Raw genomic sequence first — 1,153,433 nt, forward strand, 5'->3', positions numbered from 1 at the left:
AAAGCATTTCCAGAGGCTGGGGGAGGCTACTCCTCCCCAGCCTGTAACACCTATTTCCAAAGGGAGAGGGTGTAACACCCTGCTCTCAGAGGAAATGCTTTGTTCTGCCTTCCTGAGACTGGCTGCCCAGACCCCAGGAGGGCAGGACCCTGCCTGTGAGGTGGCAGCAGCTGTAGCCGCAGTGCAAGCCTCAGAGAGCTGGTTTGGTAGTACTTCTGGGAGTCCATGGTGGAGCCCCCAGGATGCATGGAATTGGCTCCCCAATACCAGATTTGGAAAGGGGGACAATTCCAGGATCTTAGACATGTTACATGGCCATATTCTAAGTTACCATTGTGAAGCTACATATAGGTTATTGACCTATATGTAGTAAACCGTGTAATGGTGTCCCCGCACTCACAAAGTCCGGGGAAATGGCCCTGAACTATATGTGGGCACCTTTGCTAGTGCAAGGGTGCCCTCACACTTAGTAACTTTGCACCTCACCTTCAGCAAGTGAAGGTTAGACATATAGGTGACTTATAAGTTACTTAAGTGCAATGAAAATGGCTGTGAAGAACAAGTTACTTACCTTCGGCAACTAATTATCTGGTAGAGACTCTATCTAGAATTCCCTGGTGTCAGTTTCAAATCAGGAATTTTTCTACTGAGCAGTACCGTGCGAGCACCGTCGGATGGCGTTGTTCAGATCTGCATGCGTTGTCTGGCTCTGCGTGCGTCGCCAGCGTCATTGGAGCCGTCTATGACGTCACGGTTGTCTATATAGATGCTGCTCGGCGCGCTTACGTCAGTTCTTTTCCTTCCGCGCAGGTTAAGTGCAGATCCGGACTAGAGCTACCCTTTCTTTGACGTTCATCGAGGTCTTTTTGACTGTTTGAAGTCATGTCTTAGAGAGAGACTGGGTTCAAGCCGTGTGGTGCGTGTCATTGCACCATGTCGGTGATGGACCCGCATCGTGTTTGCCTTTGGTGCCTCGAGAAGGATCACGGTTCCACCTCGTGCTCCGACTGTGAAGAATGGGAGAGATGCAGCCAAGTTTATGATCAGGTGTGGATTGGACACGACCGACTCGCTGGGCAGAGCGATTTCATTGTCAGTGGCCCTACGTCGCCACACCTGGCTACGTTCAACTGGCTTTTTGGGGGGTGTCCAGTGAAGTTTGATGGACATGCCTTTTCATGGTTTTCGCCTTTTTGGTGAGAAGGCAGACTCTGTGCTTGAGAGGTTCAAGGATTCTCGAGCTACTGCCAGATCCTTGGGCCTTTCAGCACCGGTACGACAGCAGTCTGTCTTTCACCCCTCTCGAGGCTTCGGAAGGGGCGTGGTACCACGCCAGCCACAGTTTAGCCACCATCCTCCGGTTTCACAACATCCCGGAAGAGGACATGGTTGTGGTATCATAAGACCCAGAGGGTCTTGCCAGAGGTCAGGCACCACACAGCCCCCCTCCACTGCGCCCAAGCCCTCCTAGTATGGTTCTTCAGGACCACGTTTGTCCAGTTGGAGGGAAGATTCAATTTAATCTCCCTCACTGGCTTTCCATCACAACGGACTAATGGGTTCTGCGGATCATATGGAAGTGCTACACCCTCCCCTTCCAGTCTTTCCCTCCGACAAAGGAACGGGTGATGGAGGACCATCTGGTTTTGCTCCACAAGGAAGTTATGTCTCTCTTGGCCAAGGGAGCCATAGAAAGGGCAGTGGTTGTTATTCCCGATGCTTTCTGATTCCCAAAAAGGACAAGGGCCTTCACCCTATCCTGGATCGAATCCTGGATCCTGGTCAACCTCTTCCTCAAGAAGGAGAAATTCAAGATGCTCACTCTTGCTCAGGTCTTGTCTGCCCTAGATCATGGAGACTGGATGTTAGCGTTAGACTTGCAGGATGCATATTTTCATATCCCCATCCTGCCAACCCACAGGCGTTACCTGCGGTTCAAGGTGGGCCACAAGCACTTTCAGTTTACCGTGCTCCCCTTCGGTCTCACCAGTGTCCCTCGGGTGCTCACAAAGGTGTTGGCAGTGGTAGCAGCTCATCTGCGCAGGTCAGGGATTTCAGTCTTCCCCTACCTCGACAATTGGCTGTTGAAGACTCCCAAGGTTCTCGTCACCCATCTCCAGACAACGGCAGACCTCCTGCACTCGCTGGGGTTCACTATCAATGTGCCAAAGTCACACCTGACTCCCTCTCAGAAGCTCACTTTTATTGGAGCTGTTCTAGACACACTGCAGTATAGTGCTTATCCTCCCGAGCAGCGAGTTCAGGATATTCAGGTTATGATACTGATGTTTCGGCCTCTATCCTGGATTTCGGTGAGACAGACTCTGAGGCTGCTGGGACTCGTGGCTTCCTGCATCCTGTTGGTCAATCATGCCATTTGGCATATGAGGGCTCTGCAGTGGGACCTGAAGTTCCAATGGGCACAGCATCAGGGAAATCTTACCGACGTGGTTCAGATCTCGGAGGGGACTGCAAAGGATCTGCATTGGTGGTTAGTGAACTGCGATTGGGTCAAAGGTAGACTCCTCCCCCTTCCCCAACCAGATCCCACAGTAGTGACAGATGCGTCACTTCTGGGATGGGGCAGCCATCTGGGAGAGGTGGAGATTAGAGGTCACGGGTCTCCGGCAGAATCTGGGCTCCTTATCAACTTACTGGAGCTTCGGGCAATCCGACTAGCATTGAAAGCATTTCTTCCTATTGTGAAAGGGAAGGTAGTGCAGGTGTTCACGAACAACACAACCGCAATGTGGCACTGCAACAAGTAGGGCGGTGTGGGGCCGTGGACCCTTTGTCAAGAGGCTCTGCATCTCTGGACATGGCTGGAACACCAGTGCATAACCCTGGTGGTTCAACACCTGGCAGGTTCTCTGAACGCCAAGGCAGATGAGCTCAGCCAAAAATGCTTAGCGGATCACAAATGGTTTCTCCATTCGGAGGTGGGGCACGGATTCTTTCAGCAGTGGGGAGAGCCTTGGTTAGATCTGCTCGCCTCCATAGAGAACGTGCGATGTCAGCAGTTTTGCACGTTGGAGTTTCCAAAGGGGCTATCGCTAGTTGACGCTTTTCATCACGAGTGGAGTTCAGGCCTCCTGTACGCCTTTCCGCCCATACCACTTCTGCCCAGAGTTATCAAGAAAATCAAGAACGACCGGACCCAAGTAATCCTAGTGACTCCGGATTGGGCACGGAGAGTCTGGTTTCCAAAGCTTCTCAAAATGAGCATCAGTCCTCCAGTCAGGCTGGCTCTTCGGGAGGATCTTCTGTCGTAGCAGCAGGGAAAGGTTCTCCACCTGAACCTGTTAACTTTGCGGCTTCATGCGTGAAGGTTGAGCGGCGACAGTTGATGGTTTATGGCCTTCCTTCCAAAGTCTGTGATGTCATTCTTTCCCCCAGGCATGCCTCTACTAAGTCAATTTATGCCTACTGATGGAAACGTTTTCTTTCATATTGTACAGAGAGGTGTGTTGATCCTCTTTCTTCTTCTCTTTCTAATATCCTTTTGTTTATTCTATCTCTTGCCCAACTATGTTCCACCTTAGTGGCCCTTAAGGGCTATCTTTAGCTTACCAGATCAACCATCTTTGTTTAAGTCTCCTATAGTACAAAGATTTTTGAAAGGGCTTGTGCATTTGTTCCCACCCGTGCCTTTCGTCATGCCCCAGTGGGATCTTAATCTTGTTCTTACCTTCCTACTGTGTGCTCCTTTCGAGCCTTGCATAACTGTCCTCTCCGGCGGCTCACTATTAAAACAGCCTTTTTGGTGACAATTACATTTGCCAGGAGAGTGAGTGAGCTGCAGGTTTTATCTTCAAAACCGCTGTATCTCATGATGTATCCTGACAAAGTATTGTTAAGAACTCGTGCCTCTTTCCTCCACAAGGTGGTGACGCCTTTCCATCTGGGTCAAAATATCACCCTGCCCACCTTTTTTGCACCACCGCATCCCTCCAAGAAAGAGAAGCGTCTCCATCGGCTGGACCCAAAAAGAGCGTTATCGTTCTACCTTGACCGCACAAAAGAGTTCCAGGTGGACGACCAACTCTTGGTGTGCTACGTTGGTGCAAAGAAGAGTCGGGCAGTAAAGAAAGGTCCATTTCGCGCTGGGTCGTTGTCTGTATAAAGATCTGCCACGCTTTGGCCAAGAAGCAGTCTCCAGAGGACTTGAGAGCTCACTCTACCAGAGGGAAAGCTGCTACCACTGCGTTAGCTTGTGGTGTACCCGTGTTGGACATCTGTCAGGCAGCAACGTGGGCGTCCTGGCCCACATTTGCAAGACACTTCTGCCTGGTTAGCCAGGTGAGAAGAGAGGGGCATTTTGCCCGCTCAGTCCTGCAGGACTTTCTAGTATAAAAATATATCCTTCAGACCCACCAATATGGGTTATAGCTTGGGTATCTATTCTAAGGTAAGGAATCTGCAGCTAGAAGTCTCTATCAGATGAACAAGTTACTTGCCTTCGGTAAGAAATTATCTGGTAGAGACTGCAGATTTCTTACACCCATCCAAGCCTCCCCGCTCTGCGGATATTTTTAAACTTATATATAATTATGTATATGTTTTTTGACATTTTTGCCTTTCTTAAAGGCATGTAAGAATTTTTACTTCAAACAGCCAAGTGGAAAAGATAAAATCCATAACTGTTAGTTCTTGCATGATTCTGCGCTTCTGCCGTGGAAAGTTGTGGGAAAAGAACTGACATACGCGTGCCAAGGGGGTGTCTATATAGACAACCGTGACGTCATAGGCGGTTTCAACGACGCTGCCGATGCACACGGAGCCAGATGACGCACGCGGATCCGAACGACGATACTGGACGGTGCGTGTAGGGTACTGCTCAGTAGAAAAATTCCAGATTCGAAGGTGACACCAGGGAATTCTAAGGTAAGGAATATAACTAAGATATGGAATCTGTGTAGGAAAGTACCATCTTGCCTGGCATGTTTCCCCAATTTTTACTTGTGTGTATGTTTGTTTTTGCCTGTGTCTCTGGGATCCTGCTAGCCAGGACCTCAGTGCTCATAAAGTATGCCCTGTATCTGTTCCCTGTGTGGTGCCTAGCTGTATCACTGAGGCTCTGCTAACCAGAACCTCAGTGTTTATGCTCTCTCTGCTTTCAAAATTGTCACTACAGGCTAGTGACTAATTTTACCAATTCTCATTGGCACACTGGAACACCCTTATAATTCCCTAGTATATGATACCTAGGTACCCAGGGTATTGGGGTTCCAGGAGATCCCTATGGGCTGCAGCATTTCTTTTGCCACCTATAGGGAGCTCAGACAATTCCTACACAGGCCTGCCACTGCAGCCTGAGTGAAATAATGTCCACATTATTTCACAACCATTTTACACTGCTCTTAAGTAACTTATAAGTCACCTATATGTCTAACCCTCACTTGGTGAAGATTACTTAGTGTGTGGGCACCCTGGCACTAGCCAAGGTGCCCCCACATTGTTCAGGGCAAATTCACCGGACTTTGTGGGTGCGGGGACACCATTACACGTGAGCACTACATATAGGTCAAAAGTAGCCTCTCCTGGCCTCTGGAAATGCTTTGAAGGGCACAGATGGTGCCCTCCTTGCATAAGCCAGTCTACACCGGTTCAGGGATCCCCCCCAGCCCTGCTCTGGCGTGAAACTGGACAAAGGGAAGGGGAGTGACCAGCACCTACCAGGGGAGGTGCCCAGAGCTCCTCCAGTGTGTCCCAGACCTCTGCCATCTTGGATGCAGAGGTGTGAGGGCACAATGGACAGTTCTGAGTGGCCAGTGCCAGCAGGTGACGTCAGAGACCCCTCCTGATAGGTGCTTACCTTTGTCTGTAGCCAATCCTCCTCTGTGGGCTATTTAGGGTCTCTCCTGTGGGCATCTCACCAGATAACGAATGCAAGAGCTCGCCAGAGTTCCTCTGCACTTCCCTCTTTGACTTCTGCCAAGGATCGACCGCTGACTGCACAAGGACGCCTGCATAACCGGAACAAAGTAGCAAGAAGACTACCAGCAACATTGTGGCACCTCATCCTGCCGGCTTTCTCGACTGTTTCCTGGTGGTGCATGCTCTGAGGGATGTCTGCTTTCACCCTGCACTGGAAGCCAAGAAGAAATCACCCGTGGGTAGACAGAATCTTCCCCCTGCTAATGCGGGCACCAAACATCTGCATCACCGGTCCTCTGGGTCCCCTCTCATCCTGATGAGCGGGGTCCCTGGAACACAGGAGCTGGGTCCAAGTGTCTTCAACAGTCAAGTGGCCCTTCTGTCCAAATTTGGTGGAGGTAAGTCCTTGCCTCCCCACGTCAGACAATAATCCTGTGTACTCTGTGAACTGCAGCTGCTCGGGCTTCTGTGCACTTTTGCAAGACTTCCTTTGTGCACAGCCTAGCCCAGGTCCCAAGCACTCTGTCCTCCATTGCCCAACTCACCGAGTTGGACTCTGACGTCGTGGGACCCTCTTTTGTTGTTCTGGGTCGACCGTCGTCCTTATATCTTCTAAGTGCCTGTTCAGGTGCTTCTGCGGGTGCTGCCTGCTTCTGCGTGGGCTCTCTGTGTTGCTGAGCACCCCCTCTGTCTCCTCCTCCAAGGGTGACCTCCTGGTCCTTCCTGGGCCCTAGCAGCACCCAAAATCCTCTACCGCGACTCTTGCAGCTAGCAAGGCTTGTTTGTGGTCTTTCTGCGTGGAAACAACCCTGCATCCTCAGGCACGCCGTGGGACATCTTCTGACCAAAGGAGAAGTTCCTGGCACCTTCTGTTGTTGCAGAATCTTTGGCTTCTTCCACCCGGAGGCAGCCCTTTTGCACCTTCATCCAGGGTTTAGTAGGCCCTTGCCCCCCCCGGACACTTGTGCGACTCTTGGACTTCGTCCCCTTCCTTTACAGATCTTCAGGTCCAGGAATCCGTCTTCAGTGCTTTGCAGTCAGTTGTTGTCCTTGCAGAATCCCCTATCTCGACTTTACTGTCTTTCTGGGGTAGTAGGGTAACTTTAGTCCTACTTTTCAGGGTCTTGGGGTGGGGTATCTGGACAGCCTTAATGTTTTCTTACACTCCCAGCAACCCTCTACACACTACACTAGGCCTGGGGTCCATTCGTGGTTCGCATTCCACTTTTGGAGTATATGGTTTGAGTTGCCCCTAGGCCTATTTCTTCCTATTGCATTCGATTGTTCTACATTCTTTGCACTACTTTTCTAACTGTTACTTACCTGATTTTGGTTTGTTTGTATATAATTTGTGTATATTACTTACCTCCTAAGGGAGTATATCCTCTGAGATACTTTTGGCATATTGTCACTTAAATAAAGTACCTTTATTTTTAGTAACTCAGAGTATTGTGTTTTCTTATGATATAGTGCTAAGTGATATAAGTGGTATAGTAGGAGCTTTGCATGTCTCCTAGTTCAGCCTAAGCTGCTCTGCTATGGCTACCTCTATAAGCCTAAGCTGCTAGAACACCTCTAATCTACTAATAAGAGATATCTGGACCTGGCACAAGGTGTAAGTACCACAAGGTACCCACTATAAGCCAGGCCAGCCTCCTACAATCTGCAGCTAGATACAGTCTCTACCAGATAATTCGTTCCTGAAGGTAAGTAACTTGCTCTTCTCACCACAAGGCTGCGGGAGAGTGGGCCTGCGTGCAGAGGCTGCAGGTGTCTTGGGTGATTCCAAGATGGTTGAGACCACACTGGACTTGGTCTCTGGGCAGTAGGGGACCCACTTTGGCACCGTTGGTTGGCTTCATCTAGGATTATGGACCCAAATACTCAATTTAGGGGCGTTACAGGGAGTGCCAGGTGCTACCCAATTGGCTGGCCATGTTTGGGGTGACTACACCCTTCTTATGACCACTTACGTTGGGAAGCTGGTATAACCCCAACCCTAGTGGCCTAATTCCTATCAAGCAAGATGCAGGAATTTGAAAAGTGGTGTTCACTTCAACTCGTCCACCTTAGGGGTGGGACTGGCATGAAGTGGACACACCTCTTAGTGGGGTCAGGACAGGGGGGTTGGTCATCTCCGCCATTTGGAGAGACCTGGGTCACATTACAAAAGTGACAAGACCTTTGAAGTTTCCCACCCTGGAATGTCCATCCTGCCTTGGTGAGTTGGTAACACCTCTGTGTAGGAAGGTAGCCTCTTTCTAGCCTTGATACCCCCACTTTTGGCCTATTTGTGGTTATATGTCAGGGTGTTTTTACTGTCTGACTGGGATCCTGCTAGCCAGGGCCCCAGTGCTCATAAGTGTATGCCCTGTATGTGCTCCCTGTGTGGTGGCTAACTGTATCACTGAGGCTCTGATAACCAGAACCTCAGTGTTTTTCTCTCTCTGCTTTCTAAAATTGTCACTGCAGGCTAGTGACTAATTTTACCAATTCTCATTGGCACACTGGTACACCCATATAATTCCCTTGTAAATGGTACCTAGGTACCCAGGGTATTAGGGTTCCATGAGATCCCTATGGGCTGCAGCATTTCTTTTGCCACCCATAGGGAGCTCAGACAATTCTTACACAGGACTGCCACTGCAGCCTGAGTGAAATAACGTCCACAATATTTCACAGCCATTTTCACTGCACATAAGTAACTTATAAGTCACCTATATGTCTAACCCTCACTTGGTGAAGGTTAGGTGCCAAGTTAGTGTGTGGGCACCCTGGAACTAGCCAAGGTGCCCCCACATTGTTCAGGGCAAATTCCCCGACCTTTGTGAGTGCGGGGACACCATTGCATGCGTGCACTACACATAGGTCACTACCTATATGTAGCGTCACAATGGTAACTCCGAACATGGCCATGTAACATGTCTAAGATCATGGAATTGTCACCCCAATACCATTCTGGCAAACTGCTTTTCTGGGGTTTCCACTGTAGCTGCTGCTGCTGCCAACCCCTCAGACAGGTTTCTGCCCCCCTAGGGTCTGGGCAGCCCAGTCCCAGGAAGGCAGAACAAAGGATTTCCTCTGAGAGAGGGTGTTACACCCTCTCCCTTTGGAAATAGGTGTGAAGAGCTGGGGAGGAGTAGCCTCCCCAGCCTCTGGAAATGCTTTGATGGGCACAGATAGTGCCCATGTCTGCATAAGCAAGTCTACACCGGTTCAGGGATCCCCCATTGTGTCTTTCTGGGGTAGTAGGGTAACTTTACTCCTACTTTCTAGGGTCTTGGGGTGGGGGATTTTGGACACCCTTACTGTTTTCTTACAGTCCCAGCGACCCTCTACAACTTCCCATAGGTCTGGGGTCCATTTGTGATTCGCATTCCACTTTTGGAGTATATGGTTTGTGTTGCCCGTAGACCTATGTTCACCTATTACATCCTATTGTGATTCTACATTGTTTGCACTACTTTTCTTACTGTTACTTACCTGTTTTGGGTTTGTGTACCTATAACTTGTGTATATTACTTACCTCCTAAGTGAGGGTATTCTCTGAGATACGTTTGGCATATTGTCATAAAAATAAAGTACCTTTATTTTTAGTAACTCTGAGTATTGTGATTTCTTATGATATTGTGCTATATGATATAAGTGGTATGGTAGGAGCTTTGCATGTCTCCTAGTTCAGCCTAATCTGCTTTGCCATAGCTACCTTCTATCAGCCTAAGCTGCTAGAAACACCTCTATTCTACTAATAAGGGATAACTGGACCTGGCACAGGGAGTAAGTACCACAAGGTACCCACTATAAGCCAGGCCAGCCTCCTACACTCTGCCCAGTGCAGGCTTTTGTCTCAGTCCCTCGAGAGCACTGGCTCTCACCATGGGGGGACAGAAACGCGTCTGTGGTGGCTTAACTTGTTAGGACCAGTCAGTCAGCACACTAGTAGCTGGTAGGTTTTCAAGGGGACACCTCTAAGGTGCCCACTGTTTGCATTTACTGATAAATTCATCATGGTTTATCATTCTGAGATGTTTGATATCAAACATCCCAGGATTCAGAGAAGCCATCATGTAGCTGGGGAACTCGTAATGACCAGTGTCCAACACATGCATTTAAAATGGCTTCCCTGTTCATTTGCTATGTCTCTGAATTGACAGAGACAAAGCACGGGCATATCTGCTCATGCATTTATGTCCTCACATGTGCCTTGATGCACCCTGCCTTAGGTGTGACTTACACCTAGCACATTCAGTGATAGGGGGGTGGCACACAGGGTGTGTGACAGGTCATGTTTTAGATTAAACCTGCACCAACACATGCAATCTGCAATGTCAGCACTGTGTGGGTTTGGTGAGGGGTCTCTGGGAGTGGGGAGGGGGGCAGAACTGGTGCCGTAGCCCCCAGAGACCTTCCTTAGTACCCCAGGCCCTAGGTACCAGAGGTACCATTTACTAGGGACTTAAAGTGGTAGATAAGGAGTTTGCCAGTTCTGCATAATAACTTTGCAGTTTTGGGCAAAGAGATCTGGCAATGGGGACCTTGTTAGCATGGGCCAAGTGTACTAACAGTGGAAGCCACATCAGAAATCAGGCAAAAAGTGGGTTCTAACCATGTTAAAAAGGATGCTTTCCTAAAGTCTGGCAGAAATGTGGGCCTCACTGCACCTGTTTGCAACTAGTGTAGGAAAATTTGTCCGCAGCCCACCTTCAGTATGGTATGGCTTGGGTATCCATTCAGAGGTAAGGAATCAGCTGCTAGAAGTCTCTATCAAATGAACAAGTTACTTGCCTTCGATAACACATTATCTAGTAGAGACTATGGCCCTCATTACAACCCTGTCGGTCGGTGATAAAGCGGCAGCAATACCGCCAACAGGCCGGCGGTAAAAAAATGGGATCACGACCACGGCGGAAACCACCAACATAGACAGCCACTTTAACACACTGACCGCCACGGCGGTAGCAACAAACACCGCAGTGGTAACCACCAACAGACAGACAGAAGACAATGTACCGCTCACCCTATCACAACCCGCCAATCCGCCAGCTTTTCCGGCGCGGTACCAACACCACCAAAAGCACAGTGGAAACAGTGCTTAGAAGGGAAATGACTCACCTCTCGACACTCAACGAAGAACCAGGACGCCTTGGAGCCCGAGTTACAGGTCCTGCCCATGCTGGTGTACCTCTTCATACACGACGGATATCAAAGACGGCGACGACCACGGTGAGTACTGCACCTAGCACACAGGGGAGGAGGGGAGGAAAAAGAGAGTGACACACACATGCAACACGCAACAGCCCCACCCCCACCCTCACCCACAACACCATACACACAAACACATGCAGCAACAGTACATTTACACCCCGTTACCCCCTGGAAGAATGCAAGGATAAAAGGAATTGAGTTAAATCAGTGATATTTTGGAACATGCAGATATAGTTAACGAATATAAAAAAATAGTATATACAAATATTTACAATATGTACAGAAGGCCGTACACTGTCCTTTGTAAATGTCCATGGCCCACTGGGCCAGAAATCATGGGCGAAGCCCACACTTGACTCCTGCCTCAAAAACGGAGAGAACACTGCAGAGGCATCAGGTCGTAAAAACACACAGGCACCTCAGCGGGAAGGGGGGCACCTCAGCCGGAAGATGGCACTAAGCCACTGCTCCTGGAGGGGGCTACATGCCCACTGCTTGATCCTGCGGAGTGCAAAGCCACAGTCTCTCAAGTCTCTCAAGTGGGTGGTTTACCCACTGCTTGGTCCTGGGGAGTGAAAAAGCCACAGTCTCTCAAGTGGGTCTGTTGCCCACTGCTTGCTCCTGGGGAGTGCAAAGCCACAGTCTCTCAAGTGGGTGGTTTGCCCACTGCTTGCTCCTGGGGAGTGCAAAGCCACAGTCTCTCCAGTGGATGCCTTCTTCCACAGGTTCTGGAGGGGGCCTTGTGCCCAGAGTGCTTCATCCTGCCAAGGATAGGGTGAGTGGATGCAGTTCTCCACTGGGTCTGGAGGAGGCTTTTTGCCCAGTCTGCTTCATCCTGCCAAGGATTGGGTGAGTGGATGCAGTTCTCCACTGGTTCTAGAGGGGGCTTTGTGCCCAGTCTGCTTCATCCTACCAAGGATAGGGTGAGTGGATGCAGTTCTCAACTGGTTCTGGTGGGGGCTTTGTGCCCAGTGATGCAACTCTTGGGGTGTGGCAGTTCACAGTCCCTCACCTGTGTGTCTGAGGCACGAGATTTGAAGGGAACAGGTAGGATGATACTCCATGTAGGCAGGGCCAAATTTCATCCTGCGGCGACTAACACTGGAAACTGGTGGTAGTGCCGGTGCTGGTGAGGGTGCTTCAAGTGGTGGTGGGAGGCTCCTGGCCGTCTCCTGCAGCATCTGATGGCTGCTCACTGGGGATGCTTCTGCTGACAGTTGTTGTGGCAGCAGCTGGGCATGTAGCGGTACAGATGGCAGTGCAGGTGGTGGTGCTTGCGGCGGGGATGCTGCCGGTGCTGCCTGTGGTGCAGGTGCTGGTAGTGGTGGAGGGAGACACCAGGCTGTCTCCTACAGCCTCGGACGGCTGCCCACTGGGGATGCTGCTGCTGACAGTTGTTGTGGCAGCGGCGGTGCGGGAGGTGGTGGAGGTGGCGGTGCAGATGGCGGTGCCTGCGGCGGTGCTTTCTGCGATATAGGTTGCGGGGCTGTCGGTACTGATGGTGGGCACCAGTCCCTCACCTGGAGCTCCGAGGCCTGAAGTGCCTTACCTTGGGTTTTCCTCCCCTTCCCCACCTTGCCAGATGCTGCTTGGTCCTTGGCACTGTCCTCTTGAGTTTTGGATGAGACCTTGCTGAGTGGGTCGTGCTCCTTGGCCGTGCTGCATGCTGGCCCCTTCTTCACCTTGGCAGGTGTCAGAATTGGTAGGTTCTTTGCAGGTGTCGGTGGCACACTGGCTGCCCTGACGGGTGCCCCCTTTGATCCTCTGGGACTTGCAGGTACCACAGCGTCCGACGACTTGGTGGCTGAGGTGCTGGCGTGGGATCTGGACACCCTGGCCCGAGGGGAAGGACGGGGGGAGGTGTAGAGAAGAGGTCAATGTTTGCCAGGAAAAGCTTTTTAGACACACTGGAAGATGTGAGGGGTGTTGGGAGTGGAGGAAGAGGTAGTGGTTGTAGGAAGTGTACGTCTGCTAAGTTTGGGTGAAGAATCCAGCACCGAAACTCGCCTGCATCCAACATCTCCACGTGGGACATCCATTGCATCATACAGGAACCTGCAGCCATCTTCCCTTGGTGCATTTCTGCAGCCTTCTTACAACCGGAGATTCCTCTTTTTGCACACTCTTCTAGGTTGGCAGGTGCTCCTGTCCTTCCTGGAAGCTTCTGCGACTTCTGGACTTGGTCTCCTCTCTTTACAGGTCTTCAGGTCCAGGAATCCACCATTTGCTGTTTGCAGTCTTGCTTGGTTCTTGCAATAACTCTAATCACGACTTGTAGTTTGTCCTAAGGAAACTTGCAGTACTTTACTCCTACTTTCCTGGGCTCTGTGGTAGGGTATTTTACTCACTTTTGTGGTTTTCCTACTCTCACAGCGATTCTCTACACACTACACTTGTATAGGGGGGAATTCGTGATTCGCATTCCACTTTCTTAGTATATGGTTTGTGTGGCCCCTAGATCTATTTTCTCCTATTGACTTCTATACCATTTCCTATTGTTTGCACTATCCTATGACTATGTACTTACCTTGTTTTGGTGTCTGGTGTATATATTGTATATAATACTTACCTCCAGAAGGAGTATTGCCTCTAAGATATTTTTGGCCTTGTGTCACTAAAATAAACTACCTTTATTTTGGTAACACTGAGTATTGTCTTTACTTGTGTATAAGTACTATGTAACTATGGTGGTATTGCAGGAGCTTTATTTTGGTGACACAAATGCCAAAAATACCTTAGAGACTATACTCCCTTAGGAGGTAAGTAATATACACAGTATATACACTAGAATGCAGTAATAGCTGTAAAAACAATAAGAAAAAAGTGCAAATAGTGAAAATCACAATAGATAGTAATGGACCTGGGGGGCACACAAACTATATACTAAATGTGGAATGCGAAAGTTGGTTTCCCACCTAGGCAAGTGTAGTGTGTAGAGGGCCGCCAGGAGTGTAAAAACACCAAAGGTAAGTAATAGAACCCACCCCAGAGCCCAGGAAAGCAGGAGTAAATCATAGTAAGTTTCCTAGAACACACAAGAGCACGTGATGGAAGATTTAGCAAGAACCAGAAGAGACTGCAAGACACCAATGATGGATTCCTGTACCTGAAGACCTGTCGAAGAAGGGGACCAAGTTCAAGAAGCACTGAAGAGTCCAGGGAGAACAGGAGCCTCTGCTAACCCGGATGAAGGTGCAAAAGAAGAACCACTGTTGAAGAACGGTCAGTACTGCACCCAAGAAGATGGATGCGCGTTCCTGGTTGGTGCAGGTGATGTCCACGCGGGATGGATGATTGCAGTCTGGTTTGAGTCACTGGATTCCGCCAACAAGCCTTGGCACACTCAAAGCAAGACTTTTCTCACCTAAATAAACAAGGAAAAATAATGAGTCATTTGTTGGACATGTGGTAACAACATTTATGACACAAATTTAAAAGGATATCCTGCATGTGACAATGAGTGCATAGTTTGCAAATGAAAGGGACACTTTGCCAGAATGTGCTTCAAAAAGAATAAGAGCAGAAAGAACAAAATAGCACACATTACAGAAGATGAGTTTCCAGAAGCGGAAGTAGTAGTGGTGGGGCAGGAAATGCAAAAAGTATGGTGTGGATTGTGCAAGGGTCTCAGGATCCCGTTGATGAAATTCCTTCTTCTTCTATCTGCACGTTTTCTGTGGGGGATATAGAACTCAATATGATAGAGGGTTCAGGCTCACCTTTTTCAATCATTCCCCGTCAAACCTTTGCAATATTATTCTCTTCAAAGAATATTACACACCATGAGCCTGATGAGAGAGCACTGACTTATGATGGCGACAGAACTGCATTCCAATTATTCTTGGTATTAGAAGCTACAGTCAAAGAAAGGAAAGTTGAAGTAGAATTCTACATTGCAAAGAAAGGAGTTTGCATCTTGGGATCGAGAGATCAGAGGTTACTAAAAATGAAGCTTAATTCTTGGGCTAAAGAGGTAGTAATGATGACTAGTGAAGATGGATTTTGAGCAAATATTATCAGTTTCTTTCTGGAGGTCTAGAAGAGATCTGAAATAGGCAAATTGAAAGGTTTGCCTACCAAATCTGACTCAAAGAAAATGGTATTCTAGTTAAACAGAAACTCAGAAATGTTCTTTTTAGTGTGTACAATCCTTGGTGGAAGTTTTACAAAGGAATAACATAATGGAGGAAACAGTCTTCCAAATGGATATCTTTTGTTGTCCTAACCAAAGAAGAGTTGTGGAAATGTGAAGTTGTGTGTGGACCTTAGAGCCCTCACTGTCAGCATAATAACATAATAACAGATAATCATCCACTTCCAAAGACTAATGATTTGCTGTTGATGCTGGATGGTGCTGCAATATTTTCCACACTTGATTTACAGAACTCCTACCATTGGATGGAACTGGTGGACATATCTAGACCATTAGTAGCCTTTGTGACACCTTTCGGGGGTCTATGAATATATTTGTGTCTTTTGGTCGTGCCTCACTGGCATCAGTTTTTCAAAAAGTAATGTTCCATTTATTAAAGACATGGAAAGCAACATGAGAAGCTTTCAGGATGACAGAATTATGTCTTAGTGCTCTCCAAAGATACTAGACAACATGACCAGTTGTTTCGTGAAATATTCTCCTGATTGTCTAAAAATGGATTGGCCCTTAGTGCTGATTAGTGCAAACTTTTCCAGTCAGAGGGGGACTACCTTGGGCACACCAGGTCAGGTGAAGGTATCACTCCAAAGGAAATAGTGTAGAGGCTATAAGTATGGCTCATCCTCCGGACGACCGAGAAAAACTAAGGGCCAGATGTAGGAAAATCCAATTTTGCGAATTGCAAATTGCGAGTCTGACCGACTCGCAATTTGCAAGTCGCAAAATTGGATGCAGAATGGTGTCTCAGACACCTTCTGTGACTCGCTATGGGGTCGCAAAGACCCACCTCATCAATATTCATGAGGTGCGACCCCATAGCGAGTCCCTGCACTCACAGGGATGGTGGCCTGCTGTAGTCAGCAGACCTCCATGTCTGTGACTGCTTTATAAATAAAGCAGTTTTTTTTGTTCTTCATTTTGCAGCCCGTTTTCCTTAAAGGAAAACGAGTTGCAAAATGAAAAGTAAACCATTTGGTTTAGTTTTTTTCGACATTCACAAAGGGGAATGCAAATGAGTTAACTGCGAGTTGGTTCGCGGTCACAAAGCAACTCTGAATTGCGATGCGGTCGCAAATAGGAAGGGAACTCCCCTTCCTATTTGTGAGTCGCATTCCCAAATTGCGAGTTGGTACTGACTTGCAATTTGGGAATGAGCATCGCGTTCGGCCGTTTGCATGCCGCAAACTGCAATTTTTGCAGTTTGCGACATGCATACGGCTTACCACATCTGGTCCCTAAGATCCTTTTCTGGTCCTTGTAAATATTATTGTAAGTTTGTTAAAAACTTTCCCTCTCAAATGATGCATTTGTGTACATTGTTGAGAAAAGACACTACATTTGAATGGGGTAAAGAAAAACAGGGAGCATTTGAAGTAATATAACACTGGATAATCAATTACCCTGATATACACCCTTTTTCCAGTGGCAAACCTTGTAATATTACATTAACACCTCTGCATATAGACGTGGAGCTGTCCTATGTCAGGGTTCCAACAAAGAAAAGTGGACAGTTGCTTTTGTATCCAAAACCTAGAGTGATGTAGAAGACGTTATTCAGTCATTGAGAGGGAGCTGCTAGCCTGTGCGTGGGCTATAGAGGATTTTCATAATTTTATATGGGCACTAAACTTACCGTTCAAAGTGATCACAAACCATTGATTCCCATACTGTCACCAGCGAGGAGTTTGGCACTGCTTACAGAGCAAGAATATGTTTTGACTGCAGGACTGTACTGTCAACATTTATGGATATGGTGGGACATCATAATTAACCTGCTGACTGTCCAGATTACCTTATCAGTATGAATCGGATGCTAGTATGGAGAAAGCTGAAAAAGGAGTAGTTGCTTGTGTAAAACATGTCTATGCTTTGAAGGGGATTATATGAAAACCTGAACGATAATGAGCCTGAATTGATCAAATAAATGACATGTGGAATGGGTGGCCAGGGTCAAGGAGCTCAAATCCCTCTACCAAGTTTAATTGTATTTGCACACTGTAAATAATTTGTTTATTTGACAGATGTATTCCGCCTAAGGGCATGCAAGGGATTCTGATGGAGCAGGGACCCGTTGGTTACATGGGTATGTCTTCTGTAAAGAACTTGTTGAGGCAATACTTTTTGGTGGCCATCCATAGATTCTGAAATAGAGCAATGGATAAGAAATTGTACTGCCTGTAATGAGACTGACAAAATGTGCAGAACAATACACACTCCTATGCACAGTGTATCATGGCCATCCTTTGCATGGCAAACGGTTAGTCTTGACATTTACGGACCTTATAGAGGTCTCCATTTGAACATGAGGTATGCAATAGTATTTGCTGATTACCAGTCAGAATTTCCAGACGTGATGCTCACTGAAGGGATTACTACTCATGTAGTGTTGGAATTTCTCATGGAAGTGTTTACAGTGAAGGTTTCACAGGATATATTGTTACTGACATGGTGTGCAGTTACTTTCAGGAGAAATGTCAAATTTTCTCAAACCCGTAAAATAAAACACATAAGAACTGCACTATACGATCCCCAGTGTAATGGTCAAGTTGAAAGATGTTATAAGTACCTTAAATACATTGGATAAAGTGAGTGAGCTGTACTTATTATCAAGGGCCGTTTATTGTCCTACAAAATCACTCCCCATTCTGTGCCAGGTATGTCGCCATTTCTGGGACTGAGGGGAAGAGAGCCTACCTCTGCCGTCTGTCCGTGCTGATTCGAATCCCAATTACATTCTTCCCACACCAAAAATTGAACCTGTTTTGCAAACCAAGCACTAACAAAGTAAAGGAGCAGCAGGTTAAATCAAAGACTTGCTATGGTACTCTTCATAAAAAGTAGTAAAACCAGGTGTTCCATTTGGTGATGTGGTGAGGATTCGTATAGTTGAGGATTGAGATGGTAATTTTTCCAAGGCTCTAGAAGTAGTAAAAATCAATAGAGGTAGCGTACTTGGGATGGTAGATTTTGAAGTATTAAACGTGTATCCACATGTGAAATCATTCTGTACCTCATATATCCAGAACACACAATGAGAACAGTGATTCTGATTTTGACATTTTGTTTGATAAAGCTAAACGTACCAGTATACCAGCTCACCTTTCACAGACCACTCCAACAGATTCTCCTTTAATGATTAGCCACGGCTGAAGGAGTGAAATTCTGCTCCAAATCCTGTGTACCATCCTTCAAATGTATGTACAGTTATTTCAGTCGAAATTGCACCACTCAGTCCTCCTGTTTCTGATATTTCAAACTGCCATTTCAAGCCTGATATCTTGTTAAAATTAGAACCTCTCTCTTTATTAGTGCTTTAAACCCGCAAGCCCCGTCCTGCTCACTTTCCAATGAGTTAGACCCCCAAAAGCTAGCTTGCTCCGTCACCGACACTCATGCCGCTGTGCCTTTTGCTGTGCTGCGCCATTTGCTTTAACTGTGTCTAAAACGGCAGTTTGTTCTTGTGATACCCGCAGGAACAAATTGACGTCTGCTCTCCGGCTGGTATTGCCCCTAGCTCGTGCACAGCCAAAGCTAAACTCGTCACATTCCCTCACGAGCTTCTAAGCAATGGCAATTTATCTTTGCGTGCGAGCACTGATCACATTTCAAAACACATACATACTTGGTAAAACTTTGAATGTGCGTTTCCCTTACAGCGCGTGTCCATCAACTGTTACCAGGCCAAAACAAAACGTCATCCCTTTGTAAAATGTACTCTGTTTCCTACCACAGCCCAACATTTGTTCCATAACTTGGAAATATTTTTTCAACTAAATTCCACACCAAACCAACAGCATTATTCAGGTCCTACATGTATTCACATTTAACTCTTTTATACTAATCCTTTATCTCATTGAGTTAATATCATCTGCGAGAAATAAATAAGGTACTTTGAAGTCGGGGAGCAGGATTTAAAAGAGGGGGAATGTTGGTGGATAAGAATGTTAATGACAGTGGAGAATTCTGACTCTAGAAGTAAAGTTTATTTGCATGGTTAAGGTACTTTAAAGTTGATGTGAAGTGTGGAATTAAAATAATTAATGCCTTTTTAGGTTAAGCGTAAGCATACGACCTCTTGTATACTTTTAAGTATACATCTTCTGTGGGCTTAAAGCCATTTCATTTGTTCATTTCTATGGGCCTCATTACGACTCTGTCGGTCATGAGATCGCTAGGGCCGCAACGGATGTCGGACCGCCGCCAAAGCAGTGGTCTGGCCTCCACATTACAACCATGGCAGAGCTGCCACGGTCGGACTGCCGACACTGCCAGGTTGCCAACAGCCGGCAGCCAGGTGTTGCTGGCGGTCTCTGCGCCAGGGCAGCTCTGCTTGCATCGCTGCCTTGGGGGATTATGAGTCCCCTTTCAGCCAGCCTTTGCATGGTGGAAGGCCTGCTATGCAAAGGCTGGCAGAAAGGGGGTGCCTGGGCCCCTTGGGGGCTCCTGCACTGCCCATGTACTTGCCATTGGCAGTGCAGGGGCCCCCATGGACAGCCCCATCGCCCTTTTCACTGCTCAAATTATGGACAGTGAAAGCGTGACGGGTGCTGTTGCACTCGATGCACCGCCACATTGCCACCGGCTCAATTATGAGTCGGTGTCAATGTTAAGGCCCTGTTCCCCGCTAGGCCAGTTGGCGGAAACGCTGTTTCCACCCGACGGCCCAGCAGGCAACTCTTAATAGGCTGGTGGGCGGAAGACTGGTGTGGTGATCCTCCGTGTAAATGAGTTTGGCGGGTGGTTTGGGGGGCGGCGGAGCTCATAATGAGGGCCTGTGTCATTTAAAAGTCCTTGCTTGCTAGTGATCAGTCATGCCTACTTGTCCCTCCTTTTTCTCCTTGAAGGCAGGAACCAACTACTGTATAATGACGTTTTGTTGTGTTATCTGTTATTTGGGGGACTTTTTTTCTCTTTTTTTCCTATTCGTCTTTGGTGAAGCATCTCTTTTTAGTTGCAGAGCATTCTTGCCCTCAGCTTAGCTTCACGGTAAACAGGGCTGTAAATCAGCCTGCTATTTTGGTCACGTTTGCTCTTCATGGGCTCTCTGCGCCCTTTCTTGCTGCTCTCTCTTAGCTGCCTGGCTCCTGCTCTTCCTTGTTTTTTTTTTAATGAAAAAAAGCTGCATCCCAATACCTCGGGCTAACAGGACTGTTAATCTGAAAGCCCTGGTCATACAGCAAAAAAAGCTGTTCCTCCCAAGCTTCTTCCTTTCCATTCTTGACTGGGTCCGCTCGGTGTGGGCGAAGTCTTCTGGCCGGACACCGGTTTGCCACCATGGTTTCTGAATGGCTTAGCTTACAGCGCAGATCGGAGGCGAAATGCAAAAGCATGTCTCCTCCGATCACGTGGAGGGGGCGAGAGAGGCATGAAAGGAAAGGAAAGGCATTTCCTCTCCTTCCATGTCTCTCTCAGCATTTCTGCTGCCCGATCGCACAGACACTAGGGGATTTTTTTTTATATTTATACATATGGGGAGCGGCCCCTTGAGCAAGGGCAACTCCCTAGGGGACAAAATATTTTTAGGCCTTGTGTGCCCCCCCCCGGGGGCAGATCGGCCTATTATAATTAGGCCGATCTGCCCCCGGGGGGGCAGAAACCCCTAGACACCAGGGATCTTTTTTTGTTTGTGTTTTTAATTTTTATATGTGGGGAGCGACCCCTTAGGGAAGGGTCACTCCCTAGGGGGGTACATTTATTTTAGGCCATTTCTGCTTTGCTTTGGGGCAGATCAGCCTATTTCTATTAGGCCACTATGCACCTAGGGGGGCAGAAACCACTTAGGCACCAGGGGTTGGTGGGTGTATGTGTGTGTTTTGTTTGGGGGAGCAGCCCCTTGGACAAGGGTCGCTCCCCATGGGGGCACATTACTGTTGGCCATATCTGATCAGCCTGTTTTTGGAAGGCCTATCTGCCCCCAAGGGTGGCAGAAAGCCCACCAGAAACCAGGGAAGATTTTTTTTTTCAAAATAAGATGGTGGGGGGTATGGCCCACATAAATGGGACCAAAGTTGTTCTGCCCACCAGTGGGCAGAGGGGGCAGTTACCCCCGATCCAAACCCCGGGGTGGGGGCAGAATGTCTACTAGATACCAGGGAATGAAAAAAAGCAAACGTGTGGGTTGGTGGCTACCAACCAGTATAGGCCTGGTTATGCCCCTACCCCAACTGAAGCGGGTAAAAGTCTTTCAGCTCTCCCCCTGCACACTAAAACATCTTATCCCATGGCAAGCAAGCGGACATTTGATTATTTGGGGTTTTGGTTTTACATTTGTGCCATGAGAGCTTGGCTAACTCTCAAAATCGTCCCACTTGGAATGGTGAGGGCTGCACTTTTTGGACTTTGGGACTCTGCCATGTAGAAAAATCTACAAGACCTAAACACATCTGAAAACTAAACATCTGGGTGATTCCAGGTTGGTGTGCTTCACATGCACCCCACACCATTATCTTACTCACAATGTCCTGCAAACCTCCAACTTTGCTGGAAATCACACATTTTTCCCAAATTTTTGTGATGGAACCTTCCGGAATCTGCAGGAATCCACAAACTTCCTACCACCCAGCATTGTCTCATCTATACTGATAAAAATTCTGCTCCACTTGTCTAGCCTAATTTCTTTTTTTCAAACTGCCCTTTTGGTCCCGCTTTGGTTGCCCCTCAATTTTGACATGTTTTTGGCTCTTCTGTTTCACAGTCATTTGGCCCACCTACACAAGTGTGGTATCATTTTTACTGGGAGACTGACGGGAACGTTGGGTGGTAGGAAATTTGTCCCAGTGTGATGATCCCACACAGAAATGTGGGTAAAATGTAATTTTATTTAGCTATATTTGAGGTTTGCTGAGGGTGCTAGGTAAGAAAACACTGGGGGATCCACGCAAGTCACACCTCCCTGGACTCCTTCGGGTGTCTAGTTTTCATAAATGTCTGGGTTTGGTGGGTTTCCCTGTATGGATGCTGAGTCCAACCCAAAAATGCAGGTGCCCCTCCCGCCCCTGCAAAAACAAGTAGTTTTGAATTTGATAATTTTGATGTGTCCAGATAGTGTTTTGGGGCATTTCCTTTCACAGGCACTAAGCCACCCCATCCTGTATTCCCCTAGGTGTCTAGTTTAAAAAAATGCTCAGGTTTGGTAGATTTCCCTAGGTGCCGGCTGAGCTAAAAAGCAAAATCCACAGCTTGGCACTTTGCAAAAAATAGCTCTGTTTTCTTTGGGAAAATGTGATATGTCCATATTGTGTTTTGGTGCATTTACTGTCGCGAGCACTAGGCCTATCCACACAAGTGAGGTACCATTCTTATTGGGAGACTTGGGGGAACGCTGGGTAGAAGGAAATTTGTGGCTCCTCTCAGAATCACAAGTGAGGTACCATTTTTATCGGTAGACTTGGGGGAACGCGGGGTGGAAGGAAATGTGTGGCTCCTCTCAGATTCCAGAACTTTCTGTCACTGAAATGTGAGGAAAAAGTTTTTTGGGGCCAAATTCTGAGGTTTCCAAAGGATTCTGGGTAACAGAACCTGGTGAGAGCCTCACAAGTCACCCCATCTTGGATTCCCCTAGGTGTCTAGTTAAAAAAAATGCACAGGTTTGGTAGGTTTAACTAGGTGCAGGCTGAGCTAGAAATCAAAATCCACAGCTAGGTGCTTTCCAAAAAACACATCTGTTTTCAATGTAAAAATGTGATGTGTACATGTTGTGTTTCCTGTCGCAGGCGTTAGGCGTACCCACACAAGCCAAGTACCATTTTTATCGGGAGACTTGGAGGAACACAGAATAGCAGAACAGGTGTTATTGCCCTTTGTCTTTCTCTACATTTTCTCCTTCCAAATGTAAGACCGTGTGTAAAAAAGATGTCTATTTGAGAAATGCCCTGTAATTCACATGATAGTATGGGGACTCCAGAATTCAGAGATGTGTAAATAACCACTGCTTCTCAACACCTTATCTTGTGCCCATTTTGGAAATACAAAGGTTTTCTTGATACCTATTTTCCACTCTTTATATTTCACCAAATGAGTTGCTGTATACCCGGTATAGAATGAAAACCCATTGCAAGGAGCAGCTCATTTATTGGCTCTGGGTACCTAGGGTTCTTGATGAACCTACAAGCCCTATATATCCCCACAACCAGAAGAGTCCAGCAGACATAACAGTATATTGCTTTAAAAAAACCCGACATCGCAGGATAAAGTTACAGAGTAAAACGAGGAGAGAGAGTGCTGTTTTTGTCACTTCAATTTCAATAGTTTTTTTATCTGATAGCAACTTCTAGCTGCAGATTCCTTACCTTAGAATTTCCTGGCGTCAGCTTCGAATCCGGAATCTTTCTGCTGAGCAGTACCCTGCGCGTGCCGTCGTCATGTGGATCCGTGTGCGTCGTCCGGCTCCGCGTGGAATCATCAGCAACGTTGGAGTCGTCTGTGACGTCACTATATAGGCACCACCCTGTTGCGCGTATGTCAGTTCTTTTTCCTTTCGCGCCGGTTAAGCGCAGATCAGGAAAGAGCTACCCTTTTTTTTGACGGTTTTGTTGAAGCTTTTTGTCTGAACGATGTCTTCAAGGAAGACTGGATTCAAACCATGTGGTGCATGTCATCGCACCATGTCGGTTACAGATCCACACCAGTTGTGTCTTTAATGCCTGGAAAAGGAACACAATTTGAAGTTGTGTTCCGACTGTCAGGCCATGGCTCCGAAGGCCTTGAGTCAGAGATCTCTTGAGCTTCTAGCGGTCCGGCAGCCGTCTTCGGTTAGCACGTCTCCAAGGAGGTCACGGTCCCGCTCTAGGAGGAGGTCACGGCACTGCTCCAGGACCCTCAAGTCATCTTCCACGCATTCGAGGTCTTCGGGCGTTCAGGTGAGAGACACAAGAAGAAGAAGAAGTCCAAGGGGACTTTGACTTCGCCACGCCTGTTGGCCCGACAAGGCGTCCAGGGAACATCAACGTTCCGAGTGCGGTTCTGCTGAGCCAATGCCAGGGCCGATTCCAAGTCTTCCTTTTTTTCCGGGGACCGGAGTGACCCCTGCTCAAATTAAAGAATTTTATGAGGTGGTGGTAGCCCCATCCTCATTCAGGATGATCCGGAGCCGGAACAATGTCGTACGAAGCCGATTCTGACTTTGACAGCGCCAATTAGGCCCAGATCAGTGCCTGAGGCTTATTCAGAACAGCCAGGCACAGGAGAGGAGTGGGAGGGGTCTGAGGACCCTTTAGAGTAGGGATTGGAGCACGAACAGGACTGGTATGAGGAGCTAGGGGAAGTCAATGGACTGGATACTTATCCAGGTGCTGGCATGCTCTCTCCTCCCGCTGTGGCTACGGAGGAGGGTGCATCTTATGCCATGGTGGTGCGTAGGGCAGCTGAGGTCTTGGACCTAGATTTGCCTATGGTGCCAGTCAGGACTAATCTCCTGACGGAGGTGCTTCAGCCGGGGGTTTCTACATTGGAGCCGTTGTTACCCTTCAATGAGGCCCTCACAGATGTCCTTCTGGGTACATGGTCCAAACCCAGCATAGGGGCTCCTGTGAGTAGGACAATTGGCCGCCACCATAGACCTGCTCCAAATGACCCTTGTGTCCTCACCCAACACCCCATCTTGGAGAGCTTGGTGGCCCAAGCCTCCACTTCCCGTGGTGCCTTCCATTCCGCCCCTCCGGATAGGGATTCCAAAAAGCTGGACCAACTTGGAAAGAAGTTGTTTTCTTCCTCCAGCCTGGCTTTGAGGTCAGTACACACCTCTTGCCTATTGAGACGGTTTTCCCATACTTTATGGGATTTGGTGGCACAGGTGCTGCCCCAGGTCTCGGTGGGTGTACGGGACACTCTCACCCAGGTTGTCAAGAATGGGAGAGATGCAGCCAAGGTGTGGCTTGGACACGACTGACTTGCTGGGCAGGGCAATTTCTTCGACAGTGGCCCTCCATCACCACATCTGGCAGCATTCTACTGGCTTTTCAGGGGATGTCCAGTCGAGTTTGATGGATATGCTCTTTGATGGTTCTCACCTTTTTGGTGAGAAGGCAGACTCTGCGCTTGAGAGGTTCAAGGATTCTCGAGCTATGGCCAGATCCTTGGGCCTTTCAGCACTGGCTCATTAGCAGTCTGCCTTTCATCCCTTACGAGGCTTCGGAAGGGGCGCTGTACCACACCACCCACAAGTTGGCCACCGTCCTCTGGCTTCCCAGCATCCCGTGTGAGGATGAGGTCGTGGTACCGTCAGACCCAGAGGGTCTAGCCAGAGATCGCCCACCACATAACCCCCTCTTCTGCAGGCCCAAGCCCTCCTAGTATGGTTTTGCAAGGCCAGGTCTGTCCAGTTGGAGGGAGGATTCAGTTTCATCTCCCTCACTTGCAGTCCATCACATCGGACAAATGGGTCTTGCAGATCATATAGAAGGGCTATTCCCTTCCCTTCCAGTCTTTCCCTCCTTCTATCCCTCTAGTAAAAGAACGGCTGATGGGGGATCATTTGGTTTTGCTCTGCAAGGAAGTTCTGGCTCTCTTGGCCAAGGGAGCCATAGAAAGGGTCCTGATGTCAGAAGTAGGCAGTGGTTGTTATTCCCGCTACTTTCTCATTCCCAATTCCTTCGCACTATCCTGGATTTAAGGGACGTCAATCTCTTCCTCAAAAAGGAGAAATTCAAGATGCTCACTCTTGCTTAGGTCTTGTCTGTCCTAGACCAAGAAGACTGAATGGTAGCGTTGGACTTGCAGGATGCGTATTTTCACATCCCCATCCTGCCCACTCACAGGCGTTACTTACTGTTCAAGGTGGGCCACAAACACTTTCAGTTTACCGTGCCCCTCGGGTGTTCACGAACGTGATGGCGGTGGTGGCAGCTCGTCTGCGCAGGTTAGGGATTTCAGTCTTCCCCTACCTGGACAATTGGCTGTTGAAGACTCCGACTCCCCAGGCTCTTGTAACCCACCTCCAGACGACAGCGAACCTCTTACACTCGCTGAGGTTCACCATAAACATCATACCTGACTCCCTCTCAGAATCTCACTTTCATCAAAGCTGTTCTGGACACAGTGGAGTATGGGGCCTATCCTCCGGAGCAGCGAGTCCAGGATATTCAGGTTATGGTACCGATATTTCGGTGAGACAGACTCTGAGGCTATTGGGACTCATAGCTTCCTGCATCCTATTGGTCAAGCATGCCAGAAGGCATATGAGGATATGAAGGCTCTACAGTGGGACCTGAAGTTCCAATGGGCACAGCATCAGGGAAATCTTACTGACATGGTTCAGATCTCAGAAGGAACTGCAAAGGATCTGCAGTGGTGGTTAGTGAACTCCGATTGGGTCAAGATGCATTGCTTCTGGGATGGGCCAGCCATCTGGGAGAGGTGGAGATCACGGTCTTCTGGTCTCTGGCGGAATCCGGGATCCATATCAACTTGTTGGAGCTTCGGGTGATCCGGATAGCATTAAAGGCATTTCTTCCTGTTGTGAAAGGGAAGGTAGTGCAGGTGTTCATGGACAACACTACCGCTGTGTGGTGCTGCAACAAGCAGGGCGGTGTGGGCTCGTGGACTCTTTGTCAAGAGGCTCTACGTCTCTGGACATGGCTGGAACATCAGCACATAATCTTGGTGGTTCAACACCTGGCAGGTTCTCTGAATGCCAGAGCGGACAAACTCAGTCGGTGATGCTTAGCGGATCACGAATGGTGTCTCCATTCGGAGGTGGTGCAAGGACTCTTTCAGTAGTGGGGAGAGCCTTGGTTAGATTTGTTCACCTCCGAAGAGAACGTGCAATGTCATTAGTATTGTGTGTTGGAGTTTCCAAGGCGGCTATCACTCGGTGATGCTTTTCGTCGTGAGTGGAGTTCAGGCCTCCTGTACTCCTTTCTGCCCATACCACTTCTGCCCAGAGTTCTCAAGAGAATCAAGAACGACTGGGCCCAAGTAATCCTAGTGGCTCTGGATTGGGCATGAGGAGTCTGGGATCCAGAGCTTCTCAAATTGAGCATCTGTCCTCCAATCAGGTTGCCTCTTCGGGAGGATCTTCTGTCGCAGCAGAAGGGGAAGGTTCTCCACCCGAACCTGTCAACTCTGCGGCTTCATGCATGGAGACTGAGCAGCAACAGTTGATGTTTATGACCTCCCTCCCGAGGTCTGTGATGTCATCTGGCAGCCAGAAGTCCCTCTGCTAAGTCGATTTACGCCTGCCGTTGTAAACATTTTGTATTATATTGTGCAGAGAGGTCTATTGATACTCTTTCTTCTTCTCCTTTTTCTAATATCCTTCTGTTAATTCTGTCACTAGCCCAACAGAGATCCTCCTTAGGAACTCTTAAGGGCTATCTTTCTGCCTTATCGGCTTTCTTTCGCTTGCCTGATCAACAGTCTTTGTTTAAGTCTCCTATTGTACAGAGATTCTTAAAAGGCCCTGTACATATGTTTCCACCTAAGCCTTTTGTTATGCCCCAGAGGGACCTTAATCTAGTGCTTACTTTTCTAATGTGTGCTCCTTTTGAGCCCCTACATAATTGTCCTCTCCGGCTGCTCACTATCAAAACAGCCTTCTTAGTGGGGATCACATCTGCCAGAAGAGTGAGTGAGATGCAGGCTTTATCATCGAAACCGCTGTATCTCATGATATATCCCAATAAGGTAGTCCTCAGAACTCGTGCCTCTTTCCCACCCAAGGTGGTGACCCCGTTCCATCTGGGTCAAAATATCACCCTGCCCACTTTCTTTGCTCCACCGCATCCCTCTAAAGAAGAGAAGCGCCTCCATTGGCTGGACCTAAAAAGAGTGTTATCGTAGTGCCTTGACGGCACAAAAGAGTTCCGGGTGGAAGACCAACTCTTTGTGGGGTACGTTGGTGCAAAGAAGGGGCAGGCAGTCCAGAAACTAACCATTCCACGCTGGGTCGTTCTCTGCGTTAACATTTGCTACACTTCAGCTAAAAAGCAGCCTCCTGAGGGCTTGAGAGCTCACTCTACCAGAGGGAAAGCTGCTACCACGGCGTTAGCTCGAGGTGTGCTGGTACTGGACATCTGCCAGGCATCAACGTGGGCTTCCTTGCACACGTTTGCAAGACACTACTGCCTGGATAGCCAGGTTAGAAGAGAGGGGCATTTTGTCCGCTCAGTCCTGCAGGACTTCCTTGTGTGAAGTATATCTTCACAACCCACCACCAGGAGTTATAGCTTGGGTATCTATTCTAAGGTAAGGAATCTACAGCTAAAAGTCTCCATCAGTTGAAAAAGTTACTTACCTTTGGTAACAAATTATCTGGTAGTGACTCTATCTAGCTGCAGATTCCTTAAACCCACCCAAGCCTCCCCGCTTTACTGATATATATTACTCAGATTTTTAACCTTTCTCCAGGCCATGACTTTTTGTTCTGACAATCAGAAAGAAAAAAAAAAAAAAAAAGTTGGTTCTTCCATGACTGTGCTCCTGGCATGGAAAGTTGTGGAAAAGAACTGACGTATGCACGCCGGGGTGGTGCCTATATAGAAGACTGTGACGCCATAGATGGCTCCAACGATGCTGACGACGCCACGAGGAGCCGGACGACGCACGCAGATTCGAACGATGCCACCCGACACTGCACGCAGGGTACTGCTCAGCAGAAAAATTCCTGATTTGAAGCTGATGCTAGGGAATTCTAAGGTCAGGAATCTGCAGCTAGATAGAGTCTCTACCAGATAGTTCATTACCGGAGATAAGTAACTTGTTCTTTAGCTGTTATTTCCTGAAGGCAAACCTCGTAGGATCTACACAGATGACCCCTTACTGAATTCAGAAGTTTGTCTACTTTTCAGAAATATTTAGCTGTCCAGGATCCAGCAATGGTTTCACACCCATTTCTGTCACTAACTGGAAGGAGGCTAAAAGCACACAAAATAGTAAAAATGGGGTATGTCCCAGCAAAGTGCCTAAATTGTGTTGAGAAATGTGGTTTTCTGATTCAAGTCTGCCTGTTCATGAAAGCTGGTAAGCTGGTGATTTTAGCACTGCAAACCTTTTGTTAATGGAACTTAATAAACCCTTTCTGAGCCACTTATACTTTGTTTGGAACATTCTTCAGTGTTCCTGTACCCATTCATTTCCAAAGGACCCAGCGTCTCCTTTTATTTAAATGCTTTCTGGTTTGTTTTGACTATTTTACCTTCCATGTGCATTAATCGAAGCTATTTGATTCAGCCACTGTCACATTCATGTGTAGGTAAACCTACTGTTGAGCAACAGGCAGAGTAGTAAATGGTTCAACAAAATCAATGTCAATGTTTTGTCAGTGGCCACTTGTCCTATTGACTGAACATAGTGGAGTATGTTGAGTTGATATTATTTTATCAATAAACCAAACACAATACATGTTTTGACTTAGAGGCTGATAACGCGTCCAGCCCTTATAAATTACCTGTACCTGGACACGTTGGAGGTCGGTGAATCTTTTAACCGAGTCGGGCTCTCCTCATCCTCGATAGTCGAGTCACTCAGATCAATAATCAATAACTGTTGTAATCGGTAATCAGCACTCAATTAATAGATCAATATAACACATCAGAAATCAATAACAGTTGGTACTTCGGCGCACCATGACCTTTCAGTCATGAATAACCACACCAGTTTATTAAAAGTTAGTGAATTTATTTCCCTATATTAACAAAGCTAGCACGATATATATGTGTCTCAAAACCAATTGATATATGTATATGAACATTACTAGCTGTCCATAACGGCGGAAGAAACGCAATCTACGCAAAATCTGAATGATGATACACTCTGTTATAGCAATGCAAATTACCAATGTGACTAACTGTATTTGACTAATTGCATACATTCGGTCAGCATAACAAGATTTCAATTCTTCATGATACATTGAATGAATACCTCAACTAACCTCTAATTAGCATTGGCATGTGGGACTTCATGCAAAACGAATTTAGTCAACACAAATTTGGAAAAGTTCTAGCTAGGACCCTATCAAAATAGCAGTTGGTACCTAAAAGGAAAAAAAACACAATGCCTAATACATTTATCCTTTCATATTTACCAAATACAATCAGCATTCAAGAAAAGTCTTCGTCCTTCAGGTACCGGTTGATCAGCATGGGGCAAATTTCAAAGGGGCAAAGTTAAGGGCAAGCTTCCTTGCAACGGCAAGGAGAATAGGGCAAAGTTATTGCATGGGCAAGACGGGGGCAAATCAAAGTTAAAGTCTCTAGGGTGAGAATTGTCAAAGTCTCTTTCTCTCGGATAGAGAAAAGGGCATCAGGGTGTTGTCCCAAAATGGAGTCTGGCATCAGGCTTCAAACTGGTATCGAGGAAAAAAATGGCTGACTTCTCTTTGTCCGGTGGGTTTAAGTAAGAAACATTCCAAATTCTGTAGGGTCTTCCATTGGAGGGTTCATAGGTTGGCTTCAAATTGTCCAATCAAAATTGTCTTTTATTAGCGCCCATTTATGCATACACTGTCCTTGGCGCCTTGGAACACAAATTGTATCATGGTTTGCCAATTATTTTACTATCTGTACCTCCATTGTCCGCACCTGCAGAGGCTGACCTTGTATCAAAGGGGATGTAACCGGCCTAGCACGAAACCTTGGAGATAAGTGTACCAGACAGTTTCTACTGGAAAAATACAACTTCAAGCAAGAATATTTGTTTCATTAGTTCAAGGAAAAAAAAGAATCACGCAGTTAGAATTTGAAGCCAGGCAACTAGGCCAAAGCCTGTACTAAATTTAAGCTAAGCAAAACAGTTTTCAAACAAGAAATCATGGCATACATTTGCGATTATGACGGATTACTACAATTTTAATACTTCGTGATTAATAAAGCTCGTTTATAATGATGGCGAACTAACCTGAGGGCACAATTCCCCTCGTACATTATGTCTTTTACTAAAATCACACTACATTACACGTATTAATCACACGGTATACATGAATATATGTTGGACCTTCTTTTTCTGCGTCATGAATCCCTCCTCTGATGACTAATTATGTCATCACATCAAATCCACCCACAAATTTTATTCCATTAAAATTCTGTATAGTAGTTTGGCACTTCAGTCAATTCCCTTTTTCTTTTAGTCCCTTTTGATTTTTCTCTATATATTTCCACCATTTTGTTTTCTATTTTCTCCTCTCTCTTTCTTTTGTTCCTTGCTTTTATTATTTTAATAGTTTTCCATATTCCCCAAGGACCTAATAAACAAATTAACACTATTAATATTCCCTTTATTATCTTTAATAACAATCCGTTCCAAACGTTGCTGAGCCAATTTCCCACAGAAGCAAATCCCTTTCCAACTTTCTCCCAAACTCCGGGTTCTTTCAATTCCTTTAAATCTATACTTTCTCTAGTTAAATTTGTAAGCATCGTTCTAATTTTTCCACTGTTGTCGGGTATATATGTACAACAGTGACGCGTGCCAAGCATTTTGCAAACGCCGCCATCCTTTGCTAAAAGAATGTCTAAGGCAAGCCGATTTTGAAGAGTCATAGCTCTTTCTCCAGCGAGTTCAGCATCCATCAGGATTATAGCTCCCGAAAACTTTGTCAACATGTTATCCACAATAGTAGACAACTTTCGTATTTTGATTGAATTCAATATGACTCCTACTGAAGGAATCATAGCTCCAAATATATCTCCTACCACACCAGCAGCTGTCTCCCTTTTCTGAACACGATGTGATTCAGACAGCCTTGGAAATTTCTTTAAGTCATCTAGTTGGTAAACCTTTGGGAACAATATTCCCAAATAACACCTCCCATACCATCCTTTAGGAAGACGATAATAGGCGTTGAGTCCACAAATATAATATACTCCAGGAATAACTGGGTCTTGTCCATTCAGCATGAACGTCCACTTTTGTTGAAATGCGTATGTGTGTTTACATTCACTCGTTCCCACAAAAACTGTGTCATAATATGATGGAAATCTATGTATACAAAATCTTCCCACATGCAATGTATCTAAAGCTATTTTCCCTTGTGTCTTTATTGCAGCAAAAGCATATTTATCTACAGACGTCCTTTCGTGCAATTCCTTCTCTAATTTCTCCTTCATTTCGTTCTTTCTGTCGTCAGTGCGGTCTAAAAATTCTATTTCTACTGGTGAAAGCAAGCATGTAAGGTTCTCCCTATGTGCGTGAGCTGTGTGGAAAGGGGACATTGGTTCGAAAAATTCCCTCATTAATTTGGCAGACCAATCTCTAGCTATCTTACTTAGGTGCCCTATTATGGGGACATATGCAAAAGTAACATCGTAATTAGTATAGAAATAATGAATGTCTTTTTGAGCATAAAATCTGGAAGCTACTATACTACATGTAATTCCATACGTAAGAGGCATGCTGTGATACGTTACCCCCTCCACTACTGAGGTAGGTATTTGTGTACACACATAACAATCTTTCGCATCCATGGTCTCAACATACTCACTCAGTAAGCGATAGAAAACGTTAGATGAAAGTTCCTTCTTATCATGCAAGTGTCTCTCGTCTTGCTCGAGTCTCTTGAGAGCTGTTAGTTCAGTAACGATAATAGGTTTAGAAGTAGAAGCATCATTCGTCTCACTCTCACTTTTACCATGCATTCCAAGAACTATTGCTACAATTATTAGTACGCATGCGGTCAGTAAGCCTATACACATGTATTTACAATACTTCATTTTACGCCCCTGTGTAGTGAAGCTAGTCATGATCTGTATAGAATCAGAAAGCTGAAGACTCTTTATCAAAGCGTTTTTTTTTTTTTTTTCTTAGTTGCAGGTATTTACAAAGCTGAACGAGTTCAATGTTCACACAGTTTTCTTTAGCAGCTTAGTCTCTTATCTGTTAGCAGCGTTGTCTCAAAATCGGTTTCAAAGTCAATCAAGTTTGCAATGTCTTAGCCGGTTGAAAAGTCAATCAGGTTATCAATGTTTTCAATCAACAGAGTCCATAGAACTTTTATTTCCAAAGTGTAGCTCTGCTTCTTCGTTCTCGAGACTGAGGGATACAAATTCGTCTGACCAGTCGTTATTGACTATGTATGCCCACTCCGGACCGGAATACCTTCTGCTTGGTATCCTTTTTCTTTTCAATTTTGCATCTCTCTTTGATTCTTTCTCACTCGTACTTTCCTCTTTGGCCAAGTCTTTTTCTTCACTTGGTGTTGGTACTACGACAGACACTTCCTTTCTTTTCTCTTTCACTCTTGGCCCTTCACTGTCATTCAATGTTTCTCTAGTTCTCAGTTTTACTGGTGATATGCTTTGTCTATGTTTTGCACTGGGTCCACTTGACGGACCTGCAACCTCTTCCGAAGGAGTTTGAACAGTTTCACTCTGTCTGGTTTCGTCTTCTCCCTCTGGGAAATCAATCAGGTTCTCCTGTTCCCTTCCCGTATCGTCTGCTTCTGGGAAAGCCCTCCTCTGATCAGACTTTCCTGCTTCTTCACCTGTCTCGAGCCCTTTGTCACCGTTACTTTCTTCAGGCTCTTTGTCACTCTCAGCTGCTTCAGGCTCTTTGTTACCTTCAGCTGCTTCGTCGCTGTCTGAGGCTTCTCCTTGGTCTTCCCCAAGTGAATCAGTTGCTTCGCCCTCAGAGAATATTTCTCCCTCCTCTATTTCTGCCTGTTCGCTTCTAGTCCTTGTTCGCTCTGTCTCAGCGCTTGGCACTTTATCAGGTACTGGTAATTTCAGCGCTTCAACTTCCTCATCTGTGGGACACAACACCCTCTTTGTGTGACTGGCGTGAATCCAGTTGGGAACTCCCGTACACTTCACAGCGGTGGTAGTCGTCGGAATCACTTGGAAAGGTCCTTTCCAACGGGGTTCCAAACACGACTTCCTCACGTGCTTCTTTATCAGGACCCAGTCACCTGCTTTCAGGGTGTGTCCTGGACCTTGGATCGGTGGCAAGGTGGTTGCCTCCACCTGGTGAGAGAAAGAGCGAACCACATCAGCTAGACCTTTGCAGTAGTCTAACACCATATCATCTGTAATATTCAAAAGTGCATTTGCAGGAACTGCTGGAAGTCTCACAGCTCTGCCCATGAGAATCTCGTGTGGAGACAGTCCAGTTTTTCGGTCAGGGGTGTTTCTCATTGACATTAACACCAAAGGCAATGCGTCGGGCCATTTCAAGTTTGTTGATGCGCATATTTTCGCCATTCTTGATTTCAATGTGCCATTCATTTGTTCCACTAAACCTGATGCTTCAGGACGGTAGCTACAATGAAGCTTTTGCTCAATGTTCAGTGCTGCACAAAGCAATTTTATTACTTCATTATTGAAGTGACTTCCCCTATCTGATTCTAAAGAGATCGGGAATCCGAAACGTGGTATTAACTCTCTCAAGAGTAGTTTTGCAACTGTGAGACTGTCATTTCTGCGTGTAGGGTATGCTTCAATCCAGTGACTAAAAATGCACACAATCACCAACACATACTTCAAGCCTCCATGCACAGGCATCTCAATGAAGTCCATTTGCATCCTGCTGAATGGACCCCCTGCTCTTCCAATGTGGCTCAAATTTACTACTGTTCCCTTCCCTGCGTTCATCTGTTGGCAAATGACGCAACGGTGGCAAACTGCTTCAGCAACTTGACGGAATTTGGGGTTAAACCAATCAGTTTTAAATAACCTAATCATGGCATCCCTCCCAAGATGAGCTTGCCCATGGTAAAATCTGGCTATCTGTGTCAAAAGGCTATTTGGAAGAACGAATTTCCCTTCACTTGAAACCCATAATTCATCTAGTCTCTTTACACATTGCGATTTAGTCCACGAGAGTTTTTCATCCTCACTGACACCATTCTGTAGGGATTTCAATTCGTCCATTGTATCTATAACTTTTAGAGCAAATATTTCGCTTTGTTCAAGTTCTGGTTCACTTATCAAATTCCATTCATCCCTGAGCAATATACAGTTCAATGCGCAAAACCTTGCGACTTGATCCGCATATCCATTTCCTAGGGAAACATAGTCTTGTCCCTTCGAGTGTGCACTGCACTTCACCACTGCTACTTCCCCTGGTAACTGAATGGCATGTAACAATTCTCTTATTCTTTCACCATTTTTCACTGGTGATCCTGAAGAGGTCATGAAGCCTCTCTGTGACCACAATTGTCCAAAATCATGCACTATTCCAAACCCGTATTGGCTGTCAGTGTAAATGGTAACTTTCATTAGTGCAGAAAGTTGGCATGCTCTAGTAAGAGCTACCAATTCTGCTACTTGTGCAGAGTAAACCCCTTGAAGCCAAGAGGCTTCCAGAACACCTGTTACAGTACATACAGCATACCCTGCTTTCAATACACCCAGTGCATCTCTTAAACATGAACCATCAACAAAAATGATTTGATCATTTTCTTCTAATTTGGTATCTTTGATATCAGGCCTTGGTTTGGTGCAAAATTCAGTCACCTGAAGACAGTCGTGCTCGATGTCTTCAGCGTTCTCAATTTCAGCATTTTCACTGGGAAACAAGGTTGCTGGATTCAACGTAGTGCACCTTTTCAGCTGCACATTAGGTGATCCCAGAATTATTGTTTCGTACCTTGTGAGTCTAGCACCAGTCATGTGCTGTGTTCGGGAACGTGTCAAAAGTATCTCGACTGAGTGAGGGACCATGACTGTTAATGGGTGTCCCATCACTATTCCTTCACTCTGAGTGAGGCTGATACCAACTGCTGCTACGGCGCGCAAACACCCTGGCAGTGCTGCTGCGACCGGATCCAAAGTAGCTGAAAAATACGCTACTGGTCTGTTTATGCCACCATGGGCTTGGGTCAAGACAGACAAGGAACATGCATCACGTTCATGACAAAACAATGTGAAAGGCTTTGTGTAATCAGGCATACCTAAAGCTGGAGCCCTGCACATGCATTCTTTCAATTCAATAAAAGCATCCATCTCATCTCCTTTCAGCTCAATTTCATCCAATGCATCCTTCTGGGTCAGTTTCAGTAAAGGTTTTGCGAGGGTGGAGAAGTTGGGAATCCATTGGCGACAATAGCTCACCATTCCCAAAAACTTCCTCACCTCCCTCCTCGTCTTTGGGGGACTCATTTGAAGTACACTTGTTATTCTTTCCTTCATTATTCTCCGTGACCCTTTTTCTATTTGGTGACCCAAATATTTCACTTTCTTCTGACAGAACTGTAATTTTGAAGGAGACACCTTGTGTCCATTCCTTCCCAAATGGTTCAATAGAGCAATGGTGTCGGCTGTGCAGTCACTTTCTGTCTTGGATGCAATTAGTAAGTCATCAATGTACTGTACTAGGGTTGACTCGAATGGCAATTCTAACGCTTCCAAGTCTTTCTTTAGAATCTGATTGAAAATTGACGGTGACTCCGAAAACCCTTGAGGAATTCGACACCAACTGTAAACTCTGTCTAAGAATTTGAAACAAAAGAGAAATTGGCTGTCCTCATGGAGAGGCACCGAAAAGAATGCTTGGGACAAGTCGATGACTGAGAACCATTCGGCATCGCAAGGGACTTGAAACATTATCACAGCTGGATTTGGTACTACAGGGCAGCATTTAATTATTATGTCATTTATTTTCCTCAAGTCCTGCACAATTCGGACCTTTCCACTTGGCTTTATTAGTCCCATGATTGGTGAATTACATGGACTGCTTAACACTTCTTTCAGTACTCCCTGTTTTACAAACTCGTCAATGAGTTGGGCGACTTTCATGAGGGTGTCTTGTGCCATATGGTACTTTGAGGTCTGGGGAAAGGTTACATTGGGTTTTACGGTCACTTTCACTGGTTCCACTCCTTTCACCAATCCCACCTCTTTTCCTGTCATATCCCACACTTCTTTTCCGACTGTTTCCTGTAATTCAGCTGGAATGTCTGCTTCAGTGATCATCGGAAAAAGGGTAATCAGAGGATACTCTTCATCGACAGTTTCCATCTCATCCTCTTCTACACTGTCCTCTTCTTCCCCATCACTGCTCGTCTGAATTCTAATTCCATCGTTCGAACACATAATCGAACATCCCAATTTGCACAATAGGTCTCTCCCTAACAGTGATATCGGGCTTGAGTCACATACCACAAAATTATGTGACCCTTGATAATTACCAATTCTGACTTGTACTGGGTCTGTGATTGGGTTCGTCAGGTACCTGTTTGCTACTCCCACTACTTGAACTGTTCTCCCTGAGAGTGGCAAATTTGGTACTTCAATGCTCCTAACCGTTGAACGTGTGGCTCCTGTGTCAACCAAGAATGAAACACGATGACCCATAACTCTTCCCTCCACATACGGACCCTTTTGATCAACTTCCAAGGATGCTGCAAGCACACAATTTCCCTCCTCATCTGAACTTCCACTCTCCCATACATTGTTTATTCCAGTCTCGCTGTGTAGTGGGAATTGGTGTACTGTGTCATTTTGACCCATTCCCTGACCCGTGACCTGTTGAGGAAGCATTGCTTGCTGCTGATTCATTGGTGCTAAGGGTATTTGCATTTGCTGATTAGGTACCATGGGAAACTGCTGTTGCATTGGCTGCAATTGTGTCATTTGCACACGAGGCATTTGCACCTGTTGCGGTTGCATGGGTTGTAGACCCTGCATCTGATTCATATTGTTTTGAAAATTTGGGTTCGGACCTCTCAGTTTCGGTCCTCTCATAGTTTGAAATGCATTGACATCATTGTTTTGCTGACCTACACCTTCCTGCACCATCATTGGGCACTCCCGTTTCCAATGCCCGACAATTCCGCACGTGTGACATGGCATCACCTTCTTCATTGCCTGTATACCATTTGGAATCATAACGGTATTCAAATCAGGACCATTATTCACCAGACCTCCTCGGCCTCTGCCTCTCATCTGCGGCTGAAACATAGCATTTCCCTGTTGCTGCTGCTGCGGCATCTGTTGTTGAAACCCTTGCAAACCTTGTAAACCTGTCTGAGCTGCTCTGAGCTGCATCACCATCACCTTTTCCTTCAATCTTTTCTGCTTTGTCTCAATCTCATCACTGCAGTATTTTGCATAGTTCAACACTTCATCGATCGACTTTGACTGCCAACAAATCAAATGCGATTTAATCATCTGGCTAATTTCAGGTCTCAGCCCTTCCACAAACCTGAACACAAAATGAAGCATGTCCTTTGGCTCAATCGTTTCCGTGCCACTGTAATTTTTAAACTCCTTCAACAATCTCTCGTAGTACGCATGTATAGACTCTTTAACCTTTTGGGCTGTTCTGTCAATTCTCTGCCAATCCACATTTTTCGACGCAACCTTGGTTTTCAAGTGCTCGATCACCTTGTGGTACAAACTCATTACCGTAGGTGATGGCGCACCTGTGTCCCTATCTCTCTCTGGTTCACTCGTCGGCCAACCTACAGCCCTTTTACAATCTTCCCACAAATCAGCCGGAACCACAATCTCAAATAAGGTATTCAGGTCTTCCCAGAGACACTTCGCGAGTTTCACAAATCTATCTGTTTGTTGGTACCACTCGATCGGTTTTTCTCTCAAGTTGGGAAAGTCGTCCGTAAAGGATTGAATATCGCACCTGTGCCATGGTACATGCACACGTTTTCCCCCTGCTGTCTCTCTCATTGGTAACATGGTTATCAGATCGTCATTCTGTTGTTTTTTCTCACTTCGTTCTGAAGTATTTTCCTTCTTTTTATCCTTTTTCTTGACCCACCTGCTTTCCCACTTGTCTAAACATCTCCAGACCTGTGCACTCTGCAGTATCTCTTTAAGGTGTGTTTTCATCCCTGCGGATCTCATGTGTTCGAAGTCTTTCGTGTCGAAATCTAACCTGTAACTTCTACTTAGGTGTTTAGTCTTACCTATATCAATCTCGTGTCTGTCTGCGATTTCTTGTAATTTCTTATGTATGCTGCTCACTTCTCTTGTAATCCTAGGGCACATGTATTTTAGTTCTTCCTCCGTGTATGATTCTAATCTGTTCAAACCCATTGTTCCCTCAACCAGTTCATCTGCCTCCATACCCAACCTTATTTTATTCAGGTATTCTTCTCCCTTCCCGCTAGATACACTCTGTGGGGAGTTCAGGCTGTTAAACCATTGTGTTAGCTGCTGCGCGTTCAGTCCCATCAATGTAGCAGTTACGTCAACTGCCATTGACGGTTTCTGTAATGTTTCAGTCTGTGAGGTTAACGGTACTAATAGTGGTGGATGTGACCTTACCACGGTTGACAGAGCACAAATTGGAATTGGACTAAATCCCGACAAGGACCCAGATCCATTTGGCAGTGCCGCTATCGGAGTTGTCTCTGGAGTGGTTTCTATGCATCTTCTCCCTGTCCCATTCTGTATCATTAACCCTTGGTCGCTGGTGTTTGAATTTGCCTGTATGTACAGTGGTACTGGTGGACCTACAGTGATAGGTAGAGATATCGCATCTGGATTCTGTCTGTTCCCCGAATTCTGTGGCATATTAATCCCCACATTGTGGTTCATCATTGCTGGCATACCTAACTGGCTTTCTACTACTCGCACTTCTTGTGTCTGCTGTGGGGGCATCGAGAACTGTGTTGATTCAGCTTGAATCAATGTCGGTCTTTGATAGTTTTGTCCTCCCTGCGCCATTGAATCGGAAGTCATTCCCACATTATGCTCATCACAACAATGTCTTTGAACCTGTGGCTGATAGTTATCAGCAGGTTTCAATGTTGGCACGTCTGGGTACATCCTCTGAACCCGTGGTATTCGTGGTGAGAAAGGCATGTCAGAACTGCTCGGCCTCTGAGATCTTCTCAAATTTGGCGTCACATTACCCTGTATTGGTTCTGGAGGGGCAGTACTAATGCTTGAGCCTTTTTCGCTTTCCACATATGGTGGTGGGCGATCATTCAGTAATTGTATAATGAACTCCTCATCATCTGACTCGTCTCCCCTTTTCGAGTTTCTATTGCTCTCTCCCTCCCTGGACTGACTCCTGTTTGTCTTACAGGTGGCTTTCCTTCCTTCCGTCTCCTCTTCCTCGGCAATCGCTGGAAACAATTTAATTCCCTGCAATACGTCTGATCTCCAAACCTTTTGTGTGCTGTCCCATCTAGCATCCGCTAGGGTCTTTTCTACTTTCCTTATTCTTGTCTCAAATTTCTTTTGCTGTTGATTTCTAGCTATTAGCTCCCAAATTGCCAATGCCTCAAACTGTGCTGGCCTTGGGGGTACTTTCATGTCGTATAGCGCAAACCTCAGATTTTCTAAAACCCTTAGGTTAAACTACCCGTGGATAGGGAACGCTACACTTCCATGTTTTTCTGTTAATTTGCACCATTGCTTTAGCCAAAGACACGGCGCTACACCCTTTTCTTCAATGACGATGTAAGCTGGTGTACCCTCAGGCGGTGTTTCTTCTCCTACATTGGCTTTAATATAAACATCTCCCCTCATGGCACTCTTGAATGCTTTGAAAAATTTCATCTTTCCGTCTTTTGTTTTTCTAAAAATATGTAATCAATAAGTGACTTTAATTCCCGGAATACTCTTCGCTTGGCTTTCCCCTCCCAATTGCGCTTCACGGACTGCGTCCAATCCGTGTGCGACCCTTCTTACCAACCGACCTATCCCAGCGCGGCTCCTAGTGACGTCACACTCACACACTGCGGCTGACGAAGTCCTGCGGCTTGTCCTCTTTTCATTCGGCTTCACTCATAAACTAATTTCTGCAATATAACGCAAGCACTTAACCAAAAGAATAAAACAGATCTGTCGGTTTACTACAGGAAAGGTAATACAATCGCTTCAGAAACCTTAGGGATTTTTCACTAGCCTCGGCAGTTATTCCATCTTTCTCGGTTTCCCACTTTCGCAAGCAAAATTTGACCTGCAAACTTTACTCTCGACTGATCAATGAACTATTCTAGTGCACTTTAGAATTCGTCAAATCTCAAAGTCGAAATTTTCTTTCACTCTGCAACATTCGTACCGACTTGTTGACCACGCCCGATCAACCTATTAAACCGACCAGATCACAACATCAAATAAGTGTCACATACACTTTTCAACATACTCCGGAGTCTCTTGACCTCGCAGGGCCCGTCTCAACATCAACAACCACGTGGACAATTTTTCTGCTCAAAGCACTACACACACATGAAGTTCGACGACTTCCCTACTCTCACACCTTTGGAGGAACACTCCTCTAATATCTTTTAACTCCTTAAATCCTCACAGACTTCTCAATTAATCTGCAGCGATAAGCTGTGCAAGCGCGAAACCCTAACTTCACTCATACCGTCACTAGAAATGCTGAGACCATTCTCATACCTTCATGTTCCTCATTCGCAAGCTCCGAGATCCCAGGAAAGTCATTGGGGACTTAGGGCATCATCATCTCTCCGACTTGTTTTATCAAAGAAAATTCTAACCTGATTCTGTCTATTGTTCGGATGGGGTCCCAAAGGGCTAAACCATCAATCTCTGCTACCATCTACTGATAACGCGTCCAGCCCTTATAAATTACCTGTACCTGGACACGTTGGAGGTCGGTGAATCTTTTAACCGAGTCGGGCTCTCCTCATCCTCGATAGTCGAGTCACTCAGATCAATAATCAATAACTGTTGTAATCGGTAATCAGCACTCAATTAATAGATCAATATAACACATCAGAAATCAATAACAGTTGGTACTTCGGCGCACCATGACCTTTCAGTCATGAATAACCACACCAGTTTATTAAAAGTTAGTGAATTTATTTCCCTATATTAACAAAGCTAGCACGATATATATGTGTCTCAAAACCAATTGATATATGTATATGAACATTACTAGCTGTCCATAACGGCGGAAGAAACGCAATCTACGCAAAATCTGAATGATGATACACTCTGTTATAGCAATGCAAATTACCAATGTGACTAACTGTATTTGACTAATTGCATACATTCGGTCAGCATAACAAGATTTCAATTCTTCATGATACATTGAATGAATACCTCAACTAACCTCTAATTAGCATTGGCATGTGGGACTTCATGCAAAACGAATTTAGTCAACACAAATTTGGAAAAGTTCTAGCTAGGACCCTATCAAAATAGCAGTTGGTACCTAAAAGGAAAAAAACACAATGCATAATACATTTATCCTTTCATATTTACCAAATACAATCAGCATTCAAGAAAAGTCTTCGTCCTTCAGGTACCGGTTGATCAGCATGGGGCAAATTTCAAAGGGGCAAAGTTAAGGGCAAGCTTCCTTGCAACGGCAAGGAGAATAGGGCAAAGTTATTGCATGGGCAAGACGGGGGCAAATCAAAGTTAAAGTCTCTAGGGTGAGAATTGTCAAAGTCTCTTTCTCTCGGATAGAGAAAAGGGCATCAGGGTGTTGTCCCAAAATGGAGTCTGGCATCAGGCTTCAAACTGGCATCGAGGAAAAAAATGGCTGACTTCTCTTTGTCCGGTGGGTTTAAGTAAGAAACATTCCAAATTCTGTAGGGTCTTCCATTGGAGGGTTCATAGGTTGGCTTCAAATTGTCCAATCAAAATTGTCTTTTATTAGCGCCCATTTATGCATACACTGTCCTTGGCGCCTTGGAACATAAATTGTATCATGGTTTGCCAATTATTTTACTATCTGTACCTCCATTGTCCGCACCTGCAGAGGCTGACCTTGTATCAAAGGGGATGTAACCGGCCTAGCACGAAACCTTGGAGATAAGTGTACCAGACAGTTTCTACTGGAAAAATACAACTTCAAGCAAGAATATTTGTTTCATTAGTTCAAGGAAAAAAAAGAATCACGCAGTTAGAATTTGAAGCCAGGCAACTAGGCCAAAGCCTGTACTAAATTTAAGCTAAGCAAAACAGTTTTCAAACAAGAAATCATGGCATACATTTGCGATTATGACGGATTACTACAATTTTAATACTTCGTGATTAATAAAGCTCGTTTATAATGATGGCGAACTAACCTGAGGGCACAATTCCCCTCGTACATTATTTATTTTACTAAAATCACACTACATTACACGTATTAATCACACGGTATACATGAATATATGTCGGACCTTCTTTTTCTGCGTCATCAAGGCTCATCCTCTTTGTGTCTTGCTGCCAAACAGCAAGATCGTTTTATTCTTCTTTTAGTAATAGTTTGAAGTAAATGCTCTTGATGTGCCCCTAGTGTTAATTAGGCTGGAATCAATTTGCTGCCTTGAAACAATAGTCGATTTTTAAAGTAAATGTATTCATTAACTTTTCAAAGCCTGTGTATATCTTAAGTAGTGTATGCCTCTTAAAGCCAACCTTTGCCCCACTCTTTGTGACAACATTCAACTCCACACCCTGGTCAATAGCACTTTTACCAGGTTGCAGTAAAATGCAGTCAACTAACAGCATGGCCAAGATTTTCAGTCTAGAGTTGTTTAAATACAAATTTATGTTTTTGCGAAGCTATTCTTTCAGATTTTTAACACTCTTGTTAATAAGGTTTAGTCTCGGTACCATAAAGTTCAGCTGATTTTTCTCTTTCCACACACACATCAAATCAAACTTCATCCTCCTCCTCATGACTTAACTGTGAAAGAAAATGTAAATGAGACAAATAGGCCGCCTGTGGCCTCTAGTGATATAATGGAACTCAGTCTGATAATCGTAAATACAGTCTTTCAAATATATAAGTGTTTGATGGCGTGGCTGGCAGTTCAGGACAGATTGCCCTATTTGTGTGAGAGCAGGACACACCTGAATGGTATATGACTGTTTCTTGTCTGAAAACAAGCTAAAACAATGTCATAGAATTTTTCCATGACTGCTAGTAGTGGTTCCGATTAATTTAAAAACAGGTATGCCCGAGCAATTTGCTCTATTCTCAGCTTTTGATGGCACTGTAGTTTGGTGGTTTCGTATGGTGACGTGGATCCTTTCCGATGTGTTCCAGTCATACTTTCAAATTATGCTAATATTATATTGTACTATACATTTCATTGGTCAGGCCTGGGGATTCTAATTATGTTCAACATATCATTTTGTTCATCTTTCGTTTAACTGTACTTTTTATCCATCATGATCTTGTTTGAGTTCGCTGGAGTCACATTTGTATTTAGAACAAGGTTAAGAAGACTAGCTTTGTGTGGTTTATTCATTCGTTTAGGCTTTTGCAAGATTCTCTTTTTATTTAAATACTTGTACAGTTAAAAACCAATGTTTTCTCCTAATGCCAGGTGTAAGCTGAGGGTCAACATTTCTTAGCTCCGACATTGGGACAGGTTATATCTGGCGGGGCAACAGCGGATTTATTATTTTCTGGGCTGCTTGGTGTGCCACTATTGTTTTTCGTGTGTGACTTGTTAGCATTTTTCCAGGTAAAGATCAACTTGCCTATGCACTTCTCACACTATATACACTTCAACGCTCACTTTTTGAACAAGTGATCTCCTTCTGCTGCCCTTCTAGAAGGGCCATCAGTTCCACATAAATAATGTCCTTTCGTTGCACTGTCATATCTCATCAGTGACCACTCCCTTCAACTTCCACATCTTTTAGATCCTCATTCATTCATGTAACCCTTCTTTTTACAGCCAAATAATTGTCAGCCACGTTTTACACAATACCCTGTTGCTGTGTAGCTAGATTTTCACTCCCTACGTCTTACACATCCATATAAACAAGTCATGTTTTTTTTTTTTTTTTTCAGAGTTGAACCTTCAAATTTCCTCCTGGGCCTTCTGGCTTTTAGGTCAACTAGTTGTAGGTGCCACAGGACATATGAATGGGCCGGAGACAACCGTTTCTCTTTCTCATCGGCTGACACAACCTAACTTGAGATAGCGGAGGTAGCTAAGCCATATTTCTCATGATTGATGGTTGATCTGGTGCCAGTCATAGAGAATCTTGAGGGGAGCGCATTGCCCCTTAGCTCAGTTTCATGGGAGTTGCATTTGTAGCTGAAAAGGGTTAGTGATTGGCTGGTTGCCACCAGGAAGGACCCCCTGGCTTTAGTTGTTATTTATATTTTGTTGAACAGCGACTGAACGTTCTGTATGTTTTTACAAAGATATGTGTGAAAATATTTAGGTTCCTAAGACGTATATTTTCCTTCCCTCGTTACTTACTTTTTTCTTGTCTCCTGACTCCTTTTTGATCAATATCTTTTATACTACCGGATTCCTTCATCAGAGTTATTATTGGTGTCTTCATCAGTGTTCTCTGGATGTTGCAGTAGTTTGTCTCAAGGCCCCCAATGAATGCTTCTGACCAAATGTGTCTGTTGGAGTTAACAGATCTGAATGCCATGTCGATGGCTATGTCTTCCTAGGCTTAGCCAGCCTTTCTGGTGAGCATTTTAATTATACTTGTCTTATCCTGGAGATTGGGGTCAGATGCTGCAATTTTAGATTTGACATGATATGTTTTCTACACATAGGCAGTTATCTCCCTAGTAGTACCTCGGGGGCATGTAATGGAACGAGGGGAAAAGCATTGGAGCAAGGTATTCAGGAGTCATGTGCTTATTGGTGGGGAATTATTCTTGTGGCCTTAAAAATCATTGCTGGAATTAGGGCTATCTGCACTGTTTAAAACACCAGTAGTGTCTAACCCCGTGCAGTAAAACGAAGGCAAGCATAAAGTATCTCGGAATAACATTGGTCACATCTGAGTCTAACATCACTGTCAGAAATTGGGTTATTCATATGATAGGGGATGAGCCCTATCAACTTAATGAACACAATCTGGTTAGGTAAATACAAATTTCTAACAGTGTTTCTGATCATCCTCACGTGCCTAGCGCAAAAGCAGTCTTCAGAGAAGTAATTATGTTCAAGTGTATTAACAATTTTAAAGGAAAGAATGCAATGCAACAAAATTCCCAAGGTCAAATGCAGTGACCAGCAAGAGTTCCTTAAAGTCAGATATATCACATTCCTTCTGCCATTATAGCTATTGTTTTTCATGTAATAAACTCCTAAAGGAACAAAGCTGGATTTTGTGGCTTTCTTGGTGGGATAGATATGCAACCTTGACCTAGTCTATTGTTTTACCATGTTTTTTGAAAGTCAACAAGTTCTAGTGGGGCAAAGCTGGATCCTGCAGCTGGGCAGGCCTCCGTGAGGCCAGGTACCTTTACTGTGAGGTCAGGTTGAGCCCATTTTCATTGCGTCAGAAAGCTCTGAGCTGGACATCCCTGGTTTTTGTGCCTACGTAGGGTACAGCCATTCGGGAAAAGTGTTAACACCTTGTTCTGGTTTCCCAAAGGCGAAAATCGTATTTACTTGCAGTCTCCCAACCTCCTTTTGCAGCACTTCCTTTTTGGCTCACAGTATAAGTACTCAGGAGTTCCTTCTGCCACCAGGAAAGCCTACCTTCAGTTGCTTGGCCGCTCCCCAGTTTGGATGAGCTCTCCTTGCACCTGTGTGTCTCCAAACTGGTTCTCCCCTCTGTGACTGAAGCGTAGCTGTCTAGAAGGGTCCTTTGAATTAATAGGTAAAACTCTCCCTGGCATTTCCAATTCACAAGATTTAGGGCCTCATTACGACCCTGGCGGGCGGCGGAGTCCGCCCGCCTGGATGCCGCCCTCCATAATACCACTCCGCGGTCAGAAGACCGCGGAGGGTATTATGAGTTTTTCCCTGGGCTGGCGGGCGGTCTCCAAAAGACCGCCCGCCAGCCCAGGGAAAAACTCCATTCCCACGAGGATGCCGGCTCGTAATCGAGCCGGCGGAGTGGGAATGTGCGACGGGTGCTACTGCACCCGTCGCGTATTTCACTGTCTGCTATGCAGACAGTGAAATACTAGCGGGCCCTCTTACGGGGGCCCCTGCAGTGCCCATGCCATAGGCATGGGCACTGCAGGGGCCCCCAGGGGCCCCACGACAATCCTTACCGCCATCCTGTTCCTGGCGGGCGAGCCGCCAGGAACAGGATGGTGGTAAGGGTTGTCAGAATCCCCTCGGCGGCGCAGCGAGCTGCGCCGCCTTGGAGGATTCTTAGGGGCAGTGGAAAACCGGCGGGAGACCGCCGGTTTTCCCTTTCTGACCGCGGCCAAAGCGCCGCGGTCAGAATGCCCAAGGGAGCACCGCCGGCCTGTCGGCGGTGCTCCCGCCCCCGTTGGCCCTGGCGGTGCTCCCGCCCCCGTTGGCCCTGGCGGTTCTCTACCGCCAGGGTCATAATGAGGCCCTTAGTGCTTAAACCTTCCATTGTTCAGCCAACTGTTCTTGTGCACCCCCGGACAGCTAATCCCCACTAAGTGGTCAGCAGTTGTTAGTCTCTTTGAACGGTTTCCCCTGTCGTTTTGCCTCTGCCTCCTGTTTTTTGACTGTGTGCTGGATTTCGTTTTTGCTGGTTTTGGTACTCTGGGCACTTTACTACTGCTGATCAGTGCTAAAGTGCAGGTGCTCTCTGTCTAAATTGTGATTATGATTGGTTATCCATGATTGCCATATTTGATTTACTAGTAAGTCCTCAGTATAGTGCACCATGTGTGTCCAGGGCCTGTAAACCAAATGCCACTAATGGGCTTGCAGCACTGATTGTGCCACACACATGAGTAGTCCTGTAAACATTTCTCAGACTTGCCATTGCAATGTCTGTGTGTGCTGTTTTAAACTTACCAGTCGCCCTGGCAAGTGCACCCACTTGCCAGGCCCAAATCTTCCCTTCTAGTTCATGCAAGGCACCCCTAAGTTAGGCCCAAGGTAGCCCCATGGGCAGGGTGCAGTGTATTTAGAAGGGAGGATCTGTACTATTATGTTTTACATGTCCTGATAGTGAAATACTGCCAAATTCAGTTTTCACTATTGCAAGGTGTCCTATGTCTCCCATAGGTTAACATGGGAATTGCCTTGAAATATCTTTTAAGTGTAATTTCCCATTGGGAGCAGAAAGAGACATGGAGTTTGGGGTCTGTGAACCCACTATTTAAAAATACATCTTTTAGTGAAGGTGTTTTTTAAATAGCTTATTTGAAAATGCCACTTTTAGAAGTGGACGTTTTCATGCTTAATCATTCTGTGCCTCTGCCTAGCTGTCGAACACAGGGACTGGGTGACAGGGTGGAACTGACACTTGAACCTAGATAGGGCTGTGCCTGTCCTTACACAATGCACTCTCCAATCCCCCCTAGAGTGTGTCTGGGACCAGGGCAGGACAGGCAGGGCCATGTGCACTATGAAGACTTTCTTTTGATGTTTGCCTACTTCAAAATCAGAAATGAGTATAATGTATTGGAGCCCAAACCCCAGACTTTTAGAACACTTCTGGATAAAGAGGAGACTTTGCCAAGGAGAAGACCTTGTAGTGAATCCTAGTTTGTTTTAATGGGATAACAGGAGTTAGCTTAGCCGTAGGCTTGTAAACTCGTGCCCCCGTCACCTAGTGACTTTTAACCTACTTAGCTTGCTCTGTCTTAGTCCATTTAATTATTTATTTCCTTTAAAATGGCGGTCTTGTTTATAGTTAGGCCACTTGTTATGAGTTTTATTATCAGTGTCACTGCGCCAAGGCGTCAAGATCAAGCACGAAAGACAAACAAACAGTATGTGTTCACACTTAGGGATTTTTCCTCTTTATGCTTTCGAGGGATTGTTGATATTAATTGCCGTCCCAAGCATGCCTGCTATCTATTGTTTTGGAATACACCTACGTCAGGGGACCTTGTAGATCTGTATAAATACATCACACTTCAGATAGATAATCAGAGGGATTCCGACCAGAGGGCATCGCCACCATCGCTGATACCGATGCTGCAGTCGTCTTGACGCTGACCCAGTCTTCCTGTCCCTACGGAGTCTGAGATAGAGACCTCATTCCAAGGTAACAAGGGTTGGGGGCTCCTCTCATGGACATGGCTTTGGCAGATTAGGTTTAGCAAACCCAGCTTTCCTTTAGGTAGGAGGTTAGGCCTATTCTCATTAGGGTATTAGAGCATATTCCATCTCGTACATATATATATATATTTCTTTCATATATTGCAAAAATGGTGGGGGTCTTTATAACCATGACTCTCTTCATCACAATACTGTTGTTTGGTATATTCATTATCCTAATCATTGCAGTTCATGCAACTTATCGCAAATGGCAGTTATGTTAAATAAAAACTATTATAACTTCACTGCATCTGTGTTATTGCCTTTGTTTGTATGAGACATAATACATCTGTGAGAAAAGGGTAATTTCCGTTTAACCACGACAACCCTGAGATATCTTACTTTGAGTCCATGCGTAAGCGACTGCTACAAATCACCTTTTACTATTGTGTTTCTGGTGAGGTACTGCTAGTGAGCCAGTAAGGTTTGGACAACAGTTACAACTAGTTGTAGGAAGAGACTTAGGGGGTCATTCCAACCCTGGCCGCCAACAGAGACCGCCACTTTAACACACCGCCTGCCACGGCGGGACAAACAAACAGTGCGGCGGTCACCGCCAACAGACAGGCGGGAGACAATGTACCGCCCACCCTATCACAACCCACCAATCCGCCACCTTTTCCGGGGCGGTAGCCCCGCCGATAAAAACACGGCGGAAACAGACATTTCAAACGGAAAACGCTCACCTCCATACACCCCACGAGGAATCTGGACAGCATGGAACCCGAACTCCACATCCTACCAGCCATTGTCTTCCTGCTCCTCTACCAGGAGCACGAATGCCGGCGCAGAAAATATTACATACGCGACACACCCACCCCCACCCTCACCCGCTACAACACACACATCAATGCATAGCAACACATCACAGTTACCCCCCAAACCCCCCGGAAGAATGCAAAGGCAAAAGGAAATGATTATAAATTTAGAATTATATTGTAAGACTGAGTATAAAATATATCACACATCAATAATTTTATATACATACATTGTCCAGTCCGATATGTCTATCAGCCATTGTTCGTGGGCCACTGGGCCAAAACACATGGGCAAAGCCCACACAGGATACCTGCCTCCAACGGAGAGAACACTGCAGGGGCATCAGATAGGAAAACTACAGGCACCTCAGGGGGAAGGGAAGGGGGGGGCACCTCAGCCAGATGAGTCCACGACGCCAGATCCACGAGGGGCCTCCATGGCCACTGTGCTATCCTGGGGAGTGCAAAGCCACAGTCTCTCAAGTCTCTACAGTAGGTGGGTTGCCCACTGTGCCATCCTGGGGAGTGCAAAGCCACAGTCTCTCAATGGATAACAGTCTCCACTGGTGCTGGAGGGGGACTAGTGCCCAGAGTGCTTCGTGCAGCCCTGCCCGACACAGATGCGGGCCTGCCCCTTCCGCCAATGGGCCAGCGGTGCTTGAGATGAAGGGCCCAGTTCAGCGGTTCTTGAGACAGCGGTGCCCAGCGGAGCGGTGCTTGAGATGAAGGGCCCAGCGGAGCAGTGCTTGAGATGAAGGGCCCAGTTCAGCGGTTCTTGAGACGGCGGTGCCCAGCGGAGAGCAGTGCTTGAGATGAAGGGCCCAGCGGAGCAGTGCTTGAGATGAAGGGCCCAGTTCAGCGGTTCTTGAGACGGCGGTGCCCAACAGAGCGGTGCTTGAGATGAAGGGCCCAGCGGAGCAGTGCTTGAGATGAAGAGCCCAGTTCAGCGGTTCTTGAGACGGCGGTGCCCAGCGGAACGGTGCTTGAGATGAAGGGCCCAGCGGAGCAGTGCTTGAGATGAAGGGCCCAGTTCAGCGGTTCTTGAGACGGCGGTGCCCAGCGGAGCAGTGCTTAAGATGAAGGGCCCAGTTCAGCGGTTCTTGAGACGGCGGTGCCCAGCGGAGCAGTGCTTGAGATGAAGGGCCCAGCGGAGCAGTGCTTGAGATGAGGGGCCCAGTTCAGCGGTTCTTGAGATGGCGGTGCCCAGCGGAGCGGTGCTTGAGATGGCGGTGCCCAGCGGAGCGGTGCTTGAGATGAAGGGCCCAGCGGAGCAGTGCTTGAGATGAAGGGCCCAGTTCAGCGGTTCTTGAGACGGCGGTGCCCAGCGGAGCGGTGCTTGAGATGAAGGGCCCAGCGGAGCAGTGCTTGAGATGAAGGGCCCAGTTCAGCGGTTCTTGAGACGGCGGTGCCCTGTTCAGCGGTGCTTGAGACGGCGGTGCCCTGTTCAGCGGTGCTTGAGACGGCGGTGCCCTGTTCAGCGGTGCTTGAGACGGCGGTGCCCTGTTCAGCGGTGCTTGAGACGGCGGTGCCCTGTTCAGCGGTGCTTGAGACGGCAGTGCCCTGTTCAGCGGTGCTTGAGATGAAGGGCCCAGTTCAGCGGTTCTTGAGAAGGCGGTGCCCAGTTCAGCGGTGCTTGAGACGGCGGTGCCCTGTTCAGCGGTGCTTGAGACGGCGGTGCCCTGTTCAGCGGTGCTTGAGACGGCGGTGCCCTGTTCAGCGGTGCTTGAGACGGCGGTGCCCTGTTCAGCGGTTCTTGAGACGGCGGTGCCCTGTTCAGCGGTGCTTGAGATGAAGGGCCCAGCGGAGCAGTGCTTGAGATGAAGGGCCCAGTTCAGCGGTGCTTGAGATGAAGGGCCCAGCGGAGCGGTGCTTGAGATGAAGGGCCCAGCGGAGCAGTGCTTGAGATGAAGGGCCCTGTTCAGCGGTTCTTGAGATGGCGGTGACCAGCGGAGCGGTGCTTGAGATGAAGGGCCCAGTTCAGCGGTGCTTGAGATGAAGGGCCCAGTTCAGCGGTGCTTGAGATGAAGGGCCCAGTTCAGCGGTGCTTGAGATGAAGGGCCCAGTTCAGCGGTGCTTGAGATGAAGGGCCCAGTTCAGCGGTGCTTGAGATGAAGGGCCCAGTTCAGCGGTGCTTGAGATGAAGGGCCCAGTTCAGCGGTGCTTGAGATGAAGGGCCCTGTTCAGCGGTGCTTGAGATGAAGGGCCCTGTTCAGCGGTGCTTCAGATGAAGGGCCCTGTTCAGCGGTTCTTGAGACGGCGGTGCCCAGCGGAGCGGTGCTTGAGATGAGTGTCCTGGTCAGCGGATCCGGCCCAGGCATGGATGTCACTCGCCACCTGACATGTGGCTGGCGGGGCCTTCCTGCCCATCTGTCTGGTGGCTTGCGGGGCCCTCCTGGGCTGTAGTACCCGGCCTGTGGGTGTCCTCTGCCCACATGGGACATGGCTTGCGGGGCCCTCCTGGGCTGCAGTACCGGGCCTGTGGGTGTCCTCCTGCACACCTGGGATGGGGCTGGTGGGGCCCTCCTGGCCTGCTGCCGGACTTGTCGGGCGTGCTGCCCTTCCCACCCTTCCCTGTACGCCTGTGGCCCTTTCCCACCTTTGGCGGTGTGCCAGGTGGCACCCGACTTCCTGCCGGAGCCAATGTAGGGATTTTGGTCCCTGGTGTCTTTGGTCTCTTGCGCCGGGCACTGGCAATCTTCGGATGCTTTTCCGGGGGTGGGCTGGCCGTGCCTTGGCTCCTAGCTGAACTGGATGCCCTTGAGGGTGGGGGACTCCACAGTCCATGGCAAACAGTCTTTACAGGTCCCGGTTTTGTGGCGGCTGAGGTGCTGATTGGAGTCTTATGAGATGGACGGGGTGGGGGAGTTGTTGGAAAGAGGTCAAGTTTGGAAAAGAAAAGCAATTTGGAAAGAGAGGGACGGGTAGGTGTAGTGGGTATGGGAGTGGAGGAAGAGGATGTGGTTGTAGGAGTGTGAAGTCTGGTGTCTTTGGGTGCAGGTGCTTGGGCTGGAGGCTGTCGTGAGGTGGATGGCTGTTGGGTGGGTGGCTGCCTGCGTTTGTGTAGTTTGGAAGAGGGGGTGACAGACACACTGGGAGAGGACACAGGGGACGTGTAAATGGTAGTGGGGGTGGTGACTGCACGTGTGCGGAGTGTTCTGGTGGGTGTGCTGGTGATGGACGTAGTGGCTGAAGATGTTGTGCATGCAAGTGTGAATGGAGACGTCACAGGGAGGGAGGAGGGAGGAGGGAGACGAGGAGGAGGGGGACACAGTGGAGGCAGTGGCTGTTGGTATGTCTGCATGTGGATGTTGTTTGTGTGAATGCTTGTGTGATGTGTGGTGCTTATGTCTGGATGAGCTTCCCTTGGGTGTTGAGGTGTGTGCAGGCTGGTCTGATGGTGTGTCTGGGATAGGCAGAGGTACAGGGGATTGGGTCTGGGTGGAGGAAGTTGGAGGGGGGAGGCTAGAGACAGGGACAATTGCTGCCGTCAGTGCTGAGGCCAGAGCGTTGAACGATCGCTGATGGGCAGCCTGACCCAAATGAATGCCCTCCAGGTATGCATTACTCTGGTGCACCTCCCTTTGTACACCCGGGATGGCATTCAAAAGGGTAGACTGCCCAACAATGATGGTCCTCAGGAGGTCAATGACCTCCTCACTGAGGGCAGCAGGGGCGACAGGGGCAGGGCCTGAGGTGCCTGGGGCGAAGGAGATGCCCACCTTCCTGGGTGAGCGGGCACGGGGCAAACGCTGAGGGGCTGCTGGGAGGACAGTGCTGGTGCGCTGGGTGGCGGCTGTACCTGTTGTTGCGGGGGGCACGGATGTTGCCGCCACCACAAGGGAGCTCCCTTCAGAGGACGAGTCACTGTCACTGACATCAGCACGAGTCCCCACTGTGGAGCTCCCCTCGCCCTCCGTCCCACTGGTGTATTCGGACTCCGTTGCATGGCCCTCCAGGGCCATGTGGGATGCAGCTCCCTCGTGCTCCGATGCCACTTCTCCTCCGCCTGATGATGTTAATGCACACATGAACAGGAAGACCACAAAAAAGGGTGGGGGTGGAGAAATAAAGACATGTTGAGTGCATGCATTGGCGACACCGTTGGCGGAGAGGACATACACAGAAGCCCCCTGCACTACGCTGCGCACTTGGGGTCCACTACGCAATCCGTGGGACATGGCCTACAAGCCTATGGACGACAACTGCACACATAGATGACACAGGGCCATGGATACCTGTACTTGGCACCGTACAGAGGTGGGGTGGCGGGGGCACAGGGCCATGCCTTACGGAGGGGCCTAGCCTACAGAAATCGCCCTGGCCTAGGGATACCCACAGCCCTCCTCCCCCACCCAGACACCTCCACTGAGCGCAATGTCAGCAGAATGTATTTGTACTCACCCCCTTGTGTCTGCTGTGATGTCCTCACGCGCCCATCCAAATCGGGGTAGGCCACTGCCAGGATCCGGGACATCAGGGGGGTCAAATGACGACTGGCACCCCTCCTACGTTGGGAGGCCATCCCCAGCTGAGCCTCCGCCGTCTTCCTGCTCCAGCGTCGGATGTCCTCCCACCTCTTCCGGCAGTGGGTGCCCTGTCTGTTGTGGACCCCCAGGGTCCGGACGTCCTTGGCGTTGGCACGCCAAATCGCGACTTTCTGGTGGGCGCTGACCTATGTGACATGTACAGGGAGAGAATAATTGTCATCACCTTCTGCATGCTCGATGTGAGTGGCCCCCCATCCCCACCCTTGCCATGTGGCACATGCTCTCATCTGTCGTTTGATGCATGCCTCAATCGCTACCCTCCCCACCATCTTTCATCCACCCCACTCAACCCAGGCATTGCCCACTAAGCATGGTCCCTGTGTACTTACCTGTTGGTCTGGAGGACCGTAGAGTAGTGCATACTGGGGGAGGACCCCATCCACAAGTTTCTCCAACTCCTCTGCAGTGAAGGCAGGGGCCCTTTCCCCAGTCGCACGAGCCATTGTCTCTTCCAGACCGAGGTCACAGCAGCACTTGCAGTGTAGGTCCTCTCCTGTGGAAGATCAGGTATCGAGTGATTAAACAGATAGAAAATGGCGGTCACGCCCGCAGCGGTGCGTACCGCGGCGGTGCGTACCGCAACCGCCGGCGCAGATCGTTATTGGCTCCTGAAACCCATAGGGTTCAATGTTAACCAATGCGGCTTTGCGCCGCGGTCTTCGACTGCCTACCGCCGCGGTGTGCCACGCCAGTGCATTGACCTCACATCCCACTGTCGCACTTCACAGGTCAGGCAGCCGCCATTTCAAGGGCCCACATGGCTTAATTTCTACTGCGTCACACATACCTAGGCCTTGCACCAACACTCATACAAACCTTTCAATGCATTGGGAATCGTGTTATGTGCAAGCTGTGGTTACGTACCTGTGGGTTGATTGACTCTGTGCTCGCTGTTGTCCTTCATAGGCACCGTCCGCTGGGACATGCAAGGAATCTTCCCGTGTACAGACCGCTGGTGGACCTGTCGACAATGGAGGAACGACATGTCATACTGACATACAGGCTTGACTGAGCCACTATACAGGAACTGTGTGCCCAGCTGGAGCCAGACCTGATGTCACCCATCCGCCAACCCACAGGGATCCCCCCTCTAGTGCAGGTGCTGTCAGTACTCCATTTCTTAGCAAGTGGGTCATTTCAAACAACAGTGGCCACATCATCAGGGATGTCCCAGCCCATGTTTTCCAAGGTGTTGTCCATAGTGTTGTCTGCCCTGCTCAAACACATGCGGAGCTACATCATTTTCCCTGAGGTGGGGGATTTGGTTACAGTGAAAGGAGACTTCTATGCCCTTGGACATATTCCCAACATCATTGGTGCCATTGATGGGACACATGTTGCTTTGGTCCCCCCCAGCAGGAGTGAACAGGTGTACAGGAACCGGAAGAGTTATCATTCCATGAATGTACAGATGGTGTGTTTGGCTGACCAGTACATCTCCCATGTTAATGCCAAGTTCCCTGGCTCAGTGCATGACGCGTACATCCTGCGGAATAGCAGCATCCCGTATGTGATGGGGCAACTCCAGAGGCACCGGGTGTGGCTATTAGGGGACTCTGGTTACCCCAACCTGTCATGGCTACTGACCCCAGTGAGGAATTTCAGGACAAGGGCAGAGGAACGGTACAATGAGGCCCATGGGCGGACTAGTAGGGTGATCGAGCGAACCTTTGGCCTCCTGAAGGCCAGGTTCCGGTGCCTCCATATGACAGGTGGATCCCTAATGTACTCACCAAAGAAGGTGTGCCAGATCATCGTGGCCTGCTGTATGCTTCACAACCTGGCTTTGCGCCGCCAGGTGCCTTTTCTGCAGGAGGATGGTCCAGATGGTGGTGTTGTAGCAGCTGTGGAGAGTGAAGAGGAGGAAGCAGAAGAGGACGACATAGAGAACAGGAACTCAGTAATACAGCAGTATTTTCAATGACACACAGGTAAGAGTACACACCGGCATATTACATTTACTTAAACACTACTACCTCTCTACTGTCTGTCCTTTTCACCCAGTGTATGGTAACTGAGTTGTGACTTTCCCTTCCGTTTTCAGAGATGTGGGCCCCACTGCGTGACATCTGCTTTGTTTCCCCATGGACTACAGGTGTGTGACAGCGGTTTGTTGGCATCACAATGTGAATGAACATTTTGGCACGGTCATGTCTAATACATTTGTTCTAAATCACAGCCAGACTCCAGATTGTTTTGTGCAATAAGTGTTTTTATTCAAGTGCTCAAAATTGGATGGGTGGTTGCAAATCGGTGAAGGGTGATGGTGGAGGATTGTCCATGGCAGAGTCCAGACTATCAGTATCACAGGTGCATTGTCCAAATGCCTGTGGGAAGTGGAGCAGGGGCAGTTTAAGGTTGGACAGGGTGACAATGTGGGACAGTGGGATGACAATCAGGGTGGTATCCTTTGCTGGCGGGGGTCTTGACATCTTACTCTGTCTTCTTCCTGGATCTCAGGGCCCGCTTGCGGGGTGGTTCTTCTGCAGGGGGTGGGGTTCTGGTGGCCTGTTGGTCTTGTGTCGGGGCCTCCTGTCCACTAGCGCCGGTGGAGGTGGTAGGCAGTTCTTGGTGCATGCTAGTGTCAGGGGCCCTTTGAGGTGCCACAGTGTCCCGCAATGTGGTGACTACCTCATTCAGGGCCACTACGATGGTACCCATGGCGGAACTTATGTTTCTTAGTTCCTCCCTGAACCCCATATACTGTTGCTGGATCTCCTGAAACCTGGCCAGGACCGTCGCAATCGTCTCCTGGGAGTGGTGGTATGCTCCCATGATGGAGGAGAGGGCCTCGTGGAGAGTGCGTTCCCTGGGCCTGCCCCCCCCCCTGTCGCACAGCAGCCCTCCCAGTTCCCCTATTTCCATGGGCCTCTGTTCCCTGGACCGTGTTCCCACTACCACTGCCCCCAGGTCCCTGTTGTTGGGGTGTTGGGTTAGCCTGGGTTCCCTGTAGTGGTGGACACACCGCTGATTGACGTGTCCTGGGGACAGAGGTATGGGCCCGCTGGGTGGGTGCTGTGCTGGTGTTTCCAGAGTGGGGAAGGTCTCCTGTGGCCTGTGGCTGTGTGAGGGGAACCGACTGTCCCGAGGTCCTCGATGGACCGCGCTGGTCATCTAGATCCAGGGAGACAGAGCTGCTGTCCTCACTGTGGGCCTCTTCTGGGGGTGGAGTGGACATTTGTGGACCCTCCTGCGTGGTGACCTGGCGTTCGGGTCCTGCAGGGGTATAAAAGTATGGTTATTGCTTCTGTGTGTGCCATAGCGTGCAATGGGTGGGTGCCCGTGTACCCCAGTGCTGGCATTCCTTTGTGGGGGCTGTTGTGACGGTGGTTGGGGGGGTGGTTGTATGTGTATGTGCAGTAGGCATGCTTAGGTGATGGGTGTCCATGCTTTGTGGACGCATGCAGGGCTAGGTGTTGGGATGGGTGGGTTGTGATGGTGAGACATTTGCAAGGAGTAGGTGTGATGGGGGTGGGGGTGAGGGTGGGGGTATGAGTTGGCATGCAGGTGGGGTGAGGGGGAAGAAGTAGTGAAGATGAGACTTACCAGAGTCCATACCTCCAGCTACTCCTGTGAGGCCCTCAGTATGCAGGATGTTCAAGACCTGCTCCTCCCATGTTGTAAATTCTGGGGGAGGAGGTGGGGGTCCGCCGCCAGTCCGCTGCACCGCGATGTTGTGCCTGGATACCATGGAACGCACCTTCCCCCGTAGGTCGTTCCACCTCTTCCTGATGTCGTCCCGATTTCTTGGGTGCTGTCCCACAGCGTTGACCCTGTCCACTATTCTGCTCCGTAGCTCCATCTTCCTGGCAATGGTGGTGTGCTGCACCTGTGCCATGAACAGCTGTGGCTCTACTCGTACAATTTCCTCCACCATGACCCTGAGTTCATCATCAGAGAACCTGGGGTGTCTTTGCGGTGCTATGGGGTGGTGTGGTTGATGTGTAGGGTGGATTGTGTGCTGCTAAGTGTGGTGATGTGTACTGTTGTGTTGTGTGAAGTGCGTGCAAATATTGCTGGGTGACAGTGAATTGGGCGTCTGGGTGCTCGGATGTCTTTTCTCGGTGCGTGTTCACGAATCTCTAGGAGTGGAGGTTTGTGGGTGATGTGGGTGTGTATTTTATATTGTAATGGGTGTGTGGGAGTGGTGTGTGTATGTGTATCAGGTGTGTGTATTTTGAATTGTCCAATGTGGTTGTATTTTGTAAGTGTGTGTGTATTTTGAGCACGGCGGTGTGTACCGCCAATGGAATACCGCGGTTGAAAGACCGCCGCGTGGATTCGTGTGTCGTGATAGTGTGGGCGTATTTCTGTTGGCGTGACGGTGGAGGTTTGGTCATCGCCAGTTTCTTGCTGCCCTTTGGTGTGGCGGACTTTTGTGGATGTCTGTATTTTGGCGGTTTGACTGTTGTGGGTCAGAATGACCGTGGCGGTTTACCGCGGCCGCGGCGATGTTATGGCGGTCTTCTGAACGGCGGTAAGCGCCTTTTACCGCCGAGGTTGGAATGACCACCTTAGTCACCTACAAACGAAAATACTGTCATCCTGAGACCAGCAGTCTTGCTCAGAGCAAGAGTCCAAACTACGACGTGGCGCCACCAACGATGGTGTTTAGGCACTAATTTACAGATACCCTGACTATCACTGTCTCACAGACAACAGGTACCCTAAGTACCATTATACGGAGACGTCCGTGGTCTTTGGGAGAATCCTCCTCAGCTGAACAGGTAACACCTAATTAAGCTGTAGGTTGTTCGAACTCGAACTCATTAAAAGGAAAAATTCCCCTATTTTTTTTTGGGTGTTCCGTTTCTCTAAAACAACTATGGCTGATACCATAGACATTCCTGCGAATGCTAGACATGCACTTTACACAACATTTATTAGCGCATGGCCATTAGCGCATGGCCTTACAGAAGAGGGCGGGGATGTTACTATGATTAGAGAAGCAACTGAAGCATACCAAACAGAGACTTTTTACAGTTGGGTCACCTTTCCTGAGGCTGACCAAAGAACACACACATTTCACACATATGACATTGCAAACGTACCTGTACGGTACGAAGCATACCAGTATCATGAAATATCGCTCACATATCAAGAGCATCAGAAGTGGTTTGAAGGCGCCCTACCACATGTACTCTGAAGAGGGAGGCTTGGTCCTTTAAGTAATGAGGGACCTACATGGCCTATGTTTGCCACATATACACCTCACCCAGGCATACAAAATATGCCGATCGCAGACTTACGAGTACTATATAATGAATTACTGGCACTATATAGACGATTGGTTCAGTTCGTAATGCGAACATTGAACACAACACCAGCGCGTCCAGCACCGCCAGTAGCTGGTGGTTATCAATTGGCTACTGGGATTAATCCACAAACAGTGCATACTATTATGGGTAAAGTACCCACGGAATGGGAAAAAATACCGTTCTGGATTGCCCAGAAAACAAATCAGCTGGAAGCTGTGTTCCCCCATACGGGGCCACAGGAAAAACATAGACTGCTCACTATGTGCTTGCCGTTTGGGATGGTTCCCTCAGTGGATGAATGTGCCACATGGGGTACAGTCTTCGCTGCCGTTTATACTACCACACATGGTACCCCTACGCTTGCCAATTTACCCGAGGTGCTAAAATAAATACAAAATGAGCATGGGGCTGCACCGGCCCTGGATCTAGGGATGAAATTGATGCGTAACTTTGACGCCGTCTCCTCGATAATACTAAGTAATATTAAAGGGGAAGCGGTGGCACTGGCAATACGCCAGCGTCTCCGGGAAACTCCAAATATGGAACAAGAGAGACAGCTGCCGAAAATAATTTCCGATACCTATACTAGTATAGGACGGGATAGTTTGGGAGCCAAACCTTAAAAAATGGAATTACCAAGTACCACCCATAAGGAAGGTACAAAGCAGGCACAAGAGGGCTCTAAAAAGCGCTGGGACAAACAAAAAGATTTCAAAGACAGGAGAAATAAGAGAGCTGATTCTCCACATCCGGAGTACTCCGAAAGGAGGTATAATCTCAGAAATAGGGATAACATTAGAACTCCAGACAGATATACTGATTCATGTCCTTCTCGTTCCTTTCAGGACGCACCGGATAGACATAGCGAGAGAGGGGGCAGTCAAGATCGACGTCCGGAATACGTGAAAGAAAAAAAAGACTTGCCACAGTCTACCATTAAAAAAGAAGAAAAGACTCCACAGCAAAAGCCACAATTTAAAAAGAAGAAAGTGGCAGCACTGACAGTTAAAAATGCTAGTAGTATTGAGAACACTGTTGAGGAATAAGAGGTGGGCCGTGACTGTTGGACAGCGCGGCAGAGGTCACGATATGTCGCCAGAGTCTGAAAGATCATCTGGATGCGTCCGCAACTAGCGATTACATCGCGGTTGAGACAGCGGATGGCCGCGTTCTCCCACCCGATCGGGTGTATGATTTAACAATTCAGATAGAGGGAGACGTGGAACGCATTATTAGTGTGATATTTTGGGATGAACTTACTAGTGATATCCTGTTGGCCGAGAGAGACTGGCCACCTGAACATGTCCGCAGGCTCACACATGGGGAAGATGTCATTTAGCCTTCTTTTTCCGATCTTGTTCCAGAGGCAGACAAAAAAGCCTATGCTGTTGAATGGGCTCTAGCGAAGGCACCTGCATTATACCGTAATCATGTAGGTTGGGACAAGGACTCGCCTTGTCATGTTATTCCAGTTACGTCTACACCACACCCGCAACCACAATACCCTGTTAAACATGAAGCAAAAGCCCCTGTGACGGAGATACTGTCACAACTTGAGTACCAGGGAGTGATTGAGCCCTGTACATCAGCAATGAATAATTCATTATTTCCTGTTGCAAAACCAGATCATTCATATAGAATAGTGGTTGATTTTAGACACTTAAATAGTCATACACGCACATATGCTATACAAAATTCACACAGCACGGCACTGATAAACAATATAGTGCGTAAAAAATATAAAACTACATTGGATATATCTAATGGGTTTTTCTGCCAGAATTTGGCACATGAAAGTAGGGACCTAAGTGCTTTTTTATTTGGCTCTCAGAAACGCTTTTGTTGTTTGCCCCAAGGCTATAAAAATAGCCCAGGACTGTTTTCAGCCCGTGTGACATCAATTTTGCACGAGCTTGATTCCGATGCATTGTCCTATGTGGATGATATCTATCTCACTGACGACGCCCTCGACATTCATCTTGCGAGGGTCGATCGGATCATTTTGGGATTTGCAGACCTCGGTTATAAATTTAATTTTAAGAAAAGCAAGATAGCCTTTCTTAGTGTATTGTTCCTGGGATATGAGCTATCAAATGAGGGGAAGAGCCTGGCCCCGCACTTCCTAGAAAAGTGTGCTCAGCTACAGCCACCGAACACACTTAAGAAATTACAGTCATTACTGGGTTTCTTTAATTTTGGCAGGACATACATTCCAGATTATGCAGAACGCATCAAACCACTTTATGACTTAATTCAGCCCAACTTTTCTGTCAGACGATGGACAATTCAACACACACACATCCTTAGGGACATACAATGGGACATGCTAGAAGCTAGACACTTATACACACGTGACAATAAAACAAATTTGGTCATCAGAATAATTGCTGGTGCCCTTGGGTTTACCTATGTCACCTTTAATGAGGGTGACACAGTGCCGATAGCATACAAATCACACTTGTACGCCAATGCTGAGAAACGTTTTGCACCTACAGAAAAGATTCTGACAGCAGTTAAAATAGCCGTCATAAGAGAGGCCACTTGCCCAGGGGAAACGCATTATTGTTGTCTCCCCGGTGCCGGTCTTAGAGGCTGTCACTAAAGCGAGCGTTCCAAACACTAAGGCATTACATCCACGCTGGATTCAATGGGCAACGTCTCTGACCGCCACTGATGTTGATTATGTGTTTGACCCAAGACTTCAGACACAAGAGTTTCTCCAATATGAACAGGAGTACCCCGCTCCTCTACATATCTTGCCAATAGACAGTTATAATACCATCATTTATACTGATGGGTCGGCACAACCGGCTGTAGGTACTAAACATCAATACTCGGCGGCTTGCGCAGCCGTGTGCGGGATAATGGAAGACAGAGTTTTCCATCCTCATTATACCTACACGCAGACCTTAGGGGACTGCACAGCCCAGTTGGCCGAGCTTAAGGCTCTTCTTCTAGCGCTCGAACATACTGAGCCAGGAACCGGGACTTTGATTGTCTGTGATTCATATTACTGCGTCCAGTCATACAATGATTATCTCAATCATTGGAAACTGAACAGGTTTAGAGATTCTAAAGGGAACACCATTAAACACAAAGGAGGTCATTCAGACCCCGGCGGGCGGCGGGTGCCGCCCGCCTGGAGGGAACCGCCATATGGCCGCTCCGCGGTCGAAAGACCGCGGAGGCCATTCTGGCTTTCCCGCTGGGCTGGCGGGCGACCGCCAGCAGGCCGCCCGCCAGCCCAGCGGGAAACCCCTTCCCACGAGGAAGCCGGCTCCGAATGGAGCCGGCGGAGTTGGAAGGTGCGACGGGTGCAGTTGCACCCGTCGCGAATTCCAGTGTCTGCTGAGCAGACACTGAAATTCAAAGTGGGGCCCTCTTACGGGGGCCCCTGCAGTGCCCATGCCACTGGCATGGGCACTGCAGGGGCCCCCAGGGGCCCCACGACACCCCTCACCGCCATCCTGTTCCTGCCGGTCGGAACCGCCAGGAACAGGATGGCGGTGAGGGGGTCGGAATCCCCCACATGGGGGATTCCCAGGGCAGCGGAAAACCGGCGGGAGACCGCCGGTTTTCCTGGTCTGACCGCGGCCAAACCGCCGCGGTCAGAATGCCCTGCGGGGCACCGCCAGCCTGTTGGCGGTGCTCCTGAGCCCCAAAATGTTGTGGGGAAGGGTGGCTGATCTTAAGGATAAGCTACCATGTGTCCATGTTGTTCATACATTAGGACAGCAACGTGTGGGAATACATGTTGCCGGCAATACATTGGCTGATGAAGCAGCCAAAGCATCGGTAGCTACGGCTTCGGTGGCTGCAGTGACTCGTTCTCGGACGAGGTTGGATAATGAAATACTGATTGCCGTTAAAGCTTTGCCTGCAGGCAAGACCCTTCCGAAAGGATACCCTACGAACTATACTTACCATATCAGTGCACAGAATGTTGCTTATGCAACAATTCCTGGGGTAGGTGATCGAGTAATCCCCAATGAAGACCAGAGATTAGAGCTGATTACAGCCGCACACGAGGGTGTCGCTTCTGCACATGCTGGTATACAGGCCACTATAACGATTCTACAACAACGATACTGGTGGCCTGATCTATGCAGACGGACTAAACAGTATGTCCTTTGCTGTGACATTTGTCAGCAGATTAAGGGCTCGAATATCAAACGCCCTCCGCAGACATCCCTCTTAGTGTCAGACAAGCCACTCCAATGTGTGTACCTGGACCATTGTGGTCCCTTACAGCCTGATGGTGCATACAAATACATTTTAGTGGCTGTGGATTCCTGTTCTAGATTCCTGTGGGTATGGCCACAGCGGTCGGCTGACGCCCGGACTGTTATAAAAGATTTGCTGATCTTTATCGGTACATATGCGGTTGCAGCATTCCATTCGGACCAAGGCACTGCATTTGCCTCTAAAGCTTTCAGGGACACCATGAGAACGATGGGTGTTGAACTCCATTACTCCTCACCCTACCATCCCGAGGGAAATTCGGTAGTGGAGAGGCGGAATCGTGATCTAAAGCAGTCCTTAACAGCTCGAGTATTAGGTTCAGGCCGCAGTTGATTACATTATCTATATGGGGTCCAGAGAGCACTGAATAATCTTCCAAGACGGTCCTTGGGGGGAAAGTCTCCATATGAGGTTCTCTTTGGGATACCTATGTTTGTCCCTGATCTTGATGCCCCTGGTATGGTGGCAGCAGAAACACCATTTGACATAAAAGAACGTCTCACTGTTTTACAGGAGCTTCAACAATTTCGTGATGATAAATCATCTACAAGTGCTGCCACCTTAGGAATAAGGGAATTGGCAAAAACTTCGACTGGCTGGATTCCTAACGTTGGGGATCTGGTTCGTGAGAAGATCGCTGTGAAAAAAGAGTTCTGTCCATCATACAGAGCACCTGTACCGGTCTTGGGAATAAAAGGAACCAGGACTGTCATCCTTCCACCATTGTCAGGTTCTAAATCGAACAGATTCATCTCCATTGATGACATTAAATTACACCATGTGGCCGATTCTTCACAGTAGACCAGGAGGTCCCTTGGGTAGTTCCTGATCCCCTCTCACTACCCAACAGGACATCCATCTACATAGTAGGATGAACTTCACTACTACTGACTATGCATCTATGTCAACTGCTGTTCCAGACACTTCCTCGACCATGGAGAGGGCTGAAAATGAGCTTTTGTTGGTTCCAGTAACAACTTCGGGGACCACCCCGCTTCAGGATTTGGCTGTATTTTACACGAACACTTCTACGACTAATGATGTTGTCTATCAAGACCCTCCTCGAGCGGTGGATCAGAATGCAGCAGGTCCTGTGTTTGCGGAGACTTCCTCTGGCTATTTTGTAGACATTGATTATCTTTCTTCGGATTCATCCTCAACTGAGACTGAAATACTTTCGAGAAGTAGCAAACCTTATCGATGGCTTAAAAAGAACTATTTGATCTACCCATGGAACTATCTATGGTTCTGTTTGACATTTATTGCATTATTTTTGTGGATTGGTTTTGTGACTGATTTCTTTTTACTGATTAATGGTCACTATATTGCTGATCGCTCCTCTGTGGAGCCTGTTGATGGAATTTTAACACCACATCATTCTTCCCATAAGGTCCGACAAGACTTGTCCCCTGTAAATATCACAGCTATACCAATTACCGATGGGATTGTGTGGGACAAAGTTCCATTCGATATATATGGGCCTACAGAGATTATTCAAATACCGTATGTGTTCAAAATTTCAATGTCTGATGTTATTACACCTAATGTTGTCTCTGATGATTGGGATGTCCAAACAGTTGATTCAATGCTGACTGAAATGAAGGACTATTCCGCTTTTGGAAGTGATGATGTATATGATTATACAATGAATTATGGGGAAATTTTCTGCTATAACAATTGGGGACATCACTACCTACACCATGCAACTAGATATTGGCCTCTCTTGAACTACACACAATGGGAACACTGTTCAACACCACAGGTGGGGAGTCCAAAGTATTACAATGATAAATGTACATACTTCTCTGGGCATGATACAAAGAAAGCAGAGTCGTATTATTTTAAAATACCTCCGGCACACATTAGAAAACTTTTGCTAACAGATACAAAATTGATTTATTCAGATCGCTTTGTTTCCCGGCTCTCGCTTGAGGGTTACGAATATTGGAAAAACACTATTGATTTGAAAGTGTATGGGGGACACAAGATTGGCAGATACAGGGTAGGGAGGCTTTGTTTTGAGCGTGCCTGATTCCTGTGAAAATGATTTTCTTAAATGACACTATTGAGCAGACATCATGTCTGGTGTTAGCAAAAATTAAAGATCTAAACACACCTAGTATCCCTACTCTGACAAAATTTAGAGATTGGCAACACTTTCTTAATATCGCAGAAGACAGGCTAGATGCAATGGTTAAGGCTGGTGCTTATAATTCTTCACTTTCTCGTCACGGAAGATGGTTGGTATGGCCCACCGACACTGATGAGTGTCAACAGCGTTTCTTGAACTCCTCAGGGGTTTTTTCCATTCACAGGCCTGACCCTCGCTTATATCAGGTCAACATACAGGTGTAATTACGACATACAGTGTGGGTCAGCTGTGCCAGCAGTGGGTGCAGACAAATACGTTAACAGCAGTTAAGCAACACCTGAACACTCTTTATGATAGTATAGACTTACAGGATTTTCTGTTAGGTCCTAGGAAACAACACTCAAAACGGTTTTTATATGCTATGTAGAATGACATTTGGAAACTTTCCCAGATTGAGGCTGCTGCACGTTTACGGCAACTAGATAAGGAGAATTTGGAAAAAACATTGGCTGTTGTCGACAATGGCATGAATACGCTTTCCAACAGGATTTATTCTCTATCGAATATAGTGTCGTCTCCCATTGATATCACTCAGACTGACTTGTCCCGGTTATATCATGGGCAAACACAGCTACGTTCCATCGTGCAGCTGGGTTGGACATTGCAAACACTGAAAAGTGGCCACATTCCATGGAAGTACATTAATGGGAGTGAACTATTCACTGCTTTTAATTTTTCCAGGGAACAAGAGACAATGGCTAAAAGGGAGGCTCGTTTTACCCTGCTTCAAGTAGAAAAATTAGATAAGTTGCCCTTCACGGTAGCAGAGAGTCCTTCAACTATCTGGCTCTTGCACGGCATTATTAATTTACCGATTTCGACCTTTCGTTTCTCGAGCTGCCTGAAACATCTTGCAGTGGGACTATATGAGCAGCTAGGAGATAGCTTTATTAAGGAAGAGTGGGAGTTGCCCTTTGACTATAAATGTTTGAATGGTGAACAGGAGGTCTTTCTTAGCGGAAGTGAATGTGAGACAGCTGTTTGTCATTCTATGATATGCAAACAGGTGTCTCTTCATGGTCTTTGCAACGCAGGGGTCGCAAATTTGGCCTGTTTTCTGAAGGGTACTCCCGTTCCCTTGATTCGTCCAGTGTTTCATGTACTTTCCAATGGAAGTTATGTTCTACTGAATGATGAAAGCTGTTGCGGCTTGCGACCTGGAATTGCCTACGCAATCTCAGTCACGAAGGTCGTTACGTGTTGTGGACATGTTTTGTTTCCCCCCACACAAGAGATAAAAGTATCTGAAATGTGGCCCCACATTGATACTGTTAATGCGAACTATGACAAGTTGAGTAGACTAAAGGCGCTATTGTTTCAGAAACAGGTCGCCTTGACATCCGCAAAAGAGACGTATGCGCTCCAGAATGCGAGATCATCAGCTGAGATACAATCCCTTTTAAATACTGATTTCGCCAAACACTTTGGAGAACTGGTATCCAGAATATTCAATGCTTCAATCACAACTGGGATTGTTCATTTCTTTAAGGCTGTTGGGTCTGGTTTCGTATCCATCTTCCAGACTGTCTTCGGAGTCATCCCATCAGCCATCCATTCTCTCTTTTCCAGTGTGTTTGGTGGCTTTCCAAATTATTTTGGCTTTAATTGGCGGACTACTACTGCTATTTCTTCTGATTCGCGGTGGTTGTTTCTTTCCAGCGACACAGAGCAATGGAGCCACTCCCGCCAACCCCACTGTGCCGTGAACGCATGGTTCGGATCTTCGGTACACCTTTGCTGGTGGATCTAGAGTTTGACTGGTCGTTGTCATTCCGGCCTCTACTCTGGTGTGTACAACCGATCTTCCGCTGCATATGGTGTCTCTTTGAACATCTGCCTATGGTCTGTCTTGCTGTTGCACCGACATCTCCTGTGGACCGCGAACTGCTGATGTCCCCAATGAGGGTTCATTCACGGTCATGCCCCTTGAGACTGAGGTTGCTCCGCGAGGCCACCTATGAGCCTTCCGTTATACGATCTAACATGGATGAGGACACTGCAGCAAGTATCGATGCACCGGTAAATGTGGCTCACTTCTGCTCTGTGGATCCGTTTGTCCGTCCAACAATGGATTTCACTTCAGATGATGTTGACTCATTTCTGAGATCATTGACTGATGACTTCGATGACATTCTTCAGGATCCTGAGTATAACACATAATTTGACGAATTTGCCTACCATTTCCCGATTCCAAAATATGCAATTATACTAAAAGTTTGCTGTACTTGTCATGGTTGATATTAACGTCTCTGTATGTATATTTAGATTTTTAACACACAGCGGTTGTTTTTATTATCAGCATCATTTATTAGCTTGTTTTTGTTTTTTTTTTAGTTCAGAGGTAGCTTTTTTTAGCGTTTGGGTTCCTGTACCTTCATCATACCTGTTACGGCAATGGGGAGAGTGTAGTAAATCCTAGTTTGTTTTAACGGGATAACAGGAGTTAGCTTAGCCGTAGGCTTGTAAACTCGTGCCCCCGTCACCTAGTGACTTTTAACCTACTTAGCTTGCTCTGTCTTAGTCCATTTAATTATTTATTTCCTTTAAAATGGCGGCCTTGTTTATAGTTAGGCCACTTGTTATGAGTTTTATTATCAGTGTCACTGCGCCAAGGCGTCAAGATCAAGCACGAAAGACAAACAAACAGTATGTGTTCACACTTAGGGATTTTCCCTCTTTATGCTTTCGAGGGATTGTTGATATTAATTGCCGTCCCAAGCATGCCTGCTATCTATTGTTTTGGAATACACCTACGTCAGGGGACCTTGTAGATCTGTATAAATACATCACACTTCAGATAGATAATCAGAGGGATTCCGACCAGAGGGCATCGCCTCCATCGCTGATACCGATGCTGCAGTCGTCTTGACGCTGACCCAGTCTTCGTGTCCCTACGGAATCTGAGATAGAGACCTCATTCCAAGGTAACGAGGGTTGGGGGCTCCTCTCATGGACATGGCTTTGGCAGATTAGGTTTAGCAAACCCAGCTCTCCTTTAGGTAGGAGGTTAGGCCTATTCTCATTAGGGTATTAGACCATATTCCATCTCGTACATATATATATATATATTTCTTTCATATATTGCAAAAATGGTGGGGGTCTTTATAACCATGACTCTCTTCTTCACAATACTGTTGCTTGGTATATTCATTATCCTAATCATTGCAGTTCATGCAACTTATCGCAAATGGCAGTTATGTTAAATAAAAACTATTATAACTTCACTGCATCTGTGGTATTGCCTTTGTTTGTATGAGGCATAATACATCTGTGAGAAAAGGGTAATTTCCGTTTAACCACGACAACCCTGAGATATCTTACTTTGAGTCCATGCGTAAGCGACTGCTACAAATCACCTTTTACTATTGTGTTTCTGGTGAGGTACTGCTAGTGAGCCGGTAAGGTTTGGACAACAGTTACAACTAGTTGTAGGAAGAGACTTAGGGGCTCATTACAAGCTTGGCGGGCGGCGGTAACCGCCGTGCGGCCGCCAATGCGGCCGCACTCCCGCGGACCCAATTACGACATCCCCGCTGGGCCGGCGGGCACAAACCAAGTTTACGCCCGCCAGCTCAGCGGGGATGAGGCCGCAACATAGGAGCCGGCTCCTAATGGAGCCGGCGGTGTTGCGGCCATGCGACGGGTGCAGTAGCACCCGTCGCGCTTTTCACTGTCTGCTATGCAGACAGTGAAAAGATAGCCGGGGCCCTGTTAGGGGGCCCGGCACTGCCCATGCCAGTGGCATGGGCAGTGCAGGGGCCCCCAGGGGCCCCAGGACACCCCTTACCGCCAGTCTCTTCCTGGCGGTGCAAACCGCCAGAAACAGGCTGGCGGTAGGGGGGTCATAATTCCCAGGGCAGCGCTGCTTGCAGCGCTGCCCTGGCGGATTATCACCGCTGGGGCTAAAACGGCAGGAAACCACCGGCCCTGGCGGTGCGACCACAGTGCGACCGCGGCGCTACCGCCACGGTCGTAATACGGGTCTCCGTACCGCCAGCCTGTTGGCGGTACGGACGCCACATTACCCCTGGCGGTCTCTGACCGCCAGAGTCGTAATGACCCCCTTAGTCACCTACAAACGAAAGTACTGACATCCTGAGACCAGCAGTCTTGCTCAGAGCAAGAGTACAAACTACGACAACCTGAAGAGCTCTGAGGAGGTACTGCCCCTTTGCTGTGTGTGCTTTGTTGGGTTAGCCTGCAGTCCCTGCTTTGAAGAGGATAAAGACTGGACTTTGCTGTGTATCCTGTTTGTGAAGTTTCTCCAAGTGCTTGGACTGAGCTTGCCTCCTGTTGAGAAGTCTCAGGACATCAAAGACTTTACCTGCCAGCCCCTAGGTTCTCTTGCTGAGGACCTTGACTTGCCAAGAGGTGCCCACTTCAGTTCCTGGGCCCTTGGGAGTGAAATCTGGCATAAAACAAGAAACAGGCACATCAACTCCAGAACTGGTGCCGCTGCCCAAATCCGCTGTTCGGCCTGCACCCGAGGCCATGGTCCCTACTGAAGTGCAATGATCGTATCCGACACTGCAGGCCGATGCCACAGCAGCTCTTCTGAAGTCCTGCAACATTGTGAGTCCTCAGTGCCATGTCACCGACATCCATGATATCCGACTCCGCCGTGGTGTCTGTGGCCCCATGGTGTGAGTGGAAAAATGCAAAGTCACACATCGCGTTTTGACCTGCTGAACTCATCGACCCCGCCGGATTGTAAGGAACCATGCCTTGCTGTGGCCTTACCATCACTGCCTCCGTAAGAAACCAATGCCTCACCTCCACTGTGCAGCAGTAAAGAACTGACGCCTCACCTTCTGCGTAGCAGTACGGATCTGACACTGCACCAGCTCCAGCGATGCCTCACCTCCCCCACTCCGTGCACGTCTTCCACTCTGCCTCATTTCTGAGGTACTCTACCTGGGGTCTGTGTGACTCCGTGACCAACCCTGCACTCCCTCGCGAGTGGCATTGGACTGTTGGGAGCGACTCTGTCATGCCGCCATGATAACACCAGTTGGAACTATTGTGTTTCTAAGCGTTTTATTGGGATTTGTTGTTTAAAAATTCATATCTTTGCTTGTGTATATTGGATTTTTGTCTTTTTGGTCTTGTTTTACTTAGATAAATATTGGCTATTGTTCTAAACTGGCGTGGTGTCCATTTGTAGTGTTTTCATTGTATTACTGTGTGTAAGTACAAATACTTTGCCATTGAGATACGCCTGACTGCTCATGCCAAGCTACCAAGGGAGTGACCAGGGGTTTTCTTAGGAGTGTGACTCCCTTACTCTGACTAGAGTGAGGGTCTCTACTTGGACAGGGTGTAAACTGACTGCCAACTAGAGACCCCATTTTTAGCAGCAGTTAAAACCTTTCCCATCTTTACTGGACTCGGAGACAAGCAATTATTTTCTAAGCCAGGATTATTAACTCTTAGAGCCAAGGATGTCTACTGAAGCCCTAGCAGGGTGATGAGTCAGAGAACTGGTTTTAAACCAATTTTGGCTCAGGCAGCCTAAGGTAAATTTTTATAACGTTACTTTTGCACTTGAATTAGCAATACTCCCATTTCTCAATTAAACTCAATTTCGAAATTAAGTAAGAAATAACTCTTAAGTAATTTGCTAGCATTTTCCTAAGCAGAGATATGAAATTAAATAATGTATTCACACCTACACCTGTCCTATGGAAAATGTCGCTAGACCTACACAGTGATAGCATTTAGTAAATAGCATTAGCATTTAGGCCTAATCATTGTAAGTGAAAACATTTTAAATATACAGTGTGCCACTTTTTTCAAATGCTGGGCACCCTGCTTTGGGACTTGCAATGTACTTTAGAGATGACTTAGTAATGTATAAAAGTAGGTCTTTCTATGTGGCAAAGGCACGTTCCTTGCCATGTGTTACTGCACTACTGCTAAAATACAGCAGAGTGGTGCTCATAGCAACCATATGTTTTCATATATGTGAGTGGTGTAAATACACATTGCAGCCCACATGTGACGTTTCCCTTATATACCATTGGTGCATTTTCTATGCCATCTACTAAGGCATTACAACAATTTAAAAAAGAATGATGGGTGAAGCCAATGTTGCCAATACCAGTTTAGGGACAGAGAACACTCTGTGTGGCTCTGAATATCAGGGTCATGATACAGAGAATCTGAATAGCAGCAAAAAACAGTGTCCAGGAAAGCTGAAAAATCTGAGTGATGATTCAAAAAAGACTACAACTATAGGTGGGCAGAACTCACAGAATTTGACTCTGCGGAGTTCCGCAGAGTTACATAAAAACTTTGCAAGATTCCACGGACTTCCACGAATGGGTGAAAATAGGCATGTTGCGCTTCTCACACTGTGATTTGGCACCCGGAGCACATTCTGTGATGACTGCGAACTGCACCACATGGAGTGCCAGAAGACACAACAGAGTTGATATTGTTGTAGCTCAAGCAGATTTTCTTCTTAAATTGCATCCTCCTGACTGCTAACCGTTGTGACCACCCATGTTAAATAAATCTCACCAGATGTCTTTCTTGCGACTGGATACTGTTTGAGGGGGTGCCAAATCTCACTCGCAAACAGACTGTTCTGGAACTGTGTGTGATTAAAAATACTGCCATATGGCGATTGGTGAAATTTTCTCGCCACTCTGCATTACAAGAGTAACACAGAGTCACCTAAACTCGGTCAATTCTGCCAGTGAAAGGGAATTTTTCACTCAATCCTAGCTACAACCATCAAGGATAATTCCTTTTTTTTATCACCTAGAAGATTACACTGTATATAGCATGTTGCCTCATTTTGCCACATGTCTGAATCTGTTTGTTTTCTTCTACCAGTGCCACACATCTAGTTGTACATTTCTTTGAGCATCACATTGAACTTGTTATTTGCAGATTACCATTTGCCCCCTTCAGTGTATTTTCTTTCCTCAGGGGCTGATGGAACCATGATGTAATTTGTTTGGTAGTACTACTGTGATGCTGGAAGCAGTGTGATAGGTGAGTATATTTGGATATGCAGACACATGCTTCTTGACTCTCTCTAAAATGATATAACATTAGCAGCCTGTAGGAAATTGGGTTTTTGATTGAGAGGGGTGAAGACCCTTCTCAAGCAACACCCACATTGCCAGGCAGGGTGAACCACAGAAATCACTAAATTAACCTGTGCTTAACCCTCCCAGTAGTTTGGTACAAAAGCAGTCCAGCTTAACTTACAGGCACTGTGTTAAGTATTTACACAGCATACAAACATCACTAAAGTGAAAACACAACAAAAGAAAAATCTCACCCCAAATTAAAAAATAACGAAGCGTAATAAACAGAACACCAAAACGAAGTAATCCAATCTGTACAACCAGAGTTATGATTTTTTTTTTATAAGTTTGAAGTGAAAATGGTGCCTAAAAGATCAAAGAGCCAACTGCAGGAATATGATCGCGAGACAAGAAGGCAAATTCAAAAGTTAGGGCTGACCGCGATATATCATGGTTTGGCTACACAAGATGGATTGGGCCTAATCTTGTACTTAAAAAAAAAATTGTGCTGCTTTAGAGAAGAACTCAGGAAGACTTACCTCGGGTGGATTGGTTCCAGTTTTCTATTGGTCCTCAGGCCACTTTTTGGTGAAATGTTTTCCCAAGTTTCAGGTTTTGGCTGAAGAAGCATCTTTAGCACCACTTCCAAGGGTCCAGGGCTGGTTGCACACAAGTTAGGGGTTAGGACTCACCCCAGGCAGAGACCAGGCACGGACCCAAGGTCTCTAGAGCTTGTTATGTTCCTGTAGCTTACATAGGAGTTCAATCTACTAGCTCTTGGAGTCAGTCTGGTAGTCCCATGATCGAGCAGCTGGGCAGGACTCAAGCAGCCTGGCAGCCCTCTGAGGGTACAAGGCAGGCTTCAAGCAGAAGGGTGGTTCCCTGGTAGCAGCAGGGCAGTTCTCTGAGGAATAAAACAGGCATTAAGCAACAGGACATTCTTCTGAAGTACAAGGCAGTCCTCTACGTGGTTTTCCACAGGTGCAGTAGTGTACTGAGGAGTTGGTCCAAGGGTCCAATACTTAGTCCTGGTGCTATCCTTTGAAGTGGGAGAAATTTCCAGGCTACCTCAGTCATTTGGAAACGTCCTTCCTTCCCATACCCAGGCTTCAAGTGATCTTGGGTGACAAAAGGCTTGTGGCAAGTTCTTTTATCCCTCTTTGTCTGACTGTCTCAGAGGAATACACAAAGGACGACTGCCAACTATTCACATTCATGTGACCCAGGACACATGCTGCAGACTCCAAATGGTATAGTCAATAACATGTCAACTTTCTAAAAGTGTCATGATCAGAATTTTGACTTGAAATGTGACTTTACCATTAGACAGGATTTTACATGACAATTGGTTTTTATTTTACCAAACACAGCATTTCTGCCTTTTCCCAATCAAAAGTTAGCACTTATGAAACATAATACGCTAACCTATGAGTGAGGTATGCCTCACAATAGTGCAGACGAACTTGGGAGTTGTTAAACATGGAAACCCTAAAAATACATGTTCTATTTTCTAAGTAGAACGCACCCTGCCGTATGGGCTGTGTAGGTCTCTACCATAGGGATGGCTTATATTTATTAAAAAGGGAGGTTCAGGCCTGGCAAAAGGCTTATTTTGGCAGGTCGAATCAGCAGTTTAAAACTGAATACATCCGTAATGACAGACCTGAACCATGTTTTAATGGGCTACTTAAGTGGGTAGCACAATCAGTGCTGCAGGCCCATTACTAGCATTTAATTTACATCCCCTGGGTACCGATAGTACAACTTTACTCGAGATTTATAAGTAAATTAAATGTGCCAATTGGGTGCAAGCCGGTTTTACTATGTTTAGAGGTGAGAACACAATCACTTTACCATTGGCTTGCAGTTGTAAAATGCACAGAGTCCTAAAGCCAACAAAAATTAATTACAAAAAAAACAAAGATGGTTGAACGCAAAATGTTTGGGACAAGACCACACAAAAGGCTGTCAGATCTAACACAGCCTTTGTTTCTTACCACTACAAGAACCTAAGTGACACCTCTGTTGGTGTTACTATGGAAGTGCCATGTGGATGGCTTCTCAAATGGCAAAGATCTGCAGTTTGCTCCAGGGCTACTTGAAGAATACGAAGACAAATTGCTCCAGTCACATAAATACTTGCAGTGTGCCCAAACACCAACTACCCTCCCCTTCTCTTTCACCAGCTCCCTTTGTCAACAAAATATGAGAATCATGCTGCTAATGCAATTAGATACAAATATACCTGTCCACAGTGTATATACAATATAAGAATGGAAGTGTGCAATGTGGCAAGCTGCTTGTGACATTCAGCAATATCTGGATCAGAACCCATTTCTTGAGTTAGTGGGTGCCAGATATATTATAATGATAAATTTAGTGTGTACTGATTCATGTTAGTGTAAGTTGTTGTCAAGTGATTTCCTTTACTGAAGTTCCCAAAGCTTCCCATTTTTTTCATTTACAAAGAGGAAAATATATTTTCTGGACTCCATTTAATCAGATTAGAGTTTCCCCTATACCCAGTTGCAGACAGAGTGACATACACAGAACGTAGGTGCACTTTCAGTAACCATTTATTTGTAGAATATTATTTTATAGCGAATACATTTCGCAAGCACTCCATTATCAGAATTATTTTGTGCAAATGTGTGGCATGGGTGGATGTTAAGTATGCAACAGACAAACTAACATTAAGTGTATTTGTTGGACTTGGCCCTCTCTGGAGTGCCACCCCCAAACCTTTTGTTTTTTCCATTCCTGCATTTTGCTAAAGACATTTTCGTTGGCCTTAGGACTGTGCACATTTTACCACCGCTAACCAGTGTTGAAGTGCTTGTGCTCACTCTCTAAAAGATGGTAAAATTGCCTTACACTCAATTGACACATTTAATTGACCTGTAAGTCCCAAGTAAACTGGTACTGCATGTACCAAAGACCTGTAAATTAAATACTTCTAGTGGGCCTGCAGCACTTATTGTGCCACTCACATAAGTAGCTTTTAAACATGTTTCAGGTCTGCCATTGCAGACTGTGTGTGTAGTTTTAAACTGTCATTTGTACCTGGCAAATTGAAAGGCTTAAACCTTCCTTTTAGGTCCAGCATAGCAGCAGACAGGTGCTGCTTTTCCGACATTTTGGTATCTATATGGGCTTTCAACCACGCCCACCTCACGACTATCTCTTTCACTTGTTTGTGGGTTTGCCATTCAAAAACCCTTTGTTATCATTGATAAATGCTTTATGTTTGTTCATCCTTGGGGCGGTTTTTTTACCGCCTTGGGGACAAGCCCTCTTACATGGATAATTGCACATTTGCTGACATGTTTGACTGCAAACAAACGTCTTTTTTCTTTTGAGTGCCTCCTTCATGCGCATGGCAGCTGTGGTGCTTTGAATGGGCTCGCTTATGTAAACTGTTTTGCTTTTCATTTTTCGTTTTGTGTCTCCTTCACACTCATGCTCATGGTGGCTGTGGTACTTTGAATCGGCTCACTTATGTCAACTGTTTTACTTTGCATTTTTCTATATTTTACACGCATGCATTTTGTTGTGTGTGCCTATTCACTCTTTGTGCTTGCCCTTTTAACTTTTTCTAAACTCATCATATTTCAATATGTTAGAAATGGGGTCTTTGGTTGACAGTCAGGTTACCCCCTGTTCAAGCAAGGACCCTTACTCTAGTCAGGGTAAAAGAGAGTCACGTCAGCTAACCCCTGCTTACTCCCTTGGTAGCTTGGCAGAGCAGTAGGCTTAACCTCAGAGCGCTAGGTGTAAAGTATTTGTACCAACACACACAGTAACTTAATGAAAACACTACAAAATGACACAACACCGGTTTAGGAAAATAGGAAATATTTATCTAAACAAAACAAGACCAAAACGACAAAAATCCGACATACACAAGTCAAGTTATGAATTTTTAGAGATTAAACTAGCGCTTAGAAACAAAAATGCTTCGATGAGATGTTAACACGGTGTCGTGATGGAGTCGTTCCCAACAAGCCGACACCAGCGGCGCCGGACACAGAGTCGTGTAGACCCCCACGTACAGTACCTTTCGTGAAGAGTGAAAACAAGCCGTTGCGCAAAGTCGGGGATCGCGGCGTCTGTGCGAAACGTTGAATCCGTGCACTTCGAGCGGCGTCGGTCACGACGTGGTGCGGCGACTTCCACGGAGTCGCGGACTGCAGTGGGGCTGCTGCGGCGTCGGGCCTGCGAAGAGCGTCGCGTTCCAGCGAAGGTCACGCGTCGGGTGCAGGCGGCGTTACCGGATTCAGCAGCGGCATCGGTCCGGAGTCGTCCAAAGACGATTTCCACCAGCTTTCTTCTCAAGGGCCCAGGAACTGGATAGGGCAACACTTGTCAGAGCAGGAGTCTCTTCAGAGACTCCAGGTGCTGGCAGAGAGAAGTCTTTGCTGTCCCTGAGACTTCCAACAACAGGAGGCAAGCTCTAACTCAAGCCCTTGGAGATTTCTTCACAAGATGGAAGGCACGCAAAGTCCAGTCTTTGCCCTCTTACTCTGGCAGAAGCAGCACTGCTGGAAAGCTCCACAAAGCACAGTCACAGGCAGGGCAGCACTTCTTCCTCAGCTATCAGCTCTTCTCCAGGCAGAGGTTCCTCTTGTTTCCATAAGTGTTTCTAAAGTCTGTAGATTTGGGTGCCCTTCTTATACCCATTTTAGTCTTTGAAGTCACCTTTCTTCAAAGGGGACTCACACCTACTTGTGAAATCCTGCCTTGCCCAGGCAAGGCCTCAGACACACACCAGGGGGTTGGAGCCTGCATTGTCAGAGGCAGGCACAGTCCTTTCAGATGAGAGTGACCACTCCACCCCTCCCTCCTAGCAGAGATGGCTAATCAGGAAATGCAGGTTACACCCCAGCTCCCTTTGTGTCACTGTCTAGTGCGAGGTGAAAAACAACACAACTGTCAAACTGACCCAGACAGGGAATCCACAAACAAGGCAGAGTCACAGAATGGTTTAAGCAAGAAAATGCTCACTTTCTAAAAGTGGCATTTTCAAACGCACAATCTTAAAATCAACTTTACTAAAAGATGTATTTTTAAATTGTGAGTTCAGGGACCCCAAACTCCACATGTCCATCTACTCTCTAGGGGAATCTACACTTTAATCATATTTAAAGGTAGCCCCCATGTTATCCTATGAGAGAGACAGGCCTTGCAACAGTGAAAAACGAAGTTGGCAGTATTTCACTGTCAGGACATATAAACCACATTACTATATGTCCTGCCTTATCCATACACTGTACCCTGCCCTTGGGGCTACCTAGGGCCTACCTTAGGGGTGCCTTACATGTAAGAAAAGGGAAGGTTTAGGCCTGGCAAGTGGGTACACTTGTCAAGTCGAATTTACAGTGTAAAAATACACACACAGACACTGCAGTGGCAGGTCTGAGACATGATTACAGGGTTACTTGTGTGGGTGGCACAATCAGTGCTGCAGGCCCCCTAGTAACATTTGATTTACAGGCCCTGGGCACCTCTAGTGCACTTTACTAGGGACTTAACAGTAAAACAAATATGCCAATCATGGAGAACCAATTACGTACACATTTTAAACAGGAGCACTTGCACTTTAGCACTGGTTAGCAGTGGTAAAGTGCCCAGAGTAACAAAACAGTAAAATCAGAGTCCAGCACACATCAACAACCTGGGGAACAGAGGCAAAAAGTTAAGGGAGACCACGCCAAGGATGAAAAGTCTAACACAACATCTTTTTTTCAAAAGTATTTTTGGTCCGGATTTTGTGATATGGCTTCCTATTTATCTATAATTTATTCATGGGTTCGTGCTTTTTTTCTTTGTGGTTTGATCTTTGTAAGCTTTTGCTCAAGTGCTGCAATTCTTTGTAACATTTTATAATTTTCATGAACTTCAAGTGCATGCATTGACCTTGATAGTGTCCAATATTTTGTATATTCACTGACCACCTCTAAGACTTTAGTGTTTTTTCTGTGGTATCAGAGTGTGTATAATGTTTTGATACTTTACACATGTTTCTTTATTTGTTTTTTTTAATCTGTTTATTAAGTTGATCAAATTTCCATACTTCAATCCGGATAGGCGGCCAGTTACAATGCCAGCATCCATGTCAATACAACATCATGCCATAAACTACAGCACATAAACAGAGTATTTATTATCAAAGACTTGAAAGTAAAGGAAAGGAAAAAATGTAGGAGCAACCAATATGGAAAGAACAGAGTTGCTCTCTAAAGACCTAGAAACAGGCCAGGGGATCGAGGAAGAGATAAGGAGGCGGGAGGGGAGGGGGTGAGAGGGAAGGGCACACAGGGGGGGGCTGGGGAGGAGCGCCCGGTAAGCAACCCTGAAAAAACCCCAGCATAGCATCCAGTCTGGCGTGACCCCCGTGTCTGCATGGATTAGGTCCAATTTTGAAGGTGGGGGCACCGGGGGGTGCGCTCGCATCAATTATACTGTTTCCATTGTGCAGCATATAGGGGCAGACCTGCGCAACATCAAGACATCAATCTAGACATTCCAACCCGAGCTCCGCGATCCCATGTCCACCTCTGTATGTGTATTTGTGTTATATATGGATATAGAGGCTACCGTTCAGGGTGGGCGGGTATCGTCCTTGTTCTCCAGTTGATTAATAAAGGAATCCCATGTGTCCGCCCCCTTGACCATCACCCCCCTATCACGGAGTGAGCGCAGTACCTGTGCTTCTGCTCTGGCCCAGTCTAACAATTCATTATACCAGCGATGTGTGTCTGGTGTGCTCGGTTATTTCCACTGCGTCACTAAAAGACGTTAAAATAAAACGAACGCTAGGTCTACGCACCGGTGTGCCTGCTTCCTACCACTGCATCGCAGACGAATCCCCAATAAACAGGATTTGGGTGTAGGGAATAGAGAGAGTCCTGGCTAGTCAGCCGTCTGTGAAGTAACATCATGCCACGCGCGCAGCACCGGGGGGCAGTCCCATGTCATATGGAAGAAATTAGCATCTGGGTCCCCATATCTATGGCACTCCGGAGTAGATTGTGGGAACATATGCTTGAGCCAATTTGGGGATAAATAAGTCTGGTGTAGGTAGTTAAATTGTGTGTACCGAAAGCGAGAGTTACGCAATACCTCTCATGTTGAAGTAAATGCTGTAATCCATGCGCACTGGGTCAATGGCGTGGGAAAAACTGCATCCCATCTAGCCTTCGCCTGTATCTGTGCCTCCTCAGGGCAAGAAAGTAGTGTTTTATATATCCAAGATTTGTCAGGTTGCATGCCTGCTCCCGATAGCAATTCGTGTAATACAGGGGCCGTTTGTGGTTCGCTGTCACCGTTTCCCCATGTACCTCCCACCAGCCGATACAGCGCTCCACACGCAATGAACCAGCCCTGTCCCAGGTCGTGAGCGTTTGCCAGCGCTTCGTATGTCAGGAAGCGTTCCTCCTCAAAAATGTCTCCTACTGTCTGTATACCTTTCATGGGCCAGACAGCTAGTCTGTGTTGTCCAGCTATCCTCCCTATGTCCGGGATGGCAAGCAGGGGGATCTAGGGTGAATAGGGTGGGGGCCGTTCCCCCCATTACATACCGGCGCCAGACCCAACCAGCCACATTCATCAGGGTATTACACATGCGCGGTGGACCATCCGGATCGAGAAGCCATAGTAGCACATTTGAATGGCCTAGGAATGCACCCACCATCTAACTCTCCGAGCTGAGGGGATCCCGCAGCCAGCGCATGATCCAATGTTTTTGCGCCGCTGCATAATACAGTTCATACTGCGGGGCACCCAGTCCCCCCTGCTCCAATGGTAAATAAATCTTGGTCAGGGCCACTGTATGCTCCCACTGCCCAACACCAGGCCGGTCAGCAGGCTGATCAGAGTCCCACAGAAGGCCTGAGGGAGTGTCAGTGGCAGGGCGGAGAAATAGTATAGTAACTGTCAGCGAATAATCATTTTTGCAATCGCCACTCTCCCCAACGGGGACAGCAGAAGTGAACACCAGAAGGGTAGGGAGCCTCTGATTGACCTAATCGCTCAACCTAGGTTCCCCTCCTTGAGATCCATGACGTCATGATATATATGTATCCCTAGGTATTTGAAAGTGGTGTAGCACCACGGTAGGGTATAAGATGAGGCCGTGGCTTGCTGAGGTTCCGGTACTAGTCACATTGGAAACAGGCAGGAGTTTGACCAATTCACTCGCAGACCAGAAAGATCACCAAATGAGTCCAGCAGAATCAGTAGACCCGGGAGGGATTCGGAGTGATTGCGTAAATATATCAATGCATCATCTGCATATATGGAGACAACCAGATACTCGTCTCCGTCCAAAATGCCCCAATGTGGAGCCATGCTTTGTAGCTCACGTGGCTAATGGCTCAATTGCCAATTGTAAGGAAATGCCTCCTTGGCATGGTTACCCCCTGACTTTTTGCCTTTGCTGATGCCAAGTTGTGATTTGAAAGTGTGCTGAGGTCTGCTAACCAGGCCCCAGCACCAGTGTTCTTTCCCTAAACTGCACCTTTGTCTCCACAATTGGCACAAACCTGGCACCCAGGTAAGTCCCTGGTAACTGGTACCCCTGGTACCAAGGGCCCTGATACCAGGGAAGGTCTCTAAGGGCTGCAGCATGTCTTATGCCACCCTAGGGGCCCCTCACTCAGCACAGACACACTGCTTGCCAGCTTGTGTGTGCTGGTAGGGAGAAAATAACTAAGTCGACATGGCACTCCCCTCAGAGTGCCATGCCAACCTCACACTGCCTATGGCATAGATAAGTCACCCCTCTAGCATGCCTTACAGTCCTAAGGTAGGGTGCACTATACCACAGGTGAGGGCATAGGTGCATGAGCACTATGCCCCTACAGTGTCTAAGCAAAACCTTAGACATTGTAAGTGCAGGGTAGCCATAAGAGTATATGGTCTGGGAGTCTGTCAAACACGAACTCCACAGCACCATAATGGCTACACTGAAAACTGTGAAGTTTGGTATCAAACTTCTCAGCACAATAAATGCACACTGATGCCAGTGTGCACTTTATTGTAAAAATACACCCAGAGGGCATCTTAGAGATGCCCCCTGAAAACATTCCCGGCTTCCAGTGTGGGCTGACTAGTTTTGCCAGCCTGCCACACACCAGACATGCTGCTGGCCACATGGGCAGAGTGCCTTTGTTACTCTGTGGCCAGGAACAAAGCCTGTACTGGGTGGAGGTGCTTCTCACCTCCCCCTGAAGGAACTGTAACACCTGGCGGTGAGCCTCAAAGACTCACCCCCTTTGTTACAGCGCCATAGGGCATCCCAGCTAGTGGAGATGCCCGTCCCTCTGGCCGCTGCCCCCACTTATGGCGGTAAGGCCGGAGGAGATAATGAGAAAAACAAGGAGGAGTCACTCCCCAGTCAGGACAGCCCCTAAGGAGTCCTGAGCTGAGGTGACTCTGACTTTTAGAAATCCTCCATCTTGCAGATGGAGGATTCCCCCAATAGAATTAGGGATGTGCCCCCCTCCCCATAGGAGGAGGCACAAAGAGGGTGTAGCCACCCTCAGGGCTAGTAGCCATTGGCTACTAACCTCCCAGACCTAAACACACCCCTAAATTGAGTATTTAGGGGCTCCCAGAACTGAGGAAGATCGATTCCTGCAACCTGAAGACGAAGAAGGACTGCTGACCTGAAGCCCTGCAGAGAAGACGGAGACGACAACTGCTTTGGCCCCAGCCCTGACGGCCTGTCTCCCCACTTCAAGAAAAACTGCAACAGCGACGCATCCAACAGGGACCAGCGACCTCTGAAGCCTCAGAGGACTGCCCTGCATCTAAAAGGACCAAAAAGCTCCAGAGAACAGCGGCCCTGTTCAACAAACCTGTAACTTTGCAACGAAGAAGCAACTTTTAAAGACCACACGTTTCCCGCCGGAAGCGTGAGACTTTCCAATCTGCACCCGATGCCCCCGGCTCGACCTGCGGAAAACTAACTCTACAGGGAGGACTCCCCAGTGACTGCAAGCCCGTGAGTAGCCAGAGTTGACCCCCCTGAGCCCCCACAGCGATGCCTGCAGAGGAAATGCAGAGGCTCCCCCGGACCGCGACTGCCTGCTTCAAGGAACCCGACGCCTGGAAACCCCACTGCACCCGCAGTCCCCAGGACCTGAAGGAACCGAACTCCAGTGCAGGAGCGACCCCCACACGACCCTCTGCCTAGCCCAGGTGGTGGCTACCCAGAGGAGCCCCCCGTGCCTTCCTGCATCGTTGAAGAGACCCCTGGGTCTCCCCATTGAATCCTATTGGAAACCCGATGCCTGTTTGCACTCTGCACCCGGTCACCCCAGTGCCGCTGAGGGTGTACTTTCTGTGCCTGCTTGTGTCCCCCCCGGTGCCCTACAAAACCCCCCTGGTCTGCCCTCCGAAGTCGCGGGTACTTACCTGCTGGCAGACTGGAACCGGAGCACCCCTATTTTCATTGAAGCTTATGCGTTTTGGGCACTACTTTGACCTCTGCACCTGACCGGCCCTGAGCTGCTGGTGTGGTAACTTTGGGGTTGCCTTGAACCCCCAACAGTGGGCTACCTTGGACCCAACTTTGAACCCTGTAAGTGTTGTACTTACCTGTGAACTTAACATTTACTTACCTCCCCCAAGAACTGTTGATTTTTGCACTATGTCCACTTTTAAAATAGCTTATTGACATTTTTGCCAGAACTGTACATGCTATTGTGATAATTCAAAGTTCCTAAGATACCTGAGTGAAATACCTTTCATTTAACGTATTGTTTGTAAATCTTTAACCTGTGGTTCTTAAAATAAACTAAGAAAATATTTTTTTCTATAGAAAAACCTATTGGCCTGGAATTGTCTTTGAGTGTGTGTTCCCCATTTATTGCCTGTGTGTGTACAACAAATGCTTAACTCTACCCTCTGATAAGCCTACTGCTCGACCACACTACCACAAAATAGAGCATTAGAATTATTTCTTTTTGCCACTACTTACCTCTAAGGGGAACCCTTGGACTCTGTGCATACTATTCCTTACTTTGAAATAGTACATACAGAGCCAACTTCCTACATTGGTGGATCAGCGGTAGGGTACAAGACTTTGCATTTGCTGGACTACTCAGCCAATACCTGATCACACGACTAAATTCCCAAAATTGTCATTAGAAACTGATTTTTGAAATTTGAGCTATTTTTCTAACTTTTTAAAAGTCCTGCTAGGGCCTTGTGTTAGTCCCTGTTTGCATTTCTTTTAGAGTTTAAAAGTTTTGTAAAAGTTTGGATTAAGTTCTAGAGATAGTTTTAGATTTTTTTAAAGTATCCCAACTTTTAGAGAAATAATGTCTACTGCAGAAGAGATGGTGGTGGAGCTCAACTTCACCCCTTACTGCATCTTAGGATGTCAGAGTTAATGACTCTCTGTGAAATCAAAAAGATAAAAACTAGATCAAACCCTATTAAAGTACAGCTCCAGGAGCTCTTGGCAGAGTTTGCTAGAGACAACCCTTCTGAGGATACCCTTACAGAGGGGGAGACTAGTGATGTGGAGGAGAATTTCCCCCCTCCAGTCCTAGTTAGGGAGACCAGGGTTTCTCCAACCCTGACTCCCCAAATAATAGTCAGAGATGTTTCTTCTCTCACAGGAGAGTCCAACAACTCGGAAAGCATTGAGGGCAGCCTCAATGAAGTTGACCTCCTGTTAGCCAGGATGGCCAAAAGACTGGCTTTGGAGAGACAGCTCCTAGCCATAGAAAGGGAAAGACAAGAGATGGGCTTAGCTCCCATCAATGGTGGCAGCAATTTAAATAGGGTCAGAGATACACCTGACATGCTAAAAATCCCCAAAGGGATTGTAACTAAATATGAAGATGGTGATGACATCACCAAATGGTTCACAGCTTTTGAGAGGGCTTGTGCAACCAGAAAAGTAAACAAATCTCACTGGGGTGCTCTCCTTTGGGAAATGTTCACTGGAAAGTGTAGGGATAGACTCCTCACACTCTCTGGAAAAGATGCAGAACCCTATGACCTCATGAAGGCTACCCTGATTGAGGGCTTTGGATTCTCAACTGAGGAGTACAGGATTAGCTTCAGGGGGGCTCAAAAATCCTCGAGCCAGACCTGGGATGATTTTGTTGACTTCTCAGTCAAAACACTGGATGGTTGGATTAATGGCAGTGGTGTAAATGATTATGATGGGTTGTACAATCAGTTTATGAAACAATACCTTTTAAGTAATTGTTTCAATGATAAACTGCATCAGCATCTGGTGGACCTAGGTCCAATTTCTCCCCAAGAATTGGGAAAGAAGGCAGACCATTGGGTCAAGACTAGGGTGACCAAGACTTCCACAGGGGGTGACCAAAAGAAAGGGGTCACAAAGACTCCCCAGGGGAAGAGTGTTGAGACATCCAAGGGTAAAAGTAAAGAGTCTTCTACAGGGCCCCAAAACCTGCTCAGGAGGGAGGGTCCAAAGCCTCTTCACAATCCAATTTTGGGTACAAGGGTAAACATTTTGATCCCAAAAAGGCCTGGTGTCGTAGCTGTAATCAGCAGGGACACCAACCTGGAGACAAGGCATGTCCCAAGAAAGGTTCCACTTCAACTACTTCTCCAGTCAGCACTGGAATAGCCAGTCTCCAGGTGGGATCAACAGTGTGCCCAGAGCAAATCAGGGTTCACACTGAAGCTACATTAGTTTCCGAGGGTGGGGTGGACTTAGCCACACTTGCTGCCTGGCCCCCTAACATGCAAAAATACAGGCAGCAACTCTTGATTAATGGGGCTAGTGTAGAAGGCCTGAGGGATACAGGTGCCAGTGTCACAATGGTGACAGAGAAACTGGTTTCCCCAGGACAATACCTGACTGGATAAACGTATCCAGTCACCAACGCTGACAATCAGACTAAAGTACATCCCATGGCTATGGTAACTTTAGAATGGGGAGGGGTCACTGGCCTGAAACAGGTGGCAGTCTCCTCTAATATCCCAGTAGACTGTTTGCTTGGAAATGACCTGGAGTCCCCAGCATGGGCTAAGGTAGAACTCAAAAGCCATGCTGGGTATCCCTGAACTGGTGTGTGTCAAGACAAGGGCACAGTACAAGGCTCAGGGTGAAAAAGTGGTGTTGGAGCCTGGAATAATGGCCCAACCCTCCAAGAGGAAAGGAAAGAAGACTGGGGAACCAGCTTCAACACAGCAAAAGAAAAAGAACCTCTCTTCCCAGGAAGAAGTTCTTCCCTCTGAGGGAACTGAGCCCATGGAGTTGGAACCTTATCAGGTTGAACTCTTAGACCCAGGGGGACCCACAAGGGAACAGCTGTGTAAGGGGCAAAAAACGTGGCCCTCTCTTGAGGGCCTAAGACAGTAATAGCTGAGCACGAAAAAGGAAATGTCAGTGGAACACACTGGGTCTATTGGGAAGATGGACTCCTTTACACTGAGGCAAGAGATCCCAAAACTAGTGCCACTAGGAGAGTGGTAGTGCCTCAGGAGTTTAGGGAGTTCATTCTAACCTTAGCCCATGACATTCCCCTTCCTGGGCATTTGGGACAAACCAAGACATGGGAGAGATTAGTCAACCATTTCTATTTGCCCAATATGTCCGAGAAAGTTAAGGAGTTTTGCACCTCCTTTGTCACCTGTCAAGCCAGTGGTAAGACAGGTGGTCATCCAAAGGCCCCCCTCATTCCACTTCCAGTGGTGGGGGCCACCTTTGAGAGAGTGGGAGTGGGTATAGTGGGTCCACTTGAACCTCCGACAGCATCAGGGAACCAATACATCCTAGTAGTCCCTCTCTTGAAGGCCTTAGGCAGCAAGCTGCTGAAGAGACCAAAAGAAAAATCAGTGGAACACATAGGGTCTATTGGGAAGATGGACTCCTTTACACTGAGACAAGAGATCCCAAACCTGGTGCCACACGGAGAGTGGTAGTGCCTCAGGAGTTTAGAGAGTTCATCCTGACCTTAGCCCATGATATTCCACTTGCTGGGCATTTGGGACAATCCAAGACTTGGGAGAGGTTAGTCAACCATTTCTATTGGCCCAACATGTCCCAGAAAGTAAAGGAGTTTTGTGCCTCCTATGCCACCTGTCAAGCCAGTGGTAAGACAGGTGGCCATCCAAAGGCCCCCTCATTCCACTTCCAGTGGTGGGGGTCCCCTTTGAAAGAGTGGGAGTGGACATAGTGGGTCCACTTGAACCTCCCACAGCCTCAGGGAACCAGTATATCCTAGTAGTAGTGGATCATGCTACTAGGTACCCTGAAGCAATTCCCCTTAGGTCCACTACTGCCCCTGCAGTAGCTAAGGCACTCATTGGTATCTTTACCAGAGTGGGATTCCCTAAGGAGGTGGTGTCTGATAGGGGTACCAACTTCATGTCAGCATACCTGAAACACATGTGGAATGAGTGTGGGGTGACTTACAAATTCACCACACCATACCATCCAAAAACCAGTGGTCTTGTGGAAAGATTCAACAAGACATTGAAGGGCATGGGGCTCCCTGAAAAGCTCAAAAGGAGATGGGATGTCCTCTTGCCATGTCTGCTTTTCACCTACAGAGGGGTGCCTCAGAAGGGAGTAGGGTTTTCCCCCTTTGAACTTCTGTTTGGCCATCCTGTAAGGGGACCACTATCTCTTGTTAAAGAAGGCTGGGAGAGACCGCTCCATGAGCCTAAGCAAGATATAGTGGACTATGTAATAGGCCTACGTTCCAGGATGGCAGAGTACATGGAAAAGGCAAGTAAAAACCTTGAGGCCAGCCAACAACTCCAGAAGATGTGGTATGACCAAAAGGCTGCTATGTTTGAATTTCAGCCAGGGCAGAAAGTCTGGGTTCTGGAGCCTGTGGCTCCCAGGGCACTTCAGGACAGATGGAGTGGCCCTTACCCAGTGCTAGAGAGAAAGAGTCACGTCACCTACCTGGTAGACCTAGGCACTAGCAGGACCCCCAAAAGGGTGATCCATGTGAACCACCTCAAACTCTTTCATGACAGGGCAGATGTAAACATGTTAATGGTTACAGATGAGGACCAGGAAGCTGAGAGTGAACCTCTCCCTGATCTCCTCTCCACTGACCCTAAAGATGGCTCAGTAGATGGAGTGATCTATTCAGACACCCTCTCTGGCCAACAGCAAGCTGACTGCAGGAAGGTCCTGCAACAGTTTGCTGAGCTCTTTTCCCTAACCCCTGGTCAGACACACCTGTGTACCCATGATGTGGACACAAGAGACAGCAGCATGCCTGTCAAAAACAAATTTTTCAGACAGTCTGACCAAGTTAAGGAAAGCATCAAAGTGGAGGTCCACAAGATGCTGGAATTGGGAGTCATTGAGCACTCTGACAGCCCCTGGGCTAGCCCAGTGGTCTTAGTCCCCAAACCTCACACAAAAGATGGTAAGAGAGAGATGAGGTTTTGTGTGGACTACAGAAGACTTAATTCTGTCACCAAGAAAGATGCCCATCCCATTCCAAGGGCAGATGAGTTAATTATCAAACTAGGTGCTGCCAAATATTTGAGTACCTTTGACTTAACAGCAGGGTACTGGCAAATAAAAATGGCACCAGTAGCAAAAGAAAAGACAGCATTCTCCACACCTGATGGGCACTATCAGTTTACTGTGATGCCCTTTGGCTTAAAGAATGCCCCTGCCACCTTCCAAAGGTTGGTGAATCAAGTCCTTGCTGGCTTGGAGTCCTTTAGTGCAGCTTATCTTGATGATATTGCTGTCATTAGTTCCAGCTGGCACGATCACTTGGTCCACCTGAAGAAGGTTTTGCAGGCCCTGCAAGCAGCAGGCCTCTCTATCAAGGCATCCGAATGTCAGATAGGGCAGGAAACTGTGGTTTACTTGGGACACCTTGTAGGTGGGGGCCAAGTACAGCCACTCCAACCCAAGATCCAGACTATTCTGGACTGGGTAGCTCCAAAAACCCAGACTCAAGTCAGGGCATTCCTTGGCTTGACTGGTTACTATACCAATGCAAACAAGATCGGCGATAAAGGACAACTCTGTCTCGTGCCCCTGCCAATGTCTAACCCCTCTGAGATAACCCTGCCTGTCTTGACTCTTGCTTTCGGGTCAGAATATAATACAGATATACGCATAAATGTATTGCCGAAACCCATGTGCCTCAATGCTTCCATTAAAAAAGGCCAGCATAGAGTATCAAATGCCTTTTTTCTACATCCATGGAGACCTCAATTCGTATGCAGTCTGGGTCCGGAGTCTCCGCCATAAGCCTCAGCAGGCATCGGATGTTAATGAAGGTGTTGCGGCCGGGTATAAAGCCAGAATGATCCGAGTGGACCAGGGTTGGCATTAGCGGAAGAAGGCGGTTCACTAGCACCTTCCTCAGTAATTTACAATCTGAGTTCAGCAGTGATAAGGGGCGATATGACCGGACATCAAGGGGATTGCGGCCTCTCTTATGGAGGACCACTATCACCACCTCGCGTTGCGACTCTGGGAGCCGACCCATACTAAACGCTTCCGTCAACATTTCCGAATATGGTTTAAGCGTCTGTGCAGAAAAAGCCTGGTAGTACTCGGTTGGTAGGCCATTGCCTCCTGGAACTTTATTATGGGCTAGTTGCCGCAAAGCTTGTTGAATCTCTTCCATTTCTATAGGTTTCTCCAGTTCTAGCAACTGTGGGGTAGTCAGGCGGGTTAATTGAAGTGCCTGGAAATAATTCTCCAACCGCACTGGGGATGGAGGGGGACGTGCCATGTACAGAGTGCTATAATATTGTCTGAAAACCTCATTGATTTCTAATTGTGTGTTAACTATGGCTCAAGAGTCCATTCGGATGGCGCTTATGGGAATATGCTGTTGTTCGCCTTTCACTAGCCAGGCCAATAACCTGCTAGAGCGGTCCCCCTCAGAGTGCAACTGAGCTATATGATGTCGGTAATCAAACTGCCTCAGTCGCGAGTCAACCTCGGCCCAATTCCCCTTCAAGCCAACCAATCTACCTCGGTCCACTGCGCCCAATGCCACTCTGCGTTCCACCCCACGCAGTTCCGCCTCGATTTTTTTATAAAAGGTGTGTTAACATGTGACGCACCCCCCCTGCCGTTGATATACACATACCCCTTACCACCACCTTATGACCATCCCACTCAATTGCCCGTGAGGACACCGTTTGGGTATTCACACTAAAGTAGGAATCTATACGCTCCGTCAGCTCTGTAAGGAAAGGGGGGGTCATGTAACAGGGTCGGTTGCATACGCCAAGTGGGGATGCGCATGGGCGTTTTGCTACATTGAATAGAGGCAATCAGGGGGCAGTGGTCGGATAGAGTTTTGGCTAGATATGAAGCCCCATTGAAGTTGTGAGTCAGCTCGTGAGAGCTGAGCAGTAAATCTATGCAAGTATGGAGGCGGTGGACCGGAGAGAAGAAGGAGTATTCCCTGTCCAGGGGGTGTAAGCCCCTCCAAACAACATTGAGTCTCCTCTCCAGCATCCAAGATTCGAACACCTGAGAAAGTCTCCTATTGGGGGCACCCACGAGTGGCAGATGAGATCTGTCTATATCCACATCAGGGACACAGTTAAAGTCTCCTCCCCAGATGCTGGGTAGCGAGGGATCCCGTGCTAATTATGCAGAGGTGGATGACAAAAAGTCTCCCTGTTTGGTGCTAGGTGAGTAAAATCTTGTTATAACTAGTTGTTTCCCATTCAATGCTCCCTCTAAGTGAACATATCTACCTTCTTCATCTATTTGATTGTGTGTCACTGTATAAGGGACTCCGGGGGCAATCCATATCAGCACTCCTCTTGCGAATGCCGATGTCCTAGTGCCATATACTGATCCAGACCATTTCCTGCTAAGATTACCCAAGCCATGGGCTGTGAGATGTGTCTCCTGAAGTATAGCTATGTGTATCTTATGGAGTTTGAGGTAAGCGTATATTCGACAGCTTTTGGAGATGCTACCCATGCCCCGCATATTCCATGTTAAAATATTATATGTGACCATTACGGCATGAATGTGAAATACTGCAGCTCTCCCTGCACAGCCGTGAATCAGTCGCACAGCAGGGGCCACCCAGCCGCCCACCCCACAACCCCCAACCCCACAACCCCCAACCCCACCACCCTCAACCCCACCACCCTGCGAGCATGACAGAACTTGTGTGTAGAAAGGAAATAAGAAAAGGTAAAAAACGTACAGACCCAAAACAACAATTAACCTCTTAGCACAACCGGTGCGTACAGAGGCACTTGTCCGAACTAGTTCCTTTTGGAGACCCATACGGGTGCGGGGGCGCAACTGAAGAAAAGGTGCGAGTCAATCACCACTTGCAGCCCTGTGTGGATAATCTAGCTTCCTGCACTGTCCCGGGCGCTCCGCCACCAGCATGCATCCTCCCTGCCGGGTCGAGGTCAAATGCGGCAGCCGCTCAAGCCCGCATCAATGTTCCGGGAAACACTTGCTCCCCAGGGCCGTGATCTCCAATCAGCAATTTCGAAGGTAGGTCCGTGTCACTCTGCATACATACTATGGTGCCCCTCTCTGTTTTGCAGATCTCATTTGTTCCAACCCATGTACACTGTAGTACATTGTCTTAAATGTCATCAGCTGTGTGTGGAGTGAGATCAGGGCCGAATATTAACAGAGATGAGGGGGTGCTTGAATGACTCTGCGGCGAGCTTGAATCTGTGTTTCTAACCTCACTTTTGGCCGGTGCCTGCGCTGCCACAAACATATTGGCCTCTTCTAGGGCTTGCGCCTGGCCCACTACTGCTTGCGACCTGGACGGGCGTGTTTCGACCCCAGTTCCTGCCCTCTTTTTCCTCTGGGGCATGGGGAGAGCCAATCCCCCCATCCGATGTCTTCTTTGATTGGGTCCACCAGGCCTTTGGCATGCAGCCACGTCTAAGCGTCCTCTGGGGTTGGGAAGATGAGGGTCCTCTCCCGGTCCACCACTCTTAGTCGGGCCGGAAACATAAATGAATAAGTGATGTGTTTGTCACGTAACAGTTGCTTCACCTTCGTGAACGAGGCTCGTTTACGCTGTACCTCCCCGGTATAATCCGGATAAGCTGTGAAGACATTATTTTCCATTCAGATAGGGCTCAAAGTTCTGAAGCACTGGAGGACCTGATCTCTGTCGCGATAATTTAGAAACCATGCAATCAGCGGTCAGGGGGGAGACCCCGGACGCGGTGGCCCATCCGGGATCTGATGGGCCCGCTCCACCACCAACATAGGAGGCACATTCTGCAACAACACTGTGTCTTTCAGCCATCGTTCCAGGAACACTTCAGCGTTGGGTAACTCAGTTTTCTCAGGAATACCCTGGAATCTGACATTATTCCTATGTGAATGGCCTTCTGCGTCCTCAGCCCTGCAGCTGTGTTATCTCAGCCCCCATGCGTTGAATTTGAGCTTTCATGTTGCGATATCAGGTTGGGCTATATTAAGCACTGATTCAGTGAATGTGACTCTGTCAATTTACGATGATCCGTTCTGAGGAGGTTGACCTCCAACACCACGGAGTCAATTTTCCCTTCCAACGAGGTTTTAGTGTCCAACACCGCCTGCAACAACTTGTCCAACTGTGCCGAATGAGTGTGTAACGTTTCAGACATCCGGTGTAGGGTGACGGTTTGGTCGCCTGTGGCCCCCTCTAGAGATGAGGCATCAGCTTCAGCACTGAGCTGCGTCTTAGATGATTTTGGCTTGACCATGATGACATGCAGTGATTCTGATCCCCGATGCCACACTGGATATCAGTCCCTTTATTAGGCACCGCAGCACACTTTGTGCCTGTTGGAGATCACAGAGCCGGCCCGATCGACTCCCAACTGGTCGGGCTGTGGAGGACCCAAGACTCTCCATTACTGTGTCTGCGCGGATTTCCTCTGCGAGCAGTCCACTGTACGCAATAATGGCACTACAACAATTGTGCCCAAAAGTTATTGAGTATCTGAACGTGGATGAGCTGTGATGATATGCTCAGCCGGTCACTGCGCCGCACAGATGGGATCTCAATGGGTGTCTGTGCTCTTCTCCCATGTCATATTTTTTAATATGACCGTAGGCCCTTGTCCAGCGTTGTGGGCCCTGCATCCAGGCAGAGAGAAGAGGAAAAAGGCAGGGGGCTGGAGCCAGATCCCCTCGCTCAACGTAATATTGCTCTTGAATCTCTAGTTAGGAGGGAGGAGGCTGCACTGCCAGGTGCCTCCAGGGAAGGCCGCCCGATCACCAGTCACATTAGTGCTCCGGCCGTACATGGGAGGAACTGTCCTGCTCTGCCTTTTTTTTTTTTTTTACTCCAATCGGGCACCCACCTCAGCCCCAAGTCCGAGAGCACGGTATCTCGGTCCTCCTGCAGCCGCTCCCCAGAAGGCCGGTGCCCAGCGCACCCGCAGTGCGTCCCGCTGCCGAGGCGAGGCCGTCGCACGCTCTCCCGGGCTGGCCAGCCACAGCTCTAGGCCAACCAAGCCCGCACATGGGGGCCGCCTCCGTCTCTGCCAGACCCCTCCTGGTCTGAACGGGCTCCGTCGACCTGCTTATACCGCCAGCTCCAGTGGCCACCCTCCCCACCCGGCAGAGTCTTGCAGTTGTGTTGGGAGCGCGCCGATGCACAGCTCTGATCGAGGAGTCCGTCTCCCCACAGGGGCAATCCGCCTGATTCCGGGCGTTCCTGATCCCCGTCCGCCACAGGGCGGAAACCGTGTAACTGGACCGGCCACCAGGACCCGCATGATCGGATAAATTCCAAATATGTGGTGGGCCGCGAGCGGAGCTCTTTACGGAGCGTCCGCTCCGGCCAACATCTTGGCCACGCCCCCTACACATGTTTATTTAACGTGCACATTTGTTGGGACAAATCAAGCCATATGTATCACTTTGATGTACTGTATAACATCTCGAATAGATATCATAATTAAAAAAAAGTTCAGGTCCGCATTAAAAAAACTGGATGAGCAAATGCAAAGACAAACTTTTACCTGCTATACAAATGTTATTCATTACACTTCATCACAGGCTGTTTCAGGCATTCTGATACTGGGGTTAGTGCCACAGATCTGTGGAACCGTAGTGAACGTGTTCAAGAAAATCAGATTATTCACTGCTAGCTCCTGCTACTCTTCTGTGAAGCAACAGCTGATCTGTCAGAAGAGGCCTAGCTCAGGGGTCCTCCTGTTTGAGTGTGTCTCATCCTTTCTTTAAGCACTTGTCTTTCGAGGCACTGTTCACTGCTGCAATCATACATAATGTAACATATTAATAGCTTTACTCCAACCTTTGTTGGACATGGGTGGTGAGTGGGGATATAACAGACAATACTCAGACCACACTGAAATTTCTTTCTGTGCTACACTGAGCCTAGATCCTAAGATAGGCAGCTGCAGTCCAGACTTGTCAACTCCTTATTGTTTTCTTCTTAGGCGTATACATTCTTGAGGAATCTGGAACCAGGAACAGGGTAAAAAAATGTTAGGATTCCTTTTAGGAGAATGGGAGAGTCTGCTTTAACTGAGTGGGGGGGGGCAGTGGTTCCTGGCAGGGTTTGGATGCTGCTTTCAAGGTTAAATGTTTATTCACTTCTTGTTATTTTTGAAAGTGGGGTTTCTGTTTGATTCTCTAGATGCTAGATGCTCCACCTAGTCTTTCAGCTTTTAGAGACTAGATAGTCCCTTTGCTCTTTCTGCTTTTAATTGTTCAAGAACATACGTCCATCAGATTTTGGTGGATGTCCCATCTGCCTGACTCCTGGTTTGGTCAGCCTTATTTAGAGGTGAGGGACCGCTGTGTTTCCAGCTCTGCAATAAGAAATGTCCCCCTCCTTTGCATCCAGTGGCAAGACTAATGTCAGAGGGAGCAGTAGCCCCACCATCTTCACAGTGTTGCCTCTGCCCTTGTAGGCCACCATCCTCTGACTGGTCTGACCAAGGTTCTATCTTCAGTGATATTTTCCCCTTGTAAAAGTTTCTGATGAAATAACCAGACATGTGTTAACTGATTACTCTAGTTTTGTCTTGGCTTCTTATTCAACAGTTCTATCTGAATTACTAAGAGTTCTATAATCTCTTTTTCTAGCTCACCCATATGTTCATGAGTCGACTCTGCCAAACCCTCTTAAAATGTCTAACACGTCATGAGCCTTTTCTGGCAAGGTAAATGCAGTTGATCCAACGTTTGTTTCAAAGCAAAACCTTCTTTGTTGCTCTTCTATCCTCCTGGGAAGACCACATGGTTATGAAGAACCTTTTTCAGTTCTCACCTCTTAGACAATTTTTAGCTTTCTTTATCAGAAAGCCTCTTGTGGCCCATACCAAAACCTTACAGTGGGCTTAGCCCATTGTTTGGCTTTATTGTCACTCTTGTGTGCTTGCTTTTATTTAGTGACTTGCTTTCCTCTTCTTGTGATTGTCCCGTCTCAGGAACATAGCCTCTTTACCATCCTTTGTGGCTGATTTGGATTGTTCACTGCTCACGTTTAGGGAACTCTTTTTTGATTTTTTGTTAAGAACTCAGTGAAAATACATTTACTTACTATGTTTGTTTTTATATAGCTGAAGAAGGGCAGGCAGCATTGCTGCCAAGTTCTGTGAAGAAACCCTTGTCTATAAAAACATGGCAAGTGCACCAGACAGCTGCAGACAGTCTTGGCTATTTGTCCAGCAGCACTTTGCATGCAGCACTCCACTTTACACTACTCCACGCCACTGCATTCTGCACCACTCCACTCTAGGCCACTTCAGGCTATGCCTTTCTACTCTACCCTGTACTACTCTACTCTATGCCAATGCTCTCTTTGCCACTCTACTCTACACCACTGCACTCTTTGCCACTGCACTCTACACCACTCCAGCCTAGACCACACCAATCTACTCTGCACAACTCCACTCTACATCACTGCACTCTATGCCACTGCTCTTTATGCCAACACACTCTATGACAATGCACTGTAACACTCAAAGTACTGCTCCTGCACTCTATGCCAATCCACTGTACACCACTATATCTGCTCTGCACCACTGCACTCTACACCACTGCACTCCACACCATTACACTCTATACAACTCTACCCAACTGCACTCTACCCTGCACACTCCACTCTGTCACTTCACTCTACTCTGAAAAAATCTACTCTACGCCACTGCGCTCTACTCGACTCTGCACTTCTCCACTCCATGCCACTGCACTCTTTGCCACTCTACTCTTAAGCACTGCACTTCACACCAATGCACTCTACACCAATGTACTCTACACATCTGCACTCAGTCACTGCACTCTATGCCACTGCACTCTACTGTGCATCTCTGTACTCTACGCCACTGCTCTCTACACCACTCTACTCCACTGCACTCTGACACTCTACTCTGCAACACTGCACTCTCTGCCACCAAATTCTAATCCACTCTACTCTGCATTCCTCCACTCAATGCTACTCCACTTTATGCCACTGCACTCTATGCCACTATATTGTACTTTGCACCACTCTGCTACTCTACTCTGCGCCACTCTATGCCACTGAACTCTATGCCACTCTACTGTCCTTTGCGCCACTGCCCTCTGCATGACTCAACTCCATGCCACTTCACTCTGTACCACTCACAGCGTTCTACTCTACACCACCCTACTCTGCACCACTGCACTATCCACTCTAATCGATGCCACTGCTTTCTACAACTTCAATGACATTTGACTCAATGCCACTGTACTCTATGCCACCATACTCAGCAACACTGTAGGTCAGTGCACTCTACACCATTCCACCCAAATCTATGCCATTCCAGTGTATGCCACTCTACGCAACTCCACACTGTGCCACTCCAATACATGACACTCTGCTACTCGACTCTACAACACTGTATGTACTCCGTCTTTTCCATTCCACTCTACAACACTCAAAATTACTCTCCTCTACTTCAGTAACTTTTAGCCATGTTGAACAGAAGCCATGCTGGTGTACAACATGGCTAAAACACCTTGGCAAACCAATAGCTCTTTTATAGGAGAGACCAATTGGCTTTGCCAATGCTTGTTGTGTTTGGCTATACGGCAGTGTGTCTGTGAATGGCATTGTGTACATCCAGCTTTTCACTGTTAACAGAGGGAAGATCACTTTGCAATCCCCATGCATGCTGAATTAACGGAGGGCAAATCACTTTGCAATAACCATGCATGCTGAATTTAAGTTCCCAAATTCACACCCTCTTTTTCCCTGCCTCCATTTTTTAGGTCGAGAGCACAAGCGCTTTGACCTGTTGTAAGTCTTGTGGACTTTTAACCATCCCCACCTCACATCCATTACTTACACTCGTTTGTGTGCTTGCCTTTCAAAAATCCTTTGCTATCATTAGTAAATGCTTTACGTTTGTCCCTCCTTGGAGCGGTTTTGTTACCGCCTTCGACACCGACCCTGTTACAGGGATAATTTGCCAATACGTTTGACTTCGAGCAAACTTATTTTTCCTTTTGTGTCTCTCCTTTGCGCTCATGGTGGCCGTGGCACTTTGAATCAGCTCCCTTATGTCAACTGTCTTACTTTACATTTTCAGTTTATGTGGCAAGAAACGTCCAGTTAGGAATTTACAACTCCAATAGCTCTAACTCACGCAAACGTGAGATCCATTGCATTGGAAATGCTTAATACATCTAAGTCACCCCTAGTATAAGCCCTTCACAGCCCAGGGGGCAGAGTGCAATGTATTTAAAATGTAGGGCATGTAGCTTTAAGGCTTACATGGCCTGTGTCAACACCAGGGCAGTGCGCGCTCTATTGGTGACTAAAATGCAAAAACCCAGCACTCTCAAAACACCGTAATTTATGCAATGTGCCGATATGTTTTTGTTTAACCTTTTGCATTGCAGAGTTCAATCCTGCATAATTATTTTTACTGTGCTAACAAATACTGTTCATTTGCAAAGTATTGCTGCAGACTTTCAGAGTGTGTTAGGGTGTGGTCCCTTTCCAGGGCCTCCTAGAGACTTTCTCTGCAGCATGCTTGGGTGTGGTTGTGGGCTGGGCCAAGACTCTTTAAAAGGGAGCCAGCCCAGCTCCAAGTGCTCACTATTCAGAGGTCCCGGTGCAGAGCAGCAGCTACTTCCTGAGCTCCTTTCCCGGTGGCCTATTTGATCTTCCAGGCCTCTGCCCTTCATTCTTCATTGGTGATCCTTGTTCTGGGCGGTAAGACGGTGGTTGGGCTGACATCCCGACGCCGTTATCGAGAACTCCTATATTCTTGGACCTAATTCTTTTATGGTTAACAGGTTACTTTGCGCGTGCAAAATGTACGCTTGAGTGTTTGTGACATTTGCATGGTGGCTTACGAATTAGCAAGACGCGAGATTAGTTTCATGTTGATTTAACTTTGTTATTCATTGCGCGGTGCCATTTCTTGATATTTACATGGTGGCTTAAGAATCGGCAAGACGCGCGATTCGTTTTCATGGTGCTTTAAACTTATTATTCATTATGCGCTACCATTTCTTGACATTTACATGGTGACTTATGAATCGGCAAGACGTGCGATTCGTTTTATGATGATTTAACTTTGTTATTTATTGCGCGTTACCATTTCTTGACAATTACATGGTGGCTTAAGAATCGGTAAGACGCGCGATTCGTTTAATGGTGATTTAACCTTGATATTCATTGCGTGCTACCATTTCTTGACATTTTACATGTTGGCACTCGAATCGGCAAGATGCACGATTCTCTCCTCGAGCTTAATTCATGTTGCTCATTGTATGCCACTATTCTAAGACATTTATTTGGTAGTATTCGAGTTGACAAGTTCCGTGATTTGTTTCCAGAGTCTATATTGTGTTATTCATGGTGCACAATCCTTTCATGGTGTTTACTATATACATATATATATATATATCTGCAATGTTCGCAATTCGTGTTGAAACCTTTCAAGAGAACACAAAAGGCCAGAGTTTTTAGATGCAATATTGTATGGTCCTAATATGCATTCTCAAAAAAGGATTCATGTGACTGTTTTAGAAGTTATTTAGAATGTTTTCCTGATTCTCATGTAAAGGAAAATACTTGAAGTTGAAAGTTTCATTTAATCCATCTTGATTCCCTTACAGGTATCCGGTCATCTTGAAACGTAGTCATTTTATAACCTAATTCTTAGGGTTGTTCATGTTTTCAGAAATGACAAAGCTTAGAGTTGTAGCATGGTACTAATTTCATGAGATGTAATTTTGATGCTGTGTTTTAACCTCTTGCTTCCTACAAGTCTCCTTCCCAGCTGTTCCCTTCCTAATCCCCTTTTCCCCACTTGGACTCTCTTAGACTCTGTGATAAAACTAATCAGAGTATTGGAGCTGTATTGTGGTGGAAGTGTTGGGAACGTGCACAGACCCCGAGGATCTGGTGACTCTGACACCCTGGTATTGAAAAACTCATTAAAATGATTTTTCACTAATGCAAGGCATGCCTCTCCCACAGGATAACATTGGGTAACCTTATTACATTTAATAAGTGATAACTTTCAGTTGGAAGCGGGTAGGACTGTTGGTGCCCAATGAATTGTAATTTAAAACTCTCAATGGTAAAGTTAGAATTTAAGTCACAGTTCTGAAAATGCCCCTTTTAGAAAGTTTATGTATACTATTAATAGGGTAACTCTGTATTCCTCTGAGCCTGGGTACTGTAACTGTGACCCTCATTGCATTCTTTCCCCAACAGCAAACAAACAGGCATTACAAGCCCCTATATGGGAGATTGCACATCAGCATTTGTTAGGCAGACATATTCTTGAAAATTGTTTTTTTTATGTTTTGCCTTATGATTTTAACACATTTTGATGGTTGATTTATGTACTTTCACTGCATGAGCCCCTTTTGCACCCATCTCACCTGGAGCACCTTATGTACAAAAAGAATGACTGGTTAACTTGCTAAAAAAAACAGGTTTTTTAAAGAGTAAGCTGTGGTGAGGTCTGCATTATTTAATTAATCAATCGACTGAGCATTGATTGAAGCAATGCGTATGATTTGCTTTGAGATATTGTTTATCCAATAGAACCATTTTTTCCATATACTTTTACAAAGTACACATTTTCTGGTCCCAACCATTTTGTTCCTGCAGCCTGTATCCTGGCTCACACAACTAGTTGTAGCTGTCAGTTGGTCTTTGTATATTCCTCCCAGACAGTGAGACAAAGGGGGAATAGGTATTGGCAGGATAGGCTGTCTCTGACTTGATAGAGGGGAGGAACTGTAATCTATCACCCCTGCACATCACACAGACTCTGCCTCAGCACACTAGTCTTCTTTGTCTGGGTCCAGGGTGAGGAGGAAGGAAATTCCAGATACTGCTGTAGAGGGAGGACTCTAGAAGCTTCTTCTACTTCGAATTGGGCGCCACAATTACGTAGTGGACCATCAGACTCAACTCTTTAGTACTCCTCTGGACCTGTGGAAGACTCAAAAGGGGTGCTGTGCTGCTCTCCTGCAAGACGTACTGCTACTCGGCTGCCCTGCCTGACAGAAAAGGAATGGTCTGCAGTTTGCACCCAGGATCACCAGAGTGACTTTAAGGGCTAGTTGGCTACCCCCCTGATCAAAGCCTAAGGGACAGAAAAGGCTCAGCCACCATGTACCCAGCACTTGGACTATGGCTGCTCTGACTCTTGCCCACCAAGTGGTACCTTACCAGTCCTGGACACTTGGAAGTGCTCCTGAAGGTGCTCTGCCAGCTAAGCTGTGCTCCTGTGGATAGAACCGACACAGCGCAATGCATCTCTTCACAGCTCCGCATTGGAGCCGCCACTGCATGATGCATCCCCATTGTAAGCCTTCACAACTCCTTCACACAGCCTTGATGCAGGAGTTCGTATCACAGCCCGCAGCTCCTTGGATCCACCATGGTTACCTTAGGGGTCGAGTTATAGTTACTTGAAAGAACTCTGAATATAACTGCTGAATTTTTATGTTTTGTACAAGTAAATTCAGAACCTGACTAGAACGTCCCTGTAATCTATGTTTTTTTCAGTGAATTTCTATGTTTTTTTAAAGTAAAGTAATTTTATTCACTATACGTTATTGCAACCCCCGCCACACACAGTGGGGTTGGTCTCAAGGCATTGTCTTGCAGCCAGGCCTTGTGGCCAAGCCCTTATAACCACCCTACCTCGGACCACGCCTGGCCACGCACAGTGCAGGTTGGCCACAGGGCCTGTCTCTGTCAGTGGATGTGTGAGCGGGTGTATCAGTGGGAACCTGACCCTCTGAGTGCATGTATGAGTGAATGAATGAATTAATTAATAAGTCCGTGGCTTTTCTTTCAAAGTTTTCTGTAATTGCGAAACTTCATGAACTTTCACAAATATTGCACACCTTGATGTAAAATTATATGAAACCTATAATTTGCCCATAAAACACACCTATATAACACACCTGGGGTCAGGTTACCTTCACTCTGACCCCTTGTGCCACTTTCAATTTGAATTTTTACCCCCGGGGACCATGTACCGTGAAATAAAATGGCTGTTGCAACTTTCTAGTCAGGTTGCAGTCAGCCAATTGCAATGCTTCCTTTCGCACGCGTATTTGCGAAAAGTCAGGAAGTTCACTGAATATTCGCGGCAAGAGGTATACAAATGTATTTGTCCTTAAATATCTCCTAAATTACTGAACTGATTTACACCAGCACAGTCAGCGTACCGGCAGATGCCTTTCTGCCAAATTTGGTGTAATCTCATCCAGTGGTTTGGGCTGTAGACGTGTTGACAAGTCCTCAAGAAATTAACATGGGAAGCACAATGTTTTTTTAACCCCCGCTTGACGGATCACCCTGAAAGGTCCCGTGTGCTACAAGAAACACAGGGCCACTTTCTTTGGATTTTTTTTTTGAAGATTCGTCTAATGGTGTGTAGGAAAGTACCATCTTGCCTGGCATTTTACCCCCATTTTTTACTTGTATGTATGTTTATTTTTTCCTATGTCACTGGGATCCTGCTAGCCAGGACCCCAGTGCTCATAAAGTGTGCCCTGTATGTGTTCCCTGTGTGGTGCCTAACTGTATCACTGAGGCTCTGCTAACCAGAACCTCAGTGTTTATGCTCTCTATGCTTTTAAAATTGTCACTGCAGGCTAGTGACCATTTTCACCAATTCGGGTTGGTACACTGGAACACCTTTATAATTCCCTAGTATATGGTACCAAGGTACCGAGGGTATTGGGGTTCCAGGAGATCCCTATGGGCTGCAGCATTTCTTTTGCCACCCATAGGGAGCCCAGACAATTCTTACACAGGACTGCCACTGCATCCTGAGTGAAATAACATCCACGTCTTTTCTCAGCTATTTTACACTGCACTTAAGTAACTTATAAGTCACCTATATGTCTAACCCTCACTTAGTGAAGGTTAGGTGCAAAGTTACTAAGTGTGAGGGCACCCTGGCACTAGCCAAGGTGCCCTCACATTGTTCAGGGCAATTTCCCCAGACTTTGTGAGTGCGGAGACACCATTACACACGTGAAACACATATAGGTCAACACCTATGTGTAGCTTCACAATGGTAACTCCGAACATGGCCATGTAACATGTTTAGGATCATGGAATTGTCCCCCCAATACCATTCTGGTATTGGGGGGACAATTCCATGCATCCCCAGGTCTCCAGCATGGACCCCGGGTACTACTAAACTAGCTCTCTGGGGTTTTCTCTGCAGCTACCGCTGCTGCCAACCCTCAGACAGGTTTCTGCCCCGCTGGGGGCTGGGCAGCCCAGTCCCAGGAAGGCAGAACAAAGGATTTCCTCTGAGAGAGGGTGTTACACCCTCTCCCTTTGGAAATAGGTGTGAAGGGCTGGGGAGGAGTAGCCTCCCCAGCCTCTGGAAATGCTTTGAAGGGCACAGATGGTGTCCTCCTTGCATAAACCAGTCTACACCAGTTCAGGGAGGCCCTAGCCCCTGCTGTGGCGTGAAACTGGACAAAGGAAAGGGGAGTGACCACTCCCCTGTCCATCACCACCCCAGGGGTGGTGCCCAGAGCTCCTCCAGTGTGTCCCAGACCTCTGCTATCTTGAATGCAGAGATGTGGGGGCACAGTGGAGACCTCTGAGTGGCCTGTGCCAGCAGGTGATGTCAGAGACCCCTCCTGATAGACTCTTACCTGGTTAGGTAGCCAATCCTCCTCTGAGGGCTATTTAGTGTCTCTCCTGTGGGTTTCTCGTCAGATAACGAATGCAAGAGCTCACCAGAGTTCCTCTGCACTTCCCTCTTCGACTTCTGACAAGGATCGACCGCTGACTGCTCCAGGACGCCTGGAAAACTGCAACAAAGTAGTAAGACGACTACCAGCAACATTGTAGCGCCTAATCTTGTCGGCTTTCTCGACTGTTTCCTGATGGTGCATGCTCTGAGGGCTGTCTGCATTCACACTGCACTGGAAGCCAAGAAGAAATCTCCCGTGGGTCGACGGAATCTTCCCCCTGCTACCGCAGGCACCAAACTTCTGCATCACCGGTCCTCTGGGTCCCCTCTCACCTTGACGAGCGTGGTCCCTGGAACACAGGAGCTGGATCCAAGTGACCCCGACAGTCCAGTGGTCCTTCTGTCCACATTTGGTGGAGATAAGTCCTTCCCTCCCCACGCCAGACAGCAATCATGTGTACTGCGTGAACTGCAGCTGCTAGGGCTTCTGTGCAGTTTTGCAAGACTTCCTTCATGCACAGCACAGCCCAGGTCCCCAGCACTCCGTCCTGCATTGCTGAACTCACTGCGTTGGACTCCGACTTCATGGGACCCTCTTTTGTTGTGCTGAGATGTGCTCAGATCTTCTAAACAACTGTTCAGGTGCTTCTGCGGGTGCTGCCTGCTTCTGCGTGAGCTTGCTCTGTTGCTGAGCGCTCCCTCTGTCTCCTCCTCCAAGGGACGACCTCCTGGTCCCTCCTGGGCCCTGGCAGCACCCAAAATCTTCAACCGCGACTCTTGCAGCTAGCAAGGTTTGTTTTGCGGTCTTGCTGCGTGGAAACAACTCTGCATCCTCCAGCACACCGTGGGACATCTTTTGACCAAAGGAGAAGTTCCTGGCACCTTCCACTGTTGCAGAATCTTTGGCATCTTCCACCCAGAGGCAGCCCTTTTGCACCTTCATACAGGGTTTAGTGGGCTCCTGCTCCCGCAGACACTTGCATGACTCTTGGACTTGGTCCCCTTCCTTTGCAGGTCTTCAGGTCCAGGAATCCATCTTCAGTGATTTGCAGTCAGTTGTCGTCTTTGCAGAATCCCCTATCTCGACTTTACTGTCTTTCCTGGGTAGTAGAGTAACTTCACTCCTACTTTTCAGGGTCTTGGGGTGGGGTATCTTGGACACCCTTAGTGTCCATTCACAGCGACCCTCTACACACTACAATAGGCCTGGGGTCCATTTGTGGTTCGCATTCCACTTTTGGAGTATATAGTTTGTGTTGCCCCTACGCCTACTTTCTCCTATTGCATTCTATTGTGTTCTACAGTGTTTGCACTACTTTCTAAGTGTTTTACTTACTTGATTTTGGTTTGTGTGTATATTTTGTGTATATTACTTACCTCCCAAGGGAGTATATCCTCTGAGATACTTTTGGCATATTGTCACTAAACTAAAGTACCTTTATTTTTTGGTAACTCTGAGTATTGTGTTTTCTTATGATATAGTGCTATATGATATAAGTGGTATAGTAGGAGCTTTGCATGTCTCCTAGTTCAGCCTAAGCTGCTCTGCTATAGCTACCTCTATAGCTACCTCTAGCAGCCAAAGCTGCTAGAACATTGCTAAGCTACTAATAAGGGACAACTGGACCTGGCACAAGGTGTAAGCACCATCAGGTACCCACTATAAGCCAGGCCAGCCTCCTACATGGTGTCAAAGATATAGACAGGTCAAAAAACACCTTTTCTATGTAAACATGGTCCTAACTATAACTACCTACTGGTGACCGCCAGTAAGTTTTTTATATATATATATATTTATATATTGTTAGAAATGGGGTCTTTGGTTGACAGTCAGGTTACCCCCTTTTCAAGCAAGGACCCTCACTCTAGTCAGGGTAAAAGAGAGTCACCCTCAGCTAACCCCTGCTTACCCCCTTGGTAGCTTGGCAGAGCAGTAGGCTTAACTTCAGAGTGCTAGGTGTAAAGTATTTGTTCCTACACACACAGTAACTTAATGAAAACACTACAAAATGACACAACACAGGTTTAGAAAAATAGGAAATATTTATCTAAACAAAACAAGACCAAAACGACAAAATACACAAGTCTAGTTACCAATTAAAAAAGCAAAAAGAGTCGGTATGTAGTTTAAAACACACACTAACACTGTTAGAGTGAAAATGTACCTTGGATATGTCAAAAATAACACTGCACGGGCGAGTGTGCATCAAAAAGGGCTTGCGATGTGTCGATTTCACTCAGGAGCGAGACCTTGCTTCGTTTCTTCTTTCGTCAGGTCCGGGGACGTCGTTTCTTCTCTCCGCAGGAAAGCGATGCGTCGATCCAGTCAGCACTCTTGGGTCCGGGCAGGCCTTGCGTTGTTTTTACACGCCCAGCGGTGTATGCGTCCGAAATCCAGCCGCACAATGATCCGAAAAACACGCACCGCGGGTTGCGATCTCCCAGCCTCTGTCAGCGATGCTGCGTGTCATTTCTCCAGCTCTGTCCGATTTTTCGGTCGCGTTTGCAGGCGAGCGTCGATGTTCATCCACGAAGCCGGCGGCGCGTCGATTTTTCAGCCGCAGATCGGAGCTGTGTCGATTTTTTCCCGCATGGCGTTCTGCGCGTGGATTTCTTCCTCTTAGGCTGCCAGCTTCTCCTTTCAGGGTCCCAGGAACTGGATGGGCACAACAGGGCAAAGTAGGAGTCTCTCCAGAGACTCCAGGGGCTGGCAGAGAGAAGTCTCTGCTGTCCCTGAGACTTCAAACAACAGGAGGCAAGCTCTAAATCAAGCCCTTGTAGATCTTCACAAGATGGAAGGCACACAGAGTCCAGTCTTCGCCCTCTTACTCTGGCAGAAGCAGCAACTGCAGGATAGCTCCACAAACCACAGTCACAGGCAGGGCAGCTCTTCTTCCTCAGCTCTTCAGCTCTTCTCCAGGCAGAGGTTCCTCTTGGTTTCCAGACATGTTCCAAAGTCTGTGGTTTTGGGTGCCCTTCTTATAACCAATTTCTCCTTTGAAGTAGGCCTACTTCAAAGCAAAGTCTCTTTTGAATGTGAAATCCTGCCTTGCCCAGGCCAGGCCCCAGACACTGACCAGGGGGTTGGAGACTGCATTGTGTAATGGCAGGCACAGCCCTTTCAGGTGTGGGTGACAACTCCATCCCTCCCTCCTAGCACAGATGGCTCATCAGGATATGCAGGTTACACCCCAGCTCCCTCTGTGTCACTGTCTAGTGTGAGGTGCAACCAGCCCAACTGTTAAACTGACCCAGACAGGGAATCCACAAATAGGCAGAGTCACAGAAATGGTATAAGCAAGAAAATGCTCACTTTCTAAAAGTGGCATTTTCAAACACACAATCTTAAAATCAACTTTACAAAAATATGTATTTTTAAATTGTGAGCACAGATACCCCAAACTCCACATGTCCCTCTGCTCCCAAAGGGAATCTACAGGCCTTTCAACAGTGAAAAACAAATTTGACAGTATTTCACTGTCAGGACATACAAAACACCTTACTATATGTCCTACCTTAACCATACACTGCACCCTGCCCTTGGGGCTACCTAGGACCTACCTTAGGGGTGTCTGGCATGTAAGAAAACAGAAGGTTTAGGCCTGGCAAGTGGGTACACTTGCCAATTCAAATTTACAGTAAAAGCTGCACACACACACACACACACACACACACACACACACACACACACTGCTGTGGCAGGTCTGAGACATGATTACAGAGCTACTTATGTGGGTGGCACAACCAGTGCTGCAGGCCCACTAGTAGCATTTTATTTCCAGGCCCTGGGTACCTCTAGTGCACTGTACTAGGGACTTACTAATAAATCAAATATGCCAATCAAGGATAAGCCAATTACATACACATTTTGTAAAGGAGCACTTGCACTTTAGCACTGGTTAGCAGTGGTAAAGTGCTCAGAGTAACAAAAACAGCATAATCAGAGTCCAGCACACATCGACAACCTGGGAAAGAGAGGCAAAATGTTAAGGGAGACCACGCCAAGGATGACAAGTCTAACATATATTTTTTAATATATTTTCACTGAAAAAAACAAACGTTATAGGGACGTCATAGTTAGGCTCACATCGAAAGTTTGTCAGTTAGAGTTATCGCAACTATCTATAACTTGTGCCCTAAAGTAACTATAACTTGCGCCCCCGCCATTTACATTTTTTTTGTCAAATATTTTACTGCAAATTTTACATTGTTATTATAAATGATGTAATCAAAGATGTCATAGGTGCCATAATTTGTGGATAATTACCAGTGCATGGCAAGGATGCGAGTTATAGTTACCTTAGGGCACGAGTTATAGTTAGTTGCGATTACTATAACCAGCGAATTTCTAAGGTTTTGTACGTTTAAAATGTGAGCCTAAATATAACGCCCCTGTAACCTTTGTTTTCAGTGATTTTCTATGTTTTTTTTAGTTCCTGTAACCTTTGTTTTTTTTGCAGTGAATTTCTATGTTTTTTAATATATAGTAATTTTCATTACTATACGTTAATCCAACTACTGCCACGCACGTCCTTCGGCCATGGGTGCGGCGGCTGGCTATGGCCAGGCCCTGTGGCCAACCCATATAACACCTGACCTTACATCGTGCACTGTCTTCACCCATATGCTGCGGAGGTTGATCCCAATGTCGGGCCTGCAGCCAAATCCGGCAGCCAACCTCCCAAACTACCAAACCCCATGCTGCGCATTGTCATTTGGCCATGCATAGTGGGAGTTGTCTGAGGCCTCTCTGGGTGTAAGATAGGTGTGAGAGGGTGTATCTGGGCATGAGAGTGACTGTCAGATTTTCTCGGTGTGAGAGTGCGTACATCAGTGTTTTTTTTTGTTTTTTTTTAAATCTGTTTATTAGTTTAACAACATTTACATTTTGCAGGATATGTCTCCGCTTTTTTTTTTTTTCCCCGACCCTTTATCTTTACATTTAACATTTCGTTGCCATTTACATATTATATCGGTATAGCGTCCGATATATGATTTGCTGCCAGGTAATGCAACAAGGTTTAAAGGAAAGTAAAAACAAAGAAAAACAAAAAGACATCAATCCAGCCAGAAAAAACCCGCTTCAGTACTTAGTAACTGGTGTTGCCATATATTGATTGTTATGTTTGTGCATGTTGCCTGTTTGTTTTCGGTGTTATATGAGAGAATAATCCTTCAGGGAGGAGGAAGTAGGCGTGTTTTGTAATGGGAGGTTGAGGTGCATAATTCAAAATGGTTATGTTTTTGAAGGTATTATCTGTGTGTTGTCTAAGCTTCACTGGTTAATGGTGTACAGGTATGCTTGTTACTGGATTGGTTGTTTATCCAGTTCAGGGAGGTCGGTTGTCGTTTTTTTGCTCCAATTGTTCTATAATAGTGTCCCATATTTCTGTGCCTTTGATTTCCGTGCCGTTGTCGCCTAGTGTCTGTAACACTTGTGTCTCAGCTTTGGACCAGTGTAGCATCTCTTGTGTCCAACGATGTATACTAGGTGTGCTGGGTGATTTCCATTGTGTTGCAATTAGACGCTTGAACAGAATAAACGCAAGGTCTGCACTTCTGTGTTTTTGTTTATCTGCTCCTTTTTGTGTGCGTATTCCCAGTAGGCAGGACTCTGGAGTGGGGGTAAGGGGTAATCTTGACCATGTGGTTGTGTGCGTCGTTACTTCTTGCATATGCGATGTAATGGTGGGCAGCTCCACGTCATGTGTAAGAAATCTGCTTCTGGTGTCCTGCATCTTGGGCATTCCGGGTTGGATTGTAAATACATGGGTTTGATTCTTGCTGGGGTGAGGTAGGTCTGGTGCAGATAGTTGAGTTGTGTGTATCGGAAGCGGGCATTACGTGATATTTCTTTTGTGTTTAGTAGTGCCATGTTCCATTGTTTTGTGTGTATGGTTGTATTTAGCGCAGTCTCCCATCTATTTTTTGCTTGTATTTGGGGCTCTTCCGGATGACCCTGTAGGATACCGTATATCCAGGATATATCCGCTTGTGTGTCTGACCCTGTTAATAATTCGTGTAGTATTGGTGCTGTTGGTGGTTCATTGCTGCCATTTCCCCATGCACTTTGCACCACATTTTGCAGTGCCCTATATGTGAGAAACTCGCCTTTGCCCAGGTTGTGTCTATTCGTTAATTCTTCATATGTTAAGAAATGTCCTTCTTCAAATATGTTGCCAAGTGTGTTAATCCCTTTGTCTGCCCATTTGGTTAGTTTAGATCGTCTTATTGTATTATTTAGTCCCGGGATTGCTAGTAACGGGATTTTAGGTGAGTATGGCGGCTTACGTCCTGTTGTCACTACATATCGATGCCAAATCCAATCTGCAATCCCCAGTAGTAGATTATCAGTCTTCATTAATTTGTCATGGCTAATAAACCAATGCATTGTATCTGTATTTCCCGTTACTGTGTTTACCATTTGGTTTTCTGGGCCATGTGGGTTACACATCCAGTCCATGATCCAGTGTATTTGTGCTGCTGCATAGTATAGTTCTAGTTGAGGTACACCCATCCCTTCTTCCTCTAATGGTAAGTATGTCTTAGCTAGTGCTATTCGGCGGCGGCCTGTAGCGCATATCAAGTCTGTTAACAGACTGGTTAGAGGTGCGAAGTAGCTCTTAGGGAGCTTAAGTGGTAGTGCTGAGAAGTAATATAACATGGTCGTGGTAGTATGATCATTTTGGCTATGGCTACTCTTCCCATGGGTGGGAGTGGGAGCGAGCACCAAAAGGACATTGAGTTTCTTGTCACCCTGGTCAACCGATCTAGGTTACCTTCTCTAAGGTCTTGTTCGTTGTGGTAGATTTGTACCCCTAAGTATTTGAAAGTGGTGTGACACCATTGCAGTTTATGTGTGGGAATTATTTCCCTATGGAGGTCTGGTACTATGCGCATCGGGAACAGGCATGACTTTGCCCAGTTTACCCGCAGTCCCGACAGGTCCCTGAATGTGTTTAACAGGTGTAGAATATCTGTTAAGGATTCCGAGCTATTGCGCAGGTATATCAGTGCGTCATCTGCGTATAGCGAGATTACCTTGTAGGTCCCTCTGTCAGGGATGCCCCATTTTGGAGCCTCCAGTCGTAGGCGCGCTGCTAATGGTTCTATTGCTATTGCAAAAAGTAATGGTGACAGTGGGCATCCCTGTCTAGTGCCTCTGCCTATTTCGAATTTCTCCGATATAGTTTTACCTGTTTTAACTCTTGCTTTCGGGTCTGTGTACAGTATTGTTATCCATTTTATGAATGTGTTGCCGAAGCCCATATTTTTAAGGGAGCTCAGCAGGTGTGGCCAACTTAGTGTATCGAATGCTTTTTCTATATCTAGAGATACTGCCGTCCTTGTGTAATCTAGCTCTGGTGTTTCAGCTATGAGTCGCAGCAGGCATCTGATGTTTATATGTGTACTGCGTCCAGGTATGAACCCGGATTGGTCCGGGTGGATCAGTGTGGACATTTATGGGAGTAGTCTATTTGCTAGTACTTTCCCTAGTAATTTGCAATCGGAATTTAATAGTGACAATGGCCTATATGACCGGACATCTAGTGGATCACGGCCTTTCTTAAGGAGGATCACTATAGTTGCTTCGCGCTGTGATTCTGGGAGGTGTCCGATATCAAATGCTTCTTGCAACATTTCTAGATATGGTGCCATTGTTTGTTTTGCAAAGGTCTGATAATACTCCGCTGGGAGCCCATCTCCACCCGGCGTTTTATTATGTGCCATTTGCTTTAGCGCCTGTTGAATCTCATTTAATTCAATGGTTTTTTCCAGCTCTATCAGTTGTTCCACTGTCAATTTAGTTAGTTGAGACGTCCGGTAAAACTCGCACGTTTGATGTTCGATTGGGGGAGGGTTTGCTTTGTGTAGTGTTGCATAGTATTTTTTAAAGGTCTCGTTGATTTCTATCTGTGTGTTGACTATATTGCCTTCTTCTGTGCGGATTGCATTTATGGTAGAATGTTGTTGTTCGCCTTTTAATAACCAGGACAGCAGCCTGCTGGACCGGTCACCTTCGGCATGCATACATGCTGTATAGTGGCGATAATCGTATTTCCGTGGCTGCGCGTCAGTGTCGGCCCATTTTTTTTTTAGTTCAGTCATATTGTCTCTTTCCTCCCTATTTTGCTCCATTGTATTTTGTACCACGCTCATTTCCCTCTCTATCTCACATAGGTGGTCATTACAACATTGGCGGTAAAAGGTGCTTACCGCCGTGCAGAAGACCGCCAATACACCGCCGCGGCAGCGGTAGACCGCCACAGCTATTATGACACACATCTCGGAATCCGCCGAAATTCAGACACCCACACAACACCACCACACCAAAGGTCAATGATAAACTGGCGGAAACAAATCCTCCACCTCCACGCCAACAGAAACACGCCCATGCTATTATGACACACGAATCCACGCGGCGGTCTTTCAACCGCGGTATTCCATTGGCGGTACACACCGCCGCGCTCAAAATACACACACATCTACAAAACACTGCCACATTGGACAATTCCAAATACACACACCTGATACACATACAAACAACACTCCCACAAACCCAACACTATATAAAACACACACCCACATCACCCACAAACCCCTACGACCACAAATTCTGAAAGAAGGCCAGAGAGACAGCACAGCAATTGACAACCCCATCACACAGAGTCACACAACACCATCACCCACACAACTTCGACGCACAAAACATCACACACCACTACACTCACCACACTCATCAACACATACACCACCCCACACATCACACACACCACCCCATGGCACGCCAAAGACACCCCCGCTTCTCTGAGGAGGAGCTCAGGGTCATGGTGGAGGAAATCGTACGGGTAGAGCCACAGCTATTTGGCTCACAGGTACAGCACACATCAATAGCCAGGAAGATGGAGTTATGGCGCAGAATAGTTGACAGGGTCAACGCTGTGGGACAGCACCCAAGAAATCGGGCGGACATCAGGAAGAGGTGGAACGACCTACGGGGGAAGGTGTGTTCCACGGTCTCCAGGCACAACATTGCGGTACAGCGGACTGGCGGAAGACCCCCACCTCCTCCCCCACAACTAACAACATGGGAGGAGCAAGTCTTGACCATCCTGCATCCTGAGGGCCTCGTAGGAGTCGGTGGAGGATGGGACGCTGGTAAGTCAAATCTCAACTATCAGATCCCCCACCCTACCTGCATGCTATCACACACCCCCACCCTCACACCCTCCCCTATCACTACAACTCATCACTAATGTACCCATAACACAAACCACACATCCCAACACCAAGCCCTGCATGACACAACTAAGCATGGTCACCCCTCACCAAAGCATGCTCACTGCACATACCCAGAACACCCCCCCAACCATCATCACACAAGCCCCCACACAGGAATGCTTGCACTGGGGTTCATGCACAGCCACCCATTGCACACCATTACACACACACATGCAATAATCATGATCTTATGCCCCTGCAGGAACACGAAGGACCGTCACCACACCAGAGGGTCCAGACAACACCACTCCACCCCCAGAAGAGGCCCACAGTGACGAGAGCAGCTCTGCCCTACTGGATCTTGATGACCAGCCCGGACCATCGTGGGCCTCAGGACAGTCGGTTCCCCTTGCACAGGCACAGCCCAACACTGACCTTCCACCCTCTGGTAACACCAGCACAGCACCCACCCAGTGGGCCCAGACCTCCCTACCCAGGACAGGTCAATCAGCGGTGTGTCCACCACTACAGGGCACCCAGGGTAACCCACCCTCCCAACAACAACAGGGAACTGGGGGCAGTGGTAGTGGGCACACGGTCCAGGGGACGGAGGCACAGGAACACAGGGGAACTGGGAGGGCTGCTGTGCGACAGGGGGAGGACAGGCCAAGGGAACCAACTCTCCACGAGGCCCTCTCCTCCATCATGGGAGAGTACCACCACTCACAGGAGATGATGGCGACAGTCCTGGACAAGTTGCAGGAGACCCTGCGGCTGCAGGAGGAGCAGTATTTGGGGATCAGGGAGGAGCTCAGAACCATCAGCTCCGCCCTGGGCACCATCGTAGGGGTGCTGAAGGACATACAGCAGACTTTGAGGGACACCGTGGCACTCCAAGGGGCCCCTGACACTAGCCAGGAAAATGAACTGCCCACCACCTCCGCCGGCGCTAGTGGACAGGACGCCCCGCCACAGGACCAACACACCAGCACCCCACCCCCTGCAGACGGACAACCACCACGCAAGCGGTCCCTGAGATCCAGGAACAGGACAGAGCAAGATGGCAAGACCCCGCCAGGAAATGAGACCACCCTGATTGTCCTCCCACTGTCCCACTTTGTTACCCTGTCCATATTCGAACTGCCCCAGCTCCACTTCCTATGCCCAGATGGGCAGTGCACCTGTGAGACTAATAGACTGGACTCTGCTATGGACATTCCTCCACCATCCCCCCTCTCCATTTTACCACCCCCTCCAATAATTTGCACTTAAATAAACACCCTTGAAACACAAAACAATCTGGAGTCAGTCTATGATTTCGTACTTTGTATTATCAATGACAGTGTCATAATGGCTGTACCATTGTAAGGCTAACATACCTATGTCACAAATCACAAGCCCTTGAAGGATGCAAGCAGTTGACACGTAGGTTACCACACCTGTGAAACCGTAATGGAAGGGTACAACTCAGTTAACAAATTGTGATTGAAATAGACAAACAGGATAGAGGTAGACGTGTGACAGTGAATGTAATGTAAAATCTGAAAATGTTCTCACCTGTGTGTCACTGGGAATATTGCTGTATGACTGACTCCCTGTTGTCGTTTTCTTCTTCCTCAGCTTCATCCTCATCACTGTCCACAGGCTCCACAGACTCCACAGCTGCTACAACACCGTCCTCTGGACCATCATCCTGCAGAAAAGGCACCTGGCGTCGCAAAGCCAAATTATGGAGCATGGAGCAGGCGATGATGATGTCGCACACCTTCTTCGGTGAGTAGAATAGGGATCCACCTGTCTTATGGAGGCATCTGAACCTGGCCTTCAGGAGTCCGAAGGTGCGTTCGATCACCCTCCAAGTCCGCCCATGGGCATCATTGTACCGTTCCTCTGCCCTGGTCCTGGAATTCCTCACTGGGGTCAATAGCCAGGACAGGTTGGGGTAACCAGAGTCCCCCAATAGCCATACCCGGTGCCTCTGGAGTTGACCCATCATATCAGGGATGCTACTATTCCGCAGGATGTAGGCGTCATGCACTCGAGCCAGGGAACATAGCATTTACCTGCAAGATGTACTGGTCTGCCAAACAGACCATCTGGACATTCATGGAATGATAACTCTTCCTGTTCCTGTACACCTGTTCACTCCTGCGGGGGGGACCAGAGCTACATGGGTCCCATCAATGGCACCTATGACGTTGGGGATATGTCCAAGGGCATAGAAGTCACCCTTCACTGTAGGCAAATCCTCCCCCTGAGGGAAAATGATGTAGCTCCTTACGTGTTTCAGCACGGCAGACAACACTCTGGACAGCACGTTGGAAAACATAGGCTGGGACATCCCTGATGACATGGCCACTGTTGTCTGAAAAGACCCACTTGCAAGGAAATGGAGCACTGACAGCACCTGCACGTCAGCGGGGATTCCAGTCGGATGGCGGATCGGTGACATCAGGTCTGGCTCCAACTGGGTACATAGTTCCTGGATAGTGGCACGGTCAAACCGGTAGGTGATGATTAAATGTCTTTCTTCCATTGTCAACAGGTCCACCAGCGGTCGGTACACCGGAGGATTCCGCCATCTTCTCATATGTCCCAGCTGACAGTGCCTACGAAGGACAACAGCGAAGAACCAGTCACTATTCCGCCAGGTATGTACCCACAGTTACACACAAGACTACACCATTCACGAAACCCTTCCTGTATGTGTGTTGAGTGTAGGCCTAGCTATGTGTGACGCAGTAGTAAATGAAGCCATGTGGGCCCCAGAAATGGCGGTTGCCTGACCTCTAAACTGGGACAATGGGATTGTGGGGTAACTGTGCTGGCGTTGCACACCGTCGCGGTAGGTGGTCGTAGACAGCGGCGCAATGCTGTATTGGTTAACAGTGGACCCTATGGGTCCCAGGAGCCAATGAACAGGTGCGCCGGCGGTGATGATGCGCACCGCCGCGGACGTCACCGCCACGGACGTCACCGCCATTTTCTAAGTGTTCAATCACTAGATACCTGACCTTGGACAGGAGAGGACCTACACTGCTAGTGCTGCTGTGACCTCGGTCTGGAAGCGACGATGGCTGCTGCGTCTGGGGAAAGGGCCCCTGCCTTCACTGCACAGGAGTTGGAGAAACTTGTGGATGGGGTCCTCCCCCAGTACACGCTACTCTACGGTCCTCCAGACCAACAGGTTAGAACACAGGGAGCACGTTGTATGGGCTAGGCCTGGGTGGAGAGGACTGGGTGGAAGAGGGAAGTGGGCAGAGTTGATTGAACATTAATGCATGTGAATGAATGGGCCACATGGCCAGAGTAGGGAGGGGGCCACTCACAACGACGGTGCAGTTGGTAATGACTGTTCCTCTTCCCTTGTGCATGTCATGTAGGTCAGCGCCCACCAGAAGAGGGACATCTGGCGTGCCATCGCCAAGGAGGTCCGGACCCTGGGTGCCCACCACAGACGGGGCACCCATTGCCGGAAGAGATGGGAGGACATTCGCCGCTGCAGAAAGAAGACGGCGGAGGCTCAGCTGGGGATGGCCTCCCAACGTGGGAGGGGTGCCTGTCGCAACATGACCCCTCTGATGTTCCGGATCCTGGCGGTGGCCTACTCGGAGTTGGATGGGCACTTGAGGACATCACAGCAGACACAAGGGGGGTGAGTACAACCTCATTCTGTGGACTTTGCGTGCAGTGGAGGTGTCTGGGTGGGGGAGGTGGGCTGTGGGTGTCCCTAGGCCAGGGCGAGTTAGGTAGGCAAGGCCCCTCCGTTATGTAGGCCATGTGGCACTCAACCCTACCTCAGCAGAGTGCCAAGTCAAGGTATATTTGCCCCTGTGGCATCCATGTGCGCGATGTCCACCATTGCCATGTAGGCCATAACCCAAAAATTGCCTGTGCAGAGTGCAGGATCACGGCGTAATGCAGGGGGCTGCTGCGTCTGTCTTGTCCGCCAACGGTAGCGGAATACCATGCACTAAAACTCTCGTTCTTCTGTCTCCCCCCCCCCTTTCCTACTCTCCCTGTCCTTTTGTACATCAGCATCAACAGGCGGAGGTACAGTGGCACCGAAGCACGAGGGAGCTGCATCCCACATGGGCTTGGAGGGCCACACCACGGACTCTGAATGCAGCAGTGGGACGGAGGGCGAGGGGAGCTTCACGTCGGCCACCGGATCACCAACCAGCGACACGGACTCGTCCGCCGATGGGAGCTCCCCTGTGGTGGCGGCACCATCTGTGCGCACCACTTCTACAGGTACAGCCGCCACCTCCCCTACCAGCACTGCCCTCCCAGCAGCCCCTCAGCGTTCGCCCCGTGCCCGCTCACCCAGGAGGGTGGGCATCACCTTCGCCCCAGGCACCTCAGGCCCTGCCCCAGTCACCCCTGCTGCCCTCAGTGAGGAGGCCATTGACCTCCTCAGGTCACTCACTGTTGGGCAGTCTACCATTGTGAATGCCATCCAGGGTGTAGAACGAGAGTTACAACACGGTAATGCATTCCTGGAGGGCATTCATTCTGGTCAGGCTGTCCTTCAACGAATCCTGCAATCTCTGGCCTCAGCACTGATGGCAGCCATTGTCCCTGTGTCGAGCCTCCCCCCTCCAACTTCCTCCACCCAGACCCAATCCCCTGTACCCCAGCCCATCCCAAGCACACCTACAGACCAGCATGCACACAAGTCAACACCCAAAAGTAGCTCAAGGAAACATAGGCACCACACATACCACAGGCACTCACACAAGCATCACACCCATACAGACACAGCAACATCCACTGTCTCCACTGTGTCCCCCTCCTCGTTGTCTCCCTCCTCCCTCCCAGTCTCGTCTACACACACACCTGCATGCACCACATCTACAGGCACCAGGAATCGCACCAGGACACCCAGCACCACAAGCCACTCACCTGCACTCACCACCTCCACTGCCATTTACACGTCCCCTGTGTCCTCTCCCAGTGTGTCTGTGACGCCCCCTCCCAAAGTACCCAAACGCTGGCAATCACTCACCCAACATCCATCCACCTCACGACAGCCTCCTGTACCTGCACCTGCACCCAAAACAGCTAAAGTAACACCTCCTACAACCACCTCCTGTTCCTCGCTCCCAGACCCCCTCCAGCTACCCATCCGAGTGTTCGTCAGAAACTGTCCCTGTGTAAAATTGACCTTTTTGCCCCCCCCCCCTCCAATTCATCAGTCCCGTCGTAGCGCCTCAGCCAAAAAGCCTCCAATACCAGTGGTGCAAGTTCAGGGATTGTGGAGTGCACCGGCCACTAGGGCAGGCAGTAGGACCCGGAGGCAAAGCACTGGCAGCCTACCCCCTGTAAAGGCTCTAAAATTGGAGAGTGGACGACGGGACCGTGTTAAGACTCCTGGTGGGACAACAACTGACCTGGGTTCGGTGGGGATTGGAGAGTCAGCTGTGACTCCACCAAAGGTGGGGAAGGTCCAGAGGAAGTCTTGCCAGCCTGTTGTGAGTGTCACGGCGGAGAAGTGCGCCATTATTTCCAGTGGTCCAGACACAACCGCCAGCACCGTCGTCACTGGTCCAGAGACCACTGCCAGAGTCACAGCCCAGGAGGGCCCAAGTATCGTCACTGGTCCAGAGACCACCGCCAGAGTCACAGCCCAGGAGGGCCCAAGTATTGTCACTGGTCCAGAGACCACCGCCAGAGTCACAACCCAGGAGGGCCCAAGTATCGTCACTGGTCCAGAGACCACCGCCAGAGTCACAGCCCAGGAGGGCCCAAGTATCGTCACTGGTCTTGAGTCCACCGCCAGAGTCACAGCCCAGGAGGGCCCAAGTATCGTCACTGGTCCAGAGACCACCGCCAGAGTCACAGCCTAGGGGGGCCCAAGTATCGTCACTGGTCCAGAGACCACCGCCAGAGTCACAGCCCAGGAGGGCCCAAGTATCGTCACTGGTACAGAGACCACCGCCAGAGTCACAGCCCAGGAGGGCCCAAGTATCGTCTCTGGTCCTGAGTCCACCGCCAGAGTCACAGCCCAGGAGGGCCCAAGTATCGTCACTGGTCCAGAGACCACCACCAGAGTCACAGCCCAGGAGGGCCCAAGTATTGTCGCTGGTCCTGAGTCCACCGCCAGAGTCACAGCCCAGGAGGGCCCCAGCTGCCACATCCCCGCTGGGCAATGATGGAACGTCTTGCCACACACCAATGTCCATACCAGAACCGCCATGGCAAAGCACTGCTGAACCGGGCAAAGACCGCTATGGCAAAGCACCGCTGAACAGGGCAAAGACCGCCATGGTGAAGACCGCTGAACAGGGCAAAGACCGCTATGGCAAAGCACCGCTGAACAGGGCAAAGACCGCCATGGTGAAGACCGCTGAACAGGGCAAAGACCGCTATGGCAAGCACCGCTGAACAGGGCAAAGACCGCCATGGCGAAGACCGCTGAACAGGGCAAAGACCGCTATGGCAAAGCACCGCTGAACAGGGCAGGCACCATGTAGGAATGAATGGACCGCCACATCAGGCATCCTTATCCCATGTGCAGCTGGGACAGTGACAGGACAGGAACTTTCACATGGAGACTCATCCAGTATGGGCACCAGTCCACCCAGTACCAGTAGAGAACTGCATCTACTTGAGAGACTGTAGCTTTGCACTCCCCAGGATGGCACAGTGGGCAACCCACCCACTGTAGAGACTTGAGAGACTATGGCTTTGCACTCCCCAGGATGGCACAGTGGGCAACCCACCCACTGTAGAGACTTGAGAGACTGTGGCTTTGCACTCCCCAGGATGGCACAGTGGGCAACCCACCCACTGTAGAGACTTGAGAGACTGTGGCTTTGCACTCCCCAGGATGGCACAGTGGGCAACCCACCCACTTGTGAGACTTGAGAGACTGTGGCTTTGCACTCCCCAGGATGGCACAGTGGGCAACCCACCCACTGTAGAGACTTGAGAGACTGTGGCTTTGCACTCCCCAGGATACGTCAATGGGCATGGTGCCCTGTCGTGGACCTGGCTTCGCATCCATCTGGCTGAGGTGGCACCCCTTCCCTTCCCCCTGAGGTGCCTGTAGTATTTCTATCTGATGCCCCGGCAGTGTTCTCTCTGATTGTGGTCAGGTGTCGTTTGTGGACCTCGCCCATGCATTTTTGGACTGTTGGTGCACGGACATTGTTGTGTACATATCTGCACTACTTCTCGTATTGTATATAATTATGAGTGATTTTCTAATATATATCAGTATATTTTTGTATGACATGTATATTGGCACATTATAATGTTTGACCGAATTTCACATTGTGTTTTCATTCTTCCGGGGGGATTGTGGGTTGTTCTTGTGATTTTTGTGAATGCATTGGAGTGTATGTTGTGATATGCGAGGGTGGGGGTGAGGGTGGGGGTGTTTGGTGGGTGTCCCCCTAACTTTTGCCTCCCCCTCCCCCGTGTCGTAGGTGCAGTACTCACCGTTGTCTTCTGCGCCTACGTAGCTGTTATTCGTAGAGGAGCAGAAAAACAAGAGCAGGCTGTATTTGCAGCTCTGGTTCCATGGAGTCGTCGTTCCTCGTGGGATGTGTTCAGGTGAGCGTTTTCCCGTAGCAAAAGCTGTTTCCGCCGTGTTTTTATCCACGGTGAATCCGCCCCGGAAAAGGTGGCGGATTGGCGGGATGTAATAGTGTGGGCGGTACATTGTCTCCCGCATGTCTGTTGCCGGTAACCGCTGCGCTGTTTGTCTGTACCGCCGTGGCGGTCGGAGTGTTAAAGTGGCTGTCTTTGTTGGCGGTTTCCGCCAGGGTCATAATTCCCTTTTTTTGTCCGCCGGCCTGTTTGCGGTATCCCCGCAGCTTTAACACCGTCCGCCAGTGTTGTAATGACCACCATAGTTCTTTATGTAGCGTCTTACGTACTACACCTGAAGTGGACATGCATAGGCCTCTTATCACTACCTTGTGACTGTCCCATTCTATAGCTCGCGACGATGCCGTGTGTGTGTTCGTTTTAAAGTATGAGTCTATGCTCTCTGCTAATTCCTGTCGGAAGGGGGGATCACATAATAGAGGCAACTGTAGGTGCCAGGTAGGCACGTTTGTGCGTGTCCAGCCCCATTGTATCGTAGACACTAAGGGGCAGTGATCTGATACCGTTTTAGCCAGGTAGGCTGCCTTGATTAATAATGTTGTAAGCTCGTGTGTGTATAGTTGCAAGTCAATGCGAGTGTGTAGTTGATGTACCTGGGAGAAATATGAGTACTCTTTGTCCATGGGGTGTAGAATCTGCCACACGTCGTGTAATCTTCTATCTGACATCCAATTCTGCAGTACTTGTGAGAGCCTTCTGCTTGGGGCACCTACTAGTGGAGGGTGTGATCTATCCATGTTGGTGTCTGGTACACTGTTGAAATCTCCTCCCCATATATTAGGGGTCAATGGGTCCCATGTTAGTGCTGTGTAGGTGGACTGTAGGAAGTCTATCTGTTTAGTGTTGGGCGCGTATATACCTGTGAGGCTTAGAGGTTTGCCGTCCAGTCTCCCTCTTAAATGGACATATCTACCATCTGTGTCTATCTGTGTTTGTTCCACTGCATAAGGAACATCAGGGGCTATCCATATTAGTACGCCTTTTGTGTATGTCGACGTGCTGGTGCCGTATATTTTTCCTGACCATTTTCTGGCTAGCTTATTTAAATCTTCAGTTGCTAGGTGTGTCTCCTGTAATGTTGCTATGTGGATTTTATGGCGTTTGAGGTAGTTGTAGATTCTATTGCATTTATTTATATTAGCCATCCCTCTAACGTTCCAGGTTAATATATTGTATTTAGCCATGGTGTTAGTTTTATGTCGCTAGGTGTTTTCATCGCATTAATTGTGAACCTTTTAAAGTTTAAAGTCTCCCCACTGAATCCCCTCCCCCCTATGTCTGTCATCTGTGGCAACAATTGGGATATACATGCTGGCATATTATCGTAAACAAAAACTAAAACTTTAACCATACCAAACTGTGTGGCACAACCGGTGCCGTGTTCAACATTTCTAATTTTCAAGTCCATACGGAGACCCCGCTGGGTGTGGAGACGCAGTCAACAAGAGGGTTCCGGGTCTGCTGTCGACCGCAGCCCACTTGCCTGATTACACGACTCTGCTCATCACATTCATCCGGGTTTCTGTTTTTTCTCCTGCGCTTGGGGTTAGTTCATACGTATCAGCTTCTCACGGTATCCGGCTGCTGTACGCATGTTTGGTGAATGTGCTCTGTCCTGTGTGTGTTGGTTTATATATTATTTCTGATCCTCCTTGGAGCATTTATGCTTGCCTTTGTTTGGTATGTCGCTTGCACATTTAGTGCTCAGGTTTATCTTGTTTATTTTTTATTTGTGCGGTTTCATATGTCATCTGCTGTGCGTGGAGTCAGGGCAGGTCCAGGCATGAGTGGTGAAGGGGGGGGCTCGGATAGTCCTGTGATGAGTTTGAGTCCGAGTCTCTGTTTCCAGTTCTAGATGTTGGTTGTGTAGCTGTAAGTTTAGTTGCTATCTTAAGAGCCTGTCCCTGTGCGTCTGTTGCCTGCGATCTTGTTGGCCTGGCTTGCGTCCTGTTGGTGTTTTTCTTTCTCCTTCTGGGGCGCTGTACCAGCCACTCGTTACATCCGTCCGGCTCCGTTACTGGATCCACTAGACCCTTGGCGTGGAGCCATGTCCACACGTCTTCTGCTGATGGGAAGAAGAGAGTTCTGTTGCCGTCTATTACTCTCAGCCTGGCCGGAAAGAGGGAGGAGTAAGCAATATTTTTGTCGCGGAGGGTTTGCTTGACTCTGGTGAAGGTGGCACGTTTGCGTTGGACCTCCATTGTATAGTCAGGGTATGCTGTTATCTCGGCATTCTCCATTCGTATCGGATTTTTGCTACAAAACCTTTGCAGTACTTGATCACGGTCCCTAAAGTTTAAGAACCTTGCTATCAACGGGTGGGGCGGGGCGCCCGGCCATGGCGGTCAGCCTGGGACTCTGTGTGCTCGTTCTATCGTTAATTTTTGTGCAGTTGTTTGAGGTAGTACTGTGTCTTTGAGCCATTGCTCTAGATAGTGTTCAGCGTTCGGAAGCTCTAGTCGCTCCGGAACCCCCATAAACCTCACGTTGTTCCTTCTCGAACGGCTTTCAGCGTCCTCCGCTCTGCGTTGTAGTGATGTTATGTCATTTTCCATACATTGGATCTGTGCTTTCATCTCTGCTATTGCTGGTTGGACCGATTCTAATGCTGTCTCGTTAGTGGCGACTCTTTCCGCCAGTTTCCATTGATCGGTGCGAAGTAGGTTGACTTCCAATACCACTGAGTCTATTTTTCCCTCTAATGAGGTCTTCGTGTCTAATACCGCCTGTAGTACTTTGGTGAATTGTGCGGAGTGAGCAGCCAGAGTTTCAGTCATCCTTCGCAGAGCATCTGTTTGAGTGTCCATTTCTCCTTCAAGGGGTGTTGTCTCATTCTCTGCGTTGGGGTGTGTCTTAGGAAGTTTTGGTTTGCCCATGCTTGTACTTGTCGTGGTAACGTTTATTGTATGAGGTGGTATTTATCCTGGTGCCCTGTGTTGTTTTAATTTTGGCAGTTTGGTAATATAATTTGCCGTTTTTTTTTTAGTTTTTTTTTCCGCTGCCTAGTCGTTCAGATAGGGGCTGGGGCCTTATATAAACACAGCTCGCTGTTGGCTTCTATTTAGAGTTTATTTGTTAAGTTCTTTTACTATTATCAACCATTTTTCTTTTGTTCCACTGCCTTTTTCATCTTTCTTTTTTGTTGCTCTGTTTTTTGCACTTTTGTGTATCCTCCTTCCCACCCTGATTCACCTCGGGGGAAAAGATTGTGTTTTCTTCTGGAGGGGTGGGGGGGGCGTTGTCTCCCTTCTTCTCCCCTGAAGAGCAGCGTGGGCCCCCGGGGTGTCTGATTTTGCCCGCGTTGCCGAGCCAGACGGGCGAAGGCAAGGCTTCACCCCCTCCGTCTGGGCTCACTCGCGGGACCGTTTCGCGCCGTCAGGCGCTCTGGAGACGAGCCCGTCCTGCCTGCGTGGTCCTGGTCAGATCGGGGCCTGGTCCGCACTGCTGCGACGTCCCTCCTCCGCATAGGAGGGCCGCCACTGTTACCTTTTATCCCCTTCAGGGGAGAAACTGCTTCCGCTCCTGGACGGGGAGCGCTGGTCCTCCTCACCTCTTCTCCGGGCCGGCACAGCTTCTCCAGCGTTCGGCGCCGCTTCTGCAGTTAGGCCGGGTCGGGCGCCGGCAGGGCCCCTCCTCTCCGATGCTCCTCCAAAGCCGATCTCTCCGTTTTGCAGCGACAAACGCTGCTACAGGTTTGTTGCACCCCCGCGCATCCTTTTTAGGTTGTTGACGATTGCAGGGACATTTTATATTTGCCATTTATTGGTGGGCCGCGAGTGGAGCTCAAATCACACGTCCGCTCCGGCCGTCATGTTGACCACGCCCCCACGTACATCAGTGTTTTAGTGGGTGTGTCATTGTATACATGGGTCTGTGAGTGGGTGCATAAAGGTGTTAGTGGGTTTGTGAGTGGGAGTGTGACTGAGTGAGTGTGTGAGTGGGTGCATAACTGTCTGAGTGTGTCTGTAAGTGGGTGTGTGAGGGTCTGAATAGAGCTGGGAGTGCATGAGGGTCTGGCTGGGTCTGTGAGTGGGTGCATGAGTGAGTCTGTGAGTCGGTGTAAGAGCGTCTGAATTGGTGTGTGAGTAGGAGTAATTGACTGAAAGAGAAACAGAAAGAGGGAAAGAAAGTGAGGGAGGGATATAGTTTTGTTTAGGGTTTGATATCTGATATACTTCCAATGACATATTTGTGTACAATTTAATTTCAACAATATATTTTTTATTTAAAAAAAAAAAAAAAATGAGACGAGCTGGACTCGAACCCCCAATGCTCTGTGTGAAAGTCTGCGACCTTCACGCTGAGCTATGGCTTTCTTTTTTTGCCAGGCTATGTGGGACCCTAGGGGAGCCCTAAAGGGCTCCCCCGCGTTTCCTATATATTTATTTATTTCTAGTTTTAAAAGTAAAATGTCCTTTATGGGCTATCAGGGACTGGCTCCCTCGCAGTCCCTCCATATATATTTATATATATATATATATATATATATATATATGTGTGTGTGTATCAAAACAAATCCCTTTCAGGGTTAGAGTGACGCATAAATTATGCAAAAAAGAATAGAGAACTCTGGGTAGTTCCCAAGTTTAGGTGGAGAGCCGCTCTAGTAAGGAGCACCCTGCAACACCAGCGACACTCTAGATTTGCTCACCTCAAATGTCTGTTTATCTAGCAAAGTCTTTAAGCATAGGATCAGCACAGTGCTATCCATGCCGAGCTAGATAATGACAAAGTCTTTTGCCATTTGTGCAGCAAAGTCTTTAAGCATAGGTTTAACACAGTGTCATCCTTGCCGAGCTGTAAAATGACAAAAGCCATTTACCACTCCAGGCACAGTATTACAGCTTTGGACTGGTAAAATACAGTCCAAGCCAACCTGGAATGAGTAAAAACAACCCCTGACACGTGTTTCGCTCTCATTAGAGAGCATCAGAGAGGTTTTGCTTTGTCCAGACTCAAGGGAGCACCCAGTATAAGTCAAAACAAATCCCTTTCAGGGTTAGAGTGACGCATAAATTATGCAAAAAAGAATAGAGAACTCTGGGTAGTTCCCAAGTTTAGGTGGAGAGCAGCTCTAGTAAGGAGCACCCTGCAACACCAGCGACACTCTAGATTTGCTCACCTCAAATGTCTGTTTATCTAGCAAAGTCTTTAAGCATAGGATCAGCACAGTGCTATCCATGCAGAGCTAGATAGTGACAAAGTATTTTGCCATTTGTACAGCAAAGTCTTTAAGCATAGGTTTAACACAGTGTCAACCTTGCTGAGCTGTAAAATGACAAAAGCCATTTACCACTCCAGGCACAGTATTACAGCTTTTGACTGGTAAAATACCATCCAAGCCAACCTGGAATGAGTGAAAACAACCCCTGACACGTGTTTATATATATTTTAATGGTATTTAGCCCTGGTGAGGTCACTCAGGGACCCCAGCACCAGGGCTAAGGAGTCAGGGTGACTCTGCCCTGGTCCCTTTTCTTTTTTTTTTTTTTTGTCTTTTTTTCCAGGCCTCAGCTGAAGCTGAGTCCCAAGATGACTGCTAACAATTCCTTGCTGATGTGTTGTCAGTCAATCAGATATCAGCACGGGGACAGTTGGATCTGTCTAAAGTTCCTATGGAAAAATGAATGGGGAAAACACGTTTTGGGACCCCCCTTTTCTTGGATCCCGCTTGACAGATCACCCCGATACTTTCAAGGTAGAAGCTGAACGTAGCAAAGTATAACTTTTAAAAATGTTGTGAAGATTCGTCAAGTGGCACCAAAGTTATAGGCAATACAAAAAATGCTCTTTCTATAGACACTAAGGCCCTGATTCTTACCTTGGCGGGCGGCGGAGGCCGCCCGCCAAAGTACCCCCGCCAGAACACAGCACCGCGGTCGTCAGACCGCTGCGGTGATTCTGGGATTTCCACTGGGCTGGCGGGCGACCGCCAAAAGGCTGCCCGCCAGCCCAGTGGAAATCAACCTTCCCACGAGGACGCCGGCTCTGAATGGAGCCGGCGGAGTGGGAAGGTGCGACGGGTGCTGTTGCACCCGTCGCGTATTTCGCAGACACTGAAATACAAAGTGGGGCCCTCTTACGGGGGCCCCTGCAGTGCCCATGCCATTGGCATGGGCACTGCAGGGGCCCCACGACACCCCATACAGCCATCCTGTTCCTGGCGGCAGAGCCGCCAGGAACAGGATGGCGGTATGGGGTGTCAGAATCCCCATGGCGGCGCAGCGAGCTGCGCCGCCATCGAGGATTCTTATGGGCAGCGGAAAACCGGCGGGAGACCGCCGGTTTTCCTCTTCTGACCGCAGCCAAAGCGCCGCGGTCAGAATGCCCTGCGGGGCACCGCCAGCCTGTTGGCGGTGCTCCCGCCAACCCTGGCCCCGGCGGTCCATGACCGCCGGGGTCAGAATGACCCCCTAATTCCTGACTATAACTACCTATTGGTGACCGTTAGTAGGTAATATATATATAGTCATTATAGAGTTAGATGAAGACACCTCTAAGGTGGCATGCTTCATCATGTACCACAGGTGGAAGGACAGATACATTTTGGCTACATAAAAGGATGCTAGAGTGATAATACCACTAAGCATCCACATTTAATTCATTTTATTTTTTTAACCATACTTAAGGCACCGCCTAACAAAGCGCAGTCCTGTGTTATACTGTTAGACCTGCCAGCTCTTGGCATCGTTTCCACTGTACCTTTTGCTTCTGATTTTCTCTTTTAGATCCTGTGCTGAATTTTGTTCTTGCTAACTTTAGGACTCTGGGCACTTCACCTCTGCTGACCAGTGCTGAAATGCAAGTGCTCTCTGTCCAAATTATATTGGTGATTAGTTTGTCCATGATTGGCATATTTGATTTACTGGTAGGTCCCCAGTAAAGCGCACCAGAGGTGCCCAGGGCCAGTAAATCAAATGCTACTAGTGAGCCTGCAGGACTGATTGTGACACCAACATGAGTAGCCCTATAAACCTGTCTCAGATCTGCCACTGCAGTGTCTGTGTGGACAGTTTGGAACTGCCAGTTCAACCTGGCAAGTGCACCCACTTGCCAGGCCCAAACCTTCCCTTTTCCTACATGTAAGTCACCCCTACCGTAGGCCCCAGGAGCCCCATGGGCAGGGTACAGTGTGTTTAAAAGGTAGGACATGTACTACTTCAAAGGCAGAAATGAGTATAAGTATTGGACTGCTGGCCCCACAATTTTAGATTACTTCTGGATCAAGAGGAACCTCAGCCAAGGAGAAGATGCTTGAGGAGGACCTGCCACGCTGCCTGTTGCTTTTCTGTGCTGGCCTGTTGCTGCTGCTTCTGCCTTGGGAGTGAAAGGGTTGGATATCGCTTTCTGAATCCTGCTTGTGAAGCTATGTTTCTCCCAAGGCTTGGGCTGAGATTGTCCCCTGTTCTGAAGTCTAAGGGCCATCAAAGACTTTATCTGAAGCACCTGGGTTCTCTTGCTTAGACCCCTACCCTACCAAGTGGTGCCACATCCAGTCCCTGGGCCCTTGAAAGGAGAAGCTGGTGAACCCAAGGTGAAAATACACGCACCGGAGCTCAGCGTGGATTCCTCGCTGAAGTGTGTCAGGATTTTCCACGCGTAGTCCCTGGGCGACAAAATCTTCCGCATTACCACACGGACCCAAGGCTGCTTGTCCAGACATCGGCGCATCCCTTCCCTGTGGGAAAAGAATCAATGCAAGGATCAACTCTTTTTACTTTAAAATTTTATGTCTTTACTTGTGTATGTTGGATTTTTGTTTTGGTCTTGTTTGATTTAGATAACTATTGACTACTTTTCTAAACTGTTGTGGTGCCCTCTTGGGTTATTTTCATTGTGTTACTGTGTGTGTATGTACAAATACTTTACACATTGCCTCTGAGATAATCCTGACTGCTTGTGCCAAGCTACCAAGTGCGCGAGTAGGGGTTATCGTATGTGTGTCACTGACTTACTCTGACTAGAGTGAGGGTCCCTAATTGGACAGGGTATAAACTGAGTGCCAACTAGAAACCCCATTTCTAGCATATACCTTAAAGTATTTTTAACTCCAACTGAATCCCTGTCGGAACCAGACATTAACATATTTTACAACCTCCCTCAAAGCAGGGATTGAGTCTGTCCTGGTAGTACCATCTTACCAGGGTTGGATGAGGTGGGCAGTCATGATGCATACCACATAACATGGGTGAGGCCTTGTAGGAAAGTGCCACTGTTGGCAAGGCTACCCCCCACTTTTTGCCCAGTGTTGATGGCAACTTTGAAAGTGTGCTGTGACCCTGCTAACCAGGCCCCAGCACCAGTGTTCTTTCCCTAAAACTGTACCCTTGTTTCCGCAATTGACACAGCCCTGGCACAAAGTTAAGTCCCTTGTAAACGGTACCAAGGGCCCTTTGGCCAGAGAAGGTCTTTAAGGGCTGCAACATGTATTATGCCACCCTAGGGGACCCCTCACTCAGCAAATACACACTGCCTTGCAGCTTGTGAGTGCTGGTGGTTAGAAAAAGACAAAGTCGACATGGCACTCCTCCCAAGGGTGCCATGCCCACAAACCACTGCCTGTGGCATAGATACGTCACCCCCCTAGCACGCCTTACAGCCCTAAGGCAGGGTGCACTATACCACAGGTGAGGGCATAGCTGCCTGAGCAATATGCCCCTTCAGTGTCTAGGTCCATTCTTAGACATTGTAAGTGCAGTGTAGCCATATTGAGTATATGGTCTGGGAGTTTGTCATTATGAAATCCACAGCACCATAATGGCTTCACTGAATGCTTGGAAATTTGGTATCAAACTTCTCAGCACAATAAACCGACACTGATGCCAGTGTGAGATTTATTGAAAACACACACGGAGGGCATTTTAGAGATGCCCCCTGTATGTTAACCAAACTGCTAGTGTATGACTGACAGGTCTGTGCCAGCCTGCCACTTTCAGACAAGTTTCTGACCACATGGGGTGAGTGCCTTTGTGCACTTTGTGGTCAGAAACGAAGCCTGTCCTTGGTGGAGGTGCTTCACACCTCACCCTGCAGGAACTGTAACACCTGGCGGTGAGCGAAATTAGTAATATAAAATCCAACCTCACTAGTAAGCTGGATTTTCTATTACCATTCTGGCCATACTAAATATGACCTGGTTACCACTTTCAGACCACAATCTACCACTCAAAATGTATATATGGGCAGCCCTAACGTTAGTCTATGAAAAGAGCAGGGCTCACAGTAGTGGAAAACAAATGTAGGTCTTTTTCACTACCAGGACATATAAAACACATATGTATATGTCCTGTCTTTTACCTACATAGCACCCTGCCCTATGGGTTGCCTAGGGCCTACCTTAGGGGTGACTTATATGTAGAAAATGGGAGTTTAAGGCTTGGCAAGTACTTTTAAATGCCAATTCAAAGTGGCAGTGAAACTGCACATACAGGCCTTGCAATGGCAGGCCTGAGACATGGTTAAGGGGCTACTTATGTGAGTGGGCCAATCAGTGCCTCAGGCCCCCTAGTGGCATTTAATTTACAGGCCCTCAACACATGTAGTGTACTTTACTAGGGACTTATAAGTAAATCAAATATGCCCATTTTGGATGAACCAATGTTACGATGTTTAAGGGAGAGAGCATATGCACTTTAGCACTGGTTAGCAGTGGTAATGTGTGCAGAGTCCTAAAACCAGCAAAAACTGTGTCAGAAAAGTGGAGGGAGGCAGGCAAAAAGTTGGGGGATGACCACCCTAAGGCTGTCAGGTCTAACAGTTATTTTTTGAAGTCACTCTGATGGCAGTCACAATAACTTGCTTGCACTGGTCAAGTGATTGTGTTGACTTTCAGACAGTGGTGTAAGAAACTTGAAGTGGCCCCCTGCAAAGTACCTGAAGTGGGCCCCCTTCCCCCTGGATCCAGTCAGGGGCCTGCCACCCATGCACAGTGCTAAAGGGCCCCCTGGAGCGTGGGGGCTTTGGGGGCCTCTGTTACACCACTGCTTTCAGACCAGCATCAGCATGACTTCCAGTATGACTGCAAGAACATTCTCCCGCCCCTCCTCACCCCTCCCCTATATCGTCTGTCTTTAACAAAGTCTACCTTCTTGCTTAGTCTTCATTGCAAAGTCTGGGCATGAAGGTGAAAGCATCCTGCGCAGACGTTTCTATACGAGCCTCATTTGTGCTGAGTGAGTCATGTTGCAGCAATCTTTTCCAGATAGACTAAAAAGCTATAGCGTTTAAAGTCAGTTCTAAAGAGAAACTAATTAAATATTTCAGTGCTTCAGTGCTTCAGTACTTGACGCAGTATTCAAAAGCAAGCCCTCCACTACGGATCAGGAATACAGGGCTAATCTATCGAGGCTGCTATCTGGACCGAGATTCACTCAGACAATCAAATTCTGAAAGCAGTCACATATCCGCCAGCCTAGCATGCCAGTGTTTTTCCTGTATGCCCCTCAGCGGCCAGGTTAGACCTGCTCTTCGTTATGCATGTTAACAATAAGCAGTGGCTGCTTTGACCTTGACTTCCGGATGTGTTTTCTGAAAACCAAAAAAAGCGTTCACCTTTACTTTCGATTACGTGGTGTATACACCACACTCCCTGAAGCATATTTGGAACCCAAAGTAGCTCATGCAATTTGTTTACCTGGGTAGAAACAAATATCCCTAATGACAGCATATGCATCAGACGGCCCTCTACGGCTGCAGGGGGCTGTGTGATGCATGGAGTCTCGAGGGAAATGTGTCTTTTTCGCTGCACGAAAGGGTGATTTGTTCATTAACGTGTTTTAACTGCAACAGGGACAATGTGACTTGTAGGTTATCATTGAGAATGTGTTCTTTTGAAGTAGAGTAGGGCTTAGACCATTCGTGGGGTGCAAGTTTCTCACAATGTGGAATTACCTCTTTTAGTTCAAGCGATTGTATGTGTTAAGCATATTGCCATAGAAAATGTATATTGTCCCTCACAGAAGGGGTCTCTGTAGCTTGCATATGGCTACAGGAGGAGGAGGAGTTGGGAGGATGTGCATTTTTAATCCATATTGTTTTATCTGTTGTGTAAATGTTCTCCGCAATGCTGTCCTTGCGGTAGATAAGCCAAATCATAAACAAAGAGGCATTCGGTGCAGTTGGAGGGAAAATGAGCATCAGTAGCACCTGTAGCTCCTGTAGCTCCGGGCACCCCCGCTTCTTTGTATGAAGAGACTGTGGCGGGCTAATGGCGGAGGGTACCCATCACTCAGGAGCAGGACGTGAGCCGGAGTGCCCCTTTCCGTGAGAAGGAGGGCGCGAGTGTGGCATGCGAACCCTGGGTGGGAGCACCCGAGCAGACGTGCGCCGTGTGTGGTGCTGTAGAGACCGCTCCCCTGTCTGCTGCTCTGTGGTGCGTAAGGGCTGCTAGCACTGCTTGTGGTGCTGAAGGGACAGCTCCCCCTGTTGTGCCGTACTCAGAAGGGACGGGCGCTCGACGTGGGCAAAGCAGCATGTCAAAGAGTGCTGAAGGGACAGCTCTGCAGGGTCTCTGAAGGGGACAGGCGGTGATGCAGACGCAGTGCTGAAGGGACAGCTCGGAGGAGTTCCGCAAGGGAGAGGTGGCACTGAATGGGTTGTTCCCCGGCTAGTCCCGAGGGGACAGGCGTTCCGCGGGAAGCTGGCAGTGCCGAGGGCACGGTGCTGAAGGGACAGCTCCTCGGCTGGCGAGTGGCAGGGCTCAGGGCTGCAGAGGCTCCAGCCCTCCCTCGCCAGAGCAAACGAGCGTAACAGAGCCACAGAAGTGACAGCCCCTCCCGGCAGGGAAGTGTTAGCGAGGATGACCCACCAACGTGCGAGCTCCCCTCCCCTGGCGGGAAGCACCGCTTCTGAAGCAAGAAGCTCTCTGACAAACATTGCGGAATGAGCCTGAGGAGAGCTGCCGCCAGGAGCTCGGTCTGACCCTGAAGCCGGGCAGAGGGCCACTTGGATTCATCCAACAAGTAGCTCTGCCCTGAACACGCAACACAGAGCTGCGCCTATGCGAGCACCTGCATGGAAACCATCCTGCTGAGAGAAAGGGAACTTAATCTCTGCCTATTAAGGTATGGTGAGTACCCCCTTCCCTCAAGTCTTAACACGCACTGTTTGTTGATTAGTTTCTAACATACAATTTGTGATTTCTGAATTGTCGCCTCCATTCCGCCTGGTTGTGCCTGCAATTTTATTTCCTTTCCTGCCAAGAAAGCAACAGCTGTCAGTGCCATTAAAAGATTCCATGCAGGCGTCTGTAGCTGAAGCTGCCCGCTCTGAGTCAGACAGTCTGAGAGCATCCCAAGGAGACAGCGAGGGAAGGGGGCGATCACGGCAGGCAGGCAGGCAGGCTTGTCAATGCCTTTGATTTTAGCTATTTCATGTCTGCAGGGAGTGTGTGTGCGTGAGGGGCGGGGGGTGGCGGGAACGAAAGAATGAGAATAACACGGGAGGGAAAGAACAGTATGTGAAGGAGGGAACCAAAAGATTTAGCAGAGAGGGGTAAATAGAAATGACGTGCAAAAATGCAGGTATACCCGCGCAGAACAGGGCTTGTAGTGTGCCCTATTTTGATTGAAATTAAGAACATGAACTACATGCCTGTACCGTGGGAGTTTGCCGGTGTAGTTCACACCTGGAGATGACTAGTGTTGTAATGTATGCGCTATAAATTACACGTGCGCACTGTGAGTTAGGATGAGCCAACTCCCAGATAAATGAAAACGTTCTGAATATAAATCAAACTGGGTTGAGGGCCCTGCCTCAGCAAATAGAGCAGAATCACCAAGGTCAAGTGCGGTGCGCTCTAGAGGGCTCAACTCCCAGGTTAACACTGAGGTATTTCAATCGAAGTCATACACTAGAGTTTCCATTTCAATATTGGATGCTACCCCTAATATGTTCTTGTTTGCGTTTTTCAGGATCTGGGTTCCTATTATTCCATCCTTGGTTCCTTGATCTGTCGCCCGAGTCATGTCTGATCCAGAGAGATGGGCAAGATCGACGAGAACGAGAGGATAATCCTCAACGTTGGGGGCACTCGGCACGAGACCTACCGAAACACGCTGAAGACCCTCCCAGGGACTCGGCTAGCCCTGCTCGCTTCAGAGGCCCAGAGTGAGTCGGGGGATACCGAGCAACAGCTGGTCCCGGCCTGCTTTGACCCTCCGAGCCCCCCGTCGCCCAGATCCAATGAGTTCTTCTTTGATCGCCACCCGGGGGTCTTCGCCTATGTGCTTAACTACTACCGCACGGGCAAGCTGCACTGCCCCGCAGATGTTTGCGGGCCTCTTTTCGAGGAGGAGCTGGCCTTCTGGGGCATCGACGAGACGGACGTGGAGCCCTGCTGCTGGATGACCTACAGGCAGCACCGTGATGCCGAGGAGGCCCTTGACATCTTTGAGACCCCCGACCTGATTGGGGGAGATCCAGGAGGGCTAGGAGCCGACCCCGACGAAGAGGATCTGGACAAGAGGCTGGGGATTGAGGACGTACTTGGGGGCCCCGAGGGCAAGCCTGGACGCTGGCGGCGGTGGCGGCCCCGAATTTGGGCGCTCTTTGAGGATCCTTATTCTTCCAGAGCCGCCAGGGTAAGGCCAGTCACCTCTTGATATCTGTCCACTAGGGAATTCCTAGCTCATTCCCAGTCGTCTTCAGTGGCAAGAATTGGCTAGTACAGTCTAGTTTTGGGAACTAGAGGCTTGGCTTCTGGTTAGTACTCTAGGAAAGAGGACAAGAGCTGAATCCAATTATCTTTACTCCGGCCCTCAAACACCACCTGCATTTTGTTCCAAAGCCATAACGTATTTTACGACAAGGGGCATCCTTTTGAAAAAACTATTTAGCCATTCATGCAAAATTTGAGGCCTATGTACTATGTTTGTAAATGAATTACAAAACGGGAGATATGGCCAGCAAGAATTCAAAAGGCAATTATTTAATCTTCTTAGTTAAAAGCAAAATCACTTATAATTTGTAAAGAAGAAAGTGCTCAATGTGCAAAGTTAACACACATTCCTCCTGAAGTACATGTGAACCGTGCAAAGTGATACACATAAAGAAAAGCAAAGTAAGGTCGAAAAGTAATGATAGTCAAATATTGCGCATGCGTAAATGTAAAGGACTAAAGTTCATAAAAGCGTCATTGCACAATAAATATCCTTTTTCAGCCAGAAAACTGTTGGCAGCGTTTCGACCTTTCTTAGTTTATCAGGCCATCATCAGGACAACAAAGGAGAACATGTGGTTTGATTACCGCGTGTATGAGTTGCAAAGGATAGGATGAATTCAAGAGTGTCCGAACTGTATGAGTTCCAAAGGATAGGATGAATTCAAGAGTGTCCGAACTGTATGAGTTCCAAAGGATAGGATGAATTCAAGAGTGTCCGAACTGTATGAGTTCCAAAGGATTGGATGAATTCAAGAGTATCCGAACAATTTAATGAAGAAGTTAGGGCCATATGTACAAACACTTTTTCCCATAGACACAGAATGGGGAAAAACCTTTGCTACATCTGGCCCTTAGTGGAGTGTCAGTACTGATAAACTGAGGAAGGTCGACACGCTGTTAACAGTTTTACAGCTGAGAAAGGATATTTATTTTGTAATGACATTTATATTAACTTTTTATCTTTTCTTTTATTTATGCACAGTACTATATCAGCACTACTTTTCACTGTTCTTTTACTTTTCTTTTACTTTCTTTTACTTTTCTTTGAATGTATCCCTTTGCGCTGTTCTCATGAACTTCACAAGCACTGTGTGTTCACTTTCCATATTTAGGCACTTTCTCCTTTTACAATTATAATTGTTGTTGCTAATAATTAATTGGTTGAATAAGGAGAGTAAATAATTGTCTTTTGGGTTATTGCTGGCCATATCTCCTGTTCTGAAATTAATTTACAGACGCAATAGATTGATCTCAAGTACTGTAATAATGACAAAATATTTTTTTCAAAATGATGCCCCTGGACATTGATGTAAGATACGGATATTACCCAAGTACCTGCGGATTTATGGGTGGCTCCTGTTGCATAGACTACAAGCCATAGTGTGTGCATTGTGTAGGTAAACAGAGGTACGCAATAGTTAAGCCATTGGTTGTAGTAATTCTTGAAGGAGCAAAAGAAAGCCACAATATATATGTGGAAGCCTGTCATAACCGCACCCCAATCCACTGATTAGGGACGCCTCTGCATTTTCTCTGTGCCGAAGAATAAGTACTGGGTACACCAAGACAGCAAAGAGACACAGGATATGTCGAACATTAACTTTCGATTGGCAACAAATTGTCACGGGGTCCTGGTGAGTAATGTGCCTCAACTGGCAGCTCCCTACTACTGCCAACCCCACTGGGAGTGGAGTGTTGGGCAAGCAGGCAATAAGTATATCACTTAACATACATAAACCTATACCCCTAAAAAGGCATGTTTGGTTGTATTTCATGAGTTCATATAATTTAGGATTTAGTGCACATGTTCTGTACTTTGAGAATATCAATCTGTTTTTTTCTGGTGACTGATTAGTTGTGATAGCAGCTTTCACTTTCTTGGAGTTTGAGGGTGGAATTTCATTATGCGTGGTGAGCTAAACCTGGACATGCATGAGCTGGAACCTCGATGTATTTTCGTATCATGCCATCCTAGCAGTGGAAAGGTGAATTTCCGGATTGTGGTCTCATTTTGCTGTCTTTGTTTTTTTGTTTTTTTTGGCACACTAAACTATATCCTGGAGCTTACATCTATCCAAATGTAAATGATTGTGGCATGGCAACCAAACATTAAGTTTACGAATTCCACCGAACAGAAGGTCAGCGGGGGTCATTCGGGTCTGAATGGCTCTGGCTTGGAAGCAGAACTGGTGTGGTGTTCAGTTGGCATTCCATTGCTCACTGCTGGCAGACATGAGTAGTTGACCTGAATTTATATAATGATGTCTCTCGGTTCAAGTGCACATGAAGCATAAAGAGCAAATAAAAACAAGGCCAAACTCAGGTAGACTGCTAAAAGTAGGCCAGGGGAGTGGAGCGTGAAAGCAAATTGTTCAAACTGGAAATTATGCTTCTCTTTGCTTCTGTTTTTACCATGCATTATTTCCATAGTTTATTCTCATGCATGAGAAGACAAAGGTGACGTACTGAAGGCACTTTAGGTGTCCTTACTGGTACTTCCCTGAATGTTAGCATAAGTATGTATCTTTTTGTCAGTAGCGTGATAAAAATTCACCAGGTGATTGTGCTTTTAAATTGGAACATGATATGTTATGAGACATATGGGACATGCATGCATCTCTTTTTGACTGTCATATTTACTTTGCTGATGTAATCGCTGTGTTACGTATTTGTTATTTTGTCAAGTGCTGCTGGTATCTGGTGGTTGATGATGGCGTTTTTTGCATGTTTCAAATTAAGAGAGTTCGTATGCTGAATGTCTGTAGAGGCAAAAGATGAATGAACATGTGCATTTCATGACGCAAACCCACAGTTATTTTAATTGAAAATTGCTTCCCAAGAAAATTAAACTTTTTCTGTCCAATCCTAGTAAACATGGTGAAAACAAAACAATGGTTTATGTACTGTTTTAGCCTGGTGCTTCAACATGCGTTTAAGCAATACCAATTTTTTGTGAAGGGAAGTGACGTAGAAAAAGAATTTGGTTAGGATCACTCAACTTTCGTACGCACAAAAGTGGGGTTACAATTCATGTTTGTGGATTCCGGGATCAACAGCTAAGCAGTTAGACCACACTCCTCCCAGATGGTTATTGGCTTTACTTAACATTGTACTAGCTGTTGTAGGGGCATGTGATGTCTAATCTGTGTATTGGAAACATTGGCAAATGCATTATGTATGACTTTTTATTTTTGATAGTAGTTGGGCAACGTTTTGTGTGTTGCCCACAGCTATTCTAAAAAGAAAATCTGATGATGAAGCAACACATTGGCCTACAAAACTAAGATAATTGGAAGTGATGTTCCTTTCCTGAAGAGACTGAGCAGAGCTAAGCTGCATCCTTGAAGAGTTTTAAGAAAAGGAGTCAGAAGACGAAGTTGAACTTGCAAGTGGTGAACTTAAAATTAAAATGCACAACAAAAATACCGCAAAATAGATAATTTTACTAAAGGGCCATTATTTTCGTTGCATCCTTAAGAAAGGTTCTGTGCTTGCAAGTGTTTACTATGTGAAAAAAGCTATAAATCCGGGAGTCCATTATGACAGCAGAGTCAAATCAGTTAATGCAGAAAAGTGATCAGCACTGCGTCTATGTGAACAGGCTAAAACATTCGAACAGCAAGCACATACTAAATGCTAACAATCTAGCAACTAAAATGTCACCGTATAGGTAAAGTAAACGCATGAAAGAGCACACACTAGCTATAGACTAGCAAAAAAGACTCTTGAGCCATGTCATCAGCCGAAACACAATTAGAAGTATGCAGCCATGCATGGAATGTCATGGGTTTGTCTGGCAGCTCAACCAAGCAGTGGCAAACCATAAAAACCAATGCTAAAAGGCGCTGCCTCACAGCGCTCGCTCTCTCTTTCTCTCCCAGTCTAATTCTTATTGTACTTTTCTAGAGCATTTATGACATGCAGTCTTCAGGTAGCTAAAGCCGTCGTTAGCCACACCTAAAAATGCCTTCCAACCTAAAGTACACAGTTATCTTCATGGCTAGAAATGGGTAAATCATACTGGATTGTCGATCAAGGAGTAGCCATTGTGCACTAGCCCTCTCTACCTCAGTCTCATAAATTCAGAGGAGCTTCACTCAGTGTTGGCTACACTTAATAACACTAACGCTGAACCACTTACACTGCACCACAGAACACACATTCACTTTACAGCCAACCACACACAAAACTTCATCCAACAGCTGTAACTGGGCACCCAATGGCACACCGCTCCACTCACTGTACCCACACTAGGCTATTGTATTAAAACCACACTCCAGTTCAACTGTATCAAATAGCAAACACGCTATACTGTCGAAACTCATGCTGCACATGATAACACTTTTTCTGCAGCACAAGAGGCACTACAGTGATCTGCACTCACATTACATTCACCTGCACTTAGCCTGCATCTCACTGCACTAACTCTGCAGTCTAAAGCAAGCACTGAGATTCCAGCACTCATGCTGCCCCCTGAGCAACCACACCACACCAAGAGCGCTCAAGCACTCACTTTTCACCACTGTGCTAACACCTCATGCCACTGAACTCATTCTGGTTACCACCACACCCCCATGCCCCACTGTAGCAATTCTGGTTACCACCCCACCTCCCCCCACACACTTTCCACATGCAGACGGTCTCACTCACACTGCACACCACGTTACTGAGAGTGCACACCACAACACTCATGTTACCTCAGTGCTCTTGGACTACTTCTGAAAGTACTGTGACGGATACATTAAAAAAAGCTAAGAACCTTCCAGTTGCTTGTTACCACAACCCCCGCTGTCTCACCCCTCAAGCCTCTCAGCAAATGAGAGTATTTTACCATTTCCTGTATCTCAAGTGGTAAAATTAAAAGGACTCGCAGACTTAACATAGCTTTTGTTGAGTTCGACATTCCGCATCAACCTACCCATACAGTAGGCCCAACTGACTTCATGTCGGGGGCACCACCTTATTTGGGTAAGATGGCACGCCTGGCCCTTACGTCAGGCGTACAGGATTTATGTTTGCTAAGTGTTAACTAAATATACCTAAGGTTTGTAGCGGTGGATGTACAAGTTTGTCACTGATTGAGATGTCTTTTAATGGAATGCACCCATGAGCGTGTCGATTTAAAGGTTTTGCTTCCAAAACTATGTCAGAACTGAAAACGTATTGCTTAAAGAAAGCACCAGCGTTTCCCCCGAAACCTTTGCTTTTAAAATTCTATACTTTCGAAACACATTGATTGGTCAGATGTTTGTTAGGATCTGAACAGGTAATGCTAATTAATCCAGTTGCATCCCTATGTAAGGATGAACATGCTCACTTCTTGCAACATGGTGGCTTCTTTAAAATTTGGTTTAGGTTCAAGCAGGCCAGATCCAAGAAATATTGTCAGCGTAACAACGGTCTACGAAAATGATTTAATTAGATTCATTGTATTCAAATATATTTTTATGTGGCTAATCCGCCACCGATCCGGACCTGTTACCTTCAGAGTTCCCTGCGGCATCTGAAGTATCTCTTCTGTTTCTGCTAGTTAAAGTGTATACGTCATTTAAATATGCAGGCAGAACCACGTGCCTTGCTCGTTTGCCACAGTGTGCCCTGTAACCTTGACGGAAACGATCATTTACACGTTCTGCAGTGAAAGTGCACATGGAAGAGACGTACGTGGTTTGATTCCTGCTTTCCGATCATCAGGGAGGCATCTAGTATTTATGATTTGTGACTTTTCCTTCCCTAAACCGCGCCTCTAAAAATAGAAATGTACAGAAATTGAAATATAAGTTGTCATGGTAACCTGTTGTGGAAAGAGGAAGAGAGGAGGACAGGGAGGAAGATGAGGGAGGGAGGTGGTGAGACAGGGACTTGGAGGGAGAGAGCAGTGGGAAGGGGGCAGAGGAGGGCGTGAGAATGGTGTATAGAAAATGAAAGGGTATAGAGGGGGGACCTGGGATGTGGATTCATTCATGACTCGAAAGAGATTGGGCCAGAGCTCTTGGGGGAGACATACCATTGAAAAGACCTGGGTGAAAAGGGAAATAGCGCAGAGAACGAACGATAAAAGCACTGAAGGAGCGCTGGGAAGAGAGTAAGACGGGAGAAAAGAGTTAGAGAAGCGCTTAGAGAAACGAGGAGAGAACGTTAACAATACAGACAGTAGGAAGCCCCAAAATGAGAGAGACATGACGATTTTTTAACCTAGAGAACTCGGAAGGCAAGGAAGGGTGGTGCTGAGAAGGCTCTTGCCGTCTCCATCCCTGACACTGTTTATACTGCCGGTCACCTGCACCTTCATTCATACTCCGAAGATAGGCGCGTATTTTGTCTGTGCTCTGAATATACTCTTTGTGCATGTCTTCTGAACGGCGAGGGAGAGCTCCTTTGAAAGCTAACGAGCTGGCCTTGGTAATAAGCTGATCACCACGAAGAGCTCATCCAGCCATGGCAGCTTCACAGACTGCCCAGGGAGATGCTGTGTTTACTGCTCTGCACTAATGTGCAGCGAGATGATATTTGGCGCCATGTTACTTGTTTGGAAGTAGAGAGCTGCTATTCTCTGTCTCTTTTTAAAGTTAGCCCTGTTTGCCAGCAACTAAACAGAAGTGTGTAGCATCTTGAAGACAGCAGTGAGGGCCGCTGAAATAAATGCAGGAAATCAAAACACCATTTACATCTATCAAAAACAATGACACCGCTCTGGGCGTTTTATGTAATCTGGCCTCCAAAGAGGGCCTGGCAATATCTATCGTTAGTGCAGCAGGTGCAGTGGCACCAGAGCTTGGGCCAGGGAATATGAAGGCCCACCCTGCTCGTTATGGCTGCCTTTACTACCAAAACAGGAGTCAGGTGGTTATTTTCTTTGCTTGCATAAGTGCCCATGTCACCCTTGCTGTTACACAGGGCTTGTCTACAGATAACAATAAACGTGAAAGCCTGCTGGTGTTACTGTAAAGCATCTAGATGTGTAATATCAGCAGTTAGCGCCTGCTTGAGATGTGGTCTTCTAGATTTAGGAGCCATTGGTTCAAATATTCCCTGCATGTCCATGTGGCAAGCGCCCCTCGAGTAAAGGACTTAGGCCCATATTTATACTTTTTTAGCATCGCATTTGCGTCATTTTTTGACGCAAAAGTGGCGCAGACTTACAAAATACAATTAGGCCATATTTATACATTTTTAGCGTCGTATTTGCGTTATTTTGTGACGCAAAAGCGGCGCAAACTTGCAAAATACAATTGTATTTTGTAAGTTTCCGCCGTTTTTGTGTCAAAAAGCGGCGCAAATGCGGCACTAAAAAAGTATAAATATGAGCCAATTGTATTTTGTAAGTTTGTGCTGTTTTTGCGTAAAAAAGCAGCGCAAATGCGGCGCTAAAAAAGTATAAATACGGGCCTTAATCTTCCTTATTTCAATTTCACAATTGTAAATTGAGAGTACTGACCATCGTCTTTTTGAGGACGTCAGCTGCCACCTTTATATGATTTTTAGTAAACAGGTCCAACATTGTCTTTTTTTATTCACCAGCCCAGCTTAGTGCTCAGCCTTCATGTTGTTTTTTCTACTTGCAGTCGATTGTCTCTCCGGTGATGGGGATTTGTATTGACAGTGCTATTGCATTTATAGAATACAAAAGAAATGGAAACATTGTGATTCAAGGCCTGCACGCGGTTTTGCTGCATCGAAGAGAGATCTCACCGGAAATGACTCATTCTTATTGATTGGCGTCTTCAGAAATCACTCAGCGGCAGGGGATGGATCATATGATAAGTCATTCAGTGAATCTACCCGCCTCCATCATCTGAGTCATCGTTAGAGCAGATATATCTCTTTAATTCTGTTTGTACAAAGACAAGGCATCTGTTGCCATATCATGCACTGTTTGCACCTGGGCAAAACCATTAGACAGCCTTCTCATTCTGTTTTTGCTGCATGTGTCACAAGTAATAGAGTACATTGCTTTTTCACTGGATTTGTGAGAAAGGAGAGGTCGTTAAAACACTTACAAAACATATGCAGAGTACCGGCTGTTTTTAAATCATGTTGCCTGAGTACAGTTTGCTGAAAGATTTCTTGGTCAGTGCGTGAGGAGGAACTTTGATTGACATGCTGTGGCCGAGAGAGTCGGGAGTCTTGCAGTGAGGTTTGACTGATCGCAGAAAGACGCAGTCCAGGAAGTTGCATGAACAACCCTGAAGTCAGTCTTTGAAGCAGTGGTTCTTGCCGAGGCAGTGATGGCTATTCATGGAGTCCTCGCATGATTTATCGGACAACCAGAGGAAGTTCTTCTTTTCTTCTCCTTTAGCAGTCTTCTTCAGAAGCACCAGTAGGCGGAGCAGGGGAGTCTTTAAGGGTTAAACTTGCAGCCAGCTTGATTCCTAATTAACCCTCAACCCCCTTCTTCTACTCAACTTACCCATTGGTATGATGTGGTTCCTGCTTTGGGAAGTGCTTTAAGGTAAAGGAACATGCCCAGAGGTGGTTAGAAACCTACCACAAGAAGTTGTTTGTTTTAAGTATGTAGACATTTCTCATTCTTTCCAACTCCAAAACTTGGTGACTAGGTCATCTCTTTTTACTACAGAAACATTAATTTGAAACCACACAGAGAGAGGAGTCAGTGGGTGTGGTCGGAACCCATCAATTGAACAGACTGAGTGAGATTAGCCCATTCACACGGTCCTGAGAAGCTGGGCACAGCCCAGAAACTCCTTCCCATATTCCCTCTTCTGTGTGTAAAAGTCATTGGAACTATAGCAGCGGCAAATGGTAAGCCAATATTTACCACCAGCCCAAAATGTGGAATTACTGGAATCATTTATTTTGGATGTAAAAACTACAAAGTATACCATCTGCCATATAACAGTGAGATATCTTAATTCCGTTTTAAAATGTGATTCATAAGTGCATAATAATTATGAAATATTGGCTGCTGCATAGTTGTACTAACTCTTGTCAATAACGTTTAAATGGACTCGGGAGTCTAAATTTGTTGACATTTTAAAATAAAATACATAAGTACAGCGGATGTGAACTAAATAGGTGGCAGAAGACTAAAGATGACCATTTATGGCCAAATATACTTTGCTTTACTTGAAGTCATGCATTGGCAAAGCTGCCAACTTTCAGCGTGGAACACAATGCAGTATAAGACATGTACTTGGCTGTGATGATAAAACAGGCAGCTACGTAGTCCCATATCCCACCCGTAGGAAATCTGTATGTGAGAATTGAACTGCTACTTTTATACTCATACTTGTATTGTTAGTTAATAATATTTGATTGACATTTATGACTGCCAGCTAGCTGTAGAGGTTTTAGTAAAAGTTACACAATTTTCACAGAAAACATAGTGCAGGGACCTGCTCAGCAGGCCCGAAGTCACAGCAAAGGGCCAAAAAGCAAAAACTCTAAGGACACACCGTGGCTATGTGAAGTTACTTACATTAACCTTTGTTAACAACTGAATAATCCTATTTTTTCAAACTTTGTCCCAACTTTAGCATACCAAAAGTGAAGAAAAAAGAATGTGATCGGTTTTCTATTATATATATATATATATATATATACACACACACACACAACCAAAACAGTGTGAAATCAGATTCACATCTCATTTGCCATTATCCGCGTCCATTTGCTGCATGGGGCAGACTAAGGTAGCGCAAGCCCCATTTGCCCATCACTGTTATGCAGGCATAAAAGTGCACAAAATGGATTTGTTCCCAACTTTGCACCAGCACAAACCTTTAGAGTGTAAGGATGATAGCATTATTAAAACGGGCATCTACTTCAAAAATACGTTTTAATAGGTCACACTTTTTGATCCATAGAAAGCCATTAGCCAGTCATCCCCACATACCAACAATAACCCACGGGTAGAAAACACATTTGACTAAAGGCAACAGCACTTACAAGCCCACAGGATCCTACAATGTGGGCCTTTCACAAGGACTCTTCTCCATCCTTAGGTAATTTGTATTACCCTTTAGGTTTATGCAGGAGGGAAGCTCCCTTTACATGTTCATAGACCACACAATCCGTTTGAAGTTGCTAATCGATCAAAATCAATAAAAAAAATTCAGCAAAACCTAAGAGCATATCGAAAATTATTTTTAAAAATCTGTTTCAGCACACCAATAGTCTTTTTGAGGCCCTGCAAGACACTGAGGAAACAAATGATCATAGCTTCCCAAACTGGTAACTTTCTGAATTAACTTGAAATCTATATTTCACTAAATGTGATCTCCTTGTTTGTTCAGTGTGATTATGACCGACTTACGTAGTCAGGTCCCTGTAGTGCGGACCCTATTGTTTGTTGTATTATCAACACTGCCATTGTCAAACCTATGCACAATCAATGGATTATATGAATACACGGGTGACAGGAGCGACTGGAGGATAAAAAAAGGACTCCTGCTTATTATTTTATTTGTGCAGGGCCTCCCATGTGCTACTTTGCATTGAAGCAGTTTGCAAAACACCTTTTGTCTATTAAACATTTATACGTCGACCTACTGTGTTGCACTACCAACATTGTGCCAGTGCAAACATTGAAACTCAGGAAGAGTTTAAGACTGAGATGGCTGTAGTGCGGACATCCTGAGCCTCAAAGATCCAAAGGATGCTATCTGGTTCAACACAAACATCTCTTGTTGAAACGATGAAAATACACAAACCAGGCATCTGGTGGGGTCCCAAAAACTGCAAGAGGCTACTTCGATGGAGTACACAATATCCACTTTTGAAACTACTTAGTAATACGCAGATGAACCATTGTTATTGGAAGTACATATTATAACAAATCCGGGCCAGTGGAGAGATAAGAGAAGTCAGATCACTTTTTATTGCCAGGGAATTATATGTCCGCCCCAGTCTATTGCCTGTTATGCATAGGGATGGGCAGCCATTCTTATAGAGCCACTCCAGCTGCCACCTAGCCTGTATGAAAACACCTTCGTGTCCATTCATTACAATAGGATGACCTGGCACAGGGAAAAAACTCTAGGAAGGATATTCCTTTTCAGAGTGGGTATTATCCAAATCAGTGTATGTAGAGTGACTCTAGTAAATGCACATGTCCTAACAGAGTCTGCAGATTTCGTTAAGTTAATCAGCAGGGACCATCATGGAGTTTCTAGCCCAGTAAAAGGTGAGATAACATTCAATTTCCAGATTACAGTTGCCAATAGCAGTAGGATAACTCCAGAGGGTGAACTTACTAGGTGCCAAAGCTTACAGGCAACTTACTGGTTTCAGTACTAGTAACATAAACCAATACCATAAATCAGTGAGTTGACTCCAAATGGTCAGGGTGTGTGAGAGAGAGAGAGGAACAGAAAATCGAATTTTCTTTACAAAAACATGAATATTCAACCATGTAAAAGAGTGTCACTTGGAGTGGTGCAATGTAAAAATGTAGGCTGTCTCCAATGATTGTTTATTTTTGATGGGAAGAATAGTCTACCAATTGAACTAGACCCTTTCTGAAGGGTCATCCCCCACATTTTTTACTTTACTTCTCCTATTGAATTTGTTTCTGTTGGCCTTGGGATGCACCACTGGTAACCAGTACTAAAATGTGTGTGCTCTTTCCCTTAAACTTTGTTACATTGGCTTATATCCAATTGGCATATTTAATTTACTTATACGTCCCTAGTAAAGTGGCACTACATTTGCTCAGGGCATGTAAATTAAATGCTACTAGTGGGCCTGGAGGACTGGTTGTGCCACCCACTTAAATAGCACTTCAAACATATCTTAGGCCTGCCACTGCAGAGTCTGTGTGTGCAGTTTTAAACTGCCGTTCCCACCTGGGAAAATAAACCTTTTGCCAGGTCCAAACATTCATCTTTAATACATATAAGTCAGCCCTAGCATAGGCCCTGGACAGCCAAGAGTGCAGGGTGCAATGTATTTAAAAAGTAGGACATTTTTAAGTTTTACATGTCCTGATAGTGAGAAACTCTTACGTTCATTTTTCACTATTGCAAGGCCTAACTCTCCTTTAGGATAACACTGAAGTTGCTGTATAACATTTTATCTGTGCAATTTCCAAATGGGAAGAGATAACTAATTCATGTTTGATGTCTCTGGCATCCTAATGTAAAATCCTAATTTATGGTGAATTCAGATTGCAAATCACAATTATGAAAATGCTACTTTTAGAAAGTTGGAGTTTAATTGCATTAGCCATTTGGTGCCTGTGGTCTATCTCTGGGTCATACGACGGGCTGTTGTTGGCAGTTGCGCTTTGTGTATTCCTGCTAGACAGCCACACATTGTGGGGAGCTTAGTTATGACTGGATTGTCCATCACTGTCAGGATGGGCGAGGAGAGCTGGGCCGAGCCCCACTTACACTGAAGAAGCTGTCTCATGTCTACACACAAAGGGCTGCATACCCCCTGTAGTTAGTCTGGAGCCAAGACCAGGCAGGTAGGGCATCTGTGCACTTCAAAGGATTGCCTTTAGAAGCTTCTCCTCACTTCAAAGTCAAAACTGTGTATAAAAGCAGGACCCCAGACATCAGCTTGTCAGAACAATCCTGGACCTGTGGATGCTTTGCCAGGCAAAAAGGCTGCTGTACTGTTACACAGTCTGTCCCTCTGCTGGGCTGCTGCTCTAAAGGAACTGCTGTCCTGCTGTGTTGACCTGCTGTTTGCTGCCCTCTTGGCTGGGGAAGAAGAACTGTACTTGCAACTTCACCTTGAACCCAGGTCCTCAGAGTGACTCAAAGGGATAGCCTGCTGGCATCCTGATCTGAGCCTGAGGGATACAAGAGACTCCCAGACAGCTCTGTGACCAGTCTTCAGTGAGTTCCTGCCCGCCAAGTGTTGCCTTTAAGGTCCTGGGTGCTTTTTGTGGCTCATGAGCTCTTGAAATCAAGCTTTTGGGCTCTTCATGACCAGGCCAGTTTGAGCCAGAACTGTGCCACTTGCACTGAGATCCAGCATGAGGCGTCACCATCCCTTCGCACAGCAGGATCAACAACCCCCGGGGGACCATCAATGCAAAGCTCCACCCTGCTATTTTACAGTTTATTCTTTCAAAAATTATAACTCTCGTGTTACTGATGGGAATTGTGTTGTTTTGGTCTTGTTTTATTTATTGGATTCTGCTCTATTGTTTTCAACCTGGCATGGGATATTTTTGTGTGGTGTGTCCTTTGTTTTACTGTTTAAGGTGTTGCACAAATACATTACACATTGCCTCTATGTTAAGCCTGAATGCTCTGTTCAAAGCTAGCAGGGGGATGATCACAGGTTAATTTGGGGTTTGGTGTGCCCTACCCGGACTAGGATTGTCCAGGATTGGTTGACCAGGGCTCACACCTCAGTCAACCAGTAACCCAGTTTCTAACACTACCCTTGTCCCTTTGTAAAGTGGACTACAAATATGGCTTGCTTATTGTACTTAAAATATACATTTCACAAAATTCCTTTTGTGATATTCTCCCCTGTAAAGTAGGCTTTTGCTACTATAATTTTACTGAACTAATGAGCTACAAACATGCACCATTTCAACTACATTTCCACCAGTTTATTGTGGGAAGAACAAGTGGCCTTCGAAGGTTATCAAATTTGACCATGTTACTTCGCACCTGTGTTTACCAATGCACTGTTTGAAACTATATTTGCAAAATAAATAATTAGGAGACCACCTGTCAATGTTCTGCATGGATAATGGCAAGAGAGAAGATAATGTGTTCTTAGGTAGTGTTAGAAATGGGGTCTTTGGTTAGCAGTCAGGTTACCCTCTGTCCAAGCAAGGACCCTCACTCTAGTCAGGGCAAAGGAGAAACACACCTGATTAACCCCCACTCACACCCTCGGTAGCTTGGCACAAGCAGGCAGGCTTATCCCAGAAGCAATGTGTAAAGTATTTGTACCAATACACAGAGTAATACAGTTAAAACAGTACAAAATGGACACCGCACCAGTTTAGAAAAATAGGTAATATTTATCTAAATTAAACAAGAGCAAAACAACAAAAAATCCAACATACACAAGTTAAAATATGAATTTTCAAAATAATAAGAGTCTTACTCCATAGAAAACAATGGAAACGATTATTTTGCACAAAGTACTTGGTTAGCGTCAAAAATAAAGCTGCATGGGTGAGTGTGCATCAGAAAAGGCAGCAATGCGTTGATTCCTTTCTCGCAAGGGAGGCCGTGCATCGTTTCTTCTCCAGTCAGGTTGATGATGCGTCGTTTTTTTCCTTGCCAGAGAGCGATTTGTCGATTTCTGGACGGGGCATCTCGGATCTGCACAGAGACCGTTTGACTTTGACGCCCAGGTACGAAGCGTGGAAAATCCAGTCGCACGGTGTTAAAAAAAACCACACTGCATGGTGTTTGGTCCATTATCAGCAGCCTCAAGCAGGTGTTGCACGTAGTTTCTCCAGATGCGATGTGTCAATCTCCAAGCCGTGATGCAGGTGCAGCTTCGATTTTAGCCATGAAGCTGGCAGCGCGTCATTTATCAGTTATGTTGCAGATGGTGTGTCGAAAGTTTCCCAGCACTGCATTCTGTGTGTGGATTTTCAGCTCTTGTTCTGCCAAATTCACCTTTCAAGGGCTGAGGGACTGGATAGGGCACCGCTTGGCAGGGCAGGAGTCACAGCAGAGAGACCAGGTACTTGCAGAGGACGTCTTTGATGGCCATGAGACTTCAAAACAGGAGGCAAGCTCAATTCAAGCCTTTTGAGATTCTTCACAAGCAGGAATATACCACAAAGTCCAGTCTTTGTCCCCTTTCACAGGCAGAAGCAGCAACTGCAGGATAGCCCAACAAAGCACAGTCCCAGGCAAGGGCAGTACTCCTCCTCAGCTCTTCAGGTCTACTCCTTGGAAGAGGTTCCTCTTGGTTCCAGGAGTGATCTAATTTTCAGGGGCTTTGGGACCAATACTAATACCCCTTTCTGCCTTCGAAGTAGGAAAAACTCAAAGAAAAATCTCTGTTGTTCAAAAGATCCTGCCTTGCCCAGGCCAGGCACAAGACACACACCAGGGGGTTGGAGAGAGCAGTCACAGTCCATTCAGGTGTAAGTGACCTCTCCTACCTCCACTTCAGCACAGATGGCTAATCAGGATATGCAGGAGACACCCCAACTCCTTTTGTCTCACTGCCTAGAGGGAATTCACAAACAGCCCAACTGTCAAACTGACCCAAACAGGGAATCCACAAACAGGCCGAGTCACAGAATGGTTTAAGCAAGAAAATGCCTACTTTCTAAAAGTGGCATTTTCAAACTAACAATCTAAAAAGCAACTTCAGTAAAATATGTATTTTTAAATTGTGAGTTCAGAGACCCAAACTCCATATTTCTATTCTGCTCTCAAAGGGAATCTGCATTTTAATAATATTAAAGGTAGCCCCAATGTTAACCTATGAGAGAGAGAGGCCTTGCAACAGTGAAAACTGAATTTAGCAGTATTTCACCGTTAGGACATGTAAAAACACATTAGTACATGTCCCACCTTTAACATACACTGCACACTGCCCATGGGGCAACCTAGGGCCTAACTTAGGGGTGCCTTAAATGTATAAAAAGGGAAGGTTTGGGGCCTGGCAAGTGGGCACACTTGCCAGGTCGAATTGGCAGGTCAAGGCTGCACACACAGACACTGCAATGGCAGGTCTGAGACATGTTTACAGGGCTACTCATGTGGGTGGCACAACCAGTGCTGCAGGCCCACTTGTATTTGATTTACAGGCCCTAGGCACCTCTAGTGCACTTTACAAAGGACTTACTAGTAAATCACATATGCCAATCATGGAAAAAACAATCACCAATACAATTTACACAGAGAGCATAAGCACTTTAGCACTGGTTAGCAGTGGTAAAGTGCCCAGAGTCCTAAAGCCAACATAAACTGGTCTGAATAAATAGGAGGAAGGAGGCAAAAAGACTGTAGATGACCCTGCAAAAAGGGCCAGGTCCAACTGGTAGCCTTAATATCACAATTTCGTCATTTCCTATTCTGGTAAATATCAGTTGTTACCAGTGTGTAGTCAACTGGTAGTCTTGGCATTGACCTTGAAAAATAAATGGCTGTGTGTGTCCTATTACCAGAGAAGTCAGTAGTAATGATTTGTCCCAGCAAAATACCTTTATAAGTCAATGGAATATGAGTGAAAAAATGTGCCTAGGCACCCCTCAACTTAGCATCAACAAAAATTAGCCCTACACCCATCAACATTTTTCATCCCAATAGAACATAAATGATGAGTTATACAGATGGTAGTCAATGTTAATGACAGAGACTCCCTTTGTCTTGATATCGTGAGGTGCTCACTTATATTTATTTTTATATTTTTTATTTTTATCATTATTTTTCCATTGACTTCCCAGATAGATATTATTTTCAGCACAGCACCAGCTATGTGGAAAATAACCTGTTGTCCCTTTTGACTTAAGTTGTGATTTGGTGCCCTAGAGGCATGGTCTATTAAATCGGTGTTGTGGTAGAGCTATTTTGTTGCTTCAGCACCTTTCCCGCTTTAAGAGCCTTTGTTCATTCCGCTGTCTTCTGCATCTAGGCTGCTCCACCTGGAGGTTAACCATGCACTCTCTTCAAAATGTAAGAGATAAGCAACTTTTAACCTAATTTTCCTGCACATATATTCCCAATAAGCACGATTTGTGGTTTCATTGAGAAGCAGGTATTGGCTCACCACATACATCTGCCCGGGCGCCCCTAACATCTCAGCTGTTTCCTTCTTTGTCTGCGTGTGATTCGGTAGGAGGCACGTTTCAGACCTTTTAACCGAGAACAGAAATGCCGAGGAGATGCATCTTGGGACGCTGGATTGTCTGCTACGCACGGAATTCAATAATGCAAACGTTTAGTAATTCCTCGGCCGGGCTGCCAGTCTGGCGTGTTAGTCTCAAACCCCCGTTGCCTCCATTGTAGGCTTTTGCATTTTCACCGGTATGCATTTCTGCGTCCTAAAAGTTTCAGCGCGTCCCCAGTAACCATGGAAACACAGCGGTGGCGTAAATTGTGAAATTATATTGGTTTAGTTTCTACATAACTATAGTGGCAACTAGACTAACACACTGTGCCAGAGTGGTACCATGCCGCGTGTTACACACATTTAAGAATTCTTCACTCTCGTATGCGGTCTGATTCTTGCTAATTTGCAGCATCTGCCGCAAAATGAATGGTATTAATTCTTCAGTCATCGCATCAGCATGGCGTCCTGGCCTTTTAGCGCCGCTCGTTCACATAGTCAGCACTCTAATTCTTCATTATAAATCTGTGGACCGCGAGATCGGCAAGGGCCGTGTTATGGTCAGGCTATGAGCAAACCATCCTCTGCGCATGGATGTTTCAATGGCCTTTTTTCCAGGCCCTCCTGGGCCGGGTATTTAACATCACAAAGTGCATGCACAGGTCAAAATCGAACCATTCTACATCCCACGGTGGATGTAAGGGAAAAGTCTAAGAGCCGGCGCATAAATACTTTAATGAGCTTTATGGCAACACAAGGAAGGATCTGAAAGGTTTCCTGGAGCCCAGCTGGAATGTGAGGTCGCCTGTCAGTGTAGTAATACTAGGAACATTTAGAGGCAGTGTCATCAACTTTCATTAGCACAGAATACCATTATTCACTATTGGTATAATAAAAATGCCGACCTCCCTCCTTAGGGCCAGGCAACAGTCTATCCAGTGGTGTAACGAAACTGACCCAGTCAGGTGGCTACCGCCCATGCTCAGTGTAGTGTGCTGAGAGGGCCCTCTGGAGGCCGCCCCGCACCACGGGGGCCTTTGTTACGCCACTGTCTCTATCTGATGGCCAGCGTAGGTGCACCAGTGGCGTAACAATAGCCCCCCGCAGCCTCAGCGGTGCTGGGTGGACACGAGTACACTTTGCACGTACAGTGGCCCCTGGCCTGAGAGCCCCTGACTCGGTCTTAGGGGTGGAGGGCTCCACGTACTTTACAAGGGCTGGGGGGGGGCTCACTTTTCGTTATGCCACTGAGTCGCACAAGTATGCGTGCACCAGCATAGAGATTACCAGGACTGGCGAAATCTCATCCCTGGCCGTGGGGCCGTGGCACGCCCATGTTCCTCCCCCTTTTGTGATGTGCTAAATGTCGCAGTCAAAGATAGATATGGGCACTACATGCTTAAAACCTGCAGTGCTCGGGTTACTACACACCAATCAGCATGTCACCCCACTCATTGCCAACTCATCATAGACTTGGGAAAGAGCATAGCTACCAAGTTTCCCAGGTCCATGCATGATGTGCTGCTCCAGCCTTTGTTTTTCACCTTGAATTCTGGGACTTGTAGTCCTGTTTTATAATAAAATAAATACAAATACAAGTCTCAAAATTCAAAGGAAAAACCTGGACTAGAGCAGCATATCTTGCATGGACCTGGGAAACTTAGCAGGGCTGAACGGGTGAAGAGGAAAAGCGAGCACTGAAACCTACTCCCTGCAGCGGCGCAGGTTCAAGGTATCAGTTTCATGCAAGCAAGAGTCCAAATGGGACCTGCAGCTACATTAATATATAAAAAAAAGTTGTAAAGCTTTCAAATGTTGTGTGCTGTGCTTAGGGGTAAGAGTATGCATTTGCGAGTAAGAGTGTGTCTGTGAGAGAGAGCATGTGAAGTGTGTGTGTGAGTGAAAGTGAGAGAATCAGTGAAGGGAGTCAGTGAGTGATAATGAGTGATGGGAAGAGTGAGAATGAATGATACTGAATAAGGGAGAATTACACTGAGTGTTGCTGTAAGGGAGAAACATAGTGAGTGTTACTGTAAAGGGGAATGACAGTGAGGATTACTGTGAAGGAGAATGACAGTGAGTGCAACTGTGAGGGAGAATGACAATGAGTGTAACAGCGAGGGAGGATGACAGTGAGTGTAAATGTGAAGAAGAATGGCAGTGATTGTCCTTGTGAGGGAGAACGGCAGGGAGCATTAGTGTGAGGTAAAAGGACAGTGAGTTTAACTGTGTGGGAGAATGACAGTGAGTGTTACTGTGTATAAGACTGAGTGAGTCACAGTCTGAGTGAGAATGAGTAAGACAGAGTGGGAATTAGTGAGACTGATTTTGTCAGTGAATCTGAATGAGTGGGACTGAGTGAGAATGAGTGAGAATGATTTGGACTAGGTGAGTCAGTGGGATTGAATGAATCAAAGTAAGATTGATTGACTGAGCGCAAATGAGTGGGACTAAGTGAGACTGACTGAGAATGAGTGAGACTGAGTGAGTCGAGAATGAGTGAGACAGAGTGAGTTAGAGTGAGATTGAATGATAGATGAATAAGAGTGAGAATGAGCGATAACAAGTGGGGCTCAGTAAGAATGAATAAAATGAAGTTACACTGAGTTAGACTGAGTTAGACTGTCTGAGAATGAGTGAGATTACAGGTGTGAGAATGAGAGTGAGTGAGTCAGAAGGAGACTGACTGAGCCCCTGCCCTTTGCCAAACAAAGTCAGGCTCGATCACTGGAATTTGAGCCAAAGATTACGTCCCACCACATTTAAACCTCACCAGCCACCACTGGTGGTACGGGTGTTGAATACTGTTCAGCCCTATTCCTATACACTTAGCAGGTGCATGTTTAGAACACAAATCCTCCCGGTCAGTCTCAGGCTGTGTCAGGCTGAGGTGTGTATTTTGCAGAGCAGTTTTTAAAGGCATATTCTTGAGAAGAGCTGCAGTGTAGGCACTGTAAATAGAAACATTGCGCTAACAATTGCTAGTTTTAAACGGTAAAACCGTTTCCAAATTGGCTACCATGTTTTGCACTGGACCTGGATATGGTACTTACCTTGAAATTATATGGATGCTACATGTAACACCAGTGCCCATTTGAGAACAAAGCTACTGCAACTGAAAGGCTTGTCCTGTCAATGCACCTGAACAGCAGATGGTGCAAAGCATTCTGTGCCCTCTGGCATAATGGCACCACATTGTGTAGAGTAGGGCACTGGACACATATCGATTAACTGCCTACCCCTACTTCGGAGAGAAGAGGAGGGCCAGTTACAATGCTGCATATTAAATGAGTAGGGCAGAGGACTCTGTTCTACGCATTTAGTATGCAATATCCCAGGGCAGCATCTAATTCATCACTCTCAGCAGTATGCTGGAGACAGGGGCCTCCTGCGAGGACTGATGAAATTTGCCTCATCTGTGATGGGTGATACTATTGGAGGCAGGGTCAATGATGGGAAATCGATGGGCAGTGGGAAGGTGAGCGGATGCAATAATGAGAATGCACATGAAAACAAAAGGGCGAGTGGAGTGGCCGTAATGATGGGTAGTGTGTGTGGAGTGAAGGATGATGGGAGTGTGAGCCAGTGACATCAGAAAGCAGAAATTAAGTGGGGAAGTAAGGGAGTGGCATGGGAGATAGAGCACACGTATGAGGGGCCCTCACATTAAAGAATAAGTTACTTACCTTCGGTAACAATTCATCTGGTAGAGACATATTCTGGATTCAGAGGCCGCCATTGGCTTTAAGGACCGCTCCTGCAAAGCCTTCGGGTTCATGGCCCAGCACTCAGAACACGACTTCGGTTTGTGGTTGCGCTCCAGAAACCGCAAGCACACAAGGTGCGGATCTGTCACCAACATCATGCGGTGACAGGAGTCACACGGCTTGGATCCGATCTTCCAGGATGACATGTTAAACCACAGGTGGTCAAAAAAGCGCTACAAAACGCTGAAGTCAGTCAAAAAATGACTGAGGGTAGCTCATCTCCAGATCTGTGTGTAAGCTGGTGTGGAAAGAAAAGAACTAACATCAGTGCACTGGGGTGACGCCTATATACGAGTGCAAAGCCATTACAGCGACCACAATTCAAATGACAGATGCAGAGTCAACTGAGAAAAATCTCTGGATCCAGTCTGACGCCTGGGGGAAATGCTAAGGTAAGGAGTCTACAACTAGTCTTTATCAGATACTATAATTAAAAAAGAAGCTAATAGCAACATGTGTCTGAGCTACTTTTTTTAAAGTAACTCACATCCACTAAATGGAGTGGGCTGATGCCAGTGCTGATGAACAACCCCTGTAGCCAATGCCTAGAGCCAGCTGAACCACAGTAGCCAGTGACTGAAAAGGGCTGCCCAAAAGCTCCTATCTGCTATCTGTATGTTGACTGTGTGTGTGTGGGATAGAGCGTGACAACATGAACGCTTACAGACAGCTACACGTGAGACTTAGAAAGACAAGATAATTAAAATAAACAACAGATTGTCAGCATCAAAGGAATGGCGTGCACTGCCACAGCTTACCTGGTGCACTGAAGCTTTCAAACTGTGACTAATAAGTGGCAGTCTATCCTTCTGATGCAATTCAATAAATGTTTATTGATTTCTAGGTACAACCTGATGTAGAATTTGTGCAAATAACATACCTGCCTTTCTGGGCCCCTAGGTTGGGATTCAGACCTGTGAGTGGGCGCATGAATCACAGGATAGTAGATTGAAGAATACGAAAATGTTATTCATGGTCACCTAAAAGCCTGGTTCTAATCTATACGTATTTAAAAATGTTTGCACTCACTCAACATATTTCTGATATATCCAGAACATTAAATTGCCATTCGAATAAATAAATATAATTTGTACAAGAGCAAAGCTCAAGGCCACCTTTGCAATTTCTGAAAATGCATTTTGAGTGTGAAGAGATTTTAGTTTAGTCTTTGTTATGCATTCATCAGCAAGCTTTTGTGTATAAAGGTACAGCATAACAATACCCCAACACAAGATAGGAGTCTAAAGTCAACCGAAACGCTTGAGTTGGTAACACAGGCCCTTGGGAAGCAAGAAAGAGCACCGATCTTTACGAGAGGGGCCAGGTAAGGATCGCAGTTCGGCATTCCCCCCCAAGGAACCAGTCAACTCAAAGTCCTAAAAATCGAAGGGAAACTGTAAAAATGATAGCATATGAAATAAATAACAAATCCTAAGGAAAGCTACTGAAAGGTGGAAACCGCCAATCGCAGTGAGGAGGGCGTATCCCAACGCGCCTCATTATCAGGGATTGCACCAGAGCGGTGGGGATGGAGCCCTGTGGTGTTTCTGGACTGCTGCCCCTTGTCTCCATACTGACGAGAGAAGGTTCAAGGCCGACGTGAAAAATAGGAGTCTGTTGCTGCTTCCCAGAAAATCTAGCAGTTTTCTAATACCACGCCCTATCACAGTACCTTCCGAATGGGGTGGCAGTTGGCAGTTCTCCCAGTTACATATTTCAAGTCTTGGTCCCAAACTTATTTTTTTTGTCCAACATCATTTTAAGCTAGAACAGTATATTATTCCAAAATGAGGCTTTCCTTGGTCCTTAGGTAGAATGAAGGTAGAACTGGAGGTTGTATGTGGGAATCAATTATACTAACTCAAATAAGCCCTCTGCAATAGCTCCCTCTTGTTCTTTCGCTCAATGCCAACACGCTGAGACCGAGCATCGACAAAGGCAGTAGTAAAAGGCTAGCACAAAGGAAAGTATGAAGCGATAACAGCAGGTCATACTGGGTGTAATGGCAAAATAGTTACCATGTCTGTGCATCAGGATACGCAAGAAAGAAAGTTCTTTATTCATACAGCAAACCAAAATACTGCACACTACAGAGGTGGTTCAGGTACATGGTGGCAATCTCACTATGAGGTCTGGTGAAATGCTGGTACCCTCTATGGTGCCTACTTTAAGCCTCTCTCTGTCTCTGAGACGTTTCTCAGTAGTAGGTTAAATGGGGCAAATCACTATCAGTAATTACAAATGCTAGCTCGCACGCCAGTTCAATAGAATTGTAAATGTAAATTAGCACTTGTATAGCGCACTACTCACCCGTTAGGGTCTCAAGGCGCTGTACTCATACCGCTATGGAACCCCTCCTGGCTTTTCCCTGTGAGGCGCCCACTACTGAGCACCCCCAGGGTGAAGCCAGGCATCCAAGCGCTGTTGGGGACGTTGTGGAGATTAAGCAAGCTATTGCCCAGAGTTGCAGAGTGGGACCCATGAATTAGATTAGGCACCGAGGCGAGAATTATCTGGTCAAGGGGAATTGAGCCCAAGACCTGCCGAAGCGGCACTTGAACCCTGGTCTTGAGCCAGATCTCTGCTTCAGGGTCTGCCGCTCTAACCATTGAGCCACACTTCTCCTAGAATTTAGGTGCAACACGTTTGCATTTGGCAAAGATTAGGTTCTAGCTGCCAACTTCCACTTTGTATATTAGGCAGGTCTCTCAGTTCTTGCGGATGCAGCCCCCTGTTACCCGTTGTTCAAACGGGCTGGTGAATAAGCAGCACAGGCTGATAGCGTCAGTGACTTTATACCCCCCATGCTCCGGTGAGGGACTATGAATGATGGTCTCCGTCTCCCTGATCACAGGGCTCTACCATTGTGCTCGGCTTTCTTGTCAGAAGGCACAGCCAACCAGTGCTCAATTTGTAAATAAAGAGGTGCCGGGGCCCAAAGCCCTCCTCTTAAACACGCGGCTGCTGCAATTAACTGTGCTGCACGGAATACTGAGGCAGCGTAATCCTGAAGCCATCTCAGGACTCTTCAATCCATATAAAGCCACTCCCTGTCCCTTCAGCTCACTCCTGCAGCTTTCTGCTTTCTTCCTTTGTGTCGCTTTTTCGTTTTTCTCATCCTCTGCCTTTCCCATGTGTGTCTTTGGTTGCAGCAAATGCTTGAGGTAGAAGAATAAGCCCCCGCCCTCAAAGATAAGTGCCGGTGCTCAGCACCGGAAACAACAAGCACAAATTAAGCACTGCAGCCAACGGGCTGCTGAAGACAGGCGTTCATCTTCAGCAGGTGTGGCCTATAGAGTGCATGCACGCTGCTGCTCAAAGACCACAAAACGTCACCTTAAATATTACTGAGTCATCTTTATTTTTAAAATGCATTGCCCATTGGCTTTCTATTTTATTGGGTCTTGCTACAAAAAGCCTTAGCTGTGTACAAGACATTATGTCATCAATTCTCCAAAGAAGTACAATAAAAAATACGGAGACAGTGAGGTCACCCTCCTCCACCATTGGCTTTCATCTTTTTCCCCCTGGTTTGCCATTGCACTGATGGACGGTCTATAAAGGTAATGGCATTTTCTTAACAGTTGCTTTGCCTTTCTTTTGCCATTAGGTTTTAGTGAAGGACCATCAAATAGTCTTTTGTTAGACTAGAGATGTTACATGACGTGCATCTTGATTTGCGAGTGTGTTTGTTGTTTGATGCATTTATTTTGCTGACACAACTGCATTTAATTGCTGATTTACATTTTTTTTGTTTGTTTGGGAAGTGCTTGCTGTGTGGATGCCTTAGCAAACCATAAGGCATAAAGACTTTCATTAATTATCCTTGCACATTCACTTGGTTTACTTTACAGTCCTGATAACATATTGCTGGACTTGCTGCTTTTTTCACCAAGACAAAGTGTGTGTGCACACAGGGTTTTGTAAATATGCAGTGAAAATACTGGCCTGTTGTCAAAAATACCTACTATGCAATATTTTTCGGTATGCAAGGCACAGCTCAACTCTGGTAATGTAGTCTGTTCAGCAAAAGTGTCCTACTTCCAGCTTCAAAATTGTTGTAACCCCAAATTATGTGATTTTCCTTTTAACACAACTTGGGGCAACAAACACAAAATGGTCTAACTAATATCAAAAGCCTCTCTCAAAAAGCCAGACCTATCGACTTTGCCAATGATTGTTACTCTTTTTTCAGCTGCCTTCCTGTTTTTCCATAGCCGCATTTATCTCATTCCGTGATACAACTTACTGGCATCTAGCTGCCTTTTCTCCATGTCCATCTCCGTGCTCTAGTATGCTGGCCTTATTTGCTTGAGTAAGCATATTTTTGAGCATGGTTCCCATAATATATATCTATCCCTTCCTGTCATCAATGTTAAAAATTGAAAGCAGTATCTTCCATGATAGATGAACAAAATGGTCTTCAACAAATTCTCATGAGAGCCAATGCCTATATCACTGCTGACCACAAAGCCCTCTCCTCTGTCCATACCTCTCCCTTTTCAATAAAGATCTCTTTGATATCTTCTGAACCCAGCACAGATTTCTGCAGAGGAACCAAGGCTTTTCGTAATATTGGGCAGAAACCTCTGGAACTCTCTGTCCTGCTCATACCCATTGGCAGGAGGCCCTCCACCTGAAATTGGAGTTCTAACTTAATGTACCCCTGGTTATAACACATGCAGTACAGCGATCGAGTACCTGTTTTTGTTACAATAAGGGAAGCACCATTCACTTTGAAATGACGACACCCCTGTGGTTTGTCAAAAGAACATGCCACTTTAATGCCTTGTATACAGGCCTGGAGTGATGATTGTGCTCTGTGATAGCGCTTTATCTTTTATTAACAAAGCCATAATGTTGATTATATTGGCGTGCAAGTGGAGAACTGAATCTTGAGATGTACTTGATTGAAGATTTGGTCCCTATGTCTGGTGTCCGGAGGTCAGTCAGGTGTTAGATCAGTTAATGTTAGACACAGCTCGCCATTTTGGACGCTTCTGTAACGCATAGTAGGAGTACTTCAACAGTTGTGTGCTGGTGTTTGTTGTTCTTAGCGCTTCTTGGTACTACTGAAATCAACACTGCATCGACGTATGATCAAAATCCATGATCCCTCAACAGAGAGAGGCTTGGGCAATTGGAAAAGGTTGAAGAATTTTGATTTGATGTGCAGAAAGTCCAGAGGGTGTCATCGATTTATGTGGCCTTCACCTTGGGGAACTAGCATTGAATTCACTTTCTTGATGGTGCCACCCGGGTTTTTATATTTAGGGTAGCTTGCTGAACCGCAAAAGCACAGCTATGAGCCTTTTGAGGCCTGTTTCAATGAAAGGGAAGCTGTTTTTCTCTGCCTACCTTGCCACCATTTAAAAGCTCCCAAGCAGTCCCAAAAGGCTGTGCAGCTGCTTCAGTGTGCCCCATAAGGGTGTGACTGGTCTCAGTGTAGCGTGCCTGGAACATGAATGGTTCTGAAACAATTATAAAGTGTGCACACAGCACGGAATATAGTCCCACATGTGCACATCTAACACCAGTGCAAACATCGGAGACCAAGTATAAATTTCCCATCAGCTGGGAAAAGTTTGATAAGTACCTGCAAGCCATTCCTCTCAATCCTCTACTTGATGCATAAGATCAGTGCTTAATTTGTAAATAAAAACGTTCCGGTGCCCAAAGCTCACCGCTGAAACACGTGACTACTGCAGTTAAATGTGGGATCACAGAATACTGTGGCAGCGTAATCCTGAAGCCATCTCGGCCTCTTTAGTCCATTTACAGCCACTTCCTGTCCTTTCAGCTCACTCCTGCAGCTTTCTGCTCTCTCCCTTTGTGACGCTTTTTCGTTTCTCTCTTCCTCTGTCTTTCCCAAATGTGTCTTTTGCTCGCAATAAATCCTTGAGGCAGAAAATTAAGCCCCGGCCCTAAAAAATAAGTGTCGGTGCTCCGCACCGGAAACAACAAGCACAAATTAAGCACTGCATAATATATATGAATTCCAGAGATGAAGCCTCACCACTTTGATTGTCACTGCATCTGCATGTTAGCCACTACATCATCATCACCCTACCATCAATGTGGCAATTACTCCAACATTTCATAGTTAAATGACTCTAAAGCCGAAATAGCCAAGAATGGATAAATTTAGAATAGCAAATCTTCAATTTTTATCTAATAGCCATGATGAAGATGTAGTAGTGGCCGTGAAGTAGCAAAACGACCCATCCATTTGACGCATGATTTTGGGATGTATAGAATTGCAATGGATGTTATTGGTTTATATCTGATATCTATGTATAAGCTGTTTTCCATTGCTGAAGAACTTCCTATGCATGTATTATTTGATGTATTTATCTGGCAAAGACGCTCATATGTTAATTTTCTGTCACTTGACGCTGGCGTCATTTTATTACATTTTCTGATTAACACTAAAGTAGCTCTGTGGTAAACTGTGACACATGATCTAACTCTGCATTGGCCTGCAGATAGTACCTAGCGAGGAGACGTTTGGATACTTGCATTGAAAGTTCTGCTTTTAATGAGCTGTACAAAATTGGGGCCTTCAAGGTTGCATAGATCTTTTGGCCTCTCATGCAAGCAACCATCCGATTTGTAATATGTTTGCCAATCCATTCAGCTCTTTTTCCTCGTTGGCACTACTATTCAATCTCGCCAACGATTTTGCAGGTTGCTGACAATTTGTTTCACACAAGTTGTCCTTCACTGATTGAAATGCAGTGGGATCATAGTGAATGTTTGCCTTTTTACAAGATCATTTTTACCGCACAGCTTTACCCAACTGTCTAGAAAGTGAGATTTTGTGAAATGATCAACATAACTCTTTTAATTTGTGATCCACCTGGTACTGAGAATCAACGAATTTGACTTCTCCTATTACTAAAATTCTGCAAAAACACACAGAGCCTGATTACGAGTTTGGGGGTCTTACTGCCATTCCGCAGCGGTGGCAGCCCCAAGTACCCTGTGGAGTCAGTGGTCTTTCACCCACCCTATTGTGATGCATTCAGCCTGATCTGCCAACCACGTCGACGGAGTGTGTCCCGCCTGCAATGCAGTAGATTCAATGTTGTCAATTTGTACTCCGTCGCCATCAGGGCCACGGGTTACTGCTGAGCAGATTAAGAAAACACAGTTGCACTGGCGGTCCCCTTACAATGGTTCCCCGACAGTGGTAGGTCATCGCGTTACGCACTCAGAAAAGCACCATAACAGTGGCCAATGGATGGATACGTATGCAACACCCCTGATGTCCATTGACCAAGTGGATTCAGGAGGCCCCCAATTGAGCCAACCCTGTTCTACAATGAGTCTTTCCATGATAACCTTGAAATACTTCTTAAACCGATTGTTTTAAATACCATTTCCCAAAGTTGCTTTTTAATGTGCATGATGTGCAAGAGTTTATTACAGAAAGTTTGCAGAGAAGGTGTGTTTCTGTTTCCTGAAACATCCCTACTTAAGTTTATTTTCTATCAATCCAGAACCTAGCATGTGAGAAATTGGAAGGTGACACAGAGATTATTTGCTGTAATGTTAGTGAGGAGCTGCTGTTGTGTTACAATATTGTAAACACACATCACTATCCCTGAATATTAGTTGTGCACACATTTAGAATTTGAAAGAGTGTGCCAATGCAGTGTCAGGGACCTAGCCAAAGAGGGCATCAAAGAGCTGAATTTGGATCATACTTATAAAGCTGTTCTGAACAGGTACCCACAAAATAGGTTTGGCCCAGGGCACCCATACACCTTAAGATGTACCTGCCTGTGCATCTGTTAACTGAGAAATCAGTGGAAATGGGTAAGATTGTGCCTTACCGTTGGTTGCGTCCATGATGGTGTGGGTTTTGGACATCATCAAGCAGCAGCAGCAGTGGCAGGATGTGTACAATCAGCTCCATCGTGGCACAGGATGTGCACAGCTAAGCATATGTGCATTTCTGCCTTATATCCTTCCCTTTCCACCAACTCTGGTATGTAGGTTTTTCTGCCACAGTGACGGTGGCGGGAAGGGACATTGTGATTGGGCCGGTGGGGGTACTGGAGATCTGCCCTCCGACAGATGCATTGGCCTATCCAGCTGCTGTCGCGGTCGAGATTTCCTGGCGGTGACAGCGGTGTGCAGCAGTCTATGCACCCCCTTATTTTATAATTGGGTGGGCAGACCGCCAAGATGGCGGGTGGGGAATCTGACCCGGTTTTGACAGTGGGACCCTTTCCCCAAACTCATAATCAGGTCCATAATTCATTTTTAAAACTTTCATTTAACTCCAGATTTTTTCAAGGCATAGTTCGCAGAATACTAGAAAGGTCTGTAGGCCACCCAGAATGACGTTGTGTATGTCTGTGATCATCCATTGCTTCCCATGCTGTATATTAATACCGAATTGAATGGTCTATGGTGAAGTATATCCAGGGGCACTGGAATTATGCAATGCTGTGGTGTTTTCCACATAACTATGCATTTGCCTCATTTTTCATTTAATTCACCATCAGATGCATGATCTTCAGATTTGAGCAAAAAGTGTTTCTAGTTAAGTTGGCTCAAAAGTTATTACAAGCGCAGTGACGCATTCTACTGCGCAGAAGAAGGCCCTTCATAAAGGTTGACTGTTCACCTTTCAATTGTTTATTACTGTATTTGGTTGTTAAACTGGTACAAATGAAGTTAATCTTTGTTCAGACAGTGTTAGCATGTGCACAAAACACAAAATAATGAGGCAATTCTATCACAAAAAGTGCCACATTAAACCACATAATTTGCCTTTGTTGCCACATAATTTAGTCAACACTGCCCATAATTTGGTCCTCCTCTGCGGCATAATTTCAGTAGCCCTGGGTATATCAACAAGTGTGTTACCTGTCACAAACATCACATTAGATGCATCGTGCACGTGGAAAAATGAATTGTCTATTCTTTTTGAAATGTCTAAATTTGTCATTGCTATCTTGTCATGAGTCTTTTTTTTTCAACAGCCTTTACAATACCACTCCTTTCACTTAATAAACCTATATTGTGGTCCTTATCTGAATGTCCACTAATAGGTTCATTAAATCAAATGCTCCCAGTCTCCAGCGAGGAGCCTTGGAGCATCTAATTGTCATAGTTCACATGCAAAAACATAGGCGCGCTTTAATTGCACGATAAGAGGTTGTGGTTCAAGGGCTGAGATGGACTCTTTAGGGAACCACTCCTGCATGAGATGAGTGGAAGCAAGCGGGATGTATTCGGTGACTGATGGGTTATTCTGCTTTGCAGTTGACTGTCTCACTTAAGTTCTCATACGTAACATTTATGGGCCCATTGTAAGTGGCCCGTAATTTCCGATGGGTCTGATAAGGGAAGTAACTAGCCCCATCGGAAATCACAAGTTGTGCGGTAACACCGCTGGTCCAGACTTTTAGGGGCATTTTTATCCTCTGTTTGCGCCGAATGTGCGTCAAATATTTTGCCGCACATTCGGCGCAAACCATGCATTAGGACATTAAGGCCTGTGCACCTTATTTATACTCCAGCGTCATTTTGACGCACAGAAGGGGGTGGGCCTTGAAAAACGGTGCACAGCCTGATGTGCGCGGTTTTTTAACGCCTGGGTCAGGGCAGGCGTTAAGGGTCCTGTGGGCTCACTTCCATGGTCTCTGACCATGGAAGGAGTTCAGAGGTGCCCTTCCCTGTCCCCAGGGACACCCCCTGCCACCCTCGCCCACCCCTGGAGGACACCCATGGATGGGGGGGACCCATCCCAGGTAAGTACCAGTAAGTTGAGGTAAGTATTTTTTTTAAAAAAAATTAAGTGGCATAGGGGGGCCTAATTTGGGCCCCCCTACATGCCACTGTGCCCAATGACCATGCCCAGGGGACAGAAGTTCCCTCGGTATGGACATTGGGCAAGGGGGCATGACTCCTGTCTTTGCTAAGACAGGAGTCATTTCAATGGGGGTTATGCTTCAAAAAATGGCGCAAGTCCGGTTTGAGGCATGATTTTTGCCTCAAACCTGACTTGCACCATTTTTTGACGCACAACCCCCATTTTCCCCTACGCTGGCGCAGCCTGGTTTGAGTCATTTTTTTTTACTCCGACCAGTCCGTAGCGCTGGCTAACGTAATTCCTTAAATAAGGCGCCCGCATGGCGCGCAGGAATGGCGTTAGCCGGCGGTAAAACTTTTAACGCAAACCAGCGCCCGCGCTGGTTTGCGTCAAAAAGTATAAATATGGGTCTGAATGTCGGGTAAAAATACAGGCAAAAATGCCAAACAACATGCAGGAAACACCAGTACCCATATGTTATTTGCCATTATCTGGTGATCAGAGTTAATTTCCCCCTAGAATTACCGATGGCCATTGTATCGTTAATACTGGGGAGAGTAATATCAGTTTGACTACCAACCCATTTGTAATGAGCCCTGTGGACTGTTAAAATAATGAGGGTACATTTATAATGTGATTATATATATATATATATATTCATTTTCTGAATTGAACCAACAGATTGTGATTCATTTTTTGGTAAATTATATATAGAAAAATGTACCCAGAACTATAAAGTTCAGGAGTTTTCATTGGAATTACTGTCTCCTACTTATTCTACGTAGTATAATGTACCCCAATTGTAAATTTGAAGGACCCATAACAATTACAAGTGACTCAGAATTCCTGGCCCCAGATTTCCGTGTGCGTGAATCCAAGTCCCAATTTTTAACAGCTCGAAAATCCAGCTACTAAAATCACTTTAGACTTGAGCTGCTAGTGTTCTTAATATGTCAAAAATTACCTCCTGTGAGCCAGGAAATATTTATGCTATGGGTGCCTCTGTATCATGTGTCCCATATGTCAAGAACTTTGGGTGCCTTTCCACATGATAATCGTTATTTTCATTGTGCCAGGACGTGATTTTTGTCATGTGTGCCCTACCCACAATATGCCACAGGTGCCCTCCTTTACGCCAGGCCACACACACTCAAGTATATACACATACACACACTCACTGAATCACACATACACTCACGCTCATTCACTCTCACACACGTTCACACACCCTCACACATGGCAACATTGGAAGCATTTTTTACTTACATTGTTTCCTCTACTGGTAGCATCTTTTGAATGGGGACTGGGGGGTCTCCATCCCTTGATGACAGCAGCAGGGGAGGACTCCGATGCAGGAATCTGGGAAGGTGAGCCAGCAGGCTAGGAATTCACCACAATAGGGGCAGGGCAGCAGGTATAGATTTAATGTGAGGAAGTCCTACCTCTAGCTCTTTTCCAGCTTCTGCTAGGGAGGGAGGTCCTAGTTCCATCAAGAGCCAGGACGGGGATTCTGATACGATCCTGGCTACTTAGTGTGGATTCTAGTTGAACACAGAAATTAACTGTTCAGGGCCTTGACAGCCCAATTTCAGCAGATAGCCATACCTGCCATACCTGAGACATAAACAGTATGTCTTCTAAATAATGTGTATTATGCATGTTTGAGGGGCATAGCTGAAGTACACCCCTACAAGTGCACAGTTAAACAGCGCTCTGCGCATGGATTGTAGCACAGGTTCCTTCTTGCCCCCTTTCACTCCTGTCATTAGATGCAAACCTGAAGGGCAGAGAGGTCTAATAATTGCACTGCCATTGTTCAATCCAGTGCGTTGCATTTTCATAAGCACCTGCAAATGAAATGTATAGCTAATGTAGGCAGAGGCTAATGCAAATATATGGTGGCTCACAGGTGGCAGGGCACATGTCTAACACTCCCTGTTGACAAGCCACCACAATACTATTCTCGAGGGAAATAGTCATCCTGAGTGGCACTGGATTGCCCAGTGGCATGTCCAGAACCTGCCGTACCATATGTCTTTAAAGCACCTTAAACATCAGTCACTGTGCAATGCAATGCCATGGCAAGTGAAACAGAGTAGAAGTGTAATAGGTTTAATTGAAATACCAGTTTTTGTAGCTTAACATCCATTGGTCACAGGGAGTTATTTAATCAGGATACTTTGAGTTTCTTTAAGGTGAGTGAGTGGTGTCTTGCATGAGATTTGTATTCAAGGGACACCCATCAACAATTTCTACCTATAGACTACCACCCCTTGGTAAGCGTTTCACAGAAATAGCACATATTAAGCGTGAACATGTCACACATAATGATGCTTTCTTATTCTTTGTGCCAGGGGTCATTTGGTGGAAAAATTCCACGAAAGAAACCATTCTACTGTAGTTTATCTGGCTTTGTGTGGAAGCCTAGGGTGTTTACGTGTTACACTAACTTTACGTAGTTTTTTCGAGGTGTCACACTAACCATTTGTGTGTCAGGACAGCATTGCACTCGCGTCACGTTTTGGTGGAAAAAAATTATTGGCATGTGAAAGTTGATCTACACTGCCGTTTACGCGTCCACGCGTCGCACGAGCTCCAGTGCTTTACGTCGGTACATTTGGGCTTGACTAACTCAGGGCTTTGCTCTTAAGACCACTGTTAAACATGCGTACATTTTTGCATTTATTCACATTACGTTTGTTTACTGCATAATTAAGGGAATGTTTAAAAATGTCTACCTTAAGAAGTACCTTGCGTGTTGAGGGTTTGTGCTTAATTAATATCATCTGAGTCACACATCGAATAGATTGGCATTACATTTGGACAATGTACGTTAGATTGCTGTGCCTATAAATTCAAACAAGAAATTTCAGTCTGCTTAATTTGTGTCACTGTTCGTCAGCTGTTGTGGCTGCTGCATGTGTTACCATGGAAACAGAGAAGTTCCCGATTTCCTGCTTGCAGTTCAAAGAACCTTTTCCCAGTCGTTTATTTATCCGAAAAAATACTGTTGCCATGACCGTGACAAGAAACTAATACATCTTGATGCTTTTGCCCTATGAAAACTTTGGTAGTCTTTTAACAACACGAACAAATTCAATCAAACTTGCCATTTTCCTGATAATGCAAACTACATTTTATTTAGTATTTTGTTTAGCATGTCGCAGATAAAACAGCTTATATATTTTTGAATTTCGAATGCTTGGTAAAAGAACCATTAGGTACAAATTAAATCGCAAGGTAAGCGAACAGAACCTGTGTCGTCATAAATTCTGACACCATCATTCGTATACTGCATTTTAATATATGCCATCATATATTTTATTCTTATTTTTTAATTTACAATGGCTGAAAACTACCAAAATACCAGTTAGTTTATCTACATATTATTTCATTTCCCTAAAACGTCAGCCCACATTGATGGATGTCTACAGTGGTGAAGTGAATTTAATGGAGTATTTCAGTACTTTGGGGGTGATTCCAACCTTGGCGGGTGGCGGTAGCCGCCCGCCAGGCGGGAACCGGCAAGCGGCCACCATGCGGCCAAAATACCGCTGCCCCCATTCCAACATTCCTGTTGGGCCGGCGGGCGCTAACCATGTTAGCGCCCGCCGGCCCAGCGGGAATGAGGCCGCAACACAGGAGCCGGCTCCAAATGGAGTCGTCGGTGTTGCGGCCGTGCGACGGGTGCAGTTGCACCCGTCGCGCTTTTCACTGTCTGCTAGGCAGACAGTGAAAAGCTGGCCGGGGCTCTGTTAGGGGACCCCTGCACTGCCCATGTCAGTTGCATGGGCAGTGCAGGGGCCCCCAGGGGCCCCAGGACACCCCTTACCGCCAGCCTCTTCCTGGCGGTGACAACCGCCAGAAACAGGCTGGCGGTAAGGGGGTCATAATCCCCAGGGCAGCGCTGCTTGCAGCGCTGCCCTGGCGGATTATCCCTGCTGGGGCAAAAACAACGGAAAACCGCCGTCCCCGGCGTGGCGACCGCGGCTTTAACGCCGCTGTCAGAATGGGGATTGAAGCACCGCCAGCCTGTTGGCGGTGTTTCTGTCATTTTTGCCCTGGCGGTCCAAGACCACCAGGGTCAGAATGACCCCCTTTATCTTTTAACTGCTTAGCAACATTTAAGCCTTGTATAGTAAGGTTTGCCAGTGAATTTTAAGAGTTTGTCATTAATGACCTTTGGATTTCTATCACCATTTGTGCAAGAAATTCTTCTGATTAGCTGAGGTCGTGGAATGAATAGCCAAAAACTTTCATTAGTGCTATTGAACAACTCCCAGATCTCCCAATATCAGAAAGACAATAAAATATCCCTATCTTACTATTTATCTTTAGAGATGCCTGCAGCCTGAACCGCTGGACTGAATTACACCAAATTTGGCAGCAAGGTAGTTTTTGGTCCACAGTTGAGACTTTTTTCTTTTTTTTGTGTATATCCATTCAGTGCTTCAGGGGAAATTAAAGGAAATCCAAATTTGTATATAAATGTACACAACAAATTTGCAAATACTGCAGATTTTGTGCAGAAATCTGATTGACTTCCAACACTTCAACCAGGCAGTGTTGGCAGCCATTTTGAGACGGGGCTTCAGTCGAGTCTCAAAAATAAAAAAATAAAAGAAAAAGAAAAGTGGCAGGGTACTTTGCCATTAAACCTCTAGCCTTGGTTCGGGGGTCACCGAGGGACACCACCCCACCTCATTTAGGCCCCTGGTGGGCCAGGTCTCATAGGCATTCATAAAATATGGGTTGGGGTGCAGGGGTCCCCTTCCTAGCCCTGGGGACTACCAGGTCCCTTGGGAAAGGGTATTATAATATGCAGGGGGACTGCCACTTCCCTGGGGCAATCGGTAATCCTACTGCATGTTGGGGGGGGAGGGAGCTCCTGTGCCCCGGGGACCGCCACCTCCCTGGGGTCAATCACTTAAATCTAAGAGGGAGGCCTGCGTGGCCCCACCGGGCCCTGGGGACTGCCACCTTCATAGGGCAATGAACTATTATGCATGCAGGTGGGGCCCAAGTGCCCCCCCCCCCCGGAGCTTGGGTTCTGCCACTTCCACAGTGCAATGAACATAATGTATGGGGGGGTGCACACCCCACCACCATGGGTACCATCACCTCTCCAGGGGAGTCAGTATAATGTATGGGGTCCCAAAGCACCCTGCGCCCCGTGGACCACCAGCTCCCTGGGGCAAAATTGAATGACAAGGGGGTCACAAAGCCCCCTTCATGGCACCATACATGGCCCTGGGCACCGCCACCGCCCAGGGCCAGTTTGTTCTACCTCATAAGGTACCCAGGAGGTAGCTGTTTGCTTTTGCTTGGTGGGAGCTGACAGCTGAAAATTGGTATAACTGCCTATTGGCCACACTTAGGGCTTGGGAAGGGGATCTTGAAATTAACTCCTTGTGGCTCCCCAAAGACTCAATCACATCTTTTGCATAGTAGTACACAATGCAAATCTTTCTTCTGAATTCTGTACAAGGGAGATTGATGAATTAATTTAGTTTATGCTCTTGTTCAATCACCTAAGCACATAAAGAATTTAGAGCCTGATTTAGATATTGGCACATGGGATATCCCGTCTGCCAAAAACTAAATCCCATTGAATATAATATGATTTAGATTTCATCGGAAGGGATGTCTGTCACCATTGTGACGGAGTAACCCATCTGTCAATATCTAAATCGGCCCTTAGTAATGTTTTTAACATGTGGGAAGTCCATGCAATATTTTTCTTTTGGTCAGAATGTTTACAGTTTTACCGGGGCAGTTAATGATGTGGCGTTTGCAAATTCCCTTTGAAAATTTACAATCCGTTTACTCCTGGGGACGTAGTTGCAGTGAAGATCCAGAGTTCAGAGTTTACGGCCTTAGAAAAATCTGTTTCACCCACTAACGATAACTGACTTTCTGGTAGTCTCCTTTCATTATTTTCTAAAAACTCTGCAACATCGGTGATGGGTAAGAGGGTAAGAGCGAGAGGGCACCTATATTTTTAGTTGAAATGTATAGTTCAAATAATCACATTGAATTTTCCTTATTTAACAGTGTATATATGTAATCTGGGTCATAGTGGTATGAGGTGCAACACATGGAACACCTGGAATCGGATCTGCACTGTATATGTATTTGTTATCTGCAGGCCATAATGGTGAGGCCCGGAATTGTAATATGAAGATCTATTCCACTGAGGTAGATAGATGATTTTATAGATAATTTCTTACTCCTTTACCATATTTCAAATGGTCTGATCCCTCATATAGCAATGAAAATGAAGCTAAGTCAGTAGGAATAATGTTATCTCACTTAAATTTGGTATGCTTGAATAATCACTTTTCTTCTAATACCCTTGCCAGATGTACATTTTGTACTTGCTCTTGACCTTTTCCTATAAACAACATTTTTGTTTGTTTTTCTCTTTTGGCACTTTAAAAACTACAAAGTGGGTGACATGGAAGGTAGAGAGCATTTTGCGCTTCAGGTTGATTGTATTTCTTTGAATCCCTTCCACAGTCTAACATTCTGCTATCTATGACATTTCCACACACATAACCTGGATTGCATAGCACAATTTATTAAAGTCCAATGTATTTCCTCCCTCTTTTTAAATTTGACACATGTACAAGATGTTTTAGACTGGAATAACAATATTTTTTAAAAATATTATAGTCCGTCTCACTACCAAAAATACATTTGTAGAATGTTTTGCTACAAAAAAGGGTATGTTTGTTTCCAACATTTAATTTGACACAGAACAGAAAGAAAAAAGCGTTTGGCTGTTTACTGTAGAATTAGACAGTACTGGATACTAAGGATAAGTAATTGTCTCCAATGATTTTACAAAAACTTTGAAGATTGTTAACCATTCTGAATCCAATGAATGTGCTGTCCAAGAAACATCTTAGATGACATATTTTACTAATATTGGGTTGTTCGAGAAATAAAATGAAATCATGTTGTGCTGACGAGCATGCAGTAGACCCCTAGTGTTGAGCTTATTGAACTAATATCTATTTAGAGCAACTATTCCTCTACAATGTATAGTAGGTATGCCGGTCAAGGCAATCTTACAGCAGTCTAAGTCTGTCCCAATACTAACAGTTAATTCTTTGCTTGGTTACATCTATGGGTCTCTTTTCAAATACATTCAAAATGTACTCAAAGTTGGTATTGTTTGCCTGTCAACATGATCAACTGCAAGAAAGACAGTCCACTATGTGTAATAAAGAACACTCATCTGCTGACCACTTCTTTCCCTTTGGTAAATTGCCCAGAAATGGATGGAGCTTACATGACAGTTGTACAGTTGCTTTGTTGGCTTTCTGGCAGCTTTTCATCTGTTCAGGTGGTCAGTGCTGTGCAAAGGACCCTAACAATGGTTTATTCCTCTGGACCTCTTGTGAACATTTATGCTTTCCACTATTACAACTGGGCGAAGGCATACCTGGACCGTTGTGGATGACCATCTAAAGGGAACTTTGTTGATGATGGCCTAAAATGGGGATGTCAACCTGATCCCACTTTGTTCTATTTGTATCTGTCTGACGTGCATTAATGCTTTTCTGGGATTTCTGTTTGAAGGGCCTATCGCGTACAAGATTACAGTACAACGTCATTTCATTCAGGATATGGATCAGTCCAGGAAGGACAATTATAAGCTGCTGATCCATAAATGTGGGAATGATGCCAAATGTATTTTTCGGGGTAATTTACTAATTTTCCATTATTTGCATTAGCTCAGAGAGTAAAGGTCTCTGCCCTATTTTCAAAAATATCACAATGTTACTCGTGATATAGCTGTGAAGTTGATTAGGCAGATATGCTTTTTAAATGTTGCTATAAATCTTTGTTATTTTTTATATGCTTTTACGAAAATGAAATGGCAAAGTGTGTTAACAGATGTTGTATACATTTTTAGGAAAATTAAGATTAATGGATTGTGCAGTTCGTAGATAGCCCCCTGATTTTAATTTTAGAAAACCTATTTTTTTTGCATCGTTTAATTGCAATTTGTCTTAATAAGACTTGATTCGAAAGAGAAGTAATTTATCATTTGTTATCCAGATAATATTTATGTGATTGTCATGGCTACGAAGACTATTTTTGAAAACTGTGTATACCGTGGGCAGCGGATCAGCATTCTCAAATCAGAAATCAGATATTACTTACTTTCATAATTTTCCACTGTTACTCATTGAAGTATACTTTTGATCTTTTCTATCTTCTGAACCCTGTAATCAGTACTCCTCCTCTATGTGGGATCTTTATATTTTTGCTTTAGCCACAATTGCATCTTTAATATTTGCGCTTCTTTAACTTTATTATCATTTGTTTGACTATGTTACACAACATAACTCAATTGCATTTCTTTGGTGGTTTGTCTTGTTGCTTTGGCGAACCGATCAAAGGCGAGCCAAGGAGACTTTTAGTGAAAACTGATTTTACTCTTGTTGATGGGGAGTAGCTTTCATTGCTGGAGCAGGTTCATTAGAATTGTGATAAAAGAATCACAGAGGGGTGAGGAGCTCACTGCAACCCAATCCTAGCTATCTTTTATCACCAAAACAGGGGAAGGAAGCCTATTTTCCCTGCTTGCATTACAGCCCATTGAACCAAAAGAGCATCATTGTTGCTTGGGCAGTGAGGGAGCTAAGTCACACCTCTCATTAAGACTTCCCACTCTCTTCCCAAATTTCTGTATGTTTTGTATATTGACAAATCTCTTCTAAGTAGTGTGTGAACTGTAGGAAATCCAACAGTTTGTGAATCGCAAGGTACTTCTGAATATAGGAATATGGTGATGTTCAGTTAATTCTGAAACTGTGACTGTTTTATTAACGGGTAAACTGCTAGGTTTCATAATTTGAGACAATTATGTACTATTCTACACGCTGTTAACAAAATATCAGAAAACACAAAATACAACACTGGGGTGAAGTATCAAATAAAATAATTTATGAATTGTAACATGAAGTTTGGTACCTACATATTCAAGTGCCCGTGAAGAGAAAGAAAGTATATTAGAACATGCCTGAGCAATCAAAATAGAAGATTCATCATATGTAATGTCAGAACATTTAATGAAGGATCATAACAAAGGTGACAAACTATTAAAATGATTAGGAGTAGACATGCTGCACCTAACAAAATAAGACGCACCAGAAGTCAAATATTTGGCCAGCAGGAGACCCAGTGCATTCTCAAACTGGACTCCTTGTAGACCTGAGAACAAATTAAACTATCGGGATTACAAATGTTGCTGAGAGAGAATTAGGTATCACATCTATTGTTGACCAAATGCATTTAGTAGAAATCCCAATAATAGAGAAGAGTACTGGCCTGTTACACATTATAATGTGTTTTACAAGTCTAAAGATGAAAGCCCATAATAAGAAGACACGGAACAAACACACAAATTAAATTTCATAACTAGATTCACCTCTATTTCAACTTTGGAAATAACGGTGAAATCAAGCCAATAATATTGCTGTATATGCCATCTAGGCAACATATATGCACAAGTTGGGCAATTCTATAGAAAATAAAAGGTTTACATAACCATTTACTAAAGGAAATTGTAGGTAGAATATTGATGAATTAAGAAAGAGCTTTGGTGAAAATAATCATCAATGATCTTATTGGTGGGAAATGTGTAGATTTTGAAGCCGATTATGGGAAGAGACTAATTGTTGGCTTCATTGATTAGCCTAAAAATAAAGGAGGGTTTTCTATAACTTGATGTGGTTTGTTTGATGTATGTGATAACAATTCAAAGAAAAACATATATTGTTTTGGGGAGTCGTTTGGTGAACAAAGGTTTGGTGGGACAGTTTCAGGTGGAAATGACACAGGCTGCTTTATTTTGTCAACCCCTCCAGTGCCATTCTCGGAGTGCCTATGCTTGTCCAGTCCGCCTATGGCATACCCGAACAGAAGAAACAGACAAATGTCTTCCAGGCAAAGGGAGAGAAATTCCTATTGTATGAGGGACATTTATTGCTTTTTTCAAAAGAAAGACACCCACGTTAAAGGGTTGATAATGTGGAAAAAAGTGCCAACATTTACAAACGGTTTGCTTTATTACTATGGCCTGGTGGACTTCCTGTTTTTGCCCAGAAGTGGCTTCCACCTGGGAAGTGGAATGTGCTTTGAGTGAAAATACGCTGCACGAACTTTTATAGGGGGGTGCAGGTAAGTACCCTCTTTTTGCCTTGGTTACCCCCATTTTCTGCCTGATGTCAGTGTGCTTAACTGTGTTCACTGGGATCCTGCTAACCAGGACCCCAGTGATTATGCTCTCTCTCCTCTAAATTTGGTTGTTGCATACTGGTGCCCCCTTATATGTCCCTAGTATATGGTACCTAGGTACCCAGGGCAATGGGGTTCCAGGGGATCCCTATGGGCTGCAGCATATCTTTTGCCACCCATAGGGAGCCCATGTAAAGGTTTCTTCGGGACTGCAATTGCAGCCTGTGTGAAAAGGTGCCTGCACCCTTTCATTGCCATTTACACTGCACCCGGTCACTTATACGTCACCCCTAAAGCAGGCTCTCCAGTCCTGAGGGCAGGGTGCAGAGTACCTGTGTGTGAGGGCACTCCTGCACTAGCAGAGGTGCCTCCACGACCTCCATGACCATCTTCTTGGACTTCATGAATGCGTTGACGCCATTTTATGCGTGTACTGGACATAGGTCACTCACTACCTGTGTCCAGCTACATAATGGTAACTCCGAACATAGATATGTTTGGTATCAAAGATGTTGGAATCATACCCCAAGGCTTTTACAAGCATTGGTTGTATGATTCCATGCACCTGGGGGCTCCTTAGAGGACCCCCGGTATTGCTATTCCAGCCTTCTGAGGTTTTCCAGGCAGCCCCAGCTGCTGCCACCTCTAACAAGTTTCTGCCCTCCTGTTGCTTGAGCAGCTCAAGCCCAGGAAGGCAGAACAAAGGATTTCCATTGGGAGAGGGGTGCTACACCCTCTCACTTTGGAAATAGGTGTTACAGGCTTGCGAGGGGTAGCCTTCTCAAGCCACTGAAAATGTTTTGAAGGGCACCTCCGGTGCACTCCTTGCATAATCCAGTCTACAACGGTTCAGGGACACCCCAGTCCCAGATCTGGCTTGAAACTGGGCAAAGGAAAGGGGAGTGACCACTCTCCTATCCATCACCACCCTAGGGGTGGTGCTCAGAGCTCCTCCAGAGGGTCCCTGGGTTTTGCCATCTTAGATTACAATCACTGATAACTGCTTACCTGTGTAGCTGACCAATCCCCCTCTCAGGGCTATGTAGGCTCTCTCTTGGGTGGTTCTTCAGATTCAAATTGCAAGTCTTTGCTTCACCTTCTCACTGAAGGAACTGCATCTGGACCCTCCAGGAACTCTACAAACTGCAACTAAGAAGCAAAGACGACTTCTGCAACATTGTATCTTCACCTCCTGCCAGCAACTGCAACTGTTTCCTGGTTGTGCATCCTCAGAGGACAGCCTGTCTTCAGCCTGCATAGAAGAATGAAGGAATCTCCCTTGGAGTGAAGGAGTCACTCCCCTGCTTCAGCAGGCACCTCTCGGCAACGACGACCGGCTGCGTGGGTCCCCTCTCCTGATGAGTTGCATGGATCCTGCATCACGGGTGTTGGACTGAAGTGGTCCCGATGGTCCTGACGTCCTACTGTCCAACTTTGGTGGAGGTAAGAGCTTGCCTCCCCATGCAAGGCAGTACCCCCGTGCACTGTGTGTTTGTAGTTGCCAAGGCTTGTTGGCATCCTTCCATAAAGTTCTTCATGTACCTTGCAGCTCCGGCTCCCAGCACTCTATACTGTGACACACATCTTCTAGAGTGGTTCTCCGGCGGCGCAGGATCCTTTGTTGTATTGCTGCATGGGCCTCCTCTTGCTCCTCCTTTGTCCCCGTGCTGTTGGACCCCTGTGTGCACTGCCTGGTCTTTTGTGGGCTCTCTGAGTTGCTAGGAGCCCCATCTGACTCCGCCTCCTGGGTAGAGTCCACCAGGTCCCTCCTGATCCAGGGCAGCACCATTTTCCACTAACCACAAGCTTAGCATGTGCCAAGGCTTGTTGGTGGAATCCAGTGACGCAAACCAGACTGCAATCTTCCATCCGGCATGGGACATCATCTGCACCAACCAGGAACCTGCATCCGTCTTCTTGGGTGCAGTACTGACTGTTGTTCTTCACAGGCGGTTCTTCTTTTGCACCTTCATCCGGGTTAGCAGGGGCTCCTGTTCTTCCTGGACTCTTCTGTGCTTCTTGGACTTGGTCCCCTTCTTCCACAGGTCTTCAGGTCCAGGAGTCCATCATTGGTGTCTTAAAGTCTCTTCTGGTTCTTGCATAATCTTCTTTCTCATGTTCTTGTGTGTTCTAGGAAAGTTACTGTGATTTACCCCTGCTTTTCTGGGCTCTGGGGTGGGTTCTATTACTTACCTTAGGTGTTTTCTAATACTCACAGTGCCTCTCTACACACTACACTTGCCTAGGCGGGAAACCGACGTTTGCATTCCCCTTTCTTAGTATATGGTTTGTGTTCCTAGGCCCATTTCTAACTATTGTGATTTTTCACTATTTGCACTGTTTTCTAACTGTTTTTACACCTGCTTTTGCATACTAGTGTATATAATTTGTGTATTGCTTACCTCCTAAGGGAGTATAGTCTCTATGCTATTTTTGGCAGGTGTGTCAGCAAAATAAAGTACCTTTATTTGTGTAACACTGAGTATTTTCTTTCATGTGTGTGAGTACTGTGTGACTATAGTGGTATTGCATGGGCTTTGCATGTCTCCTAGATAAGCGTTGGCTGCTCAGCTACCTCTAGAGAGCCTGGCTTCTAGACAATGCCCACATTTCACTAATAAGGGATAACTGGACCTGGTATAAGGTGTAAGTACCATAGGTACCCACTACAAACCAGGCCCGCTTCCTACAGGGGGACGAAAGCTGTGGCTGAGCTGGTGAAGATAGAATCACTTATGTCCCTGCCTTATGGAAGCTGATTTTTTAAATCCTAAGTAACTCCCTAAATTGTACATCAACAGCTGAAATATGGCTATCTAGTCATGGGTCTGTTGGAAGGCCCAATTCATAAAAGGCATTTATGACAATGTGGAGTAGCACTCCTTGAGTTCATCTTCACATGGACTGAAATGACATCCACAGAGGTATGTGCATGAATCCAAGATTCACATGTGCCATTTCCTATGTGTGTATTTCTCCATCAAGACAGGTAGTCTTATGTTTTAAATGTAAATGTGGAAGTGGCAAGGTGGAGTACCTGGAAAATGGCGAATATCTGCTGGAAAGTGGGAGGATGAAAGGGGAAGTTAGGAAGGGACACAAAGAGGGACATGAGAAGACAAAAGGTGAGACAGTTGCCATTCCGTAAATTATGTCCACAGCTACTCCCATAGTACAGCAACCCAACAGGACCATATCTACTCCAGCTGAGTCCTGCAGTAAGGCACACACCACTCATGACCACTCCCAGGGATTGCAATGGAATCACATAGAAATCAATGGAGACAGAGAAGGCTACCAGCATAAAGCCAAAACCCTAAAAAAAAGGTCATATAATTTTAGGCATAGCAGTCACACATAACCATCACATTGTACAATGTATAAAAAAGACTAAAAAATAAGACTACTGTGAAAGAGTTGCCATAAATGTAGACATTATAGACATCTATAAAAAAACACATTAAAAAATACAATCCTAACATACATAGAGCATTGGAAACATGTAAATTGTAAATAAATTATAAATAAAATACACATTCAAAAACACATCAAAACACATTTCATGTCCTAAATGTACGGACACACACATACACCTGTAGCTATTATATGGCATGCACAATGCCAGGCAGCACAAGAGGGAGAGGACAAGCCCAGGGTGTGGGCTCAATTTATGCCCTACAAGCAGTAATGTTTGTCAGATGTTTCTTTTTTTCCTCCAGTGATTCATGTTTCCCTATTCCTTTCAATGAACAATTACACATAGCTTATGAGCTGATCTCTGCCTAATCTATGTAGAACTACATTTTTATGGATTATGCCTGAAGTAGATTTGCAAATTTGCAAAACACACCTCCACATCCATTTTGGATACTTTGACCATGTGCCCGTGTCCTTTGACATCAAGAAGGCATTTGACACCTTGAGTTGGGATTTTTGCCTTCTCTCCCTTGAATCCAGGGGGTTCGGTCCTGGCTTTTTGGGTTGGATTCAAGCCCTGTACAGTAACCTATCAGTGAAGGTTAAGACTGGCCAGTTGATATCCAACAGTGTTGACATACAAAGGGGCCCAAAACAGGGATGTATGCTCATCTTTGCTCTAGTCATGGAGCTGCTGACCCACAATCTCTGTCTGTGGGCATGCGACTGGATTATGCACCACGTCATCACACTTTATGCAGATTATGCTCTGGTGTACCTGCACATTGTAGATGCCGCCCTCCCAGGCCTCATGCGCTTGCTGGATGACTTCAGCAACATCGCAGGATTTCATGCGAATTGGCCTTATTCCTCTGGAGCTGTGCCTGGCTCTGCATAGGTCTGCTCCACCGGGAACTCATCTTCAGTGGTGCTATGACACCTTTAGGTATTTGGGAGTCCAAATTAATCACTCTGAGAAGGATACCAAAGAGGGTAAGCCGTGAATTCAATCCGTTCTAGCGCTCACTCCCTTTGTCACTGTTGGGCCTAGTGGCTATCTGGTGCTCCATCGAGTACTTTACTTTTTTGCTGCACTCTCCCTGCTGCTCCCCAGGAGCTTCTCCCACAAGCTGCACAGCTTACTGTTGGAACTGATTTGGAGCGAGGGGCAATGTTTGGTTGCGTTTGTCACCCTGCAGTGGGTCCACTCAAATTCAAGCTATATTATGCCGCTGCACAGCTGCAGTGGCTGATGGCCTGGCACCATATACCCACGAGCTCCAAAGTGGTTTTAGTTTGTGCAGCACTGGGCAACTTGCACATTTACACATGACTCTCTGACCCAAATATTCAACCTTGTTGTAAAACATGTCAGATGACTGGCACACACCTGTTGGCTCAGGTTTGTGCATGGCAAGCGACCTCAATATTCACCAGCAATAGCAACATGGGACCTGCCACGTCTTCGGACTGTGGCATACTGACTCGACAGGACCCCTTGGAGGGAAGCAGGATGGGACTAATTGAAGGACCTCTACTGCAAGGGCTCCCTCATGTCCTTTCAGGATGTCATGGATACATACGACATAAGTGCAGGACAGTTCTTGGCACACCACAACATACAACATGCATTGTGCCACATGGGATGCTGGCACTGGGGAGCCTTCCATTAATACTGCATTACACAAACTTCTGACTCACAAAGGCTTGCACCACGTGATCACCATTCTCTACATCTCCTTCAACTCGACACCACCAGACTATGGCCCTCATTCCGACATTGGCCGGCGGCGGTCGCCGCCGGCCTGTCGGGGGCCGCCAGAATACCGTTCCGCGGTCGAAAGACCGCGGCGGTGATTCTGACTTTCCCGCTGGGCTGGCGGGCGGCCGCCTTCAGGCCGCCCGCCAGCCCAGCGGGAAAGAGGCTTCCACGATGAAGCCGGCTCGGAATCGAGCCGGCGGAGTGGAAGCTGTGCGACGGGTGCAGTTGCACCCGTCGCGTATTTCACTGTCTGCGAAGCAGACAGTGAAATACATTTAGGGGCCCTCTTACGGGGGCCCCTGCAGTGCCCATGCCAGTGGCATGGGCACTGCAGGGGCCCCCAGGGGCCCCGCGACCCCCCCTACCGCCATCCGGTTCCCGGCGGGAGAACACCGGACATGGTTGGAGATCACTGAGATTTTGGCTGAAGTTGTGGAACACCTGCTTAAGCCCACGCCTGACTCCTACCTATTAGGATAACGCCCTTGGGTGAAAGGTGATAAAGACCTTCATAAGTTTATTAATCTTGCTTTTGTCCTATTTATATGATTGATTGTGATGGCATGGGAGGCCCCTGCACCCCTGACCTTCACAGATGGCTGTCCATACTGTTAACTTGAACGAGGGTGGGGGCTAACGCTCTCAGGGTACTCTGCAAGCAATGGGACTTCTGAAAGAGAGGGGAGTGCTGGGACCCTTACTTTATGTGGAAACAAAAACAATGCAGGTCTGCCCTGAGCTACGCCCCCATGGGTAATAGGCATGCCTATGTCCTCACCATTACTAGAAGCCCCTTTCCCCCGTGATGTGCTGACCTGTTACATAACTTGTATAGGATCCAAAGCCAACGGGACTCTACCTGTTAGGACCAACACTAATCCTGACCCAAGCTTCCTTCAGTCACCCTTCCCCACTGTCCATGAGGGGGCTTCACTGCCTGCATTCTGAGTTGCCCTGCAACTCACACTATCCCTATCACACTGCTAGTAGGCGTCCCCCAGTAGAGAGAGGTTTTCCCTACTTCACCAATGCTACACTTCGCACAAAAATAATTCCTCATGCAGACTTTATGGTTCCACCAGTTGTGGTTTCTAGTTTATGTGTTTGCCAACACTGAGACATGCCTTGTCAAGATGTTGATTGTTGTACTATTACATCCAGCTGGTCCTCTGTTTCTGTCCTGCTGAACCACATTGTCATGCTGTCGTGTACATTTGGCACTGTTATTGTACCATGCCTGAAAACTCAATAAAACACATAATTTGTTTTTTTTAAATGGCGCTAAACACAGATTTATTATTCTTGCATAATTCTGCTTTATCTTACAGAAATCCTGGGTAATTCTGTGTGATTACACTACGCGGAATTACATGAGTTAAGCCCACTCCTACTTTTCGCCCACAGAATTACCTTTGTGAGTAAACCCCATTTTGACAGAAAAATGGAGCTTGGGAAAGGGATGATGAATGTTATTGCAGCACTGCTAATGTAGCAGTATCTGCATTAAGGGAGTATGTAACATAATGGAAGGCAGAGACAATAAAAGAGTCTGCCATTTCTAGAATCACAAAGTGGATATAGTACTTAAGCTATTTTGTGGTTGTAAACCATGTGATATTTTCAATCGTGACCCACTTTTATTTTATGCAGTAGGTCTGTTGAATTCTTCTGTCCCTCAGACAAACGCATTGTTTGGGAAACATTTGTTGATGCTCTCCCTTGGGGATGAGTGCTGTCAATAGTATTTGTTTCATAAAGGGACAGACACCAGCAGCAGTGATCTTCCCCTTAATTGCCTGACCAATGCTCCCAGTTGTAGTGCCCTCTCCAGCCTGGGTACTCGTAACTGAATACGCCACACATGGAACTTGGTCTTACATGTCTTTATTCCTCTGCGTGTAACCGCATCTCCACATTCCAAACATGAAATCTGTTCACCACGCCCAAACACTTACGTGACAGTTCTACGGAGTGCATCAAGAACCAAAATGGTTCTGTCATCGCTAACTCATAAGACACTACATCAGGGAACTGAGGAACAGACAGTAGTGTTTCCATTAGTAGACACCATCCACTGTTGCATTCAGTTTTACAGACAGGACTGTGCAGGCCCTTCTGCAAGGGGCTCAAGGAAAACGCTCCAAAGGGTGATAACATCGCTTGGTGCACATAGGCAACACTATGTTCTGGACCCTCCAATACATATTTCGAAAGCAAACTGAAAATTGTATTGCACCAGGTGCAAATGTTTGTTTTCATTTTTTTTCCAAGTGTGACCTTGAAAGAACTCTTAAAGTATATTTACTTTTTTATTGAAAAACTGCTTATGGAGAAAAACCCTTAGCACACAACTATCTAGTCATAGTCATTCCATGATTTGTTACTGATGTTCTCTGGTAGCTGCTTGAGGTATTAGTGACTGCTCCAGTCGTGCGCTCCATAGCTGTCAGAGAAGTGTAAGATTAATTCAGAGAGCATAATGAGAAATAGTAAGTAACAATCACGCCTTTTCCTTGTTCATCCTTCATTGTTCAGTAATCAGGAGAACCAGGAATAGAACAATGGGAGTGGCCCCCTGAGAAGATAAACAGCATCTCCTGTCTGAAAAAACAGAGCTGTTGAAAAGAGTATCTGAGCCTATGAAACTTCGACAGTGCCCCATGTTAATTTTGTGGAAAAATACATTAAAACGGAGCTGTATTCAGTATTCGCCTGTATCTTGCAATAATGATACCAATTGATCACACTATTGATTTAACGTAAAATTTAAAAAAGTATCATTTTAGCTTACTGGCAGAAGAAAATAAATGTTATATCGTCATTCAGGGGCATTTTCTTGGCAGTATTCGAAGCCCTGCTCCACACAGTGTTACAGCACTGCCCATTAATTGACTGCAGGTTCACCGTGAGTCAGGCACTGTGCCCGGTTTCTGTGTCGTAAACATAACTTTTCTTCTTTCTTTGTTCTGCGCTCACCCTTACAAATTGTTCCCCATGTGACCATAGGGGCCCTCAAGCATCATACCTGAGATCATGCATTGTTCTGCATTCAGTTGAGGTTTGCAATAAGTAATCTAACTGCAAACATACCACACGTATCCTTTTTGGACGATATGATCCAGAGAGTTCTTCATGGCCTTTTTCCAAGGTATTCCAACCTCCACCACAGATGTTTTTTAGGTTTGGGTTGGCAGTGCCGCTGCTTAACAGGCACATTGCATATAATATACAGAGAGTGGACTTTAGACTCCTCCCCCCACGCACATCAAACCACAGTCTTTTTGTACTTGAGACTTTCTCCATCATGTCATAGCTCAGTCTAGAGGAGTATATCTGTTTCCTTTAAAGCTACTTGCTTTTTGGGTTTATCTTTCTGCCTCCAACTGTGCCCCTGCATTCAAAGCATGATATACTATTTTACATCTACCAACCTCTACCCCTTGTTACTTGCTGCTTCCCTTTACTCTTTCCCTTACTCTGGTCACTTCTAATTGTTCCCTCTCATTCGTCCCTCTGTCTTCTGTGGTTCAGCTCCTCAATGTCCCTCCCACCTCTATTTATTCCCTGTGTTTTGACTATTTGTTCCTCCCATCTGCACGTCCCTTCACTCCCTTTCCTGGTATTTTAATTGAAGCTCCCAATGGCACCTCAGTGTCTTCTCGTCAGCACCATCAAGAAATGTTTGCATTGTTTCTGGTCCATGACGTTATCCTTCCATCTGCCCCTCTCTCTCTGTTTGCTCCTTCCCACTCCTCACATGTCCACCTTTGTGTTGGCTCCTCGTGCCCCCCACCTGCCCTTCTCTGTCCTTGCTCCCTCCTGCCCTTCCTCTTCCCATTTGAAGCTCCCGGAAGGTTCACATAAGTAGTGCAAGGTGTATTGTTTTCAACTTTTTAATTACAAGGCAAGGTGACCTTTGGTACATTCCTGTGTCCCGTTCTTTGTCATAGAAAAAGGACAGGGCTGTAATGAAGGCTTCCTTGCCATCCAATCTTTGTTTCTCCTTACAACAAATATTAGGACAATATTAAATGTTCCTTTGCTCCATTACATCTGTGTTTTTTAAGTGAAATGAAAGTATCGTGGACATGGACCCTTCGATATAGTGCTGTATTTCTTTCTCTGTAATAGAAACAAAAGAAGGTCTATAATGAAGGCCTCCTTGGCGTCCGACTGTCATTTCACATAGAAACTCAAACAGTACTTAGCAAGAGAACTTTCAATAAAATCCTGTTTTTTGTTTCTTACATTACATCTTGTGTGGTTTTAATGTGGTAACATATGAATACACACACAGGCAGAAATACACACTTTGTCCCGCATGCCTTTATTTACATATGTTAGCCCAATAAACCCAGAACTTTTGTATTTGCAAATTAGTGTTAAATGTGATATTTGTGTTGATTTTGACTCGCAGAATCACAAACTGAGGTTGAAACTTTGACTCATTGTAAATTGCACAACGAGGGTAGATTACCTCCCCCCCTTCTTTCAAATGAGTAGAGGCGTGTTATTTAAAGGAGAATACTACTCTATTAAATCATGAGAAATGTGAAGTCTGTCAGCAAATATATGTTCAAGAAATGAGCATCCACTAAAGTCCAGCATATTTATTAGAGGTGGACAGCTGATAGGAGGTGTTGCACTCCTGGCCCTGTTGAAATAGAGAATTCACTTATTAGGACTAGTGAGATTAATATTTTGTGAACAACGATGACAAATTATCTTTTTAAGCATGTGTTTGCGAATCATTTTCCGAAAACTGCCAGAGCTATACATTCTTAAAGTGCCACTGGAAAGTGGTCTACAATACCAGCAACACATTCATAAACAGGAATGCATATGTACTATGGCAAGTCTACAAATGGTATATGTGTGGGTGTAAGTTATGTCCCATTCAGTCTTATCTTGCATGCACCTAAATATGGCTGCGATGCAGGAATGATTATTTTAGTTTCTGAGCGATCCATTCAATGCTTACTTTTGCTGCTGAAACACTCGAAGGGTTTTACATTCAATGTACAAAAAATACAAGCATCAATCACGAAATCTCTGGGTAACAACTATACATAAATGTGTGTTTAAACTTGAAAAGTACCTATATAATCATGAGCAGACCTCTTCTGATTATATTTACATGTCCATATTCTAGATTTTTCAGGCAATTAATTTCAGACTATGCAGATGTATAAGTGAGAAATATCCCTTAAGTGTAAATTGGATCCTGAGTGCTCAGAAGTTTTTGGTAGTGTTTCATTTACCAATGTAATCACTATTGCCACATTAACACACTGACATAAAATAAGACATTGAAATTAAAATATTGAATTTATGAATGGCACGTATTTTTATATTAGTGAAGCAATATAAAACTGCCAGCATTTAAAGTGAACACAATTCCAACCAATGTATTAACTGAAAGCTACTAAGATGTGAGAAGACAAACTGGTGACCAATAACCCATAAATTGTCATAGCAATTAAAAAAATGTAGAGCAAACACTGCAAGTAAATCAGGGTCACTTGTAACAGGGATGGAAACCTCCAACAGTTAGGGGATTCACAGGTAATTCTAAGATATGGATTTTAAAATTGCCAATACACTATAGAATCTTAGTGTAGTGATAAGAAACACATATACAGATGCTTCACATGATCAAAATTTAAAGTCTATCGCTAACACATACTTTAAAGATAACAAAAAACGACTTCCTTGAAATTAAAAACTTACATCCAATGGGTAAGGTAATTAATTTAGCCAAACAAGAAAAAGGTGTATTTTTGGCCCATGTCTGGTTCACAGCACGCTGAGTTTCATACCTATTTAAAAATGACCTTAACAAAAAGGAATTTGTTGTGAAAACAAAAAAGATCCCTCAGTGAAAAAAAAATCCTGGTCTTCAAAAAAAATAATTGGTTGCTATAAATTTTTTTTCTAATCACAAACCGATATTTGAAAAAAACTGAATGATACCGGTACATTTTTTTAAACTCTTTTTATTAGCATCAAGGTAAGTGTACACAGCATACATCAATGCATATCAAGTGGGGACGTTTGTATCAATACATAAGGCGTAGCAGGTATGACAACAAGTTACAGGTGGAAGACCATTTCTAATCTGTACCCCTGAGTGCCTCAGCAGGCTAACAAAGGGAGAGCATCTCAGTTTAGCCATCAAGTACAAAGGAGGGAGTGTGACATAGGTTTCCTCTGTAGTTTTTCCAAGCCCCCAAACTTTTGTCCATTTATATGGGCATTCCTGACTTGCGTACGTCATCTTCTCTGCCAGCATGCACCAATCCATGTCTTTTTCTCATTATTGCAACAAGGTGGTTGTTGGGCACCCCAGAGTCTTACAATGTTTTTTGGTGGCTAGATATCTGTACTTTTTCAACAAAACTAATCAATTCACAGAAATTAAGCCACTGAAAAATATGGAACTTGAAGAAATACTTCCATTCTTTGCAGTGTAACAAAAAGTGTTCAGAGATATATTCATTTTTAGAAAATTGCAAATATCGGTTGGATTCTGAAATGTCAGGACAGACTTTGACTTACCTAAGTTTGACTTGTCAGTATCATTCGGCATCAATAATGATTCTCTCTGTAGGACGCATCAGCACCAGTCAGATGCTTATAGTAATTTTACTCCTGTCATATATGGGGACATTCCTGTGCGCCTCAAAACTGCCTATCCTTACTCTTTAGTATATTTGAACATTATTTATGTGCACTTTTGAAAGTATTTTTGTATACATTTCAGGAAACAGCAGCAATTCTTACCTCTTTGGGGCTCTTCTGCACCTGCTATGTGGTTATATGAATGTGTTTACTAATGTTTGGTATGAGTGAATTACAAAATGCCTAAATAAAACGTCAGCTTCACTTTTTTGTGTATTTAAATATTTCACGGCCCGATTTAATAAGGCAATTTCTACTGTCAACACACGTTTTCAGCAGAAAAGACCCCCATGTATGTCTACCAGAAATATCTCTATATAAACCTGAAGAATTATATTAAAGGATTCCATGAGTGCAAAGAATCTGCAGTACTTATTCCCACTAAAGGAGTGGGAAGTGAGAGTTACAAAGCGTGGTTAGCAGTGTCAGTTTGTGAATGTCTACAAACATGTACATTTCGTGGGCATTCGCAAATTCCAAACAGAACACTCTATGCCAGGTACATGACCGGAAATGTACCTAAACTACGAGTTGGAGTGCCCTCCCCCTTCCAGGATGGGAACGGCCCATCGCTGCCCCTCAGATTGTGTGCAAGGGATGTTCTTTCTCTACTGGAAAAAAATGTTTTTCCCAAAGAAAACTCACCCCACTCAAAAACGTGCATTTGCGTGGAGGGCATTCCCCAGTTGTTGAAATCTATGCTATGTAGATTACATCTGGAGAAATAGGAGCTAAGAAATACGTTGCGTTATAGTTCTAGTAGTGTGTCTGGAATACTGCAGCTTTCCAGGGAAGCTACTGGGAATGTTGGTAAATTGAAATAAAAGCAAAAGTCTGTTGCAGCAAATCTACTTTATTAACATAAATTGCGTTCTTTATTGTGGTATATTTGAAGTAAAATCTTTTTTCATTTCATTTGGCTTTCTGGCACACGCAAACACTCATGTAGAACATTTAAATTTTTTAGAAAAGACTGGCCGAATACCTTTTAATAAATGAGATTATGATTTAAAAAAAAAAACAGAAAGCAGCTGCTTCTAATGACCAGACGTTTATCTGTTCTGGAGGCAGCAGCAATGGTGGAGTCCAAAAATGAAATTATCAGTGCTTGTACAGCCTTTTGCAATTTCACAGTCAATTCAAATGATCTAATGAAGCTGTGACAGCATATTTATCAGAATTAGCATGCCTTTCAGAAGGCTAGCCGCCTCGTAAATAAAACGGATTAAAAACAGGCTTGCGTGCGACATTCATGATGTCCATGTTTGTATGAGGTCGGTTACTGGATTTTAGGAGACTATTGAAGGAAAATCTCAATGAGGAGTCAAGCAGGGGTGAAAAAAACAATACGATCCCTCCATCTCTTCAAACAACAGAATGGACGTTGTTGCTAGAAACATTGATTTATTTGTTGCAAAAAATACGGATAGGCGTTATATGCTGTGAGTTATGACACCAGTATGTATTGCTGTTAGAATATCGTCTGACAAAAATATTTTGTCTTAAATATTGTTTACAAAATTATTGTCCGATTAAATCTAATATCAGAAAATATATATCCTTTATGGAAATGATATTATGACATACAGCTGCTGTGAAATGCATTTAAATTATAGGAAAACGGGGGGTGGGTGGGGAGTGACCATGGCGGTGACCATAATGGCCACCTTCTAGTGAAGCTCAAGCCTAATCCTTGCATGGGCCATGGGCACTGTGCTGCTACCGAGACTCCAACCAACCGGGATGGTCATCTGAGTATTGGAGTACCCTGGGGGCTGACCTCCGGGGCGTGGATGCTGCCCTTACTCTCTGCACTTGGCGGTTGGGCCCAGCGACCTGACACTGACTCGGAGGTCCCTCGGTGACAGGGGCTGCGGGTGAGCCTGAGGCAGAAACCACTCTATCTTGTCAGTGTCCCGGGCCTGCCTGCTGCATGCCATCCTGTGCCACTGCGATGCTCAAGTGGGTGGTGCCGTGTTCCTTAAGGGGGCGGCCGCCCAGCCTACATTACTACTCTGTCCTGGCTTTGACTATCAGTACTGGAGCGGTCAAGTCTGCGTGGAGGGCTGGTATTGTGCTCAAGGAGCCAGTGGGCTGTGTTCGAGTAGCCAGTGAGTGCTTCCTGATTTTCCAGCCCGGGTCCCGTGCCGCTCAGAGCTGCTGTCCCCCCTTCATCTGCATCCAAGCTACTGAATCTGACCTCCCCTGGGGGGGGGGTAGGGTCCATGCCCTCTGGACTGCTTTTTATAAGCTAACTAGGGCCTGCTGGGCAGCTTCTCCATGCATACGGGCACCTCTAGCCTCCTTCGATTCCTCTGCAATTGCAGCGTCTCTTTTTGCACTGTGGCTGGGGGAAGACGGGCGACTTGGCTACCCACAGAGCCATCACAATCATAATACTGCAACTCCTGGTGTCACTCCTAACTGGGTCCTCTGGCTGACTGTCGCTGCGTGAATTGCCCACCGGGCCAGCCTGTGTGCTTCTGCTCTGTCCTGCAAGGCCTTCCAGGTACTTGTGATGACACTTTTGGGAACCAGCACCCGGCACAACTAGCTTTCCTCTCCCCTGCCTTCCTCCACTGTTCGAATGAGTCGCGGACACCCTAAACAGCCCAAGCTCCTGTTTGGCCAAGCTAAACCACCGTGCCGCCCAGACACTCTTCCCGACATGGATGACCCCACTTGGGGGAGGGGATGACTCAGACACCCGTAGTAGCACAGAGGTGATATTGGCGGAGCTAAGAGCCAGTTTCTGCTCTATTGACACCAGATTCGATACCCTCACCGGCTGCATTGACCACATGGGAGTGCGTTTGGACCATCAGAAGACAAGAATCAATGAGGTTTGGATATCCGCCATTGAAGATGGGACTGTATCCATGGCGATGTGATTGGATAAGGTAGAGAGCATATTAAAAACTGTGGTGATTAAAAATGAAGATATAGAGGTGTGATAGCACAAAAATAACATTAGTATTGTGGGGATTGCCGAAACCACCAATATGGGCAGAGCAGACACATTTGTTGAAAACCTCCTGGTAGAGCTGTTTGGTTGCAGTAACTTCTCCCCCATGTTCACGATAGAGAGGGTCCACTGCTCCCTCAGTCCCGGACCACCAGTGGGGGCCCTGCCGTGACCACTCATAGCTCGCCTACTAAATTACAAAGATAGAGATGCAGAGCTCCATTTGGCCCATTAAAAAGGTCCGCTACAATATCAGGGATTCACTGTGTCTTACTATCCAGACTTCACCAGCACAGTCCGAGAAGCCCCCCGGAAGTACACTGATGTAAAAAAACTCTCTTCAGAAGGTTGGTGTCAAATATGCTATGCTAAACCCAGCTAGGTTATGAGTTGAGGCCAATGAGAAGTTTCAGGTGTTTGATAACCCGGCAGAGGCTCAGGAGATTTCTGCTCAACATATTCAGCTGATCGATCACCTAATGTGAGGGCACCGGATCGTGCTGCACCCCTGTCCCTTTCGGCGTTCTCCCACTCTGGATGAAGACCAATGTGCCTTTAGTTAACTGTTGACTCACCCTAATTACTCTTGCCCTGTTGCATTTTCCAAAATATACAGACCTCTATGATGATGTTGTCAGGATCGTTAGGTTAAATTTCGGGGCGGTGCACGTAATGCGCCTTCAGACTATTGCCCTTCAGTTCTCCAACGGTTGGGCTGCATCGTTCGTGGCATTATCTCCCCCATGGTGAGCACTGCTATGTTTTTGTTGAATGTTTATATCTCTGTTCATGTTCAAGGGATTTACTGGCTGACTTAATGTCCGATATTTGGGAGGGTGAAGGGATTTGTTGTCTTGTTGGTGGTATGTTCGGTTGCCATTGCTGTCACTTGTCTCCACATGCTAATCCAATACACTGCAGTGTGCATGCATGTGCTTAGCGCTTCAATGCCCTGTTATTTAACACGTCACCGGCGTGCTTTGAAACAGTAGAAATCCCCGGCTTCCCATGGAACATCCGAGAATTGAATAATCCCCGGAAAGGGAAATAGGTCATGGCATTACTTACCAGACATTGCATAACACTAGCTTTTCTTCAAGAAACTAATCTATCTCCTCATCATGACTGCAGGTTCGCCCCCTACCTGAGGACAACTCTGCTTTTTCCTCATACTATGGCTCCTATTCCTGTGAGGTGTGCATTCTACTACATAAGTACTGGCCCTTCACATACTCTTCACATGTATCAGACGCAGAGGGCCGCTACTTTCTTGTCCACAGCACGCTGACAGGCAGGTCAGTCCTGCTTGCGAATATATACCCGGGTCCGTAGCCAGCCTTAACCCCCGCTCACTCTGGGCTCTCCAGGAACTTTTAGATGAACATCACCTCTTTGACGCGTGGGGCACTCACTATCCCTCCACTAGAGGCTATACCTCTAGTCCCTCATGACTCCTGGTCTCACCTAGATTACAGATTCCTCATCCCAAACATTCTGCTTTGGCTGTGCGATGTAGAACACCTACCTCGTACATTGTCAGACCATTCCCCTGTCCATCTAGCACTTTCGATCCCACATTCACATACCAATACTAAACAGTGGCGCTTCCCAGAACTAGCACTCCAAGATGCCGCATTCAAATTGGATCTTCTAACAGCTGTCACAGAGTACTTTTTGTTGAACTTGGGCTCTGTCGCTAAACAGGCAGCGCTATGGGACACTTTTAAGGCCTATATTAGAGGCGGCAGTATTTCTAAGCATTCAAGGGTTTTGAAGTGTGTAAGGGGCGACCTAGCCCATGTGGAGAGAGACCTCCAGGCCTATCGACTCAGCCACCTCAGCGGAGGCCCAGGCACCCTTGATGCATAGGCACTCACTCCTTTTGCAAGAATTTCGTGAACTAGCGGACTGGGAGGTAAAATATCTATGTTCCCATGCCCAGCGATATGGCGAGGGCAATTGGCCTGTAACTAGCCATCGTAAGCTCCTCCATTATAAATTTCCACATCCTGCATACACAACTCCCCAGTCCTTGGGTAAGACTGACCCATCTTGCATGCACCAATGTCCTAAAAGCACGACTTATCATGCTGATTTCTCTCATCTTACATGGCATTGTATTATCATACAGGAATGTGGCGTGACATTTTCACACAGGTATCCACTATGCTAGACCATGTCATAGATCCTGATCCTGTCATAGCACTCCTGGGCTATGGGCAAACTCCTTGCTCCACAGCATAGATGATGTGTGGCTATGGCACCCCTAATTGCTAAATGGCATATTTCAATGTCATGGAGCATTGATCGACCACCTACCACGATGAATGGTTAAATGACCTAATCTACTATGATACAAAAAGCAAACTGTATGCTGCATTACTCACCCCTACATCATGGACAAATGATATTTGGGCTCCCCTTCATTCCTATTTAATGACATGTGCTGCCACCAGCTCCACTGATACTGAGTCTGAATCTTAAAGCCGGCCCCTCTCTTGGCAGTTGCGCAACACTTTGGACAATTATACACGATGCATGTATGTACTGTGCCTTTCTATATCAAAGATGTGTTGCATGCTGTGGATTCCAGCGATGGTTTGTTCTTTCTTTGAAGAAAATCCAATAAAAACATTAAAAAAAATATTATAGGGAAAACACACAACACGCAATAGAGTAATATGGACGGTGCTCTACCATCTTACTATGCTGAATGGGTGTTATATGTATGTAGACATTTGTTTGGAAATTTGAGAACTCCATGCTGAACGAGCCTGTTTCAGAACATTGTGCTATGGACTCTTTAATACATGTTCTGTGTTCTAGAACATGAGGTTTTATCTTTTTAATATATAGATTTGGCCTTTTCACCCATTACGTATCATAAAACCTTTTTATGAATTTGTGTACACCAGCTGCCAGATCCACACCGTTCCAGTTTTAGAATATGAAGGTCTGGTTCTCAAACGTATTATCTGTATTTGAGAAAGAATAAAAACATTGTTAATTTCTGTAAATCCAAGTCTTCTAAGTTTTATTTTCCAAGAAGCATACTAACCTTTGCTTCCCAAGAAGAAAGCCAGGTATAACATTACATTTTGGAAAAAAACACAACCCTTAAAGGGACTGCCGTATTATTAGGAATAATGATAAGCATTGGTGGGATCAACTGTACCTGTGATTACTTTGGAAATTTGCGATTAGGCTATACTCCTACCATTCAGGCTACAATTGTGTCATACTAAATTAAAGGTTGAGGAGGGCTCAGTCCAAAGGAAACAAAGAGGAAGGATACACTTTCAGAAATATAACATAAAGCAGCAAGCTTTTGGTTTAATTTACATAGTACAGTGTGTCATGAACGTATGTGCTTATTTTTTATTATGAAACGGACAATACACCTGATTCGGATTATAATTTAATCCGAAGTTATTTGTCTGATAGTGCAATCACTTGTTGTTCCTCAATGTAGGCTCTTCTTATACTCGGGTTGGAAAGGTCGGTGATTCCTAGATCACTCCTGAACTCAATTTCCATTTTATCCATCTGAAGTTCATAGGACATCTGTGTTTTTCTTTTTCTCTAGGTTAGGGGTATTTGTCAAAATTACATTTACTAGAGGTCTGAGCCTTTCAGTTTTACTCATGGTGAATCACTGCAAAGTTTGAAACTTTTTACACCACTTGCACTTTAGAAGGTGAAACTGAGAGGCCATTGTATGAAAATGCTTACTACTTGATATGATCTTTACTACCTTGAATGAACATAATAATTGTAGAGCTAAAAAGGTCAACCAAGGGCATCATGGTGCTTAAACTGAATATCAGAATACCAGCTTGAGATATGCAGTTACTGACAGTAGTAACACATAATGGGGCCCCTGCACCCTGTGACAAGGGGCCCTGCATCTCCCATACCCAACAGGCAGTCATTGATCTTGGGATGATTGAGACCTATTTTAAGTGTGGGGGTGGGGGTGGGGGAGCGACAGTTTGGACACCGCTGCACCGCAACAGCTGCAGGGCCTGCATTACACCACGGGTTGCGGATTGATATAGCTACATAACCGGAAATGCTCATTCTTTAAACTGGCTCCGCTAGGGAGGTGTAGTTGGATCAGTGGAGGGCATTTTCTTAAAGTGTGTTGGAGTTGTCTTTGTAGTATGACTGATGGGAGCCCTGTCCTATTTCTTTTGGTGATTGGGGTTGTCTTAAGACACATTTATTTTCATTATTTTGAGTATTTGCTTTGTGAAGTGCAAGAAAAGTGGACAATATGTCCAATTTAATCACGAGCTGGATTATTTTTGCAATTTGTAATCAAACCTTGAATTTCCAGTCATCGGAGAATAGGGAATTGCTGTGGCCCGCCATAATCACCCTTTAACATGTTTGGGAATCCACTTTTTGCTTGTGAGACACCGATTATCTGGCTCAATAACAAATCCCAGTTTGGTGACTGTAGCAGATATCTTTTGTAGTTTTCCTCCCACCCATTGGGAAGTCCCCCTCTCAGCCAATACACATTCCAGGCCTGACGATTTGGGGCCCCGTATTTAGGAGAATAGTCATCAGCAGAAGGGGCAGGCTACCTTTTAACCGCTTTCAAAAACCCTTTTTGTTTCATGGCATTTAGCCTCCTTCTCCTGACATCAAAAACCGTAAAAATAGCTTTATTTCGGACACCAGGGCGATAAAAGCACAAGTAGACACATATAAAAACATAATACATAATTCAAATTGTACATTTAGCATGAAAAAGCACATTATGAAAACCCAAGTTTAACAATATATGTAAAATAAAATAACCAATGTGACATTACATAAGATTAATAAATCATTCTCCGAAGTTTCCACATTGCTCCTAAAAATTTGGCCACTGGGACAACAAGTGTAGGGCTGGGATCAGACTGCAAAATATGTAAGGCCACACAATGCTTATGCATGCCCAAAAGTCTGCAGGTAGGGGCTAGCCATAAAATGAGCGGGAGGAGCATTACCTGGGCAAGCAAAAAAGACAGGAGTGACAAACATCCATGGACCCAGTAGACCACCTTGCAGTAAAAGATCTACACAGTATGGTGCCCACTCGAAACTGGAAGTATATCTTCCGGTCTAGAAGGACAGTATCCAGATCCCAGAATGGCTCATATAGGCTGACAGTCTTAAAGTCAAAGAAATCATAACTCAGCCTAGAGGAGACAGCCTTCCTGTAACCATTCACCACTACAGTTTCCCAATAGAGTGATTTCAAAGTGCTCTTGGACGGGAAAGAAGAATAAGCGGGGTGGTCCCAAAGTTATGTCAGGTCAAGCAAATTAAGTGATTTTTTGATGTTCGAGAATTATGATACTTTGTGGAATTGATGTTTCTACATAATGTCCTGTAGTGCTAGTGCATAATGGGATAGTTGTGGTGTGGTCTAAAACCACATCCAGAACAATAGAGGACGCAGCCTAGCTTTACTCACAAAGCTTTTCAAGCCCATGTCATAGGAAAGTGGGTGCAAAGTAGAACTAGCAGGAAGAGAAGCAAAGTTTTGGATACATTTGTTCTCCACTCTGATAAGGGGTCTAGGGTGGAAAAGGCCCACATTTCTGCCCCGTAGAGGGCAGAGGCCAGGGCTTTGGCCTCATAGATGTGAAGCACCTGGGAAATTTGATTAGTGTGAGAAGAACGATATTCTTTGTGAAGAGCACCTGTTATTTGTCTACGCTTCATAGCAGCTTTGTCGAGGTGGGGTTACCAAGACATGCTTTTAGAAAGCATAATAGGCCGATAGGTGAAGCAATCAACCATTTCAAGAGCGCCCGCCCCATAACAAGACTATTCTTAAGAGATCTTTATGGACTGAACAACATCAACTTGGTTTTGTTTTGTGTGTGGTGATCTTCAGAACCTGAGCAAGGCAGAACTCCTTAAAGCGACGGAGAAGCTTCTGTAGCCCATTCCGGGTCTTGGAGATCAACAAGGTGTCACCTGTAAATAGAAGAATGGGAATTTTGGATCTAGCCAATGAGGGGAACCCAGGTCCAATGGATGATAAGAAAGAAACAATGGCATTAATAAACAATGAGAAAAGTGTAGGGGCCAAAACACATCCCTTCGCACATTGTGTAGCACTGGGATTTTCTTAGTCAGTTTACCCTGGTTCCCCCACCTAATTTCTGCAAAGCTTTCCTCATGAAGATATCTGACCAAGGACAAGAAGTTGGTGTCACTTTCATGTGAGAGAGTAGAAGGTGGCACCAGATCAAAAGCAGATCTGAGCTCCACAAATGCAACATGCAAAGAGCTCTTGCCAATGGTAACAATACGCCAATATAACAGGAGGAAGCGGAACACCTGGTTGATGTGGAAACCTTTGTCCAAAACCCTACTTGGTAAGGGCTGAGGATATCCTCATCAGTCATCCAATCCTGTACTTTAGCCAGCAGACATTGGGAAAATACTTTTTGTATACAGTCGATTAGACCAATCAGTCTCTAATTGCTAGGAAGAGACCTATCACCTCTTTATGCATAGGGATGACAACTGCACTTTTTCATGGCTTAGGAATTGATGCCCCTGAAGCAATGGAGTTAGCAAGTATAAGAATGTATTGGGCCCACAGGTTTATATCGGATAAAAAACATCACTGCCCGGCCCTGCCGCCCTTCCACGTGCAACAGCTCAAAGAGATTCAGTCACATCCGAGTTGTCAAATGGCATTGAAGAGGCTGGGTAAGATTGCAGCAGAATAGGATTTTATTGTGATGTCTGAATAGAGGACAGAGAAATAGTCAACCCGGACTGAAGAAGCAACGTTATTTGCAGGTTCAGTTGGGACCATGACACCATTACGTGCTCAAAGTTGCCAAAACAAGACGAAATCTTCGTCCAAACAAGCTTCATGTAAAGCGTTTCACATCTGAGAGTCCCAGTCCCTCTTGGCTTGATTAATGGAGACTTTGTGGGCTTTACTAGCTAGAGAAACTTTAAGAGGATGTCTTGATCGAATTGCACTACTTAGGGAATACTGTGATTTCCTATACTCATTGTTGAGCCAGGGGTTGCTTTTATGAGCAGTGTGCACTTTAGATTTAGCTGGGATGACAAAGTACCCTGAAATGGGTTCAAAGAGAACCTCATGTGTGATAATCAATTTATCAAAATGAACAGTTCCTCCTTCACCGAATCCTGCCAAGACGACTGTGACATCAGCAGTAAGGGTGGATAGAAAATCCGGGCGATTGACCATCAGGCGTCAGTGTAACTTCCCTAGTTAAAAGCGATGGACCAGGAACTGGAGGAATAGTTATAAATAACGCAGTTAAACCTCAGTAGAGGGGATTATGAGCACTTTGTCTCTACTCGAGGACAGACATATCAATGATGGATGACCAAAGCCTAATATCAATAAGAATTTAATTGAGCCTGCTAGTGTGAAGTAGCTTAGTAAACGTATGAGCCCCTGTTCTGTCAGAGATTGTCCTGCCATTAGCAGCCCTGAGCTTGTACTCAGTTGTGAGGGCCTTAGCTGTAGGGCAACTTTTGTCCATCTACAAATCGAAGCAGTGCACAAAGGGATATTGGCTCATGCCAGATCATTGCTGTGAGTTAGGCTAACATCTCCATCAAGCGGTTCGAATGAATTATTAAAGTTGCCCTCCACTATTAGGTGTTGTATGGTGGAGTACTGATAAAAATGGTTTTCTAGTATTTGCAGGATGCGTAAAGTTGCCCCTTCCTTGGCCCTCCTCACATATATGTTATAAACAATTACACTTAGGCCAGATTTACTAGTTATTTCGATGACCATAATATTCAAAGAGGTAAGAGGTTGTTTGGTCAATTGGCAATTTAAGTAAGCTCTGACCCGCATAACTAAGCTCCCAGAAGCCCTACCTCTATGACTATGAATGCCTGGGATGAAAAAATTCAAGTAGCCAAATTGATGAATCGGTTCCAGAGCCCATGTTTCCTGGAAGAGACATATATCAAGTGGTCCAGTTGGGCAAAACTAGTTTTGAACTTAGGCCAGACAAATTCCATGAGACCACAAGCAACTTGCTAGAGTATGGTTTTAAAAGTGTTTCACTAGTGATTCCAGATGGCTCACTCCTGATTTTCAGTGGATGGGGAGAACTTTAAATAGGGTAGGGAACTCGAAGGACTGGGAGGATAGAAGAAGGTGTAGTAATACTCACACGGTGGTCACTATTCTTTGGAAAGATATTCTTATGGAAAGAACTAGATAAAATGGCAAGTGTAAAGAAATGGCTCCCTGTTGCAGTTACCCCCCCACTTTTTGCCTGATACTGATGCTGACTTGACTGAGAAGTGTGCTGGGACCCTGCTAACCAGGCCCCAGCACCAGTGTTCCTTCACCTAAAATGTACCATTGTATCCACAATTGGCACACCCTGGCATTCAGATAAGTCCCTTGTAACTGGTACTTCTAGTACCAAGGGCCCTGATGCCAAGGAAGGTCTCTAAGGGCTGCAGCATGTATTATGCCACCCTGGAGACCTCTCACTCAGCACAGACACACTGCTTGCCAGCTTGTGTGTGCTAGTGAGGACAAAACGAGTAAGTCGACATGGCACTCCCCTCAGGGTGCCATGCCAGCCTCTCACTGCCTATGCAGTATAGGTAAGACACCCCTCTAGCAGGCCTTACAGCCCTAAGGCAGGGTGCACTATACCATAGGTGAGGGTACCAGTGCATGAGCATGGTACCCCTACAGTGTCTAAACAAAACCTTAGACATTGTAAGTGCAGGGTAGCCATAAGAGTATATGGTCTGGGAGTCTGTCAAACACGAACTCCACAGCACCATAATGGCTACACTGAAAACTGGGAAGTTTGGTATCAAACTTCTCAGCACAATAAATGCACACTGATGCCAGTGTACATTTTATTGTAAAATACACCACAGAGGGCACCTTAGAGGTGCCCCCTGAAACTTAACCGACTATCTGTGTAGGCTGACTAGTTTTAGCAGCCTGCCACAAACCGAGACATGTTGCTGGCCCCATGGGGAGAGTGCCTTTGTCACTCTGAGGCCAGTAACAAAGCCTGCACTGGGTGGAGATGCTAACACCTCCCCCAGGCAGGAATTGTCACACCTGGCGGTGAGCCTCAAAGGCTCACCTCCTTTGTGCCAACCCAGCAGGACACTCCAGCTAGTGGAGTTGCCCGCCCCCTCCGGCCAGGCCCCACTTTTGGCGGCAAGGCCGGAGAAAATAATGAGAAAAACAAGGAGGAGTCACTGGCCAGTCAGGACAGCCCCTAAGGTGTCCTGAGCTGAAGTGACTCTAACTTTTAGAAATCCTCCATCTTGCAGATGGAGGATTCCCCCAATAGGGTTAGGATTGTGACCCCCTCCCCTTGGGAGGAGGCACAAAGAGGGTGTACCCACCCTCAGGGCTAGTAGCCATTGGCTACTAACCCCCCAGACCTAAACACGCCCTTAAATTTAGTATTTAAGGGCTACCCTGAACACCTAGAAAATTAGATTCCTGCAACTACAAGAAGAAGGACTGCCCAGCTGAAAACCCCTGCAGCGGAAGACCAGAAGACGACAACTGCCTTGGCTCCAGAAACTCACCGGCCTGTCTCCTGCCTTCCAAAGATCCTGCTCCAGCGACGCCTTCCAAAGGGACCAGCGACCTCGACATCCTCTGAGGACTGCCCCTGCTTCGAAAAGACAAGAAACTCCAGAGGACAGCGGACCTGCTCCAAGAAAAGCTGCAACTTTGTTTCCAGCAGCTTTAAAGAACCCTGCAAGCTCCCCGCAAGAAGCGTGAGACTTGCAACACTGCACCCGGCGACCCCGACTCGGCTGGTGGAGATCCGACACCTCAGGAGGGACCCCAGGACTACTCTGATACTGTGAGTACCAAAACCTGTCCCCCCTGAGCCCCCACAGCGCCGCCTGCAGAGGGAATCCCGAGGCTTCCCCTGACCGCGACTCTTTGAACCTAAAGTCCCGACGCCTGGGAGAGACCCTGCACCCGCAGCCCCCAGGACCTGAAGGACCGGACTCTCACTGGAGAAGTGACCCCCAGGAGTCCCTCTCCCTTGTCCAAGTGGAGGTTTCCCCGAGGAATCCCCCCCTTGCCTGCCTGCAGCGCTGAAGAGATCCCGAGATCTCTCATAGACTAACATTGCGAACCCGACGCTTGTTTCTACACTGCACCCGGCCGCCCCCGCGCCGCTGAGGGTGAAATTTCTGTGTGGGCTTGTGTCCCCCCCGGTGCCCTACAAAACCCCCCTGGTCTGCCCTCCGAAGACGCGGGTACTTACCTGCAAGCAGACCGGAACCGGGGCACCCCCTTCTCTCCATTCTAGCCTATGCGTTTTGGGCACCACTTTGAACTCTGCACCTGACCGGCCCTGAGCTGCTGGTGTGGTGACTTTGGGGTTGCTCTGAACCCCCAACGGTGGGCTACCTTGGACCAAGAACTAAGCCCTGTAAGTGTCTTACTTACCTGGTTAACCTAACAACTACTTACCTCCCCCAGGAACTGTGAAAATTGCACTGTGTCCACTTTTAAAGTAGCTATTTGTGAATAACTTGAAAAGTATACATGCAATTTTGATGATTTGAAGTTCCTAAAGTACTTACCTGCAATACCTTTCGAATGAGATATTACATGTAGAATTTGAACCTGTGGTTCTTAAAATAAACTAAGAAAATATATTTTTCTATACAAAAACCTATTGGCTGGATTTGTCTCTGAGTGTGTGTACCTCATTTATTGTCTATGTGTATGTACAACAAATGCTTAACACTACTCCTTGGATAAGCCTACTGCTCGACCACACTACCACAAAATAGAGCATTAGTATTATCTATTTTTACCACTATTTTACCTCTAAGGGGAACCCTTGGACTCTGTGCATGCTATTCCTTACTTTGAAATAGCACATACAGAGCCAACTTCCTACATTGGTGGATCAGCGGTGGGGTACAAGACTTTGCATTTGCTGGACTACTCAGCCAATACCTGATCACACGACAAATTCCAAAATTGTCATTAGAAATTCATTTTTGCAATTTGAAATTTTTCTAAATTCTTAAAAGTCCTGCTAGGGCCTTGTGTGTTAAGTCCCTGTTTAGCATTGTCTTTTAGAGTTTAAAAGTTTGTTAAAGGTTTGAAATTAGATTCTAGAAACAGTTTTAGATTCTTTAAAAAGTCTTCCAACTTTTAGCAAAATAATGTCTGATACAGAGATGCAGGTGGTGGAACTCGACACCACACCTTACCTCCATCTTAAGATGAGGGAGCTAAGGTCTCTCTGTAATATAAAGAAAATAACCATTGGCTCCAGACCTACCAAAATTCAGCTCCAGGAGCTGTTGGCAGAGTTTGAAAAAGCCAACCCCTCTGAGGATGACTTCACAGAGGAAGAAATTAGTGACTTGGAGGGCAATTCCCCCCTTCCAGTCCTAAATAGGGAGACCAGGGCCTCTCAAGCCCTGTCTCCAAAAATGATAGTCAGAAATGTTGCTTCCCTCACAGGAGGGTCCAGCATTTCTGAAATCACTGAGGATGCTCTCAGTGAAGATGACCCCCTGTTAGCCAGGATGGTCAAAAGATTGGCTTTGGAAAAGCAGCTCCTAGCCATAGAAAGGGAAAGAAAAGAGATGGGCCTAGGTCCCATCAATGGTGGCAGCAACTTAAATAGGGTCAGAGATTCTCCTGACATCCTAAAAATCCCCAAAGGGATTGTAACAAAATATGAAGATGGTGATGACATCACCAAATGGTTCACAGCTTTTGAGAGGGCTTGTGTAACCAGAAAAGTGAACAGATCTCACTGGGGTGCTCTCCTTTGGGAAATGTTCACTGGAAAGTGTAGGGATAGACTCCTCACACTCTCTGGAAAAGATGCAGAATCTTATGACCTCATGAAGGGTACCCTGATTGAGGGCTTTGGATTCTCCACTGAGGAGTATAGAATTAGATTCAGGGGGGCTCAAAAATCCTCGAGCCAGACCTGGGTTGATTTTGTAGACTACTCAGTAAAAACACTGGATGGTTGGTTAACTGGAAATGAAGTGTGTGACTATGTTGGGCTTTATAATTTGTTTATGAAAGAACACATTTTAAGTAACTGCTTCAATGAAAAGTTGCATCAGTATCTGGTAGACCTAGGTCCAATTTCTCCCCAAGAATTGGGAAAGAAGGCAGACCACTGGGTCAAGACTAGAGTAACCAAAACTTCCACTGGGGGTGACCAAAAGAAAGGGGTTACAAAAACTCCCCAGGAAAAAGTGGGTGACACTAGAAACAAAGAAAAAGAGTCCTCTGTAGGCCCCCAAAAACCAGAACAGGTGGGTGGGCCCCAAGACACAACCCAAAACAAAGGTGGGTACCAGGGTAAGAACTGGGATGCCACTAAGGCCTGGTGCCACAACTGTAAACAGTCTGGGCACCACACCAAGGACACTTCTTGTCCCAAAAACAAACCCCAGAACAAAATTCCTGGGGTAACCAGTGTAGCCATGGGAGATGACTCCTCAGATGAGGAGGTCTTCCTAGCCTTCAACTGGAAACAGGGCCCAACAGGTGAGTTGGAGATTCCAGAGGGAAGCAGACACTTCCACCACCTACTGGTGAATGGAATCCCAACCACTGCCCTGAGAGACACTTGTGCCAGTCACACTATTGTGCATGACAGGCTGGTGCTCTCAAACCAGTACATCCCAGGTGAGACTGCCAGGGTAAGAGTTAGCCTAGACAGGGTCACTAAGAGGCCTGTGGCTTTAGTACCCATAGAAGTGGGTGGCACTCTTAGCTGGAGAAGGGTAGTAGTCAGTACAGACCTCCCCCTTGATTGTCTCCTTGGAAATGACTACCCAGAGGTTAGTCAGAGCCCAAGAGAGGAACTGGTCCAGTGCCAGTCCTCTCCCAAGGATTCTGGAAGTCCTGCCTCTGCAGTAAATGCAAGCAGGCCCCAGAAGAAGAAGAAAAGAAAACAGAGTAGGAAGGGTGGACAACCTTTAGCCAAGGTTACAGCAAGCCAGGGAGATTCTGCTCCAGTAGGGGAGAACTCCAAAAATGGCCCTGATAAAATCCAACCTGACCCACAAGAAGTCCTGGCTAGTCAGGCAACTGTTAAACCTGAGTGGGTGGCTCCTCAGCTAACAGAAGAAAGAGTGGAAGAAGGGTGTTTACTACAAAATGTGGTAACCCCCCACTCTAATACAGCAGACAGGCACCCTGAACCCAAAGAAGCCTGTAACTTAGCCCCTTCCCTTGTAGGTGAAGAGCTAAAGGTGTGGTTCTGGGCACTGACAGCTGTCAGTGGCCTCTGCTGGGTGTTAGCCTTTATGGCTGCACTATCCTTGGCATGGTGGTCAGACCCCATGCCAAATAGCAAGTTAGGCCCCCTGACCCTGTTGGTCATGGTGGGGTTACTCCAGCTCTGGGTAACCTCTTTGGGTAAGCTAGGGATGACCCTGGCTAAGATAAGATTAGCAGAGGTGGATACCTCTAAACCCAAAATAAAAAGAATGGGTGGAGACATTGAAGAGGCAGACAAGAGGCAATTCAGACTAGGTCCTATCACTGTGGAAGTGGGTCAGTTCCCCAAAGGGAATGACCTGAACAGAAGGATGTAAGGCAGAGTAGGCCCTGCAACTAACCAGCCTATTTCTCCTACTCTTCCTCGCCTGACAGACTAGGAAGACTCTCCCAGCTTGGGCTGAGTCTCCTGGCCTGTGGGCTGGGGGGGGCTTGTGTAAAGAAATGGCTCCCTGTTGCAGTTACCCCCCCACTTTTTGCCTGATACTGATGCTGACTTGACTGAGAAGTGTGCTGGGACCCTGCTAACCAGGCCCCAGCACCAGTGTTCCTTCACCTAAAATGTACCATTGTATCCACAATTGGCACACCCTGGCATTCAGATAAGTCCCTTGTAACTGGTACTTCTAGTACCAAGGGCCCTGATGCCAAGGAAGGTCTCTAAGGGCTGCAGCATGTATTATGCCACCCTGGAGACCTCTCACTCAGCACAGACACACTGCTTGCCAGCTTGTGTGTGCTAGTGAGGACAAAACGAGTAAGTCGACATGGCACTCCCCTCAGGGTGCCATGCCAGCCTCTCACTGCCTATGCAGTATAGGTAAGACACCCCTCTAGCAGGCCTTACAGCCCTAAGGCAGGGTGCACTATACCATAGGTGAGGGTACCAGTGCATGAGCATGGTACCCCTACAGTGTCTAAACAAAACCTTAGACATTGTAAGTGCAGGGTAGCCATAAGAGTATATGGTCTGGGAGTCTGTCAAACACGAACTCCACAGCACCATAATGGCTACACTGAAAACTGGGAAGTTTGGTATCAAACTTCTCAGCACAATAAATGCACACTGATGCCAGTGTACATTTTATTGTAAAATACACCACAGAGGGCACCTTAGAGGTGCCCCCTGAAACTTAACCGACTATCTGTGTAGGCTGACTAGTTTTAGCAGCCTGCCACAAACCGAGACATGTTGCTGGCCCCATGGGGAGAGTGCCTTTGTCACTCTGAGGCCAGTAACAAAGCCTGCACTGGGTGGAGATGCTAACACCTCCCCCAGGCAGGAATTGTCACACCTGGCGGTGAGCCTCAAAGGCTCACCTCCTTTGTGCCAACCCAGCAGGACACTCCAGCTAGTGGAGTTGCCCGCCCCCTCCGGCCAGGCCCCACTTTTGGCGGCAAGGCCGGAGAAAATAATGAGAAAAACAAGGAGGAGTCACTGGCCAGTCAGGACAGCCCCTAAGGTGTCCTGAGCTGAAGTGACTCTAACTTTTAGAAATCCTCCATCTTGCAGATGGAGGATTCCCCCAATAGGGTTAGGATTGTGACCCCCTCCCCTTGGGAGGAGGCACAAAGAGGGTGTACCCACCCTCAGGGCTAGTAGCCATTGGCTACTAACCCCCCAGACCTAAACACGCCCTTAAATTTAGTATTTAAGGGCTACCCTGAACCCTAGAAAATTAGATTCCTGCAACTACAAGAAGAAGGACTGCCCAGCTGAAAACCCCTGCAGCGGAAGACCAGAAGACGACAACTGCCTTGGCTCCAGAAACTCACCGGCCTGTCTCCTGCCTTCCAAAGATCCTGCTCCAGCGACGCCTTCCAAAGGGACCAGCGACCTCGACATCCTCTGAGGACTGCCCCTGCTTCGAAAAGACAAGAAACTCCAGAGGACAGCGGACCTGCTCCAAGAAAAGCTGCAACTTTGTTTCCAGCAGCTTTAAAGAACCCTGCAAGCTCCCCGCAAGAAGCGTGAGACTTGCAACACTGCACCCGGCGACCCCGACTCGGCTGGTGGAGATCCGACACCTCAGGAGGGACCCCAGGACTACTCTGATACTGTGAGTACCAAAACCTGTCCCCCCTGAGCCCCCACAGCGCCGCCTGCAGAGGGAATCCCGAGGCTTCCCCTGACCGCGACTCTTTGAACCTAAAGTCCCGACGCCTGGGAGAGACCCTGCACCCGCAGCCCCCAGGACCTGAAGGACCGGACTCTCACTGGAGAAGTGACCCCCAGGAGTCCCTCTCCCTTGACCAAGTGGAGGTTTCCCCGAGGAATCCCCCCCTTGCCTGCCTGCAGCGCTGAAGAGATCCCGAGATCTCTCATAGACTAACATTGCGAACCCGACGCTTGTTTCTACACTGCACCCGGCCGCCCCCGCGCCGCTGAGGGTGAAATTTCTGTGTGGGCTTGTGTCCCCCCCGGTGCCCTACAAAACCCCCCTGGTCTGCCCTCCGAAGACACGGGTACTTACCTGCAAGCAGACCGGAACCGGGGCACCCCCTTCTCTCCATTCTAGCCTATGCGTTTTGGGCACCACTTTGAACTCTGCACCTGACCGGCCCTGAGCTGCTGGTGTGGTGACTTTGGGGTTGCTCTGAACCCCCAACGGTGGGCTACCTTGGACCAAGAACTAAGCCCTGTAAGTGTCTTACTTACCTGGTTAACCTAACAACTACTTACCTCCCCCAGGAACTGTGAAAATTGCACTGTGTCCACTTTTAAAGTAGCTATTTGTGAATAACTTGAAAAGTATACATGCAATTTTGATGATTTGAAGTTCCTAAAGTACTTACCTGCAATACCTTTCGAATGAGATATTACATGTAGAATTTGAACCTGTGGTTCTTAAAATAAACTAAGAAAAGATATTTTTCTATACAAAAACCTATTGGCTGGATTTGTCTCTGAGTGTGTGTACCTCATTTATTGTCTATGTGTATGTACAACAAATGCTTAACACTACTCCTTGGATAAGCCTACTGCTCGACCACACTACCACAAAATAGAGCATTAGTATTATCTATTTTTACCACTATTTTACCTCTAAGGGGAACCCTTGGACTCTGTGCATGCTATTCCTTACTTTGAAATAGCACATACAGAGCCAACTTCCTACATTGGTGGATCAGCGGTGGGGTACAAGACTTTGCATTTGCTGGACTACTCAGCCAATACCTGATCACACGACAAATTCCAAAATTGTCATTAGAAATTCATTTTTGCAATTTGAAATTTTTCTAAATTCTTAAAAGTCCTGCTAGGGCCTTGTGTGTTAAGTCCCTGTTTAGCATTGTCTTTTAGAGTTTAAAAGTTTGTTAAAGGTTTGAAATTAGATTCTAGAAACAGTTTTAGATTCTTTAAAAAGTCTTCCAACTTTTAGCAAAATAATGTCTGATACAGAGATGCAGGTGGTGGAACTCGACACCACACCTTACCTCCATCTTAAGATGAGGGAGCTAAGGTCTCTCTGTAATATAAAGAAAATAACCATTGGCTCCAGACCTACCAAAATTCAGCTCCAGGAGCTGTTGGCAGAGTTTGAAAAAGCCAACCCCTCTGAGGATGACTTCACAGAGGAAGAAATTAGTGACTTGGAGGGCAATTCCCCCCTTCCAGTCCTAAATAGGGAGACCAGGGCCTCTCAAGCCCTGTCTCCAAAAATGATAGTCAGAAATGTTGCTTCCCTCACAGGAGGGTCCAGCATTTCTGAAATCACTGAGGATGCTCTCAGTGAAGATGACCCCCTGTTAGCCAGGATGGTCAAAAGATTGGCTTTGGAAAAGCAGCTCCTAGCCATAGAAAGGGAAAGAAAAGAGATGGGCCTAGGTCCCATCAATGGTGGCAGCAACTTAAATAGGGTCAGAGATTCTCCTGACATCCTAAAAATCCCCAAAGGGATTGTAACAAAATATGAAGATGGTGATGACATCACCAAATGGTTCACAGCTTTTGAGAGGGCTTGTGTAACCAGAAAAGTGAACAGATCTCACTGGGGTGCTCTCCTTTGGGAAATGTTCACTGGAAAGTGTAGGGATAGACTCCTCACACTCTCTGGAAAAGATGCAGAATCTTATGACCTCATGAAGGGTACCCTGATTGAGGGCTTTGGATTCTCCACTGAGGAGTATAGAATTAGATTCAGGGGGGCTCAAAAATCCTCGAGCCAGACCTGGGTTGATTTTGTAGACTACTCAGTAAAAACACTGGATGGTTGGTTAACTGGAAATGAAGTGTGTGACTATGTTGGGCTTTATAATTTGTTTATGAAAGAACACATTTTAAGTAACTGCTTCAATGAAAAGTTGCATCAGTATCTGGTAGACCTAGGTCCAATTTCTCCCCAAGAATTGGGAAAGAAGGCAGACCACTGGGTCAAGACTAGAGTAACCAAAACTTCCACTGGGGGTGACCAAAAGAAAGGGGTTACAAAAACTCCCCAGGAAAAAGTGGGTGACACTAGAAACAAAGAAAAAGAGTCCTCTGTAGGCCCCCAAAAACCAGAACAGGTGGGTGGGCCCCAAGACACAACCCAAAACAAAGGTGGGTACCAGGGTAAGAACTGGGATGCCACTAAGGCCTGGTGCCACAACTGTAAACAGTCTGGGCACCACACCAAGGACACTTCTTGTCCCAAAAACAAACCCCAGAACAAAATTCCTGGGGTAACCAGTGTAGCCATGGGAGATGACTCCTCAGATGAGGAGGTCTTCCTAGCCTTCAACTGGAAACAGGGCCCAACAGGTGAGTTGGAGATTCCAGAGGGAAGCAGACACTTCCACCACCTACTGGTGAATGGAATCCCAACCACTGCCCTGAGAGACACTTGTGCCAGTCACACTATTGTGCATGACAGGCTGGTGCTCTCAAACCAGTACATCCCAGGTGAGACTGCCAGGGTAAGAGTTAGCCTAGACAGGGTCACTAAGAGGCCTGTGGCTTTAGTACCCATAGAAGTGGGTGGCACTCTTAGCTGGAGAAGGGTAGTAGTCAGTACAGACCTCCCCCTTGATTGTCTCCTTGGAAATGACTACCCAGAGGTTAGTCAGAGCCCAAGAGAGGAACTGGTCCAGTGCCAGTCCTCTCCCAAGGATTCTGGAAGTCCTGCCTCTGCAGTAAATGCAAGCAGGCCCCAGAAGAAGAAGAAAAGAAAACAGAGTAGGAAGGGTGGACAACCTTTAGCCAAGGTTACAGCAAGCCAGGGAGATTCTGCTCCAGTAGGGGAGAACTCCAAAAATGGCCCTGATAAAATCCAACCTGACCCACAAGAAGTCCTGGCTAGTCAGGCAACTGTTAAACCTGAGTGGGTGGCTCCTCAGCTAACAGAAGAAAGAGTGGAAGAAGGGTGTTTACTACAAAATGTGGTAACCCCCCACTCTAATACAGCAGACAGGCACCCTGAACCCAAAGAAGCCTGTAACTTAGCCCCTTCCCTTGTAGGTGAAGAGCTAAAGGTGTGGTTCTGGGCACTGACAGCTGTCAGTGGCCTCTGCTGGGTGTTAGCCTTTATGGCTGCACTATCCTTGGCATGGTGGTCAGACCCCATGCCAAATAGCAAGTTAGGCCCCCTGACCCTGTTGGTCATGGTGGGGTTACTCCAGCTCTGGGTAACCTCTTTGGGTAAGCTAGGGATGACCCTGGCTAAGATAAGATTAGCAGAGGTGGATACCTCTAAACCCAAAATAAAAAGAATGGGTGGAGACATTGAAGAGGCAGACAAGAGGCAATTCAGACTAGGTCCTATCACTGTGGAAGTGGGTCAGTTCCCCAAAGGGAATGACCTGAACAGAAGGATGTAAGGCAGAGTAGGCCCTGCAACTAACCAGCCTATTTCTCCTACTCTTCCTCGCCTGACAGACTAGGAAGACTCTCCCAGCTTGGGCTGAGTCTCCTGGCCTGTGGGCTGGGGGGGGCTTGTGTAAAGAAATGGCTCCCTGTTGCAGTTACCCCCCCACTTTTTGCCTGATACTGATGCTGACTTGACTGAGAAGTGTGCTGGGACCCTGCTAACCAGGCCCCAGCACCAGTGTTCCTTCACCTAAAATGTACCATTGTATCCACAATTGGCACACCCTGGCATTCAGATAAGTCCCTTGTAACTGGTACTTCTAGTACCAAGGGCCCTGATGCCAAGGAAGGTCTCTAAGGGCTGCAGCATGTATTATGCCACCCTGGAGACCTCTCACTCAGCACAGACACACTGCTTGCCAGCTTGTGTGTGCTAGTGAGGACAAAACGAGTAAGTCGACATGGCACTCCCCTCAGGGTGCCATGCCAGCCTCTCACTGCCTATGCAGTATAGGTAAGACACCCCTCTAGCAGGCCTTACAGCCCTAAGGCAGGGTGCACTATACCATAGGTGAGGGTACCAGTGCATGAGCATGGTACCCCTACAGTGTCTAAACAAAACCTTAGACATTGTAAGTGCAGGGTAGCCATAAGAGTATATGGTCTGGGAGTCTGTCAAACACGAACTCCACAGCACCATAATGGCTACACTGAAAACTGGGAAGTTTGGTATCAAACTTCTCAGCACAATAAATGCACACTGATGCCAGTGTACATTTTATTGTAAAATACACCACAGAGGGCACCTTAGAGGTGCCCCCTGAAACTTAACCGACTATCTGTGTAGGCTGACTAGTTTTAGCAGCCTGCCACAAACCGAGACATGTTGCTGGCCCCATGGGGAGAGTGCCTTTGTCACTCTGAGGCCAGTAACAAAGCCTGCACTGGGTGGAGATGCTAACACCTCCCCCAGGCAGGAATTGTCACACCTGGCGGTGAGCCTCAAAGGCTCACCTCCTTTGTGCCAACCCAGCAGGACACTCCAGCTAGTGGAGTTGCCCGCCCCCTCCGACCAGGCCCCACTTTTGGCGGCAAGGCCGGAGAAAATAATGAGAAAAACAAGGAGGAGTCACTGGCCAGTCAGGACAGCCCCTAAGGTGTCCTGAGCTGAAGTGACTCTAACTTTTAGAAATCCTCCATCTTGCAGATGGAGGATTCCCCCAATAGGGTTAGGATTGTGACCCCCTCCCCTTGGGAGGAGGCACAAAGAGGGTGTACCCACCCTCAGGGCTAGTAGCCATTGGCTACTAACCCCCCAGACCTAAACACGCCCTTAAATTTAGTATTTAAGGGCTACCCTGAACCCTAGAAAATTAGATTCCTGCAACTACAAGAAGAAGGACTGCCCAGCTGAAAACCCCTGCAGCGGAAGACCAGAAGACGACAACTGCCTTGGCTCCAGAAACTCACCGGCCTGTCTCCTGCCTTCCAAAGATCCTGCTCCAGCGACGCCTTCCAAAGGGACCAGCGACCTCGACATCCTCTGAGGACTGCCCCTGCTTCGAAAAGACAAGAAACTCCAGAGGACAGCGGACCTGCTCCAAGAAAAGCTGCAACTTTGTTTCCAGCAGCTTTAAAGAACCCTGCAAGCTCCCCGCAAGAAGCGTGAGACTTGCAACACTGCACCCGGCGACCCCGACTCGGCTGGTGGAGATCCGACACCTCAGGAGGGACCCCAGGACTACTCTGATACTGTGAGTACCAAAACCTGTCCCCCCTGAGCCCCCACAGCGCCGCCTGCAGAGGGAATCCCGAGGCTTCCCCTGACCGCGACTCTTTGAACCTAAAGTCCCGACGCCTGGGAGAGACCCTGCACCCGCAGCCCCCAGGACCTGAAGGACCGGACTCTCACTGGAGAAGTGACCCCCAGGAGTCCCTCTCCCTTGACCAAGTGGAGGTTTCCCCGAGGAATCCCCCCCTTGCCTGCCTGCAGCGCTGAAGAGATCCCGAGATCTCTCATAGACTAACATTGCGAACCCGACGCTTGTTTCTACACTGCACCCGGCCGCCCCCGCGCCGCTGAGGGTGAAATTTCTGTGTGGGTTTGTGTCCCCCCCGGTGCCCTACAAAACCCCCCTGGTCTGCCCTCCGAAGACGCGGATACTTACCTGCAAGCAGACCGGAACCGGGGCACCCCCTTCTCTCCATTCTAGCCTATGCGTTTTGGGCACCACTTTGAACTCTGCACCTGACCGGCCCTGAGCTGCTGGTGTGGTGACTTTGGGGTTGCTCTGAACCCCCAACGGTGGGCTACCTTGGACCAAGAACTAAGCCCTGTAAGTGTCTTACTTACCTGGTTAACCTAACAACTACTTACCTCCCCCAGGAACTGTGAAAATTGCACTGTGTCCACTTTTAAAGTAGCTATTTGTGAATAACTTGAAAAGTATACATGCAATTTTGATGATTTGAAGTTCCTAAAGTACTTACCTGCAATACCTTTCGAATGAGATATTACATGTAGAATTTGAACCTGTGGTTCTTAAAATAAACTAAGAAAAGATATTTTTCTATACAAAAACCTATTGGCTGGATTTGTCTCTGAGTGTGTGTACCTCATTTATTGTCTATGTGTATGTACAACAAATGCTTAACACTACTCCTTGGATAAGCCTACTGCTCGACCACACTACCACAAAATAGAGCATTAGTATTATCTATTTTTACCACTATTTTACCTCTAAGGGGAACCCTTGGACTCTGTGCATGCTATTCCTTACTTTGAAATAGCACATACAGAGCCAACTTCCTACATTGGTGGATCAGCGGTGGGGTACAAGACTTTGCATTTGCTGGACTACTCAGCCAATACCTGATCACACGACAAATTCCAAAATTGTCATTAGAAATTCATTTTTGCAATTTGAAATTTTTCTAAATTCTTAAAAGTCCTGCTAGGGCCTTGTGTGTTAAGTCCCTGTTTAGCATTGTCTTTTAGAGTTTAAAAGTTTGTTAAAGGTTTGAAATTAGATTCTAGAAACAGTTTTAGATTCTTTAAAAAGTCTTCCAACTTTTAGCAAAATAATGTCTGATACAGAGATGCAGGTGGTGGAACTCGACACCACACCTTACCTCCATCTTAAGATGAGGGAGCTAAGGTCTCTCTGTAATATAAAGAAAATAACCATTGGCTCCAGACCTACCAAAATTCAGCTCCAGGAGCTGTTGGCAGAGTTTGAAAAAGCCAACCCCTCTGAGGATGACTTCACAGAGGAAGAAATTAGTGACTTGGAGGGCAATTCCCCCCTTCCAGTCCTAAATAGGGAGACCAGGGCCTCTCAAGCCCTGTCTCCAAAAATGATAGTCAGAAATGTTGCTTCCCTCACAGGAGGGTCCAGCATTTCTGAAATCACTGAGGATGCTCTCAGTGAAGATGACCCCCTGTTAGCCAGGATGGTCAAAAGATTGGCTTTGGAAAAGCAGCTCCTAGCCATAGAAAGGGAAAGAAAAGAGATGGGCCTAGGTCCCATCAATGGTGGCAGCAACTTAAATAGGGTCAGAGATTCTCCTGACATCCTAAAAATCCCCAAAGGGATTGTAACAAAATATGAAGATGGTGATGACATCACCAAATGGTTCACAGCTTTTGAGAGGGCTTGTGTAACCAGAAAAGTGAACAGATCTCACTGGGGTGCTCTCCTTTGGGAAATGTTCACTGGAAAGTGTAGGGATAGACTCCTCACACTCTCTGGAAAAGATGCAGAATCTTATGACCTCATGAAGGGTACCCTGATTGAGGGCTTTGGATTCTCCACTGAGGAGTATAGAATTAGATTCAGGGGGGCTCAAAAATCCTCGAGCCAGACCTGGGTTGATTTTGTAGACTACTCAGTAAAAACACTGGATGGTTGGTTAACTGGAAATGAAGTGTGTGACTATGTTGGGCTTTATAATTTGTTTATGAAAGAACACATTTTAAGTAACTGCTTCAATGAAAAGTTGCATCAGTATCTGGTAGACCTAGGTCCAATTTCTCCCCAAGAATTGGGAAAGAAGGCAGACCACTGGGTCAAGACTAGAGTAACCAAAACTTCCACTGGGGGTGACCAAAAGAAAGGGGTTACAAAAACTCCCCAGGAAAAAGTGGGTGACACTAGAAACAAAGAAAAAGAGTCCTCTGTAGGCCCCCAAAAACCAGAAAAGGTGGGTGGGCCCCAAGACACAACCCAAAACAAAGGTGGGTACCAGGGTAAGAACTGGGATGCCACTAAGGCCTGGTGCCACAACTGTAAACAGTCTGGGCACCACACCAAGGACACTTCTTGTCCCAAAAACAAACCCCAGAACAAAATTCCTGGGGTAACCAGTGTAGCCATGGGAGATGACTCCTCAGATGAGGAGGTCTTCCTAGCCTTCAACTGGAAACAGGGCCCAACAGGTGAGTTGGAGATTCCAGAGGGAAGCAGACACTTCCACCACCTACTGGTGAATGGAATCCCAACCACTGCCCTGAGAGACACTTGTGCCAGTCACACTATTGTGCATGACAGGCTGGTGCTCTCAAACCAGTACATCCCAGGTGAGACTGCCAGGGTAAGAGTTAGCCTAGACAGGGTCACTAAGAGGCCTGTGGCTTTAGTACCCATAGAAGTGGGTGGCACTCTTAGCTGGAGAAGGGTAGTAGTCAGTACAGACCTCCCCCTTGATTGTCTCCTTGGAAATGACTACCCAGAGGTTAGTCAGAGCCCAAGAGAGGAACTGGTCCAGTGCCAGTCCTCTCCCAAGGATTCTGGAAGTCCTGCCTCTGCAGTAAATGCAAGCAGGCCCCAGAAGAAGAAGAAAAGAAAACAGAGTAGGAAGGGTGGACAACCTTTAGCCAAGGTTACAGCAAGCCAGGGAGATTCTGCTCCAGTAGGGGAGAACTCCAAAAATGGCCCTGATAAAATCCAACCTGACCCACAAGAAGTCCTGGCTAGTCAGGCAACTGTTAAACCTGAGTGGGTGGCTCCTCAGCTAACAGAAGAAAGAGTGGAAGAAGGGTGTTTACTACAAAATGTGGTAACCCCCCACTCTAATACAGCAGACAGGCACCCTGAACCCAAAGAAGCCTGTAACTTAGCCCCTTCCCTTGTAGGTGAAGAGCTAAAGGTGTGGTTCTGGGCACTGACAGCTGTCAGTGGCCTCTGCTGGGTGTTAGCCTTTATGGCTGCACTATCCTTGGCATGGTGGTCAGACCCCATGCCAAATAGCAAGTTAGGCCCCCTGACCCTGTTGGTCATGGTGGGGTTACTCCAGCTCTGGGTAACCTCTTTGGGTAAGCTAGGGATGACCCTGGCTAAGATAAGATTAGCAGAGGTGGATACCTCTAAACCCAAAATAAAAAGAATGGGTGGAGACATTGAAGAGGCAGACAAGAGGCAATTCAGACTAGGTCCTATCACTGTGGAAGTGGGTCAGTTCCCCAAAGGGAATGACCTGAACAGAAGGATGTAAGGCAGAGTAGGCCCTGCAACTAACCAGCCTATTTCTCCTACTCTTCCTCGCCTGACAGATTAGGAAGACTCTCCCAGCTTGGGCTGAGTCTCCTGGCCTGTGGGCTGGGGGGGGCTTGTGTAAAGAAATGGCTCCCTGTTGCAGTTACCCCCCCACTTTTTGCCTGATACTGATGCTGACTTGACTGAGAAGTGTGCTGGGACCCTGCTAACCAGGCCCCAGCACCAGTGTTCCTTCACCTAAAATGTACCATTGTATCCACAATTGGCACACCCTGGCATTCAGATAAGTCCCTTGTAACTGGTACTTCTAGTACCAAGGGCCCTGATGCCAAGGAAGGTCTCTAAGGGCTGCAGCATGTATTATGCCACCCTGGAGACCTCTCACTCAGCACAGACACACTGCTTGCCAGCTTGTGTGTGCTAGTGAGGACAAAACGAGTAAGTCGACATGGCACTCCCCTCAGGGTGCCATGCCAGCCTCTCACTGCCTATGCAGTATAGGTAAGACACCCCTCTAGCAGGCCTTACAGCCCTAAGGCAGGGTGCACTATACCATAGGTGAGGGTACCAGTGCATGAGCATGGTACCCCTACAGTGTCTAAACAAAACCTTAGACATTGTAAGTGCAGGGTAGCCATAAGAGTATATGGTCTGGGAGTCTGTCAAACACGAACTCCACAGCACCATAATGGCTACACTGAAAACTGGGAAGTTTGGTATCAAACTTCTCAGCACAATAAATGCACACTGATGCCAGTGTACATTTTATTGTAAAATACACCACAGAGGGCACCTTAGAGGTGCCCCCTGAAACTTAACCGACTATCTGTGTAGGCTGACTAGTTTTAGCAGCCTGCCACAAACCGAGACATGTTGCTGGCCCCATGGGGAGAGTGCCTTTGTCACTCTGAGGCCAGTAACAAAGCCTGCACTGGGTGGAGATGCTAACACCTCCCCCAGGCAGGAATTGTCACACCTGGCGGTGAGCCTCAAAGGCTCACCTCCTTTGTGCCAACCCAGCAGGACACTCCAGCTAGTGGAGTTGCCCGCCCCCTCCGGCCAGGCCCCACTTTTGGCGGCAAGGCCGGAGAAAATAATGAGAAAAACAAGGAGGAGTCACTGGCCAGTCAGGACAGCCCCTAAGGTGTCCTGAGCTGAAGTGACTCTAACTTTTAGAAATCCTCCATCTTGCAGATGGAGGATTCCCCCAATAGGGTTAGGATTGTGACCCCCTCCCCTTGGGAGGAGGCACAAAGAGGGTGTACCCACCCTCAGGGCTAGTAGCCATTGGCTACTAACCCCCCAGACCTAAACACGCCCTTAAATTTAGTATTTAAGGGCTACCCTGAACCCTAGAAAATTAGATTCCTGCAACTACAAGAAGAAGGACTGCCCAGCTGAAAACCCCTGCAGCGGAAGACCAGAAGACGACAACTGCCTTGGCTCCAGAAACTCACCGGCCTGTCTCCTGCCTTCCAAAGATCCTGCTCCAGCGACGCCTTCCAAAGGGACCAGCGACCTCGACATCCTCTGAGGACTGCCCCTGCTTCGAAAAGACAAGAAACTCCCGAGGACAGCGGACCTGCTCCAAGAAAAGCTGCAACTTTGTTTCCAGCAGCTTTAAAGAACCCTGCAAGCTCCCCGCAAGAAGCGTGAGACTTGCAACACTGCACCCGGCGACCCCGACTCGGCTGGTGGAGATCCGACACCTCAGGAGGGACCCCAGGACTACTCTGATACTGTGAGTACCAAAACCTGTCCCCCCTGAGCCCCCACAGCGCCGCCTGCAGAGGGAATCCCGAGGCTTCCCCTGACCGCGACTCTTTGAACCTAAAGTCCCGACGCCTGGGAGAGACCCTGCACCCGCAGCCCCCAGGACCTGAAGGACCGGACTCTCACTGGAGAAGTGACCCCCAGGAGTCCCTCTCCCTTGTCCAAGTGGAGGTTTCCCCGAGGAATCCCCCCCTTGCCTGCCTGCAGCGCTGAAGAGATCCCGAGATCTCTCATAGACTAACATTGCGAACCCGACGCTTGTTTCTACACTGCACCCGGCCGCCCCCGCGCCGCTGAGGGTGAAATTTCTGTGTGGGCTTGTGTCCCCCCCGGTGCCCTACAAAACCCCCCTGGTCTGCCCTCCGAAGACGCGGGTACTTACCTGCAAGCAGACCGGAACCGGGGCACCCCCTTCTCTCCATTCTAGCCTATGCGTTTTGGGCACCACTTTGAACTCTGCACCTGACCGGCCCTGAGCTGCTGGTGTGGTGACTTTGGGGTTGCTCTGAACCCCCAACGGTGGGCTACCTTGGACCAAGAACTAAGCCCTGTAAGTGTCTTACTTACCTGGTTAACCTAACAACTACTTACCTCCCCCAGGAACTGTGAAAATTGCACTGTGTCCACTTTTAAAGTAGCTATTTGTGAATAACTTGAAAAGTATACATGCAATTTTGATGATTTGAAGTTCCTAAAGTACTTACCTGCAATACCTTTCGAATGAGATATTACATGTAGAATTTGAACCTGTGGTTCTTAAAATAAACTAAGAAAATATATTTTTCTATACAAAAACCTATTGGCTGGATTTGTCTCTGAGTGTGTGTACCTCATTTATTGTCTATGTGTATGTACAACAAATGCTTAACACTACTCCTTGGATAAGCCTACTGCTCGACCACACTACCACAAAATAGAGCATTAGTATTATCTATTTTTACCACTATTTTACCTCTAAGGGGAACCCTTGGACTCTGTGCATGCTATTCCTTACTTTGAAATAGCACATACAGAGCCAACTTCCTACATTGGTGGATCAGCGGTGGGGTACAAGACTTTGCATTTGCTGGACTACTCAGCCAATACCTGATCACACAACAAATTCCAAAATTGTCATTAGAAATTCATTTTTGCAATTTGAAATTTTTCTAAATTCTTAAAAGTCCTGCTAGGGCCTTGTGTGTTAAGTCCCTGTTTAGCATTGTCTTTTAGAGTTTAAAAGTTTGTTAAAGGTTTGAAATTAGATTCTAGAAACAGTTTTAGATTCTTTAAAAAGTCTTCCAACTTTTAGCAAAATAATGTCTGATACAGAGATGCAGGTGGTGGAACTCGACACCACACCTTACCTCCATCTTAAGATGAGGGAGCTAAGGTCTCTCTGTAATATAAAGAAAATAACCATTGGCTCCAGACCTACCAAAATTCAGCTCCAGGAGCTGTTGGCAGAGTTTGAAAAAGCCAACCCCTCTGAGGATGACTTCACAGAGGAAGAAATTAGTGACTTGGAGGGCAATTCCCCCCTTCCAGTCCTAAATAGGGAGACCAGGGCCTCTCAAGCCCTGTCTCCAAAAATGATAGTCAGAAATGTTGCTTCCCTCACAGGAGGGTCCAGCATTTCTGAAATCACTGAGGATGCTCTCAGTGAAGATGACCCCCTGTTAGCCAGGATGGTCAAAAGATTGGCTTTGGAAAAGCAGCTCCTAGCCATAGAAAGGGAAAGAAAAGAGATGGGCCTAGGTCCCATCAATGGTGGCAGCAACTTAAATAGGGTCAGAGATTCTCCTGACATCCTAAAAATCCCCAAAGGGATTGTAACAAAATATGAAGATGGTGATGACATCACCAAATGGTTCACAGCTTTTGAGAGGGCTTGTGTAACCAGAAAAGTGAACAGATCTCACTGGGGTGCTCTCCTTTGGGAAATGTTCACTGGAAAGTGTAGGGATAGACTCCTCACACTCTCTGGAAAAGATGCAGAATCTTATGACCTCATGAAGGGTACCCTGATTGAGGGCTTTGGATTCTCCACTGAGGAGTATAGAATTAGATTCAGGGGGGCTCAAAAATCCTCGAGCCAGACCTGGGTTGATTTTGTAGACTACTCAGTAAAAACACTGGATGGTTGGTTAACTGGAAATGAAGTGTGTGACTATGTTGGGCTTTATAATTTGTTTATGAAAGAACACATTTTAAGTAACTGCTTCAATGAAAAGTTGCATCAGTATCTGGTAGACCTAGGTCCAATTTCTCCCCAAGAATTGGGAAAGAAGGCAGACCACTGGGTCAAGACTAGAGTAACCAAAACTTCCACTGGGGGTGACCAAAAGAAAGGGGTTACAAAAACTCCCCAGGAAAAAGTGGGTGACACTAGAAACAAAGAAAAAGAGTCCTCTGTAGACCCCCAAAAACCAGAACAGGTGGGTGGGCCCCAAGACACAACCCAAAACAAAGGTGGGTACCAGGGTAAGAACTGGGATGCCACTAAGGCCTGGTGCCACAACTGTAAACAGTCTGGGCACCACACCAAGGACACTTCTTGTCCCAAAAACAAACCCCAGAACAAAATTCCTGGGGTAACCAGTGTAGCCATGGGAGATGACTCCTCAGATGAGGAGGACTTCCTAGCCTTCAACTGGAAACAGGGCCCAACAGGTGAGTTGGAGATTCCAGAGGGAAGCAGACACTTCCACCACCTACTGGTGAATGGAATCCCAACCACTGCCCTGAGAGACACTTGTGCCAGTCACACTATTGTGCATGACAGGCTGGTGCTCTCAAACCAGTACATCCCAGGTGAGACTGCCAGGGTAAGAGTTAGCCTAGACAGGGTCACTAAGAGGCCTGTGGCTTTAGTACCCATAGAAGTGGGTGGCACTCTTAGCTGGAGAAGGGTAGTAGTCAGTACAGACCTCCCCCTTGATTGTCTCCTTGGAAATGACTACCCAGAGGTTAGTCAGAGCCCAAGAGAGGAACTGGTCCAGTGCCAGTCCTCTCCCAAGGATTCTGGAAGTCCTGCCTCTGCAGTAAATGCAAGCAGGCCCCAGAAGAAGAAGAAAAGAAAACAGAGTAGGAAGGGTGGACAACCTTTAGCCAAGGTTACAGCAAGCCAGGGAGATTCTGCTCCAGTAGGGGAGAACTCCAAAAATGGCCCTGATAAAATCCAACCTGACCCACAAGAAGTCCTGGCTAGTCAGGCAACTGTTAAACCTGAGTGGGTGGCTCCTCAGCTAACAGAAGAAAGAGTGGAAGAAGGGTGTTTACTACAAAATGTGGTAACCCCCCACTCTAATACAGCAGACAGGCACCCTGAACCCAAAGAAGCCTGTAACTTAGCCCCTTCCCTTGTAGGTGAAGAGCTAAAGGTGTGGTTCTGGGCACTGACAGCTGTCAGTGGCCTCTGCTGGGTGTTAGCCTTTATGGCTGCACTATCCTTGGCATGGTGGTCAGACCCCATGCCAAATAGCAAGTTAGGCCCCCTGACCCTGTTGGTCATGGTGGGGTTACTCCAGCTCTGGGTAACCTCTTTGGGTAAGCTAGGGATGACCCTGGCTAAGATAAGATTAGCAGAGGTGGATACCTCTAAACCCAAAATAAAAAGAATGGGTGGAGACATTGAAGAGGCAGACAAGAGGCAATTCAGACTAGGTCCTATCACTGTGGAAGTGGGTCAGTTCCCCAAAGGGAATGACCTGAACAGAAGGATGTAAGGCAGAGTAGGCCCTGCAACTAACCAGCCTATTTCTCCTACTCTTCCTCGCCTGACAGACTAGGAAGACTCTCCCAGCTTGGGCTGAGTCTCCTGGCCTGTGGGCTGGGGGGGGCTTGTGTAAAGAAATGGCTCCCTGTTGCAGTTACCCCCCCACTTTTTGCCTGATACTGATGCTGACTTGACTGAGAAGTGTGCTGGGACCCTGCTAACCAGGCCCCAGCACCAGTGTTCCTTCACCTAAAATGTACCATTGTATCCACAATTGGCACACCCTGGCATTCAGATAAGTCCCTTGTAACTGGTACTTCTAGTACCAAGGGCCCTGATGCCAAGGAAGGTCTCTAAGGGCTGCAGCATGTATTATGCCACCCTGGAGACCTCTCACTCAGCACAGACACACTGCTTGCCAGCTTGTGTGTGCTAGTGAGGACAAAACGAGTAAGTCGACATGGCACTCCCCTCAGGGTGCCATGCCAGCCTCTCACTGCCTATGCAGTATAGGTAAGACACCCCTCTAGCAGGCCTTACAGCCCTAAGGCAGGGTGCACTATACCATAGGTGAGGGTACCAGTGCATGAGCATGGTACCCCTACAGTGTCTAAACAAAACCTTAGACATTGTAAGTGCAGGGTAGCCATAAGAGTATATGGTCTGGGAGTCTGTCAAACACGAACTCCACAGCACCATAATGGCTACACTGAAAACTGGGAAGTTTGGTATCAAACTTCTCAGCACAATAAATGCACACTGATGCCAGTGTACATTTTATTGTAAAATACACCACAGAGGGCACCTTAGAGGTGCCCCCTGAAACTTAACCGACTATCTGTGTAGGCTGACTAGTTTTAGCAGCCTGCCACAAACCGAGACATGTTGCTGGCCCCATGGGGAGAGTGCCTTTGTCACTCTGAGGCCAGTAACAAAGCCTGCACTGGGTGGAGATGCTAACACCTCCCCCAGGCAGGAATTGTCACACCTGGCGGTGAGCCTCAATGGCTCACCTCCTTTGTGCCAACCCAGCAGGACACTCCAGCTAGTGGAGTTGCCCGCCCCCTCCGGCCAGGCCCCACTTTTGGCGGCAAGGCCGGAGAAAATAATGAGAAAAACAAGGAGGAGTCACTGGCCAGTCAGGACAGCCCCTAAGGTGTCCTGAGCTGAAGTGACTCTAACTTTTAGAAATCCTCCATCTTGCAGATGGAGGATTCCCCCAATAGGGTTAGGATTGTGACCCCCTCCCCTTGGGAGGAGGCACAAAGAGGGTGTACCCACCCTCAGGGCTAGTAGCCATTGGCTACTAACCCCCCAGACCTAAACACGCCCTTAAATTTAGTATTTAAGGGCTACCCTGAACCCTAGAAAATTAGATTCCTGCAACTACAAGAAGAAGGACTGCCCAGCTGAAAACCCCTGCAGCGGAAGACCAGAAGACGACAACTGCCTTGGCTCCAGAAACTCACCGGCCTGTCTCCTGCCTTCCAAAGATCCTGCTCCAGCGACGCCTTCCAAAGGGACCAGCGACCTCGACATCCTCTGAGGACTGCCCCTGCTTCGAAAAGACAAGAAACTCCCGAGGACAGCGGACCTGCTCCAAGAAAAGCTGCAACTTTGTTTCCAGCAGCTTTAAAGAACCCTGCAAGCTCCCCGCAAGAAGCGTGAGACTTGCAACACTGCACCCGGCGACCCCGACTCGGCTGGTGGAGATCCGACACCTCAGGAGGGACCCCAGGACTACTCTGATACTGTGAGTACCAAAACCTGTCCCCCCTGAGCCCCCACAGCGCCGCCTGCAGAGGGAATCCCGAGGCTTCCCCTGACCGCGACTCTTTGAACCTAAAGTCCCGACGCCTGGGAGAGACCCTGCACCCGCAGCCCCCAGGACCTGAAGGACCGGACTCTCACTGGAGAAGTGACCCCCAGGAGTCCCTCTCCCTTGTCCAAGTGGAGGTTTCCCCGAGGAATCCCCCCCTTGCCTGCCTGCAGCGCTGAAGAGATCCCGAGATCTCTCATAGACTAACATTGCGAACCCGACGCTTGTTTCTACACTGCACCCGGCCGCCCCCGCGCCGCTGAGGGTGAAATTTCTGTGTGGGCTTGTGTCCCCCCCCGGTGCCCTACAAAACCCCCCTGGTCTGCCCTCCGAAGACGCGGGTACTTACCTGCAAGCAGACCGGAACCGGGGCACCCCCTTCTCTCCATTCTAGCCTATGCGTTTTGGGCACCACTTTGAACTCTGCACCTGACCGGCCCTGAGCTGCTGGTGTGGTGACTTTGGGGTTGCTCTGAACCCCCAACGGTGGGCTACCTTGGACCAAGAACTAAGCCCTGTAAGTGTCTTACTTACCTGGTTAACCTAACAACTACTTACCTCCCCCAGGAACTGTGAAAATTGCACTGTGTCCACTTTTAAAGTAGCTATTTGTGAATAACTTGAAAAGTATACATGCAATTTTGATGATTTGAAGTTCCTAAAGTACTTACCTGCAATACCTTTCGAATGAGATATTACATGTAGAATTTGAACCTGTGGTTCTTAAAATAAACTAAGAAAAGATATTTTTCTATACAAAAACCTATTGGCTGGATTTGTCTCTGAGTGTGTGTACCTCATTTATTGTCTATGTGTATGTACAACAAATGCTTAACACTACTCCTTGGATAAGCCTACTGCTCGACCACACTACCACAAAATAGAGCATTAGTATTATCTATTTTTACCACTATTTTACCTCTAAGGGGAACCCTTGGACTCTGTGCATGCTATTCCTTACTTTGAAATAGCACATACAGAGCCAACTTCCTACAGCAAGGTTGCAACTAGACGCTAATATGCTGTGCTGACTGCAAGAAGCAGGAAATTACTTAGGCCAATGCTGACTTGGGCTAGGTGACTTTGTCAGTCAATCAATTTCGCTAAGCGATGGAGGCCTAGTGTCTACCGCTGGGTGATAAGTACCAGGAGAGTGACTTGTCCTTGTATAGTTGATTTGAAAGTGAGACTGGCGCGGAGCACAGGCCCTAGTGTCAAGTGCTACCAGGTTATGTGGCAAATCAGTGTCCCTAAGAATCAATTCTATCTTATCAAACTTAGTATTAAGGCTTGCTGATATTTTGGCACTTATGCTGTCATTGTGTATTACAGAGCGGCAGCCCCTAAAATGTCAGATCCAGTGGATCACTTTGTTTTTAAGAGAATCTTCCCCTTCATCAAAGACGTGTGATCTAATCTTCGGGATGTTCACCATCATAACAAAACCAAATGGAGCATGCCTGCTGGTATTTGTAAGTTCAGAATGGTTAAAATTGCTGCTACGTATACCCCTGAGGCCCTGGGATCTATCAAAATTAAAAAAATTGTAAGGTTTACAGTCTACGAGTGAAAGAACTTTTAATGTCTGGATTGGCGACCCTATGAGCCCCTGACCTGTGCGTGTGAGGAGAGGGGCCTCCTATGGGCAGTGGAAACGGGATAATTTTAGGAGGACCATCCTGCTTGTTGGGTGCAGCAATAGAAAGCTTGAAAGAAGAGGACGGGACCTGCAAAGGTTGACATGATCCCACTTTGGAAGGGGCAACTTGCAAAGGGAGGATAGTAGGTGTAGAGAGAGGAGGCCTAGAAGGAATGAGGAGAGAGTCTTGAGGGGAATTTGAGGGAGGAGCCCTACTACATGCAAGACACTGGTTCACAGTAGTGGCAAGGGAAGAAATAAGAGACTTTAAGGCAGTCACTGCATCCTTCAGTTCTAGGACAAGGGAAGTAAGGGTTAGCTCACACAGAGTTACGGGGCCTGCTGTGATATGCCTGGAGGCACAGCTCTGAGCACTATCAACATCAGGAGGTGTAAATATTGCCTGCTCAGATTGAGGCTCTGACAGAGGGGAATAGCAATTACTACAAGGGAAACTGTCATGAAGGGAGCCCTGGGTTACAATTGCATGAGAAACTAAGGTTGGCGGAGAACATGGGGCAGTTTGTGCAATAGTGTGAGATTCACACCCCTGCTGCCTGAGCTGAGTCAACATCCTAGAAATTCTCTTCTGGCTTGTGACAAGAAGCTCAATAGAGGGACTTGGGGGAGACGGAGGTTCTAAAATTTGCTCACACTCCGTCCATAAATTGTCAATCCTATTCAGGACGCAATTGCCCTCAGCAGATTTAAGAGACTTTTGGGATTTCCTTGTTGCAGCCACTTCCAACCCCCGTAGCCTTCCTTTTCCCAATGAAAGCATAAGGAGAAACCAGTGGATGGAAAATAAACAAGTAAAGCAACTTCATATAAGAAGTCTCATTAAAAGCAGGTTGTAGTTTGCACAGGGTCTGAGTGGCTTGCACAGTACCTTTAGAAAGAGGGGTGGCACAGCCCAGCCTCGTCCAGGCTCCTCCTGGCTCCTTAGGGCATGGACGGAAGTGCTCCTTCATGGTAATAGTAGCAGGATACAGGAAGTGGCATTGCTGGGAGGGTTGGTGGGAGTTGTAGTCCCTAGCAACCCATGTGGTTGCGGCTTAACCCCCAGAAGTCTAGAACCAGAAGGCTTGCAGCGTGCTCCTGCAGCGCTTGGCAGTCAATGTAGAGTGCTGGCAGACATGATCTCCCCTTCTCCTGTCTAAAATCCCTTGAAGTTGTCTATTATTTCCAGAGTCACAATAGAAATTTACTCTCCAATATCCCCTCCCAGAAATAGGGCTCTTTTTGAGCCTCTGCTGCATTTTTTTTTGGTTCTGGGGACAGGCCCAATTGAAAGTGGGAGAGGAGTCACTTTAGCTGGCAGTAGTGATGGCTTTGAGGTCAGTCCCACTATGCATGATCGGATGTCACTGTGCTGTACACCTATCTCAACTTTCCCCATCCTTTATCAATAATTTGTTCTGTGACTAGTTACTAAGGGGGTGCAAAAGGGGGGACTAATATTCTTGAAGTGTTGAGGAGTAGGGCTGGATAATTGCCCCATAAATACTAGAAATACTACTGAAATGGTACATGTGATAAATCATCACCATTACATTACTTGAGTGAATTATGACTAGGGCTCTCGGTTTGAGGGTATTTGTTAGAAATGGGGTCTTTGGGTGGCAGTCAGGTTACCCCCTGTCCAAGCAAGGACCCTCACTCTAGTCAGGGTAAAGGAGAATCACCCTCAGTTAACCCCCGCTCACCGCCTTGGTAACTTGGCACGAGCAGGCAGGCTAAACTTCAGAAGCAATGTGTAAAGTATTTGTACCAGCACACAGAGTAACTCAGTGAAAACATTATAAAATAACACAACACAGGTTTAGAAAAATAGGTAATATTTATCTAAACAAAACAAGACCAAACCAACAAAAATCCAACATACACAAGTCAGGTTATAAATTTTCAAAGAATGAGAGTATTAAATCCTTTAGAAAACAGTGAGAATGTTGTTAGCGTACAAAAATACCTGTGTAGCGTCAAAATAACACCGCACGGGAGGGTGCATCGGAAAAGGCCAGCGATGCGTCGATTTCTCACTTGCAAGCGAGACCATGCATCGTTCCTCCTCCGGTTGGGTCGGCGTGCATAATTTCTTCTCTCCCGCAAGAGAGCGATGCATCGATCCGGATGGGCACCTTGGGTCCGGGCAGGCTTTGCGTTGCTTTTCCGCACCCAGTGATGTTGTGTTGAAAATCCGGTCACACGGTATTACGAAACCATGCTGCATGAGGTTTGCATCATTTTAAGTCTCAGTTAGCGGGTGTTGCGTGTTGTTTCTCCAGCCACGTTGCATTGATCTTCCAGCCGCGATGAAGGAGGAGCATTGATTTCACCAGCGAAACTGGAGGTGCGTCGCTTATCCACCGTGTCATGGAAGGTGCATCGGAAATTTCCTTGCACGGCGGTCTGTGAATGGATTTTCAGTCTTTATCTACTAGCTTCACCTTTCAGGGGCCCAGGAACTGGATAGGGCACCACTTGGCAGAGCAGGAGTCTCAGCAGAGAGTCCAGGTTCTGGTCGGGGAAGTCTTTGATGGCCCTGAGACTTCAACAACAGGAGGCGAGCTCAGTTCAAGCCCTTGGAGATTCTTCTCAAGCAGGAATGCACCACAAAGTCCAGTCTTTCTCCCCTTTCACAGGCAGAAGCAGCAACTTCAGGATAGCCCAACAAAGCACAGTCACAGGCAGGGGCAGCAATTCTCCTAAGCTTTTCAGTTCTTCTCCTTGGCAGAAGTTCCTCTTGATTCCAAAAGTGATCTAATGTTCAGGGGTTTTAGGGGGCTCTTCTTATACCCCTTTCTGCCTTTGAAGTAGGCGTATTTCAAAGTAAAGTCTCTCTGGTTTGTAAGATCCTGTCTTGCACAGGACATGCCTCAGACACACACCGGGGGGTTCGAGACTGCGTTGTGTGAGGGCAGGCACAGCCCTTTCAGGTGTAAGTGACCACTCCTCCCCTCAGCCCAGATAGCTCATCAGGGTATGCAGGTCACACCCCAGCTCCCTTTGTGTCACTGTCTAGAGGAGAGGTGCAAACAGCCCAACTGTCAAACTGACCCAGACAGGGAATCCACAAACAAGCAGAGTCACTAAATGGTGTAAGCAAGATAATGCATACTTTCTAAAAGTGGCATTTTCAAACACACAATCTAAAAACCAACTTCACTAAAAGATGTATTTTTTAATTATGAGTTCAGAGACCCCAAACTCCACATGTATATCTGCTCCCAAAGGGAATCTACACTTTAACCATGTTTAAAGGCAGCCCCAATTTTAACTTATGAGAGAGATAGGCTTTGCAACAGTGAAAAACGAATTTGGCAGTATTTCACTGTCAGCACATGTAAAACACATAAGTACATATCCCACCTTTAACATACACTGCACCCTGCCCATGGGGCTACCTAGGGCCTATCTTAGGGGTGCTTTACATGTATAAAAAGGGAAGGGTTTAGCATGGCAAGTGGGTACACTTGCCAAGTTGAATTGGCAGTTTAAAACTGCACACACAAACACTACAGTGGCAGGTCTGAGCCATGTTTAGAGGGCTAATGTGGGTGGGACAACCAGTGCTGCAGGCCCACAAGTAGCATTTGATTTACAGGCCCTTGGCACCTCTAGTGCACTGTACTAGGAACTTACTAGTAAATCAAATATGCCAATCATGGATATTCCAATTACATATACATTTTACTTTGGAGCACTTGTACATTAGCACTGGATAGCAGTGGTAAAGAGCCCAGATTAACAAAAACAGCAAAAACAGAGTCCAGCCTACATCAACAACCTGGGAAACAGAGGCAAAAAGCTAGGGAAGACTAAGCCAAGGATGCCAAGTCTAACAGTATTCATGTTTTTAACACTTCCATTTGTATTTGTACGTATTTATTTTTGCCCATCTTATTGGTATTTATCCATACTAATTTTGTGTTTTGAGAATAAACGGAGTGGTAGAATGGTCCACATTTATGTAACTGATCAACATGCACTCATACTTTGATGTCTCTTGCATTTCAGCAAATTAAGCAGCCAAATATAACAAAACGTTGCACCCTCTGGTGAATATTACCATTATACTTAATATATTTGTGAACATATGCTTATATTTAAGGAAATCTCATCCTGTTTTTAACTTCCCATGCTGTCTATCTGCTCATCTGTTGGCCTGTAGCTCACAAAAGACTGCATGGCAAATCACTCTTAAGAAGCACAATCTTCTGTATTTTTCCAATTTTAAAAATAATCACAGACAGGAAATGTTGTTTCTGTCTGTATTTATCTGTAAAAATAAGTAAACAAGGAAAACCTTAATTATCCCTATAATCAATGATATTTGCTTAAATGGAGTCAATGGTCGATTTTTACGCAGAGGACATGTGTGGCGAAACCTGCAACTATGTGTGTTTTTTTAATTTAGAGTTTCTGCTGTTGCAGAACAGCAGGCTAGAGGGGGTGTTCATTATTTCCAAAAGTGGCAACATATTACTGGTGGATATATATTTCACCATACTTTATGCTATTGAATGGTTTTGACATGCTTTTATGATTCACTGAAAAAAGAATGTTCCATTTTAAATAGGAAAATGACATACACATGGGCTGCCATGCACATAGCATTGCAGTAATCTACTGAGTTTTCTTTTAACGATAGTGCTAGTGAAACATCTCGAGATGCATTCACTTAAACTTTGACACGATGAGTGCCACTGAAATGAGTAATGGTCATACGTGTAATTTACATTTAAACGAGTCATTATGCATAAGTAAGATTTAATATATACCCCTTGTCTATGTAGCTTGGATGTTTGTAGTTTAATAGCCCAGGCTCTGGAGGTTATATGGGCGTTACCTTCTATATTGTTACTATAGATTGTTAACACCTTGTTAGTGGGTTAGGTTGTTTGACTATTTAACAAGAATAAATAATAATCTGCCAGGATAAGCTGCAACACCATAACACTAGTAGGTTTTTAAGTATGTCTGAGCCACACATGGTCAGTTATACCCAATAGCAAATAAATAGATTATTTGAGAATCCATCCTTTTTAAGTGGAGGCACAATACGACCTGTAGACACAAATCTGGACAAAGTTGAAAAAGTAAAACAAATTAAAAAGAAACATATTAGAAGAAAACTCCATGCTCAAGTACTGCTGTAACATTTTTAAAAAGTACTATTGCAACGGGATTACAAGTTTAAAACATTCCTATAATATATATCAACGATAAAAATTACCTACCCGAATGTAGTGGAGTGGGAACGAAATGTTCAAGGGTTTGGTAAGAACTTTCAATTGAAACAGCACTGAGGACTAGTGAGCAGGAACTATGAGAGATAGATACATTAGTAAAGGAAATTGCAAAGGATGCCACAATACAAAATGCAACAAAAACTGCTTGGAGAGGGAGAGAAACAACTGAAGAATTCAGAAACATTACAGTTAATAAACAATCTACCCAAGTGGCTAGGTACATAAACAATTATCACATCGAAAGATACATATCCATACCTCAAAGCAGATATCTACCAACATATCATACCAAATCAATTTTATCCACGAAAGTTATGTAGGCGATACCTAACATTTTCTGAAATATCATCTGAATCGAGTCAAGAAGCCCCTGAGACACCGGTCCAGTCTTCTCCCACCCAGGAAACCAACCTTTTTTAACAGAGGCGGAAGATGGGGCAGAGGTGATCGAAGAAAGAGCTCAGGACAGGAATGGTGGAGAATTTTGTACAAGGAGAAGTGTGTACTATCGGTAACAATAGCTAACTCAGATATGATACCCATGTATAATTTGTGAAACACCCCCTGTCTGTTACTGAAATGTCTATTTTGAATAAGGGCTTATCCTTCATTCCAAAAAAATGCTTTGACCTCATTTCAACTAAAATAGAAGTACTTCAGTTCATTAGGAAGCTTAGGCTGAAAACATTATTTGCTAATAAGAAAACAGCACAAGAAGTTAACGTAAGTGGGCTGAAATCTAAAGCTTCTTTCTGTCCACCTACCTCAATGATGCCAGCACAATTAGAGGTCTTTGAAAATACAGTCCTTAGAGAAATAGACAATTTGAACTCCAAGAAATTATTTGTCAGGCAGAATTGCTCCAAACAGGAGCTAGAAGCTCTACAGAACTTGGCAAGCAACTATTCTTTGACAATAAAACCTGCAGACAAAGGTGGTGGCACTGTCGTACTGGATACTATGAACAGGAAATTATGAGTCAGTTGAGCAATTTTACACATTATCGCCTTATCTTGGAAGATCCTTAAAAGTCAGAACACACCAAATCAAACATTTGCCACAGCAGGCACTAGAAGAAGGATGGACATGTAATAAAGAGTTTGAATTCCTGAACAAGAATGAAAGCAGAATACTGGTAATTTATACACTGCCAAAAATGCATACAAAATATAAATTCACCCCCCTTCCCCTGGGAAAAGCTATTATATCAGCGTGTGGTTCCATCTTAGAACCACTAGCAAAGTACATTGCCGTCTTTCTGAAACCATTGTACATGAAACAAAGGCATATGTGAGGGACTCAATGGACTTCATCAATAAAGAAAAGGACTACTGTTTAATAACTTGACTGAATTATATGGTTACACTTCACATAGAGACAATATAAACCAATATTCCTCAGGATGAAGCCATTGTATTCCTTGGAGAGGTCCTGAATAACAGACCCAGACCACACAAGGTACCAACTAAATTCCTGATAGATTTAGCCACCTTCTGACTTTAAAAAACTATTTTGTTTTCAAATATGATCTATTTCTACAAATTAAGTGCGTAGCAATGGGCTGTTGCTTCACCCTAGAGCTAGCAAATTTGTTTATGTCTTTCCTTGAGGACAAATGGATATACAGCACAGATAACATATACCAAAAGCATATTAAAGAGTGGTATAGATACTTAGATGACATCTTCTTGGTTTGAACAGGATCGGAGGTAGCTTTAAAGAGCTTCCATGATTGGTTAAATCACTATTCTTTTGATCTTAAAATCATGCTATCTTTCAGTGCTGAAAAAATTAGTTTCTTAAATTTATATGTGAAAATGATGGTTTGTCAGCCAATATGCAAAACCAACGGTTTGTAACACATTGTTACATCTTACTAGTGGGCACACCATGCCCCTCAAAGAAAATCCCGCCTTTGGACAGTTTCTTCAGATCAGAAGAAACTGTGCAAATAAGGAGGATTACTTTGACAATGCGAAAAAACTAATGAATAAACTCATATCGAGAGGATACCCCCCAAAACTGATTAAATCATCACTCAAAAAGACATGGTTTACACCAAGAGAAACAATTCTAACATCTAAGAATAAAACAGAAGAAACACTGTTAACTTGTGTCCTCACATGCAATCCTAAGGCCAATAAAATAAAGAGGAAGATACATTGGACAATTATTTGTTACAGATAGGTATCAGAAGAATCCGATATCCATTCGTGGCGGAATGGAGGCCAAATTAATACAGAAATTTCACACTGCACGATATGAACTTAATGGAATGGATGACATTTGAAATTTGGTCATTAATTTTAAGTATGTTTGAATGATACTTCCAAATATGAAAATAGGTTTCAACATATAATTTGGAAGAGTATAAGAAAGCAACTGAGTTTGTGATGACTTGCTCTGGGGGCTCTTAGAAGTATGAGTAATTTTAATCTGCAATTTTAGAGTCACCTATGGTATAATATATTGTTTTGCAAAATGCTTAATTTTAACATGTATATCCCATACTGCTGTACTGTTGTGTAAGCATGTTTGATAAATTTGCTACATGATAAACACATTTGTGTACAAATGTGTTGTATGTTAACATGCCTCTTTAAAATTCCAATAAGTGCAGAGGGCATGCATTCTTGTGGATCGATCCTAATTGGTCACAGGTCTTGATTTCAGAACATAGATCTTTCATCCTGGTTGGAGCACACCTTTCTTAGTGATACAACTAGTGGAAGGTGTACCAGTTCGAACATACCCCGCCTCGACATGGCTCCCACAGTTTTCATACACGTCGGTTAGTCACCTTTTTCACCCTCTTTATCGTTGTGTGACGTTGAGCGCTCAGGTTTATATCAGAAACATGTTCAGAGGAAGTTATAGTGAGTGCGAGTCAGACAGGGTGGTGGACCTTTAATAATGCTAAAGATGTCCTGTCAGGAGCATAATAAATAGCCGAAGGAATTTAGTGAGGTGAAGCTCTCCTTCTCTTGTCAATAATAGATGGCGTCAACGAGAGAGTTACAAATATTTTCTCTTGTGTGTTTCACAGTATTGGGAAATGATTTGATAATTCAAGCTTTCCCCCTGAAAAGACTGAATAGTAAGCTCATGGCTTTATATATCTCTATTGCAATAGGTTGATACTCATGATCTAGCGCACTACGATTTCTGATATTTGCGGACTTTTCTATATGTAGGTGCCAGATTGATTGAACAATGTGTGAAAATAATTTTGAGACAATAATTTATGTCCTTGGGACACCATTGAGATAACTTTTTGACCCACCCAGGTCTCCAGTGAGTTGGTTTATTGATTATCATTCCATCCAACAAGCATACGGACAGCCTTAAATAATAGTAGTGGGGCACAAATTGTTTGTTAGTATGAACCATCGTCCACTATTAATGGGATATACATACTGATGTCAGTTCACACGCATTTGAGATTCCGGTTCGAAACAACGGGTGGGTCCTTCCTAATACCTAGGTCCAAAAAGGACACACCTGGAAGCCATTTAGGAGATATATACCTGCTATACCGGCAGTAAGCACCTGATGATGTGTTGGAATAAAACAACATGAGGGACAGAAGCACAAACATCATGGTTCTCATTTTAGGGATCACTAAAAAGTTGCACCTGGCATGTGCATGCATGTAATGAACTGGGCACAACCATGGATGGTTCTGTTCACAAGACACACTATAAATGGCTTATTTATCAAGAATGGTGTTCTCCAGCATCATTTGGTTGTTCTTCCTATTTTTTTCTGACATCATTGAAATGTTATTAGTGTAGTTTTAGTTAGGTGAAAAGTAGGTTATTCAGGCTCAGAAACCTTGGCATACAATCGACTACCTTGGGTGGATTGGAGGTGCAGAGGATTGGTCATAACCACCTGATGTTTAACCTTGGAATCTACAAGGAATCCCAGAAAGAACTTTTGTGATATGTTTTGTTATTCACTTGCTTTGTATTTGGAAGATTGTATGCTATAACCTCAAGTGAGGGTGTTGCAGCACAATATTTTGGACTTTTTGAGTTGATGAAAAGATGTATTCAATGATTTTAAAGAAATAAATGTGTTTCCAGTGACAATTAGGCGTGTCATTGTGCATAAGTAAGAACTAATTTAATTTATTTTATAGGAGTCAGTAGTGGATCTGTACACAGACAGTATATGAATGTTCCATTTTAAATAAGAAAATGACATATAAATGGGCTGCCATGCAAACAGCAGTGCAGTAATCAACTGAGTTTTCTTTTACACGGTATTGCCAGTGAAACATCTTGTGGTGCACTCACTTAAACTTTTACATAATGAGTGCCACTGAAATGAGCAATGGTTACATGTGTAATTCACATGTCTTTGACAGTACATGAGCGTGGTAAGAAAAGCAATTTACAAATGGGTTACTACTCTATGTAAGAAGCAGTCGCGGCTCAGCCTTTTAAGGGAGGGGCGGGTGCGGCACGCAAGGGGGGGCAGCGTATGGGAGCGGGTTAAAAAAAATAATGACAGGAACCCCAAAATAAAATAAAAACTTACCTCTCCTCTGTCTCGCTGGCACTGCAGGCACAGGCTCCCAGGGCGCTCTCAGGCAGACTGGGAGCCTGTGCAGGCTCTCTCCGGCCCAGCAACCGTGCTGCTGGGTTGGAGAGAGCCTACAGCGCATGTGTGTTTGGCCGGCCCGTGGCGTGCTCTGTGCACCCCCATCCAAGGCTGTCATCCCCTGTGCCCTCCCCTTTCACCACAAAGGAATAACATACCTAGTTTATTATTCCTTTGTGGTGAAAGCGTTGCAGCTTCTGCTGCTGGTGGGGATGGGGGGGGGGGGGTTGGGGGTGACGCTCTGCTGCCCGAATGGAGGAGCCACCCAAGGTAAGAAGCAGATGCATCATTGCGCTTCGTGAGTAAACTGACTTCCGACTTCCGTGCTGCAGAGACGCTTCGTGCAGAGTCCTGAAAGTGAATTAGCCTATCAGTATTTCTCATTTTCTTGGCCTCTTCAGTATAAATCATAATAAGTCTTATCCAGATGCTTCCCTTGTGATGGAGGTTTATAGGCAGCCCTACACTGTTGCCAAATTAGATTTCCCTTCCTTTTGTCTCTCCTGCAAGCCATCTCTATTCATTCCTTCGAGGCCTCCCTTCATCAGGGAAGCCCCTCTGCCTCGCTCATTCGCTGAAACATTTTGAAATGAAGCATGCCTAACAAAATTCATGGAGTCCAAAAGGCTGCACTATTTACTGCTTAGCTAATTATTTTAGCGGGGATCCATTGCCAGATTCAATAAATTGCTTGACTGGGTTCTTCCTTAAATCTAAATTTTCATGTAGCCTGGGATCAAAGTATTTTCCTCTATTGATTTAATATACTCTACAAGTAGCCAGGCCACAGTGCGCGTTGCACGCTACGTGCACGGTCAGAGGGCTCAGCAGCAGTGTAGCACTGCAATATGTATTGCTGATCTGCTTGGTAGGGTGGAGTGCTGCCGGTCTGCCTGCTAGCTTTCCTTTTAAACTAGGTCACTGACGTAGTTAATGTGTGTTAAACCCTGGGGTGAGTTTGCAACAGTCAAACCTGCCTCTTATTGTCCCAGAGGCCTCGGGGGTTTAGTTTCATGGTGCCGCAGGTGCTGGGTTTCTTTGCCATCTGTTCACAAACCTTTCTGGTACGTGGCCGCTCTTGAATCTGACCGGTCAAATTCCCAAATTACTTAATGGTAAACCTTCTTTAATCAAGAGTTCTGATCGTCTTTCTCATTTTCTTTAATAAACAGCCAGGGTTGGCCTATCTTAGCCTTAACTAAACTTCAAATCCAATGCTTATACCCAGTCCCTAACCCAGGCACCACTCTCTCCCTGGAAGCCATAAAGAGGGACGCCCCATCATACATACTAAACAAAGAAATTTACCCAGGATTGTGACTTGAAAGATGAGGACTCAGAGTAGTCGAAAAATTACCAGTAAGGAATTGCGTTGTTACCTCCTTGCCCATCTTCTTTGTCCCAGACCTTCCTTTGTGAGGCTATACCTAAGCAGAGAAACTTGACCACAGGGATGCAAGGTAAAACAGAAAATCACAGTTGCAAAACATTGAAAGTGACACTCCACCCAAGGCAAGAAGACAACAACCCTTAGGGGCTCGGATAGGAGGACTCCAAATAGAGAAAAGGCCCTGTCCTCACCGTACCCAAAATGGCAATGACTAAATCCGCAATAAAAGCCAACAAAAAGCCGTCCCTGAAAAAGAAGCTGCCACTTACACCACTTGTTTCAAGGAATCCCACAAGCCACAAGACCAGTGGGCAATTTGGAAAAGAAACAACTGAACCCAGAAAAGAATATCCTGTGACAGACAAGAAGCACCAGAACCTTTGCCCTGCAGAAAGGGCAGACTACAACTGGGTTGCATGAGGTCCTTGAGGATTGATAAGAAGCAAGGCACCAGCAACAGAAGGCAAACATAAAAAGAAAATCACTTAGCAGTGATGAAAGAGCACCTTTGCCAGAATTACTCTGACAGGCGGTGAATGGAACAAAGAACATTGGGCGACAAGGGACCTACATGGCACTGGCTGTAGAAACCAAAAAGGGAAATGAAACTGAGCAAACAGAACTAGGCACTTACCTCCTATGAAAGAAAATCGCCGCACAAGAAGTGATAGAAAACTGCATACATCCCAAAGAGCCAAGGCCCAGGAACCGTAGGTAGGGATGGAATACATCTGCAATTACGCAGTTGGTCCGTATAATAATGGCTGACCCCAGAGGAGAGGCTACAAGCAAAAGCAGGAGAAATGTCAGCGAAACGTGATGCACAATGGGTGACAAGCTTTAGACTCAGCTACCCTTAGGACAATTGGTTGATCTGAGTAGTGAGAGAAAAGACGGAAGTTGATCAGCCATGTGGAGGATGCAAAGAAAAACATAGGTACCTCTTGCAACTAGAGCAGTGCTGCAAACTCAGCCCCCAGTAACAAAAGCTGCAGTGCTTCACACTTGCACCCTTCCCCCAACCTGGGGGCTGGTCTGACAAATTTGACAGGTCTGCTTTGTTGTTCTCAGTTTGGACCTGTCTGCAAAAGCACTGAATGTGATGTTAATGATTGCAGAGAGAGAGAGAGAGAATATTTGCACTTCAAATCTCTGCATTGTATCTAATTTTCCGATACATTTACCAAATTGTGATGATTCCATATATTAGAAATACAGTAAAACCAAACAAATTCATACACAGGTAATATTAAACTAGCCTAGATGTCGCCTATGGCGGCATCCATTAAATGGTTTGAATGTTAATATGTCATATGTTATAACCCCTATAAATGGCAAGCAAACTTTCTCTGCCTTTGTACTTTTGTGTTTTTATTGTGATAACTATAAAGCATAAAAAGACAAAACAGATTCAGTAATTGACTCAATTAACTACAGCAGTGGTTCCCAAACTTTTGATTTCTGTGGACCCCCACTTTATCATTAATGGAACCTGGGGACCACCACTGAATCATTATTGGAATCGGGGACCCCCACTGAGTCATTACTGGAAGCTGGGGACCTAATCTGTTAATATTATTTAATTTTCTAAGATAAGCAGTCGCGGACTCCCTAAGGAGGTTCTGTGGACCCCCAGGGGTCCCCGGACCACAGGTTGGGAACCACAAGTCTAGAGTAAAGTGGAGATAGACTTTTGAAGCCATAAAACGTAAATGAACTCTGCATAATAAAAGAAAGCAAAACAGAAAAGGAAACCAGTTGTTTGGGATGCTAAATACCATATGAGTGCATTTTAGTATAGCGCACTAACTAACAAGACTCTAGGCAGGTTTTAGGTATAGATAGCTTTAGCTGGAGCTTTTGTTGTCAATTCTTTAAAGTATACTTAGTATGTGCTTTGGCCCCACTCCAGAAGTATTTCCCTCTCAGCTTTTGCTATTGCCTGTTTGGTGTATCATTCTGCCTCCTAGGGAATACTTTCACTTTGCAATGCATGAAAGACTATTTTACATCTAAAAAGCTCACTGGGTCATCTTATATTCAATTATGTGTGTCATACATGCATTATATTAATAAAGCAATACATTTTGATACAATATTTTACTGCAGTAAGCATTTTTTTTATTACCTACGCATGTTCATGATCTCATGTCCTAATGTATCCTTTGAGTTTGCACTAGTGTTTTTCCTCCAAGCATGTGTTTCCTCTCCAGGCATTTAATTAATAGATAGGTTGCCTTTGTCTGCCTGTGGACTGTTGTCATTGTCACTGATTCATTCCAGGAATGAATGAGCATGAATGAGAGATGGACACTGTTCACAAAAAAGATAATTGCAAAAGGAGTACATCCACAAGATAGTCTAAATTGATCTAATAATGCTAACAGGTTAATGATGTGCTAAGGTCTTCTCTGTGCATCCACTGGTGATTAGGGTTTCTCCTTTGAGGACGAGGTAACAGATTCCTTCTGCTACTAATGCACTGAACTTGTGATCTGCTGCTATTTTGACCTGGTCAGAGCTGCCAAGAACGCATAATTTGAGCTTAGACTGCTGATTAGCATCTATCCACTGAGCATGTAGTAATGAGGTGTTTTTCTTACAGCTGTTCAACTGCGTATGCTCTCCTATGTTGGTATGTTTACGTCTGTCATTATAAAAAGCAGAGTAAGGGGAAATAGTGATAGCATGTTAGCATCAGTGAACATGCAGTGATTAGTGTTTCAAGTTGTATTTGTCAGAGTGAGAAATCTGGCTGTTGGTTGAAGGGGGTGTGAACCCTTCTCAAGCAACAGTCACAAACCTTGTCAGGGTGACCCACAAAATGTCACTAAATTAAGCTGTGCTTAAACCTCTGGTAGCTTAGCACAAAAAACAGTCTGGCTTAACTTAAAGGCAATGTGTAAGGTATTTATGCAGCACTTACAAAATAATAAAGTGAAACCACAACACCAGAAAAACTCCCACGTCAATTTAAAAAATAGAGTAAAATCTAATAATTTAGGTAACACCAAAATGACACAAATCCATTCTGAAGAACCAGAATATACGGTTTCAAAGATTTAAGGTAACTATAGCACCTGGAAGCACAAGGTATCACTTGTGGTTATCTAGTTGTGCAAGAATGGATGAATAACACAAGTTCAGACTGACTGTGGTGGGGTGTGGGCCCGATAAAGGGACTGGGTCAGTCCTGCTGAAAAGTTATCTTTTAAAGTCTAGCACAAAGAGTTCAGTTTGCAGTGGAGAAGGCCCGAGGAGCAGACAGAGCATCACCAGAGGTCATCACTGGAGCGTGAACAGCACACCAGGTGTTGTGGACGGTCGTCTCTAAAGCTCAAAGCTCCTGTCAGGCGTTGTGGACAGTTGCTGCTGGAACTTCACGTAGGCGTCCAACATGGGCTATCGGTGCAGTGGTGTAAAGTTTAGATCTTGCATTGCTGATTGTCGCTGGTGGTTGCTGTAGCCTGAAGAGACAGGTTTACTGGAGTTTCACATTGGCAGTCATCGTGGGCAGTAAGATCTTGGGCAAAGAGGTCCATTTGCAGTTACAAAAAGCTCACAACTTCAGGATTTCTCTTTTTCTTCAAGGAGATGCTCAACTGAAGCCACACCAGTTCCAGGAGGTTGTAGGCAACTCTTGGGAATCAGGATCTCACTCCAGCAGAGGTCAGAAGTTAATGATCATGAACAAGGGGCAAACAAATCATAGTAAACATGTAATCATTAGCTGTATGACTCTGCTTCCATTGTGAAAGATTCATGGCTGGAGTAAATGGTCATGAACACAAGGCAGACTTAGATCACAAAAAGATGATTCAAGAAAGAGCATGTCCACATGACAAAATGAAATTATCAGGAAATGCTCATGGATGGCTCTTCATTGCCTAGCTTGTTCTTTGTGTATGCACTGCTGATTAGAATTTCTCCTCTGAGCATGTTGGCTTATTGCTGTTTTGGCTTGGTCAGAGTTGCTTGTATTGCATATTTCGAACATAGGGTAGCGATTAATATCTGTCCAATTAGAATGTGTTGTTTTTTTGTCTAGCTGCCCTTTTGTCAATGCCTTAATGATGGACTTTCTTCTGTCTTAGCACAGTGATTGGGAGTAATGATAATCATATTTGCAGTGGTCAGTGTCTCAAGTTTTACGAGTGACTTACCTAGAGTGTGCATTTTTTGCCACTGATTCATGTCAGGAGTAAATGTGCATTAACATGTGAGCAGTGTTCACAAAAGGATGCCTAAAGTAAGAACATGGCCATGAGGCCTAGTACCATTTTCAGAGTTGCCTGGTTGTGTATTTGCTATGAGTGCTCTAACTTTCGTCTGCTGCTACATCGGACTGATCTGAGTTGCTTTAGCTACATACATTTAAGCATAAGGTGATGCTGAAGTTTCTCTCAACTGAGCATGTGGTATTCATTTGTTCTTTTTGATTGCAGTTGTTAGTTGGCGAATTTGCTTCTGTCTAAATCTCCAACAGAAACTCAGCATCAGCAAACATAGTGATTAGTGGTACGTGTGCGGAGTGGACATACAAAGTGCTTCTATCGGTGATTGATGCCACGAGTAAGTTGTCTGTAAACAAAACACAGACACCGAGCGGAAAGGATTGCTCATGAAACTACGCCCTCGAAAAGGTTGAAATTATCTGCAAATGCTCAAAGGCTGCTTAAGCTCACTGCTTGATGTACTCGCTGAGCATGCACTGTTGATTAAAGTTTCTACCATAAGCAGGTAGTAATATGGTTCTTCTACTATATATCCTCTAAGTCTTTGCTTCAGCTGCTATTTTGGCTGGGGAGAAGTATTTTGTTCGCATATTTTGAGCGTCAGCACTTATCACAAAATGTTGGCTCTTGAAATGGATGAAATATGAGGTGAGGGCATTCGTGAGTGAGCAGCAGTGACAGGAGTGAGTGCAGAATATTCACCTCCCACCAATATGATTTTAGGTATGGGTGCACATTCTTACCCATTCATCCATCCATACAGTCATCTATTCATTCAAATCAGCCCATGTATCGAGACATCCATTCATTCATCTATACACATATATATATGCAGTCAATCATGCTTTTATTCGTACATCCATCACTCATTCATCCATTCATCTGCCCTTTGATACATTTTCGCATTCAGCCACCCAACAAACCGCAGAATCACAAACAAAATTGGCAGTCAATGAAGAAACACAACCATGAAAATAAAAGCCAGGCCTACTGGCTTTGCCAATTTGTAATGTAATTTTCATGCTGGAAAAACATCTGCTCACAAAAGAAGTGGGTCAGTGGGTTACAGATATGCCCAATGCCACAGGAGCTATATAATGCAGCAGGATTCCTAATAGGCCCTTTAAGTGAACAGTCACATAGATGGGAGCAGCAACATGAAAGAAGCCTTGTGTCTGTAATCTCCCATCTGCCTCCATTGTGTAATTAGGAGCACATACCACCATATTCTTCAGAACGTTAATACTTATTAGGCAGTAAGGAGTGCCTGTTGTCCTTCATTGGTGCTTGGCCTTTAACTTGAGTTCAGTCATGTAGCATTTTTACTAGATTTGTTCCATCAGTATTATTGATTCTCAGTCAGATTATCCTCAGACTCTTTATTTCTTCTCTTGTAGATTGGCATTTATTCACCTGCCACATAGGTGCTTGTGTTTGTCGTACTAGTCATAAAACTACAAATATCACACCCAAAGTATGTGGAGCAGTCGGTTTGTGACTGCTGGCAGGAAGGGATCGGAGAGGGTATTGGGGAACGTTGCTGCAGGAGGGACCAGGAAAGGGAAGGAAGTAGAAATATGAGGAGGAAGTGATTGTCAAGCATTTTATCCCACTATAGCTCTGGTGACTTACGTAGCTTAGCATTTATCAGCTCAGCTTACACATCCCTCAAGCACCATAAACAATCCTGGCTTCACATAGTTAGCTAAGAAGTGAAGCCGCAAACCATTCTCCGGCAACGAACAGATTTTTATGCAAATGCCTCCCGTTCATAGTGGGTTAAAAAGCAATTATTCATTTAAAAAATAAGTTTTACTGAAGTATTTCCGATCACTGATATTTATTTTTATTTTTTTAAGAGCATATGCCCTTTTAGTTCTGAAAGAAGCAGAACTACAAGGCCTTCTAACTTGTTGTTAAGTTAAGCTTCCAATAACTGTCAGTGCGGTTCTTCAAATTTCAAAACAGAAAACTACTGTGAAAACTATATTTTTCTGCCACCTAATATTCATCCTCTCGCTACTTCCCTCTTGGCATTAGTTCATTTTACCCGGTGTCTCGCCCCTCCGTCCTTATCTTAATGCTGTGATGCTTCGTTAAATGCCCAGTGCCAGATGGGACGCTTACTCAGAAGGGATTAAGGACAAATTGCCCATGTCAGATAGATGGAGTGATAGGATTGTTAGCTTTGCCTAACATCTTCAGTGTACATTTATGGTATTGCTGCTATCACTTCCAGCCTAGGATGCTGGAGTGGAAGAAATAAAAGGTTAAGTTAAAAGACCAATGTCCTTCACTGCTTTGATTCAAAACTCACTTTGCAATTGCCTAATGCAACATCACAGAAAATGGAGTCAGTTAATCGAACAAACCACTTTCTCAGACCTGATAAGGACATGAGCCAAAGATGAAGACCTTTGAGTACTGCAAAATAAATACAGATAACTAGCATTTTTTCAGTCACAAATGTATGAATGTATTGAACGTTTCAACCCTCCTCCTTCTTCCAGCTCCCCTTCTAATCATGTCCCTCTTCCATCTCTCAGCCAATTCACTCGTTCTGTCTTTCTTACTTTCCTCTCTCTTCCTCTCTGCATGTCGATTTCTCTTTCTCTCACCATTTCTACCTTTCGCTTTGCCTCTCGCTGGATTTGCTTCTCAAGACGATGAAGCATGTGAGTCACATACGGATTCATATCTAGTATGGGGGAGGAAGTAGGAGAGGGTGGTTGAGCATAGAGGGAGGGAAGGGGTAGAATTAGGGAAGGATTTTCAGATGGAGGCAGTGTGAGGGTGTCCTGAAGGGAAAAAACCAGGGAAGCGGAGAGGAGCTGGTAGGAGGAAGTGGTGAGCACACAAGTTAATTGGTAACTACAGACAGATATAAACAATGTTCTGAGTAACCTCATCGGTTGCTTGGAAACGAGAATTTTGATACAAGTTCTAGTTAGCTTCTGCCCTCAGTTCACATTAAATGAATTCCTTAACCACTCACAACCACACAACAGCATCATTGTTGACAAACATAGAAACAGTTTGCTTGCCGAATGATCAACTTAAGCCCCCTCTTTTCTGTCTGTTTGGCCCAATCTCTCTGATCAGTCTGATCCCATCAGTGAGTCTAGAATGCAGTATCTCATGAAACGGTTTGAAGGGCTTATGCTATGTACAGTGTGGCCAGAAGAACACAGCATCTTTCTCTAAAGGAGCGGCTTCTATGTGATTAGTCCAAGTCCAGAGAGGGTGAATGAACTAAGATGTGTACCTGCAGCGTCCATTCTCTTTGCTAGCCATTTCCTTTTGCAATTGGAATTCACATCAAGTCTTCTTTCAGTCAAGGTGTACCATTTTACTAGAAGGCCACTACAGTTTCTTCCTTCTTGTGGGATGATTGTTTGTGAAATGCAACCTTTTTCTTCAGCTGAGCACTTAGTAAAATTGCGTGCCCTGATACAATTCAGGATCATTTACATTGAAGCAGGATATTCGGGCTAAGATTTCCATCATCTGGGGATGCAGTGTTTTCTGGTGGGGTATGCCTTTACATAATTTCTGAATTGCAGGAAAAATGATATTGATGGGGGATTCCTGTGCCAATTCCTTGGAGAGAAAACGGAGAAGGCCTCTATTCTGATTTTGACTTTATTTTTAGTCGTTTTTTATTTCCATTCTGGCAGTGTTCCAGCTTCCGGTGTTGGATGGTTAGCTTCTTGGTCAGATAAGCAGGGGATCCGGATGTGGTGGCCTTGTAGGTGTTGCTGCTGGTCTTCAAGGTTATGCAGGATTCGAGATGGAAGCCAGTGTCCTTACCTTCAGAGTTGGGGTGATGAAGTCGAACTTGATTAGGCCTTTGAGGTTCACTGCAGGATTTAGGATGCCTTTCAAGGGGTCTGTGTACAATCAGGGATGTCCTGTGTACCCTCCTCTTGCTCCATTTCCTGGTACTCACTGTTTCTTCCTTGCTTACTCGTCCAGCATCTCAATCCCTCTAACCATCAGTGTGCCCTTTAACCCTGCCACCTAATGAATTGTACCAGTTGACATGCCTTGATGCTCCCTCATGTCTTCTCCCTTTCTTTCTTTCTTGTTCTTGCTCTGCTGTCCTTTGCTTGACATAGAGAAGCGCCTTCTGACCAAGAATAAGGGGTGGAAGGTGCACTGTAGAGCTGCGCTGTTCTTCGGGTCGATCCATTCATAATTCATATTTAATTTGAAAGCCACAGGCAGACATTAACACCTACCCTCGCCTATTGTATTGTGTTGGTGCCGATTGCTTCTACCAGAGTGCTCTTCTCTGGATGCTTTCCTTCCTACCTGCCTTTCCTGCGCCCACCAAAAAGACTTAGAAATGGTATTGGCTGCAGATATGAAACTGAAGGGTAAAACAACACCTCAAGGTGACATGAGTTAAAATAAAAAAGCACTGAAAGGAAAATGCCGGAAGGATTCAACTCCACAGACCATAAAGAGATTGCCTAAATCAATGGTGCTACAAAACAAGAAAACAGAAAAAATATACAATACTCGATTGTTGTGCGTTTAAATCCGTTTTTCGAGATTTATATTTCGCATTTTGGAATTATTTGATGCCATTATCATGTTCTACAATAGCAGTCTAGTTTAAACGTCTCTCCCACGTCTGCTAAGCGTTGCCTGCTCGCTTTTCCACTGTCTTAATGCTTTGCGGTGTCTGTGCATACGGGCTTGTTTTGGCAGGCTTACACAGTGTCTATTCTTATCACAGACTCAGGCCTCCTCAGTCAGCAGGGAAGATGGCTCTGCAGCACAATAAACACACACAGACCTGCTTCCAATTAATAACATTTGTTGGGCTCTTTCATTCGTAATATTTTTTCCTGAGCGGATTTTTTTTCTCACTTTGTTGTCTTGGCACAGTAATTTTCGTTTCCCCACCACAGTAGGCATTGCCTGAACGCTTTAGTGATTTGCGCAATGTAATGTTTAGTAGAATATAGTGTGCATTGTGGCGCGGTATTTTTACAGGCCTTAATATTGACATACTTTCACGTGGAAGTTTGAGTCCCATCTAGGATAAAGGTTTGGCAAAATAACAGTTGCTTACGAAGCATGATTTGGCAAAGCTTTTAACTGGCCACATGTCAACACCGTCGGTCCTGGTGTTTCAGCCAACAGCAACAAACATGCCATCACTTGTAGTTTCACTTTTCTTCTAAGTAGGGGCCTAGAAGTGGCAGTTTTGGCCACAGTAATAGGACAGGCTAAAAATCAACTTTGTGATATTGGATTAGGCGACTTCTTTGTCACGGCTGTGTGAAGAATACTTTGTCAGTGCCACTCGAACAGGGAATTTTTCAAGACAACATTCAAATTAGTCTCGTACCCATGATATCATGCACAAGGACTAGTGATAAAAATGGAGAAAAAAAAATCAAGGCTGGACTGAGAACCCAAAGCAGCCCTGACAAATTTTTGTCAGACCATCCCTCAATGGGTGCATAGTGTGCCTAACCACTACAAGAGGGTTTTGAAGGGTTCTCACCCCCAAGAACATTTTGAAAAAAATTGCAAGTATGGAGCGTTTCATAACACATTTTTCATGTTCAAGCCTTCTCCAATTATAAAATGGGTGCAAGAAAATTGGAGACAGGGCTGCATGGCTCAATGAATGAATAGTTGGATGGTGGGGGATGGATGAATTAATTCAAGAATGGATGACAGTGAATAAAGACGTTTAACTACGTGGAGCAAGGGGTAGCAATGCACCGACCAAAGATGGGTGCTCAGGTTTGCATTTTAGCTTCCCGATTGAAATATTACCCACCCCAAACACTGCCACCACCAATCCTTATGGAACATTTATAGTCTTTAATTATTTAACACAGTGCACTGACTTAGTGCCTGAAATACTAAGCACAAAGCTGTAAGCTTTGATCTAAAACAGGAGGGAGCATGTGATAACGATGTAGTGGCTGAGCTGCAAAAAAACATTGCATCAATCGCGGCCTCCACTTGATCACATTGTGTCATCCTAGGTAATTACTTTTTTCACAATGCCCTCTTTTCCTTCATCATTGCATCAAAGCATCATAAAAATACATCCGTTTGAGGTTTGTGCTGCACAAAAGAAAAATTCTTTAATGTTAATTCATGTACTGTAAAACCACAGGAAATACACAGGGGACAAAAGACAGCTTTCCTTTTGGTTCACCAATAGCATCGTCGTTAGGATGATGGTGGGGGCATGAATGATTCTAATTTCATGATTAGAATCTTTCACTTCTATCAATTGCAATAACAGTTGCAACTCAATGCAATGGTGAATTGCAAAGATCACATAAAGACATACAGGTTTATTATTGTGAACGATCTTTATCATGTAGGTAGTAGACTATTGAGCCAAGCAACAGCAGACCAGTTACCCGTATGCCCACTTCAAATGCCTAATGTCAGCGAAGCTTGTGGTGACCCTACAAGAGACAAAAAAACACCCAAATGCAAAACCAAATGGATTTGAAGCACCTTAAAAACATTAGTTTTGCGTTGTTTAGAAGCACTGCAAGCAGGAAACACCACTAGGCGTCCCCCAGCAAAAAAGTACCAGTAGTGGAATCATCTCACACTCTGCAGCCCACCAGGAAAATGCCCAATGCCCAATGCCCAGTAGTGCCAGTCTGGGTCTGAAAAAAAATCAATTGGTTGCATCAGGGCATGTGTTTTGAGGCATGTCTACTCAGATGCAATGACAGCAGCTCTTTAACCTCATCTGCTGAACACTGCACGAGTGTGTCTATCACAGACACTACTACTGACACAGATCCTAAGGCCCCTTAGTGAAGCAGGCTGTAAGGTCTGATATGGGAGGTGCAAGTCACTCACTGAGAGTGATTACCTGATTAGGGTTCCAGCAGTGCGACACAGACAACCTTGGGTCCCCTTCAGTGTGGGGCTCTTGCCCTCCCCCAGTTGTAGACACATGTCTTTGGCCTTCTTGAAGACAGGGGAGGATCTGATACCGGTTGCAACTTGGTCAGAGAAAAACCAAGCATAGCAGACAGTCCACACCCTGAGATTGGGCACAGGTCAGGCAAGAAACCAAACAGCTTGTTATGATTGTGGTGGAGATGAGGTCTTGGGGTAATCTGTGGTAGAAGTTGTCATTGAATGTCAGATGCTGGAAGGATCGTAGTGTGGACGATCCGTGGCTATCTCTTAGATTCATGTAAATCATTGTAGGAAGTTGGCTCTGTATGTGCTATTTCAAAGTAAGGAATAGCATGCACAGAGTCCAAGGGTTCCCCTTAGAGGTAAAATAGTGGTAAAAATAGATAATACTAATGCTCTATTTTGTGGTAGTGTGGTCGAGCAGTAGGCTTATCCAAGGAGTAGTGTTAAGCATTTGTTGTACATACACATAGACAATAAATGAGGTACACACACTCAGAGACAAATCCAGCCAATAGGTTTTGTTATAGAAAAATATCTTTTCTTAGTTTATTTTAAGAACCACAGGTTCAAATTTAACATGTAATATCTTGTTTGAAAGGTATTGCAGGTAAGTACATTAGGAACTTTGAATCATTTCAATTGCATGTATACTTTTCAAGTTATTCACAAATAGCTGTTTTAAAAGTGGACACAGTGCAATTTTCACAGTTCCTAGGGGAGGTAAGTTTTTGTTAGTTTTACCAGGTAAGTAAGACACTTACAGGGTTCAGTTCTTGGTCCAAGGTAGCCCACCGTTGGGGGTTCAGAGCAACCCCAAAGTTACCACACCAGCAGCTCAGGGCCGGTCAGGTGCAGAGTTCAAAGTGGTGCCCAAAACGCATAGGCTAGAATGGAGAGAAGGGGGTGCCCCGGTTCCGGTCTGCTTGCAGGTAAGTACCCGCGTCTTCGGAGGGCAGACCAGGGGGGTTTTGTAGGGCACCGGGGGGGACACAAGCCCACACAGAAATTTCACCCTCAGCGGCGCGGGGGCGGCCGGGTGCAGTGTTAGAACAAGCGTCGGGTTCACAATGTTAGTCTATGAGAGATCAAGGGATCTCTTCAGCGCTGCAGGCAGGCAAGGGGGGGCTTCCTGGGGGAAACCTCCACTTGGGCAAGGAAGAGGGACTCCTGGTGGTCACTTCTGCAGTGAAAGTCCGGTCCTTCAGGTCCTGGGGGCTGCGGGTGCAGGGTCTTTTCCAGGCGTCGGGACTTAGGTTTCAGAGAGTCGCGGTCAGGGGAAGCCTCGGGATTCCCTCTGCAGGCGGCGCTGTGGGGGCTCAGGGGGGACAGGTTTTGGTACTCACAGTCGTAGAGTAGTCCGGGGGTCCTCCCTGAGGTGTTGGTTCTCCACCAGCCGAGTCGGGGTCGCCGGGTGCAGTGTTGCAAGTCTCACGCTTCTTGCGGGGAGTTGCAGGGTTCTTTAAAGCTGCTTCTTGAAACAAAGTTGCAGTCTTTTTGGAGCAGGTCCGCTGTCCTCGGGAGTTTCTTGTCGTCGTCGAAGCAGGGCAGTCCTCAGAGGATTCAGAGGTCGCTGGTCCCTTTGGAAAGCGTCGCTGGAGCAGAGTTCTTTGGAAGGCAGGAGACAGGCCGGTGAGTTTCTGGAGCCAAGGCAGTTGTCGTCTTCTGGTCTTCCTCTGCAGGGGTTTTCAGCTGGGCAGTCCTTCTTCTTGTTGTTGCAGGAATCTAATTTTCTAGGGTTCAGGGTAGCCCTTAAATACTAAATTTAAGGGCGTGTTTAGGTCTGGGGGGTTAGTAGCCAATGGCTACTAGCCCTGAGGGTGGGTACACCCTCTTTGTGCCTCCTCCCAAGGGGAGGGGGTCACAATCCTAACCCTATTGGGGGAATCCTCCATCTGCAAGATGGAGGATTTCTAAAAGTTAGAGTCACCTCAGCTCAGGACACCTTAGGGGCTGTCCTGACTGGCCAGTGACTCCTCCTTGTTGCTTTCTTTGTTCCCTCCAGCCTTGCCGCCAAAAGTGGGGGCCGTGGCCGGAGGGGGCGGGCAACTCCACTAAGCTGGAGTGCCCTGCTGGGCTGTGACAAAGGGGTGAGCCTTTGAGGCTCACCGCCAGGTATTACAGCTCCTGCCTGGGGGAGGTGTTAGCATCTCCACCCAGTGCAGGCTTTGTTACTGGCCTCAGAGTGACAAAGGCACTCTCCCCATGGGGCCAGCAACATGTCTCTAGTGTGGCAGGCTGCTGGAACTAGTCAGCCTACACAGACAGTCGGTTAAGTTTCAGGGGGGCACCTCTAAGGTGCCCTCTGGGGTGTATTTTGCAATAAAATGTACACTGGCATCAGTGTGCATTTATTGTGCTGAGAAGTTTGATACCAAACTTCCCAGTTTTCAGTGTAGCCATTATGGTGCTGTGGAGTTCGTGTTTGACAAACTCCCAGACCATATACTCTTATGGCTACCCTGCACTTACAATGTCTAAGGTTTTGTTTAGACACTGTAGGGGTACCATGCTCATGCACTGGTACCCTCACCTATGGTATAGTGCACCCTGCCTTAGGGCTGTAAGGCCTGCTAGAGGGGTGTCTTACCTATACTGCATAGGCAGTGAGAGGCTGGCATGGCACCCTGAGGGGAGTGCCATGTCGACTTACTCGTTTTGTCCTCACTAGCACACACAAGCTGGCAAGCAGTGTGTCTGTGCTGAGTGAGAGGTCTCCAGGGTGGCATAAGACATGCTGCAGCCCTTAGAGACCTTCCTTGGCATCAGGGCCCTTGGTACTAGAAGTACCAGTTACAAGGGACTTATCTGGATGCCAGGGTCTGCCAATTGTGGATACAAAAGTACAGGTTAGGGAAAGAACACTGGTGCTGGGGCCTGGTTAGCAGGCCTCAGCACACTTTCAATTGTAAACATAGCATCAGCAAAGGCAAAAAGTCAGGGGGCAACCATGCCAAGGAGGCATTTCCTTACAATCATGTAAAAAACTTCCACTGAGGCCCGAATTTTTAACCCAAAACACTTTGGGCCTCATTTACAAGAAACTGATTCATCGGAATCGATGCACCAGTTTTCATATGCCAGCCATTGACCCCCTAACGATGTCGTGGTAGCACTGTATTTATGATACAGCGCTCCACGATGCATGTTTTCACAGCTGCGTCAGAAATTATGATGCATCTGTGGCTCTAAACCGATGCATTGCTGGACTAGTGTCAGAAAAATGACACTACTCCAGTATTGCGAGGGAGGGATCCAATGTGAAAAAGCCCAGTGTCACTTTAACGTCTGCTCTGAGCAGGCATTAAAAAAATTGACGCTGTGAAGGTGGAGAATGGCTCCATGAACTTTTGTAGATTTCGCAGGCCAGTTTTGCATGGGATTTCATGGGGAATGCCTACCTTGCATACATTATACCTGGCACAGGTATAATGTGGCTCAAGGCTTTACAAACTGGTGCATTGGTCCCATTTTGCCAGTTTGTAAATGTGGCGCAGTGTAGGGGATTGCTTGCACTGCCGTAGTGTAAAAAAAAAACAGACACTGCTGCAGCACAAGGGGCTTGTAAATAAGCTCCTTTGCATGTTGGGACTTGTAGTTTTATTTTTCCTACCTAGGTATTGGAATACAAATGCCAGCATGCCAACTACTCCTGGGTCTGATAAACAGCGAAGACTTCTGGTCATGCACAGACATATGGTCTGGTGAACGAGCCAATAAGCTGCTTTTCTTACTATGCTACTGGGGTTTCTGGACCTGCATGTCATGCTGTGCCTGGCATTGGTGATGCGTGGGATGGATTGTGAAGAAGGAGCAATGCAGGAGATATAAGCAATAACTATAGCTGCCACCTTTCCTTTTTCCGCCACTGGGTCCAGCAATCCATGTTTTTTTATGTGCTTTATAGGACTTGTGTTCTTGGTTTTATTATGTGGTAGGTATGCCTACAAGTGCACGAAGGCAAAGGAAAAACGTGGAATGGACCCGTAGAGTTGAGAAACGTAACAGGCTGAAAGGAGAGCTATATAGGAATGGAGGGAGGGTTTACTGCAGCAGCACAAATGGATGCTGCTCTGTCTTCCAAGAGGAAGATAGCGCAGTAGGACCCTGACCTTGGTGGGAAGCTGCAAAGGATGGACAGGCAGTTAGAAGTGCCGGACACACAGCAAGGATAAGAGGAAAAGTGTACACAAGACGCAATACATTAAAAGGTAATTGAGCCAATCAATTGCTTTTCTGAATTTATGGCCTTTATTTCACTGCATTCGTATTCTTCTCTTCTTCTTGCAAGCCTTTAAAATGTGGCCACTGCATCGCCTCAAAGGTCAAACTGCAGCCTTGTTGCTGCACACCACGAAATGAATCCGCAGCTTTCACCAAGGCGACCCCCTGTTCCCTCCAACAGTCTGATGACAAGAAATGCCTGAGTGAGTTGATTTCACGCTTGTGGGCTTACTTTATGGCTGCTTCTTCCCTTCAAGAACTCTCCTTCAAAACAGGACCCCTCTTTTGTCAGTATATCTACTTTTGGTTCAGCATCCCCCCACCTCCCAGGAGAATAAATATCCGGAACGCAATGGGGACCCAGCAGGGTCTTGGGACCCGACAAGGATTGTTTTGATAATATTTCACATTTCCTTAAACTATCCCGTAAGCTGATGAAATGGTCCTTCCATGTGGTGGGTAAACTGCTGTGAGCTGGAAAGGGAACTCTTTCTACAGGAGTGCGTCTTCCTTTAATATTTGAATAAGAAAATATTATATTAGGATAGTGAATTGCCACCTAACAATATAAAACACGTGCATAGAGGCTAAACAGTATATTTCAGTTATTTATTTAGAGTTTATAAAATCAGACTGCTAGGCTTGTGGCATCCCCTCAAAAGTGATGTATTGGTTCCAGCCATAACAAATATCCACAAAATGCGGTAATTAAGGCCTAAGTCATACACTAGTGGCACAGCGCAATTAGCTACAAAACTAATGGGTCGTTAATAGTTTCCTAAACGTCAAATGGTCAGAAATCAGGGGTACAGAAGGAGAGAGAGAGAGTCCTATTCTTTGATACCTGAATAGGAAACATGTTTGTCCACTAGCTTGGACACTACAGTCTGCCTGTGGAAGCTTAGAGAAGAGCCCTTGTACGACTAGAGGGGGTCAGATGTCTGCAGATAGATACAGGGCACGTGCCATAATAAACAACCTTAAAGCTTATGCAAGGACTTTTAAATGATCAGTGAAATTGTTTGAGATGTTGGGAAATGGGTTTCCAATGGGGAAGTGGGGGTCTCAATAACAGTCTTGAAATAGTTTAAGCTTTTATAGCTGGTATCTAGGGAGGGCAAAACACATCGCATTAAATATTTTTCAATTAGGGTTCCACATTTGGATATTTTAGTCCCAGGTCCACAGTGCTTACGTCTTTAAATGAAATCCTTCAAAAGTTCTAATTTAGTAAAATTTTTGTTTTAGGAGCCGATCACTTGTGTTTAGCAAGACCCGCAAAAGTAACAGATACAATCACAAATCCTAACACAAGTTCTTGCATGACCAGACAATCGTGACTTGATACATAGATGGCCATTTTACAGTGCATTAGTTATTAACAATTCATGTCTTCCAGGGACAGCAAGTCAGCCTTAAAGTGTTAGGATGGCCCTGTAGGAGCTGCATTGGTAAGGATGGGTAAGACCTTTCAAAACAAGGGTAGAGTATTTGAGGCAGGTTCAGCATGCTTCAGGCATAAAGAGCAACAAATCTGAAATGACGCTCTGAGCAGACAGAAACAATTAAAATAACACAATGCCACTGTAGCTGCACTTTGAGAGAGAGTGATTCAGTAGTGCAGACGAAGTACACTTGTGTGTTAGAGTGTGAGGCAGAGGGATTCTGGATGAGGAATCTATGACTTACAGAAAGTTGTGGGTGATTGCAAATTGAATAATTGGGAGAGGAAGGCTTAGAGGCGTGGCGCCTGGAAATGGAGCAGGATGACTGTCACAGTCAGTCAGAAAAAGTGCAGTAGGCATACATACAGTAAAATGGGGGAAAGCGTGGCGAAGGGACGTGTACAACATTTGGTTCACAAATAGAAATATGATCCTATTTGTCCTGGAAAGGCCAGCCTTATTTTCACCTTTTTGTCCTTGATAAAGTTATTCAGGCATGTGGAAATGGCAGGAAGAACGTGGTTAACGCTTGTAAGGCATCCTTGCTATTGTAGTGCCGAGCAGGCATCACGCTTGCATAGTGGCAGCCAGTCGACTGTGGAGTGAGTGTTGCATTTCCTATTCACACACAAAGTATGCAAGCAATGCAGACTGGCTGTCCCTGGCTTTGGAAATGTCTCCTGAGCACATAACTAAACAGACGTTTATAAGAATCTGTGTAGATCTAGCCCTCATAATATATGTGTGATTATCCCTGAATATTTGGCTGGGGGTGGCACACAGAGACACATCCATATTGTGGGATGACAGGACTGACCTGAATATTGAACCCTACTGCTTGAACATGGACTGGTGTACTTCAGAAAACAAGTTGAGGTCTCAAAAGAAAGTTTTACTCAGTAGTTCAAAGATTTGATGGTTAATTCCTTATATACAATGCATTAAAATAGTCCAGTTGTTGATAATAGCAGTTAATTCTTTGACAAGAGACAATGCCAAAGCATTGAAAAACAAAAAAGTCAGGCAAAAGAGCTAATAGCATTAAGGAATTGCTTCTTCAGGACATGTACAATCGCTAAATACTTTCTTAAGATGGAAAAACATTGCTTGAGACATTTTGTTTCAGGCATGATAATGGATACTGCTAACAGCAGATTCCTGACCTTGTGAATACCTCAGGCGACAGACTGTATCTGGAGATTTTTCTTAGCATTGCTCTTGCAATTGGGGCAGACTCCTGCAGTGGTGGATCCTCCGTTGACATGGCATGAACCTGCGTGGATCATGGTGTCCAGTTTAAAGCCAGTATGGGCATTGGTCCAAGAGCTGAGATGGACCCGGCTGTGGGATCAGGCATTGCAGACAACGTTGAAGATGGATCCGACAACTGTAGTCCAACTGGAGGCCTCCTTTGATTCATGTGGTTCAAAGGTGTACCAGCGGGAGCCAAAAGTGTGCTGAAAATCCCCTACAGGGCCTCTTTGAAGGCCTCTGCATGTTGCAGTGGTGCAAAAATCTTGAATTAAATTATTTAATAGTAGGAGCAAGAGCTGTGAAGAACATGACTCTCCAAGCTCCACTCTGATAGTCAGCTGTATCTTTAGAATCTCCAACTGTGTGGGTAAAAGGAAGTGGAAATCAGGAGGAGGGGGATAAAAGGGTTTGAAATACGAAATTAAATACACTACAATTGTTAAAGTATAACACATTGGGACAAGTTGGGAAACGGTTCCTCAGTAGGAGATCGGGACCGAGACCAAGAGGCATCTCGACCTCCCTGTGACTTCTCTTCTCAAGAGTGTTGAGGGGGAGACATATTTCACACAAATGGCCTTAAGAGTGGGAATGGGTCCATGCCCTCAACTACGACCAGGAGCAGGTTTTATGCACCGTTTGTCGGTTTTCAGCTATGTAAATTAAAGTATGACATTTTGCTCCCGGCTCACCTTATGATTCATTTTCGTGCATTTATCACAGGACTTGGAGTTGTGCAATGACCCCTATTTGTGGAAGTCCCTAGAAAACTTTAACACTGTAGTTTTCCATGGGGTATTTCCCTTGCATTCTGGAAAAAGATTTTGATTGGAAAAAGTTAGTCAGAGACAAAGTAAATTCTTAGGAACAAGCTCTGGATCCACATCCAAAGGAGGAAAAATAAAGAAATTGATGTCAGGAGGCAGGATGGTGCATACATAGGGCTCTGATGTCACTTCTGGGGTAGGATAGAACTGATGAGGAGCCACACAAGGCCACCTGCTGGCCCCTGGGAGCAATGCAGAGAAAATTATTCTCATCCAGTTTAGCACCTGTGGCTATTCACAAAGGTGAGCAATCTGCTGTCAGATGGAGTGTCCACAAGAAAGAGCATTACTGAAGGTAAGTAACTTATTGTTTGGACAATAGGTTTATTGTTAAGTACTGTTAGCACAATCAAATGAGAAATTGGCCAATTGTGAAGTGTATAATTATGTCCTGGGCATGAAAACATCAAAGTCCAGACAGTATTGCATGCAGGGCATTATGGACTTGTATATGGCAACTGAGAGGTTCATGTACAAGTGACGGGCTGTCCTTGGAAATATGATAAGATTTGGGCCCAAATAAACACTTTAGACTTGTCCAGTGTTTATATCTTTATTGATGAATGTGGTATGCCCAACCCTCAACTTAATGTGGCAAATTCGAATTGTTTGGTGATTACCCATGTTGAGAATTGTCTATTGTTATGCCCAAAGCTGAGATCTCCCTGCCTTAGTGATTACAGCTTTCCCATCACACTTTACACTCACAAACGATCTGTACATGTAAAATTACATGAATAATTTGCAGTGTCAGAAAACCTACTCATCGGGGCATGTTGTCAGTGTTCCAGGGTGGGGCTACCACCAGGTAAGCACTCACAAACGTCCAAGTTTTGGGGTATACTATACATTTTGCAAGGCATATTACCATCCAGCATATTGTCAGAGATTTAAGTCTGTCAAAAACAGGAGTAAATATTGTTAGACCTGACAGCCTTAGGGCAGTCACCCCTAACTTTTTGCCTGCCTCCCTCCACTTTTTGGACACTGTTTTTGCTGGCTTTTAGACTCTGCACACTTTACCACTGCTAACCAGTGCTAAAGTGCATATGCTCTCTCCACTAAAACATGGTAACCTTGAATCATACCTGATTGGACTATTAATTTACTTATAAGTCCCTAGTAATGTGCACTTTATGTGCATAGGGCCGGTAGATTAAATGCTACTAGTGGGCCTGCAGCACTGGTTGTGCCACCCACTTAAGTAGCCCCTTTTCCTTGTCTCAGGCCTGCCATTGCAGGGCCTGTGTGTGCAGTTTCACTGCCACCTCGCCTTGGCATTTAAAAGTATTTGCCAAGCCTAAACCTCCCCTTTCTCCACATATAAGTCACCTCTGTGTGTGGGTGAAAGGCAGGACATGTACCTGTGTAGTTTACATGTCCTGGTAGTGTAGAACTCCTAAATTCGTTTTGCACTACTGTAAGACCTGCTCCCTTCATAGGCTAACATTGGGGCTGCCCTCCTACAGTATTGAAGTGGTAGCGGCTGATCTGAAAGGAGTAGGAAGGTCATATTTAGTATGGCCAGAATGGTAATATAAAATCCTGCTGACTGGTGAAGTTGGATTTGATATTACTATTCTAGAAATGCCACTTTTAGAAAGTGAGCATTTCTTTGCACTTAAATCTTTCTGTGCCTTACAATCCACGTCTGGCTGGGCTTAGTTGACAGCTCCTTTTGCATTCACTCAGACACACCCCAAACCCAGGGTACTCAGCCTCACTTGCATACATCTGCATTTTGAATGGGTCTTCCTGGGCTGGGAGGGTGGAGGGCCTGCTCTCACACAAAGGACTGCCACACCCCCTACTGGGACCCTGGCAGACAGGATTGAACTGAAAGGGGACCTGGTGCACTTCTTAGCCACTCTTTGAAGTCTCCCCCACTTCAAAGGCACATTTGGGTATAAAACAGGGCCTCTGCCCTACCTCATCAGACACTTGCTGGAGAAGAAACCTGAACCAGAAACTACATCCTGCCAAGAAGAACTGCCTGGCTGCTCAAAGGACTCACCTGTCTGCTTTTCTACAAAGGACTGCTGCCTTGCTGTTAGCCTGCTGCCTTGCTGAACTCTTGTCTGGCTGTGAAAGTGCTCTCCAAGGGCTTGGATAGAGCTTGCCTCCTGTTCCCTGAAGTCTCAGGACCAAAAAGACTTCTCTTTTTCACTTGGACGCTCCGTGCGGCGAAATTTTCGCCGCACAGCTTGTTCCGCGCCAAGAAAAACGCCGCACACCGACGCTACGCCTTCGGGACGACCGAAACTTTGACGCACGGCCTCGCAAGGACAACGCCGCCCGACTTCCAAGGATAAATCGACGCGACGCCTGCCGTGAGATCGAAACTTTGACGCACGGCCTCGCAAGGACAACGCCGCCCGACTTCCACGGAGAAATCTACGCGACGCCTGCGTGAGATCGAAACTTTGACGCACGGCCCCGCAAGGACAACGCCGCCCGACTTCCAAGGAGAAATCGACGCAACGCCTGCCGTGAGATCGAAACTTCGACGCACAGCCCCGCAGAACGACGCGCAGCCGGAAAACAAGCAGGAAAATCAACGCACAGACCCGAGACGTCTGGTAATCCTCGAAATCAACAGAAAGAGACTGTCCGCGCGCCCGAAAACGACGCACGACTTACCGCGTGAAAAATAACGACGCAAGTCCGTGTGTGCTGGGGAGAAATCGACGCACACACCCTTTTTCCACGCATCTCTTCTTCTGTGGCCCTCTGAGGAAATTTTCCGCTCCAAACCAGGTACTTTGTGCTGAAAGAGACTTTGTTTGCCTTTTAAAGACTTAAGACATTCTGATATCACTTTCCAGTGATATCTCTACAAATTCACATTGCAACTTTATTTTTTTTGACCTACAATTATCCTGATAAATATTATATATTTTTCTAAACACTGTGTGGTGTATTTTTGTGGTGCTATATTATGATTTATTGCACAAATACTTTACACATTGCCTTCTAAGTTAAGCCTGATTGCTCGTGCCAAGCTACCAGAGGGTGGGCACAGGATAATCTTGGATTGTGTGTGACTTACCCTGACTAGAGTGAGGGCTCTTGCTTGGACAGGGGGTAACCTGACTGCCAACCAAAAACCCCATTTCTAACAAATATGTACTGAGCGTATGGATACGGAAGGAAAATAGCAAGGGATCAGGGAAAGGACATTCTCTTTTTGAAAAACATTTTTCCTCTGGAGAATAAAGAAAGAAAAAAACTTTTAAAAACTGAGTACACTTTTGTTAAGGTATTTATACATGTGTAAATTAACCTGTGTCACACTTGCCTGTGTGTAAATCCTTACACAAAAGGTTTCTCCTGGAATGCTGTGATTTGCCGCAGCTTTTGATGAGTATTCCTGGAAATCCTTGTGCATACCGAAATAGTGTAAAATGTACTCAAAACATAGGCATAGCCCTACAGAATTTAATTTCTAATGGTCTTTTGGGAAATATGCCTGTGTCCTTTCAGTGACTCCTGTTACAGAGTCAGAAAGGACAGGTAGTAATGTGGAAAGATCATTAGCCAAAGCAAGTATGGAATTCAACTAAAGAATCAACAGGTGAAGGGCTTCCCTTTCCAGGTGGCAACCAGGTGGCAACCAGTTGATGTAATCGAAGAGGTTTAAGTTTGGTGAGAAAAAGTTGGGGCAAGAAAACTGGCGTTGGTCCTCTCAGATTACTGAGTAGGATCTGGTTGGCACGGCTGGCAGGAAGTCAGTGACAGACAGTTGTGTGCTTGGAGATAGAGAAAGCATCTGTGGAGAGGCTCCACCTCCTTACGAGTCAGGATGCCTTTTGTGCAGATAATTTTATATCATATGAGTTGGCGAATGCTTGGAGGGTGAATTGTTTTTGACAATGAGAATTCCAAGGTGAGAGGCTAGAAGGGAAGGATGGACCTGGAAGAAATTGGAAGGAAGGGGAAAGTGCAAAGACATGGGGCTGTAGGAGGTGAAAAAAGAGTATTTTCTTTTTTTTATTTGGCAGAGCGCAGCCGGGTACATACCTACTACATTTGTACCCCGACTGTAATTAATACTGAAAACAGAGCAATGTCAAAAGTACGAGCACTTAATGAAGCCTCAGGGTGTCTTTAAGTATGCTGTGCAGTTTATAACTGCTGTGTAGTTATATTAATTAGAGTGAATTAATCCAGTCCTTGAGGAGTCCCCAAGTAGGCCCAAATCTCTAGAGTTGCCCTATTTGTGCAACATCCACTTCACGGTGCATTATCGTCTGTTCCACAAATGTAGGGGATCTTCCTATCTCCATTTCTGTGCATTGATGAATCTTGCAATTAAGGAATCAAGCAATGTTGATTGTTTATTCTCCTATTCTGGCTGGAATTTCGCCACCTCACGTAAGAGCAATCTCTAGGTCAAAATTCAAATTGATACCTGCAATGTCTTTTCAGTTTCAGATACAGAAGGACCTTGAATGATTGACGTTTACTAAACTCCCAAAATATGTGATTCCATTTCCCCAGAACCCTCTAGCATCTCACATGTTGGCTACTGTGCCTGGGCGTGATTTTGTTTTCTTTTCTTTCAGGAGTGTTATACAATTGAGAGAGGTAGAAGAGTTGTATTTGTCTTGCAGTGTAGCTACATGGGACATACTGTGGGTCTCCATTCATACCTTCCCTTATATTGGATGTTATTGGAGTCTCTAGGACTATGGACTATCGAGCACGGATCTTAGTGTAGTTTGGGAGTATGGTTCCCAAACATAGATAGCAGATGGAACTGATGTAGTCTCTGAAACATGAGAGACGAAATATAGCACAAAACCAGTGGACATGATAAGTATGTATGGCAAAAGGTGTTTAATCATAAGGGCAAAGAACAACAAAGGGACTCTGCTGATCTCCATTTTTCCTGCCAATTTTCAATCAAGTATTAATTTCAACACTGAGGCCCATATTTATACTTCTTTAGCACCGCATTTGCGCTGCTTTTTGACGCCAAAGTGGTGCAAACTTGCAAAATAGAATTGTATTTTGCAAATTTGTGTCGTTTTTGCGTCAAAAAATGACGCAAATGCTGCGCTAAAAAAATATAAATATGGGCCTGAGTTTTGAAACGAGCTTTGTTCCCTATAGGGTGCAAGCCTGCACTCGAGCGTACCCTTATCTTTCCCAGCGTACAGGGCCTCTGGTGCTGTGCGCATCAAGGGAAAGACTTTAAAATGAAGCTTTCTCTTGGTGCGCAAGATACAAAGACTATTAACTGACATACACACACATAGAGGGAAAGTTTGCGATGTTAGGGCCAAAGCTGCCGAATTTGGAACTGGGTTCTGTGTTTGAGTCCTGAGATCGATTTAACATCCTGTGTTTTTGGGCAAATCACTTAGGGCCTGATTACAACCTTGGTGGAGTGGATTACTCCTTCACAAATGTGACAGATATTCCACCCACTGTACTACAGGTTCCATAGAATATAATGGAACTTGTAATACAGCGGGCGGGATATCCATCATGTTTGTGACAAAGTAATCCCTTAAGTAGTCCCTTAATGTTCACATCCCTAAAAGATTAATCTTAGTTTGTGTAATGTAACTGGTGATGATGTAAACTCCTCCATTGCCCTTGAGCCACGTTCGTACTGTATGAGCTACAAAATAAAATAGAAGAAACATTTTAAAGAACTGGAAAGAAAGATTTTAAGGGGCGTGGGATCAGAGGGGTGAAATACTCATGGACACAGGACATATATTTGCACAAAACAACATTCTTAAATTAGGAGTACCACCTCTTAAGTAAGCGTTCACAAATGATGCTTGTAACTTTTCTCTACACCATAACATTCTATAGGCCACAACAGTACAGGTGTCCTGCTGGTGTTTGTCTGACTGAAACAAAGATGTATCTAGATGGTGAAGCTTGTCAGAGGAGGGTAGGGTACACTAAGACTGTGCCAGCCATATTTTGAGCATACACTACACACCCCACTCCTCCCCCCACACACACTTTGGGGGTCATTCTGACCCCGGCGGTTTTTCGGCGGTAGCACCGCCAACAGGCTGGCGGTGCTCCGCCGGGCATTGGCCAGAAGCGGAAAGCCGGCGGTGTACCGCCGACTTTCCGCTGCCCATGGGAGTCCGCCATGGCGGCGCAGCTTGCTGCGCCGCCATGGGAATTCCGACCCCCTCACCGCCATCCTGTTCCTGGCGGTTCCGTCCGCCAGGAACAGGATGGCGGTGAGGGGTGTCGTGGGGCCCCTGGGGGCCCCTGCAGTGCCCATGCCAATGGCATGGGCACTGCAGGGGCCCCCGTAAGAGGGCCCCACTTTGTATTTCAGTGTCTGCTTTGCAGACACTGAAATACGCGACGGGTGCCACTGCACCCGTCGCACATCCTCCACTCCGTCGGCTCCATTCGGAGCCGGCATCCTCATGGAGGGGTGTTTCTCACTGGGCTGGCGGGCGGCCTTTTGGCGGTTGCCCGCCAGCCCAGTGGGAAACCCAGAATAACCGCGGCGGTGTTTTGACCGCGCAGCGGTATTCTGGCGGTTCCCTCCAGGCGGGCGGCTCCCGCCGCCCGCCGGGGTCAGAATGACCCCCTTTGTCTCTTACTCCATGTCACCCACACTACTTCCTCACCTAAAGCCTATATTTCAGCCCTGTATGGCCCATAACCCCTGGGGCTCAAATGTAAGTTACAGGCAGAAGATATTAAAATAATATCAACCTGACACCTTAAGGCATCAGTGTTAGTGGTTACATGCATATCTCTACAGAAGGTACATCAATGTGAAGGGCCATCTTCTAGGCTAACAACAGTAAACCTATCTGACCCCGGAAGTGCAATGATTGCAGCTCCCTTTCACCTGTCGACCCATGCTCTAAATTTCAACCTTTCTGTTCTATGTTTCCAGAGGGCTTAAATTTTAAGGCAGTCAAATTCTTACTCCCTATGAGATGGTGACTTCTCAAGCAGAGTTTACAAAATTGCAACATACACAGTGCCACCAGCCCCACTCCATTGGCACTGAAGTTCAACTAGTGTAAGTGTTTTCACTGAACAAAGTCTGTGTAATGAGGTTGGGGGCCAGCTACTGATCAGAAGTAACTTGAAGAAGTTCTTCACGGAAGGGTTGGTAATGGAGAAAGTCTTTGCCTTTCCACTCACAGTACTTAGGTAGCACATTTACCTGCACAGGCCAATGTAAATAATGTCCTTCCTAGTAGTAGAAATTAAGGGCCTGATTTAGATATTGGCGGATGGGTTACTCCGTCACAGCAGTGACGGATCTCCTGTCTGCCAAAATCTACATCCCATTATGTCCTATGGGATTTAGATTTCGGCGGGCGGGATATCCGTCACTGCTGTGACGGAGTAACCCATCCGTCAATATCTAAACCAGGCCCTACATTTTTTACAGTTAAATAAGGTGCACTGTTTCACAGGGATGACCACAGGTTGAAAAGGCACACCTCAAAGTAGAAGTGAGGGCCCTCACACACCCAATGGGTGTCATGCTTCATCATAGGACCTGCTCCTCATCGGGCTGGTGCTGCAATGTCAGATGGGCCCCTCTAGGGGGCTCTTTGCCAGAGATCTTTTTGAATGTTTGCCATGGTTAGCCGTAGGAGGAGATTAAGACCTACGAGGAGAAGTGAAAAGCTGGAGAGGGTATATTAAAATTGGGTCTACACCCTACCATTAATATGTTTATTCTTAGTGAATGGTCTAGGTTGAAAACAAGGGGAATGATCAAGGAAATAATGTCCTCCACTCTACCAGAAAAAAGAAAATAAGTGGGAAAAGGAGAATTCATCCTTCAACCCTAATTAACGGTCGACATGTTTCACGCCTGTCAGTCGGTGTTTCTTCAGGACCAAAAGCTGTTAAAAAAAACTCCTAAGCTTCACTAGGAAACTCAAATGAGTGTACAATGTGTGAAATGAATGTGTAACTTCCATGAAGAAACAAGTGAAAACCTTTTTTTCCTACGTAGGTCCTCATAGGACTGAATCTACTCCTATGGCTAACCACGGCACACACTCAAAAAGATCTCTGGCAAACAGCCCCCTTGAGGGGTCTGTCGGACATTGCAGCTCCAGCCCGACAAGGAGCAGGCCCTCTGATGAAGCATGACACCCACTGGGTGTGTGAGGGCCCTGACTTCTACTTTGAGTAGTGCCTTTTCGACCTGTGGTCATCCCTGTGGAACAGTGCACCTTATTTAATTGTATTCTTACTTTGGGAGGATGTGCACTGGACCATTTTGAAATCTCCCTGTCCCTCCATTGTACCCTAAATGTTTTACACCAAACGTCATGCCTTGCCCTCTGCATGCATTGCTACTTTCCGTTCTTTAGTCCAGTGGTAGATTGGGACTTCTATCTTTCCCAGGCTCCTCTCAAAAACATTATTTTTCTAGAGTTAAGTTTCTCTAAGCAGGAAGCTTTGAGGCTGGCTCTAAGCTGGAGCTCTCACTAGTTGGGCACAAAGAAATGTAAGATCGCAGCACCTTTATTTTGTCATCTATCCTGAAGCAGCAAACCAAGAATGACAAAGGACATATCTGATGTCGAAATGTCCACATGTTGAAAAACAAACTGCAGCTATACATCTTCCCTCTGTCATCTACCAAATGGTAGTGTGCAGGTAGATTTATCTGCAGTTCTTTGTTAAACAAAAGGTGTTACTAGAATTTTTAAGGTAGCCTGGTCTCTCCCTCCTCACTTTTATGTCTAGGTCTCCTCTCTCCAGCTACAGGAAAGCAGACAATACAATTCTACTGTCTGAGAAGCTATACTCCATCCTGTGCCATGATCAACTAGGGCCATCCAAATACTGTACTTTGGTACTTTGGCAAAGCATTTGTGAGGCACATTTTAAGGGTAAATATCAGAAGATATAGCTTATTTGCAGAATCTCATTTCAGTGTTTGTGTTACATGTTTGCATCATGTACCCTGTATATTCTCCCACGTTGCTTTGATCAGGAGAATATTGCGTCATTCTAAATCCTAAAGCTATAGATACCTCCCTATATAGGCAGTCAGCCATTGCTTTATGCTACCAACTCCTCCGCTGATCAGCTGTCTAGCAATAACCTAGCAGTTGACTGACTGTTCTGATTCTGCAGCTATCAAAAGAGCCTAATATAGCACTATCTTACATGTAAACACTGATATTTCTTTCAAAGTGTATGCAATTTCAAAAGTCTACTCTACATAACTAAAAACCTGTATGAAAAAGTTGATCTTGACTTAAAGCCTGATTATCTACTTTCCTTTTTGGTTTGAACTACCCTTTCCTTGTTTTACATCCCCTGCATGCCCCCTCTCTGAGTAAAGTCTACTCTAAATCATGAGCACATTTGTGACAATCTCTGTTATTATATTTGTACAAATTGCATGAACCTCATCTTAAAGATCACACCCTCTCCTTCTTCAAAAGTAATGTCCTGCAACTTAGCGATATCTAATATGCTCTAACTCATCTACTAATCCCACCCACCTTCTGCATGAGCATACTCCTCTATAATGATCACACCTAAGTGATACCAATTTAAAACCTTCTCAAAGACTCTGCATCAAATTCATGGAATAGTCTCCTTGAGCGAACAGATTAAACTTAGTGCCAACAATAACCAGTAAACACTAGATTAACCACTTACTTTGGCATTATAGATCATTGTGCTGCCTGATGTAAAGCGATAGAGGTAGTAAGGGCTATATAAATATCATTGCAATACAGTACATACCAAGGCCCGTATTTATACTCCGTTTGCGCCGAATTTGCGTCGTTTTTTTCGACGCAAATTCGACGCTAAACTAACGCCAACTAACGCCATATTTATACTATGCCGTTAGAGGCGTCTAGCGCCAAAGTTCCCGGAATGTGCGTCATTTTTTAGCGTGAACCCCTTCCTTGCGTTAATGATATGCAAGGGAGGCGTTCCCGTCTTAAAAAATGACTCCCAGGCCTTTACGTGGTATTTATACTCCCGGGCAAAAGAGACGCCCGGGAGTGGGCGTGGCTAAAAACGGCGCATTTGCGCCGCTTTTTAACGCCTGGGTCAGGCATGGCGTTAAGGGACAAGTGGGCTCAAAATGAGCCCAGAGTGCCCTCCCCTGCCCCCAGGGACCCCCCCTGCCACCCTTGCCCACCCCAGGAGGACACCCAAGGCTGGAGGGACCCACCCCAGGGACATTCAGGTAAGTTCAGGTAAGTATTTTTTTTTTTTTTTTTAATAATTTTTTTGGGCATAGGGGGGCCTGATTTGTGCCCCCCTACATGCCACTATGCCCAATGACCATGCCCAGGGGACAGAAGTCCCCTGGGCATGGCCATTGGGCAAGGGGGCATGACTCCTATCTTTACAATGATAGGAGTCATGTTGATGGGGGATGGGCGTCGTTAAAAAATGGCGCAAGTCGGGTTAAGACGATTTTTTTGCCTCAACCTGACTTGCCCCATTTTAAGACGCCCTAACGTCATTTTTGCCTAACGCCGGCGCTGCCTGGTCTACGTGGTTTTTTTCCACGCACACCAGGCAGCGCCGGTCTGCTTGCGCCGGCTAACGCCATTCCATAAATACGGCGCCCGCATGGCGCTTCAGAATGGCGTTAGACGGCGCAAATTTTTTTGACGCTAAACTGCGTTAGCGCAGTTTAGCGTCAAAAAGTATAAATATGGGCCCAAGTGAGCTGTTATCTTTGTGTAGTGTCTACTCCTGGCCCTTCCTTGCCTTATCGACTCATCAGTAGGTGGGTGCTGAAGGGGTAAGGATCAGACAAGGAGTTAATTCTGTGGTGTCATCTTGGGTTAAAGGTTGAGTGATCTCACTTCTGGTAAATACCAGTGATTCTAATTGCTCATTTGCTTGCTCAGTGAGTTGCCACATGTTTGATGCACATGGCCTTAGCTGCAGTGCACAGAGACCATTCACTGCCGCACATAAGTAAAACAAAATTAGAACATTGGATACAAGGTACTAAGGGGCATATATACAAGCCCCTTGGGCTGCCTTAGCATTATTTTTTTACGCTAAGGCGGTGCTAAGGTGGCCTTTTCCCCATGCCATATTTACGAAGTGGTGCAAAGCAAGCATTGCGCCACTTTGTAACCTCTTGCACCACATTATGCTTGCGGCAGGCATAATGTAGGGGGGGGGGCATTTCACTGCACTATTTTATTTTTTCCGTCATTTTTAACGCCTGTTTAGAGCAGGCGTTAAAATGACGCACCCATAGAAATCAATGGCCCTCCCTGTGATTTGCTGCACTAGCGCCAAAATATTTGATGCTAGTGTAGCAAAGCACCACAATATCATCAAAGGTTTGACGCTATTGTGCTAACGACTGCCATGGTGTGCCTTCTTGAAAATACAGAGCAACAATGGTGTTGTTACGTGGTGGTAGGGGCTCGCAGAAAAAGCGGCACATCGGGATCGAGGTGCCACTTTCTTGTAAATATGCCTCTAAGTATTTGAGTGAAGTGGCATGGGAGTCCCGATGCGTCTAGCACTCATTACAACTCACTAATTACCTAACTCAAATGCCTTTTCAGCATCTAAAAAGTGTACTGCTAAAGCTGTCTTGTCTGCCTTTGTAGAGTCAATTGCTTTCCAAAGTAATAATTTGTGATGGTAATATCCGGTCTGAGGTAAAACCCATTTGGTTACAGGGAGACCAAGCCGTTTATCATCCCCAATAGCCTTAATGTGATTACCTTCACATAAACCTTGTAATCTGAGTTTAATAAAGCGATAAGTCGTAAGAGCTATATACTGCAAGATCATTACTGGATTTCAAAAACGTTATCAGCTTAAATCTCTTAAAGGTGGGGACCCCCTTCTTTGTGTGATATATTTAAAGGAAATGGTCAAGATTGGATTAGATAATCTGCAAACATTTTGTATATCTCATACATGAGGCCATCTTCCCCGGGGCCTTGGTAGAGGGGCTGGATCTTATGGCTGCTGGCACCTTCTCCCCATGGATAGATTTAATTAAAGACTTTTATTCCTCAGATGATAATTTGTTTAGCCCTGCCTGATTTTAGAAAGTTTTGATTGGTGATTCAGAGGGAGAGAGCTTTTCCAAGTACAATTCTGCTGTTTCATGCAGAGCTGACGTACCATCTTGCCAATGCAAAATAATAATTCCTCCAGTAATGAAATTCCTCCTTCCAGCCAGACACAACCCTCATCAAGTTCCACAAACTGTGTAATTTGTGGGTGGACCTTGTTGAGGTTGGCGGAGGACTGGAAGGAGAGAAGTTCATACTGGAGTAATGTATAAGAAGCGGTGATTGGAGCAATCTACAGCAACTTGCATCTGGTCAAAGCTGATCTAGGAAAGTGTGGCCTTGGAATGTCTATATGGGCCTTAAGTGCATGTCTATATTGAAGGCCCACCTGGAGGCACATGAGTAGTATGTTACACCCTGGTGAAAGTCTTAATTGGAAACAAGGTTAAACTACAGACAAATAACAGATAAACATGGTTTCTCCATGAAAGTAACACTACTATAAAGAAGTAGGAGCTGGTGAGGTATAGGTTGCTCTCAACTTGAATCTTTATGTCCTTGCATTAGCCACACCTATCTGTTTCTTCAATCATCCTTGTTGAAGTCATTCCCTATACCTTTATGCTATCTGTGAATCATTGCCTATGTCATTTCTTTCTTATTGTAGCGTTATCACTTTATATTTCTTCCGGTAACAATAGTTCCTACTTCAGACTTCCCTAACGGTTCTTCCCTCTTGGCTCTTCTTGACGACAAGACTTCAAAATATCCCCTCCTATAACTTCTATGTGTAGGTGACTATGTGGACTCAGCATTTTGTCTACATTCAGTAGATGACTTCTCCAATGGCCCTTTAAATGATTATGTCTGCCCATCAGAGTGTAAAATGGCAAGCTGCTTACAAATGGCCAATGACATCCGATTTAGATCATCCACACACTTCTTTTGATGCAGCCTATTATTTGACAACTTCATTATCTCCTCACAATCTTTTCCATCTTCCTGTGAAATTAATACAACACTCACAGCTAAACCATTATTTCACTGTTTACTTCTCCTCTTTAGATGAGCAGATTAGAGAGCACTTTCATTAGTGTGACGGCACTTCACTCCCGTTTTAGAAGAAGCCATTGTGAAACATTCATGGAACTTGTCTTTCCTTTCCTAAACGTGGGTATCGGGACTATTTGTGAAATAGCTGGAGGTCCAAGGGCCACTCACATTTCCCCGTGACGATAATTGCTTGTACCTTTGTCTTTGATATGAGCCCATGTAATATGCAGTAAGTATCTGCTAACAGTGCAAAGACAACTTTTCAATTGGCACAGGTAGAAAGAATCTTGTAATATACAGACTGTTTGAAACATGCAGTTATGTTTATAGCCTTTACTTACTCACACTATAGCTGTCATTTCAGCTGAAACAATTTTGTTATTTTATTTTTAAAAAAGTAAAGAGATGGAACAAAAGTGACTGAAATGATACTGATCAATTGTCTTTGTAAGCAAACATATAAAATTGGACATCAAAATACTGATCATCATGAAAAGCAAGTCAACTGTTGTTGCATCAGTCAGTCTGGTGGGTGTTGGTATCTATAAATATTTTCTTTGTTACAAATCCTTGAGTTTGATCAAGAAGTCTTCTGAAGTAAATATGTGCCAGTCAAAAACCCGAAAGGCTTCATGCTTATTTATTGGAAAAGACACCTTCAATCATGAGATGGAAGGTAAAAAGACACATGTGACCTCAGAAAAGTATCAAAACCTTGAATGCTATTACAGCCAGATTTTCATCCAATGCACTTCTTTAAAAAAAGACCCTAAAAAAGGAAAATATTAATCAATGAATTAGCCATGAAACAATGCTCTTGGAGTAACAAATCTATTAGTACAAAGAAATTGTGTTTTTATTAAGAAATAAATCTTTCTCATCAAGAATTTATGTAGTTGCTGCAAAACTAGGAAGTTCCAAAAATGACCAATGCAATTAGAAAACTGAATACATGATAAAGTGACAGAGCCATGGGATCACAAATAAATATATTGAACCAAACGAAAAGGTGTAGCTATCAGGAAATGTAGCAAGGCAAAAAGTAACTTAGAAATGTGAATTGGGAACTATGGTGTGGTATCCATAAAATGTGCAGAAATGGAGTAATTAACTAACATAATAAAGAATAATTATTTTCATTAGCTTTAGAGTGTATAACAACTATTCAGGACTTTGGAGGTTGTTTATTCTTTGGTGGGCAGTCTGCTAAATGTGTCGAGTCAGTGAAGGCCTTCATCTATGTCCCTGCCCATCACCAAGGTCTGTCTCCTTGCCAAAAGTGCATCCACTGGGACAGAATGCTGAGTGGGCTGCCATGTTGGTGTGACCCACTTATTGTTCAATTCTGTTTATCAGAAGCAAGCCATCACAGTGGGGATTTGAACGTGAAAAACAATGGTCCTGATGCTTAGGGAGCTTTCATGAGTAAACCATAGTTTGTTTTTCCTGCGTGGGTCTGTTATACCACACATGGTGGATCCGAGTAGGCAAAATATGCATTTAGAGGATTACACTAAATAAGGCAGACCTTTCACTGCATGAAATATGGTGGACCTGTGTCAGACAGACCTCTAGTTTGAGTGAGTCAAATGCAGCTTCCCCAGCAGTTGTTCAGAAGTTCCCCACCTCCAAAAGACTGTTAAAAATTCAATAAGAGAATATTGAGAAGTGTTTTACTAAAATAAATGCTTTTTAAACATGAATATTTAGTGTACTAAAAGGCAAGACAATTGTCATGCAACTGCACTGGCTCACATTATTATAGAGTATAAGTCCTTATGTTAAGGCTTTATTTTTGCCTGTTTGTGCAACTTTCGGTAGTTTTTATATAGCTTAATCATGACCCAAAGGTATTAGAATGCTTTACATAAGCATGCGGTACGTTACACAAGGTCACCATTCATTGTTCATAGAGATGGTGAAAAGAAGTTGATTGCCCAGAATCACAGAATGTTGAGCCAATGCCGAGACTCGAACTGGGTTCCCGAGTATAGAGAGGAAGGCAGGCAGAAGCCACATGAAAGCCTGGCTCATTATGGGCTCGAGGTTCCAATAGTCCCTCAAGCTGAGCCAGAGCCAGAGCCAGGCCCCATGCTGGAGCCTGGCTCATATGTGACTTGAGCTTTCACTGACTCACCCACTTCTACCTGTGTGGTTAAAAAGGGCAAACAATTTTGGGGAAGAAAAACCTGGAATGAAAGGAAATAAAACTATTTTGAAAGTATACACGTCTGTAGGAAAATCATCCAAAATTCCTCATCCTCACAGAACGTAGAAGACTTCAGGTCAAAAGAGCTTAACTCAAGGAAAACTGAGTTGTAAAGTCTTCAGAAGAGCCCTACCCTAAGAGTGTTCCGATTGCTTCTTTGCTCGTGGTTCCTCCTACAAACCTATATTTTGATGAATCAGATAGTAAGATCTCCTGCTGTTTGCCAAGTCCCTTTATATTTTTGGTGCTTTTCTCAGTGCTCTGGCTTTTTCTTCTTGTATGCTAAGTATGCGTCAGTGAGTTTATGCAGCAGTTCTCACAATATCGCCTCAGATACTGTTAATCACAGATGCTCCTGGGTAAGCCCACATGAAGATACTGTGATGTTTTTCTGCTAAGAGGCATAGATTCATAGGCACTTGCCGAAAGAGTTAACTCAGCTGTTACACACCTCGGAACTGGACATACAGTATTTTCTCTATTTCTGAACTTGTGTGCTCCTCAGATTTTCAGCTTCTCTAGCAGGATGCTTATGAATCTGATTATTTTGAGCTGAGGTGCTTCTATGACTCTACTGAGTTGGCTCAGTAGAAGACACAGAACCTTTCAATGAAAATGCCAAAGTCTTATCAAGAACTGGAAAAGCTTTGTGTTCGTAATATCAAGACACGATTGAGGGGAATGTCTTCGCTGATATTCACAGCCTATTCGAATTAAATAAAGAGAAAGACTATGGGAAAGGAAGGAAAACACGTTCTGTCTATGGTAGCTCATAGAATGTTAGAAACGTCAACATTCCCACTTCAACATTCCCATGCAGATTCATGGGCAAAGACTCTGGGAAGGAAAGGAATGGGTGAAATCTGCCAAAAAATGCTGACAATAGACAGAAAACTATTTTGAACTTTCCAAAAATGCCAGTCCAGCAAAAACCACACTTTTCGTCCACACACTCTTTGTAAGAGGGAGACACCATAGTAAAGGTGAGAAGAATGCTCTATAGGTTAAACGTAAAATAATCTGAGTATACTTGCCTACACTTTAGATTGAAAGTTCAAGACTCAGTGAAAAATAGTTTAAGCAAAATGCACAACTATCTGGTTTTAAAGACACCCGGTGAGGTTGAAAATATGGATACAAAATAGGGAACATAAGTTATTTTCTGACACTATTGGTAAAGCAAAATTGGTTATGCTAGGTAAACTGGTTTGGGACGAGTATGGAATGCTGTTTGATTGAGGCAAAGTTACTTGGATGGTGTCTGTGTGTGTGAAGCCTCCTTTTTGTACCCCCTCTTCGGTGACCCAAATGTACTATTGCCACTTTAAAATTCTTCTCAGATATTTGGACAAATAAAGTGGAACAAGGGAAGAAGGAGAGTGTTCAGTTATAGAGACTCACTTATAGAAATAAAATAATCCTCAAATATCAAAATTCCCATCCAAAACATTTTACTTACTCAAGCAAAACCATTCTTGTCTATGTGTGAAACATCAACAATGGCGTTAATATGTAAAGGACTTTGGACCTGATTTAGATCTTGGCAGATGGAATACTTTGTCACAGATGTGACAGATATCCCATCCACTGTATTACGATCCAAACAGATATAATAAGATCATAATAAGGTGGACGGGATATTCGTCACATTTGTGACAGAATATTCCATCTGCCAAGGTCTAAATCAGGCCTTTAGTCAGGAGTATGGGCAAGAAACCAGAGAAAGGACACTTGGTAAAATGTACTCATCTGACAACTCAAAATCTTGGTAATAAAATGTTTCCATGTGGGTTGCAACCATCCAAGGATGGCTGTTTTGGTTTTAGGTCACAATCTTTTTAAATAAATCATAAGGATGTTTGTGTGACATCCTGGAAGAAGAGGCACCTTTTTCTGGTGAACACTCTTTGGGGCGCTTGTATTTTTCAATGCAATAGATGAATAGATAATGTCTGACTTCTGGAAACGTCATTTAATCAAACATTTTAGGTATCAGAGGAAATAAAAAAACAGGAAGAAAATACTATAGGGAACAGCGAAAGTGAAAATAGCAAGAAAACCACAGCAACAAAACAATTAACGTTTTGAGTCAAAAAGTATTGAGAAAAGAGTATATGGGATCCCCTAATAGGGTATAGCTCCTACAGTGTGAATCTTCCATGTGAACTGTTGGAGATGCTGGCAGGAGGTCTTAAGGTACTTTTTTTTAGGGGAGCTCAAATGAAATGTAATCCAGAAACCCCCATACAAACCCCCAAGCAAAACAATGGTACCCAACGATGACTTGTTTGATAGATTTTCAGAGCCAATCTGGCCCATATTTATACTTTTTTAGCACTGCATTTGCATAATTTTTTTACACAAAAGCAGCGCAAACGTACAAAATACAATTGTATTATGTAAGTTAAATGTGACGCTAAAAAAGTATAAATATGGGCCCATATTTGGTCCTGGCAAGCTCTTCTTTACTATTAGTTTTTGAATGCATCTTGCACCAAAAAAAAAGTAAAAAGCTAACATGCTGTTACCTAAATGTGGTGGACAAATTATGGCAAATAAAAATTGTATTGTTCTGTTTTAAAAATTAACAATTGTGTATAATTTTAATAGAACAATCTGTGGGATTCCCAGTAGGCTGGCGTACGTAGAGCAGGTATAGAAATCCTTTTTAGTTTTAATGACCAATACAGGAAGGTATGACTTTTAGTGGCACAAAAAAAAAGTACTATTACCTTTGGGTTACTGTAACCTAAAGACATAGTTTAAAGACACAAGGGTGACAAAAATGATAAAGAATGGAAAGTGAAAAGCATTGGTAAAGAAAAGAATTGTTTTTGTCCATCAACCCTGGTACTTAAGTACTCTACTAATTATGTGAAAATGGACATATGATTAGGCAAATTCTGTCAATCAAAGTACAATACAGTCAATAGCTGAAGTGGGTTGAGCTATTGTCCTATGCTGTGTGCATGCATGCAAAAGGTAAATAACAGGTTAACAGACCAATGGAGGAAGAGGACTGACCCAAAGCCCCTTTCTGTATGTATACATTTTATGCATTTTCTTTTATTTTTGATCGATTACATGAAGCTTGGAAGTCAGCTAAATTTATGTCTAAGCCAGACCTAAAAATCAGCCGTGGCCCATCCATTGGGGCTGAGGGGCCACCCCCCCACCTTTTGTGTCTCAAGAAGAGTGTTGCCTGACACTCTTCATTTTCAGATCAGGCAGCCAGGAGCTAGACGTGCGTGATTTGCGCAGGCTCCTGCCTGCCTGAGCTGAACTTTGATGGGATGAAGAGGTCACAGCACCTATTGGCGTGACCTTCTTAGCTCAGCATAGGTGCCTCGAGGTCCTCCCCCTCAGTGACGAGGGAAAGTGTCACCAATCGACTCTGACCTGGGTGCTTTAGGTTTAAGCCCTTAAGCACCCAGGGCGAGTGTCAATCAGTGACACCTTGTCACAGAGTGGGGTGGGGTCAGAAGTCTCACTGACCCATCCCACTCTGTGACGAAGTTAGGACTGCTGCCTTCCCTCATTGGCTGACCTCAGGGGACCTCCAAGTCAGGGCTAAAGGTAAGTGTGTGTGTTTTCTAAAATGAATGTTTGGTGCGTGCGCACGTGTATGTTTGCAATTTTTGATAATGAGTGCTGTGAATGGATGTGTGTGTGTGTTTGTGTGGCACGTGTGTGTGTGTGAATTGATTAATGAGTGAGTGAGTGTGAGTGCGCATGTGTGTCCCGCCTCCCTCCTTCTTAAATTTACCGGCTGCCACCGCTAAAAATGTTATGATGATTTGAAAAAGGTTGTTAGTGAATGTCATGAGAGTAATGTGTTCTAAAAGGGCCACTTCCAATACATTTCTTGAAAAATAAAGTGCTTTTCTATACTTTTTTTACTCCTTTGAAGTTATAATACTTCTGATATCTGATTAACCTTTTTGACTCCATGTTGCTTGCAAAAAATGTTTGCGTCCTGATTTAATGTAGTATGAGGTTTGGGACTGTGGTACTATTTGATGTCAGTTTAATAATGGATTTTTCCAGGCTGGCAAATAGATTCGAATGAGTTATGATAAGTTGTGACCCAGCACAGCAAAGGATATGTATGTGTTACTGTAGATATTCGTATGTTTTAACATACAGTCAATGTTAATGGCAATAATTTGCCTAATTGGTGTTGTCCAGAAAATGCGCCAATTATCCAGCTCAGTTAAGTATTCACATTATTGTATTTTAGACATTTTCAATGGCTTTCAGAGGCTGAATGTCGTTTTTTGCTGTTTTATTTCCCTGGCTTTGTCTTGGACCTAGAGTCGCACGTTTTTCTGTGCAGTTGAATTCAGCACCCTGGTCCAATTAGCAGAACTTCCGAAGTGAATGCACATGACATGTCTCTCCATCCTAAACTGATACACATCAGACTACTGAATCGACGCATCTCTGGCAGAGGCCGACTTCGGTTGCTGAGCTGTGTGAACACACAGTGGCTTCATGGGTGTCACTGTCACGGAAAGCCTGGTTGTTCTTGATGTCCTGGAGGCTTTAACGTGCTGGTAACCCCACAGCACTTCTGAACACAGAAACGACGTTACTACTGATACGTATCTTCGTTTAAAGGCACGGCTTAAAACTACGACAGTGACACGTCAGGTTTGAACAATTATGGGTGGACACCGAATGACGCCGGGCATGCAAATCTTTTCGGTACGATTTGGGAATGTTTGCCACACACAACGCATCTAACAGTGAACGCGAAAATGTTTTCCTGTTGGACAGTGCTCCGGGAAGACAGATATGCGGCACCTCCATGTTGAATAAAATAAGGCAGCATGGGGCCTCTTTTGTGTGCTAAATGCAGCAGTGACTGGCCTCTGAGCACACACACCTTCCTTCCCCCGCCCCATTTCACCTGAATCACCCACAGATTAGCTCCATCAAGACATTGCCACATTATTTGTTGGGGGAGGTGGGTTGTTGCTCTGTGGCAGCAGTAGGTGTTAGGGAGACGGGAGGGCAACGAAGGGGGCTGGAGAGCTAAAGCAGCACTAGCACTATGTTAACAAGCACTGGAAAAACCAATAAGTCTTACCTATGCAAGAGCTATTAGCTTTACCAATGTGTTTTAGCCATGTTGTGCACCAGTGTGGCTGTTGTTCAGCATGGCTAAAAGTTAGTGGCGTAGAAGAGAGTGGTGTTGAGAGACGAAGAGTGGAACGGCAAAGAGTGTTATAGAGTGGAGTTGCAGAGAGTGTTGAGTGGCATAGAGTAGAGTGAATGGTGTAGAGTGCATTGGTGGATACTATTGCAGGATATAGTAGCATAGAGTGCAGTGGCATTGAATTCAGCAGCATAGTATGCAGTGTCATAGAATGCAGTGGCATAGATTAGAGTGGTGGGTAGTAGAGTGCAGTGGTGCAGAGTGCAGTGGCACAGAGTGGAGTGGCATAGAGTGCAGTGGCATACAACTGAGTGACCTAGATTGATGCAGAGGGGAGGGGTGTAGAGTTGAGTGATGTAGAGAGCAGTGGCTCAAAGTAGAGTTGAGTAAAGGCATAGATTGTAGTGGAGCAGAGTACAGAGTAGAGTCGATTGACATTGAGTGCAGCAGCGTAGAGTAGCGGAGAGTAAAGCAGCATAAAGTGGTGCAGAGTAGAGTATAATACTCTAGAGTGCAGTGGCATACAGTGCAGTGGCATAGAGTTGAGTAGCACAGAGTGGAGTAGTGCAGAGTTTAGTGGGGGAGAGTGCAATGTTGCAGAGTAGAGTGTGAGAGTGAAGTGGTGTAGAGTAGAGTGGTGCAGAGTAGAGGGCAGTGGTGTAAAAAGCACTAACAGAGTGCCAATGCACTCTGGCGTTGTAGGAAAGTACCATTTTGCCTGGCATGTTACCCCCATATTTCACTGTATATATGTTGTTTTAGTTGTATGTGTCACTGGGACCCTGCCAGCCAGGGCCCCAGTGCTCATAAGTGTGCCCTGTATGTGTTACCTGTGTTATGACTAACTGTCTCACTGAGGCTCTGCTAATCAGAACCTCAGTGGTTATGCTCTCTCATTTCTTTCCAAATTGTCACTAACAGGCTAGTGACCAATTTCACCAATTTACATTGGCATACTGGAACACCCTTATAATTTCCTAGTATATGGTACTGAGGTACCCAGGGTATTGGGGTTCCAGGAGATCCCTATGGGCTGCAGCATTTCTTTTGCCACCCATAGGGAGCTCTGACAATTCTTACACAGGCCTGCCACTGCAGCCTGAGTGAAATAACGTCCACGTTATTTCACAGCCATTTTACACTGCACTTAAGTAACTTATAAGTCACCTATATGTCTAACCTTTACCTGGTAAAGGTTGGGTGCTAAGTTACTTAGTGTGTCGGCACCCTGGCACTAGCCAAGGTGCCCCCACATTGTTCAGGGCCAATTCCCCGGACTTTGTGAGTGCGGGGACACCATTACACGCGTGCACTATACATAGGTCACTACCTATGTATAGCTTCACAATGGTAACTCCGAATATGGCCATGTAACATGTCTAAGATCATGGAATTGCCCCCCCAATGCCATCCTAGCATTGGGGAGACAATCCCATGATTCCCCGGGTCTCTAGCACAGACCCGGGTACTGCCAAACTGCCTTTCCTGGGGTTTCACTGCAGCTGCTGCCAACCCCTCAGACAGGTTTCTGCCCTCCTGGGGTCCAGCCAGGCTTGGCCCAGGAAGGCAGAACAAAGGACTTCCTCTCCCTTTGGAAAAAGGTGTTAAGGCAGGGGAGGAGTAGCCTCCCCCAGCCTCTGGAAATGCTTTCATGGGCACAGATGGTGCCCATTTTTGCATAAGCCAGTCTACACCGGTTCAGGAATCCCTCAGCCCTGCTCTGGCGCGAAACTGGACAAAGGGAAGGGGAGTGACCACTCCCCTGACCTGCACCTCCCCTGGGAGGTGCCCAGAGCTCCTCCAGTGTGCTCCAGACCTCTGCCATCTTGGAAACAGAGGTGCTGCTGGCACACTGGACTGCTCTGAGTGGCCAGGGCCAGCAGGTGACGTCAGAGACTCCTTCTGATAGGCTCTTACCTGTGTTGCTAGCCTATCCTCTCACCTAGGTAGCCAAACCTCCTTTTCTGGCTATTTAGGGTCTCTGCTTTGGGGAATTCTTTAGATAACAAATGCAAGAGCTCATCAGAGTTCCTCTGCATCTGTCTCTTCACCTTCTGCCAAGGAATCGACTGCTGACCGTGCTGGAAGCCTGCAAAACTGCAACAAAGTAGCAACAACAACTACTGCGACCTTGTAACGCTGATCCTGCCGCCTTCTCGACTGTTTTCCTGGTGGTGCATGCTGTGGGGTTAGTCTGCCTCCTCTCTGCACTAGAAGCTCTGAAGAAATCTCCCGTTGGTCGACGGAATCTTCCCCCTGCAACCGCAGGCACCAAAGAACTGCATCACCGGTCCTCTGGGTCTCCTCTCAGCACGACGAGCGAGGTCCCTTGAACTCAGCAACTCTGTCCAAGTGACTCCCACAGTCCAGTGACTCTTCAGTCCAAGTTTGGTGGCGGTAAGTCCTTGCCTCCCCACGCTAGACTGCATTGCTGGGAACCGCATGTTTTGCAGCTACTCCGGCTCCTGTGCACTCACTGAGGATTTCCTTTGTGCACAGCCAAGCCTGGGTCTCCGGCACTCTAACCTGCATTGCACGACCTCCTGAGTTGTCCTCCGGCGACGTGGGACCCTCTTGTGCAACTTCGGGTGAGCTCTGGTTCACTCCACTTCGTAGTGCCTGTTCCGGCACTTCTGCGGGTTCTGCTTGCTTCTGAGTGGGCTCCTTGTCTTGCTGGGCGCCCCCTCTGTCTCCTCACGCAATTGGTGACATCCTGGTCCCTCCTGGGCCACAGCAGCATCCAAAAACCCTAACCGCGACCCTTGCAGCTAGCTAGGCTTGGTTGCGGTCTTTCTGCACGAAAACACTTCTGCACGACTCTTCACGACGTGGGACATCCATCCTCCAAAGAGGAAGTTTCTAGCCCTTGTCGTTCCTGCAGAATCCTCAGCTTCTACCATCCGGTGGCAGCTTCTTTGCACCCACAGCTGGCATTTCCTGGGCATCTGCCCACTCCCGACTTGATCGTGACTCTTGGACTTGGTCCCCTTGTTCCACAGGTACTCTCGTCAGGAAATCCATCGTTGTTGCATTGCTGGTGTTGTTGTTTCTGGCAGAAATCCCCTATCACGACTTCTGTGCTCTTTGGGGAACTTAGGTGCACTTTGCACCCACTTTTCAGGGTCTTGGGGGGGGCTATTTTTCTAACCCTCACTGTTTTCTTACAGTCCCAGCGACCCTCTACGAGCTCACATAGGTTTGGGGTCCATTCGTGGTTCGCATTCCACTTCTAGAGAATATGGTTTGTGTTGCCCCTATCCCTATGTGCTCCCATTGCATTCTATTGTGACTATGCATTGTTTGCACTGTTTTCTATTGCTATTACTGCATATTTTGGTATTTTGTACATATATCTTGTGTATATTTGCTATCCTCATACTGAGGGTACTCACTGAGATACTTTGGCATATTGTCATAAAAATAAAGTACCTTTATTTTTAGTATATCTGTGTATTGTGTTTTCTTATGATATTGTGCATATGACACTAGTGGTACTGTAGGAGCTTCACTCGTCTCCTAGTTCAGCCTAAGCTGCTCTGCTAAGCTACCTTTTCTATCAGCCTAAGCTGCTAGACACCCCTCTACACTAATAAGGGATAACTGGACCTGGTGCAAGGTGTAAGTACCCCTTGGTACCCACTACAAGCCAGGCCAGCCTCCTACAGGCGTCCAGTGCAGTGGTTGAGTAGAGTGGTGTAGAGTGCAGTGGCACAGAGTGTAGTGGCACAGAGTGAAGTAGAGTGGCATAGATTGCAGTGGCATAGAGTAGATTATTTCAGAGTACAGTAAAGTGGCATAGAGTGGAGTGGTGCCAGGTAGAGTGCAGTTACATAGAGCAGCATAGACTGTAATGGCGTAAAGTAAAGTTGTATAGAGTGCAGTGTTGCAGAGTGGTATAGAGTACAGTGTCATAGATTGGGGATGTGGAGAGTAGAGTGGTATGGCCTAGACTGGAGTGGTGTAAAGTGCAATGGCGAAGAGTGCAATGGGGTAGAATAAAGTGGCAAAGAGTGCATTGGCATAGAGTAGAGTGGCACAGTGTTGAGTAGACAGGCATGGTGTGAAGTGCCGTAGAGTGCAGTGGTGTGGAGTGGTACAGCGTGCAGTGGCATGAAGAGTGTAAAGTGGAGTCGAGCAGAGTAGAGTGCAGTGGTGTGGAGTGGTGCAGAATTGAGAGGAGTGGCCTAGAGTGGAGTATTCATGGTGTGGTAGCACACTGCCATTACTGACAGCACATTTTTATTTGTAATGACCATTATATTTGCACAGACATACAGCTTTACTACTAAAACTATCCAGTGCACAGACAGAATTCTGATACATTCTGAAATACTTCTGAAATTCTTAAGACCTGCTTTAGATCCTGGTGGATGGAATACTCCAGCACAAATGTGGCAGAAATCCTGTCTGCTGTATTACAATCCCCATAGGATATAATGAGATTGTAATATGGCGAACGTTATTTCCGTCATGTTTGTGATGGAATAACCCCTCGCCAGGATCTAAATCAGGCCCTTACACAGTTAATTTAAATATTGTCATATACTAGAAAAAACTGTTTCCTACCCCCAATATCCAGCAAAAGTGTCACATAAATCCTCTCACTTTGAAGTCAGAGAAAGACATGAAAACAAGCGCCCTCGGGAGACAGCGACTGAAATTTGACCTCAATCTTTGAATGTACAGCAAATGTGATGAGATAAGAACAAGATTTACTGGCTTATTTACAGAAAGGAAGCACTTGGAAGGATACAGTAAATAAGGTTTGGGCAAGAGAATGTACAAACTCAAGCTGGACAGCCTAAACAAATAAAGACAGCAAATGGAAAGCAAAAAAATGTAAGTTACAAACCACAAAGCCAATGGCAAGCAATGAGCTTAATGCATTTGTAGGTCAGTTTTCTGAATGTCCCCAAGATGTCTTTAGCCTGCAACCTAAAAATGGTGAAAAGTGCTTTACACTGATGAACTGAATGAGAGGCGAGATGCTGCTTGCATCACCCTAATGCTGACGGCTCTGAGTACCCCTCTGAAAATTAGTGCCCTGAACCTGGGTCCAGCTCACCCATGTCAAAAGCCAGCCCTGCTTGTCTAACTACGGCAGCCATTCAAATTTGAAGGTCTACTCTGACAAAAAATGGGAGTTGTTATTTTCAGGATTAAAGATGCCAGAGGTACGTATTATAGTGCAAAGGGAGTGCACTTAATGTAAAATATACATACTTCACTTCTGACACCCAGCAATGTAAATACCCAGTATTACGGTTACCCAGCTTAATGGTGTTTATCTAATAAAGCCCAGACAATATGTCGCTCAAATTACATTAGACATGGGAGCCACTTCTTAACATTCCCTATACCACAATCCACAGTTATTAATATGATTAGGCAGTACTTAATTTATAAACAAACGAATGCCAGTGCCCAAAGTTCTGCTGGGGTGGTGATATTAAATATTGGCACACCAAATACTAAGGCTGCACAGTATTCAGTTCACCTCAGCCCTGTTTAAACCACTGCTTCACCTCTACATCATTCTTGCCTGTCCCTGTTGTTTCCCTATGTGCCCATTATTCTGCCTTTCTCTTTGTTCTTCTTTCCTATGAGATGAGGAAAAATTAGTGCTGTTGAGCGGTCCCTTAAAATAACTGCTGGCGGTCCCCACCAGAAACCAACGGTTCAAATTAAGCTCTGTGATTAGAACTTTGCATCTAGTAGTTAAAAAGAGCAACCCCAGTTGTCTGGAATTGCTTGCAAGCCATAGGGCCAGGGTGAGCGTTGAGTCATAGAAATTTGGTGCATGTTGGATGTTTCACAGACAGATGTTCAATGCGGTAGAAAGAGAAACTAGGGGCCAGATTTATGGCCCCTTAGCACACCCTACCGCCACCATGTGTGCACCATATTTAAAACACGGCGCACCATGGCGCAGGGTAGTGGTCAACAGCATCATTTTTCATGATGCTATTGATGTACTCTGCAGGAGTAGCACCAAAATATTGGCGCTACTCCTGCAAAGTACATAGGCGCTGTTAGACTTTTCATCCTTGGAGTTGTCTCCCTTAACTTTTTGCCTCTGTTTCCCAGGTTTTTGATGTGTGCTGGACTCTAATTTTGCTGTTTTTGTTACTCTGGGCACTTTACCACTGCTAACCAGTGCTAAAATGCAAGTGCTCCTTTACAAAATATGTATGTAATTGGTTCATCCATGATTGGTATATTTGATTTACTAGTAAGTTCCTAGTACAGTGCACTAGAGGTGCCCAGGGCCTGTAAATCAAATGCTACTAGTGGGCCTGCAGCACTGGTTGTGCCACCCACGTACGTAGCTCTGTAATCATGTCTCAGACCTGCCACTGCAGTGTCTATGTGTGCAGTTTTAACTGTAAATTCGACTTGGCAAGTGTACCCACTTGCTAGGCCTAAACCTTCCCTTTTCTCACATGTAAGGCACCCCTAAGGTAGGCCTTAGGTAGCCCCACGGGCAGGGTGCAGTGTATGGTTAAGGTAGGACATAAAGCAATGTGTTGTATATGTCCTGACAGTGAAATATTGCTAAATTTGTTTTTTGCTGTTGCAAGGCATGTCCCTCTCATAGGTTAACATGGGGGCTACCTTTAAATATGATAAAAGTGTATATTCCCTTTGGAAGCGGATGGAAATGTGGAGTTTGGGGTCTCTGAGCTCACAATTTAAAAATACATCTTTTAGTAAAGTTGATTTTAAGATTGTGTGTTTGAAAATGGCACTTTTAGAAAGTGAGCCTTTTCTTGCTTACACCATTTCTGTGACTCTGCCTGTTTGTGGATTTCCTGTCTGGGTGAGTTTGACAGTTGGGCTGGTTGCACCTCACACTAGACAGTGACACAAAGGAAGCTGGGGTGTTGTCTGCATTTCCTGGTGAGCCATCTGTGCTAGGAGGGAGGGAGGAGTGGTTACTCACACCTGAAAGGGCTGTGCTTGCCCTCACACAAAGCAGTGTCCAACCCCCTGGTGAGTGTCTGGGGCCTGGCCTGGGCAAGGCAGGATTTCACATTCAAGAGAGACTTTGCTTTGAAGTAGGCCTACTTCAAAGAGAATTTGGGTATAAGAAGGGCACCCAAAACCACAGACTTTAGAACACTTCTGGAAACCAAGAGGAACCTCTGCCTGGAGAAGAGCTGAGGAAGAAGAGCTGCCATGCCTATGACTGTGCTTTGTGGAGCTATCCTGCAGTTGCTGCTTCTGCCAGAGTAAGAGGGCAAAAACTGGACTTTGTGTGCCTTCCATCTTGTGAAGATCTCCAAGGGCTTGATTTAGAGCTTGCCTCCTGTTGTTTGAAGTCTCAGGTACAGCAAAGACTTCTCTCTGCCAGCACCTGGAGTCTCTGGAGAGACTCCTAGTCTGCCCTGTGGTGCCCATCCAGTTCCTGGGACCCTGAAAGGAGAAGCTGGCAGCCTAAGTATAAGAAATCCACGCACAGAACGTTGTACGGGGAAAATATTGACGCAACTCCGATCTGCGGCCCCAAAAATCGCCGCACCACCGGCTTCGCGGCTGAAAATCAACACATGGAAGATCGACGCACGGAGCTGGAGAAATGACGAACATCATTGCTGATGGAGGCTGGTGAGATCGCAACCCACGCTGCGTGGTTTTCGGATCATCATGCGGCTGGATTTCCGATGCAAGTACTGCTGGGCGTGTAAAAACAACGCAAGGCCTGCCGGGACCCGAGAGTGCTGACCGGATCGACACATCGCTCTCCTATGGAGGGAAGAAACGACGCGTCTCAACCCGACGAAAGGAGAAACAACACAAAGTCTCATGAGTGAGTGAAATCGACACATCCCAAGCCCTTTTTGATGCACACTCGCCCGTGTGGGGTTATTGTTGATGCACCCAAGGTACATTTTCACACTAACAGTGTTAGTGTGTGTTTAAAACTACATGAAGACTCTTTTTGCTTTTTAATTGATAACTTGACTTGTGTATTGTGGATTTTTGTCGTTTTTGTCTTGTTTTCTTGAGATAAATATTTCCTATTTTTCTAAACAAGTACTGTGTCATTTTGAATTGTTTTCATTAAGTTACTGTGTGTGTTGGTACAAATACTTTACACCTTGCACTCTGAAGTTAAACCTACTGCTCATGCCAAGCTACCAAGGGGTTAAGCAGGTGTTAGCTGAGGGTGATTCTCTTTTACCCTGACTAGAGTGAGGGTCCTTGCTTGGACAGGGGGTATCCTGACTGCCAATCAAAGACCCCATTTCTAACAGGAGCCCATTCTAAAGAATGGAAGACCCCTTTTAACGCCTGCTCTTGAGCAGGCGTTAAAAGTGATGTAAAAAATGGTGCAAGGAAATCTTATAGATTTCCTTGCACCATTTTTCCGGTTCCCCTAATGGGGGAACGCCCCCTTTGCATACATTATGCGTGGCTCAGGCATAATGTAGTGCAAAGGGTTACAGAGTGGCACAATGCATGCACTGTACCACTCTGTAAATACGACCCGGGGATTTCGGCCTCGTTGGGCCACATTAACATAAAAAATAATTATGTTAATGTGGTGCAAGGTAGCCCTCGGGTACTATAAATGTGTCCCTAGGTTTGTTGCTGGGCGAAGAGGTAAGTTACAGCTACTTCACATACATTGCAAATTCCTGCTGATGAATTTTGAAGGAAGGAGTTTAGTGTTGAACCCAGTTCAGCAGTATCTCCCTATCTCCCTACTCTCCAGCCACCAGAGACCAAGGTCTACTTTTATTGAGTCCTTGCACTGGCAAACTAGCAATACATATAATGTGTCCTACTGTTCTCGAAATTCTGTGGAATCTTGTGTTGTGCTATAACCTTGTCAAGCTACGATCATGAGTATGCCACCGACATTGTATGCACTTTCTGTATGCATAGAAATGGACTTATGGCATCCTTCACCATTATGACTCCAGGCATTTCAGATCATAACTTGTACTGAAGTAATATTTTTCAGAAACGGCCTTTACAACAGGGAGCGAAACATGCTGTGCCTTAACAAGGCTGTCTGACCCATGAATGCGTCGTCATAACACATTCCTTTACCACACACGTCATTACAATAACTCTCCTTAAGAAAAGCATTGTTGGACTGATGTTAGACTTTAAGTCAAACACTTTTTCTACTGTTGTCAGACTGGAGTTGGAATAATAAATAATACTATTCCAACGTCCAGTGCTTTCCCTAAGGCAAGTCATTGTAACGACTTGCACAGTAAAGGAATGCATTATAAAGATGCATTTGTAGTTCAGATGGCGTTGTTAAGAAAGGCGTGGTAAGTGCCTGCATGGTTCCCACATACAACAAATATATTCATATGGAACTGAGCTGCATTCACACCATAAAGTAGTGGAAGCACTTGTGGACTATAGCTTTCATTGCTAGCTCCTACACAAGATGAAAGAAATAGTACTGGAGTGGGTATATAGCCTTGAAGAAAGTGTCCGCACCCCTATGCACCTTTGGATACCTGTAAAGGTGCATCACATTAAGCCATCTGCAACAGGTGATTGCTTTTGTGAGCTATGGTTGTACAGTACATAATATATCATTTACAATTTACTATTCCACTATGTTGTATGTGGTAAAGTGGATCTTTTCCATGCCATCAAGATGATCTGACACTAGGTGATTGCTTGTGGGAGTTACTCATCTTTTCAACATTCTATTTTTTTCAAACGCTTTTTTTGCTTCATGTCAACTGTCATCCTTCAGAACCTACCACTTTTTGTTTAAAAAAACCATTCTGATGAATGTGAAAAAGACTTACCATTGGAATAACTTTGAAGTCCTTCTTTTTTCCCTCCCGCATAAATGTAGACCTGCAGTCAAACATCATATTGTGATTGTTATCATGATCATCTAACTAGATCTTAACATCACTAAATCTTGACCTTTTGTTTCTGACGGAAGTTGACTTAACATTTTCTCACAAAGCATTTTGAACCTGTTTCTCCCACCAACTTACTCTATTATTCACCTTCATTGTGAAGGAAAAATCCAAGATGGTGTTGAGGTTCTTTACAAAAATATAAATGCTATTAAATGGTATTCGCAATACACGGTGCTCAAACTCAATTCTATTATTTTCAGCCCACTAGGCTGTCCCTCACCTATCACCTATCATCCCCTGGAGACAATCCCACCTTTTTTTTTTAACATTCTATGGTGGACATGTCTGCCCACTTCTTCCTATTCTCAATCATTATTTTCATCTGATTTTAACCCCTGTTAGGGTGATCTGTGCTATTCTGCTCTCTCCCAGTTCTCTGACTTCCTCTGTAATGATGAACCTCCTCAACACTCCAAGACGTTACAAACCATGGGACACACATGTCCTTTCATCACAATTTTTCGTACTTAACTTCCCAGTGACTTTTTTGTATTTGATGGCCCAGTCCTCTTCACAGGACATTGTTGATGCCAATGTGACCTAATCGCAGTCCATGTTTTCTATGTACTCCTTCTGCCCTCTGAATGATTCTTTTAATAAAGTTTCTTACCATTGGTTTATTTTGAGTACATTTGTGTGTCGAGCTTGATGCTGAGTAAAATGCTACATTTCAACCTACGTCTCACGGTCAGTGGCACAGATTTTGCAGTTACTACTCTGTGATGCAAAACTAAACAACAGAGCCACAGACCATTGTGTTAGATGAAGTGATCCTCTATCTGCCTCTCACTTAATAGAAAGTGTGCTTGTTATACAAGAATTGCTCATTCATTTGTTCATTCAAACCTTTGCTCATTCACAGATTGTTAGTATACGTGGTGTTTTGGGCAGAGGGTGCAAAAACAGCATTATACATGTTGCACATTTTGCAAAATAACAATTACCAATAGTTTTCTTGCCCTAAGACGTACATTTCTCTTAGGTGCCAATAGGCTGCTTTTGGGCTGCCTTTCTCCAGCATGTTCAATTGAGTTGGTTTGATGGTGGATTTGATGGGTTCATTAACATACCTGCAATCATTTGGAAAGCAGACGAAGGGAGATTAAAAAAATAATAATATGGGGAATTTAGGGGCATATTTAAGAGCCTCCTAGCACCACCTTAGCATCACTTTTTAGTGACGCTCCGGTGGCGCTATGCACTGCACCATATTTACAAGTTGGCGTTAAGCCTCTTTTTTGAGGCTTAACACCACCTTGGAAATACGGCCCTTTCACACGCAGCACTTTGCGTGGAAAGGGCATGCAATGGGTGTTGCTGTGGGCGTGCCACAGCAACACCCATTGTATATTGACTCTGCCCCAGGTTTATGAGTTGTCGTAAACCTGAGGCAGCGCCAAAATCCAACACCACCCAAGGGGTGGCATTAGCAGGGCACAACAAGGAGAAATGCTTTTGTTTATGCTCTTTCTATGTGTGCTGCATTCTTCAGCACACATAGAAAGAGGAAATCACCGCTTAAGATTGTTTTTGTGCAGGAAGGTGTTCCTTTCTGCACAAAAACAATCTCCCCCTCAATGCAGCCATCCTTGCACAATGGTGCAAGGGTTGCTGCGTTGGTGCACCGCAGCAAATTCAGCACCGGCGCAGGGGGAAACACAGGATTGCACCATAGTCCTTTAAATAAGATGTATCCCTGTGTTTTGAAAATGACGGTGCGTGACGCTGTCAAATGTGGCGCAGCGCCACGCACCGCCTTTTTCCGTTAAATCTGGCCCTTATTTTCCTCATTGACTTGTATTGCAATAGGGGCAATCTCAGGTGGGAGAAAGATAAACTAAAGCAATTTTGTGCTTTGAAAATCGAGATTCTGCCTCAGTCGGGTCTTTTGCCATGTTTGAATCATTTACAAGGCGTTTGTTCCTAACCGACGTCATCTACAGTGTTTAAGCTTTCTTGCTTCTATAACATTTGGCTACTGATCAGACACTCTTTTCGCTGGGACAATGCAGCAGCTATGGAATGCAAGTTTTTAAACGTTTCTTTAAATCGCCCAGTATACTTGTTGAAACTGATTCTTTAATTATCCAGGTTCGTTTGCAACAAGTGCCATTACAACCTTTAATTAATTTGACAAATACGAACGAAGTTCAGTCCAATTTTCTTTCCTCGATGCTCCAAAGATTGAGACTTCTTGCATGCATACATACCCCCACTAGTGTCGTGGATATCTTAACACGCATAAGAACTCTAGGGACTGCGAGCTGACGCATGCCTGGGGATTCATCAAATCAGCCATGAAGCCCGGGGATTGAATGTGCTGCTTGGTTAACTTTTTTCACTTTGCAGCGAATTCCCCAGCTGGGAAAGTATGTGAGAAAAGAAGGGAAATTAAACAAAAATGTAGATGAGGGCGTGGTGAGTGTGTCAACCCGTATGTAATCAGAAACTTCATATGAGCCCAGCGGATTACCGTGTATGGTGCCACTTTTAAATTATCTAACATATCAATCACCCTTTATTGCTCGTTTAATAATGAAATCTACAGCATTAAACAGTCACACAAATTAATCATTTCAAACAAAAGTATAAAACGTAGGATCTCTATGGGTTGCTGGTTTCAGCCTGAATTAACAATTCTTTCGCCCAAGTTAAACCCCTTAGTAAAACACTGTCGTGCCCCCTTAACACCACCCAACTCTATCGGGGCCTGTGGTTAACTTAACATTTGACTATTAGAAAGGTTTGTACATTGAGCTACCAGTCTAACAAATTAAAAGATTTAAAAAAATGCGCAATGCAACAGTAAGGCAGATTTTTTACTAAAAAATGAAATAGTAGCACTAGCCCAACCTGAGGGGCCTTTACCGGCTTCCAATAAAAGAGAGAATCACATGATCCTCTGTCTTACATACAAATGCATTGAAGGGTCATCACCCAAGCACCAGAAAAAAGATTTAATACTGTTAGAAATTGGGTTACTGGTTGAATGAGGTGTGAGCTCTGGTCAAGCAGCAACCACAGTGGTAGTCCGGGCAAGGCACCAGTAATCCCCAATGTAACCTGTGCTCACTCCCTGGTAACTTGATACAGAGCAGTTAGGTTTAACTTAGAGGTGATGTGTGAAGTATTTGTACAACACATCACAGAGCAAAACAGTGACAAAAATCCAATTAATAGATCTGAGACATGCAATTATAAAGAGTTAGGTGAACATCGTGCATAAAAGCGCAAAGCACCAACAGTGGTAATATGGTCGCACCAGACCGAGACAAAGTCACAAGTTTAGGCCGACCACAATGGAGTGCCGGCCCACTACAGGGACCCACTTGGGATCGCTGAACACAATACCTCAAATCCTGGTACTGGGTCTGCGCGATGTTACTTTGCAAGTCTTTGCGTCGTCTGGTGTCAGTTCGAAGAAGCTGTGCGAAGAGTCTTTGCTGGTCCTGGCGTCGCTTTGCGTCAGTCTTGGGGATCTGTGCAATGAGGGTTTGCAGGGCTTGGTGTTGCTATATGTCAGTTCTGATGGGCTTGCAGCTGCGCAGGAAGGCTTTGCGGGGCTTGGAACCGCCCCGATTTCGGTGAGGTCGGCAGCTGTTTGGTGAGAGTGTGCAGGCCTTTGTGTTGCTTTGCACCATTTCCAATGAGAACCACAGCAGGGGTTGACAGAAGCACTTTCAGGCCATTCCTTCTCACCCAGGAAAGAGGGCAGGAGTCAGCAGGCCAGCAACAGCAGCACAGCAGTCCAGCAGATTGACAATTCTTGTAGCAGCACAGCCGTCCTTCTTCCTGGCAGAGTACTCACAGGTCCAGAAGTGACCTAGGTCCTTATTGTACAAACATTTGTGCCTTTGAAGTGGGGAGAAGGTTCAGAGGCATGCCTTTGAAGTGCACAGATGCGCTGCCTTTCCTGTCCTAGCTCCATGGCTACAGGGGGTATACAGCCCTTTGAAAGGAGCCAGAACACAACCTATTCAGGTTTAAAAGAGGCTGGATCCAGCTTCTCCTTTCCATCCTTCCAGTAATGGCCCATTAAGTCACACCTAGGCTCCCATTGTGTGTGACTGTCTAGGAGGAATAAAAGTGCCTGACTGCTACTTACACCCAGTCACATGACAAGAGACAGGCTGCAGGTCACCAAATGGCTAAGGCAAGAAAATGCCAACTTTCTGAAAGTGGCATTTTCAGAATTATAACTTAGAATCTAATTTCACCATAAGTTAGGATTTTAAATCATGATCCCAGAGACAGGAAAGCGTTATTTCTTTCTATTTGGAAGTTGCATTTATAAAATATAGTAAGGCAACTCCAATGTTATCCCATGGGAGAGATAAGCCTAACAGTAGTGAAAAACTAATTTAAGAGTTTTCACTACAAAGACATGTAAAATTTTAAATTACACGCCCTACTTTTTAAATAAATTGCACACTGTCCATGGGGGCTATGTAAGGACAACAAAAACAAATTCAGTGAAAATAGAGGGAATGAAGGCAAAACATTTGGGGGAGACCTTGCAGAGATCCTCCTCATCAGGACCAGATGCAAACGCAGCAATGACAGACGCTTCTGCCCCTGGAAATCAGTCATGTCCAATCATTGATAAAACTCAGAATATTACTTGAGACACACCTGTTCTAACCTCTGTAGTCCACCATGAATGCTGCCTAAGTGTGCCATCTAACGCGCCTCACAGATGCCTACTGGGCAGAGTCACTGTAACCATGATCACCCAGCCATGGCACCAAATGGACTAGGTCCCGCATTCTGTAACCACAATTTGACATGTCAACATGTATGACTTGGCAAAGCCAACTTTACATGGTCAATTTAAGTAAAACCGATTAGTGTGCGACCAATTAAATCTAACCTCTTTCACCCTGTATGGTGATTCTATGTTTCAGTTCCTGGAATCATTATGTTTTTTCAGTGAGAAAGCTACTAGGAAAGTAAACATAAACATTAGTGAACAAAAGATTCTTAACACAAAAAACTAAAATGTTGACTTCAATACTCATGTACCCAAAAGAACTCATGAAAAAATAAAATAATGTGGAGTTGAAATACAAAAATAAAATCATATTCTAAGGTGTATTTCTAAAAAACGCACATAAGGAATTCTTCAGAATAAATACAAATACCATTTTGATCTAGTCACCCGCAAAGGGCTTGAACATATTGAATTAAAAAGAAATTAGTAAAAGTACAGGTTTTACATAGTAGAGTTTTCAACAAGACTAGAGTATAGGATACCACCAGGTAAAACATTAAATGCAAATACAAAAAATGGCTCTATTACAGATTCAGAAACAATCTTTCAGAATAAGGACCTTTTTTATTTAGTGTAGATGTAAAAGAGGAAATGGTCTTCCTACGACAAGTTGTGCTACTCAGTGAACACCAGTCATATACACAAACACTGATTTCAGCCAAGCATTTCTTTCTTTGTTGCGCTCACTTCATTCTCAAAACTCTTACAATGACACAGCAATATTATTGGGTCGAGTGGGATTACCCTTTTAGAATGGCAATTGCCCTATAAATATTCTAGAAGATTAAACAATCAATGGTAAGATAGTAAAGTAGGGTGAAAAAGAACAAAACTACAGTTGGTCTTGCTAATAGATTGGTATTACAATAGCAGTATTAAAATTCAGTTTTGAATGAGAGGTCTGATGGCAAATTCCTCATCTTTCACATACAAAGCAACAGAGCTACATATAGATGGTGTACATTTGGGGGGGGGGCAATTTGTACAACCTTGAAAGCTTTGAAATGATTCACCTTCCTATACTTAAGTTTTAATTGCAAAGACAATAATGAACTAATGCTAGCTAGTAAATCAAGGTTGGAAGACTAACATATGACAAGCTGAGTTTGGTCAAAACACGGGCATCTTGCTCTACCTAACTTCATTAATGTTAGACAATGTCAAATCCTGTGAATATGAGATTAGGTTAATTTATTGAGCCTAGCAGTGACGAAGGGACAGATTAAGGGCCTTATTCCGACCTTGACGGAGCTGTTTCCTCCATCACAAATGTGACAGATATCCTGTCTGCTGTTTTGTGATCTCCATTGAATATAATGGGATCATAATACAACGGACTAGATATCCGTCACATTTGTGATGGAGGAAACCCCTCCTTCAAGGTCGTAATAAGCCCCCAAATGTCTTTCAATGTCTGTGTTTTATGATGTTTCCTTGTTCTCCTCTTAGCATCATCATCCTCATCATTATTGTGTATTTGGTAATATCCCCTGTACCAACAAACAAAACAAATAAAAAATTAATCACAGTTTACAACAAAATAAAACACAGATTTTTTCCTTCTGCATTTTAAATATAAACTTTAGAAGTTGTCCTCACAATAGTTAAGAAATCAGTAACCTGTCTAGACATTTCTATGGTCTTTTATAGCATGTATGTATGTATGCGCTTGCTATTTGAAGAGTACAAACCTAGCTTTAGAACAAAGGCGTGCAGAACAGCAACATGGCCTCTAGCAAGATACAGTTATTGATAAAGATCAAAGAAGACTATCAGGTCAGGGGTAGTGTGCCTTGAAGTGTCTTCAGCATTTTACTTAACTGGAGGAGAAATTATGCTGATCTGATGTTGATGAAGATGCTGTTCCAGTTCTTGGTAGACTGGAATTCTGTTTTTTTCCTTCTTGGAAACTTTGTGTCCAGCCTGATATTTTTCATGCTCCTGGTCTGGCATTGTTCCCTAGACAGGGCTTGTTGGTTTGCCAGGTGAACTGGGATCTTGTTTTGTGGGGTTTATAAGCGAGGCAGCTCATCTCCAAGTTAGTTTGGTTTGGAAGAGAGAGTTGGGGTAGGTATTTTAATGTGGAGTGATGAGGACTAATTTTTCAGGGCTCTTGATGAGCTGTGCCACTGAATGTAGAATACCTTTCACAGGTACCAAGGTGGTATCAAGGAGACACTAAGCAGGGCACTTCCTCTGTATTCCTGGGAGCTGACTAGGGCTATTATAGTAATCCCTAAGTCATTTTCCCAGAGAAACAGCTTCATGTTTTTCAAGATGCAGATTTGGAGCTAAACTGTTTTGGTCTCACTTGAAATCTCTTGCTTGAATGAGAAGTCTGTGTCAAGGGTGATTTTGTATGGTTTTCCAGATGGGGGAGTGAAGACTGGTAGGTTTAAGTTGGAGAGCCAGCCTTGAATCTGGTGTTCTTTGGAGCTGTTGGAAAACAAGAGGACATTGGTTGCAATTCAGGAAATTAGACAGCATCCACATTTGAATGAGTTTGTGGAAGAAGGTGAGTCTTTGTATGTCATTAGGTGAGGACATTTTATGTGGCTAAAAGTTTAGAAGGTGATAAGCACTGGGATTAGCCTACTTCCTGTTGCTTCCAGTTCTCTCAGAGAAGGTAGCAAATGAGCAAAGACATTTAGGGGGTCATTCCGACCCCGGCGGGCGGTGGGCACCGCCCGCCGGGCGGAAACTGCCCAAAGACCGCACCGCGGTCAAATGACCGCGGGGGTCATTTTAACTTTCCCGCTGGGCCTGCGGGCGATCTCCAGAAGATCGCCCGCCGGCCCAGCGGGAAAGCCCCTGCAAAGAGGAAGCCGGCTCCGAATGGAGCCGGCGGATTTGCAGGGGTGCGACGGGTGCAGTAGCACCCGTCGCGATTTTCACTGTCTGCTAAGCAGACAGTGAAAATCTTTGTGGGGCCCTGTTAGGGGGCCCCTGCACTGCCCATGCCAGTGGCATGGGCAGTGTAGGGGCCCCCAGGGGCCCCACGACACCCGTTCCCGCCAGCCTCTTCCTGGCGGTGTAAACCGCCAGGAAGAGGCTGGCGGGAAGGGGGTCGGAATCCCCATGGCGGCGCTGCAAGCAGCGCCGCCAGGGAGGATTCCCTGGGCCAGGGGAAAACCGGCGGGAAACCGCTGGTTCCCCTTTTCTGACCGTGGCTTTACTGCCGCGGTCAGAATGGCCCGGGGAGCACCGCCAGCCTGTTGGCGGTGCTTCCTCTGCCCTCCACCCTGGCGGTTTGAAACCGCCAGGGTCGGAATGAGGGCCTTAGTGATTTGCCAGTGGCTCACAGCACAAATACGTGAAGAAAACATCATTAGTCATGAGATGTATTAGTTTCACAGTCTGTTCCTTGCATTTAGCAAAAATAAGTTGGCTATTTAATGAATGGAATTCAAAGGGTATCTGATATAGCCACATTGGGAATACAAAACCACTTCTTGAAATTCATGTAGTATGAATGAATACACAGGTTACTTAAGTTACTTTGAGTTGATTTGAGGCATATTCCTCATATTTAATTATTGATGGTTGTCTATGGCATTCTGTGTTCTATTGCAACTACTCAAAGTATGAATGTTTTGTGTCTCATTCATAAAACACAACTATTTCTTTTTAGGAGACCTCTAGACATTTATTTTACTTTGGAAGAACTGCACTAAGCAGGCTGGACTTTTTGTGGTATGTTGACCAAAGGTATGTGGTGAATGGGTTCGCTCATCAAAAGTTCATGATGGGCAGAGCCAGCAGAAGTTCAAACCACCAGAAACCTGGCACTGTGCCCACCAGTGAAAGAAGTGTGCAAACCATGAGTTTGGCGGGGTAGGAGCCCCGCTGATTTACATTTGGGCACCTGCTCTGTCAAACTCTAAATAAGTTCCGAAATATCTCCTGCAGTGAACTTTGGAGATATAGACCTATTTAAATTTTGGATGTTGTTTCAAGGACCTTCAGATTTTCTCCAGTGGAAATGCCTAGATTGTAAAGAAAGTCAGCTGGTGTGCATTTGAGATGCTCTGCTCATCATCTAATTTGCTTCAGAGCATTTCTTTGTGATTTGGGCTCAAAGTTGCATCATCCTTGGAGTTTTCTCTTATATACGGCTGAGTAGCATGCCACACTCGACTCCCCTATTGGCACCTATTATCTAACTTGATACATGGATATAATTTCCTTTGTTTGTGAATTTTAGTAGGTAATGTACAGGATGTTAGGGAATGGCAATATTCAGAACCTGATTGCAGAGCAAAAACTATACCTAAGTTGAGGTTCCATTAATGTTTTGCATTTGAGCTCTTCTCAGAGGCATACCTCATTTGAGGTCTTCTCAGAAACAAGTTAGTTTTTAATGGATATAATTAGATCATTGCAAACATCCACTCAATGTATGTAACCATTTCTTAACTCCATGAAATACTAATCACAACAACATCTTTGGGACTGTTAACATACAGAAGACCCTTCTAGTTATCTTTTTAGTGAGGTCTGCAAAATGAACAGACATTTGGGAACACTGTTGACTCACAACCTGTAGCGTTCTCTACATTTGAACAAACAGGGATCTCAACCAGTATTTCTGGTCTGCTACTAAATCATTCATTAACTGACATTTTAATTCAGATGGGGCTGGCAACAGCAGTCACCGTCCCCATTAGATTTATGAGATCCACAGGAATGCCTTAGATCTATTTATTTTCACATGGAGATTTTAGATACTTCTGCATTTTGTTCCATCTGCCATCCTAGCAGTCATCAAATCTGAAATAAAGGTAAATGTGGAAAGACATTCAGATATGGTTTATGTATGGTGCAGTACACCAGTGTGCTCCGAAAGATGCTTGGAAATCTCTTGGTAGAATGCAACATGGTGTTGCAAGGTGTTTTGGGGTTCCAGGACAAATCATATTCTGGCATTGGTGCAACAGTGATAAGCTGTCAAGTTGGGAAAATAGGGGTATCTGCTGTCATGTGAAGCTGTTTAAGAGGCTACCTTATGATGGTCCATAAATGACACCAATACCAGTGGCGGTGGTAAGAGCAGAGGGGTGTCAGCCACACATGCACACATACACACTCACTCACACCCATGCATTCACACACACACATCCTTTCAAAGCACGCACAAAAATTAATGCGTAAACACATGCATGCTAGTGTGGTTGCAGCCAATGAGAGGAGGCGGGAGTCCATGCCTCATCATAGAGTGGAATGGAGTCAGTGAGAGTTGCTAACTGTTTCCCCACCCTGTGACGAGGTGTCAGTGATAGACACTCAGCCCTTGGCACTTCAGGGCTTAAAACTAAAGCACCCAGGTCCGACTCTATCAGTGATGCCCCTTCTCACCATTTTGGGAAGGGCCTTGAGGCACTATTGCAGGGCTAAAGAGATTACATTCACAGAGGTGTGGAATCGTCAGCCAGGCAAACTTCAGCTCAGGCAACCTGACATCTGCGCATTAAGCACAAGTACAGGCTGAAGATGTGGCCTAACGGCCAGAGCTTTCAATTTCAGACCTGGGGAACCAGGTTTGAGTCTCGGCATTGGCTCAACATCCTGTGATTCTTAATCTCCCTCTGCCTAAAAACACAAAAAGCAAACTTGTCCCTGTGTAATGTAACTGCTACTCTCGTAAAACACTCCAAAACCTTCTGGTCGAGTTTGTGGCATATAAAACTGCAAAAAAATGAAAAGTGGAGCACCTGGCTCCCTAATCTGAACAAGAAGAGTGTTTGTCAGCTGACCTTTGCTCAGCCTGACAGACACCCTTCACTTCAGGAAAAAAACGGGTGGGTGGGCCTTCTGCCACAGATGACTAATCCATATCAGGTGCCAGGTTTGTATGGGTGGTCAGCGTGCCCAATTGGCAGTGGGCAGGTTATACAAGGCTTGGTCATTCCAACTACCAAATGATGTGAATCTACTAAAGAAACTATATGAACATGATCTTAGCTAGTTGGAAAAAGCCTTGTATTTGCAGCTTACTAACTGTAACTGCAATATCATCATGGAAGTCAGAAAAGAGAACAGCATATTTTAAGCTACCATCTGGCTCATGCATCACTCACACAGCAATCCTCAATGAAATCATAGTTTCATTTTCCTATGACTTAAATGACCTGCTGTGAACTCTGAATGCACAACTATGGGCTGTAGAAATAGTGCTATCAACATTAGAGGAATTATTAGTCAGATAGTTGATATGGCAAAGCATGTGAAAGAAAATTAAGGTGGACGTTTAAAAAGTCTGTGCAAATTTGCGGACAGAGGTTTCTAACTACAATTAATGTTGCATGTTGGAAAGTGGATTATTGGTAAGGGCAGATAGGTACCCACACTTAACAATAGGCCACAAATCCCCACTAGGTCCAGTCAAGGACTCAGTAGCCCTTGCTAGCTTGTCCCACAAGCAGTTAGGCTTAACTAAGGAGACAGGTGGGTAAAACATTTAACATCATAAACAGTAAATAAGTAAAATACAATAAAAATCCTGCACCAATTTATAGAAATAGGAAATATTGCTATCTTGAAAATGACTTCAAAACTAGTGCTTAGAAGCAAATAGCGCTTGAAGGGTTAAAAAAGATTGCACTGAACGGGGACGAAGTCCAGAGTTCAGGCCACCCATGACGTAACACTGTTACACTTACTTTCAGAAGTGTTTCTCGATTCAGGAAAGTGGTCCACAGCACGAGCCAAGGGTTCAGAGGCTCTGGTTTGCCTCTTGGGGTCTGGGACTACAACTCCCACAATGCACCTCTTCAACGTATGGAGCTTTTTACAGCAGTTGCTCCATACTTCTGGATCTTCTTCCAGAGGTCGTTTTTTGGTTGATTGGAGTACCCACAAACTTGATCCAAGATTCCAGAAGCTCTTAGTTGCACCTTGGGAATTGGGACCTAAATTCCAAGTACGTACCTGGTCAGAATCCTCATATGGCCACTTCCTGCAGGACTTGATGCAGAGGACTCTGGTCAGCTCCTTTGTACCTGTAGCTTACAGAGAGTCCACTCCCAGAGTTGCAGAAGCAAGGCAAAGTCCTTCTTTTGGTGAAGCCCAAAGCGTGCAGTTGGTGCAGCCCTTGTGAATGAAGTTCTTCAGGTGCAGACCAGGGGTTCAGCAGGGCAGTTCTTCTTCTCCAGTACCTTCTTCCAGAAGAGATCTGAAATGTGGGGAAGCTCTCCCATATTTATCCTTGCTCCTGGGTGAGGAATCAGGGAGTATTCCTGTCCAATGGGGTGCAGGGTGATACCCTCTGGAGTGATCACTTCCTGTGAGGGGTTGCAAAAATCCATCCCAGAAAGCAACATTCTCTAAAAATCCAACATGCAGAAAATTCATCCTTGGAGGTTAGATCTGGCTGAGTCCACACACTGGTGTGGCTAAGTCTCTCTTAACAAACCCCTTCCAGCCTCTCCTCTAATCAAATCAAAGGGGCTCCCATCTGTCTGGGGGAGCAGAAAATGGGATAGGTCTTGTTTTGTTTCCCAAAATGGCTTAGCCTCCTGTGAAGACTAGTTTGGATACTCTTCCCCATCCTGCTCTGCCATCTGCTGCAGTAGTTCTCTTCCCACCAGATGCTTCCTTTGTCTCAGCCCAGGCCAATTCACACCTCAAAGGGGCTGAATTTGGTAACTTTCAGAAAGAGTTCTAAAACTTTACTAGTTATATTAAGTGCAACATTGACAAGTTGTTGGATTTATTATGACATTTCATTAGGTACCAAACTTGATATATTTAGTTAATCTCTGTTGGAAATAAGACTTTATTATTTTTAAAAAGTTCCCAATGTTAACCTATGGAGCCCATTGACTACAAACGGGAAAATTAGTGTGCCTATTTTTCCTTCACTAGGGCTTATAAAATATTGTTTATAAGGTCCCTGGTTATATTTACACTGTACCCAACCCTGGGAGCACCTAGGGCAGATCTTCAGGGTGACTTATATGCAAAATAAGGTAGTTTGAGACTTTTTAAGTACTTTTAATTCCAAAGTAGAATTTGGGGTTAATTGTAACTTAAAAGCATCCAGCAAGCAGGGCTGCCTTTACAATGATGCTAAACCCCACAGCAGTGCACCTATGGGTGCACTAGCTATACTGGGGTCCCTAAGCCTACATGCCCTACCATGTACTAGGGAGTTATAGGTAGGTTATCAGAGCCAATTATAATTAGGCCTCATTTGCATATACCATTTTAAAAAGAGCAGTGACCCTGGGACTGGTTAGCTGTGCCCAGCGCACAATCAAAGGCAGAGAACACCAGAATAAGATCAAAATGGGGGCAAAAAGTGAAGGGGCCTCTGCAATCAGCCCAGTTTTCCCACATTGCAATTAAGAATAACAATGTTATAATCTATGAAGGCCATGTAGAAAGAAAACAGTGTACACCTATTCGAAAATAGACCCTTATTGTTTCAAGAGAATACCTGCCTCAGTCACCAGACTAATGCATGTTAGTGCTCAATGCACTCTCTCTTTCAAAGCAGTGCCCCTAACACAGGCACCTAGATTATCAGAGAAGCATCATGCAGGAAAATACCAGATTGTTTGTAGGGATAAAAATCCCAGCCTATGTTCAGTACTTTTAAAACATTAAATACATAAATCATATATGGGCCGTTATAAATGGGGTCTGTAGTTGGCAGTGGTTTGCACCCTGTCCAAGTAGGAACCCTCATTCTTGTCAGGGTAAGGGAGTCACACACCTAAGATAACCCCTGCTCACCCCTTTCATAGCTTGACTCAAGCAGTCAGGCTTATCTCAGAAGCAATGTGTAAAGTATTTGTACACATACACAGTATCACAGTGAAAACAAAACAAACGGACTTCACACCAAATAGCCAATATTTATCTGAATAAAACAAGACCAAAATAACATCAGGCCACCAGCTTACACTTCGAAGGGCCCAGGGACTGGCATTGGTACCACTTGGCAAGTTAGGGCTCTCAGCAGAAGAGCCCAGTCACTGGCAGATGAAGTCTTTGATGTCCCGGAGGCTTCTTAACAGGATGCAAGCTCAGTTCAAGTCCTTTCACTCCCAGGACAGAAGCAGGAAGCAGTAGGCCAACACAACAAAGCAACGCAGAGAGCGGCCGTTCCTCCTTCAGCATCCAGCTCTTGTTCCTGGCAGAATGTCCTCAGTCCAGAAGTGTTCTAACTATGTGATGTCAGAGGTCCAGTACTTATACCCATTTCTGTCTTTAAAGGAGGCAAATTTCAAAACGGAAGCCTTTGTAGTACAAAAGACCCTGCTTTTCCCTCATCATTCCCCAGAAACACTCCAGAGGGGTGGAGACTGCTTTGTGTGAGGACAGACACAGCCCAATTCAGATGCAAGTGTCAGCTCCTCCCACCACTCTACCTTAGGAAGACACATGAGGAAATGCAGGACACACCTCAGCCCCCTTTGTGTGACTGTCTAGAGTGAATTCACAAACAGCCCAACTGTCATCCTGACCGAGCCGTGTATTCAACAGACAGGTGGAGTCACAGAATGGTTAAGCAAGAAAATGCCCACTTTCTAAAACTGGCATTTTAAAACTCACAGTTCAACAACCAACTTCACCAAAAAGATGTATTTTTAAATTGTGAATTCAGAGACCCCAAACTCCATATCTCTATCTGCTTCCAATGGGCAATTACACTTAAAAGATATTTTAAGGTAATCCCCATGTTACCTGATGGGAGACATAAGTCTTGCAATAGTGAAAACCACAATTAGCAGTATTTCATTATCAGGACATATAAAGCACACCAGTACATACCCTACCTTTTACATACACTGCCCCCTGTCCATGGGGATGCCTTGGGCATACTTTGGGGGTGACTTACATGTAGTAAAAGGGAAGGTTAGGGCCTGGCAAGTGGGTGCACTTGCCAGGTCGAAATGGTAGTTTAAAACTGCACACACAGGTGCTGCGGGTCAGGCTTGAGACATGTTTGCAGTGCTACTCATATAGGGGGAGTGCAATCAGTGCTGCCGGCCCACTGGTAACATTTGATTTACAGGCCCTGTATATATAAATTACGACATGCAGACTTCACTCATGAAGCATGTGATGTGCATGAAGAGCCAAAAGGTCAACCTGTGATGTGTCATCACAATGTATTCACTGTGTAGTGTAGACATCTATATACATACTTTCGAGAATAGACCCCTGTTCGACCTGGCCCTTTTGGATGGCTACCCCCAAACTTTTTGCCATCGTCCTCCTATTTTTAATGACCTGTTTTTGTTGGCTTTATGACTCTGGGCACTTTACCAGTGCTAACCAGTACTAAAGTGCATATGCTCTCTGACTAAATTATATTGGTGATTGGTTTCTCCTTGATTGACTTATTTGATTTGCTAGTAAGTCTCTTGTATAGAGCACCAGCACTATATAATTCACACATATTTTGCTGTGACTTACTGTTGTAGTACTCGAGGCTTACTCTTAAAACCAATGAGTAAGCTAGGAGGAGTGCAAAAGTAGGTCATGCCTACCCATAGTAAAATCTTTGTGAATAAGGCCCTAGAAATGTTGGTGTGACAACATTCTAAAGTGTCCACCATGATGGGTCTTGAAAACCCCTTTACACCCCAAAAATAACTTTTGTAAATTTTGCCACACCTACCAAGACATTTAACACTAGGGCCCTCATTACAACCTCGGCGGTCTTCTCAGAAGACCGCCCAGGCAGCAGGCAACAGAATACCGCTAGTTCTGGAGGTATTTCTGGCTCCCTATTTCGACTTTTCCGCTGGGCCAGCAGACGGTACCAGTGTTACCGAAAGCCTGGCGGTATAGTGGAGGGGCCGGCGGTATGGCCGTGGCCATTGTGCCACGGTCATAATAGCTGGCGGAACAGCGCCAGCCTGTTGGGGGTGTTACCGCCAGCTTACCGCCAGCTGCCAGGGTTGTAATGAGGCCCTAGATGTCCTGGGTGTTTTGTTTGCAAAGAAGGAAGTGGAATTTTAAGGCATTTCCATCGAAGGGTCAGTGGTGCAGAGGGATGAAATGGTGTACCTGTGCAAACGGATTTATCTATTATGCTAGACATTATGCTTGTAAATTTGAGAAAATATGAGGCTGTGGCTGCTTCTTTACAGCCCAAATGGTGGGAGGATGCCTTTCCATATGACTGGTAATGGAACTCTAACCATTCTTCTTGAAGTATGGCTATGCAAGAAAACACATGACGGCTACACTACACGGCAAGAGTTGATTTTGTACACTAATTATTTGATTAAATAGGTTGTCGTCCCCTAAATGGATATAATTCGATGCCAAATGCTGTGATTTGAAATTTTTCTCGTTAATGTGAATATAAAGCGCTTGTATAGAAAGAAGCCAGGAAAGCCTCCCTGGTCAGAGTTCTAAAATCCTTCTCAGATTCAAACTCATATAAATGAGTAGAACAGAGAATGATTTACCAGAAAGATGATCGGACACCATCTTGGACAGGAAAGCTTTGGCAGCATAAAATGGGAAACAACTTGGTTAGGAATAAATAGAAACCTAAATACACACTTGGCATATGAAAATACTGTTGACCTTGCGTGGCAGGCGCATAAAGAACTAACAAATGTCTGGCATCCTCCGTCAGGTATCTCTGATTCTCTGTAGCTCTCTATCACTTCTTCAGACCTCTCAGCTTGGCATCCATAACTATGTACAAAGCAGCCACCACCAGCAGAGACCCTTCATGGCCATTGGGACCTCAAGCACAACAAAGCCAAAATACAGTCCCAGGCAAATAGATCGGGAATCATTCCTCCATGCCGTCCCATCTGCTGATGTGAACTGGCATTTGTTAAAATAAAACAAAATGCATTCATAGAAATCCATCTTTAAATGGGAGTATAAACTATAACAAAATGCATTCACAAGTGGCTGCTGTGGATGCATGAGCATCTGTGGCTGTCATTTTTAATTGTGTTTTGTTATAATTCAAGAAATCCCAACCTCGATCTGAAGTTGTTGTAAGTTATTTTGTGAAGTATAATGAGAACTAGGAAACGAAGAAATGTAGACGTTATGGATGGGATAACTGAATATGCCTAATGGTGTAATACAACAAAAATATTCAAGAAACCCCATTCCAAGATGTCTGCTGCGACTGTGCAGCTATATTGGATAGTAAAGCATTGATAAAGCCAATAGGATTAATGTGTGAAACTGCTTGGTTTGTAAGCGCTTCTTTCATATTCTTACAGCAGCCACCATTATTAGCCTACAGGTTTCTGATGATTTGCACAGTCTGCACCCAATGTATTTTCCCAAGGTACTTATTCACCAACTATTTACATGTCGTTGGCATGGCTGATGACGTGGAAGAAGGTATATTAATCAGTCTTACTCAAATTTGTTTCTTAAGATTGCTCCAGATTTTAACTTTGTAAAATGCAGTGAGCAATGTGTTTTAGGTGATTGCTAACCCTTTTTATGTTCCTGTTGTACAATATGGCTTTTAGCTTGGCCAATAAAGGCTGAGTTGGTGATTGATACTTTAGCTACCTACTAGACTGTAGAAAACATGAATAGATTTGAGTGAAATCGGCAGGCCGAAAACAAGTCGATTCTGCTGTGACTGAGCTCATAAATAGATGCACAGCAAAACCTTTCTTGAAGTAATCCTGATTCCGATAGGGTAGCACAGGCCAGTCTCAAAGACCTTCTTAAATCAAAGGAGTTGTAGGATCTGAGACTCAAAAACTACAGTGCAGTACAGTTATAAAGAGATACAGAGAATAAGGACCTTGGAAAAGTGTATATATAGAAATAGTGAACAATTATTCTCTAGATACCAAAAAAAGCTAAAGTGGTAAAAACATAAAAATAAAAATAGACATATCCATTAAACAAAATAAATGAATTGACCTTTTATGTATGTTAGTGGGTGCCATGGGAAGGTCACAGAATGTGTTTCAACAGATCCTCTTTCAGGGAGCTCAACTGGTCAAAGATATCACACCAGCACCCTAAACATGTGCAGACACCTGTTGCCATTGAAGTCAATTATGCTATAGCTTGGTGGGAATTTTAAAGCCCAAAATTAGCTATGACAAGACACCGTCTCACGTTTTTCATACAGGACATTCAAAAAAGGCTTCGCATTCTGTAATGTCAACTCTCCTGCCAGAATTCCTTAAGATTCCAACATAGCTCAAACCACAATTTCTGTCAATTTACTCCTTGTCTTTGGTTTATTTCAAATTTATCTGACTTCAAGGTTTCAGGAAGGAGAAATCATTCCCGCTACCTTTGTTCATCATTGGAAATGGCCGTTTCTGCAGGGTTATACCCAAACCTTTTGCCTCCTCCTATTTTTCTAACCCTCTTTTTGTTGGTTTTAGGACTCTGGGCACTTTGCCACCGCTGATCAGTGCTAAAGTGCATGCGCTCTCTGTTTTAAACTTGGTTTGATTTGGCTACTCCTGTGTGGCACATTTAATTTACTTATAAGTTCCTTGTACAGTGGTATCCCATATACCCAGATCCTGTAAATTAAATGGTACTAGTGGGCCTGGAGTGCAGCTTGCACCACCCACAGAAGTAGCCTTTCAAACCTGTCCCAGGCCTGCCACTGCAAGGCCTGTGCGTGCAGTTTACTGCTACATTGACTTGTCATTTAAAGTTAAATGGCAAGTCTGAAACTTCCCTTTTACTACATATAGGTCATCCTTAAGGTAGGTCCTGGGTAGCCAATGGGCAGGTTGTAATGTAGGTAAAAGATAGGACATGTGCCTTCACTGTGTGGCATGTCCTAGAGGTGACAAACAGCCTATTTGGTTTCTCACTGCTATGAGACCCGGTCCTCTCATAGGCTAGCATTGGGAATTCCCTTAAAGGTACTTAAGTGGTAATCTCTGATCTGTGAGGAGTAGTGTGGGCATGTTTGGTATGTTTGGAATAGTAGTGAGAAATCCGGCTTATTGGTGTAGGTGAATTTTTTATTACTATAGTGGAAATGCCACTTTAGAAAGTGGACATTTCACTGTACTTATGACTCTTGTGCTTTGCAGCCTGACTCCAATCCATGTCTAGGGTAGAGTGATAGCTGGACTTTGTGCATACTTTCCAGACAGCCATCACATAGGGAGGGTGGAGATGTAATAGGATTACATCTGCATATTGAATGGCCTTCCTGGGCTAGGAGAGAGGGAGGCAGGGCACACTTACATTTTCAAAGGCTGTGTCCTGCCCTCACATAAAGGGCTTGTTTATCCCTACTGATGTCTGGAGCAAGGGCTTGGGCTGAAAGTGGGTGTTGTGCACTTCTAAAGTTCTTTTGAAGTGCCCCTAGATCAAAGCATTTTGAGTATAAGTACTGGGGTTGTACTCCATGATGGTAGACACTGTGTGGAGTTGTAACCAGATGCTGCTGGCTTTGCAGACTGCACACTGCCAGAAGGAACTGTTATGCTTCTAGGAGAAACTACCATTGGACTGATTGCTTTTTGTGCTGACCTGTGGCCTGCTAGGCTACAAGAAGTGTTCCACTCTGCTCAAGGACCCTGATGTGGTGGAGTGCTGCTAGTCCCCTGCATCTGTGTGCTTCCCAGTTTTTCTTCAGGAGCTGGTTGGTGTGTGTCTCTCCCTGTTTTGCTGTGACATCTGCACCCAGCACAAGGTAAGTGCTGTGCCAAGGGAGAAGTTCATGCTGAGAACTTCGGTGTTCTGCTGCCCCAGCTGGGTCAAGGAGAAGTAGTGTGAGGTGAGTGCTATTCTTGATCTGCAGGGAGTGGGTGGTGAGTGCCCCTGTTGTTCCCGAGGCTGCCTGTCCCTTTGGACACCAATACAGAGTGCCATGCTGTTTCCCCCATCCAGGGGGGCTGTGAAGAAAGGAGGAGTATGGCGGGGACCATCGGCATTCCCTGGGGAAGCGTGAATGAAGCATGCACTACTTAGTGCCCCTAGGGCACAAGCAGGCATCCATTTTGGAAACTGAGGCACAGAGCTCTGCTGCACTTCTCTCAGCTGTTATTCACTGCTGCAAATAGAACTGCATTGCGGGTGCGAGTCAAGGAGCCAGCTCCTTTGCCGTACAGGCATTAGTGAGGACACCAACATATTTTAGTGGGATGCTGCTGAGAAGATGCACGAAGCCTCCCGTTTACCATCTTGTATGCTGGGGACCCAGTGAGGTCTCCCCGTTACCCCTTACAGTGTGTGCTTTCCACCCCCCCCCCCAGTTCAGAGACATACCTTGGGGGTGTTGGATCAGAGAAAGTGCTGTGAATCAGGACCGCGACGGAGGGCCCTGAGTGAAACTGATCCAAAGAAACTGGGATTAATGTATTTTCTGTAGTAGGCGCGCAAGTTCTCCTATGCCCTATGGGGTGAACAGAAATTACCATAACCCTGCTAATGGAAATGGCCTGGAGTTATAGTCATACTATCACTGATGTACATATTGTGTACAGTATTGGTGATCCAGGGTTTTTATTAATTACATGCTGCATTATATGCCCTCAATGTTCATGGTGAAATGTCGCTGATGCCTTGCAGTGTCAGGATAGCAGGGAAATATATGATGTGACTGTATAATGTACACAGTAATGGGGTTTTGATGACATGTGCAAAGTAGAAATACTTCTTTTATTGCACTCAGTGTGATGTTTGACAATTGCCTAGCTGACAAAGTCATCCCTGTTTTATGAGGTTTTGGTCTATTGTTTATGAACAATATATTTTATATTTTTACATGATATTGTGTGGAGTCTCTTTGTGGTGAATTTATTGTGTCACTAGAATGCTTTACACATTGCCTCTGAGATAAGCCTGACTGCTCTGGCCAAGTTGAGAAGGGGTTGTCTTGGGTGTGTAGCTCCTTTATCTTGACTGGAGTGGTTGGTTCTGTCTGGCTTGGGTGCATCCCCTAGCCAACCAGAAATCCCATTTCGAACATTCATGATTTTTATTTCTCCTCTTCTGGAGTGCAAAACCTATATGCTTCATTCTTCACTCTTCAAGTAACAACTCATCAAGGTGCTTGATACTAGCTGACTTTTTAGGTCAGATTTACAATTCAGATGTCATTTTCTCTGTAAGAGGTAAATCTAACATTTATTTAAGCTGGCACATTGAAAATATAAAAGGCTGACCTTAGGAAATGTGAGCCAAAATTACACCATTTCGTAGCTTGGCTTATGATTAAATTGTGCTACTCTTTTAGCATGGAAATACATTGTAACTCTCGAGAAAATGCAACTGAACTCGCCAGTTTTCATATAAAGGTTACACTCAACTTTACTAACTTGCTACCCTATGATAAAGAAGTGATACACTTCCTCGTAAACTTTTAAATGTTAAATCAGCATGTAAAGCACATTAGGTGCTTGTCTAAGGATGCATTCTCGGGTATGTTGATAGTGTGGCTATACTGAAGCAATGACTTCCCAATGTAAACTGAAACAAAGGGCCAGATGTAGCAAAATCAGTTTTTGCAAGTCGCAAAAACGGATGCAGAATGGTGTCTCAGACACCTTCTGCGACTCGCTATGGGGTCGCAAAGACCCACCTCATCAGTATCATAGCGAGTCCCTGCACTCACAGGAATGGTGGCCTGCTGTAGTCAGCAGACCTCCATGTCTGTGACTGCTTTTTAAATAAAGCATTTTTTTTCATTTTGCAGCCCGTTTTCCTTAAAGGAAAACGAGTTGCAAAATGAAAAAAATACCGAAACCATTTGGTTTAGTTTTTTTCATAGTAGGCAGTGGTCCATAGGACCACTGCCTGCTCTGAAAAAATATTTTTGTCGACATTCACAAAGGGGAAGGGGTCCCATGGGACCCCTTCCCTTTTGCGAATGAGTTACCACCAGTGTGACACTGGTGGTAACTGCAAGTTGGTTTGCGACCGCATTCGCGGTCACAAAGCAACTCTGAATTGCGATGCGAGTCGCAAATAGGAAGGGAACACCCCTTCCTATTTGCGAGTCGCATTCCCAAATTGCGAGCCGGTACCGACTCGCAATTTGGGAATGAGCATCGCGTTAGGCTGTTTGCATTGCGCAAACTGTGATTTTTTCGCAGTTTGCACCATGCGAACAGCTACCTACATCTGGCCCAAAATGAGCAAAATGTGCAGGACTCATCGGTGAATGTCTGAAACGAGAGTTTGCTTTGGAAATGGGTAGTCATTATAAAATCAGACACCCCGAATACCCAACCCAGACATTATCTACATGCCAGGCAGGGATACTTAAATTCCGTTTCAATAAACTTGCATTTTCCACTTAATTATCAGGGGCACCTTTAACTGATGCAAACATTGCTGAGACCTTTAAATGAAAAGGCCTGAGTGTAGCATTAAAGTATCATTTTTATATCACTAAACTAGATTCGGGTGTTAATTAAACAGTAAAAGAATGCACTACAAACAAACAGCATTTTAAGGATGCTTATTCACCATAAACTTGACAGTATTTGTTTTGCATTAAAACAAAGTAACACCTGTTCTTTTATACTGGCCCAGTAAGTTCTGCTTGCCTCTCTGAGTAAATTACTTTGTGCTCAATTAAAACTGCATTTCATAACATCTGTTGAGTATGCCACGTTGCTCAGGCAAATGAAGACAATTCTGCTTATTTGTGTAGTTTTGCTGGTGCATAATTCCATGTCAGCTATATTTAGTTACCATTACCCAAAGTGTTTCTTTTTTTAGGTTTGGCTACAGGCAGCTTTAAAAACGTTGTATGGCTTAATGCCAACAATTATTCTAAAAAGTACAATAAGAAGTACTGAGGTAGAAGGGGAATGGGCAATGGGTTCCTCAACTTGAGCCATTGACTGTCATATGTTTTTCATAGTTTGTGGTTGCTTTGATGGGCTATCTATCAAAGTGTTGATATTGGAGTAATCAATCATGATGGGCACGACAATACACCTTTATACATGAACTATGCATTTTTATACACAAACGAAGTCGCATCACCTCTGTTAGATTCCCCTGTCATGAACTCTCTGTCAACCCCAGCACGTAGGTACTGGTCAGACAGGCTGTATGACCCTGGCTAGGCACGGTTAATGACTGACAGGTCACAGATGGGTTAACACTTAGCCCACAGCCAAAAACACAAAACTTAGATCAGATCCCACAGATAGGCAGCAGCAATACAATGGTCTCTGGAGAATGCTACTGTTGGACTTTTTCCCTTACGCAGGATCATCCCCAGTCTTTTTGCCTCCTTCCTCCTGGTTTTTCTGACCTCTCGTTGTTGGCTCTAGGACTCTGAGCACTTTATCACTGCTGACCAGTGCTAAAGTGCAGGTGCTCTCCCATCTAAAGTTGGTATGATTGGCTTATACCTAATTGGCATATTTAATTTACCTATAAGTACCTTGTACAGTGGCATCTCTATTCCCAGGGCCTGTAAATTAAATACTACTAGTGGGCCTGCAGCGCTGCTTGCGCCACCCACTGAAGTAGACTTTCAAACCTGTCTTAGGCCTGCTAGCGCAGGGCCTGTGTGCACGGTTTTCTGCCACAGGGACCTGGCATCTAAATTTACTTGCCAGGCCCAGAACTCCCCTTTTACTACATGTAAGTCACCCCTAAGGTACGCCCTAGCTAACCCTATGGGCAGGGTGCCATGTATGTAGAAAGGCAGGACATGTGCCAGGTTGCGTGGCCTGTCCTGGTAGTGACAAACAGCCTAACTTGGTGTCTCACTGCTGTGAGTGCTGCCTTCTAGAAATGCCCTAGAGTGGGTAGGTGCTGCCTGGCTGAGGTGCATACCCTAGCCAACCAGAAATCCCATTTCTAACAGGTCCCAATAAAGAACACATGGCCAGAGGGAGGCACACATTCCCAAAACACCATAGAGTTAAATGTCACATGTAGGCTTGTACACTTAGCCAATCAGACACCACACCCAGTGACCACTCACACCTCAGGCTGGATATCTGGACACGCACTCGCTGGCCCACATTGTGCCCATGCCAGGTCGAGGCCCACCTGCAATCCCTATATGGAATGTATTTGTGACTTCTTGACAACTGCTAGAAATGGGGGCTTTGGTTGACAGTCAGGTTACCCCCTGTTCAAGCAAGAACCCTCACTCTAGTCAGGGTAAAAGAGAATCACCCTCAGCTAACCCCTGCTTACCCCCTTGGTAGCTTGGCAGAGCAGTAGGCTTAACTTCAAAGAGCTAGGTGTAAAGTATTTGTACCAACACACACAGTAACTTAATGAAAACACTACAAAATGACACAGCACAGGTATAGAAAAATAGGAAATATTTATCTCAACAAAACAAGACCAAAACGACAAAAATCCACAATACACAAGTCAAGTTATCAAATAAAAAGCAAAAAGAGTCTTTATGTAGTATTAAACACACACCAACACTGTTAGCGTGAAAATGTACCTTGGGTGCGTCAAAAATAACCCTGCACGGGTGAGTGTGCGTCAAAAAGGGCTTGCAATGCGTCGATTTCACTCACGAGCGAGACCTTGCATTGTTTCTCCTTTCGTCGGGCCAGGCGCGTTGTTTCTTCTCTCCGTAGGCGAGCGATGCGTCGATCTGGTCAGCACTCTTGGGTCCAGGAAGGCCTTGCGTTGTTTTTACATGCCCAGCAGTACTTTTGTTGGAAATCCAGCCGCACGATGATCCGAAAACCATGCAGCGTGGGTTGCGATCACACCAGCCTCCGTCAGCGATGCTGCATGTCGTTTCTCTAGCTCCGTGCATCGATTCTTCGGTTACGTTGCAGGCGAGCGCCGATTTTCAGCCACGAAGCCGGTGGCATGTCGATTTTTCAGTCGCAGCGATCTTTTCCCCGCACGGCGTTCTGTGCGTGGATTTCCTCCTCTTAGGCTGCCAGCTTCTCCTTTCAGGGTCACAGGAACTAGATGGGCACCACAGGGCAGAGCAGGAGTCTCTCCAGAGACTCCAGGTGCTGGCAGAGACCAGTCTTTGCTGTCCCTGAGACTTCTAACAACAGGAGGCAACTCTAAAACAAGCCCTTGGTAATTTCTTCTCAAGATGGAAGGCACACAAAGTCCAGTCTTTGCCCTCTTACTCTGGCAGAAGCAGGAACTGCAGGATAGCTCCACAAAGCACAGTCACAGGCAGGGCAGCTCTTCTTCCTCAGATCTTCAGCTCTTCTCCAGGCAGAGGTTCCTCTTGTTACCAGAAGTGTTCTAAAGTCTGTGGTTTTGGGTGCCCTTCTGATACCCATTTTCTCCTTTGAAGTAGGCCTACTTCAAAGTCTCTCTTGATTGTGAAATCCTGCCTTGCCCAGGCCAGGCCCCAGACACTCACCAGGGGTTTGGAGACTGCATTGTGTGAGGGCAGGCACAGCCCATTCAGGTGTGAGTGACCACTACTACCCTCCCTCCTAGCACAGATGGCTCATCAGGATATGCAGGCTACACCCTAGCTCCCTTTGTGTCACTGTCTAGTGTGAGGTGCAACCAGCCCAAATGTCAAACTGACCCAGACAGGGAATCCACAAACAGGCAGAGTCACAGAAATGGTATAAGCAAGAACATGCTCACTTTCTAAAAGTGGCATTTTCAAACACACAATCTTAAAATCAACTTTACTAAAAGATGTATTTTTAAATTGTGAGCTCAGAGACTCCAAACTCCACATGTCCATCCACTCCCAAAGGGAATCTACACTTTAATCATATTTAAAGGTAGCCCCCATGTTTACCTATGAGAGGGACAGGCCTCGCAACAGTGAAAAACGAATTTAGCAATATTTCACTGTCAGGACATATAAACCACATTACTATATGTCCTACCTTAACCATGCACTGCACCCTGCCCTTAGGGCTACCTAGGGCCTACCTTAGGGGTGTCTGACATGTAAGAAAAGGGAAGGTTTAGGCCTGGCAAGTGGGTACACTTGCCAAGTCAAATTTACAGTTAAAACTGCACACACAGACACTGCAATGGCAGGTCTGAAACATGAGTACAGAGCTACGTATGTTGGTGGCACAACCAGTGCTGCAGGCCCACTAGCAGCATTTGATTTACAGGCCCTGTGCACCTCTAGTGCACTTTACTAGCGACTTACTAATAAATCAAATATGCCAATCATGGATAAGCCAATTACATATTCATTTTGTAAAGGAGCACTTACACTTTAGCACTGGTTAGCAGTGGTAAAGTGCCCAGAGTAACAAAAACAGCAAAATCAGAGTCCAGCACACCTCAATAGCATGGGAAACAGAGGCAAAAAGTTAGGGGAGACCACGCCAAGGATGAAAAGTCTAACAACTGTTTGCATTGTTCCCCTCGGAAGAAATGCTTTTATGACTTTATTGCACTCAGAGAAATGTACAAAATGTGCTTCAACTCACTGTACAGTGAGAGACAGACCTCAGACCCAAGGTGCTGTTAATGTTCTCCTGATTGCAATTTTCACTTAAACAAACTATTTCCTGTTTTGCCAGACACCTCTTGTCACTTGTTTTTTAAGATAAATTCTCATTTTGAGCAACCAAATCAATAGCATATCATGAATGGTTGGCTTTCCCATTTGCGTTTACATTAGAGTTAGTGATAGGGCACCAAGTAGTCCTCTCGTTAGACTTTACATGTAACATAACTCATGGCATGTAGCTTGTAATTGCAAGCCAGTGTTTTTTTCTTTTTTTTATATTTCCTTTGCGCACTCAGTTACATTTTATATGACAATGAGAGAGCGTAGTTTAAATAATACATATATTAAAATGAAATGCTTATATCAATGCTTAACGATGCTACATAGAAAATGATAATGATAGCGATTTTGCTTAAACGTGCACTTGAATTATGACCACGATGTGTGTGGCCACCAATGTATACGCAAACTAATAATGATGAGTAAAATTGTTCATGCTATGGTTAATCAAGTTTATATTAACATTTACGATATTGCATTTATATTGAAAATCTTATAGGCCTTAAGATAGCGTGAGCTGTGGGTTTTAGCTGCCTAGCTCTCATATTAAACGCATTTTTTCTGTTTTTCAGTGTGCTGACTCGCAAAGGGCCATGACCCTGCAAATGTTCTTTTTCTTCAAACTTGGAAGATGAATGTATCTTTGTAATTCCGTTCTCAACCGCATATTTGGTGCCTTAGTTTAAGTTTTGTATACAAAATTGAAACAAATGTAGATTAATGTAATGTGCAAGGACGTTTAAACCATGGACAATGGAACTGCTGACCTGAGAAGACGTGCCAAGGTATGAAGTAACCCCGGACGTGCCACCTCCGAAGACGTCCATTATGAAGACCAATCAAAATGTTATGAATAAATGTGGGGTGACAATTGGAATTACCTAATGTTTAATTTGATAGGTTAAAGATAGTGGGGTATAGTAAATGTCCAATAGAATTTTGGGGGAAGGTATTATGAAAAAGGGATAAAAACCCATGTCACAGAAGGGTCGTTAGAACTAGGTAGGGAATGCTATTGATTTTATCCAGAAACTCTGTCACTCTGTTCAGTGACTTTGAGACTTATTAAAACAATCCTTACCCATAGACTGCCCCTTTACGCTTCTCCTCCTTACGAGGGAAGTGTTCCTACGTCCCCTAGTCGAGTTTAGACTGATGGCGTTTTGACTGATGTCCTGAAGACGAAGACTGATCCTGTGTGCTGACCTAATCCTTGGAGGGTAATTATGACAGTGCAATCTGTAATTTGTCTGTTTTCTTTTCCATTATAGGTACCAACTGCTCATTTTGATAGAGACCATAGCCAGATGTTTTCCAAATTGGTGTTCTAAATTGTTTTGCATGAAGTCCAACATGCTAATGCTAATCAGTGGTTAGGACAGGAGTTCACTCAGACTGACGCAAATAGACAAACGACTGACATTACGCTATGCTGAACTGACACGTATATGACATCTGCTCTATTCTGATCTATGTTTACGCTGTGCTATGTTCTGATGTTTGTGATTCTTGCATTAATGAAATCTTATCACAGTTGCCATATCGTGACTATGCTGTTATGCTTCTTGGTATTGAGATTAACTCTTTTGCTCGTAGATTGTAATCAATAGGGAATAAAATTCATAAAATTCTATTAAAGGTGTGGTTATTCATGGCTGAAAGGCCATGGTTTAGTCGACAAATTGATTAATGTCTTTAACCAAAGTAAAGTGCATTGTTGTGATAAATATTGATGACATTATAGATATATTGTTTGACATATTGATTAGCTATCTCGTCCTACGGTGTCTCTCCACTGGGTCACAAGATTCATTGGCCTAAAACGAGTCCTAATGTGTAATAAATTAACATAAAAGGACGCGTTACCAGTTCTGGTAGCAGAGCGATGGTTTTGGCCCTTGGGGGCCCTAGGACGGAGAATCATTGTTCGATTTGTTTTTCTGTGATAATGCAAATTGGAGGTATGATGGGTTTCTAAGTTCACCATGACTTTCCTGGGATCTCGGAGCCTTCCTAAGTGAGTTGGGGATGTTCTCGGCGCCATAATGTGTATGGTTTAGGGTTTTTGCGCTTGCTTAGCTTACGCCTTTTTGCAGGTGATTGGGAAATTTGTGTGTATTTAGGTCAAGTAAATGTTGTTTTAGTAGGAGTGGGCGTACTTCGCTGTATGAGAGTAGAGAAGTCGGCGTACTTCATATGAGTGTGGCGCTTGGTGCTCAAAATTATCCACGTGGTTGGTTGTTCATGTACGGACCTGTCGTGGTCTAAGACTCCGGAATATATTGACAAGTGTAGGAGACACTTGGGTTTATGTTGTAATCTGCGCGGTTTAATAGGTTAATCGGCCGTGGTTGACAAGTCAAGTTTGAGTCGAAACGTATGTGTGAAACCTTCAATGGAGATTTGGCAAATTCTAAAGTGCACTAGGACGAGCCATTGACAAGTCAAGAGTAGAATTTGCGGGTCGAATTCTGCTTGCGTATGCGGGAGCTGATAAGGAGAAAGTAGCGGCTGAGGCTTCAAGTGAAATCTCTGTAAAGTTCTGAAGCGAATGTGTTACCCTTCCTGTAGTAAACCGACAGATTTGTGTTGTCATTTAAGGTGCTTGCAATAATTTGCATTAGGTTGTGTGGATTCAGTGAGGAGCGGACAAGCCGCAAGACTTTGTCAGCTGCAGTGTGTGTGAGTGTGACATCAGTGGTGCCGCGCTGAGATAGGTCAGTTGTCAAGATGGGTCGCGCACGGATTGGCTGCCGTCCGTGAGAGGCAATAGGTTGAGAAAGGTGGGTGAAGAGTGTCCTGGGAACTAAGTCACTTCTGATTAAAATAGAAATAAGAGAAAATTGCAAAATGAATTTTGTCAAGGCATTTAAGAGCGCTCTGAAAGGAGACGCATATATTGTAGCAACTGACGGGGAACCGACACCACCCGAGAGTACTCCAGCATATATAGTCATGGAAGAGAGAGGTGCCGCGCCATGTTTATGGATGAAACAGTGGCGCAAATTGACAGAGAAGGAGGGATGTTTAGCGTTCCCAGAACATGGGACGTTCAATACGAGGGTGCTCGAAAATTTGAGGTGGATGTTAAGCGTACAGAAACCACCTCCGAGGCCAGCTCAGTATGAGGCTTTAGCGGTTTGGGATCTAATGGCTCTTAAACAGAGGTAAGAAAAGTTTCAGAGTAGACTGAGAAGGGCAGAAAAATTCTATGCAGAGGCTAGATGGGATGACGAGAGTAAAATGTGGAGAAGGGGAATTGTTGACAGATTAGAATTGTGCTCAGCGATAGCACAGGGAGAAGAAACACAGGGAAAGAAAGCCTCCTGTAAAACAGATAAAGATTCGAACAAATCTAAAGAGAATAAAAGACCTTGGGAAGAGGAAGATGATTCAGATGATGAGGAATTCATGGACAGATTATTACATGATTGGCCGCCACCTTATGCGGTGAACGTTAGCGCTCCAAGCACTAGCATGGATCCTGCGAACCAGACGCAGGAGAAGGGAGTTGCTGATACGGTACAGACTAGTGATACGGCTTTGATACAGAATGGTGTCAGTGTACCCACTGCACCAGACATGCAGATACAGTTGCAACCTCCACCGCAGATACAGAGAATCTACCCAGACGTTCCAGTACTTGAGACTACTACAAATCTGATAGTTCCGCCAGACCCGATATATACGAAATCAAAGTTAGTGCAAATTGAGTCAACTTCGAAATTGCTGTCCCAGCCGCAACCACAACTGATACCAGGGTACAACCCAGTAGCTGGTCTGCCATTAGTGCCTGTCCCGGGTACTTTGGAACAGACCTATGGAGTTACTGCTCCACGGAGTTTGGGACCAGGTCAGACACCTGCTGCCATATCGTTGCCAATTACTGTCGGTCCACCAGTGCCACTGTAAGCTCAAGGCAAAACTGGTGTATGTGATCAGGGGGTAATGACCCAAGATATGATAAGAGGAGGGTCTATAGGAACTCCCCAGATAATGGCCCCAGGAGAACAAGCAGTTGAAAAGTCAGGGTCTTTAATAGACCTTAGCCCAGTGGGAGCACCCATAGAAGCAATGCGACAAGCAGGGCTAGGGGTTTTAACTCCACAGACGATGAGTACGAACGCCTCACAGTCACCAATGATACATGCAGGGAACATTTCGCTGCAGGGTTTTACAGTACAACAGCTAAACGAATGGCTAGAAAAGACTTATACTTCACAAAAGACTTCAGTGACTACAGTCGAACCGGAAAAGGAGAGGCAAGATGAGTACCTACATTTTGTAAGACTAGGGGCAGAAGCTGCTGAATTAGTGGAAGGAAAAATGGGAGTAAATAGATTGGAGTCATACACGGAAGCAGAATTGAGATTCCTGTGCCTCAAGATTACTAAAGAAGTAGGTAAGGTGCATCAGAGAACCTGGCAGATAAATACAATATTGATATCGGGGAAAAGAAGTTACTGATTAGATTTTGACTCCAAAGATTTTGAGCACAAGAGGTCTGCAGGAATGAAGGCACATTTAAAAGAATTGTTGCAAAGTGCGCAAATTTGGGGTGCACTGGAAAAATGGGATGGTAGATGGGCAAAGAAAAGAGATAAGGAAAAGGGTGACAGTCCGGGGTCAAATCAAGCCAAAGCCTCCCCCGATGTGGAACCAGTAAAAATACTACCTATGAGAGAAACAGCTGGTGGTGTCTTAGTTCATGTACCATGGTCCAGAGGAGACATCCTATCTTTTACTAATGATTATCCCAGATTGAGGGAGAAACCGATCGAGTGGTACCAACAGACAGACAGGTTTGTGAAACTTGCAAAGTGTCTTTGGGAAGACTTGAATACCTTGTTTGAGATCATTGTTCCGCCTGATTTGTGGCTCGAGTGCAAAAGAGGGGTAGATTGGCCAACGAAGGAGCCGGCAAGGGATAAGGTGACCGGGGCACCCTCTGAAGAGGTGATGAAATACTGTCATAAGGTAATTGAGTTTTTGAAACAAAAGGTGTCACCGAAGGTGAATGATTGGCAGAAGATTGACCTGACCTCTCAAGAGGTTAAGGAATCAATACATGCTTACTATGAGAGATTGCCAAAGGCATTCAAACACTACAGTGGTACTGAGACTATTGAACCGAAGGACATGATCCATCGTGTGTCTAGATTCATCGAAGGGCTGAGACCAGAAGTTAGCCAGATGATTAAGAATCATTTGATTTGTTGGCAAGCGAAACTGATTGACGAAGTGTTGCAGTATGCAAAATACTGTAGTGATGAGATTGAGCTGAAACAGAAAAAGCTGAAAGAAAAGGTGATGGTGATGCAGATAAGGGCTGCACAATCAGGAATACAGGGAAATGGAGTTCAACAGATGATACAGCAACAACCGCAAATTAATGGTGTGTTTCAGACAGAGCCGAGAGGTCGAGGCCGAGGGTTTGTGAATCGCGGTACAGACTTGAATACTGTTGTGGTGCAAAATGACATACAAGGGGCGAAAAAGATGTCACCATGTCACGCGTGCGGGGGCATGGGGCACTGGAAACGGGAGTGTCACAAGCCACGTAATGAGTCAAAATAATACAGTACAACAATTCCCATTACGAGGTGAAAATGACATGAATGGAGAGTGGTCAGATGATAGCTCAGATAGCGAAGAGTGCAGGCTTGCAGCATCCTTAGAGATGGATCAGAGGGGTCCATATGTGGAAGGAAAGGTGATGGGCTACAAAATCTCGTTTCTGGTCGATACCGGAGCTACACACTCTACAGTCAGAAGCGCGGAAGTTCCAAAATTACCACTTTCAGGGCGTAACATAAGGGTAGTCAGACTAGCAAACCAATATCTGACAAACCCGATTACGGATCTAGTACAGGTTGAGATTGGCAACTTCCAGGGGCTACATAGGTTTGTAGTCTGTGATTCAAGTCCAGTATCCCTACTGGGAAGGGACTTACTGTGCAAGACAAAATGTTTGATTACCTGTTCTAATGACGGAATCGAAGTACCGACAAATAGTGACGATGAGGGAGATGAAGGTCAGTTTTCAGAGGAAGAGACAGGGACGGCTAATGAGGATTATCCTTTAATTACCCTGTTCCCGATGCTTACCATGATTGATCTACCTGTCGAGTTACAGGGGACGGTAACAGAGAAAGTGTGGGATCTGACAGGAAAAGAAGTAGGGCTAATAAAAGGCGTGGAACCAGTTAAAGTACAGGTAAAGCTGAATGCGGTGTTTCCTCAGGTGCCACAATATCATATGGCACAAGATGTCCTTATCGAAGTGTCACAGATAATTGCAGATTTTCTGAGACAGGGAGTCCTGAAAGAGGTTTTGAGCAGTCCATGTAATTCTCCAATAATGGGTTTGAAAAAGCCCTGTGGAAAGGTTCGAATTGTGCAGGATTTGAGAAAAATAAACGAGATTGTGGTAAAATGTTGCCCCATAGTGCCCAATCCAGCAGTAATCATGTTTCAGGTTCCATGTGATGCTGAATGGTTCACCGTTATAGACCTGTCACAAGCTTTCTTTTCGATACCTCTTCATGAGGACAGCCAATTTTTGTTCAGCTTCAAATTCCTGGATAAGGTGTACAGTTGGTACAGAATTCCTCAAGGGTTTTCTGAATCACTGTCCATCTTCAATCAGATATTGAAAAAGGATTTGGAGTCCTTGGTACTACCTTTCAATTAGACTCTAGTGCGGTACATCGATGATTTGCTGATTGCATCCAAAACAAGGGACAACTGTAAATACAATACCATTGCTTTACTGAATCATTTGGGAAAGAATGGGCACAAGGTGTCACCTAAGAAGCTGCAATACTGTCAGAAAGAGGTGAAATACCCAGGGCATCTAATCGAAAGAGGGTCCAGGAGAATATCAAAAGAAAGAATAACAGCCATATTGCAAATGAACCCTCCAACGACAAAAAGAGATGTCGGGATGTTTCTAGGAATGGTGGGCTACTGTCGCCAGTGGATACCCAACTTCTCGATCATCTCAAAACCTTTGATAAAACTGACAGGCAAGGAGATGAAGGATGAGCCATATACCATAGCTTTGTCCAAGGAAGAGCTTGAGTCATTTATGGAATTGAGAGAGTGCATGTGCAGGGCACCAGCGTTAGGTATGCCTGATTATACAAAGCCTTTTCTACTGTTTTGTCATGAACGTGATGCTTGTTCTTTGTCTGTCTTGACACAGGTCCATGGAGGTGCAAATCGCCCTGTAGCATATTTTTCAGCTAGCTTGGACCCCGTCGCAGCAGCCTTACTGGGTTGTTTGCGCGCAGTTGCAGCAGTTGGTCAGAGCCTTACGCAGTGTGAAGGCATAGTCATGGGATATCCCCTAACAGTAATGGTTCCGCATTCAGTTGAAATTTTGTTGACTCGAACCAAAACTCAGCACATGACAAATGCTCGTCTTACCAAATATGAGACAATCATACTGGGGTCACCAAATGTTTCACTAAAACGATGTACTGTATTGAACCCGGCAACTTTACTTCCTGTTGAAAATACTGAAATTAACAATGAGGAAGAATTCGAACATGACTGTCTTGAGGTAACAGAATTGTGTACCAAACCACGACCAGATATTCAGGACACACAGTTAAAAGAAAATGACTGTATCATGTTTGTCGATGGGTCCTGTTTAAGAGATTCTGTTGGAACACTGAGAGCTGGTTATGCGGTATGTACCATAGCAGGTATCATTGAAGCCTCCTGGCTCGAGAGAGTGTTTTCCGCACAAGTGGCAGAATTAATTGCCCTTACTAAGGCATGCCACGCAGCTGTGAATTTGAGAGTCACTATCTATACTGACAGCAGATATGGATTTGGAATTGTACATGATTTCGGCCAACTATGGTCACAGAGAGGTTTCGTGACCTCTTCTGGTTCTCCTGTGAAAAATGGTGAACAAATAAAGGATTTGTTACATGCAATTCAGTTACCTCTTGAAATTGCTGTGGTAAAATGCAATGCTCATGTTAAGTCACAAGACTTTGTGTCCATGTGAAACGGTTATGAAGATCAAGTCGCAAGGTTTTGCGCATTGAACTGTATATCGTTCAAGGAACAGTGGGAATTGTTACCGCAAACTGAAAATGACCAATGTTTGAACCTTGCATTAAGGGTGGTTGATACCCTAGATGAGTTAAAAACATTACAAGGTCGTGCAAGCAAAGAGGAAAAACGTTCCTGGCAGAGAATGCAATGTGAACAGAGGGCTGATGACTTGTGGGTCTCAGAGGAGGGGAAATTAGTCTTGCCAAACCGCCTTCTGTCCCAGTTTGCCAGGCTGTACCACGGGCAGGCTCACCTTGGGAGAGATGCAATGATCAGGTCATTTAAAATCGAATGGTTCAACCCAAAATTCAGACATGCTGCTGAGGTTATCTGTCACAGGTGCATCATCTGTCAACAGATGAATGCTGGAAAAGGGAAAGTGGTAACTTTGAGCCACATTGGGGGAGCTGGTGGTCCGTTCAGCAAAATGCAAATGGACTTTATCGAAATGCCTGCTTGTGGAGGATTGAAGAATGTGTTGGTGATTGTGTGTGTTTTCAGTCACTGGATTGGAGCCTACCCCACACGTAGGAATGACAGTCTCACAGTTGCAAAGCTGCTACTTAGGGAACTAATACCAAGGTTCAGGTTTCCGGTCTCTATAGAGTCAGATAGGGGTAGAAACTTCGACAATGAGGTGATTAAACTCTTGTGTGCCGCACTAGACATCAAACAAAAGCTGCATTGTAGCTACCGCCTTGAAGCATCAGGACTAGTAGAGCAAATGAACGGTACTCTGAAATCGAGAATGGCAAAAATGTGCGCAGCTACCAATATGAAATGGCCAGATGCGTTGCCCTTAGTGCTGATGTCAATGAGGAACACCCCTGACAAGAAAACAGGACTGTCCCCCCATGAGATCCTCATGGGTAGAGCTATGAGGTTGCCAGCAGTACCTACGAATGCTCTAGTGAATATCACAGATGATATGGTGTTGGACTACTGCAAAGGTTTGGCTGATGTGATTCACTCTTTTTCTCACCAGGTAGAAGCTAACACATTGCCACCGATTGGAGATCCAGGCCACACCCTACAAGCCGGTGACTGGGTGGTTGTCAAGAAGCACGTGAGAAAGTCGTGTTTGGAGCCACGCTGGAAAGGGCCGTATCAAGTAATCCTGACAACTACTACTGCCATGAAGTGTGCAGGAGTTCCAAATTGGATACATGCCAGTCACACAAAGAAGGTAACATGTCCTGCTGATGAGGAACTTGACGTTTCCGGCACAACAGTTCCAGGAAGATAAGTCTCAGGGCCAGAAAACAGTCAAGAAGGAACTGAGACTGCAGGAGGGCCCACTGAGAACAGCCTCGTCCCTCAAACAGTGAATGAGTTCGAGAGAGGTGACAGAGTGCCTATCGCAGTAGAGGCAGCAGGAGAACTAAATCAAGGAGAGGTTCTCCCAGAAGTAGACAGATACGGGTTAGAACTTGAACCCGGGACAGATCAAGAAGAAGAAGGAGAAATAATAGAAAGAGATCAGAGTGTGCCAGCATCCCCTGAGACAGCTGCAGGTCCATATAGTGAAAACACCATATCACAAGAGGAGGGTGCTGTCCAGCGTTCTGAAAATACACATCGAAAGCAGACGCATAAGGGTGATAACTGGCCAGAGAAACCACTCTTAAGAATAAGAAACATACCAGATGAGACAATAATAGAGGAGACCGATACATCCCGAGTGGAAGACCAAAGTGAAGGAGAACAGCAAGGTGAACAAAGGCTGAAAAGAAAGAGAGTCGCAAACAGAAGATATACAGGTCCTGAATGGGCGTATGCTACAACATCTGAATGGCAACAAGAATTCCTAGCATTCTGTTTTGATCGAGAAGTACCAGGCCAATACTACGGTACCTGAACTGATCCAAAGGAAAGACTTGGTTAAAATCGAAAATCTGAAAACTGATAAAAAGAGACTTTATAAATTACCGAATGTGACATTAGAACCGGATTCAACTTTGAAAAACCTGATTATGACAAGCTGCTAACCTGATTTGACGAAAAGGGTCCTGGAGTGAGTGAAGACGCTGTAAATACACGCAAAGAACAAGAGAAAAGTTCTAAATCATCCTCAAGTTGATTGTTATTCTGCTATCTGATTCTATACAGACATGGCTTATAATAGAGGTAGAAACAAGGGAAGTAAGGTGTGTAGTTGGCTAGGTCTTATAATAGGTATTGTGTGTGCAATAATAATTGTGGGAGTGATTGTGGGAATGCCATAGATAGAGAAAAAGACTATTAACGCTACTTCAAAACCTGAAACTACAACACTGACACCGTGGCAAAGGTTTGAGCAGGATGCAAGACACTTGCATGAGGGAACTAATTCAAAGGGGGAACTTTCTACTAATGTCTTCTATCGCTTGCTAAATGAGTATGTGGAGACCATGGATGCGAAAGACTGTTATGTGTGCACTAAGATTCCTTCATCTGTGCAAGAAGGGGTTACCTACCATAGCCTTCCTTTAACTTACGGGATTAGCTGAAGCTCGCTACTAAGCAGATTCTATAATCAAGAGCATGAGCAATACTTTTATTCAAATCTGGATGTTGTGTTTTCTTTTGTGCCTGTGATTGAATTCCTGAACAAGTTAGCTAAGGAACATGATATAAAAATAGTTAGACGATTCTTTGAGCCGACGCTTACATTTGGAACTGCTTATGCACATCGTAATAATTTGACTTGCTTACTATCACCTGTAGAGAAAAGCTTTTTAGATCACACTGATGATAGACGCAAAGCATTGAAAGAAAGATTAGAAAAAGGATTAGAGAAACGCACTTATGCAAATATTTATGCTTACACTGCAATCAAAACACAAGGCAAACTAGCTATAGATCCACTACATGTAGGTAGGCTTTGTATATATAGGCCAAAATCTGAGCAGGACAATTTGTTTGTGGGAACGAGTGAATGCAGAAATGTGTTTTTGTTTCAGAGTAAGTGGTCATTTATGTTGAATGGACAGGATCCAGCGATACCGGGGATCTATTACATCTGTGGGCTTAATGCTTATTACCGTCTCCCTAGGGGATGGTACGGGACATGTTATTTGGGAATAGTTTTCCCAAAGATTTACCAGATTGATGACTTAAAACAAATACCTAAAACGTCTGAATTACAACATGCCAGACAAAAACGAGAATCAGTGGCTGCTGTCATTGGTGACATATTTGGAGCTATAATCCCTTCAGTAGGGGTTATCTTGAATTCTATGAAGATTCAAAAGTTGTCTACTATTGTGGATAACATGCTGACAAATTTCACAGGGGCTATACTCCTGATGGAAACTGAACTTGTTGCAGAAAGAGCTATGACTCTTCAAAACCGGCCTGCTTTAGACATTCTTTTAGCAAAGAGTGGAGGGGTCTGCAAGATGCTCAACGAACGTCATTGTTGCTCATTCATTCCGGACAACAGTAAAAAGATTAGAGGTATGCTTACTAACCTAACTAGAGATAGTGCAGATTTGAAAGATTTGAAGGAACCTGGAGTTTGGGAGAAATTTGGAAAAGGAATTGCCAGAGTAGGGAGCTGGTTTACCAACATTTGGAATGGGGTACTTGCTAAAATGCTAATGGGTCTATTAATTGTTTTGGCCTGTCTATTAGGATTATGGGAAGCATGTAAAATCAATGATAAAATTAAGAGAAATTGGACTAACAGAACCAGAAGAAATGAAGAAAGTGAAAGAGAGAAAATGTTCAATGAAATCTGGGAAAGTTCACATAAGGGACAAGATGTTGAAATGCGCATTATGCGTAAGGTGAAAAATTAAAAGTGAAAGGTCAAAGGGAAAGGTTTGTGTGATGACGAGCGTCATCAGAGGAGGGTCTAAGAGAGCGTAGTTTAAATAATACATATATTAAAATGAAATGCTTATATCAATGCTTAACGATGCTACATAGAAAACGATAATGATAGCAATTTTGCTTAAACGTGCACTTGAATTATGACCACGATGTTTGTGGCCACCAATGTATACGCAAACTAATAATGATGAGTAAAATTGTTCATGCTATGGTTAATCAAGTTTATATTAACATTTACGATATTGCATTTATATTGAAAATCCTATAGGCCTTAAGTTAGCGTGAGCTGTGGGTTTTAGCTGCCTAGCTCTCATATTAAAAGCATTTTTTCAGTTTTTCAGTGTGCTGACTCGCAAAGGGCCATGACCCTGCAAATGTTCTTTTTCTTCAAACTTGGAAGATGAATGTATCTTTATAATTCCGTTCTCAACCGCATATTTGGTGCCTTAGTTTAAGTTTTGTATACAAAATTGAAACAAATGTAGATTAATGTAATGTGCAAGGACGTTTAAACCATGGACAATGGAACTGCTGACCCGAGAAGACGTGCCAAGGTATGAAGTAACCTCAGACGTGCCACCTCCGAAGACGTCAATTATGAAGACCAATCAAAATGTTATGAATAAATGTGGAGTGACAATTGGAATTACCTAATGTTTAATTTGATAGGTTAAAGATAGTGGGGTATAGTAAATGTCCAATAGAATTTTGGGGGAAGGTATTACGAAAAAGGGATAAAAACCCATGTCACAGAAGGGTCGTTAGAACTAGGTAGGGAATGCTATTGATTTTATCCAGAAACTCTGTCACTCTGTTCCGTGACTTTGAGACTTATTAAAACCATCCTCACCCATAGACTGCCCCTTTACGCTTCTCCTCCTTACGAGGGAAGTGTTCCTATGTCCCCTAGTCGAGTTTAGACTGATGGCGTTTTGACTAATGTCCTGAAGACGAAGACTGATCCTGTGTGCTGACCTAATCCTTGGAGGGTAATTATGACAATGCAATCTGTAATTTGTCTGTTTGCTTTTCCTTTCTAGGTACCAACTGCTCATTTTGATAGATACCATAGCTAGATGTTTTCCAAATTGGTGTTCTAAATTGTTTTGCATGAAGTCCAACATGCTAATGCTAATCAGTGGTTAGGACAGGAGTTCACTCAGACTGACGCAAATAGACAAACGACTGACATTACGCTATGCTGAACTGACACGTATATGACATCTGCTCTATTCTGATCTATGTTTACGCCATGCTATGTTCTGATGTTTGTGATTCTTGCATTAATGAAATCTTATCACAGTTGCCATATCGTGACTATGCTGTTATGCTTCTTGGTATTGAGATTAACTCTTTTGCTCATAGATTGTAATCAATAGGGAATAAAATTCATAACATTCTATTAAAGGTGTGGTTATTCATGGCTGAAAGGCCATGGTTGCGTCGACAAATTGATTAATGTATTTAACCAAAATAAAGTGCATTGTTGTGATAAATATTGATGACATTATAGATATATTGCTTGACATATTGATTAGCTATCTCGTCCTACGGTGTCTCTCCACTGGGTCACAAGATTCATTGGCCTAAAACGAGTCCTAATGTGTAATAAATTAACATAAAAGGACGCGTTACCAACAATTCATGGCATTTTGTTTAGCATGTGCTTGCTGTGTGAACACCTTACCCTATTGTAAAGAAACAGTGCTATTAACTAATTACAGTCATTAACGTCATTAAGGGGTTGCCAGAGGTCGCAACTGCGACCCCTGATATGTTGTTTTGCAACCACTGGCACTGTCCTTGCAACCCCTAGCCTAAGAGGGGCCAAAAGGTCAAAATGAGAAAGCATGCCTGGCGCATTTCTTTGGAAACAATAGCCTTGCTGTGCAACTCTCTCACACACACTTCCTTAATATATCCTAATTGTCTTATTTGTGTTAGAACATCAGCAACTGTACAGAAAACAGTATAATACTAAAAAAGAGTTCAGAGATGTTTGTACTAATCCTTGTTCAAGTATTTACGGTTGTCCAATCTACACTCTAAAAATGCATGGAAATAATGACGTTGCAGGGTAGCTGAACAATGCACCACACTGAAGAATAAAGATTATCAAGCTTGCCAAAATATTATGAATTTAAGCTCTGGAAAAAGAGAAGGCAGAACCCCAGTACAAACAAACACAGGTCTACCAAAAAAGGTGCACAATGAAATATTTTTTTGTATCTGCATTGCTGTCCTCCTGTTAAATATGTTAGTTTTTTACTTGCTTTAGTAATATTTTACTACTCTGATAACCTTACACTTCAGGTGAGACAGCAATTCCTATACAGTAATGTGATTGTGGCCAAAGGTCATGTGGCACCACTTGCTACGTTATCAGCAGGATCAACACATCCTGTGATATTATTAGGGTCAAAGGGTATGTGATGTGATGTCACTTCCACTACTACTACCCCTAGCATTTTTGTGAAACAACGCCTGTGATTACACTTGCAAGTTCATTTGTTTTAATTTGCTGCTTTCCTCTAATGATACAATAGTGTTAAATGTACATCTTTTTAGTATTCAAACTAAAGGTAGGGACGCACATACTCTTTATTAAAGATGCAACACACTTTTGCCCTTTGTCAAAAATATGTACATTCCAATATTTTGGTGTGTGTGTGTCTTCTATGTACACAACTTACCTTAAAACGCAACTACATCCTCTGACTGCTTTTCTTGACACTGTTCTTTGAGTGTGCACCACAATTCTGTCAATGCAGTCTGTTCGCTAAGGCTACCAACTCCCACCTTGCATATTGTTGTTGCCCAAGATGTTGCTTCATTGTGGGATTTTCTTTCTAGAACAGATGGGGACAACATACGCAGTTGCCCAACTATCACCTAGAAGTTATTTAAAAAAGCAGACCTATTGGCTTTACCAATGCTTGTTTTAAAATGTAATTCTGAACTAGTGTTAACTTTAGCATTTGTGAAGAGGATCCTCTAACTACGTTTGAGACTGGTTTGCTACTTTTGAAATCTGCTATATTATAGTGTGTTATTCAAGTACACTGCAGCTACTTCAGTTTCAGATATACCTGATCAAACTTCAGTTGACATTTTAACCCTGCCCTTCATGGTTCCTGTCTGTAATCAGTGTGTATGGAGAGCTGAAGCCTACTTTCTGTTTTTTATAGCCATTCCCATATTGCAGTGATGCTTCAGCTTATAAAACGAGTGTTCAGCATCATTTGAAAGGAAAAGAAGGCCTCTTGTGAAATTGTCACTCCCTCAATAAATCGTTAGAAATGAGATTAATTATTTTATTCAGATATTTGGAAACGACTACCATCAGGGCTGACAGTAAACACCACATCTGGGGATTGATGGGTCGCTGAACAATCTTCCTTGGCCAACTGCTTTATGTTGGATATCACATTCACATACTAGTGAAACTTCATTAGAGTAAATGTGCTTTGTGACTATATGAGTGCCGCCTCTCCCAAAGGTGTGATATGCATGTAATTAATTTAGTTTGCATTCATGGAGGTGTTGATTTGATATCCATTGCAACCTGATCATTGCCTTCAAGTCATTTAGGTGCTGCGGTGCCATTTAATGCAGTCAATGATTAAATGTTCATCAGAAGCAGTAGCATGTAGCGCCTTACTAAATAAATCAGCAATAATTAGAGTAAATAAAAAAGATGAAACACATAGCTGACCTTATAAAACAAATCAGCAATTATTAGAATAAATAAAAAGATTGAAATGCATAGCTGCTTTAGTTATCCATGTTCTTGCCCTATTTAGAATATTTAGACCTGGATTCTTACAATCTATTCTTAACATCACTCCTAAATTGAAGCTGACTACATATCTCTTCAGGCCATTCGCATTAATTGGGACCAGCATGAATGCTTTGCAGTAGTTTGATTAAGGTGCACTGGCTAAGGTTCAGAGTTCATCCATGACTCAGACTCTAGCTACCATTGCATGTACAAAGTAACTCAAAACCGGATGCATATTAGGCATCTCAGATTGAAGACTGATGTATTTGAGTAGGTCTGGCTGCTGAGCATCATATTTGGGACTTGAGCTAAGCTACACAATATCAATAAAAAAGGGCCTGATTATGACCAAGACGGAGGGGATTACTCTGTCACAAACATGATGAATATCCCGTCCACTGTGTTGCAAGTTCCGTAGGATATAATGGAACTTGTAATATGACTGCTGGGATATCTGTCATGTTTGTGACGGAGTAACCCCTCCGTCAAGGTTGTAATCAGGCCTAAGTGTCTCTGCTCACCATGAAATGCATAATAAAACTAGACTGCCAGTTAATAAGCAATATCAAAGTCAATTGGTTTGGCTTTACAGTAATGCTTGCAGGCACTGGTCAAGCTACAAGTACACAGGTACATACTAATTAGACAACACACAAGCAGGTATTATTATAAACGCAGGCAAGAGAAATCCGTCCACATACAGAAATCTACTTATGGGCACACATGCAGACTAAGGCAGTGGTTCCCAACCTTTTGACTTCTATGGGCCTACACTTTATCATTGCTGGAACCTGGGGACCCCACTGAATCATTATTGTAATCCAGGGACCCCCCCTCTGAGACTTTACTGGAAGCCGGGTTTTGCCACACAGAAAGCAGTATTATTTGAATACACTGCATTATGGACAATTGTTAATGAGTTATCGTTTCCGTAGTCGGTTCTACACTGGGTAGCATTAACGATAGGGATATGATGATTCGAGTCTAGATGAGGAAGAATGGACTGCAGTTTTTTAAAAGAAAAAGCACAAATTTGACACAACCGCACCTTGATGTTCCAAGGCAAGTTTCTTGCCACCAAGGATGCCTAATTTGCAGACTCATTTCGCTGGGGTTGGCTGCTGGCTTAAAGAATGAGGCCACTCATTAGTATTCCAGAGTCCTGAGAAGATGGTGATTAGTAAGACTTCTGCCTTTGAAGGGGTTTAATTTCAGAAAGTTCTCTGACATCCATCCTGGTTCAGCAGATGGGCAAGTAGCACTATGCAGTAATTTACCTATTAGATGACTTGTTTTTTTTATGGATCAGCCTAAGCAACAACTGAGTATCACCCGTGTATAAAAAAAAACTTGACCAGATTGGTATGTAAAAGAGGGACAAGAGACTGCATGTAGATTGTTATAACACAACAATAATAGAGTGGAGCCTCAGATGAAACCCCCTTGTATCTCACTTTGAAAAGATGTGAAATGAGCCACCTAACCAGTTCAGTTCTGTTTCTCAAAAAGATTTTACCCACTCTAAATCTTTACCATTGCACCCCATGACATATATTGGCTGATCTGGGGGTGATGGTTGATCGTGTTGAAAGTAGTTGAAAGATCAAGTACGATATTTCCAGCATCTGTCAGGCATTCCCCATTTAGACCCAGGAACGTCCACTTCATTCTGGCTGTTGTTACTGTATGTCCATGTACTCCCACCAAATAGGTGGGACCACCTCATATACTCAAATTGTCTCCTGTGCACGTATTTCTGGCACACGCCTATATATTCCTACCACATGCCAGCTTTCACCATCATATGCCCATTCAATCCTGTAACGTGCCAAGCATTGCTTTCATATTTTCAGGTGGGCTACTACATGCCCCAAGCACAACCTTCAAATTCCTGGGAACTCCCAACACGTGCCAGGTACTAGCTTCATATGTCTTGGCTTCCCCTTAAATTTCAGGTAGGCCCATTATATGCCCAGATACACATGTGCATGTCTTCATATGCATGCTTAGCTACTACTTTGATATTCCATGAGGTGCTATCATACACTCTGGCAGTGCCAGGCTAAGATGAAGACCGAGTTCTGTTGTTTATTCCACTTGCATACTTACATGGCTTCTTCCTTAATACCTGGGGGTGGGGGAGGTAGGGGCATGGGAGTAGCTATCAGAACCCAATGCATGACATCCCCTGATGTGTGGTTCATCAAATATTGAGTGGCCCGTTACTGGGAAGCACAGGATGATGGCTCAATTACTAAGAGGGTCCGTGCTGCTCGTCAGCTGTTTAGTGGACCATAACAGCAGTAGTCTAGGTAAGGGGGAAGGATAAGACAGAGAAGAGAAAGTGGAAGAGGAGGGAGGTTGGAAGATGCTGGTGTCTGAGGAGTCTGTACATGAAAGCCAATGTCCCACATTCCTCTCTTATGGCAGCACACAGTGATAGGGCGACTGCACTCTTTCATGCAAGTAGATCTCATGAACCACCAATGGAAGAATGTGATACAGTAAATCACTAATGAATCTAAGTGAACATGTCATCGCCATCAGGAGACCGCCATTTGGTGGTACGGAGTCCTTCATCATATTTTTCTCTTTCTGGTTAAGTTTGCTTGAGAGTTACTCTTTTCAATCAAACCAATCCAGGACCACACCTCAAATCACCTCGAGCCTAATGTGTAACTCTTTATTTCTGACTCGCTAAAATTTCTTCAGAAAATGAAACCAACTGTGTCTTATGCAGATTTGCCCATAGACTCGTTACCTAATATGAATGACAGTTATTCTGTCAGTGGTTGCACAAAAGACCTGAGTGACCAGTTTTAAACTGATCATTCTGCCCTTATTTGGTGTCCAATGAGCCGGCAGGGGAGACTTAATATTTATGAGAAGATTTTACACAGGTTCCTGGCAGAAACGCCAGCAAATGAGCATCCTGGAAGCAGAAAGACAGCAGAGCAACTAAGTAATTGATCAATGGCAAATTAACTGTTTAGTTTATTGTCTCAAAACGGTAGGCACAGTAAGCCATTCGGTGCAGCCACCTTCCCCCTTATTCTGTTTTTGTTAGGCCCTAGTCTCTGAAATGCCATTACAGGGAAATTCTTTCCAGCTAGAAAATAAATAGATAAAAAGATGTCATTCTCAATATTCCTTGTGTGATCTTGGGCATTTACTTTATGACAGATTACATTGCATGGAAATTGTTCTCAAAACGCTCTAAATTGAAGTTCATGTCTCAGGAAGCGAAGCAGTCCTGTAAGGTACCTTATCAGACACTCCAGCCTCATCTCAGCTCTATAAAAAGCGTTGAACATTGAGTGCACTGTGCTCCAGTCTGCTCAAAAGGTACAAATCAGGTAGTTCTCTTTGACAGTTATTTAGACTATTGATTTCTTGATGGGCAAATAATGCTTTGGTGCAGGTAGAGATGATCGCTTTGATGCATTTAGAGATGATCTGGTGCTTTTGGGATTTTGGCCCCTTTTGGCAATTATAGCAATTATTAAATCATTCACTTGTAGTAATGTTATGGCTTTATCAACTCAGGCATGCTTCTCTGCCCAATGAACTATACAAACATGCTAAATGTAGTGTTAGTTTGGCTTGAGAAGTGCATCCAACACTACTGCTCATGTATGGGTAAGCTACTATGGTAAACAGTTTTGCCTGACATAGCAGCAGGTGGCAACTAGTGGGTGTCTGTGGTGGTTTCTTTTCCGGGGCTGGGGAGCGTCACCCCCCCAGGACGCTGGGAAAAAAATGGCAATGAAAACATTTAATTGCCATTTTATTTTTACCAGTGCAGTGCGCACGGCAGCCCCGAGCCCGAGACATGCTGGCATCAGCAGCAGAGGACTAAAGCAGGGCTGACTGGACGCCCCAAAGTGCTCATGTAACTTTGGTTCGCTGTTTTGCACCAGCCAAAGTGACGTGCACTTTGAAGCTGTCCACCCAGCTGTCTTAAGACAACTGAGTGGAGACCAAGCACAGGCCTCCAGGGCTTGAAGGAACCAGCCAGTCTGCTCCATCCAATCCAGGTGCAGAATCTTTAGTTAGGGAAGCTCTTCATGCATCAGAGAAGGAGAAGAACACTGAGGAGGATACGCAGCCCCTGGGTAACTGCCTTTTTATTTAAGTTTATTTGATATGTGTAATACATGTAAGTAGTGGTTGTGTTTTATTTTTTAACTAGTGTTATGTTTTTACTTGGGCTTTTGGAGGGAGTGGGTATTTCATTCTGGGCTATTGGAGGGAGGGGTGGTTTACTTTGGGGTTTTTGCAGTCAGGTGGAGTGGTTATTTTGTTTTTTGGGGAAGTCGTGGGGCTCTTCACTCACCCCGCCACTTTCAAAGGGGACCAGCCGCCCCTGGTGGGTATCATTTGCGTACTAACTTTTTGCACCCTACTTCCCATTTGCGTGTGACCTGTGGACTAATACCTTGTCTAACATAATTGCCATTTCGGAGAGGGTCACAAAGAAACTTGCTTTAAAAATGTTAATTAAGCAGGTTGTTTAGAGGACACCTTCCCCTGCATTCACCTTCTCAAACAGGAAACATTGTTTTTGTATAGAAGCCTGCATTTGTTAAAAGACAGGTTCTGCTCTTAAAAAAAGTTTCACATTTGGGAAGACATCAGTGGGAGATGATAGTGGTCCCATGTACCACCAGCTGCTACTTTCGAGACTTCCTCACGAGATTTTAAAATAGGAATCTATCTCATCACCATCAGTGGATTGTGATCCAGTTCAGTCGCAAATCATTGATTCATGTCATTGTAAATCACTCCTAGAAGGGGATGCTCCTTACACACCTTGTCTTATCTGTGATTTGGAATTCGTTGCCGAATCCTATTTGCTATGAGAACTGCCTTTCTAACTTCCAAAAGGTGCTTAGTAACAAAACACTTTTGCTGTTATAAACCTTGCAAGATTGGGATCGCAAAAAGGTTATGCACACAAGGCCCTTTATTTTCAGAGATCGCTTGCCCACCTCCAAAGTGGAACTGTGAGTGTGCAAAGCCCCAAAGTGCAACAGAAAGTATACTTTCTCTGTATTTCAGTTACTGAACTACACAGGTCAATATTAATAATACATTTTTCTCAAGATGCCTTTAGATTCTGTTTTTATCTTATCTCATTTACCCTGCTTCAAAGTCAGAGCTCAAATGCCAGGCTATGTCGTCTGACAAATTGCTGTTTATTCTTTTAACTTGGGATTTGTGTTTACCTGACAAATTGCTGTTTATTCTTTTAACTTGGGATTTGTGTTTACCTTTCATTGTTTGACTGCAAAGTAAGAGGAATGGGTTTTTTAAAATAATTATGTGACAGTCTGAAGGGTGCTGGAAGCAGAGATTTTAATAGGATTAAAACAATTCAGACACTTGGTGGTGCACAAATGAAAAATATTCATAGAAACCCAATGCTGTATTTGCATTTAAAAATCGTCCCTCCTCCTATCCCCTAAAGGTTGGTGGGTTACAAAAGTGTGTTGTAATAAAAGTGAGTTGTGGTTCTAAAAAACGTGGGAATCATTTTTACACTATTTTTCCTGAACAATGTTGTTATGCTATGTCTTTTCGTGCTGCTTTATATATTAGCACCTGTTTGGATGTGCTATGGGATTAGTGAGCATGAGCCTCTCACAGGTGACCCAGTTGATGCGTTCTAACAGATTTTCTGGTTGGTTGTGCTCTCTCATTGAGTCATCTGATACTGGCAAACAGGAGCATAGCAGTGGCTCTGAAGCCCAGAGCTATGAGGGGGTCCATTTAAACCTGCTTATTTGTGTATTTCATTACCCATCAAGCGCTCATTGTGCCCATTAACGTCCCGGGCGCTAGGCTCATTGCACTTTTGCTATGGCAGACAATCTATCTGGGTTTATCTAACCAATAGACTGCAAAACGCCAGGCAGCTCTATTTGGTGCCTTTCAAAACATTTCGAATCTGAGAAAATAGGATCATGTTTAAGGACTAAAAGTGACCCTATAATAGTTACCTGTATACAACCTAGTGGAGTTGTTCAGCCCAATGTAATGTGAAAGACCCAATTCAAGCCTGGCTTCTCACAAGATATGTGTGGTGAAAGCCAAATGCTTATCTGTCATGGAAATGAAAGAAGAAGGTTGAATAAAAAAATCCTTTAAGAATTCTGATATGAAATCGGTGGCGGTCCTGGTATAGAACCAAATTTAAACAAGCATCCCATTAACATTTAAAGGCCAGATTATTGCTAATGTATAAAAAAGTCTAGTCACACGTGGCTCTGGTTTCATTGGGAATGCTGAATGAGAAAAATATGATACTTTTGGTTTGTGTATTATCAGGGTTTACAGATTAACTGCTTGACTCTGCTGTATGGGTTAGAGAAATGTAAAGGTGGTTGTATTTGGTGGATTACAAAAGAGGAACTGTGAAAGGTATAGAAAATACACCTTTGAATTGATTTCAAATATCATTTAGTAGAACGAAAAATAAATAACAATTCTAAAAAATTACCTGTGAAAATTATTTTTTCAAACATAACGGCCGAAAGCCGCCATTTTTCTCGTCAAAATGAAGCACTTTACTTACTGTTAGAGCCACTGTGTCGTTTTTAAACAATGCAAGTTAATTTTAACTGCTAAGTGTGTCATATCATTGCTCTCTAATCCCCTCCCCGCCCTCAGTGTATAAGAGAAGCTGCTTTATTTTTAATACAAAATATTTAATCCTGCCCTGTGGCCTCAGGCTTTCTTGAGTGTCTAAGAGCCAAATGAGCAGCACTAGGCAGCAAAAAGTTGTCACAGCCTCTCACGCACTGCTGCGAGTGCCCAGGTGAAGACTGGCATTTTGTTAGCCAGTGAAAGTACTCCAGGGATGCTGGCAGGAAAGCAAATCTGCTTTTAGACTGTCACAACCATCCAGAGCCACTCTGAGTCTGTCTTCCACCGTGAGCAGGTACGTGAGAGCTACAATCTACATGCTGCACAGAGGCATGATAGATTCCCCACAGGGTCTCAAACTGAGTCCTCTTTTCCCAAGAATCATTGTGGGAAGGACGAGGAAAGACAACACCACCAACAATACTGTTGGTTGACGCTCTATTCCATATCACGTCATGAACTGCTTTCCTCGCCAACTTCTGCTTGGAGTTGGCACAGATTGTGGCAGGCCTTGTGGGAGGGTCTGAATAACTGTGTCCAAACTCACTTACCTTCCTAAGACCAACTTGACACCCGGCAGCCCTTTTACCAGTATTCCCAAACCCATCATTTCTGACTGCAACTTTGGTTCCATGTTGTCCACGTTGTCTGTAAGCCTACAGCCCCGAGAGCTTACGGCAATATTTAGAGTTCTCCATCAGAAACGTTCCGGATGTATTGTAGCCTATTGCACTTGTAACATGGTGGACGGAATACCCAGCATGATTTGACGGGGTGCTAAACTCTAAATAAAGTTGTTGATGGCAAAGACTTAGAGAAATAGTGATTGCATTCTCCCCAGCGCTTCCTGCATGTTAGGTAAGCTGCTTAGTTTTGTGCAAAACATAAGGTGAATAAAATATAAAGCAACCATTATTTATTAACAAATACCTCAAATTAATTGTTTCTTTTACCCAAGTCAACTGTGTAAATTCGTTCTTGCGTCGTCGCTCCTGCTGCGTACATTTCCCTGCAGATCAGTGCAGTTTGAACTTTATATGCTGCGCCATTTATTTGCCTTCATTCCTGATGACTGTGTTTCAAGTCATTGGCATTATTCAGATACTAGTTTGGCAGAGAGTGTCCGGTGTGGAGCTGGAGAATGTATCATTTATGAATATAAATATATAAATGTATGATGTGCGTCTATCCTGAGTATTCTATCCCAGTTACTTTGGAGCAGTTAAGTGATAGCATGATGCAACATGCTGTAAAGTAATTTTACTTAAACTCTTTCTATGTATGAGAATATAATATTTTAACAAGAGGATGCTTTATTTAATATAATTCTACATATTGAACAGTATCCCCAGTCCTGGTACTCTGTTTTTTTGCTGGGGGTTAAATATCTGCATTATCTAATGGGGAACAGGCACCATTTTAGATTGTGTTATTTTCCCCATTTTGTTTGATGACACCTTACCGTGGTTTCCTATGAGTTGTGCAGCCGTACTAAAGTTAGACTGACCAGCAGGTGATAGAACCCCAATTCTCTCATCTTTGTGGGGGATGTTCGGTGACGTCAGTGAAGGGAAAAAAACGATATCTGGATTAACAGCACTGACTGAGTGGAGAAAGTTCAATAAACATGCCCTGTTTTATGTGACCTAACTCCACACATATTATTTTCATCTCTGCACTGTCATCCTAAAATGTCCGTGCATTTCGTCTTACCTTCTTTGACGTTGAGTGCATCCCCTGGGTCCTATTATCTTTCTCAAATACAATAATAATGTCTTCACAGTGCCAACCCCCAGGGGGATTCAAAACAAGGTTGAATATTCTCTTTGGTGTCTTTAACTCATGAATGAGTACATTGAATTCAGGTAATCTGGAATGTATTAGACAACCTGCTTCTCGCACAAAATGTCTCACATGGTACACCATATTACAAAAAAAAATCACGGGCTGCAAAAACAACCCAGTTTTTTTTAATTTTGGAAAGCGGATGCAGCTATGGACGTCCATTGTCAACTACAGGAGCTGGAAAAAGTCTTGCCTGATACATATTCATTAGGCAAGGCTTTTGCCACCCTGTGAGAACAGGCAAATTGCTACGCGCTCTATAATTACATAAATCCCATCACCAATTACATTCCCATTTGCAAACAAATCTGTGTGCAAATTGCACACCCCTGGTTTGCGAATAGGAATGATACAGCTATACCCAAGTCAATTTTTGAATGAGGAAATTCATTATAACTCACATGCGTATATTACACATTACTTACAAAATGGGATCTACGTGCAATGTATGCATGCCTTTGGGACTCTCGTGTTACTACTGTTCATAACATGTTTGCACATTTTCATACAGCCATATCCATGGCAGTGTCTAGTAAATAAAATATAATGTAACTTGTGGTCCTTTACAAACATTTGGGAATGCACTTCCAGCACTTATCATCTTTTCTTCTAACTGTGGGGAAACCCCGTAATTTTGCCATGTTACCCACTATTTTTAACTCTAATCATCTGATATGTTCCTTATGGAGCAGCAGTGCCCTCATTTTATTAAGAAACGTCTAATTGCAAACACATTCTATCCACAGTTGCAGAAAGTTCAGATATGGGCTGCAAGAGTGAAGAGAATTTTTTTCTCAATTTGCATCTAAAAAAATCAGATCCTTAAAAGCATGTGATTCTGGAGCAGGCTCTGATAGCCTCATAGAAGTATGACAGCGAATGAAAAAGCTCTAGGTTGTTAATTTCTGGTAGGAAGATGCTACAAACCTCAGGTCTGCAGCAAAGATGTTGAAGGCCAAAATCAATTGAAGCATTAGTATTTCCTTACCTTTACTGCTTACCCATATTATTAATTTCTTAATATTTCCTCAGTAGACCCTAATCATAAAGCCTACTCTCATTTCTCCTGTTTGTCACACCTAATTGTCACGGTGTGTGGCTAATCTCCCCTCGGAGGAGGAGGCCAACTGCCTGGCTTCAAGCCTTGCCTCAGTAGTCAGTAAGGGAGGGGAGCTAGGCTAAAAGTAGCCACAACACTTATCCTGGTGAAATGAAACTCAGACTTTCATAGTATTTTGAAAGGAGAGAACTTCCTCTGAACAGTGGACAGTGCACTGAAGAGTGGATAGTGGATTGAGCAGGGGTTGTCACTCACAGCATGAATGGAAGGACTGATTGAGGCTCGGAGTAGAGCAGTGGTCTTCAAACTTTTAAATGCTGCCCCCCCAGTAGAAAAAAAAGTATCAGGCCCCCTTTACATTTTTCACAAATATTCAGTTAAACTGGCAATGTTTAAATATACCTAAACGTATTTAAACATTTCTGTTACGTTATGTTACTGTTTTAAAAATGCAACCAAATACATGATACCAAACATACTCTGGTCAGGCAGGCCTTACAAATGTGCAAAAGTATCAACAGTATGATTACTGGGTTAGGGTTTTTGAAGAGTATTTAGTGCTTTCCATTTTGAAACATACTCCAAGTTTGGACATAAATGACAAAACATATTAGTGATGGCCTATTACAGGGCAGTTACTGCTGCTCACTTTTTTCAGCTGAGAACAAAGCCCTGGTATCAGCATAATGCCTCTTTTGGTCAGAGCCATGCACCATTCGGCCTACCCTGGGGATCATTTGAGGTCCCCCTGAGTCACCTGCCCCCCATTTTGAAGACTGCTGGAGTAGAGACTTTCTTTGATCCTTAGTGGGAGCACCTGCGCCCGCCATGGGACTGGAGAGGTAGAGAAGAATGAACGGGTACAAGGCTGCTGTCATAAAGCTTATCTTAAATGAAAGTGCCTCTTGTCTATTTCTGCCAAAAATCACATGCCTAAAACAGGAATTTGTTCACTTGACTGAAATTATTTGGTAGTGCAAGAGTTATAGTTTGATTAATTCAAGAATATTCACGAATCACAGACTGATGCCATCATTTAAATTGCCCTCTTTTGAGTCACTCTAATGAGCAATTTGCCTGGAACTAAAGGAAGGGGCTTCATTACTTGCTGCTTGAGGACTTTTCATCTACCTGACAAGGGTGCAGGTGAAATATTTTTCCATGTCTGATTTTTATCTACTGTCAAGCTGCTGGAAAACTGAATTCTCGGAAGCCCACAAATACAGAGAGGTTGAAGTCCTCTTTTATAAATGTAGGGATGTATAAATAAAAAAATAGTTTTGTTTAAAGTTTGGACTCAGAACAATTTCATCTATGGAGGACGATCAGAAAATGCTAAGGCTAGTAAAAAAAGAGCAATCTCTGAAGCTACATTTTAGCAATTTAGCTCCCCCCCTGCACTTTTGACCATGAAGATCAAAGATACTGCAGCACTGTAAAAAAGAGAAATATCCAACCTTTACTAGCCCTTTTGGACTAAAGTTACAAGTCTTGTCCCACTAAAAAGTTTCAATCTCCAGAATGTTTATATTTGTATTTGTTTTACCTGAGAGAACTGCAAACGTTATCTTTTTGCCTCCCATTGTCAGTCAGCCTAGGTGGGTGACTAGATCCTAATCTATTGACTACACTGTCGATCCTAATTTATTGACTGCACTGCATAGATGTACATTGATTTTTAATTCTCATTCTCTGAGGAATGTTTTTGTGCAATACATCTCAATTGCTATATTTTATTTTCATTTAGTTTAGAAATTGTTTTTAGTTTCTTTGCTGTATTTTTATATTGATGTTGTTACACATGCACCTCATTTATTTGTTCTGAATTAGTCTTGCTACTTGTGCCAAACTACCAAAGAAAGTCAGAAATCTCTCACAGAAATGAGTTCATCTGTTATTAGTGAGCCTGGTTTGGCTTTGTGGGAATTTAGTTACAGTTCACAAACCGGGCTGCGGCCTCTCTTTTTCTTAGCTTAACATCCCAGCTCCCTAAACCCAAATTAATTATGCATATGTCGTATTGAAAGTCTAAGACAATGCACCTGTGTGTCTTGTATTTTCATGATATTGGAAAAATGGTATGCATTTTATGGGAACACCATATATAAAAAATGATCAAGTTCCAATAAAACATTTAGGAGCAGGAAATTGGGCATCAGCCTCTGGGTATGGGGATACCATGCACCTTTGCATACCTACCAAGTACATTTGTATATGTATGAGACGTAACTGCCCAAATACATATAAACTACATGCTTATGCTTACTATGCACGACATAGTTCGTCCACCTAAATCTTTTTCTTTAGATATCTTGACACTACTTTGTTTTCATCCAATTTCCCAAGAGAACTACGATTTAGAATAGACAAAACACTCTATTTCAGTACTGTACGATATATATGTCAAATTATCTGTGAATGTTCTAAAGAGGGCTTTTTTGACAAACGTTTTATTGATTTTTTCGACCGAGGTGGTTCGATAACACGCAATAGAAGCCCAATGTCCATCCTTAAGCATTATAACAGTGCACAGTGGTATTGTGGTCATAGTCATCGTGTAGGTGGGACTGGAATACTTGTGAAGTCCATGGCTGTATTACCCTTTCTCCTTACTCCCTCATCCAGCCCTTCCCTTCTCTGTTGACTTCCTATGCCTTTGGTAGACCATAGGGTGTCTGGGCGGGGTTCCAGGTGTCCCAGAATCTTACACTGATCTAAATGTCATTAATTTTCAATGGGTAACCTTGCTGCACAGAAAGTAATTACTTGAAAACTACCCCCACAATACTAAAGAGATTTTATTTACAAAATGCCTTGTACAGCATCACATGTGCAAAAGATCATATTAATGAATAACACTTTTTTTTAGAATTCATTCAAATAGGATGGGGGAGATAGGGCCACACTCTCATAGTTACTGACGGAAATCTTGCAATAACGGGAACCTATTTTTGCCTGCTAATCAATCGCAGTGTTCTCGTGATTTTGTTTTCTTCCGACTAAAGGACTTTATAATCTGTGAGAAAAAACACATGGTAAGTAGACCTCTTCCATCTATGAAATTGAATCCCTAAATATTTTCCATTTCATTCTGTGTTTGTTACCCAGGAAAATTGAAGGGGTACACTCATAAAATAAAAATAAAATCAACCTCCCATGTCAGCCTCTGAGAGTTTTTTTGCACTTTCAGAGTGCAGTCTTTAAATGAGCACTAGCAGATTAAGTCCTTGAAGTACCAGTTATTTGAAGTATTATATACTCAAAACCCATTTAAAGACTGCCACTGTTTAATGTATATCTTTAATGCACTTCCCTCGCATCATTTTACTTTTATCTCAGAATTGATGTCTGGTAAAATGAATGCAAAGATTCCTTTCTACTGCCCCGATGCCAAAGAGGCATGGCAGATACTGCTGTACATTGCTTTCATTTCAAGGTAGCTCTTACAGTCTGTGTGGCACAGATGGGTTAATAAAAAGCAAGTTTTCATAGGTGTTTGTAGGTTAGGGTTGTTGTGATGCCCAATTTTTTACCCATAATCTTCATTGCTCCAACTCATCTCCCCTCACTTAGATAAAATAATCAAGACCACCAGAACCCATTACGTTTGGGTATTTGCTTAATATGTGCTCCCGATTTCCTTGCTATATGACACATCATGTGCACATATCTGAATGACGATCTGCTACGCTGTGTAGCGTGATATAGATGGTAATGAGAGTAATACTGGATATGGTGACGTTTTCAGCATATAAGTAAACACTATTGCATTTTTGATTTTCCACCTATATGGTACCTTTAGTAATGTTTCTTAACTGACAGCCAATATCCTATGTAGGGCATTTTATGCATCTCAGAGAGGAATTTACCTTTATCAGCTCAATAAAGCATCTGGCAGTCTGTAGTTGATGCGGTATATTGTGTATGTATGCGTATATAGCCATAAAATGATCCCGGTATCACCCACTCCCAGCATCTTCCATCTCTCGGGTCGGTGCAGGTCAGGGCCACCGGCAGCCGTTATTTTATAAGAAAGAAAATGCCACTCCTCATGGGTATTAAGAAGACCACACTGCAAGGTTGTAGATGCAAAATAAAGTTTAATGGCGATGCTTTTCGATCAACAGATCTTCCTCATAGCTTATGACACTGCCAAAGACTGGTAACAAAAGCAGGACATTAAGTAGATGTAGCTCTGTGGATGTGAGTTTTGCTTTGGGAAGTATTAGAAGACACACCCCTTATTGAGTAATGGTTGCAGAGAGTTTTGTCGTGGTTAGTCTTGATTCATATGACATTAGTATAAGATTGAGAAGTGTTATTTGAATGGTAAACTTTTTATTGCACTCTTGAAGGGCCGGTAGATTAGAATATTTCCGATTGGAGGCATCAGAGTCAACACGTCACTGGCAATATTTATTAGTTAAATTTTAATCTGCTCAACAAGTATTTTTCTGTAACAGTGAGTGATGAGGTGCCTCAAAGTTCAGTCTCTGGCAGGTGCCCAGTGGAAGGTGTTTTCAAACTAACATCATGGCCACAACTCTGTCTTTGGGACTGCTTTCCATTTTGGACCTAAAATGAATTTGTGCAAATTTCTTTCTGTTGGAAGGATGGTGGTTTATAAGACATAGAACAAAGTGGTTCCATATGGTTTTGTGACTGAAGTTTATGTCTAGGCTGGCTGTTGGCATAAGACTGAAATTGAGAGGTTAAAGGACCATGGATTCTGAAGAATAGGGATTCTGTTCTAGTTGTGTACTTCTAGAGCGTAGGCTCCGGGTTCAAAGATTTAGGCCACAAGCCTGTTGTGAAACATATCTTCTCAGGATTAGCACTGAAGTTTTGTAATTCAATACATACTGTAAGAAATTGGGGTTTTGATAGAGAGAGGTGAAAACCCTTCTCAAGCAACCACCACAATTCTTGACAGGGTCAGGGTGAACCACAAAAGTCACTAAATTAACCTGTGCTTAACCCTGTGGTAGCTTAGTCAAAATGCAGTCAGGTTTAACTTAGTGGCACTGTGTTACGTGTTTATGCAGCATATAAACAGTAATAAAGTGAAACCATAAGACAAAAGATATACCAGACCAGTTTTGAGTACTAGAGTAACATTTACTGAATAAAATGAGACCACAATGACAAACATCCAATTAGGAGATATGCAGTTTTAAAGGTTAAGTATAAACAGCGCCAAGAAGCAGAAAGCACTAACTGTGGGTACCTGGTTTTGGTAGACTGGGACAAAGTTCAGTCAGACTGCGATGGAATGTGGGTCAGATATAGGGACCAGGTTAGTCCCACTGAAAAAGGTACCTTCTCAAAGTCTGGGGTGCAGAGTTCAAAACTTCAGTATTTTACAATAGGAATTCAACTGATGCCAGGCAACAGTCCAGGACCTGGGCAGGCACATCTTGGCAATCAGAAACTCACTCCAGCAGACCATTAGTACTCAGGGAGGCCCAGTTGCAGGTCCATGTAGGACCAGTTGCACCAGGTCAGAAGAGCACTTGCATGGAGGTCTCTGGAGCCTTTCCCTGTTTCTCAGAACAGAAGGTCAATCAACTTACCCTTGGAGGCACTCTGGCACTCCTGGGTTCAAGGAGATGATCCTCTCTCTTTCAAGCAGCAAGGCAGGCTTCAATCAACAGGGCAGTCCTCTGAAACACAAGGCAGTCCTCAAGTAGCAGGGTAGTCATCTGAAATGCAAGAGGTCCTTCTAAAGTCTTCCATACATCCAAGAGTTTCCTGCCAAGTGGCTCAGAAGATTCAATAGTTAACCTGGTGCCACCTTTTGAAGTGGTGGAAACCTCTAGTCCACCCCCACATCTGCTTCTGGAAAGTTCCTTCCTTCCCTCCTCTGCCCAGGCTCCAAGACGACTAGGGTGATTAGTTCCCTTATGAGTGTGCTGGAGACAGGCCTTTGAAATGTAAGTAGAGCAGGAAACAGCTCCGCCCCTCCCATCCTGGCTGGATGGCCTATCCCTGCTTACACCCAGGTCCTATTGTTCACTATTTGGGACCAATAGGCATTCTTGATGGGGGAGCAATTAACAGGTCCAGGCAGCTGGATACACCTAGAAGACCTCAGAAAGTTTAGGACGGAAAGAGTCCAACTTTGCATCACTGGGATTTTCAAAATTGTAATCTAAAATCCAACTCTACAGTATAAGAGGATTTTAAATTATAATTCATTTGAGTCCCAATTGAAAGTTAGCATGTATTAAATGTACTAAGGTAACCCAATGTTATCATTTGGGAGATGTAGTGAAAAATGACTTTAGGAGTTTTTCATTATCAGGACACATAAAACTTAAAACATATGTTGTTGTTTGTAAATACATTGCACCCTGCGCTATCGGCTGTTTCAAGCCTACCTTAAGAATGGCTTATGGGTGTCAAAAAGACAGGCTTAGGCCTTTCAAAAGGTTTGCTTTTGAATTGGCAGTTTAAAGCTGCACTTGGGTTGCAGTGGCAGGCTTGAGACATGATTTAAAAGGTACGTTTTAGTGGGTGGCACTATGAATGCTGCTGCCCACTTGCAGTCTTTCGTTTACAGCCCTGGGTACCCATGGTGCCATATACCGGGGGGCCTAGAAGTAAATTGAATGTACCAATCAATTGTAACCTGGTTATCTGTTAATTTGTAATGGGTGTGGCAATTGTTTTAATTTATTACAATTAACTTTTGTTGTTTTAATTTGTGTTACTCTCATTGTCTAGTAACTCTTTGGTATGTAAGAAAAACCTGTTAGAGATCAAATACCTTATGTTTTTCTGCTCTTGCAAAGCTCTAAAACTGAAAGATTCCTAAAACAGGCTATAGGCTGAGTAAGGCAGAAATCAATCTGCTAAGGCTGTTAAAATAACTAAGTGGGACTGCTGGTCTTGTCTGCCTTCGAATTTATTTTCTATGCTTCTGTGCCTTGCTAGCCAATATTCCTGGTTGTAGGTATAGTCACAAAATAAAAAAAAAACTAAAGGGCCAATTTACTAAGATTTTGCTTTTGAGTTGCGTCACTTTTAAGCCACAGCCCTGATGCAAAATAATGTTTAGAGCTGCCTTGTGTTACCTTGCATTGGGATGGTGTTCTATGAATGGAGTTTGGGCATTCCCGTACATCCACCCATGGAGTTTGGCACACTCCCAGATTTAAAAAGACTTCTAAACCTGGGAATGCATCAAAATGCTATGCCTTTCTCAAGGAGGACTAATGCAAAGAAATATATTTCTTTCTTCTCGTTATTTGCTCTTTCCACATGTGCTGCATTTTGCAGCACATATCGGAAGAGGAAAATACCATTAAAGATTGCTTTTGTGCAGGAACCTACCCCTTCCTGCACAAACATAACCCTGCCTGTAAAGCAGGTACCCTTGCACACTGGTGCAAGGGTGCCTGTGTTGACACCAGGCATCACATAGTGCATTAGGAGGTAGCAGATTAGGAGGTAGCAGAAATGCACCATATCTTAGTTCAAATGGCACATTTCTCCTGTTTCCCTTTCATGCAATGCAGCACGACAATTTTGATTGCGGCCCTGCGTTGCATGATAAATTAGTAAATCTGCCCCTTATTCTTTCAAAACAATTGATAGCCGTAGTGAGGGAAAGTGGTTGGCTAGATCTCTGTCCTCTAACAGAGGTAGCGTGATATCCACACTGTAGCTGGAGTGACATGCCTGCTGCTAGATTATTCCTGCTTTCACCAGAAATTAGCCCACTTTTTGTCAAAATGAAAACCTTATCTTCGAGCGAAGGTATATTCCACTTCTATACCAGCGTTACAAATGATGTAATGTACTTGAAACTGAGCTTGACACACTCCTTCTGAACTGACCAACAAGATTAGACGTAAGAACATCAAAATAAAATCATATCCCAAAGGCCTTTTTACCATACACAACAAACGATGCTCTGCCGCAGTCCACATTGCCTCTGTAGAATTAGAGCATTCTTATGGACTATCAATTTAACTGTGGGCAGAATTATTATATGAAACAGACATTCCTACAATTTTTTCTGTGGTTAATGCGCCAAACATTTATATTGGCTTGTTTCACATGTAACCAACTAACTTCTGCCAAACATTGTGAAAGATGTTCTGTGCATGTCTTATTCTCTAGAGTTATGGATTTTTTTTTTATTAGTGGAGTTGGATGCATTAATTTCATCAACCGTACAAACCACTGAGATTGATTTACAATCCATGCTTTTTAGCATCAATGAAATCCAATCCATAAATCCATTCGTCATGCTTACCATAAAAGTTGAGATTGATCTTTGTAATTTAAATAACATTTACAAACAGTTAGCTGGAGCCTGATTAGAAACCATGGGACATTGTTTAATTGCCTCCATTGGGGCATAGGTACTTAGAAAAAAACAGCAAAACACCGTAAAGTAATGTAGATTATGGACAGTATAAAAACAGTGATTCCTATTTGCGATAAATGATGGGTACAATGCTATGTAATAAAACTAAACTCTGCACAATTGAAACAAAATCTGTAGATCTCTGACTTCGCTTCTCTGTTGAAATAATATAAGAATCATGAAGTAACATCACTGTTTAATTTCTTTGGACGCAAATTAGTCTATTCACAAACTGCATTAGTAGAACTACAGTGACAATATGTACTACAAAAAGCTGTTCACAAAACTACATAAGAAGACCACACCTCTTCTATCTTTTCTATGCGGAGATCACCACCTGATTGCGTAGACCTCTCCACACTTAAGGGGAGTGGCTGAAAAACTGAGAACACTTACTGAAAAAAGGGATGGGTTTGTTTAAGGAGGTGTAGGCAAGGATTTAGGGAGTGCTAAGGAGGGGTTATAGAGCAGGACTTGTATAGGACAGAACCATACTAATAAAGCTTGATGTTCATTCAAGAGGGTGTTGATGCTCAATATACAAACGAACCACAGATCATAGACAAAAACCAACAACATCCTTCATTGAAATTAACAAAATAGAAAGCTTTTTAGAGCCGTCTTAAAACCATATAGCACATGGTGGCTTTGATTTGAAGCAAAAGATGTTTCTATAACTGTACCACCCATTCTAGCTTTCTTAACTAGGGGTGCAACAAAGGATAGTTTTGAGCCGGAATGTAGAGCTCAGTGGGGTTGATAACATTTGAATCTCATTGTTAGAGGACTTTTGGTTCCATAGAATACCACATATACCAGAGAGTTTTATACAAGATTGTTTGTCTGAAAGGAAACCAGTGAAACACCCTTCTTTCTTGAGAAACAGGCTTTAATTTACATAGCATGCCTACTGTTTTAACTGCTGTAATGTGTTCAGTGAAGATTCTGGAAGACATAAGTATATTGAAAATGTCAATATTGTATACAATACACACTGTTAATAATTGCTTTATGCAAATGTTTTGGGATATAAGGCAAATTGTTTCTAATAACCTTCATTGCATAAAACATGATGAAGTAAGAGCACTGACCCACTCACAAAAGAGTAAGCTCATTTCTATTCACAAACTACACTTCTAATACTACTATAGCCAAAAAAGTAACAAAACAGATTGTAAATGTATACCAGTTCAGAGCTGGAGTAAATCCAGCACCACACACTGCCAACCACTTATACATCAATACCATTGGATGCAAAGACTTACAATAGAACGCATAGGAAATAATGGTAATATATATATATATATATATATATACACCAATATCTATAGTTACACACACACACACACAGGCACACATATATTCTCACTCACGTTCCTCCAATATTTCAAAGGAAGCCTCAAACACCTTCTGGATTTGATGAAAATTACTTTATTGTGTCAACGCAATCTCTCCACCAATGGGTTTCGGCCGTAGCCTTGATCACGGTATAATTGAGGAACCAACCACGCCAATCTTTCTTTATAGTTCATGAAATATATAAAGAATGGACTAAACCCACCTATGTAAAAAGGCAGCCACCATCTTAATATATGCAAAATGTACTAAGTACAACACAGTTTTTAGTCGTACCTCATGAATGCTGATTCATAATCCACACGTATGTGTGAAAACAAGTGTGGTATTTTGTTATAATAAGAAATTGCACTAGTACCAATAAGAATACAATTTCCGTCTTGTACCTTATACTGACATTATACAATGATGCAATTAGACCACCAGGAAGTCAAATTGTGTCAGCTATTGGGTCCCTGCTTCAGAATACATCTAAATATATAGGACATTACCTTAGACCATTTGTGGATACATTACCAGCATATATTAAAGACACCACACATTTCTTGACTTTGATTGATAATGTACATTGGGAGGACGATTATATCTTGTTTACTCTAGGTGTGAACAGTCTGTATACTAGCTTACAACATGTTCTAGGTATTGAGGCAGTCAGACATTTCTTGAGAGCCAGATCAATTTCATTACTGTTGCACACTGAAATGCTTGTGGATATGATCTTATATTGCCTCACCAATAACATTTTAATTTTTGACAGGAAGGTGTGTAAACAATTGAAGGGGACCGCGATGGGCACCTGCTTCACATTCAGCTACACAAATTTGTTCATGGGCCGGTGGGAGGAGCAGGTGCCCACACAGGTTGATAATATTGAAATTGGCCAATTATGTGTATCAGATTTATTGATGGTATCTTTGTGATCTGGAAAGGAGATGAGAGATCGATTGAGATTGAGAATTCGGTCCAAGGTTTCCTTTGAAATATTGGAAGAACGTGAGTGAGAGTGTTGGAGAGCTGGGACCAACTCGGACCACTGCATTATGCACCCCCAGAACTCCGGTTGTGGTATTTTGTGATGGATATCATGCAGCTTTAGTATTGGCCGCAGGGCAGGCTGGAAGCCTGTGCCTGCCTGCAGTGACCAGGAAAGAGGAGCGGTGTAGCGGTGGAGCAGGTAAGTTTTGTTTATTGTAAAATTAAATGTTTTTGTCCTCCCCCGCTGTGCACCGCCCCTTTGCAGTGGAGCGAGCCGTGACTGCCCAGCTAGGCCCCATAAACAAGAGTACCTTATATCCTGGTTGTGAAGAGTTGTAAAGCATTGAAAAGAGCTGCAAAGTCCTGCGTTGCGGATGCACCGTGCAGCCAAGTGATGCGAGGTCCTGGTTGGAGATGCGTCGTGCAGTGTGCTTCTGAGGAACTGCAAGACTGCGATGCAAGGTCCTGTGTCATCTTCAAAGAGGCCATTGATGAGGAGGCTAGTGATGCAAACATTCACCCCTAGTCACAGATCTGGGTTTAATCCATTGTTTTTTTGCCCACTATATCACCCCAGTTTTGACCAACCATATCCTAATCAGTCTTGACCCTGCTCCCCATGGGAACAGTCCAGCCCAAACTCCCAGCCCAGGTCTGCCTTGGACCGGAAATAAGCATCCTGGGACGGTTGTGGGATAGCACCCCAGGCTAGTTTGAATATAGTGTCACAGTGAGTACAGGACCCATGCCTGGGCATACCCTTCCCACTTAGGGCAACAAAAGAAATAAGGAACAGATGATTGATGGAATGCTGAGCACTGCAAACATTCACCCCCAAACTTTCTACTAGTGGCATTTTGAGAATTGTGATTAAAATCAGACTTCACCATTAAAGAGGGTGTTTAATTACAATTCTTTTGATACCAAACTTGACTTGTCTACCTGCTTCCAATTGAAAGTTACAGCACATTAAACGTAATAAGGGAACTCAATGTTATTCTATGGGAAAAGTAGGCCTTGCAGTAGTGAAAATGGCTTTAGGAGTTTTTTGCTACCAGGACATGTAAAACTTAAAAGAACATGTCCTATGTTTTAAATACTTTGCACCTTGCCCTCTAGGCTGTTCCGGATCTACCCTATGGGTGGCATGTATTAAAGATCAAGGTTTGGGCCTGGCAAAAGGTTTATTTTGCCTGGTCGAATTGGCAGATTAAACTGCACACACAGACAGAATTGGCAGGCCTGGGACATATTTTAAGAGTTGCTTAAGCGGGTGGAATAATCAGTGTGACAGGCCCACCAGTATCATTTAACTTACATGCCCTGGGTACAGGCAGCAGCATTTTACTAGGTACTTACAGGTAAATGAAATGTGCAAGTTGGGCATTAGTCTATTCTACCTTGTTTTAAGAAGAGAGCACAAATGCTTTAGCACTGGTTAGTAGTAGTAAATTACACAGAATCTTGAAGCCTGCCAAAAGTCATTCAGCAAAAGAGGAGGATTGAAGGCATAAGGTTAAGAGAGAACCATGCAAAGGATGCCAGGTCTAACAACACTTAATTAGGCTAAAGCCATTTGTCAGCATAATTGTTCTCATTGTGACAAAAAAGAGTCTGCTTTTTACTCTCAATGCTTTTGAGGATTATTATTTATTGAGTGTAAGAAAATAACGTCACTTCATAGTGTAAAACAAGTAAGAATGTTTACTTGTTCCATTGTAGCTTTTCTTCCGAAATGGTGCAGCTCTAAAGGCTTGTATGATATGGGGTAAGACAGCTGACCTGGTTAATGGTCCTCTTATAGAGTGTTTAATCTGAATCTGGTTGAAGGCATTGTCAGGTTGAATCTCCATTATCTGTGCTACTTTTAAAGCTATGGAGTTTTATTAAATTTCTTGGTGAAATGGGGCTCTACAATGCAACATTTGGGAACACTGTTTCAAACTTTTCTTGAGTAGGGTGTTACCACACAGAAAAAAACTTTGGATTTCGGCTGGGCTCGCTCAGAAGCTGATAATAATTTGAATATTCAGTGGCTATCCTAGAGCAGTGGGTCTTACTCTTTTTAACTTATGTGGACTCTCAGGTAACCATTACTGCAATCTGGGGACCACACTCAATCATTGTTGGATCCGGGGACCCCCACTGAGTCATTACTGAAACAAATACGCAAATATGTTTATTGACTTTAAAAACAAATTTAAGATAATCATATTGGGAACGTTGAAGCTTTTATGAATTCATTTGATGTCATCCATGTCCATACTGTAGTCTGTGTGATGCACGTGCACTTCTACCATGAATCACTCTGAGAATACCAACTTAATTTTAGCCTCCAATTTCAAATTCCTTCACATTTACAGAATGTTTTGAAATGTTCAATTTTAAATTATACTTCTTTATGTACACTGTTTTATTCTGTTAATACAATTTAATTTTCTAAGCAGTTGTGGACCCCTGAGTAAGTGTTGTGGGCCCCCAGAAGTCCCTGTATCACAGATTAAGAACCTCCACCTTAGAAAACTGGGCCTGCAAATCCTGTGAATATTTGGCCAATTTTTTTTAACAAGGTTCTATGGAGGAGGACTGTTTGGCCATTTTCTATTCCATTTTGCCTTATCTGTAAAACTCCTTGAACCTATGTAGGGGGTGGGAGTTATGTGGATTTGAAACACTTGACTCTTGGAATTGAGGCCGGGGTTTTAATTTTTCCCATTCCTTAAAAGGTCCACTGTCACTCGGTTTGTGTGCTGAGATATTTAAAGGTGTTTTGACTCCCAGAGGTTCATAAAGACTGAATTATTTCGGTGCCAGTGTCGGAGCAGACAGTGGGATTTTGGCTAGTTTTGTGTGAAAATTTGTTTTTCTGTAGCATTATGTGAACTGATCTCAACTAGCAGCACAATAAATTGTACATCTGGTATTTGGATTGTCTGGATATTTTCCTGTGATGGTTAATCAAAACAACAAAAGGAAAACCATCTTGTATTATCAAAATATGTCACAAAGGGAGCCAAGTTTACACCCACTTATTGTGTACCGGAAATTTTCACTCATCTTCAATTCAAATCAGAGGTTCATTATTTAGAAAACTGTTAAATCGATTGAGGTTAGTCTTTCATTGGCGAAAATACACCCAGCACCAGTGGTGCTCGGAAGTCCCAGTGAATGATTTTTGGTCATCCTGTTTGGAGCTGCTCGTTTTGTCTCAATTGTATATTTGCCACAATAGCATTTCCAGCACTGGGTAAAACGAAAGCTTTGAATCTGCAGATTAATTGGCCTGTGATCTGGATAATTACTTTGTCGGGTGCCGTGATGGGCGTTTGTCCAAATATTTGTTTGCAAGATTTTCATTTCTTAATGTTAGTCTTTGAGATATTTTACAGTTACTTTGACGTTTTGTTTAAATATCCATTGTTTGATGTACTTTTCTTTACAGTTATCCTGAATGATGCTTCGTTTCATTCCAGATAGCTGGTTCAGAAATTAACTATGACAATAAAAATGATTGTCTTCAAATAATGTGTTTCAAGTTAAACTTCAAGTTATGTCAAAGGCAAATTGATTTGTATGGGTAAACCAAGCAAGCAGTCGGGATTGCTGCCAGTAAGATGAGCAATAAGTGTTAATGTATTTCTCCAGCACTTTCAAAATTAGGAAATAGTATTCTTTGATGCATGTTTTTATTAGCACTGGGGAAGCCATTCTCGCAGAGCAGCTTTTAATAAAGTGAAATAGTGTTAGTACTAAGGGAAGCTTGTAATAACCATCAGTCTTTAACGTGCAATTAGGAAATTATGCTTAAAAACATTTGTAAACTGCTTGATAGCTGACTGCAGGGTAGCCACAGAGATAAATAAGCACTTCATTGAGGGAAGGAGACTTTGAGGTGGTTGGATTTGAGTTTACGACTCCCAGTAATGACTCAGGGCACATTCTAGTCCATTGGTCGCAGATTATTTTGTCACTCCAGAGATCAGCCATAGTGCAAACACAGCGTTACTGCTCCTCCCAAAGGAAAGGTCAGCCCGAATTGCCTGGCTGGTTTCATTCTAGATGGCAACACAGTGAACCCCAGATGGGCTTTGGCGCATTTGGGCCTCGCCAGTGCTGCACAGTTTAAGTCCAGTGCCACATTGATAGGCGTACGGCGGCGGTTCCTCCATAGGAGCATCAACCTCTCCCTCCTTATCCCCTTCCCCCAACACATACACACACTGCTGCGCAGAAGGTGCGAAAAATAACATGGCAATAAAATGATTTTATTGACATTTTATTTTGTTCACTCTGCCAGCAAACACAGTGTGATGGCAGGGCCAGTGCATCACTGCTGCTCATTGGCAGCAGTGGGGGGTGGTCGCTTCAGTTTGAAGTGTGCATGTTGGTTCTGGTAGCTACCTTGATACGGCCAAACCAACATGCGGAATTCAAACTACTCCGACCCAGCTGTCTTAGGCAGCTGGGTTGGAGAGCAGGCACAGGCCTCCAGTGCTTTTCGGAGCACTGAGGCACCCCGCTCGAACCAATCCAGACTCCTCACTCAGGCTGCTTAAGAGCATGAGAGCAGTGCCTGATTTGGAAAAAGGATTTGGCTGTGGGACCGCACGCTCAGACTGGAGTCTGGAGCCATCAACACAACAACGAGGATGTGCTGCTGAACATCGGGGAAGTGCTGCTAGTAGTAAAAGGAAAGTTAAAGTTTTTTTTATATATATAATGTTTGTTTTGCCTTCTGCGCCCCTCCATTTAAATATCTCACCAAACACCACTGTGGGTACACCCGGATGCAGCTCCTGTTCTCACACTGGGATGTAACACTTTAAGAAACAAAAACATGACGAGTGGATTGCTCGAATGTATTATGGCCAGTGATAATGAATTGTGCCAAATTCTAGGCGATCAGTATTTTTCCACTGGACCACTCCATGTGGAGACCTGCTAAATGAAAATCTGTATTGGTATTGCTCCATTAGAAAAGGGCCAGCTCTCATCAGAGACCTGCAGCATAGCACAATGGCCCAGGCAATCTGTGCTAGCAAGTCCTTTTTGCGTTGACTTAGTGGGTGTGGCGTGCACCCAGTACCTGGTGGAAGTTGGAGTCCCTCTTTAAAGTCATCCTTGTTTATCTGGCTTTCGCCACTCACCTGACACCACATGGAGGAAGTGTCTAATAAACGGTGCGGCAGGCAAGCTCTAGCTCTGTAACCACCTGAAGCAGGAGTAAAATTGTTGGGCAAGCTATCATGAAGCATGTAGGTAGCTGTGCCAGTGGCAGCCGGCAGCTTTAGGAGGGAAGGGGGCGGGCAGGAAGCACACACACTCATTCTTTCACACACACACACGCATGCACGCACATCCATTAACAACACTCATAACATTCAAATATGCACGCACCAAACATTCATTTTAAAAGATCACAGACACACTCATTCTTTCATGCACGCACACATGCACATCCATCAACAACACTCATAACATTCAAACATGCACGCATGCACCAAACATTCATTTTAAAAGATCACACACACACACTTATTCTTTCACACACGCACACACGCACATCCATTAACAACACTCATAACATTCAAACATGTACGCACCAAACATTCATTTTAAAAGATCACACATACAAACACACTCATTCTTTCACACACACACACGAATGCACGCACGCACATCCATTAACAACACTCATAACATTCAAACATGCATGCACGCACCAAACATTAATTTTAAAAGATCACACACACACACTTACCTTCAGCCTCGGAGGACCCAGGAGGGTTGGGACTGCTGCCTTCCCTCATTGGCTGAGCTTAGGTCAGCCAATGAGGGAAGGCAGCAGTCCCAGCCTGGTCACAGAGTGGGATGGGGTCAGTGAGACTGCTGACCCCACCCCACTCTGTGACAAAGTGTCACTGATTGACACTCGGCCTGGGCTCTTCAGGGCTTAAACCTGAAGTGCCCAGGTCGAAGTCAAAAAGGTGACCCTTTCCTGGTCACCCAGGGAAGGGCCTCGAGGTACCTTTGCTGAGCCGAGGAGGTCACGCCCATTGGAACTGTGACCTCCTCAGCCCAGCAAAGTTCAGCTCAGGCAGCCAGGAGTCTGCGCAAATCGCGCATGTCTGCTCCTGGCTGCCTGACCTGAATATGAAGGGTGTCTGTCAGGCTGACCTTTGTTCAGCCTGACAGACACTCTTCATGAGGGGCAAAAGGTGGAGGGGCGTGGCCCCTCCGCCCTAAAGGACGGGCTGAGCCTGAGTTGTGCTATTAAGTCATTGTCGCAGACGGTCAGGGAGAAGCTTTCCTGAAAACTTCCCTGGAACTTTAAGACCTTGCTCGTTCACTCTGTGCCCTTATGCTCCATGAGACTGAAAATACACTTACAGGACAGGGAATCAGTTCAGGCAGCAGTCCGGCAGAAGCTCTGTGACCGCTTAAGTAAATCATTGGACGGACTTCCCATTTTGGTGTAGGTGAAAACAACATTTTTCTTTATAAGTTTACTTTTTTCTCTACTAATAATTCTAATCATAGTTGTGTTTATATGCATAGTAAATATTATGTATTTAGTGCTATCCAGCACTCCGTCAACTTAATAATGCCTTTCACCACAGACTAAATCATTTGGCTGTGTATTTTTATTGCCATTTATAATAGTTGTATGTATGTATTGCACAATTTGTCCATTTTCCAAAACGGTAAAAAAATGAAATGTGTCTCTTACTTCTACGAATGACTGTAAAACGAGTTTTCGATTAACCACAGTCCTCCACTATCTATCCATGTGTGACCAACCTGAGATCCATGGTTTCTTTACATACAGTTTCTATGGCAACGCCCACTGGTCTTATCTGATTGAAACCTAAAGGCGTCAGTGTTAGAAATTGCATAAACATAGAGAACAGTAGGGCACGGATTGTGTGTGCTTGTGACGTAGGCATATTTTTAAATTGTCCACTCCGAACTTATACCTAAGAAGTTCTTTATGACTCCTCTTTACTGTGTTTTACTTGCGTTTATACGAGATATATTAACAGCAGCCACTAGAATTAGCACAAAAGATGAAAGATAAAGTGAGCCACTTTAAAGAGGGGGTTTGTAACTGTTGGCTGGTTCTCTGCAGCCGAGCTTTGATCTACCTAAAATAATGAGCGAGTTTTTCAGCCTGTACGGTACCCCCCCCCCTCCCAACGCCCTAGGTGCTAACTTAATTTTTTTATTTTTTTAATATAAGAGTCTAAAATGATTCGATCTGAAAAAAACAACAACGTAATGCCAATACGCAGCGCCCGACGTTAATGATTCATAAAAACGGAAGAGGCTGCAGCCTGGCTCGTTCCCACCGCTGCATCTAAAAGATATGAATGAATATTGTTAAGCGCGCATGTGCCTCCGGAGACCCATACTAGTGTAAGACTTTATGTAATGGCATATCACCCTCATAGGTAGTATTTCACACCTTTAATTGGACTGTTACCGCACAATTCACCGAGCAAGGCGCCATTTATCAGGCACAAACGAGGCATTGCGTATCGTAGTGGGGCGCCGCACATTAATTAGCCGTGGAATGTGTGCCCAACTTCCCTCGTGACGTTATTATTAAGATCCAAAAATGCTCCAGCCGTCACTCGGTCTTGTTAATGGAAATGTACGTGCAGGTACAAGAGTCATTTCGTTAAAGGTTCCTTAAAATATAGGTCTATTTTTAGCAACATCTGCAACAGTATTTAAAACAGAGAACGTGCAGCGTTGTTGGCAACGCCCTTTCCCTCAGGCTATAGATAGGACTGTACACTGCCCACCCATCTCCTAAATACCATGTTGATCTTCATCACCTTAGCCTTTTAAATGTTGTGATAATGTACCTACCTATCTGTCTCCCTCTTATAGATCTTTCTTTCAATTGAATTTTCTCTAAGCACTTTAGTAATAAGTGGTACGTTCACCAAACTTCATTTACTCGAGTCTGCAAGGAAACAAATAAATGATTCTTTCTAGCCCATTGGGATTAGGAATGTGGCTAGCACTTTCTTTGGATGCAGATTAGCCCCACCATACATCACCCAAAATAAGGGCGGCTACAGTTTGCAGGCCGGGCCGCACAGCAGACCAGTTTGGGGCCCTCGACAAACGCCTCCCGAGGGTGGGACTAGTCCCCCTAGGGAGGCCCATTCCAAAGAATTCTAGATACGATGATTGGCTGGCGTGCTTTGAACTGGCCAATCAAGCGCACAGGCGGCGGGCTTCAAAGCGCATATGAGGTGTGCAGGCAGAGTCCTTGGCATTGCGACTGCCAATGTTGACCCACCCACCCACACCATGAGAGTGGGCATTGCAGCTACGTAATTCGGGGCTGGGGCGGAGGGAGTTGGTGGAGAGAGCTCAACCAGCTGGGCAGCACATTAGCCTAAAACAACAGGAGCTGCTCAGGTAGTGTCCTTGGGAGGCCTAACAGCAGGGATATGAGGGAGCAGACAAAGGCTAACCAGGGTTAGCAGCGGGTGGACACAGCACTTGCAGCATCGCATCGGAAAGGCCAAGAGGCCACCCACCGTGATAGGTAGCAAGGTGAGCCTAGCCACAGCAGCGCTAACTAAGGGCCCTTGGGAAGGAAGGCTGTACGGAAACATTGGAGAATAGCAACATAACCACAGAGAAACGAGAAAGACAGAGGAGTGCATTATCACTATGTGTGAAATGATTTTACAACCTGAATGAGATGTGTTTTTTATATGCATTGAACAAACTGTGGTCGGTTAAATCCCAGCAAAGTCCCGCCTTGCTTTGTTGATGGGACGGGAAGGGGCCGCATGGGGCAAAACCAAGAACGTCTGGGAGAGGGTGGGCGGCTTGGTCTCTAGCCCGTCTGGGTTGCTAGCCGGCTCTTATCTTGGAAAGTGCATGACCTGTCATCGCTGACAATGTGTTGCTGAATCAACATTTCTTGTGGGCAGTGGCAGAGGTTTGAAGATAGTTTTCATAATGAACATGCAAACGAAGCCTAAGAGCTATGCTCCTACCTGCTGGTAGTGCCAAGCAGAGGGTCCATATGGCTGGGGATTCCTTCTAGTGGGAGCTATAGCCTATGACGGTGGGCCTTTCGGTACTGAGCTGGTATACAAATTTCCCTGCCTCAGCTGTGCATATCCACTTCTTGCAGCTACTGCCCTTTACATAATGAGGCTCCTTTATCCTAAATTTCAAATTAATGTAGAGAGCAAGTTGTGTATAGATTGTGCACTCAATGCAATGATACAAGGAACTTTCACTGGGCACATCTTGATTGATCACAAAATTGATGATGTGTGATCAATTTACTATGTGCAGCCATTTGAGCTGCCTGATTCTGTCCCTGAAATTGTTTTATTTTTTATTTTTGAAGGCCCGTCAGCAGTGCCTTGCAAGAGTGTACAGCAGGTCCTCTTCTTTCATTTCATACTGCACTTCTGGGAGACATAATCGAACAAGCCAGGCATGTCGTGAGACATAAATTTTTCATTTGATTGGATGCAATTAATTTTTTGGCCACTATTTACCCATTGAGGCTTTCTCCAGGATGCAATTAGACTTTACTTCCTGTAAGAGATGTTCATAAGGGAAGCAGCATGTAGCATGCTCTCATTCAAACTGTATTTGAAAATGTTAGTGTTTTCATCCTATGAGGCTCAGTGTGCGATGGAAGTCGGGGCCTGGGCGTGCTGCAGCACCCCTGATAACTTCAAGTTTGAAGGTTTAGTGTAATGTTTTATAGAAAGACGTGGGTTTCCATAAAATATCTACAGTATATAATATAGAGATTATAAACAAAGTAAACGCAGTAAGCTTTAAAACCAGTGGATAAAATGCAAGTATAAAAACTTTAAAAAACGTAATATTGTATGCCAGATTACCTGATAGCGGATATATTATATTATAATGCGATAAATCTTGAATAAAGAAGAATTCGTAATAGATGGTTGAAAAAGAAAGGGGGTATGCGAAAGAAATAGATGCATATATTGATTCGAAAATTGTAATTTAATTTATTATGAGCAAAATATAATTATATTAAATATTATAGTTTATATTAAATATAATTTAATATGCTTACAATTAAGAAACTTATTTTAAGCATATTAAAGCAATTTATATTTCACAAACATATTACACCACTATAATATTACATTATTATAGAAAAACTAAATCTGTCATTGGGGTTTATTCATTTCATTAGTAGATATATCTTCGACATTTCCTGCAAGATAATATTTATTGAGGAACGTTGTTACGGGTATCCATATTTTGTCTTTAATAGCAGGTAATAAAAGTACCTCAGATAACTTCGATTCAGTTGGCTTGGAGAATCGGCAATAACAAGTCCTATGATGTGTTTTTTCCTGTGGCCATGTGATGCTTGGCCAGAATGTCAAAGATGGATAACTTACGTATTTTAACATGGGCATTTCTGTTTAGATCCCCTTTCCTGACTGTTACAGGACAGAGTAAAAGGTGGAAAGGAGACACGATCCGATTGTGCCAGACTATGCATTAAGAGGAAAGCATACCTTTGTTCAAAATATCATAGCCTTTCACCAGGATGGAAGCACTTCAAGTGCTCTGTTTGTATTTGTACAGTTAAACATATAAGAAAGTGTGCTTTCCATAGTCCTGAGCACATTTTCACTATAATTAACTTACTTTGCCCACTGACACACTGGTCATTCTTGAATTTCCAACATTTATTTAAAAGACGTGTCTTGTCTGGTTGAGAAACTTGTCACATAGACATCTAATGTAGAGGTATTAATTGAATACATGTTTTTGCAATCCGTGTGTTGATATTGCAGTGAGTTGGTGTAGTAAGGTAATAAAATTGTACCTATGGAAAAGAATCATCATACAGGACATAGGGTGCAATTAATACTGTGTTGGAGGCTTGGTCATTAGTTGTGTGGCCTGCAAAAGTAATTGGTCTGCACTCGACCACCAGTGGTAATCAAGCACCTCATTGTAGCTCTTGAATTTCATAGGGTAGCATTGCAGAGCAGACCGAGGCTTACTCAAGGGAGGTGTTGGCTAGTATTCACCATTCACAAGCACACAAGAATAACACTCATTAAATAATTGTCCAGTCTGTGCTTTTTCTTTTGATAAAGTAAAGGTACAAATAGTACATGCACACTACTCAATCCTATGCAACAATTTACAAATATATACAAGCTGATGGGATTACTTTTAGGTGACATAGCATAATCATTCTAGTCCCTCCCAAATGGAGATATAAACCAACCACCCACATGGTGAAACATTCACATGTATTCCCATGCAATATTTGACTGTAGCTTGGGGTGAGAGCACCTTAGACCGGCAATAAAGTACATTTACTTTGATTACTAGTGGCTGTCAGTCTCAGTACTCAAATGAGCATCAACCAGAAACATGCATAGGCATGTTGGAATGATTTGTGCTGTTGCAAATACTCTCAGCTTAATCTACGCAGTCCAACTACACCCCTAAAGAGTGTGGGCAAAAGTTCATCATATTCCACATTTAAGCATTCAACATAAAAATGATCCACAATTGACACAGTCGCTAAAGGACACCACTTGGTTGTTAAACATTGTGTAGTACCATCTTTCACCCCCTGGAAGGTGCCTTTTATTTGACCCTACACGTGTCGTATCATTGGCCACAACGCTGCAGCCATACATTTGTAAACACATTCAGCACAAAAAGTGCTGCACTTTAACCATAGTCCCTAACGGACTCCATTTCTATACCAGCACATGTATTTACAGCCTTTTTTCCCTAGAGGGTGTTAACAATTGTAACAATCCGTTGTTATCACTATTCAGGCTACAAGGACTGCAGCCATGATCTTCACACCTAGAGGATGCAATTCCACCACCCGAAACAAAAGCTCCAACTGGGACAGAGCATGGAAATACATTGGAATCCTTGAGAGGGTGTCCTTTCCATGTCCTCTGAAACTGATTGTGGGGACATTGATAACTTCCTGGGGAGGCTGCGCTTCTCCTGTAGCTTCCCCCCTCACGCGGTGATGGTTTTGGTGGTGAATCTGCTCTCCTAGGGGTCACCACTATGTCAAACAAGTCTCCTCCCGGCTGCTCTCACTGGCTCCCTGCCAGTACCTTCATGTGCTGGTGCAGGAGCGGGTTCTTTACTTGGAGTCTGCCCGCTTTCATGGGCAGGCATGTGTGTTGCTGTTGCTGGATTGCCTCCCTCGTTCTCTGGTTATCAGGAGCCCAGGATAGGGTTTCCTCTTCATTGGGAGGCTACAGCGTCCCCCAACTTAGCTTCTTTGTGGGGCCCTGGGATGGGGTCTGGGGCTCCCCTCACCATCTTCGGGAGAGGTGATGGTGTCCCCAACTTTACTTCTTAGTGGGGCACCAGGATGGGGTCTCTGGCCCCTCCCCTTCAAGGGAGAGCAACAGCGCTCCCTCACTGCCCCATTTTCACCAGGGACATACCCTTCTTCTCTAGGACAGGACCTGGTCCACCCCAGGGGCAGGATTCCAGCAAGGCGGCAGAACCCCATGCGCTTCACCACCAGACAGAGGTCAAAGGTTGTCAGTCTTTGGATGAAGATACCTTGGGCGCCGTGGGACCATTTTCAATGCTCTTCAGCTCATTTTGCTCCTTGTGACGAGCCCCTGCCACCTAGAACACTTTCTTTAGGCCTCCTGGCCTCAAAGGTTTCTAGCTTGGTAGGGAGCCAGTCCCACTGACTCCCTGTGCCAGCCTTTTCTCTGGGTGCTTTCCTTTCTTCTGTGCAGCACACTGTGCTTGCTCCAGAGCCCAGTCTTTCCCCCAGTTGGTTCTCAGGGGCTTTAAGGGGACCAGCTTACCTGGTCCTGGAGTGTGCTCCGCTGGAACTGGTGTGATTCAGGGGCAGAGTCCTTCCCCAGTGGGCAGTCAGGGGTTTCTTCTTTCCAGTGGTTCATGACACCCAACTTCAGTCCCAGTGTTCTGCAGAGAGAGCCCTCCCCTGTGCATGCCCTTTTAAGTGGGGGTAGAAGTGTCCAGCAGGGCTGCCTCTGGCCTATCCTGATGTGCCATATCGCTTCTCTGCCCCTGTCCCAACCTACCCGCACAGTCTTCTGGGATAGCTCAAAGGAGGCCAGTCCAGGAGACAGTTGCCACATATCCTCTGAGAGACTTAGCCCCTTCTCCATGACATTCCTGCCAGAACCTCTCCCAGCAATTCCTCCAAGTAGCCCCTCCTCGCTGAGCAGCCTGGGCAGGCCCGGTTCCTGTCACGACATTACAGCTGGCTGATTGATGCAAGGCCCTGCTCCTGCAGCTGGACAGGGTAGTAACTGGCCCTAATCCTGAGCTGATTCAAGGAAATATGACATTCCTGGATGACCCATAAGCTGTACAAATATGCTTTTGGAACTGCATTATTCTTTTAATACAGGTTACAGTGTACATGATGCAACTCTGGAGTCTGTGGACCCTAGGGAACTGGAGTTGCACCACAGGCCAGCCTTCGCATCGACATATAATGGAGTGTCACTACAGTCAAGACAGTAAGCACACTGACTATCCCTTTTATGTGTATGCCCATCTCATAAGACCTACTCCAGGTCCCCACCCAATCTGCATGGTCCCTTCTGCACCAGGTTACCTAAGCACAGTTCTTGGTCTCTGCACGCCTTGAATCCTCCCCACGCAGCCCTCACATGGGTCCACACGAGTGAGCACACTTGATCATGTGTAACCAGCCGTGGGCCTCCTACCCTTGCTGCATCACTTCAGCCTTTGCTTGCCAAGGCGGCACTGGTGATAACCACACTCAGTCCATTTTGCCATGCGTTTACAGTAGGTGAGTCCCAAACTATGAGGCTCCTCACAATAAAAGGTCAAAAACCAAGTGATCCTAAAGCAAAAAATCAGGGCGGACCAGATAGTCAGAACTGTTCTCTCGCAAACTGAAAGTGCATCACTGCACTTTCAGACACCATAACTACAGAAGTGCAGAAGCTGTAGCTGATTTGAGTTTTGCAGTTCCACTAAGACCAAATTGTCATCAGATGTGTACCTTTAATTTAAGGCATGTTTTTCAAAATGCAGCACAATTTCACATTGGAAGTGATTTAGGCATTTGCAGTCAGATATATTGTGAGGTGCAAAGCGAACTGAGATATGTACACTCGCAACACACATTCTGATGGAGTATTTACTGAGCGGCAATAGCACTAACATGTAATACGCACAAGAGCACAAAATATGTGATAGCCAAGCACAAACAAATGTACCAACTGAAAACCTCCCCCCAAAAAGTAGATGTGAAAACAACAATGCTTGATATGCATTTGTGCAAATGTGGGCACAAAAGTAAATACAGTGATATTTGCTGGTACACCTTTGATGATACAGGCACAGCATGGCAACCCTAGGTGGAAAGAACAAAACTCTGCTAAATTAGAACCAGCCTTTGTTAGAGCAAGATGTACTAATTAACTGGTCTGATTTTATGATCCTTCCTTCGTATTATTAGGTCAATTTTCAAAATCATCATTCACGGGGTTCATAGAACGACCTACATTATGAATATTAGTTACACAGGTCACGATTTGTGCCCCCCCGTTATTGGCTACAAAGTCAGGGATGTTGCTGTGCAAAGGACAGGTTATCACCATCCCTTTGTTTGGAAAAAAAAAATGAATCTGCCGTTGTTCCTTAAAGAAACCTGTGCTTCTTTAAAAAAAAACTGTTTTCCTACCGGAAAACCATCAGGAAAGCAGACGTGTGAGAATCACACATTTTATGCTTCGAAATAAATTGCAACTTTGCCATCCTCTAGTTGCTTTGTGACATACTGATATCGGGGACACTGTATTCCATTTTTGGGCTTTCCTTTGGCAAATCATTATTTTCATTTTAACAAATCATTATTTTCGCTGAATATTTCACTTGGTTTAGTTTATTTGAACCAGAGCTACAACTCCAAGTATTCAATGTATTTTAATAGAAAGCTCAATCCAGGAAAATTGTGTCTCTGATGACATCTAGTTTTTTTTGCATTAGCGATATAAGCAAGTTCTGTTGCTTTCAAATCAAAAGGAAAAGATGCCAAGGAAATGAGCACCTCTCCTGGTTTCTAAAGACTTAGGGCCAGATGTAGCAAAAATAAAAATTGCGACTCGCATTTTGCGAGTTGATGCGACTCGCAAAATGCGAGTCGCAAATTGGAATGCCAGAAAAAAAGCGATCCGATTTTGCGACTCGCAGCCGGACTCGCAACGCTGTGTGCGAGTCCGCAGTTTGCGAGGTCGCTGTTTGCGAGTGTGCAAAAACGAACTCGCAATTAGTGAGTGGGTGTCGCAAATTGCGAATACCTTCAAAATTGCTTGCAGATGCAGCAGAACACTCCAGAAAGCATACCAGAACACTCTGGAAACACTTCCTGGCACATGATGATGGCATCACAGCCAGGAAGTTAACAAATACACCTGGGAGGAGGGCTCAACAGTGAGCAGTGTCTCTGCCACTCACAGTAGGGTGCTGAGGAGTGGTAGGCACAGCACCATGGACGCAGCAGGGACCAGCCAGGCTGGCAGGAGGGGCAGGAGATCATAGATAACAGCCAGGACAGATTCATGTGGCACATGGCGTTAATGTGCCACATGACTGGTTGGCATTTTCCTGCCCATGGACAATTTCAACTTGTATATAGTTTCTTCATGACATTAATAAAACAGTTATTTTTGTTCCACTTAACAAATGGTTAATAGGTGAGTATGGTGGGAGTTGACACGTACTGTCCAAAATATTGCGTTGCAATGTGGTCCCGTCTCAGTCTGCCTTGATTAGCTAGACTCCTATCCCCATGATGGCGATGTGGTTGTTCTTGCTCTTCATCATCAGGATCTGGGTCTGCAGGGGTGAGAGGTAGCCCACGTCGGGTGGCTATGTTGTGGAGGATGGCGCATGCGACCACAATTTTGAAAGCGGTAATGGGGGTGTATTGGAGGGCGCCTCCACTGCGGTGGAGGCATCTGAATCTTGCCTTCAGCAGTCCGAAGGTGCGCTCGATCAGGTTCCTGGTCCTCTTATGCGCACTGTTGTATTGCCTCTCCGATTCAGTTCTGGGTGTTAAAAACTGAGTCATGATCCAAGGCCTGAGAGCATATGCACTGTCACCTGTTGGGCACAAAAGTACACGGTCAGGAAGTCCAGATTGTCGTGCACAGTGACCTGTGTGTATGTCTGCAAGTGTCTGTGGCTCTACCTAGGAGGTAACCGTCTCCAAATTCCCCACGTTCCAGGCGTTGATGTATCCCACTATGCCTAAAAATGTATGAGTCATGGGTACTGCCAGGAAACTTAGCTACGATGCCCGTGATGACATAATGGGCATCACAAACAACCTGTATGTTGAGTGAGTGGGTACACTTCCTGTTGCGGAAAATGTGTTCCAGATTAGCAGGGGGGCATATTTGAATGTGTGTCCCATCTACACACCCTATGACATGAGGAAAGTGGACAATGTGGTAAAAGTCCAGCTTGGTGCTGTTAATTTCTGCCTCATTCCTTGGTAAGTATATGAAGTGAGACATGTGCGTGACTAAGGCATCTAGGTATGCCCTGAGGAACCTTGACACTGCACTTTGGGATACCCCACCTGCCACGGCAATGAACCCCTGATAGCTCCCTGAGGCCAAGAGGTGCAGTGCGCATAGCACTTGCACATGCGTAGGGATGGCGCAGCCACGCAGAGTCTTGTGTTCTAGCTGTGGTTTGAGTAAATCTATTAATTCTAGAATGGCTGCGCTGCTAAGGCGGTATTTGTCATAGATCTCCTCTTCAGTTTGCTGAAAAAGAGTCTGCCTGGTTCTATATATCTTCTCCTGTCTGTGGCCCCTCCTCCTCCTCTGCTGGGCTGCGTAGACTCTCCTCCTCACTGCTATCAGGTATATCTCCGCCATCTTGAGTAACCCAGATGCCTTCTGTGTCCCTTTTTATACTTTGGTAATGGTTACCACCTGCTCTGAGTTAGTGGTAAATGGGACATGCAAACTGGGCTTTTTGCGACTAGTCGCAATTTGCGAGTTGCAATTGCATAAGGTTTGCGAATCGCAAATTGCGACTTGCAATTTGCGGGTCGCAAAATGGGGTCGCAACGGATGCGACTCGCAAACGGGTCCCATCGCTTTTTGCGAGTCGGAAATGGGCTTTTTGCATCCCATTTCCGATTTTGCACTGTCGCAAATTGCGAATCGGCCCGTTTGCGAGTCGCAAACGTTTGCTACATCTGGCCCTTACTTGCTTTACTTTGCTTCACAGGCAAACCTTTGTGGCAATTTCTGTGGTCTGACCTAAAGTACATGTTTATTTCTCATTGCTCTTCTGTTTTTTTTAGGGTTACATACGGCAAAGAGCAACAGGAAAACAAAATAGATGCACAGTGATGTGCAAGCAATAAATTGACATATGTGTCAGGGTGTTCCTGATAATACATACATGTTACATACAAATCAGATCTAATTGTGTGTTAAACATGAGACACATAAACTCTTTATGTAGGTGCAAGGGTTTGGCCATAGGGAAGTAATGTTATTGAACTGTAATAATGACTAACAGTGTGAACGATCATCATATTTTGTGGCAGATTGACAATCAACTAACAAAAATAACAGAAATGCAGCAGAGGAATCTTCATTTCTGCTGTTGAGCAAGCTAGGTGTAAGCAATTAGATCCAAAGTTGGATACTTTGCTTTCCTTTTGGACATGTCTCCGACTGAGACATTGATCGTTCCTTACTTTGCAGGTACAAAGGACTGTGCAACATCTCTCCCTCCCCTCTCCACAAAGAATCATTGGAGGGAAGAGTGTCAAGAGACCTGAGAGGTTGGGAGGGGCAGGCACAAAGACTGATTGCATGAGAGGAGATACTATAGTCCCATTTTCTGACTGCAGGCCCACCGGGAGTCTGAGGTATGTGAAGACATGAATGTAGCTTGGCATAAATAGTTAGAGAAATTACTACTCGTACAGCAAAACGAATACACAGAGACATTACTAATCATACAGACAATATGATAAACAGGAGTCTGGCAACAAATATATACTTAGGTCTGCGATACGGACTAGTCTAATTTATTACAAGCAGTAGAGATATGTTGCGTATAATGCTTTTCGTTTTCCTAATGCTCAGATTATTCTATATGACTCCAGAGACTATTATAATTATCATTATTCCGATGTATAGGATTTACGTATTGACTGTACATAATAAACACCCTTATAATGTAAAAGACCAACAGCTGTGTGGGTCTAATGTTTCCTGGGTATGAGGTGAGAGTTCATATATCTACAAATAATCGCTGTGTTTTGTTTTTCTCTAGCAGGTCTCTCTGAGTCATAACACTCAATGTGGATGAGAGTAATATATCAGAGGCAAGAGTGAGAGACACCTGTCTGTGCTCTTTTTCCCTGAAGGGTTTGTGACACACATTACCTCTTGGGCCAAAGGAGATCTACGCGAGTGTGCCCTCAGAAATGGGGAGGTTTGCAGAGGAACAGCCCATGGAAAGTGAGGCTTAGGAGCCTCTGAGGCCTACGCTCCTTGTCCAATGGTTTAACAATAGAAACAATCTGCCTGTGTATAAATGAGGGATCTCTTACACTGGGTATTTTACTCCATTAACCATTATTAAAGCACCTTTGGCACTGCTGCTACCTCTAAGCCTCCAGTTTAAGAGTGTTTAAGCTGGTTATGATTTACTGTTCAGTTATCTGCCCCTCCCCAGTAGTCTCATCACACTGACTACCTCTCTTTTGTGGTGTCTTAAGTCCTGTGTTTGTGAAACCCTGACCCGGATCAGTCCATATTTTAAAGCACTGCCTTAAAACACCTTACTTTATGTGTTGCCTTCTGTTCCATTATGCTCGTTCCACATAATGTGTTTACTCCAACACACCCCTAATATGACTATCTTGGGTGACCACGTGCATAACTTCTTGGAAGCCAGTGAACTAGCCCACCCCAGTCACAGTAGTAGAGATTGGTGTTGCTAGTGCAGTCCATGCACAAATATAAGGAGGCACTGGCACTGGGACACTGTGGAAGACCTTATGTACGACAAACCACTGACATCTGGTAACAGGGACTCACAGAGACACTGAAACAGCGAGAAACAGAAAAACACTGAAGAGAGACGACTCTGGGAATTGTACTGAGGAAGGAATAGTGGAAGCATTAAGGATGGTCGTGGAATGATGTGATCCTGCAACTTCTGCGTTTTCTATGGATTTACAGCGCTTGAAACATTATCCACCAAGTTTAGCAAAATCTGTGGATTTCAACGCAAAATGTTCTAGCTCTACAGAGGATCATTGTGTGGTGCCATACAGCGACTGACTCTTTTCAAAGGTTAACTGGTCTGCTTTAGGTTGTGGAATCCTGTTTTCAGGTGCTGAACTGGTACAAATGTAAGATTTTCTCAGGCAGTGTTAATTAGTGTTACTATGACAAAACAAATGAATTAATACTGCTTCATAATGTGCCACAGTACGCGGCATAATTTGACTAATTATTATGCTGCATACCTGCAACACAAATTAATCAACACTGACGCATAATATGGTCCTGCTTTGCTGCATATTTCCAGTGTCCCTGATCACAAGGCACTGAAAAACAGCAACACAACGAGACACTATGAATACGAGTTTGTGGACACAGACACTTGCTGATACAAAAAAAACATGGATACAGAGATACACTGATAGGGAGAAACACCGAATCAGTCAGACACAGGCCCAAGGAGTGAAGGGGAGAAATGGAGGTAAGAAAACGACAAAGCACTGACCCAGGAAGACAAGGAAAGGGACACACTAGGAGAAATGGGCAGAATGAACTCTCAGAGCCATGTACAGGGCTGATACATGTATGGAGTGCACAGACACAAGGAGACACGTGGACATACAGGAAGGCACTAGAAGACATCGGACGAGGATACTTGGTAAGACATTCAGAGACACTTCGGGATAAGGAGCCATGGGTGGACTAACAGATAGATCTAGGGAGACATGGATGCAGGGAGAGAGGGGTATGGTAAGGCAAGGGGAGGTGGACTGTGGAGACAGTGGGACACACAAAAACGTTTGGGAGACAAATGGAGTCACTAGTGGATGCTTGTGGAATGGACAGATGGACGCATGCACGTGGGGAGCACAGACAAGGTGGGAGACGCTAGTAGACACTATATGACGCTGAAATAGAGAGACGTTTTGAGAAACGTTGGGAAACGTTGAGACAAGGAGCCAGGAAGACAATGCAGTTCACTGTTATGGGGAGTCTGACAAGAAAATATGTATGAGGACAGAAAAGTGAACACAGAGACTGTGAGAGACAGACATAAATAAACAGGGATATAAATAAACTCTCAGAGACATGGACAAAGGGAGACTCTGCGGGCACTGGTACACTCAAGGGAAGACAGGCACATGAGAGGACATTGAGAAACACTGCGCTGTGGAGATGAGGAGACAGAACGCCCACAGTGCCGCAAGGCCCTAGCAGTGGCAGAGGAGCGCTATTCTCACACGATTTCATAGAGGCCACTGGACAATGAAGGCTTTGAACATGGAGCACTCGGTTGTGTGAGGGGAGCAGGCAGAGCAAGCTGGCAGTGGGAACTGAAAGTGTGTGGGAAAGTTAACATGAAGCTCTGAATTATTCACTCATCGTTCATATGGTACATGCAGATGCACTCAGGGTAAATGCGGCCACAAAGACTATGTTTAATACAGACGTCAGCTACAACAGCCAGAAATAGTCCTTGAGGTTTTAATATGCAGTGCGTGCAGTTATCCGTGCAAGGAATTATTGTGGTGCTCTGGTCTGTGCTTCACAGCAATCACTTCCAACACATAGCTTTATTCGGTTACTTTCAACCATAAAAGCAAAACAACCAACAATTGAATGAAAAAGGAATTATAAATTAGGTTAAAAAGAATAAGAATAAGATAAAAACATATATTTCAGCCTTAAAACACATAAAATTATTTTCCTTAAAAAAAAACACCTAACCCCCTAATACCTAACATTTAAATAGACAAAGGGTTTTGTTTCAGTCTATGTGTATAGTTAAAATTTGGCAACTAAAACACTTTTTTTTTGGTCCTCATCATCATTATTTCCCCAGAAATTTAGTACGTATATGCCAAGCAGCTACAATATACTTACTAACCGCACAGGATAGAGGGAGAGAAGTTTCCCTCATCATGATCCTTAAGGCAACAATACAATGTCTTACCCCCATATTACTGCACACAGGTCGTAACCACTTCCGTCGCACAATCAAATAAACAGGGCATATAAACATAAAATGTACAATAGATTCAGAAATTTGATTACAACTCGGACAAGTATCAGGACTTGCGGTCGCACTCCATGTGCTGCCATAGGATTTAAGAGGCAGACAGCCATATCTGAACTGAATATATAGACTCTTACTTAATGGGTCAAGAATTGTATCCATAAATGGTTCCAGATACGGGTACCATTTAAAATCAAAAAATTGTGAAGTCAATCTGCCGTGTGTTGAACACAGCAAGTAGTTTTCCCTGACATATATCCAGTAAACAATTTTTTAATTATTCTTCTGATCCTTCCTTATACTTTCTGGATGACTCCAAAACTCACTAAGACCCAATCTGTGGAACCATTTTGAGATGTGGCTAAACCAGGGAATGGTAAGTACATTTGGTCGGTCTAGAATGTCTTGAATAGACTCCTTGTATGTGGATAGCTCTGGGGTGGTCCATACACGGACCCAGAATAGCAATGGTCGTAGGGCAATTACATCAGAGATGCGTGAAAGGCCAAGGTCCCAGAACATAGGCAGCAGTGGGGTATTGCGAGGACAGGCCAGAGTCGACCTTACAAAGTTGTTTTCCCCCACTGCAAGCTTGCCAGTGTTCGAGGACCCCCAAATTTCAGACCCGTAGACCGCAGCACTCTGTGCCTTTGCTTGGTAAATTTTAATAGTTGGAGTAATCACTCTCTCAGAAGTAGATTTGTGAAAGCGTAAAATGGCCCCAGATCTCTGCGCCAGAATAACTGAACTTTTTTCAATTTGGGCCCCCCAATGCAGATTGTTGCTAATTCTCACCCCCAAATAATCTATGGAGCTTACCATACCTAGGGGGGTACCATTATGGAAAATTGAATATCTCTTAGTGGGGCCACAACCCAGGGTCATAAATTTAGTTTTGCTATGGTTGAGTTCAAGGCCATAGTCGCCACAAAACAAACTAAACTTATCCACAAGTACCTGGAGACCCATAGGGGTTCTGGAGATCAGGAGGGAATCATCAGCAAATAGCAAAATTGGAATTTTATGGTTGTTCAAGGATGGAGCATCATTTTGGCAGTTGGTAACGACTTGCACCACCTCGTTGATAAACAATGTAAATAGCGTTGGGGCAAGAACACAGCCCTGGCGTACTCCTCTCTTAATATCTATTTTGTCGGTGAGTTCCCCCTGCTTACCCCATCTGACTTGTGCAAATGTTTTTTCATGTAATCTTTGGATCAAATGCACTAGATTTCCTGGGATACCGATTTTATTTAATACTCCCCATAGTTTCTCTCTTGGGACTAAATCAAATGCAGATCTTAGATCTACGAAAGCAACATAAAGTTTTTGCTTAGATAGGGTGACATACTTCCAAAATAGTAATGACAGCCTGAGGACTTGGTCCATGGTGTTAGTTTTAGGCCAAAAACCGGCCTGTAAGGGGGATAAAATTTGGTTGTCTTGAATCCAATCGGTAAGCCTATCTAGGACCTGCTTAGCAAACGTCTTCTGAAGAATATCAATTAGGCTGATTGGTCGATAATTTGCAGGTGAACCTACATCACCCTTTTTGTGAATCGGTATTATTTCTGCGCCACGCCAGGAATCTGGAATAGGGCTACCAGCTGCTATGGCATTAGACAATACATTGATGTACCATGCCCATATCTTTGGTTCTGATTTGAACAGGTCCCCTGGGATCTTATCTGGACCAGGGGCTTTGGCTGGCCTCAAAGAATTAATTGCAGCTGTTGTTTCGGCTAAAGTAAAAACAATGCTCTCAGTTGTGGTCTTGTTAACAGCCCAACACTCATCATATCCAGGGTCCTCCAGAGATTGTGGTGCAGGCAGAGCATAAATTCCAGAAAAATAGGACACCCATCTTTCGGGCTGTATGTACATACCAATGTCATCATTGCCCCTTTTCGAACTAGATGTCAACAGCCGCCAGAAGGAACTATCATCTTTGTATTTGACTGCTGCAAGCAGCTTCTGCCATATCTCATTATCCCAGTCTTTTTTTGCTTGTTTCAGGGCATTAACATACCTACGTCGGGCCTCTTTAACGGCCACTTGGGTAGAGTTTTTTACAGCCTCATTTAGATTAGATCTTGCTCGCACACAATCCTGATTATACCAATCCCTACGAGGGGTGTCAACAGGTCTCGATTTGGAAGGGATTTCCCTATAGAAGATACCCTGTAGGGAATCCACCAATTTATTGTGGATAACCATAATGGGAATATCAGAGGCTTCTTGTTCCTCATAATCTGCGAAGAGTTTTAAAAAAAATGAATATATTTCCCCAATCAAATACGGGTTGGATTCCACCTTTGGCCAGCAGACCCGAGAACGTCTATGATTCAAATAAGGGAGTGGGACGTTAGTGATCGTAGTGTGCTGGACTCTTAAAAATGCATGGTTGGTCAGTACAAGGCACAGAGGATTATGATCGCTATCCAAGCGAGGTAAGATTTCCATGTCCAGTGAACTTGACCATAGCCTAATATCCACCAGAATATAATCAATAGTACTAAAGGAAAGCCCTCGCTTGAAAGTGATGGCTCGCTCTGAGTCAGATTTAGTGCGGCCGTTACATTCTCTCAGGCCATATTTCAGACAAAGGGAAGACAACTGAGATGCAACACGGGAAGCGGGCAAAAACGCCCTTTCCTTAGATTGGGGAATACCCCAATATTCGTCCTCCTCAGTAGTCAGATTGCTGATGGTGTTGTCCAACACAAAAGAACAATTAAAATCACCTGCTATAATCAGAAGATCTGAAGGGTCTAGAAGCTCTATATAGTCCGTCAGCTGGGTGAGAACCATTGATTCTGACCCACGGAGAACGGATCTTGCATAAGTATTCAGAACTATCATCCTGAATCCAGGTCGGAATATGAGTTGGACACCCAGCAGATCATAGGAATTAATCTTTATCATGGAGTGGTCACATTCTAGCCTATTATTCAATAGAATCATTAACCCTCCTATCTGTCTTCCAAAGCCACCAGAGGGAGGTTGTGCAGCCAAAAAATAGGTTGTAAAGCCTTGTATGGATAGCTGTTCTGCAGACCAAGTTTCCTGAAAAAGACAGATATCTTGTTTATTAACAAGGCTTACCCAGTCCGGGTCGTCCAACTTTGACTTGATTCCTGCAACATTCCATGATATAATATTAATTTTGGGAGGTGTAAATATTGACTTAGTTCTCAATAGGGGGGCAGGAGATGGAGTCCCTGTAAGTTGACACTCATCATTTACTATTTTAGGAAGTACTGTGCAGGGGGCAATCAGTCAGTCTAATTCAGGAAGTAAGGGGGCAGGATTCACGGGTTTAGATGTTACAGAGTTATCTAAAGAAGAAATAACCCCAGCTGCGATGGTTCCGGATGTACAACATCCTCTACATAGCGGGGCCCCAGGCGGCTGAGTGCTAAGTCTAAGATTCGATTCCCTACCTGTACGTAGTATACCTGTCCGTGTATCAAAGGCCAGGAGATCATTAACTAGACTACTGTCATTAAAAAGAATCGAAATATAATCAAATTCCGACCCTGACTGGTTATATCTATGGGCCTCACGTATGTCAGACCGGATAACAGAGAGACAGTTCCTCTGGGAGCGTATCCAATAGATGACTTTATTAATTAGAGAGTCACTCGACTCTCTGTTACCCTGAGGTAGCTTTGGCACCCTAGTCAAATATATAATAGCATCTTCCCTCCTCCTTCTTAACCTTCCCTTGAGGTCACAGGGCTGCGAGAGTGTCAAATGATCAGGGTGAGTGACTGAAAGGGGACTAACACAACAACTTGCTGCAGAGGGCGTTCCTCCTAGTTTTAACTGAGGAGTTTTTGAGCGAGGGCTACCTTTATCCCCCCGTCCAAGGATGGATCCACACTTGTTTACACCTAGTTTTAAAGCTTGCTCCTGGGTAGAAGACATGGTCTGACAAGCAGACCTACCATGCCTTGGGAAACTACTGTTACTTCCCTTAGTGAGGTTATCTGTAGAAGAAGATGTCAATTTATCACCTACGGTAAGAGAACTATTTTTTTTTGTTTCCATCAGTAAATCAGAGGAAGGAACAGACTCATATGGCACAATGCAATTACAACCAGACATTTGAACATGAAGTCCAGAGATTTTGTTCATCAAAGATATCAACAAACACTTAACGTCATCTAATTTCTGAGAAATGATAACCAACTGAGGAGCTTCGTTGTTGCCCATCTTCCCATCCAAAGAGTCTTTATCGATTCCTTCTACGAGTAAGGTTGGTAAAAGTCCAGGACTTACAGAATTAGAGGACAAAACCGAAAACCTATTTGAACAAGGAATGGTAATAGGAGGCGGAGACAAGCACCTCAGCTGAGGTGCACCTTCTACAGGTAAACATCCATTTGTTTCCACCAAAAATGGTGAAATCTCCACGAGTGAAGGGATTACACCCTGGGAGTGGGGGGGTGGGTGTAAATCAACCTTGACCTCTACTCTATGTTTCTGTATTTTTTTATTGAAGAGATCAGGAATTTTTTTTTTGGGAGGAATGATACCCGGTATAGAAGGGCCAGCAACAGAAGGGCTCCTCAGTATAGCCTCAACCTCTTCAAACAATGAATCAATTGTTTTGAATTGCTGTAAATTTGCAGTAGAACATCCCTCCACTTTCCCAACAGAACGTTTCTTGGGTTTTTTAACCCGGGACTGGGGTGCTGATACATCATCGGCCTTCCTCTTCCCCATATCGACTAACCAATAGCCCAGCTAAATAATTTCAAACACGTCTGAAAAAAAAAAAAGACCCCAAGAAGCGAGAAGTAATAGGGACTTGCTCCACTGACCCCTTTGGTGCCAAGTGAAGCTCGTGGTCAAGTAAGACTAAGCAAACTAAGCAAAGGGCATTCCTGAGACCTCTGTACCAGGACCAAGTATCAAAAACCAAACTTTGGGGGGGTGGCCCAGCCCAGTCTCCTCCAGGCGATGACGGGCGCAAGACGGGCCCGCCCTTGGCCCGGGCTTCGCCCGGTCGCCGCCCGCGCGCGTCCCGCGCGGCGGGAGCGCTATAGAAAGTTTAAAGGGCTCCTGCCCTGGCTTCTCCTCCCCTCAGGTGACGCGCTCACTTGTTTAACAACATTTTGTGATTGAAAAGCCAACTTCGGTTTAACTTCTTTTCTACAGGGAATGATTTTCCTATTTTTCCGTTGCGCGGTAGCTGCAGTCTCTAGCTGCCGCGCGTCATAGATGCAGGTGCCGTATAGGGAGTTTTATGACCCGGAAGGTCTAAGCTTGGATGTGATACACCAGGTACGTATTTGTCTTCCCGCCAAACCGCCTAGTTGTTCCCATTAGAGGGCACGTCTATGTTCTTACAACTAGGGCGCTGGTGGGATGGCTTTGTGCCTGAAAACTTGTGAGGACATCTGGGTCAAGAGGTCAAGTGTTCAAACCCCCATTGAGGTATCTTCTCTTTGCCTTTCACGCGTGTGATGTTGATAAAAGTTGTAACTCTCCGAAGCTCAGTGAAATCTGTTATTTCAGTAACGAGACAGTTTGTCTCATAGTGTGCGCATCAGTTGTCAGCATTGTAAACATTACATTGCAGACGTGTAATACGTCAGCTTTGCATCCACGAACCTAATGCAAATGACAAATATAATGAAATCGGAATCGGATCCCAATCGAACGTTAGCTGAGGTACTTATTTTAATGCATCTTCACCCAATATACCTACTCACCTGATGCACCTGTCCCTAATGGGACTTTATCAAAGTACATAGACGGAACGTAGCTGTGCCTTACGCTCCAGCACGAAAGGCATTAAACTTTACCTAATGTGCCTATAATTAATGTATGCCGGTGGCTAATGCAGCTGCATCTAATGTAGTTATACCTAATGTGTCTTTACCTAGTATAACTTCACCTAATATACCTTCACTTATTTCAACTGTACCTAATGTACAGGAGGTAACAGGTCTATACCTAAAGTACCTGGGCGAAATGCACCTGAATCAATTTTACCTATTGTAACTGTACCTAATACTCCAACACTCATCGGCACGTATACTTGTTTTAATGTTACCTAATACATCCCTACGAAATGCACCCTTGCCTAATGCAAGTTTACCAAATATACCATACTTTTCTAATATAACATTACTCCGTGAGCCTCAATGTAATGGTACCTCGGGTAACTGAGCCTAATGCAACTGTACGTAATTAAACTTTACTTAATGTACCTATACTTGTTATTAAAGTACCAGTAGCTATTGCTTCTTGACATCAATGCCTTATGCATCTTTACCTGATGTTTTCAACGCAGCCTTACCTGAAGTACTTGTGCATAATGTAGAGGGTGTACGTGTCTGTACCTACACCCAATGTAATGTTATATGTGAAAACTCTCTGGTGTGTGATGTGTACGTGCCTGCAGAAGTGTGTGTGCGTTGTATCCCCCACAGTGGGCAGCAGAGCATTAATATTGATGCTCATACTCTCTCCCTTCAGGGAGTGCCCCACTGCTGTCTGCCCCGCCCCCTTTGTGACAGCGGAATGGTCCTGCCTGTCTATAGCTTTATAGACCCTAAACACTGCTGCTGGGTCTGCCGCCCGTCCATGTCAGAGGCTACACACATCCCTTATCAGCCAATATTTACTCCAAACGCATCTGTGAGCCTCATCTATTATTAACGCCGCTCTTTACACTTCCAGCGTCTGCAATGTTCCTCTGTAAGTGCCATGTCAGAGCCGGGCAGTGAACAAGGGGGGGTCTCTCATGTACCCTCACACAAGGGGAGACATACACGCAGCTACATTAATTCCCTTTCAAGAAACTGCTTCGTCTTGCAGACCTTTCTAAATTGTGGCACCCTACCAATTTGGACACACGTGACTTTATGGAAGTACGATCCTTTTTCTAAATTCCAGATTCTGATTTCATTATTAATCAGACTGCAGGATAATTACAATTTAATCACACTCTAACAATATTAAAACAATATTAAAACGTATTTTTTATTCAAACTGTTGACGTCTTTAAGTGCTCATGTTACTATTACCCAGTTTAATGTTGCCCAATTTCCAGATCTCTAAAGAGGGAAGGATCAATTAATCGTGATTGAATCGAACTTATAACCTGCAGATCAGCGCCAAAGTGTGTATAATCTCCCCAAATATTGCCTCTGCGATATAAACCATCACCATATTGTCAAGTAGATATTGGGTTAAAGATATTAAATCTATACTCACCTACTTATATTTACCTTAAGATATAGAGGTAGCTGATATTGTGGAGTTGATCATTTGCAGGTTGATGTTATAAGCTCAATATTGTTTAGGAAATGTGCCCAGCTTACTGCATCGTTTTAGTATCTTCCAAAACTTGTGCAGAAGAAAATGTAAGCTATGATATATTTCGTTATTGTTCTTTTTTCTTTAAAGATTATTCATTTTGACTTCCTCTAAACATCTTTTGCGTGTCATTTATCATTCTTTCATTTTACAAGGAGCTCTCTTATCTAAAAAAAGGCTGTTTTATTCCATTTCTGTGTGTCAAGGTCATTTCACCGAAAGTGTCACTCTCCATTTAGCCCTGCCTTCCAATGATGTATGAGCATCTTGTCAGCAGCTAGCCTAATCTCCTTTGAAAATGGAACCTCAAATACCCGAAATAATTTTCAAAGGGAACATTTTTTTTCCTGGGAATAATAGAGAGCGTTTTCTTGATTATTTCCTTATTATTTCTTGGCTAAAATGATATTCCACTTTGCGAGACAGTGAAAAAACATCTGTAAATTCTTGCATCAGTCTTTACCACAAACTACATTACCTCCTCCATGTCTTCTTCACAAAAAGTTGCTGTCTTGAGATATTGGTGTTGGACCACACCTAATGCCAATTATTAAATATACAAAAAAGAGATGGATGTAATGCTTGAATTAATTTTTGCCACTGGTAATTAGTCAGGGCTGCATCCCAGTCCATAACTTTGCACACCATGCCATCTTAGCTGGACCCAGCCAAATTCCAATCAGCCTTGACCCTGCTCCAATAGGAGCTTGTTAGGTCTCATCAGCCAGGTATAATTTGTTTTCAGTGACAGTGCGCAAGGGACCCACACCTGGGCATACCTGTCCCACATAGGGTGACGCAGTAAAGTATACAAAAAGGTAATTAATGAAAAGCTTAAATTAATCTCAACCACTGGCTCAAGCATTCCACCCAGCACTTTTTTTTTGATGCCCTAAGTGTGACAGGTATTCCCAGACTTGGGTCCCATGCTCACTATGGCACTGGAGTCAAGCTATACCTAGCTAATGAGCCATAAATGGGTGAAACCACTCCTCGGTTGATTATATTCTGGTTCAGGGAGGACCTGGCTTGGCAGTTCGGGCTGGACTGCTCCTATTGTAGCAGGTTCAAAACTGGTTTGCATATAGCCGGTCCCAAACTTAGATGGCATGGTGGGTAAGAAAAAATAGATTGGGATGTGTCCCTAACGATTGCCAGTGGCTGAGATTAATTCAAGTATTCCATCCATCACTTTGTTTTTGATGCCCTAAGTGTGACAGGTATTCCCAGACTTGGGTCCCATGCTGAGTGCACCACTGGAGCCAAGTTATAACTGGCCCAATAAGGGTGAGATGTTCCGGGGTATCTTGTGTTTCAGTTCAGGGAGAACCTGGCATGGTAATTGAAGCTGGACTGTTCCCATTAGAGAAGTGTCAAGACAGATTTGCATATGTCCGGTTCCAAACTGAGGCAGCATGGAAGATGAAAAACAATGGCTTGGGATATGGCCCAATCAATCGCCAGTGGCTGAGATTAATGCAAGCATTCCATCTATCACTTTCTTTTTGATGTGCTAATGAACATTTTTAACATACCATTTTGTGTTTATTAGATTAATGTTTTACAAAATGATTGCCCTGGTCCTCTGAAGAACCATAACAAGTTGAAAACAATGAAACCATTCTCTTCGGCTCTATGCACCACAAACATAGTGGCCTGTCAATCACTGCACTTTGTTACATTTCCCCAAAACAACTTTTGATTTTTACATTGAATGACTCCATTTAAAGCCTCTAAGTTTTTCTCATTCATTATTTGTGATTCAGATTTTCTCCATAACATTTGGACTACTGTCTTCAGGGCTCGCAGCAAGTCCTCTCGCAGTTCGAAAATATTTGTCAGGCCATGTGTTTGACATGAGTGTTTTTTGATTTCCAAATTTATCATCAGCCACAAATAATTTTGTTGAGTCAATTTAATATTGATTGTAGTCATGAGCTTTCATTAAAATGTAGATGTTCTCAACTGGGGTAATATTCTTTAAATCTCGCAAGATCTTCTGACAGAGGTCTTGGCCCCGTCTTAATCCTCCTCTAGACATTAATGTGTCTTCCATTCTGAGTTGCCCTAGTTATGGATATGCCAATCATATACCATTATCGAAAGCAATTTGATCTCCATGAGGATTTAGCTGTCCCACATCATCGGTTTCACAGATGATGATATTATGCCACCCTATCAACTTTTTTATTGCCTTCATACTAGCCCCACCACGCACATGGGCTCTGTCAGGAGGGCCTTTGCCATAAACCAGAGCTAGTTATCCCCTACGTCCCATGACTTGCCTAACAATACAGTGGGCGGATCGTTCTGGGGATGAAAATACTATTTAGTGAGTACACCTAAGTGGGAAGCCCTAAGTACCTGCAAATATCCAGGGGCAAAGTTCCTCCACTGTATACTCCTGGGGGTAGTTTTGCCAGAGAAATGCGTGGACTCTTGCCATCCTACAGCAGGAACCTCAAAGTCTCATAGACACATGAGAAGTAGATCTGCCACACCAAAAAGGGGACATGTATATATATATATATATATTGAAACAAGGTGGTTGATGCTTAGCGACGCACATCTGAAACCAAGAAACAAAAAACAACAAACACAATAGTATGTCGTCAGCAAGTCCTGTGGCGGGTGCCAGCCTGGTGCAGAGAAACCCAACCACCGAGGGTTTCAAGGTGCACACACACAGAGGTGGATGGCGACAACCACCTCTGTCGAGCGCTGTAGGTTACAAAATCTAAGAAAAGAGCATTTTGAAGTCACTACGCATAAGGAACACCCGGTATTGATTTGGAAGGAACACAGTTACAGTACTTTGGATCCTTTTACTTTTGTCAGGTCTATTTCATCGTGTGGATATCTAACTGAACACCATCAGCCATTCTTTACCTAAAAAGTATACCTAGAGCCTTGAAAAAGTCCGAGAGGACGAAACACGTGTTGGCTGTTTTGTTGCTCATCTATGCCTGTTCATTCTGAGGAGTCAGTTTGTTATTGTAACCTGCTATATACTTTCTCATATGTGGATTCAAACAATTTTGAACTATGATTCAACGAACAATTACTGAGGATTAAACTTTTCCACACTAAGTCACCCGACTTTTGGACTCTCTTTGTTTGGAGTGCCCCGGTTTGCTCTTTTCTTAGATATATATATATATATATATATATATATATATATATATATATATATATATATATATATATATATATATATTTATATATATATATATATATATATAAAATATATCTCAATCAAAGTCTCTGCAAGCCAGCACATATGCACACTCCAAAGTGGACAGGAAGCCATGTAGCTATTCACCCAGTGTTTATTAACAGTACAGACCAAGTCCCAGCATTGAGGCCCAAGGACTTTGGATTGGATAGACATAGATCACCAGCTCCCTGGAAGTAGCTTATGGAAGGGTAGCTCAGATCCTTGCAGTAGCACTTAGCCAAACCAATGACAGACAAATAATACAGATAAATAAACGCACACTGTGACAGTCTGGGACAATAACAAAGCCTGCAACATCACCACCTATCTCCACTTGCAGGCTAGCAAAGTTGCATAGAGAACGATTACATTGCAGGCCTCCTCCTACCAGTCACACTGTGTAAATGAATACTCAGCCATGAAAAAATGCCTGAAGGAGCTAGGGTAGAGTAGCTTGTGTGAGGGTCTGCATGGGACAGCTATTATAGGTAATCCTATATGGCACTGTCGAAATTGGAATCTTACTAGATGTGATCATATTGTAACAATGGTGATAATACTCTTGAATAGCTTGCATGATATTAACTGATCAGAAGTAGCTCACATTATAGAAAAGGTTGGAGACTCCTGATATATATACCAAAGACACAAAAGTGCTAAAGCCCAACTCCTGATAAAAACATTGCGTTTATTCCATGCTGAAAGGGGCTGCAACACATCTCCCTGACGCGTTTCGGCTCTTGTGCCTTGTTCACAGGTGCAGAGTATGCATTGTATCAACAGCATGTTCTTTACAAACTCCTTTTACCACATGGCTTTACAAATGGCATACATTTCTCAAAATGCACTGGTAATGTCAATATAATCCTTCAACTGCAATTTGTATTATGATAATGCTGAAATAGCCAATTATCACAGTTTGTTTCAGTATTCGTATCCTTTACAGTACATAACATATGACATAAAAGAAAAGCCACAGGCTTTTCAATTTGATAATGTTCAGCTTCAATTATGTTTGCAACACTCGCTTTTTCCTTGTTGCTGCCACAGAAAGTGTAAGGTGTCAAACGCTTTTTTGGCATCAAGTGGTAGGGATGCAACCAGTTTAGCTACTGAGTAAGTGAATTAAAGAATAGTAAAGAACCTCCATATATCATTCCTTGTTGTCTGCAAGGCATAAAGTGCAAGTGGTCTGGGTGGATCAGGTAATCAACAGGTGAACAGGACCTGGCCACTTGTATTTTAGCCAACACTTTTTTTCAATATTCACAAGTGGCACTGATCTATATAACACACAATTCTCAGAGGACGTCCCTGGTTTTCAAATCAATTTCACTGCTCTCAAGTTTTAATGAACATATGCAACTGCCCCATCTTCCTGACCGTACCCAACTTGTCTTCAATAAGGCCTTCCATTTTTCCTGTGAGGCATTTGAAAAGTTCTGTGGCAAACCTATTGGTCCCTGGGGCTATACCTCAATCTCCCCCTTTTCTCTACCAGCATACAACTTCTCTCTATATTTGTGACTGAGCCTGGGGACCTGCACATCCATGATGAAGCTTGCCTTATGGATACTGTGGAGAGATGCAACTTCTGCAGGTAGGCCCAAAATGATTCCATTAAATCCCTGTTACTTGTCACCATCTCTGCCATTGCATTCTAGCCCCATATTTCACATATTCTCCTAATCTTGCCTGTCCAGCAATATGAGAAGTTTGCCTTCATTATTACTGACTTCTTAAGATGCTTGTGTTTGCATTTTTCTAGCCTTTTTCTCTGAGGTGGTATTGTACACTATCCGCTTTTTTTCTGTTTTCTTTTTAGGGAGAAGAAAGCATCCCTCACACTTTCCTCCTCATGTGGCAACAGTCTCACTTCCAAATACCTAATTTTCTGAGCTCTAGACCTTATGAGGTAAATTACTTTAGATAGAGTCTGCCCTCTAAGTACACCTTAAAGGCTTCCCATAATGCTATTTTGAAGTCTACCAAGTATGCATTCATCTTAAAATAGTCAGTCGTAGTGCCCAAGAAGTGTTTCATCACAACAGGATTGCAAAGATGACTTGCATTGACTCTCATCTGACTGTTGTTGCTCCTGGTATGATTCAACCACTGCAGTTGGCCTTTGAGCTGTAACCTCAAAGAAAGCACTCGTCCATCTATCATCACCGACTATCTCAACTGAGAAACAAGAAAAGTGTCCACCCTCCCCAAAGTCCCCAACACTAATCTGTCTTGAAAGGGGCACAAAACTGCTCATTCACCAAACCAAGATGTGTCTGTCACCTCATCCGTAAACTACGAAGTGGAGAAGAGCAATACATCAAATTTATTGTGCACTGTGTGTCTAGTGGGAATCGTCAGGTGTGAAATACTCCCACACCTCTTCCACCCCCTCCCACAAGAACAGTGTTGCATACTTACACCAGCTCAGCCCAACTAGTACATGGTTTGCACTTATATAAACTGTGGCCCGACAGATGGAGTACCAATATATGTTGGTGCAAACATGGTGCTGATTTTCAGGTTGGTTACATCTCCACTTATAGGTCCAGAATCCCTCCCTCTTCAGCCCCACCCTCCTGCACTACTCTCTCTTTGCCTCTTAAGGATATCAGGTTCACCTCCACCGCCATGTGTACCCTTTCCTCCCTGCAGGGGCTCTCTGGACTACCGTTTTCCACACAGGTGCCACTTTGCCTCAAGGTAACCTTGGGAGATCCCTTCCTCCAGTCCCATTATTCATCAGGGGTCGTGAAAATCCAAGATTTCCCCTTTGCAAGCCAATTGAGCCACTCTGGAAATAACATCATATATAAGATTTCTTTCTTACTGAGATTTTTCTTCACTGCGTTAAAACTTTGACTGTGCCATTGTACTGCATTTGTGAAGTCTGGGAACACAGACACTCATTGTATCTTGGTCCCTACCTTCCTGGAGAACCTCGGTCTATAAAGTTCAGCAGATGTGTGTAAGGAAATACCTTACTTGGCATGGTTACCCCCTGACTTTTTCCCTTTTGTTGATGCCAGTTATGATTGAAAGTGTGCTGGGACCCTGCTAACCAGGCCCCAGCACCAGTGTTCTTTCCCTAAACTGTACCTTTGTTCCCATAATTGGCACAGTCCTGGCACACAGATAAGTCCCTTGTAAATGGTACCCTGGTACCAAGGCCCTGTTGCCAGGGAAGGTCTCTAAGGGCTGCAGCATGTCTTATGCCACACCGGGGACCCCTCACTCAGCACACACACACTGCCTCACAGCTTGTGTGTGCTGGTGGGGAGAAAATGACTAAGTTGCCATGACACTCCCCTCAGAGTGCCATGCCCACCTCTCACTGCCTGTGGCATAGGTAAGTCACCCCTCTAGCAGGCCCTATAGCCCTAAGGCAGGGTGCACTATACCACAGGTGAGGGCATAATTGCATGAGCACTATGCCCCTACAGTGTCTAAGCAATACCTTAGACATTGTAAGTGCATGGTAGCCATAAAGAGTATATGGTCTGGGAGTTTGTCAGACACGAACTTCACAGTTCCATAATGGCTACACTGAAATCTCAGAAGTTTGGTATCAAACGTCTCAGCACAATAAATGCACACTTATGCTAGTGTGGGATTTATTGTAAAATGCACAGAGAAGGCATCTTAGTGATGCCCCCTGTATACCAGTCCGACTCCTAGTGCTAGGCTGACCAGTTTCTGCCAGCCTGCCACAACCAGACGAGTTTCTGGCCACATGGGGTGAGTGCCTTTGTCACTCTGTGGCCAGGAACAAAGCCTGTACTGGGTGGAGGTGCTTCTCACCTCCCCCTGCAGGAACTGTAACACCTGGCGGTGAGCCTCAAAGGCTAATGCCTTTTGTTACAGCACCCCAGGGCATCCCAGCTAGTGGAGATGCCCACCCTTTCGGCCACTGCCCCCTCTTTTGGTGGCAAGGCAGGAGAGGATAATGAGAAAAACAAGGAGGAGCCACCCACCAGTCTGGACAGCCCCTAAGGTGCCCTGAGCTGAAGTGACTCCTGCCTTTAGAAATCCTCCATGTTCAGATTGGAGGAGTCCCCCAATAGGAATAGGGATGTGCCCTCCTCCCCTCACGGAGGAGGCACAAAGAGGGTGTACCCAGCCTCCAGGACAGTAGCCATTGGCTACTGCCCCCCAGACCTAATCACCCCCCTAAATTCAGTATTTAGGGGCAACCCTGAACCCAGGAAATCAAATTCCTGCAACCTACACAAAGAAGAAGGACTGCTGACCTGAAAGCCCAGCAGAGACGACGAGACGACAACTGACTTGGCCCCAGCCTTACCGGCCTGTCTCCTGACTCAAAGAACCTGCATAGTGACGCAGCCGAAAGGGACCAGCGACCTCTGAGAACTCAGAGGACTGCCCTGAACCCAAAGGACCAAGAACCTCCCTAGAACAGCAGCACTATTCAAAAACAGCAACAACCTTGCAACTTTTTAGCAACTTTTAAAGAACTCTCCCTTCCCGCCGGAAGCGTGAGACTTCTCACTCTTCACCCAACGCTTCCGGCTCGAGCTCCAGAGAACTAACACTGCAGAGAGGACTCCCAGGCGACTGCGCCGATGTGAGTAACCTGAGTCGACCCCCCTGGACTCCCACAGTGAAGCCTGCAGAGAGGATCCAGAGGATCTCCCTGACCGCGACTGCCTGTTAACAAGGAACCGATGCATGGAGCAAGCACTGCACCCGCAGTCCCCAGGACCGAGAGGAACCACCTTCCAGTGCAGGAGTGACCAGCAGGCGTCCCTTTTCCTAGCCCAGTCGGTGGCTGGCCCGAGAAGCCCCCCATGCCCTGCCTGCATCACCTAAGTGACCCCCAGGTCCCTCCTTTACTTCCTATAGCAAACCAGACACCTACTTTGCACACTGCACCCGGCCGCCCCTGTGCTGATGAAAGTGTGTTTTGTGTGCCTGTTTGTTTCCCCCCCTGGTCTGCTCCCTGAGGACACAGGTACTTACCTGCCAGCAGACCGGAACCGGAGCACCCCTGTTCTCCATAGGCGCCTATGTGTTTTAGGTCCTCCTTTGACCTCTGCACCTGACTGGCTCTGTGTTGCTGGTGCAGTGACTTTGGGGTTGCCTTGAACCCCCAATGAAGGACTGCCTATGCCCAGGAGATTGGACTTGTAAGTGCTTTACTTACCTGAAACACCTAACCAAACTTACCTCCCCAGGAACTGTTGATTTTGGCAGTGTCCACTTTTAAAATAGCTTATTGACATTTTAACTAAAACTGTGTGTACTACTGCTTTGAATCAAAGTTCTATACTTACCTGTGTGAAGTACCTTGTATTTTATGTACTTACCTCAAATCTTGAATCTTGTGGTTCTAAAATAAATTAAGAAAATATATTTTTCTATATAAACACTATTTGCCTGGAGTTAAGTCTTTGAGTGTGTGTTCCTCATTTATTGCCTGTGTGTGTACAACAAATGCTTAACACTACCCTCTGATAAGTCTACTGCTCGACCACACTACCACAAAATAGAGCATTAGTATTATCTAATTTTGCCACTATCAATCTCTAAGGGGAGCCTACAAGGGGCTATGATGGCCTGTGGGGCCACCTCTTGGGAGAGACACAGGTCTGAGGCACTGTGAGTCTGCTCATCTGAGACATAAGATAAAAGGCCCCTGGGTTTCAGGGTGTTGATGAGTCATTTCTCCATTAATAGGCTCACAAATTAACTCTCCACCTGCTCTGGGATGCCAGCGAATCAAATGTTATTCCATCTTTTGTGCCCCCCAACCCTGACAGCTACATTCATAGTCTTGGGGTGCAGCTATGTCACCACAGCTTGAAGTTGTTTTTATTTGATTCAGTGTTCTCTTTTGTGATTGAGCTTTTCACAATGAAAACCTTTTTTGACTTCTTTTTTAAATCTACCTGCTTCAATTTATTCTCCATACAGATCAAGCTGATCTTGTCTTCAAGAGTCCTTGATCACTGCTTGTAATTCAGACAAAGAAGATTCCGCCATGTGGGGGTCCTTCTGCCATTGCCAACCCTGTCAGGGACCATCCAGGTCATTCTTTTCGAGGGAGCTGTTTAGTCCACCTTGGTGCATTAAAGTTGGTGGGTCTTACATATGTGGCCCGTTGTGCCTGCTCCATCGTGATGATGTCCTTCGTATGTGGCCCTGGGCCAAATGGATATCTTCTATACCCTTTGCTGAGGGCTCTCGTAGGACCTATTGCTTGCCAGGGAAGGAAGAGATAGGGAAGGCCAGGTTTTTTTGTAGCCTCTCAGGCATCCGCAGTTGGGGGGCGAGGACAAGGTGTCATCTTCACCTTACCCAGCACTCCAAAGTCTGACAGCATGGGAGCCCCCTGTAGATCACTTGTATCAACAAGCTTAGGTGGATGCTCCCAACATCCTCCAGCATTGCACCAGAGCCAACCCATCCACTCAGGTGGTCCTCCACCAGCTCCTCCAGGCCTTGTAGGCACTGGTATCTTTAAAGTCTAGTTGCCTCACGCAAACGTCTGCTTCACCACTGCCAATGAGCCAGGCCCATCTCCTTGCTTTAACAGAAATCTGTGGTGGGTCTGCAGCACCAGCCTTCAAGCTGAGTCAGCAGGTAGACAAATCCATGCCTGAGGTGTCTCCTCCTGCCATGGCACCGGGATCTACACAATTAGGCCCAGTCCAAGTCCACCAGTCACAGGAAGAGATGTCCACTCTACGGGTCCTCAGAAGCAAAACGTCCCTCCAGGACAGTTGACACTCCCCCCTCCATAACACTCCCTGGCTCCGCCAGGCTTCCAGAAGCAACCCCATTGCTCCCAGGAAGGTGCATGCAGGAGATCTTTAGGATTATTGGAGATTGCAAGGAGCTTAATCACTCTGTGGCTATTTTGGTTGGCTCCAACTCACGCACCTATGCAAGTCTTTTTTTGTTGTCATTTCCAGCCTACTTTTTCGTATCGTGATGGGGTTTCCATTTTTCATTTGATACAGTTCACATTGTGCACTCATAACAGTAGATTCTTTTCATGGCCACAGAAGTCTTTCTCCAGCCTCCTCAGGCCAACATCTTGCTTGTGAGAGGCTGTTCATCTTCCTTCCACTCTCAGTCCTAAGATAAGAGCAACAACGGATGATTCTTGTGTTTTTCTGTTTTTATTGAGGGGGTATCAATCCAAGTGAAACAGAAATAGCAAAGCGATGCAGTGGACACGAAAGAGGCACCGTCTGGTACTGACTTCTTTTAGCTGGTGACCAAATAGTTTCAAGCACTTGACTCTTGGGTCATGGTAATGTACCAAAGTAAGTCCTAAACTCAGCTAGGTTCTCTTGTTTATTTCACTTGATATTTTCCAGGGGTGCATTTAACAAGCAGCATCTTCACACAAAGCCAACACGTGTTTTGCCTGTTCAGCAGCTATCATCACAGACTCCATCAGGGCTACAATAACAAGGCTTCATCAATGAATCTATGGCCCACTGGGTTACTACTCAACCATCACCAACATCACCGAGGGTAAAAAAAAAAGTTCAGAATTCCATATGCCTATATTCCAAGGGTATAGGCTAAACCCAAGTCCAAAGAGTGCAGAGGTCACAAAAGAGAACACATGGGAAATCCTCCAGAGAAGCAAAAGAGAACCCAGTCCCACAAGATTGTGTATCCAAAATTGTAAAAGTCTAAAACTCACCCATCCGTTGTTTTAATCAAAGGCACGATTCCTAAAATACCAAATCATCATGCCATTAGTATTCATAAACACTGAGACCCTATAGTCTCTAATAAATGCCAAACTATATATGCTCACCAAAGTTGACCAGCAAACAGCATCAATGGTCCTCGTGACATATTGTACATGCATCATCTGTGATCTGGAAGGGGAGTACCAGGTTGTGCGATGGTTGAGGTAGCGGGGTCCAAGGTTGTGGAGGGCACTGTAGGAATGTAAGAGGAGTATGAAATTGATCCTCTTCTTAATGGGGAGCCAGTGGAGGTCCCTCAGGTGTCCTGTATTGTGTTCTTGCCGGGGGATGTTCAGGATGAGCCTGGCGGCCGAGTTCTGGATTTGTTGCAGCTTGCTCAGGTTCTTCTTGGTGGTTCCGGCATAGAGGGCGTTTCCGTAGTCAAGTCTGCTTGTGATCAGGGTGTGTGTCACGGTTTTGCAACAGTCGCTTGGGATCCATCCGAAGATCTTCCATAGGAGTCGGAGGGTGTGGAAACTGGTGAAGGCGACGGAGTTGACCTGTCTGAGTCAAGGATGATGCTGAGGTTGAGTGCATGATCTGTGTTGTTGGCGGGGCTGCCAAGTGTTGAGGGCCACCAGGAATCATCCCAGGCTGAGGAGTATGGTCCCAGGATGAGGAACTCGGTCTTGTCAGAGTTCAGCTTAAGGCAGCTCTCCTTCATCCAGGAGGTGACTGTTTCCATGCTGTCTTGGAAGTTATACACGGCCGTTGAGAGGTTTTTAGCCAGGGAGATAATCAGCTGGGTGTCATCAGTGGAGGAGATGATCTTCAGGCTGTAGTTCCTGACGATTGGGGCGAGCGGGCCATTTAGATGTTAAACAGCGTGGGGCTCAACAAGGATCCTTGGGGTACTCCACAGCTGATCTCTGTAGGTGCTGACAAATGTGGTGGGATCCTGACCCTCTGTATTCTTCCTGTCAGAAAGGAGTGTATCCATTGGAGGTCCTTGCTGTGTATTCCTGCTGTGTGGAGTCTGGAGCATAGGGTGCAGTGGGACACTGTGTCAGAGGAGGCCGATAGGTCTAGTATGATGAGGACTGCTGTTTGGTTGTGGTTGAGGAGAGAGTGGATGTCATTTGTGGTGGCGAGCAGGGCAGTCTCAGTGCTGTGATTAGTTCTGAATCCCGATTGGGAGATGTCCAGGATGTTGTCCTCGATGTGTTGGCAGAGCTGAGCGTTGACTGCTTTTTCAGCGACCTTGGTTGGGAAAGGCAGTAGCGAGATGGAACAGTAGTTCTTGAGAATGGTTGGATCAGCTGTGTGTTTCTTCAATAGCGGGCAGATCTCGGTATGCTTCAGTCCTCGGGAAGGTGGCTGACTCTAGGGAGCAATTGATGGTCTTGCGGAGCTCGGGTGGAATTGAGGCACTGGTCTTGTTGAAAATGTAGCGGGGCAAGGGTCGGTGGGGGCTCTGGAGTGGATGCTGCTCATGATGGAGTCAGTCTCGTCCGTCATGAGGGGAGCACAGGCGTGCAGGAGCAGTGGGGGTTTGATGGATCCTGGTTGGGCCATTGTTGGTGAGTTCAGACAGTCTTGGGTCCGAAGCTGTCGTAGATGTCCTTAATTTTCCGATGGAAGAAGGCGGCTAGTCTGTTGCAGAGGTCCTGGGATGGTGGGATGTTAGTGGTCTCAGCTAGTGGTTTGGCGAATTCCTTGATGACCTTGAAAAGTTATTTTGTGTTGTGTGTGGTGGTGTTGATGCGGTCCTGTAGAGTGGTTTTCCAAGTGGATCTGATGAGGCCATGGTGGGATCTTGTGGCAGGTTTGAAGACTGCAAGGTCCTCTGGGGATTTGCTGTTCCTCTGTTTCTTCTCGAGCCTACTGCAGGTTCACTTCGATTTTTGGAGTGCGGGGGTGGACCAGCTGGCCTTGTATGGCACAAAATATTAATTGTGACTGCGTTTGAAAGCCCAAGTAAAAAATGTACCCACTTAATGTAATTTCACAATCTCACCAAACCAACATAAAACAAAGCCAAAGCACTTGATGTGGCTAGCATGCACCATATATATAAAACAAAAGCCCAACTCGCTCCTTCACTACAGAGTCAGCATCTAGTTTTATCACAAGATGTATTAATTTCCACATAGGCAATATAATGCCAATAATCATCTTTCTGTAAGTCACTTACCATGGACAGTGATCCACAGTTCACATGATGTCCCAAAGTATTAAGCGGCGTATATTGCGGTTGCCATCTTGGGTGTTCTTTATACACAAAATTAATGTATCACTGAAAGTGGCATAGGACTAGTAAACGAATCCCATCTAGTCCAAACAACAGTCTCAAAATCTGTGTCCACCATCTTGGAGTGTATTCCGTTATAGTACTCCCGATAGGCTACCACATTCATACTCTATGATTTAAAAAGTAAAGATGCCATGAAATCTGTGAAAATAGTCACCATAGTCTAAGTAAATTATAATCATATACTGATCACCCCAACCAGAATAAAAGTACACCCCCATAGGAAAGAGTCAAGTATCAATCATGTTTCATGTGCCCAATTGTTAAGAAATTTTAGTACCCATCACCATATGATCACCCAAAAGCACAGCAAAAGTAAGGCATTTATTGCAGTTATAGTGAAAAAATATATAAAATGATTAACCAACGTCTCCATAAGAATTTCCCTGCCAGAGTAAATATTGACATATAGCATATACTGGGGGTAACAAATACCCACCTCATAATCAAAACTAAATCACATTATTTAATCAGAGCCAACCATTAGCAGGGGAAAAAACTTATATCCATTCAGAAATCACTTACCATTACCGAGCTAACCAAATAGCACTTACAGCCGACAGAGTAATCCCAGAATTCACCATTCACTCAAAGAGGCACAAATCTGTGCTTATAACCATAATACAAACACATCATCTTGTCTTGACCTACCATTAACGGGAGGACTACACAACTCCTCCAAACATGACTATGTTCGACGAAACCTCACCATATAACATGGTGACTTCTAATCCTGTTGAACTAAGCAAAGACGCTGACACTCATCCAAAAACCGGAACATATTACCTCAAATGTTGTCACTCAATAAACAAAACCAATCACCCTGGTGAATAAAGCATGTCAGTACACAATGGAGGTAAACAGTTATATGAGTGATATTATACAGGGTTCATAGCGCATGCGTTAGATTCAAGGATACAAATAAGCATAAAAGGAATAGTAACATAGTAGTAATATACACACAAGTGATAATATAGCATGGATGACATCTCATACATTACAATTATGTATAAGTCAACATATATTGGTGAAATTCAAAACCATACCATAGAGACCAATATGTACAGTAATTGTGAAGCATATCCCATTAGTCCCCCAAGAAATAATGAAGTTCATGGTCAATGTTGAGTACCATATTCACTGCTTTTAGTCTCAAAATCCATAGTGCCTCCTGCCTCCTCAGTTTCAACTCACAGTTACCCACGCTGGCATCTGTAGCTACAGTTTCAATTCCATGAAATAGAAAACTACGATGAAAGTCCTGTCTCTGATACTGTAATGCATGTGACTCAATACGTGACCTCAAGTCACCTTGCTTTACAGTCCTCCAGTGTTCCATTATCTGTTCACTTAGTGGGTGGATAGTACTACCTACATAAATCTTGTCACATTTGCAAACCAACACATAGATTACATATTTAGTCACACAAGTTGTATTACCATGAATATTATAAAATGGGCTTCCATTATAACTGAAAGACCTGGTTTCGTCCCTTGTAACCTTGCAAACTCCACAGTGCCCACATTTGTAAAAAGCATCAATTTCAGCCGACAGCCATGTGACTGCCTTAGTTGGAGTAGGATAGCTAGGACTGGGTATATTCCTAATGGTTTGTTCCTTTCGAAAAGTGATGTAAAGCCTAGTACTGATGAATGATTTGTGCTTGTCATCGTCCCAGTGTAAGTACCAGTGTCTCTTAAATATCTTACTCAGTTTAGCAATATCCCTACCATACATCAAAACTGGTCTAATGTCCTCACCAAGAGAAGGTATCCTAACTCTGCCCTCCTTCAGAGTGTCAATCCTATTAAGCTTCAGTCCTCTTTCCCTGGCATTTACTACTGTATACTTGCCACAGCTCCTAATCAAACAAAGTTTGGTGATATCATCTACATTATGTTTGAATTCTTCAACAGCACTACAGTTTATCCTGGCTTGAACCATCTCGCCATATGGAATAGCACTAATTTGATGTTTAGGGATGCACTTGAAGCATGCAGTATAACATTACATGATGTTTCTTTTCGATACATATGGCTAGACAAGGGGTTACCACTGACAAAAAACTCCACATAATGAAATTGTAGTTTATCTCTGGAATAAATCAGTGTAAATGACACGTTATAACTATTAGATTTAAGATAATCAGCAAACCCATACAGATCATCTGCAGTGCCAGTCCAGACCATCAAAATGTAATCAATGACTCTCCCCCAATAGTGTATCTGTTGTGTCCATGTGATCCCATCAGGGTCCCAGATCAGCACCTCCTCAAGCCAACCCATAAATAGGTTTGCGAAAGGATGAGTGAACCTGGAGCCCATTGCTATACTGCATATCCGGCGGTACCATTTGCCCTGAAGCAGAATAACATTGTTCTTTAGAAGAAGTTGAATTACAGAGATCAGCATTTCTGTATGTGAGAACAATTCAGCAGGTCTTATGTTAAAAAAATGTCTGCCTCAATCCCTACTGCAGGTAGAATATTTGTGTATAGGGCCACCACATCAAATGTTACAGTAATCATGTCACGTTCCCTCTCAATGTCCAGCTTCATATTAACAATGTGTTTCGTATCCCTAATATATGAGAAAAGATTGAAGACAAATGGTCGAAGAAAAGTGTCTACAGATTGTGACATCTTTTCTGTCCCTGTGACTAATGCCTCCCCAGTGGGAACTCCCCTCCATTATGTATTTTTGGTAATGTCTATATACATGGAAACCTGGGCTTTACCACCTTCAAAAGCAAATACTCATCATATGTAAGTAACTCTTCATCATACCAATTTTTTAGTTCCATGTTAATTATTTTGGTGAAATTAGGAATAGGGTTTTCATCCAATCAAGTAAAACATAATGTGTTGTTGAGTTAACTAAAGATTTCACTGTTGTAATCATCCTTTTTCATAACAACCACGCCTCCCCCCTTGTTTGCCTCTCTAATGATAATAGTATTTTCTATCTGCAAGTTCCTCAAAGCACTACATTCCTGTTGTGTTAAGTTGTTTCTAGTGTGTTTAGGCCTACTCCTAACTTTTGATTAAAACAACGGATTCTACATTGCACATATACATTTGAATTAGTTTAAGACTCGTGCAGTTTTGGATGCACAATCTTGCGGGACTCTGTTCTCTTTTGGTTTTTGGGAAGATTTTCCCACATGTTCTCTTTTGTGACCTCTGCAAACGTTGGACTTGGGTTTAATCTATACTCTTTGAACAGGCATATGGAACTCTGAACTTTTTTTCACCCCCTGTGATGTTGGTGATGGTTGGGTAGTAACCCAGTGGGTCATACATTAATTGACGTAACCTTGTTTTTGTAGCCCTGACGAAGTCTGTGATGATACCTGTTTAACGGACGAAACACATGTTGGCTTTGTGTGAAGATGTTGCTCGTTAAATAAACCTGTGGAAAATATCAAGTGAAATAAACAAGAGAAACTTACTTGAGTGGAGGACTTACTTTTGTACTTTACCATGACCCAAAAGGGGAGTGATTGAAAGTATTTGTTCATGTTTGGCGGAGTTTCGGGGTCCAGATGAATAGATGGCTTCTTTGTTTCGAGCACCCATCAATATAGTCGGAGACTGATAAATACATATGGACTCATGAATGGACATTAGTAGTGTGTACGCTATTTTCCCAGCCACCTACCTCTCTTCTTGAGTCCTTTTGCTGGTGGCTTCAGGATGGAAGGATACGAAACTTCAAAGACACATTGTTGAGAGAACCCCTCCCTTGAAATACCAATAGTGGGGATTCAAGCTGTATGAAGAGGGAAAGGGAAACTGGGATGCTGAGCCCTATTAAATCATGGATTTCTCATGTGAAGCTGAGAGAAACCTCCTATCAAAGCGTGAACTGCAAATATGCACTAATCTCCACAAACTCCCCTCTGCATTGTTCCAACCCAGTGAAGCACCTTTCCACGCTCCTACTTCAACACTGCATTTATCATAAATGCCAGAAAATATATTCATAGAAAGAAATTGAGATATGTTCAGGTTATCTTACTTGTGCCTGCGACAGTGGATCTGGCTGTTGTTTCGTCGTGTAAAACCGAATCTCTGAAACAATTTAGATGAATAAATGTACAGTTTAAGCACAACCTGGTGTCGTCATTTGAATGTATGGTTATAGGTTACATTGAAACCTAACTGCTAATGTTAGGTCGCAGTCCATATTGAAGTAAAAAAGATCACCTGATTAGATGCTTTCAACAACCGAGATCTCTGTATGAAAAATGAAAAGGTGTAATTCCAATGGGCTCTGTCATTCCTGTCAACAAATCCATCGGAATTTACAGGCCAATCAGTATCAGGGCCCAAGTACTTGGTGTGTGATGGAAAGCTGACCTCCCAAGGCACCTTGACTCTCTGGGCAGACGTGGCTTAGCTCAAAGGAGTTGGTGTGGAGTGGATTGGTGGCATAGTACAACATAGTTATTGCAGTGGCAATAAAAATGTGAATGTCCAGACATATTTCTGAGTTTTGTGAAAGGCAAACATTTTTGGTTAAAACTTAGGCCCAAATTTATACTTTATTTAGCGCAGCATTTGCGTCATTTTTTGACGCAAAAGCGGCGCAAACTTGCAAAATACAATTTGTATTTTGTAAGTTTGTGCCATTTTTGCGTCAAAAAGCTACGCAAATTGGACGCTAAAAAAAGTATAAATATGGGCCTTAGTATTTAAATATAGGCGGAGCTAAATTCGGTTGCAAATAATTCAGACCATAGAAACCCGATACACATTGAAGGTAAACCTATAACAATATAGTGAAATCCAAGGCCCCTGTACACATAGAGTACCTATAGAATGAGCACTGTACAGTCCCAGACACTCAGGCCCACATAACGAGAACACAATGCAGCACAATAATGTTACTAGAAAAGACGGGTAATTCAAACACTGTTTAGATATATGTGTTGTTCTTGAAAGCTACCGGATGGCGAACAATAAAATGGTGCAATCATCCAGACAAAACCTGGTTACACTGCATCAGGCTCTCAGAACGACGTTATTAATCATCCTAATAGCTGTGAAACCCTAAATAAAGCTTAAGCCAAGAAATATAGTAGCAAATGAAAAAAACAAGTAACTCTGTAAGGTAATATAAAATGTCTAGGAGTTCAGGAAGATAGGCAGAATGGTGACTATGTCTCTCAATTTAGGGTTAGTTGTCGTCATTCCCTACAAGAGGGGATGTCTCATGACCTAAGTGTTCCGGAAACTCCAGGTCAAGCTACTAAATTCAGAGGAACTAACCAAATAATAAAAGTGCAGCTGACAAAATACACAAGCTTGGATGACGAAAAAGGGACATAATAGTAACGCTCGACCTCTTCTCAAGCTTACAGGATAGCCGAGTGAAGCCTCCCACAAACAAAATTAGGGTCAGGGGATAAACGATGGTGGTAGAAATGGACACCCTGTCCAAGTAGGGACTCTCAGTCTAATCAGGGCAAAGGAGTCACACTCCTAAGACCTCTACTCAGCCCCCTGGTAGTTTGGCACAAACAGTCAGGCTTATCTGAGAGGCAATGCGTGAAGTATTTGTACCCACATACAGTAGCAAAGTGAAAACACTACAAATGGACACCACACCAGTTTAGAATAATAGCCAATATTTATCTAAGTAAAACAAGACCAAAACAACAAACATCAAACATACACAAGCAAAGATATGAATTTTAAAAGATTAAATCCCAATAAAGTGCTCAGAAACACACTAGTTGCAACTGCTGCTATCCCGGGGTCCTGACAGAGTTGTTCCCAACAGTCTGACTCCACTCGCGAGGGAGTGTGGCGCTGGTCAAGGAGTAGCACAAACCCCAGGTACAGGACCTTTGGAAACTACGCAGAGTCAAAGACGTGGCAAGGAGTCGGGGAGATGAGGCATCACAGGAGCTGGTGCGACATTGCTTCTGTACTGCTATGCAGGAGATGAGGCTTCTGTTCCTTAGTGCTACGCAGGGGAGGTGAGGCGTTGGTTCCTTACAGACGCAACGGAGCTGAGGCGGTATCGGTGGCAAGGCATCGGTACCTTACGATCTGGCTGGGTCGGTGAGTCCACTGGGTCAAGACACAATGGGGCAACCTCTTGCGGTTGTGGTCACACCACAGGGCCACAGGTGCCGTGGTGGAGTTGGGTGTCACGGATGGCGGTGACACAGCACTCAGTACTCACAATGTTGTGGGACTTCAGAGGCACTGCAGTGGCATCGGGCCTGCGGTGTCGGTCGTTGCACTTCAGCGAGGACCACTGCGGTGGCATCGGGCCTGCGGTGTCGGTTGCTGCACTTCAGCGGGGACCACGGCTCTGGGTGAAAGCAGCGGCACAGGTTCTGGAGTTGTCCGGAGTCGGTGTGCCTGGTTCTTCTTGTTTTATGCCAGACATCACTCCCAATGGCCCAAGAACTGGAGTGGGCACCTCTTGGCACGTCAGGGTCTTCAGCACAGGAACCCAGGGGTTGGCAGGTGAAGTCTTTGATGGTCCTGGGACTTCTTCGAAGGAGGCAAGCTCAGTCCAAGCCCTTGGAGAAACTTCACAAGCAGGATACACAGCAAAATCCAGTCTTTGCCATCTACAAAGCAGAAGCAGCAACTACAGGCCAACCCATTAAAGCACACACTGCAAAGGGGTAGTACTCCTCCTCACAGCTTTTCAGCCTTTCTCCTTAGAAGAGTCTCCTCTTGATCCAGAAGTGTTCTAAAAGTCTGGGGTTTTGGGTCCACTAATTATATTAATGTCTGCCTTTAAAGCAGGTAAACTTCAAATGAAAGTCTTTGCAGTACACAGGACCCTGCCTTTCCTGCCCTGGTCCCATACACACTCTAGAAGGTTAAAGACTACATTGTGTAAGGACAGGGACAGCCCTATTCGGCTGCAAGTGTCGGCTCCTCCCACCACTCTAACCCAGGAAGACCCATCAGGATATGAGGGCATACCTCAGCTCCCTTTGAATGACTGTCTAGAGTGAATTCACAACCAGCCCAACTGTATCCCGACCGAGTCGTGTATTCCACAGCCAGGCAGAGGCACAGAATGGTTAAGCAAGACAATGCCCACTTTCTAAAAGTGACATTTTCAAACACACAATTTAAAAACCACATTCACTAAAAGATGTATTTTTAAATTGTGAGTTCATAGAACACAAACTAAATTTCTCTATTTGCTCCCAATGGTAAATTACACTCAAAAGATATATCAAGGCAATCCCCATGTTAACCTATGGGAGGGATAGGCTGTGTAATAGTGAAAAACGAATTTGGCAGTATTTCGTTATCAGGACATGTAAACCACACCAATACATGCCCTGCCTTTTAAATACACTGCACCCTGCCCATGGGGCTACCTTGGGCCTACCTTGTACTTGGGTGCACTTGCCAGGTCAACATGGCAGCTTAAAACTGCACACACCGGGCTACTCATGTGAATGGCATGATCAGTGCTGCAGGCCCACTAGTCACATTTGATTTACAGGCCCTGGGCACACTGGGTGCACTATACTAGGGACTTACTAGTGAATCAAATATGCCAATCATGGATAACCAAGCATAATCACAATTTAAACATGAAACACACGCACGTTAGCACTGATCAGCAGTGGTAAAGTGCCCAGAGTACCAAAACCAGAAAAAACGAAGTCCAGCACACAGTCAAAAATACAGGAGGCAGAGGCAAAAAGATAGGGGAACCATGCCAAGGATGCCAGGTCTAACAGATAGTGATAGGAGAATGTGTTGTGTCAAGTTGCCCTATGTGGCATAAGGCCACTTTGCTTGGGGTGAATTATATTGGGAACTACTTGAGTGAGGGAGACGAGTGACTAGTATTTTTGCCAGAATTTTAGGTTTAAAGTTGGACAGTGAAATTGGATAATATAATTCACATATATTCAGAGGTTTATGTGGTTAAGGTATGGTTACTATGTGGGCCTCACACCTATTTGGGGAAAAGCCTCCTTTTGGTTTGGCTTCTTCAAATTTGATTCCAGTAAGTTCTTCCCCTTTTCTCTGGGGATTCTTGTTATGGCCCACTTGCAACCTACAAGTACAGACCTCCATGGTATCTTAACTTCTGGGTCTGGGATACCCAAGTGGTATTTCGGCTCCACTTCTAATGGGAGCCTAGATGATTATGTGCAGGACCGCAGGAAGGTTGCCATAGCTTGAACAAACAGTTCATTTGTGACCATGAATTTTATGTTTCTTCCAACGGTACTAGTGAGACTTCCAGGTGCCTTAGTACAGTCCAGTGACAAAAAGTGTACAAAACTTGTTTTAAGGATCGTATTGAAAATTATGCTTTGATAGGTCTAACCACCACGTATTTAGAGGAAGTGGATACTCTCTATAGGAGCCCATGCATTGGAAGTCTTGAGAAGACATCTCACTTAATGGTGACAACATTTGGCTTAGAAAGGCAAGGCAGAACTACTTTGTTGTCCAGCCATGCTCACTTAACTAGCATATCCGATAACTTTCTGAATAGGCTCGCCACAACGGGGGCTCTGAAGCAGCCTGGTGCTGAATGAGCTAAGGTCCAAGGCCCAAATATGATTACTTAAATTGTTGATGGGACACATGCGTGCACTGCACACACTAATACATTCACTTTTTATTTGTGCAAGCATTGCACCACACGGTTGATGAGTTTCACTGATTTTAACACCTGGCAGTTCATACACATTGAAATTGTGGCAATGAAATGATGCCTTACCTTCTGTATGTTTGAAATATTGTTCTACGAATTCATAGTAAGGTGCAGTCCCCACGTTTTGATGTTACGTTTACAGACACTCTGTAACGGATGCTTTGGTGGTTTGAGACTACACAAAGTTTAACAAAATACACAATTACAGAGGTAAAACCTGAACTTTAGAACCAGGGAACAGGAAACATACACCGAGGCAGCACTGTATGAAGTGTTCCGCCCTATGAAATAGTTACTCATGTCACAAATATTGCCTCGTTTATGAGTAGCTAGATCTAGCAATTTCTGCCCCATGTTGCTGCTTGCAACCTGTGATTTGCCTTGCAGCACCAGTGATTTAGCCAATCTGCCTGCTGATCTTTAGAAGCAAGTGCGCCTCCAGCTTTTTCTGGTTTTAGCAGCTGCTCCCAACTCTTGTCAGTCAATGCTTATTACTGCCCTAAAATAAAGTTTCTTTCAAAAAAGGACGATGGGGTGACATTTCACGCGATGGTGCTTCTTGTGACGTTATCTGCAGATTTAGACCCATATTTATACTTTTTTAGCGCCGCATTTACGTCATTTTTTGACGCAAAAATGGCGCAAACTTGCAAAATACAATTGTATTTTGTAAATTTGCTACGTTTTTGCATCAAAAAATGACGCAAATGCGGTGCTAAAAAAGTAAAAATATGGGCCTTAGTGTGAATGTATGAATCTTTCATTTTGGTTAATAAGGCCACTGTAAGCGAGACCACGAAATATAGGGAGACGTGTTAAATAGTGCTTTATATTGTGTACAGCGCCATGAGCAATATCAGCTAAGTTATGGATGGTCGTTGCAGGGCGTTATAACGCACCGCATTTCAGCTACACTATCTATAGAGTTCCCCACCATGAATGTTTAGGTCACCTCGTCAGCAGTATCAGAAATGATAGTGTGCTATGGCCCATAGTTATACTTTTTTAGCGCCGCGTTTGCGCCGCTTTTTGACCCAAAAACGGCACAAACTTACAAAATACAGTTGTATTTTTGCAAGTTTGCGCCGTTTTTGCGTCAAAAAATGACGCAAATGCGGCGCTAAAAAGGTATAAATATGGGCCTATATCTCTTAATGTTTTCGGTTTTCTTTAAATGATGTATCCTGAGGTGGTCTTAGAGCTACATCTGTAAAACAGAATAGTACCAGTCCGATATTGGACCAAGCTTGGGAATTTTCCAGGCCTCTCAAGAGACACTCCTGTAATACTGCAAAAGGTTATGGTCTTCTCACAGGATCTGGAGCATTGTTTCTCTGCAGCAGCAAATCAAGCTGGAAGCTCCTCCTCCCATTCACCTCCCTCCTTCCCTCGCCAGTCAGCAGGGTTTCTACCTATGTCTCATTTAACTGGTCCAACCCCTCCTGTCCTTCTTTCAATATTAATGTTATCTCTTTCAATCACTCTCCGCAGTTGTTCATACGCGTCAAGGAAACGAGTGGCCTGGAACAGAGTGGTGTCAACTGCCAGGGATCCATGTATATTCCGAGGGAAGCGCATTTTTAGTGATCTAGATAACGTATTCTTGAAGTGCACGTTTGTGGAAAGTTCGAAACCAGGGGACTCCCAGGAACACCAATATTCCTCGGCCTTTCAGCGAAGAATTGTGCGTACAGGCTCGTGACATTCAAGGGATCGCTGGGATAGGTGGTCTGCACTGATGAGCACATGCCCCGGGGGCACGCGCGTCTATTTTGTCATGCTTCATTCACATAATGAGAAATATATGAACGAAAATCATGCATGGCAGCTGTGCAGCCTTGAGGTAGTCCAGTCTGTCGAAGCAGGAATGCTGCAAATCTCTTGGGTGCCGATTTCCTGGTGACAGGTATAAAAATATTGCGTCTAATATTGGTAATCCTAAAGTAGACGCACTGTTTTCGTTTTATATAGTTCCCAGCTAGTCGGACTTGTAATGGCTCTTGTTTGTGACCAAACAAACCCACTTTCACTGTCTTCTTCTAGGTTTTTACATGAAAATGCAAGGTATCCCACAATATCCTTAAATACTGCATATTTCACTAGGAAATGCAATTTTGTCGTGCTTTTTATTGTGAGCATTTAGACAGAAAACATGTTCATGTTTTTTTTTCTATGAAGCCGCTGGCATCCATCTGACGTTCCCATTAGGTAGCCCAGGGCTCGAGTACGCACTCATAGGCCTGAAGTTCATATATGATAGAAGCACTCGGCCTGTCATCCTTGTATGGTTGGTAGCATGAATGCTATTGAAAAGGGTAATAATAACGCCCATTTTTAAGACATTGTCACTTCCTCGTTGCGTGGGTTAAGTAAATAGTTAGCCTTAGAAAAATAGTGTCCGCCCTCAGTTTTCTCCTCATACCGGGACAGCCCCAAGGTGGGCAAACAGGATGGTAAAGATTCATGGTCATCATCCTGAGAATTCGTGGTGAAAGGTGCGTTAAGGTCACTGACACTGCTCTCCGCCATACATGCATGGGACCACAGCACTTATCACACAGATCACAATACACGCACACTTTTTCCAGCCAAATACCAGCATCCAATACTTAAGTGCCTTTTCACTTCAAAGTCATACATATTCACAGCAACAATGTATGATGAAAGCACAGCTCTGGTCCTCATGCAGAACATAAAAACACTCTTACATCCACAGCACACCCACAGCAGGGTGATCTACTCATCCGGAAATGTGCTCCATCACCACCTCAAGAATATGAACACCCTGCCAAGATTCCCAGGTCCATGTGCGATCAGCAGTCCAGTGCAGGTTTTTCTTTTTAATTGTATGACTTGTAGTCAGATTTATTCCACTATGAAGTCCCAGAATTCAAAGAAAAAACCTTGACTGGAGCAGCTCGTCACATATGGACCTAGTAAACTTGGCAGCTGTGTACGAAGTGCCATAAAATAAAACTACAATACCATATGAAATGATTTGGGAAATTAGTTTCCTTTTTCTATTCATCTGTAGCTCAGCATTTCTGAATTCCTTATTCAGCCCCAAACACTCCTTACTGCCAATCCTTTTAGGTTAGAGTGCCATCTATAGAGCATGAATGCCCCCCGTCTTTCTGACGTTAGTTCATTTTTTATACATGTAGGCCCATATTTATACTTTTGTAGTCCCACGTTTGCGTCATTTTTTGGCGTAAAGGCAGCACAAACTTACAAAACATAATTTCATTTTGTAAGTTTGCACCACTTTTGGTTCAAACAATGACGCAATTGCGACGCTAGAAAAGTACAAATATGGCCCTAAGCTTCATCTCCGTGAAAAACTTTCGACACTGTCTACATTAGATGTATACTCTACCCCTTTGTGTATTTGTTCATTGATATTAATATTTATAATAATTCTGGTTATTCACTGCTACTACATAGTAACATTGTGAAACAAAAGTTGTTTCCTGTTGTTGCAATATCATAAAGGAATTCAAGGCTGCTCTGCCAGGGCTCTCTGGCTGCCTATCAGGGCAGCACTGGACTGCAGAGAGCATACATAGCTTTGGGACTGGAGGGCATTGGAAGGGAATGGCAGATAGTGGTGCGACTGGGTGTCAGGCATCCAGGGTCTTTTTAAAAAAAAATTGGAACAGGTAGAATACACCATCTTATGTTCGACTCTACCATTACTCCTCTGCCCTTTCAGAGCAATTGAAAGCATTCTAAATGAGTAAAAACTAAAAAAGGGGGATGTTTTTCTCTTCAGGGTTCTGAGTGACATAATAGACAGCTCGAGCTTTGCTCTTGATCTTCTTTTGATGTCACCAAGAAGCTCTGAGTGAATAGATCCTGTTTTACACTACGACCCATTTATAATTTTGTAAGTTATGCATGAGATGGGCATCTGGGTGTCTTGATACCTGATGCCCTGGAGTGATGTCACAGTCTGTTTTGCCACTTCACAGGATGTCATTTCAGCCGGATCATAGACGTGGTTGTTAGGACATGACATGATATACAAAGATCTGGTCATAATTCGAGGATTTTCTCTAGAAGACCTTTGATTCTGATCAGTGCTAGAAATGTGAATAATTTATTGCAAGTGATCACCATAGTCGGTGTGGAAAGGAGAACGTGCATGAGTAAGGGTCGGGATGATAGGAAAAGCGTTGGATTGAAGACAGCCTCCTTTCAAAAACCACAAATGCTGTATATTCTTTATTTGTGGTACATACACGAAAGGTCATATGACAACTGACAGAGCCTCCACCCATCCTTATTAGACAATAACCTAAATGCATTAGGGATGAGACTGAAAAATACAACCATCCTATCCATTGGCACTGTAATGGGCAGTGCTTTTTACTATGCAGACTGAGGGAAGGCAACATTGTTATTCATATGTGGCACTGATCAGGTGTCAATTGAGACAATTCGCATTTGCCTATGACAAGGTCTCTGGTTACTTGGACCGTGTCAGCTCTCACTTGAACTTCCAAGCACAGGAGCAGAAGCCCTACCAGGAGTTGTTGGGTAAGGTGGTGGTAACAGTGCCTTTGCTTTTTCATGACCTCCAGCCCACCAGAATCTGCCACATTTGGGCAGTGCAGTCTGAGGGATGTGTGCAGGTAGAACAGGGAGATAGGTAACGCGTTGAGAAGTCAGCACCGTATGTCCAGGTTGGAGGCGGCATTCAGCGCTTTGACATAGCTAATGCAGGGGTCCCTCATAAAGAGCATCAGCCCCTTGCCGGTGCCCATAGAAGGAGGTTGATGAACAGTTACTCATACCTCTGCTCCCCCAGAGACCCTGGATACACTTGCCTGAAAGCTTTAAAGTCACCCGTAACTACTGGTGACTTTTAAATGAAACCCACGAGAGCCTGTAACTAGTCTACCTTTACTTAAATTTACATCCACTATAAAATGTATTAATATTTAAACACACCTCTATGATGTACTGAAGAGAATGAAATCAAACACATCGTTGAAGCACACCAGCATAACTGACAGAAGAGAGAAGAGGCACGTTTTATATTAAAAATAGACCAAGTGAAACCAATTTCTCGGTGTTTTTACTCCAGTGCTTTCTTATTCTGCTAACAGCATCACGAGAGCCGTCAGAAGACTGAAGCTGTCACACTGGTTGTGCCTGGCTCTCTCCCTGTCGCACCTGTCCCATGTCTCAGGAGCTGAACAGAGCTTCATGGTAAACTGGCTGTGCAGTGTTATTCCTCGTTGGACTGTTCGCTATGGATGACCAGCGCCCATTCATTCATGTTTCTCGGCAATGCAATTTACTGGGGCGCCTCATTCAGTGAAGAGTATCCAGGACCCAATATAGGAAACCAATCTCACTGCAGGTCCATGCGCCACACAGTGCTGATCACTGGTCAGCTGCACTTCAAACGAGGGCACATTGATGCAATATGGGCATACAATGACGTATAGTCCCCTGCTACACCATGATACATAAGTCACAGCTGTCCCCATTAAGGCAGGACCTATAAAGAGATAACGATGCAGTCACATAGGACATTGTTATGCACCATGACGTATTTGGTGGCTGCATGTGGTTGCAGCCTAGAGTATTCTTTGCGCTATGTCCTCTGTTCTTGTAAGCCCCAGGTCTGAGAGTATGACTATTTCTCACTGGAACTCTTCGTGAACTTATTTCTTTTTTCTTTTTTTACGAAGTCTCTGTTAACAAACAGCAGAAATAACAATGATCTGATGGGTGCACTGCAATCTCCATGAAAGCGGACAGGGTGTGGTACACCGCTTTATCTGCACAGACAGTGCACAAAGAAGAGAAGACTGTTGGGCTACCAGTGTGTGCTCTCCAGACTGTCTCCAACTATCTCTTGAGGCAGCTGTTTATATCTCCTCAATTTTGTACTTAAAAACGCTTCGTTCTAATCAAAGGCTTCTGTCACAAACACAGCACGGGGGAAAGCACTTGTGCATCCTGGAAGAGTGTTTAATAACTAGGAGGCCGCTTTACTCTCTAGAGAAAATCTATAAGTATACTTTTAATGGACAGAGCGAAGCATGTGTATGTTTTCGGGGAATTTTCAGATCGTCAGTAGACCCTGGTCAGGAGAGGGACAATATACAAAACCATTCCCTCCCTACATCACCCTCCTGGCCCTTCAGTATCATTTGTGGAGATCTTTGTCAAGATTACCAATAATTGAGCTTTGATCATCAACAGGGAACTTAACATCCATGCTGACCCTCTAAGATGAAAGCTATCACTTTGCTCAACTGACCCAGGACACTACTTATTCGAAAGGGCACGCTAACAGCCCCATCTGTAGTGAAACCGCCAGTGTTCACTCCTATATGTAGCAAAATGGTTACATTCAATTGACGTACAAAACCTATCAGTGAGGCCATATTAAGTTATCAAAGGAGAAGAGCTAGGCCATTTAAATGTCATATGGACTACAGTTTATATTCACTCCACCCACTTATATGACTAAAGAGTCTGGTGGCAGAATTTCATTGTTATAACATCATCTGCCATAAACATGGTGTATGAAATCTCGCCTACAAAACTTTTGCCACAACAGAGTTAATAATAGGAAATAAACGCCCAATGGAATTGTAAACTGTATTTAGGGCACAATAATTACATCAGACAATATTTCTGTATACAATATTTTGACATATAACTGACTAAAGTGTATGTCTCCAGAGAAAATCAAATCATTCTGTCCTGTCTAGGGTGAAGTTTTACAAGATCTACATAGACACATGGCAGGTAAAGTGCTTTGCCAAAAAGAAGTCTACTTTAAACTGGAATTGAACGAGATTGATAGCATTTCCTCCTGTGACTGTAATTAGCATCCCAATCATTCTGAAGTGCTGGCCTCCTGAAGGAAAATGCAGGTAAGTCTAAGAGCATGAAGGCTGTTGTAGGGTAAAGAACTGATCACTTAGCGGGAGTGATTCATCTGACTAGATACAGGAACAAGTGAATATGCAAAGGACTGCTCCAACAGCCTCCTAAATCAAGTGGATATCCTAAATGTAGGCCAAATGAGAAAAATCCATTTAGCCCTAGGTCTCTCAGACATTGAAACTGATTTAGAATTAGGCAGATTACTCCACTACAAACGTGATGGATATCCCATCCGTCATATTACAAGTTCCACTGAATATAATGCACTTGTAATACAGCCAATTGGAAATTCGTCAAGTCTGTGAAAGAGTAATTCGTCCACTGAACTCTCACCCAGGTCCATAATCTCTGTTCTCAGCAGGAGGGAAAGCTGGTCCCCAATTTTCATAGGGATGGGTCCTAATCCGAGAAACTGGGCTGCTGAAAGGAGGAGAAAGTGGGAACTATCTTTGATTAGGGCCTCTATGATGTGTACCATATGTTGTGAGAGGAAGAGCTCAAAAAAGGAGATTGGGGTATGTAAGAATGTTGGCTGGGGTGGATGTCTAGAATTTTCTTATCTGTGACTGGTGAACAAGCTAAGAGTAGTACCTTGCCACTACTGCCTCAGACCTTGACTTTAATGAACAACCAAATGAAGAAGAATATTCTGCCTGAATACTGAAGTCCTTCTAATCTCCACTGGCACTCAGATGCTAGAGGAGCTTTTCAAGGTTCATCTTGATGACCTTATGTTTACTGCTGCATGGACACCAAAGGACAAAGGATGGCACCCTTTGAGAAGATACAGATGACCAGGAAGTTGTAAGAGCTTTCAGGAGTGACTTTCCCAGCATTGAAAAACGTTTGGGACTTAGAACCTTTTCTGACATCTAGTGGACTGGGATGAGGCTCCAACGTTTGAGATGAAGGTATGACCATCGCAACTACAAATTTGCAATTTGTCCCACTAACAGGTTTTTCAGCTGGCATTCAAGACTATAGCAGGATGTCACAAACATGTACATGACCAGGTGGAGCTTTCATTGCATACAGTCTCCTACCTTGCCTGCTTATGGAAATAATAAAGCCAAAAAAGTGACTAAGTCAGAATGGAGGACAAGAGATCAGGGTAAGTCAAGGAATTCATCCCAGAATAATGGTTTCCAAAACTGGACAATGAGACAAGAAGAACCCAATGTTTGACACCCTTCCACTCTTCCATGCATCTGCTTTTTGCCATCAATATCCTTAGCCCAGCTCTCTGCATAAAACATGAATTCAACTTTCGGATGACCACTCAAATGATGGCTTTGGCTGCACGGTGAGAGCAAAATGCATATATTTTTCCTTGGTGTGAGGCCAACTGAGCATGCCACCGCCTCTTGTGAGACTGGTTCCTAAATGATAGAATGGCACATGTAAAAACCTAGACCGATGTGACCTGCTAGGTGTACCTGACCGCCATGTTCAGCCTGAAATGGCACCTCATTCAAGGTCTACAACAAACATTGATGATGAATAGCGCTTTGTGTTTTTTAATGCTTTTTGCCTTAAGATTTTTAAAATATATATCTCTAGTTCCCCTAATCAGATGTGAATCATTTTCAATCTTTTTGTTCATTGAAGTTGTCTTGATTTATCTAACTGAATGTGAAAATGTTATTGTGCTGTGATCTTAACTTTAATGCTGTCTGGTACTACTTGAAGTTAGCACATATATCTACAGGGAATTGCATACTAAGGGTTAAGCAGAGAATCACCATTGAACTCTCCTCTGACTTAATCAGTTGCCTTTACATAGTTGGAATTGAAAGCAATACAGTGGCTCTGTATTGTTTAATGCCTTTGATCCTAATTTTTCTTTCCCTTCCCCACTGGAAATCCCACTAGAACACAGAACAATGCAAAGCGATTAGGCAGCCCAAAGGCTGACATTCTGTTGCAGTGAAATTAGGCATCATTACACAAAGTAATGATAGGAAATATGTTCCAGTAAAATATTATGAGGCCCACATCAAGTCATTAGTCAATGTCAAAACAATTCAATGCAGGTTTCTCATTTGTGTCAGTTGTGTGCCAAAATGTTTTAAAAGTAAACAACTTGGGGAAAAAAGCGTGATCATTTTTGGATGTGGCAAAACAAAATGCTGTCTCGTGTGCCATTTCCATCAAAGAAGTAAGCCAAATGTTAAGGTTTTCTTTCAACGACGAAATTAGAAAATTATTCCTCAGATTTTTGCATGCCGAATGTTGTACTTCGGTCTCATAAAGCACACTTTAAAAAAACAAAAAGCCATCAGCAGTGAGCCAGTGCTGGACAGTGAGTAGCGAAGATGGAGCACCAGGGATGAGAAAGGGGGACAAGGCCAGCAGGCAGGGAGAAAAACGATTTTGGTAAGTCCGCTGTGGGCAGCACTGATAAAGCAGGTGGCATAGATGTAACGGCTGGGATGATGGTATGATGCATGGGGCCAACTCCCTGGGAGAAAAGCATACACTGTAAGCCAGCGGTGGCTGTCAGCAATATGCTGACATTGTTGCAAGGTACAGGGCCATCAAGGGTGTCCTTTAGTTACTGGCCACAATTCTATCAACGAGTGCCTTGCACCTGTGATGTCCTGGGGCCTTCATACCATCAGTCCTCAAATTGGGTACCAAGTACCCCTTTTTTTACTTGACTCTCAGGATAGTGAGGAAGTGCATTTCAAAGCTCACTCATTGAGTTTCTGCAGGCTAGATGCCTAGAACTCAGCATTGAAAAACAATACTAAATACTGCACACAGAATTACAAATATATACAAGATTTCAGTGGGAAGAACAATTTGGAACCCTTTTGAAGGGGACTTGTGGAAAAAACAATTTAAAAATCAACTAACTCCAAAACCCTTGTATGTTCCCATTATCTGTGAGGCTCAATGTGATAATTTACGTGCACGTGAGCCTTCACTCAGAAGACCAGCAATACCATCAGAGGCCTGTATCATTAATATGTGATTTATCCCAATATAGAAAGTTCACATGCTTTGTCAAGCTGTTCAGAATTCAAAATAAAAGCCTGCTTTCTTTGACAGCACATTTGACACTTGTGAAATCAACCTGATTATGTTTGGCGTACCCATGTGGCCCTGCCTGGGGAGAGCAACCAACATTTAGGCAGGCTCAAAAACATAAACGTTAACATGAAGTCTCCGTTTGAGACACAGGCATTTAATTTAGCCAGATGTCCAAACATGGACTATATGAACATGAGCTCTCTTAATAGGGCGACCTCCTTGAACAGTAGTCATACTTTATTTTTACAGTGTGGTTTGTTGCCTCATGCCCGTGAGCTGGATGCTTGTACGTACGTCCCCAGGTGCCTTGCAATAGCGATGTAGAGAACCCAAAGGTGTTTGTCCTTTTATAAACAATGACCACTGCCCCAGTTGGCATTTAACTTTTTGAACACCAGTGGACATGCCCCTTGGGGGTCTCTGGCACACTGTTTGCAGCACTGCTTAGCATATACCTAGAGCTTTGCAGTGTGACTGTTAGCGCTACCTGTCTGACACCCTGGCCTTTGCCAGACAGTGGAGTGAATAGCTCTTGGACTTTGGCCCTACTGCACTAGCTTTCCTCTCTTGTGGGGAGTGGGACAGTAAAAGGCCGAGCTCCTGGTGCCCCGAGGGACCTCCACTCGCAGGGCCACACTGGAGAGGGTGAGGGACTCCTTAGGATTGGGGGAGCTACATCGCTTGCCCTCATGAGCCCCAAGAGATATATATGGTTTCTCCCACGTCTAAAGGGGAAAATTAACAAAGTGTTGGATCCCCTAAACTGTCCATGCGGGATCTAACAAAAAAAGAGAATTTGCATGAAAAATTCAATTGCATTTCAGATTTCTTGAAGAAGCCGTTGCTTTTTGCTGGACGCCACTCAGATCAGATATGAGCAGCACGCACAGATTAAGATTTTCAAACCGTACTCAACAGTTTTCAGTTTGGTTTGGAGCTTATGCTCCAGTGGACCTCCTCCAGTAAGCTGTGCCAGCAGCATGGACTTGTCCTGACCCAAACACAGCTTCTATCAAGATTTTTTTAGCCCCTCACAGTCGCTTGTACCACTACCTTTTTCCCCAAACGAAAAAGCAGATGCACATGCCCTCTTGGCCAGTCCTGGTGATCTGCTGACCTTGGACTCTTGTTCAGTAACAACCTCAGGTCTGCAATGAAAGTCTCCAGTGCCATTTCTCCAGGCACTACAACAAGACCAGTCCAACAGAACTCCAAAAGGACACACCCTTCGGGGTAGTTAGCAGGTCTTCTCTCCACTAGACCTGGGAAAGAGTCAGGGAGCTGGTTCCATCATTTCAGCCCTGAAGGTGTTCCAAAGAGTCTAGAAATACAAATCAAGAGTGGATGCACCTCCAAGGCTCCAGACATTGGTCATAGTGTCAGTGGTCTTTCTTTTTTCATTTTCAAGGTCCTTATCAGCTCTCCCTGGGTGAACAGGCCGGTAGGAAGGGAGATGTATGTCTCTGTGAATGCTGTGGCACCCACTCAAACTAGGGATGCCTTATCATCCCTCCAAAGCGGTCACCAAATGAATCAATCTGCGTCCTTTGCCACCCCGTATAGAATTTGGAGTTAATTACAAAATTGCTGTCCGCTCCAAAAACAATGTATATCTCTCTCTGAGTTTGTCTCTGTTCACACAGACCTGTTATTCTTCCTCCAAAATCTCCAGAGGTGCAAATGGAGACGGAGGTCTGCCCTTTTCATTGATCGATCTAGGAACTTCCTATATCTTTATTGAGAGCGTAGCTGATATTGTTCAACTACTGAGATTGAAACCATACGCCGCTCTTCCACCTGGACATTTCTAACATCCCTGGACTATTCCTGTTGTTCACAGGCACCTTTGCCCTGCAGGTGGTGGAGCACAGTAATTAATTCAGAACCAAGCAGCTCAAATTAAGGAATTTTGTTAAGGGCTAGTACAGAGAAATATGCTACATTTATTGTTTAAACATAAAGTAAACAAAGTGAAAAACCCATCACACATTGTACACGTTACCCAAAAGGAATCATACTGTCCAATTAAACGATAACATTGTAAATTTGAGCCCATCTGCCACACGGCTGCCCATGTGCCGATGGCAGACTGAGTCAGAGAACAACCATGCTCGCTAAGCCTTCATGTGTGCACACATGGATGAACACATGTTGTGCACAATCTACTCGGATACGTTTATCCCATCTAACCACTGCATCACCATGCCTTATTTGAAAAGGTGGTGTCTGACTGCTGTAGCTGAAAAACATCTGTACAGAGCATTGGTGATTGCTATACCTCATTAGAGCACCTCATGCATCATCAGAGTCTAAACAGGAGGTCCAAAAACATGAATCTGTGAATTTTCATAGGTAGAACCCAGATGTCTGCAATCAGTGTAAGACAATTTTGGTTTAACCAATGGACACATCTCATCGTGGTAGAAGTGCCACTTTGGGTATGGTAGAGATAAATAAGCTACTGGGAGCAGTAGAAGGGACACTGGGTGCTCTGAATTTCACATCAACGCCTTGCAGGAGCAGCAGAGAGTCGTCCCTGTGCTTTAATTTTGGCATCAATGCCCAGCAGCAGTGACTGAGAGGCTGCCATGGATTATTTTATTGTCCCATTACCAATACAAAATGTAAATATTGAAACAAAATCCTTTCTGCTTGTACAGTTAACTGGAAATGTAACCCCCACTTAATACTGGAGGATGCCTCAAAACACAAATCACTCTTTAAACATGCAATGCATGAACTGGGCTGACTCAAAACATGTAATGACTATGGGGGCTGACCTAAAGGGCCCTCTCAGTGCTTTTGTTAATGGCATAAGGTCTTTCAATATGACAGACCGAAAAAGCACCCATTTATGATGCTAGAACAATACATACAACTTCGTTGTTTACAGAATCCCAAACACTTACCACCTTGTGGCTACTTCCCATTTCCTTGCACGTCGTTATCCACATGAACTTGCATGTTGCTCATATGTTGAGTCCCCATAGTCAGGTACTTGTGGACGGGAATTCCACAAGCTTAAACCAGTTGCTGGAAACACTTTTGGAGGCAATAGTCATAGAAATACAGACAACAAAATATTAATTCAAACTTGGGGCCAGATGTGTCAAAGATCCGTATTGCATTTCTTAAATAGCCAATTTTAAGAAATCGCTATTTAAGAAATACAAAATGGGATGTATGAAATTTGCGATTCGGTAATAGCAATATCTTTAAATTCGCAATCGCTATTACTGAATCGCAATTAGAGAATGGGACTCCATAGGTGAGAATGGTCTTTCTCTTCGCTCTCTTTTCACTAATAGATTTTAACTCTGCACCCCTAGAACTACTCCTTGAATGGTTGCAAATTTTCTACTCTTTGGAATTCCTAAACATTGGCACATGCACCTTTGGAAAGGTGCACCAGCCTGAGCTTTCCAGGAACGGTACATGCATTGAAACAACCAAAGGGTGATGAGATGAATGCATGCAAATTGTCTAACCTGTGGCAATCATTCGAGTAGCATTCCATCCTATAGTTATTCACCCAATCTGCCATTCTAGAAAGAGGCCCACCTAATGCAACTCAGTACTGATTCTATTCCGCATGGAAACTGCCCATCCTGGACTTTGGTCATCTCACCTCTCCACCCTCAAGCCTACTGAATCGTAGTTGGGAAATTTTAGAGTCACATCCCTGAATCTCACTGATTAAGCTACGCCTCTGCAGGGGTATCTTGTACAAGACATGTGGGCATGGGGTATCATCAGGGCATGTCCTCCAGCTCAAAAAGACTCTTGTTCTCAAGGTCATGAGTGAAAGAGATGGGGTGACTGTGAAATGGAAATGCAGCTACAGCGAGTAAGAGAGAGAGAGAGAGAGAGAGAGAAATGTTCAGTGCTAGTGTACAGTGCCAACAAAGTGTTTGAATAAGCTTAGCAAGAAGGCCAGAACAGCACACCATGAGAAATTCAAAATATTACTTGGCTTTTGTTTGATGCCAGAGGAGCCCTCCTGCACATAGTTTTGAAACTATCACAAGCTGGATTTTGTCAGAAGTCGAACTTCCTGTGCGCTGGTGTTAGTGAAGTCTTCCAAGACCAATGCAAGTGAACCAACCCTAGAGCTCCTAGTCGCAGCTCGTACAATGCTGAAGGGGCGGGGTGGTGGATGCGGGGATTTAGGGGGAATTAACAGGGGAAGGAAGGAGGGGGATTAAATAAAAAATAAAAAAACATTTACCTGTGCCACCTCTGCATTCACAACAGTGCTGCTCCTCTCCTCTTCTCTCTCTGCAGACACAGGCTCCCAGCCTGCCCTGTGTCTATCCTGACGCTGCTTAGAGCAGCGTCAGGATTGGCTGGGAGTGCTCAGGCAGACTGAGAGTCTGTGCAGGCTCTCTCCAGCCCAGCAACTGTGTTGCTGGGCTGGAGAGAGCCCTGTGAGCATGTGTGTTTGGCCGGGCTGAGACAGCCGGCCAAACATACATGCGCTCTGAGGGGGAGTGCTAAGCACCCCCCTCATTGCTTGTCACCCCTGTGGCCCCGCCTCTTTCCCCCGAAAATGATAATAAACAAAGTTTATTATCGTTTTTGTGTAAAAGGTTTGCAGCTGCTGCTGCTGGAGGGGAGACAGGTGACTCTCCTCCGCCCTTATTGAGGAGCCGCCCCTGAGAGCTCCCTTTCCCTAAGTATATGGGGGGTCACAAAACTGACTTGGATACAACCTTTTTAGACATCTAGTAAAGGCTTGCATTTGGTCCAAACTTAATGAAAATAAAGCAGGAAAATACAATCAAAGCTGTGCCTCCCATTAATTCCTGGGCCAGTCACTTTACCAGTGAGAATTTTTAGATAAGGTTTAGTATGGTAGTAAGCTCTGCTTGCTTTGCACCTAATTGTCAGTTAAATGGCATTCATTAGTAATGCCTACACTGGGCAATGTCAAGGCATATTTTAGGATTCCGTTCATGGTCTGAGATTCCACGATCTTGTACAACACAGTAGCTCTAACAATTCATTATGAGCATCTCCTGTTGGCTTCAAGGCACTAAATGTGTCTATATTTCACCAGAACACATCTTACCTCCCTTCACCTACCACATCAAATTCGAATTAGAGATCCATGTTGTTGTTATCCTGTGTTACATATTCTAACGCCACTTATCCACAATCTTAAAAATTGTAGCACTTTTGTCTGTGTCGTCATCCTACTTTCTCACTGCTGTGTTTCATTTAGACCAATGACTCCAACTTCTGTTATAGTAAAGCCACCCAATTGAGAGCCTGAAATGTCATTTTAAATAAACGATTTCTAGAATTGTGTGTTAAAGGTCGTTTTTTCACAATGAACAACGAGGATCAGGCCGTATTAAACATTTAAGATATTCTGACAAGATAAAAGATCTAAAGCAATATGCAAATACAACTTAACTATCCTAATAACAGAGGATGTAAGTGCCTGCTAGATTGTGAACTTGATGGAGTAGCTAGGGCAAAAATAATTGAAACGCTTTTCTAGCAACAGTGCGAGCTAAATATAGCTCCAGCCTTTCCCTTGCTATTTAAGACGCCTGCCTGGAGGATGCCTCGGTAGATGAAGTAGTAATATCATTCTAGCAATACGGAGGGTTCCTAGATAAATGACTAAACCTCAATGTTTGTTGAAAGGAACTGTTATTTTATTTTCCAACATCCTGGTCAGTTTATTTGTAATATTCAGAAAGGAGGAAAAAAAGGAACCTGCAAACGTAGCCAATTATTCAGCTCGAGGTATGAATTCTGACGAAATCACAAAGCCACTTCCAGCCGTAAACCTAGTTTTATGGTCGAAAATGGCTCTAAATACACCTAGCAGGTGTCCACAAAATTAAACCTAGCAGGCATAAGTGCAATTGATACTGCATAATTAAAGCCCATGACTGTGCACAATAAGGAACCCAGTGCAATGGGAGACGCATGGTGGGATTTGCCCTTGAGAGTTTGTGAACACACACAAACTCATGAGTTTGTGGACATTCACAACTCCTCTCTGAACCTTGCCGACACTAAGGGCCTCATTATGAGTGTGGCGGTCTTACCTCTGCAGACCCGGCAGTAAAGACCACTGCATTACGAGTACGGCAGTGTGGGTGAAGCCACACTGCCACAACGCTGTCCAGCCTACTAATGCGGCTGCACCGGCGCAGCCGGCGGTGAGCTCCTCCAGGCTGGTGGCAGGCCTCAGACCGCCGACCGTATTAGGAGGCAGCATACCACTAGGCTTTTCGCAGCGGTCGCCCCGCCATGAAAAGCCTGGCGGTAACACACCTGGCGACAGGAATGTTCATTCCTGTTGCCGGCACACACACCCCCACATGTGCACTCACATGCAGCCACTCCCCCCACCTGTCTACACACTTGCAAACATGTACCTACCCAACTGCACATATCCATACAAACACCCCCACCCGCTCTAACACTGACGACCACTCCCCCCCACCTTCACTCACACGTACGCACCCCCCTCCGCAGTCATTCACACCCCTACCCACTCCGCATTCATGCACACCCTCACGACACATGCATACATTCACATACTCCCCTCTCCGCATACACATACATGCACACATCCCCCCTCATCTGCACACTTGCACAAACCCCATCCGCACACTTGCACACACCCCCTCATCCGCACACACCCATCCGCACACTTGCACACACACACCCCATCCGCACACTTGAACACAGACACCCCCACTCACTCGCAGACTTGCACACATGCACCCCCACTCGCTTGCATCCCAATATACACACCTACTCACTCCCACCCCAGCACCCTCTCCTCTCTGCTTACATGCAGACACACACCACCAACCGCACTTATGCATCGAGACTCCCCCACTCGCTCTCACACATACACACACTCAGACACCCCCATCTGCACACATACATGCACTCAGTCAGATGCCCCCACCCCTCTGCATACAAACACATATGCACTCGCACCCCGACACCCCACCTCCCCTCCGCTTCCATTCAGACACACACACCCTGCATGCACACATACATACACACACGCACTCATGTACACACATTCTGCTACACATACACGCACACACATGCACCCAGCCCCCCCCTTTCGGACGGCCCACTTACCTGTTTTGGCGAGGTGGTAATCTGGGAGCGGATGGGTCATGGTGTCTTCCACTGCAAGCGCCACACTGCTGTACAGGACACCACCGTGCCATATTAACGCATCATAATACGGCGGGCGGAGTCCTGTTGGTGTGGCCTCTCTTCCTCCATCGGCCAGGCCAACGGGGTCAGATTTCCCCCGTAAACAAGTGGAAATCTAATGCAACTACAAATATGGTGCAGCGGCCTCGGCGGTCTTGCAAAAAGACCGCCTAAGTCGTAATGAGGGCCTAAATGTGGTGAGAGATTAGATCCAGCAAAAGAATGGTGTAAGTCCCTTTTCATGGTACTAAAGAAATGGAATATCGCTTAACCTTACTGGAGTGTGGGTGAAGTAAGTTTCTCCAGAGGAAAATGTTTTCTTGAAGAGAAAAAAAACAAAAAGACAAAAAATTTGTAATTGCATTGCAAATGCATTATCGTAACCTTGGTGGTAGAAATGGGGTCTTTGGTTGGCAGTCAGGTTACCCTCTGTCCAAGCAAGGACCCTCTCTCTAGTCAGGGTAAAGGAGAATCACCCTCAGTTAACCCCCGCTCACCCACTTGGTAGCTTGGCATGAGCAGGCAGGCTTAGCTTTAGAAGCAATGTGTAAAGTATTTGTACCAACACACACAGCAATTCAGTGAAAACACTAGAAAATGACACAACACAGGTTTAGAAAAATAGAGAATATTTATCTAAACAAAACAAGACCAATAAGACAAAAATCCAACATACACAAGTCAAGTTATGAATTTCCAAACAGTAAGAGTGTTAAAGTACCTGGGTAGCGTCAAAATAAAGCTGCACGGGCAAGTGTGCATCGAAAAAGGCCAGCGATGTGTCGATTTCTCACTCGCATGCGAGGCCGTGCGTCGTTCCTCCTCCGTTCGGGTTGGCATGTGTCGTTTCTTCTCTCCCGCAAGACAGCGATGCGTTGATCGGATTGGCACCTCGGGTCCGGGGAGGCTTTGTGTTGTTTTTCCACACCCAGCCTGGCATGGGGTTTGCGTCGTTATCCTCCTCCGTTAGCGGGTGTTTTGTGTGCAGTTTCTCCAGCCATGATGCAGGTGGAGCATTGATTTCAGCCACGAAGCCGGCGACGCGTCATTTATCAGCTGCATCACAGAAGGTGCGTCAAAAGTTTCCTCGCACGGCGGTCTGTGCATGAATTTTCAGTCTTTGTCTACCAGCTTAACCTTTCAAGGGCCCATGAAGTGGATAAGGCACCACTCTGCAGGGCAGGAGTCTCAGCAAAGAGTCCAGGTACTGGAAGGGGAAGTCCTGAGTTTTCAACAACAGGAGGCAAGCTCAGTTGGAGCCCTTGGAGATTCTTCACAAGCAGGAATGCACAACAAAGTCCAGTCTTTTTCCCCTTTCACAGGCAGAAGCAGCAACTGCAGGATAGCTCCACAAAGCACAGTCACAGGCAGGGCAGCACTTCTCCTCAGCTCTTCTCCTTGAAGAGGTTCTCTTGATTCCAGAAGTGATCTGATTTTCTCGGGTTTTGGGTGCTCTTCTTATACCCCTTTCTGCCTTTAAAGTAGGCCTACTTCAAAGGAAAGTCTCTCTTGTTTGTGAGATTCTGCCTTGCCCAGGCAGGCCCCAGACACACACCATGGGGATGGAGGTTGCATTGTGTGAGGGCAGGCATAGCCCTTTCAGGTGTGAGTGACCACTCCTCCCCTCCCTCCTAGCACAGATGGCTCATCAAGATATGCAGGCTACACCCCAGCTCCCTTTGTGTCACTGCCTAGAGAAAGGTGCAAACAGCCCAACTGTCAAACTAACCCAGACAGGGAATCCACAAACAGGCAGAGTCACAGAATAGTTTAAGCAAGAAAATGCCTACTTTCTAAAAGTGTCATTTTCAAACACACAATCTCAAAACCAACTTCACTAAAATATGTATTTTTAAATTGTGAGTTCGGAGACCCCAAACTCCACATGTCTATCTGGTCCCAAAGGGAATCTGCACTTTAATCATGTTTAAAGGCAGCCCACATGTTAACCTATGAGGGAGATAGGCCTTGCAACAGTGAAAACCGAATTTGGCAATATTTCACTGTAAGGACATGTAAAACACATAAGTACATGTCCCACCTTTAACATTCACTGCACCCTCCCCATGGGGCTACCTATGGCCTACCTTAGGGGTGTCTTACATGTATAAAAAGGGAACGTTTAGGCCTGGCAAGTGGGCACACTTGCCAAGTCGAATTGGTAGTTTGAAACTGCACTCACAGACACTGCTGTGGCAGGTCTGAGCCATGTTTACAGGGATACTAATGTGGGTGGCACAACCAGTGCTGCAGGCCCACTAGTAGCATTTGATTTACCGGCCCTGGGCACCTTTAGTGCACCTTTAGTGCACTTTACTAGGGACCTATTAGTAAATCAAATATACCAATCATGGATAAGCCAATGTACAGTTTATACAGAGAACACTTATGCTTTGGCACTGGTCAGCAGTGGTAAAGTGTCCAGAGCAAACAAAACAGCACACAGAAACAACCTGGGAAGTAGAGGCAAAAGGTTAGGAGAGACCATGCCAAGGATGCCAAGTCTAACACTTGGCATAACATGAACATCTTAAAAAAATGACTTAGGTCTTTCTGGAACTGTGGGAGTGAAGGAACTGTACTCGCTCGGCCTAATATTAGGGATACATGAAGTATTTGTTTCCCTCTGAAAGCTTTATGACCCACATTCCCAAAAACAATCCTATTTCTGCACCCATAGGCTTACCACCTTGCTAGGATGCAGATTTAGATTTACACCTGGAAATATGTGCCAGGCACAGCTATATGGGCACAATCCTTAAAAAAAACAGTTTAATTAATTCCTTTTACTTGGTTGAAAAGATACACATGTAGATTTTCGCATGAGATGATAAAAAAATGTCCATGGAAAACCCCATTCCCTTTGCACCCATTTAATTTTTGGGGTGCTTCTGCTCCTTCTCACCGTGGAAAAGGATTTATTTATGCCCTTGTCGGCTGTAAATTTTCAACCATTTCTATCGTGGGAAGGGCTTGGAGAGGAGTTTGTGAAAACCCACAAGTGTAAGTTTCTTCCTATTCCCAGAGTGTGTCGTCCGCTTCACATCAACTGAAAGGACTTTACTCATGAAAACCTCTTTATCAGTAAATCCTTTCATGAACATTTGTGAATTACAAAAATAGTGACCCACTATTAAAACTGGATGTTCGAATGTGTACCCTAGACTTACATGTGGGAATTGAAAACAAAATATAGTTAAAAGAGAGTAGTCAGGCACTATACCCCACAAAGTTACTGGTATCCTCTGACGTAATTCTATGTAGAAACGTCTACACAGATTGGAATACTTACATTCATTTCTTATTCCAAGTCCCTATATATTCACACAGATCCAATTAACTTGCTTCTTCTTTGGACTCTATTCTAGGCTTTAGACTAATTTGAGAAATAAGTAGACATGTGTGGAACTTAAAATTCGTGCAAATTATGTTTACCAATAGATACCAAAATAAAGCTTTGAGAAGGCAGTTCACCACAAAACATGTGGTGCCTGTAGCTGTGGATACTCTAGTATAATACTTGAAATGGGTTGTTGGCACCTCTAAGAAGTTTTTTATGGAATGGAAATCCTTTGAAACTTGAATAAAGACCAATTGGGTCTGTACGGGTATGTATGGACTTGGAATAAGAAATGAATGTAAGTTTCTAAATCTGTTTAGATATTTTTGAATGTGCAAGTACCTTTGTGGCTGGTCATGATGTTTACAAATGGATTCCAGTCGACAGTTCTAAAAAGAAGCAGTTTTAACTAAAAGAACTATCCACCAGTACACATTTTCGTATTGGTGAGAATTGAGAAGAGAGTTGCAGAAGAGGAGGTAAACTTGAGTTGAGTTTTTTCAGAGACCATTCCATTTGCTTGGAACACTGGAGGGGCTTCATGCAGTGCCTTACGATCTAGGCATTGGATTTATGCTTCACTGACTCTGAATGAACATCCAGCACAAGGTGCAAAGAGATGGACTGAAATTGTCTTTGCAACACTGAGCCATAAGGATCATCAGAGGACTCAATTCACAAAGTTTTTGTTAAGCGTAGGTGTGGCTTACTGTTGTAGTACATATGGCATAAATTTCATGATTAAGTCAGAAGTACCTCAAGAGTAAGTCACAGAAAAAGCTTTGAGTAATCAGGCCTTCAGTGCTTTCAAGTAATTGCATTCTCCTGATCAGGGATTTTGTGAGGCTCAGCTAAACAGCTGTTGCAAAGACTTGCTTGGATTTAAAGAGGATTGTATGTAATTATATGGAAGTCAACGATATCGACCTACAGTAGAATTGTACTGTCACCTACCACTACATTGTAGGTTAAGTATATTATTCGTGTTCTTAATTCCATCTTTCCTCAATTTAGGAGCAGCAAACAAGTGAAATCGAGAATAGCAATTGCAAACTTTCCTTACACTGGTGTAGATAAGCTATTACCATGTGTTCAACCTGACAGCTTCAGGCTGGTCACCCCCATCTTTTTGCCTATCTCCCTCCACTTTTTGACACTGCTGGTTTTAGTACTCTACGCACTTTACCATTGCTAACCAGTGCTAAAGTGCATATGCTCTCTCCCTTAAAACATTGTGACTTTGGCTCATACCCAATTGGCATATTTATTTTACTTGGAGGTCACTAGTAAATTGCACTGCATGTGCCCAGGGCCTGTAAATTAAATACTACTAGTGGGCTTGCAGCCACCCACATAAGTAGCCCCTTAACCATGTCTCAGGCCTGCCAATGCAAGGCCTGTGTGTGCAGGTTCACTGTCATTTCGACTTAGCATTTAAAAGTACTTGCCAAGCCTTAAACCCACCTTTTTCGACATATAGGTCACCCCTAAGGTAGGTCCTAGGTTACCCACAGGGCAGGGTGCTGTGTAGACAAAAGGCAGGACATATACCTATGTGTTTTATATGTCCTGGTAGTGGAAAACTCCTACATTCGTTTTCTACTGCTGTAAGGCCTGCTCCTTTCATAGGCAAACATTAGAGCCACCCTCAGATACTGTTTGAGTGGTAGATTCTGATCAGAAAGGAGTAGACAGGTCATATTTAGTATGGCCAGAATGGTAATACAAAGTCCCGCTGACTGGTGGTGTTGAATTTTATATTATTATTTTCAAAATGCTACTTTTGGAAAGTGAGCATTTCTCCGCACTTAAAATCCTTCTGTGCCTTACAGCCTTTCTCCAATCCATGTATGGGCTGGCTGGTTGACAGCTCCCTTGTGCATTTCATCCGGACAACCACAAACAGGATGCTCAGTCCCACCAGCACACATCTGCATAGTGAATGGGTCATCTTGGGCTGGAAGGGTGGAGGATCTGACACTTACATTTCAAAGGACAGTGGCATGCCCTCACTCAGTGGACTGTCAAACCCCCTACTGGGACCCTGGCAGGCAGGGCTGTACTGAAAGGCGACCTTGTGGACTTCAAAACCATTCTTTGAAGTCTCCCCTAATTCAAATGCACTTTTAGGTATATAAACTGGGTCCCTGACCCTATCAACTTAGACACTTCCAGGTACAGACACTCTGAACCAGATCCTGCAACCTGCCAAGAGAAGCTGCCTGGCTGCCCAAAGGACTCGCCTGGACTGCTCTGCTGTGAAGGACTGCTGCCTTGCTGTTACCCTGCTGCCTTGCTGGCCTCTGGCTCTGCTGAAAAGTGCAAGGGCTTGGATTGAGCTTGCCTCCTGTTTTCTGATGTCTCAGGGCCAAACAGACTTCACCTCTGCAAAGGAACCCCTGGTTTGGCGAAAATCGACGCACAGCCTGCTGGAATCGACGCACAGCCTGACTAGGGGTGAAAGAATCACTGCATCGCCGACCCCGAACAATGCATCCCGACGCACAGCCCACTGGATCAACTTAACTCTGAGCCGGAACAATGCAGCCAACCTCCTGCGGGAGGAATCGACACAGGGCCTGCTGTGCGACAGAAACTCCGATGCATCACCCACCGGATCGACGCAGCACCTGTGACTTCGTCCTGCACACCCAGGATTTCCACGCATCGTCCCTTGGTGTCAAAAGACCCCGCATTACAAAGAGGATTGAAGCCTGCGTGCCGGAATTCGACGCAAAGTCCTTGCCGAGTGGAAAAAATCGACACATCGTCTGTGTGCACCCAGAAATCCGACACACACCCTTCGTTCTCCATGCATCTACTCCTCTGCGGTCTCCGTGCATGTAATTTTGACACATACCAGGAACTTTGTGCTTGCAAGAGACAATTGTTGCTTTTAGGAACTTAAGACTCTTCTACTCTTCTTATTATTATTAAAGTGATATTTCAACTTGTGATTATCAAATCTTGATCGTTTTGACCTTAATTTATTCAGATCAATATCTCATATTTTTCTAAAACTGTGTGGTGTATTTTTGTGGTGTTCTGACTGTGTTATTGTATGATTTATTGCAAAATACTTCACACATTGCCTTCTAAGTTAAGTCTGAGTGCTCAGTGGCAAGCTACTAGAGGGTGGACACAGGATAATTTGGATTGTGTGTGACATACCCTGAATAGGATTGTGATCCTTACTTGGACAAGGGGATATACCTCTGCCAACTAGAGACCCCATTTCTAACAGCATGCAATACATCGCATGAGATACAGTACTCGTCCACATATTTAGGTACATTGGTGGAGGTGGGCAGACAGTAGTATTTTCTTTGAGAGGACGCTGCTAGGTGCAGATTGGCTTACTTTTGGTGTGTTGCCGTCATCGCACTGGCAGGAGCACCTTCCACAGTCATGCTGCCATCATCTTCGCAGGTCCTCCTCGCATCAAATCAATTCACTTCTGGCCTTATACAGCTATCAGGACCGATTGCTAATTCACATCTCCCAAAGTGATGTAGGAGAAAAAGAAGGGTGATTCCACTCGCAGTCCATGAATGTGGCTGTAGCAGGTCTGTTTCGAGTCACAATCAAAATTACATTTAAAAATCACAAATAAACAATTAACCATGGACTGGGACTTATGGGCCTTAGTGATTTAAAATACTGCAGTGCTGTCTAACTTAAATAAGGCAGTTCTAAGCAACACACGGCAAATAATGAATAAAGAGGTCAGAAACTGATGAGTAATTTATTCTTGGCAGCACTGATTCCGTGCCTTCATGAGGCATATCCCATGCTGCATCACCCACTTTCCTCTTTACCGGAGAGAGGCCATCAGAACTAATGGCTAATCTTCCCAAAGTGTTGTTGGGGTCATTCAGGTGTTAGTCAACTAGCAAAGGGTGTCCCTTGTGAGCCACATGCTAACAAGATCTGGTAAAGGTGATGGGTCCTGCTGAGAAACTCATGCATGCTATTACTTAGCAAGGCATTTTCATTTTTCTTGACACTATTAGAATACCTCTCATCACCTTTTGTTATATGTGCTTTAGCGGACATTGTTAAGACATTGTTTTATTTTCCCACGTTTGCTTATTTTGTGTAGCTCCTAATGTCTTATTACCTGATACTGTTTCCCAAGCCTCTGTCAGTTCTTGTGGTGCTGCATGATTTTGACCGGGTGTGTTGTAGTAGCTTCCTGGGCTCAGAGGAAACACCGATATTTGAGTTTTTCGTTTGTCCGACAGAAACCACTCCAGCTGGAAGCACCATCCCCCAGCCCTAGTTTTGTCTGTGCTCATGGCAACAGTCACTATTTTGAGACAGACCTTTATTGTCCAATTTATACCAGCTCAGACAAAGCCTTGTAGCCCCCATTCTCAAATTTGCTGTATTAGATGAAGTGCAAAGCTGTTTCGATCCTTTACATGCTAATGGCAGCATACATCGTACCTTCTGATACTGCCTACATAGGCTGGAGCCTGGGAAGACAAAACTTCTGCATCTTGTCTTGGAGAGATGTGTATCGTCCTGTGGAGCCTTTAAACATATATCACCTGTGACCCAGGGCTCTTTAGAAGAAGTAGTTTTTCACAGAACCAAGCTTGGGTGTGGTATCCAGTGACATTCACAGCATTACGACAGCTGGTTTCTCCTTGCAATTACCTCACTCAGACATAGACAAAGTATCCAATTCACAAAGTGTTTTTCCTTTACTAAATCTGGCTTCCACCTGGAAATTCTGGATTAAGTCACACCTAAGTCATGCACACATTTGGAAAAACAACTATCAGCATAGACTAAGACCCAACCTTTGTAGGAGATAGTCCTGATCTGGAAATGTATCAGTAGCTTGGTTTTTAATGCAACTTGTGTCATGTGAAGCAAGCATTTCTAATAGTTGTGTATTCTTTGCAGAATTTCACATGAATCCTTGGGAGCACCCTTCCTTCAATAAGAGTTTACTTAATTCATCTATACTTGTCTAGATATTTTAGCCTTATAAGAACATTGGGTGTGAATGCAAGTGTCCTGATAACAGCAATCTTTAAGCAAACACTTTTTTTGTGCATAGACCACAATTGTAAGTGGTGTGATGTTTATCACACCCCAATAAGCACCCTTCATCATATTTCTGCTAGTCGAACCTACCGGACTTGAACTGCCGAAATCGACCCAGTATTTACTGGTGCATGCAAATATTTGGCTGGTAAACATCATAATCTGCATGTTAGTCCCTGTTAGAAACGGGGTCTTTGGTTGGCAGTCAGGTTACCCCCTGAACAAGCAAGGACCCTCACTCTAATCAGGGTAAAAGAGAATCAACCTCAGCTAACCCCGCTCACTCCCTTGGTAGCTTGGCACAAGCAGTAGGCTTAACTTCAGAGTGCTAGGTGTAAAGTGTTTGTACCAACACACACAGTAACTTAATGAAAACACTACAGAATGACACAACACAGGTTTAGAAAAATAGAAAATATTTATCTAAACAAAACAAGACCAAAACAACAAAAATCCACAATACACAAGTCAAGTTATCAATTAAAATGTAAAAGGAGTCTTCATGTAATTTTAAACAAACACTAACGCTGTTAGCGTGAAAATGTACCTTGGACACATCAAAAATAACCTCACACGGGCGAGTGTGCATCAAAAAGAGCTTGCGATGCGTCGATGTCACTCATGAGCGAGACCTTGCATCATTTCTCTTTTTGTTGGGTTGCGTGCGTCGTTTCTTCTCTCCACAGGAGAGCGAAGCGACGATCCGGTCAGTACTCTCAGGTTGGGGCAGGCCTTGCGTCGTTTTTACACGCCCAGCAGTGTTTACATCAGAAATCCAGCCACACGATGATCCGAAACCAACGCAGCGCGGGTTACGATCTCACCAGCCTCCGTCAGCGATGCTGCGCCTCATTTCCCCAGCTCTGGGCCTCGATCCTCCAGTCGTGTTGCAGGCGAGCGTCGATTTTCATCTGCGAAGCCAATGCTGCTTCAATCTTTTCCCTGCACGGTGGTCGGTGCGTGGATTTCTCACTCTTGGGCTGCCAGCTCCTCCTTTCAGTGTCCCAGGAACTGGATGGGCACCACTTGGCAGAGTAGGAATCTCTCCAGAGACTCCAGGTGCTGGCAGAGAGAAGTCTTTGCTGTCCCTGAGACTTCAAACAACAGGAGGCAAGCTCTAAATCAAGCCATTGGATAGTTCTTCAGAAGAAGGAAGGCAACACAAAGTCCAGTCTTTGTCCTCTAGCACAGGCAGAAGCAGCAACTGCAGGAGGGCTCCTCAAAGCACAGTCACAGACAGGGCAGATATTCTTCCTCAGCTCTTCTCCAGGCGAGGTCCCTCTTGGTTTCCAGAAGTGTTCTAAAGTCTGTGGTTTTGGGTACCCTTCTTATACCCATTTTGCCCGTTGAAGTAGGCCTACTTCAAAGGAAAGTCTCTCTTGATTGTGAAATCCTGCCTTGCCCAGGCCAGACCCCCGACACACACCAGAGGGTTGGAGACTGCACTCTGTAAGGGCAGGCACAGCCCTTTTCAGGTGTGAGTGACCACTCCTCCCCTCCCTCCTAGCACAGACGGCTCATAAGGAAATGCAGACTACACCCCAGCTACCTTTGTGTCACTGTCTAGTGAGAGGTACAACCAGCCCAACTGTCAAACTGACCCAGACAAGGAATCCACAAACAGGCAGAGCCACAGAAATGGTTTAAGCAAGAAAATGCTCACTTTCTAAAAGTTGCATTTTCAAACACACAATCTTAAAATCAATTTGACTAAAAGATGTATTTTTAAATTGTGAGCTCAGAGACCCCAAACTCCATGTCTATCCACTCCCAAAGGGAACCTACACTTTTTTCAGATTTAAATGTAGTCCCCATGTTAACCTATGAGAGGGACAGGCCTTGCAACAGTGAAAAACAAATTTAGCAATATTTTACTGTTAGGACATATAAAACACATAACTATGGGGGTCATTCCTACCCTGGCGGTCCAAGACCGCCAGGGTAGGGGACGGAGGAAGCACCGCCAACAGGCTGGCGGTGCTTCTGGGGCTATTCTGACCGCGGCGGTAAGGCCGCGGTCAGAAAAGGGAAGCCGGCGGTTTCCCGCCGGCTTCCCGCTGCCCCTGTGAATCCTCCACAGCGGCGCTGCAAGCAGCGCCGCCATGGGGATTCCGACCACCTTCCCGCCAGCCTGGTTCTGGCGGTTTTCACCGCCAGAACCTGGCTGGCGGGAACGGGTGTCGTGGGGCCCCTGGGGGCCCCTGCAGTGCCCATGCCACTGGCATGGGCACTGCAGGGGCCCCCTAACAGGGCCCCACATTGATTTTCAGTGTCTGCTTGGCAGACACTGAAAATCGCGACGGGTGCAACTGCACCCATCGCACACCAGCAACTCCGCCGGCTCCATTCGGAGCCGGCTTCCTCGTTGCTGGTGCTTTCCCGCTGGGCGGGCGGGCGGCCTTTTGGCGGTCGCCTGCCAGCCCAGCGGGAAAGACAGAATGACCGCCGCGGTCTTTTGACCGCGGTACGGTCTTCTGGCGGTTCCCGCCAGGCGGGCGGCGACTGCCGCCCGCCAAAGTAGGAATGACCGCCTATATGTCCTACCTTAACCGTATACTGCACCCTGCCCTTGGGGCTACCTAGGGCCTACCTTAGGGATGTCTTTACATGTAAGAAAAGGGAAGGTTTAGGCCTGGCAAGTGGGTACATTTGCCAAATTGAATTTACAGTTAAAACTGCACACACAGACACTACAGTGGCAGGTCTGAGACATTATTACAGAGCTACTTAGGTGGGTGGCACAACAAGTGCTGCAGGCCCACGAGTAGCATTTGGTTTACAGGCCCTGGGCACCTCTAGTGCACATTACTAGGGACTTACTAGTAAATCAAATATGCCAATCATGGATAAACCAATTACATACACATTTTATATAGGAGCACTTGCACTTTAGCACTGGTAAAGTGCCCAGAGTAACAAAAACAGAAAAAACAGAGTCCAGCACACATCAACAACCTGGGAAACAGAGGCAAAAAGTTAAGGGAGACCACGCCAAGGATGAAAAGTCTAACAGTCCCCTTTAAAGGGAAAATACTTGGAATATGCACTATTTATCACATCAGTAAATTCTGAACATTGTGGTGTTGTATTTTATTAGGGATGTTAATTACTGCCTATCTCTCCAGAACACTTATAATTAAGACCTTCACCTTCATGTTGACTGGGCTGCAGGTTGTCATCCAGTCGGTTACATGAAACTGGATGGGGAGCAAGATCAAGAAAATCAGGAATCTGCTTCAAGTGAATTATTATGTCTAGCTTGCATTGGTCCATATTTTTTCGGATCTCATGAGAGACAGCTCCAGCTGTCTGTGTTGGATAGCATTGTATTTAATACTCTCTACAGCCAATCCTTGCTCAAGATTGGATTTGTATAAATCTCAGTTGCCTTGCTCTTATTTGTTAAGTTACCCCCTTTCTTTGTTTCACTAGCCCTAAGATTTGTGGCTTCACTGTTGGTAGATTTGTCATCCTCCTGCTGCGAATGCCGCATTGCATCTAAGAAAACAGAACCGCAAACCTTTGGTGCTGGGATCATGCAGACAGTTTATTAATAATACAATACACGCAGTCGCGTGTCGTCTTTCTCAGTACTTCAATCTACTGCTTCCAGACTAATTTTTTTCAGTTTTTTCAGATGAGGTACTTTGAGGAAGGCCTGCACTTCCATGAAGCCGTTCTTTTTGTCTCTCATAATCAAATCTCAGCGAGGCATACTTTCACCGTGAAGACAAGGCTGAGGCGAGCTCATTCTGTCTAAATTCATTAAGCAGCCTTCTTAAATAGAAATAACCGGATAATGTCCGAGCAATGTGGTCTCTTCCATCATTTCCTACCCTTGCGTCCTACAGATTACAATAACTCCTGGGAGAGAGGGGGTAACACGGTCCATTCTAGGGGCAATGCCAAAGGAAGGACACCGGGTCAGGGCAAAGGGACTCCCAGTGGCTTCCTTTCCTGTTAATATCAGTGCTTACTTTTATGTCTAAATATAAGTATTGTCATAGAAACAACTTAATTCCCAGCACACAGCTACCGTTTCAAAGTCACATCAAACTAAAAAGATCTTATGTTTAATGTACCTTTTCGTATTTTAATTTATTTTTACTATGAATCTAACATTGAAAATGAAGTTTGATCATTTTTATTATTATCTCATACTCAATCATTATTATATCCCTATAAGTTTCGCTTTTGTAATTATGTTCCCTTAATAACAGCAACAGCAATAATAACAACGACAATAATAATACTTATTATTATTATTGTGAATATTATTGTTTTTGTTGTTATCCTCTTAAAGAATCCAGTATTTCTTGCATCGAAGATGCATGGACTGTTGGAGGCCTAGTTTGGCCTGCAATAGGATGGTTCTTACTATGGTCTCTGGATTGAGTGAGGACATGTGAACTGAGTTGAGAGCCTCTTTATTATGAGATCTCAGGGGACGTTTATATTCACAATGTGCATTGTAGTTGTATAGAGTAGTGATTAGGTTAGAATTGCTTTTCTCCTAGGCTGCTGCTGAGGAATCTTCGAATTCCTGGGGGACAGTGGGGAAGTGCTAAGATGCTTCAGGTCTGAGGAGGTCCTGAAAGTGCAAGAAAATAAGCAATGCATTCAGATGTTTCAGGGGCTATTGTGAGAGCGCATCGAGTGAAAGTCAGCTGTCCTTCTCGAAAATGTGAATGTCCGCTGGCCCACATGTGCATGATGGGCCCATCTGCATTTCCTTTGATTTGAAAACTGCAGTCTTTAAACTAGGGATATGTTTTAGGAAAACAAAACAAAAACACAATTCCCCTGACTTGCTGGGTGGTCTCCCTTCCGGTGCATGGGGACAATGTTATTTGGTTTTGTTAGATCCTAAAAGGTAACCCAACTGTGTTACAAATGGGGTCTTTGGTTTGCAGTCAGGTTACCCCCTGTCCAAGCAAGGACCCTCACTCTAGTCAGGGTAAGTCACACACATTCCAAATTATCCTGTGCCCACCCTCTGGTAGCTTGGCACTGAGCAGTCAGGCTTAACTTAGAAGGCAATGTGTAAAGTATTTGTGCAATAAATCATACAATACCACCATAAAGCACGACATAAATACACCACACAGTGTTTAGAAAAATATATAATATTTATCTGATAAGATGCAGGTCAAAACAATTAAAGATGCAATAAGTAAATGTTGAGATATCACTGAAAAGTGATATAAAGTGTCTCAAGTCTTTGCAAAACAAATAAATGTCTCTTAAAAACATTAAAAGGTCTCTTGCAGCACAAAGTACCTGGTTCGCATTCAAAACCCCTGCAAGGGACCGCAGAGGAGGCGATGCATGGAAAACTGGGAGGTGTGAGTCGGTTTCGCCCCTTCGCACACCGACTTGCATCGTTATTTTCCACGTAGGGGAAGGCTTTGTGTTGATTTCTGGCGCGCGGACTTGGTTCCTCTACAGGTTGCGGGATTTTCTGGGACCCCGGGGACTTGCGTGGAATCCTAGGCTTGCGGAGCGAAGTCACAAGCGCTGCGTTGATCCAGTGAGCGTTGCGTGGAAAGTTGTCCCGCACGGCACGTGCTGCATTGATTCCTCTCTGGAAGTAAGGCTGCGTCGTCCCAGGTTGGCTGTGTGTCGATCCGGTGAGCCGTGCACCGAAGTTCCGGTTGCAATGCAGGCGCTGCGTCGATCTTCTCCTTGCGAAGTCGCGCAGCATCGTCCAGAAGTGGCTGTGAGGTAGAGTGTCTACCCCCAAAAGTGTCTAAAGTCTGTGGTTTTGGGTCCTCTTCTTGAACCCATTTTGGCCTTTGAAGTAGGCTTACTTCAAAGAAAAGTGTCACTTGTTTGTGAAATCCTGCCTTGCCCAGGCAAGGCCTCAGATACACACCAGGGGGTTGGAGTCTGCATTGTGTGAGGGCAGGCACAGCCCTTTCAGGTTCGAGTGACCACTCTTCCCCTCGCTCCTAGCAGAGATGGCTCATCAGAATATGCAGGCTACACCCCAGCCCCCTTTGTGTCACTGTCTGGAGAGAGGTGCAAACAACCCAACTGTCAAACTAACCCAGACAGGGAATCCACAAACAGGCTTAGTCACAAAAATGGTTTGAGCAAGAAAATGCCCACTTTCTAAAAGTGGCATTTTCAAACACACAATCTCAAAACCATCTTTACTAAAAGATGTGAGCTCAGAGGTCCTATACTCCACATGTCTATCTGCTTTCAAAGGGAATCTATGCTTTAATCATGTTTAAAGGCAGCCCCCAGGTTAACCTATGGGAGAGATAGGCCTTGCAACAGTGAAAAACGAATTTGGCAGTATTTCACTGTCAGGACATATAAAACACAATAGTATGTGTCCTACCTTAACCATACACTGCACCATGCCCATGGGGCTACCTAGGGCCTACCTTAGGGGTGTCTTATATGTAGGAAAAGGGAAGGGTTAGGCCTGGCAAGTGGGTATACTTGCCAAGTAGAATTAAAAGTTTAAAACTGCGCACACAGACACTGCAGTGGCAGGTCTGAGACATGATTACAGGGCTACTTCTGTGGGTGGCACAACCAGTACTGCAGGCCCACTAGTAGCATTTGATTTACAGGCCCTGGCACCTCTAGTGCACTTTACTAGGGACTTACTAGTAAATCAAATATGTCAATTATGGATAAACCAATTAACAGTACAATTTACAGAGAGAACATATGCACTTTAGCACTGGTTAGCAGTGGTAAAGTGCTCAGAGTTCAAAAGCCAACAAAAACAGGTCCGGAAAAATAGGAGGAAGGAGGGAAAAAGTTTGGGGATGACCCTGCAAAAAAGGCCATGTCCAAAAAACTGTGATTCCTCTCAATTTCTCTTGCTGCTTTTAAAGATATAGCAATTTGGCTGTGATACCTGACTGCTTACCAGGTCACATCTCAGTACCTTTCACCTTTCAATTGCAACAGTATTAAGGGACATATTTATCAATATATCACGCAGTGCAGCAAGCCACCTTGCTGTGCAGTGTGATAGGTAAAGGGCAGGAATGTGCTGTACTTAACAGTGTACAGCACATTCCTGTCATTTCCCAGAGCTGGCGCCCAATGTGCTTGATAGCGCCACTAGAGGTGCCAGTGTTGTAAGCAGAACCGTTTTTGTGAGGGAAGGGACACCTTTCAGAATGCATCACTCATAGAAAGAGGAAGCAATGAGGAGAAATACAACTATTTCTTCTCATTACGCTTAACCTGGGGAGGTGTAGGTTTTTTATGCTTTCCCAGGTCTACCAGTCATGCTAAATCCAGAAATGCACCAAAATCCATGGGTGGATGTATGGGAATATCCATGCTCCACCCATGGAATGCCCTCCCAGGGCAGAGTAACGCAACACAGTGATTTGCGCAGTGTTGAATTACTCTAGATTTATCAAAAGTGGCCTTGCCTGGCTTGAGAAAAAGCAACGCAATTCCTTTGATAAATATAGCCCTACATTTTTTAAATGAATGCTACAAACCAGATCTCTTCAGTCACACATTTGACTTTATGTGGTGAAAAGCATTATGAGATACGTAAATACAGAGGGCTCTAAATGGTATCTCGCAAAGCTGGCGGCATAGGTGACATTAATCTATAGGCACTATTAAAGGCAAAGCGCTATCAGGTGAGATCCCTTTTAATCTTTACTCAGCACAAACCGTTTTGAAGTAACAGTAAGTAAATAACGTTGTTAAAGATGTCAAACAACTGAATTCTGCCCTTTGCACTAGTAATGAACAAACATTGATGACCTGAGCAAAGCATCTCACGTCTCATGTGATAGCACCAGTGACATCACTAACGCCTTTACACACAAATTCATGTTACCAAATGCCTTGATCTGCTGTACTGTGCTCGGCATCCATTCTCCTAGCACCTCTGTGTCTTGCACACGCCTGTGGCAACCAAAAGCTCACGGTGCCATGTGTTCTCCAAATCTTAGCAAGTTCACTATAAATTGCACTGCTAGCCGTTTGCTCTCTACGCACTCACCTGGTTCACACATAGGGCCTCATTCCGACCGCCAGGGCCGGGGGCAACGGAAGCACCACCAACAGGCTGGCGGTGCTTCATTGCCCATTCTGACCGCGGCGTTAAAGCCACGGTCAGAAAAGGGAATCCGGCGGTTTTCCGCCGGATTTCCCCTGCTTGGGCAGAACCTCCATGGCGGCGCTGCAAGCAGCGCCGCCATGGAGATTCCGACCCCATTCCTGCCATCCTGTTCCTGGCGGTTTTTACCGCCAGGAACAGGATGGTGGGAACGGGTGTCGTGGGGCCCCTGGGGGCCCCTGCACTGCCCATGCCACTGGCCCCAGGGCCCCAGGGCCCCAGGGAGATTTTCACTGTCTGCATTGCAGACAGTGAAAATCGCGACGGGTGCAACTTCACCTGTCGCACCCCTGCAACACCGCTGGCTCCATTTGGAGCCGGCCTCTGTATTGCAGGGCCTTTCCCGCGGGAAAGTCAGAATGGCCTCCGCGGTCTTCTGACCGCGGAGCGGCCATTTGGCGGTTCCCGCCAGGCGGGCGGCGTCCGCCGCCCGCCAGGGTCAGAATGACCCTCATAGTGTCTTCACACAAGCCTGCTCTGTGCCGACTCTGCTAGTGTGTGCCCTCCGTACACCTTTTGGAATGCTTGTTTCTTCCAGACACACAGGAGCGACAAGTGCCATACTCATTTAGGAATTAAAATCAGATATTATTGATTTATTGATTACGGACCACAGATAATACATACTCTATCATTTGAGATGAGCCACAGCTCCAAATTTCGCTCACAGTTTCTCATTTTACATTCGATCTATAATTAAATAACCCTTTGTACGACAGGTGGATTCTCCTCTGTTTGGTGCCTCCTACTCAACAAAAGAAATACAACTCGTAAAAATAGAAAATGTAAAAAAAATACAATGACCAAAGAGGACTTAAAATCGTGACCATGTGCAGAATGTGAGTGGATGAGTAGTTGTCCTTCAATTCATCATGGAAGAATTATAATCCATAAGAGTTTAACAAGTATGGACCAACTGAGAATGTTGTATTGCTGGCCTCGATTAGGCTCACCTAGGGAAACAGTAATATTTCTTTCACATGCACTTTTGCAAACATCTACAAATGCACTTAATAGACTTGTACGTATTAAATATCTAATCTACACCCCATTAAATCTAGCATATGTTTTTTTAACACAACTTTATTGCATTTCACAGTTTACAAGTGTAATAGCATGTTCAAACAATATCCAGTCCTAACAGTTGCTGGAGATCTACATTTTCCGAATTTACAGCAGTGTGATATATGAACAAATAATGATACCATAACATATAAGAATGAGCAGTATCAGTGTGCTATGCAAACATAACATTTAACCCACTTACTTAGCCACCCTCCCTCCCTTGGCTGACATACCAACATAACTATTCTAGAATCAGAGGGGGACTAAGCATGCACAGTATTACGAGTAGACGTGTATCTGTCTTGCCGCATTGATTAATGTGTTAATACATGAGCTGATAAACAATGGATAAGCAAAGAATGTCACCTGGAATCCTGATCCGGGGTGGGGGGGAGCCAATCAAGCATAAGTGCAACCAGTATGGAATATAGTGGAATGAGTAGGAGAAATGATAACTCTGTGCACCAGACCCATGGTATCTCGTTAATCGCCATCCTCGTCGCTGTCTGTGGGGAAAGTTGTTCCAATAACGTGTCCCATTGCATCCCTGTTGGTCGTTTACATAACCCCCTATACTCCTCATGGCGGATCGCAGCAAGGTTCACCAGCCCCCATTGTTTTACCTCTTCCCTCCACTGTTGTCTCTATGGGAGCTTGGTGGACTTCCAATGGCGTGTAAGTAACCTCTTGGCCAACAGAAGTACCATGTCTGCGAACCAGGAAGCCACGGACACAGATTTTGGTCTAGGGTATAAACCCAGTTTGCAGTGTGCCAATGTTTGCCAGTGAGTCCCACCTGTTACAGTCATCAGTTGTGCCCTAACATCATCCCAATAAGATCGTAGTGGTGGGCATGACCATATCATATATATTAGGTCCGCACTTGGCAAATGGCACCATGGGCAGGAGGCTGAAGCAGATGGGAATATCAGATTCAATCTATTTGGTGGGAGGTAGGCCTTATGAAGTATTGAAAATTGAATAAATATAAAGCGTGAGTTTCGGGAGATATGTTTTGAATACTTTAGCAGAAAGGCCCATTCTCCATCCGTTAGTGTCCTCTGTATATCAAGCTCCCATCTTTTCCTTAGTGAGTCCAGTGAAATCCCTACATGCCTCATAGTCCTCTACACAGCCATTTTTAATTAAGTGTCGTTTGTCCCCAACGGTGTGTAGTGTCTGAAATAGTTTGTGTGTTTCAGGCATGTGTCCGTCTGGGGCCCAGTATCGATGTACATACTTAATAATACTAGCATGCTTTAAGAAAAGCGTATTTGGAAGCCTGTGTATTTGTGTAAATTCGTGATGGGTCTTCAACACTCCCTCCACAAATAGGGAACTTATGGTTAGCTCCACCTGCTGGCTCCAAGAATGCAGGGTTTTATTTTTAAGAATGCCTATAGAAACTGGAAGATCACATAGTGTTATATGTGAAGAAAATGGGAGGGAGGATCATGTGTGTCTCATAGCGAGCTTCTAATAAGAGTGTGCAACTTTCAGTAGCATGGGGCCTTCCGTGAGAGGTGTAGAGCCTGGAAAAAGTAGAGTATGTAGCTTGCCAGTTTGTAGCATATGTGGGGTATAACCTATTTCCTCCAAATTATGGCCAGCCAACCAGTATGCCAGACACTGTAGTTGACTGGCTATACAAAAGGCTTTCACATCAAGTCCTCCCATTCCACCCTCGTCAGATGGTAACTGCAATTTAGCCAGGCTCATCCTTTGCCGACCCACGCTCCATATGAGGTCTATTAGTATTGCATTATGCATAGTAAAGATGTGTGGCGGCATCAAGATTGGTAAATTTACAAAGTAATAAAGTAATCGAAGTAGGAGGACCATCTTGGCCAATGCTCGTCTGCCAGCTGTAGGAGAGACAGAGTCTTCCAGAAGTTTACTTGTGCCCTTAGCGCTGCTATCGCACAGCCTAGATTGCCATCTAAGAGATCTTCTGGGTCGCAATATATTTGCACCCCTAGATACCAGAATGATTGTATAGCTAATTGTATCTTGAATGGTCCGAATGTAATCTGGGATGTATCCAACAATCCGCTAAAGGAAAAAGCATGGGACACATTTGGCACTTGTCCATAGACCTGCCAGGTCCCCAAATGTAGTAATAAGCTGGGCTGCCTGCTCAGGGGAGGAACGCATATCCCTAAAGTAGAGGATCATATCATCTGCGTATAAAGAGATTGTATGGAGCAATCTGTCCACTCGTATACCCCATGTCTCTGCATGTTGACGAAAGCAGTGGGCCAGTGGCTTCACCGCCAAAACACATAATAGAGGGGATAGGGGGCAGCCTTGTCTGGTGCCACATAATATCGGATATGACGTAGAGATACAAGCTTCAGCCTTAGCCCTGGCCAAAGGGGACAAATAAAGTAGCCTGACCCAACGGACATAACCGGGGAGTATACCATATGCCGTCAGAGCTGCCAGCATGAAATCCCAGCTAAGGGAGTCGAAGGCCTGTTTAATATCTAGGGAAAGGCAGCCAGCAAATGGTGGGAGAGTATGAGAAGCAGCCATGACCTGAAATAGCCTACAAATGTTTGAGGAAGTGTTTCTCTGGGGCACAAAGCCGCATTGGTACTTAGAAGGGAAAGGGGTCTATATGAGGACATCTCTGCGGGGTCCCTACCTGGTTTCAGAAGAGAGGTCACTAAGGCCTCCTGAGTAGAGTGAGGGAGTGTCCCAGTTTCTAGCGAGTCCTATATAGAGTGAAGAGATGGGGGGCCAACAATGAAGAGTATGTGATGTAAAACTCTGCTGGCAAACCGTCTGTGCCTGGTGTTTAATTACAGGATAAATCTTTTATAAGATTGCGTATCTCACTTGTCATTATAGGGGCTTTAAAGGATATATAGAAGGCTAATGCCTTTGGGTCTTTCACAGCGGGTGCTGTATATAGTTGTGTGTAATATTCTTGGAACGCTTGGTTAATTTCTGACTGGGTATGTACTGAGCAATGTGTTGGAGTGTTCATGCTGAGAATCGGGGTGGGGGATTGTATAGGTTTGATTAGTCGAGCCAAAAAGAATGCTGGAACGATCCGCCCCTGGGTGTATTTTAGTTAGATATGCTCTATGATCAATAACCCATAGTCTTTCTAGTAATTGAGCATATTCAATACATGTATTCTGGAGTTGAGAGGCCTCTTCTGGGTGGTGTGCAGCTTTATGTTTGAATGGGCCCAGTTGGTTCTCGACCTAGGTCATGGTGCACAGGATTTCCCCTCTGGTTCCCACCAACATTTTAATCAAAACACCCAGTATTACTACCTTGAAGACCTCCCATTCTATCTGTGTAGAGGAAGTTGTATGAGCGTTTTTGGCAAAGTATGTGGTGATGATAGTTGTAAGTGTATTACAGTACACTGCATCTTCCAATACTGTGAGCTGTAATGACCATGTAGGGATCAGGGTTGGGATATGTCCCCACAATAGTGATATTTCCAACGGGTTATGATCGGAGATTGTCTTGCCTAAATATTTGGCATGTGATATTTGGGATTGAAGAGTAGAGGTGCAGAGGAATTGGTCAAGTCGGGAGTATAATACATGTGGATGCGAGTAAAAAGAATATTCTCTCATGCCTGTACTGCAACCTCGCCAGACGTCTACCAGCCACAATCCCTCCCCCCAACAGAGTAATGTTTTTGCCTGCTTGATCGAGTGGGGTTGGAGCGATCTAGGTCTGGCAATGGGGGGTTGGAGCGATTTAGGTCTATATCTAACACCGTGTTGCAATCACCACCTAGGATCCATGGGAGATATGCCCAATCCACAAGTATCGTAGATAGATGGGTGAAAAATGCATCCTGATCTGATTTGGGGGCATAGACACATCCCAGCACTATTGGCATCCCATCCAGATAGCCTCTTAAGAGTACATAATGGCCTTGCGTATCTATTTTTGATTATAGGTGTGAGTAAAGGACACCTACATGCACCCATATCGCTGCCCCCCCAGCATATGCAGAGTGTGATGTATGATATAATTGACCCCTCCATTTATTGTGAAGTTTTTGTGCTTCATGTAATGTAGGGTGTGTTTCTTGAAGATAAGTAATGTGCATGTTCCATCTGTGTAACTGTGACAGAACACAATGGTGTTTTTGTACTGAGCCCAGACCATGGACATTCCAGGTAATAATATTATAAGTAGTAGGAGTAGAGATCATTTGCCTAGGGCGTATGATATATGTGGCCAAACCAATGATGACAACAGTGTCCCCTATCAGTTAACGCAAGTATGTCCGACTGATAACACACATGTAACTTTCCCAATACTCAAGGCACAACTTGGACATTGGGGCCAAAACCATTGGGAAATTGTTTGTGGGGTGTCGAGCATGCAGTCCATACAAAGTACCAATCAGGTGTCCGGGCCCGGACTATCAAACATGATACAACTGTAACACATTGCAATGATAATCCTGTAGCACATCTAATGTTGCCATCTGGCCCGCAGTACTGGTAGGTGGAGGGTATCAACCACAAAATACCTCTAACAGAGGAGAGAATACAGTTACCTCCAGGTACTTGCGGTTATTTGTTGAGGTCGTTCGCTGTTTGCTGTGTTTTTGTTGGGAAAAGTGCCATGCTGCCATTAGTGTCTGAGTCTACTGCACTGCACTCCGGAAAACTATCACTAGGACAGCGTGGTTGTGTCTTTAGAGCCGCTGCTGATACCAGGGCTGCCTGCTGGTTCACCCTGGCCTGGTGTAGTGATGGCGCAGTCCACAGCACATGGTCCGAGACTCCTCCGCCTCAATGGCGGCGGGGCTGTTGACAAGAATTCGAAGGAGGGTTCACCTGAGTGTCCATTTTCTGTGAGTATGTTAGTGTTTGGTCCATCCATGATAGTGCAGCTTCCAGTGAGTCAAAGAAGTGAGCTTGATTGCCATAAAGTATTTTGAGTTTTGCAGAAAAATTCAGAGCATAAGTGAGACCAGCAGCACGTAGTTGTCTCTTCAATTCTGTGAATGTGGAGCGTCGCTGTTGTACCACCACAGTATAGTGTGGGAACAGGGAAATCCATCTATTGTCTGCAAGGATTGGTGCCCTTTCTCTTGCTGCTCTAAGCACCTGGTCTCGGTCCTTATAATTCAAGATCTTGCCCACTATAGGTCGTGGTGGCGCACCGACGTTGGTTTCTTTGTGGGCACCCTATGTGCCCTTTCTACTGTGAAAAATGATGAGAGTCCTGTTGGAGACACCACAGTGCGGAGCCACTCCTCAATAAAGTACGTTGCCTGGGTGCCCTCCATTCTTTCCGGCATACCAATGATACAGACATTATTGCGCTGCGCACGCCCTTCAGCATCTTCCGCTCTGTCTTGTAAAAGCTCCAATTGCTTGGTTAGCTGCGCCGTTATGGAAACATGGTAATTCAGGCAAGGTTCTAGGGTTTCCAGTGTCTTTTCTGTTGTGTGCACTCTGTCTGCTAATTTGCGGTGCTCATCCCTGATAATACTTATGTCTGCGGCCAGGGTGCCAAGTTGTGTTTCTATAGCAGCTCTTGATTCACTCATTACCTGGAGGATGAGATCTAATTTGCCCACAGATGTCATCTGATCCGTAGGTGGCACAATTTCCAGGGAATGTGTTGCAGAGGAGCCGTCCAGAGGAGGGGTGAGAGTGATAAATAGTTGTTCCCGCCCTGGCTGATTATTTTTTGTGTGTCCCATGATGTCTTCACTGTGGCGGTTGGTCATTTGGGGCATTTCATTTTAAAGGGAGGGAGCACACAGTCTAATCAGGGATTTCCCGTGCGTAGTGGCAAGGAGTGCTGCGGCTACATGTGGCAGCCAATATTCAAGGCATGTTACTGTTGAGGATGGTAGACACGGTGCAGGTCCCAAGGTGCAGCGATTAATCCCTGCAACAGGGTTCCAATGAGGGAAGCTGATGACAGGAAGCCCCGGCCCATGACCAGTCCGCACAGTAGGCCAAGACTCCTGGCTCACAGCTGATCCACCGTTGCAGGGGGCCTCCCAGGCACCGGACAGTAGCCCAACCTGAACCACCCCACCAGCCGCAGTCCACAGCCAGCACCCACAGCCCAATGAGGTGCCCGGTGTGTACATTCCACGGGTGTATGGGCAAGGGTACCACGACAGGCCCCATCAAGAAGCTCCACAGATACCTCACGCTCTCCAGCCCACATGCAGCTCAGTAACGCCAAGGGCTCCAGATAACGCATGCCCAGGAACCTGCAGCATCTTGCCCATCTCCGCCGGCCCGCTCACCTTCAATGTACCAGTCCAGGCACGCAATGCAGGCTTGACATCTTCAGGGTCCTTCTCCTCCCTACGGCACTCTTTGGGCCCGCCAGGCCCCGGGTGCAGATCTTGTGAGGCAGTGCGGCCCGTGGCTCGTCACTGCGCGGGCCAGCAAGCACGCAACACAGTCCTAGATCCTGACCAGATCTCTCCAGCGTGCTCCCCTTGTTCCTCGCACTCTCCGACATCACATCGGCGGGGTTGGGGACTCAGAACGGCTGTGGTTATGCACAATACACCGCATATTACAAAGTCTGGGCCTGGAGCCGATGCATCAGGCGCCCAACACCTTGGCCGGTAGCCACGCCCCCCCAAATCTACCATATGCTATACAGGAAGTTTGAGGGAGTCCATCAAACAGAAAAAATATTTTAGAATGTGCATACCGTGTACAAATGAATATAAAATCTATTCTGGGACAACAGAAAATAATACAGTGTAACAAAATTGTATATTTTAAGCCTCTGCACATTATACTCTCTAAGTTGTGATTAAGAAATCTTTTTTGCAGTGGGCTGGATCTGATGATTTTACCTTCTCAAATGAGAAATCTCATTTAATGATCAATCTATTCCATCTCCTGAGCATCGATAGCCAGGCACCTCCACAAAGGACCCTTAGCTTTAAGGATATTCTTGCTGTTTTGACTTGACCAGTTATCCTTAACGCATATACTGGGGTCATGGCCATGTTACCATCTGCTAAACGATGTCACTGACTTTGTCATTGTCGTCAAGAGTCTCTTGAACACTTTTTCATTCAACGTGGTGTGATTAACAACTGAAGGACTTATTAGCTATCGACCTTGCTGATGAGTTCTACAATTATAGTGCAGTGGACATTTTAGAATATTTTAAACTGTTTTTTTGGTTTTTGATAGAGGGCTGACTTAGAATGTATTAAGATTTTCACATTTTATATTTTTAGGCTTGCCAAATGTCAATACTATGTCAACATTGTTTACAGATTTGATGATAAACTACATAATCTATCACTTAACAGTTATAAAGTAATGGAAACACTGGATACACTTCGCCCATACAGACTGATAAAATGGGGCATAAGTTTCATTTGTATGTAAATTCCATAAATATACAGGTAAAAACGCATGCATACGTAATATACAAACCATGAGACAATGTACACAAATAGGCAACAAGTCATAAGGTTTAAACCAACACAAACATAATTTCCACATTGTCTGCATTACATTTCTATGGCAATACCGTTGTCAATCGATCTCCAGTTTTCAATTGTGGCCATGCGAAAAAAATAGTTGCAACTAGAATCTATCAGGCTTTCCCTATGCCTGTTTGAAGTCTATAGTTGAAAGTAAATGAGGCTTGTATGAGTTTTGAAGTATTGTAGCTTATTCTGAAGTGATGTATTTCCTTTGTGAAGTTTCGCGACAGTGTATGAGGTTTCAAAACCTTTTCATTTCAAATGCTAAGTGCCAGGTTTAGAGTTAGGCAGACTATGACACTTACAGTAAGATGGACGGAGTAACTGTTACACTTATGACAGAGTAACTGCCTTCTCTAAAAACGGCCTTAAGTTCTTACCTTTGTTTTGGGTATGATGGGCACAGATTACTCATACACTAGAGCCAGTCAGCCAGACTATATTTAACCTCCAGTCCAGAAAGATCTCCATTGGATCCCAGTAAAGCAAAGGGACATATTTAAAACACTGCACTAGCTCCAACACCACTAATGGAAACATTCGGGATTTCCTCAGAAGATTGTAAGGCCATTATAGTTTGGGCCACACCACTGATCAGGCAATTGTCAATTGACTAAACTAATTTCTTGTTATAGGAAGAAACACTGAGGGAAACCCCAACACCACTCCCCCCAACACCCTCACCCCCAACACCCCCCGCCCCACCCCCAGCACTGGGGAGTGCTAATTTAGAATTTGGCAGACGTGTATCCTCCTGCACTTGAAATAAAGTGGACAAGATATCTGTAACATGTGTGACAGAGTACCCTCCACCACGTCTAAATCAGGCTCTAAATCCACTTCTTGAGTTTCTAAATAGGCTGTTACAATTTACCTTGTTCATGGAAGGCTTTGCTAACTGCTGATCAGCACGCAGGCCACTGCCCAGATCCTTGAAACAAAAAAAAAAACACCTCATGTCCTAAATCCCAATCCAGGTGGTTTCTTCGTGCTTTGAAGAGTTCCTCCGACCCTGTGCACAACTGGATTCGGCACTATGAATTGACCTAGGCCTTTGAGCGCCTTATAAATCCAACGCTAGTAACTCGAATGCAAGATAGCAGCATGGATTAAATTACTGCGAGCAAATCCTCTTTGCATCGGCACATTGTGTGTCTAAGTTAATTGTGCTATTTTCAAACCCTCCCCGTCACTCTGTTGAAAAATGAGAAGTGCATTATGGTCAGGGCGCCTTCAAAGTGAAGGGAAAATGCAATATATAACAGAGACAAACATGGAAATGTAAGTGAATTAGAGGCCTGTTTGTGGCCGTGAAAGAGCTAATCTTTTAGGGCAGAGCACAGAACATGTCCAATTATCAAAAGAAATCCAAAGAAAGAGGACGAAATCGTCTGACCCTTACTAAAAAAAACTGCCTCCAGCTTTGGCTTCCTTAGCCGCTGAAAAGACACCGTTCAACCTTTCCAGAATCGCTCTCGGTCTGTTACTGCACGAGTAGAGCTGTTTGCACGACCTGAAGCTGAAGGTCACGGGTTCAAATGGTTGAGGGAATGACTGAACCTTCACCATAGCGTATACTACTGAGGCCTTCGTTGAGTGGAGGGGTTTTAGGTGCGATATTTGCATTAGCGTGGGGTACAGTGTTTTTCGGTTAAATAACACCTATTCTAGTTTATCCCTCAGAATGTTGTATAGCATACAGATTTTAGCGTACCACACCAAAATGTCCTTATCTCAGTATTTATCGTATATTTTTTCTCTATAAATATTGCCAGGTTTGACCAGCCAACATTAATTTGGGGGAGACATTTGTATTGCAAACCTTATAATTCCGATACGTGCGGCCAAATCGGAATGCGGGAATAGGTCGGCTAAATTAACAATTTTCATTTGTATCACTAGGAAATGGCAGGGCAACGGTAGCACACGACGCGGCCCCATCCAACTATGCATATAAGCCCTTTTACATAGCATGTTATTATTCCTTTGATTAATTAACATGAGCGAATAGAAATGGAAGAGATGACGTTTACGTTGACCACTCCCTGTGAGCTATTGCGCTTTCATTTATTTTTTCATTTTCAGAATAATGCCAGTTTTATGCATTAGTTAGGGCTGTTCTGAGCATCGCATTCTGTTTCTGACAGTTAAATGATTTCCACTCCTTTGTTTCTGTATTTTTTAGTACATATTTATTTGCATTGTGTATGCAACAGAAGTGATTCACGAGGTGAGTTATTAACAGGTACAAAGGACCTTTCCAGTGCTCAGTAAAAGACACGAGACAGGGTATTCAAAGCGAGATAACGCATCGTTTACATAAAAGCGATTAGGGAAGTGCGGAGGTGGGTGCAGTAGAGAGGGTATGTAGATTATCACTTTCGACAAGGTTAGGCGTCCAGCAATTAGTGTTCTCGGGCAATCCCTGGTCCATTTAAATTCAAGCAAGCCGAAATGACATCCAGTGATTTGCAGGGCAAAGTGCTGAAGTGCACCTGACCAAACCCGGAGCATTATGCACATAAATTGAGGTATGTACAATCTCGAGTCTGCCTCCAGATCTGCTGAATTCACAATGCTCCAATGCAAAATTTAAAACTAATTCAGTACCTTTTGTTGCTGATTTTTCATTTCACTGAGCATCTTCAGCAGAATTTCGACAGAAACTGTGCTCACTCAATATGATCCTACGTAGCCACACCACACGTGTATGATTTTCACACTTAATTTGATAGCTGTAGATATGGCCTAATGGCCAAACCTGCTGACTTTGGATGTGGAGACCTAAGTTCAAACCCAGATGTTGGCTCACCTTCCTTTGCTACTGGGGCACGTTACTTAATCTCCTGTGCTTGTAATGAAATTAATCTGACTTTATTTAATGTAGTATGGTGTTCATATAAAACACTCCAATGGCCTTGGGCTGTGTTTGCAATGTATAAAACTACAAAATATAGAGTCAAAAATGCACCACTGGGCCTTATTTTTGAGTCCTAGTCTCTTACTCTGTTGCAGAAGGAGTGTCTCATATTTTCTAAAATCTCTGGTCTCAGCACCATGGTTTTTCAGACGCCTGGTGATTTTAATCACAGGCCTGCACCCCACTCTGAAAAGTGCTCCAGCACCAGACTATTCTGCAGTTGACCATCTGCCACTTTTATGGGCAGATCAATATCTTGACCAAAGACTAGTATTGAAGGGCATTGTCAAGGTCATGACGTTTACAGCCAATTACTGTTATTACTCTAAAATATCACCACATCTCATGTCCATTAAATATAGGTGGGTTCCAAAAGTTTGACGTTCTAAAACTTGGGTCATGATTTAAAAAAGTTTAGGAAGCTGTTCTTCAAAATATTTAATGATGTAACAATGCACGACCTTCCCGTTTCCATTTGGATGCCCTCATATCAATTTCTGTTGTAACTGATATACGAAATAAGGTTGTGCATGCAGTCCAATAATTCCACGGGCTGCGAATGGGACTTCAACATCGAGCACTCTTCGCTATTTTAAATGTAATTTCTTTGCATCTACAGATGTACTGTTTTGATTTTACATCATTAGTCCCAGAGTGACATTCTACAGTAGGTCTTTGACATAATAGTGAGAACCTGTGACTTTATCATTTATTTTTTACGATTCCCTAAAACTTGAGTTACCCCTCAGCCACTTGCATTTAAATGAACCCTATCTACACTACTCCTTAGACAGAACTGTTCATAGGAACCATCATTTGGAAGTTTGTTTCTGTCACTAGCAGGATTGTCCTATATATGATCTTCAAATAAGACACTGAAACATTCCTCAAATGCAAGAAATATGACTCTTCTGTGAGTTTCAGACAGGATGAGGCTGTGGTTAGAGGGATGAATATATTATGTTTGATGAAATTTTGTTTGCAAACGTTGAAATCAAAAAGCGTACATCTTTCTAAAAATAAGCAGAAGATTAACAAGGATGACTTAACCTTTGCTAAACGTAGTTTGCACCCATTTACAAAGCAGAACAGGCGATCAGTCATTACCAAGGTGGCGATCGATCTTGTTGCATTATCCCAGTGTGAAAAATGACACTAGAAGGACATTCTAGACCAGCTGGAAAAGAAAAAGACTGTCAGATATGATTGCACTGTTCATTGACCAGTGCCAGGGAAAGGAAAGCGACTATTCATGGTTGATGCCCACAGACCTGACCTTCGAGAAGTCTTCACAGAAGACTGAAAGCAGAGATGCACTTTCTGCTGCTCTACCCAGTCTGCCCCCTTTCCTTTGACTCTTCCCTCGCCAACAGCATAAGAAACACTCATTTGCACAACAGAGGCAATTAATGTAGGCAGCTTGTAAGAATATGCTCTTTGCAATTTGAGCAGAGCATTCGATTAGTGATCGCTGCTTGTCAAATGCACAACTATTTTCTGTGCTCTAGGCACGACTACAGATTCTCTACCTAGAAACGTCAGTTATTTACAATTCTTGCACTCTAATCTACATAGATATTTAGTTAAACATTTCTAAAACAAGCATGGAAAAAGTCAATACGTCTGGACTTTTAAGCGCTAACGCACGCAGTGTACTCATATTAAAGACGTACACGAACTGCAAGGGGGCTCTGTTGAAGGCTTCCTTGTCTTCTGTACACTCTTTTTGTTCGTAATACAAATAAAAGGGCTTAACGTCTCAAAGTATTTATTCATGCAGATCAATGCAAGCACTCGAGCGGAGGCAGAAAGATACACCCACAAGGCCTATTGCATTAGACAAGAGAATAATCCACTGGGTTGAGCCCTGATGTGATTGACAACGTCTCAAGGCAATGGCTGATCAAAGAAAGCCAATGGTGGAAAAGGAACGACCCAAACCCCATTCCATATGTTTCGGAAGTAAAGGATCTGTTTAACAGCCATGCTGATAAAATCCAGATCTAAAAATTAGACCACAATGAGGCACAAAAATGCTTAGTGATTTTCGTGTTTGACATGTCGGGGTTCACAGATTTAAAACAAACGACCTTATTTTCATGGTATTCAGAAAATTTCAAATTCATCTGCATCTTCTCTAATTCTAATTCTAATTTCACAAATTTTGTAATAGTCAGAAAAGGCAACACTTGATCAACAATCTTCACAACCTGACAATTGTGATTCAGACATGTATTTCAGTGTTTTCTCATTTTAACACTACCTAGCCATGAGCCTTTCTCTGCAAAAACTACTAAAAAATATATAAGAACTTTCTTTCTTCACCTTTTTCTACTTTCGTTGCCAGTAATGACAGCACAAAGGTGAATGGAAGGGATGCTTGACCTTATCTCAGCCACTAGCAATTACTCTGATCCACATCCCAGCCTCTTTTATCTTCTCTATGCCACTATGACAGGGACAAACCACATGCCAGTCAGTTTTGGCCTTGTCCCAAAAGGAATAGTCTAGTCATAATGTCTAGGCCATGTCCCGTCTGAACATGAACACAAGCAAATTCAGACTAGTTCTGGCACTGTTGGACCTTTTCTGTGAGTCGCAGCTTAGGCCCCATGGCACAGTGGGACAGTAATGGGCTGCAGTGATAAGATAAGCCTGCCTTCTAGGATGCTACTCCTCAATCCTAATTTGATGACTAAATTCACGTGCATCCTGCCTGGATCATTTTATCCTTGGAGAGATTTTGATGGTTTACTTTGACTACATTCCAACAGTTTTTCAAATGCCCATAGGGTAATGCGTTTCTTATTAAAGGTATGCATTTAGTTTCCTGCATGCCTTAACAGAGCAGCATGAGCCTTGCAGATGCTTAGGTATGACACCTAAATACAAGTCACTCCACTTTTGTCTGGCGAGTGGCTCAGTGACATTATCATCCTAATACATATGTATACAAACTAATGAAGGAGAAATAGTGATAGCAGTGGCCACATATTTTCTAAAAGCATCCTTTGGCATCCCCTAATGGAGGTCCTTCTCTATCTTTCTCTGACAATTTTTCCAAAAGGCTTGTTCAGTAAAATAAAAATATTTATAGAAATGTCAGTGAAAATTACTGAAGGGTGTCCACGGTGAGAAGGATCCTAAAAGTGTATTTTCAGTTATTTTTCCTACAGATAGGGATTAAGAAGCAAAAACGCAAAGGCTACTGATCAGAATCTGCACTAGCCTAGCATACAGCTGAGGCTGCACCATAAGCACAGCTTCAAAAGTGGCGCTATAGCTTGGAGTAATGCTACCACGTATCCCCCAAATATTCATCCAAGGCTTCCCCTTTTTTGTTTCTATACATTTTTACATATAAATACAGCGGCATCCTAAAGATTTGGGGGACCCTGAGCAAGATATATGTTGGATGCCCCAGTACGTAACAAATGTTCAAATTTAGTACCCGTTTCCTGCCAACTGCTAACTCTTGTCTGCATGATAACAATTAATAATAAATTATAGGTGAAACTTTAACAGGGCACACACAAAAAGACTTAAAATATGTATTACCCGGTGTAGGAAAGTAGCATCTTTCTAGAATAGTTACTCCAGCTTTTTTCCTATTGTCAGTGTGATTAGACTATGGTACACTGGGATCCTGCTAACCAGAACCCCAGTGTCAGTGCTCTCTCCTCTAAGATTGGTTACATGGTAACTTTTATACCTCACAATTGGCATACTGGTTCACACATGTAAGTCCCTAGTATATGGTACTCAGGTACCTAGGGCATTGGTCCACCATGGATCTCCCATGGGCTGTGGCATGTATTATGCTACCTATGGAAGCCCCTGCAAACTGTGCCTGCAGGCCTGTTATTGCAGCCTCAGTGAAATGGTGCATGCACCTTTTACTTTAGATGCAAGGATTGACTTATATTGCACTCACTGCACTAGGACACTGCAAGACACCCCTACGGTAGGCCTTTCAGCCCAAGGGAGGAGTGCATGATCCTCAGTGTGAGGGCGCCCCTGCATGAGCAGAGGTGCCCATACAAACTCCAGACTCCATTTCTTCGAGTTGGTAAGTACAGGGAAGCCATTTTAAGGTATGTAGTGGACACTGCTCACACAAGTAGTCCAACTACATAATGGATTCACTGAATCTAGGCATGTTTGGTATCAAACATGTTGGAACTATGCAACTACACCAATTCCAGTGTTAGTTGCATGATACTATGTACTCTGGGGGTTCCTTAGAGGATCCCAAAGATTTGCATGTACAACCTTGCGGGGTCTGGATGCCAGCCCACGCTGCTGCGGACCCTAGACACTGTTCTGCCCTTCTGCCGATGAGCCTAACTTGAGCAGGGGAAGGCAGAACAAACGGTTTCCTGTAGGGACGAGGTTTACCACCTCTCCCTTTTAAATAGGCGTCTCTGGGCTGGGGTGGGGTGGCCTCTCATTACCACTAGACTGCTTTGAAGGGCACATTTGGTGCCCTCCTTGCATAAACCGGTTTGCACCAGTGCAGGAAACCCCGGTTCCCGCTCTAGCTCAAAAACACACAAAGGACAGGAGAGTGACCACCCCTTCCCGTCCAGCTCCTTCCCTAGTGAGGCGCACAGAGCTTGCCAGGTGAACACTTGATTCTGCCATCTTGGAAATAAAATGTGAAGAGGCCCCTGGGAACATATGACTGGTTAGGCCAGGTGCATGGTGCCTCTGACCCCCTTTGAGAGGTGGGTCACTCCAGATAGGGTCCAACCTCCTTTTAGGGGTGGACCCCCAGATTTGACGAGCAAGACTACAAAGGATATCTCTACAAGACTCGTCTGTAACCTGGCCTCTGGAAGCGCTGCTGATCTGCCTTAGGAACTGAAACAAGACTGTATCCACTTGGGAGATGTCACACTGTAATGTTTGTTTCTCCAGTTCCTGCAGGAATTCTGCAACATCCATTGCTGTGCATCCTCCAGGGTCACAAGGATCCAGTTTGCATCAGGAAGCAAGAAGGAATCTCCCTTGGAGTGAAGTCACTTCCCTGCATCTCCAGGCACCTTAACGACAACAATGGACTGGTGAATCCTACTGTCCATGGGCATCAAGAAGGCTCTGCAACACAGGTGATAATTCTGTGGTCCCCTCCAGGTCCAACCTGTCTTCCATTCAACTTGGGAGATGGTGGGCCTTTTCTGTTGCCACTGGTCCGGAACCCTTGTGCACCACATCTGTTGCTGTTACCAAGGCCTGTTGACTCTTCCTCCAGGAGATCTTCGAGCACCAAAAAGCCTCAGCATACAGCACTCTGCAAGTCTAAGAACAGCATCCATTCTGCCACTCCTGTGGCGTGGGGCTTCTTCCTTTCTTTGCAGCTGAGGTCTCCCTGTGACTCCCTGTGCCTGCTGGCTGTGGGTCCTCGTGGGGATTGCTGGCTCTCCTACTTGCTGAGGGCCAGCCCTGACTCCCCTCCAAGGGTCGAGTCGCTAGGACCTTGCTGGTCCTCTACATCCTGCAAACTTCTTTGCAACTGCTTCTTGCATTTCCCAATGCTTGTTGGTGGCCCTGATGAACACTGAACTCTATGCAATCCAGCACCTGACATAGGAGAGCTCGTGGGTAACTCCAAGGATCTTCCTGCATCACCTGGACTCCGCAGCTGGACTTCTTCCTTCACCAATCTGCAGGAACTCTCCCCAGGAAGGGTGGGCATTGCCCACCTGCACAGTCTGGACTTCTCCGAGGGGTCTGGACTCTGTACCCTTCTTTTTCAGGTTCTTCTTGTCTGGAATCCACCCTTGGGTTCCACCGACCTGGTCCATGGGTTGCGACATCAGCTGGACAAACGAGGCTCCATTGACTCCAATGAAGGTTTCCGACGTCACTTTACCCTTATGCACCTAGGCTCCCTGGTTTAGGCTCTCCACTCTTCTGGGTATCCACAGATAAAGGCACTATCGAACCTTTCTTTTTCCAACTGGTTCCCTCAGGGTCCTCTGGGAAGGGTCCTGAATCCTGAAAATTCCAACTGCGACGTTCCTGTGTCAGCCTGTGGGACACCTGGCTAGATGACACCTCTGCACACGGGCACCTGGGGGATTTCTATTACTTACCAAGGGTGATTTCATACTTCCCCAGCCCCTGGGATCCTAAAGCACTTACCTTGGTTGGGCACCTCCCTCCTTAGACCACTTTCTCAGTATATGGTTTGACCATAGGGTCCAATGCATTTCTATGCTTTTCCTGGTTGTTTCTAAGTATAATTTCTGTGTACCAAAGTTAGGCTAGTACTGGTTTTATAATAAAGCATAATAAATCATAATACATTTATAATAAAGCATACTTTATTTTGTAATGCTTGGTGCGGTTCTGTCTTGTGTATACATCACTGACTGACTATTGTGATATTGTAAGTGCTTTACACTCCTCCTTGATAAGCCTAAACTGCTCTCTACAGCTATCCCTAGAGAGCTGTGGTTATCTAGGCACCAAAACACTATCACTAATGGTTGCCTGGACTCAGTATAGTGTGCCATACCAAAGGTGTACACCATAAACTGAGCCAGCCTCCTACACCAGGGACCCCAAAAGTTCTTAAGATGACATGTGGTAGAGAAAATGTCTGAGGTAGAAGTAGGCAGAGAGGAAGAGATGTTTTGGTAGATAAATTGAATTGACACAGGTCAAAGAGAGAAGGGTCGTTTTATCAGGGGGCCCTTTGGAATGTGGTCCCTTTGTCCATGCCATAAAACGTCTCTGTAGAAATACAGACAGAAAACTATGGGTTTCTTCTCTGTATATTAAACACTGAAAAAATACAAGGCACTGAGCTTGTTTTGACTGACTCTCCTTGCTCTCATTCAAGTCTTTCTGGACAATATCTGTGCAGATTAACAGAATGGGAGTTTAAAGAAAGGAGGAGATTTCTAAAAAGTACTGCAGATATGTGCTAGGGTTGATACTGTAGTGATAATATTTTCATACAAATGTACTGTTATAATATATCGGGCTGCCTTTAGTGCTAAACCCCGATAGGGGTAAAAGTTTGAGTGCACATTCATCAGTTAAATAAATCAGAAATACAGTAGGTACAACATATGTTTCACAAAATATACAAGAAATATAAATAAATACTAACCAGACTGGCACAACATGAATGGATGAGTGGCTGCTGGGCATATGCTGCCCCCCCATTGCCTTGAGCGGCATTTGGGGGTATTGGGAACACCATCTTGTAAAGAGCTATTGATACTGCCACTTGTTTTTTTAAAAATTTCTATCAATTGTGCAAAGTTTTGCTTAGTTACAAAATTATTATTATTAATTCTAAAAGTTTGTATAGCGCAAGCAGTTACCCACATGGGGGTTTCTGGCACTTGGAGATGGATAGGGTGCAATCAGAGCCCACTAACTCAAAACAACCAGTCTTTCAAGTGTTTCCAAAAATAAGTCAGTGAGGTACAGCTTCTCACGGTTTGCAGAAGGTCATTCCACTGCTTAGGGCCCTGGTGGGCAAGCACTTTCTTCCCATGCAAGACTGTTTGACTCTCGGAACCGTGCAGAGGGAGAGATCACTAGAGCATAGGGTGCGAACCGAAAGGTAAGGTCTCACCATTTTGTGGAGGTATAGGGCCAGCTCCTGATCTAGTTCTGTGCACAGAGCACAGGACTTTGAATTGAATCCATTTTCCACCTAAAGCCAGTGCAACTTTCTCAGAAGAGAGAAGGCCAGCATACTTTGTGGGAGTCTGAGGAGCAGCTTGGCTGCCGAGTTTTGGACTACTTGTAGCCTTCTTACAGAGGCTTTATCTGCTCCCAAGTAGAGGACTTTGCCATAGTCCAATCTAGAAAGAATGAGTGCTTAAATGACTGTCTTTGGGGTGAAGATGGAAGAATTCAAAGGCTTTTCCGCAGCCATTTCAGTACAGCAAAACAGGTAGCAGCCACCTTTGGAACCTGAGTCCTAATTGACAGCTTTTCATCCAGCAGGAAGCCAAGGTTCTTCACCTTTTTGGCTGAAAGAGCACCCAAGTTTTGAGGCCAGTGCCGTGGGCCCCAAAGGGACGGGTTCTTTCCCAACTGCAGCACCTCTGTCTTTTCCCCGTTAAGTTTCAGAGAATTCATATTCGTCCATGAGGCAACCCCAGCCAGACAGGAATTCAGGGACTCAGAGTTATGGTCCTGAGCGAAAGACAAAGGGAAGATGATTTGTGTGTTGCCCATGTAGGAAAATAAGGTCAGGCCAAACCTTTCAACCAGGCTAAGATTTTCTGTGACTCCTAGAAGAGCTGATTCAGAACTGCGATCTGCTCTGAACCCCGCCTGGGAGGGATGAAGCAGTTTATGAGTCTCTACAAAGTAGAGATTTGTCTGTTATGATGCTTTTACATGATTTTGGCCATGATGGGAAGCATGGAGATTGGTCTGTAGTTGGATCAATTCAAGGGATCCAGATTGGGTTTCTTCAGAAGGGACAAGACCATGGCATGTTTCCAAGGATGAGGATGGTACTCAGCCTGTAATGAGGAATTAAGAAGGCCTACCAGCAGCCTCAAAATGTCAGGGTCAAGGGTAGTAAGCTTTGTTTGAGGAAGAGGGTCAAAGGGGAACCCCAATCTTATGTATTGTACCAATGACCTGAATAGTGGTAGGGTCAACACATCCATTGCATTTAGACCCATATTTATACTTTTTGACACAAACCAGCGCCAGCGCTGGTTTGCGCCAAAAGATTTACAGCCAGCTAACGCCATTCCAACACGCCAGGTGGGCGCCTTATTTATGGATTTACGTTAGCCAGCGCTGCGGGCTGGTCAGTGTAAAAAAAAATTACTCTAACCAGGCAGCGCCGGCGTAGGGGAAAATGGGGGTTGTGCGTCAAAAAATGGTGCAAGTCATGTTAGAGTCGAAAATCATGGAACTAACCCGACTTGCGCCATTTTTTGACGCACAACCCCCATGGAAATAACTCCTGTCTTAGCAAAGACAGGAGTCATGCCCCCCTGCCCAATGGCTATGCCCAGGGGACTTCTGTCCCCTGGGCATAGCCATTGGGCACAGTGGCATGTGGGGAACCCAAGTTAGGCCCCCCGATGCCACTAAAACAAATTTAAAAAAAATCTTACCTCAACTTACCTGTACTTACCTGGATGGGTCCCCACATCCATGGGTGTCCTCCAGGTGTGGGTGGGGGTGGCAGGGGGTGCCCCTGGGGGCAGGGAAGGGCACCTGTGGACTGCTTCCATGGTCAGAGACCTTGGACATGAGTCCACAGGTCGCTTAAAGCCTGCCCTCACCCAGGCGTTAAAAAACGGCGCACAGCAGGCTGGGCGCTGTTTTTTAAGGCCCGCCCCCTTCTGTGCATCAAAATGACGCAGGAGTATAACTAAGGCGCACAGGCCTTAAAGTCATTTTTTGGGCGGGAACGCCTACCTTGCATGTCATTAATGCAAAAAATGGATCTCAACCTCCCCGCCAGGATATTCAGAATGGCTTAATGATGTTTTTTGTACTGCAGATCTGGATCAAAGGACACGGGGAAATAACAGGATGGGGGGGAATTTTTGGGCACCATTATTGATTTGGAGACATTGATTTGGAAACTTTGTTTTAGAGAACCATAATTTGCTAAACATAATGTGTGAATAAGAAGCGGTTTGGTTATTTGTCCAATGATTTTACCCCCTGCTCTGAAATCCTCATGGAATCTGGATAGACCGAGGATTGTTTGAGAGTAATGGGCGACCCCTGGCCTGGATAACTCTACTGCTCTACTTTTGGTAAAGTAAGAAGGGGTTTCTTAAAAGCCACGGTGAATGAGGACAAAAAAAACCCAAAAAACGACGCGGGAGTATAAATAAGGCGCACAATCCTTAAAGTCATTTTTTAAGCGGGAACGCTTACCTAGCATGTCATTAACGCAAGGCGGTTTCCCGCATCCATAAAATGACTCACACGGAGGACTTTTGAAAGTTGCGGGGTCGGGCATCATAGTATAAATATGGTGTAAGGTTTGCGCCGAAAGTGCGTCAAAATTTTTTATGCACATTCGGCGCAAACAGAGTATAAATATGTCCCTACATTTCTGAGTAACAGGGGTGTTAAGCGCATAGGTGGGCTTTATGTCTGAGATGGCAGGGGCTCTGTGATCGAGGCTGTCAAGTTAGTGCAAGGCTGGGACAACACATACCCGCCCGCTTTTAGTGAAAGATGATTGTCCTCCACCTTTTTATTGAAAAAAAAGCAACACTTCTTTGCACTGACACTGTGGCAGTATAGGAGAGGGAGCATCATTATTAAAGTTTTTCCACTGCCCTAAAAAGCGTTTTGGGGCATGTTAGACCTGATAGCCTTAGGGTGGTCACCCCTAACTTTTTGCCTGCCTCCCTCCACTTTTTGGACACTGTTTTTGCTGGCTTTTAGACTCTGCGCACTTTATCACTGCTAACCAGTGCTAAAGTGCATATGCTCTCTCCCTTTAAACATGGTAACCTTGGATCATACCTGATTGGACTATTTAATGTACTTATAAGTCCCTAGTAATGTGCACTATATGTGCCTAGGGCATGTAGATTAAATGCTACTAGTGGGCCTGCAGCACTGGTTGTGCCACCCACTCAATTAGCCCCTTTACCTTGTCTCAGGCCTGCCATTGCAAGGCCTGTGTGTGCAGTTTCACCTCGATTTGGCATTTAAAAGTACTTGCCAAGCCTAAACCTCCCCTTTCTCCACAAATACATCACCCCTAATGTGTGCCCTAGGTAACCCCTAGAGCAGGGTGCTGTGTGGGTGAAAGGCAGGACATGTACCTATGTAGTTTACATGTCCTGTTAGTGGAAAACTCCTAAATTCGTTTTGCTCTACTGTGAGGCCTGCTCCCTTCATAGGCTATCATTGGGACTGCCCTCATACAGTATTGAAGTGGTAGCTGCTGATCTGAAAGGAGTAGGAAGGTCATATTTAGTATGGCCAGAATGGTAATACCAAGTCCTGCTGACTGGTGAAGTTGGATTTAATATTACTATTCTAGAAATGACACTTTTAGAAAGTGAGTATTTCTTTGCACTTAAATCTTTCTGTGCCTTACAATCCACGTCTGGCTGGACTTAGTTGACAGCTCCTTGTGCATTCACTCAGACACACCCCAAACACAGGGTACTCAGCCTCACTTGCATACATCTGCATTTTGAATGGGTCTTCCTGGGCTGGGAGAGTGGAGGGCCTGCTCTCACACAAAGGACTGCCACACCGCCTACTGGGACCCTGGCAGACAGGATTGAACTGAAGGGGACCTGGTGCACTTCTTAGCCACTCTTTGAAGTCTCCCCCACTTCAAAGGCACATTTGGGTATAAAACAGCGCCTCTGCCCTACCTCATCATGCACTTGCTGGAGAAGAATCCTGAACCAGAACCTGCATCCTGCCAAGAAGAACTGCCTGGCTGCCTAAAGGACTCACCTGACTGCTTTCTACAAAGGACTGCTGCCTTGCTGTTGCCCTGTTGCCTTGCTGAACTCTTGTCTGGCTGTAAAAGTGCTCTCCAAGGGCTTGGATAGAGATTGCCTCCTGTTCCCTGAAGTCTCAGGACCAAAAAGACTTCTCTTTTTCATTTGGGCTCTTCGTGCGGCAAAAATTTCGATGCACAGCTTGCTCCGCGGTGAGAAAAACGCTGCACACTGACGCTGATCGATGCGACGCCTTCGGGACGACCGGAACTTCGACGCACGGCCTCGCAAGGACAACGCCGCCTGACTTCCACGCGACGCCTGCCGTGAGAGAGAAACTTTGACGCACAGCCCCGCGGAACGACACGCAGCCGGAAAACAAGCAGGAGAATCCACGCACAGACACCGGGACATCTGGTAATCCCACGACCCACAGAAAGAGACTGTCCATGCGCCATAAAACGATGCACGACTTCCCCGCGTAAAAAATAACGATGCAAGTCTGTGTGTGTCGGGGGAAATCAATGCACACACCATTTTTCCACGTATCTCTTCTTCTGCGGCCCTTTGCGGAGATTTTCCACTTTAAACCAGGTACTTTGTGCTTGAAAGAGACTTTGTTTGCTTTTTAAAGACTTAAGACACTTTGGGGGTTATTCTAACTTTGGAGGAGTGTTAATCCGTCCCAAAAGTGACGGTAAAGTGACGGATATACCACCAGCCGTATTACGAGTTCCATAGGATATAATGGACTCGTAATACGGCTGGTGGTAAATCCGTCACTTTTCCGTCACTTTTGGGACGGATTAACACCTCCTCCAAAGTTAGAATAACCCCCTTTATATCACTTTTCAGTGATATCTCTACAATTTCACATTGCATCTTTATTCGTTTTTGACCTACAATTATCCTGATAAATATTATATATTTTTCTAAACACTGTGTGGTGTATTTTTGTAGTGCTATATTGTGTTATTGTATGATTTATTGCACAAATACTTTACACATTGCCTTCTAAGTTAAGCCTGACTGCTCGTGCCAAGCTACCAGAGGGTGGGCACAGGATAATTTTGGAATGTGTGTGACTTACCCTGACTAGAGTGAGGGTTCTTGCTTGGACAGAGGGTAACCTGACTGCCAACCAAAAAACCCATTTCTAACAGGGCAGTTTTGAGCTGAGGTGACTTGGTTAAAGTAAAAAGTGGCTTGAACGGATCTCTAGGCCCCATTGGAATTTTTCAATGCACTTTTATATTTAATTTTAGCATCTTCATCATACGTGAGCCTGCAGGTTCTTTCTAGACCCTTATATCTGTTTTTCTCAGTGCGAACATTGAGGCTGTAAAAGGAGAACTTGCTGTTAGGCCCAGAACACCGCCGCCAGACTGGTCCTTGACCTACCTCGACACTGCCACGTCTCGCATCACCTGCGTACACTGCACTGGCTTCCCAGTGAAAAAAAGAATCACCTTCAAGATCCTGACCCATGCACACAAAGCCCTCCACAACACCAGACCAGCCTACCTGAACCATCGACTCATCTCCACGTACCCCACAGGACCCTACGCTCAGCTCAGCTCTCTCTCGCAGAAGTACCCCACATCAGGAAAACCAGAACAGGAGGACGCTCTTTTTCCTACCTCACAGCCACCGCCTGGAACACCCTTCCTCTCCACATCAGACAAACCACCTCCCTCCTCAGCTACAAAAAGGAACTGAAGACATGGCTTTTTTAAGAACCACCAGTGAACGCTACACTCCACCCCAATCTCCCAGCGCATTGAGACGCTGATGGGTGAGTAGTTGCGGTTTACAAGGATTGATTGGTTAATTGATTGATGGAGCCTCACTGCTTCCTGGCAACTCTACAGAGGAAGCAAACCTGTAGTGAGATGCGCCTGAGTAGCTTGTGTATATAATACGAAATTGCCAAGGCTGCATGTTTTTGCACTCTTCAATGGATCTAGTGAGACTCGACAGCCTTCAGGGCAGGTGGGCCAGAGAGCTCTCAGTAGTTTGGCTAAGAAAGTCTTCAAATATGGACCAAAAGGGGTAGGGTCCCAGCCTCCTGGGCCTGTTTGGTCATGGAAGGGCCCAGCCGGGCTTGCCTTTGGTGCGTCTGTGGCATGCCAGCTGTGTGCACCCACTGCGCATCTGTGCTGTGGCCATCCTCAAAGGGGGGGGAGGTGAAAGACTAGCGCGCTAACCTAGCAGTCCCTTGCAGCCTCAAGATGGCAGCTAAAAAGCAATGGTTGGGAGCGAGACCCCTTGAAGCTGTGTGCCTCGCTCGTAGTGCCCCCAGACAGAATTCAAAAAGCAATAAAAGGCCCCGGTTCCCCCTGGTGAATTTAGCAGCCCAAGTATTTGTAAAAACAGTACGTCGTATTTGTTCCCAAAAAAATAATTAAATTACTCCGAGTTTAATGATAAACCACAATGTGCTGCTATACCTGCAAACCACTTAAGGCACTTGAAATTCACAGAGGTTGAAAAAGACAGCAAAGCAAACATAACTTCTTTCTAAAGTGCGGTGCCAGTTATTGAAGGGGTCGGCTTCACACAAACACGCATTGCTGGTTATTTATCAAAAACGTACTTGTTAGTGATTTCCTAGATTGTTTAAAGCCGGTCACCCCATGCAGGATTATTTGATTGTAACAAAGTCTCTTATTTACCACAGTCGGGGCTCTAGGAAGCATGCCAGGGGGTGGTGTTCTCTTTAAAAAGATTGTGAGTTCTACAGAAAAATCACACTGTGCAGCACGCAGCAGCAAGCTGTTTTTACCACAGACTTCAAGTGTGGATGCTGTTGAAGAGTGGGCTTGAAGTCAGGATAGGGGTTACCGACTGACATTGTTTATTCTGATCCTTTTTTAAATATTAAACAGTATGTCTTTTCTTTACGAATGGGACAAAGGTTATAAGCAAGCAGCATGCAGGACACTCAAAATGCATGACCTTATATCATTTAAGCCAATCACAGGTTTTTCTGTCAAATAAGTAACAGTAGGGGTTGTTGACATTTGGATGCTACCTCTGGGAGAATCTAGTTCCCTAGCATCCCTTATTCTTCTCATTGCGGCTCATGCAGAGACTCCCAGTTATTCTCTTGTGGAGTTTTGTGATAATTTGTGGAATATTTTTGTAGACTTGGACCATGTGATTTTTCTATATCAATGCTGTAAAGCGTAGATGTATAGTCAACGTCCTCAAAATCTCGTGGAAGAACGTAGATTGAGCCAAAATCCATGGCATTATTCCATTTGCCGAACCAGGGGCGCCAACACTCATTTGCTTCTTGCAGTTGCCACGTGAGAGCCTAATGAGTGATTCCATAATATGGCATGAGTCTCTAGCATGTGCTCTGGGGGTGGATAGGCTAGCCAGGGGTGGCAATGGTCGCCTCTGTGCCGGTCCACTGATTTTGGGCTTGATATCATCAATTGTTTAATATGCAGCAGCCCGGAGTGTTGAATGACAAGTGAACATAGACCCATGATCAAAGTCCATGTGAGGCCACCTCTTGTAAGGTCGCTAGTGTCAAAGGGCACGTGGTGTCACTTCCACTGCTCTGATGGTTGTAAAATCATGCAATTGCAAACATCTCTTTTTTCTGACATCTATGTTGAATGCACAGCCTCAGAGATTTGTGCAGTTTATGCCGCCCCAGGGCTGTTTTGAGAGCGAGGAGAAGCCGGAAATGACTAATGGTCTTCAAACATCTGCAACAAAGCTGTGAGTCTATTTTGACATGATTAATGGTGTTCAAACATCTGCAACAAAGCTGTGAGTCTATTTTGAACCTCTTTCCCGGCTGTCATCAATGCTCAACAATAATGTTCATAACATCTTTGCATAGAATGTTGAGTTTTGTAAGCTTTGCTAGAGGTGTTACTCTCAAATCATGTAAAGCAAAACATGACACTTTCTGTTCCTAAGTTTATTGCCTTGGCATGCTCTCTACTTCTTTTCAAAGCTCACACAAATCAGTGGCACTGCCCTTTAAGGATATGATACTGTTGTAGGGTCTTAATGGAGTTTAGCAGCAGGATACTCATCATAAATGTGGTGGATGTCCCGCCCACTACATTACAAGGGCATTATTGCCTATGGCACATGTAATGTGGTGAACAGGATATCTGTCATGTCTGAGTAGGAATATCCCATCCGCCAAAACCTAAATATGGCTCTTGGCGCCTTTTCTTTGTGCTGGCCAACTTAACTGTACTCTCTGTCTAAAAAGTGAGGATCTGTGGAATCAATAAAAACCTTGTTAGTAAATGAAGATCTCAGTGGCTTCTCACTGTGAGAAAGCTAACTTTGAGGATTTTCTCCTTCAAGGGGGCTTGCACAGTTAAAATCTACTCCAGGCTATACAGTCTCTTGAGTCTTCTTGTCTTTTTAGATAATTTTTTGTCAGAGGTTTCAAGTGCATCCCTCTTAGCCCTCTTTGTCGTTAGCCATGCAACTAAACTGATTAGTAAATTTGAAACGTCTCTGCCACAAGCTGGGGACAGCTACAGTGGGAGCCTTCAGGTAATGCCATCTCAACCACACTTACCACAGAACCTAAGCTGCAGATTCTGCTCTTCAGTTGTATTAACTTGTGGTTCTCTAAGCGTATCTATGTCTCTCTCTTATGCTCAGAGGAAGCATGTCAGGGTCCCTTAAGGTTTTAGTCTGAGGCACAGTGACTGTGGGGTTTTTCTTGATGTCTTTCTTCTCCCTTTGGAAGATCTCAGGCTCAAACTACTGTCCCCTGTGCAAGGCCATACACGACACCGTTTTTAGATGTTAAGTGGTTATGGTATTTGTAAAGTGTTCGTTCGTAGCCACTTATAGATTGTTGGACGAATCTAGCATTCCTTGCCTGCCAGGGGCTGCATTACAGATTACGTCTCACGCTACTTGTTCTCGCCAGGCGCACCTTTCAAAAGGTGCATCTGGGCAAAGAAGGAGAGTGCACCATATTATATTGAATGTGCTGCCCCCAGGGCAGCTGTGAACTCGTGCTGCCCCGGGGCAGCGCATTCAAGTGAAAAACAGAGCAGCTCCTTTAATGCCGCTCTGTGTTTCACTGTGCAGGCAGCAACCCTCCTGCACATTTAAGGGCTCCTCTTACAGGCGCGTACAATGAATGACTGCACCCACTTGCAAGGGGATGTCTGAGGGGTCCATGAGACCACTTTTCTCCCCCCAAGAGAGCTGTCTTTAGAAGGCACCTACTTTTTTGTGGCTCACTTTCAGTGCATTTTCTAAAGGCATGTTTGCCTCTGCACCCACATCGGTGATACTGCGCGACTGCAGAAGCAAAGTGATTCCCTCATTTGCAGGGGCTGTGCCACCATGTAAATGAAGGAATACCCTATGATGATAGCGATGCCCCTATATGTGTGCCACCGCCATCAGTATTACAGAAGGATCCACACAAGCGTCTGCGGTCCCTTCTGTAGTACTAAAGTGCCCCGGGGTGCGCAAAACTTGTGAAAACGCCTGTTACGTCCCCCCCAGAGCACTTTAAGGTATGGGGCTTCAGGTGGGAAACTATATACGTGCCTCTGCCTGTATGGCCATGTACGAGCACTATGGTCTTTTGGCCCAGCTGGACATTCTTTTTTCAATTCTTCTGATCAAATGTCTACATGCCAATTTATATTCTGAGACCACGTAAGAGCAGAAGAACATGAAATAAAATAACATGGCACACGTATAATTTGTTATGCTTTTTTATAACAAAAATTGTAGAAAATGGTATCTGCATCAAGGTGAAGTATGGCACAGACACATGTTTCCTATGGTTTTGTTTACAAGTTTACAGGTGAATCCACCACATGTGCTTCTCTTCGATATGAAGTGATGGTCTGTGTTTGAGGTAAAATTAGCATCCTCCATTTGGTTTACACAAGAATAAAAAATAATTCAAAATCAGTTTACTTTTCTCCTAAAAAAGATGATTGTTAAGGTCTGATTTATTGGTTAAAATCTCTATGATTGAGTTCAAGCCAGCAATGCACCCGTTGTATATTGTGTTTTAATAGATGTTCTCAGTTTTTGTAAAAAAAACATTTGTGTGACACGGACTGAGAAACATTATTGTGCGCCATTCCCATATAACATAGGCAAATGGGTTTGTATGTTTTTCCACTTGTGCAGAATTCCGCGGCCCGGCACAGGTTTCTGTAAGCGGACTGCACACCATAACGGTCCATGTGCGGCCTGTTTAGTTCGAGACGCCCCTGCTACAGCAACCATGCTCTCTGTAAAGTACTCCCTTATGGTTCGGAGTCAGGTGTGCACTACATACCTCCGACATATAAAATGAGCAGTTTTTAGAACAATCCAGCGGGTACCAGGTCTTGACATCTTTGGCTTTTCTATGAAAATGAAGCGAAAGTATCCAAGACCATTCACAGCAGCCGGAGGATCTTCACCTTCTTGCATTTCCTGTCTTCAGCGCTATATTTATTTTTTTGGTATTCCTCGCGAGACCCCGTCCTTTCGATTAGAGAGACTCTTTCCCTGATAATGTACTATATGAACGTTTACTGATGGATTGTGCATTCAGATCAGAGCCACTGGAATTATATGTCAACATAGAACCAAATTATGTGGCAAGGATCGTTACACTGTGCAGCAACTATTGGAAACTATGCTGCATAATAAAGACACATTCTGAGTCTGCATTATTTCACTTTAGTGTTTTTTTTAACGCACATTAATACTGTTAGGGCAAATGTTTCACTTCTTAATACAATTTTCACTTTGCAATACAGCAGTTAGCAGCTGAACGATGACCATTTAACACTTACATAAAATCGACAAATATGTGTCATGTGTTGCACTTTATTTTTACCAAAATTCAAACAGTTTGACTGAAAACTATTTTCTGTTGAAATATGCAAATTGTTCATTAGAGGGTGGATCATGTGATCAGTGGCATAGCCAGTGCGCCCTGGACCTAGTGCAAGGAAGGAAATGACACCCCCGTTGCTGTTTTAACTGAAAACCCCCAGCACTAATCAGGGTTTAGTGGGCCACTCAGAGCTCTGGGCCCCAGTGCCACTGTGCATCCTGCACCAATAAAAGCCACGCCCCTGTGTGCGACGGGTATGCCACTTATACAATAATGCAGAAAACACATCAGCCATAAAAACTCAAACTCGTATATTGCAAAGGTAAGTATTATTATAGCTCTGTATTGAAATATACATGTAATTGAGTAAAATTTTATTGTACTCATGACATTTATTCTATGCCGAGGGATCTGCGTTTGACTGTCTGGTCTCAAGTTCGAATTCCATAGAGTCCACGCTTCTTTTCATTCTTCTAAATTGTATTAAATAAGTACTAAATGGGTTGGCTAAGAAAAACATATATTATATGCCTATAAATGCCAAGTCACCCATGGACTAAAAGGTCCAGTCACAAATGTCCAGTCATGAGGGTCTCAGAATGATCCACCTAATAAATATAAATTTAGCAGTTCGCTGTTTGTCACCCCCAAGATTGACGCAAGCACAGTAATGTTGGCCCGGAAGTCACAGCAGCCCACAGTCTCTGTGATTGCATACCCAAACAGAAAACGCTTAAGTCATTCGTGTTTCGTAAAGGAACGGGTGCTGCTTAAAAAAAAAAAACCAAAAATGTCGTTTTGAAAAACATCAAAGAGAAGAGGCAGTGGTCTGCCTACTTCCACGAGTCAGTTGAAACCATTCACAAAGGGAAAGGAGTCTCGAAAAGCTATGTTGCAGTCGGAAACCTTGTGATTTTGCAAATCGTAAGGGTTGAAACCACAATATGGTTTGCTGTGTCGGACCCAAAGAAGATACATTTTCATCTTTCTCTGATGTGACAGCAGCATGATTGAACTGCCAGATGAAAAGAAACTTCAGTGACTACCATGTGCAATTAGACGCAAACCTGAATGTCGGACCTCTAGCATAAGATAATACTATTCCATTCCAATTCACATGTATAGTGTGTACGCCTGCCAATGCTACTGCCATTGACAGTAATATATACCTGAGCAGGGCAGTATGCCCAATAGAGGAACATTATATGAAGCAACCTTTCTGTACAAGAACCAGAGTTAGAACTGGCCAATGAAGCCCACTTGACTGCCATACTATAGTTTGTGCACGTGGTACTCACACAACTAGATTGGAGGCAGCTACTCCCTGACAGCGGGCATGTTTCTAGTTGGTCATGGAGGCAAGCAGCACTCGTGTACACCTTCAAGAGTCTCGAGAGAACATAAGGCTGCCCCAGTAAGCAGCGCCATAATTAAGACCAGCTAATGCTAACGTTGTCAGCCGGCCCTCTCCTGCTTCTTAGCAATTTTTTATAGGATTGCAGTGTGGCAGAAACGGGAGTAAAGCTCATTTAAATGGGGCGTGGCTCAATGCTAATGAAGTCCGCTGTCACTGAGGCTATTCATATCTTACTGACATGTTACATATGGTGACAGCAAGGGAGCATGGCAGGTGCAGGTCATTCTCTAATGAGCCTTAGTGGACAGCCGGCTCAAGGCCTCTGCTGCTGTCATTGGTCCACAACTGTCCACCTGGTCATGGAAAAGTCTTCCAGTGCAAGAGAAGCATCATGATTTATTAACGTCATCCACTGATTAACTGCACTGTGAGTCATGGCATGCTGCTCTTTCATAAAAAGCACCTCCACAAACAAAATGTTGTTCCCTTCATTGCCAGGTGTTTGCTTTTTGCGACCAAAAATACATTTTAGCCAGGGCCTAGCAGCATCCCCAACAATATAATTGAAAAAGAAACATGATAAAATCAAACAAGCATTGAAAATTAACAGTGGCTGACAGTCAACATTAGACTTATTGGCTTTTTCAATGTTTTTGCATTTTGTGAGTACTGTATTTTATTTTTATTTTGCAGGACTAATTTAGTGGGGGTAGCTAAGCATTGCTGCGCCAAATGTTAGCAAAATTAAAGAAGTAATATTAATTTTGTCCTTTCTGAATGTTAGAAACCAAGAGTCAGAATTACTTGGGTTCATGTGACATAAGAATAAGGTATCTCTGACTGCTGCAGTTAAAGTGGAAAGCTCAATACACAGGAAACTCCATTTTGTCCACTTACTAACTCTGACCCTTTGTCACCACTTTCTACCAAAGTAGAGATTAGTGAAGGTGGGACCATTCCCTGTTGCTGTGAAAGGAAGGGATTGGATGGGAGAGAGAGAAGGTTTTTATATTCTCGTCCGCCATACCAGTTTGGCGGGAAGACAATTGTTTTCTTTTATATATCTCTCCCTGTCCTGTACGCGGGCTGGAGATGGGTCTGAAGACACCCTGGGTTTGTCCTCTGATGCATGTTCTAGCATTAGCTTCCCCACTGTGCTCCTGTTTTTTTTGTATCCTCCCAATTAGTGATTGTTTAGTGTGGATGCACTTAACTGGTGTACATGCAATGTTATTGTTTATTGCTCACGGTGTACTGTTTTTTTTTTTTGGGCGAGACTGTGATATCTTGCGGATACAGAGAGCACTGACATATGTGCACGGGACAGTCACATTTTGCCTATAGATTTAAAATAGCCGGATCAAAATTCATCAAACTCAGGAAAGGCACCAAATAATGGAACGGCCATTACGCCATTACACGTTGGTGTACTAGGGGCTCAGCGGTTTTGAGATATTTGTGGAGAAAATATCATTAGAGAAAAACTCAGTAATTTGGAAAAGTGACAAATTTGGGACCACTTTTATTTTTGATTATTTGACCAAACTTGTCTCAGTCAAAGCTTGAACATTACTGCAGATTGGTAAAAAACAACGTCATTAACTGGCGAAAATCGAATTGCTTTTATCATAGATGCAACATCACTTCTGAATGCATTTATTTAGAAACAATAACATTTAATCAGAAATACTTTACAAAACATTGGCAGCATTACAGAGAATGGCGAGGGTGAGGTGGCTAACATACAATTCCAGAGGTGGGAGATGAGGTGTTGGTTGTTTGGGGTGGTGTTGGTGAAGACGTACACACGTCTAAAATAAATGCATTTCTAGATATAATTGATTATTGAGGTGTGAAATATATTTATTTACATCAGTACGAGGAGTGAGGAAATATTGCCTCCTTCTATCTATTTGCAGTAGATAAAGTTTGAGTGAAGTTTTAAATTCCTGAAGTGAGGGGTTGTTCAAATGCCTCGTGGTAGATAGTTCCAGTGGAGAGAACCACACAGGTAAAGGCTGTAACTTGGTGTTCTGGGTAGGTCTATGAAGTCCTGTTTGGGGACAGATAAGAACCAGCACAGAAACGAGAACATGTGGTTTGAATGACAAAAAGCTTCTAAAGTCCAGAAGTGGAACTTGATTTTGGTTCAGTCCTTGTAGGGGAGCACTGGCAGTAATGTTCGAGAACTCTTTAGGTATTGTCCATTAGTATATTAAGGCCTCATGGTCCTCTTATTTTTATGGTCTACAGGTGGCATGTTGACTCTTGGGGACTGTATCCTCATGCTGTGGAATAGGAGTATTTTAGAATGAGGTATTATTGGGGCGGAAACCAACGTGCTTAAGCGTTACAATGATCCTGCCCAAACTTTTTTCAATTTCAGATAAAAGTTCCCCTACTTTTTGTGAAAAGACAACTGTCCCAGTATGGTTAATTGCAACGTTAAAATTCTTTAGCTGCAGTGTAAGGCAGGGAGTCTCTTGTTCTGTGAAACCAAACAAGTAAGGGGTAGACAGCTAAACAAGTTTTCTTACCAGAGTCCTTACTTGCCTGAAAGAAATGCAAATGTGTGCAACTGGTTAATCTGCAAATGCAAAGTCTGCTTGGAAGCTAGTAGTGGCCTTAATTGATGGAATCGCTTGTAGCTTCCTGATGACAGCAGTTTATTATTTTTGAGTGGTATTGCAATGGCGTTACCAGCGGAACTGTGATGTGTTTGCTTTTAATAGTCATTTATTAAAAAATTCGCACTATGTACAGTCTGAGTATTACTAAAATCGATATTTTGGAAGCACTTTTTCATCTTAAACAATTTTGTGCATTTTGTAGCGGCCTATCTTAACCTGTGTGAAATGTAAGTTTAATGTGATGACTTACATATATACAGTGCTTTCTGTCACATACTGGGACCTCATAGCACTAAGCATAAACAAGTCACTATTCTCCATTGCAACAACCAGGATTCATTTCTGTGACTCACTGGTTACACACACACACACATACCTCCGGAGTGCATTTACCAACAGAGGTTTCATAATGTACAATAGTGCATTACCCACTGATTAACTTAACTTGCATTTATTTTTCACTTAAGCTGTGTGCTATTTTATATGTAGTTATCTGAAGGTGAAAGACTGAAAAAAGTTACTTGAATATTTTGTTTCAGTAGCAATACAGTTCTCATACTTTTTAAAATGCTCTTCGACTGCTGCTTAGACAATGGTTAATGGAAGGTGATGGAGGGGGGATGAGCACACAGAGTGGCGGGATGGAGAAGGGGCTTACCTACTGTTAAGGCAAATACCTGTCATACAGCAATTACTTGTGGATACAAGCATGAGAAATGTCTTCAGGACCCACAAGGAGAAACAGGTGTCATGATAAACTACCTTGAAGAACATGGTGCAGGGCTGTAGCCACAGGTAGCCATTTGAGGGCCGGGCCAGCCCATAATTATCTTTCGCCCCCTCAAAAGACCAAGGCACCTGGCATAGGATAGAGGTTTGGGAGCTCAGACAGTGAATGAGCAATAAAAATGTCTTTAAGTGTTGTTTTTATTTTGTTGCATTTGCTGCGTGTTCCAGGACAGGTTAAAGGTGAGGCTCTTTTAAATATTTGCTGCTTATTCCTCTTATGTGGAGATGCTGGCTACTTTTCTTCCTTTGACTGCAAAATGAGAGTATTTTGTAAAGTGAACCATGTGACAGTCTCTATGGTGTAGACAGGGCCACTGAAATTAGGCCTCATGGGAGGCCTAACTCATGTGGCAATGTTGACTAAATTATGTGGCAAGAAAACACAAATTAAGCGTCTTAACACAGCATATTTCCTAATAGAGTCACTTAGGGCCAGATGTAGGTAGGTGGCAAATTGCGAGTTGCAATTTGCGAGTCCGAGCGACTCGCAAATTGCAACTCGTAATTTTCTATGCAGAAAGGTGACTCAGACACCTTCTGCGACTCGCAATGGGGTCGCAAAGACCCACCTCATTAATATTAATGAGGTGGGTCGCAGTTTGCGCCCCCATTGCGAGTCTGGGCACTCACGGGGATGGTGGCCTGCTGGAGACAGCAGACCAGCATGTCTGTGACTACTTTTAAATAAAGCAGTTTTTTTTTTCCATCTGCAGCCCATTTTCCTTAAAGGAAAACGAGCTGCACTTGGAAAAAAATACCGAAACCTTTTGTTTCAGTTTTTTTCAGAGCAGGCAGTGGTCCATAGGACCACTGCCTGCTCTGAAAAAATATTTTTGTGATCATTCACAAAGGGGAAGGGGTCCCCTGGGGACCCCTTCCCGTTTGCGAATGAGTTACCATCCACTTCAAGTGGATGGTAACTGCGAGTTGATTTGCGACCGCTTTCACGGTCGTAAATCAACTTACATCGCGTTGCGAGTCGCAAATAGGAAGGGAACACCCCTTCCTATTTGCGAGTCGGAAACGCATTTTGCGAGTCGGTTCCGACTCGCAAAATGCATTTCTGCATAGCGTGAGGGCTTTTGCGCCTCGCAAACGGCGTTTTTCGCCGTTTGCGAGGCGCAAAAGCCTTGCTACATCTGTCCCTTAATTATTTTGTACTTTTTGCACATGTTAGCACTGCATGCACAAATGTTTCACTTTATAAGAACCAATTGCAGATCGAAATACAGCTGTAAATAATTGAAAGGTGACTAGTCACCTTTGTGAAGGACCTTCCAATGAATGGCAGAACGTGATACAGAACGTTTAGTACTTTTGGCCTGTTTGAGCTAGAAACTATTTTTTTGTTAAAATCTGCAGATTACGGTAATGATGAATTATTTGGCCAATGTGGTAAATCCATAATTATGCAGAAAACGTCATGATCACAGAGTCACACAATTCCACAGCCACAGAGTTGCATAAATACAGTGGACTTCTGTACAGGTAGTACAAAAATAAATGCTGTAGGATGTCAATTTTTTACTAATTCACAAAAAATTAAATACCTGCAAATGACCAGTGCAAATATTTCTACATTATGTACCAGCAGTTACAAAAGCACGAATGAAGCACATTTTGATTAATAATTCTACAGTGTGATTAAAACAAAGATTTTCATAGAACTAAAATAAATTTTGGTGATGCACAAATGATAAATATTGTATTCTATGGCATTGACATTTGTATAGCACTTAGGGGCATATTTATGCTCCATTTGTGCCGAATTTGCACCATTTTTTATGCAAATTCGGTACAAAACTACCTCCATATTTATGTTTTGAGGTTTGAACCGCCTATCGTCAAAATGTTGGAGTTTGCACCATTTTTTAGATGCATGAACCTACTTTGCGTCAATGAGATGCAAGGTAGGCGTTCCCATCAAAAAATTTGTGCTAACCCCATATTTATCCCCGCGCTAAAATGATGCAGGGGTGGGAGGAGGGGCTAAATAATGGTGCAAAGCTTGCTTTGTGCCATTATTTAACACCTGGCTCAGACCAGGTGTTATGGGACCTGTGGACCCATTTCCATGGTTAAACACCATGGAATGGGTCCCCAGGTGCCCTCCCCAAGCCCCAGGGACACCCCCACCCAAACCAGAGGGACACCGGAGGATGGGGGACCCCCATCCCAGGTAAGTAGGGTAAGTAGAGGTAAGTATTTTTTTTTATTAAAGTGCCACTGGGGGCCCAACTTGGAACCCCTGCATGGCACAGGATGCAATGACCATGTCCAGGGGACACTGGTCCCCTGTGCTGGCCATTGGGGTGGTGGGAATGACTCCTGTCTTGTCTAAGACAGAAGTCATGTGGTATTGATGGTTTTGCGTCAGAAAATGACGCTAGGCTGGTTAGAGGCATTTTTTTTGCCTCTGACTAGCCTAACCTCATTCTTTAGTGCAAAACCCCCTTCTCCTATACTGCCAGACCCACCCGGCTAAAGCCATTTTTCTTTATGCTAGCCCACATATTTATATATAGTTCATGCAGTGCAGCAAGGTAACTTACTGCACTGCGTTGCATGAAAGGAAGACTACAGAAATGCATCATATTTACAAAGATAGGGCACATTTCCACAGTCTCCTAGCACTGGAACACTGTGTGCTGCCTAGCCCCAATGCAGGAACCCCTGCACCATGTTGCGAGGGTGCCTGCATTACAGGCACTATTGTTTTTGTGCAGGAATGGACAACTTCCTGCACAAAAACATTCCTTAGAGGCATATTCCTCTTCTGATGTGTGCTGCATAGTCCGGCACACATAGAAAGAGGAAGTAAAAAGGAGAACAAATATATTGTTCCTTGTTATGCCTCACTGAAGAAGGCGTAGGAATGCGCCAAAATCCATGGGTGGGTGCATGAGAACGCCCATGCACCACCCAGGGAAAGCCTTCCCAATGCAAGGCAATGATATCCATTGCCTCACGTTAGTTTGTATTTACTAAACTATGCAGAGCTATGCAAGATGACTTTGCATGGCTTAGTATATACCAAAAATGATTTTGTGTCTGACACAACCCAAATGCAAAATCTCAATGAGTCTGCCCCCAGGGTAAATATGTGGCCTAAAGCTGGCATTGTTGGTGGGAGAGAGAAGTGGAGAGATTTGCTGGTATCTGTATTGCTGCACTGCTACTATCATTTAATACCTGAAGCCATTGTGCAATGAAAATAGGCAGCCATGTTATATAGCTATTTGGGATCTGCAGTTATGGATCAAATTGAAATCCTTTGAATGACCCAAAGTGTGTGGCAGATCTTTTCAGTTATTTCATGCCTGATCATTTAGTGATGGCTGGTTGATTGACTGCACAGTACTGGCAATGGACAGCTTTTGTAGCATATATGCCTTAATTGAATGTAAGAGGTGTAAGTTACAGTTTGATGACCACTGAGCGATTTGATATTAGTATTAGTGTGGGCCAGAAATGTTATGTATGAAATCACATAACAATGTAATACCTCAGCGAAGCATAGGTCAGCTCTCCTTCACTTACCAGCTTATTGGAAGTAGCTCACTTGTTGGGTTGTTTCCAATCAGTGGCTTGTAAGCTAAAGATTGAGGTTGAGGGTACAACTGTCTTTCCAAGTTCCTTTGCCTGGATATTTGAAGGTGTAGTTGTCTTTGAAATAGCCATGTTTTCAAGTGTGTTCCAAAGTGTACCAGCTCCTGGATGCTCTGAATGCCGACCAGTAGGGTGTTCGAAAGCTTGGCTTGTACTGAGAAAGCAGTACCTCCTACTTATTTCTTATTGTAAGGTGGTATATGGTAAGTTACGGAAGCTTGGCGTACAGTGTCCTGATTTGTTTTTATTGCTTGAATTTAGCTTATATGTATAGTGGTCTTTTTCCTTGGAGGCTCTGTGAACAATGCAAAGTGCCTTGGACATGGACCTTCTTGATATAGGTAACCAGTGGAGTGATTGCAAGGCTGGAGTTCACTTGGGTGAAGGCAGAGAAGAATTCTTGCAGCGGTATTTTGGTTGAGTTGTATTTTGCATAATATGAATACTAGTGTGCCATGGTATAGGCTGTTGGCATTGTGAAGCTTGGAGAGTGTGAGGATAGCTTGCAGCTTCTGTTGGTATCCAAGGTATGGAATGATGCAATGTGGCATTTCCATTGTGTAGGAGCTGCTCTGTTTTACGTTGTTAACATGTAGAATCAAAAATATGTCTGAATCCATGGTTACCCTTAGGGTTCTGACTTCTCTTGATATTGTTGGATGGGCCTCATGTTTCTTAGGCCATTTGAAGGTAGGGTGGTATTTTTGTCATTGTCTGCAGGTCATAATCTCTGTCTTTGCTGTTTTTAGCATTAGATGGTTATTCATCATCCATCTTTTTATGGCCCAAAGGCATCTCATTTTAAGTTGTTGAGGTCTTTCAGACCATCTATTTTTTAAAATGATTTGGGTGTCAAATACATAGTTGTAACAGATGAGGTTTAATGAATTAATCAGCTTTGGTGAGGAGAAGAATAAAAGGGATATGATGGACCCCTGTGGGACTCCTGTGGGATGTTGTGTGTGAGGATCAGATATGAAAGGTAGCATCGACACTAGTTGCATCACAGCTGAGAGGTCAGGAATGCAATGGGCATTAGCTGGACTCCCTTCTCATCTTTCACATATGGTATGACAAACAAAAATGTGCTGTGTGAAGAGGTTGAACAACTGTACGGTACACATAGTCATTTTGTTCTTAAGACAGAAACTTTTATGACATTTCCTATTCCTGATACATATGTGGTTGCCACTACCCAAACCTACCAGTCATTCAGAAGTAGTGTCCAATCAGGAAACTCTAGGTTCCAATATGGAATGGTACTTTGATTAGCCTATTGTCCCAAGGCAGAGGTATCAATAGTTAGGTACAACCTATATTTGAATGACATTGCTCTAACCTAAATTTGCCTGTTGTGAAATATAGCTTGGTGAGATAATGTGTCTGCTCTACAGATCATTATTTTGTTTGTAGGAGCCGGATAGTTGGTTGGGTTGATGTGCCTGATATAGAGTGGGGTAAATACCCTAACTAGCAGTAGAGTGAATCTGAAATAATCCAATATGGCCTGCCAGGTCACAAAGGGTGGCTATAACAGACTATGGGGGTCATTATGACCCTGGCGGTCCTGTCCCTTCACGCCGGTGGTGGTGGCCAGACCACCAACACCGTGGCGGTGCAGGACTGCCAAATTATGATCTTGCATGTGAACTGGCAGCCTTGCCACGAAATCCCTGACGGAAAGGATACTGGTGACAGGAATACTTATGCATGTCACCACTACAGTACTCCCTAAACCCCTCACCATGTAGGAGCCCCCCCACCCCTGACCCCATCAGAAGCCCCCCACTCTCCCAAGCAGTGACACCCCCTCCCGGATCCCCATTCTGTACCCCCGCCCTGTTCCCCATTCAGTACCCTCGACCCCCAATCCCCGTTCTGAACCCCTGCCCCCATCCACGCACGCACACACCACACTTGCATACATGGACGCACACATCCATGCTCACTCATTCACACACACATGCACACACGTCCACGGCACTCCACCCCACTCCCTGCATACACGCACACATACTCCCCCATCCCCCACATACAAGCATTCGCACAAGCACACAGACACTTCCACACTCATGCACACAAACACACACAACACCCCATCCTCCTCCATTCACATACACCCATTTATGCACACAACACTCAACACCCCCTCTCCTGTCAGACGATCACCTTACCTGGTGGTCACGGTGGTCGTCCTGGAGCGAACGGGGTCCTTGGAGCTTGCTCCGCTGCCAGTGCCCCACCAACACAACACCGCCACGCCATCTACAATGTAGTAATACGGCGGGTGGTGTTGTGGTGACGTGGCGGTGGCGACAGAACAAGCTCCACTAGATCGCAGACCGCCAGTATAGTGGCGGTGAGCAGTCAGCAGCCATAATATGGCGGTCTGATGACCACGAATACTGGAGGTCATGTGGCAGGTATGACTTCGGCGGTCTAAGAAACAGACCACCGAAAGTCATAATGAGAGCCTATATTTAAAAAATGGTTTAATATCTAGATAAACCTGCCAGGGTCATTACACTGAGGATTTATCTCCTTGAACGAAATATTGTGGAAGCCATAATCAAGGTATCTGAGACTGAAAGCACTTGTACTATATTTGACCTATCTAGACAACTCTGCAGAACATCAACTAACTTTTTCAGATTTTTGTATATTGTAATCTATGATCTGCGTGTTATGAATCTGCTTTTTGAAATGTATTGGCTTCTTTGAAATTCTGCTTTATTTACTTATGGCCAAAGCAGATAAATTGCTGTTATGAGGTCCAATCTAATTAATGTACTAAATACATAATAATTATTTGGGGCAGTTTTTTAATGGGAGAACTGCGGGAACGCTGGGTGTTAGAAATTTTATGGAGCCTCTCAGATTCTAAAATTTTCCTTCACAGAAGTATAAGAAACATCTGTGATTTAGCTAACGCTTGGTGTTTGCAGAACATTCTGTCTAAGAAAAAGTATTGGGATCCACTCAAACTACACAACCACAGACTTCCCTAGGCACCTTGTTATCCGAAATGTCTGGGACTGGAAGATTTCCCTGGGTGCTGACCAAGCCCTGGCCTAAATACCTCAGCTACCCCGATTGCAATGATTATTCAATTTGCATAGCAAAATCTCTTTCTGTCTGTAATAGGGATGCTAGGGAGCCCTTCCTTTCATGGGCAATATCCCAGTCACACAAGTGGTATACTACTGTCATTGGGAGAAATGTAAACACTTGTGGCTTCCTGAAGATTCTTTTGTGTGATCGACTTTTACTTTGTTTTGCTGTGTAACATCAGTAAGCACAACGTGTTGTGCAGTGCAGCAAAAAGTCAAGTTCCAGACTATTGGCAAACACTTCTCCTGTATACCAACTTCCATTATGAAAAAGAAAATGTTTCTGGTGTTTTACCTGAAATATTTTCTTTTCCAGTACTGTGGATGACCTGTTGAAGTCCATCACACTGAGAAAGAAGTGTGGTGGACATCAGTGGGCCCCCTCTCCCCCAAAGCAGTTAAAACCCACACAATCCATGCAGTCTTACATCCTGTCCAACAAGAATTGACAATAAGCTGCAGGGACACGATGGCCACACTACATTAACTTGCCTGGTCCTTGATTGTAGGGGACTTATCTAGTTCCAGGAGGCCCCAGGATAGTACCGTTCTGGGCCTGAGGAACAGGGAAAAGCACAGTGGTCAAAGAAAGGTGACAGGTGCTGTTAATGGCGATGCATAGCCAAGAAAAACGGTCAGTTGTCTCAAACGGTATATGAAGAAACGGGCTAGAAAAAGAATAAAGATATTGAAAAGAACAAAAAAGATAGAAGAGAGGATAGAGAGAAAAGGGTCTTGAAAATGAGTCAAGAACAGGGCAGGAGAAAGAAAGGAGAGTACAAAGGTAAAGCAAACAAGACCAGGAGAGACAAGAATGGAAAGAGAGATGCAGCAGCAAACCAAAAAGGATTGTAGGGAAAAGGTTGAGAGAGGTAGCAGTGGCAGAGATTGGAGGTTGGCAGTGAATAGAGAAAGTATGAAAGATCCTAAAGGAGCAAAATGAGAGCAGGTACATGTAGAGATATGATGACTGGAGGTACGAAGTATAATGTGTAGCTTATTATATTTTGGCCAATACACCTGGCCCAGTGTGATTTCAACACATAATTTTGCACTTTCGTTTCTAAAAGGGATCTTAGTGTAAGATAAATAATTACCTTGCATGGTGTTTTTTTTAAACACTAATAAAGAGTAACCATTGTAACTAAATACACATTGCTTTTTGCAAATTGCTTAACAGTGGTATCTCCTTGTTAGTTGTGGTTATACACTCTTGGTGAGAAGTGCTGATGCCTTCTCTTGTAGTGCATATCAGCTATGCCTGCATATGCTGGAAAGTACAGACTACTTGCTGAGAAGTTGCAGTTCCATAAAGGAAGAGGTTTGGCTTAGTGCACATCTAAATAGTCAGTTCCTTAACTATTTAAGAAAATAAAGCTTGACTTTTATTTGAACCTGTAGTAATGCCGAATACTACATCTGCAAGTAAATATTTTTCATTTCTAGTACATTTCTACATTCATCACTCAGAAATGTGCATGCTCGTCCAAGCAACGTTAGACACAAATAGAGTGCCACGTTGAGGATACTATGCTAGGAGCCTACTGCATGTGAAAGACTAGAGAATGCCCATAATTCTGTAGGTGGAGGCCCCTGTAGCACCCAAATAGGAGGGACAATACAAGCATCATCAAAGAGAGAGGTTATCACAGAGCACGATCATAGATGCAAACTGTGAAACCATCACTCAGAGCATTAGAGGCAGTGCAGCTGCTAGTGACCGCAGCCAGGCCACAGGCCTCAAATTGACCTATCCTAGGCTCACACAATCGCCTACACTTTACCATGCCTACGTGTCTTGCTGGTCGATGTCTAACAAAGGGCATCTTTTATACAACACCTTTTGCGCAACCTGCCTGTAACTGTAAGGGTTGTACACCAATTTCAGAGTCTGTCCATGCAGTTTTGATTGGTGCTTTGGATGAAATGTAATTGAAATATCCATCTTTTGTAACACCCTTATAGTAAAATTAATTGTGGGACCTTTCCAACTTCCCGTGTAAAATGACATTTAAATTCTATTTAGTTTTTCCCATTGTTGCATTCCTAAACTATTTAAAACACAGTGTTCACCACTAATTTCCCATAATGTTTTTGAGGGAAATGCTGCATGCTTTCTGTAAAGCAGGTTTATATTAGTGCCAAGTTAAAATAGAACTTCACTCGTGAAGTTGGTCAGAATTAGGAAACTCCATACTTTATGAAGCAGATTAAGTTGGCTAACTTTAATTTAGGTGAAGTTTATCCTTTCAGGCTTTCCAGGTGTGATGACTTCTTCATACAGAATGTATCAGTTAGGCCATCCTCCAGCAAACAAATTTTGATTGTGGAGGCTGTACATCCACCACCTCAGGTAAGAGGTCTGACTGGGAGGGGTCTGAGCTGAGCATCACATGAAGCTGCGAGTCAGCTTACTTTACTACGTTACATCCTTCTACTTTAACTCCCATCTAATTGATAGGTTTTAAAGTTGGATTGTGAAAAGTCGATTGAGTATGTTTTAATATGTACCTTAAAAAAATCTACATATTCCTTCACATAGAATCACAGTGAGTGTACTCTGAATATCGTAACCATAATATCAATTGAGCAGAATACAAGAGCATTGAATCAAAAATATTGACAGATAAGTAAGTATAGTTTTTTTATTCCTATATATATATATATATATATATATATATATATATATATATATATATATATATAAAAATGTATATGTATACAGTATTTAGTAACAAATGCACAGCTTGAATGTTTGGTCATAGCCGAGGGCCATGCCCCCGTAAAGATATGCTACTGGCTACAGGCCTGACGTGGTGCGGTCACATACTGGTAAAATTAATTATTTTAGCTGAGCGTATCAGCTTTGTACATGTATTTCTTACTATGAATGAATATTTCTTAACTCTAGCTTATTTACTCAGTAAATTGGGTGGATGACTATTTTAATAAGATTTACAGAGCACCCAACATGTAAATGAATTTGTTGCTCGAATGTGAATTTACCTTAAAAAACAAAAGACAAGAGGCATCTGGCAAAGCAGAACCAGTTAATTTAATTAAACGTTATGGCCGGGAGAGCACTTACAGAACCGAGGTCTGAGGACTGTCTCTTGATGTACATTTGTTTACAGTAGGTTTTTATACATTTCTCCGGATACCATAAAGCAATAAAAAAACATTTGTTTCTTGGTTAAAAATGCAAACAGTTGTCATAAAGTCATAAATACAGTTTCAGATATTGAACGCAGGTGGGCTTCAACCTTGCATGGACAAAATGTGGGCCAGAGAGTACCTGTCCAGATGTCCGGCCTGAAGGGCGCGTGTTTGCTGCGTTTGCTGTATTCTGATTGGCTAACTTTATGGTGGATTGGGAATGCATGCACCCTTCTTGGCTTGTGTGTTTTATTGGGGCCAGTCTCCGGTGGCCATTGTGGTGTTGCTGCCCCTATCTGTGGGATCCAACCTAAGTTTTCCTGTTTGTGCGTTTGTGTGCCGGCTGCTACCCCACCTGTGACCTACCAGTCAGTAACCTCAGACCTAGATCTCAGAGTCTGTCCAACCACATACCGCGTACCTATGTGCCTGGGTTGACAGCGAGTTCAAGAAGAGGGAATCTAATAATGGTGATGGGACTTTGTGTATATGAATGTATTGCTGTGTGCATGACATTACTTAAATGTTAACATATTCCATTTAGAACAACTGTGTATAACTATATGTAGATATTCTGAATGTATAGCACAGGTCTGGCTCTCAAGGACCTATGCCAGGCACCCCTGATCTGCACATTTGCTAAATGAGCCTATCCACGCTCTCTTTGAAGCGCGCGCGGCGTCCACAGGGGTGGTGGTTATTTGCAGCTCTTAAGTTTCACACGCGCCAGCCAGTCAGCCTCGCCGTCGTCAACAGCCCGTATCATTTCAGTCGCATGCAGATTTTATTTGCAGACATTATAAATACACTTCTCACCTAGCTTTCGCTGACAGCGGAGGAGAAAAAGAAACCGCGCAGGGGCTTGCTCTTAAATGTGTGTTTTGGTAAAGGTTGACTTCTTGTTTTTCCTGTTCACAGTGACAACCACTTCCAATGAATACATATTTCCAAAGGCTGCATTTATGTGCGTTAATCTCTGCTGTGCCTAAACATATATAGAAACCCTTTCAGACAAGTACGGTTTTACAGAACAAACCTTTCAAAGGACTGGAAGTACGCGAGCTAAAATCAATATAGCAGTCACAGAGAGCCAGCTACCAAAGAGCTGCACATTCAAATGCTTTGAACAACTGGAGGTTTCACTTTGGAGACATGCATTTAAAGATGACATTCCTCCACGTCAGATATTTGGGGTGGTTTTAGGATTAGTTTTGGTGAAGACTTACATACATCTAAAATAATTGGGCAGTTCTAAATATCTTCATTCGGGTGTGAAATATAATTATTTACATCAGAATGAGCAGTGAGGAACTGTTTCATTTTTCAATAAATGTCTCGAGTGCAGTTTTGAATTCGTGAAGTGAGGAGTTGTCTAAATGACTTGTAGTCGAGAGTTTCCTTAACCCCTTCGCTGCCAGGCCTTTTCCCCTTCAGGTGCCAGGCCTTTTTTTGGTTTGTGGCAGTTCGCGCCTAGGCGCCCATAACTTTTTGCCCACATAAGCTACCCACGCCAAATTTGCGTCCTTTTTTTCCAGCATCCTAGGGATTCTAGAGATACCAGAGTTTGTGAGTTCCCCTGAAGGAGACCAAGAAATTAGCCAAAAAACAGTAAAAATTGAATTTTTTTAAACAAAAAAATGGGAAAAAAGGGCTGCAGAAGAAGGTTTGTGCTTTTCCCTGAAAATGGCATCAACAAAGGGTTTGCGGTGCTAGAATCACCATCTTCACAGCTATCAGGAACAGGAAGACTTGAATTGGAAAACCACATTTTTCAACAGAATTTTGGCATTGTACTGGAACATACCTCATTTTTACTATTTTTTGTGCTTTCAACCTCCTTACAGTTAGTGACAGAAATGGGGTTGAAACCAATGCTGGATCTCAGAAAGCTAAACATTTCTGAAAAGTAGACAAAGTTCTGAATTCAGCAAGGGTTAATTTGTGTAGATCCTACAAGGTTTTCCTGCAGAAAATAATAGCTGAAATAAAAGAATATTGAAATTGAGGTGTAAAAAGCAGCAATTTTTCTCAATTTACTCTGCAACTTTTTCCTGCGATGCCAGATTTTTAAAAGCAATATACCGTTACGTCTAATGGACTCTTCTGGTTTGGGGGAGATATAGGGCTTGTAGGTTCATCAGGAATCCTAAGTACCCAAAGCCAATAAATGAGCTGCACCCTGCAATGGGTTTTCATTCTATACAGCGAATACAGCAATTCATTTGCTGAAATATAAAGAGTGAAAAATAGGTATCAAGAAAGCCTTTCTAAAATGGGCACAAGATAAGGTGTTGAGAAGCAGTGGTTATTTGCACATCTCTGAATCCTGGGGTGCCCATACTAGCATGTGAATTGCAGGTTATTTCTCAAATAGTTGTCTTTTTCACACACTGTCTTACATTTGGAAGGGAAAAATGTAGAGAAAGACAAGGGGCAATAACACTTGTTTTGCTATTCTGTGTTCCCCCAAGTCTCCTGCTAAGAATGGTACCTAACTTGTGTGGGTAGGCCTAATGCTTGCGACAGGAAACACAACATGGACACATCACATATTTTCATTGAAATCTGACGCAAAGTGCCTAGCTGTAGATTTTGGCCTCTAGCTGAGCCGGCACCTAGGAAAACCTACAAAACCTGTGCATTTTGGAAAACTACACACCCAGGGGAATACAGGAAGGGGTGACTTGTAGGGCTCTGACCAGATTCTGTTACCCAGAATCCTTTGCAAACCTCAAACTTTGGCCAAAAAAACCCTTTTCCTCACATTTTGGTGACAGAAAGTTCTGGAATCTGAGGGGACCCACAAATTTCCTTCCACCCAGCGATCCCCCAAGTCTCCCGATGAAAATGGTACCTCACTTGTGTGGGTAGGCCTAGCGCACGGGACAGGAAATGCCCCAAAACACAATGTGGACACATCACATTTTCCCAAAGTAAACAGAGCTGTTTTTTGGAAAGTGCCTAGCTGTGGATTTTGCCCTTTTGCTCAGCTGTCACCTAAGGAAACCTACCAAACCTGTCCATTGTTTATAACTAGACACCTAGGGGAATCCAAGATGGGGTGACGTGTGGGGCTCTCACCAGGGTCTGTTATCCAGAATCCTGTGCAAACATTAAAACTTGGCCAAAAAACACCTTTTCCTCACATTTTGGTGACAAAAAGTTCTGGAATCTGAGAGGAGCCACAAATTTCCTTCCACCCAGCGCTCCCCCAAGTCTCCCAATAAAAGTGGTACCTCACTTGTGTGGGTAGGCCTAGCGTCTGCGACAGAAAATGCCCCAAAACACAATGTGGACACATCACATTTTCCCAAAGTAAACAGAGCTGTTTTTTGGAAAGTGCCTAGCTGTCAATTTTGCCCTCTAGCTCAGCTGTCACCTAAGGAAACGTACCAAACCTGTCCATTGTTTCTAACTAGACACCTAGGGGAATCCAAGATGGGGTGACTTGTGGGGCTCTCACCAGTTTCTGTTACCCAGAATCCTCTGCAAACCTCAAAATTTGGCCAAAAAACACCTTTTCCTCACATTTCGGTGACAGAAAGTTCTGGAATGTGAGAGGAGCCACAAATTTCCTTGCACCTGCAAAAGGAAATGCCCCAAAACACTATCTGGACACATCAAATTTATCAAATACAAAACTACCTCTTTTTCCGGTTGCCACCTGCGTTTTTGGTCCTGGGCTCAGCAGCCATCTAGGGAAACCTACCAAAGCCAGACATTTCTGAAACCTAGACAGCCGAGGGAGTCCAGGGAGGTGTGACTTGCGTGGATCCCACAGTGTTTACTTACCCAGAATCCTCAGCAAACCTCAAATATAGCTAAAAAATAATATTTTCTCACATTTCTGTGTGGGATCACCGCACCGGGACAAATTTCCTACCTCCAATGGTTCCTCTCAGTCTCCCGGTAAAAATTATACCTCACTTGTGCAGGTGGGCAAGTGCCTGTGACAGGGAAGAGCCAAAAACATGTTGAGATTGAGGGGGAACCAAAGCGGGCCCAAAAGGGCAGTTTGAAAAAAAAAAAGCCTGACTGACAAGTGGAGCAGAATGTTTATTGGTATAGATGAGACAATGCTGGGTGGTAGGAATTTTGTGGAGTCCTGCAGATTTCGGAAGGTTCCATTACAGAAATGTGGAAAAAATGTGTGGTTTCCAGCAAAGTTGGAGGTTTGCAGGGCATTGTGGGTAAGAAAATGGTGGGGGGTGCATGTGAAGCACACCACCCTGGACTCACTCAGATGTTTAGTTTTCAGATGTGTCTAGGTCTTGTAGATTTTTCTACATGGCAGCGTCCCAAAGTCCAAAAAGCGCAGCTCTCACCATTCTAAGTGGGATGACTTTGAGAGTTAGCCAAGCTCTCATGGCCCAAATGTAAAACCAAAACCCCAAATAATCAAATCTCCTTTTGTTCGCCGTGGGATAAGGTGTTTTAGTGTGTGGGGGAGAGCTGAAAGACTGTTAATCCCTTCAGTTGGGGTGGATACTGGTTGGTAGCCACCACCACACAATATATTTTTTTAAATTACCTAGCATCTAGCAGACTTTCTGCCCCCCCGGGGTGTGGATCGGGGGTAATTGCCCCATCTGCCTACTGGTGGGCAGAACAACTTTGGCCCTATTTATTTAGGGTGGGGGTATAGCCATACCCCCACCCTCTTATTTTGAGAATAAAATCTTCCCGCCCCCTAGGGGTCAGATGGGCCTTCCAAAAATAGGCCCATCTGCCCCCAAGGGGGCAGATATGGCAACAGTAATGTGCCCCCATCGGGGGCAACCTTTGCCCAAGGTGCCCAAGTGGTTTCTGCCCCCCCGGGGGCAGATCAGCCTCATAGAAATAGGCCGATCTGCCCCCAAGGGGAGCAGAAATGGCCTAAAATAAATTTGCTCCCCCCAGGGGATCGACCCTTGCCTAAGGGGGTCACACCCCTTGTGTGAAATTGGCGCAAAAAATAATAATCTGTGGTGCCTAGTGGTTTCTGCCCCCCTAGGGGGCAGATCGGCCTAATAAAAATAGGCTAATCTGCCCCCAAGGGGGGTGGGGCAGAAATGGCCTAAATACAATCTGCCCCGCAGGGGAGCAACCCTTGCCCAAGGGGTCGCTCCCCATTTATATAAAAATAAAGTGAACAAAAAAATATATCTCGGGTGTCTAGGGGTTTCTGCCCCCCGAGGGCAGATCGGCCTAATTATAATAGGCTGATCTGCCCCCCAGGGGGGCAGAAAAGGCCTAAAAATATTCTCTGCCGTGCATGTCTATGGAGTTCTGACATGTTCAGAATAGGTTGGGTAATATTGGTTGACAGGCAGTTGCACATGGGACAGGCCTTGATTTCCTTTTCAACCCATTCATCTGGGTATGGAAACCAAACTCGATATTGGAGAGCTCTCTTTGTGGCAACAACACCATGATGTTCTTCGTGAGCCACTTCAATCCCTTTCTGTTGCACACTTTCCAGAATCAGGATTCTTGATCCTCGCTGTATAGCTCCTTCCTGATTTATGGACAATGCATCTTTGACTTTTTGTATTTTTGATATTCACCATATTATTAAGAGGTTCAATATGTTTGTTCCATGACTGATGTGTAATTATGCCTTTGATTTCAGCAGCTGGTGTACTTGACTTGACAATGAAATTGATGTAGGCCTCAGCCATTTTGGATGGAGTACTGTGACCTTGTATAGGCACTCTTGGAAAGTAGTCAGCAGAATTTTGATCCGTTCCTGGTCAATGCACAGTTGTATAATTGTACTTCCGCATTCGTAGCCCTCATCCTTCCAATCAAGGAGGAATCTTGACTTTTGGATTGCCAAAAATGGCCAGCGAAGCTTGATGATCAGTCACCAGTGTAAAAGGCTTTCTGTACAGGAAAACATGGAAATGTCCACAGGCCCATACCACAGCCAAACTGTCTTTCTCAGGCTGTGAGTAAGCACGCTCTGTTTAAGACAAACTTGTACTAGCATTGGCCACAATATGCCGTCTAGCATCTGGGCATCCACTATGCTGTACAAGGATAGCACCTAATCGGACAGAACGGGCATCAACCACAACCTCTGAATGAAGCTTTGGATTGATGTATGCCATTTCTGTAACATTCTCAATGGCATGTTTGATTGTCTTCTTTGTTAACTCTCATAACAGAGCAGTAACAGTGGCAAAGTCTTTTATGTATCTTAAAAAATAACTGGACATGCCAAGGACAGAACGTACCATTGAAACATCCTTGTGGGGTTTCAGAATTTGACAACAATTGTACTTTTCCAGGATCAGTCATTATGCCCTCATCGAAAAATATATGACCAAAGAATTTCAGTTTTCTCTTATTGAACTCACACTTGTTGGCATTCAAAGTCAGACCAGCCTCATTGAGTAACTGATATACTTGTGTGAGAGCTCTATTGTGCTCCTTCTGTATAGTTCCAAAACTATTATGTCATTGCTAATGCAAAAATTAAACGCATTCACAACCTGGTTGCATGACACATCAAATGACATTTTGGAAACATTCTGCAGCCAATGACACACGAAAATGAATTCTCTTATACCTAAACAAACAAACATGTGTAGAAAAGGCTGTGATATATCTGCAACTTTTTTCCAGTTGCAACTTATGATAACCTTTATTCAAATCAAGTCAAGAGAAGACCGTGGCACCTTTCAGTTGTGTTATCGTGTCAGCAATGTGTGAACCTGAATGTTGTTTGTTCAATTGCTTTGTTCGCTTGGTGCAAATCAACGTGTATGCGCACAGCTCCTTCACGGTCCTTTTTGGGCACTACTACTATAAGAGAATCTCATGGTGTTAGACCAGTAGAAAGCTCAATAATATCATGCTTAAGTAATGATTTAAGTTCTTTTTCAACTGCTTCTTGTAAATGAAAAGCAACTCCTCTAAGTCTCTGAGCAATAGGTCAGACATTCTCTTTAATATTCTGCTTTGCTTTCCTAGTCCTTAACTTTCTTAAACCATGAAACAATGCTGGGAATTTATTTCTTATTTCAAGATGAGCATTCATGTTATAATTCACAGAAATCAGTCCCATGTCAGCAGCCATGCTGAAACTCAACAAGTGGGCACTTGCTGCTGTACCTTGAAGCACAAGGATCACTGCTTGTACTTTATTATACTATTTATTGGGGTCTATGCAGCTGAAGTATACACTTCGGTCTTTGACAGCGTAAGCTGCAGTAATGCAGACAGCTCATTGTACTGCTCTTCAGGCATTATATTTATCGATGCACCACTGCTGATAATGCAAGGTATGAACATCCATTTAGTTTCAATGTAATCTTTGGACAGTGTTTGTATGATTTTGTTGCTTTGTCCACTTTTCTTTGACTGACTTTTTTCTTCACAGTTGAGCAGTCTGACGTGCACATTTTTGTGAGGTAAACGTGGAGATGGCACAATAACTTTCTTCACTTTCACTTATTCTGGAGGCAGTAAAACTGTTTGTTGATGATTTAGATGACAATCATCTTCGTTTAGTATCTATTTGCCTCAACTGATGTCGCCACTTGACCTTGTGGGCATCCGTCGAATGTTGCTTCTGGAACATTCTGGCAGCCATTTAGTCTTCATGCTGTGATGCACTTACTTTTTCCTTTGCTTTACACATTGTCACAAATTGGTCTACTTTACCACAGCCTCTGCATACCTGTCTAATGCCGGGACACTTTTCTTCATGTGGAAAGGCAAATCGACATCTGAAATACAACTTCTTTTGCAGGTAGGCATCACTTTGTGTCCTTCAGTTGTTTATTTCAAATTACTTGTCACACTCATAATTGATTCACTCTGGGAACCTCCAGCCTCCATGCCAGCAGTTTCTCTCTGAGCACATTTCTCAGCTCTGGAAGCCATCAACACACACTTCAGACTCAGAGTTTCTCTCAGCATTTGTGGTCTGAATGAATTGGACAAGCAACCATTGATAATTCTAAGCCACACGGCTTCTTTATCGTTAAATTCATTATACTTGTCTGATGAGTGGGCCAAGTCTTTCCACAAATTCATTGATTGTTTCACCAAACCGTTAAGTTCACATTCAACATTTGGTAATGGAGTGAATTTGAGATTCAAAACAACCTTAATCTGATGGTATGTGACTTCTTTGTCAGTTCTCTGCATTTTCTTTATCACTTCTTTCACACCGTCACCAGCAAGATTTTTGAGGTACTTGACAATCCTTCTGTTATCAGTCTCTTCAAGTGCATCAATGAAATATCCAAATGTCTCTAACCAGGCAGCCCGTTTATCACCAATATTTTGCTTTTTGGCAGTATCGAAAGGTGGTGGTTCCAGGAAGGTGGCAGCATTTTAACTGTTGATGGGAGTTTCTGACTTTGAATGTGGAGTTGTGTCAGATGCTGGCTGTCCCTGGGAATCATCACAGAGACTCAATGATGGTTCAGCCTCTGGATCATTCAGAACAATCTTAGATTTTTTTACTTTTTTCTTGGTCTCCATGGGAGCCCCGTTGCTCATGGAGTCCTCTGGACTTGTTCTAAGCAGCCACCTGGCAGTGTTGATGGTGTGCCACTTCAGGTATTGGACATCTCAGCAAGCACACACCCAGTGCTTCTTCTTGTGTTCACCCGCCCTCTGCTAAGGTCATAATATTCCACTTATCAAGACTCAGGTGAGAGTAATAGCAGTACGCTTCCTTGTTACTTGTTCTGTCAGCCAGCATTGTTATTTGGAATAACATGTATAGCAAAATGTTATTGTCTTTAGCTTTGCTTTATAAGCCTGGTTGAATATGCCTTCAGCGTTAATGCTGTGTATAAGTTTTAAACTTTCTTTTGTGTGTCAGCGCTGTACCTTTCTGTATGCTATTTGTCGTAGCTTCTTGACCAAGGATACATAGACTTCTTAGTGAAACTTTCTTCCCATGCACACACTTCAGAGCCGCGCTTTGACTCCAAATTTAGCAACAGTTAACTCTGGCTTCGATGAAGACACATGTGGCATGCATGAGCAATGTGCTTGGACCACTGCAAACTCTCCAGGAGATCACCTTCTTCTTTGAGTTATACTGTCACACTGATACGGAGTCCGCTTTGAACCAGAAAGGTTCCATTCTAAATCATGCAAGCCACTACACTTGTGACCATTGAAAAGAAACAGTTTTCTTTGTCAGTTCTCGTAGTGGAGCACTAACAGTGGCAACGTTTTGTATGTAGCTGGAACAGTAGCTGGCCATGCCAAGAAAAGAATGTATCATTGAAACATCTTGTGGGGGATCAGCATTTGACAGAGCTTCTACTTTTCTACTTATCCCCTATCTCGTCACCAGTAGAAGTGCCTCCCCCATCCTGGGTACCCACCAATGATTAGGCCACGCACAGAGCTGTAAATCACACAGCTTTATTCCTCTGCATGTGACTGTGAACGGCAACATTCTAAGCCAAGCTTTCATTCCATACTATTATAGCGGTTGTGTCACACTGATATGGAGCCCGTTGAAGTGAGAAAGGGTCCGTCCTAAAACATGCAAGACACTACACCGGTGATACAGAATGTCCATCAGAGGTCGCTCATGACAGCCCATTCCACATTTTGAGGGCATGCTCCTCTCCCTACAACCTCAGGAAAATAATCATAGAATGTTCTTGAAACCACATGGAAGCACTTGCAGGGGTGGTTTGTACTGGTAAAATGGACTAGGAAAAGTGATAAAAATGAATGGATAAGAGACAATTGGCAATACAATGGACACAGTAGAATGTCTTTCTATGAGCAGGAGAGGAGTATACACTGATTATTAGCTCAACACGAAAATAAATTAACCTTTCTTTGAAATTCTATGAAACTAAATCAGCCGTTTGCCTAGAAGCCAGATTTGTTTATCGATCATTGCATATTAAATGAGAGTCTGGGAATTTTTAAGTCTGTTTTATGAATACAGATTGTCTGCTCTTATGGCTTTTCTGTTTACTTAACAATCTGGTGATCCATATTGTGCATAGGGATTTCTCTGAGATGATTATCAGATGTACATGAGCTAACAGCATTTTGGTGATCTGTGATGACGGGCATTGCTTTTTAATTCTATGCATTTGTCAGATCGGCCATCCGCTATAAACTATAAAAATGCACCCTAGAAGTATTCAAACCTGAATAATAAGCAATGGCAAAGACAAAATCATTTCCAAATTAAGGTTTTCTTCTTTGATTGGTGGGTTTGTGTGAATTATTGTGTGGATGTATAAATACAGAAAAAGCCAATAGTTGGATAAACTGATAGATGAGCAGCATCACGATTGTATAAGTCAATGTGTGTATGAATGGTTTGATTAATGAGTTCATAGATGGATGAAAAGGTCAGTGCATAGACTGATGAATTCATAGATAAATAGGAGGAAGGTTTGACAGTAACACATTATTATGCAATAGCTCTTTGTTCCTCACCCTGTCAAATATTTCTATAACCCACCATCCATACCTTTATTTCCACGTAACAAGTAGGTCAAAAATTGCAACCATCTTGGCAAGGCCGGAATTAGCGGCTACTCACTTTACGTCAATAATAAACACAATAACGTCAGTGATTACTTGATGCAAGAGGTAGATACCACCATGCAATGGATAGACTTAATATGTTAAGAACTTTCAGCATTATGCATTTGCCAGCATTATGCACAAGTGAGTACTATCTTGCTATGGCTGTCCACAAAATGCAATTAATTCCCACCACATCAGATGTAGCTGTGTTCTACTGGTCATGCAATCATGTGATGGATGGCACATGACCGGAATATCCACCACCATTATACCACCTCATTATGCCAGAGCTATTTGGCAGAGTTATGCCAAGAATTACCACCATTTTGGCTGGGACAATATGTGGAGTTTGTTAATATGGGGTTAGATTAGACAGTGAGCTCAAGCTATATGGGAAAGAAGAAGTGTTCTGTGGACTGACCAACAGCCTAAGACTGTATTTGTCCATGCCTGTGACACGCTACTCTGTGTGACTGATCTGTGAGGTCAAGTATTACAAGTTGTTCTGGACATGTTGTCTACTCTGTAATATAAGTGGGTAAATACAATCAAAGTCATCAACATCACAGACACCAGATGTGGCTCTACTCACATCCCCTCGTGTGAAAATACACACAACACAAGAAACAAATGATACATTTCCAGCCTCAGAGAGAAAGGTGTATGTGTGAGCTTTTCATATGAAAATATATATCAGCTTTGACTAAAAATGAACACAGCTTTGACCGCTGTCATTGGACAGCAGCAAGGTAATCGAAAGTCTGATGTAGTCATTTTGTTCGGAGACTGCTTTTCCAATGGAGTTAAGACCTGAAAGCTCTTTCTACCTTCAAGTACCACTATAGCTCCAATACTCAGAGGCAGTCACCCTCCATGTCCAAAACCCTGCAAGGACTAATAATATTCTCAGAGACAAGACCGCTGAGTTTCAGATTTCACTAAACTGATGGACAGGTGGAGTAGGGAGGAAGCATGGTAGGGACATCTATGAAATGCCTGAATTCCTTCTTCACTGAGAAGAAATCAAGAGTAGCAGTTGGTCAACAAGTCTGGCTTTTTGACTGTTGGTTATGGGGGTCCCACAGGGCTCCTGCTTATTCCCACTTGTTTAATATCTATCTGCAACTGTTACATCAGCTGCTCTCTGACTCCGGGATCAACATTCAAAACTATACTGATGATACCCAAGTAGTGTTTAGGTTATCCAAAAATTAGCTTGCAGACAGACAGAAAGCTGCAGAGGTATTTGAAGCTAAAACCACCAGGAAAAAAGAAAGTTTGGAAGTCCTGGCTATGGCATGTTCATTGCAGAATTTCCTTTCTGAAGAAATTAGATCCATTCAACATCTAGGCCTGTTCCAAAACGCCCTAACAATTCTGTTTTGTTGAAAATCTTGGACTGACTTGATATTAGCCATTAGTCGCTCTAGGTAAGTTTTTAGCACTATATAATCTCCAATTCGATTTAAGAGGCGCCAAAAAGTGAATTTCTAAAAGTAGTCTCTTGAAAAGCCAATGTATCTCATGATCTTGTAAGGAGGTTCCCCACAAGAGGCCTCATTGGCATAAAAACAGGAGACAACTTGCGTTTGCTTAGCACACGATCAGCACTGTCCCCCCTGTGAGGCACTTCGCTATTCTCAGGATCCCTGTCTACAGCATGGTCATGACTGAGGGAAGTCAGAAGAGGCAGAGTATGGCTGGAGGAAGCTCAAACATGTCGGCAGGGTGCAAAGAGTTTGAGGCAAGCTGTGAAGTCTAGGAGAAGAGCAGTGGGCAGGAGAGGAAGAAAGAGAGAGGCTGTGGATTTTAAGGGACACAGAAAGTACTTTGAAGGGTAGGGAGAGCCTGTGAAGCCCTTAAAGAGCGCAGGAGACTGGAGAAGTTATCTTATGATGGAAATATCATGAGGGGCTAGCAAAGTTAAGAAAGTTAAGAAAAGCTAAGATTTAGAATGTGGGCATAGAGTAGATGTGGCATCGTGGGTTGCGAGAACTAGGAAGGACAAGATGAGACTTGCGAAACATGCTCACTTTCGTTAGAAGGGCGACAAGAGGCAGAGTTGGGTAAAGTGAGAGAAGCTGAGTGACAGAATGAAGAGCAGTAGGAGCCTGGTGAAGGCCAGGAGCAGTACAGGGAAGCCAAGAGGAGCAAGAAAGACAGTGAACACTGGAAGGCGAGAGCGCTGAGCTCTCCTGCCTCCCAAAGAGTTCATTCAGCACCTCAGCACCCCAGCTAGGGAAGCCCAGCAAGCAGCCTTTCTCCGCAGCGTGAAGTCTCAGTAATGAAAGTTGTTCCAGGATTATTTCACTCTTTGTCAGTGTCTGGTCTAACCCTTCAGCAGCCTGAGTTCTAAGTACGGGAGGAGCAGCTGCAAGTGCTCTGCCATGAATCGAGTACCCTAACCAGCTATGGTAAGAAACACCAGAGAAGGTGCTGCTGGAGCCCCCTCTTCAATACTCAATCCCACTGGTGCAGAAGTAGTGTCATGGAGCACCAAAGGTTCCTGTTCCTGTGCTCACATGGACGATGCCACCCAGTCTTTGCTGCTCACTCTGCAAGCGGATGAAGACCAGCAGCGTATGATTCATATCTGCCTATGCATTCTCCTGGCCCGACATGCAGGAATGTGGCCACTTCCCACAGGAGAATGACCCGTGCTTTCAGCCGGCTGCGGCCAACCAGAAACTTTTTGTTTTCCTATGAAGTTAAGTGCCCCTGACATGGCATGTGCTTTTGATGCAGGGCCTGGCAAATGCACCTGGCACCCATCATAACCAGGGTTTGACACATGGTGAGCCCCCCGTCACCACAAAACTTCAGTGCAGCACCATTTGAGGGCCACTGACCTCTTAACTACCTTTTTAGCAGTGACGCACGCACAGGCCAGATGTGCCAGCTGCAGAGCCCCATGTCTGTGCTGCAGTGCTGTCCAAGGGCTGTTCCATATAGATGAAAGCTTGCATGACTAATATGGAAATTATGGCTTCAACGATGGATTTAATGTGCTTGTATGTAGGGAGGAACTGTGTGCTCTGTTTACATGTGTTTTACTACCCATATAATGTAGACGGGAATCCTCCATACCAAGAATGCTAACACAGTTGCATGTTGACGGTTGTATCAACAACCCCTGTCCCTGGCTGCGACTTCTACCTCCACAAAAATACACAATAGAGCTGGATGATCCTCGGCACCTCAGATGCCACTCCTACTATGAAATACATGTGGTGCTTATGAGGGTGTCCTCTTGTGTAAGGGTTAACACTGTTTTCTACCCACCACCTGTACTGTAGCCTTTGGACAGCCAGTGTGCAGTGTGGTGCAGCAGGCAGTTCAGATGGATTCCTTTGACTGTGGGTGCTCACCCTTTTCAATGGACATTTACACATAAAGTGGCAACATTTTGTCATTCATACTGTTTGACACCGCAAACACCAAATGGCTGACCTGTGAGCTGACCTAAAAAGTGTATGGCACTGGCAACAAAACTAATGGCAGAAGGGGCTTGTCCTGTTGGATGCTGTGTAGATTTTGTCCTGTGGGTTGACACAGCAGACAAATGGAATTCCGAACGAGCCAAGGATAAGGGAGGCTGGCCAAAATGCCTTTAAAGTATATTTCAATCCTGACGGAGGCTGACTAAAAATTCCTTTTATGTATTTTCATATTTATTTATGTGCATATTTTTTAAATGCGTTTCTGGTTGGCATACTATGCACCCTGTCCAAGCAGGAACCACAATCCTAGTAAGGTAAGTCACAAACACACCCTAAATTAACCTGTGCTTACTCCCTGGTAGTTTGGCACAGAGCACGTCAGGCTTAACTTAAGAGGCAACGTATAAAGTGAAAATGCCACCAAAAAAGATACCTGTTCTGCTTTCCTGCTCTTATCTCATAACCGAGCTTACAGAACCTCTCTGGATTGCACTTCTGAGTTTAAAGAGGACATTTATTGTTATTATTAGTTCATCATTGAGAGACGAAATTAGTAGACTGGAAGCACACATTCAAAAGTAGTCGCAGCAATGAAAGCAAAATATATCAAAGTACTTCTCAGTTGCAATGTACACAGCAAATACATGTGATTGTATTATAGCATAACTTCAAAGCAAAGCATAAAAGTCAAAATTCATCACCGTAGGGGCAAGGCTGTAGGGCCTATATTCATCTTCATCTTTCTGGGGTCTGCAAGTTGATGACTCCGGTCAACTGCGAGAAAGAGATTTTCTACCCAAACGGGAGACAGGCAACTGACGTCTCCGTTCCTGTCTGAAGTCAAAGCAAATTCAATCTAACTCTGCTGTAGTGCTGTAGTCCAGAGTCATCCTTAAAAGCAAACTCAGTGTGAGAACAGAAGAAACTTGGAGAGTGGCCAAAACACAGCTTGGAAAAACACAGTTCTTCTGCAATGTCTCAACTGCAATGTCTAACCCCACGTTAAAGCCAATAGGCAGCTAACCTAAATATCAAATGTAATGTCTAATGTCATGTCAAAGCCAATAGGCAGCTAAACTGAATACAGAATGTAATGGCTAATGCCATGTCAAAGCCATTAGGCAGCTGACCTGAATACAGAATGTAATGGCTAATGCCATGTCAAAGCCAATAGGCAGCTGACCTGAATACAGAATGTAATGGCTAATGCCATGTTAAAGCCAATAGGCAGCTGACCTGAACACAGAATGTAATGGCTAACTCCATGTTAAAGCCAATAGGCAGCTAAACTGAACACAACATGTAATGTGCTACTGGTGAACATTGAGCAACTAATATGCGCAGTGGTGAAACACAAAGTCATTGGTCAAACACAATTAATAGCATCACATTCCACCCTATGACCAATGAATTTTTGTTTCATACCTCTTATTTCAAACAAAAACAAAAAACAAAAACCTCAACACAAAAAAACTTTATCAGCAAATCAGATATGAATGATCAAAGCAATCACTGTAAAGCAATGAACATGGATTAACATATTGATCTCATAACCTTTCAAATCAGATACATCTACACAGAAAAGACTGAAACTTATATACTCTGATTGTGATAATAACTGATTGAACAGTGTCTCTAAAACAGCAATTTGATGTAGCATAAGTTCTACTCATGTAAAGGTACACCGTCCACCTGAAAGGTTTGCTGGAATGTAAGCGAAAGTCAGAGTTCCATACGAAAAAAACACAGACAGTTAACTGTTAAGGTTGCTTAGTTCCAGTGGAAGAATGTAATCAAACAAGTTGAACTTGAACTGAAGGCGTCATTTGCTCAAAATGGATCCATGGGGTTTGTACTTTACTCAATCAGGTTCAGGTTGGGGGTTCGGTCCCTTCCCTGACCCCACACGCACACACCCGAAGGGAGACCACACAGCACACTCATGGTCAGTGGCGAAACGTGGGAGGATCTGCAAAAGAGAAAAGTATGACTTTTCTTGCAAATAACATTTGTCATTTGAAATGTGCCCTTCCTCTTCCTTTCCTTGTTTTATAATCAGCAGGACGTTTTTTGGGGCCCTTTGTTATGATTTCTGCAGGTTCTGGAGGGTCATTTGGGGACTCAACCCAAACCTTAGCACTGAGGTTTTTATCTGCTGCACCATAGCTTCCCTTTCCTTGCACTGTCAGAAGAGCTGGGGCAGACTCCTTCTTTACCAAACCTCCATTCACTGCACTTTTGACAAGTTGGGCAATTCTGTCTCCAATCTGTATGAAGGAATCAGATTCTTTCCTAGTTATCAGCATAATTTTGATTTCTCCTAGGTAATCTGCAGCAATCACTCCCCCTAAAACCTGATCAATTTGCCATATCTGTCCTGGTAACTTTCCTCTCTCCAACTGATCTTTGACTGTTTGTGGGACAGATTGCTGTTGTGAGTGCTGAATCACAGTTTTTATCAAATCTAGGGGAATGTGCATCTCTCTAATCTCTGCCCACCTGTAAGTGGCTTTTTCTCCCATATGTCCACATTTCTGGTGCACCCACTTAGCCATCCACACTAAGTCAGAACTCTGGGTGGACACTTCAGACTCTGAATTTTTCTCTTTAACATCTGCAAGGGAATTGAACCACTTAGGTACAAATCATGTGGAAAACCAAACGGCTAAACCATTGGCAGTGAACCAAGAATCAGTGTAAAAATGACTCATCTCAAGCAGCTCTTGCTTTAAAGTCTGACACACATTGTACAACGCTGTTCCTTCTCCTGTGCTAGAAAACCACTTTTCAGTCAATGAATCATTAGTCAAACAAACATGCTTTTTATCCTCAGGGGACACAAATTCAATGGTGCACTCAATTTCACTGGTTACTCTTTTACCTGTGGTACTCCCTGCACCCTCTCCTCATTCTGAAAAGGGGCTTGTGACACCTGTTCATGTAGGGCTGCAGTGACTCTAGCCCTGTCTTGCATGTACCAGATCCAGTGTATGATACTAACTTCCTGTGTCTGTCCTATACTGTGAGATTTAGGTGAATTCATCACCCACTGATAACAAGTCAAAAGCTTACTCCAAAGTTCCAGGGGCACTCTTGTCCTCCCCTGTTCCTGATTTACATGTAAATCAGTGCTTCCCTGTTGCACTGCGCAGAAACCTAAAGTCTGAATTATTTCATTTGCCAAATCAGAAGCGCGCAGCTGCTTATATTTTTCCTAGTTACTTTACACCAAAGTGTTAAGATTTTACTCAGATGAGGGCTATACTTTTTCCAAAAAATCAAACAAGCTCATGGAAACTCGGTGTCTCTTGCTTAGTGCAAATAGCCACATTCTGCGACGGTACCTCTGCCTTGTCCAAAATAATTGTTGTCAGTGTTATCTGTTAAGGAATGCTCTTCAACTGCCAAAAACTGTGGGGTGTTTTGCTCTATGCTCTGCTTACACTGAGGCTCAGGCTGGCTCACAGCTGTCTTAACCCCCTCATTACTGGAATGGGAACAGCCAGATTCTTCTAAAACAGCAGTTTTATAGATTTCAACATTATCTTGCATTAATGTGTTTCTGGCTAATTTGCTCGTGTAAATTCTTATTTTCATGTTCTAACTGCCTACATCTCTCCTGCATTTTTCTCTAAGCAGATAAAAGTATCCTAACCCTTCTGTCAAGAACAAAAGGAACATCATTTCTTTCAAAAGGCACATTTTCTAAATATGCTTTATCACAGCACTCATCCCAAGACTCACAGTCCTGATAAACAAGAAAACATGTTTCTCACAGCACCATAAGGCAGTTTAACTTCACATGCATTTTCAAACATGGTCTGCCGTGCTTCTTTAATTCTCTAAACAACAAAAAACAATTACACTTTTAAATCGTGCACTTCGAAATCTCCAATTTGACTCCCAAAACTGCCAACTATGCCAAAATGTTCTCCTTTCCTGCTCTTATCTCATAACCGAGCTTACAGAACCTCTCTGGAATGCACTTCTGAGTTTAAAGAAGACATTTATTGTTATTATTATTTCACCACGAGGTTCTTGAGAGACGAAATTAGTAGACTGGAAGCACATGTTCAAAAGTAGTCGCAGCAATGAAAGCACAATTAATAGCATCACAATACCACACCTACTTAGAAAAATAGAATGTAATTTAGTAGTTAAAACAAGACCAAAATGGCAAAAAATCCAATATGTAGAACTTGAGATATTACTTTTTAAAGAATAAGCTGTAGAAAAGCGCTCAGATGCAAAAAGCGCCAAGTGGGGCTTTTCGGTCATGCTGGACCAGGCAGAGCCAAAAGTTCATTCCAACCTTGATGGATCATGGGCTGGCTACAGGGATCCTGTGAGAACGGCTGAACAAAAGTATCTTAATCCTAGTTGCGTTGACATCAAAGAGGAGGGGAGGTAATGCATCAGTGTTCTTCCCCGCAGTGGAAGCGGAGATGTGTCAATCGCTCCTGCAAAGTAGTGAAGATGTGTTGAATTTCTCCATGCAACAGCGGATGCAGCGGTTCTGAAGATGATGTGCTGCGGTTGATCTGTGCTGGCGAGTTGATGTGTGATCTCTAATCCACACACAGGGGCCAATGCGCCATTTCTGATCCATGTACCAGGGGTGATGCGCCAGTTCTGATCCACGCAGCTGTGGCAATATGTCATTTCAGCTGCAGCAAACTCCCTAAGCCCGCTTCCAAGGGTCCAGGGCTGGGGTGCCACCACTTGGCAGGACAGACTCACAGTCCAGGTGTAGATATAGATGAGCTGGAAGCCTTTTATTTCTCTGAGACTTCAGAAAACAGAAGACTAGTCAGCTGGCCCGTAGAGTCACTCTGAGTGTAAGTAATGTGGGGCCAGTCCTTTTCCCCCAGGCAAGAAGTGCAGCAGGCACCAGGTCAGCACAGTAAGAAAGAGGTTTCACCAGAGCACTAGTTCAGCAGAATGGTAGTCCCTCAGCAGCAGAGCAGTCCGGCTTCGTGGCAGAATATCCATAGGTCCAGAGGTGTACTGAAGTGTTAGGGTCTGAGGTCCAGTTCTTATACCCAGTGGTACCTATGAAATTAGAGAAAGTTCAAATGAGTCTTTGAACTTCACAGAGGTCCTCCCTCCTTACCTTGGCTCCAGACTTAAAATAGGGTGATCTATAGCTCTTGGTGTGTGGACAGGGCACAACCTATTCAGCCTATGTGAGGCTGTGGGCAGCTCCTCCTTCCCATCCTGTCCTGCTGGCCCAACAGACACCATTAAATCACACCTAAGCACACTTTGTGTGTGGATGTCTAGATAGAACACACAAAGCCCAGCTGTCACCCACCCCAGACATGTGATCAGAGACAGGCTGCAGACATCAGGGCTAAGAGCTCACCCACCGCAGACATGTGATCAGACACAGGCTGCAGACATCAGGGCTAAGAGCAGGAAAATGCCAACTTTCTAAAAGTGTAATTTTCAAAATTGTAAGAATAAATCCAACTTTACAATTAAAGAGGATTTATTGTTGCAGTTCCATAGATACTAAGGATGACATGTCTTCCTCCTCGCAAGGAGGAATTGCAGCTTGTTAAATGGCATAAGGAATCTCCAATGTTATCGTATGAGATGGGTAGGCCTCACAGCAGTGAAACTTTAATTTGGGGGGGGGGGGGGCCTCAATACCAGGACAGGTAATACTTAAAGGTAAATGTCCTACCTTTTACATACACAGCACCTTGCCCTATGGGCTACCTAGGGGCTACTTTAGGGGTGATTCAATGTAACGAAAGGGGAGTTTAAGGCTTGAAAAGAGGTTTTTAATGCAAAGTCGACATGGCAGTGTGACACTGCATTCATGCTGCAAATGCAGGCCTCAGACATGTTTTAAAGGGCTGCCTAAGTGAGGGGGGCACAAGCAGTGCTGCAGGTCCACTAGTAGCATTTAATTTACTGGCCCTGGGCACATGTAGTGAGCTTTACTATGAACTTATAAGTAAATTAAATATGCCAAATAGGTATATACCAATCAACCCATGTTTAGGGGAGTGAGCACAAGAACGTTATCACTGGTTAGCAGTGGTATATATAGACTTGACTTGAATATCTATTTTATTTAATAAACCTGCTTCTTTGAAGCTGAAAGCCAACTCACCTGGCATCAGGGAATTTACAGATTTTCAGTTTTGATCCAAACAGTCACAGAGTTCCAGAGTCATATTGATTGACTGGCTAAATGTCACTGCAAATATCATAAGCACAAAAACCTTTTTTAATATTTCAAAGTGGTGGGTCAAGCCCCTGGGGAGGTATGCACACTCACAGTGCCACAGAAGTTGATGGCCTTTCTGTTATTTGATGTAATGCTATCACAAGGTGAACTTTCCATGGCCAGGAATAGTTTCTATTTGATCAATCACACCTGCCAAAATATTTGTTGTCACAAATAAAGGGAGTTGTGCTCTTGGCAGTGGCACATCATACTAAATACCAACCTTTGAATGTTTGCAGTATATTTTTGTGTACACCATTTTTTCAAACTTGCTTGTGGCTCCTGCAAAAATTTGCATGCAATAGTTCTCGGTCAAGACAAATAAAACTACCACTTGCTGGAAATAATTACACTTTTAGGAAAAATGTACTACTTGTGTATGTTTTGATTGTGTTCAGCATCGGAGTTTAGCCTACTCAGGATCAATACAGTTTAAGTGATAAACCAGCAATGACCAACAAGTTGTTTTGTGAGATTTTCAATCTTTTGTATTTCTTTTGTGCATCAATTTTTAGTACATATGTACAGGCCAATCAGTATCAGAAAAATGGTTTTACATATTGTAGCTTGAACATACCTTAAGTTATGAGAATCGTCTAATGAGGCTCATCTCTTTCCAGATTTCTTTTTAGGTGTTACAGATAGTCCACCATAGGCCAGTTTCACACTTGTCATGTCCATTAAGTGAGCAAACCACCATATTGTCCCGCTGCTGTCTTGTTGTCATACAGAATATCTCATTATCGTAATACATGTGATGAGATGTTTCAATGTAAATAAAGTTAGTTAAGACTCTGATAACTATATCATGCAATCAGTCATCAGAAGCCCCTCTGTTCAATTTTTTAGGCTTCATCTTGGCATAGATTTCATAATCAAAGTTAACCAGGGATATTAACCAATAAACATGACACAAGCCAAGGACCTTCTCAAAATTTAATATGAGTTGAATAAGCCTAATGCCATGCACTAGGCATTTTATATTGTGTAATCACTTAGTTACATCGATCTATTAAGAACACAGCAGTAACTGTCTTGCGCTTACTAGGCATGACCAGATAATACTTTGAAGTTGTAACTTTTGATTGTTAACGCAAGCTCATTTATGGTTATGTATTGCTGGAGCTGTCCAGTTATATGACATCTTCAGAGTCAAAAACCTACCTTAGAATACCCTTTGGTGAAAAGAAATCTTCAAAATCAAATGTTATATAATATGTGAAATGCATCTAATATCAAGACTTGTCTTTCAATCACTGGCCTATCTTAATTATGAATCTTTTTAATTGGGTTCTTGGCCTGTTGTGTTTTTAATTGCAAGGTCAATAAAGTCTCTTGTCTGTTAGCATGTGCAATACTTCAATACAATAGACTGGATAATCAAACTTCTGGCCTTATCCTGAGTAGGCAAGGGCCAGCACTAAGCCTTCTCTACACTTAGCATTAACCTAATTACATGTTTTACCCAGAAAGGACTAACCAAAGAAAATCCTTAATTTATATTGACATAGTCTGGGTTCTTGGGGTTACAGACAAAGGCATTTGTAAATCTGAGCCATTAAAGTGGCTTTTTCCCTCCTTCTAATATCATTTATATTTCACTTTGTGTCATTTATGCAATGAAAAACAATAAAAAGAAACACCATAGTAACTATTTATACAGAGCTGTCACTGCCATCTTTCACACTGGACAGAATTGATCATTATTTGCTTAGTAATTTCTTTTAATAACTTGCAAAAATATTTATTGGAGTTGATTGCTCATTTGTGATACTTCGTCCCAGCTCTCATATTACCTACCTCTGGATGGCAAAATGATTTATTTTCCTCTCAGTAATACTCAATCATGCACACTGAGTAAAATTCTCAAATCATTTTAAAGTAAATTATCTGATGTTCACACTGCTTGTATCACACTTTAGATCTCCCTCAAAGAATGAACATAAGAGAATGTATTGATTTTGGAAGGAAAACTGTAACCATAGTGCTAACCATGGATGAGAATGGTCACATTGCTGATATGAGCTTATTGATCTCCCACAAACCCAAACAGTGTGACTAAAAAGGTAAATTAGTTTATTTTTTAAATCTCTGGGCCACCTTTGGTGCAGCAACAACACCTGAGATAAATTGTGCATGGTGTTACTGCATTATTAGCCAAACAGAAATATAGTTAATGCTAGAAACTGTGTCTCCAGTTGGCAGAGGTATCCACCATGTCCAGCCAGGGACCACAATCCTAGTCAGAGTAAGTCACAACACAACCTAAATCATTGTGTGCTTACCCTCCGGTAGCTTGGATCAGAGCAGTCAGGCTTGACTTGAATGGCAATGTGTAAAGTATTTGTGCAATACCTCGTACAGTAACACAGTGAAAATACCACAGAAAGTACTCCACTTCAGTTTGGGAAAATAGATAATATTTATCTGAATAAAACAAGACCAAAACAACAACAATCCAATGTGCACAAGTGAAGATATAACCTTTTAAATGTTTAGATGCGTTTTAATCCATAAGAATCAGTGGTGGTATCTTTTTAACACACAGTACCTGGGATACGTCAAAAATAGCAATGCATTGGGCCACAGAGCTGGTGATGCTTTGGAAAATAAAGTGATGCGTCGATTTATCCGGTGCGGCAGAGGTGAAGCATAGATTCTTTTCTCGTAGGCAAGGTGATGCGTTGATTTCTGGGTGTGCAGCCTTGGCTCCTTATTGAGGTGAGGGGATATTGTGACACTGAGGGATGACGTGTGGAAAATACAAAATGCACTGGGAGGATGAAACAGGTGATATGTCGATCCGGTAGAAGATGCAGTGATTAGTCAGCCCTGAGACAGGTGCTGCATCGATTTTGCAGGCGTTGTGTCTAATTTTGCAGCCGTTGTGTCGATTTTCTCTCTCTGGTGAAGACTTTGATGGCCTCGAGACTTCTTACCAGGAGGCAAGCTTGGTCGATTTTTCTCAGCAGAGTCAGGAGCAGCAGGCAGCAGGGCAACAAGCAGGAGAGAAGTCCTTCCAGAAAAGCAGTCCAGATGAGCCCTCAGAGCAGGACGGCAGTCCTTCTGACAGAGCCCAGTTTTAGGTCCAGAACTGTCTGATTTGAGGGAATCACAGACCCATTATATATATATCCAAATGTCCTTTGAAGTGGAGGAGACTTCAAAGAGTGGTTTGAAGTGCACCAGTTCCCATTTCAACCCAGTCCTGTTTGCCAGTGGATTTGTAGGGGTTACCAGTCCTTTGTGTGAGGTCAGGCCACTAGCCTTTGAAGTATAAGTGAGAGCCAGGGAGCAGCTAGCAGCAGGGCAACAAGCAGGAGAGAAGTCCTTCCAGAAAAAAACAGTCCAGATAAGCCCTTTGGGCAGCATGGCAGTCCTTTTGACAGAGCCCAGTTGTATGCCCAGAAGTGTCTGATTTGAAGGAGTCACAGACACATTATTTATTTATCCAAATGTGCCTTTGTAGTGGTGTAGACTTCAAAGAGTGGTTTGAAGTGCACCAGTTCCCATTTCAACCCAGTCCTGTTTGCCAGGAGAATTGTAGGGGTTATCAGTCATTTGTGTGAGGTCAGGCCACCAGCCTCTGAAGTATAAGTGAGAGCCCCTTCACCCTTCCTGTCCAGGAAGGCTCCTTAGTGTTCAGATGAATACAGATTCAGCCAAATGTCCTGTGTTGATGGCTGTCTGTGTGGAATGCAGAAGGGGAGCTGCCAACCAGCACAGACCAGATGAGGATTTGAGACAGGCTGTAAGGCACGGAAAGCACTAAGTGCAGAGAAATGTCTACTTTCTAAAAGTGGCAGTTCTAAAATAGTAATGTTAAATTCAACTTCAACAGTAAGGAGGATTTCTCACTATAATTACAACCATACTAAACATGACAATGGCATGCCTTTCAGATCAGAAATTACCACTCAAAGGGAAATTTCCTATCCTAGTCAATAAAAGGAGAATGCTTCACAATAGTGAAAAATGACTTTGGGTGTTTTTCACTACCAGCACATCTAAAACTTACAAGTACATGTCCTGCCTTTTTCTAACATAGCACCCTGCCCTATGGGTTACCTAGGCCTACCTTAGGATTGATCTGTATGTAATAAAAGGTGGATTTAAGGCTTGGCAAGTAGTTTTAAATGCCAAGTCGAAGTAACAGTGAAACAGCACACACAGGCCTTGCAGTGGCAGGCCTGAGACATGGTTAAGGGGCTATCTATGTGGGTGGCACAATCAGTGCTGCAGACACACTAGTAGCAATTAATTTACAGGCTCTGGGCACATCTAGTGCACCTTAGTAGGGACTTATAGGTAACTTAAGTATGCCAATTGGGTAGGAGCCAATGTTACCATGTTTAGAGGAGAGAACACAAGCACTTAAGCCCTGGTCAGCTGTGGTAAAGTGTGCAGAGTCGACACACTAATCGGACAAGACCTCTTCGATTATGTTTTGAATTATCAGTGTATTGACAAACATACTTCATAACTTAATAAGAGGTTGTCTTTGTGAGATACACCAAAGATCACAGAACTATAAGCAATTTGTTATTGCTTTATGGTGTGGTGTCTCCTTTCTCACTTGGGGATCACTTGTTTCAACTATCACTCTTTGTCTATTTTCCTAAAGTATGCTTATAAAAATGATTTGCCATTATATGTGGATCCAGGTTTCGAAGCACTAAAAAACATGTTTTTCACATATGTGTTGGTACTGGATTCAGTGGAGTTTTTAAAAAAGATTCTAGACAGATGATTTTCGTATTCATTGAAGAATTTTTTGCATGAGTTAACCAGTAGCAAGATTTTTCTGCTATAATATTTAAATTGATTGTAAAGGAGTTTCACGTGGATATGTATTTTGTGGTGATTATTTTACTGTTTTTCCCGCTTTGAGCAATTTGGTGGAAAGTTCAATGTTGAAACAGGACCTTCTACATTATTTCTTAACTTTGTTTTTGTTTTTATACTTGCTGCCTATTTGCTATATATTCTCTGATGAGGGCACTGGTGCTTGTGCCATGCTGTTAAGGGTAAGACAGGTATTCCTGACTAAGTGCAGTTTACATTTATTTATTAACTTGTTTATGTTGTAATATAGCTCCGTCTCAGATCAAATCAACACTGTGGCATCTCTCCTTTATCATCAAGGACGTCAATTCCATACCGTTCTAACATGTTTCTTTCTAAAACCATTACTGACTTGGTCTGCAGCTGATCAGTGAGATTTAATTTATGATACATCAATGGACAACATTGACTCATCCGATTTAAAAATTATTAGGGACTCCTACTCAAAACATGATTCAGAATTAATGAAAGAAAAGAAATTACAGCCACTGTTCATCCGAAATGCATTTTCAGTCAGACATAAGGTTAGAAATACTTCCAAACCAGAGTCACAAAGGACTATTATGCATTGTGTAAATGTGCTGCATGAAGTATAAGGTAAGCTAATAAATGAAGCACAGGTATATCTCTCAGCGTGACCCGGCTCTCTCTGTGCACACATTAATCACAAACTGGCATCCTTTGTCCAAACTAAAAATAGCATTTTGGTTGAAAATGGGCAAGGAATATCCCTTTCACTGATGTGCAGCCCTTTAAATAGTATACATAACTAATCAAACCATATACTGATATCATACATTTCCATCAGTGGTCCTTTTTAAAAAATCTTCAAATTATATTTATCTTTTGTATTTCAGTAGACTTTATTGGTCTATCACAAACTGAATAATACTGTATTATTATACAATATGCATGGGACTGTAGACAGAGTGTAATCTAAGTTTTGTTACAAAATTGCCACAACCCTAACCATACCCATCCATGTGCAACATCTGAGCTTTATCAATTGTAAGACACTCTGGGGTAAAGTAAATTTACATTGTGACACTTTGGCAAAATTAGTTCATTTTTCACTGGGAGAACAAATCCAGTTTCTGTTTTCCTCACTCTTCTATAATCTTTTTAGTTATGGTTGCTGTTGTGTGTGTGAGAACTGGTAAGAGATTTTAATATGCCTAAAGGTAGCTTTGCAACAAAATGTTATTTATAATACATAGCAGCCCGCATTTAGCAACAATGATGAGTTTTGTAATTAATGCAGGCGTATCAACAGATCTGTTTTCCACTTAGCACTCGTGCCCAGAAAAATCAAACATTCTATGCGACAAGTGGCAAAGCGCCATACAAACAGGCGTAGTAGTAGGCATTCCCAAACTCATTTATGTGAATCAGAAGTGTTAACAAAGGGCACAATTCCAAGTGAAGAACACTCAAATGACTTTGTCTCTGGTATCCTGCCAATTCTTAGTGCAATAAAATCTGCAAATTGCTAGATCAAGCATAGAGTTGGATGAGCTTCCAAAAAATAAAATAACTTCTTGGGAAGGGCACAACGTTGCACACTGATGATGGGCAATCTTGCTCAGTTTACATTAGCAGGCAACCACAGCTACCATTCGTCCTCCACTTTGTAGGTTGTGAAGGAGGTAGTGAAAGGTCAGCAAGCCCATTCAATTCTGGCATTGGCTCTTCGGTTGCATCACACAAACAGTGCCTAGACAGAGTAAAAAACTGATCATAAAGTGACATCTAGCCTGCAATATCATCCAGTAGGCATGTGTTCACCAGCAATTTAAGCAAAACATTTAGGGCCAGATGTAGCAAACAAAAAATTTGCAACTCGGATTTTGCGAGTTGGTGCGACTCGCAAAATGCGAGTCACAAATTGGAATGCAGGCAAAAAAAAGTGCTGAAATTGCGACTCGCACCCGGACTCGCAACGCAGTGTGCGAGTCCGCCGATTGCGAGGTCGCTTTTTGCGAGTGTGCAAAAAACGAACTCGCAATTAGCGAGTGGATGTCGCAAATTGCGATTAGCTTGTTAATTGATTACAGGTGCAGCAGAACACTCCAGAAACCACTCCAGAACACTCTGGAAACACTTCCTGGCACATGATGATTACATCACAGCCAGAAAGTTCACTAATACACCTGGGAGGAGGGAGGACCACACCCTTTTAAAACTGCTAAACTACACACAGGACAAACAGCAGCTGCCATGGAAGGAACACCAAGGAAGAGGAAGCAGAAATTCTCAGAGAGGGAGCTGGAGGTGCTGACAGACGAATGCTGTCAGCACTATGATGACTTGTTTGGAAAATCAGCCCTCAATGTTCCTGAAGCCACCAAGAAACAGCTGTGGCAGGACATACAGGACAAGATAAATTCCCTGGGGGTGAGCCACAGGAGCATAGATGACATCAAGAAAAGGTGGTATGACCTCCGCTCCCGGACCAAGGAGAGGGTGGCTGAAAGGCTCCGGGAGATGAGAGGCACAGGAGGGGGACCATCGTCTGTGCCACCATCCACACCCCTGGAAGAAAGGGTGGAGGAAACCTTGGAGCAGGAGGCAGTTTCTGGATTTGGGGACCTGGACACCTCAGAGCCCAGCACATCAACCGGTGAGTACCATGTGACATGCCTGTTCCCCCAATCAATGCCATACCCCCACCCACCATGTACACAGGGGCATGCACAACCAAGATAGCTTCATTTCAGGGTAGCAAACGCCAGAATGATACTTATGGGAAATGTAGTCAAGTAGGCAGTTCATAGGCAAATGTTTATTAGGAAGTGTGCAACAGATAGTAGACACTGACAGTCTGTTCCCCATGTCCCACAGGTCTCCAACAAGACACCACCACTACTCCAATCAGCCAGCCCCATGAGGACACCTCAGGACCCGCCAGCACCCCCACCTGCACGGTCAACAGCATCCCTGCAGTAGCCACACCTGCTGCAACAGTATCCCAAGAGGCTGCCCCAGCAACAGGCAGGGATGAGACAGGTGAAATCACAGGGCAGCCACCGCTGCGCAGGCGTCACAGGTCCAGGACATCAGGGCTGCAGTCTGCATCCGGGCAACTACCTCCCAGCACCAGTGAGGCACATCTGCTGCATGGTCAGTGCCTACAAAATCGAATTTTAGGGAGGATTAGTGGTGTGCTGCACCGCTTTGTGCGCAATAACCATGCCAGCATGCAGCACCTGAACTCAAGGATGGACATGATCTGCACTAACACTGGGGACCTTGCCCTTGCCATGAGGGAACTGGCGGGAGGACTACTGGCCCAGGCCGAGGGTGGGCGGCGCAGGGACCGTCAGCTCCTGCACAGACTGAACAGGATGGCCACCTCCATCGGCAGGCTCGCCATAAACACCACAGGCCTGTCGAGGAGGACAGTTGGGCTGCAGGTGGAAATGGGCCATTTCGCTGGGGATGTGGCTAGGGGCCTGGGACGTCTGACCCACATCATTGACTTGATGGAGACACGGAATATGTCTAGGGGCACAGGGGAAACACCCCAGGACAGTGAGGAGGGCTCGACAGTGAGCAGTGTCTCTGTCACTGACAGCAGGGTGCTCAGGAGTAGCAGGCAGAGCACCACGGAAGCACCAGGGACCAGCCAGGCTGGCAGGAGGGGCAAAAGGTCATAGAGATCACCCTGGACCATTAGAAGTGGCACATGACGTCAATGTGCCACATGCCTGGTGTGCATTTTCATGCCCATGGACATTCATTACTTGTAAATAGTTTCATTTCTGCACTAATAAAATAGTTATTTTTGTTCCACTTAACAAATGGAGTTTTTGGTCAATAGGTGAGTATGGTTGGAGTTGACACGTACCTTCCAAAGTATTGTGTTGCGATGTGTTCCCGTCTCAGTCTGCCTTGATTAGCTATACTCCTATCCCCATGATGGCGATGTGGTTGTTCTTGCTCTTCATCATCAGGATCAGGGTCTGCAGGGGTGAGAGGTAGCCCACGTCGGGTGGCTATGTTGTGGAGGATGGCCCATGCGACCACAATTTTGAATGCTGTAATGGGGGTATACTGGAGGGCACCTCCACTGCGGTGGAGGCATCTGAATCTTGCTTTCAGGAGTCCGAAGGTGCGCTCGATAAGGTTCCTGGTCCTCTTATGTACATTGTTGTATCGCCTCTCACATTCATTGCTGGGTGTTAAAAACGGAGTCATGATCCATGGCCTTAGAGCATATGCACTGTCACCTGTTGGGCACAAAAAGTACACTGTTAGGAAGTCCTGATTGTTGTGCACAGTGACCTGTGTGTATGTCTGCAAGGTGTCTGTAGCTCTACCTAGGAGGTATCCGTCTCCAAATTCCCCACGTTCCAGGCGTTGATGTATCCCACTATGCCTAAACATGTATGAGTCATGGGTACTTCCTGGAAACTTAGCTACAATGTCCGTGATGACATAATGGGCGTCACAAACAACCTGAATATTCAGTGAGTGGGTACACTTTCTGTTGCGGAAAAGATGTTCCAGATTTGCAGGGGGTCATATTTGAATGTGTGTCCCATCTACACACCCTATGACATGGGGAAAGTGGGCAATGCGGTAAAAGTCCAGCTTGGTGCTGTTAATTTCTGCCTCATTCCTGGGTAGGTATATGAAGTGAGACCTGTGTGTGAGTATGGCATCTAGGAATGCCCTGAGGAACCTTGACACTGCACTTTGGGATACCCCACCTGCCACAGCAATTACCCCCTGATAGCTCCCTGCGGCCAAGAGGTGCAGTGAGCATAGCACTTGCACATGCGTAGGGATGGCGCAGCCACGCAGAGTCTGGTGTTCTAGCTGTGGTTTCAGTAAATCAATTAATTCTAGTATGGCTGCGCTGCTAAGGCGGTATTTATCGTATATCTCATCCTCAGTTTGCTGAAAAAGAGTCTGCCTTGTTCTATATATCTTCTCCTGTCTGTGGCCCCTCCTCCTCCTCTGCTGGGCTGCGTGGACTCTCCTTCTCACTGCTATCAGGTATATCTCCGCCATCTTGAGTGACCCAGATGCCTTCTGGGTCTCCTTTTATACTTTGGTACTGCTTACCACCTGCTCTGAGTTAGTGGTAAATTGCAAGTGCAAAATGGGCTTTTTGCGACTAGTCGCAATTTGCGAGTTGCAATTGCATATAATTTGCGACTCGCAAATTGCGACTTGCAATTTGCGGGTCGCAAAATGGGGTCGCAACTGATGCGACTCGCAAACGGGTCCCATCGCTTTTTGCAAGTCGGAAATGGGGTTTTTGCATCCCATTTCCGATTTTGCACTGTCGCAAATAGCGAATCGGCCCATTTGCGACTCGCAAAACTTTGCTACATCTGGCCCTTAATTCCTAAACCCTAGATTCTTTGGTTTTAGCACCGGGAAACCATCACTGTGGGAGACATCATATCTACAAGGGAACATGACAGGACAAGCCAACTTCTCAGCTGATACTGAACTCAACTCTGGAACGCTGGTCCTAAAAACGATTCAAAAACATATTAATTTCTGATATATCATTATCATTATTATTAATACAATTGGAACATGCCTATCAGACATATAGCTATTAAAATGCATCCAGATTCCACACATTTTCACAAACAGCTTCAAGTTACAGACTGTTGATTTCAAGAGTAACAACAAAGGAAATCACGTTATGACACAGAGCTGTGAAGAAAAACAACTTTTTGACTGTAAACTGTGCACGCAAGGATTTGAAGAGCAGATTATTAATTCTTCTGTATCTGTGCCTTCTAGGGAGACATTTATATAGTCTGACTGTCCACTAGCTCATCAGCAGTGAAAAACCCTTTTGACTGGGAAGTTTTCAGATGAATTGGTTAGCAACAGACATTTTACAAACTGATCGCTGATCACATATGTTTGACACTTTTCCAATCTTGGCCATATCATGCAAAGAAATAGTGTTCAACATAGGTCCAGAACTGAATCCATAGCAGATTTTGTAGGATAACCACCGAGTATGTAACCGTGTTCCATCCTGATCCACTGTTTGTAAAAGTTTCTTATAATGACAGTGGTAACACGTGGCATTGATGGAGCACTCCTGCATTAAATTGCTCAAAACTGTTGTGAATTTTGAACTGGTGAAACAAATGCTGCTTTAATATTTTGGTCGGTTTTAAGGAATGGAGGAATAGAGAAAATAGGGTCTGTTCAAATCCATATGACAAAAGATGAGTGTGCCGAGGTAAAAATTAGCAGATTGAAATCACTCTTTTACTGTTACATTCACATAAAAAGAAGCGCAGAACTATAATTTTTTCCCACTTCAAAAATCTGAAAGTGACTTGCAGGTAAAAAACAGTTTGCTCCATTTGCTAAGAAAAGTTGTTCGTTAATCAGGGTTTTTTCTTTGTTAAATACTCTATTACACAATAAAGTAAATTATAATCAATAGTGGCATCATCTGTTTTTTGCAAAGGGTTTACAATCCATTATTTCTCTTTTAACCTGGTGGAAAATATTTCTGAAGTATGGAGGTTTCACTGCTACTCAAAGCAGCAAAAAAGACACAAGCATAATTTACGTTTTATTTTGTGTAAATATACATTTTATATAATTCTGTACTTGATTACAGAGGCTAATTTTGCAACTACTTTATTTTACAAAGTTAGCGATTTGTTTTCCCGATCACAGTTCACACGACCAATCTTTTCTGTTCATGTTTTAAATCCGCAGGCAGAGCTGAATTTGTATTTTATTCCAGAAATACAAATTATAAGCGGTTATAAACGCCCATATTTTTGGTCGAGCACCATCTATCAGTTCTGAGGAAAACACAGCTATAAGCATGTCAAAAAACTACCTCAATTTCCATTTTGGAAGATGAGGATGATCAGTGCATGCCTAAATAGTCACACTGTGACAGTTGTCCAATGAAGGTCCAACATTTATGAGAGATTTTCAGGCAAACCACTCCGTGTGCAAATGAATAGCATGTGGAACCACTACAAAATCTGCCATAGAATCGGCCCGCATGACCTATGTTGGGTGCTCCTGTACTAAGCTTCTGCCAGCGTGCTTCCAGTCTCCAAATCCTAATAGCTTCAGGGGTGAATATAGACTGCCCATTACTATGTGTTTTAGTTGAGTTCAATAGGTCCCACAACGAGCTTTGTTTGCTGTCTCACTGCTGTAGAATGGGGCTCTGTTGTGGTCAGGCGGTGCCTCTATACTCTACCTCTGGTCCGGAGGTCAGTAGTATTAGTGGGTGCGTGTTTACACCTGGTAAAATGGGGCCTGTTATTCCTGGATCCAGTACTGATATACAGTGCAGTGCTTGGAGGTTGCCTGAGCTGTCTCGAGGACACGCTTACAGAATAATAGCCCTCTCTTCTGGAATTGCACACATTGTACCAAGTTCAGGCCCATATTTATACTTTTTTTAGCGCCGCATTTGCGCCATTTATTGACAAGAGCAGCACAAACTTCCAAAATACAATAGAATTTTGGAAGTTTGCGCCGATTTTGCGTCAAAAAACGACGCAAATGTGGCGCTAAAAAAGTATAAATATGGGCCTCAGTGTCTTGTTATCAACGCGAAAATATTTAGAATTGGATACCTACTGAGGCCACCAACTACTAGTAAAATCAACTAATAGTACCTTTGTGGTTACTGTCCCAGTAGGATATATATTACACTGAAGGAGTGACCGGCAGCAGTGATCTACCGGTGCAGTGCAGTTTGTTGTACCAAGACATGTAGCCCAGATATAAATATACTCGGATTCTATTCATCTGTATTTGGGTTGAACATATTGCAGATGGCAATTTAGGTCCTGAAACAACTAAGAAAGGCCCGGGGGAAATTAATACAATCGGACCTCAGGAAATGCAGCTACAGATGCAAAACCTCTAAATCATAAAATCTAAGGTGCAATAGATGCTAGAAGCATTGCACATGTATAAAAAAACAGCCATCTCTCACCACAGAGAAATTTTGTTGTCTACAGGTCACAGATTTGAATCCCAACATGGTTAACTAGCCCTTCATGTTTACAAGATTGGGAAATTATAGCACTTAGAAATGGATGACACACAGTGTGAAATGATACTTAAAAACGAACTAATTAAGTCAATTATTTTATGAAATTGGATTATTAGCGGAGAAGGGTGAGAGCCCCACAGAGTAACAGTCACAATCTTTATCAGGATGAATCATAATAATTACTAAATAAACCTGTGTACCCTTGGTAGCTTGGCATAAAAGTAGCCATGCTTAACCTAGAGGAAATGGGGAAAGTCATCTCTAAAATAGCAATAAGGTAGAAACAAAATGCAACAAAAATCCCAAACCAATTTAGAAAATTAGAGGATAATTGAAAAAAAAAAAAAAACAGAGAAAATTCCAACCAGTTGAACCAGAGTCATGAGTGTTTACATTTTAAGGTACAAATAGTACTGAAAGGCTTGATGAGCCAGTTGCGGTATCTGGTTGTGCCAGACAGGTACAAAGTAAAAAGTTCAGGCCAACTGCGAAAGGGCGCCAGTCGGTTATGGGCCCAGGTGAGGCCCACTGGAAGGGTTACCTTTTGTTCTTGTTGTGGGGGTTGCATTGTGCTGCGATGTGAGCCTCAGTGTTGTGCTGCGTCGGGTCTGTAGAGCCATCAATCAGGAGCTGTGAGGTGCTGCAATGCAAAGCCCTTGTGCCTTCCCACGTCAGATCCACTCAAACTGCTGATCTGGATATGCATGGAGTTGGGGTGTGAGGTACTGCATTGCTCTGAATTGTGCTGCATCGGATCCAGTGGTACCTTCAGTTGAGCAGGGACACTATGACTCCAGTCAAGGGTCCAGGACCTCGAGAGCAGCACTTGGGAAGTCAAGACTCACTCACTTTTACAGAGGCCAGCAGAGGGGCCAGGTCAAGTCCAGCTGGGTCTGGTCAGTAGCAAAGCAGAAGAGGCTTCTGGGAGCTTGTTGTGTCCCTATAGCTCAAACAGGAGGCCAGCCACCTTACCCAGGAAGTCCCTTCTGGGGTCCTGGGTTCAAGGTAAGCTGGTCCAGTTATCCTTCTTCAGATAGGTGTGAAGTCCTTCTGAATCTTCTTAGGTCCAGGAGTGTTCTACTTTTAGATTTGTTATACCCAGTGCCACCCTGTGGATTGGAATCACTCCGCTATCTAACCCTAAAACTGGTTCTGGTCAGCTTTTTCCTTTCCCTATACCCATGGCCCTTTTGGCCCTTTTGCTGTCTAGCTGGGAAAAATACACACCACACCACAGGAGAGCCATTAACAGTCATATGACCCTGGACCCTGACAGGGGGGTACCTTTAGCTTAGACAGAAAAATGACAGCTTTCTAAAAGTGGCATTTTCAAAATAGTAATCTAAAATACGACTCTACTATTAAAGAGGATTCTAAATTAAGATTGAAATTAGTGGAAGAAGTATTTCCCTTTCTGTTCCCAAACTGAAGTTATCACTTATTAAAGGCAATAGTGTAACCCAGTGCTAGTCTATGGGAGACTAGCCTTGCCACAGTGAAAAACGATTTTGGAGGTTTTTCACTGCCTGAATGCATTAATCTTAAGAACACATGCTCTCCCTTTCAAATACCATGTACCCTGCCCTATGAGGTGTTAGGGCATACCTTAGGGATGGCTTATTGGTAATACAAAGGAAGGTTTAGACTTGGCAAAATGTTTGATTTGCCTGTTCGAAATGACAGTTTTTAAAACTGCACTTTAGGTTGCAGTTGCAGGCTGGAGGCATGTTTGACAGTGCTACTTCAGTAAGTGGCACAATGAGCGCTATAGCCCACTTGTAGCATTGAGTTTACTGGTCCTAGGCACATGTAGTACTACTTAATAGGGACTTATAAGTAAATTAAATGTGCCACTCTGGGGTATACCAGTTTTACAGTGTTTGGAAGGGAGAGCATAAGCACTTTACCACTGATTAGCAGGAGTAAAGTACACAAAGTCCTAAAAGCCAACAAAACGTGTTCAGCAAAAAACAGAGCAGTGAAAGCAAAATTATAGGTGAAAACCACGAAAAGATGGCCATTTCCAAGAATTATTATTTGTTGCAATGTCTGAGTTGAGTAGGTATAAAAAACAGATTCTTCATGTTCAAGAGAAGCACGGGCCTTAAAGACAGCCTTGGAAATAAGTGCTCAGAGTTTTTCTTGTTCGAAGTGCTGTGCTAACTTAGAAGTCTGGCAAAAACTCTGTATACAATTTCAAACCACTGGTTTAGTCCTAGTTGCTCTTCGTCCCAGGTTTTGCCCAAACAAGTTCATCTCGGGAGTACCAGGAGAAATTTGCATAGTCAAAACAGAGGACAGGGGGAACACCATGACATAGTGCTGTCTATAAAGATCTTTACTGGCGTAATTCTCCATTGGGAAGAGGAAAACTCAGAGCCATCACAAAAAGTGACCTGATACTGGCCAACAATTGTATTTGCTTGGGGCACTTTTTCGCGCATATTGTTTTGGTACTTGAAATGAGGGAGATAGATGCTTGCTGAGCCGGGCATCCACGAAACAGTGACAGATGCCCCATCTGCCATATTTATAGTGCCACTGATTTAAATGCACTCTTGCTACAGTGGACAGGACATCTGTCAATTTTTGGCACATGCCCTGCATTCAACCGACTCTAAATAAGGTCCAAAAGCCTCAATTACAAGTTCATTGTAATTTCAGTTTACTCAGCACGCCCAACATTTAAGGATACACTACGTTTGGTACTTACTGGATGGAAGAGTAATGGCACTTATGAGTTTTCCCCCCAACTGGAGCATAACATGAGGACTGGAATTTCAGCATCTTTGACCTGCTGAAATTTTGGGAGTGAAAAATCCGACTGTCGTTTTGACAGATAAATGTATAACCCCAACACCTCTGCAAACAGTGGTTTGAACAGATGTTGAATGTTATTAGACACTTGCAGTCAAGGCCTCAATCTAAAAGACATGTAGCTGACCACAGTAACCAGTTCGAGGTGGACGCAGAGCGCGGAAGTGTTCATGATGAACTTGCCTCTCTGCTACAGTTGATAAACATGCCTTACTCTGCAGGCAAAAGTACCTACACATTAAATGCAAAATTAAATTCTATGATGTATCTGATAATTCATGCGCATGGAATCGCTATTCATGCAGCCGATGAAAGGACGGTGTCTGAATGTTCAGCTTTCTTTAGCTGCAGTGTTCAGTGCTTGATGGTTGAAGGTCTGTTTAGACCACATGGAATTCCTTCTCTGTTGAACAACCAAGTGACCTTGCTTCAGGGAGAACGAAATAATGAAACGTACCTTGGCATATACAGAATGGGTTTTACCCAAGGCCGACCAAAGTCAAAAACAAAAACATGACTTTTGTTGTACAAGGTATTTTGCCCGGCGAATTATTCGCAAAAAAGATAGTCCATACTCAAACTTAGAAAATAATGATTTATTGGGTGAAAATAATGCGGCAACCCCCAGCTCCCCCATATGTGTCAATAAAGAAACAGTGTTAACTAATAGCACCTGGAACGCAATTCATTGGTTCTGTAACTTATTTCTTTGAGAGATGTGACTGCTTTGATACTTCAGTAGTCAACTGACATATTCACTAATTAATTTACAGCACAGGCTGGCGTAGGTGTTACGTCGAAGAGTTTTGAACTATTGGTTTCCGCATTATTTTTCCATAAGGATGCATCTGGAGAAATCTTTGTTATAGGTTACTTGTTTAGTTAAATGAATCTTGCTTCTATCACCCGCACAGCTATATCACCACATCGCCGGACACCACTCGATCCCAAGGGAGAAGTGCAGGAGATTACTCGCAAACCAGTGGCAAAAACCAAATCAGCGCACACTAGGAAAGAAGCAAGGGTGAAAAGCTTACAAAACAGGGCGTTGGTGTGTGTAGAACACTTTCAAGTTGTTTCCTACATTGAAACCTCAAACAGAAACGCAGATTACAAATCCGGTACGAAGTCCTCACTCACTGTGAGCAGGACAGAAGTTGACTCATGACCATAGTGGGAATAGCGTCAAGACCCAATCTACCAACAGCAATACCCCAGGGTTCCTAACCACCATTAGATCACTTTCTGACTTCAAAGCAACTTCATTCATGCGTTACTCTACATCTGACAGTCTTCGCAAACTGCTACCATTTCATGACCCAACAGCTCACAATTGCGAAATGCCACACGCATTAGTTTCAAGAGGGGTTAATGTTCAAGGCCTCAGGCATACTATACAGTGCTCAAACATCCATTTGCCTTTATGTTGGGGAACTGCTGAACAATACCACACTTTATAATGTAACAAACCTCACACACATACTACCAGAACCACTATGATCTGCCAAGATCTCCTCCTTCTGCAGTCAACCCAGCCAACTTATCTGGTGCTTCCCCACATATTTTCTGGCACATATTCCATTTAAAGAAAAGTTAAAAAACCAAATTATCTGAACACTTATTAATTCAAAAATAGACTAATGCACAAACCATTCTATGGGACAACCCCCACAGGACAATCCATGCTTGTCGGGAATACAGTCCACAAGAACCCGTTGATTCTTAACACTTATGAGTTGCGGTAATTCTAAAGACTCCAGAGTAGTGAAACTCGTTTAAGGTAAACCAGATCAGCAGCAGCTGGTAAGTAGTTGGGGGGGGGGAGGAAAATGGGTGGTGGGTGGGTGCATGCAAGGTGAGTGGTGACTAAAAATAAAAAGAAATAGCCACTTACCTTGCTCGCTGCACAATGTCCTCGCTCAGGTCCATGTTCTGCTCTGTCTCCTCCAGGGTCAGCGGGATCCAGCAAATTCCCCTAACCAATCCTGGCACTGGCCTCATGCTGGAAACCAGCATGAAAGCAGCGGCAGGATTTGGGGGAGCGGCATCTCTCAGCACTCTCAAGAGCACTGAAGGCCTAAGAGGTTAAAAATGCGCATGTCTGGCTGGGCATTGGCAAGACGGCTGGCCGAAGAGACGTGCACACTTTTAAACTAGTGCACAGGCAGCCCACCACTCCTCTATACTGCAGCTGCCACTGAGCTGGCCCCGTCCTGTCCTGACACTCGGTTTGTGTCTAGGGCTTTTCTGGGGGCATTTCAGTGGGGCAAAACTCCTCGTCTCTAATGGAGGAGCCACCCCTGAATAACCTCCCCTGATGAGGTAGCTAATAGAATTCCCCACGAGAGACAAAAAGAAAAGGAAGCTAGTTGGATATAAAGATACCTTAGAAACACAAGAGTAACCAAATGATTCTGCTCCCGGGACTCATAAATCGCCGCGAATCAAGCACATACTTCTTTCTCATAGTGAGTAATTCAGCTTCAAGACAATAGCTCGAAATGTGTGCAGAATATTGTGTCACAGATAGCAATGAGTGAAGTCTAAAGATATGGATTGTTTATCCTGGTTTACTGAGATGTTGCTCTGAAGTGTTCGAATAATGAACATATTGGTTGTGAACAATCCAAAACTATTTTGTATACACCGAATTGCTAAACACTTCTGGCTTCCACTGATAATATAATGCGCTATGATAAACTAACAATGCATGTTCTCTCTTGCAGTCTTTCAGATTAGGTGCCTCGTTTAGAGGAGCAAGTGAGAAGGAGATCTGACTATAATTCCAGATTTAGAACTGTGTCACTAGGGACCTTTTAATGCTCTAATGTAACCAGGTGTTTACACAATAACATCTAAAAGCTTTGTGCTGGAAGATGTAGAACTCTCAATATTTGGCACTGCTGACAGTTGTATTTTTTAGTTCTATGGTAAGTTTTGGTTGGCAAATGGCAGGTAATGTTTCTGGGCATGGGTACTATGATGGTCCTAGACAGTCTCACACAATCAAGTTTTCTTTAACACTAGTGACTATGAGAATGAGGATCATAGAGATACAAGGTATGACAATTTATCTAGGGAAAACTAAGTATGATAATCCTGAAGGCATGATTGGATTTGGACCCTGAATGCCATCAAAAAATACCCATGAGACAAGCTAAGGGTCTTCCGAACTATCAAGGGTCGGAAGCAAAACTGGCCTCAAGCATGATGTGATTCCAGCTAGCAGATTCTCACTGGCACTTTGAGCTGTGGTCAAAGTAATTAATTAATGGTATGCCATCCTCATCTTTTCCAAGTATTTTTCAGCTAATCCTGCAACAGATGTTAACTGTTCCATACATAGATTCAATGATAAGAATAGTGTATAGCAAATGTGAGTCCAATGAGTATTTAACACTGGTTAGCGGTGGTAAAGCGCACAGGGTGCTAAAACTAACAAAATTAATCTAAACCCTGAAAAACAGGAGGGGTGACGGCAAAAAGATTGGGGGGATGACCTTGCAAAGAGGACCAGGCCCAACACCTGTCAATTTACTGATCAGGCTCCATGATTTGTACTTTGGCCTTTCTTGTCCCGCTCTGTTTGCTAGTGGCAAATACTGATCAATGTGGCATGTGTCAATGCATGTTTGGTTCCAAGCACCCACTACTGCCATCATTTGATTGATTGGTTTTCAACCATTTCCTTTCATAACGTATTATTTGTGTGTCCCATTGTTGCAATTGTGTGAAATGTGATTCTTTTGAACTAGAAACTGCAATTGCTTTGTGGTGTCTCTTGCCTTACCCTTAGACTTCATAGGAGTGAGAAGCCTGGGGCTTGGTTTTAGTGATTCCAAAGGGCAAACCAAATTATTCCTCGGGCTCAAGTTGCCTCTTGCCTTACCTGTAGGCCCCTACCACCAGGAACATACTGGTGCAAGGGACAGGGGTGGAGGGAGAATCCAGAAAGACTTCATAGGAGTGTGAAGCCTGGGGATTCCCTTTTTATTAGTGTTTCAACAGGGCAAACCAATCACTCCTGGGGCTCAGGTAGGCCCACACATGCGAATACTGCCAAAATATTGTTTAGTTCACACCCGGATTACGATCCTGCAAAGTATTGCCAAATAGGTGATGGATAGCTCACCTAGGGAGTAGCTGAGGCAAAATAGCTATGCTGTGGTCATAAGTAATCACTGTGGTGAGCACCCGTGTGAAACAAGAGGATCAGGTCTCTATGCTTGCGTCTACTGCTCATTTACTAATGAGCATTAGGAGTACAACCACTTAAATAACAGTACACGCTAGATATCAAGAACTGGCAGTTCAGAAGGACAACTGCATATCTCTGCAGAAGGAAGTGAGAAAGTCTCTAACTTTCTCTATGCTGTGAAGAACATCTCAAGATTAAGCCCACAAAAGAGGGTCTTTATTTGCAGTTCTTCCTTATTGGGCTGATAGTTCCAACATCTTCTTAATGCCCTTTTTTTGGAAATCCACAGAATACAAAAACTTCCTGGCTCTAAACAACATTGTTAGATGGCTTGTATAAATCAACAAGTACTTCTTCTGTGTATTCCCACCTGCTCCTGTTATTGCCCTTATCCTGCCCAGCAGATTGATTTAGCTACTGATAACGAGGGTTGAGCAAATCCCTAAGAAACTGTTACAATATGAAGGACTGACAAAAACATGCCGCTAGCTGATACGCAGCCTCTAACATTACAATCTTAATAATCACAGGTCTTTATATAAAGAGCAAAAATAAATGTATTTCACATCAATGAGATTCTGCTCGCTGCCAGGAATCAGTGCGATATTTGTGTTTTTTATTTATTTGACCTCTCCCTTGCCTTTAATAGTATGGATGAATTTCTAACTTTGCCCAGTCATCTCGATTTGTACTTTAGAAAGATGCACAAACTCGCCTCTTTCACTTGTCATACTGCCTGGCCTCAGCAAAAGTCTTTTCTAAACATATGAGAATGGTTCATTATATTTTGGCTGCCTCATCGTCTCCACTCCATCTCACTTCCCGTAGAACTTTGAAGCTCTGTTTTAAATTATGCTAGTGCTACATAAAAACAATACATAAATCACAACACAAAATTTATGCAAAAATTCAGTTACAGATTGGAAGATCAAACACTGATAATCTACACAGATTTGTGAAATAACATGTATATTCTTAAACTCATTACATTTTTATTATTAATCCTTTCTACATTATTTTTGCATCCGTTTTCGTTCTGCATTGATTTAGACATGCCTGAACAGATTTGGGGTATGTTATTAAATAACGGATTCGCTTCCTTTTCCTAACATTATAGCCTTTCTTTAAATGGACTTAAAAGTAGGATTCCTAATGTACTTGCTAGTGCTTTCCTAAAATTATTAGACTTTACAAACTATGGCCTTTCTAAACTGGACCATCTGTCTCCTTAAACTGAGCTTACTGTAAACACTTCCCATTTCAAAATATCAGATAGAAAGACCAGGAAATACACATGTTTTGACACTTGGTTCAAAATCATATTTTAAACACCTACTTCTAAAACAAATAAACACTGAACACACGTTTACATATCTGAAAGGATTAGTGAGAGACTCTTGGGTTCTCTGAATATTTAAGAACCATAACATACTTGATCTGTGAATGGGTAATTTCTGACTGTCCCAGATGGTTTGTCCAGCAGGCAGCATAATCATGGTTAGCTATTAAATATGCAGCAGATAAAAGTGAAGTCAAGGTGTTTCTTGCGCAATTTATCTGAAGACAGTCAAAAAAGCATTTCACTGACTGCCATCTGTAAGTTTATGAAATGTAGAAGGAGCGAAAGCAAAGGACGGTAATCAAATAAGATGTCAAAATACATATAAAATTTGCGGTCCTGTAATTTATCACTATTTCAATCTATTTCATCACCAAACTCATGAAAAATACATGCATACATACATACATAGAATGATTTTGGGTCAGCCCTCTTCATACACTGGCAGGTTTGGCTTTTATTAGCATTTTATTTTTGCCTACCACAGCATACAGCATGGTGCAATTGGTCAGTCTGCTTTAATCACTGTCTTTTTATGGTCTGGCTTAACAGAGCAGCTGCTGCCAGATAGGTCTATGAGAATCACTAACAAAAGGGGTTTGGCTTTGCCCACGTGTTGAGAACCAGGAGTACAAGGGTACATGTTTTGATTGGGCAAATGTTGGATGCTTCCTCAAAAAAAGTTTTTACCTTCCACACAGCTGGGAGCATTTTGTTTATTTAATCAGCTACCTGGGCATGAACTTTCAGGGACACACACATGCCACTGTAATGCTTTCAAAATGGTTTAGATAACTAGATAGTGCATGCTATTTTGGCAGCAGCACAGATAGGAGGAGGGCAGTCATTAACATGCATGAACTTTTAGGTCTGGCGTGACAGTGCACTCATAAAAAAGACTGATTGGCATCGAAGTAGTGATGGAAGTAGTGCTGGTATCAGCGATCTAAGAGGTAAATAATTCAGAGAATAGAGAACATAAGGTGCAACCAAAGACTGACAAAAGCTACAGCAAATTAACTAACTGCAAATACAAAGATAGACAAAATAGAATAGAAAAGGAACCAAAATCAGCTTTAACGTGTGTGAAAGCTAATGGTTAGTAGGAAAATTATGGAGTAATGAAATATGTAGTCTTATGGACATTTCTAGTATGAGTGAGATGATATGGGGATCAAGTTTAAGGCAACTTTCACAGCGAGCGAAGTTTTCCAGAACTGGAATCCATATTTGGGTTCCTCAGAGTATGAACTCTACAATCTCTGGTACTAAATGAATAAATTCCTACACATAGGATATTTGTTACGCCATTCACCTGATTACCTAATTCAATAGCACAAAAAAAGGTTTCAAAATGATTGCTCTGCAAGTCCGCAGGCACTGCTGTCTGTCATGAAGAATTGACAACTGCAGGGCTGTGCTCACAGACAGGAATGTGGAGCTCCACCATTGAAGGAGGCACAATTCATTCAGGATTGGCAGAGTACTCTTTTGTGCCTGGAGATGAATCAGAGACCCTTCTCTCCCAGCTGTGATGGTTAGTTCTTAATGCGGGAAGAATACCTGGCTTTGGAAAAACAGTACACTGTCTTTCAAAGATTCACCATTTTCTTTCAATATTTGTGATAACTACTAGTAGGTATGTGGCCAGGGCCAAGCAAGCCTTTACAAAATGGGGCAGATTTACAAAAGTTTTTATGAGCATGGGAAGTAGGAGTTTGGTGAGAGCAAAATCAGCTGATGTTCGGGGTGAGAAGAAGTCCAGCTGATGAATTACGCTGAGCTTGGAAAAGGAGCCCAGATTGAGGTTTGATGCATAGCCCTGAGGATTCACCTTGTTCTGTTTAACTAACTTTGTCTGCTGCCCGCACTGCTATATTTCGCCGCTTCGGGCATAAGCGCATCAAGAGGACTGGAGAAACCCTGTGTTTTGAATGGCATCCAAATCCTAAACACAAGCAGACAAGCTAGATCTAGGATTTTACATCCCTCACAACTCAACTGAATCTTCAGTTCTCCAGCAAGCAGAGCTACCTTTCAACCTTGTGGTGTGTAATGATCCAAGAGCAGAGGACCATCATTTACAGCCCACCTTTTCCTCCCCATTAAATCTCCTTAGCCTACATAGGGAATAATATAAAAAGGACTGTGCTACCCTCGAAATGTCTCAACTTAAAACTCAGATAGCTATATGCAAAATGTCTAAACACGTCTTTTATTTGGGTTCTCAGCACATTTCAGACCTGAAAAACAATACGCAGAATATGATTTGCAAAGACCAGGAATATGATAAATTTACTAAAATTTCTCGTTGAAAATGGAGGTCTTGGAAAATACAATGAGAATGATCAATCCACATTTTTTTTGGCATCTGAAGGTGGTGACTCTCAAGAATTCATTGTTCATTTGATTCATCAGGCATTTTCCAGTCTTGGCAATTGCAAAATCAGTTGCCAAATCAGAAGGGCCCACTGCTTCCCGTTCCAAAAAACAAACAGGTAAGAAGGTGATCATCACTCCAGAGTCATAATAATCAATGTATGCATTTTTTCAGACAACTACTCAACCCAGGCAAGGTTGATGAGATATTTTTTGTTTACTCTTGCTTTTGTCAGGCCATGATGATGCGATGTTGGCAGCTTCGACGTCTGATCACTTAATTTGAAGATATTGACCCACAAGCATTTCTGCAGCAACTCACAAACTGAAAGATGTCTTTAAAGACTGCAAGCACTTTTACCCTTTGGAATCTTGAGTCCAAGAACCATTAATTCACTGGTATAGGTGATACCTGATACCTGATTGACTCTGTGTATCTTTTCTGGCTTTCATTGGGGGATGTGGGGGCGCAGGGAGCAAGATTTACATCATATTTACGGATAAGTGAAGGCTATGATATTTGTGGCCGAGGAATGATTGTGGGCTGGGTTCCTCTAATCACACTGTGACTGATCCAGTGATGCAGTGTAAAGAATTTTCAAGGTTTCGGATGGGTCAGGATTGGTCAGGTATCTAACCTGGACAGATCTAATGGGAGAGACATTAGTGTTGTGGTTACACGTGAGGAGGCTGATGGTGTTGGGAAGGTACAGCGGTCCAGGTTATTAGGACCTTCGTTGTAAGACGTTGGCCACCAGCATGGGCTCCATAGACTAGTGTCCATGCCAAAGAAATGAATTCCAGTCTTATCTCCATTCATTTTGAGCCAGTTAAGAGCACCTTGAGACCTGTAGAACATGCGTGGGACGTACGCAGGTGAAAACTAGGCTAAGAACAGGCCCGTATGCACCCATCAGAGCCCAGAAGAGGCTAGGCTGGGCCACTCCTCTTGGCTCAGAGCTAAAGGCACTGTTTCTTCTTTGCTCCCTCACTTCCAGTCTACCCTCTCCTGAATGCGATTTGCATCTCTTAAGTAGTGTTTGTTTGTCATACTCTGGGCTCTTGGAGATTTGATCAGGATGGTTAAGTGCAAATTAGATTCTAATACAAAGGATTCCTTGGTGAAAAGAAAGATGCACACACTTGATAGATATATTGAAATGGCACAGGGTGCCATTATTAAAGAAATTCCTAATGTTGGAAGGAGGTTCTCTTTGGCCCCCACTGATGTCGGGGCCATGAATACTCAGCACTTTGTCCCCTCCAACCAGGCGGTTGAAGACGTTAGTCTGAGTGAGGATACCCAGGGTCAACAAGCGCAAACCCAAGTTGGACTGTGTAGTGCCCTGGCTACTAAAAGGTCTGCCTCCCAAACCGAGGTTCCATCCAAATCTGCTAAATTCTTAAAGTCTAAACTGAAAGAGGGAGCTAATCGAAAACAGATTTAATCTGTAAACCAACTGAGCCTTGGGGAGAATTTGTTTTCAAACATTTGTGGCACTATCATGAAAATCATTGAGTGTAAATTGGCCCAATTTGGTAGGAAAATCCAGGCCCTTCTGGCTTCCAAGCTGCACAACTTGTACGATTGCCTAGAGCTTACTGGGACAAAATTATCTGACTTGATTTCCAGACAGGCCCCTGAACTGGTTTGAACTGATTGCCTGGCAACTGGGAATACATTGACTTGCTTGGCGCAAAAGGGTCAGCTGTTAGCAGATGGGAGGAAGCGCTAGAATCGTGGATCATCTATAGACATCAGTCAGGCAAGCCCAGCAGCTTAATGCTCATTGCCAGACCATGAGGTGCCAGGCCATTGTAATGGGGCTCCTAGTGTACCTTGAAATATTGTTATATCTAACAGAAAATCGGGCTTGGTGCTTGGCTCTCCCTCCAGATGTGACCTCCCAAGGCCTGCCAATTTGTAATTATACTAGCCGATGTGCCAACCTTATGCCCAGACTCTTCAAAGTCTATGGTGGATTTAATCCACAAATTGGTCCACTGGATCCATGTGAACGTTAGGTGCCAGGACAAGTTGTTGAATGAAGTGCTTATTGAAAGATGGGTGAGGAAGATGTGTGAAGCTTTTATGGGTGACTTTAGAAATCCGAGAACAGCAGGGAATGTGATTAGGGCCTTTTCCCAAGGCCAACATAAGTCGGGCACCATTAAGATCTTGGCCCATGTGTATTTTTATAGATCACCATTCACTCACAAAATTGGGAGAGCCCCCCTGGTATTGTCTCAGCTCGGCACAACCATGTAACATTCATGTTCACAACTGCTTTGCACCTTTGGAGACCTGCCCGACATTGATTGACTCAATGGTGGCCAGACAGATGATGAGTGCCCTTCCCAGGTCACTAGTCAAGGTGTAGACTAGCCCGTAGGTGGTCCCAGTCCTGGGATAGGCTTTGCTATTCATGTTTGTCATACCATTTCCTTTCCCAAAGACAACAGTGTTAACCCTGTAGGGGAGAAGCCAGCTTGTATTACTGACTCCATTCACCAGCTGAAATTACTCCTCTGGAATGTTAACGGTCTAGCCAGTAAAAGCTGGCAATAAAAACTGTCTTACTTTTATTCATAATTATGATATTATTTTTCTTCAAGAGACCTGGGTTATGGAGGTCATTATCCTGGATGACTACATTGCCTATATGGTCTGGGAGGCCCCACCCCCCTCAGGCAGGGCACGGGGTGGATTAATGGTGTATTTTAGAGTTACCCTGGAGTGCAATATTAGCTTCACCTGGCCCAATGACGTGGTCACCATTTTTATTAACTTTGCTGAGTGACCTCATTTTAGGCTTTGATTGAAACCTGCTAATTTGCACACAGGGTTTCAAATTGTTGTTGGTGGTGATTTTAACACTACATTTGGACCTATGCAGCAGGATCATGTTTTTACCATGTTTAAAAAGAGTTGCCCAGGATGTGAACCCCAATGCATGGATCAGAGGGCTAAAGCTCTTTTACACCTCATTAATATGCTTAACCAAAGTCTGTGAACCGTTGTACCATCTTTATTCCTCTAATATCACCTTTGTTAGGAGGGATTATGCCTCTTTTATTGATTATATTTTGGTATCCAGAGGTTTGGTGGGCTGGGTGAATAGGGGCAGAACAGAGGAAATTGTATTGAGTGAGCACAACCCTCACTGACTTAGATTAAGTATTCATAAGGAGTAGAGGTGTTTAATGGTGCGCCTACATCTTCCTGAGCAGTTAAGTCTCAAGGGCTTCATCTGGCCGGGAGGAATGCCGACCTACCAGTGCTCATGGCAAGCTTATGCCTTACCCGTCTTAGCTTGCTGTTTAATTGCCTTTCTTGCCATGGTGATCAGAGGACTGTGGCCAATCAGTTTGTTCAACTGGGTCTAACTGTAAGCAGGCTACTAATGCAGCTAATCAGGTCTGCTAACCATGAGGCAGAATGGTTTGATTCATCTTGTAAAAATGCCTTGGGTGGCTTACATAAGTCTGTGATTGAGACACCAAGGGACGGCTGTAAGGTCCAACTGTGTAGAGCAGAGTACAAGGATGCCCAACGCCAGAGGGGGAAGGAGATCCAAGTGGCCTCCTGGGGAAAACTTGTTCTGTTTTGCAGGTAGAAAGACCACAGGGCTTTCTGGAAGCTGACCAATGACACTAGTTCTTCAAGGGTTAACTACAACTCTGTTTTCACCTCTATCAGTCCCGGGTTAACTATTTTTAGTGAAATTAATGTCTCTGGTATTTACGGGAGAGTACCGAGACAGAGGTGACTTTTCCTTTATCCATGATATTTACCATGGAAGAGATCTGGGAGGCCGTATGGAGTCCCCATCTAACAAGGTCCAGGTCTGCACGGGGTCTCCAGGGATCTGTATTTGGACTCCCTTACACTGTAATTGTTTCAACACATTTAACTTAACGGGCCTCCCGAAATTATGGCATACTGCCATCATTGTTCCTATTTTTAAAAAAGGTGACCCTCAGTCTCCTAGCTGTTATCGGCCAAATTGTCTGCGGCACTCTTCTGTGAAATTTGCAGGGAGAGTTGTGCTGGAGCACCTCTTGTTATGTGTTAGGGAGTCAGACTCCCTGTTGGAGGTGCTGTACAGTTTCCAGGAGGAACTGGACACGGTGGAGCAATGCCTGAATTTGCACGTACTAATAAGCAAGTAAATTATTGCTAAGTAGGGCTGCAACTGCCTGGCATTCATGGACCTGTTTCGCGTCTTCAGCAGCGTGATTAGATCCAAATTGTGGAAGACCTTGACTGGGAATGGATGGCAGGCTTGTTTACTTTTTGCGGGATTTGCACTTTGAACTTTCAGCGTCTGTACGGTTTGGTCCTTTGGGGAAGCGCACTGATAGCTTTAAGTTGGGAACAAGGGATTTGTCTTGTCCCAAATTTTAATTCTACTGTATATAAATGGCCTAGAGACAGTCCTTTATGCTAGATCTGTGGATGCTCCTCTCATTGACAAGTAAATTGTACTGGCATCACTCTACACAGATGATGGCATGTTACTTACAAGAACCTTTAACTGATAAATATCCTGTTTCAGGAATTTGCCAGTTTTATGGGGTCACTAAGGGGCAGATTTATGGAAAGTGGTCATGCACCGAGTGTAGCGCCACTTTTCTAGCGTCCCTTAGCAACCCCCTACCGCCACCATGTGTGTGCGCACCGGATTTAAAATACAGCGCACCATGGTGCAGGGTAGGGGGCAATTGTGTAATTTCTCATAACGCTACTGTTGTACTCTGCAGGAGCAGTACAAAAATATTGGCGGTACTCCTGCAGAGTACATAGGGCCCCATTCTAAAGAATGGTAGCCCTCATTTAACGCCTGCTCTTGAGCGGGCGTTAAAGTGCCGAAAAAATTGGTGCAAGGAAATCTATGAGATTTCCATTATTCTGGCTCCCCTAATGAGGGAATGCCCCCTTTGTATACATTATGCCTGGTGCAGACATATTGTAGCGCAGAGTTGCGCAATGCATGCATTGTGCCATTCTGTAAATACGGCGCATGGATTTCGGCCTCGTTGGGCCACATTAACGTAAAAAATAATGACGTTAATGTGGTGCAAGGTGGCGCTAGGGTATTATAAACATGCTCCTATATTTGTCACCAATCTCTCTGAAACCTTTACTATGGCCCCAAGTACCACAAGATGAGGAGTGTATACCTTCAGGACCACCCTGTGCCTACCATTCAGGATTTTTTCATACCTAGGCATCGCCTTCGATGCCAGGGGGAACTGGGGACCCTGTAAGCTCAAAGATTGTCACAAATTTGCAAGTGTGTCATGGTATACCGGTGGCTCCCCTGTTGGAGGCTCTCAGGACCATATGCTTCCCTATTCTCACTTATGGGGCTGGAATATAGAGCTATTCGAATATCAACTCCCTCCAGGGTGAAAAGAACAGGTTGTTGAGGTGTCTTTTAAGCGTCCCCTTGGCTTGTGCAACTTTTATAGTACATCAAGAGATGGGGTAGAGTATTTGGAGGACAGTATTAAACTGGCCCCTCTCGACTTGTGATGTTCAGTAAGTGCAAACCAGCATGCCAGTTTTAATAGGGAAGTTATTCTTGATCGCCTATCATGCGCTAGAGCCTTGAAGATTCCCTAGTTTCACTAAATTAAGGCAGAATTGACTAATTTGGGGAAGGAGGAGCTTGTCCCCACCCTCTCTTCTATGTCCAGGTCTGGACATTGCATTAAGAAGTTTTTTAAAGCTCTCAGAAACCTGCACAGAGAGGAAATTGAAATGTTAAAGTCCACTGTCAGGGGTTACCTGAGGCTCCAAACCTCCGCAGCTTTGGAGCTGTATTTAGCATGGGCTGTCAGTACCGGGGACAGATTGCTTTTAACTAGATTTAGACTTGGATTTGTGAGGTGGCATCTGGGTTATCCCATTGGTCAATTTGATACAGCCAAACTATTAATTTGCCCATGTGATGAGTCCTTCCCCCAGAGTCTTCTCCATTTTACCTTTTTGCTGCAAGTTTTATTGTGTTTACACCAAGCGCTTTTTAATTCCCATAATTAGGATGAGTGGAATTAGAAGATGCAGCAATGCTCTGGCCTATTTGCAACAGTTTAACTCGCCCATTCTTTGTATTAGCATTTGCTATTTTTAAAAATGTGCTATTGCCAAAAGAAAAGCAATGTTTTTTTAGTCACTTTAGGCACTTTAGTTGTGCAGGGTTATTCTGTCAGATGCCCTTCCGGGGTTAGTTTGCAAGGTGGGCCTGTCAATTTATTTTAGAATTTTTAGAACTTTATTAATATAGGATGTTAACCTTGGTCATTCTGTAATTTGTATTTCTCACCTGACATGCATTTGTTAGTTTTATGTTTAAGATGGTTTTACCTATTTTGTGTTGGGATGCTTTAAGAAAATTTGTATTGTCACATTAAATGTTGCAATATACTTATATTGTGCTTTTATGGTTGCTCCTGTAACCGAAATAAAGTTCTTGATATGATTCGACTAGCATATCTTGTATTGCCCATGCCATACTCCTTCTACATTCAGCCTTCCTAGATGTGATCCTGGGGGATTTCAAAGGTCAGAAAATTTCCCTAGTGGGTATTTCGGAAATCACTTGGACCGGAGAACAGGGAAGAAATGTAGTGCTTCCACAACAAACTCTGCTGCCTGACACCCTGTCCTTTAGTATATTATTTAATCCATTGAAAATTTTGTTTTTTCCTTTTAGGTCAATCGTCTTCTCCCCTTTTTCAATGTTCAGATAGACTCTTCTCCACCCTGTCCAGCATTAGGACTTTAGTGCTGATTATTACACATTTAGTATTCCTCCAGAAGTTGGCCAAGCACTGCAGATGGTACTGTTTGGACAATGAGACTCATCCTAATGATGTGTACTGAGGAATGTTAACATGCTTTCTATTTCTATCTGTACCTCTACAGCTGTACATCTAATTTTCAGGAAATGTATGGTATAATTAGGGGTCCCAGCTTTACGCCATTTATTCTTGAGATTTCTATTATTATCTAGATGCATTTTTCAGCAGCTCATTGGTATTGATCCATATTTATGTTTTGACTGATGAAAACATGAAGTTGTAACTAGTATATTTCTTCAGCTATTTAATTGACAAATGCGTAGGCACACTTTGATGCCTGTAAGGTTTTAGCACATCAAGTAGTTATATACCATAAAAGAATACACTCACGATAAAACATTAGGGGGCAGATTTATGGAACGTGGTTTCCCTGCACCCATTAGCACCCCCTTCAGCCACCATGTGTGCACCGTATTTAAAATACGGTGCACCATTGCGCAGGCAAGGGGGCAATAGCGTCATTTCTCATGACGCTATTGATGTACTCTGCAGGAGTAGTGCCAAAATATTGGCGCTACTCTTGCAGAGTACATAGGGCCCCCTTCTAAAGAATGGAACCCCCTTTTTAACCCCTGCTCTTGAGAAGGCGTTAAAAGTGCCGTAAAAAATGGCGGAATTATGCCATTTTTCCGGCTTCCCTAAAACAGGATCTCCCCCCTTCCATACATTATGCCTAGCGCAGGCATAATGTAGCACAAAGGGTTACAGAGTGGATGGCGCTGGGATTTCGGCCTTGTCGTGTCACATTAATGTAAAAAGTAATGACGTTGAAGGTGGCGTTAGGGCATTATACATATGCCCTTAGATTTGTTGTACTAACTCATCTGCGCGTCTCCAACTATTACAAATTGTCCCTTCTTTTTATTAAAAAAACTGTCTGTTACCTATAAGAGCTATTATTATTGTTGGCCTGTATGTCAGGACATAGGCTTGCTTACAAAAATAGGTAAATTCTATTTTTGCCGTTCTCAAAAGTTTGTACGTAAAGGTCAACAGATTGCTTTCCGTCAATTTTGATGTGAAAAATGCAATAGAAATGCGAAAGCGGAATTATTATTTGCATTTTAGTAAAACTTTGGCGCTAAGCACAATCGTCCTCGATTTAATGATGGGGATATTTTTCTTCATCAGGTGCATTTGCAATAGTACCTTTATTTCAACTGACTTGCTTGTCTATTGCAATTTCTTTCCTCTGTCTGTGCATAACGCTTAGTTGAAGTGACATGAACACCTGCAGTGGTGTGCCCCTAAATCAGAGAGGCGGGCCCTAACCAGCAACGACACATCCTCAAAGAACTAAATACAGCGGCTGATCCGCTGCTAAGCTCTTGGCTGGCATCATGGACTCCGCCCTGAAGGTCAAGAGGTCAGCTCCATTCCTGCACCTCCAGAATGCTTCCAGCCCTGCCACCCCGATGAACCATCTCAGGGTCGCGCCCTTGTTTTGCAAGGATGCTCGGGTCGGCTGGTGTACTGCGACTAGTAACCCTTGACATTATAACGAAAGAGAAAAAAAGATTGCATTTTAGTGACAAATTGCCGCCTGAGCCTTTTACACGCAGGAGGAACCATCAGAGGAACCCTGGCTGCGCGCAAGCAGTGACAGCACGGTGCAAAATATACAAAAACACATTTTCTGCTCCGTTGAATTTGCTGCTGCGAACTGAGCTGCGCCGTAGAGAAAGCAACATTATGCGATAGCGGTGTACTGGAACCTATTAAACCTGTTTGGCCTTTAGGGCCAGAAAAATAACAGTGCTCAGCAATAAAGCAAAATGCACTATCAAAGAGACAATATTCTAGGAGCAGTTTATGGCATCCAGGGAGGACTCGTATCTGAATGGAAAGACATCATCGCCCTTTTCGAAAGATAACAACAACTTGACAGTGTGACACATTTTACTTTTTAAATTCATAATCGTACCGTCGATGATAATTTTGACAACATTCTGCTAGCAATGAAAAAGAAACAGATGATAATGTTAACAATATTATTGATAATACGAATCTTACTCTGCTGCTAACAATTTATGTAACAGTGAGGCTCTTAATAGTAATGCTACAAAAGAATGTATCAGCCCTTTCTCTTATTCGCCCTCCACCACTCTGTTATACCAAACGGAGCCCCCATTAGGTTAAAATAACAGCAAGAGCAATTATTAGAACAACCACCATAACTGTAACAACACTCATATCAACAGCACTCAGAACACTAGGTGTGCACTAAATAAATGCCACATACATACCTGCCACTCATAACAACAAGCTCATAACAAAAACAACACTCATAGCAACAAATGTATTCACATCGCTGGTTGCAATTATTGTGAGTATAGTTGTAAAGCCATCTCATCAGACAATTAAACGTATAGGTCAGCTGTTTGCAGTTTAATTGATCGTTCTCTACAGTAGTCTCGGGCTGAACAGGTGGTCGGAAACATTGGGATTGTGACTAATTGTGAGCTGTCATTGGACACTTAGGGCCTGATGACAAGTTTAGGTGCTATTTTTCGCACCCAATAAATAACAATCCCACGGAGTATGTATTTTTTCAGTTGTGATAAATAACATCTAGTAGTGGTGAGGAAGAACATGCACATTTTGGTGGTCAATTCACCAGAATCTGCATGCTACCTAAATACAGTGTGATTTTCCCCCATTAAATTTCGGTAGTTTCGATCAGCCAAAGTCTAACAAAGGTTGAGGTATTTAACACATCCGCTAATTATCAACTTGTAATTCCAGCCTGTGTGTGAACAGGGATGTACGCATGGGTTGGAATATAACGACCAACTCGTAATCAATGTTTTAGAATGAAGCAGGAGTCCGTAGCTGTGCCTACTAACCTCGTTTACTACTCTTCTCAGCTCATCCAGTGGCCGTGGCAGACGCCTTTGTCAGCCGAGACAAGGTACACCAACATGACCCACCATAGCTCTACTGCAAGTGTCCTATTCCGACTTCATTTGATCCAAAATGCTCTCTTGTATACTGTTCGCATGTGCAGATACGTTCACATAACTCCACCTACAGCTTCTTTCTTAGACTTCATAAGACAAAAAGGGTTTCTTTCAAAGTCTATGCTCGATAGAAAGATGTTTCCAACAGTTTTACACCTAGTTTTTCGGCAATTAAACATAGGTGTTGTACCATAAATGTGCCAAAAGCTTCTCTAATTGCTTATCTGTAACTTTAGATTCAAAGCCATTAAACCTGAGGGAATCGCAAGTAGATTTCAAGCAGCAACCAATAGAACTTGTTTCCTTCGGTCCTAAGGAAAGAAAACAACAAAAGGACAAAACGGGTGGTACTCTAACATAGTCTTCTCCTGTTCCCAAATCTTATGTCATAATACACTGATAATCACAAGTGTTCTGAAGGATTTCTTACTGTTTCATAGTCATAGAAATGAAGATATAAAACTAGTGAATAGCAAATAATGATCAATTAAGAGCCAGATAAAGTGATAATTACGTCATCAAAATTAAATTAAATAGTGAAAATAAAATCCACTTGTTCGTACACAACCATCACCAGTATTTGAACCAGTGACCTTCATAGTATTCTGAGAACACTTCGCCCATTGCAATTCACGCATGACTCCAGCTTGTGGCTTACGAAACTGTGTCCTGACTGTGTCCTACGTCCTGTAGTTTCCTAACTACAAGAATGAAAAGCCTATTGCCTGTTAAGTAGTATATTTCACATGCAATATGTTTAAAAATAAAGCATGACTCCCTGATTTGTAATTATCATAGTGGTTCATAGAAAGAGCGATATAGATGCATATAGTGGTGCTATGAGAGAAATTTGTGAGAGTTACTACTGTAGTAAGATTACATGAATGCAAAAAACTTTTTTTTATTTTTTATTAGCCTTTTTAAGTACTTTGGGCCTGATTTGGACCTCGACGGACGGGTTATTCCATCACAATGGTAATGGATATCCCGTTTGTCGAAATCTAAATCCCATAGGACGTATTGGGATTTAGATTTCGGCGGACAGGATATCCGTCACTATTGTGAGATAGTAGCCTGTCCACTAAGTTGTAAATCAGGCCCTTAGTTACTTAATTACTCATAAATTACATTTATATGCTTTGGTTTTAGTGGCTTTGTTAATCAGTAAAGAATTAGCTCAAAAGAGGTGGTGAGAACACTGAGCCTTAAGGTGATTACAGCACATTTGTTGTAGTTATGGATTTACTGCCCTGCTGAGGTTTTTCTTGGGTTTTTTTAACAAAGGAAAAACCCTTAACGAAAACTTTAATGATATCTGTAAGTATTTATGGGAGAAATAGTAATCAAGAAATGAGATTTGCACATACGAAGCACATCAACAAAACAACACACAATTAAATATAGTTGCAACACAAAGTATTTGAGTTGCATGCAATGTATGCTGTTCATAATCACTCATTTGCTAACAAATGAAATGTTGTTTGTAATACAAAGAGAACTCATAGGTTCACGATACTCCTGAAAAAAAGTGTTGACTTATAACACACAGTTCTTGGTCACTAACTGATTACCAATTCCAGAAAAGTAAAGACAAAAAAATGATGCAACCTTTGAGGTAAACAATACTTGAACACTTTGAGTCAAGTGCTTTTGAGTTCATAGTACAGGATTATGGAATCAAGAAATAAGTTTATTTCCAGAATTGGAGTTAGGGTTTGCCAGTACCTAGAAAGGTGACTATCCCAGAACCTGAGGATTCCTGCTCAATGGCTACATGTCCAGGGTGCCTATCTACGTACTGAAGGGGGCAGATAGCAGCTTGATCCATTGGCACAAAGGAGGTGTTGATCCATAAGAACAATGACACAAAGACCATGCCAACTCTTTTTGAGTTATCTGAATCCAGATATTATGTAGGTCAAGTGGGTGTGGACCACTACCTGGCACTTGTTAATTGATAGGCAGCCCTTCTGGTCTACGGTGAGGGTTTTAGAGAACATCTCATTGCTTTGTGTCCATGCTTTGGAACTCCTTGACCTGACTGTGAACTTCCATGCAGGCAGGGTGAATAGCAGCGGTAGGGCTGGCCAAACGTCTCAGCAGGACATCAAGCTTAAGTTTAGTGTTGAGAACATGTACAGCATGGAGTTCCACATACATACGAACTGTCACAGGACTGTAACAGAGGCACTAGTCAATAAGCTGATTGAAGTTACGTGTATATTCACTGTGCTTAAAAGTAACCCACTTCCGTCCACTTCTATAGTATGGCAGTGCAACTTTGAAGTTTGTAATAACCACCAACCACGTTCAGGCAAAATGTTCCTCCTTAAAGCAGTAAATAAGAATGGCAAGCCTTGCCCTGCTCTAAGAATGTATTTTGAGGGTTGGTTCTGCCAGATACCAATAAGGTACAATTTCCAGAGGCCTGCTTTGAAGGTACCCCTGGGGTTTCCTACAGATAGGACATCCAGTAATAGGAGTTGGAAGCAGAGGAAAAAGTGGAAAATAGGTCTACCATGGTTGTTTGTCTTTGGGAAACAACCATTCTCTATCTTCCATTCCCAGTTTTTAGTACAACAATATTGGTAACCATCTAATGGTAACCCAAATGATAGATGCACCAGCCATGATGCCAATAAGCCTTCTGTTCACACTTGTTCTCATGTTCCACATCACTGTTGCAAAGCTCATGAGCCAAAAGTTCACGAGCATCCATAGAGATTACGAAATCAAGCAAAAAGTAGACAAATTACCCCTCGTCACTCGATTTAAAACGCATGGGCTTTCAGTAGCCGTTACAATTGGTTGAGCCAATCTACCTCAACAACTGTGAAATGCTTCCACCGGACTGTGTCTGGGCAGATGGGTTGCCCCTTCACGCCTGCAATGTGTGGAGACTGGCTGGCAGTATCAAAGGAGTCCCAAATGAATAGCTGCATTATGGGACGTTTCTTGGAATTGGGGCTTCTCAAACGACAACAGACACATGGAACCACCAGGCCAAAGGCAAACAACCAATTCATTGCATGTATTTCTTTACTCAGCTTCCTCCCCATGGGCATCGTACCCTTAAGGAGATTAGTTTCATACTATGCTGTATTTTTAGAGGGAAGTACAGAATCATTTTAGTAGCTGAAGTAAGCAACGTGACATTTGTTGTGGCAGATGTGCTGCTCGTTGCTTCTGCTCCGTGAGTAGTCGCCTAAGGGCAAAAGGAACCCTGTACATAATTATAATCATTGCCTGAGCCTTTTAAATGTCAGTACTGTATATTTAGAAACAATTACCGGTGGAATTGTAGCTTTAAACATCTTTATACATTCATAGGAGAAATGAAACATCTTCAGTGGTAAACGTTGAGCTGGCTGCGATCAAGATCTCACTGCATTCCCCACCCAGAATTTCTGGTTCAGTAGTGAGGCACCTGATAAATTACTGATTCCATAGGGTGTGGCGTGACTGCATCATTTCAAGTTCTGCACCCGGGAGTGGTGAATAATCCCTGTAAATCACTTGATGGACATTTGCTTTGTCGCAGTGATAAAAATGATGGTAAGAAACATTATTGAATAGATCATTGAGGATAGAGATTGTTATTGTTCGACCTAAATCGACGAGGGAACCGTAATAGCTCCGCTTGTTCTCCCTAGAGATAGGATGTGCCAGGAGGAAACATTCAAGTTGGGTTGCAGTCAGACCACCATGCTTTGTTAGGAATGGCGACTGTAAACTGTAGACCCGCTTTTAGTGATCAGCCTCCACGTGTCCCTTACTAATTTCAATTTTGTGGACGGTTAACTCAGTCGCTGCTTCCTGAATTGCATATGCCACTAAATTTCAGTGAAATTTCAGTCGGTTGCTTTGCACCCATTGTTCACAGCGAATCACACTAAATCTAACTCAGGGGAAGTTATCTCTTTCAGAGAGGAGGTATTGAGGAAAATGGCTAAAGGTTGGTTATCACTGAGGGGTCTAATTTTGAATTCCCTCTTCCCCTTCTCTAGAGGTTTAAAAACAACACATCCATGTTCTTTACATTGTGCATACAGGGTCTGTGGACTAAATCGATATGATAGGCATGAACACCAGGTACGCCATTGGATTTTGCCATTGCCTTTAGGGGGCTTTGTGTTTCTTCCACAACAAATAAATATATTCTGACGTTGCTTTCGTGCCTTTAGGCAGTCTTCTGTTCAGCACTCAAGCAAACTCGTCGTCCGGGGCTACCCTAGGGATCGAGAATTATTTTCATGTTCCTCAGCTTTTCCAGTGGTAGTGGTGTTTAGCTTGGCCCATACCTTCCTGAATGGCCTCCATTTTCCATTTTTAGGCTGGATGGTACAATGCAAAACAGGACGACAATCCGTTGGCCCACCTACAGACCATAGATGCCTTCCCATAAGATCTCATGTCCTACAGGGGCTGCCTTCTCCAGAGGTCACACCACCACTGGCTCCTGAGGAGAAACACACACCTCTAACCAAACCACAGAGCCGTGGGCTGGTTCCCAAGATGCTCACTGGCAGAAAGACGAAGGTAGGAGTGCACTGCACCACACCACGGACGCAGCATGGCACCCAGCTGAGGACAAATGTGCACCCAGCTGCCTTTGTGGCAATTCCAGAATTAATTGATGGGCTGGTGAATGGGCTGGACCAGGATGAAGAAAGCAACCCAATCCGTCAAAGACTCACTTTATGGTCAGCTAGCACTGCCCATCGGTTCAGACTACACGTCCTCATGTCAGCTCTCATCCTCCCAAAAGCTCACTTACTCCTGCCATCTCACATCCTCTGGCAAACTCACGCTCTCCCTCTGCCTCCTGTCTCCTTTGCTTCTGTACTGTAAGTCCCACCAGTTCTCCTTTGTGGTTGTGCTTGCTCAATCATACACACAATGTGATTACTCAAGTCATTACAGCTGTCACTTTGTCTCTCCTATTTAAGTGTTCTGTGGCTGTGCTTGTTTTTTTCTACGTCAAACCCTAAACACTTGAATGTAGCTGTGATCCATTCCTTGGATCCTGGCTGTTGAGCACTCAGTGGCAGGCTGTCTATGTAATGCTTCAATTTGGGTGGCAAAGAAGGTGTCAACAAAACTGGACAGTTGTTTCCGAGCCCTGAGGTCCTCTACCTGCAGGTGTTTATCTGCACTTTTATTCAAGGCATTTCTATTGATAGCTTTTGAGTCTATGGGTCATTAGTCTGGCTTGTTGTCATTCACACCTCCGCACTTGTGTTTTCACCTGATTTTTTGATGTCCTTGGCTCCCCTTACTTCTTTCTGCTTCCCATTGACTAGAGGAGGCATCATCTATGAATGGCCTGGAGGTGGTAATTAACATTCACCTTCTCATACCCAGTGTTCGTGCGATGGGAACTGACATGCCTGTCTTCCTTTGAGCATCCAGTGGCCTTACAAGAGCATATGAGCCAGGAGTAATAGCTGTACGAGACTGGAGGTTCTGTGTGCGACACTCTGACCCACTGTGATAGCATGAGACATGTTGTGGTGGCCAGCTCATCACAGTTATTTATTATCAATATTTAGGGAATGAAGGGGCATTATGGCTAACCTGAGGCTTTTTCTGCTAGGGTTAATCCCCCTTAACACACATTAATGTTAATAAGCAGCAAATTATATGTGGCAAATCCACATGAACATTATTTACATATATTTATAATGTTATATTGTGTACCTCGCATGTTGAAAGATATTTTCAATATTATTTTCAGGGAGCCAAACTGACTAGAGCCTGGAACCCCCAAGAGGAACTATCAGTGCTGGAAGTTCTAAGGTTCCATCCTTAAAGTAACATTGGCAATAACATGAAACATAACACACCTTCCCCCCTGCAACTCACCAAATGATCGGAATACTATACAATAACATTAAACTGATAAAATGTAAAATACAAATCATTCAACATGTGACTACTTTAAAATAGGTAAAATGTAAAATGTTATACCACTACAAGGGTTATAACAAATGCACAACATAAACAGCTGACCCCAAGGGTGAACACCCCAGAAATCAATTTAGTACATCATCTTAAAAGTAGCCGGGTGGACATACGTTTTTTCTGTTTCTTCCCAAGGACCAAGAAGTCTCTGGTGCTCCCACTGACAAACATTTCCCACACACCCCCTACATCACCAGCAAATGCTCCATCTCCTACACCTAAAACAGATTCCTCATGGCCAGCTAAGTGACCATACTCCTCACCATTGAACTTATTCTCTTCACCAGCCCCCATATCTGTCTGGTCATGCCACTGCCTGTCAACATTTCCAACCTCACCTCCCTTACTGACCTAAACAGCACCCTTTTTACTACACCATTTACAATTTTTCACCAGGATGGCTTGTTTAGACTTCAAATTACTTTTCCTAGTCCCCACTGGTCTTTTTGTTTCACCGCATCACCCACCTAAAATTGCACCTCTTTCATTTCTTTGAAATATATTTATTTGCTTTTCATTTCAGCTTTCTCTACTCTAAGACACACCTCTTCCAAATCAGTCAATCTGTCCCTGCTAAGTGTGTGCTCTAACTCCCAATCTGGACTCAGCTTGCAAGATGCATGTCTTCCTTTCAACAGAACAAAAGGAGCCACACCAGTCATGGAACCTGGGGTGCTATGATAACCCCACAATCTCTCCTGAACAGCTTCAATGACATCCTCACTCATGGCAAAAGCCCTTTGTATCATCTCCTTCAACACCCTCTTCGCCCTTTCCACCATTCCATTACCCTGAGGACTGTACAATGCAACAGACAAATGTTTAACTTAAAATGATGTAAAAAAGAACTCCATAGCGTGTGACCTGAACTGAACTCCATGGTCTGTAACCAAAACCTTGGGAACACCACCTCTGCAAAGTAAATCCTTTAAAGAATCAATGACCACACATGTGGTGGTTACATTTAAAGACCTACAATCTACCCATTTAGAGTGATAACCATCCATCACCAAAGCATACCTCATGCCAGTGCACAGATTATACACGAGTCCAATAAAGTCCACACCCAATTTCTCCCCCATCGATTGAGAAACTCCACTAGGTAAAGTGAAGTGTTACGCACACAGACAGATTTGTCTACTTCTTGGCAACTTACACACCTGCCTACAAATGTTTCATCTTCTGTATCGACACCCAACTACCAGTAGTACATACAAAGTCTCTTCTTGGTACCAGTCATCACAGCATGTCCTTGATGTGCAAACTCAATAACCACGACCTCAACTCCAACGGTGGAACCAACAGACCCCCCTTCCAAATCTAATCACCTTCTATAGTCAGTTCATCTTTCACCTTGTGAAATAAGTGAATATCATTATTCACATTCCTTTCTTCAGGCCAGCCTTTAACATTTTATTTCTTAACCATTTTCAGGCACTCATCTCGTTCAGAAAACTGTTACATTCCTGCATGCTAATTGTTCCATCCACAACAACCAAACCATCAACCAAACCCGCTATACACTACACATCATCCTCTTCAGAACTGCACCTCTGCTTATCAAGAGGCACCTGTAAAGAAAATCAGCATGAAAATTCTTTCCCCTAGAATGAGTTGGACTATGAAATTAAATTCATACATTTTGGATAGCAATCTCACTAATCTAAGACTGACCTTATTGAGTGTATTCTCTGACATCAAATAAACTAACGGTTTATGGTTGGTTGCAAGGATGAATTTCTTCCCCCACAAAAAAGTAGAAACATTTCTTGTCACCAAACACAGGCTAAAGCTTCCTCTTCTATTGTGCTGTAATTACGTTCAGGCTTGGAAAGACATCTAGAGGTAAAAGCTATTTTATGATCTTTTCCTTCCACCAATTGAATAAGAACCACTTCTAGACCCACAACACTTGCATCAACCAATACAATAGATTGAACATCATCCCCAAAAGCGTGAAGAGCTGGTGCCTTGACAATAGGGTCTTTCAAATTTCCAAAAGTATTATTTTCTGAGTTTTCCAAAAACACATTGCTCACCTAGATATAAAATCCTCTTAAGTGGTTCAGTTTGGAGAACACAATTGTCAATGAAAGACAAGTATTACTCACACAGCCCTAGGAACGACCTCAGTTTATCTTTGTCCACAGGTGCCAAACTACTTTTAATTCCATCCACTGAATCTGTTTTAGGTTTTGCACATTTTCCTGAAATGTGATGACCTAGGTACTCTAAGTTATCAACTAAAAATTCTAATTTTTCTAGTTTTTACATTAAAGCCATGTTTCCCCAACACACTCAGTGCAGCGGCCAGTGCACTCATATGCTCTTCTACATAATTTGAAAAGATCAAGATATCATCCTAATATGCCAAGACATTCTTGAAGTCACCAAACAATTTGAACATCAGTCTCTGAAAAACTGATCCTGCAGCGGTCAAACCAAATGCCATCTCAAGAAATCTGAACGCACCAAATGGAGTATTAAATGCTGTCAAAGATTTTGACTCTTTTACAAGCTCCACCTGGTAATATGCTGCCCTTAACTCAGTAGACAAAAACACCTTAACACCCCCCAACTGAGTCACCATCGCATTCATTTGAGGCAAAGGAAAACACTCATTCAGAATATTCTTGTTCAGAGACCTAAGGTCAACACAAATTCTTTGCCACTACAGTGGGTGAAATCCATTGGAAGGAGTCCACTGGTTCAATAACATTATCTGCACATAGCTTTTCCAAGTGCTGCTTTGATTGACTCGGAACACTCAGAGAAGCGTTCCAAACTTTGTGAATAACAGGAACTGCATCTTTTCCGAGAATGATTTTGTGCTCATAGCCCTGTACAGTATACAATGACTTATGTTTTATTTTTCTAATAAGCAGTGAAGGAAATTGATCTGAGTGGAATCTCCACCCAAAAAAATAGGACAAGAAGTACCTGGTCTCAGAACCATCTCAAGATCGCCTTGATCTTTCTAAACAAGAATAGATCAACATCTCAATATTAGTTTTACTAGCATCTCTAGAACTTGTAGAATTATCAGGATCTACAACCAAGGCTATATTTCGAGTGTTCTTGCAAACTCTTGAAAAATGCCCAGTCGTCTTACACTTTAAAAAGGCTTTCCCTACAGCGGGACACCCTTTAAAATTAGCTAAATGGATATTTGAACTACACCTGAAAGAAACATTTGTGGATGACTTATCAGGTTTTTACCATATTAAATAGTACCAGCATGAGACCTGGGCCTAACAGCACCGGCATTACCATCTTCTGGGTTAGAAACACTTTTAAATCTATTTAGTTCTCTGGAGCCTAGTACTGATCACTCAATGCCTATGGCAATTTCTAATGTTTCCTCAAGCCTAGGAATTCTGCAGCATAAGAGCTTTTCCTGTGTTCTTTTATCATATCAGTTTACCACCAATTGGTCTCTTAAATAGGTATCAATATTTTCATCAAATTCACAAGTGGATATTAAAACAGGAAGCTCGGCTAAAACATTATCAATTTTGCTCATGTTACAACTGATGACGTGTGAAAAATCTCTGTCTTTCAAAGATTGTGCTTGTTTCGTCCTTAGAATGATTTTGTAACCTTTTAACAACTTCCAAATATAGATCCCAATCAGTTTCTGAAGATTGTATTGCAGGTGGCAGATGGTCGAAAATGTGTTGTCCTTCTGTGCCCAGACTATTACAGAAAAGAGGCAATGTCCTTATGTGTTTGAACTTTGAGTCATTAATTGCAATTAAAAAGCTGTCACACGTCTTGAACCATTGTTTCCATTTGAATTTCTGAAAATCAGGTTCAACCTGTAAACTAACAGGACAATTAACATTCTGCATGTTAATAAATGGAGGGTAAATAAAGATACAATTTAATGAAAAACAGTCAAGCGATAAATTTACCAAACATACCAGTGGTATCAAAACAACATGTGGCTGGGCCAATGAACAACCGTCTCAACTCGGGTATGATTTCAGAAGAACAGGTGGGTGAGCCAATGACTAAGCATGCAACTTTTGCCATCTTTAGGAGGTCCCACTTAACTGAGAACCAATCAGCAAGTCTGTACAACCTGCTCCACGAAGAAGAAGCAACTCCTATCAGGAAGAGTGTAGAACAAGTGGAAGGCACTGTAAAACATCCAATGGCATTAAGGGCATTTGTGCGCTATCATACTTAGGACAATTGTCTTGGTTTCCATGTTGCGTGATGTCATAAAACATATGCGGGCACTTGAAAAAGAATTTGTGCCACAGGGACCATGCAGGAGATAATCTTGTGCCTCTAATTAGGCTCCCAACATGAAGGCAGTGCAGACCAGGATTGGGTGCAGCTTGTCTGACTGCAGGGGCTAGATCAGCACTCATGCTACTGTCGTCTCCTTAACAATACTTAGGAACTGGGCAGAAAAGAATAAAAAAGACACCCGATTCAGGTTGAATTTTTGACAAAATTACATATGGCTCACCACATATGACAGGAGTCCTTGCAGAGAGTACTGCGGGTGCCATGTAAAAGAAACTGGTGTCCTTGGTTAAACCTTCTAATCACCAACATATGTAGGGTTCCACCGGCTAGATGGATAGATGAAAGGCATGCAGTCCAAAAGTGTGGTAGTTAAAAATAGATTTATGTGTGGAAGAGTAAAAACAGCCCAGAGCATTCCCTCACAACTGCTCCCATCTTCAGCCAAACTGACTAGAGCCTGAAACCTCCATGAGGAACCATCAGTCCTGGAAGTTCCAAAGTTTCATCCTTAAAGTCACATTGGCAATTACACGAATCATAACATGTCATTAATTTGGAAGGGTTTTTGCAAGAATGAAGGAGCAAACCTGTAGCATTTGGACATCAGTTGTACGCATTGGCCTCTGGCTTATGTTTACAACAGGGGGCAGGGACGCACAATAATAATAATAAAAAAATAAAAATAAAAAAAAGTAACTTATCTGCAGGCATCTTCCTTGTGGCATACTTCTGATCCTGGAAGTTCCAAAGCGTGGGACCAGAAAACACCACTAACCAATCCTGACTTTGCTTTCATGCTGGTAACCAGCATGAAAGCAGCATCAGGATTGGTGGGAGCGGGCTCTCTCAGTGCTCACAAGAGTGCTAGAGGCCTGTGCTTTCTCTAACCCAGCTGTCTTAAGACTCAATTGGAGGGGGTCGCCCCTGGTTGTACGTCCAACACAATCTCTTTCTTGTATTTCATAACATTATTATGTGGATAAGGTATGGTTTACAATGGAATTATTTTCTTTTCAGGGGCAGCTCCTCCGCAGTGGTGGAGGAGCGTCGTCCCCCTGGATGAACCAGCAGATCAAAAATAAAATGATAGCTTGCTATCGTTTTATTTTTTATTTTTCATCTGCTGGCTCAGCCAGCAGGTGCAGGGAGGGGCGGGGCTGGGCCACGAGGAGGTGGAAAGGGGGCGAGGGGAGAGTACACTGAGTATGCAAGATTGTTTGGCCAGCTGTTTCAGTCCAGCCAAACACACATGAGCACTTAGGTTTCTCCAGCACAGCTGCATATACAGCTGGGCTGGAGAAACTGCACAGACCCCAGGCTTGTGTCTGAGCGGCACTGAATGCCGCTCAGACCAATCCTGGCACTGCTTATATCTAGTTTAGCATGTATGCAGTGCCAGGATTTCTGGGGAGCCTGTGCTGGTGTCCCAGTAAATACTGGGGAGCGAGAAAGCAGGAGACCGCGACGGGAGACGGGCGGTGCAAGGTAAGTAGTTTCCTTGCTTTTAAAAAACAAATGTTTCCCCTGTTGTCCGATGCCACTCCCTCCTTGAGATATGCAGCCGCACTGCTGTTTGGTGGTGATTATTTGTTGTGTGCTGTGCACAAGATGTGTGTATGAACCGAAGAATGCCCTGATTGGTCACAATGCTGTGTACATTTCGCAGTGTGAATACAGTCAGAGAGATAGGGTGAGGAGCTGATGGATGTCTGGGGAGTGAGTGTAAGATGTGCTATTACGATGGTGGTTCTGACTTAGACAAGGCTCTTTGGTGCGGTTCTAAGTAGGGCTGCCCTGTTGAGACTGGAGAGGCCTTTAAACGAGAGACATTAAGTGAAACAGGTCAAAAGGTTAGCCGGACAAAATATAGGAGCTGGTTGAGAGCATAGCTCCTGATTACTTTATAGGGAAACATTCAAAATTTAGAGTAAGAGTGAAGGTGAAGACATCCAATAAACAGATATGTTTGAAGGGTTGAGGTTTGGTAATAAAACTGAAGTGAATGTGCAATTAAGGCATAGGTAAAATCGGCTCAGGGATTTGCTCACTGTGTGGCTTATCATCAGACCCTAGTGTATGATGCAGTCCGGTGTTTATTTAAGCCCCAGAAAGAGGGTTCTGTTACTAAAGGAAGATTTTCGGGGTCCTTCTTATCGCATACATGTCACTTGTGGAAGGTAGTGAGCATAGATGCGTGTTGCCATGGTACTCTTATTATGCAGCACTTTAATATGGGAATGATCGGTTTGTTACCCTAACAATGCTACTGAGCTCTATAGATTGATGTTTTTATATTTATGCGGGTCGTACATCAGGTAAGGAATTTTTTAGCACACCTTGTGCAACTAGTTTTTCTTTCTGCCATGGGGGGGTCACACAATTGAGGTGATCATTGGGAGGATGATCAGCTTTTAAATAGCTCTCATGAATACGAGGTTTATGGTTCCATGAGGGAATAGTCAAATGTAGAGTAGTTCACTTTCAGACACACTACATAAAATGCACTCATTTTGAAAAAGAAAATGCATTTATTCTCAGTCATGCATCTGGTCTGCTCACTGGCCACCAGCACAACAGCCCTACACCCATTCTGTGTGTAAAAAGTAAATTTATATTGCTATTTTTCCTGTCCGTGACTCCTTGGAAAAGAAATATGTTTTCAGATCGAATAGTTTACATTCTCTTGGACCCTGGCTGCTCATTTATGGAACAATACTGTTAGTTAAATTGTTTTAAAAGAAAAACACACAAATACTTTCCTACAACCAAAGCCCGGCAGTGCACTACTGAACCTATCTAAACAAACAAATACCCAACATCCCATCCCTCCTTGGACCTTCCCCAACCCACAGCCAACCACTGCACCTAAGGTTATTTCCATAGCATTGAATGGACAAGATGTCTACACTCCATCGCCAGCCCAAGTCCTGGCAGGTTCCACAATTTAGACCCTCGATCTTCTTTGAATTTGGTGGATATCGGCTACTCGTTTAGATGGATACACCACTACATATATACTTCCAGCAGCTTAATGCCAAGCTAGGCTAAGGAATAAATGCTAATCACGAAAAGATTATCTTTCAATGCACACGTACCAATGATGAATCAGTACCTAGATGGAAATAGACAGTTCAGGCTTTAGTCCACATCGAGGTACTGAATCTGTTTTGGTAGATCTTCAGACTGCCATCCTTAAGGTTGTAGATTCAGGTGGCTCAGCGCTTTTGGTACTGCTGGTCCCTCAGCAGCCCTAGAAACCCTTGAGCACCAGAGACTGATGAAAAGGTTGAGTCAGGTGGCAGGTAGGAAGGATGTCCTTGAATGGATGAACTCCGTCCTTATACAGAGGAAATGTCTACTAATAGTAGATCAGGAAGTAGTAGAGGAAATGACAATTTGTCGCTGCATTCCTGTTGATCTCCACATTTTTTTAACCTCTATATTCAACTTTTTAATCAATTACTTCATTTTCAGAATTATGGTGATGGCATACAAATGATGTTCAGGATATCTAAGACCTCTATATAGATATGCAAAAGGTAGCAGAATTCATTAAGAAATGGAGGAAAGAGAGCAGGTAAGGTACAAGCACAGCCAAAAAGAAATGATTAGATATACTGATTATTAGATAACTATAGCATTGATGTCCCACTCTTCAGGTAGGCTTTATTGATGTTGAAGTGAAAAATAAGGTGAAGACCTAAGGTGAGGCGTGTTTTGGTCAATGGCTCTCAATGGACTGTCAAATCAACCATATTAAACAATCCTTAAGCTGCCACCTCAAACCTATTGCACAACACACCACCCTTTTTTCCAAGAATATCATGTTAAGCACACAAGAGCAGTTATTTGTTCTGATATTGGTTACAAAAATTCTCTGTTGATACGTACGTCTAAAGCGAATGTGAAAATGCTATGGAACCTACAAAACTGCGAAGAGCAGCTCTTACTGTTCCCAAGACAACCCTTATCTCAGAGGCTTGTTGAGATATTTACTGGCTTCCTGAGGCATTTTGGATCCACTATAAGGCACTGACCTGAATGCACAAAATTCTATCCAGCAATGTCCCTAATTATATAAAAGAGGATTCTCTTTGCATTGTCGGAGTGGGATGCTGGGACCTGTTTTTAAACTTTATTAATGCCTTTGTGGAATAGCCCATCGATTTTTGCAATTATTCCTTAGTTGGGTATAAGGAGACTCTGGACTATTCACTTTGGAAATCATTTAGAAGCAAGAAGAACTAAAGCACATAGTATCATGATAAGCTAATTAGTTGTAAATCTTCATAGACCATCTCCACCATGTGTGCCGTTAAACATTCAGTCAGAGGAACAGAACAGTGATATTACTTTGCTAAAAGTAGCCACCACTCTCTTTCTTGTGCTCCTGTCAACATTTCTGTAGCACTGGGATCAATGTCATCAGACGAAGGAAAGAAAGTGTGTTGATAAAAGTATTGGCCCCAAATTCCTGCTGGAAACTAAACTGGGATAAATGAGCATAAACTTTTTTGAAAATGTAAGACAGGAAACTGGCAGGGAATAATGAGAGAAAAACTAGGGTAAGCTGCGCTGATGAAACCTATGGGACATTTTGATTTGCTATCCCTTCTCATAATCCAACTAACTCAAGTCACGCTACTGAAAAACAAAATGTGCTCTGAGCAGGACACAATGTGCACGCATCACCAAACAGGGGCAAGATGCATTCTGTGCCAAACCACCAGCAGAAGAGGAAAGCATGCTTACTACTACAAGAAGAACATCTCTTTGTGATTTGGAGCCGTGGTCCATAGCTGTAAAACAAACCACCGTCAAGAAAAAAACGAAACTATAAAAGAGTGAGAGTACTTATCGGGAAGAAATTGCACACCAAAGCAATGAAATGGTGCAGAAATTCATGTGTGTTAGGCAACTGAATATTCAGAAAAATTCAAGAAAGGCATGACTGATGAATTTTGACATCCTACCCGTCGCTTAAAGCCGACTGTCGGTCACATAAATCAGTCTTGTCAAGCAATGTATGAAAAATGTCTAATTATTAATTATATGAAGTAAATACATGCCATCATAAGATAACAATGTGGTAGCAATCCATAAATTCTGCCCGCAATGACATGCACTTATATCATTTAACCGTACCGAACCTCCAAAGATGCCGCACTGCTATCAGCCCTATAAAGTCATCTCATGCATCAAAAGCCGTATCTCTTGAGACAGTGCTCCCCGAATCAGATTTTCTGCTGCAGCGAGGACATCATATTTTATTATAATAAGACATGTTTTATCCCAAGTGAGCGGTGATGTTGCTCCAAAGCATGTCAGTAATTCCCTTGTAATTAAAGATGGCATATAGTTTCCCTTAAAAACTGAAATCACAGACTAATATAATTTACTAGACATTAATAAATTATTTTTCTTGTATCGACTGAAGAAGCATAGTAAATATATTTCTCTCTCTCTCCACCTTACAGGGGCTGAATTACAACTGTACCCAATGTTCACACACCAGCTATTGGTTCTCTGCCCTCTTTTTGTACCACATATCAATGGGTTGCAAGTACGTGCGACTTCTCTGGTGGGAATTCTTGTATGTTTCCTTTGGACAGAACCGCAATCAAAGTGGAGGGGGAGATGCAAGGGTGGGCCATTTACACTCACCATTTTAAACTAAATAGGTCTTTGCAGTCATCCGTGTATATCTCTAGTGAGAGGTGCAGCAACTCTGAGCACGTTTTGACTCTGCACCCCAGAAGATATTTGTGATATTTTGTTAACCATGCACGTGACATTCACACGCAAAATTAAACATGAAATGACCTATTTACTCCATGTCACTGGATTTAATTTTTCATTACTCCTGGGTACAGCTACTGCACCCCCACAACTGCCTCCAGCCAGCACCCAGGCACATGAGCCAACGGGAGCTACCCTTCAAAACTATAGATTGGGGACCCTAAAAGAGGATTGAATCCTACGCTACACCAAAGGTGTTCCCAAAGAGTAGTTGATTAGCATTTTAGAATTCACTTTAGACTAGGGGCTCCTCAAGATGAGCCAAAAGGGAAAAACATTGAGGAAACTTCAGGAAAAAGACAAAAACGGCGGGAATGAGCCTGCTGCACAGATGGTCCGAGGGCTTTTGTCCTCATAGTAGGTGCAAAATAGCACCAGAGCTGTTGCACTGATGCAATCTGTGTAATCCAATCACTCGTGTGTTGGTGGGGATCCGGGCAGCATATGAACAGCACTTGAACATGAGAGGATCTACAGAAAAAAATATTCAGAATAGAAAGAAACAAAAATAGATGCAAAATAGATGCAAAAAGCAGCACAACAGCAGGAATAACGAAGCAATAGAAATCACAAGGGAAAGCATCTCTAGAACATTTTAACTGCACTTTCATTTGCTGTGAGTAGCAGAGAAAAGTTAATTTGATTTTTCAGGTCACGGCTTTGTAAAAGCGAAGAATCAACTGTGAGAAAGGGTTAGGACTCTGCAAAGTACATAATGTTAATATACGTACTGAAATAGATGATTGCGCGTTACCTTTGGCCATGCTTGCATCCATTTTAAGCGCAGACTGCTCTGAGAGTTTTAAGCATACACATAGGTGCTAAGCAAGGGCGAAGCAGAGGAGACATTTTGACTTCGCAAATAAACAATTATGAATCATACTGCTTTCAGTGAGAAGGCAAGTGGATTAGGGAAAGCCACAGAGCAAGTTAAAGATGGACCGCTGATGGCTTTTTAAATTATGGACCAGGACTGCTAGTAATGAGACTGCAAACCACTTGTAATAAGACATTTAGAAGTGTCCAGGGTGTAGTAGTTATGTCGTTACTTGCAAAAGTAAAACACTTAAGTTCCTCAGGGCCAGGCACATGTCAGCAAATTAAATCGTTATGCAAACCTTGCAGGGAAGCAGTGAGACACCGTATTTAGGCCCATATTTATACTTTTTTAGCACCGCATTTGCGCCGCTTTTTGACGCAGAAATGGCGCAAACTTCCAATATACAATTGTATTTTGGAAGTTTGCGCCACTTTTGCGCCAAAAAATTTCGCAAATGCGGCGCTAAAAAAGGATAAATATGGGCCTTAATGTTTTGTTGTTTGAGGTAAAATCATGAAAGCGAAAGTTGTTGGAGGCAAAATGATGAAAGTGAAACAGCAATGAAATAACTTCGGCCCCAATTCACAGAGCAACTTCAGGTACTACTGTCTGAAGGAATGACTGTGTGACTGAAACTCCCCAAAGTTCCATCCTTTACCATATGTTAACCCGGGGTCCACCTTATCTGATTCTGCTGAGGAGCCAGGATTTTCTAAAGCCTGCCACCAACATAGTTCCTAAACAAGTTCCTACTCCCATAGGCTTTAATAGGCAGTTATAATAAAACTTTGCTCAATGCCTCTAATCCTAAATCCTTACTGGACTGTTCCTTACTGGATCCTACAGGAAGGTACATTGGGAAATGGAGACTAGCTCTATGCTCAGAGGATAGGGTGGACAGAAGCAGGCTAGTGCAAGACCACTAACAAGCACACAAAGTTTGTTTTAGTATATCACTCGTTTAAAACTTTGTTATAAATCTCTTCTCTGTACCCTTAATCTACATGGCCGACAATATTGTAGTGCCCTTCTCAGCCTCGGTACCCGCCAGTGACTACACCTCACAGGGAGCTGTAAATCACACGTCTTTATTACTCTGTGTGTACCAGTGAACTCCAACATTCTAAACCAAGCTTCATTACATTCTATTCTAGCGATTATGTCACATTGCTAAGGGGCAGGTTTGGAGCCAGAAGGGTTCTGTCCTAAAACTTGCAGGACACTACAAATATCACTCTTTCTAATTGTAACTTTTAAACCGTGCTATTTGGGCTATGGGATATCTGATCCAATGGGGATCCTTTATGGCTCTCCCATCATCACTATGCGAATCACATGCATAAAGTGAGAATGTGCACTGTGTCAGCTGTTGGTAATTGGACTGTCATCCTGTCAAGAGAACCAACAACAACAAAAAACAAATAAAGTTTACAGAGGAAATACTGATGAAACATATGTGTCAGGATGGAAAACTGCCAGAAGTCCTTGTGAAATAGGCCAATATGTTGAAGCAACTAACTGATCCCCAGCTGGTAGACACCAGTGAACTTTCATGTTTAGGTCTGATGTGAGGTTGTAGCACCAGGGAGATGCTTTGGGATGAGCCTGGCACTGTGTCTGAAAGTATGGGAGGATGAAAACATGTGTCTCATGCAAAGTGGAGCTGACAAGGTACCGGCTTTACCCTATCATAGCTGGGATGGTACGAATAGGCTGATTTCTTATAGAAGTTGTCACTGAAAACATTAACATGAGAATTATTGTGGGGATTATTGGAGTGTGCGTGATGGTGCATTTTGGGCTTGGTTTGATGTGGGGCTTGCTCCTTTTAGTTCTGCATTAGTGTTTTGCAATGCAATACTGTACTCAAGTTGTTTATGTGTAAAGGGATCCATTTCTGCAGCATTATAATGTATGTGTTGTGACGCATATATGAATTGAAATAAAATGTAAATAAATAACTTTTATTTCTGTGACATCTCTAAACTACTGTTTACACAAGGATGATGTGGTGTGCCTCACACACTCACACAAAAAACATTCAAAAATTGCCAACACAAGTTAGGGCTGCTTCTGTCTGCCTATATAAAAATAGATCAACCCCTGCCTCCATAGCATTGAGACCGAAAAACCTGATTTGTATTCACCCTGTCATCACAACATGCTGCTTGCTATACAACTGCACCAGAATTAGAAGTGACTGGGATCAGAGGGGCACGACCTGCCTATACTTTTTTAATTTATGAAAAACGGTTCTCCTACCTTTTGGGAAAATAAAACCATTCGGGGATTGTTAATTCCAATAGATTAAATGCTTTAAAGTGTTAGGCAAGGAGTCTCCTGTGCCCTCAAACCAAAGGCTAACATAAAGCTAAACAAGAAACAAGTCTTCTTGCCAGGGTGACTGGTTCCCTGAAAATAATCTAAATGTGAACAACAGGTTAATCTGCAAATGTAAGGTGTCCTTGGAAGACGGTTTTGGCTTTAATTGATTAAATCACTTGAAGCTTCCTGATAACACTGACTTATTCTTTTTGAGTGGAAGTGCAAGGAGTTACCAGCTGGCCTGTGAAGTGCGGGCTTTTAAGGGAGACGCACAGTCTTGGTATTTCTAAAATCTATTTTAGAAGCACATATTTATCTTAAACCTTTTTGCGCATTTTGTAGCAGCCTATTTTGTACTGTATCTTATATTGTGTGTAATGCAAGTTTAAAATATTGACTTGCATATTTACAGTGCTTTCTGTCATAAACTGGGAATATAAAGTGAAAACATAACACAAGAAAAATCCCACAGCAATTTAGATAAATAGAGTAAATTTTAATAAATTATTTGAGATCAAAACGGTAAAAATCCAATTAGTAGAACCAGAAATATGCAATTTTATAGATTTAAGTGAAACAGTACTTAAAAACACAAAGTGCCAAAGGTGGTTATCTGGTCATGCCACACGTGGACAAAGTCATGTGTTCAGGCTGACCATGATGGAACCTGGGACAGGTATAGGGGCCCGTTGAACAAAGTACCTTAAATCAGGGTGCCGGAGGGTTGCAAGGTTCTGTGCAGAAGGTGCGGAACACATTGGCAATTATGAGGTGCTGCAAGGCAGCGATGCAAGGTCCTGTGTAGAAAACCATTGTGTAGCCGGGGTTCTGAGGGGCTGATGAGCGATGTATTGTATTGTGTCACATTGCTTTGGTTCTGCGGGAACCACAGCTGGGCTGGAAGAACACCTTCAGGCCCACTTCCAAGGGCCCAGAACAGGCTGCAATATTCTAGGGCAATACTCACAGCAGGCAGAATCCAGGTGTTGGATTCAAGGTAGCTGGAGGGGTCTCTGTAGCTGAAAATCTGTTCAGGAGGAGAGCGAGCTAGACCTTTGATTCACTCTGGTTGTCCTGGGTTCAAAATGCAGGTACAGTCCATCTTGCTCAGACAGCAGGGCAGCAAAGTAGCAGTCCTTCTTGCAGAGCAGCACAGGAGTCTTTCTGAGTCTTTCACGAGTCCGGTGGTGTACCAAAGAATAGGGTCTTACTGTCCACTATTTATACGTGGTGTCCACTTTGAAGTAGAAGAAGGTTCTGTAAGTTTCCAACCACAGAGGTGTCTGTAATTTCCTTCTTCTCTGCTCAGGCCCCAGTTTGTATGGGGACACTAAATACAAGTATCGAAGCCTTTGTGAGTGTGCTCAGGCAGAGGCTTTTTGATGTGTAAGAGTGGTAGGTGACTCTTCCTCAACAAGTCAGATATCCCATTCAGTCAACACACATTCCCTCATTGTCTCACTTTCTGGGAGCAATACATAAAGATTAACTGCCAGATACACCTAGTCATTTGATTCAGGATACAGGCTGCAGACACCAAATGGACAGGACAAGACAATGCCAACTTTATAAAAGTGGCCTTTTGAGGATTGTGACTTAAAACCCAACTTTACCATTAGAGAAAGTTTGAAATTACAGTTTTTTAGACGCCAAGCTCAACATGCCTAATTGCACCCAATTTAAAGTTATCAAGTATTGAATAAAGTAACTCCAATGTTATCCAATAAGAGAGGTAGGCCGTGTGGTAGTGAAAAACTAATTTGAGTTTTTCACTGGCAGGACAAGTAAAACTCAAAAGTAAATGTCCTATTTTTTAACTACACTGCATCCTGCAATATGGGCTGTATAGGGCCTACCCTAGTGGTGAGTTACATGTATTAAAAAAGAAGACTTGGGTGTGGTAAAAGGTTTACTTTGCAAGGTTGACATGGCAGTTTAAAAACTGCATACACAGGTTGCAATGGCATGTTTGAAGGGCTACTTAAGTGGGTGGCATAATCAATGCTGCAGGCCCACTATTCACATTTAATTTACAAGCCCTGGGCACCTGTAGTACCAATTTACTAGGGATTTACAAGTGAAGTTAATATGCCAATTGGGTGTAAGCCAAACCTACCATTTTTAAAAGAGAGAGCACACTGACTTTATCACTGGTTAGCAGTGGTAAATTGTGCAATCCTAAAAGCTAACAAAAATAGATTCAGAAACCAGGAGGGTTGAAGGCAAAAAGTTAGGGGAAAATCACACCAAGGATGCCAGGCCTAACACTCTGCTTTTGCCTATGCAAAGCTGTTTCCCTCACAGGGCAATACCATTTTTTAAATCTAATAGTCAAACACGATCCACAGTGTAAGGTTAATAATGCTGTGTATCACAACTCCATGTCAGAAAATATTTGCTAAGTTTTTCTCTGCAGGTATACATTATGCCAAGCTTTTCTATGCAAAGTAGTACTGCAGAGACAAATAACAGCAACTGGTTTCCCCGAAGTACACCTCTGCATAATCAGCTTTTTGTGTTAAACAAAAATATATATAACAGAAATTGTTGCAAAAAGTCATAATTTTGACACTGATGTCCCGAAGCAAATGAACTTGAGACACTACTCAAGGTTGTGAAGTTTGCAAGGGGCCTTGAGTTTTCCAAAACAAATGAAACTTCTCTCTTTAGAGACTTCATAAATGTCAGGATTATCTGCTTGGTGCATGATTCTGAATTCATGACAATCAACTCCCCAGGCTTTTTTATACCGTTTATACACATTTAATATGAAAGTGAGTGATGCTTCAAGTACAACTCTATCAGACTCCAGATAGGTTCCACATAACTGAGGTGTCCAGCGTAGGCTGAAGAGGCCTGGGTCCAGGCCAGATTTTTTACAGTAACCATTGACTATGCACATTATTTCCATGTTGTTTCATTGTATGTTTATTTATTTTGTGTGAATGTCCTGAAAATCCGGCCTTGGGGGCCTCTGATGGACACTCCTCCCATCTAACATGACATAATTCTGCAGTATTCTCTTCACCTTTATGATTCCCAGTAGAGGGAGCATGGCCTGGAAATGAACCAACTGATCTATCGCACCTTGGGATAATAACAGCAGAAGAGCATTGCTATAGATTTATACCTTGATGCGTGGGGTAAGTGTGCCCCCACTGCTCCTTTGCCCGTATGAAACCGGAATTTCAGTTTCCAGATCATAGTTATCCCCAATTAACTTTTAGAAGGAAAATTAATTGATTGATTGAAAATTGGTGAAGCAAAAGAATGTCTACTCTTGGCAAAGTGTATTGACAGTGTCCAGCCGGCTCTCTCCTTTAGTTTAGTAAAGATTGTGATTTTATTCATTGTGTAGTGGAGCAAAATACATTTACAATAGATCCAAGCATATAACAGCCTAGATTTTCGCCTCCATACTAGAAAATCAAATGTGCTTTGGCTTCATGTCTGAATAATTATTTGGGTACTCTTTAAAAAGTTTATCAATACCACATTTATGTATTGCTGATGGTGTAAACAAATTATTGGTATTGCCTTTAAAATATCCTATCACATATATGCCGGGAGAGGTGTGGTCCCTTTAAAAAATAATATTATGCAGTCCCTAAAATAGAGGGGTGATGTGTTGCTCTTTTCATGCAGATGTGCTTCCGCAGAGCCTGCACGCTCCCACATGTCAATGACATGTTCTCCAGCCCTCTCATCTAAGGGGCTTAAGTATGAAATTTAATGGAATTTGCAGCCCTAGGCATTGCTCTTCCAAAGAGTTCAACTGGGGAGCAACTCAGCTCTATAGGGGGAGGGGGAAGAAATCTACATGATAAACGGGGGAGGCGAGGGATAGAACGATGCAGAAGAATATGTCATTGGGCGATTGCCAGAAGCACAGTGCCTTATCACGCAGTGCTGTACATTTGTCCCTACTATCATTATTCTCATCATTACTATTACGTACCACGCAATTATGTGTGTGCATGCACGCACAGACTGTCAGTTCAACTGGCAGCTCTAGCAATTTCAGTTCCATTCTTCCCTGTTTCCTTTACCTCTTTTTCTTGCTTAAGGAAAAAAATTGTAATTTCGGGACTTGTTAAATTTAGAAGGAGAAAGACAGCAAGGTCTCCTTCGAGTTGTGTTCCTATATCTACCTCTGTCTCCCTCCTTAACTGCCATGTTTGACATTCCGCATGACCAGTTACACATGTTGTTCTCTGGATTTGGTTAGGACATGTAAGTTATAGGACTTGGATTATGACCGGCCAGCAAAAATCAGGGACATTCTGCTGGTTATTAATACAATTTGAGACCAAAAGCTCCATTGTATCTATCTGGGTAGAAGTAAAAGACTGGTCAACTATAATTTCGACCACACGCCTAATCACCGTTGTTGCATTTCCAGGTATGATGTATCACTTATAAGTGATACAGAAAAATGAGGGAAAAAGAGAAAGAGAAAAGTGAGGAGTAAAAGAAAAATTAAGACCCTCTCACTCGTCCGATCGATTGCAAAGCCAAGCAGTGGCGCCCTAGTTCAACAAGATTCAAAATGGAGGACGTGGACAAAAAGGGTGGGACTCGAGCTGCAATGCAAGGAAGTGAGTGGAAGGAAGCACTGGTGATGATGCCTGTGCTGCATCTGTTCTTGAAAGGAGTCTTCGTAGCCAGGGGCCATGCATCTGCCTCAATAAGTTCAGCATTAATTATAGAAAGGATTATTAAAATAGCAACATTACTCTTTGCCCTTCAGCACTTGCTGAAATGAATAGTACCCTGCTTGCCATTTCCAAGGGTACTTGCGCTGCAAAGCTTTTAGTATCTGTTTTGATCACAGTAAACAGATTTCCTTTTCCTATTTAACCAGATGAGCATTTGAAATTCTACACTGCCAGGGGCATAGTCCTTTCTTAAGTTCGAATGTTTATTTCGGCTCATACAAAATAATAAAAAAACAATCTTCAACCAATCAGTATAACATTAAAATCGCAGGCACTTTCCAATAACAGCTATATTAAAAACAAATCATCTGTATTGTCTTTTTGCGCATTATTCTGCCTCCTCGCAAAAAATGCGAGTGCTACACTTATCAGCATGCAACAATGAATGTCTGCATGTTATAATTCTGTTGTATTTGAAACATTCTATTTAGCTGTTTGCATCAACGTTCTCTTACGAATTTCCATTTCTTGTTTTACTCAATCCAGGATGAAGTGACCTACCCAGGTAACTTCAGAGGTTTCTTACCTTTTTCAATTCTGACCACAGATCACCAACTCAAGAACTCTGCACTCTGGCAAAATGTCTTTGAAGGAAGGTGCTAGGTGCTCATCACCTGTGAGGTGGCACACACTTAGTATTCCACCACTGGAGCCTTTTAAGAGGGGTATCAGGAATCCCAGGGACACCTCATGGACCCCACTGCAGCGTGGCACAGTCCTCGACCAAACCCCAGTTGGGAAGGTGGTGGTGGGATGGCAGGGCTCCTCAGCTCTCCTTTAAATGTAGGCCATGGGTAAGTCCACAAAGAGAGAATTTGAAATGCACGGACAGGTAGTGCTTTTAGCATTGAATATGCAATCATACTGGTTCAGTCCAGGATGCTTAACCATTCAGTTTGTTCATGCATCCTAAATGACCAAACAAGCCAAAGAAGTGAAATAAATGCAGAGGAAGCACACCATAGCATCTCTCCTATCACATAGCAGTCCACTTCAACAGCATCACTCACTTTGGAGAAATCCCTCTTGTAAGATTCCAAAATGATAACCGGGACAGAGTCTTTCAAATTTACCAAATCGTGGAATTTATTGAAGAAATATATCTTGAAATCATTCTGTTAGCCCAAACGTCTGGAAGGTCCTTTTCCCTGAAAGTAAGAGAGTATTACAGAAACTATTGCCTGGAAGAACTGAACAGAGGGGTGCGGTTCATGGCAAGGAAGGCCGTACTTCTGAGATGGTTCTGAAGCTGGTCAGGTGGCCATCTCTGCCAGGGGACAATTAGGTATGAAAAACAGAAATTATTCCTGAGCCACAGGAGGCACTGCTAGAGAACGGATTACATCAGACTGAATAAACTGCTCGGAAGATATGTGACGACCTTATAAAAGTCATATTTGTAGTGTAGATTAAGCAAATCTAATGTGTTACTTGACTTATTTTCCTGTACATGCCCTAAAATGAGATTTCCAGGCATATGTTAATGAAAATAGCCCTCCTGCCAAAAAAGCACTTTCAAATCGGCTGCTTACACAAGCATAGCTTCTCAGTTTTTAGGTTTCGAGTAGGAAAAACATTTGCTTTTTGGAATTTTACACCAAGCAGCTGTGGACAACTATTAATTACCCACTTACAGCAGACGTAAACGTGGTAAACCTGGTTTTTGAAGTGCAAAATATATTTCGTTTTTCGTTACACACACAACCTGTCCTGTTTTTGTAACATGGTAGTGATTCAGCCCACGTTATAGCTTTCGCTCTAAGGGTAAGTGGAGTGAACATCTTCCAGGCATGTATTTAAGAAATTAAGTTTTATGCACGAAACCCCATCTGTCTGCATGTTACAGATTATTTTGTAAAAAAATCAAGAAAGCCAATTTATTGCAAACTCATTTAATTTTTTTTTAGCGAAGGGCACATGCAATTGGCAGCATGTTTAGCATGTCCCAACTGCTTAAGTGTGAAAATACAAGTTTTCTAGAGTCCAAAAGTAAAAAAAATAATTGGGGAAATACAGCGAAAAGATGTATTTCCTATATTGCTCAGTTCACATGATTTATAAAACATCAGTGACAGACATGTCGTCACATTCTACCGAGCTGAAATGAAGATTGAGAGTTTGTGAATCTTTTAGCAATCACTCTGTTTAGTGATTATAGTTTGTAGCCTGTACGCCAGGAATTAATTTCCTGGTTATCACAGCCCCTCAATCACACAATAACTAGTAGACAGTTTATTCATGGTTAAGAAAAGGTGGAAAAGTGACTGAAAGTTATTAGTGACACCTTCGTTCTTAGTATACAATTAACATAATGTTTGTCTATACCTGGTTCTAATTACAATAGTATATCTCTGTCACACATAGAGCCTTCCATTATAAAAGATCTTTCTTGATTAACATTGTATTTCCACCATATTTAAAAGACCAATGAAGTTTGTCGCTATAATCTTACAGCAATTTACTTTGAGAAATAATGCTGGAATAGTGTATTGCTTCATAAACTGTTCTTCTCTGGGCTGTCTACAATTAAAGGTAACCCCTGGTATTGCTGAAAGTTTGCAAGACAATATAACAGTGTGTAGAACCCTTAACAGCTTCGTGTTCCACCGCTTTCATTTCCTACTCTGAAAATACACAAAATGTTGTTACCGAAGAAAAGGACCACCATGATTAGTTATACTGGCTATTATGTTTCCTGGGAGAACCTACTCTCTCTAGCATCCTCCCACCCATTAATCTTCAACACCCACACGTAAGACCCATCGATGTAACTTGGACCCACATCAACCCTTAAATCAACTTAACAAGCCACCTTACTTTCAAATCTGCAACCTGAAATTGACAATAACACGTTTGAAAGGAGTGATCCACAGCTTTGAAGTCGAGACTGCTGAATATTCATTCAATGTTTGTATTTAGGCAAAGAAATGTATATGGTCGCAATATAAATTCATATTAGATTCTCAGGGTTTAACCCCAAACATTTTGTCATTCACAGTAAACAGAAGGGCACAAGCTTAGCCTAAAAACTTTGTGCAGCCATAGGGGGTTATTCTAACTTTGGAGGAGTGTTAATCCGTCCCAAAAGTGACAGTAAAGTGACGGATATACCACCAGCCGTATTACGAGTTCCATAGGATATAATGGACTCGTAATACGGCTAGTGGTAAATCCGTCACTTTTCCGTCACTTTTGGGACGGATTAACACCTCCTCCAAAGTTAGAATAACCCCCATAGTTCGTGATAATGCTCTTGGCCCATACTTATTTGTTGGCACTCAGTACGCTTATTCAACAGAGGATTTTTCCTCAAGATGGATATTTTCTTTTCATAGATTTGTTTAGAATGTCGCAAAGTTGCCTGCTCCACATAGCCACAACAGATTTTTCGCAACCCTGGCGGTCGGTGAAAAAGTGGCGGTAATACTGCCAACAGGCCGGCGGTAAAAAAAATGGAATTATGACTACGACGGAAACCGCCAAAACAGATAGCCACTTTAACACACCGACCGCCACAGAGGTAGCAACAAGCACCGCGGCGGTAACCGCCAACAGCCAGGCAGAAAACAATGTACTGCCCACACTATTACAACAGGCCTGTGCGCCACCTTTTCTGGGGCGGTACCAACCCCATCAAAAGCACGGCAGAAACAGTACACACAGAAGGGAAACGACTCACCTCTGGAGACTCAAGGAAGAACCACAACGCCATGGAGTGCAAAGCCACAGTCTCTCAACTGGGTTGGTTGCCCACTGCTTGGTCCTGGGGAGTGCAAAGCCACAGTCTCTCAAGTGGGTGACTTCTTCCACTGGTTCTGGAGAGGGCTTTGTGCCCAGTGTGCTTCATCCTGGCAAGGATGCGGTGAGTGGATGCCTTCTTCCACTGGTTCTGGGGGGGCTTGGTGCCCAGTGTGCTTCATCCTGGCAAGGATGCGGTGAGTGGATGCCTTCTTCCACTGGTTCTGGAGGGGGCCTTGTGCCCTGTGATGCAGGACATGGGGAGTGCAAGATCACAGTCTCTCACCTATGTGTAAGATCCACGAGATTTGCTGTGGGTAGGATGCATAACACTTCATGGAGGCAGGACTACAGTCCATCCGCCGGCGGAGAAGGCTACTCAGTGGTGGCAGTGCCAGTGCTGGTGGCGGTGCTGTCAGTGGTGGGGGAAGGCTCCAGCCCTTCCCCAGTAGCCCCAGATGGCTGCCCACTGGGGCTACTGCTGCTGCCAATGGTGCTCCAGTGGTGCTGATGGCGGTGCTGGTGGCGATGGAGGGAGGCTCCAGCCCTTCCCCTACAGCCTCGGACGGCTGAAGCGGCATGGTTGGTGGTGGGGGCTCAGATCCTGTCACTGCACCAGGCCTCCTATCCCTCCTGCCTTCAGGGGAGGCCCTTTGCCCATGCCCTTGGCAACTGGTGGTGCCTTCTTGCCCTTGGCAGTTGGGGGTGCATCCTTGCCCTTGGCAGCTGGTGGTGCATCCTTGCCCTTGGCCGCTGGTGGTGCCTTCTTGCCCTTGGCAGCTGGTGGTGCCTCCATGGTCTTGGCAGCTGGTGGTCCCTTCTTGCCCTTGGCAGCTGGTGCAGACACACTGCCAATGCTGATGGGTGTGTCCTTGGAGCCGCTCACACCTGCAGTAGTTGCAGAAACTACAGTGGCCGTGGACTGGGTGGCTGAAGTGCTGGCCTGTGTTCTGGCCACCCTGGCCCGAAGTGAAGGACGGGGGGAGGGGCCAGGAAGAGGTCAAGGGTGGAGAGGAAAAGCTTTTTAGAGACTCGGGTGGGAAGAGGGTGAAGGTTTGGGAGTGGAGCCAGAGGGAGTGGTGGTTGGAGGAGTCTGTCTGCTGTGTTTGGGTGCAGGTGCATGGGCTGGATGCTGTTGTGAGGGGGATGGCTGTTGGGTGTCTGAGTGCTTGCGTTTGTGTACCTTGGGAGAAGGGGGCACAGGCACAGTGGGAGAGGACACAGGGGACGTGTGCATGTATGTGGGGGTGGAGACTGCCAGTGAGGGGTGTGTAGTGATAGGCGTGATGGTGATGGAGGTAGTGGATGAGGAGGTAGTGCATGCAGGTGTGAGTGGAGATGTAACTGGGAGGGAGGTGGACGAGGAGGAGGAGGGGGACACAGTGGAGGCAGTGGATGTTGGCATGTCTGATTCTGGATGGTGTTTGTGTGAGTGCTGTGTGATGATGTGTGGTGCTTGTGTTTGCCTGAGCCACTACTGTGTGTTGTCTTGGGTGCATGCTGGTCTGATGGTGTGCTTGGGATAGGCTGGGGTTGAGGGGAATGGGACTGGGTACAGGAAGTTGGAGGGGAGAGGCTAGAGTCAGGGACAATGGCTGACATCAGGGAGGAGGCCAGAGCCTGGAATGGTCTCTGTTGGGCCGCCACGCCAGAGGGAATGCCCTCCAGGAATGCATTAGTTTGCTGCAAATGCCCTGCCAGCCCCTAGATAGCATTCACTATGGTTGACTGCCCAACAGAGATGGATCGCAGGAGGTGAATAGACTCCTCACTCAGAGCAGCACGGCTGACTGGGGCAGGGTCTGAGGTGCCTGATGTGAAGGAGATGCCCAGGCTCTTGGGTAAGCGGGCACGGGAAACACACTAAGGGGCTGCTGGGAGGGCAGTGCTGGTACGGTGGTGGCAGCTGTACCTGTAGTTAGGGTGGGTACAGAGGTGTCCACCACCAACAGGGAGCTTCCATCGGAGGAGGTATCACTGTCAGAACTGTCCCCTCCAGACTCTGCCGTGGTGCTCCTCTCGCCCTCCGTCCCACTGGTGCCCTCACCATCAGTGGATTCGGCCTCATGGGCCTTGTGGAGCCAGCTCCCTCCATTGCCGATGCCGCTGCTCCTCCGCCAGATGATGCTAATGCACAGAACGACAGGGTGACAAAACAAAAAGGGGGGGAAGAGACAGAGGATACACTTGGTCAATGCCAGCAACACCACCACTGTTGGCATACACAACACACAGGGGACAGCCCTATGCACTAGGCGATGCACTACCAGTCACAATGCTAGTCACCAAGCCATGGAGAATAATGCTTAACGACAATAGCAGCATACCTGAGACCCACAGAACCCTGCCCAGCAGTAGATGCCCTCTAGCATGTTTTTGGGGTGGAGTGCAACAGACCCTGCCCAACATGGAACCTACCCTGAAATGTTCGACCTGGCCTGGGGGCAACCACAGGCCCACTTCCACCACCCAGATAACCCCCCACCACACCCAATTTGCAGGTTTGGAACCTGTACTCACCCCCTTGTAGCTGCTTTGATGCCCTCAGGCGCCCATCCAACTCCGGATAGGCCACCGCCAGTAAGCGGAATATCAGGGGGGTCAGGGTTTGACGGGCACCCCTTCCTCATTGGGAGGCCATCCCCAGCTGGGCCTCCGCCGTCTTCCTTGCCCAGCGTCTCAGGTCCTCCACCATTTGCGACAGAGGGTGCTCCGCCTGTCGTAGACCCCCAGGGTCCGCATATCCCTGGTGATGGCACTCCATGTACCCTTTTTCTGATGGGCACTTTTCTGCAGACAAATAAATATAGAAAAAAGGTATAAATTATACCATCCGGCCTGTTCCACTCATGGCCCACTGTATCTCTCCCATCCCCTTACGCACATACATTGACTACCATACATGCAGCATTCTGCCCAGGACTCCTCAAACAGTCCCCCTTTCATGAGGCCTTCGCACACATCAATCCATGCATTCATGCCCCATGCATCATGCACACAGTGTATTTGCTTGTTGGTCTGCAGGCCCATAAAGCAATCGGTACTGGAGTAGGACCCATCCACCAGTCTCTCCAACTCCTCCGATGTGAAGGCTGGGGCCCTTTCCCCAGAGACTTGAGCCATGGTCGCTTCCAGACACAGGTCACAGCAGCACTTGCAGTGTAGGTCCTCTCCTGTTGAAGGTCAGGTAACAAGTGAGTGAACAGATAGAAAATGCAGTCACGTCCGCGGCGGTGCGTACCGTCACCGCTGGCGTACATCACTATTGGCTACTGTACCCCATAGGGCCCAATGATAACCAATGAGGAGTTGCACGGCCATTCTCGACCGCCTCCCGCAACGGCATACAACGTCAGTAGAATTACCTAATTTCCACCTGTCCCTCCACACAGGACAGGCATCCGCCATTTCAGGGGGGGCAGGCCATGGCACATAAATGCGTCACATCAGACATAAGCACATTTAGGGACTACACGTAAACATACTGTTTCTGTCACAACATGCAATGCATTTTACTCTGACAATATGTTTGAAAATGATCAGCTGCTCATCGTTTTGCCCTCCAGATTACAACCGCTGAGGATGATTAGGAGATGGAGACATCCCCCGTGTACAGGCCCCTGGTGGACTTGGCAACAATGGAGGAAAGGCACATTATCCTCACCCACAGACTTGATAGGACCACAATCCAAGAGCTCTGTGCCAAATTTGAGCCAGACCTGATCTCAGCTATCCGTCAACCCACTGGGATACCCCCTCTTGTGCAAGTCCTATCAGTGCTACATTTTTTGGCAAGTGGCTCCTTCCAAGTGACAGTGGCCATGGCAGCAGGGATGTCACAACCAATGTTCTCAATAGTGCTGACCAGAGTGTTGTCTGCCCTGATGAAACACATGTGCAGCTACATCGTTTTCCCCCAGGTGGAGGATTTGGCAACAGTGAAGGCTGACTTCTATGCAATGGGACATATCCCCAACATAATTGGAGCAATTGATTGTACACATATTGCTTTTGTCTGCCCCGGAGAAATGAACAAGTATTCAAAAATCGAAAGAGCTTTCACTCCATGAATGTGCAGATAGTGTGCCTTGCGGACCAGTACATCTCCCATGTGAATATAAAGTATCCTGGGTCTGTGCATGATGCCCTTATCCTGAGGAATAGCAGCATCCCATATGTGATGGCTCAACTCCAGAGGCACAGGGTGTGGCTTATAGGTGAGCCCTGGTCCCAACCCAGTTGATGTTGGTATATGGGTGTGTGGTTGGCCCTAAGGGTGAGTGTCTGGCTAACAGGTATCCCTCGATATTTGCAGGTGACTCTGGTTACCCTGACCTCTCATGGCTACTGATCCCAGTGAGGAAGGCTAAGACAAGGGCAGAGGAACGTTACAATGAGGCACATGGGCGTACAAGAAGAATTATTGAGTGCACCTTTGGCCTCCTGAAGGCCAGGTTCAGGTGCCTCCATCTGACAGGTGGATCCCTGTGCTGCTCACCAAAGAAGGTGTGCCAGATCATCGTGGCATGTTGCATGTTGCACAACCTTGCCTTGAGACGCCAGGTGCCTTTTCTGCAGGAGGATGGGGCTGGTGATGGGCGTGTGGCAGCGGTGGAGCCTGTCGACAGTGACGAAGAGGAGCCAGAGGATGAGGATGTGGGCAACAGAACAACTATCATACAACAGTACTTCCAGTGACACACAGATAAGACACTGTAACTTCACCTTCCATTGCAGTTTTGTGTAGTGATTTTTCTCTGGCAGGCTGCTGTTCCCACTACTATGGCCACTTACTGTACCCTTTAACATGTTTGGTCACAGATATTTGTGCCCTACTCTGGCTCCTGGTGTATTGACTGCAGCACATTACAGGTCATACCTATGTATACATAACTGTACAGTCTAACTGCAATGTCTACAGATTGTTAAAAAAATACATCCTTAAATCATTTGACAAAATCCATACTTGTATTTTTTAAGAGGGTGTTTATTTCAGTGCTGATAAGTACATGGGGATGTGCAATGGCTGGGTTGATGATGGAGGACAGTCCAGGATAGAGTTCAGTTTATTTGTATCACAGGTGCATTGTCCAACGGGGCATAGGAAGAGGACTAATGGCAGTTCAAGGTGGACAGGGAGAGTCTTATTTCCTGGCGGGAGTTTTGGCAATGTTCTCTGGCTTCTGCCTGGATTGCAGGGACTGTTTGAGTGGTGGTTCTCCTTCTGCAGGTGGTGGGGTGCTGGTGGCCTGTTGTTCCTGTAGCGGGGCCACCTGTCCACTAGAGTTGGCAGAGGTGGAGGGCTGTTCATCGGTGTGGCTAGTGTCAGGTGTCCGTTGGCGTGCCACTGCCTCCCTCATGGTGTTGGCCATATCTGCCAGCACCCCTGCAATGGTGACCAGGGTTGTGTGGATGTCCCTCAGGTCCTCCCTGATCCCCAGGTATTGTCCCTCCTGCAGCCGCTGGGTCTCCTGCAACTTATCCAGTATCTGGCCCATCATCTCCTGGGAATGGTGGTATGCTCCCAGGATGTTGGTTAGTGCTCGTGGAGAGTCGGATCCCTGGGCCTGTCCTCCCCCTGTTGCACAGCAGTCATCCCAACTTCCCTGTTGTCCTGTGCCTCTGTCCCCTGAACCGTGTGCCCACTGCCACTGACCCCACGTCTCTGATCGTCCTGTGTTTGTGGGGTGTCCTGTGGTCCCTGTAGTGGTGGACACACTGTTGATTAACGTATCCTGGGGACTGAGGGATGGGCCCACTGGGTGGGTGCTGTGCTGGTGTTTCCGGAGGGAGGAGACTCTGTGGTGGTATGGGATTGTGGCTGGGTAACTGACTGTCCGGAGGTCCCTGATGGGCCAGGTTGGTCATCCAGATCCAGGTGTGCAGAGCTGCTGTCATCACTGTGGGCCTCTTCGGTGGGGGGACTGGATGTTGCTGGCACCTCCTCTCCGGTGACGTTGTTTGGGGGACCTGTGAGGATGTAAATGCAGTGTTATGGTTTCTGCATGTGTGAACTTGTGCATGGGTATGTTGCCCTCTATAGTTGTTATTGCCATGGCAGACTGGCCTTAGTGAGAGTTGTTATTTGGTGGGCTTGGTGATTGTCTCTAGTGTGCATGCAGTGATGATGGTGTCCATGCAGGTCTGTGATGGGTGTCCATGCACTGGTGGGGCATGCAGGGCTTGGCATTGGGATGAGTGGGTTGTGATGCTGGGGTGTAAGTGAGGTGGTGGAGTTATGGTGGTGTGGGTAGGGGTGGGGGTTTGTGATGGTATGCAGGTAGAGGGGTGAAAGTGGTAAAGAAATGACTTACCAGAGTCTAGTCCTCCTGCTACTCCTGCCAGGCCCTCAGGATGCAGTATTGTCAAGACTTGCTCCTCCCATGTTGTTAGTTGTGGGGGAGGAGGTGGGGGTCCACCGCCAGTCCTCTGTACAGCTATCTGGTGTCTTGCAACCACAGAACGCACCTTCCCCCGTAGGTCGTTCCACCTCTTCCTGATGTCATCCCTTGTTCTTGGGTGGTGTCCCACGCCGTTGACCCTGTCCACGATTCTCCGCCATGGCTCCATCTTCCTGGCAATGGATGTCTGCTGCACCTGTGATCCGAATAGCTGTGGCTCTACCCGGATGATTTCCTCCACCATGACCCTTAGCTCCTCCTCTGAGAATCTGGGGTGTCTTTGTGGTGCCATGGGCATAGTGTGAGTGGTGTGTGAGGGTGTGTGGGGTGATGTGTTGGGGTGTGTGCTGTGAGGTGCGTGGATGGTGTATGGGTGATGGTGTTCTGTGGCTCTGGTGTCTCTCTCTCTCTCAGTTGCAAATCTTTTTGTAGTCGTAAAGGAATGTGGGTAGTGTGTGTGTGTGTTTTATATTGGTGTAGGTGTGTGGGTGTGGTGTGTGAATGTGTGTCAGGTGTGTGTAGTTTGAATTGTCCAATGTGGTGTTTTTTGTATGTGTGTGTGTATTTTGAGCGCGGCGGTATGTACCACCAATGGCTTACCGCAGTTGAATGTCCGCCGCGGTTATTCGTGGGTCATAATGCTGTGGGCGTAGTTCTGTTGGCGTAACGGTGTGGGTTTTGGTGCTGCCATTTTATCACTGATCTTTGGGCTGGGGGACTTGTGTGTGTGTCTGTATAGTGACGGATTTCTATGTGTGGGTCATAATATGGGTAGCGGTATACTACTGCGGTCGCGGTATGTTGGCGGCAGTCGGCATGGCGGTAAGCGGGACATACCGCCAATGTCGTAATGAGGGCCTATGTGCACTGTGCAATAGTATGTGAGCTGTGACTCTAAAAAGATATTGTTAAAATCAGTTTGACACAGTTTTTATATTGAACTTGCTTGTACGGCTATGTTAGGTGGCTCAGAGATGCACTACTGGCATGGATGTTAAATTTTATATATAGGCTGCAGTGTGTTTTTACATACCATGTAGATTACAATATTATATGGCTGCCAGGAACACTATTGTGTTCTGGATGACTGTAGATTATAAGCACTGCAATGAATCATAGAAAGGAAAAGTACTTTATCATGTAAGAAAACCTATTTCTTATATTAATAGGTCACACCTAAAGTGTGTGTTGTGAGCTCACAGGTTTAGGTAATTAACGGCATATTTACAAAAAAATGGAGCATCAGCATTGTTGCACCACATTTCTTGCACCCCCCTATTAGCACCATGATGCATAATACCGTCAAAGGTTTTGGCACTATCGTGGCTCTTTGCTGCGCTTGCGCCAAAACTGTTGATGATAGTCCATGCTAGCACAGGGAGGCCCATCGGAGATTATGGGTGTGTCATTTTAACACCTGCCCTGAGCAGGCATAAAAAATTATGCCAAAAACGGCCTAGTGAAATCTAGTAAATTTCACTGCGCCATTTTTTTGGGCCTCCCTGCGTGGGAATGCTCCGGCCTCCCTGCGTGGGAACGCCCCCCCTTGCATACATTATGCCTGGCGCAGGCATAATGTGGCACAAGGATTTACAAAGGGGTGCAAGGCATGCATTGCGCCACTTTGTGAATATGGTGCAGGGAAATCACCTCCTTAATGCCACATTAGCGTAAACAAAATTATGCTAGTGTGGTGCAAGGAGGCGCCAGAGACTTGTAAATCTGCCCCTTAATGTATAAAAGAGTGGCACACATTTTAAACTAGTGGTAATAATGACTGAATATCCAAAAGATGTTTTCACTTTTTAGGGTAAGCTTGATTCTCTATGAACAGGTTTAAGTATAAATAATTGTTATGTTTTATCTTAGCTTGGACAAATGCTTAAATGAATCAAATGTGGTAGGTGGGCAAAATACTTTACTAGTTAATAAAAACCATAAAAAACATCTAAAAAATACAATACCGGATTTTTGGGTCCCCCCATATGATGTGCGGGGCTATTGTGCTGAGTAGACTCCAGTGTCAATTAATCTTAAAACATATACAGACAATAAAAAGTCAACAAAAATTAAAAAAGAAGCCCTCATAATTAGGACACAGAAAACGCAATTACAATTCTAAGGCACAAACATATTATTTGAAGATACATTCAAGATAATCAGAACCATCACATTAGGGACACCTAGGGCCCTTAGTACCCTTTTCAGCAATGCAACCTGTTATTGAAAGTGCATTAAAAAATGGACAAGACACTCATATTGGGAACACCTAGTATCTATAGACTAGGCTGTGGCATTAAGTAACTGAACAGTCCCTTTCTTTACCTAGGGTGAACTGGATAAACTGGGCGGGACCACCAGGGCGGCTAAGATTCTCAGAAACTGGATTAATCTGATATTTAACTTTTCGTTACTTGGGTCGAGAGCTGTCATAACAGCTGACCTGCAGGATCGAACTCCTAGGGTATGAAATTCTCCTTTCAGTAGTTCCCTTCTCTGGTTTCCCTTAGCTGGACATATGCAAACCACATGGATTATGGTCTCCCTAGTCTGATGGCATAGTCTGCATACCTGTGGTTGCAACCCGGCCTCTCTTTTCCATTTTGGTGGGAAGTCAAGAGTTGGTACATCTCCCAACCTCAACCGTAAGAGGCTCTGTTTAGTTTTTTGGGCTAGTGGGGCGGACAGAATACGTGATTCCTTATCCAATGCATATGAGTTTAGGACTAGCAATAAAAATCTAATTTGGTGGTGAAATGAGAATGTGGATACTTTTCATGGAAAGGAAGCATTATAAGTGTACTTTGGCTGTCTAATCCCAAACATGGAAATAACGTTTGTCACTCATCTCACCTCCAGAGGCATGGTGCAGTTTCCTTGTCAGAGTTAACAACCCTGCACTCCAGAAGGGAATGACATGCTTGTCGTATGAGCTCTGGAAGGTTATCAACAACTACTTAAGAGATTAGCTTTCTGGGAGTGGAACAAGTACAGTTGGCAGAGCAAAAGACAACCATCCCCACTACCACTTTTGACTTGGAACTTGGGACTTACAGGATCTGCTTCTGTTCATTCACATGACCCTCATAGAACTCTTGACTCCAGGTCCAGCAGGGGTAAAACCTCCTCTTTGCCTGCTTTAGGGACACAAAAAGCAGAAGGGCTCCTTACTCCAGTGATGCTCAGATAGTCACTGAGGACTGGATCCTGCAGGAGGCTTGGCTGGAGAGAGACCTGAAGCCTAAAGGGCTTCCCTGTGGACCTGAGAACTGCATGAATGACCAGAAAGATGTTTTCCAGTAGTTGAACAAAAGTGGGACTGTGGTGATGTGTTTATAAGTTAGTAAGCGTCCTCCCTTCCCAAATTAATAATCCACTTTCTCACAATGCAATGAAAAAATCACAGTTATCAAGAGTAGCTTCATCACTTTCCAATATAATGAGATGACCACATTTCCAAAAACACGTAAGCCTGGTTTTTTTCAGCAAAGGCATTCCTTACAAAACATTCCAAACATAGAGTATTTGGTTTGGAACAGCTTACATTAGAATAATTTTTAGTATGCATTTCATACCACTGTAACTTCATGTGAGAAAGCTCATATAGGAAAAGATATATCCAAAGCCCTCTCTCAGGCTAAAGGTTTAGGCACATTCTATAAAGCCACAGGTTAGAGGTCTAGCAAGCTAAAATTCCTGCTTCCCTGCTGTATGGTATAGAACTAATTGACATATCTATTTGGAGCTTTCTAAACGTGATAGAAGGTTGTTTTCTCAGAAGTTTAATCTCAGTGCACTCAGCCTTTTCCGTAGCAGCTCTACGGTTAGAATTTAGTTTGAGAAGTGCCTTTGTTCAGGGACTCCCAGGGGTAGTGAGCTGGGTCGCGTATCTTGCAAATTGTGACGACGACTCATTAAGATATTGCATAAAGAAAGACATTTTGGGCAGTTTAGAAGATAAGTTATAAATTCGAAGGAACTTTGTGGTAGCGACAAAGATGTTGCTATTGGACCCTATATTAGTCCTGTGTCGATCAATACATCAATTAAAGGCGAGTTTAAAAAAGCCACATGGGCCTTAAGTTTCCTTTTGGAGAGAGAGGCATGTACTATGAAAAGGATCAGCCAAACTGTGATAGATTCATATTTCATAAACAAAATGCAATCCTATGCTTATTGGAATCTATGTCATAGCCTGAGACACTTTGGTTTCTTTTAAGACAGGGGTTGCTCCCGTTAAATCCCCTGCTGTCTAAATGGTATGGCCGCTTGCCAAGCTGCAGTTGGTGCCAAAGGGGCATTCAGGATCTTAATTATGTTCTTTTTATATGTCCTGCTCTATTACCTTGCCGGCAGAAGTGGTTGAGGCCTATTTGTTTGCTCCCGTTAAATCCCTTGCTGTCTAAATGGCATGGCAGCTCGCCAATCTGCAATTGATGCCAAAGGGGTATTCAGGATCTTAATTATGTCCTTTTTATATGTCCTTCTCTATTACCTTGCCGGCAGGAGTGGTTGAGGCCTATTTGTTTGCAGTTATCGATTCTCCCAGCTTCAGTGTTCCTAAATGCACTGCATACCCCACCAAATGAAATGTTCTGTTTTACAATATTTAACTTTTAAAAATATTTCTTAAAGTTATAATCATGATGTCTGATTCAAGTTATGGTCATTAGGAACTTGCTTTTGACTTTATTTTATTTGTTTTAGTAATCAAATAAGACCTATGATGCTCCTTAACTCATATTAATGTATGGCAGTTACTCTCTTACTGTTTATGTGCAATACATTTTATCCTAATGTGAAACTGATTTGATGTTTGGGATGGCCAAGATGAATTTGATTACTGTGTAAGTATATGTTTTGATTTTTATGTGGACCTCATTGAAGTTCTGCAACATAAATAAAATTGATAGATGACTGTAGCTTCATGAGGTGTTCAGGGGCTTATCTCCAAGACGGTGTAGAGGAGTTGGGTCTAAGGACTATTGGTTGTGTCCAGCCATGCACCATCATTCCTGCAACCTGAGATTATGCTGCTGTTTGGTATGACAATCAATTGAGTTATGAGTTTCTGTAGCACCAGCTTTCCTCACTCTCTGCGATCATGAAGTGGGCAACTTCTCTATTTTGGGCAGTGGGCTATGGGGTTTAAGAAACTTGCAGGTTGTAGAGAGGACTGTTTTTCCTAGGCCCTACACCTGGCTGTGCCAGATATTTTCAAACACTAGGCATTGCAAAACATTTGACATGCCAGCAGAGGTGGTTCCTTTTTCCGGGTTCCTTTCCCTCGTGAATTACCTTGTGCTGTGTAGAGGCATCGTAGAAAGAGAGATAGAGACTGCTAGAGGGATCATAAATGTGCTCTTCTTCCTTCACACAGATGTTTCTGTTAGCACTACATACTCTGATAGACCCAAACCTTTGCTCCTCTAAAGACTTCCTTGTACGCTGCCTCCTGCTGGACCATTTTAATTTTGCTGACCTGCAACTGTCCAGCCACAGAGCACCAGAGGAATCCCCAGCAGCATTCATTAAATCAGTCAATTGATCAATTATTATTGAACATTTAATGAAATTGATCACAGCACAGCACACCTCAGGACCCCCCTTTCTGTAGATGTTTCAAACGCTTGCACTGTTGCCCACACAGTACCATTTCTATGTGTGTGTGTGTGTGTGAATGAAACATAACCTGAACCTTTCCCATGCTCTGCCTAGTCTATGTGTGAAGGGAGGCCAGTTCTGTACCTGTTTAGTGTATGATCTGAGCATGTGCCTGTACCTGTTCTCTAGGCACAAGAGAAGGTTGCACTACTGGTGGATGTGCTTTCGAAATTCTCTGGAAGTGAGAGGCTTGTACCACAACTTTCTCTGAAATAACTGTTATATGTTTATGGTAAGTCAGCACTATTGCTACCTGCACTGAATCTCTTCTCATGTAGAATTGCCTCTGGACTCTGGAGTGTAGCCAGCATTGCTGAAGCTAGCAGCAAATTATGTAAAATTGATGGGGCTGTTTGGTACGTGTGGTCTATGTGAATGCTGGTTAGGTTCGGAGGCAAACGTGCATTCGTAACCACTCTACATAAGTTAAAACTTAGTGGAATTTAACAACTAATTTCCAAAGATTTGTACTTTGTCTTCCGATGCAATCATCTGGCGCTCAGACGCCCTTCAGACACCCCAGGCTGATCCTTAAAACCCCCATTCTTCCCTCGGAGCGATTTATAGACAGACAGACTTCAGAGACCATCATTTCACTCTCTGAGTACTCCAGCTTTTTTTTTACAACCCAGTTGGTCCTTCATTATTCCGACAGCCTTCTGAGATTCTTGTTTGCCCTGAGATACATACAGCAGGCCTTGAATAAGACCCTCATTACAGCCCAGAGACCCTCAGTATAAATGTTCACATCCCCAGCCCACACCCCAAAAAAGCCAGACCGGCCTCTACAGAGCTTGACCATGATCTACGAGACCTTAAGATCAGGCTGCTTTCAGGCTGCTTTTAGATATGAGATAGCTAGTCCTCAGGCAACATTTAGACATTGCTGCAGGTCATTAGATACCATTAATCATCCCTCAGAAATGTGCAGCGCGCCTTCTAATACAGCATGCCCTACATGATGGTTAACTGGTCCTAATAGACCTCCAGACACCCTTGGCCACTGATGACGCGGAAAATGAAGGTTTTACATTTATTAGCGCATAAACGTAGTACTGCAATAATCAAGTGTGACTTTAATCGAAATAATAAAGATTGTACGGGGACAAATGTGCCCTCAGAGTAGTTTGCCAACATTTATAAGCGTGCTTTATATAACGTGATGTATTAGAATTGTACGAATTTGCCATAATCGTAAACGTGTGCCATGATTTGCTTATTTGAAATGCTTTAGCTTAGCATTACTTTAGTGGAGGCTTCGGCCTAGTTGCCTGGTCTCACGGTTTAGATGCTCATGTTTTTCCAATGTGCTAATAAACGTGTATTTCTGCTTGAAGCTGTACTTTTCCACTGAGATCGTTCACATGCTTATCTATAAGGTTTCGTGCCAGCCTGGCATCTTCTTTGCTCCAAGGTCAATCTGCAGGTGCGGACAATGGAAGCTCTGAAAGTGAGTTAATTGGTATAAAATGTTGCAACTTACGTACCCGTCTCCAAGGATAATGTATGCCTAGGTAGAAGCTTGAGAACTGTTGTTTTTGATTGGACAATTTGAAGCCAACCTATGAACCCTCCAATGGAAGACCCTACTGGATTTGAACTGTTGTCTATTTAAACCAGGTGCACAAGAAGAAAGCAGCCATTTTGCAGCCATTACCCGCCTTTAGCCATTTTTGCACCCTTTACAGCCATTACCAGCCTTTTACCCGCCATTTTGCAGCCATTATGGCCCATCTTGCTGACTTCGTCATTTTGCCATCTTCTACGATGCCAATTGATGTCCGATGCAATTTTGAATGAGACTTTGATGCTTTCTCTAATCGAGAGAAAGAGACTTCAAATAATTATTGCCCTAGAGACTTTAACTTTGAACTGTCCCTTTGCATGAAGTAGTAGTTTATCTTGCCGCAGTGAGGCAATTGCCCCGTCCACTTTGCCCCTTTGCCCCGTCCCATGCTGATCGAAACCGGTATCCATGCTGATCGAAACCGGTACCTGTGAGACGAAGACTTCCTTGAATGCTGATTGTAATTGGTAAATATGAAAGGAAATTGTACAATTGCATTGTGTTTCTTTTAGGTAACCAACTGCTGATTTTGATAAGAGCCCTAGCTAGGAGTTTTCTAAATTAATGTTCCTAAATTGTTTTTGCATGAAGTCCCACATGCAGATGCTAATTCGAGGTTAGATGAGGAATCATTGGTGCACGATGCAATTTGAGACCTTGTTATGCTGACTAATGTATTCAATTAGTTCATTACAGATTATAGTTTTAGTGGTTTGCGTTGCTATTATCGAATGCATTGTTATTCAAATACTGCATAGATTGCATCTTTTCCGCCGTTATGGACAGCTATTAATGTTCATTTACATATATCAATTGGTGTTGAGACACATCTATATTGTGCTAGCTTTGTTAATATAGGGAAATAAATTCATTAACTTTGAATAAACTGGTGTGGTTATTCATGGCCGAAAGGTCATGGTTCGCCAAAATGTATTCTGGATTAATTGTTAAGTGTTATGTTGATCAGGGTATTGCTTATGTTCGTTATTGATTATTGATTAGATTAAATTGATCGATCTCGGGTGAAGAGAGTCTCACTTAGCCAAAAGATTCATCGACCCAAAGAGCGTCCAAACACAGGTAAATTATTAGGGAGGAACGCTCTATCAGTAGATGGTAGCAGAGGACGGTTTAGACTTTTGAGACCCCACTCGAAAGGTATATGGTGTTGAATTGGATTTTCTTGGGTAAAACAGATTGAGAGAATGATGATGGGCTATGTCCCCCGCGACTTTCCCGGGATCTCGGAGCTTGCGAATGGAGAGAATGGAGGTGTGAAATCAGCGTTGGCGGTACTGGTGACGGTATGAGTGAAGTTAGGATTTTGCGCTTGCACAGCTTATTGCCGCAGATTGTTTGAAAAGGTTGCGAGGATTTTAGACAATAGCGGAGGTGCGACTCCGAGTGTAGGAGTAGGGAAGTCGTCGAACTTCATAGAAATAGCGGAGGTGCGACTCCGAGTGTGAGAGTAGGGAAGTCGTCGAACTTCATGTGCATGTGGCGCTTTGTGCAGAAAAAGGTCCACGTGGTTGTTGTTGTTGAGACGGGCCCTGCGAGGTCAAGAGACTCCGGAGTATGTTGAAAAGTGTATGAGACACTTGTTTTATGTTGTGGTCTGGTCGGTTTAGTAGGTTGATCGGGCGTGGTCAACGAGTCGGTACGTGTGTTAAGGGAGTGAAAGAAAACTTCGACTTCGGGCTTTGACAAATTCTAAGTGCACTATAATAGATCATTGACAAGTTGAGAGCAGAGTCTGCGGGTCAGATTTGCTTGCGAAAGTGGGGACCGAGAAAGATGGAATAACTGCCGAGGCTAGTGAAAAATCCCTAAGGTCCTGAAGCGATTGTGTTACCCTTCCTGTAGTAAACCGACAGATCTGTTTTATTATTATTTTTTTTGGTAGCTCGCGATACATGCCAGAAGTTGTTACGAGAGGAGCGGAGTGAAGGAGGACAAGCCGCGAGGCTTTGTCAGCCGCAGTGTGTGTGAGTGTGACGTCACTAGGAGCCGCGCTGGGATAGGTTGGTTGCAGAGAAGGGTCGCGCACGGATTGGACGCAGTCCGTGGGGCTCGATTGGAAGGGGAAAGGCAAGCGAAGAGTATTCCAGGAATTAAAGTCACTTATTGATTACAAACTTTGTGAAATAAAAGACGAGAAAATGAAATTTTTTAAAGCATTTAAGAGTGCGATGAAGGGGGAGTCTTACATTAAAGCGAGCGTAGGAGAGGAGACGCCGCCCGAAGGTACACCAGCTTACATTGTAATGGAGGAAAAAGGGGTAGCTCCGTGCCTTTGGCTAAAGCAATGGCACAAGCTGACAGAGGAACATGGAAGCGTAGCGTTCCCGATCCATGGGACATTCAATATAAGGATCCTAGAGAATTTGAGATTCGCGATGTACGACATGAAGGTACCTCCAAGGCCAGCACAGTTTGAGGCTCTAGCGATTTGGGAACTAATGGCTAGACAGCAACAGCAAAATAAGTTCGAGACCAGGATAAGGAAGGTAGAAAAGACACTAGCGGACGCTAGGTGGGATAATGCACAGAAGGTGTGGAGATCAGATGTATTGCAGGGGATAAAATTGTTTCCCGCAATTACTAAGGAAGAAGAGGCGACAGGCAAGAAAGCTACCTGTAAGACAAACAGGAGGTGTTCCAAAGATAGAGAGGACGAGGAAAAGTTAAGGAGAGAAGAGGAGTTAGAGGATGAGGAGTTAATCATGCAATTGCTGAAGACCGCCCACCACCTTATGCAGAGAGTGGACAAGGTCCAAGTACCAGTTCTGCCCCTCAGGCACCGGTACAGAATAATTAAACCCCGAGTTCAGGAACGCCATCGAGATCTAAGGACCCGAGTTTACTGTTCACCCCGCAGATACCGCAGGTTAGGAGAATATATCCAGATGTGCCTATACTGAAAACAGCAGAAAATTATCAGCCGCAGGTCCCAAGGTACTACAGCAGTGACAACAGTACGGGAATGACCCTAGATCCAACCGTAATGGGAGTACAGAATGGTCGCAACCCAACATTGGCACAAGCTTAATCAACTCAGTTTTTGATGCCTCAAAAGCAGATGCAGGGGGGAAACGCACATGCTCAGATGACGGGGAGTCAGATGGGCATGCCGGCAATGATGACCCATAGTGTGGGAATGAACATGCCTCAGAACATGGGGAATGGACAGAACGTAGATGCGATATCCCTACCCATTACTGTAGGTCCACCGGTACCTTTGTACATTCAGCCTAATTCAGGTACGAGCGGTCAAGGATCAATGGTGCAGAGTGGAATGGAAAGGAGGTGCATACAAAACACTCCAGAGACAACTCCGATAGCGGCTCTGCCAACTGGATCTGGGTCCTTGATGGAGTTCAGTCCCATATGTGCTCAGTCAACAATGGTGAGGTCGAGTCCCCCACTGATGATACCGTTATCATCGAACACTGAAAAGTTGCCGCAACCATCAATGGCAGTCGATGTGAATGCTACACTGATGGGGTTGAATGCGCAACAGCTGACACAGTGGTTCAACAGTCTGAATTCCACACAAAGCTCAGACAGTGGGAAGGGAGAAGATTATCTGAATAGGATGAGGTTGAACATGGAAGCAGAAGAATTGGTGGAAGGGACTATGGGCGTGAATAGGTTAGAGTCCTACTCGGAAGAAGAGTTGAGGTATCTATGTACCAGGATTACGAGAGAAGTGAACAAGGTACATCGAAGGTTGCAAGAAATAGCTGACAAAAACGGGGTTGAGATAGACAAGACAAAACACTTGAGCAGGAGCTATAGATTGGATTTCGGGACCACAGACTTTGAACACATGAGGTCAGCAGACATGAAGACACACCTTAGAGAATTGCTGCAGAGTACGCAAGTGTGGAGGTGCTTAGACAAATGGGAAAGCAGATGGGTAAAGAGAAAGGAAAAGAGGAAAGACAGTGTCCCAGAGCACAACGAGAAAAGACCACAGAGTAGTGATGCAATAACCATGTTACCAATGAGGGAGACAGCAGGGGGAAAATTAATACATGTACCGTGGCACAGGAGCGACATTCAGTCTTTTACGGATGATTTTCCCAAACTGAGAGAGAAACCGATAGAATGGTATCAACAGACTGATAGGTTTGTGAAGCTTGCAAAATGTCTTTGGGAAGACCTGAACACCCTCTTTGAGATTGTGGTTCCGGCAGATTTGTGGGAAGACTGCAAAAGGGCTGTAGGTTGGCCGACAAGTGAACCAGAGAGAGACAGGGATACGGGTGCACCATCACCTATGGTGATGAGCTTGTACTATAAGGTGATTGAGCATTTGAAGACGAAAGTTGCTTCGAAAAATGTGGATTGGCAGAAGATTGATCGAACTGCCCAAGAGGCTAAAGAGTCGATTCATAGTTACTATGAAAGGTTGTTGAAGGCGTTCAAGAACTATAGTGGCACGGAAACAATAGAGGCGAAGGACATGCTTCATTTTGTGTTTAGATTTGTGGAAGGGCTGAGACCAGAGATAAGTCAGATGATAAAGTCGCATTTGATTTGTTGGCAGTCGAAACCTATTGATGAGGTGTTGAATTATGCGAAATACTGTAGCAACGAAATTTAAGTGAAACAGAAAAGGTTGAAGGAGAAAGTGATGATGATGCAACTTAAAGCAGCTCAGACAGGTCTGCAAGGGTTGCAAGGGTTCCAACAGCAGATACCGCAGCCGCAGCCGCAGGGAAATATGGTGTTTCAGCCACAGGCGAGAGGCAGAGGCAGAGGAGGTTTTGGGAGTAATGGTCCGGATTTGAACACTGTTGTAATTCCGAATGGTGTGCAGGCAATGAAAAGGGTGATGCCGTGTCACGTGTGCGGAATCGTCGGTCATTGGAAACGCGAGTGCCCGATGGTGGTGCAGGAAGGTGCAGGTGTTGGTCAGCAAAACAATGATGTCAATGCATTCCAGACAATGAGGGGACCGAAAATGAGAGATCCAAACCCAAATTTTCAGACCATAAATCAGCTGCAGGGATTACAGCCCATGCAGCCGCAGCAGATGCAGATGCCCCGTGTGCAGATGACGCAAATGCAGCCAATGCAACAGCAGTTTCCCATGGTACCTAATCAGCAAATGCAAATACCTTTGGCACCAGTGAGTCAGCAGCAAGTGATGGTTCCTCCACAGGTCTCGGGTCAGGTAATGAGTACAAATGGCACCGTACAACAGTTCCCATTACACAGTGAGAATGGAATAAACAATGTATGGGAGAGTGAAAGTTCAGATGAGGAGGGAAATTGTGTGCTTGCAGCATCCTTGGAAGTTGATCAAAAGGGTCCATATGTGGAGGGAAAAGTTATGGGTCATAGCGTTTCATTCTTGGTCGACACAGGAGCCACACGTTCAACTGTCAGGAGCATTGAAGTACCAAATTTGCCACTCTCAGGGAGGACAGTCCAAGTGGTGGGAGTAGCAAACAGGTACCTGACGAACCCAATCACAGATCCAGTACCAGTCAGCATTGGTAACTATCAAGGGTTACATAAATTTGTGGTATGTGACTCAAGCCCGATAGCACTGCTAGGGAGAGACCTATTGTGCAAATTGGGATGTTCGATTATGTGTTCGAACGATGGAATTGGAATTCAGACGAGCAGTGATGGGGAAGAAGAGGACAGTGAAGAAGGGGATGAGATGGAAACTGTCGATGAAAAATATCCTCTGATTAACCTTTTTCTGATGATAACTGAAGAAGATATTCCAACTGAATTACGAGAAACAGTCGGAAAGGAAGTGTGGGATATGACAGGGAAAGAGGTGGGATTGATGAAAGGAGTGGAACCAGTGAAAGTGACTGTAAAACCCAATGCAATCTTTCCCCAGACCCCACAATACCACATGGCACAAGACACCCTTATGAAAGTCGCCCAACTCATTGACGAGTTTGTAAAACAGGGAGTACTGAAAGAAGTGTTAAGCAGTCCATGTAATTCACCAATCATGGGACTAATAAAGCCGAGTGGGAAGGTCCGAATAGTGCAGGACTTGAGGAAAATAAATGACATCATAATTAAATGCTGCCCTGTCGTACCGAATCCAGCTGTGATAATGTTCCAAGTCCCTTGCGATGCCGAGTGGTTCTCAGTCATTGACTTGTCACAAGCATTCTTTTCGGTGCCTCTTCATGAGGACAGCCAATTTCTCTTTTGTTTCAAATTCTTAGACAGAGTCTACAGTTGGTGTCGAATTCCTCAAGGGTTTTCGGAGTCACCGTCAATTTTCAATCAGATTCTAAAGAAAGACTTGGCAGCGTTAGAATTGCCATTCGAGTCAACCCTAGTACAGTACATCGATGACTTATTGATTGCATCTAAGACAGAAAGTGGCTGCACAGCCGACACCATTGCTCTACTGAACCATTTGGGAAGGAATGGACACAAGGTGTCTCCTTCAAAGTTGCAGTTCTGTCAGAAGAAAGTAAAATACTTGGGTCATCAAATAGAGAAAGGGTCACGGAGAATAATGAAGGAAAGAATTACAAGTGTACTTCAAATGAGTCCACCAAAGACGAGGAGGGAGGTGAGGAAGTTTTTGGGGATGGTGAGCTACTGTCGCCAGTGGATTCCCAACTTCTCAACTCTAGCCAAGCCTTTACTGAAACTGACCCAGAAAGATGCCTTGGATCAAATTGAGCTGAAAGGAGATGAGATGGATGCTTTTATTGAATTGAAAGAATGCATGTGCAGGGCTCCAGCTTTAGGTATGCCTGATTACACAAAGCCTTTCACATTGTTTTGTCATGAACGCGATGCATGTTCTTTGTATGTCTTGACTCAAGCCCATGGTGGCATAAACAGACCAGTAGCGTATTTTTCAACTACTTTGGATCCGGTCGCAGCAGCACTGCCAGGGTGTTTGCGCGCCGTAGCAGCAGTTGGTATCAGCCTCACTCAGAGTGAAGGAATAGTGATGGGACACCCAGTAACAGTCATGGTCCCTCACTCAGTTGAGATACTTTTGACCCGCTCCCGAACGCAACACATGACTGGAGCAAGACTCACAAGGTATGAAACAATAATTCTGGGCTCACCGAATGTGCAGCTGAAAAGGTGCACTACGTTGAATCCATCAACCTTGCTTCCCGGTGAAAATGCTGAAATTGAGAACGCTGAAGACGTCGAGCACGACTGTCTTCAGGTGACTGAATTTTGCACAAAACCTCGACCTGACATTAAGGATACTAAGCTTGATGAAAATGACCAAATTGTTTTTGTTGATGGATCATGTTTAAGAGATGCATTGGGAATATTGAAAGCAGGATATGCTGTATGTACTGTAACAGGTGTCTTGGAAGCATCCTGGCTTCAAGGAGTCTATTCCGCACAAGTAGCAGAGCTTGTAGCACTTACAAGAGCATGCCAACTGTCTACATTGATGAAGGTTACAATTTACACTGATAGTCAGTACGGGTTTGGAATTGTGCACGATTTTGGGCAACTATGGTCACAGAGAGGTTTCCTGACCTCTTCAGGGTCCCCAGTGAAAAACGGGGAGAGAACAAGGGAATTGTTACACGCCATCCAAATGCCAGCCGAAATTGCAGTGGTAAAGTGTAGTGCGCATACAAAAGGACAGGACTATGTTTCTCTGGGAAATGCATATGCGGATCAAGTCGCAAGATTTTGTGCCTTCAACTGTATATTGCTCAGGGATGAATGGAATTTGATAAGTGAACCAGAACTAGAACCAGCTGAAGCATTTGCCTTGAAGGTCGTAGATACAATGGATGAACTTAAAGCATTACAGAATAGTGTTGGGGAGGATGAAAGAGTTTCCTGGATTAAGTCACAATGTACAAAGAGACCAGATGAGTTATGGGTTTCAAATGAGGGAAAATTTGTTTTACCAAATGGTCTCTTATCGCAGCTAGCGCGGTTCTATCATGGGCAGGCTCACCTAGGGAGAGATGCCATGATGAGATTGTTCAAAACTGATTGGTTTAACCCCAGATTCCGTCAAGCTGCAGAAGCAGTTAGCCATCGATGTGTCATTTGCCAGCAGATGAACCCAGGGAAGGGAACGGTTGTGAACATGAGCCACATTGGCAGGGCAAGTGGCCCTTTCAGCAGAATGCAGATGGACTTTATTGAGATGCCTGTGCATGGAGGTCTGAAGTATGTGTTGGTGATTGTGTGCATTTTTAGTCACTGGATTGAAGCATACCCCACACGTAGGAATGACAGCCTTACAGTTGCAAAACTCTTGTTGAGGGAGTTGATACCACGTTTCGGATTCCCGATCTCTTTAGAATCAGATAGAGGAAGTCACTTCAATAACGAGGTGATAAAGTTACTTTGCGCAGCGCTGAACATTGAGCAAAAACTGCATTGTAGCTATCGCCCTGAAGCCTCAGGACTGGTGGAACAGATGAATGGTACCCTGAAATCAAGAATGGCGAAAATATGTGCATCGACAAATTTGAAATGGCCTGACGCATTGCCTTTGGTGTTAATGTCAATGAGAAACACCCCTGACAGAAAGACTGGATTGTCCCCGCACGAAATTCTCATGGGCAGGGCCATGAGACTTCCTGCAGTTCCCGCAAATGCGCTTTTGAATATTACAGATGATATGGTGTTAGACTACTGCAAAGGTCTGGCTGACGTGGTTCGCTCTTTCTCTCACCAGGTGGAAGCAACCACCTTGCCACCGATCCAAGGTCCAGGACACACACTGAAAGCAGGTGACTGGGTCGTGATAAAGAAGCACGTGAGGAAGTCGTGTCTGGAACCCCGTTGGAAAGGCCCTTTCCAAGTGATCCTGACGACCACTACCGCTGTGAAGTGTGCGGGAGTTCCCAACTGGATTCACACCAGTCACACAAAGAAGGTGTTGTGTCCCACAGATGAGGAAGTTGAAGCGCTGAAACTGCCAGTAACTGATAACACAGTGCCGAGTGCTGAGACAGAGCAAAACAGAACAGGCAGAAACAGGAGAGAGAGAAATATTTTCTGAGGACGAAACAACCGATTCGCTTGGGGAAGACCAAGGAGAAACCTCAGACAGCGACGAAGCAGCTGAAGGTGACAAAGAGCCTGAAGCAGCTGAGGGTAGCAAAGAGCCTGAAGCAGCTGAAGGTGACAAAGAGCCTGAAGCAGCTGAAAGTGATAAAGAGTCTTACGAAAGTAACGGTGACGAAGGGCTCGAAAGAGGTGAAAAAGCAGGAGAGCCTGATCAGAGGAGGGCTTTCTCAGAAGCAGACGGTACAGAAAAAGAAAAGAAAAACCTGATTGACTCCCCAGAAGGAGGGGACAAGGCAAAACAGGACGAAACTGTTCAAAGTTCCTCAGAAGAGATCGCAGGTCCATCAAGTGGACACAATGCAAAGAGGAGACTAAGTATATCACCAGTGAAAGCAAAGACTAGAGAAAAGTTGAACGACGGTGAAGGGCCAAAAGTGAAAGAGAAAAGAAAAGAAGTGTCTGTCGTGGTACCAACCTCAGGTGAAGAAAAAGACTTGGCCAAAGAGGAAAGTACCAGTGAGGCAGAATCAAAGAGAGATGTAAAATTGAAAAGGAAAAGGATACCAAACAGGAGATATTCCGGTCCAGAATGGGCATATGCAATCAATGACGACTGGACTGACGAATTTGTATCTCTTAGCCTCGAGAACGAAGAAGAGGAGATACCAATAGAAAAGAAAAGTTTTATGGACACTGTTGATTGAAAGGGTGATAAATGACATTGCTTGCTATAATCTAACGTGATACAACCAGCTGAGACATTGCTAAACCGGATGAGACATTTGATAACTTGATAAGACTTTGATAACCTGATTGACTCTTATTGCCGAATTGAGACAAACGCTGCTAACCGATAAGTGACTGGGCTCCTGAGGAAAACTGTGTGAACATTGCACTCGTTCAGCTTTGTAACTAATTGCTAAATCGTTTTCTTTATAGGTGCTTCCAGCTCTCTGATTCTATACAGATCATGGCTACACAAAACAGTAGAGTGAAATATTGTAAATATGCGTGTATAGGCTTGATAGCTGCATGTGTACTAATAATAATGGCAATAGTGCTTGCAACACGTGGAAAGGGTGAGAATGAGAAAATTGATGCTTCTACTTTTGCTCCTGTTATTGTCACTGAACTAACCGCACTGAAAAGATTAGAATTAGATGAGAGACACTTGCATGATAAGAAGGAACTTTCGTATAACGTTTTCTATCGCTTGCTAACAGAATATGTTGAGACTATGGATGCGAAAGATTGTTATGTGTGTACACAGATACCGACATCAGTAAAGGAAGGGGTGACTTATCACCACATGCCTCTTACATACGGGATTACATGTAGTATAGTAACTTCTAGATTTTATGGTCAGACAAACATACAGTATTTTTATTCAAATTATGATGTTACCTTTGCATATGTTCCTATAATAGCGCAGCTAAGTCAGATTGCTAAAGATTGGGATGCTAAAATAATGAGGGAATTTTTCGAGCCAATGCAACCTTTTGAAACGGCTCACGCACATAGGGAAAACCTTACCTGCTCGCTCTCTGCAGTAGAAATAAGCTTTTTAGATCGCACAGATGATAGAAGGGCACAAATGAATGCGAAATTAGAAAAAGAGCTAAGTAAGAGGACTTCAGTAGATCATTATGATTTTGCCGCAATAAAAACACAAGGGAGAATAGCTTTAGATGCTTGGCACATAGGGAAATTTTGTATATATCGTGGTGAATCTTATTATGACAACATTTTTGTGGGAGCGAGTGAGTGTAAACATACGTTTATCTTTAAAGCCAAATGGACATTCATGTTGAACGGACTTGACCCTGTCATACCAGGTGTATATTACATTTGTGGGTATAATGCCTATTATCGTCTTCCAAAAGGGTGGTGGGGGAGATGTTATTTGGGTATAGTGTTCCCAAAGGTTTATCAACTGGATGACTTATCGATGATTCCAAAGACGTCTGGATCTCATCGTATCCAGAAAAGAGAGACCGCAGCTGCTGTGGTAGGAGATATATTTGGAGCCATGATTCCTTCATTGGGAGTTGTGTTGAATTCCATCAAAATAAGAAAGTTGTCTACTATAGTGGATAACATGTTGACAAAGTTTTCAGGTGCTATGATCCTGATGGATGCTGAACTTGCAGCAGAAAGAGCTATGACTCTTCAAAACAGGCTTGCCTTAGACATTCTTTTAGCAAAGGATGGCGGCGTTTGCAAAATGCTTGGTGCGCGTCACTGTTGTACGTATATACCTGACAACAGTGTGAAAATTAAAACAATGCTTGCTAATCTAACAAAAGAGAGTGCAGACTTGAAGGAATTGAAAGAACCAGGAGTTTGGGAGAAGGTTGGAAAGGGAATTGCTTCAGTGGGAAATTGGCTTGGTGGCATTTGGAATGGAATATTACTCCAAATAATACAGGGAATACTAATAGTAATAATTTGCATCTTTGGGATTTGGGGAATAAAAAGGGGAATAATAATGATAATGGAAAGAATTAAGAGAAGGAAGGAAGAGAAAATGATGAAAAGAATGGCAGAAGAATACAAAGAAAGAACAAGGGGAACTAAAAGGAAAAGAGAACTGACAGAATTTTAGTGGAATAAAATTTGTGGGAATAGTTTGTGTGATGACAAGTAGTCATCAGAGGAGGGATTGATGACGCGGAAAATGAAGGTTTTACATTTATTAGCGCATAAACGTAGTACTGCAATAATCAAGTGTGACTTTAATCGAAATAATAAAGATTGTACGGGGACAAATGTGCCCTCAGAGTAGTTTGCCAACATTTATAAGCGTGCTTTATATAACGTGATGTATTAGAATTGTACGAATTTGCCATAATCGTAAATGTGTGCCATGATTTGCTTATTTGAAATGCTTTAGCTTAGCATTACTTTAGTGGAGGCTTCGGCCTAGTTGCCTGGTCTCACGGTTTAGATGCTCGTGTTTTTCCAATGTGCTAATAAACTTGTATTTCTGCTTGAAGCTGTACTTTTCCACTGAGATCGTTCACATGCTTATCTATAAGGTTTCGTGCCAGCCTGGCATCTTCTTCTTTGCTCCAAGGTCAATCTGCAGGTGCAGACAATGGAAGCTCTGAAAGTGAGTTAATTGGTATAAAATGTTGCAACTTACGTACCCGTCTCCAACGATAATGTATGCCTAGGTAGAAGCTTGAGAACTGTTGTTTTTGATTGGACAATTTGAAGCCAACCTATGAACCCTCCAATGGAAGACCCTACTGGATTTGAACTGTTGTCTATTTAAACCAGGTGCACAAGAAGAAAGCAGCCATTTTGCAGCCATTACCCGCCTTTAGCCATTTTTGCACCCTTTACAGCCATTACCAGCCTTTTACCTGCCATTTTGCAGCCATTATGGCCCATCTTGCTGACTTCGTCATTTTGCCATCTTCTACGATGCCAATTGATGTCCGATGCAATTTTGAATGAGACTTTGATGCTTTCTCTAATCGAGAGAAAGAGACTTCAAATAATTATTGCCCTAGAGACTTTAACTTTGAACTGTCCCTTTGCATGAAGTAGTAGTTTATCTTGCCGCAGTGAGGCAATTGCCCCGTCCACTTTGCCCCTTTGCCCCGTCCCATGCTGATCGAAACCGGTATCCATGCTGATCGAAACCGGTACCTGTGAGACGAAGACTTCCTTGAATGCGGATTGTAATTGGTAAATATGAAAGGAAATTGTACAATTGCATTGTGTTTCTTTTAGGTAACCAACTGCTGATTTTGATAAGAGCCCTAGCTAGGAGTTTTCTAAATTAATGTTACTAAATTGTTTTTGCATGAAGTCCCACATGCAGATGCTAATTCGAGGTTAGATGAGGAATCATTGGTGCACGATGCAATTTGAGACCTTGTTATGCTGACTAATGTATTCAATTAGTTCATTACAGACTATAGTTTTAGTGGTTTGCGTTGCTATTATCGAATGCATTGTTATTCAAATACTGCATAGATTGCATCTTTTCCGCCATTATGGACAGCTATTAATGTTCATTTACATATATCAATTGGTGTTGAGACACATCTATATTGTGCTAGCTTTGTTAATATAGGGAAATAAATTCATTAACTTTGAATAAACTGGTGTGGTTATTCATGGCCGAAAGGTCATGGTTCGCCGAAATGTATTCTGGATTAATTGTTAAGTGTTATGTTGATCAGGGTATTCCTTATGTTCGTTATTGATTATTGATTACATTAAATTGATCGATCTCGGGTGAAGAGAGTCTCACTTAGCCAAAAGATTCATCGACCCAAAGAGCGTCCAAACACAGGTAAATTATTAGGGAGGAACGCTCTATCACCACCACTGGCTAGCCAAACAGACCCACCTGCAAGCCCCCAGAAATTCTCAGTGGGCCTTAAAACACCAAAGCTCATCCTTTTGTGACACGTTGACGTCACAAGGGGGCGGATGAGGGTGTGGGCAGAGACACAGAAGATCTTCTGTGTCTCCTGGGGTTTCAAAAAAAAAAAATCCTCCCTGGTTTCGGGCACTGGTCGTGACCTGCACCAGGGAGGTAGTGTGGGCTTTGGCCGATGCCCGCACCAAAGGGGTTAAATGTATGGCCGGCGATCATTGATAGTACAAGAGAATGATAGACACCTTACCACAGAACAGATTTTATAAAATACACAAAAATCACAAACATCAGTCCTGGGTGCAAAGAACCTGTACTCACAAACGAAGAGTGTGCATGTCCAAACTACGGGAGCCCCTGAAGCACACTCTACGATAAATGGGAAATTGTGCTGGAGCAAGTTGCATTTTTTTAATGAAGAACGCTCCCCTCATTCTCCAAATAATATATAGCAGTTCACAAGTGTGTATGACTGGTTTCCTGCAGCTGAGACGCAATCGCTGATAGGCAGTGGGGGAGGCCTATTTATAGACAATAAATCCCCACAATTTAGCCTAATGTCGATGTCAACCGCAAACAAATGGAAGACTTCTTTGTCAGAAGCAATCTTTCAAAGTGACTGTGCCCCTATGTATTATTAAATGGCTGGTTCGTTGTATGTGCGCATGCGGGGACATTTTATGCCCTTGGCGGGATCTCCTCGAGCTGCTCTGGCTTCTTGACGTCATTGGCGTACATAAAGAAATCCCTGAGACATCACAATGCACTCATGCGTTGGACACAGCAATACCAGGTTTATAGCTCACTGTTCAATGCTTGCCTCATAAGGGGAACACGGATACGCCATTTTCTCGCAATATGACAGCTACCGCTCTTTGATGATTTAATTGTAATGACGACTTACAGTTAACAAGGAAACAGATCCGACAAGCCCTACAGATCCCCATGCTGTATTTTCTGAGTCTGCAACACTTTTCTGAGTTACATCCTTGCAATAGAAAATCTGAGAATAGCAAGAAAAGAAAAGCATCAGTATTTGCCTGTGGATATTGCTCAGAGCATCTATTTTTCTGGGGCAGTAGCTGTTTTCTGTGATGTGTGATTTGTGTGGGTTGGTGTCGATGCTTCTTCATCCTTTTTCTGTCTGATGATCTGATAATTGTCTTCTATCTGAATTTGCGCTTACTGTCAGACTTCCATTTGAATATGGATTTCTCTGTATATCTACGCCACATGTTGTCTCCTGCTTCCTTCAGCACACTTGCATTTTGGTATTCTGTTCTTGAGTGGATGTCACTCCAGGGGCATCTGACTCATCCTTTCTTCCTGGTTTCCCTGACTACAGTCCTCTCTGAAAGCGGAATACACTAGCTCATTTCAGGGAGTTTATTCCCGTTCTATGGCTTGTCGCATATTTTGTGAATGGTGAAATCATTGTGAATGGCTGCTGTTCAGTTCAATTCTTTGGTTCTAGATGCTTGTTAGAGTATTCGTTGAGCCTCTTATGAGTCAAAGGCTACCACATAGAACTTTTTTCTAATAGCGCTCTCTTTCTTAAATAACGACGGAATAGCATTTTATGCAGTATAATCACACTGTGTAGGTTTTAGATTTCTGATCTCCATTTATCCTGAGGCTTCTCCCCATTACATTGGGATGGGGGGGGGGGGTGTCCCTTGCCTGCAGAGGAGAATTATTTGGCGACCCTTTGCTGGCCTAGGGATTAAAGCATAGGAACCAACTGATGGATTTTCTCTTTCAACATCTGAGGCAGAGGGCGATTCATGCAAGGAGTTCTCTACTGCATTAATATCTGTATTTCTGCATCAATTCTGCATTAGTCTGTTTGTACAGGCAGCACATTATCATTTCAAACTATGTACATTACTAGGAATTATCTCGAACAAATAAAACGTCTCTCCCTATCTGCGTTTTGCTCCAGTGTAAATAGGTTGAGGTAGGGGAGCCGAGTGAAAAATATATTTGTAAAGTTCTTGACTAGGACCTGCTATGCCAGGGTTGACTTGTTATTTTAGCTTTGGTAGAAAGATGGTTTGAATATTTTGATTTCTCCCCCTGTTTGTGCTTTTCAGCATTGGTAGTATGGTAACACTTCTGTGGGTGTGGCTTGATTACATCAGAACTGCATATGCCATTCTTCCCTCTGCACTGTTATTCATCCATCTGGCCTCATATTGAAAGAGCACAAATGCAAATTTCTAGAATGTTGGCTCTGACCCTCCTTAATCCTCACAGAGCTTTTGATTTTGAACCACTGACATTTATATCTCTCCTGGGAGTGAGTATCTTTTTGAAAGGTGATTAGAGTGGTAGCCACTAGTGTCCACATATAAAAATAACGCCTGTTGCTGTATAGCAGTGGTAAGATGCACTGTGTTTGTTACCTGTGAAAATGTGGGCCCAAATGTATGCACAAGTGTGCAGGCTGAGTGAGGCTGAGTGAGGAATACTATTGCTAACTCAGACTGCTATCTGTACACAGGGAGCCTGTCACAGATGGGACCCTAAATACCTTGACCATGGTAAGTGTAAATACATCTGTAGTGTGTGTTGCCTTTACACTTTGGATGAAAGCTGTGCAAAATACTGATTCTGAATTGGTTTAATATAGAAAAATGATTAACATGAATGTCCCTATTTTTTAAAATTTTGAACTCAAATAAGATATTCAGTTGGTCTTGTTTGCACTACTTCATGATTTTTGATTTTTGGAATATTTCTCAGAGTGAGTCCTAATGAGATCCAAGCTTTGAACTACACAGCTGGGTCACATTAATTATTTTACTGACTTGCTGGTGGGTCAAAGTCAATCCTGGATATTAGGTCTATTTGAGTGGGATTATCCTCTACCTGGTAAAGGAAGAGGGTGAGTGGAGAAATCTGAATGGGGTGTTTAGTCGACATCCTTTGACAAGTCTGGGCATGACCTTATCACAGGGACATTAAGCAGACAGAACTCTAGCACCAATCACACTGGGAGTCCCTTTGATGTCTGGAAGGGAAGGAACCTCTTTTGAAGTGACAGGGTTGAGCTAAGGCAAAGAAAAGCTCTTGCAGACTGCAACTTGATGTGGCCATTTTTAAAATAGCGAGTGTGAGAATGTGGATTGATAGGTGGTGGGGATGTGAGTTTTCACCAAGTAATAATGTCACAATTTTGTAACAGGTCCAGTTAGATCTCAATAATGTAAGCCTGAGCGCGACCCCTACTAGTTATAGCACAGAGCAGGCAGGCCTAATTTAGGAGACTGTGCAAAGCATTAATCAGTAGTAAACCAGTTAGACAGCAGAAAACACAACACAATAAAAATTCCACTCCAATTTATAAAAATATAGACTATTTTAATGCACAACATGAAGCAAAAAGAACACAAATCCAATAAGAGGAACCAGCGTTGTGCATTTTCTTTAAAGTTTGAGTTAAGTTTTAGCTCTAAAAATGACAAAGCACTGACAGCAGGCAACTTGTCATGCTGGACAGGGTCAAAGCCAAAAGTAAAGGTTCACCGCAATGGAGTGCTGGTCAGATACAGAGACCAGGTTTCACCTGGTTGGAAGTTTTACCTTCTGACTTAGGGCCTCATACAAGTGCAGTGGTCCATGGAGCGCCAAACCCCCGGTAGCAGTCAGACCGTTGCAACCTTGGCGGTCTGACCTCCACATTACAATGCTGGTGGTTGGACTGCCAGCACACCGCTGCCACTGCCAGGATCAGAGATCGTGACAGGTTGGCAGCAGTGAAAGTCGTGGTCAGCCACGGTGGTCCTGAGTTCAGCACTGCCGTGCTGATCACGACTTTCCTTCCTGCCAGCCTTTTCATGGCAGTGTCACCTCCATGAAAAGGTTGGCAGAAAGGCAGAGTTGGGACCCCATAGTGGAACTGCCCATGCCTAAGGCATGGCGATTTCAGGGGCCCTCCTATCAGCACCCTCGGAATGCTCACTTTATGACAGACAGTGTGCATTCCAAGTGTGCTGAGGGCACCAAGTATGACAACATTGGCCTCCGCTCCCTGAGGGAGCCAAGGCCAATGCCGCCACACTGTTTCCGCTGGCCAGCCCAGCCCAGCAGAAACATCAAAATATGGCAGTGGGGAGGCCTCTGACTTGGCGGCTGCCTCCCCAATGTCGCCTTGGCGGTCCGACGGCCGGACTGCCAAGTTCGTAATCGGGCCTTTAGTCTCTGAAATGGAAGTCAAAAATCTTCAGTGAGGCAAGGCAGCAGGCTGTGACCGCCATGGGTTCCGCAAGTGCAGATAGCCATCAGATAAAGTCCAGGTGAAGTATTTGACTTTGGGCAGGAAAGCTCAGAGTGGGAGAACTTTAAATTTTACTCCCAAGAAAGGTCCTTCACCGGTTGGATATTTTTGGCTCCTTCAGGAGATGAAACCTTTTTTCACTTTTCTCAAAGATTTTGTTACTTTTTTGGAGTTGATTCCTCCACAGGAACAAGGCTTCAAGCTGTAGCCGAACAGGGCTCCATGAAGACAGATGCCTTCTTTGCAACATCCCACTGAAAGATTTGCTGCTGTGGAAAAGTTCTGAGCAGAAGCAACCTGAATCTTTGACCTAGCATCAAACTGCCTTGGCTGTTTGGTCTTGGTCTTCTGTTGAATCTCCTGGCACAATTCCTTGTAAAAGTGTCTAAGTCCCTGCTTTTAGGGTTAGGCAAGGTGGCTACACTCTGATAAAAGATTTCGATTTATCTGCTGTGAAAAAAGAACATTGTAATGTTGACGCTAAGTAAAAGCCCAGAACACTCCATTGACTCCAATGGAGCTCACAATATTCCAATGTTCTAATGATTGTTCTCCCATAAAAATATCATATAGAGTCCATACCTTATAGTTAGACCTGGCAAGCTTAGCGTGGTTTACCCACTAACTTATTGCCTTCCAACCTCCTGCTTTGCTGGCATTAGGACTCTGTGCACTTTATCACTGCTAACCAATGCCAAAGTACTTGTGCTTTCTTCTTAAAACATGGTAGTATTGGCTTACACCCAATGGACATATTTAATTTACTCCTACTTCCCTAGTAAAGTGGTACTACATGGATGCCAGGGCCTGTATATTAAATACTACTAGTGAGCCTCCAGCACTGATTGTATCATCCACTTAAGAAGCCCTTTCAAACATGTTTAAGGCCTGTCACTAGAGCCTGTGTGCACAGTTTTAAACTGCAATTTTGACCTGGCAAAATAAATCTTTTTAATACATATAAATCACCCTTAGGGTAGGCCCTGAACAGCCCAGAGGGCAGGGTGCAATGTATATGAAAAGTAGACAAGGTACCTTTAAGTTTTACATGTTCTTGTAGTAAAAAACTCAAGTCGTTTTCACTACTGCAAGGCCTTCGCCTCCCATAAGATAATACTGGAGTTACCATATTATATTTAATAAGTGCCAATTTCTAAATAAGAGCAGGTAATCAGTTCATGTTTGGTGTCTCCAGAATTGCAATGAAAAATACCCTCTCATGTTCAATGTCAGATTTTAAATTACAAGTTAGTTTCCATGTCTTAGCTATATAGTGCCTGCAGCCTGTCACTGGGTCACATGACTGGGTGTAGTTGGATGTTGGGCTTTGTGTATTCCTCCTGGACAGCCACACATAATAGAGAGTTTAGGTGTGCCTGAATGGGCCTTCACTGGCAGGATGAAAGAGCAGAGCTGGGCACAGCCCTACTTACGCTTGAATAGGCTGTGACCTGTCTCCATACAAAGGGCAGCATATCCCCTGTAGTTGCTCTGGAGTCAGGTGGCAGGAAACCTGTGCACGTCAGAAGAAAACCTCTAAAAGCTTCTCCTACTTCAAAGGAAAACCCAAGTATACATTTTGGACCTCAGACAACACATCTTTAGTACACTTCTGGACGTGTAGAAACAGGACTGCTGTGAGGTTGACATGACTGCCAATCTGCTGGACTGCTGCCCTGCTGCCTCTTGCCTGAGTCAGAGGGATTTGGACCTGTACCTAAATCCAGGACTCCCAGAATGAATTCAAGGGCTAGTCTTCTAGCCTTCTGTTCAGAGCCAAGGGATAGAACATGCTCCCAACCACCAGAACCAGATCTTGCTGGAATAAGCCCCTGACCTCTAAAGGGGTGTCCCTCAGGTCATGGACCATTGCTGGGGCCTCAGAGAGGCTAAACTGAAGTTTTTGGGCTCTTCATGACCGTGCACAGGTCCATTGGTGCCAAAACCTTGTCACTCACAAAGAGTGCCACCTCACAGTTCAGTCAACCTAACTATTGTGCTTCAGCATCAACTGCTCGCTGGGAGTGCCACTCGAAGCTCCAACCCACTCACTCATGACAATAACAGGATCTTCTCACTATAGCAAATGCCTGTTCATGATAGCAGGCCTGCTCATCGTGCTACATCAATGATTGTCCATGGCTCTTCTCTGCTCCTCTTGGTCCCCTCCAGCATGAACTGAGCCTAGAGCTGGACTGAGAAGGTAACTGTCCAGCGTGACTAACCTGGTCTCTGGTTCCGACCTGCACTCCATTGTGGTCTGTCTGAGCTTGTGACTTTCACCTCGTCTTGCAGAATCAGATAGCTGCGAGTGGCACCTTGCTCTTTTTTGTAATATTTTCACTTAAATCTTTAAAATTGAATATCTCTTGTTCTATTGATTGGATTTTTGTTGTTTCGGTCTGTAGTTATTTAATACATTGTACTCTATGTTTCTAAAGTAGCATGGGATTTTTATTTTGTTGTGTTTTATATTTATGGATGTTTTAAGTGCTGCATAAATACTTTACACATTGCCTCCTAGTTAAGACTGACTGCTGTGTGCCAAGCTACAAGAGGGTTTAGCACAGGTTAATTTGCAGTTTGCGTGTGCCTCACCCTGGCAAGGACTATGGTTGCTGCTTGTGTATCGGTTTAGCCCCTCAACCAGTAACCCAATTTCTTACATTTATATTTCATATGTTTGGCCTGTGAAGACAAAATGACTTAAGACACGACAGAACATGAACAGTTGAAGAATTTATGCAAACCTTTAGTGCACCTTACATATACTTAAATATACATATAACTTGGAAATGACAAAGAAATAAGAAAATCACAAAAAGAACATTCAAAATTGTCCAAGATACATAAACAGGCTTATCAAGTTCAAGTTCTTCCTAATCCAAACAGTCAGCTGTTCCTGTAGGTTGGGGTATGTAGTTTCAACCAGGTACCTCTTCTATAGTCTCTTAAATAAAAGGTGAATTAAATCTTTGGTTCTTGGGCAGGTCCTTATTCTGCCTACCTACTTTGCAGCACTTCCAGTGTGGTTTATTGAAAACTATCACCCAGTGCCCCTCTCTGCCTAAAATCAACATGACAGAACCTTTGTTCCCTTGTGCAGAGCTACCTGTGTCTGCTCAGTGGTGTGACTATAATAACAGGCAAACACTCCCTTGTGGTCACTCAAAAGTGGTTCTGGGGCAGCCCCACTCGCACTGGGATTAGTTCCTGACTGGCTAGAAGGACAATGAAGTAGGCAGGCCGAGGTGTGAGTTACATCTACTTGTGACAGAGTAGGCAACTTTTGAATTGTAATTAAGCTCCTGATCACAGCCCAGATGCCCAGTCTGTCAGGTGGAAAACATCTCCCCACGCCCAAGCCCTTTGTCCACTGTCTGGGAGAAATACAAATCTCACAGGAGAGCCATTAACTGTCAGGTGACACTAAACATTGGAAGAAATGTGCATTTGGTTTGGACAGGAAAATACTAACATTTTAAAACAGGTATTTTCAAAATAGTAATTTAAAATCTGACACGGCCATTAGATTGAACTTTAAATTATTATTAGGTAGTGTCCTTGAAATATTGTTCTACTTGTCCCCCAAACTGGTGCTATGATTTATAAGGTGTTATAGTGTAACCCAGTGCTTTTGTATGGGAGATACAGCCCTTTCACAGATTTTTCACTGCCAGGACATGTAAAACATAAGCATGCATGACCTACTTTCTAAATACAATGCACCCTAACCCTATGGGCATTTATGGCCTACCTTAGAGGTGACTTATGAGTTTTAAAGATAAAGGTGTAGGCCTGGTAAAAGGCTTTTTTGCCATGTCAGATTTTCAATTTTAAAACTGCATACTCAGGCTGCTGGGACAGGCCTGAAGACATGCTTTGTATAGTCACTTTAGTGTTGGGACAATAGGTGCTGCAACACACTAGTGGCATTTAACTAGCAGGTCCTAGGTACACTGGATGATATATTCTAGGGACTTACACATAAGTTAAAAGTGGCCAATCAGGGTTTTTAACCAATTCGAAAAGATTTTAAGGGCCAAAGTGCATGCACTGGGGCCTGGTTAGCAGTGTCCTGGTGTACAGAGTCTAAAAACCAACAACATCTGTCCAGAAAATGGGGGTGATCGTACAAAGAGAAGGCACTTTCCTACCCCAAAATTCTATTAAGGTATAGGGCCAGCTGTGGGCTGCTTCTAGAATGTATCTGTCAGGAGTGGAATGCTGATCTGTCATCATTTGATTGAGCAGGGACTCCCACCTTCAAGACCTCTTTCACCCCACTTTTAAACCCCTGCACAAGGGAGTGACTTTGAGAAAGAGGGACCTACAGATGGGGCTCCCACGTGGACAACTACCTGCCTGGAGAATTCTCCAGGCTTGTACTTTCTGAAAGAATGTGGACTTGGGGGGCATCTAATGAGATGGCTCTGTTGAATTTCTACAGATCAGGTGTGACTGAAGGTGCACTGGAAAAGAGTACTGTAGGCTCCTAAAATACACACAGGTGTCTTGAAAGTGGTCAGGAGGCCACGGGACCTGGAATTGGGGTAGTTAAATGGTGTAGCTGGTCTTGAGAGCTGCATGGTGCTGCTACTGGCTCTACCTGGGCCAAGAAACGTCTAGAAGCTGGGGAAGTATTTAAAGCTCTGGATCTACAGAAGAAAGCATTGAAAATAAGCTCAAGTAACAAGTACACATTTAAGCACCAGGAGGCACCATGAGGACAGATATATAATTGTTTTACTCTGCTGCTTGTGTGCATAATTTCACCCAGCGAGTCCCAAGGCTATTGGGCTGAGAAAACCCATACACCATCTAGTGGTTTTATCATTATTGCCCCAGGAAGGGTCATTGCCCATGGGGACCAGCCCATCAGGAGCCACATCACACCCAGAGGGATGGCCAGTTGCCCAAGGGCACCAGCTTACAATGAGAATGGTGCAGTCAAGGTCCCTGAGTGTACCCTATGTGGTGCACACCGCCATCACAATTGGACCAGGGGAACCCCTAGGACCTTAGAGAGAAGCCTGGTAGTTTGCGGGCTCCCCCAGCCCACAGCAACACCATTATTCTATCACTTTTCACTCTCCTGCACAGGAAGGTTAGAGCATGGGAAAAGAAGTGAGAAAGAGAACAGGAGTTGGCTTCCCTGCTGGCAGAAGAAGTGCACCAGGCAGTCAAGGAGCCACCTGAGATCGCGCAGGCACTAAGGCTCTCACATAGTCATTGAGCAAGTGTGTAGGTGCCCTACAGATAGAGCAGGGACACCCACTGGAGGAAACAATGCACCAGTAAGTCCAAGTCCGAAATTTAATGAGATAAAAAGATGGAAAGGTTGAGCAGCCGTGTCTTCATTTAAGAGAGCACCATTGCTAAATCAGAAACAGCCTTCCGGAAGCATCGTGCCCCATAGTGCCTTGCATATTCTATTTACACATTTATCATGATGTCCTGGTAAGAGAACAGACACAACGAATTATATTATCAGGCTGTAGGGTTAACAGGAGTGATGGTGAACCCCAACCTTCAATCTGGCATTACCTCCTTAGTACAGGAATCAATGAACCTGGGAACGTGTCTGGTGAGTTTAAGCAATCTTGGAGCTGGGGCTTTAGCTCAGGGGGTCTGAAGTAAATGGAACTTAATTGTTAGGTTCTCTGAATGTGATAGGTAAGCTGTTAATGTAAAAATAAAACTCTGACCCTGAAATGTTCAACATTTTAATGCGTTATTGACAATGCGAATCACGGCCTATTTCTGTGATTTCTTAAATGTTTTCAGTATTGAAAAGATCGATGGGTAAAGGCTTATGGTTTACATTTGGTTAATTTGGTTGCACTCTGGCAAGGAAAAATAGACCTGCTTAGAATGAATGCACCCCTCATGCTTTTTTAGACGCATGGGGGCTTTTTATGAGTTACAGCTTGCTGGTGTGTAGACGGTTTGAGGTGCCTTCAGCACAGGGGGTCCGGAGTACATTTGGGGGGGTTACTTGACCTGTGTGACATTTCTTTAGTGTGCCCCCGCCTACAGGCTATGAGGTCCTTGAGAGGGTATCACTATAGGTCTTTCCAAATGCCATTCTCTATAGACGTATCTGTTTCTGCATAGAATTTGGTTTTGTGGATAATAAAATAGTTTCATTTTTAAAGAAAAACACTGACTGGACAACAACTTATTGGGTGTAATTCGCTGTGTTGCTGATAGCCCACAACACCTCCCCTGAGTAACCTTTGTATTGCTCTCCTACTTTACCCTGAGAATCAAGTACTAGAAAGGAGTACTTGGATATTCGTTTGGACCCCAAGAGAAAAAAAACTCCAGTTGTTACAGTTGAAGCTCGCTACCTCCCCACTGCTCTGGGCCCTCTGACTCAGATTTTAGACACAAATGAAATGCAAGTGTTAAAGGCACTTCTTCACTCAGTTCTCCTTAAGTTGAAGGGCGTGTCCAATTAAGGTGGGTTTTGTCAGGTTTGGCTGCATATATGAGAAAATACTTAACCTTCTTCTGACCCCTGTAGTAAGCCAAATGGAGCGAGAGAAAGTGGTCTTGCTGAGCTTTCCAAATCTAAGGTTCTAATGAATTTGGACAATGTTCATGATTGTCAGTTAGTGAACATTTTTGTAGAGAAATTTAAAGCATGCCTTAGCAAGTGTGAATTACAAATGTACACTTTGACGGGTGGATAATTGTCGCATCATGTGAGGATGGCATGCACTTACACAATTATATTGCTATTTTTTGTAAAAGTTTCATTCATGTTTTAATGTTTTTGTAAGCTGTAGTATTCAAAATGAAACTAAGAGATAGCCCATAAAGTAATTGTTGGACTTTTTTTTGCTTATGCAGGGTCATACCCAATCGTTTTGCCTCGTGCCTCCTATTTTTTGTGACCTGTTGCTCTTGGCTTTGGAACTCTCAGCACTTTACCACTGCTAACCAGTGCTAAAGTGCATATGTTCCCTGTGTAAATTGCATGGCTAATTGGTTTATCCAAGATTGGCATATTTGATTTGCTAGTAAGTCCCTAGTACAGTGCATTAGAGGTGCCCAGGGCCTGTAAATCAAATGCTACTAGTGCTCTGCAGCACTAGTTGTGCCACCCACATTAGTAGTTCTGTAATCATGTCTCAGACCTGCCACTGCAGTGTCTGTGTGTGCAGTTTTAAATTGTAAATTCGATGTGGCAAGTGTACCCATTTGCCAGGCATAAACCCTCCCTTTTCTTACATGTAAGACACCCCCAAGGTAGGCCCTAGGTAGCCCCAAGGGCAAGGTGCAGTGTATGGTTAAGGTAGGACATATAGTAATGTGTTTTTTATGCCCTGACAGTGAAATATTGCTAAATTTGTTTTTAATTGTTGCAAAGCCTGTCCCTGTGGATTTCCTGTCTGGGTCAGTTTGACAGTTGGGCTGGTTGCGCCTCTCACTAGACAGTGACGCAAAGGGAGCTGGGGTGTAGTCTGCATTTCCTGATGAGCCATGTGTGCAAAGAGGGAGGGGAAGTGTGGTCACTCACACCTGAAAGGGCTGTGCCTGCGCTCACACAATGCAGTCTCCAACCCCCTGGTGTGTGTCTGGGGCCTGGCCTGGGAAAGGCAGGGTTTCACCAACAAGAGAGACTTTCCTTTGAAGTAAGCCTACTTCAAAGGGAAAAATGGGTATAAGTAGGGCACCCAAAACCACAGACTTTAGAACACTTCTGGAAACCAAGAGGAACCTCTGCCTGGAGAAGAGATGAAGAGCTGAGGATGAAGAGCTGCCCTGCATGTGACTGTGCTTTGTGGAGCTATCCTGCAGTTGCTGCTTCTGCCTGTGCTAGAGAACAAAGACTGGACTTTGTGTTGCCTTCCTTCTTGTGAGGAACTCTCCAAGGGCTTGAGTTAGAGCTTGCCTCATGTTGTTTGAAGTCTCACGGACAACAAAGACTTCTCTCTGCCAGCACCTGGAGCCTCTGGAGAGGCTCATACTCTGCCAAGTGGTGCCTATCCAGTTTCTGGGACCCTGAGAAGAGAAACTGGCAGCCCAAGAGTAAGAAATCCATGCACAGACCGCCGTGCGGGAAAAAGATCGACGCAACTCCGATCTGCGGCTGAAAAATCGACACGCAGCCTGCTTCGAGGCTGAAAATTGACGCTCATCTGCAACATGACCAGAGGATTGACACCCAGAGCTGGGGAAACGACGTGCAGCATCGCTGAAGAAGGCTGGTGAGATCGCAACCCGCGCTGTGTGGTTTTCGGATCATCTTGCGGCTGAATTTCTGAAGCAAACACCATTGGGCGTGTAAAAACAACACAAGGCCTGCCCGGACCCGAGAGTGCTGACTGGATCGACGCATCGCTCTCCTGCAGAGAGAAGAAACGGCGCACACCGACACGACGGAAGGAGAAATGACGCAAGGTCTCGCTCGTGAGTGAAATCAACGCATTGCAAGCCCTATTTGATGCACACTTGCCTGTGCGGGGTTATTTTTGATGCACCAAAGGTACATTTTCACACTAACAGCGTAAGTGTGTGTTTAAAATTACATGAAGACTCTTTTTGGTTTTTAATTGATAACTTGACTTGTGATTTGTGGATTTTTGTTGTTTTGGTCTTGTTTTGTTTAGATAAATATTTTCTATTTTTGTAAACCTGTGTTGTGTCATTGTGTAGTGTTTTCATTAAGTTACTGTGTGTGTTGGTACAAATACTTTACACCTAGCACTCTGAAGTTAAGCCTACTGCTCATGCCAAGCTACCAAGGGGGTAAGCAGTTGTTAGCTGAGGGTGATTCTCTTTTACCCTGACTAGAGAGAGGGTCCTTGCTTGGACAGGTGGTAACCTGACTGCCAACCAAAGAACACATTTCTAACAGTAACTTACAACATATTTTTCTGTTTAGTTTGACCATATTCCTCATTGGCAAATGGTGCGACACACGCATAATTGGCAACCTTTTTTGCACGATATGCTTAGCAAAAAAACCCTTGGTAAGAAAACATTTCACCAATGACACGTAGTCTTAGCTGACAGACTCATGCATTTCACATGAACCCCCACTATTCCATCTCGAGTTCATGACTAGGAAAAAAAACCCTGCCTTCTGTGGCAGTCTATGTGTGGGTGAGAAGAAGGAGTGAGTCAGTGACACAGAAGAGGTCTGATGTCGGTGGTGGGCGGTTTGTTGCGCTACTGTAGGAGTTCAGAAGCAAAAAAAACAGCAAGTGCTGCTATTGTCTGGGCTAAAAGCTGTGATGACTGCTGCAGCAACAAGAGCACCCCTGAGCAAAGCAAGTTATTGTCACTGTTTTAATATTCTGTAAACACCTTTATTCGCTGAGTCACAAAATGGTTCAATAGCTAAAACAGGACACTGAAAGAACTCATCATAATTTCCAAGTCCGACCTTTATAAACACATTTCGAAAAATATATAACAGTAATACCAGTTGAAACGTTGCTTGACTTTGCAAAATTCTAGCACAGCTCAGTGCAGCCACTAACAGAAAAATACATTTCAGCGTTGAGCTGTTCATTACGGTATGATTTTATGTACACAATTTCACACAGGATTCACCCTGGACGTCACATGAACACATTCACGCTTCTAACATCCATCTTCTATTTTCTGTAATTATTAAATGCCCGCATAATGAAATAACAGATACAAAAAGGTTTTCAAAGTAATGACTTGATAAGTGTTCATGCCAAAATGAATATAAGTGTCTGAGAATGGTAGCTGTGTGATGAGAAATTGGTTTTATGGTTCATCAGGGTCAGTGTTAGTTTAAAAAAAATATATTGTATGGCTGCTTTTCAGTGAGCAGTGAAAGGTGCCTGCCACTAGGGAAGGAACTAAGGTCATCGAGGATTTTCTGAAAGTATCTGGTGACAGTGGTTTTGTTAGGGTGAATGTTAATATCAATGAAATTCTGGGATCTGATGTTGATTAGAAAGTTATTGTGAGAAAGTCATCCTTTTAGCCTGGTCACCACATTTTTTTATTATTAAGACTGATGGTAACTTACTGTGCCCTGGGCTCTGCTAACTAGGGACAGTGCACTGTGTATAGTTACAATTGGCAATGACACCAGTGGTAGGGCCATGGAGGAGGACAGGCAAGGATGGGCTGTGATGTGCACTCCCCTCAGTGCACATGTGAAATGGCCAGACGTCTCAGGATGGCCAAACACACATGCACACTGAGCTCTCTCCAACCCAGCTGTGTGGCTGGGTTGGAGACAGTGGGCACAGGATCCCAGTGTGCCTGGAGCGCAAAGCCAGGGCACTCGGGCCAATCCTGATGCTGCTCTCATGCTGCCAGCAGCATAAGAGCAGTGTTACGATTGGCTGCAGGGCAGGCTGGGAGTCTGCAGTGAGTGCAGAAGAGCAGCTATGCAGCACGATGCGGCAGTGGGCATGAGGTACTTTTTTTGTTTTTGTTTCAAGTTACCATTTTTGTTGTCTTTTTGTTTGTGCCCAACACTTGGCCCCTATGGCAGCCGCCACAGAATGACAGCCCCTGTAAGTCCCTAGCATGTAATTGGCAAGGGGGATTCAAACTACCTATTAGTCCCTAGTATGTAATAGGACAGGAATGGTTAGAGGCCCAGCAGATTTCCTGAACTGGATTGTGCATTGATGTGTTGCCTGCTGTCATTTTTAAATGCATCCCTGCAAAGTATGGTTGAAAACTAAAATGTGTGCAAGTTCAACTTTGGAACTAAAGGTACTTCCAAATCGGTACTCAACCTTATTTTTACTTATGTCACCCCTAAGGGCTCTCCTGGGTGCCCCAGGGGTGGGATGCTAGGTAACTATAAGCAGTGGCATTATAAAATATGTTTTATATGCCCTGGTGAGGGAAAAACTGTGCATTTAATTTTCCCCATTGTATGCACTTAGCTCGATAGGCTAACATTGGAATATTTCACATTAATATAAATATTGCTAGTAAGGAGCTAAATGTATCATTCAAGGACTCAAAAGATGTGGTAATGATAAATCCAACAACTTGCCACTGTTAAATGCATCATAACTAATACAGAAAAGATTAGTTACTTTCTTTTCTGTGAGTCAAAATCCAGACTGCTAGTGGCCTCTCCTGATTAGTCAGCCTTAACTGGATTAGCCGGGCTGCTTTAATGACGTGATAGTGGCCTGCATTGAGCAGAGGTTATGTGGTGGGGGGACCTGTGCAGCTCCAGAGCATAGGCCAGGTAGGAGACTGGGTAAATCTAACTGGACTTCAAAGAGAGCTAGAGAGCTAGGAATGCCAGATAGGCCTACCCCACTTCCTGTACCCCTCAGACAGAAGGCAGGCCCAGGAAAGGAATTTGCAGAGGATCTGGAGGAGAGTGTTACTGTAAATGAGGCACAGCTGTTGGTTGGTTCAGCCAGGTCTTACTCTACTGGAGAGAAATCCACCATCTTGGATTTTTAAAGTGCAGTGCTTTGTGGGACAAGAATATGCCACACATTGGAGGAAGCTGTTATGCTTTTTAGTGGCACCCTGCATTTCATTGGACAGGGGCGCCCCCTGTTCATCCCCCAGACCATTGAATAAATATGTGAGAATTGCATAGCAACTCAGATCTGCTGCCTGAAACCACAAGGATAAGAATGACTGCCTGCTAGAATCCTGGCCTGCAACCCAAACAACTGCACTCTGAAGGACTGCTCCTGTTGTACACTGGAACAACAGCCCTAAGGACTTTGCCTTGCTTCTAAAAGGACTAAAGAGTGGACTCCTTGAAAGCAACAGGTTAACAGAGCTTCCTTGCACCAACTTCCACAAGAAGTCCCCAGCCTGGGGTGCATCCAGTGGACTTTACGGATTTGGCCAGGTGCATTGTGGGAACTGTGGTCCCAGACTTCCAAGGACCATCTCAGTGCTACTAGACCCCTGTATATGTGTTTTTGACACTTTGAGACCCAAAGGACAACGCCTGGAAGGATATCTAGAAGTTTGGGGAACTTTTGTGAAAAAGCTCCATACGGTGACCGACCCATCAACGAGACTCAAGCCGCCGCTGACGAACTGTGAGCCAGCCTGAATTTCAAGTTTGTTCTGTTGAAGCTCCAACTCAAGCCAACTATATTGCATTGGATCCCGTCATGAAGAGGAGTATTGCTCACCAACAAGAGAAAAAGGTCCAGAAATATGTCCGAAGGTAAAATTTTGACAAAGGCCCCCACTAGTGTATCCGAGCAAGGCTCCATCCTGGTGGGCTCCAAATTGTGACTAGGTCCCAGGCTAGCATGATCAGATGTTCCCGGTTGGCGCTATTGATTGCTAAGCTGTAGAGAGCACCTTTTTTTAATTTAATTTAAAAAAATTAATATCTCTGGTTCCCCATATTGGATTTTTGTTGTTCTTGTGTCATTTTAAAGATAAAAAAAAATCTTATTTTTATAAATTGATGTTGGATTTTTATTGCATTTTGTGTCTTACTTATTTATTGTATTGGTGGATTTAAATGCTTTACATACCTGCCTCCTAACTTGACAGGGCATGAGGCAGAGTCTCATGTTTTGAGAACTTGACTGGATCTAACATTGAGTTGGTGGCCTTATTGCTAGTGATAGCTGTGTACTTATCGCTAATAATAATCCATCTTCCAACAGTCAATAATGATGCAGGTTTAGGGGCTCTGAAGAAGGTGGTGCATTCATTATTGGCCTCGTAAGGGTGTTTCCATGTTATGTGCGTTCTTCTGACTGTGATATGGTCTTCAGGGGAGTATAATTTGGGTTGTCTGATGAACTATCACCAACAGAAACATTGGTGATAAAATATCATCAAAAAATATCAAGAACACCAATATTGACATATATACTTTGCATGTAAAGTCAAAATTACTGGCAACAAATATATGAAAGACCACAATATAATCGAACATAGGTAATTATATCAAATGTCAGCTATTATGTACTATTTTAACTTTAAAACATATAAATAATAATAGACTTAAAAATATATACTTATAATGTGATACTATATAAAAAAAAACATAAAAATATATTGTAAAATAATAAACATATTATTAAAGAAAGTTTTATTTAAACATAAGTAATGAATAACTACTACAAACTAATTATATTATTAAACACTAGATATTTAAAATATGTCAAGAATTTATACAATAACATAAAAACTAAATGACCAAACAATAATAAAAACAATTTAACATTAAAATAACTTTTACAAATAAACCAAAACTTAAAAAACAAGTAAAGGAAACAGAGTTGGAGAGTTAAAATTCACTTTGAGGCCAAGCTTACTATTCCCATTCCAATGTAAGCAAAATTAGGCGAAGTATTGGGTTTGAAATAATACATTAAAATCTTACCCTCTTCCCAGAAAATCAAACATATTTATAATAATAAATGTATTAATATTAAAAAAAAAAAAACTATATCTAAAAAATACATATTTTAATTACAATTTACATAGTGAAATTTAAAACAAACCGTAAAAATATTTAAAGTTAAAACACTCCCCTCCCTACTACTTTAAAACAAACACAAACTATTATTATTATTATTTTTAATGAATAATGATTCATATTAACCTACCTAAACATCACAATTGAAGTGAAATAAAGTAACAAATATAAAGGTTAACACAATTCTAAACCTAAATAAACTGATCAACCAATTAACAACTGGTTAAAAATGAACAAATAATTAAAAACAATTACCTGATTAATTCATTTGCATTACTTATTATCAATTACAAACTTAAATTATATAAAATGTAAATATAAATTAAAAACAAGAATTTACATCTTAAAACAATTCACATCCTTGTCCCATACAAACCCAACAGCTCACTACTAAACTGACAATTTCTAATTAAAGTAAAAAATTCTAAAGTTCATAAACATTTTTTACAAACTATACTAAAACTACTTATAGTACAAAAATAACTAATATTTGCCACACTGATGGCAACAATGATAATGTATGCATCTACATTGTAAACAACTACCTGTCAGTTACTTTTCCACACACCTGCATTCTAGGCTGGGTATCACTTTCAGTTCCTTGTATTTTAGGATATACTTTATAATTGCTCAATGCAGTTTGAAGGTATCTGCGTCATGCTTTTTATTTGTTTCATGTGTTTACTTTTCTCATGTTGTAGTTAACCAGAGTTGCTTTCCCAGTAGTTACAGACTACCGGAAAGTTCAGCTGCTGTAAGAGGAGCAGCTGACCTTAAATTTTAATTTTAATTTCCCCCTTTGTTTTTACCATGCTATCAAAAGTTCATGCTGACCATCATGGGGCTCGGGTCCGCTACAGGAACCCCATTGGGCCCTCTGAACCAAAGTACCTTAAATCCTAGTGCAGGAGTGTTGAGTTGGTTCTGACCCATGCCGTCCAACGTTCCTGATGCAGCAGTAGTGATGCATTGGTTTCGAGATGCATTGGGGTTTAGGTGCCAGCTGCAACAACGTCAAGGCGATGCTCTGATTTCAATGAGCTCAGTAGCTGGGCTGCAGAGTTTGGCATCCTTGTCGAGGCTGTCGTTGACGGGGAAGCAGGGACCTTATGCCAGAGAAAAACACCACAGCATTGGTTATGAAAAGTGATAGGTTTTAACCATGCAGCAGCAGAGATGCAGCGGTTGTGTCCACACAATGGTAGAGATGTGGTGGTTCTGCTAGAGCAGCACCTGAAGGTCTACCTCCAAGGGCCCAGGACTGGGGTGGCACCCCTTGGCAGGTCAAGCTCACAGGTGGCAGAGTCCTGTTGCAATGTTGGGTTGGTTGATAGACTTTAATGTTCCTGAGACTTCCGATCAGGAGATCAGTCAGCTGACCCTTGGAGTCAATCTTGGTTTTATGTTGGAGAGTTGTAGGTCCAGTCCTTCTCACCCAAGCAAGGAGTGAAACAGGCAGGAGGTCAGCATAGCCAGACAGCAGTTAATCCAGAGCAGCAGTCCAGCAGAGTGGCAGTCCTTTTAGCAGCACAGCAGTCCTTCTTCCTGGCAGGGTATCCACAGGTCCAGAAGTGTACTGAAGTGGTAGGGTCTGAGGTCCAGTTCTTACACCCAGTCATGCCTTTGGAGTGAGGGAGACTTCAAATAAGTTCTTAAAGTGCCCAAAGGTCCTCCCTTCCTTACCTGGCTCCAGACTCATGATACGGGAGAATGCAGCCCTCTGTGTGGGGACGGAACACAGTCTATTCAGGTGGAAGTGTGAGTCTGTGGCCAGCTTCTCCCTCCCATCATGTCAAGATGGCCCACCGAGGCCCATCAAGTCACATCTAAGCTCCCATTATGTGTGGGTGTCTAGCGGGAAAACACAAAGCCCAGCTGGTACCCACCCCAGATAAGTGATCAGAGACAGACTGCAGGCACACATGGCTAAGAGCAGGAAAATGCCAACTTTCTAAAAGTGGCATTTTCAAAATTGTAACAATAAATCCGACTTTACCATTAAGGAGGATTTATCATTACAATTCCATAGGTAATAAAGATGACAGATCTACCTCCTCTCAATTAGGAATAACAGCTTATTTAATGTAATATGGGATCTCTAATGTTAATCTGTGAATGGAGTATGCCTCATAGTAGTGGAAAACACATTTGGGAGTTTTTCACTACCAGGACATGTGAAACTTAAAGGCACATGTTCTAACTTTCAATTATATTGCACCCTGCCCTGTAGCCCTCCTAGGGCCTACATTAGAGTGACATATGTTAAAAAGGGGAGTTTAAGGCTTGGCAAGGGGTTTGAAATGTCAGTTCTACAGGGCAGTGTGACACTGCATTCAGGCAGCAATGGCAAACTTGGGACATGTTTTGGGGTAATACTTAAGTGGGTGGCACCAACAGTTCTGCAGGCCCACTAGTAGCATTTAATTTACAGGCCCTGTGTATTTGGTATACCGCTCTACAAGGGACTCAAAAGTACATTAAACATGCCAATTAGGTATATATCAATCAAAACATGGTTTAGGGAAGTGTGCAGAAGCACTTTAACACTGGTTAGCAGTGGTAAAGTCCACACAGTCCTAAGGCCAACAAAAAAGAATTCAGCAAAATTGGAGCCAAGCAGGAAAAAGGTTTTGGGGGAAACCACTCCATGGCTGACAGGTATAGCAGAATGTTTTATTGATCATGTCCATGATCAAATCAGGATCACACAGAGACCCATCTCTACCTAATATATTTGCACTTGCCACAGAGCTCCTCCGCAGCTATTTCCAATACAGATCTGTGCAAAATATTCATCACTTTGGCCATTGTTCTGGATATATGGAAGGGGCCTGGAGGGCTGTTCAAAAACGTGGCAAAAGACCCCGCAATGTTTAATGATTATTGACTGACCTTCTTGCTACCCTTCTGTTAGACCTGGCCCTTTTTGTAGGTTCACCCCCAGACTTTTTGCCTCCTTCCTCCTATTTTTTCTGACCTCTTGCTGTTGGCTCTAGGACTTTGAGCACTTTATCACTGCTGATCAGTGCTAAAGTGCAGGTGCTCGCCCTTCTAAAGTTGGTATGATTGACTAATTCTTAATTGCCTTATTTAATTTACCTGTAAGTCCTGTGTACAGTGATAACTCTATACCCAGGGCCTGTAAATTAAATGCTACTAGTGGGCCTGCAGCGCTGCTTGCGCCACCCAATGAAGTAGCCTTTCAAACCTGTCTCAGACCTACTAGCTCAGAGCCTGCGTGGGCAGTTTCTGCCACAGAGACCAGGCATCTAAATTTACTTGCCAGGCCCAGAACTCCCCTTTTACTACATGTAAGTCACCCCTAAGGTAGTCCCTAGCTACCCCTATGGGCAGGGTGCTATGTATGTAGAAGGTAGGACATGTGCCAGGTTGCGTGGCCTGGCCTGGTAGTGACAAACAGACTATTTGGTTTCTCACTGCTGTGAGTGCTGCCTTCTCACAGGATTGCATTGGAAATGCCCTGCCTTTTGTGTAGGGGATATTGTCTGGTTTATGAGGGGTAGCGTAGGCATTTGTGGTATGGTTGTAAAGGTAATGAGAAATGCTGCTTACTGGTGTAAGTGGATTTTTATTATCATTACAAAAATGCCACTTGTTGAAAGTGAGCATTTCACTGTGCTTATGACTCTGGTGTTTTGCAGGTTGACTCCAATCCACATCTGGGCAGAGTGACAGTTGGGCTTTGTGCATACTTTTCAAACAGCCTGTACACTGGGAGGCTGGAGGTGTCACAGAGGTGCATCTGCATTCTGAATGGTTTTCCTGGGCTGAGAAAAGGGGAGGCGGGGCACACTTGAATCTGTAAAGGCTGTGCCCTAGCCTCACACAAAGGGCTTGTTTACCCCCAACTGATGTCTGGAGCCAGTGCTGGAGGAGAGAGGGGACACTACTGGGACCAGTTGTAACTGGTTGGTACCTCCTCTCCCCCTCTTTGTTAAACCTTTGCAAAACTGAGCATAAGTACAGGGGATTTTGCCCCACAGTTTGGAGACACTCTGGACTTTAAACATGCTTGTAACTGGACACAGAATGCTGTTGGAGAAACTCACCAGGAACCCCCTTGGACTGCTGTGGCTGTGCTGACCTGTGACCTGGGGGGCACTAAGAGGAACTGCCACTGACTGCATCCCCTTGTGCTGGTCTGCTGCTGGGCCCTGCTGTCCTGTGCTCCATTGGTGTCCCCAGAGGCTGGGTGCTGTAGCCCCTGCCCTCTGCAGCTCTGACATTCCCACCACGAGGACAGCGCTGTGTGGGAAGCTTCATGTTTTGGCTTCTAAGCGCTTGGAGGAGATTCGGTCTTGGGAGGTCCCACCTGGCTCCTGCCCCCCTGACTGCCAGAGAGTTATGGACGGGAGTGTGAGGTGTATGACCCTGGAGCCAGGAGGCTCTTGTTGAGTCCCTTAGCCCCCTGAGTGGGGAACTAGACATCTTTAGCCACCCCGTGAGGATGCAGGTGGTGGCCCTTACTCTAGTGGGGGCCACTGCCCCAGGTTGTTTCTCCTGCCCCTGTGAGGTCCAGTCGTGGCCCCGAGGATCATTGGAGCCTGGATCGGGCATTAGTCCGGGGGTGCCTTCACAAAGGAACGGAGGGGAGGGGAGTGCTGCCCCCTCCCATCACTCACCATCAGGTGGCCCCCGTTTTGGCCTGGTAGGAGCACTGGAGGCCCCCTTGCCTTGAACGTGAGTGACATTTGTGCTAGAGGACTGACGGTGTGCCCTTCTTAATTCTATGGGCAATAATGATAATGGGGTTGCTGATCCACCATGCATTTATGCTAGTCTGTGTTATGGGCATGTAGGCTAATGTGTTTTCCTGAGTTGCCATACACTCCTTTTATGGGCATTTACGATGTTGTGCTAAACCTGTTTTTATCTGACTTGCCATATGCATCTGCTAATGTTCCTTTTATGGGCATTCTATGGTGACATGTTTTCATGCCTTGCCATATGTGCACTAATGTTCCTGTTATGTGCGTTTATGCTAATACGTTTCTCTGGCTTACCATGCATTTTCTAATTTTCCTTCTATGGGAATTTACGAGGATCTTATGACATGTGCATTTCTATAGTAATGTTTTTCTTGACTACTGCTTTTGTTGCAGAATAATGAGTAACCTGTCTGTTACATGTCACTACTGGTGATTTCTGCAGGGTAACTGTACTGTGTAATGTTCTGACAACTGCTTGGGTAGCAGGGTATTACTGACATGTTGTGTTTGGTCTAATAATAATTTGGTGTACAATACAGTTTATTTTTATATAACTTGGTGTTGTGTTTCCATTGTGGTGGGGATAGTGCGTCATGTGTGTTGTGCAAATGCTTTACACATTGCCTCTGGGATAGGCCTGACTGCTCATGCCAAGCTACCAAGGGGTTGAGCAGGGGATTATCTTGGACGTGTAACTCCCTTGCCCTGACTAGAGTGGGTGGGTTCTGCCTGGCTTAGGTGCATTCCCTAGCCAACCAGAAACACCATTTCTAACACCTTCCCTTTTCAAATCATTGAGAAAGCAATTTATTTGTTGAACTCTTCATATCTTGAGACCAACAAATTATTAGACCCTTTAGAGTGTAGATTCAGGCCACTTAACAGTACAGAGCCAGCTTTGGTAGCAGCCAACCACACCAATCATCAGTATGAAACTTGATCAACTACTTTCAGCTGTCCTTGGTTTCCTAGATTTGATGTCAGTCTTCAAAATGATGTCTAATACAACCCTACTACAATGTCATTTTATAATTGGTACCTGCAGAAATGCATTCAAATGGCTAGGGTCTTTCCTCTGTTCCCACTTGCAAAGGGTTTCCCTTTCCTTATTTGTGTCAGAACCCACCTCAATTAAATGTGATGTGCAGCAAGGATCCTCCATTAATCCAATTCTGTTCAGTGTCCATGTGCTTCAGTTAGTCTGCTGTTTCGAATTTGAAATAATCGTGTTTGCTGATGATACTCAAGTTACAATCTCTTTTTCTCAAGAGCACATCTACATGAAAACTACCTACCAAACGTGCATGTGCACTGTTGTCTCTTCGATGCAAACAAACTGCCTTAAGCATTACGGCAAAAAAAAAAGGTCTTACTTTTTTGACAGAAATCCTTCTCTTGGTTGCCTGAGTGGTGGCCACTATATTTAGGACTCACTCCAGGTCCTGTGACATCAGTTGAAAACTTGGACTGTTTATTAGACACAAAGATTAGATATTGGTGGATGAGTTACGAGACAGATACTCTGTCTGGTGAAATCTAAATTCCATTATATCCTATGGGATTTCAATTTCAGCGGATGGGATAGCCGTCACTGTTGTGACAGAGTCACTCATCACCAATATGTAAATCAGGCCCAAAGTTATCAGGTCAACCATGTGGTTTGAATGTCTTTCTCTTAGCTGAGCATGCTGAATAAATTCCTTCACCTGCATCCAGATTTGGTGAACTTGGGTACAGTGTACAGTTATGCATTCTTTAATTGCCTCATGAATGCACTATGGTAACTCATTATAGCTCGCTTTACCAAATTATTTCACACATCGTCTTCAATTACTCTAAATGTGGCAGCAAGTCTCATCCCGAAAACTCCTATCCTCCACTTTTATTTCTTTGCACCCCAAAACCCTTTAGGGCTCCCTATAAAGAAACAGTTGGCCTTCAAGGCTATCTGCCTGGCACATAAAGCAATTTATAAGACTGGGCCAAGCTACCTCAGAAACATTTTCAACCCATACGTTCCTGCTCATATTCTTAGGTCATTCTCTCCCAAACATTTGGAGGTCCCCAAGATATGTAGAGCATGTTTGGGTAGCTTGTATTTTTCTTACCTCATGGCCATAGATCGTCCTGTATCTCAAATGCTTATTTAGCCACCTCATGTCTTGCAGGAAACTGAAAACCTGGCTTTTCTGACTGCTTCTCCAGACAGCTGCCTCTTTTGCTTTAGTGCCAGGGCATCACTGTGGGTAATTGTGTGCTTTACAAATATCTTAGCATAACATAATATGGTGGTTAAAACTACATAATATACAACTATAGTAAAAAAAAAAAAAAAACTAAAAGGACAGTATTCACAACTTATTTGTTTGTGTTGTGCAGTATTTTTGACACCACAATATGTTTGACACTTTATTTATGGTCCACAATATTTTTTATAGACTGTTTTATCGGATTACCGCAATTTGTGTAAAATGCTTCCCCTTTTTCCAAATTTCTCACACGTTCATTTTCAAAGGATTGAAATGGGTAATGGAATGTAGAACAGGAAGAGGAGGCTAGATAACAGTGAAAGCAAACCAGGAAGGTAAAAGAGGAGGGAGCTGGGAAAGGAGATGGGAAAAGAAGAGAGCACAAGATATGAAAGGGGTCAGGAAGGAGAGTGGTATAAAGGCGAGATGTGAGAGATCAGGGCGAAATTGAAAGGTTATTTTATTTATATAAGTATATTTGTAAAGTGCAAACATACACTCACAAATAGTCTCTTTGAATTATGGTGCAGAGATGACCAGATACTTTTGGATGCACAGAAATATGGGGATGATTTAGAGTTTGGAATATAGGGTATTCTGTCGCAAACATGATAGAGTACCTTTTCCACCAAATGGATGGTTCTCTCACCCTATTTAAAGTATGGAGGAACGTCAGCTTTTGGACGATAGAGCCCCCATCAATGGAAAACTTCCTCTACTAGTCCGATGGAGTAGACACTTTCTGAAGAAAGCATTACGTGGCCCACCCTATTTAGGGTAGACGGTGTGGTTTATTTTTGTTAAAGTCCATCACTACCAGTTAGAGGAATTATGAGGGTCAGAAAAAAATACAAGTAATGACCACCACTCCCGGGTAAAAATGTGTCACATCACTACCCCCGGTGTGCACCACCCCTAATAACTTCTGCAACTCTATTAGACTTTCTACACTTTGACAGGCATGTTGCCTCAACAACAAGCCTAGGACTACTACCCCACTACCACCATGCAGACCACAAGCACATCCTAAAGTTAAAGCTACGCCCTCATCTCCTGATCCACCCGTAGACCCATCCCGCAATCTCCCAGCATTTGTCCTAGCTTGGGTAGAGCAGGAGCTCTGAGAATCAAACTGGAGAACACTCTTTAACAGAACAGAAAGAAAACAGTGTAGACCAAATGGCCTTTATGATCAGTCTTGGCCGAGGCGTCGGACAGGCAGGTAGGAGCCTCGAAGTTTCAAAGGTATATGGCAGCCTGATAAAGACCCAGAGCACTGCACGTGACCCAAGGTAATGGGGGCGGGAAGGGGACAGTGGCTTTTCTTAATCCTCCATCTTAAAACAAAGCAGCCATATGGAGAGGGCTGTCATTTCTCTGTGGGTGTACTAGGAATGCGTGAGGTAAAATTGGAGAATGAGAGGCAAGATAGTGACGAGGCATAGGGCATCCAATATTTAGCGGTGAGAGAAGCAGGTGGTTTGGGAGCACATAATGTTGTCTTGCTCCAAAGCAGTGCCAGAGGCTTGTTACAACGTGTGCACGTCACCCCATCTTTGGAGTGCAACATGGACTTAGATGTCACGCTAGTTCAATGCCAGGCCCCTCTGTAAAACGCCAAAGTGGAGGAGAAGGTATGATACATAAATTAGGGAATGAGAATGAAGGGCAGTGGACTGGAAGAAGAGAATGCTATAGAGTGAGCTAAGCAAATGTAGGTTTTACAATATGGAGTTCTTGATAGGAGGACAATGAGGGCAGGAGGATTGAAGGGGCTATGGTGGCCGAAGTTCCGGGTGCCCGTTCCTACTTTGATTTCCTGCCATGCATAGCGTCACCAGATGGCTCTCTGCCTTCCAACAATTTTCCTGCTTTTCTTTTGCTTGCCCATCTCCCCGCTTTGGCTTTAAGTGTTACAAATGATGGTGGGCTCAGGACACTGGCTACCTATCTATTTGCGTATAAATAGGGCAGGTGGACTATGAAAAGTGACTTCTCCAGGGCGTCACTCAAATTCGCATCACTGGAGGCGAGTACTCTCATCTACAGCCATCAGGCTGCACAATGTACAGTAAAGGAGACATTCCTGATTTCCTTGGACATGGGATACATTACACACACAGGATGTGCAGAAAGAGTTAGAGAAGGACGAGATGCTGTGGCGATGGGCAGCTACGTTCTTCAGAGAGGCAATATTAATGTAATAAACTCACAATATGTACATTTTACATCACATTCCATGACAAAATGTGCATTATGCAAACAACACCACCAGGACGAAATGATTTTTTGGTTGGTCTGCAAAAATAGTGCTGGCTAAAATAAACACCGAGATTGCTGCCTGCGGAGTAAAGGGATCCTATCCCAAGACATGAGGGCTGGTGGTTGCCACTCATTAAGAGCTGTAGTCCCCACCAGAACCTACTTGCCCGCGCCGACATTGCAGATGAGGAGAGTCCTATTTCCCCACAGACCTTCCACGGCACAGTGCAACTGACATACTGGGCAGTCAGGACATGTCCTGGAACCACTGGCCAGTCACTATGCAGCATTCTGCTCGTACTTCTAGCAATATCCTACATAGTGCAAGTGAGCACTCAAAGAAACTTCACTTCTGCATCGCCTGGTCCCGAGGAGGATTATTACTTTGGGTAGACAACTATCCACCTCATATAAGGCTACCACCACCTCTATGTCAAACAAATGAAATAAAACTGTTCTTAGTCACTGGCAATATGACACAAAGCAGCGAGCCTTAAATTACAGGCATTGTGTAAAGTATTTCAGCTGTGCATGCACAAGTGAAAAAGACACCCAAAACACAATGAGACTCCACAACTTTTCAAAATGAAGAGAAATCATTATGAGTAAAATAAGACCGAAACAATAAAACTCTAATAAGGGGAGCAGGGACTATGGATTTTTGAACATTTAAGTGAAAATAGCGCCTAAAAGTACGAAGCACCAATCATAGTCAATATTTGTGAGTCTATTGCATTTTTCAAAGAGTTAGGCAAGAGATGTTATTTTTCTGTTAAAGTTCTATATCTCAAAAGTCCCAACCATTGCTTTCTGTGCTATGGAGGACCTCCCTTGAGCCCCAACATATAACATAAATGGAGGAAAGACTTGCGTTGGAGATCTGTTTGGATTAAGATGTTCTACATCGATTGAGTAATTAAGATTAAAACTGCAATAAGATTTCATGCATTCTCAAAGGTGATGCACTCCCTTTACTGTCTTTTAATGCTTCAACTGTTATGAAAAGTAATATTTTGCATGGCCTAGCTACTAATACTGAGGAAGATGCATACTTTCTGCTTTATTTTCCACTTTTTTGGCTGAACTAGGTATATGTAAAGTGGATTGCTTAAAGCAATGAGCTGATTCCGGGATGAAATTGTGATTAAAAAGTATCGTAAAACTGAAAACTGTGGCAATGGCCTTGCTCATTGTTTAAATAATAATATATCGCATTTTAACCGTATTTTATGAAGCTCAATTTTATTTAAAAGCTAATGTAAATCATAATAATAACAATAAGAAATTATATGAAACATAAATTAACACCAGGACTTAAATCATTTTCTTTTTTCCTCTTAAAATGTTATCAACATTTCTATTCAAATCCTATTTTTAAAAGAACAATGTTAACATACTCTCTGCTGTGTTTTATTTCTTGTTTTGTCCAAATTGAGTGAATAATTGTTGCTAACTATACATTTTTCAATTTTTTTGCATTATAAATATGTGTTCTTTTTAAGATTGTAATAGTATGGAATATTTCTGTGACAATATTTCACTAATTAATTAAATAAATAAATGCAGAAATAAATAAATAATGTCCATTTGCGGCATGTTTAGGAGTCCAAGTGCTCAAAATATGAGACTCTCTAAATAGGAACTCCTTTATTTTATATAAACGGCTTTAAAGCATCTCTACCTTGAAAGGCCATTATCTGTGATTTCCATTATTTGAAACAACGTCATATGAATCTAATCAGAACCTCCGGTGCCCTTACAGCTGCTGCCAGGGGTTATTTCATTCTTATAACGACGGTTGCAACATTGGTAAACACAAGTTCCAGCATCCAACCTGCTGTTTTAGGTTGAGGACCTTTAAGCCATTCGTTAAACTGCTGAATGGTATTTGAGTGGAAAAATTACGTTGCTAGAACTCCCCTGGTTTCTTGGACCATGACCGAGTGGGACAACCATTTGCTCAACTGTGGTGGGGAAAGGCCCCTGAGTTGAATAGTATTAAAACATCCTTAACTTTAGTACAAAATCTAGAGATGGCCTAGGAAGCACCTTTGGTGGCACAGAACCATTGTTAGTGACAATGAGATTTTGTAATGTGGTACCAAAATGACAGAACTTTTTGCCTGGCACTGAGCTCTAAAACATGACCAGCCATTAGGTTAGACAACATTAAGCTGCTTTCGATGTCTGCAGAACCTTATGTTATTAGTTCTGAGACATATACATAGAGTGGTCTTGGGCTCAATCCCAGAGGAGCATTACTCTCTCAAATAATGATATTGCCTGTCTGGTGCATCATTCCACCTTCTTTGGAGTGCTTGCATTGCAATACATGAAAGACTATTCTACATATAGAAAATGCACCCAGTTATCATAAATTCAATTCTTTGTCATACATGCATTCTAGAAAATAAAGTAACCCTCTTTTATTGGAATTATCAGGCAATGGCAATTACTTTCTCCTAATGTATTTTGTAAGCATGCACGGGTGACTAGTGTTTCCCTTTTGAGCATGTATCTCTTCTTCACCAGCCTCCAGATCTTTAATTAGTGTATTAGTTTTCTGAGTTTTCCTTTAGGGTACTTACATTGACACTGGTTCATGCCATTTGCAAACAAGGATAAAGAGGAGACAACCACTGATCACAATTAACACATGTTGATTAGTATATAGAGTATTTTCACTGCCACAGACTCATGCCAGAGGACAATGAGCATGAACAGAAGATGGAAACTGATGTCAAAAATGACATCAGAAGGATATACCCACAAGACCGTTTACCCATAAACGGTCAGGAGCTACTCACATCCAGTGCATAGGGTTTTCTTTGAAGATGCACTAGTGATGTGTTTCTTCGCTGAGAATGAAGTAACAGGTTTTGTCTGCTACTCATATTCAGACCATGTGGTCTCCCTCCATATTGCCATAGTTAGAATTTCCAGATTTGCATATTTTGCACACAAACTCATGATTAGTATCCGCCCATCTCATCTTGTGGGTATGAGTTGTTTCTGTGCAACTTTTTATATAGAAAATGATCTGTTAGTGAATAACCATAGGTACACTGATAACAAAATGATGTCTCATGAAAGAGCAGGGCTGTAAGAGATATTGAAATTATCTGTAAGTGCTCAGGGAATACTTAAATTCGGTACTTCATGTTTTCTCTGAGTATGTATTGGTGATTAGTGTTTCACCTTAGAGAATGTAAAAGCTTGATTCTGTTATTAGTGCTCTTGAATGTAGTCTGCTGGAAGTTTGGCTAGATCAGAGTTGCTTGACTTAGATATTTTGAACGTAGGCTGATGATTAGTATCTGCTTTCTCAGCATGTGGTAAGGACCTGTTTCTACTGCCTATGGTCTATTAGTGTATTTCATTTCTGTCCCTGATATTGGAACACAAAAATGCCAATAGAAATTCAGTGCCAGCAATATGCAGTGATTAGTGCAAAAACAGCATATGGAGTGATTTTCTTTCTGCTAATTCATGCCATGAGTGAATATGCATGAACAGGACACAGGCACTGATTAAAAAGAACACCTCATGAAAGAGTAGTCCCACAAAAGATACTAAAATAATTTCCACATGCTCAAAACGTGCTTGTGTCAACTGCTTAAGCACTTCTCTGAAAAAGCACTGGTGATTAGTCTTTCTCCCCTGGCTATGTAGTAATAAATGTTTTTTGCTGTAGATGCTTCATCGTGATAGACCTTGAGCCAACCACGTTATCGGTGCCACTTGGTGGCAGGGGCAGGGGGGTTCTAATATGACTTATTGACAAGATTTGGATGCCCAGAGATGAAAAATATGTGATAGCAAGTCATAACTCTTTGCCTTTTGTGAGTTACCACTCCACTCCCAAGGTACCTTGATGTACATGGAAATTTTTTCATAATTTGTATTATTGTGAATTTTATTATTAAAAATTACAAGTACAGTAAATGTGATTATATAAATTGATAGTTATAATAGTAATGGAGATTCTATTAAGTACTATTAAGTACACCAAGTAAAATATATATATTTTTTTATAAATTTCTTTTTCCAGAGGTGGTGGTGATTGACCTGTAGCATCATGAAGAAGACTGAAATAAGCACATCCTGTCTCTCTGATCTCCAGTGCATAATTCATTTATGGTCAAATGTCCAACATGGAGTTACGCTGACAAGCCTGCAAGACTACACATCATGGAAAACTTTGTTAGAGGCAGCTCAAGTAAGGAATCACATTCCACTATTAGCCATTGCAAGAAATGTGGAAAGCAACACAGTTCCTGAAGTATATTACCGCAGGAAGTGCAGGAGCCTGTTTACTATGAAGAGAGATTTACTGACTATTAAGCAAAAAGCTGAGGCAAGTGTCAGTGATGTTGATGGAACGAGTGAGTGCACGAGTAAACTCTTAAACAGAAGTACATCATTAAAGTCAATCATGTATGCTGAAGAATGTATATTTTGTGGAAAGATAAAATGCTAGAAGGGATCATCAATGCATGAGAAATTAATCAAGGCTACGGAGCTTAGAGTTGACAAAGGGCTTTCTGGAGTGTGCAACCATTATGCTGGCTCTGTTGCTTGCTGCTCAAGAAGGAAATTGGCATTTACATCTTACCGCCACATGCTCTATGAGGGAGTAGAGTAGCTGGCAGTGGACTGGATGTAGGGGCAGCCAGGACCTCAGGCTGTGTTAGAGTTCCTAGCTTGCAACTGCTTTAGGAACTGCAAACTGTCAACATACGCCTGCTGTCTAACTGACCTCAAGTGCACTGACGTGCAGATTTCCCACCTGTGAAAATCAAACAAACCCAGAGATTGATGACATCCATTCAGAAAAAAGAAGATGAGGACGACAAATGTGAATGATAAAATTGTGTTTATGTTTACTCATGAAATGCATTGCCTACAACTATTATTATTTGTAATTCTAAGTGAAAATGATGCATTTAATCTATATCAATATATGAGGAATACAATTAAGTTTTATTGTGATTATTTTGAGGACTATGTTGTTATTATTACAATTAATAATCATATTTATTTTTAAATTATATTGAATTTAACCAATCTGGTGGAATTAGATTTATTTTTCCACATATTATGGTGAATTTGTATGCTATTTATCAAAAATATGACAACCATTATTTCTTTTTACTATGGTTGCTAATCCAATAATATCAGACAAAAGGCAAAGAGTGATGACTTGCTATCACATATTTTCCATCTCTAGGCATCCATACCTTGCAAAAAGTCATGTTATAACCCATCCCCCTGAGTGGTACCAATGGCCTATATCTGGGGTCCTGGCTTATGGCCTATGAAGACAGCTGCTATTTTCACCTGGACAGAATTACTTGGATCATATATTTTGAGCAGAACCTGATGTGCAGTACCTCTCTGTTGAGCATGTTGTAATAAGCTGTTCATGCTGCATAAGAACCACTGGCCTATTTACTTCTGTCTTTAGGAGGGAAGTGTGAAGTGAAATGGTGCTAGTAATGTGGCATCAGGGGAAATGTAATAATTTAGGTTCCAAGCTATAAGACTCGCCTTATTTAGTATGTTTGTTGCCATTCATCCATGTATACAAAGTGTAAATGAGCATGAATAGGAGGCAACATTTATCACAAAAGGATGCCTCATTAAATGGGTGAATGAATAAATGAGTGAATGGGTGAGAGAGCAGCAGAAGCAAGAGTGGAGAATACCCTCCAGCCTCCAACATGATTGTAACTGTCTGTGCATTCCCCAATCACCGTACCCATTTATACATCCATACACTCATCCATATATCCAGTAATCTGCCCATATAGTCCCTTAGCCACACATCCATCTATGCATTTACCTATTGTTATGCAAGAAATCATCGATTCATCCATTCAAACATTCATCCACACATCTAATCTTTGACTCATTTTCATATTCATCCACTCTACAATCTACACATTCACACAAACAAAAGGTAAATAAATGAAGAGGTGCTTTCATTTAACTAAAAGACAGACCTTTTGACTTTGCCAGTGACCAAGACATTGTAATCCATTCTCAGGTACAGGAAGGGTGAGAATGAAGTCCCTATTCATGATTTTCTTTGTTTGTTAGGAACTAAAAATCTTATTACAAATAATGAAGTTTGAAGAAACATGGTAGTTGCATAGATAAAATTAATCACATTTATATTTTTAAGATTTCCTGCAGAAATGTTGTTTTAAGCCAAGTTCAAACACAATAGGTACACAGTATAACTAGCTGCATTTCCACTACATATATATTTTTTACATTACAGTGGGAATCTATCCCCATTTCCTCAAATTGTTGTCAATCTTCCACTTGCATTAAATCAGTTTGAAAGTATAGCAACATCCTCACAAAACTCCTTTGGCTCGTATTCCAGGCCGCACCAAATTCAAAACCAGATGCATCATTTACAAAGCCCTCACGACCAGCACTTTCACCTATCTTGCCAACAAGCTCACTATCTCTGATAGTTCTTGACATGCCTGCAGCCAGGACACCATTAGACTGAAGACCAAGCAGCGTCAAAAAGGAAAAAGAAGGCAGCAGGACTTTTCCATCTATGCCGCCAGGATCTCCATCAATATCCCCAATATCTATCAGGGTTGACCAAAACTGCTCCAAATTAGGAAAGAGGTGAAGACTTGCATCTTTAAGGAAAACTATATCATAATGCTATAATGTTAGACCTGACATCCTTGGTGTGGTATTCCTTCAAGCTTTCTGCCTTCACCTCTTCCATTTTGCTGGATTTGTTTTTGTTGGCTTTGGGACTCTGTACACTTTACTGCTGCTAACCAGTGCTAAAGTGCGTGTGCGCTCCTTCACACTTGGCAAAATTGGCCTACACATATTTGACACATTTAATTTACTTGTAAGCTCCTAGAAAATGGTACTACATGTACCCAAGGCCTGTAAAGTAAATGCTGCCAGTAGGCTTGCAGCACTCATTGTGCCACCCACTAAAGCAGCTCTTTAAAACTTGTCTCAGATCTGCCTTTGCAGCCTTTAGTGCATTTTTACACTGTCATTTTGAATTGCAAAATACAGCGTTTTGCTAGGCCTAAACCTTCCTTTTAAATATATATACGCCACCCCTATGGTATGCCCTAAAGGCTCATAGGGCAAGGTGCATAGTTTTTTAAACAACAGGGCATTTGTATTTAACCTTTACATGTACTGGCAGTAAAAAGCTCCTGAAGATGTTTTTCCCCACTGTTAGGCCTATATCTCATATTAAATAACACTGGATCACCTCATTAGATTTAATAAGGGCTAACTTTGGTTCAGGAACAGATAGAAATACAATGTTTACACTAAAATGAATTGTAATCTTAAATCCTTTTTATTGGTAAAGTTGGAGTTAGAATTCTGAAAATACCACTTTTAGAGAGTTGGCCTTTTTCTTCTGCCAACCATTTGTGCATTCTGCCAATGCCCTGGGTCACATGACCATGAATGGCTCTGCTGTTTGGGGTCTATGTATTGCTTTCAGGCTGTAACACAAAGGGGCTTAGTTGTGGACAGGATCAGCCATCCTGGCAGGATGACTGGGTAGGGGATGTACCGAGCCACACTTACACATAGAAGGACTAAACTGACATTAGGCCTGCCCTGCCTTTCATGGACATATATTCTTCCTTCCCTGACAGGCCAAATCTAGAAGTCCTTCAATCTGGAAAGGTCCCATTACATCAACAGGACGCATATCTTTCGGCCTTCCACACTCTTACGATCGAGGTCTTTACAGACCTTTTGCAAGTAGTAAATCTGGCTCTCTCCTAGACCCAGCACCTGCTCAGATTCTCCATCAGGGTTCAGAAAGTATTGTCCCCATCCTAATTGATTTGTTAAATGTATCTCTTAATTGTTGACAGATCCCATCTCAATGGAAGCATGCAGTAGTTAAACCGTTATTAAAAAAATGCAGTCTCGACCCCCTTTGTCTAAATAATTACAGGTCGATCTCTCTGCCTCTAAGCTCCTTGAAAAGCATGTTAATAAACATCTTTCTGTCTTCTTGGAATCGTACCTGGTCTTCCACCCCACCCAAATGGGCTTTAGACCACAGCACAGCATGGAAACTGCTTTGCTGGGTGTGGCTGAGGAACTGAGACATCGTTTGAAACAAGGAGGCTTAGCTGTCATCATACTTTTAGATCAAAGTACAGCCTTTGAAACTGTGGGCAATGCAGCTCTTATTCGGAGAATTTCTAATGTGGGTATTGATGGCATGGTACTAAAGTGGCTCACCTCCTTTTTGGAGAATCATTCCTTTCAGGTTCTAGATCTGTCCTTTTCCTTGGAAAGCCTTCACCTGAGCCTTGGCGTACCTCAGGGCTCTTCCTTAAGCCTTCTCTGTATGTAGCCCCTGGCAGATAATGCGTTTCTAATGGCTGTCACTAGTTTCTTATGATGAAAACACCCAGTTGGTCATGTCAATCTCCCCAGACCCAAGCTCAAGTCATCTTCAACTGACTCCTTGTCTTCAAGAGGTGGCCAGGTGAACGGCCAATTGAATATTAAAACTTAATGAAGACAAACCCGACATCATGCTACTGGGTAATAACTTTTGTAACAGGACTCCTACACCTCTATTGGATTGTCTGAGGAACCTCCCAGCCCCCAAAAGCTCAATAAAAAGCCTCAGGATATAGCTGGATTCCAGCCTTACTATTGACCATCAAGTAAAGAAGCTCTCCACCACCTGCTTCGGAGTCGTAAGACGGCTGAGGCAAGTCTTTGACCGTCTTCCTTTTTTTAGCCAAAAGACTGCTTGTCCAGGCCCTTGTAATTTCACTCCTCAATTATGGCAATGTCCTATATTTTGGCTCATCTCAATACAAAGTAAATAGGTTGCAGGTGGTACAGAACGCTGCTGCCCGACTCCTCATGAGCATTCTGAGACACCAGTCCACCAAAAAACCTTTGGCAGCACTACACTGGCTTCCGGCGGAGCAGTGTGTGCAATATAAGGCCCTTTGCATTTTTCATGGGGCACTTCACAGTAGGCCCCCCTTTTGTTAAAATCTTTGACTTCTATTTACATCCTCTGCAGGCCTCTTAGATCCTCTACAGCCTACTTGCTTACCATTCATAAAATCAATATCACTGGTGAGGAGGCCATTCTATGGCCTACTTGCCACCTAAACTGTGGAATACTCTTCTTTTAGAGCTATGACAACTTGACAATGAACTATTTTTCTGCAAGGCTTTGAAAAACTGGTTGTTTAAGTTCAAGTACTTAGATGTGGCTGACAACCTGTGCTCCATACATACTTTATATATTGCCTTCAAGTTACGTTTGAGGGCTTTTGTGCCAAACTATCAGAGGCTTAAGTGTATGTTAATTTAGTGTTTTTTTGTGATTCTTCCTGACAAGGATTGTGGTTGTTGACAGAGTGGGGCTTTCACCCCTCTCAACCAATAACCCAATTTCTTACAAATAACAATCCTCAACCCAGCTATCTCTTCTATCACTCATTTACTTTATGATTGTCTTCGACGCTATACCTTTGTAAGTCTAATTCTAATATTATGGAATGTTCCTATCGCAATGTTTCACTAATCAAATAAATAAACACATACTTAAATAAAAAGTGTCCACTTGTGGAATATTAGCTTGGTTCACGTTATAGAAATACCATATGTATACATCTATACAACAACACCTCATAATTGTTTAAAATTCTTGCAGCATTTATGATGCTTTCATAAAACTGGCAAACCTGCATTCCCGATTCACAAACATCATTGAAAAAGTCTTTTAGAATGATTTCTAAATTCAAAAGAAATAGCTGACTCTTCAGGAATTCATACAGAATCACCAGGGAAATTACTACAGCTATAGTTACCCTGAACTGGGAGGAGATGTGACCTAAAGGGCTAAGGGGCTCACTTTGGAACTGGGGAACCACGTTCGAGTTTTGGTGTTGGCTATGCATCCTCTGATTCTGGGCAAACGAGTTAATTGCCCCATGCCTAAAAAAAATAGTAAATATGACCTTGTGTAATGTAACCTGGTGCTCATGTAAAGTGCTCCAATGTCCTTGTATGTTTGAAAATGTAACATACACGTTGGGAAAGCATTTTCTCTCCTAATACTCCACCGTCCTGTCAGTGGCGTAGCGTGGGTTGTCAGCACCCGGGGAAAGGCAAGTAATTTGCGCCCCCTAACCCGTGGATTTTAGCACTCGCGAGCGCGCCCCCCCCCCCCCCAGATGTTGCGCCCGGTGCGGCCGGCCCCCCCTGCACCCCCCACGCCACGCCACTGTGTCCTGTCTAAGAGTGTGTCTCTCCATTTCCTCCTGGGGAAAACACTTTTCCTGATGTTTACAGAAGCGTTACCGCGTTGTCCCTCCCTTGCTTTACTTCATTATTAGTGAAGAGGTCCTGCCCTATAAGACCAAATACCAAGCTCTAAATAAAAACCCATCCTCGGCACCACTCCTTCTGCAGGTTTTCACGCATGCTGTGAAACAGAGTTGCATTCTCGCACTTACAAACGGATCGAAGATGTCTTGCTAAAGCAAAATTGTGCCCGATGAATAGTGTAGAGTTATAAGGCAACAAGAAACGTGCAAAGTTTTTATTTTTTTTATTTTGTCTCACTACTGAATATTTCTGAGGCAATAGAGCTGGTTTGAAACAGACTCCAGATATACATGGTAGACAGGCAAAGAATAGATCAATGAACATGCAGTTATTAGTGACAAATCTTTTATTAGTCTGCCACTGGACTGGCTTTATTGCCTCTGATGCATGACTTGATTAAATGTATGTGACCAGGACAACGATACAGATCCATAAAATATATCTCATGAAAAAGCAAGCCAGCAAAAGAAATGTTGTTTATTTACGTTTACTTATCTCGCATAACTGACATGCTCATTTGGAACCTCATTCACAAAGAACATCGTAAGTGTGACTCATGGCTTCAGTTACATTGTTAATCTATCTCAGAACTCAAGAGGAGTGGACTCAGAATACTGTGACAGTTGAGAAAGTGTGCTACCGAGAGGGTCATTTGATTTTTAAAATACTCCTATTTCTACAATGTTTCATTGTACATAAATGCACAATAATGCACTGCAGAAAGGCAGTCAGATTTATTTCTCATGTTTTTCTCCATGGTGAAATACTGGTCACCATGGAAACTCCTACCCCTTAAAGTTTGGAGGTGAGCCACTTCCAATCCTAGAATGAGAGTTACTCGAAATTTTTGCTGAAGTAAAAGTTCAAATATTTCACGCTGGAAAAGAGCAAACAGGAGTTTGTGAGTGGTCAATAACTCATGAGTATGAGCTTTCAGAAACGTATAACCCAAACCACAGTTTTTCCTCCCACGCCCCACTCCTTGCACGGAGTTTACTACTGTACAATTCAAAGCACTTTTGATAGGGAATTACGCAGTGGTAAAATCATTTATGCTTAATAAGTACCCTCTTGTGGGCTGTCCAGGTGACAAACGTTGTTGCTTGGTGAAATTTAGATATACTATGGTGAAAGTCATAGGGCCAGATTCACATACACATTGACTGCCATAAAATCTATTTTAATGGCCACTAATGGCTCCTTTTATGCTGATGGCTAACCACAAAATGGCATTTGTCAAGCATAAATGGCCAAGAAGCCAAGGTGCAAATTTGCAGGCCCTGGAGATCGATGCAGGCCAAATGGGACTGGTCAAGGGCTGTGGTCAACAGTGTCTGCATTTTGAAAAACTCTGAAAGGGCAAGGGGTGCATTGGCGGTCTCAGTGGCACCAAGACAGCAATCTGGCAGTCAGTAGCCTTGCCTGATATTTAACCTGTTCCACAACCCCTGACGACCACTCAGGTGACTCTGTCTAGTCCTGTGGCAACCAATGACTGCTGCCTACAGGAGATTGCAAAATTCAAAATGCAGACACCATTGGCCACTGCCACTGATCGGCCCGATCTAGCCTGGATGTGGCTTCAGGGCCTGCAAAGTTGCGCCAGGGCCGCTTGTCCATTTAAGACTGAAAATGCCCTTTTGTGGACACCTATAAGCATTAATGGCGCCGACAACGGCCATTAACATCGGTTTATGGCAGTCAATGCATTTGTGAATCAGTTCCTATTACTTTCAGAGTGGTATCTCTAAATGTCACCAATCAACATCTTTTGTGACCTGAGCCAATGTCTTTGGGCAGTTTTACCACTTTAAGAGTGTGGTACAAAGTCCCTCAGGAGGACAACACGTGAAATGGAACACAAGAGAGAAGTGTTCAAGTTCAAAGCTACTGTTTTGTGAATCTTTTTTTTAATCCTAGCCATTCACCATTTTTTTTTTTTTTTACATAATTATACGATTGATTTCTGGGCACCGCAGTGACCACGACACGCTTTATTCTGGTTTTGTCTTCTGTAAAAGCCTTTTTTTGCTGGAAAATATAAATGCTATAATTTCGGAGTTGCAGGGTGTTGGAAACGCTTTTTAGTCATAGCACGAACTGCGGTGAAAGACTGTGATTAAATGCATGCTTGGCAGAGCACAGCAGATGACTGATACACTATTTTACTACCAGATCAAATTCCCGACAGATGGAAATATTGACCACGTCACAACACAACTCAGAAATTGGAGGCTGAATGAGATGTTTAATGAATAGATCTCGCAGCCACAAATAATACAGACTGTGGCTATACTGTGATTTTTTTTTAATGAATCAGTTAAACTAAAAAGTAGCTGCTACATGTTGACAATTGATACAACCACAGATTTTGCTTGCACGTTGATTCTAAAGTGAAAAGTGTGTGGGGTGGGGGGCGTGCAGTGTAAGGTAGCACAGGGTCTCCTTACACTACTTACTGGTTCACCTTTCCGAGATGGTTAATGCCTGCCGTTAAACTGGGAAAAAGAAACATCTGTTTTTGCAGTGCTTAGAAACTGCAGAAGTACTGTACTACCTGACTTTCTATTGAAGAGTCATTTATTTCATTATTACATTTCTCTGTTATTAGTGATTTGTACCTCTCTGTAAATTGTTTCATCTTGTGCCAGGATGTATGCCCTATACTTCCGGTTTTTCTCCTTGGACACCCCTTAGTTGAATCTTAATCCCTAAAAAAAACCCTACAATTAATTGACCACACTATAGGAACTTTTTTTTTCTGAATTGCATTACAGAGCGAAGCCTGTGCACTCAATCTCCACCCCGACTGTCACCAGCTCTTCCATTGTAGAAAAGAGTAGATCTCTGCAAATCAGCATTGTTTCTGGTTGGCAGCTTAATTAATTACCTGTCGTTATATTTTAAGTGTGTTTGATTTGTTTGATGGCTATGTTTCATATTTAGCTCCTAGTGGAGTTGGAAAAAGCCGATGAATTATGAGTCTGTCGATCACTTCTGAAACAAAGAGATAAATGGAGTGGGGGAGTGTCGTGAAGGGACTGAAGAATTCCTTCCTTTGAAGATTCAAAGGAAAAGGATAAGATTCTGTGAAGAAGCGAATGTAATTGTAGGAGAAGAGAGAGAATGAAAGCATAATCAAATATTGCGCCAGCTATAAAGGCAAGTATTCCATGCAGAGGAAAGACCTATGTCTTAGCCAAACATAGGGGAATATTTACAAGAAAGTGGTGCATTGGTCCTGATGCACCACTTTTCTTCTGTCGCCCCGCCCCACCTAATGACACCATTGTTGTGCCATATTTATAATGCGGCGCACCATGGCGGTCATTAGGACAATAGAGTCAAAATTGTTGACGGTATTGTGGAGCTTTTCTGCACTAGCGTCAAAACTTTTGACACTTGTGTAGCAAAGCACAGGGAGGCCCATTGATTAAAATGGGTGTGTTATTTTAATGCCTGCTCTGAGCAGGTACTAACAATGATGGAAATAATGTTGAAATTAAATGTGGTAAATTTCACTGTCCCATGTTTTTCAGGTCTCCCTGCACCTGAATGCTCTCCTTGCATACATTATGCCTGACACAGGCATAATGTTGGGCAAGGGGTTGCAAATGGTGTGTAGGAAAAGCCACCATTGCGCCGCCCTAGCGGAAAAAAGAATTACGCTATGGCAGCGCAAGGTGGCGCTAGGGGCTTGTAAATATGTCCCAAAGCCCCTCATGGTTCGCTTTACTTTACAACCCGATGCTTTTTAATTGTGTGGGTGCATTTCAACCAAAAAGCATGACGTCTATCCTTGCATTTCTGAGTAATGCTGGGATAGAGTGATCTACATTTCCAAACTGCACTTCCTCTTCTTTGTTTGGTTATTTTGTATTTTGAAAAAGAGCATTTGAAAGACAATTCGAATTTTGGATGGATCAGAGCTCCACTGAAGCCAATGGTGTGGCAGAAGTTAAATAATTAAGCCTGACGGCAGTATAAAAAGTAATCACCCTCTGCAGGAGAGGGGAGATGTGATGGGGGGAGATGGTCATCTGCTGTTAATTGCTAGCCTCAACATGAGAGGAAGGACAGATATTAACTTCCAACAACAGGACAAAGCATTTACCAGTCTTTGCAGATAATTGGTAAGGGTCTCCAACTATGCACCAACAATGGCAGCTTTACAATGCATTTACAACTTAGCGTGCACAAAACCTGCACACCAAGCACACCAACACTACTTTGATTCAACTCTTCAGAACTCAGCACAAAAGTATGATGGAATCTTCAAGACTGAGGGGTGAAGTCTGAGAGCGCTAAAAGGCAATGCTAATGGCATTACATCTCTCTACAAATCTCAATAACATAACAACATGAATTGGATGTTGTTGCACCTGGCCCTTTTTGCAGGGTCATCCCCAAACTTTTTGCTTCCTTCCTCCTAATTTTCCTGACTTGTTTTTGTTGGCTTTTGAACACTGAGCACTTTACCACTGCTAACCAGTGCTAAAGTGCATATGCTCTCTGTGTAAATTGTACTGTTGATTGGTCTATCCAAGATTGTGTCATCCACATAAGTAGCCCTGTAATCATGTCTCAGACCTGCCACTGCAGTGCCTGTGTGTGCAGTTTTAAAGTGTACATTTGACTTGGAAAGAGTACCCACTTGCCAGGCCAAACCCTTCCCTTTTCCTACATATAAGACACCCCTAAGGTAGGCCCTAGGTAGCGCCATGGTGAGGGTGCGGGGTATGGTTAAGTTAGGACATATATTATTGTGTTTTACATGTCCTGACAGTGAAATACTGCCAAATTCGGTTTTCACTGTTGCAAGGCCTATTTCTCTGATAGGTTAACCTGGGGGCTGCCTTTAAACATGATTAAAGCGTAGCTTCCCTTTGGGAGCAGATGGACATGTGGCGCTTGGGACCTCTGAACTCACAAGTTAGAAATACATCTTTTAGTAAAGTTGGTTTTAAGATTGTGTTTTTGAAAATGCCACTTTTAGAAATTGGGCATTTTCTTGCTTGAACCACTTTTGTGACTCTGCCCGTTTGTGGATTCCCTATCTGGGTTAGTTTGACAGTTGGGCTGTTTTTCACCTCTCTCCAGACAGTGACACAAAGGGGCCTGGGGTGTAGCCTGCAAATTCTGATGAGCCATCTGTGCTAGGAAGGAGGGAAGGAGTGGTCACTCGCACCTGAAAGGGCTGTGCCTGCCCTCACACAATGCAGTCTCCAAACCCATGGTGTGTGTCTGAGATCTTGCCTGGGCAAGGCAAGATTTCACAAACAAGTGAGACTTCCCTTTGAAGTAAGCCTACTTCAAAGGCCAAAATGGGTATAAGAATAGCACCCAAACCCACATACTTTAAACACTTCTTGGGGTAGACACTCTACCTCACAGACACTTATGGACAAGAAACCTGCTGGTGAAGAATCCCTGAACCAGACCTGCCAAGAGGAACTGCTAGGCTGCCCAAAGGACTCACAGGGACTGCTTTTCTGACAAGGACTGCTGCCTTGCGGTTGCCCTGCTGCCTTGTTACTCCCTGGCTGGGCTGAGAACTGCTCTCCAAGGGCTTGGGTAGAGCTTGCCTCCTGTTCCCTGAAGTCTCAGGACCAAAAAGACTTCACTCCTGCAACTGGACTCCTTGTGCAGCGAAAATTCAATGCACAGCCTGCTAAAAACGACGCACAGCCTGCTCCGCGGTGAGAGATTCACTGCACGCCGAACCGGAACGACGCAGCCCGACTTTGCAATGAGATGATCGACGCGGTGCCTGCGTTGCGACTTGAACTTCGACGCGCGGCCCACCGGATCGACGCATAGCCGACCAGGGACGACGCAGCCTGACTTCCAGAGAGGAATCAACGCAGCGTCTGCCATGCCGGAGAAATTTCCACGCAATGCCCACTGGATCGACGCAATGCTTGTGACTTTGCTCTGCAAGCCCAGGATTCCAAGCACAGTCCTGGGGGTGCCAGAAAACACCGCAACCCGAAGACGAACCAAGTCAGCGGGCCGGAAATCGATGCAATGCCTTCCCCTGAGTGGAAAATAACGACGTAAGTCGGTGTGCGAAGGGGGGAAACCGACGCACACCTCCCTGTTTTCCATGCATTGCCTCCTCTGCGGTCCCTTGTGGAGAGTTTGAAGCGACCCAGGTACTTTGTGCTTGAAAGAACCTTTGTTTATTTTTGAAAGACTTAAGACACTTTTTATCACTTTTACAGTGATATTTCAACATCTGCTTGTTGCATTTTAATTGTTTTGACCTGCATTTATCCAGATACATATTATATATTTTTCTAACCACTGTGTGGTGTATTTATGTGGTGCAATATGGTGTTATTGTATGATTTATTGCACAAATACTTTACACATTGCCTTCTAAGTTAGGCCTGACTGCTCAGTGCCAAGCTACAGAGGGTGGGCACAGGATAATTTGGATTTTGTGTGACTTACCCTGATTCATCTGGATCCAAGTCTCTTTCTAAAAAAGGTATGGCTTATTCTCAGTGGAGACAATGTTGGAAGAATAAGCCTTTGAACTCTCCTTCAAAGGTCGCATGAGAGGAAATCCGTTCTAATTGCAGGGCAAATTGTGTTCAGTTGCTCAAGGGATTTCTTAAGAAGGCTTCCTTCGGGGTTCTAGCTTTTTTTAATTGAAAGTTATGTAATTTTAGAGAGGCTGCACTTAGGAGAGTTTGAGAGCATCCTAAAATGACTGGTTTGTGTGTCGGATAGAATGCAGTTTCTTTATTTATCACTATGTAGACTATGCATGTTATTTTAAAGATGCTCCTTGCTTCAGTGAGGAGCCACTTTAGTGTCATCATGACTGGGGTTATGTGCTCTGATAGTCTGAAGTTGGAGACTAGTCAGTCCACAGGTTTGATGGACTGCCTTCATTGGAGCCAGGTTAACTTTGTGAATGTCGTCCAGTAGGCCTTTGCTGTAGTCGACTCTCAAGGGTACTAGTGACTCCACCACTGTTTTAAAGTCATCTGGTGATATGAGTGGTTGTATTGCCCTATGTATTCTGATTTTTGTATTAGGCTCCTTCTGCTACAGCAATTTTTTCTAGAGTAAATCTTATACATTTTTGGCACATTCTATGATCCAAACAAGCTTGCAATAGCTCAGAGCTGTGTAGTGGAGAAGAAACTCTATTTTCTGGAGTTTTCACTTTAAGTTTGTGGCATGAAATCCAGGATTGTGAGTCATTGATGGTCTTAGTCCTATGCCAAAGTATTTCCTCTAGCAAGGAGGTCTTAAAGGAAGGAAGGTAAACCTTGCATTATCTGCATAAAGATGGAAGGAGATATTTTAGTTTCTTATGAGAGAGCACAGTGCTTCAATAGGCAAACTGAAGAATATCACAGAGAGAATGTCACTTTGGCATACTGCTTGAATAAACGTCGGGGTGAGTTGGATATGTTTACTTGCTGTGAGCGAGTTGAGAGACAGAACTGAATCCATTTAAGCACTTTTCCAGGGATCCCCTTCCATTATTTGAGGATTTTGGAAGAGTGGCATGGTTGACTGCATTGAATACTGAGGAAAGATCAAGAAGTATGAGGAGGCAAAATTCACTGTTCTCAAGGATGCGTAGTGCATCACTTATCTCTATGACATTGCTGTCTTTCTTTTCTAGCCAGCCCTGTATTCTGAGTGAAGTTTATTTTCTTTTATTTGCTTGTTTAGTTGGTTTTCTTTGCAGCTTTCAAACACTTTTGGTTGGCAGGAAAGGTTGGGTATAATACAGAAGTTGTAGAGGTCGTTAGGTTCTGCATCAGGTTACTTGAGAAGAGGGCTAACCTGGCTGATGATTTTAAGGCAAACCCAACAATACCTTGTCCCAGGGATGAGCTGATTGTTTGAGCCAAGTAAGGAATGAGGGAGGCAGATCCATTTTTCCCAGTTGTTGCTGGGATAGAGCCAGAGAAGTGAGAGGATGGCCTGATGGAGGAGAGTGTTGTGCAGGCTCGTTTCTGTTATTGCTATAAATGAGGTCCAATAGTCTGTGGATTCGTGGGATAGAGAGTCCTGTATTAAAATTGCTGGTGGGAGAGGGTTCTCAATCATTTTTATTTCCTCCTTGAAGCAGTTGGGATATTTGGCCCAATACTCTTTGAACATCAAAGAGTACTAAGGGCATTCAGCTAGTAAGTTTGCATCAAATTTGACTGGCAACACCAGTACCTTAGTGGTGATCTTGGCTTGTAATATTGACGGGTCAACGTCTTTGAAGTCTCTGACCCATACCCTAAGTATCTTAGTTGTATCCCAGATGGAGGTTTTGGTATGTCACAGGGAAAAGGGTACAAGGAAGTACACCAATTAGTTTACAGGTTTGGGCCATTCACCTTTGTTGAGGTCTTTACTGCAAATAAGGAGGTCAAGGATAAAGCCTTTTACATGCAGGAAAGACTTATTACACAACTGCAAATATTTCTTGTAAAGGGCTTACTAAAGGTGCACTGATATTTTCTTCAATTACATGATTTTTCTTCCTGTCTTCCTCTGGTAACAGTTACTAAAACACTTTGAGCCAGATTTACAAGGCCCGAGCACAACGGAGCATCACGTTTTGCAATGCTCCGGTGGCGCTAACCACTTTTCATTATTTACAAGGAGGTGTAATGCAACTTTTTGTGGCTTTACGCCTCCTCATTAAAATGGGCCCCTCCAACTCAGTTTTCTGTGTCAGAGGGTCGTGCAATGGGTGTTGGAGTGGGCGTTCCACTACAACACTCATTGCTTTTGGACCTGCCCCAGATTTACGAGATTTTGTAAACCTGAGGCATAGCCAAAAACTAACACCACCAAAGGGGAGGCATTAGCATGGCACAACAAGGAGGATTACTTTTATTCCTCCTTGTTTTTTGCTTTTTCCACATGTGCTTCATTCTGAAGCATACATAGAAAGAGCAAAATGCCATGGATGATTGTTTATGTGCAGGAGAGGACACCTTTGTGAACATAAACAATCACACCCCTCAATGTAGACAACCTTGCTCTATGGTGCAAGGATGTCTGCGTTGGTGCTGGCTGCTTAATTTAGCACCGGCATAGGGTGTGTGCCATATTCTTACAAATACGGGGCATTCCTGTATATTGAAAATGGGCAGTGCTGCTAATTTTAGCACAGCACCGCGCTGTGCCAGTGTCTTGTAAATGTGGCCCATTGTTCCACTTCAAATTGTATTCAAACCGCACTTTTTTGTATTTTTTAAATACTCCACCGTAGTTGGTTAACGAGTGTTCTAAACTTTGAATCCTTTCCACATGCAGTCTTACTCCTTAACATAGGTATGGCAACTGCTGTTTTGTGTATGAACATTGAATTTGGAACAATTCTTTTTGCCTTTATGCTTTCCTTCCTTTTCTTGTGTTTATCCTTTCCTAGGTACATAGCTTCTTTACCGCCTTTTTGACTGGATTACTTGCATTCATTCCACTGCTTACATTAAGGTATTAAGAGAATTACTTTTTTGTTTGTCTTTCATCACTTCATAGGAGCGCATGTGTCTTCTTGCTCTCACTCTCATGTGCCACTTCTCGCACCAAATAACATGCTTGTGTGCTGTCTTGCTACCCCCCTTCCACTCCCCAGCTCGTCCATTGGTTGCCACACCTCTTCCTACCCATTTGTTTTGTTGCTTTCATTATTTTCATTTTTCTCCTCTCTGCCTGCCTTAACTTCCTCTGTTGGTTCCTTGTCCCCTCACCGACTCCCTAGAGTGGAAAACTCCCTCATCTGCTTCCCCAGACTTCCTGTTGCAGTCTATGAATTCTTTAAAAAAAAAAAAAATGTTTATGTTTTTTGGAGGGCTCTGCAGCTGCAATTTGCTCTTTATTTTAATACTTGGTTTCAGGCATATTTAAATGACTAATAAATAAAACAAATCGTGGCTACATCACGCTGTGTGCATGCTCATGCTTGGTATATATCATCACACAGGCCCAAAGCGGTATCATGACACAAATATGCATGATGATATATCATATGTACAGGTCATGGCACTTCCCAACTTTTTTTGCCAATGGTGCATAGCATTATCAAAAATATTTTTTAGGCCTGGCGTTAGAAAAGACCTTTTGATTTTACTAAAATAGTATATAAAATATACTTGCTCCTAGGGGCTTGCAGTTCTTTTCATCCATTAGTCTGTTGTTGTGTCATTCACATTTTTCTTCTGCTCACTATAATATACAGCATGAGCGATGGCTGAGCCATTGACTAACTGGACTATGACTGAAGGCATTTTGTTTTTTTCACAAAGATTCCAGTCACACAAAGTAGTTTCCTTCAGTACAAGGGATTGCTTTGGCAAAGTGTGCTTTGTGAGGTGCAAAAAATATTTTTCCTGTGAGCCAATGTTTATTTTTTATAGACTGTCTCACTCAGAAATTCCTCGGAAATAAAGTTTTACAAAAACTATGACAAAAAAACAGGACAAGCACTGAAAAAGCATTGACAAAGCCAAACGTATTGCAGTTAACACCAGACTTTTTGGCTTTGACAGGTCTTTATTTTCTATGCATAGGCAAAGTCAATAGGTATGCATTGTTAGCCTAAAGTGCAAGCTCTATTGACTTAGCCAACGCTTGTTAAATATAGAGGGGCCATGTTCATAATAGAAGATGCCCTCGTATTATCTATCCTTGAATGATTCACCGAATAGGAAGTGAAAACTAAAACTTGGAATGTGATTTAGGAAAGAGGGCTTAAACATTGCAAGAAACAGTCTATTTTCCACTCTTCCAGCCCTTGCTCTAAATTGGTTTGTCAAGATACAAGTCTTGTATGTTTTTATTATAGGATTTTCTTGATGTCTTGTGTCTGAGTAAATGTCTGTGTCGAAATGTAGCAAGGCAGGGCTTATTAGCAGGAAGCTAATGAGCCCTCGAGGTTGATCAAGGTCGGGTTCCTGCGCATAGAGGACAGCTGAGCTCCTGGAATGCGTCTGTTGCATTATTGAAGTCAGTCCTGTTTTTAGACTCCGAGTATACTTGAGGGAAATTCAGATTGGCACACAGCACAGGGAAGGACACGAGGTTAAAGGATATTGGTAGAAAACCGTGCACTGATTGGACATCGGGCTGCTAACTTGGAGCAGACTGGCAACCTCACTTGTAGGCTTTCCGCTGTTGTTGTAGGAAAACATTCTCAGCTGTGTGCCTAACACTCTTAAAAGAAACCCTGCTGATTGTTTTAGATGTGACATTGCGCTTATACATGAGGGATGAAAGGGTAAGTGGGAAGGAAAGGCCTTATCTTGTTTATCAAGCTCCTGTTTGCTTCATCTTTTACAGAGTAATAAAGAGGGGCGGGCAACAACTTTAGTTCTCTCAGACACTTCAAGAAGATACATGTCTTAAACGCTGCATGAAGTGGGAAGATGTACATTACTGCACCATGTCTAGGCATTAAAAATGATGGTGCTCAGCTTTGGTCCAAGACTGTAGTCCATGCCAGAGTTTTCATAATGCCGGCTATTATTGTAAAAGAGTTCCATTTTATATATTAAGTGAAATCCAAAAGGTAGCTTCACCTGGTTTACAGCCGAAAATGCCTACTATTCACCAAGTGATTCCTAGAAAAACCTTAAGTGGGTGAACTACCGTAAATGTCTTCCTCACAAGTGCGAACACATTTAAGCCCATGCATAGGGAGACAAGTGGGTGCTAGAAGGAACGTTTAGCCTTAGAGCTTTGGGAACGCCCACAGATTCATACATTTTTGGTAATTTCCAAAATGCTCTCCAGGCCGTTCCACCATGGAAATCTTTGGAAATCTTTTGAGATATACTTGAGGTGAAGGCTAAAATAATTAACCTTCCAGGACGGAAAGGGGAATGGGTCACATATGAAGGTGTTTTAGTGCTTTCTCCACGAGGAAAAACGTTTTACCCATACATAAACAAAGAGAAAAAATGGGATTTCTCACAGCAGGCACAACCTACCTGTGTTTAAGTCTGTGCAATGTAGAAACACACCGAGGGGGAACATTAGCTGGGGAGGGGGATATATCACATGACATATCCTAGTAGTACGTCTATAAACATTCTCAGGCATACTAGTTGGAATGTTTTGTAATAAACAAAAGTAGTAAATCCGCACCTGTTTGTAAGCATGCATTTGCAGGTGCAGAATAACTACTTTTTCTGAAATTTGGGCCTCATTTGGCGTCCATTTAGCCCGTGTAGATGTCCTGAAAATCTGGCATGGATCCGGCCCTCGTGTACATTTGCTGAACTTTTCATTGTGTTGAGAATTATAAGTTGGAGATTCACAACAAGGCAATAGTGTGACTGTAAAGTGGGATGGGTTGATTACGTAGTCATTACACTGCAGCCTACTTAAAATAGGTGAAGTAAAGGAGGGATTGGCTGAGAAAGAACAAGATAAAATCAGTAAAAACATGTGTTGTTGGTTGAATTAATACTTCAATTGAACATTACAAATGTGCCATTGAAGACTCGGACATCCTCGTACGAGCTATGAGCAAAGCAACCCTGAATCCTGAGGGGGAGAGGAGTTAGAGGATGAACAGGGACTAAAAGAATTCCAGTTTGCCCCCTTTTTGATAGGCACTGCTCTTACTGTGCTAAAGTGATACTGCCTACCTGTTGCTTACAGTCCCTTGGGCTGTCGGAGGGTTACGAGGGTTGTCACTAAAACTTTGAGGGTTTACTTAGAAGTTGCACATATGCTGGATAGAAGCAAAAAGAAAAATACTGGTCCAACTCCAAATTCGACTTTAACTTCATGACTAAAAATGAGAGTTGCGAAAAGGAAGAAATTTGGATACATCATCTCTACATGGAACGCTAACGACCACTTTTTGAAGGAAAAAATTTAAACTTGTTTGAGACATCTGCAGCCTCAATCACCTTTTTGCAAGACAAAAACAATATACCTGTACAAATAGAAATTACTATGCTTAGAGTGGAAAATGCCCACAGATAGTCCAAACTAGCTTCTGAAATCGTTGTTGGGTGCGTTTTGATCAAGAAAAACATGTGCTCCTCTTTGGTTAAGCATGTTAGATGGTGCATTGCATAGATTAGATAGTTTTACATTTTGAAATGGCACTCGTTTCTGTATATAGCCCAGAAACAATTGAGCCCACAAGTTTGAGACTTCGTATTTTGAGCTGCCTGAGATGGGAGGGAGTTATATTCTGAGAAGAGGTTCGAATTGTCATGAGAAAGGGAGCATTGCAGATTAAAAAGTTGTACATTCAATGGGCTGTGCCCCACTGTTGCTGTGGTGGTATCCACTCAGACTTACATACTTCTTGTTATGGTAGGCAAACTTCAACTTTTATCCAGTTGCTCTTCTCCATTTTCAGACTTAACTTCGTTTGATATTGGAGCATACAATTCACAACATTCAAGACCCCCATTCAGGCCAGAATGGAATCTCATATACAAAAAAATAAGCACATGCATCAAGCCTCTTGCCCAATCGCAAAAGGATGCCAAATATGGTAAGCGTGCACAGATATTACTCTGTCTCACTTCAGGTTAAAAAGCAGCTGCAAGTTCTCCAGAACAGGTGTGGAGTACTAGTCTAAAACTGAAGCGTGACACCAAATGATTTCCACCTAGGCTACTGTATACACTCACACACTACCTTGCTCAACAAATGGAGATTTATCATATTTGAAAATGGTAACTATGTGCAAATGCAACATTATCTCTTACAACGCTTGTAGATCCTCTATACTTAAGTGCTGCAACATGTTTGCTCTGGCACATTTGGAGCACGCTCCTGCACCTCATGAAACATCAAAACGTTTCACACACAGCACTCTATATTCTCCCACTCTACCATCCATGCACAACAAATTGATCAGCTTCTTTCTTGACCACCCCGAAGTGCTGAAGTGCTTTGCAGGCTTGCCAGTAGTAGCAGTGACTATACATGTTACAATACGACATAAAACAATAAAATACAATGAGCAAATGATTGATAAGCGCTATATCCAACTTAATGTTTTGTATTGTTTTGAACCTAGGAAATTCCTCTGGTGCATTAGAGATCCCAAACTACAAAATTCTTTTTCTGAGTCTGCTTGAGTAGAAGAGCATGCTTCACTAGCTATTCCATCAACTGTTATCAGGTAGTAAGTGATTCCCATGGTTAATGGATAGCTTGCATGGCTCTTCTCGACCCTGAGCTTTCAATGAAGCAAGAGAAAATGTCCTTCAGTAATCTTTTGACTTAGAAGGTGAGAATCTTTGAACTCCTAATAATGAGGGTAGTCCCTATGCATTGATGGGCCTCTGGAAATCTACACAGTTTTTGCTACCTCCTAGGACTGTCACTGCAGCTGCACACCTACCAGGCCTGTCTCCCTTAATTCAATTGGAATGTGGAAAATTACACTCAGGCAGTTGAGGATGGACCAGTGTCGAAGGACCCTGTGGAAGCTCCCATGGCATATCCACTTTTATTGCTTGAAGGACAGAATATCAGTAATGATGAAGCTACCAAGGAGTTATCTGGACACAATTTCTCCTGCCTTTCCAGAATTTACTAAACCACTGTTAACACATCCCTTTATGTCAACTTATACACATTAGGACTCGTTTTATGCCGATGAATCTTTTGACCCAGTGGTGAGACACCGTAGAACGAGATAACTGATCAATATGTCAAGCAGTATGTCAATGATGTTATCAACATATATCACCACAATATACTTTACTTTAGACATTGATTAAACTGTTGACGCAACCATGACCTTTCAGTCATGAATAACCACACCTTTATTTGAAGTTTTGTGAATTGTATTCCCTATTGATTACAATCTGATAATAAGAGTATCAATCTCAAAACCAAGAAGCAAAAGAGCATAGTCACGATATAGCAGCTGTGACGATATTTTGATAATGCAAAGATCACAAACATAAAACACCAATGTGAAATATACACAGATCAGAGTACATAGAACATCATATACGTCTTAGTTCAGCATGGTACAATGTCAGTCATGTCCATTTGCGTCAGTCAAGTGATTACCTAACCTAACCACTAATTAGCATCAGCATGTTGGGCTTCATGCAAAATAATTTTGAACACCAATTTGGAAAACATCTAGCTAAGGTCTCTATCCAAAAATACAGCAATTGGTACCTAGATAGGAAAAGCAGATAGACAAATTACGATAGCAATTGTCATAATTACCCTCCTCGGAATGAGTCAGCATACAGGATCAGTCTTCGTCTTCAGGACATCAGTTAGATCGCAGTCAATCTGCTTTGTCTAAGGGACGGGGGACACTTCCGTCATAAGGAGGAAAAGTGTAATGGGGCAGTCTATAGATGAGGATGGTTTAAGTCTCAAATCACCAAACAGAGTGACAGAGTTTCTGGATGCAATCGATATCATTCCCTAACCTAGATTCCCAAGTCTTCTGTGTCATGGGTTTTTATCCCTTTTTCGGAATACCTTCCCCCAAGATTCTATTGGATAATCGCTATACCCCACTATCTTTAGCCTATCAAATTATACATTAGGTAATACAATTGTCACCCCACGATAATTTATAACACTTTGATTGGTCTTCATAATTGACGTTTTCCGTAGGTGGCACATCCGGGGTTACTTCATTCTCTGGCACGTTCTTCAGGTCAAAAGTTCTCTTTTCCATGGTCGATTGTCCTTGAAAGTTTCCATATTTGTTGCAAAACGTATAAAACTTATTACTAAAGCATCTAGCAAGCGGATGGGAACGGTGCATGACTTGCTACATAAAACAAAGAAAAGAACACATCCTGGGTCATGGCCTTTTGCGAGTCAGCACACTGAAGAAACAGAAAAATATGCTTTAATATGAGAGCTACACGACTAAGTTTTCGGCTCACGCTAACTTAAGACTTATGGATTCTAATAAACGTAATCCTCGTAGGTGTTAACATATTCAATTAATCATAATGCAAGCAATTATTTCTTATAGTCGACATTAGTATATGTGTACAATAGCAACTTCACACTTATAATTGCGTTAAGAATACATTCAAGCAAATAATATTTTGTGATCATTTTGTACGCAGCATCGTTAGGTATAAGCATTTCACATCTAATATGTAATATTTAAACTACGCTCTCTCACCACCTTCAGTATCTCTGATTTTGGTAAACACACATAAAAGCAGTCTGGAGACCACTCTACGAGAAATGCACCCATCCATTCAGCCTTCTGGTTGTACAACATGGAATAAAATATTGCTATTCGAGCATCGGCATGCAAAACCTCGACTGGTGTTGAGAACCTCCTTTCAATGTTTTATGCCTTATTCTGAAATATTGTGGTGTGGGAAAGATCCAGCTCAATCTCATGCTATTTTTCTGTCACCAGACAGCTCGACATTACATGTGCTTGCATGACTATGTTGTCCATTCTAATAAACAGTGGGCTCCCTAGATAATCTTGCACATTTCTAGCAGTACCTATGCATTGCCTCTAGCCATTTACAGTAGGAGGCACATTTTTCCTGATTGGGCTCAACATCTAGTGAGTCGACTAGAGATTCTTCATGTTTTTGATGAGCTTCACTGGTACAGCACAAAGCTCCAAAGACACGTGGTGTAACCAACGTACCCCTTGTTTCAAGTCGAGTAAAGATCACTCTCCTCCCTACCAAGCACAATCCATTTACCATATCCTTCATTTAAAAAACCCACTGTGTTGTCTAGTTGTGTACCCAACACCACTGAGACACTTGGAAACAGACAGACGTCTTACAGCCCATAATACAATTTGTGACCTCGGCCAGTTACACCTAAAGCTTTCCCTTTTGAATCACATTTGTCACGGGCATCCATGCTAACTAAATGATAGTGCCTTACTGCATAGAGTCATTAATTTGTTTGGGGTTTACCTTAGCCCTGGCGCTAGATAATTTAACTTCTTTATATTAACTGCCTTACCTTCCTGTATGTAAATAAGTGGCAGAACTGGGGGAAACCACTGGTGAGGAAACCGTTTTGAGACATGACAGTATGCATCCTACAAGCAGATCACCGCCATGAAGACGGCTGGCTAAACTGTTACGAAGCGTACCAGGATAAATGTTCGAAGCTTTTATTTTGAAAGGCATTAATAAGAAAGCATTTAGAAAATATTGTGTTTGGAAATATAAGTTTGAAATTCAAGCACTGACCATTGTCACAATTTGCCATTAGCTCGGCCAAACTGGGGGACTGGGGTTAAAATAGCAAATCTACCTAATTGAGGAAGTACCTTGACAAGGTGATGTTCAAGTGCTAACTTAAGGCCACCTTGAATGTGGCTGTACTAAATGAAAAGTGGATAGTAATTTTAAAATAAAGTGATATAACTAAAAGTTTTGAACTACCTGTATTTCGAAATATTTTGACCTTCAACATAGAATCATTGTCAATATCTATTTCAGGATTTCATTTCGATTTTGACAGATTGGATTCACCTTCATGTCCAGAACAAACAAAAGCTTGCATCTCATTTTCCTCACCCTTGATATAATGGAGAGGAACCACATCAGGATCGGAATCTGTGGTAGCCCATCATCGATGGAAGCCTAAAAGATGTATAAGTCCTGACTGTGGACAACATTTTCAGTATAAACCACAGCTATGATCATTGCAGGGGATTCCATTCCCTCTCAAGTACTTTTCTGAAATAGTGACAAATTGTTGTGCAAGAGAATGAAACTTGGTCATATATATGGCTCAGATCCTCTTCCATTCTCTCATATGGTATATTTAATTGGTGTCCTTTCTCCCTCAGAAAGTTGTTATTGTTAGTTAGACCCTTCTAATGCCACCTGGCCTTGCTCCATTTGCCATTGGTGCACGCAGCCTGAAGGCATGACTGTGGCCCTGTGCTTCAGAAAGCCCCACATAGTACTCTCCTTTTGGCCAATTGTCGTTCTCTGGCCTCTCATAACCTTGATATCAATCCTCTTCTGAGTGACCTGACACCCACAGCTTTCTCTCTCACTGAGACATGGCTCCATGAGGGGTCGTCACCCGATGTAGCTGTAGCTTTGCCCGATGGTTACTCAATAATTAGGTTGGATAGAGCCACTGCAAAAGAGGGAGGAATTGCTATTATCTTTAGGGAATCAGTTAAGGTGACATCCCAGCCCCTTCAGCTGCCTGACTGCAAGAGTATGTTTTTCTCCATCTCACTAAATCCTCAACGTACTTTTTCAGGAGTCCTGGTGTATCTCCATTTGGTCCTGCGCAACATTTTCTACAATCTTTTCCCGAGCAGTTTGCTGAACTAATATGCAACAAACCCAACTTCACAATTCTTGGGGATTTTAATATTCATGCAGAAAAGCACAAAAATGCAGCTGCTAAATGTCTTCTGACTGACATGGCCGCCTTGGACCTAACACAATTGGTCAGAGGCCCGACACATACCAAAGGCCACATCATCGATCTAGTTTTCAGTAATGCAGTGGATCTAACTTCCTTGCCCCCTACTCCTCTGGCCTGGTCAGACCACTTCTTAATCTCTCTTAACCTGTCCACTCCGGCCGTAGGCGGATCCTCCCAAATTATAACCCAACCTTATAGGTGCTGGCATAGGCTCCATGCTAGGGATTGGATCAGTATCTTGGAGAGTCTGAAACCCTGTTTGTTGGGGAATAAAGCCTGTTCCTTAGAGCTATTCAACAACTGGATCATCAAAAGCCTAGATAGGGAAACACCCGGAAGAACAAGTCCGGAACCACAAGGTTGTGAAAAACGAAAGCAAAACAACGCTTTCGTTTTCCACGACTTCCTGGTTTTGGTACCTTAACCACGCATGTCTGAACAACGTACATGCGTGGTTAAGCCACAGAAGAAGGCAGTCGGAGTGGACACTGTGAAAGAGGAGGTAAGTTGGGCTAGGACTGAGGCTGTTTTTGGGGGGGAGTGGCTCGGGTGATTAGGGCTGGGGGGCAGGGTTTAGGTTTAAGGGTTGGGTTGGGGGTTGGGGGGTTTATGTTTTAGGGGCGGGGTGGGGACTCTGGGTATTTTTAGTTTTTGGGGTGGGGTGGGGGGCTAGGGGTGATTAGGGTTTGGGGGGAAAGAGGGCCAGGGTTTAGGTTTAAGGGGTGGGGTGGGGGGCTGGGGTGGAAGCATGCTGGGTCGTGCATGCTGATTGCTGATGCCTTTACCAGGAATGCATTTACAACGGTAAAATCGTTGTTGGACTTTTGCTTATGCAGGGTCATCCCCAGTCTTTTTCGCCTCCTGCCTCCTATGTTTTTCTGACATGTTGCTGTTGGCTTTTCAACTCTGAGCACTTTACCACTGCTAACCAGTGCTAAAGTGCATATGCTCTCCTGTTTAAATTATATGTAAGTGGTTCATCCATGATTGGCATATTTGAATTACTAGTAAGTCCCTAGTAATGTGCACTAGAGGTGCCAGGGCCTGTAAATCAAATGCTACTAGTGGGCCTGCAGCACTGGTTGTGCCACCCACATAAGTAGCTCTGTAATCATGTCTCAGACCTGCCACTGCAGTGTCTGTGTGTGTATTCTAACACTGTAAATTCGACTTGGCAAGTGTACCCACTTGCCAGGCCTAAACCTTCCCTTTTCTTACATGTAAGGCACCCCTAAGGTAGGCCCTAGGTAGCCCCAACGGCAGGGTGCAGTGTATGGATAAGGTAGGACATATAGTAATGTGGTTTATATGTCCTGACAGTGAAATACTGCCAATTTCGTTTTCACTGTTGCAAGGTCTGTCTCTCTCTCATAGGATAATATGGGGGCTACCTTTAAATATGATTAAAGTGTAGATTCCCCTAGAGAGTAGATGGACAGGTGGAGTTTGGGATCCCTGAACTCACAATTTAAAAATACATCTTTTAGTAAAGTTGATTTTAAGATTGTGAGTTTGGAAATGCCACTTTTAGAAAGTGAGCATTTTCTTGCTTAAACCATTCTGTGACTCTGCCTTGTTTGTGGATTCCCTGTCTGGGTCAGTTTGACAGTTGGGTTGTTTTTCACCTCACACCAGACAGTGACACAAAGGGAGCTGGGGTGTGATCTGCATTTCCTGATTAGCCATCTCTGCTAGGAGGGAGGGGTGGAGTGGTCACTCTCATCTGAAAGGACTGTGCCTGCCTCTGACAATGCTGTCTCCAGCCCCCTGGTGTGTGTCTGAGGCCTTGCCTGGGCAAGGCAGGATTTCACCAGAAGGTGTGAGTCCCCTTTGAAGAAAGGTGACTTCAAAGACTAAAATGGGTATAAGAAGGGCACCCAAACTTACAAACTTTAGAAACACTTCTGGAATCAAGGGGAACCTCTGCCTGGAGAAGAGCTGATCGCTGAGGAACAAGTGCTGCCCTGCCTGTGACTGTGCTTTGTGGAGCTTTCCTGCAGTGCTGCTTCTGCCAGAGTAAGAGGGCAAAGACTGGACTTTGTGTGCCTTCCATCTTGAAGAAGAAATCTCCAAGGGCTTGATGTAGAGCTTGCCTCCTGTTATTGAAGTCTCAGGGATAGCAAAGACTTCTTCCTGCCAGCACCTGGAGTCTCTGGAGAGACCCCTACTCTGCTCTGTGGTGCCCTTCCAGTTCCTGGGACCCTGAAAGGAGAGGCTGGCAGCCTAAGGACAAAAATACACGCACCGAGTGCCGTGCGGAGAAAAGATCGACGCGAATCCGATCGCGGCTGAGAAAACGACGCGACGCCGGCTCCGCAGCTGAGAAACGACGCCGCAGGAAACGCGACCGGAGAATCGACGCCCGGAGCAGGAGAAACGACGCGCAGCATCGCTGACGAAGGCTGAGAGATCGCAACCAGCGCCGCGGGACTTTCGGACCGTCGCGTGGCAGGCTTTTTCGACGCACCTCGCCGTGCCGAGCTGTTTTCGACGCATATAACCATGCAGGGTTACTTTCGACGCACATCGCCCGTGCGGGGTTATTTTTGACGCAAACCAGGTACATTTACACGCTAGCAGCGCTAGTGTGTTGTTACAACTACCTAAAGACTCTTTTTATTTTAAACCTTTAAAAAATCATAACTTGACTTGTGTATGTTGGATTTTTGTCGTTTTGGTCTTGTTTTGTCTAGATAAATATTTCCTATTTTTCTAGACTGGTGTTGTGTCATTTTGTAGTGTTTTCATTAAGTTACTGTGTGTGTTGGTACAAATACTTTACGCCCAGCACTCTGAGGTTAAGCCTACTGCTCTGCCAAGCTACCAAGGGGGTAAGCAGGGGTTAGCTGAGGGTGATTCTCTTTTATCCTAACTAGAGTGAGGGTCCTTGCTTGAACAGGGGGTAACCTGACTGTCAACCAAAGACCCCATTTCTAACAATCGTTGTAAACGCATTCGTGGTAAAGGCATTGGTGGTTAGAACGAAGTCGTTGTTCCGACCTCGTTGTTGAGCCACGGGGGGTTTAGGCACCTGTGGTTTCGAGATATAACCGCCTAGATACTCTCCTTCCCTGTACAACAAAGTCGGGTTTCTGTCTGAAAAAAGGCTCCCCTTGGTTTTCCGCCCATCTACGTCAACTTAAGAGGGGTTGCACATGCCTGGAAAGAAGATGGAGAAAAACCTAAGATACTTCCCTGAAAGAAGACTATAGGAAAGCTATTAGACTGTTTCACGCGGAAATTAAATCAGCTCAAAACACTTATCATACTACCAAAATAGAATAGAGCTTCAACTCTCCTAAAGAGATTTTTCATCTACTAAGAGAAATTGCTCACTCTCATTGCTCTACTCCGCCTTCCCTACGGGCATCCGATGCTTCCAAGTTCCTAGAGAGGAACGTCTCAATGGCTCAGCGGTGCTCTCACAGCTCTCACCTCTCTCTCTGGAACTGGTTTCTAAACTACTTCCTACCCTCAAATCTGGCTCCCCCCTTGATCCTGCCCCCTGCAATTTTAGCGCTAGGATCCACTGTTATAGTTCCAGTTCTGACTGACATGTTGAACTTGTCGCTGTATAGTTGCACCATCCCACACAACTATAGTTAAACCCCTGCTTAAGAAACCAAACCTAGATGCGTCTGTGCTTAATGACTATGGGCCCATCTCCTTGTTGCCAGCCTTCTCTAAGATACTTAAAGCCCAAATGGGCTTAAGACCTCTACACAGAACTGAATCAGCTTTGATTGAAGTTACTGAAGAGGTCAGGAAGCGCCTTGATCTGGAACTGGTGTCAGCCATCATTCTTCTGGATCTCAGTGCCGCATTTGACACTCTCAATCACAACATCTTACTTTTAAGAATGAGGGAGAATTGAGTTACTGGCAGTGCACTGAGCTGGTTCTCCTCTTTCTTAGAGGCGAGATCGTTTCAGGTGCTAGATTGATCTTTTTTTCTCCAGCAGCTGCTTTAAGAGCAGCTGTGGAGTGCCACAGGGCTCTTCTCTTAGCTCCACTTTATTGAACATATATATGTCAAAAGATAGTGGAGCTATATGTCCTTTCACTAGTGTCATACGCTGATGACACCCAGTTGGTGGTCTCATTCTTTACTAAGCAGAACTTGCATGAGTCCTCACTCCCCCCTGTCTACGGGCAGTGTCAGAATGGATGTCTGAATGTAAACTTAAGCTAAATGGAGATAAGACAGAAGTTAAGATCTTAGGCCATTGTTCTCGGCCGATCTTAATTCCCCTATCAAGAGCCTAGATGTTTTGCTTGATCCATGGCTGACCATAGATCATCAGGCTAAGAAACTTTCCTCCACTTGTTTTGGCACATTCAGACTCCTTAGAAAGGTTTAAAATACACCCACCGATTGCAAAGAGACTCATCATCTAGGCACTCATTATTTCCCATTTAGATTATGGCAATGCCTTGTATCTCGGTGCCCCAAAATATGTTTAAAAAAAAGCTACAGGTTGTACAGAACACCTCTGTCTGCCTCCTCTTTGACATACCCAGGCATGAATCTGCCAAATCATCTCTCTCCTCTCTGCATTTGCTCCCACTGGAACAGCGAATAAAGCTTAAAACCTTGTGTTGTATCCACAGAGCACTACATAACAAGGGCCCCTCTTTCCTGCAGGCCCTTGCCTCTTTTCCTAAGCCTTCCAGTCATCTTAGGTCCTCTTCGGCTGCTTTAGCCTCAATCCCGCTAATAAAAAAATCGAAATGAGGCAGAAACTCTATGGCTTATCTTGGTGCCAAGTTGTGGGATTCTCTGCCTCTTGGTCTATGACAAACCAGCCACAAACTCTCCTTTCGTCGCTTACTCAAAACTTGTCTGTTTTAATTTTTTCCCTCAGTTTGTGTCTTGAAGGTCTCTCTATAGCGCTGGGAGGCCTTTGGGTAGCCATGCGCTTTATAAGTCTTCATAACATAACAAAACATAACATCAAATTCCCCTTCTGAGGAAGAATCTGGAATATTTGGTCTATTCTGTTTATATTCTGCCCTCTTTTTGTTGACATTCCTTAGCACCGCTTTATCTACAATATGCTTCAGTCATGTGCAGAGTTTGAGGAGGCTTATAAAGCTTTCTTTCTGACCCTCTTTAAAGATGAGCCCCTCCTTCATTTCTATTGTGATCTAGAGCAAAGTTAACCATTATGAACTTTCACATGGTTCTAGACAATACTTTTGCACAATCCCCTCAATAACGAATGTCGCCAGCATATATTGGCTTATTCCTGTCCTAGGCTGTCAGCCATTTTGGCATCTGCTTCACCTCGTTTATACAGTAATGTAGATTATATCATCATGTGTCAGTAGGTTCTCTTGAAGGGAATGGTCTGTTCCTCTGAGCACCTCTCTGCACCAGGCTACACTAGGGTTAAGGTGGCCAACTGAAAGTCATCATACCGAGTATTCCCAAAATACACTTTGAAACCGTGCAGATGCAAAGCCGTAGAGCTGCAAAGAAGTTCTACCAACAACCGGTACAGTGGACACCTCATACCTTTCAACGTCTCTCCACCCAGCGATCTTCAAAGTGAGAGAAAAAACAGGACAATATGGTGCATAACAGGAGCCTTAAATGTGAAAAGGAACGAAGAGGACGTTGCGTGACATGAATATTTGAAACTAGGTGGCAATCAATTTTTGGAACCAGTTAGAAATGGCTCCTGTCCACGATGCTTGTTGCTGTGAAAATTCATTTAAACTCCTACATCTGTAACTCGGAGATTTAGGCAAAGAATCCCTTGCAACCAAGAATAATTGTCTGACAACCGAGCATGATTTTTGAGCACACACGTTGTTTGCATACATGAGGCTTTAACTGCTGATTAAAAATAGATGTACAGCAGATACAGTACTACGACTTTGATTTCATGCCGACTTTGATTCCATGCCTTCAGGGTCACTGACTTCATCGGTCAGATCCAAATGATGACAAACCACAGGTTTCCAGATGCTGAGAAGGCACACAGTAATGTGGTTATGTGACATAATTGAGCCTTTCATTATAGGCATAATAGGTGCTTAACATGTCAAAAGCATTTTCCATCAGCCCCAGAAAACCCAGGACTTGAAGGCTGGTACATGCGTGTGTTATATAGGGCCACATGTACATACTTTTTTCGCGTCGCAAACGGCCCGATTTCATTCAGTAATCTATTTACTGAATCGCAAAAAGGGTTTGCGAGTTGCAATGAGGAGGGGGCGTTCCCTTCCTAATTGCGAGTCGCAGTCTGATGTACAATTGTTTTGTGAACGCAAATGTGGTCACAAAACAATCCCAGTCTCAAACTGGTGCTAACCCATTCGCAAAAGTGAAGGGGGCCCTAGGGGACCCCTTCCCCTTTGTGAATGGCAGTGAAAATATTTTTTCAGAGCAGGCAGTGGTCCCACGGACCACCGCCTGCTCTGAAAAAATGAAAAGAAAACTTTTCATTTTTGTTTTTGAAATGCATCTCGTTTTCCTTTAACCCCTTCGCTGCCAGGCCTTTTCCCCTTCTTTGCCGAGCCTTTTTTTGGCTATTTGGGGCAGTTCGCGCTTAGGCCCTCATAACGTTTTGTCCACATAAGCTATCCACTCCAAATTTGGGTCGTTTTTTACCAACATCCTAGGGATTCTAGAGGTACCCAGGGTTTGTGGGTTCCCCTGTAGGACACCAAGAAATTAGCCAAAATAGAGCGAAAACTTTGATTTTTTTCAAAAAATTGGAAAAAGGGCTGCCATGAAGGCTTGTGGATTTTTCCCCTGAAAATTGCATCAAAAAGGGTTTGTGGTGCTAAAATCACCATCTTCCCAGCTTTCAGGAGCAGGCAGACTTGAATCAGAAAATATTTCAACACAATTTTGGCATTTTACTGGAACATACCCCATTTTTACTATTTTTTTAGCTTTGAGCCTCCTTCCAGTTAGTGACAGAAATGGATGTGAAACCAATGCTGGATCCCAGAAAGCTAAACATTTCTGAAAAGTAGACAAAATTCTGAATTTAGCAATGGGTCATTTGTGTAGGTACTACAAGTGTTTCCTACAGAAAATAACAGCTGAAATAAAACAAATATTGAAATTGAGGTGAAAAAAACAGCCATTTTTCTCCACGTTTTACTCTATAACTTTTTCCTGCAATATCGTATTTTCAAAAGCAATATACCATTACGTCTGCTAGACTCTTCTGGTTGGGGGGATATATAGGCCTTGTAGGTTCATCAAGAACTCTAGGTACCCAGAGCCAATAAAAGAGATGCACCTTGCAACAGGTTTTCATTGCAAACCTTTGTATTTTTAAAATGGGAACACGATAAGGTGTTGAGAAGCAGTGGTTATTTACACATCTCTGAATTCCGGGGGGGCCATACTAGCATGTGAATTACAGGGCATTTTTCAAATAGGCGTCTTTTTTACACACAGTCTTACATTTGGAAGCAAAAAATGTAGAGAAAGACAAGGGGCAATAACACTTGTTTTGCTATTCTGTGTTCCCCTAAGTCTCCCAATAAAAATGGTACCTCACTTGGGTGGGTAGGCCTAATGCTCGCGACAGGAAACACAACATGGACACATCACATTTTTACATTGAAATCTAACATGTTTTTTGCAAAGTGATTAGCTGTAGGTTTTGGCCTCTAGCTCAGCCGGCACCTAGGGAAACCTACAAAACCTGCACATTTTTAAAAGCAAGATACCTAGGGGAATCCAAGATGGGGTGACTTGTGGGGCTCAGACCAGATTCTGTTACCCAGAATCCTTTGCAAACCTCAAAATTTGGCCAAAAAAACACTTTTCGGTGACAGAAAGTTCTGGAATCTGAGAGGAGCCACAAATTTCCTTCCACCCAGCGTTCCCCCAAGTCTCCCGATAAAAATGGTACCTCACTTGTGTGAGTAGGCCTAGCCCCCGCAACAGGAAATGCCCCAAAACACAATGTGGACACATCACATTTTCCCAAAGAAAACAGAGTTGTTTTTTGCAAAGTGCCTAGCTGTGGATTTTGGCCTCTAGCTCAGCCGGCACCTAGGGAAACCTAGCAAGCCTGCACATTTTTTAAAACTAGACACCTAGGGGAATCCAAGATGGGGTGACTTGTGGGGCTCTCACCAAGTTCTGTTACCCAGAATCCTTTGCAAACCTCAAAATGTGGCTAAAAAAACACTTTTTCCTCACATTTCGGTGACAGACAATTCTGGAATCTGAGAGGAGCCACAAATTTCATTCCACCCAGTGTTCCCTGAAGCCTCTTGATAAAAATGGTACCTCACTTTCGTGGGTAGGCCTACTGCCCGTGAAAAGAAATGCCCCAAAACACTATCTGGACACATCAAAATGATCAAATACAAAACTAGCTGTTTTTGCAGGGGGCACCTGTGTTTTTGGTCCTGGGCTCCGCAGCCATCTAGGGAAACCTACCAAACCCAGACATTTCTGAAAACTAGGCACCCGAGGGAATCGAGGGAGGTGTGACTTGCGTGAATCCCCCAATGTTTTCTTACCCAGAATCCTCAGCAAACCTCAAATTTAGCTAAAAAAATCACATTTTTCCCACATTTCTGTGTGGATCACCACATCATGACTAATTTCCTACCACCCAACGTTCCCCTCAGTCTCTCGGTAAAAATAATACCTCACTTGTGTAGGTGAGCCAAATGCTTGTGCCAGGGAAGAGCCAAAAACATGTCCAATGAGGGGAAACAAAAGCGGGCCCAAAAGGGCAGTTTGAAAAAAACATTTTTAGGCTGACCAGTGCAGCAGAATTTTTATCGGTATAGATGAGACAATGCTGGGTGGTAGGAATTTTGTGGATTCCTGCAGATTCCGGAAGGTTCCATCACAAAAATGTGGGGAAAATGTGTGATTTCCAGCAAAGTTGGTGGTTTGCAGGGCATTGTGGGTAAGAAAATGGTGCGGGTGCATATGAAGCACACCACCCTGGAATAACCCAGATGTTTAGTTTTCAGATGTGTCAAGGTCTTGTGGATTTTTCTACATGGCAGTGTCCCAAAGTCCATAAAGTTCAGCCCTCACCATTCCAAGTGGGATGATTTTGAGAGTTAGCCAAGCTCTTATGGCCCAAATGTAAAACCAAAACCCCAAATAATCAAATTACCTCTTGCTTGCTGTGGGATAAGATGTTTTGGTGTGCGCGGGAGAGCTGAAAGACTGGTACCCGATTGTGTTGGGGTGGAGGAATAATCAGGCCCATACCGGTTGGTAGCCACCGACCCCACTATTTTTTTTAATTCCCTGAACTAGTAGACTTTCTGCCCCCCCACCCCCGGGGTGTGGATCAGGGGTAATTATTCCATCTGCCCACTGGTGGGCAGAACAACTTTGGCCTCATTTATTTGTGGTGGGGTTATGGCCATACCCCCACCCTCTTATTTTGGAGAAAAAAAATCTTACCTGGTGGGCTTTCTGCCCCCCTTGGGGGCAGATGAGCCTTCCAAAAGTAGGCCAATCTGCCACCAAGGGGGGCAGATATGGCCAACAGTAATGTGCCCCCATGGGGAGCAACCCTTACCCAAGGGGCTGCCCCCCCAAACACACACACCAATCCCTGGTGCCTAAGTGGTTTCTGCCCCCCCTTGGGGGCAGATTGGCCTAACAAAAATCACTCCCCACCCCTAAAATTCCTTTCCTTCCCTTTGAAGCCTCTCAGGCCCCCATCACATTTCTCTTCCGATCGCGCTGGAAGCTCAAGAGAGGTGGCCTCTGATGAGGTCAGCACACGATTTTGCACTGATGTCATCAGACATCACTGGGGGGGTCAGGGGGTTGTCGGGGTGGAAGGGGAAGGGCTTCCCCTTCCATCTCTGCCCTGGGGGGCTGGGAGGGAAGCCCACGGAGGGAGCGCCACTCCCTCTGAGCTTATGTGCCAGGACGTAATGGTTGCGTCCTCAGCACGGGAGCACTGTGCCAGTGGACATAACCATTACGTCCCCAGCACAAAAGGGGTTAAGGAAAATGGGCTGCATTTAAAAAAAAAAAAAACAGCTTTATTTAAAAGCAGTCACAGACATGGTGGTCTGCTATCTCCAGCAGGCCACCATCCCTGTGAGGGCGGCCAGTCCCATTGGGGTCGCTAATTGCGACCTACTCCATGAATATTCATGAGGTAAGTCATTTGTGACCCGATTGCGAATCGCAAACAGTGTGAAGTACACTGCTGTACATAAGGTTTTGCGGCTCGCAATTTGTGACTCGCAAACAAGTTGCAAATTGCGAGTCACAAAACTAAGGGTCGTACATCTGGCCCATAGCCTCTTAAAGGGCCTAGTATTAAAATAGTGCAAGTTAATACAAGTTTTGATATAGGTATTGTAAGAAATCGAGTTATTGGTTGATGGGCTGGAAACCCAACTCAGGGAATTACCACAATACCTTTCAGAGTAAACCACAAAAGTCAATAAATTAACCAATGTTTGACCCTCTGGTAGCTTGGCACAAAGGAGTCAGGCTTAACTTGGAGGCAAAGCATAAGGTATTTATGCAACACACAAACAATAATAAAGTGAAAAAACCACATAGGGAAAATCTCAAACCAATTTGGAAAAATAAAGTAAATTTTAATAATTTAAATTATACCAGAACAATAATAATCTAATTAGTGGAACCGCAGATATACAATTTCAAATTGTTAGGTAGGTATAGCACTTAAAAGCACAAAGTACCACTCATGGTCATCTGGTAGTGCTAGACTGGGGAAAAGTCACGAGTTCAGGCTGACCATGATGGAGCACAGGCCGGAAACAGGGACAAGTTTAGTCCTGCTGAAAAAGTTACTTTCTGAAAGTCTAGTGCAAAGAGATCCTTTCTCGGTGGAGGAGCCCCAGAGGTAAAGGGAAAGTGTCATGGCTGTTCATCGCTTTTGCAGGAAGAATAAGCTTGGCATCACAGATGGTTGTTGCTGGAGCTTCACGATGGGCGGTCACCACAGGCTATTGTTGCAGAAGCAAGAAGTGCAGATCTCGTGTTGCCGGTCTTTGCTGGTGTTTGTTGTAGCGTGAAGAGTCAGTTTCGATGAAGCTTTGCACTGGCAGTTATCATGGGCTGTAAAGTCTAGGCACAAACGGGCCTGTTCAGAGATGTGAAGGATGCTGAATTTCAGGATTTCACCTTCTTTCACAGGTGGAGCTTGACTGATGCCAGATAAGGGTCCAGGATCAGAGGAGGCACCTCTTGGGTATCAGAAACTTACTACAGCAGAGGCCACCAGGTCTCAGGCAGGTACACTAGCAGGTCCAGGTAGGCCCAGTACAGTAGGTAGGTTGGGCAGTTGAAGGGAGGTCTCTGGAACTTGTTGTGTCAGCCAACTAACTCCTCGAGTCACTCAGGTAGCCTGAGATGAAGGGAGCAGGTCCAGTCTTCCTTCTCAAGCAGAGACAGTCAGCAAACACTAGAGCAGCCCTCCAGGGGTCAAGGCAGTCCTCAAGCAGCAGAGCAGTCCTCTGGTAGCAGCAGGACAGTCCTCTGGGAAGCAAGGTAGGCCTCAAGTTGCAAGGCAGTCCTTCTTCTGAAATGTCCACATGTCCAAGAGTGTGATGACGAGTAATTCTGAAAGGCCACAGTTTATCCCTACTGCCAACCTTTGTGTGTGAGGGAACACTCTGTCCAGTTCTTCCATTCCTCTGTCAAGGTCCAAAGAAGTCTGGGATGACAAAACACTAGAGTCAGGTTCCTTTGTGTATGCTGGAGGCAAGTCCTTTGAAGTATAAGTGGGACAGAGAACAAGTCCACCCCAATCATTCTGACAGGCTGGCCCATCCAGCCTGTTGCCCAAACCCCTTTGTGTTACTGTCTGAAAGGAATACACAGACCCCAACAGCACAGCTTTTCACAGTCATGTGACCTAGGGCACTATCAGAAAGCACAAATGGATAGGACAATAAAACACCAATTTTTTTAAAAGTGTTATTTTCAGAATTGTGACTTAAAATCTGACTCACTATTAAAGAGGATTTTGAATTATAGTTAACTTGAGTGCAAACACTGTATTCTGTCTGTTCCCAATCAACAGTTAACACTTATTATATGTAGTAAGGTAACCCCATATTAACCAATGGGGGATACAGGCCTTACAGTTGTGAAAAGCGATTTTAGGAGTTTTTTCTCTGCCAGGACATGTAAAACTGAAGTACGCATGCCCTACTTTTTAAAAATAATGCAGCCTGCCCATGAGCATTTAGGGCCTACCTTAGGCGACATTTAGGCATTAGAAAGGAGGATTTAGGTCTGGCAAAATATTTGGGGCCTGATTTAGATCTTGGCAGTGTTGCTGCCAAACTGCCAGGCAGCAGAGCTGAGAAGACCGTCAAGTCGATAGTGTTCCACCTGCTGTATTTAGATGTTACAGTCCTACAGTGTACTGGCTGAGGTTTGCTGACAGAGGGAGGACATTGTGGAACCCAATGGACATTGGACAACAGCAGTGACTGTGGAATACAGGTAAGTCACACACATACCTTTGCCATATGTGTCCCCTTGCATCACACACAACACAACACACTACATACACACTATTATCCATTGCCATTCCACCACAACACATACATGATGAAAACACACATTGACATACCTCCATGTCTCAACATACGCACACTATTGATGCTGCACCCACACACAATACAATCACTACAACCAACACAACTACACCATCATCTACACAAATACACTCACACAACATCACAACTACACGCATCATGACAACGACTGCCACACAACAACATTCATCTGAATGTTGCACACAGCAACACAACACAACAAACACAACAAAACAATGGCATACGCAAGTGGCACACATATTGACACAACCACAGCACCTACTCCAGCTCCATCCACCTCAGCCAGCCAATTGCATTGCAAGCACACATACTCGTACTGACTCATAAACACAGCTCAAAGCAAAACATGACAGGTACAGGTCCCCTTGCAATGTGCACATATGTATATAGTTGACAGGTGTGATTGCACCATCATCGTGGTGCCAGCATTCATTTGCCAATGTATACGGACACCAACATGACATTTGTGCATGTGTACGATATGTGTTGCGTACCAGTGTCTCCCCCGCCATGTCTGACCCACTTCTGTCCCCAACATATGCCTGTTACAATAATCTAAAAACATTACTGTGAAGTATATGGCTGCAGTGGTCCCAAGCTCATGTACAGTGACCCCTCCCCCAATGTATATAGCCAATGCGGGTTCCCTACCTTCGTGTCCATCGACAGGGGTGGGTGGGAGGGGTTTGTGGTTTCTCCCTGGTCCATGGGCAGCAGCAACGCAGAGTGTTGTTCAGTCAGGTCCAGCTGGAAACGGAAGTGAAATTAGGAGAAAAAGTGAGTTATCACCATTTCCCAACCCAATCCTACAATCCACATTTTGCTTGGTGGTAAGGCACATCCAAATCTGCACAGCGGTAAGTGTGGCTGGAGTCCGGCCGCCAGCCACTCTTTCCTATGGCACCACAGTGGCAGATGGGAATCCTTGGCAGAGTCGGTGGGACCCCGGCAGGTTATCGTCTATGTGACCGCCAACCTCTAAATTGGGCGGGCTGACCACCAAGCCACTGGACGGGGTTTCTGTCATGTTTATAAGGTTAATTTAGTGGATGGCCCAATGGGTCCTGGAGGCCCACTAACAGCATTTAATTTACAGGCCTTGGGTGCATGTGGTACCATTTATTAGGGACCTACACAGGGTTGTGCTGGACTATCGGGCATTCAGGCAGTGTGCGATGAGCTGGTCTGACAGATCAGTGTGTGTAGGCTAGTTTTTTAACAGTTTGTGGGCCTGTTTTATGGCCAGGTGGGTAGGTTTTTACTGTTGATTTTACTGATATTACTACAAATATTGTCAGCCGCAAACACACATGCATTCAGTCCCCCATACCTTGCAAAATACCCATACAATGTGTTTTTACAAGTTCAAAACTGGCCTGTTTTGCAAATGTGGCCTACTTTTTTAGCTATCTAGTTCACTAATGGGGACAACTTTTGTTTTGGTGCCAGGACCGATTGTTTCTCCGAGTTCGACCCTGGACCTACAAGTAAACTAAATTTGCCAATCAGGTAGATGCTAATTGCACCATGTCTTGAGGGAGAGAGCACAAGCACTTTACCACTGCAGGGAAAATGTGCACAGCGTCCTAATGGAAGCCATTACTGGTTCAGCAACAGAAGGCAAAACTCTGGAGGAGACTCTGCAAAAACGGTCAGGACCAATGTGCATGTTTGAAATATGCATATCAAAATATACATGCATGTTTTTATACATTGTTAAATTATGCTTGTTCCCTAATGCTACACACAAGGTTAGGAAATCTGTGGAACTTAAGAATATTATTTGATTTATACAATATTAATCAATTAACACTATATCCTTCCTAAGTTTTGCATTCTGTATACATGCATTTGGCATTTACCGTTTTCCTAGTGTAAGTTCAATGTGTAGAAAAGTGCGAGTTCCTTTGCAAAATGATTTTAAATATTGACCAAGTTACTACTTATTGTTATACACATCATTTCCATTGCATTTCCATAAACACAACCCTGAAACACTAATGTGAATGTTCACTAATCTACAAACAAATCTAAGTGTGCATTGTGTGTGTATTATCAGAGATACTGTGACGTGCCAGGTTTCCAGACGCACTTCTGGGAAGGACAGGAAACATTTCCAGCAAGATCCTAATCCTACTGTGCAGTGTATTTTACAGCAGAGAATACTTTTCCTACTTTGCGGAATTCAGAAAAGATACCAGGAGTATGACTGAAAAGCTGCCTCAGGAGTAAGTTTCTAGGCATACTTCTGGGGTGGTCATGTGCCATTGCCGGCAGGGAATAAATCCACACAGTGTGAATAGGAATCTTTGTGCAAAGGGACACTTCTTTTCCTCCACAAGAAATATGAAGAAAGCCTTAGCCTTACACTCATAACAAATCTCGGGAAATAGCGTTTATTGAAAAATGTTATAGCAGCTCACTTTTGGACTTCAATTTAGAGCAACAGTTACCTTCAATGATCCCTCAAAACGCGAAGTGAAGGTACAGATCAAGGGCATATCAAGCTACACGGGATCATATTGCAAATTGGGTTATCATTTAGTTACACAAATCCATGCTCTCCACTCACATGTTCTCAGTCAAGGCCATATCTCAATCTACAACATTTTGACCTGACTGTGGACAACATTTTCAGTATAAACCACAGCTATGATCAATGCAGGGGATTCCATTTGATAGAGCGGTCCGTAGTAATAATTTTACCTGTGTTCGGACGCTCTTTAGGCCGATGAATCTTTTAACTAAGTGGGAACTCTCTGTACTCTTAATCGATCAATTTCATCAAAATCAATAATCAATAACGAACATAAGCAATCCCTTGTTCGACATAACACTTGACAATTAATCCAGAATACATTTCGACGAACCCTGACCTTTCAGTCAGGAATGACCACACCAGTTTATTCAAAGTTAGTGAATTTTATTTCCCTATATTAACAAAGCTAGCACAATATAGATGTGTCTCAACACCAAATGATAAACATATATGAACATTAATAGCTGTCCATAACGGCGAAACAAGTGCAATCTATGAAGCATTTGAATCACGAGGCATTCGATAATGGCAATGCAAATCACTAATACGATAATCTGTAATGAACTAATGGCATACATTTAGTCAGCATAACAAGATCTCAAATTGCATCGTGCGACATATGGAATCCTCGTCTAACCTCAAATTAGCATCGGCATGTGGGACTTCATGCAAAAACAATTTAGCAACATTAATTTAGAAAACTCCTAGCTAGGGACCTTATCAAAATCAGCAGTTGGTTACCTAAAAGAAACACAATGCAATTTTACAATTTCCTTTCATATTTACCAATTACGATCAGCATACAAGGAAGTCTTCGTCTCACAGGTACCGTTCTTCGGTCATCATGGGTACCGTTTCTTGATCAGCATGGGACGGGACAAAGGGGCAGGGGTGGACGGGGCAAATGCCTCACGGCAGCAAGGTAAAACTACTACTTCAAGGAAAGGGACAAATCAAAGTTAAAGTCTCTAGGGCAAGAATCATTTAAAGCCTCTTTCTCTCGATTAGAGAAAGAATCAAAGTCTCTCAAAATGGCGTCGCAGCAAAATGGGCCATAATAGCTACGAAGTCTGCAAAATGGCGGGTATCGAGCTGGTAATGGCTATTTTCTCCTCGTGCACCTGGGTTTTATAGACAACAGTTCAAATCCAGTAGGGTCCTCCATTGGAGGGTTCATAGGTTAGCTTCAAATTGTCCAATCAAAAACAACAGTTCTCAAGCTTTTACTTAAGCATACATTATCCTTGGAGATGGGTATGCAAATCGCAACATTGTCTCCCAATTAGCTCACTTTCAGAGCCTCCATTGTCCGCACCTGCAAGTCGACCTTGAATTAAAGAGAAAATATGCCAGGCTGGCACTAACTTTAAGATAAGCATGTGAACAGTTTCTGTGGAAAAGTACAGCTTCAAGCAAAAATACACGTTTATTAGCACAGTGGAAAAATACGAGCATCTAAACCGTGAGACCAGGCAACTAGGCCAAAGCCTCCGCTAAAGTAATGCTAAGCTAAAGTATTTCAAACAAGCAAATCATAGCACACGTTTACGAGTATGTCGGATTAGTGCAATTCTAATACACCACGTTATATAAAGCACGCGTATAAATGTTGACAAACTACTCTGAGGGCACATTTTGTCCCCGTACAATCTTTATTAGTTCGGTTAAAGTCACACATGATTATTTCAGCACTACGTTTAAGCGTTAATAAATCAAAACCTTCATTTTCTGCTTCATCACATTCTCTCTCTCGTACTTTTCTGAAATAGTGACAAATTGTTGTGCAAGAGAATGAAACCTGGTCATATATATGGCTCAGATCCTCTTCGATTCTCTATATGGTATATTTCATTTGTATCCTTTCACCCTCAGAAAGTTGTTATTGTTAGTTAAACCCTGCTAATGCCACCTGGCCTTGCTCCATTTTCCATTGGTGCACGCAGCCTGAAGGCATGACTGTGGCCCTGTGCCTCAGAAAGCCCCACATAGTACTCTCCTTTTGGCTAATTGTCGTTCTCTGGCCACACATAACCTTGATATCAATCCTCTTCTGAGTGACCTGACACCCACAGCTTTCTCTCTCACTGAGACATGGCTCCATGAGGGGTCGTCACCCGATGTAGCTCTAGCTTTGCCCAATGGTTACTCAATAATTAGGTTGGATAGAGCCACTTGAAAAGGGGGAGGAATTGCTATTATCTTTAGGGGATCAGTTAAGGTGACATCCCAGCCCCTTCAGCTGCCTGACTGCAAGAGTATGTTTTTCTCCATCTCACTAAATCCTCAACGCACTTTTTCAGGAGTCCTGGTGTATCACCCTTTTGGTCCTGTGCAAAATTTTCTACAATCTTTTCCAGAGCAGGTTGCTGAACTAATATGCAACAAACCCAACTTCACAATTCTTGGGGATTTTAATATTCATGCAGAAAATCAAGAAAATGCAGCTGCTAAATGTCTTCTGACAGACATGGCCGCCTTGGCCCTAACACAATTGGTCAGAGGCCCGACACATACCAAAGGCTACATCATCGATCTAGTTTTCAGTAATGCAGTGGATCTAACTTCCTTGCCCCCTACTCCTCTCGCCTGGTCAGACCACTTCTTAATCTCTCTTAACCTGTCCACTCCGGCCGTAGGCAGATCCTCCCAAATTATAACCCAACCTTATGGGTTTTGGCATAGGCTCCATGCTAGGGATTGGATCAGTATCTTGGAGAGTCTGAAACCCTGTTTGTTGGGGAATAAAGCCTGTTCCTTAGAGCTTTTCAACAACTGGATCATCAAAAGCCTAGATAGGGAAACACCTGGAAAAACGAGTCCGGAACCACAAGGTTGTGAAAACGAAAGCAAAATAACGCTTTCGTTTTCCACGACTTCCTGGTTTTGGTACCTTAACCACGCATGTCTGAACAACGTACATGCGTGGTTAAGCCACAGAAGAAGGCAGTCGGAGTGGACACGGTGAAAGAGGAGGTAAGTTGGGCTAGGACTGAGGCTGTTTTTGGGGGGGAGTGGCTCGGGTGATTAGGGTTGGGGGGCAGGGTTTAGGTTTAAGGGTTTGGTTGGGGTGTTTACATTTTAGGGGCGGGGTGGGGACTCTGCGTATTTTTAGTTTTTGGGGTGGGGGGCTAGGGGTGATTAAGGTTTGGGGGGGAGGAGGGCCAGGGTTTAGGTTTAAGGAGTGTGGTGGGGGACTGGGGTGGAAGCATGCTGGTTCGTGCATGCTGATTGCTGATGCCTTTACCAGGAATGCATTTACAATGGTAAAATCCTTGTAAACGCATTCGTGGTAAAGGCATTAGTGGTTAGAACAAGGTCGTTGTTCCGACCGCCTAGATACTCTCCTTCCCTGTACAACAAAGTCGGGTTTCTGTCTGAAAAAAGGCGCCCCTTGGTTTTCCGCCCATCTACGTCAACTTAAAAGGGGTTGCACATGCCTGGAAAGAAGATGGAGAATCCCTGAAAGAAGACTATAGGAAAGCTATTAGACTGTTTCACGCTGAAATTAAATCAGCTCAAAACACTTATCATGCTACCAAAATAGAACAGAGCTTCAACTCTCCTAAAGAGATTTTTCATCTACTAAGAGAAATTGCTCACTCTCACTCTCATAAACACAGCAACGATTTGGCTTTTTTTTTTCAGCATAAAATCTCAGGCATCTTATCCGCCTTCCCTACGGGCACCCGCTGCTTCCAAGTTCTTAGAGAGGAACGGCTCAACGGCTCAGCGGTGCTCTCACAGCTCTCGCCTCTCTCTCTGGAACTGGTCTCTAAATTACTTGCTACCCTCAATCTGGCTCCCCCCTTGATCCTGCCCCCTGCAATTTTCGCGCTAGGATCCACTGTCATAGTTCCAGTTCTGACTGACATTTTGAACTTGTCGCTGTATAGTTGCACCATCCCACACAACTATAGTTAAACCCCTGCTTAAGACACCCAACCTAGATGCGTCTGTGCTTAATGACTATGGGCCCATCTCTTTGTTGCCAGCCTTCTCTAAGATACTTAAAAGCCCACATGGGCTTTAGACCTCTACACAGAACTGAATCAGCTTTGATTGAAGTTACTGAAGAGGTCAGGAAGCGCCTTGATCTGGAACTGGTGTCAGCCATCATTCTTCTGGATCTCAGTGCCACATTTGACACTCTCAATCACAACATCTTACTTTTAAGGATGAGAGAGATTTGAGTTACTGGCAGTGCACTGAGCTGGCTCTCCTCTTTCTTAGAGGCGAGATCGTTTCAGGTGCTAGATTGATCTTTTTTTCTCCAGCTGCTTTAAGAGCAGCTGTGGAGTGCCACAGGGCACTTTTCTTAGCTCCACTTTATTCAACATATATATGTCTCCACTAGCAAAGATAGTGGAGCTATATGTCCTTTCACTAGTGTCATACGCTGATGACACCCAGTTGGTGGTCTCATTCTTTACTAAGCAGAACTTGCATGAGTCCTCACTCCCCCCCTGTCTACAGGCAGTGTCAGAATGGATGTCTGAATGTAAACTTAAGCTAAATCGAGATAAGACAGAAGTTATGATCTTAGGCCATTGTTCTTGCCAGATCTTAATTCCCCTATCAAGAGCGTAGATGTTTGGCTTGATCCATGGCTGACCATAGATCATCAGGCTAAGAAACTTTCCTCCACTTGTTTTGGCACATTCAGACTCCTAAGAAAGGTTTAAAATACTCCCACCGATTGCAAAGAGACTCATCATCTAGGCACTCATTATTTCCCATTTAGATTATGGCAATGCCTTGCATCTCGGTGCCCTAAAATATGTAAAAAAGAAGCTACAGGTTGTACACAACACCGCTGCCTGCCTCCTCTTTGACATACCCAGGCATGAATCTGACAAATCATCTCTCTCCTCTCTGCATTTGCTCCCACTGGAACAGCGAATAAAGCTTCAAACCTTGTGTTGTATCCACAGAGCGCTACATAACAAGGGCCCCTCTTTCCTGCAGGCCCTTGCCTCTTTTCCTAAGCCCTCCAGCCATCTTAGGTCCTCTTCAGCTGCTTTAGCCTCAATCCCGCTAATAAAAACATCTAAATGGAGCAGAAACTCTATGGCTTATCTTGGTGGCAAGTTGTGGGATTCTCTGCCTCTTGGTCTATGACAAACCAGCCACAAACTCTCCTTTCGTCGCTTACTCAAAACTTGTCTGTTTAAATTTTTTCCCTCAGTTTGTGTCTTGAAGGTCTCTCTATAGCGCTGGGAGGCCTTTGGGTAGCCATGCGCTTTATAAGTCTTCATAACATAACAAAACATAACATCAAATTCCCCTTCTGAGGAAGAATCTGGAATATTTAGTCTATTCTGTTTATATTCTGCCCTCTTTTTGTTGACATTCCTTAGCACCACTTTACCTACAATATGCTTCAGTCATGTGCAGAGTTTGAGGAGCCCTATTAAGCTTTCTTTCTGACCCTCTTTAAAGATGAGCCCCTCCTTCATTTCTATTGTGATCTAGAGCAAAGTTAACCATTATGAACTTTCATATGGTTCTAGACAATACTTTTGCACAATCCCCCCAATAAGGAATATCCCAAGCATATATTGGCTTATTCCTGTCCTAGGCTTTCAGCCATTTTGGCATCTGCTTCACCTCGTTTATACAGTAATGTAGATGATATCATCATGTGTCAGTAGGTTCTCTTGAAGGGAATGGTCTGTTCTTCTGAGCACCTCTCTGCACCAGGCTACACTAGGGTTAAGGTGGCCAACTGAAAGTCATCATACCGAGTATTCCCAAAATACACTTTGGAACCATGCAGATGCAATGCCGTAGAGCTGCAGAGAAGTTCTACCAACAACTGCTACAGTGGACACCTCATACCTTTCGACGTCTCTCCACCCAGCGATCTTCAAAGTGAAAGAAAAAACAGGACAATAAATGTGAAAAGGAACGAAGAGGACGTTCCGTGACATGAATATTTGAAACTAGGTGGCAATCAATTTTTGGAACCAGTTAGAAATGGCTCCTGTCCACGATGCTTGTTGCGTTGAAAATTCTTTAAAATTCCTACATCTGTAACTCGGAGATTTAGGCAAAGAATCCCTTGCAACCAAGAAGAATTGTCTGACAACCGAGCATGTTTTTTGAGCACACACGTTGTTTGCATACATGAGGCTTTAACTGCTGATTAAAAATAGATGTACAGCAGATACAGTACTACAACTTTGATATCATGCCGACTTTAATTCCATGCCTTCAGGGTCACTGACTTCATCGGTCAGATCCAAATGATGACAAACCACAGGTTTCCAGATGCTGAGAAGGCACACAGTAATGTGGTTATGTGACATAATTGAGCCTTTCATTATAGGCATAATAGGTGCTTAACATGTCGAAAGCATTTTCCATCAGCCCCAGAAAACCTAGGATTTGAAGGCTGGTACATGCGTGTGTTATATAGGGCCACATGTACATACCTTTTTTCGCGTCGCAAACGGCCCGATTTCATTCAGTAATCTATTTACCGAATCGCAAAATGGGTTTGCGAGTTGCAGTCTGATGTACAATTGTTTTGTGAACGCAAGTGTGGTCACAAAACAATCCCAGTTAGCACCAGTCTCAAACTGGTGCTAACCCATTCGCAAAAGGGAAGGGGTCCCTAGGGGACCCCTTCCCCTTTGTGAATGGCTGTGAAAATATTTTTTCGGAGCAGGCAGTGGTCCCACGGACCACTGCCTGCTCTGAAAAAATGAAAAGAAAACTTTTCATTTTTGTTTTTGAAATGCATCTCGTTTTCCTTTAACCCCTTCGCTGCCAGGCCTTTTCCCCTTCGTTGCCGAGCCTTTTTTTTGGCTATTTGGGGCAGTTCGCGCTTAGGCCCTCTTAACTTTTTGTCCACATAAGCTATCCACTCCAAATTTGGGTCGTTTTTTACAAACATCCTAGGGATTCTAGAGGTACCCAGGGTTTGTGGGTTCCCCTGGAGGAGACCAAGAAATTAGCCAAAATAGAGCGAAAACGTTGTTTTTTTCTCCAAAAAATTGGAAAAAGGGCTGCCACGAAGGCTTATGGTTTTTCCCCCTGAAAATTGCATCAAAAAAGGGTTTGTGGTGCTAAAATCACCATCTTCCCAGCTTTCAGGAACAGGCAGACTTGAATCAGAAAACCACATTTTTCAACACAATTATGGCATTTTACTGGAACATACCCCATTTTCACTATTTTTTTAGCTTTGAGCCTCCTTCCAGTTAGTGACAGAAATGGGTGTGAAACCAATGGTGGATCCCAGAAAGCTAAACATTTCTGAAAAGTAGCCAAAATTCTGAATTTAGCAATGGGTCATTTGAGTAGGTACTACAAGTTTTTCCTACAGAAAATAACAGCTCAAATAGAACAAATATTGACATTGAGGTGAAAATAACAGCCATTTTTCTCCACGTTTTACTCTATAACTTTTTCCTGCAACATCATATTTTCAAAAGCAATATACCGTTACGTCTGCTAGACCTTTCTGGTTGGGAGGATATATAGGCCTTGTAGGTTCATCAAGAACTCTAGGTACCCAGAGCCAATAAAAGAGATGCACCTTGCAATAGGTTTTCATTGCAAACCTTTGTATTTTCAAAATGGGAACAAGATAAGGTGTTGAGAAGCAGTGGTTATTTACACATCTCTGAATTCCGGGGGGCCCATACTAGCATGTGAATTACAGGGCATTTTTCAAATAGGCGTCTTTTTTACACACGGTCTCACATTTGGAAGCAAAAAATGTAGAGAAAGACAAGCAACACTTGTTTTGCTATTCTGTGTTCCCCTAAGTCTCCCGACAAAAATGGTACCTCACTTGGGTGGGTAGGCCTAATGCTCGTGACAGGAAACACAACATGGACACATCACATTTTTACATTGAAATCTAACATGTTTTTTGAAAAGTGATTAGCTGTAGCTTTTGGCCTCTAGCTCAGCCGGCACCTAGGGAAACCTACAAAACCTGCACATTTTTTAAAACAAGATACCTAGGGGAATCCAAGACGGGGTGACTTGTGGGGCTCAGACCAGATTCTGTTACCCAGAATCCTTTGCAAACCTCAAAATGTGGCCCACAAAACACTTTTCGGTGACAGAAAGTTCTGGAATCTGAGAGGAGCCACAAATTTTCTTCCACCCTGCGTTCCCCCAAGTCTCCCGATAAAAATGGTACCTCACTTGTGTGAGTAGGCCTAGTGCCTACAACAGGAAATGCCCCAAAACACAACGTGTACACATCACATTTTCCCAAAGAAAAACGAGCTGTTTTTTGCAAAGTGCCTAGCTGTGGATTTTGGCCTCTAGCTCAGCCGGCACCTAGGGAAACCTAGAAAGCCTGCACATTTTTTTAAACTAGACACCTAGGGGAATCCAAGATGGGGTGACTTGTGGGGCTCTCACCAAGTTCTGTTACCCAGAATCCTTTGCAAACCTCAAATTTTGGCTAAAAAAACACTTTTTCCTCACATTTCAGTGACAGACAATTCTGGAATCTGAGAGGAGCCACAAATTTCATTCCACCCAGACGTCCCTGAAGCCTCTTGATAAAAATGGTACCTCACTTTCGTGGGTAGGCCTACTGCCCGTGAAAAGAAATGCCCCAAAACACTATCTGGACACATCAAAATTATCAAATACAAAACTACCTGCTTTTGCAGGGTGCACCTGTGTTTTTGGTCCTGGGCTCCGCAGCCATCTAGGGAAACCTACCAAACCCAGACATTTCTGAAAACTAGGCACCCGAGGGAATCGAGGGAGGTGTGACTTGCGTGAATCCCCCAATGTTTTCTTACCCAGAATCCTCAGCAAACCTCAAATTTAGCTAAAAAAATCTAATTTTTCCCACATTTCTGTGTGGGATCACCACATCATGACTAATTTCCTACCACCCAACGTTCCCCTCAGTCTCTCGGTAAAAATAATACCTCACTTGTGTAGGTGAGCCAAATGCTTGTGCCAGGGAAGAGCCAAAAACATGTCCAATGAGGGGAAACAAAAGCGGGCCCAAAAGGGCAGTTTGAAAAAAACATTTTTAGGCTGACCAGTGCAGCAGAATTTTTATCGGTATAGATGAGACAATGCTGGGTGGTAGGAATTTTGTGGATTCCTGCAGATTCCGGAAGGTTCCATCACAAAAATGTGGGGAAAATGTGTGATTTCCAGCAAAGATGGTGGTTTGCAGGGCATTGTGGGTAAGAAAATGGTGCGGGGTGCATATGAAGCACACCACCCTGGAATAACCCAGATGTTTAGTTTTCAGATGTGTCAAGGTCTTGTGGATTTTTCTACATGGCAGTGTCCCAAAGTCCATAAAGTTCAGCCCTCACCATTCCAAGTGGGATAATTTTGAGAGTTAGCCAAGCTCTTATGGCCCAAATGTAAAACCAAAACCCCAAATAATCAAATTACCTCTTGCTTGCTGTGGGATAAGATGTTTTAGTGTGCGCGGGAGAGCTGAAAGACTGGTACCCGATTGTGTTGGGGTGGAGGAATAATCAGGCCCATACCGGTTGGTAGCCACCACCCCACTATTTTTTTTAATTCCCTGAACTAGTAGACTTTCTGATCCCCCCCCCCCCGGGGTGTGGATCACTGGTGGGCAGAACAACTTTGGCCTCATTTATTTGTGGTGGGGTTATGGCCATACCCCCACCCTCTTATTTTGGAGAAAAAAAATCTTACCTGGTGGGCTTTCTGCCCCCCTTGGGGGCAGATGAGCCTTCCAAAAGTAGGCCAATCTGCCACCAAGGGGAGCAGATATGGCCAACAGTAATGTGCCCCCATGGGGAGCAACCCTTACCCAAGGGGCTGCCCCCCCAAACACACACACCAATCCCTGGTGCCTAAGTGGTTTCTGCCCCCCTTGGGGGCAGATTGGCCTAACAAAAATCGCTCCCCACCCCTTAAATTCCTTTCCTTCCCTTTGAAGCCTCTCAGGCCCTCATCACATGCTCGGAAGAGAAATGTTTTGCATTTCTCTTCCGATCGCGCTGGAAGCTTAAGGGAGGTGGCCTCTGATGAGGTCAGCCCACGATCGTGCGCTGATGTCATCAGACATCAAGGGGTTGTCAGGGGGTTGTCGGGGGTGGAAGGGGAAGGGCTTCCCCTTCCATCTCTGCCCTGGGGGGCTGGGAGGGAAGCCCACGGAGGGAGCGCCACTCCCTCTGAGCTTATATGCCAGGACGTAATGGTTGCATCCTCAGCACGGGAGCACTGTGCCAGTGGACATAACCATTACGTCCCCAGCACAAAAGGGGTTAAGGAAAATGGGCTGCATTAAAAAAAAAAAAAAACAGCTTTATTTAAAAGCAGTCACAGACATGGTGGTCTGCTGTCTCCAGCAGGCCACCATCCCTGTGAGGGCGGCCATTCTCACTGGGGTCGCTAATTGCGATCTACACCATGAATATTCATGAGGTAGGTCATTTGTGACCCCATTGTGAATCGCAAACAGTGTGAAGTACACTGTTGTACATAAGGTTTTGCTGCTCGCAATTTGCGACTCGCAAACAAGTTGCAAATTGCGAGTCACAAAACCAAGGGTCGTACATCTGGCCCATAGCCTCTTAAAAGGCCTAGTATTCAAATAGTGCAAGTTAATACACGTTTTGATATAGGTATTGTAAGAAATCGAGTGATTGGTTGATGGGCTGGAAACGCAACTCAGGGAATTACCACAATACCTGTCAGGATAAACCACAAAAGTCAATAAATTAACCAATGTTTGACCCTCTGGTAGCTTGGCACAAAGGAGTCAGGCTTAACTTGGAGGCAAAGCATAAGGTATTTATGCAACACACAAACAATAATAAAGTGAAAAAACCACGCAGGGAAAATCTCAAACCAATTTGGAAAAATAAAGTAAATTTTAATAAATTAAATTATACCAGAACAATAATAATCGAATTAGTGGAACCGGAGATATACAATTTCAAATTTTTAGGTAGGTATAGCACTTAAAAGCACAAAGTACCACTCATGGTCATCTGGTAGTGCTAGACTGGGGAAAAGTCACGAGTTCAGGCTGACCATGATGGAGCACAGGCCGGAAACAGGGACAAGTTTAGTCCTGATGAAAAAGTTACTTTCTGAAAGTCTAGTGCGAAGAGATCCTTTCTCGGTGGAGGAGCCCCAGAGGTAAAGAGAAAGTGTCATGGCTGTTCATCGCTTTTGCAGGAAGATTAAGCTTGGCATCACAGATGGTTGTTGCTGGAGCTTCACGATGGGCGGTCACCACAGGCTATTGTTGCAGAAGCAAGAAGTGCAGATCTCGTATTGCCGGTCTTTGCTGGTGTTTGTTGTAGCGTGAAGAGTCAGTTTCGCTGAAGCTTTGCACTGGCAGTTATCGTGGGCGGTAAAGTCTTGGCACAAACTGGCCTGTTCAGAGATGTGAAGAATGCTGAATTTCAGGATTTCACCTTGTTTCACAGGTGGAGCTTGACTGATGCCAGACAAGGGTCAAGGATCAGTGGAGGCACCTCCTGGGTATCAGACACTTACTACAGCAGAGGCCACCAGGTCTCAGGCAGGTCCACTAGCAGGTCCAGGTAGGCCCAGTACAGTAGGTAGGTTGGGCAGTTGAAGGGAGGTCTCTGGAACTTGTTGTGTCAGCCAACTAACTCCTCGAGTCACTCAGGTAGCCTGGGATGAAGGGAGCAGGTCCAGTCTTTCCTCTCAAGCAGAGACAGTCAGCAAACACTAGAGCAGCCCTCCAGGGATCAAGGCAGTCCTCAAGCAGCAGAGCAGTCCTCTGGTAGCAGCAGGACAGTCCTCTGGGAAGCAAGGTAGGCCTCAAGTTGCAAGGCAGTCCTTCTTCTGAAATGTCCACATGTCCAAGAGTGTGATGACGAGTAATTCTGAAAGGCCACAGTTTATCCCTACTGCCAACCTTTGTGTGTGAGGGAACACTCTGTCCAGTTCTTTCATTCCTCTGTCAAGGTCCAAAGAAGTCTGGGATGACAAAACACTAGAGTCAGGTTCCTTTGTGTATGCTGGAGGCACGTCCTTTGAAGTATAAGTGGGACAGAGAACAAGTTCACCCCAATCATTCTGACAGGCTGGCCCATCCAGCCTGTTTCCCAGACCCCTTTGTGTTACTGTCTGAAAGGAATACACAGACCCCAACAGCACAGCTTTTCACAGTCATGTGACCTAGGACACTATCAGAAGGCACAAATGGATAGGACAATAAAACACCAATTTTTTAAAAAGTGTTATTTTCAGAATTGTGACTTAAAATCTGACTCACTATTAAAGAGGATTTTGAATTATAGTTAACTTGAGTGCAAGCACTGTATTCTGTTCCCAATCAACAGTTAACACTTATTAAGTGTAGTAAGGTAACCCCATATTAACCAATGGGGGATACAGGCCTTACAGTTGTGAAAAGCGATTTTAGGAGTTTTTTCACTGCCAGGATATGTACAACTGAAGTACGCATGCCCTACTTTTTAAAAATAATGCAGCCTGCCCATGAGCATTTAGGGCCTACCTTAGGTGACATTTAGGCATTAAAAAAGGAGGATTTAGGTCTGGCAAAATATTTGGGGCCTGATTTAGATCTTGGCAGTGTTGCTGCCAAACTGCCAGGCAGCAGAGCTGAGAAGACCGTCAAGTTGATAGTGTTCCACCTGCTGTATTTAGATGATACAGTCCTACAGACAGTGTACTGGCTGAGGTTTGCTGACAGAGGGAGGACATTGTGGGACCCAATGGACATTAGACAACAGCAGTGGTTGTGGAATACAAGTAAGTCACACACATACACACTGTACCTTTGCCATATGTGTCCCCTTGCATCACACACAAGACAACACACTACATACACACTATTATCCATTGCCATTCCACCACAACACATACATGATGAAAACACACATTGACATACCTCCATGTCTCAACATACGCACACTATTGATGCTGCACCCACACACAATACAATCACTACAACCAACACAACTACACCATCATCTACACAAACACACTCACACAACATCACAACTACACGCATCATGACAACGACTGCCACACAACAACACTCATCTGAATGTTGCACACAGCAACACAACATACACAACAAAACAATGGCATACGCAAGTCGCACACATATTGACACAACCACAGCACCCGCTCCAGCTCCATCCACCTCAGCCAGCCAATTGCATTGCAAGCACACATACTCCTACTGACTTATAAACACAGCTCAAATCAAAACATGACAGGTACAGGTCCCCTTGCAATGTGCACATATGGATATAGTTGACAGGTGTGATTGCACCATCATCGTGGTGCCAGCATTCATTTGCCAATGTATACGGACACCAACATGACATTTGCGCATGTGTACGATATGTGTTGCGTACCAGTGTCTCCCCCGCCATGTCTGACCCACTTCTGTCCCCAACATATGCCTGTTACAATAATCTAAAAACATTACTGTGAAGTATATGGCTGCAGTGGTCCCAAGCTCATGTACAGTGACCCCTCCCCCAAAGTATATAGCCAATGCGGGTTACCTACCTTCGTGTCCATCGACAGGGGTGGGTAGGAGGGGTTTGTGGTTTCTCCCTGGTCCATGGGCAGCAGCAAAGCAGAGTGTTGTTCAGTCAGGTCCAGCTGGAAACGGAAGTGAAATTAGGAGAAAAAGTGAGTTTTCACCATTTCCCAACCCAATCCTACAATCCACATTTTGCTTGGTGGTAAGGCACATCCAAATCTGCACAGCGGTAAGTGTGGCTGGAGTCCGGCCGCCAGCCACTCTTTCCTATGGCACCACATCGGCAGATGGGAATCCTTGGCAGAGTGGGTGGGACCCCGGCAGGTTATCGTCTATGTGACCGCCAACATCTAAATTGGGCGGGCTGACCACCAAGCCACTGGACGGGGTTTCTGTCATGTTTATAAGGTTAATTTAGTGGATGGCGCAGTGGGTCCTGGAGGCCCACTAACACCATTTAATTTACAGGCCCTGGGTACATGTGGTACCATTTATTAGGGACCTACACTGGGTTGTGCTGGACTATCGGGCATCTAGGCAGTGTGCGATGAGCTGGTCTGACAGATCAGTGTGTGTGGGCTAGTTTTTTAACAGTTTGTGGGCCTGTTTTATGGCCAGGTGGGTAGGTTTTTACTGTTGATTTTACTGATATCACTACAAATATTGTCAGCCGCAAACACACATGCATTCAGTCCCCCATACCTTGCAAAATACCCATACAACGTGTTTTTACAAGTTCAAAACTGGCCTGTTTTGCAAATGTGGGCCACTTTTTTGGCTATCTAGTTCACTAATGGGGACGACTTTTGTTTTGGTGCCCGGACCGATTGTTTCTCCGATTTCGACCCTGGACCTACAAGTAAACTAAATGTGCCAATCAGGTAGATGCTAATTGCACCATGTCTTGAGGGAGAGAGCACAAGCACTTTACCACTGCAGGGAAAATGTGCACAGAGTCCTAATGGAAGCCATTACTGGTTCAGCAACAGAAGGCAAAACTCTGGAGGAGACTCTGCAAAAACGATCCGGTCCAACGTGCATGTTTGAAATATGCATATCAAAATATACATGCATGTTTTTTATACATTGTTAAATTATGCTTGTTCCCTAATGCTACACACAAGGTTAGGAAATCTGTGGAACTTAAGAATATTATTTGATTTATACAATATTAATCAATTAACACTATATCCTTCCTAAGTTTTGCATTCTGTATACATGCATTTGGCATTTACCGTTTTCCTAGTGTAAGTTCAATGTGTAGAAAAGTGCGAGTTCCTTTGCAAAATGATTTTAAATATTGACCAAGTTACTACTTATTGTTATACACATCATTTCCATTGCATTTCCCTTACCACTTCCCTGAAACTAATGTGAATGTTCACTAATCTACAAACAAATCTAAGTGTGCATTGTGTGTGTATTATCAGAGATACTGTGACGTGCCAGGTTTCCAGACGCACTTCTGGGAAGGACAGGAAACATTTCCAGCAAGATCCTAATCCTACTATGCAGTGTATTTTACAGCAGAGAATACTTTTCCTACTTTGCGGAATTCAGAAAAGATACCAGGAGTATGACTGAAAAGCTGCCTCAGAAGTAAGTCTCTAGGCATACTTCTGGGGTGGTCATGTGCCATTGCCGGCAGGGAATAAATCCACACAGTGTGAATAGGAATCTTTGTGCAAAGGGACACTTTTTTCCTCCACAAGAAATATGAAGAAAGCCTTAGCCTTACACTCATAACAAATCTCGGGAAATAGCGTTTATTGAAAAAATTTATAGCAGCTCACTTTTGGACTTCAATTTAGAGCAACAGTTACCTTCAATGATCCCTCAAAAAGAGGTGAAGGTACAGATCAAGGGCATATCAAGCTACACGGGATCATATTGCAAATTGGGTTATCATATAGTTACACAAATCCATGCTCTCCACTCACATGTTCTCAGTCAAGGCCATATCTCAATCTACAACATTTTGCCCTTTTGTAGCATTTTCTATTTGCACTAGAACTCCTCAATCCATGGTCATACCTCAAAAAAGGGAAGAAAAGTCATATTTGTCCAGTCGGTCTAACGGTTCCCAACCAATTATCGCACTCTATTGCACACTGATTGAATACTGAACAAAATCAGAGAGAAAATGCCATTTTGATCACTTAAAATCGGAATCTAGTTCTCGTGATTGACATAGGTGAATATTTGACCCGTTTCAATGCAATCTGCGCTTTCAGCACTCCAACGCGAGCACTATATGCTGGTTTATGATGTTTATTCACATAATGCTCAAATATGGATCGGATGCCAAGGATTAAAGTCAGTTTTGGCTTGCGAACCAATCAGGTTATACAGCTTCTTTATTGTTGTTTTTATTAGTAATAGAATATTTATTTTAAATTGTTGCTGATTTACTGGAAAACTGCATTTAACTTGACCTATCAATTGATGACTGGACATTTAACAATATCACAATATATTTGGACATTTTAACCCATCGTACAAAGCGTAAGTGAAATTAAGGTAATAACTCTCCATCCCTTGGATCAAACACATATCTAGCTGGTTTTGTACATTAGGATTGAGAGACTTATGGGAGAACCCCCACCAACTTGAGAAGTCCCATGTAAAAGTATTGAAGCGCGTTTACTGGTCCTATATACGGAACAACTATCACAAACTCAATGGTCGTTTAACTAATCTTTTTATTGATTTTAAATGGTACCCAGAGTTCGAACTATACCTAGATTTAATTCCTGACTTATTAGGCAAAGGACTGTATGCCAGATTCCGTTTTGGAACATTACCATTGATGACCCTGACGAGCAGATGGGGATTCAATACTACTTCTGACACTTGCCCTGTGTGTGGTAATTCCCCTGAAACAGTAGAAAATTTCATGGTTTTTTGCCCTGCTTACTTAGTCCCAAGGTCCAAATGGATCCGTAAAATTTGCCGGGAATTGAAGATAAGAAAATGTGACCTAGCTCTGAGGATTTTAAAAAGTCACAATTCCAATGTATTAATATATGCAGTAAGCAAGTTTTTAGTAGCGGCTTGGCGTATACGTAACTCTTATACAAACAATGATCTTAATTGATTTTTAAATTTGGATAATCAGGGATTTTATTTTATTCAATTTTATTTTTAAACTTGGTTGATGGTAGTTTTGTACTGTTTTATTTATGATGATTGCTTATCTTTGTACTGTATTGCTTTGATGGTCTGCTGGCCGAATAAAGCTTATTGTAAACTCCAAGGTAATAACAGTGTAGGAGGGAAAGGGTACTTTCCAGGCAGGGCTTCAGACAGTCTGGTCAAAACAGGGAGCTCTCTTTAATGTTTTGTTTCATTTTAATGTTTATTATCTTTAATGTTAATGTTTGTCTCCGGGAAGGCCATTTTTAGAAGCCAGTAAAATCCTTGCTTCATCACTTACTGGTCTTGTAAGGGCTTGTCCTCTTTAGCTATCAATGGAAATGGTGCTTGAAGTGTTTTGGATTTTTGTGCACCCTCAGGAACGAGATTATGGCCCTCATTACAACCCTGGCGGTCGATGATAAAGCAGCGGTAATACCGACAACAGGCCGGCGGTACATTTTTTAAATTATTACCACAGCGGAAACCGCTCACACAGACAGCCACTTTAACACACCGACCGCCACGGCAGTAGCAACAAGCACCACGGCGGTAACCGCCAACAGCCAGGCGGAAGACAATGAACCGCCCACTCCATTAAGACAAGCCTATCTGCCATCTTTTCGGGGGCAGTACCAACGACATCAAAAGCACGGCGGAAACAGAACACAGAAGCCAAAGGACTCACCTCTGGAGACTCAGGGAACAACCACGACGCCATGGAGCCACAGTTGCACATCTTCCCCATGCTTGTATACTTCTTCCTGCATTACGAACATCAGCTCCGGTGAAAACAACCACAGTGAGTACTGCCGCCTAGCACACAAGGTGTGGGGTGAGTGACACACACATGCAACACCCACACCCCAACACCATACACACAAACAGATGCAGCAACATTACATATACACCCGTACCCCTCAGGAATAATGAAAGGACAGAAGGAATTGATTAAAGTGAGTATAATAAGACAAAATAGTATAAATAAGTTTTTCAAATGCAAAATGTATATACATATTTACAAATGGAGGGACACTGCACAGTCCTCAATGTCCGTGGGCCACAGGGCCACTACACATATGCCAAGGCCCCACCTCACTCCTGCAACAACACGGAGAGGACACTGCAGGGGCATCAGGTCGAAAATACACAGGCACCTCTGGGGGACGTGGAAGGGGGGGCACCTCAGCTGGAAGATGGTACAATACCACTGGTCCTCGAGGGGCCAACATGCCCATTACTCTGTCCTGGGGAGTGCAAGGCCCCAGTCTCTCAAGTGGGTGGTTTGCCTACTGCTTGGTCCTGGGAGTGCAAGGCCACAGTCTCTCAAGTGGGTGGTTTTCCCACTGCTTGGTCCTGGGGAACGCAAGGTCATAGTCTCTCTAGTGGGTGATTTGCCCACTGCTTTGTCCTGGGGAGTGCAAGGCCACAGTATGTCTAGTGGGTGGTTTGCCCACTGCATGGTCCTGGGTGGTGCAAGGCCACAGTCTCTCTAGTGGATGGCTTCTCCACTGCTTGGTCCTGGGGAGTGCAAGGCTACAGTCTCACTAGTGGGTGGTTTGCCCACTGCTTGGTCCTGGTGAGTGCAAGACCACAGTCTCTCTAGTGGATGGCTTCTCCACTGGTTCTGGAGGGGGCCTTGTGCCCAGTATGCTTCATCCTGGCAAGGATGGGGTGAGTGGATGGCTTCTTACACTGGTTCTGGAGGGGGCCTTGTGCCCAGTGTGCTTCATCCTGGCAAGGATGGGGTGAGTGGATGGCTTCTCCACTGGTTCTGGAGGGGCCCTTGTGCCCAGTGTGCTTCTTCCTGGCAAGGATGGGGTGAGTGGATGGCTTCTTCCACTGGTTCTGGAGGGGGCCTTGTGCCCTGTGACGCAGCACTTGAGGAGTGCAAGGTCACAGTCTCTCACCTGGGTGTCACACCTACAGGATTTGCAGGGTCCAGGACGCACTACAGCCCATGGAGGCAGGACTACACACTGCCCACTGGCGGTGACGGCTGCTCAGTGTTGGCAGTGGCGGGGCTGGTGTTGGGGCTGGCAGTGGTGGGGGGAGGCTCCAGCCCATCCCCTGCAGCCTCGGACGGCTGCCCACTGGGGCTGCTGCTGCTGGCAGTGATGCTGGTGGCGGTGCTGGCAGTGGTTGGGGGAGGCTTCAGCCCTTCCCCTGCAGCCTCGTATCGCTGAACCGCCATGGTTGGTGGTGGGGGCCCAGAATCAGTCCCAGCACCAGGTCTCCTGTCCTTCCTGCCTGCAGGTGCAAGCCCCTTGAGCTTTCCTTTGGCAGCTGGTGATGCCTCCTTGCCCTTCCCTTTGGCAGCTGGTGGTGCCTCCTTGCCCTTCGCTTTGGCAGCTGGTGGTGCCTCCTTGCCCTTCCTTGATGCACCTGGTGCAAGCACACTTTTGTTGCTGAAGCCTGGTTCCCTGTAACCGCTCCCACCTGCAGTAGCTGTCGACACCACTGTGGTCGTGGACTGGGTGGCTGGGGTGCTCGCCTGGGTTCTGACCACCCTGGCCTGATGTGAAGGACGGTGGGGGGAGTGGTAGGGTAGAGGTCAACGGTGGAGAGGAACAGCTTCTTATGGACATTGGGGCGGGAAGAAGGTGAAGGTTTTGGAGTGGAGGAAGAGGGAGTGGTTGTAGGAGGTGTCTGTCTGCTGATTTTGGTTGCAGGTGCATGGGCTGGATGCTGTTATGAGGTGGATGGCTGTTGGGTGTCTGATTGCTTGTGTTTGTGTACTTTGTGAGAAAGGGGCACAGACACAGTGGGAGAGGACACAGGGGATGTGTGCATGGATGTGGGGGTGGTGACTTCCAGTGAGGGGTGTGTAGTGATAGGTGTGATGGTGATGGAGGTAGTGGATAAGGATGTAGTGCATGCAGGTGTGAGTGGAGATGCTACTGGGAGGGAGGTGGAGGACGAGGAGGAGGGGGTCACAGTGGAGGCAGTGGATGTTGGTATGTCTGCATCTGGATGGTGTTTGTGTGAGTGCCTGTGGGATGATGTATGGTGCTTGTGTTTGCCTGAGCCACTCCTGTGTGTTGTTTTGTGTGCATGCTGGTCTGCCTGTGTGCTTGGGATAGGTTGGGGTTGAGGGGAATGGGACTGGTTAGAGGAAGTTGGAGGGGGGAGGCTAGAAACAGGGACAATGGCTGCCATCAGAGAGGAGGCCAGAGCCTGGATTGATCTCTGTTGGGCTGCCATTCCTGAGTGAATGCCCTCCAGGAATGCATTAGTTTGTTGCAAATGGGCTGCCAGCCCCTGGGTGGTATTCACTATGGTTGACTGCCCAACAAAGATGGATCACAGGAGGTCAATAGCCTCCTCACTCAGGGCAGCAGGGCTAACTGGGGCAGGGCCTGAGGTGCCTGGGGTGAAGGAGATGCCCACCCTCCTCGGTGAGAGGGCATGGGAAACACGCTGAGGGGCTGCTAGGAGGGTGGTTCTGGTATGGGGGTGGTGGCTGTATGTGTAGTTGGGGTGGGCACAGAGGTGTCCACCACCACCAGGGAGCTTCCATTAGATGAGTTATCACTGTCAGAACTGTCCCCTCCTGTCTCCGCTGTGGTGCTTCCCTCATCCTCCGTCCCACTGGTGCCCTCACCGTCGGTGGATTCGGTCTCATGGGCCCTGTGGGATGCAGCTCCCTCCGTCGCTGGTGCCTCTGCTCCTCCGCCAGATGATGCTAATGCACATAAGGATAGGGTGACAAAACAAAAAGGGGGGGAATAGACAAAGGATACACTTGGTCAATGGCTGCTCCAACACCACAGTTGGCGTACATGACACGTACACACACCCAGGGAACAGCCCTATGCACTAGGCAATGCACAACCAGTCACAATGCTAATGACCAGGCCATGGACAGGAATACCTAACCCCAATAGCAGCATACCTGAGACCCACAGAGCCCTGCCCAGTAGTGGATGCCTACTAGCTTGGTAGGAGGTGATGTTCATCAGACCCTGCCCTACATGGGACCTACCCTGCAAAGTCCGGCATGGCCTAGGGGCACCCACAGGCCCACATCCCCCACCCGCAGACCACCCCCACCATGCGCAAGTAGTATATTGGGAAACTTTACTCACCCCCTTGTGGCTGCTGTGATGCCCTCAAGGGCCCATCCAGCTCCGGATAGGCCACTGCCAGTATGCAGGCCATCAGGGGGGGTCAGAGTTCGACGGGCACCCATTCCTCATTGGGAGGCCATCCCCAGCTGGTTCTCCGCCATCTTCCTTGCCCAGCATCTCAGGTCCTCCCACCGTTTGTGACAGTGGGTGCTCCGCCAGCTGTAGACCCCAGGGTATTCACGTCTTTGGCAATGGCATGCCATATACCCTTTTTCTGATGGGCGCTGACCTGCAGAAAAATACACATAGAAAAAGGTATCAGTCAGACCGTCCTGCCTGTTAGACTCATGTCCCACCGTAGCCCTCACATCCCCGTACCCACAGACATTGCCCACCATACATGCATTCCGCTGCCCAGGACCCTTCCACCAACCTCCCCCATACTAGGCCCTCACACACTGCACTCCATGCATTCATGCCCCATGCATCGTGCTCACAGTGTACTCACCTGTTGGTCTCAAGGCACATACAGCATTTGGTAGTGGGGTAGGACCCCATCCACCAGTCTCTTCAACTCTGCAGCGGTGAAGGCAGGGGCCCTTTCCCCAGTGACACGAGCCATGGTTGGTTCCATACATAAGTCACAGCAGCACTTGCAGTGTAGGTCCTCTCCTGTTGAAGGTCAGGTAGCAAGTGAGTGAACAGAGAGAAAATGGCGGTCACATCCGCGTACTGTCACCGCCGGCGTTCATCACCATTGGCCATTGTAACCCATTGGGCCCAATGACAAACTCGACCGCCTCCTGCAACGGCGTACAACGTCAGCGGCATTACCTCATTTCCACATGTCCATCCACACAGGACAGGCAGACGCCATTTCAGGGGGGGGCAGGCCATGGCACCTAACTGTGTCACAGTACACATAGGCACCATTTGGGCCTATCCAACAATATATTGTTACAGTCACAACATGCAATGCAGTGTAGTTTTTGGAAATGTGGAATACTGACCAGCTGCTCCCCGTTTTTCCCCCTAGATTACAACCGCTGTGGATAAATAGGAGACAGAGATATCCCCCCATGTACAGACCCCTGGCGGACTTGGCAACAATGGAGGACAGGCACATTGGGCCAGATGTAGGAACAGTTTGCAATGCACAAAACCCGTTTTGTGATTCGGTAACCTGGTTACTGAGTCGTGAAACGGGTTTGCGACTCGCAATTAGGAAGCCTTCCTAATTGCGAGTCGCAGTGCAATGCAGGATTGCTTTGTGACCACGAACGCGGTCGCAAACCAATCGCAGTTAGCACCCATTTCAAATGGGTGCTAACCCATTTGCAAAAGGGAAGGGGTCCCCATGGACCCCTTCCTCTTTGTGAATGGCATTAAAAACATTTTTCCAGAGCAGGCAGTGGTCCTATGGACCACAGCCTGCTCTGAAAAAAAGAAACGAAAACGTTTCATTTTTTAGTTTTGGAATGCATCTCATTTTCCTTCAAGGAAAACGGGCTGCATTACAAAAAAAAACTGCTTTATTTAAAAGCAGTCACAGACATGGTGGTCTGCTGTCTCCAGCAGGCCACCATCCCTGTGAGTGCCGCAAGTCCAAGGGGCTCGCAAATTGCGACCCATCTCATGAATATTCATGAGGTGGGCATTTGCGACCCCCTTGCGAGTCGCAAACAGTGTCAGGGACACTGTTGTGCATAGGGTTTTGCGACTCGCAAATTGCGAGTCGCAAAACCCAACTTACCTACATCTGGCCCATTATCCTCACCTATAGACTGGACAGGGCCACAATCACAGAGCTGTGTGCCCAATTGGAACCTGACCTGATATCTGCCATCTGTCAGCCTACTGGGATCCCCCCTCTTGTGCAAGTCCTATCTGTGCTCCATTTCTTGGCCACTGGTTCCTTCCAAGTGACAGTGGGCTTGGCATCAGGAATGTCACAGCCAATGTTCTCAATAGTGCAGACCAGATTGTTGTCTGCCCTGATTAAACACATGCGCAGCTATATCGTTTTCCCCAGGTGGAGGATTTGGCCACAGTGAAAGCTGACTTCTATGGAATGGGACATATACCAACATCATTGGGGCAATCAATGGAACACATATTGCATTTGTCTCCCCCCCCCCGGAGAAATGAGCAGGTGTTCAGAAATCGAAAGAGCTTTCACTCCATGAATGTGCAGATAGTGTGCCTGGAGGACCAGTACATCTCCCATGTCAAAGCAAAGTATCCTGGGTCTGTGCATGATGCCTTTATTCTGAGGAATAAAAGCATCCCATGTGTGATGGCTCAACTCCAGAGGCACCAGGTGTGGCTACAAACACAATGCGACCACAGCACACAGATATATAGTCCAATCAAGTAGAAAGGATTTGTATCACTGGTAGAACGTTTGAGGTTAGAGAAAGAATACGTGGATATCCCAAGTTCGTTGGAGAGAGTGTCTTTAATTGTAGGCACAGTTTGCCTCAAAATTGTGCGTTCTTCAAAATACAGCCAACGCGTGTTTCGTCACTCAGGTGACTTCATCAAGGCTGCAAAACAATGAAATAAGCAAACTTGTATGTAATGATACCTAAAATTTGGCAAGACACAAATTGTGCCAGATAGTAGACTAATACCTGTGCATGCAAAAGGAAGGCAGCAAGAAATGTGCAACCCAAGTGAGTGGAGAGAGAGAGATGGTGGGCATGGCAAGGTAAGCAATAGGAAAGAACCCTGGTTATTTGTGCAATTAGAAGGACACCTCAAGTAGAAAAGTCAAAGGAGCATAAGTAAAGTATCCACAGTCTAAGTGCTAAGCAAATAAGGGAAATGTCCAAGTAGTCAAGATGGGCCCGTAGAAAAAAATAAAGAATATAGTTATAAAATGAAAGTGAAGTAAAAAGTGAAAAAGTCAAAGTAATATAATCGTACCTAGGCCGTCCGGCCAGCTAGAAAAACTTGGAGAACCTGCGGTAAGGCAAGTAGCTAGAAATCTGGAAAAGATAGAGCAATGGCAGTGAGTGGCTACCGTAAATACTAAGAAACATGGCAAGATTAAAAAATCATGTAATCCTATGTATTACAATACCTTGCAAAGTTGAGTGTTATTTATGGTAGTGTCTCCAGAGCATTGGGTGCTAGGGGTCCCAGTAGTGACCAGGGAGAATGGGGAAGGCCCTGATAAGACTTAAATCAAGAAACCTGCATAGAGATGAGAAAAAAGAATGGATGGAAAGAAGGGGTATGTCACATCAATGAGAAATGATTAGAAGGGGAAGGTTTCCCACTAGAATAGTAGTTTACTTTGAAAGGTAAATAGAGTGCGATGCACTCACAGACTAAAAACAGTCCAAAGAAGCCTCTATATGCCGAAGGCAAACTATTTCTCAATGAGAAAGTAAGTGCTGCAAACAATGGTAGCAAAATTCAAAAAAGGGGGGGAGGAGTCCCAGGTCGGCAATCCTTACGTAAGCAATATGACCAAAGTCCAATGACTTGTAGCAATAGCAATCAGACTAATAGAGCGATCACTCGGCATCGGTGCGTAAATAAGCTCCATGATGCAGACGCCAAAAAATGAAATATAACAGAGTACACTCTCAGGAATCCCAAGCTGAAACCAGCAATGGATGCTGGCCGTAGCGTGACAAAGGTGAGAGACGAAAAAGGTAAGATCTTACTGTATCTAAATGAAGAGCCGGAGCGGTCGTGTGGCCGGTACAGAAGTGGATATTCAAGTCAAAAAGCCTGGCGCTTGTTGCTCCTTTAAAATGCAAATAGTAGACATAAACAATGGACTAAGTGCTGACAGAGAACGTCTGTAAAGGCTCCCTAATTGGTGAGAAGATACGGCGGCCATCTTGGAATGGCGAAGCGAAAAAACATAGTAAATAGGAAAAAGGGAGGGTAGCATAGCGTGAAGATGGTGGGAGACAAAAAAGGTAAGAACTAATCGTATCTAAATGTAGAGCCGGATGTGTGGTACGGCCGGTACAAAAAACAGGTATTCAAGTCAAAAAGTCCGGCACTTTTAGCTAATTAAAAATGCGAATAGTAAACATAGACGATGGAATAAACGCTAACAGAGAAAGTCTGTAAAGGCTCCCTACTTAATAAAAAGATAAGGCGGCCATCTTGGAATTGCGAAGCGAAAACGCATAGTATATAGGAAAAAGGGAGGGTAAGCAAGTCATGCCAGTGAATAGAAAGGCCCAAAGTCCAGTCATAGTAGACTAAGATCAACAGTCTTCCAGTGATGGAAGAAAGGTCTCCGTACATTAGTAGTGTAAGAAAACATTGGTACTCAATTTTGTGCCTACTGGGTAGTAAGGCACCTGACCATTTGGCACCAATAATTGACTGTGTTTACATTCGCCAACTTTACTGGTTTCTCCTCCCTAGATGTGCGGCATCTCTTACCCTTACTACCCCACCAGGTGTGGCTAATAGGTGATACCTGGTTCCCACCCAGTGGATGTTGGTGTATAGGTATGGTGTTGGCCATAAGGGTTAGTGTGTGTCTAACAGGTATCCCTCGATATTTGCAGGTGACTCTGGTTACCCCAACCTCTCATTGCTACTGACCCCAGTGAGGAATGCCAGGACAAGGGCAGAGGAACATTACATTGAGGCACATGGGCGGACAAGAAGGATTATCGAGAGGACCTTTGGCCTCCTGAAGGTCAGGTTTCGTTGCCTCCATCTAACTGGTGGATCTCTGTACTACTCACCCAAGAAGGTCTGCCAGATAATCGTAGCATGCTGCATGTTGCATAACCTTGCCTTGAGACGTCAGGTGCGTTTTCTGCAGGAGGATGAGGCTGGAGATGGGCGTGTGGCAGAAGTGGACCCTGTGGACAGTGAAGATGAGGCGGCAGAGGATGAGGATGAGGACACCAGAACAGCAATAATACAACAGCACTTCCAGTGACACACAGGTAAGACACTGTAACTTCTCTTTACATTGACAGTTTTGTGTTTGACATTGTACATGGCAGGCAGATTCTCCTAATTCTATGGATACTTGCTGTACCCTTTGGCATATCTATTTTCAGATATCTGTGCCCCACTCTGGCACCTGGTGTGTTTATGGCAGCCTAATACAGGTCAATCCTATTTATACATTCCTGTACAGTTGTATTGCAATGTTTAAAGATTGTTAAACAAATACATAGTTCAATCATTTGACAGACTCCATACTTGTATTTTTTACATGGTGTTTATTTAAGTGCTAAGAAGTAGAGGGGGTAGTGGAATGGGCTGGGTAGATGGTGGAGGAAAGTGCAGGATAGAGTCCAGTCTATTTGTATCACAGGTGCATTGTGCAAGGGGGCATAGGAAGTGGAGCAATGGCAGTTCAAGGTGGACAGGGTGACAGAGTGGGACACAAGGGTGACAATCAGGGGAGTCCTATTTCCTGGTGGGGGTCTTGGCAATGTTCTCTGTCTTCTGCCTGGGTTGCTGGGACCGTTTGCGGTGTGGTTCCCCTGCTGCAGGGGGAGGGGTGCTGGTGGCCTGTTGTTCCTGTGGCGGGGCCTCCTGTCCACTAGTGACAACAGAGGTAGAGAGCTGTTCATCGGTGTGGCTAGTGTCTGGGGCCCGGTGGTGTGCCACTGCCTCCCTGGTGGTGTTGGCCATATCTGCCAGCACCCCTGCAATGGTGACCAGGGTGGTGTGGATGTCCTTCAGGTCCTGCCTGATCCCCTGGTACTGTCTGTCCTGCAGCCGCTGGGTCTCCTGCAACTTGATCAGTATCTGCCCCATCGTCTCCTGGGAATGGTGGTATGCTCCCAGGATCCCTACAAGTGTCTCCTGGAGAGTTTGTTCCCAGGGTCTGTCCTCCCCCTATCACACAGCAGTCCTCTCCATGTAGTCCTGTGCCTCTGTCCCCTGAACCGTGTGCCCACTGCCACTGACCTGAGGTCCCTGATCGTCCTGTGTTTGCGAGGTGGCGTGGTGTCCCTGTAGTGGTGGACACACTGCTGATTGACGTGTCCTGGGGACAGAGGTATGGGCCCGCTGGGTGGGTGCTGTGCTGATGTTTCCTGAGTGGGGAGGCTCTGTGGTGGTATGGGACTGTGCCTGGGTAACTGACTGTCTGGAGATCCCTGATGGGCCAGGTTAGTCATCCAGATCCAAGCGTCCAGAGCTGCTGTCATCACTGTGGGCCTCTTCTATGGGGGGACTGGATGTTGCTGGCACCTCCTCTCTGGTGATGTCGGGTAGGAGATCTGTGGGGATGTAAATACAGTGTTATTGTTTCGGCGTGTGACATCTTGTGCATGGGTGTGTTGCCCTCTATGGTTGTGATTGCCCTCTCAGCTTTGGCTTGTGTGAGTAGTGATTTTGTGGGCTAGGTGATTCTCTATAATGTGCATGCTTTAGTGATGTGTGTCCATGCAGGTCTGTGATGGGGGTCCGTGCATTGGTGCTACGTGCAGGGCTTGGTTTTGGGATGGGTGGATTGTGATGGTGGGGTGTATGTGAGGTGGTGGAGTGATGGGGTGAGGGTAGGGGTGGGGGTATGTGATGGCCTGCAGGTAAGGGGTTGAAAGTAGTAAAGATTTGACTTACCAGAGTCCTGCCAGGCCCTCAGGATGCATGATTGCCAGCACTTGGTCATCCCATGTTGGTAGTTGTGGGGGAGGAGGTGGAGGTCCAGCGCCAGTCCTCTGTACTGCTATCTGGTGTCTTGCTCCCACGGAATGCAACTTCCCCCGTAGGTCGTTCCACCTCTTCCTGAGGTCATCCCTTGTTCTTGGGTGCTGTCCCACCGCGTTGACCCTTTCCACGATTCTCTGCCATAGCTTCTTCTTCCTAGCAATGGATGTCTGCTGCACCTGTGATCCGAATGGCTGTGGCTCTACCCGGACGATTTCCTCCACCATGACCCTTAGCTCCTCCTCAGAGAACCTGGTGTGTCTTTGTGGTGCCATGGGTGTAGTGTGTGTGGTGTGTGCGAGGGTGTGTGGGGTGATGTGTTGGGGTGTGTGCTGTAAGGTGCGTGGATGGTGTATGGGTGATGGTGTTAAGTGGCTCTGGTTCTATGGGTGCTCTTGGTGTCTCTCTCTCTATGTTGTCAATTTTATTTAGTTGTAAAGGATTGTGGGTAGTGTGGGTGTGTGTTTTATATTGGTGTGGGTGTGGTGTGTGTATGTGTCAGGTGTGTGTAGTTTGAATTGTCCAATGTACTGTTGTTTTGTATGTGTGTGTGTATATTTTGAGCTCAGTGATATGTACCACCAATGGTTTACCGCGGTTGAATGTCCGCCGCGGTCATTCGTGGGTCATAATGCTGTGGGCGTACTTCTGTTGGCACAACGGTGTGGATTTTGGTACTCCCAGTTTATCACTGACCTTTGAGCTGGCGGACTTGTGTGTGTGGCTGTATAGTGATGGATTGCTATGTGTGTGTCATAATATGGATAGCGGTGCTCCGCTGCGCCGGCGGTATGTTAGCAGCAGTCAGCATGGCGGTAAGCGGGACATACCGCCAATGTCATAATGAGGGCCTATATGTGGTGTTGTCTGTTTACAAAGTTTGACATGTGACTCGGATGACAAAGCAAGCCCAGAAAAGGGAAGAGAAGGGAGATGATGCGTTTGGGGACTCTAGAGCAACTATACCAACTTAAGTGCAAGTCCACTCTTGACAGTCACTTTCAATGCTAGAGGTATTATTGAATCACCTTGAATACACGTGCTGTATCAATATACTTTTTATGTAGCCAGTGGCAAAATGTTGTGCTTTACAAAGTGTTTTACACAACGCTATGAGGCGATTAAGCACTGATGTTACATGTTAGACATGGCATCCGTGGCGTGGTCTCCCATAACTTTTTGCCTCTATTTTTGCTGTTTTTGTTACTCTGGGCACTTTACCACCACTAACCAGTGCTAAAGGGCAAGTGCTCCTATGTAAAATCTATGTGTAATTGGCTTATCCATGATTGGCATTTTTGATTTACTGGTAAGTCCCTAGAAAAGTGCATTAGAGGTGCCCAGGGCCTGTAAATCAAATGCTACTAGTGGGCATGCAGCACTGGTTGTGCCACCCACATGAGGAGCTCTGTAAACTTGGCTCAGACATGCCACTGCAGTGTCTGTGTGTGCAGCTTTAAGCTGCCAATTCGACTTAGCAAGTGTACCCACTTGCCAGGACTAACCCTTCCCTTTTCATACATGTAAGGCACCCCGAAGGTAGGCCCTAGTTAGCCCCATGTTTAGGGGCAGTGTATGTTAAAGGTAGGACATGTACTGATGTGTGTTACTTGTCCTAACAGTGAAATACTGATAAATTCAGTCTATCTCTCTCAATAGTTAACGTGGGGGCTGCCATTAAATAACTTTAAAGTGCAGATTTCTTTTGAAAGCAGATGGAAATATGGAGTTTGGGGTTTCTGAACTCACAATTTAAAAATACATCTTGTTGTGAAGTTGGATTTTAGATTGTTAGTTTGAAAATGCCACTTTTAGAAAGTAGATATTTTCTTGCTTAAACCATTCTGTTACTCTGCCTGTTTGTGGATTGCCTGTTTGGGTCAGTTTGATAGTTGGCCTGTTTGTGAATCCCCTCTAGACAGTGAGACAAAGGGAGCTGGGGTGTAGCCTGCATATCCTGATGAGCCATCTGTGCTAGAGTGGAGGGAGGAGTGGTCACTTACACCTAAATGGGCTGTGTCTGCCCTCTCACAGTGCAGTCTCCAAACCCCTGGTGTGTGTGTCTGGAGCCTGGCCTGGGCAAGGCAGGATCTTGTGAACAACAGAGACTTTCCTTTGAAGTTTGCCTACTTCAAAGGCAGAAAGGGGTACATGTATTGGACCCAAAACCCGTGAAAATCTGATCACTTCTGGATTCAAGAGGAACCTCTGCCAAGGAGAATAGCTGAAGAGCTAAGAAGTGTTGTCCCTGCCTGTGACTGTGCTTTGTTGGGCTATCCTGCAGTTGCTGCTTCTGCATGTGAAAGGGGACAAAGGCTGGACTTTGTTTTGCATCCTGCTTGTGAAGAATCTCCAAGGGCTTGAACTGAGCTTGCCTCCTGTTTTGAAATCTCAGGGCAATCAAAGACTTCCTCTGCTAACATCTGGACTCTCTGCTGAGACTCCTGCCCTGCCAAGTGGTGTCCTATCCAGTCCCTGGGCCCTTGAAAGGTAAAGTTGGCAGACAAGAGCTTAAAATCCATGCACAGAACGCCGTGCGGGGAAATGTTTGACGCACCTTCCGCAACTCGGTTGATAAATGATGTGCCGCCGGGCTCGCATCTGAAATGAATGCTCCACCTGCATCGCAGCTGGTAGATCGAAGCATCACGGCTGGAGAAACCAAGTGCAACACCTGCTTGCTGCTGCTGATAACGACGCAAACCCCACGCAGCGCAGTTTTCTAACACCGTACGAAAGGATTTGCTATGCACCGTCCCTGGTCATCAAAGTCAAACCGATGCTGCGTGGATCTGAGTTGCCCCATCCAGAAATCAACGCATTGCTCTCTTGCGAGGGAGAAAAACAACGCATCGCTGACTGGAACAGAGAAGAAACAACAAACGCCTCCCTTGCAAGGGAGGAATCAACGCATCACTGTCTTTTGTGATGCATGCTTGCCCGTGCAGCTTTAGTTTTGACGCTAACCAGGTACTTTGTGCAAAATCATTGTTTCTATAAGCCTGCCTGCTCGTGCCAAGCCACCAAGGAGGTGAGTGGGGGATAACCAGGTGTGTTTCTCCTTTGTCCTGACTAGAGTGAGGGTCCATGCTTGGACAAACCTTCCTCCACCCTACAACTAGTTTCCACTACCCCATCCCCTACGAGCTGGAGATGAAAGCAACCTTTCCCTTGATACTAGGCCTCTTGCGGCTGGAGTCACACTTGTTCAGGATCAGGGGAAAAGGTGAAGGGGGGGAGATAGTGACTGATCAGGCAATAGTCAACAAATGGAGGTTTGGCCACCACTTGAGAAGTTCGCTCAGGGGTCTCCACACCGTGGTTTCTGGCACAGGCCGCAGTCTGCAAAGCATGGGGGTAGGTCACCCTGAGACACACTGTTCACATAGTTACCAATTCTGCACCTCCCTAGAAGGCGGCACAATATCTGGGTGTGATGACTAGAGTAGCTCAGACCATCCTTTTTTCACACGAAGAGTTACCAAATCCGCACCTCCCTGGAAGGAGGCACAACATCTGGTCCACAATGGCTTGAGTCACACCAAATGATTCCGGTCACCCACAAAGAGGTACTAATTTCCATGCCTTCCTGGAATGAGGCACACAACTGGTGCGCAATGACTTGAGTCGCACCAAATGATTCCAATCACCCACAATGAGTTATCTACTTCTGTGCCTTCCTGGAATGGGGCACAACATCTGGTGCGCAATGACTTGAGTCACACCAGACGATTCCGATTACACACTCAAAGTGACCAATGCTGCACCTCCCTGGAATGAGGTACGACATCTGGTGCTTGATGGATTAGCTTGAGTCTCACCAGACATTTCTGATTGCACATGAAAAGTTACCAATTGCGTACCTCCCTGGAACGATGCACAATGTTTGGTGCGCAATTACTTGAGTCGCACCAGACAATCCTGGCTGCACATACAGAGACGCAGGTTTAGTGGTGCCACACGAAGTACAATGCGGCACTGCTCTGGGTAAATCCTCACCTACAATGGTGCAACCAGTGAATTGGAGACCGCACATAATGAGCATGCAGTTGGGTGTTGCAGGAGAGAAATGCAGCACACTTGACAAAAGCGGGACACCCGGGGTCCCGCAACTGGTGAATCCACTCACTACCATCCAAACGCTTATGCATGTCGTGGTCCTACAATGAAAGGCCACACTCCTTCAATGTGGAAAGTATTTTGAAGGCTCCGCACCAGGCAAATCAGTCTCCAGGCACAATACTTAGTTCCACACTCACATCGCTGCTACCAGGTGACTTCCACCAGATGATGCAGGCACTTAAGAAGGCACAGCTCTCCAGATGGCACAGGTAGAAGGTGTAGGTTCCTTGTGGGAGGTCTTTGATGTCTCTGAGGCCTCCACCAGGGAACAGGAGGCAAGCCAAAAAGCTCTTGAGAGCACACTTCCGAGTGCCACACAGCAGCAACCAATTTGCCCAGGTCAGCCACGATGCAGGAAGGGTGCACGGTCCATTCCTAGGGTGGTAGTTACTCTTCTGGCAGTGTGCACCACGTGGTCCAGGGTCTCCGTCCAACATTACTGCAAGTGTAACTCAAAGTTGCTGAAGTGTGGTACCTTTAGTTACATTGAAGTGAGCCTTAGAAGTTGCGGGTGGGTCAAAGGGTTGACCTTTGAAACACAGATGTCCCATAAATTTCAGTCCTGTCTGCCATTGGGCTGAGGAATTGCAGATCCTAATCTTTAGTGGGGTCATGATCTGGCTCAAAGAGGCCAAGTGTCAAAACCTCTCCCTCCAGTTTATCCAGCCAGGCCTTCAAATGGCATAGGTCTGTTGTTCCAGTTGCCTACGTTTTACAGCTGTCACTAGGAAATATGCTTCCCCAGCCTTCAGTGGAATAAAGCTGAATTAAAAGGCACACAAAAAGAGTTTTGGAACACAAAAATGGCCACTTTTTAGAAGTGGCATTTCCAAGGCATTATTGACAAAACCACCTTTACCACAGGAAGGGGGTTGTCATTGTTAATCCAGTTATTGTAAACATCATGAGGCTGTTCCTCTGCAATCCACTATTGTAGCTAGGATTGATTGTAAGCTTCCCCTATGTTAACCTATGGGCAGAGCAGTTCTCAATGGTAGTGAAAACACACATGGGTATTCTTCTCTACCTGGGCACATGTGACCTGGTGCACACACAAGCCTGCAGGGGCATCCTGGACACAAGTTTAAGAACACCAAAAATGTGCAAGTGCTGCCACACAGGCCTGCTGTGACAGCACACCAGTGTGCACATACTGGTAAGCTGTGCCATGGCTCAGTATATATGAAAACACCATTGTGCAAGTGTGCACATACTGGTAAGCTGTGCCAGGCTCAGTATATATTACACCACCAGTGTTCAAGTGCACACACACTGGTTAGCACCACTTCCTAAAATGTAGGAAGAGTGCACCCACTGGGAAATTACCCAGGGTCCTAAGGTCACTCAAAGAGAACCAGTGAAACCTCTAGGGAGAGCCAACCTCCTAAGTAGGGAAAAGTCCTTGAGGGCCCTGCCTGCCATCTACCACCTGCTCACCCGCCTGTGGGTGCTCTATGGGTAGCATACGGCCTACTCAGGGTTGGCCAAGGTGGGGGAGATGCCACCCTGAGCGCAGGTGCCCTTGCGCCTCCATAGGCCTGCACTGTCAATACAGTTGGTCAGGCTATTCTGCTGGGTGGCACACTCAGTGCAGTGCCCCACTAGTGGCCAGGTATGGGTATGTGGTATACCTTTTTATAGGGTACTCCTGGGTGCAGCACCTGAACCAATCACATAAGCACCCCTTCCTGGCATGTGTAGGAAGGGCACACACTTTCCCACTGCAGTTTAGTGGGAAAGTGCCCAGAGTCCTGAGGCCACACAAAGAGAGTCAGCAAAAAAAGGGAGAAAAAAGCAAAATGTTTCAGGGAAATCCCCTTAGAAGGGCCATGTCCAACAGTTTACATCACAGGATGCTTTAAAGCACTTCAGCTGATCTTCTTACACAGTGCATGCTTTTTTTGTTAAACAATGCAGATGAGACCTAAACTTTCATTCTGAGAAATGAGTGGGTTTCTTTTGCACTGGAGCACCGCGTTTTTGCCTTCTGCGGTTAATTAACAACTACTAAATTATTAGTGCTTACAGAACCAAAAATCCCACATGGTAGAGAGGCTCATTAAAAAAAAGGATGTGCCTGAATTTTCATAACAAGAAGTGCAGTGTACACTAGGTACTTGAAGGGATCCGCCAGCCAAGGAAAAATAACATGGAGAAGTGTGCATTTGTTATCAACCTTAATGACTGTTTAAAATTCCTGTGCCTTATTTTTATTCGTGGATATGTAGAAGATTTGCATAATGCAGGAACTTAAAAACAAACAGCTCTACCGCAGCACTGGTGGTTTATCACAGATCCCCGTGGCTGCAGTTCTCATCTATCAATAAAGTTGTCTATTAGACTTCATACCATGACATTTACCTCTTAGGCATTTGTGAATCACCTTCAATCCCATGGATGCAAACTTAGAGCGAAGGGAACAGACATAGGGCCATGGGCTATATTGGCCTTGGTCTAAGAGAATGATGTAATTTGAAATATTGTTTTCATTTCAGATTTCCGACACTGAGTTTGAAATAGAGGGAAGCATATTTTATGAAGACATCCTTAGTAGTTGTTGTTAGCAATATACATACAATAAAATGCGTGGTTGTTACCCACGGAATAGTTAATGCATTTGATAACTACCAAATTAGAAATGGATCATAAAGTATTTACAACAATAATTATAGAGATTAAAGTAGGCGCACAAAATCGTTCTTCACATGTTAGAAGAATCACTCTACTACACTTAACTAATCAGTGTATCCTGTGGGGCGGTCTCAGCATGTTTAAACATTTAAAAATGTATTTAGTAATAAATCGTTTATTGGTCATTAAAAACCATAAACATTATTAAAATACTCAGTAAATATCACAAAACAGATTTGAAAAGAAAAGCATTTTATGAATAATCATTTCATAATAAAGTTGCAAGCAAAGTAACGAGTAAAGTGCAGTAGTGCAGACGCCCTGTCATGATTTGTCATAAGCCAGTATGAGATGCAAAGGTGATATACTCTGATGCTGCGGTACATCCCATAGTGGCAGTGTTCTAATATAGGATTAAAATGGCCCTGAGCTGTGTGCAAAATTATGCATAAACTGCCACAGTGCTGGTGTTTGGTCAAAGGGACATGTCCGAGGATGCCGGGGAGTCTATCCAACATGGCAGGATTTTGAAACTTATAAATACAGTTCATCCCTACCAGCCTGCCATGACATGGGCACATTCCCCTTTTTCTTGCTGAAGCCTATACGGTCCATCTTCCTTAAACCTGAGACTCATCTGACAAGAGTTTTAAAAATTTCAAAAAATTGTACCAGTCGGATGTTAAGCATTGTGTTCTTCGGGTCTGAGGACTCCATTGCTGCTGATCTGCAATACCTAATCCCTAATGCATTAAATTCTTTCTTCCCCAAGCTTCACTGCTGGCGTCCTAAAATGGGGCAAATGACATGCTGTAATGTTTTGTCCACCTGGTGATGTAAGCAGCATTTCTGGTCCCCCCTTTGACTTTCTTCCTTCCACTTTGGGATGAAGTCCAGAGTCGAAGATCACCAGATCTCAACAATAGTAATTTCTGCTTGACGTTGAGGGAGTAGGTGGCCTCCAACAGGTGGTGATCTTTTTGGTCATCGTAAGATTTCAGCACCAGCCATCCATGTGACCTTTTGACCACTTCTCCCCCATTTGATCACTTCTCCCTTGTCTTCCAGCCAGCTTTTGAGCTTAATGGACTTATTTATCACCCTTCTGAATACTTGGGCGGATGGATTTAGACTCCATAGTGCACCCAATTTGTGTTTTTAAATACTCCCTTCAAGGTACTTTAAAATTTTCTCCCTTCACTCTTCGAAGATTGAGTTCAGACCAAGCTAGGCTGGCCAGTGACCCCTCAGTAGCTGATCTCAATTTATGGCAGCATTTGACTAACGCTGCAGGCTGAGCTAGGGACTGCTCTATCAGAGAGAACCCCAACCTTAATTGGGTGGGTGATGCAGATCTCTGTAGCTGAAATGCTTGTTTATGGGCCCTTGTCACAATTTTGTCTAGGAGTCTGGCATCTGCACCCATCATTATTTCCCTTCCGTTTGAGGGTGCTGGATCAATTTGGCCTTTATAACCGCAGCTAACGGATGGAGATGAAGCGTTTTAGCTAAAATGGAGAAGCTGCAAATGAGGGCTTGTACTTTTTTCCTTTATTGTCTCCCTTTGATGGGGTGAACAAAGCCCTTGAATTAACCTTAACATCTAAGTATACATGTGCAGGAGTCTCGTCAATTGTAGCCCCACTAAGATGCCATTTCCTTTGATTTGAAATGCGCTGATTAAGTGAGATGACTTTCGTCTTCTTACTATTTATCTCCAGCTCATTATCCTCTAAATGTATTCCTAGACAATCCAATAACCTCTGCAAACCTATTCTGTTGTTGGTAAGTAATAGCAAATCATCTGCAAACAGAATGTTTGACAATGGATGGCCACCAAGGGTCAGGCATGAGATACTTGTCCGTCTCACACTTAAGAAAGATCTGCGGTATTTTAATTAAAAAGAAGAGGTACTAAAGTGCATCCTTGTTTTAGTCTGGTCAAGGTTATCGCTTCCCTTGACAAGTGGGTGCCGTCCCTGGTCTTGATCTTAACCCATGGATCCGACTATACCAGCCAGATGGCCCTTAATAAGTTGGACAGGATTCCCCATTGTTGAAGTTTAACCCATAGCTTGCCCCATGGGACACAATTGAATGTTACCTTAAAGGCAACAAAGCACATGTGAAGAGGAGTACCAGTGCCTGTTGCTCTGCTGAGGATAAGGCCTACTGCCATGAGTTTGGTTAATGTACCTTGGTTCTTCGTGGACCCGGTCGGGTATAACAGAAGTCTACATGTGTCTGAGACCCAGGCTTGTAGATCTTGTACCAGCAGAGTGGAGAAGTACTTAAGGTCAACATGCAGCAATGCAATTAAACAATGGTCACTTGGAGATGACACAATGCATCCTTTGAAGATGCGGTGGATGCTCAAACCTTTCCAGCTTCCAGGGTTAACTCCTTCCACCAGGTCATTATTAAATATCCTGGCTAGGAAGGTGGCCCACTGTGAAATGGAATGCTTGAAAATCACTTGCGGGATTCCATTTGGGCCAGGTGCATAGTCAGTCTGAGATGTTTTGATGATCTTAGCTATCTTGTGGATGTATATGCTAGCTGAGCTGAAGAATCGGCGGTCCAGTTCCCCCCCTGTGCCCACTCCAGTTAAGGTGCATCATGGACACTTTCCTAAAAGTGAGACTCCAGGTGCTTGATCCAAGCATCCTCACTTATATTTGTATTTTGAGCTGTCCTTCCTGATGGTATTAATCAGTTTCCAAAATTTCTTTGAGTTGTTTGACTTGGAGGCGCACAGCTGTTGGGCTCATGGAGCTTCTTGCTTGGATCTTTTGAAGGCCCATATCTCCCTTTTCAGCAGTCTCATTTCCTTACGCAGAGCCCCTAGTACAACTCCGTCCTCAGGAGCTTGCCATAGTTGCCTGGGCATTCTGCCTACCTTGGCTCTTAGACGGACGGGGCTTGGCAAAACTATGATCTTACTGCGACCTAGCTGCGCTCCCTTGTTCGTACATCCAATCGGATATCTATTTTCAGGTTTTTGGTGAAGGTTTCCCAGACTGATATCTGGCTGGAATCTGATAGAGACATAGACTCAAGGGTGGCCACAGCTTCCTCTGCCTGGGCCTTGACCGAACCGGAGCTCAACTTCAGGCATTTTGATTTGTCCGTGCCAATGTCACCCAACAGAGCTGTTATGGCTTCATGTTTACACAAAGTGGCCCCAACCAGGATTACCTGCTAATGATGATCCCTCTCTTGGCGGTGAGCTATTCTAAATTCCCTCACCCGATTGTATAATGGAAGGTTCACCAGGGTATAGTCCAGGTTTGAGATTGATTTGCAGGTGCCATGGTCATGTTGGTGGAGTGCCACCTGGCTTGTGGCCATTAAAGGTGATAGGGCTGGCTAACTCACATGCTTTGACTAGTTTTTCTCTGATCTTGTCTTGTCGTTTGTAGTGCGGCATGCTCTGATCTGGGAGAGGCCCAATGACTTCTAAATGCTCCTCGCTTGCACGGTGAAATAGATTAAGGTTGAAGTTCCCTGAGACTAGCCAATATGATGGACAGTACTTTTTCAGTTGAAGAATGTGTGTGACAAACTTGTCTGCGGTTGTGGCTTTCCTCTTAGGATTGATGTACACATTCACGATTACCCGGGGCTCACGTAGCTGCTTGTCCTAACTATCAATAAATAGGATCAGGAGCCGCGGTTTGTCTATGTTAAGCTCTGAGATCCTTGCAGACAGATTTGTGTTGACATAAGGTAACATGCTGCCTTTTACCCTGCCAAAGGGGCTGCTTTTCTGTGCCAGATTGCTATATTCAATGTATCCTGTAAGTGGCACATAAACCTGGGGCCACGCTTCCTGTACCATTATTATATAGAAGGCATTTAGGAAGTCCACAACAGCAGGATCTTCAATTTTTTGCCTGGAGACCCCCATATTCTAGGAGCAGATGGTCGTTGGGAGGAGACTGGTAGGCCACAGTTCACTCATTAATAATTGCTGTCTTGGACAAGGCGGCTGGCAGCCAGCTCCAGCCATTATCTGGTTCATGCTGTGTTATGATTCTTCCCTTTTCGAACTGTCCCTCACATCTGGTTATTTGGATTGTGACATTGGAGTACTTTGGTGCACCTGCAGTGTAGCCCCTGGGGGATAGCCCCTACTGGTACCTTTCAATACAGATACTGTAGTGTCTACAATCTTAGCTGGATGCCATTGCTCTATTAACAGAAGTGGGTATTGATCTCCTTGGAAGGCTATCACTTCTATGCCCCCAAGCCTTCAGCAACTTTTTTTCTCTCCAGAACCTGGGTGGCAAAGTCTGGGGCAGAAAATGGGACAAATGTGCGGTCTGTGGCCTGTCTTCCTTTAGCTGGTTGGAACTTAATAGCAACTATGTCCTCTGACTACACATGGTCTAGGCCTGGTGGCGCCTTTATTAATTTTATGATGCTTGGGCAATTTAACGCATCCTCTGGACCCCTGGATTTGAATTCTGGGATCCAAAGGAGCCAGCAACCCAGTATCTTTGCAAGCCATTGGTATATAGAGACAGTCAAGCTTAAATTATCGATGGATTCATCCTTTGACCCAAGCAGACTATGGCCTGCTTCAGAACGATTCCTCACAGCTGCTTGATCCAGGGTGGCTAACTCTGTTTGCCTACAGGGTGACCCCCTTCCTGCACCGTGGGCTGTGCATATAGTTAATGACGTCCAGGTTTTGGGGGTATGTCGTCTATGATGGTTCAAGTTTGACTTGCCTCTTCCTTAAGTCTTCTGGCTGGCAATCATCCTTAAAGACCTCCTTGTCACACAAGGGACCCTCCACCACTGATGCAGGTCTATCTACTTTTGCTTGGGCCGGTTTGGTGGACTAATCTGCACCATCCTTGCCTGATGGGAGCTCCTCTACTGCGAGTAAGGGCCCAGCATCCGGGGCATTGAATGCCGTAACAATCCCAGTCAACTGGGAGGTGTCTTCTGAGGGGGTCACTACCTAAGCCTCTTCTCGCTTACGTATCTGGGCTAAATTTACAGTTATGTGGCCATCCGGCCTGGGGCAGGCTTTATCCCTGTGCTGCCTTGCACGCTTCTGCTCCCTTTTTGACTATTGAGATATAACAGGGGTTACAACTTGATGCGAGCTTGACATGCATGCTGCATATGGGTACACACTAAGCTTGGGCAGTGGAAACTTCTTTCTGACCTGCTCCAACATTCACAGCATCTGTGAGGTCTGCTGGGTGGTCAATACTTCCATCCCATTCATCCCTGTTTGCTGGTGGACTACTGTTGATGTATCCGACAGATGGAGCGGTTAGTGGTGGATTTACGCGGGCACCCCCTGATGTGGGGCTAAATTTAATTTCCACCAGAATTTCTTCCAAAATCACCATTAGCTGAACCATCGTATCGACCACCTCCTTACAAGAGCAAATAGTAAAGTCTTTTAGGTGACTTGTTTGGGCCCTAGTCATCAGGGCCACCATCCCGCATCTGCATACAGTGAAGACTGCTGTTGCTATTTCTTTCTTCCAGCATATTCGACACATTCTCCATGCAGACCTTAAACTTGAAAAAGAGTGAAACAAAAACTTAGGGGTCTTTAAGGTCTCAAAAGAATCAAATGTATGGGGGGTCGGTCTTTTAGCCTCTTGCAGACGTTGTTGTGTGGGAATATTGAGACCCTGGTTCTACTGGAACAATATTACCTTTTCCTGCCCCTAGTGGATCACTCTCTGTGGACCAGCTGTGAGGGGGTGGGAGTGAGGGCGATGATTTTTTAAGATCATAATCATTGGTGACAAAGGGACACAGGGAGGGCCTCCACTGTGGCTACATTACCCCCATTGCCTGGGGAGTAGGGAACCACTTGAGTACACCAGCTGAGGCAAAGAACAGAATTTTCAACCATCCCCTTAGGATGGCTGTTATGAGCCCTCGCTAAGGACGTGCCACCTTCTCTGTTTAGGAACTGGAAAAAGTCAGTTATCTTAAGCGTTTCATGCAGGGCAGACAGTTCTTTAATCCATTCGGATCGTTGGCCTGTTTCCACAGTGTGATCACCCTGTGGGCTCTCTGCTATGACTATATCTCTTTCCATAACCATCACTACTGTCTGGCAAAAGGTTCTTAGATGTCACACTTTTGGCCCTTCTTTTTGGTGCTGCTTCTCCTATTGCTGCCTCCCACTACCTTTTGTTGAAGGCTAACACTTGCTCCTTGTCCTACTGGATCACATTTCTGGTACATTATCAGAGGTTATATGGAGCCTGCGGAATGCACAAGGAACAGGGAACCAGGGCTGGTGAAGGTGGCCATAAACCAAATAATGAATAAGTATACGTGCATCAGGCTCCCAGGTTTACTAGTTAATACAAATTCAATCCTATTGTCTGGACCTAGCTCCCTGTCACCGCCTCTCCTCCTCCTCAAGAGGGGCACCAGCATGCCATGCCAGCAACTTGAATCTTGGCTGGGGTTATTGATGGAATCCGTTCTGGAGCTGGAATCACAAGAGGCTCAATAGCCTCTAAGTGCCAGCCCCCTGAGGAACACCTGCTTCACTTCCTTGTGGGGGTAGGGGGCACAAGCATTCCAAGATGCTGCCTCACCCCCCATTGGTGCCACTTGTGTGCTGCAGCAGGAAATGTTACTGTGCAAATTCTTATCTTGATCAGCCAATATGTGGAGTCTGTCTGGGCCTGCAAGGCTCCTTGAAGGCTCCTTCCTGTGGCTTGCTGTGGGGGAGTTCACCTGGTTGAAAGCCACACCCAGAACTAGCAGGGCCACTTCCACAACACAGGGCTCTACCAGCTGCCCATTTAACTTAGCGTGGCCCCCCTCCAACTAAATCAGGTGCTCCCTACTGCTCCTTACTGCATTTTCAAAAGTCTTCAGGTCCTCCAGGCCCCTAGGCCCGATGAGTGCGGCCACTGGCTGTCGGCTCTCTCTTCCCTCTTAAGGCAACGACAATGGAGCTGAGCTGGGCAACGGGCTTGCCAGGGGCTATTGGGGGTATCAGAGCTTGTCAGTGTGTTCAGCTCATCTCACCGATCCCTTTGCTAGAGTCTTCCCCCAAGATGTGTACAGGGTAGGGCTGGCCGCACCCATGGGGGATGCCACAAAAAGCTCTGCCGCTGAGTGCCATGGCTAAAACTCTCAACCCTGCCCCTCATCCCTGCGTCTCTCTCAGCATTGCTGTGTCTCTCTCATTAGCATACCACTGAGAAAGAATGTATTTAAATTAATAGAAATATAAGGTAGCATTCGTGGTCAATAAGGAATATTATTTTTTCCTTTAATTAAAAATGTACGCTATATAGATAAAGAAGCTTGTTTAGCATAAGTTTGCCTTCGGGCTTCATTATTCAAACTGCTTGTTGTCAGTGGCAGCCGGCAGCTTTAGGAGGGAGGGGGCCGGGCGGGGCACACACACACACACACACACACACTCATTCTTTCACACACAGACATGCACGCATGCACATCCATTAACAACACTCATACCTTTCAAACATGCACGCATGCACCAAACATTCATTTTAAAACATCACACACACACTCATTCTTTCACACACGCACGCACATCCATTAACAACATTCATACCATTAAAACATGCACGCATGCACCAAACATTCAATTTGAAACATCACACACATACACACACACACACACTTACCTTCGGCCTCCAGGTCCCAGGAGGGTTGGGACTGCTGCCTTCCCTCATTGGCTGACCTTAGGTCAGCCAATGAGGGAAGGCAGCAGTCCCAGCCTCGTCACTGCGTGGGATGGGGTCAGTGAGACTGCTGACACCATCCCACTCTGTGACGAAGTGTCACTGATTGACACTCGCCCTGGGCACTTCAGGGCTTAAACTGGAGTGCCCAGGGAGATTGTCAATTGGTAACGCTTTCCTCGTCACCCAGGGGAGGGCCTCGAGGCACCTTTGCTCAGCCCAGCAAAGTTCAGCTCAGGCAGCCAGGAGTCTGCGCAAATTGCGCATGTCTGCTCCTGGCTGCCTGACCTGAACATGAAGAGTGTCTGTCAGGCTGACCTTTGTTCAGCCTGACAGACACTCTTCATGGGGGGCAAAAGGTAGGGGGGGCGTGGCCCCTCCGTCCTAAAGTATGGGCCACCACTGCTTATTGTGTCTCACTAGATATTGGCTTGTACGGTGCTACCGGCTACTGACTCGATTACTATCCACCAGTGTTGTACCTCCCAGTAAACTCTGTTGCAGCTTGCGGTTGCAGAAGGGGCGGGGTGGCACGGGGAGGGGAAGCAGTGCTGAAAAAAACATTAAATACATTTTAAAAAACCCACTTACCTGGATGCCGCCGCGCCACTCCACTCCTCCATCTCCTCTGCTTCATCGCTGCAGGCACAGGCTCCCAGCCTGCCCTGTGGCCAATCCAGATGCTGCTCAGGGCTGCATCAACATTGGCTGGTAGCACCCAGCCAGGGTGTTCCCAGGCAGACTGTGAGCCTGTGCATGCTCTCTCCAGCTAGGCAACTGTGCTGCTGGGCTGGAGAGATCCTACTGCGCATGTGTGTTTGGTCGGCATGAGATAGCTGGCCAAACACACATGCGCTCTGAGGGAGATTGCTGTGCACTCCCTCACACTGCTCATCACCCCCTAGACCTGCCCCTTTACAAGGAAATGATTATGAACATAGTTTGTTATTGTTTTCTTGTAAAGGTTTTCAAGCTGCTACTGGAGGAGGGTGCGGGGGTGAGTCTCCACCGCCCTAACGGAGGAACCCCCCTGATTAAACTATTGCCAACAATGATGGGTGGTTTGTTCTACCACAAACATGTCCTGAAGCCAGAAAACGCTCATTCTCAGTTCATTGTCTGGAAAGTAAGAGATTCACTGCCTAGGGCCCAAGCACTGATCTCTGCTGTCAGAGAAGTTGCCCTTACAAATGCCACTAGAACTAGAAGAACAGGTCCCACCAACACCATTCAAGGGATGTGTGGGTCCCTGTCTACTGCATCAATATCTAGGAGGGCGACATAAGTGACAATCTACCTAAAGGGGTACTAGACAAGCTTGACAACTTTCCTCTGCCAAGGAGTACCTCTTAAGTCCAGTAATCCTGTTGAGTAGCAGGCAGAAATAATACCCTCTCCAGGCGGGTAATTCCACCAGTGCAGGAAATATATTTCTGCTCTAAGAACTTTGAACTAAATCACACTAAGGATATGTGGGTCATTTAAGCAGGACAGTATTAATGGTCAGGCTGACTTGTGAGCACACACAGTGAGGCAGGGCTTTGATGAATGTCACAGTGATCAAAGTCACTTTTCATCTTAGGCATGAGTTAAATCTTCGCTAATTGTGGTTGTCTCAAGGCAAGTTTGGCAGGTGGCGGAGGCTGCCCGCCAAACTCATTGGGTCGGAAGACCACCAGTTCGGTTTTCCTCCTGCTGGCCCTCTTACAAGTTTGGCAGGTGGCAGAGGTTGCCCGCCAAACCCGTTGGGTCGAAAGACCGCCAGTTCGGTTTTCTGCCTGCTGGCCCTATTATGAGTTTCCCGCTGGCCCAGCAGGAAACTACCCACAATATTGACGCCGGCTCATAATCAAGCCAGCAGCAATGTTGTGGTGCGCAGGGTGCGACAGCACCCGTTGTGCTTTTCACTGCCTGCAATACAGGCAGTGAAAAGCACGACGGGCCCCCATGGGGCCCCCAGCACCCGTCTCTGCCAACCTTTGCATGGTGGTGGAACTGCCATGCAAAAGCTGGCAGACAAGGGACTTGTATTCCAGAGCGCAGCGCCGCTTGCAGTGCTGCCCTGGTAGATTAAGACCGCTGGCACCACCAGGCCATCGGCTGGCAAAAACGTGGCGGTCCTGGCAGTCAGACAGTGGTGCTGTCACCACGGTCATAATGTGGCTGTCGTACCGCCACATTAGCAGCAATCCGACCGCCACCGCTAGTCTGGCGGTCCTAGGACCACCAGCTTCTAATTAGGGCCTCAGTCTTCTTGATGCTTGGGGCTCAAACTGCAGGCAGGGCATCAACAGCCTGGCGGTAAAGTTCCTGATGGAAGATAGATTTCTGATCTGAAAGGCACGTTCATTCAAGGACTGAAGCTTTTTGGAGCAGGAAATCATGAGTAATTAATTTAATTTTGATCTAAAGCTATTACAAGGTTCAGTCTTGATTCTTTTAATGCAATTTTCAAGACACTGTGGCAGCAAGCGCTGAGCGGGTTGACACCTCCTCGTTACTGAAGGATGACATATCCAACAGCTGAGATTTTTGGGAATGCCACTTATAGTCACATGCTGTATTTCCTTCAAATTCCATAATAGCTCCCAGTGGCGGCTTCTATGCAATGCGAATGGCGGGGAGGGGTGAAAAACAGAACACTTACCTGTGTACGACTGCCGTCTCTCCTCCGTCCTCTTCTTTTCCTGACTCCTGGCAGCACAGAAGCACACAGGCTCCCAGACTTCCCTAAACCAATCACATTGCTGCTGACACCAGCATGACAGCACCGTTGAGATTGGTCTGAGCCACCTGGTTCGGTGCTCAGACAGGGAGAGGGAACCTGTGCATTTTCTCCTCCCAGCTGTGCAATACAGCCGGGTGGAGAAATGCTAAATGCACATGTCTGTTTGGCCAGCTCAAGATGGCTGGCGAAACTGCATGCGCACTTATGGTGCACATACCACTCTTCCTCCCTGTGACACAGCCCAGCCCTCCATAACCTGGCTCCGCCCTGAAAAATAAAATGATAATAACATTCTGTTATTATCATTTTATTTTTCCTTTTTGCACTGCTTGGGGCAGTTGGGCGACGCTCCTCGGCTTTAGCGGAGAAGCCACGGCTGGTGGCTCCTGCACTTGCCTTTCTTCAGTCTGGAACTCTTTCTCTCCTTTGTTAGAATATAGGGAGGTAAATGATTGCCTGACTTGGTGCATTTGTGAGCAATTGCTCTGTCATCTGAGGTAGTTATTACTGTATTGTTGTATCCAGCTTAAACTCTTTCACCAAGATTTCCAGATTTCACTAATACTTAGAGGTATGTAATGCCACCTCAAACCAATGTAAATGTTATTGGTTTCACTGGCTGACTGAAATAAAAAAATAACACATAACCACTGATAAAATCATAAGTTAGAAACAGCATATCTGAGAAACGTGGTCAGAATGTCCCAGAGCAATCAGAAGTAACTAGTCCCCAGTTGTGACAACTGGTGTCTTTTTCTTTTGGTTTCCTGGGGCTCTGTACTGCAAACCCTCATACTGGGAACCAGGCACTCCTTTTTTACCACAGGTCTTTAGGGTAGCATGGTTGAGCAGCCCAAGGCTGGCTCAGGCAAGTTTTGTGGGTGGGAAACTCAGAAAATAACTATGAAACAAGTAATACTCAATAAATCAATGTCCTCTTTTAAAAAATACAAAAACAATCCAGGTTTATACTTCAGCCAAGAAGAAAGAGGCCATTTCATCTTGGATCCACAGTTGAATCATAAGGCCTTACCAAGCCATAAACAATATAATCTGGGCCCTTTCTACCTGTGTGCAGGTGCCAGGCTGGGTTAGACAAGCAGTCCCTCTCATGGTCTATACATGTGTGTGACCATGTATCACCTGCAACCTACGCAGAGCCCTTTACCTCAGCTGTTCACAGCAGCTGACCTTATTTCAAGAGGTATGCACTGAGAGTTTCAGCTCAAATTTATGTTTAAGAGAAGCGTACAATGGGCAGAACTCCATTAGGAAGATTCTGTCACAGAAGAAGTACAGAAACCAGAAGCCCAAAAGTGAAAACACTGGATTCCAAGTGTCGTTCTGTCACATCTCATCAATAATAGCAGCTTTAGAGTATTTATATAATATTAGACATACCCTTTGGTTCTGCTGTGGAGGCTTTGCACCAGGCAGATGTGAATATCTGCTTTTATAAATTCAGAGCTTACTATACACAACGGCCTGTGGCCATCTGTGTCAGTGTGTTGCCATACCCTAAAACGCTGGGATGACGCTCCCACTGTAAAGTCTTCTACTCACATGCACTTTTAATAAAAACATTATAACCATGTGCATACCAACAAAACAGGCCTGCTTTTAACTTTACTCACAAATGTGCTGTCAGCAATGTGGGGAAAGTTTAGTCCACTTAAACTGTACGCCTGGGGCTGAAACTAAAATAAAGTATAAGCCTAAGTCGTCAGTAGAGATCTGAAAGAAGGGCATGCAAAACAAAAAATCTGAGGGCTTTCACAAGAGACAGATGAGCTCCTTGCAGTTTAGAATAGTTGTTTCTTGAAGAAAGATTTAAGAAATGGGGTAATTTTTTCAAACACGAAGTGCACTTTCATTATTTTTCTTCTTGTATTATGACTTTCTTTGTAGAATGGACATCTGTCATGAGTGGTCTGTTGGAGCTCGACTGTGAGAAGCATTCCACCTTACCTAGAGCCTTGTCGTGCACATAACAGGCCACCACTGAGTTGACCTGCTGAATCTGGAGACGGCCAAAGCAACTTGCACTGCTAGTTTTCTTGGTACGAGGAAGCAGGATAAGGCAAGTTCCTTCCTAGTGTGGCTGGAATGGGCATAAGCTGAATGTGGTATGATTGGAGAGCCAAACATCATCACGATGGTTTTTAATGAATTTAGGTTTACCCCTTGTTCCGTTTATCCATCACAAATTTTCAAAATTCATTCTTGGGTCCTTGTGGCCATGATATTGATCCAGGTACGAGTCTGCATATGCAGGAGAATTTGTTTATTGTTGGTGGAAGCACAAAATGTGAAGTCGATGACTGCTTGAAACTCTGCCAGAAGCAGAACACATATTGAGATCTCGCATGAAAACGTTTATTTTTCTTTAGAGGGATGCAGTGTTCCAGTCAACGAGTACAGGGATTTAAGTGATTTACAGTCATCGGTCAAAATAATATATCGATAATTAATTAAAGGTTTGTTACATAGTTCGAATTGGGAGTGCAAGCCGAACCCACTTTCTTTGACCAACAGACAAGCGCAAATCATGAACGCCTTACTACGTGCACAGTAACTGAAAATGTCGAAAGTGTTTAATTTACCCCTTTGACCTCAAATGGTGTTTCCATGATTGATTTAGTAATTGCATCAATCATGTTACTTTTCAAAAATCATATTTTACAATATATTTTAATAATTGTAGTGATTTGTTTTCATTAGCAAGATAGTTGCAAACAATACAGTTGATACATGCGCAGTACTCGTAAATATAGGAATTAATCAAAGGCACTTAAAATACTTAAATGTGCCCACAGGCAGTTGAGAGACTGTCCTATTTAATTTAGTCACCTTTAAATTACTGACTAAACAGTCTACAGAGTTACTCATTTGTGCTTATTGCCCAATTATTGCTGGATAGATTAAGACCAGCGAGGAAAGTGGTTTGCCTCAGACCACAGAGAATTCCAGCACTGTGAATAGCACATAATTATTGATGTCTTGTGGTCCATTTCATCTTCTGATAATGCCTCTTGAAGAATGGTCCTGTATTACCTTCTGAAAAGTAATGTGCTGAGTCAATGTCTATTTCTAAGGTTAGAGTGCTACTATTTAATGTTAATACTTTGTAAACTCCTCAGATAGGTCTATGTCTGAATTAATGTGACCTTCCTCAGGGAGAAGCGGGGTAACACATAGATATTTTGAAGTGCTCTGGTGATTTAACTACTTATGCCTATCTTAAATATATTTGTCATAGAGGGACCAATTCTAGGTCGAGCCTACCATACAGTGCTGCTAATAGGTTGCAAAAGTCATATTGTGGGTTTATAAAGAAGACAGAGGAGCTTGCAGCCTGTCCATTGCCTACAATTGGTTAGCTTTACTCTCACTCTCATTTATGTGCTTCCTATTCAAGTAGCTTGCCTTATCTATCTTGTGGCTATCTCTCCCCTGGAGCATTGCCAATTTACTTCTGTCCTTCCACTGCTCACTTTTCGGGAACTACTTTTTATTTTGTCTTCACAACCCTACAAGAGTGCATGTGTTTCCCAGCAGTCTTCCTAATGCATTTTACTTTTCCAATCTGCACCCCATGTTGCTTTCTCTTGCCTGTGTGCTTCTTACCCATACCCCTCTGTGATATGCTCATCATCATGCACAGCTCCTCCACATTGATTTCTCATCCGTATGCCTGTCTCCTCAGCTCAAAATTGCTGTCTCTCACCCTTTTCAATCAATCAATCAATCAATCAATCAATCAATATTTGTAAAGCATGGCTACTCACCCGTGAGGGTCTCGAGGTGCTGGTGGGGGAGGGGCGTCATCCGAAGAGCCACGTCTTGAGGTTCTTGCTGAAAATGGTGAGCGATGGGCTTTGTCTGGGGTGCAGGGGGAGGTTGTTCCAGCTCTTTGCTGCAGCTTAGGTGAAAGATCGTCCTCCGGCGGTGGCTTTGCTGATGTGAGGGACGGTGGCCAGGGCCATCTGGGTGGACTGGAGGGATCTGATGGGGGTGTGGAAGGAGACACTGTGGTTCAGGTAGGTTGGTCCTGCGTTGTGTTGGCCTTGTACATGTGGGTGAGAAGCTTGAAGGTGATTTTCTTCTTGACCAGTAGCCAGTGGAGGGTCTTCAGGTGTTGGGAGATGTGTTCTCAGCGAGGAAGGCCCAGAATTAGTCTGGCAGCGGCATTCTGGGTGAGGTGAAGTTTTTTGATGTTCCTAGTTGAGTTGCGGGTGTAGAGGGCGTTACCGTAGTCGAGCTTGCTAGTGACTAAGGCGTGGGTGACTGTCATGCGACAGTCTGCTGAGATCCATCTGAAGATCTTCCGAAGTTTGCGGAGTGTGTGCCAGCAGGAGGAGGCGAAAGAGTTTACCTGGCGGGTCATTGATGGGGAGGAGTCAAGGATGATCCCTAAGTTGTGGGCGTGCTTGGTCGGCGCAGGGGAGGCACTGAGAGATGTTGGCCACCAGGAGTCGTCCCAAGCTGAGGTGGCCTTTCCAAAGATGGTGAGCTCCGTCTTGTCGGAGTTGAGATCGAGGCAGCTTTCTCTCATCCAGGTGGTGATGGCTTCCATTCCTAAGTAAAAGTTCTCCTTGGCCGTGTCTGGGTTTTCGGTGAGGGAAATGATGAGTTGTGTGTCATCTGCATATGACACGATGTTCATATCGTGGCCTCTGACGATGGCAGCAAGAGAGGCCATATATAAACATTGAACAGTGTCGGACTAAGTGAAGATACTTGGGGGACTCCGCAGTTGACTCCTGTGGGTCTGGAAGTGTAGGGGGGGGGTCTGACCCTCTGCGTCCTCCCGGAAAGGAAGGAGTGGATTCATTCCAGAGCTCTTCCTCGGATTCCTATGTCATGGAGTCTGGTGTGCAGAGTGCTGTGGGAGACCGTGTCAAAAGTTGCTGAGAGGTCGAGGAGTATGAGAACTGCTGTGTGGCAGCGGTCTAGGAGTAATCAGATGTGGTCAGTGACTGCCAGGAGTGCTGCCTCAGTGCTGTGAATGTTGCAGAAGCCAGACTGGGAGCTGTCCATGGAGTTGTTGGCCTTGATGAAATTCCGTAGTTGCGCATTGATTGCTTTCTCCAGTACTTTGGTGGGGTAGGGTAGCAGTGAAATGGGCATGAAATTCTTTTGTTCTGATGGGTCGGTCGAAGGTTTCTTCAGGAGAGGGCGTATTTCGGCATGTTTTCAGTCCTGAAGGAAGGTGCCCATGCTGATGGAGCAGTTGATTGTGTTATGGAGCTCGGGCGATGGATGCGCTGGCTCTGATGTATATGTGGTGCGGGGGGGCCTGAGGGGGATCCGGAGTGGGTGCTGTTCATGATGTTAACTGTTTCCTTTGTGGTGAGCGTGGACCAGCTGTGAATGGTCTAGGTGGGCTCTGGGGGGGGTGGGTCAGTCACAGGTTCTGGTGCCAGGATTTTCTGGGAGGAAGCTGTTGTAGATGTCCTGGATCTTGTGGTGAAAAAAGAAGAGGACTTTGTTGCAGAGGTCCTGTGACGGGGGATGCTGTTGTCTTCGGAGGGAGGATCTGTGAACTCGTTGATGACTGAGAAGAGTTCCTTAGAGTTGTGTGCAGAGGAGTTGATGCACTCCTGGAGTGCGTCTTTCCAGTGCGTTCTTGATTTTTTTTTTGGTAGGCGGCAGTTGCGGCTCTGAATGAGGCGAGGTCTTCGCTGGATTGGCTGTTCCTCCATTTTTTCACTAAACATCTGCGGGTACGCTTTGATTCTTGGAGTTTGGTGGTGAACCAGCTAGCTTTCTTAGGTACGCATTTAGCCAATGTCATCCAGAGAGGGGCTAGAGTGTTGACGCATTCGGTGAGCCATGTGTTGAGATTGCGTGCTTCTGTGTTGGCGTCATCAGAGGGGGAGGAAGGGATTTGGCAAGTGATGAGGTGAGTTGCTCGTTGGTGATTTTGTTCCATTTCCTGTGGGTGGTCCTGGAGGTGCAGGTGTGGATGCTGGGTACGATGATTCTGAAGTGTATGCAGCAGTGGTTGGTCAAGTCTGGAGTGGAGATGGTCTTGATGGTGATCGGGTTGCTTGAGGTGAAGATGGGGTCCAGTGTGTGTCCTGTGATGTGTGTGGAGACCAGCAGTCTGAGGCTGAGGGTGGCATGGTTGTCGAGTAGAGCGGTGGTGTTTGGATCAGTGCGGCCCTCAAGGTGGAAAGTCAGGTCGCCGAGGAGGAGGTAGTCAACTGACGCCAGGGCCTGGGGGGATGGCAATGTCTACAACGTCATCTATGAAAGCTGGGCAGGGGCCGGGTGGCCTGTACACCACGGTGCCACAGATGGAGGAGTTGTGGTTGGAGTGGACCAGGAAGTGAAGGTGTTCCATGGTGGTGCAGTGTTCTCCTGGGATGTTTGCTATTTTCCCTGTGCTCTAAGTTGCTCTCTCTCTCGTCTGATGGTTTTCTCTGCTCCATTCGCACCCTCCAGATTTTATCACCCCACCCACACCGTTCATATTGTTTCCCACCACCGTCCCCTCGCCCTCGATGTTACTTCCCTCCCCTGTTGCTTCCGTACTCCCCCATGTTGCTTCCGTCATCCACTTTAAAAACAAAAAATGATTTTTTTCACATTTTCGTTCTCCTTATTTACTGATGGGATTTGAATTAGTAAATGAAAACTGAAGAAAAGTGCACTTTTTTTTATTTTGTAGATGCGTGCGGGCCTGGTGATATTCTTTTTTAGCCAAGCTGCACAAAACCAGGGATGCTGTTTAGCATCACTAAGAACCACTGGAAAAGCCAACAGGTCCCAAAGGCAAAACCTAGTGGCTGTGACAAAAGAAGGCAAAGCGACTAGGTTTTTTCATTTTGTCACAGTGACACACTCAAGCTCCTTGAGGTGAAGTTATCATTTTTACTGCATGTGAATTTCAGATACTTCATGTTTGCAAACTCCTATTTCGAGAACACACCACAAACTAGTGGTCTTTTGGCACTCTTGCATGATCTCATGAATGTCAATTAGGGGTAGATATGCTACCCCTGGTGTGTCCGTTGGTACCCCTGGGACTGCCCTTGCTACTCCTGGGATCAGAGAGTTAAAGGTTATTAAAGCATTTGTAGAAACAGAAAGTTAACACTGTTTAAGTACTGTTGTTTTCATTCCATGCTCAACCGCCTAACCCTCAGTAGCAAATGGAAGGCCTATTAATTTCTTATCTATGTCCACTACTTCAGCTATCAAGACAAAAATTAACCTTTTAGATAAGAACCATTGGGGCATATTTATACTCTGTTTGCGCCGAATGTGCGTCAAAAGTTTTGATGCAGATTCGGGGCAAAACGTGCACCATATTTATACTATGACGCCCGACCCCGCGGATGTCAAAATTCCTCCATGTGCGTCATTTTTGGGATGCGGGAAACTGCCTTGCGTTATTGACATGCAAGGTAGGCGTTCCCGCCCAAAAAATGACTTTAAGGCCTGTGTGCCTTATTTATACTCCTGCCTGATGTGCGCCGTTTTTTAATGCCTGGGTGAGGGCAGGCATTACGGGACCTGTGGGCTCACTTCCATGGTCTCTGACCATGTAAGCAGTCCAGAGGTGCCCTTCCCCGTCCCCAGGAACACCCCCTGCCACCGTCGCCCACCCCTGGAGAACACCCAGTGATGGGGTGACCCATCCCAGGTAAGTACAGGTAAGTTCAGGTAAGTAATATATATATATTTTTTAAAGTGGCATAGGGGGGCCTAATTTGGGCCCCCCTACATGCCACTGTGCCCAATGGTCATGCCCAGGGGACCAAAGCCCCCTGGGCATGGCCATAGGGCATGGGGTCATGACTCCTGTCTTTGCTAAGACAGGAGTCATTTCAATGGGGGTTGTGTGCCAAAAAATGGCGCAAGTCCGGTTTGAGCCATGATTATTTACTCAAACCTGACTTGCACCATTTTTTGACACGCAACCCCCATTTTCCCCTACGCCGGCACTGCCTGGTTTGAGTAATTTTTTTTTTTACTCTGACCAGCCCGCAGAGCCGGCTAATGTGAATTCTTAAATAAGGCATGGCGCATAGGAATGGTGTTAGCCGGCGGTAAACATTTTGACGCAAACCAGCACCAGCGCTGGTTTGTGTAAAAAAATATAAATATGGGCCATTGTCTCTTTCATCATTTTCAAACTGGGCAGTTTGATGCTGCTTTGTATTATGGTTAAACAATTTTGGGTAAAATTGTTTAGTCTTTGGCATTATGCGATCACCTAATTGCACTAAGAACTTTACTAGAATATAGGCTTTTATAATGTTGCAAATGTATGCGTTTCTTGTATACATCTGAAGTAGGTGCCCATAGTCTACTGCAACCAAAAGTATAGTATGTTTGACTGGAGTGTACAATACTCGGTTATTTAATCAGTTTTCACATAACATGAGCAAAACTACCTCATGGAAATATTGTTATAATCCTTATATGCATGGGAGCATGGCCCTATTAAAAGGGGGAACACCTTATCCTGGCGCTCATTCCGTATTACTGACGTGCACAAGGGCAAATAGGCTCTTGTGAGGTGCACTAACTGTGTCTCCTCAGTTGTGATGCACAGTTAGTGCACCAAAGTAAGGGTAGGGTTTGGGAAGAGGCCTGGAGATCCCACGGCTCTCTCAAGACATCCCACCTGCAAAAGGCTGCAGTAACCCTCTGCATCCATCTGCAGGCAATCAATACTCCTTCTTCAGACTGGTCCAGGCCCTGCAACAGTGTAAGACACAGTGGATAGTTTCAAAGCACTGCTCTGTGTCCCAGTGAAGGTGTAAATTCATACCTACACTGAAGACAGACATTTTTGCACTGGTACACGTGATGAGGTTTCACTCATCACAGACCAAGATTTTGAACAAAGAATATTAATAGGACAGGTTGCTTTGGAAGCATAACATGCATTTAGAGATGCATGAATTTTGCAGCAAGAGTGCAGGAACAGTTTTAATGCCCAATCTGGATTTACTGCATCTTTAACTGGAAATGCTGTCAAAACCAAAATCTGATCATCTAGGTGAACCGATATGAGGGGAGAAATGAACTCTTCAAATTCCATTTACATATATGTCTTTATTCAGGCTGACGTTATTAAAAAATAGTCTGCTGGAAGTTCAGCTTATGAAGCAAGAGACCTTCTGCTTTCCAACCTGGGTTCTTCTCATTCACATCTAATTTTACCTGTGGCTGACGAAGCCAACAGTGTGCACATGAAAAGGAGTCAATAGCCCTAGGAAAGTAGGGGAAACGTACCCACCGCCTTTTGGTGCCACCTGCTTGTGAAAAAACTTCTGGAACAATTTTTTCTTTTCATTTGGGGGTCAATTCGCAGACTCTTCGAGTCAAAGAGGTATTTTGGCTGGTGTTGAAGGAAACTGTGATGTGAATTCAAATGACCATTGATTGCCATAAAGAGTGATATTTTGGAAGAAATTTAAAGAAATGGAGAGATAAGTAGAAGGGGAATGAGTTCTACCGTGATGGATGTATCTGATAAACTGAATTTGCAGTAACGTATTCTGAAACTACATCCCTGGAACAGGAATTATGCCCTTTTATTGCAAATAATGTCAGACTCAACACTAGATTAGCCTTTACTCTTTACATTGTTCAGCCTGATTCACTCCAAATAGAGAGCTGGGTGGAATTGATGAAACAGTAAGACATTTCTGCTTGCTGCCTTAAACGTCTCAGTTGCCAGCTTGAAGACTGGGAGAGGTTTGTCTTGAGCTTTGTCCTGTATCTCTGGGATTAGAAAGCTGATACAAGGGCGATTGGCAACATCATCTTGCTGATTCACATGGATATGAGTTCTGGTGCTCCAATGGAATCCTACCTTTCCTTCTGAACCTTCTCACCTGTGGACAACAGTGAACAAGGTCCTGAAACATGATGTTCTAGCCCGCCTGAAAGAAAATGAGTGGGCCTGTTACAACTCTAAATTTCTTCTGCTTGCTTTTGTGAAATGTACCTTTAGTGCCTGGGGAATGCAGAAGGTGTAGTGGGGAAAGGAAGCTCCTGGGAAGTCCCAGTGACCAAATACTAAATATGAAACAATATGTACTTTCAGCAGCAAAATGAAATGAAGGCACTGCTGTCTCCTTGTGACTATTTTTTTTAGATAGACCACCTTGCTTTTTTCACATGCAACAGGAAGTAATCCCAATTCATTTGTGCTATCCCATGCGAGCACTATATCAGAATTCCTTTATTTATTCTGCTATTTGTATTTGTTAAATTGTTTCACACTTTGCATGCTGTTTTGTAAATGTACTATATTCATGTATCTGAGGAATATTTTGCTGTTTGAGCAAAGCTAGCTATTCAATGATTCCTCAGAGAAAGCAGGTGAACATTCAGTTGACAGGTTGTTTGAAAATGTGGCTGATAACATTACAAGCTGCAGAAAGACAGTGGTCCTTTTCCACATAGCGTAAAAGTGATCTTTTCCTACATTAGGACCAAAAGGAACATCCATAAAATATGATAAAACGTCTGTACCTTTGACACTCCCCATAGTAGGTACTGTTATAGAATGTAATTTCCATATAATATTCTCTTGTATTACTTAGGTTAACAAAATGTGAATTTGGGCGTCACTCCATGACTGTGTACCAAGGCACCCATATATTGAGCCTGTGCGGGACCAGGTAGCAGTGAAAGCACCTTTATGTGGGTTGGAGGCTGGATGAACTCTTATATACATATATTACCCTTATATACACATACATCCACAGACACCGTATATAGGCATAGAGGCAGTGAGTGGACAGTGAGCCAACCGCTCTATACGTAGGAACTTTGACACATACTGTCAGAGTGTGAACATGTCCTTTTTCCTAGGGTGTTCAAAATATTCTGTAATAGTTACCACTTCTCGCATATGCACCAAACAGAGGTGCTCTATATCTGCACTTACTGCACAGTCTGGTGGCTGGCTTGTACACAATATGGCAGTCAGGGTTTCAAGTCATGCATGCTGTGTAAAGGCAAGAATGCATCAGTGTAGGAGTCCACTGTTGCTGCTGAAGCATGAGCACACACGGATGAGCCAGTCCGCAGGCCCAGTGAAGAGGAGGACTACATTGGCAGCATAAAGCAGCTGGAAGTCTACTTATGCTTAGAAAATGGCAGCCTATGTGGCTGCACAACAGGCTGTGGACAGGTTTATTGAACACGCTCTACCCAAAGCTTCAAGACAAATTATGCTGAAATTCAGAAAACATTATTTCAAACTTGGTGTGAAAAGAAATGTTGAATAAAGCAGATTTCCTTCGTAATATAAATGCAGCGGTGTGTGAACATTGTTCCTGTAAGATTATTCCCACAGCAATATACCTTGATCTATGAACCAACAATTGGATACCTCGGTTAAAGGAAAAAAAGCTCGAGCTAACGATTTGCCAGTTGAGTAAATATAGGGAAGCAAATATTCCCATCTGATGGTTTCAAAATGATTTCAGAACCTATGCTTGTATGAAATTATTTGAAATGTAACAATAGAAGTTGCAGTTTAATTTTCTATGAAATTTAATTCTGGCATGATCCCGACTTCAATAATTGCATTGACTCAGCCATTTCAATAAAGGATAAAACTCTAAGAGCAGCTATATTCGGCAATAATGGAATGGGACATCGGTAGATATTAAACGCAGAAATGTTCTTACACATTCACAACAACCGGTATTTAAATACACGTCTCCGATGTCCTTCACAATCAGACCAACACATGGCAAATCTCTCGACTTCACCTCATTCTGTCAAACGGTTTTAATATCCCAATGTGACGCATGCTGTAAGGAAAGGACAGCTGACCTTGAGCACAAGATTACTAAACGAATATTGGCAATGCCTTTTGCATGTATGCATAAGGTACTGGACACAATTAAATGCAAGACACAAGTTTATACGTCACATTTTAATTACATTAGGCAGAAAAAGCTTAATACATTCATTGATGTCACGTCCTGGGTTACGAAATTCCCTTATTGCTCTCTGTCAGTTGAAATTTCTGTGCATACATTTTCTACATATGCGGCACGTCAGCGTTGAATTGCTAAGAGAGCACAACATTCATCGAAGGAGGTATGTTTTACGCTTTACTGTCAGTTGCTGGACTCAGTAGTGATGCAATGAAGCAAAATGCAGTTTTGGAGTCATTTTCCCCTTTCATGTTCAATGGGACACACTTGCTTCAGCCACTTCGAGGGGAATATCTGCCTGAAACATTTGTAGGGAGGTGCAATTCCCTGCCTGATGATGCACTGAAGGATTCCCACCTGCCTGCCAGAAGCTATTGCAGAGATTTGACTCCTGCTCTGTCTGGACTTTTGCTTCTAGCACTTTGCTCCACGACCAGTGGTTCCTGTCTCCTGCTAACCGGAAAAGGCAAAGTGCCTTAAAGTCTCCGGGAAAGCCTCCTTGCCCCTGTGGAACTTTGCCCGTGAGCCTTGAGTGTGCATAAGAGACAGATGTGTCTGTCGCATGCATAGAAAAGTTCCAGTTTATCAAGTGTGATGCATGGAATTCCTTGTGAACATAGAAGCTGAGGTGTGGCACCTCCATGTGCATGAAGATGATGGACTGGACTGGATATCCAGGGACAGCTCCTTTGCTAAAGCGAAGGAGCGTTGCCCCACTGGCTGAGCCAGAAGCAGAAAAATCAATCAATAGTTTACTATCCTCTTATTTTTCTGCTACTGGCACAGCCAGCAGTGGCCGGAGGGGCGGGGCTACGGGAGGGAGGAGGGGAGAGTGCACCTAAGTGCACATGTGTGTTTAGACAGCCATCTGAGGCCGGCCAAACACACTGCATACTTAGGTTTCTCCACCTGGCTGTGTTCAACAGCCGGGCTGGAGAAACTGCACAGACCCCAGGGCTGGGTCTGAATGGCAGTCACTGCTGCTCAGACCAATCCTGGAGCTGCTTTAATGGTAGGTTTTGCATGAAAGCAGTGCGGGGATTGCTGGGGAACCTGTGCTGGTGTCTCAGCAATGAATGCTGGGACACCAGAAGAAGAGGAGAGCAAGGTGGCAGGAGGAGGCAGGGACGAGGCAAGGTAATTGCTTTTTTTTTTTTTTTTTTTTTTTTACCTTGTTTCCGCCCCCCCTGAGTTATGCGGTGGCTGACATAGAATTGGCATAGAGCAGCACGCAAGTCATTTTGCTGCGTTTCCCTATATAGGGTTCGAAAGAGCAGAAATGCACCATATCTACAACATGCAGTGCATTCATGTCCTTTCAGCCAGCACCAGTGCACGGATTGCAGCTGAGCGCCAATGATGGCACCCTTGCACCATGGTGCAAGGCTATCTGTGTGATTGGCATGATTATTTTTGTGCAGGAAGGGGCACCTTCCTGCACAAAAACAATCCTGAGAGGCATTTTCCTCGGTCTAAGAGTGCTGTAGAATGCAGCACACATGCAAAGAGGAAAAACTAGGAGAAATGTAAACATTTCTCCTTGTTATGCTTGCTCTGGGGAGGCGGACGTTTTTGGCACTGCCCCAGATCTAAGCTATGTTGTAAATCTGGGGCAGTGTAAAAAACCATGGGTGTTGAGTGGGAACACCGACAGCAATGCCCCCCTGTGTGCCTCCCTGACTCAGTGTGAGACAATGCAGCGACTTGTACTGAGTTGCCTTACACTATATATAAAAGGCCATGTAAAGCCATGCAGGGTGGTTTGTGTGGCCTTGTAGATGCACTTTGTGCCCCAGGAGCGTCAAAAAAGTGATGCTCCGGTGGTGCACGGGGGCTTGCAAATAAGCCCTTGGATACTAAGTTAGTCCTGGAGATATGTGGCTTACCTTCAATGTACATGTATAAAAACGTCAGACCTTGGGAAGAACTTCCACTAAAAAGGGGAGAGCAATCTGCAAACTGCAGTGGACAAGAAATAACCTTGTGAGACTCAGCTTCGATCTCTTCTGCAAATGTGACTCCCCAATCATTGCACTCAAACTCATGGAGTAGTTGATGGAAACACTCCCCTTTAGTTTTGTCGTTGTGGAGATATTTTGCCTCCATTAATGTTTCTTAGTCAGGCCCACCCACCAAGTTAAATCTGACAACATGCACAACGCAGGTCAACCACAAAGGGCCTCTTGCTCCCAGTAGTCAACTGCAACCATTGACTTTCATTGAACGTGACATTCCAACTCTTTTTTTAATGCAATGCATTTAGTTTCCTCCATAAACTGCAATCTTTTTATCTGATGTGTAAACTTTATGTGAACCTTTTCATATTAAATATTTATATTTGTAACATCAATTAACTGTGGCAGTGTTTGGACAGTTGTTCCACACACGTCAACTGCAAGCCAAGGATTTTTCAAAGACACAAGCTTACTTTTGACATGGTGAAGCACACTTACAGCTCACATCAACATCGTGGCTTTCTCTCGTACTCCAAGCACCTAGAGATTTTTTCAAATGTTTTCTCACTCTCTTGTGTAGTAACTATACTCTCATTTGGAGTGTATGAAGTACCACACATTAACTAAATAAAGTAATAGAAATGTTGCTGTATGTTTTAGGATCAGAGTTTTTCATGGGCATCACATGCCCTTTATTATCTTACGGGAAAGTGTTGTCTGTACAGTCTCTCTGAACCGTTACAGCAGACAGGAAGGTGACTGGAGGTTAGTGTCCCTTGCTCTTTATTTCTTTTGAAGGGAGCAGCATGTAAGTGCTGGAAAATAGGTTTAATTATAGGCAGTGGGTAGATGGTGCTGACAGTTCAAGTACATGCAAGTGCATGGCAGAGATAAAAGAACTGAGAGCTGAAATCCAAGTAAGTGTGCTGAACTACTGGTGAGTCCACTCTCTTACAAGAAGTGTGAGATCTACATAATTCACTTACATAGTTAGCAGATGCCCAGCCCCATCATCCTCTGCAGAATGGATCTATCTGTTGGAACAGGAATGTCCCTTGCATAGTGAGAACCCTTGCTGTATGTCATCTGGTATGCTGACTTTATTTTAGCCCAGCATACAACAAACCTGGGAGCACAATGAGGCCTAGGCTTTTTGTAATTTGTCCGAGCCTTAGAGCTGGGCTCTGTAGTGAGGTACCCCTCATCACACAGTATGCCCTCTAGTAGACACAAGACTGCCATCTGTGTCCTGGGTCTTGTACTTTAAGCAGTGGTGGCAGCATTCTATTTTTCTAATTCATATAGTTGAAAGGACCTTTTCCTATTTAGATACTTATGGTTCCTACGTACGGCACTCAAATAAAAACTGTGCTTGAATATTGTGCCCGGAACCTGCATTGATAACCTAAATGAATGCTAGTGTTGTCAACGGCGTTAGTAACAGTGTTCCATATTATAAATGGTAGTGTAACTGCACCGACCAACAAAATCTAATTTATTTTGGATTCCACCTGGTACAAATAGGCACAAGATGGAAGTTGAGTTCAGGCTGTCCAGGTTTGGATGCCCATTGCTAGCATACCTGAGCTGGAGTATGCAGTCTAGGTATTGAAGTGTGGAAAGATAGAGACAATGTTCCTTAAAGAAATGCGAAATTGACCTTTTGGAAAGGCAGCTGTAGATTGCCACACATAGGAACACTGCCTCATGGTAACATGATGGAGAAGAGGATGAATCAGTGGAATCTGTTGTATCACAGAGGGGATAATTTAGGCAAGAAGGGACTTCTGTCCCTCCCAGTGATGCTACTCCCCAGCTGCAGAATACACTTTATTGTGCCTTGAGTTTTGAGTACCCCAGTTTGAGACACCCCTCTTCACAACCTTTGAAGATGAACCATTATCTGAAAAATGTGCTCTGCAGGGCAGGAAGGGAACAAGTCCATACCCTCAAGGGCATAAGAAGTGTGTTTCACATCACTCATCTGAAAAATTACTATTTAAGTAGGACAAAAACTCTGAAACTGGGTTCCAGATATGTCATCGTCCGATGAGGGATACTCCTCAGATTGTTTAAGAAAATACTGACATTGCTGGCATTATGGGGATTATTACAACTTTGGAGGAGGTGTTAATCCGTCCCAAATGTGACGGATATACCACCAGCCGTATTACGAGTTCCATAGGATATAATGGACTCGTAATACGGGTGGTGGTATATCCGTCACTTTACCGTCACTTTTGGGACGGATTAACACCTCCTCCAAAGTTGTATTAACCCCCTAAGTGTTTATAGGTGAGGAGACATGCCATGGAATACTGCATGATCTTTTTTGGAGCAGTAGGTTTACTTGAGACACTAGGAACCCATTCTGCCTGCTGAAACAGGGGAAGGTTAAGTGCCCCTTTAGGTACTGACTGTTCAAGGGAAAGCGAGTCAGATTCACTGGCCAGTGCTTGAGTGAAGCTGTGAAGAGCACACCAGGGATGGGCCAAGAATTGTAGTGGGCCCCTGTGCCTTCTAGAGCACAGCATGACTGGTCAGTGTGAGGCATACTATCCAGCATTACCCGGAAGACTGGTCATACTGGTCAGTGTGAGGCATACTAACCAGCATCACCCGAAAGAGAAGAATAGGGAGACTGGGCCAGTGGTGCCTGTGGACCTGTCAACCACCACCCTTGCAACCAAGAACTCCCAAATGTAACAAAGAAAGAGAGATTCTTTCTGTTATTAGCAATAGGCTGAAGAAACCTGCTTGTGATCTCAGAACCGGCCACTCCACATCTTTGCCCCTGAGCAAAGTTGCCACACATATGGATTATGGCCTTACCAGATGGGTGACCTCTCAGAGACCCATGAGCTCCCTGTGAGAAATTGAGTTGTTGGTTGACTGGGGTGTTAGGCCTGTCAAGCAACTACCACAATCCATTGCAGGGTGAACGACAAAAAGTCAATAAATTAACCTGTGCTTAACCTTGAATAGCTTGGCACAAAAAGTATTCAGGCTTAACTGAGAGGCAATGTGGTACGTATTTATGCAGCACACAAATGGTAATAAAGTGAAAGCACCACAAAAGAAAAATTCCACAACCAACTTAGAAAAATAATGTAAATTTTAATAAATGATTTGACACCAAAATGACAAACCTCCACTCAGTAGGACCAGAGGTATGAATTTTAAAGTTTTAGGTAAAATCTATCATCTGAAAGATCAAAATGCCATCTACAGACATCTAGTGGCACAAGATGGGGTTAAAGTCGAAAGGTAAGGCCGACCCTGATGGAGCATGGTACAGATGCAAGAAGTGGACTGGGCCTGGTAAGCGCTTACCTTCGGACTTATATATTTTTTTTTTGTCCTCATTCACCTCAGACTCCAAGCCTTCTCTGTACCTTATTCTTTTGCACCCTCTCATATGCGCAGCTGACCGTTGCCAGGGAGGCAGAGTCTCTCGAACTTCATCCTCTTAGGGGAGCTGCGTAACCACATCAGCTGGAGATTAAGAATGGTGTGTAATTATTGGACAAAGTATAGTGCCCAAGCCTAACTTACCAAAACACCCTCCACTCCAATGGTGGTAACCACAATTTTTTTCTTTTTTTGAAAACTCCCACTGCCCTATCCATATTCGAGGTGTGGAAGAGGGCGTTGAGCCAATTGGTATGCATGGGGGTGTCTCTCCCACTCATTTTCGGCATATTTCCCTTCTGGCCAGAAGTATAGAATAAAAAAACAAATTCTTCACATCTCTATTCTTCTCTCCAGACTCCTCGAATGTCCCAAAAATAATCAGAGGAAGGCTCACCATAATGTCTCGCCACAATATACTCACAACAGTTTTGCACATTTCTTCCCTGAACAGAAAAACTACTGGACACTCCATGAACATGTGAATATCTGTTGCACTCTGCATACCACATTTAGTGCTTTTATCTTCATCATTTTCGAAAGCTTGTATGGAGACAGGTAGGCCCTGTGAATGGAAAAGAGATTATTTCTCCTTAATGGGCAGGTTTCATTACATCAAACAAAGTACACATTGATACTTGCCACCACTCTTGTAACTGCTCCCGAGGCATGTTTTCTCCCCAAAGAACTTCTGGCAGCTTAAAATCGCCGTCCAATACATCTAGGATTTCCCAGTACCAGACCGACACTTCCTTGGAGCTTGAGTGGTCTCTGAGTAATTTGTCCTTCAGATGATTCATTGATCCAATGTTCGCATGAATACCCTCTGACCAACCTTTCAACTGGTTGTACTTCAATCTGGAGAACTTCCCCCCTGTTACTTCCGTTAGCTCATCCTAGGAAAGTAGGGATCCATCTCTAAAAAGATCTCCCCAGTACTCTATGCCTGCCTTCCTAATCGGCACGGCTAGTACATCATCAAGACACTTGGGGGCATATTTATAGTCTGTTTGTGTCATATTTATACTATGACACCCGACCCCACAGACGTCAAAATTCCTCCATGTGTGTCATTTTTTAGATGCAGGAAACTGCCTTGCGTTAATGACATGCAAGGAAGGCCTTCCCGCCCAAAAAATGACTTTAAGGCCTGTGCGCCTTATTCATACTCCAGCGTCATTTTGACGCACAGGAGGGGGGGGGGCCTTAAAAAACATCACACAGCCTGTTGTGCGCCTCTTTTTAACGCCTGGGTCAGGGCAGGCGTTAAGGGACCTGTGGGCTCACTTCCATGGTCTCTGACCATGGAAGCAGTCCTGAGGTGCCCTTCCCTGCCACCAGGTACACCCCCTGCCACCCTCGCCCATCCTTGGAGGACCCCATGGATGGCGGGACCCATCCCAGGTAAGTTGAGGTAAGTATTATTTTTATATTTTTTTAAAGTGGCATAGGGGGGCCTAACTGGGGCCCCCCTACATGCCACTGTGCCCAATGGCCATGCCCAGGGGACAGAAGTCCCATGGGCATGGCCATTGGGCAAGGGGGTATGACTTTCTGTCAATTTTCTCTTTTCAAAACATTTTGGGTCTCCAAATTTGAATAAGAAATGCTTTGCTGCCCATGTCACAGTACCTACCATAGTCTTAAACATATATCCAATCGCTGAGGAGTCTAGGGAGGAAAAGAGCGTCCTAGAGTTTTTAAGCTGGAATGCCCATGCATAATATTGTAAGTCCAGGAGGGCAAGGCCCCCCTTCACTCTCTTTTTGCACAGCTTTTTACACGAGATTCTGAGTCCTTTATACGCCCATATGAAAGAGTTTATAGCTTGTTGAAGCTTGTCCAGATACACTTTATTCATTTGCAATGGGATAGAGTTATATGTAAAGTTCAGCTTGGGCAGGATCACAATTTTTACCAAACTGACTCTTCCTAATGTTGTCAGGGGAAGATGTACCTACCCCTGCATTAACTTACTGCACTCTCCCAGAACCTCTTTTTAAATTCACAACTGAGATCTGTTCTATGTCCTGCAAAATCTTTAGACCCAGTTATCTCCTTTCCCTTTTGATCTGCCAGTGATCCTTCTTCTGATTCCAGGCCATTATCTCTGTTTTCCCTGGCATTATTATTATATCCAGAAATTTTACCAAGATCTTCTGCTATGCCCAGTACTGCGGGAAGAGCTGTCGATAGATCAGAAGTGTACACCAAAAGATCATCTGCATAAAGGGCAACTTTTTCTCCCACCCATTACAGTAGAAGGGGGATATTGCAGGATTCTGCCTGATCTTTCTGGCAAGGGGTTCGATATACAGATTGAACAGTAGGGGAGATAGAGGACAGCCTAGCCTAGTACCTTTAGTTATCCTAAACCTGTGGTTAAATGCCCATTCACCAATACCCTAGCTAAGGGAACTTGATAAATCAGACCTATAGACTTAGAGAATTTCTCACCTAAGTTATAACACTTAAGGATTGTGTTCAAGTAACCCCAGTTAACTCTGTCAAAGGCCTTCATTGCATCCAAAGTTATAACAGTCAAAGAGGCGTCATAAGTAGTAGCTAAATTTATAGCCCCAATCAAGTTGAACGTTAATTCATGTAAGAATCTACTTCTAATGAACCCTTTCTGGTCTGGATGTATCATACCATTCACCACTCCACTTCACCTGTCCGCCAATATTTCAGAAAATAACTTATAATCACTAGTTAACAGCGATATTGGCCTATATGATTCACATTGAGCCGGGCTCTTCCCTGGCTTCAAAATCAGTGTGATAATTGCCTCATTCCAAAAGGATGGTAATGGGAGTTCTTCCATAAAGATCTCTGAAAACAATTCTGAGATCACAGGTATTATAGACTCCCCTAAAGCTTCATTGAGTTCCAAAGGGATGCCGTTCAGCCCTGCAGCTTTCCCTCCCTTACTTCCTTTCAAAACTGCTATTATCTCTCCCTGAGAGATGGGTTTATTCATGGGGGCCTGCTCCATCTGTGTAAGGCTAGGCAGGGTGTCCATCCCCAAACAGAATCCTACCTCTTCCTCTCCCACATCCATCTCCTCTGTGTAAAGCTGAATAAAAAACCTCTGAGAAGCTTTCTCTATATCCACGCTGAAGATGAGACTTTCCCCAGACTGATACACTTTCCTTAATGCAGTTCTGCACTTGCTCTCTCTTGGTCTTCCAGGCTTCCACTTTCCCTGCACTTTCTCCGTACCCAAAATGAGGTAATCTACCTACTTCCCATCTCTTTGCAATTCTAGCTTGTAATACTTCCTCAAGTTGCTGCCTCAACTGACTTAACCTATTCCCCAAACCATACTTGTCTTCCACCTCTGTACTCTTCATTAATTGACCCTCACTTTTAAGCATTTCTGCTTCTAACAGGCTTATTTAGTTCCTATACTGTTTGTTCCTATGACAAGTGAGGCTCACAATCTTCCCCCTAATAACAGCCTTAAAGGTGTCCCACACCACGGTCGTAGGGGCGGATCCCAAGGTAACCTTAGATAATTCCTCTGTCTCTATACGAAGTTGGGATACAACCTCACCATCCAACAGTAATGTGTGGTCTAGGGTTCATCTCCTGATTCCGCCTTCCTGAAAGAGACCAATTTTTAATACTACAGCTGCATGATCCAATAGGTGAGCTACTGAATAGGCTATGTCCTCAACAGAAAGACATAGCACCCAATCGACAAAAAAATATTTGATCCAGGAGGCATGACCGTATTTTCTATTATTATAGGGGAACCCCTGTTGCACACCAGCTCTCCACAAATCACACAACCCGAATTCCCTCATCATCCCATTAAGATATTGCTGTGATTTCAGGGAACCTACATATCTGCATTTCATTGATCAATCTAATTTATTCTCCAGAACCACATTAATTCAACAGCCATTATGACTGAGTCAGGGAAATCTAATAAATGAGAAAATACCATTCTGAGTCGCTCAATGTTATCACAATTTGGACCATAAAACCCAGCCAACGTGAGTCTCCTACCACATAGTTGCAGTTTGAATATAATCCACCTTCCTGATTTATCCAACACCACCTCCAACACCACTGCATTTACCTGCTCTTTGATCAGAATCGCAACCCCCTTAGTATGATCCGTGCAAGTAAAACATTGAACCCATCTTTGGGTATCAAACAGATCCGTACATTCCGCTTCAGTTAAGTGAGTTTCTTGCAAGATTAGTATATGGGCTGGGGAGTCCATCAAATACTGTAAAATCTTACCACTTCTCCCTTTAGAACGCAAACCATTAATATTGCAAAACATAATTTGGATTTATCAATTACTGTCCCCCTGGCCTCCACCGGTATTATCCATCTATTAAATTCAGCAAAATATTAGCTGTGGTGTGTGATTTCTTTTTTCTTTTTTTCCCACATGCTGCCCACCCTATTCCATCATCTCCCCTCATCTGTGCCCCCCCAAACGTTGGAGGACCCCCTGAATTTGTGGACTGGTGTTAGTCCAATTTTAGAGTGCCTATGGGTTTCCCGGCCCTAAACATCTTTACACAAAATAGCCCTTCACTTATTGGTGCCCCCACTTTTAATGATCTCCAACAGCTCATCTGCTGCCTTATGATCTCTGACATTGTATATCTTGTTATTATGCTTTACTCAAAGGGAGGCTGTAAATTTAATTTGAGCCGATGCACCTCATTTTTTAAATTCTTCTAGACATCTCTCCAACTCCCATTGCTTAGTTATAGTTACCCTGGACCGATCTGACCTAATCTCGAAAGAGAAGTCCTTCCCTCTAAGTGATTTCATTTTTAGTGTCTTTGTCAATATCTTCTCATTTAAAACATAAGTTTGAAAATGTAATAAGATTTGACGCTGCTTTTTATTTTTGGGGTTTTTCCTTAACGGGTCTTTATGGATCCTCTGGATCTTCCTTACTTTCCTCCACAAAACTGCTGTCTTGGTGAAAGAAACCACATATGCTTTTAGGTCATCTCCTTCCACTCCCTTTGGAACATGTAAGAACTCTCAAATTATTCCTTCTAGAATTATTTTCTAACTGTTCTAGTTTATTTCTGTAAGTCCTGCTTGTTCCCTTTTAGCATTGAATTTCTTCTTTATTCTTTCTCACTTCCTCCTTCATAGCTCCGACTGCCTCTTCAAGAGCCTGAGTTCTAATTGCAAGAGGTCAGATTTCTTTTCCAGAGCTTCACAAGCTTCGCTTATCTCCCCGTGGTTCATCTCAGAAACCACAAATCATTATTCTGGGGGTATTAGTATTCATCATCCTTGGCAGTGCCCTAAAATATGTCCACAATGAGGGGGTGATTTTAGGTTTGACAGTTGTAGCTTTTTTTACAAATTGTACTTATTTTACTGAGTTTACTCTTGTACACCACTTCACCTCTAGCCAGAGACTGTTGTGTTTGCTGTATTTGCCCCTTGTTGCTTTTCAGAGCATGTTCCCTCATCGAACCCGTACTCTCCACCGGTTTAGTGCGACAGCTTACCTCTTTATGTTAGTCCCCTTCCTTTATTCCTGGAGTCCAAGCCACTTCTCCCACCTCTTGCCACCATACAGCTTCTCTGTCTGCCTCTGCCGCATCCCCAGCCTTCCCAGCCTCTCCAGCCTCCACCACAGCGGTCTTCCTGCTTGTGCTGACACTTCCTCTGTTCCCCTGGAGGGGAATGTGTTGCCGCTCTGCAGCTCCTGCGATGCTCCAGGGTGGCTAGGAACCATCTTGTGGCCTCTTCGGAGCCTCGCCAATGGACCCCAACCCTGCTGAGTAGGCCAGCACATCAACTCGGCACCTCAGCACAGCACCTTACATCAACATCTCATCAGCCGGGAGACCGAGGTAACCGTGCTCTAGCACTCTGCTGCGACACAGCCCGCCATGTTCTCCCTCTCCGATGCAATACACATTTCTTTTGCTTAGAAAAATTCTTGAAGAAAAATGTCTGAGAAGGTAGAGTTTAGCAGGGCAAAGCTGCCGAGGTGCATGAGGAGGCAGCGTCATCATTGGCCCTTGGGTTGAAGCTAATGAAGATTTCTACATTTGGAGTTAGTTGCTGAAATGGAAGTTGACAAACTCCAGCTGGACGAAGCAGAGAGCTGTAGCCAAAGACAGTTCCACTAGGTCAGATGTTCCTTGGAAGGACTGCTGAAACAGATTTGCTGCTACAGAGAAAAACTTAGGAGGAGAAGCCTCAAAGTCAATCCAACTGGCACCTCTAGCAGATTGGCAAGCAGGTTGGTCCCAGTCTGCTCTCAGTTCTCAGAACACTTTGAGGCCACATTTTGTTTAAGTCCTCAGTTTTGGCTATTATCAATCTGGGCACATTTTGCACCACAACCAAAGGTCCAAGACTGGTGGGACACCTCTTGGAGGTTCAGATTCACTCAGGCAGGATCCAGGATGGGAGCCTTTTATGTCACTGTCACTCTAAACTGGAGACCAATAAACTATCCCTTGAATCACTTCTGGTATTCCTGGGTACAGGTGAAGATGCAGGGCTCAACAGTAGGGTGGACCTCTGATGGTTCAAAGCAGTCCTCTGTCAGGAGCAGTCTGACAGAGTGCACAGCATATCACAACAGCAGACAGTCTTCTGAGAGTCCTTCCACAAGTCCAGTAGTGAACTGAAGAGTGGGTCTGAATGTCCACTCTTTATACCCTGGTACCCTTCTTCTGAAGGGTGGGTTAAGGTTCTGGAAAGGTTTTTGAAGTGCATGGAATTTTCTAGCTCCCCTGCCCTGGCTCCAAGCTGGCTGCAGTAAGAATACAGGGTCATTAAGCCATTTGTGTGAAGGCAGAGCAGATCCAATTCAGGTTATAAATGGGGCTATGCTCAGCTCTGTCCCCTATCCTGGCAGCAGATGGCCCATCAGACACACCTAATTCCTCTATTGTGTGACAGTTTGGTATGAATTTGCCAAGTCTAAATGTCAGTTACACCCATTCATGTGACACAGGCCAGCCTATAGGCACAAAAGTGTCAAGGGTAGGAAAATCCCAACTTTCTAAAAGTGACATTTTCAAAATTGTAATGAAAAATCCGACTTTACCATTAAAGAGGAGTTAGCATCACAGTTTCACAGGTGCCAAACATGATATACCTACCTGCTCCCACTTACGAATAACAGGTTATTATATGTGATAAGGAATCTCCAATGTTATCATATGGAAGGGGTTGGGCCTCACAGTATTGAAAAACGAAGTTAGGCGTTTTTCGCTACCAGAACATGTAAAACTTAAAGGTACATGCCCAACCTTTTAATTACAGAGCACTCTGCCCTAAGGGTTACTTAGGGCCTACGATAGGCCCTTATATGTAATAAAAGGGGACTTTAAGGCTTGGCAAGGGGGTTTCAATGCCATGTTAATCTGGAAGTGTAAAACCTCATTCAGTGGCAGGCACAATAAGTCCTGCAGGCCCACTGGTAGTATTTATTTCACAGGACCTAAGTATATGGTATTCTACTCTGCAAGGGACTTATAAGTTAATTAAATATGCCAATTGGGTATAAACCAATTAAACCAGGGTTAGGGGAGAGAGAACAATCACTTTACCACGTTTGCTGTGATAAAGTGCACAGAGTCCTAAGGCCAACAAAACAAATTTAGCAAAAAAAGTAGAGGGTAAAGGCAAAGCATTTGGGGTGGCCCTGCAGAGATGGCCAGACCCAACATGTACTGTATGAACAAGCACAAAGAGATCATTTGCCAGACTACTGAACACTCAGGTGCGATTCTAGATAATGCCAAAAGCTTCAGTGGTGGGGACAATAAAAACTGACCCACTAGTCGCCAGTATCAGAGAAATTGCACACACAAAGAATAGTGAAGCTACATTAACGTTATAGTTTTTGCCTGATTAGACTATGTTTTCTTTATGATGTAACTCCTGATTTAAAACCCTGTACCAATGGCCTATTACTGTGTGTAGAATAGTCAAGTGGAGGAAGTGTGTACTTGGTGACCAATACACAGTTCAACAGTAATTTCAGCCCTAGGACAGCAGTGGCAAAAGGACCCAACCACCAATATTGTGGCCCAGTAACCTTGTATGCCCCACTACCCCCAAAGAAGGTCTCAAACTGCCTAAATGTTTCTACATAAAAATTCACCTGACGATGCTCCGCAGGGAGCATAGCTTCTATTACTGCATTACAAATAGTAGCACTGGGTCCCAGTGAGGTGAGGGTCCACCAAAACCAAATATAACACACTTGCTTCACAACATGGTGACCTCAATGCCAATTTCCCTTCCCTCTATTAATGCCCAAGGAACAATTGGTATGACACAGTCATACAAAAAGCTCAGTGTCCCTGTAAACCATACCCAGCATGAACATCAGACAACCACTATCACAATTGTTCACAACAATTTTTCACAGACATCACAATAACTTACAATCACGGTAATATCTCACTACCATGACCAAAGTTACAGCAACAATGGTGTTAGCAATTTATTCAGTAATAAAATGGAGTTTTGTTCCAAGTGCAACTTTCAATTGAAGGATCAATTCTGCAAAATCTTGCAGCTATGAGCTTCAAAAAAATGTTTATTTTTAATTATTATTGTTATTTCAGCTGAAAGGAAACATAAAGATACAGCGATGTTCAAATGGTGAAAGTGTAGTAGGTGTGATCAAATATTTACAGTTTATAAGGGTATTCCCAAACTCCGCTCTCACCTTTTCTCACTCATGTCAAAGAAGAAATAGTGGGTGGCACTATTTGGACACAGTGGTTGCAGGTAATAGAAATAGAAGCTGATCAGTGTCAGGTTTAAGCATGGCTCCCAGACGTAGCTGACATTATTAGGGGATGACATTAAGTGGTTGAATTTATCTATGAACCCAGTGTGCAAGCAGTGCTTAATTTGAGGCAGCAGTTTTCGTTTCTCATCAGCAGCACTTAATTGCCAACACCACCACTCATGGCAGTCTTCCACATGGTGGTTGTGTTTGTCTAATTTACAGATGAGCACAACAACAGTTGTTCATTAAATCAATATGCATTAAAAATAGTTAATACCTGCTTCCCAAGCCATTCTCATTGCGTTGGGGCCTGGAATAGTCTGAATTGTCCTACTTGTAAGAATGTGATAATTAGTTGTTGTGTTAGTACTGTAGTTGGCCACGCTGGCAGGAAAAAAAGGTAGTGCAATTTACAGTGGTCTCCTGACAAGGGCCACAGAATTTATATTTTTTATAAATTAAATACTGTCTGCATGATGCCTTAGGGGCACCTTAAGATTCTCACTGTTATTCAGTCGGTCAGTCAGCAATGTTTATTCAATTATATTACAATAATTATAAAAGACTATAAAACACAATAAAATTACTCATCATAAAACACATACAGTAAAATCAATTTTAAAAACAATCCATCAAAAATAAGATACAATCACAAATGCTCAATATGGAGATCGATTAGCTTGTTTTGCATCTTTCTCCCTTGCCACTCTTGGATGGGTCAGGAATATTTCCTTAACTAACCTCCAATCACCCTTATTGAAGACTCCTGGCTTACTAAACAAGTCTGGGCAACCTGTTGACTTGAAGGCAGAGAAAAGGTACCTCAACCAAGTAATCTTGAGCCCAAACTCACAACCCAAACAATCCTCTATGATATCCTTGTTCAAGGCAGAGGAGTCACTGCCTCATACCGACATCCACAATAACAATGGGGCTGGCTTCACTTGGTCCTCCACATATCCCGAGGTACAGCTCTTTGTGAAAGAAAAACATGAAGATGGAGGGTCCCACCCCTAATAGTTTCCTGCAGAAATGGTTCTCCTTAATTTGATTAGCCCCACAGCTACTAACCCCCTAGATGGCAACGGCAAAATTCAACAAATGTAAACATTTAATTTTATGAACCTGAAGTAATGACAAGACTGGTTTGCTTCTCACAGTAAGCGCAAATTCAAATAGAGCGCCACATGCCTGGCTAAAGTGGACTCATCAGTTTTGAAGCAAGGGCTGCCAATTGCCCTTGGTCAAGTGTAACACCTAAATAAGGGAAAGATGCTACCTTACTAATGGCCTTACCCTTAATTATTATAGGTCTAGTTTTGGGATTCAATTTCCCACACACCATATAATGGGGTTTTGAGATAAGTATCATCACCTAAATCCTCCAAATTTTTATGAATAAGTCCACAAGGACTTTAAGGCCATTAGCAGTGCGAGCCATCATCCACATGCATCAAGGCGGGGACAAAGGTTGATTTAACTTTAGGCATGTCCTTACCATTTTCAATCAGGTGATATTAAGGCATTGATGTATAACAAAAACAGGATGGGGAGCCAATACATACTCCTGAATTATGCCACACGGGAGATAGAACAAGTCAGTGCATTCCCCACGAGCTCCATACCAAACAGAGGCATTGGCCCTGGAATGCAGATCTCCTAAGAGGTCAACCAGGGAAGGAGGCAACCCTATGGTCACTAGGTTGTGCCAAAGCTTAGACCTGACTACATGGTCAAAGGCACAACTGACGTCGATGAAAGCTAAATATAGGGATGTCTGCTTTGCCACCACATATTTACCAGTTTGAAAGATTTAAGTTTAGGCAGTGCTCCATAGTGCCCCTTCACTCACTAAAACCATACTGTACCGGGCTAAATGTGTTGTTGTCTCTTACCCATTCTTCCAGCCTAAGCAAAATAACACACCCCAATATCTTTACCACAGAATTTATCAGAGAAATGGGATGGTAACACCTGGGATCTTGTTGGTCCTCCTTTTCAAAAACGGGAACACACACAGCTGCTTTCCAAGTGGAGGGGATTGAAACCTGGACCTTTTGTTAAAACCGGAGCCCAAAAGGAAACTTCCCTTTTATACAGGTCGATAGGTATCCCTTTGGGACCCGGTGCTTTATTTGAAGGACTCACTAAAATGGCAGCACACACTTCGGCCACTTCAAAAGTAAAATTCAGGGGCAGGGTTCTACCCTCTCAATTCATGCTCCTCCTTATTTACGGCATACACCCTTTGAAAATGAGACACCCACAGCTCGGGAAAATACAAGTGCCAATTTCCTCTGGCACAGTCACACAAAGCTGTTTACCATTGAAAACACACCAAAAACCCACTAAATCCTCCATTTTAGAGACAGTTCTTAGTTGCTCCCAGGAAGCCTCCTTTGACTCTAACTTCCTTGCCCTTAAAGCCTCCTTGTGAATCCTCATTGCTACCTAAATATCCTCCTGATTACGGGGGATGGAATGTAGAGCCCACCATAGCTGCCTATCTGCCTCTCTGCAGGCCCTATTAAACCAACCCTCACCCTTTGGTCTCCACTATTATTCAAGTCTTACACCATTTTAAATAATTTGACAGGCACATTTTACAATTTCCAATCTGCAAGCAATGTTTAAATGTTTACCATGGGGATTGTAGTATTCTAAATGTGGTCTTCTATGGTCCTTGGCAATGTGGATAGGACTTTGCTGGCCCTCCTTTCAATGCTCTTCATGCTGCAGTAAAAGAGTCAGCTTGATTTTCAAATGTGTGAACCACAGCTGGCATGCATCATGAATTAATGAAAGCAAGGGGGTGTGATTGTGCTTTATTTAACCTTCTTTCTTCAGTGTCTATCTATAGATATACATACATATGACCAATGCGAAATATTGGGAAAATGAAAACTGAGTAACCACATTGGAGGAAACCAAATCACGAAAAATAAATTGAGAATGAAAATAAACATTTTAAAGGAAAGTTAATTTTAAGGAAACATCCAAAATTCATGCAGGTGGTTGAAGATTAGAGGTAGTGAGGGTTTTTGGGTTCATGGATGGGTGATTTTTATGGGTGATGAGGGTTTTTAGGGTTCAGGGATCTGTGGAGTTTAGGGGTGGTGAGAGTTATTTAGGTATCATGCATGGGGGAGTTCAGGGTAGTGTTTTTTAGGATTCAAGGATCTGTGGAGTTTAGGGGTGGTGAGAGTTATTTAGGTATCATGCATGGGGGAGGTTAGGGTAGTGTTTTTTAGGGTTAAAGGATTAGTGGAGTTTAGGGGTGGTGAAGGTTATTTTGGGTTAAGGGATGAGTGGCATGTAGGAGTGTTGAGGTTTCATAGGTTTTAGGGATGAGGTGAGGTTTATGAGTGATGAGCGGTGAAGGGTTTTTAGTGTTCAGGAATGGGTGGAGTTTAGGGTGGTGTGGGGCTTTAAGGGTTCATGGATTTTATATGTAGAAAGGGTTTAGGGTTCAAGGACTGGAATGTTAAGGGGTGGGGATTGACTTTGGTGGTCATGAATGGGTGATTTTCAGGGATGGTGAGGGTTTTTTTAGGGTTCAGGTATGAGTGGAGTTTATGGGTGGTAGAGGATTTTAGAGTTCACGGATGGTTCGGGTTCAGATGTAAAAAGGTTTTTTTAGAATTCAGCAATGGGTAGAGTTTAGGAGTTGTGAGGGGGGTTTAGGTTAAGGGATGAGTGGAGTTTAGGAGTAGAGAGAGCTTTAAGGGTTAAGGGACGGGTGGGGTATTGGGGTAAAAAATGGGTGGTGTGTAGGCACAGTAAGGGAATTTTAGGGTTCAGGGATGGGTGAAATGTAGGGTTGGAAAGGGCTTTTATGGTTCAGGGATCGGTGGTGTTTAAGGGTCAGGAATGGGTGTAGTTTATGCATAGGGAGACATTTGCAGGGGGCAGAGATGGGTGGTGTTTACGGGTGATGAAGGTTCTGCAAATTAAAAGCATCCAAAGTAATTGCTTGGCAATGTAAGATATAAATCTGAAATAATGTCCCCTGACATCAAAGACTGAAATCAATACCTTCGGCAAAAATGTTTCTAAAAGTAAGACCGGCAACCAGTTAATTTACAACTTAAAAAATAAATATGCAAAAGCCAATTTCGAAAAAATGAATTTTTTGTTGAATTGGTTTCTATGAACAGATGAATGGCATTCACCCATAAAATGTCCATTAACCAATTTAAATGAAACGGTTTCTCAGTAATGGTATTTCTTTAAATTGTTTTTCTATGAAATCACATACAACCATTTATGTATACTCCCAGGGTATTCAAGTCATTTTTCATTTTTTTCTGCTCAGGACCTTCATGATTTTCCGGGTGTCTCTGAACAAGAAAAGACGTATATCAGAACATTCACCCTAAGTAGGACAGACTGGCCAAGGCTCTGACGTTCTGATGTCTGTGGGGCTGTGGGGTATAAAGATTCCACTGGTGAAACCAATGGAGTCTCTGACTGAGGAAACATGACTCTAAATAGAGTGGTGAGACGGTCAGCTTGGCAGACGCTGTAATGCTTGTGGTAGAGTATCCTGTACCTGTGGTTATAGATGGAAGGACAATGAGGCATAACATTATGTAGGTTTACTACTTGAAATGTTATTAGCACTGTTGGTTCTTTTGTGAAAATAGAATATTGTAAATAATCCTTTTTGAGGTTTTGCACACATTTGCTTGGAAGAGGAATTCACATCTTTCAGCAGTGTTTGGGATTTTTAGTGGGACTGGAAAATCTCACAATACAGTGTATGCTTGCAGTGGATGCAGAAATGAAGTATATTTATTATTCTGAGAAATTCTCTACACGTTACAGAAGAAAATCAAATAAATGTGCTACTAAAGACCTGCATTGACAGAACAAAGTCCCCAAATCGGGTGTTACTCTTGCAACATACCTTGATTACATTACATGCATAAAAGGGTATCACGCCTTTGTATCCAGCGTGTATGTTGCGCGGATTGCTCATGCTGTGCACATGCCTACATTAAGATGTCACAGAAAGGCCCTTTTTAAGGCTACAAAGCTTATATACTTGGTTGCTGAGAAGGCAGTGAAGCTGAAGGCCTTCTTCGCAGACTCAGTAGTGCCCATCCTCTCGGTCTCTCCCCATCACCGTTCCTTCCAGTCCCATGCCTTTTGTACTTTTTGTGGTAAATCTATTTACACTGCCTGCTATCCTCAATTGCTGGTGTTGAAACTGTTCGAGTGTGATTATTTTGGGATGCATTGTCGTGGAACAGGGGAGGCTATCAGGTTTAAGAGAACACAGAGAGAAACACAGGTAGGGCTCATTGCTATTTACAGAGCTCTTCAAAAAGCAAAAAAAAATAGGTAGAAATATGCAAATGTCATGGGGTGGGACAAGCAAAAATGACTAAATAAACAAAATAGCACATATCATTGGATAGAAATTGAAGGTGCTGCATGCTTCCAGCAAATGTAAAAACAAGAAGGTGATGAATGGAATGCTTGAATTAATCTCAGCCACTAGCAATCGCTTGTGCCGCATCCCAACCCTCATTTCTTTGCTCACCATCCCACCTCAGTTTGGACCCACCCATAGGCAAACCAGTCTTGACCCTGATCCTCATCGGAACATTCCAGTCCGAACTACCAGGCCAGACCCTCACTGAACTGGAATGCAAGCAACCTGGGACCGGTTTCACCCTAGTTAGGTCTCTTCAGCTAAATATAGCTGGTTCCAGTGGCACAGTGAGCCCGGGTTCAATGTTTGGGAATTCCTGGTGCACTTGGGTTGGCAAATACAAAAACAACAGGGTGATGGATGGAATGCTTGAATTAATCTCAGCCGGTGGCAATCACTCAGACAGCATTCCCATCCATTGTTTTTTGGTCACCATGCCACCTCACTTCAGAAAACATAATGGACAGATAGAAAATAGACATTCTGGGATTTCATCAAGATCATATTTGTTTTGTAAATAGGAAGAATCTCCTAAGTCGAGCAATAAATTGAATCATTCATAGTTTGGCATGTGTTTGTACGAGTTATGCTTATGTATTCACATTTTTAACTAGTCCTGAAGAAAGAAGTAGAGGCTTTGTATAAGAGGAAAGTCTGTGGTGAAGTTGGAGGATCAGAAAACAGTATGAAAGCAAATCAGACTTACACACGCAAATAGTCTGATTTGCAACTTTTCAAATTTAGGAAAATTGGTTTTGGACTTGGCAACGGATTTACTCTGACATAGGTTTCAATAAAATGCATTTATTCCTGTATTTGGGGAGTGGATGTTCTAGGACAGGAACGCTCTGGACTTTGCATATCTACAAACTTAGGGCCTGATCTAAGGGAAGTGGTGCTGCACCTAGTGCAGCGTCACTATCCTTGCTCCCCTAAGCGCCCTCTAACGACACCATGTGTGCGCTATGTCTAAGTTATGGCGCACCATGGTGGTAGTTCGGGAAACTAGCATCAACATTTTTGATGCTAGTTCGGAGCTTCAAACAATTTGACGCTAATCCTGCAAAGCCAATTGAGGCCCATTGAAAAAAATGCTCCGAGCAGACATTAATCCCTTTGCTGCTGTAGTGTGGTTAGTTTTACGTATCCTTTGCGCATTAGCTTCAGGCTTTAGGCCTTTGTGCACTTTGCCCTGAATGTATTTTATTCATTTGCTGACAGCTTAGAGCCTCTGTGCACTTTGCTCTAAATGCTTTTTATTAGGCTTCGTACTGTTATTTTTCAAATAGCCAGTTCTATGGTGTTGTTTTTTATTCATATCACACTGTTTTCCCTACTTCAGCACTGGAGTTCTCCATAACATATTCACTCTGTGCTTCAGTCAAGGATACAGTCTGGTACATTGCCGATAGACGTGGTAGGAGTTTAGATTTGGCATTCTTGCGTAGGGACATTTTGTGATCACGATGACATGTTAGTTATAAAATCACTTCCTTGTCCCAATACACGCAAGAGGGAGATTCCGACCAGGGAACCACAACTAGACGCTGACTGCCTCGTTGCAGATGCTGAACCAGATCACAGGCCTTTGCTCAGGTATGAGGGCTGATGTCTCCCCAGTGATTCGGAAAGGCAAGCTAGAAGCTTAACATGCTGTGCTCTAAATAGAACAAGCAGAGGGAGAGTAGAAACTGTTAGGCTCTATGATAGCTTTGTTCTTATGTTTTACTCTCCTGGTGACTATTTCAATCCTACTATGTTGTATTGTTCACGCCTTATTATCTAAAATACAGTCGTTTTATTAAAACATTATATAAAACTTATACTGTGTTTGTCATTTGTATATGAGATCATATTGTAAATGAGAGAGTTGGTTTGGATCTGAGTGACCACGACTTCCCTGAGAAGTTCCAAAGATGTCATGCGCTCGGCTGCCTGATCATTTCTTCCCCGTGGGAGAAATGAGGCACTGCTAGTTAGCCGGAGCAAAACACGGATTTAGGGTGACAGAGTTCTATACAAGTGGGTCAGACTCAGTCCCCCACACCGTTATCGATCCTGCTGCCTAGAAATCCAGTAGTCTCATTTAGGATAATGAGAGCCCACGCGACATGGTGCCGCCAACGATTGGTCTGGCTCTAATGTTTAGGTCCGACTGACTCTCTCGGTCTCATATATATTTTGACTCCTCGGTTCCGTACGCGGAGACGTCCGTGGGGCTGAGGGTTTCCGCCACCACGGTATAGGTACATCCTGTTACTTAGTGGTCGGTTGTTCAAGCTTGAACTTTGAAAGGAAAAACCCCAGTATTGGTGTGCCTTCTCTGACCTAGAACTATTTTTTTTAACAAATGGCGAATCCTAATGTAGTGAATATAGCAATCAATATGCGTCACCCGCTCACAGGACATCTGATAGCACATGGACTGACAGTCCAGGGGGGTCCAGTCACTTTTGTGGTGGACGCCCATGCAGCCTATAGGACAGAACTTTTTTATTCTTGGGTCGTATTTCCAGCAGTTGATGGGGGTACAAATACTTTTCATGAATACACTGTTGCGAATGTCCCTGGACAATACAGGGCTTACGCTTACTTAGAGATACCTCTATCTTGTCAAGAACACCATAATTGGCTTGATGGCGCCCTCCCACATACAGTAGAACAAGTGAGGTTAGGTCCGTTGAGTAATGATGGTCCGACCTGGCCTTTATTAGCTACTTACACACCATATCCTGCGGTTGCAAATTTGGCAGTGGCTGATGTGCGTCGTTTATATATAGACTTAGCAACTACATACAGAAGATTGGTTCAGTTTGTAATGCAGGCATTAAATACTAATGCAGCGCGTGCTGCTCCGGCGCACCCACAAGTAGTGGTTCCGGGAATCAATCCGGCCACTGTACACTCAGTTATGGGTAAGGTACCGGCTAAACGTGAGGAGACTCCATTTTGGCTGGCACAAAAAATTAATACGCTGGAAGCAGTATTTCCCCATACGAGACCTCAGGATAAACATAGAATATTGACGATGTGTTTGCCGTATGGGATGGTTCCTCCAGTGGACCTTTGTAATACCTGGGGCACGGTGTTTGCCGCGCTCTAAACTACAGCACACAGTACACCGACTTTAGCTAATTTACCGGAAGTGCTTAAACAAATTCAAGATGAATATGGGGCTTCCCCTGCCTTAGATTTGGGCATGCAGTTAATGGGCAATTTTGCTGCGGTTTCTTCTATTATTTTGAGTAATCTCAAGGGAGAGGCAGTAGCACTAGCAGTGCGAATGCGTCTTTGGGATGTTCCGCAGATTGATCAGGAGCGGGAACTTCTGAGGATAATAGCAGAGACCTATTCCAGTATTGGTCGCGATAGCCTAGGGGCTAGACCACAAAAACCCCAATTGCAAGGTAAAAATAATAAAGATAATGCTAAGCAACAGCAACCTGAGGGTACAAAAAAGTGCTGGGAAAAGAAACAGCAAACACCTAAAAAAGATGGGGGACAGTCTCCGCAAATGGAGACCCCGCAGAATAGGTATAATCTCAGGAATAGGGATAATTTGAAGACGCCTGATAGATATCAATATACTGATACACGCCAATCTCGTTCCTTTCAGGACTCCTCAGAGAAGAGAAGTGAGAGAGGTGGGCGGTCAGAGCGGAGGACGGAGTACGTGAAACCGAGACAGGATTCACAACGCTCAGCGGAGGTTTCTGTCAAACAAGAAGAGAAACCGCTGCAACAAAAACAGAAATTTATAAAGAAGAAAGTGGCAGCAGTCTCAGTTAGACATGCCGCTCAAGAAGAGAGTTCTCTTGACGAACAAGACATGGGCGTTAGCACTGTTAGACAGCGCGGCAGAGGTCACAATAGTTCGCCGGAGTCTTCTAGAGCATCTGGAGGTGAAAGAAACTGATGACTTCATACAAGTCGAAACGGCGGACATGCGAGTCTCTGATCCTGATAGAGTATATCAAGTGACTCTACAATTAGAAGGGGACATTGACCGCATTGTACACGCCATCTTTTGGGACCATGTGGTAAAATCATATGATGTTCTGTTGGCCGAACAGGATTGGCCACCTGACTTTGTTCGCGACTGTCCGGTTGGGGAGGATGTTATTGTACCTTCCTTCTCACCACTTGTTCCGAGAGAGCTAGCGGAGTCCTATGGTAAAACATGGGCTCTAGCACAGGCTCCCGCCCTATATAGAAATAACGTGGGGTGGGATAGACAATCACCTTATCATGTAATTCCGATAAAGGGCACACCTCAGCCACAGCCGCAGTATCCTATTAAATTTGAGGCAAGGGCATCGGTTAGGAAAATTCTTACACAATTGGAGTACCAGGGTGTAATTGAGCCCTGTGTCTTGCCGATGAATAATCCCTTATTTCCGGTTGCTATACCGGACCATTCATATAGGATAGTGGTGGATTACAGACATTTGAATAGTCATACACGCACACATGCAATACAGAATTCACATAGCGCAGCGCTTATGAATAATATAGTACGTAAGAAATACAAAACGTTAGATATCTCGAATGGATTTTTCTGCCAAAATATAGCGCCCGAAAGTCAGGACTATACCAGTTTCAGTGCGTTTGGCTCTCAGAAAAAGTTTTGTCGTTTGCCTCAGGGGTATAAGAATAGCCCAGGAATGTTTTCGGCTTGTGTGACTGAAATGCTGCACGAGTTGGACTCTGAAGCGTTATCATATGTTGATGACATATATTTGACAGACGATGAGATTCTGCAACATCTAAGGCGCGTATCGCACATTGTTGTGGGGTTTGCTGATATTGGCTATAAGTTTAATTTTAAGAAATCAAAGATTGCCTTTCTGAGCGTCATTTTCCTGGGATATGAGTTGTCGAGTGAGGGCAAGAGCTTAGCGCCACATTTTTTGGAGAAATGTGCTTTATTTCAGCCTCCTAATACGTTTCGGAAGCTCCAGTCATTGTTGGGGTTTCTGAATTTTGGCAGAACTTACATTCCTGATTATGCTATGCGTATAAAACCCTTATACGAACTGATTCGCCCAAATTTTTCGAGTAGATTTTGGACGATTGAGCATACACACATACTGCGAGAGTTACAGACTGATCTCTTAGCAGTTAAACACTTACACACACGGGACAATAAGACACATTTAGTCATCAGGGTGATACCTGGGGCTGTTGGGTTTACGCATGTCACCTTTAATGAGGGTGAGACAGTCCCGATTGCATACAAGTCCCACTTGTATTCTGCTGCAGAACAACGATTTGCGCAGACTGAGAAAATACTCACTGCAGTGCAGATGGCTGTGATTAAAGAAAGACCGCTTGCCCAGGGCCAACGCATCATTGTCGTTTCCCCGATTCCGGCCTTAGAGGCTGTTACAAAAGCGAGTGTTCCTAATTCGAAAGCTTTACACCCGCGATGGATACAATGGGCTACGTCTTTGACAGCCACTGATGTAGATTACATATTTGACCCTAAACTGCAGACTCAAGAATTTCTTCAATATAAAATAGAGTACCCAGTTCCTGCTGGCACATTGCCTATTGACCAATATCAGGTGGTCATGTATACCGATGGCTCTGCGCAACCAGCAGTTGGGACTAAACAACAGTATTCTGCTGCATGTGCGGTGGTGAGCGGCACTATGGAGGGTGTTCTGCCCCCGACATACTTATACTAAAACCTTGGGAGATTGCACAGCGCAGCTGGCTGAGCTCAAAGCTCTATTGTTAGCGTTGGAGCACACGGATCCGGTGATTTTGACCTTGCTGGTCTGTGACTCCTACTACTGTGTTCAGTCTTTCAATGAATATCTGCACTATTGGAAGTTGAATGGGTTCAGAGATTCTAAAGGCAACACCATTAAACATAAATTGTTGTGGGGTAAGGTTGCGGATCTGAAAGAAACGCTTCCTAAGGTCCATGTTGTGCATACACTTGGACACCAGCGCGTTGGAATACATGTTGCTGGGAATACTTTGGCTGATGAAGCCGCAAAGTCGGCAGTGGCTGTCGCCACTGTGGCCGCAGTGACTCGTTCGAGTTCCAAACCAGACACAGAGATTTCGGCTGCCATAAAAGCTACGGCTGATGGCACGCCGTTTCCTAAAGGATTTCCTTCTAAATATGGTTACTGCTTGAGTAGTGCGCTAAATGCTGTTGTTAATATTCCAGGCATTGGTGTACGCGAACTACCCAATAAAATTGAGAGACCTCGATTAATTTCTGCAGCACATGAGGGGGTGGCGTCTGCACATGCTGGTGTGGCTGCCACGATTTCACTTTTACAGGCTTGTTACTCTCTATAAAGAGACAAAGCAATATGTCCTTTGTTGTGACGTTTGTCAACAGATTAAAGCTTTGTCGGCTAGACGCCCGAGGCAGACACCCCTTCTGATTTCAAACAAACCTTTACAGTGTGTGTACTTGGATCATTGTGGTCCGCTGACACCAGATAGTGCATACAAATATATATTGGTTGCTGTAAATTCGTGCTCCAGATTTGTGTGGGTATGGCCACAACGCTCGGCTGACGCTCGGACTGTTATTAAAGATTTGCGCATCTTTGTCGATACATTTGCAGTTGCGGCTTTTCATTCTAACCAGGGCCTTGCTTTCGCCTCTAAGGCATTCAGGGACACCATGGCTTCGTTGGGGGTCCAACTCCAATTCTCGTCTCCATTTCATCCCGAGGGAAATTCTGTCGTGGAGCGTTTAAATCGTGATTTAAAGCAATCCTTAACGGCCAGGGTTATAGGTACGGGTCGTAGTTGGCTATCCCACCTATATGGAGTACAGAGAGCACTTAATAACTTGCCTAGACGGTCACTGGGGGGTCGTACTTCATATGAGTGCCTGTTTGGAACACGAATGTATGTTCCTGATCTAGATGGTCCTGGTGTGGAGGCGGCAGTTACGACCTTTGACATAAATGATCGTGTCACTGTTTTGCAGGATTTACAACAATTCCGTGAAGATAGCTCTTCTGCAAGTGCTGTCTCCTCAGGAATTAAGGATGAGCCAGTAACACCTACTGGTTGGATACCCAGGATTGGGGATCTAGTGCGTGAAAAGGTCGCAGTAAAGAAAGAATTTGGTCCTTCTTATCGAGCACCTGTCCCTGTGTTAGGGGTGAGCGGCACAAGAACTGTGATTTTACCGCCGCTGCAAGGGGCCAAAGGAAATCGCTTTGCTTCCATTGATAATGTCAAGTTACAACATGTGGCCGATTCTGCACAGCAGACCAAGAGGGACACCCAGTAGTTCCGGCATCCCTCTCACTACTGGGGAAGAAGTCCCGCTGCAGGTGATTTACACCGACGCTGTTTCCTCTCCGAGCTTGGGGAGGGTGGAAGATGATCTTGCGATTGTTCCACATACAACGATTAATATGGAATCTTTTGATCAAGTTGCTGTACGTTCTACTGATGTTTCTGAACATGTGGTTTATAGCGTGCCTAGGAGAGAGCCTCCATCTGCTTCTTTGTTCACAATTGCACCTTTTGCAAGAACTGCCTCTGGCTGCTTCAACGACGCTGATGAAGCAGTGTCCAGCTCCTCGTCCTCGATGTCTTCTGTCTGAGGTCCACGTAAGCTGCTGGGTTGGCTTAAACGCACATATTTTGTTTTTCCTTGGAACTATTTGTGGCTTTTTATGGCTGTAATGACTCTTTTTTTATGGTTGGGATTTGTGGTTACTTTTTTTCTAGTAATACATGGTCATTTTCTTCCTGATCGATCTGACATTGAGCACGTGGAGACTGTGTTGAGACCACATTTTTCGTCTCATATGGTTCGAAGAGACTTGTCCAATGTGAACATTTCTGCAATACCGATTCTGGATGGGATTGTGTGGGATAAAGTAATGTTTGATATATATGGTCCCACTGAATTGATTCAAATACCGTATGTCCTCAAGTTATCAATGAATTATATTGTTATACCAGGCATTGTTTCTGATGATTGGGATGTGAAGACAGTAGATTCTATGCTAACAGATTTGCAATATTATACTGTCTATGACGATGAAGATGCTTACCAATTTAGAGATAATCATGGTGACATGTTTTGCTACAACTATTATGGACACTACTTTATTCATAAAGCTAGTAGCCCTAATTCCATACTTAATTACGTGCAATGGGAACATTGCTCGATTCCTCCACAAGGGAGTTCGAAAACGTATTATGATAAATTTGCATATTTTTCTGGGCATGATCAGCGGAATGCTAAGTCTTACTATTTTAAAGTTGCACCGTATTCTAATAAGCAAATTTTATTGACCGATACTAAATTACTGTATTCAAATTTGTTTGTATCTAAACCTTCGGTCGAGGGGTATGAATACTGGTTAAAGACTGTTGACTTGAAAAGTGTTTGGGGTACGAAAAATTGGCAGATGCAAGGCAGGGATACATTATTTAGAGCATGTATTATCCCTGTGCAGATGATTTTCCTCAATGACACAGTACAACAGACTAGCTATTTGGGCTTGGCGACAATTAGAGAGTTGAATTTGCCTAGTATACCTGTCCCTTCCAAATTAAACAACTGGCAGCACTATGTGAATGCTACTTTTAGTGAATTTACACATTGGGTCCAGAATGGTACGCTTAACACTTCATCGTTACATCCGGGCGAGTGGTTATTATGGCCTGTAGATGCTAATAAGTGTCATCAACGTTTTGTCACCTCTTCAGGGGGGTTCAGGACTAGTAGGGCAGACCCTCATTACATTTCACCAGAACATGCTGATATTATAACTATGTACAGTGTGGGGAAGCTTTGTCAACAATGGTTGAAGTCATCCACGCTGGATGCAGATAAGTCACATCTCATGTTACTGTCTAATGGTACTGATTTACAAGATTTTTTGTCAGGTCCCAAGGTACCACGGAAGAAAAGGTTTTTAAGTTTATAATGAGATTTGGAAACTTTCACAACAGGAGGCTGCAGCCCGGTTGAGGCAGATTGATCAGGAAAATCTGCTGCAGACTTTGGGGGTCATTCTGACCTCGGCGGTAAAAGGCCCTTACCGCCGGTCAGAAGTCCGCCATTCTACCGCTGCGGCCGCGGTAAACCGCCACGGTCATTCTGACCACCAACTGTGAAACCGCCAAAAACCCGACATCCAAGGAAGGCCGCCTCATCAGCGGGCCGCGGAAAACTGGAGATGACCAAACCTCCACCGTCACGCCAACACAAACACGCCCATGCCATTTTGACCCACGAATCCACGCGGCGGTCTTTCAACCGCGGTATTCCGTTGGCGGTACACACCGCCGCGCTCAAAATACACACACAGCTCCAAAACACAGCCACATTGGACAATGTGAAATACACACACCTGACACACATACAAACAACACTCCCACACATCCAATCAACTATAAAACACACACCCACATCACCCACAAACCCCCACTAGTTGGAAATCGGAGAGAAGGCGATAGAGATAGAGATAGAGAGAGCGAGCACAGCAATCGAAAACCCCAACACACACAGGAACCCAACTTCATCACCCACACCACATTTACGCACACATCACCACACATCACCACATATCACCACGCACATCACCACAAACACCACCCCACACCTCATCCACACCACCCCATGGCACCCCAAAGACACCCCAGGTTCTCGGACCAAGAACTCAGGGTCATGGTGGAGGAAATTATAAGGGTTGAGCCCCAGCTCTTCGGCACACAGGTGCAGCACACCACTATAGCAAGGAAGGCTGAGCTATGGCAAAGGATCGTAGACAGGGTCAACGCTGTGGGACAGCATCCCAGAAATCGGGAATATATCAGAAATCGATGGAACGACCTACGGTGGAAGGTGCGCTCGATGGTGTCACGACACAACATCGCTGTGCAGAAGACTGGCGGCGGACCCCCACCCACTCCACCCCAATTCACAGCATGGGAGCAAGAGGTAGTAAACATCCTGCATCCTGATGGCCTCGCTGGAGTACACGGAGGAATGGACTCTGGTAAGTCGAATCTCAACTACTTCACCCCCCCAACCACCAGCATGCCAACCCCCCCCTCACCCCCAATCTCAACCCCCCAGCACACAACCTCCCTGCCAATGTCTCACCAGCACAACCCACCCTAAACAACACCAACCCCTGAATGCCAACACAAACCATAGACAGCCACCACCAAAGCATGACCATTGCACATACCCATACACCCCCCCCCCACCACCCTCACAACACCTCCCACAAGGGAATGCCAGCACTGGGGGACAAGGGCACTCAAAATGCACGCCATGGCACACACAGAAACAATAACCATACTCCTTTACCCCTGCAGGGCCCGAACGCCAACACACCGCCACGGAGGGTCCAGATTTGTCCATCCCACCCCCAGAACAGGCCCCCAGCGAGGACAGCAGCTCTGTCGACCTAGAACCTGATGACCAGCCCGGACCATCGGGGACCTCTGGACAGTCGGTTCCCCACACACAGACACAGGCCACAGCAGACCCAACCCCCTCTGGGAACACCAGCACAGCTCCCACCCAGCGGGCCCATACCGCTGTCTCCAGGACGCGTCAAGCAGCGGTGTGTCCGCCACTACAGGGCACCCAGGCTGACCCAACACCCCAACAACAACAGGGACCTGGGGGCAGTGGTAGTGGGCACACCGTCCAGGGGACAGAGGCCCGGGGAAACAGGGCAACTGGTAGGGCTGCTGTTCGACAGGGGGGGGAGGACAGGCCCAGGGAACCCACTCTCCAAGAGGCCCTCACCACCATCATGGGAGCATACCATCACTCCCAGGAGACGATGGCGACGGTACTGGCCAGGTTCACCGAGATCCAGGCACAGCAGGAGGAACGGTACATGGGGTTCAGCAATGAACTCAGGAACATCGCTACCGCTATGGGGACTATAGTCCAGGCCCTCAACCGGATAGAAACCACATTGCGGGACCATGTGGCACCACAAAGGGCCCCTGTCACTAGCCAGGAACAGCCTACCACCTCCGCCGGCGCTAGTGGTCAGGAGGCCCCCACAGAACGACGGCTCACCAGAACCCCACCTCCTGCTGAAGAACAACCACCCCGCAAGAGGAACCTGAGATCTCACAGGAAGACAGAGTAGGATGCCAAGACCCCCGCCAGCATAAGATACCCCCTGATGTCATCCCACTGTCCCACAGTGTCACCCTGTCCAACCTTGAACTGCCCCTGCTCCATCCTGCCACAGGCATATGGAAAATGCACCTGTGAAACTGAGAACTGGACTCTGCCATGGACATAACTCCACCCTCACCCATCACCGTTTTAATATCATGTACCAATATCTAGCACTAAAAATAAATCACTCATTGCACTGAAATCATTCAGGAGTCAGCCTGTATTATTTACAAATGTATAACACATTACTGATCAATAATGTTCTGTTATTTTTGTGATGACAACATACCGATGTCAATAAGCATTAGTCCATGGGCTAACCAAGCAGAAGTCACGCAGTGGGTCATACAGCACTGAAAAGGGAAGGGAAAATCAAACATCAGTTTAAAAGGACTGGGGGGAAATACACAAAGTAAAGATGCAGGGGGCTTTCAGTAAATGTTAAATGGCGTGGGTGATTCTTACCTGTGTGCTAATGAAAATACTGTTGGATAATTCTGTCCCTGTTGTCTGTGTCGTCCTCTTCGCCTTCCTCCTCTTCACTCTCCGCAGGCTCCACAGCTGCTTCAACACCACCATCTGGACCATCCTCCTGCAGGAAAGGCACCTGACGTCGCAATGCCAGATTGTGAAGCATACAGCAGGCCACGATGATCTGGCACACCTTCTTTGGTGAGTACATCAGGGATCCCCCTGTCATATGCAGGCACCTAAACCTGGCATTCAGGAGGCCAAAGGTTCTTTCTATGATCCTCCTAGTTCGCCCATGGGCCTCATTGTACCGTTCCTCTGCCCTGGTCCGGGGATTCCTCACTGGGGTCAATAGCCAAGGCAGGTTGGGGTAACCAGAGTCACCAATTAGCCACACACGTTGTCTCTGTAGCTGTTCCATCACATATGGGATGCTGCTATTACGCATCACATACGCGTCATGCACTGACCCAGGGAACTTGGCATTCACATGGGAGATGTACTGGTCAGCCAAACAGACCACCTGGACGTTCATAGAATGGTAACTTTTCCTGTTTCTGTACACCTGCTCATCGTCTTTTGGGGGTACTAAAGCCACATGGGTCCCATCAATGGCACCAATTATGTTGGGGATATGTCCAAGGGCATAAAAATCACCCTTCACAGTGGCCAAATCAACCTCCTCAGGGAATACAATGTGCATGTGTTTCGTCAGGGCAGACAACACTCTAGACAAAATTTTTGAAAACATAGGCTGAGACATTCCAGATGACATGGCCACTGTTGTCTGGAATGAGCCACTTGCCAAAAAATGGAGGACTGACAGAACCTGCACTAGAGGGGGAATTCCTGTGGGTTGGCGGATGGGGGACATCAGGGCTGGCTCCAGCTGGGCACACAGTTCATGTATAGTGGCTCGGTCAAGTCGGTATCGTAGTATGATATGGCGTTCTTCCATTGTCGACAGGTCCACCAGCGGTCGGTACACGCGAGGATTCATCCTTCTCCTCGCAAGTCCCAGCGGACGGTGCCTAGGAAGGACAACATGGAGCACAGAGTCAAGCAAATCACAGGTACGTTCACCACAGCATGCCGAGCACACGATTATCTATGTATTGAAAGGCGTGTATGTGTGGCAATGCAAGGCCTAGGCCTGTGTGACGCAGTACAAATTATGCCATGTGGGCCCTTGAAATGGTGGCTGCCTGACCTGTGAAGTGGGACAATGGGATGTGAGGTCAATGCGCTGGCGTGGCACACCGTGGCGGTAGGCGGTCGAAGACCGCTATACGAAGCCGCATTGGTTAACATTGAAGCCTATGGGTTTCAGGAGCCAATGACGAGGTGCGCCGGCGGTCGCGGTACGCACCGCCGCGGGCGTGACCGCCATTTTCTATCTGCTTAATCACTCGAGACCTGATCATCCACAGGAGAGGACCTATACTGCAAGTGCTGCTGTGACCTCGGTCTGGAAGTGACAATGGCTGCTGCGACTGGGGAAAGGGCCCTTGCCTTCACGTCTGAGGAGTTGGAGAAACTTGTGGATGGGGTCCTCCCCCAGTATGCGTTACTCTACGGTCCTCCAGACCAACAGGTAAGTACACTGGGTGCACATTGAATGGCCTATGCCTGTGTGGAGTGGGGTGGATGTAAGTTGGTGGGGTGGGGGGCAAATGAGGAGTGCAACGCACGACAGATGAGAGCATGTGCCATATGGCAAGGTTGGGGAGGGGGGGCCAATCACATCTAACATGCAGAAAATTTATGAATTTTTCCTTCCCACCCTGTACATGTCAAATAGGTCAGCGCCCATCAGAAAGTGGACATTTGGCGTGCCATCGCCAAGGAAGTCCGGGCTCTGGGGGTCCACGTCAGACGGGGCACCCACTGCCGCAAGAGGTGGGAGGACATCCGCCGCGGGACCAGGAAGACCGCCGAGTCGCTGCTGGGGATGGCCTCCCAACCTAGGAGGGGTGCCAGTCGTACCCTGACCCCCCTGATGTCCCGGATCCTGGCGGTGGCCTACCCTGATTTGGATGGGCGCTTGAGGACATCACAGCAGACACAAGGGGGTGAGTATCAGCACATTCTGCTATCTTTCTGCGCAGTGGAGGCGTCTGGGTGGGGGAGGAGGGTTGTGGGTGACATTAGGCCAGGGAGCTTTCTGTAGTGTAGTCCTCTCCTTTAGGCATGGCCCTGTGCTCCCGGCCCCCACCTCTGTAGGGTGACAAGTACAGCTATTGATGGTCCAGCATCACACATGTGCGCGTTTGTCGTCTCTAGACCTGTTGTCCTAGTCAGAAGTACTGAGTAGTGTACCCCGAATGCGCGGCTTAGTGCATGAGGCTCCTGTGTCTGTCCTCTCCGCCAACGGTGTTGACATTGCATGCACTCAACCTGGTCTTCGTTTTTCTCCCCCCACCCTTCTTCTTCATCTTCTTGTGCATGTGTGCATTAGCATCATCAGGCGGAGGAGAATTGGCATCGGAGCACGAGGGAGCTGCAAGTCACAAGGCCCTGGTGGGCCCAGGAACAGACACCGAGGGCACCAGTGATCCGGAGGGCGAGGGGAGCACCACAACGGGGACTGGTGGTGACACCAGCGACACCGACACGTCCTCGGATGGGAGCTCCCTAGCGGTGGCGGCAACATCCGGGCCCCCCACCTCTACAGGTACAGCCGCCACCCAGCGCACCAGCCCCGCCCTCCCAGCAGCCCCTCAGCCTACGCTCCGTGCCCGCTCGCCCAGGAAGGCGGGCGTCTCCTTCGCCCCAGGCACCTCAGCCCCTGCCCCTGTCACCCCTGCTGCCCTCAGTGAGGAGGTCATTGACCTCCTTCAGACCATCATTGTTGGGCAGACTACCCTTTTGAATGCCATCCAGGGGGTAGAAAGGGAGGTGCATCGGAGAAATGCCTATCTGGAGGGCATTCATTCGGGTCAGGCTGCCCATCAACGATCGTTCAATGCTCTGGCCTCAGCACTGACGGCAGCCATTGTCCCTGTTTCCAGCCTCCCTCTTCTGACTGCCTCCACCCTGTCTCTGTCTCCTGTTCCTCAGCCTATCCCATCCACACCATCAGACCAGCCTGCACACACCTCAACACCCAAGGGCAGATCATCCAGACACAAGCACCACAGAACCCACAAGCATTCACGCAAGCAACACCCAGATGCAGACATTCCAACAGTCACTACCACCTCTGTGTCCCCCTCCTCCTCGTCTCCCTCCTCCCTCCCTGTGACGTCTACACTCACACCTGCATGCACACCACCATCAGCCAGTGCTTCCATCACCAGCACACCCTCCAGTACAGTCCGCACACGTGCAGTCACCACCCCCACTACCATTTACACGTCCCCTGTGTCCTCTCCCACTGTGTCTGTCACCCCCTCTTCCAAGACACACAAACGCAGGCAGACACCCACCCAACAGGCATCCACCTCACGACAGCCTCCAGCACAAGCACCTGCACCCAAAGACAGCACACCTGACTCTCCTACAACCACATCCTCTTCCTCCACTCCCATCACCACTTCTCCTACCCTTTACGTTGGTCCTAAAAAACTTTTCCTCGCTAATCTTAACCTCTTTCACTCCCATGACCCACCCCCTCCATCTGCAAAGAGTCCCAAGAGCACCTCAGCCACCACCAGCCCAGCTTCGAGTGTCACTGTGGTGCATGGGTTCTGGAGTCCACCCTTTGCCAGCAGTGACACTTCAATCAGCAGCAAGGGGACAGCCAGCCCCCCCCCCAGGCAAGAGGACCAGGAAACGAAAGGGCCGCCGTGAGAGGACTGACACGGCTGCCCCCAAGGAGCAAAGTTCGCCCACTTCCCAAGCCACAACATCTAGGGGAGGCAAGGGCCCGAGAGCCCCATCTAAGGAGCGAAAGGGCAGCAGGGCGGAGAAGTCAGCCAGCAGGAGCGCGTAGCAGGAGGGCCCCACAAGCCCCATCCCGGGTGTTAGGGAGGACACCAAAGGGCCAAGGACTCCGTCACCGAAGGGTCCAGCAACAGCACGGTCGGAGGGCGACTGAGCAGGGAGTCCAGGCCAGGTCTGGCTCCCTTGACTTACTGGACGAGCACCGTTGAAGAGGGCTCCGCCGTGCAGAAGAGCACCGCTGAAGAGGGCCCCGCCGTGCAGAAGAGCACCGCTGAACAGGGCCCCGCCGTGCAGAAGAGCACCGCTGAAGAGGGCCCCGCCGTGCAGAAGAGCACCGCTGAAGAGGGCCCCACCGTGCAGAAGAGCACCGCTGAACAGGGCCCCGCCGTGCAGAAGAGCACCGCTGAAGAGGGCCCCGCCGTGCAGAAGAGCACCGCTGAACAGGGCCCCGCCGTGCAGAAGAGCACCGCTGAAGAGGGCCCCGCCGTGCAGAAGAGCACCGCTGAAGAGGGCCCCGCCGTGCAGAAGAGCACTGCTGAAGAGGGCCCCGCCGTGCAGAAGAGCACCGCTGAACAGGGCCCTTCCTGTCAAGCACCGCTCCGCTGGGCCCCGCCGTCTCAAGCACCGCTCCGCTGGGCACCGCCGTCTCAAGCACCGCTCCGCTGGGCCCTTCCTGTCAAGCACCGCTCTGCTGGGCCCCGCCGTCTCAAGCACCGCTCCGCTGGGCACCGCCGTCTCAAGCACCGCTCCGCTGGGCCCTTCCTGTCAAGCACCGCTCTGCTGGGCCCGCCGTCTCAAGCACCGCTCCGCTGGGCACCGCCGTCTCAAGCACCGCTCCGCTGGGCACCGCCGTCTCAAGCACCGCTCCGCTGGGCCCTTCCTGTCAAGCACCGCTCCGCTGGGCCCTTCATGTCAAGCACCGCTCCGCTGGGCCCCGCCGTCTCAAGCACCGCTCCGCTGGGCCCTTCCTGTCAAGCACCGCTCCGCTGGGCCCTGCCGTCTCAAGCACCGCTCCGCTGGGCCCTTCCTGTCAAGCACCGCTCCGCTGGGCCCTTCCTGTCAAGCACCGCTCCGCTGGGCCCCGCCGTCTCAAGCACCGCTCCGCTGGGCCCTTCCTGTCAAGCACCGCTCCGCTGGGCCCTGTCTGTCAAGCACCGCTCCGCTGGGCCCCGCCGTCTCAAGCACCGCTCCGCTGGGCCCTTCCTGTCAAGCACCGCTCCGCTGGGCCCCGCCGTCTCAGGCACCGCTCCGCTGGGCCCTTCCTGTCAAGCACCGCTCCGCTGGGCCCTTCCTGTCAAGCACCGCTCCGCTGGGCCCTTCCTGTCAAGCACCGCTCCGCTGGGCCCCGCCGTCTCAAGCACCGCTCCGCTGGGCCCTTCCTGTCAAGCACCGCTCCGCTGGGCCCCGCCGTCTCAGGCACCGCTCCGCTGGGCCCTTCCTGTCAAGCACCGCTCCGCTGGGCCCCGCCGTCTCAGGCACCGCTCCGCTGGGCCCTTCCTGTCAAGCACCTCTCCGCTGGGCACCGCCGTCTCAAGCACCGCTCTGCTGGGCCCTTCCACTGTTAACGGTTCACTGTGCCCACCATGCCTCCTCCTTGACCAGTGGAGACTGTAATCCACCTGATGGACTGTGGCTTTGCACTCCCCAGGATGGAACAGTGGGCAACCCACCTACTGTATAGACTTGAGAGACTGTGGCTTTGCACTCCCCAGGATGGCACAGTGGGCAACCCACCAACTGTAGAGACTTGAGAGACTGTGGCTTTGCACTCCCCAGGATGGTACAGTGGGCAAACCAACCACTGGAGAGACTTGAGAGACTGTGGCTTTGCACTCCCCAGGATGTAACAGTGGGCAACCCCCCTACTGTAGAGACTTGAGAGACTGTGGCTTTGCACTCCCCAGGATGGCACAGTAGGCATGGTGGCCCCTTCGTGGATCTGGCGTCGTGGACTCATGTGGCTGTGGTGCCCCCCCCTTCCCTTCCCCCTGAGGTGCCTGTAGTTTTTTCATCAGATGCCCCTGCAGTGTTCTCTCCAAAGGACTCAGGTCTCCTCTGTGGGCTTTGCCCTTGTGTTGTTACACTTTGGCCCACGGACACTTCGATTTTCTTTTGATGTGCAGGACTAATTGCCTCGGTTATCCATTGCACTGTATATAGAATTATTTTGATATTGATTTTTTGGCTAGTTGACCAATACTTTTCAGAGCCTATTTTGTACATAAATTTTTATTCACAATTTAATTATGTCTTTGCATTTTTCAGGGGGGTTTGGGTGGTGTCACTGTGACTTGTTGCTCTGCATTGGTGTGTACATAGTTTGGGGGGGTGGGGGTCGCATATGTGTGTGCCGTAAGCTTTCCTCCTCCCCCCTCCTGTGTGTCGTAGGTGCAGTACTCACCGTTGTCGTCTGCGCCGGCGTTCGTACTCGTGGTAGATGAGCAGGTAGACGAGAGCAGGTAGGATGTTTAATTCGGGTTCCATGCTGTCCTCCTTCCTCGTGGAGTGCGTAGAGGTGAGCGTTTTCCCGTTCGTAGTCTGTTTTCGCCGTGTTTTTATCGGCGGGGCTCCCGCCCCGGAAAAGGTGGCGGATTGGTGAGTTATGATACTGTAGGCGGTACATTGTCTGCCGCCTGTCTGTTGGCGGTGACCGCCGCTCTGTTTGTCTGTACCGCCGTGGCGGGCGGAGTGTTAATGTGGCGGGCTGTGTTGGCGGTTCCCGCCAGGGTCAGAATTCCATTTTTTGGACCGCCAGCCTGTTGGCGGGTTGGCCGCCGCTTTATCACCGACCGCCAGGGTTAGAATCACCCCCTTTGTCTGTTGTTGATAATGGCATGCATATCCTTTCTGACCGTGTTTACACGATTGACAGCATAGTTTCCTCTGCTATTGACATTATTAAATCGGACATGTCTTCTTTATATCATGGGCAGAGTCAGACGCGGTCCATCATGCAGCTGGGTTGGACTCTTCAAACCTTGAAGGCGGGTCGCGTTCCATGGCAGCACATTCGTGCCAGAGAGATCTTTATCTCCTTTAATTTGACTCGTCAACAACAGCTGATGGCTAAAAAGGAAGTGACATATGTTATGTTGAATATTGAGAAATTGGAGAAACTGACTTTCACGGTGGCTGAGATTCCGTCAGCTGAGAGGTTGATTCATGGGGTTATTAATTTGCCTATCTCCACTCTGCAATTTACTTCTTGTTTGAAGCACATTCCGGTGGGTCGATATGAACTATTGGGAGACAGTTACATACACGAGGTGTGGGAGCTTCCCTTTCAATACAGATGTGTTAATGGTTTGAGGGAGGTTTTTCTTAGCGGTAGCGAATGCGAAGCTTCTGTCAGCCATTCCATGGTTTGTAAACAGCTGTCCTTGCACGGAGCGTGTAACGCTTCGATTGCTAACTTAGCTTGTTATCTGAAGGGAGTTCCAGTCCCGGATATTAAAAACACTTTCCAGGTGCTTTCTAACGGCAGTTACATTGTTCTTAACAGCGAACGCTGCTGTGGCATGCGTGCCGGAATAGTTTACATTGTCGTTGTCAACAAGGCCGTTACGTGCTGCGGGAATGTGTTGTTTCCCCCCAATCAAATTAGGGAGGTGGCGGACATCTGGCCTCATATTGCTACTTCCAAGGTTAATTTCGACAAGTTGAGTCAGCTGAAAGCTTTATTGTTTCAAAAGCATGTGGCCCTTACATCTGCTAGCGAGACCTACGCACTTCAGGTGGCAAGGTCATCGGCGGAGATACAGTCCCTTTTGAATACTAACTTTCCAAGTCACTTCGGTGAACTTGTGGGACGTATATTTAATGCATCCAGCACTGCTGGTATTGCTCATTTTTTCAAAGCCGTTGATCTTGGTTTTGCTCACACCTTCTCTTCCATATTCGGTTTGATACCTTCGGCTATACACTCTATTTTCGGAAGCATTTTTGGGGGTTTCCCGATTACTTTGGCTTTGTTGGCTGGAGTCTTGCTATTGTTGCTATTTTTTCGCAATGGCTGTCCCGCCACGACGAGATCCTATATTGCTGCTCCCGTCAGCGCAGCTATGTCATGAACGCATGATGCAGTATTTTGGAGCTACACTCCTGGGCCATTTGGAGTGTGACTGGTCTCTGTCTTTCAGACCGGTTTTGGATTGTGTGCAACCTGTGTTTCGGTGCCTTTGGTGCTCGTTTGAACATGCACTGGCTTTCTGTCTCTCACTGCAGCGCCCTCCAGTGGTCGATCCTGATCTGTTGATGTTCCCGATTAGGGCTCATTCCCAGACTTGTGCACTACGGTTGCGTTTGCTTCGTGAGGCGGTTTATGAGATTCCCTTCCTGGAGGAAGATGGTATTGTCTCTTTCATAGGCCCTGCACGGGTGCCGCCCTGAATGGTTTTGGGGCTTTGGAACACACCTGCTCCATGGTACTTTGTGGCGTGGATCTTCCGATATTAACATATATCGAAGTGGAGGAGCTCCTACGTTCTATTGCTTCTGTCTGACAATTGGATTTTTTTTCTCTCTCCGGCAAAATTGACACTATATTGAATTTGGCTTTATCGTCACATGTTTCCTAAATTTATAACTTTGTTGTCTTCTTACCTTGTCGAAATATATGGTTTTATATATTGTTTATATTTGGGGCATGCTTTTATATTATTGGAACCACTTGCTACCGACAAGGGGAGGGTGTAGTGTGGTTAGTTTTACGTATTCTTTGCGCATTAGCTTCAGGCTTTAGGCCTTTGTGCACTTTGCCCTGAATGTATTTTATTCATTTGCTGACAGCTTAGAGCCTCTGTGCACTTTGCTCTAAATGCTTTTTATTAGGCTTCGTACTGTTATTTTTCAAATAGCCAGTTCTACGGTGTTGTTTTTTATTCATATCACACTGTTTTGCCTAATTCAGCACTGGAGTTCTCCATAACATATTCACTCTGTGCTTCAGTCAAGGATACTGTCTGGTACATTGCCGATAGACGTGGTAGGAGTTTAGATTTGGCATTCCTGCGTAGGGACATTTTGGACCATATTTATACTTTTTGACGCAAAACTGCGCTAACGCAGTTTTGCGTCAAAAAAATTAGCGCCGGCTAACGCCATTCTGAAGCGCCATGCGGGCGCCGTATTTATTGAATGACGTTAGCCGGCGTTAGCCGCCGGCGCCGTCTGGTGTGCGTTAAAAAAAACGACGTACACCAGGCAGCGCCGGCGTAGGGGAAAATGGAGCTTGGGCGTCAAGAAATGGGGCAATTTTTTCGCCTCAACCCGATTTGCGCCATTTTTGTTTCACTCCAAACCCCCATAGAAATGACTCCTGTCTTAGCAAAGACAGGAGTCATGCCCCCTTGCCCAATGGCCATGCCCAGGGGACTTCTGTCCCCTGGGCATGGTCATTGGGCATAGTGGCATGTAGGGGGGCACAAATCAGGCCCCCCTATGCCACAAAAAAAATAATAAAAAAACACTTACCTGAACTTACCTTAATGTCCCTGGGATGGGTCCCTCCAGCCTTGGGTGTCCTCCTGTGGTGGCAAGGGTGACAGGGGGTGTCCCTGGGGGCATGGGAGGGCACCTCTGGGCTCCTTCAGAGCCCACAGGTCCCTTAACGCCTGCCTTTTGCAGGCGCTAAAAAACGGCGCAAAAGCGGCCGTACGTCATTTTTTTTGACCCGCCCACTCCCGGGCGTGAATTTTGCCCGGGAGTATAAATCCGACGCACATGCCTCGGAGTCGATTTTTTAGACGTGAACGCCTACCTTGCATCTCATTAACGCAAAGTAGGTGTCCACGCTAAAAAATGACACAAACTCCATGGACTTTGGCGCTAGACGCGTCTAACGCCAAAGTATAAATATGGAGTTAGTTTTGCGTCAAAATTGCGTCAAAAAAAACGACGCAATTCCGGTGCAAACGGAGTATAAATATGCCCCTTTGTGATCACGATGACATGTTAGTTAAAAAATCACTTCCTTGTCCCAATACACGCAAGAAGGAGATTCCGACCAGGGAACCACAACTAGACGCTGACTGCCTCGTTGCAGATGCTGAACCAGATCACAGACCTTTGCTCAGGTATGAGGGCTGATGTCTCCCCAGTGATTCGTAAAGGCAAGCTAGAAGCTTAACATGCTGTGCTCTAAATAGAACAAGCAGAGGGAGAGTAGAAACTGTTAGGCACTATGATAGCTTTGTTCTTATGTTTTACTCTCCTGGTGACTATTTCAATCCTACTATGTTCTATTGTTCTGGTTATTGCAGCTCACGCCTTATTATCTAAAATACAGTCGTTTTATTAAAACATTATATAAAACTTATACTGTCTTTGTCATTTGTATATGAGATCATATTGTAAATGAGAGAGTTGGTTTGGATCTGAGTGACCACGACTTCCCTGAGAAGTTCCAAAGATGTCATGCGCTCGGCTGCCTAATCATTTCTTCCCCGTGGGAGAAATGAGGCACTGCTAGTTAGCCGGAGCAAAAACCGGATTTAGGGTGACAGAGTTCTTTACAAGTGGGTCAGACTCAGTCCCCCACACCGTTATCGATCCTGCTGCCTAGAAATCCAGTAGTCTCATTTAGGATAATGAGAGCCCACGCGACACTGCCAGGCCTTTTCCCTTTCAGGGCCTTTTTTTGGCTATTTGGGGCTGGGCGTGCTTAGGCCCTCATAACCTTTTGTCCACATAAGCTACCCATGCCAAATTTGCATCCTTTTTTTCCCAACATCCTCGGGATTCTAGAGGTACCCAGACTTTGTCGGGTCCCCTGAAGGAGACCAAGAAATTAGCCAAAATACAGTGAAAATTTCGTTTTTTTTAAAAAAATGGGAAAAAAGGACTGCAGGAGAAGGCTTGTGTTTTTTCCCCTGCAATTGGAATCAACAAAGGGTTAGCAGTGCTAAAATCACCAGGTTTCCAGCTTTCAGGAACAGGCAGACTTGAATCAGAAAACCCAATTTTTCAACACAATTTTGGCATTTTACTGGGACATACCCCATTTTAATGATTTTTTTGTGCTTTCAGCCCCCTTCCAGTCAGTGACAGAAATGGGTATGAAACCAATGCTAGATCCCAGAAACCTAAACATTTCTGAAAAGTAGACAAAATTCTGAATTCAGCAATGGGTAATTTGTGTGGATCCTACAAGTGTTTCCTACAGAAAATAACAACTGAAATAAAAAAATATTGAAATTGAGATTAAAAAAACAGCTATTTTTCTCTACGTTTTACTCTGTAACTTTTTCCTGCAATGTCAGATTTTTTGAAGCAATATACTGTTACGTCTGCTGGACTCTTTTGGTTGCAGGGATATATAAGGCTTGTAGGTTCATCAAGAACCCTAGGTACCCAGAGCCAATAAATGAGCTTAACCTTGCTGTGGGTTTTCATTCTATACCAGGTATACATTAATTAATCTGCCGAAATATAAAGAGTCAAAAATAGGTATCAAGAAAACCTTTGTATTTTCAAAATGGGCACAAGATAAGGTGTTGAGGAGCAGTGGTTATTTGCACATCTCTAAATTCTGGGGTGCCCATACTAGCATGTGAATTACAGGGCATTTCTCAAATAGACGTCTTTTTTTACACACTGGCTTATATTTTGAAGGAACAAATGTAGAGAAAGACAAGGGGCAATAACACTTGTCTGGCTATTCTATATTCCCCCAAGTCTCCCGATAAAAATGGTACCTCACTTGTGTGGGTAGGCCTTTGCGCCTGCGACAGTAAATGCCCCAAAACACAACGTGGACACATCACATTTTCCCAAAGAAAACAGAGGTGCTTTTTGCAAAGTGCCTGCCTGTGGATTTTGGCCTCTAGCTCAGCCTGCACTTAGGGAAACCTACCAAACCTGTGCATTTTTGAAAACTAGAGACCTAGGGGAATCCAAGACGGGGTGACTTGTTGGGCTCTCACCAGGTTCTGTTACCCAGAATCCTTTGCAAATCTCAACATTTGGCTAAAAAACACTTTTTCCTCACATTTTGGTGACAGAAAGTTCTGGAATCTGAAAGGAGCCACAAATTTCCCTCCACCCAGCGTTCCCCTAAGTCTCCCAATAAAAACAGTACCTCACTTGTGTGGGTAGGCCTAGTGCCCGTGACAGGAAATGCCCCAAAACACAACATGGACACATCACATTTTCTCAAAGAAAACAGAGGTGTTTTTTGCAAAGTTTTTGCAAAGAGTTTTGCACCTGTGGATTCTGGCCTCTAGCTCTGCCGGCACCTAGGGAAACCTACCAAACCTGTGCATTTTTGAAAACTAGAGACCTAGGGGAATCCAAGACGGGGTGACTTGTTGGGCTCTCACCATGTTCTGTTACCCAGAATCCTTTGCAAACGTCAAAATTTGGCTAAAAAAACACTTTTTCCTCACATTTCGGTGACAGAAAGTTCTGGAATCTGAGAGGAGCCACAAATTTCCTTCCACCCAGCATTCCGCCAAGTCTCCTGATAAAAATGGTACCTCACTTGTGTGGGTAGGCCTAGTGCCCGTGACAGGAAATGCCCCAAAATACAAAGTGGACACATCATATTTTCTTAAAGAAAACAGAGGTGTTTTTTGCAAAGTGCCTAGCTGTGGATTTTGGCCTCTAGCTAAGCTGGCACCTAGGGAAACCTACCAAACCTGTGCATTTTTTAAAACTATAGACCTAGGGGAATCCAAGACGGGTTGACTTGTGGGGCTCTCACCAGGTTCTGTTACCCAGAATTCTTTGCAAACCTCAAAATTGGGTAAAAAAAACACTTTTCCTCACATTTTGGTGACATCAAGTTCTGGAATCTGAGAGGAGCCACAAATTTCCTTCCACCGAGCATTCCCCCTAGTCTCCTGATAAAAATTGTACCTCACTTGTGTGGGTAGGCCTAGTGCCCGCGACAGGAAGTGCCCCAAAACACAAAGTGGACACATCACATTTTCTCAAAGAAAATAGAGGTGTTTCTTGCAAAGTGCCTACCTGTGGATTTTGGCCTCTAGCTCCTACCAAACCTGTGCATTTTTTAAAACTAGAGACCTAGGGGGATCCAAGATGGGGAGACTTGTGGGGCTCTCACCAGGTTCTGTTACCCAGAATCCTTTGCAAACCTCAAAATGTGGCTAAAAAGACACGTTTTCCTCACATTTCGGTGACAGAAAGCTCTGCAATCTGAGAGGAGCCACAAATTTAGCAACAGGAAATGCCCCAAAACACTATATGGACACATCAAAATTATCAAATGGAAAACTCCCTGTTTTTGCATGGGGCACCTACGTTTTTGGTCCTGGGTTCAGTAGACATCTATGGAAACCTACCAAACCCAGACATTTCTGAAAACTAGATACCCGAGGGAGTCAAGGGAGGTGTGACTTGCGTGGATCCCCGAATGTTTTCTTACCCAGAATCCTCTGCAAACAACAAATTTAGCTAAAAAATCAAATTTTGCCCACATTTTTGTGTGGGATCACTGCACCAGGACAAATTTCCTACCACCCAACGTTCCCCTCAGGCTCCCGGTAAAAATGACACCTCACTTGTGTAGGTGGGTCAAGTGTTTGTGACAGGGAGGAGCCAAAAACACGTCTAGATTGAGGGAGAACCAAAAAAAAAAACATTTTTAGGCTGACAAGTGCAGCAGAAATTTTATCGGTATGGATGAGACAATGCTGGGTGGAAGGAATTTTGTGGATTCCTGCAGATTCCTGAAGGTTCCATCACAAAAATGTGGGAAAAATGTGTGCTTTCCAGCAAAGTTGCAGGTTTGCAGGGCATTGTGGGTAAGGAAATTGTGTGGGGTGCATGTGAAGCACACCACCCTGGAATCAACTAGATGTTTAGTTTTCAGATGTGTCTAGGTCTTGCGGATTTTTCTACATGGCAGCATCCCAAAGTAAAAAAAAAGTTCAGCCCTCACCATTCCAAGTGGGACGATTTTGAGAGCTACCAAGCTCTCATGGCCTAAATGTAAAAAAAAAACCAAAAATAATCAAACGTCCCCTTGTTTGCCATGGGATAAGATGTTTTAGTGTGCGGGGGAGAGCTGAATGACTGTTAGCCTCTTCAGTTCGGGTGGGGGCATAACCAGGCCCATACTGGTTGGTAGCCACCACCCCACTATTTTCTTTTATTGTTTTTATTCCCTGGCATCTAGTAGACTTTCTGTCCCCCCAGGATGTGGATCGGTTGTAATTGCCCAATATGCCCACTGGTGGGCAGAACAACTTTGGCCCCATTTATTTGGGGTGGGGGTATGGCCATACCCCCAACCTCTTATTTTGAAAAAGAAATCTTCCCTAGTCTCTGGTGGGCTCTCTGTCCCCCTTGGGGGCAGATGGGCCTTCCAAAAATAGGCCAATCTGCCCCCAAGAGGGGCAGTTATGGCCAACAGTAATGTGCCCCCAATGTGAGCGACTCTTGCCCAAGGGGCTGCCCCCCCAATTAAAACACACACATACACACACACCAATCCATGGTGTCTAGAGGTTTCTGCCCCCTTTGGGGGCAGATTGGCCTAACAAAAATAGGCCGATCTGCCCCCAAGGGGGTAGAAATGGCCTAAATACAATTTGCCCCCAGGGGAGTGACCCTTGTCTAAGGGGTCGCTCCCCATACATAAAAACATAAAGTAAATTAAAAAACATATATATCCCTGGTGTCTAGAGGTTTCTACCCCCCCTCGGGGCAGAACCACCTAATTATATTAGGCCGATCTGCCTCCAGGGTGGGCAGAAAAGGCCTAAAAATATTTTGCCCCCCCTGGGGAGTGGCCCTTGCCAAAGGGGCCGCTCCCCTTATGCGTTAGTATTAAAAAATTTAAATTCCCTAGTGTCCTGTGGGCCTAAAAATAATTTGGCCCCTCAGGAGCGACCCTTGCCGAAAGAGTCGCTCCCCAAACATAAAAAAATGTAAATAAACAAAAAAAAGAAATTCCCTGGTGTCTATTGGTTTTCTGCCCCCCCGGGGGCAAATCGGCCTAATAATATTAGGCCGATCTGCCCCCAGGGGGTAGAAATAGCCCAAAATCATTTGCCCCCCTGGGGAGCGGCCCTTGCACAAGGGGCCGCTCCCCTTATGCAAAAGTATGGAAAAAAAACAATAATCCCTGGTGTCTAGTGGTTTCTGCCCCCCCCGGAGGCAGATCACAAGGCCGATCTGCCCCCGGGGGGGCAGTAATGGCCTAATAATAATTCCCCCCCCCCCGGAGCGACCCTTGCCCAGGGGGTCTCTCCCCAAACATAAAAAAATAAAAATAAACAAAAACAAAATTATCCCTGGTGTCTAGTGGTTTTCGGCCCCCCCTGGGGAGGGCAGAAATGGCCTAAAAGTAATTTGCCCCCCTCTGGAGCGGGCCTTGCCCAAGGGGCCGCTCCCCTTACGCGCAAGTACAAAACAAAAACGTAGGGCCGGGGGGCAGAAATGGCCTAATGATAAGTCCCTCCCCCGGAGCACCCCTTGCCCAAGGGGTCGCTCCCCAAACATTAAAAAAAAACAGTAAATAAAATGATCTCTGGTGTCTAGTGGATTTCTGCCCCTCGGGGGCAGATCGGCCTAATAATTTTAGGCCAATCTGCCCCCAGACCAGAAATAATTTGCCCCCCTGGGGAGCGGCCCTTGCCCAAGGGGCCACTCCCCTTATTTGAAATGCCAAAAGAAAAAGAATTCCCTGGTGTCTAGTGGCGTTTCTGCTGCCCGATCGCATCGCAATCGGGCAGCAGGAATGCTCAGAGAGACATGAAAGGAGGTGCTAGGAGGTGCTAGGGGCTCCTAAATCAGTCCCTTACATGATTGTGTGTATTCACAATCAGCATTCCAATCCTATCCTGCCATGACTAGGGTTGGAGACCAATACTGGAAACCTGCTAAAAGCAGGCAATAGGACGAAAGGTGAAAAGGAAAAAATAAAGTTATCATCTATAATCCTCAACAGATAAAAAGCTGCATTATTAATCAGTGGAAAACAGTGAGATGGGCAAAATGTTCCAAGGTGAATTCCAAGGGCTGTCCTCTGTGGCTGCCAGACGAGTCTACAATGGTTGATGCAAGCTGTTGGGTTTGCTTATTTTGCAAAGCATATGCTTTTTTAACTCTGCTGTCCACATTTTGGAAAACTACAACAATAGCACATCTTTTTAATTTCTTCCCAGAGTCCTAGTGAATACTGGGATGCTTTCTAGTGAGACTTATAGATAATTTAACTCGCATTGTGATGTTGGTTCATTTCATGTATGAATATGGTGCTTCCAATGACCCCTCAATTTGAACAAAGTAAAACGAGGCATGTAATCATCAGCATAACTTCCCCACACCCACTCTGAACTTTTCAAAATAGTGCACAAAACACCATGACATTACAAAAGGTGTATGGAAACGTTTTGGCTCGGTATCTCGGATGGGTTTTCTAGCCAAAGGCAGGCTCTACAGAGAAAATGCATGTGAAATACCCACAGGACAATATTTTGAGCAGAAAATGTCTCTCAGCAAGAGATTTTCTACTCAAACTACTCTCTCACAGGCAAAACGTGCAAACGTTTGCTTTATGCAACATGGTGAAAATGTTGCATATTTTGTGTACTCTAAAATTTAGTACAATGTGGGATTGCATATTTTATTTATAATTTGTCACTAGAAAGAACAAACAAAAAAATAAGCACAGACTGCTTCTATTACTTCAAGTTAGGGTACAGCACATGAGAGCAAACTTTACATTATCAATCGGAGTTACAGGCATTACAACATTCCAGCCATTCTGGGTGTATGCCTTTGATAAATATTCAAATGTCATCCGGGGTTTGATAACGCATGTACCCTACTTCACCACGGTCTCTGAGGGTTGCCACCAGGCACTTCTGTTATAATTACACAGGGGCTGCTGTAGGTTCTTAGGACGTGATGTGGGTGGTTGAAGCTCTGCGTATCATCCACTAGAAGTATCGCAATATATAAGACTGCATAGCCAAGCTCTTGCCGTGGATGGCTTATCATTGCACCAGTGTATGGCGAGTTCACGTTTTGCTAGAAGCAGGGGTAGAGCTGTATACCATCTGATAGATTTGGGGATATCTGCTATGTAACCCATAAGTGCAAGCACAGGGCAGGGATCCAGTATAACGTATGTCATCAAAGATATTTTGCTAAAAATATCCCACCAATACTGCGCCAACAGGGGTCACGCTAGTTTCATATGTGCAAAATCTGCCAGGGGTACCAGGCATTTAGGACAGTTTGGTGTGCATGTAGGGTCTAACTCGGCTGTGGCTGCTGGTGTTATGAATACCCGTCGTAAGAATTTGTAATGTATGAGTCTGTGGTGGTAGTTCATAGAGACTAGTCAAGTTTGTAAGCAGCATGCTGTCCAGATTTTATCCGTGATCAGGTGTTCTATTTCCTCCTCCCAGGTGGCCTGCAGCTTGGCGTCATGCGATGGTAGCAGGTTGAAACACGTTTGATATAGGCGAGACACCAGTCTGTTCCCCTCAGCTCCATGATAATCAGAGTCAGGGGCTTAAAGTCATTGGCCCTAGGGGATATGGGAGAATCATTGCCCTCAAGGCCCTTTGGAGGCGCCAGAGTACAAAGTGGTCCATGTTGGTTGCAGTGGAGAACCTTGCGTCCTCAGTGCTTGAAAACACATTCCTCCCCCGGGAACAGGTCGCCGAAGGTGTTGAGGGAGAATTTGGATAGTGTATGTTGGACAAGTATTTCCCATGTGATAGGGATCCATGAATTGTTTGGTAGGGATAATGCTGGGGTGCAGAAACCGTCCACGTGGAGTAGTCGAGTTAGTTTGCGCCACACCCAACAGGTGGTCAAAACTGTTTGTATGTCATTGGGGTCTAGCGGGTATTCCTCTGGGTTGAAAGAATGCAGGAGGGTCGGGGAAGCGAGGTCCCTTTTGGGTATGTTGAACTGCAACCTGGCATCTGGGTGGTACCAGTGGGATGCAAAATGGCCTTGTACGACTATGTAATACAATTGGAAGTGTGGAACTCCTTACCCGTCGGGTTCGTAGGGAAGTGTTAATCCATGTCAGTGGATCTTGGGGCGTTTATTCGCCCAGATTAGTAGTGTAAGTAGGCTCCTGAGTTCCAAGAAGAATGAAATGAAGAACGGTATTGGAAAGTTTGGGACATAGAAATGGAGGGAGGACAACCATTTTAATAATGGCTATATGGCCCACCATTGATAGGGGAAGATGGACTCATCTCTCTACCTGTGTGGACAATCTGTCAAAGACAGCCCCATAATTAAGTCGAATCACTTGGTTCTTGTCCCTGTGTACATACACTCCCAGATATTTGATGTGTTCATCACACTATGTCAGTGGAAAAAGTGACTGACTGAGTGTTGTCTTATTTGTGAGTGCGAAATGTTCGGACTTGGACCAATTAACTCTTAGCCTAGAATAAGTACAAATCGGGCCACCTCCTGCATGACAGGGTCTAAATTATCCCCAGGGTTCCTTAAGAAAACTATCATATCATCTGCGTATAAAATATGAGCAATGGTCCTGTTTGCATATGTTTTTCTTGGAGGTGAAGCACCAATGGGTCCATAGCGATAATAAAAAGTAGGGGCACAGCGGGCATCCCTGCCGCGTGCCTCATGAAATTGGAAAGGCCGGGGACAAAGTTTCCTTATTCCTAAGTCTGGCTGTTGGCTCAGAATATAGGAGTTTAATCAGGGAAAAGAAGCTGTGGGGGATGCCCAGCTTATGGAGAGTTGCTACCAGAAATGGTCACGCCAATGAATTGAAGCCTTATCTGCACCCAGGAGTGCCACCCCAGCAGGGACAGTGAGAGAAACTCTATTAAGTGTGGCAAATAATGTACAAAGGTTGATGGCCGTCGAACATTGTGGGACAAAGCCCGATTGGGCTGATGAGATGACGCTATCCATTAGTTGGGATAGTCGTGTTGGTAGTATCTTAGTCAAGATTTTGTTATCAAAGTTTAACAGTGAGATGGAATGATATCAGCCACATTTTGTTCGGTCTTTGCCTAACTTGTTCTTGTATGCCTTGTAGAAGGCACCGGTGAAACCATCGAGTCAGGGGCCCTAGAGCTATCCAAGGCCTCTATCGCGCTGATGATTTCTTCGCATGTGAATGGTTCACTCAAAAACTATTGTTGCACGTTCGTGAGCCACAACACGGCTACTTCGTCAAGATAATGATTCAGGATGGGGTTATCAACGGTGTAGTTGGAAGTATCTAGCTGCGTGTAGTAGGCGAGAAATTTAGAGTGTATCCCTGCGGTGCTGGTTATGTGCAAGCTGTCAGCAGCGTGTACTGCAAGTATATGCAAGAAGGTTATGGAGGGTTTTAGTAGACTTGCCAGCATATGGCCCGGTTGTTCTCCTGCCCCATGCCACCAAGCGTTAGCGTACTTGCCTGAATAATGTGCTTCACGGTCTCGAAACTCCTCCACAAGGGTGGCCCTTTGGCTCATATTAGACTGCATGCGATGCTGCCCATCAGAGCAATACATCTCTTCCTCCAGCCTGCATAGACTACTGCGTATGTGAAGCAGGTCTCTTGCGTGCTTCACTATACAGAACCCCCTTGCATACACCTTGAAGGCCTCCCACAAGGTGGCATAAGATGTCACTGTACCTTTATTAAGGTCAAAGTATTCTGTAATCGCTTTTTGTAGTTTGGTGCGAAAGAACATGTCTTGCAGTACTGAGGTGGGAAACCTCCATCTATGTTCATGCGGCACTGACTGCAGAATTCTACAGGAAAGCTTGACTGGGGAATGGTCTAACAGATGCATGAGAGTTGTGTGATGTGGCCTATCCAGAGTGTGGTGGCAGTCTAGACTAGCCAATAGTCTATTCGTGTCCATGTGTTATGTGGAGCCTAAAAAAATGTGTAAACCAGGTATGCGTGTTTTGTATTCCCCAGGGGTCCCACAACCAGTGGGCCTCACAAATGTCCTGCAGGATTAAAAAAGAGCGAGGTTTGATAGACGGGTGTACCACTGTGGTGTTGTGTAGTGTATCAATAATCATAATAAAGTCTCCACCCACAATAATGTAGTGCACTGCCATTTGGTCTATTCAGGACAGAAGGACACGGGAAAAATCAGGGTCGTCTTTGTTCAGGGCATAAACATTAACCAACAAAACCTTGCCACTAATATCTATCTGCCATGTTCATCTGCTGAGGTGGATATTGGATGGGCTGACAGGTTCGAATGCACTAACATACAGACCTCTCAGGAGTATGAGCTATAACAGGAGAAATACCTGTGGGGACCCCAACAAGCTCCAAATTTGTGTGTGTCTTTTGGTGGGAGATGGGTCTCTTGCAAAAATGCTATCTGTGCCCCATGTCTATTCAGGTTTTGCAGTACCTGTTTGCTCTTTTGGGGATTGTTCAGTCCTCGAATGTCCCAGGCTATATAGACAGCCTCCAGGCCAGCCCGCTCATCAGACTTTCTGTGCAAGGAAACAGTAAGGTGTATCTGATAGGCAACAATTATGCAAGTCACTGTCCCATCCCCCCACCCACACCCAGCAATAAACTTCCCGGTAAATCCCCAACAATAGAACAAATAGAACACATAAAACAGAAGAAGAAAGAAAGCCCCTCAAAAGATACATGTGATATCAACCATGGGGGGAAGCAACACTACAACGGGCGTCTCCTCACTGAATCAGGATCTGTCTGTGATAAGTTTCTAGATGAGCCCAGTGTGCTGGCCCGGTGCGCTATCTCTAATGTCCTTAGTGACTCATTCACACTTTCTAGATGTATGTAGGCTAGGCCCACCGATGGCTGCACCCCCGGCCCTGGTGCCCAGCTCGGTTGAGTTACTCTCCCAGGAACATGTCCATACTGGCTGATTTTTGTGTGTCAGGTGGGGACCTTCCAGGCGCATCTCGGGAGCCCTTTTTCATGGTGTTTGGCAATGCTTTTACAAAACTCCAGAGCATCGGGGAGGTTCTTCAAGATGCATGCCTTACCATCAATGTCAACTCGCAGGTGTGCTGGATATAGCATTCTATATCAAACGCCCAGTTCACGCAGCTGTATTTTCACTTCTGTAAACTTGCGCCGCACCTCATTCACAGCGATTGTGAAATCAGGGAATATTGACACTGACATACCTTGATACTGCAAGGGGCCTTTCTGTCTTGCAGGCGTAAAGCAGCATTGCGGTCCCTTAAGTTTAGCATGCTGGCCAAGATAGGTCTCAGTGGCACCGGGCGTGGCCCCAGGGTCCTATGGCACGTTCCACCACAAACGTGGCAGTGAAATTGTGACATCGTCCACGGGATTCCAGGTCTTCATTTTTAATTGCAACCATGCATAGCCTGTTCTCCAGCACCTCAAGTCATTTCTCTGTTTTGTTAGGTCCATCTTCAAGGTGAGAGATACGATTTTCAGCTCCCCGAATTCAGCCCCCCATCTCATCCTTTTAGGACACAATTGTGTCAAACCGGGCTTCTAGCATTTGGAACCCGGAGTACAGTTCCGTCATGACTGCACCCAGATCCGTCACCGGTCAACCAGGTCTGGATTATGTGTAGGCACTACTGGTGATGGTAGTTTCTGGTTTTCCAAACAATGAACAGGGAGGCCTCGTGTCCCAGTGGTGCCAGCCCTTAATAGGGGGCCCCTCTTCACTCCATCTAGGCCTCACCTGTGATTTCTCAGCAGTGCCATTCATATCTTTCTCTCATGGGTGCTTAGCCAGCAAGAGTCATCCTACTCTGTAGTGTGTGGAAATCAGTGCACGTTGCCAGGCCCACTTGCTCCAAGCCCCTGGCTTGCCCACAGCCCCTGTCACCGAGGAGTCTCCAGAGGCAGGGCGTGAAGGCCTCGGTTCACCATGCAACATTAGGAGAGGTGGCAGTGGGGTCCTGGTTCCCCCAGCCATTTGCAGAAGGATTGCCCGGCATGTCAGACCGCACCACGTGGCCTGCCAGCCCCGCGCCCCAGGATCACCCGTTGCCCCTGTTACCCTAGGGCCTCCGGAATGCGAGACAGGCTAGGGAAAGCCTCCGGTGGCCCACGTGCCAGATACCTCATGCCGGCCCCACGCTTTGTTCATGCCCCATCCTCCAGCACTGCACATTCAACAGAGTCTTGTACCGGTTGAACTACACACAGTGAACCCCTACAGCATGGATGGAGAAGAGTGCCCATTGGAGCTTCATTGCCCCTGTGGCCTTGTTGGTTGCTGGCATGGCTCCGGCCCCGGACTGCATCATATAATGAAGACTATGCATAGGCTTAAATGAAATCCATACTTAGACCTTTAGTTATCATTACGTGTGCCAGTAATTGGTGTGATATTTATTTATTTATTGCACCTGATAAAATCAGACTCTACAGAGTCAAAATTTATTGTGCATGGTAATTACCAACCAATTTTGTCTTTTTATGGACTAGCATGAGGATTTGGTGCTTAATGTCCCAAAATATACATGTTCCTTTAAGTAATGGGAATTTCCCACCCATAACTATTGCCTAGTTTGACCTTCCATTATTTATAAAAAAATCATCATTGCGATATGTTCAGTAACAGCAGTTATCACAGATTTCACATTGAACTTGGCTACTAATAATGAGGGCCTTAAATGGTACTGGCAGAATAAAACGTTCAGCATTTAAAGCACACAAAAAATACCTGTAAGTAGTTGTTCTGCTGAGAATAAGATTGTGAATGTTTAACAACACCTGACATAGACAGGGGTGCAGAAGGACTTTCTGAGTATGCAACTTTATACTATATTTCAGTGAAAAACAGATCATTAATTTTTGGAATATATGTATTCATTAACATCTGCTGAATGAACATACTAAATTGAAAAGAAATTGGAGACTGTTGAAAATCTACACGAGTGGCAGAAAGTATTAGTGCCCTCTGGCACACTGTGTGGTACCGTTTACGCTGGTTGTACAGCTCCCGATGCTAAAACTCGCACAGCTCCCGGAACTCTGTGGAATCTCACAGAATTCTCAGGTAACTCTGTGGAATTCCAAGGAGTGAAACTCTGTGAGTTCCAGCCACCGCTAGCCACAAACAAACTGGACTAAGAGAACAACCTCTATGCTGAGATCAACAAAGAACTCAACAGAAGGCTGCACATCATTCAGAACTCAGTGGTCAGAATCACTTTCAATCTCCCACACCTGAAGGAGCTCCACTGGCTCCACATTAAAAAACTCCCCACCCACACTTTCAAGGCACTACATAACACTGGCCCAGCATACCTCAACAATTGCATCTGCTTTCACAAACCTTCCAGAAAACTCTGCTTGTCCGGATTGTAACTTGCACAATTCCCACACATACCAAACACTAGATCCAGCAGTCAAGCCTATTCCTTCATCACTCCAAAAGAATGGAATGACCTGCTGCTACACGAAAAATCCTCCTCTTTACTTCTTGAATTCTACAAGAAGCTGAAGACCTGGCTTTTTCAGTTGTCCCACAAGGCCCTTGATATGGCTGGACTCACGCCTGCTCAGCACTAGAATACCCTCCTGGGTGATAGTGCACTCTACAGATCTACAGACCATAACATAACATTACATAACGTAACATAACATTACATAACACAAACTAACATAAGGTAACATAAAATAACATATTGTGCTGCACAAATATCTAGCCATGTCATAAAGGCAAGAGACACAAATCACAAAAGGCATTTTGGAGTATATAAAGTAGTACTATGGTAGTATTATTTCACTACTACAAAATGCAATTTGCAAATGTACTCCCAAAAATCTCTACCTCTGCCCTGGTAGTAAATGTGGAAGGGGCAAGTAGGAGTGGCTGGAAAGTGGGGAAGAGATTACATTAAAAGGAGAGGGGTTTGGGGAACTTATGGAGGGGTTTAAGGAGGGACGTGGTAATAACAAAACACACCCTGATAAGAGTACAGTAATTACAATTCAATAATAGAAAAAAACCAGGCTTAAATCTATTTAATCCCTCTCTGGGATTAAATCAAGCACCACACATATCCAACCACTGGTACTGCAACACACGCAAGAACATTGGATGCAGGCTATCACAGTAGCACCACATAGGAAATAATATATATCAAATATACAAAATCTTAAATATAATTAATATTACATGTTAGCATTACTTTATTTTAATAATACTCTCACATTTCAAAGAAGAATTTAATTCATGACAGTTTAAAAGTCTGAACATTATTAAAAGTAAATATAAATAGAACTTATAACCACGTTTGTTATACATTAACTGAAAATCAAAATGTCAGAGAGGGTGGGTGACTTTAATCATAAAATATTGTTAACATAATATTTAGAAGTTAATTTATTTATATTAGTTTTCAAATTAGCACAACATTAGCTTCATATAACTTGTTTTACAATAAACTATAGATGGTTTTAATAAAAAAAAAAATCTTTATTAAATGTCCCTAAATGTTCCTCTAGAGAGATCTCTCCTGTGTGGAAGACCTGCACAAACATGTGGAAAATTATTAATAGTAACATTACACTAAATTCAGTCATGACTCTTAAAACTACACCTCGATGTAAATTTCCACTCAGGAATGATCAATAACAAAAAAGTGGTGATATACACCTAAGTGCAAGTGTTGATCTAAATTTGAGTCGATCTGCACGTACAAACTTACCTTTGTGGATCGTGACCTTACTATCTGCAAATGAGTGCCACAGAATGTGCTATATTATGATATTAATTTTCATTTTACAGTGCATATTAGGTTGTGGCATGGTATAGAATTCAGCCAAAGCTGTACCATAATTTGATCTTGCAGTACTCTATAATTCATGTCCCCACTATAATGTTTGTGTTTTTTTTAGTTTCAAAGCCATGATGTGCAAGCTGCATTCTTTTAAGAATTTTAATATTAGCTTACCCTAAATCATCTCTTCAGTCTAGACTAATCAACGCAGTATCACGCAAATCCCTAGTAATCTTTGGATTTTTGCAGCTTCCTAGTTGTGTGTGACAATAAGCTCTCAGCTGATGTAATTCTGAATCATATTACAATCCTGAGATGTATTTCGGTGCACCGACCCCATGGTACAATCAATGCTGTTCAGGCAATGGGCATACGCCAATAGGGGGGCTCAATGAGATAAATATTCACCACAAAGATATGTGGTAATCTGCAGGTTATGAGTTCAAATGCCTGCAAAGTCTACTTATTATTATTCCACCCTCCTGTTGTTGTTAAACTAAGTACTTTTAAATTGAGAAGTAATAATTGTTACTTACAGTGTTGAAAAAACAGAGGGTGGGTATGAAAATCTCTATAAGTATCAAGCTATTATAAGACATTTATTACTGTGGGAGATCGCTTTATACATGAGCACAACCTCTTTAGGTAAGGACTAAGAGTACTGCTATGCTGTGATCCTGAGAGACTCAGCTGTGACTGCTTTGTAGGAGTAGGCAAACAATCATTATTGGCCTTTGTGTAAGCAGATAAAGTGCAATGATTTTCATGGCACTCGGTAAGTCTGGAATTTGTCTGCTAGGGCATTCCACCTTCACTTAAAACTATACATAAGGTTGTGTGAATTACTCTTGGCATTGCAGTTAGGTGGTGCCTAACTAACCACACACTAAGTAAGGGGAAAGATCCGGAACAACGCGTCCGGAACCATGCCTGTGTTGTTCACGCAGGCAGAACGACACTTGCTTGAACAACGAAGGCCTTTTTCTCTGCTTTAACAACGCACATGTGTGGTTAAGGCAGAGAAAAAAGAAGATCCATCGGGAGAGGGCGCGGTCAGGTAAGTGGGGCAAGAGCATGGCTGGGGTTAGTTTTTATGGGTGGGGACGGGTGGTGAAGGGGTTGGGGTGGTTAGGTTATTTTGTTTTTTTAAGTGGCGGGTGGGGGTTGAGGTTCTTTTGTTTTTAGGGGCGGGGTGGGGGGTCGGGATAATTTTGTATTTGGGGGGGCTGGGTGGTTGGGGTAATTTTGTATTTACGGAGGGTCCAGTTTTTAGGTGCAGGGTGGGGGTCAGGGTAATTTTGTATTTGGGGGTTGGGGTAATTATGTTTTTAGGGTGGGTTTTTAGGGGTGGGGGTGGCGTAATATTGTATTTAGGACTGCTGGGGGGTTGGGTTTTTAAGGGGCGGGGTTGGGGTAATTTTGTATTTAGGGTGGGCAGGGGGTTATTGGTGGTGGGGTGAGGGGGTCGGCGTAATTTTGTATTTAGGGTGGGGGCAGGTTTTTAGGGGTGGGGTCAGGGTAATTTTGTATTTAGGGCGGGTGGGGGGTCAAGGTTTTAGGGGTGTGGTGGGTCTTTGGGGTAATTTTGTATTTAGGGCAGGTGGGGGTCAGGGTTTTAGGGACGCGGTGGGGGTTGAGGTAAATTTGTATTTAGGGCAAGGGGGTGGGTTAGTAGGGATGGGGTAGGGGTAATTTTGTATTTAGGGCGGGTGGATTTTTAGGGGCAGGGGTGGAGGGTTGGGGTAATTTTGCATTCAGGGCAGGCGGGGTCGGGCTTTTAGGGGTAGAGGTGAGGGGGGTCAGAATAATTTTGTTTTTAGGGGTTGGGTAGTTTTACTTTTGGAGGGTGGGGTCAGTTTTAGGGCTCAGGGTAGGTGGGGGTATTCAGATAGTTTTTAAGGGTGAAGGGTCAGGATACTTCTGTTTTTAAGGGCCGGGTGGGGGACTGGGGTAATTTTGTTTTTAGGGGTTGGGTTGTTTTATTTTTGGGTGGTGGGGGTTGGTTTTTAGGCTCAAGTGTGGGTGAGGGATATCAGGGTAGTTTGTAGGGGTGGAGAGGTCAGGGTACTTCTGTTTTCAGGGTGGGGGGTGGCATGCGACAACCACGCATGCCGTTTCCACACATGCCTTTACTAGGAATGCCTTTACATTGAAAAATCATTGTAAAGGCATGCGTGGTAAAGGCATGCGTGGAAACAACGCAGTCGTTGTTCCGACCGCGTTGTTCAGGCATGCATCATTGCCGCATGTGTGATTCCATCATACAACCCTAAGTACGTTTTGGGATATACAAGTTCCAAGGTGTGGATGCACATTTTTTTCTCCATGGAGAGAACATTTTGGGCCAGATGTAGGAAGAAAACAAATTGCGACTTGCAATTTGCGAGTCCGTGCGACTCGCAAATTGCAACTCGCAATTTGGTATGCAGAAAGGTGTCTTAGACACCTTCTGAAACTCGCAATGGGGTCGCAAAGACCCACCTCATTAATATTAATGAGGGGGGTCGCATTTAGCGACCCCATTGCGAGTATGGGCACTCACGGGGATGGTGGCCTGCTGGAGTCACCAGATCACCATGTACGTGACTGCTTTTTAATAAAGCAGTTTTTTTTTTCTTCTATCTGCAGCCCGTTTTCCTTAAAGGAAAGCGAGCTGCACTTAGAAAAAAAACAAAAAACTTTTGTTTTGGTATTTTTCAGAGCAGGCAGTGGTCCATAGGACCACTGCCTGCTCTGAAAAATTATTTTTGTTTCCATTCACAAAGGGGAAGGGGTCCCATGGGGACCCCTTCCTGTTTGCAACTGGGTTACCATCCACTTCAAGTGGATGGTAACTGCGATTTCATTTGGACCGCGAATGAAATTGAATAGCATTGCGAGTTGCAAATAGGAAGGGGACACCCCTTCCTATTTGCGAGTCGGAAAGGCATTTTGCGAGTCGGATCCGACTCGCAAAATGCATTTCTGCATAACAAAGAGGCTTTTGTGCCTCGTAAACTGCGTTTTTCGCTGTTTGCGAGGCACAAACACTTTGCTACATCTGGCCCTTTGTCCCACAGTGAAACCTCTTCACTTACAAACCCACAAGTTGGCAGTGTTCCTTCCTTCATTTTACCCTTAAAGGGAATTCACTTCATCCTAGGCAGGCGAGAAATCTCCGACTATTACCAGAATCGGAAAGGGCCAAGCAGATGGTTGTTGTTTTCGCTCTCAAACACCCTTACTATGTGTGGGATTTACACCTGCATAATTGTACAATATTTGTGGTATGCCATTACTCAGGTTTAAATACACTTACGCTAGTTAGGTATAATTTTGTGAATAACCAGCCAGCGTAAATTCAGATATTTACAGCCATCAACCTATGCTTATAGCCTAAAATACCTCTGTGATTCTGACCCATATTTTTTTGAAATTTAAACAAATGTGTTGTAAAGGTGATTTTTTTGAAAAGTTTATCAACCCACAAAAATAACTTTATCCAGTATTATACACATTATTTTAATATCTTCACGTGAGACGTGGAGTTGCTTCTCCAGCTGAATTAGTTATGAATGTGAGAACCAGCAACAGCAGGCAATTTCACTGGGGCGTGGTTTTAGCCCAGAAATAATCAATCAGCTACCATTGAACGAGAGGTGCACTACATTAAAGCATGTTTATTTTGTAATTAAATAGTTATAACTACTTTCCTATGCACACAGACGGCATACATGCACACACACACACACTCTCCCCCCAACAGAAGCAGTCTTGTCCATAGCTCAGCTAAATTCCGATTCAGACAGCAAATGACACCAGGGGCCAGATGTACGAATTTACGGCATTGCGATTTGCAAATTGCAAGTCTGAGTAACTCGCAATTTGCGAGTCGCAATTCAGGATACAGGATGGTGTCCCTGACACCATCTGTGAGTCGCAAGGGGGTCGCGAAGGCCCACCTCATTAATATTAATGAGGTGGGTCGCAATTTGCGACCCCCTTGCGAGTCGCAGCACTCACAGGGATGGTGGCCTGCTGGAGACAGCAGACCACCATGTCTGTGACTGCTTTTAAATAAAGCAGTTTTTTTTTTTGTAATGCAGCCCGTTTTCCTTAAAGGAAAACGAGATGCATTACAAAATGAAAAATGAAACGTTTCAGTTTCATTTTTTCAGAGCAGGCAGTAGGACCACTGCCTGCTCTGAAAAAATGTTTACAAGGTCATTCACAAAGGGGTCCCATGGGGACCCCTTCCCTTTTGCGAATGGGTTACCACCAGTGTGACACTGGTGGTAACTACGAATTGCGCTGCGACTCGCAAATAGGAAGGGGAACACCCCTTCCTATTTGCGACTCGCAGTCCCATTTTGCGAGTCGGTAACCAGGTTACCGACTCGCAAAATGGGAATGGGCCTTGCGGTGTGGGTTTTGCGCCTCGCAAACAGTGATTTTTGCTGTTTGCGAGGCGCAAAAGCCTTGCTACATCTGGCCACAGGTGTATTACTCTCATTGCAATGGTCTTGCACATTGGACTCTCCTAAGCAAAGTGACATGGCAAGACCATTATACCATGCATGGAACACCAGCTAATAGGAAATAACACAAATCTTCTTTAAGAAAAATAAGCGAGTCATTTTGCACTATCTGTGTTACCTTCCAACAAGAAACGGAGCAACCATATTTTGCGACGAATTTGGCTATACCTCTCACAAATCTGTTTTTGCTTCGCTCCTTCTTTTTGTAAAAACAGCAAAAAATTAGCAAATTCAATTTCCTACGTTTGCCTGGTGAACACTGCATGCCTTTCAATACTATGACTATATTAAGTCTACTATAACAACAATATAGATCAATAGGGCTTTTGCTTCACTTTAGCATCAGTGGAAAGTTTTGGTGATCCACTCCTATATGAAGCAGGGTACTTTTGTAAATCATATGAAAAGGACAGCAGGCTCCCATCCATTCTTTTGCATTTGAAGAATGCAAACATTGTTGTCCTGCCCCCTAGTTAGGTCAGGTGCTGCGCTTATTTTAACTAAAGGCAAGATGCAACTGCCTGCTCCTCAGATGTCCACACCTGTGATTCACGAAGAGAAATCTGTACTCCACAGACAGTTCCTGCTGTGCATGTACATTTTGTCACAAAGAGGTAAAAACAATGGAAATAGTTTTCCACTGAACTAATATGTATTAAGGTTTTCTGCAAACAACTCAGTTTTTTGGATGACATTTTCCAGGCACAAAGGCTTGCTGCTTTCTATGAAGCAAATCTGCAGCTATTTGTATTGTTTTGCCAGGCAACATGGACATTTTCAAAAGTGTTTCTGCAAGCGTTCTGATTTCTGTGGGGAAGTCCTGAAGTGAAAATCTCCACAAGTTTCATTCAATTCCTGGTCAGGTGTACGTACGTTCTCAGCATTAGTGGGTGGAGTATGGAGCACAGAGCTAACCCTGAAGCCCGAAAGCCATGAAACAACCTCCGCCTCAGGATACCGGCTAGATAAAACAGCAAAAAGGCAAAAAGACAAGCTACTGGTACATCAGCAAGTGGGGCCCTGGAAAGACCCAAACAGTGGTCAATTACGAATGCAACTGCAGCTTGGGCTCGTTTAAGGGAGGCCCCCCTCTGGTCCGTAATGAGGATGGCCTAGTCTAGGCGAATGCAAGAATACTAAGGTCAATACAAGCAGGTCAGCGCATGTATCACCCTGACCAATGCAAAAAGGCCAAAGTGGACAAAATGGGAGGTGCAATCGGAGTGCCTGGAGGTAGGTAGGCCGGGGAGATGAGAAAGAGAGCAGAGAAGCCACACATGGTTTGTGGAGGGAGGAAATCAAACAACGGTCTCCACAAGCTATAGAAGGGGCTCAAGACCTGGCTCAAGAGGGAGGATTGTGTCAAAGACCTGGTGCTGATGGGAGGTCATCCGGTGTGCCGGTTCATGTAGGGGCCTCCCATGCAAATGCCATTGACACAGATCAAGGAGGTGAAAGGTGCTCATTGTCTAGCTTGGGCTCAAACTTTTCAAGTCTACGATTCATTGGGCAACAACAGCTAGACTGAACCTCGAAATTTTGTGGATGGGAGGCCTGTTACATTGCCGCAAATGAGGTGCTGGAAAAGAATCAATAAAACAGTGGACCCGATGGCTGATGTATCATTGCTGCATGCAGATAAATTAGAATTGCAAATCTCCATCATACAGACCATTGCTATTCTAATCACAAGAATCAATGGCAAATTGGACCATTTGAATAACCTAAATATCAGACCTCATGACTGTACAAATGGAGCTAAAGGAAAGCCTGTGTGCATGCAGCCTCTCATTGGGGAAGCTAACATGTCTTCGAGAAATAATTACCACTGTGATCGAGGACCTGAAATGAGAAACCACGGGTTCAGGCACTTTAAATGCTCCAATTCAACAGCAAGACCATCAAGCCTAAACAGTGGAAGGCACCACAGAGGGTGCTTTAATCCCTGCAGCAGAGTCACATTCAGAGGAAGTGCCATTGAACAAAAGTGGAGCAGCCAACATGATAATGGACTTTAATGCCAGTGTTCAGTCAGCTGATTAGCCCATCATAGACAGTGACCCTTTCAATCAGGGTACAGATCAAAGGACTTTAATGGTGCACTAATTACAAAACAGGCCACCAAATAGTGACCCTAATGTATTGGAGGCAATCAGAACACCTCTGTCAAGAAAAAAATTAACAAAGGCAATAAAATCAAAAGATTGAATCCTCTGCATTGGCTTCAGCCAGATGAACAAGAGCCCAGGGGAAAAACTGGTCTGCTCAGCCTGAAGCCAATGGGGACCCCAAGTTAATTCAAAAGTAAATAACCAGGGAAAAAGTGAAAGTCACAGCAAGAGGCGTACTAACTCAGGAAACTGTGATAGAACAAGAACGGTTGATAGTGATGGATCATCACTCCTCACACAATATGGAATTTAACCGAATGACAATAGATCAACATCCCTAAACCAATATACAGTTGGGAAACAAACAATGGCAAACCCTGCAGGATCTAGAGGAGCAGCTGAAACACCCAGTCAGCACAGGGCACCAGGGACAGAAGAACACACAAAGATGACCCTCATTGCAGAGTCAGAAATACGCTTGAAGCCAATAAAGCAATATGGAACCCTAAAGGACCAAACCTGTATTATAAACAAGCAAAACAACCTGAAACGGAAAGTTGGGGAGGGTAACATCAGAAAGCCCCCAGCTCAGAACGTGGCAAAGATAAGGAGCAAATTAATGGGCAAGTCCTAGAGACCGAAATAGACCACAAAATTGCCCTCTTTCCGGAATATGTCTCCAGAGGAAAGTGGGACGTCCTTAATAGAGGAAATATCATGAAAATCTGCATAAATCTACCAGGCCTGGAAGAAATCAGCTCCTCTGACATTGAGGGCATAGCCTTCTTCCCCCCAGGGAGTGGAGAAATAAATTAACACACAGACATCACTTTTTTTCAGCCCCATGTCGGCTAATGTTCTGAGGCAGAATAAATTGCAGCTTGAAAAATGGGGAATAAAGGTGAAAAATCCCACAGCGACTAAATACCCAATTTTCCTCATAGAGCCAGAAGCAAATAACAACACAGCATTAGGCCATGAACTGGAAGAACAAAGTAGGCAAGAGAACACCAGAGACTCAGTCATGAAGGGAAGCTAATAATAACGGCAAGCAGAACAGGGGATGACCGCAGTTGCTCAGCATGGCAAACAAAAAAAAACACAGACTTGGAGTGGTTAACAAAAGCACTGAGTACCCAGTCCTAGCACATGGAATTCAGACAACATGAATCAAACAATATGGACCATCCTGAAATTCGGCTTGTGGAACATAAGAGACCTCACTGACTCTAAAAGAAAGAATACTGAGATTAAAGAGCTGAGAAGATGTGACGTCATAGCACTCCAAGAAACAAGGACATTTTACTCTTCCCCATGGCAGGACTTAATAGCATATGAAGCTCCAGCAATGGCATCACAGGTAGGGGGGCATATCTCTGAAGGTGTGTTATTCTATGTGAAAAATGAGCTAATGGCAACAACAACTTTGCTCACTGCAGGGAATAGTGATCATCTCATTCGCATGATATCCCAGGCCAGTAGCGGAAGAGAGATGTCCCGGCTTTCCCTTATCATAGGGTGCATTTATCTTCACCCTACTAAGACAAGAAGGAACTCAACCCTAATAATATTGCTCCCAATACTGAGAAAGTTAACAATATTGCATCCGGAGGCAATGTGGGTCATCATGAAAAATACCCTGATAGACCTTGACTGTGAAATCTGGTCCTGCCATCAATTGAAATGCAATACTAATGATGTGGCAAGCAAGGCAAAGCATTCACTGCCACCCTAAACCAGCTGGGTCTTCGCATACTAAATGGCAGGTTTGTTTTGGACTCCAGGGCTGCCTATACACACACCTTTTGCTTCAAGTTGGCAACCATGAATTACACGTGTGTGTCCCTAACCCACTTTCAGAATATAAGAACATTTTTATTTGTCTCAACCTTGGGGAGTGATCTTACCATCCTCAAAAGTGAAGCACTGGTTACAAAACACGGCTGACCCAAAATAAGTCTTATTGTAAGGCAGTAAGATCTTGAGCCCATCAATAGAATAAAATGGAACATGGAGGACAAAGATGGGCTGGGGGCCTGAGTGGATCAGTTTCTAAATGAGACCCTTAAAAACAACCAATGAAAACCTCAACTTCAAACTTTGTGGGTCCCTGATCGCCTACCTAAAGGAGAATGATGAAGTTCCTGTATAGCAAGCCATCAGCGGGGAACCTAGGCAGAGTAAAATTCCCACAAGAAGCAGAAATCATAGCAGGAATTTACCAGCCACCCTAAAACAACAACTAAATAAAGCTCTGAAAAATCTCAGCCGTGATAAGGGGGAAACAGGTGGCTATGGAGCCAAGTTTCCACAATAAGGACAAAATGCAGGAAACGTTTGTATACCCAAAAAAGGGAGGAAGCAGCAAGAAGGTGGGCAGTATCACATGTGATCATTAAATCCAAAGATCAGGAAATTCTGGCTATGTATGAATTACAGCTCAACCCCAAAATGCCAGGCGACTGAAGCTAACATCACTCCTGCCGAACGGGAATCCTACATTAAAAGATTTTATGTAGATCAAGTGGCAGATGTCAGCAAGAACAAAGCATCCGACAGGGTACTAATGTAGACATGACATCAATAAGCCCAGACAAAGTACTGCGAGCCACCAAAGCAATGAGTCTACATGGAGTGCCTGGCCCAGTAGCATTCTGGCTGCAATATACAAGTGGGATCCAAATCGTTGGGCTTCGGTAATGGCCCTCCTTTTTATTGAAAACTTTCTGGGGGCAGCCATCCTAGAGTCATGGAGACGCTCACTATTGGTTCCCTTACAGAAATAAGGCTCTCGATCATGCCAGGGGAGTTATCGCTTAATCGCACTCCTTGACACGGAAGGGAAGTGCTGTGCCAGCATTTTAAATATGATAATACAAACCCGGCCAGTGGAAAACAAAAACTAATTCCCCCAAGCAAAAAAGGCTTGCAAAGGGGCTGCCACATTGAAGATACCCTTACCTGCATTTCCTACCTGAGTGAAGTAACCATGACCTCTGATGGTAAGGCCCTCAATGCTGCCTTTATAGATTTCCAAACTGCGTTTGACAGTGTCTCAAGAACAAGACTCTGGTCAAGCTGAATACCTAGGGCATCCCATCTAACTTACTGAAAACCATTGTAGCTCTATAATCCGACACCTTGGTAAAAAATAAAAGTCAGCACTGGATGGGCCACCACTGCAGAAATCATTGCAAATAAAGACCTGAAGCAAAGCTGCATACTGGCACCTCTATTATTTAATCTGTACTTGGCTGTTTTAAGGAACATCTCAAAAGGGAGAGCATTTCCACCAAAGATTGCTGGTATCATAATCCAGTCGCTCCAGTATGCAGATAATACAGTTCTTTTTAATTTGACACCGATAGGACTGCAGAGACTCTTTAATGCACTTGCCACCTACTGTAGAGCAAACAAACTATAGATACATTTGGCAAAGACCAAGTTAATGATAATTTCACAGAAACTGAAAAAAGAGGGGCGTGGTTTATCTAGGAGAGTGTGGTCCAAGTTGTTGACACACAAATACCTGGGAGAATGGCTGGACACTGGGGCTGCATTTCACTGCAAACCTCTTGGAATGGGCATAAGTTACAGAAATCAATGGTGAATCCTGACCTACGGCTGCTCCTGAAGATGATGGGCTGCAAGCTACCACCTACCATCTCCTAAGGAGCAATGACATTCAGAGATTAACTGGCTAATTAGCTGGCTAGGGCACAGTTTACCTGTTATAGATGAGTATTTTCCTTACCTATTTGTACATCCCATGCCTAAATCTGACAAGAATTTTACCTGTCCTCACATCACTTCATACTGAAGGCAACGTTCCTAGCCTACTGCTTCAAAGCCAAGCAGCCAAAGAATAACACACTAAAAAATAAATGTAATCTGGGAAATAATAAATAACCCCCAGGTAACCTGGCTTAAGCACCTAAACCTCACACTGGATGTATTGGGGGCCTGAGAGGTTTGGTCAAGTGGCCTTCCAGCATCTCTAGTCTCAAAACTGTTGACTAAGCAAGCAAAATGAATATCGAGAGAACAAGAGACACAAGTCTTAAAGGAACTGCCACATAGGGCCTGGGCCACAACACTGTATGAACCAAGAGTTCTGTCTACCTACCTTTCATTTCCTTTTGGTAAGGTTATGAAAAAACAGCTGTTGAGTCGTCGATTCGGAGTAATCCCTCTAAAAACTTGCTGGTATGGCCAGAGGAACCCTGATGATTCCAACAGACAATGTCATTTGGGCAAAAGGAGAAGAATCCCTGACACATATCCTTAGTATCTGCAAAAAGCTTCTTCTTCAGAAAACTCTGGTTGGGGTCAATATGGGTTACTCTTAACATCAGGACTTGCCAAGTTGCTGTGAAAGCCTGCCTGAGAGGTGACTCATCACAACTAGTGGCTCGATTCATGAAATTTATAAAAAATGCGCAAGCACCTTCCACCAATGTGTTGGACTTTGAATTTTTTATATGCTGCTAAAAACCAATGACTCAAAGCACTGCACTTTATATGGGCTTCAAAAGCGGACTTTGCACATTAGATAGACCAATACGCTAGCCTGATGCCGGGAATGCCTGCCTGAGACACAACTCATGGCAACTAGTGGCTCGATTCTTGAAATATATAGAAATTGCACTAGGACCTCCCACCATCGCATTGAACTCTGAATATTTAATATGATGCCAAAAACCAAATACTGAAAGCACTGCACTTTAAAAGGGCTTCAAGAGCTGACATTGCACATTAGATAGGCCTATACGCTAGGTCCTAGGGACACAGGAGATTCAAGTATACCCAATCCTCGTACGGTCCTTATAACCAAGAAGCCAGGCTATATCATTGCTATTGCAAGACTTTTCAACCATTATACTCAACAATGTGAGCGCTGAAATTAATGTTAATAATGTTTACATGTATTTCTGTATTTGATTTAACATATAAGATGTATTAGCATAGAAAAATAATGTGAGACATAATGTGCCTATTTGATTGGGGTTATTAATTAGTAATGTATTAATATGTATTAACAGTTTATATATGCTTGAAAATGCATTACTCTGTCATACTTGCAGCTAAATATTATGAACTTTATTTTGTGCTAACTAAGAGGCCTCAAGTTGAACAAGGCCATGATTAAATTAAACGTCTGCTAATAAAACTGTAAGTTGTAACGTTAGTAGAACATTCTCATGTCCACTGTATAACAAATCCTTGGTCTAAATCTCAAACTTGTTCAGAGCTTGTATTAATAAAATGTATTTCTTTTGAGGAAGTAGTGTGTAGCTCAAGAATGTTTCTACAGCACTGTAACTGTTGATTCGAAGGGTTTTTGAAATGAGATGAACAATGGACCCACTGACAGTGGGCGGAAGATTTCCTCAAGTTGATTCTTATTGCATCGACTGGATATATGCAAATTGAGAAGACCCAATCATTTATGTGCGGATGTCCGTCTAGCATATTTTTCTGATATGTAGTAAATCTGTAATTGGTCAAATTTCATCGCAAGATGTTTCTGACCAATAGACAATGTGGGACTATTTTGACTTAACCATTTTGCACTTGGAGTGCGGGGCCAATCATTCTTTGCCGATATGCAGAGCCACATCTTGTGCTGATTTACGAGTCACTTTGACTCTTGCCAGCCTGTCTACTGATGTTCTGGTATTTTAATATTTTGTAGTTATTTCTCATGCTCCATGCAATGATGGCGGGTGCTTACTCTAGAGCTTGATGCTTAAACTAAAGTGCTTTGCTGCATGCTTTAGACTAACTTGTTGGTTCAGAGAGCTGATGCTGATGTCCCCCTGAGGAAGAGGCCGATTGCTGATACTTAAGGATAGGTATAAATTGCAATTTTACATCAAGATTGTATAAAACATGAAACTTTGCACATTATTTAGACCTGAGCCTTGATCCTCCAACTAGTGGCAAAAATAACAATATAGTTAGTGGAGATTAGATGCTACCATTTTCAAAGCAGACTTCTTTATTGAACAGGTCATCAACACCCCATGCACTTGGAACATGTTGCACTTTTCCAAGGCATTTACCTGGGAACTTACAATTTATAATAAGAGGCAACCAGAGTATCCCTGACCCAGGGCATTCAGGAAACTCTACTTGTCAGGTAGACCCCCTAACTGAAAACTACGTGTTGGTAAATACTTTTCTAGTCCCTGTGGGCCTAGCCTTGGAATGCACACTTGGGGATAAGCTGGCATTTTAGGCATTTTCAGCACCCTAATTCGATGCCCTTCACCCAGACCTCGGAACCCAGACTGGGAGTAAATCCAACATTTCAGGCATTAAAAGCCCCTTAAGTCAATGCACTGTACCCCACCCCCAATATTGGATTGTACAGTGGGAATATAGCCAGCATTTTAGATATTGCAAGGAGAGAGTAACTATTTTAATTGTTATCTGGATGTATGCCCTTTAAGCATTCATTTGTTAGCAGTCAACTATTCATTACTCTTCTCATGAATTTGGAAGCTATATTGTAATGATTTTAATTAATTGTACAATAAATAATCTATCTATCTTCATTCAGTTCACAAAGATTTCCACTGACCTGCGTGAAAGTCGATGAATTACATTTTTCGCATTGCGACTGGGTGCAACCACACATAATGAAAGAGTGATCATGAAATTCACAACAGTGGCTACTGTTACTACAGCCAAGATTAATCAACCAAGCTCTGATTTCTTGCTTCTCTGCCCTGCCTTTTATATTTAACATGATTTAATTTGATAGCTGCTGAATTAGCTGGGATGAGCAGCACAGGAATTTGTTCCTTCAGCATGTTTTTTCTGCAAGAAATGTACTATGCACCATCAACATTTAATACATTGCCACTGTGTGACAAATAGTTGCTAGTGCTTTGTAGTGGAAGGAGCCAAGTAATCGTCTGATAGAAACATAGTGATACAATTGACAATGACAAATCAGTCTTTATTAATTTACTGCACATTGTTTAAAGCATGAGAACTCATTGTTACCTTTTGGAACATTTCCAATTAAGGGCCTGATTTATAGTTTGGCGTGGGGTTACTTCATCACAATTGTGACGGATATCGCATCCACCATATTTCAAGTTTCATAGGCTGTAATGGAATTGTAATATGGCAAATGGGATATCTGTTATCTTTGTGATGGAGTAACCTACTCCACTAAACTCTAAATCAGGCCCAAAGTTCTGAAAAGCAAGAGAGACCAGAGACGTTGAATATTCATACAATGATGTATGAGTATGCAGTAGAAAAGATGTAGGGTGGCATAAGTAATACAAGATTATTTAGATGTATTTCTTCCTTTATGGTGCAAGTTGAACATGGCAGCCTTAGGCTGTTTTCAAATCCATTAGACATGCATCTTGAAGGCTGGAGGGGGACAGATCCAGTTCCATACTTGTCTGATGAAGCACAACAATTAAGCAGGCTGTTAACAAGTTAAGTCAGGTACAACTGTCTCAGGTTTCAACAAAATCCAACAAGGAAAGCGAAGTTAAAATATGTAAAGGAATACATGAAATGAAAATTAGTGCACAACTGGAGTTTGCCATAGGGTGCAAGAATGTCCAAATCCCTGCATACCCTGCAGCCAACCCACCATGGCAGCAGTTGGCCTAACATTTGCCCATAACCTGTGTACAACATATCATAAGTGGCCAAGCAAAGGTTGGTCCTTTTGTTTAATCTTTATTACATATGTGCCCTCATTTTTGGTCCACTCAACCAGGAGAAGGGTTTGTGAACCTTGGTGGTGTTTCACTCAGATGTTTGTGAAACCTAGCTCAAGGGTCTGCAAAATCTAAGACAACGTTTTCTTCTTTAATGTTTTCTCAACAAATTGGGGGTCTTATTTGACCCCCCACATGAGCCAGTGGATCTCCCTTTCCTGTTTAGCTCCTCTCAATAATTTTGAAGGACGCAGGGACTGAGCCACACATCCTGTGATGGTGGCTGCAACAAAAACGTTTTTGTTGTGGCCAGCCAATCAGAACCTTGGTGTCTGTGGACCGAAGTGGATGATGGGAACAAACAACCCCCTTGTCTAATTGGGCAAGAGGGTACTTTTTTTAATCTAGGCCGGTGGGCAGTCTGCAAAAGCAGGTTCAATTACTATCTGTTGACTAACTGCTCAGATATCTCTTAACTTCTTAACTCTTACAAGCTCATCAAAAACATGATGATAATTTCTCAAAAACTACTGAACAGTTTCAAACCAAGGCAAGCAAAGGCACTTTCATAACTAAAGAACTTGTTTCATGCCAAGGGTGATATATTTTCATTCAGTGTTTAATTCTGTAGTGAAGAACAAAGGTTTAAGGTGAGATAAAATGGGAATTACTACTTTTTGAGCCCTTTATTTTCACCCCGCCCCCCATTTACAAAACTGCACTTAAGAGCCAGGATGAACTCAAACAAGATAAACTGTCTTTATGAAAACGTACATGCACATTACAACTTAAAGAAAGAGTGCCCCGTAAGGCAGCTTGAATAATGGTGTTATTTATCTTTTTCGGTGTTCTAGTTGACCTTTCTTTCACATTACATGAGCTCTAAAATTAAAATATGAAAGCTAGATACATATTTATAAAAAAACTTCAATGACAGTGTGAGGTTTCCAGTTTTCACAGGTGTTTTGCTGAAAAGTATAGCTGTAGTTTTCTAGATCTCCCCTGGCACTAAGGTCTCAGTTAATATGACAACCCGAGACAGAAAAACAGTTGAGCTGCAACCACCTCACAATCCAATTAGTAATATTTGAATGAGATATGTAACTACAAATCCCATGTGATATTACAGGAATATTTTGTGGTATGCCAAATCCACTTTCATTAATGAATAACATACTGAAGAGCACTAGAAAATGAGGAATCTCTTTTTAAGATTGAATTTAAAATCAAAACTTTATTCTAGTGCATACAATATAAACTGTAGCTCCAAAGAAGACAAATAAAACGAAAGCAACAATCTCCACTAAAATACTAAAAGCATCAATAAAAGGAAGTACACCAAGATGATTGCTATTATACATATGTAGGAGTTCTACCCTCTTCTGCTACTTCTAAGCACTAAGTCAATTCTAGCACTGCAGAAAATTAAACCTATTTCGAGTTTCAAATTGTTCACACTCACATACCCCGTTTGAACAATAGGGCTTATGTTCATCCAAATAGCAAGGCCTGCTATTCTTATCATACAAGGACAGCTGCACAGTAAAGTTAGAGGCTAAGTGCCTCGATTCTGAGTGGCCTTCAGTTAGACCCATCCTGGAGTCTTCATTGCCTGTCCTGTTGTCACCCGAAGTGAATATTCTCCGCTAAACCCTCACTCATTTTCATTTTGCAAGATGGTCTACTTTTGAAAAACCACAATAAACAAGACTCATAGTTATCAACTTTCTAGAAACATCTTCAGAATCAACTACAAGTTATGTGAAACAGAACATCCAGCGTTTAGATAAAACACAGTGAATAAACGCAAGCATACTTGATTACCATTTTGCAGAATATGATAATACAGACTAAATGTGCATTCTATTAGTCACACATATTCACTTTTGATCGACTGATTAGCTCATGTAACTCAAGAAAGGAAGAACCAAGAAAAGAAAAAAGACATAATATTCATAACAGGGCTAGAACAAATGAAGCTGTGACTTGGGCCCCATCTGGCTCCCTTCTAGATGCCAGTGTAGAATGAACCACTTTTATCCCTGCCTGTGCATTTTTGTTGAGTGTCCCCAGTGCCAACATATCTGACCAATGTAGGGGAAATGTAACGCTTTCCATCTTTTGGTTTGAGAAGGTAAGGTGATCAACTCCTATCGTGAGTATAGGATGCTCAGGAACCCCTCACTCACTAACTGGGAATGCCTCATGTAGACTTTCCACTCCAGCTTATAACAGCACTTTATTCAAAACCAGTAGAACATGCATCTTATTTTCGTTGATGTTTCTCTTCCTTGGATAGCAGTGTGATACAAGAAGCTAATTCAATAACTAAAGAAGTGGGTGCATCATATTAGCATGAAGCACCCACTTCCCCTTGAAAATAATCAGGCAGTGTTTTAGTGACACCAGAGCTCTCTGTCAGTTACAGCCAAGCTACCATCAGAACCAGTGTTATCACCTGGTCGTATGCCACATCCCATTGTACAATGATGTCCTATGACTTTTGTGAATATACTGGAAAAAATGTCCGACCGCCAGACTCGTAATGACCCCCAATGTCTGTTGCTATTTTTGAGTAATCTGCACTGTTAGCAATACTGTAATATAACACCTGACGAATTATGTGCAAGCAAATATGTTTAACTCGAAAAATTGATGTATGAATTTACATATGTTTTTTCCCTTTGAGTTCAAATTGGTAAAGGGCAACTTTAACAAAACACGGTACTTAAAATGATAAAGTTAATTATTTTGCTATTGCTTTGGTTGGCAATTTAATATTTATACGCCGTTTTCATGTTTTCTTATCTTGCAGTTCATTGCGTTCGCTTCTCTGTTCTTCATCCTCGTTTCAATCACAACGTTCTGCTTGGAAACTCATGAGGCTTTCAACACCATCATAAACAAAACAGAAACAATCAACAACGGCACTGAAATGGTTTCCCACTTCGAAATTGAAACAGATGCTGCGTTGACCTACGTGGAAGGAGTCTGCGTTGTGTGGTTCACCTTCGAATTTTTAGTCCGTGTCACTTTCTGTCCTGATAAACTTGAATTTGTCAGAAACCTCTTGAACATCATTGACTTTGTCGCAATCCTCCCATTTTATTTAGAAGTGGGACTGAGCGGGCTCTCCTCCAAAGCCGCCAAGGATGTATTAGGGTTCCTCAGGGTGGTAAGGTTTGTTAGAATCCTGCGAATTTTTAAGTTGACCCGCCATTTTGTGGGATTGAGGGTACTTGGGCATACCCTTCGGGCTAGCACTAATGAATTCTTGCTCCTCATCATATTTTTGGCTTTAGGAGTTTTAATATTTGCCACAATGATTTACTATGCTGAGAGAATAGGAGCCAGCCCCAACGACCCTTCAGCTAGTAAGCACACACAATTTAAAAATATACCCATTGGATTCTGGTGGGCAGTGGTTACTATGACAACGTTGGGGTATGGGGATATGTATCCTCAGACTTGGTCAGGAATGCTGGTTGGCGCGCTGTGCGCTTTGGCAGGTGTACTTACGATTGCTATGCCCGTGCCAGTAATTGTCAACAATTTTGGAATGTATTACTCACTTGCAATGGCAAAGCAAAAGCTTCCGAGAAAAAGAAAGAAGTACATCCCTCATGCGGCACAGGGGGGTTCCCCAACCTTCAGCCACTCCGACCTGAATCTAGGATACAACAGCACGCAGAGTGATACATGCCTTGGCAAAGACAACAGACTAATGGAGCACAACCGATCAGGTAAGATGAAATCCAGTGCACGTGCACCCAAGCCATTTTAGACCAGTTTATGATGTATCAGGGAAAATACCCATTCTGCGATAACAGCTGTAGCTTTTTTCCTCCTTACTCCAGTGTGTGTCAGTGGAAAGGAAGCAAAGTGATTACAGTATGACATTTTTCATATTTCTGAAAAGCTGGTTTATACAGTTGCCTTGCTTTGCTGTTAATGCACCGCTGAAGGCGATTTTTTTGCATATTCTTTTGCCTGTGTTTGATGCAGTATGCCTGCATGTTTCGATCACGTATTTGCTGTTGTCCACACTGCATGCTACATTGCATGGGGTTTGCTCTCTCTCAGATGCCACTCTTTGCATAAACAAAGGCATGCATTCTCTAAGGAGAAGAGCTTGCCGCCTGCCTTAAAGAAAACCTTTTTTTAAATTGTTATTTTTGGACACCGATGTTACTCATTTAATATGTGTGTTTTTCTTCTTTGTGTTTAATGAACCATCCAATTTGTTTTCTTTCACATTGTGACTTGTGACTTGATTCTGGATGTTGGCATAAAGCTTCTTAGTAAATATGAAAATTATAGTATTCAGTCACAATCCAAATATGTAATTTCTTCCCTCACACGAGACACATTTTAATGTGAATATCCCCATAGTTCAGTTACTGAGGACTTTGAGAATAGGTGCCAAAGAGTAATCATTTTTTTAATATATGAAAACACACACGTTTTGGAAATCGGTTATGAAATGATTATACATCTCTTTAGGTGCTATTCATATATTATGCAAATTAAAGAAGACTTGTGTCAATTTAATAATAATTATAGCAGAACTGCTAGAAGATTAGAAAATTTATGTATTCTTGACAATGCCAACTTAATCTGTATTTTAGAGTGTTTTTGTAGATGTTTGAGACATTACAGGTCAAAACGATGAGGAAAATGATTGTGCCTTTCTATACTTTTGAGTAGATTTGCTATAGGGGTACTCTTTTACGTATTCTTACATGACTTGGTAAATTGGCCTGGAAGATCAAATTCCCTAATAAGGCACAGTCCTTTCCATTTGTACTAATCCATGAAGATTCCCTTTTCATTCCCAATTTAGTTGTTTTTGGGCTAATTGGCAAAGGCATGTAAGTGTTTGTAAAAGAATACTACAAGAGTACTACTTTAGTGACTCCACGATGGTTTTGTATAAAGGCATGCAATATTTAATTTCTGATATAAACAAATCAAATACACGTGAAAAGTAATATAGTTATGGGCTAGCTTTTAGAGAGCCCATTTGTCTCTTTCGAGAACCCCCTTTCCCTATACCCCAAACTTTTTGGATGTTTTTCCTTGTTCTCACCTGAATGACAGTTATTTCTGCTCATAATAGGAAATCACGAATCATATTCTGGATAGGAAATTACCTAAATGTGCAGAATACACTATTAACCATCTTTGAGCATTGGAGAAAATCTTACAAAACTGGAGGAACTACAAAGAAGGCAAATCCCATTTAAGAAGCTGAATCCCAATATCCCCGATTGTGTGATTGGGAATGGTATATTGCCCCTTTAAATCCATTTATTTGGATGATGAGTGAAAATTGGTGCACAAATACATTTGTGAATTTGGCCCTATGTCCAAAGAAAGAAAGATGCTTCCCTTTTTATAGCTGGACATAAATACAAAACATTATCCCACAACATCATTGAAACATGTGCCATGCCACAGTACGTTATCTCTTAAAAGAAAATGGCAACAGCAAAGCAATAGGTTTCTGTTTTCTAGGCATACACATCCATTTTTTTTTTTAAAACCTCCTTAAAATATTTTTACATTAAAGAGAAAAATTAGTACTGAACATGTCATCAATCTTAAAAGAGACTATAGTACAGAAATGGACGGACAAAGAAGAGGATATGTACTAATGGAACATGCAACAAACTGGATCACCAACAACTATCGTTAGTAGAGGTTTAGCCTCTGTAAAGAACGTGTAGCTAATCACTACCTATTGTAAATAGAAATATAAGAGTTTGAGTGGTACAAACAGCTCAGGACCTGGATTTCAACCTTTCTACATTTAAAGAGAGTAACACATTTTCAAATCTCTGAAGATCTGTGACATTTGATCCAGCAGTGAACCATCTTGGGATTTTTTCAAAAGTTTAGAAACAATTGACGGTTTGGGAACCATACTAACACAGCGAAAACTAACATATTTGTTCTAGGAAACCAGATCATTATGCAAAAGTTTCAGAGGATGGTTAACAGCAAATATTAGAATCAGGAAATCTGAAAGATTCTTGAACTTGCGAAAAAGAACAAATACATTTAAAACTGTGATTACTCCGAATTAATCCATTGACTTTAAACTAAACAGTACAACTTATCATCTATGATTCTATCCTTCAATTTATACTTAATAGTGTAATTAAATTTATGTCAAGAGCAACAACGTTTGAAAGAACCATAGCTAGTGTCCTCCTCCTGGTTACATGAAAAAATTCCAATACAGAACTGATGGGCTCCGCTGCGGAAGACTGGAGTGTTTTAAGCCATCTTGGTTCCTGTGCTTACTAGGTGAAGATAATTACAACCTTCATTCATCTTTGATATTTCAGCATTATTTACTCTACCTACTAGGTTGATGAGTAAAAAAGAGCATACCCTTTAACCACAGTACGTGGCATGGTTCCTCCTGGGAACCTGCTTCACAAGCAGCTGAGTGGGGTATGGTGGGCTCGTGCTGGACACTTTTTGCTTTTTTTCCTTTGTGTGGTGAGGTATTTTTCTGAGATGTGAACGGTTGCAGTGAAACATTAAAATTGTATTATCACAGAAGTTCTTAACTATTGTATTTTTATTGAGAATGTTTCATACAAGGTTAAAAATTCAGAGGAGAAGTGGGGTGTCTGGTAACAGTTCTAGGCTCTACCTCGCTAGCTTGCTTTGGGTCCTACTAAATGTGAAGATGGAACAATTATGACCTATTTTTAGTCAGTGGGCTTTCTCTTTTGGAAACCTGTTAAAATAGAAGATAGGAACATAAACACAAACTAGAACATTGCTGATGCAAAAAACAGCCGTCTGATACCTTTCAAATAAGTGCACCCCCAAATGTGAAGTTGCAACACTGCAAAACATGAGACACTTTGGGTCAACTAATGCTCACCTAGCTTCATGTATGGCATTACGTCAGGTGACTGGAGAAAATAATGTCTGAATCTACGCTGTGAAGTATGATGCAAGCAATGTAGGAGCAACGAGTTACATTTTCTTCAGTTTAGTGTACTTATCTTTAATTAGTGATGTCATTGTCTGGTGGCCTTTATCTGCTGTGCCATGGATTCTATATGAATTTTGTGACCTGCGATCGTGTTTGGAGTCAATAACAAAAATTATTACTGCCCCCTTTAAGTAATATATTGCGGTGTAACTTTAGGATTGTATTTTGTGAATTTCATAGTCTTACTCCTTTGTAGGTGTGCTTTTATAGCAGCATCCTCATTCCAAAACCCTCCTTAAATGTCCATAACCCCACACATTTTCAGTAAATATATACCATTTTCTCACCAATCTCTGGTCTTGCCCAGATTTAGTACAAAGTAGTATTCTTACATGTGCGGAGCTGACACAGTAAAGATGTACACAGAAGATGACTCAGGCTATCGGCTTGTGAATTGCAAGTTGTAGTAAACAAGTAATTCTACTTTATATGCTACAAAATACAGGATGTGAATCGGACCCTTAATATATAATTTACACCTTGCTACATCACAAAAATAATAAACCTCCAGAAAAAGCAGATATGGTTTCTGGGTTACTTAACCCAAAGTATATGATCACACACAAGCTGAGAATGTCGTTTTCACTATATTAGAATCCCTTCGTATTCAAATGTTGTTTAGACTTTGCCAGACATCCTTACAAAAATAAACAAGAAAAGTGATAAAGCTCAACATTATCTAGTTTGTCTTTTCAAGAAAACATTCAAATTATATGCTCAAATAAGCTTTAAATGCTTCATATATTATGACGTAACAGTGAACCATTATTGATTTAATCTTGAAATAATTATTAAATATATTAAAATATCATGGTGTTATCCAAGGATAATCTCACTTAAACATATCATGCTTGTTCCCAAACATTTCACTTACATGAAAAGTTTACTATGTAAACTCTATGTTTGCAGTCCTTTCACAGTCAGAACTAATTAAAGAAAAGGTGCATGGTTTTCACATGAAGTGAGGTTGTTACCTTTTTAAGAATAAAACTCATTATAGCTTTGAAGATGAATCATCCAGAGACTCTTTGTTCAAATATGTGTTTCAAAATTTATAACTGTATAAATATTTATAAAACTCAACCAAGTTAGCTATTAACCTTTTGAAGAAATGTAAATAAACTTAATTTGAAAAATGTTTGAAAATATTTGAGTCTTAATATCTTTAGATATCTAATTTATAGATAAATTATTTCCTAAGAGTACAAATCAACTTCATCACAATTTTTTACCAGATGTGGATAGGGCCCTTAATGTGTAATTTATATTTTGCTTCATCAGAAAAATCATTAACCTCCTGAAAAAAGCGGATATGGTTGTTTCAGGGTTACTTAACCCAAAGTATATAATCACACACAAACCGAGAATGTAGTTTTCACTATATTAGAATCCCTTCATATTCAAATGTTGTTTAGACTTTGCAAGAAATCCTTACAAACAATAAACAAGAAAAGTGATAAAGCTCAACATTGTCTAGTTTGTCTTGTCAAGGAAATATATAAATTATATGTTTGAATAAGCTTTAAATGCTTCATATATTATGAAGTAACCGTGCACCATTATTGATTTCATATTGTAATAATTGTTTAATATATGAAAATATCATGGTATTATCCAAGGATAATCTTGCTTAAACATATCATGCTTCTTCCCAAACATTTCACTTACATAAAAAGTTTACAGTGTCAACGCTATGTTTGCAATTCTTTTACAGTCAGAATTAATTAAAGAAAAGGCCTATGGTTTTCACATGAAGTGAGGTTCTTATCATTTTAAGAATACAACTCATTATAAGATTTAAAATAAATCATCCAGAGACTCTTTCCTCAAATATAAATCTTTAAATATTTATAAACAGATAAATATTTATAAAACTCAACCAATTTAGCTACAAACATTTTGCAGAAGTGTAAATAAACTTCATTTGAAAAACATTTGAAAACATTTGAGAGTCTTAATTTCTTTAGATATCTAATTTATAGATTAATCATTTCCCAAGAGTACAAATTAACTTCATCACAAATTTTTATGGGAGGATTAACTTCAGATGTGTAAACACTGTAAAGAAAGCAACAAAACATTTGGAAATGTAAAAGATTGTAATGATAATCCTAACATCTTCCTCAACCAAGTTACAAGTGTATGCATTTGCCTTATCTTTAAATAATTAGCAAGCATTTTCCCATTAATTTTGGAAACCTTAATATTCTTGGAAAAAATAAATTTTTCGTTAACTTTTTATTTAAATCAAACGTTGACTGTGGAAAGCTCATGTAACAATGTTGACAAGCTAGCTGTTAAATATATGTACTCTAAAAATAGAATATTTTAGAAGTCATTACATTGTTTACAGCATTTTTCCTATTAAAATCTTTATTAATAATACAATAAGGAGTCACCTTAAAATATTTAATGCATTATACGTCCGTATTCTACATTAATGTTAATATTAAATTAATCAGTTGTAACATTTTAAAATGATCGGAACATTGAGAATTCTTCATTAGAGAAGAGTTAAATCTCCATCTAAAAGAAACGTTTGTAAAGGGCAGCACATGTTTGAAATACTTGGAGTGTTTTAGAAACTAGTTTATCTCCAGTATTGCAGTTTAATACATGGTGCTTTAATTCCACTGCAAAGAGATTCAATCAGTTCTAGACTAAGTGGCATGGATTGGGGAATTCTGTGAGTTAAAGAAATGCACACAAAAGTTCAAAGGAGGCTCACCTAATACAATTCTTTGTTTTACTATCTGTGAGCTATTGCCCCAGCAGTCAGAAACACAAGAGCAGTGCACAACTATTTGGATGTCGTCTGCAGAAGTGAATTTACATTAGAGAAAGTCACAGGAAGATGTACATTCTTAACAATTTGTTCATGTCTCATTACAGCCTGTGGAGTGTACAAATATTATTCATCAACAGTGGATTAGGTCTAGCAACTCTGTATACTGAATAAATAAATGGTTGTGATTGATGAGGAGGAGACTTCTTCACTCTCAAGCATCCAATACACAATTGTTTGCATGCCTAATGTTGAGTTCCAAAACCTCCTGGAGTGTACGACACTGTTTTGATAGCTCATTTCTGGAAGGAGCCTTGAACCTCAGGTTCTTTTCCAGATATAAAGCAAGGGTGACAGAGGCCTGGGCTTCAACCACAGCAATCCATGGGATTTGAGAAAACTTCAAAGAAGGAAGGGAGCCATTCTCCATGAGTTCCCAACAGTGGCATAGGAGCTAGATGTTTTCCATGTAATAATGTTCAGATTGACTGGTTTTACAGGCTTAATCTTAATGGTTAGAAGGGTCTGCAGGTATCAAATCTCACTTTGAAGCTGAGAGGATTTGTAGTCAGGGTTCCACAATGCTACAGTTGTGCAGCAAGCACACGTGATTCCATATACATCTGTTAGAAAGTGGGTCATTGGTAGAGATAAGTATGCACCTACCACAGGCAATAAGGCTAATAACACAATACAGGGTCAGTGTAGGTCTCAGTACATTAGCCCCTTGCTCAACCCTTGGTAGCTGTAGCCGCGCAGGCAGGCCTAACTTTAGAGACAAGAGTGCAATGCCTTCAAAAACACCAATACAGTAAATACAGTAAATAAATGAGACACAACACACAATAGAAATCCCATATCAATTTATAGAAATAGGTTATATTTTTGAGTAAATAGACACCAAAATGATAGAATCCAATCTAGGGGACCATAGATATAAATTTTTAAAGACAGAACACTTTCTAGTGCCTAGAAACACAAAGCTCCAAATCAGGACATCTGGTCGTGGTAGACCAGGACAAAGTCAAAGTTTGAAGCCGACTGTGATTGATCCTTGGTCAGATACAGTAAGCGGAAGGCCTCGGTCAAAATTGTACCTTTACACTTTTCTGGAGCTTTTTCTTCCAAGGGCCCTTGCTGCTCTTCATCAGGCCAGATTCAGTGAGGGTCTGCTGGTTTGACTTTCAGGGAGCTCCCAGTCATATCCTGGAAGTCAGACCTCTGGAGCTTTTCAGCGGGACAAACTTGAAATCCAGTCCGGGCCGCTGTGAGGGTTCACTTGCTTTACTTCCCGGGTCAAGTCGGTCACCTCCTGGAGCTTTTTCACAAAAGTTCTCCAAACTTTTCCAAACTTCAGGAGGTGTTTCCTGAAGTCCTCCTTGCAGGTTTAAAGGGTCTGAAACACAAATCCAAGGGTCAGGAATCTCCTGGATGGTCCTTGGAGGGTTGGGACCACAATTCCCACAATGCACCTGGCCAAGTCCTTAAACGTTCACTGGATGCAGTCCAGGCTGGAGACTCTTGCTGGAGATGATGCAGGTGAAGCTCCGTTAACCTGTAGCTGCAGGGAGCCCACTCCTTAGTCCTTCTTGAAGCAAGGCATAGTCCCCAGGGCTATAGTACTAGATTGTGCAGCAGGCGTATTTCACTCAGAAATGTAGACCAATGGTGCAGATCCAGAATCCAGCAGGACAGTCCTTCATTCTCTTGTAGTTTCAGGCCCCAGAACTGAGAAGTTATGCACCTCTCACATATTTATTCACAGTTCCTGGGCATCAGGAAGGGGGGCATCCTGGACCAATAGAATGCAGGGTGACATGCAGGTGCCTGACCACTTCCTCCAAAGTTCGGTATATACCTGTCCCAGAAAGCACCATTCTTCCAAAATCCATGATGGCTGAAATTTCAGCAGAGCAGTCAGAGCTAACTAAACCAACTCCAAGTGTGGCTCATTTCTATAACTCTCCTCCTCCTTATATCTGCAAATTCCTTCCTTAAGCCTGGTATCTTGCTGAGGGGCATAGGATGTGGGGTAGATGGCCTGGCATACCCAGCCTGTCCTGCTCTCCTTTGAGGCTGGATAGGTCCATTACCCCTTCCCTGCTCTGGGATTTCTGTGCAGCTGCAGTGCTCCCTTCAGCAGATAGCCTCTCCCATGGGCAGTCACTTATCACCTAATCAAAGCAGTCTTGCTAATCCTGTTACCACTGACCAATCAGGGGGAACCTCCAGAATGATGGATATTGGCTTACAGAAAGAAAAGACACATAACTTCTATTCTGTACAAGCTATGATAAATTCACAAATTGCGAATTGCTGGATTTATCGAAACAAATCTTTTAGTCTTAGAATGGCATTTCTACACCTTTCCTAACAATATTTATAATCAAATACAATATTGCAATGTTAGCCTATGGAGCCCAGTATCTACAGTGGGGGAAATATTAAATGGACAATTTTTCTTCACCAGGGTTTATAAAACATCTTTTATAAGGACCCTGCTTATAGTTACATGAACCCCACCCTGGGACACCTAGGGGAGAAGCTAGGGGTGCCTAATATGTCAAAATAATGTAGATTATCACTTTTAAAGTGCCCATAGCACCAAAGTCAAATTGGGACACTATTTAAATGCAGTCTGCTTAGTCAGGGTGCATTTAAAAATGACAGGAAACCTCCAGCAGTGCCCACATGCAAAGGGCAGCAAATCTGCTGGCCTCTAACTTTCATATACTATTATCTACTATGGTCTCATAGGTAGTTGGCACCCCCTTACCCCACTATCTACTAGGGACTTAGAGGGGTTGTCATGGAAATGGTACAAATTTGACTTTTAAAGACAGGCTGCAAGGCAGGCCTGCCTTTAAAAGGACAGAAAGCACACAGCAGTGCACACATACAAGTGCAGAAATTCTGCTAGATGGCTAATCTCCATACCCTATTATACACTAGGGACTTATAGGCAGACTGTACACCCTTGCCCTATTAGATACGAGGGACTTACAGAGTCTGTCAGGCCAATTGTAAGGGTACCCTAAAACCTAGTGTTCTCAGCTACATGTGTGTGTTTTCACATGGCACTTGCCCGGGGCTGGCTAGCAGGGAGGGCACAGTCAGCATCAGTTACCATCAGTACCAGTCAGCAAATAAATGGGGGTGAACAGGGCAAAAGGATGACTTTCAACAACATCCCAAGCAGTACAGGCGAATACAGACACTCTTTCGGGTACTGTGCTTAATCCTAAATCCTGCAATCAAGTTTGCATTAAACAGGATAATGACTGAAGGGGTACTTTACACAGCGTAGGAAAATTACACTTTTGGCATGGTTACCCCACCACGTTTTGCCTACTGTTGATGCCAACTCTGTTTGAAAGTGTGCTTTGAACCTGCTAACCAGGCCCCAGCACCAGTGTTCTTTCCCACAAACTGTAACTTTGTTCCCACAATTGGCACAGCCCTGGCACACAGTTAAGTCCCTTGTAAAAGGTACCCCTGGTACCAATGGCCCTGTGGCCAGGGAAGGTCTCTAAGGGCTGCAGCATGTATTATGCCAACCTAGGGGACCACTCACCCAGTACATGTACACTGCACTGCGGCTTGTATGTGCTGGTGGGGAGAAAAAGGACAAAGTCGAAAGGGCACACCTCTCAGGGTGCCATGCCAACACACCTCTGCCTGTGGTGTAGGTAAGCCACCCCTTGAGCAGGCCTTACAGCCCTAAGGCAGGGTGCACCATACCACAGGTGAGGGCATAGCTTTATGAGCAATATGCCCCGACAGTGTCTAAGTCCATTCTTAGACATTGTAAGTGCAGTGTAGCCATACTGAGTATATGGTCTGGGAGTTTGTAATGATGAACTCCACAGCTCCATAACGGCTTCACTGAATACTGGGAAGTTTGGTATCAAACTTCTCAGCACAATAAAACCACACTGATACCAGTGTGGGATTTATTGAAAAATGCACACAGAGGGCATCTTAGAGATGCCCCCTGTATGTTAGCCAAACTGCTAGTGCAGTACTGACCGGTCTGGCCCGCCTGCCACTTTCAGACAAGTTTCTGACCGCATGGGGTGAGTGTCTTTGTGCACTCTGTGGTCAGAGACAAAGCCTGTCCTGGGTGAAGGTGCTTCACACCTCCCCCCTACAGGAACTGGAACACCTGGTGGTGAGCCTCAAAGGCTCACGCCTCGGGTTAGAGTGCACCAGGGCACTCCAGATAGTCGAGTTGCCTGCCACCCGGACAAAGCCCCATTTGTGGTGGCAAGTCCAGTGGGAAAATTAGGTAAAACAGGGAGGAGTGACTACCTCAGCCAGGACCAACCCTAAGGTGTTGAGAGCTGATGTGACCGCCCTCCCTGCAAAATCCTCTATCTTGATTTGGAGGTTAGGAACCAATAGGATTAGATTTGTGCCCCCCTCCCAAAAGGGAGTGGGCACAAGGAAGGTGTAGCCACCCTTAGGGTCAGTAACCATTGGCTACTGCCCTCTAAACCCTAAAATGCCCCTAAATCTAGGATTTAAGAGCCACCCTGAACCCATCTCATTGGATTCCTGGTTACCTACAAGAAGAAGAAGGACTGCTAAAATTAACCCCCAGCAGAGAAGAAAAGAAGACAACAACTGACTTGGCCCCAGCCCTAAAGGCCTGTCTTCTGCTTTAAAGAACCTGCAAAAAACAGCGACGCATCCAGCGGGACCAGCGACCTCTGCCAAGCTACAGAGGACTGCCCTGAACTCAAAAGGACCGAGTACTCCTGTGGACAGCTGCTCTATCTGAAGAGAAGAAGAAAAGAAACTATCTGCAAGGACTTCAGCCTCACCCCGAATGTGTGTGTCCTATTCACTCTGCACCCGATGCCCAAGGCCTGTGTCCAGGTGGCCCAACTAGCCAGAGAGAATCTCCAGGCGATTCCGTGCAAGTGTTCACCCTGGGCTAGCCTCTTCACCCCTCCACAACGACACCTGCAAAGGGAATTCCGAGGGTTCCCCTGACCGCGACTGCCCCAGGCAAAGAGAAATGATGACTGAAGATCCACTACACCTGCAGCCCTCAGGCCTAGGAGAAACTGACCCCTGGTGCAGCATCGTCCAGCAGGCAGCTCTCCTCCCTGTTCAGCAGGTGGCTTGCCCTAAAAAAAACCTGGACCTCACCTGCAGTCTCTGAGTGACCCTCGGGGTCTCCTCATAGACTAGCATTGAAAACCTGATGCCCTGTTTGCACCGTGCTCCTGGCATCCCCGTGCCCCTGACGGTGCGTGTTTGGTGCCTACTTGGGGCCCCTCCAGTGCTCCTCTAAACACCCCTGGTCTGCCCTCTGAAACCGTGGGTATTTACCTGCCAGCAGATGAAGTACTGAGTGCCTCCTGTCTCCATAGGAGCCCACGTTAATTTGGCTTGCCTTTGACCTCTGAACCCGACTGGCCCCATGTTCCAGGTGGTGGGTGTTTGGGGTTACCTGGAAGAGACAAGAACTGTAAGCTGTATACTTACCTGCAAAACTGTACTGTCTTTTCTTCCCCCAAGAACGGCTGAAAAATGTAGTGTCCACTTTAAAAATAGCTTTTTGTCATTTTAAGAAAAACTGTATACAATGCCGATTCCAATCAAAGTCCTAAATATATACATGAAAAGTACCTTTCATTTTATGCACTTACCTGGAAACTGAATCTTGTGGTTCTAAAAATAAACTAAGAAAATATATTTTTAATATATAAAAACAATTGGTCTGGAGTTAAGTCCTTGAGTGTGCGCTTCTATTTTCTGTGTGTGTACAATGAATGCTTTGCACTACCCTCTGATAAGCCTAACTGCTCGACCACACTACCACAAAATAAAGCATTAATATTATCTACTTTAGCCTCTGTTAAGCCTCTGGGGAACCCCTGGACTCTGTGCAGACTATGGGGGTCATTCCAAGTTTGGCGGGCGGCGGTTGCCGCCCGCCAAACTTACCCCGTCAAATGACCGCTCTGCGGTCAGAAGACCGCGGGGCCATTCAGACTTTCCTGCTGGGCCGGCGGGCGCCCGCCAAGGGAGCACCCGCCGGCCCAGCGGGAAAGGCCCTGCAGCACAGAAGCCGGCTCCGAATGGAGCCGGCGGTGTTGCAGGGGTGCGACGGGTGCAGTTGCACCCGTCGCGATTTTCACTGTCTGCTATGAAGACAGTGAAAATCATGCTGGGGCCCTGTTAGGGGGCCCCTGCACTGCCCATGCCAGTGGGATGGGCAGTGCAGGGGCCCCCAGGGGCCCCACGACACCCGTTCCCGCCATCCTGTTCCTGGCGGTAAAAACCACCAGAAACAGGCTGGCGGGAAGGGGGTCGGAATCCCCATGGCGGCGCTGCTTGCAGCGCCGCCATGGAGGATTCTCCCAGCCGGGGGAAATCCGGCGGGAAACCGCCGGACCCGGCTGGGCGACCGCGGCCCAAATGAAGCACCGCCAGCCTGTTGGCGGTGCTTCCGTGGTCATCCACCCTGGCGGTCGATGACCGCCAGGGTTGGAATGACCCCCTATATCTAATTTTGATATAGTATATACAGAGCCAGCTTCCTACACAGAGCCTTTAGTATGGAGAGGGCTGTGGCATCAAAACCAAAATATTCCAGAACATCAGACATATTTCTGACATACAGCTACAGTACAAAGTTAGGCTTTGTCTAAAGTAATGAGGTTCTGAGTCTACAAAAGGCAGTTCCAAGGAGCAAATCAGAGAGTGTGTCAGATTTCTTAATTTCCTAGTTGGAATAAAGCTCATTGATCTTTAAGAGTGGGACATCTAGTTGTAGTATTCTAGTATCAAATGATAGGATACTAACAATTTGAGTCACAATTGAAGAGGAAAATATCTCAGTGACTTTCACATTCTATAGGGTATTTGCCCATTTATGAAAATGAGTTACTGTAGCTGGGCAGAGTATGCATATGATTTACTGCTGAGGAGAACTGAATACCCCAGCTGTAAAAACAAAGCCAAAGTAAGCTCTGACAGAGTAAGGAATGCCTACACAGGCAAGCCATCGAGGCTGTGAGCTTTCTCTCTTTAAGAATGCAGAATTATGTTTTTAATCTCATCTACACTTATAGGTGCCTTTATTGTATCCTGTTTCTCACTAGGGACAGAGTATCCTGATACATTGCATCAAACTCTTCTTGAAAACCTGCTTCTGTTTATGCCAAAGATTTTTTTGGGTTTTACTCCTAGAGTGGTTTATTTCTTTAAATAAGTTATGAGCTAAATCAGATTTTGATTTCCAGGCCTGTGGGTTACCAATAGGTACTCCGTAGTACAGGTCATGCCATCTTGTGCACTCCAATCTTGTCCTAAAATTGCCCTAATATTCTGGACGTGATGCTTCTAATTTTTATATTTTAGTCAGCAGAATCTAAATGTTTGGGTTTCAATTAATGTTTGTTTCGTCAGTCTCAGTTTGGAATTCAAGTTCCTCCTTCCACTTGCTGTTTCCCCTGTTTTCGAGCTGTTATCTCAATCAGAATCATATGGACACAAAGATCTTTAATTAATCACAAAACGAGAGCCCATATCTTGGGTGATACACTTTGCAGCTTTCTTGTTCTATCACATTCTGGAAGACCAAGCTTTATAACAACATAATATTTCTAATAGACACTAGTGAGGCAAAGCTTTTACCCAAACCCTGCTCCTTTTAAAATAAGATCCTCGGACCGCAACAATTGGGATTTTTGCAAAAAGGAGGCGTTAGCCCTAAATTATTATATATGTGTGAAAAAACTATTTGTCTTTTGATAGGGCTACCTAAGCCTTCACAGTTTCATAATGCATTCGTAAACATCTGTCTTTGTTAACAACTACCAATCGGCTGTTAAATGCTAGCTCTTGTATAGCATAGAATATTGCTACATATTAAGGACAATTTAAATCAACATGAAGAAAAAATGAAGAGGAAACAGCCAGCAAGAGTCTAAGAATAGCAAACATAAGAGATAGTACACCACCAAGGCCACTAACAAGCAAATGTTTAAAAGTATGAGAAAGGATATCAATGTCAGTGAAGACAATCAAGAAATAATAGAACACCGTACCTCCAACAGTTTCCAAGAAAAACAATAAAACATTCGGCTTTGTACAGCATGCTAGATGCAAACAAACCTGTAAATACAAGTGAAAAATACGTCAGTTGAATAATAATGAATATATAACGAAATGAGAAGATACTAATAAGTCAGTAATTGAATAAAATAACATGGGTAAAAAGCAATCTCATACAAGACTTAAAACTATTACAGAATAATGAAGAAAACAGTTGGAGCTCACACAGGATTTAGATTTGGACATGTTAATATAGTCGCTCTACATAACCACTTGATTATAATTAGTGGTATTTTCTTTATAAGTAACTTTAAATAAGCAGATGTAAATAAAGACATAGGGGCATATTTACAAGAAAGTGATGCATTGGTCCAGATGCTCCACTTTTCTTGTATTGCCTCTGCCCCACCTAAGGACACCATGGTTGCGCCGTATTTATAATACAGCGCACCATGGCTGTTGTCAGGACTATAGCGTCAAAGTTTTTGACAGTATTGTAGTGCTCTGCTGCACTTAGTGCAGCAAAGCACAGGGAGGCCCATTGATGAAAATGAGTGCATCATTCTAATGCCTGCTCTGAAAAGGCGCAAAAAATGACGGAAAAAATCGGGCAGTGAATTTTTTTTATTTTGACTGGCCCATTTTTCGGGCCTCCCTGCGTCGGAACGCCCCCTTGCATACATTATGCCTGGTGCAGGCATAATTTGGCGCAAGGGTTTACAAAGTGGTGCAGTGCAAGCATTGCGCCACTTAGTCAATACGGTATGGGAGAAGGGCCTCCTTAACGCCACCTTAGCGTACAAAAAATGACACTGGAGCAGTGCAAGTTGGCTCTCAGGGCTTGTAAGTATGGTTTATAGTGAGCAGTCATTAATTTCAAGTACATTCTCGTGTCAAAGTAAATTTTCTCCCGGTTGCATTTACTTTGCCTGCAACCAAAATACAGAAAAATATGATTTATTTTCTCTCTTTTGTGTTGCCACAACGACTGTCATCGGTTCAGAAAAAAGCTAAATATATTAGATAAACAATCTGGATATTTAACTAGAATGTATATGTATTTTAGAAATATATTTTTTCAAAATGTCAACTGCATCATTATTCTTTGTCCCTGCAGGCAGGAAATACTATCTCTGATTAGTCTTTAGTACTTATAGCCTATGTTTTCAAAAATACAACTTCTGTATCCAATGTGAACTCTTTGTTTAGTATGTCCTAAATTATGCTTATGTATTTCCTCTTCAGATATGTTTTGTCTCTATTAGGCTATCAATTACCAACGTGTTTCAATTTATTAGTTTCTCAAAATGGTCATCATGTACATACATATTTAAAAAAACATCAAAAGGTAATTCATGTGATTAATACAAGATCATTTTAGGTGTTTTATTAATCGATAATCAATGCCCAGAACATTTACAAGTTGCATCATTTATAAAAAAGGAAAACAATTGCAATGCAGTACAGTACACAATAAAATACACTAAAAAAGAAATACGTGTACACACAACACAGTGTGGCCTCGGGCAGAGACCTCCCCAGTTCAAACAATAAAATATACATAAAATGCAACAAGAATAAAAGTCACTGGGGCACGCAAGGTGGATTTAGTCGGCTCCTGAGCACATTAAGGTCAATAGGTCATTGGCAGGTAAACACTAAAAAACATCATGTTGAGGTTGGATCATATTAAAGACACAATTAGGCCTTCATCCAGGCATGTTCGAATAATGTGCAAGTTCTGTTATCGCAAAAAGTGCAGGTGTAGCAATCCGGGCATCTAAAAGGCTTAGCATTTAATAAAGTGCAAGGAATATTGTTGTCGGGAGTACTGGAACACTCATGTGCCAGCATATATCTGCAAGGTGGATTTAGTCAGCTACAAACGACATTAAAGTCAATAGGTCATCGGCAGAAGAACAATAAAAACATAATGTTAGGAGTCAATTGTATAAAAGACACAATTAAGCTTTCATCCAGAGATATTCTAATAAAGTACAAGGTGTGCTATCGCAGAAAGTGCTGGTGCAGCAAACCTGCCATCTAAAAGGCTTAAAATTTAATAAAAAAGCGAAGGAGTATTATCAGAGAGAGTGCTGGAACACTCATGAGCCCTTTCGGCCTCATGGATCTTATCCTAGTTTTTGCCTGAATCTCTGAAACAATTGCACCAGAAGGCAGGTCTGCGTAGTGTCAGATGGCTCAAAGCAGGCCATGACTGATTCCCTGCAAGACCTGATGCCACATGCGTTCCATGGTCACTGGAGAAGCTTGTGTCGATCCTCCACGACGGTGACACACAGGCAGAGTATGTGAACAATGTCTTTTGGCTCTGGGCGTATAGCCGGCAAGGCTCATCCACCCCGATCTTTTTCATGCAGGCAGGTGGTTTGCGATTGGCAGGAGTCCCATCCTGTATTTCATGAACCGGGCCTTCGTCCAATCGTTGAAAGTTTCACTTAGATACCTTTACGATTTCAGCCCTGTGTAGTTTTGGATCGCCATCCAGCCATAAAGTCGATGGGACAGAGTCCTTATCAGCTAGCAATGACAGCAGTGAAGGCATGCTATTGTCAGATTTTTGAATTGCTGGTGGCTTATAGGTAGGTCTCATGCATTTGTTAGGTCGAGAGTATTCAAGGCTTGGTGCAGATAAACCATGGCCAGGGAACGGGTATTTGTTTCCAGTTCAGACCAAAGAAAGTAACCAAGAGCACCATCCTTTGCCAGTTTGAATTTATGGCAGCATCATGCAAAGGCCGCCTTTCATGAGAACTACTGCTTAACAATGCCGAACTCCCGCCTGATTTGTGCACAGTATGAATAAGAGGGTAACTGGAAGATATGTCTGTAGATTTTAATTAACATTTTGTCCAGGATATTACTGTATTGGCCCCTTAAGGTCTCACCTCCATATGCCAGGGTAGGGAGAACCTTTACTTGGGCTACTTGCAGGATCGGTGTAAGCGTATGGCCTTTTAGTTTTGCATAGAGAGACCGCAGCCTTTGTGCCAGGGCAATATCCTTTTTCCTAATTTTATCTATTTGGTCCCTGAATCTCCTGTTCTCACTAAATAGAACAGAATGCAGCACACACAGAAGTAGCAAATCATCAATATTTAATGATTGTTTATGTACATAAAGGTACTTAAAGCATTTGATGACCCCAATCTTTTCTTGATTTAAAGCTCACATAAGTTTATGTAACTTAGGGCAATGGATTACAAGGATCTTGGTCTTCTTTTTGTTGATTATTAGCCCGTTCCTAGCTGAGTAGGCTGAGGTGACATCCAAAAGACACTCTAATCCAACCTTGGTTCTACTAATCACCTTAGTTCTACTAATCATTTACAAGTTATAATTTAATTAGGGAATTAGGCAATAGTTTTAGGTCATTAGAAACCATGACATCATGTTTGGGACTGGCAAAGTCGATCCGTCCAATTTTTGTTAAAAGTCAATTCACTCATAACCTGTAACAAATTCGGCAATTTTTTATGATGAAGTGTTTTTACTTAAACCTTTAATTTCTCTGTTTGTTCTCTAACAATACAGAAAACACTAATCAAATTAAAATGCTATTTATATCACCACTGAAGACATGGTTGACTAAAAAGATATTTTTGTTCTATTTCCAACAATGCTTTGATGATAAGCAAACATGCATATCACCATTATTGTGTAGACATGAATCACTAAGGATTTCATTCTCTGCTCTGTTCTGTAATTGAGAATCATTGACTTTTGTATAATGTTTTTACTTGTATGAATATAATGTTGCCTGCCTTTGAAAATCTCTACATCATTTGCAGGGTTCATAAAAAGTTATGTCCTTTGATTTCAACAATAGTGACCTCCATGTTTACAATTACTTTCTCAGCAATTGGAAGTTATGCTATCATACAAACCACATCAAATGTTGGAAGTTGACCCTATCCTCTTCGATTCCTGGGGGCCAGACACAACCTCGGCAGATGGGATACCCCGTCAGAAAATGTGACGGACATCCTGTCTGCCATATTACAACTTCTATTATATTCTTTGGACCTTGTAAATCGGCCGGCAGGATAGCTGTCACGTTTGTGACAGAGTGTTCCATCCGCCAAGGTCCTAATCAGGCCTGTAATCTTGAAAATGGTATATCACGAGGCCTAGATTTCAGTTAGATTTTATATTAGGGTCCTCACACACAGGTACCACCCATGACATGCTTCAGCATTGGATCCTCACCTACTACACCTAATGTGTGTGGGTAGGTTCAATGCACTTTGGAAGAGGAGCACCTCCGAAACAGGGACTATACAGGTTAAAATTGCGTGCAAGTTCCTATATGTGTGTCTCTATTGCGAGTACCTGGAATGGTTAAAAACAGAGCTAAAAGTGATTTCGCTGGGTATGGTGGCCCAAACATCATGATTGGGTCGACATGTTTCAGCCCCACTATGCATCCCTAAGGGTTAGCTTGTTTTCTTCAGGACCAATGCAAGTCTAATCTCTACTATACTGTGTTATTATATCAATTACTCTAATGGTGCAACACTATCACACACATAAAACATGCATACTCATACAAACCAGACTTCAGGAAATTTTCCAATATTTGTCCGGAATAAAAGAAGAGGAGAGACCATATATCATTCTTCCCTTCTGGCACAAAGCTGCACCTTCTAGCATCAAAGTCAAGGTACAACAACATTCTAAGTTTGTGTGTCAGGGCAGGCACACATGAAATCCTATAATTTCCACACTCATAGAAAGGCACACCTTAAAATGTACAGGCACTGCACATCATGCGTCATGAAATTTGATGCAAACATGCATGCATAAACACAAATCATACTGACCTACACTGTTAATACGTAGCTACTGGCTACATAAGTCCTCGGAGAGGACAGACTCTGTAGTCACACACTGAAAAATTACAAGATAACTGGCATTATATGCCTCTCTAAACCTGAATGGCTTAGTGGTCTTTAGCTAACAATCCCCCTCCTAAATATGCCCCACAGACTTACTTTGTCATGAGTACTCATCCTGCATATTACCTAGATGGTATCAAACACAAGAGCAGTCCTAACGTGTCCAAGCACGTCAGAATGGAACAGAATAGAATGTTTCTCCTTTGTATGCCGGGGCGCTCACAATGTGTCACTTATTCCTTTGGGTGCAGCCGGGCAATCCTAGTCCTACCTAGATCCCGCACATGTGTGAGAGAGCGTCCCAGAGCAGAGCCTAATGGGAAACTGAATCCCAGCCAGGTCCTGCTCGTGTGTCCATACCCAAGGACGAGTGCAGAGAATTGAAGGACTTTATCAGTGCCCTTGGTTTTTCTGTTGGGGACCATTGCTAGAGAGGTTTTATATGCACAATTGGGCAAGAGAATCTATCTAGTGTTGTCCTATACAATACTATGGTCCCTCTGTCCTACTATAAGCACCCCCTACAAATACTCTTTTAAGTATATGGGGGGGGGGAAGTGGACCAGAGTATATAAAAAGTGTATATCAATTACTTTTAGGGCCTCATTAACTAGAAAGTGGCGCAGCGCAGTGCTGTGCCAAATTCTGCTGTGTCACTCTGCGTCATTTCAGAAATGCAGGGATGAGCCGTATTTAAGACCAGACGTCACACCCCTGTGTTTTCCCTAGTCCTGGTGCTACATTTCGCTGCCTAGCGCCAATGTTTTATATATATATATATATATATATATATATATACATATATATATATATATATATACACACACATATGGAACGGAGTGGAGGAGCTGGCCCTGCAGTGGTTAGCTTCTTTCTTCCAGAATCTTACCTTTCATGTGTGATTCAACATACGTTTTCTTCAGAGGCAGTGTCACTGCAGCAGGTGGTGCCACACGGCTTAGCACTAAGCCCTACTCTGTTCAATCTTTATATACGCCCCCTTGCTGATGTCATGGATTTAATAATGTATCATACGCTGAAGACACACATATTATCATTACTCTCTCTCAGGACGGAGGAGTATCTGCCTCTTGGTTTAAATCTTGCCTGGCCGACCTTGCAGAATGGATGTCCCAGAGCTGCCTAAAACTTAATGGGGGTAAAACCGACATAATGCTATTTGAGAAACAGCCTCCAATCTGGTCCTCCACTTGGTTCCCTGAGGCGTTACAGCCCGCACCAGTATCACAGTCAAAAGTAAAAAATCATGGTGTCTGGTTCGATGTCAATCTGTCTTTTGAAAACCAGATCTCCTGTTTGGCAGGAAAGTCCTTTGGCATCCTAAAAATATGAAACAAAATTATAAGATTTCTCCCTGTTGAGTCTAGGAAATCAGTGATCAATGCCTTGGGGATCTCAAGGTTGAACTTTTGTAATGTGTTGTATCTTGGGGTATCACAAGGTAGACTGGCTAAACTCCAGAGAGTGCAAAATGTGGCCGCACACCTTCTGCTCAATATCCCCAGATGACTGCCTATTGGGTCAGAACTCAACAAGTTACACTGGCTTCATACTAGTAAGAGAGTTCCCTTTAAGGCTTTGTGTTTTTAAAGGACTAAATGGGAAAGGCTCCTGATATCTTCACACCTGGTAAAAAGGTATGTTACGAACATATACCTCAGATCTGCCAGAGCTTCCTGAGTAGTCATCCCAAGAATAACAAGAGTTTGTATGGGGGGAAGCTGTTTTAGCTTCCAGGACTCTCAACTCTGGAACTCCCTGTCCATTGGCCTAAGATTGGAAAGCTGTGATGTAGTTTTTGTAAGAAACGTAAGACATGCTTTTTTATGCAGCTGTAACTGACTGTTTTTGCCCTAGGTTGGGGGGCTTCTGTTCCTGTTGTAGCGCTGGAACACTCCCTTTGGAGTAACCATGCACTCTACAAATCACTTTATTATTATCATTTATTATAACATGCTGAGAGTTATTGTTGATACTCCTACATAGTTGCCAAGTGAATGGTAAGCCCAGGTCTACTTGTTTTGTCGATGATGTTAAATGGCAAATACTGTCACATCCATAAGGTTAATGACCCACTTCCTCTGGAAGTCCTAAAAAGCATGGCATCGTATTTGCAATCTTTTTCATTTGTCGGGGTGTTTTATGTCCTAAGGTATCTCTCAGGCTTCTCACCCTTATGTGTGAGAAAACTGGGTGATCTCATTTCCTAGGCCCTGTGTTAAGGATGCACTAGTTCTTCTTAATGATTTTTTAACATGATCTAAAGCAATGTTATATGTTGTCAGACATATCAAATTAGACTCTTGTTTTTCTTTGTTGGTGTGTCAAGTTGGGCATTTTGATTTTGGTTTCTAGCACTTTTCTTTGTTCTTTGGATTATTCGTTTTGGATAATTCTGAGTTCTCAGTTTTTGTCCCAGAAACTCCGCCTGTTTCTTAAAATCAGAAATCCAGCTGCAATTCCGGTTAGATTCTGAGAAATTGCCCATAAGGGAGACTTTCCCTCGGTGGGCATGGGTGAAAGATATTGAATCTGAGCAAGATTTTCGTGTCTGTCTGCTTAAGAAAGGTATCCGTATGTAATACATCCCTTTCTGGAAATAACCTAGCATCCAGACAAATCAGGCACTCATTACTGCTTGTGTGGGTAAATTTAAGATTATTGTGCTGTCTATTTAGCCATGGTATGACCTCAATGGAGGTGGATTTGCCATCTCTCTATACTCCAAGGATGTCATCTATAAAGTGCTTCCATGTTTTGATATGCTGCCTGTATGAATTAATGTCATTCAGAACAAGTTTCTTCTCCAAGTTGTAAACATAGAGTCCAGCTACACTAGGGGTGAATGTACTCCCCTTAGATGTATGGTTCACTTGTAAAAGCAGGGTTCCGTTAAATTCAAACAAGTTCTTGGTCATATCTAATCTGGCGCAATCAGTGATAAACTCTCCTGGGGTAGGGAGTGTACATTCTGTGGTTTCAAGTGAACCCCTAAATTACATTTAAGGTACACTCCTGTGGAAGACTGCTGTACAAACTTGCGACATCAAGGCTTATCATTTTAGAGTGTGTAAGAATAGGGTGTTAATAGGTTGGGATTACATAAAAAGACCCCTTCCTGTTTGCTAATCCATCGCTTACATTCAGCCTCCTCTATCATAGAGGGGATAATTTCTCTCATGAGCGTGGGAGTGGGGTTAGTGTGCAGGATCCTGTAATTTTTTTGCCTGCCAGCAGCCTCATGCACTGTGTCCTGTATGCGGTAGTGGTCTGGAGGACAACACCCCTAGCTTTGGCTGCTGGTTTTATACTTATACTTGTATCCTGTGTCAGTTCATTCAAATCCTCTGTCTCAAATGAGCACATTATTCAATCTTCCTATCAAATTATCTACTTCCTGTGACATGCACAGTAGATCAAGTCTACTATGCAGTTTCAGGTTCCATATTTAATAAATCATAGGATGTGGAATGATTCCTTCTCAACAACTGAGAATGATCTTTAGAATGTAGAAAAAACTTCCTATAACTTACAATCTATTGAGACGGTATAGAGAAAAGGAAGCTCAAAGAATCCTTTCTGCCATACAAGGGAAAGCCAGATGGTTATTGTGGAGGTAAAAAGGGTGGTTGGATGGAGTCAAGATGAGAAAGGTCCTATTTCTGAAAGCCCTTCACTCAGGGGCATATGTATATATTGCAAAGTATATTTATAAAACAATAAAACACCTTTTGTGTGAAGGCAGAGCATAGTCTATTAAGTTGCAAGTGGGGCTGCTCTCAGCTCCTCCTCCCCCACCCTGCCAGCAGATGGTCCATTCATTCACACCAAATCTCTCTATTGTGTAACTGTCTGGAAGGAATTCACAAAGTCTAACTGTCATTTACACCAGTCATGTGACCCAGGTCAGACCGTAGGCACAAAAGGGCTAAAGGCAGAAAAAAGGCAACTTTCGAAAAGTGGCATTTTTAAACATGTAATCAAATAACTGACTTTACCAATAAATAGGGCTTATTATTACAATTCCAGCTCCTAACTGCAAATTACAGTTTATTAATGTAATAAGGAATCACCAGTATTATCCCATGATTTGGGGGTAGGCCTCACAATAGTGAAGAACAAATGTGGGAGTATTTCACTAACAGGATGTGTCAAACTTAAAAGTGCATTTACCTTCTTTTCACTACACAGCACCCTGCCCTTTGTGCCTCCTTAGGGGTGACATATATGTACTAAAAAGGGAGTTTAAGGCTTGGCAATGTGTTTTAATGTCAAATTGACATGGTAGTTTAAAGCTGCACTCAGGCTGCAATCCAGGTCTAGGACATGTTCTAAAAGACTACTTAAGTGTGTAGTACAATAAGTGCTGCTGGCCCACTGGAACAATTTAATTTACAAGTCCTGTGTATATAGTATACCACTCTAGGCGGGACTTATAAATACATTATATATGCCAATTAGGTGTATGCCAATCAGACCATGTTTAGGGAGATAGCACATTCATGTTAGCACTGATAAAGTGCACAAATAACAAATTCAGTAAAAACTGGAGGGTGAAGGTAAAAGTTTGACAGTGACTCTGCAGAAAGGGCCAGGTCCGACATGACCCCTCCCCGCAGCCTAAAGACAGTAGAAAATAATCAATACTTTGATGGACTTCCCTGTTCAGGAGATAGAACCTGCACACAGAATTTAGAAATATACTCATTGGATTCTGGTGGGCAGTGTTTACTCTGACAACTTTGGGGTATGGGGATATGTATCCTCAGACTTGGTCAGGAATGTTGGTTGGCGCAATGTGCACTTTGGCTGGTGTACTTTTGATTGCTATGCCCATGCCAATAATTGTCAACAATTTTGGAATGTCTTACTCACTTGCAATGACAAAGCAAAAGCTTCAGAGAAAAAGAAAGAAGTACATCACTCATGCGGCACAGGGGGGTTCCCCAACCTTCAGCCACTCCGACCGGAATCTAGGATACAACAGCACGCAGAGTGATACATGTCTTGGCAAAGACAACAGACTAATGGAGCGCAACCAATCAGGTAAGATGAAATCCAGTGCACATGCACCCAAGCCATTTTAGACCAGTTTATGTTGCATCAGGGAAAATACCCATTCTGTAATAACAGCTGTAGCTTTTTTCCTCCTTACTCCAGTGTGTGTCAGTAGAAGGAAGCAAAGTGATTACAGAATGACATTTTTCATATTTCTGAAAAGCTGGTTTATACAGTTGCCTTGTTTTGCTGTTAATGCACCGCAGAAGGCATTTTTTTTTGCATATTCTTTTGCCTGAGTTTGATGCAGTATGCCTGCATGTTTCGATCACATATTTGCTGTTTTCCACACTGCATGCTACATTGCATGGGGTTTTCTCTCTCTTAGCTGCCACTCTTTGCAGAAACAAAGGCATGCATTCTCTAAGGAGAAGAGCTTGCCGCCTGCCTTAAAGAAAACCTTTTTTTAAATTGTTATTTTTGGACACCGATGTAACTCATTTAATATGTGTGCTTTTCTTCTTTGTGTTTACTGAACCATCATATTTGTTTTCTTTCACATTGTGACTTGTGACTTGATTATATATGTTGGCATAAAGCTTCTTAGTAAATATGAAAATTATAGTATTCAGTCACAATCCTAATATGTCATTTCTTCCCTCACAAAAGACACATTTTAAGGTGATTATCCCCATAGTTCAGTTGCTGAGGACTTTGAGAATAGGTGCTAAAGAGTAATAATTTTTTAAACAAATGAAAACACACACGTTTTGGAAAGCGGTTATGAAATGATAATACATCTCTTTAGGTGCTATTCATATAATATGCAAATTAAAGAAGGCTTGTGTCAATTTAATAATAGTTATATTCTTGATAATGTCAGCTTCATCTGTATGTTTAGAGTGTGTTTGTAGATGTTTGAGACATTACACATCAAAACGATGAGGAAAATGTGCCTTTCTATACCTTTGAGTATATTTGCTATCGGGGTACTCTTTTATGTATTCTTACATGACTTTGTAAATTGGCTAGAAGATCAAATTCCCTTCTAAGGCACAGTCCTTTCCATTTGTACTAATTCTCCATGAAGATTCGTTTCTCATTCCCAATTTAGATGTTTTTGGGCTAATTGGCAAAGACATGTAAGTGTTTGTAAAAGAATACTACAAGAGTACTACTTTAGTGACTCCAAAATGCTTTTTACAAAGGCATGCAATATTTAATTTCTGATCTAAACAACACAAATAAAAGTGAAAAGTAATGTAGTTATGGGTTAGCTATTAGAGGGCCCATTTGTCTCTTTCAAGAACCCCCTTTCCCTATACCCCAAACTTATTTGGATGTTTTTTCCTTGTTCTCAACTGAATGACAGTTATTTCTGCTCATGATAGGAAATCTCGAATCAAAGTCTGGATGGGAAATTACCTAAATGTGCAGAATACACTATTAACCATCTTTGAGCATTGGAAAAAATCTTACCAAACTGGAGGAACTACAAAGAAGGCACATCCTATTTAAGAAGGCTGAATCCCAATATCCCTGATTGTATGATTGGGAATGGGATATTGCCCATTTAAATCCATTTATTTGGATGATGAGTGAAAATTGGTGCACAAATACATGTGTGAATTTGGCCCTATGTCCAAAGAAAGAAAGATGCTTCCCTTTTTATAGCTGGACATAAATACAAAACATTATCCTACCACTTCATTGAAACATGTGCAATGCCACAGTTTTGTGTGAACATTTATTAACATCTTTCCAATTAGATGTTATCTGTTAAAAGAAAATGGCAACAGCAAAGCAATAGGCTTCTGTTTTCTAGGCATACACATTTCTTTTTTTTTAAAAAGCTCCTTAAAATAATTTTAAATTAAAGAGAAAAATTAGGATTGAGCATGTCATCAATCTTAAAAGATACCATAGTACCGAAATGGACAGACAAAGAAGAGGATATGTACTAATGGAACATGCAACAAACTGGATCACCAACAACTATCATGAGAAGACATTTATCCTCTGCAAAGAACACGTAGCTAATCGCTACCTATTCTAAATAGAAATATAAGAGTTTACAAACAACTCAGGACCTGGATTTCAACCTTTCTGCTTTAAAGAGAGCAACACATTTTCAAATCTCTCTCAAGTTCTGTGACATTTGAGCCTGCAGTGAACCATCTTAGGAATTTCTCAAAAGTTTAGAAACAATTGGGGTTTGGGAACCATACTAACAATTCTTTCTAGGAAACCAGATAATTATGTGAAGGTTTCAGAGGAAGATTAACCACAAATATTAATATCAGGAAACCTGTAAGATTCTTGAACTTACAAAAAAGAGCAAATACATTTAACACTGTGATTACTCCACATTAAACCATTGACTTTAAACATAAACAGTACAACTTATCATCTATGACTCTCTCCTTCAATTTATACATAATAGTGGAATTACATTTCTGTCTAGACCAACATCGTTTGAGAGAGAGCGGTATTCGAAAGAACCATGGATAGTGTCCTCCTCCTGGTTACATGAAAATATTCCAATACAGGACTGAGGGGCTCTGCTGTGGGAGACTGGAGTGTTTTTAGTCACCGGGGTTCCTGTGTTTCCTAGGTGAAGATAATTACAACCTTCATTCATCTTTGATATTTCAGCATTATTTACGCTACCTACTAGGTTGATGTGCAAAAAAGAGCCTACCCCTTAACCACAGTACGTGGCATACTTCCTCCTGGGAACCGTCTTCACAAGCAGCTGAGTGGGGTTTGTGGGCTAATGCTGAACACTTTTTGCTTTTTTTGCTTTGTGTGGTGAGGTATTTTTCTGAGATGTGAATGGTTGCAATGAAACATTAAAATTGTATTATCACAGAAGTCCTTAACTACTGTATTTTATTGAGCCTGTTTCATAAAAGGTTAAAAATGCAAAGGAGAAGTCGGGTGTCTGGTAACAGTTCTAGGTCCTGCCACGCTAGCTTGTTTTGGTTTCTACTAAATGTGAAGATGGAACAGTTATGACCTATTTTTAATCAGTGGGCTTTCTCTTTTGGAAGCCTGTTAAAATAGAAGACAGGAACATAAACGCAAACTAGAACATTGCTGATGCAAAAAACAGCTGTATAAAACCTTTCAAATAAGTGCACCCCCAAATGTGAAGTTGCAACACTGTAGGAGCAAAGAGTTTCATTTTCTTCAGTTTAGTGTATTTATCTTTAATTAGTGATGTCATTGTCTGGTGGCCTTTATCTGCTGTGGCATGGATTCTATATGAATTTTGTGACCTGCATTTGTGTTTGGAGTCAATAACATAAATAATTATTGCCCCTTTTATGTAATATTGTAGTGTAACTTTAGGACTGTATTTTGTTAATTCCATAGTCTTACTCCTTTGTAGGTGTGATTTTATATTAGCATCCTCATTCCAAAACCCTCCTTAAATGTTCATAACCCCACACATTTTTCTGTAAATATATACCATTTTCCCACCAATCTCTGGTGTTGCCCACATTTACTACAAAGTAGTACTCTTACATGTGCGGAGCTGACACAGTAAAGCTGTACACAGAAGATGACTCAGGCCATAGGTTTGTGAATTGCAATTTGTAGTAAGTGAATAATTGTACTTTATATACTACAAAATGCAGGATGTGAATGGGACCCTTAATGTGTAATTTATACCTTGCTACATCAGAAAAACCATTAACCTCCTGAAAAAAGAAGATATGGTTGTTCCAGGGTTACTTAACCCAAAGTATATGATCACACACAAGCTTAGAATGTAGTTTTCACTATATTAGAATCCCTTCGTATTCAAATGTTGTTTATACTTTGCAAGAAATCCTTACAAAAATAAAGAAGAAAAATAATAAAGCTCAACATTGTCTAGTTTGTCCATTCAAGAAAATATATAAATTATATGTTCAATTAAGCTTTAAATGCTATCTATATTAGAAATAACGGTGCACCATTATTGATTTAACATTGGAATAATTATTTAATATATAAAAATATCATGGTGTTATCCAAGGATACTCTAACTTAAACATATCATGCTTGTTCCCAACCATTTCACAGACATAAGAGGTTTAAAATGTCAATGCTATGTTTGCAATCCTTTTATAGTCAGAATTAATTAAAGAAAAGGCCTATGGTTTTCACATGAAGTGAGGTTCTTACCATTTTAAGAATAAAACTCACTATTGTTTTTGCAGAAATGTAAATAAACTTCAGTTGAAAAACATTTGAACAATTTGAGAGTCTTAATATCTTTAGATATCTAATTTATAGATCAATCTTTTCCCAAGAGTACAAATCAACTTCATCACAAATTGCTATGGGAGAATTAACTTCAGATGTGTAAACATTGTACAGAAAGCAACAAAACATTTGGAAATGTAAAAGATTGTAATGATAATCCTAACATCTTCCTCAACCAATTAAGTTACAAGTGTATGCATTTGCTTTATCTTTAAATAATTAGCAAGCATTTTTCCATTAATTTTGAAAACCTTAATATTATTGAAAAAAATACATTTTTCATTAACTTCTTCTTTAAATCATACCTTAACTGTGGAAAGCTCATGTAACAACGTTGTTAAGTTAGCTGTTAAAAATCTGTACTCTAAAAAAGGAATATTTTAGAAGTCATTACATTGCTTACAGCATTTTTCACATTAAAATCTATATTAATAATACAATAAGAAGTCACCTTAAAATATTTGATGCATTATACATCCAAGTTCTACAATAATGTTAATTTTAAATTAATCTATTGTAACATTTTAAAATTATGGGAACATTGAGAATTCTTCATTAGAGAAGAGTTAAATCTCCATCTAAAACAAACGTTTCTCAAAGGCAACATATGTCTGAAATACCTGGAGTGTTATCAGAAATTAGTATGCTCCAGTATTGCAGTTTAATACATTTTGCTTAAATTCCACTGCAAAGAGATTCAATCAGTTGTAGACTGAGTGGCATGGCCTGGGGAATTTTATGAATATTCTTCTTGGGGTAGCAAAAATGCTCTTTTCTCTGGAATGTGAAAAAAAGTGATTCTGTGGAAGTCAGTGAAAATTTCTGTGAGTTAAAGAAATACACACAATACAATTCTTTGTTTTACTATCTTCGAGCTATTGCCCCAGAAGTCAGAAACACAAGGGCAGTGCACATCTATTTGGATGTCCTCTGCAGAAGTAAGTTTACATTACAGTAAGCAACAGGATGAAGTGCATTCTGAATAATTTATTCATGTATCAGTACAGCTTGTGGAGTGTACAAATAATATTCATCAACACTGGATTAGGTTTAGCAACTCTGTACACTGAATAAATAAATAGTCGTCATTGTTGAGGAGACTCTATCACTGTCAAGCATCCAATCCACAATTGTTTGCAGGCCTAATGTTGAGCTCAAAGAACTCCTGGAGTGTACAACACTGTTTTGATAGTTCATTTCTGAAAGGAGCCCTGAACCTCAGGTTGTTTTCCCGATATAAAGCAAGGGTGACAGAGGGCTGGGCTTTAACCACAGCAATCCATGGGAGTTGGGAAAACTTCCAAGAAGGAACAGAGTCATTCTCCATGAGTTCCCAACAGTAGCATAGGAGCTAGATGATTTTCCATGTAGCAATGTTCGAATTTACCTGTTTTATAGGCTTAATCTCAATGGTTATAATGATCTGCAGGTATCAAATCTTACTTTGGAGCTGAGAGGGTTTTCACTCATGATTTCTGATATAAAATGATTGACTGCATATCCTGAGATCACACCAATTTGTCTTATAGGTATAAATGATCAAAATGTCAGATAATTTTACCAGCATATCCATTGCACATAAATGTAACAATGCTACAGATGTGATGCAAGCACAAGTGATTAAATATACATCTTTTGGAAAGTGGGTCTTTGGTAGTGGTAGGTATGCACCTACCACAAGCAATAAGGCCAATAACATATTACAGGGTCAGTAAAGGTCTCAGTAAATTAGCCCTGGCTCAACCCTTCATAGCTGTAACCATGCAGGCAGTCCTAACTTAGGAGACAAAAGAGTAACACCTTCAAAAACACAAATGCCGTAAATAAGTAAGACACAACACACAATACAAATTCCACATCAATTTATGAAAATAGGTTATATTTTTATGAGTAAATAGACACCAAAATGATAAAAATCCAATGTAGGGAACCAGACATATAAATTTCTAAAGACCGAACATTTTCCAGTGCTTCGAAACACAAATCGCCAAATCAGGACATCTGGTCGCGGTAGACCGGGACAAACTCAAAGTTTGAAGCCGACAGCGATGGAGCCCTGGTTGGATACATTAAGCAGAAGACCTTGGTCATAATGTTACCTTTCCACTTTTCTGGAGCTTTTTCTTCCAAGGGCCCTCGCTGCTCTTCATCAGGCCAGATTCAGTGAGGGCTTGCCGGTTTGACTTTCAGGGAGCTCCTGGTCAAATCCTGGAAGTCGGACCTCTGGATGTTTTCACCGGAACGAACTTGAAATCCAAGCCAGGTCGCGGTGAGGCTGGCTTTACTTCCCAGGTCGAGTCGGTCTCCTCCTGGAGCTTTTTCCTGAAGTCCTCCTTGCAGGTTTAAAGCGTCTGAAACACAAATCCAAGGGTCAGGAATCTCCTGGATGGTCCTTCGGGGGTTGGGACAACAATTCCCACAATGCACCTGGCCAATTCCTTAAATGTTCGGTGGATGCAGTCCAGGCTGGAGACTCTTGCTGGAGATGATGCAGGTTAAGCTCTGTTAACCTGTAGCTGCAGGGAGCCCACTTCTTAGTCCTTCTTGAAGCAAGGCATAGTCCCCAGGGCTATAGTACTAGATTGTGCAGCAGGCGTATTTCACTCAGAAATGTAGACCAATGGTGCAGATCCAGAATCCAGCAGGACAGTCCTTCATTCTCTTGTAGTTTCAGGCAGCAGAACTGAGAGGCTATGCACCTCTCACATATTTATTCACAACTCCTGGGCATCAGGAAGGGGGCACCCCTGACCAATAGAATGCAGGGTGACATGCGGGTGCCTGACCACTTCCTCCAAAGTTCGGCATATATCAGTCCCAGAAAGCACCATTCTTCCAAAATCCATGATGGCTGAAATTTCAGCACAGCAGTCAGAGCTAACTAAACCAGCTCCAAGTGTGGCTCAGTTCCATAGCTCTCCTCCTCCTGACATCTGCAAATTCCTTAAGCCTGGTATCTTGCTGAGGGGCAAAGAATGTGGGGCAGATGGTCTGACATACCCAGCCTGTCCTGCTCTCCTTTGATGCTGGATAGGTCCATTACCCCTCCCCTGCTCTGGGATTCCAGTGCAGCTGGAGAGCTCCCTTCAGCAGATAGCCTCTCCCATGGGCTGCCACTTATCACCTAATCAAAGCAGTCTTGCTAATCCTGTTAGCACTGACCAATCAGAGGTAACCTCCAGAAGGATGGATTTTGGCTTACAGAAAAAAAGATTCATAACTTCTATTCTGTGCAAATTATGATACGTTCTCCAATAGCGAATTGCTGGATTTATCAAAACAAATCTTTACAATCAAATACAGTATTGCAATGTTAGCCTATGGAGCACAGTATCTACAGTGGGGAAAATAAAATCAACAATTTTTCCTCACCGGGGTTTATAAAACATCTTTTATAAAGACCCTGCTTATAGTTACATGAACCCCACCCTGGGACACCTAGGGAAATGCTGGGGGTACCTAATTTGTAGAAATAATGTAGATAATCACTTTTAAAGTTCCCATAGCACCAAAGTCAGATTGGGACACCATTTCCATTTAAGTGCAGTCTGCATAGCCAGGCTGCATTTAAAAATGACAGAAAACCTCCAGTAGTGCTCACATGCAAAGGGCAGCAAATCTGCTGGACCTCTAACTTCCATATATACTATAATCTACTATGGTCTCATAGGTAGTTGTCACCCTCTTGCCCCACTATCTGCTAGGGACTTAGAGGGGTTGTCATGGAAATGGTACAAATTTAACTTTTAAAGACAGGCTGCAAGCTATCCTGATACAGGCTATCCTGATACATTGCATCAAACTCTTCTTGAAAACCTGCTTCTGTTTACGCCAAAGATTATTTTTGGTTTTACTCCTAGAGTGGTTTATTTCTTTAAATAAGTTATGAGCTAAATCAGATTTTGATTTCCAGGCCTGTGGGTTACCAATAGGTACTCCGTAGTACAGGTCATGCCATCTTGTGCACTCCAATCTTGTCCTAAAATTGCCCTAATATTCTGGACGTGATGCTTCTAATTTTTATATTTTAGTCAGCAGAATCTAAATGTTTGGGTTTCAATTAATGTTTGTTTCGTCAGTCTCAGTTTGGAATTCAAGTTCCTCCTTCCACTTGCTGTTTCCCCTGTTTTCGAGCTGTTATCTCAATCAGAATCATATGGACACAAAGATCTTTAATTAATCACAAAACGAGAGCCCATATCTTGGGTGATACACTTTGTAGCTTTCTTGTTCTATCACATTCTGGAAGACCAAGCTTTATAACAACATAATATTTCTAATAGACACTAGTGAGGCAAAGCTTTTACCCAAACCCTGCTCCTTTTAAAATTAAGATCCTCGGACCCCAACAATTGGGATTTTTGCAAAAAGGAGGTGTTAGCCCTAAATTATTATATATGTGTGAAAAAACTATTTGTCTTTTGATAGGGCTACCTAAGCCTTCACAGTTTCATAATGCATTCGTAAACATCTGTCTTTGTTAACAACTTCCAATTGGCTGTTAAATGCTAGCTCTTGTATAGCATAGAATATTACTACATATTAAGGACAATTTAAATCAACATGCAGAAAAAATGAAGAGGAAACAGCCAGCAAGAGTCTAAGAATAGCAAACATAAGAGATCGTACACCACCAAGGCCACTAACAAGCAAATGTTTAAAAGTATGAGAAAGGATATCAATGTCAGTGAAGACAATCAAGAAATAATAGAACACCGTACCTCCAACAGTTACCAAGAAAAACAATAAAACATTTGGCTTTGTACAGCATGCTAGATGCAAACAAACCTGTAAATACAAGTGAAAAATACGTCAGTTGAATAATAATTAATATATAACGAAATGAGAAGATACTAATAAGTCAGTAATTGAATAAAATAACATGGGTAAAAAGCAATCTCATACAAGACTTAAAAATATTACAGAATAATGAAGAAAACAGTTGGAGCTCACACAGGATTTAGATTTGGACATGTTAATATAGTCGCTCTACATAACCACTTGATTATAATTAGTGGTATTTTCTTTATAAGTAACTTTAAATAAGCAGATCTAAATAAAGACATAGGGGCATATTTACAAGAAAGTGATGCATTGGTCCAGATGCTCCACTTTTCTTGTATTGCCTCTGCCCCACCTAAGGACACCATGGTTTCGCCGTATTTATAATACAGCGCACCATGGCTGTTGTCAGGACTATAGCATCAAAGTTTTTGACAGTATTGTAGTGCTCTGCTGCACTTAGTGCAGCAAAGCACAGGGAGGCCCATTGATGAAAATGAGTGCATTATTCTAATACCTGCTCTGAAAAGGCGCAAAAAATGACGGAAAAAATCGGGCAGTGAAATTTTTTAATTTTGACTGGCCCATTTTTCGGGCCTCCCTGCGTCGGAACGCCCCCTTGCATACATTATGCCTGGTGCAGGCATAATTTGGCGCAAGGGTTTACAAAGTGGTGCAGTGCAAGCATTGCGCCACTTAGTCAATACGGTATGGGAGAAGGGCCTCCTTAACGCCACCTTAGCGTACAAAAAATGACACTGGAGCAGTGCAAGTTGGCTCTCAGGGCTTGTAAGTATGGTTTATAGTGAGCAGTCATTAATTTCAAGTACAGTCTCGTGTCAAAGCCAATTTTCTCCCGGTTGCATTTACTTTGCCTGCAACCAAAATACAGAAAAATATGATTTATTTTCTCTCTTTTGTGTTGCCACAACAACTGTCATCGGTTCAGAAAAAAGCTAAATATATTAGATAAACAATCTGGATATTTAACTAGAATGTATAAGTATTTTAGAAATATATTTTTTCAAAATGTCAACTGCATCATTATTCTTTGTCCCTGCAGGCAGGAAATACTATCTCTGATTAGTCTTTAGTACTTATAGCCTATGTTTTCAAAAATACAACTTCTGTATCCAATGTGAACTCTTTGTTTAGTATGTCCTAAATTATGCTTATGTATTTCCTCTTCAGATATGTTTTGTCTCTATTAGGCTATCAATTACCAACTTGTTTCAATTTATTAGTTTCTCAAAATGGTCATCATGTACATACATATTTAAAAAAACATCAAAAGGTAATTAATGTAATGAATACAAGATCATTTTAGGTGTTTTATTAATTGATAATCAATGCCCAGAACATTTACAAGTTGCATCATTTATAAAAAAAGAAAACAATTGCAATGCAGTACAGTACACAATAAAATACACTAAAAAAGAAATACGTGTACACACAACACAGTGTGGCCTCGGGCAGAGAACTCCCCAGTTCAAACAATAAAATATACATAAAATGCAACAAGAATAAAAGTCACTGGGGCACGCAAGGTGGATTTAGTCGGCTCCTGAGCACATTAAGGTCAATAGGTCATTGGCAGGTAAACACTAAAAAACATAATGTTGAGGTTGGATCATATTAAAGACACAATTAGGCCTTCATCCAGGCATGTTCGAATAATGTGCAAGTTCTGTTATCGCAAAAAGTGCAGGTGTAGCAATCCGGGCATCTAAAAGGCTTAGCATTTAATAAAGTGCAAGGAATATTGTTGTCGGGAGTACTGGAACACTCATGTGCCAGCATATATCTGCAAGGTGGATTTAGTCAGCTACAAACGACATTAAAGTCAATAGGTCATCGGCAGAAGAACAATAAAAACCTAATGTTAGGAGTCAATTGTATAAAAAACACAATTAAGCTTTCATCCAGAGATATTCTAATAAAGTACAAGGTGTGCTATCGCAGAAAGTGCTGGTGCAGCAAACATGCCATCTAAAATGCTTAAAATGTAATAAAAAAGCGAAGGAGTATTATCAGAGAGAGTGCTGGAACACTCATGAGCCCTTTCGGCCTCATTGATCTTATCCTAGTTTTTGCCTGAATCTCTGAAACAATTGCACCAGAAGGCAGGTCTGCGTAGTGTCAGATGGCTCAAAGCAGGCCATGACTGATTCCCTGCAAGACCTGATGCCACATGCGTTCCATGGTCACTGGAGAAGCTTGTGTCGATCCTCCACGACGGTGACACACAGGCAGAGTATGTGAACAATGTCTTTTGGCTCTGGGCGTATAGCCGGCAAGGCTCATCCACCCCGATCTTTTTCATGCAGGCAGGTGGTTTGCGATTGGAGTCCCATCCTGTATTTCATGAACCGGGCCTTCGTCCAATCATTGAAAGTTTCACTTAGATACCTTTACGATTTCAGCCCTGTGTAGTTTTGGATCGCCATCCAGCCATAAAGTCGATGGGACAGAGTCCTTATCAGCTAGCAATGACAGCAGTGAAGGCATGCTATTGTCAGATTTTTGAATTGCTGTTGGCTTATAGGTAGGTCCCATGCATTTGTTAGGTCGAGAGTATTCAAGGCTTGGTGCAGATAAACCATGGCCAGGGAACGGGTATTTGTTTCCAGTTCAGACCAAAGAAAGTAACCAGGGGCACCATCCTTTGCCAGTTTGAATTTATGGCAGCATAATGCAAAGGCCGCCTTTCATGAGAACTACTGCTTAACAATGCCGAACTCCAGCCTGATTTGTGCACAGTATGAATAAGAGGGTAACTGGAAGATATGTCTGTAGATTTTAAGTAACATTTTGTCCAGGATATTACTGTATTGGCCCGTTAAGGTCTCACCGCCATATGCCAGGGTTGGGAGAACCTTTACTTGGACTACTTGCAGGATCGGTGTAAGCGTATGGCCTTTTAGTTTTGCATAGAGAGACCGCAGCCTTTGTGCCAGGGCAATATCCTTTTTCCTAATTTTATCTATTTGGTCCCTGAATCTCCTGTTCTCACTAAATAGAACAGAATGCAGCACACACAGAAGTAGCAAATCATCAATATTTAATGATTGTTTATGTACATAAAGGTACTTAAAGCATTTGATGACCCCCATCTTTTCTTGATTTAAAGCTCACATAGGTTTATGTAACTTAGAGCGATGGATTACAAGGATCTTGGTCTTCTTTTTGTTGATTATTAGCCCGTTCCTAGCTGAGTAGGCTGAGGTGACATCCAAAAGACACTCTAAGCCAACCTTGGTTCTACTAATCACCTTAGTTCTACTAATCATTTGCAAGTTATAATTTAGTTAGGGAATTAGGCAATAGTTTTAGGTCATTAGAAACCATGACATCATGTTTGGGACTGGCAAAGTAGATCCGTCTGATTTTTGTTAAAAGTCAATTCACTCATAACCTGTAACAAATTCTGCAATTTTTTATGATGAAGTGTTTTTACTTAAACCTTTAATTTCTTTGTTTGTTCTCTAACAATACAGAAAACACTAATCAAATTAAAATGCTATTTATATCACCACTAAAGACATGGTTGACTAAAAATATATTTTTGTTCTATTTCCAACAATGCTTTGATGATAAGCAAACATGCATATCACCATTATTGTGTAGACATGAATCACTAAGGCATTCATTCTCTGCTCTGTTCTGTAATTGAGAATCATTGACTTTTGTGTAATGTTTTTACTTGTATGAATGTAATGTTGCCTGCCTTTGAAAATCTCTACATCATTTGCAGGGTTCATAAAAAGTTATGTCCTTTGATTTCAACAATAGTGACCTCCATGTTTACAATTACTTTCTCAGCAATTGGAAGTTATGCTATCATACAAACCACATCAAATGTTGGAAGTTGATCCTATCCTCTTCGATTCCTGTGGGCCAGGTTACGACCTCGGCAGATGGGATACCCCGTCAGAAAACGTGACGGACATCCTGTCTGCCATATTACAACTTCTATTATATTCTTTGGACCTTGTAAATCGGCCAGCAGGATAGCTGTTACGTTTGTGACGGAGTGTCCCATCCGCCAAGGTCCTAATCAGGCCTGTAATCTTGAAAATGGTATATCACGAGGCCTAGATTTCCGTTAGATTTTATATTAGGGTCCTCACACACAGGTACCACCCATGACATGCTTCAGCATTGGATCCTCACCTACTACACCTAATGTGTGTGGGTAGGTTCAATGCACTTTGTAAGAGGAGCACCTTCGAAACAGGGACTATACTGGTTAAAATTGCGTGCAAGTTCCTATATGTGTGTCTCTATTGCGAGTACCTGGAATGGTTAAAAACAGAGCTAAATGTGATTTCGCTGGGCATGGTGACCCAAACATCATGATTGGGTCGACATGTTTCAGCCCCACTATGCATCCCTAAGGGTTAGCTTGTTTTCTTCAGGACCAATGCAAGTCTAATCTCTACTATATTGTGTTATTATATCAATTACTCTAATGGTGCAACACTATCACACACATAAAACATGCATACTCATACAAATCAGACTTCAGGAGATTTTCCAATATTTGTCCGGAATAAAAGAAGAGGAGAGACCATATATCATTCTTCCCTTCTGGCACAAAGCTGCACCTTCTAGCATCAAAGTCAAGGTACAACAACATTCTAAGTTTGTGTGTCAGGGCAGGCACACATGAAATCCTATAATTTCCACACTACAGGCACTGCACGTCATGCGTCATGAAATTTGATGCAAACATGCATGCATAAACACAAATCATACTGACCTACACTGTTAATAAGTAGCAACTGGCTACATAAGTCCTCGGAGAGGACAGACTCTGTAGTCACACACTGAAAAATTACAAGATAACTGGCATTATATGCCTCTCTAAACCTGAATGGCTTAGTGGTCTTTAGCTAACAATCCCCCTCCTAAATATGCCCCACAGACTTACTTTGTCATGAGTACTCATCCTGCATATTACCTAGATGGTATCAAACACAAGAGCAGTCCTGACGTGTCCAAACACGTCAGAATGGAACAGAATAGAATGTTTCTCCTTTGTATGCCGGGGCGCTCACAATGTGTCACTGATTCCTTTGGGTGCAGCCGGGCAATCCTAGTCCTACCTAGATCCCGCACATGTGTGAGAGAGCGTCCCAGAGCAGAGCCTAATGGGAAACTGAATCCCAGCCAGGTCCGGCTCGTGTGTCCATACCCAAGGATGAGTGCAGAGAATTGAAGGACTTTATCAGTGCCCGTTGGTTTTTCTGGTGGGGACCATTGCTAGAGAGGTTTTATATGCACAATTGGGCAAGAGAATCTATCTAGTGTTGTCCTATACAATACTATGGTCCCTCAGTCCTACTATAAGCACCCCCTCCAAATACTCTTTTAAGTATATGGGGGGGGGAAGTGGACCAGAGTATATAAAAAGTGTATATCAATTACTTTTAGGGCCTCATTAACTAGAAAGTGGCGCAGCACAGTGCTGTGACAAATTCGGCTGTGTCACTCTGCGTCATTTCAGAAATGCAGGGATGAGCCGTATTTAAGACCAGACGTCACAACCCTGTGTTTTCCCTAGCCCTGTTGCTACATTTAGCTGCCTAGTGGAGGAGCTGGCCCTGCAGTGGTTAGCTTCTTTCTTCCAGAATCTTTCCTTTCATGTGTGATTCAACATACGTTTTCTTCAGAGGCAGTTTCACTGCAGCATGTGGTGCCACACGGCTTAGCACTAAGCCCTACTCTGTTCAATCTTTATATACGCCCCCTTGCTGATGTCATGGATTTAATAATGTATCATACGCTGATGACACACATATTATCATTACTCTCTCTCAGGACGGAGGAGTATCTGCCTCTTGGTTTAAATCTTGCCTGGCCGACCTTGCAGAGTGGATGTCCCAGAGCTGCCTCAAACTTAATGGGGGTAAAACCGACGTAATGCTATTTGAGAAACAGCCTTCAATCTGGTTCTCCACTTGGTTCCCTGAGGCTTTACAGCCCGCACCAGTATCCTAGTCAAAAGTAAAAAATCATGGTGTCTGGTTCGATGTAAATCTGTCTCTTGAAAACCAGATCTCCTGTTTGGCAGGAAAGTCCTTTGGCATCCTAAAAATATGAAACAAAATTATAAGATTTCTCCCTGTTGAGTCTAGGAAATCAGTGATCAATGCCTTAGGGATCTCAAGGTTGAACTTTTGTAATGTGTTGTATCTTGGGGTATCACATGGTAGACTGGCTAAACTCCAGATAGTGCAAAATGTGGCCGCACACCTTCTGCTCAATATCCCCAGATGACTGCCTATAGGGTCAGAACTCAACAAGTTACACTGGCTTCATACTATTAAGAGAGTTCCCTTTAAGGCTTTGTGTTTTTAAAGGACTAAATGGGAAAGGCTCCTGATTTCTTCACACCTGGTAAAAAGGTATGTTACGAACATATACCTCAGATCTGCCAGAGCTTCCTGAGTAGTCATCCCAAGAATAACAAGAGTTTGTATGGGGGGAAGCTGTTTTAGCTTCCGGGACTCTCAACTCTGGAACTCCCTGTCCATTGGCGTAAGATTGGAAAGCTGTGATGTAGTTTTTTTAAGAAACGTAAGACATGCTTTTTTATGCAGCTGTAACTGACTGTTTTTGCCCTAGGTTGGGGGGCTTCTGTTCCTGTTGTAGCGCTGGAACACTCCCTTTGGAGTAACCATGCACTCTACAAATCACTTTATTATTATCATTTATTATAACATGCTGAGAGTTATTGTTGATACTCCTACGTAGTTGCCAAGGGAATGGTAAGCCCAGGTCTACTTGTTTTGTCGATGATGTTAAATGGCAAATACTGTTACATCCATAAGGTTAATGACCCACTTCCTCTGGAAGTCCTAAAAAGCATGGCATCGTATTTGCAATCTTTTTCATTTGTCTGGGTGTTTTATGTCCTAAGGTATCTCTCAGGCTTCTCACCCTTTTGTGTGAGAAAACTGGGTGATCTCATTTCCTAGGCCCTGTGTTAAGGATGCACTAGTTCTTCTTAATGATTTTTTAACATGATCTAAAGCAATGTTATATGTTGTCAGACATATCAAATTAGACTCTTGTTTTTCTTTGTTGGTGTGTCAAGTTGGGCATTTTGATTTTGGTTTCTAGCACTTTTCTTTGTTCTTTGAATTATTTGTTTTGGATAATTCTGAGTTCTCAGTTTTTGTTCCAGAAACTCCGCCTGTTTCTTAAAATCAGAAATCCAGCTGCAATTCCGGTTCGATTCTGAGAAATTGCCCATAAGGGAGACTTTCCCTCAGTGGGCATGGGTGAAAGATATTGAATCTGAGCAAGTTTTTCCTGTCTGTCTGCTTAAGAAAGGTATCCGTATGTAATACACCCCTTTCTTGAAATAACCTAGCATCCAGACAAATCGGGCACTCATTACTGCTTGTGTGGGTAAATTTAAGATTATTGTGCTGTTTATTTAGCCACGGTATGACCTCAATGGAGGTGGATTTGTCATCTCTCTATACTCCAAGGATGTCATCTATATACTGTAGTGCTTCCATGTTTTGATATGCTGCATGTATGAATTAATGTCATTCAGAACAAGTTTCTTCTCCAAGTTGTAAACATAGAGTCCAGCTACACTAGGGGTGAATGTACTCCCCTTAGATGTATGGTTCACTTGTAAAAGCAGGGTTCCTTTAAATTCAAACAAGTTCTTGGTCATATCTAATCTGGCGCAATCAGTGATAAACTCTCCTGGGGTAGGGTGTGTACATTCTGTGGTTTCAAGTGAACCCCTAAATTACATTTAAGGTACACTCCTGTGGAAGACTGCTGTACAAACTTGCGACATCAAGGCTTATCATTTTAGAGTGTGTAAGAATAGGGTGTTAATAGGTTGGGATTACATAAAAAGACCCCTTCCTGTTTGCTAATCCATTGCTTACATTCAGCCTCCTCTATCATAGAGGGGATAATTTCTCTCATGAGCGTGGGAGTGGGGTTAGTGTGCAGGATCCTGTAATTTTGTTGGCTGCCAGCAGCCTCATGCACTGTGTCCTATATGCGGTAGTGGTCTGGAGGACAACACCCCTAGCTTTGGCTGCTGGTTTTATACTTATACTTGTATCCTGTGTCAGTTCATTCAAATCCTCTGTCTCAAATGAGCACATTATTCAATCTTCCTATCAAATTATCTACTTCCTGTGACATGCACAGTAGATCAAGTCTAATATGCAGTTTCAGGTTCCATATTTAATAAATCATAGGATGTGGAATGATTCCTTCTCAACAACTGAGAATGATCTTTAGAATGTGGAAAAAACTTCCTATAACTTACAATCTATTGAGACGGTATAGAGAAAAGGAAGCTCAAAGAATCCTTTCTGCCATACAAGGGAAAGTCAGATGGTTATTGTGGAGGTAAAAAGGGTGGTTGGATGCAGTCAAGATGAGAAAGGTCCCATTTCTGAAAGCCCTTCACTCAGGGGCATATGTATATATTGCAAAGTATATTTATAAAACAATAAAAAACCTTTTTTGTGAAGGCAGAGCATAGTCTATTAAGTTGCAAGTGGGGCTGCTCTCAGCTCCTCCTCCCCCACCCTGCCAGCAGATGGTCCATTCATTCACACCAAATCTCTCTATTGTGTAACTGTCTGGAAGGAATTCACAAAGCCTAACTGTCATTTACACCAGTCATGTGACCCAGGTCAGACCGTAGGCACCAAAGGGCTAAAGGCAGAAAAATGGCAACTTTCGAAAAGTGGCATTTTTAAACATGTAATCAAATAACTGACTTTACCAATAAATAGGGCTTATTATTACAATTCCAGCTCCTAACTTCAAATTACAGTTTATTAATGTAATAAGGAATCACCAGTATTATCCCATGATTTGGGGGTAGGCCTCACAATAGTGAAGAAAAAATGTGGGAGTATTTCACTAACAGGATGTGTCAAACTTAAAAGTGCATTTACCTTCTTTTCACTACACAGCACCCTGCCCTTTGTGCCTCCTTAGGGGTGACATATATGTACTAAAAAGGGAGTTTAAGGCTTGGCAATGTGGTTTTAATGTCAAATTGACATGGTAGTTTAAAGCTGCACTCAGGCTGCAATCCAGGTCTAGGACATGTTCTAAAAGACTACTTAAGTGTGTAGTACAATAAGTGCTGCTGGCCCACTGAAACAATTTAATTTACAAGCCCTGTGTATATAGTATACCACTCTAGACGGGACTTATAAATACATTATATATGCCAATTAGGTGTATGCCAATCAGACCATGTTTAGGGAGATAGCACATTCATGTTAGCACTGATAAAGTGCACAAATAACAAATTCAGTACAAACTGGAGGGTGAAGGTAAAAGTTTGACAATGACTCCGCAGAAAGGGCCAGGTCCGACATGACCCCTCCCCGCAGCCTAAAGACAGTAGAAAATAATCAATACCTTGATGGACTTCCCAGTTCAGGAGACAGAACCTGCACACACAATTTAGAAATATACTCATTGGATTCTGGTGGGCAGTGTTTACTCTGACAACTTTGGGGTATGGGGATATGTATCCTCAGACTTGGTCAGGAATGTTGGTTGGCGCAATGCGCACTTTGGCTGGTGTACTTTTGATTGCTATGCCCATGCCAATAATTGTCAACAATTTTGGAATGTATTACTCACTTGCAATGACAAAGCAAAAGTTTCAGAGAAAAAGAAAGAAGTACATCACTCATGCGGCACAGGGGGGTTCCCCAACCTTCAGCCACTCCGACCGGAATCTAGGATACAACAGCACTCAGAGTGATACATGCCTTGGCAAAGACAACAGACTAATGGAGCGCAACCAATCAGGTAAGATGAAATCCAGTGCACATGCACCCAAGCCATTTTAGACCAGTTTATGTTGCATCAGGGAAAATACCCATTCTGTAATAACAGCTGTAGCTTTTTTCCTCCTTACTCCAGTGTGTGTCAGTGGAAGGAAGCAAAGTGATTACAGAATTACATTTTTCATATTTCTGAAAAGCTGGTTTATACAGTTGCCTTGTGTTGCTGTTAATGCACCGCAAAAGGCATTTATTTTGCATATTCTTTTGCCTGAGTTTGATGCAGTATGCCTGCATGTTTTGATCACATATTTGCTGTTTTCCACACCGCATGCTACATTGCATGGAGTTTTCTCCCTCTTAGCTGACACTCTTTGCATAAACAAAGGCATGCATTCTCTAAGGAGAAGAGCTTGCCGCCTGCCTTAAAGAAAACCTTTTTTTAAATTGTTATTTTTGGACACCGATGTAACTCATTTAATATGTGAGCTTTTCTTCTTTGTGTTTACTGAACCATCATATTTGTTTTCTTTCACATTGTGACTTGTGACTTGATTATATATGTTGGCATAAAGCTTCTTAGTAAATATGAAAATTATAGTATTCAGTCACAATCCTAATATGTAATTTCTTCCCTCACAATAGACACATTTTAAGGTGATTATCCCCATAGTTCAGTTGTGAGGACTTTGAGAATAGGTGCTAAAGAGTAATAATTTTTTTAACAAATGAAAACACACACGTTTTGGAAAGCGGTTATGAAATGATTATACATCTCTTTAGGTGCTATTCATATAATATGCAAATTAAAGAAGGCTTGTGTCAATTTAATAATAGTTATATTCTTGATAAGGTCAGCTTCATCTGTATGTTTAGAGTGTGTTTGTAGATGTTTGAGACATTACACATCAAAACGATGAGGAAAATGTGCCTTTCTATACCTTTGAGTATATTTGCTATCGGGGTACTCTTTTATGTATTCTTACATGACTTTGTAAATTGGCTAGAAGATCAAATTCCCTTCTAAGGCACAGTCCTTTCCATTTGTACTAATTCTCCATGAAGATTTGTTTCTCATTCCCAATTTAGATGTTTTTGGGCTAATTGGCAAAGACATGTAAGTGTTTGTAAAAGAATACTACAAGAGTTCTACATTAGTGACTCCAAAATGCTTTTTATAAAGGCATGCAATATTTAATTTCTGATCTAAACAACACAAATAAAAGTGAAAAGTAATATAGTTATGGGTTAGCTATTACAGGGCCCATTTGTCTCTTTCAAGAACCCCCTTTCCCTATACCCCAAACTTATTTGGATGTTTTTTCCTTGTTCTCAACTGAATGACAGTTATTTCTGCTCATGATAGGAAAAATCGAATGATAGTCTGGATAGGAAATTACCTAAATGTGCAGAATACACTATTAACCATCTTTGAGCATTGGAAAAAATCTTACCAAACTGGAGGAACTACAAATAAGGCACATCCTATTTAAGAAGGCTGAATCCCAATATCCCTGATTGTATGATTGGGAATGGGATATTGCCCATTTAAATCCATTTATTTGGATGATGAGTGAAAATTGGTGCACAAATACATGTGTGAATTTGGCCCTATGTCCAAAGAAAGAAAGATGCTTCCCTTTTTATAGCTGGACATAAATACAAAACATTAGCCTACCACTTCATTGAAACATGTGCAATGCCACAGTTTTGTGTGAACATTTATTAACATCTTTCCAATTAGAAGTTATCTGTTAAAGGAAAATGGCAACAGCAAAGCAATAGGCTTCTGTTTTCTAGGCATACACATTTCTTTTGTTTTAAAAAGCTCCTTAAAATAATTTTAAATTAAAGAGAAAAATTAGGATTGAGCATGTCATCAATCTTAAAAGATACCATAGTACCGAAATGGACAGACAAAGAAGAGGATATGTACTAATGGAACATGCAACAAACTGGATCACCAACAACTATCATGAGAAGACATTTATCCTCTGTAAAGAACACGTAGCTAATCACTACCTATTCTAATTAGAAATATAAGAGTTTGAGTGGTACAAACAACTCAGGACCTGGATTTCAACCTTTCTGCTTTAAAGAGAGCAACACATTTTCAATTCTCTCTCAAGTTCTGTGACATTTGAGCCTGCAGTGAACCATCTTAGGAATTTCTCAAAAGTTTAGAAACAATTGGGGGGTTGGGAACCATACTAACACAGTGAAAACTAACAATTCTTTCTAGGAAACCAGATAATTATGTGAAGGTTTCAGAGGAAGATTAACCACAAATATTAATATCAGGAAACCTGTAAGATTCTTGAACTTACAAAAAAGAGCAAATACATTTAACACTGTGATTACTCCACATTAAACCATTGACTTTAAACATAAACAGTACAACTTATCATCTATGACTCTCTCCTTCAATTTATACATAATAATGGAATTACATTTCTGTCTAGAGCAACATCGTTTGAGAGAGAACGGTATTCGAAAGAACCATGGATAGTGTCCTCCTCCTGGTTACATGAAAATATTCCAATACAGGACTGAGGGGCTCCGCTGTGGGAGACTGGAGTGTTTTTAGTCACCGGGGTTCCTGTGTTTCCTAGGTGAAGATAATTACAACCTTCATTCATCTTTGATATTTCAGCATTATTTACGCTACCTACTAGGTTGATGTGTAAAAAAGAGCATACCCCTTAACCACAGTACGTGGCATACTTCCTCCTGGGAACCGTCTTCACAAGCAGCTGAGTGGGGTTTGTGGGCTAATGCTGAACACTTTTTGCTTTTTTTGCTTTGTGTGGTGAGGTATTTTTCTGAGATGTGAAAGGTTGCAGTGAAACATTAAAATTTTATTATCACAGAAGTGCTTAACTACTGTATTTTATTGAGCCTGTTTCATAAAAGGTTAAAAATGCATAGGAGAAGTGGGGTGTCTGGTAACAGTTCTAGGTCCTGCCACGCTAGCTTGTTTTGGTTTCTACTAAATGTGAAGATGGAACAGTTATGACCTATTTTTATTCAGTGGGCTTTCTCTTTTGGAAGCCTGTTAAAATAGAAGACAGGAACATAAACGCAAACTAGAACATTGCTGATGCAAAAAACAGCTGTATAAAACCTTTCAAATAAGTGCACCCCCAAATGTGAAGTTGCAACACTGTAGGAGCAAAGAGTTTCATTTTCTTCAGTTTAGTGTATTTATCTTTAATTAGTGATGTCATTGTCTGGTGGCCTTTATCTGCTGTGGCATGGATTCTATATGAATTTTGTGACCTGCATTTGTGTTTGGAGTCAATAACTAAAATAATTATTGCCCCCCTTATGTAACATTGTAGTGTAACTTTAGGACTGTATTTTATTAATTCCATAGTCCTACTCCTTTGTAGGTGTGCTTTTATATTAGCATCCTCATTCCAAAACCCTCCTTAAATGTCCATAACCCCACACATTTTTCAGTAAATATATACAATTTTCCCACCAATCTCTGGTGTTGCCCACATTAAAGTAGTACTCTTACATGTGCGGAGCTGACACAGTAAAGCTGTACACAGAAGATGACTCAGGCCATAGGTTTGTGAATTGCAATTTGTAGTAAGTGAATAATTGTACTTTATATACTACAAAATCCAGGATGTGAATGGGACCCTTAATGTGTAATTTATACCTTGCTACATAAGAAAAACCATTAACCTCCTGAAGAAAGAAGATATGGTTGTTCCAGGGTTACTTAACCCAAAGTATATGATCACACGCAAGCTTAGAATGTAGTTTTCACTATATTAGAATCCCTTCGTATTCAAATGTTGTTTAGACTTTGGAAGAAATCCTTACAAAAATAAAGAAGAAAAATAATAAAGCTCGACATTGTCTAGTTTGTCCTTTCAAGAAAATATATAAATGATATGTTCAATTAAGCTTTAAATGCTATATATATTATGAAATAACGGTGCACCATTATTGATTTAACATTGGAATAATTATTTAATATATAAAAATATCATGGTGTTATCCAAGGATACTCTAACTTAAACATATCATGCTTGTTCCCAACCATTTCACTTACATAAGAGGTTTACAATGTCAATGCTATGTTTGCAATCCTTTTATAGTCAGAATTAATTAAAGAAAAGGCCTATGGTTTTCACATGAAGTGAGGTTCTTACCATTTTAAGAATAAAACTCATTATTGCTTTTGCAGAAATGTAAATAAACTTCAGTTGAAAAACATTTGAACAATTTGAGAGTCTTAATATCTTTAGATATCTAATTTATAGATAAATCTTTTCCCAAGAGTACAAATCAACTTCATCACAAATTGTTATGGGAGAATTAACTTCAGATGTGTAAACATTGTACAGAAAGCAACAAAACATTTGGAAATGTAAAAGATTGTAATGATAATCCTAACATCTTCCTCAATCAATTAAGTTACAAGTGTATGCATTTGCTTTATCTTTAAATAATTAGCAAGCATTTTTCCATTAATTTTGAAAACCTTAATATTATTGAAACAAATACATTTTTCATTAACTTCTTCTTTAAATCATACCTTAACTGTGGAAAGCTCATGTAACAACGTTGTCAAGTTAGCTGTTAAAAATCTGTACTCTAAAAAAGGAATATTTTAGAAGTCATTACATTGCTTACAGCATTTGTCACATTAAAATCTATATTAATAATACAATAATACAATAAGAAGTCACCTTAAAATATTTGATGCATTATACATCCAAGTTCTACAATAATGTTAATTTTAAATTAATCTATTGTAACATTTTAAAATTATGGGAACATTGAGAATTCTTCATAAGAGAAGAGTTAAATCTCCATCTAAAACAAACGTTTCTCAAAGGCAACACATGTCTGAAATACCTGGAATGTTATCAGAAATGAGTATGCTCCAGTATTGCAGTTTAATACATTTTGCTTAAATTCCACTGCAAAGAGCTTCAATCAGTTGTAGACTGAGTGGCATGGCCTGGGGAATTTTATGAATATTCTTCTTGGGGTAGCAAAAATGCTCTTTTCTCTGGAATGTGAAAAAAAGTGATTCTGTGGAAGTCAGTGAAAATTTCTGTGAGTTAAAGAAATACACACAATACAATTCTTTGTTTTACTATCTTCGAGCTATTGCCCCAGAAGTCAGAAACACAAGGGCAGTGCACAACTATTTGGATGTCCTCTGCAGAAGTGAGTTTACATTACAGTAAGCAACAGGATGAAGTGCATTCTGAATAATTTATTCATGTATCAGTACAGCCTGTGGAGTGTACAAATAATATTCATCAATACTGGATTAGGTTTAGCAACTCTGTACACTGAATAAATAAATAGTCGTCATTGTTGAGGAGACTCTATCACTGTCAAGCATCCAATCCACAATTGTTTGCAGGCCTAATGTTGAGTTCAAAAAACTCCTGGAGTGTACAACACTGTTTTGATAGATCATTTCTGAAAGGAGCCCTGAACCTCAGGTTGTTTTCCAGATATAAAGCAAGGGTGACAGAGGGCTGGGCTTTAACCACAGCAATCCAGGGAGTTGGGAAAACTTCCAAGAAGGAACAGAGTCATTCTCCATGAGTTCCCAACAGTAGTATAGGAGCTAGATGATTTTCCATGTAGCAATGTTCGAATTTACCTGATTTAGAGGCTTCATCTCAATGGTTATAATGATCTGCAGGTATCAAATCTTACTTTGGAGCTGAGAGGGTTTCCACTCATGATTTCTGATATAAAATGATTGACTGCATATCCTGAGATCACACCAATTTGTCTTATAGGTATAAATGATCAAAATGTCAGATAATTTTACCAGCATATCCATTGCACATAAATGTAACAATGCTACAGATGTGATGCAAGCACATGTGATTCAATAGACATCTTTTGGAAAGTGGGTCTTTGGTAGTGGTAGGCATGCACCTACTGTAAGAGGCTGGACTGGCTTGTAGTGAGTACCAAGGGGTACTTGCACCTTGCACCAGGCCCAGTTATCCCTTATTAGTGTATAGGGTGTCTAGCAGCTTAGGCTGATAGATAATGGTAGCTTAGCAGAGCAGCTTAGGCTGAACTAGGAGACGTGTGAAGCTACTACAGTACCACTTAGTGTCATATGCACAATATCATAAGAAAACACAATACACAGTTATACTAAAAATAAAGGTACTTTATTTTTATGACAATATGCCAAAGTATCTCAGAGTGTACCCTCAGTGAGAGGATAGGAAATATACACAAGATATATATACACAATAGCAAAAATATGCAGTATAGTCTTAGAAAACAGTGCAAACAATGTATAGTTACAATAGGATGCAATGGAGACACATAGGGATAGGGGCAACACAAACCATATACTCCAGAAGTGGAATGCGAACCACGAATGGACCCCAAACCTATGTGACCTTGTAGAGGGTCGCTGGGACTATTAGAAAATAGTAAGGGTTAGAAAAATAGCCCACCCCAAGACCCTGAAAAGTGAGTGCAAAGTGCACTAAAGTTCCCCAAAGGACAAAGAAGTCGTGATAGGGGAATAAGGCAGGAAAGACACAAACCAACAATGCAACAACGCTGGATTTCCAATCTGGCGTACCTGTGGAACAAGGGGACCAAGTCCAAAAGTCACAAGCAAGTCGGAGATGGGCAGATGCCCAGGAAATGACAGCTGTGGGTGCAAAGAAGCTTCGACTGGACTGAAGAAGCTGCGGTTTCTGCAGGAACGCAAAGGGCTAGAGACTTCCCCTTTGGAGGACGGATCCCTCTCGCCTTGTAGAGTCGTGCAGAAGTGTTTTCCTGCCGAAAGAACGCCAACAAGCCTTGCTAGCTGCAAATCGTGCGGTTAGCATTTTTGGACGCTGCTGTGGCTCAGGAGGGACCAGGAGGTCGCAAATTGGACCAGGAGGTAGAAGGGACGTCGAGCAAGACGAGGAGCTCTCTTAGCAGCAGGTAGCACCCAGAAAAGTGCCAGAAACAGGCACTACGAGGATGCGTGAAACGGTGCTCACCCGAAGTCGCACAAAGGAGTCCCACGTCGCCGGAGACCAACTTAGAAAGTCGTGCAATGCAGGTTAGAGTGCCGTGGACCCAGGCTTAGCTGTGCACGAAGGATTTCCGCCGGAAGTGCACAGGGGCCGGAGTAGCTGCAAAAGTCGCGGTTCCCAGCAATGCAGTCTAGCGAGGTGAGGCAAGGACTTACCTCCACCAAACTTGGACTGAAGAGTCACTGGACTGTGGGGGTCACTTGGACACAGTTGCTGGATTCGAGGGACCTCGCTCATCGTGCTGAGAGGAGACCCAAGGGACCGGTAATGCAGCTTTTTGGTGCCTGCGGTTGCAGGGGGAAGATTCCGTCAACCCACGCGAGATTTCTTCGGAGCTTCTAGTGCAGAGAGGAGGCAGACTACCCCCACAGCATGCACCACCAGGAAAACAGTCGAGAAGGCGGCAGGATCAGCGTTACAGAGTTGCAGTAGTCGTCTTTGCTACTATGTTGCAGTTTTGCAGGCTTCCAGCGCGGTCAGCAGTCGATTCCTTGGCAGAAGGTGAAGAGAGAGATGCAGAGGAACTCGGATGAGCTCTTGCATTCGTTATCTAAGGAATCCCAAGAGACAGAGACCCTAAATAGCCAGAAAAGAGGGTTTGGCTACCTAGGAGAGAGGATAGGCTAGCAACACCTGAAGGAGCCTATCACAAGGAGTCTCTGACGTCACCTGGTGGCACTGGCCTCTCAGAGCAGTCCAGTGTGCCAGCAGCACCTCTGTTTCCAAGATGGCAGAGGTCTGGAGCACACTGGAGGAGCCCTGGGCACCTCCTAGGGGAGGTACAGGTCAGGGGAGTGGTCACTCCCCTTTCCTTTGTCCAGTTTTGCGCCAGAGCAGGGCTAAGGGGTCCCCTGAACCGGTGTAGACTGGCTTATGCAGAATTGGGCACATCTGTGCCCAAGAAAGCATTTCCAGAGGCTGGGGGAGGCTACTCCTCCCCTGCCTTCACACCATTTTCCAAAGGGAGAGGGTGTAACACCCTCTCTCAGAGGAAGTCCTTTGTTCTGCCATCGTGGGCCAGGCCTGGCTGGACCCCAGGAGGGCAGATGCCTGTCTGAGGGGTTGGCAGCAGCAGCAGCTGCAGTGAAACCCCGGGAAAGGCAGTTTGGCAGTACCAGGGTCTGTGCTACAGACCACTGGGATCATGGGATTGTGCCAACTATGCCAGGATGGTATAGAGGGGGCAATTCCATGATCATAGACATATTACATGGCCATATTCGGAGTTACCATTGTGAAGCCACATATAGGTATTGACCTATATGTAGTGCACGCGTGTAATGGTGTCCCCGCACTCACAAAGTCCGGGGAATTGGCCCTGAACAATGTGGGGGCACCTTGGCTAGTGCCAGGGTGCCCACACACTAAGTAACTTAGCACCCAACCTTTACTAGGTAAAGGTTAGACATATAGGTGACTTATAAGTTACATAAGTGCAGTGAAAAGTGGCTGTGAAATAACGTGGACGTTATTTCACTCAGGCTGCAGTGGCAGGCCTGTGTAAGATTTGTCAGAGCTCCCTATGGGTGGCAAAATAAATGCTGCAGCCCATAGGGATCTCCTGGAACCCCAATACCCTGGGTACCTCAGTACCATATACTAGGGTATTATAAGGGTGTTCCAGTAAGCCAATGTAAATTGGTAAAATTGGTCACTAGCCTGTCAGTGACAATTTGAAAGAAATGAGAGAGCATAACCACTGAGGTTCTGATTAGCAGAGCCTCAGTGAGACAGTTAGTCACTACACAGGTAACACATTCAGGCACACTTATGAGCACTGGGGCCCTGGAGAACAGGGTCCCAGTGACACATACAACTAAAACAACATATATACAGTGAAAAATGGGGGTAACATGCCAGGCAAGATGGTACTTTCCTACACCTACCACAAGCAATAAGGCCAATAACATATTACAGGGTCAGTAAAGGTCTCAGTAAATTAGCCCTGGCTCAACCCTTCATAGCTGTAACCATGCAGGCAGTTCTAACTTAGGAGACAAAAGTGTAACACCTTCAAAAACACAAATGCCGTAAATAAGTAAGATACAACACACAATAAAAATTCCACATAAATTTATGAAAATAGGTGATATTTATATGAGTAAATAGACACCAAAACGATAAAAATCCAATAGGGAACCAGACATATAAATTTCTAAAGACCGAACATTTTCCAGTGCTTCGAAACACAAATCGCCAAATCAGGACATCTGGTCGCGGTAGACCGGGACAAACTCAAAGTTTGAAGCCGACAGCGATGGAGCCCTGGTTGGATACATTAAGCAGAAGACCTTGGTCATAATGTTACCTTTACACTTTTCTGGAGCTTTTTCTTCCAAGGGCCCTCGCTGCTCTTCATCAGGCCAGATTCAGTGAGGGCTTGTCGGTTTGACTTTCAGGGAGCTACTGGTCAAATCCTGGAAGTCGGACCTCTGGAGGTTTTCAGCGGGACGAACTTGAAATCCAAGCCAGGTGGCAGTGAGGCTGGCTTTACTTCCCAGGTCGAGTCGGTCTCCTCCTGGAGCTTTTTCCTGAAGTCCTCCTTGCAGGTTTAAAGCGTCTGAAACACAAATCCAAGGGTCAGGAATCTCCTGTATGGTCCTTCGAGGGTTGGGACAACAATTCCCACAATGCACCTGGCCAATTCCTTAAATGTTCAGTGGATGCAGTCCAGGCTGGAGACTCTTGCTGGAGATGATGCAGGTTAAGCTCTGTTAACCTGGAGCTGCAGGGAGTACACTTCTTAGTCCTCCTTGAAGCAAGGCATAGTCCCCAGGGCTATAGTACACTAGATTGTGCAGCAGGCGCATTTCACTCAGAAGTGCAGACCAATGGTGCAGATCCAGATTCCAGCAGGACAGTCCTTCATTCTCTTGTAGTTTCAGGCAGCAGAACTGAGAGGCTATGCACCTCTCACATATTTATTCACAACTCCTGGGCATCAGGAAGGGGGCACCCCTGACCAATAGAATGCAGGGTGACATGCGGGTGCCTGACCACTTCCTCCAAAGTTCGGCATACATCAGTCCCAGAAAGCACCATTCTTCCAAAATCCATGATGGCTGAAATTTCAGCACAGCAGTCAGAGCTAACTAAACCAGCTCCAAGTGTGGCTCATTTCCAAAGCTCTCCTCCTCTTGACATCTGCAAATTCCTTCCTTAAGTCTGGTATCTTGCTGAGGGGCAAAGGATGTGGGGTAGATGGCCTGGCATACCCAGCCTGTCCTGCTCTCCTTTGAGGCTGGATAGGTCCATTACCCCTCCCCTGCTCTGGGATTCCAGTGCAGCTGGAGAGCTCCCTTCAGCAGATAGCCTCTCCCATGGGCTGCCACTTATCACCTAATCAAAGCAGTCTTGCTAATCCTGTTAGCACTGACCAATCAGAGGTAACCTCCAGAAGGATGGATTTTGGCTTACAGAAAAAAAGATTCATAACTTCTATTCTGTGCAAATTATGATACGTTCTCCAATAGCGAATTGCTGGATTTATCAAAACAAATCTTTACAATCAAATACAATATTGCAATGTTAGCCTATGGAGCACAGTATCTGCAATGGGGAAAATAAAATCAAAATTTTTCCTCACCGGGGTTTATAAAACATCTTTTATAAAGACCCTGCTTATAGTTACATGAACCCCGCCCTGGGACACCTAGGGAAATGCTGGGGGTACCTAATATGTAAAAATAATGTAGATTATCACTTTTAAAGTTCCCATAGCACCAAAGTCAGATTGGGACACCATTTCCATTTAAGTGCAGTCTGCATAGTCAGGCTGCATTTAAAAATGACAGAAAACCTCCAGTAGTGCTCAAATGCAAAGGGCAGCAAATCTGCTGGACCTCTAACTTCCATATATACTATAATCTACTATGGTCTCATAGGTAGTTGGCACCCTCTTGCCCCACTATCTACTAGGAACTTAGAGGGGTTGTCATGGAAATGGTACAAATGTAACTTTTAAAGACAGGCTGCAAGGCAGGCCTGCCTTTAAAAGGACAGAAAGCACACAGCAGTGCACACATGCAAGTACAGAAATTCTGTTAGATGTCTAATCGCCATGCCCTACTACATACTAGTGACTTATAGGCAGATTGTACCCCTAGCCCCATTAGATACTAGGGACTTACAGAGTCTGTCAGTCCAATTGTAAAGGTACCCTAAACCCTAGTGTACTCAGCTACATGTGTGTGTTTTAACATGGCACTAGCCTTGGCCTGGCTAGCAGGGCGCAGTAAGAATCAGTTACCATCAGTACCAGTCAGCAAGAAAATGGGGGTGAACAGGGCAAAAGGATAACTTTGCAACAACATCCCAAGCAGTAGAAGCGAATACAAAAACTCTTTTTGGTGCTGTGCTTAATCTTAAATCCTGCAATCAAGTTTGCATTAACCAGGATAATGATTGAAGGGGTACTTTGCAGAGCGTAGGAAAATGACGCTGCTGGCATGGTTAGCCCCACTTTTTGCCTAGTGTTGATGCCAACTTTGATTGAGAGTGTGCTGAGAACCTGCTAACCAGGCCCCAGTACCAGTGTTCTTTTCAACAAACTGTACTTTTGTTCCCATAATTGGCACAGCCCTGGCACACAGTTAAGTCCCTTGTAAAAGGTACCCCTTGTACCAAGGGCCCAGGGGCCAGGGAAGGTCTCTAAGGGCTGCGGCATGTATTATGCCACTCTAGGGGACCCCTCAACCAGCACATGTAAACTACTCTGCAGCTTGTGTGTGATGGTGGGGAGAAAAAGGACAAAGTCGCCATGGCACCCCTCTCCGGGTGCCATGCCTACAAACCTCTGCCTGTGGCATAGGTAAGCCACCCCTCTAGCAGGCCTTACAGCCCTAAGGCAGGGTGCACTATACCACAGGTGAGGTCATAGCTACATGAGCAATGTGCCCCTACAGTTTCCTTCTTAGACATTGTGAGTGCAGTGTAGCCATACTGAGTATATGGTCTGGGAGTTTGTAATTACGAACTCCACAGCTCCATAATGGCTTCACTGAATACTGAGAAGCTTGGTATCAAACTTCTCAGCACAATAAACCCACACCGATGCCAGTGTAGGATTTATTGAAAAATGCACACAGCGGGCATCTTAGAGATGCCCCCTGTATGTTAGCCAAACTACTAGTGCAGGACTATCCGGCCGGGCCAGCCTGCCACTTTCAGGTAAGTTTGTGCACTCTGTGGTCAGAGGTAAAGCCTTGTCCTGGGTGGAGGTGCTTCACAGCTCCTCCCTATAGGAACTGTAACACCTGTTGGTGAGCCTCAAAGGCTCAAGCCTCGGGTTACAATGAAGCCGGGCACTCCAGATAGTGGAGTTGCCGGCCCCCGAAACAAAGCCCCACTTTTGGCGGCAAGTCCAGTGGGAAAATTAGGGAAAACAGGGAGGAGTGACTACCTCAGCCAGGACCACCCCTAGGGTGTGGAGAGCTGAAGTGACCCCCCTCCCTACAAAATCCTCCATCTTGGTTTGGAGGATAGGGACCAGTAGGTTTAGATTTATGCCCCCCTCCCCAAACGGATTGGGCACAAGGAGAGTGTCCACCCTCAGGGTTAGTAGCCATTGGCTACTGCCCTCTAAACCCTAAAATGCCCCTAAATTTAGGATTTAAGGGCCACCCTGAACCCAGCTCATCAGATTCCTGGTGACCTACAAGAAGAAGAAGGACTGCTAAGCTGAACCCCCAGCAGAGAAGAAAAGAAGACAACAACTGACTTGACCCCAGCCTTACAGACCTGTCTTCTGCTTTAAAGAACCTGCAAAAACTACAGTGACTACAGAGACGCATCCAGCTGGACCAGCGACCTCTGCAAAGCTACAGAGGACTGCCCTGCACCCACAAGGACCAAGAACTCCAGTGGACAGTGGCTCTTTCTGAAGAGAAGAAGAAAAGAAAGTATCTGCAAGGACTCCAGCCTCACCCCAAATGCATGAGTCCTAACTACTCTGCACCCGACGCCCACTGCCCGTTTACCGGTGGTCCAACTAGCCAGAGAGAATCCCCAGGCGATTCTGTGCAAGTGCTCACCTGGGGCTAACCTCTCCAGCCCTGCATGATGACTCCTGCAGAGGGAATCCCGATGGTCCCCCTGACCGCGGCTGCCCCAGACGAAGATAACCGATGCCTGAAGATCCACTGCACACGCAGTCCCCAGGCCTAGGAAAAACTGACCCCTGGTGCAGCCTCGTCCAGCAGGCAGCCCTCCTCCCTGTCCAGCCGGTGGCTTGCCCTAGAAGCCCCCCTGGACCTCGCCTGCAGCCTCTGAGTGACCCCGGAGTCTCCTCATAGACCAGCATTGAAAACCTGATGCCATGTTTGTACCATTCACCCGGACGCCCTCGTGTCCCTGAGGGTGCGTGTTTGGTGCCTACTTGGGGCTTCTCCAGTGCTCCTCTAAACAGCCCCATTCTGCCCTCCGAAACCACGGGTACTTACCTGCCAGCAGATTAAGTTCCGAGTGCCCCCGTCTCCATAGGAGCCCACGTTAATTTTTGCTCCCCTTTGACCTCTGCACCCGACCGGCCCTGTGTTGTGGGTGGTGGGTGTTTGGAGTTACCTGGAACCCCTAACTGTAGACTCCCTAAAACCCAGAGACAAGAACTGTAAGTTGTATGCTTACCTGCAAAACTGTACTGTCTATTTCCCCCCAGGAACTGTTGAAAAATGCAGTGTCCACTTTTAAAATAGCTTTTGCCATTTTAAGAAAAACTGTATACATTGTCGATTCCATTCAGAGTCCTAAACATTTACATGCAAAGTACCTTTCATTTTATGCACTTACCTGCAAACTGAATCTTGTGGTTCTAAAAATAAACTAAGAAAATGTATTATTGATCTACACAAACAATTGTTCTGGATTTAAGACATTGAGTGTGTGCGCTTCTTCTATTGTCTGTGTGTGCACAGCGAATGCTTTGCACGATTCTCTGACAAGCCTAACTGCTCAACCACTCTACCACAAAAGAGAGCATTAATATTATCTACTTGAGCCTCTGTTAAGCCTCTGGGGAACCCCTGGACTCTGTTCAGGCTATATCTCATTTTGATATAGTATATACAGAGCCAGCTTCCTACACAGAGCCTTTAGTATGGAGAGGGCCATGGCACCAAAACCAAAATATTTCAGAACGTCAGACATTTTTATGTACAGTACAAAGTTGGGCATTGTCCAGAGTAATGAGGTTCTGAGTCTCCAATAGGCAGTTCCAAGGAGCAAATCAGAGAGTGTGTCAGATTTCTTAATTTCCCAGTTTGAATAAACCTCATTGATCATTAGGAGTGGATCTAGTTGTAGTATTCTAGTATCAAATGATAGGATACTAACATTTTGAGTCACAATTGAAGAGGGAAATATATCAGTGACTTTCACAATCTGTAGGGTATTTGCCCATTTATGAAAATTAGTTACCGTAGCTGGGCAGAGTATACATATGATTTACTGCGTAGAGTACTGAATACCCCAGCTGTCAAAACAAAGCCACAGTAAGCTCTGACAGAGTAAGGAATGCCTAGACAGGCAAGTCATCGAGGCTGTGAGCTTTATCTATTTCAGAATGCAGAATTATTTTCTTCATTTCATCTACACTTACAAGTGCCTTTATTGTATCCTGTTTCTCACTAGGGTCAGAGCATCCTGATACATTGCATCAAACCAGCGCTTAATTTGTAAATAAAGAGGTGCCGGTGCTCAAAGCCCTTCTCTTAAATACGAGGCTGCTGTAATTAAATCTACCAGCACTGAATACTGAGGCAGCGTAATCCTGAAGCCATCTGGGGCCTCTTCAATCCATTTACGGCCACCCCTGCCCCTTCAGCTCATCCTGCAACTTTCTACTTTCTCACTTTATGACGCTTTTTAGTTTTTCCTTCTTACGCCTTTCCCATATGTGTCTTTTTCTCGCAGCAAATGCTTGAGGCATAAGAATAAGCTCCGGCCCTCACAAATAAGTGCCGGTGCTCAGCACCGGAAACAACAAGCACAAATTAAGCACTGCATCAAACTCTTATTGAAAACCTTCCTCTGTCTATGTACGAGATGTTTTTTAGGTTTTACTCCTAGAATGGTTTATTTCTTTAAATGAGTTAGGAGCTAAGTCAGATTTTAATTTCCAGGCCAATGGGGTACCAATAGGTACTCAGTAGTACATGTTATGCCATCCTGTGCACTCCAACCTTGTCCTAAAATTGCCCTAGTATTCTGGACGTGATTCTTCTAATTTTTATATTTTAGCCAGCAGAATCTAAACGTTTGGGTTTCAACTAATGTTTGTTTCGTCAGTCTCAGTTTGGAATTCAAGTTCCCCCTTCCACTTGCTGTTTCCCCTGTTTCGAAGCTGTTATCTTAATCAGAATTATCTGGACACAAAGGTCTTTAATTAATCACAAAACGAGAGCCCATGTTTTGGGTGATACACTTTGTAGCTTTCTTGTTAAGTACTATCACATTTTGGAAGATCGAGCTTTATGACAACATAATCTTTCTAATAGACCCTAGTGAGGCAAAGCTTTTACCCAAACCCCTGCTCCTTTTAAAATTAAGATCCTCGGTCTCCAACAATTGGGATTTTTGCAAAAAGGAGACGTTAGCCCTAAATTAAATATGTGTGAAAAAACTATTTGTCTTTTGATAGGGCTACCTAAGCCCTCACAATTTCATAATGCAATCCTAAACATCTGTCTCTTTTAACAACTACCAGTAGGCTGTTAAATGCTAGCTCTTGTATAGCACAGAATATTACTACATATTAAAGACAAATTAAATCAACATAAAGAAAAAACGAAGAGAAAACAACCAGCAAGAGTCTAAGAATAGCAAACATAAGAGATAGTACACCACCAAGGCCACTAACAAGCAAATGTTTAAAAGTATGAGAAAGGGTATCAATGTCAGTGAAGATAATCAATAAATAATAGAACACCGTACCTCCAACAGTTACCAAGAAAAACAATAAAACATTCGGCTTTGTACAGCATGCTAGATGCAAACAAACCAGTAAATACAAGTGAAAAATACGTTAGTTGAATAATAATGAATATAAAACGAAATGAGAAGATACTAATAAGTCAGTAATTGAATAAAATAACATGGGAAAAAAGCAATCTCATACAAGACTTAAAAATATTACAGAATAATGAAGAAAACAGTTGGATCTCACATAGGGTTTAGATTTGGACATGTTAATATAGTCGCTCTACATAACCACTTGATTATAATTCGTGGTATTTTCTTTATAAGTAACTTTAAATAAGCAGATGTAAATAAAGACATAGGGGCATATTTACAAGAAAGTGATGCATTGGTCCCAATGCTCCACTTTTCTTGCATTGCCTCTGCCCCACCTAAGGAAACCATGGTTGCGTCATATTTATAATACAGCGCACCATGGCTGTTGTTAGAACAATAGTGTCAAAGTTTTTGACAGTATTGTGGAGCTCTGCTGCACTAGCATCAAAAATGTTGATGTTAGTGCAGCAAAGCACAGGGAGGCCCATTGATGAAAAAGGGTGCGTCATTCTAACACCTGCTCTGAAGAGGTGCTAAAAATGACAGAAGAAATGGTGTAGTTAACTTTTGTAATTTTCACTGGGCCATTTTTCAGGCCTCCCTGCGTCAGAACGCCCCGTGCATACATTTTGCCTGGGGCAGGCATAATTTGGCGCAAGGGTTTACAAAGTGGTGCAATACAAGCATGTCAATATGTCGTGGGAGAAAGACCTCCTTAACAACAACTTAGCATTAAAAAAAATGACACTAGAGCCGTGGCTTGTAAGTATGGCCCATAGTGAACAGTCAATAATTTCAAGTACAGCCTTGTGTTAAAGCCAATTTTCTCCTGGCTGCATTTACTTTGTCTGCAACCAAAGTACTGAAAAATATGATTCATTTTCTCACTTTTGTGTTACCACAACAACTGTCATCGGTTCAGAAAAAAAGCTAAATATATTGAAAAACTATCCCTGGGTGTTAGCTAGAATTTATATTTATTTTAGAAATATATTTTTTCAAAACGTCAACTGCATCATTATTCTTTGTCCTTGTAGCCATGCAGTACTACCTCTGATTAGTCTTTAGTACTTATAGCCTATGGTTTCCAAAATACAACTTCTGTATCCAATGTGAACTCTTTGTTTAGTATGTCCTAAATAATTCTTATCAAAGTCAAGGTGCAACAACATGCTAAGTGTATGCGTCAGGGCAGGCACACATGTGAAATCTTATCAGTTCCAAACTCATAGAAAGACACACCTCAAAATGTACAGGCACTGCACGCCATGTGTTATGAAGTTTCATGCAAACATGCATGCATAAACACCAATTATACTGACATAAGTAGCTACTGGCTACATAAGTCCTCGGAGAGGACAGACTCTGTAATCACACACTGAAAAATTACAAGATAAATGGCATTATATGCCTCTCCAAACCTGAATGGCTTGGTGGTCTTAAGCTAGCAATCCCCCTCCAAAATATACCCCACAGACTTACTTTGTCATGGGTACTCATCCTGCTTACTACCTAGTTGGTATCCTCCAAGCCTTGATTTTGATTAACTACTGCAGAGAGCTCTTTATTTACACAAACATACACCAACCACAAGAGCAGTCCTGACGTGTCCAAGCACGTCAGAATGGAATAGAATGGAATGTTTCCCCTTTGTACGCCGGGCTGCTCACAATGTGTAGCTTACTCCATCGGGTGCAGCCAGGCAATCTTGTCCTACCTAGATCCTGCATGTGTGTGAGAGAGTGTCCCAGAGCAGAGCCTAATGGGAAACTGAGTCCCAGCCAGGTCCTGCTCATGTGTCCATACCTAAAGGATGAGTGCAGAGACTTGAAGGCCTTGATCAGTGCCCTGGGTTTTTCCGCTGGAGACCATTGCTAGAGGGGTTTAATATGCACAATTGGCCAAGAGGATGTATCTAATGTTGTCCAATACAATAATATGGTCCCTCTGTCCTACTACAAGCACCCCCTCAAATACTCTTTCAAGTATATTATGAGGAAAAAGTGGACCATAGTCCATAACAAAGTGAATATCAATGACTTTTAGGGCCTCATTTACTAGAATGTGGCCCTGCACAGTGCTGTGGCAAATTTGGCAGGGTCACGCTGCGTCACTTCAGAAACATAGGGATGAGCTGTATTTAAGACAAGACGGCACACCCCTGTGTTTTCCCTAGCCCTGGAGCTAAAGTTAGCTGCCTAGTTCCAACGCTATATATATATATATATATACACATATATATATATATATATATATATATATATATATATATATATATAAAGAACTTTCGTGGAAGAATGGAGTGCAGTGGTTAGCTTCTTTCTTCCAGAATCATACTTTTCATGTGGTTCAACATCCATTTTCTTCAGAGGCAGTGTCGCTGCAGTAGGTGGTGCCACACAGCTCATCACTGAGGCCTTCTATGTTCAATCTTTATATACGCCCACATGCTGATGCCATGGATTTAATATTGTATCATATACTGATGACACACAGATTATCATTACTTTCTCCCAGGACAGAGGAGTATCTGCCTCTTGGCTTAAATCTTGCCTGGCTGGCCTTGCAGAATGGATGTCCCAGAGCTTCCTTAAACTTAATGGGGGTAAAAGTGGGGTAATGCTATTACCCTTCAATTTGGTCCTCCGCTTGGTGCCCTGAGTGAAAAATCATGGTGTCTGGTTCAATGTCAATCTGTCTTTTGAAAACCAAATCTCCTGTTTGACAGGAAAGTCCTTTGGCACCCTGAAAATGTTAAGCAAAATTATAGACTTTCTACCTGTGGAGTCTAGGAAATCAGTGATCCATGCCTTAGGGATCTCAAGGTTGAACTTTTGTAATGTGTTGTATCTTGGGGTATCACAAGGTAGACTTGCTAAACTCCAGAGAGTGCAAAATGCGGCAGCACACCTTCTGCTTAATATCCCCAGATGACTGCCTATTGGGTCTGAACTCAACAGGTTACACTGGCTTCATACTAGAGAGTTCCCTTTAAGGCTTTGTGCTTTTTAAGGACTAAATGGGAAAGCCTCCCCCTATTTCCACAATCTGGTAAAAAGGTATGTTATGAACAGAGATCTCAGATCTACCAGAGCTTCCTGAGTAGTCATGCCAAGGATAACAAGAGTGCGCATGGGGGGAAGCTCTTTTGGCTTACGAGACTCTCAACTCTGGAACTCCCTGCCCACTGGCCTAGGATTGGAAAGATCTGATGTAGTTTTTGTAAGAAACTCAAGACATGTTTTTTTGTTATGCAGCTGTACATGACAGTTTCTTGCTTAAGGTTGGGGGGGGCTTCTGTTCCTGTTGTAGCACTGGTACACTCCCTTTGGAGTAACCATGCACTCTACAACTCACTTTATTATTATTATTTATTACAACATGCTGAGAGTTTCAGTTGGTATGCCTACTTAGTTGCCAAGGGAACAGTAGGTCCAGGACAATGTTAAATGGCAAATACTGCCCTTTCCACAAGATTAATGACCCACTTCTTCTGGAAGACCTAAAAAGCGCGGCCTGGTATTTACAATCTTTTTCCTTTGTTTGGGTGTTTTATGTACTAACGTATCTTTCAGGCTTCTCACCCTTTTGTGTGAGAAAACTGGGTGATCTAATTTCCTAGGTCCTGTGTTAAGGATGCACCAGTTCTTCTTAATGATTTTTTAACATGATCTAAAGCAATTGTCACACATACCAAATTAGACTCTTGTTAGGTCGAGCTGTGCGTTCAGCCTGCTGTATACTTTTAAGTATACTATACAGTGAGTTCCAGAGTTTTCATTTGTTAGTTGCAGTGTCCTTCAAAACTCCTTGCTTGCTAGTGGTCAGTTCTGCCTGTTTGTCCTGCCTTTTTTCACTTTGGGAGCAGCACAAAGTACTGTGTAATGACTCTATGTCCTGTTTATCTCTTCTGAAGAGGACTTTTTCTTTCAGTATTGGCCTGTTTGTTTTACACTGTGGTGTATAATCAGCCCCTCCTCCCCACCAGCTCCCTCTGTAAACATAAACCAACAGCAGTGGGGGGCTTTTCCAGGGCCAGCTCACTCTCGCTCTCTTCCTCTTGTTATTTCTAGAATGTGTGGCAAGAAAAGTCCAGTCAGTAATTTACAACGCTAAGAGCTCTAACTGGAGCAAACACAAGACTATTGCATTCCAAATGCTTTTTTTTGTAGGGGTTCTCCTAATTCTCGCAGGGGTGCTCCCGATTCTTGCAGGCTCTAGCCCGCCTCTGTCCCACGGCGTCTCAGCAGCTACGCAACAGGCATCAGCGAACGGACATACTGTGCCTGCGAGAGGCAGGGATCGATTTTCCCCCACTGTGCCTGCGTCACACGCTGCCTCCCGCAATGCGCGTGCGCACAAGATCTGCAATGGCCATGCCTCGCCCATGGACCCCATGGAGGTGGTATTCGTGGGCGCATGAGTTCTGTCAGGCCGCTTCCCGCAGGTGCAGAATACTGCACCTGTTCCAGGCTCTGCACTCCTGAGCGACCCCACTCCACCTCCGGGGTGGGTCCCAGCGCTCGGACGTTTCCGCCTGATCCACAAGGTACCGCCCCTGTGATGCATCCTGGAGGGAGGGGCAAAGAGTAGAGACTGTGTGTTTTGCGCTGCCGCCTTCCCCACAAAGCCCAGCGGAATGATTCATGATGTCACAGCGGGGCAAAACATCATTTGTCCTGGAGGGTTTAGTGCCATCTCTTGAGGGGCAGCTTTGAGTGCTGCAGGTAGACACTAAATGTAATTCTGCTGACATTCGCGCATATTAATATATTTCAAGGTATCTCATAATAGAGGGCTCTGCCCAGAAAATAGATATTTTCAGCTGTAATTCTTATCGGCTTCTCCTTAATATGGAGGACCTTTTCCCAGCGGCATTCATTAGCAAGATGTAGACACATCCTGTTAATAAGAGTCAATGAAGTTCGTACTCCATATTTGTTTCTGCAACAATACCACATGCCTGCACGTGTGTGCATCCTCTTTCTTTGTGTACCGGAGCAAGTTGTATTTGCCTAATATATGTGCATCACAGAATGCACTCTGTTTTCATGTTGGCTGCGTATGAATGAGCTGAGACAGAGTCAACCCAGCAAAAGGTGAGAAAATATCGTGCAATAGTTATCCAAATGGAAGGAAATGGGGTAGATTTTTGCATATTACACAAGTTCCGCCAAGTGTTGTTGTCTAAATAAAAATATAATGAATACAATAACAACATGTAATGTAAATGATACATAAATCGAATGGAGTTGCCGGCGACAGGTCTTTTCATCGTATTAAAATGGATTATCATTGCATCGTCCTTGCTTTAGCTCCCATAATATCATGCTCCTTTGGGTTCACTAGTGTCCGTTATGTTTTTTTTTTTTCTTTGGAAGGGACAGACCGAGGCTGTATAGGTAAACTAGCACCCTTGAAGTGATGCGCACATTTATGCAGTTTGTGACTAGCTCTCCATGCTGAATGTTTTTTTGTACAGTTAGGTCAGCACATCTGGTGTAGTACATAGTGAAAAGTTGGATGTTTATTGTTTAAGTTTACATAAACGGTATACAATATTAATTTACACTGTTAAAATTCACACATATATAGTTAAAATAGCTTCTAAATAAGGTTGACATCAACTACAATTGTGTTAGAAATCAACTTTATATTGATACTAGTACGAGAGGCCAAAATCACTCAATCAGATTGACTGTTTTCCTCCCGGAGCTTAAGACTCACAAATTTCATCTGCATAGTGTACACAGGCCAGTTCTCCAATAGCATAAGGTTGGTAGTTCTTAATCGTTTGACGTCTATAGTTCCCCACTTTATCATTACTGGTAACCCAGAGACCCCATTGAATCTTTATTGGAATCTGGGGACCCACACTAAGTCATTACTGGGAGCTGGGGAGCCAGGCTTAAATATTGTTGAGGATTTGAACCACAAAACAAGACACAAAAAATACAGAAACAAGCATTCATCAAACAAATATTTAAATTATAACACACTTTACTTAATTTACAAACAATTATAAATAAATAGGAATATTAGAGCTTTTCAAAATTCAATTGAAGCCACACATCATCCTTACTATATTCTGTTTGATTCACCTGCATTGCTCCCACAAATCATTCTGAGCATACTAATTTGATTTTTAGCCTTCAATTTCCAATTCTTTGACATTTACAGTGCAGTTTACAATTTTCAGTGGTACATTTAGCCACTTTATGAAGATACACTTTATTAATCTGTTAATATTATTTAATTTTCTAAGCAGTCCCAAATCCCCTGAGGAGACTTTGTGGATCCCCAGGGATCCCATGGACCACAGGTTGGAAATTATTGCCATAGCTCACAAGCTCACAGCTTGCGTATGTGTGACATTTCCATGTTTTCAGTGTACCTGTGAGAGTTAATCTTCAATAATGTATGAGACTTCAAATGAATTTTGGAGTGAGTTGGAAAAGGCAATTCCGTTCATCTAATGAGATAGATTACAGTGATTACCCATTTTGTGTAATGTAATTGTCTTGAAACTGGCTTAAAGCATATGCAAGGCTTATCCCTTTTCTAACATGGCACAGCTTCCTGACACCTATGGGAGCTAGGTGTTCCTACCACCTTACAAATAGGCCTGATGCTGGTAAATATTTCTTATTCGATGAGCAACATTTACTGCTTGTCCAAAATTAACACATCAATGTCTGCCTGTTGTAGCGGACCCTGTGGCCTAGGGAATAGGACTGTTGACACTGGAACTGGGGACCCAGATTCGAATCTACCCTCAATTTCCATTGCGCAAACTAATCTGATTATCTTGCAAAGTGCCATAGTGGAATTTTCACACTAAATACAACCTCGAAAAGAAAATACAGCTATGGATCCTTCCTTGTTGGTTCTTTGTTCTTATGTTGCAAGGTCCGTGGACTTCACCCGCTTCCAGAAGTAAGGGAGAGCGGTAAAGGTCCTTGTGCTTCCTAGGACCTGATGAGAGTTGGGTGATAATGATGAAGAATCATGTTTCTGGAATAAGTAGTACTAAAACCATAGATTAATCCCTTGCCGTCTCTGTGGTGGGGGAAAATTCCACGAGTGGATTCCCTCTTCAGGATTATAGGTTCCTCCGAAAATTCTAAATTACACAATTGTTTCTAAGTCATATCATACACTGCTGGACAGCAAGGAAACTAAGATGTGTTCCAGAATCACCAGGTGACTTCTCATCACTATAAGAAACTCTTTATAAATAATTTAAAAAACTGCATGTGAGCAGTATTCATTCTTCTCTCGGTACTCTCCAGAACACTCCTGATACCTTCTCTCCCCTCAAATTTATTTGTTTTGCCATCTACTCTTCCTCTAGTTTATTGATGCCTCCTCCACTTTCACTTGCCACCCACTGACTTTCTCTTACACAACCTTTAATTTCCCCCTCCTCTCTGCTTCCTGTCTGCACCATCATCGTCCTCTCGCCATTCCCCTTTTCTCTCGTTCTTCTGTCCTCCCCACGCCTCTGCTTCTCTACCTCTCCCTTCCCCTCTTTCCTTTCTTTCTTCATATTGTCTCTTTCTCATCACTCACTCCGTTTTGTCACGCAACTCTTCAGCTCCCTCTTTCTTCCTGTGTCTCTGCCAATGGTTCCATTGCAATCCTCTCAGGCTTTTATGTTTTGTTTTTTTCTCCACTCGCACATCTGATTTCCCCCTTCAATCCCGTTCTCTTATGCTGCATCCCTTTTCCTCTCTCCAGTTCTTACCCATCTTCTTTTGGCCCCTGTCCCCATTTTCTGACCCTCTCTTCGAGTTTCTCCACTGTCTTTCTCTTCTGCCGGGCTCTCTTATCTACATACCCATCCTCTGTGCCCCCTTCTCCCAACTCTCCCTCCCCTTTTTCGCCAGTGTACCATTAATTTAGGCTATATATTAGTATCAGGATTGTCTCAATTTATGCTAAGAATATTAAAAAAGTTGGCCAAAAACCAATTTGAGCCAGTGCCTTTTATTTACACTAAGTTGTATTTGATTTGTCCACGAATGACATTCATTCGAGGAAAAATGTGCAAGACGAGGCGAGGAATCCAGGCCAAGCCACAGGCATAATATGTCTACAACATGCTGATGTGTTTGTGCCAACTCTCCCTTCCGTGTCCCACAGTTTTGTCTAGGCACCTCTCAGCAGCAGACTAACAGCTTTAGAGAAATAACATGTACAAGGCCTTGGAAAAAATGCCCCAGTCGGTTTATTTTATACATAGAAACCCAGACCAAATGCACATCTTATGTTTATAGTAAACTGCACGAATCACACAAATTTGGATCTGCAATTCATCTTTAAAAAAGTCTCGATTGAATCAAAACATAAATGAAATGCTTTGGATGTACAGGGCCATTCCTTAACAAGCACTGAGAAAGCCAGTAGAAACGGCCCTTTTATAGTACACTCATTTTCGTTGGTGGCTATGAAAATGTTGCACATCAGGTTTTCTAGGGATGTGTATTTGAAGAATGTAGTTTACATCCTCAGTAGTAAGTGCACAATCAAATAAAAATGGGTCGACCTTAATTTTAGTCTCCTGCGCAGGTATGGGTAAGGCCGCTGAAAATGTGATGTTTCCAGTCATTTTCCATGTCACTATTGGTTTGTCACAAGAAGCCATAATCTGCTGCATAATTTGCAGATTTTGACAAGTGTGTAGCCAGACAGATTAAAAGTTATAATTGCTGGAAATTGATGAGATGCTACAAAAGATACTTTACCAAAGTTAACAGGTCACCTTCTGCCGCTCATATAATCAGTTCAAAGAGATAGCAGTCTTTCCCACATAGTATAAATATCCTAATTTTAAGAACTGGGGAAACAATTTTTCTATGCAGCAGGAAACACCCCTAAATACTTAAATATATTTCAAAGAGGGTAGATAGAGTGGTTTATCTTTAAGGGCAAGCACAAAGCGCTCCGTCCCTTACTGTAATCCCTCCTTGGGATTTTAACCACGCCCATGCCACTTTAATTGATTTGTGGACTTGCCTTTTAAAATCCGCTTGCTTTCATTAGTGAAAGGCATGCATACGTCATGCCTTTTCTGGTGTTTAGCCCTCCTCGAGCGCACTGACCAACTACTGAAAACATATGAGGCTCGATGTTTTCCGCCTGGTTTCTGGACTACTTTTTCTTTTTATGTCGCAGCGCGATCTCGCTGGGCAGTAGTCTAGCGCTTTGCATGACATTGATCCTGTTACATAGGTAATTGCACTTTGGCTGGTTACATGGATAATTGCGCTTTTGCCAATAGGTTTCACTGCAAGCAAACTTTGATTTCCCTTTGTGTGTCTGCTTTGCGCTGATGGTGACCGCCGGCTCGCTAATGTGAAACTTTTACTTTTCAGTTTATATGGCAAGAAAAGTCCGGTTAGTTATGTGAAATTGTTTTACTTTAAATTTTCAATTTATGTGGCAAGAAAAGTCCGGTTAGAAGTTTGCAATGCTTATAGCTCTAACTCAAGCAAACGCGAGACCCATTGCATTGCAAATTCTTGTTTTTCTTTGTTGGTGTGTCAAGTAGGGCATTTTGATTTTGGTTTCTAGCCCTTTTCTTTGTTCTTTGGATTATTCGTTCTGGATAATCCTGGGTTCTCAGTTTTTCTGTCAGAAACCCCACCTGTTTCTTAAAATCAGAAATCTGGCTGCAATTCCGGTTAGATTCTGAGAAATTGTCCAAAAGGGAGACTTTCCCTCAGTGGGCATGGGTGAAAGATATTGAATCTGAGCAAGTTGTTTGTGTGTCTTCTTAAGAAAGGTGTCAGTATGTAATATACCCCCCTTCTGGAAATGACATAGCATCCAGAAAAGTCAGGGACTCATTACTGATTGTGTGGGTAAATTTAAATTATAGTCCTGTCTATTTAGCCATGTTATGAACTCAATGGAGGTGGATTTGTCACTTCTCTACACCCCAAGGATGTCATCTATATAGTGCTTCCATGTTTTGATATGCTGCCTGTATGAATTAATGTAATTCAGAACATGTTTCTTCTCCAAGTTGTAAACATAGAGTACAGCTACACTAGGGGTGAATGTTCTCCCCATAGATGTATGGTTCACTTGTAAAAGCAGGGTTCCTTTAAATTCAAACAAGTTCTTGGTTATATCTAATCTGGCGCAATCAGTGATAAACTCTCCTGGGGTAGGGTGTGTACATTCTGTGGTTTCAAGTGATCCCCAAATTACATTTAAGGTACCCTCCTGTGGAAGACTGCTGTACAAACTTTTGACATCAAGGCTTATCATTTGAGAGTGTTTAAAAATAGGGTGTTCATGAGTTGGGATTACGTAAATGTCCCCTTCCTGTTTGCTAATCAATCGCTCACATTCAGCCTCCTCTATCATAGAGGAGATAATTTCTCTCATGAGCATGGGAGTGGGGTCAATGTCCAGGATCCTGTAATTTTGTTGGCTGCCAGCAGCCTCATGCACTGTGTCCTATATGCGGTAGTGGTCTGGAGAACAACACCTCTACCTTTGTCTGCTGGTTTTATAGTTATACTTGTATCCTGTATCAGTTCATTCAAATCCTCTGTCTCATATGAGAACCATATTCAGTCTTCATATCTAATTATCTACTTCCTGTGACATGCACAGTAGATCAGGTCTACTATGCAGTTTAAGGTTCCATATTTAATAAATCATGAGATGTGGAATGATTCCTTCCCAACAATTGAGAATGATCTGTAGAATGTAGAAAAATCTTCCTATAACTTACATTCTATTGAGACGATATAGAGAAAAGGAAGCTCAGAGAATCCTTTCTGCCATACCAGGGAATGCCAGATGGTTATTGTGGAGGTAAAAAGAGTGGTTGGATGGAGTTGAGATGAGAAAGGTCCCATTTCTGAAAGTCCTTCACTCAGGGGCATATGTATATATCACAAAGTATATTTATCAAAAAAACGCCCTTTGTATGAAGGCAGAGCACAGTCTATTCAGTTGCAAGTGGGGCTGCTCTAAGCTCAGCTTCCCCCATCCTGCCAGCAGATGGTCCATTCATTCACACCTAATCTCCCTATTTTGTAACTGTCTGGAAGGAATTCACAAAGTCTAACTGTCAGTTACATCAGACATATGACTCAGGTCAGGCTGTAGGCACAAAAGGGCTAAAGGCAGAAAAATGGCAACTTTCGAAAAGCAGCATTTTTACAAATGTAATCAAATAACCAACTTACCATTAAATAGGGTTTATTATTACAATTCCAGCTCCCAACTGCAAATTACAGCTTATTAAATGTAATAAGGAATCACTAATATTGTCCTATGATTTGGGGGTATGCCTCACAATAGTGAAGAACACGTTCGGGAGGTTTTTACTACCAGGACGTGTAAAACTTAAAAGTGCATTCCTATCCTTTTCACTACACAGCACGCTGCCCTTTGAGCCTACCTTAGGGGTGACGTATATGTAATACAAAGGGAGTTTAAGGTTTGGCAATGTGGTTTAAATGTCAAATTGACATGGTAGTTTAAACTGCACTCAACTTGCAATGCCAGGTCTAGGACATGTTCTAAAATACTCCTTAAGTGGGTAGCACAATAAGTGCTGCAGGCCCACTGGTAAAATTTAATTTACAGGCCCTGGGATATGGTATACCACTCTACATTTGACTTATAAATACATTAAATATGCCAATTAGGTGTATGCCTATTAGACCATGTCTAGGGAGATAGCACACTTATGTTAGCACTGGTTAGCACTTGTAAAGTGCACAAATAACAAATTCAGCAAAACTGGAGGGTGAAGGTAAATGTTTGGGGGTGACTCTGCAGAAAGGGCGAAGGTCCAAAATAGCCTAAAGCCAGTAGAAAATAATCAATACCTTGATGGACTTCCCTGTTTAGGAGATAGAGGGCCTCATTCTGAGGCCGGCGGGCGGCGGTCGCCGCCCGCCTGGCGGGAACCGCCATTTGGCCGCTCCGCGGTCGAAAGACCGCGGAGGCCATTCTGGCTTTCCCGCTGGGCTGGCGGGCGACCGCCAGAAGGCCGCCCGCCAGCCCAGCGGGAAACCCCTTCCCACGAGGAAGCCGGCTCCGAATGGAGCCGAGTGGGAAGAGTGCGACGGGTGCAGTAGCACCCGTCGCGAATTTCAGTGTCTGCTAAGCAGACACTGAAATTCAAAGTGGGGCCCTCTTACGGGGGCCCCTGCAGTGCCCATGCCATTGGCATGGGCACTGCAGGAGCCCCCAGGGGCCCCACGACACCCCTCACCGCCATCCTGTTCCTGGCGGTCGGAGCCGCCAGGAACAGGATGGCGGTGAGGGGGTCAGAATCCCCCATGGTGGCGCAGCAAGCTGCGCCGCCATGGGGGATTCCTCAGGGCAGCGGAAAACCGGCGGGACACCGCCGGTTTTCCTGTTCTGACCGCGGCCATACCGCCGCGGTCAGAATGCCCTGCGGAGCACCGCCAGCCTGTTGGCGGTGCTCCCGCCGACCCCGGCGGTCCTTGACCGCCGGGGTCGGAATGACCCCCAGAACCTGGACATTGGCCCTATATTGCTGAAGCCTGTGCCAATTCTATGCCCCTCTGAATTCAGTTGGATCCCCCTGTCTGCACTCTCCTGACCCACTGAATTGACCCATGGGGAACCCTTCTCCTCAGTTGTGGACCCCATCAGTGGAGCACCTAACCATAATTTGCTCACAGATGCATTTCAGTAGGCAGACAGTATCACCTTGGCCAACAAAGTGATGTGGCCCATTCCACCCAATGGATCAGACTTCTGTTCCCAACCTAAAGAAAACTCTGCCCACAAGGGCAGCAACCACAAAGGTCACTGACAGCTATTAAGGCCAAGAACCAGGCCCTAGGCCATCCAGAGGTCTCTGTCCTCTGTGGTTTCCCAGAGTGGGGGGGTATTAGAAACCCTTCTTCCACTCTCCTTCCCACCAGTCCAGGGGTGGTAGCATGAGACTGGCCACTTAGCCCAGGATCTGTACCCTGAGGCTAAACAGGAGTCAGGGGCGAGTCCTTCCTTTCCCATCTCTCCATCCAGGCCGCTGCACCCTTTATTTGGGAGTGGTATGTCCAGGTGGCTCAGCTTTCAGAGCACCCTGTGCAGCTGCATCTATATTCTCCTTTGACACCGGTGGAAACTCATTCCCCAGAAGTTAGTTTAAGGACACCCGGGGACTAACTATGACCCTCCTCTAGGTTACCTCCTCACCCCACTCCAGGGATACCAGGGCCATGGGGCAGACAAGGACTTGCACATGGGCCTGGGGTTTCCTACACACCATACTGGTGTACTGCTCTGGGGAAACCAGCCTTTCTACTACCATGGTCTGGCTGGCCCCAGTGTCCCTCAGAGCAGTGACTGGAACCCCATTCACCTTGACCTGATGGAGATGAAGACCCCAACCCTCAGGGATCACCAGACTACTCTCTAAGTCATTCTCCCAATTTTGGGAGACTAGGGCATGTTCTGGTACTTGCCCCTGGGGACTACCTCTTCCTCAGGCTACATGAGCCTCTCCTGTGGAGCACCAACCAGTAGGTGTGCTTTTGTTATAGACCAGGTCCCCCTGCCTGTGCACCCATCTGGGAGCAATGAAAGCAATGAGTGAGGAATGGGGTGTCCTGGGCTTCTGCCCTTCAGAACCTCCCCCCTATTCTTAAGAGGGGTTTAGGAGCCCTTTCCTTCACATTAGACTGGGACATGTCTAGGTCATTGTGTATATGCCTCACTATTTTGTGGTGACCCTGAACCACCCTCCTTAGGATCACCGGCAGGTACCTTTCCAGACCTTCTGCTACTCACCTAATAGTCCCCCTCCCTTGACAGCTCCCTGGGCACAACACACTTGTAGTCAAGCAGGTGGTGGTATAGCTCTGTAAAACAATGACTGAACATGTGCTTCTTTACAATTAGATTGTATAGCATTTTTTTTAAAAGTGTTTACCTCACTACCTTTCACCCAACCGTCCAGTGCCCTGGAAAAGTAGTCCACAAATCCACCAAGGCCTGGCTTGGGAGTTTGTGCCTGTCCCTGATCCTTTAGCAGTACCTCTCAGGGGGACCAACCAAATTTGTCAACAAGTATGGCTTTTAAAATGGCATAATTTATTGAGTTACCCACCTCCAGTATGAGACCTGTGTCGCTCCAGCTATGGGCATGTTTCCATAAACCATCCACCCCCTCAGTACTCCTCAGGTCTATTCTGTATGCATAAAACCATCTAGTTATGCCTTCTTCTACCATATACTTGGACATCAGATTTGGTGGTATTTAGACCTCTACCTCTCCAGTGGACATTAGAGTAACTCTGCTGCCATTTTTGCTGGATTCTGAGGCCTGTTACAGCTTCAGATCCATCTCCTTGAGACTGAGCTCAAGAGCCCACTACAGTTTCTTTTCCTCCAGAGCTAGTTGTCAGGGGTCTCTGCCTCCTCCCTCACTGCTTGTGCAGCCAGTTTGACTTGGGCCTCCTGCAGCTGGCACTGCCCCTCAGCTCTCCCATCTACCAGCCCCTTAAGGGGCAGGGATGGGGAACACCCACTGCTTCTTGTTCTGGGCCAAGTAGGCTCCTGCGCCTCTCCCACTTTCTTTGCCTTCTGTGGCCAAGGGAAAAAGAAGCTCTGCTCTCTCCAGCCCTAGAGCTGTTGCAAAGCAGTTGGCCTGAGGCTCTAGTTCCTCCTCCTTCTCATCCAGTGCTTCCTCAGCATCATCCTTTGTTGCTGCAGCTTGCATACTGTTGACTTCCTCTCAGGCTCTAACACTTATCTGATATTCCAACTTTGGATAACCCTTAGGGAGTTTCATTCCCCTCTCCCTGCATAACTTCGTCAGCTTAGTCATGCTGTAGCTCTCAATGGCGTTGATATCCAACTCTCACTTGCTAGGCAAGAGTCACAGGCAAAAAAAGTGAGACAGGAATCAGATTTGGAAAAAAGGAAAAAATATGGCCAATTAAGGGGCAATTTAAAAAAAAAGTTAACTCTGGTGTCAAATTATTTATCTTGGATTTTTGTGCAACATAAATCATTGTCCTTAACCATACGGCTGAACACAAATGTTAGAAACTGAATTGTTGGATTGTTGGTTCACTGAGTCACTGAATTAACCTATACGTAGCTTGGCACAAAAATCAGTCAGGCTTAACTTAGAGGCAATATGTAAAGTATTTATGCATCACACCAACAACAATCATGTGAAAACAAAAACACAAGAAAAATCTCAAACCAATTTAAAGAAATAGAGTAAATGTCAATAAATCATTTGACACCAAAACAACAAAAACCCAATCAGTAGAACAGAAGTTATGATTTCTTAAAGATTTTAGGGAAATTGGCAATCAAAAAGCACAAATCTCCAACTGTGGCTGTCAGGTCATGCTAGACCTGGTCAAAGGCACAAGTTCAGGCTGACAGTGATGGAGAGCAAGTTAGCTACAGGTAAAGCCTGCTAAAGTTTTACATTTTAAAACCCATGCCAAGAGTCCCGTTTGCGATGGGGGGGGGATACGCGAGGAGCAGGGAGAGAGGCACATGAGGCCTTTGGTGTAGCACAAAGTGCAGGCCAGGTGTTGTAGACAGGCATTGCTGGAACTTTATGTTGGCAGTCCTTGCAATCAGTCAAAGCTTTAGCACGAAGTGTGGGGTTGATGGTGCTTTGCACTGATTTGCAATGTAAGTTTCAAGGTCTCAGTGTGAACAGGCTTATTTGTGGTCGTGAAGAGCTAAAAAGCATGAATACAGCTCTTTAAGCCACACCAAGGTTCCAGGATCTCAGGGGCCACAACTTGGGGGTCAGGAACGTACTTCTGCGGGACCCAGGTGCTGGTGCAAGATGTTAGGGAGCCTTTTATGCTCCTGAGGCTCAAACCAGGAGTCCAGCAGACCTGTCCTTGGAGAGGGCAGCAGGGTAGAAAGGAAGCAACATAGCAATGCAGCAGAGTTGCAGTCCTTTCAGCAGCTTAGCAGTCCATCTTCCTGGCACAGTATCCACACGTCCAGAAGTGTACTGACCAAACCAACAAAAATCAAATCAGTGGAACTGGAGATATTCAGCTTTAAAGATTTTTGTAAAAATAGTGCCAAAAGGTGTGAAGCACCAACTATGGACATCTGGTACACATCACTGGGACAAAGTCACAAGTTTAGGCCTACCGCGATGCAGTGTGGGCATATTACAGGGACCCAGTTAGGCCCACTGAACCAAGTACCTTAAATCCTAGGTTGCGCAGCATTTCAAGGATGCGCATTGCAGAAATGTCACACAGCTGAATTGGTGCGTTGGTTCGAAGAAGCGGTGAGGATGAGGTCCTGTGTCATTGTCGTGGAGGTTCTCTTCAACAAGGGCTTGCAATGCGAAGTCGAGCATCGATGATGTGTTGTGAAGTCAGGGCGATGCTTCAGTTTCCAGGAGCTGTGAGGTTGTGATGCGGAGTCTGGTGTCATCCTCTAGGCTGCCATCTGTGAGAGATTCAAGGGCCTGCACCAACGGTGCATCACATAGGAGCGGTTCCAGTGCAGTGACAGGAAGCTACGCAATGCAGGTCTTTCCAATGGTTCTAATCCATTCAGCAGCATTGAAGCATTAGTCCTGTTCAGGGTTGCCTGCGCAGTAGAAGAGATGCATAGATTCCTTAAGTTGAATTCCAATGGTCCAGGAATGGAGTGGCCCCTCTTTGCAGGGCAGAGATTCATGGATGGCAGATTTCAGGTGCAGGTGCAGTGTTGCTGGAAGCCTGTTGTGTCCCTGAGGCTTCAGATCAGGAGGCCAGCCAACTAGCCTTTGGAGTCAGTCTGGGGTTTTGGATTCAAGAGATACAAGTCCAGTCCTTTTCACCCAGGCAAGAGGGTAGCAGGTCAACATAGTAAGAAAGCAGTCCAGCAATGCATTAGTCCTGCAGAGTCGCAGTCCTTCAGCAGCACAGCATTCCTTCTTCCTGGCAAAGTATCCACGGGTCGAGAAGTGTGCTGAAGTGTTGATGTCCGAGGTCCAGTATTTATACCCAGTTCTGCCTCTGAAGGGGAAGACGCTTCTAGAGGTTTCACTTTGACATCCCCAGGCACGCTGCCTTCCCTGCCCTGGCTCCAGACTAACAGCAGAAGATAGTGAGCCCCTTGTGTGGAGGCAGGACAACCTTTTCAAGAGAAAGTAGGGCTTTGTTCAGCTCCACCCTTCCATCCTGACAGTGTTGGCCCATCGAGGCACACCTAAGCTCTCCATTGTGGCTATCTAAGAGGAATAGCTGTCTATCTGTCAGCTACACCCAGTCATGTGACCCAGGGACACTAAATGGTTAAGGCAGAAAAATTCCAGCTTTCTAAAATGTATTTTCATAATTGTAATTTAAAATCCAACTTCACCATAGGTTAGCAATACAATTTCAAAGACACCAAACATGAACTGGTCACCTGTTCCCATCTGGAAATTACAGCTTATTGAATGTAATAAGGTAAATGTAATAAGGTAACTCCAGTGTTATCCTATGGGAGAGGGAGGTCTTGCAATAGGGAAAAACAAATTTAGAAGCTTTTCACTACCAGGACATATAAAATTTAAGATTACAGCCCCTACTTTTTGGCAGAATTGCACCCTGTCCTGTGGGCTGTTTAGGGCCTATCCTAGGGGCAATGTATATGTACTAAAAAGGAAGGTTTGGGCATGGCAAAAGGTTTAATTTGCTCGGTCGAATTGGCAGTTTAAAACTAGACACACAGGGTGCAATGACGGATCTGAGGCATGTTTGAAAGGGCTACTTAAGAGGGTGGCACAACAAAGCTGCATGTCCACTGGTAGCATTTAATTTACAGGCCCCGGAACATGTAGTGCCACTTTATTAGAGACTTGTAAATAAATCAAGTTTGCCAAATGGGTATAAGCAAATGTTATCATGTTTTAACAAGAAAACACAAGCACAAGCTAAAACGGATTCAGAAAAAAGTGGAGGGTAAAAGCAAAATATTTGGGGGTAATCCTGTAGAGAAGGCCAGGTCCAACACTGTCCAATAGTGTTTTGGCCTCGGAATAATTTCTACACACTACAAGTGTGGAGATTTTTCTACTTACCTTAATGGGATTATCCATTTAAATACATGATCTGCAATTGTAAGTGCAGAGGTATACATTTGTCAATGTAAAGTCACTTTTTTTCCAAGCCCTATGTAGCACACACTGTAGAATAATACGTTATAGTTAGCTAAGTAAACAATAACTGGTGAATTTTTGTAGCTGTTTTCTTTTAAAACAATAGTTTTTATATCAATACAGGGCCTAACTATAACCTCACTTTAATCTTGTTTTTTTTTTCAAAAGAAAGATATTATTACCACACCTATCTAGAATGTAAATGTAATCTTTTTTTTTCTCAATTATACTGTATTTCTAAGGTTTATTTAAAGTAAAATAGGCTCATATTACCATACTTAACTGTAACGTCATTTTAAGCTGTGTTTATTTTTCAGTGAATTTCATTTTTTTGTTCATATTCACCCGACTCCCTTAATGAACGTAACTTTGACCGTGCACAATAGAGGGTAGGACAAAGTTCCTATGGGACTAGTCTCGATCCTGTGGAACCAACTAAACAGTAAGACTCATTTGCCAGTTAGTACCAGGTACTCCCTAAGTGGTACAGTGAGGATGTGACAAAGCAAAAAAAGTATTATTTTTCAGTTTGACGACAGGAGGTCCCTCAGTAACTCCCACACAGCTGTCAGATGAGTGGGATATCCCTACCCTGCCCCCTTTTAAGTTTTCTGGTTTTCTTTTCAGTGCATGAGAAACCAGCCCTTGAGTCCTATAATAGCAGCCAGCCACTCACAGAACTCGTTCCAATGTACTGTCCTGTGTATCCAGTCAATCAATGTGCTTTACTTGCTGTTTAGTATCTCAGCCCCCCTTCTGTAATATGTTGCTAGATAGCTATTCATTTTGAAGCTTTATTTCTCTAAAACGGCTGCACGGATTAACACCAAATCACAAAACATGCTTTTTGTTAAAAATATAGCTTCCTGCCAAATTTGGTGTGATTCTGTTCAGCCGTTTTGGCTGTAGCGTTGCCTAAAGATCATATGGGAAACTGCATGAGGAAGGCATGTTTGCCCCCCACTCCTTTCTCTTGGACTCTGCTTGAGGAATCACCCCGAAACTTTCCAGGAAGGAGCTGTTTGTGTGTGTATGTATCCTTGAACGAGATTCTACCTCAGAAGCTTGTGCCGGCCCAGTAATAGTCTGAAAAATCATATTTTCATTGTGTTCTCCCTTGCAGTGTTTGATCCCTCTTATGGCCATACTCATGTTTATATTGGCATGATGAATTGTTTTTAAGAGCATCAGGAATTGAAGCTTGCTAGGATGCCTTTTGCAAAATGTTTTGAGTGAGTTTGTAATACAGCACCTGCATACTAGTGCCGATTTTATACGGGCAGCGACATATATTTTGTAGAACGTCAATCCATTTGTCGGAAGAAAGAGGCCGATCTGTTACGTCTTAGTCAAGCTGAGAACTCTAGAGCAAATAAATTTCATAGTCATAAACTAAACTCCGCATGGGCATAATTTACGAGTGCTTGCTAACGCACAGAATAACCTCTACAAATCGTGTGCAGCATATGATTTGAACGTATTCCCTTATTAATCACGTAGCATTGAGACCTACACTAATTTTCTAACTTTATGTGTTTGCTTATGTAATGTGAACTCATGTGAAAATTAATTTTAATTATTTTTTAATTTGCAGTTTTTCCTCTAATGTAACTATTTTCTCTTTATGTGAACCCTATCTGCCAAGCATCTCTCTGATTTTGAAATGATTTGTACATTTCACTTCATTTTCCGATGGACCTATGCCGAATCGATTCAGGTGTAAGCTAGAGGCTTGCATGAATGCAGCCCTATACCACTGAGAAACTATCACAAGTCAGCACTTTGCGGTGGTAATTCATTGTTGTTGTACATATCGTTGCTCTGGGTGATATTTTTATACATATTCGGAATTTAACCATGCATAATGAGCACATGTATGCATGAGTAGGACATGTGTATAGTTAATTTCAAATTGATTTTATATATCATGTACACTGTATGCACTGCCCCGTGGTGTGGACTCTCAATGCTGATGCTTTAATATCGACCTACAATAGAGACTCCTCAATATTGGCTTACACTGTATTGTCACTATATCACTATATCAGAGCCTATATGGCGTAAAATCTACACTAGCCTGTATTTGTTTAGTGTGACAGTTTAGCGGTAGTCAATATTGTAGTGTCGCTATTTGTGTAGGTGGGTGTTTCTGTAAGCAATATTATGACATTGACCCCAAGATATTTCACCACCATTTTCTTGTGTAAACCTTCTGTTTACCAGAAAAAGCTTTATGACTCAGCCCCCATTTGTTCTCTTGCGCTGAGATATCCTTCTGATTAAACATACACCTACAATCTATGGGTGAGCTTAACTCGCGTACTTCTGTGTAGCGTAATCACGCAGAATTATTTACGAATTTCGTGAGATTTAGTGGAATTACTCAAGAATAGTAATTCTTCGTTTAGAGCTATTTCTAAACGGATACGAAGATGCATTTTAGAATAACAAATAGTGCTAAATGTAACATGAACATGACCAGCGGGAGCGAACAGCCACTTGCGCTAAATAAATGTGGTTTCCGGAGTGGTATGTTTCCCTAACTTGCTCCCAGAATTTACTGCTATTTCCTCAGCATACAATGTGCATTTTTTTGTGTTAAGAAATAGCGCTAAATGCGCCAGAACACTAATAGCAAGCGGCGGCTCACCCTCGCTAAATGTGTTCTTGCATCAGAATTTTCCCCCAAAATTACTCAAGCAGGAGTAATTGCCTAATTATTGGTAGTTCCAAATCACAGAGTATCCACGAAATTACCAAAATTACGCCAATTATGTTTTTGAAACTGCACACAGACCTACTAAAACTTTATATTATTAGACTTCAAAAAAGTTCACATCGCCTGACCATGATCACTTTAAAGTGTGCATCCAGAAAGTTTTTTAACACGTCCATGCATTGCTATAGATGTAATGTTTCCACATGACTGACCTTGTAGCTCAATTCACGAGCCTGTGGTTGTTACTGCTTCTTTTGCTGTTTGACACTATATTTTCCAACAGGATAACGTGGCTAACAAGATGTCATGACTCATTTCTCCATTCTTTGTCATCTTTAAATTTGCATGCTGCTTTGAACAGTACTAACAGGTGAAGACAATGCAGGACGGGACCAGCCCCTCTCACCTGGAGAAAGGTACCCCCTCCGGCGCTCCAGTACCCGAGACACGAACAGGCGAAGCGGAACCTGTTTCTTATTGACGACAGGTGATTACACCTGTGCAACTGATGGAGGCATCGGCAAAGGTATGGCCATTTCTTATTTTCACATTTGGTGTTATTGTATTCACTGTTTGAATTAATGCGAGCAGAGTTTGCATTGTTCCTCGTTTTTTAACTTAACTCTTCAAATAGGGACTTGTGTGGTAGCAGCGGCGGCTTTTGCACTGGTGGTGCCTGGTGTGGCAATTATTTCCGGGGCCCCACCCATGACCTCCTCCTTAGATTCCCTCACTACCACCGGGAAAACGTGCCCATCATATCTCCAAAACCCATTCTCACATACATTTGATTTGTTTTAAAGCACTGGTACAGGAATGGGCATCATTTAGGGATCGCCAGCAGCGATCTCTAGCTTGCCCCTTTTGACTCCTAGCAATGCCTTTGTGACCGCCTGGCCTCAGGGTTTGCAAAACGAGTAGCAGGAACACATTGACAGCTCGTCCATATGGATGTGTTTTGGGGCTCCAGTTTCCTTGTTTCCATATTTATAAACCCCTAGAGCCACCTTGTGCCACATTTGAGTCTCTTTTGTTTACGGTATTGTGGCCCAACGAGGCCAAAATCCTCGTGCCACATTTACAAATTGGTGCAATGCATGCATTGCACCCCTTTGTAACCCTTTGTGCTACATTATGTCTGCACCAGGCATAATGTATGCAAAGGGGGCATTTCCCCGTTAGAGGGGCCAAAAAATGGTGCAAGGAAATCCAACAGAGTTGCTTGCGTCATTTCGTACAGCACTTTTAATGCCTGCTCAGAGCAGGCATTTAAAGGGGCTTCCATTATTTGTAATAGGCCCCTATGTACTCTACAGGAGTAGCGCCAATATTTTGGCACTACTCATGCAGAGTACAATAGCATCATGAAAAATGTCGCTATTTCCTCCTACCCTATGCCATGGTGCACCATATTTTAATCACGGCGCACACATGGTGGCGGTAGGGGGGCGGTAAAGTACACCAGAAAAGTTGCGCTGCACACATTGCAGCACCACGTTTCTTAAATATGCCCCTTAGTGTGATAAAGAATGGAGTACAATTAACTGGAATATGACCCTGAGGTAACTAAAAATAGACTTGAAATGTATGGTGTGTACGTGCTTGCGGTTGAGAGTACGTTAATGATTGAGAGAATGGGTATGCATGAATATGTGTATGTGTAAGCATGTGTGTGTGAGAGTGAAGGTGAAAGGGCATATTATGTCACTTTCACTACCCCTGGCATTTTGGTGGGTTGAAGTTTATGGGTAAAGACTGGCTTTCCTGATGAGAATGTAAATCTACCCCAACAAACCCCTTTTAGCAACATTAAGGCACCAAACGTCCTAACTTATTTTATGGAGTTTGCATGCAGCTCTTTGGTGACAGTTCGTAACAGTCACTGTCCTATATTAGGGTTGTGTTTTATAAAATGTGGTAACAAAGGTCTCTCTGTGACAAAAGTAGCAGTCCACTCATCATCCACATAAAATACAGATCTGTGATCTGCATGGTACGTGTTCTTTGCAGCAGACATTTTAACCCTCTGTGCTAAGTTTTCATGAGTAAAAACTGCCACTAGACAAAACTCTGATCTTTCTCTCTAGCAGAAACTTTAATCACAAGATTTATCCTGACACTTTTATGGCTGTCTGAAAGCTGGACCATAAGTAAATCGCCTCTGGTGTTGTTAAATTGTAAGTTATAGCTAAAAATAGCACGCCCCCTAAGGTCAGTACCCCCCACCCCCAGGTAAGTGCCGAATGTGGCCGAACTGGCCACACTGCTCTGAACCCCACCCTGTGTGGTGGTTTGTTCTCTTGTCTCCTTTATATCGTTATTACTCAAATCTATGTTGGTGGTTGTTGCTCTACTTGTAATGCTTTATTTAAGTTAACAAGTGAAATCAACTAAAGTCTATATTAAACTATAGGTGCTTAGTGAACCTTAAACCAATTTCCGGTATTCGGTCTGAACATTGTAGATGGTTTTTTAAATGAGATCGAAGGTATCTTAATTAAATATTTTGACAACATCAAAAATCCAATCTAAGCAAAATGATAGTTTGCACAAATAGCAAACATATGCAAATAAATCCAACATTCTTTCTGTTGCAATGTTGTATAGCTGTTAGTCTACATTTGCTGCATTTTCAATTTTCTCATAATTTTCAGCTCAATTTAGCAAAATATGAGAGTTGATTTCATATGTACTGAGAGAGAGAGACAGTTTCTGATTGATATTGGCACGGAGCCCATTGAATAGGAGGCATACTGCACTTGGAAGCTATCAGAATGCTATTTGGAGGGTGATTGAAGAAACTCATCTTTTGCTATAATGGATCATTATAGCCATGAAGTAAATTTGATTTGAATTAAGGCCAACTATGAATATTGGTGTGTAGCCCACCATATCTAGTTGACTTAGCAGTGATCCAAGCTTTCAGAAGAATGGCCTCGCACCAAACTTTTTTTGCTTTTCAAAAACAAGCATTCAAAGTGAGAATTCGGTATTGAAAACCCCAAAAATGAATGAACCTCCCCCTTCCCCACCCTGGGAGTCTTTTCCCAGGACATGGGGTAAATATATTTTTCTTTTCAAGACCACCAGATTTTTCTTGGCAATGTTGGACATAAAAAAGGTGCACCAGAGCAACCTCTCAAAATATTGCAGATGGTCTGATGTCCTTACGTCAATAGCCCCTACTCCGTCAAAGTAAGCGTTCTGCAGGTGAGCCAACGGGGGCACTGATGTTGGGATGATAACAATCCATTAGACTCATAACAGAGTCAGTGGACCGAGGATTTGACATTTGTAGTGGGGCACCCTGTCATCCAAACACTAATCGGTATGTTCTTTCCATTCCAAATTTAGGAGTGTAAAACATTGCATCTGCTCCCACAAACGACAGCTTCAGCATATTTATCTGCTGTGGCAATTATGTCAGTTGGCCACCTGCTCTTAAACTGTAGAGCAAAACTGTTAGAAATGGGGTCTTTGGTTGGCGGTAAGTCTGCACTCTATCCAAGCAGAGGCCCTTGTAGTCAGGGTAAAGGAGATACACACTTGGATAACCCCTGCTGACCCCACTGGTGGCTTGGCACAAGCATTCAGGTTTACCCCAAAGGCAATGTGTAAAGTATTTGAAACAACACACACAGTAATACAGCGAAAACACTACAAAAAAGACACCACTCAGGTTTAGAAAAATAGTAAATATTTATCCAAATAAAACAAGATCAATACAATAAAAATCCAACCCTCACTAGTAAAGATATGACTTTTGCAAGATTAAACATAAAAATAGTGCCTAGAAGCACAAATGCTGCAATTTGCTGTTTTCACTGCATAGTGATGGAGTCGATTAACCCAATGCGATGCCACTGGCGCCGGTCACGGAGTCACATGGACTCCCAGGTACAGTGCCTTCTGCAAAAGTGAAGAAACAAGCCTGTGCATGGAGTCAGGAGTGAGGTGTCACTGGTTTCGATGCAGCATCAGTTCCGGTGCTGCGGAGCGAAGGAGCGGAGGTGTCGGTGCGAGGGGTCATGTCCTTGCTGTGGAGAGGTGGAGGTGAGGCAGTGTGGTGCGAGGTGTCGGTCCCTTACACCTCCGGAAGGGTCGATGTCTGGAGGGTCAAGATGCTTTGGGGTGACCTCATGGGGTTGCAATCACGCCACAGGGTCACAAGCACTGCAACAGAGTCAGGTGTCATGAACGTCGGTGCTACGACACTCCGATCTCATGAGTTCTTGGGCGGCTGTGGCTGTGTTTGGCCTGCGTTGTCGGTGGGGTCATCATGCTTCAGCGAGGTCCACGGCTTCGGGTGCAGGCAGCATCATGGGTTTCATGCAGCAACGTCCTTGCAAAGTCGCTCAGAGTCGTCTGAAGTTGTTTCACTGGGAATTTCTCTAGATTTCACTTCCAGTTGCCCAGGAACTGGAAAGGCACCACATGGCAAGATGGTTGGTGAAGTCTTTGCTGTCCTTGAGACTTCAAAACAGGAGGCAAGCTCAGTCCAAGCCCTTGGAAATACCTCTGAAGAGGGAATATACCACAAAGTCCAGTCTTTGTCACCCTTAAGACAGAAGCAGCAACTGCAGGCCATCCCAGCAAAGCACAGTCAGAGATGAAGGGGCAGTACTCCTCCCCCAGTTCTTCAGCTCTTCTCTTCAGCAGAGGTTCCTCTTGAATCTTGAAGTAATCTAAAAGTCTGGGATTTTGGGTCCATTACTTATACCCCTTTCTGCCTTTGAAGTAGGCAAACCTCAAAGGAAAGTGTTGGACTTTTGGCCTTACGCAGGGTCATCCCCAGTCTTTTTGCCTCCTTCCTCCTGGTTTTTCTGACCTCTCGCTGTTGGCTCTAGGACTCTGAGCACTTTATCACTGCTGACCAGTGCTAAAGTGCAGGTGCTCTCCAGTCTAAAGTTGGTATGATTGGCTTATACCTAATTGGCATATTTAATTTACCTATAAGTCCCTTGTACAGTGGTATCTCTATACCAGGGCCTGTAAATTAAATACTACTAGTGGGCCTGCAGCTCTGCTTGTGCCACCCACTGAAGTAGAATTTCAAAACCTGTCTCAGGCCTGCTAGCGCAGGGCCTGTGTGCGCAGTTTTCTGCCACAGGGACCTGGCATCTAAACTTACTTGCCAGGCCCAGAACTCCCCTTTTACTACATGTAAGTCACCCCTAAGGTACGCCCTAGCTAGGCCTATGGGCATGGTGCCATGTATGTAGAAAGGCAGGACATGTGCCATATTGCATGGCCTGTCCTAGTAGTAACAAACAGCCTAACTTGGTGTCTCACTGCTGTGAGTGCTGCCTTCTCATAGGATTGCATTAGAAATGCCCTGCCTTATGTGTAAGGGGTATTGTCTGATTTATGAGGGGTAGCGTAGGCATGTTTGGTATGGTTGTGATGGTGATAATAAATGCTGCTTACTGGTGTGGGTGTATTTTTTATTACTATCACAGAAATGCCACTTCTAGAAAGTGCGCATTTATCTGTGCTTATGACTCTGGTGTTTTGCAGCTTGACTCCAATCCACGTCTGGGCAGAATGACAGTTGGGGCTTTGTGCATACTTTTCAGACAGCCTATACACAGGGAGGGTGGAGGTGTCACAGAGGTGCATCTGCATACTGAATAGTCTTCCTGGGCTGAGAGAAGGGAGAGGCGGGGCACACCTGCATTTGTAAAGACTGTGCCCTGGCCTCACACAATAGGGTCGTTAACCCCCCACTGATGTTTGGAGCCTGTGCTGAAAGGAGAGAGGGGGCACTCCCAGAACCAGTTGTAACTGGCTGAAACCTCCTCTCCCTGCCATTGTAAAACACTGTAAGAACTGACTATAAGTACAGGGGAATTTTCCCCACAATTTGGAGGCTCTTGGAATCATCTTGAAACTGGACACCAAAGGCTGAAAGGACTCACCAGGAACCGCCATGGACTGCTGCTGCTGTGATGACCTGTGACCTGCCTGGTCACTGTGAAAGACTTGCCACTTGCTGCCTTTCCCTTGGACTGGCCTGTAGCTGTGCCCTCCACCTTAAGATTCTGCTCCCCAGGGGCAGGGTGCTGTGGCCCCTGACCCCTGCATCCATTTCTTCACGAGGGGTGATTCTACATGGTTGCGGCTGCCACAGCGCTGATTGAAGCGCGCTTATGGAGCCTTGGGAGCTCGTACGCTCCTTGCTGCATTGTGCCCCTTTAAATAAGATCACCGCAGCGGGCCGGGAAGCTGGAAGAACACTCGCGCACTGCATTGGGTGCAGGCGAGTGTCTGCTCGGGCCCCAGGAGGGGTCTGATCTTCTTGTGGCTTCACGACAGGAGCGGGTGAAGGCGCAGCGGTGCCCCCTTCGCCCTGGCCTCTTCGTTAGGAGCAGGACGCTCCTTTTCTGCTGTTAGGTAAAACGTGCATTATTGTGGGCCCCCCCCTTGGTGGAAGGGCCAGTGGAGGCCCGGGGGGGCCCCCAGAGATCGCGGGTCCCGGGAGGGGTCTGTCATTAAACCGGAGGGGGAGCGTGGTGCCCCCCTCCTGCCCTAAGTTGTTTTTGCTGGCTTTGGTCCCCCCTTGTAAGGGCTGGTTGAGGCCCTGGGGGCCCCCCAGTAATCACGGTCCCCTGAGGGGCCTGTCTATAAAAGAGAGGAGGTGCATGTCACCCTCCTCTGACCCCAGAGTATAAGGGAGGCTCCCGTTTTGTGTATAGGAGCGCCGGGGGTCCCATTGTTCGTCTTCTAGGCACTGGAGGTGCCTTCATCCAAAAAGGCACTGTTTAAAGGACCAATATAGTTGCAATCCAAAGTTCTTTCGACAGACTTTTGTTTGAATCATATATTACCAACCTCAGTTTGATGTTATTACATATGTGTATGCAAATGTTCCTTTTATGTATATTCTTGCTATTATGTTTTTCTAACTTGCCATATGTTTGCTTATGTTCCTACTATGGGCATTTTATGATATTCTTATGACATGTGCTGTAATAACGTGTTTTCCTGACTACTGCTTATGTTGCAGAATACTGAGTAATCTGTGTGTTATGTGTGACTACTGCTAGGTTGCAGAGTAACTAATGTGTAACGTTCTGACAACTGCTAAGGTAGCAGGATAGTACTGATGTGTGATGTTTGGTCTGATAATTGTGTTGTGTACAATACAGTATATTTTCATATAATCTGGTGTTGTGTTTCCTTTGTGGTGGGGATATTGCGTCACATGTGTTGTGTGTGTTGTGCAAACGCTTTACACATTGCCTCCGGGTTAAGCCTGACTGCTCGTGCCAAGCTACCAAGGGGGTGAGCAGGGGTTATCTTGGACGTGTAACTCCCTTGCCCTGACTAGAGTGGGTAAGTTCTGCCTGGCTGAGGTTCATACCCTAGCCAACCAGAAACCCCATTTCTAACAGAAAGTCTCTGTTGTTGCCAAAATCCTGCCTTGCCCAGGCCTGGCTCCAGACTCACACAAGGGGGTTGGAGAATGCATTGTGTAAGGGCAGGCACAGCTTTTTCAGGTGAAAGTGGCCACTCCTCCCTACAGCCTAGCCCAGATGGCCTGTCAGGATATGCTAGCTACACCCCAGCACCCTTTGTGTCACTGCAAAGTGGAGATTCATAAACATCCCAACTGTCATTCTGACTCAGACAAGGAATACACAAGCAGGCAGAGTCACAGAATTGTCTAAGCAAGAAAATGCCCACTTTCTTTTCAAACTGACAATCTAAAAACCAACTTGTGAGTTCAGATTTCAGACTCCACATCTCTGTCTGCTCCCAAAGGAAAACTGAATTTAAAAGATTTTAAAGGCAGCACCCATGTTAATCTGTGTGAGAGATAGGCTTTGCAACAGTGAAACCCGAATTTGGCAGTATCTCACTGTTAGGACATGTACAAACATACCAGTACATGTCCTACCTTTTATATACACTGCACCCTGCCCATGGGGCTACCTAGGGCCAACTTTAGGGGTGTCTTACATGTATGAAAAGACAAGGTTTGGGCCTGGCAAGTGGGAACACTTGCCAGGTCGAATTTGTCAGTTTAAGAACTGCGCACGCAGACACTGCAGTGGCAGATCTGAGCCATGTTTACAGGGCTACTCATGTGGGTGGCACAATCAGTCCTGCAGGCCCACTAGTAGCATTTGATTTACAGGCCCTGGGCACCTCTAGTGCACTTTACTGGGGACTTACTGGTAAATCAAATATACCAATCATCATGGAAAAGCCAATTACACATACAACTTACACAGGGAGCACTCGCACATTAGCACTGATCAGCAGTGGTAAAGTGCCCAGAGTAACAAAATCAGCGAAAACAAAGTCCTGCACCCAGAGTAACAAAATCAGCGAAAACAAAGTCCTGCACTCAGACAAAACATAGGAAGCAGGACAAAAAAGATAGGGTAGACCACACCAAGGATGCCAGATCTAACAATAACAATGGGTATTCCTATGGTAACGACATGAGAGGTGACAGTGCCACTTTGATGAACACCCACAAAGAAGTCACTTTTGAATTTTCACAAACATTAGACTCGTTTTATCTAGCACTTGACATGCTTGGAAATTATTTGCTTTATTTTCAAAATTAGCCATTTAGACTTTTGAATGCAGTGGTTAAAACATTTGGTAAAACTTTATGGAACCAGAGGAGGATGGGAATGGAAGGCTGGAAGATGTACGAACAAGGCTTTTCTTGAGAAGCAGTTTCCAAGACTCCAAAACAGCAAAGGAGGTTGTGAATCAGAGTCAAACATGGACATCTGCTTTTTGTTTTTTAGGGTGGCAATTTTTTTATTTCTCACCAGGCTACTGTTTCACCACTTGTTTGTCTACGTAATCTTAGGTTTTTATTTTTTGGGGCTGCAGGGTGCCAACTTGTCAGCAGTGTGTGATATGTTTGTGTTGAAGGTAGACCATGAGAGTCAAAGCAGATTGGGAGCTTTGAATCTTCTGCTTTATAATGCTTGTTGGATTTGTCTTCCCTTATGTTGCTGAAATGTGTGGTTAGGAACTATGTTAGCTCTGTCTTCAGGTAGGAGACATTTTCTACTTGACAAATGTCTCTATTACCACTTGAAAAAGCAGGAGTGTAGGGTGACTTTTGTACAAATTCAATTTCATCCCCTACACATATAGAAAGTAGGCATGAGTTTCCCTGGAAGATGTGGGTCAGGGTCAGAGAAACCATCTGACTGTGTATAGAATATTTTTCATGTTACATGGATCAATCATTTCCAGAATGTCTTTCTAAGCAACCCTGCGCCAGGACCTTCAAGTTGTACAAACACCCACTGGACAAACTGAGCTCCAGTTAATTTAAAATCCAATTTAGAAAAATCAATAAGATATATAAAAAATAAATCAAAACTGGTTCTCCTTTAACCACATCAAGGAGGTAATCTGGAACTGGAAAAATAAAAAAAGACTGAGCACCAAACCTACTCCCAAATGAACTGTTCAAATATTTCCCTAATTGGTGGATGAGCATACTGCAGACACTTTTGAATAACTGCACAGAAACCTGCGCCTTCCGTGACACTTATCTAAACAGCTTAATAATAACAATGAATGCAAAAGGCAATGGATTCAAAATCATAAAGGCGCATCAATCTGATAGAGTCCTGAACAAATTCAAGGCGGATTTAAACTCTGCTTCTCCACCATTCACCAAACCTTCGTATTCCATCACCGTTATCTCAATACTTCAAACAGAAGGAGGAATATCTTTAGTTGTTTTTCCTAGATTTGTCATTGGCCTTTGACCACATTGACTGAAACATTCTGTGATCAAACCGAGAAACACATCCCTGAATCCTTTCCTGATCCTCTTCATCTAGAAACTTTACACAGACACAATTGAAGGGAGCACAGGTATGGCTCAATAGGGCAGTTGACTCCGATCTCAATCAAATGTGGAGTTAAACTAGGCCTCTTCCAAGCTGTGTTCCTTTACAACCTAATGGTTGACCTTCTGAAAGTCTCAGTAGAAGCTCCATCAATCTAAAACATCTCTATTTCTAATCCTATTCTCCACTATGCTGATGACCCAGTACATCTGGCCTACACGCCAAACACTCTAAAACAATTACTCCACCACATGTAAAATTAGTACAAAGAAAACAGCTTTACAGTCAATAAGGGGAAATACAAGGTCATTGTTTGGCGCTCCCAATCTAAGAAATGAAGAGCCTAAAATAGTTATCTGGAAGGAAAACTAATAGAAAGGGAGCTGACCTTTGCCTATCTGGGCATAACTTTTGCCTCCTCTGGGTCATGAAAATCTCATGTAGAGAAGAATTCTGAGAAAAGATTAATGATCGTGAGGGGGATCTTTTGATTCACACGGTGTTTTGGAGGAAGAATACTCCCTCTGTATCAGCCATAGCACAAGTGAAAGTGGACTAAATTCCTACCTATGGAGCACTGACATGGTCAGCCAAAGAGAAAGTCCAGAATCTGGGAACCTCGCAGAGGAAACTCTTGAAATCTCTGTCTCCGATCCTGCAGTCTTCATCAAAGTAGGCTTCCAAGCTAACTTTGCATTTACTTTGGTTAAGCTACAGTGCCAAAAAAGAGTGATGAGCGGCATAGCCAAAAAGCAGTAAACATGCTCAGCCCATATTGTCAATGTAAGGTGGGAAGAACTTCTCAACTAAATGGCCCAGAAAGAAGAAGTGATGCAAGTAGCAAAGAAATCAAAGCTCCCACCTGAAATGTTTCTTGTTTTTCACTTCCCTCAAGACCAGGAGATGACAAAGATGAACAAAGAGAATAAATGGAACTCAATCAGTGAGAATGGCAGAAACGCTACCTAAGCAACAATGAACTTGGTGAGCTTGAATGAGCGAAGGCATAGAATGTCATTGTAATGGTACTATAATTGAAAACAATTCCCATATCCCTCTAGAATAGGAATGGTACTCAAAATGCAGAAAAATTGTCCTAGAGAAATTGCCAAGTCAGTACTAGTCAGAAGACCATACACGCGCTATGAAACTGCTCCCGGGGATTTGCATCCTGAAATCACCAAGAAATTTCTGCTTTTGCTAAGGCAGCCGGGAAAGTCAGAGAATTTTAAATCTAGTTTAAGGCCACAGCCTTAAATGAGAAATCAAGGGGCTTAGAAAGCCTCTTTCTCTCATTATAGTGGTGCCTGTGTCCAACCAAACAAGCAGGATACCCCTCTCAGAATATATAGACAAGATTAGGCCTAAACTAAATACCTATCAGTAACTCAGGTATTCTCATCCTTATATAGCCCTTACTGTCCCTGACCTGCTAGCCCCTTGAGACCTAAAATTGCATCCAGCTAATATGACATCTAACTGTACACGATTAGGAACAGGAAAATACGTGCTCTATCCATCACAGCACAGAGCTCCCCACCTGACCAAAACATGACTAAGAAAAGTGGCAACCAAGGTAGGTGATGGAATGAAATTGGTACTGCATGGGGTACTTCACCATACACACACATTCACATTTGTGTGTCCTCCCACTTCCCTTCACCCTCGGGTCCCCAGGCACATGGCTCCCTAGATACTAATCATGCCTCCCATTCCCAACCTCCTTCATTGCCATAAAACAATTATTTTAACCTTTGAATGTGAAGTTCCAAATGACTGACTCATCACCAAATTCATTGCAGTATCCGTTGACACCTGTAATAGGTTCTACGGTGGCCCCCTTAAATAAATGCCAAAGGGTGCACATCTGTGCTGCTCACCTTGTGTTTGGCCAAAATAGGTCTGACCATTTTGCTAAGCTTATTAAGTGGAACCAGTCTAATGTCCTGATTTAGAGGAGGGTGATAAAAAATTCTTCCTTCTAATGTAGCAGCTCGATAAGTGTATGAAAGCTGGTAGATCTGACTCCTACTCTGCTTAGGTTTGCAGTAACTCTTACATAAATGCAGGAGGATCAATCACATGATCTAGAGTGGCTAATCCACCTTCATATATGTTGGAGTTATCTCTTTGAAAGACCACAAATAATGGTAGCAAATGCTGAGTGAAATCCAAGTATGTGAAAAACATGCTGAGAAACAGTCCAGGTATGTGAGGGAAAATGGTGTGCTTTCTCTGGCACTCAACATCCACTTTGAGGATATCTTTCTAGTGTCCAAATTAGGCAGCGGACACTGAGACAAAAATGATGGGCATTGGTGCAATCCCCACTTGAGAGTTATGCTTAACAGATTTGTATGAACCTATCTTAATGTTAATAATACCAATCCAAACTTATATTGCATCCAGTTCCTCGCCTACCACTGCACTGTCATGGTAGGCATAATAATATTACTGTTACCTCCCTATCACCTACCTAATCATATATTCTCTGGTATTTATCTTCTACACCTTCCTATACTTACCTTGATATTGAGTTATTATGCTCATGTAGTGGATGTAGGATAATTATCATGCAATATAATGCATTTAATATTGTAGCCACTTTAATTGGGAGGTCTCCACTACCTGATGAAGATCTCTGAATGTGGCAGATTTCCCACTTCACAATGAAGAAACCAACTAATTGTACAGTTGATTGAGAAAAACAAAAAATAAAATAAATTAGAATGAATGTTTCATTTGCTGCTCCAACTGTGGATTTTCTGTTCCGGTGGCAATCCAGAGTTGTATGGTTACAGTTAACTGTATAAGTCAAAGAAATAGGAAAACTATTGTTTCCACAGACATAAGCCTGTCATATTTGAGAATAACTGAGGGCCAGATGTAGGTAGGTAGACAATTGCGACTTGCAATTTGCGAGTCCGTGCGAATCGCAAATTGCAAGTCGCAATTTGGTATGCAGAAAGGTGTCTCAGACACCTTCTGCAACTCGCAATGGGGTCGCAAAGACCCATCTCATTAATATTAATGAGGTGGGTCGCAGTTTGCGACCCCATTGCGAGTATGGGCACTCACGGGGATGGTGGCCTGCTGGAGACAGCAGACCACAATGTCCGTGACTGCTTTTTAATAAAGCAGTTTTTTTTTTTCTACCTGTAGCCCGTTTTCCTTAAAGGAAAACGAGCTGCACTTAGAAAAAAAAACGAAACCTTTTGTTTCGTTTTTTTTTCAGGGCAGGTAGTGGTCCATTGGACCACTGCCTGCTCTGAAAAAATATTTTTTTTTCCAGACACAAAGGGGAAGGGGTCCCATGGAGACCCCTTCCCGTTTGCGACTGGGTTACCATCCACTTCAAGTGGATGGTAACTGCGATTTCATTTGCGACCGCTTTTGCGGTCGCAAATGAAATTGAATAGCATTGCGAGTCGCAAATAGGAAGGGAACACCCCTTCCTATTTGCGATTCGGAAATGCATTTTGCGAGTCGGATCCGACTCGCAAAATGCATTTCTGCATAGCAAAGAGGCTTATGCGCCTCGCAAACAGCGTTTTTCGCTGTTTGCGAGGCGCAAACCCTTTGCTACATCTGGCCCTAAATGAGTAAATCTATCCAAAATGAAGGGCATACATCTGCCTCCAAATTAATTTCTTTCATTAATGGCCTGAGTGCCGCCTACGATAGAGCAGAGCTCCTACATTCACCTTTCAGATGTGCCTTGTACACCTCCAGATATGCTCAACATTCCACGTCACGGGGTCAAGGTAACTATTCAGGCCACCAGAATACACGCAGAGGCACACATATAGATATCTATTCTGATCTTGGTATCTTTCATTTTTATGTTGTTGCTTAAATGACTCCCCGTGTGCATATATGTTCCGTCTCTTTCTTTCCTTCTGCTTTTGCAAGCTAAATATGCAATACCTTCCTGAAGTGCTGCTCTTACTAAACAGTTGCTCTGTGACACTTCGAGTTTTACAATATGTGTTCCCAGGAAATAAAAGTAGTTCAGTACTAATTCAAACTTGTAAACACTTACATGCTTCTTGTGCACGTGTGCGCGCACACACACACTCATACAAGCACAACTATACCTGCTTAAAGAAATACAGCTTATGCTTTGCAGGTGGACATACATGCCTGTAACTGCAAACAACTTCTCTGTACATTATTGTGAGATGGTAGCAATGAAAGGCTACAATTCTATTTGCAAAAATAAACACCCACAACCCATAAAAAGTGAAGGATCAGCACGGAATAATTAAGCGATACTAAAATGTGTTCACAGCATAATCTACAAATATCTTATAAAAAATGGCAACCATTTTTACAAGAAAACTAAGATGATTCACAGGATGCAGGAAAATATTAATTTGCTGGAAAAACATCAAACTAGGACAGAACAATTTTTAGAGTACATTAACAGAGAAGAGTGAAATCTCTGGCCTTTTAAAATAAATGTTGGCCAGCAGCAAGCAATGATTGTTTTTATGAATCCAGAATAGTAAAACAATAGGGAGGGATTGAGGGCCTGATTTAGATATTGGCGGATGGGTAACTTAGTCACAACAGTGACGGATATCCTGCCTGCTGAAATCTAAATCCCATTATTTCCTATGGGATTTAGATTTCAGGGGAAGGGATATCTGCCAATATCTAAATTGTAAATTGTACCTTAGTCTCTGGCAGTGAGAGTTCCTGAGAAAGAAGCTTGTCTAAATTCCCATTAAGGAATGGGATGTAGTCACCTGTTTGTTGGTGACTTCTACTCAGCATGCACAGGAGCTGTGGGAAATATGACAAAGATGCCTTAATACAATATCCTCATGTGGACTTCACCATCTCCCTTCTTAGGAGCACATCATGTTTGTTTTCTTACTATGTAAGACTGTAATTATCTTACCAGTTCCTGCTAATGTATTTTGAAGTATTGTCAAAGGGATACGAGAGGTAGAGGGTTAGTACAAGGATAGGTTGAGCAAAAAAGTGGTCACAAGTTCAATCTGTGCTTAGAGTGTACCTTTTCTAATAACAGGGTGCTAGCAGCTAATAGCAAGAAGAAAAATATAAATATTTCAAGGGATGCATAGATTTGGTAGCAGGCAGGAAAAACACAGTCAAAATGTATCAGTTGTGTTTTGCTATCTTGCTTACAGAAAGCCAGACAAGGATTTACTGGCATGCTATACCGCAATGGATTTTGAAAGATGTCAAATATCCTGCAGTCGAATATGTGGGAGGGAAGGTTTGGGGGGCTGAGGGGTGCAAAAGCATATTCAATGTCGAAACATGCTTAATTGCCACAATTGGTTGAACTGGTTTAGTTGCTGACTGTAACAAAACACACAACACAGATAAATGCTTTGGAGCTGAGCCCCTTTTGAATATATTAGGGAAATTGATTTTTTCTGTCTGAACAAAGAAATGGCATTGACAGCACTTATAGTCTGCCTAGTCACTGAGAAAAACAGGAGATTGTAGAAATAAGAGAAATGAGGTGAAGGCGAAATAGAAGATTGTTTGGTGTTTTCAAAATGTTTTCACTTGAAAGAAAACGTGGAGAAAAACATTAAAGGGAGAGTGAATACAAATGTCTTGAGAAAATGGGAAGCATTTTTTCACTTGACCAGAATATCACCCTATAAAATTCTCAGAGCAAACAAATATAAATTTGTAGGTCAGCCACAAATATTCATGAAAGCTCTGATGGCAGTAAAGCCCACCCCTTAGAAATTTAGGGTGGGACTGAACATTAATGACCTGATAACTACAGAATTTAATCGAGGCCAACAACTCCCTGGATAGCTCCAAGTCCAGCTTCCACAACAATCACAGCACTGAGACAGCACTCCTGGTAGCCACCAACGACATCCGATTACTCCTAGACCACAGCCACACTGCAGCGCTCATACTCCTCGACACCTCAGCAGCATTTGACACGGTCTCCCACAGCACCCTGCACACCAGAATCCATGAAATAGGAATCAGCGGAAGAGCCCTTGAATGGATCCACTTCTTGTCTCCAGGAGGATGCAGAGGGTCGGACTCCCATCCTACACATCCAGACCCACAGGAGTCAACTGCGGAGGTTCACAAGGATCCTCACTGAGCCCTACACTGTTCAACGTATACATGGCCCCTCTAGCAGACATCGTCAGAAGCCATGGTATGAACATCGTGTCATATGCCGATGACACACAACTCATCATTTCTCTCACCGAAGAACCGGACAATGCCAAAAAGAACTTTCACTCAGGAATAAAAGCTGTGGCCACCTGGATGAGAGAAATCTGCCTCAAGCTCAACTCCGACAAGCCTGAGCTCATCATCTTCGGAAACACCACCGCAGCTTGGGACGACTCCTGGTGGCCCACATCCCTCAGAGCCCCTCCAACACTGACTGACCACGCCCGCAACCTAGGCATCATCCTCGACTCCTCCCTATCCATGACCTGCCAGGTAAACTCAGTCACCTCCTACTGCTGGCACACACTCAGCAAACTTCAGAAGATCTTCAGATTGATCCCAGCAGGCTGTCGCAGGACAGTCATCCACGCCTTAGTCATAAGCAAGCTCTACTACGGCAACGCCCTCTACGCTGGCACCTCAACTAGAAACATCAACAAACTACAACTCATCCAGAACGCCGCTGCCAGGCTCATTCTGGACCTCTCACGCCGAGAACACATCTCCCAACACCTGAGGACCCTCCACTGGCTACCGGTCGCGAAGCGATTCACCTTCAAGCTACTCACCCACATGTACAAGGCCATACACAAAGCAGGACCAGCCTACCTGAACCACTGTGTCCCCTTCCACACCCCCACCAGATCCCTCTGCTCCACCCAGATGGCCCTGGCCAGAATCCCTCACATCTGCAAAACCACTGCTGGAGGACAATCCTTCACCTACATTGCATCAAAGAGCTGATCCCCTCTCCCCCATGCCTCACACAAAGCCCGCTGCTCACCATCTTCAGGAAGAACCTCAAGACAAGCTTCTTCGGATGAGGTCCCTTCTCTCCCCCCCAGCACCTTGAGACCCTCACAGGTGAGTAGCTGCGCTTTACAAAAACTGATTGATTGATTGATACAGTTAAACTTACTCTTTATTAAAAGGTTATGATTGTTTGCCATTCACAGAGGTATTTTCCTGGTATTATCAGTATGACCGCGTAGACCCCGCACATAAGAAGATCGGACTGTCTTTTTATTTACTACTATTAAAATACCTTTGTGAATAGTAAACAATTATAAACTTACACAGGCATGTAAGTTTACCTTTGTGAATCAGACCCTAAATATTTGGACAGCTAGTACCTATGAGTCGACCAGGCCCTTATACAATGAACTCAAATGTCTGGTTGAATCACTGAAAATGGAAACTACAGACCTTGATTTGAAAAGGAAAAACTCCCAGGAGACCATAACCAAGATTGAAAAGGAGCTGCATTATCCAACCTATAGTGAGTCATTTATTAGCACTTAAATGTATGAAAACAAGCAGCCCATTTAAGCTTTCTTAAAGGTTTCAGAGAAACCTGCCTATTGTAAATGGTGCCTCTCAAATAAATATAACTTCAACTAAAAACTACATAAATACAGATCAAACACCTACCTATTAGCTACCCTGGAACACAGCCTACAAAACCTCTGATACACCCTCTGTACCAGAGGTAGATATAGAAAGTGTTATGGAAACTCATTTAGCAAAATTAGAAATTAAGGACAGTCTCCTATCCCACCGGTTCCCAAGAGTGATTATAAGTGCAATGCAAGATGATACAGACAAGAAGGTCAGAAACCTCATAAAGGACAGACATATTATCAGTTTCACCTCATTTCTTCATGGCTTGCATGCCTTCACAACTTTTTTAAAAATTGTGTATCTCCAATTTCAATCTCTTCTCACATATACATGATCTTAATCCTACATTAGCCACTTACTTTTGTAATTGATTTTGCTTGGTTTATAAGGCATTTATAATTTATAAGTTCTGATGTGCAAAAAGCCTTTGGCCAAAGCATGTTTTAAGAAACACTTGGAGCCAGTGGTGGGACTGTACCAATCCTAATGAGATTCTTTATGGGAGCTCAAGTGTTGTGGGTATAGGGACATGAAGTGGTAGGTGAAGCACCTCAGTGTTTTCAATTCTGTGGCTTCTCCAGCATACCTGCCAACTCTAGACATTAGGACATGTGCTGGAGACATGTTTTATTTTACTGATGGGCTGAATAGTTTCATCTATTGTGGATGTGAGCCAGTGCAAAACAATGTGTGTTTCCTTTTGTCTATTAGTGTCCAGAATTTGTAAGAGATTTGAGTAGGAGTTGAAGGGGAATGAGACACCCACCTCAAATAATAATCATAATCCTTTTCAGGGTGAACCACAAAAGTCAATAAATAAACCTGTGCTTAACCCGCTAGAAGCTTGGCACACAGCAGGTAGGCTTAACATAGAGACAATGTGTACAATATTGCTGCAGTAATCAAACAGCAATTAAATGAAAAATTGTCTGCTTGCTCCAGGCAGACCTCCTCCCAGACACAGAGGGCTATCTGGAAATTCAGCTTCCTGGACCCCTTGGCTAGATTCAGCCCTTTATGGAAAGTGGTGCTGCAAGGAGTATTTAAAATGTGGCGCATCCTGGCGTTGGGTAGGGGGCAACTGTGCTCAGAGCAGGCATTAAAAGTGTAAACAAAATGGCGCAAGGAGATCTCTCAGATTTCCTTGCGTCATTCCCCCCCCCCCAATTGGGGGAATGCCCCCTTTGCATACATTATGCCTGGTGCAGGCATGATGTAGCACAAAGGGATACAAAGAGGCGTAATGCATGCATTGCGCACTTTGTCAATAAGGTGCTTAGATTTTGGCCTCGTTGGCCATATTAGCGTAAAAAAATGACGCTAATGTGGTGCAAGGTGGCACTAGGGGCTTAGAAATATGCCCCAAAGTGTCACATTGATAAACGGTTCTAACATTCTGCACATGCCTAACATTGTGCCTGCTTGTTCCAGACAGTTTCTAAGTGTGAGGGTTACTCTTTTTTGTTGTCCAGAACTCTGCAATACAAAGGGAAGTCTCCACAGGCCTTCAGCCATTTTGGATCCATTTATTTTTTAATAACTTCATACTCTATCAAATATCATGGGTCCCTAGAATAACTGTTGATTCCAAGTTACTGATGCTAACTTTCTGATGGATAGCGTAGCCTATTTAGTGTCCTGAATAACAGGGAAGCATTGTTACTTGTTCATCACCTAAATGTATACAAATGATTTTATTTGATAGAATTACATCTGTGTGGCTATTCAGTTTATACTTATCTGTCTGTTTTACATTTTGTTTTCGGGATGCCCCATGAAAAGGAGAGCCAATTGAACCTCATAGAGTATTTGAGTCTTCTTTCTCCATTAGTAGCTAAGATGTGGAAGCTTGGGATCAGTGCATTAGGCATTTTTGCCCTTACTTCTCTTTGTGACTAGTGACTTTTTCACATTCTCAGTGCTGTAAATTGTGAAGAGGTAGAAATTAATAGAGGCACTGCAATATGATAGATCTCTTCATTTACGGATTTGAGGTCTATAAGGAATATTAAAACTTTAAGTTAGCTCTCAAATCCAACTGCATTTCAGGTTTTTCTGACATTGGTAGAGCAATAAATTCCTAATTCCACTCACATACTGAGGTTTGTGGTGTTCTTTTGAGCACAAGTATTCGCTTAAGAAATTGCTAAATTATATCCTTGCAAGTAAAGCTATGAGAATGACACAATGGCCCTCATTATGAGTTTGGCGTGTGGTGAAGTCTGCCCACCAAACTCATTTGCATAAAAGACCTCCATGCTGGTCTTCCACCCGCCGGCCCTGTTAAGAAAGTAAGAGTTTCTCGCTGGGCCGGTGGGTGGAAACAACATTTCTGCCCGCCGGCCAAGTGGGGAACAGGGCCTAACATTGACGCTGGCTCTTAACTGTTGACTGGCAGCAACCTGGCCATGCTGGCGGTCAGACCGTGGGAGCTCCACCATAGTCATTATATGGAAGTCAGACCGCTGCTTGCATGGCAGTCCGACCTTCATCGCAAGTCTGGCAGTCCCAGGATCACCAGACCCGTAATGACTACCAATGTCTTTGTACATCACCCAACTTTTCCTTGTTCTGTCAGACAACTTCACTCAAATTGCTTTTAGCAGGTACATTTCAGTGGGTACATTTTCATAATAAAAGATTTGTGCCCTTCGAGGCCATATGCTTAGCATATGTTCACCCACTTTTTGAAAAAATGTCATCAGTGCTGGGAAGTTCATGATGCTCCTAACACAGCTGAAAAAATTAGTTGTGTAGTCAAGAGTAGCCCATGTTTAATACGTTTACCCACCCTTACTTCACTTTAGAGGAGTGCAATGATCACAATGTAGTTTAAACAATTAGACAATACAATTATAGACTCCAGAGGAAAGGAGTACTGTATTTGGAGTATGTGTAAAAAGTACTCAAAAATTACTTTGTTGCTTCGGAACCACACAATGATTAAAGGATTGGCATTTACTATAAGGAAAGCAGTCAACTGACTAAAAAATCAATAGTTCTTTTTGGTCCTATACCAATTTCATATTTTGAAGTAATACTAAGATGTCATTACCTCTCAGCTCCACCATCCATATCACCTTTCTCCTTTACTTCCTATATTTGCTTCCATGTTATTATTAATGTGTAAGATCACACTTAAGCAGAATTTCCTGTTAAAAGTATGTGTTTAGCTTATAACTATATGGATATGTTTCTCTTTTATGCTTAACAGCATCATTGAAAAACATATGCCACTCTGTTTCAACCATTCCAATTATTTGTTTGTCTTTTAAAAACCCCTGTTAATACTCCTTAATAATTTAGACCATTTTACATAATCACCATTCAGTTTGGAGAGGGCTAACCTGTATCATCAGCAGTGAACTATTCCTTCTGTCACAGTCTCCTGGTTTTCACAGCACAATCAGGAATAGCATCAAGGGTACAATGTAAAAGTTGGTTAATAGACAAACTTTATTATATCTGTGTAAATCTACTGAGTTTCTTTGACTTTTTCAAACACTGAACTCATATGTCCTGTTTTAGTTAGCCATGTTCTGTTTTATGCTTCATTATTTGCTTTTTAATAACATGACTATTTTAATATTTCCTTAACAATTTGGCACAATTTTATTATTCTATAATGTAGATGTTAATAAGGTGTTGTGCCAATAAAACAAACATGATTTAGTTGTCATAAGTTAGTTGGAATGTCTCTGGTGTATCTCGAACTAAACCTCTTGCATGCTAAGCTTCCGTTTATCCTAATTGTCTAGAAAGTTTGTGCATTATATTATTCAGAAGAGTTTGCTCAGATAAGGACTTGTGTTTTACAGGTTATAGTAATTCAGCATTGCACCTTCGGCTAATTTGGATGGATGGGATAAATCAGAGTGAAATAGCTAAAAAAGGATTTATAAATATGATAATTTAGGGTGATTTATTTTCTGATAACTGTAAACTAGAGTGATTCTGAGATGATCATAATAGACAGTTGCAATCATAATCATGCATAATTGACAGTTGCAAATAGCTTTTGTATTCCATTCTTCACAGTGATGAATACTCTTCAAAGTGACTGTGCTGTACCACATTTATTGCACTGCATTGTATTGTTTATCTGTGTCTTTCTTTTGTGGCTAAATTCAACTGATCTCTGTGCATTCTTTTGTAAAAGGCTATGAAAAATCCAGAAGCTTAAACAACATAGCTGGCCTGGCAGGCAATACTCTGAGACTGTCTCCAGTAACATCACCCTACAGCTCACCATGTCCTCTAAGACGCTCTCGATCTCCCATCCCATCTATCTTATAAATCAGACTGCATCAATCGGCAATCATCAATTAATATAAAATATCCTTCACCACATGATGGAACTAGTTAAATGTAGCATTAACTTTAGGGTCCGGTAGCATGCCAATCTATCTATCTATCTATCTATCTATCTATCTATCTATCTATCTATCTATCTATCTATCTATCTATCTATCTATCTATCCATCTAGATATGTATAGATATATAGTCATGATCCAACTGTAAATACAAATGAATTCCATTTTGTTAGAAATTACTTACTTTATCTTGTTTTTAAAAGTATCTACTGTAACATATTGCTTTTCCATTTATCTACCAAATGTCCTGCTTTACTCTGGCAATAAAAGGACACATAGTGGATATGAATGGCCAGTATGTTGAACAATCATGTACATTTTCAGGGAGATGTATTCAAAAAAATGTGCTTCCAAATGATAATCACATCTGTGGACATCCATTTTCTTGTGGCTTTCCAATCCATTCTGAAGATGTCTAGAAAGCTGTCTTGATTCTTCATTGTGTAGCAGAGTATTTGCATGTGCCAAGCTGTCTCTACATCATCTGAAAGCAATGTTGCAGGTCACCCAGACCTTGTGGTGGCCCAGCATTCTTGTTATTGTATTGTGCTCCCTGGCTAAAATGATCATCACTGACAAATTGTTTTGTATGAAGATTTGCTTTTCTTTGTTTGTTTCCCCCTTTCTCTCCACTTGTTTCCTATTTTAACTGTTTGATTTCTCGATTTACTTCTGTATTAGGATGCTGTATTTCAGTTCTGAATGTCTCCGGTTGTTTGCACACAGATAACTGCAAAGAGGTTGTCATTACTGGTTACACGCAAGCAGAAGTCAGATCTCTGTCTTAATGGCTTGGTGAAGGCACAAAACATGAGAAACAAGGTAAATGCCTTCCAGGCTTGCACTTTAAAATTCACAAGTGCTGCTGGGTACTGTAGTCATATATCAACACCATTTGTTCTGAATATGTTCAAGGCTTAATGTAGCAGGAGATCCATGCTTTTTGTATGAACATTAAGGACTAATGGGTCATATGACAGAAGTTTTATTCACCTGCCTTTACCATCTGATCTTCTAGTGTCACACCTTATTGAAGTAACATTTCTTATGTTTATGTCCCTTATGTGGTTTTTGTTTTCCTATCTAGTAAATGTGTACATCTTTCTTCATTATCTATCCTCATTATGTATCATCAAGCATTTGCCAGCATTTCATATGAATCATTATCTGCTATCATATACTTCCTTTCTCAATGGATTTTACAAGACTGATGTTTAAAACATCTGTTTTTTCCTCTAAACTACCTAATGTGCCTCCTCTATACTATTTTTAATGAAGTGGCTTAAGTGATTGTTGGCCCATCATATTATGTTTACAGTACCAGAAGAGCTTGATTCTTTAAAAAATTGTATTGTGTCAAGTAATGCAGTGTGATCAAAAAGTATTGTTTAGTATTTTCTGTTACTATTAGGTTTTGACATACACTATAAATTAAAACACAGGTGAACAATTCTGCATTCTTAATATTTGGCTGCATAATTGTTTTAGGATTTAAGAGTGACCATAAATAGGCATGTCTGCTTTCACACAAGTTTATATGTGGTTGAACTTGGAGATTGCTTCCACTCATTACCTCACTTAGTTTATTGAATGATTCAACTTTTTAATAATCATAGACTCAGCAAAATGTCACAGTAAATTAGAACCTTTGTCACCAGAAGGCTCTTTCAGTATAAGATACTATTGTATTATTGAAAAAATAGACCCAAAATTTAATGAAAATAATGTATTGATATTAATGTGCATCAGATATTAGCAATACACTTGCACTACTGGGAGCTGGCTTCAAAATTAAGGCTGGTAATATCTTAACACAGGTGACAAACTCCCAAGAGACTTGATTATGGGTTACCCATAAATATTACAAATGTTGTTAATTGGAGGAATATCTGTAAGCCTAGGCTTTGAACCTATGGTTCAGCGTTAGATCACTCTAAAGCACTATGTTGCGCATAAATACTCAGAATTGATTTAGGTTCCTGTGTTAAGTTGTATAAGTACAATCAATCTATTAATGTGCCCTTTACTGCATATAAATATATATTTATAAATATATATTTTTGAGTCCTGCATGCCATATTCTTCTACGTCAATGAACTAACAAAAAATGTATTTAAGATTTTTTGAAATGTACATTGATACATTTTTTATTAACATCTCCATTAGTGAAATCGAATTACAAAAGGCTCTTTGCAATGGAACTCATATAACATTTGGTGCTGCTATTAGTGACTACAGTGTTACGCAGAATTTATCATGGATTTATGACTGCTGAAAAAGGGACAATGGAATTTAGCCATACCAAGGACTTAAAGAATTGGAAATGAGCTGCTGTCAGTGACTGGGACCACCTATTTAAACATACCTTGATTTGGAAAGTCCCAAGATATATGTTATGAAGATGAAGCTGCTGTAAAAATTGGAGACTAAAATGACCAAGATAAGGGGCATTGCCCTTTTTCAATGAGCCAAATGTAAATAAATGTGTGCGTGGATCATCAATGTATGCCATCAATGCCAAGCAAAGCCGGACTTATAAGCCTTCGTCCCTGAGAGTCTGTATTAAAGGTCCACATCTCTGTAGTCCTTGTGGTCTCAGCAAAACATTGTGCCATAAGGTTACACTAAGGCACCTACCACCTGTATCATGACTGTGTCTGTGAAGTCTGACTTGCATCTAGTAAAACATTGCCTGTGTCTGCCTTCCATTTGCAACAGTTTTAATTCAAGAAAATTAGTTGTGATTATTTATTTGCACATCATTGCTTTATTGATTTACTTTCCTAACTTATTTAAATGATGTTCAGTGATAAATGTGAAAAAGACCTGTATTACTTGCGGTATACTGTGACAAGAGAAATGTGACCACAGAGAAATGCCACATGATTCAATCAAAGGCAAGGTTCTCTTTTTATCACTGTTGCTTCGAACTATGACAGTTCTCACAAACAAACCTCTGGCTTTAAATGCATTTGATTTTTAAATTTTATTTACCTTAAGGCAGGAGGAACATCCAACATAATAAATATACAATGCGTATTAAAACTATATCCTACAAAATGTACATTTTGCACAAAAGAGGTATCTTTTGATCAATGAAAATGTGAATGATGTGGTAAATAATTCTAGTCTGTTACATGTCTATATCTATATTACATCGTAGATCATACAATGGAATAACGTTGTTTCCATCTTGTTCAATGGGCTGTCCTTGAGAATATGTTTGTCACCCTGGTACCATGAATGTAGGGACCTACAGTATTCCACTTGTAAAACATTGTATTGTGGCCCCGTTGTGACAATGTCAAGGTGCATGCACATTTCTGGTGGATATCAATGACTTTGTAACCAACTTCAGAGGTGAATAAAGAGCAAAAGGACCGGAGAGGAAACTGTCACATAACTGAAGCCTGTCTCATGTAATTATTTCTCTTAACTGGGTCTTCGCTGCTTTTAGTTGATGACAAGGTATTGATTTTTTGATAGTTTTTGTATTTATGTAATTGTTTGCTTCTTTTTATGTGGAACTGTAAAACAAATGATCTTGATTTACTACATGCAGCTGGATTCCAGAGACCCAGTCTTTGTCAGTGACTTGGAAATGTAAGTGGTGTGTCCAACACCTACGATCACAAATCTGGACTGACCTTCACTTACCTTATACCTGATATATCAACATTAGCAATTATCCAATCACCGCCAGTCAGGAAACTAGGTAAAGTTGGAATGACTTTACGATAATCTATTGAATTACAAATTTACACATTGCTCTTTCGGAGATCTTTGAATGAATTGCTCTACTGAGAAATATTAGCTTCTAACAATAACTCCTCGCTAAGATGTTGAGGTCTTTACCTTGTCATTATTTGGACAACATGTTTTTGGACTACTTGTTGATTAAACTTTAAAGAGTCATATAAAATATTCCCAAAATGTTAGTAATATATGATCCAAAAGTATACCTAAAAATATTTTGTTAATGTAACTTATGCTTAAATGTGTCTCCATTATCATCATCCAGGTGCTCCTTCTAGTTTTCCTTTTAAGATTAGATCTCTCATAGATGCATTGACTGACTGTTCTGCAGGCTAGACTTTAATGTCATACTCCACTGGCTAAAAACCAGAGTATGATTTGGCTCCAAGGGTCAAAAGAGAGCCAGTTGTATTTAATTCTCCATGCCAACTACCATTAAGATATCTACCTATCAAATAACAATTTCCTTTGTTTCAAATTGAGTAAATTCCCATCATACATTTTTATGGCAACCAAATTGCACTCATTATAGGTTTTAAATGGTTTAGGTATCCCTCGCTTGAAATTCGCTAGAGTTCTGATAAGGCAACACATTTGAAATTACCTGATTAAACTGAAGGAATGGTAAGTCTATAAAGCAAAATTCCAAATGCTCAAAGGTGTGTGTCCAAAGAATATTTGTATAGGAAGAATGGTGGAAGGGGAGAAAGTGTTGATAGCAGGTGAGTAGGAAAAGTGTGCCACATCAATGTGTACTGTGTAGTACTGTGTGATTTTGTAAAGTTAAACAGTCCTCACCTTTGCAAAATATTTTCACTGTTTGCCAGTTTCATGAATTGAGAAACCGTGAAAGTTAAAACAGGTCCACTGGTAAAAGCTGAAGTGTTCCCTCCATGAGTGTATCCCTTGGGAGCCACTAGCGTCACCCTGGAGCCTCAAGCAGTGCAAGTTCCACTCCAATGTCCAGTGATTAATTTGTGCTGGAGTTTGCCAGTGCTAGGCACCTGCACTGATTTATAAACAATGGCACTTGTTTAGGAGAATGTACCGCATGGTGGTGTTGTCAGTCTATTTTCTGAGCCCAGCTTGTGTGTTTAGCACTTCAATGTACTAAAAACTTGCACTTCCAGACCATTCATGCAATTTTAGGTTACCTTTTTGCAGTGCAAAATGTCACACTTGTTTGACTGTGATGGTGAGTAGTAATTCTGGCACTGCCATTCGGCAGCATGCAGGAGGCATGGGTGATGCTGGCTGCAGTGAAATTCCTTGGGCCCTTACATTTATATTTTTACAAATGAAGCACTGTCTGTCACCTGTCAAATGATGCGATGTAATGGCAGCTAGTAATTGTAAACAGTGGATGCAAAGCAGTGGGTATCATGTTTCCATACAGCCACTCAGATTCTCTCTTCATCTCATCTAAATGGACATGTTTTTTCCTTAAGCTGTGTGCAGAGTTTGCAAACTTCTCTGTCTGCATACAGAGGGGAATCAGTCAGGCAGTGTTCAAATGTGAGACATATATACTACTAATCAAAATAATGTGAATTGCTAAAACTGTATTTTTCGATCTCAGCAACACAAAGAATACTCCTAAGGCTGATGAAGTTGCACATTTCTGTAAATCAGTGTGTGAGTGTCAAAACGTCCACTAAAGATTAGTTCCACCATTTAAGCCCTTCGTAATGCAAACAGTTACTTGTATTTGGCTGAAAAGAGTAACCTTTTCAACATGTATCACAAATTATCTCTAAGCTCCCATTAAAGAATTAGATAATTACATAAATTGCTTTCCATTCAATGTTTTACACAAATTTGTCTTGTTTCTCAGCATATCCAACAATGCTGTTGAATATTCATAAAGAAGTCTGACTACTGGCTACATAACTGGGCTTGCACATTTTTTGCATAATATATACTAAGATAAATCCTAGTTTATCTGACAGCAGCATCTACAAGGTTGTAAAATGATATGTATAGGCAAATAATAATGAATATCATCAAACATTAACTCTTAATAATCATTAAGTCTGCTGTCCTCTAACTAAGGAACTCAGTGAATCAATTGATTTGGCAGGCGTTCCATTGTAATACAAACAAATCTTAGGAGTTCTTTTCTTACAATATATATATGCTGACAAAGCAATTAAACCAGATAATTTGCCACCATGGTGGCATTATTGAAGGCTCAAAAGTGTTTCTGTGTAGGCACAATGTTCAATAAACCTGTACAGCAATTTCTTTTTTCAAAAACAAACTTCCAAAACAGGAGTTTTTTTTAGAAGAGCAAGGAAGAAATATCCCTGACATACTGGAAATGTTCTCCCACCTTGACCCATATAGAAATTGGCACTGACATTGTGAACCTTTGCTATTTAAACCTTTAATGGCATAAGATAGTAGAGGTACCAAATAAAGATCACCAACAGACACACCTTGACTCATTCTGAAATGAACCCAAAATGAAGAGTGAGATAATTTCCAAGAAAAATAATCAAACCATACTTCAAACTCATATCGTCCTTGTGTGGGAATTGGAGCAGAAGTGGTGAGTTTCTCACATATCTCTCTCTTATCCCACCTTACTGACCTCAGAAAAGTAGATTATACAATGTGTTTGATGAGAGCTGGAGTTAGCTCAAATGTGAGGTAGTTCTGGTGTCTCAAATTTCAACTATGTTGTGAACCTGAGAGATTTTATGGCAGCTCGCCTACAGACCTGAGTGCGAAATTGGGCAAGTCTTTGTCATCTTCTAAAAGGAGCTCTCAGTCTGATTCAATATCCATATATTCCTTCCCAGTTTGAATTGAATAGTTTGTCAATTCTTTCTCTGGATCTGTACCGCTCTTCCCTGGTTGGGGCTTTTCTTGAGATGGATTGACAAGAGCATGTGTTCCTCCTTCCTTTGGACTGTTAAGCAAATATAGAGGATTGATCTTTCCCTCCATCTTCAAATTCTTCCACTCAGTCCAACGCCTCCTTAGGATCTGTTAACAAGTGAGACTGTTCCACTATTTACAGCTTTGTTGGTAATAGAAGCATGTATCCTAGTCCCAGATCTCATAATTTGCATTTTAGTGTTAGGTAGGAGGATTGGTGGTGTTGCACAGTTATGGTGTAATCTGGAAATATCAAGCCCTTGTCATTTTCAAGTGCATAGTGACTAGCCTTTCTTTGCATTTTGTAGAATTACATCTCCATCTCCGTATTCAGGTGCCTGGCAACCTCTAATCTGTCAAACCTGAATTTAATGTTACCAATCTATCATTTACAAATTCAGTTACCATAAATCTCCCTCTCTACAGAAGAGGTCTAAAGTTCTAGGTAGAAGAAAGAACAAACAGGGCATGATTGTAGTACATCCTGCCTTGTAGAAAACAAACTATTACCAACTATATACATGGTTTAAAAGGATTATGCTATTCCACCTAGCCTTTTAAATATTCTAGTGTGAGACACTTCCCTTTTCTATTATTTTTATATAGCTATTTATCTATATACCCTCTTGTGTCAACTATTTTCCATTCATTCTCATCCTTTCTTGCTTGACATTTCCCTTTCAGTTGGCTTTCCCTTTCTCTACTGCTGTCCCTTTGTTTCACCCTCTGGTGCTATTCTTACCTCTCTGTTGAGATTCCTTATACAATTGTCCTACATTTTGACTTCATTAGTATACTTTCTTATTATCTTGACTGTGAATTTTGATCCACTCTTGTACTTTCAATATTATTTATTCTCACCCAGTCACCTACATTTGTCATGGTAGACTTAACATGTTTTCCTGTCTCTTGCTTATTTCCTTCCTTTTACTCTGCAAGATCCTCTGGATGAAGTACCTTCTACCTTTTTATTATAATTTATCAATGCTGGGCTAACCATTGAGCTCAGCTTTCTATTTTAACACCTCAAATGGTGTCCTTCCCCTGAGACTGTACTTCAATATCTTATTTAACACCTCATCGCTTCAGCTCTTTTTACTTCATCTTGACATTTTTAGTACTTTCTTGATAAGTTTTACAATCTCTCTTACATTGATTAATTTTGAGATAATAAAGTGCACATCTCTTAAGCCTAATTGCCATGTCACCCTAAAGAATCATACCACCAGAGGTCACTTACACACTAATATGGTATTGGGAAATCTTTCCCTATGAAGTACTTTATTTAAGAATATAATAAGATTACTTGTTTAAATATTGTCAACTATTTTACCTGTGGCAATTTTGAACTAAATATCAAAGGCAGGAATACTGACCTTCATAGACTTCTTATATTGAACCAACTATGTGAAGGGCAATTTCTTACGAGTGTTATCCAGAAACATCATCTGGATCCTGGGTTGGATCATCTCTGTACAAATTTTGACATTCACACTACATTAAATTAACTCTCTCACTATGCATTCTGCCTGTGCAGCTATTCTAGGTCAACACTAATCTTGACAAATGCTCTTCTGAGTTTTGCTAATACCAATGTGACCTTTGTAAGCTAACTTTAGCAATTATATCTTAAATTGGGAGGTGTAACATGCCTGGGCCCGCTGATTATCTTCCTCTCTTTCCCACCAGACCATCTTGTACTCTTCAATACACCTTCTTTTCACCCCATATCTCTATAATATTATTAAATAAGTCTGGCAAAATGATGCCTTTGGGCTGATTTAGATCTCGGCGGATGGAATACTCTGTCACAAATGTAAAAGATAGCCAGTCTGCCGTATTACAATCTCTATAGGATATAATGAGATCGTAACATGGCAGAAGGGATATTTGTCACATTTGTGACCAAGTATTGCCCTCTGCCAAGGTCTAAATCAGGCCCCCTTCTCTTCCTCCCTATTCCATTCCTCCTCCTGTACCATTCTCCAAGTGATGGCACAAACTCTTACCCCATTATCTACCTCCCTTTCTTCCATCTCACTTTAATTAAGAATTTTATCATTAGCTATCCTGACAGGCAATCAGGACTCTCATACTTAGCTCCTGGCATATATTCTATTTGGAAGTTATATTCTTGAAGAGCTACAGCCCATTTTCTTATGTGGTTAGATATTTTATCAAGACCTTCTTCAAGCACACCTCTCTCAAATCTTTGTGATCAGTTTTAGTGAAACATTTGTGTCCCTGAATACAGCATTCTACTCTCCTAAACACATAATACACAGCTAAGGCCTCTCTCTCAATCATGCAATAGTTCACATTTGCCTCTTTTATTCCACTGGATGTAACAATGATTGAACTTTCTTCATTTGTGGTTATTTGAAGTACTACTACACCTTACATGTTTGCGCTAACATCTGTGACTACTCTATATTTTTCTCTTGGGTCACAACACTTTAAACCTGTGTCTTTCTGTAGTTTCTCTTTCATCACTTCTAAATTCCTTTTTACATTCATAACTACACTTTAATCTACTTTCTTCTTTAGCAAAAATCTCAGGGTCTGAGTGTTACTCACAAAGTTAGAGATGAATTTGCTGTAAAACTTAATTTCCAGAAATGTGAACAGTTCTAGGAGCTTCAACAGTCCTGCTTGTGCTCACAAATTCACATTTGGGTCTCATGTCTTTCCCTATTAGTCGACATGGCAATGAGTTCAACTCCTTTTAACTAAACCTACATTTCTTATCCTTTGGCATGAGCTCATTCCTTTGTAATCTTGCCGGCACTTGTCTCCTCCTACTATCTTGTTCTGCTTGATTATTGGCGAAGGACTACCACATCATCTTGCTATATTTTCACTCCTTGTATGTTTGGTAGTACCCTTTCTACGGCCTCTGGAAAATGGAGGCCACTAAGACAAGGCCTATAGGCATTTGCGAAAATCTGTTTATTCCATATTGTGCAATAACTGCTGTCAGAGCCGTACTACCATCAAGTAGTCTTCTCTACTGGTATACTGATGCTAAATTGATTATGGAGAAAAGAGTGACATTATTTCCTTTAATAAATGATTGGCTTTTACTATGAACTTATTACGCTATCTTAGGTTTATGCATAACCTAATGTCCTCACCTAGCTTTTGTGAGCAGAGGGCAAGGGAAAATAACAAAAATTTCTTCTGAGGTGTTGAGGTTCCTACAGTTTTAGTATTTGTATTGTCCTTTCCTTGCCATCCATGTGAAAAATTATACAATTGGAACCTTGATAATGTATGAAGCAATACATTTATTCCTCAGAATATGCCCCAATCACTTTTCCTGATACTTCTGTTGGTATTTCTTATCTTAAGAAGCACAGTCAGGGCATTACAAATGTCAAGCCAGCATTATTCTTTAGAACCTTTGTACTACACTTGTTCCCTGCTTGTCCGTGCTGATTCCTTTGGTGTTCCACTCTATTACAGGTAGCAGAGAGGTCAGTGTTCTAGCAGAGTATATTTCAGTGATTTTCTGGCTCTTGCCTCACCTCCCGGGGACCAACTCCTCAATTCTGAAGCCAGTATCATTGATTTGCTAACAAAGTTTAGATGAGTGTAAACTCAATGTAGCATCGCATTAGCAATCTTTGGTTGGCACAGTGCATGGGAGGTCGATTTTCAAGCAAGTTACACTCTCCCCTAGACAAGTTTTCCCCTACCTGATGGTTCAGTCATCATCCCAGGTTTTTCCGATGTTGTTGTAGCCCAGGTAAATCAAATATATCTGCAGAATAAAGTGGATTTAGGGTTCACATCAGAGAGCTCCAAGACAGAGAGTCTTACACATTTTTACAGTTGGCCGTCCCGCCTTCCATTCATTGTTGTAAGGCCTATTTCTCCTGGTGTGTAGTAGCTACATTTCAGAGTGGATGGTGACTTTACCAGTAATTATAAAACACAATAAGAAATGTATCCACATCACACCATGAATGTCTTTAGAGAAAATGTTCATCAATGCAAGCATAAGTCCTTGAATGATTACATTTGATATTGATTCAGAAATCTCTTAATTTTTGAAAGCTACGAAGTGTTTGCGTCACAAAGTAAGACGCTCTGGAAAGTGTACTGTAGACCTGGTGTAGGTGGTGCCATCTTTGTACTTAACAGTGTGCCGCTGTTCTTTCATTAAAACATGTGCTACAATGTCTTTTTTTCACTCCTGTGCAATTTAAAGACTCATATATAACTACTTAATGTTTTTCATATAAGAAACACAAAAATATGGAACTGTTCACATATGTTCCTTCTCAAATTTAGGCCATGGACTTATTCCAACTGTAACATTATTAATTTTTTTTAAGATGTGAAAAAGAATGTCAGCATGAACAAGTGTATCTTTGTTACAATACACATAAAGGGACCTGTATTTTTTACATTTAGTGATAATTAATTATGTGGGTTAAACTACATAAGAAAGAATGCTATTCATTGGGTTGTAGAAACTTCATCTCACACATTCCAGCAATGTGAATTACTTTTGTGCTTCAACTTTATTATTTAAAATGTAAGTTTGCTGTAGAGAGATAACCATAAACCCCTTCTTGGTGTCTTTTCTTATGGATTTTCCTTTAATGTCCTTCCCGGTGGTAATGTTTGACAAAATGATTGTAAAGTTTTCTTGACAAAGTTTTCTTGACACACAAAATGTTTGTTATTTTTTACTAATATTTTCTGCTTATGCACCGTGACCTGTGCATGTTAACCTTACTCCTTTTAAGTTCTGCCCTTAGTCAACACAATTTGTTTTTAATTAAAATATGTAAAATGTACATACTTATTTAAAGGGACTTTCAGCCAGCCCTCTTCATCCATGATATGCTGTAGTGTAATTCACATTTTGTTTCCGCCCACCCCAGCATAAAGCATAGAGAACATATGCAGCACAGTTCATCCATTGACTTACGTGACTGTGAAGGATCGCATTCTGCTCATGTACAATAAGTAGTACCCTTTAGTGCCAGGGGCTACTTTTGCCATGTGTGCTATTAGAGTACAAAAATATATCAATCTTGGCTTTTAGACAATGCTAACTTAGCATATTCGAGAGACTGGAAGCATCCCCAACACTACTACTAGGCAGCTTGTGTGCCTTCATACAAAAACCATTCAACCAAAAGTCAAAAGATTGACAGCCACAGCCAGAAGGTGGCTTTACCAATTCTAGTTAATACCTAAGGGTTTAGGATGCCAAAGGCAGATGTTGTCCTTGTCTTTTTTTCCTCAACAGTCTTTCATACAAAGTGTCAGCTTGCTATGAAGGTAACCACAACTGCACACCAGAGCTGCCTACCTGCCATTATGTGACAAAAATGAATGATGCTAATTCCATGAGGCCCTGGCAGTAGTAGCACCAGGCATCACTTTCAAATGTGGAGCCAACTCCAAAATGCCAATTGGGACAGGGGGCAACCACGGTGCTTGATGAAGTCACAGAATGTTGAGAATATTCAAACTGATCAACTGAGTAATGCTTTTTCCAATCTAATTGCATTGTAAATTCCATTTTCAGATTCTAGTCTCTACATTTACATTCTTATTATATACCAGCATGATTCTGTTTTGTATCTTTACAGTGAATCATTTTCTTATTAGCTTATAAAAAACAAACAAATATTATTTTTAGCAATCAGTTAATCTGACTTTTTAGAGTGTGCTATTCACCGTGTGATGGTATCCAGGTGCTGAGGTGCCACTGATGGGCTCAGTCGAACAACCAGGTCTTGAGTTTTTTTCTGAATTCCAGCAGAGATGGTGAGGTCCGTCGGTAAATTGGCAGGTTGTTCTAAGACTTTGCTGCAAGGTAGGAGAAAGAGTGCCCTCCACTAGTTCTGCAGAAGATGTGGGGGGTGTGGGCGAGGCAGAGGGAGGAGGAGTGCGCATGTCTGGAGGGAAGGTGGAAGTTGAGTCGGTGGTTGCTGTACACTAGTCCTTGGTTGTGGAGGGCTTTAAAAGCTCAGTATTGTGAATTGGCATCTCTTCTGGATGGGGAGCTGGTGGAGCTTCTTGAGGTGGGGGGTGATGTGGGTCCACTTGGGGAGGTCCAGGATGAATCTGGCCACTGTGTTCTGAATCATCTGCAGTATCTTGAGGAGATGTGTGGTGATTCCTGTCTAGAGTGCATTTCTGTAGTCCTGTCGGCTGGTGACCAGGGCCTATGTGATCGTGCATCTAGTGTCAACGGGGAGCCACTTTAAAATCTTGTGGATGGTGAGGAGACTGGCAAATAAAACTGCGTTGATCTGTTTCCTCATTGTGAGCTTACTGTCCAGGATGATGCTGAGATTGTGAGCAAGGTCAGTTGGAGTCGGTGAGGGTCCTAGTTCAGGGGGCCATCAGGCATTGTTCCATGGGGAGGGGTATCTGAAAATCACCAGCTTGTCTGTGTTGAGCTGCAGGCAGTTGTTTCTCATCCAGTCAGCGATGTTTGTCACGCACCTGCAGAAGTTTGTCAGCTTGGTGGAGAGGTCTTCTGATAGTTATAGGATGAGCTGGGTATCATTGGCATAGGATATGATGTTTAGTCCATGTAATCTTGCAACGTTGGCTAAGGTAGTCATGTAGGTATTGAATGGCGTAGGGCTGAGGGACGAACCTTGAGAAATGCAGCAGATGTTGTTCTTAGGTTCAGAAGAAAATGGTGGGAGGCAGAGTCTCAGGATTCTTCCTGTGAGGAAGAAGGCAATCCATTTGAGGGTGTTTCGTTGAATTCCATGTTGTGCTGCCTTTTGATCATGGTGTGGTGTGATACTATGTCAAATGATGCTGAGAGGTCGTGAAGGATCAGGGCAGACTTTTTTCCTTGGTCAAGGAGGGATTTGATGTCATCTGTATCTGACATTAGAGCAAAATTAGGGCAGTTTCAGGGCTGTGGTTGGCACAGAAACTGGATTGGAAAGTGTCCAGAAGATTGTGGTTTTCCAGGTGTTCTGTAAGTTGGCAGTTGATGGCCTTCTCAAGGACTTTTGCAGGGAAAGCAAGCCCAAATCTGCCCTGTACGAACACTCATGAACTTTGATGCCTCATCCATGCGCCTCTGAGACCAGTTTCAGTCACAATTGTGAAATAAGTGATGCATGGCTTTTCCAGACTTGTTAGTGAGTAGGGTGGGATAGCTACGTATGATTGTCAGTGCATTTTGCCTCCTATTGTGCTTCTTTTAAGAGCACTGCAAAAATGCAACAGATATCGCATCATTGAATTGACTTTGGGACATGACATCAAGCCACAGGGAACAACAGATCTTTGGCCAATAGGTTATATACTATCTTTCAGTTGGCAACTACAGCTTAATCTATTTTCTCAGGGCACAAAGATTCCTGTATTAATATTCTAAACTGGACTATACAACCTTTAGTATATCACCCTTTCTCCCTCCCCACCTACCACTACACCAGGTCAACCTAGACAATAGTAGGATCTGTCCTATGATAATGGAATCACTCTAAAAACCCAGATCAATATTTTTCTCACACTTACCCATGACTCAGAGACTTACACAGTTTTATTTGATTACATTTATTGAAGATTGTTTTGGACTTGCACTTTATATACATAAATGTATTGTGTTTGAATGGTTGATCCCTGCATCACAGTGCCCCTATCTAACGGTTAGCCTTCAGCTTGGCCCTCGCCATTTAAATGTTGTCAAAGGCTACATCAAGGATGCCATTTGCCTTCCTTCCTCGCTAGGCACTGGAAAGCAAGATATTCGTAGATGACGACCCAAACAGCAGATTAACCTCTCTAGTTACCATCTCACGCCTCCTTACAAAAGTGCATGAGAAAAATATAAAACTGCATAAAATCCTCATTTCCAAGTTAGCAAATGTTCCTTTGTGTTAGTATGATAACCGGAGTGCACAGGGAATTATGTGAGTGTGAAAAGGTCCAAGGCATTGACAAAAAACGGCAGTGTAATTATTAAGCACATATTGACACTGAAAATGCACAAAGTGAAACATCCTACACAATGTTTATGTTTGTACATAGCAACAATATAATGTTTACAATTTAAAAAATATTTTGCTTAATTATCTTTTCAAATCAGAACAGACCCCGCACATTTAGAACATGGTTAAACAAAAACCAAAGTGTGGTTTAAGAATTTGGTAATGTGATGTGCTGACTGTTTGATGGAATACGAAAGTAAGGTTTAGCTGACTTGATATCATGCACAGTTCACAGACATATTGCTGTACTCCTGTATAGGAGCACTGTTAACAAGTGCGCCCACTTAAAAGACAATGGGCATATTCTGAACTACAGAACGTGGAGCAGTATCATGCTCAAGCAACCCTGTCTACAGATATAGACGAGGAATTGTTCTACTGTGCATTAGTAAAATATCGCATTAGTATGGATAGTGTTTACATAGAGAAAAATGTGGCGGCCCATAAGTCTCGTAGAGTGTTTTATGTGAGTATTGAGAGGCGATTGAGAGAGTACTGGTATATAAGGTGGTTGAAAGGAGTCACTGTACTATCATCATGTGTTTTAGAAACAAAGGATGGGAAGGTCATTATGACCTAAAAAGGATATTGGATCGGTTTGGAGATCTTTATAGTGAACTTTGTGGCTCTGCCTCCATCTCCCAGCAAAATAAGACAGAAGATTAACTCCAGAGTGCAGGAATATCTCATCTGAGCTTACCATAAATACAATGTTTTGAGGAAGACATTACTTTGTTAGAAGTAGAGAGGGCTATTTAGTCAACAACCGGTTGATGATAATACTATACCAGTTGAATTTTATAAGATATTTGTAGAATTATTTGCTCCTGTATTTATGCTGGTTGTCTCTAGTATTGTACCGGCCTCCAGGAACCATAATAATATTATTGTTTTTTAAAGAAAGAGAAGCTGTCGGAGGAAAGGAGGTCATATAAAGCCATTTCTTTAATTAATGTTGATGCTAAAGTATATGCAAAGATTTTAGCCTCTACCCAGAAGCACAGATTTATCCCTGGCACAGGCACTACTAGTTAATTAATTACTGCCATTGCACTATTTGATGTAGCTGATGTTGTTGGAGTGTGACCTTTAAAATTAATATTAAACATGAAAAGCTTGCAATATAATGTGTAGTGAAACGGCCTAGAAATATGTTAACATGTTAACATAGAAGATAATGTAGGCGTTTGAAATGTGCCCACGGGGAGTGGCCACCAATGTATACGATGATTAATGAAACTGATTAATGATGAATTAACAGTGTACTAATGTATGACTTTGTATTAGCATTAAGAGTTAAGTATTAGGGGTTTTGCTAAATTAAACACTAGGCCTTAGTTAGCGAGGATCTGGGCCTAGCTGCCTGGTCTCATATTAATTGTGTTTTTCTAACATGCAATGTGCTGCTTTCCTGAAGGACACGAAGCTGTACTTTTCCAGAAGCTAGAGATATGTGTGTGTAGCCGTAGTAAATTCTTTCTCATGGGACCCGACTTGCTCAAGGAGACGTTCTTGCAGAATGCAACAGTGTATTTTGCAACAGGTGCAAGGCCGCCTGGACTAGGAGAGGACAATGGAACTTCTGACTTGAGCGTAAAGTGTAAATTTTCTTACCTGACATTCCACTCGATTAAGACGTCTATCACAGGGGCCAATAGACTGCATGAGAACTGTGTTTTGTGGAAAATTCTAGTAAGGTGCGTGGAGAATTATTGGACAGAGATAATGATGCACCAAAATTGATCCAATGAGAAATTAAGTACTAGTTCGACAGTTTTGTTATAACAGCATGACCCGAGAAGAAATCAGCCATCATTGGGACACTTTTGCCGTTATTCTGACATTCTGCCTTAAGCTATACTTTGCCATTATTCTTTGAGACATTGCTGTTCTGAAATCTTAACCATCCGCTTTTGAATCCTTACCTGATACTGACTTCTCACCCTTATGAGGGAAGAACCTATTCTTAACTATGCCATACTGAGACTTGTCCCGTCCTATCTTTGCTGATGGCGAATCGACTGATGTCCTGAGGAAGAAATCTGACGCTGATTGCTGATACGTTGGAGGGGTAACTATCTGATGAAAATTGTAATTGTCTGTTTGCCTTTACTTTTTAGGTACCAACTGCTCTTTTGATAGAGGCCATAGTTAGATGTTTTTCTAAATTTGTGTTTGCCAAATTGTTTTACATGAAGCCCAACATGCTGATGCTAATTTAAAGTTAGTTAAGGAATTCACTAATATCGGATGCAAATAGACAAATGACTGTATTCTTGCTTTGTTGAATAATGTACTAATGCTACTCTGCTAAAGTTGATTCATGTTAAGGTCGTGCTTCAATCTAATGTTCATGATCTATGCTTTGATAAAGTCTTGCTCTGATTGCCAAGTTATAGTGGTTTTGATGTGCTTGTTGTTGTTGAAACTAATAAATATGATATTAGATTGTAACTAATAGGGAATAAATATCCCAACGCATAACTAGGTTTGTGTGGTTACTCATGGCTGAAAGGTCATGGTGTGTTCGCTGTATTGAGATATATTGAATGTCATTGATTAGCTTAATGATTAGTTATTGTGAATATTGAAAGAGTTATTGACATATTGATTGCAATGCTAAACGGATCTCATTCTGGGAAGTCTCCAAACGTGGTCAAAAGGTCCATTGGCCTAGACGTGTCTCCTTGTAAGTTTACTTATCAAGGTTCTAACGCGTTATCAATGTCATGGGAGAAAGGGTCAATATGATTTTATTGGATGCTAAATAAGAGTTCGATTTTGGGTCCTGGATATAATTGTGGTCTGCAATGCAAGCTATGGATATAGAGGATACGTTCTTGAACCCTGGTAAAAACCTGTTTCAAAAACCAAGGGCTAGGCTGGTGCTTGACAAACGCTGCCGCTCAGCATTAAGTATATGTAGGGGGATGAGGCAGGGATGTTCGCTTCCCCTCTGCTGTTTGTTTCATACATAGAACTCTTTTTAAGGTGGCTTGGGATGAATCCTTTGATTCAATCAGTAGTTTTAAGTAAGGTCGAAGTCAAAATGAGTGCATATGTCGATGATGTGGCTGTATACTCCTCAAATCCCATTCAAGCTATAGAAGAAGTAACTCTAGAGGCCAGGAAGTTTGGTGCTACCTGCAGGTATTAGCTGAACCTTGCGAAAACACAAACTATACTTAACTTCACAACAGGAGCGACTGGGAAAGCATTGTTCTGGTGGCTATTTACTTAGGGGTATGGAATGCAAGCAAAGTAGAGTGGGTTGTTCATCTAGACTATGAAGAGCTATTGGTTTTATGCATTGCAAAGATGCAGCGTTGGAATCGCCTTCCAATCAGTATTAGTCTGTACTGTAACATAGTTAAAATGAACATACTCCCTAAATTTTATTATTATCTGTTTCAGGCAATTCCACTGTTTGTCCCTGCTTCCTTTTTTTAAACATTTGGATGGAGCTATTAGTAGCTTTATCTGGGGATACAAGAGGCAGGCGCTTCCATTCAAATAGGCTGGTTTGTCATTGCAGGACTTCAAGTCCTATTTTTTGGCTGCATTTGGTACACGTATTTGAAATTTACTGACTGATCATATTCCAAACACTAATGTTTTAGGATATCAATTGCCCTGACTGAAGGTTTTTATTCTGTAGACTGACAGACCTGAATTACTTTAAGTCGGAATTAAAGATATATGCAAAATTAGGGCTGAGATGTGTAAGCAATTTCAAGTTCCAATGGTTCATTGCTTTACACCACTTTGGAGTAACCCACATCTTTTCCCCATATTCTGTGATGGTGTAGTTAGACTGTGGTTTGATTAAAACCATTGGGCAGTCGTTTGATTAGCATGGATTATGTAATTTTGCCAAATTTCAAACTACCCCACCAGTCATTCTTTAAGTATTTACAAATTTGTGACTATTTTGCCCATCATTATAACTATACTATAGCAGTTATCTTATGATCTGGCTAACTAATCATTTAAATGGAGCTCTAAGCTAGGGAGGTCATTCAAGCTGATGATATTCCGGACTCTTTAGAAATAATTAACACCTCTGATATCAGTTACCTTAAAACTTGTGCATTTCAAATCTATTTGTATGCAGTATCATACACCGGCGAAGATTAAGAAGTGGACTGGAAACAACCCAGCCGTCAAACACAGCTGCCCAAGGTGTGGATTTTTAGCGGCAGATATTGACCATATGTTTGTTAGTTGACCAATTCCTGGAGAGTACTGGCAGCTATTGCTACGCTACTTTCTCAGCATCTGGGCTTTATGGTTCAGTTGATCACTAGGTATATAATGCTGTCCTACGAACTGGATCTCAGTCCTCGACAGCCTTCTATTATTTCTATTGCCCTTTTGGTGGCCCGTCTATGTGTGGCGAGATAATTGATTAATGGTCACCCTGGGCGCTGCTCTGTGAGATTTATTAAATGAAGGCTGCAGTTTTGAGGCTAAAGAGTAATAGAGGGCAGCAACAGCTTAATTGTTTATGGGCCAGCATATTTTTGTGATGTTCAGGGATTACATGATTATGTGAAATTATTTCTCTTTTTGTATATGCCTTGCTTTTGTACTTGATATTAGTCCACTCAGTGTCCACAATCTAGAATGTTTTTTTTTTGCTTTGGGTCGCGTTGTAATGGTAATAATCGAAACTTGGCATGAATTGAATTCATTAGCCATGCCCAACCACATAAATAATAATAAAAAGGAAATGATGTGGGTGTAAAAAATGTCAAGGTATTGACAAAAAACATCAATGTAATTATTCAGCTCATGGCACTGAAAAGCACAAAGCAAAGCATTCTACACAATATTTATGTTTGTATATAGCAACAAAATAATGTTCACAATAAAAAGTATTTTGCTAAATTATCTTTTAAAATCAGAAGAAACTGTTCAAATTAAGAATATGTTTAAACAAAAAGCAAAGTGTGTATAACTCGTTAGCAAATAACACATATATGTGATTTACTGATTATTTGATAGACTACCTAAGTATGGTTTAGCAGACGTGATATCGTGAACAGTTTACGGAAGTATCGCTGTACAGGTTTGCAGAATCACTGTTAAAGTGCGTCATACTTAAAAGAAAAAGGAAATGACAGCAGAAGTGTAACCCAAAAAATATGTTCAAAATATAGATCAAACAGTACATATATTACACATAAACTGTTGCTTCAAGGAGTATCTACAGACTAGTCTTCGCAACATATAGGCCCTCATTACAATCCTGGCGGTAGGTAATAAAGCAGCGGTAATACCGCCAACAGGCCAGCGGTAAAAAAAATGGAATCACGACCATGGTGGAAACCGCCAACACAGACAGCAACTTTAACACTCCGACCACCACGGCGGTAGAAACAAACACCGCAGCGGTAAACGCCAACAGACAGGCGGAAGACAATGTACCGCCCACTCTATTACAAGGCACCAATCCGCCAGCATTTCCGTGGCGGTACCAATGCCATCAAAAGCACGGCGGAAACAGTACACAACGAGGAACCAGGACGCCATGGAGCCCGAGTTACAAGTCCTGCCCATGTTGCTTTACCTCCTCATCTACCAGGAACATCAAAGACGGCGGCGACGACGATGGTGAGTACTGCACCTAGTACACAGGGGAGGGGGCGAAGAAAAAGAAAGTGACACACACACGCAACACGGAACACCCCAACCCCCACCCACAACAACATAAACACACACACACACACAATAACATCACAGATACCCCCGTCACCCCCTGGAAGAACGCAAGGACCAAATGAAATGAGTTTAACGAGTGTAATAATCGAACAATCAGGTAGCCCAAGATAACTTGAAATCATCAGTATATACTAATATTTACAGCAAGTACACAATTCAGTACAGTGTCCCATTAAATGTCCGTGGACCAGTGGTCCCAAAAAGCATGGGTGAAACCCACACATGACACCTGCCTCAAAACGGAGTGAACACTGCAGGGGCATCAGGTCTAAAAAAAACACAGGCACCTCAGGTGGGAGGGCGGGGGGCACCTCAGCCAGATGATGGGACAACGCCACTGCTCCTCAAGGGGGCTCCATGCCCATTGCTTGGTCCTGGGGAGTGCAAAGCCACAGTCTCTCAAGTGGGTGGGTTGCCCACTGCTTGGTCCTGGGGAGTGCAAAGCCACAGTCTCTCAAGTCTCTCAAGTCTCTCAAGTGGGTGGTTTGCCCACTGCTTGGTCCTGAGGAGTGCAAAGCCACAGTCTCTCTAGCGGATGCTGTTCTCCACTGGTTCTGGAGGGTGCATGGTGCCCAGAGTGCTTCATCCTGCCAAGGACTGGGGTAGTGGATGCTGTTCTCCACTGGTTCTGGAGGGGGCCTGGTGCCCAGTGATGCTGCACCAGCGGTGTGGCAGTTCCCATTCCCTCACATGGGTGTCTGAGCCGCAAGGTTTACCGCTAACAGGTAGCATGATACTCCATGGAGGCAGAGCCACACTCCTCCTTGCGACGACTAAGGCTGCAAACTGCTAGAAGTGCCTGGGCTGGTGGTGGTGCCTCATGTAGTGTGTGCAGGATCCAGGGCATCTCCTGCAGTCTCGGACGCCTTCCCACTGGGAATGCTACTGATGTCTGCTGTAGTGGCACTGGCTGGGCACGCCGCGGGGCAGGTGGCGGTGGCTGCGGCGGTGGCTGCTGCTGTGTCTGCGGCGGAGATGCTGTTGTTGGTCCAGGTGTCTGCACTTGTGGAAGGAGACACCAGGCCATCTCCTGCAGCCTCGGAAGGCTGCCCACTGGGGATGATGCTGGTGACTGTAGTTGAGGCAGCTGCCGTGCAGGTGGCCATGCATGTGGCGTTCGTTGCGGTGGTGCCCACCACGGTACAGGTTCCTGGGCTGTCTTGTGAAAGGGGTGACACCAGTCCCTCACCCGGAGGCTCCGTGACCTGAGCTGACTTCCCTTTGCTCTTGTGTCCCTTCCCCACCTTGGAAGTCGCTGCTCGGACCTTGGCACTGTCCTCTTTGGTTCTGGAAGAGACCTTGCTGGGTGGTTGGTTCAGCTTTTCTCTTCTGCATGCTGGCCCCTTTCTTACCTTGGCAGGTGGCGGAATAGGGTGGTCCTTGGCTTCACTAGGTGGCACACTATCAGCCCTGATGGGTGCTCCCTTTGATGTTCCTGGTCTTGCAGGGACCACACTGGCCGAGGATTTGCTGGCTGAGGTGCTGGCCAGGGTTGTAGACAACCTGGCCCTAGGGGAAGGACGGGGGGAGGTGTAGGGAAGAGGTCAATGGTAGCCAGGAAAAGTTTCTTAGACACACTGGGACGGGAAGATGGAGGGGGTTTAGGAGTTGAGGAAGAGGTATTGGTTGTAGGAGGTGTACATCTGCTGAGTTTAGGTGAAGGTGCATGGGTTGGAGGCTGTTGTGAGGTGGATGGCTTTTGAGTGGGTGTGTGCCGGCGTTTGTGTACTTTGGGAGGTGGGATCACAGACACACTGGGAGAGGACACAGGGGACGTGTGAATGGTAGTGGGGGTGGTGATTGCACGTGAGCGGTGTGTGGTGATGGGCGTGCTGTTGATGGAGGTAGTGGCTGAGGATGTAGTGTATGCAGGTGTGAGTGGAGACGAGACTGGGAGGGAGGTGGAGGACGTGGAGGAAGGGGACACAGTGGAGGCAGTGGATGTTGGTGTGTCTGCATGGAGATGGTGGTTGTGGGATGTGTGGTGCTTATGTTTGCCTGAGACACTTTTGTGTGTTGATGCGTGTGCATGCTGGTCTGATGGTGTGCTTGGGATAGGCTGAGGTAGAGGGGATTGGGTCTGGGTAGTGGAGGCAGGAGGGGAAGGCCTGACACAGGGACAATGGCTGCCATCAGTGCTGAGGCCAGAGCCTAAAATGCTGTCTGTTGGGCCGCCACGCCAGAATTAATGCCCTCCAGGTATGCAGTTGTTTGCTGCAAATGCCTCTCTACACCCTGGATGGCATCCAAAATAGTTGACTGCCCAACAGTGAGGGATCTCAAGAGGTAAATAGCCTCCTCACTGAGGGAAGCAGGGCTGATTGGGGCAGGGCCTGAGGTGCCTGGGGCAAAGGAAATGCCCACCCTCCTGGGTGAGAGGGCACAGGAAACACGCTGAGGGGCTGCTGGGAGGGTGGTGCTGGTAGGGGGGGTGGCGGCTGTACCTGTTGTTGCGGTGGGCACAGATGTGCCCGCCACAGCGAGGGAGCTTCCATCAGAGGAGGAATCGCTGTCGCTGGTGTCCCCTCCTGTCCCCGTCGTGGACCTCCCCTCGTCCTCTGTCCCACTGGTACCTTCAGACTCCGTACATTCACTCTCCTGGGCCATGTGGGTTGCAGCTCCATCCTGCTCCGGTGCCACTGCTCCTCCGCCAGTTGATGCTAATGCACACAAGGACAGGGTGACAAAACAAAAAGGGGGGGAAGACAGAGGAGACACATGGTCAATGCCAGCAACACCACTACAGTTGGCGGCCACAACACAGAGGGAGCAGCCCTATGCACTAGCCCATGCACTAACAGTTCTTAGGAAAATCTCCTGCCCATGGAGGACTATGCCTAACCCCATTTGCTGCACACCTGGAACCCACAGGAGCCTGACTAATTGTAGATGGCCACTACTACTATTGGGGTTGGAGTGGCACAGAGCCTGCCTAACAAGTGACCTACCCTACCACGTTCGCCCTGGCCTAGGGGAACCCACAGCCCACATCCCACACCCAGACACCTTGTAAAGTGCGCAGAGACAGCTGAATTAGACTGTACTCACCTCCTTGTGGCTGCTGTGATGCCCTCAAGCACCCATCCAACTCCGGATATGCCACCACCAGGATCCGGAACATCAGGGGGGTCATGATGTGATGGGCACACCTTCACACCTTCCACGTTGGTAGGCAATCCCCAGCTGGGCCTCTGCCGTCTTCCTGCTCCAGCAGCGCAGGTCCTCCCATCTCTTGTGGCAGTGGGTGCTCCGTCTATGATAGAACCCCAGGGTCCGCACTTCCTTGGCGATGGCACGCCAAATACCCTTCTTCTGGTGGGTGCTGACCTAGAGGAAAGGTAAAGTAAGAATGGAACTTACTCCCCCATCCGGTTCTTCTTACTCATTTGCCACCAGTCCCCACCCATGCCCTGAAACACATACACTGACCATCCTCACATGCAGGCCACAGCCCCCCTCACACATGTATCTTCCATCCAGACCACTCCATACATTCATGTCCCATCCATCATGCTCAGAGTGTACTCACCTGTTTGTTTGGAGGACCGTAGAGTAGCATGTACCAGGGGAGGACCCCATCCACCAGTTTGTCCAACTCCTCCGTGGTGAAGGCAGGGGCCCTTCCCCAGACACTGTAGCAATTGTTGCTTTCAGACTGAGGTTACAGCAGCACTTGCAGTGTAGGTCCTCTCCTGTTGAAGGTCAGGTATCAAGTGAGTGAAGAGATAGAAAATGACAGTCATGTCCGTGGCGGTGAGCACCGTCACCACCGGCGTACATCGTCATTGCCTCCTGGAACCCATAGGGCCCAATGATAACCAATGCTGAATTGCGCTGCGCTCTTCGACCGCCTACTGCAACGCTGCACAATGCTAGCGCAGTTACCTCATTTCCCCCTGTCCCTCCTTACAGGTCAGGCAGCCACCATTTCAGGGGGGCACATGGCAGGGCACCTAACTGCGTCACAGCACATTTGGGCAGGAATATGAACAGACAGCGCCACACACCGATTAAATCACATTAATGCAAAACACCCTTCTGAAACCTATGTGGTACATGACCCTCTGCTCACCATTCTCCTCAATGTGCTGAAACACATGCGCAGCTACATCGTTTTCCCCCAGGTGGAGGATTTGCCCACAGTGAAAGGTGACTTCTATGCCCTAGGACATATCCCCAACCTCATTAGTGCAATTGATGGTACACATGTGGCATTTGTTCTGCCCCGCAGGAATGAACAGGTGTACAGAAATCGTAAAAGCTACCATTCCATGAATGTGCTGATGGTGTGTTTGGCAGACTAGTACATCTCTCATGTGAATGCAAGTATCCTGGCTCTGTGCATGATGCTTACATTTTGAGGAATAGCAGCATCCCTTATGTAATGGGCCAATTACAGAGGCACCGTGTGTGGCTAATAGGTGAGCCCAAGGTTCCCACACAGTATGAATAGGTGTCTGGGTATGGGATAGTCCCTAAGGGTTGGTGTATGTCTAACAGATATCCCTCTACATTTGCAGGTGACTCTGGTTACCCCAACCTGTCATGGCTACTGACCCCAGGACAAGGGCAGAGGAACGCTACAATGAGGAACATGGGTGAACTAGGAGGATTATAGAGCGGACTTTCGGCCTCCTGAAGGCCAGATTCCGGTGCCTCCATTTAACAGGTGCTCCCTATACTACTCACCGGAGAAGGTGTGCCAGATAATTGTGGCATGCTCTATGTTGCACAACCTGGCTTTGCGACGCCAGGTGCCTTTTCTGCAGGAGGATGGGCCTGATATTGGTCTTGGGGCAGCTGTGGAGCCTGTGGACAGTGAAGAAGAGGAGGCACAAGAAGACGATATTGACAACCGAAACAACATCATCATGCAGTACTTCCAGTGAGACACAGGTAAGAGACTGGCACTGCTCCACTCATATCAGACTACTGTAGGACATTGTATAAGTCTGCCTTTTTACCTCTGTGTATGGACCCTGACAGTTCACTTTGGCTTTCCTTTTCACAGATCTGGGTACCACATTCTGCCTTCTGCTATGTTCACTGCTGCCCAACAACTGTCATACTTTGGTATGGCAAATGAACATTAACATTGATATTTGTCAAAGAGGTTGTAATAACACATTTGTGAAAGTACAGACTGACTCCAGATTGTTTTGTGATTCAAGGGTGTTTATTTAAGTGCTAATAAGTGGAGGGGCATGTGCAATGGGCTGGGGTGATGGTGGAGGAATATCCATGGTAGAGTCCAGTCTCTTTGTATCACAGGTGCATTGTCCAAGGGGGCATAGGAAGTGGAGCAATGGCAGTTCAAGGTGGTCAGGGTGACATAGTGGGACAGAAGGGTGACAATCAGGAGAGTCTTATTTCCTGGCGGTGTCCTGGCAATGTTCTCTGTCTTGTGCCTGGATCGCAGGGACCATTTTCGGGGTGCTTCTCCTTCTGCAGGGGGTGGGGTGCTGGTGACCTGTAGGTCCTGTGGCGGGACCTCCTGTCCACTAGTGCTGGCGGACGTTCGGGCTGGTGTCAGTGGCCCGGTGGTATGCCACTGTCTCCCTCATGATGTTAGCCATGTCTGCCAGTAGCCCTGCTATGGTGACCAGGGTAGTGTTGATGGACTTCAAGTCCTCTGTGATCCCCAGGTACTGTTCCTACTGCAGCCACGGGGTCTCCTGAAACTTGGGCAGTACCGTGCCCATGGTCTCATGGGAATGGTGGTATGCTCCCGTGATGTTGGAGAGTGCCTTGTGGAGAGTGGGTTCCCTGGGCCTGTCCTCCCCCTGTCGCACAGCAGTCCTCCCAGCTTCCCTGTTGTCCTGTGCCTCTGTCCCCTGAACCGTGTGCCCACTGCCAATGACCCCAGGTCCCTGATCGTCCTGTGTTAGTGGGTTTGCCTGGGGTCCCTATAGTGGTGGACACACTGCTGATTGATGTGTCCTGGGGACAGTGGCATGGGCCCGCTGGGTGGGTGCTGTGGTGGTGTTTTCTAAGGGGGGAGAATCCGTAGTGGTTTGGGACTGTGGCAGGGGAACCGACTGTCCAGAGGTCCCTGATGGGCCGGGCTGGTCATCTTGATCCAGGCGTGCAGAGCTGCTGTCGTCACTGTGGGCCTCTTCTGTGGGGGGACTGGACATGGCTGGCACCTCCTGTCCAGCGACATTGGGTAAGGGTCCTGTTGGGGTGTAAATGCATAGGTATTGTATCTGTGTGCGCCATCTTGTGCAATGGGTGAATTTCCCTCCACTCCTGTGCTTGCATTATCGCCTTGGCCCTTGTGTGAGTGGTGATTGTTTGCCCTGGCTTTTGTGATGGGTGTACATGCAGGTCTGTGATGGGTGTCCATGCATTGTTGTGACATGCAAGGCTTGGTATTGGAATGTGTGGGTTGTGATAGTGGGGTATCTGTGAGGTGTTGGAGTGATGGGTGTGAGGGTAGGTGTTTGTGATGGCATGCAGGTAGGGTGTGGAATATAATAGTAAAGCTTTGACTTACCAGAGTCCAGTCTGCAAGGCCCTCAGGATGCATGATCGCCTAGACTTGCTCCTCCCATGTTGTTAGTTGTGGGGGAGAAGATGGGGTCCACCGCCAGTCCTCTGAACTGCAACCTGGTGTCTTGATACCACGGAACGCACCTTCCCCCGTAGGTTGTTCCACCTCTTCCTGATGTCATCCCGTGTTCTTGGGTGCTGTCCCACTGCATTGACCCTGTCGACAATTCTCCGCCATAGCTCCATCTTCCTTGCAATGGATGTCTGCTGCACCTGTGATCTGAATAGCTGTGGCTCTACCCGGATGATTTCCTCCACCATGACCTGAGCATCCCCTCAGAAAACCTGGGGTGTCTTTGAGTTGCCATGATGTGGTGTGGGTGATGTGTGAGGTGATAGTTGATGTGATGTGTGGGGTGATGTGTTGGGGTGTGTTCTTTGAGGTGCGTGGATGGTGTATGAGTGATGGTGTTGTGTGCCTCTGGATGCTGGTGTTGTCTTTGCTATTCTTTCTCTCTGCTTCTTCCAAAAATGTTGTTGTAAATGGTTGTGGGTAATGTGGGTGTGTGTTTTATAATTTAGTGAGTGTGTGGGTGTGGTGTGTGTATGTGTGTCAGGTGTGTGTATTCTGAATTGTCCAATGTGGTTGTGTTTTGTAAGTGCGTGTGTATTTTGAACGCGGCGGGTGTACCGCTAATGGATTAAAGCGTTTGAAAGACCGCTGCGTTGATACATGGGTCATGATAATGTAGCGTATTCCTGCTGGCGTAACGGTGTGGGTGTTGCTATCGCCAGTTTATCACTGTCCTTTGGTGTGGCGGACTTGTGTGGGAGTCTGTATTGTGGGGGATTTCTAGATGTGGGTCATAATACCTGTAGCGGGTTTCCGCCGTGGCCACGGTATGTTGGCGGCCCGTCAGCACGGCGGTCAGCGGCCTTTAACCCGAGGGTTGTAATGTGGGCCATAGTGTGTGTACCACCTGCACTATTTTCAGCATATTCATCACATATTGCATCAGTGGTGAAATCTCAAAATCAACGTCAACACAATATTTGGATTGACTTTGACTCCTATCCTGTTTGAAAAAATAGAAGGGGACACCTCTAAGACTCCCTGCATCGGTCACTTTTTCTGAACACATTTTGTTTTTGCGTTTTCTTGGTAGAATGTGCCCTTCAGTTCTATTTAAAAGGTTTGCAGTCAAATTAACACAAGGATATTGAGCATTAAACACGTTTAGTTAGAAAATGGGTCTATTTACACCTGATTGATTTTCAAAACAGAGACCTAGCAGGTGTAGACTAAGTTCCTCCTGTGCACTTATACACCATGAATGCGTATAACTATTTAAAAATAACTTCCAGGCAAGGAGTGAGAAGATGGCACTACAAGACATGGTTAGATTTGATAGTTTGTGAATGCCGGCAAATTAAGCATTCACAAACCCCTCTTTAACTCTGCCCCTCCCTGAAAATGGTTGGTCTTGCAAAGGGCTACAGTATATCCCTTATCAGAGTGGAAGGAGAAATGAAACACACCCAAACTGAAGAATAGGGTAAGTAGTATATCTATGGGAAAAGTGTTTTCACGTTGGAGAAAATTGTGCAAATGCACCTAGTCGTTGACCTTCCTCTCCGGGCAACTATTTTGTTTCTACAATTCTCAGTGCTTAATTTGTAAATGAAAACGTGCCGATGCCCAAAGCCCTCCTCTTAAACATGCAGCTGCTGCAATTAAATGTGGGAACATGGAATACTGAGGCGGCATAATCCTGAAGCCATCTCGGGCCTCTTCAATCCATTTAAAGCCACTCCCTGCCCCTCTAGCTCACTCTAGCAGCTTTCAACTTTCTCCCTTTGTGACGCTTTTTTGTTTTTCCCTTCCTCCGTCTTTCCCATATGTGTCTTTTGCTCGCAGCAAATGCTTTAGGCAGAACAATAAGCCCCAGCCATCAAAAATAAGTGCCGGTGCTCAGCACCGGAAACAACAAGCACAAATTAAGCAATGACAATTCTGCATTGTGGGAATAGAAAAGTCTACGGAAATACCTTGCCTTTCCTAATGGCAGGCCTGAAAAACTGCAGCTTTGAGAATGTTTGTGAATTCCCAAAAGTCCTACATCTGCAACTGTGCATATGAGTATGTGTATGAATGTAGATGTACACATATATGTTCTGAATAAGGGTTTACGCTTTATCTGTAACATGTTTTCTGCAAAGTGATTATGTGATAAAGTGAACCATCCAATTACAATACTCAGATCTCTTGCGTCTGGTCGATCCACCTACCCAAAAGAAAATATTTAAGTGACTGCTGAGTGCAGAAATAGAGAAGCAACTCCTGCCTGATCCTGAGCATTTTTAATATGCAAAATGCAACACAAAATCATCAATAAACAACAGTAAATACCTTTGGAGTCAGTAATCTTCATGCAACATGACCCATCAGATCACGAATAACCCCACCTAAAAGTTAGAATGTTTATTTACCTATACTAACAATGCTAATATCACACAAATTAATCTCAACACCATCTGATACATATATAAGAACAACACTGGTTGACCAAACTTTCTAAAGAATCTCAGTTTAATTAGAGCATTAATTACTGAACATTGAAGAGTCACAGTATAAGTTAAGAATAAGAGTAACTGCACAATAGAAATAGCATACATCTAGGTTCAACACCTGAGCTACATCAATTATTAATTAATAGCAACCTGTTAACTTGTCAGGGTTTCCCTTACTAACCTTCTGATTAGAATAGCATGCAAAACAACTTTAGTCAACATGAATTTGGAAAAATATATCTAGCTATGACTCTATCAAAATAGTGGTTTGCACCTAGAAACAAAAGACAAAGGGCCAGATGTATCAAGCCTTTTTGCATTCTCAAACGGTGCGAATGCCCATTTGGGAATACAAAAATGCCTTTCAGTATTTATGAAAGGCATTTGCAACGCAATGTAATGAATCGTTAAAATAGCGATTCCTTACATTTGCGAGCCCATTTCGAGAATTGCAAATTGTGATTCTCTAAATAAGAAATCGCAAATAAGGAATCCTTAGTTGCGATTTCTAAACCACATGTATCAAGCAATTCCTTAATGCGAATTTGGCATTAAGGAATCGCAATTACCCACAAGTCAAACTTGGTGGTAACCATGTGCAAATTTAAAAAATGCATTAAAAATGCATTTTTAAAATTGACATGGAACGCGCACATGCACCTTTGGCATGTGTGTGCCTTACATGTCCCCAAAAACGTTTTGGGGTGCAGCAGAGGGGGCCTTAGGCCCCCAGCACCCTGGGGTTTTGCATTTCCAAAATTGTAAAATCCAGTTAGGAATTTGCTATTTGGGAAATGCAAAAAAATTGCAAATATGGGCCTACAGGCCCATAGGTGCAAATGGGGGCTGTATTGCAATTTGCAATTCTGTAATAGCATTTGCGATTTTTAAGAAATCGTTATTATCGAATCGCAAATATGATACATAACATTTTGCCAATCAGAAGTACCAATTTCTTTAAATTCGCTATTACCGATTCGCAAAAGGCTTTTTTTGATACATCTGGCCCAAAATTACAACAACAACAATGACATTTTGTTATACCTCTCCTCATATGGATCAGCAAGCTGCGATTCACTTTGTCAATCAGACATCAGTTCGGTCAGCATCAACAACGGGGCACGGAAGGGAATGGTATAGAAATGTGGACTCTAAGCTATTTGAAACTTCAGAAAGCACTATCTAAGGGGTCAGCATTGAGTACCAGAAATGTAGGCAATAAAGTTAAGTATACTCCTCTCAGGAGGAAATCGAATCAAGAATGAGCACACCCCTACGAAGGAAAAATAGGAATGAGCACTCTCCTCTCTGTGCAGTCGGGCTAAGTTAAAATCATCTAAAGAACTTCCCACATTGCCATTGGTCAAAGAATCGTACATTTACAATTAGTCCAATAGAATTAAGAGTTCAAATCTAATATATAAGTAAACTGTCTTTCACATGTCGATGATTGTCTTCTCTTTTCCTGTTCCCACCGTCAGGCTTGTCAGGTAACATTTTTTGTACCCATCCGTACTCCAGTCATTCACTGTTAGCTCCTGGGAACATCGCTGTCTCACGCATCAACTATACAATGTATCATCCACTAGTATACAATTTTCTAGCAAGCAGTTCTCATGAGAAAGCTAAAGACATCTGCTAACATTTGGCCAAATCAGTGAAAAACAATACATGAATTAATCATATGGATCAGCAAGCTGCGATTCACTTTGTCAGTCAGACATCAGTTCGGTCAGCATCAACAACGGGGCACGGAAGGGAATGGTATAGAAATGTGGACTCTAAGCTATTTGAAACTTCAGAAAGCACTATCTAAGGGGTCAGCATTGAGTACCAGAAATGTAGGCAATAAAGTTAAGTACACTCCTCTCAGGAGGAAATCGAATCAAGAATGAGCACACCCCTACGAAGGAAAAATAGGAATGAGCACTCTCCTCTCTGTGCAGTCGGGCTAAGTTAAAATCATCTAAAGAACTTCCCACATTGCCATTGGTCAAAGAATCGTACATTTACAATTAGTCCAATAGAATTAAGAGTTCAAATCTAATATATAAGTAAACTGTCTTTCACATGTCGATGATTGTCTTCTCTTTTCCTGTTCCCACCGTCAGGCTTGTCAGGTAACATTTTTTGTACCCATCCGTACTCCAGTCATTCACTGTTAGCTCCTGGGAACATCGCTGTCTCACGCATCAACTATACAATGTATCATCCACTAGTATACAATTTTCTAGCAAGCAGTTCTTATGAGAAAGCTAAAGACATCTGCTAACATTTGGCCAAATCAGTGAAAAACAATACATGAATTAATTTCTCTAGACATACATTTCCCACAAATGTATTAGAACAGTACAGGTTAACATGAGTCTGTGCAACTAGGCTCAAACCTCGCTAACTTAAGGCCTACAGATAATAAAGCAAATACATCATGCAAATTCATTAATATATCACTCTACTACATTTTGTTAATGCAAGCTGCTTCAATTAATATTATTGAGGTTTTAATAAGGGCACTTCATGATTAATGCTGGCCACTCAAGTGGGCACATCTTCCAAGTCGCACATTATTTTCTATGTTAATTAAATTCTACGCAGATTAATAATCCAAAGAACATGAATATTTATTGGTAAAAATTCAACGTTCACAATCCCTCCACTGATGACTAAACATGTCATCACACTTTTTTGCTCCCCTAAAATTTGTCCTTTTTATAACTTTTATTTCTTCTTTCCCTTTTCGAATTTTCCTTGAACAATTTCTCCATTTTTATTGCTTCCCTCCTCTGGTCAATATCTTTATTTTAATCAAATGATGCAAGTTACATATTCCCCATGCTCCAATTATGCAATCCACAATAACCAATATTACCTGTATTATCTTCAATGTTATCCCTTTCCCCAGGTTGCCAAGCCAATTTCCCACGGAAGCAAAACCTTTGCCAACATTTTACCAAACCCATGGCTCTTTCAGCTCTTTCGAATCAGCACTATCATTAGTCGAATTGTTAATAAGGCTCCTAATTTTCTTACTATTGATAGGTATATATGAGCAACAATGTTGCGGATTCAGCATTTTACAAACTCCACCATCCTTTGCTTAAAGGATGTCTAACGTAAGGGAGTTCTGAAGAGTCATAGATCTTTCCGCAGCCAATTCTGTGTCCATTAGAATCATGGATGCTGAAAAATTTGTCAGCATATTATCCACAATAGTGGACAACTTTCGAACTTTCAAAGAATTCAGAATAACTCCCACTGAAGGAATTATTGCTCCAAATGTGTCTCCGACTATGCCAGAAAATGATGCTCGCTTTTGTCTAACATGATGAAATTCAGTCAATTTAGGTATCTTTTTCAAGTTGAAATATATTTGGGACAACTCTCCCCAAGTAACATGTGCCATACCATCCTCTAGGAAGACGTAATACGCATTTGGTCCACAGATGTAATAAACTCCTGGAAATGTTGGGTCTTTTCCATTTAACACGAATGTCCATTTACTCTGAAACAAAAACATTTGCCTACATGCTCTCGTTCCCACAAAAAAGGTATAATTTCTAGATTTAGGTCTTTATACACAAAGCTTTCCTACATGTGGTGCATTTAAAGCTAACCTCCCTTGCGCCTTTATGTCACTAAATGCATGATCATTTCTAAATGTCCGTTTCTCTAAGCCTTTCTCTAATTTTTCCTTTAATGCCTTTCTTCTATCATCTGTATGATCCAAGAAGCTCTTTTCTATAGGTGTCAGCAAGCATGTTAAATTATAGTGATGTGCGTATGCAGTGCCAAAAGTCAATGTAGGTTCAAAGAATCTAATTCTATGGTGTTCTCCTTAGCTACTCTACTCAGATACCTAATTATAGGGACAAACTTCATAATTCAAATAGAAATATTGGATATACTCCTTGTTATAGAATCTTCTTAGTACCAGACTACAACTAATATCAAAAGTAAGGGGTAAACTATGCTAGGTAACTCCTTCTTCCACCGATGAAGGAATCTGTGTGCAGACATAACAATCTCTCGCATCCATCGCCTCAACATACTCACACAATAAGCGATAAAAAACATTAGAGGAATGTTCTCCTTTTGCACTATCTACGTGCAAATATTTTTCATCTATCCTAAACCTATCTACTTCTGTGAGTACAGTAGTTGTCTCTAAGGCTGAGGTATGGTTGGCCACATCCTTGTCAAGAAGAGTCATGCTCACTATTCACACCAGACACAATATCATGCACACAATCGCCGTATATTTACCCGTATATTTACAGTACATATTCTTCCTACCCTGTTGGCTATGGTTACTCATGATTTGTAAAGAATCAGAAAGTAGAAGTGAAAAATTATAACTATGCAGCAAAACACAAACATCTTTAATCTTCTTTAGCAATTATGTACAGTGTTCAGTTTTTCTTCCAGGACCCTTTTTGTCAAAAATAGGTAGCTTTGTTAAACTCGGTTTAGCAGCTTGTCAAGTCAGGTCAAATCAAAGTCTTTTCCAGTTACTTTCAATAGTCTCCTTTTCTTTTCTCAGGTTCACAGTTTTCAACAGTTCAGTTCATTTATCTTCTTCAAGTGCCAAAATATTGACCAGGAATGCCTCGATCAAAACAAAAAGACAAAAATTCTCTCTGCCATTTGCTTGTCGTTGCATAAGCCCGTTCAGGACTTGCGAACCTTCGACTTGCAATTCTCTTTCTTTTCAATCTTTGATCTCCATTTAACTCTCCATCACTCAAATCTTCTCTCCTTGTCGTGTTTACTTCTTTCTCAATTGTTGTTACTGTAATTGCCTCTTTCATCTTTGCTTGTGACTTTGACCACTTATCTCCTTTCAGTGGACCTTTTGTCAATGCTCTTTTCAGTGCTGGATTTGCAACTTCCTTTTGTTCTGCCGGATTTTCTCTTGACGTACCTGCAACTGGTTCAGGAGGAGTCAGATCATTTTGGTTTGGTCCGCCTCAACTCCTTCCCCCTCAGGATCTCTCGTTTGCTCTGTTTGTCTTTCAAGACCGTCTGCTTCTGGGAGAGCCCTCCTCTGACTAGACTCTCCTTCTATTTCAGTTGAGTTTGGTTCACTGTCACTCTACTGTAGGTCTTCTCCATCTCTCACAGGAGTGTTTCTACTGGCTTCAGTTTGTTCAGTCTCAGTCTCTGATTCTCCTTCTCCCCTCTCCAATTCCAGAGTTAGTTTGGACGTTGTAGGTACTCTCAAAACTCTTCTTCGTTGTCAAATGGACACAGTACTCTCTGTGTATGGCTGACATGGATCCAGTTTAGAACTCCAGCACACTTCGCAGCTATATTAATAATGAGTACTACTTGGAAAGGGCCTTTCACCTGAGACTCCAAACACGTCTTCCTCGCATGCTTTCTGATCACAACCCCATCTCCCACTGTCAGGTTGTGGCTTTGATCTTGAGATTGTTCAAGTGTTGTGGCTTACACCTGATGAGAGAAAGAGCGAACCACATCAGCCAGACCTTTGCAGTAGTCCAACACCATATAATCTGTCATATTCACAAGAGCATTGGCAGAAACGCTGGCAACATCAATGCTCTGCTCAAGAGGATTTCATGCAGCAACAGTCCTGTTTTCCTGTCGGGTGTGTTTCCCATAGTCATCAGAACTAACAGCAATGCATCGGGCCATTTCACTTTGGTGGCCGCACACAGTTTCGCCATTATTGATTTCAAGGTACCATTCATCTGCTCCACATGTCCTGAGGCTTCAGGGCCGTAATTTCAATACAACTTCTGCTCAATGTTTTGAGCTGAACATAACAATTTGATTACTTCATTGTTGAAGTGACTTCCTCTATCTGATTCTAAAGAGACCGGAAACCCAAAACGTGGTATCAGTTCCCTAAGCAGTAACTTTGCTACTGTGATGCTGTCATTCCTTCTCGTAGGGTAAGCTTCCATCCAGTGACTAAGGATGCAAACAATCACCAATACATATCTCAATCCTCCACACACAGGCATCTCAATGAAATCCATCTGCAGTCTGCTGAATGGACCTCCTGCTCTTCCAATGTGGCTCAAATTGACCACTGCCCCTTTGCCCACATTCATCTGTTGGCAGATGATGCAACAATGGCAAATTGCTTCAGCAACCTGTCTAAACTTTGTATTGTACCAAGATTGTTCAAAGGTACCGACCATGGCATCCCTCCCAACATGTGCTTGACCATGATAATATCTAGCCATTTGGGTCAACAGGCCATTAGGCAGAACCACTTGTCCTTACCCAGACATCATCTTCATGTTGAACACATTTTAACTTTACCCAATTTATTTTCTCATCTTTATCAACATTGTCCTGCAAAGCTTTTAATTCTTCCAATGTATCTATAACAATTCATTATTTGGGCACATTTTGTTTTCTGGTAACAATTTCCATTTATCTTTGAACGATATACAGTTCAGTACGCAAAACCTTGCAACTTGATCCGCATATCTATTAACCATTGACACAAAGTCTCTCATTATGACATTGGAGGTAAGTGATAAAGAGGCGGAAATACTGCCAACAGGCCTGCGGTAATTACCACCAAATTATTACCATGGCAGTGAGAACTCCCATAGACAGCCAATGTACCACACTATCCGCCAGGGTGTTAACACCACAAACCACGGCGGTCGCCATCAACAGCCTGGCAGAAGACAAAGTACCGCCTACCATATTATGACACCGGAAACCGCCAGGATTTCCGGGGCAGTGCCAATGCCATCAAAAGCCAGGCAGGAAACACATTACAGAAAATGAAAGACTCACCATCAGGGACACAGAGGATTCTGCTGCCGCCATGGAACCGGAACTTCATGTTTTCCTGATGCTCATCTAAGCCATGCTCCGCCTGGAACACCAACGAAGACGACGACGGTGAGTACAGCCACCTAGCACACAAGGGAGGGAGGGAGGAAAACAAGAGTGACACACACTCACACAACAAACACACACACCATACATATAACCAGCTTTCGGAAGTACTGAAAATGTATTAGCAAGGGCAAAGCCACCACATGAACCTGATATGTACAATTGTCCACAAAGGGCCAATGCCCAGTCCAAGGTACAAAGGGCCCACATGGCCACAGGGCACAGTCCAAGGCTAAACTTGTCTCCTGACATTAACTGCACAGAACTCTGCAGGGGCATCATTTTGCCAGTGGGCATGCACCTCAGGGGGATGGGGGGCACCTCAACTGAAATCGGGAACTGTCCCACTGGTTCTGGAGGGGGCTCCATGCCCATTTCTCTGTGCTGGTGAGTGCAAGGCCACAATCTCTCAGGTGGGTGACTTACCCTCTGCTTATGGAGGGGGCTCCATGCCAATTTCTCTGTGCTGGGGAGTGTAAGGCCACAGTCTCTCAGGTGGGTGACTTGCCCACTGCTTCTAGAGGGGGCTCCTTGTACAGCAGTCCCAGGAGGGTAGCCTACCTGCCCTCTGCTGGAGGTGAGGGCTGCACTATGTCAACAGGTGAAGGTGCCTCCTGGGCAGCCTCTACTGGAGGTGAGGGCTCCGTGACCACTGGTGGTGGTGGTGTCATCCTGCCAGCCTCTGCTGGAGGTGAGGGTTGCACTGTGTCAGCAGGTGAAGGTACCTCCTGGGCAGCCTCTGCTGGAGGTGAGGGATGCACTGTCTCAATGGGTGAAGATGCAGCTTCTGCAGGAGGAGTGGGCTCCACTGCCTCAGCTGGAGGTGAGGGCTCCGTGGCCACTGGTGGTGATGGTGTCATCCTGCCAGCCTCTGTTGTAGTTGAGGGCTTCTTCCCCTTCATGGCAGGAGGTGCGGCCTCCTTCTCCTTCATGGAAGGAGTCAAGTCCTTCTTCCCCTTCATAGCAGGAGTCGAGGGCTTCTTCCCCTTCATGGAAGTGGCTGTAGGATCCTTACCCTTCCTGGCTGGTGGAATGGGAACCATCACTGTCTTGCCTCCATGACTAGGTGGTACCTCCTCTGTGCGCGTGGACTGTTTGGCTGAGGTGCTGGGGTAGATCATTGGGAACCTGCTCTTGGGGGCAGGACGGGGGTGGGGGTAGAGGTCAACTTCGGCAAGTAAAAGCTTTTTTGGGACAGTGGGGGGAAGAGGGAGGTGGGATGGGAGTGGAGATTAAGGGAGTGGTTGTTGGAGGAGTGCATCTGCTGGACTTGGGTGCAGGTACATGGGGAGTGTGCTGATGTGAAATGGATGGATGTTGGGTGTCTGAGTGCTTGCGTTTGTGACCTTTAGGAGGAGAGGAGACAGACAGGGTTGGAGAGGACACAGGGGACGTGTGGATGGATGTTGTGGAGGTGTCTGCTGGTGAGGTGTGTGTGCTGCTTGTTGTGGAGATTCTGGTGGTGGATGTTGAAGCAGTGCATGCAGGTGTGAGGGATGTGGAGGAGGAGGAGGAGAAGGGGGAGACAGTGGAGGCAGTGGATGTGGTTGTGTCTGCAACTGTGTGGTGTTTGCGTGAGTGCTTGTGTGTTGAAGTGTGGTGCCTGTGTTTGACTGTGCTACTCTTGTGTGTTGTCTTGTGTGCATGCTTGTCTGTATGTGTGCATGGGATCAGTTGGGGTTGAGGAGACTGGGAGTGGCAAGTGGTAGTTGGAGGGGGTACGGTAGGGACAGGGCCAATGGCTGCCATCACAGAGGAGGCCAGAGCCTGAATCGATCTCTGTTGGGCCGCCAATCCACCGTGGATGCGCTCCAGGACTGCATTGCATTGCTGCATCTGGGATTCTCAGGAGGTCAATAGCCTCCTCAATCAGGGCAGCAGGGCTCACTGGGGCAGGACCTGAGGTGCCTGGGATGAAGGAGATGCCAACCCTCCTGGGTGAGCGGGCAGGGGTAACTTGCTGAGGGGCTACTGGGAAGGTGGTGCTGGTAAGGGGGGTGGCAGCTGTACCTGCAGCTGGGGCGGTCACAGAGGTGTCCACCACCACCAGGGAGCTTCCATCGGAGGAGGTATCTTAACCTGTGTTGTCACCTCCTGTCTCCGCCGTGGTGCTCCCCTCGCCCTCCATCCCACTGGTTCCCTCAGCGTCGGTGGGCTCTGCCTCCTGTGGGATGCAGCTCCCTCTGTCGCCGGTGCCCCTGCTTCTCTGCCAGATGATGCTATTGCACACATGAACAGGATGACAGAGGATAAAGGGGGAGAGAGAGAAAGAGAACACTGGGTCAATTACTGCACCAACATCACTGTTGGCAACCACAGCACCGTCACACACAGGGATCAGGATTGAGCACTATGCATTGCACTGTCATTGATTTGGCTAGATGCCACAGCAAGATGAGGGCCAAACACCGCCAACGGCACGCCTCCTGGGACCCACGAAGCCCAGTCTGACATGGAATGCAACCTAGCTGGGTTACCTTGTTTTGCCTTTCAACCATTACCCTGGAGCTGGGTCACCCTGCAATGTCTGGCCTGGCATTAATGGGCACCAACTAACTGACACACACCACCCGGATCCCAAGCCACCTACCAATTATTGTAGCAATGCCCACTGTAGTCACCCCCTTGTGGCTGCTGTGATGCCCTCAATTGCCCATCCAGCTCTGGGTTAGGCCACCGCCAGTATGTGGGCCATCAGGGGGTCAGTTCTGACGGGTACCCCTTCCTCCTTGGGAGGCCATCCCCAGCTGGGCCTCTGCAGTTTTCCATGCCCAGCTTCTCAGGCCCTCCTACCGTTTCCGACAGTGGGTGCTCTGCCTGCCATAGATCCCCAGGGTCCTCACGTCTATGGAGATGGCATGCCATAATCCCTTCTTTTGATGGGCGCTGACCTGCAGACGCGATACAGAAAGGAGAAGGACACCATTACACATACAATCCAGCCTGCCACACATATGGCCCACCAATTCCTTCCCCATTGGTACACACATTGCCCAGCGCACATCATGTACACCACCACATGACATCACCCCCCCATGACATGATGCTTGCACACACATCTCAATGCATCCTTCGCACATGCATTGTGCCCCAGGTGTACCTGTTGGTCTGGAGGCCCATACAGCAGTCTGTACTGATGTAGGACCACAGCCACCAATCGCTCCAACTCCTCCAAAGTGAAGGCAGGGGCCCTTTCCCTGGTCACACAGGCCAAGGTAGGTTCCAGACACAGGCCACAGCAGCACACGCAGTGTAGGTGTTCTCCTGTTGAAGGTCAGGATACAAGTCAGGAATCAGATAGAAAATGGCGGTCACGTCGGTGGCGGTGTACACCGTCACCACCGGCGCAGATCCCCAGTGGCCACTGTACTCCATAGAGCCCCATATTATCCAATGAGGAATTGCAATACTGCCTTCTGACACAACACCCAACATCGGCAGAGTTACCTCACTTCCACCTGTCCCTACATATAGGACAGGCAGTCACCTTGTCATAGTGATGGACAACCATCAGATGTACCTTCACTGCGTCACTGCCTAGATTTGCCCATACCTGTCATTCCCACTGTCCCATCACAGAAATGCAACATGTATACTGAGGTTGTGGTTTCATTGTTCAAATTGTGACAGCCTACTCACTTTTGTGTCCCTTAGACACCTACCGGTGCGGATGAATGGGAGGTGAAGACGAACCCCGTGGACTTGGCTACACTGGAGGACAGGCACATAATACTCACCTATAGAGCTGTGTTCCCAATTGGAGCCTGACCTGATATCAGCTATCCGTCATCCCATTGGGATCCCCCCTCTTGTGCAGTGCTCAATTTCCTGGCAACTGGTTCTTTCCAAGTGACAGTGGGCTTGGCAGCTGGAATGTCACAGACAATGTTTTCTATAGTGCTGGCAAGGGTCTTGTCTGCTCTAGTAAAACACATGTGCTGCTACATTGCTTTCCTCCAGGTGGACGATTTGGCCACTGTAAAGGCAGGATTCTATGCAATAGGCCATATCCCCAATATAATTGGTATGATTGGTGGTACACATATTGTGTTAGTCCCCCCGGCCAGAATGAACAAGTGTTCAGGAATCGTAAGAGTTTCCAATCACTGAATGTGCAAATGGTTTGCCTGGCAGACCAGTACATCTCCCACGTCACTGCAAAGTATCCTGGGTCGGTGCATGATGCTTTCTTTCTCAGGATTAGCAGCATCACAAATGTGATGGCCAAACTACAGAGGAACAGGGTGAGGCTAATAGGTGAGCCAGATCCCCCACCCACTGTACGTCAGTCTATGCCTTCGGGTGTTCTCCCTTTAAGATTGTATAAGGCTAAATGTTGTCCCTCAATACTTGCAGGTGACTCTGGCTACCCAAACCTATTGTGGCTGCTGACCCCTGTGAGGAATGCCAGGACAGGGGCTAAGAACCATTATAATGAGGCATATCAGCAAACCAGAAGAATAATCGAGCGGGCCTTCGGCCTCCTGAAGGCCAGGTTCAGGTGCCTCCATCTGACTGTTGGATCCCTGTGCTACTCACCCGGAAAGGTCTGCCAGATAGTAGTGGCACGATGCATGTTGCACAACCTGGCCCTCAGATGACATGTGCCTTTTCTGCAGGAGGAGGGGATTGGAGATGACCCTGTGGCAGCAGTAGACCCTAAGGACAGTGAGGATGAGGAGGCTGAGGATGAGGATGAGGACAACAGAAGATCAGTTATACGACAATACTTCCAATGACAAACAGGTGAGACAGTGGAACTGAACATTACTCTGTCTATTGATTTATCTGTGTGCCTGTGGCATGATGGCATTCACTTCCTTTGCATATCAACTTACTGTCACCTATGGTTTCTCATTTTCCAGATGTTTGTGATCTGGCAACGTTGTCCTGATGTAATCAATACAGACAGTTCCAGGTCATTATTTGTTAGCTATCACAGTGTTCAGATCAACAAATGCACATTTAGGACACATAAGACAGTGTTACTCAAATTGTGTTCAAGGGTGTTTTATTGTAGTGCTATAAAATTGAGGGTAAAGTGCAATGGAATGGGGTGATGGTGGAGGAAAGTCCAGGGTATTGTTCCAGTCAGTTTGTAGCACAGGTCCAGTGTCCAAGGGGCCATGGGAAGGGGAGCAATGGCAGTTCAAAGTGGACAAGGTGACAGGGTGGGACACGAGGGGCGGTGGTCTTGGCTTGGCAAGTGTCTCTGGCCTCTGTCTGGTTCGCAGGGAACATTTGCGGGGTGGTTCACCTTCTGCAAGTGGAGGGGTGCTGGTGGCCGGTGGGTCCTGTGGTGTGGTATCCTGTCCACTAGCTGTAGCAGAAGTCAAGGGCTGATCAACAGACTGGCTAGTGGTAGGGGCCCGCTGCTGTGCAGTCCATTCCCTCATGATGTAGGCCATGTCTGCCAGCACCCCTGCTATGGAGATCATGGTGGTGTTAAGGGCCTGCAAGTCCTTCCTGATCGCCTGTTGGTGTTCCTCCTACAACCACTTGTTCTCCCTCATGTTGTTCAGGATCTGGCCCATCGTGCCAAGGATTGTTGGTAGGCACCCAGGACAGTGGTGAGTGCCTCCTGGAGAGTCGGTTCCCTAGGCACGTCTTCCCCTGGCGCACAGTGGTCCTCCCAGTTGCCCTGTGCGCCTGGCCCCTGAACAGTGTGCCCACTAGAACTGACCCCAGGTCCCTAATTGTCTTGGTATGAGGTGTGGATTGGGGCCCCTGTACAGGTGGGTACATTGCTGATTGATGTGTCCTGGGGACAGAGGTGTGGGTACGCTGGGTGGGTGCTGTGGTGTTGGTAACTGATGGGGGAGGCTCTGTGGTGTACTGGGAGTGGGCTGGGGTGACCGACTGTCCAGTGGTCTTTGATGGGTCAGGTTGTTGAGGCAAATCCTGGGGTCCACAGTTATTGTCATCACTGGGGGCATCTTCTGTTGGGGGACTGGATAGTCATGGCACCTCCTCTCCACTGGGATTGCCTGGGGCACCTGTGGGGATGTAAGTGATGTATTATGCTTCATGCCTGTGACATGCTGTACATCCCTATCTTTCCCTCTCTGGTTGGTTTTGCCCCGCCACCTTTGATTGTGTATGGTGATGTATTGTGGGATTGTTAGGTCCCCTATGTTGTGCATGGTTTGGTGATGGGTGTCCATGCAGGGCTGGGAGAGCTATCCATGCATTGGTATGGCATGCAAGGTTGGGCATTGGAGGTAGTCATATGTGTAGGTACAGTGTGTGATGGAGTGGAGTGATGGGAGTGAGAGTGAGGGGGTGTGATGGCATACAGGAATGGGGGGTGATAAGTCGTAAATGTTGACTTACCAGCGCCCAGTCCTCCGGTTACTCCAGCGAGTCCCTCAGGATGCAGTGATGCCAAGACTTGCTTCTCCCATGCTGTGAGCTGTGGGAGAGGACGTGGGGGTCCACCGCCAGTCCTCTGTATGGTGAGCTGGTGCCTTGCTGCCACGGAATGCACCTTCCCCCATAGGTCGTTCTACCTCTTCCTGATGTCGTCCCTTCTTCTTGGATGCTGTCCCACTGCGTTCACCCTGTCCACGATTCTGCGCCGTAGCTCCATCTTCCTTTCAATGATATCTGCTGTACCAGTGCTCTAAACAGCTGTGGTTCTACCATGACTATTTCCTCCACCATGACCCTCAACTCCTCATCTGTGAAACGGGGGTGCCTTTGTGGAGCCATGAGTGTTGTGTGATGTGTGTAAGTGTGGGGGGGTTATGAATGAGTGTGTGTAGTCGAGTGGGTGAGGGATGTATGGGTGTGTATTTGTCTGTTTGGTGGCAATGATTTGTATTCGTAAAGGGCTGTGGTTATTGTGGGTGGGTGTTTTATAGTGGTGTCAGTGGGTGTGTGTGGTGTGTGTATGGGTGTCAGGTGTGCATTGTTTGAATTGGCCAATGTTGTGTAGTTTAGTATTTGGGTGTCCATTCTGAGCGTGGCGGTGTGTACCTCCAATGGTTTATCGCCGTTAAATGCTTGCTGTGGTGATTCGTGGGTCATGATGTGGTGGGCATTGCTCTGTTGGCGTAATGCTATAGGTGTTGGGACCAACAGTTTACCACTGACCTTCAGGCTGACTGATTTGTGAATGTGGCTGTATTCTGTCGGTTTGGTATGTGTGTGTCGTAATATGCCGAACGAATATTCACCACCGTGGCGGTATGTTGGCAGCCATCAGCGTGGCGGTAATTGGTTTTTACCGGACCAAAATCTTGTAATTTCAGGTGTGCACTGCATGTCACCACAGCAATCTTTTCAGGCATTTGAATAGCCTCTAACAACTCATGGATCCTTTCACCATTTCTCACTGGGGAACCAGAAAAGGTCAGGAAACCTTTCTGTGACCACAGCTGATCAAAGTCATGGACTTTTCCAAATCCATACTGGCTGTCAGTATAATGGTAACTTTAAGCTTTGCAGAAACATGGCATGCTCTAGTAGGGGGGAACCAATTTCACCAATTACGAAGAATACACTCCTAGAAACAAGGACGCTTTGAGTACACAAGGAATTGTGCACACAGCATATCCTGCTTTCAATGGGCCAGATGTAGAAAGCGTTTTGCATGGTGCAAACAGCGAATTTCGCTGTTTGCACCATGCAAAACACACAACCCGATGCTCATTCCCATTTTGCGAGTCAGTAACCTGGTTACCGACTCGCAAAATGGGAATGCGACTCGCAAATAGGAAGGGGTGTTCCCCTTCCTATTTGCGATTCGCATCGCGATGTAGAATTGCTTTGTGACCGCGAACGCAGTTGCAAAGCAATTCGCAGTTAGCACCCATTTCAAATGGGTGCTAACCCATTCGCAAAAGGGAAGGGGTCCCCATGGGACCCCTTCCCCTTTGTGAATGGCTCTGAAAACATTTTTTCAGAGCAGGCAGTGGTCCTATGGACCACTGCCTGCTCTGAAAAAATGAAACTAAAACGTTTCATTTTTTTGTGTGTATTGCAACTCGTTTTCCTTTAAGGAAAACGGGCTGCAATACAAAAAAAAAAACTGCTTTATTAACAAGCAGTCACAGACATGGAGGTCTGCTGTCTCCAGCAGGCCACCATCCCTATGAGTGCTGCGAATCGGAAGGGGGGTCGCAAATTGCGACCCACCTCATTAATATTAATGAGGTGGGTCTTTGCGACCCCCTTCTGATTCACAGATGGTGTCAGGGACACCATCCAGCATCCGGGTTTGCAGCTCGCAATTTGTGAGTCGCGAATCCATTTTTTCGTACATCTAGCCCAATGTTCCTGTGTTGTCTCTTAAACAGGAACCATCAACAAAAATAATCTGGTAATTTTCTTTCAATCGAGAATCTCTAATATCAGGTCTTGATTTTGTGCAAAATTCAGTTACTTCCAGACAGTCATGTTCAACTTCATTCAATTTGTCAATTTCAACATTCTCCTTCGGAAACAAAGTTGCTGGGTTGAGCGCTGTACACCTTTTTGATGGATATATTAGGGGCTCCCAGGATGACCATTTCATAATGCCTCAGCCTGGCACTTGTCAAATGCTGTGTCTTGGTTCTGGTGAGTAAATCTTCGATGGATTAAGGGACCATGACAGTTAAAGGATGTCCCATCACAATGCTCCCACTCTGAGTGAGGCTTAGTCCAACTGCTGCAACGGATCGCAGACAGCCTGGTAAAGCTGCTGCAACTGGCTCCAAAGTAGCTGAAACATGTGCTACTGGGCGGTTAACACCACCGTGGACTTTAGTCAAGATACACAAAGAACATGCATCATGCTCATGACAGAACAACATGCAGGATTTTGTGTAATCAGGCATTCCCAAAGCCGGGGCTTTGCACAGTCTTTCTCTCAACGTAGTAAAGGCTTTCATACAGGCTTGGTCTAACACTAGGGGATCAGTAACTTCTTTGTGAGTCAGCTTTTGCAATGGCTTTGAAATGACTGGAAAGTTGGGAATCTCACCATTCCCAAAAACATCCTGACATCTCTCGGTGTTGCTGATGGATTCATCTGCAATATGGCTGTGACCCTTTCTCTGGAGATTTTTCTAATTCCCTTCTTGATAAGGTGACCCAAATATTTCACTTCTTTCTGACAGTACTGCAGTTTAGCTCGGGACACTCTATGTCCGTTCTTCCTTAAATGAAATGATTCAGTAAGGGAATAGTATCATACTTGCGTACCTCTTTTGTCTTTGATGCAACTAACAAATCATCAATGTACTGTACGAATGTCGATTGGCAAGGCATTTCCAATGACTCCTTCTTCAAGATCTCATTGAAAATGGATGGTGACTCTGAAAACCCTTGAGGAATTCTGCATCAACAGTAGACTTGATCCACAAATTTGAAACAGAGAAGAAATTGAATATCCTCGTGAAGAGGTACAGAAAATAATGCTTGTGACAGGTCCACCACAGTGAACCATTCAAAATCGCGTGCTGGATTTGGCACCGCAGGACAACATTTAATCACAATGTCATTCATGTTCCTCAAATCTTGAACAATTCAGAATTTCCCACCTGGCTTTCGCAATCCCGTAATTGGTGAATTACATGGGCTGCTCAACACTTCTTTCAAAACACCTTTATTTACAGATTCTGCAATTATGGGCGCAATTCCTTAAATCATCTCTTGTGTTATGTGGTATTGGTGAATCTGGGGAAAAAACGTGTTTGGCTTACTGGGACCTTAACTGGCTTAACTCCTTTTATTAAACCAATGTATTTTCCTGTAAAATCCCACACTTTCATTTTAACTGTTCCCTGTACATCAGCAGGAAAATCACTCACTATGAAAACTGGAAAGAAACTAATCAAAGGATACTCCTCATTCACTGTGTTATCATTAGGTGCTGGGTACAAATCATCCTCATCATCACTGTTTGTATGAATGGCAATTCCATCATTTAAGCAAGTAATTGAACATCTTGTTTTGCACAACAAGTTTCTTTCTCAGTAAGGATACCGGACTTGAGGCACAAACTACGATGTTGTGTAATCCGTAAAAGTTGCCAATTTTAACCTGAAATGGTTCTGTTATTGGGTTTGTCAAATACTGGTTTGCGACTTCTACAATCTGGACAGTTTTCCCTGAAAGTGGCAGGTTTGGAACTTCTGCAGTTCTCACAGTAGAGCGTGTCAACTAGAAATGAGACTTTGTGACCTATGGCCCTGATTCTAAGCTTGGCGGGCGGCGGTTGCCGCCCGCCAAGCGGGAACCGCCAGAAGACCGTACCGCGGTCAATTCTGGGTTTCCCACTGGGCTGGCGGGCGAGCGCCGAAAGTCCGCCCGCCAGCCCAGCGGGAAACACCCTTCCCACGAGGAAGCCGGCTCAGAATGGAGCCGGCGGAGTGGGAAGGTGCGACGGGTGCAGTTGCACCCATCGCGAATTTCAGTGTCTGCAAAGCAGACACTGAAATTCTTTGTGGGGCCCTCTTACGGGGGCCCCTGCAGTGCCCATGCCATTGGCATGGGCACTGCAGGGGCCCCCAGGGGCCCCACGACACCCCATACCGCCATCCTGTTCCTGGCGGGCGAACCGCCAGGAACAGGATGGCGGTATGGGGTGTCAGAATCCCCATGGCGGCGCAGCAAGCTGCGCCACCATGGCGGATTCCCATGGGCAGCGGAAAGTCGGCGGTACACCGCCGGCTTTCCGCTTCTGGCCGCGGCTGTACCGCCGCGGTCAGAATGCCCGGCGGAGCACCGCCAGCCTGTTGGCGGTGCTACCGCCAACCTCCGCCCTGGCGGTATTTACCGCCAGGGTCAGAATGACCCCCTATTTCCCTTCTATTCACATATGGACTTTTCTGATCTACCTCTCGTAAAATTGCCAACACGCATTTTTCCTCATCCAAACTATCACTTATCCAGTCATTGTTTATTCCACCCTCACTGTGTAATGGGAATTGGTGCACTGTGTTATTACTCTGGTTTAACCTTTGACCTGTGACCTGCTGAGGAAGCATCACCTGCTGCTGCTCCATTAAGGCTTGAAGTATTTGAATTTGCTGTCTAGATACCATTTGAACTTGCGGTTGCAGTTGCTGCGACTGGGACATCTGCAAACATGGCATTTCCACCTGTTGCATCTGATTCACATTGCTTTGAAAATTGTGACCTCTCAATTAATTTTGCTCCTTTGCTGAACAACACCTTCCTGACTTAACATTGGACACTCCAGTTTACAAAGTCCGAGGCTTCCGCAAGCGTGACATGGCGACAATCTCTTCATTCCTTGCACATCATTCTGAACAAACACCGTACTCAAATCAGGACTACAGTTCACATTTCCAATACCTGCTCGACCTCTACCTGTTGATTAATTCTGAAATAACACATTTCCCTGCTGTGGCTGTTGTGGAAAACGCCCCTGCATTCCTGTGTGTCCCACTTTAATCTGTAGTATCATTGCCTTTTCTTTCAACTTTCTCTGATTCAGCTCAATCTCATCACTGCAGTACTTTGCATACTGCAATACTTCATCAATCGGTGTCGCTTGCCAACAGGTCAAATGACTCTTAATCATCTGGCGAATTTTGGGTCTCAATTCTTCAACAAATCTAAACACAAAATGAATCATGTCATTCAGCTCAATTGTCTCTGTACCACTGTAATGTTTGAACGCCTGCAACAATCTCTCGTACTATGCATGTTTGGACTCCTTCGCTTTCTGAGCAGTCCTGTCTATTCTCTGCCTGTCAATATTCTTGGGTGAGGTTCTTGTTTTCAAACATTGTATTACTTTATAGTCATTTTTAATGATGTCAGGGGATGGTGCACCTGTTATTGGATCTCTCTGAGGTTCTCTTGTCAGCCATTCTACACTCCTCTTATATCCAACCCATACGTCTGCTGGAACTACTATCTCTAACAGGGTGTTCAGATCTTCTCATAGGCATTTTGAGAGCTCCACAGACCTGTCTGTTTGCTGGTAACACTCTACTGGCTTCTCTCTCAATCTTGGATAATCATTTGTAAATGACAGACTGTCACTTCTGCTCCAGGGGACATGGACAAAATTCCCTTCTGGAATCTCTCTCATTGGTAAAATTTTTAATGGGTCCACAACCTGCTGCACATATGCAGTATGATTTGCAGAATCCCTTTTTCTCTTGTCTCTTTTCTTCACCAATCTGCCTTCCCGCTTGTCTAAGGTTCCCCATATTTGAATGCTCTGAAGTAATTTCCTAAGGTGAATTTTCATTCCTGAAATGCTCATGTTTTCAAAATCTTTTGAGTCGAAATCTAACCTGTAACCCCTCCTCAAGTGCTTTATTTTCTCAATCTCTATGTCATATTTCTCTGCTAGGTCTGCTAATTTCAGATGTACTCTTGCTTTGTTAGTAATTAACTTGCACAAGTAACGCAACTCATCTTCTTTGAATGTGTCAATCCTGTCTAACCCCCTTGTTCCCTCAATTAGGTCTTCTGCCTCTAGCCTAAGTCTGGTCAAATTTAGAGCACTTCCTCCACTGGAATCTACATGAGAGCTACTCAGTTTTTCTAACAATTTAGTTAACTGCTGAGCTGTCAAACTTTGTAATGTAGCGTTGTTATGTCTTACACCTGTCACCTGCTGTAAGGTTAGGTTTGGAGTCTCTTGTGTAACCATGCTTGGGTTGGGATCTACATATGATCTCACCTCATTACTTGGAGGAGTCCTAAAAGGACTTAAATCGACTAACAGACCTGTTCCATCAAAAGTTTGTCTCATGGGAGTTGTCATTCGTACATCTTCTTCGAGTCTTTCCCTTTTTATGCTTGGGATATGGACTTTCTGCTCACTGTTGCCATTATTTCCCTGGGTGAACAACAATATGACTGGACCTATGGTGACTTTTACTCACACTGCATCCGGACTTGGTCTGACATTTGGGTCTCTCTGTACATTATTCCAGTATTCTGGCTTGTCAATGCAGACATTTATGTCTGCGATCCTGCTATGTGAGTGTATCTTGGGATCATCTGTTTCTGTATCAGGGATATCAAGTTTGGGGTAGACTCTATCTGGACCAATGTCGGCTTCTGATAAACCTGTCCTGTCAGCACTACTAGGTTTGTTGCAGTAGCTACAATAGATAGATCTGGGTAAATTCTGGGACTATCCATCTGTGGCATAGGCCTTTGAATTACTGAAGTATTAGGTCCACCATGACTAACCTGTATTTGGCTCTGAGGTGATTTAACTGGTGTCAGAGCTGTAGGGTCTACACTGGTGCTTGAGCCTGTCTCATGTGCTGCATAGGGCGGGGACGAATTATCAATAACTGTAAAATAAACTCATCATCATATGACTCTTCGTGTGTCAAAGACTTTCCAGACTCTGTTGATCTCTGCTCTTTGCCAACAGAAGGATAGGAATCCCTCCTTTTAGTGCTCTCTGTAGCCTTGTTCCCATTCTCCTGTATGATTACAGGAAACAACTTAATTTGCTGTAAAGTCTCCATTCTACACAATTTTTGTTCACTATCCCAGCTAGCCTCTGCTAGTGCCTTCTCAGCTTTTCTCATTATTATCTCAAATTTCAGCTGCTGTTGCTGTCTAGCCACTAATTCCCAAATTGCTAATGCTTCAAACTGTTCTGGTCTTGGAGGAGGTTTCAAATCAGACAGCACCCTCCTCAAATTCTCTAAAATCCTCAAATTAAATGTTCCATGGGCAGGAAATGCTAAGCTCCAGTCTCTAACCCACTTTTGAAGTTATCAACCACGCCCGATTGACCTATTAAACCAGACAACTTACAACAATAAACCAAGACCCTGAGTTACTTTTTTACTGAGTACTTTTTTTGTGCTGCGTTACTGTTATTTTTTAGCGCAAAGACAGTGCAAACTTACAAAATACAACTGTATTTTGTTAGTTTGCACCGCTTTTCCGTCAATAAATGACAGTAATGCAGCGCAAAAAAAGTATAAATCAGGGCCCAAGTGCCTCATACACTTATTCAATACTCAGGAGTCTTAGACCACACAGGGTTCGTATACCAACAACCACGTGGACAATTTTTAAGTGAAAAGCGCCACACACATGTGAAGTTCAACTGATTCCCTACTCTTACACTTCGGAGTACACAGACTCCTTCAACAATGTAATTTGGAGTACACAAACTCCCTAAACCCTCACAAACATCACAACTCACCTGCGATTCGCAGTGCAAGCGCAAAACCTATTTCATTCACACTGTCACTAGAATGCTGAGAACATCCTCAAACAAGCATTGGCAAGCTCCAAGGTTCTGGGAAAGTCACTGTAGGTTCTTAAGGCAACATTTTCTCTCTCCACTTTGTATAATCAAATCTGAAAATCTTAACCTTTACCAATTTCCCCCACCAAATCTGTGACTTATTTTGATCTCTTAAGGAGACTACCCAACCAACTCTTTTATCTGTTTCGTAAGGGGAAACTTTGTGGCGATCTCTTAGAGAGACAAAGCCAACCTACCCTGTTATCATTTCTAGAGAGCAAAAAGGACCTTGTGATAGGCTCTTAGGAGACAAACCATCCTATCCTGCTATCATTTCTAGTATGACGGGCTCTTAAGGAGACAAACCATGCACCAGGCCTTATGATGGGCTCTTAAGGAGACAAACCATCCTACTCTGCTACCATTTCTGTGAGCGCGTCTGATCTAATTTAGTTTCTTATCTTTAGTTTATAAGGGGGTGCGTTAGAGGTTCGATGGACATTTTGACTGCGCTTAGAGTGATTCTTACCATAAATCCCAAATGGCAACACAAAATCATCAACAAACAACAGTAAATACCTTTGGAGCCAGTAATCTTCACGCACCATGACCCATCAGGTCATGAATAACCACAGTTAGAATGTTTATTTCCCTATATTAACAATGCTAATATCACATAAATTAATCTCAACACCATCTGATACACATATAAGAACAGCACTGGTTGACTAAACTTTCTAAAGAATCTCAGTTTAATTAGAGCATTAGTTACTAAACATTCGAGAGTCACAGTACAAGTTAACAATAAGAGTAACTGTGCAATAGAAATAGCATATATCTAGGTTCAACAACTGAGCAACATTAATTATCAATTAATAGCAACCTGTTAACTTGTCAGGGTTTCCCTTATTAACCTTCTGATTAGAATAGCATGTTTGGGCTTCATGCAAAACAATTTTAGTCAACATTAATTTGGAAAAAACATCTAGCTATGACTATGAAAATAGCGTTGGTACCTAGAACCAAAAGAATAAATTACAACAAGAACAATTGCATTTTGTTATACCTCTCCTCATATGGATTAGCAAGCAGCGATTCACTTTGTCAGTCGGATATCAGTTCGGTCAGCATCAGCAACGGGCCATGGAAGGGAATGTTCAGAAATAGGGATTCTAAGCTAACCGAACCATCAGAAAGCACTATCTAAGGGGTCAGCATTTAGCATCAGAAATTTAGGCAATAAAGTTAAGTAGAATCCTCTCAGGAGGAAATCGAATCAAGAATGAGCACACCTCTATGAAAGAAAAATAGGAATGGGCACTCTCCTCTCTGTGCAGTCAGGCTATGTTAAAATTGTCTGAAGAACTTCCCATGTTGCCACTGGTCAAAGAATCATACATTTACAATTAGTCCAATAGAAATAAGAGTTCTAAGATAAAAGTAAACTGTCTTTCACATGTCGATGATTGACTCCTCTTCTCCTGTTCCCACCGTCAGGGTTGTCAGGTAAAAAATTTTGTATCTATCCATACTCCGGTCAGTGCATCCATTTTTAGCTCCTGGGAACATCGCTGTCTCAAGCATCAACTATGGAATGTTTCATCCACTAGTACATGAGTTTCTAGTAAGCAGTTCTCATGAGAAAGTGAAAGACATCTGCTAACGTTTGGTCAACTCAGTGAAAAACAATACATGAATTAATTTCTCTAGACATACATGTAAAAGCACTATGTGTGGGTGTTCTGTAAGGTATGGAAGGCTGGGTGCATTAGTGGGTCTGCAGGCAAGGTTTATGGTAATGACAGGGAAATCAACAGTAGAAACTGACCCACCATACTATAAAACAGGCCACAAACCTCCAAAAAAACACCCAGAACACTGTCTTAAAAGGCCATCTCATTGGGCACCATCTGATTGCCCTATAGGCCAGTCCGACCCTGCAACTTGGTAGTATTAACTATGAAAGTTCCCATCACCAGTACATTACCATAGTCAATATTTGAAATGGTAACCACTTTTATGATAACAATGGCTCTATTTCCTGGGTCAGCAAGTACCAAGCCTTTGACAGCATATTCATGTGATAGAGCAGCGAGTTACACTGTTGACTTTGCTGTCGGTAGAGTAGAAGTAATCAAAACCCCCCCTGAGATTTGACATTTTTCTTTTACCTGGATGTCCATAGCACTTTTCTTAAATAATCATTAAGAGAGTGCTATGGGTTTTTATCTATAGCTTGATAAGATCAAAACATTGTTTTTAGGGCATTCAAGTTCCACCTCATTTTGTTAATCTAATCTTGAATGAGCAAGTCTTTGACAGTCAACTACCTGATTATTCAACAGACAAAACACATTTTGAGTGTCATGTTTTTGTTGACTATTTTTCTTAAGTTTTAAAGCAGCTCCTTGATAGAATTAAATACTTTGCCACCAACTGGCCTTTTTAGATTTAAGAATGGCCTTCTTATTAGTTTTCCTCAAGGCCTTTTCCTCAGAACTGTTTACTTTAGTGGGTATTGTTTTCAGGTTAGTACAGATTTTGAGTTCAAATCTAAAACAGGCTTCAGATTTAGCACGCCTGTATATTGTATTGCATTTTGCATTCACACAACTTTGTTTTAAAAATGCTTAGATCTTTTGAACTGATGAGCTGTCTAGTGCAGAAATGTCACCATATGTTTCAGGGCCTGAGTTTTAGCTGCATGCTTGGTGCAATTGGTCTGCAGTCCCTTCTGGGAGAGGGAGCTTACTATGGAGTCTGGCCTAAGCACATTTAACATGTTTTTGCCAGCAAATTTTACAGAGTTCCAATTTTTTTTATTTTCTGTGCATAGCAAGCTAATTTTCATGCCATTTCCAGATTATTTTCACTCTAATCATAACCAAGCAAGATTGATAATGACTGCAGGATGAACTGAATGACAGCCCTGTAGCGAACAGCAGCTGCACACAGATTTACAATGGTGCAGCTCCACCACCAGAAACCTGGCACTTCGCTCAGTATAAAATTAGCTGGGCTAACCACATGTTTCAAAGGGCATGAGCTCCACTAATTTATGATATGGTACACCTTCTGCCAAACCCCAAAAGAAGCTTGAAAAGCTTTTCAGTATATTTTGTGCCCAACCATTTTGTTAACATTAAATTAAGATAGGCCTGACAGTTTGCCACTCTGCAAACGTTTTATTTTTTTCAGAACCAAACTCCCAAGGCCCTGAAACCTAAAACTGACTGCAATATTTTCTTTGCACAAAGGCATTGTGGAGTTCATTTAGACCTTAGAAGGCAGCCCGTCAGTCTACCATGTCAGTAGAGCAACGACCCTCATTCCTCAGACTGAGGACTGCACTTCATTTATGAAATCTCTGTCTGCCTTTAGCTTTTTGGGAGTCTTCTGATACCACTCCTGTACACAACGCAGAGAAGTTTGCTAGCACATTACGGTCCCTTGCGGTTTCCCTGTTCTGAAATGCAAGGTTGAAAAACCTGGCATTAAGTGTCATTGCATTCTTAAATTAATTTTAACCAGGGACAGCTCCTCCATTAGGACGGATGAGCATCACACCACAGCCAGCAGTGGCAGCTGCAAAAACTTTACAAGAAAACAATAATAAACTGTGTTTATTATTGTTTTCTTGTAAAAGGGCGGGCCACCGGGGTGACAAGCAGTGAGGGGGAGTGCACAGCACTCCCCCTCAGAGCTCATGTGTGTTTGGCTGGAAGTCTCAGGCTGGCCAAACACACGTGTAGTGTGCTCTCTCTAGCCTGGCACTGTGTTGCTGGGCTGAAGAGAGTAGGCACAGGCTCCCAGTTTGCCTGGGAACACCTAACTCTGCTCTAAGCAGTGTCAGGATTGGCCGCAAGGCAGGCTGGGAGGCTGTGCCTGCAGCCTGTGACGGAGGAGCGGCGCAGCGGCAAGTGAAGGTAAGTGGGTTTAAAAAAAAAAGGTAATTCATGTTTATTCTCCTTCCCCCCTCCAAGCACCACCCCAACCCTTCTGCACCCCACGAGCCGCGACTAATTTGAAACAGTTTTCATTGAAAACATGAATTTGTTTTTAGCAAATCAGAAATGTTAATTTTGCCACTGTGCTTTACTGTGAAAAAATTGGAAAATCATAGTTTGACAGGAATCTAAGTATCGTGGCATTTGAAAGTAGAGAGATTAATTAATAAGTCATGACTGCATTAAATTTCGGAAATGGGGAGACATCCATTTGTTCATAAAATTAAACCCTTCATCAATAATGTTAATGGACAGGAAGTGGCAAATTGATGCACCAAAAGGACAATAAATAAAAAACGAGTCTGCTAACTGGAGGCTAATTTATTGATGACTTAAATAGTGACGAGTTTTAACCGGTAAGCATTTTGGAATTTTTTGGGCATTATTTAGTATTTCTGAACTGCCTTCAAAAATGCGCATGTAATTTTAGCTCTCTAGCAGAGCCTCAGTACAATGAAGACGTTCATATGGAGCACTGCATTGGTGTTGATAACGTGTCCAGCCCTTATAAATTACCTGTACTTGGACACGTTGAAGGTCGGTGAACCTTTTAGCCGAGTTGGGTTCTCCTCATCCTTAGTTTAGTTTAGTTTAGTTTAAGAATTTATAAAGCGCGTAGTGACCCGAAGGCATCCCAGCGCTAACCTAACCTGACTGGTGCTGTCACTAGGAGAGTTGAGAGCGCTACCTACAGAAAAGAATAGTCTTGAGTTTTTTCCTAAAAAGTAGTTCTGAATGTTCCTGACGTAGATCGGAAGGAAGATCATTCCAAAGACGGGCGGCCTTGGTAAGGAAGGAGTTGGCCCCCCAAGCTCTCTTAGACCTCAAGATGGTCACAAGACGAGAGGAGGAGGACCTCAGACTTCGAGAAGGAACATAAAGACATAGCCGCTTTCTAAAGAACATTGGGCCCTTATGTTGAAGAGCTCTATGAACAATGCATAGGGCCTTAAAATAGGTACGTTGCTTGAAGGGGAGCCAATGAAGCGAGGAAAGAGCAGGTTTAGCGGATACATGTCTGGGAAGATTGACAAGAAGCCGGGCGGCTGCGTTCTGGACTGTTTGTAGCCTTTTTATAACATAAGCCGGGGCGCTGAGAAAAAGTGAGTTCCCATAATCCAACCGGGAGAGGATAAGAGTTTGAACGAGGATTCTTCTGGCCATAGGGGGAAGAAGAATCGAGATTTTCCTAAGAACTCTTAAGATGCCAAAGCATATAGAGGAGACTCTTTTTGCTTGATAATCCATGGTCAGACGAGAATCCACCCAGAAACCAAGGCTTTTTACCTGGTCCTTAGGGGGAGGAAGATTATTGAAAGCCTCAGAGTACAGCGGAAGCGAAAGAGCTGGGGGGGAATTGCCTAGTACGATGACTTCTGACTTTCTGTCATTGAATTTGAGCTTAGACTGGACCATCCAAGCTCCAATGTCTTTTATACAGCACGAGAGGTTAGCTGCCGACGAGTCCCCGGAGCTGGATAGGGACACCACAAGTTGAGTATCGTCGGCGTAGGTGACCAAAGACAAATTGTAGGGAGCGATCACCTTAGCCAGCGGGGATAAATAGACATTAAAAAGAGTTGGGCTCAAAGAAGAGCCCTGGGGAACTCCACAAGTCAAAGGAAAAATGTCAGAGAAGTAGGCTCGATCCAGGACTTGAAAAGATCTGTCTTTGACAAAAGCGGACAGCCAGGACAATGCCAGGCCTCCTAACCCCAATTCTGAGAGCCTGCGGCAGAGAAGGTTGTGGTCCACTGTATCAAAAGCAGCGCTGAGATCAAGCAGAATCATGGCCACATGGGACCCTTGGTCCAAAAGCTGCCTGGCTGACTCAGTCACTGCAAGGAGAGCTGACTCCGTGCTATGATGGGCTCTAAAACCCATTTGGGTGGGGTGGAGGAGTTCATGGGTCTCTAAGTAGCTGGTTAATTGGTGATTAACGTGTTTCTCCAAAATTTTTGTTGAAATAGGGAGAAGAGCAATGGGTCTATAATTCTCCAGCAGAGATGGGTCCAGTTTCGTTTTTTTTAACAGAGGCTTAATAATGGCATGCTTAAAAAGAGGGGGGAGAAGACCTAACGATAGGGAACGATTCAGTATTTCTGTGAGGGGAGGTACAACAATATCTGAAACTCGCGAGAGGATGGGGGGAGGAGCGGGGTCCAGGGGGGAGCCCGATTTAATCTGAAGAAGAAGTTTAGTGGCAGCAGTATCAGTAAGAGGTGTGAAGACAGTTAATGTGGTTCCGGAGAGGGAGGGATCCATCATTTGGTGCTCTACTGTACCTGGGGGAGGAGGAGAAGGGAACCCAGAGTATATCTTAATGACTTTGTCATTAAAATGAGATGCCAAAAGATTACTATATTCAGTGGAGGGTTCTGTGGGAGGAGAGGGCATAGGGGTTATAGTTAATTCCTTAAAAATCTGAAAAATTTCCTTTTGTGAACAGGAGGAGCTTTCTATTCTTAATCCATAGTAGGAGGACTGGGCGGCTTTGATGTTTTGATGGTAGAGTCTGACGGATTGCCTATATATTTCTCTATCAATGAGACTGTAATTCTTTCTCCAAGCTCTTTCTAACCTTTTGCACATTTTTTTTAGTTCTAGCAAACAAGGTGAAAACCAGGGTTTGGCCTTATGGGGGGGCTTGTTAGATCTCAATTTGATGGGCAGAATACTATCCAAAGAGGAGGAAATCCATTTATTAAATGAATCTGCAGAAATGGAGGGTCGGGTCACTTAAATCAATAATCAATAACTGTTGTGCGCGATAGCCAATACTCAATTAATAGATTGAAATATCACATTAGGAATCAATAACGGTTGGTATTTTTCGACGCACCATGACCTTTCAGTCATGAATAATCACACCAGTTTATTAAAAGTTAGTGAATTTATTTCCCTATATTAACAAAGCTAGCACAATGTATATAAGTCTCAAAACCAAATGATATATGTATACAGTACGAACATTACTAGCTGTCCATAGCGGCGGAAGAAACGCAATCTACGCAAAATCTGAATAATGATACATTCAGTTATGGCAATACAAATCACTAATATAAGCAACTGAATTTGACTAATTTCATACATCGGTCAGCATGACAAGATTTCAATTCAACATGGTGCATCAAGTTCATACCTCGACTAACCTCTAATTAGCATTGGCATGTGGGGCTTCATGCAAAACGAATTTAGTCAACACAAATTTGGAAAAGTTCTAACTCGGGCCCTATCAAAATAGCAGTTGGTACCTAAAAGGAAAAACACAATGCATAATACAATTATCCTTTCATAATTACCAATTACAATCAGCATTCAAGAAAGTCTTCATCCTTCAGGTACCGGTTCGATCAGCATGGGGCAGAATTTTAAAGGGGCAAAGTTAAGGGCAAATTTCCTCGCAGCAGCAAGGAGAATGGGGCAAAGTTACTGCATGGGCAAGACAGGGCAATTTAAAGTTAAATTCTCTAGGGTGAGAATTCTCAAAGTCTCTTTCTCTGGAATAGAGAAAAGGGCATCAAGATGTCATCTAAGATGGCGTCTGGCATTTGGCTTCAAAGATGGCATCAAGGAAAATGGCTGATTTCTCTTTGTCCAGTGGGTTTAAGTAAGAAACATTCCAAATTCTGCAGGGTCTTCCATTGAAGGGTTCATAGGATGGCTTCAAATTGACCAATGAAAAATGTCTTTCTACTAGTACTCATGTATGCATACATTGTCCTTGGAGCCCTGGAACACAAGTTGCAACATGGCTTGCCAATTATTTTGGTATCTGTACCCTCATTGTCCGCACCTGCAGAGACTGACCTTGCTTCAAAGGGGATGAAACTGGCCTAGTACGAGACCTTGGAGATAAGTGTATTAGTCATCTCTACTGGAAAAATACAACTTTAAGCAAGAATATATGTTTCATTAGTTCAAGGAAAAACCACGCAGTTAGAATTTGAGACCAGGAAACTAGGCCAAAGCCTTTACTAAATTTAAGCTAAGCATAAAACAGTTTCAACAAGAAATCATGGCACACATTTACAATTATGACGGATTACTACAATTTTCAATTCTTCATGATTAATAAAGCACGTTTATAATATTGACGAACTACTCCGAGGGAACAATTTCCCTCGTACATTATTTTCTTTACTAAAATCACATTACAATATATGATTTTGGTTACATGATATATGAATATATGTTGGTCCTTCTTTTTCTGCGTCATCAGTGTTTACAACATCCATCAGAGCTACAGTAAGTCCATATAAATAAAATAGAAAAGAGTAAAGCATGGATTTATTATTTTTGTTTTCCTTTTTGTCATAGAGGTGAATATTCTACTTGCTGAGCTCTTGAATCATTCCCCAGCTATACAATTCACATTAAAAAATTAAATAAATATATAAAATAGGGAGATATAAAACTTTTGGACATTGATTCTACTAGGAGAATGAGAAAGAGTTTATTTTGCCCTGGCTGGCACGAAAAACAAAGATGAAGAACAAAGTAATAGGATTCCGGGATTCAAAATATGGGCAAATTACTGATAAGGCAGCAATGGGATCATTTGTAAAGGCTATACAATACTAAATCAGCAGGACTTGTTACTTACTGGAGAGTAACAGGGTTTTTAATTGGCTCAAAGAGGCCGGCGTGTCTCAGTTTACAATGGTAGAAAGACATGGGCTTTTGACTTCTCTTGTGAAGAAAATATTTGTACATCAATCATTTGCACTGACGAAGTCATTAGTCCTAGTCCCATTCTATAAGAGGGATGAGGGTTGAGATTTTACTTTATGTAAATGTAATCTTCAATTTAATCCCATATGGAATGGGAGTTCAACAAAATACCTCACTTAGGGGACCTTAAAGAATTTCCCAAAGCCAAAATAATACCTCATATTATAAAGATTCAAATCAAATCAAATAATTTTCATTCGGTGAGTACTTCACAACCATAAAAGATTATATAAAACGTAAAACAATAAATTGAAAGACGCATTAAAAATATAAGATCAGATGCAATCTGTGTGCATATCAGGTAAGGATTTTGTGATCCTCACAGTACTATTTACAAAACTTCGCACAGCAGAACAAATAGGTATAGATTCCAGAGTGTGTAAATATAAAACAGTAAGTCTGCACTGTTTAAAATGCATTACAAATGGTTTTAAAAAACGGGCTCTATGAGCTTTAAAAAACTTGTAGAAAAACTAGGTGTAAAGTGCTTTGTGCAAACACTCCATTATTTGGGCACAGTCTATTGCTTTTAAGCCATTGACCTGATGCAGGATGTGCCCCGTAAAATGAATTGTACCAAGATGAAACTGAGTTAAAATACAACATTGATGACTATGTGAAACATGCTAGATATAAAATTGCTGGCCCGGACTGGAGGGAATTAGAACATGAGCTGTCACAAAGCTCTTAACACTCCCACTTTGTTCCCTAGCAGCACTTTTCAAGGCTTTCAAGTTCTGCTCAAGTTCAAGTTTTGTAAATTTTATAACAGTGCGGATGGATCTTTCTTCGGCTGTGCCCAGGGTAAGACCTAAAGACTCATGGGCCGATCTGATAGATTCCAACCAATCAATTTTAAGGCAAAAATTAAGGAACAAACAGGCAACAATCAAAGTCCTATTGAAGGTGGGTTTGGGTTTCGGATTGGCTGACAGATCTGCATTGGAAGCAATCTGATAATATCTTCAATGTATGAAAATGTAATCTGTTTTATGGCAGATGAATGCTGTGGTATCGTGGAAGACAGCTAAAAGTCTTGTGAAAAGTTTGTTCTCGGCACATTGTACTACTTCACAAGTACTAGAACTATAGGTGTTGGCCAAGATCCTTTTATGACTATAAAATGAAAGCATCTCTCCTGGCCTAGGCCCCAGTTTTGAAGCAAACTGGAATACAGAGGTGGATGTCTTCATAAATTGTTGGGTCTTAAGTCGTATTTCGGAGGTCCATTTCCTCGGATTCTCCAATAAACACTCCAAGTATGAAAATGAAGGGACTTTCAAAATGACAGTTTTGAGAAATTGGGTTGTTGGTTGACCGGGGTGTGAACCCTGGTCAAGCAACAGCCACAACCCCTTGCAGAGTGAACCACAAAAAGTAATTAATTTAACCTGTGCTTAACACTGGGTAGCTTGGCACAAAAGCAGTCAGGCTAAACTTAGAGGCATTGTGTTCAATATTTATGGAGCACACATACAGCAATGCAGTGACAACACAATACAATACAAATCCTAAACCAATTGAGAAAAACAGAGAATATTTTAATAAATTATTTGACACCAAAACCATAAATTTCCAATTAGTAGAACCAGAGTTATACATTTTCAAAGTTTAAAGTTCAAAATAGCGAATTCTCAATTTTAGAAAATGGCCACTGGGGCACCTTTCACACCACAACTATGGGTCCAGGAGTGAATGGAGACCTCTTGGGGGGGTGGGGTTCAAGGCTCACTCAGACTGGGTCCAGATGCAGGTTAAAGATGGTGGGATCCTGTTATGTCCCTGTGGCTCTGAACAGGGGGCCAGAAAAACTAGCCCTTGTAGTCACTTCTGGAAATCCTGGGTGCAGATGAAGATGTAGGGCTCCACAGCAGGGCTGGCCTCTAAATGTTCAAGGCAGGATCTAGGCAGCAAAGCAACACTTCCAAGTACAGCAGCAGTCTGGCAGAATGTATAGCAGGTCACAGGAGCAAGCAGTTCTCTGAGAGTCCTTCCTCAAGTCCAGAGGTAAACTGAAGAGTGGGTCTGAGAGTCCTATTTTCATACCCTTCTGCCCTGCTTATAGAAGTTGGGAGAAGTTTTCAGAAGACTCTCCGAAGTTTATGGAGTTTTTCTACATCTCTTACAAATGGTATTAAATTCATAGTATACACTCAATAACACTTGTGACTCCGGTTCCTGTAAAGGCTGGTAAAATCCAATGAACATTGGGGGAAAATCACTTGCATACCTCAAGTTAACTGAGAAACATAGGGCATTTAAAGCATCTTGTGAGAATGTGGGTTCTGCCCATTTAATCCACCTGGAATTTTCGCTTTTTAAAAACCTGGTTTCTGACCTTTTACTGAGGGTGTGCCTCATAACCTGTGACTCACCAATGGTAAACTCATAGTAAATAAACTGCTCGTATCTACTGCTGATGTCCTCCATTTAAGATAAGGTCACTGTGATGCAGCACGGATAGGAGACACGGAGCTTGTTACATGTGAACATGTGTGCACACGTGGGTGAACACGTGTAAGGACTGCATCTGACCAAATCCTGCCATGCGCAGCCTGGTAACTGCACACATGTAGCCTGTCACAGAGGGACTGTGCAGGATTGGGTAGTGATCTGAGGTAGGCCTCATAATGTTAGTGTACACTCATAGGGAAAGACATTGTGGTTTACTGTGTTGTCTGCAGTGACACTCCATTATACACCTATTGGGAGGGCTGCCTTAGAGTGCAGCTTCACTTTCCCTTGGCCTAAAGACACCAGTGATGTACCTATTTAGGACGTAACCCGTGCAGAAAAATTGACTCTGAAAGGTCCAAAAAGATAAATGTACAGCTTATAGGCCATCCAGGAAGGCCATATTTCTCTGGCTCAGGCTCAGAGCTCAGGGCTTTTTGTAACCCTGCTAGGCTGGGTTAATTACATTTCTCTCCTGCGACAGGAACAAAGGCCTCCTCACACAAAGGGAGTAATTAACTTCACTGAACTCAGCTCCTGAGAAGAAAAGGGGTGGGGTGGAATGCTGTGCATCAATCAGCCAGATGTCACACTGTGCCACGGCTGGACCTGCCCAAGCTCACTATACAAAGGAGGGAGCATAGACCTCTGGAGCCAACCCAAAAGGGGGCTCACTTTGAAGGTTTGCTAAGAAAGGCCCTGGCAGTGATATCAGCGAGAGACGGACTAAGGTCCCCAAAGCAGATGTGGCAAGTGACTCCTGGGTGACACCATTTTCAAATGTCCCAGCAGGCTGTCCAGGAAGGTTGAGTCAGATGAGGAGAGGGTGGTAAGCTTCTCTGTTCTGGGAATGGAGATGGGCACTCCCCTGCAGAGCATTATCTTGATCACTTACAGGATGAGGAGACTCATTGGCTAGAGGATGTAAAATTAGGGTCTGACAGAGATGCTCTTTGTGAGTCAGCACCGATAGCCCCAGATTGGAGCTCCACCATTTTATTTCCTAGGCTTCCAAGCACCACATCAAAGGCCCAAAGTGTTTGGATAATGGCTGCAGATTCTTGGCCAAAAGAGATTTCGTTCTGCTGCATAGCCTGTCTGTTAGGGCATTCATATCAAATGAAGGCAGCAACAATACATTCTCTATTAGTTGATGCAAAGGTTCCTGGGACTTTCTTGCCCATTGCTTCCCTCACTTTTTCTGCTGCTTTGGGGTGTGCCCAAATTAGAGACTGAGAACTGAAGCAGGGAATGGGGGCAATGGGCACTTTAGAGGAAAATGCATCATGAATCTGCACTTTAGTTGTTCGCACATAAGAAGCAGTAAACTCAGTTGACTTAGCTGAATGGATTTCATTTGAGAAGGGCAAATGCCTTTCAGCAATTTCTATTTCCTTGAAGATCACCCTAGAGCATGAATTAAAAACCCCTCAATCGTTGTGGGTCTTACCTCATTTAAACACCCCCACTGGAAGCTTCCTTTTCACCATAGATGCTGCTTATGGTTAATTTAAAAAACAAAGTGGGAGGCCCAGACCAGTCTTGTCTGTCCATGGATGGGTGCAAGCGGGCCCGGTCTTGGCCTGATCTTCACCTGGGCAAGCGGGACTCCCCAATGTGCTTTGTAGCATGAGGCTGTGTTTCCTGGCCCCTCTTCCTTTGACAGCGTGTGTGGGAGCAGGTGAGTATGGGACTTCAAGTCCCCAAACCTGTTGGAGCTCTCCCTGCGCAGCAGTACTCCTCAATGCATTTTGTAGCAATAGGCTCTCCTTCATGGCTCCTTCTCCTCTAAAAGTGGGTGCATGAGCAGGAGAGTAAGGGACTTCAAGTTCCCCAAGCTGTAGGTTCTCTCCACTTATGTAGATTTATTTGCCCCATTACACTGCTTAACACAACTTTCTTAAATCTTGATGAGGTTCCTTTCCAACTACCTTAATAACTATATTCACCACCTAGCCCAAGCAGCCCAAGTTTTGTTTGTGCTTAGATGTCAGTTAGCTCCTAACACATATTTCATAGTAGAAGCAACAGAGTAAACCAACAAAAATCAATATCTGTAGTCTAGTATGCTGAAAAGGTGTTTGACATGATGTTGTAGTCATTTTGTGAGAAGAGGAAGTATTGGTGCAGGGACTCAAGAATGTCTATCTGAATAGCTAAAGTTACCTTATTGTGAATGGTTCTAAAGTGGGTGGTAGCAATATCCAGGATGGTACTTGCCCAAACTATCCATTGTGACCATTATTATTTGCATTATATGTACACCCCCTAGACAACTCGATCTGTAAATACTCTCAGTCACAGAGCTGTAGTCCAAACGCACACAAAGAGGATTATATGAGGATGATATAGTTTTGCTATTTCTGGCCAGATAGCAAACTTTCTTGGTTGCATTAATTAATTTTGCTCCACTCTAGGGTGCATTTATGCTAAAATATATTCACTTGAGGTGCAATTTTTAGCTTTGCATAAATCAGTGCTAACCTCTACCACAGAAATGTTGTTTGCATGTTTCACGTCTCAGGAGTACTTTGTCTAAAGATTGACAGGTACTGTGGACCTTAAAGCAGTGGTGGTCGGTAAGTACAACTTAAAGAGGCTGAGGGGGACTTTCACACATACACATGCACACTCACACCCATGCATTCAAATGCAGAAATATGCAAACACACCTGTTCACAACACTTACTCATAAATATACATACACGGATACATGCATGCTCAAACAGTCAATGAAAACACAACATTTACCTGCTGCAACTTTCAGAGATGGAAGCCGCAGAGATGTCCTGAGGGTGAGGCTGCTACCTCCCCTCATTGGCTGACCTTAGGTAAGCCAATAATGGGTGGCAGCAGTCCCTACCTCATCACAGAGTAGAATGAGGTCAGAGAGACAGCCCACCCACTCTGTGATGAGGTGTCAGTGTGCAGGAGCCTGTGCGTTTAGCACATGTCTAGATTCTGGCTGCCCAACCTGAAATTAAAGAGTGTCTGTCAAACCGACCCTTGCTCAGCCTGACAGACACTCTTAATGTCCGAAAGGTTTGTAGGTGTGGCCCTTCCATCTTTAAGGACAGGCTCCTTCTGCCTTAAACTAGAGACCTTTTCTAGCTAAACAGCTGAATATTGAGGAAGTTGGAAAAATCTGAGCCTGTTATTGATAAATTCTATAAATAGTATCAAAATTATAATTCTTTCAATGCTCCATCCTAATGAGCCTTGCCATACTTTACAGAAAATAACAGGAGAGTGACCTTATTTGATTAGGAAGCGAAACATCTAAGAATTACTAAACAAAACTAGTTAGGACATAAATGAATGGGGTTAGTCTCTACCCACCTTTAATAACTATTTCTGTGAAGCTTTGCCCAGACCCGGGCAGTTACTGACTGTATAGTTATTTGGACATCAGGAAATGATTGTGTTCATAGGTCTGTGTCATGCCTGGATGCAGATTTAGGCAGCCTATAAAATCAGAAAGTGCATGATATCACTCCACCATAGCTGAATCCAGAGATTCTGGGATCAATAACCCAATAGGGCTATAAGCATGAGCGTAATTTAGGGATCACTAGAGGTCACAGCTGTGACCCTCTGGCTTGCCCCTTGAAACCCATGGCACTGTCTTTGCGAAATCTGGCCTCAGGGGTGGCAGAATCAGTGCCAAGAACACAGAGGTGACTAATATTATCAGTGCAGGCTCCAATTTCATTGTTTTTGCTCATTTTTATTCCATTTATAGTGACTAATAGTCAATCATTTTCTATTAGTGTAATAAAAAGTGGAGCAGTAGAATCTAGAATGGGACCTTTACTTTAATTGTGGGTAAGTAAAATTTAATCCTTTTAAATGTGTGTCGTCTGTGTGCATTTTGGTGAGGGTTTGGGTGAGGCAGCGTGTGAATGTGTGTTGGACCTGGCCTTTTTGCAGTGTCCTCCCCAAAACCTTTGCCTCCTTCCTCTAATTTTTTCTAACCTGTTTTTGTTGGCTTTAGGACTCTGGGCACTTTATCACTGAAAACCAGTGATAAAGTGCATATGCTCTCTCTGTAAATTGTATTGGTAATTGGCTTTTCCATGATTGGCATATTTGATTTACTAGTAAGTCCTTAGTAAAGTGCACTAGAAATGCCAGGGCCTGTAAATCAAATGCTACTAGTGGGCCGGCAGCGCTGGTTGTGCCACCCATATGAGTAGCCCTGTAAACATGGCCCAGACCTGCCACTGCAGTGACTGTGTGTGCAGTTTTAACCTGCCAATTCGACCTGGCATGTGTACCCACTTGCCAGCCCCAATACTTCCCTTTTTATACATGTAAGGCACACCTAAGGTAGGCCCTAGGTAGCCCATTGGCAGGGTGTAGTGTATTTAAAAGGTGGGTCATGTACTGGTGTGTTTTACATGTCCTAACAGTGACATACTGCCACATTCAGTTTTCACTGTTTCAAGGCCTAGCTCTCTCTTATGGTATATTATGGGGGCTGCCTTTAAATATCTTTTAAGTGCTGTTTCCCTTTGGGAGCAGCTGGAGATGTGGAGGTTGGTGACTCTGAACTCAAAATTTCAAAATACATATATTTGTAAAGTTGGTTTTTAAATTGTCAGTTTGAAAATTCCACTTTTAGAAAGTGGGCATTTTCTAGCTTAAACCATTCTGCCTGTTTGTGTATTCCCTGTCTGGGCCAGACTGACAGTTCGGCTGTTTGTGAATCTCCTCCAGACAGTGACACAAATGGAGCTGGAGTGTAGCCTGCATATCCTGATGAGCCATCTGGGCTAGAGTGGGTCGCTTACACCTGAATGGGCTGTGCCTGCCCTCACACAATGCAGTCTCCAATCCCCTTGTGTGAGTCTGGAGCCAGTCCTGTGGAAGGCAAGATCTTGTGAACAACAGAGACTTTCCTTTGAACTGTGTCAACTTCAAAGGCAGAAAGGGGTATAAGTAGTGGACCCAAAACACCAGATTTTCAGATTGCTTCAAGGATTCAAGAGGGACCTCTGCCATGAGAAGAGCTGAAGAGATGAGGAGAAGTGCTGCCCCTGCCTGTGACTGTGCTTTGTTGAGCTATCCTGCAGTTGCTGCTTCTGCCTGTGAAAGGGGACAAAGACTGGACTTTGTTGTGCATTCCTGCATGAGAGGTATCGCCAAGGGCTTGGACTGAGCTTGCCTCCTGTTTTTGAAGCCTCAGGGACAGCAAAAGCTTCACCAACCAGTCTATGAGTCTGCATGCTGTGGACTCTAGCTTGCCAGAGGGTGCCATTGCAGTTCCTGGGCCCCTGGAAGTGAGTTTCTGGTGAAATCCTGTAAAACAACGCTGGACGACTCAGTGCGACTTTGCTGAGGATGGTGCTGCACAAAGCTTGCAACGCTGCCTAAACCTAGATCCGTGGACCTCGCCGAGGTGTGACAACCACAATGTCATGTAGGCCCAACGTCACTGCAGCCACTGACATCTGCACAAACTTATGAGTTGGAGTGTCGTACACCTGACGTTTGCGACAACTGACTCCATCACAGTGCCTGTGGCCTTGTGACGTGATCGCGACCTGTGAGGTCACCCCGCAGCATCTTGAGTTCACCGGACTTCGACTTTGCTGGTGGTGTCCAGGGACCGACTCCTCACAACCGATGCCGACTCACCTCTACCATGCCTCTCCGTGATGCCTCTTCTCCTTTGCCCCGCAGCACCGAAACTGACGCCGCATCCGATCCAGCGATGCCTAGCTCCCCAACTCCGTGCACCGGCCTGTTTTCCACCCATTTTGTTAAGGTACTGTACCTGGGGGTCCATGTGACTCCGTAAACGGCACCAGTGGCATCGCATTATGGGAAACAACTCCACCACGATGCCGCTTTAACATCAGATTGCAGTATTTGTTCCTCTAGGCACTATTTTGATGTTTTTTAATTGCTATAGTCATATTTGTTTATTGTGTATGGTGAATTTTTATCGTATTTGGTCTAGTTTTATTTAGATAAATATTGGCTATTTTTTTAAACCTGGGTGGTGTCCATTTTGTAATGTTTCACTGTATTTCTGTGTGTGTTGGTACAAATACTTTACACTTTGCCTCTGGGTTAAGCCTTTCTGCTCGAGCCAGGCTACCAAGGTGGTGAGTGGGGTTTAACTGGGTGTGTTTCTCCTTTACCCTGACTAGAGTGAGGGTCCTTGCTTGGACAGGGGACAATCTGACTGTCAACCAAAGATCCCATTTCTAACAATGTGTGAGCATGTATGATTGTATGTGGTATTGTGTGTGGTTGTGTGAAAAGTAAGTGCGTGAGAAAGTAGAAGTGAGTCAGAGTAAGAGTGACCAAGAGAGTGTGAATGAGTGAGTAAGGGCACACGTGATCAAAAATGAATAAGGGTAACTGAGAATGAATGAGTCTGCAAGAGTGAGTGAGAGTGAGTCTGAGTAAATGATAAGTGAGCTTCAGTGAGAATGTGTTGTTATGCTTACAAGTCTGCAGTTGGACATGTCGTGCATCTTGGAGTACGGTGGCACTCTTAGCAAAATGCTGGAGAAGACACAGTGGAGGTAAATCTTGGCATGGTTCACATGTGGAAAAATGCTGGCTCTGACATACTGGAGGAAATTCTTGGCTTTAGTGGCACCTAAGGCAAAATTCTGGCACATTGGAGTACATTTCTAGACAACCATGGCATATGTTGGGGTAACCATGACAAAATGCTATCCATGACATACCAGACATAACTTCTGACATAATAGTCAACTTCACCACATGAGCAGCAAAACTGACAACATTCTAAATATTGTATGTGATGTGTGGACAAAAAGGGGCACCCATGACAAAAATCTAGCCCTGGCAAAGGAGGTAAGTTTTGACATATGGTGGCACCCATAAGGCATTTTTAAAACAAAATGGGATCAACTAATGGGGATTGTCAGACAGACCATCAAAAGACTTGAAAATGAAATGATGTCTTTTCAGAATGAAAGTCTTCTTAGCACGCGTGTGAAAAGTATGTATTTGAAATGCACTATTAGAGCTCATTATTTAAAAATGTTCTCGGGGTGAACCCCTACCATCACCTTGACTGCCCTAGAACAGTGGTTCCCAAACTTCAGACTTTGGTGGACCATCACTTCATCATTACAGGAACCCGGGGACCCCAAATAAATCATTATTAGAATCTGGGGCCCCTCCACTGAGTCGTTACTGGAAACAGGGGACCCCCCGTCTAAACACTGCTGATGATTTGAAATGCAAAACAATACACACAAAAACTGAAACAACCATTCGTCGAACACATACACAAAAGGTAACAAATTTGATTCAATTGCAAACAAATATAAAAAGAAATACATTTTAAAAATAGGAAGGTTAGAGCTTTTATAAACTCAATTGAAGCCGCACATCATCCATACTAAATTCTGTTTGATGCACCTGCACTGTTCCCACAAATCAATCTAAGAATACTAATTTAATTTTTAGCCTTCAATCTCAAATTCCTTTCCATTTTTAAATTTTCAGTTGTACATTTAGCCACTTTATTTATATTTATTTATATACACTTTATTAATCTGTTAATATTATTTAATTTTCTAAGCAGTCATGGCCCCCCTGAGGAGGCTTGGCGGACCCCCAGGGGTCCTCATGCCACAGGTTGGAAACCACTGCCCTAGAAGATTTCAGACTAATGCTCTTTGCATGCTTGTGACAAATAAGGAAAATGTTCTTTTGACCTATCATGTTGGCACCTTAATATAGATGATATATAAAATAGAAATGTTTCTGCATTGTTATATTAATCATTCAATTGTTATGAAACAGCGATCTTAAATATTGTAATGTCATCAGGGTTAGGGTCATGTGACCACTTCCTGGGAAGATTCAGGATCAAAGGTTATATGATGTCACTTTCTGTCATATCATTAAGGTGAAAGAGTGTATGATGTCACTTATGCTACCCCCGGCATTTGGTGAATCGACACCCCTGGCAATCCCACTGAACAGAACCCTCTCCCGGCTGCCACTCACCCACAGCAGAACCCTTGTCTGCTGCCTTCTGCCACCCTCTGGTGAACGTCTGTTCTGCTTATGGTGCTTGTGTCTGCCCATCCAGTTCTTGCCTGTCTGTCCTGTTTTCTGAGCCTGTTTTGTTCCTGTCTGTGTCCTGCCTGTGCGATCCCTTCACTCCTCCGTTCAGTTCTTTGCCCTTCTGTTTTGTCTTGCGCTGCTTGTGTGATCCTTCACTCCCCTGTCCAATTCTACACGACTGTTCCGTTGCTGAAATCCTGGTGTGACCCTTGTCTTACCATACAGATTTTGTGCCTGTTTTTTGTGCTCCATGTTACGCAATGCCCGATCCCTCTGCAAGCTTGCCATCTAAATTTGGAACACCATCACCTCCCTCACACCCAACATAATATTATCACTGAATCATGGCGCACCCATGCATTAGCACCAGACATCACCATTGCAACCCCCCTCCCGATACAAGATGATCCACCGCGACCACCCCAACAGATACAGGGGAGGCATAGCCATCTTTCACAAGGACTCCCTCCACTGCACCGCCGCGGACAATGACACAACACTGATCATGGAACACCTCAAGATCGAGAACAAACCTGACGTCAGTACCACCATCAGAGGAACCCTCACCTACAGACCCCCCGGACGCTGCCCAAAAGTCTGCAACATCCTCAGCTTCATTGCAAACCTGGCTATTGACTCCAACCATTACATCTACCAGGTAAACTAGAACTTCCACCTAAAAGACCCAAACAATTCCAACTCCAACTCCAACTTGCTCCTCGAAAACCTAAAGAACATCGGTCTCTTCCAGCAGGCCACCACCCCGACACACAATGCAGGACACACATACGACCCCATCTTCTACACAAGTAACTGAGCCACATTTTCCCACACCACTGAAGTAACGTGGGTTGACCACCACATTGTACATTTCACTATCAAGCTACAACATGACTCCTCAACCAGACTCTCTACCCTCCCCCATCGCAACTGGGGCAAAGTCACCAAAGCTCCCTGGATCACCGTCCTCAAGGACACCAGACCCAGCCCAGAAGACACCCTTGAACTCAACTTCCTAAACCTCTCCAACTGGCTCTCATCCTCAGCGGACGAAGTCGCACCCCTGAAAACCACTCCCAGCAACAGACCCCCAAACAGACCACCTGGTTCACCCCAGAACTCCGGCCCCCCTAATTTCACTTTCAGCATGACTCCTTCAGGTCTGCCCTCAAAGCATACCACCTCCGACTCAGAGAAACCAAGAAAGAAGCACTCACCACCTACATCGAGGAAAGCACCAACCACGCCAGAGAACTCCACCATTTTCAGAGAATTCTCCTGCCCCTCCGCCACCGAGAACATGATCCAACCCTTCTAAGCACTCTGCGTCAAGCTATCAGACTACATCCACAACAAAATCACCAGCATCTACAGCAACTTCAACTCCCAACCCACCACACACGACCTCCCTCCCAACCTTCCCCGCCTCCCCGGTGTGATTGAATGAAAGCAGCTCTCCACCGAAGACCCCCCTTGCAATCATGACATCTATCCACTCCAGTTCCTCGACAGACGCCTGCCCTCACCACCTCTACATCCTAGGAAAGGAGCTAATTGGAGCATCCCTCATGAAAATTAGTTCAGACCTTGTCTGAAGAAGCCCTCAGTAGATCCCCAGCTCAAGAATTAAGCCCCATCTCACTCCTCCCACTTCCTGCCAGCTCATGGACTACTTCAAACACAACAACCTGCTCGACCCATCCCAATCCAGCTCCCAACCGAACCACAGCAATGAGACCGCCCTGATCGCAGCAACCAATGACATCAGATGCCTCCTAAACCTCAGTGATACAGCCCCTCTAACCGATGTCGCACGGGCCCACAGACTCAGCATTGTCACCTACGACACCCAGCTCATCCTCTGTCTCATGGATGCCGCACCTCCACACTCTCTAACTTCCAAAACACCATGACCGACATTGCTACCTGGATGAAGACCAACTGCCTCAAACTAATCTCAGACACAACAGAGATCCTCATCTTCAGAAACAAGATACCCCCTTGAACTACTCATGGTGACCAACCGCCCCTGGACCCCCTCCCAAACCATCCAACCACGCTCACAACCTCGGAATCATCCTTTCACCCAACTCACCATAAGGCAACAGTTCAGCGCCGTCTTCTCTGCCTGGTTCTACACCCTCTGCATGCTCTGCAGGATTTTCCATTGGATACCCTTCTCCACCAGGAAAACAGTCACCCAGGCCCTCATCTCTAGCCGCCTCGACTACGTGAACGCACTCTACACGGGAACCACCAAGCAGCTCACTAACCACCTCAAGACCATCCAGAACAATGCAGTAAGACTAATCCTCAATCTCCCCAAAAGAACCAGCATCGCCCCCCAACTCAGGGCCTTCCACTGTTGCCCTGTAGAGCAACGATGTCTCAAACTCCTCACCCACGCCTACAAGGCCCTCCACAATACTGGAATGCATATCTCAACAACCGACTCACTCTCCACCGACCGACCAGGGAACTTCGATCAGAACCCCCGTCCAAGCCCATGTCCCCCACATCTGTTGCGAATGACTCAGAGGACGCTCCTTCTCTTACGTCCCTGCTAAATCCAGGAACGACCTCCACTTACGCACATCCCCCTCACTGGAGACCTTCAGAAAGCAGCTCAAGACCAGGCTCTTCAACCACCACCTCCTGCCGGGCCAGAATCACAGCACCTCCACAGCACCTGGAGACCCCGCCGGGTGACAAGTCAGTCCTCTTCAAGAACCTCTTAATTGATTGATTGATTGATCAGGAATGAGCATATGAAGCATACTTAATTTCTCAGTTCTTGAGGATATTCAGGATATTCAAATGGACACCTTCAACTTAGAAGTTGGAGGGAGGACGCTGACCAGCTTGAGTTTATGGATATGGAAATGAAGGCTCTCAGACAGTCTGAAAATGTACAATCTCCTTGCGTGTACTGTGTGCTCAGACTACATATTCAGCTTAGTAATGATGACCTCCCGAACACATCAGAAGACAAATATGGAATTAGAATGACCTCTCACCTGTGGGACAAGCTCTGTCTGTGTATGTAAGAGCTCAAACAAGAACAGGACTTAAGAAATGAAGAAGGAGTGCTGTGGATTTTGCTGAGGTTTTGGCTAAGCCAATTCCAAAGTCTGGGGCCCTGGCAGTGATGGTATTGTATGCCAGATTCCGAGGGTTAGCTGGACCTTTACTACTCCCATTACTCTGTCTTTGCAGGTTTACACATTCAGACTGCCTGATCCAGAGTACTTTGTAGCATGTCAGTGAGGTTGTTTTGGGAATCTAGAGCCAGATGTACAAAGCATTTTTCCGGTTGCAAACGACTAGCAGAATCGGGCCATTTGCGACCAGGAAAATGCCTTCTCTAACATACAAAATGTAAAATGCGTTTCAATAACTTGTTACTGAGGGCCAGAATTATGACCGACTTACAACTCACAAACCGGTCGCAAACAGGTTTGCAACTCCAAAATGGGCTTTACAGTATGTAAGAAACCCACTGAAAAAACCTGCAACCGAATTGTAAGTCGCAAATAATTGCAACCCAAATTTGCGGCTCTGTATTTGCAATTCGCTAATACTGAGTCACAAAATGCATGTATGGGCCTGTCGCGAATTGTGAATATTCATAATTTACTCAGTTTGCACGTGCAATTTACCACCAACTCAAAGTAGGTGGTACATTGGTACAACATATAAAACCAGGGCCAGCATGCATTGCGGCTAGAGTATACCGGATGGCAAGGAGGAGGCACATTCTGGTCATGCAGCAAAGAAGGAGGTGGAGACAAGAAAGGATCTTTCCCACCAAGCTGATACTGTTTAATAAAACAGAGGTGGAAATCTGAGACCAGTACAGGCTATGTGGCACAGTCATCCTGGACTTAATTGAAATATTAAGACTATATTTACAAAGCAGAACTCAGCACACCCATGCTATACCTGCCCATGTGCAGGTGTTTTGCTCATTACACTTAGTAGCCAGTGGACCTTTCCAGGATGAGATAGGTCTGGCAGGAGGGATGTTGCAAAGTGCACTTTCCCATTTTTTCAGGAGGTTCCTAGATGCCATGCTCATCTGTATAAACTGCTGCCTATACCTGCTCAGGAATGCACAGAAAATGCAAGGCACAAAAATTGATTTTGACAGGATAGCTAATTTCCCCTATGTAATTGGCTGTATAGACGAGGCTCATGAAGCCATATGTCCACCATCCTAGATATAATATCTATTCAGGAACTGCAAAAATACTGTGTAATGCTAAAAACCTGATCACGATATCGTGGCCAAGTTCCCAGGAAGTACACATGATTCATGCATGTTTAGGCACAGCAGCATCTACAGACGACTTTAAACTGGGGTGTTAGATGAAGGATACATATTAGGTATTGAAAACACATGGCCAAACATTAATGCAATTGCACAAGACACACAAAATTTTTGTAGCCTTACAAATGGTTCACATCTTTCAGGTGGCAGTGTGTAAGCTCTACACCCATGGATCCTGACACCCTACCTCTCAGTCACCAACCAGAATGAGAGGAGATACAACACAGCATATTGTCAAACAAGAACTGTGTTAGAGCGCACATTTGGGCTACTCAAATCAAGGTTCAGCTGCCTGCACAAAAGTGCAGGTGTCCTGCAATACGCACCTGAGATTTCCTGCAAGATGGTAGCAACCTGTGCTATCTTACACACATGGCCTGCCGCAGAGGTCTGCAAATTGCTGTGTCGTATTTGGACCCGCACCACCAGTCCTACTGCCAACAGAGGAGAGGAGAACAGCGGAGGGGAGATGGCACAGGGACCACATCACCACACACTGCTTTTCAAGGTCAGTCATTCTCACATAACTAGGATGAAAGAAATTGCTTGCCTTGATAGAGAAAATAAAACAAGACAGCAAATGTGGCTAATGTTAAAATATATCTAGGGTAAAGTGCAAAGTGGCAGGCCTAGTTTGCTAAAATAACATGTGTAAAGCTATAGCTAAAATAGCTACACAACAAGCGGGCCCTGAGTGGGGTATTTGTATAAAAAAACATACAGAACAGATGATGGACGGAATGCTGAACAATGCAAACATTCACCCCCAGTCACTAAGATCTGGGTTTAAACCATCTTTTTCTTTTCCCGCCACGCCACCCCAGTTTGGAGCCAGCCATATGCAAATCATTCTTGATCCTGTTCCCCATGTGAACATTTCAGCCCGAACTGCCAAGCCAGGTCCTCCCTGGACTGGAAACAAGCATCCTGGGAACGGCTTCCGAGTATCACCTCTCACCAGCCAGGCTAGCTGAATCCAGTGTCGCAGTGAGCAAGGGACCCACATCTGGGCATACCCTTCCCACACAGGTCAACAAAAGTAAAAAGAACAGATGATGGACGGAATGATGAACAATTCAAACATTCATCATCAGTCATAAAGATCTTGGTTTAATCCATCATTTTTTTGCCCACCACACCACCCCAGTTTGGACCCAGCCATATGCAAATCAGTCTTGACCCTGTTCTCCATGTTATGGCTTCTAGGGATAATGATTCAAGACCATCTGACATATATTAGCTCACAGCTACTGCAGATCTATTAGCCCAGTGGAGCTGTCAATTGAAACCCTTATGTGGGTAGATCATTTTATTAAGATATGCGCCTTACCTAGTTCCAGGTTTAGTGTAGCAGTTTCTAATTGTGTTGATTGTGAACCTGCCATCTCTACAAACAAACTACATTTTTCCCTAACCGAAACAATTTAATGGGATCCAGGCTATAGATCCTGGAAAGGCACCAGAGACAGATAGTATTCCAGGGGATTTGGTTTGCTTAGCACCTTCAGTCTGAGGACCTTATATGAATCAATTGACTAATGAAATAGCCGCTGGAGGGGCTATCCCAGAATCGGGAAGAATGCAGAAATTACCTGTTTACAAGAAGGGAGACAGAGGAATTCCGAATAATTACTGGCCAATAAGTCTCATTGACATTCTCCAGAAAGTATTTTGCCATCAGATTCTAGCTAAGATACAAGACTGGATCAACAACGCTTTGATCCTGTCTCCCTTGCAGGCGGGTTTTCGAGTGTAAGTGAGAATAGTTGATCAATTCTTTCGGTTTGATCTTATACGGGCTAAATATATAAGCCTGAAAAGGGACCATATATACTTGGCCTTTGTGGAGCTTGGGGCTGCCTTTGATTTAGTTCTGAGGCAGCACCTGTGGTCTACTCTAGCTTTAATAGGTTTGGATAACACATTTTTTTGGACATACTTAAAAAACTTCATAGCAATACCACTGCCCAAGTCAGATGGGCAGCAAATGGAACCTGGACAGAACACATCTTCTGCAGGGTGGAGTGTGGTAAGGATTCGTACTTGCTCTGACACTCTTCTTGCTGTACATTAACAATGTGGTTAAAATGCTGAACAAGTGCACCAATGATTCCCAAAGGCTAGCTGGAACTTTCATTCCAGCTCTGCTCTTTGCAGATGATACCCTTTTGTTGTCTAGAACTTATTTTGGGTTGCAAAACCTTCCAGACAAATTTACTGACTTTTGTGATTCTCTTGGTCTAAAGGCAAAAACGTTCAAAACAAAAATACTGATTTTCAACCCACACAGAGCATGTAGACCGAAGTTTACACTAAAGGGGGAATCATTTCAGAAAGTTGATTAATTTGACTATCTTAGTATCAGAATTGATAAGAGCAGATCTTGGTAGTTGCTAATTGGAAAAAGTAAATTGGTGCTGGTACATTCTGCATCTTCTAATATTAAAAGAGTTAGGGGGACCAACCCTAAATCTGTATCACCAGCTGTGGAGGTATATAGGGCAAAAGTCCAGGATACAGCACTATATCGGGCAAAGGTCTGAGGGTTTGCAAATGTAAGAGGCTTGGTCACCCAAGAAAATAATTTTACACTACCTCTTTTTAGCATGCTGCAGAGACCTCCAGCTCGACCTCTACTTTTTGATGCAGGACTCAATGCTAAGACCTCTTATTGGATCAGGTTGAAGCCCACTGATGAGGTCTTCCATTACAGATTAGCAGTTTAGGAAGTCTTGCGACTGAGTAAAGCACAACTGCTTCCTTGGTTTACGCATGCCACGTGTCATATTATTGACTTAGGTTTTGGTGATTATTGGAACAATCCAGGTCTAATTAATTCTGAATCTAAGGGTCGGGTTAGAGCTGTCTATTTGAAGAGGAACCAATCAATCAGTTTCTTGTAAAGCGCGGCTACTCACCTGTGAGGGTCTCAAGGCGCTGGGAAGGGGAAGGGTGGAGCCTCATCCAAAGAGCCACTTCTTCAGGTTCTTCTTGAAGATGGTGAGCGATGGGCTTTGTCTGAGGTATAGGGGCAAGTTTTTCCAGCTCTTTGCTGTGATGTAGGTGAAGGATCGTCCTCTGGCGGTGGTTTTTCGATTGCGAGGGATAGTGGCCAGAGCCAGTTGAGCGGAGCGCAAATGAATTACACTATTAGGCTAACACGGGGAGCCTGGAGGAGTTCTTCCTAAATCACAAGCTTGCTCCCGCTAAGGAGGCTTACATAGACTATAGATATCCTCTCATTGCCCGCACCTTATATACTCAATTTAAATTGAGAACATTAATGGCAAACAATTTTACATGCAACTGGAAATCCCACCCCTCTAAAACAGCATGATGCAGGTTTTTTAACTGTGCCAGCGAGGCTCGTGAGCATGTGTTTTTTTCTGTCCTGAGTATCAAAGACCAAGGCAAGTATGGTTGAAACCCCTGTGCAACAACATAGGGGTGAGACATTTCAGGGAGCCACATAGGATTCTGCATAAAGACACAACCAAACTCATTGTTTTTTGGAGTTCGTCGTTATCTTTACTCTGTATGGTTATTCGGGAAAAAGGGGAGATGTTGCTTTAATTGCTAGTGTCTCCCTACGGGTTACAGCCCCTTAGTTCTCTTTCCTCGGATGACTGTGGAAATATAAACTGCAAATCCCCTCAAAGGTTTTGACAAATGTAAATCAAAGTTCCTCGATGATATTTTTATTGATTAGATGTTTTAATCGTTCTTTCATCTATCTGGACTGTGATTTTGTATGTATTTTAGCTACTTTCAAATGTTCCTTTTGTTATATATATATGATACTTTTAACATATGTAATTATTAGATGTGTTTTATGGGCCGTGCTCGAAGTAAACTTTAATTTAGAAAAATGAAAAGAATAACCATGTCGCATAATTTTAATAGACCAAGACGGGCACTTCTCAGCAGGCAGGGACAATTTGAAAAAGTGTGGAAACCTTCTTAGTTTTAATGATCAAAGAAACGTTATTATTGACTTTGAATAACTTTAACCTGAATTTTAAACATACAAGGCTGACAAATGCATTGGTGGCCTTGGCACTGTAGTGCATGTCTTTATACGCAGATTTGTACGTGACGTGTGTTCACGCAAGATGCATTCATTCACAAGACCAGAGCCAATGATTGTTGTGGGCTGATCCTCTGCCCCAATCTATGGTGGGAGGGGGCAAAGTGTGAAAGCAGTTAAACAGACCAATGGATTAAGAGGAGTTCCACAAAGACCCTTTATCTACACGTGTATTTGTGTTTATTAATGTTTGATCATGAGTGCCTGGTGAGACAGCTAAAGCTGTCCCTAGGCCAGGTCGAATAATGCGCTCAAACCATCCGATGTATTAAGGCTCACAAGAAGTATGGAAAGCGCAATATACATATCAGTACAATATAATAGCATTTGATGGATGACTTGTGCAGACTTCAGTGTTCTATTTCTAAGAAGGTTCAGTTTATTTAACGTTCTGCACTGAAGATTTTCTAGCAGGGACCAAACTGAGTTGTTCTGGTGCATCTACTTAGCGATAGCGTTTGCTGTAAGATATTTTCTTTATTAATTTTCTTTATTCACCTGAATTAAATTGGGTTTGCTTCTAAAGCAATTGTGAAGACAAAAAGTGTACTTTTTAATGTTATGCACATACTGATTAAGTGACTCGTCCGTTCACATCATCTCTCACGGTTCAAGCTCACCATAACATGCACAATCGTCCTTTCCCACATGCTATGACATACTCAATTTTCCATAGTGCACAGCTACCCCACTGGCAAACATGCCAGTCTCAAAGCAACAATCGCGTCACCCACTCACTTCCTGCTTTCATGCTCACTATTCCTTTTCCAGTTCCTTTCTCTTACACCCCACTTCTATCGGCATAGTTTTCTTTCTTGAGCCTGCTACCTCACTCTCACAGATCCATACTATTGTCAGCAAGCCCACATTCACAAGTCTCCACAGCTCAAGCCATGACACACTTCTGCTACATACGTGCTAACTAGCTATGCTCCAATACTCTTAGCTCAGATCCTCCACAGGCAGCCTCATAAGCCCATTTGTACACATCATACATCATAGATATTTCAGCTGGCTCAGTGCGTTAAACGTGCTGTACGATATGTAGTGACCTAGATCCTGTCAATGCTGACTTAACATTCCACGGAGTGTACATTGATTAGAAATGAACAGAGTAATAGTAATACATATGAGTTACAGCACTTAGAATCTGCATAAGTGTGATATGAAGAGTTGCGTAACACAAATAATTGGTATTATTAAAGAAGGCTATGGCAACACTTATCCATGCAAACCACTATAAGGAGTGGCATCAATCGGGGCAGCTGTGCACTATGGAAACATTAGTAAAACAACTTTCAAGCTCACATACTCACTCACATTCTCACGTCTTTCAGTACTCATTCTCTCACTTTCTCACCCAGCCTCTGCCTTTTTCACTGACCCACTCTCATACTCAGTCAGAAGGTTACTCCCACAGTCATTCATTCTGGGCCTTAACATTTGTTCATCACTAACCTCTAAATATTATGATTGCAATAAATTCAATGTATAAATAATTCACACTATACATCAATCAATCAACCAGAACATGTAGAGAGCAACTAATAGCCCATGAGGGTACCCTGGCACTGAGGATCTGGGTGGCCTCAGTCAAGGGGCCAGGTCTTGAGTCCCTTTCTGAATTCTGTGAGGAAGGGTGCTGTGCTCACGTGGATGGGTAGGTCTTTCCAGGTCTTGGCAGCGAGGTTGGAATGGAACAGCCTCCACTGTAGCTTCGGCGGATGCAGGTGTGTTTGTGTGAGGGCAGGGGTGGCAGAGCACAGGTGTCTGGAGGGTTAGTGGAAGCTGAGGTGGTGGTTGTTGTGTGCTGGTCCTAGGTTGTGGAGGACCTTGTAGGCAAGAGTCAGCATCTTGAACTGGCATCTCTTCTGGATGGGGAGCCAGTGGAGACTCCTAAGGTGTAGGTGATGCTAGTATGTTTGGGGAGGTTGAGGATGAGACTGGCTGCTGAGTTCTGTATGATCTGGAGTCTCTTGAGGAGTTGGGTGGTGATTCCAGCATAGAACATTTCCATAGTCGGCTGGTGATGAGGGCCTGGGTGACGGTTTTCCTGGTGTTGACGGGGATCAATCGAACATTTTAAAAAGCGTGCAGAGGGCGTGGAAGCAGGAGGAGGAGACTGCATTGATTTGGTTCTTCATGGTGAGTTTGCTGTCCAGGATGCCGCCGAGGTTGCGGGCATGGTCTGTGGTTCCAAGTTGGATGGGCCAACAGGTGTCGACCCACAAGGAGGTGTCTTTTCTGAAGAACTGCACTTCTGTCTGGTCCTTGTTGAGCTCCAAGCAGTTGGTCCTCAACCAGTCAGCAACACTCATCATGGAACTGTGGAAGTTGGTTCTGGTGGTGAAGGGGTCCTCAGTGAGTGAGAGGATGAGCTGGGTGTCATCTGCGTAGGATAGTATGGTGAGACCATGAGATCTGACAATGTCTGCCAGGCGTGTCATGTAAGTGTTGAACAGGGTGGGGCTGAGGGGTGAGTCTTGGGGATGTTGCAAATTATGTCTTTGGGCTCCGATGAGAAGGGTGGAAGGCAGATTCTCTGAGTGTGTCCTGTAAGGAACGAGGGTGTGGTGGGAAACAGGGTTGAATGCAGCTAAGAGGTCCAGAAGGATCAGGGCAACTGTTTTATCACTGTTGAGGAGGGCTCTAATGTCATCAGAGGCAGCAATCAGGGTGGTCTCTGTGTTGTGGTTGGTGTGGAAACTGGATTGGGAGGTGTCCACAAGGCTGTTTTTTTCAAGGTGTTTGGTGAGCTGAAGGTTGATGGCTTTCTCAAGGGCTTTGGTGATGAACAGAAGCCGTCAGATGGGGCTGTAGTTCTTCAGTTTATTGTGGAGGGGTCTGACCTCTGCTTGTTCCCATGCATTGGGGAAGGCAGCTGTGGTGTTGGATGCATGGAGAATGGTGGTGAGTTCTCTGCTAACTTCTTCCTTTCCAAGGTTGAAGAACTGGCAGGACCTGGGGTCTATAGGTGCTTCAGAGTGGGTGGAGGTCATGATGGCTGTGGTGCTCCTGTGGTGAGTGGAGTCCTGGGAGTGAGCAGGTGACTGTGCATTGTATCGGTGGTTGTGTGGAGGTTGCTGAGGTTAGTGGTTTGGGGTTCAAATATTATCTAGATGGTAGAAATTCTATTGTGAAAGTAGCCCACCATGGTGTTGCAGGGTTCCTGGGAAGGGGAGATCGTGTTCTCAGTGGCTGGAGGGCAGTAGAACTCTCTGACGATATTGAAGAGTTCTTTGGTGTGGGTGGCGCTTGCTTTAATGTGGTTCTTCAGGGCATCCCTTTTTATGTCCTTTAGGTGTTGGTGATACTTGTTAAGGACTGACTTGAAGGCGGTTCGATCTGTGGGAGCTCTGTTGGTGTACCATTATCTTTCTAGTTGTTTGCAGTTGCATTTGATGGTACTATGTTCAGGTGTTTACCAACTGGCTTGTTTGGTGGCACTGCAGGTTTTGGCTGGCTTCCTGGGGTGACTCTGGCTGAGAAATTCTGGACTGCCTGTTCCAGGTGTGTTGCTTTGTGGGCTTGGTGGTGCAGAGGGCACCTATCCATTGGGTCTCAGTCACTCAGTTCCAGTTGCGGTATGAGGAGCTGGGGGCATCTGGTGTTGGTGTTTGGCAGGCTTGCAGTGGCGAAGTGTATGATTTTGTGGTCTGTCCAGGTGAGTTCTGTGACATGGGTGTAACTGACTCTGTTGTTGGCTGTGAAGATTGGTTTCAGCATGTGTCCTGTGCTGTGTATGGGGTATGTGACCAGTTGGGAGGGGTCAATGTTGCTCATGTTATCCAGGAGGTTTGTGTAGGTGGCTTCACTGGCATCATTGAGGTGGAAGTTGAGGTTAAAGAGGAAGATGTAGCATTTAGAGTCAATAGCTAGGGGGTGATGAATTTGGAGGTGGCGTCGCAGAAGCCAGTGCACAGTCCTGGGAGTATGAAGGTGAGGGTACCTCTGATAGTTGTCCTGCCGTCACTCTGGAGTTGGAAGTTGAGGTGTCCCACGATTGGTATGCTTACGTTTGTGGTGGTGGTGCAATGGAGAGTTTCCTTGTGGATGATTGCTGATATACACAATTATATATACAAAATGCATTTAATATATTAACCTTATGTTAATAGATGTACATGTAAAAATAAAATTTTAAGGTATCTAGCAATGTTTGGCACAAATTAAGGGACTGATTTAGGTCTTAGCGGTCTCACTGCCAAACTGTGTTGGCGGCATGCTTGAAAAGACTGTCAGGTCGGTGATCCCCCGCCAGTTGTATTTAGATGCATTGCTGTGAAGTTACAGACTCCCACAACAAAGTGAACTCCATCATGCCAGCGGCATCCTGCAGCTAACGTGGCGGACTCCAATGTCGAAGATAAGCACTCCGTGGCTGTCTTGATGGCAGCATCCCACCAAGCTTATTTAGATCACCTATTCGTGCTGGTGGTGTGTCAGTGGGGACCCATGACGGTGGGAGCCTGTGGAGGGACCCGTTCAGTATTGTACAATCGCTGTGGCCATTGGTTGAATGCCAGTAGCCCACACCTGTGGCAAATTGGATGGTTTTGTACACCTGCAGAACATATCATAAAACACAGTCAGCTTCAGACCATGATCATTTGCCATTACACTCCAGCAGATCATTTGCTGCAGGAATTTTCACACAGAAGCCATGTTTTTCTCTGTGTTACTCTCTATTTTATTGTTAATATTACTTTATTTGTTCCTCCATCATGTTTTTGGGAACTCTTATTTTTCATAATTAATCAGAATGACAGTGAGAAGAAATCCATGTTTCACAGAGGGAGAGTTTGCTGTCATGGTGGATAAAATTATTAGAGTCACAATTGTATGGAGCACAAGTCCAAAATACTACTATTTCCCAGAAAAGGCAAATGTGGACCAGAATAGTGGACAGGGTGAATGCAGTAGCCAACAACCTGCCCACACAGGAGGAGATAAGGAAGAGGTGGAACAACCTGCAGGGGAAGGTTCATTCACTGGCCTCCAAGTGTCACCTGGAGGCTCAGAAGATTGGTGGTGGTTCTCCTCGCACCCCATTACCACTCTTTCCCTGGGAGGAGAAGGTCTTACAAATCCTTCATTCTGAAGGCTTGACTGGAATATCTGGTGGAGTGTGGTTTGCTAAGTCAGGCCTATGCATGTCCTACTAATAACCAATGGAGTCCTGCCCTTAAGGTAGACTTTTAGGATTCTGCAACAACATTAGCAACACAGACACAAGCTAATTTTGAGGAAACAAAATATATTGTGTCATACAAATTTCTAGGAGAATGGATGTAGCTCTCCTTCTAACAGAATGCTACATGTATACTCAGATTGTGTGTAGTTCCCCATGGATCATACCTTGCATGGGGTCTGCCCATTACTGTCTATCAATGTAAGTTGTTGTTCTACCAAAAACTGGTCCAAAACTACATCCACTTTCACATGAGAGTACAGTGACCGTAAGTTGTATTTTCTACTAGTCACATCATATCCATATGTGTGTACTAGTTGCAAACATGTTTTCATATCTAATACAGTCATTGAAAGTGATATGTGGAAGCTATTTGTTTAAACAAGTATTGTCCATAATGCCACCAGATGACTACAACTACCAAGATGCTCTGCTTCTGGATCTGACAATCAAAATGAAATGTAATGTTGTAACTCTGTCCTTTACTTCCATATACACCCATCTCAAAAACGAACACATTTGTCATTCGCCATGTCATATTTAGGAATGAAATATCACCTCTTGTGCATCTCATCCATTTTGACGTCTGCTCCTAGCTACATTGATTTGATGAAGATGCTTATATACGTAACTGTCTTTTGAAGACAAGACATTAAAGGGTTTGTTGTGGCATGCTGATCAGAATAAGTAGAAACACACAAGTTAAATTTTGCTGTCCATATGATGATCAATTACAGTTTGTGCATTATGAACCACTATATATCCAATATTTTGAAGCCTGGTAGGGCTTGGAAGGATTCAGAACTTGAACATACCCACCACTTTGTTGGCCTCAAAGTCTGCCACATGTCACCTACTCATCTGAACTTGCACTTTTGTATTTCAGGACATCTCTTCAAGGGCAGTACTGGAATTTTCATCTCTGTAAATCAGGCTACATGGGTTAAACAATGGAAAACACAGAAAGGTCTTATCAGTCAATACCTGCCTTTCTAGATTTTAGGTTGTCCCTTATGTAAACAAAGACAAAAGAAATCCACAAACTGTATTTTAATTACATATCCTTTGTATCCTTCACAGGTCCAACCACCTAGACCGGTGCACCACCATCTGGCAGCCAAGAGACCTCCACTCCAGCACAGGAGCAAGCCTTTATTGAGGACCCCAATGCTGTAAGTCTGGTTGATGATGAGCAAGCTGGCCCATCTGTCTGACTGCATGCCTCCAGTAAGTCAAACCCTGGCCACAGGTACACCTCCCACCACAGCTACAATTAGAGCTCAGTATGAAGACACCTCCACTTCCTGTTCACTGAGAGTCAGCACACCTATCCTGTGCCCCCAGTCCTGGCTCATGTTGAGCCACCAACAACTCAGCCAACATGTCAGCCAGGACCCAGTGTTTTGGGACACACTTCATGGGCACAGGCTAGTGGGGGCGGGGTCAGGGGAGGGAATCTGTTGGCCAGCGAAGGGAGGCTACTGCAGTTTTTGTGAGCCAGACCACTCTTGAGCAAGTCTTGGGGTCAGTACAACAGTCCAAAGACATGATGGGCCAGGTACTAATCGAGATCTGGGGTGTTAAGTAGGTGCAGAGGGAGAACAATGCAGAGATGCATAACATTAATTCCATTTTGGGCTTCTTGACTGGGGTGATGTGTGACATCTACCAGACTATTTGCAAGGCTTTTCCTGGTCCATATGCTTATGTTTGTGGTCCCTCAACATCTAGGCAAACTTTAACTTTGCCAGCCATAGACAGGGAGGCCCTGCCACAGGATGAGCCTTCTCCTACCACCTCAGTCCCTGCACCTGTGCCCCCACCTCCTCCCCTGAGAGGACGTCATCTGGAACAGCAGTAAAGGATGGCAAGACCAACACCACCACCTCCAAGAGATGTCAAACCTAATCTCCTCCTTGTGTGTGTACTGTTCACCCTCTGGACTGTTTCATGGACACATATACCTTTTCTGAGGACTGTAGTATTTTGGACACGGGACTCCAAGCTGTTTTGACTTCTACTACCATGTTTCCATCCACATGATAGTTTATATCTTGTTTATGTTATTTGATTCACATCACGCTTGTTTTTGTTTCTTCACAATAAATGTAATGGGCACTGAGTACAAGACTCTTGTTTGATTATTTGTGGCATTTCCTATGTCATGTCCAGCTCCCAACATCATGTTAGGAACATTATAGAACAATCATTTTTGAAAAAATACTTGCAATTACAAAGAGGAAAAGTGTCAACAAATGTAATCAAAGATAACAAACTCTACTGAGAATGTATGTGTAACATATCAATTTTGAAAAGAAGTCTATGTAGAAGTAGAATCTGGGCAACAAATAATAGTCCTAACACCAATACCTGTGCCATTCAGGGATATATGCTCAAAAAACCTTGATGCCACGGAGAAAAGAGAATAAGCAATTGAAACAGATTAAATAGGCAAACTATCATTGATGCATGACCTCAGTTGGAGCCACACATCCTACCCTCACAACAGGAATCCTAGACCAATAACACCAATAGTCTACATTATGACAGTGACAACATTTGAGGCCACATGACCAGTACAGGACACCATGGCAATATCTGGTACAATGACATATTCACAATTCAGTGGTGTGCTAACATAACGTTCTATCACCAGTGATGAAACACATCAACAGCTACCGCCACTGTCCACAAATTGAAGTGTGAAGGGAGAGCGGTATGCTAGGGCTTCACGTACACATGTACTTTGAGCAACTCAAGTGGCACATATTGCCTTGATGGCAGCATCACACAGGAAACAGGACAGATACAATCTTCTGAACTTACATGCATCAGAGTGCAAGTTGTCTTCAGAAAAGGTTTATCCTTCCCAAGTGTGTGTCTCTCCCAGGATCAACACATGTTCACTTTGTTCTTCCAAACAGCAACATATCACAGCAAAGGTCGCAATGCTGAAATGTCCAAATGAAGATGACATGGTGAAGGACCTTGATACAGAATAACAAGGGAAAATCATATTTACCACATAGAAAAAGTAATTCAATTGACAAGTCATGAGGACACGCATACTTAGCACAAGCACATTTTATCTATTTCCATGACCACATAATCCAATTTAGGGAAACCCTGATTCACTACCATCTTTACCTTGAACGTTCCTGCACTGATCCGTCCTAAAAAGTACCATAGCAGACAGATATGTACCCTAGGGCACAAGTTGTACTGACTGTAGCATTACATTTGTAAAGGTAAACTTAAACTCACTTGAAGAATTGGGCAATCACATCTTGACACAAGTTAACTTCTTCTTCACCACTGTCATCTTCAAAGGGCCCCACCAAGGGTCTTTGTCCAGACACCAAAACCTAGCCTTCAGGAGCCTGAAAGCCCTCTTCACTGGCCTCCTTGTTTGTCTATGGGCCTCAATGAAGCAGACTCCTCCTGGCATTGTTGGATTCCTCCGTGGTGCCAATAACCACGGTCAGTTAGGATATGCTGCGCCTCCTTCAAAGAACAACACATCAACCAATTACTATCATATCAAACAATTGTCCCTCCCTAAACTAGAATTCAGGCTACAAATCTACAAGTCACGTGGTACTTGCCAACAGGCCAGGCCCTCTCTGGTTCAAGTTGCAACATCTGCAGGGGTATATTGCTATTCCGTAATATGAATGAATCATGTGTTGACCCAGGGAAGTGGACAGACATAAGTATGGTAAACAGACAACTTGCTCATTGATGGAATGGAAGTTCTTCTGATTGCGGTAGACCTGTTCTCTGTTGTGTGGTGGCACAAAGGCAATATGCATGCCATCTATTGCTCCAACCACATGTGGCATTCCACCCAAAACAAAAAATTCTCCCTTCATGGTGGCCAAATTCTGTGAACGTGTAAATTGGATGTAGCTCTTGATGTTCTTAATCAGGGAAACAAGGACTTATTGTAGCACACCACCGAACGTAGGCTGGGACATGCCCCCAGATACTGCCACACTGTATTGAAATGTGCCAGTGGCTACAAAGTGCAGTACTGCCATGAGTTTTACTTTTGGTGTTATGGCTGTTGGATTCATACTGTGAGGCAGGAGATCAGGTTGCAACTGCTGACACAAATCCAGGTTAGTTTGCCTATTTAAGCAATATTGCTTGATGATGTCCCTTTCCTCCAAGTTGTAGGAGGCTGGCCTGGCTTGTAGTGGGTACCAGAGGTACTTACACCTTGTGCCAGGTCCCGTTATCCCTTATTAGTGTAGAAGAGGTGTTTCTAGCAGCTTAGGCTGATAGAAGGTAGCTATGGCAAAACAGCTTAGGCTGAACTAGGAGACATGTAAAGCTCCTACTGTACCATTGGTGTCATATGCACAATATCATAAGAAAACACAATACACAGATATACTAAAAATAAAGGTACTTTATTTTTATGACAATTTGTCAAAAGTATCTCAGTGAGTACCCTCAGTATGAGGATGAGAAATATACACAAGATATATGTACACAAACCAAAATTATGCAGATAATAGCAAAAGGAAGTAATGCAAGCAATGTAAAATTACAGTAGATTGCAATAGGAGCACATAGGTATAGGGGCAACACAAACCATATACTCCAAAAGTGGAATGCGAAACACGAATGGACCCCAAACCTATGTGAGCTTGTAGAGGGTCGCCGGGACTGTAAGAAAAGAGTGAGGGTTAGAAAAATAGCCCACCCCAGGACCCTGAAAAGGTGGGTGTAAAGTGCACCTACTACCCCCAGAGAGCACAGAAGTCGTGATAGGGGGATTCTGCAAGGAGAACAAACACCACCAATTCAACAACAGTGGATTTCTGGACCTGAGTACCTGTAAGACAAGTGGACCAACTCCAAGAGTTGCGACAGTGTCAAGAGTGGGCAGGAGCCCAAGAAATGCCAGCTGAGGGTGCAAGGAAGCTGCCACCTGTTGGAAGAAGCTTGGAGTTCTGCAAGAACGAAGAGGACTAGGAACTTTCCTTTGGAGGATGGATGTTTCACATCATGAAGAAGCTTGCAGAGGTGTTCCCACACAGAAAGACCACAAACAAGCCTTGCTAGCTGCAAGGGTTACAGTTAGGGTTTTTGGGTGCTGCTATGGTGCAGGAGAGATCAGGATGTCGCCACTTAGAAGAGGAGACAGAGGGGGTGCCCAGCAACGTAGGGAGCCCTCACAGAAGCAGGCAGCACCCACAGAAGTACCTGAACAGGCACTTAGAAAAAAAGTGAACCGGAGTCCACCCGAAGTCACAGAAGGGAGTCCCACGATGCCGGATGACAACTCAGAAGGTTGTGCACTGCAAGTTAGAGTGTCGGGGACCCAGGCTTGGCTGTGCATGAAGGAAATCCTGGAAGAGTGCACAAGAGCAGGAGCAGCTGCAAATCACGTGGTAACCAGCAATGCAGTCTAGCGTGGGAAGGCAAGGACTTACCTCCACCAAACTTGGACTGAAGAGTCACTGGACTGTGGGAGTCACTTGGACAGAGTTGCTGAGTTCCAGGGACCACGTTCGTCGTGCTGAGAGGGGACCCAGAGGACCAGTGATGCAGTCTTTTGTTGCCTGCGGTTGCAGGGGGAAGATTCCGTCGACCCATGGGAGATTTCTTCAGAGCTCCTGGTGCAGAGAGGAGGCAGGCTACCCCCAGAGCATGCACCACCTGGAAACAGTCGAGAAAGCCGGCAGGATGAAGCGATACAAGGTTTCTAGTCGTCATCTTGCTACTTTTTTGTGGTTTTGCAGGCGTCCTGAGCAGTCAGCGGTCGATCCTTTGGCAGAAGGTGAAGAGGGAGATGCAGAGGAACTCTGGTGAGACCCTAAATAGCTAGAAAAAGAGGTTTGGCTACCTAGGAAGGAGGATTGGCTACAAAGAGAGGTAAGAGCCTAACAGAAGGAACCTCTTACGTCACTTGCTGGCACTGGCCATTCAGAGCAGTCCAGTGTGCCACAAACACCTCTGTTACCAAGATGGCAGAGGTCTGGGACACACTGGAGGGGCTCTAGGCACCTCCCCTGGGAGGTGCAGGTCAGGGGAGTGGTCACTCCCCTTTCCTTTGTCCAGTTTCACGCCAGAGCAGGGCTGGGGGATTCCTAAACCGGTGTGGACTGGCTTATGCAGAGATGGGCACCATCTGTGCCCATCAAAGCATTTCCAGAGGCTGGGGGAGGCTACTCCTCCCCAGCCTTCACACCTATTTCCAAAGGGAGAGGGTGTTACACCCTCTCTCAGAGGAAATCCTTTGTTCTGCCTTCCTGGGCCAGGGCTGCCTGGACCCAAGGAGGGCAGAAACCTGTCTGAGGGGTTGGCAGCAGCAGCAGCTGCAGTGGAGACCCCGGAAAGGCAGTTTGGCAGTACCCGGGTTCTGTGCTAGAGACCCGGGGGATCATGGAATTGTCCCCCCAATGCCAGAATGGCATTGGGGGGACAATTCCATGATCTTAGACATGTTACATGGCCATGTTCGGAGTTACCATTGTGACGCTGTACATAGTGCACACGTGTAATGGTGCCCCCGCACTCACAAAGTCTGGGGAATTTGCCCTGAACGATGTGGGGGCACCTTGGCTAGTGCCAGGGTGCCCACAAACTAAGTAACTTTGCACCCAACCTTCACCAGGTGAACGTTAGACATATAGGTGACTTATAAGTTACTTAAGTGCAGTGGTAAATGGCTGTGAAATAACGTGGATGTTATTTCACTCAGGCTGCACTGGCAGGCCTGTGTAAGACCTGTCAGAGCTCCCTATGGGTGGCAAAAGAAATGCTGCAGCCCATAGGGATCTCCTGGAACCCCAATACCCTGGGTACCTCAGTACCATATACTAGGGAATTATATGGGTGTACCAGTATGCCAATGTGAATTGGTAAATTTAGTCACTAGCCTGTTAGTGACAAATTTGGAAAGCAGAGAGAGCATAACCACTGAGGTTCTGGTTAGCAGAGCCTCAGCGAGACAGTTAGGCATCACACAGGGAACACATACAGGGCACATACTTATGAGCACTGGGGCCCTGCCTGGCAGGGTCCCAGTGACACATAGACTAAAACAACATATATACAGTGAAATATGGGGGTAACCTGCCAGGCAAGATTGTACTTTCCTACACAAGGTGACAAGGTCTGTAATGGTCTGTAACACCTGGAGCTGTCACCTCCTACCCATGTCTGGGTTCAGGCCTCTGTAAGTATGGAAAAGAAAATGTCAGATGAAATAGTCACCCTATACGTCTAATGTCAAAGCACATCTGACTTCTGGGTAACAGTAGAAATCTCTTTGGGTAGTACATGTGCACACATCGACATCAAATATTTGGCCCACTGAGATATAAACTTATGCATAATTTTGATGTTTTCCTCATTATGTACAAATATTAAATTTTTCCTGTATTATTTGCACCTATTTTTTTTAAAACATACCTTCAAAGAGGGTAATACTTCCCCCCAGGCACAATCATTGACAAGCATTCAGTTCACATTTTTCATGTTGTATCTTGCGCAGAAAAGTTTTGTTCATAGCTGACAGTTAGACATGCACTAGCCTACATTTTAAATGCTAATGACACAAAAAATAATGTAGAATGCGCAGCTAAACACCCATAAATGGTGGCTGCTGACCTTGCTGTCAGAAAGTTGCCTAGCTGACAGCCGTCAGTGGAAATTGAGTGCGTAGTAGGTGTTAACCTCCACAACAGGCCCTGCCATGGGCTAACATGTGTGATGGCTACGCACAAAAGCCAATGTCTGTGTCCATCTCGGTCACAGATAGTGTCCGCTGTGAACTTGTATGCTGCTTTGTATAAAAAAAAAAAATCACTTGCCTCCTAACACTGCAACTATAAAGATCTCCTCGATTTTTACTGCAGTTATCGACCTCTGGGAGCTAAGATGCTGGGCAACACAGATGCTAAAGCCCCAGCCTTCTCCCTGGAGGAGCTGGAACTTCTTACCAGAGAGGTTCTGTCCCTGTACAGCCAACTCTATGGGATCCCAGAGGAACAGGTACATATCTCATTGGTGAATTTGTTTCCTTTTTGGTAATATGGGTGTTGTTACTTTGAGTTGACCGAATGAAGTATCTGGGACAGAATTATGTGACCCATGTCTGAATTTTCTGTGCTTGGCAATTTGAAACCACCTGACAGTAGAAGCTGTAATGTGTGTGTATGTCACACAGAAATCCTTTTTCCTCTCACAAACTGCAGACCACTGACTGACACTGGCCAGTAGACAGTGTACCAGTTGTATGACCGAAAACATACGGTCAATGTTGAAATGATAGGGATGTTGTTTGAAAAATGGAGAGGGTATGGAGTTATATGATGCTGTACTGTCACGTGAGAGTCCAGCACATATTGTGCATCATTTAGCTCTGTATAATTTCAACCTGCCATTGAGCCACATATAGGTATACATATTTTAGGTGCAGCAAGTTCAGACAATAGTGGCTCACCATTATGTCCTTTTAGAATACACACTTGTACAAGCAACCCAAAAATATCTGCTCTCATTGACACATACCAATCCTCCTCTGTGGCCCTCAGTCATTATATGTGATGCAGACCATGGGTTCTGACTTTAGGGAGCTTAGGCTGGAAGCCAATATGGGCATGAGTATGATTACTTGCAAGGATTGCACAGGAGGTTTGGCCTTCAGTAGCTCACAGTGATTGTGAGTGATCAGGGGTGGCTCTTACAACAGTATTGGTTGCATAGTTCTGGCCAAAATGATGTTGTAGGCCTGAGTAGGTAACTAGGATCTAGCGAGTGTTGATGTTGCACATGATATCTCTGCAACTCAGTATTTCCAATCTACCTCTGACTGTTTTTTTGAAAAAATAAATTGTAACTGTTTTTTAAATGTATGTGTGTGTTGGTCAATATGATGTCACATCAGTACTGTCAAATAGTGACTCTGAATTTCCTTTTCCAGTTCTTTTATGCCATCTATACAGGCCAAAAGCAATAAAAAGTGGAAGATCTGGAAGGCCATTGCAAAGAAGGTGCAGACACTGGGGGTACACAAGCAGGGTAGCCTGCACTGCCAGAAGAGGTGGGAGGACCTGCGTCGTACCATAAGGAAATCAGCCCGAAAGCCAAGTCGTGCAGTTCTCCCAGTGATCCAGGTGAGTACGATGCACCCTGACCCCCCTAATGGCCCGCATCCTTGTGGTGGCTTACCCAGAGCTTGATGGGTAGTTGAGAGCCCAATGGCAGCAACAAGTAATTTTTTAAAGATACCGTTGTGGTTTCACTTCTTTAATTTCCGGCTATGTGGTATTCCAACAACTGTGAGGAAGACACGTATCTGAAGGCCATGATGATTAATAGAGAGAAAAGTTGGTCAGACTGTGTCTGATACTGTGTGTGGTGGTTTGCTTTGTGCTGTATCATGCCACTAGATTTCCCATCCAAAGGCAATTACTGTTGTGGGCAGACACATGGATGCATGCAAAGAAAGGGATTGGCAACATTTTCACAATGGTATGAGTGGCAGTTTCTCAAAACATGCCCCAGGTCACAATTGGGTTAGATATGATGGTTCATCCCAAATATGTGTAGTAAATTTAGGCTTCCTTACTGATGACTGTGGCAAACTGCACAATTGGGAAGCAGCTGTTATATCAGTCTTGACATTGCTAGGTTGGTGTTATGACAGTTTAAGAATGTGTATCTACACTAAAAGGTTTGATATTCTGTGAACAGGGAAATCGTTCCTTATCCAAGAAACTTATTATACTTTACGTTGACAGTAACTATTGGACCTGAGTCCTTAGGTCGTTACAATTTTGCATGTTAAGCCAGTCTGATTGGCAACATGAATGTCTTGTAACAACAAACAGGAATGTGTCCACATTGGTGAGAGATATGTGCATCCTACAGACAACATTTTGGTGTCCTTAGTCCTGCCCAGAGGGAAAGTTGATGATGGAGAGTGATGTGAACTTGAAAGGGACATTTGCATGCAAAAGGTAACTTCACACAGATGTTGTGGTGTCCCATTTTAGGCAGAACATGTCTATCCAAAATCTTACCCTTTGGGAGAAGGGAACCCATTTTAGCTCTGTACTGCAGTGGTTCAGGGATGTGGCCAGGCCTATGTGTTTGCTCAAGTTGGTATAACCCTTTGTAATGGAGTGAACTATAAGTGTATGTGTGACAAAGGCAATTATGATGTGGAAGTAGAGATGGGAGATAACTGGACTTGTTGCAAATGTTGTGTGATGGACATTGATGTCCAATTGTATTCTCATAGATACACTGTAAGTGTTGTATCAATATTTTCAGCATCAACTGGGCAAGGTGATGGTGACAGCGGCCACATCGATGGGGATGAAGGTGGCCACTGGGGATCGGGTGCTGAGACCACTGAAACAGAGGGACCCAGTGGTAGGGAGGGTGAGGGGACTGGCCAGGAGGCCACGAGTGACTCAGCATCTTCCTCGGAGGTCCCCAATGAAGAGCCTGGAGAGACTGTGACACCTGCATCTTCGCCTGCCCTCCACATTCTAAGCTTCACCCTCCCTCTTGCTCCCAGTTGCCTGTAGCCACCCCCTAAAATGAGCGGCGTCACCTTTGCTGTAGGAATATCTGCCCCTACCCCAGTGTCCCAGGCTGCGCTCAGTGAAGAGGCTGTGGATTAATTAAGAAAGATCCCTGTAGGCCAGATTGCACTATTGAATGCTACCCAGGGGACGGCTGGCCAGAGCACCTAGATGCTGGCTTACCTGGATAGCATTCAGGGTGCCCTGTCTGGACTACAGCGGTCATTCCAGGGTCTGGTCTCTTCATTGGCTGCAGCATCCCACCCATCCTAACTTCATGCCTAGGCTCACATCCCTTCCACACACCAAATCCCTCAACCCAGCCCTGTCCAAAGCATACACAAACATATGCATACACCCACAACAACAGCAACAAGTAGCACATTCCAACACAAACACAGCAAGATACATGAGTACAGATATACACATGCAGACACTACACATGCCACCACCACCAGTCAGAGCTCCAATCAGTATACCCACCACTACATAGCCACACACACCTCTCACCCCTAGACATGACACCCATCACTACAGTAACACTCACAGACACCACCAGCACACCTCCAGTCATCACAACTACCACAACCCCAACACACACACCACAGACACACCACCAGTCATCACACCCACCACCACACATGTATGCACTGGCACACCCACATACACTACAATAACACACACCACAATCACAGCAGACATATCCACATACACACCTAATTGACCCAAATGCCAACACTCAACCACCGAACAGACAATCAGTAAAAAACACAAACCTAAAGATGCAGCACATACACCAGAACGTCATGCACCATCAACTTCATCAGACACATGCATAACCAACACAGCCACTTCCTCTACGTTCCAAATCCATATTCCTCCCAAACACCGACCCATTACCCTGTGGAAAGTTTGCCTACTAAATCCCAACCCTCTGCTTCCCAATCCAAACCCACTTCTTCCGAATCCCAACCCACCCCTTCCAAATCCCAAAACCAAACCAAGCCCTCCGAAATCAATGCCATCACACCCCTCCCAAACGCAACAACCCACCCCCTCAGTGAGATCATTGAGGTGCCTGCTCTCTGCCCCATGGATGCCCCTTCCAGAGGAGGTTTATTCTGGTAGTGAATGTAGGAAGCAAGTGATGAGCGTGGAAGCCATTGTGGCCCACATAGTTGTTTACATATATTATGGAAACATGTAGACATATGCACTATTTTGAGTGAAGAAACTCAGTATAATATTAATTATTTTATTTTGGGGATTCCATTGTCCTGGCCTTATTATTATTTTATTGGTACTGATTGTTTGCTGATGATGTTATTTCTGCGTATGTGTGAACCATGCACTTACTCTCATTTGTGACAGTAACATACACAGGATGTAAGTTTCAGTCACTTTCTTTCAAATGCATTCATTAGTGTTGTACATTGGTAATAGATATGCTGATTTCGGTGCAAGCATTCATGTCATTACTGTACACTTACACCAAAATTATATGTGTTTCAGTTTTTGTGAGTGGAGAATGCATGTGTGTTAATTTTGATGTGATGTGTCAATGATATTAACATTTGCATTACACAGATGACCTGGCACTTTACGTTTGTATATGATCATATGTCTGTGATACGTTGCACACACCAAGAGGACATGTGACTTTAGTACATCTCTGACATTTACTGTTACCAGTGAGTATTGAATTATATTCTGGGTACACCCACCTGTAGCATGTTGTAGTGATATTGCTACATTGTAATGTGTTTGTTGGGTTAAAATTGGGGATACTGTTTCAGTTGTTACTTTTGATATTTTGGGTATATTCTTTCACACACCTTTGCGGACATATTGCTATTTGTTATTGTTGAGACTTTTTTTGTGTCCATTGCCATGTAGGTAGTCCATCACTAATTGGTGGATGCTACTTATATCCCGGGGTCTGTTCCGATACATTTTCATGCTTCAGCATTACACACTTCAACATTGGGCATTAGTATGGTGGTGTGCATATGCATACAAATTATTGAGGCATGCACAAGTCCAGTGTTGCTATGCAGCTACAAGTCCAAGCGTAACAGAAATGTCCGTGGCCTACCTTCTGTTTTGGTGGTAACAAGCTGATTTCCATCTTGGACCTGGCCCAGGAGCAACAAGAGGACTTGTAGCAGCGGGTTCATGGTGACAGGATAATTGGAAACATTAAAAAGGTGTGTTTTGTGTTTATCTAGCTGCCAATCTACCAGCTCAGGTGTGGAGATTTAGCTGCCACAGTTGCGTCGGTGGGACTGTAGATTGTGATTGGCTCGTTGGTAAAAGGGGCGGTTGTGCCACCACCAGCTGCTTTTGCCTATGCCGCCGTCGACCTGGGAATAGATTCTTAGTGGTGACGGCGGACCATCGGTGGTCTTTCCCCTATGCTCCCACTGACATCCAAATAGAGCAGGCAGACCGTCACATCGGCCAACGGTTTTCCATTAAAAAGTCGAAGGTGGGACCGTTACCGCCAACATCTAAATCACGCCCTAAGTTTCTATTACCAGTTTTATTGCTATCTGCTTACTGGATTGAGCACATCGTTATGTTACACAGATGTTTCATTTACATGTGAATTTAGCATACAGGAGGTTGTCACCATCGAGCACAATGTAACATTTGAATGTGTTCTTTCCTCAAAGCTCTCCATTGTTGTTTTTGAAACATTGAGGAGAGATGCTCTATAAACAAACGCTCAGTAATTGTACCCGGCAACAGTAATCCTTGGGAGTATACCAATTATTGTTTCCCTAAAGGCTTATTTCTTCTGCAGGTGTCAGGAGATGTCACAGAATGTCAAAGTCTTTCTATTTTTCTGCAGTTTGTTGTCTGCTGCAGTGCAATCTGTGGAGACATCTGCGCCATCTACAGTGCAGGCCTATGACTTTCACATTTAACAATGCAAAGTACTGTGAGCGAGCTTACAGGCCTCAATGACATTGAGTCATACTGCTCACTTGAATCCTCCTCCTAAAAAATAATGATTTTGGAGCCACATCTGGCAAAGGCTTTTTTGTAAAGGAAGGCCCATTTTTTGGTACATAAACAGAAATAAATATTGACAAAACCAATAAACCTGGCTTTGGGAATGTGACATATATTTTTGATTTAGTTTTATTGCAAGTACATACCACAAAATAGGAAAAAGAAAATATTCTTTGCATAAATTCTGGCTGCTTTATACATACAAGGAAAAATACATTAAAAAATATTAATTGATGCAGCTGTTTAATTAACAATGTTTTACAAACAACATACATTTCAGCTGCTGAATGCATTTCATTATTATTATGTGTTAAGGAGACAAAAATAAATCACCAAGTAACAACACACTCAAATCACAGGCAGCTATAGTGATACAATATCACCTAAACATTTTTTGACATTAACTTTAGAAAGAAGTGCAGGCAAAATAAAGAGGAGTTATTTTAAAGTTAACACAAAATGAACATTAAAATAATTTTAAAAAACAGGTTTGCAATTGAAGAGAAAGAACCTATTTTTAGGAGCAAAATAACAATGTGCACAGTCTTTGTGCAGTCGCTCAAATTGAAGAGATCCAATGGATAAACTGGGCTGACTCACTGCCCCATGCTGTTTTTTGTGGTGGGGAGAAGAATAATGTAAGTGACAATGTAACTGACCACTACATGCTATCTATTGACCAGTAGACCCTCTTTGTATGTACATTGTATATGTTTTTTGGAAAAACAACAGTCTTGCGACCTGGCTAAAGCTGTCTCAAAGGCTGGACCTAAAAAATTTGCCCACTTTGGTAGTATGTTTCTGTGTAAATTATATGCACATTTTTTTTTTTTTATGTTGAAAAAATACAGACGAATCATTGGGAGTTTAGACTTACCTCCCCTTTAAAGAATGCTTTGACAGGGAACACTCTCCCGACAGGGGAGTCACAGACAATTTTTCAGAGAATCACCTTAGCCCAGTCACATCAGGCTATATTAGCCTGCTAAGCAGGATCCCCTTATGATCCCTGCCCCCTGCATACTTCATAAAGCTGTTGATTGTATAAACCCAGTAATTAATGAACTATTGAATTCTTCATTAGCCATTGTGGAGGTTCTAAAAGACTGGAACTTAGCAGTTGTTAAACCGCTACAGGAAAAACAACTGGGTGATCCCACTATCCTGTCAAACCTCTGATTGATTTCATTACTTCCAGTTTTCAGTAAAATATTGAAAAAAATGTTAATGATCAACTAACTGTGTTTCTGGAGGATGCTAACATCTTACATCCAAGGTAGTCTGGTTTCTGTCCAAGACACTCAACAGAGTCAGAGCTACTTGAAGTGGCTGACAGGTTAACATTTACAGTGGTTATGGGAAAATATGCAGTGCTGATTTTACTAAACCTTTCAGCTGCATTTGATACCATCTCTCATGACATCCTGCTGCAATGGGCCAGGGACTGTGGAATTTCCTATCTTGCACTGACTTAGATTAAATCCTTCCTCTCAGACAAATGGTTAGGTTAGGACCTTTTTTCTCCTCTGAAAAGGCTGTTACATCAGGTGTATCTTCAAGGGCGGAGGAGCCTTGACCCCTGGCCATGAGCCAGAAGATGAAAAATAAAACAATAATTTACTATTGTTTTTTTTTCACCTGCTGGCTCAGCCAGCAGTGCAGGGAGGTGGGTGGCTGAGTCACAGGGGGTAGGAGGAGGAGGAGAGAGTGCATCTAAGTGTGCATGCGTGTTTACCAGCCGTCTCAGGCCCTTTGGTTTCTCCAGCTGTTCAACACTAAACTGCACAGACCCCAGGGCTGTGTCTGAGTGGCAGTACAAGCCACTCAGACCAATCCTGGTGCTGTTTTCATGCTATGTTTAGCATGGAAGTGGCACTGGGATTGCTGGGGAACCTGTGCTGGTGTCCCAGCGTATGCTGGGACACCAACCAACAGGAGCAGAGGAGAGAGTCAGCAGGAGTCGGCAGGAAGGGCAGGAAAGGTAAGTTTTATTTCGTTATTGTTTCCCCCATCCACGTTGTCCCCCCGACCCCTCTTTGGCATTTGTGGTGGCCGCTGCAGGGTACCTCAGGGCTCCTCGCTTAGCCCGGCAGTATTCAATATTTACATGGCCCCCTGTTCTCATTGATTACCTCTTTTGGTTTTAAAGCCACATCATATGCTGACAACACACAACTGATCTTGTTGTTAGACGGACTCTATTGGCTCTTAGATCAATTTTAAAAATTGTTTGACTGAAGTAATTTGATGGATGCAAGCAAGCTACCTTAAGTGTAATACAGACAAAAGAGAAATCTCTCTACTCGAGAAATCTAATTCTTTTGACCCGGTTCTATTGTGACCCCCCCTCCGGCTATGGTCGAGGTCTTAAAAAACCTCAGAGTAAAGTTTGATGCCTCTGTCTTTCCACACACAAGCAATAGCAGTGGCAGTAATGTGTTTTACTGTCATAAAATCTTTGAAAGGTTTCTTTGAGTACCTTACATTTGTGGTCAGTAAAACAGTATCCTTTGCATTGATAACATCTAGATTGGACTGCTATATGCAGGGTCATCCAAGCAAACAATTACAAAACTACAGGTGGCACAACATTCTGCAGCCAGACTAATACTAAACTCCTCTGACATTCTTCTGTATCAGTAGCCCTGGAACATCTACACTGGCTGCCAGTGCACAAAGGGTTCTTTTTTAAATCCTTTTATTTCCTTTCAGAACATATAAACTTTTGGGGCCAAAATATTTAAGTTACTCACTACACAAACCATTAGGTCCTCACAAGCCAATCTGCTTAAAATGCCTACATTCAGACTTAAAACACAAGTAGGGAAATCCTTCACAGTCTTGGATTTAAAGGCTTGGAATCATCTCCTCAGACATTTGAGATTTTGTAATCGGAAGCCATTTCTAGAAGGCAGCTTAAGACACAGCTCTTTGGTATGTCTGATGCATTGTGTTACTCACTCATTCTTTCATTAATGTATGCACAAACTCTTCAGGTCATCTTGTGTAATGCAGCCTCCCCTACTGCTGCATAGTGCCGGGATGCTCCTTGGGCATGCCGTTCATTCATTAATTCAGACCTTGAATGGGTGTCGATAAACAAAATCAAAAGAATCATGTGAGAGAGGAGAATGAAACCACTGTCAGGAGACAACAGTCTGTAAATATAATTTAATTTCAGACACTGAAAAACTAGGAGCTTCACTGAAGAAAACAGAATGGCAATAGTAGCTTATTTAGACACTCTGTTCTAACATTCTGATGCTTTATGTCTGTTAATTCCTGTTTAATTTGGAAGATTCTATCTATTTCCTTGGTTTCATCAGTCAACATATATGTACCAGCTAGTTCTTTTAACTTTGCATACAATTCATCAACTGATTCTTCCGGGTTTTGTCATGCTTGACTGAGTAAGGAACCTTCATTGTCAATGGAGTAAAATGTTTTTTTTTTAATGCATTCACTATGGTGTGCTAGGTATGAGGTGGGTAGGCCAGGACAAAGATATTTGATAATTTTAAAATATCCTTCCCCGTGAGATATACCAGCAGCGGTCTCTTCCTATACTCAGACACTTTAGTTGCTGTACAATACATTCCAAGTCTGTCCATCCACAGTCTCCATTTAGGTACTTGTGATGGGGCAATCTGGAACCAGGACATGTTTGATTACTATAATAACAGGCGTCCTCCTTATTCTGGGTGTTGTGAGTGGAGTGAGGTACGATGGGAGCCAAAATTTAACTTTCATATTCAGACTAGTGCTGTCAGAGATGATGCTGCGGCATCAGCTGGTCTGCCGCTAGTCAGTTGGGATGTATGGTCCCCGTGGCTCCAACATTCCGAAATTGAAGGAGAAAATGATGGTAGATGATGCCCTTTTGATGGTGGGTGCCTTTCACTGGGGTACCTTGTCTCACCTTCATACTATTTAAATGGGTGGCTTGTAGAGGAGACTACTGTTTGCCTTCTTTCTTTGTTCCTTTGTGTTCCTAAGCAACAAGGTTGGGAGGGTTCCCTCACTGTGATATTCTGGCTTTCCCCACCAGATGGCTATCATGAGGCATAGATTTGGCCTAGGCGCAGGTTACATGGTCAGGTTGTGGAAAACCAGCCTCACTGTCAAAGACGGGCCAAGACCCCCTGGTGTGATGGAGTGAATGTTATAGTTTACATGACAACACCAGGAACTGAACCAAGAAATCCTGATCTGTGGATAAATAACACATTCCTGTCAGCAGAAACCATTGTGCTGCACATGCGTGTTAGAACACACAACTGACAGAGCAGTGTTTTCTACATCTCAATCTTAGAGTGTAATCACAAAATATCCCCGCCACTGGGAGTATGGACATTTGTTCATCGACAAGAAGGAACAAAAAGGAGCAAACATCTACATCAATGCCCTGAAACCTCTCTGTCAAGGAACACTTTTAGCGCTATCCACCTCGTATTCCCCTGTCAACTTGGTTAATTTTTTGTGAGTGGCAGCTGCTCATCTAGTAATTTCTTTACTCAAATAGATCAATTTATTTTTGTGATATTGATTCAAACAAGACATGCCTAGACATGCTCTAACAATTTCTTCCAATTCCACCTCCAATTTTGACACATCTAGAGATCTTATCCTTGGCAGGCTATTTTATGGTCTCTCTGTTTATCCCATCCTTTTATTTTCTGGGATCTCTTCAAACCATGAGGGGAAAAATCCCATCATCGATAGGTCGTGTCTCTCCCTGTGCAATAGGTGCCATGAAAACAATCCTTCTCCCTTCTCTTAATGAATGAACGTTTTGTGGTGTGGTCCAGGTGACAATCTATAATTTTTGTGATGTTGAAATATACCCTGTCCTTGTTACCCCTCAAGCAGCTCCTGCAACAGTGGGGTTCAAATAGAAGTTATTGATGCAGTTGCAATAGACACTGCCAATGTCTGAGCTAATATTACCTGCAACAGGTGTAGGAAGCAGTCACAATAGATGCAGTGACACCTGGAGCTTTTACCGTAAGGGCAGTGCCAACAGGTGCTGCTGCAATCAGACATACTAGAAGCGGTCTTTCAATCTGAGGTTTATGGATATTCATGTGCTGAAACCACTGTAATACCAGTGATTGTAACACCTTCTGTACTTGTCGTGGGAGGTACATATGGCGGTGGACATGAGGATAGCAAAGCATCTGAAATGTTACCCCCTGAATTGCTATCAGTGTCAGTTTTTCTTGCAGATTTCTCATCATCAGTTCCCTATTTTTGGTTCTTTCTAGGCTTTTCTGTTGTTATCGCTGGGTACATTCTAATTCCCTCAACTACGCATTTTCTCTACCTTTGCTGTCCTTTATCCCATTGAGCAGCTCTGTAATTTTGCACTGATCTTTTTGCTCTGTTCTGGTACTTTTCTTTCTCTTTGGTATGAGCTGCTCGCTCCAAACCATTTAATGCTTTAAGCTGTGTAGGGTGAGGTAGCAAAGATTCAACAATAATTGAGCAATGAACAATTCCGAAAGTTTGAATGTTTTGTACAGTTTACAGTTCTGTGTATGTCAATATCTTCGTCGTCAAACATTCCCAGCGTTGCACTTTACACCAACTGACTTATCCCAGTGCTGCACACTCTGATGCGTTTTTTCACTTTCTGCAGTGGTTTACTCTCCTTTACGATGTTCCTGCACACAAAGGCCCTGATTTATACTTTTTGAGGCAAACCTGCGTTAGCGGAGGTTTGCGTCAAAGAGTATACTGCCGGGAAGCGCCATTCCTGGACGCCAGCCGGGCTTTGTATTTAAGGAATGACACTAGCTGGCGTAAGGCATGATTAGCTTCAAAATAAATGACTCTAACTGGGTGGGGGAGACGGAGGGGACACAGGAGGTTGTGCGTCAAAGAATGGCGCTAGTCAGGTTAGAGTCAGAAAAATTACTCTAACCTGATTAGGGTAATGTTTTGATGCACAACCCCCCTGGACATGACTCCTGTCCTTTGTAAAGACAGGAGTCATGCCCCCAGCCCAATGGCCAGGCCCATGGGACTTATGTCCCCTGAGCATGGCCATTGGGCACAGTGCCATGTAGGGGGGCCCAAGTTAGAAAGATAAATAAAAAATACCTACCTGGAATTACCTGGGATGTGTCCCCCCATCCTTAGGTGTCCTTCAGATGTGGGTGGGTGGAGGTGTGTCCCTGGGGGCAGGGAAGGGCACCTGTGGGCTGTTTCCATGGTCTCTGACCATGGAAATGAGCCCACAGGTCCCCTAACGCCTCCCCTGACCCAGGCATTAAATAAAGGTGCTAAGCAAGCTTATAGCCATTATTTAAGGCCCTCCTCCTCCCGTGCGTGATTTTTGCATGGGAGGATAAATAAGGCGCTAGGGCCTTTGAGTCATTATTGCCCGGGAACGCCTACCTTGCATCTCATTGATGCAAGGTAGGTTTTTACAGTAAAAGAATGATGATAACTCCATAATTTTGGCGCTAGATGGGTCTAGCGCCAAAGTATAAATATGGAGTTACGTTTGCGTTGAATTAGTGTCTAAATAAATTATGTCAATTCTACGCAAGCAAAGTATAAATATGGGCCAAAGTTTACAACTTCAAACAAGCACAATAAACAAATAACTTTTTTTCAAAGTAGTTCATTCACACAATAAACAATTGGAAACAAGATTGTAACACCCTTCAAAGTCCTTACACAAACACACACTGGGGGCCAAATGTAGGAAGATTCTGAATTGCGACCCGCAAATTGCGAGTCAGAGCGACTCGCAATTTGCGAGTCGCAATTCAGAATGTTGGATGGTGTCCTGGACACCATCTGCGACTCGCAAGGGGGTCGCAAAGACCCACCTCATGAATAATCATGAGGTGGGTCACAATTTGCGACCCTCTTCCTAGTGGCGGCATTCACAGGAATTGTGGCCTGCTGCGGACAGCAGACCACCATGTATGTGACTGCTTTTTAATAAAGCAGTTTCTTTTTTTTTTGTAATGCTGCCCGTTTTCCTTAAAGGAAAATGAGATGCATTACAAAAACGAAAAATGAAACGTTTTAGCTTCATTTTTTCAGAGCAGGCAGTGGTCCATGTTTGCAGTGCCATTCATAACGTGGGGCACCCCTTCCCTTTTGCGAATGGGTTACCACCCATTACAAAAGGGTGCAAACTGCGATGAGTTTGCGACCGCGTTCGCGGTCACAAAGAAATCCTGCATTGCACTGCGACTCGCAATTAGGAAAGGAACACCCCTTCCTAATTGCGGCTCGCAAACCCGTTTTGCCGCAAAACGGCCTTTGTGCATTGCACAGTGCATTTGCATTGTACAAACAGCGAAATTCGCTGTTTGCAATGTGCAAAAATCTTTATACATCTGGTCCATGAAATCTTGAACAGCAGGAAATCACTCTGGCAGATATAGTTTCCCCTTTGTGCAATAGGTTCCACTAACAACAGTCAGGATTGACACAATCACATCAACTTGTTACAGTTCCTTTCTGAATTGTGCAGCCAATGTACCTCACGAATCTTTGCCACAAAACCTTAGCAGACAAATAACACAGCAATTTATTATTTCTTAACTATATTCCAGGATCTTCGACTTTTCTGAGTCTGATAAAAACTTCAACTGCTTATTGTCCACTGGGTGTATAGACTATGTTCATCGACAATGAGAATTAAAAAGGAGCAAACATATACATCAAACCAATGACATGAAAATCATGAATGACTTTCAGTTCAGTCAATAAAGAGAATTTGTGTGGGTTATAGGTTTTACTTTCAATTCTTTTTAAGATTACATTTTTTATTCAGTAAAATCCAATGCATAAGCATAACGCCTTTGCATATCAAGCAGAAGAGTATTTTAAGCTATAACCAGCATACATCATCAAAGAAATGGGATAAGCAACCTCAGGGAGAGAGATATAAGAAACTTGGGGCCAGATGTAGCAAATTTTAAATTTGCGAGGTGCAAAGTGCGAGTCCATGCGACTCGCACTTTGCACCTCGCAAATTGGTATGCAGTACGGTGTCTCAGACACCGACTGCAACTCGCTATGGGGTCGCAATGACCCACCTCATGTATATTCATGAGGTGGGTCGCAAATTGCGGCCCCGTAGCGAGTATAGGCACTCGCAAACATGGAGGCCTGCTGTCGTCAGCAGACCTCCATGTTCGTGACTGCTGTTAAATAAAGCAGTTTTTTTTTTTTAAGTGTAGCCCGTTTTCCTTACAGGAAAACGAGCTGCACTTAAAAAAAAAACGAAACCTTTAGTGGACCACTCCCTGCCCTGAAAAAATATTTGTGGGTCCAGTCACAAACTGGAAGGGGTCCCATGGGGACCCCTTCCAATTTGCGAGTGGGTTACCATCCACTTGAAGTGGATGGTAACTGCGATGCCATTAGCGACCGCGTACGCGGTCGCAAATGGTATTGCATACCACTCAGACTCGCAAATAGGAAGGGAACACCCCTTCCTATTTGCGAGTCGGAAATGCATATTGCGAGTCGGTACCGACTCGCAATATGCATTTCTGCATAGCAAAGAGGCATTTGCACCTCGCAAACGGCGATTTTCGCCGATTGCAACGTACAAATACATTGCTACATCTGGCCCTTGGTGATGAGTTCCCAGCCCATGCAAGTCAGAGAAGCTCAAGGGAAAAAGCCCCCCTCAGTGGAAAGCTCACAGGAAAAGTCCTGCCTTGCTCCAAGAACATGCACTAATATAAAAACACAATATTCTAGGCGGCAACATATTTTCTTTCATCTTTTCCATCCTCCAATAAGATTTCAGTAAACTCCTGGGCATAAACAAACATCCCGTTTTCTCATTTTGGTACACTGGTCTTTTGACATTAGACCTTGTCATCTCGTGTTCTCTTGTGTTCTCTCTTGTGATCTTGTGTTCTCATGAGTCATCTTCCCTGTTGCCTCATTTCCTCCTGGGAGGAACCTCACTATCAGTTGTCTAATACAAAATGCCTATTCACTAACTGACAGAAGGCTTCTGGAAAGTTAAAAATCTTCACCAAAAGAGAAGAAAGCATTGCATGGAAAATAATGGTTCAAAGTGGAAAACAGGACTTTCATGGTTAATTCGTTAATTTCAGTTATCAGGCATCTAAAGTTAGTGACTGAAACCAGCACTTATTTACTTCACATGCAGGCTTTTAGCATTTAAGTATGAGAGCCCACTATAAAATGTTGTGTTTAGTACACATGCTCCTTAAACATAGGCTTTTGCACATTTATAATAAAAAATGTTTGCACATGAAATTCACTCTTGCAAAGCATTACATCACTATCAGTGCATTGGACTATTGCATTTAGCAAATTGATCATTTTAGGTTCCCAAACATGTGTTAAGATCAGGGAACATGCAGCTCCTGGAGGTGAATGACTGTGTAAGAACCATAATCACACAGAAAAGGTGATGGGGTAATACCTGAATACATCTCAAATGCTGCCAAATTGTGCTGGCCCACATTCCAATGCATCTTTTCAGCTCAACATGCCTATTTAGGCAGTAGAAACCATATGCCAATCAGTCTTGGACCTGCTTCAATAGGAATAACTCTGCCCAAATGGCCAACCAATGTTCTATCAGACTAGAATACAAGCAACTTCAGACTGTATTACATCTTATTGGGTGTAGTCAATGAACAGCTTGGATCCTGTGTACTGCAAGAATGGGGCTCACAAGCAGTATAACTAAGTAAAGAACAGCAACTAATGTTTGGATTTGTCACAAAGTATAATTTGTCACCAGTATTACAATGTTATCATTAGTTCTGTTTAGGGTCTGAGTTCCCAAAATAGGACTTTTTCAGACAGGAAGCTGAATACTGAAATATTGAAAATAAAAGAAACAGACAGGTGAAAACCAGTACAGAAGCATCAGTAGGTATTTGCGAATATGTCATTTTTTAAAGTAGTAAATATCCATGATCTCTTTAACCCATAAAGAACCCACTGGTTGAACACTACTCTTTTGAGATAAAATCATCCAAACAGAGCAGTGAGCCACATAGTCCACCTGCACCTCCCCTTGTCGCAAGTATTTCATACTATTGGACCCCCAGCCAAGGCACCTGCCACTCCCAAGGCGTAACCAATAAAGGTCCAAAGTCCATATAATGAAATTGCGGCGGGCACCATAAAATTTCTCAGGAAGAGTTGAGTTATCCGGACAAGTTGCTTCCAATGCAGTCTTTCAATAGTTGATAGGCATACATTTTTAGTCATACATTTGACTTTGTGAATTGGATATACAATGCCAATATATTATGTTATGGAGGAGAAGAATGTAAATATCAATAGCTCTTTTTTCTGTTGTTTTCTTTTTCTTAGAGGTCACAAATATAATGGGACAGCAGGACTAAACAACAGAATAATCCTCCTGGTATTTGTATGTTTAATATTACAACCCTAGAAAATGTCTTAATTCCAGTCCCATATAATTTTAATCCTTAATAGCCGACATGTGTTTCGCCACCTCTGTGACTTTTTCAAAGCTGTGAAAAGTATATAAAAGCAAAGATATGTAAAACACTTATAGTCATCTGACAATGATGACAGGGACACAAATGTTTCTTTTAAACAACGAAATAAATAAATACAAATAATGCGTCACAAGGTTGGTGGAAGCCTATGTGAGGGCCAATCCATGCAAATGTGATGATAAATACAGAATGTTTGTGCTAGCCCAAAAGATGTTCTATACAGAAGCCATAGAGATGTTATAAAGTAGAAGTATTGGTGGCCCCAAAAATCCCAATGCTGTTTTTACCTTGAGGGGGAGAGATGAAGTCATAGTGTCAGAGAAAAGAACAACAGAAAAGAAAGGAGAAGGAGATTAAAAATATAGTGAATAGTGATTGTGCTGGAATAATGAGAAGGACTAACCTAATAATGATTTCCAAATGACCTGCACCAGTCCAGTGTAAGAAAAAATAGAAAAAGTACACATCTGTAACCAAAGTGACTGAAATCTATAGGGGAGAAAAAAGGAACCAAGTTTGAGACAAATAAAAGGTAATTTATGTCAATGGACCTTCCTCCAAAATAACAGGAAAGGGAACCCACCGGGAAGCTAGCAGTAAGCTTGGGTGTAGTGTCCTGAATCAAAGAGAAATCCAGAGAAAGCAGTTTCCAAATGTTCTTCCATGGTGTTCTAGTTTTTACATTGCTGTGATGCCCTCACATAGGCTTGCACCAAACGTGTGATGCATTCACGGAGTAGTGGTTTTTCTTTTTCTTTTTTCATTTTCTTTTTTTTGTTTTTGTTTAAAAGAAATGTACATACCCCTGTCATCGTTGTCTGATCACTAGATGTGTTTTACATATCTTTGTTTCTATACACTTTTCACGTCCTTGAAAAAGTCACAAAGGTGACAAAACACGTGTCAGCTGTAGACAATTAACGTCATATGCCAATAAAAGGACTTGAATATCACCTGCCTTTCTTTGCATCCTTACTTTGAAGGCATTATTGACTTGAACTGGACTGTATTATATATGTGCGGAGGGTATTTTTTGTTTAAAAAAATTTGAAACAAATTCAAGGCTTAACAATTTACTTGGCAACAGAATCTCCAAAAACATTTATTGAATAAAATGTGCCCAGTTAAAAAAAAATGTCAAAAAGCTGAACTGTAAGAGTCTGGAGTATTATTTGACGTTTGAGAAACCACCTCAAATAATAATCCTAATCACAAAAGTCACTAAATAAACCTGGGCTTATCCCCTTAGTAGGTTGGCACAAAGTAGCCAGGCATAAAGCAGTGACAAATTGCAAAGTATTTATGCAGTACTCAAACGGTAATAAAGTGAATATACAACAAAAGAAAAATCAAAATTTAGAAAAATAGAGTAAATGTTTTTTAATAAAATGACACCAACATGACAAATATCCAATAAGGAGAATTTGACATATGATTTTTTTTAAGTCTGTGTTAAAAAATAGTGCCAACAAGTATGAAATGCCAAACAGGGATATCTGACTATGCCAGACTGGGTTAGAAGTCAAAAGTTAAGACCGACTGGGCTGGAACATCAAGTTTGTTCCGATGGAAAGTGTACCTTCTGACTTAGAAACCTTTAAGGAGGAAAATGATGATTGGCGAGTCATCGGCGGGGTAAACGACAAGCTGGATCTGAAATGGGGCTTGACAATAATGGGTTGCTAAAGAGTGAAGATCTGGTGCATTTATCGACGAAGGCTGTAAAACTGCAAGTAGGTGAAATCCGAAGTCTGTGACTAGGGGGGCCTCCAAGTCTATTGGATGCTGCTTGGTGTCGATCCTGGTGAAGACCTCTATGTTTGGACTTAGAAGACTTTCAGAAAGTAATATTTTTTTCAGTGGAGAAAGCCAGCAAGTTGAGTCTGACTGTCAATTTTTTTTATAGCACATTTCATTTCTTCATGGTTATAAACATAAACAATACAAAAAGCAAGCTCGATCCATGCAGTCCCCAAATAATCATCCGGCAGTACCAATAACGTACACAGAACACAGCACAAAACACAGCAGTGAAGACAGCCGTCACTGCCACTTACATGAAACAATCCGTACAGTTGAGCCATCCATTAAAAATCAGACTTTTTGACCCACACTCCCCAAATGCGATAGAATGTCTGTGAGAAGCCCCTCAACTTGTGCAACTGTTCTTTTAGAGACGCACATGAGTCCATGCCTCAGACTTGTAGGGATGGGGCCTGCTCATCCCTCCTGTGTCTAGCGATATCCCTCTTGGCCACTATGTTCGCTGTTCCAAGGATGGAGCGAGGGGTCCTGCTGTTCCCCAGGAATTCCATTACTCTCAATAGCATAATTGTATGATCTAGTTCAAGCAGGACACCAACCACCCACCCTATGTGGCTATATACTGATGCCCAATATGCCTGCACCCCAAGTCATGTCCCGAATGTATGATAGAATGTTCCCTGGGGGGAACCTCAGTGCAGGCACGCCGGATCACGTGGTCAGCCCATGCTCCAGGGGCATTCTGTGAAGTAGTAAATTCTATGTAAGTATTTAAACTGCATGGGCCATGGTCACACCAATATCATTAGCTTTCTCTGGCTATCATTGCCTCAAACCAGTCGTCATCGTCCATGGTCCCAACATCTTCCTCCCATCTGGACCTCAGTTTCCCCATGTGGTAGGGTGCATTTGTGACCAGGGATTTGTAGAGATATGTCATCCCAACCCTGCTTAGTGAGCCTGTCACCAATTTGTATTCGAGTGGGTTGAATTCAGTGAGCATCGTGAACTTATCTTTGTAGCACTCTAAGCCATGCCTCTGCTGCTGGTAGTAATAGAATTGGGAGGGATGAAGGCAGAAATCATCCACCAGCTCCTGGAAGGATGTGAGATGCTGATAAGATCCAAAACAGAATTTGTCCAGTCTGGCAGTTTTGGCCACAAGGGTGTATTACCTGTGAGTGTGCTGTGGCAATACATATGTCAAAGTGCTGAGTGGCAACAACTGAACCGAACTTGGGTTACCAGAGGGAGAGAGCACAGAGGTCCCTGGCCATACAACAAAGAAAGCAGGCAGTGAGGCAGCAGAAGCACCATTTCTAGTTTGCCTGTTGGGTCCCCTGTGTATGCCTGGAGCCAGTCATCTATGGTGAGAAGCAGCGAGGCCCAATAATACATGCACATATCTGCCCAGCCGAGCCCTGCTTTGTGCTTGGAGCACTGACATTTCACAACTAATAACCTGGGGCTCTTCCCGGACCAGATAAACATTAAAATAGGTGACTGTAGTTCAGTGAAAAACGAAGGCAGTATAGAGTATGGGTAATGTCACAGCACGTATAGGAAGCGGGAGAGAGCTACAATTTTAAAGAGGGCTCCCCAAACCGCAATCAGCAGTGATAGTTTAGACCACACAATCTTATTTTGCCTTGTCCATACAATCAGTGGGAGGACATTGACATCCCAGTATCTTGCCTGGGACAGTGCAACTGTCACTCACTATCTGCAGTCAGAGAGCCACCCAGTCTCTTGACGTCTCTCCTCAGATTTTTATCAGGGTAGATTTGGAACAGTTGACATTTATGCCAGAGGCTGACCCGTATATATCAAGAATATCTATAAGTCTCCGAAAGGTATGGTGGGGTTCCTGAATGAAGTGAGCCATGTCATTTGCATATCATGAGATCCTGTCTTCCTCTCCACCTCCCCAGTCAATGCAATGGACCCAGGCATTGATATGAATGAGTTCCACGAGGAGTTCCATTACTAAGGCCAATAGCAGGGGCGAGAGGGGACAACCCTGGCTAGTGCCCCTCTCGATCGGGAACTGGGTAGAGAGGGCCACGTTGACTCGAACCTGGGCCTACAGCCCGGTATAGAGGACTGACACCCATCTGTAAAAGTGGGGTCCAAATCCCCCAACTATCAATTTGATGTTGACACTTCTGGCATCGAAGTCGGCTCCGGTCTCCGAGAGTTCTCCAGGCAGAAAGATAGCAAAACATTTCTAAGTCCCACATCTTGCAGTTTGGGGAACAGGAGGACTACACTCTAACACCAGCCAAGAGTTCCAGGACATGGGTAGTACTAATTGGGGGATTAGGACTCACTCCAGCAGAGGCCACTAGCAGGGGCCAAGGCAGGTCCAGTTGGAACTGGTCAGCTGGTCAGTTGCAATGAGAAAGGCCTCTGGAAGCTTTTTGTGTTCCTGTAGCTCAAACAGGAGGTCAACCAACTGGCCCTTGATGTCACTTCTGAGGTCATAGGATCAAGGTAAGCAGGTCCATTTTTTCTTCAGGTTCTTCAACAGGCCAGGTCTGATTCCTCACAGGTCCATGAGTGTTCTGAGGTGAGACCTATGGGGTTCATTTTTATGGTCAGTGTCAGCCTATGTGTGGAGTACAAACCAAACCCGGACAGCTGGAAACACGCAGAAATCCAACCCCTCCTCAAGAAACCCAAGGCCGACCCCAACGATCTCAAAAACTTCTGCCCGATCTCTCTCCTCCCTTTTCCAGCAAAAGTCATCGAGAAGATCGTCAACACACAACTCACCCACTTCCTCGAAGACAACTCCATCCTGGACCCCTCACAATCCGGTTTCAGACGAAACCACAGCACGGAGACTGCTCTCCTCGCCGCCACAGATGACATCAGACATCAAATGGACAACAGCGAAACCTCGGCCCTCATCCTCCTCGACCTATCAGCCGCTTTCGACACAGTCTGCCACCGCACCCTACTGACCCGCCTCCAGTAAGCCGGCATCCAAGACAAAGCCCTCCACTGGATCTCTTCCTTTCTCTCCGACAGAACTCAGAGAGTCCGACTCTCCCCCTTTCGCTCCAAAGCCACCAACCTCATCTGCGGCGTCCCCCAAGGATCCTCCCTCAGCCCCACATTGTTCAACGTCTACATGGCCCCCCTCGCTAAACTGGCCCGCCAGCATCACCTCAGCATCATCTCCTATGCCGACGACACCCAGCTCGTCCTCTCCCTGACCAAAGACCCACTCACCGCCAAAACAAACCTCCACGAGGGACTAAAATCCATCGCCGAATGGATGAACAACAGTCGCCTGAAACTCAACTCCGACAAGACGGAAATCCTCATCCTCGGACGCTCTCCCTCGGCCTGGAACGACTCTTGGTGGCCCGCCGACCTCGGACCCCCACCCACCCCTGCCAGCCACGCAAGAAACCTCGGCTTCATCCTGGACCCAGCCCTCACCATGTCCAAACAGGTCAGCACCGTCTCCTCCTCCTGTTTCAACACCCTCCGCATGCTCCGCAGAATCTTCAAGTGGATTCCAACAGAGTCCAGAAAGACGGTGACCCAAGCCCTCGTCAGCAGCAGACTGGACTACGGCAACGCACTCTACACAGGCATCCCAACCAAAGACATCAAACGACTCCAGCGCATCCAAAATGCTTCCGCCCGACTGATCCTCGACATACCCCGCCGATGCCACATCTCCCCTCACCTGAGGGAACTCCACTGGCTCCCGGTGGAGAAGAGGATCACCTTTAAACTCCTCACCCACGCTCACAAGGCACTGCACAACACCGGACCTTCCTACCTCAACTCCAGACTAAACTTCTACACTCCCACACGTCAACTTCGATCCGCCAACCTCGCCCTCGCCGTCGTCCCCCGAATCCAGCGCAAGACCTGCAGCGGCAGATCCTTCTCCTTCCTCGCCGCCAAGACCTGGAACTCTCTCCCCACATCTCTACGCCAGACCCAGGACCTCCTCGCCTTCAGGAGACTCCTCAAGACCTGGCTCTTCGACCGCTAACTGCAGCGCAACCCCCCCCCCCCCCAGCGCCTCGAAACCCTGACGGGTACATAGCGCGCTTTATAAATATGCCAGCTCTGGTCAGTTCTTCCATTCCTATTTGGTTTACTGCCAGCCTGACTAAAGAGACAAGGTGGAGTCAGGTCTATGTAGAAGCTTCATCTTCCGGTGACAAGGTAGGTATCCTTCTGAGCTCAAGAAGGTGCTGGGCACAGCCCAGAGCCCATCCTGCGCAAGAAGACAACAAAACCCTTCCCACACACAAGCCCTTTATCTACTTCCTGGAGCAATACATATCTTACTACATACTAGCCATCAGGGGTCAGGCAGGAAAGCCTTCGGTTTTAGGCAGGAAAATGCCAACTTTCTAGAAGTGTAATTTTCAAAATGGTAATATAAAAAAATCCCATTAGACCAATAAGTTGGATTTTAAGTTCCAATTGAAATTAGTCCTTAAAACATTTTTGTAGCTGCTTCCAAACTGAACTTAAGCACTATAAGCTCCCAGTCTTTTTTTTTATGGGAGAGACCGCTTAGCCTCATCTAAGCATTAGTTTTTAAGTTTTTCAATGCCAGGACATGTAAAACATTAAATGTACCTGTCCTGCTTCTTAAATACTATGAAGCTTGCTGTATGGCTTTTTTAGGGCCTTCTTTAGGGGTGACTTAAAAGTATTAAAATAGAGGGTTTAGGACTGTTAAAAGGTGTGCTTACAATATCACAACAGGCCAACATTTGTGCAAACAAAATATTTTTACTGGAACTTCTTCATTTTTGTTTGTATCATAGTTGTGGGTGAAGTGTAGCTGGTGAAGTGCCTTGACATTATATCTCACATGGAGCTGTGAGAGAACAGGAAGCAAAGCCCAGTAACCACAGGTGGGTTGCAATAAAAACTCTAGCGGGCAGACTTCCAACACAAATTTTAGTCCAGTGATGCAAAAACAGTGCAAATTTCCAAAATACGATTGTATTTGGTATGTTTGCACTGATTTGGCTTCACAAAACAACGCAAATGCGGCACTAAAAAAGTATAAATATGGGACTGAATGAGCACTCAGAGTTGTCTACATTACACAAAATCAGATTCATTTTTTTTTTTTTTTTAGGCATGGCACGATTAAGCCATTTGCCTAGAATCACAGACTAGTGAGCCGATGCCGACACCGGAACATGGTTCTCCAGTTCCAAAGTTAGCAACTCTTGACGTAGCGCCACATCAGCTCTGGTCTGTAATGCAGAGGTGCTTACTTTTTTCCTAAAACACGCCATCATACAGAAGAAGTCAGTGACCAAAATGCTACCTAAACATTCTGGTAATCTGGCTTTGACATCGTTCAGAAGCATTGCTTTAAAGCAAACAAGCAAGCATGCCTTGTATTCAACGTGCTAATTATAACACAGACCTTTTTAAGAATGAATATACGCCTCCTCTTGCCTTTTCAATAATGCAGCCACCAGCTCAATTTGGGTCCCACTATTTTGTCTCTTAGTCTCCGAGCCCTGAATGAAACTTGCAAGCACTGCCAAACTCCGAGGTGGCTGGTTTATTTTCAAAGCTGCATCTCCTATTGTGTCAGATCTACAAATGAATCCTGTTGCACGAGCCAACCTCCGTGCGTCTCCTCAGCCAATCCAGACACTGCTTCCTTGCTTTTTGTTATCAAGTAGCATGGAAGCAGCACCAGAATTTGTAGCAGTGGACAAACCCAGTCCTCCTCAGAAGACAGAGGAGTTGCAGCTGCAAACCCCACTGGCTCACTAAGGATGCACTTAGGAGAAGCCAAGTGCACATGCTGCGTTGGACTTAGAAAGGCCACCTTCCAACCCGACATGCGCTCTTTACTTAAAACTAAGGCCCATATTTATACTTTTTGACGCAAACCAGAGCCGGTACTGGTTTGTGCCCAAAATTTTACTGCCGGCTGACGCCATTCCTACGCGCCATGGGGGCGCCTTATTTAAGGAATGACGTTAAACGGCGCTGCGGACTGGCCAGAGTCAAATAAAATTACTCAAACCAGGCAGCGCCGGCATAGGGGAAAATGGGAGTTGTGCGCTAAAAAATGTAAAAAATGGTGCAAGTCAGGTTTGAGGCAAAAATCATACCTCAAACCGGACTTGCGCCATTTGTTTGACGCACAACCCCTATTGAAATGACTCCTGTCTTAGCAAAGACAGGAGTCATGCCCCCTTGCCCAATGGCCATGCCCAGGGGACTACTGTCCCCTCGGCATGTCCATTGGGCATAGTGGCATGTTGGGGGCCCCAAATTAGGCCCCCCTATGCCACTTTCATTTTTTTAAAAAAAAATACTTACCTCAGTTTACCTGTACTTACCTGGGATGGGTCCCCCCATCCATGGGTGTCCTCCAGGGCTGGGCGAGGGTGGCAGGGGGTGTCCCTGGGGGCAGGGTAGGGCACCTCTGGACTCCTTCCATGGTCAGAGACCATGGAAGTGAGCCTACAGATCCCTTAACGCCTGCCCTGACCCAGGCGTTAAAAAACGGCACACATAAGGCTGTGCACCGCCCTCTCCTGTGCATCAAAATGATGCGGAAGTATAAATAAGGCGCACAGGCCTTAAAGTCATTTTTTGGGCAGGAACGCCTACCTTGCATGTCATCAGAGCAAGGCAGTTGCCCGCATCCAGGAAATGACTCACACGGAGGAATTTTGACATCTGCGGGCTCGGGTGTCAAAGTTTAAATATGGGGCAAGGTTTGCGCTGAATGTGCGTCAACATTTTTTATGCACATTCGGCGCAAACAGAGTATAAATATGCCCCTAAGTCTCTTGTGAAGCCCCACCCATGTCTGCCCACTCTGCGCTCTCTCACTCATTCTGACTGACAATCACTTTGCCCTAAAATGAAAATATCGCAGCCGCACATTGTTCATACAACAAGAGCAAGCAGATTTATTAGTTTAATATTTTTCATGTTTATGCTCATGAGGTGACAGTTGTTTTCTTTTTACCCTGGGGACAGGTATGTGAGTCACATCACATAATTTGTTTGCCACTCGGGTTAGGCTGATTCACTCTATTCCATGGTTTGGACGTTTACTCATGGTGCATGGACTGTTCATAACATGAGGAATATTTCATGTATACTACATGTTACCAATCCATTGTTTCCTGTGTCTCTGTTAAACTATTCTAAACATCCTTCTTGCTTCCATCTTATTCACAGTTACCCCTGAAAAAGGAATTATTTCCTGAAATGCATTGGGGTTTTTTCAGAATGAATCTTCATTTTAAGACGACAATTACAATATTGTATTGTCCCCAAGGAATTCTACAAATGTGGAGCAATGTTTGTATATGGACTGAGAGAAACAATATTTCGGTTTTACAATAAATCGCCCAAAAATTTGGAGGATCATTGATTTTCGTCTTTCATGAAGAATTTATTTCATATCATCCACTGGATGTTAGACTGTTAAAAATGGCAGCCCGTGGACCACATAGCTGTGCATGTTGGGTCTGGTCCACTTTTGTGGTCCAGCTTTTTATTAAAGGCTTGTTTGGTCAGGTCAAATGTCAGCGTATAGCTGCACACCCATGCTGTAATGGCAGGCCTAGAGAGATGGTTTGCAATGCTACTAGTGGGCGACACAAACAGGGCTGCAGCCCACTAAAAGCAGTTAATTTACAGGCCCTGGGAGGATGTTGTACCATATACTAGGGACCTACAAATAAATTAAATGCGCCAATTAGGGGTATGTCAATTATAATAGGTTGAAAGAGGAGAACACAAGCACTATACCACTTGTTGGCAGGAGTAAAGTGCACAGGGTCCTATGGCCATCAAAAATGGGTTCAGCAAAAGATGACAGAAAATCTGGGGGATAAAAATGCAAAATTATCAACATGTGTCCCTCCAGAAGAAAGTAGGGAGAACCTCATAGGAGTTATCATGGCTAAGGCTGAAAAATCAGTAAAGATTATCAGCAGTGGCATGGCCAGTCCCATGGTGATGCTCCACCATAAAGTTCATCATCTGCGGGAAGATGGACCACCTCAACAGTTTTGGATTCTCACCCCACATTTGCATCAGCCATCCTATGGGTCTGTGGTCTGTCTAAACCGGGAAGTGAATCCCAAACAAGTAGGATCTCATCTTCTTTAGTGCATAGACCACTGCATATGATCTCCTCTCAATTTCACTCCACCTCTGTTTCCTGGAAAGTAGCCTCTTGGTGATGAAGGGTATTAGTTGGTCCAAGCCCTCATCATCTAGCTGTGACAAGACAGCGGCCCCAGTGTCATTCATTGATTCAGTCTGAAGCAGGAAGTCCTTGGTGTAGTCTGATGCTCTGAGCAATGGTGCTGCATACATGACCTCCTGCAGGGCATCCAGAGGTTTCTGGTACCTCTGTTCAGATTACCTTTTTGGGCTCCTTTCTTCATTTCAGCACAATTAAGGGGCCAACAATGATAGCATATCTGTTAACAAATCTCCTGTAGTACCAAGGAAGCCTAAGAAGGTTCTCACCTGTGTTTAGGTCTTGGGAAGTTCCAATGCCATGATGGAATGTATTTTGGGCTGAACTTTGCCTCCACTGACCTTCCGATCTTGTGGCCCAAGTACACCACTGAACCCTTCTGTAAGAAATGGGGTTCCTGTTGGGGGGGATGAAACTCTTCCCAAGCAGCAATCACAAATCTCCATTAGGATGAAGTCACCAGCAATGCTCTGGTAGCTTGGTACAAAAGTAGTCCGGCTTAATTTAGAGGTAATGTGTAAAGTATTTATGCAGCAATTCAAACAGTAATAAAGTGAAGACATCATACGCTACACAGTTTGCACACCAATTTAGATAAAATAGAGCAAAAGATAATAAATAATTTGACACCAAAACAACAAACATCCAATCAGTAGAACTAGAGATATGCAATGTTAAAGATTTAATTGAAAATAGAGTAAAAAAAAGCATGAAGCGCCACTTGCGGCTATCAGATTGGGCGAGACTGGGTGAAAGTAACAGATTCAGGCCATCCGCCAAATACAGGCAAATACAGATATGAGGTTAGTCCAGCTGAGACAGTTACCTGTGCACTTCAGTGCAAAGAGTTCTGTTCACGGTGGAAAGTGCAGCGAAGAGCAGGGATAGATTTGCAGACTACCGTCAGAATAGCACGAACAGCAGGCAGGCGTGTAGTACAAAAATCATGTCAGACGTTGCACCCGGTTGGGGCTGAAGCTTTGCATTGGCGATCCCAGTGAGCTTTCAATGCTGTAGCGCAAAGTGCTGCTCTCACTCTGCCAGACACCATTGGCAATCGCTGTAGAGCAAAGAGTCTGGTTTGCCGGAACTTTGTGTTGGTGGGCAGTTCAGGCAGCAAGATCTTGGCACAAACAGACCTGTTTGCGAAGAGCCCAAACACTTCAGAGGAGCTCAACTGAGGCCACACCAAGGGTCCAGGACCTGAGGTGCTCCACTTGGTGACCAGGAACTCATTCCAGCAGAGGCCAGCAGGGCTCAGGCAGGCTCAGCTGAGCAGTTGCAAGGAGCCTTTGGAGTCAGTTATGTCCCTGTAGCTTGGAAAGGAGGTCAGCTGACTGTCCTTTGCGGTCACTTCAAACCTAGGAGGAAGGGGTCAGGTCCAGTCTTCCTTCTCAGCAAGTAGGGCAGCAGGCAGCAAAGCAGCAGAGTAGAAGGGCAGCAGAGTGGCTGTCTTTCTGGCAGCGAAGCAGCACAACAGTTCTTCTTTTGTAGCATCCCCAGGTCCAAGGGTACTATATGTATCCCTGGAGCCTGCTTTGAAGTCAGCAAAGCTTTGAGGCCCTGCACCCCTCCAAGGTGTCATTCATCCCATTCCTCCTTGCTCTGCCCCCAGCTTGTCTGGGGTCACAAAAGACCAGTGACAAACCCTTTGTGAGAGTGCTCAGACAGAGACTTTGTGATGTGCAAGTGTGGTAGTTTACAGCTTCTCCCCCACATTAACTCAGAGTGGCCCATCCTGCCAACACCATGCTTCCCTTTGTCTTACTGTCTGGAATCAATACACAAAGACCACCGGCCAGCTACACCTAGTCATGTGACCCATGATCAAGCTACAGGCACTAACCGTTAGGGCAAGAAAATCCCATCTTTCTGGAAGTGGCATTTTCAGAATTCTGAGTACAAATTCGATGTTAGCAATAAAGAAGGCTTTTAATTACAATTCTTTGAACATCAAACCCGACCTGTCTACCTGATCTCAATTGAAAGTTAACACTTATTAAATGTAACCCAATGTTATCCTATGGGAGATTTAGGCCCAGGAGTTTTTTTTCACTATCAGGTCATGTAAAAATGTAAAGTACATGTCCCTCCAACTTTTTAAATTACCTGCACCCTGCCCTTTGGACTGTTCAGGGTCTACCTTAGGGGTAACCTATATGTATTAAAAATAAAGGTTGTCCCTGGCAAAAGTTTTATTTTGCCAGATCAAAATGGCAGTTTAAAAACTACACACAAAGGTTGCAGTGGCAGGCCTGAGACATAGGCTTACAAGTCAATTAATGTGCCAATTAGGTATAAACCAATTTCACCATGTTTAAGGGAGAATTCACAAGCACCTCAGCAATGGTTAACAGTGGTAAAGTGCACAGAATCCAAAAGTCAGCAAAAACAGAGTCAGCAAAACAGAAGGCTAGAATGCAAAAGGTTGGGGGGAGATCACACAAGGATGTCAGACCCAAAGCCTGCTCAGTCTAGCACTTATTGTCCTTGAGAGTCAGGCCTGCCTGTTGCAGGGTTCAGTGGTCTGAAGCACTTCCTAAAGATGTTGCAGGTGGTCATCTCTTGGGGGGGAGGCTGCAAACAGCAATGTCATCCAGGTAGGTGGCACTGATGTTTTCCAGCCCAGCTAACTCCCTATTGACCAGCTTCTGGAAGGTGGTAGGCCATTCATTAGTCCATATGGTATCACTCTAACCTGAAAGTTTAGGAGTGGGGACTGCTGACCTCTGTTTGCCCCTTTACTCAAGGCAGTCTGCCAGTACCCTAAAATCAAGTTAAAGGTACTGAAGAACTTGACAGCCCCAGATCAATCGGCTCATCAGCTCCAGGGATTGGATAAGCATTTGTATTGAACTCAGGCCCTTGTAATCCACACAGATTCTAAGTTCTGGGTGTAGGAAAGTAGCCTCTTTCTAGCTTGGTTACCCCCACCTTTTGCCTGTTTGTCAGTGTGTTTGACTGTGTTTACTGGGATCCTGCTAACCAGGACCCTAGTTCTTATGTTCTCTCCTTTAAACTTGGTTTCTGGACACTTTTTCTTCCCACAATTGGCAAACTGCCCCCCATGTAAGTCCCTAGTATATGGTACCTTGGTACTCAAGGCATTGTGGTTCCAGGGGATCCCCATAGGCTGCAGCAGTTATTCTGCCACCCATAGGGAGCCCATGCAAAGGGTTATGCAGGCCTGCCATTGCAGTCTGCTGGAACCGGGTATATGCACCTGTTTTCACTATAGGTCACAGCACCAGGTCACTATAACTCACCCCTATATTAGGCCATCTCAGCCCAGAGGGCAGGGTGCAAGTACCTGTGTGTGAGGGCACCCCTGCACTAGCAGAGGTGCCCCCACAAACTCCAGACCCATTTTCCTGGACTTTGTGAGTGCGGGGATGTCATTTTATGCGTATACTGGACATAGGTCACTACCTATGTCCAGCTACATAACTGTAACTCTGAAACTAAGCATGTTTGGTATCAAACATGTTGGAATTATACTCCAATACTTTTGCAAGTATAGGTTGTATGATTCCATGCACTCTGGGGGCTTCTTAAAGGACCCCCGGCATTGCTCCTACAGTCTTCGGCGGTTTTCCAGGCAACCCAAGCTGCTGCCACCTCACAGACAGGTTTCTGCCCTCCTGTTGCTTGAGCAGCTCAAGCTCAGGAAGAAAGAAGAATGGATTTCCTTTGGGAGAGGGGTGTTACACCCTTTCCCTTTGTAAATAGGTGTTACTGGACTTGGGAAGGGTAGCCTCCCAAAGCCACTGGTGTGCTATGAAGGGCACATTTGGTGCCCTCCAGGCATAAACCAGACTACACTGGTTCAGGGGCCTCCAGTTCCTGCTCTGGCACGAAACTGGACAATGGAAAAAGGAGTGACGACTCTGCTGTCTACCATCACCCCAGCAGTGGTGCACAGAGCTCCTCCAGAGGATCCTTTGGTTTTGACATCTTGAATCCAAGGTTGGCAGGGAACTCTGGGAGCATCTGAGTGGCCAAGTCAGGCAGGTGACATCAGAGCCCCCTCCTGATAGGTGGTCACCCATCTAGGTGACCAATCCCATCTCCAGGGATATTTACGGTCTCTCCTATGGGTGGTTCCTCAAAGGCGGCTTGCAAGATTCCAGCAGGATTCCTCTGCATCCCTTACTTTGACTTCTGATCAAAGAAACTGCATCTGGACTCTCCAGGACCCGACAACCTCCTGCAACAAAGATGAAGCCTTCGCCTGCATCATTGTTTTCCGGTTCCTTCCAGCTCTGCAACATTTCCTCAGGCGTGCATCCTCTGAGGACAGGCTGTCTTCAGTCTGCACAGGAAAGAAGAAGGACTCTCCCTTAGAGTGAAGGAGTCACTTCCTTGCATCCGCAGACACCAACAGCAATGACGACTGGCTGTGTGGATCCCCTCTCCTGCTGAGCCACGTAGATCCTGCAACACTAGTAGTAGTCAGAAGTAGTCCCACCAGTCCTCTCTACCAGCTTTCCAACTTCGGTGGAGGTAAGCTCTTGCCTTCCCACGCAGTACAGTACACCCATGCACCATGTCTTTTGCAGCTGCCAAGGCTTGTTGGCACTTCTTCCAAGGGGTCTTCAAGCATTGTGTAGCTCCAGTCCCCAGCACTCGTTCCTATAATGCACAGCTCCCTGAGTGGCTCTCCTGTGGTGTTGGACTCCTTTTTGTAGTGCTGCATGGGCTCCTTTTGCATCTTCTGTGTCCCCATCCTGTGGGGCTCCTGTGTGTGCTGCTTGTGCTTCTGTGGGCTCCCTGCAACGCTGAGGGACCCCTCTGACTCTCCCTCCTGGGTTGAGTTATCCTTGACCTTGCTGGTCCCCGGCAGCAATACTTTTCACCAACCACAAGTTTTGCCTGTGCCAAGGCTTGTTGGTGGTATCCGGACACGCAAACCCAACTGCAATGTTCCTTCTGGTGTGGGACATCACCTGCATCCTCCAGGAACTCGGCTCAGACTCCAGGATTGCAGTGCTGACTTTCCTTCCTCACCTTTGACCAACTCCTGCTATCCTCAGCTTGGTGGATAGGGGCTCCTGTCCCACTGGACGTTGCTGTGTCTTCTAGACTTCCTCTTCAGGAATCCACTGTCGGTTTCTTGCAGTCATCTCTGGGTTTTGCAATTCTATTTTTTCTTCTAAGTGGGTGTTCTAGGGAAATTCTAGCAGTTTACTCCTGCTTTCCTGGTTGCTGGGGGGTGTTGTGGTACTTACCTTTGTGCTTTCCTGTTGCCCCCAGTACCCCCCTACACACTCCACTTACCTAGGTGGGGGTGACACTCTTGCATTCCATTTTTTTAGTATATGGTTTGTGCTCCCCCTAAAGCCACTTTTATCTATTTGCACTGTTTTCTAACTATTCTTATGCCCATTTCTGACAACTAGTGTATATAACTTGTGTATTACTTACCTCCTAAGGGAGTATTGCCTATATCGTTTTTTTGGTGTTGTGTTACCATAATGAAGTACCTTTATGTTTGTAAAACTGAGTGTATTCTTTCATGTGTATAAGTGCTGTGTGACTACAGTGGTATTGCACAAGCTTTGCATGTCTCTTAGGAAACACTGGCTGCTCATTCACAGATACCTCTAGAGATCCTGGCTTCTAGACACTGCCTACACTACACTAATAGAGGATACCTAGACCTAGTATAAGGTGTATGTACCATAGGTACCCACCACAAACCAGACCACTTTAAGACACTGGGGTAGTGTCTGGTGGAGCAGCCTTTGGTACCAGTATCACTGGACTGGACGAGGGCTACTGAAGAGTGCATACACCTCCAAATCCAGCATCTTGGATACCTACTTTTTGATGCTAGCTCTCACTTTGTCAGACAAGCTGTAGATTACATTCTCGACAGGCAGGTTCTCCCCTGGGTATACATCATGGGTACACGGGTGGTCTCTGAGATAAGTGAAAAGAGAAAGACAAAGTGCCCCAACTGAGGGTGACAGTACCTGTGTTGCTTCGGAGGCAGGGTAGGGGAGAAGATAACTCTTTCCACTTATACATCTTGCTACTTGGAAGACTAGGGGTCCGGTATGGGTTCATCCCCTACTCCTCACCATCATCTGTCACCAATAGTTCAGTGACCTCAACTTCTCAAACGTGGCTTGAGGTGGTTCACATGTAGGACCCTTAAGAGGGTTACTAGGGGTTTTGAGGTCCACCACGTAGGTGACCTTCCCTTTATACTCCTTCACCTCAACTCCTTGAAGGCTCAGAGTTCTACCTTCTCATCCACACCTTTTGGTCAGGTGGATACTCCACCAGATCGTAAAATTGCTTCATGACTTCCTGGATGTCCTCCAGGTTATCAGTGGCCTTTCATCCAGAAGTGATTTATCTCAGACCAGAGGGCCACCATGTAGCTCACTTCATCTTGAGTGGATTTTCTGTACTTTTGCACCCACCTCTCCTTCACAAGTCTGAGAGATCCATGTACAGTATGGCCAAACAGAAGTTCAAAGGGAGTGAATTGCATTCCCTTCTCAGGCACTTTACAGGCATGGGACGAGGTAGTCCCACTTGCACCTAAAAGGCTCTGATGTGCTTATAATCATGCCTTTCAGGGTCATGTCGAACTTTTCAACAAGACCACTGGTCCAATGATTGTAGGTGTGGAGAACTTGTAGGTTACCCCACACTCATCTCAGATCGCATTCATGTAGGCAGAAATGAGGTTGGTGCCTCTGTCAGACACAACCTCCTTGGGGTAGCCCACATTGTAGCCAATCCCCATCAGTGCTCTGGCCACCACAGGCACAGTCACTGATTTAAAAGGAATGGCTTGAAGGTACTAAGTGGCATGGTCCACCAAGACCAGGATAAATCTGCTGCCTAAGGCAGGGCGATTCAATAAGTCAACTTCAGTAGGATGGTCCCATAGCATTGGGACACCACCAATGCATCGGTTGACCCATACTCAGGGACCTTAGGCTCCCTATACAGGAGACAATGCTCTGAATAAAAGAGGTGTCACCAGTTGCCTGGGCCTCGGCCTGCCTTTTTAGGCCCTCAAGAGTGGGGCACTCTCTCTGTGTCTTGAAGAATTCTGCTCAAGGGGGCCCCCCTTCACTTTACCACCCAGCTAACTCAGGTAAGTACCACAGGGCAGCAATGTTTTCCCTTGTAGGTTCCAGGGTGTCCCCATCATCTTTCTCCACAGTCTGTGGACATTTCTGGGGACGGTTATCCATGCATCTTGCCCTTCCCATTCTTGGCAGGCATCTGGGCCACGTTTTCAGGCTCCAGTTCATTCAGACACCCCTGGTGGGCTCCCATGATTCATGTGGCCAGGAATTCTCACCCAGGCAATCCTAACATCTTCAAGTAGGACCTGAGCACAACCTCTTTCTAGTTGGTGTGCTCTCAGTCACTCTCTAACATACAGTAAACAGGCATGGTCAGACTCACAGCTACCTTCAAGTAACCTTAGACACCCCTCCCATTCAAATGGAGTCAGACCCACAGCACAGCGACTCACCTCGTTGTCTGCTGTCACAACTTGGTGGACTACATTCATTAGGGACTACCTGTTCCGAGGATGCCAGATGACACCTTTCAGTAATCTTAATGGCTCCTGTGGCTCTCAATGCCTCCACACTTTGACTTTTGATGAAGAGCCACTGCCTATATATTTTTAGTATTTTCAGTTGTGTGGTCCTTAGGCACCATCTCCTTGTCACCCAAGGATACTAGAATAAACTTTGCATCCCCCCAAGACTAACTGGGGCAACCTCCTCCACCAGCACTACACTGACCATCGTGATGTAGGCCTACTAGGGCTGCTTCCTGCACAGGTAGATGACATTCCCCCTTACTGTGTCCATACTAGTGACATTCACTGCACATGGGCTGGAAGTACACTGAGAACTTCTTCCCAATAAAATGACCCTTCTGCTCAGGATTGCACTGGGATTCTTTCCCCTGAAAACTCCTTTGAGGTCATTAAGAGAACTCCTCTGTACTTTCCCTTTGTGTTTCCCCTCCTTTTGCTGGTGGGAACCTGCCCTCCTTTTTTGGGGGTCCTCCTGAGGTATCTTCGTGGGCACTCTGGTACTAACTCAGAGATCAGCCTCCTTTGCAACTCCCTCTGTAAACTGAGTTTGGAGTCAATAAAGTGTTGGTGCAGCTCTCAATAACAATTACTTAACGTGCTCTTTCATGAATAGATTGTATAGCCTAATATAGTCGTTCACCTTGCTACCTTTTACCCACCCATCTAGTGCTTTGCTGTAATAATGTATGAAATCCATGCATGGCGGGTTGCACAGCTTATGACTGTTCCTAAACTTCAAGCGGTATCTTTCTCAGGTAAGACCAAACTTGGCTATAAGGGCTTCTTTCTTGGAGGCATACCTCATCCTGTCTGCTTTGTCCAGGCCCAAATGGTATCCCTGACAGTAACTGGGAAATGCTTCAAAATACTGGCACCAACAATTCTCCTCTGGGTACTCTGTGCAAGCATAAAGACACCCAATGAGCCTAAAAAGCTTGTCAATGTCACCGTCCACCACAAAACAAAGCACTAGGGGCCAGATGTATCAAAGTATTTTGTGATCACAAATGGTCCAAAGGGCCATTTGCGATTGCCAAAACTGCATTTTGATATGTAACAAATCCAATTTGTGATTCGGAAACTTGTTACCAAATCGCAAATTGGATTTGCGACCACATACTGATTCGGTATTAGGAAGGGGCGTGTCAAGTGCGTCCCTTCCTAATACCGAATCACAGAGGTATGTATGATTGTTTTGTGACCGTGAATGCGGTTGCAAAACAATTGCAGTTACCACCAATTTGAAATTGGTGGTAACCCATTCGCAAAGGGACCCCTTCCCCTTTGTGAATGCATGCGAAAACATTTTTTATGAGCAGGCACTGGTCCCACGGAAAACTGCCTACTCTCAAAAAATGAAAAGAAAACTTTTCATTTTTCATTTTTAAATGCATCCTGTTTTCCTTTAAAGAAAACGGACTGCATTTTTTTTTTAAAAGATTGCTTTATTGAAAAACAGTCACAGACATGGTAGTCTGCTGAGTACTTCATAATGGTCAGCCTTAACCTTTGACTTTGACCTTGTCTAGCTCAACCAGATACCTGTGGTTCATACTTTGCACTTTTTGGTGCTATTTTTAATTCAAAATTAAAAAAATCATATCTCTGATTCTACTTATTGGATTTTTGTCATTCTGTTGTCATTATATTTTTACAATTTTACTCTGTTTTTCTAAATTGGTGCAGGACTTTTCTTGTGTCGGTTTTTCTTGTGTTTCCAGGTTTAAATACTCCTTTTTTTTCTCAATTAGTCATTTTCAAAATTAAATTTCTTCCTCACCTTTTTGCACTTGGAACTTTTTGTTGTACCTTTGATAACTTGACAGAATCATAATTGATCCTGTCTATCATACTACAATAGGAGGGAGCTGAAGGGGTTCTCCAAGGACAGGGGCCTTGCCGTGAAGAAGGGGTCGTACAAAAAAAAAACTTCGGGCAGCCCTGTATACCTTTGAGGTAGCCCTGGTGGAAGACTTCAGAAGGACAGATGGATCGTCAACATAATCAAAAAACTGGTTCTTAGCTTCAAAGTGGGAGATGATATTTATAGGTGTTTTCTAACCTACGAGGTAGCCCTAACAATGCATAATGTCCCAAAGAAGTTCTGGGAGCTAGTCTATTGAGACACATGGCAGCTATTAGGAAGGATACCTTATTGGTTTTAGAAATAGCTGCCCTTATCACAAAGTTTGGTCTTGCTCCAGAAGGATACATTTTAAAGTTTAGGGATAGCCATAAACTCTCCAACCAGCCTTGGGTAGAATTCCTGGATTTCTCCAGTAAGGCACTGAATGGTTGGGTGAAGGGCAGAGAGGTATTTAATTATAAGCAGCTGTTCAATCTAATTTTGAGAGGACACATGCTCAGTAACTGTTTCTCTGAGTTGCTCTAACACCTGATTGACCGCAAGCTCACTGATCCCTGAGTAGGAGGAGAGGATCTGGCAGCCCGTGGCACAAGGATCCCATTTCCAACTGGGTGCTTTGATTGCTCCCAGTTGCGGCACAAGCAAGGAGACCTGGTATGTCCCAAAGGCCATCCATTGGTGGGAATTCCACAGGGGTAGATAGTTTACAGGAGCAGAGGGTAGAGGATACCCTAGTGTCCCTTAGCTCAGAGGTGAATTCCGAGGATAAACTTGTGGTCCCAAAGGGTGATAGTAGCCACTTCCATTAGGAAACATTTAATGGAATGCCTGTCACTGTCCTAAGTGATGTCTGTGACAATCAGACGATGGTGGTGGAAAGACTGGTTTCTCCCGAGCAGTACATTGGTTAGGTGTGTATTTTAACTCAGGCCCATGGACAGGACTTCTTCCACCCTATGGCTTTGTTGTCCCTGGAATGGTGTGTGGGGTTGACCCATGGAAGGGTCATAGTTAATCCCCAGATGCCCACTGATTGCATTCTGGGTATGTTAGCTGAGCTAGGAGGACCAGCCACCCAAAGCACCCTGAAAACTTAGGTTACTGGGTGTACTACTTCCACAGGGATAGTATGGAGGGCCCGATGGAAGGGCAGGAAGTGGAAACAGTCCACAGAGGGAGGACCAGTGGGTCAGGGGTTGCCAGCTTGTAAGCCAGAGCACCCCAGGACTGCCCTAGTGAGGCCACTTCTAACCTGGGGTGCTCCCTGCACTGTCACAGAGACAGAGGGCTAGAGGTCTGCACCAGGCCGACGGCTGCATGACACAGAGTGTGTCACCCTTGAGGGAGTTGGTGCTTCCACCCTGGAAGTCTGCGTTTTCCAGGCATCTGTTTAGCATCAAGCTACAGATCCTGGACTGAGTGGCCAGTCTTTGGCTACCACCCCTGGACTGGTGGGAGGGAGAGTGGAAGTAGGGTGCCTAATACCTCAGAGGTCAGAGAACATTCAAGGGCAGTTAGGGAACTCCTTGCCAGCCCCAAAGCTGGAAGTGAGGCCTGTCAAGTTTCCCACCCAGAGCCTCCACCTGACAGTGGATGGCCTGGGGCCTGTCTCTTGACATTGACCACTGTCAGTGGCCTCTATTAGTTGCTGCAATTTTGGGCAGAGTTTTCCTTGAGGTGGAGACAGACGTTTGATTAAAGAGGCAGAATTGGCAACATCAGAGCCAGGGTGGTACAATCTGCCTACTGGGATGCATCTGTGAGCAAGTTAAGGCTAAGTACTGCACAGATGCAGTCGACAGGTGAGGAGAAGTGTTCCCCATCAGACCCCTGTGGCTTACGAGTGGGTTGAAAGTAATCTAATTAAGTTCAGAGAAGCAGAGACCTGAGAAGGGCCTCTGCAGTAGAGGGCCATCATCCATGTTCTATCGCTTAATCATGGATACCCATCAAGGTATTGATTAGTCTACCCGGGGTTTTGGCTAGAGGGTGGGTGTGTTGGACTTGGCCCTCTCTGCAGGGAAATCCCCAAATGTTTTTTCTTCACCCCTCCTGTTTTCTAAATTTGTATTTGTTGGCATTAGGACTTTATACACTATACAATTGCTAACCAGTGCTAAAGTGCTTGTCTCTAGTAAGCACAATTAATTGATTTATAAGTCCCTAGTAAAGTGGTACTACATGTACCCAGGGCCTGTGGATTATATGCTACTAGTGGACCTGTTATTGTGCCACCCACTGAAGTAGCCCTTTAGAAAATTTAGCCTGTGTGTAGTTTTAAACTGCCATTGCAATCTGGCCTAATAAACCTTTTGCTACTCCTAAGATGGGCCCTGAAGGCTCATCGGCAGGGTGCCGTGTATTTAAAGAGTAGGACATGTAGGTTTAAGTTTTATGTGCCCTGGTAGTGAAAAACATCTACAGTCATTTTCAGTGCTCTCTCATTGACTAACACAGATTTACCATATTGCATCAATTCAATAATTGATAATGTTGAGCAAATAGAAATATAGCGGGTCATTCCGACCCTGGCGGTCGGTGGCCGCCAGGGCCACCGACCACGGGAGCACCGCCAACAGGCTGGCGGTGCTCCTACGAGCATTCTGACCGCGGCGGTTTAGCCGCGGTCAGACGCGGAAAGCCAGCGGTCTCCCGCTGACTTTCCGCCGCTCGTAGGAATCCTCCATGGCTGCGGAGCGCGCTCCGCAGCCATGGAGGATTCCGACTCCCCCTCCCGCCATCCAGTTCCTGGCGGTTCTCCCGCCGGGAACCGGATGGCGGGAGGGGGAGTCACGGGGCCCCCGTAAGAGGGCCCCTAAAAGTATTTCAGTGTCTGCAAAGCAGACACTGAAATACGCGACGGGTGCAACTGCACCCGTCGCACCTTCCCACTCCGCCGGCTCTATTACGAGCCGGCGTCATCGTGGGAAGGGAGTTTTCCCCTGGGCTGGCGGGCGGTCTTGCGAAGACCGCCCGCCAGCCCAGGGGAAAACTCGGAATACCCTCCGCGGTCTTTCGACCGCGGAGCGGTATTTCGGAGGGGGGAAGTCTGGCGGGCGGCCTCCGCCGCCCGTCAGACTCAGAATTAGGGCCATAGTGTTACACTCAAATGAATTGTAATAGTAAAGTTGGGTTTTAAGTGAGAAATTCTGAAAATGCCACTTTGAGAAATTTGACATTGTCATGTCCTATATATTTGTGCCTTCTGCCCGTATCCTTGGTCACATGACTGTGAATGGCTCTGCTGTTGGTGTTTGTGTATTCCTTCCATATTCCTTCTAGAATGTGACACAGAAAGGGATTAGGCATGGACATGAGGAGCCATCCTGCCAGGATGGTTGTGGCAAAGCTGTACACAGCTCCACTTACATTTCAAAGGGATTTGCCTCTTCCAAACACAAATGATACTGACATTAGTCTTTTGTCACCCCAGACTTTTGAAGCCTTGATAGGAAAAGGTAAGAACTTTCCAGATCCAGATTTGGGGATAGTATAGGGAATCCCCCAATTCAAAGGCTGCATAGCTTATAAATATTGGAACTCTGAGCCACTCTTAAGTAAACACCCGGACCTGTGGACATTACAGAAGAAGGCTTCCTTTGCTCCCCAGAGGACAGCCCTGCTGCCTGAGGCCTGCCTTGCTTTCCAGAGGATTGCCCTACTTCTATCAGAGGGCTGCCCTGCTGATTGAGGACTGCTGTGACTTCCACAGAGCTGCCGTGCTGCTTGTTGACTGCCCTGCTTTATAGAAGGAACACTGGACCTGATGCCTTTATCCCAGGAGAACTAGTGGGAGTAGCTCACGTAATTCTGTGTAGCGTAAACCGGTGGAATTACCTAAGAAACTATGTAAACAATTTGGTTGCTGGTTGAGGGGGGATGAAACTCTACTCAAGCAGCATCCACAATTCTTCAATTCCTGGCCACTAAAGGAATTCATCCAAGATGTCAATGAAAAGTTGTACTTGGTCATTCAATCGATGTATGAATTGTTCATGGGCCACCATAGGGACCATGCATTCGAATTACGTATCTAGGATGGGTATCACAGGTTTCATCCAGTGATGTAAGAGACATATTTTCGCTTTTGCTAGGGCAAAGTCCATCTATCATTTTTCGTGGTGATTTAGTAGAGGTACATATTGAGTGTCTTGCAGAATGGCAAGAGCTGCTGAAGGGACAAATGTAAGATAATTAGTTTCCTTAATGATTCACCATACTTGCAAAAAGCATATTTGAATTTTGGGACAGGAAAAAAGAATATGCACAATATCCCCATTGGTTTGTTGACATTACCAAGGATACGAGGTGAAAGACAGTATCGCTCTTCAGTTTCAGCAGGTGTTCAGTGCCAGTTAGGAAGAACCTTGATATAACTAAATTTAAGTAGAGCCTCCTGGAGGCCTGTATCTTGTGTCATTGTGAGATGAGCTCAGACTTCCTAGGAGTATTATAATAGCAACTGTTGTTGCAATCTACTGTGTAAGAGTTGTCATAAAGGGTCTGAGAAACTTTTTCTTATCAGGAGATCATAAAACCATGTAATCAATGTTTTGTAGTGTCCCCATTTACCTAGGTAGGCATGTAGAGAAGAGAAAGTATAGGTCCATCTATGAATTTTCTGTTGAGTCTGTAAGCAGTGGCTTATTTGTAGATATCCCCAGAAGTGTGTTTTTGGCAGGAGCTATTCAAAAGATAAGTCTCCAAGGGGATTTATAGACCCATCCATTATCAGGTGGGTGAGACCTCTTATTCTGTTGCCTCTCCAGTCTGGCCACACAAAGAGTGCTTTTTCTACAGTAATGTCTCTCAAGTCTGGCCACTCAAAGTGTGCTTTGTCTATGGTAATACCTTCATTGTACCATGACGGGCCTTTGGTTGCAGCAAGCCATCCTCTTTTAGAAGGTCGTGTGTCGACATCCAAATGTGATATATTTCAATAAACATTAAATTAGGGGGTTCCGTTCATGCCTTTAAAGAGCTGTTGCTTGATTTTGACCCACATAGGTGAGTCTTTGTATGAGTTTAAATGGTAGCCATTTGGGAAAAGTGGTGAGCTCTGTTGTATGTTCATATGTGAAGAAGTCGAAGTGGTAGCTGCATACAATTGTGCCCTCAGATAAATCTATGTACAGTAGTATCAGTTATTTACAGGGTTCTAGCTGGTATTATGAAGGGGAGCTTACTAAATATGTAGATGAACCTTAGGCCATAACCATTTATGCGGTTTGAACTCTGCCCCAAAGACAAAGTTGCTGCGCAGTCCATTTGGAAAAGTCTCTTTTCACCTTCTCCAGCATGGCCAGGGTGTTACCTTTGACCACGTTGGTAAAATGATTCATCACTACAAATATAAGGTCTTTTAGACCACATTGTATCCATTTAACTGACAATCCAATCCATTTAAATAGTGTTTTGTTGTGTGGGGTGTCAGTGGCATAGCTTCCGTTTTATTCCAGTTAATTTTAAAGCCAGAGAAGTGGGAAAATTCTTCAAGGAAAGTTATTAGCGCAGGTATGGATAATCAAAGTTTGCTTAATGTTAGAAGCATGTCTTCTACATAAAGCAGCAATTTAAGCTCCCTGACAGGTTTGTCCATTTCCTGTCACTTGGGAGGAGAACCCTATGGTGATAGCAAGAGGCTCCAGACCCCAAGGAAAGCGCAGGAGTGGCAATGGACAGCCCAACCCCATGCCCATCTGAATGTGGATTAGATCCGATAGAAAGCCGTTACAATTGATCTGCACTGTTGGGCGTTATAGAGCTATTGCACCATTCTAACAAAGGAGATAGGGCCATTCAACTCAATTGAACGCTTTCTCAGCTTCTAGAAATACAAGCAATTTGTCATTTTTGTCTTTTCTAGACAGTTAGAGGTCCTCATATGGTTTCGATAAAAATTGAGTGGTACAAAGCAAACTTGCTTCTTGTGAATCAATATTGGAATCACTTTACTTAGACTTATCGCTCAATGTTATGCTAGGCACTTCATATCACAGTTCAAGAGTGATATAGCTTGCACAAGACTAGACAACTTTACCTAGTTTAGGGACCAAGGATATCTGCTTTGTTGAATTTTGTGCGCAGAGACCCCGTGTCAATTGCTTCTCAAACCATTCCGGAGAGGAATGGAGTTGTTTTTACTTGTGCAGTTTTATGAAATTCTAGGACATGTGTGGTAAACTGAGTCCGGACACGATGTATGTTTAACACAAGACGTTTGATCGGGGAAACACGACCTAGCGTCCATCCATTCCAGGGAGAGACCGGTAACTGATCTCCCTGGAACATTGAGGCACGCACATTCTAAAGCTCAAAACATAACACATCCCTTTCCCTTCACCCTTTAAATGATCATCACAAAAAATGAAAAGATACAAAATAAATACAAAACAAGACTAAAGAAAACAAGGGAAAACAAAAATAAATACCAATTCAAGATCTAACATAATCATTCAAATAGACAGGAGACCTATGTATTCTTGCAATCCTGATGGGCTCAGTAGTCTTCTTCTCTTCTTCTTCGGATAAGTCCGGTGTGGTACACCCATTCTCCCTTTGACTGCACGGCAGACTTGTGTTAGTAGTCTCCCCTCCTCCCGGTACATCCAAAAGCACTCGATTCTCACTCAGGTTGGAAGATACCCCTTCCGTTTCTCTTCTACTCACAATCAACATCTCTCCTAAGCATCCTTGATTCACCATCTTTTCACACTTGCCACCCTTCTGATACAATGCTACGTTTCTGATGTTCCACCTCTCACCACCATCAACTACAATATGAAATCTGCTGACTTTCTACACACGCACTGGTCCCTTGAATTTTGAAATTCCTCTTCTAATTCTTCCAGATTTTATCTTGACCCAATCTCCCACACTGATCTTATTGATTTGTGCTGTACCTACATCTCTCTCCTCACTAAGTACAACCCACTCTTGAAGCCAAGAAGGAACTAATTTCAAACCAGGTGAACGCCCCCTCATTAACTGAAAGGGACACATGTTAGAAGTACTATGGACTGTAATACGATAAGCCCAGACCATGTTAGAGATCATTTTCCTAACATTGCAATGATTTGTTAACGCCAATTGAATAGTCCCTTTAACTAACCTGTTAGCTCTCTCCACAATACCATTTCCCTGTGGATTGTACAAAGAGGTCAGCGAATGTCTCACACCACAATGCTTCAAAAACAATAGCATTTCATTGGAAGTCAACTGAGTACCGTTATATGTAATCAAAACTAAAGGCATACCCTCTTCAACAAAAGTCTCTTCTAACACTTTTATTGCCGTATTCATGGTGATATCCCACATGAACTTCACTATAAGCCACCTTGAATGCACATCTACCACCACTGCAGCAAACCGTGACTCAACCGATAATTCATAGATGGGTCCAATGAAATCCAAGCATATTGTATGCCATTGTTTTCCTGGATCTTGAATATGACCACAGCTCTTCTCAACCCCTAATTTCAACCTCTTCTCACTTTCCTTGCACAAATTACACCTCTCAACCCACCCTTTGACTTGTCCATCCAAACCTGGCCACCAGAATACCTCTTTCAATCTTCTACGGGTCAATACCTGACCTAAATGGCCCTCATGCGCCAAACCAAACAAACTGAACTTTAAACCTTCGGGTGGAACATACTGATCACCCCTCATTATGACACTGTCATCACACATCGACAACTCATCCAACACATTTAAGTAAGGCCTTAATGCCAGTGGTAAGGTACTTTCCCTCCTAGGACCATTGCAAATCAATGTAATGACTTCCTTCAAACACTTACTAGAATTCATCTCTTCCACCCACTCTTCTTTTGTAAACGTACCCAAACCACACTCACCTACGTCCAGGACCGAAGCTACTGCATCCTCTGTGTCACAATTTTTAATAGACTGTGCATCAACCATTTCCCAATCAAGAGACATCCTAGACAAGCAGTCCGCTCGCACATTCTTCCAACCTTGTTCAAACTCTACTCTGTAAAGATATTCATGTAACCTTGCCGCTAGCCTAGCTAAACTTGCTGAACCTTTACCTGCTCCTCCTGATGACAAAATCGTGGACAAAGGTTTGTGATCACTCTGCAAAATGTATTCCAATCCCCACAAATATATTCTAAAATACTCAGCACCCCAAACTGCAGCTAAAGCTTCTTGTTCTATAACCGAATAATTACGCTCAGTCTGGGTTAAGGTCGAAGAGGTGAACGCAACTGTTCTCTCTTGACTCCCATGCATCTAGAACAAAACAGCACCCAAACCGGTCGCACTTGCAGCAACTGTCAATATAGATTGCAACTTAATATCAAATGCAGCAAGAATATCAGCATCACAGATCTCATTCTTGATATTCTCAAAACACTCTGATTGCTCTCTTTCCCAACTAAATCTATTTCCTCTCCGCAGCAGCTTCCTTAAGTTCTCGGTCTTGTCTGCAAATTTGTTCACAAATTTAGAATAGTATTCAACAAGACCAAGAAATTATCTCAACTGATCCTTATCCCTAGGTGGAAGCACCAACTTGATAGCCTCCAACAAACTCTTCTTTGGTTTGATATTTCCTTTGGATATAGAATACCCCAAATAATCAATTTCCTCCGTCAAAAATGTGTACTTATCTTTATTTAAACACAACCCAGATTCCCATATGGTCTTCAACACTGTCTTCAAGATGTTATTGTGCTCATGTACTGTTTCACCCATGATTAATATATCATCCTGAAAGAAAAGTACATTTTTCATATTCACAAGGATGTTCGTCGTCATGTGTTGAAACACACTTGCAGCCGATGCAAGTCCAAACGGCATGCGAGAGAACTGGAAAGTGCTCTCAGAAGTCACAAAGGTCGTTAAGTGTTTAGATTGTGGATGCAATTTAATATGGTGGTAAGCATTCTTCAAATCCAGTTTTGAAAAATACTTCCCATTCTTCACAGTTGTCAACAATTCATTGATATTAAGGAGAGGACATGTGTCCATCACAATATTCTGATTTAGAGACCTCAAGTCGACACATAACCTCACCTTACCATCAGATTTCTGAGTGATAACCACTGGAGAAATCTATGGAGACACTTCAACTGGATCAATGATACCTTCAGACAACATATCACCACTGACATTTTTGACCTCATCCCTCACTACAAGACGTACCTTCCGCAATTCATGCTGTCTGGGCAAGGCATCCTCTTTTTAATTTTATGTACATAGCCTTTTAAGCATCCCATTGTTCCTTTGAACACATTCTGAGCCCCCTTAAGGTATCCTGTAGTTGTTCATCCTCAACCACTAAAATTTGATTGGATGCTCTGGGATTAATCACAATGTTCAAGTCAAATTGATGCATCCATCCTAAAATAGGTGGTCCATCTGAGGCCACATACACTTTACTTTCAATACACCTCCACTCAAATTGTTTCTGCTTCAACATATAGCCCAATAAATGAGTTCTTTCCCTTTGATAACCACCAAGAGAAATATCTTTTGATAATAACTTTTTGTTCTCCCAAAGTTTTTTAAACAGGATTTCAGGAATTATAGTATACAATGATCCCGAATCAATCATCAATTTCACTTCACGACCATCTACCTGAAAATGTTTTGTGGGTCTAGAAATCCTCCCTTCCACACTGGTTGCTGTTACCTCTTCTCCTTGACTGACCACAAGATCCTATCCTCATTGGGAAAGTCACTTTGTCCGCCTACCACATTTATTCCTGACTTGACATCTTCAACCATTTTGCTGTTCTCTCTACACATACGAGCATAGTGACCCCTCCGGCCACACGTCCTACATTCTTTGTTTATGGCAAAACATTTTTTTAAATCAGCCATATGATATGTGCTCCCACATCGGGTACACTCTCTTCCCTTTGACTTAGACCCAACCATGTTTTTTTAAACAAAGCTGACATCCTGCTGCACACAAGTGTTGTCACTACACATAGCAACATCATTTGTCTTGTCTCTCTCTTCTAGTTCTTTTATTCTTCTATAGCCTTTGCAATTTCAATCGTCTCTTGTAACGTAGGGTCCTTGGCTGCCCATAACCTCTCTTGGATTTTCATATCTCGACACTGGACAATTAGTTGATCCCGTATCAATTCTTCAGTCATAGTACCAAATCTACATTTAACGGACAACTCTCTCAATCGTGACACAAAGTCATCAATTGTTTCATGTTGATCCTGAGGCTGCGTGTAAAACTTATATCTAACTAAAACTAAATTGGTCTCCTTTGCAAACCTAATCTCCAACCATTTAACAGCTTCTCTGAAAACATCATCCATTGGTTGCCCATTAGGTCCCAACGCAGTAGGCAAATATTTGAAAATACGTGGACCTTCACAGCCTAAGCACTCAATAAAATGGCTTTTTTCCTTAAGGAAGAAAAATTCTGACCATCTAAAGCTAAGATGTAATTTTCTAACATTTCTATACAAACACGGAATGCTAGGTGACTCAGGCTGGGATAAAAATGAAGGTGGAGGCGAAATATTGCCCTGGTAAGCCATACTAGAAATTTCACACACTTTTAGTTTTGCAGCACAAAGAAATAAAAAAAACAAGTAATCACACTTGGGCATATACATAAGCAAAAGTCCTAAGATAAAATCTCTTCTCTTTTTTTTTTAACTACTACGTGCAATGAACCAACAATAATAAAGTTCAGAAATTATAAATGGGTGTGCAGATCACCGTAAGGTCTGCACAGCTCACCGCTCTGCAAAGTTCACACATGCAGAAGATGATAAAACATATGGTGTGCAGATCACCAAAAAGATGTCCAACAAGCTCAACCTTGAATCGGCAGTCCAGACATGCAGCTTGCGACAGAGAAGAGCGACGCCTCTCCAGAAAAACACCAGTTTTGGCTTAGCATCCACACGATGAGTTGGGGACACGCTTACTGTCTGCAATTGAAGCCGATGCACAACCAGCACGTCCACCCCGACTCCGACGCACAACCAACACGTCCACCACGACTCCACCTTCACCTCTAAGGGAGTCACTCACCGATATGCGTGGTATGCGCATACACTGCAGCCACTCACCTCACCTTCACTTCTTAAGTATACAGTCGCCAGTATGCGCAGTGTGCGCATACACCAGTGCCGCTCCATAACCAGTGAACGGTACAGGGACGAAGAACGCTCTCTCCAGTGTTGAGATGCCGTAACCGGACCGAAGTCGAGGGTATTGACGAGCAGACGGGTGACAGCTGGAACCAAACGGAATAACCTAGGTCGTGTCAAATCAGCAACTCGTCGCCAAAATGTGGTAAAATGATTCCGGACACAATGTATGTTTATCACAAGATGTTTAATCAGGGAAACACGACCTAGCGTCCATCCATTCCAGGGAGAGACCAGTAACTGATCTCCCTGGAACATTGAGGCAAGCACATTCTAAAGCTCAAAACATAACAACATGCTGTCCTCTGTGGTGCCTTTCCCACAGCCATGGACTTTATGGCTTCTCGGATTTCCTCTTCCATAATTTCTTGCTCAAATTCTCAACGGTGCTTTAGCAATTTTGGCAACTGTCATTAAATGGTCCTTGAACTTTTTTTGTGTTGTGGTGCCAGTAGAGTGTCTTGTAAAAGGATGCAAATTCTGGTACTATGTTTATGGGCTGAGATAAAAGCTCAGCGTTCAAGCTGCTGATGTTTGGTAAGGCAGATGGAGCCTCCTGCTGCTTTAATTGCTCAGCTAGGAGCCTAGCCACTTTTTTGTCATGCTCAAATGTCTTTTGTCGGATTGGCGACAGAGCTTAATCTGCGGCCAGAGCGTACACTGTATTCAGTTCAAACTTCATTGCTGTAAGAGGGTAAAGGTTTTCTGATGATGGGTACTTTCTGTAGCTGTTCTGAAGGACCCGGATTTTTGATTCCAGAGCTAATTTTATACTCAGCTGACTTCTGTGCCTTGTGGGAGTCTTTCATCAGCATCCATTGTAAATAAGCTTGCCTTGCTGAGGGGTTTAATTTGTGCTTGTTGTTTCCGGTGCGGAGCACCGGCAACTATTTTTGAGGGCTAGGGCTTATTCTTCGGCCTCAAGCATTTGCTGTGAGCAAAAGACACATATGGAAAAGACGGAGGAAGGGAAAAATGAAAAAGTGGCACAGAGGGAGAAAGTAGAAAGCTGCTAGAGTGAGCTGGAGGGGCAGGGAGTGGCTGTAAATGGATTGAAGAGGCCCAAGATGGCTTCAGGATTACTCTGCCTCAGTATTCTGTGTTTGCACATTTAATTGCAGCAGGCGTATGTTTAAGAGGAGGGCTTTGGGCACCGGCACGATTTTATTTACAAATTAAGTACTGCCTTGCTGCCCATAACCTTTACAGTGAATCATTAAAAGAACTGTTAAATGTAATATAGTCATCAGGGAGAGCCATTAATTTCTTCTTCTCTTCTTCTCTTCTGGATATTTGAGTTTCAATATGTCTAGTTGCCAAGCTCTAGTTTTTGGTGAAATTGGGGGTCATTACGACCTCGGCAGTCTTTTCGCAAGACCGCCGAGGTACCGCCGTGCTGAAGACCGCCAGTGGTTGCGGTCTTCCGCGCCGCGTATTATGACCGCTGGCAGGCCGCCATCCTTTTTCGTACGGAAAGTCGCCAGCAGCCATACTGTTGGACGGCGGGAAAGTGGAGGTTGCTCAACCTCCACCACCACGTCAACAGAAAACCGCCCACTGAATCACGTCCCATGATTCGGTGTGGCGGTGTTCTGGTGACGGTGTTCTGGTGGCGGATCCCGTCCCCTCCCAGAGGATCAACGGACAAGGTAAGTTGATCGTCCGTTAGGGAAGGGAGTGGGGGGTGTTGTGTGTTGTGTGCGTGCATGGGGGTGTGCGTGTGAGAGTGTAGAGGGGGTGAGTGAGTGAGTGTATGCATGCGGGGGTGCTGTGTGTATGGGAAATGTGTGCGGGTCGGACGGTGTGCATGTCTGTTCGTATGTGTGCGGGTATGTGTTGTCGGGGTGTATGTGTGCGTGTAGGGGTGTGTATATGTGCATGTTGGGGGTGTGTGCGTGTAGGGGTGTGTATATGTGCATGTAGGGGGTGTGTGCATGTAGGGGTGTGTATATGTGCATGTTCGGGGTCGGGGTGGGGAGGGGGGTTTTGCCACCTTTGGGGGGTGGCAGGGGGAGGATTTGTGGGGGGTAGAGGAGGTTGGGGGAGACCCCTATCAGTGCCAGGGAAGGGATTCCCTGGCACTAATAGTGCCTACCGCTAACCACCAAGGATCTCATGGTGGTTCCCAACCACCCGAGATCCATGGCGGTATGCAGGGTCCTGATATCGTCGGCGGTCGTCTCCAGCCCAGCGGTCTTCACCGCCATGGCAGTCGGAATGGTGAAGTGGCGGATGACCGCAACGGTTAATTACATATTTTTTTTCCGCCGGCCTGTTTGCGGTCTTACCGCCGCTTTACCACCGACCGCCAGGGTCGTAATGACCCCCATAATTTTGAGGTCAGGGAAAAGCAGTATCGGGGCACGATCAGATATACTACCCGCTCCTATTTCACTCGTATGTACCCTCGGAATGAGGGCTGTATTTATGAGGAAGATATCAAGTCTAGATTGAGAGCCATGAGCTGGTGAAAAGTAGATATATTCTGTCCCTGTCGGATGTAATGGACATCAGGGATCTTGAAGTGAATTGTCTAGATTATTATCATGGATGATGGCTCAGTCATTTTCTCGTCTTGTGTCAGGGCAACCCTGTCTAAAATAGGGTCCAAAATCATGTTTCAGTCGCCACCATCTATTAGTGTTTTAGAGGCAAATTCTGTCAGTATGCGATTCAGTTTGGAGAACCAGACTTGCTTTACTCCCATTGGGGCATACACAGAGCCGATTATTAAGCTATGATGAGCAATCTTTATACATATAAAGATGTATTGTCCTTAGGTGCCTGTCCACATTTTTTGTATTTAGGCTGGGAGGAACTTCTTTAGTAGTATCGGAACTCCATTTCCCCGGGATGGGGGTGATGTGACTGACACAGAAAAGCTGGCTGAGTCGACCGAACATGAGGAGGAGATAACCTGTCATACTCAGTCTTGTTTCAATTTGGTGGATTCATATGCTCTAAGATGTATCTCCTGTACAAAGACAATGTCTGCTTCTTGAGAACCAAGTTGGTCAAGTCTGCAATCTGGCACTGTGCCATGTCATGTTGCTGCATAAATCCACCATGGATACAAAAGTGGGGATAAAAAGTGGAGCATCACCTGTGAGCTGATTTATGAAAGAACAGTATAAAGAGTGGTTGGTTGAACAAGATAGCATCCTCATTCCTGCCAACTGGACAGGTTAGCTTTACTTTGGATCAGGTAGTAGAGACATCCATTAGTTGAGCCTCTATCCCACAAAAGAAGCCATTTCCTAACAATGTTTACAGTCAGACAAGTACTTAACTTGACCATTAGACACTGTGAGCGCGCCACAAAATCATAGCTATTACCAATACTGAATAGTGGATCCTGCACTAGAGGACGATGGATCGAAGCGTCATAGGTTTGAGGGGATGTCACAAATGGGAAGTGTGAGGACCATCAAATCAACAACATTTTATATTATAAAACTTCAGTCGATAACTACACCAGTTTAGTGATAAGAATTCATAGATTTATTTCCCTATATCAACAATGGTAATGTCACGAAAATAACTCTTAAACACAAATGATAAGCATATAAGATCAATAGCGCTTGGTAAAATGACGTATATATCTCAATCTGATTAATACAATCAAACAGATTATCTCCAAAAGAATCACACTTATTAATAATACAAAAACTGGTAATAATGGCAGAGTATACATTAGTTCAGCATCAAACGATCTCAAAATGAATCCTGAGAATATCAAGATTAAATCACCATCTAACCACAGATTAGCATTACATGTTTGGCTTCATGTGAAAAGAATTTAGCAACATAAATTTAGAAAACTACTAACATGAATATGATATATAAAAAACTATTAATTTGCAGCAAAATAATCATTAGTTGCACTTGGTACCTGGAAAGCAAGAGAGACACAATTCACATTTAATATCATACATTACCACAATAGTAGTAACAGCAAATGATCAGCTTCCACTTGAGGACACTATCAGTTATCTCATTAGAAGTTATGGGCCTAACGACAGCTAGTCTCGAACCTCGTCTGCTCTCGAAGAACAACGAACGAAAACCTACCAACGAACTAATGAACGCCTAACAAACACACACAGGTTGTTATACTAAAATCTAATCAACCCCTGATTGGTCAGTCTATAGGGTGGTTTCATTTCAGCCAATCGACAACTAAATTGATGACCGGAACATAACAAATCTACGCTAACTATAACATTTTCTCTCAGAGTATCTTTGCTTCTTCTGTCTCGTCTGTAACTCCATTGTCTCATCTGCCTCTCATGTATCTTGTTCTCAGGAAGAAACTTTTACTGTTTCCTTCTACCTCTATCCTCGGGGAAAGACCAGATATTAGTAACATTCTCAAACAATAGGACATTTCAACTTATGCAATGTTTGGTTAATACACTACCTTGCAAGACATGACATTGCAACCCACTATGGGTAGCTGTGAATACGTCTACACAAGTTTTGAAAGTACTTATTGCATGGAAAATAACTACAGCGTCTAAATATAATTTTGCTCAGCCAAGAACTGAAAAACACACATTTCAGAAGTTTCTCGTTTTACACATTAGTCTATTATACATTTTAATATGAAAATCATTAATAAACATATTAGAAAATTCACACTCTCACAACACTCAGACCCTTCTTTAGGGTTTAAGTGGGGAACATGGTTTGTCTCTTTCTAGGTACGTGGGGTTGGTTCTGTACTATGATATTTAACCTTGTCCCTGTGTCTGATGGTCTGCTCCGGAGTGTCTCCTGTAAGTGAAGAGGTCGCCTCCATGGTGACACATAACATCCGTTCCAGCCATAATTCCAATTTTGTTAGGTCATAGAAATACTTTGTTTTACTGTTGATAGTTACAAATATAGTCGCTGGATCTATAAGTACATACATCCAATCCAGCATTTGAGTGTAGGCCGGAGAGCCAGAAGCTTTTTTCTTAGAATTTGTGTCTCATAAGAAAAGTCATTCTAGAAAGATATCCTGCAGCCACTGACCATGTACAGGACTTACATTTTAGCTTCAGATAGTATAGCACTTACCTGTTGAAATCTCAGGAGATTGGCAATTATCGGTTGGGGATAGTTTTGTGACACTGTTTTGAAGTGCTGTGTGCTCGATGAATTTCCAGCGGCGGCAAGAAATCCAAACTCGCTATGTACAGGATAAAGCACTGGAGAATGAGCAGCTACTTGTGAGTCACTTCCGTTTAACTCCAAAAAGTTGCCTATTATTCCTACGATTGCGGTCTTCCAAGAACGTAAGTTTCTTTTGGGTTTTCCATAGTTCTGTGCTCCATATCATCATTTCCATCACCTTCAGCTCTGTCTCATCTAACACGGCTCTTCATGTGTACAACTATACCATTCAGTGCTTTGAGTTTGTATTTATTTCTGTAGTCGATTGCTCTACTGTGGAAATTACAGACTGGATGCTGTTTTTTCCTGCCAGAATAGAATCCAGTGTCATCTCTGATGTCACCACGGTGCCAGAGGTAATTTTTAGGTCGAGCATAGCAGCACGCAAGCGCTGATTTTCCGATGTATTGGTATGTATCTGGGCTTTTAACCAGGGACAGCTCCTCCATAAGGGCAGAGGAACGTCGCACACCCACCAGCAGCAGAAGCTGCAAACCTACTATGTTTATTATCCCTTTGAATATGAAAGGGGCGTGACCACGGGGTGATGTGCACTCAGCCCTCCCCTCAGAGCGCATGTGTGTTTGGCCGGCCGTCTTGGGCTGGGGGCCTGTGCCTGCAGCAACGCTGGAAAGGAGGGGCTTGGGTAAGTGGATGAGGTACGTTTTTAATTTTCGAAAAAAATTATTTAATGTACCTTCCCCCTGTTTCCCCACTCCCCCGCCCCTTCTTCCTCTCCCCGTCGCCCCCCACCCCTTTTAAGTGCTGCGAGTCGCAACTGCTTTTAACCACACCCCTCACTGTCACTCGTTCTTGGGCTTGTCCTTCAAAAATCCTTTATCTTTGTTGGTAAATACTTTACGTTTGTCCCTCCTTGGGGCGGTTTAGTTACCGCCTTAGACATGCCGCTGGCTAATTGCACTTTTGCTGATACGTTTGCCTGCGAGCAAACTTCTTTTTCCTTTTGTGTGCTGCTTCACACTGATGCCGTGGCACTTTGAATCGGCTCACTTATGTTAAACTGTATTACTTTTCATTTTCAATTTATGAGCAAGAAAAGTCTGGTTAGGAGTTTACAACTCTAATAGCTCTAACTCGAGCAAATGCGACTGTTAGTCATGGGCAAGAAAATTGTTCTTGTCAATATGGTTATAAGTAGCAATATAAAAAAAAAGTCCAGTAGATAGATATCTAGACAGCAACAAAGCTTACTGAGGAAGTAGCTCTCTGCCCTTGTATTGGATAGTTCCAGAGGGATGTCCTGTTTCAAAATGGAGTTTTGGGGGAGCGTGGAACTGGGCTTCTGCAGAGTTTTATAACAGGCACCCCTGTTTCAATCAACATTCACTGGTGAAGAAGGTAAATGCAAGTCTGTTTTATAATTGGCTGATATTCAGTGCTCTGTTCTGGCCTCATAGCCTGGACAGTGACTTGTCACAAGAGATGATGACAGAAACACCAGCACCTCCCGGAAAAGATGCCAACATGCAGGGCTCTCTATAGCCGGCAAGGAGCTCACGTTGTCCAAGCAGTAGTCTATACCCCAGTTTATCAAATATTGCATGAGGGACATTCAGGATGGTGAGCCACCAGTGAAATCAGCTTTGTTATGCATCTCTACACCACCTTACCAAAAATGGGGCATTCCAAAAAACTGGAGGTCTTTTATTTTGGGGCATGAGGGAGCCACACTAGGAATCTGCAATTAAGTTTTTGGCATGGTTCTGCTGCTCCCAAGGATTCCTTTGACTGAATTAAATGCTCTATTACTTTCTTCATTACATTTGATTTTCACACCTTTCATCTGCAAGGACCTCATAGGGGTGTTAAACTAGCAACATTGGCATTACATTTAAAGCAAAATTCAGCAAGACCCAGAACTGAGCATATTTGGTATGCTTCTTTAGAGGAAGTGCCTTTATAAGATGTTTAGATAAATCTAACCTAGAGCTCACCTCCTCACTTGAGATGTCATGTTCAAGATGTGTGATCGGGGCACTCGAAACTTGCACTTCTCTTTTTTTAAGGTAAGCCCACTATTCTGTACACATAAAAATGTTCATGGTTTCATCATGCTCACTTCGATCCTTGCCGTACACAAAAATATTTTCCTGGAAGAACAGGAAGCTAGGCAAACCACCCAGTATGCTTTTCAGCACTATAGGGTGTGGTCTGAATGCCACACAAGATGGCCTTGGATCTGTAGAGCTCCGGGCAGCTTCAGCGTTACTTCAAAAGAACAAGACAGAAGAACTCGTCCCCAAAGTCCCTTCCTCTGCTGCATGTTTATCAGAGGTTAGTCAGAGCAGAAGTATGCTAATTCTGCCTCTCTGTGTGCAGTCTGACATGCCCTTTTCACTTCATTAATACATGCGCCTTGGAGACCTCTGTGCATCTGAGTTAACCATTACTTCACCGGCAACGTTCTCTGCATTCCTGAGTCTGTCGACCAAAGTTTTTGACGGGCTCTGCTTTCTCATCCTCTATTGGCCACTCATTAGTGATACTGAATTGATGGTATTCTATGGGATTTTTATGAGGCAATGCTTCTTTGCTGGCTTTCCCATTGACTTTCATTACTTTGTATTTAATTTTCCTCCATGCTGTTATCAACTTCGTTTGTTTTACACAATTGGGCCTGAATATCTGTATGGCGAAGCCAAAAAAGGGGTAGAACTGCTATAATTCACCTAGTTGTTCCAAACCCGTGTCTTCTCTCCGCATTCAGTGCACTCAATTCAACACTCCAGTTATCATGGAGAAAGCCTCAGATTTCTTATGTGACTGTACTTCTTTACCTCAGCAAACTGTCACTATTCCTAAAAAACCTAGTCCCACTACTCTAGTTAAACTACCAAAAAATGATCTTGATTCACCTACTAAATCACCCACTCATCTAAGCCTGGATGGTGTTAGGGAGGAACTACGGGCCTTAAAACAATTTATGATGGACACAAATGCCTCCCTCCAACATATTGCAGAAAAATGGTCTCTGCATGATCAATGCATTTCAACTCTGGAGCAAAGAGTGAGCAACCTTGAAGACCTCCCTCAGGCTACCTCTCAGATAACTAAAGACATTAACTTAAGCACCTTACAGAGAATTTGGAGAATATAAATAGGAGGAACAATCTTCGCCTCTTTGGAATTCCCGAGGGTGCTGAAGGTACTAATATGATTGCATTCTTGCAAAGGTTGATCCCCTCCATTTTAAATATTCCAAGTCCTCCTTTCCTTCATCTATCCAACAGGCCCATTGTCTCATCCCTCATCCATCTCCAGGTAATAAAACACGCTCTATAGGAATCATCATAATTTTTTTGCAGTTTACAGGGTTAATGTATTTGCTCTCTGTTGCTAAGAAGACTAGATCTCTACAATGGACAGGTCATAAAGTTTTCTTTACACAGGATGTATCCCCTGCTACTACAGCTTGCCAAAAACAGTTTATTGATCTGTTCCCTCAATCAAGATCCATGAATATTCGCTATGGACTATTTTATTCATGCCTTTTCAAAATCACCTTTGAGGACAAGTCCTACTCCTTTGAAGGGCCTGAAGACTTCCAATCCTTCATTAACCACCATAAAACAGACCCCATGGACTGAGGGGCGTATTCTGTTACATGGCTCCTCTTACTTTTCAAATTTCAGATGTTCATTTTTTCTGTACTCAGATGATATTTATGGCAGGCACTATGCATCATTGTTTATTTTCTTCCTCTAATTGCTATATTCTCTTTTGGATATTCTTTGCCTATTTGATAATGTTTATTCTTGTTTGCTCTATTTAATGCAAATTACGAATAATTTTCCAAATGCCCCCATTACCCTGTTCGAGTAGGACTTCATTGTGGACCCCTTGTGTTGTCTTCTCTTTCTTATGTGTTCACATCATCTTATATGTCCTCCTTCTTGTATCCAGTGGTAAGTGTGATAGTTCTCCTTTAGCTGCTTTACCTTCAATAGAGTTGTGCAATAGTCATCATCTAGAATTCCTGTATATATATACATTTATTTACTTGTTTCTTTTGTCTTGTTCCTACATAACTTCTTTCTTTCCTTGTCACCCATGTGCTTTTGGTGCTGTGCCTATCTTCTCAGGTACTCCTCTACCCCTCTCTCTATGTGGAATCTTCTGTGTCTCCTTTTTCTTCTTTTCTAGCATCTGTGGACCATGGTTCATCATCAAGATATATATCCTGTTTTGCTAAGGTTGTTTGCCTTCATTTCATTCCTTACTCACTACTACTTCTTTCTTCTTCCTTTTCTTTTTCTTTCTTTCTGTGAGCTATGTTTTGCCTTATATTTTTAACTAATCAACAACTTTGTATTTGTCTTCTATTTATTATCTCATGCAACACAGAACAGTTACTTGGAATGTTAAAGGGTTTAAAAACCCCATTAAACGTCAATGTGTCATCTCATATGGCCCATTTGAAATGTCATATAGCATTGCAACAGGAAAGGCATTTGAGTGACCTGGAAGCAGCTAAGTGTAAAAAGCAGTGGGTTGGTGATTTTTTTGTTGAATTCCAAACCAACAAAAACTGAGTCATAATCGTATGTCACAAATCTCTACATCCCATCATATACTCTCAACACCACGACTCAGAGGGATACTGATTATTAGTTACACTTACACTTGGGGACATTAATCCCACATTACTTAATCTACATGGCCCTACTGACCCAGATTCTGATTTTTTGGAAGAATCTATCACATACTCTGATACAACACACTTCTGATAACTTATTAATTGGAAGGGGCTTCAATCAAGTTTATGATCCCTTCTTAGATAGACGATCTAATTCATTCTTTGTCCCTCATGCCTTCGAAACTCTCATTTCCCATCACTCACTCTGTGATGTGTAGCGGCTATTAATCCTGATCTACTAGAATATTAATTTTACACCCAAATGCATCATTCTGAGTCACGCTTGGATTATATTTTCTTGAGCAAGAGTTTATTGCAACATGTAGTAAACTCGCAGATGGGTTCTATACTAATCTCAGACCACACCCCAGTATTAACTGACCTTGATATTCTCTCTACTAAACCTAACAAATCCTTTTGGAGATTTAGGGGGTCATTACAACATTGGCAGGCGGCGGTCGCCGCCCGCCAAGCGGGAACGGCCGAATGACCGCACCGCGGTCAAAAGACCGCGGCGGCCATTCTGGCTTTCCCGCTGGGCCGGCGGGCGACCGCCAGAAGGCCGCCCGCCGGCCCAGCGGGAAACCCCCTTCTACGAGGATGCCGGCTCCGAATGGAGCCGGCGGAGTCGAAGGAGTGCGACGGGTGCAGTGGCACCCGTCGCGATTTTCAGTGTCTGCTTTGCAGACACTGAAAATCTTAGTGGGGCCCTGTTAGGGGGCCCCTGCAGTGCCCATGCTAGTGGCATGGGCACTGCAGGGGCCCCCAGGGGCCCCACGACACCGTTACCGCCATCCTGTTCCTGGCGGTGAAAACCACCAGGAACAGGATGGCGGTAAGGGGGTCGGAATCCCCATGGCGGCGCTGCAAGCAGCGCCGCCATCGAGGATTCCCTGGGCCAGGGGTAAACCGGCGGGAAACCGCCGGTTGCCCTTTTCTGACCGCGGCTTTACCGCCGCAGTCAGAATGGCCAATGAAGCACCGCCAGCCTGTTGGCGGTGCTTCCGTCATTTTAGCCCTGGCGGTCGCCGACCGCCAGGGTTAGAATTACCCCCTTAATAATTTGTTACTTTCAGACCAGTTTTCATAAAATCTTACACTGGTTTCATCAATGAACTCTTCCAATTTAACAACAATGATCAGGCACCATTTCCCTCAGTATAGGACACCTTCAAAGCTGCTTCGAGAGGTTTCATAAAAGGTTTCCTCCACTCCAATAAAAAAACAATTCAAGAGAAATCTGCCTATATTGCGGCTCATATTACTTCTCTCAAACTTAAATATCACACTTGTAAGAGTCACAAACTTGATCTTGACGCCCTTATCAAGGCTAAGAACAAGCTTAACAAATATTCAGCTGAACAGGCCTGTGGGACTCTTTCAAAAATGAGTGCCAAATATTATGGGTGCACTAACAGATCCAGCACCCGTCTTGCCCGTTACTTAAAATGCAGGCAGAGAAAATTGGCGATCAAGTCCATCACTGCCCACAACGGGAAACAGATGTTCAGGGATCAGGATATAGCGGTATGTTTTGCCTCTTACAATAAGGATTTATACTCCCCAGATCATACACCATCTGAGGAGTCCCTTAATGCCTATTTCTCCAATCTTAAACCAAAGACTATTCCATTCAACAAATCTACCTGGCCTAGAACAGCCTCTTCAAATTGAAGAAATAGATTAATCTGTCCAATCTCTTCCAAAAGGTAAAGGCCTGGTCCCTGATGGCTGCACAGTAGAATTGTTTTCATTTTGCTCAGCTTTTATTTCCTAAACTTTTTAAGCTTTTTACTCATTTAATCAATTCCAAATGTGCTTCTGGCTCTTTGTGGAAGCTACCATTAGCTCAATTCCTAAGAAAGATCGAGACCTGACCCAATATAAAAATTACAAATCCATTTCTTTAATTGATACGGTCTGCAAACGTTTTGTCAACTCTTTAGCCCTTTGCCTACTTCCTGTAAAATCCTAACCTTATGGATGTCCATCAATCTGACTTTATACCCAGTCAAATCTCGACCCTTCTTAAACATCATTATTAAAGCTCACAAGATACAGGATTCCCTAACTGCAGTACCCATATATGCAGAATAAGCTTTTGAAGGGTGTCCTGAATCCCCTTTATTATATGTTTTAGCATTGGAACCTTTCCTTCATCAATTGAGAACCTCATCAGATTTTACGAGTTTCAAATTTATGATACCCATATCTAATTCACAGTATACGCAGATGACATTCTTTTATTTAGACCCTCACCAAAAGATCTGTTCCTGCTTTCCTCAATGAACTTGATTTATATTGTGCAGTGCCAGGATAACAATTAAACATGGATAAAACAGCAGTACTACCATTAAATAAATAAAAAATGGACGAAAATCCATTCCACTGATCACCCTGCTAATCTTATACAAACACTATGGTGGTCATTACAACCCTGGCGGTTGGTGTTAAAGCAGAACAACAGGCCGGCGGTAAAAAAATTGCAATTACGACCGTGGCAGAAACCGCCAACAAAGACAGCCGCTTTAACACTCAGACCGCCACGGCGGTACAAACAAACAGCGCGGTGGTCACCGCCAACAGACAGGCGGGAGACAATGTACCGCCCACACTATTATGACAGGCCAATCCGCCACCTTTTCTGGGGCGGATTCACCATAGATAAAAACACAACGGAAACAGGAACTTTGAAGGGAAAACGCTCACCTCTACACACTCCACGAGGAACGAGGACACCATGGAACCAGAACTCCAAATTCTCCCTGCGATAGTCTTCCTGCTCCTCTACCAGGAGCACGAATGTCAGCGGCGAAGACCATGGTGAGTACAGCACCTACAACACAGGGGATGGGGGAGGGAAAAAACAGGGACACACACATGCAACACCCCCACCCTCACCCACCACAACACACACACTAATGCATATCAATACATCACAGTTACACCCCCGAAACCCCCCGGAAGAATGCAAAGACCAAAGAAAATTAGTGTAACCATCGGAATATATTAAAAACAAGTAGGCACAAATATAAATATACACAATGTACAAAATAAATACCAGGCATAGTAGTCCAGGTACTGCACAAAGAAAGTCCGTGGAACACTGGGACCACACGGTATGGGCGAGGCCCACACAAGATCCCCGACCATGACGGAGAGAACACTGCAGGGGCATCAGACAGCAAGAAAACAGGCACCTCAGGGGGAGGGAAAGGGGGGCACCTCAGCCGCTTGAGTGCACGACGCCAAATCCACGAGGGGGCCACATGTCCACTTTTCCATCCTGGGGAGTGCAAAGCCACAGTCTCTCAAGTCTATACAGTGGGTGGGTTGCCCACTGTTCCATCCTCGGGAGTGCATAGCCACAGTCTCTCAAGTCTATACAGTGGGTGGGTTGCCCACTGTTCAATACTGGGGAATGCAAAGCCACAGTCTCTCAAGTCTCTACATTGGGTGGCTTGCCCACTGTTTCATCCTGGGGAGTGGAAAGCCACAGTCTCTCAAGGCTATACAGTGGGTGGGTTGCCCACTGTTCAATCCTGGGGAGTGCAAAGCCACAGTCTCTCAAGTCTCTACAGTGGGTGGCTTGCCCACTGTTCCATTCTGGGGAGTGCAAAGCCACAGTCTCTCAAGTCTATACAGTGGGTGGGGTGCCCACTCTTCAATCCTGGGGAGTGCAAAGCCACAGTCTCTCAAGTGGATGACAGTCTCCACTGGTTCTGGAGGGGGACTGGTGCCCAGAGTGCTTCATCCTGTGAAGGACAGAGGTAGTGGATGGATCTCTCCACTGGTTCTGGAGGGGGACTGGTGCCCATAGTGCATCACTCACCCCGTGACGGACCCAGTTGTGTCAGTGCCCCTGCCGTTCATGGGCTAGCGGTGCTTCAGATGGCGGTGCCCTGTTCAGCGGTGCTTGTGACGGCGCTGCACTGTTCAGCGGTGCTTGTGATGGCGGTGCCCTGTTCAGCGGTGCTTCAGATGGCGGTCTACATTGCAGGGTCTCAGCTGCTGGCGGTCCTTCATGGCCCAGCGGGGCTTGTGCTGGCGGTCCTTCATGGCCCAGCAGGGCTTGTGCTGGCGGTCCTTCATGGCCCAGCGGGCTTGTGCTGGCGGTCCTTCATGGCCCAGCGGGGCTTCAGATGGCGGTGCCCTGTTCAGCGGTGCTTGTGACGGCGCTGCACTGTTCAGCGGTGCTTGTGATGGCGGTGCCTGTTCAGCGGTGCTTCAGATGGCGGTCTACATTGCAGGGTCCCAGCTGCTGGCGGTCCTTCATGGCCCAGCGGGGCTTGTGCTGGCGGTCCTTCATGGCCCAGCGGGGCTTGTGCTGGCGGTCCTTCATGGCCCAGCGGGCTTGTGCTGGCGGTCCTTCATGGCCCAGCGGGGCTTGTGCTGGCGGTCCTTCATGGCCCAGCGGGGCTTGCGCTGGCGGTGGCCTCCTGGGCAGCTGGGCTGGGGCTGGCGGTGGCCTCCTGGGCAGCTGGGATGGGGCTGGCGGTGGACTCCTGGGCAGCTGGGACGGGGCTGGCGGTGGACTCCTGCGCAGTGGGGATGATGGCGGTCTTCTCCGCCGTGCTGCTCTTAACGGGTTTCTTGTGGCCCTTCTCCACCTTGGAAGTTGTCACAGCTGACTCCACACTCCCAACGGGACCCCTGGGAGCGGCTTTGGTGGCTGGAGTCTTCCCCCTCTCCCGCCGGGCACTGGCCAACTTCTGATGCTTCACAGGTGGGGGACTGTCTGTGCTGTGGCTCCGTGCCACACTGGCGGTCCTGGTGGCCGGTGCACTCCACATACCGGTGACTACAGGCACCACTGGTCCCGGAGATGTTGTGGCTGAGGTGCAACCTCTGGACCTATGAGATGGACGGGGTGGGTGAGGTGTGGGAAAAAGGTCAAGGGTGGACAGGAAAAGTTTTTGGGACACACTGGGACGGGTAGCTGGAGGGGGTTTGGGAGTGGAGGAAGAGGTGGTGGTAGTAGGAGGTGTACGTTTGGTGACTTTGGGTGAAGGTGCATGCGCTGGAGGCTGTCGTGATGTGGATGGCTGTTGGGTGGGTGTGTGCCTGCGTTTGTGTATCTTGGGAGGGGGCGTCACAGACACACTGGGAGAGGACACCGGGGATGTGTGAATGGTAGTGGGGGTGGTGACTGCACGTGAGCGGGGTGTGCTGGTGGGTGTGCTGGTGAGGGACGTAGTGGCTGTAGAGGTAGTGCATGCAGGTGTGAGTGTAGACGAGGCAGGGAGGGAGGAGGGAGACGACGAGGAGGGGGACACAGTGGAGGCAGTGGATGTTGGTGTGTCTGCATGTGTGTGTTGCTTACGTGAGTACCTGTGGGATGTGTGGTGCTTATGTTTGCCTGAGCTTCCCTTGTGTGTTGACGTGTGTGCAGGCTGGTCTGATGGTGTGCTTGGGATAGGCAGAGGTACAGGGGATTGGGTCTGGGTGGAGGAAGTTGTAGGGGGGAGGCTAGAGATGGGGACAATGGCTGCCATCAGTGCTGAGGCCAGAGTCTGAAAAGCTTGGTGAAGGGCTGCCTGACCAGAATGAATGACCTCCAGGAATGCATTGGTTTGTTGCAACTGCCTTTCTACTCCCTGGATGGCATTCAAAATGGTAGACTGCCCAACAGTGAGGGACCTGAGGAGGTCAATGGCCTCTTCACTGAGGGCAGCAGGGGTGACTGGGTCAGGGCCTGAGGTGCCTGGGGTGAAGGTGATGCCCACCCTCCTGGGTGAGCGGGCACGGGGTGAAGGCTGAGGGGCTGCTGGGAGGGCGGTGCTGGTAGGGGGGGTGGTGGCTGTACCTGTAGATGCAGGGGGCACAGATGTTGCCGCCACCACAAGGGAGCTCCCATCAGAGACGAGTCTGTGTCGCTGGTCTCCGCTCCTGTCCCTGCCGTGGAGCTCCCCTCGCCCTCCGTCACACTGGTGAATTCCGAGTCCGTAGTCTCGCCCTCCAGGGCCATGTGGGATGCAGCTCCCTCGTGCTCCGGTGCCACTGCTCCTCCGCCTGATGATGCTAATGCACACAAGAACAGGGAGACCACAAAAAGGGGGACGACGACAGAAGAAAGACATGTTGAGTGCATGGATTACCGCTACCGTTGGCGGACACGACAGACACAGAAGCCCCCTGCACTACGCCGCGCTTTTGGGCTCCACTGTTAAATTCCAGGGAAATGGCCTACAAGGCTATGGACGACATGTGCACACATAGATGACACAGGGGCATGAATAGCTGTACTTGGCACTCTACAGAGGTGGGGTGGGGTGCCACATGGCCTGCCTTACGGAGGGGCCTTGCCTACGGAACTCGCCCTGGCCTAGGGAAACCCACAGCCCTCCTCCCCCACCCACACACCTCCACTGCGCGCAAAGTCAGCAGAATGAGAGTGTACTCACCCCCTTGTGTCTGCTGTGATGCCCTCAAGCGCCCATCCAACTCTGAGTAGGCCACCGCCAGGATCCTGAACATCAGGAGGGTCATGGTGCGACGGGCACCCCTCCCACGTTGGGAGGCCATCCCCAGCTGAGCCTCCGCCGTCTTCTTGCTCCAGCGGCGAATGTCCTCCCATCTTTTCCGGCAGTGGGTGCTCCGTCTGTGGTAGACTCCCAGGGTCCGGACGTCCTTGGCGATGGCACGCCAAATATCTTTCTTCTGGTGGGCGCTGACCTACATGAAATGTACAGGGGAAAAAGAGAAGTCATTACCAACTGCACCGTCAAAGTGATTGGCCCCCATCCCTACCCTTGCCATGTGGCACATGCATTCACTGTCTTTCATGCACGCAGCACTCTGCCCCCTTCCTTCTTACAACCAGCCCTCTCCACACAGGCATAGCCCATGCAACATGCTCCCTGTGTACTTACCTGTTTGTCTGGAGGACCGTAGAGTAGGTTGTACTGGGGGAGGACCCCGTCCACAAGTTTCTCCAATTCCTCCGATGTGAAGGCAGGGGCCCTTTTCCCAGACACACGAGTCATTGTCTCTTCCAGACCGAGGTCACTGCAGCACTTGCAGTGTAGGTCCTCTCCTGTCGAAGATCAGGTATTGAGTGATTGAACAGATAGAAAATGGCGGTCACGTCCGCGGCGGTGCGTACCGTCACCGCCGGCGTACATCGTTATTGGCTCCTGGGACCCAATGCAGCATTGCGCCGCGGTCTTTGACCGCCTACCGCGACGGTGTACAACGCCAGCACAGTTACCTCACATCCCATTGTCCCACTTAAGAGGTCAGGCAGCCGCCATTTCAGGGCCCACATGGCTTCATTTTCAACTGCGTCACATATACCTAGGCCCAGACTCAACACACATACAGGCCACCTTTTGTGTATGGATGGTGTTCTGTGTAAACTGTGGGTACGCACCTCTGAGTTGGTTGACTCTGTGCTCGCTGTTGTCCTTCATAGGCACCGTCCGCTGGGATATGTGAGGAGATGGTGTCATCCTCCGGTGTACCGACCGTTGGTGGACCTGTCGACAATGGAGGAGCGACATTTGATTATCACTTACAGGCTTGACCGTCCTACAATCCAGGAACTGTGTACCCAGTTGGAGCCAGACCTGATGTCAGCAATCCACCATCCCACAGGAATCCCCCCTCAAGTGCAGGTGCTGTCAGTGCTCCATTTCCTTGTAAGCGGCTCTTTTCAAACAACTGTGGCCATGGCATCAGGGATGTCCCAGCCTATGTTTTCCAACGTATTGTCCAGAGTGTTGTCTGCCCTTCTGAAACACATGCGGAGCTACATCGTTTTCCCTCAGGTGGAGGATTTGCCTACAGTGAAAGGTGATTTCTATGCCCAGGGACATATCCCCAACATCATAGGTGCCATTGATGGGACCCATGTGGCTTTGGTCCCCCCCCCCCACAGGAGTGAACAGGTGTACAGAAACCGGAAGAGTTATAATTCTATGAATGTACAGATGGTATGTTTGGCAGACCAGTACATCTCCCATGTGAATGCCATGTTCCCTGGCTCAGTGCATGACGCCTACATCCTGCGGAATAGCAGCATCCCTTATGTAATGGGTAAACTCCAGAGGCACTGTGTGTGGCTATTAGGTGAGCACCTGGAAGCAAGTCATTGGGAATGGTTGTCTGGGTCTGGGGTTATCCCTACAGGTTTGTGTGTGTCTAACAGTTGTCCCTCGCCATTTGCAGGTGACTCTGGTTACCCCAACCTGTCATGGCTACTGACCCCAGTGAGGAATCCCAGGACAAGGGCAGAGGAACGCTACAATGAGGCCCATGGGTGAACTACGAGGGTGATCGAGCGGACCTTTGGCCTCCTGAAGGCCAGGTTCCGGTGCCTCCATATGACAGGTGGATCCCTATTCTACTCACCAAAGAAGGTGTGCCAGATCATCGTGGCCTGATGTATGCTTCACAACTTGGCTTTGAGACGCCAGGTACCTTTTCTGCAGAAGGATGGTCCAGATGGCGGTGTTGTGGCAGCTGTGGAGCCTGTGGACAGTGATGAGGAGGAAACAGGGGATGAAGACATGCACAACAGGGACTCAGTGGTCCTGCAATATTTCCAGTGAGACACAGGTAGGAATCCAAACCTGCCTACTACATGTACTTTGACACTACTACCTCTCTCCTGTCTGTCGTTTTCACCCAGTGTATGGTCACTGAGTTGTCACTTTCCCTTACGATTTCACAGATGTGGGTCCCACTGTGTGACATCTGCTTAGATTCCTCATGGACTAGAGCTGTGTGACATAGGTATGTTGACATTACTATTTAAAAAACTTTTTTGCACTGTAATTGCTAATACACTATTTCGAAATCACAAACAGACTCCAGATCGTTTTGTGATTTAGGTGTGTTTATTTAAATGCTCAATATTGGAGGGGGTGGTGAAATGGTGAGGGGTGATGGCGGAGGAGTGTCCATGGCAGAATCCAGTCTATTAGTCTCACAGGTGCATTGCCCATATGGGCATAGGAAGTGGAGCTGGGGCAGTTTAATTATGGACAGGGTGACAAAGTGGGATCAGGAGGATGACAATCAGGGTGGTCTCATTTCTTGGCGGGGGTCTTGGCATCGTGCTCTGTCTTTGTCCTGGATCTCAGGGACCGTATGCGGGGTGGTTCTCCCTCTGCAGAGGGTGGGGTGCTGGTGTGGTGGTCCTGTGGCGGGGCGTCCTGTCCACTAGCACCAGCGGAGGCGGTGGGCAGTTCATCGTCCATGCTAGTGTCGGGGGCCCCTTGTAGTGCCACAGTGTCCCTCCTGGTGTTGAGTACTTCCTTCAGCACCCCTACGATGGTGCCCAGGGTGGAGCTGATGGTTCTGAGTTCCTCCCTGAAGCCCATATACTGTTCCTCCTGCATGCGCTGGGTCTCCTGAAACTTGGCCAGTACCGTTGCCATCGTCTCCTGGGAGTGGTGGTAGGCTCCCATGATGGAGGAGAGGGCCTCGTGGAGAGTGGGTTGCCTTTGCCTGTCCGCCCCCTGTCGCACAGCAGCCCTCCCAGTTCCCCTGTGTTCCTGGGCCTCAGTCCCCTGGACTGTGTGCCCACTACCACTGCCCCCAGGTCCCTGTTGTTGTTGGGGTGGTGGGTTATCCTGGGTTCCCTGTAGTGGTGGACACACTGCTGATTGACGTGTCCTGGGGACGGAGGTATGGCCCGCTGGGTGGGTGCTGTGCTGGTGTTTCCAGAGGGAGGAAGGTCGGTGGTGGCCTGTGCCTGTGTGAGGGGAACCGACTGTCCAGAGGTCCCCGATGGTCCGGGCTGGTCATCTAGATCCAGTTGGACAGAGCTGCTGTCATCACTGTGGGCCTCTTCTGTTGGTGGTGTGGACATGTGTGGACCCTCCTGTCCGGTGACGTTGGGTAGCGGTCCTGCAGGGGTATAAAAGGATGTTTATTAAATCTGTGTGTGTAATGGTGTGCAATGGGTGGGTGACCATGTGCCCCAGTGCTAGCATTCCTGTGTGGGTGCTTGTGTGATGATGGTTTAGGGGGGTGTATGGGTATGTGCAGTGGGCATGCTTTGGTGATGGGTGTCCATGCTTTGTTGTTGCATGCAGGGCTTGGTGTTGGGATGCGTGGTTTGTGATGTTGGGACATATGTGAGGAGTTGGGGTGCTGGGGGTGAGGGTGAGGTTGGGGGTATGTGATAGCATGCAGGTAGGGTGGGGGATGTAATAGTAAAGCTTTAACTTACCAGAGTCCATTCCTCCACCTACTCCTGCGAGGCCCTCAGGATGCAGAATCGCCAAGACCTGCTCCTCCCATGTTGTTAGTTTTGGGTGAGAAGGTGGGGGTCCGCCGCCAGTCCGCTGAACCGCCAGGTGTTGTCTTGAGACCACGGAATGCACCTTCCCCTGTAGGTCGTTCCACCTCTTCCTGATGTCGTCCCAATTTCTTGGGTGCTGTCCCACTGCGTTGACCCTGTCCACTATTCTTCGCCATAGCTCCATCTTCCTAGCTATGGAGGTGTGCTGCACCTGTGATCCGAATAGCTGTTATCTCTAACCGGACGATTTCCTCCACCATGACCCTGAGCTCCTCCTCCGAGAACCTGGGGTGTCTTTGCCGTGCCATGGGGTGGTGTAGGTGATGTGTGGGGTGGAGTGTGTGGTGATAAGTGTGGTGATATGTAGTGGTGTGTTGTGTAAGGTGCGTGGAAGTTGTGTGGGTGATGGTGTTGTGTGCCTGTGGATGCTGTTGTTCTTGCTGGTGGTGTCTCTCTCTGGCCTTCTTTCTGAATTTTTTTGTCGTGGGGGTTTGTGGGTGATGTGGGTGTGTGTTTTATATTGTATTGGGTGTGTGGGAGTGGTGTGTGTGTATGTGTATCAGGTGTGTGTATTTGGAAGTGTCCAATGTGGCTGTGTTTTGTAAGAGTGTGTGTATTTTGAGCGCGGCGGTGTGTACTGCCAATGGAATACCGCGGATGAAAGACCGCCGCGTGGATTCGTGTGTCGTGATAGTGTGGGCATATTTCTGTTGGCGTGACGGTGGAGGTTTTGTTTTCGCCAGTTTATCACTGACCTTTGGTGTGGCGGACTTGTGTGGGTGTCTGACTTTTGGCGGATTCCGAGATGTGGGTCATAATAGCTGTGGCGGATTTCCGCAGCCACAACGGTGTGTTGGCGGTCTTCTGCACGGCGGTAAGCGGCTTTTACCGCCAATGTTGTAATGAGGGCCTATACTTCTTCTACAATAGACTTTTTTACACTCCTGCTCGCCTTTTTAAGCTCAAACTTACACACCATGATACTTGTTGGCGATGTCACCTTCACTAAGGTACAGACTTCAATATGTTATTTTCTTGTCCAACTCTGTCGACATTTTGGATTTCTGTTTGGAATTGTATTACTGACATTATTCATATGCTCATACCCTTTTTACATAAGCTATTTTTTTAGGTAGTGCTCATGATCTTTGTATCTCAAACAATTAGATTGGCAAATTAATTAATTACTGCTGTCCATAGCTATGACTATTATTATCTCCAATTGTAAGTCTACTCTGTAAGTTCCAGTCTTGGTTGGGTCTTGAATAATTATTTTCAAAAGTCCTCCTGTTGGTTTCAGGGAAGACCATGTACTTACCTTTACTCTCCTGCTACTCACCTTTCGGGGTTCCTAGTTCTTCCAGCTTCCTTCTACTTCTTCCAGTGCCTTGGGTGGGGGATTGCCCTTCACATTCCACTTCTTTAGTGTGTGATTTGGCCCTCCCCTAGGGCCCTCACTATTTGCTATCACCTTTACCAATGCTTATTGCTTTTTATGCTATTTACTGATTGCTAATGTGCATATAATAGTTAGATAGAGAGGCCTTAGCAGTGGAAAGAGAAAGGCAGGATTGGGGTTAGCTCCCATGGTGGCAGCAATCCTAGCTTTAGGGACACCAGAGTCAGGGATGACTCCATTGATTCTAGGAACCTGAGCAAGATAGACCTACCTTACAAGGTGGGAGATGACATACATAAATGGTTCACTGCTTTGAAGAGATGCTGAACAGAAGGTCCCTTAAAGACAGTGGGCAGCAATCTTGAAGTTCTCCTTCTCTGACCAATGCAGAGACAAACTCCTCACTGTCAAAGAGGAAGATGCAGACAATTATACAGCACTCAAAAATGCACTGTTAGATGGGTTTGGCTTGACCAATGAAAAATACAGAATTAAGTTCCGGGAAACCAAAAAGGAGTCCTCCCAAGATTTGGTAGATTTTGTGGACTGTTCTGTTAAAGATCTGGAAGGCTGGTTGCATGGGAGCAAAGTTAGTGACTTTGAATAACTGTATATCTGATCAGTTGCATCAATATCTGGTAGACTCTGATCTGACCTCTCCCCAAGAATTGAGGAAGAAGGCAGACAGACAAGTGGGTCTGCACAAGAGTGAGTAGAACAACTCACACAGGGGGTGACCGCAAAAAAGAAGGAAGCAGGTAAGCATCAGCATACAGGTGGGGACAAAGATAAAAGATAAAACTAAAGAGTCTTCATCAGGCCCACAAAACTCTGGGGGTGAGACTAAGTCCTCTTCTTCTTCCTCTTCTTCATCCTTTAAGAAACCTTGGTGCTAAATGTGTAATCATGAAGACCATAGGGCACGTGACAGCACCTGTCATAAGAAAGGCACCAAGCCTCCTATCACTACTAATACCACCTCTATTCCTAGTGCCCCTAGCAATAGCAATAGTAGTGCTAACAATAATAACAGTAGTCAGTCCAAAAGTGTAGCTGGGCTTACCTTGGGGACTGTAATGGGCACTGGGCTAGTCAAAGAGACCACTGAGGCTGTGTTGGTCAATGATGGGGCATTGACTTTGTCACCCTAGCTGGCTGTCCCCTTAATATGGGTACGTACAGGCAGCATCCCTCAATAAATGGTATTGAGGCTGAGGCCTATAGGGACACAGGTGTCAGTGACTCTATGGTGACTGACAAACTGGTGTCACCTGAGGGTCACCTACTTGGTCACACATACCAAGTGACTGATGCTCGCAATAACGCTTTGTGACACCCCAATGCAGTTATTGAATTTAGCTGGGGGGTTACTGGCTCTAAAAAGGTTGTAGTGCTCTCTGATGTACCTGTAGAATGTCTGCTGGGTAATGACTTGTAGACGTCAGCTTGGGATGAAGTGGATTTGGAGGCCCAAGCAGCAATGGTGGACATCCTGGGGCATATCTTTGCCCATACCAGAACACATGACAAGAAACAAAGGAACAGGAAGCCCTGGAGCGTGGAACAATGGCCCAGTAGGCTCCTAAAAAGATGAGCAGAAAGGATAAAAAGGTATCCCCTGCTCCAGTCTTCAGTGTGGATTAAAGTCCTTGGGTGGAACCTACACCAGAGGAGTTCAAAGCTGGAACAGCTGAGCTCTTGGGTACAGGGGGAGCCACCAGGGAGGAACTCTGTAGGGAACAGAAAACCGCCCCACACAAGAAGACTCAAGGCACTAAGGGCCAGATGTAGCAAGAGTTTTGCATGATGCAAACAGCTAATTTCGCTGTTTGCGCCATGCAAAACGCACATCGCGTAGCTCATTCCCACTTTGCGAGTCGGTAACCTGGCTACCGACTCGCAAAATGGGAATGTGACTCGCAAATAGGAAGGGGTGTTCCCCTTTCTATTTGCGATTCGCATTGCGATGTAGAATTGCTTTGTGACCGCGAACACGGTTGCAAAGCAATTCGCAGTTAGCACCCATTTCAAATGGGTGCTAACTCATTCGCAAAAGGGAAGGGGTCGCCATGGGACCCCTTCCCCTTTGTGAATGGCTCTAAAAACATTTTTTCAGAGCAGGCAGTGGTCCTATGGACCACTGCCTGCTCTGAAAAAATTAAACAAAAACGTTTAATTTTTTCGTGTGTATTGCAACTCGTTTTCCTTTTCGCAAAACGGGCTGCAATACAAAAAAATAAACTGCTTTATTAAAAAGCAGTCACAGACATGGTGGTCTGCTGTCTCCAGCAGGCCACCATCCTTGTGAGGGCCGCGAATCGCAAGGGGGTCGCAAATTGCGAACCACCTCATGAATAGTCATGAGGTGGGTCTTTGTGACCCCCTTGCGATTTGCAGATGGTGTTAGGGACACCATCCTGCATCAGGCATTGCGACTCGCGAATTGCGACTCGCAATGCCGATTTTACCTACATCTGGCCCTAAGCTGCAGCACAAAAGGCAGGGGATGTCAGTGGCACCCATAAGGTGTACTGGGATAACAGCTTCCTTTACACAGAAGCGAGGGACCCTAAACCTGGTGCCACCATTAGCCTGGCCATCCCTTTGAAGTTCAGGGAGTTTCTGTTAACTATTGCACATAACATTCCCCTTGAAGGCCACTTGGGACAAATCAAGACTTGGGACAGGTTTGCCTCTCACTTTCACCAGCCTCACATGACTGAAGACACCAAGAAGTTTTGTCACTTCTGTGTCACTTGCCAAGCCAGTGGCAAGACAGGTGGCACTCCAAAGGCCCCTTTAATTCCACTACCAGTGGTTGAGGTGCCCTTTGAGAGGGTTGGGGTGGATATTGTTGGCCCCTGAACCCTCCAACAGCCTTCGGAAACTGATTTATACTGGTGGTGATGGACCTTACCACCAAATATCCAAAGGCCATTCCACTACAACTCCTCCAGTAGCAAAGCCCTCCTGGGAATGTTCTCAAGAGTGGGTTTTCCTAAAGAGGTGGGATCAGACAGAGATGCAAACTTCATGCCTGCATACCTTAAAGCAATGTGGAAGGAGTGTGATGTCACTTATAAATTCACCACTCCTTACCACCCTCAAACCAATGGATTAGTTGAAAGTTTTAACAAAACCTTCAAAGGCATGATAATGGGACTCTCAGAAAAACTCAGAAGGAGGTTGGATGTCCTGTTACCTTGCCTCCTCTTTGCCTAAATGGAGGTTCCTCAAAAAGGGGAGCTACAGTCCCTTTGAACTTCTATTTGGAAACCCTGTTTGCTGTCCCCTTGTTCTTGTGAAATAAGGCTGGGAACAACCTCTCAGTCCTCTAAAACTGAATATTGTGGACTGTGTATTAGGCCTCGGATCTAGGATGTCCGTATACATCAAGGGGCTTCCAAAAATATTCAGGCCATCCAAGAATTGGAAAAGCAATGGCTTGACTAGAAGGATGTGCTAGCTGTTTACCAGCTAGGACAGAAGGTGAGCTCCCAGGGAAACTCCAAGATAAATGGAGTGGACCACACACTATGGTGGAGAGAAAAGGTGAGGTCACCTACCTAGTTGACCTAGCCACTCCTAGAAGCCCCCATCCCAGAGGGTGCTTCATGTGAACTGCCTGAAGTCCTACTATGATAGATCTGACATGACATTGCTCATGGCAGCTGATGAGGGACAGGAAGAAGAAAGTGACCCTCTCCCTGACATCTTCTCCCACAATGCAGTGGATGGCTCAGTAGATGGGATGGTGTTTGCAAACCGATACTCTGAGTCACAAAATGATGACTGCAGAAATCTCCTAGGACAGTTCTCTGAACTGTTCTCTCTAACCCCTGGTCAAACCACATGGTGTGAACACACCATTGACACAGACGACAGCCTGCCTGTCAAAAGTAACATTTACAGGCAGCCTGATCATGTCAAGGAGTGCAGCAAAGCCGATGTGCAAAGGATGCTAGACCTGGGAGTTATTGAGCCTTCAGACAGCCCATGGGCTAGTCCTGTAGTCCTTGTCCCAAAACCACACTCTCAAAATGGCAAAACAGAGATGAGGTTCTGTGTGGACCATAGAGGTCTCAATACTGTAACCAAAACAGATGCTCATCTTATCCCCAGGGCAGATGAGCTAATAGATACAATGGCTTCTGTCAAGTATCTAAGCACCTTTGACCTGGCTTCTGGCTACCGGCAGAACAAGTCATCAGATGATGCCAAACCAAAAACTGCACTCACCACTCCTAGTGGGTACTATCACTTTAGTGATGCCCTGTGGACTGTAGAATACCCCTGCAACATTCCAGAGGCTAGTGAATTAAGTTCTCCATGGCCTGGAAAGCTTCAGTGCACATTTTCTTGATGATATAGCTCTCTTTAGCTCCACCTGGGAGGATCACCTGGTCCACCTTGGAAGTGTATTGGAAGCCCTGCAAAAGGCAAGCCTCACTATCAATGCATCAAAGTGCCAGATAGGGTAGGGAAAAGTGATAGGTGGAGGCCAGATTCAACCACTAAAGGGAAAAATCCAGACCATGCTGGATTGAACTGCCCTACCACTTAGAACCAAGTCAGAGCCTTCCTAAGCCTGACAGGGTACTATAGGAGGTTCATTAAAAACCTCAGATCCAAAAGGAGGCCAAAGAAAGTTTTATGCACAGCTAGCTGCTAAAAACCTTTTGATGACCTCATGTGCTCTGCTCCTATAATGAGAAGGCCTGATTACTCCAAGCAATTTATTGTGCAGACAGATGCCTCTGCGATAGGGATAGGGACAATACTGTCTCAACTGAATGAAGAGATCCAGGACCAACCTGTAGCTTTCATAAGCAGAAGGTTGACCCCCCAAGAAAAAGTCTTGGTCAGCCATGGAGAGGGAGGCCTTTGCTTTGGTCTGGGCTTTGAAGAAGCCGAGGCCATACTTGTTTGACACTTACTTCCTAGTTCAAACAGAGCACAAGCCCCTCCTATGATTAAAGCAGATGAAGGGTGAAAATCCCAAACTTTTGAGGTGGTCCATATCCCTGCAGGGAATGGACATACAGTGGAACATAGGCCTGGGAGAGACAACTACAATGCAGATGGGCTCTCCAGACATTTCCACTTAGACAATGAAGACTCAACTGGACAAGGTTAGTCTTATTGTCCCTCGTTTGGAGGTTATACTCCCTTAGGAGGTAAGTAAATTATACAATATACACACTAGTAACCAAAAACAGGTAATTACACAGTAGGAAAACTGTGCAAATAGTGAAAATCACAATAGGTTGCAGTGGGCCTAGGGGGAACACAAACCATATACTAAAATAGTGGAATGCAAAAGTTGGTTTACCACCTAGGCAAGTATAGGGTGTAGAGGGGCGCTGTGAGTGTAAGAAAACAACAAAGGTAAGTAATGTACCCCACCCCAGATCCCAGGAAAGCAGGAGTAAAACACAACAGGTTTCCTAAAAAACACTGGAAGTTGTGATAGAAGATAATGCAAGAATCAGAAGAGACTGCAAGGCACCAGTGATGGATTCCTGGACCTGAAGACCTGCAGAAGAATTGGACCAAGTCCAATAAGCACTGAAGAGTCCAGGGAGAACAGGAGCCCCTGCCAACGCGGATGAAGGTGCAAAATATGAACCACCGGTGAGAAGACAAAGTCAGTATTGCACCAAAGAAGATAGATGCAGGTCTCTAGTTGGTGCAGAAGATGTCCCATGCCGGATGGATGAATGCAGTCTGGTTTGAGTCACTGGATCCCGCCAACAAGCCTTGGTACATGCAAAGCTTGCGGTTCGCAGAAAATGGCACTGTCCAGGACCAGGAACGACCTGTTGGCCTCTACCCAGGAGGAGGAGACAGAGGGGGCACTCAGCAACTTAGTGAGCCCTCAGAACACCAGGCAGCATGCAAAGGAGTCCCACAGTATGGGGACAAAGAAGGTGCAAACAGAGGACCATGCAGCATGACACAAAGGATTCCCATGCCGCCGGAGAACCACTCAGGAAGCTGTGCGTCACAGGATAGAGTGCTGGGGGCCTAAGCTGTGCTGTGCACCAAGAACTTCTTGGAAGTTCGCACACAAGCCTTGGCAACTGCAAGTTGCGCGGTGCACGTGGGTACTGTCTTGCTTGGAGAGGCATGCTCTTACCTCCACCAAAGTTGGACAGCTGGACATTGGGACTGCTGGAGTCACTTTAGTCCACCACCCGTGTTGCTGGATCCACGTCTGTCATCTGGAGAGGGGACCTAAGCCACCGGTCATCATTGCAGAGAGGTGCTGCTGAAGCAGGGAAGTGACTTTGTCACTCCACGCGAGATTTCTTCAGTTCTTCTGGTGTAGGCTGAAGATAGGCAGTCCTCTGAGAATGCACGACCTGGAAACTGTTGCAGTTGTTGGCAGGAGCTGAAGTTACAATGTTGCAGAAATTTTGTAGAGTTCCTAGAGCAGTCAGCGGTTGATCTGTCGGTAGAAAATGAAGTAAAGAATGTAGAGGATTCCTGCTGGAGTCTTGCAATCCGAATCTAAAGAAGCACCCAGAGGAGAGACCCTTAAAAGCCCTGAGAGGGGGGTTGGTCACCTAACCAGGTAAGTACCTATCAGGAGGGGTCTCTGACATTACCTGCTGGCACTGGCCACTCAGATGCTCCCAGAGTGCCCCACCACCCTGAAATCCAAGATGGCAAATTCCAGGGACACTCTGGAGGAGCTCTGGGCACCACCCCTGGAGTGGTGTGGACAGGGGAGTGGTCACTCGTCTTTCCTTTGTCCAGTTTCATGCCAGAACAGGGATGGGGGTCCCTGGACCGGTGTAGACTGGATTATGCAAGGAGGGTACCATCTGTGCCCTTCAAAGCATTTCCAGGGGCTCTGGGAGGATACCCCTCCCATGCCTATAACACCTATTTCCAAAGGGAGAGGGTGTAACACCCCTCTCCTAAACGAAATGCATTGTTCTGCCTCCCTGGGATTAAGCTGCTCAAGCCTCAGGAGGGCAGAAGCCTGTCTGTGAGGTGGCAGTAGTTGGGGCTGCCTGTAAACCCTCAGAAGGCTAATGTGGCAGTACTGGTACTGTTAGTACTGGGGGTCCACTGTGGAGCCCCCAGAGTGCATGGGATTGTGCAAGTCTAACAACTGGGGTACAATTCCCAGTTGTTAGACACCTTACATAGCCATATTTGGAGTTACCATTGTGAAGCTGGACATAGGTAGTGACCTATGTCCAGTGCACACTTAAAATGGTGTCCCACACGCACGAAGTCTGCGAAAATGGGCCTGGACAATGTGGGGGCACCTCTGCTAGTGCTGGGGTGCCCTAACACACAGGTACTTTAGCACCCAGGCTTCAGGGTCTGAAGGCCTGACATATAGGTGACTTATAAGTGACCTGGTGCAGTGAAAATGGCTGTGAAAAAGTGCATGCACTATTTCACACAGGCTGCAAAGTCAGTCCTGTAGAAGCCTTTATATGGGCTCCCTATGGGTGGTAAAATAAATGTTGCAGCCCATAGGGATCCCCTGGAACCTCAATGCCCTGGGTACCTAGGTACCATATAATAGGAACTAAAAATGGGGGGCCAGTATGCCAATTTGGAGGGAAATACTGGGTTACCAGTATGTAAGGTCACATTTGTAACCAGAGATCACATAAGCACTGGGGTCCTGGTGAGCAGGATCCCAGTGACACAGTCAATCATACTGATGAAAACAGTGAAACTTACTGACAAGTAGGCCACATACCATAAGTACTGGGGTCCTGACGAGCAGGAGACAGGGACACAGTCAAAGCACACTGACAAACAGGCCAAAAATGGGGTAACCATGCTAGAGAGAGGTTACTTTATCACAACGAGGCAGTGTGACATTGACTGATGGCTCACCATTTCATTGAATGATTGCCTTGCTTGAAGATATATATTTTGCCAACTGTTTTTGTGTCCTGGAAGTGAACCTTCATAATGGAGTAATCTAACACTTAAACTTTGCACTCCAATGCTTTACTGGGTTTGTAGAGATGGGGTCAGTTGAATGTTAGCTCCAAAAATATCATGCCAATTTGCTTTCCTCAAAGTACCTTTGTCAGTCTGTAGTAATTAGTGAAGCTGCACATTGCTCCAAACAAATTTGTAGTGTTGCTTGCTCCGAAATGATAAGTTTGCCTAAATAAAAATGGCTGCTGTAGTACGCTTACATGTGATATCACTGCAAATGCGGGTGAAAATCAACTTAGGATCCAAGGCGCAGAATCTCTGAAACAGTGCGTTTAAACAGTGTAGGTACCTCTCACAAGGTAGGGTCTTTGGTCATCATACACGCTTTGCTCGGGCGCTTACTGATTGAAGGTAACGTATTTTAAATGCTGTGTGTTTGTGCAATTAGGTCACATTCCTCGCCATCGTACGACAACACATATCAATCGGCCAAAATGTTAACGTTTCCAGTACAGATGCATGGATCGACACCTTTGCTGAGGGGATTCTGCTTCTGTGCTTGTGGTCTTTAGAACGTAAAGCACCTGAGCTCAGCAAGATGAAGATAAAAACGCTGGTGGGTTCTAGAATAAAACTTTGTTGACCCACGCATGTCCTCTTTTAGTCACTCATCGCCAGTGTTATGTTCATCTTCAAATAAAAAGTAGGCCCTTGTGGAAATTCAAGGTCTTTGGTTAAAGCAGGATGCAGAGTGACAGACCACTCTAGCACTTGGCAGCCCATTAAGAACTGCCACTTCAGACACCAACCCCCACAATTTAGAAGCCTATGACATGCCCAAGATTCTCAGATGTAAGTAACAGCATGAATCTGTTAGATATGACACAGGCCATAGCAAATAGCTTGTGACGAATTCCCTGATAGAGAACTGGTAGAGGACAAATTGAAAACGCATTGAATTTTAACCTATACATCACCCTAATGCCAACTATAAACAGACAGATGGGAGTTAGAGACTACTTCATGCCCCCCTTCTCTGTTAAGTATCATAGCTCTGGACAAGAAATAAACTTGCTAAAAGTGTGGCGGACGATGAAGAAGTCAACGCACTACCGTCTCAAAATAAAATTTATAAAAACCTTGAGGATAGCTGTGATGGAGCGTAGCTCTTATAATCAAAATTAACATGAAATGTTTATGAACTGATGCATAATAATGGCGCATAGAAAATTTATTAATGTGTTTTACTAAACGTGAGACTGAAATGTGCCCACGGGAGTGGCCACCAATATATACCGGGACTAATCAAATTGACAAAAAAAAAGAGTTATTAATGCATTAATGTATGGTTTTATATTAGTATTAAGAGCTATATGTTAAGGTTTTGCTAATTAATTCACTAGGCCTTAGTTAGCATGAGTCGGGGCCTAGCTGCCCGGTTTCATATTAAATATGTTTTTCTAACGTGCAGTGTGCTGACTTGCTGAAGGACATGTAATCGTATTTTTCCAGAAGCTAGAAGATGAGTGTAACTGTAGTAGATCCGTTCTCATGAAACTCGACTTGCTCAAGGAAACATTCTTGCTGAAAGCAACAGTGTAGACTTGTTACAGGTACAAGGTCGCCTAAACCGGTATAGACAATGGAACCACTGACTGAAGATGCGAGAGGACCACAAGAGTATGAAATCATACCAGACATTCTACCCGCTGGAGACGTCAATCACCAGAACCAATAAACTACGTGAGAACTGTTATGAGGTGACAATTTTGATGGTACCACTGGAAACCCATTGGATGGAGATAGTGGGGTGCCAAACCTACCCAATTAGGAATTAGGGGACTGTACAACAGAAAAGGGATAAAAACCTTTGACACAAGGAGCCATTAGGAGATGCCATTGCGAACATTTGCTGTGACCCAGACACTTTGTCACTCTGCCTAGAGACTTTGCTGTTTGGTTCTTCAAACCATCCTTACCCTTATCTTGCCCGTTCTATGCTTCTACTCCTTATGAGGGAAGTGTCCCTACTTATCCCGTCTTGCTGAACTTTGCAGTGTTTCCTGGCTGATGGCGAAGCAACTTATGTCCCGAGGACGAAGGCTGACCCTGTTTGCTGACCCATTACGGAGGGTAACTATATAATGATGAAATTGTAATTGTCTGTTTGCCTTTCCTTTCTAGGTACCAACTGCTTCTTTTGACAGAGACCATAGATAGATGTTTTCTAAATTCGTGTTGCTAAATTGTTTAGCATGAATCCCAACATGCCAATGCTAATTCGATGTTAGTTAAGGGGTTCACTAAAACGGACGCAAATAGACAAATGACTGAATCCATGCTTTGTTGAATAATGTGCTAATGATACTCTGCTAAGGTTAACCTATGTTGAAGTCGTGTTATGTTCTAATGTTCATGATTTTTGCCTTGATGAAATCTTATTCGAGTTGCCATATTATGACTGTACTGATGTGTTTCATGGTTTTGAGACTAATATACTTCCTAGTAGAACTGTAATCAATATGGAATAAACATTATAAAACTGTACTAAACCGGTGTGGTTATTCATGACTGAAAGGTCATGGTGGTTTCCGAGTCTTATTAATGTTATTGATTAATCTAATTGATTTGTTATGGTGACCATTGATGACATTATTGACTTATTGATTGACATGTTGATTAGTTATCTTGTCTTAAGGTTTCTTCAATCAGGGTCAAAAGATTCATCGGCCTAAAACGAGTCCCAGAGTGAGTAAATTATCTAAATTGGGACGCATTACCAGTTCTGGTAGCAGAGGACGGTTTGGCCCTTTGGGGGCCCTAGGACGAGGGACCATTGTTTAAAAGTATTTTTCGAAATAATGCAAAGTGGAGGCATGATGTGTCTCTAAGTCCCAAATGACTTCCCCGGAATCTCGGAGCTTGCCTAAGTGAGTTGGGTATGTTCTCGGCGTTCTAGCATGTCTGGTGTAGAATTTGTGTTTGCTCAGCTTATGCATATTGCAGGTGATTTGTGAAGTTTGTGTGAATTTAAGCCAGGTAATGTTTTAGTAGGAATAGGCGTACTCCGCAGTTTGAGAGTAGGGAAGTCGGTGAACTTCATGTGATTGTGGCACTTTGTGCTAAAAAATTGTTCACGTGGTTGTTGGTGATGTACGGACCCGTCGTGGTCTAAGACTCCGGAGTAGATTGATAAGTGTATGAGACACATGGTTTATGTTGTAAATTGTGCGGTTTAATAGGTCAATCGGGCGTGGTTGACAAGTCGAGTTTGAGTCAAATTGCGCGAGTGAAACCTTCGATGGAGATTTGGCAAGTTCTAAAGTGCACTAGAACGAACCATTGACAAGTCGAGAGTAGGATTTGCGGATTGAATTCTGCTTGCGAGTGTGGGAACTGAGAAGGAGAGAGTAGCGGCCGATGCTTCAAGTGAAATCTCTGTAAAGTTCTGAAGTGATTGTGTTACCCTTCCTGTAGTAAACGGCAAATTTGAGTTTATTGTTGAGGTGCTCGCAATATATTGCATTAGTTTCTGTGAGAGGAAGACAAGCCGCAAGACTTTGTTAGCTGCAGTGTGTGTGAGTGTGACGTCATTGGAGCCGCGCTGGGATAGGTCAGTTGCCGAGAGGGGTCGTGCACGGATTAGTAGCCGTCCGTGAGAGGCAATTGGTTGAGAAGGTAGGCGAAGAGTGTTCTGGGAATTAAAGTCACTTCCTGATTAGATTCTAAACAAAATAAAGGACGCAAAAATTAAGTTTTTCAAGGCTCTAAAGAGTGCTTTGAGGGGAGATACATACATAACAGCGAGTGTGGGGGAGCCTACACCGCCAGAGGATACTCCAGCTTATACCGTAATGGAGGAGAAGGGAGTGGCGCCATGTCTTTGGTTAAAGCAGTGGTGCAAAATGACAGAGAAGGAGGGATGTTTAGCGTTTCTGGAATACAGAACGTTTAATATAAGGATTTTGGAAAATTTGCAGAGGGTGCTAAGTAAGCAAAAACCGCCCCTGAGACCAGCTCAGTATGAGGCATTATCGGTCTGGGATTTAATGGCCATACAACATAGACAGCAGAAATTTGTGAGGAGAATGAGAAGAGCAGAAAAGACTCTAGCAGAGGCTAAATGGGATAACGAGACTAAGATGTGGAGACGGGGAATAGTTGACGGAGTTACGATGTTTCCGGCAATGACTCAAGAAGATGAGACACATGGGAAAAAGGCCATTAGTAAGACAGACAAGGGCTTTAGTAAGCCAAAGGAGACTCATAGGTCTTGGACAGATGCAGATGATTCAGATGATGAGGAGTTTCTTAATCAGCTGTTACATGACCACCCGCCACCATATGCAATAAATGATAATGGACAGAGTACTAGTGCGGGTCCTGAAGATCCGACACAAAGTAAGGGAATCACGAATACAGTACAGACAAGTGATACATTTTTGATACAGAATGGTGTCAGTGTACCCACTGCACCAGACACGCAGATACAGTTGCAGCCACTACAAATTCAGAGACTCTATCCTGATGTCCCAGTATTAGAGACAACTACGAGTTTGATGGTGCCACCTGATCCAGTATACACAAGAGCAAAGTTAGTTCAGATCGTGCCAACTCCACAATTTCTGCCTCAGCCGCAGCAACAGGTGGTTCCGCATTACACTTCTGTCACAGGACCGCAGTCAGTAGCTACAGCACCCATGATGAATCAAGCTGTGGGAGTTAATGCTCCACAGGGTTTGGGAATTGGACAGTCACCAGCTGCTATATCATTGCCAATTACTGTTGGTCCGCCAGTACCGCTGTATGTGCAAGCTAAGCCTAGCGTATGTGACCAAGAAGTGATGACCCAAGAGGTGATAAGAGGAGGGTTCACAGGAAACTTGCAGGGAATGACACAGGGAGGACAGACATCCGAAAGGTCTAGAACCTTGTTGGATTTCAGTCCGATTGGGGTTCCTTTGGAGACAATGAGGCAAGCAGGACTGGGCACACTAACCTCACAGGTGATACGTGCAAATACGTCACAGACATCACTGATGCAGTCTGGAAATGTTTTGTTGCAAGGCTTAACAGCACAACAATTGAATGAATGGTTAGACAAGCTCAACACTCCGCAGACTACTACAATGGCTGCAGAGAGATTAGAAAGAGAGGAATGCCTGAATTTTGTGAGGTTGGGTGTGGAAGCCACAGAACTAGTAAAAGGAACAATAGGGGTGAACAGATTAGAGTCATAAATGGAAGCAGAATTGAGGTATCTGTGCCCCAAAATAACCAAAGAAGTGAGCAGGGTACATCAGAGATTGGCAAACCGGACAAATACGGCATAGACTTAGACAATACTAAGCATTTGAAGAGTAGCTATAGGTTAGACTTTGAACCTAAAGATTTTGATCACATGAGATCCACCGGAATGAAGGCACATCTCAAAGAGATATTGCAGAGTGCTCAAATTTGGGGAGCATTAGAGAAGTGGGAAGGCAGATGGGCAAAGAAGAGAGATAAAGAGAAAAGTGACTGCCCGGAACCGAAGCAGGAGAAAGCTGCACCAGACACAGGGACAATAAAAATGTTACCAATGAGAGAAACAGCTGGAGGGGTTCTAGTCCATGTACCATGGTCTAGGGGTGACATTCTGTCGTTCACAAATGATTATCCCAGGTTGAGGGAAAAGCCAATAGAGTGGTACCAGCAGATGGACAGGTTTGTGAAGCTTGCAAAATGTCTTTGGGAGGACTTGAATACTCTGTTTGAGATCATAGTTCCAGCTGACTTATGGCTTGAGTGCAAGAGGGGTGTGGATTGGCCGACGGAGGAACTGGCAAGGGACAAGATTACTGGAGCACCCTCTTCTGAAGTAATGAGGTATTACCATAAAGTGATTGAGTTTTTGAAGCAGAAAGTGTCGCCGAAGGTGACTGATTGGCAGAAAATTGATTGAACGTCACAGAAGGGCAAAGAGTCGATACATGCTTACTATGAGAGGCTGTTGAAGGCATTCAAACACTACAGTGGCACTGAGGTCATAGAGCCGAAAGACATGAATCACCTTGTGTTCAGGTTTGTTGAAGGGTTGAGACCAGAGATTAGCCAGATGATTAAGAATCATTTGATCTGTTGGCAAGCGAAGCCGATTGATGAGGTGTTGCAGTATGCAAAATACTGTAGTGATGAGACTGAATTGAAGCAGAGAAAGCTGAAAGAAAAGGTGATGGTGATGCAAATTAAGGCAGCTCAGGCAGGGCTACAAGGAAATGGAGTACAGCAGGTGGTACAACAACAACCTCAAGGAAACAGAATGTTTCAGACGCAACAAAGAGGCAGAGGTCGGGGAGGTTTTGTGAACCATGGTCCAGATTTGAATACTGTTGTGGTTCAAAATGATGCGCAAGGGATGAAAAAGGTGTCACCATGTCACGTGTGCGGGGGCGTGGGACACTGGAAGTGGGAGTGCCCAATGATGGTGCAGGATGGTGTTGTTCAACAAAGCAATGATGTCGGTACATTTCAAAATGTGAGGGGTCCAAGAATGAGGGGTCAAAATCCAAACTTCCAGAATAACATGGTGCAGATGCAGGGTCTACAGCCTATGCAACAAATGCAAATGCCACGTGTTCAGCCAGCACTGATGCAGCAGGTACAACAGCAGACTCCCATGGTACCTAGACAGCAAATGCAGTTACCACTAGCTCCAATGGGACAGCAACAGGTGATGCTTCCTCAACAGGTCACAGGTCAAACAATGAGTCAAAATGATACAGTACAACAGTTCCCATTGTGTGGTGAGGATGGAATAAATGATGAATGGTCGGATGATTGTTCAGATAGTGAGGAGTGCAGGCTTGCAGCCTCCCTAGAAGTAGATCAGAGGGGACCCTATGTTCAGGGAAAGGTGATGGGTCATAAGGTTTCGTTCCTAGTTGATACAGGAGCTACACGCTCTACAGTCAGAAGTGCAGAGGTTCAGAAATTGCCACTTTCAGGGCGTACCATAAGGGTGGTAGGAGTAGCAAATCAGATCCTCACAAATCCAATTACAGATCCGGTCCAAGTTGAGATTGGTACCTTCCAGGGATTACATAGATTTGTAGTCTGTGACTCGAGTCCCGTATCTCTACTGGGAAGAGACTTACTGTGTAAGACGAGGTATTCGATTACCTGCTCTAATGGGGGAATTGAGGTGCGGACAAACAGTGATGATGAAGGGGACGATGGTCAGATCTCAGAGACAGAGACGGAAGACACAAACGAAGAGTACCCTTTGACAACCTTCTTCCCGATGTTCACAGTGACTGATTTACCAGCCAAATTACAGGGAACAGTGACAGAGAAAGTATGGGACTTGACAGGAAAGGAAGTGGGATTAATAAGAGGAGTGGAGCCAGTCAAGGTAGAAGTGAAGCCAAATGCAGTGTTTCCCCAGGTGGCGCAGTACCACATGGCACAAGATGTTCTTATACAGGCGACGCAGATAATTGCAGACTTTGTAAAGCAAGGGGTTCTAAAAGAAGTGATGAGCAGCCTGTGTAATTCAACAGTAATGGGTCTGAAAAAGCCTTGTGGGAAAGTTCGAATTGTTCAAGACCTGAGGAAAATTAATGAGATTGTGGTAAAATGTTGCCCCATAGTGCCAAATCCAGCCATGATTATGTTTCAGGTTCTGTGTGATGCAGAAGGGTTCACAGTCGTGGACCTGTCTCAAGCATTCTTTTCGGTGCCTCTTCATGAGGACAGCCAATTTCTCTTCAGTTTCAAATTCCTGGACAATGTTTACAGTTGGTGTCGAATTCCTCAAGGGTTTTCTGAATCACCCCCCATCTTAAATCAGATATTGAAGAAGGACTTGGAATCATTAGAATTGCCTTTTAGTTCGACTCTAGTACAGTACATTGATGATTTGTTAATTGCGTCCAAAAAGAGAGATGACTGCAGGTACGATACCATTGCCTTACTGAATCATTTGGGAAAGAACGGACATAAAGTGTCCCCAAAGAAGCTACAGTACTGTCAAAAAGAGGTGAAGTACTTAGGTCACCTTATTGAAAAAGGGTCGAAGAAAATATCCAAAGAAAGGGTGACAGCCATATTGCAGATGAATCCCCTGACAACCAAGAGGGACGTTCGGATGTTTTTGGGAATGATGGGCTACTGTCGTCAGTGGATTCTCAACTTCTCGATTATCTCTAAACCCTTGGTGAGGTTGACGATCAAAGAAATTCAGGATGGCCCGGGTGCCTTAACCATGTCCGAAAAAGAGATGAGGGCATTCATTGAACTGAGGGAAAGCATGTGCAGGGCACCAGCTTTAGGTATGCCTGATTACACAAAGCCTTTTGTACTGTTTTGTCATGAACTTGATGCTTGTTCTTTGTCTGTCCTGACACAGGTCCATGGAGATGCAAACCGCCCAGTAGCATATTTTTCAGCTACTTTGGACCCAGTCGCAGCAGCCTTACCAGGTTGTTTGCGTGCAGTTGCAGCAGTTTGTCAAAGCCTCACTCAGTGTGAAGGTATAGTGATGGGACATCCCTTAACAGTAATGGTCCCACATCCAGTTGAAATTCTGTTGACCCGAACAAAGACTCAACATATGACAAATGCGAGACTCACTAAGTATGAAACAATTATACTGAGGTCACCTAATGTATCCTTAAAAAGATGTACTGTGTTGAACCCGGCAACTTGGCTTCCTATTGAAAATGCAGACATTGATGATGCTGAGGAGGTAGAATATGATTGTCTTGAGGTAACAGATCTGTACACCAAACCAAGACCCGACATTGAAGATGCCCAATTGGAAGAAAATGATTACATTATCTTTGTTGATGGTTCATGCCTGAGAGACTCAGTAGGAGTACTGAGAGCTGGATATGTTGTATGTACAATCTCTGGTATCCTAGAAGCATCCTGGCTCGAAAGAGTATACTCTGCTTAAGTGGCTGAATTAATTGCTCTTACTAGGGCATGCCACGCAGCTGAGAAACTGAAAGTCACTATTTGTACTGATAGTAGATACAGATTTGGAATTGTCCATGACTTTGGCCAGCTGTGGTCACAGAGGGGTTTCCTGACCTCTTCTGTTTCTCCAGTGAAAAATGGTGAAAGAATTAAGGAATTGTTGCATGCGATTCAGTTACCTCTTGAAATTGCCGTGGTGAAATGCAGTGCTCATGTTAAATCACAAGAATTTGTGTCAATGGGAAATGGATATGCAGATCAAGTCGCAAAGTTTTGTGCATTGAACTGTATATCATTCCAAGACCAGTGGGAATTGTTACCTGAAACCGAAAATGAAACATGCTCAGGGTATACATTAAGGGTGGTTGACACACTGGATGAGTTGAAATCGTTGCAGGGACGTGCCAGCAAAGAGGAGAAACTCTCCTGGGTCAAAATGCAATGCGTACAGAGATCTGATGATCTATGGGTTTCAGAGGAAGGGAAAATGGTTTTGCCAAACAGTCTTTTGTCACAGTTTGCAAGGTTTTACCATGGTCAAGCACATGTTGGGAGAGACACAATGATCAGTTTGTTCAAAGTCGATTGGTTCAATCCAAAATTCAGACAAGCTGCAGAGGTTATCTGTCACAGGTGCATTATATGTCAGCAGATGAACGCGGGGAAAGGGACCGTGGTGAATCTGAGCCACATTGGGAGAGCAGGAGGTCCATTTAGCAGAATGCAGATGGATTTTATTGAGATGCCTGTATGTGGAGGTCTGAGGTACGTGTTGGTGATTGTGTGCATTTTCAGTCACTGGAATGAAGCTTACCCTACACCGTAGCAAAGCTTCTGCTTAGGGAGTTGATATCACATTTTGGGTTTCCAATCTCTTTAGAATCAGATAGGGGAAGTCACTTCAACAACGAAGTGATTAAGCGCTTGTGTGCTGCCCTGAACATTGAACAGAAGTTACACTGTCGCTACCGCCCTGAAGCATCAGGACTAGTGGAACAGATGAATGGTACCTTGAAATCAAGAATGGCAAAAATGTGTGCAGCTACAAATCTGAAATGGCCAGATGCATAGCCCTTAGTGCTGATGTCAATGAGAAACACACCCAACAAGAAAACAGGACTGTCTCCTCATGAAATTCTTATAGGCTGAGCTATGAGATTACCCGCAGTGCCTGCAAATGCTCTCGTGAATATCACGGATGATATGGTGATGGACTACCTCAAGGGTCTGGCTGACGTGGCCCGCTCTTTCTCTCACCAGGTGGAAGCTACCACATTGCCACCAATAACTGATCCAGGCCACACCCTGAAAGCCGGTGACTGGGTGGTTGTCAAGAAACACGTGAGGAAGTCGTGTTTGGAGCCACGTTGGAAGGGGCCGTCTCAAGTAATACTGACAACTACCACTGCTGTGAAATGTGCAGGACTTCCAAACTGGATCCATGCCAGTCACACAAAGAAGGTAACGTGTCCAACTGATGAGGAACTCGAATTGTTGAAAATAACAGCTGCAGAGAAGGAAGTCTCAGGGCCAGAGAGTAATGAAAGGGGAACTGAGACTGAAGGAGAGCCCGTTGAGGACAGCTTGGTCACTCAAACAGTAAATGAAATCCAGAGGGGTGATGGTAAGCCTATCTCAACTGAGGCGCCAGGAGGACCGACCCAAAGAAAGGTTCTCCCAGAAGCAGACGGATACAGGTTTGAAGTTGAGCCCCTGACAGACCCTGAAGGCGAAGGAGGTGAGGCAGAAGGAGGTCAAAGTGTTCTGACGACTCCTGAGCCGCTTGCAGGCTCCTCCTGAGCCGTCCATCAAGAGAAAACACCATAGCACAAGAAGAGGGTACTGTTCAACATCCTGAAAGGCCGAGCGGTAGGAGAACACTCAAAGGAGATAATTGGCCAGAACCACAAGCTGCAAAGGAGAAAGTGGTCCTTAATGAAACAATAGAAGAAGAAATTGACACAACCAGGAAAGAAGATCTCAGTGAGGGAGAGTTGCAGGGTGATCGCAAACTGAAAAGAAAGAGAGTTGCAAACAGGAGGTACGCAGGTCCTGAATGGGCTTATGCGACAACAGCTGAGTGGCAACAAGAGTTCTTGGCTTTTTGTTTTGATCAAGAAATCCCAGGTCAATACTACAGAACCTGAATTCAACCATAGAAAGAGACTGTGTTAAGGCTGAAATTAAATAAAGAGAGAAACCTGAGAAAAGAGATTGATAAATTACCGGATGTGACACTGTTAACCTGAATTGACTCTGAAAAACGATTATGAAAAGCTGCTAACCTGATTTGACAAAGGGTCCTGGGAGTGAGTGAAACGCTGTAAATACTTACGAAGAGAGAGAGACTTTGCACGACGAAAAAAAAAAAGGAGCTTTTAAATCTTCCTCAAGTTGATTGTTTGCTTTATATTATTCTGCTCTCTGATTCTTTACAGATCATGAGTAACACCAGAAATAGTGAAAATAGGGGTAGGATTCGTAGATGGCTGAGTGTTATTTTGGGTGTTGTGTGTGCAGCAGTAATTATAGATGTGATTGTGGGAATGCCATTGGTGGCTAAGAGTGCGACTAACAATGCTCCAACTCCTGAGACTGCTACACTAACAACATGGGAGAGGTTTGAGCAGGATATGAAGTATTTGCATGAGGGAACTAATACGAAAAAGGAACTATCTACTAATGCCTTCTATCGCTTGCTGAATGAGTATGTTGAAACAATGGATGCGAAGAATTGCTATGTGTGCACAAAGATTTCTTCGTCAGTACAAGAAGGGGTTACTTATCATAGTTTGCCGCTTACGTATGGAATAAGCTGTTGTTTGCTATTAACAGGATTCTATGTTCAATACTTCTATTCTAATTTAGATGTAGTGTTTTCTTTTGTGCCTATAATTGAGTTTCTAAATAAAATAGCTAAAGAACATAACATAAAAATAGTAAGGAGTTTCTTTGAGCCAACACTGACATTTGGGACAGCTTATGCGCACCGCAATAATCTAACCTGCTTACTAATGCCTGTAGAGAAGATCTTCTTAGATCACACTGATGATAGAAGAAAAGCGTTAAAGGAAAAGCTAGAAAATGGATTAAAAAAACGAACGTTTGCAAATGATTATGCTTATGGTGCAATAAAGGTGCAAGGCAAGCTAGCTATAGATGCATTACATGTAGGAAAGCTTTGTATATATAGGCCAAAATCTGAGCATGACAGTTTATTTGTGGGAATGAGTGAGTGCAGGCATGCGTTTTTGTTTCAGAGTAAGTGGACATTCATGTTAAATGGACAGGATCCAGCGATCCCTAGGATCTATTACATATGTGGACTTAATGCTTATTACCGTCTTCCAACGGGGTGGTATGGGACATGTTATTTGGGAATAGTTTTCCCAAAGATCTACCAAATTGATGACTTAAAGCAACTTCCTAAAATGTCTGATTTTCATCATACTAGACAAACGAGAGAGACAGCGGCTGTTGTCTTCGGTGATATATTTGGAGCCATAATTCCTTCAGTGGGGGTTATCTTAAACTCCATAAAGATTCGAAAGTTGTCTACTATTGTGGATAACATGCAAACAAACTTCACAGGGGCTATACTCCTGATGGATACTGAACTTTCTGCGGAGAGGGCTATGACTCTTCAAAACTGGCTTGCTTTAGACATTATTTTTGCGAAAAGTGGCGGAGTCTGTAGGATGCTTAATGAGCGCCACTGTTGTGCATTTATTCCTGAGAATAGTAATAAGATTAGGAGTATGCTTACTAACCTAACAAGAGATAGTACAGATTTGAAGGAGCTGAAGGAACCAGGAGTTTGGAAAAAGGTTGGAAAGGGAATTTCTAAAGTAGGGAATTGGTTTAGTAGTATTTGGAATGGGATCCTTGCAAAAATAATAGGGGGTATATTGATTGTTCTAGCTTGTTTATTCGGACTATGGTTTTCATGCAAAATTACTAAAAGAATTAGAGAAAAATTGGCAAAACGCAATAAAAGAAAAGAGGAAAAGAAAAGGGAGAAAATATTCAAAGAGACATGAAAAATTAAGGAGGGGAGAAGAAATTGAAATGCGTCATTTAAGAAAGTGAAAGTTTGTGAAGTGAAAGGTTTTGTGTGATGACAAGTGTCATCAGATGAGGGATTGATGGAGCGTAGCTCTTATAATCAAAATTAACATGAAATGTTTATGAACTGATGCATAATAATGGCGCATAGAAAATGTATTAATGTGTTTTACTAAACGTGAGACTGAAATGTGCCCACGAGGAGTGGCCACCAATATATACGGGACTAGTAAAATTGACTAAAAACAAAAAGAGTTATTAATGCATTAATGTATGGTTTTATATTAGTATTAAGATCTATATGTTAAGGTTTTGCTAATTAATTCACTAGGCCTTAGTTAGTATGAGTCGGGGCATAGCTGCCCTGTTTCATATTAAATATGTTTTTCTAACGTGCAGTGTGCTGACTTGCTGAAGGACATGTAATCGTATTTTTCTAGAAGATGAGTGTAACTGTAGTAGATCCGTTCTCATGAAACTCGACTTGCTCAAGGAAATATTCTTGCTGAAAGCAACATTGTAGACTTGTTACAGGTCCAAGGTCGCCTAAACCGGTATAGACAATGGAACCACTGACTGAAGATGTGAGAGGACCACGAGAGTATGAAATCATACCGGACATTCTACCCGTTGGAGACGTCAATCACCAGAACCAATAAACTACGTGAGAACTGTTATGAGGTGACAATTTTGATGGTACCACTGGAAACCCATTGGATGGAGATAGTGGGGTGCCAAACCTACCCAATTAGGAATTAGGGGACTGTACAACAGAAAAGGGATAAAAACCTTTGACACGTGGAGCCATTAGGAGAAGCCATTGCCAACTTTTGCTATGACCCAGACACTTTGTCACTCTGCGTAGAGATTTTGCTGTTTGGTTCTTCAAACCATCCTTACCCTTATCTTGCCCGTTCTATGCTTCTACTCCTTATGAGGGAAGTGTCCCTACTTACCCCGTCTTGCTGAACTTTGCAGTGTTTCCTGGCTGATGGAGAAGCAACTTATGTCCTGAGGACGAAGGCTGACTGTTTGCTGACCCATTACGGAGGGCAACTATACAATGATGAAATTGTAATTGTCTGTTTGCCTTTCCTTTCTAGGTACCAACTTCTTCTTTTGACAGAGACCATAGATAGATGTTTTCTAAATTTGTGTTGCTAAATTGTTTTGCATGAAGCCCAACATGCCAATGCTAATTCGAGGTTAGTTAAGGGGTTCACTAAAACGGACGCAAATAAACAAATGACTGAATCCATGCTTTGTTGAATAATGTGCTAATGATACTCTGCTAAGGTTAACCTATGTTGACGTTGTGTTATGTTCTAATGTTCGTGATTTGTGCTTTGATGAAATGTTATTCGAGTTGCCATATTATGACTATACTGATGTGTTTCATGGTTTTGAGACTAATAAACTTACTAGTAGAATTGTAATCAATTGGGAATAAACATTATAAAACTGTACTAAACTGGTGTGGTTATTCATGACTGAAAGGTCATGGTGGTTTCCGAGTCTTATTAATGTTATTGATTAATCTAATTTATTTGTTTTGGTGACCATTGATGACGTTACTGACTTATTGATTGACATGTTGAGTAGTTATCACGTCTTAAGGTGTCTTCAATCGGGGTCAAAAGATTCATTGGCCTAAAACGAGTCCCAGAGTGAGTAAATAATCTAAAGTGGACGCGTTACCAGTTCCAATGTCAAGGATAAACTAATTTATTAAAAGTAAATGATCTAGGAGAGTATACAGCCTTATAAGGTGCTGGGTGTAGGTGATTTCTGAAGAACGTTTCAATTGACTGAAGAGCAACCATTGGCAAGAAAGGCTTTAGTTGGTCAAAAACTGCAGTTACAACAATGTAAGGTTGCCAGACACTTGTACTGACATTCTCCCAGTCACCTTTTGGCTGGATGACCTTCTGAAGCTTGATTTACTCAAGTAGAAGCAAGTCACTGATCATGTACAAAAAGGGTTTCATTTCCTCCTATTAACTTAGAAGGACTTCAAGGTAGGTTTTCATCTGGAAAAAGATGTTGCCTAAAAGTGTTTTCGGTTCTGACTGAATTCAAGGTAGGTCCATAGGCTGTCATTGCTGGTTGTCCTAGTTGGTTCATTTCTGGGTGCCTTGAGACTTTTGCTGTGAGACAGGTGTAGAGGGAATATAACAAAGTTGTAGTGTCTGCCTAATCTGGCTCAACAGGTTCCCCTCAACCATACTCATGATTCCTTTTACAACTTTTAAACTTACTCATATCCATGGCTTTGCTGGTAAATGGTAAAGCCACACACTTATCCCGGTGCCAATGTACTTGTCAAAATGTCAAATCCCTGGTGATAATTTAACCTTTTTCTGTTCTAAATGCAATACATTGAAACAATGACTATGGTGTTCAATCACTCCTGTGGGTTATAATGGTGAGAGTTTTACTCTCAGTTTACTGCTTTGATACTTTTCTCACAGTTGTATAGGCTCTTTAGTTGAGCAGTAACAGGAAGCCCAACTATATCAAGAGACAGGGATCAGGCAATTATCAGATTGGTCCAGAAAGCAGGTCACCCATCAAAGAGATTAAGAAGATATTCAAAGTGGTGGGGGCACAGCAATGTGCTGCTACCATTACTTTGAAGCCTTACATCAGGGGTCATTATATCACAGTTAATACATTGGACGTCAATAAATCAGATATTAAGTTGTGCTACCTTTGCATTGGGACTGTTTTGCAGTGCAGGCGAGTCAATAAATTAAAGTTTAAAAATGTATCGATCTCTCTGTCTCTCTATCTACATACATATATTAGAGGTACAATAATTAAAGGTCAATAATGAAAATAATTTAAATAAATTGACATTTATTTTAAACAATTTAATAGTAAAATGTAATTCATTTTAAAATTATTTTGAACATCATTAGAAAATGAAGATATTAAACTGAATGTCGTTGGTAAAATTAATGGCAATTATAGAAAAATTGCTATTGGTTTAATACTAAGATAATAAAAATAAAAATTGTCAAGGTATTTTTTAAAGATGAAGAATTTGAAAATGTATTATTTTATATTTTTGCCATAGATAACAGTTTATGTATTAGTGTCTGTGCATGTATAAAGGGGCTTGAGGGGTTTACCTCTCCCAGAAGAACAATAAATAATAAAAAAAAATAAGGGGGCTTTGGAGGTTTTCCCCAAAGCCAAAAGATGTAATTATTGATATAAAAAAGTGAGGCTGGGGGTTTGCACCTTTAAAAACAAGAAGAAGAAAATATACATATTTTTTTTTTTAAAGTGGGGGCTGGATTGCCTAACCCTCTAAAATAACAAACACACATAACTACGGCCCTCATTATGACATTGGTGGTAAATCCCGGTTGCCGCCATGGTGAGAGCTGCGAACATACTGCTGCGGTGGCGAATATCCGTTCGCCACATTATGACACACACACACCAATCCGACAGAATACAGCCAGAATACAGCCACATACATAAATCCGCCAGCCCAAAGGTCAGTGATAAAGTGGCAGTATAAATACCCATACTGTTATGCCAACAAAGCAACGCACATCACATTATGATCCACGAATCACCACAGCGGACTTTCAACGGCAGTAAACCATTGGCAATACATACTGCTGTGCTCAGGATGGACACCCACATACAAAACAGCACTACATTGGCCAATACCAAAAACACACACCTGACACTCATACACACCCCACACCCATCCAACCACAGCACTATAAAACACACACACACATTACCCACAACCCTTTACAAACAACAATTACTGGCAGGAGATTGACACGAACAGCACAGAGACAACTAGACACACACACCACTTACACCAATACATCCCTCACACGCCCCACCACATTACTCAACACACTCTCACCAACAAACACCACACAACACCCATGTCCCCACAAAGGCACCCCCGTTTCACTGATAAGAAGTTAAGGGTCATGGTAGAGGAAATTGTCAGGGTAGAGCCATGGCTGTTTGGAGCACAGGTACAGCAGATATCCATTGAAAGGAAGATGGAGCTATGGCAGAGAATCATGGACAGGGTCAACACCGTGGGACAGCACCCAAGAACAAGGGACAACATCAGGAAGAGATGGAACGACCTACAGGGGAAGGTACGTTCCATTGCAGCAAGGCACCAGCTTGCCATACAGAGGACTGGCGGTGGACCCCCACCTCCTCCCAGTCAGCTCACAGCAAGTCTTGGCAATACTGCATTCTGAGGGACTCGCTGGAGTAGCCGGAGGACTGGGTACTGGTAAGTCAATATTTACTACTTCTCACCCCCAATACCTGCATGCCATCACACCCCTCACCCTCACTCTCATCACTCCACTACATCCCACACATTGCACATACACATATCACTAACCACAATGCCAAGTTCTGCATGCTATACCAATGTATGGACAGCCCTCCCAGCCCGGACACTCATCACTAAAGCATGCACAGCATAGGGAAACTAACAATCACACAATACATCACCATACACAAGCAAAAAGTGGCAGGGCAACACCAACGATAGAGAGGAAGCCAGGGATGTACAATACGTCACACACATGAAGCATAATACATCACTTACATCACCACAGGTGCATCAGCCAATCCCAGCAAAGAGGAGGTGCCACGACTATCCAAACCCCCAACAGAAGATGCCCCCTGTGATGACAGTAACTCTGGACTTCAGGATCTGGACCAACAACCTGGCCCATCAGGGACCACTGGACAGCTGGTCACCCAAGCCCACTCACAGTCCACCACAGAGCCTCCCCCATCAGTATCCAACACCACAGCATCCACCCATTGTACCCACACCTCTGTCCCCAGGACACGTCAATCAGCAGTGTGCCCACCTGTACAGGGACCGCAGCCCACACCTCATACTTAAGACAATCAGGGACCTGGGGTCAATGGCAGTGGGCACACCATTCAGGGAACAGAGGCACAGGCCACCAGTGTCACTGGGAGGACTGCTGTGCAGCAGGGGGAGGAAAGGACCAGGGAACCAACTCTCTAGGAGGCACTCTCCAAGATCCTGAGAGCCTACCAACATTCATAGGACACGATGGGCCAGATCCTTGACAACATGGAAGAGAACAGGTGGCTGCAGGAGGGACAGCATCAGGGGATCAGGGAGGACTTGCAGGCCATTAACACCACCCTGATCTCCATAGCAGGGGTGCTGGTAGACGTGGAGAACATCATGAGGAAGGCAACAGCACACCAGCTGGCCCCTACCACTAGACAGTCAATTGACCAGCTCTCCACTTCCGCAGCAGCTAGTGGGCAGGAGGCCCCACCACAGGACCCTCAGGCCATCAGCACCCCTCACCCTGCAGAAGGTGAACCACCCTGCAAACGTTCCCTGCGAACCAGACAGAAGCCAGAGACACTTGCCAAGACCACCAGCAGGAAATGAGACTCTCCTTATTGTCCCCCTTGTGTCCCACCCTGTCACCTTGCCCACTTTGAACTGCCTTTGCACCCCTTCCTATTGCCAATTGGACACTGAACCTGTGCTACAAACAGACTGGAACAATACCCTGGACCTTCCTCCATCAGCACCCCATTCCATTGCACTTTTCACTCAATTTCATAGCACTACAATAAACACCCTTGAACACAACTTGACTACTAGTATTTTATGTTTTGAAAATGTGTACTTATGGAAACAGTCACATCTAGTGCAAATGATTTGAACACTATGAGAGCATAGAAATAAGGACATGTAGCTGTTTGTAGTCAGCACATCAGTACACAGTTGTTATATCACCAACATCTGTAAAATGACAAGCCATAGGTGACGGTAAGTTGAGATGAAAAGGAAGTTAATGCCATCATGCTACAGCCACACAGAATACACCAATAGTCATAGGAATGGTCAGTTGCACTGTCTCACCTGTGTGTCATTGGAAGTAATGACGGATAACTGATGTTTTGTTCTCCACATCATCATCCTCAGCCTCTTCATCCTCACTCTCCTCCTGCAGAAAGGGTACATGCCGTCTGAGGGCCAGGTTGTGCAGCGCACAGCATACAGCATGCCACTACAATCTGGCAGACCTTCTCAGGTGAGTAGCACAGGGATCCACCTGTCAGATGGAGGCACCTGAACCTGGCCTTCAGGAGCCCGAAGGTCCTCTTGATGATCCATCTGGTTTGCCCATGTGCCTCATTATAACGTTCCTCTGCCCCTGTCCTGGCATTCCTCAAGGGGGCAGCAGCCACAATAGGTTTGGGTATCCAGAGTCACTTGCAAGCATTGAGGGATCACATTTAGCCTCACACAATGATTTGGGGATGACACCCGAAGGCATACAGTAACATACAGTGGGTGGGAACCAAGGCGCACCTATTAGCCACACCCTGTGCCTCTGTAGTTGAGCCATCACTTTTGGGATGCTGCTACCCATCATGCACTGACCCAGGATACTTAGCATTGACGTGGGAGATGTACTGGTCCACCAGGCACACCATTTGCAAATTCAAGTGAGTGGAAACTCTTACGATTCCTGAACACCTGTTCATTCTGGCGGGAGGGGGACAAACGCAATATGTGTACTGTCAATCATCCCAATAATATTGGAGATATGTCACATTCCATAGAATCTGGCATTCACAGTGGCCAAATCTTCCACCTGGGGGAAAGCAATGTTGCTGCACATGTGTTTTACCAGGGCAGACAACACTCTTGTTAGCACAATTGAGAACATTGGCTGTGACATTCCTGCTGCCAAGCCCACTGTCACTTGGAAAGAACCAGTTGCTAAGACATGGAGCACTGATAGCACTTGCACAAGAGGGGGGATCCCAGTCGGATGACGGATCGCAGATATCAGGTCTTGCTCCAATTGGGCGCACAACTCTGTGATTGTGGCCCCGTCCAGTCTATAGGTGAGGATAATGTGCCTCTCCTCCAGTGTCCATAAGGGGGCTGTACATGGGGGTATGTCTCCACCTCCTATTCATCCGCAGCGATAGGTATCTAAGGGACACAAGAGTGAGTAGGCTGTCACAATTTGAACAATGGACCACAACTTCAGTGTAAATGGCGCATTTATGTTATGGGACAGTGGGAATGGCGAGGTGTGTGCTAATCTAGTCTGTGACACAGTTAATGTCGAAATGACCATTGTCCCCCCCTGAAATGGTGACCGCCTGTTCTGTATGTAGGGGCAGGTGGAAGTGAGGTAATTTCACCAACGTTGGGCGTCGTGGCAGAAAGTGGTCTTGCACCGCCGTACAATTCCTCATTGGATAATATGGAGCTCTATGGAGTACAGGGGCCAATGGGGATCTGCGCCGGCAGTGAAGATGTACACCCCCGCTGACGTGACCGCCGTTTTCTATCTGATTCCTCACTTGTTTCCTGACCTTCAACAGGAGAACACCTACACTGCAGGTGCTGCTGTGACGTGTGTCTGGAACCTACCATGGACCGTGTGACCTGAGAAAGGGCCCCTGCCTTCACTTCATAGGAGTTGGAGCGACTGGTGGATGGGGTCCTACCCCAGTACGGACTGCTGTATGGGCCTCCAGACCAACAGGTGAGTACACATTGGGCACAATGCATGGAGACATGTGTGCAAGCATCGTGTCATCGGGGGGTTCGGGGTAATGTATTGTGGTGGTGTACATGGTGTGCACCGGGTGATGTGTGTGCCAATGGTGATGGAAACGGGATTGATGGGCCATATGTGTGACAGGCTGGACTGTTTGTGTAATGGTATACTCCTGTCTGTCTTGCCCCTGCAGGTCAGCGTCCATCAAAAGAAGGGATTATGGCATGCCATCGCCAAGGATGTGTGGACCCTGGGGATCTATGGCAGGCGGAGCACCCGCTGTCGGAAACGGTGGGAGGACCTGAGACGCTGGGCGCGGAAGACTGCGGAGGCCCAGATGGGGATGGCCTCCCAACGAGGAAGGGGTGCCTGTCAGAATCTGACCCCCTTGATGGCCCGCCTACTGGTGGTGGCCTACCCAGAGCTGTATGGGTGCTTGAGGGAATCACAGCAGCCACAAGGGAGTGAGTACAGTGGTATTATTCTGAAATTTGGCAGGAGGGGTGGGATCCGGATGGTGGATGTGAGTTAGTGGGTGCCCCTAAGGCCAGGCCAGACAATGCAGCGTGGGTCAACTCTAGGGTAATGGGTGTATGGCAAATGCAGGTAACCTAGCTTTTAAGCCTTCCATTTTGGGCAGGGCTTTGTGGGTACCAGGAGGGGTGCAGTTGGCGGTGTGTGGCCCTCATCTTGCTGTAGCATCTAGCCAAATCACTGGCAGTGCAATGTATGGTGCTCAAGCCTGATCCCTGTTAGTGATGATGCTGTGTATGCCAACTGTGGTGTTGGTGCAGTTATTGAGCCAGTGTTTCCTTTTTCTCTCTCCCCCCCCTTTTTTTCTGTCATCCTGTCTATTGTGCATTAGCGGAAGAACAGGGGCACCGGCAACAGAGGGAGCTGTATCCCACAGGACCCTGGAGGCAGAGTCCACTGATGCAGAGGGAAGCAGTGGGATGGAGGGGGAGGGGAGCACAACAGCAGACACAGGTGAAAACACAGACTCAGATATCTCCTTCGATGGAAGCTCTCTGGTGGTGGCGGACACCTCTGTGACCACCACAGCTGCAGGTACAGCCGCCACCCCCGTACCAGCACCGCCCTCCCAGTAGCCCCTCAGCGAGTTGCCTGTGACCGCTCACCCAGGAGGGTGGGCATCTCCTTCGCCCCAGGCACCTCAGGCCCTGCCCCAGTCAGCCCTGCTGCCCTCAGTGAGTAGGCTATTGACCTCCTGAGATCCATCTCTGTAGGGCAGTCAACCACTGTGCATGCCATCCAGGGGCTGGCATCCCAGATGCAGCAATGCAATGCATTCCTGGAGGGCATCCACGGTGGACTGGCAGCCCAACAGAGATCGATTCAGGCTCTGGCCTCCTCTCTGGTGGCAGCCATTGTCCCTGTTTCTACCATCCCCTCTACAACTACCACTTCCTAGTCCCAGTCTCCTCAACCCCAACCCATGTCATGCACACATACTGACGAGCATGCACACAAGACAACACCCAAGAGTGGCACAGTCAAACACAGGCACCATACTTCAGCCCACAGGCACTCACGCAAACACAAGACAGTTGCAGACACAACCACATCCACTGCCTTCACAGTCTTCCTCTCCTGCTACTCCTCTACCTCCCTCCCAGTCACGTCCACACTCACACCTGCATACACCAACATCTACCACCAGCATCACCACACCAAGCAGCACACACACCTCACTAGCAGACACCTCCACAACATACATCTATCTATACATATCTATCTCTCCCCCGTCCCGACACCCCCTCTGTTACCTATCTTCCTATCCTCTCACTCTACCTCTCACCCTCACCCACCTCTACAACCCCCCCTCCCCTATCTTCTCAACCCTACTCCTATCTCTCTCCCTAATCTCCTAAAACTCCTAACACTCACCCCCCTCCAACCTTAAACCCCCCTCCCCCAGCTCTTCTCCCTCTACCTTTCTCCCCCTCCCTCGCGCTTTCCCGCCGCGACCTCCTGCACGCCCTGCCCCCAGCTCCCATTTGCCCCCAGCTGACCCCTCCCCCCCTCCTCCCTCTTATGGCGGCCGCTGCGCGACAGTGGTAGCGACCCTTGACCCAAGGGTAGGTCGCTCCCCCTGCCGCTGCAGCTCCTCCAGCTCCTCCAGGTTCCTGAGACCCACCTCACAGTAAGTACCACCCACCTCCCAGCCCCTCGCCCTGCCACGCGCTACTCACCCTCTCTCCTGCTTCTTTTCCTCCTCTCTGTCTATTCCTCCTCGCTCCTCTTCGGTAATCTTCTTCTGTACTCTTCTTTTCCCCGTCTTCTCTCTTCCTCTGTGTGCTTCTCAGCCTCTCCTGTCGCCTCTCTTCTTCCTCATCTTGTTCCGTGGTCTTCTGCCTTCTGCTCTTCGTCTTCTGTATCTTCTTCTGTGATCTTCTGTCTTCTGCTTCTTCGTCTTCTGTATCTTCTTCTGTGATCTTCTGTTCTTCTGTTCTTCTGTTCTTCTGCTTTCTCCGTCTTCTGTCTCTTCCCGCCCCTGCCCTCCTGCTCCTGCCTCACCCCCCTCCCTCACTCGCCTCCCCCTCTCTATCACCCATATCTACCCCGTTCGCTACCTGCCTCCCTCACTCCTCCTATCTACCAATCTACCTATCTCTCTATCTAACTCCCTCACTCACCCCCTCCTCCTATCTACCTATTTTTCTATCTCTCCACCTATTTCTCCATCTATCTATTTCTCTATCTCTCCCCCCGTCCCGACACCCCCTCTGTTACCTATCTTCCTATCCTCTCACTCTACCTCTCACCCTCACCCACCTCTACAACCCCCCTCCCCTATCTTCTCAACCCTACTCCTATCTCTCTCCCTAATCTCCTAAAACTCCTAACACTCACCCCCCTCCACCCTTAAACCCCCCTCCCCCAGCTCTTCCCACTCTACCTGTCCCCCCCTCCCTTGCGCTTTCCCACCGCGACCTCCTGCACGTCCCCGCCCCCCAGCTCCCATTCGCCCCCAGCTGACTCCTCCCCCCCTCCTCCCTCTTATGGCGGCCGTTGCGCGACCGCGCCGCTGGCGCGCTGGCGGCGCGCCAGAGGCAAGCCCGTCTGCGCCCGTTTGCACCTGGCCCGCGCCCAGCGCCACGACCCCTGGTCCCCAGCTCTCCCGAACCCCGCTGACCCGCTACGACCCCACCACCCTCCACGCCCTCAACCCAGGGCGCTCCAACACCTGCTTCCAAGCTCACCCCAAACGCACCCATGGACCCTTCGCCTGTAACTCCTGCAAACGCATCTTCCACCACGCAACTACCACGACCACCAGCCTACGCGCCACAAGGCTACAAGATCTCCAGAAAAGACCGCACTAACCAAGTAGGAGGAGGTATCGCCATCGTCTTCAAAGACTCCATCAGCGTCACCACCTCCACCGAAGAAACCCCTCTCGCCGCTGAACATCTGCATTTTCAGTTTCGCACCGACCCCAGGACCACCCTCAGAGGATCCCTCGTCTACCGTCCCCCTGGACCGCGTGCCCCTTTCAGCGACGCCATCGCCGACTTCATCTCCCCGCACGCCCTTGCCTCGCCGGACTACATTCTCCTAGGCGACCTCAACTTCCATCAGGAACAAAACAATGACCCTAACACCACCGCCCTTCTCGACAACCTCGCCAACCTCGGCCTCAAGCAACTAGTGAACACCGCCACCCACATCGCCAGACACACGCTTGACCCTATCTTCTCCGCCAGCAAACACATCTTCTTCAGCCACACCTCCGCTCCACACTGGACCGACCACAGCTGTGTCCACTTCACATTCCAACGCGAGACCCGCCACCTCCGCACTCAACCCGTCCCTCGTCCCTCGTCGACAGTGGAACAAAATCCCCGAAGAGCAAGTCTTCTCCGCTCTCGCCGCCAACCAACCCACCCTCACCACCGACCCCAACAACGCAGCCCTCAGCCTCACGAACTGGATCTCCAACTGCGCAGACAACCTTGCTCCCCTCAAACGCACGCATCGACAGGCCAACATCAAAAAACCTCTCTGGTTCTCTGACACCCTCAAAGAATCGAAGAAAACTTGTCGCACCCTCGAGAAGGCCTGGCGCAAGGACCACACCGCTGATAACATGACCGCCCTCAAGAACGCTACCCACGAACACCACCACCTGATCCGCGCTGCCAAAAGGAACGTTTTCACCGACAGACTGGACAAAAACAGCCACAACAGCAGAGAACTTTTCAGCATTGTCAAGGAGTTCTCCAACCCCAACGCCAACGCCGTCACGCCCTCACAAGATTTGTGCAACTCTCTCGCCACCTTCTTCCATCGCAAGATCAGCGACCTCCACGACAGCTTCGGACACCAGACCCAACCAAGCATCACCGAACCCGCACCCCCGGCCATCACCCTCAACGACTGGACCCACATCAACACTGAAGAAACCAAAACCATCATGAACTCTATCCACTCCGGCGCCCCATCGGACCCCTGCCCTCACTTCATCTTCAATATAGCCGACGACATCATCGCCCCGCACCTCCAGGCCGTCATCAACTCTTCATTTTCTTCTGCTACCTTCCCCGAATGCTGGAAACACGCCGAAGTCAACGCCCTACTAAAGAAACCTACGGCTGACCCGAGCAACCTGAAAAACTTCCGCCCCATCTCACTCCTGCCCTTCCCCGCCAAGGTAATAGAGAAGACCGTCAACAAACAGCTGACCACCTTCCTGGAAAACAACAACCTGCTCGACCCTTCACAAACCGGATTCCGAACCAACCACAGCACTGAAACCGCCCTCATCTCAGTCACAGACGACATCAGAACCCTGATGGACAACGGTGAAACAGTCGCCCTCATCCTCCTCGACCTCTCGGCTGCCTTCGACACCGTCTGTCACCGCACCCTAATCACCCGCCTCCGCTCCACCGGGATCCAAGGCCAGGCCCTGGACTGGATCGCCTCCTTCCTCTCAAACCGTTCCCAAAGAGTTTACCTCCCACCGTTTCGCTCAGACCCCACTGAGATCATCTGCGGCGTACCTCAAGGCTCATCGCTCAGCCCGACACTCTTCAATTTCTACATGAGCCCCCTCGTCGACATCGTACGCAAGCACGACATCATCATCACCTCCTACGCCGACGACACCCAACTTATACTCTCCCTCACCAAGGACCCCGCCAGCGCCAAGACCAACCTACAAGAGGGCATGAAGGACGTCGCAGATTGGATGAGGCTCAGCCGCCTAAAGCTGAACTCTGACAAAACGGAAGTCCTCATCCTCTGCAACACCCCATCTGCTTGGGATGACTCCTGGTGGCCCACGGCCCTCGGCACCGCACCGACCCCCGCAGACCACGCCCGCAACCTCGGCTTCATCTTGGACCCTCTTCTCACCATGACCAAGCAAGTCAACGCTGTGTCCTCCGCCTGCTTCCTCACCCTCCGCATGCTCTGCAAGATCTTCCGCTGGATCCCCGCCGACACTAGAAAAACCGTAACCCACGCCCTCGTCACGAGCCGCCTGGACTACGGCAACACCCTCTATGCTGGGACCACCGCCAAACTCCAAAAACGCCTGCAACGTATTCAAAACGCCTCGGCCCGCCTCATCCTCGACGTACCCCGCAACAGCCACATCTCCGCACACCTGAGACACCTGCATTGGCTCCCAGTCAGCAAAAGGATCACCTTCCGACTTCTCACCCACGCACACAAAGCCCTCCACAACAAGGGACCGGAATACCTCATCCTTCGCCTCAGCTTCTACGCCCCCACCCGTCTCCTCCATTCCTCTGGCCTCGCGCTCGCTGCCGTCCCTCGCATCCGCCGCTCCACGGTGGGTGGGAGGTCCTTCTCCTTCCTGGCAGCCAAGACCTGGAACTCCCTCCGCACCAGCCTCAGGACCACCCAGGACCACTCCGCATTCCGGAGACTCCTAAAAACCTAGCAGTAATCCCCCCCTTTCCCCTAGCACCTTGAGACCCGCATGGGTGAGTAGCGCGCTTTATAAATGTTAATGATTTGATTCGATTTGATACACGCTTCCCCCGTGTTCTCTCGCACCCTGTCTGTCCCCCCCTTCCTAAAGGACATGAACTCAAGCACTCACACATTCAACAGCCATCGACCTCACATCATCATACTGCCTATGCACCTGCACCCAAGTCCAGCAGACATACACCTCCTACAACCACTCCCTCAACCTTCACTCCCATCCCTCCTGCTGCCCCACCATACCTAAGATGCTTTTCCTTGCCCAACTTGACCTCTTCCACCTCCTCCCCCAGTCCTGCCCGTAAGAGCAGGGTCCCAACGACTCAGCCCAGCACCTCAGCCAAACAGTCCACGCAGACAGTGGTGGCACCACCAAGTCATTGTGGCAAGTCAGTGAAGGATCCCACTCCACCAGCCAAGAAGGGGCAGGATCCCACATCTCCTGCCATGAAGGGGAAGGAGCCTGCACCTCCTGCTTTGAAGGGGAAGAAGCCCTCGACTCCTGCCCGGAAGGCTGAGGAACACGTACAACCTGCCATGAAGGGGAAGAAGCCCTCAACCCCTCTCAGGAAGGGTAAGGATTACATGCCCCATGTCATGAAGGGGAAGAAGCCCTCTACTCCAGTGGAGGCTATCAGGGTGACACCTCCACCACCACCAGTGGACACGGGCCCCCACTGTCAGCTGGGGAAGTGCATCCCTCACCACCAGTGGGGGCTGCCCAGGAGGCACCTCCATCGGCCACCAATGTGCAGCCATCACCACCAGCAGAAGCCATGTAGGCCACCCTCCAGGGGCTGCTGTACGAGGGGCCCTCTCCAGAACCAGTCGTAAAGTCACCCACGGGAGAGACGTGGCCTTGCACTCCCCAGCAAAGAGAAAAGGCATGGAGCTCCTCCAGAACCAGTGGGAAAGTCACCCACTCCAGAGACTATGGCCTTGCACTCTCCAGCAGAGAGAAATGTGCATGGACCCCCCTCCAGAACCAGTGGGAAAGTCACCCACTCCAGAGACTGTGGCCTTGCACTCCCCGGAACAGAGAAATGGGCATGGAGCCCCCTCCAAAACCAGTGGGCTTGTTCACGTCTTCGGTTGAGGTGCCACCCACCCCCCATCCACCTGAGGTGCCTGCCCACTTGCAAACTGATGCCTCTGCAGAGTTCTACCTGGATAAAGTCAGGATTCGAGTTGGGCCTTGGTTTGTGTCCTCTGGCCATATGGGCCCTTTGTACATTGGACTGGGCAGTGTCCCTTTGTGTACTTTTGTACATATCTGTTTCACTGACAATTCGATTATTTATTAGCTGTTGATATCAATACATTCACCTTGGTGCATTCTTGTTGTCCTTGAATTATTCTGCTGTGTATCGGGTGCAAGTAGTTTTTGTGTGCAGCTGGTTGTTTGTATGGTGTGGGTGTGTCGGGTGTGTGTTGTGCATGTGTGTGTGTCACTCTTGTTTTCTTCCCTCCCTCCCTTGTGTGCTAGGTGGCTGTACTCACTGTCATCATCTTTGTCAGTGTTCCAGGTGGAGCAGAACATAGAAGAGCATCGGAAAGACTTGCAGTTCAGGTTCCAGGCATTGTTGTTCTTCCCTGTGTCTCCGATGGTGAGTCTTTTCTCTTCTGTGATGCATTTCCGCCAGGCTTTTGATGGCATTGGTACTACCCCAGAAACCGTGGCAGATTGTAGTGTCTAAATATGGTGGGCGGTACTTTGTCTTCCGCCTGGCTGTTGACGGCTACCACCGTGGTGAGTGTTATTTCCGCCCTGGCAGTTGGTGTGGTACAGTGGCTGCCTATGGGAGTTATCACCGCCATGGTCATAATTTGGTGGTAGTTACCGCCAGCCTGTTGACGGAATTACCGCCACTTTATCACTCACTGTCAGGGTCATAATGAGGGCCTATATATCTTTATGTAGAATTTTAAATTTCATTTTACGGAAAATATATTAAATAATTTACCTAATGTTGTACAGTATGTAAACAGCCTCTATGATGTTAAACACAAAAGGTCTCATGCAGCTCAGCTTGCATACTTTCAGTGCTGAACAACAACTAAAATATACCACATAAGTGTTCTGTAGTACTTCCTCATCCTGGTGTTTGACAGAGAGTAGTTCCTCTTGCCTGCATATGAGTGGTTATATTGGTGAAGTCCTATTTTATATAATCCCACTAAATTGTACCTAGAATTTAAAATGAAGTGACGTATCCATTTGTCCTTGCATGGAAATGGACAATTTCAGCATTTCGGTTAAGCATAAATGTCATAGGTGGAGCCCGAAGACGCTGATGACATCTGTGATGCTGTCAACTGCATCACAACTTAAGAACGCAAGTAGATGTTGATTAAGCAACATTAGTTTTTATTCACAGATGTATTGGAAGAAGTGATGTATGTGAATTAATAGAAACACGAAAACTGAGAAACCACATTGGAGGAAACTAAAGCAGGAAAACCAATTTTGAGGAAAGACAATTTCAATGAATTACAAATGAATCGAAAATTAAAGGAAACATTTTAATGGAAAGATAATTTTAAGGAAACACCCAAAATCACACCCTTGGGTGATGATTAGGGATAGTGAGGGTGTTTTGGTTTGTGGGATGGGTGATGTTTGGGAGTGGTGAGGGTGTTTTAGAGTTTTACGGTCCGTGCGGCTAGAGTTTAGGGATGGTGAAGGTTTTTTAGTGGTCAGGCATGGGTGGAGATTGGAGGTTTAGCGTTCATGGATGAGTGGAGTTTAGGGGTGGTGAGGGGTTTTTATGGTTCAAGGATGGTTAGAGTTTTTGGGTGGCAAATGTTTTTTAGGATTTGAGAATGGATGGAGTTTAGAATGGTGTGGGGTTTTACGGGTTCAGGGATAGGTGCAGTTTGTACGTAGAAAGTGTTTTAGGGTTCAGGGACACAGGAGTTTAAGAGCGGTGAGGGTTTTTAAGGGTCGCAAATGGGTGGTTTTGATGGTGTTGTGAAGGTTTCTTTCAGGGTTCAGGGATGAGTGGAGTTTAAGGATGGTGTGGGATTTGTAGGTATTGGGGATAGATGGGGCTTAGGCACAGGAAATGTTTTTTAGGGTTCAGGAATGGGTGCAGTTTATTGAGAGTGAGGGGGTTTTAGATTATGAAAAGGGTAGAATTTTGGAGTAGAAAGGGCTCGAAGGTGCATGAGGTGGAATTTTTAGGGGCAAAGATGATTAATATTCAGGGGTGAGGGGGGTTCCGCAAATTATAAACATCCAAAGTAGAAAAAAATATCTTTGGCAAAAATGTTTCTGAAAGTAAGACCTGCAATCATTTTATCTACACCTTAGAAATAAGTATGTAGAAGCCATTTTATTTTTTAAAAAAGACTTTCTACAAATTAGTTTTTATGAAATGGTAAAGGCCATTCATTCTGAAATGCTTCATTAAACATTTCAATGAAATGGTATCTCAGCAATGGTATTCTATTGTCATTTTTCCATGAAATCATGTACAACCGTGGGACAATGTAAAATGCATGCACTCCGGCTTGTTGGATTGAGGTTTAATTACTCATTCCTTTGAACCTGTTCCTTATCACCATGTCAGTAGAGGCAACCACTCACTAAGCATTGCTCATTAGCCATCAGTGGTTTCACACATCATTACTGGTTTGAGCTAGAATTGTTATGGAATTATTTGGAACAAAGCATTTGGCCCAGTTGCATTATTCAGTAATAACTCAGCGGCAGTGGATTAATACAGGGGTCACCACTCCCATTGTTTGATTTCATAATTAGTTCATTTGCAATTTGTACCCATTCTTGCTCCCAATTTGCTACTTGTTCCACATTTTACCATTTAACAAGTTGTGCACATTCTAATCAATTCCTATCTCTCTAACTATCTGAGAAATTATCTCTTATTACTTAAAGGCACTTTGAGTGATTCTTTGGCCCTTTTTCAAGTTTAGCACCATTATGAGCATTGTTCCACCAGCACATTCTGAGCAACAATAGGATATTAATCAATGACAGAAGTGTTGGATTTAAAGGAGAAAAATAATGAAATTAAATATGAAATCCAAAACAGGAGCACTAAAGTATTCAAAGCAGCATTTAAAGAGGAACTTCGAGTATTAATGTCTTGCTCCGAGTAATAGAGAGTAATAATTCCAAGTCTTATTTCAATTGACTTGCAAATAATTCTGGAGAGTAACTATGCACAAGAATGTGTTGGCAGTCTGTAGTTATGATGTATTAAACATGACTGCATATGTTCATGACTGGCGACTTCACAACGCGCCTAGTAACTATGGTCTTCTAATTAATGCACAGCAGAACAGATATTAGCCTGAAGAAAAAATGAAACGTCTCAGCTTGGACTTAAGTCAGAAAAGCATTCCCTTGATCTAATTAAAGAGTGACAGTTCATTTCCAAATGTGTTTCCCAACTGTGATATTTTTGAAGCTATTAATTTGTGCGGAAATCAAAAGCTAGATATTTTTTGTATTGATTGTCGCGATGCCAAGTCCCTTTTGCACATTAATTAAAAATTAGACTTCTAAAAATGTGAGTGTAATAGATTTGGAATGCTACTATGCCACAGATTAAAAACCCATTTGTACGTTCCAATATGATTTATTCATCACTGTCATTAAATTTAAGTCCAATATTCAGTAATTCATCACCACTGAAGGTGATTTAATTCCGTGAAACTAAAGAATATAAACACGATTTTGCTTTATAACTATTCTATTCCTATTTTAGATGTTTTGTGCCCAATACACAAGGACATGTAAGAGTACATATGAGTGCTACGAGAGTACTATTTTACATACTCCACTATGCCTTTGAGAATATACCACATCATAAGTAGTTTTATCACATGAGAACATCTTGTTGGAAGCTGGCCTGGTGTGTGGTGGGTACCTATGGTATTTACACCTTATACCAGGTCCAGGTATCCCCTCTCAGTGAAGTGTAGGCAGTGTCTAGAAGCCAGGCTCTCCAGATGTAGCTGTGGATGAGCAGCCAATGCTTTTCTAGGAGACATGCAAAGCTCATGTGTAGGAGGCTGGACTGGCTTGTAGTGAGTACCAAGGGGTACTTGCACCTTGCACCAGGCCCAGTTATCCCTTATTAGTGTATAGGGTGTCTAGCAGCTTAGGCTGATAGATAATGGTAGCTTAGCAGAGCAGCTTAGGCTGAACTAGGAGACGTGTGAAGCTACTACAGTACCACTTAGTGTCATATGCACAATATCATAAGAAAACACAATACACAGTTATACTAAAAATAAAGGTACTTTATTTTTATGACAATATGCCAAAGTATCTTAGAGTGTACCCTCAGTGAGAGGATAGGAAATATACACAAGATATATATACACAATAGCAAAAATATGCAGTATAGTCTTAGAAAACAGTGCAAACAATGTATAGTTACAATAGGATGCAATGGAGACACATAGGGATAGGGGCAACACAAACCATATACTCCAGAAGTGGAATGCGAACCACGAATGGACCCCAAACCTATGTGACCTTGTAGAGGGTCGCTGGGACTATTAGAAAATAGTGAGGGTTAAAAAAATAGCCCACCCCAAGACCCTGAAAAGTGAGTGCAAAGTGCACTAAAGTTCCCCAAAGGACAAAGAAGTCGTGATAGGGGAATAAGGCAGGAAAGACACAAACCAACAATGCAACATCGCTGGATTTCCAATCTGGGATACCTGTGGAACAAGGGGACCAAGTCCAAAAGTCACAAGCAAGTCGGAGATGGGCAGATGCCCAGGAAATGCCAGCTGCGGGTGCAAAGAAGCTTCAACTGGACTGAAGAAGCTGCGGTTTCTGCAAGAACGCAAAGGGCTAGAGACTTCCCCTTTGGAGGACGAATCCATCTCGCCTTGTAGAGTCGTGCAGAAGTGTTGTACCGCCGAAAGGACGCCAACAAGCCTTGCTAGCTGCAAATCATGCGGTTAGCGTTTTTGGACGCTGCTGCAGCCCAGGAAGGACCAAGAGGTCGCAAATTGGACCGGGAGGTAGAGGGGACGTCGAGCAAGACAAGGAGCCCTCTTAGAAGCAGGTAGCACCCGGAGAAGTGCCAGAAACAGGCACTACAAGGATGCATGAAACGGTGCTCACCCGAAGTTACACAAAGGAGTCCCACGTCGCCGGAGACCAACTTAGAAAGTCGTGCAATGCAGGTTAGAGTGCCGTGGACCCAGGCTTGGCTGTGCACAAAGGATTTCCACCGGAAGTGCACAGGGGCCGGAGTAGCTGCAAAAGTCGCGGTTCCCAGCAATGCAGTCTAGCGAGGTGAGGCAAGGACTTACCTCCACCAAACTTGGACTGAAGAGTCACTGGACTGTGGGAGTCACTTGGACAGAGTTGCTGGATTCGAGGGACCTCGCTCGTTGTGCTGAGAGGAAATGCAGCTTTTTGGTGCCTGCGGTTGCAGGGGGACGATTCCGTCGACCCACGGGAGATTTCTTCGGAGCTTCTAGTGCAGAGAGGAGGCAGACTACCCCCACAGCATGCACCACCAGGAAAACAGTCGAGAAGGCGGCAGGATCAGCGTTACAGAGTTGCAGTAGTCGTCTTTGCTACTATGTTGCAGGTTTGCAGGCTTCCAGCGCGGTCAGCAGTCGATTCCTTGGCAGAAGGTGAAGAGAGAGATGCAGAGGAACTCGGATGAGCTCTTGCATTCGTTATCTAAGGAATTCCAAGAGACAGAGACCCTAAATAGCCAGAAAAGAGGGTTTGGCTACCTAGGAGAGAGGATAGGCTAGCAACACCTGAAGAAGCCTATCACACGGAGTCTCTGACGTCACCTGGTGGCACTGGCCACTCAGAGCAGTCCAGTGTGCCAGCAGTACCTCTGTTTCCAAGATGGCAGAGGTCTGGAGCACACTGGAGGAGCTCTGGACACCTCCCAGGGGAGGTGCAGGTCAGGGGAGTGGTCACTCCCCTTTCCTTTGTCCAGTTTCGCGCCAGAGCAGGGCTAAGGGGTCCCCTGAACCGGTGTAGACTGGCTTATGCAGAATTGGGCACTTCTGTGCCCAAGAAAGCATTTCCAGAGGCTGGGGGAGGCTACTCCTCCCCTGCCTTCACACCATTTTCCAAAGGGAGAGGGTGTAACACCCTCTCTCAGAGGAAGTCCTTTGTTCTGCCATCCTGGGCCAGGCCTGGATGGACCCCAGGAGGGCAGCTGCCTGTCTGAGGGGTTGGCAGCAGCAGCAGCTGCAGTGAAACCCCGGGAAAAGCAGTTTGGCAGTACCAGGGTCTGTGCTACAGACCACTGGGATCATGGGATTGTGCCAACTATGCCAGGATGGTATAGAGGGGGCAATTCCATGATCATAGACATATTACATGGCCATATTCGGAGTTACCATTGTGAAGCTACATATAGGTAGTGACCTATATGTAGTGCACGCGTGTAATGGTGTCCCCGCACTCACAAAGTCCGGGGAATTGGCCCTGAACAATGTGGGGGCACCTTGGCTAGTGCCAGGGTGCCCTCACACTAAGTAACTTAGCACCCAACCTTTACCAGGTAAAGGTTCGACATATAGGTGACTTATAAGTTACTTAAGTGCAGTGTAAAATGGCTGTGAAATAACGTGTGCGTTATTTCACTCAGGCTGCAGTGGCAGGCCTGTGTAAGAATTGTCAGAGCTCCCTATGGGTGGCAAAAGAAATGCTGCAGCCCATAGGGATCTCCTGGAACCCCAATACCCTGGGTACCTCAGTACCATATACTAGGGAATTATAAGGGTGTTCCAGTAAGCCAATGTAAATTGGTAAAATTGGTCACTAGCCTGTCAGTGACAATTTGAAAGAAATGAGAGAGCATAACCACTGAGGTTCTGATTAGCAGAGCCTCAGTGAGACAGTTAGTCACTACACAGGTAACACATTCAGGCACACTTATGAGCACTGGGGCCATGGTGAACAGGGTCCCAGTGACACATACAACTAAAACAACATATATACAGTGAAAAATGGGGGTAACATGCCAGGCAAGATGGTACTTTCCTACACAACCCCCCCCCCCAAACGAAGGACAATAAGACTAGCCATGACCTGATGAGTCTTCATTGTCTAAGTGGAAATATCTGGAGAGTCCATCTGCATTGGAGTGGCTACTCCCAGGTCTATGTTCCACTGTATAGTCCATTCCCTGTAGGGATATGGACCACCTCAACAATTTAGGATTTTAACCTTTCATTTGTTTTAGCCAAAGTAGAGGTTTGTGGTCTGTCTGAACAATGAAGTGAGTGCCAAACAGGTATGGCCTCAACTTCTTCAGAGTCCAGACCACAGCAAAGGCCTCTCTCTCATTGGCAGACCAACGCTTTTCTCTAGGGGTCAACCTCCTACTAATAAAAGCAACAGGTTGATCCTGGCCCTCAGAATTAAGTTGTGATAGGACTGCCCCTACTCCTAATTCAGATGCATCAGTTTGGACATAGATTTTTTTAGAGTAACAAGGGCTTTTCAGGACAGGTGCAGAGCACATGGCCTGCTTCAGCTCCTCAAAAGCTTTCTGACAGTTAGCTGTCCACAATACCTTTTTAGGCATCTTTTTGGATGTGAGGTCATTAAGAGGGGCTGCAATGGAGCCATAGTTCTTAATGAACCTCCTGCAATACCCAGTGAGGCCTAGGAAGGCTCTCACCTGAGTCTGAGTGGTAGGGGGAACCCAATCTATAATAGTTTGGATTTTCACCTGTAGTGGTGCAATCTGTTCCCCACCAACAAGGTCTCCCAGATAAACCACCTTCCCCTGCCCTATCTGGCACTTTGAAGCCTTGATAGTGAGGCCTGCCTTTCGCAGGGCCTCCAAAACTTTCCATAGGTGGACCAGGTGATCATCCCAGCTGGAGCTAAAGACAGCTATATCGTCCAAATATGCTGCACTGAAAGCTTCCAGCCTTTGCATGACTGTGTTCACCAACCTCTGAAAAGTGGCAGGTGCATTCTTCAATCCAAAAGGCATTACTGTGAACTGGTAATGTCCTCCAATGGTTGAAAATGCAGTTTTAGGTTTAGCATCTTCTGATAATTTGATCTGCCAATACCCTGCAGTCAAATCAAAAGTGCTTAGATACTTGGCAGATGCCAGTGTATCTATGAGCTCATCTGCCCTGGGTATAGGGTGAGCATCAGTTTTGGTTACAAGGTTGAGACCTCTATAGTCTACACAAAACCGCATTTCCTTCTTTCCATCTTTGGAATGGGGTTTTGGTACAAGTACCACAGGAGAAGCCCATGGACTTTCAGAGTGCTTAACCACTCCTAGTTCTAACATTTTCTGTACCTCTTGCTTTATGCAGTCCCTGACATGGTCAGGCTGCCTATAGATCTTACCTTTGACAGGTAAACTGTCTCCAGTATCTATAGTGTGCTCACACCAAGAAGTGGTACCTGGCACAGTAGAGAAGAGTTCAGAGAATTGATCTAGGAGATTTATGCAATGGTCTTTCTGCTCAGCAGTAAGACAATCAGCCAAAACTACACCTTCCACAAGAGCATCTTGTTCTGTGGAAGAGAAGAGATCAGGTAGAGGATCACTGTCTTCTTCCTGTCCCTCATCAGTTGCCATGAGCAGGGTGAGATCAGCCCTGTCATAGTAGGGTTTCATGCGATTGACATGGAGCACCCTAAGGGGACTCCTGGCAGTGCCTAAGTCAACTAAGTAGGTGACTTCACCCTTCTTTTCAACAATTATGTGGGGTTCACTCCATTTATCTTGGAGTGCTCTTGGGGCCACAGGCTCCAAGACCCACACTTTCTGCCCTGGTTGGTACTGAACCAAAACAGCCTTCTGATCATGCCATTGCTTCTGGAGCTCTTGGCTAGCCTGAAGGTTTTTACTGGCCTTTTTCATATACTCAGCCATCCTTGATCTGAGGCCAAGTACATAATCCACAATATCTTGCTTAGGAGCTTTTAAAGGTTGTTCCCAACCCTCCTTTACAAGTGTGAGTGGACCCCTAACAGGGTGTCCAAAAAGAAGTTCAAAGGGGCTGAAGCCCACTCCTTTTTGGGGTACCTCCCTGTAGGCAAAAAGGAGGCATGGTAACAGGCTATCCCATCTACTGCGGAGTTTTTCAGGGAGACCCATAATCATGCCTTTGAGAGTTTTATTAAATCTCTCCACCAGTCCATTTGTTTGTGGATGATAGGGTGTAGTGAACTTGTAAGTCACACCACACTCCTTCCACATGGCCTTTAAGTATGCAGACATGAAATTGCTTCCACTGTCTGATACTACTTCCTTTGGGAAGCCCACCCTAGAAAATATTCCCAGGAGGGCCTTTGCCACTGCAGGTGCTGTAGTGGTCCTTAAAGGAATTGCTTCAGGATATCTTGTGGCATGGTCCACTACCACCAAGATAAACCTATTGCCTGAAGCAGTAGGAGGGTCAAGGGGGCCAACTATGTCAACCCCTACCCTTTCAAAGGGTACCCCAACCACAGGCAGTGGAATAAGGGGTGCCTTTGGAGTGCCACCTGTCTTGCCACTGGCTTGACAGGTTTCACAGGACTTACAAAAATCTTTTGTGTCCTCAGACATCCTAGGCCAATGAAACAATGGAACCAGTCTGTCCCAAGTTTTCATTTGTCCCAGGTGCCCAGCTAGGGGAATGTCGTGTGCAAGAGTTAGGAGGAACTTTCTGTACTCCTGAGGGATCACTAATCTCCTGGCAGTTCCAGGTTTAGGATCCCTTGCCTCAGTGTACAAGAGGTTGTCCTCCCAGTAAACTCTGTGAGAGTCACTGACATCCCCATTAGCCTGTTTGACAGCTTGCTGTCTGAGACCCTCTAATGTGGGACAGGTTTGCTGTGCCACACTCAGCTCCTCCCTGACAGGCCCCCCTTCACCCAAAAGTTCAGCAGTGTCTGCTTGAAGCTCCTCTGGTGTAGGTTCTGCACATGGAGGGAATTCTTCTTCCTCAGAAGTAGAATCCACTGTAGAGGGAGGGATAGTAGGAAGTGGTTTGCTTCTACTAGCCCTAGCTTTAGGGAGCACTTGGTCCATTGTTCCAGGATCCAAGCTTCCCTGTCCTTTTTGCTTTTTGGCCTGAGCTCTTGTCAAAGCAAAAATATGCCCTGGGATGCCCAGCATTGCTGCATGGGCCTCCAACTCCACATCTGACCAAGCTGATGTCTCCAAATCATTCCCTAATAGACAGTCTACAGGTAAATCTGAAGCTACCACAACTTTCTTTGGACCAGTAAACCCCCCCCAGTTGAGATTTACAACAGCCATGGGGTGGCTAAGTGTGTTGTTGTGAGCATCGGTTACTTGGTTCTGGTGACCAAGTAGGTGTTGTTCAGGGTGGACCAGTTTCTCTATGACCATAGTCACACTGGCTCCAGTGTCCCTGTAGGCCTGAACCTCAACACCATTTATTAGGGGTAGCTGCTTGTACTTATCCATATTAAGGGGACAAGCAACTAAGGTGGCTAAATCAATAGCCCCCTCAGAGACTAACACAGCCTCTGTGGTCTCCCTAACAAGACCAACCCCAACTAAGTTACCAATAGTGAGCCCAGCTACTCCCTTGGATTGGCTATTAGTAGGTTTGCTCCCACCACCACTGCTATTAGTAGGGACACTAGGTGTAGCAGTAGGGGTTGTAGTGGTAGGAGGCTTGGTGCTTTTCTTTGGACAACTGGGATCTGTTGTCCAATGGCCTTTTATTTTACATAAATAGCACCATGGTTTCTTTTCCTTGTTTTGATTAGAAGAAGATTTGGGCCCACCACCCCCACCAGAGTGTTTTTGTGGGCCTGATGAAGACTCATTTTTAGATTTGTCCCCACCCTTGTCAGAAGACTTACCATCCTTCTTCTTGTTGCCATCTTTGTCACCCCCTGTATGAACTTTTCTGTTCACCCTTGTTCTGACCCATTTGTCTGCCTTCTTTCCCAATTCTTGGGGAGAGGTCAGATCAGAGTCCACCAAGTACTGGTGCAACAAATCAGACACACAATTATTAAGAATATGCTCTCTCAGGATCAAGTTATACAGGCTGTCATAATCAGTAACTTTACTGCCATGTAACCACCCCTCCAAGGCCTTCACTGAATGGTCAATGAAATCAACCCAGTCTTGTGAAGACTCCTTTTTGGTCTCTCTGAACTTTATCCTGTATTGTTCAGTGGTTAAGCCATAACTGTCCAGGAGTGCATTCTTAAGAACTTTGTAATCATTAGCTTCATTTTCTTTTACAGTAAGGAGCCTATCCCTACCTTTTCCACTAAATGATAGCCATAGGATAGCAGCCCACTGCCTTTGAGGGACATCCTGTACAGCACAGGCCCTCTCAAGTGCAGCAAACCACTTGTTAATATCATCCCCCTTCTTATAAGGGGGAACTATCTTGTGCAGATTCCTGGAATCATGCTCTTTTGCAGGATGACTATGGGGAATACTGCTGCTGCCACCATGGGTTTCTAAACCCAGTTTCTGTCTCTCCTTCTCTACTTCTAAAGTCTGTCTATCCAAATCCAGCTGTTGCTTCTTGAGCTTCAGTCTGGTTTGTTCCACTCTCAATCTATTGAGCTCCCTTTCTAACAATCTGTCATCAGGGTGGGTGGGAGGGACATGCCTTGAAACAGAAGTATGGTGAGAATGGACAGAAGGAGACCTGTCCCTTACAGAGGGCACCCTAACAGCTTGGCTAACAGAAACATCAGTACCACTGTGGTGAGAATAAATGCTTTTGCTATGATGTGAGACAACACTATTTGTATGTTGTGACTCAACATCATTACCAACTATGCTAGACTGTCTAGTAATGGGCAGGCTAGGAAGTTTCTTTCCTGAATCATTCCTGGGGGAGTCCCTGGATCAGATTGGGAACCATTAGCTACTTTTTCTACAGATGGGGCACTTCTAGCCTTATCCTGTTCTCTAAGCATGTTAAGTAACAGTTCCAAGGAAGGATTCTTCCCTACACTCAAACCTCTCTCTATGCAGAGACTCCTTGCTCCTTTCCAGCTAAGGTGATCATATGCAAGTTTGGACAGATCAACATTTTGGCCTGTGCCAGACATTTTTAGAGAGAGTTAAAGTGATAGAAAAAGAGAAAAAAGTTTGTCAGAGCTTTTAGAAAGACAGAGAAAAAAACTTTTAAAACTTTTTTGAACTTTTTAGAAAGTTAGAAGTACTTTTCAGCACTTAGAAAAGAGTGAAAAGAGGAAATGCAAAACTTTTTGGCAATGTGTATATACACTGAACTTGTTTTGTATATTTTTCTCTTATGAAAAGTACAATGACAAGAGTGGTAAGTAGTCTCAAAGCACTTATCCCACCGCTGCACAACCAATGTAGGAGGCTGGACTGGCTTGTAGTGAGTACCAAGGGGTACTTGCACCTTGCACCAGGCCCAGTTATCCCTTATTAGTGTATAGGGTGTCTAGCAGCTTAGGCTGATAGATAATGGTTGCTTAGCAGAGCAGCTTAGGCTGAACTAGGAGACGTGTGAAGCTACTACAGTACCACTTAGTGTCATATGCACAATATCATAAGAAAACACAATACACAGTTATACTAAAAATAAAGGTACTTTATTTTTATGACAATATGCCAAAGTATCTTAGAGTGTACCCTCAGTGAGAGGATAGGAAATATACACAAGATATATATACACAATAGCAAAAATATGCAGTATAGTCTTAGAAAACAGTGCAAACAATGTATAGTTACAATAGGATGCAATGGAGACACATAGGGATAGGGGCAACACAAACCATATACTCCAGAACTGGAATGCGAACCACGAATGGACCCCAAACCTATGTGACCTTGTAGAGGGTCGCTGGGACTATTAGAAAATAGTGAGGGTTAGAAAAATAGCCCACCCCAAGACCCTGAAAAGTGAGTGCAAAGTGCACTAAAGTTCCCCAAAGGACAAAGAAGTCGTGATAGGGGAATAAGGCAGGAAAGACACAAACCAACAATGCAACAACGCTGGATTTCCAATCTGGGATACCTGTGGAACAAGGGGACCAAGTCCAAAAGTCACAAGCAAGTCGGAGATGGGCAGATGCCCAGGAAATGCCAGCTGCGGGTGCAAAGAAGCTTCGACTGGACTGAAGAAGCTGCGGTTTCTGCAGGAACGCAAAGGGCTAGAGACTTTCCCTTTGGAGGACGGATCCCTCTCGCCTTGTAGAGTCGTGCAGAAGTGCTTTCCCGCCAAAAGGACGCCAACAAGCCTTGCTAGCTGCAAATCGTGCGGTTAGCATTTTTGGACACTGCTGCGGCCCAGGAGGGACCAAGAGGTCGCAAATTGGACCAGGAGGTAGAGGGGATGTCGAGCAAGACAAGGAGCCCTCTTAGCAGCAGGTAGCACCCGGAGAAGTGCCAGAAACAGGCACTATGAGGATGCGTGAAACGGTGCTCACCCGAAGTTACACAAAGGAGTCCCACGTCGCCGGAGACCAACTTAGAAAGTCGTGCAATGCAGGTTAGAGTGCTGTGGACCCAGGCTTGGCTGTGCACAAAGGATTTCCGCCGGAAGTGCACAGGGGCCGGAGTAGCTGCAAAAGTCGTGGTTCCCAGCAATGCAGTCTAGCGAGGTGAGGCAAGGACTTACCTCCACCAAACTTAGACTGAAGAGTCACTGGACTGTGGGAGTCACTTGGACAGAGTTGCTGGATTCGAGGGACCTCGCTCGTCGTGCTGAGAGGAGACCCAAGGGACCGGTAATGCAGCTTTTTGGTGCCTGCGGTTGCAGGGGGACGATTCCGTCGACCCACAGGAGATTTCTTCTGAGCTTCTAGTGCAGAGAGGAGGCAGACTACCCCCACAGCATGCACCACCAGGAAAACAGTCGAGAAGGCGGCAGGATCAGCGTTACAGAGTTGCAGTAGTCGTCTTTGCTACTATGTTGCAGGTTTGCAGGCTTCCAGCGCGGTCAGCAGTCGATTCCTTGGCAGAAGGTGAAGAGAGAGAAGCAGAGGAACTCGGATGAGCTCTTGCATTCGTTATCTAAGGAATCCCAAGAGACAGAGACCCTAAATAGCCAGAAAAGAGGGTTTGGCTACCTAGGAGAGAGGATAGGCTAGCAACACCTGAAGAAGCCTATCACACGGAGTCTCTGACATCACCTGGTGGCACTGGCCACTCAGAGCAGTCCAGTGTGCCAGCAGCACCTCTGTTTCCAAGATGGCAGAGGTCTGGAGCACACTGGAGGAGCTCTGGACACCTCCCAGGGGAGGTGCAGGACAGGGGAGTGGTCACTCCCCTTTCCTTTGTCCAGTTTCGCGCCAGAGCAGGGCTAAGGGGTCCCCTAAACCGGTGTAGACTGGCTTATGCAGAATTGGGCACTTCTGTGCCCAAGAAAGCATTTCCAGAGGCTGGGGGAGGCTACTCCTCCCCTGCCTTCACACCATTTTCCAAAGAGAGAGGGTGTAACACCCTCTCTCAGAGGAAGTCCTTTGTTCTGCCATCCTGGGCCAGGCCTGGCTGGACCCCAGGAGGGCAGCTGCCTGTCTGAGGGGTTGGCAGCAGCAGCAGCTGCAGTGAAACCCCGGGAAAAGCAGTTTGGCAGTACCAGGGTCTGTGCTACAGACCACTGGGATCATGGGATTGTGCCAACTATGCCAGGATGGTATAGAGGGGGCAATTCCATGATCATAGACATATTACATGGCCATATTCGGAGTTACCATTGTGAAGCTACATATAGGTAGTGACCTATATGTAGTGCACGCGTGTAATGGTGTCCCCGCACTCACAAAGTCCGGGGAATTGGCCCTGAACAATGTGGGGGCACCTTGGCTAGTGCCAGGGTGCCCTCACACTAAGTAACTTAGCACCCAACCTTTACCAGGTAAAGGTTCGACATATAGGTGACTTATAAGTTACTTAAGTGCAGTGTAAAATGGCTGTGAAATAACGTGTGCGTTATTTCACTCAGGCTGCAGTGGCAGGCCTGTGTAAGAATTGTCAGAGCTCCCTATGGGTGGCAAAAGAAATGCTGCAGCCCATAGGGATCTCCTGGAACCCCAATACCCTGGGTACCTCAGTACCATATACTAGGGAATTATAAGGGTGTTCCAGTAAGCCAATGTAAATTGGTAAAATTGGTCACTAGCCTGTCAGTGACAATTTGAAAGAAATGAGAGAGCATAACCACTGAGGTTCTGATTAGCAGAGCCTCAGTGAGACAGTTAGTCACTACACAGGTAACACATTCAGGCACACTTATGAGCACTGGGGCCCTGGTGAACAGGGTCCCAGTGACACATACAACTAAAACAACATATATACAGTGAAAAATGGGGGTAACATGCCAGGCAAGATGGTACTTTCCTACATCATGCAATACCACTACAGTCAAACAGTGCTTACACACAAGAAAGAAAACACTTGGTTGTACAAAAATAAAGGTAGTTTATTTTCGGAACACAGTATCAGAAAGTACGAGAGAGGCAACTCTCCAATAGGAGGTAAGTAAATACACTATATATATATATGTATTTCCTCCAGTAATATATAGACGAATGCCCGGACAGCAAGTTGAGCTCAAGAATTTACTTTAATACCAATTGCTTCCTCCCAATACAAAGCGTTTCAGCCGTAGCCTTGCTCATGCTTGGTACGTGAGCAAGGCTACGGCTGAAACGAGTTGTATTGGGAGGAAGCAATTGGCATCAAAGTAAATTCTTGACCTCAACTTGCTGTCCGGGCATTCGTCTATATATTACTGGAGGATTTATATTTGTGGAGAGCTGGATCCACGCCTGGACCGCCATTGATAAAGCAGCCTCGGGTATCCTGCATTTGTGAGATTTATATATATATATATATATATATATATATATACAGTAAGAGGCATAAAAAGGTTAGAAAACAGTGTAAAAGAGCAATATGTAGCCCTAGGGGGAGCATTTACTAAGAAAGTGGAATGTGAACAAAGGACACCCACTTAGGTAAGTAAATCATGTAGAGGGGAGCTGGGAGTACTAGGAAACCACACAGGTAATTAATACATTATCCCCCAGTGACCAGGAATACAGAAGTAAAACACTGTATTCCCCAAAACCACCGCAAATGATGAAAAGAAGAAAATGAAGACACTCAGATCAGCACGCAAGGAACCAGCAGTGGAAAACTGAAGATGGAGACCTGTGGAGAGAGGGGACCATGTCCAGAAGTGTCTGTGGAGTCCAGGGGAGCAGGAGATACTACCCACCCAGAGGTACCTTTTGAAGTTGGTCGATGAGAAGGAAGACAGGTCAGCACCGCAGCACAGAAGCTGGAGAAGAATTCTTGATGTTGCAAAAGTTGTCCCACGCTGGAAACTGGATTGCAGATGGGTGTCAGCGAAGGATTTCCACCAACATGCCTTGGCAAAGGAAAACGCGCAGTTGGAGGAAAAGGGGTGCTGCCGGGGACTAGCAAGGTCCAGGAGGACTCTACCCAGGAGGGGGAGTCACAGGGGAACCTCTGCATCGCAGAAGGTCCACAGGAGCAGAGGCAGCACCCCCAACCACAGGACAGGAACACAGAAGTCAAAGAAGCAGCCCACATAGCACCCCAGAAGTTGCTCCCACATCGCCGGCCCATGTGTTGCAGGAGGGAGTGCTGGGGGCTGGAGCTAGATGTCATCTGAAGTTCCTCTTGGAGGTGAAGCAAACAAGCCTTGGCAGCTGCAAAAGACACAGTGCATGGGGGTTCTGTCTTGCATGGAGTGGAAAGGACTTACCACTACCAAAGTGCGATGGCTGGTAGAGAGGACCAAGGGAGACTCTCCAGACCACCACCTGTGATGCAGGACCCACACCACTCAGGATGTGGGGGGATCCATGCAGCCGGTCCTTGATGCAACCAGGTACATGTAATTACAGGGGAGTGATGCCTTCACCCCGAGGGAGATTCCTTCTTCTTATTGTGTAGGTTGAAGAGTTGCAGTCTTCTTAGGATGCACAGCTGGGAAAATGTTGTAAAGCTGGCAGGAGTTCAGGATACAACGTTGCAGAAGAGTCTTCCTCGTGGATCTACAGCTTGTAGGTTCAATGAGGGTTCAGTTGCAGTTCCTGAGACCAGAAGTTGAAGCAGAGGTTGTAGAGGAGTCGTGCTGGAGTCTTGCAAACCGAATCTGAGGACCCACCCCTGAGGAAGACCCTATATAGCCAAAAGAGGGCACTTGATAACCTAATCAGGTAACTGTCTATCAGAGGGTGCCTCTGACGCCACCCCCCTGCCTGGCCACTCAAATGCTCACAGAGTTCCCTGCCAACCTTGGAATCAATATGGCAAAACCCAGGGACCCTCTGGAGGAGCTCTGAGCACCACCCCGGGGGTGATGATGGAGAGGGGAGTGGTCACTCCCCTTTCCATTGTCCAGTTTGGCACCAGAGCCGGGAATGGGGGTCCATGAATGGGTGTGGACTGGTTTATGCACGGAGGGTGCCAAATGTGCCCTTCAAAGCAAAGCCAATGTTTTGGGGAGGCTACCCCTCCCAAGCCAGTCACACCTATTTCCAAAGGGAGAGGGTGTTACCTCCCTCTCCCAAAGGAAGTCCTTTGTTCTGCCTTCCTGGGCTTGATCAGATCAAGCAGCAGGAGGGCAGAGACCTGTCTGAGGGGTGGCAGCAGCTGGGCTGCCTGGAACACCATGTAAGTCTGGTGGTAGCAATGCTGGGGGTCCTCTAAGGAACCTCCATGATGCATGGCATCATACTTCCAATACTTGCGACAGTATTGGGGTATGATTCCAACATGTTTGATACCAAACATGCCCAGGTTCGGAGTTACCATTATTTAGCTGGACATATGTAGTGACTTATGTCCAATGCACATATAAAATGGCATCCCTGCACTCACGAAGTCCAGTAAAATGGGGCTGGAATTCGTGGGGGCACCTTTGCTAGTGCAGGGGTGCCCTTACACACAGGTAGCTGCACCCTGTCCTCTGGCTGAGAGGGCCTGCTGTAGGAGTGACTTACAGTGACCTGGTGCAGTGACCTGTAGTGAAACCGGGTGTGTGCACCCAATTGGATTGACGCAGACTGCAAAGGCAGGCCTGCAGAACCATTTGCTTGAGCTCCCTATGAGTGGCAGAATAACTGTTGCAACCCAAAGGGATCCCCTGGAATCCCAATGCCCTGCGTACCTAGGTATCACATACTAGGGACTTACATGTGGGCACCAGTATGGCAATTGTGGGGATAAAAGGTTACCAGCAACCACATTTAGAGGAGAAAACACAGTGACTGGGGTCCTAGTTAGCAGGATCCCAGTGAACACAGTCTAATACACTGACAAACAGGCCATAAAGGTGGGGGTAACCAAGCTAGAAAGAGGCTACTTTCCAACATGTATTTTCAACGTCAGTCTATTTAGTAAATTGACTTAAAAAAATAAATTAAACCCCACTACATTAAGAATGACAAGCCTGCTGACACAAATCTATTTGCGTGATTTACCCTGTATAGGTGAAGGAATTGCATCTAAGCCTGCTTGAATATCTATATGCATGCATTCATATTCTCCAGGATCTTCTACCTTACACTGGAGCCCTGAGAAAACAGCACAACAGAGTGATTTATGGCTCGTAATTGTTCAAAGTGAGGGGCATAAAACCTGTCCCATACTGCAGCGACAATGTCAGACTTCTTCTAGGGGATCTCATGGGGTAAAATAGTGTATTTTAAAGCACAATTTGAACTTAATATTGCTAAACAGTAAAAATAATAATTGGCTGCGAAAGGGCGCTTATTAAATATTCAAATTCGTCCATCCTGTTATTAACTAATGAAATCTGAGGTTGCCTGGTAGCTAACCCCATTTTGTTTTCATAATGTGCTCTGGGTTCCCCCACATGTTAAAAATCCTCCATTTTACCAGGGTGAACATTTGTCACAGGTGCATCCCACATGCCATTGCTGACCCCTTATGCTAACATTCCATACAATATGCCAGTGCCAGTGTTTTGACATTGATACCATCCTTTTACCATGGGTGACGCTTATGTCAAAAATTACCTCTAGTATGTCAGGGCTAGTTCATGCCATGGTTGTACTTCATAATGCCAAATGAGCCAACACTGGTATATTTGTGACAGGTACGACATATGCCAAGAAGTTCCTCAAAATTCTGGTGTCTGAATTTTTCTGCAGATGACACCATATGCCAAAAAATTAAATTACCACAATTTTGCCAGAACTACTAATTTGTCAATGCTGTATCGTTCATCATTTGTGCCTCAATGGCAAAAATGACATACAAAGTGCTGGTGCCATAATTTTGCTGACAATGCCATCTAGATATAATAGATGAACCTTATGTCAAAAAGTACCTCAAGTATGTTGAAGCTAGCATTTGTCATAGTTGTCCTGCTCTCAAATGCCATGATTATATTTTACTATGCCAAGTATTTGCCCAAATGTGGCATCACATGCATTTTGACATAGGTGCCTCATTTGCCAATAATTTTCTCCAGTACCAATACTTGGTTACGGGTATTCATGATGTTAAGAATTGCCTCCAGTACGCCAGCCTCGGCATTTTAACCTGGGTGCCGATGAGGTGACTGGGTAGACATGTAAGCATAACACCCCATTCTCATCCACACTGGCTTACATTCACTCATACTTATTCTCATGCACTGTTCTCTCACTTATTTTCACTCATTCATTCTAATTCACTCACCCTCATTCATTGTCACTCAAGCTTGTGCACTCACTTTTTACTCACTCCCTCTTTTGCATTAATTCATTCATACTTTCTCACTCACTCCTACTGTCACTAACTTTTACTCTCACTCATTCATTCAGTCACACTTGCTTTCACTATGACTCACAGTTACATTCAAAAACTGTGACTCACTTTCACTCACTCACTCTCTCGCCCACTCCCTCACAAGCCTTCATTCTTTTTCTTATTTATTCTCACTCATGCTTACCCGTATGAAGGGGAGGTGCCCCCCTCAGAGAATTTGGAGCTTGAACATGGCATGGTGCATGGGAAGCAGGCTGCCCGTCATGCTGACAGGTCGGAGAGCATGGCTGGCAGTAGCTCCATGTTTCCGCCCGCTAGTCACATCAGCCCTGTGTAGAACTCATAATAAGATGGTCCTAGGACCTCCGGCTAGGCACTGTTCAAAGGACAGCCAGCTTGGTGGTCCAACAGTCAGACTGCCAAACTTGTAATGAGGCCCTAAGTCTCTGATTTGTGTTTTGTATTCTTCCTGATTTTATGTACTATTGGTCTAAAATACAGAAGATCTTCTTTCACATATTCTGTACAAAACTTTTGTCTGGATCAGCTGCCATTCCCTGCTACAGAGATAGCAGGCAGGCAAAAGAAGTTGGATAGGGCAAGGGCCACTCTTGCTGTATGTACATTTCCCGTATTACCTGGAGCTTAGCTGCATTTTGACAGTTGTATTATTTTTAAAGAAAAATATTTCCTTCTTAGTAATTGAAGGGTATTCTTGGTTCATTAATGCACAATTTAGCTATTATTGAATATTTATCCTTTTCTGGTGTACTTATAAATTGTGTCTATGAAAGACCTTAAGTGAAAGAGGAGTTATGGTTGAGGGGGTGTAACAGTGGTTAAACACAAAATCTTAAAAGACCTGTGTTAGAAATTGAGTTTTTGGTTGTAGAGGTATGCACCCTGTCCAAGCAGGAACCACAGTCCAAGTCAGGGTAAGTCACAAACACACCCAAAGTTAGCCTGTGTTCACCCTCTGGTAGCTTGGCAGAGAGCATGAACAGATAGGCTTAACTTACAGGGCAATGTATAAAGTATTTGTGCAACACTTCAAACAGTAAAACAGTGAAAATACTACAAAAAAATAATCTAAACCAGTTTAGAAAAATAAAACTTACTTTCATAAATAAAGCAAGACCAAAACAACAAAAATCCAAAAAGTAGAAGTTGCGATATTAATTTTTGAATTACAAATGTAAGATAGCACTTAGAAGTTATGAGAGCTTAAATGGAATATCTGGTTCTGCCGGAATACGGCACACTCAAACATTTAGGCCAACTACGATGAAGCGTGGGCTGGCTACAGTGACCCAGGTGGGACTTCTGAACAAAACAACCTTAATCTGGGATGTGTCAATGTTGATAAAGAAGCAATGCGTCAGTGTCGAGACAGTCAGTGGACAAGATGCATCGATTTTGTCCATGCAAGTGTGACAATACAGCAGTTCTGGAGTGTGATGCATTGGTTCCAATTGTGATTCCCAGCTGCGGCTCCCGCAGTAGGTGATGCATTGATTCTGAAGGTGAAGCACCGGTTCTGAGGTGATGCACTAGCTCCACTCCATAGAACGACGAGGGTGCGCTAGTTCCGATTCATGCAAATGTGAAGATGCACCTGTTCTTGTAAGAAAGTACCATCTTCCTTGGCATGTTACCCCCAATTTTCACATGTATGTCAGTATGTTTTTGCCTGTCTCACTGGGATACTGCTGGTCAGGACTCCAGTATTCATAATTTATGGCCTAATGTGTATGCCTGTGTAGTGCCTAACTGTGTCACTGAGGCTCTCCTAACCAGAACCTCAGTGCTTATGCTCTCTCCGCTTTCAAATTCGTCACTGTAGGCCAGTGACTTAATTTACCATTTTCAATTGGCATACTGGACCCCCCTTAAAAGTCTCTAGTATATGATACCTAGGTACCCAGGGCATTGGGTTTCTAGGAGATCCATATGGGCTGCAGCATTTCTTTTGCCACCTGTAGGGAGCTCGGACAAACCATTACACAGGACAGCCATTGCAGCCTGCGTGAAATAACGCACACGTTATTTCACAGCCATTTTCACTGCACTTAAGTAACTTATAAGTCACCTATATGTCTAAGCTTCACTTGCTGAAGGTTAGATGTAAAGTTGCTAAGTGTGAGGGCACCCTTGCACTAGCAAAGGTGCCCCACATAGTTCAGGGCCATTTCCCCGGACTTTGTGAGTGTGGGGACACCATTACATCCGTGCACTACATATAGGTCAATACCTATATGTAGCTTCACAATGGAAACTATGAATATGGCCATGTAACATGTCTAAGATCATGGAATTGTCCCCCCATTCCAAATTTGGTATTGGGGAGCCAATTCCATGCATCCTGGGGGATCCACCATGGACCCCTAGTACTGCCAAACCAGCTCTCTGAGGCTTGCATTTCAGCAACAGCTGCTGCCACCCCACAGACAGGGTTCTGTCCTCCTGGGGTCTGGGCAGCCCAGTCCCAGGAAGGCAGAACAAAGCCTTTCCTCTGAGAGCAGGGTGTTACACCTTCTCCCTTTGGAAATAGGTGTTACAGTCTGGGGAGGGGTAGCCTCCCCCAGCCTCTGGAAATGCTTTGAAGGGCAAAGATGGTGCCCTCCTTGCATAAACCAGTCTACAGCAGTTCAGGGACCCCTTCTCCCCTGCTCTGTGTGGGAAACTGGACAAAGGAAAGGGGAGTGACCACTCCCCTGTCCATCACCACCCCAGGGGTGGTGCACAGAGCTCCTCCAGTGTGTCACAGACTTCAGCCATCCTGCTTTGCAAGGTGTGGGGCCACTCTGGAAGGCTCTGAGTGGCCAGTGCCAACAGGTAACATCAGAAACCCCTCCTGATAGGTCCATACCTGATAATGTAGCCAATCGCCTTCTCATGGCTATTTAGGGTCTCTACTGTGGGTTCTCTTCAGATTCTGCTTTCAAGTTTCCTTCAGGAATTCTCTGCAACAACTTCAGACTCTTCTGACCTCGGATCAACCACAGCCTGCTCCAAGAAATGACGTAACTGCAACAAAGTGTCTACAAGAGACACTTTTCTTCAGCAACCTCAGCTCCAAGTCAGCAACTGCAACAGTTTCCATGGTGTGCATGCTCTGGGGACTCACTGTCTTCATCCTGCACCAGAAGGACTGAAGAAATGTCCTATGGAGTGACGGAGTCACTCCCCTGCTCCAAGCAGGCACCTTCCAAGGTGACGACCGGTACCCTGGGACTCCTCTTACAGCAACAAGCGTGCTCCTAAGGACACAGAGGGTGGACTTCGTCGACATATATTGTCCTGAGGTCCTGCTGATGCAATTTGGAGGAGGTGAGACTTTGCCTTTCCTGAGAGCGATAGTACCCCTGTGTACTGCGTCTTCTTCATCTCCTGAGGCCTCTTTGCACTCTTGCAAAATTCCTTCTTGCACAGCCTGGCCCAGGTCCCCAGCACTCCATCCTAAAATACTCAACTCGCTAAGTTGTTCTCCGGCGGCAGGGGACCTTCTTTTGTTGTGCTGCATCAACCGTGTTTTGCACCTCCTTTGAACCAAGGTCCTGCAGCTCCTGGGGGTTCTGGTTGGTATCCTGAGGGCTCTATAAAATTCTGAGAGCCTCCTCTTCTTCCTTCACAGATTTGAGCCCCCCAGGTCCCTCCTGGATCCATCAAGTGCTATTTTGATGCAAAACACACTTTTGTCATAGCCAAGGCCTGTTGGCCTCTTCCAACATGAAGTCTCATCTGTAACACTCTTCACGCCATGGGACATCATGCAGGAACCCACTGGCATCTTCCTAGGGTGCATTTCTGCAGTCCTCGACTAACCGGAGACTCTTCTTTTGCACCCTCTTCTGAGTTGGCAGGGGCTCCTGTCCTTCCTGGAACTTCTTTCGACTTCTGGACTTGGTCCTCTTCCTTTGCAGGTCTTCAGGTCCAATAATCCAGCAGTTGTTCTTTACAGACTTGGTTGGCTGCTGCAACATTCCCAAAACTAGGTGTAGTGTGTCCTAAGGAAACTTGCAGTACTTTACTCCTGTTTTTCCGGGCTCTGGCATGGGGTAATTTACTTACCTTTACTGTATTTTTACTCTCCCAGTGATTCTGCACACACTACACTTGTCTAGGGGGGAATTCGTGAATCACATTCCACTTTCTTAGTATATGGTTTGTGTTGCCCCTAGACCTATTTTCTACCATTGCATTCTATAGGATTTCCTACTGTATGCATTGTTCTATGACTATTTACTTGTCTAATTTTGGTGTCTAGTGTATATATTGTGTATTATACTTACCTCCAGAATGAGTATTGTCTCTAAGATATTTTTGGTACTGATTATTGTCTTTACTTGTGTATAAGTGGTATTTCATGAGCTTTGCATGTCTCCTAGTTCAGCCTAAGCTGTTCTGCTATAGCAACCTCTATCAGCCTAAGCTGTTAGAACACTACTACTTCACTAATAAGGGATAACTGGGCCTGGTATAAGGTGTAAATACCCAAGGTACCCACTACAAACCAGGCCAGCCTCCTACAGTTCTGATGAGGATGCATGGGTTCTGGTTGGCACTTTAAACCCACTTCCAAGGGCAGAGGAATGGGTTGGCACCACTTGGCAAGGCAAGACTTTCAGCGAGCAAAGTTCAGGTGCTGTAGCAGGATGACTTGAAGTCTTTTGTGTCTCGGAGACTTCAGAAAACAGGAGCCCAGTCAGCTGGCCTTCGGAGTCTCTCTGGATTCTGGGGTGTAGAGATGTAGGTCCAGTCCTTCTCACTTCCGGGCAAGAGGGCAGCAGGCAGCAAGTCAGACCAGCAAATCAGGAGTCTAGCAGAGTAGCAGCTCAGCAGAGTGTCAGCCCTTGTAGCAGCACAGCAGCCCTTTTTCCTGCAGAATATCCACAGGTCCAGAAGTGCACTGAGTTGGTGGTGTCAGTTGTGCCTTTAAAGTGGGGAAGACTTCAAAGAAAGATCTCCAGGGGAGTATTCAGCCCTTTGTGTGTGGCAGGACACTGCCCATTCAGGTGTGTCAGCCCCTTCCTCCATTCCTGTTCAGGATGGCCCATCAGGCTGTGGATGGCCTACCAGTCACATCCTACACTCCCTCTGTCTGTAGCTGTCTAGATGGAATGCACAAGCCCAGTTGTCACCTGCCCCAGCCATGTATTGGAGACAGGCATTAGGCACCAACTGGCTAAAGTAAGAAAATGCCAACTTTTCAAAAGTGTCATTTTCAGGACTAAAATTTAAAATCGAAACTCTCCATAAGTTGTGATTTGAAATTGTGAGTCCAGAGACACCAGACTTAACAAACTTATCTCTTCCAGACTGTGAATTACATTTATAAGATGTAATAAGGTAACCCCAATGTTATTCCATGGGAGAGATAGGCATTGCAATAGTGAAAAAAATATTTGGGAGTTTTTCACTACCAGGGAATGTAAAACTCAAATGTCCATGTCCTGCATTTTACATACATTACACCCTGCCCTGTGGGTCATTTAGGGTCTATCTTAAAGAGAAAAGGGAAGGTTTAGGCCTGGCAAGAGGTTTAACTTGCCAGGTTGACGTGGGTTTTTTCAACTTCACCCATCTTGCCCAAGGATGTGATAGTGTTTATAATTTCCCCTACCCCTGTCTTGCCCAATTATGTTTTTAGGTCTAAAAAAGAAACCCCTGTCAGAAGTGTTGAAAAAAAATGCAAAAATTATAATACATAAAACGTTGTCGGAAATTACTTTATTCAAGTGCCATTCAAATTCTCGGTCCTTGACATGCATATAACGAGACAATAGGTCAGCCCTCCTTATGTACATTGCTTTGCTTGAAGTATCAGTCATATAACCCACAGGAAAGCCATTCGGTGTTTGGGGAGTCAAGTAATGCGAGTGACAATAACTTTCCTTTTTATATCGGAGTTACATCAGGAAGGGGCAAGCATCACAAGGCAAGTATGTCATCTGGACCCATTGTCACCAGGAGTCATGTGGAGCCATGGTAATCTGGCATCTGACAACAGCCTTCCAAGGAGCAGGAGCTGCAAACAATGGAGAGAAAGGTAAACATAAGCATACAGAGCATCGTTTATTGTGTTTGGCTGTCAGAGAATAAATTGCACTATAAGTCCTATTTTGTAAAGCAGCAATGAGTCCGATCCAAGATGGTCTCTGTAGTCATACAAGTTCTCGTGCAAGATTATATGATTCTATACTTGCATTGATTTTTCTCCAAGACAGATGAATTTCAGAAGCACTTTTAGATTCCTGTTCGTGACCACACCAAAGAGAAACTGTGATAGTTCTTTTAACCTTTATTGGGACTTCCGCACGTGTGGTCTTATAAGTTAATGTTGTAAAGTTCAAAATCAATATATCCTGCGCATTGCACATGTATGTAAATAACTTAAAATACATAATATATTATACAATGTTTTTGATTTCTCTGCAAGTGCAAGATTCTTTATTATTTTCAATGTACCAATCACATTTTACTTTCACTAGCTTTCAATTATTTTGGTGTTAGTAACTAACTCCATTTAGGGTCTGCTACATGACTGCTCAGTGGACGGGGTCTTCTTAACCAAAACTTGGCTGATACCGTTATTGGCCCCGTCATCGTCACAACAATCCCATATACCAAATACGAGATCATAAGACAGGATGAACAGACCTGGAAGCGGAATCGCTATCATCTTCAAAGAATCCATCCACTTCTCCTCCGTCTCAGAAAGCACTGCCAGCAGCATGGCACACTTTCCTTTCAAACGTCACATCACTGCCAACTACACTCTGAGCTGCATTCTCATCTACCACCTCCCCCTGTACCGCGTAGCAACTTCAACAGCACCATTAAAGACTTAGGCCCTCATTCCAACCCTGGCGGTCTCTGACCGCCAGGGCGGAGGGCAGCGGAAGCACCGCCAACAGGCTGGAGGTGCTTCCTGGGCTATTCTGACCGCGGCGGTAAAGCCGCGGTCAGAAAAGGGGAACCGGAGGTTTCCCGTCGGTTTTCCCCTGGCCCAGGGAATCCTCCATGGCGGCGCTGCTTGCAGCGCCGCCATGGGGATTCCGACCCCCTTCCCGCCAGCCTGTTTCTTGCGGTTTTCACCGCCAGAACCAGGATGGCGGGAATGGGTGTCGTGGGGCCCCTGGGGGCCCCTGCACTGCCCATGCCACTGGCATGGGCAGTGCAGGGGCCCCCTAACAGGGCTCCATACAGATTTTCACTGTCTGCTTTGCAGACAGTGAAAATCGCGACGGGTGCCACTGCACCCGTCGCACCCCTGCAACACCACCGGCTCCATTCGGAGCCGGCCTCTGTGTTGCAGGGCCTTTCCCGCTGGGCGGGCGGGCGCTCCTTTGGCGGGCGCCCGCCGGCCCAGCGGGAAAGCCAGAATGGCCGCCACGGTCTTTTGACCGCGGAGCGGCCAAATGGCGGTAACCGCATGGCGGGCGGCAACCGCGGCCCGGCGCGGTCAGAATGACCGCCTTAATCCCTCCTCTCATCCTTGATTACAGCACCTGTACCTTCCCCAGCAAACTCAGCTAACAGCCGGAGGACCTCACAAATACCAACATGACCAACCTTCTAAGGACCTGTTTAACCTGGGACTCACCTAGTGAGTTGAAGGTGCCACACACGCCACCGGAGACCTACTGGACCCCATCTTCCCTAGCTTCAGCAACATCACAGTGGGCAAACGATCACCTGGTCTGACTACAACCTCATCAACTTCAACATATTCATCCCAAACAACTGCAGACACACAATTGCCAAATCTTTCAAAGGAACAGGGACAACATCTCAGAAGCATCCTAGTTTCTGAACTCCTACAATATTGGCTTCAACAAAACAACAAAGTCCCTGAAACCATCTCCAACTTGTGCAGACACCCTGGCTCCTCTCAAAACCAACAAAACCACGAGACCAGACCACAAGCAAGTTAGTACACAGAAGAGGTCAGCACCAAAAGTGCCAAGGAAATCTTTGTCTCATTGAAAGACTTCACTTTTTCGGCAGCAAACCCCACCAACTAAACACCTCTCAGATCCTCTTCACTAAGCTGTCCCTATTTCTTCAGCAACAAGATCCACCACTCAAGAAACTGCAATGACTCTGTGGTCAATCAATCAATCGATCAGGGCATTTGTAAAGCGCACTACTCACCCATGAGGGTCTCAAGGCTCTGAGTGTGGGGGGCTGCTACTGCTCGGACAGCCATGTCTTGAAGGTAAGGAGCTCCTTCGTCTGATGCAGGTGGGTGGGAAGAGTGTTCCACGTCTTGGTGGCGAGGTTCAAGAATAATCTGCTGCTGGTGGTTGTTCTGTGGATGCATGGGATGGTGGCGAGGGCAAGGTCGGCAGAGCGAAGCTGTTGGGTTGGGTCCATTCACTCCAGAGCATGCTCACCCATTGGCCTCTGCAAGTCTTCAACAAAGGACTGGACTCCATACCTGCCATTATTCCTGAATGACTCAGTCATCACAGCCACCTACCCATAAGCCTGGAAACATGTCACAGTATTCTCCTTCCTCGAGAATCTCTCATCAGACCTGAAAACTCAAAAGCCTAGCCACCTACCTCAATTGCACCCACCTCCTCAACACCACTCAATCCAGATTCTGGCCCAACCACAATACAGAAACCATCCTCATTGCTGCAACAGATGACATTTGCATGATCAAGGACAGAGGTGACATCCCGGCCCTTACCTTACTGGACTATTCAGCAGCCTTCAACACCATCTCCTATCACATCCTTATCCAATGACTGCACAAAACTGGCATCCAAGGACCTGCACTTTGCTGGATTTGCTCCTTCCTGATGGGCTGCACCCATGTGGTCAGCTCTTTCATAATTGTACATTTTACAATGCTAAGCCAATAATTTACATAACAATAAAGTCCTGAGGATGGTTTCACAAATTCATTAATACAGACGCTGAAATGTCAACGCATACTCCGCATTTTGTTTTGTACAGAACTAAGTGAAAACATCTAAAGCAACTCATAGATACTCATGAGTACTGTTAGAAATGGGGTCTTTGGTTGACAGTCAGGTTACCCCCTGATCAAGCAAGGACCCTCACTCTAGTCAGGGTAAAAGAGAATCACCCTCAGCTAACCCCTGCTTACCCCCTTGGTAGCTTGGCAGAGCAATAGGCTTAACTTCAGAGTGCTAGGTGTAAAGTATTTGTACCAACACACACAGTAACTTAATGAAAACACTACAAAATGACACAACACAGGTTTAGAAAAAATAGGAAATATTTATCGAAACAAAACAAGACCAAAACGACAAAAATCCATCATATACAAGTCAAGTTATCAATTAAAAATCAAAAAGAGTCTTTAAGTAGTTTTAAAAACACACTAGCGCTGCTAGAGTGAAAATGTACCTGGTGTGCGTCAAAAATAACCCCGCACGGGCAGGTGTGCATCAAAAATAACTCCGCACAGCAGTACTTGAGTCAAAAATCCAGCTGCACGATGATCCGAAAATCCAGCAGCGCAGGTTGTGATCTCCCAGCCTCCGTCAGCGATGCTGTGCGTTGTTTCTCCTGCTCCGTGTGTCAATTCTTCAGTCACGTTTCCTGCGAGCGTCGTTTCTCAGCTGCAGAGCTGGCGGCGCGTAGTTTTTTCAGCCACAGATCGGATTCGTGTCAATCTTTTCCCCCCACAGCGCTCTGTGCGTGGATTTTCTTGTCTTTAGGCTGCCAGCTTCTCCTTTCAGGGTCCCAGGAACTGGATGGGCACCACAGGGCAGAGTAGGAGTCTCTCCAGAGACTCCAGGTGCTGGCAGAGAGAAGTCTTTGCTGTCCCTGAGACTTCAAACAACAGGAGGCAAGCTCTAGATCAAGCCCTTGGAGATTTCTTCTCAAGATGGAAGGCACAGTCTGCAGGATAGCTCCACAAAGCACAGTCACAGGCAGGGCAGCTCTTCTTCCTCAGCAATTCAGCTCTTCTCCAGGCAGAGGTTCCTCTTGGTTCCAGAAGTGTTTCTAAAGTCTGTGGTTTTGGGTGCCCTTCTTATACCCAATTTCTCCTTTGAAGTAGGCCTACTTCAAAGTAAAGTGTCTTTGGAATGTGAAATCCTGCCTTGCCCAGGCAAGGCCCCAGACACTCACCGGGGGGTTGGAGACTGCATTGTGTGAGGGCAGGCACAGCCCTTTCAGGTGTGAATGACCACTCCTCCCCTCCCTCCTAGCACAGATGGCTCATCAGGATATGCAGGCTACACCCCAGCTCCCTTTGTGTCACTGTCTAGTGTGAGGTGCAACCAGCCCAACTGTCAAACTGACCCAGACAGGGAATCCACAAACAGGCATAGTCACAGAAATGGTATAAGCAAGAAAATGCTCACATTCTAAAAGTGGCATTTTCAAATACACAATCTTAAAATCAACTTTACTAAAAGATGTATTTTTAAATTGTGAGCTCAGAGACCCCAAACTCCACATGTCCATCCGCTCCCAAAGGGAATCTACACTTTAATCAGATTTAAAGGTAGCCCCCATGTTAACTTATGAGAGGGACAGGCCTTGCAACAGTGAAAAACGAATTTAGCAATATTTCACTGTCAGGACATATAAAACACATTACTATATGTCCTACCTTAACCATACTGTGCACTCTGCCCTTGGGGCTACCTAGAACCTACCTTAGGGGTGCCTTACATGTAAGAAAAGGGAAGGTTTAGGCCTGGCAAGTGGGTCCACCTGCCAAGTCGAATTTACAGTTAAAACGGCACACACAGACACTGCTGTGACAGGTCTGAGACATGATTACAAAGCTACTTATGTGGGTGGCACAACCAGTGCTGCAGGCCCGCTAGTAGTATTTGATTTACAGGCCCTGGCACCTCTAGTGCACTTTACTAGGGACTTACTAGTAAATCAAATATGCCAATCCTGGATAAACCAATTACATACAATTTACACAGAGAGCATATGCACTTTAGCACTGGTTAGCAGTGGTAAAGTGCTCAGAGTTCAAAAGCCAACAGCAACAGGTCAGAAAATATAGGAGGCAGGAGGCAAAAAGATTGGGGATGACCCTGCATAAGCAAAAAAGTCCAACAGATACTAAATTATGTTTGAGTGGAGTTGCACATATATGTGTTTCAGCATTCTGTATGGCATTATTGATTTATGGCTAAACATATATGGGTACATCCCACAAAAAATACCCTCTGTTTTGATCTTTGAATTAACATTGTGTCATAATGATTAAAACAAACTGTTTTCATATAATGTAGGATAATGTATATTTCCCACATTTATTTTTCTATTGATTAGTTGCATATTTTCTTTATTGTGTTTGTTGTTCTCTCACTTTCCTTCCAGATTGATTTAGCCAACTACGTCAAATAATTTAAGAAACAATTCCCTTGGGGGCAGTTGTCTATATTGAACTTTAAATCAAGCCCTAAGTTGTGTTTTGTCATAAGAATGTTCTACTTTCAATGAAATGGCAATTTTGAGCAAATCAAAATGCACCCTGCACTCCTCAAGGGTGTGGGGCTATTGATTCCTCCATCAAACCTTTTTAATGTTTTTCGGGCTACATGTTTTAATCTCAATTTATGATTGCAGAAATTGGGAGGGATTTAAAAACACATCTTGTGGAAGGATGATTTTAGTATCCTCACCACCTTGCCCAAATGAGGTGGTGGGGGGATGTAATGGCTTTTACACCTGCCTTGCCCAAAGGTAGTGGTAGTGATCGTTTCCTCTCATTTTGGCTAAGGGCGAGACAGCATTTGGTTTCTTTTGCCCCAGACCATGTCCGGGGGCAGGGGAATATCTATTTTTATCCATCCCTGTCTTGTCCAATCGCATAGTAGTAATTGATAAGGTCTCTTGGTTATAATCCTACATTTATCAGGCGAGAGGGGATGCTTTCCTTTTTTACCGGGCAACATCTTTACAATTGCAGATAGGGCAACACACATTTCTGCTGGCCAGTCCGCTGTGAACAGCAACTTGCTATAAGTCACAGAGGATAGGCTGTATGAAGATGACACAGCAACGTTTTTAGGGTTGAGCATGCAGGCGCTCTGGCCTCTATTGTAATCTCTCTGTGGGCTTTTAACAACGCCCGTGTCACGCCCATTATTTTCATTGGTTTGTGGGCTTGCCTTTTAAAATTCACTTGATTTAATTTGTGGAAGACATGCATCCGTCATGCCTTTTTCGGTGTTTAGCCATCCTCCAGCACATTGGCCAACTACTGAAAAAATACAAGGCTCCATGTTTTCAGCATATTTCTGCACTACTTTTTCTTTTTTACATCTCACTTGGCTTTACACAGCACGAACGTGCTCATTTTTTAAAAAAATATGTTTTTGTAAATTTACCCCGTCCCCATCCACACCCCCACCCGCCCCCTTGACATTTGTGATGCACATATGCATTGACAAGCGTCCTCTAGTTTTTTTATTTTTTTGCTCGTGGGCACTGTTATTAAAAGATAACAATAAACTTGATTGAAATGTTTGAAACCTATTACATTGCAAATGCTTGTTGCATCTTCTGTCTGCAAGCATGAGTATTTCTGAGCCCAAGGAAAGACAGAGGCCCATATTTATACTTTTTTAGCGCCGCATTTGTGTCATTTTTTGATGCAAAAGCAGTGCAAACTTACAAAATACAATTATATTTTGCAAGTTTGCGCTGATTTTGCATCAAACAACGACGCAAATGCGGCGCTAAAAAAGTAAAACTATGGGCCAGATTGTTTATTTTCTCATCTGTCCTTGTGTTTGTGCAGACAGTCCAGGCAGGGCACGGATAGCATCGCCCACTGCACGAACACACTGCTGTGTTAGTGGAGCTGCACCGGTGTGTGGTGGCGGTGTGGTGCGTGTCTGCTTTCCAGCAGGGGTGGCCGCAGGACACACCAGTTCCCTTCTGCAGCTCTCCCCAGCCACCATTGTTCACCGAGGGCATAGGGTTCCTTAAAGGACCCTGTGCGCCTGCCTGGTCCCCGTGGAGCGCCTGTGCATACCCCAGAGTTTAACTGTATTTTCGTTTTGGTCTTTTCTCCATCTGGGAGGCCAGCACCGTTACGTTTACAGTCGGAGGGGGCATCGAGACCACTGTTGCTGTCTGCTCAAACGAGGAGCCGGGGAGGAAAGTGAAGTTTAAGGGAAGTGGTCATTGTTAGGAGCAAGGCTCTGAGAAGGGTTGGACAGTGGAGCCTTCTCCGCTGCTCCTGGACATGGCTGTTGTTTCTGCCAGAGGCTGGGAAGTTCAGGCAGCTGGAGAAGTGTGTGTTCACCTGCTACCTCTGCTCAGCACTCGCCCTGATACCATGCTAGTGTGCATGCCAACGGAGCGGGCCAGCACCAGAGGGTCGGACAACACCGCACCCTGATAAATGCCATAGCATTTTGCATTTCAACCTTTGTTTTTGTAATACAACCTTATTTTGTATCTAAACAAGTACATAAAGAAATCTGATGATGCTACACGCTTTGACAAAAGGCAACAACTTCACGCCCTCCCCAGGCGTTTTAACTGAGTGGACCTTTTCTGTTGGCCATCACACTATGTCACTCTTCCTCCTGTTACAGAATGTGAGGGCACCTCCTCCGGTTTCGGTTTGCCTTTTATCCAAGCCACGATCCTTTCTAGACATTCACACAGGGACTTAGTAACTCACATGCTCCTGTCAGCTGTGGCGCTTTGAATTGGTGCTTTGAATCAGCTTGCTTCTGTCAACTGTTTTACTTTTAATTTTCAATTTAAGTGGCAAGAAAAGTCCACTTAGGAATTTACAATGATAGTAGCTCTAACTCGAGCAAACACGAGACCCATTGCATTACAAATGCTTTTTGCAATTGCAGCTGCTGCTTCAATGCCACATTCACAGTAGGGAAGACAGTGACAGAGAAGTTCTTTTCTGTCCTGTACTGTTTTTATAATACTAATTTTGGTAAATTTCGACTCACCCTTGTGCAACGCGGCTGTAAGGAGTCAACTAATCCTCTCCCAGTCTTGGGGCAAGATACGTAGGTAATAAATTACATCCACACTTGCAAATTTTGTGGGAAAGGGACCAAGGGCCATATGTACGAACACTTTTTCCCATAGACACAAATTCCTAATCTTTTTACAAGTAAAGGGACCAGTTACCTCCACACTTGGAGAATGTGAGGGGATGGATAATTAACAATATTAACCTTTGGTTAAGAAAGGGTTTGTTACCAAATGCCCCCTATGCTTGTGGTTTCCAAATGCCCCCACTCTTATGCAAGGCAGAAGAAGGGTATGTACAAGTAAATTGCACCACAATTTGTGAATGTGGGTATATGGAATGAACACCCTCATGTGCTTTGTCAAGGCCTTAAGGTCCAAAAAGGTAAAAGATCTGTCCCTGACCACGGTTAGGTTTTTATGAGAGGGTAGGCCAGCGCTTTCTCCCAACCCACTTGTTAGGGCAACAAAGTGATTAGTTACTCTGAGACCCTTGTCCTTGTGAGGCCCTCTGGTCATTATTTTGAAGGCCTATTGTTTAGCGATCTTTAACCAGCGAGCCAGAAAGAGTTCTCCATTAGTGAACGGACTAAGGCCCACCCACCCATATATCTTACAGGATGAGCAGTTGCACAGTACTCAGTTTTCTGTTTGTAAACATACATGCCCATTTGTGGCTTTCTCTCTTGTCTGCGATCAATTTTGCAGAGATGCCAAACATTTACGGATTACTTATACCTCTTGTGCCTGTGCACTGGACACTTACATATTTGGTTATATTTCCAAAACTGTTGTAAAAATAAATACTAAACTAAAAAAATGCACGGAATCATGGAAAGAACACCACTGACATGTGGTGTTCTTGGAGTACAGGAGTTAAATAGAAAAATAACACCTTTAGAACTTTTGAGCAGTTTGACCAATGTGCACCAAACATGTGAAGCTTGAACTTTGGGCAAGTTGACCCACGGGAGCTAAAGTCATTAAGGGGCAAGTATGGAATTTCCTCTGTACCAGGTGTCAATCGCAAATAAAGAGGTGGACGGCTTCTCTAAATATGGTAGGTATAATTTTAAATTCAAATTACTATTGTGTATACCAGTGTTTAATTTGTAAATGAAAACGTGCCGGTGCCCAAAAGCTCTCCTCTGAAACACGTGGCTGCTGCAAATTAAATGTGCGCGCAAGGAATAGGGAAGCAGCGTAATCCCAAAGCCATCTCGGGCCCATTAAATCCATTTAGAGCCACTCCCTGACACTTCAGTTTACTCCTGCAGCTTTCTGCTTTCTCTCTTTGTGACTCCTTTTCTGTTTTTCTCTTCCTCCGTCTTTCCCATATGTCTTTTGCTCGCAGTAAATGCTTGAGGAAGAAAAATAAGTGCCGGTGCCCTCCACCGGAAAACACCGGCTAAAATTAAGCACGGTACGACAGCTTAAGGCCTGATTATGAACTGGGCTCAACTCTGAGGTATGTACCTCACTATTACCACAGGGCCAGGTATTTAGGGAAATAATTACCACCTCTTACCAGTTTCTGCCTTGCTAATGAAACATAACCCGCAGATGTGACATTTATCTGCTGTGTTTTCCTGCCGAAGTATGTCCGTGTAAAACTGCGACAGCCGCTACTCTCCTAATTCTGATCCCTGTGAAGTGATCCGAATTTACATCTTTACTCGCTATTATTGTCTAAGGCCCTAATTATGAGTGTTAATAATAAGGCATTTACTGTACGTATCACGCCTGTTAATATTAAATACCCCTGGGTTCGGAATTTAGTGGGTGAGATAATGCACCTCTTGTGAATTTGTGCTAAACATGCAGCATAACATCTAGGTTTGGCTGCTTTCTACTCAAAACCTGCATGTCCAGGTACTTTCCAGGTATTTCACCCTCTTATAGCTCAACAGGTAGAACCTGCTGAAATAGACCTCGTGAACATTATTGGGTTGCAGGGTTTATCAGACACAGTAATTACCAGGTGTGGTAAATTCCACATATTTTTAGGCCACATCTCTAGTTGAAACCAGTTGTATCCAACATATGTCCAAGACGACTAGATTCATGTCAGTTACACATGATGTAAACTGACATACAACTAGTCTTAAAGGACTCCTTTACTTAGACAGAGGCCAGTCTAGCCTAAAAATCGGACATGTCTCCTGTCTTCCTGGGCCTATGCTGATCCCAGCATCCTGCTTAGTGCCTAAGTATGTACTCTGGGTTTGGTTCTAGATATAAACTGTCTGTGGGGGCACTAAGGCCCATATACCAAAGTTTTGCACATGCGTCCCTGTGACACGGGTGATGGAAAAGACAGTGGTAACTTACTCTCCATGTTAAAGGCCATCGAGCTCAGCACTAAATTGGGTTGCCTTCAGGTCGGGCATGACCACTATTTTGATGTGTCAGCCACTACAAAAATAGAAAATCACCCAAAACAGTTTTTTATCCCTTTTACCAATCCACACTTAAAATAGCAAAGATAAGAAGAAAGCACTTTAGCATGTGTACTGGAGCTGCCTAATGTTCCGTAACGGAAAGTGAAAGTAAACATAGGCAAAGAGTAGTTTCGAAAATGAATGCGGACGATTTATATAAAGTCCTTCTCAACTATCGCCCGGCAGTGCTTAATTTGTAAATAAAGAGGTGCCGGTCCCCAAAGCCCTCCTCTTAAACACGCGGCTGCTGCAATTAAATGAGTGAACACAGAATACTGAGGCAGCGTAATCCTGAAGCCATCTCGGGCATCTTCAATCCATATAAAGCTACTCCCTGCCCATTCAACTCACTCTTGCAGCTTTCTACTTTCTCCCTTTGTGAAGCTTTTTCGTTTTTCCCGTCCTCCGTCTTCCCCATATGTGTCTTTTGCTCGCAGCAAATGATTGAAGCAGAAAAATAAGCCCGGCCCTCAAAGATAAGTGCCGGTGCTCAGCACCGGAAATAACAAGCACAAATTAAGCACTGTTATACTGTAATATATGCAATACAATTTGGAGTGACTTTTATAAGTGATAACTGCGCTGATGATTTTCAGTTATATCAGCAGCGAAATACAGAACATTTTTGGAACGTAAAAGGGTACACAATGAAACTTCTTGAGTTTTCGTGCATAAACGTCTAGGGGCATATTTATACTCCGTTTGCGCTGAATTTGCGTCGTTTTTTTCAACGCAAATTCGACGCAAAACTAACTCCATATTTATACTTTGGCGTTAGACGCGTCTAGCGCCAAAGTTCATGGCGTTAGCGTCATTTTTTTGCGTGAACACCTTCCTTGCGTTAATGATATGCAAGGTAGGCGTTCCCGTCTTAAAAAATGACTCCGATGCATATGCGTCGTATTTATACTCCCGGGCAAAAATGACGCCCGGGAGTGGGCGGGTCTAAAAAACCCGCATTAGCGCTGGATTTTAGCGCCTGGGTCAGGGCAGGCGTTAAGGGACCTGTGGGCTCAGAATGAGCCCAGAGGTGCCCTCCCCTGCCCCCAGGGACACCCCCTGCCACCCTTGCCCACCCCAGGAGGACACCCAAGGATGGAGGGACCCACCCCAGGGACATTAAGGTAAGTCCAGGTAAGTATTTAAAAAAAAAAAAATTTGTGGCATAGGGGGGCCTGATTTGTGCCCCCCTACATGCCACTATGCCCAATGACCATGCCCAGGGGACAGAAGTCCCCTGGGCATGGCCATTGGGCAAGGGGGCATGACTCCTGTCTTTGCTAAGACAGGAGTCATTTCAATGGGGGATGGGCGTCGTAAAAAAATGGCGCAAATCGGGTTGTGGCGATTTTTTTGCCTCAGCCTGACTTGCACCATTTGTGGACGCCCATACACCATTTTCCCCCTACGCCGGCGCTGCCTGGTGTACGTCTTTTTTTTAACGCACACCAGACAGCGCCGGCGGCTAACGCCGGCTAACGTCATTCAATAAATACGGCGCCCGCATGGCGCTTCAGAATGGCGTTAGCCGGCGCTAATTATTTTGACGCAAAACTGCGTTGGCGCAGTTTTGCGTCAAAAAGTATAAATATGGGCCCTAATGTTTTAAAAAGGTGTAGAACGTGGGCAATGCACCGTTTTTAATCTTTACGGAACAGGATGCAGAGTACAAACGTATTACCGTTGAGTCGCTCGAGTTATTTCGCCAACACAATGTATGTTGTACCCCCAGGCTACTTTATTAAGAGCATTCACTATTTTAATGTTTGTTGTGTATTTGTTTGTAAATAGATTGTTTTCTGTTTATGTATATTATCGGTATTTTGATACTTCTTTCATTTAAGCATTTTTGACCGACATATCACATTAAAAACTGTATCTTGGCTGGTGTTCTTCACTTCGTTTTAATGTAGAAAATGTCTGGCTAACGATTTGCGCCAATAATTTATTTTTCTTCCTATGGCCTATCTATCTATCTATCTATCTATCTATCTATCTATCTATCTATCTATCTATCTATCTATCTAAAGAGAAATATATACACACACATGTATAATTGTATTATAATTTTCATTTTGCATTGACTCTTTACTTTTGTTTATCTTTTGATTCGCAACAATGCATGATATGATTTTACCCCATTATTTATCCGCAAACTGGTTATTTTCTATTTATTTATGTTTAGAGGATTTTGGTAGTTCGTGTTTGGTGTAATTTGTGTTACACCATTGTGACTCAATAAAGTAGTCGTTAGTTTGTTATATTACACATAAAATGGTGTTCACCTGTTCATACTTTAGACCCAGGAGGTGAATACAGCTTTTCATATATTTTCCTGTATTTCACAATTGCATGCAATTTCGGTGATTTAGGCCATGCCAAATTAATGACATCGTATATGTATTACAAGTTCACCTAAAAAGAAACGAAATTGCTATAGGGTTGTGGCACTTTTGCCTGCCTGGGGCTGGGGGTGGGGATAAGGGGCAGCACGTCTAGGTGTAGTCCAGCAGACAAAATTGTAACAGGTCTTTTGTACAATTTCAAGTAATTGTTGCAAAACGTTAAAAAAAAGTTATGATTTCGCACAACCCTACAAAGATCTGGATGCACATCAACCAGAAGTTATGGGCTTTGGTTGCAGCAGGCAGACTTTCTCAACCAGAATCATGGGCCTAGGTTTGCAGCTTTTTGAGATCATGGCAGTGGCAGAAACGTGGGACAGATGCAGTTTACCCTTTTTGTTTTCAAAGGGCCCCCAATTTACAATCGCCGCTAGCCAGCTCATCCGTTTTCTTTCCTGATTAGAGGGAATACCATCTTCTGCTTCTCTCCACCTCTGGTCCTGCCTGTGTTTGGTCTCATTGATGGCTGCCTGAGAGCTAGTTGAGACTTTGATGAAGGCTATTTTTCTCTGTTCGCTCTTGCCTTCTCTATGTTTCTTCGGTGTGGGAGACTGCTGAGATGGGAAGCCAACTAGTAAAGGTTTGATCGGTCCTCCAACTGGGGATTGCAAAGTGTATCTCATTACACTAGTGGGAAGGAAATTTTTGAAATCCAGGATATTCTATGTATGGGATAAACATTTATTTGATCAGCATCTTGACAATAAGTGTGAAAATTATGATAGGTAGTGACTCAAAAATGAGTACCAGAGGGGGCCTTGTTAATCATCAAAGGATACTTAGGGGAATTAGTGGTGCCTCCAACTCACCTGCAGCCCCTTTGTTTTCTAACCTGATATAGCCAACCTAGATTGACCTAATCAAGGGGTCAGCTGGCTATGGGTGGTGTTTAAAAAACATGGATTTTGAGGGTTCAGATCCTTTGGCATGTGCACTGACAATTCATCACATGGAGCTGCCTCTAGAAGCTCTGGCCTCCATGGACCAAGTTCAGGTGATTCAGTACGTGTTGATCCTCGTGGAATTTTCACATTAACATTGCAAGCACTCTGCTCTGGCATCCTTTAGCACATTGACAGTGAAGTAGGCCCCTTCAGTTCGGGCAGTACCCAGTGAGGTGTCTCAGCACATGACATTTCACAGAATGCTGGTGACTCAAGATGAACAGTCTGTCCACTATGAGGCTACTGCTAGAACATTGTTTCAGCAAGGAGAGCTGGTCAGCTCACTGGTTGGAAGAGTAATGACTGGATGCATATACCAGGAATTCTCTACAGCTTTAGGCTGTGTTCAGAGTAGGCAGTAACTTCATGCTAATAGCAATGAGAGAAAAAAAGATGGGTTACAAATGCAAACATTGACAATGAGATGATTTAAATGCTGAAGTGGAATCTCTCTGATGTTCATCCTCAGGACTGACTTCCACTATTAATTACAAGGCAGAGTGGGATCCATTTTGGATGCCTTTGGTTTAACACTGCAAATGATGAAGGGCGAGGACAGCTCCACATATAGTGGAATTGTAATGCCTGCATTCCTGTGCCTGGAGGGTGGAGATCAAGACAATGGGGAGAGGGGGATCAATCAATCAATCAGTGATTTGTAAAGCATGCCTAATCACCCTTAGGGTCTCAAGGCACTATTTGTGGGAGTGCTGCTTGTTTGTAGGTCCGGGTCTTGAGGTCCTTCCTGAACTGCTTCAGTGATGCAGTCTGCCTGAGCTTGAGAGGAAGAGTGTTCAATGTCCGAGCTGCTAGGTAGGAGAAGGATCTTCCTCCTGCTGTGCTTTTCCAGATCTTGGGGACAGCTGCAAAGGCAGAGCTGGAAAGAACAGAGATGTCTGTTGGGTACGTAGAGGGCGAGGTGGTGGTTGAGGCATGCTGGTCCTATGTTGTGCAGTGCCTTGTAGGTGTGGATCAAGAGTTTGTATGTGATGCACTTGTTGACTGGGAGCCAGTGTAGGTCTCTGAGGTGAGAGGAGATGTGGCTTTGTGGGGGGATGTCCAGGATGAGTCTGGCTGCTGCGTTCTGGATTCTTTGTAGTCTTTGTAGTCTTGATCGCAGTTTCTTGGTGATGCCGGCATAGAATGCCGTAGTCCAGTTTGCTGGTGATGAGTGCGTAGGTGACTGTCTTCCTTGTGTTGGAGGATATCCACTTGAAAATCCTTTTCAGGAATTGGAGGGTGTGGAAGCATGATGATGAGACAGTGTTGACCTGGTGGATCATGGATAGAGAGGAGTACAGGATGATGTCTAGATTGTGTGCATGGTCTGTGGGTCTGGGGGCATTTCCCTGTGTAGTGGGATAGCAGGAGTCATTCCAGGAAGAAGGGTAGACCCGATTATGAGTATCTCTGTCTTGTCCAAGTTGAATTTGAGGCAGCTGGCTTCCATCCAGGCAAAGACTGCTCTCATCCCTTTGTGGCAATTTCTCTTGGCCTTTGCAGAGTCCTCGGACAGGGAGGGGATCAGTTGGGTATCATCAGCGTGGGAGACTATGTTTAGCTCATGTTGTTTGATGATCTTGGTAGGCGGGCCATGTAGATGTTGAAAAGTGTCAGTGTAGGAAAGTACCATCTTGCCTGGCATGTTACCCCCATATTTCACTGTATATATTTTGTTTTAGTGTATGTGTCACTGGGACCCTGCCAGCCAGGGCCCCAGTGCTCATAAGTGTGCCCTGTATGTGTTCCCTGTGTGATGACTAACTGTCTCACTGAGGCTCTGCTAACCAGAACCTCAGTGGTTATGCTCTCTCTGCTTTCTAAATTGTCACTAACAGGCTAGTGACCAATTTCACCAATTCACATTGGCATACTGGAACACCCTTATAATTCCCTAGTATATGGTACTGAGGTACCCAGGGTATTGGGGTTCCAGGAGATCCCTATGGGCTGCAGCATTTCTTTTGCCACCCATAGGGAGCTCTGACAATTCTTACACAGGCCTGCCACTGCAGCCTGAGTGAAATAACGTCCACGTTATTTCACAGCCATTTACCACTGCACTTAAGTAACTTATAAGTCACCTATATGTCTAACCTTCACCTGGTGAAGGTTGGGTGCTAAGTTACTTAGTGTGTGGGCACCCTGGCACTAGCCAAGGTGGCCCCACATCATTCAGGGCAAATTCCCCGGACTTTGTGAGTGCGGGGACACCATTACAGGAGTGCACTGTACATAGGTCACTACCTATGTACAGCGTCACAATGGTAACTCCGAACATGGCCATGTAACATGTCTAAGATCATGGAATTGTCAACCCAATGCCATTCTGGCATTGGGGAGACAATTCCATGATCCCCTGAGTCTCTAGCACAGACCCGGGTACTGCCAAACTACCTTTCCTGGGGTTTCACTGCAGCTGCTGCTGCTGCCAACCCCTCAGACAGGTTTCTGGCCTCCTGGGGTCCAGCCAGGCTTGGCCCAGGAAGGCAGAACAAAGGACTTCCTCAGAGAGAGGGTGTTACACCCTCTCCCTTTGGAAAAAGGTGTCAGGGCTGGGGAGGAGTAGCCTCCCCCAGCCTCTGGAAATGCTTTGATGGGCACAGATGGTGCCCATCTCTGCATAAGCCAGTCTACACCGGTTCAGGGATCCCCCAGCCCTGCTCTGGCGCGAAACGGTACAAAGGAAAGGGGAGTGACAACTCCCCTGACCTGCACCTCCCAGGGGAGGTGCCCAGAGCTCCTCCAGTGTGCTCCAGACCTCTGCCATCTTGGAAACAGAGGTGCTGCTGGCACACTGGACTGCTCTGAGTGGCCAGTGCCAGCAGGTGACATCAGAGACTCCTTATGATAGGCTCTTACCTGTGTTGCTAGCCTATCCTCCTTCCTAGGTAGCCAAACTTCCTTTTCTGGCTATTTAGGGTCTCTGCTTTGGGGAAATCTTTAGATAACCAATGCAAGTGCTCATCAGAGTTCCTCTGCATCTCTCTCTTCACCTTCTGCCAAAGGTTCGACCGCTGACTGCTCAGGATGCCTGCAAAACCGCAACAAAGTAGCAATGACGACTACTGCAACCTTGTATCGCTGATCCTGCCGCTTTCTCGCCTGTTTCCTGGTGGTGCATGCTCTGGGGGTAGCCTGCCTCCTTCTTGCACCAGGAGCTCTGAAGAAATCTCCTGTGGGACGACGGAATCCTTCCCCTGCAACCGCAGGCAACAAAAGACTGCATCACCGGTCCTCTGGGTCCCCTCTCAGCACAACGAGCGTGGTCCCTGGAACTCAGCAACTCTGTCCAAGTGACTCCCACAGTCCAGTGACTCTTCAGTCCAAGTTTGGTGGAGGTAAGTCCTTGCCTTCCCACGCTAGACTGCATTGCTGGGTACCGCGTGATTTGCAGCTGCTCCGGCTCCTGTGCACTCTTCCAGGATTTCCTTCGTGCACAGCCAAGCCTGGGTCCCCGACACTCTAACCTGCAGTGCACAACCTCCTGAGTTGTCCTCCGGCGTCGTGGGACTCCCTTTTGTGTCTTCGGGTGAGCTCCGGTTCACTCCTCTTCCAAGTGCCTGTTCCGGTACTTCTGCGGGTGCTGCCTGCTTCTGTGAGGGCTCCCTGACCTGCTGGGCGCCCCCTCTGTCTCCTCATCCAAGTGGCGACATCCTGGTCCCTCCTGGTCCCTCCTGGGCCACAGCAGCATCCAAAAACGCTAACCGCGACCCTTGCAGCTAGCAAGGCTTGTTTGCTGTCTTTCTGTGTGGGAACACCTCTGCAAGCTTCGTCACGACGTGGGACATCCATCCTCCAAAGGGGCAGTTTCTAGCCCTCTTCGTTCTTGCAGAATCCACAGCTTCTACCATCCGGTGGCAGCTTCTTTGCACCCTCAGCTGGCATTTCCTGGGCATCTGCCCAATCTCGACTTTGTCGCGACTCTTGGACTTGGTCCCCTTGTTCCACAGGTACTCTCGTCCGGAAATCCACTTTGGTTGCATTGCTGGTGTTGGTCTTCCTTGCAGAATTCCCCTATCACGACTTCTGTGCTCTCTAGGGAATATAGGTGCACTTTACACCTACTTTTCAGGGTCTTGGGGTGGGCTATTTTTCTAACCCTCACTGTTTTCTTACAGTCCCAGCGACCCTCTACAAGCTCACATAGGTTTGGGGTCCATTTGTGGTTCGCATTCCACTTTTGGAGTATATGGTTTGTTTTGCCCCTATACCTATGTGCTCCTATTGCAATCTACTGTAACGTTACACTGCTTGCATTACTTCCTTTTGCTATTACTGCATATTTTTGGTATTGTGTACATATATCTTGTGTATATTTGGCATCCTCATACTGAGGGTACTCACTGAGATACTTTTGGCATATTGTCATAAAAATAAAGTACCTTTATTTTTTGTATATCTGTGTATTGTGTTTTCTTATGATATTGTGCATATGACACCAGTGGTATAGTAGGAGCTTTGCATGTCTCCTAGTTCAGCCTAAGCTGCTCTGCTATAGCTACCTTCTATCAGCCTAAGCTTCTAGAAACACCTCTTCTACACTAATAAGGGATAACTGGACCTGGTACAGAGTGTAAGTACCCCTTGGTACCCACTACAAGCCAGGCCAGCCTCCTACAGTCAGGCTGAGTGAAAATCCTTGGGGCAATCTGCAGCATGTGTCTTTGGGTTCTGACGTGGCCGGCGGAGATCTGCCACTCAGTGTTCTTCTGGTGAGGAAGGACCTGATCCAATCCAGTGCTTTATCTTAGATGCCGGTGTCGTGTAGGCTGGCGCAGACGGTGGAGTGGGAGAAGGTGACAAAAACAGCAGAGAGGTCAAGGAGGATGAGTGCAGCCATGCCTCTATGGTCTAGTATGATGCGTATGTCATCAGTGGCTGCTAGGGGTATGATTTCAGTGCTGTGGCTGCTTCTGAATCCGGATTGGGATGGACCTAGGATTTGGTGTGTCTCAAATAATTCGGTGAGTTGCTGGTTGTCAGCCTTTTCAGTTACTTTGACTGAGAAAGGGAGCAAAGAGATGGGTCTGCAGTTTTTCAGCTCCCTTGGGTCGGCGGTGGGTTTTTTGAGCAGCAGGTTGATCTCAGCTTGCTTCCAGTCTGATGGGAAGGTAGTGGTCTCGAAGGATCGGTTGATAGCTTGGCAGAGCTCCGGTGCTATGGTGGTGCTGGCCAGGTTGAAGAAATGATGAGGGCATGGATCTGAGGGTGCTCCCAAGTGGATGGAGTTCATGAGACTTTGGGTGTCCTCTTTGTTGATGGGGGTCCAGGCATTCAGGATCTGGTGAGGTGCTGGGTCCGTGGTGGTGAGCAGTGCGAGCGGGTTTTGGTTACTGAAGCCTTCGTAAATGTCCTGAATTTGTTGGTGACAGAAGGTGGTAAGGTCGTTGTAGAGGTCTTGGGAGGGAAGGATGAGTGAGGGATGGATGAGGTGTCTGTCCTGTGGTCCCAGGACTTCCTTTAGTCATGCAATGAGGACTTTGTAAGCAAGGAGCTGGTGAATAGACTTCCTAAAGCACTGCTCTTTGGTAGCTAGTGGTATTCAGGGACGGGACTGCACATTCTGTTTGCAAGGTTAAAGTAACCCTTTAGGTGTCCCTTATCCTCCTTGATCACGCTTTCAGTTGGGCTCATGAGAGGTAAATGGAGAAAGCTCAAACCTCTTATTCCTTTGTTGTTGAATGCTCCAAGCCAGAGGCTACCTGCTGTGAGAGGCATCACAAAGGCTGTGTCTGGAGAGCAGCCTGGAATATGTTATTTCATAAACATTACCACTACAAGGAAGCCAAAGAAAAGCCGCAATACAGGAAGCCCCAGTGGAAAACAGCACAGAAAATTTTAAAAAACACAGGCAAAAGGTGAAGAGAAAGGCAAATGACCAGAGAAGCACAGCAGATGGGTGAGTGGCAATGAACCAGGAAAAGGAAGTAGGGAGCTCAACAGAGGTAAAAAATATGAAACTGGCTGAGGACAGGAGAAATAAACCACAAGCAGGGCTGGGAGCGGTCCATGGTGGGAAATGTACAAAGTAGATTGTTGGACTCACTGTGCCCTTTCTGCAGGTTCATCCCTAAACTGTTTGCCTTCACCCTTCTGTTTTCTGAACCTGTTTTTGTTGGATTCTAAGAGTCTGCACTGCTAGCCAGTGATAAAGTGCTTGTGCTCTTACCTTAAAACATGGTGAAATTGGTTGATACCCAACTGGCATATGCAATTTTCGTGTTTGTCCTTAGTAAAGTGGCCATATCTTTGCCCAGGGGCTGTTAATTAAATGCTTCTAATGCGTCTTCAGCATTGATTGTGCTGCGCACTGAAGTAGCACTTTGAACATGTCACAGATCTTCCATTGCACCCTGTGTGTGCAGTTTATAAACTGCCATGTCAACCTGGCTAAATCAACCTTTTGCCAAGCCCAGACCTTCCTTTTTAATACATACAAGTCACCCCTACGGTAGGCCCTGGAAAGACCAGAGGTCAGGGTGTGATGTATCTAAAAAGTTGGACATGTATTTTTAAGTCTTACATGCCCTGGTACTGACTCTTGCGATGCTTTGCAAACCAGGATGTATGGTACTTTGTTCAACGGGTCTAACTGGGTTCCTGTAGAAAAACTGTGCTCCATCCCAGTTGTCCTGAACTTGTGAATTTGGCCCAGTCTGGAACAACTAGATATCTACATCTGCATTTTGGGCGCTATATTCATTGGAATCTTTAAACTTGCATAAACTTGTTCTATTGATTGGATTTTGTCATTTTAGAATTGTTTTATTTATCAAAAATTGCTCTTTCTTTTCTAATCTGTTGTGGGATCCTTTTTGTGCGGTGTCTTCACTTACTACTGTTTGAAGTGTTGTACAAGTAATTTACACATTGTCTCTAAGTTAAACCTGACTGCGCTCTGTCAAGCTACCAGGGAGCTTAACACTGGTCACCAACAACCCATTTTCTTACTGACATGCACAAATGACCCTAGGGACACATCAAAAGGAGTGCAGTGACAGTTCCCTCACGCCAACCCCCACAAAACACACAGATAAAAATATTAAAACAAAATGCAAAGAGTGCACAATGATGTCTACCTACATGATGCCAAGAAGCTCAAGCTGACCTTCACCTAACTAGGTGATGGTCTGACAGAAGATATGCTATCAGTGGCCTCCAGGTTAGAGATTTCTACCTTTCCCATAAATGTCCAAGCTGCCTCGTCCTCCAGGGGTGCCTGGTGAAACCAATATGGAGGTCAACTGGTGTGAGTGTGTGTGTGGAGAGGGGCAGAGTAACTCTCCCAGTTTTGAAACAAGGCCATTGCCATACATGTAGGTTCTGAAAATATGCAACTCAGATCCCAATAGCCATCCAATCAATTGACAGAATTATGCACCAGCTTATGGTGATATACCGATGTGATGGTAGCAAAGATTGGTGAGATAAAGGAGATTTAACATTTGGGGTGACCCATTCATTTCATTGATGTAACCATGAACAAGCAAACACAGCACTCGTTCAGGTCTTTCAGTGCTGTGAATCTGCAGCACAGTGACAGAAAGTGATGCAAGAGTTAAAGCTGGACAAGATTGGGCAAGGATAACATTTTGAAGTCTGAGCCTATGCCAGGTGGTAGAAGAAGGAGGATAATATCACAATAGAGACCAACAAAACATTGCTACAGACATGTGTAATAAATCCTAAATAGGGGCAAGCTCTTGTTAGCTCTTCCTCTGAAGATTTCTGGGTGATTTAATCAAGTATATCCAAAATGCACTAGAAAATCTTGTAGAACATACTTTGGTGCTTGATCTTCCACTCATGTTATCCCCTATCCACATGCCCTCATCAGCCTCTAGATACTCACAGACGTGGGTCAGAATTTGAGGACCATTTTTCAGATAGGACACTTCCTCACAATAAATACCCTGTCTAGCAGTGGAACCATGGAAATCTATGCACTCCAATGTGATTACAAACAAACAAACGTGCAAGTACAAAGCCAAGATCTAATTAGGGTAGCAAATTGTGCACCAGGTTTCACATAACACAGTGGAAGAAAGGGTTTAGGAACTTTTACAAGGGCAGTAAATAACTGTGTGCTAGTGGAACATTTTCGCGCCCAGGATATTTTGTACAAAAGCCTTTCAAAAGCATCACACACCAGTTGTTATAAGACATGCATGGAATTAATGTTTCTGTAGACACTTAGATGAGATTCACAGTGAGTGGGGAGACACACATCCAGTACACTAATTCACTGTGATTGAGAAAGGGGAGGCCAAATAAACAGTATAGTTGCCCTTGTGGCAGGGTATATTAATGGTTTTGATTGTACTACTGAATATCAACACCAACAATATCATGGCATACTAATATTAAGGGCTGAGTATTTAGGGACAAAATATCCAAAGGTAAGTTCATATAGGGAAATAGAGATTTACTACTGCTAACTCCAGATACCTTGAAGATATATGTACTGAACAGGTACATATATCTGGAGTTAGGTAGAGAAAATCTAGGCTTACTTAGTTGGTGATATTTTATTTTTGATATTCTGAAATTATGTCCGATCAGTATTGTTGATTCGATATTTAGCAGGCACGCCCATTGTTTGTATTTCTCAAAAACGGAAGCATTACATACCTAAAATAATAAAGATTAATTTTGCTTTCATTATCCTCCAGCTGTGACTTGTGTGGGTTCTTTTACCACAGGGGCATGACTCTGTCATGGCTAGTTTGTTGCTTTGCGGTCCTACTTTTGTAGCCTACGTGGGGAGGGAGTAGGTCTGGGTTGGTGTGCCATCAAGCTTATAAGGTGGCTTATTGCATCCTAGATGTACAGGTACTTGAGAGCAGGCCTATTTTCCTTCTTTTTGAGGGCACTCAGGTTAATAATTTGAGTTCTCAACCGTAACTGAATTTAGCTAATGTTATGCAGTGTTTGAGATGCGAAAAGTTATATTAGTCAGGGCATTTGTGCATGCGGCAAAACATTAATTTTACATTTTTTGCTGTTTTGTTCACATATTTGTATTTGTGTGTGTTTCTTCACATATGAAAATAAAAGTGATTAGAAATAGTTTCCCAAAAATAAATAGTGTTGAGTGCTTCTTGTGCTGGTGTCAGTTTACCTTACCAGGTCCGGTGCTATAGAAAGCACATGGAGAGAAGCTTGTTTGGTATGCCACTGTTACTACGCAGGCTTTACTTCAAGGGTCACAGGTAACTACATTGCAAGTGTTTAGGGGTTGTAAGAGTTTTTCAGGTAGTAAATAGAGTTGTTAAGCAGCTTTTAGGCTCAGGGTTGGGTAATGAACAGGGGTAATAAAGAGTTTTTAGTGTTCAAATATGGATGATGTGTAGAGGTGGTAAGACGATTTCATTACAAGCCCGGAGGCTACCCTTATAAAGTAAACTTTTGTTGCTGCCTCAACATGTAGTCCTTTAAAGAACAATAATACATCATAAAGCATTCAAGTATCCAATCAATATTTATATCCAGTGAACCCAGTCATCATCTTCTTTTTATTGGCTGCTACATTACAGATAGGTGCTTCTGCTATTGTTATGCTCCTTGTTTGTTATTTGACTATTGCTTTATAGTGTTGCTAGCTCTTTATTATTGAAAGGAATTGCCCTTCCAATTTATGGTTGGGTCTGGTAAGTGTGGGTTTCTGTCAACTGTTTATTTTCTTTAGAAAAGATTGCTGAAGAACATTCACTTTGTTAGAAAACCCTCTAGTGCCTACTTGCCTTTCTCTCAGACCAGTCGTCGCCTTGACGATAATAAGACCATGTTTCTTTTCAGGGAAGGCCTTCCGCTTCAAGTGGGATTTCCTTTCCTTCAAGTGGGGCCTCCTATTTTGTGCTTGTGCGCTTCAGGCCTCAGAGGTGCAGCAGCTTCAAGCAGCAGTGGTGCTCTTCCCTGTAGGGACAGAGGGCGCGATTGCGGAAGCTGGAGCTCCGCGACCACGCACATACTAGCAAAGTGAAAAGAGGACTTGGAGTCCTCCATTAAAATTGATACTTGTTGCCTGCCAATGTCCCATCAGAGAAAGTTTGTTGCCAGACAACTTTACTAACGCTTGAATGAAGCCACAGAAGGCACGCTCGAGAACAGTGTTGCTAGGCAACCACATACTTTGTGTGGATACTTTGTAACAGAAAACGGGGTTTTACAGTCTTTCTGATTGCGTTGAGTTAAGTCTTTTCAAAAGCTCATTTCTTCTTTAATCTTAGTCTTTTACCAGTCCCTGAGCTGCGTCTACCAGCCTATTTAAGGTACTATGGCCTAAATTAAGATATATATTCTGCTTATCCTTTGGCCTGATTGAGATGTAATTCAATAAGTATTGACTGACTGACATAATTCAATTAGAACTGATTCAATTACTGTTATTACCTATGAACAATTTCAGTTACTTTTCCCCTTAGAGGTACTTATCACCTTTGCCTTTTTTTCTCAGATGTTTCTGTTACACTATAATGAAGCCTACCAACACCCAGGTTGATCCTGTGGTTGATCCAGTGGGAGATTCCTTTAAGACGTTTTTGGAGGAGGAACTTAGGTCCTCAGTGAAACAGGAGGTGGACACTGTGCTTGCAAAGAGGAAGAGGGATACCCTCTTGGAGGAAAATTATTTCTTCTTATCTGCAGGGGACACCACTTCCACCTCTGATGCCCGAAAAAGGGGTAGGCTTCCAAAAGGAGGAAGCATATTGAGAAGGTGCAAAATCATAGATACGAACCACTTATCCTTTGTGCTACAATAGAGAATGGTGCTTATAGCAGCACAAAAAGGAAGAGGCCACCTTGATGGAATTTAGAGAAAGGTTGCCCATGGTGGCTTGCTTAGAAAGAGCAACATTGATGGCACAAAGGAGTTGTGGGACAGTCTGAATGCCTCTGTAGAAGATGATCCCTAAATATAATGATAGAGAATGGGATGAATATGTCTTTAACCTGCAGGGGAGCTCTGATCTCTGGAGAGCTTAAATGATGAGTTGGAACAGGCATCTACCTCTGCTGAGGAGAAGGACGCCTTTGTGGGGAGATGTTTAATCCTACCATGATAAAACAACTGTGGAGTGCGGGATGGTGGCTCATGGACCAGGTAACCAAATTCCTAAAGATATGGGTCCGAGGGTCTTTGAAAAAGTATAACTGTAATTTGTTTCGGGCTGAGCGCCCTAGGTCATCTACTGGTGACAAGACCTGTACTACTCCCAACCTAGACCCTGAGCTTATGATCCTTTTGTTTACGTTTGAAAGGACCCCAGGAAGGGGATTCAGAAGTGCTCTAAACAATATCAGGACACAGTCCTCGATATGCTGGGTCCTTTGACTTGCATGCTTGAGATGGCCGAGAAGGCCAGGAGCAAAAATATTAGAGTCAATGTGGACCCATTGAGAGATTGGGCACAGTGTGCCATTGGTATGTTGGGAAATGCTAATGTGAGCCTGATTACAGAGGGGAGAAAAGCAGTCCTCATGAGGATGAACCCAAGCTGGCTGATTTCTTTACCAAAGAGGACATGGAAGATCCACAGGGTGTACTGTTTGGGAAGAGTTTTGTCAAGTCCCTTAGAAACTATGTTTCAAATTTTACTGTCTTCAGCAAGGCTCAGACCAATTTGAGAAAAGTATTTGTCTCAAGGGCTGATTTTGGATGGGCTGACAGTAGAGGACTGGCTGTCAAACGTGGTTCCTTCAGGTCTCAATATTATTCCCAGGATACCATAAATTACAGCAGTTACGGTCGAGGTTACTGCCCCAACACAAAACTTCTAACTTCAGAGAGGAAGGAATTCAAGATCCCGTAATAGAAGGTTGAGGCCTCAGGGCACCAAATCTGAAGATGAGGGCTATTGGTTCTTCCCACATAAAAAGGTGGGGGAAGGTTAAGATTCTTCATCCACAATTGGAAGAGAGTCACCGAGGATGGTTGGGTTTTAGAAACCGTGGCTTGTTTCAGGATAGAACTCTGGGAAACACCAGTATTAGGCAAACAGCCAAAGAAATTGGCATGAGATACAGTGAAAATGGATCTAAGAGACACAGAGGTGGCCCAGATATTAGAGGAAGGGGCTTTGATTTTAGTCCCATATTCAGAGAAGACAGAGGATTTAGCGAGTACAGTTTTTCTAGTGAAATAGAAGGACAAGGATTGGTGTTGTGTCATAAACTTAAGGAATGTAAACAGATTTCTGGTCTACAGGCACTTCAAGATGGAAGAAATCCATCTATTGAGAGACATTTTGCTGGCAAAAGATTGGTTGGTGAAGTAAGACCATAAGAACGCATACTTCACGGTGCCTATGGGGAAGGACAGTCCTCAGCTCTTTGGTGTTTCACCAAAGCGATGGGGACAGTGGTGGCTTTGCTCTGAGAAAGGGGTGTCTGGTTAATAATTTATTTGGACAATATTTTAATAATGTCCCAGGACAGGTCACTGAAACACTTGACTTGGACAATCAAACTTCTAGAGAGTTTGGGTTTTATAGTAAATGCAGAAAAGTCTGATATGGGCCTCCCTCAGAATCTATAATTTCTGGGATTTCAGGTAGATAGTCTTTTATCTCAATTGATTCTTCCACAGAAGAAGGTGACAAAGATAAGGAAGAAGATAAAGCAGTTTTATCAAAGAGTGCAATCACCTTAAGGGACCTTGCAAGAGTTTTGGGGCTCCTGCATTCAGGCCATCCCCTCAGGACCTTTACATTACAGGAGCCTTCAGAGACAGAAAACTTTGGGTCTGAGGAAAGACTTATGGTATGGGGAGTCTCTTCCCCTGTCAATAGATGCTCAAGAAGATATGGAATGGTGGTTGAAAAATGTAGAGACTTGGAATGGCAAAACCATCTTTGGGAATATTCCTGACCTGGTGCTAGAATTGGATGACAGCAATTTGGATTGGGGAGCTTGTTTGAAAAACTTAAAAACAGGTGCAAGATGGTCCAGGGAGGAACAGTTACTTCACATAAGTTGTTTAAAGATGTTAGCAGACCTGAATGCCTTGATGAGTTTCAAAGTTTCATTGACGAACACTGTGACACTGATTCACTTAGACAGTTTTACATCCGTATTATATATAAACTGCTTGGGTGGATCGAGATTAAAGGCTCTGGCAGACCTGGAAAAATAAATTAATTTGGTATTTTTGCAGGGATCACAAGATTTTGTTGAGAGCAGAATACATTCCGGGCCTTCAAAATGTAAGGACAGATTGGAATTCTAGGTACCTCAGGGACTTCAGCAATAGGAAATTGAAACTGAATCCAGAGGTTTTCAGTCTCATTCAGAGGGCCGGAGAGCTGTTTGTCTGAGGAAATAATAATAATCCAGACAGGTACCTCGCTAGGTAGAAACATGTTGGCTGGCATCTAAGAAGGTGTGTGGATCCATCACAGATCCAGAGAACACCGAAGAGTAATCCCCCACGGGAACATAAGATGGACAAGCAAAAAATCTGTTTCGATTCTACTCCACATCATCCTGAAATAAAACAGTGTCTTTGGATAGATGCAGAGGCAGTTTTCAATATTTATTGATAATGGTGCCCTGCTGACCAGAAGATACTTTATTCTGTTCTCCCTGTCCACAAGAGAACTAGTTTTCCCTTGGGGCTATGGATGAGACAACAGGGTTGGTACTATCTTAATCCTGTGGGATGGACTGGCCTATAATGAAGCATGCCACGACTAAGTGGGTGAGGCCTTTCCATCCATAAAAGGGAGAAGTCTTCTTGGAGGTAGTCAATATATAGAAAATGATTGAGTAGTGTTGGAAGTGTAACAGAATCCTGCCCCACATTAGTGTGCTTATGTTATGGATTGGGAGTGAATACCGGTCTTAAGGGCTGTTCTCCTCTCTCTTACTGATAGTGAAGGACATAATATACACATAAAATTCTTTATCTCAGACTTGAATTTAATACAAAAATCAATAGTTTTTGGTTTCAGACCTCTTGTTTCCAATATACATAGAGTGGGCTTTGGGCTTTGGGTCAGCCCTTTGCTTATGATTGGGGACTGTGTTGTCTCTCATAGTACTTACCTCTTGATTCATTGGCTTTCCTTTCTATTCTTTTGTGTCTCCCAACCTGGAGCATTTCAGTCTTATAGAGTTCTGATTTGTTGACTTGTATCCTTCTTGTTGAAGTTGTTTGCAGTCTGGAAACTTACTTACCTCTAAGAAGTACACAACAGTGCATGTGTTTTCTTGCTCTCTTACACATGTGCTGCTGCCCGTTTAAAATCCTGACTCTGGGTTTGGCTTCCAATTTGTTTAGACCCCACCCCACTCTCATTAATCCACTGTTCCTCCATGTGATGCCCATTTTAAAAAATGTACTGTTATATATTTATTATTTAGAGGGCCATGTTTGCTGCAATTTATTACCAGGAACTCCTTTCTTAAAATGTGCTTTTCTGCACATGTATTTCTTTTATTTCAAATGTATCACTTCAAGATTGGTGGTCATCACCTTAAAACAGTCTATTAAAGACCATGGTGGCAGAGACATGATGCATGTTCTTGCCTGCAACATGATGTATTGTGTGTGCACGTGACACATGGTGACCATCATTGAATGTTTTTCCTTTCATAGGAAACTCATTCCAATTTTGCCTGACATGCAGGCACATACGTCGTGATGTTCACATCTGCATGGCAGTCTAACCAAACATTGTGAGTGACAATAGCTTGCCTATTTAGAGCTGATAGCTATTAGCTTCACCAATGCGTGTTTTTATCACTGAAGCAGTGTTTTATGTTTAGTAATGACTAACTAATGTTTTCCTGTTTATCGTCCCCATTGTCCTTTTCCCTCTGTACCAGTCCTGTTGACTCGCCTTGCTTACTTACCTTCTGTTGCTTTTCCTTGTATGAATTTTCCAGTTGCTTTCTCCCTGCATAATGTTTTACATTGTTTTCTCGAACTTTTAGCCATAGATCTTCACGTAAAATCTATCCCAAAGCCAATACGTATGGGTTTAATACATTTATTCATGTAATTAAACACATGCATCCATGCTGTTTGCATGTTTTAACACATTAAACCCAGAACTATTGGCTTGGCCTACGCATGATACATTTGTCTCCAGTTCACATATCACTGTAAGATTATCCAGCTCTCGTGCAAAACTGCAAGTTTTACACAAAACGTCCAGTAAGTTGTACATGTTTTGTGAATACCTCCTTAAGCTGAACATTTTCCATAATAGATTGTCCCTCTGTTTACCTTCAAGGAGACGTAAGACTAAAGAACCACGCTCTTGCATTGAAAGTCCGCAAACCAATACACAGGCTGGTTCAAGGAGACGATGATGTGAACACACCCATCAACATACTGCCCAAGCGGCAACAGAAGCCTAAATCAATCTATAAGGTACTTTGTCTCCTGATGTTTTAGAGGTAGGGAGACACTCTGCTGCAGCCTTTGTGCGCCACCTTGTGGCGGTGTTAATTACCTGAAAAGAAAGTAAAATGGCCGTGGAAACCAAACCCCTGAAGTGTTATTCCTGTAGTTAGGTCATCCAGGGAAAGTGGGCACCCACATCATATACCTTGCTGTCTGCCATTTAACTAAGTGTATAAACTATCAATTAATTTCTGCTTTAACTGCAAGTTTACGACATAGTGATTGAGTTTAAATGTGTCGTTCAACTGTTAACATACTCATTTCTTGCCTACATTTCTCTTTGTAACATTCAATATACATCTGGTATTAACCCCTTAGCTGCTGGGCCAATCCTGCCCCCCCCCCCCCTTCCCCCAATTGAGCCCTTTTTTGGCTATTTGGTGCAGCTTGCGCTTAGGCTTTCATAACTTTTTGTCCACATAAGCTATCCACGCCAAATTTGCGTCCTTTTTTCCAACATCCTAGGGATTCTAAAGGTGCCAAGAGTTAGAGTTAGTGGGTTCCCCTGGAGGAGACCAGGAAATTAGCCTAAATATAGCTAAAATGTTTTTTGTTTCAGAAAAATGGAAAAAAGGGCTGCAGAAGGAAGCATGTGTTTTTTCCCCCTGAAAATGGCATCAACACAGGGTTTGCAGTGCTAAAATCACCATCTTCCCATCTTTCAGGAACAGCCAGACTTAAATCAGAAAACCACATTTTTCAACACAATTTTGGCATTTAACTGGGACATACCCCATTTTTACTATTTTTTGTGCTTTTAGCCGCCTTCCAGTTAGTGACTGAAATGGGTGTGAAACCCATGCTGGATCTCGGACAGCTAAACATTTCGGAAAAGTAGACAAATCACTGAATTCAGCAAGGGGTCATTTGTGTAGATCCGACAAGGTTTTCCTACAGAAAATAACAGCTGAAATAACAAAATATTGAAATTGAGGTGAAAAAAACCCACATTTTTCTCCATGTTTTACTCTGTGACTTTTTTCCTGCAATGTCATATTCTCAAAAGTAATAAACCGTTTCATCTGCTGAACTCTTCTGGTTGTGGGGATATATAGCACTTGTAGGTTCAGCAAGAAAGCTTGGCACCCAGAGCCAATAAAGGAGCTGCACCTTGTAATGGATTTTCATTGTATACCGGGTGTACAGCAATTCATTTGGTGAAATATAAAGAGTGAAAAATAGGTAACAAGGAAACCTTTGTATTTCCAAAATGGGCACAAGATAAAGTGTTAAGAAGTAGTGGTTATTTGCACATCTCTGAATCCTGGGGTGCCCATACTACCATGTGAATTAATGGGCATTTCTCAAATAGATGTCTTTTTTACCCACTGTCTTACATTTGGAAGTACAAAATGTACAGAAAGACAAGAGACAATAACACTTGTTGTGCTGGTCTGTGTTCCCCCTAGTCTCCCGATAAAAATGTTACCTCACTTGTGTGAGTAGGCTTAACGCCTGTGACAGGAAATGCAACATGGACACATCACATTTTTACATTGAAATCTGATGTGTTTTTTGGAAAGTGCCTAGCTGTGGATTTTGCCCTCTAGCTCAGCCGGCACTTAAGGAAACCTACCAAACCTGTGCATGTTTGAAAACTAGGCACCTAGGAGAATCCAGGATGGGGCGACTTGTGGGGCTCTCTCCAGGTTTTGTTACCCAGAATGCTTTGCAAACCTCAAAATGTGGCAAAACAAAAAACACTTTTCCCTCAGATTTCAGTACTGCAAAGTTCTGGAATCTGAGAGGAGCCGCAAACTTCCTTCCACCCAGCATTCACCCACCATCTCCCACGTCTCCTGATAAAAATGGCACCTCAATTGTGTGGATAAGTCTAGTGCCCGCGACAGGATATGCCCCAAAACACAAGGTGGACACATCACATTTTTCCAATGTAAACGGACGTCTTTTTCGCAAAGCACCTAGCTGTGGATTTTGGCCTCTAGCGCAGCCGGCACCTGGGGAAACCTAGCAAACCTATATATTTTTGGAAGCTAGACACCTAGGGTAATTCAGAATCCCAGAATCCTTTGCAAACCTCCAAATTTGGCAAAAAAAACACTGTTCCCTCAGATTTCAGTGCTGCAAAGTTCTGGAATCTGAGAGGAGCCACAAACTTCCTTCCACCCACCATTACCCCAAGTCTCCTGGTACAAATTCCACCTCACTTGGTTGGGTATGCCTAGTGCCTGTGACAGGGAATGCCCCCAAAACACAACATGAACACATCACATTTTCCCAAAGAAAACTAACCTGTTTTTTGCAAAGTGCCTAGCTGTGGTCTTTGGCCTCTAGCTCAGCCGGAACCCAGGGAAATCTAGCAAACCTATATACTGTTGGAAACTAGACACCTAGGGGAATTCAGAATGGTGTGGCTTGTGGGGCTCTCAGCGGGTTCTGTTACCAGATGCCTTTGCAAACCTCAAAATTTGTCCAAAAAAACCCACTTTTTCCTCACATTTCCGGGATGGAAAGTTCTGGAATCTGAGAGGAGCCACACATTTCCTTCCACCCAGCATTCCCCTAAGTCTCCCTATAAAAATGGTACCTCCCTTGTGTGGGTAGGCCTAGTGCCCGCGACAGGAAACACCCCAAAACGCAACATGGACACAATATTTTTTTTTTGGGTGTAAATCTTTATTTCGGCTAAAAGCCATAAAAGCATCTGAATAAAAAAAATACATACAGACATCAATCGTAAAAAGGCTCGGATGGAAATAAAGTGCAATACAGTTAATGTCCCAACCAAATCCTAAAACAATAAATGTAATAGAAACATATATACATTAAAACTAAAAACCGATTAAGAACACTCAATAATGTTACACAATTAAAAGCCTATCTACCAAGATCCTATTAATTAATCAACAATCGACCAAGTGTCTTTGCAAATTAACAAGTCAATCAAGTGGGAATTCTCTAGATCTTACAGCCCATGCACATTGGAGATACCTCACAATTGCAAAGACTACCTAATCACTTGTCAATATGCAAAGAGATGCCCTGCAATTTCTTATCCCGAGCAATCTTCCTTCTAGGAATCGAGTATCTGAGGCAAAAGAAAACAAAATGTGCCAGGGTCTCAGGTTGCATTGGGCAGAAATAGCAAAAACCCGAGGTGCAACCAGCCTTGTTCCACCTTGAGGTAACAATTTTAACGGCAAGGTCTCTAGTCTGAATTTGATAAAAAGACTTTTAATGTTAGGTGGTTTTACGTTATCCATATAAATTTCAAACTTTGGGGAGCATTTATGATCTAAAAACTGTGCTGTCCTACTACCTTGCCCCTGGCAGGACCACATCTGCATCAAAACCATCTCCCAATAACATTGCTTTATGAGTGGCATCACTTCCTTGGTTAAATCGCTAGGAACTCTCCACACCTAGGTAGGGAGCCAAATGATCAGAAGACCAAAGGCGCACCCAATACATAAGTGCTCACAAAGCAATTTCATTGTGAATCTTGTGAAGCGCTAAGTCAGATGTAAGGGGGATAAGAGGTGTACTCATCGGCAAGCACAACAAGAAACGTATAAATTGATTTTCGACCAATGTCAGGTTCCAGGAGTTACAATGGCCCCAGAGCTCGGCACCGTAAGTTGTAGCCGCCACTGCCGCAGCCTTATATACAGTGATAGCCGTCGAAATTAGCCCTTCCATAGAGTTTTTGATTTTCCTTCCTATCACTGCTGACCTCTGCCAGAGGACAGAGGCACTCTTTTCAATTTGTGCCGACCATTGTTCATCGTCCGAAAGTCTGATCCCCAGGTAGTCAAATTGGCTGACTCGTTCTATAAATTGGCCACCAATAATCATTTTCCCCCTAAAGGTTTTATGCAGGTTAAAAGCCATGAATCTGGTCTTGTCTGCATTGATTTCAAGGGCCCTCTTCTTGCAGAACCTAGCAAAAGCATCTAATTCATTTTGGAGGCCCAATGGAGTTCTTGACATCAGTAGGGTATCGTCTGCAAACATAAGGATAGAAACCGGGGCTCCTGCTAGCTTGGGGGCATCATAGTTACATAGCATCAGCTGGTCTACTGCGCCATTGATGTAGAGGCTAAACAGGGTAGGGGCCAATACACACCCCTGTCTGACCCCTTTTGCAATGGGAATAGCGGCTGTCAAGTCGCCACCCCGTGACCACCGAACTTGGGCATAGGTTCCCTCATGGAGGTGTTTTATCAGTCTCAGTAATTCACTATTATATGTATAAGACTCCAAGACATTCCATAACAAATCCAGAGGGACCAAATCAAATGCAGTCTTTAGATCAATAAAAGCAACATGCAGTTGGTCCTTGTTTAAGTTCAGGTATTTCCAGCAAAGGAGTTTAAATCGAAATACCTGATCTATTGTGCTAACCCCTTTCCTGAATCCTGCCTGAAAGTCCGAAAGGACCTGAAAATCCTCAATCCATGTATGCAGTCTAGTCAGAACCTGCTTACAAAATATCTTCTGGCTCACATCAATTAGGCTTATTGGTCTATAATTGGCTGGTAATTCCCTAGCCCCCTTTTTATAAATTGAGCCTATTATTGCTCCTCGCCATGTGGGGGGGAACTCACCACCCCTCAGAATCGCATTGCTAATGGTGTTTAAGTACAGAGAGCAAGTTCCAGGTCGGGATAAAAACAAATCGCCTGGAACACCATCAAGGCATGGAGCCTTCCCTTTGCGCAGTGTTTGGAGGGCCAGCGTAGTTTCTTCCAAAGAGAAATAGCCTAAACCGAAACTTGGCAAATTTACATTCCTAGAAAATGAAATTTGGGAAGTACAGAGCCATACAGATGTTGATTGAGATACGCTGGTGCGTTTATTCAAATCTACCCTATAAAGATTCTCAAAATGTGACACCCAGCTTGCTGGCTGGATTACTGAGGATCTTTCTTTTCTACCACCAGTTTCCAAAACAATTTTGTGTCCCACTCTTGGAGAGCACCAACCAGAGCATTCCATTTTTTTATTTTCCAATCATTTTTAGCAATTTTGAATTCTGTTTTGTATGAAGGCATTGCTACTCTTATCTCCCGGCGATTCCCTTTCTGTAGCGCCCTCAACAACTGTGATTTGGCCTGTCGGCAAGTACTAGAGAACCACCTTAATGATCTATCCATAGTTTTCCCTCTTTCTCTTACTACCAAAAAGAGAGATCTCAGCCGATTGACCAAGGAGCAGTGCAAATTAATGAAATCCACTAGTGCAAAATCAATATACTTCAGGGGGAGTAAAGTCGTTTTAACTACATCATAGATTGCAACTTGGAATTTCATGTCATCTGCCACCGCTTCCCATCTTACATTCTTATAATCATCAGTCACTGTTAAATTATTACCCATCACCCGTTTAGTCAGATTGCTGCTATTGAATATGGAGGGTGTAAAAACTGTGCAGAGAGCTTGGTGGTCACTATCAACCCTAGGGGTAACAGCCATATCGATAAGGGAATGCCAAAGGGTATCATCAACAAAAATGTAGTCCAGGTGACTCATGTATGGTTCTTTTTATACGTGGGCATAGCCGGGGTATCCTACTTGGTGTTACCATTTACTATCCTTAATCGCAGGTTGTTTATTAAATTCTCTAATATGACTACCACTCCCGCTGGTTGCTTTATTATTTCTTGTACTGGGCCTGACTTTTCCCAAGGGTCCGCAAACTGAGTTCTTTCTTGTGGATAATCATCATTGCAACTTAGTTGCATATTACAGTCCCCTGCTATAATTATGCCTAGTCCCCCTGGCAGCTGACTCAGAAAATCCGAAAGGAGATTCAGCACAGCAATCTGTGTGTTTCGTGGCCCAGGTCTAATATAGATATTTACGATCACTATGCGAGTTTACCCCCTTGGGTTCCTAATTTCCATCTCCACTGCTAGTATATCGCTAGTGGGGCATGCTAGCTCCTTTACCTTAGGGAATAGATCTTGCTTCAGCCAGATTTTTAACCCCCCCCGAAGCTCTCCCAGATGAAGATGGGAGTGCAACCTTCTGAAAGGTCAAATATCCCAGTCTGTGGGTCGCTAGAGATGCCCATGTTTCCTGGAGCAGGATGATATGGTGATGAGCTATAAAGCTGCACCACTCAAGGTTAGTTGTTTTGGAGCGCAAGCCAGCCATGTTCCAGGATAAAAATGTAATTAGAGAATCGTTACAACCTCCTGAGTCTAACCTCCCCTCCATGCCCCTTATGGGAGCAATGACTACTTCCCTGTCCCACCCAACTTTGCATCCACTAGGGATATTACAATACACTATTTCCTCTCTTTCCACACAGCCCGGTGATGGGCTGATTAAATCATGAAGCTCCACAATTGTTTTAATCGGCAAGCCATTCCCCATTTCTTTTATATTGGGGATTTTGAGTCAATCCACACTTGAAGTTACACTCCTTGGACCCCGGTCAGAACTATGTGTACTTGGGAGAAGTGTGGTGCTTAGGCTTCCTCTACAAAATGAATTGGCAATTGAGGGGGGAATCATTTGGGTGAGGCTGACTTGGAACTGAGTACCAGGTCTCGATCTTTGCTCGAGCGCTAACAGTCCCTTTACTAGAGACTGGCTGGGACAAGAAGGCCACAGCACACAGAGTATAATGTCCAACAGTATAGCAAGAAAACGTATTCCTGGTGATGTATTGCAGGTAACAGGAAATATGAAGTTGAAGAAAGGCTCAAGTCTTTTTTGCAGATGATGTCTTTATTAGTAGGTGTTTAGAGATGGTTGTGTCATCATGGAGAAACAGCCAACACGTGTTTCGTCACACAAGTGACTTCATCAAGGCTGTAAAACAGTAAAGAAAGCAAAATTTGGGCATATGTGAGTGTATGGAATCTAATGTGCGCCAGTCAGGTGATTGTGTGAGGAAGATTCCAAATGCAGAGAAAGTGACTAATAGTGAACATGTAGTGAACACGGCATACACGATAAGTGTAAAGTGAAAGGGACCCAAACCATAAAAAGTGAGAGTGACCAGCGAACCAATCTGGTCAATTAATTACAACTGTGACCAGAAAACTCAGAAAGATTAAGTCTAAAATGCTGTGTAGCTAGAAACCGTGTTGTCAACACGCCTGGTATGAAGTGAACTGTACTGGATGAGAGAGTGTTGTGGGACTGAGAGAGGCCAGAGAAAAAGGAGAGTAGCAGACATAGAAACATGTGAAAGAGGACGGGCTAGAGCAAAAAGTGAGACTAAGGTAGACTATGGAGACAGGAGTAGATAGATTAGTACATACCTATTAGAAAGTAGTAAATCTGCATGTAGTATGGCTGCTCAAGCAGCTGCCGGTGCGTGTAGGAATTGAGTAAGTCTAGTAAAATCGGTAATGCGGGCCCTGATATGCCCGTGGTCGTAACCTAGGAAGGTATTGGGTAAGATGTGGTAGGAGAAATATATTAGAAATGTACGAGATGGCCAGAAACGTATAGAGGATATTTCGTTATAGTGATGGGGCAAAACCCAGTCACAGGTGGTATGTTAAAATAGTATGGTAACAGCCAAAGTTAAGTGAAACAGTGAGGTGGCATCAAGGCAATGAAATCGGGCCATATCAATGGTACACAAAGTATCGGAGCGTATGGCACGTTATGGTGCAAGCATGGCTTCCAACGGTAGCGATCACTAAGGTAAGAAAAATGGAGCCGTACGAGCGTATGACAAATTTATAATAGAAGCGTGGCTTAAGGAAGTGGCGATCAATAAGGTGAGGAACATTAGCCGCACTAACGTGGGGCAGTTTTGTAGAGAAGTGCCTTGAGCGCGGTAAATGGGAAAGTGATACGGACAATAATAGCAGAAGCGCGGTCGGAAAACAAGTGTAGCGGTAACCCAGCCGGTCGCGTAATGAGCGCTGGCTGAGTGGTGTAATGACTGCTGAAACAAAGAGAGAAGTTTGGTAGCAGTAACCCAGCTGGTCGCGTAATGACCGCTGGCTAGGTGGTGTTGTAACTGTAGAAACGCCGGGAAGCGTTTGATAATTGAAAATTAACAGGAGTAGGGGCGTATGGCGATAATAAAAATGAAAGTGATAAGTCAAAGGCAACGTGCATCGCCGGGCCTGGGAAAGAAAGTGAATGAAGCTTACGACAAAGTGGCAATAACGGCAGAGTAAAAGTACCTGGAGAGAGGAGCAGCGTCGGGCTTCCTGAGAACTTAAGAGCGTCTAGTGGTCTGTGAAGACCTGCGCTCTTCCGTTGAAATAGAGGGTGGGAGTATAACCGAAAGAGAAGAAGGACTAGCAAGAGTATTATGGTAGCTAGAACGGCAGCCATCTTAAGTGTACCAAAGAAAGAATAGTAGAACTGTAAAGTAGATACGAACAGGCAAACAGCAGGAGCTGGTAAAGACTCGAACATATTTGAACAGATGTTAGGTGGAGGGTAAGTGACTGGAGTAAGATATAAACAAAACACACATAGGGAAGTCTAGTCCAGTAAACGAGCAGTAGAGAGTGTGAGAGGAGCCATGGATAAGTGTGAAATGAGTAGGGCATTAAGGTATTGTGAATAACTAAGGGACAACAGCAGTTAAGTGAGTAGTATAAAAAGTATAAAGAAACATAACCGTGTCATGTGGACCAGTGAAAATGTGGGCCAAAACTATGACGTGTAGTACATAAAAGCAACAGTCTGTACGCTTAGGTAGATGTATAGGTACAATGATGGAGTACACAGTCGGCAACAACAATGTGAACATCAGGATAGTGTGATGTGTACAGTGTTGAGCACAGATATAGTTATGCACAAGAATATACAATCGAAAAGGATGCAACGTGGGAGATACAAACATGGAGCAAAGGTACAGTACAATCATGTAAGAAAAAAATGTAGTTCACTATCCGTGTTCAGGCCTAATTCAACTGCGCGAAGTTTTATGATCCATTTAGACTCGCATCTACGAAGGTCCCTGGTTCTGTCTCCCCATCTCGGTGAGTTGGAGATCTGAGTGATGCCATGGAATCTAATGTCCAAGAGGTCTTTTTCCCCGTGTGCGGTGTTGAAATGAACAGCAAGGGGATAGTTAGTATTGACATTCCTAATGGCTCTTACATGTTCCTGAATACGTTCTTTCAATGGACGTATGGAACTACCAACGTAAATTAAGCCACATACACAAATCAGGCAATAGACAGTATACTTGGTGTTGCAATTCATAAAGGTCTTCAGGTGGTACGTGGTTGCAGTATTGTAAGAAAAGGAAGTAGTTTTGTTGAGGGCTAGTTGACAGGATATGCAGCAACCACATTTGTAAAAACCATTCGGTCTCTCTGGCAGCCACATTGAGGGTTGTGACTGAGGGGAGGGACAGAGAAAACTGGGACACAGAATGTTCCTAAGGGTCCGACCTCTGCTGTGTACAATGGAGGGTGTCCCACCCAGTGAGTCTTTGAGACAGGTGTCCAACATTAACAGGTGCCAGTGTTTCTTAAGAATGTGTAGCACAGCGTTACTAGCAGAGCTGTATTGTGTAATGAAAGAGACCGGTCTTCTGTTAGGGGGACCCTTGGCAACAGGTTTTTTGGTGTTTTTAATCAATAAGTCATGTTGGTTTTTGTTCAGGATGCGTTTGCTTGCTGCCGAGATGAGTTTATTAGTGTAGCCCCTAGCTTGGAAGCGGTGAGTCAGGTTCTTAAGTTCTTGTTTGAACACTTGAGTATCAGTGCAGTTGCGTCGGATCCTGACCATTTCTCCGTATGGGATGGCCCTAATCTGTGAGAAGGGGTGAGCACTGTGCGCATGCAGAACGGCATTGCAGGCAGTAGGTTTCCTGTATAGTCTCGACATGATCTTGTTGTTAGTGATGTACAAGAGTAAGTCCAGGAACTCAATTCGATTAGTGTCCACCTTGTGAGTGAACACTAAGTTGAACTCATTAGTGTTGAGGTATTCAATAAGTATATTGAGATCCGAGATATTACCAGTCCAAATAACAAGAATATCATCAATATACCTTCCCCAATACACGATGTGTTCAGTGAGATGTGTCGGGCAGTTGGACCACAAGTGTATTTTCTCAACCTGGCCCATATAAAGGTTGGCATATGAGGGAGAGAACTTAGCTCCCATGGCTACACCCTGGCACTGTCGAAACCACCTGCCGTCATGTAGGAATACATTGTTTTCCAGTACTAGTCGTGTGAGGTCAAGGAGCATCTGTGTGTGTTCATACAATGTGGCATCACGGGCACTGAGCGTGAGTTGGAGCATTTCAAGACCCCTTTCCAGGGGAATAGCCATGTAGAGGGAGCTAACGTCAAGGCTAACAAACACACAACCTTCCGTCCACTCTATGTCTTCAAGTTGGCACAACAAGTCACGGGTGTCCTGTATATATGACGGTAGGTTATGTACCAATGGTTGGAGAAACGAGTCAATGTACTCAGATATGTGTTCTGTAGGAGAACCAATCCCTGAGATAATGGGTCTACCAGGAGGAAAGCCGCCTGGTTTGTGGACTTTGGGTAGGATATATATGCAAGGAGCCCGGGGTGCCTCAGTGTACAGATATCTGTATTCTAAGTCGGTCAGAAGACACTGATTTTTCCAAAACGTCAATTTCTTTCCAATTAAGCTGGTGATATCGGGAAGGGGATTGGTCGATAGTACAGAGTAGGCCTGGGTGTCATTAAGTTGTCTGTCAATTTCTGTGATATAGTCAACCTTGTTCATGATGACAACGTTACCTCCTTTGTCAGCCTCCCTAATGACTATGGGGGTCATTCTGACCTCGGCGGTAAAAGGCGCTTACCGCCGGTCAGAAGACCGCCATAACACCGCCGCGGCCGCGGAAAGCCGCCACGGTCATTCTGACCCACAACGGCCAAACCTCCAAAAATCCGACCTCCACTGCAGGCCGCCACATCAGCGGGCAGCGATAAACTGGAGATGACCAAACCTCCACCGTCACGCCAACAGAAATACGCCCATGCCATTTCGACCCACGAATCAATGCGGTGGGCTTTCCAACGCGGTATTCCATTGGCGGTACACACCGCCGCGGTCAAAATACACACACAGCACCAAAACACAGGCACATTGGACAATTACAAATACACACACCTGATACACATACACAACCCACTCCCACACAATCAATCAACTATAAAACACACCCCCACATCACCCACAAACCCCTACGACCACAATTACTGAGAGAAGGAGAGAGAGACACAGCAGTCAATCCATAGCAATACACACTGAGGCACACTACACCATCACACACACCACATAGTAGCACAAAGGACCACACACCAACATACTCATCATCACATACACCACCCCACACCTCACCCACACCACCCCATGGCACCCCAAAGGCACCCACGCTTTTCGGACCAAGAACTCCGGGTCATGGTGGAGGAAATCCTAAGAGTGGAACCCCAGCTCTTCGGCTCACAGGTGCAGCACACCAGTATAGCTAGGAAGGCGGAGCTATGGCAGCGGATCGTGGACAGGGTCAACGCGGTGGGACAGCATCCCAGGAATAGGGAGGACATCCGCAAACGATGGAACGACCTACGGGGGAAGGTCCGATCGATGGTCTCCAGGCACAACATCGCGGTCCAGAAGACTGGCGGCGGACCCCCACCCACCCCTCCCGAATTTACATCATGGGAGCAAGAGGTCTTCAACATCCTGCATCCTCAGGGCCTCGCAGGAGTAGCCGGAGGAATGGACTCTGGTAAGTCCAATCTCAAATACTATATCCCCCCCACCCCACCAGCATGCCAACCCACACCCCCACCCTCACCCCCAACCCCCCAGCACACATCCTCCCTTACAATGTCTCACCAGCACAACCCACCCATCCCAACACCAACTCCTGCATGCCAACACAATCCATGGACACCCATCACCCAAGCATGACCACTGCACTTACCCCCCCCCCCACTAACTACCCCCACAACACCTCCCTCAAGGGAATGCCTGCACTGGGGGACGAGGGCACCCATAACACGCACGCCATTGCACACACAGAAACAATAACCAAACTCTCTTACCCCATGCAGGACCCGAACGCCAACACACCAGCCAGGAGGGTCCAGAAATGTCCATCCCACCCCCGGAACAGGCCCACAGTGAGGACAGCAGCTCTGTCGACACTGAACCTGATGACCAGCCCGGACCATCGGGGACCTCTGGGCAGTCGGTTCCCCTCAGGCAGCCACAGGCCACACCAGACCCGACCCCCTCTGCCAACACCAGCACAGCTCCCACCCAGCGGGCCCATGCCTCTGTCTCTAGGACACGTCAATCAGCGGTGTGTCTGCCACTACAGGGCACCCAGGCTAACCCAACACCCCAACAACAACAGGGACCTGGGGGCAGTGGGAGCGGGCACACCGTCCAGGAGACAGAGGCCGGGGGAAACCGGGCAGCTCGGAGGGCTGCTGTGCGACAGGGGGGGGAGGAGAGGCCCAGGGAACCCACTCTCCAAGAGGCCCTCACCACCATCATGGGGGCCTACCACCACTCCCAAGAGACGATGGCGACGGTACTATCCAGGTTCACGGAGATCCAGGCACAGCAGGAGGAACGCTACATGGGGTTCAGGGAGGAGCTGAGAATCATCTGGACCGCAATGGGGACCATCGTCCTGGCCCTCAACAGGATAGAAGACGCGTTGCGGGACCATGTGGCACCACACAGGGCCCCTGTCACTAGCCCGGACCAGGAACAGCCTACCACCTCCGCCGGCGCTAGTGGACAGGAGGCCCCAACACCACGACAGGCCACCAGAACCCCACCTCCTGCTGAAGAACAACCACCCCGTAAGAGGAGCCTGAGATCCAAAAAAAAGACAGAGTAGGATGTCAAGACCCCCGCCAGCAGGACATACCCCCTGAACTCTTCCCACTGTCCCACATTGCCACCCTGTCCAACCATGAACTGCCTCTGCTCCATCCTTCCACAGGCAAAAGGACAATGCACCTGTGAGACTGAGAACTGGACTCTGCCATGGACATTACTCCACCCCCACCCATCACCCTTATAATCACATGTACCAATATCTAGCACTGTAAATAAATCACATATTGCACACAAATCAGTTTGGAGTCATGCTGTATTATTAGCAAATGTATTACATATTACTGTTCAATATCTGTTCTGTCAATTAGTGATGACAACATACCAATGTCAATACGCTGTAGTTCATGGGCAAACCAAGCAGAAGTCAGGCACTGAGTCATACAGCACTGAGAAGGGAAGGGAAAAACAAAAATTACCCAACCAGATCTGGTGGGAACTACAGAAAGTACAGATGCAGGAGGCTATAAGCAATTGTGAAATGGCGTGGGTGATTCTTACCTGGGTGTTACTGGAAATACTGTTGTATCACTCTGTCCCTATTGTCTGTGTCGTCCTCTGAGTCTTCCTCCTCTTCACTCTCCACAGGCTCCACGGCTTCTACAACACCACCATCTGGACCATCCTCCTGCAGGAAAGGCACCTGGCGTCGCAAAGCCAGGTTGTGAAGCATACAGCACGCCACGATGATATGGCACACCTTCTTTGGTGAGTACATTAGGGATCCACCGGTCATATGCAGGCACCTAAACCTGGCCTTCACCCTCCTAGTACGCCCATGGGCCTCATTGTAGCGTTCCTCTGCCCTTGTCCGGGGATTCCTCACTGGGGTCAGTAGCCACGGCAGGTTGGGGTAACCAGAGTCACCTATTAGCCACACACGTTGTCTCTGTAGCTGCTCCATCACATAGGGGATGCTGCTATTTCGCATCACATACGTGTCATGCACTGACCCTGGGAACTTGGCATTTACATGGGAGATGTACTGGTCAGCCAAACAGATCACCTGGACATTCATCGAATGATAACTTTTTCTGTTTCGGTACACCTGCTCATCGTCTTTTGGGGGTACCAAAGCCACATGGGTCCCATCTATGGCACCAATGATGTTGGGGATATGTCCAAGGGCATAGAAATCACCCTTCACTGTAGGCAAGTCACCCTCCTCTGGGAAAATGATGTAGCTCCGCATGAGTTTCATCAGGGCAGACAACACTCTGCTCAAAATCTTAGAAAACATAGGCTGAGACATTCCAGATGACATGGCCACTGTGGTCTGGAATGACCCACTTGCCAAAAAATGGAGGACTGACAAAACCTGCACCAGAGGGGGAATCCCTGTGGGTTGGCGGATGGGGGACATCAGGGCTGGCTCCAGCTGGGCACACAGTTCATGGATAGTGGCACGGTCAAGTCTGTATCGAAGTATTATATGGCGTTCTTCCATTGTCGACAGGTCCACCAGCGGTCGGTACACGCGAGGATTCCTCCTTCTCATCGCAAGTCCCAGCGGACGGTGCCTAGGAAGGACAACATGGAGCACAGAGTCAGCCAAACCACAGGTACGTACAGACAGCTTTGCACAGTTAAAGAATGGCAATGGGTTGAAAGGCGTGTATGTGTGGCAATGCAAGGCCTAGGCCTGTGTGTCGCAGTCAAAATTAAGCCATGTACGCCCTTGAAATGGCGGCTGCCTGACCTGTGAAGTGGGACAATGGGATGTGAGGTCAATGCGCTGGCGGGGCACACCGTGGCGGTAGGCGGTTGAAGACCGCGGCGCAAAGCCGCATTGGTTAACATTGAAGCCTATGGGTTTCAGGAGCCAATGACGAAGTGCGCCGGCGGTCGCGGTACGCACCGCCGCGGTACACACTGGCGCGGGCGTGACCGCCATTTTCTATCTGCTTAATCACTCGAGACCTGACCATCCACAGGAGAGGACCTATACTGCAAGTGCTGCTGTGACCTCGGTCTGGAAGATACGATGGCTGCTGCGACTGGGGAAAGGGCCCCTGCCTTCACGTCTGAAGAGTTGGAGAAGCTCGTGGATGGGGTCCTCCCCCAGTATGCGCTACTCTACGGTCCTCCAGACCAACAAGTGAGTACACCGGGTGCACATGGAATGGGCTATGCCTGTGTGGATTGGGGTGGATGTAAGTTGGTGGGGTGGGGGGCGCATGAGGAGTGCAACGCCCGACAGATGAGAGCATGTGCCATATGGCAAAGTTGGTGGGGGGGGCCAATTACATCTAACATGCAGGTCATTGATGATTTCCTCCTTTCCACCCTGTACATGTCAAATAGGTCAGCGCCCATCAGAAGATCGAGATTTGGCGTGCCATCGCCAAGGAAGTCCGGAACTTGGGGGTCCACAACAGACGGGGCACCCACTGCCGCAAGAGGTGGGAGGACATCTGCCGCGGAACAAGGAAGACCGCAGAAACACTGCTGGGGATGGCCTCCCAACCTAGGAGGGGTGCCAGTCGCACCATGACCCCCCTGATGTCCCGGATCCTGGCAGTGGCCTACCCTGAATTGGATGGGCGCTTTAAGACATCACAGCAGACACAAGGGGGTGAGTATCAGCACATTCTCCTATCTTTCTGCGCAGTGGAGGCGTCTGGGTGGGGGAGGAGGGCTGTGGGTGACATTAGGCCAGGGCGCTTTCTGTAGTGTAGTCCTCTCCCTTAGGCATGGCCCTGTGCCCCCGGCCCCCACCTCGGTAGGGTGACAAGTACAGCCATTGAAGGTCCAGCATCTCCCATGTGCGCGTTTGACGTCTCTTGGCCTGTTGTCTTAGTCAGTAGTACTGAGTAGTGTACCCCGAATGCGCGGCTTAGTGCATTAGGCACCTGTGTCTGTCCTCTCCGCCAACGGTGTTGACATTGCATGCACTCAACATGGTCTTCTTTTTTCTCCCCCCACCCTTTCTCTTCATCTTCTTCTGCATGTGTGCATTAGCATCATCAGGCGGAGGAGATTTGGCATCGGAGCACGAGGGAGCTGCAGGACACAAGGCCCCGGTGGGCCCAGGAACAGACACCGAGGGCACCAGTGATCCGGAGGGCGAGGGGAGCACCACGACGGGGACCGCTGGTGAGAGCAGCGAAAGCGACACGTCCTCGGATGGGAGCACCCTAGGGGTGGCGGCAACATCCGTGCCCCCCCGCCTCTACAGGTACAGCCGCCACCCAGCGCACCAGCCCCGCCCTCCCAGCAGCCCCTCTGTCTTCGCTCCGTGCCCGTTCGCCCAGGAAGGCGCGCGTCTCCTTCACCCCAGGCACCTCAGCCCCTGCCCCTGTTGCCCCTGCTGCCCTCAGTGCGGAGCTCATTGACCTGGTAAGGACGCTCATTGTTGGGCAGACGACCCTTTTGAATGCCATCCAGGGTGTGCAAAGGGAGGTGCAACAGAGCAATGCGTACCTGGAGGGCATTCATTTGGGTCAGGCTGCCCATCAACGAGCGTTCACTGCTCTGGCCTCAGCACTGACGGCAGCCATTGTCCCTGTTTCCAGCCTCCCTCTTCTTACTGCCTCCAGCCTTTCTCTGTCTCCTGTTCCTCAGCCTATCCCATCCACACCATCAGACCAGCCTGCACACACCTCAACACCCAAGAGCAGCTCATCCAAACACAAGCACCACAGATCCCACAAACACTCACCCAAGCAACACCCAGATGCAGACATGCCAACAGCCACTGCCACCCCTGTGTCCCCCTCCTCCTCGTCTCCCTCCTCCCTCCCTGTGACGTCTACACTCACACCTGCATGCACCCCAACATCAGCCAGTGCTTCCATCACCACCTCACCCTCCAGTACAGTCCACACTCGTGCAGTCACCACCCCCACTGCCATTTACACGTCCCCTGTGTCCTCTCCCACTGTGTCTGTCACCCCCTCTTCCAAGACACACAAACGCAGGCAGCCACCCACCCAACAGCCATCCACCTCACGACAGCCTGCAGCACCAGCACCTTCACCCAATGACAGCACACCTGACTCTCCTACAACCACCTCCTCTACCTCCACTTCCATCTCCACTTCTCCTACCCTTTACCTTGGACCTAAAAAACTTTTCATGGCTAACCTTGACCTCTTTCCCCCCGATGAGCTCCCCCATCCATCTTCAAAGAGTCCCAAGAGCACCGCAGCCACCACCAGCCCAGCTTCGGGTGTCACTGTTGTGCATGGGTACTGGACCCCACCCTTTGCCAGCAGTGACACATCGATCAGCAGCAAGGACACGTCCAGCCCCCCCCCCCGGCAAGAGGACCCGCAAAAACAAGGGCCGCCGTGCGAGGACCGACAGGGCTGCCCCCAAGGAGCAATGTGCGGCCACTTCACCACCCACACCATCTAGGGGAGGCAAGGGCCCGAGAGCCCCATCAAAGGAGCGGAAGGGCAGCAGGAGCGTGGAGAAGGTGGACCCCACATGCCACATCCCAGCTGGGAAGGAGGACACTAAGGAGGCCAGGAGTCCGTCCCCGAAGGGTCCAGAAACGTCACGGTCCGAGGGCGACTGAGCAGGGAGTCCAGGCCAGGTCTGGCTCCCTTGACCTGCTGGATGAGCACCGCTGAACAGGGCCCGCCGTGGAGAAGAGCACTGCTGAACAGGGCCCGCCGTGCAGAAGAGCACCGCTGAACAGGGCCCGCCGTGCAGAAGAGCACCACTGAACAGGGCCCGCCGTGGAGAAGAGCACCGCTGAACAGGGCCCGGCGTGGAGAAGAGCACCGCTGAACAGGGCCCGCCGTGCAGAAGAGCACCGCTGAACAGGGCCCGCCGTGCAGAAGAGCACCGCTGAACAGGGCCCGCCGTGGAGAAGAGGACCGCTGAACAGGGCCCGCCGTGGAGAAGAGCACCGCTGAACAGGGCCCGCCGTGCAGAAGAGCACCGCTGAGCAGGGCCCGCCGTGCAGAAGAGCACTGCTGAACAAGGCCCGCCGTGGAGAAGAGCATCGCTGAACAGGGCCCGCCGTGGAGAAGAGCACCGCTGAACAGGGCCCGCCGTGGAGAAAAGCACCACTGAACAGGGCCCGCCGTGCAGAAGAGCACCGCTGAACAGGGCCCGCCGTGCAGAAGAGCACCGCTGAACAGGGCCCGCCGTGGAGAAGAGCACCGCTGAACAGGGCCCGCCGTGGAGAAGAGCACCGCTGAACAGGGCCCGCCGTGCAGAAGAGCACCGCTGAACAGGGCCCGCCGTGGAGAAGAGCACCGCTGAACAGGGCCCGCGGTGAAGAAGAGCACCGCTGAACAGGGCCCGCCGTGCAGAAGAGCACCGCTGAACAGGGCCCGCCGTGGAGAAGAGCACCGCTGAACAGGGCCCGCCGTGCAGAAGAGCACCGCTGAACAGGGCCCGCCGTGCAGAAGAGCACCGCTGAACAGGGCCCGCCGTGCAGAAGAGCACCGCTGAACAGGGCCCGCCGTGCAGAAGAGCACCGCTGAACAGGGCCCGCCGTGGAGAAGAGCACCGCTGAACAGGGCCCGCCGTGGAGAAGAGCACCGCTGAACAGGGCCCGCCGTGGAGAAGAGCACCGCTGAACAGGGCCCGCCGTGCAGAAGAGCACCGCTGAACAGGGCCCGCCGTGGAGAAGAGCACCGCTGAACAGGGCCCGCCGTGGAGAAGAGCACCGCTGAACAGGGCCCGCCGTGCAGAAGAGCACCGCTGAACAGGGCCCGCCGTGGAGAAGAGCACCGCTGAACAGGGCCCGCCGTGCAGAAGAGCACCGCTGAACAGGGCCTGCCGTGCAGAAGAGCACCGCTGAACAGGGCCCGCCGTGGAGAAGAGCACCGCTGAACAGGGCCCGCCGTGGAGAAGAGCACCGCTGAACAGGGCCCGCCGTGCAGAAGAGCACCGCTGAACATGGCCCGCCGTGCAGAAGAGCACCGCTGAACAGGGCCCGCCGTGGAGAAGAGCACCGCTGAACATGGCCCGCGGTGAAGAATAG

General features: G+C 44.5%; 1 protein-coding gene across 9 annotated transcripts; it reads left to right on the forward strand.

The window, feature by feature from the left end:
- The first annotated feature begins 131,091 nt into the window (after positions 1 to 131,091).
- On the forward strand, positions 131,092 to 888,179 carry KCNC2 (potassium voltage-gated channel subfamily C member 2). Of its 9 annotated transcripts, none has more exons than XM_069229556.1 (6): positions 131,092 to 132,040; positions 132,890 to 133,558; positions 782,229 to 783,156; positions 863,335 to 863,499; positions 885,500 to 885,595; positions 886,940 to 888,179. In XM_069229556.1, the coding sequence occupies exons 2-5, from the start codon at positions 132,959 to 132,961 to the stop codon at positions 885,559 to 885,561; spliced, it is 1,755 nt and encodes a 584-aa protein (XP_069085657.1). In that variant the 5' UTR covers positions 131,092 to 132,040; positions 132,890 to 132,958; the 3' UTR covers positions 885,562 to 885,595; positions 886,940 to 888,179. The 9 variants fall into 9 exon arrangements, with proteins under 9 accessions (XP_069085657.1, XP_069085652.1, XP_069085658.1 ...); XM_069229553.1 differs by having other exon boundaries at positions 131,161 to 132,040; positions 885,455 to 885,595; XM_069229555.1 differs by lacking the exon at positions 131,092 to 132,040 and adding an exon at positions 132,256 to 132,806 and having other exon boundaries at positions 885,455 to 885,595.
- Positions 888,180 to 1,153,433: the final 265,254 nt, after the last annotated feature.

Source organism: Pleurodeles waltl, chromosome 4_1 (genome assembly GCF_031143425.1).
Source record: "Pleurodeles waltl isolate 20211129_DDA chromosome 4_1, aPleWal1.hap1.20221129, whole genome shotgun sequence".
Classification (NCBI taxonomy): domain Eukaryota; kingdom Metazoa; phylum Chordata; class Amphibia; order Caudata; family Salamandridae; genus Pleurodeles; species Pleurodeles waltl.

Bases quoted from the DNA above. Each gene is read 5' to 3' on its own strand.
- KCNC2 (XM_069229551.1), top strand. From the start codon at position 132,959: ATGGGCAAGATCGACGAGAACGAGAGGATAATCCTCAACGTTGGGGGC. The intron at 783,157-863,334 runs GTAAGATGAAAT...TGCTTTGAACAG, and splicing joins AATGGAGCACAACCGATCAG to TACTAACAGGTGAAGACAAT. The intron at 863,500-884,558 runs GTATGGCCATTT...CTTTTGTAAAAG, and splicing joins TGATGGAGGCATCGGCAAAG to GCTATGAAAAATCCAGAAGC.